Source organism: Bos mutus, chromosome X, assembly GCF_027580195.1.
Source record: "Bos mutus isolate GX-2022 chromosome X, NWIPB_WYAK_1.1, whole genome shotgun sequence".
Classification (NCBI taxonomy): domain Eukaryota; kingdom Metazoa; phylum Chordata; class Mammalia; order Artiodactyla; family Bovidae; genus Bos; species Bos mutus.
The window spans coordinates 72,893,987-74,047,419 of record NC_091646.1 but is presented as its reverse complement, the minus strand read 5'-3'; the positions used below and the strand labels follow the sequence as shown (position 1 = coordinate 74,047,419).

Sequence of the window (1,153,433 nt, the reverse complement as noted above, 5' to 3'; positions counted from 1 at the left end):
GACATAGGAGCCTGGCGGGCTATAGTCCATAGGGTTGCAAAGAGTCGGACATGACATGTGCAGGTATATTTGATATGTTAAATTACATGAGAAGCATTGTCAAATAATTGATGCTAAATTGATTATATTTGTGTAGACATATGTTATTAATACATATATTCCAGAAATTGTGTGTAATTCTTAGAAATCTAATATACTCTGGTATAATGTTTTCATTTATAATTCTAGTTTATTATCTTTAATTGTTGTATGATGTCCTCTGAGACCCCAATCAGAAATGGTCAATGAGTAAATAATCTTACTGTTTTTTCTTACCTTCTGACATTGCTGTCATCAAAATTGAAGCCCACACTAAAAGGATACACTAAAAGTATCAGGGAAATGCCCTTAGTGGCTTTTATGTAAAATCAGCAGCAACAAAATCTATAAATATTATAGCACATGTGGATGAAGTCCATTTTGCTTCTGGAAAAAAATAAACCCTCATTGCCAGGCTTTTGACATTCTGATGTCCTTGTAACATGGCAATAGTCTGCTTCTGAATCAAACAAATTAGGATGGGTAAACAATGGCTGTAAATTAAATTGAAAGTCAGGGCTATGAGAAACTCAAAATAATCACTTGGTTTTTCACAGCTGCCTGGCAAATCTCAATTTTTGGCTTTTACATTACTTCACCCATCATAGTGCATTTAAGAAACATTATTTTTGTCCTCAGAGGCCTGAATTCTAACAACTGCAACTGGACTTCATTCAACTGCTATTTAGTATGGGTTATCAATATGTTCTTGTTATCATGTATATATTTTCTGGATGGGTTGAAGAACTCCTCCTGTTGTAAGGCCAAAGTCCTTAAGTGACAGATAAATTGTTAGAAGATGTATTTTCCACTTGGAATATACCTTCCACAATTTCCAGTGATTGAAGCACTCCCTTCACTGGGTAAATCATATAAGTGTAAACAAAAGTCTTTCAAACTTATTGGATTTATCACTATCCCTATCACCCTTAATTATCAGGCAAGGTTGAGAGAACTAATGGAAAAACAAGAGTCAAATAGGACAAGTATTAATAACATGAGACTGAATGAAGTAATGAGGAAATTATAATTTTTATGAATTCATTTAAAATATAGCTGGTTCTTTAATTTTTTCCCCAGATTTAAATAAATATTTTCTCTTAAGTTAGCAACTTTGTAAGCTATAACATTATGAACAAAGATGAAACATTTAATTTTTCTCCCTTCCTGGTCCCTCCAGAATTAAGAAATTCTCAGTGAGTATTCTTTATTTTTGGCTGCACTAGGCAGCATGTGGGATCTTAGTTCCATGACCAGGGATCAAACCCACACCACCTCCATTGGAAGGGTAGAGTCTTAACCACTCGACTGCCAGGGAAATCCCTCAGTGAGTATTCTTAATCTTGGGTTTCCCAGGTGGCCCTTCTGGTAAAGAACCCACCTGCCAATGCAGGAGACATAAGAAACACAGGTTCAATCCCTAGGCTGGGAAGATCCCCTGGAGAAGGGCATGGTAGACTCACTCCATTATTCTTGCATGAAGAATCCTTTGGACAGAGGAGCCTGGTGGGCTACACTCTATGAGTTTGCAATGAGTCAGACACAACTGAAGTGACTTAGCACATAGCACACATATTCTTAACCTTATATAAATAATCAGGCTAAGTTCACTACAAAAAATGGCTTTACTATGATTATCTTTGGTAAAAAAAAAAAAAAAAAATGAGGGTAATTGCAGAGAGGAAAATTGTTTGAACTTTTGTAGATATCAAATTCTAGTCCTGTTAATTGTCTTTGAGGTTTTGTTACATGTCTATAAATTGGACTGGATCCTGAGTTCTTGTAGTTTCCTCAAGTATCTGGTTGCAACTTACCAAATTAACATTTCCAATTTTCTCCCACTTTTCTGATTTGTAATCACTAGGAATGAAGGTTGTCTTCAAGTCCCTTTATCAGGGACTTTACCAATTGCTCCTAAACACTGATACTATTACAAAACTAGAAAATATTGGGCCTTGGGAACACATCTCATAACTAAGGAGTATTCCGACTGACATCTGGCCCTATACAAACTCTAGACACTTCTAAACAAACCAGTATGTTTTACTCATACAATTGTTCTCCTAATCTATGTTAATAAGACTATATTTGCTTGGAAACTGGCCTTTCTTCAAGATTCATGTCAATCCTTTTATGACCCAGGATGACTCACCTTGTGCCAATGTTATCTCAAGATACATGTTGTGGGTGAGGGGCCTGGTGCCACTCTCTGAGTGTTGAGACATTTCCTTTCTCTAATTAGCAGGCTGCTAGTCGGTATATAACTTTCTGCTAAAGACTAGCAGGTGGGGGGCTCTTTTTCCCCCTTCTGATGTCTATGTCAGAATCTTTCTCTATCTCTTTTCTACTTTAATAAAATTTGATTACACACACACACACACACACACACACACACACACACACACACATCATATTTAGGAGGAAAAGAAGTAGCTGACATTGAGGTAGACTATTTTCACCCAAGAATGGATCAATACTTCACACTTTACCTAAACATAAAATCTTTTCTTTCGTTTCTTTACTCTGGTATTGGCCTGGAAAGATAACACCAACATTCATATCTCTCAGGACCTTGTTATGGGGGCAACTTCTGGAATTTAAAACAACTTTTTTTTTTTTCAGGTCAGGAGAAAATCTAACTAACCCCTGGCTTGAATAGGCAAAGGCAGTAATTCCTGTAAATAAATCGATTAGTAGTGCCAACTTAGTGGAAGTAGTTTTGAGGCAAGAGATAGATGGGCCCCAGGCTGAACAATATCCTCTGTGGACAGATACTCCAAGATGAACAGGAAAAAGATCTGAGCCCTTCCCAGATAAAAGACAGCAACAACATTTCTTTGCAATAATCACCCCCCCACCCCCCGCCTTTTGACCAGACTCTCAGCTTAACCAAGAGATATGATCAAGATTTAAGGAATTAGCATTACTCCAAGATACCACGCTGTAGCTTTGTTGATCTTTGTCATGTTACTTACTGTCATGATATTTTTGTTTAATCCTGACATTCACAGATCACAGTTCCAAGTTCATAATCCTTAAGTTGGAGTTACTCTCTTGTTTCCTTTTTGATGTTCAAGACTTAGAGTGATCATTTGTCTGGTGGTTAATGACATGCTTTAAATAAAACTTTTAAGAGTATGTGATATGCTGTGTTTCCCAAGACCCATCAAAGAAATACCCTATTGATAGAGTCGTCCTTTTAAGCCAAGGATGTAGCACTATTCCATTGCTTAGTGACTTTATGAACTTACTTTTGACTTCCCCAGAAGTGATGGGAAGCTACTCAATTAATGAATTGCTTATTAAAGCAAATTAGATCTTCAAATTTATTCAGTTGAATTTTTAAAACACAGCATAAAATGCAAAGGGGGCTTCTCAGGTGGCTCAGTGAAATCTCAGAAGAATCTTCCTGCCAAGGTAGAAGACACACGTTTGATCCCTGAGTCAGAATGATACCTTGCAGAAGTAAATGACAACCCACTCAAGTATTCTTGCATGGGAAATCCCATGTACAGAGGAGCCTGGCTGCCTACAGTCTATGGAGTTGCAAAAGAGTAGGACATGACTTAACAAATAAACAAAAACAAACATGTGAAGAGCAAAAAGCAAATCAGAGTATCCAAGAACAATGAGAATATCAGAAAGTGGACTTGAATTACTAGAGAAGAAAGTAAAAATGGAGCAGAGTAAATATTTGAGGTATTAATGGCTGATAACATTCCCAAATTAATAGCAAACACTGAAACACAGATTCAGGAAGCACAGAGATCTTATCCAATGAGGTAAATGCTCCTCAAATGCACAGCTAGATGAGTCATATTCAAAATGCATAAAACCAAAGACAAAGAGAACATCTTGAGAGATGTCAGGAAGTAGGGGTTAGTGTGATAGAAAGAATATCTATAGGTGAACAAAGATAACAATAACACCAGACTTCTCATCAGATACCATGCAAGCAAGAAGAGAGTGGAGTGAATAATTCAGTGTCTTAAAAAAAACCCACGAACCTAGAATTCTATCCAGCAAAATGATCCTTCGAAAGTAAATGAAAAATGAAAACTCTCAGACAAACGAGAACTGAGGGAATTAATTGCCAGCCAATTTGCTTTGCAAGAGATTTTAAAAGAAGCCATTTAAGAAGAAGTAAAATATAGGTCAGAAATTTGGATGCACATAAAGAAAGGAAGAGCAATGTAGAAGGAATAAATGAAGGTAAATTAGATTTTTTTTTTTTTACTCTGAATTGATCTAAAATTGTTTAAAGTGATGCTAGTAACCCTGTACTGTGTTATTATATAATAACACATAGGAAAGTGAAGTGAGAATTGAAGACATGAGGACTGAAGAAGATGGTGGAAGAGTAAGATGGGGTGATCACCGGCTTCCCCACAAATATATCACAAATTCATCAGAACAACACCTACAATCACCTGCCTCCCCACAAATATACTAAAATTAATCAGAATCTGGAGCAACACCTACAGAATAACTTTTCAACAACAATAGAAGACCCCAAACTTCCAAAACGGCAAGCCAATCTCCATAGAACAAGGTAGGACAAAAGATAAAGACATAAAAGGAGACAAAGGATTTCAGGACAGGGATGTGTGCCCCCAAGGAAGAGAGTCATGAAGGAGGTAAAGTTTCTGCACACTAGGAAACTCCCTCACAGGGAGGAACTACAGAACCTCAGAGTGTGGTACAACAGTTGGGGCTCAGAGTGCCAAACACAGAGAAAATTCACTACACAAATCACTGCCAAACATCACTTCTCAGCTCATAAGCCTCAGCCCAGAGCAGAGGGTAGAGGCAGGGAACTGAAAGAAGTGGCTAACAAGTTTTGGTCTGCAACAAAGGGCAAGGGTGGGGAACCAAACCTCCAGTGAAGATCCCAGGGAGAGGTCAGGGGTGGCAGCCTTGAGGAGACACTGAGAGGGCTACTTTGACAAGGCTGCAGAATTAGACTTGACTGTCACTGCCCAAGCTGGGGAAGATGCCTGAGGCAGCAGACAAAACAGTACTGATGCAGTCCTGACCCCAGGTGGCAGCTACCACCAGGCTGTGATCAGGCACAGGTCTGGGTGGGGAACAGACTGTGAACTTTAGGGGCAACTGTGAACTTTAGGAGCAAGAACAAGCTGGAATAAGGCCATATCTGAGGCTGAACTGACCCCACACTGCCCACAACAGGCCAAGAGCCCTTCCTAGAAATATTAGAGGACCTTAGAGTAAGTCTCATTGAGTGTTCTGGGCTGTTAAGTGTTGTCCTCACCATGAGTCTTGGGGACTTTTCTTCCTCACTGTGTGCCTTGGGAGGTCTTCATGCTATAGTAAGGGTCGAGCCTGAACCCCTGATGTGGAGGACCTGAGCCCAAGAATTTGATCCACCAAAGAACTGCTGACCCCAGGGAACATTAATAGGCAAGAACCCTCCCCAAAACCTCCATCTCAAAACCAAAATCAAGCTCACGCAAATGCCAGCAAATGACAGTGCCTAGATCTCCCATGCCAATCCTTCAGCAAAACAGGAACATTACACTGTACATTAGCAGACAGGCTGCCCAAAGCCGTACCAAACCCATAGACACTCCAAAACTCACTATTGGACATGGCACTGTCTTTCAGAGAGACAAGATGCAACTCCATCCACAAGAACATAGGCAAAAGCCCCCTAATTGGGAACCTTCAAAAGGCACTGGTCCATCCCCACCCACAGGGGCAGACTATGCAATTAAGAAGAACTAAAACCTTCTGGCCTGCAGAAAGGAGATCCTAAGCACAGTAAACTAAACAAAATGCAAAGACAGAAAAATATGCAGCTAGTGAAGGAACATGGTACAAACTCTCCAAACCAACAAGCGAGGAGGAAATAGGAAGTCTACCTGAAAGAGAATTCAGAATAATGATAGTAAAGATTTCAAAATCTTGAAAACAAAATAGAGGCATGGATTAATATACTGGAAACATGGATTGAGAAGATGCAAGAAATATTTAATGAGGACCTAGAAGAATTAAAGAATAAGCAATCAACAATGAACAATGCAATAACTGAGATTAAAAATACACTGGAGAGAACCAACAGTTGAGTAACTGAGGCATAAAAATGGATAAGTGAGCTGGAAGATAGAATGGTGGAAATAACTGAGGCAGAGAGGAATAAAGAAAAAAGAATAAAAAAAAGTGAAGGCAGCCTCAGAGACCTCCAGAACATTAAGCACCCCAACATTCAAATCATAGGTTTCGCAGAAGAAGAAGATAAAAGGAAAGGGCATGAGAAAATAATTGAGGAGATTATAGTCAAATACTTCCCTAAAATGGAGAAGGAAATAGCCAACCAAGTCCAGGAAGACCAGAGATTCCCATATAGGGTAAATCCAAGGAGAATCACATCAAGATACATATTAATCAAGCTAACAAAAATTAAACACAAAGAACAAATATTAAAAGCAGCAAGGGAAAAGCAACAAATAGCATAGAAGTGGACCTCCATAAGACTAATAGCCAATCTTTCAACAGAAACTCTGCAGGCCATAAGAGAAAGACAGTATATACTTTAAGTGATGAAAGGAAAAAAAAAAATCCCAAAACCAAGATTACTCTATCCAGTAAAGATCTCATTCAGATTTGAGCAAAAAATACCCATTTATGATTAAAACTCTCCAGAAATTAGGAATAGAAGGAATATACCTCAACAACATCAAGGTCCATCTAGTCAAAGCTATGGTTTTTCCAGTAGTCGTGTATGGATATGAGAGTTGGACTATAAAGAAATCTGAGTGCCAAAGAATTGATGCTTTCAAAATGTGGTGTTGGAGAAGACTCTTGAGAGTCCTTTGAACTGCAAAGAGATCAAACCAGTCAATCCTACAGGAAATCAGTCCTGCATGTTTATTGGAAGGACTGATGCTAAAGCTGAAGCTCCAATACTTTGGCCATCTGATTCAAAGAACTGACTCACTGGAAAAGACCCCATTGCTGGGAAAGATTGAAGCCAGGAGGAGAAGGGGATGACAGAGGATGAAATGGTTGGATGGCATCACCAACTCGATGTACATGAGTTTGAGCAATCTTTGGAAGTTGGTGATGGACAGAGAAGCCTGGCATGCTGCAGTCCATGGGGTCACAAAGAGTCAGACACAACTGAACAACTGAACTGACCTCAACATAGTAAAAGGCCATACATGACAAACTCACAGCAAACATTATCCTCAGTGGTGAAAAACTGAAAGCATTTCCTCTAAATTCAGTAACAACACAAGGGTGCCCACTCTCACCACTATTATTAAACATATTTTTGGAAGTTCTAGACACAGTAATCAGAGAAGGAAAAGAAATAAAGTAATCCAGATTGAAAAAGGAGAAGTAAAATTCTGTTTGCAGATAACATGATTCTCAATCTAGAAACCCTAAAGATGCCACCAAAAAATTACTAGAGCTAAATGATGAATACAGTAAAGTTGCAGGATATAAAATTAATACACAGAAATCCTTTGCATTCCTATACACTAACAAGGAAAAATTAGAAGAGAAATTAAGGAAACAATCCTATTCACTGTTGCAACAAAAAGAACAAAATATTTATTAATAAATTTACCTAAAGAGACAAAAGATCTGTATGCAGAAAACTATAAAATACTGATGAAAGAAATCAATGATGAAACAAGGAGATGGAGAAATATACCATGTTCTTGGATTGAAAGAATCAATATAGTGAAAATGACTATACTACCCAAAGCAGCCTAGATTCAATGTAATCCCTATCAAACTATAAATGGTATTTTTCACAGAACTAGCATACAAATTTCACAATTTGTATGAAAACACAGAGGACCCAAATAGCCAAATCAATCTTGAGAAAGAAGAATGGAACTGGAAGAACCAATCTTTCTGACTTCAGACTATACTACAAAGCTATTGCCATCAGGACAGTATGGTTCTGTCACAAAAACTGAAATATAGATGAGTGGAAAGGGGTAAAAATCCCAGAGATAAACCCAATGCACCTATGGACACCTTATCTTTGACAAAAGTGGCAAAAATATACAATGGACTAAAAACAGTCCCTTCAAAAAGTGGTTCTGGGAAAACTGGTCAAATACCTGTAAAGGGATGAAATTGGAGCCCTTTAACACCATACACAAAAATAGACTCAATATGAATTAAATACCTAAATGTAAGACCAGAAACTATGAAACTCTTAGAGGAAAACACAGGCAGAACACTTCTGACATAAACCACAAGAAGATCCTCTAATTCCAGTTTTTTAAGGAATCTCCACACTGTTCTCCATAGTGGCTGTACTAGTTTGTTTTCCCACCAACAGTGTAAGAGGGTTCCCTTTTCTTCACATCCTCTCAAGCATTTATTGCTTGTAGACTTTTGGATCGCAGCCATTCTGACTGGCGTGAAATGGCACCTCATTGTGGTTTTGATTTGCATTTCTCTGATAATGAGTGATGTTGAGCACCTTTTCATGTGTTTGTTAGCCATCTGTAGCTGTGGTACATATACACAATGGAGTATTACTCAGCCATTAAAAAGAATACATTTGAATCAGTTCTAATGAGGTGAATGAAACTGGAGCCTAGTATACAGAGTGACGTAAGCCAGAAAGAAAAACACCAATACAGTATACTAACGCATATATATGGAATTTGGAAAGATGGTAACGACAACCCTGTATGTGAGACAGCAAAAGAGACACAGATGTATAGAACAGTCTTTTGGACTCTGTGGGAGAGGGAAGGGGGGATGATTTGGGAGAATGGCATTAAAACATGTATAATAGCATATAAGAAACGAATCGCCAGTCCAGGTTCAATGCAGGATACAGGAAGCTTGGGGCTGGTGCACTGGAATGACCAGAGGGATGGTATGGGGAGGGAGGTGGGAGAGGGGTTCAGGATGGGGAACACGTGTACACCTGTGGTGGATGCATGTTGATGTATGGCAAAACCAATACAATATTGTAAAGTAAAAAATAATAATAATTTTTTTTAATAAAAAAATTAAAAAAAAGAAGATCCTCTAAGACTTACCTTCTAGGGTAATGGAAATAAAAACAAAAATAAACAAATATAGGCTAATTAAACTTAAAAGCTTTTGTACAACAAAGGAAACTATAAGTAATGTAAATACAACCCTCAGAATGGGATAAATTGATAGCAAATGAAACAACTAAAAAAGATTAATCTCCCAAATATACATGCTGCTCATGCAACTCAATACCAGGAAAACAAAAAGCCCAATCAAAAAGTGGGTAGAAGACCTGCAGGGAAACAGTGGAGAAACAGACATAGAGAATAGATTTATGGACATGGGGGGAGGGGAGGAGATGGTGAGATGTATGGAAAGAGAAACATGAAAACTGACATTACCATATGTAAAATAGATAGCTAATGGGAATTTGCTCTATGGCTCAGGAAACTCAAACAGCCACCTAGAGGAGTGGGATGAGGAAGGAGATGGGAGGGATGTTCAAAAGGGAGGGGATATATGTATACCTATGGTTGATTCATGTTGACGTTTGACAGAAAACAGCAAAATTCTGTAAAGCAATTATCCTTCAATAAAAATTTAAGTTAGTTAATTAATTTTAAAAAGTGGGCAGAAGACCTAAACAGACACTTCTCCAAAGAAGACATACAGATGGCTAACAAACACACTAAAAGACGCTCAGCATTGCTCATTATTAGAGAAATGCAAATCAAAACTACAACAAGGTATCACCTCACACCAGTCAGAATGGCCATCATCAAAATATCTACAAACAGTAATTCCTGGAAAGATTGTTAAGAAGAGGGAATCCTCATACACTGTTGGTGGGAATGCAAATTGATGACCATCTGGCCCTGGGCCTTTGTTTTTTTGGGAGATTTTTTATTACAGTTTCAATTTCTGTGATTGTGATTGGTTTGTTCATATTTTCTATTTCTTCCTTGTTAAATTTTGGAAGGTTTTGCAAATTGGAGAACAGTATGGAGATTCCTTACTAAACTAGAAATAAAACTGCCATATGAACCAACAACCCCACTACTGGGCATATACCATGGGGAACCCATAATTGAAAAAGACACATACACCCCAATAGCACCAGCACTATGTACAATAGCTAGGACATGGAAGCAACCTAGATGTCCATCGAAAGGTGGGTGGATAAGGAAGTTGTGGTACATATACACAATGGAATATTACTCAGCTATAAAAAGGAACATATTTGAGTTAGTTCTAATGAGGTGGATGAACCTAGAGTCTATTATACTGAGTGAAGTAAGAAACAGAAAAACAAATATTGTATACTACTGCATATATATGAAATCTAGAGAGATAGTACTGATAATCCTACATACAGGGCACCAAAGGAGGCATGGACATAAAGAACAGACTTTTGGACACAGTGGGGGAAGTAGAGGGTGGAATGATTTGAAAGAATAGCATTGAAACATATACTTTACCATATGTAAAATAGACAGCCTTTTGCAGTTTGATGCATGATGCAGGGAATGCAAAGCAGGTGCTCTGTGATAAACTAGAGGGACGGAAAGGGGAGGAAGTGGAAGGGATTTTCAAGTGGAGACATATGTATATCTAATGTCAGTTTATGTTGATGTATGGCAAAATCCATCACAATATTGTAGTTATCCTCTAATTAAAATAAATAAATAAAAATTTTAAAAAGTGAAATGAATGACAACAATGCTATAAATGAGGGTTTGGGAACACTCTAACGAGTCGCCAGTCCAGGTTCGATGCACGGTGCTGGATGCTTGGGGCTGGTGCACTGGGAAGACCCAGAGGGAGGGGAGGGGAGGGAGGAGGGAGGTGGGTTCAGGATGGGGAACGCGGGTATACCTGTGGCGGATTCATTTCGATATTTGGCAAAACTAATACAATATTGTAAAGTTTAAAAATAAAATTAAATTAAAAAAAAAAAAAGACTGCCTCCAAGCCGGTAGCAGTCTAAGACCCTAGGTCATGGCAGAGGCCTGTAAGTGAGGAGGTTGTCCTAGTCCTTCCTCAGTAGTGAGCATCAGAATCAGATTCTCAAGGCTCATCCCAGGTCCACTGAACGTGGAACATTCAGGTATATTTGATTTTAAACAATTCATAAATGATTATTATGTGCATCTCTGGTTCAAAGTTATTGGACTAAATAAATTAACACTTCTTGTAGCTCTAAAAAAAAAAAAAAAAAAAGAAAGTGGTATAGTGCTATTTGAAAATGGATTAGCTGCAAATTAGCTGTATTTGGTTCATGGGGTCACAAAGAGTCGGACACGACTGAGTGACTGAACTGAAATGAACTGAACTGAACTGAAACTAATTAGATTAGTTGTATTTAATTCCAGATAAATTATTTGAAAGTTGACTTAGATTAGTTGTTCAACATCAGAACCACTAATTTTTTAAAAAGTATGATTGATGTGTTAAGAGAAAAGAGAAAATTAAATTATATAAAATGCTCAAAGTAAAATGCTCCATTACAACCAAAAAAAAAAAAAAAAAAACAAAAAAGAGGGAAAAGGAAAAAGGGAAATAAAGAACAAGTGCAATAGAAAAGTTACAAATCTTATAGATAGTAATTCAACTGTACTGATAATAACTGTAATTGTGAATGATCTAATACACCAATTAAAAGACAGAGATGATTTGAATGGATGAAAATAAGAAACCAACCTTATAAATAAAGAGTCATTTTAAAAGTAAAGGGATGGAAAAAGATACATTGAATATAATGAGAAAAAGGCTTTTACATAGAGCTCAATGAATGGTAGCTATGACTATTTTGTTGGAGTTTTTGTTGTTGTTACCAAACTTGGAGATCCTAGAGGGCCTGGACCTAATCTACTTTATCTCTGCTTTCCAAGTACCTGGCATGGATCAAGTGGGGAAGGAGAAGTCAAATCAATTCTCATAAAATGGATTAGTTGACCACTTTGTGCCATACCTTATTTGGGAGAGAGAAAGATGATTTAGACTCAGATTCTGTCCTTGAGTAGCTGACAGTCAAATGGAAAAGGGGGACTTTCACTTTTTCAAAAAATATTTATATGTAAGTCTATAGTTGATGTATGGCAAAAACCATCACAATATTGTAAAGTAATCCTCCAATTAAAGTAAATTTAAAAAATTTTAAAAGAACAGTGTGATAAGTTTTTCACATTTTGAGGCCTTTGAAATTGTGAGACATCTTGAGACTATTGGTGACTTAAGTGTGTTATAATTTAATCTACAGTATGTGTTTTCCTCTGTATTATATAAAATGACAGTGTGGTTTCATTCAATGGCATCTTAGATGTGATAAAATATGATAATAGATTATGCACAAGGTCTTCAACAACCTTAAGCCATGGGTTTTATTTATGAGAAAACTGAAGTTTAGAGAGGTTAAGTAATTTGTTCAAGGTCACACAGCTGGCAAGTAGCAAGACATTGCGCATCTAAAACTCTTTTCTCTTTTACTAGAACTCTTCAAGAACTGAGTAGGCATTCAATATCACATTGAATGTTGTAATAAATGAATATATAATAGTAAATATCAGTTTTTAAATTAAGTGTTTGATGATATTTTGTTGCTGTTTCTTCATCTGTAAAATAGAGTTAAGATAGCTATGACATTGAGTTGCAACTATTCAATGAGATAACTCCAGATAACTCCAGCTCTAAGCATAGTGTCTGGTGCGTAATGTGAACTTATTGAACAATGAGATGGTAAAAAGGAAGTCTGAACTAATCAACTAGAGCAGATTGGTAGCCTTAATTGTTCCAGGTACTGTTTTATTAATGTAGCCTATCAGTGCCTTAGCTTTTGTGGATAGTCCTATCTCAATATTAAGCCAAGCAACTTATTGCCAATTTTCAGAACTGCTGCTATTGAGTCCTGACTTTGCAGCTTGTGATTGTACCTGTACCTTTATCCTCTAGCAAATCTATCTCTCTTTGCTAAGGTCTTTATTGTCTCAAGCTCAGATGGTTGTACAGTCTCCTAACAAGTTTCCCTGCCACCATTCTAGACCCCCTCCCTTCTACTGGCTTTGAGGTTTCCAGATTCTGAGAGAATAGCCAACTCTACTCCAGCTCCCTCAGGAATTTGAGATAAGTGGAGATAACAGTGGAAGGCATCAGAGGATGAGATGGCTGGATGGCGTCACTGATGCAGTGGACATGAAACTGGGCAAACTTCAGAAGATGGTGAGGGACAGGGAGGCCATGGTGTGTGCCCATGGGGTAACAAAAAGTCGGACACCATTGGATAACTGAACAACAATAACGATAGTAGAAGGACTGAGATGAAAGATGATCACTACTTCACCCCAGGGCATTTTATGGAGAATGGTGAATTTTCTTAACTGGTTTTCCTGTTTCCAGGTTAAATGAGAGGGAATAGAGCTGGGCACAACCAGTAAAAGAATGATATAGTCCTTTAGGATACAACATAAACTCGTTAGAACCAACTAGATCCAAGATGGTGGAAGATTCAACTTCCAGAGGACCTTGAGCCTTATTATATGCTCATTGTAAAGCATTAGCATCTAAATAACATGCCTACCAGTGCCATGAAAGTTCTGAGGCCAACCATAAAAGGGCAAAAAGTGAGTGTTGACTCAATTCCTGGAAATCCCCACCCCTTTCCCCAAATAGTTGGAATAATTCTTCCACTCATTAGCCTATGAAATCACCCAGCACATAAAAGTTAGCCACACTGCATTTCAGGGCCTATCACCTTCTGAGATGGCTCACACTCTGTGGATTGTGTTCTTTCCTAAATCCACTTCTTATCACTTTGTCTCACTGACTTCTTCCTGTGGCAAGGCATCAAAAATCTGAACTTCATTAAGTCTTGAGATCGGGTGTGTGATTTCAATTAAAGAACAGTGGGATCAATTCTAAATCTTGGATTTGGCTGGGTTTAAGTCCCAACACATGGGTTGAAGTCCCAACAGAAGTGCAGAGTTTCACAGGTGCTCCCCTTCAATTTACCCTCTACAAGCCACCAGAGTAATCTTTGTAACAGAGATTCACATATCAGTCCCTTTCTCAAAAGCCTTCAGAGATGTCCCTTATTCTCTAGAATAAAGTCCAACTCCTGAACACAGCACTCGAGTTCCTCTGAGAACTGGTCAAAACATCTAGGCATTTCCCATCTCATTAAAAGTAAAAGCTAAAATCATTATGGTAGACTGAAAGACCCTACATGCTCTAAACCCTTGCCCTGCCAAATAACCCTAACCTTTCTGACCTCGTGTTTAACTATCTACCCTACCTCATTCTTCTTCAAGCATACCAGTTGCCCTACTTTTTCCTTGAATATAACATGTGTGCTCACATTGGAATATTTATACTTGTCACTCCCTTTGCCTGGAACTCTCTACCCCTGGATATTCATGTGGCTCACTTTTTTCAGATCTTTATTCAAATATTACCTTCTCAGTGCTTGCATTTTATTTAAATTTATACATCCCATTCCCACACATCTCATGCTTTTTCTTTTCTTTATTGCAGCGGTGGGTGTGAGGGCACAGGAGGGGCAAGAGGAGCTACTCCACATTCAAGGTCAGGAGGGATGGCGCTGAGGAGATACTCTTTGTCCAAGGTAAGGAGCAGCAGCTGTGCTTTGCTGGAGAAGCCATGAAGAGATACCCCATGCCCAAGGTAAGAGAAACCCAAGTAAGATGGTAGGTGTGGCAAGAGGGCATCAGAGGGCAGACACACTGAAACCATAATCACAGAAAACTAGTCAATCTAATCACACGGACCACAGCCTTGTCTAACTCAATGAAATTAAGCCATGCCGTGTGGGGCCACCCAAGACGGGCAGGTCATGGTGGAGAGGTCTGACAGAATGTGGTCCACTGGAGAAGGGAATGGCAAACCACTTCAGTATTCTTGCCTTGACAACCCCATGAACAGTATGAAAAGGCAAAATGATAGGATACTGAAAGAGGAACTCCCCAGGTCAGTAGGTGCCCAATATGCTACTGGAGATCAGTGGAGAAATAACTCCACTGAATGAATGAATGAATGAATGAAGGGATGGAGCCAAGCAAAAACAATACCCAGTTGTGGATATGACTGGTGATAGAAGCAAGGTCTGATGCTGTAAAGAGCAATATTGCATAGGAACCTAGAATATTAGGTCCATGAATCAAGGCAACCTGGAAGTGGTCAAACAGGAGATGGCAAGAGTGAATGTCAACATACTAGGAGTCAGCCAACTAAAATGGACTGGAATTGGTGAATTTAACTCAGATGACCCTTATATCTATTACTGTGGGCAGGAATCCCTTAGAAGAAATGGAGTAGCCATCATGGTCAACAAAAAGTCTGAAATGCAGTACTTGGATGCAATTTCAAAAATGAGACTGATGTATAGATCAGTCTTATGGATTCTGTTGGAGAGGGAGTGGGTGGGAAGATTTGGGAGAATGGCATTGAAACATGTATAATATCATGTATGAAACGAGTTGCCAGTCCAGGTTCGATGCACAATACTGGAAGCTTGGGGCTGGTGCACTGGGACGACCCAGAGGGATGGTATTGGGAGGGAGGAGGGAGGAGGGAGGAGGGTTTAGGATGTGGAACACATGTATACCTGTGGCGGATTCATTTGGATATTTGGCAAAACTAATACAATTTTGTAAAGTTTAAAAATAAAATAAAATTTAAAAAAAAATGACAGAATGATCTCTGTTCATTTCCAAAGCAAACCATTCAATATCACAGTAATCCAAGTCTATGCCCCAACCAGTAATGCTGAAGAAGCTGAAGTTTAATGTTTCTATGAAGACGTACAAGACCTTTTAGAATTAACACAAACCAAACTAACACTAGCCAAAAAATATGTCCTTTTGATTATAGGGGACTGGAATGCAAAAGTAGGACGTCAACAAACAGCTGGAGTAACAGGCAAATTTGGCCTTGGAATATGGAATGAAGCAGGGTAAAGGATAATAGTTTTGCCAAGAGAACGCACTGGACATAGCAAACACCCTCTTCCAACAACACAAGAGAAGACTCTACACCTGGACATCACCAGATGGTCAACACTGAAATCAGATTAATTATATTATTTGCAACCAAAGATGGAGAAGCTCTATACAAAAAACAAAAACAAGACCGGGAGCTGACTGTAGCTCAGATCATGAACTCCTTATTGCCAAATTCCAACTTAAATTGAAGAAAGTAGGAAAAACCACTAGACCATACAGGTATGACCAAAATCAAATCCCTTATGATTATACAGTGGAAGTGAAAAATAGATTTAAGGGCCTAGATTTGATAGATAGAGTGCCTGATGAACTATGGACTGAGGTTCGTGACATTGTAAAAGAGACAGGGATCAAGACCATCCCCATGGAAAAGAAATGCAAAAAAGCAAAATGGCTGTCTGGGGAGGCCTTGCAAATAGCTGTGAAAAGAAGAGAAGCAAAAAGCAAAGGAGAAAAGGAAAGATATAAGCATCTGAATGCAGAGTTCCAAAGAATAGCAAGGAGAGATGAGAAAGCCTTCCTCAGTAATCAGTGCAAAGAAATAGAGGAAAACAACAGAATGGGAAAGAGTAGAGATCTCTTCAAGAAAATTAGAAACACCAAGGGAATATTTCATGCAAAGATGGGCTCGATAAAGGACAGAAATGGTATGGACCTAATAGAAGCAGAAGATATTAAGAAGAGGTGGCAAGAATACACAGAAGAACTGTACAAAAAAGATCTTCACGAGCCAGATAATCACCATGGTGTGATCACTGACCTAGAGCCAGACATCCTGGAATGTGAAGTCAAGTGGGCCTTAGAAAGCATACTACGAACAAAGCTAGTAGAGGTGATGGAATTCTAGTTGAGCTGTTTTAAATACTGAAAGATGATGCTGTGAAAGTGCTGCACTTAATATGCCAGCAAATTTGGAAAACTCAGCAGTGGCCACAGGACTGGAAAAGATCAGTTTTTATTCCAATCCCAAAGAAAGGCAATGCCAAAGAATGCTCAAACTACCACACAATTGCACTTATCTCACACATTAGTAAAGTAATGCTTAAAATTCTCCAAGCCAGGCTTCAACAATACGTGAACCGTGAACTTCCAGATGTTCCAGGCGGTTTTAGAAAAGGCAGAGGAACCAGAGATCAAATTGCCAACATCTGCTGGATCATCAAAAAAGCAGGAGAGTTGAAGAAAAACATCTATTTCTGCTTTCTTGACTATGCCAAAGCCTTTGACTGTATGGATCACAATAAACTGTGGAAAATTCTGAAAGAGATGGGAATACCAGACCACCTGACCTGCCTCTTGAGAAACCTATATACAGGTCAGGAAGCAACAGTTAGAACTGGACATGGAACAACAGACTGGTTCCAAATAGGAAAAGGAGGACGTCAAGGCTGTATATTGTCACCCTGCTTATTTAACTTATATGCAGAGTACAACATAAGAAACGCTGGGCTGGAAGAAGCACAAGCTGGAATCAAGATTGCGGGGAGAAATATCAATAACCTCAGATATGCAGATGACACCACCCTTATGGCAGAAAGTGAAGAGGAACTAAAAAGCCTCTTGATGAAAGTGAAAGAGGAGAGTGAAAAAGTTGGCTTAAACTCAACATTCAGAAAACAAAGATCATGGCATCTGGTCCCATCACTTCATGGGAAATAGATGGGGAAACAGTGGAAACAGTGTCAGACTTTATTTTTGGGGGCTCCAAAATCACTGCAGATGGTGATTGCAGCCATGAAATTAAAAGACGCTTACTCCTTGGAAGGAAAGTTATGACCAACCTAGATAGCATATTGAAAAGCAGAGACATTACTTTGCCAACAAAGGTCCGTCTAGTCAAGGCTATGGTTTTTCCAGTGGTCATGTATGGATGTGAGAGTTGGAATGTGAAGAAAGACGAGTGCTGAAGTATTGATGCTTTTGAACTGTGGTGTTGGAGAAGACTCTTGAGAGTCCCTTGGACTACAAGGAGATCCAACCAGTCCATTCTGAAGGAGCTTGGTCCTGGGTGTTCTTCAGAAGGAATGATGCTAAAGCTGAAACTCCATTACTTTGGCCACCTGATGTGAAGAGTTGACTCTTTAGAAAAGACTCTGATGCTGGGAGGGATTGGGGGCAGGAGGAGAAGGGGACAACAGAGGATGAGATGGCTGGATGGCACCACCGACTCGATGGATGTGAGTCTGAGTGAACTCCAGGAGTTGGTGATGGACAGAGAGGCCTGGCGTGCTGCAGTTCATGGGGTTGCAAAGAGTCAGACACAACTGAGTGACTGAACTGAACTGAACTGAATAACATTTAATATAAACCATTTTTAAATTTTATTATCTTTCTCCTTCTGTTGGAGTGTAAATTGCATGAAAGCAGTGATTTTTGTTTATTCTTTACTATCATATCTCTGACACTCCCTCAACTTTCCCATGTAGATATATTAATAGTTTTCCCCATCTCAGTGCAATGCCCTATATTTATCCTTGGGTTAGCACTTATCACACCAGACTATTATTTTCTCTCTCCTTATCTGCCTCCTGAAATATGTCTAGAGCTCCTTGCAAGGTTTGCACTGTGTCAGTGTCTATTGTCTTACTGAATTTTACAGGTGGGTTTTGTAGCTGATATGCAGGACTTTGCACTTAAGGAAGACTAATGCATCCTGTTAGCTGTGGCCCAGAACTCCAGTCTACACATACCCTACTTGGACTGATGACCACCTCCTGGGTTATTGTCCCCTAACTCCACTCTTTCATAGCTTCTTGGCATTTATGATTTTGATTGGCATGTTTTATAGTTCAGCAAGGCAACTGGCAAAATTATTATATACTAAGGTAGGATTGGGGGTAGGGGAATGCCTTGTGGCAAACTATCAAGTGTATCATCTGAAAAGACTGTTCTATTCCTAAATGCTGTATAAGTGCACTCATGAAGTCATTCTAGGCATACTTGCCACAACTAGTCATTAAATTGGTCTTTGCTATTCTCTTGGCTTGTCCATAGGTAGGCAGAGTCTTGACTCATCCCCCATATACACACATCCCTCTGGGCTTTAATACTATTGTCCCAATAACCCAGGATTTTCAGAGGTCTGAGGAACTGCAATATTAAGACATGCAATTCATCATATATTGTCAGAGGCTTACTGTGTCTTAAGACCTGTGAAGAGTAGCCTGAGAGCTTTTGAGGGGAGGCACCTTATCTTATTCACCTCTGTATCCCTAAAATCTGGAAATTGGAAAAAGCATAGTGCAAAATAGACATGCATCAGATGATTAATAGTAAATGGATGAGTGAATGAATAAACCAATAAATTAAGCTGCTCACAGTCTAGAATACAAGAGGAGGAAAGAGAACTATTTGTTAGAATCATTAATCAAAAAAAAAAAAAAAAAAAAGAAAAATCATATCTAGAAAACAAGGACTGAGAGTAGAAAACCATGTGAAGATTCTAGAGACCATGTGACTTCCCATTCTTTTTAAATTTTTTACCCACTTGCATCTTCCTGAAGAAATTATCAAGAAATTACTCAAGGCTCAAAAGTAAATCTAGTGTTGTTGAGAATATGGCAAAATGAGAACTCATATTCTGTCTGGATTTAGACAGAATATGAGTATAAATAATTTCAGGAAAGCAGTCGTAGCTCAGCAGTTCCATCTCCAGGGACTGAATGCAAGGAGACAAACAGGCTATTTATTAGACTACAGGCTTCAGGATGATAGGAAACAAGTTTGCTTTGTCCATCATATTTCTCTAGATCTTAACATGATAAGTACTTGTAAACATTTAAACTTTTGTTGTATTTCTCTTTATTGGGGATGGTTTTCATTACCGTCTCCTGTACAATGTCATGAACTTCCGTCCATAGTTCTTCAGGCACTCTGTCAATCAAATCTGATCCCTTGAACCTATTTGAATCCCCAAGAAAAAGAAATGCAGAAAGGCAAAATGACTGTCTGAGGATCCCTTACAAATAGTTAAAGAAAAAAGAGAAGTGAAAGGCAAAGGAGAAAAGAAAGATATACCCATCTGAATGCAGAGTTCCAAAAAAGAGCAAGGAGAGATAAAACCTTCCTAAGTCATCAATGCAAAGAAATAGAGGAAAACAATAGAATGGGAAAGAGTAGAAATCTCTTCAAGGAAATTAGAGATACCAAGGGAATATTTCATGCAAAAATGGGCACAATAAGGGACAGAAATGGCATGGACCCAACAGAAGCAGAAGGTATTAAGAAAAGGTGGCAAGAATACACAGAAGAACTATACCAAAAAATCCTAATGACCCAGATAACCACAATGGTGTGATCACTCACCTAGAGCCAGACATCTTGGAATGTGTAGTCAAGTGGGCCTTAGGAAGCATCACTACAAACAAAGCTAGTGGAGGTGATAGAATTCCAGCTAAGCTACTTCAAAGCCTAAAAGATGATGTTATGAAAGTGTTGCACTCAATATGCCAGCAACTATAGAAAACTAAGCAGTGACCACAGGACTGGAAAAGGTTAGTTTTCATTCCAGTCTTAAAGAAGAGCAGGGCCAAACAATATTCAAACTACTGCACAACTGAACTCATTTCACATGCTGTCAAAGTAATGCTCAAAATTCTCCAAGCCAGGCTTCAACAGTATGTGAACTGAGAACTTCTAGATGTTCAACCAGGATTTAGAAAAAGAATATTTGTTCCTGTTGAAACAAATCAATGATTTCCAGTAAAGTTGCAAGATATAAAATCAAAATACATAAATTAGTTACATTTCTATACATTGATAATGAAATTTGTGAAGAAGAAATGGAGATAATCACTGCATTCACAATAGCATCAAAAACAATAAAATATGTAGGAATAAATTTAACCAAAGAGATGAAAGATCTGTATGACAAAAACCACAAGACTTTATTGAAAGAAATTAAATAAGAAACAAACAAATAGAAAGACATCTCAAGTTCATGGGTTGAAAAGATTAATATTGTTAAAGTATCCTGGATACTCATGGGCATGTCTGGGCCAGTTTCTTGTGGGGGTCACTGCTCCTAACTCCTGGGTCCTGGTGCGCACAAGGTTTTGTTTATGTGCTCCAAGAGTCTTTCCAGTCCTGTATAAGTTCTGATGGTTTTATGGTGGGGTTAATGGCGACCACCTCCAAGAGGGCTTATGCCATACCCAGGTCTGCTGCACCCAGAGCCCCTGCAGCAGGCCACTGCTGACCCATACCTCCACAGGAGACACTCACAGTTCTGGCTCAGTCTCTGTGAATTGAGCATGCATTTTGTGCCCTTCCCAGGTCTAAGCTGCTCAGGCGACCAGGTGCTTGGTGAGCACACTGTCTCAGGTGGGCTGTGTGTCAATCACCTCACTGGTTCTGGCTGCTCGGTTTCCCAGGAATGCCACTAGAGCACCATCTCAGGTGGATCTCAGGCTGTGACCCTCCTGGATCTCAGGAAGACATGGTTAGCAGGTGGGACCCTGCTCACCCTTTGGTGGAAGATGCCATCTCTGGGGCTGAGATTGTAGCAGCCCCTTGCCTTCTGGCTCTGATTGTGGCAAGCCTGCCTCTCTGCCTCTGGATTGGGAGGGGCTGGTGCATAGCCTGCTAACTCTCCTTTGGTATTCTCTCAATCCTTTATTCTGTGAGGGGGAGCAGGCTCCAAGTTAGGTTTTTAGATTAGAGTCTTTCCTGGGAAAGTTCTCTTTTCCAAAGTTGCAGTTAGGTGTGTATTCTGTGTTGTTGTTGTTATTGTTGTTTTCCTTCTCCCATTTATGTTGCCTTCTGAGATTCCAAAACTCCCCACAGACCTGCCTGTTAGATGGTTTCCTGCTGTGTGGAAACTCCTTCTTCAGGACTCCCTCCCCAAGACAGGGCTCTGTCCCTAAATCTTTTATCTCTCTTTTTGTCTTTTATATTTTGTCCTACCTCCTTTTGTAGAGAATGGGCTGCCCTTCTGGGTTCCTTATCTCCTCCACCAGTGTTCAGAAGTTGTTTTGTGGAAGTTGCCCAGACATGCCCATGAGTGTCTAGGAGTCTCCTGTGGAGGCATGGGTTGGCGGTGGCCTGCTTCAGAGTGAGAGGCACTGAGTGCAACAGTGTGTGCATGGGACATTTAGAAGGAGGTAATCATTATCCTCATTATATCCACCATAGTTTCGAATCAGGTCCAGCAACAGGGAGTAAACACAGCCCCAGGCATCAACAGAAAATTGGATAAAAGATTTACTGAGCAAGACACCACCCATCAAAACAAGATCTAGTTTCCCCCTCAGTCAGTTTCTCCCATCAGGAAGCTTCCATAAGCCTCTTATCCTTATTCATCAAAAGGCAGACAGAATGAAAAACACAATCACAGAAAACTAACTAAACTAATGACATGGACCACAGCCTTGTCTAGCTCAATGAAACCATCAACCATGCTCTGTAGGGCCACCCAAGACAGATGGGTCATGATAGAGAGTTCTGACAAAACATGGTGCACTGGAGAAGGGAATGGCAAAACACTTCAGTATTCTTGCCTTGAGAATTCCATGAACAGTATGAAAAGGTAAAAAGGTATGACATTGAAAGATGAACTCCTCAGGTCATTAGGTGCCAAATATGCTACTGGAGAAGAGTGGAGAAATAACTTCAGAAACAATGAAGAGATGGAGCCAAAGCAAAAACAACATCCAGTTGTGGATGTGACTGGTGAGGAAGTAAAATCCGAGGCTGTAAAGAGCAATATTGCATAGGAACCTGGGATGCTAGGTCCATTAGTTCAGTTCAGTTAAGTCACTCAGTCATATCTGACTCTTCGTGACCCCACGAATCGCAGCATGCCAGGCCTCCCTGTCCATCACCAACTCCCAGAGTTCACCCAAACTCATGCCCATCGAGTCAGTGATGCCATCCAGCCATCTCATCCTCTGTCGTCCCCTTCTCCTCCTGCTCCTAATCCCTCCCAGCATCAGGGTCTTTTCCAGTGAGTCAACTCTTCGCATCAGGTGGCAAAAGTATTGGAGTTTCAGCCTCAGCATCAGTGCTTCCAATGAACACCCAGGACTTATCTGCTTTAGGATGGGCTGGTTGGATCTCCTTGCAGTCCAAGGGACTCTCAAGAGTCTTCTCCAACACCACAGTTCAAAAGCATTAATTCTTCGGCACTCAGGTTTCTTCACATTGCAACTCTCATATGCATACATGACCACTGGAAAAACTATAGCCTTGACTAGACGGACCTTTATTGGCAGAGTAATGTCTCTGTTTTTGAATATGCTATCTAGGTTGGTCATAACTTTCTTTCCAAGGAGTAAGCGTCTTTTAATCTCATAGCTGAAAACACCATTTGCATTTATTTTGGAGCCCCCCAAAATAAAGTCTGTCACTGTTTCCACTGTTTCCCCATCTATTTGCAATGAAGTGATGGGACCAGTTGTCATGATCTTCGTTTTCTGAATGTTGAGCTTTAAGCCAAATTTTTCACTCTCCTCTTTCACCTTCATCAAGAGGCTTTTTAGTTCCTCTTCACTTTCTGCCATAAGGGTGGTGTCATCTGCATATCTGAAGTTATTGATATTTCTCCTGGCAATCTTGATTCCAGTTTGTGCTTCTTCCAGCCCAGCGTTTCTCATGTTGTACTCTGCATAGAAGTTAAATAAGCAGGGTGACAATATACAGCCTTGACGTACTCCTTTTCCTATTTGCAACCAGTCTGTTGTTCCATGTCCAATTCTAACTGTTGCTTCCTGACATGCATACAGATTTATCAAGAGGCAGGTCAGGTGGTCTGATATTCCCATCTCTTTCAGAATCTTCCAGTTTATTGTGATCCACACAGTCAAAGGCATAGTCAATGAAGCAGAAGTAGATGTTTTTCTGGAACTCTCTTGCTTTTTTAATGATCCAGTGGATGTTGGCAATTTGATCTCTGGTTCCTCTGCCTTTTTAAAACCAGCTTGAACATCTGGAAAGTTCATGGTTCACATATTGCTGAAGCCTGTCTTGGAGAATTTTGAGCATTACTTTACTAGCGTGTGAGATGAGTGCAATTGTGCAATAGTTTGAGCATTCTTTGGCATTGCCTTTCTTTGGGATTAGAATGAAAACTGACCATTTCCAGTCCTGTGGACACTGCTGAGTTTTCCAAATTTGCTGGCATATTGAGTGCAGCACTTTCACAGCATCATCTTCCAGGATTTGAAATAGCTCCACTGGAATTCCATCACCTCCACTAGCTTTGTTCGTAATGATGCTTTCTAAGGCCCACTTGACTTCGCATTCCAGGATGTCTGGTTCTAATAATCACTATTGTGATTATCTTGGTCGTGAAGATATTTTTTGTACAGTTGTTCTTTGTGTTCTTACCACCTCTTCTTAATATCTTCTGCTTCTGTTAGGTCCATACCATTTCTGTCCTTTATCGAGCCCATCTTTGCATGAAAGGTTCCCTTGGTATCTCTAATTTTCTTGAAGAAATCTGTAGTCTTTCCCATTGTGTTGTTTCCCACTATTTGCTTTGATCGCTGAGGAAGGCTTTCTTATCTCTCCTTGCTATTCTTTGGAACTCTGCATTCAGATGCTTATATCTTTCCTTTTCTCCTTTGCTTTTTGCTTCTCTTCTTTTCACACCTATTTGTAAGGCCTCCTCAGACAGCCATTTTGCTTTTTTTTTTTTTTTTTTTGCATTTCTTTTCCATGGGGATGGTCTTGATCCCTGTCTCCTGTACAATGTCACGAACCTCCATCTGTAGTTCATCAGGTACTCTATCATATCTAGTCACTTAAATCTATTTCTCACTTCCACTGTATAATCATAAGGGATTTGATTTAGGTCATACCTGAATTGTCTAAGGGTTTTCCCTACTTTCTTCAGTTTAAGTCTGAATTTGACAATAAAGAGTTCATGATCTGAGCTACAGTCAGCTCTCAGTCTTGTTTTTGCTGACCATGTAGAGCATCTTCATCTTTGGCTGCAAAGAATATAATCAATCTGATTTCAGTGTTGACCATCTGGTGATGTCCAGGTGTAGAGTCTTCTCTTGTGTTGTTGGAAGAGGATGTTTGCTATGTCCAGTGTGTTCTCTTGGCAAAAATCTATTAGTCTTTGCCCTGCTTCATTCCATATTCCAAGGCCAAATTTGCCTGTCACTCCAGGTGTTTCTTGACTTCCACTTTTAAATTCCAGTCCCCTATAATGAAAAAGACATCTTTTTTTGGTGTTAGTTCTAAAAGGTCTTGTAGGTCTTCATAGAACCGTTCAGCTTCAGCTTCTTTAGCATTATTGGTTGGGGCATAGGCTTAGGTTACCGTGATATTGAATGGTTTGCTTTGGAGACGAAGAGATCATTCTGTCATTTTTGAGATTGCATCCAAGTACTGCATTTTGGATTCTTTTGTTGACCATGATGGCTACTCCATTTCTTCTAAGGGATTCCTGCCCACAGAAGTAGATGTAATGGTCATCTGAATTAAATTCACCCATTCCAGTCCATTTTAGTTCGCTGATTCCTTGAAAGTCAACGGTCACTCTTGCCATCTCCTGTTTGACTACTTCCAATTTGCCTTGATTCATCACCTAACATTCCAGGTTCCTCTGCAATATTGCTCTTTACAGCATCAGACTTTACTGCTCTCACGAGTCACATCCACAACTGGGTATTTTTTTTTTTTTTTTTTTTGCTTTGTCTCCATCCCTTCATTGTTTCTGGAGTTATTTCTCCACTGATCTCCAGTAGCATATCGGGCACCTACTGACCTCGGGAGTTCCTCTTTCAGTATCCTATCATTTTGCCTTTTCATACTGTTCATGGGGTTCTCAAGGCAAGAATACTGAAGTGGTTTGCCATTTCCCTTCTCCAGCGAACCACATTCTGTCAGACTTCACCACCACGACCCATTTGTCTTGCATGGCTTAGTTTCATTGAGTTAGACAAGGCTGTGGTCCATGTGATCAGATGGCTAGTTTTCTGTGATTATGGTGTCAGTGTGTCTGCCCTCTGATGCCCTCTTGCCACACCTACCATCTTACTTGGGTTTCTCTTAACTTGGACAAGGGTATCTCTTCACGGCTGCTCCAGCAAAGCGCAGCCACTGCTCCTTACCTTGGACAAGGTCGCCCCTCCTGACCTTCAATGTGGAGTATCTTCTCTCGGCCCTCCTCCTCCCGTGCAGCCGCCACTCCTTGGATGTGGGGTTGCTCCTCTTGGCCGCCACCCCTGACCCTGGAAGATGATATGGAGATTCCTTAAAAAACTAGGAATAAAACCAGCATGTGAGCCGACAATCCCACTCCTAGGCATACACTCTGAGGAAACCAAAATTGAAAAATACACAAGTATCCCATTGTTTATTGCAGCACTATTTACAATAACTAGAACATGGAAGCAACCTAGATGTCCATTGACAGATGAATGGATAAGGAAGTTGTGGCACATATACACAGTGGAATATTACTCAGCCATAAAAGGAACTCATTTGAGTCAGTTCTGTAGAGGTGGATGAACCTAGAACCTATTATACTGAGTCAAGTAAGTCATAAAGAGAAAGATATATATTGTATTCTAACACATATATACAGAATCTAGAAAAATGGTAGTGAAGAATTTATTTGCAGAGCGGCAATGTAAAAATACATAGAGAAGAGACTTATGGACGTGGGGAGAGGGGAGGAGAGGGTGAGATGTATGGAAAGAGTAACATGGAAACGTGCATACCATATGTAAAATAGATAGCCAACGGGAATTTGCTGCATGGCTCAGGAAACTCAAACAGAGACTCTGTATCAATCTAGAGGGGTGGGATGGGGCAGGAGATGGGAAGGAGATTCAAAAGGGAGGGGATATATGTAAACCTATCACTGATTCATGTTAAGGTTTGACAGGAAACAACAGCATTCTGTAAAGCAATTATCCTTCAATAAAAAAGTAAATTTAAAAAATGAAACATGCATCCCAATGTTCATTGCAGCACTATTTACAATAACCAAGACATGGAAGCAACCTAAATGTCTGCCAGTAGATGAATGGATAAAGAAGGTGTGGTAGAATACAGACAATGGAATGCTGTTGCTGTTGTTCAGTTGCTATATTGTCTCCAGCTCTTTGTGGCCCCATGAACTGCAGCATGCCAGGCTTCTCTTTCCTTCACTACTTCCCAGAGTTTGTTCAAACTCATGTTCATTGAGTCGGTGATGATATCCGACCATCTCCATCCTCTGTCATCCCCTTCTTCTCCTGCCCTCAATCTTTCCCAGCATCAGAGTCTTTTCCAATGAGTTGGCCCTTTACATCAGGTGGTCAAAGTATTGGAGCTTCAACTTCAGCATCAGTCTTTCCAATGAATACTTAGGGTTGGTTTCCTTTCAGATTGACTGGTTTGATCTCCTTGCATATTTAATTAGTACTCCAGCCATAAAAAGGAATGAAATCATATCATTTGCAGCAACATGAATGGACCTAAAGATTATATTAAGTGAAGTGGGCCAGACAGAGAAAGACAAATATGTGGTTATACATATATGTAAGATATATATATTTTTTAAAAGACACAAATGAACTTATTTACAAAGCAGAAATAGACTCATAGACATAGAAAATAAACCTTTTTGCCAAAGTGGAAAGTGGGTGGAGGGTGGCTCAGCAAGGATACTTTAGGAGGTTTGGTTTAAGATATACACATTACTATATATAAAATATATAGTATAGTAAAATATATAGGATTTCCCTGGTGGCTCAGATGGTAAAGCGTCTGCCTTCAACGCGGGAGACCTGGGTTCAATCCATGGGTCAGGAAGATCTTCTGGAGAAGGAAATGGCAACCCACTCCAGTGTTCTTGCCTGGAAAGTCCCTTGGATGGAGAAGCCTGGTAGGCTACAAGTCCATGGGGTCACAAAGAGTTGGACACGACTGAGCGAATTCACTCACTCATTGATATATAAAACAGGTAACCAACAAGACCTACTGTATAGCACAGGAACTATCCACAATATTTTGTAATAATCTATATGGATAAATAATCTTAAAAAGAATATATATATAAATATGAAAATATATATAAGATATATATGAGGAGGACATGGCAACCCACCCCAGTATTCTTGCCTAGAGAATCCCTATTGACAGAGGAGCTTGGTAGGCTACATTCCATGGGTAGCAAAGAGTTGGACACAACTGAGCACAGCATGGCATATATATATATATATATATATATATATATATATAATGTATATATAAAACACACACACACACACACACACATATATATATATATAAATGATCACTATGCTCTACACCTGAAACTAACATGACATTGTAAATCATTTTAATCAAAAACGTTTCATTTTTTTTTTTAATTTAAAGAGCTTCTGCTCAGAAAGGGACACCATTAACAAAATGAAAAATTAACCTACAGAATGGGAGAAAGTTTTGGCAAATCATCTATCAGATAGAGGAGGGCATGGCAACCCACTTCAGTATTTTTGCCTGGATAATCCCATGGACAAAGGCACCTGGAAGGCTACAGTCCATAGAGTCGCTCAGTCATGTCTGACTCTTTGTAACCCCATGGACTGCAGTACGCCAGGTTTCCCTCTCCATCACCAACTCCTGGAGTTTATTCAAACTCATGTCCATCGAGTGGGTGATGCCATCCAACCATCTCATCCTCTCTTGTCCCCTTCTCCTCTTGCCTTTAATCTTTCCCAGCATCAGGGTCTTTTCCAATGAGTCAGTTCTTCACAACAGGTGGCCAAAGTATTGGAGTTTCAGCTCTAGCATCAGTCCTTCCAACGAAAATTCAGGACTGATTTCCTTTAGGATTGACTGGTTTGATTTTCTTGCAGTCCAAGGGACTCTCAAGAGCTCTCCAATGTCACAGTTCAAAGGCATCAATTCTTCAGTGGTCAGCTTTCTTTATGGTCCAACTCTCACATCCATACATGACTACTGGAAAAACCATAGCTTTGACTAGATGGACCTTTGTAGGCAAAGTAATGTCTCTGCTTTTTAATATGCTAAGGTGTATAACGAATGATTTCAGTGAGCCCAGACTCTTGTGTCTTCTTTAGAAAAGCACTAAGTTCCTTAACTTGGGATATCTGATTTTCTTTAATTTTTGCAGTAATCTTTTGATGTTCAGACTGCCTGTCCTTTGTTGCAAAACTTCTATAATACCTGTCTCTCCCCCTTGCCTCATTGGAGCAGTTTTCTCAGTACTACTTGAGATGCTGTCTTCCCCCTCCACCAGCTTAAGTCTTAAAAATTTCCATTGAATGAAACATAACTCTAAACTTTTAAGTTTTGAAAATTTTTTAAATTCACAGCAACACAGTGTGATGCAAAAAAAATCTAATGGGAATTCAGGCTGCATTAATATAACTATAGTGTCAGATCAAGGTAAGTGACAATTCCTTTCCATTCTGCCCTGTTTAGCCTCTTACTGAAGGGCTGTATCCAGCTCTGTATATCATACATCTATAGGGTCATATTTGAGATGTGTTCAGAAAGAAGTGCACAGTCAGAGGAGGGAGCTAAAAGAGTTGTGACTTTCTATGCTGGAGAATAGAACACTTATGGGAAGTGGTCTTTGACTTCATACCTCTAAGGAGCTGGTAAAGGCAGAGAAAGAAGATGAGTTCAGGAAGCCCCAGAAGGCAGAGTTAAGACCCATGTGTAGAAGCCATAAGGAGACAGATTTCAGCTCACCAGGAGGAAGAACTTTCTGAATGGGCTACAGATGTAACAAGTTGTCATTATGTGGAGTGAGCGCCTTGTCATGGGAGATGTTCAGGAAAGGTCTAGACAATTGATTCTTTAGGATGCTGCAGAGGAGAACCACATTTCAGCTAAGGGGCATAGACATAGTCTAGGTGGCTTCTTAGCCATCCCTCAACTGTGTGCCTAGTTTTCTGGGCTCTATGAAGCTGAGAATTTCCCCTGTACAGGCTCAAACATAGCCTGTCTAGCAGTCTGTAGAGGCTGAGATACCAACTTCTGTCAGAAGATTCTGTGGGATGATCCACAGCCTTTCCTCTGGGAGTTCAGAAGCTTATGTGCTGAATTATCTACTGACAATTTACTTTGCCATTTGGAATTACAAAAAGCATCTTCTACAAACTGTTTCTCGGGATGAGAATTGAGAACTAGAGGAAGACTGAGAGAAAAACTGTCAAATATTATGATTAGGTCAGCCAGTAAGGGCAGACTGAGAGGAGACACATAAGATGGGCTGGGGGACAGGCAGATGACAATTAAAACAAGCGCAACTTGCAATGAAGGTGAGCCAGATGAGGAGAGGAGTGGGGAGAGAACAAAAGAAGCCAGCCTGCTTAAACTGAACATCCGTTGGACTGTCATTACAATGACAAAGCTCTCAGTCTCATGTACTTAGCAGTTAACCTTTGAATTTCTGAGAGTTTCATAAGTACCAGTTACTTCTGAATTCATTCTACCAAAGGATGCTCAATTGCAAATAAATCTGTCATGTATGCTTCTTTTGGATTATATCTTTATTTTACATGAGGAGAAAACACAGCACTTTCAACTTCCACCCATGGAAAGATCCCACCATCCAGGGGAAGCAGATACAGGTCTAGACTGACATAACTTCCTGACTTCCTACACTAGCTCCCAGCCTGGCCCTTGTACATGGTCACCAACTTTATGACCAGGAATGCCACAACCTCACCATGGCATAGGGTGGGGAGAATGAGCAGTAGCTGTGAAGGCATGCCAAGGAGATGGACAGGTATTCAGCTATACCACATACTTGCCACACAGCACAAGAAAAGCCCAAGAGAATTCTCAAAGTGAGAACTTCCTACAAATTGGGCACTCTCATTTTTTTCTCTTATTCAGATGTGTCTTTTTTTTTTTTTTTTTTTTACTTTTTCTTTTTTTTTTTAATTTTATTTTATTTTTAAACTTTACAATATTGTATTAGTTTTGCCAAATATCGAAATGAATCCCCGCCACAGGTATACCTGCGTTCCCCATCCTGAACCCTCCTCCCTCCTCCCTCCCTACCCTCCCTCTGGGTCATCCCAGTGCACCAGCCCCAAGCATCCAGTACCGTGCATTGAACCTGGACTGGCGACTCATTTCATACATGATTTAAGTCCTCTATTTTTCCTTTAATTTCCACTTTTTCTCTTATTTAATCCTCATTCATTCATTCAACAGCTTTCCATTGACAAGACACAAAAAATCAAACACTGTTATAGGTGCTGGGCATACAGAACTGGATGAAGTAGCCAAAGTCCCTATCCTCAGGCAGCTGACATTCCAATAGAAAATTGGGAAAATAATAAGCAAACAAATTATAAAGTATGCAAGAGAGTGAAAAATGCTATGAAAGAAATGTGAAGCTTGAAAAAGAGGAATAAAGAATGCCCAGTGTGGTACTGTCCTTATTTTACAGATAAAATAGCTGAAATTTGAGACATGACTTGCCTGTCACCATCCTGGAAACTGTTGCATCTGATATTGAAACGAAGTTTGTGGAACTCTCTTTTTTGCCATACTGCCTCCAAGGGCACATAGCTAAGGAGTTGAGAGCTAGAGCATTGACCTAGTGGCAGGGTTTGGGGGTGCCCTGTATTAGGCATGAGATTTAGGAAGAAGACTCTGGTGGGGCCTAATGAACCCACTAGTCTAACAGTTTTGCCTGCTGGCCAGGGCTTCAAAAAGAGATTTCAGCATCACCCTAGACAGGCCAAAAGACAGTCAGGTGAAGTATAGCATGATAGAGAAAGCTAGGATTCATATATACTTGGGGCACAGTTCTAGTTCCTTAAGTTTTTGTGGTGACAGGTCTATCCCTCTTCCTCTCTCGATCGTAGAACCCCTTTTGTATCATGAAGGAGTTAGACTTGATGAATTTTCTAAGATCTTTTCACCTTCTGATGTTTCATGGGCTACTAAGCTTACTAATAGAAGACAGCCAGTTACTAAAAAAATTCTGTAAGATTCTTTATTTGGCATGGTTCCTCCATGGCCCAGAAGTGAGTAGCACTAATACCCAAAGTTTCTTGACACTTAGTTTAAGGGAAGGCTTAAAAAGGAAAGAGATGAGGAGATTGTGTTCAAACACAGAGTTAAACTCCAAATGGGAATATGGGATAGAACTCAAGAATGCTAAGTCAGTCAAAATATTGTAAGTAAGCAGATCCTGGAGTCAAAGAAAAATAGGAAGAAGAGGCCTGAACCAGGCAAACATAAGGCATTCAGGCAACTTCCTCAGCAGACTTCTGGATTTCCTGATTATGGTTCCCTCACATTCTCCCCTCCAGCCCATCCTACCACCTATAAATGCAGTCTGGGCTACACTTGTTTCCCAGCTCTAGCTTAGTACTTGTCATCACCTTCTATCCTTCTCTGTGCCCAGGGAACTACAGTTTGAAGAGAAAGATTTAATAGATTATTACATAGTATAAAGAGTGTCTCCTTTTGTGTCAGAGGTATGAGTTCTAGTCCCAGTTCTCCTCCTAACTATCGGCTTTGGGCAAGTTCTCTACCCCCTTTCTCAGGGACTCATTTGTAACTTTAAGGGTTTGGAATGCTTCTTAACTTTTTGTGGGATCACAGATTTCTGAGAATCTGATGAAATCTGTGAATGTAGACGCCAAAATTTTGAATAAAATTTTAGGTGACTCATGGATCCCCAGGCTAAGAATCCTTGCCTGATAGCTAAGAGCTTTTTCAGCTCTAATCTGTGGTTCTGTGATCTGGGTATGAGGCCAATGTCTGCCTGCCCCTTCCGGAGGAAGAGGAGGAGGAATTCACCTTCCAAATATATCCCTTGGTCGGTGTTTCCAGCTGCTTTTGGCTTTAACTCATGACACTCTGGCATTATGGGGAGTTCCTACTTCTCCCACAAAGCCTGAAACTGAGTTAAGTTCAGTTACTCAGTCCTGTCTGACTGTTTGCGACACCATGGACTGCAGCACGACAGGCTTCTCTGTCCATTAACAACTCCTAGACCTTGCTCAAATTCATGTCCATTGAGTCAGTGATGCCATCCAGCCAACTCACCCTCTGTCGTCTCCTTCTCCTCCTGCCTCCAATCTTTTCCATCATCAGGGTCTTTTCTAAGGAGTCAGTTCTTCTCACCAGCTGGCCAAAGTATTGGAGGTTCAGCTTCAGCATCAGTCCTTCCAATGAATATTCAGGACTGATTTCCTTTAGGATTGACTGGTTTGATCTCCTGGCAAGTTTCAAGTTTGATCTCTTTGAAACAGTAATAAAGACAAAAACAGGGTGCTACAGTGCCCTTCAAAATTCAATGCCTCTGAGCTCCCTTCTTATGACTTCCTAGGTATCAGTCCAAAATTAAAGACAGTAGTAGGAGGGCTTCTGGTCTAGACAATAAATGACTCTCCAGGAGAACTTGTTTGTACTTCCTGTTGGCAAGGCTTTTCCAGACTGTGTTGTCCTCTGGTGGCTGTGAATTTCTATAGGTGCTTAGTTGAAGTCCCCAAGCTTTAATAGCTGTATAGGGACAGGAACAAATTGGTAGCAAACCTAAGGGAAGTCCCACAAGGAGTCGAGATTTTGTCCATAGCTACTGCTATAAGGCAAGATCAGAATTTGGGCTGTGGAGAATGAAGGCTGGGTAGAGTACCATAAGCACATACTGAAGTTAGCCTGAGTAACTACTGACTTTCAGCCTTGAAGACATTATCATTGATTCTAGGAGGCTGTTCTTTTTTAGCTCCTTGTTATTCTATCCCTGGGACCCTGAAGTAGAGCTCCCTTTTTATGACACTACAAATATATTAGGCATAAGTAAGGAGAGAGTGGTCACAATGGATAGCCAGGTCTCCAGAAACAATGAGGAGTAGGACTCCTTCCCCAAGATCAAAGAATCTTGTGTCTTCTTTTGGGCTCATACTTACATAGCCAATTGTTTGTTTGGCATCACAAACCTAGATGTGCCACATATTTTTTTTTTTCTAAACTCACCATATCCCAACTTAACTCATCACTTCCCTTTCCTAACCTATTTGTATCAATTAGGAAGTTTTAAGGTATTGCCAACAAAGGTCCATCTAGTCAAGGCTATGGTTTTTCCAGTGGTGATGTATGGATGTGAGAGTTGGACTGTGAAGAAAGCTGAGCACCAAAGAATTGATGCTTTTGAACTGTGGTGTTGGAGAAGACTCTCGAGAGTCCCTTGGACTGCAAGGAGATCCAACCAGTCCATTCTAAAGGAGATCAGTCCTGGGTGTTCTTTGGAAGGAATGATGCTAAAGCTGAAACTCCAATGCTTTGGCCACATCACACGAAGATTTGACTCATTGGAAAAGACTCTGATGCTGGGAGGGATTGGGGGCAAGAAGAGAAGGGGACGACCGAGGATGAGATGGCTGGATGGCATCACTGACTGGATAGACGTGAGTCTGAGTGAACTCCGGGAGTTGGTGATGGACAGGGAGGCCTGGCGTGCTGCAATTCATGGGGTTGCAAAAAGTCAGACATGACTGAGCGACTGAATTGAACTGAACTGAAGTATGATAAAATTGTATCCATAAGAACAGAGGCAAGCAATTCAAGTCTGAAATCATCAGAGACCCAGGATCCTTACAGCCTTCTATTTTGCCATCCTTAGGGATTTCCCATATCTACATGATCCTAGATAGCTGGTGAAGATCCAGTCATCACATCCATATTCAGGAAGGAAGATGGAAGAAATAAATGTAAAGGTATATTCTCTCCATTTAAAAGTCTTCCCAGAAGCCCCATACAATTAAATTTCGTTGGCCAGTGTCATCACTCCACCCATCTGCAAGAAAACCTGCCAGTAATGTACCAGGCTAAAAATTGGCACTCTGTTGCTAAGAAAGAAATGGAAAATGGATACTTGGGGTTGACCAGTGCTCTGAAGAACAAAATATTTTTAAATCAATTACTGGCAAAGAAATTAAATTTCCATTACTAGTTTATCCCAGTGGCCCTTAGCCAGGGGTGATTTTGCCCACTAGGAAATATTTGACAATGTCAAAAATTAGTACCTGGTGGGTATAAGCCCAGGATGCTGCTAAACATCCTGCAAAGCAAAGGACAGACCACTGCATCAAAGAATCATCTAGCCTAAAATATGAATGAGGCTGAAAATTGAGAAACTCCAGCTTAGACTTATCAAGATCTACCACATACCTACTTCTAGCTCTTGGGCTGAAGAATGACCCAGGCTTCTCTAGATTTCCCTAAGTCAATGAATGGTAAGTAACGTATCCAACTGCCCAGGCTAAAACTATGGATCTGTTTAAAACCCTATAGTGGCTTCTCATTGCTCTAAGGATAAAGACAAAACCCCTTAATATGACCTGTAGTAACCTGCATGGACTGGGCCCTATCAGTTTTATAACATGCCAAATTGATGAAGGTGAAAGAGGTGAGCAAAAAAGCTGGCTTAAAATTCAAAATTCAAAAAACTAAGATCATGGCATCCAGTCCCATCACTTCATGGCAAATAGATAAAGAATGGAAACAGTAACAGACTTTATTTTCTTGGTCTTCAAAATCACTATGGATGATTACTGCAGCCATGCAATTAAAAGACGCTTGCTCCTTGGAAAAAAAGCTATGACAAAGCTAGACAGCATATTATAAAGCAGAGACATCACTTTGCCAACAAAGGTCCACGTAGTCAAGTTTATGGTTTTTCCAGTAATCATGTATGAATGTGAGAACTGGACCATAAAGAAGGCTGAAGGCCAAAGAATTGATGTTTTCAAACTGTGGTGCTGGAAAAGACTCTTGAGAGTCCCTTGGACAGGAAGGAGATCAAATCAGTCAATTCTAAAGGAAGTCAACCCTGAATGTTCACTGGAAGGACTGATGCTAAAGCTGAAACTCAAATACTTTTGGCCACCTGATGCAAAGAACTGACTCATTGGAAAAGACCTGATGCTGGGACAGATTGAGAACAGGGGGAAAAGGGGGTGACAGAGGATGAGATGGTTAGATGGTGTCACTGAATAAATGGACATGAGTTTGAGCAAACTCCAGGAGATAGCAAAAGACAGGGAAACCTGGCATGCTGTAGTCCATGGGGTTGCAAAGACTCAGAGACAACTGAGGGACTGAACAACAACAACAACAACTCTCCTCATGCTCTCTGTGGGCCAACTGCCCTTTTGTTTCAGTTTCTCAAATGTCTTATAGTCTTTCCCATCTCTCCTCATTTGCATCATATAGATCCATCTTGCATAGATTAATAGCATTAGTGGTCTCAATTTTTCACTCTTCCGTATATCCATGCCCACTGGCATTTAATATTGTAATACCCTTCCACTCTCACTAAAGACCTGCATATCTTATCTGCTTTAGCCAATGGAAAGTTAGCATAAGTGAAAGTGCACCAATTCAAAAACTAGGCATTAAGAAATATTTTATGTCTTCTCATCCCTGTTATCAAATTAAGACTTAAACAGAAGAAAGTAGGGAAAACCACTAAACCATTCAGGTGGAAGTGACAAACAGATTCAAGGGGTTATATCTGATAGACAAAGTGCCTGAAGAACTATGGATGGAGGTTTGTGACATTGATAGGAGACAGTAATCAAGATCATCTCCCCCCCCCCAAAAAAAATAAATGCAGAAAGGCAAAATGGTTGTCTGAGGAGGCCTTACAAATAGCTGAGAAAAGAAGAGAAATTAAAGCAAATGGAGAAAAGGAAAGCTATATCCATCAGAATGCAGAGTTCCAAAAAATATCAAGGAGATATAAGAAAGCCTTCCTCAAGGATCAATGCAAAGAAATAGAGCAAAAGAATAGAATGGGAAAGACTACAGATTTCCTTCAAGAAAATTAGAGATACCAAGGGAACATTTCATGCAAAGATGGCACAATAAAGGATTTAAACGTTATGGACTTAGCAGAAGAGATTAAGAAGAGGTGTCAAGAATACACAGAAGAATGATACAAAAAAGATCTTCATGACCCAGATAACCATGATGGTGTGATCACTCACCTAGAGCCAGACATCCTGGAATGCGAAGTCAAGTGGGCCTTAGGAAGCATCACTATGAGCAAAGTAAGTGGAGGTGATGGAATTCCAGACGAGCTATTTCAAATCCTAAAAGATGATGCTGTGAAAGTGCTGCAGTCAATATGTCAACAAATTTTGAAAACTCAGCAGTAGCCACAGGACTGGAATAGGTCAGTTTTCACTCCAGTCCCAAAGGAAGGCAATGCCAAAGAATGTTAAAACTACCTCACAATTGCACTCATCTCACATGCTAGGAAAGTAATGATCAAAATTCTCCAAGTTAGGCTTCAAGAGTATGTGAACCGAGAACTTCCAGATGTTCAAGCTGTATCTAGAAAAGGCAGAGGAACCAGAGATCAAATTGTCAACATCTGCTGGATCATAGAAAAAGCAAAAGAGTTCCATAAAAGCATCTGCTGCTGCTGCTGCTAAGTCGCTTTAGTTGTGTCCAACTCTGTGCGACCCCATGGATGGCAGCCCACCAGGCTCCTCTGTCCCTGGGATTCTCCAGGCAAGAACACTGGAGTGGGTTGCCATTTCCTTCTCCAATGCATGAAAGTGAAAAGTGAAAGTGAAGTCTCTCAGTCGTGTCCGACTCTTAGCGACCCCATGGACTGCAGCCTACCAGGCTCCTCCATCCATGGGACTTTCCAGGCAAGAGTACTGGAGTGGGGTACCATTGCCTTCTCCGAGAAAAGCATCTACATCTGCTTTATTAATTATGCCAAAGCCTTTGACTGTGTGGGTCACAATAAACTGTGGAAAATTCTGAAAGAGATGGGAATACCAGACCACCTCACCTGCCTCCTGAGAAATATGTATGCAGGTCAAGAAGCAACAGTTAGAACTGGACATGAAACAGTGAACTGGTTCAAAATTGGGAAAGGAGTACGTCAAGGCTGTATATTGTCATCCTGCTTGTTTAACTTATATGCAGAGTACATCATGTGAAATGTCTGGCTGGATGAAGCACAAGCTGGAATCAAGATTTCCAGGAGAAATATCAATAACCTCAGATATACAGATAACACCACCCTTATGGCAGAAAGCTAAGAGGAACTAAAAAGCCTCTTGATGAAAGTGAAAGAGGAGAGTGAAAAATCTGGCTTAAAACTCATTCAAAAAATGAAGATCAAGGCGTCTGGTCCCATCACTTCATGGCAAATTGATGGGAAACAATGGAAACAGTGACAGACTTTGTTTTCTTGGTCTCCAAATTCACTCTGGATAGTGACTGCAGCCATGAAATTAGAAGACACTTGCTCCTTGGAAGAAAAATTATGACTAACATAGACAGCATTTTTAAAGGCAGAGACATTACTTTGCCTACAAAGGTCTGTCTAGTCAAAGCTATATTTTTTTCCAGTGATTTTGTATGGATGTGAGATTTGGACCACAATAAAGGCTGAGCACTGACGAATCAATGCTTTTGAATTGTAGTGTTGGAGAAGACTCTTGAGAGTCCCTTGAACTGCAAGGAGATCAAACCAGTCAATCCTAAAGGAAATCAATCCTGATATTCATTGGAATGATCCCGAATTTGTAGCTCCCATAATTTGGCCATCTAATTCCAAGAAGTAAGTCATTCGAAAAGACCTTGATGCTGGGAAAGATTGAAGAAAGGAGAAGAAGGGTACAACAGAGGATGAGATGGTTGGATGACATCACCGACTTGATGGACAGAGTTTTAGCAAGCACCGGGAGTTAGTGATGGACAGGGAAGCCTGCTATGCTGCAGTCCATGGGTTCACAAAGAGTCAGACATGAATGAGCAACTAAATTGAACTTAACTGATCCCTGTTACCAATCCAAAACAATCCCAAACATAATCGGTAGAACCTCAGATGACCTACTGATATCTGAAGGCAAAGTAAATGCTTATTGTTATATGACATTGAGATTCTGTGATTTTTATGCAGCATTAATGTGGCAGGACCTGACTGATAAACTCCTCAATCCAATATTACATAGATTCTGTTTATTCTAGTGCCTATCATCCCACTGATTCATTTCTGACCTTTAAAATATTCTAACTAGTCTCCCTATTTCTAGGCCTTCCCTCCTCCAGCTAAACCTCCACACTGCTTCCATAATTGTCATTCAAAAAAAAAAATAATCATGTTACTATCCTGCTTAAAATTCTTTGATATGTCTCCATTGCCTTCAGGAAAAGATCCAAACCCATAATCCTCACATTTCAGGCTTCCTTTCTATGCTGCTTTTACCTTTAAAACCTCATCTGCTCTGTCCTTCCTGGCATCCTCCAATTACAATGCTCAAACCTTTTCTGTACTTTAAAGCCTATATACCATTACTCTTCCCTCTGTTCCCTTTACTTCCTTCATTTGGATAATATCCACTGTCAGCTTTCTAGGTGAACTCAAATATCAGCTTTTCTGTGCAGCCTTCCCTGATTCCCTTCACTTCTCAAATAGAAGATATCATGCCTCTCCTTTGTGCTTCCATGAGGAGCTGTTTAGCTCACATTTCCTTTCACCTTGGGTTATAATTAGTTCCTTAAGCAGTCACCTTCCACACTCCCTGGGAACTTCCTCATGTTATTTTTCCCTAGTCCCCTTCCTCACTCCCACAACCTCCCCATATCTAACACAGAACCATGAACAGAATAAGTAATGTGTGTTGCAAAGAAAGAATACTCTAATTTTAAGCCCTTAATGATAGACCTTTAAGGTATTACATTAGGGGCAGTTCAGTCAGTTCAGTTCAGTCGCTCCATCATGTCTGACTCTGCGACCCCATGGACTGCAGCACACCAGGCCTCCCTGTCCATCACCAACTCCTGAATTTTACTCAAACTCATGTCCATTGAGTCAGTGATACCATCCAACCATCTCATCCTCTGTGGTCCCCTTCTCCTCCCGCCTTCAATCTTTCCTGGCATCAGGGTCTTTTCCTATGAGTCAGCTCTTCACATCAGGTGGCCAAAGGATTGGAGTTTCAGCTTCAACATCAGTCCTTCCAATGAATATTCAGGACTGATTTCCTTTAGGATGGACTGGTTTGATCTCCTTGCAGTCCAAAGGACTCTCAAGAGTCTTCTCCAACACCACAGTACAAAAGCATCAATTCTTCGATGCTCAGCTTCCTTTATAGTACAACTCTCAAACTATCTTCCCTTCCCTGCCTTCACATTTCCAACCATAATCCACTAATAAGAAAGTAATTGGGGGTAATGAGCTCTCCTTTTGAAAGTTATATAACACCTGGGAGCAGGGAAGAGTCTTCACTAGTGTACAGCCTAGGTCTTTCCTCTCATGTATTTACCTGAGATAAGTTAACAAGCACTTTGTTGTATAAAGGAATTGAGCAAGGATGTTGTATAGATTTTTATGGGATGCACATTCCAGCTGTAAGTGATGCCATTTAGATAGATCCATGGTAGGGTAGGATGGGGTTGGGGCTAAGTATGGTGACTCTGAAACACAGGTAACAGAAGGGAGAGTAACCAGAGAGTACTGAGGAGGCCAAGAGAGGAGAAGAGAAGTGAAGAGAGATGAGACAAGGAGATGAGTAATAAAAAAAAACAAAGGCTGGAGTCTATAGCAATTTTTCCATGTGCCTCTGGCCTACAAGCCTTTATTCTGCAGCAATCTTAGTACATGAAGACCATGATCCCACACAGAATTGCCTTTAGAGTAAACACACAATTTGTGGGTGGTCTGCCTACTAAGCCCCTGGTACCAGATATCCTCAGCCTTTGCTTCCATCTCCAACTTTATGCTTCAAGAAGTTTCCAAATACTTCTTAGTCTGTGTCTCTATTTCCCAGCTTACCACTGACTCTCTGTGTGACATTGGGTGGGTACTTTCTCCTCGTTAGGCTTCTGAGTCTCCATTTATAGTGCAAGTGAGGGTTGGAAAATGATTTAAAAGGATTTGGCTCAAGGATACTGTGTATCTATGATTCCATAATGGTAAGGTCTGTTTATTAATGTGAGTGTGTATGTATGTATATGAATTTGGACATATCTCTGCCCCTTGAATGTTATTTAAGTTAAAAAATGGGTATATTTGATCCCAATGCATGTATATGAATTTGGACATATCTCTGCCCCTTGAATGTTATTTAAGTTAAAAAATGGGTATATTTGATCCCAATGATCTCTTAAGGCCCTTCTAGGTTTTAAGTATCATAATCCCACAATTCTGCAAGCCAAGCCATTTCCCTTAATTCAGATCCTAGGGCTTCTCCTATTTTTTAAAAAGTATATTTATTATCTTCCTATCCATTTTCCCTGTAGCTCAAGGATGCTTCCCCTCTTGCAATTCCCAGTAACATGAAGATTTCCAGGCCCTGCCCTAGATCTGGGGAGCTGCATTCCCCTCTGGCCACACCACTCTCAGCTCCAAAGAACTATAAAAATGCCAGCTGGTTGGAACAGTCTCCCATTGCTAATAGGTTTTTTCCAGTTGTCTTGAGAAACTAAATTATTCTCCAAATAAAGTCCACTTAGGTTTATAATAAATGTGATTTAAGTGAAAAAAATTATCACTCTTAGGCTCAGAAAACCATTCCAATCTCTTCAGGGAAGAAATGCCTTCATTAACCAGGGCCTCTCCCAGACTCTTCAAGGCAAGGACTTTACCCTGGGGGTTGCACTCAGAGAAATACAAAGGCTGTTGGACTGGAGTCAGCTCACAACTAGCCCCAGCCCTTCTGGGGGACACAGACATTCAGGGCCCATTGAGCCCTCAATGGGATCATCCTAGACAGCTCCCTGCCTTCACAATGAGCAGCCTTTCTTCCAAGCCAGACAGTTGAGAGAGATCTCTCCTATTTGTAAGGATATTTAGTCAGGGCTATGGTTTTTCCAGTGGTCATGTATGGATGTGAGAGTTGGACTATAAAGAGGATTGAGTGCAGAAGAAAGGATGCTTTTGAACTGTGGTGTTGGAGAAGACTCTTGAGAGTCCCTTGGACTGCAAGGAGATCCAACCAGTCCATCCTAAGGGAAATCAGTCCTGGGTGTTCATTGGAAGGACTTATGTTAAAGCTGAAACTCCAGTATTGTGGCCACCTGATGCAAAGAGCTGGCTCATTTGAAAAGACCCTGACATTGGGAAAGATTGAGGGCAGGAGGAGAAGAGGATGATAGAGGATGAGATGGTTGGATGGCATCACCAGCTCAATGGACATGAGTTTGGGTAAACTCTGGGAGTTGGTGATGGACAGGGAGGCCTGGCGTGCTGCGGTTCATGGGGTCTCAAAGAGTCAGACACGACTGAGCAACTGAACTGAACTGAACTTGGATATCTCATTGCACTATTTATGCCACAATTTAAATATCTGTAAGGATTCTTAAAGATCATCAGATCTAACTGCCTTATTGAAGAGATGGGGAGACTGAAGCCTAGGAGGAGAAAGGACTTGCTTAAGGTCACACGGTCAATCAGTGGCAAAGCTAGAATCTTCTCAACCTGTGGAAGAGCAAGAATCACATAGTAGTTTGATTTTTGCAAAATTTCCCTACCACATTCTTTGCACGTTATCAACCAGTGCTCTAGTCTAAGTCATCCTTGTCAGTTTTTGGTTTTGTATGAGTCCCCAATTTTTGGTTGCAAGGGAAACTATCAGATAGTGGGACCTACACCTTTCTATAGTCTGGCACAAAGCATTTACCTGCCACACCTGATTATGCTTGGGACCTTGGTTATCTAACAGCATAAGCATATTATGAGCCCCTGGTATTTTTTAATGACTGCTCTAGCTGAATTCCCAGCCCCTTTATCCATAATCAAGGATAGCTGCCCCATCCTTCCTACAGACAGGAGCTGCTATCACCCGTGAAATTTCTGCTTCTCCCTAAGAAACACCTCTGAGAGCATGCCGCATAGAAGAAAATGGAATGGAATTTTTCAACTCTGGAAAACTTGGTGACTTAGCACTTTTCCATCCCAACTTCTGTTCTCCTCAGAACCCACCCTTACAACCAGGCCCCTATGCTGATAGTTAACCTAGTGCATTCTAGAACCATTTTGTTGTTCAGTCGCTCAGTTGTGTCTGACTCTTTGTGACCCCATGAACCACAGCACCCCAGGCTTCCCTGTCCTACACTATTTTCCAGAGTTTGTTCAAACTCATGTCCAGAGTCAGTGATGCCATCCAACCATCTCATCTTCTGCCGTCCCCTTCTCCTCCTGCCTTCCCAGCATCTTTCCCAGCATCAGGGTCCTTTTCAATGAGTTGGCTAAGTGCATCAGGTGGCCAAAGTATTGGATATTCAGTTTCAGCATCAATCCTTTCAATGAATATTCAGGTTTGATTCCCTTTGGATTGACTGGTTTGATCTCCTTGCTGTCCAAGGGACTAGCACTATATATTGTCATAAACAAAACAGGAGGCCTGGCGATACATTTTAGGACAGTGTGAAACAGGGACTTGTAAACTCTGTCACTGGAAAGTCTAGGGCACACAGAGAATATGATTCCCATTGCTGCATTCTTTATTCATTCATTTATCAATAGTTCATTCATTCTTTAACAGTCACCAAGTTTCTACTGTGGGTCAGGATATGTGTGAGATGCTGGGAACAAAGAAATAAAGAACAAACCATTATCTTCAAGGAGTTCGCAGATTAGTAGGAGTAGGTATGACAATGTTATAATACACAGTGATTTGTGTCAGATCAGGGTTAGGTACAAAGTGTTGAGTATATATGAATGTCTTATTTTGCTTAGGGAATTCAAGCAACATTTCATGAAGGATATAATTTTTCATTAATTTTGTAAGGACAAAAGGGAGTTTGCTGATAGAAGAGGAAAAGAGCACCCCAGAGGGACTACCATGGCTGAATTTTAATAACTACCACTTATTGAAAACCTACAATGTGTCAGGTACTTTATGCATTAACTCATTTAATCCTGACAGTAACCCTATGAAGTAGGTAATATTGTAACCTTATTTATAGATGGGTATCTGAGGGACAGAAATGTTAAATGACTTGCCCAAGGTTATTTTAACTAGGAAATAGGGGAGGCATTATTTGTATCCAAACAGTTGGACTTCAAAATTGGAGCTGTTAAACACTACATGATATTGTTTCTTTCAGACAGTACTGGGAAGCAACTTGACTGGCATGTAAGATTGGAGGAGTGAAAATGTCAAGAAGCAAGTTGCAAAAATTCTACTCAAAAGGTCATGTAGAAAAACAAAAAGGAGACATTAGAATGTGGGAGGCATTAGCATTAGTTATGACTCTCAGGCACAAATTCAGGTCTATGTGGAATACCCCATTTATTCACCTCTATGTAAAAAACTATTATCCCCTCCCAAGGAGACTTATGCAGGTGTCCAGAAAAATGGAAGAAGGACCTCTAATATCCAGTTTCTCATGGCCACCTCTGACACCCGCCAATACTTTGGCCACCTGATGCAAAAAACTGACTCATTGGAAAAGACCCTGATGCTGAGAAAGATTGAAGGTGGTCTCCTCCTTTTTTTTTTTTTGGCAAATCATCAAAGCTTCTTAATCTTCTTGAAAGGAGATGACATATTCCTATGAATTTGTAGACAGACACATATATTTCTGTATCTCCATTTTGGCCTATTTCAATCACCTTACTCAGAGTACCTCACAGTATATGTTTCACACATATAGAAGAGGATGACAGAGGATGAGATGGTTGGATGGCATCACCGACTTGATGGAGATGAGTTTGAGTAAGTTCCGGGTATTGGTGATGGACAGGGAATCCTGGCATGCTGCAATCCATGGAGTTGCAAAGAGTCGGACACGACTGAGCGACTGAACTGAATGTCTATGAATGGGGCAAGTTGGAAATCGCTTGTGGTGATAGGGCCCCAGGCAACTGCTGTCTTTGGACTTGTTCTGGAAAGAGTTTTGTTAGGCTCAAGAGAGGTAGTATTTGAGATGTGGAAGGAAGCTAGGAGGTAAAAGAAGTCATTTCCTGAGATGTGGTGCCAATGAGGTACCACTGAGTTAACTCAGAGATGGTTTGTCTTCTGGCCACAAAAATTTGCTTTTGAAATTTGACTTCATTAATAAGATTTCTTTTTCCATCATTCTTTCTGTTCTTTATCTTTTTTAGCAGTTAATTTTGTGTGTGTGTGAAATAGCAGTCACTTTCAGTTATGATGTAAAGAAGCAGAAAAGTTGTGTGCCAGACACTGCTTGTCCTTACCCAATATCCATTCTCTTCTCCTTCCTAGCTAACAGAACTCTGGTCCCAGAAGCGATGGGGAAAACCTACATCTCTTAACCTCCCTTGGTTTGCAGAGGGTAGCCAGAAGACTTAGTTCTGACTGATGATATGCAAGCAGAAGTCACTGTGTAGCAATTTCATAAAAGAGTTTTTAAAAGAAGGTAGACTCAACGGCAGAGAAGGCAATGGCACCCCACTCCAGTACTCTTGCCTGGAAAATCCCCTGGACAGAGGAGCCTGGTAGGCTGCAGTCCATGGGGTCGTGCAGAGTCAGACACGACTGAGTGACTTCACTTTCACTTTTCACTTTCATGCACTGGAGAAGGAAATGGCAACCCACTCCAGTGTTCTTGCCTGGAGAATCCCAGGGACGGAGGAGCCTGGTGGGCTGCCACCTGTGGTGCCGCACAGAGTCGGACACGACTGAAGCAACTTAGCAACAGCAGCAGCAGACTCAATGGACACATAACATTTTGCTTTTCCTGTCCTTTCTTCTTATCATGCAGACATGATGCCTGGTGCTACAGGGGCTATTTGTCTTATATATAGACTTCTATATATATCCTGAGGATGATACTGCAGGAAAGAATAATAGAGTATAAAGACACAGGGGCCTGTTGGCAACCAGTAACCAAATTTCTGTCCCTATGAATTTGTTTTTTCTGGATATTTCATATAAATATAATCATGTAATATGTGGTCTTTTGTGTCTGGCTTCCTTCATTTAGCATAAAATTTTTAAGGTTCATCCATATTGTAGTTCATTCATACTTCATTCTTTCTAATGGTTGAATAATACTCAACTGTATAGATACATCACATTTTGTTTGCCCATCCATCAAATGATAGCATTTGGTTTATTTCAGGTTTTTAGCTACTATGAATAACACTCCTATGAACCTAGGAGAAGAATTGCAGGTCATATAGTGACTCTATATTTAGCATTGTAAGAAAGTACTGGATTTTGTAATGAGGGGCATTTTTAAGTATGGGAAGTTTTAGGTTTATTTGGTGAATATAGCTACCAAGAATCTACTCTGTGCATAAGAAGATGAAAATATTGGGTTGGCCAAAAAGTTCGTTCAGAACCCAAATGAACTTTTTGGCCAACACAACATATCAAATAAATACAGTTCAGGCAAGGTGAAAGGGAAGAGGTACTTCATTTTTGCTGATGGAATCAGAGAGGGCTTCAGGGAGAAATTGTCATTTGGTTAATCCTTGAAAGATGAATAAGATTTCCTTAAGTAGATGAAAGGGAGTGGAATAGGATGGACAGGGTTTTCCAAGTAGTCGGAGGAGTATAGCAAAAACAGCAGTTTTGGAAAGGATATGACAATGTCAGCTGAAGCACAGGCTTCAGAAAATGATGAGTTGATTAGTAAAAGAAGGCAGGGCTAGATCATAGAAAGCCTCAAATGCCATACAAAAGATTTGAGAGTTTATTTCACCTATGGCTGATTCATGTTGATGTTTGACAGGAAACAGAAAAATTCTGTGAAGCAATTATCCTTCAATAAAAAATAAATTTAAAAAAAGCAACGAAAAGCCACTGTAGATTTTTGCTGATACAAGTGACATTTTGAGTTGAGTGTTTTAGGAAACCCAATACTGGTGCACTGTTTTTCTTTCCATAGGATTACTGTGACATTGACTAGAAAATGAAGCTAGAGAATGTTAGTGCTGTGAAACATATACTATGAAGTACTCTGAGTAAGGTGATTAAAATAGGCCAAAGTGGAGGTACAGAAATATATGTGTCTACGAGTTCATAGGAATATGTCATCTCCTTTCAAGAAGATTAAGAAGTTTCTATGATTTGCAAAAAATAAAAATAAAAAAGACACAGGGGCCTGAATATCCAGTGGATTCTGGACTCTAACACTTAATATCTTGTTAAATATATATGCATGTATATGAAACCTACTTGTTTAAACCTCTGGGTTTGTTTGTATGTTTGTTTGCTTTTATTTTTAATAGTTGTTGCCAAATGCAATCCAGATTGGTATAGTTTGCATACCTTCTTAAGTTGGAGTTTAAAGAATAGTGGGATGACAGAATCTCTAAGAAAGAGATGAAAGAGGTGATCCTGAGGGGAAAGTTGGAGGAAGGCCCCCCTTCCTTCTTGTAGGCCTTTGTTCCCAAGCTCCTCTTTATCCAAACCAGGGAATTTCTTCTGTTCTGATTAAACCAGAGAGGCTGTTCCCTTACAGGGGTGGCAGTGAGAAAGAGCCTTCAAGAGAGAGCGAAACCCAGGAGGTAAAATATGGGCATCTGATACAAGCTGTACCTTCCCTCCTACATCTCTGTCTTTTGGAACTCTTCTCTGGCAAAACCTAGGATGTTCCCTGTTCTATTTCTTTTTAAATATGCAAATGTAATGATTTAATGACTACAAACAAGACAAAGTGATAAAATTGTGCTTCTTTTAGAGACTGGTGACAATGAGATGTTTAGCTATAATTTTCCCATACCAACTTGAAACAATATTCATATTGAATAAACACCTTCACAAATGAATCATGAGTGATGAATATACACAGAATTTGAACAAAGCAAGTCATAAATTGAAAATTATTGGAATTATTCATATTTCGATTCAAAATGTTTTTTGTATTTAAAATTTGATACCTGTAGATCACAGTAAAATGATTGTATTTTCAGACATTACAGATAAAGTATACCATCATTTATAATGATTAAAGTACCACTTAAATTAGAAAATATTGCTATACCTCATAACAAAAAAGAAAAAAAATCCTGGTTTGTTTAAAATATAAACATTTTGGAGCCTTTCAAGATGGTGGATAAATAAGACAAGGAGATCACCTCCCTGCCCCCCAAATACATCAAAAATTTATCTGCCTGCGGAACATACAGAACACCTCATGAATGCTGGCAAAGGATCTGAGACATCCAAAAAGGCAAGCCAATCTCTTCAAAATGAGGTAGGGCAAAAGATAAAGATTTAAAAAGAGACAAAAGATTTTGGGACAGGGACCTGCACCCTGGGGAGGGAGTCCTGAAGGAGGAAAAGTTTCCACACACTAGGAAACCCTCTCATGGGCAGTGTCGGAGGGAGTTTTGGAGCCTCAGGGGGAAGTGCAGTGACAGGTGCTCTGAAGGCAAAACTAAGAATTCACCACAGAGATCATTGCCAAGCAGCACGTCCCAGCAGAGAGGTGGCTCACATGCCCATGCTTGCAGTGAGTAGGGGCTGGGTGCTCAGGCTCAGGCTTCAGGGGTTGGACTTCAGGGAGAGTGCCAGGGTTGAATTCTATGAAGATACTCTCAGGGAGCTAGTATGACACAGCTGAGGGAGTCCAGAGAAAAGCCTGGGCCTGTCAGCGAGGTAAAATGTCATTGCCTCGGGAATGCTCTCTCTGCATGCGCAGAACACAGAATCTTACATTTGCGAATGCCAAAGGGCGATGAGCTGGCTGTGACTCCAGAGGTAGAAGAGATGGTGCAAGCGCCAGAGGTGGAAGACAGGTTGCTGCTATGGTCTCAGCCCCAGGGTCACAGGTGCCACCAAGCTGTGAGTGGGCACGGGTTGCTGCCCATAACTTCCTGGGAGCCTGAGCAGCTTGGCTTTGCCAAAGGACCAACAACCCAGGCCCAACTCCCCCTGGAGGAGGTGTACAACTTTCTTCAGACTGTGGCTACTTCCTGCAGGTCTCAGGCATGACTGGCACTCTGCACACACCCCAGCTATGTCTACCATATTCCTCTCTCTCCCTAACCCAACTGAGCAAGTGAGCACTAAAAAGCTTCTACTTTCACCACTCCCCCATGTCTGGGTAGAGAACAGACACTGGAGGGTGACTTGCAAGCAGAGGCGGGCCCAAAACCAAAGTGGAACACCAGGGGCTGTGCGAGTAAAGAGAGAAAGGGAAAGTGCTTCTACAGCCACAGGTACAGTAGATTAAATCTCAGTAATAAGCCTGAGACTATGGAATTGAAGGGCAACTGTACACTTTTACAACTACACTCAAAAAAAGATGTCCTTTTCATTATAGGGGACTGGAATGCAAAAGTAGGAAGTCAAGAAACACCTGGAGTAACACGCAAATTGGGCCTTGGAATACGGAATGAAGCAGAGCAAAGACTAATATAGTTTTGCCAAGAAAATGCACTGGTCATAGCAAACACCCTCCTCCAACAACACAAGAGAAGACTCTACGCATGGACGTCACCAGATGGTCAACACCGAAATCAGATTGATTATATTCTTTGCAGCCAAAGATGGAGAAGCTCTATACAGTCAGCAAAAACAAGACTGGGAGCTGACTGTGGCTCAGATCAAGAACTCCTTATTGCCAAATTCAGACTTAAATTGAAGAAAGTAGGGAAAACCACTAGACCATTCAGGCATGACCGAAATCAAATCCCTTATGATTATACAGTGGAAGTGAGAAATAGATTTAAGGGCTTAGATCTGATAGATAGAGTGCCGGATGAACTATGGATGGAGGTTCGTGACATTGTACAGGAGACAAGGATCAAGACCATCCCCATGGAAAAGAAATGCAAAAAACAAAATGACTGCCTGAGGAGGCCTTAACAAATAGCTGTGAAAAGAAGAGAAGTGAAAAGCAAAGGAGAAAAGGAAAGATATAAGCATCTGAATGCAGAGTTCCAAAGAATAGCAAAGAGAGATAAGAAAGCCTTACTCAGCAATCAATGCAAAGAAAAAGAGGAAAACAACAGAATGGGAAAGACTAGAGATCTCTTCAAGAAAATAAGAGATACCAAGGGAACATTTCATGCAAAGATGGGCTTGATAAAGGACAGAAATGGTATGGACCAGAAGCAGACAATATTAAGTAGAGGTGGCAAGAATACACAGAAGAACTGTACAAAAAAATATCTTCATGACCAAGATAATCACGATGGTGTGATCACTGACCTAGAGCCAGACATCCTGGAATGTGAAGTCAAGTGGGCCTTAGAAAGCATCACTATGAACAAAGCTTGTGGAGATGATGGAATTCCAGTTGAGCTATTTGAAATCCTGAAAGATGATGCTGTGAAAATGCTGCACTCAATATGCCAGCAAATTTGGAAAACTCAGCAGTGGCCACAGGACTGGAAAAGGTCAGTTTTCATTCTAATCCCAAAGAAAGGCAATGCCAAAGAATGCTCAAACTACCACACAATTGCACTCATCTCACATGCTAGTAAAGTAATGCTCAAAATTCTCCAAGCTAGGCTTCAGCAATATGTGAATGGTGAACTTCCAGATGTTCAAGCTGGTTTTAGAAAAGGCAGAAGAACCAGAGATCAAATTGCCAACATCCGCTGGATCATGGAAAAAGCAAGAGAGTTCCAGAAAAACATCTATTTTTGCTTTATTGACTATGCCAAAGCCTTTGACTGTATGGATCACAATAAACTGTGGAAAATTCTTCAAGAGATGGGAATACCAGACCACCTGACCTGCCTCTTGAGAAATTTGTATGCAGGTAAGGAAGCAACAGTTAGAACTGGACATGGAACAACAGACTGGTTCCAAATAGGAAAAGAAGTACGCCAAGACTATATATTGTCACCCTGCTTATTGAACTTATATGCAGAGTACATCATGATAAACTGGGCTGGAAGAAGCACAAGCTGGAATCAAGATTGCTGGGAGAAATAACAATAACCTCAGATATGCAGATGATGGCAGAAAGTAAAGAGGAACTCAAAAGCCTCTTGATGAAAGTGAAAGAGGAGAGTGAAAACGTTGGTTTAAAGCTCAACATTCAGAAAACTAAGATCATGGCATCTGGTCCCATCACTTCATGGGAAATAGACGGGGAAACAGTGGAAACAGTGTCAGACTTTATTTTCTGGGGCTCCAAAATCAATGCAGATGGTGACTACAGCCATGAAATTAAAAGAGGCTTACTCCTTGGAAGAAATTTATGACCAACCTAGATATCATATTGAAAAGCAGAGACATTACTTTGCCGACAAAGGTCCGTTTAGTCAAGGCTATTTTTCCAGGAGTCATGTTTGGATGTGAGTGTTGGACTGTAAGAACGCTGAGTGCTGAAGAATTGATGCTTTTGAATTGTGGTGTTGGAGAAGAGTCTTGAGAGTCCCTTGGCCTGCAAGGAGATCCAACCAGTCCATTCTGAAGGAGATCAGCCCTGGGATTTCTTTGGAAGGAATGATGCTAAAGTTGAAACTCCAGTACTTTGGCACCTCATGCGAAGAGTTGACTCATTGGAAAAGACTCTGATGCTGGGAGGGATTGGGAGCAGGAGGAGAAGGGGATGACGGAGGATGAAATGGCTGGATGGCATCACTGACTCGATGGACCTGCGTCTGAGTGAACTCTGGGAGTTGGTGATGGACATGGAGGCCTGGCATGCTGCAATTCATGGGGTCACAAAGAGTCGGACAAGACTGAGTGACTGAACTGAACTGAACTGAACTGTACACTTTGAGAGCAGTTACAAGCTGGAGTAAAGCAAGATCTGAGTAAGAGCTGATCCCCCACTGCCTAAAGGAGGTCCAGAGGCCTTCATAGAGTTATTAGAGCACTTTCTAAGTCGGAAGAATGGCTGGAAGAAATTGTATGGAGAGAAAATGAGGAATCACAAGGTTATTCTTCTTACTACCACTTTCTCTATATTTTCCCCAGTATTTCCTATTTTTTATCATTTTCATATCTAATGTTTTTAATTTTTTAATTTTTATTTATTTATAACATAACATTTCCTTTTTAAAAACACTTTACTTTAATAGAAATCCATTTTATCTTTTTCCCTAGTTTTACAGTACTGTTTAGTTATACTGCATTTTTATCCTGTTTTTGATTTTGTATTTTTGCTAGTCTAATTTTTAGTACTCATTTTCACTTATGGTTTGTTTATTGGCTAGATTACTCTATTCTTGTTGACTCCTGTTTTTCCCTCTTTTCCCCCTTTCTTTTCTCTCCTCCTTTTATTTGTGAGTCTCTTTGGGTGTTCTTTGCTGTTGACTGTCATTTTATCATTAATATTAGCATTTTGTCCTCTGTGCTATGTGGCCTGTAAAGTTTTGGTGCTACAGTAAGGAGTTGGGCCTGAAACCCATTGTGGGAGAGCTAAGTCCAAGCCATTGGACCACCAGAGAATTGATGACCCAATTGAACATTTATCAGTGAGAGCCCTTCCAAAGCCTCCATCTCAACACTAAGACCAAGATCCATGCAAAGGCCACCAAGCTCCAGTGTCTGATGCGTCATTCAAAACCTTTAGCCAAACAGGAACAGAACCCTTCCCATTAACAGAAAGGCACCCCAAAGCTATACAAAACCCACAGACATCCAAGACATATTACTGGACATGGTGCTGCTCTTCAGATAAACAAGATCCAGCTCCATCCATCAGAAAAAAGGCACAAGTTCCCCAACTAGGACACTCTCAATGCATTGATTGAACCTTACCCATGGGGAACAGACACCACAATTAAGGGGAACTACCATATTCAAGCCTGCAGAGAAGAGACTCAAAACACAGTAAGTTAAACAAAATGAAAAGACAGAGAAACATACAGCAGATGAAGGAATAGTAAAAACCCACATGACCAAACAAATGAAGAGGAAATAAGCAGTCTATCTGAAAAAGAATTCAGAGTAATGATAGTAAAGATGACCCAAAATCTTGGAAATAAAATGGAGGCACAGATAAGTAAACTGGAGGCACTTACCAAGAAGATGCAAGAACTGTTTAACAAGGATCTAGAAGAATTAAAGAATTGACAATCAACAATGAACAACACTGAGATGAAACAATAACTGAGATGAAAAATACACTAGAAGAAATGAATAGCAGAATAACTGAGGCAGAAGACTGGATAAATGAACTGGAAGATAGAATAGTGGAAATAACTGAAGAGAGCAGAGCAAAGAAAAATGAATAAAAAGAAATAAGGAGAGTCTCAGAGACCTCTGGAACAACATCAATTGCACCAAAAATTGAATTATAGGTGTCTCAGAAGAAGAAGACCAAAAGAAAGTATATGAGAAAACATTTGAGGAAATTATAGTCAAAAACTGCCCTAACATGGGAAAAGAAGCAGCCACCCAAGTCCAGGAAGCTCAGAGTCCCATACAGGATGAATGCAAAGAGAAACATGCCAAAACACATTAATCAAACTAGCAAAAATTTAACACAAAGAAAAAAATATTAAAAGCATCAAGGAAAATAACAAATAATATGCGAGGTGATCCCCATAAGTCTAACAGCTGACATTTCAACAGAAACTCTCAGGCCAGAAGGGTGTGGCAGCATACACTTAAAATGATGAAAGGGGAAAAAAAATTACAAAAATTACTCTCTCCAGCAAGAATCTGTTTCAGATTCGAAGGAGAAATCAACAGTTTAACAGACAAGCAATAGTTAAAGAGAATATAGCACCACAACCACCCAAAGAAGAACAAAAGAACCTCTTAAAAAAGGTGAAAGAGGAAAACTTAAAATTGAACATTCAAAAAACAAAGATCATGGCATCTGGTCCCATCATTTCATGGGAAATAGATGAGCAATAGAAACAGTGACAGACTTTATTTTTTGGGTCTCCAAAATCACTGCAGATGGTGACTGCAGCCATGAAATTAAAAGATGTTTGCTCCTTGGAAGAAAAGCTATGACCAACCTAGACAGCATATTAAAAAGCAGAGACATTACTTTGCCAACAAAGGTCCATCTAGTCAAAGTTATGATTTTTTCCAGTAGTCATGTATGGATTTGTGAGAGTTGAGCCATAAAGAAGGCTAAGCACTGAAGAATTGATGCTTTTGAACTGTGGTGTTGGAGAAGACTCTTGAGAGTCCCTTGGACTGCAAGGAGATCCAACCAGTCCATACTAAAGGAAATCAGTCCTCAATATTCATTGGAAAAATGATATGCTGAAGTTGAAACTCCAATACTTTGGCCACCTGATGCGAAGAGCTGACTCATTAGAAAATACCCTGATGCTGAGAAAGACTGAAGGCAGGAGAAGGAGAGGACAAAGCATGAGATGGTTGGATAACATCATCGACTCAATAGACATGAGTTTGAGCAAACCCCGGGAGATAGTGAAGGACAGGGAACCCTGGAGTGCTGCAGTCCATGGGGTCTCAAAAAAGTGAGACACGAATGAGCAACTGAACAACATCTTTTCTCTTAGTGCTTTCAAATCTTTTCCTGTTTCTTTGACTTTTGATATTTTAATTATAAAGTTTATTCAGTTTATCCCAATCAGATTCAACCTATTTGGGGTCCTTTGGCCTCATGGATGTAGATGTCCATTTCTTTCCCCAGATTTGCAACTTTTTGGTCATTACTGCTTTAAATATACTTTCTGTCCCTTTTACTTTTTCTTCTCTTTCTTGGATTCCCCCAATGAAGACATTGTTAAATAATGTCCCAAGAGTTCTATAGGTTTTCCTTTTATTCTTTCTGCTCCTCTGACAGTAATTTCAAATACTCTGTCTTCTAGATCACTGATTTTCCTGCATCATCAAATCTACTGCTGATTCTATTTAATTCTTCAGGTTAATCATTTTATTCTTCAGCTGTAGCATTTATGAACTGGTTTTTTATGGTTTATATTTTTGTTGTTGATCCTATCTTTTTTGTTCATACATTATTTTCTTAATTTTGTTTAGTTGTCTGTATTTACATTCTTATAGCTCACTAAACTTCAATAGGATTATTCTGAATTCTTTATCTCACGGTTCATAGATCTTCATTTACTTAGGATCGGTTATTGGATCTTAATTAGAGTCCCTTTGTGGTTCTGTTTACCTGAGATTTCATGATTCTTGATTCCTTACATTTGTATCTGTATATTAGAGTAAGTGGTCTCCTCTTCCTGACTTTACAAGTTTGCTTTGGCAGAGAACCCTTCACAACTCTTCACCTGAACAGTCAACTCAAGTTTTGGTCCTTGTAGTGTGACCTGATATCATCTGGCAGGTGGGGCTTGCTATCTGTGTCTTTCTCTGGGAGAGCTTACTGCTCAAGCTCGAGGTCAGATGGAGTGCCTCTTGCTTAAAACATTTGAATAAGACCTCAGACTTGCTTCCCTGTCCAAGTGAAGCTACAGGATGGGCTCCATGATTTCCCATTTTCTCTGATAGGTTTTCTGGATGGTCAGGAGTGGGTACTATATTCAATAGTTGATGGAACTATGAATCAGTTCTTCTGTCCATGCAGAGCAGCAGAATGGGTACCAAGGCCAGCAAGTCTTGTTGTTTAGGGACTCAAGCCAAATAGAACTGTGTACTGAATTCTGTGGCTATATGGACCCACTTGCTTTGCTCTGTTGTTGGGGAGAGTCATTGGCTTGGATATCTGCTCAAGTGTCACCCTAAGCAGGGGTTAAGGGATGGATCGATTACTCAGCTTAGTATATACTGTTATTAGGTTTCTTGTTTGAGCAGGCTGAAGGGTGTATGTAGCAGTTGCTGAGGCTACAAATTAATTTCCCTTCCCAGGTGTAGCCATCATACAGGCCTAATGTTAGTAAAGCTCTTGTTTGGGGACCAAACTAGGCAGAACCGTCACAAAATTCCCCAGACTGGTGGGCCATTGCTTGACTCTGCAAATGGGCAGGCTGCCTGCTGGGCTCTCCACTCAAGTGCCAGTGTAATGAGGGTTGTAGAATGGACTACACAGATTCCTGGGAGTTCTGATTAGGTTTCCTGGTAAGGTAGGGTTCATGGCTATACACGGCCATGAGGGCTATGGACTACCTTACCTGTCTATGTAGGCCTATAAAAAAGGCCCCGAGGCTGCCATGTTTCTTGTTTGGGAACCACATCACACTATTCACTTGGATGCTATTAGACTTGGCAGACTTCTAGATGCTCTGACCAAGCTTTCTGGTCAGGTGGGACTGGGAGCTTCATTAAGCAGCAGGCAGGACTGTTAATCTCTCTGCACTGTGGGGCAGCAGAACAGCTCCAAGTCTGAAAAGGCATGTTGCCTGAGAATCCTGAATCAGGCAGACTTGTGCCCTGTCAAGTTCTCTGGTAAGACTGGGCCACTATCTTGGCTCTGAAGATGAGTAATTCTGCAGGTTGAGATATCCATTTGGGTGCTGCTGTCAGTAGGAACTCAGTCTGTCAAGACTCAAGTGCTTGTTGATGAAAGCCCTGTCTCCATCACTATTTGACCCCAGTAGTCAAGTCCCACAGATTGTCTGGTTATCTTATGAGGCAAGATCTGAGTGGATCTTCTGAGAAGTAACCCACAACATTGGAGCAGCTGAATGTCCACCTTGGGCTCTCTTTTTCCCAATGAAGATGCTGTAAGCTCATGGGGGCTCTCTCAGTGCAGTGCAGTGACAGCTAAAACTGAGTCAATTCAAAGAAACTTAACCTATCAGGGTTATAAGTTTCGTTAGAGTAGACTATATAGTCTAATGTCCTATGAATATGGAAAGGGATACTGAGACCTAGAACTCAAGCATAAAATTTAGTAGTAATACCAAGCTTCATAGTCTTAGACTAGTTTTCTTTCTAATATGCCTGGCCCAGAGAACATGCATGGGGATCGTTCACTAAAGGAATAAATAAATGGGTTTAATATCATACCTAAACTGAAACAAGTGGTTCTGATAATGCTGTGGGAATGGAGATAAATAGAGCAGGCTTATTAGTATCAAACCAGAAGCTTTTAGAAGACAAGAGCAAGGTTTCCTGATCTCTTCCTACATACTTATTTTATTTTAATGTGGCCCAATAAGAACTATCAGAAACCTAGAAAAAATGCCTAATGAGAACAATGAGTGATTCTGCTCTCAAAAAACTCTCTGTCTCTGCCTCTTTGCCTTTCTCTGTCTTTCTCTCACACACACACACAATTCCTCTTTTTCCAAGAAGCAGGATATCCTGTAAGGAAGCTGGCATATTGTGGCATTAAAAAGAGCACTGGAGCTGGACTCAGAGAATTCTATGTTTGGATTAAAGCTCTGCAACTTACAACCTGTATGACAAATTATGTAACTTCTCTGAGCTTGTTTCCTCATTTGTCCAATGAGAATTAAAAAACCTCCTCACAGTGTTGCTGGGAAGAGTAGATGAGATGATTTAATAAAAAGTTGATTAAATAATGGTTAATAATGTATTGAGTCCCTATATGACAAACCTAGATAGCATATTCAAAAGCAGAGACATTACTTTGCCAACAAAGGTCCATCTAGTCAAGGCTATGGTTTTTCCAGTAGTCATGTGTGGATGTGAGAGTTGGACTGTGAAGAAAGCTGAGTGCCGAAGAACTGATGCTTTTGAACTGTGGTTTTGGAGAAGACTCTTGAGAGTCCCTTGGACTGCAAGGAGATCCAACCAGTCCATCCTAAAGGAGATCAGTCCTGGGTGTTCTTTGGAAGAAATGATGCTAAAGCTGAAACTCCAGTACTTTGGCCACCTCATGCGAAGAGTTGACTCATTGGAAAAGACTCTGATGCTGGGATGGATTCGGGGCAGGAAGAGAAGGGGATGACAGAGGATGAGATGGGTGGATGGCATCACTGACTTGATGGATGTGAGTCTGAGTGAACTCCTGGAGTTGGTGATGGACAGAGAGGCCTGGTGTGCTGTGATTCAAGGGGTTGCAAAGAGTCGGACACAACTGAGCGACTGAACTGAACTGAACTGAGTCCCTATAATGGAAATTAAACTAAAATTACTGAAATAAATAGGGACTTTGTGCCACTAACAAAAATATGGAAGTAGATCACAGAGGTGTGGGACAACAGTTTCACAAAGTCATTAAAGACCAGATTCTTGTGTTTTTTGGCTCCACCATCCCAAGCATATATCTTTTTTCTTTGTGCTCTCATGTTGACATCACCTTCTAAGCATGAAAAGGAGAAGGACAAAAAGACATGCCAGCTGAGTCTATCACTTTTCATCAGGAAATTTGTTTCTGGAAGCCCCAACCAGGAATCTTTTACTTGTATTTCATTGGCCACAACTGAGTCATATGGCCAATACTAGCTGCAGTGAGTGTGGCAAAGAGAGAATTTTAAGTGAGTTCATTGTTGACCCTTGGAGAAGGCAATGGCACCCCACTCCAGTACTCTTGCCTGGAAAATCCCATGGATGGAGGAGCCTGGTAGGCTGCAGTTCATGGGGTTGTGAAGAGTCAGACACGACTGAGCGACTTCCCTTTCACTTTTCACTTTCATGCATTGGAGAAGGAAATGGCAACCCACTCCAGTGTTCTTGTCCGGAGAATCCCAGGGACGGGGGAGCCTGGTGGGCTGCTGTCTATGGGGTCACACAGAGTCGGACATGACTGAAGTGACTTAGCAGCATTGTTGACCCTAGTTAAATCATGATTCTATAAGGAAGAAGGGAAGAATGGATAAATGGTAGGCAACTTGCAGAGTTTATTACAATGGTGTATCTGAAAGATTTTATACGTAAGGACAGTCTGGGACATAAGAGATGTTCAATAAATGTGAGTCATTGATCTCTGAATCTGGGAAAAGTTCAGCTGATGGATGAAGACAAAGTCATTCCGGCCTATTGGATCGGAGTATTCAAGAGTCATGTTTTCAGACCGGAGCTCCCTACCAAGGTGTCTACTTATATTTTGTTTCTTAAAGAATTTAAAAGATATTGGGGAAATCCCTGAAAAAAAAGAAATAAGAAAAGGTTAGAAAACCTCACACCTCAAGATCTTGCCTACTGACCTCAAGCAACTCCTGAAATTATCATTCAGCTTATTCTTTTGAACTAAGGCATTGCATCTGGTTTAAAATACCAACTTGTCACCTTAGAGTGGATAATATGTTGGTCCTTTAAGCCCTTTGCAAATCATCACAACTAAAAATGTAAGACATAAGATATGCCCTGAAAAAATGATGATGTGGGTACTTATGGAAATGTGAAGATGAGGTGTAAAATGCCCAAACCAGGGGAAAACTCAGGGTAACTCTGTGAAGACAGACAATCAGATTTATACTTAGATGGTGGGCACAGGAACCCACAGAGAAGTATAAACCCCTAAAGATCAATTTATTCTTTTCCTCTGGAATCAACCTGCTTAGTCATCATGATAAAGTTTTTAAGCCATTTGTGGGACACAAAGGCCACCAACAAGTTTTTCAAGTTCTCATGTTCTACCCTGTTCTCCAATTCACTGACAAAGCTTGGTCTAACTTTCTTTCCTATTACCATGGTTGAAATCCCTTTATGGATAAAGAAGGAAGGTTAGAACAAGAGACAGGAGATTCAATTTCCAACTTTGATGCTCATTTTTTGATAACATGGGGAAGTTGTTTAGAATAAATATTGCAAAGTTTTACTTTTCCCATCTATCAAGTGAGGATGAGAATCCCCATCTGGCTCAGGGGATGATTGTGTACCATCCTTCAGATAAGTGAAAGAAAGGGCTTTGAAAAGAATAAATCCTGATGTTTAGTACAAATGTAATACTTTATTTTCTGGGTTTGTTGTTCAGTCACTAAGTCATATCCGATTTTTTGCAACCCCATGGACTGCAGCACTCCAGGCTTCCCTGTACTTAACTATCTCCCAGAGTTTGCTCAAAGTCACGTCCATTGTGTCAGGGATGACATCCACCCGTCTCATCCTCTGTCATCCCCTTCTCCTCCTGCCTTCAATCTCTTGCAGCATCAGAGTTTTTTCCAATGAGTAAGCTCTTTGCATCAGGTGGCCAAAGTACTGGAGTTTCAGCTTCAACATCAGTCCCTCCAATGAACACCCAGGACTGACCTCCTTTTAGGATGGACTGGTTGGATCTCCTTGCAGTCCAAGGGACTCTCAAGAGTCTTCTCCAACACCACAGTTCAAAAGCATCAATTATTTGGCACTCGGCCTTCTTTATGGTCCAACTCTCACGTCTATACTTGATTGCTGGGAAAACCATATCTTTTACTAGACAGACCTTTGGTGCCCAACTAATGTCTCTGCTTTTTAATATGCTGTCAAGGTTTGTCATAGATTTTCTCTCAAGGAGCAAATGTCTTTTAATTTCATGGCTGCAGTCACTGTCCACAGTGATTTTTCAGCCCAAGAAAATAAAGTCTGCCACTGTTTCCATTGTTTCCCCTTCTATTTGCCATGAAGTGATGGGGCTGAATGCCATGATCTTCATTTTTTGAATGGTGAGCAAAAAGAGAGGGCACTTGACAAAGGTTTTAACAGTTTTCTCCTGACAGCTGAAAGGGGGAAAATGGCTCTAGACAAAATCAACCTATTATTAATGGGGCATGATATTAATTTTAGCTCTAAAGTGCTTGAGACATAAGGCTTATTACTCAGCTTGATCATTAGCAGAAAAAAATAGCAGATGACACTTGGATAATAAAGGAGCAGTAAAGCATCTAAAATGGTTATAAAGGAGTTACTTGTTGAGCCTGCAGGAAGAGTACTGAAATGGCACATTTCCCAGAGTCCATAGATTCAGCTCCAGGTACTTAGGCATAAGGAAGCCCAGAAAGAAAAGCGACTCAAGGATTCTACTTGTTTTCCAGTAGACAGAAGAGGTGGAGGGATTATTGTCTTTTTGTTCTCTGAGTAACATAACCCTGAAGTCTCCTTTTCCCCAATGTCCTTCAGTTTTATGTTAAGAACTATCAATTGGTACTATACTTACTGGGCTTCCCTGGTAGCTCATTGGTAAAGAATCCATCTGTCAAGGCAGGAGATGCTGGATTGATCTCTGCATCAGGAAGATCTCCTGGACAAGGAAATGGAAACCCACTCCAGTATTCTTTCCTGGGAAATTCCATGGACAGAGGAGCCTGGAGGGCTACAGACCATGGAGTCACAAAAGATTAGAACATGACTTAGTGACTGAATAACAACAACAACAATTATAATTACTACTGTGGTCGACACATTATTCTTTGTGCACTAGATGTCAATCTTGACACCAGCCACACCCACAGTTTCTTATAGATAGCTGGCTACACCTTCAGATCTTGGTATAGGAAGACATGACTATGCTTACATTCATAGCCATAGCTATAGCTATTAAAATATGAATGTAAAATTAATGAAATGCAAGACTATCCATAGACTTGCCTGGGACTTATGATACTGCCTACTACAAAAATTTGGGGAAATTCTCTATTCTTGAGAAGTTAGTTGAACTAAAAAATATATAGAGAAGGAAGCAGTTAGTAGGAGGACTAGAATTTAAAAGATGGTGGTAAAGAGAGACAAGGGCAACCTTCATGGGCCAATTTTAAGCCTAAATTCTATGAAAACAGAGCCACATGTTTAGAGTCAAAGAAAAGGGTGACAAACTGCCTATAATTGATATGTGAAATCACAGACTAATCATAAGGTAGTTGCATTACAATCATAGAAAACTACTAGAATGAAGAACCAGTTGCTGAAATCTGTGGAACTTTTTTGACCCATTCTATAGTTCCCTTTTACTGAACGCCAGGTGATTTGCTTATCCTGTGCTCCTGGGCACATGTCCCTAAAATAAATCTATCATACTTAAAGAAACAGTGAGTTTATTATAATCAAAAGAACTAAGTCTATATATAGAAACCCCTAACCTCTTGCTCTCTTCCCAGTCTCTGTTCCCTTATAACTTAATGCTTTTTAATCAAAATGTTCCTTCTTCCACAACATTTCCATGTCCATAAGGACTCTTCTACAAAATATGTGAGGTCCCATATTCTTAGATATATAATGCTGCTACTCAAGTCCCAAGTCTTGTATTTCTGGAAATTGTTAATATTTGCATGGAATGTTCACATTCCTTTAAAAATTTTTATCCCATAGCCCTGAGAGGTGGACAAGGTAGTTGTTCTTACCTATTTTTTCTTTTTTTTTTTAATTAGAGGATAATTGTTTTGCATATTGTGATAGTTTTTGCCATACCCCAGCATGAATCGACATTAGGTATAGATATGTTCCCTCCATCTTGAACCTGCCTCCCATCTCCCGCCCCATCACACCCCCCCTAGGTTGTCATACAGCACAGGCTTGGGGTTCCCTGCATCATACATTGAACTCCCACTGGTGATCTTTTGTACATATGGTAAAGTATGTATTTCAATGTTATTCTTTCAAAGCATTCCACCATCTCCTTCCTCTACTGTCCAAAATTCTGTTCTTTATGTCTGTGTCTCCATTGGTGCCCTGCATGTAGGATTCTCAGCACTGTCTTTCTAGAATCCATATGTATGTGTTGGTATATGATATTGATCTTTCCCTTTCTGATTTACTTCACTCTGTATAATAGGCTTTAGGTTCACCCACCTCTTTAGAACTACACAAATGTGTTCCTTTTTATAGCTGAGTATATTTCACTGTGTATATATAACACAAATTCCATATCCATGCACCTGTCAATGGACATCAAGGTTGCTTCCATGTCCTAGCTATTGTAAATAGTGCTGCAATGAATAGTGATGTATATGTGTCTTTTTTATTCTGGTTTCTTCACAGGGTATATGTCCATTAGTGAAATTGCTGGGTCATATGGTCACTTTACTCTGAGCTTTTTAAGCAATCTCCATTCTGTGTTTCATAGTGGCTGTATCAAGTTGCATTCACACCAACAGTGTAAAAAGCATCCCTTTTCTCCACACCCTCTCCAGCAGTTACTGTTCACAGATTTTAATGATGGCCATTATGACTGATGTAAGGTGATATTTCATTGTAGTTTTGATGTGCATTTCTCTAATGATGAGTGATGTTGAGCATCCTTTCATGTGTTTATTAGCCATCTTGTATGTCTTCTTTGGATAAATGTCTGTTTAGGCCTTCTGTCCATGTTTTGACTGGGTTGTTTATTTTTCTGGTATTGAGCTACATGAATTGCTTGAATATACTGGGGATTTTTTTTTTTTTGTCAGTTGTTTCATTTGCTATTAAATTCTCCCATGCTGAGAGTTGTCTTTTCACCTTGTTTATAGTTTCCTTTGCTATGCAAAACATTTTAAGTTTAATTATGCCTGATTTGTTTATTTTTGTTTTTATTACCATTATTCTAGGAGATGGGTCATAGAGGATCTTTGCTATGGTTTGTGTCAGAGAGTGTTTTGCCTATGTTTTTCTCTAAGAGGTTTATAGTTTCTGGTCTTACATTTAGATCTTCAATCCATTTTGAGTTTATTTTCTTGTATAGTGTTTGGAGGAGTTCTAATATCATTCTTTTACATGTAGCTGACCAGTTTTCTGAGGACCATTTACTGAAGAGACTGTATTTTCTTCACTGCAAAATTTTGCCTCCTTTGTCAAAGATAAGATACCCATAGGTGGGTGAATTTATCTCCAGGCTATCTCATTCCATTGGTGTATATTTCTATTTTTATGCCTGTACTATACTGTCTTGATGACTATAGCTTTGTAGAATTGTCTGACATCAAGAAGCTTGATTCCTCCAATTCCATTCTTCTTTCTCAAGATTGCTTTGGCTATTCAGTGTCTTTTGTGCTTCTATACAAATTGTGACAAAGCACTGGTTCACAATTGGAAAAAGAGTAGGTCACGGCTGTATATTGTCACCCTGCTTATGTAACTCATAGGCAGAGTTCATCATGCAAAATGCTAGGCTGAATGAAGCTCAAGCTGAAATCAAGGTTGGTGGGAGAAATATCAATAACCTCAAATGTGCAATAACACCGCCCTAATGGCAGAAAAACAAGAGGAACTAAAGAGCCTCGAGATGAAGGTGAAAGAGGAGAGTGAAAAAGCTAGCTTAAAACTCAAGATTCAAAAAATTAAGATTATAGCATCCAGTCCCATCACTTCATGAAAAATAGAGGGAAAAAATGGAAATTGTGGATTTTATTTTCTTGGGCTCCAAAATCACTGCAGACTATGACTGCAGCCAATGAATTAAAAGACGCTTACTCTTTGGAACGGAGAAGGCAATGGCACCCCACTCCAGTACTTTTGTCTAGAAAATCCCATGGACGGAGGAGCCTGGTAGGCTGCAGTCCATGGGGTCACTAAGAGTCGGACATGACTGAGCGACTTCACTTTCACTTTTCACTTTCATGCACTGGAGAAGGAAATGGCAACCCACTCCAGTGTTCTTGCCCGGAGAATCCCAGGGATGGGAAGCCTGGTGGGCTGCCGTCTATGGGCCGCACAGAGTCGGACACGACTGAAGCGACTTAGCAGCAGCAGCAACTCTTTGGAAGAAAAGCTATGACAAACCTAGAAGGAATATTAAAAAGCAGAGACATCACTTTGCTGATAGAGATCCACATAGTCAAAGCTATGTTTTTTTCTAGTAGTCATGTATGGTTGTGTAGGTTGAAACATAAATAAGGCTGAGTGCTGAAGAATTGATGCTTTCAAACTGTGGTGCTGGAGAAGACTCTTGAGAATCCCTTGGCCAGCAAGGAAATCAAATCAGTCAATCCTAAAGGAAATCAACTGAGGATTATATTTGCTGTGTGTTTGTCATATATAGATTTTATTATGTTGTGGTATGTTCCTTCTATGCTTACTTTCTGGAGACTTTTTTTTTTTTTATCATAAATGGACATAGAATTTTGTCAAAGGCTTTTCTGCATCTATTGAGACAATCATATGGTTTTATCTTTCTATTTGTTAATATGGTGTATCACATTGATAAAGCCCATTTGATCATGATATATGATCTTTTTAATATGTTGTTGGATTCTGTTTGCTAGAATTTTATTGAGGATTTTTGCATCTATGTTCATCAGAGATATTAGCCTGTAATTTTCCTTTTTTGTGGCATCTTTGTCTGGTTTTCGTATCAAGGTGATGATGGCCTCATAAAATGAGTTTGAGAGTTTTCCTTCCTCTGTAATTTTAAGTTTTTGCCTAGGATAGGTGTTAGCTCTTCTCCAAATTTTTTGTAGAATTCACCTGTGAAGCCATCTGGTCCTGGGTTTTTGTTTGTTGAAAGTTTTTCTTTCTTTATTTTTTTAATGGAAGGATAATTGCTTTACCAAATTTTGTTGGTTTCTGCCAAACATCAACATGAATCAGTCATAGGTATGCATGTGTCCCCTCCCTCTTGAGCCTCCCTCCCATCTCCCTACAATCCCACACTTCTAGATTGTTGCAGAGCCCCTGTTTGGGTTCCCTGAAGTTTGTCCGTGCTTGTCATTGGTCTGATCATATTTTATATTTATTCCTGATTCAGTTTTGGAAAGTTATGATTTTCTAAGAATTTTTCCATTTCTTCCAAGTCATCCATTTTATTGGCATTTAGTTGCTCATAACAGACTCGTATGATCCTTAATGTGTCTGTGTAGTCTGTGGTATCCTCTTTTTCATTTCAAGTTTATTGATTTGAATCTTCCCTTTTCTCTTCATGAGTGTGGCTATCAGTTTGTCAATAATGTTTATCTTCTTAATGTACAAGCTTTTAGTTTTATTGATCTTTGCTATAGTCACCTTCATTTATTTTTCATTTATTTCTGTTCAGATCTTTACAATTTCTTTCCTTCTACTAGCATTGTGAGGTTTTTCATTATTTTTATAGCTGCTTTGGGTGTAAAGGTTGATCCTTTATTTGATGTCTCTCTTGTTTCTTGAGGTAGGCTTGCATTGCTATAAACACCCATCTTAGCACTACTTTTTCTGCATCCCATAGGTTTTGAGTTGTCATGTTCTCATTTGCATTCACTTTTAAGCATATCTTGATTGCCTTTTTGATTTCTATGGTGATTGGTTGCTTATTCAGAAGTGTATTTTTTAGCCTCCAAGGGATTGATTCTTATACTTTTCTTTCCTGTAGTTTATATCTTATCTTACATCATTGTGATCAGAAAAGATGCATGTAATGATTTCAGTTTTATTTTTATATTTACCAAGCCTTGACTTGTTGCACAGGATGTGGTCTCTACTGGAGAATAGTCCACTTGCATTTGAGGAAAAAAAGTGCAGTCTATTATTTTTGGGTGAAATGCCCTGTAGATATCAATTAAGGCCAACTGATCCAATGTATCATTTAAGGCTTGTGTATCCGTATTAATTTTCTGACTGGATGATCTAACCATCAGTGTGAGTGGGGTATTAATGTCCCCCACTATTATTGTATTACTGTTGATATCTCCTTGACTAGTTCAGTTCAGTTCAGTTCAGTTGCTCAGTTGTGGCAGACTCTTTGCAACCCCATGAACTGAAGCACACCAAGCTTCCCTGTCCATCACCAACTCCCAGAGCTTGCTCAAACTCGTGTCCATCAAGTCGATGATGCCATCCAACCATCTCATCCCCTGTTGTCCCATTTTCCTACTGCCTTCAATCCTTCCCAGCATCAGGGTCTTTTCCAATAAGTCAGTTCTTTGCACAGGGTGGCCAAAGTATTGGAGTTTCAGCTTCAACATCAGTCCTTCCAATGAATATTCAGGACTGATTTCCTGGTTTGATCTCCTTGCAGTCCAAAGGACTCTCAAGAGTCTTCTCCAACACCACAGTTCAAAAGCATCAATTCTTCAGCACTCAGCGTTCTTTATAGTTCAACTCTAACTTCCATACATGACTACCAGAAAAACAATAGCTTTAACTAGACAGATCTTTGTTGGCAGACTGATTTTTAACACCACAGTTCAAAAGCATCAATTCTTCTGCACTCACCCTTCTGTATGGTACAATTCTCACATCCAAATATGACTACTGGTAAAACCATAGCTATGACTATATGGATATTTGTCAGCAAAGTATTGTCTTTACTTTTTTTTTTTCCAACTACAATTTTATTTTATTTTTAAACTTTACAAACTTGTATTAGTTTTGCCAAATATCAAAATGAATCCGCCACAGGTATACATGTGTTCCCCATTCTGAACCCTCCTCCCTCTTCCCTCCCCATACCATCCCTCTAGGTCGTCCCAGAGCACTAGCCCCAAGCATCCAGTATCGTGCATTGAACCTGGACTGGCAACTCGTTTCATGTGCTGCCTAGATTGGTCATAGCTTTTCTTCCAGTGAGCAAGCACCTTTTAATTTCATGGCTGTAGTCACCATCTGCAGTAATTTTGGAGCCCAAGAAAATAAAGTCTGTCACTGTTTCCATTGTTTCCCATCTATTTGCCATGAAGTGATGGGACCAGATGCCATGATCTTAGTTTTTCAAACGTTGAGTTTTAATCCAGCTTTTTCACTCTTCTCTTTCACTTTCATCAAGAGGCTCCTCAGTTCATCTTTGCTTTCTGTCATAAGGGTGGTGTCATCACGTATCTCAGGTTGTGGATATTTCTCTTGGCAATCTTGATTCCAGCTTGTGCTTCATCCAGCACAGAATTTTGCATGATGTTCTATGCCTATAAGTTAAATAGGCAGGGTGACAATATACAGCCTTGACCTATTCCCTTCCCAATCTGGAACCAGTCTGCTATTCCATGTCCAGTTCTAACTGTGGCTTCTTGGCCTGCATAGTTTTCTCAGGAAGTAGGTAAGATGATTTGGTACTCTCATCTCTCTAAGAATTTTCCATAGTTTGTTGTTAAACACACAGTGAAAGGCTTTGTCATAGTCAATAATGTAGAAGTAGATGATTTTTTCTGGAATTCTCTTGCTTTCTCTATGATACAACAGATTCTGGCAATTTGAACTCTGGCTCTTCTGCATTTTCTAATCCAACTTGAACATCTGGAAGTTCTTGGTTCACATACTTTTGAAGCCTGGCTTGGAGAATTTTGAGCATTACTTTGCTAGCATGTGAGATGAGTGCAATTGTGCAATAGTCTGAACATTCTTTGGCATTGCCTTTCTTTGGGATTGGAATAAAAGTTGACATTTTCCATTCCTGTGGCCATTGCTGAGTTTTCCATATTTGCTGGTATATTGAGTGCAGCACTTTCACAGCATCATCTTTTAGGATTTGAAATAGCTCAACTGGAATTCCATCACCTCCACTAGCTTTGTTCGTAGTGATGGTTCCCAAGGACCACTTGACTTCAGACTCCAGGATATTTGTCTCTAGGTGAATGATCACACCATCGTGGTTATCTGGGTCATGAAAATCTTTTTTTTTTTTTTTTGTATAACTCTTCTGTATATTTCTGTCACCTTAACTTAATATCTTCTGTTTCTCTTAAGACCATATCGTTTCTGTCTTTTATTGTGCCCATCTTTGCATGACATATTCCCTTGGTATCTCTAATTTTCTTGAAGAAATCTTTAGTCTTTCCTATTCTATTATTTTCCTCTATTTCTTTGCATTCATTACTTAGGAAGGCTTTCTTATCTGTCCTTGTTATACTTTGTAACTCTGCATTCAGATGGCTATATCTTTCCTTTTCTCTTTTGCCTTTAGCTTCTGTTATTTTCTCAGCCATTTGTAAGGCGTCCTGAGACAACCATTTTGCCTTTTTGCATTTCTCTTTCTTGGGGATGGTCTTGATCCCTGCGTGATGTACAATGTCACAAACCTCCACCCATAGATCTCCAGGAACTTTGTCTATCAGATCTAATCCCTTGAATCTATTTATCATTTCCACTGTGTAATCATAAGGGATTTGATTAAGGTCATACCTGAATGGTCTATTGGTTTTCCCTACTATCTTCAATTTAAGTCTGAATTTGGCAATAAGGAGTTCATGATCTGAGCCACAGTCTGCTCCTGGTATTATTTTTTTGCTGACTTAATAGAGCTTCTCCATCTTTGACTGCAATGAATATTATCAATCTGATTTCCCTGTTGACCATCTAGTGAAGTCCATGTGTAGAGTTGTCTCTTGTGTTGTTGGACTCATGAATGTTTATTAGCAACTCCCCATAGAGTTTATCAATTAAGTTTTTACCCCTTATGTCTTTGCGTTCAGTCTGTATCCAGCTGATGCAATCCTTGCCCCCTCCCTCCTCTCCACCACCAGCTGCCAGTGCTCAGTATCCACACAAGCAAACAGCACAAGACTCTGTGGTGCACACATATAAGATGCCTGTGGTTTTCCACTCCTACTATGCATGTGTTCATGGATAAGCCCTCCAGCTGTGCACTTGCAACCCACCTCCCACCATTGGCCTCCACTGCCATACACATGCTAGTGGCAAGACCCTACAGCCACAGGAGTACACATTGATAGCGAGGGTCCCCACAGCCACTAGTGCATCCATAGTTGATCCCAAGTCCTTATTCTGGTTCTGGCTTTTGTCACTATGTGTGTGTCAGAAAATGACACACCTGCCACTACAAAGGCAACTGTAGCTGGCCCCTGAAACCAAGTGTAGATGTGTTGCCAGTTCCAACCAAACCACCACCTGCCTTGGCCCCTAACCACTGGACCTAAAGTCACCACTGAGGACCACAATAGACTTTGAAGGCTAAACAGAACCTTTGCAGATCTCTCCAAGAACCACACAGTTGCCAATGTCTTGGAGCACAAACTGAGCTGATGAAGTATAATGTCTTCTGAATACAAAACTGCAGCATGCCCTGAACCACTAGACTTGGGTTCAGAACATGCTCCAGTGTACCCCCATCCACAGATAAACACATTTCCTTACTGAAGTCAATGTATAAAGCTTGGAAGAGTTGGAGGCTTCTTCTTTAAAAAAAAAAAATTATGTACTTATTTTAATTGGAGGCTAATTACTTTACAATATTGTAGTGGTTTTTGCCATACATTGGCATGAATCAGCCATGGGTGTACATGTGTCCCCCAGCCTGAAACCCCCTCCCGCATTCCTCCCCATCTCTCAGGGTCATCCCAGTGCACCAGCCCTGAGCACCCTGACTCATGCATTGAACCTGGACTGGAGATCTGCTTCACATATGGTAATATACATGTTTCAATGCTATTCTCTCAAATCATCCCACCCTTGTCTTCTCCCACAGAGTCCAAAAGTCTGTTTTTTATCTCTGAGTCTCTTTTACTGTCTCACATATAGGGTCATTGTTACCATCTTTCTAAATTCCATATATGTGCGTTAATATACTGTATTGGTCTTTCTCTTTCTGACTTACTTCACATTGTATAATCGGTTCCAGTTTCATCCACCTCATTAGAACTGATTCAAATGTGTTCTTTTTAATAGCTGACTAATATTCCATCGTGTATATGTACCACAGCTTTATTATCCATTCATCTGCCCATGGACATCTAGGTTGCTTCCATGTCCTAGCTATTGTAAACAGTGCTGTGATGAACACTGGGGTACACGAGTCTTTCAATTCTGGTTTTCTCGTGTGTATGCCCAGCAGTGGGATTGCTGGGTTGTATGGTAATTCGGTTTCCAATTTTTTAAGGAATCTCCTGACTGTTCTCCATAGTGGCTGTATTAGTTTGTATTCCCACCAACAGGGTAAGAGGGTTCCCTTTTCTCCAAACCCTCTCCAGCATTTATTGTTTGTAGACTTTTTGATAGCAGCCATTCTGACCAGAGTGAGATGGTACCTCATTGTGGTTTTGATTTGCATTTCTCTGATAATGAGTGATGTTGAGCATCTTTTCATGTGTTTTTTTAGCCATCTGTATGTCTTCTTTGGAGAAATGTCTGTTTAGTATTTTGGCCCATTTTTTGATTGGGTCATTTATTTTTCTGGAATTGAGCGGTAGGAGTTGCTTGTGTATTTTTGAGATTAGTTCTTTGTCATTTGCTTCATTGGCTATTATTTTCTCCCATTCTGAAGGCTGTCTTTTCACCTTGCTTATAGTCTCCTTCATTGCACAAAAGCTTTTAAGTTTAATTAGGTCCCATTTGTTTACTTTTGCTTTTATTTTCATTACCCTGGGAGGTGGGTCACAGAGGATCCTGCTGTGTTTATGTGAGAGAGTGTTTTGCCTATGTTTTCCTCAAGGAGTTTTATAGTTTCTGGGCTTACATTTAGATCTTTAATCCATTTTGAGTTTGTTTTTGTGTATGATGTTAGAAAGTGTTCTAGTTTCATTCTCTTACAAGTGGTTGACCAGTTTTCCCAGCACCACTTGTTAAAGAGATTGTCTTTTCTCCATTGTATATTCTTGCCTCCTTTGTCAAAGATAAGGTGTCCATAGGTGCATGGATTTATCTCTGGGCTTTCTATTTTGTTTCATTGATCTATATTTCTGTCATTGTGCAAGTACCATACTCTCTTGACGACTGTACCTTTGTAGAATAGCCTGAAGTCAGGCAGGTTGATTCCTCCCCTTTCCATTCTTCTGTCTCAAGATTGCTTTGGCTATTCGAGGTTTTTTGCATTTCCATAGAAATTGTGAAATTATTTGTTCTAGTTCTGTGAAAAATACCGTTGGTTGCTTGATAGGGATTGCATTGAATCTATAGATTGCTTTGGGATGTATACTCATTTTCACTCTACTGTTTCTTCCAATCCATGAACATGGTGTTTTTCTCCATCTATTTGTGTCATCTTTTATTTCTATCATCAGTGTTTTATAGTTTTCTATATATAGGTCTTTTGTTTCTTTAGTAGATTTATTCCTAAATATTTTATTCTTCTCATCACAATGGTGAATGGGATTGTTTCCTTAATTTCTCTTTCTGTTTTCTCATTGTTATTGTATAGGAATGCAAGGGATCTCTGCGTGTTGATTTTATATCTTGCAACTTTACTATATTCATTGATTAGCTCTAGTAATTTTCTGATGGTGGTGCCTTTAGGGTTTTCTATGTAGAGGATCATGTCATCAGTAAGCAGTGACTTTTACTTCTTTTCCTTCTGGATTCCTTTTATTTCTTTTACTTCTCTGATTGATGTGGCTAAAACTTCCAAAACTATGTTCAATAGTAGTGGTGAGAGTGGGCACCCTTGTATTGTTTCTGACTTTAGAGGATCAAAGGGATCAAAGGCATCAAAGGTATATGTTGAGCTGGTATTTGTTACTCAAAGTAGATTAATTTGAATATGGAAGGCATTGACTATTTTTTTTTAAGATAGCTGATTTTTTGTCAGTTGTTTTACAGAAATCCTTTGAAGCATTAGCATGATGTGCCAAACCAAGCCATGTTTTGAAGCCAAACAGATTAATAGGGTTAATTCTCTAAATGCTAGAATTGTTATTTTCAATAAATAGTACACTGATTTTGAAACATGCAAGATTTTTAATATTTAATCATTATGTGACAATTAAATTATTAATAAAGTTTTTATGGAATATAAGAATAGGTAACATTAAGTGAATCAATGGAAGTAATACTAGAAAATTAAAAAGTAGAAAAAATGAGACACTTAACATTTCATAAGTGGCAGTGACATGTAGATACAATAAGCTGTGAAGGAGTAGTGAGTTTGTGGGGAGAGGAGGACATGGAACTGATTCTTTGAAATGAGTCTGTAGGTTACCTCAACATAATAAAAGCTATATATGACAAACCTACAGCAAACATTATCCTCAATGGTGAAAAATTGAAAGCATTTCCCCTAAAGTCAGGAACAAGACAAGGGTGCCCACTTTCACCACTACTATTCAACACAGTTTTGGAAGTTTTGGCCACAGTAGTCAGAGCAGAAAAAGAAATAAAAGGAATACAAATTGGAAAAGCAGAAGTAAAACTCTCACTGTTTGCAGATGACATGATCCTCTACATAGAAAACCCTAAAGACTCCACCAGAAAATTACTAGAGCTAATCAATGAATATAGTAAAGTTGCAGGATATAAAATCAACACACAGAAATCTGTTGCATTCCTATAGACTAATAGTGAGAAAATAGAAAGAGAAATTAAGGATACAGTTCCATTCACCATTGCAACTAAAAGAATAAAATACTTAGGAATGTATCTACCTAAAGAAACAAAAGACATATGTATAGAAAACTATAAAATACTGGTGAAAGAAATCAAAGAGGACATTAATAGATGGAGAAATATACTTTGTTCATGGATCAGAAGAATCAATATAGTGAAAATGAGTATACTACCCAAAGCAATTTATAGATTCAATGCAATCCCTATCAAGCAACCAACTGTATTTTTCACAGAGCTAGAACAAATAATTTCACAATTTCTATGGAAATACAAAAAACCTCTAATAGCCAAAGCAATCTTGAGAAAGAAGAATGGAACTGGTGGAATCAACCTGCCTGACTTCAGGCTCTACTACAAAGCTGCAGTCATCAAGAGAGTATGGTACTTGCACAAAGACAGAAATATAAATCAATGAAACAAAATAGAAAGCCCAGAGACAAATCCATGCACCTATGGACACCTTATCTTTGACAAAGGAGGCTAGAATGTACAATGGAGAAAAGACAATCTCTTTAACAAGTGGTGCTGGGAAATCTGGTCAACCACTTGTAAAAGAATGAAACTGGACCACTTTCTAACACCATACACAAAAATAAACTAAAAATGGATTAAAGATCTAAACGTAAGACCAGAAACTATAAAACTCCTAGAGGAGAACATAGGCAAAACACTCTCTGACATACATCACAGCAGGATCCTCTATGACCCACCTCCCAGAATATTGGAAATAAAAGCAAAGATAAACAAATGGGACCTAATTAAAATTAAAAGCTTGTGCACAACAAAAGAAAGTATAAGCAAGGTGAAAAGACAGCCTTCAGAATGGGACAAAATAATAGCCAATGAAGCAAATGACAAAGAACTAATCTCAAAAATATACAAGCAACTTCTACCGCTCAATTCCAGAAAAATAAATGACCCAATTAAAAAAAAATGGGCCAAAGAACTAAATAGACATTTCTGCAAAGAATACATACAGATGGCTAACAAATACATGAAAAGATGCTCAACTTCACTCATTATCAGAGAAATGCAAATCAAAACCACTATGAGGTACCATTTCATGCCAGTCAGAATGGCTGCAATCCAAAAGTCTACAAGTAAAACATGCTGGAGAGGGTTTGTAGAAAAAGGAACCCTCAAAAAAAAAAAAAAAAAAAAGGAACCCTCTTACCCTGTTGGCGTGAATGCAAACTAGTACAACCACTATGGAGATCAGTGTGGAGATTCCTTAAAAAACTGGAAATAGAACTGCCATACGACCCAGCAATCCCACTGCTGTGCATACACACCAAGGAATCTAGAATTGAAAGAGACATGTGTACCCCAGTGTTCATTGCAGCACTGTTTACAATAACCAGGACATGGAAGCAACCTAGATGTCCATCGGCAGATGAATGGATAAGAAAGCTGTGGTACATATACACAATGGAGTATTACTCAGCCATTAAAATGAATACATTTGAATCAGTTCTAATGAGGTGGATGAAACTGGAGCCTATTATACAGAGTGAAGTAAGCCAGAAAGAAAAACACCAATACAGTATTCAGTTCAGTTCAGTTTCAGTTCAGTTGCTCAGTCGTGTCCGACTCTTTGCGACCCCGTGAATCGCAGCACACCAGGACTCCCTGTCCATCACCAACTCCCGGAGTTCACGCAGACTCACGCATATATATGGAATTTTAGAAAGATGGTAATGATAACCCTGTATGCAAGACAGCAAAAGAGACACAGATCTATAGACCAGTCTTTTGGACTCTGTGGGAGAGGGAGAGGGTGAGATGATTTGGGAGAATGGCATTGAAACATGTATAATATCAGCTGTGAAACGAATTGCCAGTCCAGGTTTGATGCATGATACAGGATGCTTGGCACTGGTGCACTGGAATGACCCAGAGGGATGGTATGGGGAGGGAGGTGGGAGCGGGGGTCAGGATGGGGAACACGTGTACACCCATGGTGGATTCATGTTGATGTATGGCAAAACCAATATAATATTGTAGAGTAATTAGCCTCCAGTTACAATAAATACATTTTAAAAAAAGTCTGTAGGAGATACTCAGAGTTGTATTCTTACTCACATTCTAATAAATGGAGACTTTGTTTCCAGATTTTTCAGGTTGGGATTCTACTAGTTTGAGCCTCAATAATGAGATGTATCAAACAGCCAGGCATTTGCAAGTTGATGATCAGTGTCCATTGATTTCACAATCAATGACCAAAAATAAGTCAGCATCCACAGAATTTGGACAGATAGCCTTAATAGATAAAGAAAAGATGAATATTGGAATTGCACACTCCATGACCTGTGCAAATCTCAGCTGCCAGAACACAGAGAAAGCAAACAAGGTAATGAAGCCCAGAGCACTCTGCCCTGGGCCACCTGGACACTGATGTTTCCAAAATCAGATTTTGTGGCAAAATCAACCTTGTGCTAACTCCTTTTATGCAACCTACAGCCAAACACTATTTCTTAGTAAGGTGTTTACATTCTTCCTCTGACCATAGTAAGGCAATAAATGACAAAGAGAGTTAGGCTAAAGTAAGTTCATTTAGGCTAGTATTTAGCATATACCTGAGATTGGGTGGCAGGATTATATTTAGAATTTTGGGTCGTGTTGGGAGACCTATGTAGACATCTAGAGATTGCCTTCTCAAAATGTGGCTTCCTAGCTATATTTTTATATAGCTCTGAATCCATAAGTACTAGCTATAAATTATATTCAGTATGACTGCAAAAGCACCTCTGAAACCAAATACTGAAATATTTCTTGTGTTTTCTATGACTATATATTTTACAATAGGCTTTCCCAGTGATGATGGGAGTTATGGGAAATTTGCTACATAGTACTTCCTCAGTTGTATCCACCTAGTATATCAACTTGTTTTATTATTTGTAATTAATTAATATTTCAGAAGGGATGTTGTTTTTAAGGAGTGCTGTATCATTTAAAAGCAGCATATAGAAAATTAATTCTTATTCTACTGGATGCCCAGTCTATTGAGTAACCACATTTAATATATGTTTTCCATAAATATGAATTAATTTAATGCCTTTAATCAGTCATATGATTAGGGCTATAAGAAATCATACAGTTTCTTTTTTCACTCCTATAGTTATTTATTTTGTTTTGTTTTGTTTTCTTTCTTAAACTGTAGAAGTTACCTTTGCATTTACAAAAGATTCTCAATTATCTCCTAGAATAGTGACTACAAGCTATAAACTCAAACTGTTGTTTTTTTTTTTTTTTAATCTCTACAAGTGATTTGTTTTTGCTCTTGTTTCCCAATGAGCTTGGTAGGTCCAAGAAGCACAAATTCAAATAAAACACCTACATGAGTCCCTTCAACACTGGAAGATGTGAAATAGGAAAAATACCAAATAAATAGAAGCAACTTCAGACAGTTCATGTAGATCATTTCTCTTCTCAGTCGACACCTTTTGAGAGTAACTAGCAGAGTCTACTCCTTCAGGGTCCCAGGATTTGTACATGTATTCATTTCATAAAGATTTATTCTATACTCGACCCAGAAAGTTTTATATACTAAATGGTTCTGGAAACACTCCCCCAGTTCAGGCCTGCACCACCTTTTTTATTTCATTATTAATACCTTCAGATTTGTCTCCCTCCATTTATTTGTATGCCCTTCAAATTCATCCCTCCCGTAGTGTTTAGAGTCACCTGTCTCAAAGCACATGTGACCATGAACCACTCGTCAAATCACATTAATATCTAGACATCTTAAAGTGACACATGATGCTTTCATAATCTGACCTCTTCCTGACTCTCCATCTCTCGCCTTTTCTGTCCTTTGCTCTGGAATCCTGAACTGCTGATGATGCCCTCCTCTCCTATCCCTGTACTTTCAACAAATATTTACCCAGTGGCTTCTTCTAATACACAAAAATCTACATGAGACTGCAAAAAAATCAAAGAATCAGGGACATGACACCAACAAAAGAAAACAGTAAACTTTCAGTAACAGATATCCAAGAAATGGAGATTAATGAACATACATGAACTGGTTGAAAAATCATTCAAAATAACAATTCTAAAGACGTTCTAAAGATCTGGTAGGCAGACTGAACAATTATAGGCAGAAGTTTGACCAAATCCATCCAGAAGAAGAAGAAATGCAAGAAGGCAAAGTGGTCATCTGAGGATGCCTTACAAATAGGTGAAAAAAGAAGAGAAACAAAAGGCAAAGCAGAAAGGGAAAGATATGCCCAAATGAATACAGAGTTCCAGAGAATGGGAAGGAGAGATAAGAAAGCATTCTTAAGTGAACAATGCAAAGAAATAGAGAAAAACAATAGAATGGTAAAGACTACAGATCTCTTCAATAAAATTGTAGATACCAAGGGAACATTTCATAAATAGACAAGCACAATAAAGGACAGAAATGGCAAGGACCTAACAGAAGCAGAAGAGATTAAATAGTGGTGGCAAGAATATACAGAAGAACTATACAGAAAGGTCTTATTGACCTGGATAACAATGGTGTGGTTACTTACCTAGAGATAGACATCCTGGAGTGTGAAATCAAGTGGATCTTAGGAAGCATTACTACAAAGAAAGCTAGTGGAGATGATGAATTCCACCTGAGCTATTTAAAATCATAAAAGATGATGCTGTTAGGAGGGCTACATCCAATATACCAGAAAATTTGGAAAACTCGGCAATGGTCACAGAACTAGAAAAGGTCAGTTTTCATTCCAGTCCCAAAGAAGGACAATGCCAAAAATGTTCAAATTACTGTACAATTATGCTCATTTCACATGCTAGCAAGGTAATGCTCAAAATCCTTCAAGTTGGACTTCAACAGTACTTGAACCACGAACTTCCAGATGTACAAACCTGGGTTTAGAAAAGGCAGAGGAACCAGAGATCAAATTGCCAGCATTCTTTGGATCATAGAAAACGCAAGGGAATTTTTAAAAAAATCAACTTCTGCTTCATGGACTACACTAAAGCCTTTGACTGTGTAGATCACAACAAACTGTGGAAAATTCTTAAAGAGATGGGAATACCAGACCGCCTTACTGTCTCCTGAGAAACCTGTATACTGGTTGAGAAGCAACAGTTAGAACCAGACATGAAACAATGGGCTGGTTCACAATTGGGAAAGGAGCATGTCAAGGCTATATATTGTCACTCTGCTTATTTAACTTATATGCATATTGCATCTTGCAAAATGCCAAGCTGGATGAATCACAAGCTGAAATCAAGATTGTTGGGAGAAATCCCAACAACCTCAGATATGCAGATAATACCACCTTAATGTCAGAAAACAAAGAGAAACTAAAGAGCCTCTTGATGATGGTGAAAGAGTGTGGATAAGCAACCTTAAAATTCAACATTCAAAAAACTGAGATCAAGGCATCCAGTCCCATCATTTCATGGCAAATAAATGGGGGAAAAGTGGAAACAGTGACAAATTCATTTTTTTGGGCTCCAAAATTACTGGGGATGGTGACTGCAGCCATGAAATTAAAAGGTACTTGTTCCTTGGAGAAAAAGTTATGACAAACCTAAACAGCTGAGACTTCAGTTTTCCAACAAACGTCTGTGTAGTCAAAGCTATAGTTTTTCCAGTAGTCATGTACTGATATTAGTATTGGCCCATAAAGAAAGCTGAACGCCAAAGAATTGATACTTTTAGGCTGTGGTATTAGAGGAGACTCTCAAGAGTCCCTTGGACAGCAAGGAGATCAAACCAGTCAATCATAAGGAAAACGACTCTGAATGCTGATTGGAAGGACTGATGCTGAAACTCCAATACTTTGGCCACCTGATGTTAAGAGCCAACTCATTGGAAAAGATTGTGATGCTGGGAGAGATTGAAGGCAGAAGGAGAAGGGAACGACAGGCAATGAGATGATAGGACGGCACTCACCAACACAACGAATATGACTTTAAGCAAACTCTAGAAGATGATTAGGGACATGGAAGCCTGTCCCTTCTGCGTGCTTCAGTCCATGGGGTCACAAAGATTAAGACATGACTTAGTGATTGAACAACAACAACAAAGATGCTCAGAGAGCAAGAGAACACAGAAAAAACCACTTCATGAATTTAGGAAAATAGTACCAGAACAAAATGAGAAGTTCACCAAAGAGAAAAGACAAAATAATTAAATAGAAATTTGGGGTTTGAATAAATTCATGACTATACTGAAGATTTCATTAGGAAGCATCAAAAATAAACTGGACCTTGAAGAAGAAAGACTCAATGAAATCTAACACAAATAATTTTAAATCATGCAGTCAAAAAAAAATGAATGAGAAAGTAAAGAAAGCCTATGGAATATCATTAAGGGAAGCAATCTACAGATTATTGGAGTTCCAGAAGGAGAAGGGAGCGAGATTGGGTAATAAAACTTTATTTAAAAAATAATGGCTGATAATTCCCTAAATCAGAGGAGAGATTTGTACATTCAAGTTCGTAAAGTTCAAAGATACTCAAACAAATTAAACTCACAATACGTTAGTGACAACTTTCATTTCTTTCATCAGTATCTTATAGTTTATTTATTTATTTATTTTGCATACAAGTCTTTTGCCTCCTTAGGTAGATTTAGTCCTAGGTATTTTATCCTTTCTGTTGCACTGGCCAACGAAATTTTTTCCTTAATTTCTCCTTTTTGATCTTTCACTATTAGTGTGTATGAACACAAGTGATTTCTGTGTATTAATTTTGTATTATGTGATGTTGTTAAATTCACTGATTACCTCTAGTAGTTTTCTGATGGCATCTTTAGGATTATCTAGATACAGTATCATGTCATTTGCAAACAGTGACAATTTTACTCTTGTTTTCCAATTTGGATTCATTTTATTTCTTTTTCTTTTCTGATAGCCACGGCCAGGACTTCCAAAACTATGTTGAATAATACTGGACATCCTTGTCTTGTTCCTGGTCTTAGAGTAACAAACACCAGAAAAGCTGCTCAACATAACTAATTATTAGAGAAATCCAAATCAAAACTACAATGAGATATCACCTCAAACCAGTCAGAATGGCCATTATTAAAAAATCTGCAAACAGGAGGCAGTCCTAAGATGGCGGAGGAATAGGACGGGGAGACCACTTTCTCCCCAACAAATTCATCAAAAGAACATTTAAACGCCAAGTAAATTCCACAAAACAACTTCTGAATGCCAGCAGAGGACATCAGGCACCCAGAAATATAAAAGACAAAAAGAGAGACAAAGAGATAGGGATGGAGATCCATCCAGGGAAGGGAGTCTTAAAAAGAGAGAAGTTTCCAAACAGAGAGAACATACTCTCACTGCCAAGTCTGTGGCAAGCCTTGGAACCTCAGAGGGCAAAATAACTGGGAGGAAAAATAAATAAATAATTAAAACCCACACATTATGTGCCCAATGGTAACTCCCCCAGAGGAGAAGCAGCACAGATGCCTGCACCCGCCACTAGCAAGCAGGGGCCGGGCAGGGAGGCGCGGGCTGCATTGCTTAGAGTAAGGACTGGGCCTGAATGCCCCGAGGGCAATCTGAGGGAACTAGCTTGGGCTAGCAAACCAGACTGTGGAATAGCTACCACATGAAAAGCCCTAACCTAAGGCACCCTCAGGTCTGCTCACAGAACAAAGGACTGAACAGAGATAGCCGGCTGCAGACCATCCCCCTCCAGTGACAGGCAGCCAGAGCTGTAAGGGGGCAATCGCAGCCCCAGAGAGGCATTATCTACCAAACTGAAAGCAGGCTTCTTTGCTAACTAAGACTTCTTAGGGTTCTGGGAGGTCAACATCTGCCTGAGAAGGCGCACCGGTTGTACACCCAGAAAACCGAGCAGCAGGGACGGGGGAGGCAATAAGTCACAGCGACTGCACTCTCCAAACACCTTATTACCTGAGCTGCTTGGACATGGGAAGGGCACAAAACACAGGCCCAACCGAGTCTGTGCCTCTGAGGACTACCCAAAGTGCCTGAACCTGAGTGGCTTAGATCTGGGAGGTGCATGCCACCCAGGGCTGGTCTCGGATGGTTCCCAGTGGAGCAACCTAGAGCCTGAGCAGTGTGGGCAGGGAGAGCACATGCGCCATGAACAGGGGCAGGCCCAGTGTGGCTGAGACACTGCGAACACATGCCAGTGTTGTTTGTTTGCAGCATCCCTCCCTCCCCATACTGCAACTGAACAAGTGAGCCTAAAAAAGTGTCCACCACCTCTCCCTTGTGTCAGAGCAGAAATCAGACACTGAAGAGACCAGCAAACAAAAGCTAAAACAGAGGGAACCATCTTGGAAGTGACAAGTGCAATAGATTAAAACCCTGTCATTAGTACCGACTACATAGGAAAGGGGCTATAGATCTTGAGAAATATAAGCTGGACCAAGGAACTAGCCGAAAATGAACTGACCTGACACTGCCCACAACAACACCAGAGAAAGTACTAGATATATTTTTACTATCATTTTTTTAATTTTTAAAAAAATTTAAGTCCTTTATTACTCCTTTAGTTTTCATTTTTATAACCTACTATTACTTTAAAAAAAAAAAAGAGATCCTAATTTTTAAAGCAAACTTCATATATATATACTTTTTATAATTTTCATGACTTTTTTTCTTTTTTTCTGTTCTTTAATATTGTATTTTTGAAAATCCAACCTCTTCTCTAGATTTTTAATCTTTGCTTTTTGGTATTTGTTATCAATTTTGTACCTTTAAGAACCCGATCTTCAGTACCCATTTTTACTTGGGAGGGAGATTACTGGCTTGACTGCTGTCTCCCACTTTGGGCTTTCCTTTTTCTCCACCAGGTCACCTCTATCTCCTCCCTCCCCCTTCTCTTCTCTACCCAACTCTGTGAATCTCTTTGTGTGTTCCAGAAAATGGGGAACACTTAGGGAATTTATTACTGGCTGGATCTGTCTCTCTCCTTTTGATTCCCCCCTTTTATCCTCCTGGTCAACTCTATCTCCCTCCTCCCTCTTCTCTTCTCTGTATAACTCCGTGAACATCTCTGAGCAGTCCAGACTGTGGAGCGCACATAAGGAAGTGATTACTGGCTAATTTGCTCTCTCCTCTTTTCATTTCACCTCTTCTCATTCAGATCACCTCTAACTCCCTCCTCCCTCTTCTCTTCTCCATGTAACTCTGTGAACCTCTCTGGGTGTCCCTCACTGTGGAAAAACTTTTCATTTTTAACCTAGATGTTTTATCAGTGGTGCTGTATAGATGGAGAAGCCTTGAGGCTACTGTAAAAATAAGACTGAAAACCAGAAGCAAGAGGCTTAAGTCCAAATCCTGAGAACACCATAGAATTCCTACTCCAGGGAACATTAATCGACAGGTGCTCATCAAATGCCTCCATACCTACACTGAAACCAAGCACCACCCAAGGACCAACAAGTTCCAGAACAAGACATACCACACAAATTCTCCAGCAACACAGGAACACAGCCCTGAGCTTCAATATACAGACTGCCAAAAGTCACTCCAAAGCCACTGACATCTCATAACTCATTACTGGACACTTCATTGCACTCTAGATAGAAGAAATTCAGCTCCACCCACCAGAACACTGACACAAGCTTCCCTAACCAGGAAACCTTGACAAGCCACCTGTACAACCCCACCCACAGCAAGGAAACTCCACAATAAAGAGAACCCCATTTTATGGGGAGGGAAGTGGGAGGTGGGTTCAGGATTGGGAACACTTGTACACCCGTGGTGGATTCATGTTGATGTATGGCAAAACCAATACAATATTGTAAAATAATTAGCCTCTAATTAAAATAAATAAATTACAATAAAAGAAAACGCCACAAGCTGCCAGAATACAGATAGGCCACCCCAAATACAGCAATATAAACAGGATGAAGGAATACCCAGCAGGTAAAGGAACAGGATAAATGCCCACCAAACCAAAGAGGAAGAGACAGGGAATCTACAGGATAAAGAATTCTGAATAATGATAATTAAAATGATCCAAAATCTTTAAATCAAAATGGAATCACAGATAAATAGCCTGGAGACAAAGATTGAGACCATGCAATAAAGGTTTAACAAGGACCTAGAAGAAATAAAAAAGAGTCAGTACATAATGAATAATGCAATAAATGAGATTAAAAAAAACACTCTGGAGGGAATAAATAGTAGAATAACGGAGGCAGAAGATAGGATTAGTGAAGTAGAAGATAGAATAGTAGAAACAAATGAATCAGAGAGGAAAAAAGAAAAACGAATTAAAAAATGAGGACAATCTCAGAGACCTCCAGGACAGTGTTAAACACCCTAACATTTGAATCAAAGGAGTCCCAGAAGAAGACAAAAGAAAGACCATGAGAAAATACTTGAGGAGATATTAGTTGAAAACTTCTCTAAAATGGGGAAGGAAATAATCACCTAGGTCCAAGAAACCTAGAGAGTTCCAAACAGGATAAACCCAAGGCAAAACACCCCAAGACACATATTAATCAAATTAACACAGATCAAACACAAAGAACAAATATTAAAAGCAGCAAGGGAAAAACAACAAATAACACACAAGGGGATTCCCATAAGGACAACAATTGATCTTTCAATAGAAACTCTTCAGGCCAGGAGGGAATGGCAGGACATACTTAAAGTGATGAAAGAAAATAACCTACAGCCCAGATTACTGTTCCCAGCAAGGATCTCATTCAATACGCAGCAAGGATCTCATTCAAATATGAAGGAGAAATCAAAAGCTTTACAGACAAGCAAAAGCTGAGAGAATTCAGGACCACCAAACCAGCTCTCCAACAAATGCTAAAGGATCTTCTCTAGACAGGAAACACAACAAAGGTGTATAAATTCGAACCCAAAACAATAAAGTAAATGGCAACGGGATCATACTTATCAATAATTACCTTAAACATAAATGGGTTGAATGCCCCAACCAAAAGACAGACTGGCTGAATGGATACAAAAACAAGACCCCTATATATGTTGTCTACAAGAGACCCACCTCAAAACAGGGGACATATACAGACTGAAAGTGAAGGGCTGGAAAAAGATATTCCACGCAAATAGAGACCAAAAGAAAGCAGGAGTAGCAATACTCATATCAGATAAAATAGACTTTAAACCAAAGGCTGTGAAAAGAGACAAAGATGGTCACTACATAATTATCAAAGGATCAATCCAAGAAGAAGATATAACAATTATAAATATATATGCACCCAACATAGGAGCACCACAATATGTAAGACAAATGCTAACAAATATGAAAGGGGAAATTAACAATAACACAATAATAGTGGGAGACTTTAATACCCCACTTACACCTATGGATAGATCAACTAAACAGAAAATTAACAAGGAAACACAAACTTTAAATGATACAATGGACCAGTTAGACCTAATTGATATTTATAGGACATTTCACCCCAAAACAATGAATTTCACCTTTTTCTCAAGTGCACACAGAACCTTCTCCAGGATAGATCACATCCTGGGCCATAAATCTAGCCGTGGTAAACTAAAAAAAAATGAAATCATTCCAAGTATCTTTTCTGACCACAATACAGTAAGATTAGAGGAGAAAAACTATTAAAAATTCCAACATATGGAGGCTGAACAACATGCTGCTGAATAACCAACAAATCACAGAAGAAATCAAAAAAGAAATCAAAATATGCATAGAAACAAATGAAAATGAAAACACAACAACCCAAAACCTGTGAGACACGGTAAAAGCAGTGCTAAGGGGAAGGTTCATAGCAATACAGGCATAACTCAAGAAACAAGAAAAAAGTCAAATAAATAACCTAACTCTACACCTAAAGCAATTAGAAAAGGAAGAAATGAAGAACCCCAGGGTAAGTAGAAGGAAAGAAATCTTAAAAATTAGGGCAGAAATAAATGCAAAAGAAACAAGAGACCATAGCAAAAATCAACAAAGCCAAAAGCTGGTTCTTTGAAAGGATAAATAAAATTGACAAACCATTAGCCAGACTCATCAAGAAATAAAGGGAGAGAAGTCAAATCAATAAAAAAAGAAATGAAAATGGAGAGATCACAACAGACAACACAGAAATACAAAGGATCATAAGAGACTACTATCAGCAATTATATGCCAATAAAGTGGACAACTTGGAAGAAATGGACAAATTCTTTAAAAAGTACAACTTTCCAAAACTGAACCAGGAAGAAATAGAAAATCTTAATAGACCCATCACAAGCACAGTAATTGAAACTGTAATCAGAAATCTTCCAGCAAACAAAAGCCCAGGTCCAGATGGCTTCACAGCTGAATTCTACCAAAAATTTAGACAAGAGCTAACACCTATCCTACTCAAACTCATCCAGAAAATTACAGAGGAAGGTAAACTTCCAAACTAATTCTATGAGGCCACCATCACACTAATACCAAAACCTGACCAAAATGTCACAAAAAAAGAAAACTACAGGCCAATATCACTGGTGATCATAGAAGCAAAAATCCTTAACAAAATTCTAACAATCAGAATCCAACAACACATTAAAAAGATCACACAGCATGATCAAGTGGGCTTTATCCCAGAGATGCAAGGATTCTTCAATATCCACAAATCAATCAATGTAATACACCACATTAACAAATTGAAAAATAAAAGCCATATGATTATCTCAATAGATACAGAGAAAGTCTTAGACAAAATTCAACATCCATTTATGATTAAAAACTCTCAAGAAAGCAGGAATAGAAGGAACATTCCTCAACGTAATAAAAGCTATATATGACAAACCCACAGCAAACATTATCCTCAATGGTGAAAAATTGAAAGCATTTCCCTAAAGTCAGGAACAAGACAAGGGTGCCCACTCTCACCACTACTATTCAACACAGTTTTGGAAGCTTTAGCCATAGCAATCAGAGAAGAAAAAGAAATAAAAGGAATCCAGATTGGAAAAGAAGAAGTAAAACTCTCACTGTTTGCAGATGACATGATCCTCTACATAGAAAACCCTGAAGACTCCACCAGAAAATTACTAGAGCTAATCAATGAATATAGTAAAGTTGCAGAATATAAAATCAACACACAGAAATCCCTTGCATTCCTCTACACTAATAATGAAAAAATAGAGAAATTAAGGAAACAATTCCATTCACCATTGCAAAGAAAAGAATAAAATACTTAGGAATATATCTACTTAAAGAAACTAAAGACCTATATATAGAAAACTATAAAACACTGGTGAAAGAAATCAAAGAAGACACTAATAGATGGAGAAATATAACATGTTCATGGATTGGAAAAATCAGTATAGTGAAAATGAGTATACTACCCAAAGCAATCTATAGATTCAATGCAATCCTTATCAAACTACCAACGATATTTTTCACAGAGCTAGAACAAATAATTTCACAATTTGTATAGAAATACAAAAAACCTTGAATAGCCAAAGCAATCTTGAGAAAGAAGTATGGAACTGGAGGAATCAACCTACTTGACTTCAGGCTCTACTACAAAGCCACAGTCATCAAGACAGTATGGTACTGGCACAAAGACAGAAATATAGGTCAATGGAGCAAAACAGAAAGCCCAGAGATAAATCCACACACCTATGGACACCTTATCTTTGACAAAGGAGGCAAGAATATACAATGGAAAAAAGACAATCTCTTTAACAAGTGGTGCTGGGAAAACTGGTCAACCACTTGTAAAAGAATGAAACTGGACCACTTTCTAACACCATACACAAAATAAACTCAAAATGGATTGAAGATCTAAATGTAAGACCAGAAACTATAAAACTCCTAGAGGAGAACATAGGCAAAACACTCTCCAATGTAAATCACAGCAGGATCCTCTATGACCCATCTCCCAGAATATTGGAAATAAAAGCAAAGATAAACAAATGGGACCTAATTAAAATTAAAAGCTTCTGCACAACAAAGGAAACTATAAGCAACGTGAAAAGACAGCCTTCAGAATGGGAGAAAATAATAGCAAATGAAGCAACTGACAAACAACTAATCTCAAAAATATACAAGTAACTCCTACACCTCAATTCCAGAAAAATAAACGACCCAATAAAAAAATGGGCACAAGAACTAAATAGACATTTCTCCAAAGAAGACATACAGATGGCTAACAAACACATGAAAAGATGCTCAACATCACTTATTATCAGAGAAATGCAAATCAAAACCACAATGAGGTACCATTTCACACCAGTCAGAATGGCTGTGATCCAAAAGTCTACAAGCCATAAACGCTGGAGAGGGTGTGGAGAAAAGGGAACCCTCTTACACTGTTGGTGGCAGTGCAAACTAGTACAGCCACTATTGAGAACAGTGTGGAGATTCCTTAAAAAACTGGAAATAGAACTGCCTTATGACCCAGAAATCCCACTGCTGGGCATACACATCAAGGAAACCAGAATTGAAGGAGACACATGTACCCCATAATTCATCACAACACTGTTTATAATAGCCAGGACATGGAAGCAAGCTAGATGTCCATCAGCAGATGAATGGATAAGAAAGCTGTGATACATATACACAATGGAGTATTACTCAGCCATTAAAAAGAATACATTGAATCAGTTCTAATAAGGTGGATGAAACTTATTATACAGATGAAACCTATTATACAGAGTGAAGTAAGCCAGAAAGAAAAACACCAATACAGTATACTAATGCATATATATGGAATTAAGAAAAATGGTAATGATAACCCTGTATGTGAGACAGCAAAAGAGAGACAGATGTATAGAACAGTTTTTTGGACTCTGTGGGAGAGGGAGAAGGAGAGGGTGGGATGATTTGGGAGAATGGCATTGAAACATGTATAATATCATATATGAAAGAATCGCCAGTCCAGGTTCTGTGCATGATACAGGATGCTTGGGGCTGGTGCACTGGGATGACCCAGAGGGATGGTACGGGGAGGGAGGTGGGAGGGGATTCAGGATGGGGAACACGTGCATACCCTTGGTGGATTCATGTTGATGTATGGCAAAACCAATACAATATTTTAAAGTAATTAACCTCCAATTAAAATAAATAAATTTATATTTTAAAAAATCTGCAAACAATAAATGCTGAAGGTGTTGTGGAGAGCAGGGTAATGCTGACCTCATAGAATGAGTTTGGGAGTGTTCCTTCCTCTCCAAATTTTTGGAGTAGATTTTGAAGAATAGGTATTAACTTTTCTTTATGTTTGGTAAAATTCTCCTGTGAAGAAATCAGTCCTGTACTTTTGTCTGTTGGTAGGTTTTTGATTATGGATTCTATTTCTTTTTAAATTTTTTAAAAAATATATTTACTTTTGGCTGCCCTGGGTCTTTATTGCTGCATGTGGCCTTTCTCTAGTTTTGGCAAGTTAAGTCTACTCTCCAGTGGAACTGAACAGAATTCTCATTGTGGTGGCTTCTTTTGTTGTATTGCACAGGCTCTAGGGATTCAGTAGTTGTGGTGCACAGGCTTAGCTGCCCCACAGCATGTAGGATCTTAGTTCCCAAACTAGGGATTGAAACTGGGTCCCCTACATTGGCAGGTGGATTCTTAACCACTGGACAACTACGGAAGTCCCACTGATTCTATTTTGATAATATAATAGTAATTGATTGTTCAAGTTATCTTTCTTCCTGATTACTCTCAGAAGTGCATATGATTCTGGGAGTTCATCCATTTCTTCTCAGTTGTCCAATTTGTAATCATAAAACTGCTTGTGGTAGTCTCTTATGATTGTATATTTTTACATTGCTTGTAATTCTCTTTCATTTCTTATTTTGCTTATTTGAGTCTTCTGTGTTTTTTTCTTGATGAAACAGGATAAGAATTTCTCAATTTTTTTTTCTTATCAAAAATCCAGCTCTTGCTTTCATTGGTGTTTTTAATTTGTTGAACTCTTCCTTATCATTTACTGCCACTGTTATGGTTATTATTTCCTTGTTTCCACTGTCTTTCCACTTTGCTTTTTCTAGTTCCTTTAGGTGGTATATTAGGTTGTTTATTTGAGATTTTTCTTGTTTCTTGAGGTGAGCATGTATCACTACAAATTCCCTTTTTGGAATTGATTTGGCTGAACCACATAGATTTTGGAAAATTTTTACTTTCAATCATCTAAAGGAATTTTGGATTATCTCTTTGATTTTTTTGTTGACTCATTGTTTTTTTAATAACATGCTGTTTAGCCTCCAAATGTTTGTGAGTTCTATTTTTTTTCCATTTTTCTCCCTGTAATTCATTTCTAGTTTCATACCATAGTTGTTGGAAAAGATGTTTGATAAAAATTCAACATGCATAGATTTATTAAGACATGTTTTGTATTCTAGCATGTGATCTATGCTGGATAGCATTTCATGTGCACCTGAAGAGAATGTGTAATTCCAGAGGACAAGTAAGTGGTTGCCATAGGGTAGAGGTGGGTAGAAAAAAAATAGATTAGGGAGTTTAAGAGGTACAAACTTTTCATTACAAAAAAAATAGTTATTAAATGTACAATGTGTGGAATATAGTTGATTATTATGCAATGTCTTTGGTGAAAAACGGTTACTAGAATTATCATAGTGGTCATTTTGAAATGTACCGAAATATGGGATCAGTATGTCAGGTAACAAGAACTATCATTGTATTGTAGGTCAGTTATACTTCAAAGACAAACAAGCAAGCAAATAAGCAACCTCATAGAAACTGACATCAGATTTGTGGTTACTAGAGGCAGGGGGCTTTGGCATAGTCAATAAAGCAGAAATAGATGTTTTTCTGGAACTCTCTTGCTTTTTCCATGATCCAGCAGATGTTGGCAATTTGGTCTCTGGTTCCTCTGCCTATTCTAAAACCAGCTTGAACATCAGGAAGTTCACAGTTCACATATTGCTGAAGCCTGGCTTGGAGAATTTTGTGCATTACTTTACTAGCGTGTGAGATGAGTGCAATTGTGTGGTAGTTTGAGCATTCTTTGGCATTGCCTTTCTTTGGGATTGGAATGAAAACTGACCTTTTCCAGTCCTGTGGCCACTGCTGAGTTTTCCAAATTTTTTGGCATATTGAGTGCAGCACTTTCACAGCATCATCTTTCAGGATTTGGAATAGCTCAACTGGAATTCCATCACCTCCACTAGCTTTGTTCATAGTATGCTTTCTAAGGCCCACTTGACTTCACATTCCAGCATGTCTGGCTCTAGGTCAGTGATCACACCATCGTGATTATCTGGGTCGTGAAGATCTTTTCTGTACAGTTCTGTGTATTCTTGCCACCTCTTCTGAATATCTTCTGCTTCTGTTAGGTCCATACCATTTCTGTCCTTTATCGAGCCCATCTTTGCATGGAATGTTCCCTTTGTATCTCTAATTTTCTTGAAGAGATCTCTAGTCTTTCCCATTCTGTTGTTTTCCTCTATTTCTTTGCATTGATCGCTGAGGAAGGCTTTCTTATCTCTTCTTGCTATTCTTTGGAACTCTGCATTCAGATGCTTATATCTTGCTTTTTCTCCTTTGCTTTTCACTTCTCTTCCTTGCACAGCTATTTGTAAGGCCTCCCCAGACAGCCATTTTGCTTTTTTGCATTTCTTTTCCATGGGGATGGTCTTGATCCCTGTCGCCTGTACAATGTCATGAACCTCAGTCCATAGTTCATCAGGCACTCTATTAGATCTAGTCCCTTAAATCTATTTCTCACTTCCACTGTATAATCATAAGGGATTTGATTTAGGTCATACCCGAATGGTCTAGTGGTTTTCCCTACTTTTTTCAATTTAAGTCTGAATTTGGCAATAAGGAGTTCATGGTCTGAGCCACAGTCAGCTCCTGGTCTTGTTTTTGCTGACTGTATAGAGCTTCTCCATCTTTGGCTGCAAAGAATATAATCAATCTGATTTCGCTGTTGACCATCTGGTGATATCCATGTATAGAGTCTTCTCTTGTGTTATTGGAAGAGGGTGTTTGCTATGACCAGTGCATTTTCTTGGCAAAACTCTATTAGTCTTTGCCCTGCTTCATTCTGTATTCCAAGGCCCAATTTGCCTGTTACTCCAGCTGTTTCTTAACTTCCTACTTTTGCATTCCAGTCCCCTTTAATGAAAAGGACATCTTTTTTGGATGTTAGTTCTTATTGACTATGCCAAAGCCTTTGACTGTGTGGATCACAATAAACTGTGGAAAATTCTGAAAGAGATGGGAATACCAGACCACCTGACCTGCCTCTTGAGAAATTTGTATGCAGGTCAGGAAGCAACAGTTAGAACTGGACATGGAACAATAGACTGGTTCCAAATAGGAAAAGGAGTACGTCACGGCTGTATATTATCACCCTACTTATTTAACTTATATGCAGAGTACATCATGGGAAACGCTGGACTGGAAGAAGCACAAGCTGAAATCAAGATTGCCAGGAGAAATATCAATAACCTCAGATACGCAGATGACACCACCCTTATGGCAGAAAGTGAAGAGGAAGTAAAAAGCCTCTTGATGAAAATGAAAGAGGAGCGTGAAAAAGTTGGCTTAAAACTCATCATTCAGAAAACGAAGATCATGGCATCTGGTCCCATCTCTTCATAGGAAATAGATGGGGAAACAGTGGAAACAGTGTCAGACATTATTTTTTTGAGCTCCAAAATCACTGCAGATGGTGACTGCAGCCATGGAATTAAAAGACACTTACTCCTTGGAAGAAAAGTTATGACCAACCTAGACAGCATATTGAAAAGCAGAGACATTACTTTGCCAACAAAGGTCTGTCTAGTCAAGGCTATGGTTTTTCCAGTGGTCATGTATGGATGTGAGAATTGGACTGTGAAGAAAGCTGAGCGCCGAAGAATTGATGCTTTTGAACTGTGGTGTTGGAGAAGACTCTTGAGAGTCCCTTGGACTGCAAGGAGATTCAACCAGTCCATTCTGAAAGAGATCAGCCCTGGGATTTCTTTGGAAAGAATGATGCTAAAGCTGAAACTCCAGTACTTTGGCCACCTCATGTGAAGACTTGACTCTTTGGAAAAGACTCTGATGCTGGGAGGGATTGGGGGCAGGAGTAGAAGGGGATAACAGAGGATGAGATGGCTGGATGGCATCACTGACTCTATGGACGTGAGTCTGAGTGAACTCCGGGAGTTGGTGATGGACAGGGAGGCCTGGCATGCTGGGATTCATGGGGTCGCAAAGAGTTGGACACGACTGAGCGTCTGAACTGACCTGAGAGGCAAGGGGCAGGAGGGAGGGAAATGGATGAAAGGATTTAAAAATATAGACTTCCAGTTAATAGATAAATAAGTACAAGGGATATAATGTAGGACACAATACAATTATCCCTGTTGTATGCTATATATGAAAATTGTTAAGAGAGTACTCCTAAGAGTTCTCATCATAAGGAAAACAATATTTCATTTTGTATTTATATGAGATGGTGGATATTCACTCAACTAATTGTAATAATAATTCCGTGATGTATGCAATACAAATAATCATGCTATACAACTTAATCTTACTTTAAATACAATATTGTATGCAATTTATATCTTAATAAAAATGAAAGAAAATGTGAAAATTATAATTTTTAAATGTTAAAGAGAAAAAAATGTGCATTCTGCTATTTTATGGATGGAATTTCCTGTAGATATCTGTAATACTAAGTTTATCTGGTCTAGTGTGTCATTTAAAGTCACTCTTTACCTAATGATTTTCTGTTTAGCTAATCTATCCACTGACGTAAGTGGGATGTTAAAGTTTCCTATTATTGTTGTATTAATGTCAGTTTCTCCCTTAATGGCTGTTTGTATTTGCTTTATATATTTTGATGCTCCTATACTAGATGCCTATATGTTTAGGAATGTTATATCTTCTTGCATTGATGCCTTTATTTTTATATAGTATTTTTATGCTTTTATTATAGATTTTTTAAAACTTGTATGCATCTAATATTAAAATTGTTAGTCTACCTTTCTTTTTATTTATGGAATATCCTTTATCAGCCTCTCACAATGAGTCTCTTCTAGGCAGTATTACTTTTTCAATTGGGCATCCTATGTTGTTTGACTGGAGCATTTAGTCCACAAATATTTAAAGTGATTACTCAGGTATGTACTTATTGCTATTTCATTTTTTTTTCTGATTGTCTTTGTAGTTCCTCTTTGCTATTTTCTTTTTGCTTTAGTATATTCCTTTGTGGTCTGATGATTTTATTTAGTGTTCCATATGGGTTCCATTTTCTTTATTTTTTGTGTATCTATTATAAGCTATGATTTGTGGTTACCATGACGTTTATAATGTTGACCTATAACTACGTCTGAAAGTGAAAGTGAAAGTTGCTCAGTCATGTCCAACTCTCTGCGACCCCATGGACTATACACTCCATGGAATTCTCTAGGCAAGAATACTGGAGGGAGTAGCCTTTCCCCTCTCCAGGGGATCTTCCCAACCCAGGGACTGAACCCAGGTCTCCCGCATTGCAGGCAGATTCTTTCCCAGAAGAGCCACAAGGGAATATAACTAAACAGCTATGTCTACTTGTTTCAAACTGACAGTTAAGTTCAAACACATTTTAAATGTCTACATTTTTTATTCTTCCCAAACCTTTTATGTATTTTGGTGTATTTTATACCTTCATGCCTATTCATAACTGTTTACTGCACTTATAAATATTTTTATAATTTTTTTTTCCTTTAACTTTCATACTATCTTAAGTGTTTGGTCTCCTACCTTCTTTATATATTTGTTTTTAACAGTGGATTTTTCCCTTCCTATGCTTTCTCATTTCTGGTTACAGCTTTCTCTTTTCAAAGAAGAATTAAAGAAGCCCCTATACCAAGGTCAGTTTAGTGGTAAAGAACTCCTTTAGTGTTTGCTTGTCTGAAAAATTCCTTCTCCATTTCAATTCTGATTGATAGAGTACCCTAGGTTGTAGGTGTTTTTCTTTTAAGCCTTTTAAATATATCACACCCTTCCCCTCTGGCCTGCAAAGTTTCTGCTGGAAAATCAGCCAATAGCCTTATGTGGGTTCCCTTGTGTGTAACTCTTTGTTTTTATTTTACTGTGTTTAGAGTTCTCTAACTTGGCCATTTTAATTATGATATGTCCTGGTGTTAGTCTCTTTGCATTCATCTTGATAGGTATTCTCTGTGCTTCCTATACTTGAATATCTGTTTCCTTCTTCAGGCTCAGGAAGTTTTCAGCCATCATTTTTTCAAATACATTTTTTTTACACTTTTTCTCTGTATTTTCCTTTTGGGACCCCTATAGTGTGAATGTTAGTACACTTGATATTGCCCCAGAGGTCCCTTTCAATATTCTTTTCTTTTAAAATTAATTTTTTCTTTTTGCTTTTTTGAATGGACCATTTCTATTTTATCTTCCAGATCACTTACACATTCTTCTGCTTCACTTAATCTGCTACTAATTCCTTCTAGTGTATCTTTATTGTATTCCTCAGCTCTGACTGGTTCTATTTTATATTTTTCTACTTCTTTGTTAAAATCCTCTTTGTGTTCATCTTTTCCTCAGTTCAGTTAATTTTCTTATTATTATCTCTATCAGGTAAACTGTTTATCTCTTTCACTATAGGTTTTTCGGGATTCTTTTCTTGTTGGAAACATATTCCTCTGTCTTTTCATTTTGATAACTTTTTCTGTCTCTATGAAATTATGTCTCCCCTCAAGGTGCACTGACAGCCATCAGGTAGGCTAGGCTGGAAACAGAAGCTCTGCACCCAGAACCAGGTGCAAATTGAGGATTCTGCTAGGCTTAATGATGATCACCATCCTATCTCTGGGGCCTTATGTGCTGGAGCATAGGTTCTGAGGGATTTGAATTTCTCCCTGTTGTGATGGAAGTCTTTGCTTTATTTGGAGGTGTTCTTAACCACTGAATTTGGGGCTGCATTTTTGTATTTGTTTCACTTTTTCCTCAGTTTGCATACTTTCGTTAGAGATGAGGTTGTAGCCATAGGGATTGGAGCTACACTACTAAACTCTTTCTGCTTCTTTCTTGGTACATGCATGTGCCAGCTATGGTAGTCTCTGCCTTGGCTTGAGGCAGGGCTTGTGCCTGAGCTGGTTCTGCTCCTTCTCCAGTGTGCACACACATATAGATACCAGCAATGGCTGCCTCTACCTGGGTAGAGATAGGACCAGAGCCTAAGCTGGCTCTTCTCTTTCACAACAGGGTGCATGCACATTGGCCATGATGACCTCCCTCTTTCTTCTGGCAGTGCCAGAACAAGAGGTGCTATAGTCAGAGCCCAGTGTAGACTGGGGGATATGCTAGGTATTTCTGGCAGGCTGGCCAGAGCACCAGGCAGTTTTTAACCTTCTATATCTATGCTGTGCGTGGAAGCAAGCAAATCTGTGCATGCACTATTCAAGAGTGGAATCTCAGTTTCTTACAGTCCTCTGGTAAACCTCACTGGTCTTCAAACCAGCTAAGAGGGCTCATCTTTCTGCTGTTGAACCCCAGGGCTTGAGTAACTAAAGTGTGTCATAAACCCTTCACACTACCCCTCACCCCAGGGATGATCATGAAGCCTAATGTATCCCCCTATCTTCTGGGTCACCTGCTAGAGTTGTGGGTCTAAATTAGACAGTTTCTCTTCCTCTCCTTCAGACTCTATATGGTTCTATTTTTACAGCCTTGGATGTAGAAGAGCCATTCTACTTATCTTCAAGTCAATCTCGGTGAGAGTTGTAGTTTTGAAGTGTAAATAAGAGGAGACAAGCTCAGGATCTTCCTACTCTGCCAAATTGATTCTGCTCCAACTGCTACCATTTTAACTTCAGTTAATAGGAAAGGTCCTAGTCAAAGCAGTAAACTAAGAAAAAGAAATAAAAATAGAAAGCATTAAAAATTTTAAACTGCTATTACTTACACAAGATTATTAATATAAAACAAAACAAAATGAAAGTGACTAAAAGTAAATTATTAGAATTAAGTAGTAAAGTTGGTTGATGAAAAATGAATATGCAGAAGCCAACTGCATTTTGATACCCCCAAAACAAGCAAGTACGTTTAAAATTTAATTGAAAAAGATACCATCAAAAATATGTGGAGGGCTGGATACTTACAGAAGTAAAACAGAGAAAGACAAATACTGTATTTTTCACTTATATATGGAATCTAAAAATTAAAACAAATGAGTACATACAACAAAACAGAAACAGACTCAGATCAGAGAAAAAAAATAGTGGTTAATCAATGGTGAGAGGGATGGGAGGTGGGAAAAGATAGGAAAAGGGAATTAATTGGTACAAACTACTAGATAAAAGGTCTTCCCCTGTGTCTCAGCTGGTAAAGAATCTGCCTGTAATTCAGGAAACCTGCATTTGACTCCTGGGTTGGAAAGATCGCCTGGAGAAGGGAAAGGCTACCCACTCCAGTATTCTGGCCTGGAGAATTCCATGGACTATATAGTCCAAGGGGTCACAAAGAGTCGGACACGACTGAGCATAAACAAAATTTTCACTTTCACTAAAAAAAATAAATAAATAAGATAAAAAGATGTAATGTACAACACAGAGAATACAGACAATATTTTATAAAAACTTTAAGTGAACTATAATCTGAAAATATCAAGTCACTATGTAGTACTTCTGAAACTAACATAGTATTGTAAATTAACTATATTTCAATTAAAGGAAAGAACAAAAAAGGGAGCTTGTTTCTTCTTTTTAAGGATATGACACAGAACTTGCATGTTACCTCTATTCCCATTGCATTAATCACAATTTAGTTTTATTACTGTTTTGCTACTATATAGTAAGATTAAAACGGATATTGGAGAACTTGTTACTTTTAACATTTAACCCTATTTACCATCCAAATATGTGGTCCTCTCCCAACACATCAGACATGTTCAACCCTGTCTTCAAAAGAAACACTTGCATCAAGTTCAATATCTCTGAGTAATAAGAAGTTAGATTCATCAGGTATAGATGTGGCTTCCTGTGGTGATGACAGTATACTAATGGACAACTTATTTGTACACACACAATATACAATGAAGGAAAAGGAACAATATGCCTGAAATAAAACAGCAATGTGTAAAAGAAAATAGGAGATTACACAGAAGTCACTGATCTTTTAAAATTATCAAATCCTGCTGGGTAAGAATTGTCAAAGCTCTCTTCCTTATTGGTGAAGCATTCTTAATGAGCTCATGTTTCTGCAGTATTGAAGGCATTCATTCCTTTGTCCATTGTCTTTATTGGTCCTTGCCCCCCACCTTTGGAAGGTTCTCCTTTATCAATTATCCTCTAGTGAACATTTCTTCTCCACTTCTAGAATCTTATCTCTCTTCATGGAATTGACAGTTAAATCTGACAGCATCCTTCTTATCCATAAATCTCAGAACTTACAGTCTCAAGTGTGTATTGAAAGACCAGTCAGCATGCCAGTTGGTTTTTGGGCTACTGCAGAGAAATAATTATAAAAGAGATGTGCCTAGAGTCTACAAACTTCTAGAATCCCTATAGACTGTAGTAATGTTTAGATTGTAAAAGCCTGGAATTAACTAAATTGTCTCCTGATAAGCAAATGACTAAATTATAGCTTATACATATTATGTATATGTAGTCATTAAATAGTATAATATTGGCTTATATGAACTAGAGTGGAAAATTATTCATATGCTATTTATGTGAAAAGTATAAGTTTTAGGGGCATATATATTACACTTTTCTATTTATAGTACTGATTTTAAAAAGCATGCATGCTTGTCAATTCATGTCTGAGTCTTTGGGACCCAATGGACTGTAGCCTACCAGGCTCTTCTGTCCATGGGATTCTGCAGGCAAGAATACTGGAGTAGGTTGCCATGCCCTCTTCCAGGGAATATTCCCCATCCAGGGATCAAACCCACATCTCCTGTATCTCCTGCATTGAAGGCGGATTTTTTACTACTGAGTCACCAGAAGTGTGTAGAAGTGTTAGTTGCTCAGTTGTATCCAACTCTTTGCAACTCCCTGGACTGTGGCTCACCAGCCCCTGTGTCCTAGGGGTTCTCCAGGAAAGACTAATGGAGTGGCTTGCCATTCCCTTCTCCAGGGGATCCCCCAACCCAGAAATCAAACACAGGTTTCCCACATTGTAAGCAGATTCTTTACCATCTGAGCCAATGGGGGATCCCTTAAAAAGAAGAGAAAAAGATAATATAGAAATATATTAAAATTATTAACTCTGGTGAAGAAGTATGAATAAGACTAAAGTGATGGTAGTAAAGGAACCTCTTCCTTCTTAAGTATTCATATTATGGCAATATTTTACTGCTACAAAACTCATTTTTAACTCCTTACAACTCCTGTTACACTAGAAAATTTCCCCCATTTCAGAGTGTTTATGAAATATTGTCTTATTGCCCCAAAAGGAGACCACAAAAGAAAAACAAGTGATAAAAGCTATTTTTTGGATTTTTATTTTCAAAATAGGCTTTTGAATACCAAGAATCAATGTCTATTAAATGGTCTATAGATTAGGAAGAATGAATAAAGACATAAGAGCCAGTTATTATACTCTAGTGGTGGGAGTTGACAATCTAGACATAGGGATTCAGAAAGGAAATAAGAGACACAGACCAGTATGTGTGGCAGGAGTCACTCAGAAGGCCCCAAAGCAACCTGGTCCCTCAAATTTATAGAGAAACACAAACTACCCAATGGGTTTATGCAGCTGAGAAACACGTATGTTTGTTCCACTTTCTGCTGCTTTTTGAAAGGTGTATAAGAGAGCAATGTTAGTGGCATGGAGTACCTAGGCAACTGGGCATAAACTCACTGAATCCTTGCTCACTGAATCCTGTTTTCAAGGGCCAAAGCTAAAAATTTTATCATGAGATATACTAAAACCGAGGGAAGTTTCATAAGCATTGTGATCAGGCTGAGAACCCTAGAGAATTTGCTCAGAACAATGAAAAGAGATTGGTTGGGGTCCAACAATTCTCAGTAGAAGTCAGTAGGCTATAGATGTCAACCATTAGAGACTAGGTAGCTTATCCAACCTGGAATGTACCACCTTGTTAATCTCCTAGAACATAAAATCAAGCCAGGGAAGGCAGGAGGAAAATAACCCTGAATTACCTTGGACTTGATTGGGAAAAAAAAGCAAATCTGATTTAAGGGGATTTCAATCTAGATATTAATTTAAGTTTTCAGTTACACAAAATAAAGTCATCTTCAACAAACAAGCTTGTGGTCTATAAGAACTTCTAACTTCTACATTATTATAAATTGTTTGATTAAAATATAGATTTATAAGCAACAAAATAAGATTTACTAATAATAGGTCTTGACAAAGAGAATATGAGAGTATTAAGAGAATATTTTTAACAAAGAGTATTAAGAGAACATTCTTAACAAAAATAATATAAAGCTATTTTAATTTTAAAGCAATTAACATAAGAGGATAAGGAAAGATGACATAATTTTTTAACCAAAAAAATAACAGATAGGTTATTAGAACTTATGAGCCGTTGCTGCTGTAGTTGATTCACTAAGTCGAGTGTGACTCTTTGTGACCCCATGGACTGCAAACCCCTGGACTGCCAGACCTCTCTGTCCTCCAATATCTCCCGAGTGTGCTCAAATTCATGTCCATTACATTGGTGATGCTATATAACCATGTCATCCTCTGTGGTCCCCTTCTCCCTCTGCCTTCAATCTTACCCAGCATCAGGGCCTTTTCCAGTGAGTCAACCCTTCACATCAGGTGGCCAAAGTATTAGAGCTTCAGCATCAATCCTTCCTATTCAGGGTTGATTTCCTTTAGGATTGACTGATTTGATCTCTTTGTGTCCAAGGGACTCTAAAGAGTCTTCTCCAGCACCACAGTTTTAAAGCATCAATTCCTTAGCACTCAGCCTTCTTTATGGTCCAATTCTCACATCCGTGCATGACTACTGGAAAAATCATAGCTTTGATTATACAGACTTTGTCTGCAAAGTGATATATCTGCTTTATAATACACTGTCTAAGTTTGTCATACCTTTTCTTCAAAGGAGCAAGGGTCTTTTAATTTCATGGCTGCAGTCTCCATCTGCAGTGATTTTGGAGCCCAAGAAAATAAAGTCCATCACTGTTTCCATTTTTTTCCCATCTATTTGTCATGAAGTAATGGGACTGGATGCCATGATCTTCATTTTTTAAATGTTGAGTTTTAAGCCAGCTTTTTCACTCTCTTTAACTTTCATCAAGAGACTCTTCAGTTCCTCTTCATCTTCTGCCATAAGGGTGGTGTTATCTGCATGTCTGAGGTTATTGATATTTCTCCCAGCAATCTTGATTCTAGCTTGTGCTTCATCCATCCCAGCATTTCGCATGATGTACTCTGCACATAATTTAAATAAAAGGGGTGACAGTATGCAGCATAGACATACTCCTTTCCCAATTTTGAACCAGTCCTTTGTTCCATGTCCAGTTCTAATTGTTGCTTCTTGACCCACACGCAAGTTTCTCAGGAGACAGGTAAGGGGATCTGGTATTCTCATCTCTTTAAGAATTTCCCACAGTTTTTTGTGATCCACACAGTCAAGTCTTTAGCATAATCAATGAAGCATAAGTAGATGTTTTTCTGGAATTCCTTTGCTTTCTCCATGATCCAATGAATGATAGCAATTTGATCTCCAGTTGCTCTGTCTTTTCTAAATCCAGCTTGTACATATGGAATTTTCAATTCATGTACTGCTGAAGGCTAGCTTAGAGGATTTTGAACATAATCTTGCTAGAATGTGAAATGAGTACAATTGTGCACTTGTTTGAACATTTTTTGGCATTGACCTTCTTTGGGATTGGAATGAAAACTGACCTTTTCCAATCCTGTGGCCACTGCTTAATTTTCCAAATTTGCTGGAGAAGGAAATGGCAACCCACTCCAGTATTCTTGCCTGGAGAATCCCAGGGATGGGGGAGCCGGGTGGGCTGAGGTCTATGGGGTCGCACAGAGTCTGACACGACTGATGTGACTTAGCATCAGCAGCAGCTGGCATACTAAGTGTAGCACTTTAACAGCGTCATCCTTTAGGATTTTTAGTAGCTCAGCTGGAATTCCATCCCCTCCAAGAACTATAGCTTTGTAATAATGCTTCCTAATGCCCATTTGACTTCAGACTTCAGGATGTCTGGTTCTAGATGAGTGAGCAGCCATTGTGGTCATCCAGTTCATTAAGACCTTTCTTGCATCATTTTTCTGTATATTCTTGCCACCTCTTCTTAATATCTTCTACTTCTGTTAGGTTCTTACCATTTCTGCTCATTATTTTTCCCATCCTTGTATGAAATAGTCCTTTGATATCTCCAGTTTTCTTGAAGAGATCTCTACTGTTTTCCATTCTGTTGTTTTCCTGTATTTCTTTGTATTGTTTAAGAAGGCTTTCTTATCTCCCCTTCATATTCTGTGGAACTCTGCATTCACTTGAGTCTATTTTTGCCTTTTTCCTTTGACTTCCACTTCTTTTTTCAGCTCTTTGTAAAGCCTCTTCAGACAACCACTTTTCCTCCTTGCATTTCTTTTTCTTTGAGATGGTTTTGGTCATTGCCTCCTGTACAATGTTATAATTTTCTTCCCATAGTTTTTCATGCACTCCGTCTACCAGATCTAATCCCTTGAATTTATTGGTTACCTCCTCTGTATAATCATAGGGGATTTTATTTTGGCCAAACTTGCTGGTTATTCCAGCTTTCTCTTCACTTCCTACTTATTCATTCTAGTCCCCTATGATGAAAAGGAAATCTTTTTTTTTTTTTTTTTGGTGTTAGTTCTAAAAAGTCTTGTAGGTCCTCATAGAACTGATCAGCTTCACCTTCTTTGGCATTAGTACTTGGAGCGTAGATTTAGTTTACTGTGATGTTGAATGGTTTGTCTTGGAAAAGGACCTAGATCATTCAGTTGTTTTTTGAGACTGCACCCACTTACTGTTTTTGGAGTCCTTTGTTGACTATGAGGGCTACTTTATTTCTTCTAAGATATTCTTGCCCATAGTAGTAGATAAACTGTAATGTTTAACAAATAAATATTTTAACAAGTGAATACCTTCTTTTATACACTACAAATAACCAATTAGAAAATGTATCGAGAAATAATCTATTCATAATATCAGTGAACACTAGAAAATATGATGGCATAAACTTTATATGATATGTGTAGGAACTACATGAACAAGGTACAAAATTGTGAATGACATAATGAAAAAATTAATAAATAAGAATGAATACCATATTTCTGGATGAAAGATGAATAAGAGTATTTCTTATCAGATATTAAAATATACTTAACATGACTGTATTATGATTGTATGGTACTAGTATAATCTCAAAGTAATAGAGTAAAAACCCAAGGTAAAGTTAAAATATATATCGTAGAGGAGTATGTCATCATCATGACAATATAAATCATTGCCAACTTCAGTTCTCCTAACATGAAGAGCAACCATTTATAGATAAGACCTCATTGTGAAAATCCCAGAACATGAGGGTGAGGATGAAAAAGGCTTCCACAGACTGAGGAAGACCACATTAAAAGAGTAAGACAAATAGCTACACTCTAACCACATTATCCCTTTTCTAGACCAGAACAGCAGCACACTGAGAGGACCAACACCCACCACCCCCCACCCACCTGCCCCAAAGGGCCACAATTTCTCTAGTAAGATGAAAGAACCTCAAGTTAACCTCTAGCTTTCAAAACATTGTGGCATTGTTTCCCAGGAGGCCCACCTGTTTTTCACTTTACAGGGACCATGGGACCATTGGAGCCTCTGTAGAACCTGAATAATGGAGATTCAACTGGGATAGAGAAACAATCAGCACTTGGAGTTTGGCAGATGACATTCCTCCTCAAAGGGGGAACAGAATAGAGAACCCAGCCACAAATCTTTCTATCTACAGAGACCCACTATTGAACCCATATAGCTAAGGAATTCTGTGTACAGTTCTGCCTAATTCATGTACAGAATTCTTCCTAGTTCTGCCTAATTCCATTTACAGTTCTGCCTAATTCATCCAATAATCCATACAGGCCTTAGAAGCCAGACATGGGAAGCTAATTTGTAGGCTTGTTTATTGCTAAATACCACCTTTCTGCTATGTCGCTTTAGTCGTGTCTGACTCTGCGCAACCCCAGAGATGGCAGCCCACCAGGCTTCCCGTCCCTGGGATTCTACAGGCAAGAACACTGGATTGGGTTGCCATTTCCTTCTCCAATGCATGAAAGTGAAAAGTGAAAAGTGAAAGTGAAGTCGCTCAGTCGTGTCTGACTCTAGCAACCCCATGGACTGCAGCCTACCAGGCTCCTCCGTCCATGGGATTTTCTAGGCAAGAATACTGGAGTGGGGTGCCATTGCCTTCTCCAATACCACCTTTAGCCCTATCCAAACAAGAAGCCTACTCAGACCATCTAGGAAACATCATAGCTTATCCTATAGCCTCACTTACAATGATGATCTAATAGGAATCCCAGTCAGTGGTTCTGCTCACTTGCAGAGTGAGCAGAATATAGCCAGTATATTACTATATTAGCCAGTGTACCTAACTGTCCAAAGAGCTTGGTGGCAGTTCTGCCTGATCCAGGTCACTGACCAATGAGTCACACTGGCTGAGGAGACTGTTCTGTGGTCTTCTCTCAACAAAGAAGTGGATTAAAAGCTCCATCTACAGCTGAATATAGCCTACAATCCAGCTTGGCCAGGTAGCCTTGCCAGAGGACCAGTGAGGCTGTGTGGCCCATTCTCCACCCCTACTTATGGCAATGCCAAAGCAGAGAGCCCGGCCAGCAGCTCTGTTCACCCTGCACAGCCAAATCAGTGACCTTTTACTGTTCACGGAATGCAGCCAGAAGTTCTGCATGATTCAAATCCCTAACAGACTAGTTATACCAGTTGGGTAACTTGTTCTATGACTGTGTCAAAGCTATGAAGCAAATTTGAAGTGGTACTTATGAATAAATATAACCTCTAGGCCCAACTAACAATGAAGTCAAACAAGAACATCTAGGAGGTTGTGTAGCCCATCTTACAGTTAAAAGGATCCTGAGCAGGGAGCCCAACTAGTAACACTGTCCATCTGCAAAACTAAATTGATTTATTTCTCTGGGCAGGGAGTATGGTGGACAGCTTTGCTTGATTCAGGAATCCTGTCATTGAGCCATAATAGCTATGCAACCATTTCTAACACATTGTCAGAAAAGGAAGCAATTTTATATCCCTGCCTGACTGTTAATTATAGCATCCAGTGCCTCCTGATTAGGAAGGTTGACCAGAGAGTTCAGGCAACTATGGAGCCCATCTTACAACCATGTTTGAGCAGGGAACCAAGTCAGTAGTCTTATCCAACTGTTCCCAGCCAGCAGATCTCAGGAAGCAGTCTTGCCAAAATAGAGACAATAGCAAGCCACACTTACCCAAAGATGTTACCAGCTGAATTATCCATAATCCTAAAATGAACTCACTGATGAGAAGAGTCACTGCCAAAGTGAACCTGTAATGTCTTGACTAAGAGATTGCTTACTCAAATGCACAGATTTCAATGTAAGAAATGAAGTATCATAAAAATAATAATGTCACCAAAGAAAACTGATAAAGTTCCAATAACTGACCCTAAATAGAGATCCATGAAATATATGACAAAGAATTCAGAACAAATCCTCTAAAAGGAGTTTAGTTAATGACAGGAACATAGAAAACTAAGCAAAATTAGAAAAGTAAATAATGAAAAAGAAATAGAAACCATCAGAAACAAACACAAATCCAACAGGTGTAGAATGTAATAAATGAACTGAAGAATTAAAAAACTTCAACAGCAGACTCAACCAAGTAAAAAAAAAGACTTAATGAATTAGAAGATATATCATTTGAAATTGTCCAGTGATAGGGAAAGATAAAATTTTTTAAATGAAAAAGAGTTAAAACAGCCTACAGCATTCATAAATCATGATAAAAGAAAAAATAAGCATTATAGAATCCTAGAGGCAGAAGAAAAACAGAGAGAAACAGAAAATTTATTTAAAGCAATAATGGCTAAAAATTTCCCACACATGTACAGACAAGTGAATATTCAAATTCATGAGACTAGAGAACCCCAAATAATTTTAGTCTAAAAAGTGGATATACTGAGAAAGATAATTAAAATTTCCAAAGTAAAAGAACAAAAGAGCAGCAAGAACAAAAGAAAGCAGCAAGAAAGAAATGACTCAATACATATTACCAATACATATTACCAACTTCCATAAAACCATAGGGAATCTCTCAACAGAAACTGCAGACAAAGAGAATGGGGAATGATATTTCAAAATATTAGAAGAAAAAAAGACTGTCAATTAATATTACTATTCATTAAATGATACTACTACCTGGCAAAACTGTCCTTCAGACATAAAGGAAAGATAAAGATTACCCCCCCAAACCCCCAAAGCTGGGGAAGTTCATCACCACTGGACCTAATTTAACAAGTAATGCTAAAGGGAATTCTTCAAAGGAAAATAAAAGGATTATAGTGAATAATGTAAAAATATATAAGTATATGTGTAAAACTCACTGATGATGGCAAATAATACAACTTCAGATTGTCTAATATTTCAATGGTACTGCATAATTCACTTACATTTAAAGTTAAAAAAATAAACATACTAAGAATAACTATATTGACAGTAATTTGATAATAGATACAAAATATCTAAATATGTTAATAGTGATTTTAATAACAAAAAAGTGAAAAGGGAGAAGTTATAGTACAAAGTTTATGTGTGCAAATGATGTTATCAAGTTAACATAGGATGCTATCAATACATTTGTAGGCCTGATAGTAACCAAGATAGAAACATTTGTAGAAGATATACAAAGTATTATGATAAAGGAATCAAAGCATACTGTTAGTAATTCTCATCAAATAACAAAAGAATATAGCAAGATGAGGAGTCAAGATGGTGGAATAGGAGGACACAGAGCTCACCTCTCCTAACAAGTATAAGTACATCTACAAATGGAACAATTCTCACAGAGCACCTGCTGAACACTAGTGGAGGACTTTAGACACTTAAAAGGACAAGAAAAAACCCACACAACTTGGTCAGGATGAAAGAAAGAAAAAAATTAATGGGAAAAGAACAGCTCCTCTGAAGGGAGGGGGCAGAGGTGAAGGAAAGGAAAGGTTCCCACACTCAGAGAAGCACCCTCACAGAAGGGGAATCAACTGAGAAAGAGAGGAACTTTGGAGGAGAATGCACCAACCAGTCTGTGGAAGGCAGAATAGAGTAGGACCTATGCAGTTGGTCTGTGGTGCCTTCCTGTGCACCCCAACCTGAGTTGTGAGTCTCCTGGTATAGAGAGGGTCTAGGTATTGAAAAGTGGACCTTGGAGACTGAACTCAGGGAGGGGACATAAGTTTCTGTGAGGAGACATTCTAAAAAGAAGGGAGTGGGGAACTCCACAACTGGAAAATTTTGCAGAAGAGAGACAGGCCACCATAGATGCAAGATGCCATTATTCAGTGACACACAAGGGACAGGACCACCATTGCAAACTCCTTCCCCACCCACCAGCTTCTGCCTCCATGGACACCCATCTGAGCATATTTTTACCACCTCAAGCCAAGGCATCATTTGGCCCTCATGGGCCCATATGCTACCCTTGCCAGGACCTCCTGGGGAGTCAGCCCTGGAATGGCCCAACCTGAGACAGGTGTCTGCAAATGTTAGCAGGGGCTAGGTGCTAAATGTGGGGACAGGAGAGAGGACCTAGGGAGAGGACTGCAGTTGACTGTAAGGAGATAGCTTGAAGAGATGAGAGTGAGGAGCTCCAGGATTGGGAATGCTCCTAGAGGAAGTGTGATCTGCCTCTGAAGTGAGGAACCATTGTTGAGTGGCATGCAAGGAGTGGGACTGCCATTATGGACTCTCCCTACAAGCCAGCCTCTGCCTCCACAGGCACTAGAAGGGACTCCCAGCAGAGCAATCCCATCTCAGTCTGTTGCAAACTCCTGCAGGCCTCTGCCACCTTGGGCATTAGAGGGGGTTCCCATCAGAATAAGCACGCACATTCCAGTTGTGGCTGCTTTGTCCCTTCTCTGCCTGAGTGATTATGTGATCTCCAGTCTGTTGCTGCTTCTTGTCCCTCCCATCTAAGTGAGAAACTGTGCCCTAGTCAGTTCTGACTTTGCCTCCTGTGCCTAGGGTTTTGGTTTTGAGGCCAAAACCAAAGCTGAATCTCAGGGACTGTGTGACTAAGGAAGAGGACCTGAATTCTCTCCATACAGCTGCACAAGCTGCAGACTAAACTCCCATGATTAACTTGGGAAATCTACTGTTTGAAGAATATCTGAATAAACAAGTAATCCCACAACTGAGACAATTCTAGCTTTATCAGATGTGGAGTTTAGGGGCAAGTATACTAGGCAGCTGGGCCAGGACAGAGTCTGAGATTACCCCCAAAATGCACAAAGGATATCCAGAGATATACCTAGAGGTATTAGAGGGCATTGTGGAAAGGTGGGAGTCAGCTGTGTTTCACCATTAGGGGAAGGAGACTGACAGTAGGAAGCCCCAACAACAACAACAAAATTCGTTAATTTATTTATTTTATTTTTTAAATTTATGTTCAGTTTAATTTTTATTTTTTTTAATTTTACTTTTATGTTTTTAGGTTTTTTTCACATTTTTGTTTAGTTATTTTAAACTTTTTTCTTCTTTTTAGTTTTTTTTTGTTTTTTCTTTTTCTTTTTTTGTTTTGCCTTTATCTTTTTTTTGATCATTCTTGAGTGTTTCCTTTCTGTTTTCTTTGCATTTAAGTTTACCTTTTGTTTTTCTTTTCTTTTCTTGTTAGCTTTGCTTTTATTGTTTGTCTTAGTTTTTGAGTTCTATTTGGTTGGTTGTTTTCTTATTTTATATTTTCGTCGACTTCTTAATTTTTTTTTGTTTTGTTTTTTGGGGGGTGTTTCTTGTTTAGTTTTGATTGATTTTACTTTTACTATTTGTCTTGAATATTGTTTGTTTTTTGTTATTTGTCTTGGGGGTTTTGATCATCTGTTTGTTTTGTTTTCTTTCTTTCTTTCTTTCTTTTTTTTTTGGACCATGATCCATGGCTTGCAGGGTCTTGGTTCCCTGAGAAGGGGTTGAGCCTTATCCCCAAGAGTGGTAGCACCAAGTCCCAGACCCAAGAATTATTAATAGACATGAGCTTTCCTGGAGGTACACAAGACTCAGTTCCATGCAACTGCCTGCAAGCTCCAGTGTTGGTTGCCTCAGGCCAAACAACCAGAAAGACAGGAATACAGCCCAACCCATCAGCAAACAGCTTACAAAAAGTTATACTAAACTCATGGACACCCCAAAACACACACCCTGAGAAGACATGGCCTATCAGGGGAACAAGACTCAGCTCCACCTACCAGAGGCCAGGAACCAGCCTAATACCAGGAAGCAAACATAAACCCCTGAACAAATTTAACTACAAGACAGCAGAAGCAAAAGGAACTACAACCCTACAGCCTGTGGAAAGGAAACCACAAACATAGTAACTTAGACAAAATGAGATGACAGAGAAATTTATTGAAGATGAAGGAACAAGGTAAAAACCCACAAGATCAAATAAATAAAGAGGAAATAGGCAATCTACCTGAAAAATTCAGAATACTGATAGTAAAGGTGATCCAATATCTCAAAAATAAAATGAAAGCATTGAGAAGGTATAAGAAATGTTTAACAAGGACCTAGAATAACAAACAAGCAAACAAACAAACAGTGATAAACAACACAATAAATGAATTGAAAAATCCACTAAAAGTAATCAATATCAAACTAAGTGAGGTAAAAGAAGTAAGCAGAAACATAAAATGGTGGACATAATTGCCACAGAGCAGAATAAAAAGAAAAGAATGAAAACGAGGACAGTCCAAGAGACTTCTGGGACAACATTAAATCCACCAACATTTGAATTACAGGAGTTCAATAAGAAAAAGGGAAAGAAAAGAAAAAGAGTCTGAGAAAATATTGGAAAATATTATAGTTAAAAACTTCCTTAACATGGGAAAGGAAACAGTCACCCAAGTCCAGGAAGTATAAGAGAGTCATATACAGGATAAATCCGAGGAGAAGCATGTCAAGGCACATATTAATAAAACAACAAAAATTAAATACAAAGAAAAAATATTAAAAACAGTGAGGGAAAAGCAACAAACATACAAGGAGATGATCATAAGGTTATTAACTGATTTTTCAGCAGAAACTGCATTCCAGAGGGTGTGGCAGGATATATTTAAAATGATGAAAGGGGCAAAACAACAGCAAAAATTACCCTAACCAGCAAGGCTTTCACTTAGATTTGATGGAGAAATCAAAAGCTTTACAGGCAAGCAAAAGTTAAGATAGTTCAGCAACACCAAACCAGCATTGCAATAAATGATAAAGTAACTTCTCTAGGAAGGAAAACAAGAAAAATACAAAGACCCATAAAAATAAACCCAAAACATTTGAGGAAATGGTAATATGAATAAACATCTCAATAATTACCTTAAATTTAAATGAATTAAATACTCTAACCTAAAACTCCACAAAAGCAAGACAGATATATATGCTATCTATGAGAGACCCTCTTCCAACATAGGAACACATACAGACCGCAAGTGAGGGGATGGAAAAAGATACTACATGCAAATGGAAATCAAAAGAAAACTGGAGGAACAATACTCACAGCAGACAAAATAGATTTTAACATAAAGACTGCTACAAAAGATAAGGAAAGGCATTACATAATAATCAAGGAATCAATCTAAAGAGAAGATATAACAATTGTAAATATTTTTGAACCCAACAAGGAGAACCTCAGTAAATACAGGAAACACTAACAACCATAAAAGGGGAAAGCAACAGTAACACAACAATAGTGGGGAACATTAACACCTCACTTACACCAATGGACAGATCACTCAGACTGAAATGTAATAAGGAAACAGAAGCCTTAAATGACACATTAGGCCAGATAAACTTAATTGATATTTATAAAACATTCAATCTGAAAGCAGTAGAATAAACTTTCTTCTCAAGTGCACATGGAACAGGATATCTAGGATATCCTGTTGGATATCCAGGATAGACAGACCACATCCTGGGTCACAAATCAAGCTTTGGTAAATTTAAGAAAATTGAAATCACATCAAGCATCTTTTCCAACTACCATGCTATGAAATTGAAATCAACTACATGAAGAAGAAAACTATAAAAGGCATAAACACATGGAGGCTAAAGAGTATGCTACAAAACAACCAATGGTCCAGGTTCGATGCACGATACTGGATGCTTGGGGCTAGTGCACTGGGACGACCCAGAGGGATGGTATGGGGAGGGAGGAGGGAAGAGGGTTCAGGATGGGGAACACATGTATACCTGTGGCAGATTCATTTTGATATTTGGCAAAACTAATACAATTTGAAAAGTTTAAAAATAAAATAAAATAAAAAAAAAAAAGAAAAGTAATTAAAAAAAAAAGAAATCAAAGAAGAAATTTAAAAAATATCTAGGTTATGATAAAAACTCTCCAGAAAGTGGGCATAGAGGGAAACTACTTCAATATAATTAAGACCATATATGACAGACCTACAGTAGCAATCATTCATGATGGTAAAAAACTGAAACTATTCTCTCCAATATCAGGAACAAGACAAAGATATCTGTTCTCACCACTGTTATTCAACATGTTGGGTTTTCCAAGAAGTTTGTTCAGGTTTTTCCATTACATCTTACAGAAAAATCTGAACATTTTTGGCCAACCCAATAGATTTGGATGTCCTAGCCATAACAATCATGGGGGGGGGAGGGGAAAAAGGAATCAAAATTGGAAAGGAAAAAGCAAAACTGTCACTGTTTGCAGGTGACATGACACTATGCACAGAAAATCCTAAGGAGGCAACTAGAAAAAGACTGGTGCTACTCTAAGAATCTGGCAAATTTGCAGAATACAAAATTCATGCACAAATGCCTCCTGCATTCCTATACACTAGCAATAAAAGAACAGAAAGAGAAATTAAGGAAACAATACCATTTACCACTGTAATAACAACAGCAAAATACTGAGGAATAATCCTAACTGAAGACACAGAAGACCAGTACTCAGAAAACTATGATACTGATGAGGGGGGAAAGGAAGATGATGGAGGAATAAGACAGGGAGATCACTTTCTTACCCACAAATACATCAGAAATTCATTTGCATATGAAACAACTCTTACAGTACACCTTTAGAACACTAGTAGAAAACCCTAGACTTTCAAAAATGCAAGTCAATCTCTTTAGAATGAGGTAGGTAAAGCAAAGATAAAACAAAGATGGGAAAAAAGAGAAAAAAACTCAGAAATTTGAGTGGACAGGGACCTGCACCTCAGGGCAGCACAACAGAAGTTCCCAGGCAAAAGAAGAGGAAAAGTTTGTTTTGAACAAACTCACCTGAAGTGGCTCCCCTTGTGCACATAGGAGTGCCCCAGGACAGGCTCAGGGTATCAGACCCCAGGAGAGAACCTGCCAGAAGAGCTGGGAGCTAGTACAACAGCTGAGGGAATCCAGGGAAAAGACTGGGTGTCACAGAGAGGCAGGATATCATTGTCATTGGGACACTTTTCACCATTCATGAGTTTGTTTCACCAAAACCAGCAAAACCAGTAAGAGTGCCAGCAGTAGAATAAGAAGTGACTTGCAATTTACAACCCCAGAGCAGCAAACGTAAACCACTAGCCACTGTCAAACCAGCGAAAGTGCCTTGTGCAGACAAAATACCCTCTGATCCTGAGCTGCTACCAAATTATGCACAGGGTTTTCCCAACACCTTCCTGGGAGCCCAGAGCTTGTTTTCCAAGGCTCAGGCTAGGTATCAGACCCCCTAACAACAACTTCAGACTTCATAATTGTATTCTTTTTTCAGGAGCCAAAACTGGAGGACAGCCTACAAATATCAAAATGAATCCACTTTACAGGTATACATGTTGGCCCCACACTGCTAACAACAGGTCCAGAGACTTTCCTAGAAATATTGGAAGATTTTGGTGTGAGTGTCTTTAGGTATTCTTGGCTGTTGAGTGTTGCTTTCACAAATAGTCTTGGGATATTGTCTTTTTTTTTTTTTTTAATTTATTTTTATTCTTCCAATTTTATTTTATTTTTAAACCATAATTCCAAATATCAAAATGAATCCGCCACAGGTATACATGTGTTCCCCATCCCGAACCCTCCTCCCTCCTCCCTCCCCATACCATCCGCCACAGGTATACATGTGTTCCCCATCCCAAACCCTCCTCCCTCCTCCCTCCCCATACCATCCTCTGGGCCGTCCCAGTGCACCAGCCCCAAGCATCCAGCATCATGCATCAACCTGGACTGGCAACTCGTTTCCTACATGATATTTTACATGTTTCATTGCCATTCTCCCAAATCTTCCCACCCTCTCCCTCTCCCACAGAGTCCATAAGACTGTTCTATACATCAGTGTCTCTTTTGCTGTCTCGTACACCGGGTTATTGTTACCATCTTTCTAAATTCCATATATGTGCGTTAGTATACTGTATTTATGTTTTTCCCTCTGGCTTACTTCACTCTGTATAATAGGCTCCAGTTTCATCCACCTCATTAGAACTGATTCAAATGTATTCTTTTTAATGGCTGAGTAATACTCCATTGTGTATATGTACCACAGCTTTCTTATCCATTCATCTGCTGATGGACATCTAGGTTGCTTCCATGTCTTGGCTATCATAAACAGTGCTGCGATGAACATTGGGGTACACGTGTCTCTTTCCCTTCTGGTTTCCTCAGTGTGTAAAAGAATGAAACTGGACCACTTTCTAACACCATACACAAAAATAAACTCAAAATGGATTAAAGATCTAAACATAAGACCAGAAACTATAAAACTCCTAGAGGAGAACATAGGCAAAACACTCTCTGACATACATCACAGCGGGATATTGTCTTCTGTGCTGTGTGGCCTATGATGTCTTGGTGCTACAGTAGGGGGTTGGGTCTGAACTCCTGACATGGGAGACCAGTCTACAGGACTCTGAATCACCAGGGAACTCCTAACCCATGAAATATTAATTTGTGAGTGTTTTCCCAAAGGCTTCCACTTCAACAATAAGACAAGGCCCCATCCAAAGGCAGCAAGCTGCAGTGCTGAATGTCCCATGCAATCCTTCAGCAAAAATAGGGCCACAAAACTTTACATTAGCAGACAAGCTGCCTAAAGCCATAACAAATCCATAGACACCTAGACACCCCAAAACTCACTACTGGACACAGCACTACCCTTCAGAGAGACAAGATCCAGCTTCACCCACAAGAATACAGGCACAAGTGCCACCAATCAGGAAACCTTCAGAAGGCACTGGTCCAGCACCACCCATGGAGGGCAGACTCCACACGTAAGAGGAACTATGACCTTCCATTCTGCAGAAAGGGGACCCAAAGCACAGCAAATTAAACAAAATGAAAAGACAGAAAAACATGCAGCAGATGAAAAAACATGGTAAAAACACACAACCAAACAAATGAAGAGGAAATAGGCAGTCTACCTGAAAAGAATTCAGAATAATGATAGTAAAGATGACCAAAATCTTGAAAATAAAATGGAGACACAGATAAATAGATTAGAGTCACAGATTAAGATGATACAAAAAATGTTTAATAAAGAAACTTAAAAAAATGAAAGAATACACAATCAGCAATGAAAAACAAACACTGAGTTTAAAAATACACTAGAAGGAACACAGAGCAGAGTCACTGAGGCATAAGAATGGGTAAGTGATCTGGAAGATATAATTCTAGAGATAACTCAAACAAAGCAGAATAAAGAAAAATGAATAAAAAGAAATGAGGAGTAACAACATTTGAATCATAGTAGTCCCAGAAGAAGAAGACAATACAAAAAGCATGAAAAAATATTTGAGGCGATTATAGTAGAAACTTATCTAAAACGGGAAAGGAATTAGTCACCCAAGTCCAAGGAGTCCAGAGAGTCCCATAAAGGATAAACTGAAGAAGAAACGCACCAAGACACATCTTAATCAAACCAACAAAAATCAAACACAAAGAACAAATATTAAAAGCAGAAATGGAAAAGCAACAAATAATATACAAGGGAATCCCTATAAGAGTAACATGTGATCATTTAACAGAACCTCTCCAGGCAAGTAGGAAGTAGCATGATACACTTAAAGTGACGAAAGGAAAAAACCTACAACCAAGATTACTCTACCAGCAAGGATTTCATTCATTCAAAGGAGAAATCAAAAGCTATACAAACAAGCAAAAATTAAGAGAATTCAGCACTGCCACCACCACTGTAAAGTTGTAATTAAGCTTTACTATAAATACTAAAGGCACTTCTCTACATAGGAAACACAAGAGAAAGAAACGCCCTGCAAAAACAAACCCAAAACAATAAATGGTAATGTAAATGGACTAATTGCTCTAATCAAAAGACAAAGATTGGCAGAATGGATATGAAAGTAAAGAACCTTACATATGCTCTCTGCAAGAGACCCAACTTAGATGTAGAGATACAGACAGACTGAAAGTAAGGGGCTGGAAGACACATATTTCATGCAAACATAAATCAAAAGTAAGTGGGAGTAGCTATACTCATATCAGATAAAATAGACCTTAAAGTAAAGACCATTACAAGAGACAAGGAAGAACATTACATAAAGATCAAGGGATCAATCCACAAAGATATAACAATTGTAAATATTTATGCATCAAACACAGGAGCACCTCAATACATAAGGCAAATGCTAACAACTATTAAAGGAGAAATCCACAGTAATACACTAACAGTGGGAGATTTAATACCCAATTCAAACCAATGGACAGATCATCAAGACAGAAAATTAAAAAGGAAACATAAACTGTAAATGATACATGGATCATTTGGAGCTGATTGATATTTACAGGGCATTTCATTCAAAAACAGTAGATTTCACATTTTTCTCGTGTACATAGAATTTTCTTCAGGATAGATTAGAACTTGGGTTAGAATTTTAAAAGCTGAAATCATTTCAAGCATTGTTTCTGACCATAACACTATAAGATTAGATATCAACTACAGGGCGGGGGGGACTATAAAAACTACAAAGACATGGAGGCTAAACAATACACTTCTGAATAACCAACAGATCACTGAAGAAATCAAAAACGGAATCAAGATATACCTAGAGACAATGACAATGAAAATATGACAAATCTAAACCTATGGGATGTGGGGAGGGGAGGGGGAACAGTGCTCAGAGGGAAATTTATAGCAATACAAATCTACTTCAAGAGAAAGGAAAAGCATCGAATAAATAATTTCACATTACACCTAAAGCAACTAAAAAAAGAACAAAACCCCCAAAAGTTAGTAGAAGGAAAGACATCAAAAAATTAGAGCAGAAATAAATGAAAAAGATATAAAGAAGACAACAGCCAAGATCCATAAAACCGAAACCTGATTCTTTGACAAGATAAAATTCACAAATCATTAACTAGACTCATCAAGGAAAAAAAGAGAGAAGACTCAAATCAATAAAATTAGAAATGAAAAGGAGAAGTTAAAACAGATAACACGGAAATACTAAGGATCATAACAGAATACTATGAGCAACTGTATTCCAATAAAAGGACAATCTGGAAGAAATGGAAAGATTTTTTTAGAAAAGTATAACCTTCCAAAGCTGAACCAGGAAGAAATACAAAATATGAACACACAAATCAGAAGCACAAAAATCGAAACTATGATCAAAATTTTTCCAACAAACAAAACCCCAGGGCCTGATAGCATCACAGGTGAATCTTATGAAATGTTTACAGAAGAGCTAACACTGAAATTCTCAAACTCTTCCAGAAAATTGCAGAGAAAGAAAAATTCCAGAACACACTCTACTAAGCCACCATCAACCTGATACCAAAAACAGATAAAAATGCCACACACAAAAAAGAAAACTACAGGCCAATATCATTGAAAAACATAGATGTAAAACTCTCAACAAATTTCCAGCAAACGGAATCTAACAACACATTAAAAGAATCATACATCATGATCAAGTGGGCTTTGTCCCATGGATGCAAGGATTCTTCAACAGATGCAAATCAATCAATATGTTACATCATATTAACCAATTGAAAGATTTAAAAAACATATGATTATCTCAATAGATGCAGAGAAAGCTTTTGACAAAATTCAACATTCATTTATGATAAAGAACTCTCTAGAAAATAGGCTTAATAAACACCATATATGAAAAACCTGCAGCAAACATTAATCTCAGTGGTGAATAGGTGAAAGCATTTGCACTAAGATCAGGAACAAGATGACAAGGCCCATTCTCACAACTATTGTACAACATAGTTTTGGAATTCTTTGTCACAGCAATCAAAGAACTAAAAGAAATAAAAGGAATCCAGATGGGAAAAGAAGAAACAAAACTCGCACTTTTTGAAGATGACATATATAGAAAGGCCCAAAGATGCCAGCAGAAAATTATTAGAGCTAATTATGAATAAAATAAAGTTGCATGATATAAAATTAACACACAAAAGTCCCTTCATTCCTATACACTAACAAGGAAACATGATAAATAGAAATTAAAGAAATAATCCCATTCACCATTGCAACAAAGAGAACGAAATGCATGGGAATAAACCTACCTAAAGAAAGAGAACTTTATGCAGAAAATCTTAAAACATTGATGAAAGAAATCAAAGATGACACAAACAGATGGATATATAAACCATGTTCTTAGATTGCAAGAATCAATATTGTGAAAATTACTATAAAACCCAAGGCAATCTACAGATTCAATGTAATTCCTATCAAACTACCAATGATACTTTTCATAAAACTAGAACAAAAAATTTCACAATTTGTATGGAAATGCAAAAGATCCTGAATATCAAAAGCAACCTTGACAAAGAAAAATAGAACTGGAGGAATTAACTTTCCTGACTTCAGACTATACTAAAAAGCTACAGTCATCAAGACAGTATGGTACTAGCTGAAAAGCAGAAATGTAGACCAATGGAGCAAGACAGAAAGCTCAGTGATAACCCACACATCTATGGGCACCTTATCTTTGACAAAGGATGCAAAAATATACAGTGGAAAAAAGACTGCCTCTTCAACAAGAGGTCCTCAGAAAACTGGTCAACTACATGTAAAAGAAAGAGATTAGAACACCTCCTACACCACACACACAAATAAACTCAAAATGGATTAGAGATATGACTGTAAGATCAGAAATTATAAAACTCTTAGAGGAAAACATAGGCAGAACACTCTATGTCATAAGTCACAGCAAGATCCTTTATGATCCACATCCTTGAGTAATGGAAATAAAAACAAAGTTAAACAAATGGGATTTAATTAAACTTAAAAGCTTTTACACAATGAAGGAAACTCTAAGCAAGGTGAAAAAACAATCCTTAGCATGGGAGAAACTAATAGCAAATTAAAAACTAATAGCAAAATAAAAACAAATTAAAAACTAATAGCAAAATAAAAACAAAGAGTTAATCTCCAAAATATAAAAGCAGCTCATGCAGCTCAATACCAGACAAACAAACCAAGCAAAAAGTGGGCAAAAGACCTAAACAGACATTTACTCAAAAAGACATAGCAAAGATGGATAAACCAGATAGCTAATAAACACATGAAAAGATGCCCAACATTGCTCATTGTTAGAGTAATGCAAATCAAAACTACAATGAGCTATCACCTTAAAATGGTCAGAGAGGCTGTCATCAAAAAAAAAAAAAAAAACAAAAAAACCTACAAACATTAAATGGTGCAGAGTGTGGTGAAAAAGTAACCCTCTTGCCCTGTCAGTGAGAATGTAAATTGATACACCCACTATGGAGAACAGTATAGAAATTCCTTAAAATCTAGGAATAAAACTACCATGCTGTGCTGTGCTTAGTTGCTCAGTCATGTCTGACTCTTTGCAACCCCATGGACTGAAGCCTGCCAGCCTCCTCTGTCCATGGGGATTCTTCAGGCAAGAATACTGGAGTGGGTTGCCATGCCCTCCTCCAGGGGATCTTCCCAGACCAGGGAACAAAACCAGTTCTCCCGCATTGCAGGCAGATTTTTTACTGTCTGAGCCACCAGTGAAGTCCAAGCACAGGTTCCTCCTGACCCAGGAATCGAACTGGGATCTCCTGAATTGCAGGTGAATTCTTTACCAGCTGAGCTACTTGGGAAGCCCAAAACTACCATATGACACTGCAATCCCACTTCTGGGCATGTACCCTGAGAAAACCACTATTGAAAGAGACACACATACCCCAGTCATTCTGAGAGAGTCATTTCCTAGGCAGGTTGATAGGGAGTCTAGGGGTCCCCAAGGAGAGAGGGGTCTGGAATTATCAAGGAGGAAGAAAGGACAAACTTTTTTCCTTCACTACATTCCTTAGGATTATATAACAATAATGTATCCTGCCTGACGACAGTCTTTGGATTAAACCTTCTGGCTAATTCTGTTATCTTAAAATGTAAATTATGGGAGTAGGTCTGATGAGGTCTTTACAACCTCCAGGCATTCTTTGGATTATATAACTTCATTGTTAACACTAGCAAGCGGGTACTCTTTCTGCCCCCTTCTGATGCCTATGTCAGAAGCTTTCTCTATCTCCTTTATACTTTAATAAAACTTTATTACACAAAAGCTCTAAGCGATCAAGCCTCGTCTCTGGCCCCAGATTGAATTCTTCTCCTCTGGGAGCCAAGAATCCCGATGTCTTCGCGTGATTCAACAACAACCTTTCAATTCCAGCACTACTTACAATAGCCAGGACATGGAAGCAACCTAGATGTCCATTGGCAGATGAATGGTTTTGATACATACATACAATGGAATATTACTCAGACATAAGAAGGAACATATTCAATTCACTTTAATGAGGTAGACAAACTTAGAGCCTATTATACTGAGTGAGAGAGATGAGATGCTTGTGCTCAGTTGAGTCTGACTCTGGGACGCTATGGACTAGCCCACCAGGCTCCTCTGTCCATGCAATTTTCCAGACAAGAATACTGGAGGGCATTCCATTTCCTTCTTCAAAGGATCTTCTGGACCCAGGGATCAAATCCAGGTCTCTTGCATCCCCTACATTGGCAGGCCAATTCTTTACCTGTAGCACCACCTGGGAAGCCCTATATAGGGTGAAGTAAGTAAGAAAGAGAAAAATAAATGTTATATATTAACATATATATATATGAAATCTAAAAATATGACACTGATAAGCTTATTTTCAGGGAAGCAATGGAGATGCAGACATAAAGAACAGACTGGTGGACACAGTGGGTGAAGGATAGGGAGGGACAAATTGAAAGAATAATGCTGAAACATGTAAATTACAATATGTAGAAGAGATAGCCAGTGGGAATTCAGAGAGCTCAAACCTGGTGGTCTCTGACAACGTAGAGGAGTGGCCTGGCGTGGAAGGTAGTATGAGGTTCAAGAGAGATGGGACATATGTATAACTATGACTGATTCATGTTGATGTATGGCAGAAACTAACAGAATATTGTAAAGCCATTATCCTCCAATTAAAAATAAATTTCAGAAAAACTCCTGATGAAAATGTCAAAAAAAAAAAAAAAAAAAACACACAAACATTGTTCTCCATAGTGGCTGTACTAGTTTGCATTCCCACCAACAGTGTAGGAGGGTTCCCTTTTCTCCACACCCTCTCCAGCATTTATTGCTTATAGACTTTTGGAATGCAGCCATTCTGACAATGTGGAGATTCCTTAAAAAACTGGAAATAGAACTGCCTTATGATCCAGTAATCCCACTGCTGGGCATACACACTGAGGAAACCAGAAGGGAAAGAGACACATGTACCCCAATGTTCATCGCAGCACTGTTTATAATAGCCAGGACATGGAAGCAACCTAGATGCCCATCAGCAGATGAATGGATAAGAAAGCTGTGGTACATATACATGATGGAGTATTACTCAGCTGTTAAAAAGAATACATTTGAATCAGTTCTAATGAGATGGATGAAACTGGAACCTATTATACAGAGTGAAGTAAGCAAGAAAGAAAAACACCAATATAGTATACTAATGCATATATATGGAATTTAGAAAGATGGTAACAATAACCCTGTGAACGAGACAGCAAAAGAGACACTGATGTATAGATCAGTCTTGTGGACTCTGGGAGAGGGAGAGGGTGGGGAGATTTGGGAGAATGGCATTGAAACATGTGTAATATCATGTATGAGACGAGTCGCCAGTCCAGGTTCGACGCACGATGCTGGATGCTTAGGGCTGGCGCACTGGGACAGCCCAGAGGGAGGGTATGGGGAGGGAGGAGGGTTCAGGATGAGGAGCACGGGTATACCTGTGGCAGATTCATTTCGATGTTGGGCAAAACTAATACAATATTGTAAAGTTTAAAAACAAAATAAAATTTAAAAAAAACCACACAAACAGATGGAGAGATATGCCATATTCTTAGTTTTGAAGAATCAATATTGTAAAAATGACTATACTGCCCAAAGCAATCTACAGATTCAATACAATCCCAATTAAATTACCAAAGGCATTTTTCACAGAATTACAACAGTTTTACACTTCATATGGAAACACAAAAGACACTGAGTAGCCAAACAATCTTGAGAAAGAAGATTCCTGGAGGAATCAGGCCACTTGACCTCAGACTATGCAAAGCTACAGTCATCAACAACAACAAAATAAGTGGGATACTTACAGAAAAACAGAGTTACAGATCAGTGGAACCAAAGTCCAGAAATAAAGCCACACACCTATGCCCACCTAATCTATGACAAAGAATACACAATGGGGAAAATACAGTGTCATCAATAAATAGTCCTGGGAAAGCTGGAAAACCACATGTCGAAGAATTAAATTAGAGCACTCCCTAACACCATGTGGTGTGTGTGCTTATTAGTGTCTGATTCTTTGTGATCCCATGGATTCTAGTCCACCAGGTTCCTCTCTGTGTGGAATTTTCCTGGCAAGAATACTGGAGTGCATTGCCGTTTCCTACTCCAGGGGATCTTCCCATACCTGGGATCAAACCTTCATCTCCTGTCTCCTGCATTGGCAGGTGGATTCTTTACCACTGAGCCACCTGGGAAGCCCATCCCTAACACCATACACACAAAAAACCCCTCAAAATGGATTAAAAACCTAAATGCAAAGGCAGATACTATAAAACTCTTACAGGGAAATACAGATAGAACATTCCAGCATAAATCTCAGCAAGGTATATTTTCTGTCCATCTCCTAGAATAATGAATACAAAAGCAAAAACACGCAAATTGCACCTAACTAAACTTAAAAGCTTCTGTACCACGATGAAACCATAAACAGGATGAAAAGACAACACTCCCAATGAGAGAAAATATTTGCAAATCAAACAACCAACAATAAATTTATCTCCCAAATAAACAAACAGCTCATGCAGCTCAATATCAAAAATATGAACAACCCAGTCAAAAAATGGGTGGAAGACCTAAATATACATTTTTCCGTAGAAGACATATAGATGGCCAAAAAACATATTAAAAGATGTTCAACATTATTAATTATTAGAGAAATGTAAATCAAAATTAAAATGAGTTTTCACCTCACAGAAAACTGAGTGGTTGCTATCAAAATTATATAAACAGTAAATGCTGCAGAGAATGTGGAGAAAAGGGAACACTCCTACATTGTTGGTGGGAATGTAAATTGTTGCAACCGCTATGGAGAACAGTATTGATGTTCCTTAAAAAAAATAAAAATAGAGATATCATATGATCCAATAATCCCATTGCTAGACATATAATCAGAAAAAAAAATCATCATTGAAAAGGATGCATGCACTCTTATGTCCATTGAAGCACTATTTCCAGTAGCCAGTGCAAGGAACTTCCCAAATGCCCATTGACAGAGGAATGGATAAAGATGTGGTATATATGTATATATATACACAATGGAATGCTAGTCACAGAAAAAAATAAAATAGTGTCGTTTCTAGAGATGTGGATGGACTTAGAGACTGTCATACTGAGTGAAGTAAGAAAGAGAAAAATAAGTATAATACTAAATATCATATAATACCACTTGAAAGTAGAGTCACAGATGTAGGGATCAAACTTCTGGTTACCAAGGGAAAAGGAGTGATGGGATGAATTGGGAGATTGCGACTGGCATATATTCACTCATGCATGCGTGCTAAATAGCTTCAGTCATGTCTGACTCTGCAACCCTATGGACTGCAGCCCACCATGCTCCTCTGTCCATGGGGTCCTCCAGGCAAGAGTAATGGAGTGGGTTAACATGCATTCCTCCCCGGGATCTTTTGGACCCAGGGATCTAACCCACATCTGTTCTGTCTCCTGCATTTGGCAGGTGGGTTATTTACACTACTGCTACCTAGAAAGTCCATATATTGATTACTACATATAAAATAGATAATTAAATGAAAACCTAATGTACAGCACAGGGAACTTTGCTCAGCATTCTGTGGTGGCCTAAATGGGAAGGAAATCTAAAAATGAGTGGATATATGTATGCATATGACTGATTCATTTTTCTGTACAGCAAGAAACTAGCACAATATTATAAAGCAAATGTACTCCAGTAAAATTTAATTTAAAAGAAGTTGGTGTAGATTAGTTATCAAATCTTTTAGGAAATGATTATTCAACTAGCTGGAAATCAATATAACTTGCTCTATTTGCTATACATCTCTCCGTTAATCAACTAGGATACTATAAATGATCTTTTGTCTAAGATACTGAGAGGTACATTTACTGCCTTAACCTTCCCACCCAATCATGCTTTAAAATAAAGAAATTATTAATAAATCCTATTTATACTTCACCATTCATATTTTCTTTAGCACCTTTCTTTCACTAATTCTTGACTTTTCCTCCTGGCCTGTGGCTTACCTAACATCAGACGTTGGTCCTATCTAGAAGCTTGCTTCCTTCTTTTTTTAACTCTATACAATGCTGTTTCTGTCTCCCTAAATACATTATCAGTTCAGTTCAGTCACTCAGTCGTGTCCAACTCTTTGTGACCCCATGCACTGCAGCACGCCAGGCATCCCTGCCCATCACCAACTCCTGGAGCTTACTCAAACTCATGTCCATCAAGTCTGTGATGCCATCCAGACATCTTATCCTTTGGCATCCCCTTCTCCTCCTGCTTTCAATCTTTCCCAGCATGGGGGTCTTTTCCAATGAGTCAATTCTTCGCATCAAGTGGCCAAAGTATTGGAGTTTCAGCTCCAGCATCAGTCCTTCCAATGATTATTCAGGACTGATTTCCTTTAGGATGGACTGGTTGGATCTCCTTGTAGTCCAAGGGACTCTCAACAGTCTTCTCCAACACCACAGTTCAAAAGCATCAATTCTTTGGTGCTCAGCTTTCTTTATAGTCCAACTCTCACATCTATACATGACTCCTGGAAAAACCATAATTTTGACTAGATGGACCTTTGTTGGCAAAGTAATGATTCTACTTTTTAATATGCTGTCTAGGTTGGTCATAGCTTTTCTTCCAAGAAGGAAGCATCTTTTAATTTCATGGCAACAGTCACCATCTGCAGTGGTTTTGGAGCACCACAAAATAGTCTCCCACTGTTTCCATTGTTTTCCCATCTCTTTGCCATGAAGTGGTTGGACCAGATTCCATGATCCTAGTTTTTTGAAAAAGTTGTGATCACTTGAGTCATATTTTAAGTACACAGTGAACTGTTTCTATTTCATCAATAAAGGTATTGATCATTAGAAAACAAGGTAGCAAGGTAGGAAAGAAGGAGCAAAGGATATACAAAGAGTCAGAAAGCAATAAAGAAAATGGAAATAGTAAGTCTATCTATTAATAATTAGTTTAAATTAAAGGGATTATTATAGTAAAAGACATGGATTGCTGAATTGATTTTTCTTTTTTTTAATTTAAATTTAAATGATTTTTCAAAAGCACAATAGCCAATGATATACTGCCTACAAAAGACATTTTGGTTTTAAAGACACATATAGACTGAAAGTATCAGACTTTATTTTTCTGGACTCCAAAATCACTGCAGATGGTGACTGCAGCCATGAAATTAAAAGACGCTTACTCCTTGGAAGGAAAGTTATGACCAACCTAGACAGCATATTCAAAAGCAGAGACATTACTTTGCCAACAAAAGTCCGTCTAGTCAAGGCTATGGTTTTCCCAGTGGTCATGTATGGATGTGAGAGTTGGACTGTGAAGTAAGCTGAGTGCCGAAGAATTGATGCTTTTGAACTGTGGTGTTGGAGAAGACTCTTGAGAATCCCTTGGACTGCAAGGAGATCTAACCAGTCCATTCTAAAGGAGATCAGCCCTGGGATTTCTTTGGAAGGAATGATGCTAAAGCTGAAAGTCCAGTACTTTGGCCACCTCATGTGAAGCGTTGACTCATTGGAAAAGACTGATGCTGGGAGGGATTGGGAGCAGGAGGAGAAGGGGACGACAGAGGATGAGATGGCTGGATGGCATCACCGACTCAATGGATGTGAGTCTGAGTGAACTCCAGGAGTTGGTAATGGACAGGGAGGCCTGGCGTGCTGTGATTCATGGGGTTGCAAAGAGTTGGACACAACTGAGCGACTGAACTGAACTGAACTGAACTGATAGACTGAAAGTGAAGGAATGGAAAAACATATGAAGCAAGGGTAGCTATATTTATATCTGATAAAATAGACTTTAAGAAGAAGATCACTATATAATGATGAAGAAGTCAATTATTGGTAAGAAAATATACTGAAAAATTCTATCCATCCAACATCACAGCACAGAAATGTGTAAAGCAAATACTAAAATAAGTAAAATGAGAAATACAAAGCAATGCAATACTTTAATACTCCACTCTCAATAATGAACAGACAATCCAGACAGTAAATTGATAACAATGGATTTCAACATTTTAGAGCAAATGGACCTAACATACATATACAGAATATACCACCCCAAAACTCCAGAATACACATTCTTTTAATGTGCATATAAAATATTTTATAGGCTGGATAATCTGTTAGGCCACAAATCAAAAGTGAGCACATTTAGCAAGATTGAAATCATATCAAGAATCATTTCTGAGGTTCAGTGCATGAGCCAGGGTGCTCGGGGCTGGTGCACTGGGATGACCTAGAAGGATGGGATGGGGAGGGAGGTGGGAGGGGGGTTCAGGATGGGGAACATATGTATACCCATGACGATTCATGTCAATGTATGGCAAAACCATTCCAATATTGTAAAGTGATTAGCGTCCAATTAAAATAAATAAATTTATGTTTAAAAAATAAATTAGGAACCAATTGACAGGAAAAAAGCAGAAAAAAATCACAAATAAGAAATTAAACACATTCAAAGTAACCAATGGGTCATTTAATCAAAAGGGAAATTTTAAAATATCTTGATAGATAGGAAAATGAAAATCAAACATACCATAAATAATGGCATAAAGCAAAAGAAGTTCTAAGATAAAGTGGATTTTTACTTACTTTTTTGTTATTGATATACAATCAACACATAACATAAGTCCCACATTTACAACATAATAATTCAATACTTGTATATATTGCAAATTGGTCACCAGAATAAGTATAGTTAACACCCATAACCAAGCATAGTTACAATTTTTTCTTTGGAAGAACACTTTTAGTTTCACAATTTCAGTAACTTTCACATATACAATTCAGTTTTATTAACTATAATCTCTCATGAAACATATTACATAATTGTGACTTATTCATTTCATAAGTGAAAATTTGTACCTTTTCACCACTTTCACTCATTTCTCCCACACCCATCTCCCCATCTTTGGCAGCCTCAACAATCAGTTCTCTGTATCTGTAAGATTGCTGTTATTGTTGTGTAAAATTTCATATGTAGGTGAGATCATACTGATATTTCTCTGTTTCTGACATTTCACTCAACATTATTAGTAAAACGCCTTCAAGGTCCATCCATATTTTCACAAATGGCGAGATGTCCTTCCTTTTAAAAGCTGAAATACATATACATATGCGTACACATATGTATCTCCCAGAGGAGAAAATGGCAACCCACTACGGTATTTTTTTTTTTTAATTTTTTTTAATTGAAGGATAATTGCTGTATAGTATTGTGATAGTTTCTACCAAACATCAACATAAATCAGCCATAGGTCTACCCATGGATAAGTTTACCCTTGTCTTAAAAATTCCATGGATAGAAGAGCCTGGAGGGCTACAGTCCATGAGGTCAAAAGAGTTGGACATGACTGAATGACTGAGCACACACACATGCACAATCATATGTGTGTGTGTGTGTGTGTGTGTGTGTGTGTGTAGGCTTCCCAGGTGTTGCTAGTGGTACAGAACCCATCCACCAATGCAGGAGGCATAATAGACACAGGTTTGATTCCTGAGTTGAGAAGATCCCCTGGAGGAGGGCATGGCAACCCACTCCATTATTCTTGCCTGAAGAGTTCCATGGACAGAGGAGCCTGGCAGGGGTTGCAAACTCTAAGACATGACTGAACAACTATGCACATATGCACATACTTAGTTTAATTTTGCTGAGTGTTTTCTGGCTAGTTTGTAGTTCTTCTCATTTCTTCTTCTCTTGTTCTCTTCCTTTGTAATTTGATGATTTTCTGTAGTGCCAATGTTTGGATTCCTTTATCTTTGTAGTAGATACTATAGGTTTTTGCTTTGTTGTTAGCATGAGGTTTACATGCAACAACTTATACTTATATAACTGGTTTTTAAAGTTGATAAAAATTATTGTGCTTATGTTTACTTTTATTATTTTCCTTTAATCTTCATACTATAAGTGATTAACCTATCTCTTTTACATTATTCTAAATTTTACTATGTGTTTACATTTACCAGTGAGATGTATACTTTCATATGTTTTCCTGCTACTAAAGCTGCCCTTTCTTTTCAGCTTAAAGAATTCCCTTTAAAATTTTAAGGGATTCCCCTTAAAAGAGGGGATCTAAATTTTAAATTCTTTTAATTTTAAAAGAATTTTAAAGAATTCCCTTTAAAATTTTAAGTCCAGCTCATAAGTAATAATAAACTCATTTACCATTTGCTTGTCTGGAAAACTTTTCACCTCTCCTTCAATTTTGAATGCTAACTTTACAAAATAGAAAATTCTTTTTGGCAGTTTTTTTTTTTTTTTTTTTAAGCACCTTGAATTCATTGTAATGCTTTCTTCTGAACAGTAAAGTTTCCATTGAAAATCTGCTAATAGTCTTATGGGAGTTCCCTAGTACATAATGAGTTGTTTTTCTCTTGCTGTTTTTTAAGATATCTCCTTGTCTTTAAAGATTTTTTCTATATTTTTAATTTTCACTTGGAGGATAATTGCTTTACAATATTGTATTGTTTCTGCTATACAACAATGTGAGATAGCCATAAGTATACATATGCCCTCTCCCTCTTGAACCTCCCTCCTACCCTCACCCCATCTTACCTTTCTAAGTTGTCTATAGCTTTTGACACTTTAACAATAATATGTTTTTGTATAGTTCTCTGGTTTCATCTTATTTGGAACTTTCTGGACTCCTTGGATCTGTATATCTCTTTCTTTCCTCATGTTAAAGAAGTTTTCAGTCATTATTCCTCCAAATAAGTTTTCTACCCCTTTCTCTCTCTTTTCTCATTCTAGGACCACTGCAATGGGAATGTTGGTACACTTGATGATTTGTACCACGAGCCTTGAAGCTCTAGTCATTCTTGCTTCATTTTGCTACTCTGAGTCCCACTACCCTGCCTTGGAGTTAATTGATTTTTTCTTCTGATCCATCTAATCTTTTGTTAAATCCCTCTATTATGTTTTTCAATTCATTTATTGTTTTCTTCACCTTTGTGACTTTTACTTGGTATTTTATCATATTTTCTATGTTGAAATTCTCACTTTGTTCATCTATTCTTCTTCTTGAGCTCATTAACAAATTTATGAGCATTATTTTAAGTTCCTAATCAGGTATATTACATATCTTTCATCAAGTTATTTTTCTGAGGCTTTATTTTTGGTTTTAAACACATTCCTCTGTTTCTTCTTTTCCCTTGACCTTCTGTTTTGGTTTCAATGCATTGGATAAAACAGTGACTGCTCTAAATCTTTTTTTAAGATTTATCTATTGACTGTGGTGGGTCTTTGTTGTTGCACATGGGCTTCCTCTAGTTGCAATGAGTGGAAGCTACTGTTCATTGCAGTGTGCAGGCTTCTAATTGTGATGGCTTCTCTTGTTGCAAAGCACAGGCTCTAATTACACAAGTTTCAATAGTTGGAGCACATGGGCTCAGTAGTTGTGGCTCATGAGTGCTAGAGAACTGGCTCATTATTTGTGATGCTCAGGTTTAGTTGCTCCACAGCATGTGGGATCTTCACAGACCAGGGATTGAACTGGTGTCTATTGCACAGCAAGGGAGATTTTTAACCACTGTACCACCAGGGAAAACCCTGATCCCAGTCTTGAAGGAGTAGTTTCATGTTGGAAATTAACCTCATTGTTCAACCCTGCCCAAACCCTAGGTTGTCTCTCAAACCTATATAATATACAAGTAAACCACTTCATTTTTAGTGGCTCCCAATAGTTTAGGGAGTGGTGGCTGCGCAGGTGCAGAGGGTCAAGAGGAGCTACTCCATGTTCAAGGTCAGGAGGCGCAGCTGGGAGGAAATACCATTCCTCCAAGGTAAGGAACAGTGGCTGTGCTTTGCTGGAGTAGCCATGAAGAGATATCCCAAGTCCAAGATAAGAGAAACCCAAGTAAGACAGTAGGTGTTGCAAGAGGCATCAGAAGGCAGACACACTGAAACCATAATCACAGAAAATTAGTCAATCTAATCACACTAGGACCACAGCCTTGTCTAACTCAGTGGAACTAAGCCATGCCGTGTGGGGCCACCCAAGATGGGCGGGTCATGGTGGTGAGGTCTGACAGAATGTGGTCCACTGGAGAAGGGAATGGCAAACCACTTCAGTATTCTTGCCTTGAGAACCCCATGAACGTATGAAAAGACAAAATGATAGGATACTGAAAGGGGAACTCCCTGGGTCCATAGGTGCCCAATATGCTACTGGAGATCAGTGGAGAAATAACTCCAGAAAGAATGAAGGGATGGAGCCAAAGCAAAAACAATAACCAGTTGTGGAAGTGACTGGTGATAGAAGCAAGGTCCGATGCTGTAAAGAGCAATATTGCATAGTAACCTGGAATGTCAGGTCCATGAATCAAGGCAAATTGGAAGGTCAAACAGGAGATGGCAAGAGTGAATGTCAACATTCTAGGAATCAGTGAATTAAAATGGACTGGAATGGGTGAATTTAATTAAGATGACCATTATATCTACTACTGTGAGCAGGAATCCCTTACAAGAAATGGAGCAGCCATCATGGTCAACAAAAGAGTCCGAAATGGAGTACTTCGATGCAATCTCAAAAATGACAGAATGATCTCTGTTCGTTTCCAAGACAAACCATTCAATATCACAGTAATCCAAGTCTATGGCCAACCAGTACTGCTGAAGAAACTGAAGTTGAATGGTTCTATGAAGACCTATAAGACCTTTTAGAACTAACACCCCAAAAAGATGTCCTTTTCATTACAGGGGACTGGAATGAAAAGGAGGAAGTCAAGAAACACCTGGGGTAATAGACAAATTTGGCCTTGGAATACAGAATGAAGCAAGGCAAAGACTAATAGAGTTTTGCCAAGAGAATACACTGGTCATAGCAAACACCCTCTTCCAACAACACAAGAGAAGACTCTACACATGGACAGCATCAGATGGTCAACACCGAAATCAGATTGATTATATTCTTTGCAGCCAAAAATGGAGAAACTCTATACAGTCAGCAAAAACAAGACCAGGAGCTGACTGTGGCTCAGATCATGAACTCCTTATTGCCAAATTCAGACTTAAATTGAAGAAAGTAGGGAAAACCACTAGACCATTCAGGTATGACCTAAATCAAATCCCTTATGATTATACAGTGGAAGTGAGAAATAGATTTAAGGGCCTAGATCTGATAGATAGAGTGCCTGATGAGCTATGGAATGAGGTTCGTGACATTGTACAGGCGACAGGGATCAAGACCATCCCCATGGAAAAGAAATGCAAAAAAGCAAAATGGCTGTCTGGGGAGGCCTTACAAATAGCTGTGAAAAGAAGAGAAAGTGAAAGTGAAGTCGCTCAGTCGTATCCGACTCTTTGCTACTCCATGAACTGTAGCCTATCAGGCTCCTCCGTCCATGGGATTTTCCAGGCAAGAGTGCTGGAGTGCATCACCATTTCCTTCTCCAGGGGATCTTTCCAACCCAGGAATCGAACCCAGGTTTCCCGCATTGTGGGCAGATGCTTTACTGAAGAGAAGTGAAAAGCAAAGGAGAAAAGGAAATATATAAGCATCTGAATGCAGAGTTCCAAAGAATAGCAAGGAGAGATAAGAAAGACTTCCTCGGCGATCAATGCAAATCATGGAAAACAACAGGATGGGAAAGACTAGAGATCTCTTCAATAAAATTAGAGATATCAAGGGAACATTTCATACAAAAATGGGCTCGATAAAGAACAGAAATGGTATGGACCTAACCTAAGCAGAAGATATTAAGAAGAGGTGGCAAGAATACACAGAAGAACTGTACAAAAAAGACCTTCACAACCCAGATAATCACAGTGGTGTGATCACTCACTTAGAGCCAGATATCCTGGAATGTGAAGTCAAGTGGGCCTTAGAAAGCATCACTACGAACAAAGCTAGTGGAGGTGATGGTATTTCAGTGGAGCTATTTTAAATCCTGAAAGATGATGCTGTGAAAGTGCTGCACTCAATATGCCAACAAATTTGGAAAACTCAGCAGTGGCCACAGGACTGGAAAAGGTCAGTTTTCATTCCAATCCCAAAGAAAGGCAATGTCAAAAAATGCTCAAACTACCGCACAATTGCACTCATCTCACACACTAGTAAAGTAATGCTCAAAATTCTGCAAGCCAGGCTTCAGCAATACGTGAACCATGAACCTCCAAATGTTCCAGCTGGATTTAGGAAAGGCAGAAGAACCAGAGACCAAATTGCCAACATCTGCTGCATCATCAAAAAAGCAAGCGAGTTCCAGAAAAACATCTATTTCTGCTTCATTGACTATGCCAAAGCCTTTGACTGTGTGGATCACAATAAACTGTGGAAAATTCTCAAAGAGATGGGAATACCAGAACACCTGACCTGCCTTTTGAGAAACCTATATACATGTCAGGAAGCAACAGTTAGAACTGGACATGGAACAACAGACTGGTTCCAAATAGGAAAAGCAGTACATCAGGCTGTATATTGTCACCCTGCTTATTTAACTTCTATGCAGAGTACATCATGAGGAACACTGGGCTGGAAGAAGCACAAGCTGGAATCAAGATTACCGGGAGAAATATCAATAACCTCAGATATGCAGATGACACCACCCTTATGGCAGAAAGTTCAGAGGAACTAAAAAGGCTCTTGATGACAGTGAAAGTGGAGGGTGAAAAAGTTGGCTTAAAGCTCAACATTCAGAAAACGAAGATCATGGCATCTGGTCCCATCACTTCATGGCAAATAGATGGGGAAACAGTGGAAACAGTGTCAGACTTTTGGGGGGGTGGCACTTCAAAATCACTGCAGAGGTGATTGCAGCCATGAAATTAAAAGACTCTTACTCCTGGGAAGGAAAATTATGACCAACCTAGATAGCATATTAGAAATCAGAGACATTACTTTGCCAACAAAGGTCCATCTAGTCAAATCAATGGTTTTTCCAGTAGTCATGTATGGATGTGAGAGTTGGACTGTGAAGAAAGCTGAGCACAGAAGAACTGATGCTTTTGAACTGTGGCATTGGGGAAGACTCTTGAGAGTCCCTTGGACTGCAAGGAGATCCAACTAGTCTATTCTAAAAGAGATCAGTCCTGGGTGTTCTTTGGAAGGACTGATGCTAAAGCTGAAATTCCAATACTTTGCCCACCTCATGCAAAGAGCTGACTCATTGGAAAGGACTCTGATGTTGGTAGGGGTTGGGGGAAGGAGGAGAAGGGGACGACAGAGGATGAGATGGTTGGATGGCATCACTGACTTGATGGACATGAGTTTGAGCAAACTCCGGGAGTTGGTGATGGACAGGGAGACCTGGCCTGCTGCAGTTCATGGGGTCGCAAAGAGTCAGACACGACTGAGAGACTGAACTGAACTGAATAGTTTAGGGTGTTGGATATGATTTAGCCACTGAACAACAGTAACAACAAATCTGTCAGTGTCCCAATCGGGAGGATCTGAGTCTGCACTTAGATTAAGGCATACTGGAATCCAGACACTTGGGAAGCTACTTTTAAAGTATGGAAATATGCACAGTGCTGTGAGACTCTGTGCATAATCCCTGCTGGTCACCAGATCCAGAAGATATAGAGTTGTCCAAGTAAAAGGGCTATAAAATTAAGGGTGCCAGATAAATTTAGAAATTCCTTTCTGAAATATACCAGTGACCAGGAGCAAGGCAGAGGGATAGTCAAAGATGGCATCCACTTGCCTCTGTCCCTAGGCAGCACTTCAGTATGTCCCTAGATGTATGCCAAACCAGTAGCCTTCCCTTCAGATCAAAATTCCGGGACCAGCAAATATGCCTCTTTCACAGAAAATCAAGTGTTATATTTCATTCTGTTCTCTGTGCTGTAGCCAGCTGAGAACTATTTCTCTGTTTGCATGAGTCTCATATTCCCATGGGACCCACAAAAAAGCCCTGCTGGCCAGCAAACAAGGGGCTTTCCTTGGGTGGCAGACACCAGAAGCAGAGCACCAGGTGTAAGAAGCAGGGCACAAGAGGTGTGTACAAGTTCACCTCTAGGAAATACTAGAAGAAGAAATTTTATAGAAATAATTGAATACATCAAGCAAAAAAGATTTTAAATAATAATCTATCTTTGCACTTCAAGAAATAGAAAAATATAGAACTCAGCCAGAGGTAATTTAAGTAAGAAAATAATGAAATTATAGCATAAATAAATAAAATAGAGACAGAAAAAATAATACTAAACATCACCCAAAGTAAAGACTTTTTCTGAAAAGTCTTTAATTCTTTGAAAATTTAAAACTATTAGCTAGACTAAGAAAAAAATGAGGAGTTTAAAAAATAAAAACAGAAATGAAGTAGGAGTGATTACAACCAAAAACAGAAATTCAATCATAAGGAAATACTTTGGGAAATTATATGTTAACAAAATGGAAAACCTAGGAGAAAGGGATAAATTCCTGAAAAAATGAAGTTGTCAAAACTGATAAGAAATAAGATATTTGAACAAAAGAGTAATGAGTAAGGAGATTAAAACTCTAAACAGATCAACAAAAAGTAAGAATATTGAATCCATAAAGAAAAAATTCCCAACACAGAAAAGCTTAGGAATAGATGGTTTCACTTGTGAATTTTAACAGACATGTAAACAAAATTAATGACAATTCTTCTTAAATTCTTCCAAAATATTGAAATGAGAAGACTCTCCAAAACTCATTTTACAAAGCCAGCATTACACTTATACTAAAGCAGATAACACAATATGAGAAAGAAAACTATATGCTAATATCTCTGAAAATAATAGACATAAGCAAGCACCAAGAAAATACTAACAAACTGAATTCTATAGCACATTACAAGGATCACATTGCTTGATCAAGTGGTATTCATATCTAGGATGCAAAAATGGTTGAACATAACCAAAACAATAAATGAAATATATCACATTAATAGAATAAAAGATAAAAATCAAATTATCTCAAGAGATTCAGAGACAGTATTTGACAAAATTCAATAGCCATTCAAAAAAAAAAAAATTACTCTCAGCAAATCTGGTATAAAAACAATTACCTTAGAGGGAGATCAAGATGGTAGAGTAGGATAACGTGGAATTCACCACCTCCCCAAAAGCACATCAAAAATACGTCTACATGTGGAACAATTCTCATAGAAAGCTAATTGGAAACTGGTAGAAGAGCTCCTATACAACCAACACTGCAAAAAAGATCTTCACATAACTAGGTAAGATGGAAAAAATACAACAGTCTGTACCTGTGCCCCTAGTAGGGATCTCTAAGGGAAAGAAGGCACACACAGGTGGACATTTGCTCTGGGCAGTGGGAAAGTCAACTCACAATCTGGACATCCTAGTCCTGATTTCCCGCATAGAGGAGACACACACTCTTTCCTACTAGGAAATCTACTGAGCCAGAGAGAAGGGTTGAAGAAGCCTAGACTCTACTCTTGAAATACATGCATGCTGGCATGCTAACAGTGGGGACAGAGAGAGCCTTGGACTGGTGCCTTCCACCCTGCTGTACTTTCCAAACTGAAGGGACTGACATTCTAGACCCATTCATTCCATACCACAGCCTGGCATGAGATCAAGGCAAAGGTTCCGTCTAGCTACTCAGAAACAGACTGGGCTACCTGGGGTGTGATCCAGGAGGAGAAGGCATAGAAACCATTGACAGTGTGTGCACTGGGTGGTACCACAATTAGTTCAGTTCAGTTCAGTTGCTCAGTCGTGTCTGATTCTTTCTGACCCCGTGGACTGCAGCATACCAGGCTTCCCTGTCCATCACCAACTCCTGGAGCTTACTCAAACTCTTGTCCATTGAGTTGGTGACACCATGCAACCATCTCATCCTCTGTCATCCCCCTCTCCTCCCACCTTTAATCTTTCCCAGCATCAGGGTCTTTTCAAATGAGTCAGTTCTTTGCATCAGGTGACCAAAGTATTGGAGTTTCAGCTTCAGCATCAGTCCTTCCAATGAATATTGAGGACTGATTGCCTTTAGGACTGACTGGTTTGATCTCCACGCAGTCCAAGAGACTCTCAAGAGTCTTCTCCAACACCACAGTTCAAAAGTATCAATTCTTTGGTGCTTAGCTTTCTTTAAAGCCCAACTCTCACATGCATGCATGACTACTGGAAAAACCACAGCTTTGACTAGATGGACCTTTGTTAGCAAAGTAATGTCGCTGCTTTTTAATATGCTGTCTAAGTTTGTCATAGCTTTTCTTCCAAGGAGCAAGCGTCTTTTAATTTCATGGCTGCAGTCACCATCTGCAGTGATTTTGGAGCCCCCCAAAATAAAGCCTGTCACTGTCTTGTGGTGGTGCCACAAGAATTTGCAAATGCTAAGTGGTGAATAACAGGCAAATAGACCATGTGAGAGAACTTGATCTAGCTATGTAGAGACAGTTCAGATGGCCTGGGGTGTGATCCAGGTGGAATTTCAGAGTTCATTGCCTGAACACATGTAGCGGCAGAGGATTTAGCCATAGGAGACATAGTCAGTGCTCACACCAGGCAGCATCACAAGAGCATGTAGCAACTCATTGCTAAAACTTGGGCAGACAGGTCATGGCCACAGCTTTGCACTAGATATGGGAAGAATACAACAAGGAACTTTGCTGCTACTGAGAAAAACCGAGGACTCCTCAGTTTTGTGGGCTTGCTGTGACCCCACAGGCCTCAATTGCTTCAGCAATCACATCCTTTGGGGCATGGCACATACTCAAAACTTCTACTCCAATTGGGAGCAGACCCACCCCTGGCAGGGTGGTGATAGCCATGAAGCAAAAAAGAAGCCACACCTCACATCCAGCAAGCCAACCACACTCCCTATCACTGGGAAAACTGCCAACACCCTCTGAAGAAAGATGGGGCTGGCATGCATATCAGAATAAGATCTCATGCAAAAAATACTGGATGAACACAGTATGCACAAGAATACCCCAACACAAAAACACCTTTTCAAGAACAGAGTAGATAATTGATACTCCCAAATTCATATAGACAGAGAAATTCAAGTAAAATGAAAATGCAGAGGAACTATTTGAAATTACAAGGACAAGGGAACTCCCCTGAAAGAAAAAAAAAAAAATTAGAAACAGACCTCACCATTGTCCTAGACTCTGAGTTCAAAAATGAGGTAATAAAAATGTTAACTTAATTAAGAAAGATTATCAATAGAAATGCAGATTACTGTAACAAGGAATTAGAACTTATAAAAATAAACCAATTAAAAATAGACAAATTGCTCGAGATAAAAACCTATCTAGAAGCACTGGGTAGCAGATTAATGGCACAGAATGAGTAAGTAATCTGAAAGATAGAATAATGGAAATCACCCAATCAGAACAGCAACAGAAAGAGAATAAAAAAATGAAAGCAACACATGAGATTTATGGGATATTAAGCCTGCCAACCTATGCATATTAGGGCTTATAAGAGAGTAAGAGAGAAAAGGTGATCAAACTGTATTTCAAGAAACTATGGCTGAAAAATTCAAAAACTTAAAGAAAGAAAGAGATATCCAGGTACAGGAAGAACAGAGGGTCCCAAAGAAGATGAACCAAAAGAGACTTACAACAAGATATATCATAATTAAAATGGCAAAATTTAAATGGAGGACACTAAAGGCAGCAAGAGAAAAACAAAAAGTCAGTTATAAGAGAATCCCCATAAGGTTATCAGCTGATTTCTCTGTGAAAAATTTGTAGGCCAGGAGGGAGTGGCATTCAAATACTAAAAGGGAAAAATCTGCATCCTAGGATACCCTATGTAACAAGATTATAATTTAGAGTAGAAGGAGAGAGAAATAATTTTTCAGATAAGCAAAAACTAAAAGGATTCAGCAATACTAAACCTACCCTACAAGAAATATTAAAAGGCCTTGTCTAAATAGAAAAGAAGCAGGAATCTATTAGAAAGGGAAAATCACAATACGAAAGGAAAATATATAAAAATATTAGTGATCACTTTAAAAGCCAGTACATGAACTTAAAAACAAGAAAAAATTGTAAAAGTGACTATAATTGCAATTAACATTAAAAAAGCATGAAAATTAAATATGATATCAAAATCACAAAACATGAGGGAGAAAAGTAAGAAAATATAGATCATTTAGAATGTGTTTTAACTTGTATAACTGTCAGGTTAAAGCAAGCAGATATATTTACAGGTTAATAAACTTGAGCTTGCTCAAAAAGACGCTTACTCCTTGGAAGGAAAGTTATGACCAACCTAGATAGCATATTCAAAAGCAGAGACATTACTTTGCCAACAAAGGTCCATCTAGTCAAGGCTATGGTTTTTCCTGTGGTCATGTATGGATGTGAGAGTTGGACTGTGAAGAAGGCTGAGCACCGAAGAATTGATGCTTTTGAACTGTGGTGTTGGAGAAGACTCTTGAGAGTCCTTTGGACTGCAAGGAGATCCAACCAGTCCATTCTGAAGGAGATCAGCCCTGGGATTTCTTTGGAAGGAATGATGCTAAAGCTGAAAGTCCAGTACTTTGGCCACCTCATGCGAAGAGTTGACTCATTGGAAAAGACTCTGATGCTGGGAGGGATTGGAGGTAAGAGGAGAAGGGGACGACAGAGGATGAGATGGCTGGATGGCATCACTGACTCGATGGATGTGAGTCTGGGTGAACTCCGGGAGTTGGTCATGGACAGGGAGGCCTGGTGTGCTGCAATTCATGGGGTCACAAAGAGTCGGACATGACTCAGCGACTGATCTGATCTGATCTGATCTGAAACTTGAACTACATGGTAACCATGAATCACATACAAAATAGATTCACAAAAATAAAAATAAAGCAACTCAAGCACACTACAAAAGAAAATCAACAAACCACAAAAGGAAAAACAAAACAACAAAAAAAGAAATGAACAAAAAAGAACTAGAAAAAGAACTAGAAAACAAGGATCAACATGGAAGTTAGTGTATACCCATCAGTAACTATTTGAAAGGTCAATGAACCAAAAACATACAGAGTGGAAGACTGGATTAAAAAATAAGAACCTACAATATGCTGCCTACCCAAGACTTCAAGATAAAAGAGACACAAACTAAAAGTAAGGAAATGGAAAAGGATATTTCATGCAAATAAAATGGACAGAAAGGTAGAGGTTTTAAAATAGATTTTAAAAAAAGAACCACAGATTTTAAATAGATTTTAAAAGAAATACCATAAAGAAAGAAAGATATAGGCATTATATAAGGTTAAATGGATCAATACAAAGAGAAGATATTATACTCATTAATATCCAAATAATATATCCAAAATATGAGCATGATGCTGTGAAAGTGCTGCACTCAATATGCCAGCAAATTTCGAAAACTTTGCAGTGGCCACAGAACTGGAAAAGGTCAGTTTTCATTCCAATCCCAAAGAAAGGCAATGCCAAAGAATGCTCAAACTACCACACAAATGCTCTCATCTCACATGGTAGTAAAGTAATGCTCAAAATTCTCCAAGCCAGGCTTCAGCAATGCGTAAACCATGAACTTCCTGATGTTCAAGCTGGTTTTAGAAAAGGCAGAGGAACCAGAGATCAAATTGCCAACATCCGCTGGATCATGGAAAAAGCAAGAGAGTTCCAGAAAAACATCTATTTCTGCTTTATTGACTATGCCAAAGCCTGTGACTGTGTGGATCACAATAAACTGTGGAAAATTCTCAAAGAGATGGGAATACTAGAACACCTGACCTGCCTTTTGAGAAACCTATATGCAGGTCAGGAAGCAACAGGTAGAACTGGACATGAAACAACAGACTGGTTCCAAATAAGAGAAGGAGTACTTCAAGGCTGTATATTGTCACCCTGCTTATTGAACTTATATGCAGAGTACATCATGAGAAATGCTGGACTGGAAGAAACACAAGCTGGAATCAAGATTGTCGGGAGAAATATCAATAACCTCAGATATGCAGATGACACCACCCTTATGGCAGAAAGTTCAGAGGAACTAAAAAGGCTCTTGATGACAGTGAAAGTGGAGGGTGAAAAAGTTGGCTTAAAGCTCAACATTCAGAAAACGAAGATCATGGCATCTGGTCCCATCACTTCATGGCAAATAGATGGGGAAACAGTGGAAACAGTGTCAGACTTTATTACCTGGGGCTCCAAAATCACTGCAGATGGTGAGTGAAGCAATGAAATTAAAAGACACTTACTCCTTGGAAGGAAAGTTATGACCAACCTAGATAGCATATTCAAAAGCAGAGACATTACTTTGCCAACAAAGGTCCATCTAGTCAAGGCTATGGTTTTTCCAGTAGTCATGTACGGATGGTGAGCGTTGGACGGTGAAGAAGGCTGAGCGCCAAAGAAATGATGCTTTTGAACTGTGGTGTTGGAGAAGACTCTTGAGAGTCCCTTGGACTGCAAGGAGATCCAACCAGTCCATTCTGAAGGAGATCAGCCCTGGGATTTCTTTGGAAGGAATGATGCTAAAGCTGAAATTCCAGTACTTTGGCCACCTCATGCGAAGAGGTGACTCATTGGAAAAGACTCTGATGCTGGGAGGGATTGGGGGCAGGAGGAGAAGGGGATGACAGAGGATGAGATGGCTGGATGGCATCACTGACTCGATGGACCTGAGTCTGAGTGAACTCCGGGAGTTGGTGATGGACAGGGAGGTCTGGCGTGCTGCAATTCATGTGGTCGCAAAGAGTCAGACACGACTGAGTGACTGAACTGAACTGAACTGAAATATATAAAACCATACTAACAGATATAAAGGAGAAATGGATGAGATAGTAGGAAAATTTAACAATCCACACACATCAATGGAAAGATCATGCAGACAGAAAATCAGTAAGGCAACAGAGGTCTAACTTATGCAATAGACGAGTTGGACTTAACTGATACCTACAGGGCACTATATCTGTAAACAATTAGAATGTACAATGTTTTCAAGAGCACATGGGGTGTTCTCTAAGACAGACCACAAACTAGGTCATAAAAAAACCTTAACAAATTTGAGAGGTTTGAAATTATCTCAAGCATCTTTTTTTAGAACAATGGTATGAAACTAGAAATCAGCCACAGAAAGAAAAATGGGAAAGGAGTGAATGTATGGAGACTAAACAACACGCTGTTAGAAAAAAGTGGCTAAATGATGAAATCAAAGAAGAAATCAGAAAATATCTCAACACAGTTGAAAATGAAAATACAGCCTTATAAAATCTATGGGATATAGCAAAAGTAGTTCTAAGATTAAAGTTTATAGTAATACAGACCTTCTTCAAGAGACAGGAAAAAAATGTCAAATAAACAACCTAACCTACTACCTAAAGGGATCAGGAAAAGAACATATAAAACCAAAGGTCAGCAGAAGGAAGGAAACAATAAAGATCAGAGAGGATATAAAATAGGGATAAAATAGAAAAGATCAATATAAAAAAGAGCTGAGTTCTTAAGATAAAATTCACAATCCTCTAGCTAGGCTCATCAAGAAGAAAAGTGAGGAGACTAAAATCAATAAAATTAGGAATGAAAGAGAGGAAATAACAACAAACTGATACCACAAATTACAAAAAATTATAAGCAAATATTATAAACAGTTATATCCCAACAAATTGGACAGCCTAGAAGAAATGGACACGTTTCTAAAAATGTAAAACTTGTCAAGGCTGAGTAAAAAGGGAACATAATTGCAACAGACCAATAGAGTCTGTAATTTTAAAACTCCCTCCAAACAAAAATCCACAATCAGATAGTTTCACCGGGGAAATTCATCCAAACATACAAAAAAGAACCTATACTTATCCTGTTCAAAGTATTCCAAGAAACTGAACAGATGAGAACACTTTCAAATTCCTTGTATGAAGCCATCATCAACCTGGCACCAAAACCAAAGATAACACACAAAAAAGAAAATTACAGCCCAATATCTTTGATGAATATAGATGTAAAAATCCTCAAAATATTGGCAAGCTGAATTCAACAATACATAACAAGGATGATCAAGTGGGATTCACTCCGGGATCATAGGTAGGTTCAACAGACGCAAATCAACTAATGTAATAAGGAACATTAACAAGAAGAAAGAAAAAAATCATATGATCATTTCATTAGATGCAGGAAATGTATTTGACACAATTCAACATCGATTTATTTTTAAAACTCTCACCAAAATGTGCATAGAGGAAACATATATGTACATAATAAAGGCCACATATGACAAATCCATAGCCAACATTGGTGAAAAGATGAAACCCTTTCATTTGCATTCTCAGTGGTGAAAAGAAATTTAGCCTTTCTGCTAAATTCAGGAATAAAATAAAGATGCCCAGTCTCACCACTTCTACTTAACATAATATTGGAAGTCCTAGCCACAGTAGTCAAAAAATAAAAAGAAATAAAATATATCTGAATTGGAAGGGAAGAATTAAAATGGTCACTATTTGCCAATGACATAAACACTAATATAGAGAACCCTAAGTCTCCATACAAAATTATTAGAACTAATAAAGGAATTCAACAAGGTAAGAGGATATAAAATTATTATACAGAAATCTGTTGCATTTCTTCACACTAAAATTAAATATTGAAAAGGAAAGAATAAAACCTTATTTAAACCTTGTCACCAAAAAAAAAAAAAACCTAAGAATAACTTAACCTAGGAGATAAAAGACCTATCCACTCAAACCTATAAATATGGATAAAGGAAACTGAAGATGGTTCAAAAAAATGAAAATATATTCCATGCTCTTGGGTTGGAATAATTAATATTGTTATAATGGCCATACTATCCAAATTGACCTACAGATTTAATGCAATCCCTATCAATTTCCCAAGACATTTTTTTTCACAAAGCTAGAAGAGATAACCCTAAAATTTACATGGAACCACAAAAGACACAGAAATGCCTAAGCAGTTCTGAGGGAAAAGAACAAAGCAAGAGGCATACCCCTCTTGGATGTCACAAAATACTATGAAGCTACAGTAATCAAAACAGCATGGTATTGGTGATAAAAAAAAAAACTTACATGTAGGTCAGTGGAACACAAAAGAAATTCCAGAAACAAACCCACATGCCCATGGCCAATTAATCTATGACAAAGGAGGCAAGAATATACAGTGGAGGAAATAAGTCTCTTTAACAAGTGATATTGTTAATCCTCGACAGCTACATGTAAATCACTGAAGTTAGAACACTCCTCACACCATATCTGAAAATAATCTCAAAATATTTTAAAAACCTAAATATAAGACATGACACCATAAAACTTCTAAAAGAGAACTTAAGCAAAATATTTTCTGACATAAATTGTAGAAACATTTTTTAGATCAGCCTCCCAAAAGGAAAGAAATAAAAGCAAAAATGAACAAATGGGACCTAATCAAACTTACAAGCTTTTATGTACAGCAAAGAAAATCAATAGAATGAAAAGACAACCTATGAAATGAAAGAAAATATTTGCAAATTATGCTACTGACAATAATAATATTCAAAATATATAAATGGCTTATACAATTCAATATTTAAAAAAAAGATTCAACCCAATCAAAAAATGGGCAGAAGATCTACATAGACATTTTTCTGAAGAAGACATACAGATGGCCAGCAGGCACATGAAACCATGCTCAGCACTGCTAATTATTAGAGAAATTGAAAACAAAACTACAATGATGTATCACCTCACATGTGTCAGAATGGTTATCATCAAAAAAAAAAATCTACAAATAATAAATGCTGAAGATGTGTAAAGGTAGTCCTTATATACTGTAGCTGGGAATGTGGATTGGTGCAACTATTTTTGAAAAAAGGTGTGGAACTTCCTTAAAACTAAAAATAGAGCTACTATATGGTTGAAAAAAATCTCATTTCTAAGTATATATTTGGAAAGAAAAGAAAATCTCTAAACAAAAAACACTTCATTGTTCATAGCACAATTTACAATAACCAAGACAAGGAAATAATCCAAGTGCATCAACAGATGATTAGTTGAAGAAGAAGTGTATATATATATATATATATATATATATATATATATATAATGGAATATTACTTAACTGTAAGAAAGAGTGAAATATTGCCATTTGCAGCATTATGGATTGATCTCAGTTCAGTTCAGTCACTCAGTCATGTCCGACTCTTTGCGACCCCATGAATCACAGCACGCCAGTTCTCCCTGTCCATCATCAACTCCCAGAGTTCACCCAAACTCACGTCCATAGAGTCGGTGATGCCATCCAGCCATCTCATCCTCTGTCATCCCCTTCTCCTCCTGCCCCCAGTCCATCCCAGCATCAGGGTCTTTTCCAATGAGTCAACTCTCGCACAAGGTGGCCAAAGTATTGGAGTTTCAGCTTCAGCATCAGTCCTTCCAATGAACACCCAGGACTGATCTCCTTTAGAATGGACTGGTTGGATCTCCTTGCAGTCCAAGGGACTCTCAAGAGTCTTCTCCAACACCACAGTTCAAAAGCATCAGTTCAAAAAAAAATTCAAAAAAAAAAAAAAAAGCATCAATTCTTCGGCACTCAGCCTTCTTCACAGTCCAACGCTCACATCCATACGTGGCTACTGGAAAAACCATAGCCTTGACTAGATGGACCTTTGTTGGCAAAGTAATGTCTCTGCTTTTGAATATGCTATCTAGGTTGGTCATAACTTTTCTTCCAAAGAGTAAGCGTCTTTTAACTTCATGGCTGAAATCACCATCTGCAGTGATTTTGGAGCCCAAAAAAATAGTCTGACACTGTTTCCACTGTTTTCCCATCTATTTCCCATGAAGTGATGGGACCAGATGGATTGACCTAGACAGAACTATACTTAATTAAGTAAATCAGAGAGAGAGAAATATACGATATCATGATATGTGGACTCTAAAAAATAATACAAATTAAAATATAAATCCTAGGCTTCCCTGGTAGCTTAGAGGGTAAGGAATCTGCCCACAATGAGAGAGACCTGGGTTCAATCCCTGGATTGGGAAGATCCCCTGGAGGAGGGCATGGCAACCTACTCCATTGTTCTTGCCTGGAGAATACCCATGGACATAACAGCCTGGCAGGCTACAGTTCATGAGGTCGCAAAGCATCAGACATGACTAAGCGACTAAGCACAGCACAGTACATGCTATAATATGATAAAGATAATTTTAAAAGGAGTAAATTTCAGAGGAATATCACTTATGAATATTGATGCAAAAAATTCCAAAATAAAATTTTAGTGAGCAGATTTCAACAGCAAGTTAAGAAAACATCATAACCAAGAACATTTTATGAATAAACAAGAAGTTGATTCAATAATAAAAAATCTATTAATATAAACTACTATATTAATACATTAATAGTTCTGAAAAAACCTTTGAAAGCATTCAACATTTGCTGCCAGAAACTAGGGTGAAAGGAAATGTGGAAAAAGTGCTCAGTGACTGCAGGGCTTTATTTTCTAGTGATGAAAATGTTTTGTTTCTAAATTATGTGAATGTTCTAAATGAATGTGTTCACTTTAAATTGTTATTTTTAAATTATGTGACCAGGTGGTGCAGTGGTAAAGAATCTGCTTGCCAATGCAGGAAACAAAGGAGACACAGGTTCATTCCCTGAGTCAGGCAGATCCCCAAGAGGAGGAAATGGCAACCCACCCTAGTATTCTTGCCTGGAGAATCACCATGGACAGAGGAGCTTGGTGAGCTATAGTAGGGGTTGCAAAGAGTCAGACACGACTGAGCGACTAAGCACTAATGCATATGCAAAACAAAAACACAATTACAGACATAGGAAAAAAACATATGGTTATCAAGAAGAAAGGGAAAGAGAGGGACAAATGGGGAGTACAGGACTAAGAGATACAAACTACTATGCATTAAATAGATAAGCAGGAAGGTTTTATTGTATAGCACAGGAAATTATATTATCTTGTAATAACCTATAATGGAAAATAACCTGAAAATATATATATATATATATGTATATATATATATATATAATTGAATCACTTTTCTGTACACCTGAAATAACAAAATATTGTAAATCAACTATATTTCAATTAAAAAGAATTATCTCAATATATAAAGGCAATATATCACAAACCCACAGTTAATATCATACTTAAGGTGAAAAACTGAAAACATTTATTTTTAAAATTTCAGGAATAAGGACAAGGGTGCCCTCTCTCACCATTCTATTCAACTTAGTCTTGGATGTCCTAGCCACAGGAACTAAACAAAGAAAATAAATAAAAGGCATCTGAATCAAAAAGGAAGAAATAAAATTGTCTTTGTTTTAAGATGATACTATATTATATAGAAAATTCTAAATACTCCACCAAAAAATTTTTAGATATAATCAATGAATTTCAGTAAAGTTGAAGGATATAAAATCAATGGAAAAAAAATCAGTCATGTTTCTTTACCTTAACATGAAATATCAGTAGGAAATTTAAAAAAAACAATCCCACTTATAATAGCATCAAAAACAATAAAAAATTCTTAGGTAACATTCATTGGATCATTGAAAAAGCAAAAGAGTTCCAGAAAAACATCTACTTTTGCTTTATTGACTACTCCAAAGCCTTTGACTGTGTGGATCACAACAAACTGTGGAAAATTCTTAAAGCGAGGGGAATACCAGACCCCCTGACCTGCCGCCTGAGAAATCTGCATGCAGGTCAAGAAGCAAAGTTAGAACTGGACATGGAACAACAGACTGCTTCCAAATCAGGAAAGGAGTATTTTAAAGCTGTATATTGTCACCCTGTTTATTTAACTTATATGCAGAGTTCATCATGAGAAATGCTGGGCTGGATGAAGCACAAGCTGGAATCAAGATTGCCAGGAGAAATATCAATAACCTCAGATATGCAGATGACACCACCCTCATGGCAGAAAGTGAAGAGGAACTAAAGAGCCACTTGATGAAAGTGAAAGAGGAGAGTGAAAAAGTTGGCTTAACACTCAACATTCAGAAAACGAAGATCATGGCATCTGGTCCCATCACTTCATGACAAATAGATCAGGAAACAGTGAGAGATTTTATTTGGGGGGGGGCTCCAAAATCACTGCAGATGGTGACTGCAGCCATGAAATTAAAAGCTCCTTGAAAGAAAAGCTATGATCAACCTAGACAGCATATTAAAAAACAGAGACATTATGTTGCCAACAAAGGTCTGTCTACTCAAAGCTATGGTTTTTCCAGTAGTCATGCATGGATGTGAGAGTTGGACTATAAAGAAAGCTGAGCACAGAAAAATTGATGCTTTTGAACTGTGGTGTTGGAGAAGACTCTTGAGAGTCCCTTGGACTGCAAGGAGATCTGACCAGTCCATCCTAAAGGAAACCAGTCCTGAATATTCATTGGAAGGACTGATGCTGAAGCTGAAACTCCAATAATTTGGCAACCTGATGTAAAGAACTGACTCAGTGGAAAAACCCTGATGCTGTGAAAGATTGAAGGTGGGAGGAGAAGACATAGAGGATGAGATGGTTGGATGGCATGATTGACTCAATGGACATGAGTTTGAGTAAGCTCCAGGAGTTGGTGATGGACAAGGAAGCCTGGCATGCTATAGTCTATGAGGTCGCAAAGAGTTGGACATGACTGAGCAACTAAACTGAACTGAGGAACAAATTTAACTATGGGAGTAAAATATCTCTGCAGTGAAAATTATCAGATATTGATGAAAGAAATTGAATCAGACACAACTGAAGAAAAATACATCTTATGTTCATGGCTTGGAGAATTAATATTGTTAAAATATTTATGTTACTCAAAGTCATCTACAGATTCAGTGGAATCCCTATCAAGATATCAGCGGCATTTTTATAAAAATAGAAAAATCCAACCATACAATTTGTATGAAACCACAAAAGATCCTGAACAACTAAATCAATCCTGAAAAAGAAGAGCAAAGCAGGAAGCATCACATTTCTTAATTTTAAACTATATTACAAAGCTAGAGCAGTTTTAAAAATATAGTATTGGCATAAACACAGAACAATGGAAGAGAACCAAGAGCTTAGAAATAAACCTATGCATATCTGTTCAACTAATATTTGACAAGGAATCCAAGAATATTTAACGGTAAAGATGGCTTCTTCCAACTGGTTTAGAGAAATTTGGATATTTAAATATGAATAAACGAAACTCTGCCACTATTTACACCATTCACAAAAATTATCCCAAAGTGGATTAAGGACTTATATGTACAACGTTAAGTTATAAAATTCCTAGAAAAAATAGGGGAAAATCTCTTTGACATTGGTCTTGGCAATGAATTTTTTTTTTTTTTTTTGCATATTACACCTAAAGCACAGGCAATAAAAGCAAAAATAATAATCATGGCTACATCAAAGTTAAAAGCTCTTGCACAGATAAATAATCAGCAGAATGAAGAGGCAATCTGTGGAATGGAGGAAGATATTTGCAGTTCAATTACATGATAAGGGGTTAATCTAAAAAAAATTACACATAACTCATATAATAGCAAAATCATCATCATTATCATCATCACCATCTATTCAATCATGGCCTCAGCCTGAATAGTCATTTTTCCTAAGAAGGTATTCAAATTGCTAAGAGATATATGGAAAGGTGCTCCACATCACTAATCATCAGGGAAATAAAAATGAAACTGCAATGAGATACAACCTCACACCCGTTAGAAAGGCTATAACCAAAAAGACAAGAGATAACAAGTGTTGCCAAGGATGTAGGAAAAAAGAGAACCTTAGGGTACTATTAGTGGGAACATAAATTGGTATATCCACAGTGGGAAAAAAATATAGAGGTTTCTATAAAACTAAAATATAGTTATCAAATGACACAGCAATTCTACTTCTGGGTATATATTTGAAGGAAATAAAATCACTACCTTGATGAGATATTTGCACCCCCATGTTTATTGCCACATTACTTCCAGTAGCCAAGACATGGAAACAACTTGTGTCCATTGTTAGAGGACTGGATAAAGAAAATGTGATGTACATATAAGGGATGACATATTCGACCACAAAAAGAAAGAAATCTTGCCATTTGTGATAACATGAAAAATCCTGAAGGCGTTATGCTAAAAGTGAACTGTCAGACAAAAAAGACAAATTTTGTGTGATCTCACTTATATAGGGAACTAAAACATCTAAACTCATAAAAACAGAGAATAAATTGATGGTAGCTGGAGTCGGCGTTAGGAGTGAGTAAAATTGTTGAAGGAAGCAAAAAGGTACAAAATATATTTATAATACAAATTACAGAGATATATTCAGCATGATAGCTACAGTCAATACTGTATTGTATATTTGGAATTTTCTAAGAGAGTAGATATTAAAAGTTCTCATCACAAAAAAGTCAACTATGTGAGGTAATAAATGTTAACCAAAGTTATTGTGGTTATCATTTTGCAATATATTCATTTATCAAATCATTATGCTGTATACCTTAAAAAATAAAACTAAGAAAAAAGAATATACTGTGATTTAGTGTAGAATTAAGGCAGCTTCCATATAAATAGGGAATGTATAGATTACTGAATAAATGATACTAAGACAATTTATTCATTATTTGTGTTTGTCACAGTGGGCTTGTGACAGAGTTCAGGTCATTGAGATGCAAGTAGAAGACTTTACATTGGGCTTCTAGAAATGCTCTTTAAGTCAGAATGATTCATATTGTATATTTCTTTCACTCTCTGTCCTTTCTTTTTTTCCTTATGTTTAAATGTATATGATACAGGAAATAGAGTAGCCATCTTACTGTCTTGAGAAGATATAGCTAGCCACAGGCAAATCATATGGTACCTTTGGTAGAAAGTGAAGGTATTACCTCCACACACAGGGTCAATTAATTTCAGCTTTCACTTACCCCTTCACTGGGCATCACTGGACAGTGAAGATTGTCACAACCAAATGTGACAGTCCAGGCTGAGTGGAAGACCAGAAACAGATTCAATTTCTCAGAACATGAAAGTGTCACCTACAAGGTACTTATCATTATGTGAGAAAAATAAGGCCCATAATAAACAGAAAACCACCATTTTTTATTATTCATGGGTAAATACACTGTTTAACTTATATATCTATGGACAGCGCTCTTCGGTGAGGACCATCACTGACAGGGCAAGAAGAAATCTATATTTTTTTTCTGGGCACTTGGGAAAATGGATTTTCCTTTGTTATGTGAAGTGCTTATTTGAAAATTGGGAAGAAAGTGTTGGGTTTGGTTGCAAAAAAACTAAAATAAATTATTTCTTAGAAGTTTACTTCCCTCTAAGATGCCAAGAAAGAAAAAAAGTGTTGCTGAAATTATGAGCTCTTATAATGGCCTAACAGATATTTGAGTGTGGGCATATAAACCAAGAGTTTGCATAAGCTGACATTTTTGTGTTCCTTTATCCTATCAGTCATGTTCTGACCTTGGACTGGGCACACACAAGCCAGAAAATACATAGTGGTAGAATTTTCCTACTGTCTGCATAGTGCACTTCCTCCCTGCTCTCCCAACATCTGTCTCCTAGACAGAAGACCACAGCGTAGTATTGACTTCATCATGGAATCCTGAGAGCATATCCAGTATTCAAAAATACTTTCTTACAGGCTGTCCCAAAGTTAGTGGGATGAGTAAGGGTTACACTAAGGCTTGGGACTGATATAAAAGTCAGTATCTCAAACAAGTAAAAATCAAAGCCAAATGTATTCTCAAAACATTTATCCAAAGTGGCTCATCCCAGTTAACAAATATACAAACCATATACTGCCACGAATAATCCACCATCAATCCACTCTCTTATAATTTTCTGTACTAATCAGAGTACTCCCTCCCACCAAGTCCAGATAGAGTCAGATAATACTTTCCAATATGGTGTTCCAAGCAGTCACAACTAATTGATTTTCCAGTACATTAAATACTATCTATATGTCACTCTGGGACTGGATATAAAGGGAGAATCTGAACACCATTAAGTAATGAGATGGTAAATGAAGATCAAGACAAAAGCAGAAAGATTAAAAACTTGAGTGCAGAAATGTAGCCTTGAGAAGTTTTGTGGAAGGTAACTGAGGATTAGGCAAGGAAAGGAGAAAACTGCTAGGGTTGCTGATTCAGTCTAGACAGGGGCATTTAAACAATGCTGTCTTATAGGAGCCTTCAGGAGACAAAGTCTGTGGGGAATGCAAGACTGAAGGTCAAGTCAGAGAATTTTGATGTTGGGACTATGGAGAAGAGAAAGGAAGCAAGAAAAGAGGACATTAGGTTTATAGCCTATGTCTGGTCAAGTTTTCTAGGAGTTCAAGCATCCTATCCCTGCCTCTGGCTTGCATTTGCTGGACTATGGCCTATGATGTAAATATTCTTATTTCCTCAAAACCTCTCTAAACTGGATCCTGTACTCTTGGCCACTTGCTATAAGGCTGTTTTATAAACTTTGTTCTTTCAGATTCTTTGAGGCCTATTTATGTTGATATCTTATTTTGTCAAGCTCTGAGCTGATTCTGAAAAACAGAATCTGCTCAACTGCTCCTCAGAAAGATGTTTCCCTGAATGGACTTCAGTTCACAAGGCTAAACTTGCAAAAGTCCCTCTTTATGAGGCCACAGTTATTTGGAAGCCCCCAAAAAGCATTCAAGGTTTTTCTTCAGAAACTTATCAAAAGAAATTCCTTAGAGACCGAACATCATCCTTTGTTATGTCCCAAACATCTTTCAAAACTGAGTAACCTATGGTTCTAAGATTAGGTACTTGTTTGTTTGATTTTTTTCTACTCCCTTAGGATGAGTATCCTGCTCTCCAGGAGCAATTGCTGCCTCCATGCCTCAATTGGCTCATTTGTTGTCCTCTCTTTTTGTCCTAGAGTCTAATGTTTATTATCAGTTACAAAATTGCACTCACTATATTTCCCAGGAGAGCTCAGACCTTTTTTTAACTGATTCCCCTGGTTTTAGTATCTACTAGCTCAAAATTCCAGAGTTGGGTATGTAGATTAAGCACTCTGCAATAATAATAATAACACATGTGTAAATAGAGCAGTAAAGCTTTTAAGGCACGCATGCTCATGATTTATTTTAATCCTTCCCTGTGAAATAAATGGATCAGAGGTTATTATCCCCATTTTCAAAATGAAAAAACTATGTTCCAGAGAAAGGTTATGACTTGTGCAAGGCCACATTGTACAACTATGTAATTCCCACTCTAATGTTCTTTCTGCTCTGCCATGGACCTCTGAATCAGGATAGTTTACACCCACAGTGGAATCAGCTTTCCACTGACAAGCCCCTATTTCCAGGGCCAAGGAGCTGGCAGCCGTAGAGCGCATCTGGTCTCCAGTGGATGAAGCTTTCAGTGATTGGTGACAGGCCCCACCCTCCAGTCCACTCCATTAGGAGCATTCTGTCTGAACTGCTGGAGGCACGCAAAGCTCTGCAGTATGTGAGTATGCAGCAGAAATCTGCTTTGCATTTGCAGTTTGAAAACTGCAAACCCCAAAGCACTGGATTGGGGCTAAAGAGGCATGAGAATGTTTGAGTGTGCCCACAGTCTAAGAAAAGGGAAACATTTCCAGTGCCAAATTCTTGGAAGAAGACAGGGAAGGCATATTTAAAACAGAAACTAAAAAAGATAGAAGTAAGTGCTAAAGTGGATCATTGAAATCCAACATGCACCATTTTTCAAGATGAGGGAACACTGAGACATAAAAGATGGAAGGACCTGGTTGAGGTTCTACTATCAATACCTGACAGTGGTGGGATTTGAATTTAATTTGTGTGTCCACAAACTGGTACTCTCTCCACTGTACTGCACTGCCATGCTAGGTTCCCTCACAGGAAATTTTCCTATTCCTGTTCGTTTACTTCCTTCCCTTAAGCCAAGGCCTAAGATGCTCAACCTTCAAGTCCCTAAGAGACACTGGTGAGGAGGAAGCATACAGCAGTGATAAAATGACTTTGGCTTGCTCTGCATGTATGATGAGAGAAGATGAAGGTTCCTGTTTCCAGTGTGTTCAGAAGAGTAGCAGTTCCTGCTGGCTTTCAGGCCGGCTTATTTAAGTTGTTTTTATATTATTTAATAATTCATAGCAAATGATTGATAATGTGCCTCACTCAGATACTCAAACAAAGAGATTTCTGATACCATGACTCTGTAAGTGAAATAAAAACAACCTAGTCTTGGCAAAATCATTACCTGAAGCATAAGCTAGAAAGCCTCACGATTGATCACAGCTAAATATCTGGAGAAGGAGGCAGTGGCTAGGTTCAAATCCTGAATGTGCCTCACATTTGCCTTGTGAATTTTGGGTAGTCGTTTAAGTCTTTGTTACTTCTGAGGAGGAAGAGATGCTGTTTATTTTTCCAGTACAGGACTATGAAGGATTGGGATTGGTTCAAATGTCTCTTTTCCTCTTTGAGCCTCAGTTTCTACATTAAACCATAAAGAGGTGGATTAACTATTACCTAAGGTTTTTCCAGTAGTCATGTATGGATGTGAGAGTTGGACTGTGAAGAAAGCTGAGTGCCGAAGAATTGATGCTTTTGAACTATGGTATTGGAGAAGACTCTCGAGAGTCCCTTGGACTGCAAGGAGATCCAACCAGTCCATTCTAAAGGAGATCAGTCCTGAGTGTTCTTTGGAAGAAATGGTGCTAAAGCTGAAAGTCCAGTACTTTGGCCACCTCATGCGAAGAGTTGACTCATTGGAAAAGACTCTGGTGCTGGGAGGGATTGGGGGCAGGAAGAAAAGGGGATGAAAGAGGATGAGATGGCTGGATGGCATCACTGACTCGATGGACATGAGTTTGAGTGAACTCCGGGAATTGGTGATGAACAGGGAGGCCTGGCGTGCTGCGATTCATGGGGTCGCAAAAAGTTGGACATGACTGAGTAATTGAACTGAATTGAACTGAAGGGCCTTTCTATTTCTGAAAGATTCCTTTGAGCCTTCACTGTACCCTCATACACACTTTGAAATGCTTTAGTTTTTAAAAATCATATAATACAATATTATAAATTTACTGTACAACAATAAAAGAATGTAAACAACAATAAAAGAATGTAAAAATAAAAGAGAAAATAAATTAGAATTTCATAACTTAGAGATAACCATTGTTAAAATTGAGAGCTATCTACCCTTCTAAACATTTTTCTGTGAAAATTTGCCTGTTTATTCTGTTTGAATTTTGTTAAAAATATAATCATGACACACAGACTATTTTGTAATCTGCTTTTTTCACTAAAGAATGCATTATGAATGTTGCATGGAACATGTATGCCAATCTTTTCATGCTGTGGATTTAAAATGAGGAGACCTCTGTTCTCTTTCCCCACAGAGTTTCATGCTAGTGAGGGACTTATTTCTTCAAAACCTCACTAATCCCGTTTGTTCATACACACACACACACACACACACACACACACACAAACACACACACACACATTTAAATATATATTACAGTACTTAAAAACAGTATCCTTCTTTTTATTTTCTGTGCCTAGACACTTCTGACCTTCTTCCACATCCTATCTGTAAGATAAAGCACTAGATAAGAGCCCAGAACCTGCCATTTAGCTATCTTTCATCCTAACTCTCTTCTGCCTGCAATTGAAGCATGTAGCAAACTCATCCTCATTCATAGAACTGGCTGAGTAAATGTACAAGCCCACTTTTGCAGACTCATGAGAGGGAAAATGCCACAATTAAGCTTCAAACTTTCACTACTTTCTCTAAATCAAAGCTCTACTTGACAGTTATCTTGAGTAAAATTAGCATTTATTTCACACTTGGCTAGTGACCTTTGTGTATGCATCCCATTTTCAGAAATCTGAAGAAACAAACAAAAAAAGATGAATGGCATCCTGATATTTAACAATTATATATATATATATATATATATATATATATATATATATATCAACTACATTTCCACATTGTCAGTTGAACTGGATACAGGTTACCTCATTGTAACTATGTCTCATATTTATTTTTTAAATTCCCTATTGTTGACTATTTAAACTGCTTCCTTTTTGGTCCAGGTTATAAGATCCATATGGAGAAAATTACAAAGTGCTGATAAAAGACATCGAAGAAAAACTAGACAGCAAAAGAGACACAGATGTAAAGAACAGACTTTTGGACTATGTGGGAAAAGGTGAGGGTGGAATGATTTCAGAGAATAGCATTGAAATATATATATATATATTACCATATGTAAAATAGATGACCAATGCAAGTTTGATGCATGAAGCAGGGCACACAAAGCCGGTGTTTTGAGACAACCCAGAGGGCTGGGTGGGGAGGGAGGTGGGAGGGGGTTCAGAATGGGAGGACACATGTACACCCATGGCTGATTCATGCCGATGTATGGAAAAAACCACCAAAATATTGTAAAGTAATTAGCCTCCAATTAAAATAAATAAGCTAGTTTAAAACAAAGAAAACCTAAAGAAATGGAAATACTGTGTTCATGGGTTGGAAGAATCAGCATGGTAAAGATGTCAATTCCTAAAAAAATCCCAGCAAGATTTTTGCATATGCATAAAATATTATGCTCCTGATAAAATGTAAATATAAAGGCAAAGAACCTAAACTCACTAAAACAATTTTGGAAAAATGCTATAAAATGAGAGTCATAATTTTATGAGATATGAAGTCTTCCTATATAGCTACAATAATCAAGACTGCAGTACTGTCTGTGAGAAAGACATAAATATCAATGGAACATAATAAGAGGTTCAGAAATAGACCCACACGAATATGCTCAACTGAGTGTTTTAGAAGGTGCAAAACAACTCAATGGAAGAAAGATAATTTTTGGATATTCATGGACAAAAAACCAGAAACTTTGATCTAAAATCATAGCTTATACAAAAATTCATCAAAACATCATCAACTTAGATAAAAAACACAAACATTAAAATTTTTATAAAAGTAGGAAAAAAATCTTTGGAATCTAAAGCTAAGCAATGAGTTCTTTGATTTGCCATCAAAGCATAATCCATCAGAAAATAATTGATAAGTTGGAGCTCATTAAAAAGATAAAAGCTTTGTTCTGTGAAAGACCATGTAAGAAGAAGGAGAAGACAAACTACAGACCAGGAGAAAATATTTGCAAAACACATATCCAATTGAAGATAATATATATATATGTATATATATATACACACACATATATATACTTCCCTGGTGGCTCAGTTGGTAAAGAATCTGTCTGCAATGCAGGAGACCCGGTTCATTTCCTGGGCCGGAAGATCCCTGAGAAGAGAATGGCAACCCACTCCAGTATTCTTGCCTGGAGAATCCCATGGGCAGAGGAGCCTGGTGGGCTACAGTCCACAGGGTCGCAAGAGTTGGACATGACTTAGCAACTAAACCACTATATATGTATATATATATATATATATATATATATATATATATATATATATTCAATACTAAAATTGTTTTTAGTATTAATATTAGTATTAATTAATTAGTTAATTAATTAATTAGTATTTAGTATTAGTATTTTTAGTATTTGGCACTGATCAAGTCCCCAGAGAAACTCATGACTATTACCTAAAAACAATAATTTAAAGACACAATAAGAAATGAATCGCCAGTCCAGGTTCGATGGAGGGTACAGGATGCTTGGGGCTGGTGTGCTCTGGGATGACACAGAGGGATGGTACGGGGAGGGAGGTGGGAGGGGGGCTCAGGATGAGGAACACATGTACATCTGTGGCAGATTCATGTTGATGTATGTCAAAACCAATACAATATTGTAAAGTAATTAAACTCCAATTAAAATAAATTTATATTAAAAATTAAATTTAAAAAAAAAGACACTGGAAATGGTCTCAAAGGCAAACAGCAAATGAGGCAATATCTATTCAAGAAGAGATATGAAAATTAGATACAAAAGTCAAGAGTCTGTTTGAATCATTATCACACTCTCCTATTCTGCTACCAGATTAATAAGATGAAGATGCCAATCTAAAGAACTGCAGCTAAGAACACAGGGTTCCCTCTTTCCCCAACTACCACTAAGACAGCATTCTTCCCTGGAGGAACAAGACTTCAGGAAACAGCATTTCTCATGTTGCCACCACATGCTTGTTGCTGAGGCTAAATACTAGTTGTGTTCAGTCTAGAGGTGGGGGCTCCCTTATGCATAACCTCTACATATGGAATGGAGTCTATACCTTGAGCATGGCATGTTGATAATACTGAGGTACCAATAGCTTTCACTCTAGCATGTGAGATGGGTTCAACACCGAGAGGAACAAGATGAGAGGATTTCAGGCTACTGACCAGCTTCCTCACCACCACTGACCACTCAGCTCCTATAATAGGATTGCCACTCAGAGATATGCTTGCCATTGTGGCAGCTCCAGAGCCTAGCTCAGAGATTTTGCCTGGGTAGAAAAGGAGGATTTAAAACTGACACCTTTTAATCCCTTCTTAAGGGAAGCAACAGTGGGTAAAAAAATCTGCCAGCAATGTAGACGATGCAGGGAGACGCTAGTTTGATTCACAAGTAGGGAAGATCTCCTGGAGGAGGGCACAGCAACCCACTCCAGTATTCTTGCCTGGAGAATCCCATGGACAGAGAATCTGGTGGGCTGCAGTCCTTGAGGTTGCACAGAGTTGGACACGACTTAGGCAACTTAGCATGCAATGGAAGCAACTTCATTCATGAGAATATGGAAAAGTATAAAACTAAGAGTACTGTCAAACCCATTGAGGTTGTGGTGAAGGGAATTGAGAGTAAATTCATATATCTAATGAACAAACAATATAAAATGTAGACTGGCTAATTTGGAGGAGAAAACTAGGGGAAAAGAGAGCCAGGAGGAGCTCTGTTGAGGTCAGAACAAATATCAAATACTAATCGCTGAAACAGTTCCATAAAAGGAGCACAATTTTATTATATTAGTTTGTAGGTGAATTTTACACTCCATCACATTATGTAAGCACTAGATCAATAAAGGACCAATTAGTGGGGCTTAGCAGCTGAATATTGTCAGAGAAAGAGAGGAAGAAAGTCCTACCATTACCACTATCATTCCCTGGTAACCGTAGACATACCCAAAGTTTCATCTCACTGAGGAATATCAGAGATTTAAAACTGAAAAGTTGGAATGTAGTAGACTTCAGTAAAATAATTAAGACATTCATTAAACAAGTTAATAATAATAGCAATTTCCAGGATAGGCGGTCCAGTACACATAATTGCTAAAATATAATATATAAAATTTCCAGTTTCCAACAAAAAATATTACAAAGACTACAAAGAAATAGGAAAACATGACCATAAAGAGGAAAGCAAGAGAAACTACATGTTGGAGTCACTAGATGTTAGATTTAAGAAGAAAATATTTTAAAGTAGCCATTATAAATGTGTTCACAGAAACAAAGAAAAGTTTGAATAAAGAATTAAAAGAAATGAAGAAAGAATTTATCAAAATGATTATAAATATACAAGAAAAAGAAGAACAAGCAAAACCTAAATTCAGCAGAAGGAAGGAAATAATAAAGATCATGGAGGAAACAAAATAGACATTAAAAAAACAGAAGAAATCAATAAAATAAAGAGCTGGTTCTTTGAAAGGGTAAACAAAAGTGACCAACCTCTGTCCAGGCCCACCAAGAAGGAAAGAAAAAGAACCCAAATAAACAAAATTTTAAAAATGAAAGAGAAAAACCTTCACTCATATCACAAAAATGCAAAAAACCCAACAGAAAACTATAAAAAACTATGCAACAAATTTTGAAACCTAGAAGAAATGGACAACTTTCTAGAAATATACAGCTCACCAAAATTCAATCAACAAGAAATAGATAATTTTAACAGATCAATTAGAAGAAGTGAAGTAGAATATGTGATTTTAAAAAACTCCCTACAGAAAAAAGTCAAGGACCAGAAAGCTTTACACATGAAATCTATCAAATATACAAAAACTTATACTGATTATCCTCAAAGTCTTCCAAAAATTGAAGGGAAGGAATACTCACAAGGACATCCTATGAAGTCACCATCACCATGATACCAATACCAGACAAAGATGCCACCAAAAAAAAGAAAATTATAGGCCAAAATCTTTGGTGAAAATACATACAAAATCTCAACAAAATATTGAAAAGTCAAATCCAACATAAAAAAGATCATACGCTATGACCAAGTGGGATTCACTCCAGTGTCACAAGGATGGTTCAACATATGCAAATCAATTGATATAATACACAATCTTAACAAATGTCAAAAATCACATGATCATCTCAATAGATGCAGAAAAAGCATTTGACACAATTCGACATTCATTCAAGATAAAACAAACTCTTTCCAAAGTGAGTACACCAGGAACATTTCTCAACATAATGAAAACTATATATGACAAACACAGCCAATATAATAATTGTGAAAAGCTGAAAAATGTCAAGTGAAAGTCATTCAGTCATGTCTGACTCTTTGCAACCCCATGGGCTGTATAGTCCATGGATTTCTCCAGGCCAGCATATTGGAAATGTTAGCCTTTCCCCTCTCCAGGGGATTTCCCCAACCCAGGGATCAAAGCCAGGTCTCCCACATTGCAGGCAGATTCTTTACCAGTTGAACCACCAGGGAAGCCCCAAAAGCTGAAAGACTTCTGCTAAAATCTGGAATAAAACATAGATGCCCACTCTCACCACTTTTTTTGACATTTCATTTTCTATGTTGTTTTATTTTATTTTTTGATTAAAGGGTAATTGCTTTACAGAATTTTGTGGTTTTCTGTCATACATCAACAAGAATCAGCCACAGGTAGACTCATGTCCCCTCCCTCCCAAACCTCCCTCCCATCTCCCTCCCCATCCCACCGTTCAGCCTTGTCACAGAGCCCCTGTTTGACTTCCCTGAGTCACACAGCAAATATATGGAATATAAAAAGATGGCACTGATGAATTTATTTTCAGGGCAGCAATGGAGAAACAGATATAGAGAACAGACCTATGGACATGGTGGGAGGGGAGGAGGGAGAAGGTGAAATGTATGGAGAGAGTAACATGGAAATTTACAATACCATATGGAAAATAGATAGCCAATGGGAATTTGCTGTGTGACTCACAATTTTTATTCAACATAGTATTGGAAGTCCTAGCCATAACAGTTAGACCAAAAAATAATAATAATAATAAATAATAAATACCCAAATTGGAAGGGAAGAGGTAAAATTGTCACTATATGTAGATGGTATAATACTCCATATAGGAAAGACTGCACACAAAAACTACTAGATCTAATAAATGAATTTGGCAAAGTAGCAGGACACAAGTTTAACATTTAGAAATTGATGATATTTCTTTACACTAACAATGAAGTATCAGAAAGGGAATGTAAAAAATATGCCTTTTAAAATTGTACCAAAAATACCTTAGGAATAAACCTGAACAAGGAGGTGAAAGACTTATATGCTGTGAACTATAAAACATTAATAAAGGAAATTAAAGATAATTCAAAGAAATGGAAAGCTATCCCATGCTCTTGGATTGCAAGAATTGGCATTATTATAATGTTAACTCCATCCAACTGAAAGGTCCATTTTCATTCCAATCCCAAAGAAGGGCAATGAGAAAGAATGTTCAAACTACTGCACAATTACACTCATCTTACACACTAGCAAACTAATGCTCAAAATTCTCGATGCCAGACTTCAACAGTATGTGAACTGAGAATATCCAGATGTTCAACCTGGATTTAGAAAAGGCAGAAGAACCAGAGATCAAATTGCCAACATTCGATGGATCATAGAAAAAGCAAGAGAATTCCAGGAAAAAAAAAAAAAAAACTACTTCTTCTTTATTGATTGTTCCAAAGCCTTTGTGTAGATCACAACAAACTGTGGAAAATTCTTCAACAAATGGCAGTACCAGACCACCATAACTGCCTCCTGATAAATCTGTATGGTGATCCAGAAGCAACAGAATGGGACATGGAACAACAGACTGGTTCCAAATTGGGAAAGGAGTATGTCATATTGTCACCCTGCTTATTTAACTTATATGCAGAGTACATCATGTGAAATGCTGGGCTGGATAAAGCACAAGCTTGGATAAAGATTGCTGGGAGAAATATCAATAACTTGAGATATGCAGATAATACCTCTTTTATGGCAGAAAGAGAAGAACTAAAGAGCCTCTTGATCAAAGTGAAAGAAGAGGGTGAAAAAGCTGGCTTAAAACTCAACATTCAAAAAACTAAGATCATGACACCTGGTTTCATCACTTCGTGGGAAATAGATGGGGAAACAATGGAAACAGTGACAGACTTTATTTTCTTGGGCTACAAAATCACAGCAGATGGTGACTGCAGCCACAAAATTAAAAGACGCTTGCTCCTTGGAAGAAAAGCTATGACCAAACTAGACAGCATATTAAAAAGCAGAGACATTAGTTTGCCATCAAAGGTCTGTCTAGTCAAAGTTATGGTTTTTCCAATAATCATGTATGGATGTCAGAGTTGGACTATAAGAAAACTGAGCACTGAAAAATTGATGCTTTTGAACTGTGGTGTTGGAGAAGAATCTTGAGAGTCCCTTGGACTGCAAGATCAAACCAGTCAATTCTAAAAAAAATCAGTCCTGAATATTCATTGGAAGGACTGATGCTGAAGCTGAAACTCCAATACTTTGACCACATGATGTGAAGAGCTGACTCATTTGCAAAGACCCTGATGATGGGCAAGGAAGACAGGAAGAGAAGGGGATGACAGAGGATGAGTTGGTTGGATGGCATCACCAACTTGATGGACATGAGTTTGAGTAAGCTCCTGGAGTTGGTGATGGACAGGGAAGCCTGGTATGCTGCAGTCCATAGGGTTGCAAAGAGTTGGACATGACTGAGTGACTGAACTGAACCCAAAAGCAATCTTCAAATTTAATGCAATCCTTATCAAATTATCCATATTATCTATGGTTTTCCATAGAACCAGAGCAAATAATCCAAATATTTGTATGGAACAATAAAAGACCCAGAATTGCCAAAGTAATTCCGAGGAACAAATGTAAAACAAGAAGTATAACTCATCCAGCTTCAGACAATACTGCAAAGTTACAGTACTCAAAACAGTGTAGTATTGATACAAAAATATCAGATCAATAGAACATGATAGTGAAACCAGAAATGAATCCACACATCTATGGTCAATCAATCTTCAACAAAGGAGATAAGAATATAAAATGGGAAAAATACATTCTTCTCAGCAAGTGGTGCTAGGAAAATTGGAAAGCTGCGTGTAAATCAATGAAGTTAGAACACATCCTCATACCATGCACAAAAATAAACTTAAAATGGATTAAGGACTTAAACATAAGACATAACACCAAAAAAACTCTTAGAGCAGAGACAAAACATTCTCTGACATAAATCATGTCAATGTTTCCTTAGGTCCACCTAGCAAGACAATAGAAATAAAAGCAAAAATAAACAAATAAGACCTAAACAAACTTACAAGATTTAGCACAGAAAATGAAACAATAAGCAAAACAAAAAGACAACTAGGGAATGGGATAAAATATATGCAAATAATGTGGCCAACAAAGGCTTTAATCTCCAAAATGTATAAACAGCTCATTCAACTCAACAAGAAAAATACCAAATAAATCCCCCCCCCAAAAAATAAATGAGCAGATCTTAATAGACATTTCTCCAAGTTGCTCAGTCGTGTCTGACTCTTTGCGACTCCATGGCCTGTAGCATGCCAGGCTTCCCCGTCCTTCACTATCTCCTGGAGTTTTCTCAAACTCATGGCAGTTGGATCAATAATGCCATCAAACCATCTCACCCTCTGTTGCCTCCTTCTCCTCCTGCCCTCAATCTTTCCCAGAATCAGGATCTTTTCCTGTGAATTGGCTCATCACATCCAAGGATGGCCAGTAGGCACATAGAAAGATGCTAAACATTGCTCATCATTAGAGAAATGCAAAACAAAACTACATTGAGAACAACCTCACATTGGTCAGAATGGCCATCATTAAAGGCTACAAATAAATGCTGGATATGGTGTACAGAAAAGTGAACCTTATTATAATGTTGGTGGGAATATAAGTTTGTGCACTCCTATGAAAAAGAGTATACAAGTTCCTCAGCAAACTAAACATAGAATTGCCATATGGTCCAACAAACCTATTTTTGGGTATATACTCAAACAAAACTGTAATTCAGAAAGATACACACACCCCTGTGTTCATAGCAGCACTATTCACAGTAGCCAAAACATGGAAACAACCTTAATGTCCATCAAGAGATGAATGGATAAAGACGTGGTACATATATACAATGGAGTACTACTCAGCCACGAAAAAGAACAAAATAATGCCATTTTCAGAAACATGGATGCTGCTGGAGATTTACATAATAAGTGAAGTAAGTCAAAAACAGAATGAAAAATGCCATACGATATCACTTATATGTGGAAACTTAAATATGATACAAATGAACTTATCTGCAAAACAGACTCAAAGACATAGATATCAGACTTGTGTTGGCCAAGGGGGGTTGGGGGAGGGAGACTGATGGACTGGGAATTTGGGTTTGGTCAGTGCAAAGTATTACATTTAGAATGGATAAACAACAAGGTCCTACTGTATAGCACAAGGTCCTACTGTATATCCAATCTCCTGTGATAAACCACAATGGAAAAGAACATTTTTTAAAGAATGTATATATGTTTAAAACTGAGTCCTCTTGCTATACATCAAAAATTGGCACAACATTGTAAATCTACTATACCTCAATAAAAAAGATAATGCATAAATAGATAGGAATTAAAAAAAAAAACTTAAAGAATCAATTTTTTTAAAAGAACCAAATGTAAATTCTGAACTTTAAAACTGCAATAACTGAAATAAAATTCTTACCACAGGGGTTAAACAACAGATTTGACAGGCAATAAAATAATTAGCAAATTGAACAGAAATGGATAGATTAACAGAGCTAAAGAACAGAGAAAAAGGAATGAAGAAACATTAACAGAGCTTTGGAGAAATGTAAGACAACACTGAGAAAATTAACATGTGTCTATTGGGGATGACAGAAGGAGATGGGAGAAATAAGGTGAAGAAAATTATTCAAAGAAATACTAGCTGAAAGCTTCTCAAATTTGTTTTTAAAATTATAATATACATATCTAGGAAGCTCAACGAAGACCAAGTGGGATAAACTCAAACAGACTAATAAACAGACACATGATGGTAAAAGGCTGAAAATCAGCAACAATAAGAAAATTTTAAACACTGAAAAAGAAAAAAATATTTCTATTATAAAATAACCCCAATATGGTTAAAAAGTGATGTCTCAGAAAAAACAATGGAAGCCAAAAGGCAGTAGGATAATGTATTCAAAGTGTTCAAGGAAAAACACTTTCAACCAAGGATTCTACATACAGCAAAATTAATATTAAAAATTAAGGTGAAAGAAAGGCCTTAATAAAGACCAAATAAACAAGAATTGAGGAAACTCATTGATAGAAGACTTGCTTTATGAGAAACACCTAAAAATGTTTTTCAGGCTGGAAAGAATTGACCTCAGATGATAATTTGGTAATTTAAATTTGCATGAAGCAGAAGAAGATATTTGTAGGTATTCTTATGTAATTGTAGTAGACACCATTAATACATAATTTACTCATTTTCTCTTAATTCATTTAAATAGCAATAGTTTAAAATTATATATATATATCATATATACTTGATGTTACATATGCAACTATCTAAAATTATATATTTATTGTTGTTCAGTCGCTAAGTCATATCTGACTCTTTGAGACCCCATGGACTGCAGCTTGCCAGGCTTCCTTGTCCTTCAACATCTCCTGGAGTTTGCCCAGCTCATGTCATCCAGCCATCTCATTCTCTGTCATTCCCTTTTCCTCCTGCCTTCAATCTTTCTCAGCATCATGGTCTTTTCTCATGAGTTGGCTCTTCATATCAGATTGGCAAAGTATTGGAGCTTCAGCTTCAGCATCAGTCCTTCCAAAGAACATGCGGGGTTGATTTCCTTTAGGATTGACTGGTATGATCTCCTTGAAGTCCAAGGGTCTCTCAAGAGTCTTCTCCACGACAGTGCAAAAGCATCAATTCTCAGGGGTTCAGCCTTCTTTGTGGTCAAGCTCTCACATCCATACATGACTACTGGAAAAACCATACCTATAACTATATGGACCTTTGTCCACAAAGTGATGTGTCTCCTTTTTAATACATTGTCAAGATTTGGCATAGCTTTTCTTCCAAGGAGCAAGCGTCTTTTAATTTCATGGCTGCAGTGATTTTGGAACCCAAGAAAATAAAATCTGTCACTGTTTCCATTTTTTCCATTTATTGCCATGAAGTGATGCGACCAGCACGCTAAGCACAGGCAGCTGCGACCGGCACACTAAGCACGGCTGAGAGGAGCCACCCCACCTCTGAGATCAGGGGGGGCAGCTGAGAGGAGTTACCCCATGTCCGAGGTCAAGGGCTGCGGCCAGGAGGGGCTACCCCACACCCCTAAGCCCAGGGCCAGGGGCAGTGGCCGGGAGGAGCTACCCCACGCCCCCATGCCCGAGGCCAGGGGCGGCGGCTGGGAGGAGCAACCCATGCCCAAGGCCAGGGGCGGTGGCCAGGAGGACCAACCCCACATTCAAGGAGCCGTGGCTGCGTGGGTGCAGGAGGGCCTAGAGGAGCTATCCCACGTTGAAAGTCAGGATGGGTGGTGGTGAGGAGATACCCCTCGTCCAAGGTAAGGAGCAATGGCTGTGCTTTGCTGGAGCAGCCGTGAAGAGATACCCCATGCCCAAGGTAAGAGAAACCCAAGTAAGACAGTAGGTGTTGCAAGAGGGCATCAGAGGGCAAACACACTGAAATCATACTCACAGAAAACTAGTCAATCTAATCACACTAGGACCACAGCCTTGTCTAACTCAGTGAAACTAAACCATGCCTGTGGGGCCACCCAAGATGGGCGGGTCATGGTGGAGAGATCTGACAGAATGTGGTCCACTGGAGAAGGGAATGGCAAACCAGTTCAGTATTCTTGCCTTGAGAACCCCATGAACAGTATGAAAAGGCAAAATGATAGGATACTGAAAGAGGAACTCCCCAGGTCAGTAGGTGCCCAATATGCTACTGGAGATCAGTGGAGAAATAACTCCAGAAAGAATGAAGGGATGGAGCCAAAGCAAAAACAATACCCAGCTGTGGATGTGACTGGTGATAGAAGCAAGGTCCAATGCTGTAAAGAGCAATATTGCATAGTAACCTGGAATGTCAGGTCCATGAATCAAGGCAAACAGGAAGTGGTCAAACAAGAAATGGCAAGAGTGAATGTCAACATTCTAAAAATCAGCGAACTAAAATGGACTGGAATGGGTGAATTTAACTCAGATGACCATTATATCTACTACTGCAGGCAGGAATCCCTCAGAAGAAATAGAGTAGTCATCATGGCAAACAAAAGAGTCCGAAATGCAGTACTTGGATACAATCTCAAAAATGACAGAATGATCTCTGTTTGTTTCCAAGGCAAACCATTCAATATCACAGTAATCCAAGTCTATGCCCCAACCAGTAATGCTGAAGAAGATGAAGTTTAACGGTTCTATGAAGACCTACAAGACCTTTTAGAACTAACACCCAAAAAAGATGTCCTTTTTTAGAAGGGGACTGGAACCCAAAAAAGTCATGCTGCTGCTTTTCATTCAGTAGTGGGACTGGAATACAGACAAAGCCCATCAGGGCCCCACCATCCCTGGGTCAAGCAAGAACACTGGGTGGGTTGCCATTTCCTCTTCCAGTGCATGAAAGTGAAAAGTGAAAGTGAAGTTACCCAGTCGTGTCTGACTCTTAGCGACCCCATGGACTTCAGCCTACCAGGCTCCTCCATCCATGGGATTTTCCAGGCAAGAATACTGGAGAAATACCTGGAGTAACAGGCAAATTTGACCTTGGAATACTGAAAAGCAGGGCAAAGACTAATGGAGTTTTGCCAGAAAAATGCACTGGTCAAGCAAACACCCTCTTTCAACAACACAAGAGAAGACTACATGGACACAGCCAGATGGTCAACACCAAAATCAGATTGATTATATTCTTTGCAGCCAAAGATGGAGGAGCTCTATACAGTCAGCAAAAACAAGACCAGGAGCTGACTGTGACTCAGACCATGAACTCCTTATTGCCAAATTCAGACTGAAATTGAAGAAAGTAGGGAAAGCCACTAGACCATTCAGGTATGACCTAAATCAAACCCCTTATGATTATACAGTGGAAGTGAGAAATAGATTTAGGGCCTAGATCTGATAGACAGAGTGCCTGATGAACTATGGAATGAGGTTCGTGACATTGTACAGAGACAGGGATCAAGACCATCCCCATGGAAAAGAAATGCAAAAAAGCAAAATGGCTGTCTGGGAGGCCTTACAAATAGCTGTGAAAAGAAGACAAGCAAAAAGCAAAGGAGAAAAGGAAAGATATAAACATCTGAATGCAGAGTTCCAAAGAATAGCAAGAAGAGATAAAAAGCCTTCCTCAGTGATCAATAAAAAAAGAAAAGAAAAAAAAAAAAACAAGAATGGGAAAGACTAGAGATCTCTTCAAGAAAATCAGAGATACCAAAGGAACATTTCATGCAAAGATGGGCTCGATAAAGGACAGAAATGGTATGGACCTAACAGAAGCAGAAGATATTAAGAAGAGATGGCAAGAATACACAGAAGAACTGTACAAAAAAGATCTTCATGACCCAGATAATCACGATGGTGTGATCACTGACCTAGAGCCAGACATCCTGGAATGTGAAGTCAAGTGGGCCTTAGAAAGCATCACTATGAACAAAGCTAGTGGAGGTGATGGAATTCCCAGTTGAGCTATTTCAAATCCTGAAAGATGATGCTGTGAAAGTGCTGCACTCAATATGCCAGCAAATTTGGAAAAACTCAGCAGTAGCCACAGGACTGGAAAAAGGTCAGTTTTCATTCAATCCCAAGAAGGCAATGCCAAGAATGCTCAATGGAAGGAATGGTGCTAAAGCTGAAAACTCCAGTACTTTGGCCACCTCATGCAAAAAGAGTTGACTCATTGGAAAAGACTGATGCTGGGAGGATTGGGGCTGGGAGGGAAGAGGAGAAGGGGACGACAGAGGATGAGATGGCTGGATGGCATCACTGACTCCTTGGACATGATTCTCAGTGAACTCTGGGAGTTGGTGATAGACAGGAGGCCTGGCGTGCTGCGATTCATGGGGTCGCAAAGAGTCGGACACGACTGAGCAACTGATTTGATCTGATCTGATGGGACCAGATGCCAGCTTTTGCATTCTCCTCTTTCACCTTCATCAAGAAGCTCTTTATTTCCTCTTCACTTTCTGCCATTTGCATGGTGTCATCTACATATAGTGTATATTATACATTGTATTATATATTATAAAATTGTTATATAAATTGTATGCAGTCTTATTGAAGTGTACTTGATTTACACTAGCCAGAACTTGGGGAAAGTGTTTTAATTTTCTTTAAATATGTACCTATGAGTAGAATTGCTGTGATATGGTAGTTTGATATTTACTTTTTTGATGAACCACCATACTGCTTCCACAGTGTCTCAATTAGTTTACATTCCAACTAACAGTGTACTAGGGGTTTCCATTTTTGCAGTCCTTACCAGCATTTGATATTTGTAATTTTTTGTTGATAGCCATTCTGACTGGCGTGAGGTTATATCTCATTGTGGTTTTGATTTGCATTTCCTGAGGATTAGCAATGTTGTGTGTTTTTTCATAAGCCTCTTGGTCATCAGTATGTCTTCTTAGGAAAGATGTCTATTCAGATCTTTTGTCCATTTATTGACTGAGTGGTTTGTTTTTTGATGTTGAGTCTTACGAACTGTATATATTCCAACCCCTACTGGTTATATAACATACAGATACATTCTCCCATTCGGTATATTATCTCTTTTTGTCAAAGGTTTCTTTTGCTGTGCAAAAACTTTTAAATTGGGTCCCATTTATTTTTGCTTTTGTTCCCTTTGCCATAGTAGACAGACTTATTATAAAAAATTATTGCTATAATTTATGTCAAAGAGTGTTCTATGTTTTCCTCTAGTAGTCTTAAGACTTGCAGTGTTAAAATTAGGGTTTTAGTTCATTTTTATTTTCTTTTGCATATGTTGTGAGAAAATATTCTAATTTCATTATTTTAACTGTAGCTGCCCAGTTTTCTCAAGACCACTTATTAAAGAGACTTTCTTTTCCCCACTGTATATTCCTGCCTCCTTTGTCATACACTAATTGACCATAAGTGGGTTGGTTTATTTCTGGATTCAGTATTCTGTTCCAAGGATCTATATGTCTGTTCTTATATGAATATCATACTGGTTTGATTAATATAGCTTTCCAGTGTAGTCTGAGGTCTTGGCACATGATACTCCAGCTTTGTTCTCTTTCTCAAGATTGCTTTGGAAATTCAGGGTCTTTTGTTGTTCCATATAAATTTTAGGGTTCTTTATTCTAGTTCAGTGAAATATGCTATGGGTATGTTGATGGGATTGCATTACATATGTAGATTGCTTTGTTTAGTGTGGAAATTAAAGTAATATTCATTCTTGCAATCCATGAATCTGGAACGTTATTTCTCTGTATCATTTTCAGTTTCATCAATATCTTATCATTTTCAAAATATGATGCTTTGTTCCTTTGTGTTTTATTCTTTTGGGTAGGATTTTAAATGGGTTTGTTTTTCATATTTTGTCTTGGATAGTTCATTATTAATGTATGGGAAAGCAACAAATTTCTGTATATTAATCTTGTCTTGAATTTTACTGAATTCACTGATTAGTCATAATAGGTTTTGGTAGAGACTTTGAGATTTTCTATAAATAGTGTCAGAGAAAGCAATGGCACCCCACTCCAGTACTCTTGCCTGGAAAAATCCCATGGACAGAGAAGCCTGGTAGGCTGCAGTCCATGGGATCTCAAAGAGTCAGAAACGACAGCGACTTCACTTTCACTTTTCACTTTCATGCGTTGGAGAAGGCAATGGCACCCCACTTCAGTGTTCTTGCCTGGAGAATCCCGGGGATGGGGGAGCCTGGTGGGCTGCCGTCTATGGGGTCGCACAGAGTCGGACATGACTGAAGTGACTTACCTTATAAATAGCATCATGTCATCTGCCAATAGTGACACGGTTTTACTTCTTCCTTTCCAAGTTGGATGCCTTACATTTCTTTCTTTAAAAAAAAAATCAATTTATTTATTTTAATTGGAGGCTAATTACTTTACAATGTTGTAGTGGTTTTTGACATACATTGACGTGAATCAGTCATGGGTGTACATGTGTCCCCCATCTTGAACCCCCCTCCCACCTCCCTCCTCATCCCATCTCTCAGGGTCATCCCAGTGCACCAGCCCTGAGCTCCCTGCCTTACATTTCTTTTTCTTGTCTTATTGTGTGATTTTTAAAAGCTTCAAGTACCATGTTAAACAGAAATGATGAGAGTGGACATCTTCCTCTTGTTCATGATTTGAGAGAAAAAGCTTTCAGCTTGTCCCCACTGAATATTGTGTTAGCTATGGGTTTGTCAAGTATGACCTGTATTATAATGAGGCATATTCCCTCTGTATCAACTTTACTGAGTGTTATTCCATGAATGGATTTCTAATTTTTTCAAATGCCCTTTTCTACCTCTGTTGAGATGATAATGTGATGTTTATTATTCTTTTGTTGATGTGATGTAGCACATGGGTTGATTTGTGGATATTGAACCATCCTTGATTCTTGGAATACATTCCACTTGACCATGATATTTTAAATATATTGGGAGGTAGTTTGCTAATATTTTGTTGAGGAATTTTCACCTATGTTCATTAGGAATACTGGTCTGTAAATTCTTTGGGGTAGTGTCTTTGTCTGGTTTTGGTATCAGGGTAATGGTGGCATCATAGCATAAATTTGGGAGTGTTCTCCCTGGAGAAGGGAAAGGCTACGCTTTCCAGTATTCTAGCCTAGAGAATCCCATGGACTGTATAGTCCATGGGATCACAAAGAGTCAGACATGACTAAGCGACTTTCATTTTCACTGCTTTAATTTTTTTTTGAATAGCTTGATAAGGATAAGTATTAGTCTTTATACCTTTGGAAGAATTCCTCTCCGAAAAGACACAGTTCTGGATGTCACTTTGCCTAGAGTTGTTATTGTTTTTTTTTCCCCCTAATTCAATTTCAGTAACACTGACAGGTCTGTTCATATTGCCTATTTTTTCCTGATTCAGTCTGTGAAGATTACATGTTTCTAGAAATGTATCTATTTCTTCTCAGTTGTCTAATTGTTGACATATAACTGGTTTTAGTATTTGCTCATGAATTTTTATATCTCTGTGATATTGGTTGTAATTGCTCTCAATTACATGTACTTCATTGACTACACTAAAGACTTTGTGTGGATCACAACAAACTGTGGAAAATTCCTAAAGAGATGTGAATACAAGACCACCTTACCTGCTTCCTAAGAAACCTGTATGCAGGTCAAGAAGCAACAGTTAGAACTGGATATGGAGCAATGGACTGGTTGGTTCAAAATTGACAAAGCAGTTCATCAACACTGTATATTATCAACCTGCTTATTTAACTTCTATGCAGAGTACATCATGTGAAAATGCTAGGCTGGATGAATCACAAGCTGGAATCAACATTGTGAGGAGAAATATGAATAACCTATGATATTCAGATGACACCACCCTAATGGCAGAAAGTAAAGAGGAAATAAAGAGCCTCTTGATGAGGGTGAAAGAGGAGAATGAAAAAGCTGGCTTAAAACTCAACATTCAAAAAACAAAGATCCCAGTGATGGGCATCCAGTCCCATCACTTCAAGGCACATATTTGGGGAAAAAATGGAAACAGTGACAAACTTTATTTTCTTGGGCTCCAAAATCACTGAAAACAGTGACTGCAGGCATGAAATTAAAAGATGTTTGCTCCTTGGAACAAGAGCTATGACAAACAGACAGTGTATTAAAAAGCAGAGACATCACTTTGTGAACAAAGGCTCACATAGTCAAAGCTATGGTTTTTCCAGTAGTCATGTACAGATGTGAGAGTTGGACCATAAATAACACTGAGCAATGAAGAATTGATGCATTCAAATTTTGGTGCTGGAGAAGACTCTTGAGAGTCCCTTGGACAGCAGGGATATCAAACCAGTCAATCCTAAAGGAAATAACCCCTGAATACCCATTAGAAGGGCTGATGCTGAAACTGAAGCTCCAAACTTTGGCCAGCTGATGTGAAGACTGACTCATTGGAAAAGACCCTGATGTAAGGGAAATGAGAGCAGGAGGAGTAGAGAGCAACAGAGAATGAGGTGGTTAGATGGCATCATCGACTTAATGGACATGAGATTGAGCAAACTTCAGGAGATGGTGAAGGACAGGAAGCCTGGTGTGATGGGGCCCATGGGTCAGGAAAGAGTCAAACATGACTGATTGACTGAACAACAAATTTTAGTCTTTATTTTTTCACATGAGCATGGCCAAAGGCTTATCACTTTGGTTTATCTTATAAGAAAACAGTTCTTTCTTTCACTAACAGTTTCTTTTATTTTGGCCTCTGTTTTATTTATTTCCTCACTGATCTTTATTGTTTCCTTCCTTCTGCTGACTTTGGGCCATATTTATTCTTATTTTTCTAATTTCTTCACAGATAAGTTTCATTAGTTGATATTTTTCTTATTTCTTGAGTAGACCTGGGTTAATGTCAACTTCCCTCTTTACACTGCTTTTGCTGCATGTGATACATTTTGGAAAGTTGTGTTTTGATTTCAATTTGTCTCAAGGGATTTGTTGATTTCCTCTTTCATTTGTTCATTAACTGATTGGTCTTTTAGTAACCAACTGATTTGGTCTTTTAGGTTTCAGTTCAATTCAGTTCAGTTCAGTTGTGTCCGACTCTTTGCAACCCCATGAATCGCAGCACGCCAGGCCTCCCTGTCCATCACAATCTCCCGGAGTTCACTCAAACTCACATTCATCAAGTCGGTTATGCCATCCAGCCATCTCATCCTCTGTCGTCCCCTCTTCCTCCTGCCCCCAATCTCTCCGAGGGTCAGAGTCTTTTCCAATGAGTCAACTCTTTGCAATGAGGTGGCCAAAGTACTGGAGTTTCAGTTTTAGCATCCTTCCTTGCAAAGAACACCCAGGGCTGATCTCCTTTGGAATGGACTGGTTGGATCTCCTTGCAGTCCAAGGGACTCTCAAGAGTCTTCTCCAACACCACAGTTCAAAAGCATCAATTCTTCGGCACTCAGCTTTCTCCACAGTCCAACTCTCACATCCATACATGACCACTGGAAAAACCATAGCCTTGACTAGACGGACCTTTGTTGGCAAAGAAATGTCTCTGCTTTTCAATGTGCTATCTAGTTTGGTCATAACTTTCCTTCCAAGGAGTAAGAGTCTTTTAATTTCATGGCTGCAGTCACCATCTGCAGTGATTTTGGAGCCCCCCAAAATAAAGTCTGAGACTGTTTCCACTGTTTCCCCATCTATTTCCCATGAAGTGATGGGACCAGATGCCATGATCTTCGTTTTCTGGATATTGAACTTTAAGACAACTTTTTCACTCTCTTCTTTCACTTTCATCAAGAAGCTTTTTATTTCTTCTTCACTTTCTGCCATAAGGGTGGTGTCATCTGCATATCTGAGGTTATTGATATTTCTCCCAGCAATCTTGATTCTAGCTTGTGCTTCTTCCAGCCCAGCGTTTCTCATGAGGTACTCTGCATATAAGTTAAATAAGCAGGGTGACAATATACAGCCTTGACTTACTCCTTTTCCTATTTGGAACCAATTTGTTGTTCCATGTCCAGTTCTAACTGTTGCTTCCTGACCTGCATATAGGTTTCTCAAGAGGCAGGTCAGGTAGTCTGGTATTCCCATCTTTCCAAGTATTTGTGTTTTTCCCATTTCTCATTCTGTAATTGAATTCTTGTTTCACACCATTCTGGTTTGAAAAGCTACTTGATAAAATTTCTAACCTCTGAAACATTTTAAGACTTGTTTTGTGGCCTAACATTCGATCTATAGTGGAGAAATCCCTTGTGCACTTGAAAAGAACCTACACTCTCCTGTTTTTGCATGGAATGTCATGTAGATATTTATTAAGCCCAATGATGTATTATTTCATGTGGAACCTTTGCTACCTTATTGATTTTTTCTCTGCATTTATCGGTCAACTGATGTCTGTGAGGTGTTTAAATTCCATACTATTGCTGTATTATTTTCAATTTCTCCTTTTATTTCTGTTATTATTGCTTTATACACTAAAGTGCTCCTATAATTAGGAGCATATATCAATGAGTATAATATTATCTTCTTGTATTGATCTTGTATTCATCATTTTATAATGCTTGCTTTATATTTTGTTATGGACTTTATTTTAAAAACTACTTAGTCTGAGTATTGCTATCCTTGATTACTTGTTATTTCCATTTGCATGAAATATCTTTTTTCCAACCCTTCACTGTCAGTCCTTATGTATCTTTCCATCTGAAGTGAATCTCTTGTCAGCAGCATATAGATGGTTCTGATTTTCATATGCAACTATCCGTCTTATTCATTTTGATAGGAGAGTTTATTCATTGATATTTAAAGATGATTTTTAGCCAATTCTACATTATTAAGATTTATACAATTTTCACACAATGGTAGGACACAAATTCTATTCACTTTCCCATAGGCTATACATTAGGAGACACTGGAAAATATCCAGGGACAAAGAATAAGGTGCAAAAAAATTCACAGTCTAGAGATGTTGAAATCATAGAGTCTGTTCTCTTATCACTGTGGAATTATGTTAGAAATCAATATCAAAAGATATTTTTTAAAAAACGCACTAATTTTTCAAGGGACTTCCCAGGTGACACTAGTGGTAAAGTACCCCAATGCCAAAGCAGGATACAGGAGATGTAGGTTCAGTCACTGGATTGAGAAAATCCTCTAGAGGAGGGCATGGCAACCCACTCCAGTATTCTTTCCAGGATAATTCCATACAGAAGAGCCTGAAGGGCTAGAATTCATAGGGTCACAAAAAGTCGAACAAGAATGAAGTGGCTTAGCATGCATGCACGCACATATTTTCAAGTGCAATGTGACATTTACTAAGAGAGATGTTTGACTTAGCTACTGAAAGTCTCAATAAAGTTAGAAGACTGAAAAAACACAGAGTAATTGAAGAGAATGCATTTAAATTAGAAATTGATATCAAAATTAGAAATTAATGTCAAAGTTAATTTTAAAACCCATGTATTTGGAAATTAGATGCCCATTTTAAACGATAGGTGTATCTAAGAAGTCATAAAAGGAAAATTAGAAAGTGTTTGCAATAGAATAGAAGTGTAAAGAGAATTTATCAAAATTTGTTCTATGCAATTCAAGTTGCACAATCCAATTAAATGCAACATGGAGCCTTGAATAAGGTATGAAAACAAATAATCAGATCAGATCAGTCTCTCAGTCGTGTCCGACTTTTTGCGACCCCATGAATCGCAGCACGCCAGGCCTCCCTGTCTGTCACCAACTCCCAGAGTTCACTCAGACTCATATCCATCGAGTCAGTGATGCCATCCAGCCATCTCATCCTCTGTCTTCCCCTTCTCTTCTTGCCTCCAATCCCTCCCAGCATCAGAGTCTTTTCCAATGAGTCAACTCTTCACATGAGGTGGCCAAAGTACTGGAGTTTCAGATTTAGCACCATTCCTTCCAAAGAAATCCCAGGGCTGATCTCCTTTAGAATGGACTGGTTGGATCTCCTTGCAGTCCAAGGGACTCTCAAGAGTCTTCTCCAACACCACAGTTCAAAAGATTCAATTCTTCGGTGCTCAGCCTTCTTCACAGTCCAACTCTCACATCCATACATGCCCACAGGAAAAACCATAGCCTTGACTAGATGAAACTTTGTTGGCAAAGTAATGTCTTTGCTTTTGAATATGCTATCTAGGTTGGTCATAACTTTCCTTCCAAGGAGTAAGCGTCTTTTAATTTCATGGCTGCAATCATCATCTGCAGTGATCTTGGAGCCCAGAAAAATAAAGTCTGACACTGTTACCCCACCTATTTCCCATAAAGTGATGGAACCGGATGCCATGATCTTTGTTTTCTGGATGTTGAGCTTTAAGCCAACTTTTTCACTCTCCACTTTCACCTTCATCAAGAGGCTTTTTAGTTCCTCTTCACTTTCTGCCATAAGGGTGGTGTCATCTCCATATCTGAGGTTATTGATATTTCTCCTGGCAATCTTCATTCCAGCTTGTGTTTCTTCCAGTCCAGTGTTTCTCATGATGTACTTTGCATATAAGTTAAATAAACAGGGTGACAATATACAGCCTTGATGTACTCCTTTTCCTATTTGGAACCAGTCTGTTGTTCCCTGTCCAGTTCTAACTTTTGCTCCCTGACCTGCATACAAAGTTCTCAAGAGGCAGATCAGGTGGTCTGGTACTCCCATCTCTTTCAGAATTTTCCACAGTTTATTGTGATCCACACAGTCAAAGGCTTTGGCATAGTCAATAAAGCAGAAATAGATGTTTTTCTGGAGCCCTCTTGCTTTTCCATAATCCAGCAGATGTTGGCAATTTGATCTCTGATTCCTCTGCCTTTTCTAAAACCAGCTTGAACATCAGGAAGTTCACGGTTCACATATTGCTGAAGCCTGGCTTGGAGAATTTTGAGCATTACTTTACTAGCATATGAGATGAGTGCAGTTGTGTGGTAGTTTGAGCATTCTTTGGCATTGTCTTTCTTTGGGATTGGAATGAAAACTGACCTTTTCCAGTCCTGTGGCCACTGCTGAGTTTTCCAAATTTGTTGGCATATTTAGTGCAGCACTTTCACAGCATCATCTTTCAGGATTTGGAATAGCTCAACTGGGATTCTATCACCTCCACTAGCTTTGTTCGTAGTGATGCTTTCTAAGGCCCACTTGACTTCACATTCCAGGATGTCTGGCTCTAGGTCAGTGATCACACCATCGTGATTATCTGGGTCGTGAAGATCTTTTTTGTACAGTTCTTCTGTGTATTCTTCCCATCTCTTCTTAATATCTTCTGCTTCTGTTAGGTCCATACTATTTCTGTCCTTTATCGAGCCCATCTTTGCATGAAATGTTCCTTTGGTATCTCTGATTTTCTTGAAGAGATGTCTAGCCTTTCCCACTCTGTTGTTTTCCTCTATTTCTTTGCATTGATCGCTGAAGAAGGCTTTCTTATCTCTTCTTGCTATTCTTTGGAACTCTGCATTCAGATGTTTATATCTTTCCTTTTCTCCTTTGCTTTTCGCTTGTCTTCTTTTCACAGCTATTTGTAAGGCCTCCCCAGGCAGCCATTTTACTTTTTTGCATTTCTTTTCCATGGGGATGGTCTTGATCCCTGTCTCCTGTACAAGGTCACGAACCTCATTCCATAGCTCATCAGGCACTCTGTCTATCAGATCTAGGCCCTTAAATCTATTTCTCACTTCCACTGTATAATCATAAGGGATTTGATTTTGGTCATGCCTGAATGGTCTAGTGGTTTTCCCTACTTTCTTCAATTTCAGTCTGAATTTGGCAATAAGGAGCTCATGGTCTGAGCCACAGTCAGCTCCTGGTCTTGTTTTTGCTGACTAATGGACATGCATAAAATTTTGTGACACTTGGACTAAATCTGTACTTTAGTTAAATTACTGTGTGACATGTTGATTTCTTTTTTAAAAAACATAGTATTTCTTTATATTCTCAGAATTGGAATAGAAGTTTCAAGTCTATTTCAAAATTTTTAAATAATTAGATAATAAACTTTCTAGACTGTCAGCAGAAATACTAGATGCCAAAATACCTGGAATTGTATCAAATTTTTGAGTGAATATAAATTTGAAATGTAGCATTCTGTTCATACTAAGTCAATAAAGTGGACTCAAAATATTTTTGGTTAGGTAAAAATTCATAAGTTTCATGAAATACATATATTATATTATGCATGCTATAAACATATGGGCTTCCTGGTAGCTCCGTTTCTGCCAGCATTGCAGGAGACCCCGGTTCCATCGGGGATAGGGAGTTCCCCTGGAGAATGGATAGGCTACCCACCCCAGTATTCTTGGGCTTCCCTGGTGACTCAGATAGTAAAGAATCCACCTGCAATGTGGGATACCTCGTTTTTGATCCCTAAGTTGGGAAGGTCCCCTAGTGGAGGGTATGGTCACCCACTCGAGTATTCTTGCCTGGAGAATCCCCATAGACAAAGGAGTCTGGCGGGCTGCAGTCCATGGGGTTGCAAAGAGTCAGACAGGACTGAGCAACTAAGAACAGCACACACACACACACACACACACACACACACACACACACACACAAGCTTTTCTACTTTGTTTGATAAAGTCTTGAGAAAGAACAACAAAAAAGGAGATGGAGAAATTGTAAAACATAAACTAAATCTTAAATGAAATGATAGCACTGAATATGAAATAGAAAAAGTGAAACAAATTAGATAAAAGTAAATGATCATCATATAGTCCAGTTGTTTTAAAACATGGCTGCTCTTAGATACACATCTGGAGCTTTGGAGAAAAAAGCAATACCTGGACGTTTATATTTTTCAAAAACTTCCAAGATAATTCTGATATGCATCTGAATCTTAAAATGTGATTACAGATTTTTCTAGTAATGGTATTTTTACTGATATTGGCCCTCCCTGGTGGCTCAGATGGTAAAGAATGTGCCTGCAATGCTGGCGACCTGAGTTTGTTCCCTGGGTTGGGAAGATCCCTTGGAGAAAGAAATGGCATTCCACTCCAGTATTCTTGCCTGGAGAATCCCATGGACAGAGGAGCCTGGCAGGCTACAGTTCATGGGGTCACAAAGAGTAGGACACAACCGAGTGACTAACACTTTCACTTTCACTTCGCTTTACTAATATAGAATTCTATTATTTTCTGTCAACCAATCATGATACAATGGTATCAAGCAAATAATAACTACATAACCACAGTATTAAAAGATGTTTATCAATTTTCCCAATTAATAGCCAGAACCAAAATAAAAGTTAAAATCACAAGCCATAATTGAAATGTGATTAATCTAACAATATAAAATAATTACACACAATGTGGGGAGTTGAGCAGAGACATGCGGTAAGTGGAAGTGCATACACGAACAGGTTTTCATGTACACAAGCAGTCTATGGTTTTGTTTGGTGCATTTAATCCATTTACACTTAAGGTAATTATCAATACGTATGATCTTCTTACCTTTTTCTTAATTATTTTGTGTTTATTTTGTGCACATCTTTTCCTTCTTTTGTGTTTTTTGCCTAGAGAAGTTTCTTTAGCATTTTTTGTAAAGTTTGTTGGTGCTGCTGAATTTTCTTAACTTTTTCTTGTCTGAAAACTTTTGATTTCTCCATCAAATCTGAAAGAGATTCTTGCTTTTTCAAGTTTTCTTGGTTGTAGGTTCTTCCCTTTCATCACTTTAAATGTATGATGACATTCTCTTCTGGCTTGTAGAGTGTCTGTTGAAAAATCAGCTGATAACCTAATGGGAGTTCCCTTTTATGTTATTTGTCATTTTTTTCCTTGTTGATTTCAATACTTTATCTTTGTTTTTAATTTTGTTGCTTTGATTACCATGTGTCTCTATGTGTTCTTCCTTGGGTTTACCTTGTCTGGGACTCCCTGCACTTCCTGTACTTGGTTGACTATTTCCTTTCCCATGTTAGGGAATGTTTCAGCTGTTATTTCTTCAAATATTTCCAGGTCCTTTCTCTCTCTCTTGTCTTTCTGGGACCCCTACAATGCAAATGTTGGTGCATTTAATGTTGTCCAGAGATCTCTTAGTTCAGTTCAGTTCAGTCGCTCAGTCGTGTCTGACTCTTTGCAACCCCATGAACCACAGCACGCCAGTCCTCCCTGTCCATCACCAACTCCCAGAGTTTACCCAAACTCATGTCCATTGAGTCGGTGATGCTATCCAACTCATCCTCTGTCGTCCCCTTCTCCGCCTGCCCTCAATCTTTCCCAGCATCAGGGTCTTTTCAAATGAGTCAGCTTTTCACATCATGTGGCCAAAGTATTGGAGTTTCAGCTTCAACATCAGTCCTTTTAGTGAACACCCAGGACTGATTTCCTTTAGGATGGACTGGTTGGATCTCCTTGCAGTCCAAGGGACTCTCAAGAGTCTTCTCCAACACCACAATTCAAAAGCATCACTTCTTCAGTGCTCAGCTTTCTTTACAGTCCAACTCTCACATCCATACATGACTACTGGAAAAACCATAGCCTTGACTAGACAGACCTTTGTTGGCAAAGTAATGTCTCTGCTTTTCAATATGCTGTCTAGGTTGGTCATAACTCTCCTTCCAAGGAGCAAGCATCTTTTTATTTTATGTCTGCAGTCATTATCTGCAGTGATTTTGGAGCCCCAAAAAATAAAGTCTGAGACTATTTCCAGTGTTTCCCCATCTATTTCCCATGAAGTGATGGGACCAGATACCATGATCTTCTTTTCTGAATGTTGAGCTTTAAGCCAACTTTTTCACTGTCCTCTTTCACTTTCATCAGGAGGCTCTTTAGTTCTTCACTTTCTGCCATAAGGGTGGTGTCATCTGCATATCTGAGGTTATTGATATTTCTCCTGGCAATCTTGATTCCAGCTTGTGCTTCCTCCAGCCCAGCATTTCTCATAATGTACTCTGCATATAAGTTAAATAAGCAGGGTGACAATATACAGCCTTGACTTACTCCTTTTCTTATTTGGAACCAGTCTGTTGTTCCATGTCCAGTTTTAACTTTTGCTCCCTGAACTGCATACAAATTTCTCAAGAGGCAGATCAGGTGATCTGGTATTCCCATCTCTTTCAGAATTTTCCACAGTTTACTGTGATCCACACAGTCAAAAGCTTTGGCATAGTCAATAAAGCAGAAATAGATGTTTTTCTGGAACTCTCTTGCTTTTTTGATGATCCAGAAAATGTTGGCAATTTGATCTCTGATTCCGCTGCCTTTTCTAAAACCAGCTTGAACATCTGGAAGTTCATGGTTCACGTATTGCTGAAGTCTGGCTTGGAGAATTTTGAGCATTACTTTACTAGCGTGTGAGATGAGTGCAATTGTGTGGTAGTTTGAGCATTCTTTGGCATTGCCTTTCTTTTGATTGGGATAAAAGCTGACCTTTTCCATTCCTGTGGCCACTGGCTGTCTTCATTTCTTTCTTTTTTTTTTTTTAATTCTGTTATGTTGCAGTGATTTCCACCATTCTGTCCTCAAGATCAGTTATCCATTCTTCTACCTCAGTTATTCTGCACTGATTCCTAGTTTATTCATCTTTGCTTGTTATTTAATTCTACTTGGTTTTGGTAAACATTTCATGTATCTATCTTCTCCATTCTGTTTCTGAGATCCTGGATCATCTTCACTGTCATTATTCTGAATTCTTTTTCTGGAAGGTTGCCTATCTCCATTTCATTTAGCAGCTTTCCTGGAGGTTTATCTTGTCCCATCATTTGGGATATAGTCCTCTGCTTTTTCATTCTGATTTACTTCCTGTAAAGTGGTTTCCATTGTAGGTGCTTCAGGATTGTGGTTCTTATTTCTTCTGTCTTCCCTCTGGTGGATGAGGCTAAATGACTTGTGTAAACCTCCTCTTGGGAGGTACTGGTGGTGGCAAAATCTGAATCCTGCTCTGCTTTACAGGGCTGTACTTAGTAAAACTTCAATGTTATTATCTACTGATGGATGAGTTTGTGCTCTCTCCCTGTTAGTTGTTTAGCCTGAGGCAACCCAGCTCTGGGGTCTAGGGGCTTTATGGTAGGGTTAATGTCCACCTCTAAGAGGACTTATGCCAAGGGCCTCCTTCCAGTACTTTTGCTCCCAGTGCCCCTATTCCTGCAGCAAACCACTTCTGACCCACACACTCCTCCAACATAGACCCTCAAAATTGGCAAGTAGGTTTGGTCAGTCTCCTGTGGAGTCACTGCTCCCTTCCCCCGGGTCTTGGTGTGCACAAGACTTAATTTTTGTCTTCCAAAAGTGGAGTCTTTGTTTCCCCCAGGGTCCCATGGAACTCCTGTAATCAAATCTTGCTGTCAGAGTCAGATTCCCTAGGGATTCCAAGTCCCTTTGCCAGATCCCGAGGCTGGGAAGCCTGATGTGTAGCTCAGAACCTTCACAACAGTAGGAGAACTTCTTAGGTATTATTATTCTCCAGTTTGTGAATCGCCCCCCCTAGTGGGTATAGGATTTGATTTTATCATGATTGTGCCCCTCTTACCATCTTATTGTAGTTTCTCCTTTGTTTTTGGATGTGGGGTACCTTTTCAGTTGACTCCTGCATCTTCCTGTTGATTATCATTCAACACTTATTTGTGATTTCAGTTTTCTCACAAGAGAAGGTGATCACACGTCCTAAAGGTGATTTTTGATAGGTTTGTATTTATTGACATTTTATTGCTAATTTTATGGATTCTTTTGCAGTTTTATTCTTCTTTTGGCTTTATCCATTGTTTTATACATTGTCTTATGAATAAAACTACTTGTTTTAAACTGACAGTTAAACTAAAAGACATTATAAGAGCTCTACATTTTTACTTGCCTCCATGTCTTTTGTTTTTGTTGATATAATATTTTACATCTTTTGTTTTTTGCTACCTCTTTATTGTAGATGGTCAGTTTTATAATTTTTGTCTTTTAATCTTCATACTACCTTTTATAAATTGATTGTTCCATAGTCTTTATTATATATTTGCCTTTACTAGTGGGATGTCTTATGAATTCTTACTTCTTATTGTAAATATTTCTTTTCCACTTAGAGAAGACACTTTTACACTTTTCATTGGGTCAGTTTAATAGTTACAAATTCTTAGCTTTTTCTTGTCTAAGAACTTCCTTATATCTCCTTTAATTCTGAATGTTAGACTTGCTCCACAGAGTATCTTAGTTTGTAGGTTTTTCCCTTTTAGCACTTTAAATATATCATGCCATTCCTTTATGGCCTGCAAAGTTTCTGCAGAAAAATCATCTGATAACCTTATGGGGATTCCCTTGGGTGTGACTCTTTTTTTTTTTTTTTTCCTCTTTCTGCATTTAAAAATCTCTCTTTCCCTTGAAAAATTGTCATTTTAGTTATAACATGTCTTGATGTGAGTCTCTTTGGGTCTATCTTTTTGTGATCTCTGTAATTCTTGTACCAGAATATCTATTTCCTTTGGGTTTTGGAAGTTTTCAGCCATCATTTCATCAAGTACATTTTCAGCCATTGTCTCTGGCACCCAATAATGCTTGTTATTGTCCCCAACGTCATATGAACTATCATTTCATTTATTTATTTACTGGTTGTTCTTATTGGGTGATTTCCATTATTCTGTTTTCCAGATTACTTATGTTTCTCTTGTTTCATATAGTCTGCATTTTATTTATTTTGTGTGCTTTTTATTTTGGTTATTGTATTCTTCAGATTGACAGTTTCTCATTTTAATATTTTTTAATTCCTTGTTAAAATTCTCCCCATGTTCATCTATTCTCCTCCCTATTTCAGTTAGCATACTTATTGCTAATTTTTTGAATCATTTATTTGGTAAATTACCTCTGTTTCATTAGTTTTTAAGGATTTTTCCTTTGTTTTTTGATTTGGGACAAATTTCTGTCCTCTCTTTTTGCTTAACTTTCTGTGTCTCTGTTAAGTTAGTTGAAATAGTTACCTATCTTGTTCTTAATATGGTGTCCTTGTGTGGAAGTATCCTTATGCAGTCTACCAGTGTTCCGTGGTTTTGCTGCTAGTGTTGGATCTGAAGTTAGAATGGGTCACTTCTTGCCCCAGTGTTGACTGACAGCTATCACCTTGGTGGATGATAGGGCTGGAGATAGAATGGATATATCCCGATCCAGGTGTAAACCAGAGTTTCTTTTCTAAACTATCATGGACAGAACTAGGTCTTAAAGTGCTGAAGCTGAAGTCCTGAGAATCAATCTGATCTGGTTTATTCCCTCAATATGTGTGCTCTCTCTCCACCCAGACATAGCACTTTCTCACCAGAGGGGAGCAGCACTGGTCCAAACAGGGGCCAGAGTGCATGCTCAGCATGGGATGTGGCCTGGTCTACGGCAGTCTCAGAACACCAGTGAACTCCAGATTGCTCCCTATCAGATGCCGCCAAGAATGCCAGCAATGGTCATTCTTGCTCAGTTTGGCTGTTGTGCCAAGTCCAAACTGCTTCATCTCTAACAATTGCATACTCTCTTCAGTAGTGGCAGGCTTCTCCCTTTTATGAAGCTGCACCAGAGCCAGTAGAGCCAGAGTGGGTCTTCAGCATTGGCCTACACACATGCTTGGGGGTCCTGGCCCATTAGGCAGAGTTCCAAACCTCTCCTAACCTGCTGCCAAGTGAATGCCAGTAATGGACACCCTTGCCTTATTTGGATGCTGTGCCAAGTTTCAGTTGGCTCTGTCCTCCCAAACTGCACTCTCTTTAGCAATGTTAGCCTTTGCCCTAGTGTGGAGCTGCTCTGGGCTAAATGTTCCAGAGCAGGCACTCAGTGCCAGAAGAGGAACTCATATGCTGAAGTGGTGATGGGAAAATGACTAGAGTTGCAAGCACTTTCAATCTTCTCCCTCCTCCTTGTACCTGGGAGTAAGTAAGCATATGTGTGCTCTTTACAAGTGAAATCTCAGTTTCTTTCATCCCTCTAGTAAGTCCTACTGGTCTTCAAACCAGCTAAGGTGACTCAGTCCTGGTGCCATACCCCAGGGTTGTGGTGCCCAATACATAGTTTAAACTGCTCACTTCCTGGGGTAGAATCTCTGAACCCAAGATATCCCTCTCCTCTTCTATGTCCTCATCTAGGAGCATAGGTCCCAAACTGTTTCTCTTCTATTCTTATCCAACTCCACCTTATAGCCATGGTTATGTAAAAGTCTTTCTGACAGTCTCTAGTTTATATTCCAGTGAGAACTGTTCCACGTGTAGATGTATTTTTGATGTGTTCATGGGGTAAGGTGAGCTCAGCATCCTCCTACTGTGCTATTGTGATCTCCTCCTATATATATTGTTTTAGAATACTGATTTTTAAATGAGTTAAGAGAAAAAAGTAGTAAAATATGGGACTAAATATAAATAATTCACTTTATATATAAACATATTATATATAATGTATTACTTGGTCTGTGACACACGGAAATTAATGTATGGGTAATTGCCAATAACAGCACAGAGTAATTGGATATAAACAAAGTTGCAGTGGGCTTGCTGCTGCTGCTGCTAAGTCACTTCAGTCATGTCTGACTCTGTGTGGCCCCATAGACAGCAGCCCACCAGGCTCCCCTGTCCCTGGGATTCTCTGGGCAAGAACATTGGAGTGGGTTGCCATTTCCTTCTCCAATGCATGAAAGTGAAAGTGAAGTCACTCAGTAGTGTCGGACTCTTTGGGACCCCATAGACTGCAGCCTACCAGGCTCCTCCATCCATGGGATTTTCTAGGCAAGGGTACTGGAGTGGCGTGCCCTTAGAAAATAACATAATAGACAGTTTAATGACATAAATAGGTAACAATAATTATAACCATATATTATTGCATTCATAGTGTCAATAGTGTACACCAAAATATAACAAAGAAGAAAAGTGAATATAGGTATACAAGCATAACATTTCAGTATATAATCTTGGAATTTACTAAAGATCTGAAACTGGTTCTAATAAGGGATATGGTGAACACAAAAGCAACCACTAAAAAATAATTCAAAAATATTAAGAAAAAATCATTAATGAAAGTAAATGCTACATTAGAAAATATTCACTCAACACAAATAAGTTGGTGAAGGAAGAGGAGATTAATAATAAAGATATGAAAGATATGGAAAACAAAAAGATGGCAGAGGTAAATCCAACTATACTTGTAATAATTTTAAATGTGAATGGTACAAATAATCTAACCAAAAGATAGATTAAAAACATGATCCAACTATACGTTGTGTATAGAAAACAAATTTTTGATTTAAAAAGCACAAATTGAAACTAAAATTGCTAAACTACATATTATGCAAACAACAGGAAAACTGGAGTGGTTATACTATTATCAGACAAAGCAACATTAAAACAAAGCTTTGCTAGAGATTTTCCTTAAAGGAAAAAAATCAGTCACAAAAGACCACATACTATATGATTTCATTCATAGGAATTTCACAATAGTAAAATCTATAGAAATAGAGGGCTTCCCAGGTGGGTCAGTGATAAAACATCTGTCTACCAGTGCAAGAGACATAGGTTCAATCTCTGGGTCAGGAAGATCCCCTGGAGAAGGAAATGGCAATCTACCCCAATAATCTTGCCTGGGAAATCTCATGGACAGAGGATCCTGATGGATTACAGTCCATGGCATCACAAAGAGTCAATAATGACTTAGCATCTGAGCGTATAAGCATGCATACAGACAGAAAGTAGACTACAGTTGGACTTCCCTGGCAGTCCAGTGGTTACGACTCTGCACTTCCAATGCAATGGGCCCAGGATAAATCCCTGGTTAGAAACTACAATTCTGCATGCCACCATGTCATGCAGCATGGCCAAAAAAATTTTTTAAAGCTAGATTGAAGTAAGAACCCTAGGTGTATCAGAAAGTAGTTTAGTGTCTGCTTGGATATAAGTTGGGTAAGGCAAATAGGAAGATGAATAGGAGGAAATAGTTTTAAAAATATTTGATTCTTTTCTTTATTGATGAAAATATTCTAAAGTTGAATGATAATGATTATACATGTCTATGAATATAAGAAAACTCATTGAACTGCATACTTTATGAGTGAATTGGATGATATATGAATTCTGTCAAAGAAACTCTTTTAAAAACAACTGAACAGCAAAGAAAAATATACAATTATAAAATAGGGAAAATATATGTAAAAACAAATTTTACTAATGAAACACAAATGGCAGATGAACAGATGAAAAGATGTTCAATATAATTTTCAATCAGGGAAATGCATACTAAACCACAATGACATATCATCATATATGTACCAGAATGACTAAAATAAAAAATATTTACAATACCAAATGATGACACACATGTGCCAGTCACTCACACAATTTGGATTGGACTGCAAGATATTACAGCCACTATGGAAAATAGTTTGACAGTTTCTTAAAAACTAAAGTGTGACCATCACTTGACCTAGCAATTGGACACCTAGGCATTTATTTTTAAAAAAAAGAAAAGAAAACTAATGTTCCCAAAGAATCCTATAAACTAATGACCATAGCATATTTATTTATAATATCTTAAAACTGGAATCAGCCTGGATGTGTCTCAATTGGTGAATGATAAAAGAATAAAGACTAAAGTAGTACTACTCAGCAATAAAATAGAACAAATTATTGAAACATGAAACCACTTGAATGAATATCCAATTAATTATGCTGAATGGAAAAAAATAAAAGGCCAATAATAAAATGTTACACAGTGTATTACTCCACTTAAATGATATTTTTGAAATAAAATTTTAGGTTAGGTTTGAAATAGAGGAAAAAGGCATGGGGGTAGTAGGTTTGGTTATAAAAGAGTAACGTGATAAATCCTTGGAATGGATCACTAACTTGTCTCTGGCATGAAACAGGGATGTTGAGACTATCCGTAATTTGACTGTGATGTGTCTATAGGAATCTATACCATTGAAACAATATTATAGAACTAAATATACACACCTAGGGGCTTCCTTGGTGGCTCAGTGGTAAAGAATCTGCTGGCATTGCAGGAGACCTGGGTTCCATCCCTGTGTTGGAAAGATCCACTGGAGGAGGGCATGGAAACCCAGTCCAGTACTCTCTCTTGGAGAAGTCCATGGACAGAGGACCTGGAGGACTACAGTCCAAAGGATCACACAGAGCCAGAGACGACTGAAGCAACAAAGTAGCAGCAGCAGTATGCATGCCTAGTTGTTGTCTTTCAGTCAATCAGTCATGTCCGACTCTTTGCAACTCCATGGACAGCAGCACGCCAGGCTTCTCTGTCTTTCACCATCTCTTAGAGCTTGCTCAAACTCATGTCCATCTAATTGGCGATGCCTTTCAACCATCTTGTCCTCTGTCTTCCCCTTCTCCTCCTGCCTTCAATCTTTCCCATCATCAGGATCTTTTCTAATGAGTCAGCTCTTTTCATCAGGTAGCCAAAGTATTGTAGCTTCGGCATCAGTCACAAATGAATATTCAGGACTGATTTCCTTTTGTATTGACTGGTTGGATCTCCTTGCACTCCAAGGGATTTGTAAAAGTCTTCTCCAACACCACAGTTCATATGCATCAATTCTTTGGCACTCAACTTTCTTTGTAGTCAACACTCACATCCATTCATGACTACTGCAAAAACCATAGCTTTGACTAGACAGACCTTTGTTGGCAAAGTAATGTCTCTGCTTTTTAATATGCTGTATAGCTTGGTCATAGCTTTCCTTCCAAGGAGTAAGTGTCTTTTAATTTCATGGCTGCAAGTCACCATCTGCAGTGATTTTGGAGCCCAAGAAAATATAGTCTGTCACTGTTTACATTATAAATATAGTCTGTCCACTGCTTTTCCTGTCTAGTTGCCATGAAATGATGGGACTGGATGCCATAATTTCCATTTTTTGAATGCTGAGTTATAAGCCAGCTTTTCACTCTCCCCTTTCACCTTCATCACCTAGACACACACACAAATGATTAAAAATCTGAAGAAATCTGAATAAGATCTACTGTTGCTGCTGTTCAGTCACTATGTCAAGTCTGATTATTTGCAACCCCATGGAATGCACATGCCAGGCTTCCCTGTCCTTCACTATATCCTGGAATTTGCTCAAACTCATGTTCATTGAGTCAGTAATGCCATCCAACCATCTCATCTTCTCTCACCACCTTCTCCTCCTGCCCTCAATCTTTCACAGCATCAGGGACTTTTCCCATGAGTCGGCTCTTCACATCAGGTAGCCAAAGTATTGTAGCTTCAGCTTCAGCATCAGTCCTTCCAATGAATATTCACAGTTGATTTTCTTTAGAATTAACTGATTTGATCTCCTTGCAGTCCACGGGACTCTTAAGAGTCTTCTCCAGCACACAGTTGAAAAGCATCAATTCTTAGATTGTATCAATGTCAGTATCTCCAATATTATGCTATAGTTTTGCAAAATGTCACCATAATGATAACCTAGACAAAGTGCACAAGGAATCTTTCTGTGTTACTTCTTACAATTGCATGTAAATCTACAATTATCTAAATTAAAATTTCAATTAAAAATAATCCTACAAAATTTTCTGGTGGGCCACTACAGTCTATCTCACCTATGATTTCAACTAAAATATCTGGACAAAAATGCAAAAAGCAACTACCTGAAAACTTTAAATAGTTAATAACAGTGAGTAGATTAATGAAGGAATTAAAACCAGAATGATCCCTATGGGAGTGAGTTTACTGGGTTTTATCCACATTTTCCTTTCTTGGCTTTGTCCTTAAGTCAGGCCTAGTGCAGAACTACACAGCAGGCAGGGACAGCAAAAACTCTGAAAGAAACATGTCTTGCTGGCAGTAAGATTGGAAAAGAAGGTCATCTTGAGCCAGAGAGTGTTGAAATAAGCCTTGTTTTTATTTTTTCCCCCTCTGGTTCTCTCCAGGCCTTGCATCAAGAGTAGCCTCAATCATAGAGTTGTACTGTAGCAGCTGTGGTACAGTGGTACCTAAAGCTACAAGAGAAAATTCATCTTTTTTGTTGAAGAAAAGGGAAAAGGAGATTCTGTGGTTCAGAGACTGTCTTTACAATTTTATCTTTTTCTCCCAATTTTTCCCTCTGAGAATGGCCTCAGATATATGTAACTGCATGGTACCATGAGTGAATAAAACCCTGAAAGAAAGACAATCTTTACAACTAGAGTATAACTAGATTGTAAATCCAAGGAATCTGTATATCAGCCTCATTCTCACTTAAGGTAATCCGGGTGAGGGAGATAAAAGAACCTAGATAGTGCAAAACTGAGCAGCTATCCATAGGCAGGAGAGAATTTGTGAAAGTTCAGCCTGCCTGAAGGGGGATTCCCACACACCCATCAGAATGGGTTAGAGACAACTTTGGATACAGAAGAGAGGGAAGAACACACCAAGGCAGCCCCCTTCACCAGGATGATACTTCAAGAGTCTGGGCATTTGACCACAGCAGCATCAACTTTTTTGGCAGAGAAGGTATAAAGTGGTGAATGTTTCCATGAAAGAGGTAAAAAGTGAAATTGGTAAGCGACTGTCCAGATACCCAGATGTGCAGGTTGTAACTGAAACAACCCCTTTCTCTCCAAAAGCATCTGAGTTGCTGAGGAGGGCCTTCATGTCTGGAGTAAGTGAAGCAGCAGATAAGATTATCAAAGAGCATTAAAAGAATGTGTTCCCTGATGTTTACTTCAGGACTTCAGAAGGAACTGTGCTCAGAAAACTCTAGAAAATACCTCTATTCAAGGATGCCTCCACCAGGCCTATGGGTACCATGAACACCTGATGAGCTAAATCCACAATTCACCCCACTCTGCTGCCAGGCCCTTGTGATGCTTCTGAGTGCATTTATGAATGTAAGCTCTGGTAGACACAGAATGAACTCAGAAACAATCAAAGTCCATGGGCAAGGGAGAAACCACAAACATGAGCTATAATGCCACCTTCTGGAAGACAAAAGAAGTATTGCTAATAGCCAGCCTGCTAAATTGCACAAAACAAAGAAGGTATCAAAAACTTAATTAAGGGGCTATCTGTTACTTCAAATGCTAAATCCAAAGCACATACCTACAAACACTAAAACCATAAAGGAAAAATTATATCAAAGGAAATCATAATTATCCAGCAACTGAACTTAAAGGCACAGAATATTGTGATCTAACTGATAAAGAATTCCAAAATAGCTATTATGAAGAAATTCAATGAAGTACAAGAAACCTCATAACACAATTCAATGAACTCAGGAATAAAATTGATAAACCTAAGGAATTCTTTATGAAAGAGGTTGCAATTATAAAAAAGAACCAAACAGAAATCTGGAACTGACTGAAGAATTTGATGAAGCGAAGAATGTAAGAAAGCAAATCAGTAGTAGGACAAACAAGATGGAAGAAAGAATAAGTGACTTGGAGGATAGAAATACAGCAATAACTCAGTGAGATGAAGAGAAAGAAGTAGGACATTTTAAAAGTGAAGAAAATATGAGAGTTATCAGAGTCTATAAGAGAGGCAAAAATTAGAATAATCAGTGTCCTAAAAGGAGAAGAGAAGGGGAAGGAGGTATAGAGTTTAAAGACATATATACACTATCATGTGTAAAATAGATGACTAGTGAGAAGCTGCTATACATTAGGTTGGTGTGAAGGTAATTTTAGTTTTTGCATTGTTGGAATTTACCACTTGATATTGGAATATATTCTTAAATGTGATTATGTTATATACCATTTTAAAGCACATGTCTTGCTTTATTCTTTTGCTAATGATTTATTACTTGCTGTGTATTTTATATTTGTTTTATTATTATTTAAATAATGTTAGACAAAAAACAAATTTGAGTGGTTTTCTTATTTGAATCAAAAATAGGTTGTAAAGCAGTGAAGAGAACTCACAACATGAACAATGCATTTGACCCCAGAACTGCTAACAAAAGTACAGTGCAGTGGTGTTTCAAGAAGTTTACAAAGTTTTGAAAATAAGAAGTGTAGTGGCTGACTATCAGAAGTTGACAACAACCAATGAGAGCCACCATCAAAGCCAATCTTCTTACAACAACACGAGAAGTTGCTGGAGAACTCAGCATCAGCTATTCTATGTTATTTGGCACTTGAAGCAAATTGAAAAGGTGAAAAAGGTCAATAAGTGGATGCCACATGAACTGGGTGGAAATAAAAAAAACCATGTTTTGAAGTTTTGTCTTTTTTTATTCTATACAACAACGAACCATTTCTTGATTGTATTGAGATGTGTGACAAAAAGTGGATTTTATATGACAACTGGTAATGAAGACCAGCTCAATGATTGGACCAAGAAGATGGTCCAAAGCACTTCCCAAAGCCAAATGTGCACCCAGAAAAAGGTCATGGTCACTGTTTGGTGGTCTGCTGCTGGTCTGATCCACTACAGCTTTCTAAATCATGGCAAATCTGAGAAGTACGCCCAGCAAATTGATGAGATGAACCAAAAACTGCAACACCTGTAGCCAGTATTGGTCAATAGAAAGAGCCCAATTCTTCTCAATGACAATGCCTGCCCAACTACACGTTGCACAACCAATGCTTCAAAAGTTGAACAAACTGGGCTATGAAGTTTTGCCTCATCCACTATATTCACCTGACATCACTTCTTCAAGCACCTCTACAACTTTTTGCAGGGGAAAAGCACTTCCACAACTAGCAGGATACATAAAATGCTTTCCAAGAGTCCGTTGAATCCTGAAGCATGGATTGTTTATGCTACATACAAACTTATTTCTCATTGGCAAAAATGTTTTGATTGTAATGGTTCCTATTTTGATTAATAAAGATGTGTTTGAGCCTAGTTATAATGATTTGAAATTCAACATCTGAAACCGCAATTACTTTTGCACTACCTAATGACAGAGGGATCCCATGCTCTGTGATGACCTAGAGGGATGGGTTTGGGGGGGCAAAGAGAGGATCAGGAGGGAGGGGAGATATATACAAACACACACACACATTATGACTGATTTGCATTTTTGTACTGTAGAAACAAACACGACACTGTAAGGCAAGTATCCTCTAAAAAATAAAAGAATAAAATAAAGAAAAAAAGAAAAGAAAAGAAATAATAACTGAGAACTTCACAGACCTGGGAAAGAACTTTTACATACAATCCATGAAGCTACTACAACACTCTATTATCTCAATGCCAGAAGACCTTCTCTAAGTCACATTATGCTTGTTTTTAATCTATTTTATTGAAGTATATTTGATTTATAGTTTTGTGTTAGTTTCTGACATACAGCAAAGTGATTCAGTTATACATATATATAATGATTTGCATTTGCTAATCTCAAACTTTCAATTCATCCAACTCATTTTCCCCTTCCCCTTGGCAACCACAAAGTCTGTACTTTATATCTGTGAGTCTGTTTCTGTTTAAGTTCATTTGTGCCATGTTTTAGACTCCACATACAAGTGATATCATATGATATGTCTTTCTCTTTCTGAATTTATTCACTTAGTATGAAACTCTCTAGGTCCATCCGTGTTGCTGCAAATGGCAGTATTTCATTATTTTTTAATACCAAGTAGTATTCCATTTCATATATATGTACCACATCTTCTGTAGCCATTTATCTGTTGATGGATATTTATGTTGCTTCCATGTCTTGGGTACTGTGAAGAGTGCTGCTATGAAGATAGAGTTGAATTTATCCTTTTGAATTATAGTTTTGTCCAGATATATACTCAAAAGTCAGATTACTGGATCATATGGCAATTCTATTTTTAGCTCTTTGAGGAACATCCGTAATCTTTTCCATAGTGGTTGTACCAATTTACATCACCACCAACAGTGAAGGTTTTCCTTTTCTCCACACCCTCTCCAGTATTTGTTAATTGTAGACATTTTTAAAAATAATGAACAGGTTGACCAGTTTCAGGTGGTACTTCAAGCTTGCAAAACTTTCAGTTTTGGTTTGCATTTCTTGCAAGGTGTTAAAAACAAGTCATTGATGAATGATAACCAGTTTTAGTACAGTTCATGCAATTATTTATCTGCATTGGAAAGCTACTATACAAATCACAAAATGTATGCTCTGCCACAAGATTACATATTAAAATCTCTTCTTAAATTACTTTGTATTTGGTGCTGACAGAGTTCTTGAGAAAGTTCTATGCAATCTGAAGGTTATAGAAATTTTAAAATTATAATCAGAAAAAAACATACAAGAATGTGTAAACAAAAAGAAGCTTTAGAGTTGCAGGACATTATAAAATCCGTAATGTGGTTTAAGACAAAAAAAAAAAAAAATCACCTCTTGTCTGTTTTTAAAAATTGCTAGTATAATCTTAAAAGTTCAGAATTGTGTTGTCAACAGCAAAAGGCCCTGGGTGTGGGGTGGCCACGCTGCTCTGGGCAGGGGTCCTGCAGCCACCAGCTCGAACTTGCCACCCACGTGCAGGGACGTGGAAAAGATCCCATGACCAGTCCCACCTGGAAGGGGCTCTAGCACTAATACATTTACAATCCTCTTTCATCTACCCTGTTGGAGAGGAAAGAGATTATTAACAGTATAAATTCTGGTAAAGCACTGAGAGTTAGGTATGAGATTTTTGGCACAAAGCACTTTTTAAATTCAACCTCATTTTGCAAAATATCTACCTGGAATTTTTCATTTGAAAATAAAAACTTAGAACATATACCTAAGTGTGTAAATGGTTTCATGAATGAACGAGTTAGATTCCATGTTTCCTTAAACACTGTACATACTTTCCTTTACTCCAGAACCAGGGATCTGCGTGAATGCTCAAACTACCACACAATTGCACTCATCTCACACCCTAGTAAAGTAATGCTCAAAATTCTCCAAGCCAGGATTCAGCAGTACGTGAACTGTGAACTTCCAGATGTTCAAGCTGGTTTAAGAAAAGGCAGACAAACCAGAGAATCAAACTGCCAACATCTGCTGGATCATTGAAAAAGCAAGAGAGTTCCAGAAAAACATCTATTTCTGCTTTATTGACTATGCCAAAGCCTTTGACTGTGTGGATCACAATAAACTGTGGAAAATTCTGAAAGAGATGGGAATACCAGACCACCTGACCTGTCTCTTGAGAAACCTATATGCAGGTCAGGAAACAACAGGTAGAACTGGACATGGAACAACAGACTGGTTCCAAATAGAAAAAGGAGTACGTCAAGGCTGTATATTGTCACCCTGTTTATTTAACTTATATGCAGAGTACATCATGAGAAACGCTGGGCTGGAAGAAACACAAGCTGGAATCAAGATTGCCGGGAGAAATATCAATAACCTCAGATATGCAGATGACACCACCCTTATGTCAGAAAGTGAAGAGGAACTAAAGAGCCTCTTGATGAAAGTGAAGAGGAGAGTGAAAAAGTTGGCTTAAAGCTCAACATTCAGAAAACGAAGATCATGGCATCTGGTCCCATCACTTCATGGCAAATAGATGGGGAAACAGTGGAAACAGTGTCCAACTTTATTTTGGGGGGCTCCAAAATCACTGCAGATGGTGACTGCAGCCATGAAATTAAAAGACACTTACTCCTTGGAAGGAAAGTTATGACCAACCTAGACAGCATATTCAAAAGCAGAGACATTACTTTGCCAACAAAGGTCCGTCTAGTTAAGGCTATGGTTTTTCCAGTAGTCATGTATGGATGTGAGAGTTGGACTATGAAGAAAGCTGAACGCTGAAGAATTGATGCTTTTGAAGGTGGTGTTGAAGAAGACTCTTGAGAGTCCCTTGGACTGCAAGGAGATCCAACCAGTCCATTCTGAAGGAGATCAGCCCTGGGATTTCTTTGGAAGGAATGATGCTAAAGCTGAAACTCCAGTCCTTTGGCCATCTCATGCGAAGAATTGACTCATTGGAAGAGACTCTGATGCTGGGAGGGATTGGGGGCAGAAGGAGAAGGGGATGACAGAGGATGAGATAGCTGGATGGCATCACTGACTCGATGGACATGAGTCTGAGTGAACTCCGGGAGTTGGTGATGGACAGGGAGGCCTAGCGTGCTGCAATTAATGGGGTCACAAAGAGTTGGACGTGACTGAGCGCCTGAACTGAACTGAACTGAATAATTAGCAACATTGAGCATTTATTTATGTGTCTGTTGGCCATTTGTTGTCTTCTTTAGTGATATATCTATTGAGGACTTCTGCCCATTTTTTATTGGGTTGTATTTGTTGTTCTATTATTGAGTTATATGAGCTCTTTGGATATTTTGGAAATAAAACCCTTATTGGTTGTATAATTTGCAAGTATTTTCTCCCAGTTCATATGTCTTCCAATGAACATTATAATGAAAATGTCAAAAATCTATAAAAAGAGATATTAAAAGCAGCCAGGGGTAAAAAAGAAAGTAACCTGCAAAAGAATCCTTATTAGGCTATCAGCAGATTTCTAAGGACAAATTTCAAGTCAGGAGAAAATTGTAGCTGTTCAGCTGCTCAGTTGTGTCCGACTCTTTCCGACCCCATGGACTGTAGCATGCCAGGCTTCCCTGTCCTTCACTATCTCCAGGAGCTTGCTCAAACTCATGTCCATTGAGTCAGTGATGCCACCCAACCATCTCATACTCTGTCCTTTCCTACTCCTCCTGCCCTCAATCTTTCCCTGCATCAGGGTATTTTCTAAGGAATTTATAAATGTAGGTATTTGGCTTTTCATATCACGTGGCCAAAGTATTGGAGCTTCAGCTGCAGTATCAGTCCTCCCAATGAATATTCAGTATTGATTGTCTTTAGGATTGACTGGTTTGATCTCCTTTCAGGCCTAGGGACTCTCAAGAGTCTTCTCTAACACGACAGTTCAAAAGCTTCAGAGCTCAGCCTTCTTTATGATCCAACTCTCACATCCATACATGACTAAAGGAAAAACCATAGCTTTGACTAGATGGACCTTTGTTAGCAAAGTAATGTCTCTGTTTTTTAATATGCTGTCTAGGTTGATTATCGGAGAAGGAGATGGCACCCCACTCCAATACTCTTGCCTGGAAAATCCCATGGATGGAGGAGCCTGGTAGGCTGCACTCCATGGGGTCGAGAAAAGTCAGACACGACTGAGTGACTTCACTTTCACTTTTCACTTTCATGCATTGGAGAAGGAAATGGCAACCCACTCCAATGTTCTAGCCTGGAGAATCCCAGGGACAGGGGAGCCTGATGGGCTGCCATCTATGGGGTTGCATAAAGTCGGACAGGACTTAAGCAACTTAGCAGCAGCTAGGTTGATCATAGCTTTTCTTCCAAAGAGCAAGCGTCTTTTAATTTTGTGGCTGCAGTCACCATCTGCAGTGAATTTGGAGCCCAAGGAAATAAAGTTGTGTTACTGTTTCTATTGTTTCCCCATCTATGTGCCATATGTGATGGGACAAGTTGCCATGAACTTCATTTTCTGAATGTTGAGTTTAAGCCAGCTTTTTCACTCTCCTCTTTCACCTTCATCAACTTAAGTTCCACTTTGCTTTCTGCCATAAGGGTGGTGTCATCTGCATATGTGAGGTTATTGATATTTCTCCCAGTATCTTGATCCCAGTTTGTACTTCATCCAGCTTAGCATTTCCCATGATGAACTCTGCATATAAGTTAAATAAGCAGGGTGACAATATATGGCCTTGGCATACTCCTTTCCCAATTTTGAGCTAGTCCATGGCTCCATGTCTGTTGTAACTGTTGTTTCTTCACCTGGATACAGGTTTCTCAGAAGGCAAGTAAGGTGGTATTCTGGTATTCTCACCTCTTTAAGAATTTTCCAAGGCCATTGTGATCCACACAGCCTTTAGTGTGGCTTTAATACAGTATATGAAGCAGAAGTTTTTCTGGAGTTCGCTTGCTTTTCTATGATCCAAAGGAGGCTGACAATTTGATCTCTGATTCCTCTGTATTTTCTAAATCCAGCTTGAGCATCAGAAGTTCTTGGTTCATGTACTGTTCAAGCCTAGCCTAGAGAATTTTGAGCATTAGTTTGCTAGCATGTGAAATGAGCACAATTGTGTGGTAGTTTGAACATATTTTGGCATTGCTTTTCTTTGGGAATAGAATGAAAACTGACCATTTTCAGCCCTGTGTCCACTGCTGAGTTTTGTAAATTTGCTGGCATATTGAGGGCAGCAATTTAACAGCATCATCTTTTGGGATTTCAAATAGCTCAGCAGAAATTCCATCACCTCCACTAGCTTTGTTCATAGTGATGCTTCCTAAGGCCCATTTAACTTCACATTCCAGGATATCTGGCTCTAGGTGAGTGATCTCGTCATTATGGTTATCTGGGTCATTAAGATCTCTTTTTTCATATGGTTCTTCTGTTTATTCTTGCCATCTTTTCTTAATACCTTCTTCTTCTGTTAGGTACATACCATTTTCGTCCTTTATTGGACCTACCTTTCATGAAATCTTTCCCTGGTATCTCTAATTTTCCTGAAGAGACTTCTAGTCTTTCCCATTCTATTGCTTTCCTCTATTTCTTTGCAGTTATCACTTAGGAAAGCTTTCTTATCTCTCTTTGTTATTCTTTGGAACTGTTCATTTAGATGAGTATATCTTTACTTTTCTCCTTTGTCTCTCACTTCTCTTATTTTCACAGCTATTTGTAAGGCCTCCTCAGGTAATTCTTTTGCCTTGTTGCATTTCTTATTCTTGGGGATGGTCTAGATCACTGCCTCCAGTACAATGTTATGAGCTTCCATCCATAGTTCTTCAGGCATTCTGTCTATCAGATCTAATCACTTGAATATATTTGACATGCTGTAAAATCATAAGGGCTTTGATTTACATCATACCTGGTTGGCCTAGTTGTTTTCCCTACTTTCTTAAATTTAAGTCTGTATTTTGCAATAAGGAGTTCATGATCTGAGCCACAGTCAGTTCCCAGTCTTGTTTTGCTGACTGTATAGAGATTCTCCATTTTTTAGCTGCAAATAATATAATCAATTTGATTTTGGTATTAACCTTCTGGTGATGTCCATCTGTAGAGCCATCTCTTGTGTTGTTGGAGGAGGGTGCTGCTATGGCCAGTGCATTCTCTTCTCAAAACTCTGTTAACCTTTTCCCTGTTTCATTTTGTACTCCAAATCCAAACTTCCCTGTTACTCCAGGTATCTCTTGACTTCCTACTTTTGCATTCCAGTCCCCTATGATGAAAAAGACATCTTTTATCAGTATTAGTTCTAGAAGGTCTTGTAGGTCTTCATAGAACCATTCAATTTCATCTTTTCCAGAATTACTGATTGAGGCATAGACTTGGATTACTGTGATATTGTATGATTTGCCTTGGAAACAAATTGAGATCTTTCTGTCGTTTGTCAGATTGCACCAGCGTACTGCATTTAAGGCACTTTTCTTGACCATAGGGCTACTCCATTTTTTCTTAGGGTCTTGCCCACAGTAGTAGATATAATAGTCATCTGAATTAAATTAGCCCATTTCTGTCCATTTTAGTTCACTGGTTCCTAAAACGTTGATTTTCACTCTTGCTGTCTCCTGTTTGACCACTTCCAATTTACCGTGATTCATGGACTTAACATTCCAGATTCCTACGCAATATTCTTCTCTACAGCATCGGACTTTACTTTCACTACAAGACAACATCTACAATGAGGTGTTGTTTCCACTTTGGCTCAGGATCTTCATTCCTTCTTGAGCTATTTCTCTGCTCTTCTGTAGCATATTAGGATCTGTGGGGTTAATCTTTCAGTGTCATATGGTTTTGCTTTTTCATACTGTTCATGGGGTTCTCAAGGCAAGAATACTGACGTGGCTTGCAATTCCCTTCTCCAGTGGATCACATTTTGTCAGAACTCTGCACCATGACCCATCCTTCTTGGGTGACCCTACACAGCCTGGCTCATAGTTTCATTGAGTTAGACAAGTTTGTGATCCATGTGATCAGTTTGTTTCATTTTCTGTGATTGTGGTCTTCATTCTGCCTGCCTTCTGATGGATGAGTATAAGAAGCTCACAGAGGCTTCCTGATGAGAGGGACTGGCTCTCAGGAAAACCCATTCTTGTTCTAGTGGGCAGGGCCATGCTCACTAAACCATCAATCCAATTTTATGCTGATGGGTGGGGCTTTGAGAGTGGAATGATATAACTTAAGTGTTGACAGGCCTAAAAATTACCAACCAAGACTATTTTATCCAAAAAAGTTATCCTTCATATATGAAAGAGAAACAAAAGTTTTCCCAGACAAACAAAAGCTGAAAGCTCACCACCAAAATACTTACCTTGCAAACAATATTGAAAGTTCTTCAAGCTGAAATGAAAACATGTTAATCAATTAAATAAAAATAATAAGTTTAAAAATAAACAATCAGAATTAGAAAACTGTCACTGTATTAAGATGATGTGGATTATGGATTATGATGATGTTAATCACTTAACTATTTTATGAAACTGGAAAGAAAAGAGTAGTGAGAATAATCATAGCTACTAAAATTTTTATTAAATATATAGGATAAAAAGTGGTAAATTATGATATCAAAAATATAAATGGGAAAAACATAAAAGGGGAGAAGTAAAGAAGGTAGATCATATATGGGCAATAAATGTATGTTGCTATCAACATGAAATGTGCTCTTTTATCTACGAGGATTTTTATTTAAGCCATATGAAAATCACAAAGTAAAAATCTAGAGTTGAGTCACAAAACATATAAAATGGGAAGGCAGAACGCACTGCAATGGAAAACCACCTATTTACACAAGTAAGCAGAAACAGGGAAAAAGAAATGATGGAGATCTAAAATCAAAAGAAGGCAAAAAATGAGATGGCAATAGTAAGACTTTAGATATCAATAATTATTCTAAATGTAAACGAATTTAATTCACCAGTCAAAAGTCATACAGCAGCAGAACAGATACCAAAAAAAGAGAAAAATAAGATCCAACCATATGCTGCCAAAAAGACTCTCATTTCAGCTCTAAAGATACTCATAGGCTTTACATAAAAGGAAAGAAGAAGATATTCTAAACAAGTGGAAACCAAAAGGAAGGGGGGGGGGGAGTTATCCATAGTTATATCAGACAGACTTTTAAGCAAATACAGCACTGAGACATAAAGGTCATTATATAATGATAACAGGGTCAATACATCAAGAAGATATAACAAACATAAATACATAAGCACCCAACAAGGGTTTCCCTCGTGGCTGAGATGGTAAAGAATCAGCCTGCAATGAAGGAGAACTGGGTTCAATCTCTGGGTTGGAAAGATCTCCTGAAGAAAGGAATGGGTAACCACTCCAGTATTTTTGCTTAGAAAATACCATGGACACAAAGGAGCCTGGTGAGCTATGGTCCATGGGATTGCAAAGATCCAGACATGACTTAGCAATGAAGCATGCACATAACATCAAAGCATATAAATAAATTAAGCAAATACTAACACAATTGCACTCATCTCACATGCTAGTAAAGTAATGCTCAAAATTCTCCAAGCCAGGCTTCAGCAATACGTGAACCATGAAGTTCCTGATGTTTAAGCTGGTTTTAGAAAAGGCAGAGGAACCAGAGATCAAATTGCCAACATCCGCTGGATCATGGAAAAAGCAAGAGAGTTCCAGAAAAACATCTATTTCTGCTTTATTGACTATGCCAAAGCCTTTGACTGTGTGGATCACGATAAACTGTAGAAAATTCTGAAAGAGATGGGAATACCAGACCACCTGACCTGCCTCTTGAGAAATCTGTATGCAGGTCAGGAAGCAACAGTTAGAACTGGATATGGAACAACAGACTGGTTCCAAATAGAAAAAGGAGTACGTCAAGGATGTATACTGTCACCCTGCTTTTTTAACTTATATGCAGAGTACATCATGAGAAATACTGGACTGGAAGAAACACAAACTGGAATCAAGATTGCTGGGAGAAATATCAATAACCTCAGATATGCAGATGACACCACCCTTATGGCAGAAAGTGAAGAGGAACCCAGAAGCCTCTTGATGAAAGTGAAAGTGGAGAGTGAAAGAGTTGGCTTAAAGCTCAACATTCAGAAAACAAAGATCATGGCATCTGGTCCCAACACTTCATGGGAAATAGATGGGGAAACAGTGGAAACAGTGTCAGACTTTATTTTTTGGGCTCCAAAATCACTGCAGATGGTGACTGCAGCCATGAAATTAAAAGATGCTTACTCCTTGGAAGGAAAGTTATGACCAACCTAGACAGCATATTCAAAAGCAGAGACATTACTTTGCCAACAAAGGTCTGTCTAGTCAAGGCTATGGTTTTTCCTGTGGTCATGTATGGATGTGAGAGCTGGACTGTGAAGAAGGCTGAGTGCCGAAGAATTGATGCTTTTGAACTGTGGTGTTGGAGAAGACTCTTGAGAGTCCCTTGGACTGCAAGGAGATCCAACCAGTCCATTCTGAAGGAGATCAGCCCTGGGATTTCTTTGGAGGGAATGATGCTAAAGCTGAAACTCCAGTACTTTGGCCACCTCATGCGAAGAGTTGATTCATTGGAAAAGACTCTGATCCTGGGAGGGATTGGGGGCAGGAGGAGAAGGGGATGACAGAGGATGAGATGGCTGAATGGCATCACTGACTCGATGGGCGTGGGTCTGGGTGAACTCCAGGAGTTGGTGATGGACAAGGAAGCCTGGCGTGCTGTGATTCATAGGGTTGCAAAAGTCAGACACGACTGAGCAACTGAACTGAACTGAACAGATATTAAGGGAGAAATATAAAGTAATACAATAAGAGGGGACCTAAATATCCTAGTTTCTTCTACAGATCATTCAGACAGGAAATCAATAGTGAAATGTTAGAACTGAACGATACTTTAGAACAACTGAACTTATCACAAATATATAGAACATTCCATTCAACAGTGGCAGAATACACATTCTTCTCAAGTGCACATAGAACATTTTCCAGGACAGGACAGATGATATAAAACAGAAAAACATCGTTTCAAGAAAAGTGGTATAATACCAACCTTCTTTTCTGAATATAATAGTACAAAACTGGAAATCAACAGAAGGAAAACTGGAAAATCTACAAATATATGCAAAGTAACCACACTTCAGAGAAGGCAATGGCACCCCACTCCAGTACTCTTGCCTGGAAAATCCCGTGGATGGAGGAGCCTGGTGGGCTGAAGTCCATGGGGTCACTAAGAGTCAGACACGACTGAGCAACTTCACTTTCACTTTTCACTTTCACGCAATGGAGAAGGAAACGGCAACCCACTCCAATGTTCTTGCCTGGAGAATCCCAGGGACGGGGAAGCCTGGTGGGCTGCTGTCTCTGGGGTCGCACAGAGTTGAACACAACTGAAGCAACTTAGCAGCAGCAGCAGCAGCAACCACACTTCTGAGCCACTGATGGGTCAAAGGGCGAAAAAAAAGAAAGAAAAACTTATGTAAAAACAAATGAAAGTAAGATCTGCCCTTCTAACAAGTTCCCAAGTAATGCAAATGCTATTGGTCTTGGGACTGCATTTTGAGAAACAGTGATTCAGTGCATGAAAATGTGAAAGCTCAGCAAGATGGCGTCACTAGCCTGAGTCTCACAGCCAGTGAGTGATGAGACAGAAAAGGTAGAGAAGGTTGTTACAGAGACCTCCAGAATTATTAATCAAGGATACACTCAATGTTGAGAGATCAAGCCCTGAGTCTTCGGAGTAGGAACACTGACTCTAAGACCCTAGACTACCAGAGAACTAACCCTAGGGAGTATAAAATAGTGAGACTCACACAAAGGAAACCACTTGAATACAAGACCCAGCATCACCCAATCGCCAGTAGCACCCTGTGCAGGATGCCTCATCCAAACAACAAACAAAAGAAAAATACAAACCCCATCATCAACAGACAGGATTACCACCTAACTCAGCCTTGCCCATCCGAGGAAAAACAAAACAAAAAGCTCAGCATAAATCTCATCCTATATGAAGCTTAAATAAATCACTGCACCAAACTTAGAGGGACAGAAACCAAAAGGAATAAAGAATTTAACCTTGAAGCCTGTGAAAAAGAGACCTCAAACACAGTAAGTTAAAAAAAAAAAAAAAAAAAAGGAAAAGGCAGAGAAATACTGCACAAATGAAGGAATAAATGAGAAACACAGAAGTCCAAATAAATAAAGAGAAAACAGGAAAACTTCCTGAAAAAGAATTCAGAATAATGATAGTAAAGATGATCAAAACCCTTGAAAACAGAATGGAGAAAATGCAAGAATCAAATAACAAAGACCTAGACGAACTGAAGAATAAACATACAGAGACAAACAGTACAATCACCGAAATTAAAAATACTCTAGAGGGAATCAATAGCAGAATATCTGAAGCAGAAGAATGAATTGGGGAGTTGAAAGATAAAATGGTGGAAATAACTTCTGAAGAGCAGAATAAAGAAAAAAGAATGAAAATAACTGAGAATAGTCTCAAAGACCTCTGTGACAATATCAAACACACCAATATTTGAATTATCAGGGTCCCAGAAGAAGATAAAAAGAAAGGGTGTGAGAAATTTTTGAAGAGATTATAGTTTAAAATTTCCCCAACATGGAAAAGGAAATAGTCAATCAAGTCTAAAAAGCACAAACAGTCCCATATGGGATAAATCTAAGGAGAAACACACCAAGACATATACTAATCAAACTAACAAAGATTAAACACAAGGAAATAATATTAAAAGCTGCACAGGAAAAGCAACAAGTAACATACAAGGGAAACCCCATACATTTAACAGTTGATCTTTTTTTTTTTTTTTTTAACTGCTGCCATCTTTCAGCAGAAACTCTGCAGGCCAGAAGGGAAAGGCAGGATATATTTAAAGTACTGAAAGGGGAAAATCTACAACCAAGATTACTCTACCTGGCAAAGATCTCTTTCAAATTTGATGGAGAAATCAAAAGATTTTCAGACAAGCAAAAGTTAAAAGAATTCAGTACCACCAAAAAAACTTTACAACAAATGGTAAAGGGACTTATATAGTAAAGAAACACAAGAGAAGAAAATGATCTACAAAATCAAACCCCAAACAATTAAGAAAATGGCAATTGGAACATATATATCAACAATTACTTTAAATGAAAATGGATTAAATGCTCCAACCAAAATACAGAGATTGGCTGAATGGATAAAAAAAACAAGACCCATATATATGCTGCCTATAGGAAACCCACTTCAAATCTCAAGACACATACAGACTGAAAGTGAGAGGATGGAAAAATATATTCCATGCAAATGGGACGCAAAATAAAGCTGGAGTCGTAATCTTCATATCAGACAAAATAGACCTTAAAATAAAGAAGATTACAAGAGATAAGGAAGGGCACTACATAATGATCAAGGGATCAATCCAAGAGGAAGACATAACAATTGTAAATATCTATGCACCCAACATAGGAGCACCTCAATACATAAGGCAAACAATAACAGACATGAAAGAAGAAATTGACAGTAATGCAATAATAGTAGGAGGCTTTAACACTCTATTCCCACCAATGGACAGAGATCATCAAAACAGAAAATTAAAAGGAAACACAAGTCTTAAATGATATATTAGATGAGATGGATCTCATTGATATTTTCAGGACATTCCATCCAAATGCTGAAGAATACACCTTCTTCTCAATTTCACATGGAACATTCTCCAGGATAGACCACATCTTGAGTCAAAAATCAAATCTCAGTAAATTTAAGACAATTTAAATTGTATCAAGCATCTTTTCTGACCACTATGCTATGAGACTAGATATTAATTACAAGAAAAAAACAGTAAGAAACACATGGAGATTAAACAATAGGTTTCTAAATAACCAACAGGTTACTGAAGAAATAAAAATGGAAGTCAAAAAAATTCTAGAAACAAATGACAATGAAAACATGACAACTCAAAACCTGTGGGATGCAGCAAAAGCAGTTCTAAGAGGGAAGTTTATAGGAATACAATCCTACCTCAAGAAACAGGAAAAACATTGAATAGACAACCTAATTTTACACCTAAAATACCTGGGGAAAAAAGAACCAAAAAATCCTAAAATTAGCAGAAAGAAAGAAATCATCATAGCAGAAATAAATAAAAAAGGTTTGAAAGGAACAATAGTAAAGATTAATAAAATTAGAAGCTAGTTGTTTGAGGACATAAACAAAAATTGACAAACCTTTAGCCAGACTCATCAAGAAAAAAGAGAGAAGAATCAAATCAACAAAATTAGAAATGAAAAAGGAGAGGTTACAACAGGCAGTGGAGAAATACAAAGGATTAGGAGACTATTATGAACAACTATATGGCAATAAAATGGATAACCTGGAAGAAATGGACAGATTCTTAGAAAAGTTCAATCTTCCAAGACTGAACCAGGAAGAAATACAAATTATGAACAACACAATTACTAGGACTGAAATTGAGTCTGTGATCAAAAATCCAAAAAAAAAAAAAAAAGCCCAGGATCAGATGGCTTTACAGGAGAATTCTATTAAACATTTAGTGAAGAGCTAATGCCTATCCTTCTAAAGCTCTTTTAAAAAATTGTGGAGAAAGGAGCACTTTCAAACTCATTCTATGAGGCCACCATCACCCTGATACCAAAACCAAAGACAACATACAAAAAGCAAGCTACAGGCCAATATCACTGATGAACATAGATGCAAAAATCCTCAACAAAATTTTAGCAAACAGAATTCAACAACACATTAAAAAGCTCATACACCATGATGAAGTTGGGTTTATTCCAGGAATGCAAGGATTCTTCAATATATGCAAATCAATCAATGAGATACACCATATTAACAAACTGAAAGATAAAAACCATATGATAATCTCAGTAGATGCAAAAAAAGCCTTTGACAAAATTCAGTACCCATTTATGATTAAAACTCTTCAAAAAATGGGCATAAAAGGAACCTACCACAACATAGTAAAGGCCATATATGATCAGCCTACAGCAAACATTATTCTCAATGGTGAGAACCCGAAAGCATTCCCCCTAAGATCAGGAACAAGACAAGGGTGTCCACTTTCACCACTATTATTCAATCTACTTTCTGAAAGTTCTAGCTACACAATCCAAGAAGAAAAAAAAAATAAAAGGACTCCAGATCAGAAAAAAAGTAGTAAAGCTCTCACTGTTTGCAAATGACATGATATTTTACATAGAAAACCTTAAAGATAGTATCAGAAAATTACTAGAGCTAATCAGTGAATTTATAAAAGTTACAGAATACAAAATCAATACACAGAAATCAATTGCATTTCTATATACTAACAATGAAATATAAGAAAGAAAAGTTAAGGAATCAATGCCATTCACCATTGCAACAAAAAGAATAAAATATCTAGGATTAAACTTACCTTAAAAACAAAAGAACTGTACACAGAAAATTATAAGACACTGATGAAAGAAATCAAAGACAACATAAACAGATGGAGAAATATTCCATGTTCCTGTGAAAATCATTGTGAAAATGATTATACTATCAAATGCAATCTACAGATTCAATGCCATCCCTATCAAATTATCAATGGTAATTTTCACAGAAATAGAACAAAAAAATTCACAATTTGTCAGGAAGCATTTAACAGGAGGCTTCCTGTGTGGTGTATATTCCTGAATATTCAGGAATTAAGTGGAGTAGCAAACTACTCCCTGGGGCTGAAGAATGCATGCATTTCCTTCGTTAGTTTTCCCATACAGTGATAAGTAACTATTTACGACCCTCTTCCTTTTTATGAACCATATGGTAAAAGTGATTATTTACAACCCTCTCTCTTTGATATGGATCGCCTTATGTTTTCTTTGATAATAAAGTCTGGACTTTTGATTTTTATCTTTGCTGAAAATAGCTACCTTGTAAGACAGTATAAATACCCACACAATGTTGAATAAAACACCTTTGCTCCATCAGAGCTTTGGTGCCTGTGTCTTTCTTTCTTTCCTTCTCTCTCTCTCTCTCTCTCTCTTTCAAGCTAACTCTCTGGAGCCCAGAAACCTGTCACGCTAACTCTCCTGCCCAGGTTCTAAGACCCTCTTGAGAAGGTGCACTGTGCCTTCGTGAGTGACGCAAGCCCTGTATCAAGGACTTTACTGGTTTTCTGTGTAAACCAAGGAATATCAGCCTCTTTCTCTCTCTCTTTTACTTTCTTATTGTCGACTCTGGACCACTAGGTTCCAGTCCATTAAAGGACCTCAACAACAATCCATATGGAAACACAAAAGACCCAAATAGGCAAAGCAGAGTTGAGGAAGAATAACAGAGCTGGAGGAAACCAATGTTTCTGACTTTCAATTACACTACAAAGTTATAGTTATCAAGACAGTACGGTAATGGCACAAAAACAGAAATATAGAGCAATGAAACAAGATAGAAAGCTGAGAAATAGACCCATGCTCCTATGGATACCTTATATTTGACAAAGGAGACAAGAATATACAATGGCGCAAAGACAGCCTCTTAAATAAACGGTCCTGGGAAAACTGGACAGCTACGTGTAAAAGAATGAAATTAGAACACTTCATAACATAATACACAAAGATCAACTCAAAATGGTTAAAATACCTAAATGTAAAACCAGAAACTATAAAACTCTTAGAGGAAAACATAGGGTAGAACACTCGATAACATAAATCAGAGCAAGAATCTATGATTCACCTCCTCAGTTCAGTTCAGTCACTCACTCGTGTCCAACTCTTTGCGATCCCATGAATTGCAGCATGCCAGGCCTCCCTGTCCATCACCAACTCCCGGAGTTCACTCAGACTCACGTCCATCGAGTCAGTGATGCCATCCTGCCATCTCATCCTCTGTTGTCCCCTTCTCCTCTTGCTCCCAATCCCTCCCAGCATCAGAGTCTTTTCTAATGAGTCAACTCTTCGCATGAGGTGGCCAAAGTACTGGAGTTTCAGCTTTAGCATCATTCCCTCCAAAGAAATCCCAGGGCTGATCTCCTTCAGAATGGACTGGTTGGATCTCCTTGCAGTCCAAGGGATTCTGAAGAGTCTTCTCCAACACCACAGTTCAATAGCATCAATTCTTCAGCACTCAGCCTTCTTCACAGTCCAACTCTCACATCCATACATGACTACAGGAAAAACCATAGCCTTGACTAGACGGACCTTTGTCGACAAAGTAATGTCTCTGTTTTTGAATATGCAATCTAGGTTGGTCATAACTTTCCTTCCAAGGAGTAAGCGTCTTTTAATTTCATGGCTGCAGTCACCATCTGCAGTGATTTTGGAGCCCCAAAAAGTAAAGTCTGACACTGTTTCCACTGTTTCTCCATCTATTTGCCATGAAGTGATGGGACCGGATACCATGATCTTTGTTTTCTGAACGTTGAGCTTTAAGCCAACTTTTTCACTCTCCTCTTTCATTTTCATCAAGAGGCTTTTGAGTTCCTCTTCACTTTCTGCCATAAGGGTGATGTCATCTGCATATCTGAGGTTATTGATATTTCTCCTGGCAATCTTGATTTCAGCTTGTATTTCTTCCAGCCCAGCGTTTCTCATGATATACTCTGCATATAAGTAAAATAAGCAGGGTGACAATATACAGGCTTGATGTACTCCTTTTCCTAATTGGAACCAGTCTGTTGTTTCGTGTCCAGTTCTAACTGTTGCTTCCTGACCTGCATGCAGATTTCTCAAGAGGCAGGTCAGGTGTTCTGGTATTCCCATCTCTTTCAGAATTTTCCACAGTTTATTGTGATCCACACAGTCAAAGGCTTTGGTATAGTCAATAAAGCAGAAGTAGATGATTTTCTGGAACTCTCTGGCTTTTCCATGATCCAGCGGATGTTAGCAATTTGATCTCTGGTTCCTCTTCCTTTTCTTTTTTTTTTTTTTTTTGTTTGTTTGTTTCCTTTTTTTTAATTAATTTTATTTTATTTTTAAACTTTACATAATTGTATTAGTTTTGCCAAATATCAAAATGAATCCACCAAGGTATACATGTGTTCCCCATCCTGAACCCTCCTCCCTCCTCCCTCCCCATACCATCCCTCTGGGTCGTCCCAGTGCACCAGCCCCATGCATCCAGTATCGTGCATTGAACCTGGACTGACATCTCGTTTCATACATGATATTTTACATGTTTCAATGCCATTCTCCCAAATCTTCCCACCCTCTCCCTCTCCCACAGAGTCCATAAGACTGTTCTATACATCAGTGTCTCTTTTGCTGTCTCGTATACAGGGTTATCATTACCATCTTTCTAAATTCCATATATATGCGTTAGTATACTGTATTGGTATTTTTCCTTCTGGCTTACTTCACTCTGTATAATAGGCTCCAGTTTCATCCACCTCATTAGAACTGATTCAAATGTATTCTTTTTAATGGCTGAGTAATACTCCATTGTGTATATGTACCATAGCTTAAGAAAATTCTAGCAATCAGAATCCTCTTCCTTTTCTTAAATCAGCTTGAACATCAGGAACTTCACAGTTCATAAACTGCTGAAGCCTGGCTTGGAGAATTTTGAGCATTACTTTACTAGCATGTGAGATGAGTGCAATTGTATGGTAGTTTGAGCATTCTTTGGCATTGCCTTTCTTTGGGATTGGAATGAAAACTGACCTTTTCCAGTCCTGTGGTCACTGCTGAGTTTTCCAAATTTGTTGGCATATTGAGTGCAGCACTTTCACAGCATCATCTTTCAGGATTTGGAATAGCTCAACTGGGATTCTGTCACCTCCACTAGCTTTGTTTGTAGTGATGCTTTCTAAGGCCCACTTGACTTCACATTCCAGGATGTCTGTCTCTAGGTCAGTGATCACACCATCGTGATTATCTGGGTCATAAAGATCTTTTTTGTACAGTTTTTCTGTGTATTCTTGCCACCTCTTCTTAATATTTTCTGGTTCTGCTAGGTCCATACCATACCTGTCCTTTACTGAGCCCATCTTTGCATGAAATATTCCCTTGGTATCTCTGATTTTCTTGAAGAGATCTCTAATCTTTCCCATTCTGTTGTTTTCCTCTATTTCTTTGCATTGATCGCTGAGGAAGGCTTTCTTATCTCTTCTTGCTATTCTTTGGAACTCTGCATTCACATACTTATATCTTTCCTTTTCTCCTTTGCTTTTCGCTTCTCTTCTTTTCACAGCTATTTGTAAGACCTCTCTAGACAGCCATTTTGCTTTTTTTGCATTTCTTTTCCATTGGGATGGTCTTGATCCCTGTCTCCTGTACAATGTCAAGAGCCTCCGTCCATAGTTCATCAGGCACTCTATCTATCAGATCTAGGCCCTTAAATCTATTTCTCACTTCCACTGTATAATCATAAGGGATTTGATTTAGGTCATACCAGAATGGTCTAGTGGTTTTCCCTACTTTCTTCAATTTAAGTCTGAATTTGACAATAAGGAGTTCATGGTCTGAGCCACAGTCAGCTCCTGGTCTTGTTTTTGCTGACTGTATAGAGATTCTCCATCTTTGGCTGCAAAGAATATAATCAATCTGATTTCGGTGTTGACCATCTGGTGGTGTCCATGCGTAGAGTCTTCTCTTGTGTTGTTGGAAGAGGGTGCTTGCTATGACCAGTGCATTCTCTTGGCAAAATGCTATTAGTCTTTGCCCTGCTTCATTCTGTATTCCAAGGCCAAATTTGCCTGTTACTCCAGGTGTTTCTTGACTTTCTACTTTTGCATTCCGGTCCCCTATAATGAAAAGGACATCATTTTTGGGTGTTAGTTCTAAAAGGTCTTGGAGGTCTTCATAGAACCATTCAACTTCAGCTTCTTCAGTGTTACTGGTTGGGGCATAGACTTGGATTACTGTGATTTTGAAGGGTTTGCCCTGGAAGCGAACAGAGATCATTCTGTCATTTTTGAGATTACATCCAAGTACTGCATTCCAGACTCTTTTTTTGACCATGATGGCTACTCCATTTCTTCTGAGGGATTCCTGCCTGCAGTAGTAGATATAATGATCATCTGAGTTAAATTCACCCATTCCAGTCCTTTTCAGTTCGCTGATTCCTAGAATGTCGACATTCATTCTTGCCATCTCTTGTTTGACGACTTCCAGTTTGCCTTGATTCATGGACCTTACATTTCAGGTTCCTATGCAATATTGCTCTTTACAGCATCGGACCTTGCTTCTATCACCAGTCACATCCACAGTTGGGTATTCTTTTTTCTTTGGCTCCATCCCTTCATTCTTTCTGGAGTTATTTCTCCACTGATCTCCAGTAGCATATTGGGCACCTACTGACCTGGGGTGTTCCTCTTTCAGTGTCCTATCATTTTGCATTTTCATACAGTTCATGGGGTTCTCAAGGCAAGAATACTGAAGTGGTTTACCATTCCCTTCTCCAGTGGGCCACATTCTGTCAGATCTCTCCACCATCACCCGCCCATCTTGGGTTGCCCCAAAGGCATGGCTTCGTTTCACTGAGTTAGACAAGGCTGTGGTCCTAGTGTGATTAGATTGACTAGTTTTCTGTGAGTATGGATTCACCTCCTAGAGTAACAAAAATAAAAACAAAAATAATAAGTGGGACCTGACTAAACTTAAAAACTTTTGCACAGCAAAAGAAACTATATGCAAGGTGAAAAGACAACCCTCAGAGTGGAAGAAAATAATGGCAACTGAAACAACTGAAAAAGGATTAATTTCTAAGATATACAAGCTGCTTATACAACTCAATAAAAGAAAAACAAAAAAAACACAATCACAAAATAGGAGAAAGACCTAAACAGACATTTCTCCAAAGAAAACATACATGGCTGATAAACACATGAAAAGATGCTCATTATTAAAGAAAACATCACTCATTATTAGAGAAATGCAAATCAAAACTACAATGAGATATCACCTCCGTTCAGTTCAGTTCACTCAGTCATGTCCGAGTCTTTGAGACCCCATGGACTGCAGCAATCCAGGCCTCCCTGTCCATCGCCAACTCCCGGAGTTTACTCAAACTCATGTCCATTGAGTCGGTGATGCCATCCAAGCATCTCATCCTCTGTCATCCCCTTCTCCTCCTGCCCTCAATCTTTCCCATCATCAAGGTCTTTTCAAATGAGTCAGCTCTTCACATCAGGTGGCCAAAATATTGGAGTTGCAGCATCAGTCCTTCCAATGAACAATCAGAACTGATTTCTTTAGGATGGACTGGTTGGATCTCCTTGCAGTCCAAGGGACTCTCAAGAGTCTTCTTCAACACCACAGTTCAAAAGCATCAATTCTTTGGCACTCAGCTTTCTTTATAGTCCAACTCTCACATCCATACATGACTACTGGAAAAATCATAGCCTTGACTAGATGAACCTTTGTTGTCAAAGTAATGTCTCTGCTTTTTAATAAGATGTCTAAGTTGGTCATAACTTTTCTTCCAAAGAGCAAGCATCTTTTTATTTCATGTCTGCAGTCACCATCTGCAGTGATTTTGGAGCCCCCCAAAATAAAGTCTGTCACAGTTTCCACTGTTTCCCCATCTATTTGCCATGAAATGATGGGACTTGATGCCATGATCTATGATTTCTGAATATTGAACTTTAAGCCAACTTTTCACTCTCCTCTTTCATTTTCATTAAGAGGCTCTTTAGTTCTTCTTCACTTTCTGCCATAAGGGTGGTGTCATCTGCATATCTGTGGTTATTGATATTTCTCCTGGATATCTTGATTTCAGCTTGTGCTTCATCCAGTCCAGCATTTCTCATGATGTATTCTGCATATAAGTTAAATAAGCGGGGTGACAATATACAGCCTTGGCGTACTCCTTTCCCTATTTGGAACCAGTCTGTTGTTCCGTGTTCAGTTCTAACTGTATACAGATTTCTCATACTGCATACAGATTTCTCAAGAGGCAGGTCAGGTGGTCTGGTATTCCCATCTCTTTCAGAATTTTCCACAGTTTATTGTGATCCACACAGTCAAAGTCTTTGGCATAGTCAATAAAGCAGAAATAGATGTTTTTATGGAACTCTCTGGCTTTTTTGATGATCCAGTGTATATCACCTCACACCAGTCAAAATGGCCATCATCAAAATCCACAAGCAATAAATGCTGGAGAGGATACGGAGAAAAGTGAATGCTCTTCTCCATTGGTGGGAATGTAAATTTATACAGCCATCATGGAAGATGGTAAGGAGATTCCTTAAAAATCTAGAAATAAAAGCACCATATGACCCAGCAGTTATAATCCTAGGCATATACACTGAGCAAACCAAAACTGTATGTATCCCATGTATCCCATTATTCATTGCAGCACTGTTTACAATATCTGGAACCTGGAACTTGGAAGCCAGAGAAGGCAATGGCACCCTATTCCAGTACTCTTGCCTGGAAAATCCCATGGATGGAGGAGCCTCGTAGGCTGCAGTCCATTGGGTCGCTAAGAGTAAGACACGACTGAGCGACTTCACTTTCACTTTTCACTTTCTTGCATTGGAGAAGGCAATGGCAACCCAATCCAGTGTTCTTGCCTGGAGAATCCCAGGGATGGAGGAGCCTGGTGGGCTGCCGTCTGTGGGGTTGCACAGAGTCAGACATGACTGAAGCGACTTAGCAGCAGCAGCAGCAGCAGAACATGGAAGCAACCTAGAAGTCCATCGACAGATGAATGGATAAATAAGTTGTGGTACGTATACACAATGGAATATTACTCACCCATAAAAAGGAATGCATTTGAGCCCTTTCTAATGAGATAGATAAACCTAGAGCCTATTATACAGAGTGAAATAAGTCAGAAAGAGAAAGAGAAATATCATATACTAATGCGTATATACCAAATCTACAAAAATGATACTGAAGACTTTATTTGCAGGGCAGCAATTGAGAAACATAGAGAACAGACTTATCAACATGGGGAGAGGAGAGGAGAGGGTGAGATGTATGGAAAGAGTAACATGGGAACTTACATCACCGTATGTAAAATAGATAGCCAGTGGGAATTTGATGTATGTCTCAGGAAACCCAAACAAGTGCTCTGTATCAATCTAGAGAGGTGGGATGAGGAGGGAGATGGGAGGGAGGTTCAAAAGGGAGGGGATATATATATATATATATATATATATGTATATACCCACACCTATGGTTGATTCATGTTGAGATTTGACAGAAAACAACAGAATTCTGTAAAGCAATTATCCTTCAATTAAAATATAAATAATTTACTATATTTATATTTACTATATATATTATTTACTATAAAGAATTTACTATAAAATTAATGAAAGTGGAAACACAGCATATTCAATTCTATGGTATGATGGAAAAGCAGTTTCTAAGAGGAAATGTTATAGAAATAAATGCATATATTATGAAACTTTAAAGATCCATAATAACTTTAAATGTAAATAGATTCAGGCACTATGGAAAACACCACAGAGGTTCAAAAAAAAACTAAAAATAGTGCTTCCATATGACCAATAATTCCCACTTATTGACATATATCCAAAAATAAAAATAAAAAGACTAATTAAAAAAAAACCTAAACACACCACAATATTCATAGCAACTCTATTTACAATAGTCAAGACATGAAAACAACCCAAGTGCCCATCAACAGATGCTTTATTTAAGATGTAGTGTCACAATGTAATACTATTCGGCCATAAAAAGCACTGGAATATTGCCATTTGTAGCAACCTGAATGGACCTAAAAAATATCATACTAAGTGAAAGTCAGAAAGAGAAATAAAAATATTATATGATATCACTTATATGTAGAACCTAAAAAAATTAAATGAATCTATTAACAAAACAAAAACTCACTCATAGATGTAGAAAAAAAATTATGGTTACCAAAAAGGGAAAGGAAGAAGAGAAATAAATAGGAGTATGAGATTAACAGATACAAGCTACTATACATAAAATAGATAAGCAAAAAGGATTCACTGTATAACACAGGAACTATATATAATATCTTATAATAATCTATATAAAAATAATCTGAAATATATATATATATATATATACACATATATATATACCCCAGTAAGTCTCCTACATATGAATGAGTTCCATTCTGAGAGCAGGTTCATAAGTCCAATTGTACATAAGTTCAACAAAGTTAGCCCAGGTACCCAACTAACACACTTGTATATATAGTACTGTACTATAATAGGTTTAAAATACTTTCTACAAGGATAATTGATAAAAAAAAAAAAAACACACATACACACACACGCACAAACATTTTTAATCTTATAGTACAATTTCTTGAAAAGTATATTAATACAGTACAAAAGCTGGCATACAGGTCCTGACATCAAATGAACAGGTAAGAAGAGTTACAAATGGGAGGACGAAAATGAGGTGGGACATGTTACAGTTGAAAGATTATCAGCAGTAAGAAACAGAGGGCAATCTGAAATTTCACCCATGCTTGATGTTGATGGAAAACACATTCACATCTTTGAAAGTCTGCAACTTTAAGGTTCATATGTAGGGGACTTGCTGTACATATATAGCTGAATCACTTTGTTGTACAACTGAAAAAAAAAACACAATAATATAAACCAATCATGCATCAGTAATAAATAAATAAGTAAATAAATAAATTCTATAACCTAACTTTAAAGGTCAAGGAAATAAAATAAAGGGCAAGGAAATTTTAAAAAGTAATTCCATATTTAGCTGAGGAAAGGAAACTAAAAGAAAAGAGCTGAAAGAAATTTAATTGAGAACAAAAGGAAAAAAAAACAGAATGGATCAACAAAACTAAGGGCTGGATTTTGAAAAAGTTAATCAAAACTTTAGGTATACAGAAGCAAAAGAGATTAAGAAGAGGTGGCAAGAATATACAGAACTATCCAAAAAATATCTGAGTGACCCAGGTAACCATGATGGTGTTGTTATTAACCTAGCGTCAGACATCCTGGAGTGTGAGGTCAAGTGGGCCCTAAGAAGTATTGCTACAAAGAAAGCTAGTGGAGGTGATGGAATTCCAGCTGAGCTATTTCAAATCCTAAAAGATGATGCTGTGAAAGTGCTGCACTCAATATGCCAGCAAATTTGGAAAACTCAGCAGTGGCCACAGAACTAGAAAAGATCAATTTTCATACCAATCCCAAAGAAGGGCAATGTCAAAGAATGTTCAAACTACCATACAGTTGTGCTTGTTTCCCATGCTGCCAAGGTAATGCTAAAAATCCTTCAAGCTAGACTTGAACAGTATGTGAACCAAGAACTTTCAGATGTACAAGCTGGATTTTGAAAAGGCAGAGAAACCAGATATCAAATTGCCAACACCTGTTGGATCATGGAAAAAGCAAGAGAATTTCAGAAAAAAAAAACATCTACTACTATTTCATTGACGATGCTAAAGCATTTGACTGTGTCGATCATAACTGAAAATTCTTAAAGAGATAAGAACACCAGACCACTTTATCTCAGGTTTCCTGAGAAACCTGTATACATGTCAAGAAGCAACTGTCAGAACCGGACATGGAACAATGGACTGGTTCAAAATTGGGAAAGGAGTATGTCAAAGTTGTTTATTGTCACCCTGCTTATTTAAATTATATGCAGAGCACATCAGGTGAAATGAAAGGCTGGATGAATCATTACCTGGAATCAAGACTGTTAGTAGAAATATCAACAACCTCAGATATACAGATGATACCACTCTAATGGCAGAAAGTGAAGAAGAGCTAAAAAGCCTCTTGATGAGGTTGAGAGAGGAGAGTGAAAAAGCTGGCTTGAAACTCAACATTCATAAAACTGTGATCATGACATTGGGACCCATCACTTCATGGCAAATGAAGAAAAAAAGGAAGCAGTTACAGATTTTATTTTTTAGGGCTAAAACATCACTGCAGACAGTAAATACAGTCATGAAATTAAAAGATGTTTGCTTCTTGGAAGGAAAGCTGTGACAAATCTAGACAGCAAATTAAAAAGCAGAGATATCACTTTGCCAACAAAGGTCTGTCTTTTCAAAGCTGTAGTCTTACCAGTACTCATTTACAGATGTGAGAGTTGGACAGTAACGAAGGCTGAACACCGAAGAATTGATGCTTTAGAACTGTGGTGCTAGAGAAGACTCTTGAGAGTGTCTTGGACAGCAAGCAGATCAACCCAGTCACTCCTAAAGGAAAGCAACCCTGAATGTTCATTAGAGGGACTGATACTGAAGTTGATGCTCCAATACTTTGGCCACCTAATGTGAAGAGCCACATTGGAAAGGACCCTGGTGCTAGGAAAGTTTGAAGGCAGGAGGAGAAAGGGACAACAGAGGATGAGATGGTTGAATGGCAGCATCAACTCAATGGACATGAGTTTGAGAAAACTCTGGGAGATAGTGAAGGACAGGGAAGCCTGGTGTGCTGTAGCCCATGGGTTTGCAAATAGCCAGTCACATCTTAGACACTGAACAGCAATAACTAAGAAAAAAAGAGAGAAGATTCAAATAAGTAATATTAGATGAAAGAGAACACATTAACATGATCCTACAGAAATACATAGGATCATAAGAATTTACTATGAACAACTATATGTCAACAAAACTAGTAACCTAGGAGAAATGGATGAAATCCTAGAAATACAAGACTAAATCTGAAATAGAAAATCTAAAGAGACAAATATAGTATGTGGAGATTGAATCAGCAATCAAAATCTTCCCAATGCAAAAAAAAAACAAACAACAACAACAAAAAAAACAGTACCAGATTGCTTCACTGATATGCTACTATCAAAAATTTAAAGGAAAAATAATAAACAACACTTATTAAACTTTTTCACAACTTTCAATAGGAGAGGTCACCCCAAACTCATTCCACAAGGTTAGCATTACCTGATACCAAAGCCAGGTAATGACACATGAGAAAACTACTGGCCAATACCTTGATGAATATAAATGAAAATATTATCAATAACATATAGCAAATTGAATTCAATAACTCGTTTGAAAGCTTCCACCATGACCAAGAGGGACTTATTCGTTAGATGCAGTGTTTAACGTATGAAAATCAATAAATGTAATTAATGTATCACATTAATAGAATAAAAGAAAAATTACACGATGATTGCAATAGATACAGGAAAAAAACATTTGACAAAATATAGCATCCTCTCATGATAAGAAATAGTAAAGGACATACAGAACAAAAATCACAGGTAACACCATACTCCATGGTGAAAGTTTAAAAGTTTTTCCTCTAAGAACAAGAAGAAAAAAAAAAAAAAAGATGCTAATTCTCACCCCTCATTCTATATAGTATTATAAGTCTTAGCTAGAGCAATTAGGCAATAAAAAATAAAAGCATCCAAATCAAGAAAGAGGTAGTAAAATTGTTACTATTTGAAGAAGATATGATTTTGGAAATTCATAAAGACTCAACTGAAAAAAGGTTGGAACTAATCAACAAATTCCAGTAAATCTGCAGTATATAAATCAAGGTACAAACTATGGTTGCATGAATTTCTATGCCCTAACAACAAAATATCTGAAAAGGTAATTTTAAAATTCTATCCTATATAACAATATTGCAATTTATAGCTTTAAAAATGATAAAATAGCTAAGAAAAAAGTTATCCATGAAGATAAAATATCTATAAAATGCAAACTACAGACTTTATTGAAAGCAATTGAAGACACAAACAAATAAAAAGACATCCATGTTCCTGGATTGAAAGAATTAATATTGGTAAAGTGGGCATACTACAGAACCCATCTATCAATTCAATTCCCATCAAAATGCCCATGGAATTATTCAAAGAAATAGGACAAAAAAAAATCCTAAAATTTGTATGGAACCCAAAATGACCATAGAATTAAAGCAATTCTAAGGAAAAAGAAGCAAATTAGATATGTCACAGTTCCTGGTTTTAAACTGTACTATGAAGTTATAATAATAAAGATTGTATGGAGTTTGCATAAATATAGACTAATGGAGGGCTTCCCAGGTGGCTCAGGGTTAAAAAAAAAAAAAAACCCTCACTACTTACTAAAGCAGGAGATGTAAAAGACCCCAGTTTGATCACTGGATAAGGAAGATCCCCTAGAGGAGGGCATGACAACCCACTCCAGGATTCTTGCCTGGAGAATCCAATGGACAGAGGAGCCTAGCAGGCTACAGTACATAGGGTCGAAAAGAGATGGACACTACTGAAGCAACTTAGCATGCACACATGCAGACTAATGGAACAAGTTAGAGACTCTAGAATTAAAGCCCTACATATATGTCAGCTAATATTCAAAATCAGGTTGGTTATATTCTTTGCACCTGAAGAAAGGTGGAGAAGCTCTATACAGTCAGTGAAAAAAAAAAAAAAAGATTGAGAGCAGACAGTGGTTCAGATCATCAGCTCCTTATTGAAAGATTCAGCCTTAAATTGAAACAGAGAAAACCATTAGGCCACTCAGGTATGACCTAAATCAAATTTCTTATGATTATACAGTGTGAAATGAAGTGAAAGTCACTCAGTCATGTCCAACTTTTTGCGACCCCATGGACTATACGGTCCATGGAATTCTCTAGGCCAGCATACTGAAGTGGGTAGCCTTTCTCTTCTCCAGGGGATCTTCCCAACCCAGGGAAAGAACCCAGGTCTCCTGCATTGCAGGGGGATTCTTTACCAGCTGAGCCACAAGGGAAGCCCAAGAATACTGGAGTGGGTAGCCTATCCCTTCTCCAGCAGATCTTCCCAACCCAAGAACTGAGCCGGGGTTTCCTGCATTGCAGGTGGATTCTTTACCAACTGAGCTATCAGGGAAGCCCTGATTGTACAGTGGAAGTCACAAATAGATTCAAGGGATTAGATCTGATAGCATGCCTGAAGAACTATGGTCAGAGGTTTATAACAGTGTACAGGAGGAAGTAACCAAAATCAACTCAAGAAAAATCAATGCAAAAAGGCAAGATGGTTCTCTGACGAGGCCTTACAAATAGCTGAGAAAAGAAAAGAAGCAAAAGGCAAAGGAGAAAGGCAAAGATATAACCAACTGAATGCAGAGTTCCAAATAAGAGCAAGGAGAGGTAAGAAAGCTTTCTGAAGTGGACAATGCAAAGAAATAGAGGAAAACAATAAAATTAGAAAGACTAGTGATCTCTTTAATAGGAGATACCTAGGGAACATTTCCTGAGAAGGTGATGGCACCCCACTCCAGTACTCTTGCCTGGAAAATCCCATGGATGGAGGAGCCTGGTAGGCTGCAGTCCATGGGGTCGCTAAGAGTCAGACACGACTGAGTGACTTCACTTTCACTTTTCACTTTCATGCATTGGAGAAGGAAATGGCAACCCACTCCAGTGTTCTTGCCTGGAGAATCCCAGGGACGGGGGAGCCTGGTGGGCTGCCATCTATGGAGTTGCACAGAGTTGGACATGACTGAAGCGACTTAGCAGCAGCAGCAGGGAACATTTAATACAAAGAAGGGCACAATAAAGGGGAAAAAATATAAAGATCTAACAGAACCAGAAGATATTAAGAAGAAGTGGTAAGAATACACAGAACTGTACAAAAAAGGTCTTAATGACCTGGATAACAACAATGGTGTAGTCACTCATCTAGAGCGAGACATCCTGGAGTGTGAAGTCAAGTGGGCCTTAGGCAGCATTAAAATGAATAAAACTAATGCAGATGATGAAATTCCAGCTAGCTATTTCAAATCCAAAAAGATGATGCTATTAAAGTGCTGCACTCAATATGCCAGCAAACTTGGAAAACTCATCAATGGTCACAGGTTTGGAAAAGATCAATTTTCATTCCAATCTCAAAGAAAGGCAATGTGAAAGAATGTTCAGGCTACCACACAACTGCACTCATTTCACATGCTACCTAGGAAATGCTCAAAATCTTTCAAGCTAGGGTTCAACAATATGTAAACCAAGAACTTCCAGTTGTACAAGCTGCATTTAGAAAAGGCAAAGTAAGAGGGGTCCCAAGATGGCAGAGAAATAGGACGGGGAGACCATTTCTCCCCCACAAATTTATTAAAATATCATTTGAATGTTGAGCAACTTCCACAACACAACATCTGAACGCTGGAGGACACCAGGCACCCAGAAAGACAATCCATTTTCTTCGAAAGGAGGTAGGACAAAATATAAAACACGAAAACAGAGATAAAGGATTTAGGGATGGATACTTCTTCTGGGGAGGGATTCATGAAGGAGGAGAAGTTTCCACACAATAGGAAACCCTCTCACAGGCGTTTTAGTAGGGAGCTTTGGAATCTTAGAGGGAAACATAGACAGAAGGGGAAAAAAAAAAAAAACCAGAATATGCACCTAACCATAACGACTTGCAGAAAAGTGGCTCAGACCCTTGTATCCATCAGCAACGAGGGGGCTGGGCAGAGAGGTATGGGCTGCATCATTAGTCCTTAGGATAAGGACCAGGTTTGAATGCCATGAGAACTATCTGAGGGGTCTAATTTGACATAAGAACCCAAACCATGGGATCACCAAAGAGACGATTAAAAAAAGAAAAAAAACAGACCTTTCCCACGAAAGGCTCTAACACTCCATGATGTCCCTTGGCATGCTCACAGAATAAAGGATTGTACCCTAGCAAATACCAAAGGAGAGAAAACCAGCTGCCATTTATCACTCTCTCTCACCACAGGCAGAGAGGCACGTGTGTGACAGCCAGAAATGGAAGGCAAGGAACTGCTCCAATCTCAGCCCCAGAGACAACATTTTCCACTAAACTGTGAGCAGGCTGCCAGTTGCTAACCATGTCTTCCTGGGATCCTGGACTGTTCACATCTGCCAGGAGTGTCACAGCCTGAGATAAGCTCCCCAGAGGGGCACACAGCACACCTGGTACTGTGCCCTCAGGGCACACCCAGGAAACTGAGCATCTGGGATCAGGGAGGTGCATAAGACAAATGACCCACCTGGGACAGTGTGCTCGCCAAACACCCGGTCACTTGAGCATCTTGGACCTGGGAAGATCACAAAACGCACAGCCCATCTGGGTCTGTGCCCTTGCAGAGCACTCGAGAACCTGAGTGACTTAGACCTGGGACGTGCACAAAACACAGGCCTCACTTGGGACAGTGCTCTTGCAGAGCACTCTGGAGACTGAACTGTGTGGACCTGAGAAGTACATGCCACCTTGGGCTGTGGCAAACCCAGTGTGGTCCATCCACTGTGAGCACTCCCCACATATGCCAGCAACATTTATTTTCAGTGTTCCTCCCCCTCCACAACAAAACTGAACAAGTGAGCCTAAATAAGTGGCCACCTTTGCTCTATTGTGTCAGGGCAAAAATTAGACACTGAAGAAACTTGCAAACAGAGGAAGCCAAGATAAGCAAAGAAGGGGAAACCATCCCAGAAGTGACAGGCGAAATAGATTAAAACCTTGCAGTTAACGCTGAAACTGTGCATTTGAGGGGCACCTATAGACGTTGAGAACAAGTACGAGTCAGAACAAGGGACTATTTGTCAATGAACTGACCATACACTGCCCACAACAGCTCCAGAGAAGTTCCTAAATATATTTTTACTATTATCACTTTTTAATTTTTTTTAAAAATTTTAGTTCTTTATTACTCCTTTAACTTTCATTTTTATTGCCTACTATTACCTTTCTTTTTAAAAAGCTATTTTAAAAACAAATTCTATAGATTTAAAAAAAATTGTGAGCAGTTTTGTTTTGTATTTTTTATATTGTATTTTAGAGAGTCAAACTTCTAGGTTTTTAATCTTTGCTTTTTGATATTTGTTATCAATTTTGTACCTTAAACAATCTAATCTTCAGTATCCATTTTCACTTAGGAATTTGATAACTGGCTTGATTTCTCTCTCCCCTTTTGACTCTACCTTTTCTCCTTCTGGTCACCTCTATCACACTCCTTCCTCTTCTCTTCTCTGTATAACTTATTAAATCTCTCTAGTTATTCCTGGCTGTGGAAAGTTGTTTCACCATTAACCTAGGGATTTTATCTTCTGTGCTGTATGGATGGATAAGTCTTGAGGCTACTCAAGTAAGAGAAGGACAGAAAGCCAGGAGGCTCATCTCCAGAACTTTAGAACATCAGAGAATTCCTGACTCCAGGGAACATTAATAGACAAGAGCCCATCCAAAAGTCTCCATAGCTACACTGAAACCAAGCTCCACCCAAGAGCCAACAAGTTCCAGTGCAAGACACACCATGCTAATTCTCTAGCAAAACAGAAATGCAACCCTGAACATTAAAAGGTGGGCTGCCCAAAGCCATACTAAACTCACTACTGGACACTTCATTGCATTCCAGAGAGAAAAGATCCAGCTCCACCCACCAGAACAGACATAAGTTCCTCCAGACAGGAAACCTTGACAAGCCACTGGTCCAACCCCACCCATAGGTAGCAGATTCCACAATTAGGAGGAACCATGCACAGTTAAGAGGAACCATGAACTTCAAGCCTGTGGAAAGGGCACCCCAAACACAGCAATATAAACAAGATGAAAAGACAGAGAAATATCCAGCAGGTGAATGAACATGATAAAAATCCACTAAATCAAATAAAAGAGGAGGAGATAGGGAGCCTACCTGAAAAAGCATCCAAAATAATGATAGTAAAGATGATCCAAAATCTTGAAATAAAATGGAGATACAGATAAATAGACTAGAGACAAGGATTGAGAAGATGCAAGAAATATTGACGAAAACCTAGAAGAAATAAAGTCAATCAATAAAGAGCAATGAAATAACTGAGATTAGTAACACTCTGGAGGGAACCAACAGTAGAATAACTGAGACAGAAGAGAGGATAAGTGAGGTGGAAGATAGAATGGTGGAAATAAATGAAGCATAGGGGAAAAAAGAATAAAAAGAAATGAGGACAAACTCAGAGACCTCTGAGACAATGTTAAATGCTGCAGCATTTGAACCACAGGTGCCCCAGAAGAATAAGACCAAAAGAAAGGGCATGAAAAAATACTTGAGGAGATAATAGTTGAAAACTTCCCTAATATGGGGAAAGAAATAGGCACCCAAGTCCAAGAAATCCAGAGAGTCCCAAACAGGATGAACCTAAGGCCAAACATGCCAAGACACATATTAATCAAACTAACAAAAATTAAACACAAAATACAAATATTAAGATCAGCAAGGGAAAAGAAACAAATAACACACAAGGGGATCCCCATAAGAATAACAGCTGATCTTTCAATAAAAACTCTTCAAGCCAGAAGGAAATGGCAGGACATGAAAGAGAAAAACCTATAACCCAGATTACTGTACCCAACAAGGATGTCATTCAAATATGAAGGAGAAATCAAAAGCTTTACAGACAAGCAAAAGTTGAGAGAATTCAGCACCATTAAACCAGCTCTTCAACAAATGGTAAAGGATCTTCTTTAGACAGGAAACCGAGAAAAGGTTTATAAAAAAGAACTCAAAACAACAAAGTAAATTGCAATGGGATCATACTTATCAGTAATTACTTTAACTATAAATGAGTTAATGTTCCAATCAAAAGACAAAGACTGGCCAAATGGATACAAAAACAAGAACCCTATATATGCCATATACAAGAGACTCACCTCAAATCTAGGGACATATACAGACTGAAAGTGACAGGCTGGAAAAAGTTATTTCATGCAAATGGAGACTAAAAGAAAGCAGGAGTTGCAATATTTTTATCAGAGAATATAGACTTTGAAATAAAGACCATGATAAGAGACAAAGCAGGACACTACATAATGATCAAGGGATGACTCCAAGAGGAAGATATAACAATTATTAATATATATTCACCCAACATAAAAGCACCCCAGTGCATAAGGCAAATGCTAACAAGTATGAAAGGGGAAATTAAAAGTAACACAATAATAGTGGGGGACTTTAATATCACAGTCACCTATGGATAGATCAACCAAACAGAAAATTAGCAAGGAAACACAAGCTCTAAATGATACAATGGACCAGTTAGACCTAACTGACATCTACAGGGCATTTCATCTAAAAACAATGGATTTCACTTTTTTCTCAACTGCACACACAACATTCTCCAGGATACATCACATGCTTTCCCATGTAGCCTTGGTAAATTTAGCCTTGCGGCTAAGTCGCTTCAGTCGTGTCCTACTCTGTGCAACCCCATAGACGGCAGCCCACCAGGGTCCCCCATCCTTGGGATTCTCCAGGCAAGAATACTGGAGTGGGTTGCCATTTCCTTCTCCAATGCATGAAAGTGAAAAGTGAAAGTGAAGTCACTCAGTCGTGTCTGACTCTTAGCGACCCCATGGACTGCAGTCCACCAGGCTCCTCCATCCATGGGATTTTCCAGGCAAGAGTACTGGAGTGGGGTGCCAAAAAATTGGTATCATTTCAAGCGTTTTTTATGCTCACAATGAAGTAAGATTAGATATCAACTAAAGGAAAAAAACTATAAAAATCACAAAAATATGTAGACTAAACAACACACTTCTAAATAGCCAACAGATCATGGTAGAAATCAAAAAGTAAATCAAATATGCAGAGAAACAAATGAAAATTAAAACACAAAACCCAAAAATTTATGGGATTCACTAAAAGCAGTGCTAAGAGGGAGATTCATAGCAACACAAGCCTATCTCAAGAAAAAAGAGAAACATAAAATAAACAACCTAACTTTGCACCTAAATTAACTAGCAAAAAAGAACAGAAGGACCCCAAAGTTAGTAGAAGGAAAGAAATTATGAAAATCTGAGCAGAAATAAATGAAAAAGAAATGAAGGAGTCTGTAACAAACATCAACAAAACTAAAGTTTTTAATCTTTTTTTAAATCTTTTTATCTCATAGACAAACCGTTAGCCAGACTCAAAAGAAAAAAAAGGGAGAAGAATCAAATTAATAAAATTATAAATGAAAATGGAGAAATCACAACAAAAAAACACAGAAATACAAAATATCATAAGAAACCTCTATGAACAATTGTGTGCCAATAAAATGGTCAACTTGGAAGAAATGGGCAAATTCTTATAGAAGTGTAACATGGAGTTTATTCCCAAGAAGTGAGGATTCTTCAGTATTTATAAATCAAGCAATTACATACACCATATTAACAAATTGAAAGATAAAAACCATGATTATCTCAATAGATGCAGAAAAAGCCTTTGACAAATTTCAACACCCATGTATGATAAAAACTCTCCAGAAAGCAGACATAGAAGGAATATACCTCAACATAATAAAAGTCATATATGACAAATCCACAGCAAACATTAACCTCAATGGTGAAAAAATTGAAAGCATTTCCTCTAAAATCAAGAACAACACAAATTTGCCCATTCTCACCAGTACTATTCAACATAGTTCTGGAAGTCCTGGACACAGCCATTAGAGAAGAAAAAGAAATACAAGGAATCCAGATTGGGAAAGAAGTAAAACTCTAACTGTTTGCAGATTACATGATTCACTACTTTGAAAACCCTAAAGATACCACCCCAAAATTTCTAGAGCTAATCAATGAATATAGTAAAGTTTCAGGATATAAAATTAATACATAGAAATCCCTTGCATTCCTGTACACTAATAATGAAAAAAAAGGGAGAAATTAAGGAAACAGTCTCATTCTCCATTGCAATGAAAAGAATGAAATACTTAGGAATAAATTAACCTATAGAAACAAAAGATCTATATATAGAAAGCTATAAAAGACTGATTAAATAAATCAAAGATAACACAAATAGATGAAGAAATATATCATGTTCTTGGATTGGAAGAATCAATATAGTGAAAATGAGTATACTACCCAAAACAATCTATACATTCAAAGAAATCCTTATCAAGCTACCAGTGATTTTTTTCACAAAACTGGAACAAACAATTTCACAATTTGTATGCAAGCACAAATAACCTCGAATAGTGAAAGCAATCTTGAGAAAGAAGATGGGAACAGGAGGAATCAACTTCAGACTATACTACAAAGCTACAGTCATCAAGACAGTATGGTACTGGCACAAAGAAATATAGATCAATGGAACAAAATAGAAAGCCCAGAGATAAAACCAAGCACCTATGGACACCTCACTTTGACAAAGGAGGCAAAAGTATACAATGGAGAAAAGACAATCTCTTTAACAAGTGGTGCTGGGAAAACTGGTCAACCACCTGTAAAAGAATGAAACTAGAACACTTTCCGACACTGTACACAAAAATAAACTCAAAATGGATTAAAGATCTAAACATAATACCAGAAACTATAAAACTCTTAGAGAAAAACATAGGCAGAACACTGTCTGACATAAATCACAGCAAGATCCTCTATGACCCACCTCCCAGAGTAATGGAAATAAAAACAAAAATAAACAAATGGGACCTAATTAAGTTTAAAATATTTTGCACAACAAAGGAAACTATAAGCAAGGTGAAAAGGCAGCCTTCAGAATGGGAGAAAATAATAGCAAATGAAGCAACTGACAAAGAATTAATCTCCAAAATATACAAGCAACTCATTGCAGCTCAATACCAGAAAACCAAACAACCAAATCAAAAAGTGGGCCAAAGAACTGAATAGACATTTCTCCAAAGAAGGCATACAAATGGCTAATAAACACATGAAAAGAATGCTCAACATCACTCATTATTAGAGAAATGGAAATCAAAACCACAATCTCATGCCAGTCGGAATAGCTGCCATCAAAATCTACTAACAGAAAATGCTGGAGAGGGTGTGGAGAAGAGCGAACCCTCTTACACTGTTGAGGGAATGCAAACTGGTACAGCCACTATGGAGAGCAGTGTGGAGATTCCTTAAAAACTGGAAATAGAACTGCTATACAATCCAACAATCCCACTGCTGGGCATACACACTAAGGAAACCAGAACTGAAAGGGGCACAAGTACCCCAGTGTTCATTGCAGCACTGTTTACAACAGCTAGCACATGGAAGCAACCTAGATGTCCATCAACAGATGAATGAATAAGGAAGTCATGGTACATATACACAATGGAATATTACACATCTATAAAAAATAATGCATTTGAGTCAGTTCTAATGAGGTGGATGAAACTGGAGCCTATTTTACAGAGTGAAGTAAGTCAGAAAGTGAAACACCAATAGAGTATATTAAGACATATAAATGGAATTTAGAAAGACAGTAACTATGATCTTATATGTAAGGCAAAAAGAGATACAGCTGTAAAGAACAGACTTTGGGACTCTGTGAGAGATGATAAGGGTGGGATGATTTTAGATAATAGCACTGAAGCATATATATTACCATACGTAAAATAGGTGACCAGTGCAAGTTCTATGCATGAAGCAGGGCACTCAAACATGAGGTTCTGGGATAATCCAGAGGGATAGGTTAGAGAGAGAGGTGTGAGGGCATTTCAGGATGGAGGGGCACATGTGCATTCATGGTGGATTCATGTCAATGTATGGCAAAATCCACCAAAACATTGCAAATAATTATCTTCCAATTAAAATAAGTAAATTAATTTTTAAAAAGAAAAGCAGAGGAAACATATCAAATTGTCTACATCCATTGGATTATAGAAAAAGCAAGAGAGCTCCAGAAAAACATCTGCTTCCACTTCATTGACTACACAAAAGTCTCTGACTATGTGGATCACAACAAACTGTGGAAAATCTGGAAAGAGATAGGAATACCAGACCACCTTACCTGCCTCCTAAGAAATCTGCATACATGTCAAGAAGCAGCAGTTAGAACTGGATATGGAACAGTGGACTGGTTAAAAACGGGGAAAGGAGTACATCAAGACTTTATGTTGTTACCCACTTATTTAACGTATATGCAAAGTACATCATGTAAAATGCTGGGCTGGATGAATCAAAAGCTGTAATCAAAACTGTCTGGATGAGTAACCTCGGATATGCAGATGACAACAACCTAATGGCAGAAAGTGAAGAGGAACTAAAGAACCTCTTGATAAAGGTGAAAGAGGAGAGTGAAAAGCTGGCTTAACATTCAACATTCAAAAAACTGAGATTATGGCATCTGGTCCCATCACTTCATGGCAAATAGATGGGGGAAAAATGTAAACTGCTACAGACTATTTTCTTGAACTCCAAAATCACTGCAGATGGTGACTGAAGCCATGAATTAAAAGATGCTTGCTTCTTGGAGTAAAGAGGCTGTATATTGGAAAAGGCAATGGCAAGCCACTCCAGTAATCTTGCCTGGAAAATCACATGAACACAGGAGCCTGGTAGGCTGCAGTCCATGGGGTTGCAAAGAGTCGGACATGATTGAGCGACTTCACTTTCACTTTTCACTTTCATGCATTGGAGAAGGAAATGGGAACCCACTCCAGTGTTCTTGCCTGGAGAATCTCAGGGACGGGGGAGCCTGGTGGGCTGCCATCCATGGGGTTGCAGAGTAGGACATGACTGAAGCAACTTAGCAGCAGTAGCAACATATTGTCATGCTGCTTATTTAGCATTACATGCAAACTATATTGTGCAAAATGCCAGGTTGGATGAAGCACAAGCTGCAATTAAGATTGCTGGGAGAAATATAAGTAACCTCAGATATTCCACCTTTATGTCAGAAAGCAAAGAGGAACTAAAGAGCCACTTGATGAAAGTGAAAGAGGAGAGTGAAAAAGCTAGGTTAAAACTCAATTTTCAAAAAATGAAGATCATGACATCCAGTACTATCACTTCATGGCAAATAGATGGGGAAACAGTGGAAACAGTGACAGAGTTATTTTCTTGGGCTCCAAAATCAATGCAGATGGTGACTGCAGTCATGAAGTTAAAAGACACTTGCTCCTTGGAATAAAAGCTATGACCAACCTAGACAGCATATTAAAAAGTAGAGACATTACTTTGCTAACAAAGGTCCATCTAGTCAAAGCTATGATTTTTCAGTAGTCATGTATGGATGTGAGAGTTGGACCATAAAGAAAGCTGAGCACCAAAGAATTGATGCTTTTGAACTGTGGTGTTGAAGAAGACTCTTGAGAGTCCCTTGGACTGCAAGGAGATCAAACCAATCAATCCTAAAGGAAATCAGTCCTGAATATTCATTGAAAGGACTGATGCTGAAGCTCTAATACTTTGGCCACCTAATGTGAGGAACTGACTCACTGAAAAGACCCTGATGCTGTGAAAGATTGAAGGCAGGAGGAGGAGGGAATGACAGAGGACGAGTTGATTGGATGGCATGACTGACTCAGTGGACATGAGTTTGAGCAAGCTCTGGGAGTTGGTGATGGACAGGGAAGCCTGGTGTGCTGCAGTCCATGGGGTCACAACGAGTCAGATACAACTGAGCAACTGAACTGAGGTGAACTGCTTCTTGGAAGGAAAGCTATGACAAACCTACACAGTGTATTAAAAAACAGAGACATCACTTTGTCGACAAAGGTTCACATAGTCAAAACTATGATTTTTCCAGTAGTCATGTACAGATGTGAGATTTGGACCATAAAGTAAGCTGAATGCTGAAGAACTGATGCTTTTCTTCTGTGGTGGTGAAGATGTTTGCAAGTCCCTTGCACAGTAAGAAGATCAAACCAGTCAATCTTAAAGGAAATCAACCTTGAATATTCATTGAGGGGACTGATGTTGAAGTTGACGCTCCAATAATTTGGCCACTTGATGTGAAGTGTCAAATCATTGGAAAAGACTTTGACTTTTTTTTTTAATTTAATTTTATTTTTAAACTTTAGAATATTGTATTAGTTTTGCCAAATATCGAAATGAATCCGCCACAGGTATACCTGTGTTCGCCATCCTGAACCCTCCTCCCTCCTCCCTCCCCATATCCTCCCTCTGGGTCGTCCCAGTGCATCCAGTATCGTGCACCAAACCTGGACTGGTGACTCGTTTCATACATGATATTATACATGTTTCAATGCCATTCTCCCAAATCTCCCCACCCTCTCCCTCTCCCACAGAGTCCATAAGACTGATCTATACATCAGTGTCTCTTTAGCTATCTCATACACAGGGTTATAGTTACCATCTTCTAAATTCCATATATATGCGTTAGTATACTGTATTGGTGTTTTCCTTTCTGGCTTACTTCACTCTGTATAATAGGTTCCAGTTTCATCCATCTCATTAGAACTGATTCAAATGTATTCTTTTTAATGGCTGAGTAATACTCCATTGTGTATATGTACCACAGCTTTCTTATCCATTCATCTGCTGGTGGACATCTAGGTTGCTTCCATGTCCTGGCTATTATAAACAGTGCTGCGATGAACATTGGGGTACAACATGTCTCTTTCAATTCTGGTTTCCTCAGTGTGTATGCCCAGCAGTGGGATTGCTGGATCATAAGGCAGTTCTATTTCCAGTTTTTTAAGGAATCTCCACACTGTTCTCCACAGTGGCTGTACTAGTTTGCATTCCCACCAACAGTGTAAGAGGGTTCCCTTTTCTCCACACCCTCTCCAGTATTTATTGCTTGTAGACTTTTGGATCGCAGCCATTCTGACTGGCGTGAAATGGTACCTCATAGTGGTTTTGATTTGCATTTCTCTGATAATGAGTGATGTTGACCATCTTTTCATGTGTTTGTTAGCCATCTGTATGTCTTCTTTGGAGAAATGTCTATTTAGTTCTTTGGCCCATTTTTTGATTGGGTCGTTTATTTTTCTGGAGTTGAGCTGTAGGAGTTGCTTGTATATTTTTGAGATTAGCTGTTTGTCAGTTGCTTCATTTGCTATTATTTTCTCCCATTCTGAAGGATGCCTTTTCACCTTGCTAATAGTTTCCTTTGTTGTGCAGAAGCTTTTAAGTTTAATTAGGTCCCATTTGTTTATTTTTGCTTTTATTTCCAATATTCTGGGAGGTGGATCATAGAGGATCCTGCTGTGATGTATGTCAGAGAGTGTTTTGCCTGTTCTCCTCTAGGAGTTTTATAGTTTCTGTCTTACGTTTAGATCTTTAATCCATTTTGAGTTTATTTTTGTGTATGATGTGAGAAAGTGTTCTAGTTTCATTCTTTTACAAGTGGTTGACCAGGTTTCCCAGCACCACTTGTTAAAGAGATTGTCTTTAATCCATTGTATATTCTTGCCTCCTTTGTCAAAGATAAGGTGTCCATAGGTGTGTGGATTTATCTCTGGGCTTTCTATTTTGTTCCATTGATCAATATTTCTGTCTTTGTGCCAGTACCATACTGTCTTGATAACTGTGGCTTTGTAGTAGAGCCTGAGGTGAGGTAGGTTGATTCCTCCAGTTCCATTCTTCTTTCTCAAGATAGCTAGGTTTTTTGTATTTCCATACAAATTGTGAAATTATTTGTTCTAGCTCTGTGAAGAATATCGTTGGTAGCTTGATAGGGATTGCATTGAATCTGTAGATTGCTTTGGGTAGTATACTCATTTTCACTATATTGATTCTTCCAATCCATGAACATGGTATATTTCTCCATCTATTAGTGTCCTCTTTGATTTCTTTCACCAGTGTTGTATAGTTTTCTATATATAGGTCTTTAGTTTCTTTAGGTAGATATATTTCTAAATATTTTATTCTTTCCGTTGCAATGGTGAATGGAATTGTTTCCTTAATTTCTGTTTCTGTTTTCTCATTATTAGTGTGTAGGAATGCAAGGGATTTCTGTGTGTTGATTTTATATCTTGCAACTTTACTATAATCATTGATTAGTTCTAGTAATTTTCTGGTGGAGTCTTTAGGGTTTTCTATGTAGAGGATCATGTCATCTGCAAACAGTGTGAGTTTTACTTCTTCTTTTCCAATTTGGATTCCTTTTATTTATTTTTCTGCTCTGATTGCTGTGGCCAAAACTTCCAAAACTATGTTGAATAGTAATGGTGAAAGTGGGCACCCTTGTCTTGTTCCTGACTTTAGGGGAAATGCTTTCAATTTTTCACCATTGAGGATAATGTTTGCTGTGGGTTCGTCATATATAGCTTTTATTATGTTGAGGTATGTTCCTTCTATTCCTGCTTTCTGGAGAGTTCTTATCATAAATGGATGTTGAATTTTGTCAAAGGCTTTCTCTGCATCTATTGAGATAATCATATGGTTTTTATTTTTCAATTTGTTAATGTGGTGCATTACATTGATTGATTTGCGGGTATTGAAGAGTCCTTGCATCCCTGGGATAAAGCCCACTTGGTCATGGTGTACGATCTTTTTAATGTGTTGTTGGATTCTGATTGCTAGTATTTTGTTAAGGATTTTTGCATCTATGTTCATCAGTGATATTGGCCTGTAGTTTTCTTTTTTTGTGGGATCTTTGTCAGGTTTTGGTATTAGGGTGATGATGGCGTCATAGAATGAGTTTGGAAGTTTACCTTCCTCTGAGGACAATCTCAGAGACCTCCAGGACAATATTAAATGCTACAACAGTCGAATCATAGGGGTCCCAGAAGAAGAAGACAAAAATAAAGACCATGAGAAAATAATTGAAGAGATAATAGTTGAAAACTTCCCTAAAATGGGGAAGGAAACAATCACCCAAGTCCAAGAAACCCAGGGAGTCCCAAACAGGATAAACCCAAGGTGAAACACCCCAAGACACATATTAATCAAATTAACAAAGATCAAACACAAAGAACAAATATTAAAAGCAGCAAGGGAAAAACAACAAATAACACACAAGGGGATTCCCATAAGGATAACAGCTGACCTTTCAATAGAAACTCTTCAAGCCAGGAGGGAATGGCAAAACATACTTAAAGTGATGAAAGAAAATAACCTACAGCCCAGATTATTGTACGCAGCAAGGATCTCATTCAAATATGAAGGAGAAATCAAAAGCTTCTCAGACAAGCAAAAGCTGAGAGAATTCAGCACCACCAAACCAGCTCTCCAACAAATACTAAAGGATATTCTCTAGACAGGAAACACAAAAACGGTGTATAAACTCGAACCCAAAACAATAAAGTAAATGGCAATGGGATCATACTTATCAGTAATTACCTTAAATGTAAATGGGTTGAATGCCCCAACCAAAAGACAAAGACTGGCTGAATGGATACAAAAACAAGACCCCTACATATGTTGTCTACAAGAGACCCACCTCAAAACAGGGGACACATACAGACTGAAAGTGAAGGACTGGAAAAAGATTTTCCATGCAAATAGGGACCAAAAGAAAGCAGGAGTAGCAATACTCATATCAGACAAAATAGACTTTAAAACAAAGGCTGTGAAAAGAGGCAAAGATGGTCACTACATAATTATCAAAGGATCAATCCAAGAAGAAGATATAACAATTATAAATATATATGCACCCAACACGGGAGCCCGCAATATGTAAGACAAATGCTAACAAGTATGAAAGGAGAAATTAACAATAACACAATAATAGTGGGAGACTTTAATACCCCACTTACACCTATGGATAGATCAACTAAACAGAACATTAACAAGGAAATGCAAACGTTAAATGATACAATAGACCAGTTAGACCTAATTGATATCTATAGGACATTTCATCCCAAAACAATGAATTTCACCTTTTTCTCAAGCACACATGGAACCTTCTCCAGGATAGATCCCATCCTGGGCCATAAATCTAGCCTTGGTAAATTCAAAAAAATAGAAATCATTCCAAGCATCTTTTCTGATCTCAATTACAGGAGAAAAACTATTAAAAATTCCAACATATGGAGGCTGAACAACACGCTGCTGAATAACCAACAAATCACAGAAGAAATCAAAAAAGAAATCAAAAATTTCATAGAAACTAATGAAAATGCAAACACAACAACCCAAAACCTGTGGGACACTTTAAAAGCAGTCCTAAGGGGAAAGTTCATAGCAATACAGGCATACCTCAAGAAACAAGAAAAAAGTCAAATAAATAACCTAACCCTACACCTAAAGCAACTAGAAAAGGAAGAAATGAAGAACCCCAGGGTTAGTAGAAGGAAAGAAATCTTAAAAATTAGGGCAGAAATAAATGCAAAAGAAACAAAAGAGACCATAGCAAAAATCAACAAAGCCAAAAGCTGGTTCTTTGAAAGGATAAATAAAATTGACAAACCATTAGTCAGACTCATCAAGAAACAAAGGGAGAAAAATCAAATCAATAAAAATAGAAATGAAAATGGAGAGATCACAACAGACAACACAGAAATACAAAGGATCATAAGAGACTACTATCAACAATTATATGCCAATAAAATGGACAACGTGGAAGAAATGGACAAATTCTTAGAAAAGTACAACTTTCCAAAACTGGACCAGGAAGAAATAGAAAATCTTAACAGACCCATCACAAGCACGGAAATTGAAACTGTAATCAAAAATCTTCCAGCAAACAAAAGCCCAGGTCCAGACAGCTTCACAGCTGAATTCTACCAAAAATTTAAAGAAGAGCTAACACGTATCCTGCTCAAACTCTTACAGAAAATTGCAGAGGAAGGTAGACTTTGATGTTTGAAAAGATTGAAGGCATGAGGAAAAGTGGGTGACAGAGAATGTGATATTTGGATGGCATCATCGACTCAGTGGACATGAGTTTGGTCAAATTTCGGGAGATAGTGTTGGAGAGGGAAGTCTGGCATGCTGCAGTCTATGGGGTCACAAAGAGTTGGACATGACTGAACAACAACAATATTATACAAGGTAGTCAAGAACACTCAATTGAGATAACACATACAGAACAATGAAATTAGACCCCTAACTTACACCAATCACAAACGTTAACTTTAATGGATTAAGACTTAATCTAATATATAATACCAAAAACTTCCATAGGAAATCACTGGGAAAAATCTTCTTAACATAAATGTTGGTAATGATTTTTTGGATGAACATCAAAACCACAGACAACAAAAGCAAAAATCAACAAATAGGGTATATAAAACTTAAAAGTTTCTGCACAGAAAAATAAATTATTAACCAAAGAAAGTGTAACTGGTAAAATGGGAGAACGTTTTGCAAACTATATATTGGATAAGGGGTTAATATCCAAAAAATATAAAGAACTATTACAACTCAATAACAAAAAACAATATAATTATAAAATGAGCATAGTGACTAAATAGACATTTTTCCAAAGACATCCAAAAGGCCAACAAATGCATGTAAAAGTATTCAGCATCACTATAATCTCCTGGAGAAGGGAATGGCTTCCCACTCCAGTATTCTTGCCTGGAGAATCCCATGGAGAGAGGAGCCTGGCAGGCTATAGTCCTTGTGGTTGCAAAGAGTTGGACACGACTGAACTAACACTTTCACTATCAATTACTAGAGAAATGCTAGTCAAAATCACATTGAGCTGTCACCTCACACCTGTTAGAATAGCTATTATCAGGAAGACAAGATCTAACAAGTGTTGGTAATTATGTGGATAAAAGGAATCTTTGTGAAAAGCTGGTGGGAATTTAAGTTGGTTCAGCTCCTATGGAAAATAATATGGAGGTTCCTCAAAAACTTAAAGATATATCTGTCATATGATCCTGCAATTCCACTTCTGGGTATATACATGAGGGGAATGAAAATAGGATATTAAAGAGATATATTCTTTCCCAGGTTTACTGTTCCATTTTTCACCATAGCCAATATCTGGAAATAACCTAGGTTCCCATTAGTGGGTGAACAGATAAAGATATAAGATTATACAGGTAGATAGGTAAAGATATAATATATAAGAATATTCTATATAAAATATATTTAGATGTGTATACATGCACACATATATATGTGTGTGTAGAGAGACACAGAGAGAATAGAATAGAATGATATTCAGCTATGAGAAAGAAGGACATTCTGCCATTTGCAACAATGTGGATGGACCTTGAGGGCGTTAAACTAAATCAGATAATTCAGACAGTGAAAGCCAACACTGTATCATATTATTTACATGTGGAATCTAAAAAAAAAAGTCAAACTCACAAAAAACAGAAGAAATGGGGGTATAGGACAGATGTTTTTTAAGGGTACAAGCTTGAAGGAAGCAGCTAACAAGTCTTGCTGCTGCTGCTGCTAAGTCGCTTCAGTCATGTCTGACTCTGTGCAATCCCATAGATGGCAGCCCACCAGGCTCCCCCGTCCCTGGGATTCTCCAGGCAAGAACACTGGAGTGGGTTGCCATTTCCTTCTCCAATTCAGGAAAGTGAAAAGTGAAAGTGAAGTCACTCAGTCGTGCCCAACTCTTAGCGACCCCATGGACTGCAGCCTACCAGGCTCCTCCATCCATGGGATTTTCCAGGCAAGAGTACTGGAGTGGGGTGCCATTACCTTCTCCATAACCAGTCTTAGAGTAATTCACAGTATACAGAATATAGACAACAGTACTGTATTAATATAATAATCATCAAAACTTTCTAAGAGACTAGAACTTAATTATTCTAATCATTAAAGAGAAATGATAATTATGTACTATGATAGAGATTCTAATTATCAGTATAATTACAATTATATAAATGTATTAAAATTTTAAAAGTGAATCATTGAATGTGATCAATATCATTATACAGATGATAGAGGATTGGGTCAATAAAAATTATCCAGTCTGCAGAAAAGAGAAAAAAATGTAAAGCAAACTGGGGTTCAGAAGCCTATGCAATAAAATCAGAAGGTATAACATTTAGGTTGCTGGAGTCCCAGAAGGGGAGAAAAAAGATATTGGTAAGAAAAAATTTGAAGAAGTTATCTCCAAAGTTTGACTAAATTTGGTAAAAGATAAAAATCTATAAATTCACAGGTGCACATGTATTAAATTGTATACTTTAAATATGCACAGTATTTTGTGTTTGAATTATACCTCAATGAAACTTTTCAAAAGACCTGTCAATGTTAAAGCTTACAGTCTTACACATGAATTACTTTACTGTTAAAAACAAGATATTGGTATTATTATTCATTACAGAAATGCAATTAAAATCATAGTGAGGCAGCAATATACAGCTACTAGAATAGTGAAAGTTTTTTTTTTTTTTTTTATAGCAGCAATACTATATGCTAAGGAGAAGTAGGACCAACTGGAATTAACATACATAGCTGATTGGAATGCAAATTGCTAAAGCCACTTGGAGAAACAGTTGTTTCTTATAAAATTAAATGTACTCTCACCATATGACTCAGTAATTCTATTCTTATGCATTTACCTAGGAGAAATGAAAACTTATATCCACAAAATAACTGTACAGTGGATTATTATGGTAATTTTATTTGTAATCACCAAAGCTTGAAAAATCCAAATGCAATTTAATTGGTGATGATGGATAAAAAAACTGGTACATTCATAAAATGTGACACTACACAGCAATAAAACATATGAAATGTAGATTAATCTCAAATATATTATGATAAACAAAAGCATATTGTATAGCATGACTACATATTTCATAATTTATATAACATTCTGGAAAATGTTTTAAAATTTCATTTATGTTATAAATTTCACTTATATAACTACAGAAATTGTTTCCATGGGTTGGAAGTGAACTGAAGGCTCGAATACAAGGTGGCAACACAAAATAATTTTTTAAAAGAATTTTTGCATCTTGATTGTGCAGGTGATTGAAAGATTTGTAGAACCACACACCAAAAAAAGTAAATTTTAATGTATCAATTTTTAAATAATAATTTAAAATATAAAATTAAGAAGGGCCACCACAGCCAAGTCTTATCACCATTCTTAATACTTACCCAAAAATATTCCTAGAAATATATTTACTTAAAAAATATGCACACATTTTAAGATCTTCAAAAATATACTGTATTCTCCCAATGAACCGACTAGATTATCTTTTACCAGAGACCTGTCATGGGGGTAAAAAGGTGACAAGTATTTCACCTTAGGTTCTTGAGCAGACCTTGTTTAAATTTAATGAGCTGATGTTTCGATTAATAGTGTTTTCAATACCTATAATGATCATGGATTGTAGACATCTACACCTTAACAGGTAAGAGGCCTAGATCTGAACTCAGAAACTGCATACATTCAAATCTGAGCTCAACTAATGCCTTAGCTATATGACTCTGAGTAAGTTATTTAACTTCTTCAAGCTTTAGTTTCCTTACACATACCATGAAAATCAGGTAATGCCTGTCTCAGAGGGTGTCACTGTTTTTGTTCCATGGTAAATAATAGTAATAAAAATGTTAGTTGTTGATGATGATGATGATGAAGATTTATAATTTGAGAATTCAACAGTATCTGTTTAGCAGATGTATACCATAGGAAGTTCTACATGCTTGCTTCTTACACTGACCCCTTCTCGAGAAGCAGCCTTAGGCAGTTATTTCTGTATAAGATTGTCATGCCATGTGATATGGGACCCTGATATTCTGGCCACAAGTAACTGAAACAAGGATCTATGCAAAATCCAAAAAGAATCCAAAACAAGGTTTCTTAACCTATTGGGGATAATGAAATGTTTTTCCTGCTAAAAAAAGCTACACATTAGTTCAGTTCAGTTGAGTTCAGTTCAGTCGCTCAGTCGTGTCCAACTCTTTGAGACCCCATGGACTGCAGCAATCCAGGCCTCCCTGTCCATCACCAACTCCCGGAGTTTACCCAAACTCATGTCCATCGAGTCAATGATGCCGTCCAATCATCTCATCCTCTGTCATTGCCTTCTCCTCCTGCCCCCAATCCCTCCAAGCATCAGGGTCTTTTCCAATGAGTCAACTCTTTGCATGAGGTGGCCAAAGTATTGGAGTTTCAGCATCAGCATCAGTCATTCCAATGAACACATTAATAATACTTTGCCAAATACTTTAGGGAGTCTGTGGCCCTCTTAAAGATCCATCTAATCCAAACGCTGTATGACACATACTGACACAAAAACAAAAATATAGATCAATGGAAATAGATAGAAAGTTCAGAGGCAAAACCATGCACCTATGGTCACCGAATCTATGACAAAGGAGGCAAGAATATACAAAGGAGAAAAGACAGTCTCTTCAATAAGTGGTACTGGAGAAACTGCACAACTACATGTTAAAGAATGAAATTAGAATACTCCCTAACACCGTACACAAAAATAAACTCAAAATGGATTAAAGACCTAAATGCAAGAATGGATACTATAAAACTTTTAGAGGAAAACATAGGCAGAAAACACTCTGACATAAATTGCAGCAAGATTTTGTTTTCATACACCTAAAATAATGAAAATAAAAAATGGGACCTAATTAAACTTAAAAGCTTTTGCACAGCAAAGGAAACCATATGCAAAATGAAAAGACAGTCCTCTAGGTTATTACTGAGCCCCGATTTGAGTTCCCTGAGTCATACAGCAAATTTCCATTGGATATCTATTTTATACATGAAAATGTATGTTTTCATGGAGGGGTGGAATGGAGAGGGAGGTGGGAATGATGTTCAAGTAAGAGAGGACATGGGTAAACCTATGGCTGATTCATGTTGATGCTTGGTAGAAACCAATGCAATACTGTAAAGCAATTATCCTTCAATTAAAATTTTTTAAAAAGATATGGAAAAGAAAAGACAAGCCTCAAAATGGGAGAAAATATTTGCAAACAGAACCACCAACAAGGGATTAATCTCCAAAATATACAAACAGCTCATGCAGCTCAATATTAAAACAAAATAAAAAATGAAGATCTAAACAGACATTTCTCCAAAGAAGACATATCGATGATTAAAATTCACATGAAAATATGCTGAACATCATTAACAATTAGAGAAATGCAAATCAAAACTACAGTGAAGTATCACTTTACACAGGTCAGAGTACCAGTCATCAAAAAGTCTACAAACAACAAATGCTGGAGAGGATGTGAAGAAAAGGGAAATCCCCTACACTGTTTTTGGAAATGTAAACTGCTACAGCCACTATAAATAACAACATGGGGGGTCCTTTAAAAAAAAAACTAAAAAGAGAGCTACCATATGATTCACTACCAGTCCCATTCCTGGGCATATATCTGAAGAAAACCATCATTTGAAAAAGCCTCATCAACACCTCATCTCTTGAATTATTGAACTGCCTTGTGGCCAGCAGAGTGAGCTTGGAGTCAGTAACATATTGTTGGTTATAAATTCTGTGTTGTTCATTAGATCTTCAGAACTTATTTATCTTCTAATTGTAAGTTTGTACCCTTTGACCAACATCTCCCAATTCACTCACTCTCCAACCCTTGGTAATTACTATTGTACTTTCTGTTTTTATAAGTTTTTTTCTTTTAGAATTTACATGTAAGTAGTATTATACAGTATTTGTGTTTTTCTGACTTATCTCACTTATCATACCCCCTTCCAGTTCCATGAATATCATCACTATAGTAGGAACCCCTTCTTTCTCATAGATGAATAATGTTTCATTGTGTTGGACGGCAAGGAGATAAAACCAGTCAATCTTAAGGGAAATCAACCCTGAATAATCGTTGGAAGAACTGATGCTAAAGCTGAAACTCCAGTATTTTGGTCATCTGATGCGAACAGCTTACTCATTGGAAAAGTCCTTGATGCTGGATGGCATCACCGATGTAATGGACCTGAACTTGAGCAAGCTTTGGGAGATGGTGAGGGACACGGAGGTCTGGCATGCTGCAGTCCATGGGGTCACAAAGAGTCAAACATGACTGTGCGACTGAAAAAAACAATATAAATAAGTACCACATCCTTTGTATCCATTCATCCATTAATGGAAATAGGTCGTTTCCATATCTTGGCTATTGTGAGTAACAATGCAATAAACATTTGAATGTGGTTGTCTTTTTGGTATCCTGTTTCTCTTCCTTTAGTTATATACTAAGAAGTAGGATTGCTGTGTGATATAGTAGCTGCATTTTTCTTTGAAGAACCTTCATATTGTTTTCTGTAGTGGTTGAACCAATTTATATTCCCAATGGTTCCCTTCTCTGTACATCTTTGTCAATACATGTTATCTCTTTTTTCTTAATTATAACCATTCTAACAGGTGTAAAGTGATATCTCATCTTTGGTTTTGATATGCATTTCCTTGACTATTAGTAATGTTAAGCATCTTTTGATGCATCTGTTGACCATTTGAAGATGTTCTTTGGAATATTGTCTGGTCAGTTTGTGTATTTTTAAGTTGATTTGGTTTTTTGTTGTTGTTATGGAGTTGTATGAGTATTCTGCATGCATTTTTATATTGACCCTCATCTAATATATGGTTTGCAAATATTTTCTCCCATTCTGCAGGCTGCCTTTTCATCTTGGTGATTATTTACTTTATTTGCAGAAGCTTTTTGATTTGATGTAGTCCCACTTGTTGATTTTTGTTTTTGTTAATAATGCTTTTGATGTTATATCCAAAATATCATTGCCAAGACAAATGTCAAGGAGCTTATTCCCAAAGTTTTCCTATGTAAGTTTTTGATAACACATCTTATAATTAAGCCCATGATCCATTTCAAGTTAATTTCTTGTGTGTTATAAGATAAGGGATCAATTTCACTTCATGTGATTATCTAGATTTTCCAGACACCATATACTGAGGAAACTATTCTTTCTCATTGAGTAAACTTGGCTCCATTCTCAAATATTAGTTGATCTCATATGTGTGTGCACGGATCATTTCTGGGCTCTATAGTTCTATCCACACGACAACGTGTCTATTTTTATGCCAAAACCATACTGTTTTATTACTATGGATTTGCAATGTAGTTTGAAATCAGGAATTAATATTAATATTAATTACTTTGATCCATGAACAAGCATATCTTTCAACATGATTGTATTTTTCCATTTCTTTCACCAAATTATTATAGGTTTTATTGTACAGATCTTTCAATTCCTTGACTAAGTTTATTCCTAAGTATATTGCTGTTTATGGTGCTATTGTGAATGGTATAGCACTCTTTGTTTCTTTCCAGATATTTCTTTGTTAGTGCATAGAAATGCCACTAATTTCTTTGTGTTAATTTTATATCCTGCAATTTTACTGAATATGTTAATTAGTTCCAACTGCTTTTTTTGTTGTTGATTCTTCAGGTTTTTCTGTTTATAAAATTTTGCTGCTGTTGCTGTTTAGTCACTAAGTTATGTCCAACTCTTCTGTGACCCCATAGATTGTAGCCTGTCAGGCTCCTCTGTCTATGGGATTTCCCAGGCAAGAATACTGGAGTGGGTTGTCATTTCCTTTTCCAGGGTACTCTCCCTACCCAAATATCAGACCTACATCTCCTGTATTGGCAGGCATATTCTTTACTGCTGAGCCACCAGGGAAGCCCCAAAAGATAATTTTCAAATAACAATAGTTTTAGACTTCTCCTGAAGTCTAGTTATTAAGACTCCATACTTCCAATGCAGGAGGCACAGATTCAATCCTCGGTCAGGGAACAAAGATCCCATATGCCACACAGCATGACCCAAAAATCCAATTTTATGTCTTCTTTATCACTTAGATGTATTTTGTTTCTTTATCTTGCCTAATTGCTCTAACTAGGACTTCCAGTACTATGTTGAATAACGATTGTAGTAGTGGGCTTCCTTGTCTTGTTCCTAATATTAGAGGAACAGGTTTCAATTTATCATCATGGATATGTCAGCTGCGTATTTGGCACCCCTGCCTTTATTATGTGAAGATGTGTTCCTAGAAGTAACAAATTGCTGAAGGTTTTTAATCACAAAAAATGGCTGAATTTTGTCAAATGATTTTTCTTTATCTATTTAAGTGATCATATAACTTTTTTTACTTATTCCATTAATAACTTTTATTACTTATTCTATTAATGTGACATATCACATTTATTTTATTTTGGACCACAATCAGAACCCAGGGTTAAATCCCACTTGATCATACTTGATTCTTTCAATGCGAATTTTGAAATTAAAATATAGTTAATTTACAAAATTATATTAGTTTCAGGTGTACAGCTTAATAATCCAGTACTTTTACAGATTATATTCCATTATAGGTTATTACAAAGTAATGACTAAAATTACCTTTTTCTTTTTAAGTTGTGCCAAAAAAAAAGTTTATTGTCATTTTGTTACAGAAACAACTTGTATTTTCTATTAATTCCTTGTTAAGTTAAACACAGCTTGACTGCTTATCTCCACAAACTATTTTCACTTCTTGACACAATGAGAAAAATAGAGGAGGTTGTCAGACAGTTGATGTTTTTCTTTGGGAAAGTAGACTGAAAAGATTGAACTATCCTTTCCTTTTTCTTTTTCATTCTTCGTTTTTGAGCTCACAATCCTTGTTATTTTACACTAAGAAAGTTTTCTTATGATGTCTTTCTGGTACAATGAGTATTATTCTAGCATCACATGTGTTAACTCATTAGAGATGGCAATACCTCGATTATGATAAGTGCCATTAACTCGTTGTAGTTTCATATTTAGATTTTTATGGTAGCCATTAACCACAGTGGCTACTAAATTTTTAATTAATTAAAGTGAATTACAGAACAACAAAATTAATTAAATTAAAATTCCACATGGCTATTAGCTACTATATTGGACAGTTCAGAATAGAACATATTCATTATCACAGAAAATTTTATTGTACAACATTTATGTTAGATTTAAATGAAAGTCTTTGTCAATTCATATTTTAATTGACATGTAATATTTCTTTACAGTAGAATGTAATGCTATATTTTTAAAGCACTTACTGTGTGCATACGTAATAAGCTAAATACTGGGGACACAGATGTCGGTCAGTGAGGGCCTTATTTATCTCTGTATTTCATGTCTCACACAGGACTTGATATAAGAGTAGACACTGGGTACATGTTTTTTGAATAAATGAATAGGTGAGAAGATAAAGAATTAATCCATATTATTGCTTCTGTGTTTTGAGATAAAGTGACAAAATTCAAGATTGACCAGTCCAGAGGAAAGCTGGAAAATCACTGTAATTTTTAAAAATATGACAATGTTGTCATACTAGGATACAGTTTCTTAAATTGTTCTATAAATGTAGTCCCTTCAGATTTATATCTGCAGTGGCAGAAGGAGGCTAGTAAGATTGTCTTCTGATTCACTGAGAAAAATGGTAAGCTCTTAGCCTAAAAGCCTATTCACATTCACCAAACTTGTTTATTCCTCTGTTCTCTTTACACTTGTCACAAAGAAAGGTATGACAGTCCTCTTTTCCAGACTAACCAGTCCATTTGTGTTCTTTCATCCTGCTCTCCGCATCAATTATCTGTAGTCTGTTTACTCTTACTTTTTCTTTAAGCTGTGAACACATTCATGCCTCCCTCTACTAATTTAGTTTGCCCTGTACCTGTGTCAAAATGTTTTCAGTTTTCTAAAAAATAGGTCTTTCCTATATAACTATGGTGTCCAGTACTCTTTGAAATGTGGCTAGTTCAGACTGAAATATGCTTAAGTATAAAATACACATAGGATTTTAAAAACAGTGTAAAAAAAAGCATGTAAAATATCTCAACTTTTTATATTGGTTACATGTTGAATAATATTTTAGATTTATTTGGTAAAGTAAAATACTGCAGTTCATATTGCCTGTTCCTTTTTACTTTTTAAAAAATGGTTACTGGAAATTTAAAAATTACATAAATGTAATGCCGTATAACATTAAAAGTGAGCTCATTTTTCCTTATAGCACATTATGTAAGTCTAGATAAAAGCAGTAGACTAGTCTGTAAATATCTTGGGATGGGCTATATTTTATCTTTAGAGCCCTTGCACTCAAGACAGCAGCTGGCCCATTGGAAGTACCCACCCACCAAATGTTGGTTGACTGAATATCAGGTTTCTTTCCACATCAGTTTGGAAGTACCTGTGTTCTTTGCCTTTCTCTCAAGGAATGAAAGAGGAGTAGGCCAAGGAAGCAAGGCCTATGGTGGTATTATTTTGGTGTGGCTAAGTAAATTTTAACCTCAAAAGTTAATGTTTTAGGGCTTCCCTGGTGATCCAGTGGTTAAGACTGCATCCTTCCACTGCAGGGGCTGCAGTTCAGTCCCTGGTCCGGGAAGTTCTGCATGCTGCAAAGTGCAGCCAAAAAAATATTAATGTTTAAGATCCTAAATCTTAGAATATTTGCTTGTTTTATCTCTGTGTTCAGACATATATCCTCAGATACTCAATTTTTCATTTGGTTAAAGAGGTCAAACAATAGTGAAGTAAAGTGAAAGTCGCTCAGTCGTGTCTGACTCTTTGCAACCCTATGGGTCCATGAAATATACAGTCCATGGAGTTCTCCAGGCCAGGATACTAGAGTGGATAGTCTTTCCCTTCTCCAGGGTATCTTCCCAACCCAGGCATCAAACCGGGGTCTCCCACATTGCAGTCCAATTCTTTACCAGCTGAGCTACCAGGGAAGCCTGGTCAAGTATTAGTGGAATCCCAATTATCCTAGCTGTACTGAAGTAGGGACCTTGCCCAAATGCTCCAAAGAACCTTGTGATTGCCACTATCATTATTAACTATCCTCTTTATCCCTACAGTCTGTTTTCAACATAGCAGCCAGAGTGATCTTATTATAACACAGGTTAGGTCATGTAATTCCTGTCCTTCTAAGAACTTGCCTTCTTGCTCAGAGTAACAGCCAAAGTTTCTGCTAGATCTGTATCCAAGTCCCTGCCCAGACCACTTCTCATCTCCCATCATTCTTCACCCACTTTGCTTTATCCACATAAACTTTGCTGTTCATCAGAAGTGCAGGACGGATTTCATTCAGTCTTAAGATTGTTGCCCTGACTGTCACTTCTGGCTAGAATGTACTTCACCCCAGTTAATTTGTTGGCACCTTCATTCCCTTCAAGTCTTTGTTTAGATGTTATCATTGAGGCCTTTTCAGTATTAAATTGTAAATTGCCACCTCCATACTTACCTGGCCCCCTTCCCTGCCCTTTTTTTTGTTTGTTTCTCTTAGCACTTATGATTATTTAACATATTTTGTACTTTACTTGTCTCATTTATATCATGAAGGGAAGGATTGCGCCCTATCGCGTCTGATCTCGGAAGCTAAGCAGGGTTGGGCCTGGTTAGTACTTGGATGGGAGACTAAAATTACCTTGTTGCTTCTCTATTTTATACATAATGGTTATACCTGTTAATCCTATACCCTTGATTTGCTTCTCTCTCCTTTCCTCTTCCCTTTGTAACCACAAATTTATTTTCTATATCTGTGAGTCTGTTTCTATGTTGTAATGTGTTATTGAGTTCAATTTAACATTATCTTGTTGAGAATTTTTGCATCTATATTTACCAGGGATAGTGTTCTCAAGTTTTCTTATTGTGTCTTTATGTGGCTTTGATATCAGGGTAATGCTGGCCTCATAAAATAAATTTGGAAGTATTCCTTCCTCTTCAATTTTTGGAAGTGTTTGAGAAGTATTGGAATTAATATATTTAAAGAGGAATTAATCCATTCCTCTTTAAATGTTTGCTAAAATTCACCAGTAAAACCATCTGCTCCTGGACTTTTTCTTTGTTGGAAGGTGTCTGATTACCATATCTTTTGTTGTTGTTGTTTTTTATTCATCTTACTCTTTATCAGTATACTTGGATTTTCTATTTCTGATTTCATTTTGGTAGGTTGTATGTTTCTGCTGCTGCTGCTGCTAAGTCACTTCAGTCGTGTCCAACTCTGTGTGACCCCAGAGACGGAATCCCTGTCCCTGGGATTCTCCAGGCAAGAACACTGGAGTGGGTTGCCATTTCCTTCTCCAATGCATGAAAGTGAAAGGGAAAAAGGGAAATGCATGAAAGTGAAAAGTGAAAGGGAAAGTCGTGTCCGACTCTTCGCGACCCCATGGACTGCAGCCTACCAGGCTCCTCCGTCCATGGGCTTTGCCAGGCAAGAGTAGTGGAGTGGGGTGCCATCGCCTTCTCCTTGTATGTTTCTAGCAATTGATTAATTTCTTCTAGGTTATCAAATTTGTTGGCATATAATTGCTAATATTAGTCTCTTATGATTACATTTTTGTGATATCACTTGCAATGTCTCCTCTGTCATTTCTGGTTTTATTTTTGTGCTTTTTGTTTGTTTGTTCTGTATAAGACTAGCTAAATTTTTTTTAAGCTTTTTATCTTTCCAAAAAAGGAAATTATATTTCTTGGTCTTTTCTACTGTTTTTTTTTTGTTTGTTTGTTTGTTTGTTTCCATTTCATTTTTTTCCATTCCAAACTTTGTTATTTACTTTCTTCTGCTAATTCTGGGCTTTTTTTCTTTTTCTTTTTTTTTTTTACTTTTTAGTTCCTTGAGATATAATGTTAGGTTGTTTATTTGAGATCTTTCTTTTAATGCACACCTTTATTGGTATAAATGGCACCTGAGAACGCCTTTTACAGCATTTCATAAGTTTTTGTGTGTTCCATTTTAACTTTTTTCAAGATATTTTTAATATTCATTTTTATTTCTTCAACCCATTGGTTATTCAATAATGCTTTTTGGTTTCCACATGTTTGTAAATTTTCCAGTTTTCCTCTTATTTTGTTTTAAATTATTTTATGCATTTATTTATTTTGGGTGTGCTAGATGTTTATTGCTGCATAGGCTTTTCTCTAGTTGTGGGGACCAGAGGTTACCCTCTGGTTGTGGTATTTGGGCTCCTTATTGTGGTAGCTTCTCTTGTTGTGGAGCATGGGCTCTAGGATGCATGGGTTTCAGTGGATGTGGTACATGAACTCAGTAGTTGTGGTTTTTGGGCTCTAGAGCCCAGGCTCAATAGTTGAGGTGCATGGGCATGGGATCCTCCTAGATCAGGGATTGAACCTGTCTCTCCTGCATTCTCAGGTGGGCTCTTTATCACTGAGCTACCAGGGAAGCTTTCTTCTTGTTTTTGATTTCTAATTTCATATCACTGTAGTCAGACAAGTTCCTTGGAATGATTTCAGTCTTCCCTAAATTTGCTAAGACTTGTTTTATGGCTTATCATATAATCTATCCTATTGTATTTTATGTGCACTTGAGAAACATGTAAATGAAATGCTGTATATGTTTGTTAGATCCATTTATTCCAATGTTTAGCCCAGATCCAATGTTTCATTGTGATATTTTGTCTGGATGATCTGTTCATTGCTGAAAGTATTGTGGTACTCTAGTATTATTGTGTTGTTATTTATTTCTTCCTTCAGATCTGTTAGTATTTACCTAATATATTTAGGTGTTCTGATGTTGAGTGCACATATATGATTGGTTTATCTTGTTCATGAAGTGACCACTTTATCATTATATAATGATCTTTCTTTTTTTCCTGTTTGAGGTTTAACATTTATTTTGTCTAATAAGAGTATTAATTCTCATACTTTTCTTTTGGTTTCACTTGCATGGAATATCCTTTTCCCTCCTTCCACTTTGTTGAACCTATGTGTGTCCACAAAGGTGAAGTAGATAGCCTATAATTGGATTTTGTACTTAATCCATCCAGCAACTCTGTGCCTTTTAATCCATCCATTTAAAGAAATTATTGATGTATAAGCTATTACTGTCATCTTATTAATTGTTTTCTGCCTGTTTTGTAGTTCCATTGTTTCTTTTTTTAATTTTTAAGCACTTAAGCATACATTTTTTAAAAGAAATTTATTTATTTTAATTGGAGGCTAATTACTTTACAATACTGTAGTGGTTTTTGCCAAACATTGACATGAATTAGCCATGGGGTACACATATTCCCCATCCTGAACTCCCCTCCCACCTCCCTCCCTATCCCATCCCTCAGGGTCATCCCAGTACACCAGCCCTGAGCACCCTGTCTCATGCATCGGACCTGAACTGGTGATCTCCTCTCTCTCTTCCTAAACTTGTGAATTGGTTAATGACCATGGTTGTATGCACTGATCTGATTCCTCTTTTTACCTTTTGCAAATTTACTGTAGGTTTTGTTTTGTGTTTACCATGAGGTTTACATAAAATATCTCACTTAGGAAGTTCACTTTTAGCAAATAGCAAGTTAACTTCAATTGGATGAAAAACTATACTTTTCCTCCTTTTATGCTTCTAGTGTTAAATGTATCTCTTTTTATGCTGTGTACTCATTAACAAATTATAGTAGCTACAGTTATATTTATTACACTTTTTTAAAATCTTTATATACAAGTGCTTAAAACAGCACAATATGTATGATTATAGTTTTATAAATATGACTGGATATTTACCTTTACCACTATGTTGTATATTGTACTATGTTTTCATGTTACAAAGCCATGTTTTTTATTCACCTTGAAGAACTCCTTAAAAGATAGCTGTAGTGGTGGTGAACTCTCTCAACTTTTCTTTTTCCTGAGAAAGTATTTCTCTTTCATTTCTGAATATAACTTTGTCAGATAAAGTATTCTTGGATGGCAATTTTTTCCCAAAATTTTGAATATATCATTCCACTCTCTCCTAGGTTGTCAGGTTTCTGCTGAGAAATATAGCCTAATGAGGGTCCTTATGTAAGTTACAATATTTTTTTATTGCTGCTTTTAGGATACTCTATTCATCTTTTCATTTTGATGGTTTCATTATAATGTGTCTTGGAGAGGTTATTTTGGGATTTGGGGGTTGTTTTTATGATAAATTATTGGAGTATAGTTGATTTACAAGGTTGTGTTAATTTCAGGTGTATAGCAAAGTGAATCAGTTATCTGTATACATATAACCACTCCTTTTTTTATTGTTTTCCCATATAGGCCATTACAGAGTATTGAGTAGAGTTCCCTGTACTATACAGTAGGTTCTTATTAGTTATCTATTTTATATACAATAGTGTGTATATGTCAATTCCAATATCCCAAATTATCCCTCCCCTCTTATTCCCTGGTAATTATAAGTTTGTTGTCTACCTCTGAGACTCTACTTGGATAATTTATTTTGAATTATGATAATGGGGTGATCTATTTGCTTCACAAACTGAGATGTCCAAGCCTCTCCCAAGGTTTGGGAGGTTCTCATTACTATTTTTTCAATAAAAATTTTGCCTCCTTTCCCTCTGTTTTCTTCCTGGTGCTATAATGATTGTGATATTTTTTCATTTGATGATGTCCATTAATAATATATAGTTTTTTTCTCTATTTTCATTCTTTTATTTTCTTTGTTCTCTCCTGACTGGGTTATTTTAAAGTTCCTATGCTCTAGATCATAAGTTCTATCTTCTGCCAGGTCTATCCATTGCAGGGTTTTTCCCATTCATTGAATTCTTCAGCTCTCAAATTTCTGTTTAACTTTTTTATGACTTCTATCTCTTGGTTAAATATCTCACTTAATTCGTGATATTTTTCTTGAGTTTATTGAATTGTCTTTATGTATTTTTTTATATCTTACCGAGTTTCCTCAAAACAGCTATTTTGACTTCTTTATTGGGTAAAGTATAGGATTCTGTGTCTTTGAGTTCAGTTACTGGAAATGATGGGTATTTTTATGTTTCCTTGATTCTACCTATTTCTTGGTGTTTTGCATTTCTGTTTTTGTAATTGACATTACGCCCACCACTTTCACTCTTTTCTAGTTGCCTTCAGGATGGAGACAATTTTCATTGGTCCTGCTTATTTCTGAGACTTTCTCTGACTCTGTGGATACATCTGTTTCACATTTCTTATTCCATCTTGTAGCAGAATTTTTTTAATTGCATGACTTTGATCTTACACTTCACCAGGCTGGCTGTTTGAAACCTTTCTTTTGTTTTCAGAAGGTAACCCTGCAGCTCAAGTTTGTGGTTTCACTCTAACCCACAGACCATGGCCTATTTTCTGCATGCACTCTTTGTCTACCAGAGGCTCCACTTGGACAAAAAGCTCATTTCAGAGTGGGAGGATGTGTTGATTTAACTCTCTGAGCATTAGGGTGACTCATGGCCAGGTGGGGAATCTTCAGTTGAGGTTGAACCAATGGCTAATCGGTAGGCTACCTCCTCAAGTCCTAAACTCAGTCAGTAGGAATAGACACTCATTAATGCCCTCATACTTTTATCTTCCTTTTTCTGGATCTCCCTCACCATATCAGTAATGGAGGTCTCACCTCAATACTCTGGGTGCTGTGGCAGAGAAATGGGTTTCTCTCACAATGTCCCACACAGCTGGGGTATCTGGGCACTTACACTCCATTCTTTTTTCCCCCAAAAAGTATTGTAGTTATTGACTTGTTCAGACTCACACTGTGCCACCTTGAGGCAAAGTTCCTCTTACCCTCCCCAATGCATCAAAATTCATATTTTTGTTCCATTGAAGTGTTTGACTTTCTCAGGATACCTGGACTTCTACAAAAGCTCTCCTGTAAGTAGGTATTATCCCAAGTCATCACTCTATAGGTTTCCCCACATTGTGGTGAGAAGGGTGGAACTGGTTCACAATTACCTGCTTATCCCACAACCCATACTGAAATCTGTCTGCATATTATCTGATTAAAATGTGGGAGTCATCCCATAACTTGTACAGAGTTTCAAGTGTTCATAGAGGATGGCATATTTTATTGTTAAAAGGGAAGGAGACCAAATGAAGAAGGCTTCTTTTAAATTAGAGGATAAATTACCTTAAAATATTGTGATGTTTTTGCCATGCATCAACATGAATCAGCCATAGGTATACATATGTCCCCTACCTCTTGAACTCCCCTCTCACCTCCCTTCCCATCCCACCCTTCTGGTGCCATAGAGCACCAGCTTTGGGTTCCCTGCATCATACATCAAATTAACACTGGATATCTATTTTACATGTGATAATATATATGTTTCAATATTTTTCTCTCAAATTATCCAACTGTCTCCTTCTCCCACTGTGTCCAAATGTCTGTTCTTTATGTTTGTGTCTCCTTTGCTTCCCTGCAGGTAAGATAATCAATACTACCTTTCTAGATTCCATAATATGCATTAACATACAGTATTTGTCATTCTGTTTCTGACTTACTTCACTCTGCATAATAGGCTCTAGGTTCATCCACCTCATTAGAACTGACTCAAATGCCTTCTTTTTTATTCAGCTCAGCTCAGTTCAGTCATTCAGTTGTGTCCAATTCTTTGCAACCCCATAGACTGCAGATGCCAGGCCTCCCAGTCCATCACCAACTCTTGGAGTTTACTCAAACTCATGTCCATTGAGTTGGTGATGCCATCCAACCATCTCATCCTCTGTCATCCCCCTCTCCTCCTGCCTTAAATCTTTCCCAGCACCAGGGTCTTTTCAAATGAGTCAGCTCTTTGCATCAGGTGGCCAAAGTATTGGAGTTTCAACTTCAACAACAGTCCTTCCAGTGAACACCCAGGACTGATCTTCTTTAGGATGGACTGGTTGGATCTCCTTTCAGTCCACAGGACTCCCAAGAGTCTTCTCCAACACCACAGTTCAAAAGCATAAATTCTTTGGCGCTCACCTTTCTTTACAGTCCAATTGTCATATCCATACATGAGTACTGGAAAAAAAAACATAGCCTTGACTAGACGGACCTTTGTTGACAAAGTAATGTCTCTGCTATTTAATATGCTGACTAGGTTGGTCATAACTTTCCTTCCAAGAAGTGTCTTAATCTCATGGCTGCAGTCACCATCTGCAGTGACTTTGGAACCAAAAAAAATAAAGTCTGCCACTATTTCCACTGTTTCTCCATCTATTTGCCATGAAGTGATGGGTCTGGATGCGGTGATCTTAGTTTTCTGAATGTTGAGCTATAAGCCAACTTTTTCATTCTCCTCTTTCACTTTCATTAAGAGGCTCTTTAGTTCTTCTTCACTTTCTGCCATAAGGGTGGAGTCATCTACATATCTGAGGTTATTGCTATTTCTCCAAGCAATCTTGATTCCATCTTGTGCTTCATCCAGCCCAGCATTTCTCATGACATACTCTGAATATAAGTTAAATAAGCATGGAGACAATATACAGCCTTGATGTACTCCTTTTCCTATTTGGAACCAAATAAAGAACCAATATTTTTGTTTTTTTTTATAATTGAGTAATATTCCATTTTGTTTATGTACCACAACTTCCTTATCCATTCATCTGTTGATGCATATCTAGGTTGCTTTCATGCCCTAAATATTGTAAATAGTGTTGCAATGAATGTTAGGATAAATGTGTCTTTTTCAGTTATGGTTTCCTCAAAGTATATGACCAGTAGTAGAATTTCTGGGTAGTATGGTAGTTTTATTCCTAGTTTTTTTGTTTGTTTGTTTTTTAAGGAATGTCTATACTGTTCTCCATAGTGGCTGTATGGTGGGAAAGAGAGATGTCTTATGCTGCCATGATAGACATGTCACATTTATTTTACTGATTTTTGTTATCATTTTATTAGTTCTTTTTTTCTGCTAGTTTTGTTTTTATTTTTGTCTCTTTTTTCAAGTTCCTTTAGGTAGAGACCTAAGCTATGGATTTGAAACTTTTCTTCTTTTCCAATGTAAACAGTTGGCATCACACATTTCCCTCTCAGCACGAATTAACTGACTGCCACATTTTTTGATATGTTGCATTTTCATTTTCACTCAGTTCTAAGTATTCATTTAAATTTCCTTTAAGAAGTCCATTTGACTCGTGGATTATTTATAAGTATGTGGTTAATTTACAAGTTTTTCATAAATTTTCTATCATCTTTCTATCATGATATCTAGTTGATTTCATTATGGTTAAAGAACTCTTTGTATTTTCAATTTGAACTTCTTTAATGAAGGAAATTCCTTAATGACTGAGGAAATTGAACAGTTTTAGTATGTTTACTGGCTACTGAGCTAATATTTTTTCTAAAGTTATTCAAACCTTTAGCCCATTTTTATTGGGTTGTTAATTTTTTCCTTATTGATCTATAAATTTTCATATATTCTAAATATATAATTATCAATATTTGTTGCTAACATTTTTCCCACTATGTATCTTTCTTTTTCTACCCTCTTCTTAAGATACAAATTGCATTAATAATTGCAATGTAGTGTAATATACCAATTCTTATGCTTAGCATTTGTGTCTTATAAAGAAATCATGATGATATTTTCTCATATTTTCATCTACAAACATTATTGCTTTACCTTTCATGTTTTTCCATGACCACCTCACTGTGCTCCTCAGTTTGAGCTTGGTAATGTATCTAGAGAGGCCAGAACCTGGGGAAAAATGCCATCTAGAGATGCAGAGGTGACCTAGGGGCCCTGAGGCTTAGCCCAGGTGAGACAGTTGTGGCCATTCTTGGTACTTATTCAAGCTATTCCCCAAAAGCAGTTCAGAATTTTGAACAGCAGCACTGCAGTTGAATTTCCTGTGATCACCTTGCTCTATGCCCCAGCCTAAATAGAGCAAACAATTCAATCCTATTCACTCTATGCCACAGCCTAACACTAGATCTGGAATACCCACAAAAGTGAGAAAAATGCAACCATGAATTTCCTCTGAGCAGAGCCACAAGTACTTATACAGAGAGAGCACTGGACCTTAGTAAGTGCATGAACCCCACTTGCTTCAACACTCCCCTCCTTTAAGGCAAAAAAGCCCCAGTGTGGGAAGGAGGAAACACTTGGATAAAAGCTGAACCCTGCCACTGACATGGTGTTCACAGACACTGAGCAGAGAGGAAGCCTGCCTCACACCTTGTGCAGGCTCCAGCTCTCCCATCATTAGACACCTTGGTGAAAGCAGCCAACACACCTTGAGGAAAGATGTGACTGGTGACTACATCAAATTTAGCTTTCTCACCAAAAGTAATGTGTGCATGCAGTCTTATATGTAGGGAAGTTTCCACATAAAAACACACATTCAAGACCACAATAGGTAATAGTGGTTAACAGTTTCAGTTAAATTCAGGGATGGAGAAGGTTAAGAAAAATCAAAAGTCTTTCAAATGAGAGAACATGAGAAAAACCCTAAAAAATAATGAAACAGAATCAGACAATTTACCATATAAAACAATTTTTAAAATGCTAACAAAAATGTTAACTGAGCTAGGGAAGAGAATTGATCTAAACACTGATCTTTTTAACAAAGAATTACCAAATATAAAGAAGACTTTATCAAAAACAAATTCAATATTTGAGATCAAAAGCACTCTAGAAGCAATGAATAAGAGACTATATGACAGAAGAACACATCACAATAGCAGACATAAAGACAAATTTTAAAAATAGAAACTATAAGCAAGGTCTTATAAGACAGTCTTCAGAATGGGAAAAAATAATGGCAAACGAAGCAACTGACAAAGAATTAATCTCAAAAATATACAAGCAACTCATGCAGCTCAACTCCAGAAAAATAAATGACCCAATCAAAAAATGGGACAAAGAACTAAACAGACATTTCTCCAAAGAAAACATACAGATGGTTAACAAACACATGAAAAGATGCTCAACATCACTCATTATCAGAGAAATGTGAATCAAAACCACAATGAGGTACCATTTCACACCAGTCAGAATGGCTGCTATCCAAAAGTCTACAAGCAATAAATGCTGGAGAGGGTGTGGAGAAAAGGGAACTCTCTTACACTGTTGGTGGGAATGCAAACTAGTACAGCCACTGTGGAGAACAGTGTGGAGATTCCTTAAAAAACTGGAAATAGAACTGCCATATGACCCAACAATCCCACTGCTGGGCATACACACTGAGGAAACCAGAAGGGAAAGAGACATGTTGTACCCCAATGTTCATTGCAGCACTGTTTATAATAGCCAGAACATGGAAGCAACCTAGATGTCCACCAGCAGATGAATGGATAAGAAAGCTGTGGTACATATACACAATGGAGTATTACTCAGCCATTAAAAAGAATACATTTGAATCAGTTCTAATGAGGTGGATGAAACTGGAACCTATTATACAGAGTGAAGTAAGCCAGAAAGAAAAACACCAATACAGTATACTAACACATATATATGGAATTTAGAAAGATGGTAATGATAACTCTGTATGCGAGACAGCAAAAGAGACACAGATGTACAGAAAAGTCTTTTGGACTCTGTGGGAGAAGGCAAGGGTGGGATGATTTGGGAGAATGGCATTAAAATATGCGTATTATCATATGTGAAACAAATCATCAGTCCAGGTTCGATGCATGATACAAGGTGCTTGGAACTGGTGCACTGGGATGACCCAAAGGGGTGGGATGGGGAGGGAGGTGGGATGGGGGTCAGGATGGGGAACACATGTACACCCATGGCAGATTCATGCCAATGTATGCCAAAACCAATACAATAATGTAAAGTAATTAGCCTCCAATTAAAATACATGTTTACATTAAATAAATAAATAAATAAAAAGTAAAAATGAGTGCAGCATAAGTGATCTCTCACATAACAACAAACTTGGAAACATTCACATTATAAGAGTTCCATGAGGAGAGAAAGAGAGAAAACAGTATTGTAAATGCATTGGAAGTAATTATGGCTGAAAACTTCCCAAGCTTAAACAAGGAAAAAGATGTCTAAGATATGTCATAATTTAACCTGCAAAAGTTTTAAAGAGATAATTCTAAAGACAGCAAGAGGAAAGCAGTCATATACAAGGGAATCCCCATGAAACTATGAGCTGATTTCTCTGCAGAAATTTTGCAGGTCATAAGAGAGTAGTGTGATATAGGCAACGTACTGAAAAGGAAAACCCTGCAGCCCTGGATACTCCACCCAGCAAGATTATCATTCAGAATAGAAGAGAAATAAAGAACTTCTCAGACTAGCAAAAACTAAAAGAATTAATCAATACTACATCTACCCTAAAATAAATATTAAAGTATCTTCTCTATATGGAAAAGAAGTAAGATATATAGGAAAGGGAAAATTCCAATAGGAAAAGCAAATATATAGTAAGGATTGAAGGTCACTCAAACCTGTACATAGGTTAAAAGACAAAAAATTATAAAAGCTACTGTAACTACAGTAAGCATGAAATAAGCATGAAAATATGATATCAAAACAACAAAATATAGGGGAGCATAGTAAACAATGTAGATCTTTTAAAAATGTGCCTGAGTTTAAATGACTACCAGTTTAAATCAAGTAGATGTAATTATGGTTCAACATATTTGAACCTCATGGTCAGATCAGATCAGTTGCTCAGTCGTGTCCGACTCTTTGCGAACCCATGAATCACAGCACACCAGGCCTCCCTGTCCATCACCAACTCCCGGAGTTCACTGAGACTCACGTCCATCGAGTCAGTGATGCCATCCAGCTATCTCATCCTCTGTCGTCCCCTTCTCCTCTTGCCTCCAATCCCTCCCAGCATCAGAGTCTTTTCTAATGAGTCAACTCTTCACATGAGGTGGCCAAAGTACTGGAGTTTCAGCTTTAGCATCATTTCTTCCAAAGAAATCCCAGGGCTGATCTCCTTCAGAATGGACCGGTTGGATCTCCTTGCAGTCCAAGGAACTCTCAAGAGTCTTCTCCAACACCACAGAACCCCATGGTAATGACAAATAAAAAAGCCTGAAATAGAAGTACAAAACCTAAAATAAAAGGAACACAATCATACTATTAGGGAAGCCAATCAAACCACAATGGGAAAAAAGAAATGAACAGAGAAGAACAACAAAAACAACTGCAGAACAAATAATAAAATGACAATAATACATACTTTAAATGTCAATGGAATAAATGATTTGATCAAAAGACATAGGGTGGGAATTCCCTGGTGGTCCAGTGGTTAATAACACAGGTTTGATCCCTGGTTCGGAAAGATTTCACATGCTGCACGGCAACTGAACAATGTGCCACAACTACTAAAGACTACATGCCCTAGAACCCATTCTCTGCAACAGGAGAAGCCACCACAAAGAGAAGCCCATGCATTGCAACTACAGAGTAGCCCTCGGTTGCCACACTAGAAAAAGTCTATTCACAGCAAAAAAGACCCAGTGCAGCCAGAAATAAATCAATGAGTAAATGATGAAATCGGAAGGAAATTTAAAAAAAAAAAAGCCTTGAGAAAAATGGAAACACAATTTTTCTAAAACGTATGAGACGCAGCATAAACTGTTCTAAGAATGAATTTTATAGTGACACAGCCCTCCTCAAGAAATAACAAAACTCTCAAACTAGTAAGCCTGCTATAAAAGAACAAAATCAATAGAAGGAAGAAAATAATAAAGATCAGAGAGGCTTTAAGAAATCAATAGTAAAGATCAATGAAACCAAGAGCTGATTTTTTGAAAAGAAAAACAGTATTGATAAACCTTTAGCCAGGCTTACCAAGAAGAAAAGTGAGTGGACCTAAATAAACAAAATAAGAAATTAGAGAAGATTAAATAACAATTGATACAACAGAAATGCAAAAAAAAAAAGCATAAGAGAATATTATTAGCAGTTGCATGCTAATGAATTAGACAACCTAGAGGAAAAAGATATAGTTCTAGAAACATGCAGACTACCAAGTCTGAATTAAGAAAGAATAGACACATTAAAAAAAAAATGTTGGAATAAGACAGGAAGATCACTTTTCTCCCCACAAACACATCAAAGATTCATCTGCATATAGAACAATGCCTGCAGAATAGCTTCTGAATGGTGGAAGAAGATCCTAGACTTCTAAAAAGGTGAGCCGATCTTCTTAGAACGATGTAGGGCAAAAGATAAAGATTTAAAAATAAAGGATTTCAGGACAGGGACCTGCACTGAGAAGGAGTTGTGGGAGAGGAAATTTCTCTGCACACTAGAATACGCCCTCACAGGTGGGGTCAGGAGGAGCTTCAGAACCTTGGAGGTTTTTGCCTTCTGACTACAACAACGTGCACTCAGAAGGCAAAAGAGACAGAATTCACCACAGACATCAGTGCCAAACAGCACTTCCAAGCCCCAAAGCAGCTCACATGCCTCCATCTGCAGCAGAGTGTGGGGGCAGAGTGCCAAGTAAAAGTGAAAGTGAAAGTCGCTCAGTGGTGTCCAACTTTTTGCAACCCTGTGGACTATACAGTCCATGTAATTCTCCAGGCCAAAATACCAGAGTGGGTACCCTTTCCCTTCTCCAGGGGAGCTTCCCAGATCTCCTGAATTGCAGATTGATTCTTTACCAGCTGAGCCACAAAGGAAGCCCAAAAATATTGGAGTGGGTAGCCTATCCCTTCTTCAGTGGATCTTGCTGACCCAGGAGTCAAACCAGGGTCCCTTACATTGCAGGCAGATTATTTACCAACTGAGCTATCAGAGAAGCCCAGGCTTGGATGTCTGACACCAGAGGACCAAGGTTGGCTATCATGAGGATATTCTGAAGGGGTTAGAAGGACGTGGCAGATGGAGTTCAGGAGAAAGACTGGGCATCCAAGAGTGGCAAGAGGTTGTTATCACCAGGATACTCTCAATCCATACTCCGAGACAGCAGCTGAGTGCCTCCTGGTGGCCACCAAAATAGGCAAAACCAGTCAGAGTGCCAGCAGTGGAATTAGATGTAAGTGCAATTTAAGATCCCAGAAGGAGAAATGTAAGCTACTATCCACCACCAAAGCCAGTGATAAGTGCCTGAGGAAGCAGACAAAATGCTGCTGCCCTGGTCCCAAACCCAAAGGTGATAGCTGCCACATGGCTGTGGGCAGGCACAGGTTACTGCCAATGCCTTTGTGGGAGCCTAAACAACTTTGCTCTTCTTAAGGAACCACAACCTGGAGCCAATAGGAGAGTGCACAACCCAGATAGTAAAACTATCTGGCAGGTTTCAACCACCGCAGGCAATTCCCAGTATATCCCAGTCTTGACTGCCTAACCCCTTACTCTCCCCAGCCCAAGTGAGCAAGTGAGCCCTAATAAGCCTCATCCTTCACCCTCTCGTGTCTGGGTGGGGAAGAGTCACTGGAGGGTGGTCTACAAGCAGACGTGGGCCCCAAACCAAACCAAACACCAGGGACTGTGTGATGGAAGAAAGTGAAGGTGAAAATATTAGTTGCTCAGATGTGTTTGGCTCTTTGCAACATCATGGACTGTGGCCTACCACACTCCTCTGTCCATGGGATTCTCCAGGCAAGAACACTGGAGTGGGTTGGCATTTCCTTTTCCAGGGGATTTTTCTGACCCAGGGGTCAAACGTTGTTCTCCTGAATTACAGGCAGATTGTTTATTGTCTGAGCCACCAGGAAAGGGAATTAGCTCCAGCACCAAAGGTGCAGTGGATTAACTCCCCACAATTACCCTGAGACTATGGACTCTAGGGAAAACTGTGGACTTCGGGAGCAAGTGCAAGCTGGAGTAAGCCAGATCTGAGACTTAGTGGACCCCACACTGCCACAACAGATCCAGAGACCTTCCTAGAAATATCGGAGGACTTTGGTGTGAGTTTCTCTGAGTGTTCTGGGCTGTTGAGTGTTACTTTCACCAATAGTCTTGAGGTTTTGTCTTCTGTGCTGTGTGGCTTGTGAGGTCTTGGTGCTATGTAAACAGTAGGGCCTAAATGCCTGAGATGGGAGACCCAAGTCCAGAACTTTGGACCACCAGAGAACTCCTGCCTCCGTGGAATATTAATCAATGAGAGCTCTCCCAAATGACTCCATCTCAACACTAAGATCAAGCCATACCTAAAGGCTAGCAAGCTCCAGTGCTGGATGTCTCACATCAATCCTTCAGCAAAACAGGAGCACAGACCTGCACATTAGCAGAGAGGCTGCCCAAAGCCCTACCAAACCCATAGACATACCAAAATACACTACTGGACATGTCACTGCACCTCAGAAAGACAAGATCCAGCTCCATCCACAATAAAACAGGCACAAATTCCCCCTAATCAGGAAATCTTTCCAAGATACTGATTCAACCACATCCACAGGGGCCACACTCCACAATTAAGAGAAACTATGACCTCTAGCCTGCAGAAATGAGACTCCAAATACAGTAAATTAAACAAAATGAAAAGACAGAGAAACATGCAGCAGATGAAGGAACATGGTAAAAACCCATGAGACAAAACAAATGAAGAGGAAACAATTGAGAGTAATGATACTAAAGATGGCATAAAATCTTAAAAATAAAATGGAAGCACAGATAAATAGATTGGAGGCTATTGAGAAGATTGAGAAAATACAAAAAATGCTTTAAAAGGATCTAGAAGAATTAAAGAACAAACAATCAGTGATGAACAATGCAAACACTGAGATTAAAAATACACTGGAGAGAACCAACAGTTGACCAACTGAGGCAGAAGAATGGATAAGTGAGTTGGAAGATAGAATGGTAGAAATAACTGAAGCAGAATGAAATAAAGAAAAATAATATAAAGAAATGAGGATGGTATCAGAGACCTCTGGGAAAACATTAAGTATAATAATATTCAAATCATAGGAGTCCCAGAAGAAGACTACAAAAGGAAAATATGTGAGAAAATATCTGAAGGGATTATAGTAAAAAATTTCCCTAAAATGGGAAAGGAAATAGCCATCCATGTCCAGGAAGCCCAGAGTCCCATACAAGATAAACCCAAGGAGAAATATACCAAGAAACATATTAATCAAGCTAACAAAAATTAAACACAAAGACAAAAGTAGCAAGGGAAAAGCAATAAATAATATATAAGGGGATTACCACAAGGCTAACAGGTGATCTTTCAACAGAAACTCTGCAGAACAGAAAGGAGGGGGCTGGATATACTTCAAGTGATGAAAGGAAGAAAAACTACAACCAAAATTACTCAATCCTGCAAGGATTTCATTCAGATTCAAAGGAGAAATCAAAAGCTTTACAGCCAAGCAAAGTTTATTCAGCACCACCAAACCAGATTTACAACAAATACTAAAGGAACATCTCTAGACAGAAAAAAACAAGAGAAAGAAAAGGCCTACAAAAATGAAAACAAACATAAAACAATAAATGGTAATAGGATCATACGATAATTAATGTAATCAATAATTACATTAAGTGTAAATGGGCTACATGTTTCACTGAAGACACAGAATGCCTGAACGGATACAAAAACAAGATGTCTATATAGGTTGTCTACAAGAGATTCACCTCAGACCAAGAGATACATACAGACTGAAAGTGAGCGCCTAGAAAAATATATTCCATGCAAATGGAAATCAAAAGAAAGCAGGAGTAGCAATACTCATATCAGAAAAAATAGACTTGAAAATGAAGACCATTACAAGAGACAAAGAGGGACACTAAACAATAATCAAGGAATCAATCCAAGAAGAAGATATGCATCCAACATAGGAGCACCTCAACACATAAACCACATGCCAACAACTATTAAAGAGGAAATTGATAGTAACACAATAATAGTGAGGGACTATAATACACCACACATACCATTGGACAGATCATTCAGACAGAAAATTAATGAGAAAACACAAGCTTAAAATGACATATTGCACCAGTTGGATCCAATTGATATCTACAGGGCATTTCTTTGATCGTCTTTCCAGCCAAAGATGAAAAAGATACAGTCACCAAAACTGACCAAGAGCTGACTGTGGCTCAAATCATGAACTCCTTATTGCAAAATTCAGACTTAAATTGAAGAAAGCAGGGAAAACCACTAGGCCATTCAAAAAAGTGAAAGTTGATCAGTCATGTCCAACTCTTTGTGACCCCCATGGACTATAGTTAACCAGGCTCCTCTGTCCATGGAATTCCCCAGGACAAATACTGGACTGGGTAGCCATTCCCTTCTCCAGAGGATCTTCCCAACCCAGGAGTGAACCCAGGTCTCTCACATTGCAGGCAGATTCTATACCACCTAAACCATCAAGGAAAGCTCAAATCTAATCCTTTATGATTATACAGTGGAGGTGACAAATACCTTCAAGGAATTAAATCTCATAGGCAGAGTGCATGAAGAACAAGGGACATAGATTTGTAAAACTGTCCAGGAGGTGACAACCAAAACCATCCCCAAGAAAAAGAAATGAAAGAATACAAAAAGGTTGTTGGAGGAGAAAGCCTTACAAATAGCTGAGAAAAGAAGAGAAGAAAAAGGCAAAGGAGAAAAGGAAAGATATACCTATCTGAATGCAGAGTTCCAAAGAATAGCCAGGAGAGATAAGAAAGCATTCTTAAGTGAACACTGCAGAGAAACAGGACAACAATAGAATTGAAAAGACTAGAGATCTCTTCAAAAAAATTAGAGATACCAAGGGAACATTTCATGAAAAGATATGCATAATAAAGGTCATACAGTAAGGACCTAACAGAAACAGAAGGTATTAAGAGGTGGCAAAAATACACAGAAGAACTGTACAAAAAAAGATCTTAATGACAAGGATAACCATGATGGTGTGACCATTCACCTAGAGCCAGACATCCTGGAGTGTGAAATCAAGTGGACCTCATGAAGAATTACTACGAACAAAGCTAGTGGAGCTGATGGAATTATAGCTGAGCTACTTCAAATCCTTAAAAATGATGCTGTGAAAGTGCTGCATTCAGTAGGCTAGAAAATTTGGAAAACTCAGCAGTATATACAGGACTGGAAAAGGTCAGTTTTCACTCCAACCCCAAAGAAGGGCAATGCCAAAGAATGTTCAAGCTACTGCTCAATTGCACTCCTTTCACATGCTAGCAAGGTAATGCATAAAATCCTTCAAGTTAGGCTTTCAACAATATGTCAGCTGAGAATGTCCAGATGTGCAAGCTGGATTTAGAAAAGGTAGAGGAACCAGAGATCAAGTTGACAATATCTACTGGATTATTTTAAAAAGCAAGAGAATTATAGAAAAACGTGTTTCATTGACTATGCTAAAGCCTTGACTCTGTGGATCACAACAAAATGGAACATTTTTAAGAGATGGGAATACCAGACCATGTTACCTGCCTCCTGAGAAACTTGTATGCAGGTCAAGAAGCAAAAATTAGATCTGGGCATGGACCAATGGACTGGTTAAACATTGGGAAAGGAGTACATCTAGGCAGTATATTGTTACCCTGCTTATTTAACTTCTATGCAGAGTACACCATGCCAAATGCCAGGCTGGGTGAAGCTCAAGCTGGAATCAAGATTGCTAGAAGAAATATCTATAATCTCAGATATGCAAATGACACCACCCTAATGACAGAAATTGAAGACAAACTAAAAAACCTCTGGATGAAGGTGAAAGAGGAGAATGAAAAAGCTGGCTTACAACTCAACATTCAAAAAACTAAGACATCACTTCATGGCAATGGAAGGGGGAAAATTGGAACCTGTGCCAGACTTTATTTTCTTGGGCTCCAAAATCACTGTATAGAAACTGCAGCCATGAATAAAAGACACTTGTTTCTTGGAAGAAAAGCTGTGACAAATTAGATGGCACGCTAAAAAGCAGAGACATCACTTTGCTGAAAAAGGCGCAAATAGTCAAAACTATAGTTTTTCCAGTAGTTTCATATGGATGTGAGAGTTGGACCATAAAGAAAGCTGAACATGAAAGAACTGATGCTTTTGAACTGTGGTCCCAGAGATGACTCTTGAGAGCCTCTTAGACAGCAAGGGTATCAAACCAGTTAATCTTAAAGGAAATCAACTCTGAATATTCATTGGAAGGACTGATGTTGAAGCTCTAATACTTTGGCCACCTGATGTGAAGAGCTAATGCATTGGAAATGACTAAGATCTTGGGAAGCATTGAGGGCAGAGCAAGTGAACAACAACAACAATAGGGCACTTCATCCAAGATATAGTAGATTTCACTTTTTTCTCGAGTGCACATGGCACATTCTCCAAGAATTGGACCCCACATCTTGGGTCACAAGTCAAGCCTTGGTAAATTTTTTAAAAAGATTAAAATCATGTCAACTCTCTTTTCTGAACATAATGCTATAAGATTAGATATCAGCTATAGGGCAAAAACTATAACAAAAATACAAATACATGGAGGCTAAACAATACACTTCTGAATAATCAACAGATTACTGGAGGTATCAAAAAGGGAATCAAAACACACCTAAAAAAAAATGACAATGAAAACACAGCAACTCAAAACCTATGGGATGCACTAAAAGGAGTGCTAAGAGGGTAGTTAATGGCAATACAGTCCTACCTCAAGAAATGAGAAACATCAAATAAACAACCTAAACTTATACCTAAAGCAACTAGAAAAGGAAGAACAGCAACAAAAACTCCAAAGTTATTAGAAGGAAAGAAACCATAAAGATCAGAACAAAGATAAAAGATAAAGAAATGAAGGAGAAAACAGCATAGATCAATAAAACTAAAATCTGATTCTCTGGGAAGAAAACAACATTGAAAAATCACTAGCCATACTAATAAAAAAAAAATGGAGAAGATTCAGTCAACAAACTTTGAAATAAAAAGTTACCACAGACAATGCAGAAATACAAAGGATCATAAGAGGCTACCATGAGCAACTGTACTTCAATAAAATGGACAACCTGGAAGAAATGGACAATTTCTTAGAAAAGTATAACCTTTCAAACCTGAACCAAGAAGAAATGGAAAATATGAACAGACCAATCACCAGTTGTAATTGAGACTGTAATAAAAATTCTTCCCACAAACAAAAGCCCATGTCCAGATGACTTTGCAAGTGAATTCTACCAAGAGAGTAGGGAAGAGATAATATCTATGCTGCTCAAAATGTCCAGAAAATTTCACAGGAAAGAAAACTATCAAGCTCATTCTACAAGGCTACCATCAGCCTGATACCAAAACCAGACAAAGATGTCACAAAAAATAAAACTTTAGGCCAATATCACTGATGAGCATGGATGCAAAAATCCTCAACAAAATCCCAGCAAACAGAAACCAAGAACACATAAAAAGGATCATGCATCATGATCAAGTAGACTTTATCCCAGGGATGCAAGGATTCTTCAATATATGCAAAGAAATCAATGAGGTAGGGAGTATTAACAAATTGAAATCTCAATAGATGAAAAGAAATCTTTTGACAAATGCAATACCCATTTATGATTTAAAAAAATAGTCTCCAAAAAAGTGACATAGAAGGAACATGATGCAACATAATAAATACATGACAAAACATATATAAAAAATCCACAGCAAGCATTATTCTCAATGGAGAAAAACTGATGACATTTCTACTAAGGTCAGGAATAAGACAATAATCACCACTATTATTCAACATAGTTTTGGAATATCTACCCACATCTCTCAGAGAAGAAAAAAGAAATGAATCCAAATTGGAAAAGAAGTAAAACTCTCACTGTTTGCAGTTGACATGATACTTTGCACAGAAAAACAAAGATGTCATCAAAAAATTCCTAGAACTAATCAAGAATATAGGGCAGTCTCAGGAAATAAAGTTAATAAGCAGAAATCCCTTTCATTCCTATACACTAAGAATAAGAAATCAGAACAAGCAATTAAGGACAGAATTCCATTCACCATTGCCAAAAAGAAATAAAATACCTATGAATCAACCTACCTAAATGGAAAAAAAGGTATATGCAGAAAACTGTAAGACACTGATGAAAGGAATCGAAGATGAAATAAACAGATGACACAAATATCATGTTCCTAAATGGAAGAATCAATATTGTGAAAATGACAATACTACGTAAAACAATCTACAGATTCAATGCAACCCTTACCAAACTACCTATGATATTTTTCACTGATGTATAAAAAAAAAAAAAAAAACCAACTTCATAAATTGTATGGAAACACAAAGGACACCAAATAGCCAAAGCGATTTTGACAAAGACAAACGGAGCAGAGACATTACTTGCCAACAAAGGTCTGTCTAGTCAAGGCTATGGTTTTTCCAGTGGTCATGTATGGATGTGAGAGTTGGACTGTGAAGAAGGCTGAGTGCTGAAGAATTGATGCTTTTGAACTGTGGTGTTGGAGAAGACTCTTGAGAGTCCCTTGACTGCAAGGAGATCCAACCAGTCCATTCTAAAGGAGATCAGTCCTGGGATTTCTTTGAAGGACTGATGCTAAAGCTGAAACTCCAGTACTTTGGCCACCTGATGAAGAGTTGATTCATTGAAAAGACTCATCGCCTCTGTCTCCTGAATTGGCAGGCAGAGTCTTTAACATTGCAACATCTGGGAAAACCTAACACAATACACAATAATAAACTCAAAATGGACTAATGACTTAAATGTAAGGCCAGAAACTATAAAGCCCCTGGAGGATAACATCCACTTCATGGATCACAGCCTTATTGTGGTGAAGTGGCTTGCATAATTCAATAATGTTATGACAATGCTGTGCAGGGCCACCCAAGGTGAACAAGGCATAGTGGAGAGTTCTAACAAAACCTGGTCCACTGGAGGAGGGAATAGCAAATCACTCCAGTATTCTTGCCTTGAGAACCCCATTAAGAGTATGAAAAGGCAAAAAGATTTGACACTTAAAGATGAGCTCTGCCCACCCCCCACCCCAGGTAAGTAGATGTTGAATGTGCTATTGGAGAAGAGTGGAGAAATAGTTACAGAAGGAAGAGGCTGAGCCAGAGCAGAAACCATGCCAAGTTGTGGATGTGTCCAGCGGTGAAAATAAAGCCTGATACTGTAAAGAACAATATGGCATAGGAATCTAGAATGTTAGGTGCATGAATCAAGGTAAATTGGAAGTGGTCAAACAAGAGATGGCAAGACTGAACATGAACAGTTTTGGAACCAATGAACAAAAAATGGGTGGGAATAGGCAAATTTAATTCAGATGAACAGTATGTCTACTCCTGTGGGCAAGAATGCCTTAGAAGAAATGGAGTAGCCCTCATAGTCAACAAAAGAGTCCAAAAATGCAGTGCATGTTAATTCACTTCAGTCGTGTCCAACTCTTTGCAACCCCATGGACTGTAGCCCATCATGCACAGTGGCATCATAGCCCATCAGGCACCAGTCCATGGGATTCTCCAGGAAAGAATACAAGAGTGGGTTGCCATTTCCTTCTCCCCAAAATGCAGTACTTCTGTACAATCTCAAAAATGACAGAATGACATCAGTTCATTTCCAAGGCAAACCATTCAACATCACAATAATCCAAGTCTATGCCCCAATCACTGATGGCAAAGAAGCTGTTGACCAGTTCTTTTTTTTTAATACATTTCTTTATTATTTTTATTATTATTATTATTTTACTTTACAGTATTGTATTGGTTTTGCCATACATCAACATGCATCCACCACGGGTATACACGTGTTCCCCATCATGAACCCCCCTCCTACCTCCCTCCCCATACCATCCCTCTGGGTCATCCCAGTGCACCAGCCCCAAGCTTCCTGTATCCTGCATCGAACCTGGACTGGTGATTCATTTCTTATATGATATTATACATGTTTCAATGCCATTCTCCCAAATCATCCCATCCTTGCCTTCTCCCACAGAGTCCAAAAGACTTTTCTGTACATCTGTGTCTCTTTTGCTGTCTCTCATACAGAGTTATCATTACCATCTTTCTAAATTCCATATATATGTGTTAGTATACTGTATTGGTGTTTTTCTTCCTGGCTTACTTCACTCTGTATAATAGGCTCCAGTTTCATCCACCTCATTAGAACTGATTCAAATGTATTCTTTTTTTTTTTTAATTAATTTTATTTTATTTTCAAACTCCACATAATTGTATTAGCTTTGCCAAACATCAAAATGAATCCACCACAGGTATACATGTGTTCCCCATCCTGAACCCTCCTCCCTCCTCCCTCCCCATACCATCCCTCTGGGTCGTCCCAGTGCACTAGCCCCAAGCATCCAGTATCGCATTGAACCTGGACTGGCATCTCGTTTTCATACATGGTATTTTACATGTTTCAATGCCATTCTCCCAAATCTTCCCACCCTCTCCCTCTCCCACAAAGTCCCTAAGACTGTTCTATACATCAGTGTCTCTTTGCTGTCTCGCATACAGGGTTATTGTTACCATCTTTCTAAATTCCATATATATGTTAGTATACTGTATTGGTGTTTTTCCTTCTGGCTTACTTCACTCTGTATAATAGGCTCCAGTTTCATCCACCTCATTAGAACTGATTCAAATGTATTCTTTTTAATGGCTGAGTAATACTCCATTGTGTATATGTACCACAGCTTTCTTATCCATTCATCTGCTGATGGACATCTAGGTTGCTTCCATGACCTGGCTATTATAAACAGTGCTGTGATGAACATTGGGGTACACGTGTCTCTTTCCCTTCTGGTTTCTCAGTGTGTATGCCCAGCAATGGGATTGCTGGATCATAAGGCAGTTCTATTTCCAGTTTTTTAAGGAATCTCCACACTGTTCTCCATAGTGGCTGTACTAGTTTGCATTCCCACCAACAGTGTAAGAGGGTTCCTTTTCTCCACACCTCTCCAGCATTTATTATTTGTAGACTTTTGGATTGCAGCCATTCTGACTGGTGTGAAATGGTACCTCATAGTGGTTTTGATTTGCATTTCTCTGATAATGAGTGATGTTGAGCATCTTTTCATGTGTTTGTTAGCCATCTGTATGTCTTCTTTGGAGAAATGTCTATTTAGATCTTTGGCCCATTTTTTGATTGGGTCATTTATTTTCTGGAGTTGAGCTGTAGGAGTTGTTTTGTATATTTTTGAGATTAGTTGTTTGTCAGTTGCTTCATTTGCTATTATTTTCTCCCATTCTGAAGGCTGTCTTTTCACCTTGCTAATAGTTTCCTTTGATGTGCAGAAGCTTTTAAGTTTAATTAGGTCCCATTTGTTTATTTTTGCTTTTATTTCCAATATTCTGGGAGGTGGGTCATAGAGGATCCTGCTGTGATGTATGTCAGAAAGAGTTTTGCCTATGTTCTCCTCTAGGAGTTTTATAGTTTCTGGTCTTACGTTGAGATCTTTAGTCCATTTTGAGTTTATTTTTGTATATGGTGTTAGAATGTATTCTTTTTAATGGCTGGGTAATACTCCATTGTGTATATGTACCACAGCTTTCTTATCCATTCATCTGCTGATGGACATCTAGGTTGCTTCCATGTCCTGGCTATTATAAACAGTGCTGCGATGAACATTGGGGTACACGTGTCTCTTTCAATTCTGGTTTCCTCTGTGTGTATGCCCAGCAGTGGGATTGCTGGATGTTGACCAGTTCTGTAAACATTTGCATAGAACTTCTAGAACTAGCATGAAGAAAAGATGTCCTTTTCATCATAGTGAACAGGAATGCAAAATAAAAAGTTAAGAGATACCTGGAGTTACAGGCCCAGTTTGGCTTTGGAGTGCAGAATGAAGCAGGGCAAAGGCTAACAGAGTTTTGTCAAGAGAACACACTAGTTATAGCAAACACCCTCTTCCAACAGCACAAGAGACAACCCTACAAATGGAGATTACCAAATGGTCAATACTGAAATAAGATTCATTATATCCTTTGCAGCCAAAGATGGAGAAGCTCTATACTGTCAGCAAAACAAGACCTGGAGGTGACTGTGGCTCAGATCATTGGCTCCCTATTGCAAAATTCAACCTTAAATTGAAGAAAGTAAGGGATATCAATAGGCATTGAAGTATGACTAAATAAAATCTTTTATGATTATACAGTGGAGTTGATGAATAGATTCAAAGAATTATTTCTGGTAGATAGACTGTCTGACGAATTATGAACAGAGACTTGTACCATTGTACAGAACACAGTGAGCAAAATCATCCCAAAGAAAAGGAAATGCAAGGAGGCAAAGTGGTTGTCCGAGGAGGCTTTACAAATAGCTAAGAAAAGAAGAGAAGCAAAAAGCAAGGGAAAAAGGGAAAGATATATGCAACTGACTGCAAAGCTACAAAGAATAGCAAGGAGAGATAAGAAGGCCTTCTTAAGTGAACAATGCAAAGAAGTAGAGGAAAACAATAGAATGCAGATGGCTAGAGATCTCTTCAAGAAAATCAGAGATACCAAGGGAATATGCCATGCAAAGTGAAAGTGAAGTCACTCAGTCGTGTCCGACTCTTTGAGACCCCATGGACTGTAGCCTACCAGGTTCCTCCATCTATGAAATTTTCCAGGAAGAGTATTGGAGTGGGTTGCTATTTCCTTCTCCAGGAGATCTTCCCAACCCAGGGATTGAACGTGGCTCTCCCACATTGTAGGCAGATGCTTTACCGTCTGAACCACCAGGGAAGTCTGAGCCACCAGGAATTTCATGCAAGGATGAGCGTAATAAAAGACAGAAACAGTAAAGACCTAACAGAAGCAGAAGAGATTAAGAAGAAGTGGCAAGAATACACAGAAGAACTATACAAAAAAGTCTTAATAACCCAGAAAACCACGATGGTGTGATCACTCACCTAGAGCCAGACATCCTGTAGTGTGAAGTCGAGTCAGCTAGTGGAGGTGTAATTCCAGCTAAAATATTCAAAATCCTAAAAGATGATGCTGTGAAAGTGTTGCACTCAATATGCCAGCAAATTTGGAAAACTCAACAGTGGCCACAGGACTTTAAAAGATCAGTTTTCATTCCAATCCAAAGGAAGGGCAATACCAAAGAATGTTCAACCTACTGGACAATTACACTAGCTAGCAAGCAAGGTAATGCTCAAAATCCTTCAAGCTAGACTTCAGCATTACTTGAACCATGAACTTCCAGATGTACAAGCTGAATTTAGAAAAGGCAAAGGAATTAGAATAAATTGCCAACATTTCTTGGGAAGAATATTCCAGAAAAACATCAACTTCTGCTTCATTGACTATGCTAAAGATTTTAACTATGTGAATCACAACAAACTGTGAAAAATTCTTCAAGAGATGGGGATACTAGACCACCTTATCTGCCTTCTGAGAAACCTGTATGCAGGTCAAAAAAACAACAGTTTGAGCCTTACACGAAACATCTGACTGGTTTAAAATCGGCAAAGGAGTATGACAAGAATGTACATTTTCACCTTGTTTATTTGACTTATATGCAGAGAACATCGTGCAAAATGCTAGGCTGGATGAATCACAAGCTGCAATAAAGATTGCCTGAGAAATCTCAAAAACCTCAGATATACAGATAATACTACCTAATGGCAGAAAGTGAAGAGGAACTAAAGAGCCTCTTGATGAGTGAAAAAGGAGAGTGGAAAATCTGGCTTAAAACTCAACATTCAAAAACCTGAGATCATGGCATCTAGTCCCATCAGTTCATGGGGGGGGGGGGAAAGGGGGTAAAAAGTCAAAGCAGGTACAGATTTTGTTTTCTTGGGCTCCAAATTCACTGTAGACATTGACTACACCCATGAAATTAAAACACTTGCTCCTTGGAAGGAAAGCTATGACAAAATTAGAGAACATATTAAAAATCAAAGACATCAGTTTTCAAACAAAGGTCCGTATGCTCAAAGTTATGATTTTTCCAGTAGTCAGGTATGGATGTGAGAGTTGGACCATAAACAAGGCTGAGCACTGAAGAATTGATACTTTCAAGCTGTGGTGTTGGAGAAGACTCTTGAGAGTCCCTTGAACTGCAAGGAGATCAAACCAGTCAATCCTAAAGGCAATTAGTTCTGAATATTCACTGGAAGGATTGATGCTGAAGCTGAAGCTCCAATACTTTGGCCACTTGATGCAAAGAACTGACTCATTGGAAAGTACCCTGATGCTGGGAAAGCTTGAGAGTAGGAGGAGAAGGAGACAACGGAGGATAAGATAGTTGGATGGCATCACCGACTTAATGAACATGAATTTGAGCAAGCTCTGGGATTTGGTGATGGACAGGGGATCCTGGCATGCTGCAGTCCATGGGGTCACAAAGAGTCAGACATAACTGAGAGACTGAACTGAACTAAACTAAGATTTGTACCTTAAGAATGGGTAAACAAACAAGGTCTTACTGTATAGCACAGGGAACTATATTCAATCTCCTAAGATAAATCATAATGGAAAATAATATAAAAATAGCAGGTATATACTGCTACATTTAAAATGGATAACCAACAAGGAACAGTTGTATAGTACAAGGAACGCTGCTTAATGTTTTGTGGCAGCCTAGACAGGAGGGGAGTTTGGAAGAGAATGGATGCATTTTTATATATGGCTGAGTTCCTTTGCTCTTCACTTGAAGCTATCACAACACAGTTAATTGGCCATACCCCAATACAAAGTTTAATTTTAAAAAATGATGTGAAAAATGCAGATGGAAACATTTTAATGAGCAAAATAAAAACTATGGTGCTGAAAAGTACAATAAATGTAAAAATCACTGGAAGGACTTAGCAGATTTTAATTGGCAGCAAAAGAATCAGTTAATTTAAAGGTATTTGACTTGATTGGAATTTATTCAGTCTAAGAAGCAAAAACAAAAGGGAATGTTGAAAAGTGAACAGAGCTTAAGGGACTTATTGAACATTATCAAATATACCAACATACATGTAAAGGGAATCCCAAAGGACAGAAGAGATAAAGGACACAGAAAGAGCATTTGAAAGAATACTGGCCAAAATTGCCCAAATTTGACTAAAAACATTAATCTACACACCTAGGAAACTCATTGAACTTTTATCAGTTCAGCTGAGTTGCTCAGTAGTGTCCGACTCTTTGTGACCCTATGGGCTGCAGCATGCTAAGGCTTCCCTGTCCATCACCAACTCCCAGAGCTTGTTCAAACTCATGTTCATCGACTTGATGATGCCATCCAATGATCTCATCCTCTGCCGTCCCCTTCTCCTTCTGCCTTCAATCTTTCCCAGCAACAGGGTACTTTCCAATGAGTCAGTTCTTCACATCAGGTGACCAAAGTATGAGAGTTCAGCTTCGGCATCAGTCCTTCCAATGAATATCCAGGACTGATTTCCTTCAGGATTGACTACTTTGATCTCCTTGCAGTCCAAGGGACTCTCAAATCTTCTCCACACCACAGTCCAAAAGCATCAATTTTTCAGTGCTCAGCCTTCTTTATAGTCCAACTCTTACCTCCATACATAACTACTGGAAAAACAATAGCTTTGACCAGATGGAGCTTCTTCAGCAAAATAATGTCTCTACTTTTTAATATGCTGTCTAGGTTGGTCATAGCTTTACTTTCAAGGAGCAAACATCTTTTAATTTTATGGCTACAGTCATCATCTGCAGTGATTTTGGAGCTCAAGAAAATGAAGTCTGTCACTGTTTCCATTGTTTCCGCATCTATTTGCCATGAAATGATGGGACCATGATGGCATAATCTTAGTTTTTTGAATGTTGAGTTTTAAGCCAACTTTTCCACTCTCCTCTTTCACTTTCATCAAGAGGCCCTTTAGCTGTTCTTCGCTTTCTATCATAAGGGTGGTGTTATCTGTGTATCACAGAAATATCTGTGATATTTCTCCCAGCAATCTTGATTCCAGCTTGTGCTTCATCCAGCCTGGCATTTCTCATAATGTACTCTGCATAAAAGTTAAATAAGCAGGGTGACAATATATAGACTTGACATACTCCTTTCCCAATTTGGAACCAATCTGTTGTTCCATGTCTGATTCTAACTGTTGTTTCTTGACCTGCATAAAAATTTCTCAGAAGGTAGATAAGTTGGTCTGGTATTCCTATCTCTAAGAATTTTCCACAGTTTGTTATGATACACACAGTCCAAGGCTTTGGCATAGTCAATAAAGCAAAAGTAGATGTTTTTCTGGAACTCTATTGCTTTTTCAGTGATCCAACAGATGTTGGAAATTTTATCTCTGAACTTTTATCAGGCAAACTAAAAGATTTCCAACCATAGATAAATAAAAAAATCTCTTAAAAGTCAGAGGCAAAAAATAAATTTTGATAACAGGAAAGAAGCAACTCATCACATAAAAGGAAACCTCAATAAGTCAACAATTCTTCCCCCCCCCCCCCCCATGGAAACTATGGAGGCCAGAAGGATGTGGAATGACTTGTTCAAAGAAAAAATGTTTCAATTCTATATCGGTTCTATATCCAGCATAGCTTTACTTCAAAAATCAAGGAGAAATAAGGACATTCCAAGATAAACAATGGTGAAAATTTATTGCTAGTAAACCTGACCTATAAGAAAAATTACAAGAAGTCTTTCAGGCCGAAATCAAAAGACATTAAGAGTTATTCAAATCCATATGAAGAAATAAGTAGGAATAAGAAAAACACATTGGCAAATATCAGTTTACTGTAAGTATTTTTAGTGGCTCTTTTTTTTTCACCGTGTCTCATTGAAAAAACAAGTGCATAAATTATTATAAATCTGTGTTTACGGGCATGTAATGTATAAAGGTATAACTCTGTGACCATACCAGCACTAAGAGGAGGGAGGTAATAGTTATATAAATTTTTGAATGAATTATATTGATAAAGGATTCACATCTTGGCTTGCAAAAATCCATTATCATTTAACATCTGAATCAACTATGGGCTCCATATCTGAGTCAAGGGGAATGAATACAAATGCTGAATTATTCTCCAATGACCACTTCAGAACTGGCATGGGTAATAATGAACATTGAAGAACCAGGGGCTGTAGAGAAGGCTAGACCAAAGTGTCATTCTCAAGAAATAGCCAGGAACCTCCAGGGTTAAGCTACAAACTTACTTACACTTCTTTGGCAGGGAAGTTTTACAGTTCCTGTCCATTGAGACTTGATAATTATTTTGTACCAGTGACTACTGTGTGTTTCTAATTATTCCCTTTTCTATTTGAAAGTATTGTTACATTTGTCTGTTCCTACTCCACCAATATATTTTGGATTTGGGGGATGAAGAGGTAGATAATATATCCCACAGTTTCTAGATCACTAGACTATATGAAGATACACTCAAATCTGATAGAACTGTATCATCCAGATATTCTGGCTTTAGGGCCAAATTTAGCAGCTGGAAGAAAATTTGACTTAACTTTCCTGGGAGTGGGTGATTGTGCCCCATGTCGAGAGAAGAACTTAGGTGTTCAAGTCAAAGGAAAGTATCAGTAAAGAATTTTAGTTTATTCCCAATTATCCATCTCACCTTCATGATCTCCCATTTCCCCTGGTTGGAATGTAGATATGATGATAGGGACTGGAGCAGTCATCTAGGACCATAATAAGATGGAAGTCATGTTTTATTTTAAATGACAAATAACAAGGCACCTCTCACTGTCAAATCCCTATACCTATGATGTCCTGGGATAAATATAAGCAGTCTATCATATGAAAGAGAAATAAATATCTATCTCACTTAAGCCATTGTATTTTGAATTTCTTTATATTAGTCAATCATGCATCCTAAATAGTACAAGATATGTGTGTTGAGAAGTGCAGTTTGAAATCAAGTGGTGAGAGAAATTATACAATGAGAACAAAACACAAAGTAATACCTCAGTCAGTCATTCTACCACAATTCTCCACAGAGGAAGAGGTGTGCTGAGTTCTAACAAGTCTCTAAGGAGGCTTCCTCTAATGGCTCTTTTCTTTTTCTGGAATGAAAATGGCTTACTTAACAGTTGTTTATCCAGAGTAGGAATAGAACTATGATTTTATTTTGTGCTGTGAGTTTGGGAAATTGGTCTTGGAAATTTTAAAGAGGAACCCCACTGTCATCTCCTTTCCTCTGCTCCTCATTTTGAGTGGGTCCTACAGGGCTCAAAGAGGTTAAGTTGTTAACTAAAATTACACATCTAGGAAGACACAGAGGCAGAACTGGAACTCATGTCTGCCTGATTCCAAATTATTTTCTCTTAGCCTCTATGCTTTCCTAACTTGTGACTGTAATCTGCTTCCTACTGACAGCCTTCCTGGTTAGTGGAGCAGTGAGGTTCCTCTTTAAAATTTCCAAGACCAATTGTCCAAATTTACAGCACAAAATAAAACCATAATTCTATTTCTACTCGGGATAAGAAACTTTAAGTAAGCGATGTTGATTCCAGAAAAAGAAAAGAGCCATAGGGGCAGCTCTTTAGAAGTAGCAGACACTGCCCTGATTGGCTGTCTGCCTGATTGAATCTCAACTGAACCATGACTATGTCTCATACCTATACCACTGTGCTTGGCTGCCTGACTGCACATCTGGAATTGGCCTCTATTTTTCTTACCAGATGGGAATCATGCTGAGTACCTATGCCCTCTTCTGCATTGTTGCAAGAAAACATCATGCCTTGTATTCTGATGCCAAGCAACCCTCACATTCTTCTATGCCTCATCTGTTTGGGCATAGAAGAACAAGCATTACTTATCTTATAGAAACATATGTAGACTGATAGAAAGGGTATGAGGAAGGTCTTCTGCTTTGAGATACCAACTACCCCTTGTGCCTCAGACTAAAGTATGGAAGTTCAGTTCAGTAGCTCAGTCGTGTCTGACTCTTTGTGACCCCATGGACTACAGCACGCCAGGCTTCCCTGTCCATCACTAACTCCCAGAGCTTGCTCAAACTCATGTCCATCGAGTTGGTGATGCCATCCAAACATCTCATCCTCTGTCATCCCCTTTTCTTCCTGCCTTCAATCTTTCCCAGCATCAGGGTCTTTTCCAATGAGTCAGTTCTTCGCATCATGTGGCCAAAGTATTGGAGTTTCAGCTTCAGCATCACTCCTTCCAATGAGTATTCAGGATTGATTTCCTTCAGGATTGACTGGTTTGATCTCCTGGCAGCCCAAGGAACTCTCAAGAGTCTCCTCCAACACCACAGTTCAAAAGCATCAATTCTTTGGCACTCAGCTTTCTTTATAGTCCTTATAGTATAGAGGTATTTCTTATAGTATAAAAGTATGGAAATCTTATATACTTTTATGGAAAGTATATAAGAATTTTGTATAGTATAGAAGTATGGAAATTTCAACTGAATCATGACTGTGTCTCATACCTCTACCACTGTGCTTGGCCTGCCTGACTGCACATCAGGAATTGGCCACTATTTTTCTTACCAGATGGGAATCATGCTGAGTACCTATGCCCTCTTCTGCATTGTTGCCAGAACTCATCATTTCTTTGATTTAAAAATATTATTTTCTTATGTTGGATTTTAAGTAAATAATTTTTAACTTTCTTTTTATTTTCAAATTACAAAAATATGATAACACATTTACAGGAGATTTGGAATATACAGAACAAAGCTATATATAGTTCCACTATATATTACAATTGTTTGTTTTAGGTAGATAAATTAAGATTTTTAGTAAGAGTTTAAGTATCAAATTCTCATAAATTAATAGAATTAATGTACAGAGAAGTAAAAGAATATAGTAGACCTGAAAAGCATTATGAACCAATTTGACATAATTAAGATTTTGCAGTTTTCACACAACAGTAGGATAAAACTTCTATTCAAGTTCACATAGACTATAAAATAGGAGACACTGGAAAATACCAGAGACATAAGTTCAGATGCAGAAATTTCAAGGTCTAAAGATATTGAAATCATGCAGTGTCTATTCTCTTATTACTGTGGAATTACGTTAGAGATCAATATCAAAAGAGATTTGAAAATAACCCACATGTTTTCGAGTGTGACATTCACAAAGAGAGATCTTTGACGTAGCCATTGAAATCCTCAATAAAGTTAGAAGACAGAAAAAAACACTGAGGGTGACAGCAGAGAGAAAAGCATTTAAATGAGAAATTAATATCAAAGATATTTTTTTAAATCCCATGTATTTGGAAATGAAATGTGTGCTTCTAACTGATAAATAAGATGCTTCTAAGAAGCCATAACAGCACTTTTAGAAAATACTTGTAATAGAATAAAACTGAAAAGAGAATTTACCAGAATTTGCTTCATGTAACAGAAGCTGCTCAATGCAATTAAAGATAATATGAAGCCTTGAATAAGATATGGAAACAAATAATGGACACTAGCATAAAATTTTGTGAGATTTGAACAAAATTTATACTTTAGTTAATAATACTATAACATGTTAATTTCCTGTTTTCTTACAACATAATATTTCTTTATATACTCAGAATTGGATTAGAAGCTTCATTCATTTCATTTCAGTCGCTCAGTCATGTCCGACTATTTGCGACCCCATGAATAGCAGCATGCCAGGACTCCCTGTCCATCACCAACTCCCAGAGTTCACTCAGACTAACATCCATCGAGTCAGTGATGCCATCCAGTCATCTCATCCTCTGTCGTCCCCTTCTCCTCCTGCCCCCAATCCCTCCCAGCATCAGAGTCTTTTCCAATGAGTCAACTCTTCACATGAGGTGGCCAAAGTACTGGAGTTACAGATTTAGCACCATTCCTTCCAAAGAACACCCAGGACTGGTCTCCTTTAGGATGGACTGGTTGGATCTCCTTGCAGTCCAAGGGACCCTCAAGAGTCTTCTCCAACACCACAGTTCAAAAGCATCAATTCTTCAGTGCTCAGCTTTCTTCACAGTCCAACTCTCACATCCATACATGACCACAAGAAAAACCATAGCCTTGACTAGACGGACCTTTGTTGGTAAAGTAATGTCTCTGCTTTTGGATATGCTATCTAGGTTGGTCATAACTTTTCTTCCAAGGAGTAAGCGTCTTTTAATTTCATGGCTGCAGTCACCATCTGCAGTGATTTTGGAGCCCAAAAAATAAAGTCTGACACTGTTTCCACTGTTTCCCCATCTATTTGCCATGAAGTGATGGGACCAGATGCCATGATCTTCGTTTTCTGAATGTTGAGCTTTAAGCCAACTTTTTCACTCTCCACTTTAACTTTCATCAAGAGGCTTTTGAGTTCCTCTTCACTTTCTGCCATAAGGGTGGTGTCATCTGCATATCTGGGGTTATTGATATTTCTCCCAGCAATCTTGATTCCAGCTTGTGCTTCTTCCAGCCCAGCATTTCTCATGATGTACTCTGCATATAAGTTCAATAAGCAGGGGGCCAATATACAGCCTTGACATACTCTTTTTCCTATTTGGAACCAGTCTGTTGTTCCATGTCCGGTTCTAACTGTCGCTTCCTGACCTGCATATAGGTTTCTCAAGAGACAGGTCAGGTGGTCTGGTATTCCCATCTCTTTCAGAATTTTCCACAGTTTATTGTGATCCACACAGTCAAAGGCTTTGGCATAGTCAATAAAGCAGAAATAGATGTTTTTCTGGAACTCTCTTGCTTTTTCCAGGATCCAGTGGATGTTGGCAATTTGGTCTCTGGTTCCTCTGCCTTTTCTAAAACCAGCTTAAAGATCTGGAAGTTCACGGTTCACATATTGCTGAAGCCTGGCTTGGAGAATTCTGAGCATTACTTTACTAGTGTGTGAGATGAGTGCAGTTGTGTGGTAGTTTGAGCATTCTTTGGCATTGCCTTTCTTTGGGATTGGAATGAAAACTTACCTTTTCCAGTCCTGTGGCCACTGCTGAGTTTTCCAAATTTGCTGGCATATTGAGTGCACCACTTTCACAGCATCATCTTTCAGGATTTGAAATAGCTCAACTGGGATTCTATCACCTCCATTAGCTTTGTTCATAGTGATGCTTTCTAATGCCCACTTGACTTCACATTCCAGGATGTCTGGCTCTAGGTGAGTGATCACACCATCGTGATTATCTTGGTAATGAAGATCTTTTTTGTATAGTTCTTCTGGGTATTCCTGCCACCTCTTCTTAATATTGTCTGCTTCTGTTAGGTCCCTACAATTTCTGTCCTTTATTGAGCCCATCTTCGCTTGAAATATTCCCTTGGTATCTCTAATTTTCTTGAAGAGCTCTCTAGTCTTTCCCATTCTGTTGTTTTCCTCTATTTCTTGCATTGATCCCTGAGGAAGGCTTTCTTATCTCTTCTTGCTCTTCTTTGGAACTCTGCATTCAGATGCTTATATCTTTCCTTTTCTCCTTTGCCTTTCACTTCTCTTCTTTTCACAGCTATTTGTAAGGCCACCCCAGATAGCCATTTTGCTTTTTTGCATTTCTTTTCCATTGGGATGGTCTTGATCCCTGTCTCCTGTACAATGTCATGAACTCCCAACCATAGTTCATCAGGCACTCTATCGGATCTAGTCCCTTAAATCTATTTCTCACTTCCACTGTATAATCATAAGGGATTTGTTTTAGGTCATACCTGAATGGTCTAGTGGTTTTCCCTACTTTCTTCAATTTAAATCTGAATTTGGCAATAAGGAGTTCATGATCTGAGCCACAGTCAGCTCCCAGTCTTGTTTTTGCTGACTGTATAGAGCTTCTCCATCTTTGGCTGCAAAGAATACAATCAATCTGATTTCGGTGTTGACCATCTGGTGATGTCCATATGTAGAATCTTCTCTTGTGTTGTTGGAAGAGGGTGTTTGCTATGACCAGTGCATTTTCTTGCCAAAACTCTTAGTCTTTGCCCTGCTTCATTCCATATCCAAAGGCCAAATTTTCCTGTTACTGCAGGTGTTTCTTGACTTCCTACTTTTGCATTCCAGTCCCCTATAGTGAAACGGATATCTTTTTTGGGTGTTAGTTCTAAAAGGTCTTGGAGGTCTTCATAGAACCGTTCAACTTCAGCTTCTTCAGCATTACTGGTTGGGGAATAGACTTGGATTACTGTGATATTGAATGGTTTGCCTTGGAAATGAATAGAGATCATTCTGTTGTTTTTGAGATTGCATCCAAGTACTGCATTTTGGACTCTTTTGTTGACCATGATGGCTACTCCATTTCTTCTGAGGGATTCCTGCCTGCAGTAGTAGATATAATGGTCATCTGAGTTAAATTCACCCATTCCAGTCCATTTTAGTTCGCTGATTCCTAGAAAGTTGACATTCACTCTTGCCATCTCCTGTTTGACCACCTCTAATTTGCCTTGATTCATGGACCTGACATTCCAGGTTCCTCTGCAATATTGCTCTTTACAGCATTGGACCTTGCTTCTATCACCAGTCATATCCACAACTGGGTATTATTTTTGCTTTAGCTCCATCCCTTCATTCTTTCTGGAGTTATTTCTCCACTGATCTCTAGTAGCATATTGGGCACCTATTGACCTGGGGAGTTCCTCTTTCAGTATCCTATCATTTTGCTTTTTCATACTGTTCATGGGGCTCGCAAGGCAAGAATACTGAAGTGGTTTACCATTCCCTTCTCCAGTGGACCACATTCTATCAGACCTCTCCACCATGACCCGCCCGTCTTGGGTGGCCCCACAGTCATGGCTTAGTTTCATTGAGTTAGACAAGGCTGTGGTCCTAGTGTGATTAGATTGACTAGTTTTCTGTGATTATGGTTTCAGTGTGTCTGCCCTCTGATGCCCTCTTCCAACACCTATCGTCTTACTTGGATTTCTCTTACCTTGGACGTGGGGTATCTCTTCACGGCTGCTCCAGCAAAGCACAGCCACTGCTCGTTATCTTGGACTAGGGGTATCTCCTCACCGCTGCCCCTCCTGACCTTGACATGGAAAAGCTCCTCTAGGCCCTCCTGTGTCCACACAGCCACTGCTCCTTGGACGTGGGGTTGTTCCTCCCGGCTGCCACCCCTGACCTCGGATGTGGGATAACTCCTCTCAGCTGTTCTTGTGCCGTCGCAGCCTGGCACTCTCGGCCACTGGTCCTGACCTCGGACGTGGGGTAACTCCTCTCGGCCGCTGCCCCTCGGGCATGAGGCCCTCCCGGCTTCTGCCCCTGACCTCGGACTTGGGGTAGCTCCTCTTCAAGCCTCATTCAAATTTTGTTTTTAATCACTAAGATAATAAACTTTCTAGACTTTTAGCAGTAATGGGCTGTGCTGTGCTTAGTCATTCAGTCATATCAAACTCTTTGCAACCCCATGGACTGTAGCCTGCCAGGCTCCTCTGTTGATGGGAATTTGCCAGGCAAGAATACTCGAGTGGGCAGCATATCCCTTCTCCAGGGGATCTGCCTGACCCAGGTATTGAAATGGGGTCTCCTGCATTGCAGGTGGAATCTTTACCAGCTGAGTTACCAGGGAAGCCCTTAGCAGTAATACCAGATGCCAAAATACATGGAACTATATCAAAATTTTAAGTGACTGTAAATTAGAATTCTAGCATTCTATTCATACAAAGTCAAACAAGTGGAATCAAGATGTCATAATATTTTTAGCTAGGCAAAAATTTGTAAGTTTTCTAAAATATATATATTATACATCCATTTTTTTAAGTCAAGAACTTCTTTTATTTTAAAATAAACATTGAAGATTCCCCCCTTCCCCACCACGCTACAAACTTTTGAATGTGGAATGTTCAACAGCCTATCCATTTTAGAAGGTTACAAAACCATCAAAAACTCCGATTGTCTAATGATGAATGTTTGAGAATAGTTTTATGGGTTTAAGTAGCTGAGCACCTACTGGAAAAGTCCTTAGCTAAAGGCTGAAAACTAAATTCAATTTCTGCACAGAAAATAACATTAACTTAGTAACCTTTGCTTAATATAGTGAAGTGAAGGTGAAGTCACTCAGTCGTGTCTGACTCTTTGCAACCCCCATGGACTGTAGCCTACCAGGCTCCTCCATCCATGGGATTTTCCAGGCAAGAGTACTGGAGTGAGTTGGCATTTCCTTCTCCAGAGGATCTTCCTGACCTAGGGATTGAACCCAGGTCTCCCGCATTGCGGGTAGACGCTTTACTGTATGAGCCACTGGGGAAGTTTCCCTTGCTTAATATTAAGTGGGGTTAATTCCGCATGAAGTCAAAGTCGGATACAACAAGCAGCATTAAGTTCATAGGCACACAGAACTAGTGTTCCAACTGCTGGCACAAATTTCAACACCGTACATAAATTACTAAACTGTCCATTGTCATCAGACTTGGGACTCTCCCTATACATCTATGGGAAGGAATCACCATTTTGAATATAAATACCTCCATGTGAAACAGATAATTCAGTTAGGGTTAGACAAAAGATAAGGGCAAGTACTGTAGAAATAGCTGCTGGAGATAACCATAAAATTGGTAACACTAAACTGCATGGGGTGAACCACATAAGCTTCTAACTGTTGAACCCAATGTTTCAAGATACAACTTTTATAAACATGTTTTATTTGTTTGCTTATACTATCAGAAGTGAAAACTATTGACTGTCATCTCCCTAAAATAGGGAATTCAGTCTAAAACACATACTGGTGCTTTCCAAAAGATAGCAATTTAAAAGAGTGGCAGCAGCAGGCATTTTATATCTTTTTTCTTTTAAAAACTTTCAGGCTGCAGGAAAAACATGTGACCAAGAGTGTTATGATTATCCATTAGATTTAGATCAGTACCTGTAGAAATTTAGGTGACAATACAGCAAAATACAAGGATTATATACTATCAATCCTTATAAAAGCCATTGTCAAAGAAACTGTTAAGTGTTTGAAAGGTATCTAAATATTTCACATTAAGTACAGAAGTGGCCATCCAGATTATATCCCTTAATTGTTGCATATTTTTCAAAAAGTGCCAATCAAAGCCTAATTTTGCATTCTGGCTTTGTCTTATACAGTATCACCTGTTAAAAAATATGTGTCTTACACGTGTACCCCAAATATTCATTACAGCACTGTTTATAATAGCCAGGACATGGAAGCAACCTGATGCCCATCAGCAGATGAATGGATAAGAAAGCTGTGGTACATATACACAATGGAGTATCACTCAGCCATTAAAAAAAATACATCTGCATCAGCTCTAAAGAGGTGGATAAAACTGGAGCCTATTATACAGAGTGAAGTAAGCCAGGAAAAAAAAAAAAAAACACCAATACAGTATACTAACGCATATATATGGAATTAAAAAGATGGTAACAATAACCCTGTATGCGAGACAGCAAAAGAGACACAGATGTGTAGAACAGTCTTTTGGACTCTGTGGGAGAGGGCGAGGATGGAATGATTTGGGAGAATTGCATTGAAATATGTATATTATCATATGTGAAATGGATAGTCAGTCCAGGTTTGATGCACGAGACAGGGTGCTTGGGGCTGGTGCACTGGGATGACTCAGGAGGTAGGAGGGGGGTTCAGGATGGGGAACACATGTACACCCGTGGCTGATTCATGTCAATGTATGGCAAAACCACTACAATATTGTAAAGTAATCAGCCTCCAATTAAAATGAATAAATTTATTTAAAAAATAAATAAAAGACAAAGCCAAAGCCTAAAAAAAAGTATGTGTCTTAAACCACATGTGTCTTAAACCACAGCCGTCTGGCTAGAGGATGAATAGTGCCATGTCAAAGCCTAAGGTTGAGGCCCAGACATGTATATACATACATTTTTAATATATATGTATACAAAAGCTTTTCTACTATGCTTGATAAAGGCCTGAGAAAGAACATTTTTTAAAAAGATGAGTAAATTGGAAAATGTAAACATGAATGAACTGAAGTAAGAGCACTGAATGTGAAATAGAAAAAGTGAAACCAACTAGATAAAAGTAAAATAGCATCATAATCCAGTTGTTTTTAAACATGGCCACTCATTAGAGACAAATCTGTAGCTTTGGAGGAAAAAAAAAAAAAAAAACAGGAACACCTGGGTGTTTGTATTTTTCAAAAAATTCCAAGATAATTCTGATATGCATCTGGATTTTGAAAAGGGATTACTGGTTTTTCTATCAAATGGTAATTATAGTGATATAGAATTCTATAATTTTCTATTTAATTCTGTAAAATTCTATAATTTTCTATTTCTATAATTTTCTATTGCCTTAAGCAATAATTGTATTATTGTATTGTATTAATACAATAACTGTATCATGATACAATTATTGTATTAAGCAAAAATCACAATAGTAAAAAATGTTTATCAGTTTTCACAATCAATAGACAGACAAAAAATAAAAGATCACAATTGCAAGCCATGATGGAAATATGATTAACCTAACAATATAAAATAATTACATACAATTTGAGAGATTAGGTAGAGTGATGTGGTAAGTAGAAGTGGATACATGCACAGATTCTCATCTGCCCAGGCAGTCTATGTCTTTTGGTTCATGCATTTGATCCATTTACATTTAAGGTAATTATTGATATGCATGATCCTATTACCATTTTCTTAATTGTTTTGGGTTTATTTTCTGTATGTCTTTTCTTTCTCTTATGTTTCCTGCCTAAAAAAGTTCCTTTAGCATTTGTTGTAAAGCTGACTTGGTGGTGCTAAATTTTCTTAACTTTTGCTTGTCTGGAAAGCTTTTGATTTCTCCATCAAATCTAAATGAGAGTCTTGCTGGTAGAGTATTCTTGGTTGCAGGTTTTTCTTTTTCGTCACTTTAAATATATCATGACATTCCCTTCTAGCTTGCAGAGTTTCCATTGAGAAATCAGCTGATAATCTTATGGGAGTTCCCTTGAATATTATTTGTTGTTTTTCCGTTGTTACTTTTAATATTTATCTTTGTCTTTAATTTTTGTCAGTTTGATTGCTATGTGTCTCAGTGTGTTCCTCCTTGGGTATATCTTGCCTGGGATTTTGTTGCCTGTTTCTTTTTCCATGTTAGGGAAGTTTTCAGCTATTATCTCTTCAAATATTTTCTCAGGTCCTCTCTCTCTCTCTTCTCCTTCTGGGACCCATATAATGTGAATGTTGGTGCATTTAATGTTGTGCCAGAGGTCTCTTAGGTTGTTCTCATTCTTTTTCTATATTCTGTCCTGCAGCAGTGATTTCCACTAATTTGTCCTCCAAGTCATTTATCTGGTCTTCTGCCTCAGTTATTCTGCTATTGATTCCTTCCAGTGTATTGTTCATGTCTTTTTTTTTAGCTCTTCTAGGTCTTTGGTAAACATTTTTTGCATATTCTCCCTTGTTTTCCTGAGATCCTGGATCATCTTCACTATCACTATTCTGAATTCTTTTTCTGGACGTTAGCTTATCTCCACTTCATTTAGCTCTTTTTCTGGGGTTTTATGTTGTCCCTTCTTCTGGGACATTACTTCCTGCTTTTTTATCCTGATTAAATTTCTTTAATGTGTTTTTTGTTCTAGCTGCTGTGGGATTGTGGTTCTTCTTAGTTCTACCTCCATCTGGTGGAGAAGGCTAAGAGGTTTGTGTAAGCTTCCTAATGGGGGTGACTGGTGATGGCAAAAACTGGATCTTGCTCTAGTGGTCAGGGCTGGGCTCAGTAAAGTTTTAATTCAATTGTCTGCTGATGGGTGGGGTTGGCTCCCTTGCTGTTAGTTGTTTAGCCTGAGCCCTGGGATCTATGGGTTCTATGGTAGGATTAGCGGTAACCTCCAAGAGGACTTATGCCAAGGGATCCCTTCCAGGACTACTCCTGCCAGTGCCCCCGCCCTCATGCTGAGCCACTGCTGACCAATGCCACCCTAGGAGACCTTCCAACACTAGCAAGTAGGCCTGGTTCAGTCTCCTGTGGATCACTGCTCCTTTTCCCTGGGTCTTGGTGCACACAAGAGTTTCTTTGTGTCCTCCAAGGTGGAGTCTGTTTTCCCCAGTCCTGTGGAAGTCCTGTAATCAAATCATGATGGCCTTCAAAGTCAGATTCCCTGGGAAATCCCAGTCCTTTTCAAGCCTGGATCCCCAGGCTTGAAACCCTGACATGGTCGTCAGAATCTTCACAAGAGTGGGAGGATTTCTTTAGTATATTGCTGTCCAGTTAGTAGGTCACCCACCCAACAGGTACAGTATTTGATTTTATCATGATTGAGTACCTACTACCTTCTCATTGTAGCTTCCAGTCTTTGGACGTGTGGTATCATTTTCTGGTGGGCTTTTCAAAAGCTAGTTGCAGTTTTGGTGTTCTTACAGGAGGAGATGAGCACACATCTTTCTACTCTGCCATCTTGAACCCAAAGTCTTAAGTAAATATTTTAAGAAATTAGCATTGAATATTTTTTATGCACCTAGATTTGTGCTTGGGACATAACGTGTGTTATCCAAATAGCTATCTATCCTCTTGTAGCTAGGACTGATGATTACTTCTATACTAGAAATATCCTTCTCTTATTTGCTGTTCTATCTCTAATGGGCTGAGTGTTAAGTACTGATTTGTCTAAGTTTAAAATGGTGTCTCATTGTCCTTGTCAGTGAGTGTTTTAAAGATGGGCTTGTAACCCAATTTTGAAACATGAACAGTCTTCTCAGAAGCATAAGAGAAAGTATAACTCCTTTTCTTTTGCTGAATCAGGTTTATCAACAGCTGGACTACCCAGTGATATATGAGACTAGATAATTCTTTGTTGTGTGGAGCTTTCCTTTGTGTTAGAGACTAGTTAGCAACATTCATTGTTTCTAACTTCAAGATGACTATAGCAACCTTTCTGATTTGTGACAATTCACTAGTGTCTCCAAACATTTTCAAATGTCCCTTGGGAGGTAAAGTTACCACTAGGTGAGAACCAATTGGCTACGTGTCATTAGCTCTAAATGTGATGCCTGAAAGTGTGGCATCAACTTGATTACTGAAGGGGGCTGACCTCGAGAAGAGCTGACATACTGAGAATATGATAGCAGAAAGGTGGAAAGAACCTGGGATCTTGTATTTGTATAACCACTGAATTACCAACCCTTGAGTTGCCTTACTTAGGACTTCTTCCTAAGAAAAATTGTAGAGTTAGTACTATTTGCACTTGAGTTGAGATTTTATGGTTCCTTGCAGATATTCCTTTCATCTTCCTCTTTAAGCTCCCTCTTTCCAACAGAAATTTATTGAACAAAGGAATTGTTAAATAATACATATTTTGACTAAAAAAATTAGAGGAGATGAAGGGATGAATCTATATCACACACTCCTCAGCAAAGGAATTCAAAAGTTACCAACAATGACCATATTTAATATCTCAAATTCATCCTTTGTCTACTTAGTCATACACTGTTTCCATATCTCCCTCATTTTTTCCTTTTTGAACATTGTGCTCAGTGTTCAAATGCTCCTTCCTTATGAAATATGCAAAGAAATTCTGCTCTACCTTAAACTTGGAAACTATCTTCATCTCATTATTGAGAAAAAATACTCTTGAGATTAAATAGATCCATCATCCTCAGATGGATAGATCATTTCTTTTCATATCAGCATACAATCAGGGGCCTCAGATAATGAGTAGAACAGTTTGTAAGGAGAGTGTTGAAAGGAAAAGCAAATTTTCATCGGTACGGGAGCTGATACCCTGATACAGGCTTCCATTTTGTCTCAAAACTCTCATCTTCTGTTTCTTTATCCACATGGTTTAGTGGAATATAGGAAAATAGATTGAGACTCAGGAAATGTTACAGTTCCAGGTCCATCACCAATTATGTGCTTGCCTTTAGAAAAGTTACATAACTGCTCTAGAGTCCCAGTTTAACAACTTGTAGGATTATCTGATGGAGAAGGCAATGGCACCCCACTCCAGTATTCTTGCCTGTAAAATCCCATGGATGGAGGAGCCTGGTAGGCTGCGGTCCATGGGATCACTAAGAGTCGGACACGACTGAGCGATTTCACTTTCACTTTTCACTTTCATGCATTGGAGAAGGAAATGGCAACCCACTCCAGTGTTCTTGCCTGGAGAATCCCAGTGACAGGGGAGCCTGGTGGGCTGCCGTCTATGGGGTCACACAGTCAGACACGACTGAAGCGACTTAGCAGCAATAGCAGCAGCAGCAGGATTATCTGAGTAATTGATAAGGACAATGGCACTGACATTCTTTAATCTTATAATGCAAGATATCTAGTTCCTAGTTGAGCTATGAGTTCAGTTCAGTCACTCAGTCATGTTCAACTCTTTGTGAACCCATGGACTGCAGCAGGCCAGGATTCTCTGTCCAAAACCAACTCCTGGAGCTTGCGCAAACTCATGGCAATTGAGTCGGTGATGTCATCCAACAATTTTGTCCTATAATCACCTTTTCCTCCTGCCTTCAGTCTTTCCCAGAATTGGAATATTTCCCAGTGATTCAGTTCTTCAAACCAGGTGGTCAAAGTATTGGAGCTTCAGCTTCAGCATCAGTCCTTCCAATGAATATTCAGGACTGATTTCCTTTTGGACTGGCAGGTTTGATCTCCTTGCAGTTCAAGGGACTCTCAAAAGTCTTCTCCAACACCACAGTCCAAAAGCAGCAATTCTTCAGTGCTCATCTTTCTTTATAGTCGACCTCTCACATCCATACATGACTACTGGAAAAACCAGAGCTATAACTCTACAGACCTTTGCTTTTTAATATGTTGTCTATGTTGGTCATAGCATTTCTTACAAGGAGCAAGTGTGTTTTAGTTTTGTGGCTGCTTTCACCATCTGCAGTGATTTTGGAGCCCAAGAAAATAAAGTCTGTCACTGTTTCCACTGTTTCTCCATCTATTTTCGATGAAGTGATGGGACCAGATGCCATGATCTTCATTTTCTGAATGTTGAGTTTTTTTTTTTTTTTAACTTTACAATATTGTATTAGTTTTGCCAAATATCAAAATGAATCTGCCACAGGTATACCCGCGTTCCCCATCCTGAACCCTCCTCCCTCCTCCCTCCCCTACCCTCCCTCTGGGTCGTCCCAGTGCACCAGCCCCAAGCATCCAGTACCGTGCATCAAACCTGGACTGGTAACTTGTTTCATACATGATATTATACATGTTTCAATGCTATTCTCCCAAATCTCCCCACCCTCTCCCTCTCCCACAGAGTCCATAAGACTGATCTATACATCGGTGTCTCTTTTGCTGTCTCGTACACAGGGTTATTGTTACCATCTTTCTAAATTCCATATATATGTGTTAGTATACTGTATTGGTGTTTTTCTTTCTGGCTTACTTCACTCTGTACAATAGGTTCCAGTTTCATCCATCTCATTAGAACTGATTCAAATGTATTCTTTTTAATGGCTGAGTAATACTCCATTGTGTATATGTACCACAGCTTTCTTATCCATTCATCTGCTGATGGGCATCTAGGTTGTTTCCATGTCCTGGCTATTATAAACAGTGCTGCGATGAACATTGGGGTACACGTGTCTCTTTCCCTTCTGGTTTCCTCAGTGTGTATGCCCTGCAGTGGGATTGCTGGATCATAAGGCAGTTCTATTTCCAGTTTTTTAAGGAATCTCCACACTGTTCTCCCAGGTCCAGACGGCTTCACAGCTGAATGTTGAGTTTTAAGCCAACTTTTTCCCTCTCCTCTTTCACTTTCATCAAAAGGCTCTTTAGTTCCTCTTTGCTTTCTGCCATAAGGGTGGAGTCATCTACATATCTGAGGTTATTGATATTTCTCCAGGCAATCTTGATTCCAACTTGTGCTTCATCCAACCTGGCATTTTGCATGATGTACTCCGCATAAAAGTAAATAAGCAGGGTGACAATATACTGCCTTGATGTACTCCTTTTCCAATTTGGAACCAGTCTGTTGTTCCATGCTCAATTCTAACTGTGGTTTCTTGACCTGCATACAGATTTCTCAGGAAGCAGGTAAGGTGGTCTGGTATTCCCTTTTCTTTAAGAATTTTCCAGTTTGTTATGATTCACACAATCAAAGACTTTGGCATAGTCAATGAAGCAGAAGTAGATGTTCTTCTGCAATTCTATTCCTTTTTTCTATGATCCAATGGTTGTTTTCAATTTAATCTGTGGTCCCTCTGCCTTTTCTAAATCCAGCTTGAACATATGGATGTTCTCAGTTCATGTACTGTTGAAGCCTGGCTTGGAGAATTTTGAACAGTACTTTGCTAGCTTGTGAAGTGAGTGCAATTGTGTGGTAGTTTGAAGATTCTTTGGGATTGCCTTTCTTTGGGATTGAAATGAAAACTGACCTTTTTCAGTTCTGTGGCTCCTGCTGAAACTTCCAAATTTGCTGGCATATTGAGTGCAGCACTTTCACAGCATCATCTTTTAGGATTTGAAATAGCTCAGCTGAAATTCCATCAACTCCATTAACTTTATTCATAGTGATGCTTCCTAAGGCCCATCTGACCTCACACTCCAGGATGTCTGCCTCTACATAAGTGATCACACCATCATGGTTATCTAGGTCATTAAGATCTTTTTTTAATATACTTCTTCTGTGTATTATTACCACCTCTTCTTTATAACTTCTGCTTCTGTTAGGTCCATACTGTTTCTGTCTTGTATTGTGCCCATCTTTGCATGAAATGTTCCCTTGATATCTCTAATTTTTTGAAGAGATCTCTAGTGTTTGCCATTCGGTTGTTTTCCTCTATTTCTTTGCATTGATCACTTAGGAAGGCTTTCTAATCTCTCCTTGCTATTCTTTAGAACTCTGCATTCAGATGGATATAGCTTTCCTTTTCTCCTTTGTCTTTTTCTTCTCTTCTTTTCTCAGCTATTTGTAAGGCCTCCTCAGACAACCATTTTGCCTTTTTGCATTTATTTCTCTTGGTGATGGTTTTGATCACTGCCTCCTGTACACTGTTTTGAACCTCTGTCCATAGTTCTTCAGGCACTCTGTCTATCGTATCTAATCTCTTGAATCTATTTGTCACTTTCACTTTATAATCACAAGGAATTTGATTTAGGTTACACCTGAATGGTCTAGTGGTTTTCCCTATTTTCTTTAATTTAAGGTTGAATTTTGCAATAGTGAGCTGATGATCTGAGCCACAGACAACTCCCAGTCTTGTTTTTACTGACTGTATAGAGCTTCTCCATCTTTGGCTGCAAAGAATATAATCAATCTGATTTCAGTATTGACCATCTGGTGATATCCATGTGTAGAGTTGTCTCTTGTGTTGTTGGAAGAGGGTGTTTACCCTGAGTGTGTTCTCTTGACAAAATGCTGTTAGCCTTTGCCCTGCTTCATTTCGTACTCCAAGGCCAAACTGGCCTGTTACTCAGGTATCTCTTGACTTTCTACTTTTGCATTCCAGTCCCCTATGTTGAAAAGGACATATTTTTTTGGTGTTTGCTCTACAAGATGTTGTAGGTGTTCATAGAACCATTCAACTTCAGCTTCTTTGGCATTAGTGGTTGGGGCATAAACTTTGATTACTGTGATATTGAATGATTTGCCTTGGAAATGACCACAACTGGGTATTGTTTTTACTTTGCCTCGGCCTGTACATTCTTTCCTGAGCTATTTCTCTGCTCTTCTCCAATAGCATATCAGGCACCTATAGACCTGGGGAGTTCATCTTTCCATGTCCTATATTGTTGCCTTTTCATAATGTTCATGGGGTTCTCAAGGCAAGAATACTGATGTAGTTTGCCATTCCCTTCTCCAGTGGACCTCATTTTTTTTTTTTTTTTTCAGAATGCTCCACCATGACCTGTCTGTCTTCGGTGGCCCTAAATGGCATGGCTTATAGTTTCACTGAGTTAGACAAGGCTGTAATCCATGTGATCAGTTTGGTTAGTTTTTTGTGATTATGGTTTTCATTCTGATGGGTAGGGGTAAGAGGCTTGTGGAAGCTGCCTGATGGGAAGGACTGGCTGTTGGGGAATCTGGGTCTTGCTGTGATGGGTGGGGCCATGCTCAGTAAATCTTTAATCCAATTTTCTTTTGATAGGTTGAGCTATAAGCCAAGATATTGTTCTATAATGTGAAAGATGATGGGAGAGAGCAAGAATTAGAAAGAAGGAGTGAGGAAGGAGATCCAACTTAGCAGTAGGCTGAGCAGTTGAGGAGTCATACCAAGCAGCAAATAACATCTTTTTGCAGAAAACTAAGTCAATATCGCCTTGGAATTCCAAAAAGGCCTACTACTAGAACTCCAACTCAAGGCTTTTGTCAAGACTAACAATACAGCTGAAATACTTATGAATTATTTGATCTCCACTCCCATCAATATGGATTTTTACATTGCTGAACCAATCTCTGCGATTGAGGCAACATAATGTATAACAGTCATTTTAATGGTAATGCTTGAATACAGAACTCTCTGGCTAGTATGCTGGGGAGAGTTCTAGTGCCAAAGTTGTTTGTATAATTACCATAGAACCCTTGGAAGACCTCAAGGGTGCCCCATGGCTCTATCCTTTTTCTCTGGCATATTCAATCCATTTGATTACTTCTCAGCATCAGCTAATCTTTAATAAGCTGCATTTTGTCACTTTGCCATTATGCAATTCAATGACTGTTGTGGAAATAAGAACACTTACATTCTAGCTCTGAAGATTCTTGGAAATGAACAGGGAATGATTTCTAGCTTAGGGATAGAGGCAGAGAAAGAAAGGTGTTAGAAAGAATTGGGACTTAGGCTTGACTCTGCCACTGAATCTCTGAAGAGCTTTGGCTGGTCAAGATCTTCCCCTCCTTGAGTTCCAATTACCTTAACAATAAAATGTGAGTAATGGCCTGGATTAGTAGACTTGATAATGTACTTTTAAAATCCTATAACTATGTGGAGTGCTTCAAGGAACACATGGAAAAAATAATGTCCATGTGTGTCTGTGTGTTTATGTTCTTTGTGAGACTTCCTTTTTACACACACACGCACACACATATAGATATACTTTTCTTTTTCTTATTTAAAAGTTACCAAAAAAAAAAAAAGTCAGCCAGATAGTCTTTAAGAATTTTGGCTGCTTTGACATTCTAGAATTATCATTTTCTAGCACTGAGCCTCATCTCTCTCTCCCAACTAGCCTCAGAAAACTATCATTAATGGAGGGAGTGGTAGTGGTGAAAGAAAGAGAGTTTATACAATACCTTGGATTATGTTGTAATTAGGGGCAAATCATTTTTAAATCCAAAATAGAAGAAAATCAAAAGAGAGAAAAAGAGGTGGAGACAAGCATATATTTCCTTAACTGTGCATAATACGTTGTGAGATTACCTATTAGGCTATCATAATGAACCAAGAAACCTCTTTCTTTGTACCACCAGTGTCCTCCATACTTCTTTATAATAGAGCTTGACTACTCAAGAAAAGTTCTTTTAGAGGTACTCTATAAGGCTATCCCATTGTTTACATTTTCTTTTTGTTTAAACTGGAAAGAAATGTTTTCTTTTATTATTAAAAAGTAATACAAAGAAGTGATGTCAGCAAAAATGACAAGGCCTGGGAAATTCAGAGCTTGTCCTTCCACAGGAACATGGGGAAAATTGTCATAATAAACTTTTTGGCTGAAACCTAGTAGGAATTCTTTGCTATATCTTACCTTACACTTTCCATATCTCCCCTGTCTGACTTATCGGCAGTCTTAAAGATGGCATCCTGCCTTTCTGGTGTTGCTTCCTGGTGCTAGAGAGAACAAATTCAAACTTATTCTCAAATAACCATTTTGATGTGTTTGGTAGCTCCCTGGAAGACTAATGTAAAGGGCTTACCTTTAGTTCACCTGACTTGAATGCTCTTGGTGTGACAAACACAAAAAGTGTTTGTCAAAAATATTTAGACAAATAAATCAGCCATTGCTGCTCAGGACTAAGGATATCAATTAGGGCAAAGAGTAGACACACCCAAAGCCAGAAAGGAAGTATGTGGAGAAGTAAAATGCTATGGGGAATAAGAGCTTTGGAAGCTTCAACATATCTTTGAGAATCTATAAGTCCACATGCATGCCCAGGGCAGGGCATACACTGAAAAAAGACCTAGGGAAGTCCTAAGGTTTTTTTTTTTTTTTTTTCCCCAGGCAAGAATGCTGGAGTGGGTTGTTATTTCCTTCTGCATGGGGATCTTCCCTAACCAGAGACTGAACCTACATCTCCTGCTGAGTAGGTGGATTCTTCTACCACTGAGCCATCTGGGAAGCCCTATACAAATAAAACTGTATTGCTATAAATTTAAGCTGTTATATCTAATCCCTGGGGTAACCAAAAATTAGTAAATATATAGAAAAATATTTCAGAAAAGAATTGAAATAATACACTATAAAAACCTACTACAAAAGAAAGCATTGAGAGAAATTGGAAAAGCAAAAATTATGAGACATACAGAAAATAAACAGCAATATGGCAGGAATCTGTCCCTTCTTCTTAGTAACTAAACTGTAAATAGATTAAACTCTTAAAAAGAAAACACTGGAGAAATGGGGTTCACTTGCTCTGGTGGTAATCCCTCCCAGTGCCTGCAGAACCAGGAGTTGGCATATGGGTGTTTTGGCAGCCTTGCCCCACCATGTGGAGTTGGGGCATGTCACAGTCTGAGCTAGCTTGACAAGGTCCACAGTAGATCCAGAAACATATTCAGAAGCACTGGATGGCCTCCTGGGGAGGTGGGGTTTTTGTGGTTCACTGTGGGTGTAATGACACATGGTGGAGAATGCCTAGAAACATATTCCTATTACTATAATTCTTTGTTTGTTTCATTTTGTTCTGATGTTGATGTTCTTGATTTTATTTTAATATATTCTTTTCTTATTTTTATATATTTTTACTTTTTATTTTTGTTGTTTTGTCTGGTTTTTGTTCTTTAGTTTTTTTAAAAAAGTATTTAAAAATATTTTTTATTATTTTCATTTCTGATCAGTTTTATATGTTTGTGTATACTTCCTTTTCCCCCAACTTTACTTTCTGTTGTTCTTTATTTTTCATTTTTTTCTTTTTGTTAATTTAATCCTTATTAACTGCTCTCATTGTTGAGTTCTTCTGTTTGTGCTCCTGATTTTTTGTTTTGTTTTTCTTTTTTTCTTCTTCTTTATCTGCTTTTTGTTTGTTTCAATGAGCTTGATTTTGTTTTCATCTGCCTTGAATTTGGTGTATCTGTTTTCTTTCTTCTTTGTGTGTGTGTGTGTTATGTTATTGTTGTTGCTGTTCTCATTTTGTTATTTGTCTTGAATATTTTTTTGGCTGTTTGCTTTCTTTTCTATTTTGTCTTTATTTTCCTTTTTTCTCTGGCCACAGTTTATGGCTTGTGGGCCCTTGTGTCCTGTGAGCGGTCAGCCCTGGGCCTCCAGGGTGAGAACACCAAGTCCAGGAAACTAAACAGCCAAAGCATTCACAGACACAGAATATTAATCAGCATGCACTCTGTTGAAGACATCCATCTCAAAACCAAAACCTGGCATCACCCAAATGCCTTCAGGCTCCAGTTCTGGACTTCTCACACAAAACAACCAGCAAGACAGGATCACAGACACACCATCTGATGTGGCTTTGTCCCTCAGGGGGAAGTGACTTAGCTATACCCACCAGAGCAAAGGCATCAGTCCCTTGCACCAATAAGTCCACACAAGCCCCTGGACAAACAGCATCCATCAAAAGTCAGACAAAAGAGCCAAAAGAAAATATGCCCTGCAGGAAGGAGAATATAATCAAAGCAAGCCAGAGGAAAAAATCACATGACAAAGAAATACATTGTGGAGGAGCAAGGATAAACCAAGGAGACCAAATGAATGAACAGGAAATAAGCAATATACCTAATAAAAGAATTCAGATTAATGATAGTAAAGATGATCCAAGATGATGGAAATAAAATGGAAGCATGGATTGAGAAAATATAAGAAAAGCTTAGCAAGCACCTAGAATAACTAAATGAAAAAACAAATATTAACAATACAATAACTGAAATGAAAAATACACTACAAGGAATCAGTAGCAGATTAACTGAGGCAGAAGGACAGAGAAGTGAGCTAGAAGTTAGGTGGGGAAATAACTGTCAAGGAACAAATTTTTTTAAAAAAGCATGAAAAGAAACAAGGACACTCAGAGAAATGTGGGACAACATTAAATGCCCCAACATTAGAATTAAAATGGAGTAGGGAGAAGAGAGAGGGACAGAGAAAAAACTTGAAGAGATAGTAGTTGAAAACTTTCCTGACATAGGAAAGGAAATAATCAATCAAGTCTATGAAGCACAAAGATTCCCATATAGGATAAACACAAGGAGAAACACTGAAACACATATTAACCAAACTAACAGAAACTGTAAAATAATGATAATAATAATAATAAACGCAGGAGGGAAAAGCAACAAATTTGGGTTGGTCAAAAAGTTCATTAGGGATTTTCTTTTTTTTTTTTCTAATTTTATTTTATTTTTAAACTTTACATAATTGTATTAGTTTTGCCAAATATCAAAATGAATCCGCCACAGGTATACATGTGTTCCCCATCCTGAACCCCTCCTCCTCCTCCCTCCCCATACCATCCCTCTGGGTCGTCCCAGTGCACTAGCCCCAAGCATCCAGTATCGTGCATCGAACCTGGACTGGCAACTCATTTCTTACATGATATTTTACATGTTTCAATGCCATTCTCCCAAATCTTCCCACCCTCTCCCTCTCCCACAGAGTCCATAAGACTGTTCTATACATCAGTGTCTCTTTTGCTGTCTCGTACACCGGGTTATTGTTACCATCTTTCTAAATTCCATATATATGCATTAGTATACTGTATTTATGTTTTTCCTTCTGGCTTACTTCACTCTGTATAACAAAGGAATCCAAAAAAAATAAATAAAAGGGATTTTCTTTAACATCCTATAGAATTATCTAAATGAACTTTTCAGCAAAACCAACTACATACAAGGGAAGCCCCGTAAGTCTATCAGCTAATTTTTCAGCAGAAACACTACTGGCTAGAAGAGAATGACAGGATATATTTTACTCTATCCAGCAAGGATCTGCTTCAGATTCAAAGGGGAAATCAAAAGCTTCACAGACAAGCAGAAGCTAAGAGAATTAAGCACAATCAAGTCAGCTTTACGACAAATAATTTAAAAAACTTTTCAAGGTGGAAAAAAACAACAGAATAAAAAGACTTACACATAGAAACACCAAACAGGGACTACTTTAGTAGTCCAATGGTTAGAATCTGCACTGACAATGGAAGGGGTACAGATCCAGGGTAATTCAGAAAATGCTAATAAGAATATCAGTTCAGTTCAGTTCAGTTGCTCAGTCATGTCTGACTCCTTGCGACCCCATGAACTGCAGCACACCAGGACTCCCTGTCCATCACCAACTCCCGGAGTTCAGTGAGACTCACATCCATCGAGTCAGTGATGCCATCCAGCCATCTCATCCTCTGTCGTCCCCTTCTCCTCCTGCCCCCAATCCCTCCCAGCATCAGAGTCTTTTCCAATGAGTCAACTCTTCCCATGAGGTGGCCAAAGTACTGGAGTTTCAGCTTTAGCATCATTCCTTCCAAAGAAATCCCAGGGTGGATCTCCTTCAGAATGGACTGGTTGGATCTCCTTGCAGTCCAAGGGACTCTCAAGAGTCTTCTCCAACACCACAGTTCAAAAGCATCAATTCTTCGGTGTTCAGCTTTCTTCACAGTCCAACTCTCACATCCATACATGACCACAGGAAAAACCAGAGACTTTACTAGATGGACCTTTGTTGGCAAAGTAATGTCTCTGCTTTTCAATATGCTATCTAGGTTGGTCATAACTTTCCTTCCAAGGAGTAAGCATCTTTTAATTTCATGGCTGCAGTCACCATCTGCAGTGATTTTGGAGCCCCAAAAAATAAAGTTTGACACTGTTTCCGCTGTTTCCCCATCTATTTGCCATGAAGTGATGGGACCAGATGCCATGATCTTCGTTTTCTGAATGTTGAGCTTTAAGCCAACTTTTTCACTCTCCACTTTCACTTTCATCAAAAGGCTTTTTAGTTCCTCTTCACTTTCTGCCAAAAGGGTGGTGTCATCTGCATATATGAGGTTACTGATATTTCTCCCGGCAATCTTGATTCCAGATTGTGCTTGATTCCAGCCCAGCGTTCCTCATGATGTACTCTGCATATAAGTTCAATAAGCAGGATGACAATATACTGCCTTGACATACTCATTTTCCTATTTGGAACCAGTCTGTTGTTCCATGTCCAGTTCTAACTGTTGCTTCCTGACCTGCATACAAATTTCTCAAAAGGCAGATCAGGTGGTCTGGTATTCTCATCTCTTTCAGAATTTTCCACAGTTTATTGTGATCCACACAGTCAAAGACTTTGGCATAGTCAATAAAGCAGAAATAGATGCTTTTCTGGAACTCTCTTGCTTTTTTGATGATCCAGCAGATGTTGGCAATTTGGTCTCTGGTTCCTCTGCCTTTTCTAAAACCAGCTTGAACATCTGGAAGTTCATGGTATACGTATTGCTGAAGCCTGGCTTGGAGAATTTTGAGCATTACTTTACTAGTGTGTGAGATGAGTGCAGTTGTGTGGTAGTTTGAGCATTCTTTGGCATTGTCTTTCTTTGGGACTGGAATGAAAACTGACTTTTTCCAGTCCTGTGGCCACTGCTGAGTTTTCCAAATTTGCTGGCATATTGAGTGCAGCACTTTCACAGCATCATCTTTCAGGATTTGAAATAGCTCAACTGGAATTCCATCACCTCCACTAGCTTTGTTTGTAGTGATGCTTTCTAAGGCCCACTTGACTTCACATTCCAGGATATCTGGCACTAAGTGAGTGATCACATCATCGTGATTATCTGGGTCGTGAGGATCTTTTTTGTACAGTTCTTCTGTGTATTCTTGCTCCCTTTTCTTAACATCTTCTGCTTCTATTAGGTCCATACCATTTCTGTCCTATATCGAGCCCATCTTTGCATGAAGTGTTCCTTTGGTATCTTTAATTTTCTTGAAGAGATCTCTAGTCTTTTCCGTTCTGTTGTTTTCCTCTATTTCTTGCATTGATTGCTGAGGAAGGCTTTCTTATCTCTTCTTGCTCTTCTTTGGAACTCTGCATTCAGAAGCTTATATCTTTCCTTTTCTCCTTTGCTTTTCGCTTCTCTTCTTTTCACAGCTATTTGTAAGGCCTCCTCAGACAGCCATTTTGCTTCTTTGCATTTCTTTTCCTTGGGGATGGTCTTGATCCCTGTCTCCTGTACAATGTCATGAACTTCCAACCATAGTTCATCAGGCACTCTATCTATCAGATCTAAGCCCTTAAATCTATTTCTCACTTCCACTGTATAACCATAAGGTATTTGTTTTAGGTCATACCTGAATGGTTTAGTGGTTTTCCCTGCTGCTACTGCTGCTGCTGCTAAGTTGCTTCAGTCATGTCCAACTCTGTGCCACCCCATAGACGGCAGCCCATCAGGCTCCACCGTCCCTGGTATTCTCCAGGCAAGAACACTGGAGTGGGTTGCCATTTTCTTCTCCAGTGCATGAAATTGAAAAGTGAAAGTGAAGTTGCTCGGTCGTGTCTGACTGTTAGCTACCCCATGGACTGCAGCCTACCAGGCTCCTCCGTCCATGGGATTTTCCAGGCAAGAGTACTGGAGTGGGTGCCATTGCCTTCTCTGGTGGTTTTCCCTACTTTCTTCAATTTAAATCTGAATTTGGCAATAAGGAGTTCATGATCTGAGCCACAGTCAGCTCCTAGTCTTGTTTCTGTTGACTGTATAAAGCTTCTCCATCTTTGGCTGCAAAGAATATAATCAATCTGATTTCGGTGTTGACCATCTGGTGATGTCCATGTATAGATTCTTCTCTTGTGTTGTTGCAAGAGGCTGTTTGCTATGACCAGTGTGTTTGTTTCTTTAGGTAGAGTTATTCCTAAGTATTTTATTCTTTTTGTTGCAGTGGTGATTGGTATTGTATCCTTAATTTCTCTATTTTCTCATTGTTAGTGTATAGGAATGAAAGGGATTTCTGTGTGTTAATTTTATATCCTACAACTTTACTATATTCATTGATTAGCTCTAGTAATAATCTGGTGGAGTCTGGCTAACAAACACATGAAAAGATGCTCAACATCACTCATTATCAGAGAAATGCAAATCAAAACCACAATGAGGTACCATTTCACGCCAGTCAGAATGGCTGCTATCCAAAAGTCTACAAGTAATAAATGCTAGAGAGGCTGGAGAAAAGGGAACCCTCTTACACTGTTGGTGGGAATGCAAACTAGTACAGCCATTATGGAGAACAGTGCGGAGATTCCTTAAAAAAATGGAAATGGAACTGCCATATGACCCAGCAATCCCACTGCTGGGCATACAAACTGAGGAAACCAGAATTGAAAGAGACAGGTGTACACCAGTGTTCAATGCAACACTATTTATAATAGCCAGGACATGCAAGCAACCTAGATGTTCATCAGAGACGAATGGATAAGAAAGCTGTGGTACATATACACAGTGGAGTATTGCTCAGCCATTTAAATGAGTACATTTGAATCAATTCTAATGAGGTGGATGAAACTGGAGCCTATTATACAGAGTGAAGTAAATCAGAAAGAAAAACACCAATACAGTATATTAACACATATATATGGAATTTAGAAAGATGGTAATGAAGACCCTATATGCGAGACAGCAAAAGAGACACAGATGTATAGAACAGTCTTTTGAACTCTGTGGGAGAAGGTGAGGGTGGGATGATTTGAGAGAATAGCATTGGAACATGTATATTATCATATGTGAAACAGATCGTCAGTCCAGGTTTGATGAATGAGACAGGGTGCTCAGGGCTGATGCACTGGGATGACCCTGAGAGATGGGGTAGGGAGGGAGGTGGGAGGGGTGTTCGGCATGGGGAACACAGGTACAGCCACGGCTGATTCATGTCAATGTATGGCAAAAAAAACACTACAATATTGTAAAGTAATTCACATCCAGTTAAAATAAATAAATAAAAAATAAACACGGTTCCACTTTTTACTAAAAAAAAATAATCAAATAAAAGTGATGAGATGGTTAGATAGCATCACTGACTCAATGGATATGAATTTGAGCAAACTCTGGGAGATAGTAAAGGACATGGAATCCTGGTGTGCTGCAGTCAATGGGGTTGTGAAGAGTGGGACATGGCTTATCAACTGAATAACAATTTAATTGTCAAATACATGAGATTTTGTTTAAAGTATCTTTAATATTATTTTTGATATTAATTCTCATTTTGATATTAATTTCTCATTTAAATGTTCTCTTCTCTGCAATTACCCACTATGTTATTTTCAGTCTTCTAACTTTATTGAAGGTTTCCATGGCTAAGTCAAAGATTTCTCTTGGTAAGTGTTATATATCACTTGAAAATATGTGGTTTATTTTCAATATCTTTTGATAATGGTTTCTAACATATTTCCACAGTGTTAAGCGAACAGAATCTGTGTGATTTCAATACCTTTAGACCATGAAATTTTTGCACCTTGTTTATGTCCCTGGATATTTTCCAGTGTCTCCTAGTTTATAGTCTATGGAAACTTGAATAGAACTTGTATCCTACTGTTGTATCTTAAATGTGTTAAATTGGCTCATGGTACTTTCCAGGTTGACTGTATCTTTCCAATTTTCTGTGTATATATTATATTAATTTTTAGGAGTTTGATATTGAAATTTCAACTTGCTTTTGTTTAGTCACTCAGTCATCTCCAACTCTGCAACACCATAGGCTACAGCTTTGCTTGGACCCAAGGACATCATATACTGCAGCCATGGACTCCAGGCTTCCTTGTCCTTGACTAACTTCTGGCGTTTGCTCAAACTCATGTCCCTTGAGTTGATGATGCCATCCAACCATCTCATTGCCTGTTGGCCCCTTCTCTTCTTGCCTTCAATCTTTGCCAGCATCAGGGTCTTATCCAGTGAGTCAGCTCTTCAGGTGGCCAAACTTTGGAGCTTCAGCTTCAGCATCAGTCCTTCCAATGAATATTCAGGGTTTATTTCCTTTAGAACTGACTGATTTGATCTCCTTTCTGTCCAAGGGACCCTCAAGAGTCTTCTTCAACACCACAATACAAAAGCATCAATTCTTCAGTGCTTAGCCTTCTTACTGGTCCAACTGTCACTCCGTACATGACTACTGGAAAAATCATTGCTTTGACTAGATGGACTTTTGCCATCCAGTTGATGACTCTGCTTTTTAATATGCTGTCTAGGTTTGTCATGGAGAATTAAATGCCAACCCATTCCAGTATTCTTGTCTAGGAAATCCATCCCATGGACAGAGTTGTTTGGTGGGCTACAGTCCATGGGGTCTCAAGAGTCAGACACAACTTAGTGAGTAAACAAAGAAACAAACAAAGGTCTCTCAAAGCTTTTCTTTCAAGAAGAGAGTGTCTTTTAATTTCATGGCTACAGTCACTGTCCAGTGATTTTGGAGACCAAGAAAATTAAGTCTGCCACTGTTTCCATTTTTTTCCCCATCTATTTGCCATGAAGTGAAGGGGCTGGATGGCATGATCTTAGTTTTTTTGAATGTTTAATTTTCAACCAGCTTTTCCACTCTCCTCTTTCACCTTCTCAAGGGTCTCTGTTTTTCCTCTTTTCTTTCTGCTGTTAGGGTGATGTCATCTTCATATCTGAAGTTATTGATATTTTTCCTGGCAACCTTGATTCCAGCTTGTGCTTCATCCAGCCTGGAATTTCACATGATGTACTCTATCTATAAGCTAAATAAGCAAGGTGACAATATACAACCTTGACATACTCCTTTTCCTATTTTGAATTAGTCCATTGTTCCATGTCTGGTTCTAACTGTTGCTTTTTGACCTGCATACAGGTTTCTCAAGAGGCATGTAATATGGTCTGGTATTCCCATCTCTTTAAGAATTTCCCACTGTTGTGATCCACATAGTCAAATGCTTTCATGTAGTCAATGAAGCAGAAGTAGATATTTTTCTGGAGTTCCCTTGTTTTTTCTATGATCAAACAGATGTTGGCAATTTGATCTCTGATTCCTCTGCCTTTTCTAAATCCAGCTTGTACATGTGGAAGTTATCAGTTCATGTACTGTTGAAGCCTCACTTGAAGGATTTTGAGCACCTTGCTGCTGCTGCTGTGCTGCTGCTGCTGCTGCTAAGTCGCTTCAGTCATGTCATAGATGGCAGCCCACGAGGCTCCCCCGTCCTTGGGATTCTCCAGGCAAGAACACTGGAGTGGGTTGCTATTTCCTTCTCCAATACATGAAAGTGAAAAGTGAAAGTGAAGTCGCTCGGTCATGTCTGACTCTTAGCAACCCCATGGACTGCAGCCCACCAGGCTCCTCCATCCATGGGATTTTCCAGGCAAGAGTACTGGAGTAGGGTGCCGTTGCCTTCTCCCTTTGAGCACCTTACTAGCATGTAAAATGAATGCAGTTGTGCAGTAGTTTCAACATTATTTGGCATTGCCCTTCTTTGGGATTGGAATGAAAACTGACCTTTTCCAGTCCTTTGACCACTGCTGAGTTTTTCAAATTAGCTGACATATTGAGTACAGTGCTTTAACACTATCATCTTTTAGGATTTGAAATAGCTCCACTGGAATTCCATTACATCTACTAGTTTTGTTTGCTGTAATGCTTCCTAAGGCCCACTTGACTTCACATTCCAGGATGTCTGACTCTTGGTGAGAGCCAGAAACTCCAAATAAAAACCTAAATTCATCTACTTAAGAAAATAATTTCAACATATAGTGGAAATGTATCCAACTTTGATCTTTATTTTTGAAGTCTCCTTTAAATGTGTTATCATACTTTCATAATCTAAAAAATAAAAAAGAAAGAGAATATATACATATATGTAAAAGAAAATAAATCAGTTGCATTTTTTACACTAACAATGAAATATCAGAAAGGGAATGTTAAAAAAAAATCCCTGATGAGTGGTGTTGAGCATCTTTTCATGTGTTTGTTAGCCATCTTGTATGTCTTCTTTGGAGAAATGTCTATTTAGTTCTTTGGCCCATTTTTTGATTGGGTCAGTTATTTTTCTGGAATTGAGCTGTAGGAGTTGCTTGTATATTTTTGAGATTAGTTGTTTGTCAGTTGCTTCATTTGCTATTATTTTTTCCCATTCTGAAGGCTGTCTTTTCACCTTGCTTATAGTTTCCTTTGTTGTGCAGAAGCTTTTAAGTTTAATTAGGTCCCATTTATTTTTGCTTTTATTTCCAATAGTCCAGGTTCGATACACGATACTGGATGCTTGGGCCTGGTGCACTGGGACAACCCAGAGGGATGGTACAGGGAGGGAGGTGGGAGGAGGGTTCAGGATGGGGAACATATGTATACCTGTGGCAGATTCATGTTGATATATGGCAAGACTAATACAATATTGTAAAGTTTAAAAATAAAATAAAAATAATTTTTAAAATTCCTTTTAAAGTTGAATCAAAAATACCTAGAAATATACCTGAATAAAGAAATGAAAGACTTATATACTTAAACTATGAAAATAAGAAAATTTAAAAAGATTTGGTCTTCCCAGGTGGCACTAGTGGTAAAGAACCCACCTGCCAGTGCAAGAGAGATGTAAGACATGTGAGTTTGATCCCTCAGTTAGGAAGATCCACTGGAGGAGGGCATGGCAGTCCACTCTAGTATCCTTGCCTGGAGAATCCCATGGACAGAGAAGCCTGGAGGCCACAGTCTATAGGGTTGCAAAGAGTCAGACATGACTGAAGTGACTTAGTATGCAAAAGGATTTGAAGAAATTGAAAGATATCCCATTTTTTGGTTTGGAAGAATTAATTTTGTTAAAATGGAAATACTACCAAAGTATTCTATTAAATTAAAATTTTCCATCATTTCAAAAATTCTCTCTTTGGTGAGACATCACTCTTCAGACATATTTTTCTTGGTTTAATATATTTAAAATAGATGATTGACAGTCTTCATCTAGTAAGTTCAATATCTGGGCCTTCACAGGGAAAGTTTGTACTGATTTCTCCATATATAGGTCATATTATCTTATTTGTCTTGTAATTTTTATTGTTGAAAGCTGACATTTTGAATATATATTGACAACTCTGGAAATCAGATTTTCCATCTCATAACAATTTGTTCTTGTTTATGTCTATTGTGATGGATTTTTCTGCTTATTGACTTTTTGAATTAATTCTGCATTCTTTGTTCTTATGGTCATTGACATCTCTGCTTGGCTAGATTAGTAGTCAGGTAATGATTGAACAGAAATTCTCTTAAATGTCTGGAATTAGCAAGCCTTCAAGTCTTTGGCAAGGGGGTCTGTGTATGTATTGGGATATGACTTAAACACTCAGCCATGTAGCTGACAGCTATGCCTTAGCCTTCACCTATTTGTGCAGAGCTTCAAGGTTAGCCAGAGGTGAGAAACTGGGGCCTTGCCATGTTTTTCCTAAGCATGTACACTGCTCCTTGTACATGCACACAGCCTTAGAGATGTATCTGGTTTTATAAATTCTTAGAACTATGTCACAGCTTTTCAAAGCCCTTATGGATATCTCATTGATCATCTTTTCCTTGAAGAATTTTGTTTAACCTATTGTTTGCCCCAGTTGTTATCCATCTCCTCCGGCAACAGTGAAGTTAGATTACCTCTAAATATTTTCAGCTGATGCCCCCAGTGAAAAACCTTTTCACACAGGGCATTCTTGAGTCAATTCAAAGAAAGATGTCCTTGCAGGTGGCAACTTCAACCCATATACAGGTTAATAATGACAGTTCTCTGGGAATGAGGCTTTGAAGGAGCACATACCCCATTCTGCTGCCTCCAGTGCTTGCCAGCCTTAATTGGTTTTCACTGTGATTGTAGACTCAAGTTTTCAAGGCTACCACAGAGCTGAAAATAGAGGAATGGGAATAGGTCAACTTGAACTGCTGCAAATATCACTGTTTACTGTTACTAAGATTCATCCATTTTTCTTAAATAAATACTCCCCAGACTGCTGTCTCTGTGTGTGTTCAGTGCTCATTCGTGTCAGACTCTTTGTGATTCATGAAATTGTATCCCACCAGGCTCTTCTGTCCATGGTATTTTTCAGGCAAGAATCCTGGAGTGGTTTGCCATGCCCTCCTCCAGGGCATCTTCCTGACCCAGGGATCGAACCCACGTCTCTTATGTCTGCTGCATTGGCAGGTGGGTTCTTTACCACTGAACCACCTTCAAAGTCCATCCCCAGACTATACAAACATTTAATTTCCGGAATTCTGGAAAACATGAAGTTGAAAATTTTGACAGTTTTCTTATTGATTTTTTTTTTTTTTTTTTTTTGAGCAGAGACTTTTTGGCGATACCCAATCTTTAACTTTTCTCAACATCCAAGAAATAGTTTTTACACTTTAAAACTTTAATTATTTATGTATTTGCATATGTATTGTTTATGCCCCCTCTCTCTTATCTTAATGGCAGTTACCTTGAAGCTATCTGAAACAACCTGATCTTTGGTGCTAGGCTGGCTATCACTGTCTGACTGAAATTTTTCAAGAGGGCTGGCTTGAGAAAGTTTGAGGGCCATTTGGTTATCTCCTGCTGAAGCTGCTTCTTCAAAGTTACCACTTAAATCAGCTTAAGTGTGTCTCCTGCACAAGACTGCTAAAAGTGGCAAGAAGCAGCTAACACATTATAACATGATATTTTGCAACCAGTACCACTAGGCAGTTAGAGACTGTTAAAATGTAATTTGTTTTACAAGAATCAGTTGTAATATAATTCATAAGTGTTTTGCCATGATATGACTAGGGTTATCAGCTTTATAATTTGAACTGTTTGTGTTTTCTATGCATGCTACTCATGCTTAATACTGACAGTATCTCAATTCTGGTAACAAATTCTGTTAGTGAGTATACATGGTTAGTGAGATTTAACAGAAAGTCACCCTAAAATATAATGCCTTAAAATAGAATCTTAATTCTTATAAATTCAGGCCAGGAGTTCAGGGTTAGTATGGATACTTAATAGTGTTGAACACTTGAATCATGGACATTTGAAGACTGGGGCCCTTTCTATATAATTATTATGCTATTCTTAAAAACGCCCAGATATTCAATAATTGTTCCAGCTTCCATCATCACTCCTGCATTTCAACCATCAGGAAGGGGAAAGAGAAAGAAGGAGGAGAATATTCTTTACCTTTAAAAGAGGAACTGGTGGTTGCTCGTATTGATTTGGATCACAGTCTGTTGGCCAAAGATCTACACACAGCTGAAAAGAAGCCTGGAAAATATATTATTTATATTGGGTGGCCGTTTGCCCAGCTGAAATTTGGGGATTCTATTAATAAAAGGAAAATGGAAGAATTGATATTGAAGATTAGCTACAGTCTAATACCCTCCAAGAAGTATCATGATCATGTGTTCGCTTGTGTCAAAGAAGTTTGTGTTCCTGAACAAAAAGAAATTGTCTGCAGAGAACTCACTTTTCTGGTTTTCATCACCCTAAATGTTTTGAGGTGGGGAAGGATTTGGGTAGAGGAAGTGAGGAGTGAGATAAGTGACTTCTGTGTGAGCGTAAAAGCACTAAGAAAGAGAAATTTTCATAGGTTAGGAAAGGGATTAAATCTGTTTTCCCATAGGTAGAGAGCATCCATACCTTGATCACTGGATGAGCCTTACAATTATTGCAGAATGTGAGGGGTGATATGGAGCACTCTGGAAATATGGACTTTATACATAAGGATACTCAGCCTCAGTAAGGTTTGACACACTCTACCTGGCATAGGAACTTTGTGAGCTTAGAGCAAGAAGATTTGCCAGCAATGATAGATTGAAGACTGAAATGTTTTCTCCCATTTTATAGATACCACCAAAACTTCCTGGATTTTTGTGAGACCTTCAGGAGGAGAAGGGATCTTTCTAGGATTGAGGGTGAATTTCCCATCACCCCAGAGGGGTTTCATTTCAAGTATATATAATAGTTCTCATACAGTCAAGTATGTGGTATAAGATTCATATACTTCTGAATGAGGAGAAACTTTGGAGTATATGGGCCCAGCAGACATTTCCAAGGTAAGGGATCATTTCTTTTTGGAAACTCAAAACACAACAGAACGGTTGATAGATCCAGTTAAAAGGCCCATATTAGGTCATAAAAAACAGAGTGGGAGTAGTGAAATTCTCAATTATTACCTCAACTAGAAGGGTCCTCCTGCATCCCACAGTACTTGAAGGAGCTGGAGGCTGGCTATACAGCTGAAGAGGACTAGTTGCTCTCCATTTCTAAAGGGCAAGACACAGAGAGAATAGACTGGAGCAATTGATGAAATGAAGGCCAGACACAGGGAAATATTGCTTTTTCATAAGCACCCAAATGGGTAAATGAGAAAGTCCAGGAGGACTGCAAAAATCTTTCCAGTGGATTTCCATTTTATTCAGAAGAAAAACCAAATGACTTACTATGGTTGTTAAGGTTCTACATAATCTTGTTCCTCTCCTATTCTCTCTCTCTGGCTCACTTTGCTTCAGTCACACTGATCTCCTTGCCATCTTTCAGACACATCAGGCATATTGTAGCTTTTAGATCTCAGCCTGGACTATTCCCTGTGTCTGGAAGTTTCTTCCTTTAGAAAACAGCATGTCTGCCTTCCATACTTCCTTCTCATTCCTCAAATTTCATTTACTTAGTGAGGTCTATATCAAACACCTTATTTAAACTACAATCCTCCTTCTCTCAGAACTCCTGATATCCCTTACCCTGTTCTATGTTTTTCATTGCATATAAGCATACGTGATTGTTTGACTGATTGATTCAGTTTATTGTTTTCATTTCTTTTCACACAATAGAATGCAAGCTCTATAAAGGCAGAGATTATTTTGTTTTATACACTGATGAATTTGAGCTCTTGGACTAGTGAGTAGCACATACCATACAATAAATATTTGTTGAATGAATTATTATTTTATTTTTATTTTTTAAATAATTGGAGGCTAATCACAATATTGTAGTGGATTTTGCCATACATTGACATTAATCAGCCATGGGTGTACGTGTGTTCCCCATCCTGAACCCCTTTCCCACCTCCCTCCCCATCCCATTCCTCAGGGTCATCCCAGTGCATCAGCCCTGAGCACCCTGTCTCATGCATCGAATCTGGACTGCCGATCTGTTTCACATATGATGATACACATGTTTCAATACCATTCTCTCAAATAATCCCACCCTCACCTCCCACAGGGTCCAAAAGTCTGTTCTATACATCTGTGTCTCTTTTGCTGTCTCACACATAGGGTCATTGTTACCATCTTTCTAAATTCCATATATATGTGTTAGTATACTGTATTGGTGTTTTTCTTTCTGGCTTACTTCACTCTGTGTAATAGGCTCCAGTTTCATCCACCTCATTAAACCAATTCAAATACATTCTTTTTAATACCTGAGTAATATTCCATTGTGTATATGTACCACAGCTTTCTTATCCATTCGTCTCTGATGAACATCTAGGATACTTCCATGTCCTGGCTATTGTAAGCAGTGCTGTAATGAACATTGGGGTACACGTGTCTCTTTCAATTTTGGTTTCCTCAGTGTGTATGCCCAGCAGTGGGATTGCTGGGTCATAAGGCAGTTCCATTTCTGGTTTTTTAGGGAATCTCCATGCTGTTCTCCATAGTGGCTGTACTAGTGTGCATTCCCACCAACAGTGTAAGAGGATTCCCTTTTCTGCACATCCTCTCCAGCATTTATTGCTTGTAGACTTTTGGATAGCAGCCATTCTGACTGGCATGAAATGGTACCTCAGTGTGGTTTTGATTTGCATTTCTGTGATAATGAGTGGTGTTGAGTATCTTTTCATGTGTTTGTGAGCCATCTGTATGTCTTCTTTGGAGAAATGTCTGTTTAGTTCTTTGGCCCTTTTTTTTTTTTTTTTTTTTTTTTTTTGGGTCATTTATTTTTCTGGAATTGAGCTTCAGGAGCTGCTTGTATATTTTTGAGACTAATTCTTTGTCAATTGCTTCATTTGCTATTATTTTCTCCCATTCTGAAGGCCATGTTTTCACCTTGCCTGTAGTTTCCTTCCTTGTGCAAAAGCTTTTAAGTTTAATTAAATCCCATTTGGTTATTTTTGCTTTTATTTCCATTAGTCTGGGAGGTGGGTGATAGAGGATTCTGCTATGATTTACGTCAGAGAGTGTTTTGCCTATGTTTTCCTCTAGGAGTTTTATAGTATCTGGTCTTACGTTTAGATCTTTAATCCGTTTTGAGTTTATTTTTCTGTATGGTGTTAGAAAGTGTTCTAGTTTCATTCTTTTACAAGTGGATGACCAGTTTTCCAAGAACCACTTGTTAAGTAGATTTTCTTTTCCCCATTATATAATTATTAACTCCTTTGTCAAAGATAAGGTGTCCATAGATGCATGGATTTATCTCTGGGCTTTCTATTTTGTTCCATTGATCTATATTTCTGTCTTTGTGCCAGTACCATACTGTCTTGATGAATGTAGCTTTGTAGTAGAGACTGAAGTCAGGCAGGTAGATTCCTCCAGTTCCATTCTTCTTTCTCAAGATTGCTTTGGCTATTCGAGGTTTTTTGAAAAACCCATACAAATTGTGAAATTGTTTGTTCTAGATTTCTGAAAAATACCGTTGGTAGCTTGATAGGGATTGCATTGAATCTATACATTGCTTTGGGTAGTATACACATAGATCTTTTGTTTCTTTAGGTAGATTTATTCCTAAGTATTTTATTCTTTTTGTTGCAATGGTGATGGAATTGTTTCCTTAATTTCTCTTTCTGTTTTCTCATTGTTAGTGTATAGGAATGCAAGGGATTTCTGTGTGTTAATGTTATATCCTGAAACTTTACTATATTCACTGATTAACTCTAGTAATTTTCTGGTAGTGTCTTTAGGATTTTATATGTAGATGATTATGTCATCTGCAAACAGTGAGAGTTTTACTTCTTCTTTTCTAATCTGGATTCCTTTTATTTCTTCTTCTCTGATTGCTGTGGATAAAATTTCCAAAACTATGTTGAATAGTAGTAGTGAGAGTGGGTACCCTTGTCTTGTTCCTGACTTTAGGGGAAATGCTTTCAATTTTTCACCATTGAAGATAATGTTTGCTGTGGGTTTATCACATATGGCTTTTATTATGTTGAAGTATTTTCCTTCTATGTCTGCTTTCTGCAGGGTTTTTGTCATAAATGAATGTTGAATTCTGTCAAAGGCTTTCTCTGCATCTATTGAGATAATCATATGGTTTTCATCTTTCAATTTGTTAATGTGGTGTATCCCATTGATTGATTTGTGAATATTGAAGAATCCTTGCATCCTCGGGATAAAGCCCAGTTGGTCATGATGTATGATCTTTTTAATATGTTGTTGGATTCTGTTTGCTAGAATTTTGTTAAGGATTTTTGCCTCTATGTTCATCAGTGATATTGGCCTGTAGTTTTCTTTTTTTGTGTCATCTTTATCTGGTTTTGGTATGAGGGTGATAGTGGCCTCATCGAATGAGTTTGGAAGTTTACCTTCCTCTGCAATTTTCTGGAAGAGTTTGAGTAGGATAGGTGTTCAGTTCAGTTCAGTTCAGTCACTCAGTCGTGTCCGACTCTTTGCGACCCCATGAATCGCAGCACGCCAGGCCTCCCTGTCCATCACCAACTCCCAGAGTCCACCCAAACCCATGTCCATCAAGTCAGTGATGCCATCCAACCATCTCATCCTCTGTCGACCCCTTGTCCTCTTGCCCTCAATCTTTCCCAGCATCAGGGTCTTTTTCAATGAGTCAGTTCTTTGCATCAGGTGGCCAAAGTATTCAGTATCAATCCTTCCAATGAATATTCAGAGACGGTTTCCTTTAGAACTGCCTGGTTTGACCTCCTTGCAGTCCAAGGGACTCTCAAGAGTCTTCTTCAACACCACAGTTGAAAAGCATCAGTTTTTCAGCACTTAGCCTTCTAAATGATTCAACTCTCATATCCATACATGGCTACTGGAAAAACCACAATTTTAACTCTAGGGACCTTTGTTGGCAAAGTAATGTCTACCCCTTTTAATATGCTTTCTAGGGTTTCTTATAGCTTTTCTTTCATGGAGCAAGCATCTCTTAATTTCATGACTGCAGTCACTGTCTGCAGCAATTTTGGAGTCCAAGAAAATAAAATCTGTCACTGTTTCCATTGTTTCCCCACCTATTTGCCATGAAGTGATGGGACCAGACCTTCATTTTTTGAATGTTGAGTTTTAAGCCAGCTGTTTCACCTTCATTAAGTGGCTTTTTAGTTCCTCTTCACTTTCTGCCAATAGAGTGATGTCATCTTCATATCTGAGGTTATTGATATTTCTCCTGGCAGTCTTGATTCCACTTGGGCTTCATCTAGCCCAGCATTTCACACTACATACTCTGCATAGAAGTTAAATAAGCAGGGTAACAATATACAGCCTTGACATGCTCCTTTCCCAGTTTTGAACAAATCCATTGTTCCATGCCTGGTTCTAATTATTGCTTCTTAACCTACAGGTTTCTCAAAAGGCAGGTGAGGTGGTCTCATATCCCCATCTCTTTTAGAATTGTCCACAGTTTGCTGTGATCCACACTCTGGTCACTCATTGTCAACACCTTTTCTGACTCTTTCCTCTCCTGGGTTCCTTGGCACTTAATTTCCTACTAGGGCATCTTCTATTTTATTTTCACATGTTCTTCCTCAGTTGCTCTCATTCATCCAATGGCCTTATAAATGCCATCTGTAGGTAAACAACGCCTGTGTTTAAATATTTAGCCCATACTTCTTTTCTGGCATTATCTATCCAATTGCCTATCTAACATCTCAAATTGAAAATTTTGCAAATGTTTTAATCTTAATATATTCCAAAAGGATTTCTTGATTTCCACTACTCCTTCAAAACTCCAGTATCTTATGAATCTCAGTAAATGATACAACTATCCATCATTTACTCAAAGTAGCAATTTGGGAATACTCGTTGACTTCTCCCTGTCTGTGCTTTAAATTTTCTTGAGTAATTTCTTTTTATTCTACTTACAAAACACATGCTATATCCATGCTTTGTCTTCATTTCCACCACTACTACCTTATTCCAAGCTACCATCATTTCTTGCTGAACTCATTGGTCCTATTGCCTTTATTGCTCTCTCCACTTAATTTCTACAAGATAGACAGAGTAAACTTTTACAAATGTAAATTGGATATCACTCCTCTGCTTTAACTTCACAATTATTTCCCACTGCACTGGGAATAAAATCCAAATTCTATATCTTGGCTTACAAGGTCTTTCATCATTTAACCCATGCTTACCTCTCCAACTTAATTTTATACTTCCCCCTAATTTTTTTCTGCTCCACTGGTCTTTAGCTCTTGGAATACTTCCTAGCTTTAGCAGTTTTGAACATGATGTTACCCTTTTATTGATGCTCTTTCTCAAAATGTCTACTACTTTTTGTCCTACAAGTCTCAGCTTAAAAGTTAAATCTTCTCTGAGGTTTCTCCAGAACAAACAATCTACAAACAAGGTTAATAAATTTCCTGTCTTCCACCACATGATTATTCTCTCAGTATTTGTTTATTTTTATAGCATTTCAAGTTGTGTGTATATGTTTTTATTTATTCACTTATTTACTTTTATATTCTCTGTCCTCCATACTGGGCTACTAAAATCCATAAAGGGAGAGATATTTTGTACTCACAAATATACACCAAATTCCTGCACATTCCTGTCACATTCTAAGGATACAACAGATGCTTCTGGAGGAACTGAACTAAAAGATCAGTTCAAATATCACTATGGTTCACCTACCCAGATAAGAGATAGAATTTTCTAATTTTTTAGTATAAATGTCTTTCCTACTCTGACATGTTATAACTCTGTAATTTCATTATTCCATTAAATTAAAATTTTCAGGATCCTTGGTGTGAATCTCTGTAGTTATATTCATTCCAAAAAGAACTTATTCAAAAGCTGTGGTTTCATAAATATGTCTACTAGATAACACAGCAAGAGACTCTCTGCTCTTAGGTCTTAGCATCCAAGATGGAATAACTTATGTTACTCTCCTTTATCACATAAAAAATGAGAAGAAAAGAAAAAAAATCATTATGTAGTATTTTTCAGCCATGTGCTCACTATTCTCACATCCAAAATCTTGTTCACTCTCCTCAAGTTTTTGATTGTCTGAAAAGGGAGGATTTATCTCTGCCTTCCTCAAATCAGCATATATATATATATATATACATACATACATATATATATATATATATACACACACACACACACACACATATACAACTTCTTTATACATTCATCCATCCATTCACACTTAATTAGTTTCCATGTCTCAGCTATTACAAATAATGCTTATATGATTCTATCAATATGCTTCAATTCATAAAATAGCTCTTCAATATTGTTTTTGTATCCATTAGATATATTCCCAGAAGTGGAATTGGTGAAACATATGGTAGTTCTATTTTTAATTTTTTGAAGAACCACTATACAGATTTCTACAGTTGACGTACCAATTTACAATCTTGCTAATAATTCAGAGGATTCCCTTTCCTTTACAACCTTGCCGACATTATCTTTGGTCTTTTTGATTATAGCCATTCCAACAGACATGAGGTGATATCTCATTGTGTATTTGATTTGCATTTCCTTAATGATACGAGGAGAGTGAAAAAGTTGGCTTAAAGCTCAACGTTCAGAAAACTAAGATCATGGCATCTGGTCCCATCACTTCATGGCAAATAGATGGGGAAACAGTGGAAACAGTTTCAGACGTTATTTTTTGGGTCTCCAAAATCACTGCAGATGGTGACTGCAGCCATGAAATTAAAAGACTCTTACTCCTTGGAAAGAAAGTTATGACCAACCTAGACAGCATATTAAAAAGCAGAGACATTACTCTGCCAACAAAGGTCCGTCTAGTCAAGGCTATGGTTTTTCCAGTGGTCATGTATGGATGTGAGAGTTGGACTGTGAAGAAAGCTGAGAGCTGAAGAATTGATGCTTTTGAACTGTGGTGTTGGAGAAGACTCTTGAGAGTCCCTTGGACTGCAAGGAGATCCAACCAGTCCATTCTGAATGAGATCAGCCCTGGGATTTCTTTGGAAGGACTGATGCTGAAGCTGAAACTCCAATACTTTGGCCACCTCATGCGAAGAGTTGACTCATTAGAAAAGACCCTGATGCTGGGAGGGATTGGGGGCAGGAGGAGAAGGGGACAACAGAGGATGAGATGGCTGGATGGCATCACCGACTAAATGTACATGAGTTTGGGTGAACTCCGAGAGTTGGTGATGGACAGGGAGGCCTGGCATGCTGCAATTCATGGGGTTGCAAAGAGTTGGACACGACTGAGCGACTGAACTGAATGATTAGTTGAATATCTTGACTGCTTGTATATCTTCTTCAGAAAATGACTGGGTCCTTTGCACATTTTTAACTGTAATTGTGTGGCTTTCTTTGCTATTGAGTTGTATGAGTTCTTTATATATTTTGGATGTTAACTCCAATTAGATAAATGGTTTGCAAATGATTCTTTTCCATGCCATAATGTTTCTCTTTTCATTTTTTTCTGCATTTCTTTTACTGTGCAGAAGCCTTTTAGTTTGTTGAAATCCGTCTTGTTTGTCTTCTATTTTGTTTGCTGTACTTTGAGTATCACTTCCAAAAAAGTAATTGCCAAGAACCATGTCAAGGAGATTTTTCCTGTCTTTTCTTTAGGAGTCCTGTGATTTAATATATTACATTTATGTCTTTAAATGATTTTGAGTTAATTTATGTGAGTGGCATAAGATGGGGTCTAGTTTCATTCCTTTTCATGTGACTATCCAATTTTCCCAGCACTATTTATTGAAGAGACTGTCTTTTCTCCATTGAGTATTATGGGCTCCCCCATCAATTATTGATTGACCAGATGTGAATAGGTTTATTTCTGAGCTCTCTGTTCTGTTCCATGAGTCTATATGTTTGCTTTTATGCCAGTACCATACTGTTTCAACTGCTATAGTTTTTTAACAAAGCTTGAAATCAGAAAGTATATGTAATCCCACTTTGCTCTTCTTTTTCAAGATTGTTTTGAATATATGGATTCTTTTCTGGTTCAATCTAAATTTTATTTTATTTTTTTAATTTTATTTTATTTTTAAACTTTACAATATTGTATTAGTTTTGCCAAATATCGAAATGAATCCGCCACAGGTATACCTGTGTTCCCCGTCCTGAACCCTCCGCCCTCCTCCCTCCCCATACCCTCCCTCTGGGTCGTCCCATTGCACCAGCCCCAAGCATCCAGTATCGTGCATCGAACCTGGACTGGCGACTCGTTTCATACATGATATTATACATGTTTCAATGCCATTCTCCCAAATCTCCCCACCCTCTCCCTCTCCCACAGAGTCCATAAGACTGATCTATACATCGGTGTCTCTTTTGCTGTCTCATACACAGGGTTATTGTTACCATCTTTCTAAATTCCATATATATGCGTTAGTATACTGTATTGGTGTTTTTCTTTCTGGCTTACTTCACTCTGTATAATAGGTTCCAGTTTCATCCATCTCATTAGAACTGATTCAAATGTATTCTTTTTAATGGCTGAGTAATACTCCATTGTGTATATGTACCACAGCTTTCTTATCCATTCATCGGCTGATGGGCATCTAGGTTGCTTCCATGTCCTGGTTATTATAAACAGTGCTGCGATGAACATTGGGGTACACGTGTCTCTTTCCCTTCTGGTTTCCTCAGTGTGTATGCCCAGCAGTGGGATTGCTGGATCATAAGGCAGTTCTATTTCCAGTTTTTTAAGGAATCTCCACACTGTTCTCCATACTGGCTGTACTAGTTTGCATTCCCACCAACAGTGTAAGAGAGTTCCCTTTTCTCCACACCCTCTCCAGCATTTATTGCTTGTAGACTTATGGATTGCAGCCATTCTGACTGGCATGAAATGGTACCTCATAGTGGATTTGATTTGCATTTCTCTCATAATGAGTGATGTTGAGCATCTTTTCATGTGTTTGTTAGCCATCTATATGTCTTCTTTGGAGAAATGTCTATTTAGTTCTTTGGCCCATTTTTTGATTGGGTCATTTATTTTTCTGGAGTTGAGCTGTAGGAGTTGCTTGTATATTTTTGAGATTAGTTGTTTGTCCGTTGCTTCATTTGCTATTATTGTCTCCCATTCTGAAGGATGCCTTTTCACCTTGCTAATAGTTTCCTTTGTTGTGCAGAAGCTTTTAAGTTTAATTAAGTCCCATTTGTTTATTTTTGCTTTTATTTCCAATATTCTGGGAGGTGGGTCATAGAGGATCCTGCTGTGATGTATGTCAGAGAGTGTTTTGCCTATGTTCTTCTCTAGGAGTTTTATAGTTTCTGGTCTTACGTTTAGCTCTTTAATCCGTTTTGAGTTTATTTTTGTGTATGGTGTTAGAAAGTGTTAGAATTTTTTCTATTTCTGTAAAAAATACTGTTGGTATCTTTATTGCATTGGATTGAATCTGTATGTTGCTTTTGTCAATACTGACTTTTTAAAAATATTAATTTTTCGACCCATGAACATAAGATACCTTTCATTTGTTTGTGTCTTCTTGGATTTATTTCATCAGTATCTTGTAGTTCTCTTTTGGTTAAATTTATCCTAAATATTTTATTGTTTTTGGTGATACTGCAAATGGATTGTTTCCTTTATCTTTCAAATAATTTATTATACACTACTGATTTTTGTGTGTTCATTTTGTTTGCTGTGAATTCACTAAATTTGCTGATCAGATCTAACAGGTTTTTTTTTTTTTTTTTTTTTTTTGGAGTCTTCAAGATTTTATATATGTAAAATTATATCATCCACAAATAGCCAATTTTACTTCCTCCTTTCTAATTGTGATGTCTTTTATTTCATTTTCTTGCCTGATTGCTGTGACTAGGTCTTCCAGAACTATGTTGAGTAGGAGAAATGGAAGTGGGCATTCTTGTCTTTTTCTTGATCTCAAAGGAAAAGCTTTCAACCTTTCACCATGGAATATGATATTAACTGTGGGCTTGTGATATATGGCCTTTATTACACTGAGTTATGTTCCCTCTCTAATTTTGTTTTATCATGAACTGATTGAATTTCACCACATTGTTTTTTTCGATCTTTTGAAATGATCATGTGATTTTTCTTTCATTCTATGCATACAATGTATCACATTTATTGATTTGCACATGCTGAACCATTCTTAGTGAAGTGAAAGTGAAGTCGCTCAGTCATGTCCAACTCTTAGCGACCCCATGGACTGCAGCCTACCAGGCCCCTCCGTCCATGGGATTTTCCAGGCAAGAGTACTCGAGTGGGGTGCCATTGCCTTCTCCAGAACCATTCTTACATCCCAGCAATAAATCCTACTTGATGGTAGTAAATTATCCTTTTAATGTTCAGCTAAATTCATTTGCTAGTATTTTATACATAATTTTTACATCTATATTAATCATGAATATTGTCCTGTAGTGGAGAAGGCAATGGCACCCCACTCCAGTACTCTTGCCTGGAAAATCCCATGGATGGAGGAGCCTGGTAGGCTGCAGTCCATGGGGTCACTAAGAGTCGGGCATGACTAAACGACTTCACTTTCACTTTTCACTTTCATGCTTTGGAGAAGGAAATGGCAACCAACTCCAGTGTTCTTGCCTGGAGAATCCCAGGGACGGGGGAGCCTGGTGGGCTGCCGTCTATGGGGTCGCACAGAGTCAGACACTACTGAAGCGACTTAGCAGCAGCAGTAGCATTGTCCTGTAGATCTCTGTTCTTGTGCCCTTTTCTGGCTTTGGCATCAGGATAATGTTAGCCTTGTAAATGAGTTGGGAAGTGTTACCCGTGTTCAACTTTTATGAAGAGCGTGAGAAGGATTGATATTGATTCTTTAAAAATTTGGTTAAAATTCACTGGTGAAGCCATCTGGTCCAGGGTTTTTCTTCACTGGGAAATTTTTGATTACTGATTTACTCTCCTTGCTATTCAGACTTTTCTATTTCTTTCTAATTCAGTCTTGGTAGATTTTATGTTTCTAAGAGTGATTCCATTTCTTCTAGGCTGTCTAGGTTGTTACTGTATATATATTGATAGTATCCTCATAGGCTCCCTTTTATTTCTGTGGTATCATGTATAATGTCTCCTTTTTCATTTATAATTTTTTTTTACTTGAGTCCTCTTTCTTTTTTCCTTGGTAAGTCTAGCTAAGGGTTTTCAAATTTGTTCATGTTTTTAATCTTAGTTTTGTTCATCTTTTCTATTGTTTATTGTTTTCTTGTTGAGTAATTCTTCTCTTATTGTTGTTCAGTCACTCAGTCGTGTCTGAGTGACTTCTATATTCTGCATAGAAGTTAAATAAACAGGGTGACAATATACAGCCTTGACGTACTCCTTTCCCACTTTGGAACCATGTTCCCAATTTGGAACCATGTTCCATGGACATTCTTCCATGTCTGGTTCTAACTGTTGCTTCTTGACCTGCATACAGATTTCTCAGGAGAAATCTTTCAAACATTCCAACTCACTTGTAGCTAAGATAAAGGGAAAAGAATTTGGTCACACTTCAACTGACCTAAAGAGATGTGTGAGATCAAATGTGGACAAAGTTTTCTAAGTTTAGCATCTTAAAAAATTTGGTGAACTTGGGCAGAGAAGGAGGTGAAAATCCAGAAGAGGTAAAGTTTGGCACAGCTATTAAAATATGTTCCATTCTATCCGGTGTTTGCTTTCCAATTAGTTGTTGGGAGTTAGCTGTATAGCTCTCTCCTTGAATCCTATGATCCTTGGACACCTTGTGTGTCCTTTTGTTATGTGTGTGTGTGTGTGTGTGTGTGTGTGTGTGTGTGTGTGTGTGTGTGTGTGGAGGGGGGCTGTTGAACTGACAGAACCACCTCAGTGTCAAGTCTTCGTCCCTCAAAGAATTGTGGGATCTCAACTATCAAACTTGGGAGGATCTATCTGTAGAAGTTAGCTAATTGAATGGCTCTCAATCATGGCTATTAACATCAGAATTTTCAATGAGAGAGATGAACCTTTACGAAAATATCAGTCCTTTCAGCTTTATCCCTAGAAATTCATATTTAATTAGTCATGACTGGGACTTCAGGCATCAGTATTTTTTAAAATTCATAAATAATTCTAATGTGCAGTCAAGGTTGAGAAGCACTGATACAGTCCAATCTTTTCATTGCATGTCAGCAAACTGAGGCTCACAAAAGTGAAAAGAAATGTCAAATATGTCATAACAAGTGAGTGAAATAAACTCGGGTATAAGTCTTCTTATTCCTAATCCTGTACTCTTTCTAGTGTTCCACACTGCTTCCCCATGTAGAAAGCCAGTACAGTTCTGAGTTCTCTCAAAGCATTACACTTATCTGGTTCTATATGACATGATGCCTACTGCTACCACTTCACTTAAACTTCTTAACATACACCTCACGTAACCTTACACTCAAAGAATGAAAGGTAAAGTGTGGAAGAATGGCTTCTTATGTGAAGTGAAATACCCTTGTGTCTGACCACTCCCAACCCCAAGGGACCCTTAACACTAGCAAATGGGAAAGTTTTTTTTTTTTTAATGAGATAATTCTGGACATTTTTATTTTTAAATATTATTTACTTTTTAATTGAAGATAATTGCCTTACAGAATTTTGTTGTTTTCTGTCAAACCTAAACATGAATCAACCATAGGTATACATATACCCCCTCCCTTTTGAACCTCTCTTCCACCTCCGTCCAAACCCCAGCCCTCTAAGTTGATACAGAGCCCATGTTTGGGTTTCCTGAGACATACAGCAAATTCCCATTGGCTATCTGTTTTACATACGGCAATGTAAGTTTCCATGTTATTCTCTCCATACATTTCACCCTCTCGTCTCCTCTCCCCATGTCCATAAGTCTATTCTCTACACCTGTTTCTCCATTGCTACCCTGCAGATAAATTCTTTAGTACCATTTTATTTGCCTTTTATGAAGATTTCCCTCAGTAATTAAATATGGTTGCAAAGTCTATTTGAAGATCTGATTTAATTAACTAATCCCACATTATTGTTACACTTAGGTGCTTTCTAATTGCTTTGCTTCAACAAAGATGGCTTCAATGAATTTCAAACTATAAAAGTATGAGTAATAATATTTTTAATCTTCAAGCTGATCTTATGAAAGATTCTCTCTCTCTCTTCATCACTTTGTTGTGTCCAACTTTCTGTGACCCTTTGGACCGTAGCATGCCAGGTTCCTGTGGCCATGGGATTTCCCAGGCCCACTGGAGTGGGAAGCCATTTCCTTCTCCAGGGGGTCTTCCTGGACCAGGGATTGAACCTGTGTCTCCTGCATTGCAGGTGGATTCTTCACCTGCTGAGCCATCAAGGATGTAAGCTGTCATGTCAGTAGGTAAAAATGGCAAATTCTTCACATCCTGCTCAATACTGAGCTATCGGTCTTTTTAACTCTTTACCAATCTGACAAAGGGGAAAGTGGCAACATTTTAATTGAACTTATTTTATTACTATTATTTTCCAGGTTTTTAATGGTAATTTCTATTTCTTGTGGTTTCCCTATTCATGTCTATTGCCCTTTATGATAGGAAAATTTCTAAAATTAAAACTTTCAAGATTCTCAGTACTTGGTGAGCATGTCCTTCACTAGAGTGTAGGTGGGACTTATGAATACAATGGGATAGTTGATATTAGGTTACATTATATTACAAATGTGATGAGATAGTCAATGTCACAATTATGTACAAGCCCTTGAAATTGCATACTGAGAAAGGATTCTTTGCAGAAGTAAACTGTCATGTTATCAGAGGGCCACATGGCTTAGGCCTGAGGGTGGAATCTAGGAGTACAGAAAAATCCTTCCCTCTCCAGTTGGCAGCAAGAATATGGATACTCAGTTCTACAACCACAAGGAATAAATTCTGCCAATATCCTCCATGAGCTTGGAAGAAGTTCTTGAGCTCCAGTTGAAGTGGTATTCTGAGACCTCAAAAGCTAAATTATAAGAAGCCTTTCAACTTCATCTGGTTCTTTTGCAATGTTCTCTAAGATCCAGGCTCTAAGCTGTGAGAAAGCCAAACCACATAATTAGACAAAATATAGGCATCCCCATAGACAACCTCATCTGTAGCATCAACTGCCAGTCATACAAGTGAGCCATCTTGGACATTCCAGCCCCGTTAAGCTCCCAGCTGATTGGCACCTTAGTAATCCCAGATAATTACAAGACGTAATAAGAATAATCATTGTCTTAAGCCACTATATTTGTTTATTTGTTACATAACAGAAGAACAGGAACAGAAATTGTCATTTGAAATAGATTTTAACCAATGCAGACAAATACTCATTGTATCTTTTATACAGTAAAAGATACCTAGAATGTATATGAATACATTTAATCATTTTAATAACCATAGAGAATAATACAATTATTATCCCTATTTTACAAATGGTGAAAGGAAATAAGTAATTTGTCTAAGATCACAGGGCTAATAAATGATTAAGCCATAATTCAAATTCAGATATTTTCACTACAGAGTCCATATTTCTAACCAATATGCAATAATGCTGCTGATTAACACAAGTAAAAAATTCTAAATAAAATATTGACAAATTAAGTCCAGTAGCATATTAGGAGAATAATAAAGCATAGCTAAGTGAAGTTTGTCTCAGAAATTCAAAGACAGAAAATCAGGAAGTCTATCTTTAACAGATTAAAGGACAAAATATCACATGGTCATCTCAACAGATGTGGAAAAAGTAGTTGGTAAAAATCTCACATCCATTAGAAAGATGGTAACAATAACCCGGTGTACGAGACAGCAAAAGAGACACTGAGGTATAGAACAGTCTTATGGACTCTGTTGCAGAGGGAGAGGGTGGGAAGATTTGGGAGAATGGCAATGAAACATGTAAAATATCATGTAGGAAACGAGTTGCCAGTCCAGGTTCGATGCATGATGCTGGATGCTTGGGGCTGGTGCACTGGGACGGCCCAGAGGGATGGTATGGGGAGGGAGGAGGGAGGAGGGTTCGGGATGGGGAACACATGTATACCTGTATGGATTCATTTTGATATTTGGCAAAAACTAATACAATTATGTAAAGTTTAAAAATAAAATAAAATTAGAGGAAAAAAATAATAATAAATAAAATCTTTGCTCCATTTAAAAAAAAAAAAAAATCTCACATCCATTATTTCACAGAAAAAAACCTTGGCAAGCTAACATATAACAGAACTCCTGTAAGTTGAAAATATGTCCTTCAAGAAACTTGCATGAAGTTTATGAAGCATAAAGTTGAAATAAAATCATTTTTATCAAAACCAGAAAAATATCCAGATAAACCTACAACAAAGAATAAAGATATTTTCAAAGAGGAACAATTATTATATTAAGAAAATTGTTGTTCAGTTGCTAAGTTATGTTTGGTTTATTGCAACCCCATTGACTGCAGCACACCAGGCTTCCCTGTCCTTCACTATCTCTCGGAGTTTGCTCACACTCATGTGCAGTCAGTGATGACATCCAACCATCTCATCCCTGTCACCCCCTCCTCCTACTGCCCTCAATTTTTCCCAGCATCGGAGTGTTTTCCAATGAGTCAGCACTTTGCATCAGTTGGCCAAAGTATTAGAGTTTCAGCTTCAGCATCATTCCTTCCAATGAATATTCAGAGTCATTTCCTTTAGGATTGACTAGTTTGATCTCCTTGCAGTCCAAGGGACTCTTATGAGTCTTCTCCAGCACCACAATTTGTAAGCATCAATTTTTCAGTACTCAGGCTTCTTTATGGTCCAACTCTCACATCCATACATGACTACTGGAAAAACCATACCTTTGACTATAGGGACATTTGTTGGCAAAGTGACATCTCTGCTCTTTAATACGCTGTCTAGTTTTGTCATAGCATTTCTTCAAAGGAGCGAGGATCTTTTAATTTTATATTACATATATTAAGAAACATTGTAGCCACAAAATATAAAAAATAATAGCTTTCCTACAAATCATTTATTGTCAATTAAAAATGTAAGAGTTATATAACTTATAATCACAACAACAACATAAAAATAAAGAACTTAGAAATAAGCATAAGAAGAAATACTCATGGCCATTGTAGAGAAAAATATGAAATTTCACTGATCATCTAAAGATGACCTAAATAAACAGAGAGCTAAACCATGTTCATGAATGGTAAACTACTATATGGGTAAAGACTCTTTAAAAAATACAATATGTACACGTATAAGTGATTCACTTTGCTGTAAAGAAGGAATATAGCACTGTAAACCAATTATACACAAACATTTTTTTAAGAAAATGAATGGTAAACTAGGTATTGTAAAGTTATTCTATATTTAAATTATATAATATTTGTTAGTTGTTTCAAACCATTTCATACATAGACTACTTGCTCTGAAAATTTTGAAACTTGATAAAATTTTGTAAATGTTTAATGAACACTGGAAAGTAAGATTTAATCTCTGTTTTATAGGGTAAAAAGTTCACTATAGTTATAAATAATTACATGTTTCAAAAGCCTTGTAGCCTTAATAATATTTGGCTACTTGACCCTTCAAAAACTGTATTATATTAAAATTTCACACTATAGGTGTATTTCTGTAAGTTTGTACCTCTACAGAAATTTCATTTTATGTATTCAAGTACCTTATTAGCACATAAATATGCCTTATAGTTATCTATTAATTGGAAAATTAATTTAAAATGCCTTCACACTATACAGCAAAATACAATGCAATAGCTAACAAAAGAACAAAGCCATTTTAATCTGCCTCCTAGAGTAATGAAAATAAAAATAAACAAATGAGACCTAATTAAATTTAAATAAAAAGCAAAAGAAACATTTACACAGCAAAGGAAACCATAGACAAAAAGCAAAGACAACCCACACAATGGGAGAAAATATTTGCAAACAAAGCTACTGACAAGGGATTAGCCTCCAATTTATACAAAGAGCTCATGCAGCTCAATATTAAAAATAAAATCCAATCAAAAAATGGGCCGATCTAGATATTTCTGCAATGAAGACGTATAGATGGTCAGTAGGCATATGAAAAGATGCTCAATATCTCTAATTGTCAAAGAAATGCAAATCAAAACTACAATGAGGTATCATCTCACACTGGTCAGAATGGCCACCATAAAAAAATCTACAAACCATACATACTGGAGAAGATGTGGAGAAAAGGGAACTGTCCTACACTGTTGGTAGGAGTGAAAACTTGTAGAGCCATTATGGAAAACAAACAGTATGAAGGTTCCTTAAAAACTAAAATGGAGCTAATATATGATCCAGCAATCCCACCCTTAGGCATATATCAGGATAAAAACCATAATTCAAAAAGATGCATGTATCCAAATGTTCATTGCAGCACTATTCACAATAGCCAGGACATGGAAGCAACCTAGCTGCCCATTGACAGAGAAATGGATAAAGAAGATGTGGCACATATATACTACTACCTATATATTTGGTACATATATACTACTCAGCCATAAGAAAGAAGGAAATAATACCATTTTCAGCAACATGGGTAAATCTAAGAGATTGTTATACTGAGTGGAATGTCAGAGAAAGACAAATATCAAATGATATTGCTTATATGTGGAATTTAAACAATGGTACAAATGAATCTATTTACAAAACAGAAGCACAGATGTAAAAAACAAACTTATGGTTACCAAAGGGGAGAAAGGGGGATGGGATAAATTGGGGGGATTGGGAAGGATATATACTACTATGTATACTACTATATATGAAATAGATAACTAATAGGAAACTATTGTATAGCATAGGGAACTCTATTCAATACTCCGTGATGATTTATTTTGGAACAGAATCTTAAAAAGGGTGAATATATGTATATGTATAACTGATTCACTTTGCTGTACAGCAGAAACTAACACAACATTGTAAATCAACTATAATAATAATATGCATCCTCATTTGTGTCTGACTCTCTATGACCCCATGAACTGTAACCTGCCAGGCTCCTCTGTCCGTGAGAATTTTCAGCAAGAATACTGGAGTGGGTTGTCATTTCCTTTTCCAGGGGATCTTCTCAACCCAAGGATTGAACCCGTGTCTCTTGTGTCCCCTGCATGGCAGACAGATTCTTTACCAAGTGCACCACCTGGGAAAACAACTACACTCCAATAAAAATTAATTTAAAAATATAAAATTAATCTAAAAACATAAAATTAAATTTATAAAAAAAAATAAGTCAGCACTACATGGAAAGGGTTTCAACACATTAAGTTAAAGTTACAAGGTGTAGAAAAGTGCAAAATTAATATTTGTGAAGAAAAAATATTGTGTGTATGAATACATAGATCTCTGAAAAGATAAACAAAATTGGAAAACAGTTGCATTAAGGAAGGGGAACTGGGTGACTGGGATCAGAGGAAGAAAGTCAGAATTACTAATTGTATATCATTTTATGTCATGTGATTTTCCTTTACTCTGTTCATCTACTTTTCAAAGAGTGAAGTAAATTAAAATTTTTAAATTATATCCAATAGTAAAACAAAATATTTTAAGTAGGAAAGAAGTCACCAAAGGAAATGAATCACCAATTTACAGAACAGAAATCTGTATGTCTAATGAACATATGAGAAAATACTCAACCTCATTAGTAGTCAGGAATATGCAAATTAAACAATTAAAACAATAAGTTTTACTTCTCACCCATTAGATTGACCAATATTATGAAAGGTATCATTTTATGTCTTGGCAAGAAGGTGAGTAAATAGAAACCTTCTTACACTGCTGGTGGAGATGAGAATTCCTCTAATCACTTAAGAAATCTATTTGACTGTAAATGGAAAAATTGAAAGCTCACATACCCTAGGATCCAGCAAATGTATTTCTTTAATCTCTAGTTAAATTCTTGTACATATAGGGACACATGTAGAAAGATGTTTATTGCAGTAACATTTGTATTAGAAAACAGTTGGGGAAAACCTAAACATTCAATCTATAGCTGTAGTATATGTACTATATATATATATATATATATATATATATATATACACACACACATATATATATCGTATATATATATATATATATATATATATATATATATATGATGTAAAGGTGCATGATATATATGTACTCTTGAGAAACCTGTATGCAGGTCAAAAAGCAACAGTTAGAACCAGACATGGAACAATGTGGACTGGTTTCAAATTGGGAAAAAAATATGTCAAGGCTGTATATTGTCACCCTGTTTGTTTAACTTCTATGCAGAGTATATCATGTGACATGCCAGGCTGGATGAAGCAAAAGCTGGAATCAAGATTACTGGGAGAGATATCAATAACCTCAGATATGCAGATGGCACCACCCTTATGGCAGAAAGCAAAGAACTAAAGAGCCTCTTGATGAAAGTGAAAGAGGAGAGTGAAAAAGCTGGCTTAAAACTCAACATTCAAAAAACGAAGCTCATGGCATCCAGTCCCATCACTTCATGGCAAATAGATGGGGAACCAATGGAAACAGTTAGAAACTCTATTTTGTTTTTCTCCATAATCACTGGAGATGGTGACTGAAGCCACAAAATTAAAAAACACTTGCTCCTTGGAAGAAAAGCTATGACCAACCTTGACAGCATATTAAAAAACAGAGACATTACTTTGCTGACAAAGGTCCATATAGTCAAAGCTATGGTTTTTCCAGTAGTCACGTATGGATGTGAGATTTGGACCACAAACAAGGCTGAGCTTTCTTTCATCAATTGAAGAACTGATGCTTTTGAAATGTGGTGTTGGAGAAGACTCTTGAGAGTCCATTGGACTGTAATTAGATCAAACCAGTCAAGCCTAAAGGAAATATATCCTGAATATTCATTGGAAGGACTGATACTAAAGCTGAAGCTCCATTACTTTGGCCATTTGATGCAAAGAGCCACCTTATTAGAAAAGACCCTGATGCTAGGAAAGATTGAAGGCAGAAGGAGAAGGGGATGACAGAGAACAAGATGGTTGGATAGCATCACCGACTCGAAGGACATGAGTTTGAGCAAGTTCTGGGAGATGGTGAAGGACAGGGAAGCCTGGAGTGCTGCAGTCCATGGGGTCACAAAGAGTCAGACACTACTGAATGACTGAACAGCAACATATGTACATGATAGACTATATAGAAAAAGTAATGCATTATATGTTTGTAAAAACATATAACCAGTCAACATAGAAACTTATAAATATCAATTGATCCCTATAATATAATATCAAATAATACTACTGATGTACATTTTTAAAGCACACACAAAACATTACTATATATTGTTCATGGATATAGGAATATGTAAAAAAGAGGAAAGCATGCATTAAATTAATGATCACAACTGCTTAGAGGGAAAAAAAGAGTGAAATGGGAATGAGGATAGGAAAAAAGAGAGATTTAGCTTTACCTATAATAATGTACTTAGATTAAAAATAGTTGAAACAAATATGATAAAATGGAAAATAGCAGCATTAATTATTTCAATATTAATCGCCAATTCTGCATGATTAATAGAGATGTTTGTTCTATTTTTCCTGAAATTTATGTTCTTAAAAAATTTCCCATATAATAAATATATCCAAAAGTCATAATATATGTATTTTTGAACTAACAGAACAAATAATTAAACTGAGGTCTATCTAAGTCTCAGTCTATACTTTTTTTTTCTTTCTCCCTCTCTGTTTCAAGTACTAACAGAATCTAATTCTTTAGAGTACACGATATCCAGAAAATACAGAGAACAGCAACAGGTGATGATCCAAATGATCAATAGATTCCAAAAGATCCCACAGTTACCAATGGAGGGGTTACTGGACATATGGAATACAGTGATGGAGAGGCCTGGAATAGAATTTACTGAGAGATCCAGGCAACATCTTGAATGTCTGTCCATGGGCAGTGGAGAAACACAGGTTAGAGCAAGTGTGAGGTTGGGAAACATATGAACTGGACTAGGATCTGAAGAACTGAGTTCTTAATATTTGTTATACTTTCCAAGCTATAGTGAACACATTTCACATTTCAGAGCTTCAAGTTAAACACTAAAATAAAATGAATGTCTGCTCACATCTGCCAACAATTAGAAGAGATACTGGCTCTGACTCTAGTTGTGTCTCTTATGGAAAGAGACATTGGCTAGGACCCTAAAACTCTGATTCTTTACCAGCTGCAGACCGTCATACTAAATCCTCAAAGAACATAACGCTTAGATGACAAGCTGATGCTCTAGGCCAACATAGAGACATAGAGTTTTTAATTCCATGTCAGGGGTCTAGATCCAAACCCCAAGGTTGTTTCCCATCACTAAAATCAGGGTTTATCAGGTTGGGCTGACAGGGACCAGATACAGGACTAAGCAGCTTGTCCTATGCCCTCCTTCCTCAAAAAGCCCTCAGAATTTTATAGAGATCATGGTTTTCTGGATTTAATTGCCATAATTGCCAGTGGCACCCCTGAACAGTGAGCCCAAAGAAAAAGCCTCTGTTTAATTCTTGATTTCATGAATACAGTGACCTCATTTTTATATTTTAAATGAGTCTGTTTTGCTGTTGTCTCTTTGGTTAAAAAAAAGAGAGAGACAGAGAGAGGAGAATAGGAGAAACTTTGGACTCCCCCAAGGGGTTAGAGAATGCCACTATTGCTGTTCACGTAATGTAGAGGTCTTATAAGACAGGAATGTTGGGAATCTGCTTCATTTGGATATTTGAGTGTCCTTTAGGATTATATTTTACTTTATTTTTTAGCATAAATAGAACAAACATTTCCAGAGCATCTATTTTGTGTCAAGAACTTTAGACATACAGCATGATGGAATGAGCTGAGAGTATTTCAGGTAAGGATGAGACAGAGAACATAATACCATAGCAGCAGTAGCCATATCTACTTCCCAGAAAAAGAACAGTATTGAACAATCCAAGACAGTAAACTTCCATTAAATACAATAGGCATTGGGATCTAAAAGGATCAAGTGAGGGCAAAAAGCTAAATGAATGAGGGTATAAAGAGGATATTATTGGCCATTGATCATTCTCAGAATAAACTAAAATTTAGTTTAATTTACACAAGAAAGAGAACTGGATTCAGCCAACTAAAGAGGGCTAAAAGGAGCTCAGTCAGGATTTTGGCCTGCCAGTTGACTAATAGAACATCACTCACCCAAGTATGTGAGGTGTATGTGAGGACTTAAAAATTAAGTAACATAGATCTGATCAGCCACTGTGTAGTAACAGAGCTCAGACACAAAATAAACATACATTGGTAGTTATTAATTAGGAAATGTTACAGACAAAAATATAATGATTATAATGCCAACCAGAACTACAAAATATCTAGGAATAAAGTGAGTGAGTGAGTGAAGTTGCTCAGTCATGTCCGACTCTTTGCGACCCCATGGACTGTAGCATACCAGGCTCCTCTGTCCATGGGATTTTCCACGCAAGGGTACTGGAGTGGGTTGCCATTTCCTTCTCCAATCTAGGAATAAAAATAACAAGAAATGTGTAAGACATATATGAAATAAAAACCAATAAAACATTACTTAACAATATAAAAACCAAATAAGTAGAGAGACATGTCCATTTCAAAGACAGAAAGAAAATATTAAAGAGATGATGATTCTCTCAAAATTGCTCTGTAAATTTAAAGAGATCTCAATAAAATTTAATGTGTCTTATTTAAGTGGAAATTAATAAACTCCTTTTTAAAATTTGTTCTGAAGAAGAAATGTACCTATATATATATATATATATACATATATATATATATATATATATAATATTTTGAAAATAAAAGTAACATAAAAATTTCCCCATCAGATATCAAAACATGAAGCTTTAATTATTGAAAAGTATAATCAGCACAAGAATAGACAAATCAATAGAACAAAATGGAGTCTAGGAACAGACTATAGGTTTATAGCCATAAACATAGATAAAGATGTGAATTGATATGTAACAAATATGGTATTTTACATTAGTGTTGAAAGAATGGTTGAATTTACTAAATAGATTGGGAACAATTGGTCATATTATTTTTTTTAAAAAGAAAGAAATCCCCATCTGATACTAGTTACAAAAGTAAATAATTTCACATTAATTAAACAGTTAAATGTGGAAAACAGTTATTAATTTTGGTAAGTATTTGTAAATTTGGAATATGAAATTCTTATATAAGATTAAAAATCCAAATTTTAAAGGAAGAGATTTATAAATTTGACATCAAAATGCAAAAACTTTCTAAAACAAAAAAGCAAACATAAAATAAAACTAATATATTTAGAAAATTATTTTCATGAAATTAATATCTGGGATATAAAAAGAACACTTACAGACCAAGACAGAAAAGAGAAACAATTCAATTGGAAATGGAGAAATAAGAAAAACAATTCACATAATAGGGAATCCAAAAGGCTAAAAAACAAATTAAATGATGCTCAAAGATCACTTATAATATTGGTGATTCTAATCTAATTAAAATGCGACCTGTTCACCCATCAAACTGACAAGAATTTTAAATGATGATAATATAAAATACTCATGAAGGTGAAGGGAAAAACATTCTCATACATTGTTGATGAAAATATAAATTCATACAGAACTTTGTGGAAGGCGGGTAGTGTTTTAAAATAAAAAAATTATGTTTACCATTCAATGAAGTAATGGCATTTGTGAAAGACTAAAAGATAAATATTTGTACATAAAAAAGCATGTGTAAGGAGCATTTTCAAAAATTTTTCATGTAAGGTTGCAGTTCAAGCAGAGTAGAAGAATGTGTGTTCATCTCCTCCTGCAAGAATACCAAAATTGCAACTAGCTATTGAATAACCATCAACAGGAGGACATTGGAACCCACCGAAAACAGATACCCCATGTCCAAAGACAAAGAAACTGCAGCAAGATGGTAGGAGGGATGCAATCATGATAAAATCAAATCCTATAACCCTCTGGTGGGTGAGTCACAAACTGGAGAATAATACTACTAAAGAGGCTCCCCCACTGTTGTGAAGGCTCTGAACCCCATGCCAGTCTTCCGAGTCTGGGGATCTGACAAAGGGACTGGGAATAGCCATGGAATCTGACCCAAAGGAATTTGATTACAGGACTTCCAAAGGACTGTAGGAAACAGAGACTCCAGTATTGGAGGGATTGGAGGGACAAACAAAACATTTCACACACTAAAACCCAGAGGAAAGGAGTAGTGACCCCAAAGGAGACTGAAACAAAACTACCTGCTAGTGTCAGAGTGTCTCCTGTGGAGGTGCAGGTCATCAGGGTCTCACTGAGGTAGAAATTACTAGGCAGTCAGTGTAGAATTCTGAAACCTGGGTCTTGTTTGCAGTAAATATCCTGCTCCATTGTCCTGAATTCCTGGAATGTGTCTTTAGTCTGATAAATTATCAGCACTCAGATCCAGGGAAGAGCAGTAATTAAATTATGTTCCATATGCTTGAGGGAAAAACAATTGGAGATCATTAATCTTAAACCCATACATCTGATCCAAGGTAAAATGGCCCGAGGGCATGAAAAAGGGTGGTACCTTAATCCAAGAATCAAGAGATCAGTTGCTCAGTCGTGTCCGACTCTTTGCGACCCCATGAATCACAGCACGCCAGGCCTCCCTGTCCATCACCAGCTCCCGGGGTTCACCCAGACTCATGTCCATCAAGTCATGAGGCCATCCAGCCATCTCATCCTCTGTTGTCCCCTTCTCCTCTTGCCCCCAATCCCTCCCAGGATCAGAGTCTTTTGCAATGAGTCAACTCTTCGCATGAGGTGGCCAAAGTACTGGAGTTTCAGCTTTAGCATCATTCCTTCCAAAGAAATCCCAGGGCTGATCTCCTTCAGAATGGACTGGTTGGATCACCTTGCAGTCCAACGGACTCTCAAGAGTCTTCTCCAACACCACAGTTCAAAAGCATCAATTTTTTGGCACTCATCCTTCTTCACAGTCCAACTCTCGCATCCATACATGACCACAGAAAAAACCATAGCCTTGACTAGACGAACCTTTTTTAGCAAAGTAATGTCTCTGCTTTTGAACATGCTATCTAGGTTGGTCATAACTTTCCTTCCAAGGAGTAAGCGTCTTTCAATTTCGTGGCTGCGGTCACCATCTGCAGTGATTTTGGAGCCCCCAAAAATAAAGTCTGACACTGTTTCCACTGTTTCCCCATCTATTTGCCATGAAGTGATGGGACCAGATGCCATGATCTTCGTTTTCTGAATGTTGAGCTTTAAGGCAACTTTTTCACTCTCCTCTGTCACCTTCATCAAGAGGCTTTTTAGTTCCTCTTCACTTTCTGCCATAAAGGTGGTGTCATCTACATATCTGAGGTTGTTGATATTTCTGCCGGCAACCTTGATTCCAGCTTGTGTTTCTTCCAGTCCAGCGTTTCTCATGATGTACGCTGCATAGAAGTTAAATAAACAGGGTGACAATATACAGCCTTGACATACCCCTTTTACTATTTGAAACCAGTCTGTTGTTCCATGTCCAGTTCTAACTGTTGCTTCCTGACCTGCATACAAATTTCTCAAGAAGCAGATCAGGTGGTTTGGTATTCCCGTCTCTTTCAGAATTTTCCACAGTTTATTGTGATCCACACAGTCAAAGGCTTTGGCATAGTCAATAAAGGAGAAATAGGTGTTTTTCTGGAACGCTCTTGCTTTTTCCATGATCCAGGGGATATTCACAATTTGATCTCTGGTTCCTCTGCCTTTTCTAAAACCAGCTTGAACATCAGGAAGTTCATGGTTCACATGAAGCCTGGCTTGGAGAATTTTGAGCATTACTTTACTAGCGTGTGAGATGAATGCAATTGTGCGGTAGTTTGAGCATTCTTTGGCATTGCCTTTCTTTGGGATTGGAATGAAAACGGACCTTTTCCAGTCCTGTGGCCACTGCTGAGTTTTCCAAATTTGCTGGCATATTGAGTGCAGCACTTTCACAGCATCATCTTTCAGGATTTGAAATAGCTCCACTGGAATTCCATCACCTCCACTAGCTTTGTTCATAGTGATGCTTTCTAAGGCCCACTTGACTTCACATTCCAGCATGTCTGGCTCTAGGTCAGTGATTACACCATCGTGATTATCTGGGTCATGAAGATCTTTTTTGTACAGTTTTTCTGTGTATTCTTGCCATCTCTTCTTAATATCTTCTGCTTCTGTTAGGTCCATACCATTTCTGTCCTTTATCGAGCCCATCTTTGCATGAAATGTTCCTTTGGTATCTCTGATTTTCTTGAAGAGATATCTAGTCTTTCCCATTCTGTTGTTTTCCTCTATTTCTTTGCATTGCTCACTGAAGAAGGCTTTCTTATCTCTTCTTGCTATTCTTTGGAACTCTGCATTCAGATGTTTATATCTTTGCTTTTCTCCTTTGCTTTTCACTTGTCTTCTTTTCACAGCTATTTGTAAGGCCTCCCCAGACAGCCATTTTGCTTTTTTGCATTTCTTTTCCATGTGGATGATCTTGATCCCTGTCTCCTATACAATGTCACGAACCTCATTCCATAGCTCATCAGGCACTCTATCTATCAGATCTAGGCCCTTAAATCTATTTCTCACTTCCACTGTATAATCATAAGGGATTTGATTTAGGTCATACCTGAATGGCCTAGTGGTTTTCCCTACTTTCCTCAATTTCAGTCTGAATTTGGCAATAAGGAGTTCATGGTCTGAGCCACAGTCAGCTCCTGGTCTTGTTTTTGCTGACTGTGTAGAACTTCTCCATCTTTGGCTGCAAAGAATATAATCAATCTGATTTCATTGTTGACCATCTGGTGATGTCCATGTATAGAGTCTTCTCTTGGGTTGTTGGAAGAGGGTGCTTGTTATGACCAGTGCATTTTCGTGGCAAAACTCTATTAGTCTTTGCCCTGCTTCATTCTGTATTCCAAGGCCAAATTTTCCTGTTACTCCAGGTGTTTCTTGACTTCCTACTTTTGCATTCCAGTCCCCTATAATGAAAAGGACATCTTTTTTGGGTGTTAGTTCTAAAAGGTCTTGGAGGTCTTCATAGAACCGTTCAACTTCAGCTTCTTCAGCGTTACTGGTTGGGGCATAGACTTGGATTACTGTGATATTGAATGGTTTGCCTTGGAAACGAACAGAGATCATTGTGTCATTTTTGAGATTGCATCCAAGTACTGCATTTCAAAATCTTTTGTTGACCATGATGGCTACTCCATTTCTTCTGAGGGATTCCTGCCCGCAGTAGTAGATATAATGGTCATCTGAGTTAAATTCACCCATTCCAGTCCATTTCAGTTCGCTGATTCCTAGAATGTCGACATTCACTCTTGCCATCTCTTGTTTGACCACATCCAATTTGCCTTGATTCATGGACCTGACATTCCAGGTTCCTCTGCAATATTGCTCTTTACAGCATTGGACCTTGCTTCTATCACCCATCACAGCCACAGCTGGGTATTCTTTTTGCTTTGGCTCCATCCCTTCATTCTTTCTAGAGTTATTTTTCCACTGATCTCCAGTAGCATATTGGGCACCTACTGACCTGGGGAGTTTCTCTTTTATAAAAACCACCTTGGGGATTCTTTACCCCCTCTCTATGCTGAGTGTCTATGCTGAGAGCTTTGCAATTTCCTTCTCTTTAATAAATCTTATTCAGTTACTACCATGAGTGTTTGCATGTTCATGGATTCCATTCTTTGGCTGCGTGGACAACAACTCGGATTCCTGTCTCATCTTTTGGGGGCTTGTCTGGAAATCCTGAATGCCTACTCAAGGTAAGCACAGACACTCACTCTCAAATCTGTCATTCACTTCTCATTACCTAATCCAGCTGCATGATCTCTTGAGCCACTCTATTTCACAAGCCTGCCTGAGTTCCAAAGGCAGACAGTGTTAGTAGACAGTGGCCTTGGGTCTCGGTATTAGCCAGCAGATTGACCTGGGGTGCTGAGCAAAATCTCTGCTAGGCTGCTGCCTTAGTGAGAACTGCAGGACATCTACCATTTCTCTTTCCTAACATTTAGAGGTTATGAGAGTTTTCATTTAAGGTAGGATCATTTCGGAGTGTGTGTAAATACTACTAACCTTGTTCACTACATAGCTTGCTTTAGGGGAACTCCAGTTCAGGCACACCCAATGTTCAAGAGCACAGCAAGTCCACCAACTTAGGCTCTCACTCTATATCTCTAGGTGGAATACACCACATTAACAAATTGAAAAATAAAAACCATATGATTATCTCAATAGATGTAGAGAAAGCCTTTGACAAAATTCAACATCCATTTATGATAAAAACTCTCCAGAAAGCAGGAATAGAAGGAACATACCTCAACATAATAAAAGCTATATATGACAAACCCACAGCAAACATTATCCTCAATGGTGAAAAATTGAAAGCATTTCCCCTAAAGTCAGAAACAAGACAAGGGTGCCCACTTTCACCACTACTATTCAACATAGTTTTGGAAGTTTTGGCCACAGCAATCAGAGCAGAAAAATAAATAAAAGGAATCCAAATTGGAAAAGAAGAAGTAAAACTCTCACTATTTGCAGATGACATGATCCTCTACATAGAAAACCCTAAAGACTCCACCAGAAAATTACTAGAACTAATCAATGATTATAGTAAAGTTGCAGGATATAAAATCAACACACAGAAATCCCTTGCATTCCTATACACTAATAATGAAAAAACAGAAAGAGAAATTAAGGAAACAATTCCATTCACCATTGCAATGAAAAGAATAAAATACTTAGGAATATATCTACCTAAAGAAACTAAAGACCTATATATAGAAAACTATAAAACACTGGTGAAAGAAATCAAAGAGGACACAAATAGATGGGGAAATATACCATGTTCATGGATTGGAAAATCAATATAGTGAAAATGAGTATACTACCCAAAGCAATCTATAGATTCAATGCAATCCCTATCAAGCTACCAACGATTTTCTTCACAGAGCTAGAACAAATAATTTCACAATTGGTATGGAAATACAAAAAATCTCGAATAGCCAAAGCTATCGTGAGAAAGAAGAATGGAACTGGAGGAATCGACCTGCCTGACTTCAGGCTCTACTACAAAGCCACAGTCATCAAGACAGTATGATACTGGCACAAAGACAGAAATATAGATCAATGGAACAAAATAGAAAGCCCAGAGATAAATCCATGCACATATGGACACCTTATCTTTGACAAAGGAGGCAAGAATATACAATGGATTAAAGACAATCTCTTTAACAAGTGGTGCTGGGAAAACTGGTCAACCACTTGTAAAAGAATGAAACTAGAACACTTTCTAACACCATACAGAAAAATAAACTCAAAACGGATTAAAGATCTAAACGTAAGACCAGAAACTATAAAACTCCTAGAGGAGAACATAGGCAAAACACTCTCCGACATACATCACAGCAGGATCCTCTATGACCCACCTCCCAGAATATTGGAAATAAAAGCAAAAATAAACAAATGGGACCTAATTAAAATTAAAAGCTTCTGCACAACAAAGGAAACTATAAGAACGGTGAAAAGACAGCCTTCAGAATGGGAGAAAATAATAGCAAATGAAGCAACTGACAAACAACTAATCTCTAAAATATACAAGCAACTCCTACAGCTCAATTCCAGAAAAATAAACGACCCAACCAAAAAATGGGCCAAAGAACTAAATAGACATTTCTCCAAAGAAGACATACAGATGGCTAACAAACACATGAAAAGATGCTCAACATCACTCATTATCAGAGAAATGCAAATCAAAACCACTATGAGGTACCATTTCACGCCAGTCAGAATGGCTGTGATCCAAAAGTCTACAAGTAATAAATGCTGGAGAGGGTGTGGAGAAAAGGGAACCCTCTTACACTGTTGGTAGGAATGCAAACTAGTACAGCCACTATGAAGAACAGTGTGGAGATTCCTTAAAAATCTGGAAATAGAACTGCCTTATGATCCAGCAATCCCACTGCTGGGCATACACACTGAGGAAACCAGAATTGAAAGAGACACATGTACCCCAATGTTCATCGCAGCACTGTTTATAATAGCCAGGACATGGAAGCAATCTAGATGTCCATCAGCCGATGAATGGATAAGAAAGCTGTGGTACATATACACAATGGAGTATTACTCAGCCACTAAAAAGAAGACATTTGATCAGTTCTAATGAGGTGGATGAAACTGGAGCCTATTATACAGAGTGAAGTAAGCCAGAAAGAAAAACACCAATACAGTATACCAATGCATATATATGGAATTTAGAAAGATGGTAACAATAACCCTGTATACGAGACAGCAAAAGAGACACTGATGTATAGAACAGTCTTTTAGACTCTGTGGGAGAGGGAGAGGGTGAGATGATTTGGGAGAATGGCATTGAAACATGTATAATATCATATATGAAATGAGTCACCAGTCCAGGTTCGATGCATGATACTGGATGCTTGGGGCTGGTGCACTGGGATGACCCAGAGGGATGGTATGGGGAGGGAGGAGGGAGGAGGGTTCAGGATGGGGAACACATGTATGCCTGTGGCGGATTCATTTCGATATATGGCATAACCAATACAATATTGTAAAGTTTAAAAATAAAATAAAATTTAAAAAAAATTATAGTACCATCCTCCAAATAGACCTCCTTTGTAGAGGAGAAGGAAACTGTTCAGAATTCCCATATATATAGGTTTTCTTTGTCTTGAGAGAAAACACCCTCTTATGCAGGAGTTGTGGGCTTGTTCCCTCTATGTTACCTGTAACTTAACCCCAAACCCTTGGGTTCAAACTCTCCCCCTTATCCATGGCTGCCCAGTCCTAGCCACGAGGAGCCACCACAATCTCTGGCAAGGCCTCTGGAACCAGCAGCAGCTCCTACCCCAGGGGCTTCTAACCAACACTGGTGATCTCTAGACTATATCCTTCCCTCCTTCCATTACAGGAAGTTCCTAATGAGGACTTGGGACCCATGCAAATCCATGTCCTTTTCCCTCTCCAAGATTTAAGACAAATTAAATTAGACCTGGGAAGCTTTACTGAAGATCCTGATAAGTATATGTGTTTTCCAGAGTCTAAGCTAATCTTTTGAAATGGCATGGAAAGATATTATGCTAATCCTGACTAGTACCCTTACTGACAATGAAAGAAGTAGAGTAATTAAAAATGCCCGGGAATGGGGAAACGAATGGTATTCTACTAACATGCAGGGGAGAGCTGACAGTGAATCATCCTGGTTACCTACAGGACTTCAAGCAGTGCTCATTGCTGATCCTAATTGGGCACACGACAAAGACAGTGATGACTAGAGGAGAGTTCACTTCATCACGTGCATTAAAGCTTTTGAAAATTGTGAGCTAAGTCCTTAAACTACTCCAAACTATCTGGATTGACTCAGGAAAAGGAGGAAAATTGCACAGCTTTTCTGGAAAGTCTCAGGGAGACATTAAGAAACTACACTTATTTGGACCCAGATTCCCCAGTTCAGTTCACTTCAGTTCAGTTGCTCAGTCATGTCTGACTCTTTGCGACCGCATGTACTGCAGCACACCAGGCTTCCCTGTCCATCAACAATTCCTGGAGCTTGCTCAAACTCATGTCCATCGAGTTGGTGATGCCATCCAACCATCTCATCCTCGGTCATCCCCTTCTCCTCCTACCCTCAATCTTTCCCAGCATCAGGGTGTTTTCCAGTGAGTCAGTTCTTCGCAACAGATAGCCAAGGCATTGGAGCTTCAGCATCAGTCCTTCCAATGAATACTCAGGACTGATTTCCTTTAGAATTGACTGGTTTGCTCTCCTTGCAGTCCAAGGGACTCCCAAGAGTCTTCTCCAACACCACACTTCAAAAGCATCAACATCAATACATTACTACTGGGAAAAACCATAGCTTTGACTGTATAGACTTTTGTGAGCAAAGTAATGTCTCTGCTTTTTAATATGCTGTCAAGGTTGGCCATAGCTTTTCTTCCAAGGAATAAGTGTCTTTTGATTTCATGGTTGCAGTCACCATCTGCAGTGATTCTGGAGTCCAATAAAATGAAGCCTGTCACTGTTCCAATTATTTCCCCATCTATTTACCATGAAGTGATGGGACTGGATGCCATGATCTTCATTTTTTGAATATTGAGTTTTAAGCCAACTTTTCACTCTCCTCTTTCATCAAGAGGCTCTTTAGTTCTTCTTCACTTTCTGCTGTAAGGGTGGTATCATCTGCCTATCTGGGGTTATTGATATTTCTCCTGGCAATCTTGATTCCAGCTTGTACTTCCTCCAGCCCAGTGTTTCACCTGATGTATTCTGCATACAATATACAGCATTGACGTATTCCTCTCCCAATTTGGAACCAGTCCATTGTTCCATCTCTGGTTCTAACTCTTGCTTCCTGACCTGCATACAGATTTCTCAGGAGGCAGATAAAGCAGTCTGGTATCCCCATCTTTTTAAGAATTTTCCACTGTTTGTTGTGATCCATACAGACAAGGCTTTGACATAGTCAATAAAGCAGAAGTAGATGTTTTTCTGGAACTCTCTTGCGTTTTCTATGATCCAATTGATGTTGGCAATTTGATCTCTGGTTCCTCTGCCTTTTCTAAATCCAACTTGAACATCTGGAAGTTCTTGGTTCACATACTGTTGAAACCTGGCTTGGAGAATTTTGAGCATTACTTTGCTAGTGTGTGAGATTCCCCAGGGGGCCAACTTATTCTTAAAGACTAATTTATTACTCAGTTGGCTCCAATTATTTGGAGGAAACTCCAAAAATTGGCCTTCGGCCCCAATATGGATTTAGAGTGCCTCCTAAGAGCTGCCACATCAGTACTCTTTAACAGAGATCAAGAGGAGCATAGGGAAAAAGAGAGGAGAGAAAACAGGAAGGCCGAAGCTCTCTTTGTGGCCCTACAGGGAGTTAACTTTAAGGCTCCAAAGGTGGGAGGACAAAAGCCAAACGCTAGAGTCTGTTTCCGTTGTGGCAAGGATGGACACTTTAAGGCACAATGCCCACAAGGCAAGCAGAGGCCACCACCGTGGCCTTGCCCCACTTGCAAAGGAGATCACTGGAAGAATAACTGTCCCCAGGGATGTAGGTTTCAGGGCTCAGAAACTCAGACCCAGGATCAAGACTGATGGAGCCCAGGGCTTCCCATTTTGGCTCCTGTCCTCATCACCTCACAGGCGCCTCGGGTGACTCTAACTGTAAGAGGCCATCCTGTTAACTTCCTACTCAATACAGGAGCCACTTTTTCAGCCCTCCTCTTTAATCTGGGTCTTCCTTCTATTAAGTCAGCTGCTATAGGTGGCATTTCTGGAAAGCCTGTTACAAAATTCTTTACACAGCAGTTGAGTTGTAACTAATTTCATTCTTTTTTCTTATGCCTTTCTGATAATACCAGATAGCCCAATCCCCATCCTAGGAAGAGGTATTCTATGTAAAATTCACGCTTTCATTCATATGGAAGTGGAATCTACAGAAAACTTATGTTTATCCCTGACAGAAGTAGAAATTAACCCTGAAGTCTGGGCAACCGGAGGAAAGATAGGAAGAGTCATCTCAGCTCAACCAATACAGATAACTCTTAAAAATCCTAATAACTTTCCTCGTCAGAAACAATACCCCCTAAAGCCAGAAGGAAAACAAGGACTCATTCTCTTGATTAAAAATCTCAAAGGGCAGGGGCTCTTAATCAAATGTAACAGCCCTTTAATACACTTATTCTGGGAGTCCAAAAGCCTAATGGGGAATGGTGTCTAATTCAGGACTTCTGCCCCAGTAATGAAGCAGTAATTCCATTACATCCTGTCATGCCTAACCCCTATACTCTACTCTCTCAAATCTCAGAAACAGCCACTTATTTTACTATTTTAGATTAGAAGGATGTCTTTTTTTTTTTTTTTTTTTGCATACCCTTAGCTCAAAGTTCACAATTTTTGCTTCCTTTTGAGGATCCAACTGATTCCTCTACTCAATTAACTTGGACAGTATTGTCTCAAGGATTTAGAGATAGCCCTCATTTATTCAGGCAAGCTTCAGCCAAAGACCTAGCTGCATTTTGGGCAACTGAATCTATCAAACTCATTCAATATGTAGATGATATTCTCCTTTGTGCTGACACAGAGAAAAAATGTAACCAAGCCACCTGTGACCTTCTTAACTATCTAGCTCGATATGGCTACAAGATATCAAAATCCAAATCTCAAATGTGCCAAGAAGTCAGATATTTAGTATTCAAACTCTCCCATGGAGCAAAAAAATAATGGAATCCATTTTACAACATACTCTCCCTAATACTCTTAGACAACTCCATGGTTTCCTTGACATAACTGGCTACTGTTGGATTTGGATTCCTGGATATGAAGAGCTGGCTCAACCTTTATATAAGTTACTAAAAGAGACTCAACAATCAGGGCAAAAGATATTACAATGGGAAACTGGAGAAATACATGCATTTAAGACTTTAAAATAGGCTTTTCTTCAGGCTCCTGCTCTAAGCCTGCCTGGAGGAGACCAATTTAATATTTTTGTAACAGAGAGATCAGGAATAGCACTTGGAGGTCTAACTCAGCCCAAAGGAAGCCCACTATAATGTATTTCTTATTTAAGAAAAAAGCTCGATTCTGTAGCCCAAGCATGGCCACGTTGTCTATGAATAGTGGCCTCAGTAGCTCTATTAATTTCTGAAGCTCCTAAGTTAATTATAGGCCAAGATCTGACAGTCTATACTTCACATGATATCTCTGGAATTTAAAATTCTAAGGGAGGGCTATGGTTATCTGACAATCGGCTTCTCAGATACCAATCTCTGCTCTTAGAAGGACCCATAATTCAGCTAAAAACTTGTTCAGCCTTAAACCCAGCAACATTCCTTCCTGAGTCATTCGATAAGAAGCCAGAACACGATTGCCATCAAGTCCTAGCTTTAAATTATTCAGCCAGGGAGGGCTTAAAAAATAAGCCTTTAGAAAATCCTGATGAAACTATGTTTACAGATGGCAGCTCCTTCGTGGAAAAAGGAGAACATAAGGCAGGATTTGCAGTGGTCACATTACCTAAAATTTGAGAAAGTAATCCCTGACCCCCTGGAACTAGTGCTCAATTAGCTGAATTGATTGCTTTAAGGAGAGCCTTACAGCTGGCAACTAACAAGAGAGTGAACACCTATACTGACTCTAAATATGCTTACTTAATCCATCATGCTCACGCTGCCATCTGGAAGTAAAGAAACTTTAAAACCTCAAATGTCATCCCCACTAAATACTACCAAGAAATTATGCACCTCTTAGATGCACTTAAGCTACCCAAAGAAGAGGCAGTAATACACTGCTGGGGCCATCAAAGGGATGATTCTGACATAACGGAGGGAAATAGGAGAGCCAACTGACAAGCTAAAAAGGCAGCCTCCCACCTTTTAATACTCAGGCTTCCCTCCTCTGTGATAAGATCCCCACTGACATAAAACCCAAGTATTCTCCCGAGGAACTTCAATACTCTTTTTCTCATAAAGATTCTCTACTCCCCTCTGAATGACTTCAAACAGAAGATGAAAAACTTGTGTTGCCCTCTAGCACCCAACAGAAAATTCTTAAACTCTACACCAAACTTTCCATTTGGGAATTGAAAATACTTACCAACTTCCTAAGAGTCTTTTCAAGGGAAAAGGATTAGTAAGTTTTTATTAATCTGGTTTTTATAAGCCAGATTGTTAAAGGCTGTCAAAAGAATAATCCCCATAACAACCACTCAGTTCTCCCAGGCTTACAGTGTACAGGAAGATATTCTGGAGACGACTGGCAGATAGACTTCACTCATATGCCAAAAGCCAAGGTACATCAAAAACTACTGGTTTGGGTTGACACCTTTACCAGGTGGATAGAGCCATGAAATTAAAAGATGCTTGCTCCTTGGAAGAAAAGCTATGACCAACCTAGACAGCATATAAATGCCCACAAAGGTCCATATAGCAAAAACTATGGTTTTTCCAGTAGTCATGTATGGGTGTGTGAGTCGGACCATAAAGAAAGCTGATGCTGAAGAATTGATGCTTTTGAACTGTGGTGCTGGAGAAGACTCTTGAGAGTCCCTTGGACTGCAAGGAGATCAAATGAGTCAACCCTAAAGGAAATCAGTCCTGAATATTCATTGGAAGGACTGATGCCGAAGCTGAATCTCCAATACTTTGGTTATCTGACACAAAGAGCCAACTCATTGGAGAAGACCCTGATGCTGGGATTGAAAGCAAAAGGAGAGGAGAGCAGCAGAAGATGAGACGGTTAGATAGGATCACTGACTCAATGAACATGAATCTGAGCAAACTTCAGGAGATAGTGAAGGACAGAGGAGCCCAGCATGCTGGAGTCCATGGGGGTCACAAAAAGTCAGACATGACTTAGCTACTGAACAATAACAAGAAAACTTACTTAAGGAGATAAAAGACCTGTACTCAGAAAACTGTAAGACACTGATGAAAGAAATCAAAGATGACACAAAGAGATGGAGAGATATACCATATTCTTGGATAGGAAGAATCAATATGGTAAAAATTACAATACTCCCTGAAGCAGTCTACAAATTCAATGCAATCACTGTCAAATTACCAATGGTATTTTTCACAGACTTAGGACAAAAATTTTTACAATTTGTTCATGTGTGCTAAATCACTTCATTTGTATCCGACTCTTTGTGACCCTATGGACTTTAACCTGCCAGGCTCTTCTGTCCATGGGATTCTCCAGGCAAGAATACTGGGGTGGATTGCCATGCCCTCCTCCAGGGAATCTTCCTGACCCAGGGATTGAATCTCTGTCTCTTATGTTTCCTGAAATAGCAGAAGTGTTTTTTGCTTGCTTGTTTGTTTTTACCACTATCGCCACCTGGGAAGCCACCAAGAAGCAATCTACAAATTCAATACAATTTCTATCAAATTACCGATAGAATAATTGTATCGGTACAATTACAATTTGTATGGAAAAATTACAATTACAGTTTGTATGGAAACACAAAAGACCTTGAATGACCAAAGAAATCTTAAGAGACATGGAAGTGATGGAATTAGACTCCCTACTTCAGAGTAAGCTACAAAGGTAATCATCAAGACAGTATTGTCCTGGCACATAAACAGAAACATAGATCAATGGAACAGGATAGAAAGCCCAGGGATAAACCCATAAACCTATGGTCACCTAATTTATGTCAAAGCCGGCACTAATATACAGTGGAGAAAAGACAGTCTCTTCAATAAGTGGTACTGGGAAAACTGGACATCTACATGTAAAAGAATGGAATTAGAATACTCTATAACACCATACCAGAGAAGGCAATGGCACCCCACTCCAGTACTCTTGTCTGGAAAATCCCATGGACAGAGGAGCCTGGTAGGCTGCAGTCTGTGGGGTCGCGAAGAGTTGGACACGACTGAGCGACTTCACTTTTCACTTTCATGCATTGGAGAAGGAAATGGCAACCCACTCCAGTGTTCTTGTCTGGAGAATCCCAGGGATGGGGGAGCCTGGTGGGCTTTCATCTATGGGTTCCCACAGAGTCGGACACAACTGCAGCAACTTAGCAGCACCAGCAGCATAACACCATACACAAAAATAAATTCAAAATGGATTAAAGACCTAAGTTTAAGGTCAGACATTATAAACTCAGAGGAAAACATAGGCAGAGTACTCTTTGACATAAATCATAAGAATTTTTTTTTTGATCCACCTCCCAGATTAATGAATAGATATTCATATGTAATGAATATAAAAGCAAATATAAATAAGCAGGACCTAATTAAATTTAAAATCTTTTGCACAGGAAAGAAAACCATAAACATAACAAATAGACAACCCTCAGAATAGGATAAAATATTTGCAAATAAGGCATCTGATGAGGGACTAATCTCCAAAATATACAACAGCTCATGTAGCTCGAATCAAAAAAATAAGCAACCCAATCAAAAATTGGGTGGAAGACCTAAATAGACATATCTCCTAAGAAGATATATAAATGGCCAACAAATACATGAAAAGATGCTCAGCATCACTCATTATTAAAGAAATTCAAATAAAAGCTACCGTGAGATATCACCTCACAACAATCAGAGTGGCCATCATCAAATAATCTACAAACAATAAATGCTGGAGAGAGTATGGAGAAAAGGGAACCCTCTTGTAATGTTGGTGGGAGTATAAATTGAAATAGCCAGTATGGAGAGAAGTATAGAGTAAAAAAAAAAAAAAAAAAAAAAAACTAAAAATAGAACTACCATATAACCCAGCAATCCCACTACTGAGAAAACCATAATTTTAAATGATACATACACCACAAGGTTCATAGCAACACTATTTATAATAGCCAGGACAAGGAAGCAACCCTAAATGTCCATCAACAGAGGAATAGATACAGATATGGTACATATATAATGGAATATTGCTCGGACATAAAAAGGGACAAAATTGGGTCATATGTAGAGACGTGGATGGACTTAAAGTCTGTCGTACATTGTGAAGTAAATCAAAAAGAGAAAAACAAATATCATATATTAACACATATATATGGAATCTAGAAAAATGGTACAGATGAACTTATATGCAGGGCAGGAATAGAGACACTGGCATAAATGGACATGTGGACATGGTGGAGGAAGAGGGTGGGATGAATTGGGAGATTGGGGCTGCCATATGTGTACTGCCATGTGTAAAAGAGACAGCTATTGCAAATGCTGTATAGTACAGAAAGCACATCTCAGTGCTATGTATTGACCTAGGTGGGTGGAACTGGTGTGGGGTGTGAGGGAAGTTCAAGAGGGAGAGGATATATGCATACATATAGCTGATTAATTGTTTTGTTGTACAGCAAAAAGTAACACAACTTGTAAAGCAATTATATCCCATATTTTAAAAAATTATTCTGTTATTTGCATTGTCACAGAAATTTTAGAATCTTCTTGACAATTATTTCAAAAATGTGATAAAATTTCTATTTAAATTATGTTGAATCTGTAAAACAGTTTAGCAAGACTTGACATTAATAATATTGAGGCCATCAATTCATAAACATAATGTATCTCCACATTTATTTAGTCCTTCATTTATTAATCTCAGCAACATTGTACAGTTTTAGTAAGTGTTTAATCCTAAGTGTACTGTGGTTTTAATGCTATTTTAATTTTTTTAATAATTCATTTCCAAATTGTTTAACACACTTATATAAAAATGTGAGATTTACTTCTTCCTTTCTAAAGTTTATGCCTTTTTGTCCACTTCACTATTATGATGAATAGGATCGCCAGTACAATCTTGAATAGAAGTGGTGAGGGTGGGAATTGTTTTATTTTTCTGATATTGAGGGAAGTCCTCAATATTTCATCATTATAAATAATTTAAGCTGTAGTTTTACTCACAGTTTCCTCATTTTGGCAAAGTTGTACCTATTCCTATTTTCCTGAGGCACTTTTATCATGAATTGTTTTTCATTTGCTAAGTCATGTCTGACTCTTTGTGACCCCATGGACTGCAGCACGCCAGGCTTCCTTGTCCTTCACTATCTTCTGGTGTTTGCTGAAACTCGTGTCCATTGAGTTGATGCCATCCAATCATCTCATCCTCTGTTGCCCCTTTCTCTTTCTGCCCTCAATTTTTCCCCACATCAGGGTCTTTACCAATGAGTCGGCTCCTTGCATCAGGTGGCCAAAGTATTAGAGCTTCAGCTTCAGATGGATTTTAATCATGAATGAGCCCTGAATGTCATCAAATAGTATTTCTGCACTTATTAAAATGATATTTGTTTGTTTCTCATTATTCTGCCAATATGGTGAATTACACTGAATTTTCAAATGCAAAATGAACCTTGCATTTCTGGGATAAGCCCCACTTGGTCACTGTGTATTGCCTTTATGTGTATTGTTTGACTTGACTTGCTAATATTTTGTTAAGGATGTTGGATCTATATTCATGAATTTGACTGATCTGTAATCTTATTTCCCCCACCCCTTTTTTTCTACCCCTCCTCCTTCTCCTCCTCTTTTTTCTTTTATATTTATTTTAAATTAAACAAAGATAAATATCTTTAATGACAAAATGTACAATTCACAAAGAATATACACATCATAAAACATTAGATGCTCAACAACAAAGAAAAAAGGTATATAAAGCAAAAATATGAAGATATATAAGGAAAAAAAAAATATATAATCATAGTGAGACATTAATATTTTTTCTGAATATTTTTTCAAGTGCAGAAAAAATAAGAGTATATTAAATGTCATATTAATAATTTTAAAATAATAGATTTATATTTAACTTTATTAATCATATAACCTACACAACTATATTTAAAATTTTGTATCTCATACATTGTTATTAGATGTCCATAGAACATTTAGAAAAACTGGCAAAAAGATAAACTTAATAAAATTTCAAAAAGTAGAATTATTTTTTCTGTGTGATTCAGTTATAAATAGACACATATATTATATTTGAAATTATTTTGCATTATAGTTTATTACAAGATATTGAGTATAATTTCTGTGCTATACAATAAACTTTTGTTGGTTGTTGCACATCTATCTTTTTAAATTAGAAATCTAGCATTCTATTTACATTAACTCAAACAAATAGAATCAAAATTTCATAAATTTCAGTTAGGCAAAAATTCATAAGTTTTGGAGAAAACAAGATGGCAGAGGAGAGTAGGTAGATGTGGAGTACATCTCTCTCCATGGATACATCAGGAATACAGCTTCAGACACAGAAGTGCATGCAGAACACCAGCTGAGAGCGAACAGGAGTACCTGACCAGTGGAAAAGAATATATAGAACCACGCAAAACTCCGTAGGACAAAGGAACTAAGGGAAAAAAACAGGAGGGTTAGTAGGACTGGACCTGCCCTTAGTCGGTGGGGGAACTGAAGCAGGGGTCCAATCCCCACACTGGGGCAATTGTCTGAGTCAGAGCAGAAACATTTAAAGCTAAGAGTGAAACAGCTGATTTGGGGCAGCCTAAATGGAATGAGAATCAGACAGTCCTTGAGCAGTCATACATACCCTGGATAGGGATGCAGGTCCCCTGGAAGGTACAGCAGCTGGGATCTGGAGTTTAGGAATTATGGAGCAATCCCAGGGTGAGGGCTGCTGTTGACTGTGGAGAGACGGATCGAGGGGATGTGAGGGAGGAGTTTATGGTGGGAAATGCCTGTGGAGGAAAGCCGGGTGATACTGCTAAGTCATGCACAGGGGTGGAGCCATCACCATAGCCTCTCTCTCCCCACAGGCCAGCATCAGCAGCTGAACAATAGAGAGGCTGGCCCATCAAACGCCTGATACACTGAACTACAGAGTAGGACCCCACCCAAGGTGCCCCTTTAAGTGTCTGATGAGTCAATCTACAGAGTAGGACCCCAGCCAGGGGGGCCCCTCTATGTGCCTGATGCACCAAATTACAGAGAAGGACCCCAGGCAAGGGAGCCCTCTAAGTACCTGAATGGAGGGAGCTACAGAGACAGACTGACCAAAGAGGCCTTCACCAGCTACAAGAGGCTTGAAAAAAGACCCTGATAAGGCCCTAACTCCTGCCACGGAGGCAATTCATGTCCTTGAACACTTGACACCACCAGAGTCCTGGCAAGCCAAGCAGCTGCACCACCTTCATGCTCAACTCTTACTGGGCCTGGGCTGCCACAGGCAAAAAAAAAAAAAAAAAAATGTCTTGTGTCTATGCGTGCAGGATTGCTTTAGTAGTGTGACTTTGTGTGACCCTGTAGACTGTGGCCTGCCAGCCTTCTCTGTCAGTGAGGGGGGTTCTCAAGGCAAGAATACTGGAGCATATTGGCCAATACTGGTTGCCCTACCCTTTTTCAGTTCAGTTCAGTTCAGTCACTCAGTCGTGTCCAACTCTTTGCAACCCCATGAATCGCAGCATGCCAGGCTTCCCTGTCCATCACCAACTCCTGGAGTTTACCCAAACTCATGTGCATCGAGTTGGTGATGCCAGCCAGCCATCTCATCCTCTGTCGTCCCCTTCTCCTCCTGCCCCCAATCCCTCCCATCATCAGAGTCTTTTCCAATGAGTCAACTCTTCGTATGAGCTGGCCAAAGTACTGGAGTTTCAGCTTTAGCATCAAATGAACACCCAGGACTGATCTCCCTTAGGATGGACTGGTTGGATCTCCTAGCAGTCTGTAGTCCAAGGGACTCTCAAGAGTCTTCTCCAATACCACAGTTCAAAAGCATCAATTCTTCGGCACTCAGCTTTCTTCACAGTCCAACTGTCACATCCATACATGACCACTGGAAAAGCCATAGCCAGAGCACTATATTTCCTGCTTCCCTGGCCACCAACCCCCCTGAGTACCTGATGTTACCAGAACCCCTGCACCCCAAGCAGCTGCACCACCTCCACACCTGGCCCTCACAGGTGCAAACCCAAGTCCTCCAGGGCAACCTCAGGAGCAAATCCCAGTGGATGAAGCACATGCAGAGGTCGAAATAAAACCATAATTGGAAACCCAGGGGCAGCGTGGCTAAGGAAGAAGACCCAAAATATTCTTGCCAGCTGTACAAGGTGAAGATTAAATCCACATGATCAACTAGGCAAACTCTGCATCTATGGAATATATAAAAGGTCATTGAGAGCTCCCACAAAAGAAAACACAGTTCTGATAGTTCTGATAGCTGTGGATATTGGAGGCAAGAACACACAAGAATAGGGCCAGATTAAATCTGAGCTCACACACAGCAGAGGTCAGCACAGTGTTGGAGGGCATTCTAGGGAGGTGAGGTTGACTGTGACTCCCAGCGAGGGAAAGGGCTCTCACAGCAGCGACTCAAGAAAAACATTTATTATTCTTATGTTTAACTTGTTTTGTAGATTCTTTTGAATATTTTTGTTTTTCTTTCCTTTTCCCTCACTCTGTTGTAGTTGTTGATTTTATTGGCACTATGAAATCCAATTAAGTTTTTTAGCTTTTTTTTTTTCTCAGTCACATTTTTTGCTGTTATAAACCTCTGCCTCTACATTGGGCTTTTGCAGTCCTGTGGAGTTTTCCTTTTGGTTTTTTTTTCTCTTTTTTAATTATTTTAAACCTATTATTATTTTTCTACATTTATTCATTTGTTTGATTTTCCTTCTGTTATTTCCCCCTTGCAGTTAATCTTTAATGTATATAAATCTTTATCTACCTCTATTTAACTTTGTATATCTATTACTTCTTTCTTTTATTTTTTCCTTTCCTCTTAACATATTTGTTAGTTATATTTTCATTGCTTTATTCCCCAATTGGCACCTTGCTTTCGTTCTATTTTCCAATTTGTGCTTTAGTGAGTTTTCTTCTGGTAGATATAATTTTTTGTTTCCTTTGATAGCCAGTTAAATCTATTGTACTTTATTTTTGTTGGACTGTTTTGATTTTGCTTATGGGTGTATATGTATATGTGTACATTCAGTCACACTTTTTTATTGTCATTATAAACTTCTGCCTCTATTTTGGGGTTTTGCAGTTCTGTGGAGTTTTCTTCCCCCCTCCCCACCTTTTTTTTCCTTCCTCCATTTTTTTCTTCTTTTTTCTTTTTTATAATTTTAATTTTAATTTTTAAACCTTTTATACTTTTTCTACATTTATTCCTTTGTATAGCTTTCCTACTGTTTTTTTCACCTTACAGTTAATCTTAATGTATATAAGTCTTCTTCATCTACCTCTATTTAACTTTTGCATATCTATTCTTTCTTTCTTTCCTTTCTTATCAACATATTTGTTAGTTATGTTTTCATTGCTTTATTCCCTACTTGGCACCTTACTTTAATTTTGTTTTCCAGTTTGTGCTTTAGTTAGTTTTGTTCTTAACTCATAAGTATAATTTTTTATTTCCTTCATTCTTCAGGTCAATCTTTATTTTTGTTGGACTGTTTTGACTTTACTCATGGGTGTATATGTACATGTGTATATTCCATTATTTTAATTATTATTTGCCTGATTTTGTAACCACTATTTGTCTTGGGTTAATCTTTGGTTTCTTGTTTTCTGGATATTTGTTTTAATCTCAATGCCATAACAAACCACTTGGGGAATCTTTATTCCTGACTAGAGATCAAGCTCTGAGCCTTTGAAATGGGAGCACTGACTCCAAGCCCCTAGACTACTGGAGAACTAACCCTAAGGAGTATCAAATAGTGAGAACTCACACAAAGGAAAACTTGAACTCAAGACCCAGCATCACCCAACCACCAGTAGCACCCTGTGCAGGATGCCTCATCTAAACAATAAGCAAAACAAAAATACAAACCAGATCATCAGCAGACAGGAGTATCACCTCACTCAGCCTTGCCCATCAGAGGAAAAATAAACAAAGAAACAAAAACTCAGCATAAATCTCACTTTATATGAAGCTCACACAAACCACTGGACCAACCTTAGGAGGGAAGAAACCAAAAGGAAGAGAGAATTCAACGTTCTTCAAGGAAAGAATTCAACTTTCCTTGAAGCCTGGGAAAAACAGACCTCAAACTCAATAAATTAAAAAAATAATGAAAAGGCAGAGAAATACTACACAAATGAAGGAAGAAACTAGAAACACAGAAGTCCAAATAAATGAAGAAGAAATAGGAAAAAGAATTCAGAATAATGATAGTAAAGATGATCAAAAACCTTGAAAACAAAATGGATAAGATGCAAGAATCAATTAACAGAGACCTAGAAGAATTAAAGAATAAACATACAGAGATAAACAGCACAATTACTGAAATTAAAAATACTCTAGAAGGAATCAATAGCAGAATATCTGAAGCAGAAGAACGAATCGGTGAGTTGAAAGATAAAATGGTGGAAATAACGTCTGAAGAGCAGAATAAAGTAAAAAGAATGAAAAGAACTGAGGATAGTCTCAGAGACTTCTGGAACAATATCAAATGCACCAATATTCGAATTATAGGGGTCTCAGAAGAAGAAGAGAAAAAGAAAGAGTATGAGAAAATTTTTGAAGAGATAGTAGTTGAAAATTTCCCAAACATGGAAAGGAAATCAGTCAATGAAGTCCAAAAGGCACAAAGAGTCCCATAGAGGATAAACCAAAGGAGAAAAATGCGAAGACACATACTAATCAAACTAACAAAGACTAAAGACAAGGAATATTAAAAGCAGCAAGGGAGAAGCAACAAGTAACATACAATGGAAACTCCATAGGCTTCACAGCCTATCTTTCAGCAGAAACTCTGCAGGCCAGAAGGGAATGGCATGATATATTTGAAGTACTGAAAGGGAAAAATCTACAATGAAGATTACTGTACCCACCAAGGATCTCATTAAAAATTGATGGAGAAATAAAAAGCTTTTCAGATAAGCAAAAGTTGAGAATTCAGTACCACCAAACCAGTTTTACATCAAATGTTAAAGGGGCTTATATAGTCATGAAATACAAAAGAAGAAAAAAGATCTACAAAATCAACTGCAAACAATTAAGAAAATGGCAATAGGAACATATATATCGATAATTACTTTAAATGTAAGTGGATTAAATGTCCAACCAAAAGAAAAAACAGGCTGAATGGATACAAAAACAAGAGCCACATATATGCTGTCTACAAAAATCCCATTTCAGACATAAAGACACATATAGACCGAAAGTGAGAGGATGGAAAAATATTTTCCATGCAAATGGGAAGCAAAAGAAAGCTGGAGTCACAATCCTTATATCAGACAAAATAGACCTTAAAATAAAGAAGATTGCAAGAGATAAGGAAGGACACTACATAATGATCAAGGGATCAACCCAAGAAGAAGACATAAAAATTGTCAATATCTATGCACCCAAAATAGGAGCACCTCACTACATAAGACAACACAGACTTAAAAGGAGGAAATGATAGTAACACAATAATAGTAGGAGATTTTAACACTTCACTTACACCAATGGACAGATCATTAAAAACAGAAAATTAATAGTGAAACACAAGTCTTAAATGATACATTAGATGAGAGGAATCTCATTGATATCTTCAGAATATTCCATCCAAATGCAGAAGTATACACCTTCTTTTCAAGTGCACATGGAACATTCTCCAGGATAGACCACATCTTGGGTCATAAAACAAACCTCAGTAAATTTAAGAAAATTGAAATTATATCAAGCATCTTCTCTGACCACAATGCTTTGAGACTAGATATCAATTACAAGGGAAAAAAAAAACTGTAAGAAACACAAATGCATGGAGATTAAACAATATGTTTCTAAATAGCCAACAGGTTACTCAAGAAGTCAAAAGAGAAATCAAAAAATTTCTAGGAACAAATGACTATGAAAACATGAAAACTCAAAACCTATGGGATGTGGCAAAAGCAGTTCCGAGAGGGAAGTTTATAGCAATATAATCCTACCTCAAGAAACAAAAAAAAACATCAAATAGACAACCTAACTTTACACCTAACACAACTGGAAAAAGAAAAACAAAAAAATACCAAAATTAGTAGAAGGAAAAAAATCATAAGGATCCAAGCAGAAATGAATGAAAAAGAAATGAAAGAAACAATAGTAAAGATTAATAGAACTAAAAGCTGGTTCTTTGAGAAGATAAAATTAACAAATATTTGGCCAGACTCATCAAGAAAAAAAGAGAGAAGAATCAAATTAAAAAATTAGAAATGTAAAAGGAAAGGTTACAATAGGCAATGCACAAATAAAAAGGATTATAAGAGACTATTATGAACAACTACATGGCAAAAAAACAAATAACCTGGAAGAAATGGACAGATTCTTAGAAAAGTTCAATCTTCCAAGACTGAACCAGGAAGAAATAGAAATTATAAACAACCCAATTACAAGCACTGAAATTGAAGCTGTGATCAAAAATCTCCACAAAATCAAAAGCCCAGGACCAGATGGCTTCACAGGAGAATTCTATCAAACATTTAGAGAAGAGCTAATGCCTGTCCTTCTAAAACTGTTTCAAAAAATTGCAGAGGAAGAAACACTTTCAAACTCATTCTACAAGGCTACCATCACCCTGATACCAAAACCAGACAAAGACAACACAAAAAAGAAAACTACAGGCCAATATCACTGATGAACATAGATGCAAAAATCCTCAACAAAATTTTAGCAAACAGAATTCAGCAACACATCTCAAAAAGCTCATGCACCATGATCAAGTTGGTTTTATTCCAGGAATGCAGGGATTCTTCAATACATACAAAGCAATCAGTGGGATACACCTTATTAACAAATTAAAAGATAAAAATCATATGATAATCTCAATAGATGCAGAAAAAAGTCTTTGAGAAATTTCAGCACCCATTTATGATTATAACTCTTCAAAAATAGGCATAGAAGGAACATACCTCAAAATAGTAAAGGCCATATATGACCAGCCTAGAGCAAACTTTATTCTCAATGGTGAAAAACTGAAAGCATTCCCCTTAAGATCAGGAACAAGACAATGGTGTTTACTTTCACCACTATTGTTCAACATAGTTCTGGAAGTCCTAGCTATAGCAATCAGAGAAGAAAAGGAAATAAAAGTTATTCAGATCAGAAAAAAAGAAGTAAACACTGTTTGAAGATGACATGGTACTGTACGTAGAAAACTCTAAAGATAGTATCAGAAAATTACTAGAGCTAATCAGTGAATTTAGCAAAGTTGTAGGATACAAAATCAATACACAGAAATCACTTGCATTTCTGTATACTAACAATGAAAAATCAGAAAGAGCAATTAAGGAATCAATCCCATTCACCATTGCAACAAAAAGAATTAAATATCTAAGAATAAGCTTACATAAGGGGACAAAAGAATTGTACAAGGAAAATTACAAGACACTAATGAAAGAAATCAAAGATGACATAAATAGATGGAGAGATACTCCATGTTCCTGGTTAGGAAGAATCAATATTGTGAAAATGACAATACAACTAAATACAATCTACAGATTCAATGTGATCCCTATCAAAATACCAAAGGCATTTTTCACAGAACTAGAACAAAAAAACTTCACAATTCATATGGAAACACAAAAGACCCAGAATAGCCAAAGCAGCCTTGAGAAAGAAGAATGGAGCTGGAGGAATCAACCTTGCTGATTTCAGATTACACTACAAAGCTACGGTCATCAAGACAGGATGGTACTGGCACAAAAACAGAAATATAGATCAGCTAAACAAGATAGAAACCCCAGAAATTAACCCATGCACCTATGGGTACCTTATTTTTGACAAAGGAAGCAAGAATATGCAATAGGGCAAAAACAGCCTCTTCAATAAATGGTTCTGTGAAAACTGAACAGCTACATATAAAAGAATGAAATTAGAATACTTTCTAACACCATACACAAAGATAAACTCAAAATGGATTAAAGACCTACATGTAAGTCTAGCAACTATAGAACTCTTAGAGGAAAACATAGGCAGAACACTTGATGATATAAATCAAAGCAAGATCCTCTATGACCCACCTCCTAGAGTAATGGAAATAAAAACAAAAGTAAACAAGTGGGACCTGACTAACTTACAAGATTTTGCACAGCAACGAAACTATAAGCAAGATGAAAAGACAACCCTCAGAATGGGAGAAAATAATAGCAAATGAAACAACTGAGAAAGGATTAATTTCCTAGATATACAAGCAGCTCATACAACTCAATACCAGAAAAACAAACAACCCAATCAAAAAGTAGGAAAAAGACCTAAACAGACATTTCCCCATAGAAGACATACAAATGGCACACAAACACATGAAAAGATGCTCAACACTGCTCATTATTAAAGAAATGCAAATCAAAACTACAATGAGATATCACCTCACACAGGTCAGAATGGCCATCATCAAAAAGTCTACAAATGATAAATGCTGGAGAGGATGTGGAGAAAAGGGAATGCTTTTGCACTGCTGGTGGGAATGTAAATTGATATAGCCACTAGGGAAGATGGTATGGAGATTCATTTAAAAACTACAAATAAAAGCACCATATGACCCAGCTATCCCACTGCTAGGCATATACCCTGAGGAAACCAAAATTTAAAAAGACACATGTATCCCATTGTCCATTGCAGCACCATTTACAATAGCTAGAACATGGAAGCAACCTAGACGTCCATCAACAGATGAATGGATAAAGAAGTTGTGATACATATACAAATGGAATATTACTTGGCCATAAAAAGGAACACATTTGAGTCAGTTCTGATGAGGTGCATGAAACTAGAACCTATGATAGAGAGTAAAGTGTGTCAGAAAGAGAAAGATAAATATCATATTCTAACACATATATTCGGAATCTAGAAGAATGGTACTGAAGAAGTTATTTAAAGGGCAGCAGTGGAGAAATACACATAGATAATAGACTTATGGACATGGGGAGAGGGGAGGAGAGGGTGAGATGGATGGAAAGAGTAACACAGAAACTTACATTACCATATGTAAAACGGATAGCCAGCTGGAATTTGTTGTATGGCTCAGGAAACTCAAACAGGGCTCTGTATCAACCTAGAGGGGTGGGATGGGGAGGGAGATAGGAGGGAGGTTCAAAAGGGAGGGATATGTGTATACCATGCAATGATGGGCTTGATAAAGGACAGAAATGGTATGGACCTAACAGAAGCAGAAGATATTAAGAAGAGATGGCAAGAATACACAGAAGAACAGTACAAAAAAGATCTTCACGACCCAGATAATCATGATGGTGTGATCACTGCCCTAGAGCCAGACATGCTGGAATGTGAAATCAAGTGGGTCTTAGAAAGCATCACTATGAACAAAGCTAGTGGAGGTGATGGAATTCCAGTTGAGCTATTTCAAATCCTGAAAGATGATGCTGTGAAAGTGCTGCACTCAATATGCCAGCAAATTTGGAAAACTCAGCAGTGGCCACAGGACTGGAAAAGGTCAGTTTTCATTCTAATCCCAAAGAAAGGCAATGCCAAAGAATGCTCAAACTATCACACAATTGCACTCATCTCACACACTAATAAAGTAATGCTCAAAATTCTCCAAGCCAGGCTTCAGCAATATGTGAACCGTGAACTTCCTGATGTTCAAGCTGGTTTTAGAAAAGGCAGAGGAACCAGAGACCAAATTGCCAATAACCGATGGATCATGGAAAAAGCAAGAGCATTCCAGAAAAACATCTATTTCTGCTTTATTGACTATGCCAAAGCCTTTGACTGTGTGGATCACAACAAACTGTGGAAAATTCTGAAAGAAATGGGAATACCAGACCACCTGACCTGCCTCTTGAGAAATTTGTATGCAGGTCAGGAAGCAACAGTTAGAACTGGACATGGAACAACAGACTGGTTCCAAATAGGAAAAGGAGTACATCAAGGCTGTATATTGTCACCCTGTTTATTTAACTTATATGCAGAGTACATCATGAGAAACACTGGACTGGAAGAAACACAAGCTGGAATCAAGATTGCCAGGAGAAATATCAATAACCTCAGATATGCAGATGACACCACCCTTATGGCAGAAAGTGAAGAGGAACTCAAAAGCCTCTTGATGAAAGTGAAAGTGGAGAGTGAAAAAGTTGGCTTAAAACTCAACATTCAGAAAACGAAGATCAAGGCATCCAGTCCCATCACTTCATGGCAAATAGATGGGGAAACAGTGGAAACAGTGTCAGATTTTATTTTTCTGGGCTCCAAAATCACTGCAGATGGTGACTGCAGCCATGAAATTAAAAGATGCTTACTCCTTGGAAAGAAAGTTATGACCAACCTAGATGGCATATTCAAAAGCAGAGACATTACTTTGCCAACAAATGTCCGTCTAGTCAAGGCTATGGTTTTTCCTGTGGTCATGTATGGATGTGAGAGTTGGACTGTGAAGAAGGCTGAGCACCGAAGAATTCATGCTTTTGAACTGTGGTGTTGGAGAAGACTCTTGAGAGTCCCTTGGACTGCAAGGAGATCCAACCAGTCCATTCTGAAGGAGATCAGCCCTGGGATTTCTTCAAAAGGAATAATGCTAAAGCTGAAACTCCAGTACTTTGGCCACCTCATGTGAAGAGTTGACTCATTAGAAAAGACTCTAATGCTGGGAGGGATTGGGGGCAGGAGGAAAAGGGGACGACAGAGGATGAGATGGCTGGATGGCATCACTGACTCAATGGACGTGATTCTCAGTGAACTCCGGGTGTTGGTGATGGACAGGGAGGCCTGGCATGCTGCGATTCATGGGGTCGCAAATAGTTGGACACAACTGAGCGACTGATCTGATCTGATCTGATCTGATGGCTGTTTCATGTTGAGGTTTGACAGAAAACTGCAAAATTCTGTAAAGCAATTGTCCTTCAATTAAAAAAAAAAATCAAAAAGAAAAAATAAATCCCGTTGGCCTCAAGGTCAGATTCCCTGGGGATTTCCTGTCCCTTTGTTGAGTCCTCAGGCTGAGAAGCCTGATGTGTGGTTCAGAACCTTCACAACAGTGGGAAATCTTCATGGTATTATTGTTCTCCAGTTTGTGGGTCACCCACCTGGCAGGTATGGGATTTTGTTTTATTGTGATTGTGCCCCTCCTACTGTCTCACTGTGGCTTGTCTTTTGACGTGAGGTATCTTTATTTTGTTTTTGTGGGTTCCAGTGTCCTTTTGCCAATAGTTATTCAACAGCTGGTGCTCTGGCAGGAGGAGATGAGTGCACATCCTTCTTCCTCACCATCTTGAACTGGATGTCTTTTTTGTTTGTTTTTCTTTTTTAATGCTTTTATCAGCTTTTGTATTATGGTTATACTGGTCTATTAAAATGAATTGGGAAATCTTCCTTCATCTTCTATTCTCTGAAAATTGTTTGTGTTATAAATTCATATTATTCATTCTTTTAATGTTTGATAGAATTCAACAGTAAAAATATATGAATGGCCTTGCAATTTTTCTTTATGAAAGAGCTATTAATGATAACTGCAATTTCTTTAATAGACATAAAACTATTCAGATTTTCTGTTTAATGTTGAGTCAATTTTGGTAAACTTTTTAAGAAATAAATTTCTTCATTTCATTTAAATTGCTGAAATTTTGGAATAGAGTTGTCTGTATTATTGTATACTAGTGTTTGTGAGAAATGTAGTGGTAATGCTGCTTTCATTGCTGATTTGTTTTCCTAGTTCAGTCTTGCTAGAGTATTATCAGTTTGTTGAATTTTTTTATTTGTTGAACTTTTAAAAAATATTTATTTATTTATTTGGCTGTGCTGGGTCTTAGTCATGGCCTGCAGGATCTTCAACCTTCATTGCTGTATGTGGGATCTTTACTTGCAGCATGTGGAATCTTTAGTTGTGCGATGTGAACACTGAGTTGTGAGATGTGGGAACTAGTTTTCTGACCAGGATTCAGACCTGGCCTCCCTGCATTGGAAGCTTGGAGTCTTAGCCACTGGAGCACCAAGAAAGTCCCTATTATTGAACTTTTTAAAGGAACTAAATTGTGGCCTTCTTAATTTGTTCTATCATTTGCCTTTTTTTAATATATTTCATTTATGTCTGCCTCTATGTTTATTTTTGTATCTCTTTTTCTTAGTTTAGTCATACTTTGTTTCTTTTTCCTAGATTCTCAAAATTAAGCTTTAGTTCATTAATTTAAAACATTTCTTATTTTCCAATTTAAACATATAAAGTTATAAATTGCCATACAAGCACTGCTTTTAGCTGGATCCCACACATTTTGATATGTTGTATTTTCATCGTTCCATTCAAACTATGTTATAATTTTTTTGTGATTTCTTCTTTATTTAGAAGTTTATTGATTAATTTCTAACTACTTATTGTTTTTCTAGCTATCTTGCAACATTTGTAGTTTAACACTATTATGGTCATAGAACATTCTCAATATGATTTCATTCTCTATATGATTTAAATTTCTCAATTTATTGCAACTTGTTTTATGAACCGGTCTCTTGGGCAACTTGTTTTATGGTCTCTTGGTGAATGTAAAATGAACACTTAAACAGAGTATGCAGTCAGAAGATTTTGCATAGTCTTTTCTATAAATTTAAATGTCAATGTGTTTGTATTGTTTAGATCCTCTATATCTTTACTGACATTTTGTTTTCTTTTTCTATAAATTTCTGAGAGAAAGATGTTAAAACCTCTTACTACAGTGGTTTAATTGCCTATTTGTCCCATTAGCTCTGCTAGTTTCTTCTGCTTTATTTACTTTGAGGCTTTTTTATTAATCATATTCATGTTTATGATTTTTATCCCTGATGAATATGTCATTTTGCATTTATGAAATAGCAATCTTTGAGGGCAATATTTCTTATTATGGAGTCTATTTTATCAGATATTAGTATAGCCATTTCAGACTTATTGAAATATCTTAATCAAATATGATTATTTGCCAGGCATAGCCATTTGAATCCATTTTCTTTCAACCTCTGAGTCTTTACATTTATAGTGGGCTTCTTGTAGATAACATATAGTTTGGTTTGCTTTTTTAATGCATTTTGATAATCCCTACCTTTCACTTAGAGCACTTAGTCTATTAACATTTAATGCAATTAATTGAAATGGTTGGATTTAAGAATATTATTTTATTCTTCTTTTTCCTATTTGTCTCTTCTAGCTTTTGTCCTACTATTTCTTTTTCCTGTCTTTTTTTGGATTTGCTAATTTTTTTCACTGTAAACATCTTTTAGATATTCATTTTATCTATTAATGGCAACCCACTCCAGTACTCTTGCCTGGAAAATCCCAAGGATGGAGGAGCCTGGTAGGCTGCAGTCTGTGGGGTCACGAAGAGTCGGACACGACAGAACACCTTCACTTTCACTTTTCACTTTCATGCATTGGAGAAGGAAATGGCAACCCACTGCAGTGTTCTTGCCTGGATAATCCCAGGGATGACGGAGCCTGGTGGGCTGCCATCTATGGGGTTGCACAGAGTCGGACACGACTGAAGCAACTTAGCAGCAGCAGCAGCATTTGCATTTTTTTAAGTTGTTATCCTACAGATTGTAGTATACATACCTAACTTTTCACCATGTGTTTGGAGTTAATAGTTTTCCACTTCATAGAAAATATAGAACTGGCAACATATACATTTATTATTACAGCAATCTTCAATCTTTTATACAATATTTAATACATATAACTATGTATACTAATCTACATACATGATAAACTTAAGTCAATCTTACTCACACACATATACAGTAAGTTGTGTTTTAAAGAAAGAGAAAAAATACTTTTTTATATTCACCCAGATATTTATATTTTTGATGCTTTTCATTTAACCCCAAAGATCTGGGTTTCCCTCTGGCATGATTTTTCTACAACCTGAATAATCCTATTCAGTTTTTGTATAGTCTAGATCTAGTGGCAATGAGTTATTTCAGAATTCCTTTATCTGAGAATATCTTAATTTTACCTCCATTCTTGAAGGTTATTTTTACTAGAGGTAGAACTTTAAACTGACAGTTTTTCTTTCAGCATTTTAATGATACTCCTCCACTCTCCTCTGGACTTCATGAATCCTGAATATTATGATTTGAATTGTTTCATATATTTAAACTGTTCCATATATAATTGTCCCATATGTAAGCTGTCATTTTGCACTGGCTATTTTCTAGATTTCTTTTTATCTTTCATTTCTAGATTGCCTCTTATGTATTCAAGTGTAGTTTCTTCATATTTATCTTCTTTGGGTTCTGATGTGATGAATGAATCTGTAAGTTGATTTCCTTTGCCAAATTGTGTGAGCTGTCAGCCATTTGTTCTTCACATAGGGGCTTCCCGAGTAGCTCAGCCGATAAAGAATCTGCCTGCAATGTGGGAGACCTGGGTTCAGTTCCTGGCTTGGAAAGATCGCCTGGAGGAGAGCATGGCAACCCACTCCAGTGTTCTGGCTTGGGGAATCCCCATGGACAGAGGAGCCTGGCAGACTACATTCCATGGGGTTGCAAAGAGTCAGACACGACTGAGCAACTAAGCACCCAAGGGGTTGGTAATGCGGAAAAGTTTGACAGTGGCTACTAGGCTTCAAATAACTTTTCTGTTCCATAATTCTCTTCCTTCTCTTTGTAGGCCTCCCATTATCCGTATGTTAAGAATTTTGTATTGTTCCCCTGGTCAAGCCATGGCTGAACTGACCCTAAGCTACTTTACATTTGAATAGCTCATTCCATTTTGAGAGATCCCATTTAAAACTTACAGATTAATAAGCACCATTACAACAGTTTTCCTGAGGATGAATTGGACCCCAAGAAACTGATTTATGCTCACTGAGCCACCAAAGACTAACTTATAAATCAGATTCTATTTATTAATTTTCAGTGAGTAATATCACTCCTGAGCAAGCTGAGTATTCATGTCAGCTTATTCTCTTCTCAGTGGGAAAACAATCAAGATCAAAGTCCCAGAGTAAATGCAGTCAGAGTATACAGCATGAATGCTTTGAGGGAGAACATCAAATCTTGGTAGCTGTGAGCTTCTGCCCTTCCCCAGCCACTTCTAGCTGAAGCCATGAATTCCTTCTGCCTACTCACCTAATTCTGGAACAGGGGTGGAAAATTCGATAAACAGTTTGGAGTGTGGGATTACTCTTCCTTCCTGCTTTGGTTTTGACAGTTTTTAATCCAGTTACTTGTTGAATCTGAGACTCTGCTCTGATCCACGTGAAAGTGATTTTCTCTCCAAATGTGATAGGTATTTCAACTGACTAGTTCTATCATCCAAGGCCTTGGTTTCATTGCTAATCTAGAGAAATTTCTATTTCCCCCACAGAATCAAAAATGTGAGAGACTTAAAGTACATGTCATCATTTTAAGGAGAAACTGCAGATCAGCTGTTGAGAAATATTGCTTGAAATGCCCATCAAGCTTGACTCTTTCAGCTTTGCAGCTTCCTGTTTCAAAAAACATGTAGCAGTTTACTTTGAGGATCAGTTGCTCTTCCTATCTTTTATAAACCCAGATGGGAACTAGCAAAGAGGCCTTAGATTTGCCTACTAGGGAAAAAAATAGAGCCCTCCTGGCTCTCTGAGGTCTATCCTATGTCAACAGGACTAGAGCTCCACAGTAAAATTTGGTCATCAAGTCTTCCTTTTTACACACTGCTCCCTCTGCAATTTACTTCTGGACCTCATAGACTGATTGAGGACAGGATTTTAGAGTCTTGTGTCTGGACTCTCTTATCCTTTTATCCTCTATGTTTTCCTCTCCTCTCTTGTCTCTCACTCACGTTCTCTCTCTCTCACAACAGAAACATGTTAAGGAAAAAAAAAAAAACACTCCTGTCTTGAATAGAAATTTCTGCCTTTCTAGGACCATCCCAAGAATTAGAACAAATGCTAAGATTCTCTCTCTCCCTTCCTATTTAGTGCCTTAGCCTGCATATCTAACCTTACCCCTAAAAGTCAGTCCTCTAGTGGCAGATATCTGCTTTCTGGAGCTCAGAGAGGAAGCTGGCTAAACTAAGGGCCAAGCTAAGCTTTATGTTAATGAGAAATAGTAAGCTAGTAGAGGAGTAAATGAATAGATTTGACTATATCACTTTCTAGATCTATGATCTTAGCTAATTAAGTCACTTAATTAGTCACTTAAGTCTCTGGAACTTACCTTCCTTAAATGATAAATAGAGAAGAGGGATTTATTAATAGCAACAAGGTCTGATTAAGTGGTTTTCTAATTGTGATCTATAGTTGTTTGGGCCCATCACACTTCACTTCAACCAGAGCAATTCTGCTGTTGTCTGTAGTATAAGGAGGCTCCAAACTAAAGCTTCATTGGAAAAAAAAGGGATTAACTAGTAAAAAACATTTTTAACAACTTACTTAAAGATTTTTGAGGGTCAATCTAATCCTAACATGTTTTTATTAGGTAGCAGAGGCTCTCTATAACCACCTCTCTATGAGCACACCTATGGTTGGCTTATCCAAAGGATAAATATACTAGGTAAGGATTTCAGTCTGCAAGTCCCAATCAAGCAATATCATGAAAGGTTGGTAAGGGACACATATGAGGGACAGCTCATAGTCATTAAATAATCGTCCCAAATGCATGACCTGCCCTTCGCCTTGTGTTATGTATCCCATAGACACTGAGCTCCTCATAAGTTGTCTGCATAAGCCTGCCTCACAATGGATAGACATTTATGAGTGCCTGCTATGTATGAGGCTCATAGGTGGGGGACAAAGAGGGCATTACAAAAGATTTTTCAACTATATGTTGCCTACAAGAGGCTCACTTTATTTTTTTTCAGTTCATTCAGTTCAGTCGCTCAGTCATGTCCGACTCTTTTCAACCCCATGAATCGCAGCACGCCAGAACTCCCTGTCCATCACCAACTCCCGGATGGTACATAAATTTAATTCTCATAACAACAGATTGATGTAGCATACCCTTACTTTACAGGTGGAAAACTAAGGCAAGAGAGGTAAAGTTTTCCTGAAATCATAATTATTCCTTCATCATTTATTCAACACATAGATTCACACAACTGGTAATTGGGGGATCTGGAACTCAAACCGTTTTCTGCCTTACTCAGCAACCCCTTATCATTTCGTGCTAAGTTGCTTCAGTTGTGTCTGACTCTTTGAGACCCTATGGGCTGTAGCCCACCAGGCTCTTCTGTCCATTGGATTCTCCAGGCAAGAATACTGGAGTGGATTGTCATACCCTCTTCCAGGGGATCTTCCTGACACAGATATCAAACCCACGTCTCTTACCTCTCTTGCATTGGCAGGCAGATTCTTTACCACTAATGCCACATGAGAAGCCCCCTATCATTAGTCTTCTGGTTTCCCCTTGGCTAGGAGATATCCAATGAATCCCTTTCTCTAATTCCATAGCCACTGTCTTTTTTTTTTAATTTTTAATTTATTTTTTTTTACTTTACAATATTGTATTGGTTCTGCCTCACATCAACATGAATCCGCCACAGACGTACATGTGTTCCCCATCCTGAACCCCCCTCCCACCTTCCTCCCTGCACCATCCCTCCAAGTCATCCCAGTGCATCAATTCAGATTCATAATTTATCTTTTGGACTACTGCAATTGCATATTGCATATGCCAGACAAGAGTTCTTGGCTTCTAGTCTCTTGCCTCTTCAATCCATTCTTCACTTAGTTGCAATAGCTGTTCTATAACACAAATCTAACTGTATTGTTTCCTTTCTTTAATATCAAAACTCCTACTGTCGTTAGAATGAAGTCCAAATTCAACATGAAACATGGGGTACTTCATTATACCACACAGTTGCTTAGGCCAAAGCCTTATAGTCATCCTTGCTTTCTCTCTTTCCTTTATTCTTTGTCCATTAGCAACTTCTGTCTACATGGACCTCTAAAACACATCTTGAATCTGTATACTTTACATTTTCACTACATTTATAGCTATCACACTTGGCTGATCCACCATAACCTCTGTCATTTAGAGAATCTCTGTTACAATAACCTTCTAACTACTTCACTCTTGCTCCCCTACAGCCTACTCTCCACATGACAGCCATGTGTGCATACATGCTCAGTCCCTTCAGTCATGTTCAACTCTTTCTGATCTTATTGACTGTAGCCCATCAAGCTCCTCTGTCCATGGGAGTCTCTAGGCAAGAGTACTGGAATAAGTTTCCATGCCCTCCTCCGGGGAATCTTCCTGACCCAAGGATTGAACCTATATCTCCTGCACTGCTAGGCAGAATCTTTACCCACTAAGCGACCTGGGAAACCCACATGACAGCAATAGTAGTCCTTTAAAAATCCAAATTAAACCATGGTGTTCATCTGCTCAGTATCTCCAATGAGATAATATCTCATTCAAAGAAAATGACATATAAGACTCTAAATAATATGCTCCTACCCCCTGCTAAACCTTCACCTCTGTTTTCTGTTCTTCAAATATATCAAGTTCATTCCCATCTTAGGGAATTCCTGAAGCAGTTTCCTCTGCCCAAAATGCTCTTCTTTCCTAATGTCTCATGCCTAGTTTCTTCTCATCATTTAGATCTCAGCTTAAATGCCATCTCCTTAGAGGGGTCTTCCTGGACCACTCAAGTTAAGATCCACCCAGTGAGTCTATCATACCACCTTATTTTATTTTTTGCACAGCACTTATAACTATCTGGTATTTTCTTGTTTGTTGATTGTTTGTCTTCTTATACTAGACAGTAAGCACCATAACATTAGGGACTTTGCCTAATGGACTATTTGCCTATGGACTTTGCCTATGGACTCACTAATGCCTAGTGAGTAGTCTTGCTCACTATTCCTAGTGCTCATAATAGTGTGTGGAACACAATAAATATTCTATAAATATTTGTAGGGTGGATAAATTATCCTTTTCTACGTCTCCAATTTATTCTCTTATCACTCCCTTCCCATCCTGCTCTAAATTTTGTTAAAATCCCAGAAATGTCCATGTTCTTTTTTGTCTTTGCCTCCTCTTTCTAGGATTCTTAGACAAAATTACCTTCCTGATAAGTTCCTTGTTATCATTCAAGACTCACTTCAAATATTACTTCCTCTGAGAAGTCTTTTTCTGATCCCTCCAGGAAGAATACAGACTTTGCCTCTGTGTTGCTAGGGTGCCTGGTCCATATAGTCATTATACTCTTCCCTGAAGCCATTTTTCAGTTTGTCTGTCCCCTGAAGCCATTCCCAGCACTTTTCATAATGATTTACATTTAATGAATATTTACTAAATGAATAGATGATATCAAAGCTAAAGCCCTCCAAACTACCAGACCACCTCCTTAGCCCTCTTGAGCTACTGGAGAGACAGCATGGATATAGCACTGTGAAACTGAAAGACTTGGCTGTTGGAGTTTGTAGTCTTTTCTATGTTTCTTGCTAATTTCATGGCATTGAATTAGTTATTCACCTTTATGAGACTCATGGTCTTCATTTGTAAAGTGAGCTAACAAAATGACAGTCTAGGTTTGCCTGAGGCTGAGAGGTTTCTTGGACATAGGAATTTTAGCACTAAAAGCAGATAAATCCTAGGCACATCAGAAGAGTTAGTTATCCTAGCGAACAACTACCTTGTTGTGTTGCAATAAAACTTAAAAATAACATATGTAACCCCCTTAGTAACTTTCAGACTATTTTCTTGTCTGATAATCTCTTCCCCTCCCCTTACTGATCTAACTGCAAATCTTGGCTGTCCACTGGATTTCTCAGCACTTGCCTTTTTTATCTGACACCCTCAGACCCATTAAAAGAAATATAGCATTGTATTAAAGACTGGTGTAGAATAACACAGACCTATGTTTGACAACTATCTATGCCTAATAACTGTTCTTAGAAACTTATATAATTTCTCTGAACACTGGTATGCTTAAGCATTAAGTAGTGACAAGAGTGCATATGTAGAGGAAAAGTTTCTTCCACCCTTGTCTTACCCCTCTGCTCCCTCTCTTCCTCTACGAGGAGGTGATACTAATATCAATGAAAGAAGCCTATGACATTGATTGTCATATTCACTAGTGGGAGTTGTTGCTATACATATAAAGGTCATATGCATCTCTATGTAGTCTCCTCAAAACTAGCCTCAAGTGTGCATGTATCTTTGTTGTCATCATTGTGATTATCTCTCTGTTATTGTGGTCCCTGTTCTACTCAAGTCCTCCTCTCGAAATACATGCAAAACACACACTTTCATCTCCCTTGCAACTGAATGAGCCAGAGCACTCAGGACAAGCCCTTGGCGGTTGCATTTACTTTCTCTTAACTTTCTGATTTCATGCAAATTGTCAGAGGAACAAAGTCCCAAAATTCTTATTTTGAGCCCCAAATGCTCTCAAATAGGCTCCTAATTGTCCCAGGATTCCAAAAGATATATGCAAAAGGTCCTGGGTTTAAGACCCCAGCCTCCTGGAGTGTCTGCTTTCCAGAATAATAAGCTCAGGATACTCCTCACTCATTTGAGAAACTCACTCATAGTTTGTGTTGGATGGGTTCCGAGGTAGTGCAGTGGTAAAGAATCCATCTGCCAGTGCAGGAGACAAAAGAGATGCGGGTTCAATCCCTGGGTTTAGAAGATCCCCTGGAGTAAGAAATGGCAACTTGTTCCAGTATTCTTGCCTGGAAAATTGCATGGACAGAGGAGCCTAGCAGGCTACAGTCCATGGGGCTCACAAAGAATTGGACATAACTGAGCAACTAAGCACACACACAGTCTGTATTGGGTTTACAAATATCCAACTTTTGAAGGTATAGAAAGGAGCACTGGGTTAACTTCACAACTGACTTTACTATCCCTGAATAAATGCAGACTTTTCCAGATTCCTAACATCTGGGCCCACTGATCTTTCCTACCCAGTTTCCCAAGCTCCCCCTTGAGACTGGGATCTTTTCGCACAATGGTGGGCACCAGGCTCCTACATAGTCCCCAAATACCAACCTCCAGCTAGACCTGGAGCTCCTGGGATATCTCCCAAAGCCAGTCATGGGTGCCTACATTAGGCTCTTCCTTTTTTATCTTTGGGCTCTGTCTGTGCTTCCCCGGTGGCTCAGCAGCAAAGAATCTGCCTGCAGTGCAGGAGCCACAGGAGCCGTGGGTTTGATCCCTGGGTAGGGAAGATCCTCTGGAGGAGGGCATGACAACCCACTCCAGTATTCTTACCTGGAGAACCCCATGGACAAAGGAGCCTGGTGGGCTACAGTCCATAGGCTCACAGAATCAGACATGACTGAAGAGACTTGGCATGCACATGGCCTCTGTCTTCTGCTTTTACACTTATGATGCATTTCTGCCTGTTCAACTTAACTTTTTCAATGTCCCCTAAATTAGTCCAACTTAGTGACTATTATAGTTTAGAAATTAATTAGGTCAAATAACCCAGTTGCTATGTCTCAGTCAATAAATAAAATACATTAATGGACATTGTTCCTGCATCCTTTGTGCATAATTACATCACACTAGCCCTGATTTCCCAGTTGCAAACTTTGTCTCTCATGTATACTTTCAGTTTGAGAACATTCCTGGCTTTCTGGACTTTGGTTTTCCCACACAAATTTTTATTCTGCCTTTGCCTTTGTTTTGACATTCCTGTTACCACAAAAGAAAACACAAATTAATTGGGAAATTCGGACAGCCCAGAATTTAATATATATTCTACTTTGGTCTTTGCAGGACACAGGGCACAGAAACAGAACCATCTTCTCCTTGGCTGTAGATTTTATTTTTCTACTAATGCAGCTTAGGTTGGCATTAGCCCTTTTGGCAAACTTTCCCACAGAACACTCAATGAGCTTATAAGTTAAAGAAACTATAACTATAGTCAAAGAAAGCTCGAAGTCTCTCACATCTGCTACTACTGAACCAGGTCTCTTACACATCCTGGTCCTTGAGCAATTGATTATTTGAATTTAAATGTTGTTATTTACATTCTTATAAAATGTAATTTAGTTGAATCTCATTGCTCTGCTTTATTAACAAAGTTGGGAGATTAAAATTTCTAGTCCACTCCTTCAAAGCCCTAACTATAGTTCAAATGTGACTATTGGAGTCTCATTCACTCACCACTGGCAACATCTGACATACTCAAAGGTTTATTACTCTGGCCCCTGAAACTCAAGCTTTTGAAAGCCTTGAGACAAACTTAAATATGAATTTACTACCTGCCTAAAGTCATGATGGACTTCCCAGGTGGTGCTAGTGGTAAAGAACCTGCCTGTGAATGCAGAAAACATAAGAGACACAGGTTTGATCCCTGGGTTGGGAAGATCCCCTGGAGAAGGAAATGGCAACTCATCCCAGTATTCTTGCATGGAGAATTCCATGGACAGAGGAGTCTGGCAGGCTACAGTCCATGGGGTCACAAAGAGTCAGACATGACTGAAGCAACTTAGCACACACGAAGGTCATGATACCATCCTGATGGTGGTGGACATCTTATCCTAATTATTCTTTTTAGCTCCTGCAGTAGACTCCCATTTGCTTGTGCCTAATTTTCCTACATATCCTAGTGTTTGAGATTTCTCTTCACTTACACTCATCCTCACCACTTCTTGTTCCACGTGTCCAGAGCTCACCATGTGGAAATTGACAGCTAGCCGCATATAAATGAATATCTGCTACACCTCCTACAGACATAATCTTGAACTCATCTGCTTTTCCACTGAAGAATTTACCTAGGGTAGTTGGCTATTCTCCTTTAATCAAAATTCCTTCTCAAGGCAACCATGGAGACTCACTATTTAGGGTTGTGATGCGAAGAGCTGACTTGTTGGAAAAGACCCTAATGCTGGGAAAGGTTGAAAGCAAAAGGACAAAGGAGGGCAGAGGATAAGATGGTTAGATAGCATCACTGACATCATCATGGACATGAATTTAAGCAAACTTCAGGAGACAGTGGAGAACGGAAGAGCTTGGTGTGCTACAGTCCATGAGGTCACAAATAGTCAAGCATGACTAGTGACTGAACAATAGCAACAAAGTTTTCAGAAGTCCTCAAACATGTAGTTCTCAGATCCAGATATCCAACAAATTTATCCCATCTTCCATCACTTTCTCCTTTGCCTAACTCAACAAGGGCTTGGTTTTTACTCCATATTGCCACACACAACCCCATAAACTTAATAGCAGACGCTGGACCATGTTGTGGAAGGACTTAACTTCTGTGAGCATCATGGTCTGCACCAAATCTCCAGTTTCATGTATATGAGTAGGAGAGTCAAGTTGCCAATTCCCAACTCAGTAACTCCCAGAAAAATGTTAAAACTTCCTACTAAGCAAAGTTAGTGATACCCCAAATATGATCTCCAGAAGAATGGAGTGAAAGTGAAGGGTAGGATGGGAATACATCTTTTCTTCTCTGAGCCCTTTAATCTGAGCCAACCTATCTACACATCATATATCCCTACAAGGCCATAAAGCAAGGAATCACCCCAATTTGTTCTAAGGAATCACTCAATTCCTAGTAGTGCCTCCTCTCCATTGCTTTTTACTTTGTTCCATATTTTGATGACCCCAGCACTTGCTCTGGCCCTTTTCACCATTGGCAATCAATTTCTGCAAGGTAAGAAACCATACTTCTTGTCAGACTAGTTTCCTTTTACTTTTCAGATGAATTGTGTTATAAGGGTTTAACTTTAGATAAGTATGCCTGGGGCCTGGCCCACTTATAAAGTGACCAGTGATCTGTAAAACTGACTAGACTTCTGAATCTCTCCTACTTCACATTCCCTGGTACAGTTTAGCAGTGTCTGTATACCCTTAGAGTCAGAAAGAGCTGAGTTTAAAATCTGGCTATGCCATTAACAAGTTGTATGCCTATGAGCAAGTGATTTAACTACTCTGAGCCTCAGTTTACTCATATATAAAATATAAATATAATGGAAAAGCAAAGTTGAACAAGTATCATTGATATGTATTTCAGTTTTCCTTCCTGTAACCACTTGACAGCACCTCTATGCCTAATAGCTACAACTGGGTCCAGTAACTCTTGTTCTATCCCCAGGAGGCTGGTTTTTAACAGATTCTAACTCAATGCACCACACCCACCTACTCTCCACCAATTAGGTTTGTGAATGCTGAGTTCTAAAGACAATAGCTCTGAAGGGGAAAAACTGAAAGCAGCGACAGATTTTATTTTCTTGAGCTCCAAATTCTCTGTGGATGGTGACTGCAGCCATGAAAAGACGCTTGCTCCCAAAAGGAAAGCTATGACAAACCTAGACAGTGTATTAAAAAGCAGAGATATCATTTTGCTGACAAAAGTCCATATTGTCAAAGCTATGATTTGGCAAAAGGGAAGGGAGAAAAAGAAAGATACACTCATCTGAACACAGAGTTCCAAAGAATAGCAAGGAGAGATAAGAAAGCCTTCCTAAGTGAACAATGCAATGAAATAGGGGAAAAAAACAGAATGGGAGATCTAGAGATCTCTTCAAGAAAATTAGATCTATTCAAGACTAGAGATCTCTTCAAGAAAATTAGAGATTCTCAGGGAACATTTCATGTAAAGATAGGCACAATAAAGGACAGATCCATATGGACCTAACAGAAGCAGAAGATATTAAGAAGAGGTGGCAAAAATACATAGAAGTTTAGAGGGATGGTATGGGGAGGGACAAGGGAAGAGGGTTCAGGATGGGGAACATATGTATACCTGTGGCGGATTCATTTTGATATATGGCAAAACCAATACAATATTGTAAAGTTTAAAAATAAAATTAAATTTAAAAAAGAACATATAAAAAAAAAGAATACATAGAAGTTTAAAAAAAAAAAGATCCTAATGACCCAGATAAACACGATGGTGTGATCATTCACCAGACATTTCAGAATGTGAAGTCAAGTGGACCTTAGGAAGCATCACTAATAATGAAGCTAACAGAGGTATGGAATTCCGGTTGAGCTATTTCAAATCTTAAATGATGATGCTGTTAAAGTGCAGCACTCAATATGCCAGGAAATTTGGAAAACTCAGCAGTGGCCACAGGACTGGAAAAGGTCAATTATCATTTCAATTCCAAAGAAAAGCAATCACAAAGAATGTTCAAACTGTCGCACAATTGCACTCATCTCACACCCTAGCAAAGAATGATCAAAATTCTCCAAGAAAGGCTCCAAAAGTATGTGAATTGAGATTGTACAGGTGTTCAAGCTGGATTTAGTAAAGGCAGCGGAACCAGAGATCAAATGCCAACATCTGTTGGATCATAGAAAAAATAAGAGAATTCCAGAAAAACATCTACTTCTGCTTCATTGACTATGCCAAAGCCTTTGACTGTGTGGATCACAACAAACTGGAAAATTCTAAAGAGATGGAAATGCCAGACACCTTACCTGCCTCCTGTGAAACTTGTACGCAGGTCAAGAAGCAACAGTTAGAACTGGACATGGAACAACAGACTGGTTCCAATTTGGAGTATGTCAAAGCTGTATATTGCCACCATGCTTATTTAAAGTATATGCAGAGTACATCATGCTAAATGCCAGGATGGATGAGACATAGGTTGGAATCAAGATTGCTTACAGAAATATCAATAAACTCAGATATGCAGATGATACCATCTTAATGGCAGAAAGCGAAGGGGAGCTAAAGAGCCACTTGATGAAGGTGAAAGAGGAGAGTGAAAAAGCTGGCTTAAAACTCAACATTCAGAAATTGAAGATCATGGCATCCAGTCTCATCACTTCACAGCAAATAGATGGGGAAACAATGGGAACAATGACAGACTTTATTTTCTTGGGCTCCAAAATCACTGCAGATTACAACTGCAGCCATGACATTAAAAGACTCTTGTTCCTTGGAAGAAAAGCTATGAGAAACCTAGAACACCTCATTAAAAAGCAGAGACATTACTTTGCCAACAAAGGTCCATAAAGTCAAAGCTATGGTTTTTCCAGTAGTCATGTATGGATATGAGAGTTGGACCATAAAAAAGGCTGAGCACCAAAGTATTGATGCTTTTGAACTGTGGTGTTGGAGAAGACTCCTTGGACTGCAAGGTGATCGAACCAGTCAATCCTAAAAGAAATCAGTCCTGAATATTCATTGGAAAGACTGATGCTGAAGCTGAAACTCCAATACTTTGGCCACCTGATGTAAAGAGCCATCTCATTAAAAATGACCCTGATACTGGGAAAGATTGAGGGCAGGAAGAGAGGAGGATGACAGAGAATGAGATGGTTGGATGGCATCATCATTTCAATGAACATGAGTTTGAGTAAGCTCTGGGAGATGGTGAAGGACAGGGGCTCCTGGCATGCTGCAGTCCATGGGGTCACAAAGAGTCAGACATGACTAAGCAACTGAACAGCAACATGATTTTTGCAGTAGTCATGTATGCATGTGAGAGTTGGACCATAAAGAGGCTGAGTGCCAAGGAATTGATGCTTTCAAATTGTGGTGATGGAGAAGACTCCTGAGAGTCCCTCAGACAGCAAGGAGATCAAACCAGTCAATCCTAAAGAAAATCAATCCTGAATATTCATTTGAAATACTGATGCTGAAGCTCCAGTACTTTGTCTACCTGACGCAAAGACCTGACTCATTCGAAACAATCCTAATGCTGGGAATGATTGAAAGCAAAAGTAGAAGTATCAGAGGATGAGATGATTAGATAGCATCCTTGATGCAATAGACATGAATTTGAGCAAACTCCAGGAGATAGTGGAGGATAGAGGAACCTGGCGTGTTGCAGCCCATGGGGTCACAAAGATTCAGGCACGACTTAGTGACTGAACAGCAGCCAAAACAATACATATAGGGACCAGAAGTTTGTCTCCTCACTCTCCAAATAAGACCAGTGATCTTACAAGGTGTGAGAAATTGTTGTATGGTGGCTATTTCTATCATCTAGTTGACAATCTTCCTTCTAGTCCGTACGTATTTGGAGGTCTAAATGCTGAGACTTGCGGCACTCTAGGAAGACAGTCAAGACTTTAGAGTAAGAAAGTCCTGAATCAAAATCCTGACTATATCACTTACTAGCTATAGGATATTCAGTTCAGTTCAGTTCAGTTCAGTCGCTCAGTCGTGTTCGACTCTTTGTGACCCCATGAATCACAGCACGCCAGGCCTCCCTGTCCATCACCAACTCTCGGAGTTCACTCAGACTCACGTCCATCGAGTCAGTGATGCCATCCAGCCATCTCATCCTCTGTCGTCCCCTTCTCCTCCTGCCCCCAATCCTTCCCAGCATCAGAGTCTTTTCCAATGAGTCAACTCTTCTCATGATGTGGCCAAAGTACTGGAGTTTCAGCTTTAGCATCATTCCTTCCAAAGAAATCCCAGGGCTGATCTCCTTCAGAATGGACTGGTTGGATCTCCTTGCAGTCCAAGGGACTCTCAAGAATCTTCTCCAACACCACAGTTCAAAAGCATCAATTCTTCGGTGCTCAGCTTTCTTCACAGTCCAACTCTCACATTCATACATGACCACAGGAAAAACCATAGCCTTGACTAGACGGACCTTTGTTGGCAAAGTAATGTCTCTGCTTTTCAATATGCTATCTAGGTTGGTTATAATTTTCCTTCCAAGGAGTAATTAGGAAAGTTTAATTCTTTGAGCTTTAATTTCCTCTAATAGAATCAAACGACTGTGCACATGACATAATCTCAATAAATACTGGTTCTCTTTCATCCATACTCTTTTTTGTCATGGAGAAGGAGATTGACATTAACCTACATTTTGGAAGATAGAAGTGATGGAGTGGTGAACTAGCCCTCAGAGATACTTTTTTAAAGGTGCTCGAATGCAAAGAGGCACCCATGCAAAGGAGTCAAGGAGAGTAAAGCAGAGCTCCCAGTTAAGGTAATTAGATTCTTGAAGCTGTGGCCCTCTTTACATTTCCCTTCTAGTTTCCTTGCAGTGTTCTTTCTTTCCTCACCTCATGGTGTTCTCCCATTTTGAGCCTCTATTTCCAAACCACACACACACACACACACACACTTGAGATGAACAGCTGTAAAATTCTACAACCACAAAGGGTTTCTCTAAGGGAGAGCAGCAAAGGAGAGGAAAGCTCACTTCAATCCCAACTCAGTGGAGAATGGAGTCTTGAGGAACAGAATAGTAGGGGCAGTTTAGAGGAGAGAAAAGCAAGCCAAGTCCTTAGGGCCTGTGGGAAGGAAGTGAAAGGGAACTTGTGGCTGAGAGCAGTCAATGTGATTCAGAATATTTTGTGCCCTCCCTACATACATCCTGTGGCCATAGAGAAACAGACCAAAAGATCCTCCTTTTGTTGGTCTAAAAATATAGCTTAAGCACATCTGTGTGTATTCATGATGCAAAAACCACTCCACAACACATTCCATACTTTTCGTTTTCAAAATAATTAGCACCTATCCTTTTCCAACCTGCCCTCTTGATAAACTCAACCAATTCCAATACATGCTTCAGTTCAATTTAGAAAGTTTTAATTCCCAGTGTCTCTCAGGTAAAATGACAGCTATAGAAGGTAGCACTGTTTAGTGAAAAGAGGAAGATTGGCTTTTTTTTTTTAATTTTTTACTTGATACTTTTACATAGTTTTTTATAAATTCTTATTAAATAATAACCAACTACATGAAAACAAATTATTGGTTGGTGTTTAGGAAGTAGAAACCTTGGATCATAGCATAACTAAATTATACACAGTATTTTTAAATAGAACAATCAACTATCACTTAGTAAATATTTCTGCATTATTTATTAAATTTTTCTCACAAAAGTGGATCAATTTTATTAGTTTAATTCAATGGAATAAGTACTTACTGAGAGTCAACTCTGAATATATTTCCATTATTTCTCTAATATGGAAGATAAATCTACTTATAAAGAAGACAGTGTGATATTAACCTGTAGAATTTTATTGACCTTTTAAGACTTTTTATAATGATATGACTACTATATCATTTTAGGAACAGAGTTTGCCCTTATTGTTAGCATACTTTGAGGTCATACCTATTATGGGTTAATACAAGGCAGATAGAAACAAAATTACAACTCAGTCATCAAACAGGTTTTCTAAAGCAACAGGATTAATTCAAGAAATTATCAAGAGATTACATTGTTTCCAGAGTTTAGGTGCATCTTTGGATATCAGTTTTGAGTCTAAATGAATAGTAATTCTCATTCTCAAATGTTTTACTTGACATCATAAATGGTACCTGCTTAGTATTATGCTGTGTTTGATTATATGAGTATTTATGACTCATTATTTAATTGATGTAATTCCTGGCTTTTGAATAATAGGACTTCAGCTCAAATCTAAATTCTGTCCCTTACTAGCTTGTGTGATCTTGGGCCAGACATTAAGCCTTCATCTCTAGGTTTATACAGTTAGAATTACAGTACATTCCTCAGAGTTGTTGTGGGAGCCAAATGAAATGGGGCTTATAAACATTTGGCAAATAATGACTGAAAAAATAAATACATATTATTTACCTCTCCATCATAGACAAGAGTTGGGGAACTTCTAGATACAAGATTTTCTAGTTTATGATTCAGCCAGTTGAGCCTTGTGCTTAAGGAAGAGCATCTGTAACCACCACATCTGAGTGTCAATTCTAATCCTGCTGTTTACTGTTTTTTTTTTCTCAACTCTAAAACTGGAATAATAATTACGATGATAACACTAGTAGCTATCCAATGATAGACTTAAATGAATTAATATGTGTACATACTTATGATAACAAATACATAGTAAGTGCTCAATAATTGTTACTGTTCTCATTCTCCATATGTACTTTTGAAGTTTATAATGGAATATAAACTCTATAAGTATAGAAAAATTTGGTCTGCTTTATTCACTGTTGTTTCCCAGCACGTGAACAGTTCTTGGAACACAGTAGGTGCTTAGTAGGTGTTTGTTGAATGAATAAAATAATCATGTTTATCTTCTTTCCTCGCCCACACAAGTCTGGTGACTGAGCATTAGTATTTGACATGACCAGTAATCTGACAGTCAGAGCAACAGAAGACAGCTTAGTCTCTAGCCTTTCTCCCACATCTAGCACAGCCTACACAGAGTTGTTAGCATCCCTGCAACTAGATCCTCTTGCTGACATGGCAGCTGCCCTGTAGTCTTGGTATCAGTATACTTCAAAAGGAAAACTATGGTGCTTCCTTTTCTCTGGATATTGGTATCTAGAATGAATTGGCAAGCTACGGCTCTGTCCTAGACATGTCAACTGTGATATCTGTCACATATGTACAGTGTTTTCTAAGGGAAGATGCCCTTCCAAAGCCCTATTAGGGCCATCCTTAGGTAGCCATGCTTTGGGTTACATGATGTGCCCCCTCCCCAACTTAGCCATCACTAACTGAACCAAGGTGACCACCTAACTAAGGGGAAAAAACCTATACATAGGCTATCCAATTACAGGTGTAATCTGACATCAAACGTTGACCTAAGCCAATTAAGCTCTCTCACAGAAATTTGAATTAGGATGTTCTAAGAAAAGAAATCAGTTAACAGCAGGCACTAAAGCTGAAAGATTATGATGAAGGAAGACTGGAAGAATAATGAAGGGTTATTACAGGCTAGCTGTGCTAGTCACTTAGTCATGTCCAACTCTTTGCAACCCCATGGGCTATGGCCCACCAGGCTCCTCTGTCCATGGAATTTTCTTGGCAAGAATACTGGAGTGGGTTGCCATTCCCTTCACCAAGGAATCATTCTGACCCAAGGATTGAATTTGGGTCTCCTGTATTGAAGTCAGCTTCTTTATTGTCTGAGCCACCAGGGAAGCCCATTATAAAGTAACTACAAGCCAAAGTTAGGAGAGAGTAGAGTATATTAGGGAGCAAAAGTTAGCAGTGAAGAAAAGATACAGGGAAAAGAATGGAGCAGATACTGGGTCATGTTCATAACTGCATACAACAGATGATGGAATCTAGTACTTCTATCTAGAATGACCAGAAAAGCTGGATAAAACAAAATATTATATTTGAATGTAATAGAGAACTATTGAGACAACAGGAACTAGAGAAGATAACAATACAGAGATAATATTACCTTAAAGAGGTGAGCAAAGTTTTGTAGCCACTTCTACCTCGGTAAAATTTGCCTGTTCTAGGTATGGGTAGGGACCTGATAATCCAGTATTGTCAGTAATGTGGGCTGCTGCTGCGGGTCATAGCACTAGCAGAGCTTTTGGTGGAGGTGGAGACACTTCAAATGTATGGCTTGTATCCCCTCATATAATTGGTAGATACTAGGAATACTTGAAGTAGGAGACAAATCCTATGAGATCCTGAAAATTAGAGCACTTAAGTTATGACACTAACATTAATCAAAAATTAAAGATCCACTAGAAGACTGGCTATACAAATTACACTAGGACTAAGTTGAAAGCCTTGAAAGTCCTACAGCTAAACAGATAAATATTGAGCCTTACCAGGAGAAGTGCAACCCAGAGATAACTTAGCACAGTTCTTGATTGGAATAAGGTCATCACCCACAATGCCATCTACCTAATGTCTACCTAACAGAGTGAAGACTGAAGCTTTTCTGAAGGAAGATAATCCTAATTTGACTTAGCAGAATTGTTACACCATATCTGACATTCACTGAAAAAGAATTGTATTGAGCTAAAACAAAGACCACTTGATGAAAAGTGGAGAGAATAGGCATTAAAGATATGCCCAAAGATGGTCTAAATATTAGGGTTGATTGACAAGAAGCCTAAAATGATTACAATCATTAACTTCAAAACAAGTGATAGGTAAATAAAATAGATAAAAGAGAGAGAATTTCTTCAGATATTTGAAATTCACAAAAGAGTCATAAGAAAATTTTAAAACTGAAAAATATAATACCTAAATTTAAGAATGAATTTGATGAGCTTAACTGAGGGTCCTTTGAACATGATGTCAAAGATAGATATCCATATGTAAAAGAAGACTTCATTATAAAGTACAGTTTTCTCTTGCTGCTCTTAAGATTATCTTCTTGGTTCTTACTTTCAGCATTTTTACTATGGTGTGTCTAGTTGTGGGTATCTTTATGTTTATCCTACTTGGAGTTGTTGAGCTTCCCAAATGTGTAGGGAATCTCAGTAAGGTTAGCAGCTGATTTCCCAGCAGAAACAACAGAAGCCAAATGCAGTGGCATAACACATTCAAAGTAGAAAAGGGAAAATAAAAACTGGTCAATCAAGAAATCTACCCAGGCAAAACTACCCTCTGAAACTGAAGGCAAAATAAAGGCACTCCCAGATAAACAAAAAGCTGATAATTTTTTGCTAATAATCTGCTTTTCAAAAATTACTGAATCAAATTCTTTAGGCTAAAAATGAGTGATCCCAGATAGTAATTGAAATTCACAAACAAAAAATGAAAAGCACTGGTAAAGGAACCTTTGTAATTATAAAAGATAATATAAATTAACATAATTTCCCTCTTTTCTTTACTGATTTAAGAAACAGCTCCCAGAGGTATATCCATGCACCTGTGGACACCTTATCTTAACAAAGGAGTCAAGAATATACAATGGAGAAAAGACAATCTCTTTAACAAGTTGAAATAAAAGCAAAATAAACAAATTGGACCTAAAAATTAAAAGCTTCTGCACAACAAAGGAAACTATAAGCAAGGTGAAAAGACAGCCTTCAGAATGAGAGAAAACAATAGCAACCAAAGCAACAGAAAAAGAATTAATCTCAAAAATATACAAGAAACTCCTGCAGCTCAATTCCAGAAAAATAAATGACCCAGTCAAAAAGTGGACCAAAGAACTAAACAGATATTTCTCCAAAGAAGACATATAGATGGCTAACAAACATATGAAAAGATGTTCAACATCACTCATTATCAGAGAAATGCAAATCAAAACCACAATGAGGTACCATTTCAAGCCAGTCAGAATGGCTGCTATTCAAAAGTCTACAAGCAATAAATGCTGGAGAGGGTGTGGAGAAAAGGGAACCCTCTTACACTGTTGGTGGGAATGCAAACTAGTACAGCCATTATGAAGGACAGCATGGAGATTCCTTAAAAAACTGGAAATAGAACTGCCATATGACCCAGGAATCCCAGTGCTGGGCATACACACCAAGGAGACCAGAATTGAAAGAGACATGTGTACCACAATGTTCATTGCAGTACTGTTTATAATAGCCAGGACATGGAAGCAACCTAGATGTCCATCAGCAGATGAATGGATAAGAAAGCTGTGGTACATATACACAATGGAGTATTACTCAGCCATTAAAAAGAATGCATTTGAATCAGTTCTAATGAGGTGGATGAAACTGGAGCCTGTTATACAGAGTGAAGTAAGCCAGAAAGAAAAACACCAATACAATATATTAACACATATATATGGAATTTAGAAAGATGGTAACGATAACCCTGTATGGGAGACAGCAAAAGAGACACAGATGTATAGAACAGTCTTTTGGACTCTGGGAGAGGGCGAGGACGGGATGATATGGGAGAATGGCATTGAAACATGTAAATTATCACATGTGAAATGAACTGCCAGTCCAGGTTCGAACCATGATACAGGGTGCTTGGGGCTGGTACACTGGGATGACCCAGAGGGATGGGATGGGGAGGGAGGTAGGAGGTTGGTTCAGGATGGGGAACACAGGTAAACCCATGGCTGATTCATGCCAATGTATGGCAAAACCAATGCATATTGTAAAGTAAAAAAATAAATAAATAAATAAATAAAACTGAGACCAAAAAAAAAGAAATAGCTGTGTAAAATAGTATGTATATATTGTATTTGGGGGGCCTATAATATAACAAAATGTAGCATATTTGCCAACTGCAGCACAAAGAAGTTTGGGTGTGAAGAAAAAGGTACATTCTGCTAATTAAATGAGCCTATATGACAACTCAAACACAAGAATAAGTGAAACAAAAATACTAGATAAGAGTATTAATTAAGACAGATAAAAATATATTCTTGTTCTCTGTTCTTTCAATTTCTTAAAAGACATAAAATTATATAAAGTAATAACTGTTGTACTGTATTATTGAATTTGAAACATTTATACATGTAATATGTATAATAATAATAATACCATAAAAGAAGGAGAATGGGGAATATGTGTGTGTGTGTATGTGTGTGTATGTATTTCTATATCACACTGGAATGGAGATATTAGTAACATAAATCTGAAGCTGATTCTGATCAGTATGTACATGATAAACTCTAATGCAACCACTAGGAAATAATTCAAAAATATAAATATCATTAAAGAAATTCAAATGATATATTAGGAAATATTCACTTAATTCAAAAGAAAGCAGTAAAGGAGGAAAAGAGGAAGAAAAAGATATATGACATAGAAACAACAAGTAAAATGACAGATGTAAATCCATGTATATTAATAATATCATTAAATGGGAATGGATTAAATAATCCATTCAAAACACTAAAATTATTAGAATTGATTAAGAAAAGATCCAATTTATGCTGTTTACCAAAAAAACACTAGAGGTTTAAAAATGAAATATAGTGAAAGTCAAAGACTAGAGAAAGAAATATCACACAAATGGCCATCACAAGAAAACTGATGTGACTACAGTAATATCAGACAAAATAGACTTTAAAACACAAAAAATTAAAAATATAAAGGGTGAAATTTTCTAATGATAAAATGTTAAACCACTAAGAATATATAACAATTATAAGTATGTATGTATCTAACAGTAGAACACAAAAATGCATGTAGTAAACACTAATAGAAATGAAGTGAAAATATACAATTCAACAGTAATAGTTGGAGATTTCAATACTTCACTTTCAATAACGGATGGAACAACTAGGCAGAAGATCAACAAGGAAATAGAAGACTTGAGTAATACTATAATCCAGCTACATCAGATACCGATAGAACACTCCATTCAACAACAGACTATATTCTTGGCAAGTTGACATGGATCATTCTCCATGATAGACCATATGCTAGGCCATAAAATATACCTTAATAAATTTAAAAGAATAGAAATAATACAAAGTACATTATCTAATCACAATGGTGTGAAACTAGAAATCAATAACAAAAAGAAATATAGGAAAGTCAGAAATATGTGAAAATTAAACATCTTCCTAAATATCCAATGAGTCAAAGAAGAAACCAAAAGGGAAATTAGAAAATATTTTCTGATAAATAAAAGTGAAGATACAACATACTCAAACTTATAGGATACAACTAAAGCAGAGCTTTGAGGGAAATTTATAGTTATAGATGCCTATTTTAAGAAATAAAGTTTATTTCAAATCAAGAACCTCATTTTCCACCATAAGACACTGGAAAAAATAATGGTAAAAATTAAGCCTAGGGCAAGGAGATGGACAAAATAATACAGATTAGAAATTAATGAAATAGAACATGCAAAAATATAGAGAAAATTAATGAAATAAAACTGTTTCTTTGAAAAAAATTTAAAAAATTGACAAACCTTTAGTTAAATTGATAAAGAAAATAGTGAGAAGACTCAATTTACTGGAACCAGAAATTAAAGAGATTTAATTTAAGGCCGTTAAAAATTAAAGGTAGGAATGCTATGAAAAAATGTGTGCCAATAAATGAAACAGATAAATTACTAAAAAGACACAAACTAGCAACATTCATTCAAGAAGAAATGAAAATTATGAATAGATCTATAACAAGTAAACAGACTGATTTGGTAATCAAAAATTACCTACAAAGGAAAGCCTGGGCCTAGAAAGCGTCACCATTCAGTTCTATCAAAAGTTTTAAAATAATATATATAAATTTCCAGAAAAGAGACATGGCAGGAAAACTTTCCAATTTCTATGAGCCTAGTATTACCTGATATCAAAGCAAAGACATCACAAGATAAGAAAACTAAGATCAATATGTCCTTCAAATATAAATGCAAAAATACTAATAATCCCAATCGAGAAACATTAAAAAAAAAACTATACAAAATGACCAAATGGGATTTATCTCAGGGATGCAAGGTTGTTTCAGCATCTCCCCAAAATCAATTAATGTAATATATATACCATATCAATAGAATAATAAACAAAAACTACATTATCACCTCCATACATGCAGATAAAACATTTGACGAAATCTGTCAGGTTATTATGGTAGAAACATTCAATACACTAGGAATATAAAGAAACATCCTCACCTGGAAAAAAAGTATCTATGAAAATTCTACAACCTCTCACTTTTTCTCTCCCATTCCCTCCATCTCTTTTTTTATCCCCAACCTTTCTCTCCATTTATTCCTTTCCCTCACCCTATAAAAAAAATCAAGTGCCTTCCATTCTTTTACACACAAAAGTCATGCCACTCCTCTGCTCAGAAACATGAATGGCTTCCAAACTCAATGAGAAAAGTCAAAGTCATTTAAATGTACATAAGAACTCTGACCTCATCTCTTACTACTTTCCCCCTCACTGTGCTCCAATCACATTGGCATGCTTTCTCTTCCTCACCAAGCATGTGTCCTTAGAACCTTTGCCTTGATCATTCCCTTTTCCTTCTGCCTGGAATCATCTTTAATATATATGTCTCATTCTTTCAATTACTTCACATCTCTGCTCAAATGTAGCCTTGTCAAATAGTCCATTCTTGACTACCTTGTTTAACATAGCACACCAACCTTATCATTCTCTCTTCCCTTTACCCAGCATTATTTTTCTCCCTATCCCCACAACTAGAATTAGGGCTCCAAGAAAATAGAACTTTGGGGTTTGTTTGTTTGTTTGTTTTTAACCTCTGTACACCAGCACATTGAATAATACTTGGCACTGATCAAGACAAAAACCGCCCCTGATGTCCACAACTGATCTTGTATTTATGATTCAAACTCGGTGTTATTACACGCTGGTCAGACATTCACAGCCAGGCTATTTTCTTCTCCTGTTGGACAGAAAATATCTCATAGAATACCACCCCAGGCAATATTACTCTGAAACCAAGTCAAAGTGAAGCAAAACAAGGTTTCTTCATAATTTGGTCTAAGCAGACACAAAAGACAGTTCATTGGAAAAGACTCTGATACTGGGAAAGATTGAGGTCAGGAGAAGTGGGTGATGGAGGATGAGATGGTTAGATAGCATTACCAACTAAATGGACATGAGTTTGAGCAAACTCCAGGAGATAGTGGAGGACAGGAAAGCCTGGTGTGCTGCAGTCCATGGGGTTGCAAAGAGTTGGAGATGACCTGTAGACTAAACAGCAACAACAGAGACAAAATCAAGGTGACTGTGTCCACCCCCATATTTTCAACAGCTCCTAAAGCAAACCTCCACTCTCTTAGACTCTCTCTAAAATCACACAAAAGCCCAAATCTTACAACAGTTTCTTTCTAACTTTTTTTTTTTTTTACTGCGATACCCCATGGTTCTACAAGATGTGTGTTCCCTCTTGCTGCAATGAGTAACAAACTCAACTTGTTTAATTACAAGATGTCCCTGGTGGTCTTTGGTTGACTTGTATTGACAGAATTTGAGGTAACAATAAAGATTTCCCAGAGAAACTCATTCCCTTGGACTGAGAACTTTAGTATATAACACTGTGCACATTTGAGATCCCTTGTGTCTCTATCTGAACAAAGTCTCACATGTTATTGACTGAGCAATAAATCCATGCTGAATTGGCTCCACCATTTTACAGAAGCCTTTTAGCATTGAGTTAAATTTTTGCTTTCCTAAGAATAAATCCCTCTTTAAGATTTTGGTTATTGATCAGATTTGCATTGTTGTTTGATGAAATATTTTCTAGCATCTAACACCCACTCTCTAATGCCTTTTGTGTCTATATTCTTGTATAACATCTTGATTGTTACTTGTTTATCAGAGGAAAAGTCTATAGAGAGAGGAGGAGCACTTGTCCAATAAGTCTGTCCTCATACTAACCTTAGGAGATGCGAAATTATTTTTTTTTTCCTTAGGACAAACTTTGTCCTAGGTCACCATAACAAAACCTAATAAGGACTTTTTCAGTCTTGTTTTTGTGTTCTTGAGAATTTCTGATATTTAGTTCAGTCTGCCCAGAATTGGGAAGTTTTGTCCACCTCTTGATCAATGACTACTGGTCATTGACCAAGCTCTGGATACATAGGTCATAGAAATACCTTTTTATGGACATGGTGTAGTTTTGTGGAGTCTTTTCCATCTAAAACTGCTTCCTTCAGGTCAAACACCTGCTTCTTTTGCTTTCTAACTAGAATGTTAATATGCATAACTTTCAAACTGTCACAATCTCACCACGGAAAATTTGAAATTACATAGTAACTTTGGGGGAACTCTGATATGGACAGATCATTTTTTAAAATGTCTTAAAACAAAAGGAGATAAACCTCATCAAATAATTTACTTTCTTTAATTGGTATGAAGATGCTTCTAAATACAATTCAGACTTAAAAATTGCTTTACCAAAAATAAAATGTTACTATAATATTTTGGTTTGTTCAGAACCAATGGTAAATTTCTCATGATTTAAACTTCCAAATAGCCTGAAACTACTTGTATGAGTTAAATAATATTTCACTGTTCCCATAAGTTTTCTAACTTAAAAATTATATTTAATTAAAAATAATTACAGTGAATGTCTTTTTAAGGGTTTAGTTTTTAAATGCTACAATACAGAAAGATTTAATGTGATAACTAAATTGTAATTTCTAAATGTAGATTAATTAACCTTACTAAGTTAATAAATTGTAAGGATTTGATTTAGGGCATACCTGAAAGATCTAGTGGATTTCCCCATGTTCTTCGATTTAAGTCTGAATTTTGCAATGAGTTCATGATCTGAGCCACAGTCGGCTCCTGGTCTTGTTTTTGCTGAATGTATAGAGCATCTCCATCTTTGGCTGAAAAGAATATAATCATTCTGATTATGGTATTAGTCACCTGGTAATGTCCATGTGTATACTCGTCTCTTGTGTTGTTGAAAGCAGGTGTTTACTATGACCAGTGCATTCTCGTGGCAAAACTCTGTTAGCCTTTTACCTGCTTCATTCAAATAGATTCAAAGGATTATATCTGATAGAGAGAGTGCCTGAAGAACTATGGATGGAGGTTTGTGGCATTGTTCAGGAGGCAGTGATCAAAACCATCCCCAAGAAAAAGAAATGCAAAAAGACAAAATGGTTCTCAGAGGAGTTCTTATAAATAGCTGAGAAAGGAAGAAAAGTGAAAGGCAACGGAGAAAAGGAAAAATATATCCATGTGAATGCAACATCAAAAGAATAGCAAGGAGAGATAAGAAAGACTTCCTACATGAACAATGCAAAGAAATAGAGGAAAATAATAGAATGGGAAAGACTAGCGCTCTCTTCAATAAAATTAGAGATTCCAAAGAAACATTTCATGCAAAAATGGGCACAATAAAGGACAGAAATGGTGTGGACCTAACAGAAGCAGAAGAAATTAAGAAGAGTTGGCAAGAATGCACAGAAGAACTGTACAAAAAGATCTTCATGACCCAGATAATCACGATAGAGCCAGACATTCTGGAATGCAAAGTCAAGTGGGCCTTTGGAAACACTACTATGAACAAAGCTAGTGGAGATGATGGAATTTCATCTGAGCTATTTCAAATCCTAAATGGTGATGCTGTTAAGGTGCTGCATTCAACATTCCAGCAAATTTGGAAAACTCAGCAGTAACCACAGGACCGGAAAAAGTCAGTTTTCGGCTCAATCCCAAAGAAAGGCAATGCCAAAGAATGTTCACACTACTGCACAATTGTGCTCATCTCACATGTTAACAAAGTAATGCTCAAAATTCTCCAAGCTAAGCTTCAAAAGTACATGAACCCAGAACTTGCAGATGTTCAAACTGGATTTAGAAAAGGCAGAGGAACCAGCGATCACATTGCCAACATCCATGGGATCAAAGAAAAAGCAAAACAATTTCATAAAAAAAATATACTTCTGCTTTATTGACTATGCCAAAGCCTTTGACTGTGTGGATCACAGCAAACTGTGGAAAATTATTAAAGATATGGAAATACCTGACCACCTTATCTGCCTCCTGAGAAACCAGTATGCAAGTCCAGAAGCAACAGTTAAAACCAGACATGGAACAACAGATTTCCAAATTGGGAAAGGAGTATGTCAAGTCTGTATATTGTCACCCTGCTTATTTAACTTATATGCATCATGCAAAATTCCAGGCTGGATGAAACACAAGCTAGAATCTGTTTTGCCAGGATGGGGACAGTACCAAGATGACAGAGGAATAGGACAGGGAGACCACTTTATCCCCCACAGTTTCACAGAAAGATCCTTTGAATGTTGAGCAACTTCAACAAAATAACTTCTGAACCCTGGTGGAGGACACCAGTCACCCAGAAAAGGCATCCCAATCTCTTCAAAAGGATGTAGGACAAAATATAAAAGACAAAAGCAGGGACAAAAGATTTAGGGATGGAGACCCATCCTGGGGATGGAGTTGTGAAGGAGGAGAAGTTTCTACACAGTAGGAAACCCTCTCACGGGCATATCTGTGGGGAGGTTTGGAATCTTAGAGGGCAACATAGCTGGGAGAAAAGAAAATAAACACAGAATAAGCCCCTAACCACAACTGCCAGTGAACAAGTGTCCCAGATGCTCCCATCTGCCACTAGTGAGTGCAGGCTTGGCAGGGAGACGTGGGCTGCATCATCAGTCCTTAAGGTAAGGACTGGACCTGAGTGCCCTGAGGACAATCTGAGGGAGCTAATGTGAGATAACTAATGTGAAATCGCCAGAGAGACAAAAAAAAAGAGAGAGAGAGAGACTTTTCCTGCTAAAGGCTTTAATGCCTCGCTGTGACCCCTGGCACGCTCACAGAACAATGGACTGAGCAAATAGCAAAGGAGAGCAAGCTTGCTGCCATATAGGGCCCTCTCTCACTGGAAGCAGAGATGCAGGCATATTACAGCCAGAGCCTGAAGGCAAGGGGCTGCTGCAGTCTCGAGCCCAGAGGCTGCATCTTCCACCAAACTGTGAGCATGTTCTCCATTGCTACCCCAATCTTCCTGGCATCCTGGATAGTTGACATCTTCCAGGTATGTCACAGCCTGAGATCAGCTCCCCAGAGGAGACACATGGCACACCTGGGACTGTATGCTCATGACACACCTGGGAAATCCAGCTGCTGGGACTGGGGAGGTAAATAAAACACATGGCCCACCTGGGAGAGTGTACTTGTCAGGTTCCTGATCACCTGAGTGGCTTGGACCTGGGAAAAGCACAAAATGCACAGTCCATATGAGTCTGTGTGCACAGCCCATATGAGTCTGTGCCTCTGCAGAGCACCTGAGAACCTGAGTGCCCTAGTCCTGGGAACTCCATGAAACACAGGGCCCACTTGGAACAGTGCCCCAGCAGAATACCCTGAAGCCTGAGCAGTGTAGACCTAGGAAGTACATGCCACTTTGTGTTGTTGCAAACCCAGTGTGGTCCATCCACTGTGAGCACTCCGCACACATGCCAGTGGTATTTGTTTGCAGTGTTCCTCCCTCCCAACAACACAACTGAACAAGTGAGCCTAAATCAGTGGCCACCTTCACCCCCTTGTGTCAGGGCAGAAAGTAGACATTGAAGAGATCTGCAAACAGAGGAAGACAGAATAAACAAAGAAGGGGGAAACAGCACCTGTTGACAAGTGAAACAGATTAAAGCCCTGCATTTAATACTGGAGACTGTGCATTTGAGGGGCACCTATAAACCTTGAGAGCAAGTACAAGCCAGAACAAGGGACTATCTGACACTGAACTGACCCCACATTGCCCACAACAGCTCCAGAGAAATTCCTAGATACATTTTTACTACTATGACTTTTTAATTATTTTTTTAAATATTTAGTTCTTTATTACTCCTTAAACTAATGGTTTATCTATTTTATTTATCTTCTCAAAGAATCAGCTTTTAGTTTTGTTTATTTTTGCTGTAGTCTCCCTTGTTTCTTTTTATTAACTTCTGCTCTTATTTTTATGATTTCTTTCCTTCTACTAACTTTGGGGTTCTTCTTTTCTTCTTTAGTTTCTTTAGGTGTAAAGTTAGGTTGTTTATTTTATGTTTCTCTACTTTCTTGAGGTAGGTTTGTATTGCTATGAACCCTCCCTCTTAGCACAGGTTTTACTGGTTTTGGGTTGCTGTGTTTTCATTTTCATTTGTTTATATGCATTTTTTATTTCTTCTGTGATCTGTTGATTATTCAGAAGTGTGTTATTTAGCCTCTGTATGTTTGTCTTTTAATATCTTTTCCCCTGTGGTTGACATCTAATCTTACCACATCATTATTGGGAAGGATGCTGGAAATGATTTAAATTTTTTTAAATTTACCAAGGCTAAAATTATGGCCCATGATGTGATCTATCCTGTAGAATGTTCCATATGCACTTGAGAAAAAGGTGAATTACTAGGGCTAATCAGTGAATATAGCAAAGTTGCAGGACATAAAATTAATACACAGAAATCCCTTGCATTCCTATACAATAACAATAAAAAACAGAAAGAGAAATTAAGGAAACAATTCCATTCACCATTGCATCAAAAAGAATAAAATACTTAGGAATATATTTACCTAAAGAAACAAAATACCTATATATAGAAAACTATAAAACACTGATGAAAGAAATCAAAGATGACACAAAGAGATGGACAAATATACCATGTTCATAATTGGAAGAATCAATACAGTGAAAATGAGTATACTACCCAAAGCAATCTATACATTCATAGAAATCCCTATCAAGCTACCAATGGTATTTTTCACAAAACTGGAACAAATACTTTCACAATTTGTATGGAAGCACAAAAAAACCTCGAATAGCCAAAGCAATATTGAGAAAGAAGCATGGAAGTGGAGGAATCAACCTGCCTGACTTCAGATTATACTCCACACAGTCATCAAGACAGTATGGTACTAGCACATGACAGAAATATAGATCAATGGAACAAAGTAGAAAGCCCAGAGATAAATCCATGCTCCTGTGGACAACTTATCTTTGACAAAGAAGACAAAAATACACAATGGAAAAAAGACAATCTCTTTAACAAGTGGTGCTGGGAAAACTTGTCAACCACCTGTAAAAGAGGCTGCAATCCAAAAGTCTACAAGCGATAAATGCTGGAGAGGGTGTGGAGAAAAGGGAACCCTCTTACACTGTTGGTGGGAATGCAAACTAGTACAGCCACTATGAAGAACAGTGTGGAGATTCCTTAAAAATCTGGAAATAGAACTGCCTTATGATCCAGCAATCCCACTGCTGGGCATACACACTGAGGAAACCAGAAGGGAAAGAGACACGTGTACCCCAATGTTCATCGCAGCACTGTTTATAATAGCCAGGACATGGAAGCAACCTAGATGTCCATCAGCAGATGAATGGATAAGAAAGCTGTGGTATGTATACACAATGGAGTATTACTCAGCCATTAAAAAGAATACATTTGAATCAGTTCTAATGAGGTGGATGAAACTGGAACCTATTATACAGAGTGAAGTAAGCCAGAAAGAAAAACACCAATACAGTATACTAATGCATATATATGGAATTTAGAAAGATGGTAACAATAACCCTGTGTACAAGACAGCAAAAGAGACACTGATGTATAGATCAGTCTCATGGACTCTGTGGGAGAGGGAGAGGGTGGGGAGATATGGGAGAATGGCATTGAAACATGTATAATATCATGTATGAAATGAGTAGCCAGTCCAGGTTTGATGCACGATACTGGATGCTTGGGGCTGGTGCACTGGGACGACCCAGAGGGAGAGTATGGGGAGGGAGGAGGGAGGAGGGTTTAGGATGGGGAACACAGGTATACCTGTGGCAGATTCATTTTGATATTTGGCAAAACTAATACAATATTGTAAAGTTTAAAAATAAAATAAAATTAAAAAAATAAACTGTAAAACTATACAGCTCTCATAACATAACATCTGGAAAAATCTCAAAGGCCTAGTTCTTGGTAAAGATTTCTTAGACATGGCATTAAAAGCACAATCTGTTAAAAAGAAGAGCTAATCCTTGACATTCTCTAGTTTCAGATTCTGGAGTTAGGATTTGGGCACATCTTTTTGGAAGCCACTATTTGACCCCTTGCAGATGGAAAAAAACAGATGAGTGGTTGTGGGGTTTAAGTATGGTGGTGCGAGGGCAGTGGGTCATGACAATGAGAAAGAAGCTCTAGCGGATCTTTGTGTTGATGGACAAGTTTTGTGCCCTGATTGTGGTTACATGAATCTCTACACATGACAAAATGACCCGTGTGATACCAATGTCAATTTTCCTGACTTTGATGTTTATTGGTTTTGATATTTTCTGGTTTTGAGGTTTTTTGATGTTAACATAAGATCTTATTATTGGGAGGAACCAGGTGATGAGTCCAAGGGGAATTTGTATTATGATTGCAACTTCCTGTGATTATATAATTGTTTCAAAATAAAATTTTAAAAACACTATACACATAAAAAAAAGAATGAAACTAGAACACTTTCTAACACCATACACAAAAATAAACTCAAAATGGATTAACAATCTAAAATGTAAGACCAGAAACTTTAGAACACTTAGAGGAAATCATAGGCAGAACACCCTCAGACATAGTTCACAGCAAGATCCTCTATGACCCACCTCCCAGAGTAATGGAAACAAAATTAAAAAAAAAAAAAAAAACCAAATGAGACCTAATTAAACTTAAAAGTTTTTGCACAACAAAGGAAACTATAAGCAAGGTGAAAGACAGCCTTCAGAAAGAGAGAAAATAATAGCAAATGAAACAACTGATAAAGAATCAATCTCCAAAATATACAAGTAGCTCATGCAGCCCAATACCAGAAAAATAAATGACCCAATCAAAAAAATGGGCCAAAGAATTTACAGACATTTCCAAAAAAAGACCTATAGATGGCTAACAAACAAATGAAAAAATGCTCAACATCACTCATTATCAGAGAAATGCAAATCAAAACCACAATGAGGTACCATCTCACACTAGTCAGAATGGCTGCCATCAAAATGTCTACAAACAGTAAATGCTGGAGAGGGTGTGGAGAAAAGGGAACCCTCGTACACTGTTGGTGGGAATGCAAACTAGTACAGCCACTATGGAGAACAGTGTGGAGATTCCTATAAAAACTGGAAATAGAATTGCCATATGATCCAGCAATCCCACTGCTGGGCATACACACCGAGGAAACCAGAATTGAAAGAGACACATGTACCCCAAAGTTCATTGCAGCACTGTTTACGATAGCTAGGTCATGGAAGCCACCTAGATGTTCATCGGCAGACAAATAGGTAATTAATTGTGGTACATATACACAATGGAATATTGCTCAGCTATAAAAAAGAATACATTTCAGTCAGTTCTAATGAGGTGGATGAGACTGGAGTCTATTTTACATAGTGAAGTGAGTCAGAAAGGAAACACCAATACAGTATATTAGCACATATATTTGGAATTTAGAAAGACAGTAACGATGATCCTATATGTAAGACAGAAAAAGAGATAAAGATGTAAACAATAGAGTTTTGGACTATGTGGGAGAAGATGAGGGTGGGACAATTTGAGAGAATATCATTGAGACATGTATATTAATATATGTAATATATATGACCAGTGCAAGTTTGATGGATGAATCAGGGCACTCAAAGCTGGTGCTCTTGGACAACCCAGAGGGATGAGGTGTGGAGGGAGGTGGGAGGGGTGTTCAAGATGGGGGGGACACATGTGCACCCATGGTTGATTAATGTCAACATATGGCAAATGCTACCACAATATTGTAAAGTAATTAGCCTCCAATTAAAAAAAAATAAAATAAATCAATTAATTAAAAAAAAAAGATTGCCAGGAGAAGTATCAATAACCTCAGATTTGCAGATGACACCACCCTTATGGCAGAAAGTGAAGAGGAACTAAAAAGCCTCTTGATGAAATTGAAAGAGGAGAGTTAAAAACATGGCTTAAAACTCAACATTCAAAAAGTGAAGATCATGGCATCAGGTCCCATCATTTCATGGCAAATCAATGGAGAAACAATAGAAACAGTAAGACTTTATTTTCCTGGGCTCCAAAATCACTGCAAATGGTGAGTGCAACCATGAAATTAAAAGACACTTGTTCCTTAGAAGAAAAGCTATGACCAACATAGACAGCATATTAAAAAGCAGAGACATTACTTTGCTAACAAAAGTTCCATCTAGTCAAAGCTATGGTTTTTCCAGTAGGCATGTATGGATGTGAGTGTTGGACCATAAAGAAGGCTGAGCACCGAAGAATTGATGCTTTTGAACTGTGGTGTTGGGGAAGACACTGGATAGTCACTTGGACTGTAAGGAGTTCAGACCAGTAATTCTAAAGAAAATCAGTCCTGAATATTCTTCGGAAGGACTGATGCTGAAACTGAAGCTCCAATACTTTGGCCACTTGATGCAAAGTACTGACCCATTGGAACAGACCCCGAGGCTTGGACAAATTGAAGGCAGGAGAAGAAAGGGTTGACAGAGAATGACATTGTTGGATGGCATCACCAACTTGATGTACATGAGTCTGAGCAAGCTCAAGGTGTTGGTGATGGACAGGGATGCCTGGCATGCTGCAGTCCATGCAGTTGCAAAGAGTCAGATATGACTGAGTGACTGAAATGAACTGATCTGAACTGAAGTTCATAAATAAATAGTCTCTGAGTGTTTGAACAATTTCTAAAAAGAAAATAATTACAAAATACTGGTTGCTGCTGCTGCTGCTGCTAAGTCGCTTCAGTCGTGTCCGACTCTGTATGACCCCACAGAGGGCAGCCCACCAGACTCCCCCATCCCTGGGATTCTCCAGGCAAGCACACTGGAGTGCGTTGCCATTTCCTTCTCCAATGCATGAAAGTGAAAAGTGAAAGTGAAGTCACTCATTTGTGTCCTACTCTTTGCGATCCCATGGACTGCAGCCTACGAGGCTCCTCCCTCCATGGGATTTTCCAGGCAAGAGTACTGGAGTGGGGTGCCATTGCCTTCTCTGAAAATACTGGTTACTAAGCTTAAATTTTATTTTTTCTCATTTTTTATTATGTCAGGAGATTAACAAAATATGCAAATAGTTTTGATTAATGTGTCTATGTCTGTTTTTGACCTTCAAATTGTTTAAATAATATAAATGAAGCTGAAAAAAAATAACTGAATGGCTATTAACTTTCTCTCCTTAGGAAGTTTTGTGTCTTGGGAAAAAAAGAGCAAATTGTTTACCTTAATTAAAGATATTAATGAATGTAGACAATTCTACTAGGTACAGTAATTGCAAAGTCAGACGTATGTGAACAGAACAATAAATTTGATTTTATGTTTGTTTATTTTAAAAGTTACTAAAGTTCATGCCAATATGGCAAACCCTATGGGGAGGGAGGAGGGAGGAGGGTTCAGGATGGGGAACACAGGTATACCTGTGGTGGATTCATTTTGATATTTGGCAAAACTAATACAATCATGTAAAGTTTAAAAATAAAATAAAATTAAAAAAATAAAATGTTTTTTAAAATAAAATAAATAAATAAATAAAAGTTACTAAATTTCATTGAGGAGCAACCAAGATAGTGTAGGAGTATGTGGACATGGAGTACATCTCTGTCCATGGATGCATAAATAGTTCATCTACAGATGCTTCAGCTCTTACAGAACACAACACACATAACTAGGTAAAGCAAAAGAAAGAGGGGGAAAGTGGGGAGGAAAACTAACAGAACTGGACCTGCCCCTAGATGGTGGGGAGAGCCAAAAAAGATGAGAGATCCCACAACTAGGGAAATCGGTTGGGACATGGGGGGAGAATTTGAGTCTGTCAGATGGTATGACAATCTGAAAAGAGTGAGAACCACACTGACAATCAATGCCACGGCCCTACATACCTCAGACAGGGACCCATCTCCACTGGTGTGGATGGAGCTAGGAGCTAGAATATGGAGATTAGAGAGCAAACCCTGGGTGATGACTATTGTTGACTGTCAGGAGATGGCCTGAGGGAATGGGAGGGAGAAAATGTGCAGCAGGGAATGTTTTTGAAGGAAAACTGGACTGGCAATGAAGCAGGACACTACTGATGATTCATACACAGTGGGTACCACTTTAGCTTCTCTCTTCCTATACACCTGCTGCTGACAGCTAAACAGTAGTAAGGACCTCAGCAAGGATGTCCCTTTGACTGCTTGGTGTGCCTAGCAATAGAGAAGCACCACGCAGGGCGGCCCTTTGATTGCCAGCTGCCAGAGGCTAGAAAAGGCTCCTAATAGAGCCGTATCTCCTGCATCCAAGGCCACTGGCTTCCTTGAATATCTGGTATTGCCAGGGTCCCTGAAATCCAAGTAGCCACGCCACCTCCATGCCCTTTCCTCACTGGAACAGACCCAAGTCCTAAAGGGCAGCCTTGAGGTCAGGCTCCTGTGGATGGTCCATATGCAGAGGTGGGGATAAAATCACAATTGAGCTCCAGGGGCAGAGCAAGTAAGGAAGAGGAATAAAAACCTTTCCATTAGCTGCAAATGTTGCAGATTAAATCTACAAAATCAAATAGGTAGAATCTGTATCTATGGAATGGGCTTCCCCAGTGGCTTAGTGGTAAAGTATCCACCTGCAATGCTGGAAATGCAGTAGACTCAGTTTCGATCCCTGGGTCGGGAAGATCCCTTGAAGAAGGGAATGGTAACCCACTCCAGTGGAGAATCCCATAGACAGAGGAGCCTGGTTGGCTACAGTCCATGGGGTCAAAAAGAGTCAGACATGAATGAAGTGACTTAGCACACAAGCATGTATCTATGGAATATATTAAAGGACAATGAGTGTTCCCACAAAAGAAAATGCTCTACCTCTGACAGCTGTGGACATTGGAAGCAAGCACACACAAGAATATGATCAAACTAGAGTCTGAGCTCTCTCCTGACAACAGGTTCAGAGACAAGCTCTCCCCTACATTGGAAAGCCTACTTGGGAGGCAGAGGTTGTGCTGTGTGGCTCAGCAGGGGCAAAGATGCTGACAGCTGAGATCCTAAAAAAAAAAAACGTATTATGATTTTATATTTTGATTGGTTTTGTTGTTGGTTCCGTTTTTGTTTGTTTGTTTGCTTGTTTTGGTTTTGTTTTTCTCTACTGTTGTGATTGCTGTTATTATTATTATTATTACTTCTATTTAAACTTTTGGGATTTTTAAAAATGGTGCATTTTAATTCTTTTAAATATTTATAATTCTACTTTGGCTTTCTGTTGTTGTATTTTTGTTTTTATAAATCTCCTTAGTTTTTGGTTGTTTTACTTTGTTTTTTTAATACATAGATAACTTTTATATACTTCTATTTATACTTGATATTCTATTTTTCTACCATTTTGTTTATTTTGTTTTTCTGTGCTTTATTTCTCAGTTGGGACTCTGCTTTGGTTTTGTTTTCTGTTTTAGTTGATTTTGTTTTTAATTAGTTGATTTCATTTTTGGTTTCTTTTGTGCACCAGGTCACTCTGTTGTACTTTGCTTTCTTTACTCTGTTTTGGTTTCTCGTGTGTGTGCATGTGTGTGTATTTGTGTGTTACTTTGTTTTTGTTTCTGTTTGGCTGATTTTGCTTTATCATTTGTCTGTTTTTCATTTTTTTGCTTTTTAGTGGTTTTGTTTTGTTTTGTTTTTTTAAATCCATTTTATTGCCATGATACATGGCTTGTGAAGTCTTGGTTCCCTGAAGAGGAGATGGATCTGAGCCTCTGGGGTGGGAGCATAGAGTCCAGGGCACTAGTCTGTGACAGAACCCCTGACCCAAGGGGGTATTAATCAGTAAATACACCCATGAAGGCCTCGACCTGAACCCAAGACCTGGCACCACCTAACAACATACAGGACCACAGCACTGGACACTTCAACCAAACAACAAACAAGACAGGAACACAAGCACAGCCATCAGCAGACAGACAGCCCACAGATACCCCAAAATACATTACCTCGCACAGCTCTGTCCATCAGAAGGAAAAAAAAACTCACCTTCTCCCACCAGAACACAGGCAAAAGTCCCTTCCACCATGAAGCCTACACAAGCCATTGAACCAACCTCACTCACTGAGGACAGAGACCAGACTAGGGTCAAGTAGAACTGTGATGCTATAGGCTGGGAAAAGGAGAACTCAAACACAGTTAGTTATATAAAATGAAAAGATAGAGAAACATCATGCAGATAAATGAATAATATTAAAACCCATAAGATCAAATAAACAAAGAGGAAATAGGAAATTACCTGAAAAAGAACTTGGAGTAATGATAGTAAAGATCATCCAAAATCTCAAAAATAGAATGGAGATAATGCAACAATCATTTAATACATTTAACTAGGACCTAGAATAAATGAATAAACAGTGACAAACTATACAATTACTGAAATTAAAAATACTCTAGAATTTGGGAGAATGGCATTGAAACTTGTATATTATCATATGTGAAATGAATCGCCAGTCCAGGTTTGATGCATGATACAGGATGTTCGGGACTGGTGCAACAGGGATGACCCAGAGGGGTGGTATGGGGAAGGAAGTGGGAGGGGGGTTCAGCATAAGGAACACATGTATACCCATGGTGGATTCATGTCAATGTATGGCAAAACCAATACAATATTGTAAATTAATTAGCCTCCAGTTAAAATAAATAAATTTATATTTAAAAAATCTTTAAACTATGGTTTACAACTTTCTCTGCTCTTTTATTTTTTAATTTATCTTCTAATTGGCAGAAAATTGCTTTACAATGTTGTGTTGGTTTCTACCGTGCAACAATGCAAGTTAACCATAATTATACATATATCACCTCCCTCTCCTCCCCCTGTCTCACTCCTCTAGGTCATCACAGAGCATCATTGCAAAAACCAAACTGGTAATCATTGGAATATACTGAAAAGATGTTGAGAAACCAAATAAAACCATTTCTAACAGAAAAAAAAGACATTTTATATGGAATAAAATTATTCCAACAAATGAATAAGTGAACATCAGTATGGTGATGGCAGCAATGTTTCATTAAGAAGGGGAGATATACTGCAGAAAACTTGAGAGAGCTCTGGTATTCATTCTTTTTATTCAACATAACAATTTAGCATCAACCATGGGGCAATAGTGTATATAATGGTGAGAAATAGAAACCCACTCATACTTTCCTAGAGCTTACAATCTAGTTAAAGAAACAGTGTAAATGATTAAGATGGTCATGAAAGGTCACTTTGGTAGTAACTAGAAATTATTCTGCTCCATTTCTTATAAGAAACAACTCTTAAACTACAAATAAAGCATGCACACAGACAAAAAATAATAATCAGTTAGTATACATCCAAAAATTCTCCACATTTTTGCTGCCAATGGAATAAAAATATTACTGCCTCCAATCCCACTTTTATATGTCCTTTAATACCTTAGTTTCTGGATGGCAAAACAGTTAGCTAAATGCATTCTGGTCCAGGTGTTCAAGATATTGGTCAAAAATATCACAAATCTATAGTCCATGCATAAAGTCCTTAACTACTCAATCCCTAGATATTTGTACTATTGAACTGAATATTTTTGAAAATATGAATGTATACCTGTGGTGGATTCATTTTGATATTTGGCAAAACTAATACAATTATGTAAAGTTTAAAAATAAAATAAAATTTAAAAAAAATAAAAATATGAAATATATCCCAAGGGGATATTGCAAAATGCTCAAGACACAGATGCTGCTATAGAAATTAAGCTAATCCCTATTGGAGAAAAAAGAGTTGAAGCTTCCATTCTTACAGACTATAAGACAACTCATGGACAGTAAGTTTATCTACATGAATCTAATCTGTGTGCTTTAATGTAAGTAATATATATGGGGGAGTGAGAATTAACACAATTTTAATAAGTATTAGACATTTTAATGCTAAAAAAAGAGTTAAGAGAATTTAGCACCACCAAAGTGGCTTTACAACAAATGCTACAAGGACTGCTCTAGGTGGAAAATACATGAGAATAAAAAGAACCACAAAAATAAACCCAAAACTATTGAGGGAATGCCAGCAGGAACACACACAAATACACACATGCACGCACATGTGCGTGTGCACACACACACACACACACACACACATATATATAATTACTTTAAGCATAAATGGATTAAATACTCCAAACTAAAAGACATAGACTGGCTGAATGGATACAAAAATAAGACTCCTATATATGCTATCTACAAGAGACCCACTGCAGACCTAGGGACATATACAGACTGAAACAATGAGAATGGAAATCCAAAGAAAGCCAGAGTAGCAATTCTCATGTCAGACAAAACAGACTTTCAAATAAAGAATATTACAAGACACAAGGAAGGACAACACACAATACATAATGATCAAGGAGAGATATGACAAATAAATATATATGCACCCAACATAGGAACACCTCAATATGTAAGGCAAATATTAACAACCATAAAGGGAGAAATCAACAGTAATACAATAACAGTGGAGGAATTTAATACTCCACTTTCATCAATGGACAGATCATCTGGACAGAAAATTAATAAGGAAACACAGGCCTTAAATGACATTTTAAACCTGTTGGACTTAATTGATACTTATAGAACATTCCACCCCAAAGCAGCAGATTACACATTCTTTTCAAGTGCACACAGAACCTTGTCCAGGATTGACCACATGCTGGTCCACAAGGCGAGCCTTGGTAAATTATATCAAACATGTTTTCTGATCACAACGCTATGCAATTAGAAATAAACTAGAAGGAAAAAACCTTTAAAAACCACAAATACATGGCAGTAAAACAAAATGCTACTCAACAACCACTGAATCACTGAAGAAATCAGAGGGGAAATTAAAAAATATCTAGAGACAAATGAAAGTGAAAGCACAATGGTCCAGAACATATGGGATGCAACAAAAGCATTTCTAAGAGAGAATACAATCATACTTCAAGAAACATGAAAAATGGCTTCCCTGGTGGCTCAGTCAGTAAAGAATCTGCCTGCAATAAAGGGAACCACCTTCAATGCAGGAGACACAGGTTTGATCCCTGGATTGGGAAGATCCACTGGGGGGAAAAAACAACCTAACCTTGCACCTAAAGCAACTAGAGAAAGAAAAACAAACAAAACCTAAAGTTAGTAGAAAGAAGGAAATCATAAAATAAAGACAAAGAAGACAATTGCAAAGATCAAGGAAACGAAAAGCTAATTCTTTAAAAGGTTAAAAAATGATAAACCTTTAGCCAGACTCATCAAGAAAGAAAACTCAAATCAAGAAAATTAAAAATGAAAAAGAAGCTACAACTGACTCCACAGAAATACCAAGGATCATAAGAAACTACTATGAACAACTGTATGCCAATAAAATGAACAACCTGGAAAATATGGACAAATTCTTAAAAAGGTAGTCTCCCTAGACAGAACCAAGAAGAAATAGAGTACTGAAATTGAATCTGTGATTAAAACCTCCAACAAACAAAAGTCCAGGACCTGACAGCTTCAAAGGTGAATTTTAGCAAACGTTTAGAGAATAGTTAACACCTATCCTTCTGAAACTGTTCCAAAAAATTGGAGAGGAAGGAAATCTTCCAAACTTGTTTTATAAGGTCACCATCACTCTGATAACAAAAAGATACCACACAAAAAAAGAAAATTACTGGCTAATATCACTGATGAACATAGATGCAAAAATTCTCAACAAAATGCTAGTAATCTCTATCAAACAGCACATTAAAAAGATCATATACCATGGTCAAGTGGGATTCATCCCAGGGATGCAAGTATTTTCAACATCCACAAATCAATTAATGCTATAAACCACATCAAACAAATTGAAGAATAAAAACCATATGATCTCAATAGATGCAGAAAAAGCTTTTGACAAAATTCAGCACCCATTTATGATTAAAAACCCTCTATAAAGTGGGAATAAAGGGTACATACCTCAACATAACAAGGGCCATATATAACAAACCTATAGCTAGCATCATACTCAATGGTGAAAAGCTGAAAGCATTCCCTCTATGAGCAGGAACAACACAAGTATGTCCACTCTCACCACTTTTACTCAGCATAGTTTCAGAAGTCCTAAATACAGCAATCAGAGAAGAAAAAGAAGTAAAGAGAATACAAATTGGAAAAAAAAAAAAAAAAAAAACTAAACTGTCACTGTTTGCAGATGACATGATACTATACATAGAGAATCCTAAAGATGCCACAAGAAAACTACTAGAGTGAATCAATGAATTTGGTAAAGTTGAACATTACAAAATTAATATACAGAAACCTGTTTCATTTCTATACAATAACAAAAGATCAGAAAAATAAATTCAAGAAATTCACTATGGAGAACAGTATGAAGGTGCCTTTAAAAATTAAAAATAGAGTTACTATAAAAATGAAAGCGGCTCAGTCATGTCTGACTATTTGCAACCCCATGGACCTATACAGTCCATGGAATTCTCCAGGCCAGAATACTAAAGTGGGTAGCTGTTCCCTTCTCCAGGGGATCTGCCTGATCTAGGAATTGAACTGGGTCTCCTGCATTGCAGGCAAATTCTTTACCAACTGAGTTATCAGGGAAGCCCAGATCTACCATATGGCCCTGCAATCCCACACCTGGGCATATATCCAGAGAAAAACATGATCCAAAAGTATTACATGCACCCCAATATTCATTTCAGCACTGTTCACAATAGGCAATACATGGAAGAAACCTAAATGTCCATCAACAGAGGAATGGATAAAGAAGATGTGTTACACATATACAATGGAATATTACTCAACCATTAAAAAGAATGAAATAATGCCAATCTGCAGCAACATGCATGTGTCCAACCCTTGTGATGCCATGGACTGTAGCCCTCCAGGCTCCTCTGTCCATGGGATTTTCCAGGCAATAATACTGGAGTGGATTGCAGTTTCCTTCTCCAGGGGATCTTCCCAACCCAGGAATTGAACCTGGATCTCCTGCATTGCAGGCAGATTCTTTACTGACTGAGTTATGAGGGAAAACCAAAAGGGTGTTATGCCTCCCCGTTGGGGAATCAAACCCTGGTTTACCATGTGACAGGCGGGGATACTCACCACTATACTAACAAGGACAGCATACTCTGAGAAAAGCACAATTCAAAAAGATACATGTACCCCAGTGTTTAATGCAGCAGTATTTACAATAGCCCAGACATGAAAGCAACCTAGATGTCCATCAACAGATGAATAGATAAAGAAACTATGGTACATATATACAGGGGCATATCACTCAGCCATACAAAAGAATAAATGTGAGTCAGTTGAACTGATGTGGATGAACCTGGAGCTTGTTTTACAGGATGAAGTATATCAGAATGAGAAAAACAAATACCGTGGGTAAACGCATATATATGTTATCTAGTAAAATGGTACTGATTAACTATTTACAGGGCAGAAATAGAGACACAGAATGATCTCTGTTCGTTTCCAAGGCAAACCTTTCAATACCACAGTAATACAAGTCTACTAATGCTGAAGAATCCAAAGTTGAACAATTCTATGAAGACCTACAAGACTGTCTAAAGCTACAACCAAAAGAAAGAGTCCTTTTCATGATAGGGGACTGGAATGCAAAAGTAGGAAGTCAAGAGATACCTGGAGTACTAGACACGTGGGACCTTGGAGTACAAAATGAAGCAGGGCAAAGGCTAACAGAGTCTTGCCAAGAGAATACATTGGCCATAGCAAACACCCTCTTTCAACAACACAAGAGATGACTCTACACATGGACCTCACCAGATGGTCAACACCAAAATCAGATTGATTATATTATTTGCATTCGAAGATAGTGAAGCTCTATATAGTCGGCCAAAAAAAAAAAAAGACTGGGAGCAGACTGTGGCTCAGATCACGAACTCCTTATTGCAAAATTCAGACTTAAATTGAAGAACGTAGAGAAAACCACTAGACAATTCAGGTATGACCTAGATCAAATCCCTTATGATTATACAATGGAAGTGACAACTAGATTCAAGGGATTAGATCTGATTGATAGAGTGCCTGAAGAACTACGGACAGAGGTTCGTGACATTGTTCAGGAGGCACTGATCAAAACCATCCCCAAGAAAAAGAAATGCAAAAAGGCAAAATGGTTGTCTGAGAAGGCCTTACAAATAGCTGAGAAAAGAAGAGAAGAAAAAAAACAAGGGGGAAAAGGAAAGATATATCCATCTGAATGCAGAGCTCAAAAGGATAGCAAGGAGACAAAGAGAAACAAGCCTTCCTAAGTGATCCATGCAAAGAAATAGAGGAAAACAATAGAATGCAAAAGACTAGAGATCTCTTCAAGAAAATTAGAGATACCAAGGGAACATTTCATGCAGAGATGGGCACAATAAAGGATAGAAATTATATGGACCTAACAGAAGCAGAAGATTTTAAGAAGAGGTATCAAGAATACACAGAGTACATCATATGAAATGCTGGGCTGGATGAAGAACAAGCTGGAATCAAGATTTCAGGGAGAAATATAAATAACCTCAGATATGCAGATGACACCACCTTTAAGGCAGAAAGCTAAGAGGAACTAAAGGGTCTCTTGATGAAAGTGAAAGAGGAAAGTGAAAAAACTGGCTGAAAACTCAACATTCAAAAAATGAAGATCATGGCATCTGGTCCCATCAGTTCATTGCAAATAGATGGGGAAACAATGGAAAGAGTGACAGACTTTATTTTGGGGGGCTTCAAAATCACTGCAGAGGGTGACTGCAGCCATGCAATTAAAAGATGATTTACTCCTTGGAAGAAAATCTAAGACAAATCTAGACAGCATATTGAAAAGGAGGGACATTACTTTACCGACAAAGGTCTGTATAGTCAAAGCTATGATTTTTCGAGTAGTCATGTATGGATGTCAAAATTGGACCATAAAGAAAACTGAGTGCTGAGGAATTGATGCTTTTGAACTGTGGTTTTGCAGAAGACACTGAACTCCAAGGAGATCAAACCAGTCAATCCTAAGGAAAATCAGTCCTGATTATCCATTGGAAGGATGGATGCTGAAGCTGAAGCTCCAAAACTTTGGCCATCTGATGCTAAAAACTGAGTCTTTGGAAAAGACCCTCATGCTTGGAAAGATTGAAGACAGGAGGAGAATGGGATGACAGAGGATGAGATATTTGGATGGCATCACCAACTCGATGGACCTGAGTTTGAGCAAGCTCCAGGAGTTGATGATGGACAGGGATACCTGGCTTGCTGCAGTCCATGGAGTCACAAAGAGTTGGATGCGGCTGATCAACTGAACTGAACTGAACTGAATAATTGTCACTCTCAGGATTGCCAACTGATAGCATCAAACAATTTAAAATGGAATTTAGTAAAAATGTTTCATGTCATTATTAACAATTGCAGACATAAACTGGCAACAATATTAAACCATCATTGGTGGGGTAATTTTAGAGGTATTGCCAAGGATGACCCAAAACATGTCCTACTTGCCAACAAATCAATCCTGGAAAAACTGGGAAGATAGGATGTGGGCAGAAACCAAAGCCTTAAAAGCCCTTCAAGCACCTCCAAATGGATGTCATACAAATGCTTTATGCTACAGGCTATGATATTTTCCAGTTGTTTTTTGTTTATTCTTAGAATGGGTTAAAGGTTTCCTTACTGGAGAGCTACGACACTGTAAACAGCCCCCCAACCCCAATGATTCCTTTATCCAACCCAGGGAATTCCTACTTATCTATCAACATAGATTCTCATTTTACCAGTATATTATCAGGGAAATATGTAAAATTTTAACTTTTACCCAAAATAGTCAAGGGCATTTTTTTCCACAGTCATTAGGGAGAAAATAAAACTAACAGAATTCTAAAACTAAAATTAAAGACATTCTCAGAAATTCTTGAACTTTCATATCCTAAAGTATTGCTATTACCTTTAATGTATAGAAGATCAACTCTCTCTAGGATCTGAAGGTTATCTCCTTATAAAATAGCAATAAGCCACCCCAAGAATTTTATATTGCAAGCAAATATGATTAATTGCCTCAAGAGACTCATGTGACTCATGTGACACTCAAGACAATCCATTTCTAAAACATGCACAAACATAAATCTTTATGTGATCTTCAAACCTGAGATTTAATCTTTTGGAAAAAACACTGCCCTTTAGGTTTAATGAAAAAGACCTTATCAGATACTGCTAACTGACACAGAAATAAAACTTGAAGTTATAGACCCTTACATGCATATTTCCCAGCTCAAAATAGCTACATTCCTCCTTCCTGACTACTGAATATCTATTCTAACTAAAATCTAAACAGGATTCTTACAAATCCCCTGGAACCTATCAAATCCAATAGGGACAGCTTCCCTCTGTTCCCTGGTTCAAGACAGTGGAACAGTTTAGTTTTCTGGTTCTTCAACACTGTTTCCTGTCCCTTTACTGTCCCTTTACTCTACTACTAATCTGCCTATTAATCCACTTTGAGGGATTGATTAACTAAACCCTAACTAAACCTTAGATCATTAACTAAGATGATCTCCTGATCTCCCTTATCATTATCCTATTATTTCTGATCCTTATGGTCTCCTATCATTGAAGAGGACTCAAAATTCTCTTATATATTTTCCCGAGATGATAGCTACTAAACACCTCTCACCTGAATTCTATAACAAACATTTAATAGCTGTTCCTTTAAATCTTTCAAAAGACAGCTTCCTTCTAAAAGTCCCTTTAGTACTTAACTTTCTCTAACAACACTAGTACAAACCTTCAGTCTTATAAAAATTAAACTTTGACTTCATGTCAGCAAAATGTGGAGGTCATTATAATCCTATTAGCAAGGCCTAGTCAATCAGAAATAGGCTTATATATTAGAGCAGTATCTTGGTTATGATAGTCATTTTGTTCTCTTCAGAGGCACTTCAGTTTGCTTTAAATAAATGATTTGATTCCACTCAAAGTATCTGTGCATTTTAAGGAACAAAAATTCATCACACTTATGATAATAAATTATATTTATGCTCTCAATACGAACTGTGCTCTACTAGGATACTATTTCTTATATGGATAGCAGGCTCATACCTGTCCACAGCACTCTAACATAACTCTTGTTAGAGATTTTCAGATATTTCAGAATGCCAGCCCTCCTATTCATACTGTTCCTACTGGGGTTATCGAGCCAAGAATACTGCAGTGGTTTGTCATTCCATTCTCCAGGGGACAATGTTTTGTCAGAACTCTCCACCATGACCTGTCTGTCTTGTGTGGCCCTGCATGACATAGCTTATAGCTTCATTGAATTACACAAGATTGTGATCCATGTGTTAATTTTCTTTAGCTTTCTGTGATAGTGTTTTTCATTCTGGAGGCTGTGGGAAAAAGCAAGGGAATTCCAGAAAAACATGTACTTCTACTTTATTGACTGTGCTAAAGCCTTTCACTGTGTGGATTGCAATAAGCCGTGGAAGATTCTTAAAGAGATGGGAACACAAGACCACCTTACCTGTCTACTGAGAAACCTGTATGTGGGTCAATAAGCAATGGTTAAAACTGGACATAGAACAATGGACTGGTTCAAAATTGGGAAAGAAGTATGTTAAGGCTATACGTCATCTAACCTATATGAAGAGTACATCATGTGAAATGCCAGGCTGGATGAATTGCAAACTGGAATCAAGATTGCCAGGAGAAATATCAACAAACCCTGATATGTAGATGATACCACTCTAATGGCAGAACGCAAAAAAAAAAAAAAAACTAAAAAGCCTCTTGATGAGGGTGAAAGAGGAGAATGAAGAAGCTGGCTTAAAACTCAACATTCGAAAAACTAAGATAATGGAGTCTGGTCCCATCACTTCATGACAAATAGATGGGGAAAAGTTGGAAATAGTGGCAGATTTTATTTTCTTGGGCTCCAAAATTACTGCAGACAGTGACTGCAGCCATGAAATTAAAAGATGCTTGCTCCTTAGAAGAAAAGCTATGACAAACCTAGACAGAAAATTTAAAAATAGAGACATCACTTTACTTTGACTAAAGTTCCATATAGTCAAAGCTATGGTTTTTCCAGTAGTCATATATGGATGTGAAAGTTGGACCATAAAAAAGGCTGAGTACCAAAGTGTTGATGCTTTTTAAATGTGGTGCTGGAGAAGACTCTTGAGAGTCCCTTGGAATGCAAGGAGATCAAACCAGTCAATCCTTAAGGAATCAACCCTGAATATTCATTGAAAGGATTGATGCTGAAGTTGAAGCTCGAATACTTTGGCCACCTCATGTGTAGAGCCAACTCATTGGAAAAGACTCTGATGCTGGGAAAGACTGAGGGCAAGAGGAAAAGGGGGTGACAGAGGATGAGATGGTTGGATGGCATCATCAACTCAATGTACATGAGTTTGAGCAAATTCTGGGATATAGTGAAGGACAGAGGAGCCTGGTGTGCTTCAGTCTAAGGGGCTCCAATGAGTCAGACATGACTTAGCAACTGAACAACAACAACGACTGATGTACCTGGGTGATGAGTGAGAGAAAGGAGCCACTAAAATTATGCCCAGTTATCTTTGACATGAGCAACTGTATTAACAGATGGAGCTTACTATTTATTAATAGAAGGAAGAACATATTTAGACTGAGATAGGAAACAAATCAAGTGCTTGGTTTTAAACATGTTTATTTTGAGATGCCAGAGTCTTTCAGATGGAGGTGTTAAATGGATAGTTGGATTAGTAAATCTGAAGCTCAGAATAAATGTATGGGCTGAAGAGAGAGATTTCAAATTTTTTGACAAAAAGATGCTGTTTAAAGCCATGAGCATGTATGAATCTCCAGGGAAGAACATGTATAGAGGAGACGGAAAGAGCTTAAGACTGATCTCTAAGGGAAGTCAAGTAATAACCAAAAGAGGAGATGAAGAACAAATAGCCAAGAGGCAGAAGGAGAACTAAAATATTGTCCTGGGAATAATTTCAATGAGTAAAGACTGGACACTGGCGTCAAATGTAACAGAAGGGAAAAATAGAATCAGCACTGAAAAGTGTTATTGGTTTTAATATCACTGAGGTACTTAGTGACCTTGGCAAGAGCAATTTTTGTTAAGTGATAGGAAGGGAAGCCAGATTATAGTGGATTGAGGTGTGAGAGAAGTTAAGAAATTTGAGACTTTGAGAATAATCAAGTCTCTCAAAAGCCTTCCCGTGTGGCTCAGACAGTAAAAGCGTCTGCCTACAATGCGAGAGACCTGGGTTCAATCTCTGGGTTGGGAAGATCTCCTGGAAAAGGAAATGGCAACCCACTCCAGTATTCTTGCCTGGAAAATCCTGTGAATGGAGGAGCCTGGTAGGCTACAGTCCATGGGGTCGCAAAGAGGCGGACAAGACTGAGCAACTTCACTTTCTTTCAAAAGCCTTGGTTGGCTATGTACAGAAGAACAATAGAGCAGCAACTAGAAGTGGCTAGAGAGAGAAGAAGATGAGAAGGAAATATTGGTTGAGGGAAAAATTTTTTTAAGATAGAAGATATTTGAAGGGAAGAGGGTTCAGAAAGGGGAACACGTGTATACCTGTGGCAGATTCATGTTGATATATAGCAAAACCAACATAATATTGTAAAGTTAAAAATAAAATAAATAATAATAATAAAAGAAGATATTTGAGTATGTTTATAGGACTTCAGATGAGGGAGCCTCGTGGGCTGCCGTCTATGGGGTCGCGCAGAGTTGGACACGACTGAAGCGACTTAGCAGCAGCAGCATAGGACTTCAGAGAAGTGGTCAGTTTAGAGATAGCTACTGAAAGTAGGAACACAGTCACACTGATTGCTGCTGCTGCTGCAATTTCTCACTTGTATTATCTGCAACCATCTCCTAACTGGTCTTCTTGTTTCCAATAATCCATTCTTTCAAAACACCTCCTTATACATAAGGAGTTCTCAGAGAAGAGAACTGTGGTCTCATGGAGGTCCCTGAGATAATTTTAGGGTGTCCATTCTTCTCTGGTGGCTCAGTTGATGAAGGATCTGCCTGAAATGTAGGAGACGCAGGTTCAGTCTCTAGGTTGAGAAGATTCCCTGGAGAAGGGAATGGCAACCCACTCCAGTATTCTTGCCTAGATAATTCCATGGACAGAGGAGCCTGGCAGGCTACTGTCCATGGGGTCAAAAAGAGTAGGACATGACTGAGCGACTAACACTTTCACTTTCACTTTGAGGTCAAAACTATTTTCATAATGATACTAAGTTTTTAGTATTTTGTATTAAAGTCATTTATCTTTTTCATTGTGTGTATATTTGCATGGCTGGCACCATAAAAATTTTGGCATGCATAAAAGTTATGGTATGCATAAAAATTTCATAAAACTAAATGGTCACTAGATTCTTCACTACCACTAACTTCCAGAAAAAATAAGACATTTTCACTTTTAAAATTTCCTGATTAAGCAGCAAAAATATTAATTTTATTAAATCTCAATCCTAAAGTATGTAACTTTCTAATGTTCTATGTGACAAAATGGAAATTAATCATAAAACATCTCTGCTGTACAACAAAGTATGATGGTTGTCTCAGGGAAAGCACTTGTGAGTAGTGGGCTGAACTACCTGCTTTTTTCTCAGAACATCATTTTTAATTGACAGAGCAACTGAGAGAGAAACTATGCTTATTCAGATTTGGGTATTTGGCAGATATTTTCTTTAAAATGAATGATGTGAACTTGTCACTTTATGGAAAATAAGTGACAATATTTGTTGTCAATGATGACATTTGAGTTTTCAAGTAAAAATTGGAATTTTTGAAAAATTTTATCTTCCACCATGACCTTGAGAGTTTCCCACAATATTTTGATAAGATCAATGGTATTATTAACACAGTCTTTTAAAATCAGTGTATAATGAAATGTACATGCAGGATTTGTGTTACTAAGTGTACTAAAAGTTTTCCAAATGATCAAGGCATGGTGTTACAAAATCATTCCTGGGTAAATGATGCATTCAAAGTGCAATATAGATCAATGGATTGTAATGTCATAGAATATACAAAGTTCATTAAGATAGTTTTTGGATCCACAATGTAACTAAAGTTTAAAAAACTATACTTGTGCAGTTTTGGTGTAGTATTTTGACAGTCTATAGTCCATAGGGTCGCAAAGAGTTGGACATGACTGAGCATGCATGCACAAAGATTATCCACATAACTGAGTGAGGCCAGATTTTCTTTATTTCCTTCAAATAAAATGACATCATAATAGATTGAATGCAGACATAGCCACTAGAATCTGGCTGTCTTCTACTAAACCATAGAGAAAGAGTTTTCGGGAAAATCTGAAATGATACCATTCTTCTCAGTATGTTTTATTTTTGGAAAATATATGAAGCTTTTGCACAGCAAAGGAAACCATAAACAAAACAAAAAGATAACCCTAAGAATGGGAGAAAATATTTGCAAATGAAGCAACTGACAAGGGATTAATCTCTAAAATATAAAAATAGCTCATGAAGCTCAATATGAAAAAAAAATAACTGAATCAAAAATGGGCAGAAGATTTAAATAGACATTTCTCCAAAGAAGACATACAGATGACCAAAAAGCACATGAAAAGATGCTCAACATCATTAATTATTAGAGAAATGCAAGTCAAAACTATAATGAGGTATCATCTCACTCCTGGAAGAGTGGCTATCATCAAAAAATCTACCAATTATAAATGTTTATGAAGGGGTGGAGAAAAGGAAATCTTCCTATTAATATATTGTTGGTAGGAATGCAGAGAATATTATGGAGGTTCCTTAAAAAGCTAACAATACAGCGACCATATGAGCCAGCAATCCCACTCCTGGGCATAAACCGGAGAAAACCATAATTCAAAAAGATACATACTCTAAAATTTATCAAAAATGTATACTTGTCTAATAGTCCTTTCTATGAATCTTCTTTTTTATCATTAAGGCTTACAACAATTTAGTAAATTATATTTTAAGTAGATTTTTTAAAAAAGATACATACACACCAGTGTTCATTGAATCACTATTTACAATAGCCAAGTCATGGAAGCAACCTAAATGTGCATTAAACAGAGGAATGGATAAAGAAGATGTGGTACATATATACAATGGAATAGTACTCAGCCATTTAAAATAATGAAATAATACCATTTACAGCAACATGGGTGGACTTAGAGATTGTCATACTGAGTGAAGTAAAACAAAAACAGACATCATAGGGTGTCACTTACATGCAGAATCTAAAAGAATGGTACAAATCAACTTATTTATAAAACAGAAGTAGAGTTACAGATGTAGAAAACAAACTTATAGTTACCAGGAGGTAAGAGAAGGAGGGATAAATTGGGATGTTGGGATTGACATATACACACTACTATGCATAAAATACTAATAAGAACCTGCTGTATTGCACACAGAACTCTCTACTCAAAACTCAGTAATGGCCTATATGGGAAAAGAATCTATAAAAGAGTGGATATATGTATCTGCATAACAGAGTCACTTTGCTGTACACCTGAAACTAATACAACATTGTCAATCAAATGTTTGTCAATCAAATCAATGTCAATCAAATATATTCCAATAAAATTTTTTAAATGAAACAAGAAAATATATTTTTAAATAAAAATATGTTAATATACATTGGTTTAATATTGTTTTTATTAGAGTATAATTGTATTATTATTTTTTCAATGAAGCAATAAAAATTTTTTAATTTCCCAGTTTTAATTTGCAATATGGCAAACATCAATAGATATCAACCATAACATCAAAGCCTCTTTGAAGTCCTCAGTAATTTTTAAGAGTATAAGTCTGATACTGAGATCAAAACATTTGAGAACAATTCCTATATTCTACCCATGTCATCTACCTGGTTCTTAAGTTTTAATGGCCTTCAAGAATTTAAGGCCCTTTATAGACAGGCTTAAAGCTCCCTTTTATGTCTCATTTCATGTCACTCCCCTCCACGCACTGCTTTCCTCACATCAGCTGCATCTGTATCAGGTAACTTGCTAGTCCTTCCATTTGCCATTCTCATTCTTACCTCCATGCCTAGGACATCTAGCCAATTTGAACATCATATTTCTCTGGGTCCCCCTTCCCTATTTGGCAGATTTATTGATCTCTTCTTACTTTCTCCAATGTACTTTATGAGTATAATGTACTTACTTATTCCAATGTACTTACTTTCTCCAATGTACCTAACTGTATTTTTCCTCATTTTTGCAAATAACAAAACTGAAATCCATAGAAAAGAAGGAGACATCTAAGTTCCACAGAAAGTGAGTGGCAGAGTTAGAGCCTAAATTCCCACCATTCTTTTCATACTTCTCTACATGGAAGCTGCTACAGAGAGCAGAAAGTATTGAAGGCTCTGGAGAGAAGGAGAATTAAGTAAAGTTGAGCTTTAAAAAAATTCTGGGTTGGAACATTCTTAAAGGAAGTAACCCTTGACTTTGGCCTGATCTAAGAGCAATAAATCTTTAATCATGTTGATACAGATGAAAAGCAACTCATGGGACATATTCTTATCCTTTTTATCTTCTTCAGTTCCATCCATACCATCTAGTCAGTATCCTTAAATGAAATGTCTGAGGGGCCTGCAGGCACTCAGGAGCCTTCTGAAAAGTATTGCTCCCATCTGAAGAAGACTAATTGAACTGATGTTCTGTTACCACTGCCTGTTACACACACTGCCCTTATTGGGCTCCCTAGGCCTGGATAAAAAACACTAGGAGAGGCCTGAGTGTGTGCATGCTCAGTAGCTTCAGTCATGTCCGACTCTTTGAGACCCTATGGACTGTAGCCTGCTAGACTCCTCTGTCTGTAGGATTCTCCAGGCAAGAATACTGGAGTGGGTTGCCATACCCTTTTCCAGGAGGTGAAGCCTAAAGCAATATTTGGAATTTGGTGAAAAATGTAATTGCCTGTTTCAGAGAACTTTGCTTTTCCCATAATTTTTCAAATGGCATATACTGGGAATATTCTCTTTGGATAAAATTTGTTTTAAAAGCTTTTGTTAACTGTCGAGAGAGAGTTTCTGTGCGTCCTCCAAATGAAGCTAACTCTAAAGAATGCTGCTTGTTCTATAGCACCTGGCTAGTTAGGAAATCCTACCCCAGGGACAGGGGTCTAAATGATGTTAATGAAAATTAATTTGGTGTTTGGATGTCTTGAAGACACTGTCCTATGGTAAAGCTTCTAGGGTGGAGTTGATTCGGTCAGTTTAACCCATTTAATTGGGGTACATTTGAGCCATACCTTGTGCAAAGAGCTTGAAATAGAGTTGAATAAAACTAAGCTCATACTCCTGAAAAGTTTATATTCTCTTCAGGAAATCAGGCAAAAATATATAGCATAAATAGTATAATACATAGTATTATCAGCACTAAAATCAGTATAATTGGAAGAGTAACTATGATGAAATGGAAAAGGCTTTTTTTCAATACTGAAATGAAAGTGAAAGTGGCTCAGTCATGTCCAACTCTTTGTGACCCCACAGACTATACAGTCCATGGAATTCTCCAGGCCAGAATACTGGAGTGGGTAATCTTTCCCTTCTCCAGGGGATCTTCCCAACCCAGGTATCAAACCCAGGTCTCCAGTATTGCAGGCAGATTCTTTACCAGCTGAGTGACAAGGGAAGCCCAAGAATACTGGAGTGGGTAGCCGATCCCTTCTCCAGGGGATCTTCCTGACCCAGGAATCAAACCGGGGTCTCCTGCATTGCAGGCAGTTTCTTTACCAACTGAGCTATCAGGGAAAGACTAATGAAATAAAGCCCATTATATTTTTATAATGAAATGGAGAAGGAGTGACTATAATGAAATGAAGAAGGTGAGCAGGACCTTAAGATGAACAGGTATTCATTGGTTCACAAAATATCTTTACAGTTTTAGGGAACCAAATATGAAAGGCATGGAGATAGGAAAGCTGAGCTTACTTAATAGTTATTCTTTGGCCATCATCTGCCACTTCCAGATCCATTCTCTGCCATTATCTTCACTCCTCTGTGTTCCAAGAGGCTAATCTTGTGATTGTATTAACTTGTCTGATGGCTTCTGTCTGGGTTTGGCTAAACGAGAGACACTGACAAGAGCGGGAGAAGAGGTCTTGCTATTTCTTCCTCACTACTTTACTGCTCTCGTTCTCATTTCTGACACTGTCTGGAATTTTCCCTGATTATATTTCCTACTAGGAATTTCTTCACAGCTCCAGCTCTCTCTAGGTGCTGGTAACATTTTCCTGTTTATTTACTCCTCCAGTTCAAAGGTGTAATGGCTTCCTGTCATTCCTAGACCTTGAGTGCTTCACCATGTCTTGTTGATACCACTAACCCTGCCCATAGTTTTGAAAGTTATCAATTTAATTCCTGCAGGACCATTGCAAATGTAACTGAGAACATTCACAGGTCCAGTTTTCACAGAATTTAAAGTGTGTGACTGGGGAGAACAGAAGATGAGGCAGAGTCTACATGGCATTGTATGACTCTTTTCATGAAAGACTTTGTGAGTAGGTCATGAAGAGCCTTTATGAACCAACTTTGTTCTCAATTGGGAACTCCTGAAGTTTGTTGATTTGTTACACAGATGAGTCCAGAATTAAGATCGACAATTTACTGAATATTTTTTGTGTGCCAGACATTTTATCTCCATTATCTCATCGAATCTTCACAACTCTTAAAGGTGAGCACTTATTGATCTCAATTTTACAAGTGAAAAAACTAAGTCTCAGAAAAAAGAAATAACCTGCCTGCTAGATTTCTAATCAGTAGAAAATGAGGATTTGAACCTGTTCCTGCTTAAGTCTAGCATTTGGGTGCTTCACTAGACCAAGTTGGATGATAAGTTAGTCTATATGACCTTTAAAGTGTCTTTCAGCCCTACAACTTCATACTCTATTGGGTAAGAAAGGTATCTCCACCTAAGTTCATTGGCCCATCCATGAACTAAAGGTGCTGGTGGTACCTTGTGGGGTACATGCAGGAGTGTGAATGAGACTTCTTGGTTGGGCACAATGCTTTCATTTCCTACAAATGTCCCTCTGCTGGCCATGTCTTCCCCACGTCTGTGCAGAAACAGAACCATATAGCTAAATAATTCTGATAGAATTCTGTCTTTAGAAATGCCAGTTATATCAGCTCTTCTGGTAGAAATAAAGCACTCCAGCACAAGTGAATGCCACCTATAGTGCCAACCAGTGTTTGCTTAGTTTAACTCTGGCACAGTCTAAGTTGATGTGGCTGTTGAGTTTGGATATTAAATCAGTTTGGTATCAAGTCTTAGGAAAATGAAAAGAAGAATAAATTTAGAATACCTACTCTGGACTGAACACTTTCCATTTATTCCTTACTACAACCCTGAGAGGCATGTGCCATCATCCTCATGTTACAGGTGAGGAAACTAAGGCTTAGTGGAAATGATTTACTAGGGTGTAAAGATTCTCCAAGCCAGGCTTCACCAATATGTGAACCGTGAACTTCCTAATGTTCAAGCTGGTTTTAGAAAAGGCAGAGGAACCAGAGTTCAAATTGCCACCATCCGCTGGATCATGGAAAAAGCAAGAGCGTTCCAGAAAAACATCTATTTCTGCTTTATTGACTATGCCAAAGCCTTTGACTGTGTGGATCACAATAAACTGTGGAAAATTCTGAAAGAGATGGGAATACCAGACCACCTGATCTGCCTCTTGAGAAATTTGTATGCAGGTCAGGAAGCAACAGTTAGAACTGGACATGGAACAACAGACTGGTTCCAAATAGGAAAAGGAGTACGTCAAGGCTCTATATTGTCACCCTGCTTATTTAACTTCTATGCAGAGTACATCATGAGAAACGCTGGGCTGGAAGAAACACAAGCTGGAATCAAGATTTCCAGGAGAAATATCAACCTCAGATATGCAGATGACACCACCCTTATGGCAGAAAGTGAAGAGGAACTAAAAAGCCTCTTGATGAAAGTGAAAGTGGAGAGTGAAAAAGTTGGCTTAAAGCTCAACATTCAGAAAATGAAGATCATGGCATCTGGTCCCATCACTTCATGGCAAATAGATGGGGAAACAGTGGAAACAGTGTCAGACTTTATTTTTGGGGGCTCCAAAATCACTGCAGATGGTGACTGCAGCCATGAAATTAAAAGACGCTTACTCCTTGGAAGGAAAGTTATGACCAACCTAGACATCATATTCAAAAGCAGAGACATTACTTTGCCAACAAAGGTTTGTCTAGTCAAGGCTATGGTTTTTCCTGTGGTCATGTATGGATGTGAGAGTTGGACTGTGAAGAAGGCTGAGCGCCGAAGAATTCATGCTTTTGAACTGTGGTGTTGGAGAAGACTCTTGAGAGTCCCTTGGACTGCAAGGAGATCCAACCAGTCCATTCTGAAGGAGATCAGCCCTGGGATTTCTTTGGAAGGAATGATGCTAAAGCTGAAACTCCAGTACTTTGGCCACCTCATGCGAAGAGTTGACTCATTGGAAAAGACTCTGATGCTGGGAGGGATTGGGGGCAGGAGGAGAAGGGGATGACAGAGGATGACATGGCTGGATGGCATCACTGACTTAATGGACGTGAGTCTGAGTGAACTCCGGGAGCTGGTGATGGACAGGGAGGCCTGGTGTGCTGTGATTCATGGGGTCGCAAAGAGTCGGACACGACTGAGCGACTGAACTGAAAGTAGCTAACAAGTGTCAGAATAAGCATTGGAATTCAGATGTTAGTTGACTTTTAAAGCCAATATTTTTCCTATGGTATCACATGAGCAGTACAATATACTGGTTAAATCCTCAGAATTAAAAACTTGGTTTTGAATCCTGGTTCCTCCAATTCTTAGCTATATGACCATGAGCAAGTCATGTATAACTTTTCTGTGTCTCAGTAATATCTACCTCATAGTATTGTTGTAGGGTTAAATGCATTAATATTTGTAAAGCACCAAGAAGAGTGTCTGACACAGAGTCAATGTCGTACATTTTTAAAATATAGAGCCATTTCTATTCCTTTAAAATCTGTTGATTCTTCCATTCTTGGGCCTGGAGAAGAAAAGAAAGGAATTAGATCAAGAGGCAGAGTCTCCTTGAAGAAAATCAGCTTTTCTCCTAAACCTGGAGCAAGACTAAGGCTAATGGCTGAACTAGAGAGACCCAATCTGAAAAGCTTGAGAGAAAGTATGTGGTTTCTCCATCTTGTGAATTTTTGTGCCCACCCTCCCTTGTTCCCTCACTGCAGCTTGATGTTGCTTAGCTAGCTCTCTCTGACCTCCATTTTACCTTCATATCTGGAAATGGCTGCTGAGATGATAGCAAGAATGGAGATAATCATCTGGAGGATTGGAACTTTGACTATAGATTATGAAAGCAGGGCTTGAGGATCATAACACTAACTGGCTCAAAAAACCCCCAGAAACTTACACATATTTCAGATTCCTTCACTCTAGAGTCAAATTAGCAAGGGAAAAAGAAATTTCCATGGCCATACCTTCTTGACCCAGAACTGATAAATATGTATATCATTCATAGATGTGTATAAGTCTATGGATACCTTAGGGTTTCCTGGAAATGTGGGGTGGGAAGGGAGAAAAGTATGATCTCCACTTACCACTGAAAACCCTTCTGTGAGTGGGGTAAAGCTGATGATCACTAGGGAGACTCTCACTGCCCTGTACAGGTATGATTTCAATCATTATGGTCTGGGTATTGGTTATTACCCTTTGCTCAGTCAAGGATCATGCACTCCTGAATATGATTTGTGGAGCTTCTTTATTCTCTAAGGCTGCCAGCAACCTAATGCTTCTGACTGACTGAATGCACACCTAAATGCCCAATAGTTACATTGCAAAGGGAGAAAAGTACTATTTCATGTGTTAGACACACCTGGGGGCAAATCCTAGGACCACCAATTAATATCTGTGTGATCTAAGGTAAGTTATTTAAACTTAGAGCTTCAGTTTTCTCATATCTAAAATTAAGATAATACTCTTTCCCATGACTGTTGTGAGTATATAAAAAAGTGTAAAAGTTTTAGCAGAGGACCTTTCCCTCCCCCATTGCCCAGTTCTTTCCCTCATCTTCCAATCAGCATCCTAAAACTTTCAGGGCTTTGAAAATGTAATTTAATTCTACAAATTCAAAGCCCATCCTTCCCACTAACTAAGCTCCATAATCCCTTCTCATTTAGAATTGCTTAGGCTATAATCTGTAGAATGACTGTCTAGGCCTTACATGGATCTGAGGAACACTCATTAATGCTTCAATTAGCCCCATGATTATTTCACTTCCTTGGGGCTATTGAATGCAGTTGATATGGCCACATCTAGCAGTGCCTCTCACATCTTAATAAGATATTTATGTATTTGTTACAATTTTATGGCAGATGGTTATAAAGTATCTTGAGCAAGGGGTGCTTTGTCTAATTCACACAAAGTCTCCATATAAGCTGTAAGTGGTCCTTCACCTTTCCTATCACAACTTGCTTCAGGTACTGGCCACAACCTTATTTACTCTTCCTTGCTCCACCTCCAGCATCACAGCAAAAGCCATGAAAAGTTCTTTCTCGAAAACTGGTTCAACCCTAGGTACTGGAGTCTTCTGTGTTAAGAGAATGTTTTAGTAATGAAAATATGCTTTGTATAGGCTTAGGAGTCCATTCCTATCTAGGCTTTTACCTTTTTCTCTCTATGAAACTTAGAGCAAGTAACATATTTCAAGTCTTTATAGGTAAAATGGAACTAAAATGAGGTGGTTAAAAGGCTCAAATGAGACAATGTATAGACAATGTATGCAATGTGCCTGTCCAATTGTAGTACATTTTTTAACCCAATTACCACCCTAACTCTTTTGCCAGATCTACTGGGAAGGCTCAAGGATTCAGGCCTCTCACAGCTATGCTTGACACACAATAAATGTTGAACAAGTTTATTTCCTTTCCTTGGTCCCAGGGGACACCCAGTTCCATTATGGGGCTTGTTTCAACTCCCCAGGCTCTGAATTCCAGAAGGACAAATTATGCAAAGGTTCTGGATCAGATTCTTATAAAATGTTTACTTGTGGTCAGGATTAAGTCTGTTTTTCTCTTTGTCACAGTGGAACCAGTTTGGCTACTTAGCTTCCTGTGTTTCTTTCCCAGAGCTCTTCAAATTCATTGAAAGAATCTTTACACCCATATCCAAAGGTATTTTGTGATGTCTTATTCACTTCAGGGAAAATAATGTGATTTCTTGCTGGATACGAATATACCCTGGACAGCCAAGAGGCAAGATTAATTCTAATTAAGTGTGAAACCAGCTGGCAGCAGGATAGTGCTTTTCTTCTATATCTCCTTCAAGACCTACCCACTTGCTCACTGAAGACATTTGAGGAAACACAATAAGCACTATTGTAATGACAATAAGAGTGAAAAATGTAGAGAAACAGAGAGTAAGCAGTGTGGGAAAAACAGCTGCTCCCCAGAAGAGGGGTCTTCATGAGGGTGAAGGTACCTAAGCCACATAGCCACGAGTTTAACGGCCATAGGAGGAAGGAGTCTCTATTCCTCAAGCATGGGAATGCTTCAGGAATGTTTCATAGACTTGACTGTTGGAAACTGCATAGGGCAGAATAGTGGGCCTGGATTATTGACATGAAACTCCTGCATAAGAGAATAAGTATTTTGGGGAAACTGAACCATGCATGAGGACAGGTTCCACAGGGTGATGGGGATCAGGGTGGCTAGATATAGGGCCAATGAACATGACTGTTTCCAGACAATCATTTCACTATAGTGAAGAATTCAAGAATCAAGTGATAGATAGTTAAAATTAGGGAAGATTTTGAATGGCAGAGCATGTCCCACTAGCCCTGAAGAGGTATAGAGAAGAATCCATTCTTATAGAGCAACTAAGGCAGCCACTGCTATTGTTGCTGCTACTGCTGCTACTACTACCACCACTGGCTAATATTAATTGAACATTATTTAAGGGCCAACCATGGTTATTTTGATAAAGTAACTTGCCAATGGTGATTGAGGCATGAATACGGATAATGGTGTTTGAGTTCCTTTCAGGGGGTTTAGAGGCCAGGGCTAGCAAAGGAGATATGGAGAATAGAAGATCTCAACTTCTGTTAAGAGAGGACTCATATTTGAGTCCCTCTGGATCTCAAGCTCAGAAAGGAGACAGAATTCTGAGTATTAATGGATGGTAGCAGGGGTGGAGAAGAGGTGAGTGACAGGACTGAGGTTGTCCATATCTTACCTACCTCTGATCATGATAGCTCTGGAAATTACAGTAGAGTGGTACCTGCCAGCATCATGGTACCTAGATGGAAATAACTGAGGAAGTACAAATAAGAGGAATAAATCAGGGCTGACAATATGAGTGGAAACTTAGTACCCACAGTCTTGTCAAATGCTGGGAAATGTAAGGTATAGTGAAAGTCATTGTGTAGCCCTGTTCTCCAGAATCAGGAAAACTCTTCATTGCAGCCTTAATTTCAGGCACTTTTGGGGGGCATGCTCAGGGCCTGGATCTTCAAGAAATGGGCTTCATAGAGTTTCAGAGGAAATGCTACAACTTGAATGTACACCACAACAGGGAGGCCCACCTGTCTCATGGGGAATCAGTGGAAATATTACTCTGCAGAGGGTATTCCTGGGGCCACTCCATCTTTTAAAAAAATTAATTTATTTTAATTGGAGAATAATTACTTTACAATATTGTGATGGTTTTTGCCATACATCAACATGAATCAGCCATGGGTGCACATGTGTACCCGTATCCTGAAGGCTGCTCCCACCTCCCTCCCCACCCCATCCCTCTAGATTGTCCCAGAGCACTGGTTTTGAGTGCCCTGCTTCAGGCATGGAACTTGCAACTGGTCATCTATTTTACCTATGGTAATATAAAAGTTTCAATGCTATTCTCTCAAATCCTACCATTGCTTTCTCCCACAGAGTCCCAAAAGTCTATTCTTTATATCTTTGTCTCTTTTGCTGCCTTGCATGTAGTAACAGTCCATCTGTTTTTTTAAAAAGATTAGTTTATTTTTGCTGTACTGGGTATTGATTGCTGGGAAGGTTTTTCCCTAGTTGCAGTGAACAGGGACAACTCTCTAGTTGCGGTACACAGGCCTCTCATTGTGGCGGCCTCTCTTGTCGTGAAGCCCAGGCTGTAGTGAGTGCAGCCTTTAGTAGCTGTGGTGCATGGGCTCAGTAGTTGTGGTGCACAGGCTTAGTTGATCTGTGGCATGTAGGATCTTCCAAGATCAGGGATTGAACCCATGTCTTCTTCATTTGCAGGTGGTTTCTTTGCCACTGAGCTACCAGGGAAGTCCCTGGACCAACCCATATAGACCCCACCTACCTGGACTGACACGCTCCTTTTCTTCCAGTCTCTGAGAAAATGTTGGGCACCTTCGCTTTGCACTCCATTGGCCCCATGTGTGCATGCATGCTCATTTGGTTCAGTTGTGTCCAACTCTTTGTGACCCTATGGACTATAGCCTGCCAGGCTCCTCTGTCCACGGGATTCTCCAGGCTAGAATACTGGAGTGGGTTGCCGTGCCCTCCTCCAGAGATTTTCCTGGCCAGGGATTGAACCTGCATCTACTGCATTGCAGGAAGATTCTTTACTGCTGAGCCAATGGGAAAGCCCCCCACTGACCCCATAAAACACAGCAAGTCTCTGACTCCTTCAGGATACTCAGCTGTGCTGACTTGGGTTATCAGAATGCCAGGGCTCTGAGGGCAAGCTTAGAGCATCAAAGGTGCAAGGGACATTAATTTGGCTTTTATGTCTCCTCTAGGAGAATTTTCTCAGTCTTGTAGAAGACACAAGGACTTAGTCAAGGGAATGGTCTCAGTTTGTGGGCTTCCCATGTGGCGCTAATGGTAAAGAAACCACCTGCCACTGCGGGAGACGTAAGTGATGTGGGTTTGATCCCTGGGTTGGGAAGATTCCCTGGAGGAGGGCATGGTAACCCGCTCCAATATTCTTGCCTGGAGAATCTCATGGACGGAGGAGCCTGACAGGCTACAGTCCATAAGGTTGCATAGAGTCAGACATGAGTGAAGCAACTCAGCATGCATGTACGAAGTCTGAATTTGAATCCTGAATTCACCCTTTTCTGGCTGAGGGAATGTGGGCAAATTATGTAGCTATTCTGTGCCTCAGTTTTCTCACCTGTAAATTGAGGCAAATGCCAGTACTTACCTCATAGGAATATTATTTGGACAAATTCAGTAAACTCATGCAAAGTACTAAGGCTCATATTTGGCATATAGCAGATGGTGGCTCACACAGTAATGAATCTGCCTGCAATGCAGGAGACCTGCATTTGCGTTAGGAAGATCCCTTGGAGAAGCGAATGACTCCCCACTCCAGTATTCTTGCTTGAAGAATTCCATGGACAAAGGAGCGTGATGGGCTACTAAGTTTGTCATCATTTGTTACAGCAGGAATAGAAAATTAATACAGTGGTTTTGTGCCTTACTTTGTACATGTCAAATGAGGGCTTAATACCTTGTCTTACCTACTTTATGGGTCTGAGAACAAAATGATGAACATAAGTGTGCTCTGCAGAGTTACAAGTTATAAACCTGTTAGTATATTCTCCAGTAGGGAAAAAATTGATCTGTTTTGAAACAACTGGATTAAAGCAATTAAAAGCGTAGAGCTCCTGACATTTCCCAGGAGAAGTGCTGAGGGTTTGGAGGGCTGCTTCTCTCCTAGAGAAGTAGTGAAGCATAGGTGAAATCAGAAAACCTAGGTACAAGTCTATTTCCTATCTGTGTGACCTTGGGCAAGTTATGTTATCTCTCTGAGCCTAATAAAGAAATGAGTGTGAACATGTGATGGAAGCAAAGTACTCAGATGGAAGGCATATTCATCCTTCCCAGTGTGTGCCTTACTGCTGGAAGCAGAGATCTTGATTCTGGTAAACTAGTCACCCAAAGGAAGTAGAGTTGAAAGGCCCTTGGGGTGGTACACTGAGCACCTGTTTTCTGCCACTGGTTTTGGCACGTGACCTTAGATCAGTTCCTTCTCCTCTCTGAGTCTGTTTCTCCATTTTAAGAGGTTAGATTATAACTAGTTGTTTTCAGCTAATGAGGATCAGAATCACCTGGAGAGATGCCAGCTGGAGGATGAGCAAGCGTCTTCTCTTTTTTACAGGTCTCTCCTACCCCAAATAAACTACCCCCCCAAATCCCAAATTAGAGGAGTTTTATAAATTTTGTTAAGTACCCCTATTCAGGATATAAGAGTTGATTTCCAAGTATGTGGTTTGAAGCAGCTGGTTCTCAAAGGAATATGGATATCTTGGTTATACATTTATTAAAATACTTGCCAATTTCAAATCGGTTAACTAGAGTCATGCTCCTCCCAGTTTCTTGCAATTTCCATTAATGTAGCTTTGTCATGACTGTGGTATTTCCTCTCAGAATACTCCTTCTCATGTGAACTAAGATACTAATCTCTGGGCAGACAAAACCTGGTAGAATTGCCCATGCTTTCATTATAAGGTTGACTGTAGTTAAAATCCACAGCTGAGAATAACTGAATCAAAACTGAAAATATCTTTTGAGACTACCTGGTTTAAAGGTAGACAATTTAGGGGAGACTTGCTCAGCATTACAAACAGGCAGTGAGGAGTGAGTCTGGACCCCCAACACTCCTGAATGAACTCTTTACAATGCTCCATGTTGCCTTTCTACTGCTTTTAATGCTCAGAGATTTGAAACTCAGGTAACTTTCAGTCTTAAGGTGGTTTCACTATTCTTTGAAGTAGAAAAATCTTCATTTATATTTCATCAAAGTATAAGACCATGTACAAAGCAATGTAAGAAGCAGGCAGCTATGGACACAATCTTTGTAAACATTTCCAACATACCAGATTGGTCTTATCTACCATTTTTGGTCTTTACCTCACCAAGATATCTCCTTCCTCAACCTACTTTGGCTTACAATCCGTGCTTCTCAAATTTTAATGTGCATAGTTATCTCCTGGATATCTTATTAAAATACAACTTCTGATTTCAGATGTCTGGGAGGGGGCCCAGGAGTCTGTATTTCTCATAAGCTCCCAGGTAATACTGATGCTGAGGCTGATTATGGACCATATTTTGAGTAGCAAAACTTGCAGATGTTAGTCTCATTTCTAAACATCATCTCCACTTATTGTCAGAATTCCTTTACCACTTGGAGTAGTGTGCTATATTAGAAACAGGATTGCTCCTGTAGCTTCTAGTGCTGGGTTTTTAATCAATCCCTAACTGTATGACATTGGGCAAATTATTTCTCATCTTCCTGAGTCTCAAGTTTTCTTATCTGTAGAATGGGGCTGTCACTTTCACACAGTGATGTTGTGAGGCCTTAAGGAATAACTGGACTTGGTGCAAAATAGACTGCAGATGGAGATCCCTATGTACAAACAGATTCTGAGCCCTATATTTCCTTAGAATTACAGAAGACAACAGGAACAATGATTGGATTATGCATAATATGCTCAAAGATTGTTTCCATGACAAACTGAAGATAGAGGCCAATAATACTAGACAGTCTGTATACTTTATTAAAAGTCATGTGAATGTACTCCAGGATCTAATTCTTTTTCTTCTGATGTTACATATGTATTTCATAAAGGCATCTTTCTAGGATCTATTAATGTCCTTGGTATCAAATGATTCTTTTCCTTATGAAAATGGAGGCTTTTCTTCATCAGAAACATCTCTTCAAGGTATCTTGCTTTTCTCTGCAATTTTTAAATGCTTCTGAAGCTTTTTCTGGGCTTGTAATGTGTCAAGGCCATTAGAGGCAGCTATATTAAACATAGTATCATTGATCTACATTCTTTCAAAAGCAATTTTTCTAGTCACAGAAGTACTTTTTCATTACTTTATTTATTTTAGTTATTACAGAATTAAAGAACTTCTTGAAAAGGGAAGGATTCTTTCACATAATAGCAACTTATTTTAGATATAGTCTACATGACACCACTTATTACTCAACTTGGATGCTGAGTTTTGCCCCTCAGTGGCTGTACAATATCCCTCATATTTTTTAAACAAAAAATTCAATAATATTTTTTATTCTAAATCATCTCTTAACTTTTGCTGTCACCACAGAAAACCCTTAATAGGGATTTGATCCCAAGGCATCAAGTATTGCAGAAGCACCAAGATCATTTCATTTTCTCAAACTACATGTGTGGATGTCACCAGTCTCAGGGTGACACTGCACATGCTAGAACTTTGGGGAAGTAACAGACATATAGAAGGGCCTTTTTTTCTTTGAAAAGCCCCTAAGCCAAGGATTTGACAACTACCAACAAAAATAAATCTTTCGTGTCACAAGGTAAAAGTAAATGATCTTTTTAAAAACCATAACAAATGGTCATACTGAATGGGAGGAGGAAACATAACAGAAATCGCTTTCAGCCCAGTTTTTTCTTCCCCAGTAAATTGGACCTGCATTCCCTCCTTCCCCTCAAATGCTTGCCTTTTAATATTTTGTTAATCAGGCAAGAGTCAGAGAGTCATGTCAGCTCCAGTAATATGGCCATTATATTACAAAAGGAAAACAATATGGAGTGCAGAATCAGAGAGACCTGGATTAGAAAAACAGTTGTTTACTTGTGTGACCTTGTGCCAGTTATTTTAGCCTGCTGGGCCATAAATCCTTTATCTGTAAGATGAGGATAGTACCCACTTGTATGATTGTTGTAGGGACTAAAGGATATAGTGTATATGAAGCACCTAGCACTTAGTAGGTGCTTAATAAATGCTATCACTGTCAGCTCAAGATTTACAGTTCATCCATTAGCCAGTTTCTCTCCCACTCCAGTACTTTTGCCTGGAAAATCCAATGCGGGAGACCTGGGTTTGATCCTTGGGTTGGGATGAAGAACTGGAGAAGGGAAAGGCTACCCATTCTAGTATTCTGGCCTGGAAAATTCCATGGACTGTACAGTCCATGGGGTCGCAAAGATTTGGACACAACTGAGTGACTTTCATTTTCTCTGGTTCTCAATAATCTCTCAATATTTGTGGTGGAATACAAATTGATTGTGGAATTTCCCCCCAAGGAAACCACAGTGAACCCATATCTCTAATATCTTCAAAAGTACTGACGCTCGAATGGACACTGCTTCTGTGGCTAAAATCTGCATACCTGCTTGGTTTAGTTAGTCATCTAATGGGACAGAACAGAGAGTCCACAGCTCTGAGATTAGGGCTCAATGAGTACTTCCTGACTGAGTCCACCAGGCCTCACAGAGATTCTGTTTGGGGGTGAGCAGCAGGTAGAATGGTAGCCACTTGGCTTACTTGCTCCTGGTTTCTTAGCAACTTGACCTTTGAGACTGGGTAGAGCTGAGAGTTCAATATGGCCACTTGGATACACCTTCATTAAGAATGTTGTCAAATTTCTACTAAATTATTTCCACAAAGTCTCTCAGTGTGTTTATGTCAGATAACATGTCACTAACTCATCAATAAGCCATACTTAGAGTTAAATCTCAGAGAAGGCAATGGCAACCCACTCCAGTACTCTTGCCTGGAAAATCCCATGGGTGGAGGAGCCTGGTAGGCTGCAGTCCATGGGGTCGCGAAGAGTCGGACATGACTGAGCGACTTCACTTTCACTTTTCACTTTCATGCATTGGAGAAGGAAATGGCAGCCCACTCTAGTGTTCTTGCCTGGAGAATCCCAGGGACGGGGGAGCCTGGTGGGCTGCTGTCTATGGGGTCGCACAGAGTCAGACACCACTGAAGTGACTTAGCAGCAGCAGCAGAGTTAAATCTTGAAAGTAGCTATTGCCTTTCAGTAACACTGTTCCAAAGGCATCTCAGAGTTGGTTAGTGCATGTATGCATTCTCTTCTCATCACCCCATCTCTCACCTCCTCTTTTCCCCATGTCTATGCTTCTTCTTGATACTATAGTAAGTGCACTAGTGGGGCCTTGCTAGAAGAGTCCAATAGGAAAGTCCTTTCTCTCACATTGGACCACATTATATTGGGCTGGTCAAAAAGTTCATTTGGGTTTTTCTGTATCATCATATGGAAAAACCTGAATGAATTTTTGGCCAACCCAAAATTACACAGATTCAACAGAGGATGAGATGGCTGGATGGCATCACCAACTCGATGGACATGAGTTTGAGTGAACTCTGGGAGTTGGTTATGGACAGGGAGGCCTGGCGTGCTGCGATTCATGGGGTCGCAAAGAGTTGAACACGACTGAGTGAATGAACTGAACTGAAAGACAGGCTATCTTAAAACCTATCCTTAAATCAAGGCACCTGTATGGGAACAAGTGGTGACACTTTTTCCAGCAGCTTCTCTTCAACAAATAGGAATCAGAAATGTCTACTTGTCAGATTTCTGACTCACTTCACTAATTAATTGTGTTTTAGTTCCTTTTCAATGATTGAAACATCAAATGAGGAAGACCAGGAGCTTAGTTCTGGAAGTCCCATTTGGTGGCAAGTATATGTGGCTCAAGAAAGAGGGTAAAAGCCAAACTCTCAAAATGGTGGCCCCTAAAGCTACCAATCATGAGGCCCTTTGCTTAATAAGCATGGTATAATTGAAAGAACCTTGAGTAGGGATATTGGATCCTGTTTAGGCACAGCTGCTAACTTGCTCTGCCTCAGTTTCCACAATAGTAAATTAAGCAGTTTGACTAAATAATACTGAAAGGCCTTTCTAATCAATTATTTAAGGAATTGTAAAAAGAGTCTTTTGTCTCAAGGGCTGTGGTTCTTAATCTTTATTATGTCACAGGTCCAATTTGAAATTCACTAGAATGTTATGGACCATTTCCTCAGAAAAGGCACATTGTTGTGGAAGTCTACATACCATTTCAGAGGCTTTATGAAGTTCCTGAGTCCATAGATACTGGGTTAAGAACTGTTTTTCTCAGGCGATAAAATAGCTTATCTTCAAACAGCAAACATGAAACAACAATGACAACTACCTGGCCTTTATCCATCTTAACAATTTTCCCCAGCATTTGATCCCAAAATGGAACTCCTACAGAACAAATGCAGTCTGCCTTAAAAAAAAAAAAAAGAACTGTTTTAAGCTTTTGTTTCTTTCTGATTGCTTGGAAAGGAAGCTGTTAGGACAAAGCAGGAAGAAGAATAATTCAAACAGACATAGGCTTTGACATGCAAAACATGCTTTGCAGATTTGTCCTAAGTATGTAAAAGCAGGAAGGCCACCTTCCTGAGTCCACATTGGAGGGAGTATAGAGGCATCACTCTTTCTGTCTGGGCCATAGGAGCAGATGCATTCTTGGCAATGTGGTACCATGCCAGAGCTCCAAACTGGCACTAGGTTCCATATCTTCAGTAAGAAAGACATGGTAAGAGCCTCTGAAATTCAGCAAACATTCCTACTCCCTTACTTCCAAGGTAATCAATGGCCCCAACTCAAGTAACTTTTAGTTCAGGGTAAGACTTCTGAGATCAATCTTTAGCCCCAAATCTTTCAGAGATAGATGGCCTTTTGAGGAGGCAGGAAGTTCAGAGAACAGTTGAAAACTGAGCTCCTCTCTTCGACTCAGGTCAGTGGACAGCTTGGTTTCTGCAGTCTGGCTTGAGGAAGTTCAACCATTCACAGTCTTATAGGAGCTCAAGATAGACCTTCTAGGGGAATGAAGACAGAATACAAAGGAGAAATAAACTTGTGTATAGGACATGTGCCCCTTATTTTATAGCCTCCCAGAGCCTGAAGGTGCAGGGACAGGAAGAATCTGCTCTTCAGCACACAAGGGTTTGAAGAAGACCCTTCTAGAATCTGGAAAGGGTCCCCTGAGGCCAAGGATTTTACAACCTGAAAGGGAAAGAAGAGAGTAAGGAATTAGCTATGATTGGTTAAGCACTTAATAGCCACTGGGCAGTAGGGCCTCTTGTGGTAGGTAGCAAATCTGCTGAGCAACAGCAGCTGGCTAGGAAAAAGCCCTTATAACTCATTCCATAGACCAGTCCCAATATGGTGCTATAATCAGGGCTGGAAACCCTGTGCTTTTAGCCTGAACTCTAATCCTCAAAAAGTCTATAGGGGATATAGAAGCCTGATATCTCTGAGATTACCCCCCCCCCCCCCTTGCGGAATGGTCACTGCCTTTATGGCCCTACAATAACTCCAGATTTCCTTTTACTGGGACTTTACCTTTATGAGAGCTGATAAGAAAAAGCTTATCTACCCACAGACCTCTGAGGACTGGCAGTGATAGGAAGAAAAGGAAGGCTGAGGAGTACGTGGAAAGCTCTGCTCCAGATACCTGGATCTTGTTTATGCATGTATTGGTTTATATCATGCCAACAATCTGACTGTCAATCAGAACTAGGCAGAGAAAGAAATTTCCATGATCTCCATGGCTCTGGTGATCTTAGTAAGTTACGTATCCCCTCTGAACCTCAGTTTCTTTATATGTTTAGTGAAAGTACATATTATCTTCCTTATTTTTGACATTTGATATGGACTAAATGAGTTAATGGATGTGAAAGCACTTTGCATTTGACATATATAAAGAACTAAGGATGAAGATTCAAGGAGTATGAAATAGTGATTTGGGCTGAAGGAATGAAATCCTTCTACAAATACTAAGGTAGACTCTTTGGACCTACCAAAATATCAAATGAGAGTTTACTGATATTCTTACAGACCCAAAGGATGTCAGAATTAAAAGGTTCCAAACATTTCATTTTACATATTAGGAAATTGAGGCCCAGGAAAGGAAATGTAATTGCCCCAAATGTCACAATCTAGGATTTCTAATGACCTTGATTCAAAGGCAATTCATATAATTATACTGTAGTTTGGCTGAGAGAGAAAGAAAGAGAAAGTAAACTTAACAACATAGAGAACCTCAGTATAAAAAGACAGTAAGTATAAGGATCATGTAATTACAAAGCAGTAAACTGAGTCACGGAGGTTAATTCCCACCCTCTGGACCTATATGGCATTCCAGGTCTCAAAAACTCAGATCTCATAAAGAAGGCATATGTGTAACAAGGTTTTGTAATCAGAAGAGGATACTACATACCTGAGGCCTCAACTCTCATCTCCAGGAAGTCTGCCTTGAGAACTGCGGGTAAAGGATGAAAGACATTTCACTAAGACTCTAGAAATCAGAACTGGAAAGGCAAAACAAGTGGGTGGGTAACCCTTCTAAGGCCGTGCCAATCCGGCCATTTGAAAAATTAGGAAGTGATTCCATCCAGATATTTCAAAACATCTCACTCCATGGTTATAGGTTAGGCTACCTCTCTAGCAGATTTAGAGAGCCCAGTGTCCCAGACACAAAAACACCTTTCAGGTGCTACCACAATCCTTTGAGTGTCATACAATGGGAGGCTAGGGGAGACCAGAGAAACTGGCCTAAGACCAAAGACTACATTCTATGATTATCTCCAATGAGAGAAGGGCAGAGAGGAAAGGCAAATGCCTTGTATGGAACATGAATCTTCCTTTGCCTCAGAGACCAGACAAGCTTTGCCTGGATCTTGATGTCTTTAGATCAGCCCTAGGGTCACCTTGTCTAGAGATGGTTGGAGGAAAGAGAAAACCCTGGATAATTAAAGTCCATATAATGTGGGCAGAAAATCCCAGACAACAGCTGGTCCCAGGGCTATGTTCTCAACATTGTTTTTCTCCTCTCTCTTAAGTCTATTTATACCTACTCCCTGAGTGATCTTATTCCCATTCATGATTTCAATCCCCATCAAGCACTGAGACCCCACCTTCACCCCCAAAGGCTACTATTCATATTGTAATATATGTGAATAAATTTGTACAGTGTCGGTACTCAATAATTCTACCCCTAAATGTATGTAGGTCCAGTACCAATTACTAGTCTAAGTTGTAGTTACCCATTGGTCATTACTATCTGGATGTCACACAGAATCTTAATACACACTGTGTCCAAAACTGATCAGAGAAAGTTTTCCACAAAACCTGTTCCACCATGATTTACTATTGCTACCATCTACCCAGCTGTCCAAGTTAGACTTTTTCTCTCTTCATCCTTCTCCAATGTTCCATATTTGAAAAGTCATTAAGGTCTTACTGCTGCTGCTGCTAAGCCGCTTCAGTCGTGTCTGACTCTGTGCAACCCCATAGACGGCAGCCCACCAGGCTTCCCTGTCCCTAGGATTCTCCAGGCAACACTGGAGTGGGTTGCCATTTCCTTCTCCAGTGCATGAAACTGAAAAGTGAAAGTGAAGTTGCTTAGTCTTGTCTGACTCTTAGCGACCCCATGAACTGCGGCCCACCAGGCTCCTCCGTCCATGGGATTTTCCAGGCAAGAGTGCTGGAGTGGGGTGCCATTGCCTTCTCCAAGGTCTTACTGAGTCTACCTCGAATCTATCCTTTCATTCTATTCCTGCTAACAATGCCATATATCAGGACCTCATCAACTCTTGCTAGGATGATTAGCCTCCTAATTGGTCTCACTGCCTTCAGGTTTTACTCTCCTATCTTCCTCTTTACCAACAGAAAGTGTGTGTATTTCAAAATAATTCATGCAGATTAGAATATGCATTGTCATTTTTTAAGCTTTTAAGCTCTTCATAATGACTAGAGAATAAAGACTGAACTCCTTGGTATGGTATATAAGGCCTTTACAATCTGGCCCCAATCCATCTTCCTGGTCTCACTTCCAGCTGAGCTTCCTTCCCCTCACCCCAACATTCCAGCCAAAGTGGAACACTAAGCACTTTGTGACCTTGCGTTGCATAAGTGGTTCTGTCTTACTGAAATATTTTCCCCTCCTTTCTCTTTTGAGTTTTTAATTTTTAAATTGTTGTATAAGAGAGATAAATGAAAAGTGAGGTCATTCAAATATCAGGTTACATATAGTCAGGTGTACAAATTGGAGGCAAAAAGGGGCACAGCAAAGGTTAAATAGATTATCATTTTCATTAGTGATGAGATGAGACTGACTGTGGCTAGTCTAAGAATTTTGACCAGCAGCCAGCATGTAGATGCACTGATGAAAATGGTGGTTACAAAACTGGGGTCAGAAAGAAAAACACCAATACAGTATATTAACACACACATATATATATATATATGGAATTTAGAAAGATGGTAATGATGGCCCTATATGCGAGACAGCAAGAGAGGCACAGATATAAAGAACAGACTTTTGGACTCTGTGGGAGAAGGCAAGGGTGAGATGATCTGAGAGAATAGTGTTGAAACATGTATATTACCATATGTGCAATAGATGACCAGTCCAAGTTCAATGCATGAAACAGGGCGCTCAAAGCTGGTGGTGCAGTGCACCAGGGTGGGATGGGGAGAGAGAAGGGAGGGAGTTCAGCATGGGGGGGACATATGTACACCCGTGACTGATTCATGTCAGTTTATGGCAAAACCCACCACAATATTATAAAGTAATTAGCCTACAATTAAAATAAATAAATTAATTTTAAAAAGTGGGTCTAGACGGAAGGGGTGCTTTTGTCATGTGGATGCTGAGTGGGAGGACTCTGTAGGTACCTAGGCAGGTGACTCATGACATATTGGAGGACTGGTGTACCCAGCTTGGTCTTACACACACTCCTGCCAAGATAGAATCTGGGGATAAGGAAGAGGATTAAATTTAGGTTCCAGAGGCCTGACTATAGGACTGGTAGGGTCATCCTCCATCTTGAAGTGCCTGCTTTGGCCATAGTACCCTATGTTGCAGTTGGTCCAAGATTTCTCTGAGCACTATGACAAAGCCTAGGCAATGGTTACCAATCTTTCCACATTTTCAACACCAGTTTGGCTATAGTTTCCCTATTAGAAATCAAACTGCCTTAAAGATTCTACTGGACTTTGTTCATGCCTAGTACATGTACAGCTCAATGCCTTGGTTCCCTGTTCAAGGCTACAGAGCAATCGTTCTCATTTTCAGTGTATTCTACCCACCTTTCAAGTTCCATCTCAGATACCACCACCTCTAAAAAGCTTTCCTTTAGATATGCGCACTTCATTCTGTTAACTCAAGATGTTTTATTCTATTTTCCTGGTATTTATTTATCGTATGGCTTATCCTAGGGAGGGAGGAAGGACTACCCAGAAGTAGTAAATAGTCCTGCTTATAGGCAGATGCTTTAAGAATATTAAGGTGTCTCTTTCTGTTTTTCTTTTTTTCCCCTCAAGGCTATCTGATTAAGCCTGCTTCAAAAAATATTCTAGGTAAAAACTTTATCTTCATTATATTAGTAAAAGAAATCTAAGGCTTTGACCTTGCTTTCATCTGTTATGGTAGAATAAATGGTAAATTATTGTCTAAGGAGAATATGGTCTAGACTAGAGTTCCATGTGGCTGACTGCCAAACAGAATTTGAGTGGCCTGCTATTCAGAATCATGTCCTGGTGAGTCAGGGCCCACAATTTTAACTAAATGATGTCTAACCTATCCCAGCTCCAGTGCTGGCAAAAGCATATTACTCTGCTTTTAATTGAACACCCAGAAGAGTTACACTCCTATTACCAACCAGGAAACACAATTTTGATCTCTCTGATAAGCAACACTAAGTGAACTCACAGAAGAGTCCCTGAAGGATAAGCAATCATTTCTCCAGGTGTTCCAATCTAACGGGTCCCAAATGATAGGCCTTGAAAAGTTTATACCAGCACTTGAAGAATTTTAAAAACAAATTAATTGGAAGGAAGAAAGGAAAGAAATGTAAAAACCTAGATTCCCAGGTCCTACTCCTGGAGATTCTGTTTAAATGAGTCTAGAGTGCAAGGTAGGAATCTGTGTTCATTTTCTTTTCCCTCAAAATTTTCCAGGTGATTTATATGTGCAGCCAGTTTGAAAACAACCACCTAAGTCTAATGCTTACCTCTGGAATCAGGACTATGCTCATTCTAAGGCTGTTTTTGTTAGAATGTTGCACTCTATATATTTCTATCTGTTGTCCTTTTAGAATAAAATAGGATCTAAATAAGCAAACTAACAAAAAAAAAAGACCTACAATGAGCATAATATTTTTGCAATACCACTTGGCATGTGAGTACTGTGTGTGTGTGTGTGTGTGTGTGTGAGAGAGAGAGAGAGAGAGAGAGAGAGAGAGATTGAAAAACAGAGTCAGAGAGGCAGAGACAACAAATATAGAGACAGACAAAGAAAGAGAGACATGGAGAGAGAGAGAAAAAAAGAGTCAAAGAGATAGGGAAACTGAGAGACAAAGAAACAGAGACATAAGTAGAAAAAACACAAAGAGAGATAAAGAGACTGAGAATTACAGAGACGGAGAAAGAAATAGTGTAAAAGAAACAAATAGGTAAGAGTGACAAAGGCAGAGAGACACACAGGTATAGGGAAAAGGCAGAAACACAAGTTAAGACTGGGGAGACAGAAAGACAGTGTTGGGGGAGAGAAAGGAACAAACACAGTCAGACAGAGACAGAGCTACAGGAAACAGAAAAGGGGAATGTTAAGAGAGTAAATGACACACTCATGATGCATTTGTTAAAAAGTGATTTGGTTTCAGTTATGTCACCTGCATCTCTTACCTTCCTGTTTTCCGGGAAGCTGTTTCAAAGAATCTGGTCCTGGAAGCCACTCTGCAAACAGAAGTCAACCAAGTCCCATCAACTGCTCTGAAATATGTGTGAGAACCAATGGCCAATGGAAAGGAGAATAAAATATGAACCAGACAGGCCACCAATGCCACGTTCTGCCTTAGCTTACAAAGGATCTGGGTCTGAGGGAAAATCTATATATCAGAATGTGAAATGGCTCAGACACCATAGGCACTCCCAAGGCTATGGCTGATACCCTCTGCTTCCCCTTGGTTCAGAATGTTCTAAGTATGATATGCATTCAGGCTAGTCTTGGGAGAAATAAGTGAAACAAGTTCTTGGTTTCAGAGTATAGTTTTTGGCATTATGTAAATACACTTAGCTAATCAGTCCAAGCGGTAGAGGCTTTTATTTTCTTACTTCCTCAATTTTACAATTATGAGACAATAAACACAAGAAAAAGGAAAACCAGGAAGCAGGATACTGAGAGTGGTCCCAGGCACTGGCTACAGAGAGGCCAGCCAGGCTAGTTTTGTGGCCAAGCAAGGCAGGTCCCTAAGGGGTGCTGTGGCCCCATCTTAGCTGCTCTATCCCTGGTATCTTGGCTTGCAAGCCAGCCTCAGGAAGGCCTGCTGGATATTCGTTCTGTTCTTACCCTGTAAGATGCTCTATGGAGAATGAGAGTCATTTAGGAAAATTTTTAAAATCATACTTTCTCTTTTTTTAAAAAAGCCTTAAAGTACAAGTAAAATGAACAAATCTGTTCATTAAATTACTTTAAAACAAGTAGTAATAATAAGATAAAAAATTTCCAGGCCAAGGAAGCATGAAAGCAGTAGGTAATCTTATTACCCTACAGAGATCAGGGCAACTAAGAAAAATGGGTCTCCTATCAGGCATTAAGTTTTAAACACTTCAGCTTAGGAAAGCTCTTAGGAAAACTCTCCCAGCCTTAAGCTTTGAGTAGAAAACTCTGAATAGGGCTGGTCTATGACAGTTCCCTTCACTATGAAGTGAATGATGCCCCAGGGTTGTGCATTGTACACCCTTTACAACCATAATGGTAATCTTAAAAGCATTCTTAGTGATCTAAGGTGGGCTTTAGGTCAAGGTTGAAAAACAGCCCTACTTACACAGATGATGGGATTTCCCCTGCATTGCCAGCCATAACATCTGGCTTTGGTTCTGGTTTCTGGGTAGTAGTTGCCCGGCAGGGAGGGTCTGGAGGCCTCACTGGGGGTCTGATGATGGTTGGCTTTTCTCCTGGAGGCCGCACTTTGCTGAAACTGTCAGAGTCTCCTGGAAGAGAGAACAACAAAAATTTGGACAGTTAGCCAAATGGAACACTACTCCTCAGGAGGTACCCGATATTGCAGTGATATTGGCCACCTTTCTTGGTCCCCATTTCTTTTTGGTTACTAACAATTCTGGATTAAAAAATTATTCTAGCAGCTATCCCTTCAGATAGTCTAGTCTATGTTTGAACTCCAGCTCTGAAACTTCATATTTGTGTCACCTAGGGCATCAATTTGCTCAGTCTCAGTTTCTTCAACTATATAAAGACCAATAAAACACATAGCATGTGCTTAGTCAATATCTGATCACTGAATGGATGGACATGAGTTTGAGTAAGCTCCAGGAGTCAGTGATAGACAGGGAAGCCTGGTATGCTGCAGTACATGGGGTCACAAAGAGTTGGACATGACTGAGCAACTGAACTGAACTGAACTGAGGATATCAATTTGCTCAGTCTCAGTTTCTTCAACTATATAATTAAGACCAATAATACATTATCTTACAGAGGCATTAGGAGAATTTACTTAGGTACTGGCTCAGATGGTAAAGTGTCTGCCTGCAATGCGGGAGACCCGGGTTCGATCCCTGGGTCAGGAAGATCCCCTGGAGAAGGAAATGGTAATCCACTCCAGCACTCTTGCCTGGAAAATCCCATGGACGGAGGAGCCTGATAGGCTACAGTCCATGGGGTCGCAAAGAGTCGGACATGACTGAACGACTTCACTTTCACTTTTCACTAACATGTTTAGTATTATGACTGACACATAGCAGGTGCTTGGTCAATATCTGATGATGAATTTGTTATAGTCATCATCACCAAAAAATCAGGTTCTTTTCACTTAAACCTTGACTATTGTAGCAGTCTCCTAACTGAACTTTCTACCTCTATGTCTCTAGTCTCCATGTGACTCAGCACAAAATAAATACACATAATTTTTTTAATAAAACAGTTCTGGCAGGAGTATATTGGAACAGATGCATGCACACATTGCTCGTAGCACTATACAGTGGGCTTACTCTATCTAGATAGCCTGACATCAAGAATTGTGGAACAATGTGGATGAAATGCAAAATAATATATATGAGACAGTTCATGCTCATTGATCCAGTTGATCCACTTTGAAGAACAGACCAAAGAAATTAACCCAAGAGGAAAAAATAAGCAATCAGCACAAAAACATGTTTCTTAGTAGCACAAAGTCAGACTCAAGCACAAAGGAAATAATTAAATTCTTACAGGCATTTAACCAATACATATTATGCATGAAATAACAAAGATTTAGGCTAGGTGAAAAAGGTATTCATATAAAATAATATTAACTGAAGAAAAGGCCACAGAAATATTCATGGCCTGATGAACCCCATCCGGAAATAGACACATGTGTAACTATGCAAGAGTGTTATCAGATTTTGATATTCACTCAGTTTTTGTCAGTAAACCTTGATAATCATTTTTTCTTCTACAAAACTTTTTAAGGTAAATGTAAAAAAATCAACTTTAATCCATAATCCTTAAGTATTTGAAAATTGCTTTTCTAGATTTTCTCAGTGGCTATAAAACGTACAGGATAAAGTTCAAACTCCCTAGCAAAAATTCAAGGCCCTCTATGAGTTGGTCCCAAATTATTATCCCAGGCACTAACACTGGACTTTAACTCCAGCTCTACTTTTGTTAAACCAGTCTCCTCACTGGCCCTATCAAAGCAATCCCTTGGTTCTTACTTTTAGATGAGACAGTATGGTACAGTGTAGAAAGTACAGAGTCTTGAGTTGGGCAGATCTGGCTTTTAGGCCTTGTTCTGCTACTTTTAAGCTGTGAGACCCTGGACAGTTATTTCAACTCTTTGACTATCAAGGTATTCAGCTGAGAAATGGGTATAATAACCCCTCCTCACGAGGTAGTTTTAAGAACTAAATTAGATGGCTGATAGAGAGTACCTAGGTGACAGCTGGGATAAGTAAGTGTTAGACTCTGCCCTGCTTCTTGTCTGATATATACCCCTGTTTTCATGTTTGATCTGTATTGAAAGAAAAAGAAAAGAAAGAAAGTGAAGTTGCTTAGTCATGTCTGACTCTTTGCGACCCCGTGGACTGTAGCCTACTAGGCTCCTCCGTCCATGGGATTCTCCAGGCAAGAATACTGGAGTGGGTTGCCATTTCCTTCTCCAGGGGATCTTCCTGATCCAGGTATCAAACCTGGGTGTCCCGCATTGCAGGCAGATGCTTTACCCCCTGAGCCACCTGGGAAGCCCAATCTGTACTGAAACCACCCCTAAACACTCAGCTCAAATCTCAATCCTCTGAACACTCCACCTGGCATAGGTAATTTCCATCCATGTAAATGCTCATAAAATACATATATTGCTCTGTAGGGTTTTTTCATTCCTCTAGCTAGTCATTCTTGTGAGGGAGACAGATATGAAAAAAAATGATAATGATAATACGGTATGATTTGTGCTCTAATGGTGATATGAGCCAAGTACTATTCAGTCACACACAGAGAAATTCTGTCTCCCCATCTAGGCTGTATCTTACATTTCTGGACACATCATTCCCCTTAGCACCAGGTCATGTACACAGAATTGTAGCTAAATAATGACCAAAATAATAATAATAATCTAAGTTTTCTAAAATGTTATACCATTCAAAGTACTCTTCCAGATAACTATTGATGTTCACAATAAGCTTGTGAGGAAAGAATAGCAGATGGGTCTTATCTTTTCCATTTTACAGAGAAGTAAACTAAGGTTTGGAAAGGTGAACTCACTCATCCACGATCACATAATTAAGTAAGTGGTAGAGAGAGGACTAAGACTTATAACTCCTATTTCTGCATCCACTGTTCTTCCCAGTGTTTGCTGTGTTGTTGTTAGTAGTAGTAAAAATGAAGTGAGTCAGAAAGAGAAAGATAAATATCATATTTTAATGCACATATATGGAATCTAGAAAAAATGGTACTGAAGAATTTATTTGCAGGGCAGCAGTGGAGAAACAGACATAGAGAATAGACTATGGACATGGGGAGAGGGGAGGAGAGGGTGAGATGTATGGAAAGAGTAACATGGAAACTTACATTACCATATGTAAAATAGATATCCAACGGGAATTTGCTGTATGGCTCAGGAGACTCAAACAGGGGCTCTGTATCAATCTACAGGGGTGGGATGGGGAGGGAGATAGGAGGAAGGTTCAAATGGGAGGGGTATATGTATACCTATGGCTGATTCATGCTGAGGTTTGATAGAAAACAACAAAATTCTGTAAAGCAATTATCCTTCAATAAAAAATAAATTAAAAAGGAAAAAGTTATAAATGATAACAATAATGATAATGATAATAAAATAAGTGATAAAAATTTAGCTACCATTTTAATTGAACACCTGCTCTGTTCTAGATACTATGATACTATAGTCAGTGCTTTATGCACATACTCTCATTTAACACTAGCCATAACCCTGAAAGATAAAAAGTATTATACCTGTACTACAGCTGAGGAAACAGAGAGATGAGAAGCAACCTCATAGTTAATTGGCAATAGATCCTGGTCTATCTACTTTCCAAAGCCCAAGTAGTCACAAGTACCAGTGATTTTCAACCCTGGCTAAACATAGAGAACATTGAAATTATATAGTACTGGGGACCGAATAGCCAGAGATCCCAGTTTAATTGATTAGGGTAGGACCTGGGTATGGATATTTTCTAAAAGTTCCCCAAGTGACGCTATGTATAGCCATAGTTGAGAACCTCTAGCCACATGATGGTGCTTGCTCACCTGCAGATCAGATTAAAACAATTGACAACACTGTTCCATTTCTACTGGTTGCTGGAGTGAGTACTGGATAGGAAGCATACACTTCAGTCAGAGCCAGAAAACATTTCTACCTGAAGCTGTGTCCACCCTAAGGCTATCATTTCCTTTGATGAGAGAACTGGATGACACTCCCTGAAACATGAAACCTATTCATTTACCAGTTTCAGGCACATCCAAATAGACATCAACCTAAGGCCTTGTAAAACAAATGTCATTAGAGTTGCATCTTCCTAGGCTCTTTATGAAAGTGAAAGTCACTAAGTCATGTCCGACTCTTTGTGACCCCATGTACTGTAGCCTGCCAGGATCCTCTGTCCATGGAATTCTCCAGGCCAGAATAAGGGAGTGAGTAGCCACTCCCTTCTCCAGGGGATCTTCCCAATTCTGGGATCAAAGCCAGGTGTCCCACATTGCAGGTGGATTCTTTACCATCTGAGCCACCAGGGAAGCCTGAGAATACTGGAGTGAGTAGCCTATCCCTTCTCCAGGGGATATCCCCCACCCAGGAATTGAACCATGGTGTCCTGCATTGCAGGCGGATTCACCAGTTCAGCTGTAAGGTTCTTTATTGGGAGCTACAAATGGATGTTTCATTATAAGTCGAACTTCAAAGTAGTAGCAAAGGGCTTTCTTGGTTGAAAGACCCCAATGTTGTTCTCTCTTACCTCTAATGTCACAGCAAAGCCACAAGTCAAACTGAGTTAGATAGGGAAGAGTAACAATACCCAGGAGTCAAGAGACCTAGATTTCAGTATTAATACTAAAACTAACTTGCTGTGTGACCTTGAATGGATCATTTCCCTACCTTTACAATGTGGACTTGGACTGCTTTCCAGATCAATGGGTCCATGATATAAGTCTATAGGCCTATATCTTTCCCTGCTGACCTTCATATGCTACTCTAAAAGACTGTTCTGATCATGTACCTAACTAGTTTGAAAAAAAATCTCCAGATAGCTAGATAGATAATAGTTAGATTTAGATTTCACAGCTCCCTGTTATCTGCAGTATAAGCACAAACATTTTTAAACCTGGAATTTATTACCTTCTTCGGTCTCAATTCAACTGATCATTCTGGTCTACCTTTCCACCATTCCTCTTCACATATCCTATAGTCTACACAAATCGTATTACTTCTTGTTCCACGTACACATCCTACAATTAATAATCTCTTTCTCAGATGCCCTCTATTCCTTATTATATACCGCAATTTGCATCATCCATCAAGATTCAACTTAAGTTTCATATCTTTTGGAAGCCTAATATGCTGCAAATTCCTTTCTCTCACTCTTACAGCACCAATCACCTTGTACTTTGATTCAGGGCTCTTTGTTTTGTTGGTTTTACCTCCCTGATTAAGATGGAGCAACCTGAGAGCTAGATCTAGGTGAGATCCCTCTCTGTAGTCAGCAAGGGCCCAAGTACATTGCTTTGCATTTAGATGTTATTTAATATTCATTGAGAAAAGAAAAATGTAGCTCACTCCATTAGAAGGACAACAGGAAAAGCTTTCCATTTTCAAGTCCCCATTTGTGCCATCTGTGATACACACAAACATGATATACCGAAATATGAGGGTTATTCTAAAATATAAACTGAAAGGTATTCAATTTATTGAGTGTTTCTTGAGGGTTTTTTTTTTTTTTTTGCCCAGCCTTATGCTGTCACAAGAGATGCAAACAAATGATTTGACATAGACTTTGCCATCCAGAGGCTTAAAACTGAGTTGAAGAATGAGTCATACTCATGGAAAATAAGCATGGATATTGTAACTCAGCATCCACACTAAAGGGTCAAACTTGGGTGCCAAAAGAAATGGGTTAAGGGAGAGTTCCCTGGGGTAGGATTGTCAAAAGGCTGGACTTTGAGGAAGATGGCTAAGAAGCCTTCCTTGCCCCTTCCCCTTATCAATGGTCCTCCTATTTCTGAGTGTTTGGCATGGTCAGAGAGAGGCTGAGGGTGGAAAAAATGGCTCTGAGCTCTTTTATAACCTCAACATTTAGAGCTTGAGGCTTCTCATCAGCTCTAGAATATAGAAGAATAAACATCTACCATCTTCCATGCCTGCCACTTCCTAAAAGGCTGTTACCCAATCAGTAGCACCCGGAGAAGGCAATAGCACCCCACTCCAGTAGTCTTGCCTGGAAAATCCCATGGATGGAGGAGCCTGGTAGGCTGCAGTCCATGGGGTCGCTAAGAGTCGGCCACGACTGAGTGACTTCACTTTAACTTTTCACTTTCATGAATTGAAGAAGGAAATGGCAACTCACTCCAGTGTTCTTGCCTGGAGAATCCCTGGGACGGGGGAGCCTGGTGGGCTGCCATCTCTGGGGTTGCACAGAGTTGGACACGACTGAAGCGACTTAGCAGCAGTAGCAGCAGCACTATCATTTTCAAACTTCTATTATATTACCAGAAGTTCTGTATACCTAATCTTACTCAAACACCAAAAAAAAAATCTTGCTTGCAATATAGGCATTGTCTTCACTTACAGTTGAGAAAACTGGCTCAGAGAAGTGAAGTTTACCTCATTAAGATCATGTAGTTAGTAACTGGATGCCTGTAAAATCAAAATAAATGCTACCTTAAACTGAATACTCCTTATGTGCTAACTATATAGGTATCTCATTTCATCATTATTGCAATCCTATACACATAAATATCTTCATTTTACAAGTTAGAAAACTGGGCTCAGAGAGGCTGTGACTTCTCCAAGGTCCCACAACTAGGATGAAGCAGGACCAAGATTCACATTCACGTCTCAGAGACTCTGGAGCCTAAGTCACACCTGAGGCTTCACTAAGCCTTTTCAGCTTAGTGGTATTTATACCAAATTGTATTTCCTTGTAATTTATGTTTAACCTTGGACTTTAACATGACTTTTACTATAAATTGGATCTGCCTCTCCAGCTCAACTTGTTCCCTCCCTCCCCATTCTCTATCAAATGACCATAACTAAAGAATCATAGCATTTATAGATTTCTTAGGACTTGAGTAGCCCTCATTGTCAACAAAAGAATCTGAAATGCAGTTCATGGGTGCAATGTCAAAAATGACAGAATGATCTTGGTTCATTGCCAAGGTAAACCATTCAACATCACAGTTGCTGTTGTTGTTCAGTTGCTCAGGTGTCTTTGAACTTTGTAACCCCATGGACTGCAGCACTCCAGGCTTCCCTGCCCTTCACCATCTCCCAGAGCTTGCTCAAACTCATGTCCATTGAGTCAGTGATGCCATCCAACCATCTCATCCTTTGTGGTCAACATCACAATAATCCAAATCGACGCCCCAACCACTAATGATGAAGAAGCTGAAGTTGAACAGTTCTATTAAGACCTTCAATACCTTCTGGAACTAATACCAGAAAGAGATGTCCTTTTCATCAGAGGGAACTGGAATGCAAAAGTAGGACGTCAAGAGATACCTAGAGTGACAAGCAAGTTTGGCTTTTGAGTACAAAATGAAGCAGGGCAAAGGCTAACAGAGTTTTGCCAAGAGAACGCACTAGTCACAGCAAACACCCTCTTCCAATAGCACAAGAGAAGACACTACACATGGACATCATCAGATGGTCAATATATAAATCAGATTGATTATATCTTTGCAGCTGAAGATGGAGAGGCTCTATACACTCAGCAAAAACAAGACCTGGAGCTGACTGTGGCTCAGATCATGAGCTCCTTATTGTAAAATTCAGGCTTAAATTGAAAGAGGTAACTGGTTGAATGGTATCACTGACTCAATGGACATGAGTTTGAGCAAACTCCAGGAAATAGTGAAGGACAGAGAAGGCTGGCGTGCTGCAGTCCATATTGTCACAAAAGGTTGGACATGACTTAGTGACTGAACAACAACAAAAAAGTGAGAAATTGATAGCAACACAGTAATTGTAGGGGACTTTAACTCCTCACTTACATCAATTAATAGATCATCCATACAGAAAGTTAACAAGGAAACAGAAGTCTTAAATGAAACAGTAGAGCAGATAGACTTAATAGGTTCATACACAACATTCCATCTAAATGTAGCAGAATATATGTTCCTCTCAAGTGCACATGGAACATTCTCAAGGAAAGACTATATGTTGGGACAAAAAATAAGTCTCAATAAATTTAAGAAAATTGAAATCATATCAGGCACCTTTTCTAATCATGGAATGAAACTAGTAATCAACTATAAGAATATTTAAGAATTATAAATATGTGGAGAATGAACAACATACTACTGAACAACTATTGAGATAACAAATAAATTAAAGTAGACATTGAAAATTACCTAAAGACAAGTAAAAGTGAAAACATGGCATACTTAAATATATTAGATGCAGCAAAAGTGGTACTAGAGAGAAGTTTATAGCAATAGAGGCTACCCCAATATATAAAATTTAGGGTTTCCCTTGTGGTTTAGTGGTAAAGAATCTGCCTCCACGCAGGGACACAGGTTTGATCTCTGGTCTAGGAAGATCCCACATGCCACAGAGCAACTAAGCCCATTCATCACAACTATTGCACCTGTTCTCTAAAGCCCAGGAACCGCAACTACTGAGCTCAAGTGCTGCAACTACTGAAGCTTGAATGCCCTAGAGCCCATGTCAGCAACAAGAGAAGCCACTGAAATGAGAAGCCTGTACACTGCAACTAGAGAGTAGCCCCCTCTTGCTTCAACTAAAGTCCACACAGCAATGAAGACTGAGCACAACCAAACATAAATAATAAACAAAGAACCTTTTAAAAACAAAAATAATAAACCTCAAAGAAACTATCTAACCTTACACATAAATGAACTAGAAAAAAAAGGGGGAAATGAAGCCCAAAGTCAGTACAAGAAAAGAAATAATAAAGATCAGAGTGAAAGTAAATTGAAACAGAGACCAAAAAGGTAATAGAAAAGGTCAAAGAAACTAAGAGCTGATTCTTTGAAATGATGAAAAGAAATATTAATAAACCTTTAGCTAGACACTAAGAAAAAAGGAGAAAAGTAAAAGTCTCTGATAAATAAAATTAGAAATGAAAGAACAGAAATAACAGATACCACAGAAATACAAATAATTGTAAGACAATGATATGAGCAGCCAAAAATATATGTCAACAAATTGCCCAACCTAGAAGAAATGGACAAATTCTTTGAATCTCAATCTTCCAAAACTAAGTCATGAAGAAATAGAAAAATCTGAATAGACTGATTACTAATACAGAGATTAAAGCAGTAAACAAAACCTCTAATAATCAAAAGTCCATGACCAGACAGCTTCCCAGGTGGTTTATACCAAACATTCAAAGGTGATGTAATATGTATTTTCCTCAAGTTTTTCTAAAAAATTAAAGAGGAGAGAACACTTCCTAACTTATTTCACAAGGCAAACATTATCCTGATACCAAAACCAAACAAGGACAACACACGCACACACACACACAGTTATAGGCCATTATTCCTGGTAAACATGGATGTAAAAAATCTCAAAATATTAGCAAATCAAATACAATACATTAAAAATATCAAACATCATGATCAAGTGAGATTTACTCCAGGGATGCAAGGATAGTTCATTATGTGCAAATCAATCAATGTTTACAGCACATTAACATGACTTGATGGACATGAGTTTGAGTAATTCATGGGGTCGCCAAGAGTCGGACATGGCTGAGCAACTGAACTGAACTGAACAAAATGAAAAATAAAAAAATATCTCAATAGAGGCAGAAAAAGTATTTGACAAGATTCAATACACACAAATTATAAAAATTTTCAACAAAATGGGTATAGAAGGAAGTACTTCAACATAGTGAAGGTTACAGACTGCATATTATATATGTGTAGCTAACATCATACTCAATGGTGAAAAACCAAAAGCTATCCCTTCAAGAAAAGGAGTAAGACAAGGATGCCCACTCTCATCACTCTTATTAAACATAAAACTGGAAGTCTTAGCCAGAGCAATTAGGCAAGAAAAATAAATAAGATGCATCTAAATTGGAAAGGGAAAAGTAAAACTACCACATTGTTTTGTTTTATCTAAAGAAAATTCTAAAGATTCCATCAAAGAACTATTTTCATTGATAAACAAAATGCAATAAAATGAAAATAAACAAAGATGAGCCTTGGAAAATTTAAAAAAAATTGAAATGATTTCAAGAATCTTTATAGATCACAACGTTAGATTAGAAATAAACTGCAAGGAAAAATCATAAAAACACAAACACATGGCAGTTAAACAATATGTTACTAAACAACAAATGGGTCACTGAAGGAATCAAAGAGGAAATTAAAAATACCTAGAGACAAATGAAAATGAAAGTGCAACAGTCCAAAACCTACGGGGTGCAGCAAAAGCAGTTCTAAGAAGGAAATTTATAAAATCTTACCTCAAGAAATAAGAAAAATCTCAAACAACCTAACTTTACACTTAAAACAACCAGAGAAAAAAGAACAAAAAAACCCTAAAGTTAATAGAAGGAAAGAAATCATAAAGATCAGAGCAGAAATAAATGAAGTAGAGACAAAGAAAACAACTGGAAAGATCAATGAAACTAAAATCTTGTTCCTTGAAAAGATAAACAAAATTGATAAACTTTTGGCCAGACTCAAGAAACAAGGGAGAGGACTCAAATCAACAAAATTTGAAATGAAAATGGAGAAGTTATAATTGATCCACAGAAATACCAAGGATCATAAGAGACTACTATGAGAAACTGTATGCCTATAAAATGGACAACCTTGAATAAATGGACAAATTTTTAGAAAGGTACAGTCTCCCAAGATTGAACCAAGAGGAAATAAAAAATATGGACAGATGAATCAAAAGTACTGAAATTGAAACTATGATTGAAAAACTCTCAAAAAACAAAAGTCCAGGACCTAAGGGCTTCACATCAGGTGAATTATATCAAACATGTAGAGAAGGGTTAAAACCTATCCTTCTCAAACTTTTTCCAAAAAAAAAAAAAAAAATGCAGAAGATAGGAAACTTCCAAATTCAGTCTATGAGGCCATCGTAACCCTGATATCAAAATCAGGAAAACATATACCAAAAAAAATAAAATTACAGGCCAATATCACTGATAGCACTAGTGGAAAAGAACCCACCTGCCAATGCAGTAGACCTAAGAGACGTGGGTTTGATCCCTGGGTCAGGAAGATCCCTGGAAGGAGGGCATGGCAATCTTCCAGCATTCTTGCCTGGGGAATCCCATGGACAGAGGAGACTGGTGGGCTATGTCCATAGGATCAAAAACAGTTGGACACAACTGAAGCAACTTAGCGTGCACACATGCATCACTGATAAACATAGATGCAAAAATCCTAAACTAGCAATACTAGCAATCTGAATTCAACAATACATTAAAAAGAACATACAAAATGATCAAGTGGGATTCATCCCAGGGATGCAGAGTTTTCAATATCTGCAAATCAATCAATGTGATAAACCACATCAACAAACTGAAGAATAAAAAACATATGATCATCTCAATAAATGCAGGAAAAGCTTTTGACAAATTACAGCACCCATTTATGATAAAAATCTTGGCAGAAAGTTGGCACAGAAAGAACATACCTCAACATAATAAAGGCTATATATGACAAACCTACAGCTAACATCAATCTTTATCAGATTCTTTTGCCATATATATTATTACAGAATATTGAGTAGAGTTCCCTGTACTATACAGGAGGTCCTTGTTGATTATTATTTTATATATAGTAGGGTGTATTGGAAAAGGCAATGGCACCCTACTCCAGTACTCTTGCCTGGAAAATTCCATGGACAGAGGAGCCTGGTAGGCTGCAGTCCATGGGGTCGCACAGAGTCGGACATGACTGAAGCGACTTAGCAGCAGTAGCATCTTACTTATTGGTGAAAAGCTGCAGGCATTTCCTCTAAATCAGGGCCAAGATAAGGAAGTCCACTCTCACCACTTTTATTCAACAGTTTTGGAAGTCAGAGAAATCAGATGAAGAAAGAAAGTAAAGGGAATTCAATTGGAAAAGAAGTTAAATCACCACTCTTTGCAGATGACATGATACTATAAATAGAATACCCTAAAGATGACACCAGAAAACTACTGGAGCTAATCAATGAATTTGATAAAGATGCAGGTTACAAAATTAACAACAGAAATCTTTTGCATTTCTATACACTAACAAGGAAAGATCAGAAAGAGAAATTCAAGAAACAATTCCATTTACCATCACACCAAAAAGATCAAAATAACTAGGAATAAATCTACCTAAGGAGTAAAAAGACCTGTACTCCCAAAACTATAAGATGCTGATGAAAGAAAATGAAGAAGACACACACAGACGGAAAGATATTCCATGCTCATGGATTGGACTCAACACAATTCTTATCAAATTAACAATGACATTTTTTCAGAGAGCTAGAATAGAAAATCTCAAGATATTTATGTAGACACAAAAGACCCTGAATAGCCAAAGCAATCTTGAGAAAGAGCTGGAGGAATAGGTCCCTGACTTAAGACTATACTATAAAGTTACTGTTATCAAAATAGTATGGTACTGGCACAAAATAGAAATATAGTCCAAGGAACAGGATAGAAAGCCCAGAAATAAACCCTTGCACCTATGGTTAATTAATTTATGACAAAGGAAGCACGACTACACAATGATTGAAAGAAACTCTCTTCAACAAATCGTGCTGGGAAAACTGGAAAGTTACATGCAAAAATGAAATTAGATCATTCTTTAACACCATAAACAAAGAAGGCTCAAAATGTATTAAAGATCTAAATGTGAAACCAAACACTATAAAACTCCCAAGGGAAAACATAGGCAGAACACTCTCTGATGTAAATTGCAGCAATATCTTTTTTTAATCCAACTCCCAGAATAATGGAAATTAAAACAAAAATAAATAAATGGGATCTACTTAAACTCAAAAGATTTTGCATAGTGATGGAAACAATAAAAAATGAAAAGACAATCCACAGGTTGGGAGAAAATATTTGTAAATTATGTGACTGACAAGGGATTAGACTCCAACATTTATAAACAGCTCATGACACTTATCAGCATCAAAACAAACAACCCAATCAACAAATGGGTAGAAGACCTAAGTAGACATTTCTCCACAGAAGACATACAAATAGTCAAGAGGCACACCAAAAGATGTTCAACATTGCTATTTATTAGAGTAACGCAAATCAAAACTATAGTGAATTATCACCTCACACCAGCCAGAATGGCTGTCATCAAAAAATCCACAAACAATAAATGCTAGAGAGGGTGTGGAGAGATGGGAACCCTCGGGCACTGTTGGCGTGAATGTAAGTTGGAAAAGCCACTATGGAGAATGGTATGGAGGTTCTTTAAAAACCTAAAAATTTGAGCTACCATATAACCCTGCAATCCAACTCCTGGGCATATATCCAGAGAAAAACATGATCCAAAAGGATACATGCACCCTAACATTGTAGCACTGTTTACAATAGCCAAAACATGAAAGCAACCTACATGTTCACCCATAGGGAAAGGGATAAAGATGTGGTACATATATTCAATGGAATATTACTCAGCCATTAAGAAGAATGAAATAGTGCCATTTGCAGCAACATGAATGGATCTAGAGATAGTCATACTGAGTGAAGTAAGTCAGATAGAGAAGGAGAAACATGATATGACATCCATTATATGTGGATTCTAAAAAGAAATGATACAGATGAATTTACTTACAACATAGAAAGAGACTCATAGACTGAGAGAATGAATTTATGGTTGCTTGTGAGGGGTGGGAAGAACTTTGTGATGGACATGTACACTCTGCTATATTTAAAGTGGATAACCAACAAGAACCAACTGTATAGCACATGGAACTCTTATCAATGCTGTGGCAGCCTGGATGGGAGAGGAATTTGGGGGAGAATGGATACATGTATATGTATGGCTGAGTCCCTTTGTTGTTCACTTGAAATGATCATAACGTTGCTAACCATCTATACTTCAATTCAAAATAAAAGTTTAAAAAAATAAATCAAAAAATACGAGTTCACCCGTGGCAGATTCATGTCGATGTATGGCAAAACCAATACAATATTGTAAAGTAATTAGCCTCCAATTAAAATATATAAGTTTATATTAAAAAATAGAAAAAAAATTTAAAAAAATAAAATAAGTGAATCAAAAAATAATAAAATGCTCATACTACCAAAAGCAATCTACTGGTTTAGGGCAATGCTTATCAAAATCCCAATGACAGCTTTAATAGAAATAGAACAAACAATTCTAAAATATATGGAACCATAAAAGAAGCCAAAAAGTCAAAGCAATTTTGAAAAAAAAGAACAAAGCCGTAGGTATTATAATCCCTGATTTTAATCTATATTATAAAATTCTTGTAATCAAACAGCATGGTGTTGATAGAAAAACAGACACATATATCAATAAAACACAATTCAGAACGGTGAAATAAACCCACAAATATACGGAAAATTAATTTATGACAAAGGATTAAAGATCTTAGAATGGACAAAGATATTTTCTTCAATAAATGGTACTAGGAAAACTGCACAGCCACAAAAAAAGAAAGAAACAAACTAGACCACTATCTCACAACATACAAAAAAATCATCTCAAAATAAAGACTTGAATGTAATGCCTGAAACCATTGCCCTCCTAGAAGAAAACATATGCACTACACACTTTGACATTGATCTTAGCAATATCTTTTTAAATATTTTCCTCAGGCAAGGGAAGCAAAATAAAAATAAGCAAACAGGATTATATCAAACTAAATAGGACTATATCAAACTTCTGCAGAGCAAAGGAAACCTTCCACAAAAAAGAAAAGACAATCTACTGAGTGAGAGAAAATACTTTTGAATCATATAGCTTATAAGGGGTTAATGTCCAAAACATTTAAAGAACTCATGTATCTCAACAACAAAAAACCCTGAACAACCTACTTTAAAAATGGAGAGAAGTCAGGCAGGTTGATTCCTCCAGTTCCATTCTTCTTTCTCAAGACTGCTTTGGCTATTCGAGGTTTTTTGTATTTCCATACAAATTGTGAAATTAATTGTTCTAGCTCTGTGAAAAATACCGTTGGTAGCTTGATAGGGATTGCATTGAATCTATTGATTGCTTTGGGTAGTATACTCATTTTCACTATATTGATTCTTCCAATCCACGAACATGGTATATTTCTCCATCTATTAGTGTCCTCTTTGATTTCTTTCACCAGTGTTTTATAGTTTTCTATACATAGGTCTTTAGTTTCTTTAGGTAGATATATTCCTAAGTATTTTATTCTTTCCGTTGCAATGGTGAATGGAATTGTTTCCTTAATTTCTCTTTCGGTTTTCTCATTATTAGTGTATAGGAATGCAAGGGATTTCTGTGTGTTGATTTTACATCCTGCAACTTTACTATATTCATTGATTAGCTATAGTAATTTTCTGGTGGAGTTTTTAGGGTTTTCTATGTAGAGGATCATGTCATCTGCAAACAGTGAGAGTTTTACTTCTTTTCCAATTTGGATTCCTTTTATTTCTTTTTCTGCTCTGATTGCTGTGGCCAAAACTTCCAAAACTATGTTGAATAGCAGTGGTGAAAGTGGGCACCCTTGTCTTGTTCCTGACTTTAGGGGAAATGCTTTCAATTTTTCACCATTGAGGACAATGTTTGCTGTAGGTTTTTCATATATAGCTTTTATTATGTTGAGGTATGTTCCTTCTATTCCTGCTTTCTGGAGAGTTTTTATCATAAATGGATGTTGAATTTTGTCAAAGGCTTTCTCTGCATCTATTGAGACAATCATATGGCTTTTATTTTTCAATTTGTTAATGTTACATTGATTGATTTGTGGATATTGAAGAATCCTTGCATTCCTGGGATAAAGCCCACTTGGCCACGGTGTATGATCTTTTTCATGTGTTGTTGGATTCTGATTGCTAGAATTTTGTTAAGGATTTTTGCATCTATGTTTATCAGTGATATTGGCCTGTAGTTTTCTTTTTTAGTGGCATCTGTGTCAGGTTTTGGTATTAGAGTGATGGTGGCCTCATGGAATGAGATTGGAAGTTTACCTTCCTCTGCAATTTTCTGGAAGAGTTTGAGTAGGATAGGTGTTAGCTCTTCTCTAAATTTTTGGTAGAATTCAGCTGTGAATCTATCTGGACGTGGGCTTTTGTTTGCTGGAAGTTTTCTGATTACAGTTTCAATTTCCGTGCTTGTGATGCGTCTGTTAAGATTTTCTATTTCTTTCTGGTTCAGTTTTGGAAAGTTGTACTTTTCTAAGAATTTGTCCATTTCTTCCACGTTGTCCATTTTATTGACATATAATTGCTGAAAGTACTACAAAGCCACAGTCATCAAGACAGTATGGTACTGGCACAAATAGAGATCAATGGAACAAAATAGAAAGCCCAGAGATAAATCCATGCACATATGGACACCTTATCTTTGACAAAGGAGGCAAGAATATATAATGGAGAAAAGACAATCTCTTTAACAAGTGGTGCTGGGAAAACTGGTCAACCACTTGTAAAAGAATGACTTGAGCACTTTCTAACACCATATACAAAAATAAACTCAAAATGGATTAAAGATCTAAACATAAGACCAGAAACTATAAAACTCCTAGAGGCGAACATACGCAAAGCACTCTCCGACATAAATCACAGCAGGATCCTTTATGAACCACCTCCCAGAATACTGGAAATAAAAGCAAAAATAAGCAAATGGGACCTAATTAAAATTAAAAGCTTTTGCACAACAAAGGAAACTACAAGCAAGGTGAAAAGACAGCCTTCAGAATGGGAAAAAATAATAGCAAATGAAGCAACTGACAAACAACTAATCTCAAAAATATAATGAGGTGGATGAAACTGGAGCCTATTATACAGAGTGAAGTAAGCCAGAAGGAAAAACATAAATACAGTATACTAATGCATATATATGGAATTTAGAAAGATGGTAACAATAACCCGGTGTACGAGACAGCAAAAGAGACACTGATGTATAGAACAGTCTTATGGACTCTGTGGGAGAGGGAGAGGGTGGGAAGATTTGGGAGAATGGCAATGAAACATGTAAAATATCATGTAGGGAAACGAGTTGCCAGTCCAGGTTCGATGCACGATGCTGGATGCTTGGGGCTGGTGCACTGGGACGGCCCAGAGGGATGGTATGGGGGAGGAGGAGGGAGGAGGGTTCGGGATGGGGAACACATGTATACCTGTGGCGGATTCATTTTGATATTTGGCAAAACTAATACAATTATGTAAAGGTTAAAAATAAAATAAAATTAGAAAAAAATAATAAAAGAAAAGAAAAAAGAAAGAAAAAAAAAAAAAAAAAACAAGCAACACCCACAGCTCAATTCCAGAAAAATAAATGACCCAATCAAAAAATGGGCCAAAGAACTAAATAGATATTTCTGCAAAGAAGACATATAGATGGCTAACAAACACATGAAAAGATGCTCAACATCACTCATTATCAGAGAAATGCAAATCAAAACCACAATGAGGTACCATTTCACACCAGTCAGAATGGCTGTGATCCAGAAGTCTACAAGCAATAAATGCTGGAGAGGCTGTGGAGAAAAGGGAACCCTCTTACACTGTTGGTGGGAATGCAAACTGGTACAGCCACTATGGAGAACAGTGTGGAGATTCCTTAAAAAACTGGAAATAGAACTGCCTTATGACCCAGCAATCCCACTGCTGGGCATACACACTGAGGAAACCAAATTTGAAATAGACACGTGTACCCCAATGTTCATCACAGCACTGTTTATAATAGCCAGGACATGGAAGCAACCTAGATGTCCATCAGCAGATGAATGGATAAGAAAGCTGTGGTACATATACACAATGGAATATTACTCAACCATTAAAAAGAATACATTTGAATCAGTTCTAGTGAGGTGGATGAAACTGGAGCCTATTATACAGAGTGAAGTAAGCCGGAAAGAAAAACACCAATACAGTATACTAACACACATATATGGAATTTAGAAAGATGGTAATGATAACCCTGTATGCGAGACAGCAAAAGAGACACAGATGTATAGAACAGTCTTTTGGACTCCATGGGAGAGAGAGAGGGTGGGATGATTTGGGAGAATGGCATTGAAACATGTATAATATCACATAAGAAACGAATCGCCAGTCCAGGTTCGATGCAGGATGCAGGATGCTTGGGTCTGGTGCACTGGGATGACCCAGAGGGATGATATGGGGAGGGAGGTGGGAGGGGGGTCAGGATAGGGAACACGTGTACACCCATGGTGTATTGATGTTGATGTATGGCAAAACCAATACAATATTGTAAAGTAATTAGCCTCCAATTAAAATAAATAAATTTAAATTAAAAAATAAATAAAAATGGAGAGAAGAGCTATATGGACATTTTCCCAAAAAAGACATAATGATAGCCAACAGGAATATTAAAATGTGTCCAAGATCATTAATTATTCAGTTCAGTTCAGTCACTCAGTCGTGTCCGACTCTTTGCGACCCCATGAATTGCAGCACGCCAGGCCTCCCTGTCCATCACCAACTCCCGAAGTTCACTCAAACTCACATCCATCGAGTCAGTGATGCCATCCAGCCATCTCATCCTCTGTCGTCCCCTTTTCCTCCTGCCCCCAAGCCCTCCCGGCATCAGTTTTTTCCCATGAGTCAACTCTTCGCATGAGGTGGCCAAAGTACTGGAGCTTCAGCTTTAGCATCATTCCCTCCAAAGAACAACCAGGGCTGATCTCCTGCAGAATGGACTGGTTGGATCTCCTTGCAGTCCAAGGGACTATCAAGAGTGCTCTCCAAGACCACAGTCCAAAAGCATCAATTCTTCAGTGCTCAGCTTTCTTCACAGTCCAACTCTCAAATCCATACATGACCACTGGAAAAACCATAGCCTTGACTAGACGGACCTTTGTTGGCAAAGTAATGTCTCTGCTTTTCAATATGCTATCTAGGTTGGTCATAACTTTTCTTCCAAGGAGTAAGTGTCTTTTAATTTCATGGCTGCAGCACCATCTGCAGTGATTTTGGAGCCCCCAAAAATAAAGTCTGACACTGTTTCTGCTGTTTCCCCATCTATTTCCCATGAAGTGATGGGAACAGATGCCATAATCTTCATTTTCTGAATGTTGAGCTTTAAGCCAACTTTTTCACTCCTCTTTCACTTTCATCAAGAGGCTTTTTAGTTTTTCTTCACTTAGGACAATGCAAATCAAAACCCCAGTGAGATATCACATCACGCCCATCAGAATGGCTATGTCCTAAAAGACAATAACAAATTTTGGAAAGGAATGTGGAGAAAAGTGAACCCTCTTATACTGTTGGTGGCAATGTAACTTGGTATAGCCACTATAGAACACAGTATGGAGATTCCTCAAAACTTAAGAATAGAACTACCATATGATACAGCTATTCCACTTCTGGATATTATACAAATAACATGAAAATACTACTTCAAAAAATATATGCAACTCTATGTTCATCACACCATTATTTATAATAGCTAAGATATGGGGGAAAACCTAAGTCCCCAACAATGGATGAATAAGTAAAGATATGATATATCCAAAGGAATACTACTGTGTCAAAAAAAGATGAAATACTGTCATTCACAACAACATGGGTGAACCTTAAGCATATTATGCTAAGTGAAAGAAGAGAAAAACAAATACTGTATGATTTTGTTTATGTGGAAAAAAGACAAAAATTAATCAATGAAAAAAAAAAACAAAATAAATGAACAAACCAAACTAAAACAAAACAAACATGCAAATAGAAAGAACAGAGCAATGGTTACCAGAGGGGAAGGAGGGGGTGAAATGAGTAAAGGGAATAAACTGTATGGTGATGGACAGAAACTAAATTCTTGGTGGCGAGCATGCCATAATGCATACGGAAGTAGAAATAAATAAATGACAGCAAAAATTATATTAATAAATAATATCAATTCAAAAAGATACATGCACACCACTGTTCACAGCAGCATTATTTATATTGCCAAGACATATGGAAGCAACCTAAATGTCCATCGAGAGATGAATGGATAAAGAATATGTGTGTGTGTGTGTGTGTGTTTCTGTGTGTGCATGCTCAGTTACTCAGTTGTGTCTCTTTGCGACCCCATGGACTATAGCTTGCAAGGCTCTTCTGTTTGTGGAATTTTTCAGATAAGAATATTGAAGTGGGTTGCTATTACCTGTTCCCGGGGATCTTCCCAACCCAGGGATCAAACTTGAGTCTCGTGTGTCTCCTGCATTGGCAGGCAGATTCTTTACTACTAGGGCCACCTGGGAATCCTCTCTCACTCTGTGTGTGTGTGTGTATATATATATGTATGCATACATTGTATGGAATACTAGTCAAACATAAAAATAGAATGAACTAAATGTCATTTGAAGAAACATGGATAGAACTAGAGATTATCATACTAAGTAAAGTAAGTCAGAAAGAGAAAGACAAATATGGTATCACTAGTATTCATGGAATCTAAAATATGACACAAATGAACTTATTTCATGAAACCTTAAAAGAGTCATAGACATAGACAACAGCCTTGTGGCTGCCAAGGGGGGAGTCATATGGAGGATGGATGGATGGGGAATCTGGGATTAGCAGATACAAACTATTATATATAGAATGGATGAACAAGGTCAAACTATATAGCACAAGGAACTATATTCAATATCCTGTAATAACCTATAATGGAAAAATAATATCATTATTATTAATTTATTCTACAAACAATGAGTACCTACTATGTGACAGTCAGGCATTGTGCTAAGTACTTGGGACATAGAAGTAAATAAAACAGCCAAAAATCCCTCCCTCATAAAGCATACATTCTAGTGATTATTGTGAATGGTTTCTATATTCTTGGGCTTCCCTGGTAGCTCAGCTGGTAACGAATCCACCTGCAGTGCAGGAGACCCTGGTTTGATTCCTGGGTCAGGAAGATCCCCTAGAGAAGGAATAGGCTACCTACTCCAGTATTCTTAGGCTTCCCAAATGATTTAGCTGGTAAAGAATCTGCCTGCAATGTGGGAGACCTGGATTCAATCGCTGAGTTGGGAAGATTCCCTGGAGGAGGGCATGGCAACCCACTCCAGTATTCTTGCTTGGAGAATCCCCATGGATAGAGAAGCCTGGCAGGCTATAGTCCATAGGGTCGCAAAGAGGATTTCAACATTAGTAGTAATAAACCCGAACAGATTTCTACTTAAATACCTACAACCTCATAGGTGTTTCAAGGTGCAAAGTAGTTGAGGTCATTTCTCTTCCTCATGGAATTCCCAAGCACTTACCCTCCTTGTGGTGAGCCAGGGGCCGAGGTGCTGATCTCTTTATGTGGAAAGAGGGGGCCTTAGTGGTCCCAGGGCCTGGCACAGGTCCATTGCTGGCCTTTGGTATGGCCTTGGTCCCTCCATCCTGCAGCCTAGACACCAACTTCCCCACGTCCACCTCGAGGCAGGTCTCCAACTTGACATCTGAAACAAGCCTGCTTGGGGACTTCCTCCCAGGATCTGCTTCCACACTTTTTTGCATAGGCATTTTGGGGTATTGTGGTGGCTTGGGGGGTTCTATGCTGCTGCTGATAGTACCATTGGGTGTTCTATGTTGAATTTCATCTAGGAAAAGTTGGTGTAGAGGAAAGATTAATGACAACCTTTATCACCTTTTCATTTTTAGACATGTAGACATAAGATTGCAAAATTATATACATATTCAAAGGAGCTTTTGTTATGGAACAAATCAATGATATCCCACAAAAATCAGTCTCTAGCTACCTCACTTCATGTGGAGACACAGGTCTCATAACACAAGGAATTCAATTCAAGATCTGATTATTTTCATGACCACAATTCAGCAAAACCACAATATGCCAAGATTATATTACTTTCAAATACAGACATCAGTTAATAATCAACTATTTCTATTTATCTCAAAAGTTATTTATAGGGAACACATGTATACCTGTGGCGGATTCATTTTGATATTTGGCAAAACTAATACAATTTGTAAAGTTTAAAAATAAAATAAAGGGAAAAAAAGTTATTTATAAATATCTCTAATACTTCAGTGTAATGTGCTAAACTGAATTTAACTTCTTTTTCCATCCTCAATAGCCACTTTATGGCCTTCCCCTAGCTATTGTGGTTTACAATTTCCTATGACAATAGCATATGCTTTTCAGTTGTCTTATGTCTTAATTAAAGCTTTGAGACTCTAATGAGAGCCAAGGATATTCTCCCTAAAAAATTAACCTACACAAATACATGTAAAATTTTGAAAACCAATTTTAAGAGATTCATAGAGCCCCCTGAATCTGTTAATGAACCCCTAATTGAGAACTCCTGCCATATGGAAATTGTCACCTTCCTTGTTAATAGAAAGCCTGGATCAGAGTGTACTGGTTAAGAACAGAGGTTCTGGTTAGCTAAATGAGACCTGAGAGTTATGTCAAGCAATTAAAACAAATGGGTCCTATTTGGATCCTGATTAATTTTTTTTAAATGTAAGAAGGAAAATTAGGACACTGACCAGATAGTTACTGCTTTTAAGGAATTACTATTTTGTTTAGTTTCTTTTCTTTTATGTATGATAATGGTATTTCTGCTGCTGCTGCTGCTGCTAAGTTGCTTCAGTTGTGTCCAACTCTGTGCGACCCCATGGATGGCAGCCCACCAGGCTCCCCCATTCCTGGGATTATCCAGGCAAGAACACTGGAGTGAGTTGCCATTTCCTTCTCCAGTGCATGAAAGTGAAAAGTGAAAGTGAAGTCGCTCAGTAGTGTCCAACTCTTAGCGACCCCACGGACTGCAGCCTACCAGGCTCCTCCGTCCATAGGATTTCCCAGGCAAGAGTCCTGGAGTGGGTTGCCATTTCAATGGTATTGAGATTTTGGTTAAAAAAGAGTCTTCATCTTTTACAGGTACATACTGAAGCATTTATGGATGAAATGACATGATGTCTGTTTTAGGGAAATAGGTAAGCGTATAGATGAAACAAGATTGGGCATGTAGTTGTAAATGTTGAAGCTGGGCAATATGGACATGTGGAATATGTTATGCTGTATGTTATACTGTATATTTTTATCAAATATACAATTTCCTTTTACATTTGAAACTCTCCACAATAAAATTTTAAAAGAACTGCAGGTTCTGGAGCCAGTTGTGCTACATACCAACTGTGAGATCTTGGGCAAGTTCATAATCTCTCTATATCTTAAATTTTTTCCTCAGTAAAAGAAATAATAATAGTACCTACCTCATGAGGTTGTGGTGATGATTACATGAGGTATTATACTTATTTCAGTGCCTGGTACATAATAAACACTCAATAATTGCTAGTTATTATTTATACTATTATGTTCTCAGTAGGCAGTGGGGCAAGAGTTTCCATGGGGAAAGAAAGAGTAAGTCTTGTTTCAAAGAATTTTTCCCCAGGAGTTTTCTTTTTCTTGGGAGCTTTTTATTGATGACTGCACTGCTGCTACCACCATAAGGGTTAGAGCCAAGGAGTTCCTCTATAGCTCCCCTACTTTGGTCCCAGGGTAGATACATAGCCCTGCTTTTATTAACTCTAGTACAACTGCTATCAGACTAGTCAAACAAAAAAATCAAAGACTCATTAATAATAATACTACTGACATAGCTCAAAAGTGCAATGTAATTAGATCACATGCTTCCAGAAGATGCCTTGTGGCAGAGGCCATCTAACCTCCAGCACTTAGGATTAACCTCAAACACACATACCTTCTAGAAAGTATGAAGTAAATTCTTGTGTCACACATGAAGTGATATAAACTCATTCTCCCACATGCTTTGAGTCTAACATCTCAGTTACATGTTTCTGTCTGAATGCTTTCTTTTGGTGAAGAAACTCTAGGAAATTCCCGTCCCTGTTCTCATTTAGGGAAAACAACAGCGATTGGTCATGCTCTATGGTATCATCACCATCTCAATACAGTAAAAGAAGGTCCAGTCTCATAAAGATGATCCACAAACACAGTCTCAGGCCACTACCTTCCACATTGGAAAGGATCTTTTCCTGGCTTGGAAATAAGACATATAATGATAGCAGCAATAGGGATTTGGAACTAGGCTATTCTGCCACGAAAACCATTTCAAGGCTCTGGGATATGCTGAATAATAATGATAAAATGGTAATAATTATAATAATGACAATGATAATAATAATGAAAACAGATACCTTTATTTAAACACTTTCTTTGTGTCAGGGCCTGTTCTAAGTGCTTTACATGGATTATCTCTCATAATCTTCAAAACTACTCTGTAAACTGTTATTAGTCCCATTTTATAGATAAGAAATCGAAGGCCCTAAAAGTCTCAGTGTCACAAAACTAATATGGTAGAGCCAGTTTTCATAGCTTGAAGTCTGTTTTCAGAGTACATACTCTTTCTGAAGACAGCGTTCATTGCTCCTGTTCAGCATCATCCCCTTTCTCTAACCAGCCATCTATTTCCATGGGAAAACACAAAAGCCAGCTTCAGAAACTGCAGAGAACTAGGAGTGAATAGGTATCAGAAAAGGAGGCCTCATAAATAGGCAAGTGGCCAACTAGAGGCCTCTCTTCTAAGTGTAGGCAAGTGATGGGGAATAGCTTTAAGAGGTTGCACACTATTCCAGCAGGAGAAATAGATCAATGATTATAATACAGGTAGAATCATGCAAATAAGCACTACGAGAATGACAGTGCTAATTCTTTCTGGTGGTGTTGAAGAAAATTTTGTGAAAGAGGTAATACTGTGAAAGAGGCAATATTGAAGGATTGCAATAGATGGAAAAAGAGGGAAAGGGAATTTCAAAGAGAGAGCAACTTGAAAGAATGAAAGTTCAAGGTTTGTTTAAGAAAATGTAAAAGAAAATATTTAGTGTGGTTTGAGCATAGGAACCAATTTTAGATAAAAAGTGTGAGTAGTTGGAGAAGAGTTATTAAGGTAGGGTGGGGCTATATCATGAATGCCATGTTCAGGAATATGAGTTTTATCATTGGGCTGCAGAGGACCATGACTTTTTTTCCCAGAAAAGTGGCACTATCACATGTGTTTTTTGAATATGCCCTTAGGTTCATGACGAAGAGTAGACTGAACCAGAGAGACTGGAGGAGACTGGAGGTAGGGAGACCAAATGGGGGCTGCTGGATCTAAACTGGAGCAGCAGCAGCAGCAAAGAGAGACAGATTCAAGGGCTATTAAGGGAGTGGAACGCACAGGGCTTAGATATGGAGGTGGGAGGGAGTCCATGATGATAGTGAAAGGACTCATTATAATACTATATATGAGGGGAATAACAAGTTTAGAGGTAAGATAATGAAATGCTACTGGGAAACAGTGGTGAGTAGAGGGATTTGTTCTTTCTCAGAACAATGTTCAAAGAGGTTATAGGGAGTACAATATTACAGTAGATAAATGAGCTCTGGAATAAGACGAATGCAAGTTGTTTTTCTGTAATTCATTAGCTGTGTGAATTAGGCAAACTACACACCCTCTCTAAGCCTCTAACGCTTGTTCTATGAGAAGTGATGAGGATTAAATGAATATGAATTCACACCCATTTAGGATGGCTAGAATTAAAAGATAACAAGATATGGAAACAACCTAAGTATCCATCAGTGGATGAACTTTGGTTGGTTGTTTCAGACTTAAAAAAGAAAGATCTAAAAAAAAAAAAAAGAAAAAGAAAAATCTCCTGCCATTCATTTGCTATAATACGAATGAATCTAGAAGATATTATGTCATCTGCAAATAGTGAGAGTTTTACTTCTTCTTTTCCAATTTGGATTCCTTTTATTTCTTTTTCTGCTCTGATTGCTGTGGCCAAAACTTCCAAAACTATGTTGAATAGTAATGGTGAAAGTGGGCACCCTTGTCTTGTTCCTGACTTTAGAGGAAATGCTTTCAATTTTTCACCATTGAGGATAATGTTTGCAGTGGGTTTGTCATGTATAGCTTTTATTATGTTGAGGTATGTTCCTTCTATTCCTGCTTTCTGGAGAGTTTTTATCATAAATGGATGTTGAATTTTGTCAAAGGCTTTCTCTGCATCTATTGAGATAATCATATGGTTTTTATTTTTCAATTTGTTAATGTGGTGTATTACATTGATTGATTTGCGGATATTGAAGAATCCTTGCATCCCTGTGATAAAGCCCACTTGATCATGGTGTATGATCTTTTAATGTGTTGTTGATTCTGATTGCTAGAATTTTGTTAAGGATTTTTGCATCTATGTTCATCAGTGATATTGGCCTGTAGTTTTCTTTTTTTGTGGGATCTTTGTCAGGTTTTGGTATTAGGGTGATGGTGGCCTCATAGAATGAGTTTGGAAGTTTACCTTCCTCTGCAATTTTCTGGAAGAGTTTGAGCAGGATAGGTGTTAGCTCTTCTCTAAATTTTTGGTAGAATTCAGCTGTGAAGCCGTCTGGACCGGGGCTTTTGTTTGCTGGAAGATTTTTGATTACAGTTTCAATTTCCATGCTTGTGATGGGTCTGTTAAAAACTCTCACTATTTGCAGATGACATGATCCTCTACATAGAAAACCCTAAAGAGTCCACCAGAAAATTACTAGAAATAATCAATGACTACAGTAAAGTTGCAGGATATAAAATCAACACACAGAAATCCCTGGCATTCCTATACACTAATAATGAGAAAACAGAAAGAGAAATTAAGGAAACAATTCCATTCACCATTGCAACGGAAAGAATAAAATACTTAGGAATATATCTACCTAAAGAAACTAAAGACCTATATATAGAAAACTATAAAACACTGGTGAAAGAAATCAAAGAGGACACTAATAGATGGAGAAATATACCATGTTCATGGATTGGAAGAATCAATATAGTGAAAATGAGTATACTACCCAAAGCAATTTATAGATTCAACGCAATCCCTATCAAGCTACCAACAGTATTCTTCACAGAGCTAGAACAAATAATTTCACAATTTGTATGGAAATACAAAAAACCTCGAATAGCCAAAGCGATCTTGAGAAAGAAGAATGGAACTGGAGGAATCAACCTACCTGACTTCAGGCTCTACTACAAAGCCACAGTTATCAAGACAGTATGGTACTGGCACAAAGACAGAATTATTGATCAATGGAATAAAATAGAAAGCCCAGAGATAAATCCACGCACATATGGACACCTTATCTTCGACAAAGGAGGCAAGAATATACAATGGATTAAAGACAATCTCTTTAACAAGTGGTGCTGGAAATCTGGTCAACCACTTGTAAAAAGAATGAAACTGGACCACTTTCTAACACCATACACAAAAATAAACTCAAAATGGATTAAAGATCTAAACATAAGACCAGAAACTATAAAACTCCTAGAGGAGAACATAGGCAAAACACTCTCCGACATACATCACAGCAGGATCCTCTATGACCCACCTCCCAGAATATTGGAAATAAAAGCAAAAATAAACAAATGGGACCTAATTAACCTTAAAAGCTTCTGCACATCAAAGGAAACTATTAGCAAGGTGAAAAGACAGCCTTCAGAATGGGAGAAAATAATAGCAAATGAAGCAACCGACAAACAACTAATCTCAAAAATATACAAGCAACTCCTACAGCTCAACTCCAGAAAAATAAACGACCCAATCAAAAAATGGGCCAAAGAACTAAATAGACATTTCTCCAAAAAAAAAAGACATACAGATGGCTAACAAACACATGAAAAGATGCTCAACATCACTCATTATCAGAGAAATGCAAATCAAAACCACTATGAGGTACCATTTCACACCAGTCAGAATGGCTGCGATCCAAAAGTCTACAAATAATAAATGCTGGAGAGGGTGTGGAGAAAAGGGAACTCTCTTACACTGTTGGTGGGAATGCAAACTAGTACAGCCACTATGGAGAACAGTGTGAGATTCCTTAAAAAACTGGAAATAGAACTGCCTTATGATCCAGCAACCCCACTGCTGGGCATACACACTGAGGAAACCAGAAGGGAAAGAGACACGTGTACCCCAATGTTCATCGCAGCACTGTTTATAATAGCCAAGACATGGAAGCAACCTAGATGTCCATCAGCAGATGAATGGATAAGAAAGCTGTGGTACATATACACAATGGAGTATTACTCAGCCATTAAAAAGAATACATTTGAATCAGTTCTAATGAGGTGGATGAAACTGGAGCCTATTATACAGAGTGAAGTAAGCCAGAAGGAAAAACATAAATACAGTATACTAACGCACATATATGGAATTTAGAAAGATGGTAACAATAACCGGTGACAGCAAAAGAGACACTGATGTATAGAACAGTCTTATGGACTCTGTGGGAGAGGGAGAGGGTGGGAAGATTTGGGAGAATGGCAATGAAACATGTAAAATATCATGTAGGAAACGAGTTGCCAGTCCAGGTTCGATGCTTGATGCTGGATGCTTGGGGCTGGTGCACTGGGACGGCCCAGAGGGATGGTATGGGGAGGGAGGAGGGAGGAGGGTTCGGGATGGGGAACACATGTATACCTGTATGGATTCATTTTGATATTTGGCAAAACTAATACAATTATGTAAAGTTTAAAAATAAAATAAAATTGGAAGAATAAAAAAATAAATAAAAAAATAAAATAAAAGAGCCCAAAAAAAAAAAAAAAAAAGATATTATGCTAAGTGAAATAAGCCAGACAAATAAAGAAAAAATTACATAACTTCATTTATATGTGAAATGCTTAAAAGTCAAATACTTAGAAGCAGAGAGCACAGTGGTTACCAGGAGCAAGAGGATAGAGAAAATAGGGAGATGTTGGCCAAAGGATACAGAGCTGTAGTTATATAGGATGAATAAGTATAGAAATTTAATGTATACCATAATGAGTATAGCTAACAATACTGCATTGAATAATGGAAATTTGCGAAGAGAGTGGATTTAAGGTACTGTCATTAAAATAAATAAATAAATAAATACATGTCTATTAGCTTGACTGTAATAATCAATTCACTAGGTATATGTGTATTAAATCATCACTTTGTGTAACTTGAACATATACAATTTTACTAAATCAAGACACAAAAGACAGTGCTGACGAAAATGCAGAGAAAATGGAATTGTCATACATTATTGGTGGGAAAGTAAAATGGTGCACCTGATTTTAAAAATAGCCTCAAAATGATTCCTCGAAGATAAAATATACAGTGATTGTATGACCCAGAAATCCCACTCCTATATATACACCAAGAATCACTGAAAACATACATCCACATAAAAAATCTGTGCATAAAGGTTCATAGCAGTATTATAGCAAAAAGTGGAAACAATCCAAGTATCCAGCAAATGATGAATGATAAACAAAATGTGTTATATCCATATAATACAATATTACTCATTCATAAAAGGGAATGAAGTATTGATACATACTTCATAATGGATGAACCTTGAAATCATTATCCTAAGAAGCCAGCCACAAAAAAGACCACAGATTGTATGATTCCATTTATATGAAATTTTCTCAGAATAGGCAACCCATAGAGACAGAAAGTAAATTAGTGATTATAAGGAATGAAGGAGGAGGGGAGTATTGGGAGGTACAAGGCGCTTTTTGGATGATGAAGATGTTCTGGAATTAGACTGTTGCACAAGCTTATGAATATACTAAATGCACTGACCTACCCTTGAAAAGGGTGAATTTTATGTCGTACGAATTATATCTCAGTTAAAAAAAAAAAAGGTATGGCTAGGGTAGGTGATCCCATTGGTGAACTTCTGGCATGAAGACCTCATCACACAGAGGGGCAAATTAAGACCCAGAATAAGGAAATGATTAGCCCAAGTTATTCAGCAAGCTAGGAGCCAAGATGACATTTATCTCAGGTCTACCAACACCTAGTTCATTCATTTATTACACATATTTATTGAGGACATATGATATGCTGGATACTATGGGATACAGAGTGAAAATTTTCTGCTGGCATAGAAATTATATTTTCTGATGTGTATTTGGGGAGATTGTGAATAGACAAATAAGTGAGTTTATCCAATTAAAATGAGATTATGGAACAACAGGGTAAGCATTGAATGTTCCCTTCCACTTTTCCCTAAATGCTATATCATCTCCTAAGGAGGTGATCCCTTAAGCTGGGTGATCTTTTTCTCTTCATTATTCCCTCTACACCCACTCATTTATTCTACAAGTATTTACTGAACACATGCAATATATAGGAATTGTTCTAGAGGCTGGTGAAGAAAGTGGATCTGATATTCTATTGAGAAAGACAGACAATAAACATGCTGTTAAATATTAATGGCAGCAAGTGATATGAATAAAATAAAGCAGTTTAAAGGACAGACAGTAATGGAGGAGGAAAAAGATCTATTTAAATAAAGTACTCAGAGAAGGTCTCTATGAAGAGATGTCATTTAGCAGAGATCTGAATGAAGGAGTGAAACTGCAAAGTTTGGAGGAAGAATGTTTAGGACCAAGAAAACAGCAAATGAAAAGGCCCTTGGGTAAGTTTGACATCTATAAGAAACAGCAAAACCAGTGAGATCAGAGCAGAGAACAAAGGGTGCATAGAGATAGTGATGTTCATAAATGAGATAAAAAACATATGTGCGGACCATATAATGCAAAATAAAATGTAAATTTTCTTCTAAAAATTAAGAGAAGTCACTGGAAATTTAGATCATAGGGAATGATATGATCTGATTTCCAGTTTTAAAAGATTGTATATCTTTCTGGCTGCTGCAGAGAACAAACTGTTGTCAGGCAAGAAGAAAAGTAAAGATAATAGTTTGGAAGCTCCTGTAGCCACTCAAGTAAAAGATGATGCTGGCTCAACTAGTAAGGTAGCAGTAGGAATTAGCAGGTTCAGCATATAATGTGCACATACAGCTAACAGGAATTGCTAATGAATTAGATATGAGGGAAAAAGCAAATAGTCAAGGATGATCTGAAAGTTTTTGACCTTACTAACTAGGTGACTGGTACTGTCAATTCATCTGGGCTGAATGAAACACAATCTGGAATCAAGGTTTCTGGGAGAAATATCAACAACCTCATATATGCAATGATATCACTCTAATGGCAGAAAGTGAAGAGGAAATAAAGAACCTCTCAATGAGGGTGAAAGAGGAGAGTGAAAAAGCTGGCTTAAAATTCAACATTCAAAAAACTAAGATCATGGCATCTTGTCCCATCACTTTATGGCAAATAGATAGAGAAAAATGGAAACAGTGGCAGATTTTATTTGGGGGGGCTCCAAAATCACTGCAGATGGTGGTGACTGCAGCCATGAAATTAAAAGACGCTTGCTCCTTGGAAGGAAAGCTATGACCAACCTAGACAGCATATTAAAAAGCAGAGACATCACTTTGCTGACGAAGTCCATATAGGCAAAGCTATGGCTTTTCCTGTAATCATGTATGGATGTGAGACTTGGACTGTAAAGAAGGTTGAGCACCAAAGACCTGATACTTTCAAGTTGTGGTGCTGGAGAAGTCTTGAGAGTACCTTGGACTGCAAAGAGATTGGATATCAACCCTGAATATCCATTGAAAGGACTATTGTTGAAGCTGAAGCTCCAATATTTTGGCCACCTGATGGGAAGAGCTGACTCACTGGAAAAGAACCTGATGCTGGGAAAGACTGAAGAAAAAAGGAGAAGGGGGTGGCAGAGGATGAGATATTTAAGATAGTGTCACCAATTCAATGGACATGAATTTGAGCATACTCCAGAGACAGTGGAGGACAGAGGAACCTGGCATGCAACAGTCCATGGGGTCATGAAGAGTTGGGCATGACTTAGTGACTGAACAACAACAAAAACATTGCCAATTACTTAGATGAGGGAGACCAGAGGAAAACCAGATTGAGGAGGAATAGGCAATCTAGGGTATTTGTACATTTTAAATTGTAGATTTCCTTGAGTCATCTAAGGAGAACTGTTGCGCAGTGAGTTTAAGATGGGAAAAAGGAAGATAATACTCCCAGATATACAAATTTGGATATCATCTTCATATTTAAAAGATATTTAAAGCTGTGAGACAATGCAATCATGCAGGAAACAAATATAGACAGAAAAAGCTGAATGAGAAAATCAAAACAAAACTCTGGGACCTTCCAACATGCAGAAATTGAGAAGAGAAGGAAAACCAAGAGGAGACTGAGATGGAATGCCTAGTGAGGTAGAAGGAGAGTTTGGTGTCCTAAAAGCAAAATGAATAAAATGTTTCAAGAAGGAAGAATTAGTAAACTGAAATGCTGCTCACAAGCTGAGTATGGTAAGAATAGTGGAATAGCACATGGAGATTGCTGGTTATCTTGACAAAAAATGGTTTCCACAGAGTACTGAGGAGAAAGGCCCATTTAGAACTGGTGCAGGTTCCATACTAACAATTATTCTACTCAATGGCATTTATTTGTTTATCTATCTATCATCTATTTCCATTTAGCCTATAAACTCCTTGAGGCCAGGGATGGTGTCTTAATTCCACCTAACACAGTACTTATTCAATCCATGTGAGCTGGTTTTCTCTCCAACTTTATTGGGATAAAATTGACAAACATTGTATATGTTTAAGGTATATGTATACATATGATATTTTGATATATGAATATATTGTTAAATGAGTACCACACTCAATCTAATTAACATATCAATCACCTCACATAGTTTCCATTTTTTATGTGTGATAAGAACAGTTAAGATCTACTCTTTTCATAAACTTCAAGTATACAATATAGTATTATTAACGACAATCACAGTGTTGTATCATATTTCCAGAATGTATTGATCCTGCACAACTGAACCTTTGTACTCTTTGATCAACACCTCCCCACTTCACTCTCTCCCAGGTTTCTGGCAACCACCATTCTATTCTCTGCTTCTATGAGTTTGACATTTTTAGATTTCACATATAAGTGAGAGCATGCAGCATTTGTCTTTTTGTCCTTGGTTCATTTCATTTAGCATAAAGTCCTTCAGGTTCATCCATGTCACAAATTACACACTTTCCTTCTTTTTATCTAAGCTAAATAATATTCCATTGTGTGTGTGTGTGTGTGTGTGTCTGTGTGTTTCTGGGTAAGTATCTGTGTACCTCTCACATTTTCTTTATCCATTCACCTGTTGATATTTCACTTTGATATTTCCATATCTTGGCTATTGTAAATAATGTTGCAATGAACATGACAGGGCAGATATCTTTTCGATATACTAATTTCATTTCCTTTGGATATATATTCAGAAATAGAATTACTGGTAGTGTTGTTTTTTAATTGACACACTTGGTAACTATTATTCTATGGGCAACCAAAAAGAAGTAGCATGATCACAAAATATGAAGAATTATTAGCAAGTGGCACGAGTGAAACAAACTGAGGGGAGAGGCAAACAACCAAGGAGAGCCACTCTGGGTGTGGTTAAGGAGGGTCTTTTGGGGAGATGGCATTTATCTGGACCAGATCTCAGGACCTGGAGCATGAGAATGACCCAGTCATGTGAAGGTGCAGGGGAATGTGTCCAGCAAAGGGAATAGCAAGTGCAGAGGCCTGGATTATGAGGCATGCTAGAGGTCTTGAAAGAACCTGATATACCTGGAGGATAGGGATGATTTATGTATCAGTAGTTCATTCCTGTGTGTTATTGCTGAGTAGTACTCCATTGTATGTATATGTCACAATTGGTTTGTCATTTGTCAGTTAACAAACATTTAGGTTGTTTACAGCTTTTGGCTGGTATGTACAAAGCTGCTATAAATATTCAAATATTAGTCTTTATGAAGCCATATTCGGACTTTTTTGTTTTTCTTTTTGGGTATGGGTCATGCTTTCTTGTTTTTTTTACATAGCTCATATTTTTTGTTGAAAACTGGACAGTTTAAGTAATATAGCATCTCTGGAAATCACATTCTCTCTCCTACCCAATTTGTTGTTGTTGCTATTTGTTTTAGTTATTGTTGTTAGTTTGTTTACTGACTTTTTCCACCCATTTCTGTTAAATCTTTATCATTTGTCGAGTGTGGACACCAAACACACTGCTTAGTTAGCTTTTTGGTTAGCTAACGATTAGGCAGAGATTACTTTAAAACACCAAGCACCAATATTACTCCAAGTCTTTGAAAAGGGGCTTTGTATGAATGTTTGAGCATACCTGGGACACTCAACCAGGCAGTTGACAAATTTATATGGTAGTTTATTTTTAATTTTTTGAGAAACCTACATACTGTTTTCCATAATAGCTGCACTAATTTGCATTACTACGAACAATATAAAGGGGTTCCCTTTTCTCCAAATTCTTCTCAACACTTACTATTTTTTGTCATTTTTTGGTAATAATCATCCTAATAGGTGTGAGGTGATATTTCATTGTTGTTTTGATTTGCATTTCCTTGGTGATAGTGATGTTGAGCAACTTTACATATATCTTTTAACCATTTATATGTCATGTTCTAAGAAATGTCTATTTAGGTACTTTGACCTTTAAAAATTGGGTTAATTCTTAAGTAGTATGAGTTCCTTATTTATTTTGGACATTAATTCCTTATTAGATATATGGTTTACAAATATCTTCATATAATTCTGTAGGTTGTCTCTTCACTTTCTTGATTGTTTCCTTTGCTGTGAAAAAGCTGTTTAGCATTCTGCAATCACATTTGTCTATTCTGCTTTCGTTGCTTGTACTTTTTGAGTTATATCCAAACAAATGACTGCCCAGATGAGACAATTCCAAGTAGCTTTCCCCCTACATTTTCTTCTGGTAGTTTTACAGCTATAGGTCTTACATTTATGTCTCTAATCCATTTTGAGTTGGTCTTTGTACACTGTGTGAGATAAGAACCCAGTTTCTCTGCATGTGGATATCGATTTCCCCCAATATCATGTATTGAAAAGACTATACTTTCCCATTGTGTAATCTTGACCCCATTGTCAAAGGTTAACTGACCACAAATGTGTGTACTTTTTCAAGGCTCATTATTCTATTTCATTGGTCTATATGTCTGCTTTTATGCCAGAACTATACTGTAGGTTACTATAGTTTCATATTATATTTATAATATATTTCACATTATATTATATTTCATATTATATTATTTAAGAAAGTGTGGTATCTTCCAATTTGCTCTTCTTTTTCAACATTACTTTGCATATTTGGGGTCTTTTTCTTGAAGTTTATATAAAACATAACAGTCTGTTTGAAGCTAGCAAAGTAACATTGACTATATACAATAACTACATTTTAATTTTCCTTACCCCTCCATTTTATGTTATTGATGTCATAATTTATAGATTTTTAGATTATGTATCCATTAATAAATTATTGTACATAAAGTAATTTTAAATACTTTTGTATTTTCACTTTCATACTACAGTTAAAAGTGATTTACACATCACTATTACAGTAGAATATTGTGAATTGGGTTATATTCTTATCTTTAAAATTTGGGTTTATACTTTCAGGTTTTCATATTGTTTACATCCATTAATTTCAACTTGAATACCTGTCATGGTCAACAAAAGAATCTGAGATGCAGTACTTGGATGCAATCTCAAAAACGACAGAATGATCTCTGTTTGTTTCTAAGGAAACCATTTAATATCACAGAATCCAAGTCTGCCCTGACCAGTAATGCTGAAGAAGCTGAAGTCGAATGGTTCTATGAAGACCTACAAGACCTTCTAGAACTAACACCCCAAAAAGAAGTCCTTTTCATTATAGTGGACTGGAATGCAAAAGTAGGAAGTCAAGAAATACCTGGAGTAGCAGGTAAATTTGGCTTTGGAGTAGAGAATGAAGCAGGGCAAAGGCTAATAGGTTTTGCCAAGAGAATGCACTGCTCATAGCAAACACCCTCTTCCAACAACAGAAAAGAAGACTCTACACGTGGACATAACCAGATGGCCAATACCAGAATCAGATTGATCATATTCTTTACAGGCAAAAATGGAGAAGTTCTATATAGTCAGCAAAACCAAGACTGGGAGCTGACTGTGGCTCAGATCATGAACTCCTTATTGTCAAATTCAGACTTAAATTGAAGAAAGTAGGGAAAACCACTAGATCATTCAGGTATGACCTAAATCAAATCGCTTAGAATTATACAATGGAAGTGAGAAATAGATTCAAAGGATTAGATCTGATAGACAGAGTGCCTGAAGAACTATGGACGGAGGTTTGTGACATTGTACAGGAGGCAGGGATCAAGACCATTTCCAAGTAAAAGAAATGCAAAAAGGCAAAATGGTTGTCTGAGGAGACCTTACAAATAGCTGTGAAAAGAAGAGAAATGAAAGGCAAAGGAGGAAAGGAAAGCTAAACCCATTTGAATGCAGAGTTCCAAAGAATACCAAGGTGACATAAGAAAGCCTTCCTCATCAATCAATGCAAAGAAATAGAGGAAAACAACAGAATGTGAAATACTAGTGATCTCTTCAAGAAAATTAGAGATACCAAGGGAACATTTCATGCAAACATGGGCACAATAAAGGATAGAAATGATATGGACATAACAGAAGCAGAAGATATTAAGAAGAGGTGGCAAGAATACACAGAACTATACAAAAAAGGTCTTCATGATGGTGTGATCACTCACCTAGAGCCAGATATTCTGGAATGCAAAGTCAAGTGGGCCTTAGGAAGCATCACTACGAACAAACTTAGTGGAGGTGATGGAATTCCAGTTGAGCTATTTCAAATCCTAAAAGATGACGCTGTGAAAGTGCTACACTCAATATGCCAGTAAATTTGGAAAACTCAGCAGTGGCCACAGGACTAGAAAAGGTCAGTTCTCATTCCAGTCTCAAAGAACGTGTGTGGTGTCTCAGTCGTGTCTGACTCTTTGTGACCCCATGGACTGTAGCCTACGAGGCTCCTCCATCCACGGAATTTTTCGGGCAAGAGTACTGGAGTGGGTTGCCCTTCCCATCTCCAGGGAATCTTCCTGACCCAGGGATCAAACCCAGGTCTCCTGCATTGCAGGCAGATGCTTTTACCCTCTAAGCCACCAGGGAAGCCCCAGTCCCAAAGAAAAGCAATGCCAAAGAATGCTCAAAGTAGTGCACAATTACACGCATCTCATACTCTAGCAAAGTAATGCTCAAACTTCTACAAGCCAGCCTTCACAAATATGTGAGCCATGAACTTCCAGATGTTCAACCTGGATTTAGAAAAGGCAGAGGAACCAGAGAACAAATTGCCAACATCCGTTGGGTCACTGAGAAAGTGAGAGAGTTCCAGAAAAACATCTATTTCTGCTTTGTTGGCTATGCCAAAGCCTTTGACTGTGTGGATCACAGCCAATTGTGGAACATTCTGAAAAACATGGGAATACCAGGCCACTTGACCTGCATCCTGAGAAATCTGTATGCAGGTCAGGAAGCAACAGTTAGAACTGGACTTGGAAAAACAGACTCGTTCCAAATCAGGAAAGGAGTACATGAAGGCTGTATATTGTCACCCTGCTTATTTAATTTATATGCAGAGTACATCATGAGAAACACTGGGCTGGAAGAAGCACAAGCTGGAATCAAGATTGCCTGAAGAAATATCAATAGCCTGAGATATGCAGATCAAACCACCCTTACGGCAAAAAGTGAAGAAGAACTAAAGAACCTCGTAATGAAAGTGAGGAGAGTGAAAAAGTTGGCTTAAAACTCAAAATTCAGAAGACTAAGATCATGGCATCTGGTCCCATCACTTCACAGCAAATAGATGGGGAAGCAATGGAAACAGTGACAGACTTTATTTGGGGGGGCTCCAAAATCACTGCAGATGGTGACTGCAGCCATGAAATTAAAAGACGCTTGCTCCTTGGAAGAAAACTTATGACCAACTTAGACAGCATGTTAAAAAGTAGAGGCATTACTTTCCCAACAAAGGTCTGTCTAGTCAAAGCTAAGGCTTTTCCAGTAGTCATGTATGGATATGAGAGTTGGAATATAAAGAAAGCTGAGCACCGAAGAATTGATGCTTTTGAACTGTGGTGTTGGAGAAGACTCTTGAGAGTCCCTGGGACTGCAAGGAGATCCAACCAGTCCATCCAAAAGGAAATCATTCCTGAATATTTACTGGAGGCAAGGGCACCCCACTCCAGTACTCTTGCCTGGAAAACCCCATGGGTGGAGGAGCCTGGAAGGCTGCAGTCCATGGGGTCGCTGAGGGTCAGACATGACTGAGCGACTTCACTTTCACTTTCACTTTCATGCACTGGAGAAGGAAATGGCAATCCACTCCAGGGTTCTTGCCTGGAGAATCCCAGGGACGGGGGAGTCTGGTGGGCTGCCATCTATGGGGTCACACAGAGTCGGACACGACTGAAGTGACTTAGCAGTAGCAGCTGATGCTGAAGCTGAAACTCCAATACTTTGGCCACCTGATGCAGAGAACTGACTCATCTGAAAAGACCCTCATGCTGGGAGAGATTCAAGGCAGAAGGAGAAGGGGACGACAGAGGATGAGATAGTAGATGGCATCATCCACTCAATGGACATGAGTTTGAGTAAGCTCCAGGAGTTGGTGATGGATAGGGAGGCCTTGCGTGCTGTAGTCCACGGGATTGCAAAGAGTCAGACACAACTGAATGACTTAACTGAACTGGACTGACCCTCTTTTAGCATGTCTTACTGATTTATTTACTTATTTTATTGAAGTACAGTTGATTTACAATGTCATGTTAGTTTCAGATGTCCAGCACTGTGATTCAGTTACATATATTCTTTTTTATTGGAATATAGTTCCTTTACACTTCTACATCAGTTTCTGCTGTACAGCAAAGTGAATCTGCCAAATGTTTACACATATCCCCTCTTTGTTAAAATTTCCTTCCTAGTTAGGTTACCACTAACCTAGTTAGGTTAGAGCAATGAGTGGAGTTCACTGTGCCATACAGCAGATTTTCATTAGTTACCTGTTTTACACATAGCAGTGTATGTATGTCAATCCCAGTCTCCCAATTCATCCTACTTCCCTTTTCCTCCTCCCATACATTTGTTCTATATGTCAGTGTCTTTATTTCTGTTCTGCAAAAAGATCAACTATACCATATTTCTAGATTCCGTGTATATGCATTAATATATGATATTTGTTTTTCCTTTTTGTCTTATTCTCTTCACCTTCAGCTTCCTGCCAGAGTTACTGGTCCCTTTTTTGATTCCTCTTTTCTTTTTTCACTTCTTTCAATCTATCCAGTTTCAAGGACAGTTTTCTTTTCTTTTAGTTGTCCACAGTCTTCCACTAGTGTTTAGCAGGTGCTCTGTGAGAATCATTATATTTGTATATGTATTCCTGATGTACTTGTGAAGAGACATGAATTCTGCATCCTTTTATTCCACCATCTTGACTCTTCTCTCCTCTCTCTCTCTCTCTGTATATATACATATATATACACTTTTTTAAGATTCTTTTCCCTTATAGCTTATATAAAAGATGGAGTGCACTTTCTTGTGTTATACAGTAGGTCCTTACTGGCTATCTATTTTTTATATATTTTAATTAAAGGATAATTACAACATTTTGATTTTTTGGCCATACATCAACATATTATCTATTTTATATACAGTAATGTGTATGTGTTAATCCCAACATCCTAATTTATCCCTCCTCCACTTTCCCCTTTGGTTATCATAGGTTTGTTTTCTATGTCTGTGGGTCTATTTCTGTTTTGTAATTATGTTCATTTGCATCTGTTTCTTTTTTGAGATTTTACATATAAGCAAATTTCATATGACATTTGTCTTTCCCTGTCTGGCTTACTTCACTTAGTATGCTTTCTTTTAATATTTCTTTTGAACCAAGTCTATTGGTGATCAATTCCTTCAGGTTTGTTTGTCTGGAAAAGTTTTATCTCTCCTCATTTCTGAAGGATTACTTTGTCTAATATGGTATTCCTGATTGGAAGTTATTTCCTTTCAGTACCATGAAGATATCATCCCAATTTCTCCTGGCCTTCAAGGTTTTAGATGAGGAATCTGCTCATAGTATTATCGGAGTTTCCTTTTATTTGATGATTTGCTTTTCTCATGGTATGTTCAAAATTCTCTTCGTCTTGGAATTTTGAGAATTTTATACAAATCTTTCTGGCTAAAATCTCTTTATGTTTACTTTATTTGCATTTCTTTGGGCTTCAAGGATCCAGGTTTTCATTTCCTCCTCCAGATTTAGGAATTTTTCCATCATTATTTCTTTAAATAAGCTTTGTGCCCCTTTTACTTTCTGTGCTCCTTCTGAGACTTCCTCCCATATGTGTATATTGGTTTGTATATGGTGTCCCATAAGTCTCTTTTATAATCTTTTTTCCTTTTTTTCCTCTGGGTAATTTCAAGTGACCTGTCTTTGAATGCAGTGATTCTTTCTTCTCCTCAGTTCCAGAATTTTTTTTTTGGTTCTTTTTTATGATTTCCATGACTTTCTTGAACTTCTCGTGCATCATTTTCCTGATTTTGTTTAGTTGTCTGAGTTCTCTTGTAGCTCACTAAGCTTCTTTAAGATGGTTATTTGGAATTCCTTTTTGGACAGTTCATAGATATCCATTTCATTAGGACCAGTTCATGGTGCCTTATTTTGTTCCTTTGGTGGTGTCATGTTTCCCTGATTAATCCTCACCCTAGTGGCCTTTTGGAGAAGGCAATGGCACCCCACTCCAGTACTCTTGCCTGGAAAATCCCATGGGTGGAGGAGCCTGGTGGGATCCAGTCCATGGGGTTGCAAAGAGTCAGACACGACTGAGCGACTTCACTTTGACTTTTCACTTTCATGCTTTGGAGAAGGAAATGGCAACCCACTCCAGTATTCTTGCCTGGAGAATCCCAGGGATGGGGGAGCCTGGTGGGCTGCCATCTATGGGGTCGCACAGAGTCAGACACGACTGAAGCGACTTAGCAGCAGCAGCAGCAGTGGCCTTTAGTTGGTGTTTCCCTATTTGAAGAACTAGGCACATCTTCCAGAGAAGGCAATGGCACCCCACTCCAGTACTCTTGCCTGGAAAATCCCATGGACGGAGGAGCCTGGAAGGCTGCAGTCCATGGGGTCGCTGAGGGTTGGACACGACTGAGCGACGTCACTTTCACTTTTCACTTTCATGCACTGGAGAAGGAAATGGCAACCCACTCCAGTATTCTTGCCTGGAGAATCCCAGGGACGGGGAAGCCTGGTGGGCTGCCATGTATGGGGTCGCACAGAATCGGACACGACTGAAGCGACTTAGCAGTAGCAGCAGCAGGCACATCTTCCAGTCTTTATAGATTGGCTTTGGTGAGGAAAGCCTTTTATCCATCAGCACAACCAGAACACCTGGCAGGCTCCACAGGTGAGCTTGCTGCTGGAGTTCTTGAGTAGGCTGATCTGGTGCCTGGGTCAGTGAATGGGCAAGCTTTCAGCCTGGATCTGCAGGAGATCAGCCTGGATCTTGAAGCCTAGGCCCAGGGGGCTAGCCTGGCACTGAGACAGACCTGGAGGCTTTGTCCACAGAAGACTGGACTAGAAGCTGAGCTGTGGTTACATCCTGGTGATTAGAGCTACAGGGCCAGCTTGGCATGTGTTGGCCCTGGATTCTGGGTCTTTAGGGGCAGGCTTAGAGCCTGAGACTGCATGGAATGGCCTAGTACTGGGGCAGGTCTAGGGCCTAGCTTGGTAGAGGCTGGCCTGGAGTCTGGAAAACTGGGGGATGAGTTGGTGCTTGGGTTTACTGGGATGGGCCTGGTGCTGCAGTCCAAGGTAATGTTGATTGCTCCCTTCACTCTCCTTTCTCCATGTGGAGGGGATCCTTCCCTGGACTACATAATGTGAGCTTTGGGGAAGGGTGACATGAGTAATATGAAAGTGTCATTTCTAGCATCTGCAATGCACTTTTTCTTATTTCTGTACTCCACCCAGGTATTCTTATCTGTCATATGGATTCTATAGCTCTCATTGAAGGAATTTTCTTGCATAGATAGTTGTTGGAATTCATTCATGTTACTGTGAAGGGACAAGCACTAGAAACTCCTATTAAGCCATCAGTCCCCTGGGTTAGCAGAATTTTATTTAAAATCTCAGAATATTCAGAAAACACATTGCTCACCTATTTCAATGTATTGAGGTACAGATTTAAGAACACCTTGTATCTTCCACTGCTCTGCTAAGGGAAAATGATGTTACAGATTCATCTGTAAATTGATTAGGACGGGTTCATCTCTGTTCTATCCACTACCAAACGACTAATTCACTCTTTGGGCACAAATTTTACAAACCTTGACTTGCCTGGCTCAGGATGCAGAAAAAGTCTACCTTTACATGGAAAAAAATGATTATGCCTCCACTTCTGCTTTTCAATATACTTTTTATCTCCAGTCACTATTAAGAAGATAAGGGTAAACTTTAATACTGACCTTCACTTTCATCCAGGGAAGAAGTATAGAAAACTGTCCTTTCCCGCAGCAAGCGCTTTGAAATTGTAATTGGTTTGTGTCTTCTTGCTGTTACTCGAGGTGGAGGCACTGGGGGTGCAGTACTTTCCTCAGGTGGACCTGAATAGATCTGTAGATGGGGAGTATTTCCAGAAAACAATTAGAAAGATCAACTTTTTGTATTCCTAATGCTAACTGCCAGTTGATGCCCATCAGCATTACACCTAGTGTCTGCCATAGAAATTCTAATATTACTAAAGGAATTGGGGATATTTTCTTAAACACTCTAACCACCAGCAAGTAGAGATTTCCCACCATGTTTGAGGTGCAGGACCTGGGATTTCTCAGTGTAGAGGAAAGAATGCAGACAAAAATGGCAACATCAGGAGTGTACTCTTCTATATATTAGATGGGATTGCTGCATGACACATATTCACTGAACAAAACCAATTAAATTATTATTTTAAAAACTGTGCAACATCAGTCCTGAATTTTCCACTTACTGCCTGGGAAACTGTAAAAAAGCTTTTCCCAACAAAAACTGTAAAAAAGGTTTCCAAGCAAAACTCATTAAAAATTCACCTCCCATCTCTGAGCCTTAGCTTCTTCATCTGTAAATCGCAGGGAGCGCCACCTATCACAGGATGTGTTGAGAACCAAGTGGATAGGTAGTCAAAGTACATTGTATGGGTAGAGGTAGGGTGTGAAGAATGATTAAAAACACCCACATGCATTCAATATTTCTGAAAAGATACCAAGAAACTGATTACATTGTTTGCACAAGACAGGAATAATGAGTGGCTCAGGGAAGGATGGAGGAAACTTATTTTTCACTCCTATATCATTTTGATCTTTAAAAATTTTCAAACCATGTATGCATTACTTATTCAAAAGAGAAAGGACAAAAACGAAGTTCCTTGAAGTTATGATAATTGCTGGATAAGTGAGGGAGGAGCTGTGATTAGAATTTGTATATAGTGTCTCATATGTACTTAAGGATCTTCCTATCCCTGAGGAGAATGACCTTTTGGCCAGAGTGAACACAATTTAGAAAGACACACATATGTGATGATGGAGGAAGGGAACTGGTTCCATTGCAATAATAAAATCAATCCCAATGATTTGTGCAAAATAATGTCATAGCCCAACATTCTATCAGGCAAAAATCAACATAATTTGCATAGACACAGAACTTACATGATTGGGAACACAAGGCAAGCCTGTGTGAAAGCTGCACAATGATAGAGAACAAAGTAATAAGAATCATAAGGCAGTACATGTTTCAGTAGCTCATGGAATAGGGAAAAAAGAATATGACACAGTAGCAAGCAGATGAGCTTTGAGGCCATATACTTTTAGGTCATATTTCTGGTGTCATCATTAGTAATAATATTCTAAATAGCTACCATTTTGTGAGCATCTTAAGCAGATGTAGTAGTTGTTACAAATATCCCTTGTTATTTATCAAGTGCACCAGGGACTTTGCACTGAATGTTTCATCCACCTGGAGTGCGCTTCTTCCAGGTAACCATATCCATAGCTTGTGATCTTGATTTCAGTAGTATTAGTGATCAAATACACTCCTCTCAGTGAGTCCTTGTAGATAAATGTATCAAAATTTTGACATGCTTCCCTCTGCTGTGCTTTCTATCCCCCATCTCTATTTAACTTATTTTCTTATCACTTTCTAACACTGCTGTTGTTGTTCAGTTGCTAAGTCATGTCCAACTCTTTGCAGCCCCATAGACTGCAGCACGCCAGGCTTCCCTGTCCTCCACTATCTCCTGAAGTTTGCTCGAGTTCATGTACATTGAGTCGGTGATGCTATCTAACCATCTCATCATCTGCCTCCCACTTCTCCTTTTGCCTTCAATCTTTTCCAGCATCAGGGTCTTTTAACACCATATATTGTACTTATTTAGCTTTTGGTTATCTGCCTCTCCACTTGATTGTATACTATACTAATATATATCATCATGTTCACTGTTGTATCTCCAGCAGTTAGAAGAGTGACTAGAATTGCTGGGCCAAAAAACACATTTAAAATTCTGATATAAAAGACCAAATTGTCCTCTGAAAATAACATGACAGCCACTTTCCCTTCCAGCCAAAATAGGGTAAAAGGGCCTAGATTTATATCATCAGCATGGAACAATTAAAAAGCTTGAAAAAATGTAATAATGATTCTGATCATTATTAGGGCATTTGAAATCTGGCAATGAAGGACAGTGATCCATGAGAGAGGAAAAATAAATGAAGTGAACTCCATGATTGTCCCAGCATAAAGCCTGGAAAGATTCTTAAGGCCATACTACAAGACAAGGAACCCAGAAGAGCCCAGCAGTCTCCATAAGCTGAAGACACTGAGTTGTAAGTATGAGAAGAGCAAGGAAGTGAGAGTTTTCAGGGCAGAGTACCTGTGCAGACAGAAGATCTGCACAGAGAACTCTGGAGATCTTCAGGCGTCCTCTTTAAGAATTTAGCTGCATACTGATTAATACATATGTGTAAGGCAAGAACCACAGGACAAAATTAAAGGGAAACACAGTGGCTGGAAGAGTTCCTGTTCTCACCAGCCACAGTGAACTATTAAATAATTCACAGAGCACTGATTAGAGTACACAGACAAGTTTTGCCTCATTCACGAAGAAAAATTAACATGACTAAATACTATTCTTTTTCTGCTTAAGGTTAAAGGAAATACTTGTAAATATCAAGCTGTATTTGGGTAACAACTGCACCCCTAGAAAGAGCTCAAGAATATTACCTATAGTGATTAAAAAATAGCCAGAATTCAAGAAGGTAAAATTAATGTCTTGTGTCTGACAAAAAATTATCAGAAATAAATTATTCATAGCTATTTCTTTTTAAACTTTTTATATTTGTATTTAAGTATAGCTGATTAACAATGCTGTGATAGTTTCAGCTGGGTATCAAAGGAACTCAACCAGACATATACATGTATCCATTCTCCCTCAAACTCCCCAATGCTGCTAAGTCACTTCAGTCGTGTCTGACTCTGTGCGACCACATAGACAGCCTCCTACCAGGCTCCCCTATCCCTGGGATTCTCCAGGCAAGAACACTGGAGTGGGTTGCCATTTCCTTCTCCAATGCATGAAAGTGAAAAGTGAAAGTGAAGTCACTCAGTCGTGTCGGACTCTTAGCGACCCCATGGACTGCAGCCTACCAGGCTCCTCCATCCATGGGAGTTTCCAGGCAAGAGTACTCGAGTGGGGTGACATTTGTATTTTATTTCTTTTTCTTGCTCAATTGCTCTGGCTAGGACTGAAATACTGTACTGAATAGGAGTGGTTACAATAAATATTCTTATCTTGTTCCTGATCTTAGCAACAGTTGTCTACCTTGCCAGTCAATCCTAAAGAAAGTCAGTCCTGAGTATTCATTGGAAGGACTGATGCTGAAACTCCAATACTTTGGCCACCTGATGCAAAGAGCTGACTCATTTGCAAAGACCCTGATGATGGGAAAGACTGAAGTCAGGAGGAGAAGGGGACGACAGAGGATGAGATGGTAGGATGGCATCACCGATTCAATGGACATGAGTGTGAGCAATCTCCAGGAGTTGATGATGAACAGGGAAGCCTGGCATGCTGCAGTTCATGGGGTCACAAAGAGTTGGACATGACTGAAAGACTGAACTGAACTGATGATGTTAGCTGTGGGCTTTTCCTATATGGTCTTAGTAATGTTGAGGTCTGTTCTTTCCGTACCAAATTTATTGAGCGTATTTATCACAAAAGGATATTGAATTTTGGCAAATGTATGTTATACATCTATTGAGAATTTTATTTTTCATTCTATTAATGTGGTATATCACATTTATTGATTTTCTTATGTTGAAGCATCCTTGCATCCCAGGGATGAATTCCACTTGATAATAGTCTATGATTCTTTTAAAGTGCTATTCAATTAAGTATGCTAGTGTTTTGCAGAGAATTTATGCTTTCTGTATTGTTGGCCTGTGGTATGTTGGTCTGTGGCCTATAGCTTTCTTTTCCTCCTTCTTTTCCCATCCTCCTCTTCCTTCTTTTTTTTAGAGAGTCCTAAACTGGCTTTGGCATCATGGCAATGTTGGCCTCAAAAATGAGTTTGGGAGTGTTCTCTCTCTTTCAACGTTTTTAATTGAGAATAATTGAGAATAATTGAGAATAATTGACATTAATTCTTCTTTTAATGTTTGGTAGAATTCATCAATGAAAAAATCTGGACCTGAGCTTTTCTTCTTTGGAACATTTCTGAATACTGATTCAAGCTCTTCACTCACTATTTGTTCAGATTTTCTATTTCTTCATGATTCAGTCTCACTAGGTTATGTATTTCTAGGAACTTATCAATCTTTCTAGGTTATCCAATTTGTTGGCATAGGTTTATTTATAGTAGTCTCTTACTATCCTTTTTATTTCTGTAGTGTAATCTTTGTTTATTTCTGATTTTACGTATTCAGGTCTTCTCTCTTTCTTAGTCTAGTTAAAGCTTTTCAGTTTTATTTATCTTTTTAAATACTCAATGTAATTTCATTTATCTTTTCTATTAGTTTCCTGTTCTCTATTTCATTGATTTCTCTCTTTTTTGCTCTGATCTTTGTTATTTCCTTCCTTGTGCAAACCTTGGGCTGAGTTTGTTCTTTTACCAATTGTTTGAGATGTTAAGTTAGGTTATTTGTGATCTTTCTTTTGTCTTAATGTAAATGTAGTATAATGTAATATAATGTAAATGTAGTGTAAATGTAGTGTTTTGTAAAAGTCCCCTCTTAGAATTGCCTTTTCTGCATTTCATAAGTTTTGATTGGTTGTTTTTCTATTGTCATGTATTTTTTGAATTTTTTGATTTCTTGCTTGACCCTTTGGTTGTTCAAAAGTGCGTTTTCTACAACATATTTGAAAATTTTTTGTTTTCTTCCAGTTATTGATTTCTAGTTTCATACCACTGTGACCAGAAAATACTTGATAAGATTTCAATCTTCATATATTTGCTTATTTTATGACCTAACATTATCTATCCTAGAGAAAGTTCCATGTCCACTTGAGAAGAATGAGTATTCTGTTGTTGGTGGGTAAAATGTTCTGTATATGTCATTCAAGTTCATTTGGTCTAAGAATTGATGCTTTTGAACTGTGGTGTTGGAGAAGACTCTTGAGAGTCCCTTGGACTGCAAGGAGATCCAACCAGTCCATCCTAAAGGAGATCAGTCCTGGGTGTTCTTTGGAAGGACTGATGCTGAAGCTGAAACTCCAATACTTTGGCCACCTCATGCAAAGAGTTGACTCATTGGAAAAGACTCTGATGCTGGGAGGGATTTGGGGCAAGAGGAGAAGGGGATGACAGAGGATGAGATGGCTGGATGGCATCACTGACTCGATGGACGTGAGTCTGGGTGAACTCCGGGAGTTGAGATGGACAGGGAGGCCTGGTGTGCTGTGATTCATGGGTCGCAAAGAGTTGGACAAGACTGAGCAACTGAACTGAACTGAACTTGATGAATAGACCATATTATCATTAAATTATGACCTTCTTCATCCCCTTAAATCAGTTTTTGATTTAAAGTTTATTTTGTCTGATATAAGTATCCCTGCTTTCATTTGGGTTCCATTTGCAGGAAATAACTTTTCCAACCCTTAGCTTTGAGCCAATGTGTGTCCTTAAATTTGAAGTGTTTCTTTTAGGCAGCATACTGTAGGGTCCTATTTTTAATCCATTCAGCCCCTCTGCCTTTTGATTAGATAATTTAATTCATTTACATTCAAATTAATTATTGATAGGCAAGGAGTTATTAATTCCATCTTAATTATTTTCTGGCTATTTTGAAATTCCCTTCTTTCTTTCCTCATCACTTGTCTTTATTTTTGTGAATTTATCATTTTCTGTAATGTCATGCTTTGATTTCCTTCTCTCTATGTTTTGTTTTGGAGAAGGAAATGGCAGCCCACTCTTCTTGCCTGGAAAATCCCATGGATGGAGGAGCCTGGTAGGCTGCAGTCCATGGGGTTGCTAAGAGTTGGATACGACTGAGCGACTTCACTTTCACTTTCATGCATTGGAGAAGGAAATGGCAACCCACTCCAGTGTTCTTGCCTGGAGAATCCAAGGGACGGGGGAGCCTGGTGGGCTGCCGTCTGTGGGGTCACACAGAGTTGGACACGACTGAAGTGACTTAGCAGTAGCAGTATCTTTTGTTTATCTACTTAGGTTTTTGCATTTATGGTTACTATGAGGCTTATATAAACAAAACTATAGATATAAAATTCTATTTAAAGCTAATAACAGCTTATCATTGTCATATACCAAGACCCTACCATTTTACATCTCCCTCTATATTTTATGTTTTTGACATCACAACTTACCCAATTTTATACTGTATATCCATTAACAAATTACTGTAGCTAAGTTATCATTAATATATTTGTCCTTTAACCTTCATATTAGAGTTATATAATTAACACACTGCCATATTGCAGTATGAGAGTATTCTGAATTTGACAACATATTTATCTTATCAGTAGGTTTTATTGCTAATTGCTAAGTCACTTCAGTCGTGTCCGACTCTGTGTGACCCCATAGATGGCAGCCCACCAGGCTTCCCCGTTCCTGAGATTCTCCAGGCAAGAACACTGGAGTGGGTTGCCATTTCCTTCTCCAATGCATGAAAGTGAAAAGTGAAAGTGAAGTCACTCAGTCATGTCTGACCCTCAGCGACCCCATGGACTGCAGCCTTCCAGTCTTCATCCATGGGATTTTCCAGGCAAGAGTACTGGAGTGGAGTGCCATTGCCTTCTCCACAGTAGGTTTTATACTTTCATATATTTTGCATTACTAACTAGTATCCTTTCATTTTAGCTTGAAGAATTCCTTTCAGTATTCTCAATAGGCAGGGCTAGTGTGGACAAACTCCCTCAGCTTTAATTTTTTGGTAAAGTCTTTATCTTTCCTTCATTTCTGAAAGATGACTTTGCTGGGTAAAATATTCATGGTTGGAAGTTTTTGGGTTTTTTTTTTTTTTCAGCATTTTGCATATACCATCCAACTCTCTTCTGGTCTGCAAGGGGTCTGCTGAGAAATCTTTTGATAGCTGTATATGTAAGGGTATTTTTTTTTTTCTCTCTTGCTGCTTTTAACATTCTGTCTTTGATTTTAAACTGTTTCATTATAATGTGTCTTGGAAAAGATTGTTTGGGGTTGACATTTTGAGATAACTGTTGGCTTCATAAATTTACCCCTAGGTTTAAATTCTCAGGCATTACTTCTTTAAAAAGTTTTCTCTCATTCTTCTCCTTCTGGGACTTCTGAGACTCCAACTATTCATAAATTGTTTCTTTTAATGGACCCCATAATTCACATTTGGAGAAGGCTATGGCACCCCACTCCAGTACTCTTGCCTGGAAAGTCCCATGGATGGAGGAGCATGGTAGGCTGCAGTCCATGGGGTTGCTAAGGGTCAGACACGACTGAGTGACTTCACTTTCACTTTTCACTTTCATGCATTGGAGAAGGAAATGGCAACCCACTGCAATATTCTTGCCTGGAGAATCCCAGGGACAGGGGAGCCTGGTGAGCTGCCGTCTGTGGGGTTGCACAGAGTTGGACACGACTGAAGTGACTTAGCAGCAGCAGCATAATTCACATAGACTATACTCATTCTTTTTCATTCTTTTTTCTTTTTGCTACCGTGAATATTGTTATTGTTGTTCAGTCCCTCAGTCATGTCCAACTCTTTGCAACCCCATGGACTGCAGCATGCCAGGCTTCCCTGTCCTTCACTATCTCCCTGAGTTTGCCCAAACTCATGTCCATTGAGTTGATGATGCCATCCAACTATCTCATCCTCTCTCGTCCCCTTCTCCTCCTGCCCACAATCTTTCCCAACATCAGGGTTTTTTCCAGTGAGTTGGCTCTTTGCATCATGTGGCCAAAATATTGGAGCTTCAACTTCAGCCTCAGTCCTTCCAGGGAATATTCAGGTTTTATTTCCTTTAGGATTTACTGGTTTTATCTTCTTGCTGTTCAAAGGATTCTCAAGAGTCTTCTTCAGCACAGCTCAAAAGCATCAATTCTTCAGCACTCAGCCCTCTTTATGGTCCAACTCTCACACCCGCACATAAATATTGGAAAAGCCATAGCTTTGACTATACAGACCTATGTTGGTAAAGTGATATATCTGCTTTTTAATATGCTATCCAGGTTTGTCATAGCTTTTCTTCCAAGGAGCAAGCATCTTTTAATTTAATTCCATGGCTGCAGTGATTTTTGGATCCAAAGAAAATAAAGTCTGTCACCATTTCCACTTTTTCCCCATCTAGGCTCCCATGAATAGATGATCTCAAATAACCTGTCTTCTAATTCACTAACTCTTTCTTCTTTTGGATAGAGTATAATACTGAAGCTCTCTATTGTATTCTTCAGTCCAGTCATTGTTCTTTGAACCCTAGGATTTCTGTTTTGTTTTTGTTTTTTAATAATTTCTGTTTGTTGAACTTGTTTTGTTCATGCCTTGTGTCCCTAATTTCATTTAGTTGTTTATCTTTGTTTTCTTATAGTTCACTCAATATCTTTTTTTAATTAAAGTATAGTTGATTTACAATATTATACTAGTTTCAAGTATACAACATAGTGATTCAATATTTTTATAGATTATACTCTAAAGTAATTATGATATTGACTATATTCTCTGTGCTATATAATATATCCTTGTAGCTTATTTATTTCATATAAAGTATACATACATATATCTTAATCTCCTGCCCCATACTGCTCTCCTCTCTTTCCCTCATCACAATGATAACCATTTTTGTTCTCTATATCTGAGTCTTTTTCTGTTCTATTTTATTCAATTGTTTTAGCTTTTATATTCCACATATAAGTGGTAACATATACTATTTGTTTTTGTCTGACATTTCACTTAGGATAATACTTTCTAAATTATTCATGTTGTTGCAAATGGCAAAATTTTCCTTCTTTTTTATGGCTGATAGTCCACACACAGCTGCTTTATTCATCAGCGATGGATACTTAGGTTGCTTTCATATCTTGGCTATTGTAAATAATGCTATGATGAATATTGGGATATATATATATCTTTTCAAATTAATGTTTTCATTTCTTTCAGATATATACCCAGGAGTGGATTTGCTGAATCATATGGTAATCTTATTTTTAGTTTTTAGGGAACATCCACACTGACTTCCATATTGGCTGCACCACCTTGCATTCCCACTAGCAATGTACTAGGGTTCTTCCCTTTTCTTCACATTCTTATCCTGAGATTCTAGGTGGGCCATCTGGTGGTGTCTGGGGGAGACTTGCTGCTTGAGTTCTTTGGAAGTCAAATTTGGTGCCTTGGTCATCAGGTAGGCAAGCTTGGTGTTTGGATCCACTAGGGCAAGCCTGGTGCCTGGGTCCAAGTGTATGGACTGGGGCTTGGATTCACTGGAATAGGCCTAACACTTGAGTTTTGCAGTGATAGGCTTATGATTTGGGTTCATGTGAATGAATCTGGATCTGGGTCCATGAGGGCTGACCAAGATAAGGAATCACTAGGGTGGGCCTACAATCTGGGTCCACAGGGACTATTCTGGTGCTGGATGGGCCAGGAGCTTGATTTCATAGGAAATGGGCTAGAACCTAGGGCAATGGGATTAGTCTGCCCTTGGGGCACACTGGGAGCCTAGGGCCATGGAAGACAGCCTGTCATCTGGGGCCTCAAGGGCCAGCCTAGAGATTAAGTCTAAGGGGTTCAGCTTGTTTCTGGTGCAGGCCAGGAGTCTGGTTCTCTGGAAGCCAGCCTATAAGCTGAGGCCATAAGTGCTTGTCTGGCACTGAGGTTGGCCAGAAGCTTGGGTCCACAGGAGCCTGTCTGGACCCTGAGCCATAGGAGCTATCCTGGCATTGTGGGTGCCTCAGTCTATGTGAGCTGGTCTAGAGGTTAGGTCTGTGGGAGCTGATCCATTCTGGAATGGTCCAGGAATCTGCATTCACAGGAATCCACTAGAAGCCTGGTGACAGAGCTGGCTGACAGTGGGGTCAGCCAGGAACCTGGGTTTGTGTGAGCTCACATATGTCTTGGGAGCTGTCTGGGGATATAGGTGCTGGGCAATGTTGAGTGTTTTGAGAGCTTGAATTTGCAGGAACCTTCTGGTAGCATGGTGCTGCAGGAGCTATCTTGGACTTTGGGAAATGCCTGGGGCCACAGAAGCTGGTGGATAACAGCATGGGGCAAGGGCCTGGGTTTGCCTAATACCACTGGGAGCCTGGGGCCATGAGAGACATCTGACTGCATGAGTTGGTCTGATGCTGAGGTGGGCTGGTACTGGGGTTTAACAGTGAAATCAAGTGCTCACTTCATTCTCCTCTCCCAAGAAGACTGTCATTCTCCACACTGGGCTGCATCATGGGAGAGGAATGAAAGACAGTAACTCTATCTTTCTTCCTCATTGTGTCTTCTTATTTCTTTGCTTTACCAGGTGTTATAATCCCTCACCTGGATTCTTATATATATATATATATATATATATATATATATATATAATTGCTCACTCAATACTGACATCTGGATATCCCAGAGGCATCTCAACTTCAACATTTCTACAATTAAACTATTTATTTTCTTTTATTGTTTATTTCTTAAAACAATGCTAATGTCCAAGCCAGAAATCTGGGTATTGTTATCCTACCATCTTCCCTCTCTCTCACATCCCATATCCATTTAGTCACCAAGTTCCATCAGTTATACTTCCTTAATATCTCTCTAATCTATTCTCTCTGTTCAATACCACTGCCTCAGTTCAGAGTTTCATCATGTCTCTCTAATATTACTACAGTGGTCTTCTAACTATTCTCTGTGCCTCATGTCACTCTTTTATTCAATCTGCCTATGAAAGTATGCATAGAGGGACCTTCCTAAACTCAAAACATAATTGTTTTACCCCTCTGATTATATTTTAGTGACTCCTCACTATCTTTGAGACAAAGTTCAAACTCTGTAGTTAGTACACCAGGTGCTCTATAATCTGGCCCCTGATTACAGTCTCCAATCTCATCTTCCTCTATTCTTCCCTTCACTTTATACTATGATATCCATCCACCCTTCTTCCTTTTACTAATATTAATAGAAGTCATTGAATTTTAGCTGAGTACCCATGCTTACATCTCCCAGCTTCCCTTAAAGCTAGGTAAGGCCATGCACTTAAGTTTTAAACAATAAAATACAAGTGGAAGTGATTTATACAAACTTCTGGATCACGTTTTTATAAAGAATTTGTCTGCATTCCATTCTCTTTTCCCTTTCTCTTTCACGAAGACTGATGGAACAGGTAAGTCGGACCCAAAGATTAAGGCCAAGCAGTAAGGACAGCAGAGCTGCTGCTGCTGCTGCTGCTAAGTCACTTCAGTAGTGTCCGACTCTGTGCGACCCCATAGACGGCAGCCCGCCAGGCTCCCCCGTCCCTGGGGTTCTCCAGGCAAGAACACTGGAGTGGGTCAAGCTACTCCACCAATTTTGGGCTGTTTACCTCTGGACTTTTCCATGAAAGCAAAATGAACTTGTCTCTTATTTAAGTCACCGAATTTGCTCTTCTTTGTATTACAGGAAGTTAGGCTGTACCTTAACTCATTCATCCCCTTTTAACTTTTGTGTCTTAACTCATGTACTAACATGAGTTAGTACTGAGGCTTCCCATAAGGCTTTGGGAAGCCTTAGCTGATTCCCAGGCCAGAGTTATGTTCTACTTCCACTTGTTCCCATAGCATCTGATGTACATCTTCATATTACTTATTACACTGTATCCTGAGTGCTGATTACCCCCCAATTCCCTCTCAATATCATAAGCTTCCTGACAGTAGAGACTTTTGTCTCATTCATCTTTACAAGCTAGAGCCTTATTAGGACATCAGACAAAAGAAAGCAGTTCAGTGACAGTTTTTTTTTTTTTTTTTTTAGAATTAATAACTTTATTATACATTGCCATCATGTGCCGAATATGTTCACTTTTCATTACAAAATAGTAACACTAAACCTACTAAAAATGTATTTTTAAAATCATTCCTATTTCCTTGCACTTTGTAACCATTTGGCGTATTTACTTCTAGTTTTATCTAAGCACTGAATTTTTTAATATAATAAATGGCTACATGTAATCCACACATTTTCTTGCCTTTTTAATAATATTACCATGATATTTAGTTTTCATATTATTATAAACTTACCATAAGCACAACTTGTCTGTGTCTTTTCAATTCATTAAATTTAATCTAATTTATTTGTAAAAAGATATGTCAGAGCCTCTTCTCTATAAATAGCATTGAAAACTTTTTTTTTTTTTCAGATAATATCTTTTTTTTTTTTTTTTTAATTTTATTTTTTAAAAATCACATGCTCCCCATCCTGAACCCTCCTCCCTCCCAACCTCCCCATACCATCCCCCTGGGCCTTCCCAGCGCACCAGCCCCAAGCATCCAGCATCGTGCACTGAACCTGGACTGGCATCTCGTTTCATCAGTGACAGTTTTTATAACGAATGGAGGGGTTTTGGCTGCCAGGCCCCTCGAGGCCTATTAAGTACTAGAGACTTTTCTCACTTGTTTCTTCTCCAACTGGAAATGGGGAAAGAGAGTATAAGACAGAGATTAAAGAACTAGCTTTGAGCAAGAATCAGAATGTAGACGCTTTGCCACTTGCTAACTATGCAACCTCAGGAAAGGTACTTAAACTATATGTGCCTCAAACGTGAAGCTCAGTTTGCCTTTTGCAAACCTCAATTTCCTAAATAGTGATAATAATCACTATAACTACCTACCTCATATGGCTGTTGTGATGACTGAATGAGAAAATATATGTAAAGAGCCTAGTCTGGAACATGTTAAGCACTCTATAGATGGTAACTGCTACTGCTAAGTCACTTCAGTCGTGTCCAACTCTGTGCAACCCCATACACAGTAGCCCACTAGGCTCCTCCGTCCCTGGGATTCTCCAGGCAAGAACACTGGAGTGGGTTGCCATTTCCTTCTCCAATGGAAGAAAGTGAAAAGTAAAAGTGAAGTCGCTCAGTCGTGTCCGACTCTTAGCGATCCCATGGACTGCAGCCTACCAGGCTCCTCTGCCCATGGGATTTTCCAGGCAAGAGTACTGGAGTGGGATGCCATTGCCTTCTTCGATAGATGGTAACTACCACAACCCTAAAAATGACTTAAACTCATGTTTCCTTGGAGAGAAGCAGGGAGAGAGGGATGGAGAGGTAAGATGGAGGGGAGAAGGAATAGGGGACAGAGGGAGGTTGAGACTAAAGCAATAAGGGGTGAAGTGGATGTGCTATGCAAATCAGAAGTTGTGGACTTGATGGCTCTTTGAGGTCTCTGCCAGATTAAGTTATTTTATTTATTTCCTCTAGTTATAGCAGTTATTTTTTTCTCATTGGCAAAACTCCTTCCTCACAGCCTGCTCATCTTCAAAGAGCTACCCAGACCCCAAGAAGGATATGGGATCATTATTTTTTATAGTTTGCAATGAAAGCCAGCAAATCCACCTGGACAGGCTGCTATCTATAGGCTCTGTCTCCTCCAGGTAGACTGAGACATTGGTTGGGAAAGTTTTGAGACAAATTCTGCCAATGTGCGCATGGGCCGGGTTCAGAGAAACTGCTCAGTAGGCTTAAAACCAGTCTTTCTAAATGAGAATAGTCTAGAAAAGCCGAGGGGATACTTCCTGTTGTGTGACCTATCTAAAATTAAAACATGGCCGGGATAAACCTAGAGTCAACATGGGTTGCAACATTCTCCCCAAAGCTGGTCTACAGATGTAAACCTTGAAGCTAAGCTTTAATGTGGAAATACTGGCAATTACTGTGGTAGGAAGAATCCATTTACCTCTCTCTCTGTTCTATGGGCCCTCAAAAAGCCTGACATCAGATCTATTTTTAAATGATGAGTTTTAACCTATGTGTTACTGCTATTCCCTTTGGTAAAAGAAATGGAGTAAATTTGCCCTCCTTGCTCATTCAACCTTAGCCAGTTTAGCCTCATTGCTGTTCAACATGCCAAGGACAATTCTGCCTCATGAACTTTGCATTCACTGTTTACTATTCTTGGAATTGCTCTTCCTCAGGTTATCCACCATGGCTAATACTCTTTATTCAGTTTTCTGCCTAAGAATCATATTAATGCCACCTTCTACAAGATAACCACAGATAACCATCCTTTACTTTGTTATTCACAGCACTTATCACCACCTGACAATGTACTGAATTGTTTATCATCTGTCCCTTCCCAGTAGAATGCAAGACCCATGAAATAAAGGCCTTTGTTTTGTTCACAAGTATATGTATCTTCAGTGCTGAAAACTTTGCCTGGTATGTGATAAGAATTTAGTATTTATGAAATTTAATTTGTATCATTAGTTCTTTGAAGGAGGACTACAAACTACAGATATAACTAATGTCTTGGGAATGAAAACCTGGCAAATATCCATAGTTTCTCTTAAGAGAGAAAGAAGAAGAGATGATGGGCCCAAGATCTCTGAACTTAATTTTGACAACTCATTTTTAATGTTAAGAAAGGCCCAAGAAAAGAAACTTTGTTTTACTCAATTCCCTATTGACTTCTTGAGCATCCATGAAAAGTATGTTCTAAGAGAGGAATCACAATGTACCCTCTGAAGATAGAAAAAATAAATTCTAAAAGAATGGGAAAATCATAATGTGTGGGGCTTTATTATAGGGGTGGATGGAGTGAAATACCAGGTGGCACAGGATGCAAAACTAGCTCCTCTGTATCTCATGCAATCTTTGAAAAAGGGAAGTGATACCAGTAGCAAGAGAAGACCTAAGTAGCAGGGCTATGACATGAACTTAGATTTGTCTGACATTAAGGTTAATATTATTTTCACTATATAACATAGAATAAAACATTTTAAGTTTAAAAATAATTCCTTGGGTGGGAACAGTATCAGGCCAAACTTATTTTCCCACCTTGCAAAAGTCCTGAAAGAGGGTGAACTGATTTGGCTTTCTGCAAACTGGTTAAGAACACCTAGAATATTGTGGTCTTTAATAGTGACTTTGGAAAAAGTCCCAGAAAATAACCAGTACAGAGTCTGGGAGCAAACCAATGATATTTGTTTTCTGGGCACATGGCTGGCCCTGAGTGTTAGCTGAGTTGAATTCTAAAGACTCAGTCTAAGAGAAATCAATACACAAGGGATATTATTTCACTCTGTTGGGCCTTGGCTATTGCCTGGGATCCTCATGAGTCCAACTCCTGGAAATCCTTTTTCTGAAGGCTCCTGAGGACTAAAGCTGGATGATAACATTTGTTGGGCTTTGAGGCACAGACAGGAGCGGTATCACCTTCACTGTGGAGGGAGTTAATGAAACTCTTGCCTGAATTTGATAACATATTAATCCCCTCCAAGTTTCTTCTCTGTCATGTCTTTAGGCATGAAAGATAGAAGAAATTTAACATAAGATAACCATTTTTCAATTGCCAAAAGCAATAATATCCACAGTCATCTGAACTCTTGGAAATTTTGACAGAACGCAGTAACTATCCAGATTCGCCCCAGATGCTGCTTCAGGGTTGCAAATATCAGATTGTACAAAAAGCATCTTGTCTTTCTATAAATCAAAGATATAAGACTTGGCCCTAATGAAGCTCAGCTTTCTACTGAGCCTCCATTTACACTCTGGCTGAGGCTGTGTTGCACTTTATGAGGTCCCCTTATATTAGCAAAAACTGCACTCTGAACTTCATTAGAAACAAAGGTAGTGATTGGCTAAAAAATAATGAGCTCTTAGCATTTGGCAGAGACCACTTTAAACATCAAGTGTGTCAACAAGTTCTCTCAGAGTTTGCACAGAACTTTGAAAATATCATGTCTGTTGCCTACTAAGAGCCAAAAATTTTTAAAGAGGGCTGTCACCAGGCTTGTCTTTGGTCTCTGCAACATATAGACTTTAAGGTTCTTCTCCATGACACATGACCCATACAACATACTTAAGGTAAAACTGATGTCCAAAGAGAGGAAGCAGTTTGCTCATGTCTCCAAAGCTAGTAGGTGGTAAAACTTTGATTAGAACCCCAAAAATCTAATCCTCAATCTAGTGCCCTATCCCCTTAAAACACAGTACCTCCTTTGTGAAACTGGTTTATACTTCTGTTGATTGTGTCTAACATGTCTATAACCCATGCTCTGTCAGTCCATTCCCCTCCCAGTTGCCTTGGGAAGAGGATACTTAGGAAAGAATGAAGTCAGAATCTGCTAATGACACCTCCATCCACTTGGCAAGGATTTATGTATTCTACTAAGAATGCAATGGCAGATTTCAAGTGGAGTTTTCTCTTAAGATTTACTTATAATACCTTCAGATTAGGGAAGTAAAGAGTTCTGCATCATTTAACAACTATGAATTAACAATGATCTCAGTTCAGTTCAGTCACCCAGTCGTGTCCAACTCTTTGGGACCCCATGGAATGCAGCACACCAGGCCACCCTGTCCATCACCAACTCCTGGAGTTTACTCAAACTCATGTCCATTGAGTTGGTGATGCCATCCAACCATCTCATCCTCTGTCATCCCCTTATCCTCCTGCCTTCAATCTTTCCCATCATCAGGGTCTTTTCAAATGAGTCAGTTCTTCGCATCAGGTGGCCAAAGTTTTGGAGTTTCAGCTTCAGCATCAGTCCTTCCAATGAATATTCAGGACTGATTTCCTTTAGGAAGGACTGGTTGGATCTCCTTGCAATCCAAGGGACTTTCAAGAGTCTTCTCCAACATGACAGTTCAAAAGCATCAATTCTTCAATGCCCAGCTTTCCTTATAGTCCAACTCTCACATCCATACATGACTACTGGAAAAACCATAGCTTTGAATAGATGGACCTTTGTTGGCAAAGTAATGTCGCTGCTTTTTAATATGCTGTCTAGGCTTCAACAGTACATGAACCGTGAACTTCCAGATGTTCAAGCTGGATTTAGAAAAGGCAGAGGAACCAGAGATCAAATTGCCAAAATTCGCTGGATCATGGAAAAAGCAAGAGAGTTCCAAAAAACATCTATTTCTGCTTTATTGACTATGCCAAAGCCTTTGACTGTGTGGATCACAACAAACTGTGGAACATTCTGAAAGAGATGGGAATACCAGGCCACCTGACCTGCCTCTTGAGAAATCTGTATGCAGGTCAGGAAGCAACAGTTAGAACTGGACACGGAACAACAGACTGGTTCCAAATAGGAAAAGGAGTACATCAAGGCTGTATATTGTCACCCTGCTTATTGAACTTATATGCAGAGTGCATCACGAGAAATGCTGGGCTGGATGAAGCACAAGCTGTAATCAAGATTGCTGGGAGAAATATCAATAACCTCAGATATGCAGATGACACCACCCTTATGGCAGAAAGTGAAGAACTAAAGAGCCTCTTGGTGAAAGTGAAAGAGGTAAGTGAAAAAGTTGGCTTAAAACTCAATATTAGGAAAACTAAGATAATGGCATTTGGTCCCATCATTTCATGGCAAGTAGATGGAGAAACAGTGGAAACAGTGACAGACTTTATTTTGGGGAGCTCCAAAATCACTGCAGATGGTGACTGCAGCCATGAAATTAAAAGATGCTTACTGCTTGGAAGAAAAGTTATGACCAACCTAGATAACCTAGACAATGATCTAAGGACTTCTAAAAAGTACCATTTTGACTACAAAGACTTAGTGTATACCATAGATTATGGAAGAGTGTCATCACTGAGATAAAGTTAATTTCCTATCAATATAGCAAGGGATGGGAAGGTATTATTGGGTTGGCTATAAAGTTCATTTGAGCTTTTCTGTTAGATATTAGGGAAAAACCCAAAGAAACTTTTTGGCTAACCCAGTAGCATTTGGTGGGCAATACAATGTACAAAGTACTTGATATATTTATCTCATTGAACCTTCCCAATAACTGAGTGAGGTAAGTTTAATTATTAGTCCCAATTTTAAAATGAAGGAAACAAGTTTCAGGGAGGTAGACTGGCTTGTTGAAGACTACCTGGTTAGCAAATAATGGAGCTGGGATTCAGCCTCAGGGTTATCTGCTTCCAAAGTTATTTTCCATTATTTCCATAATACTCTCATCTCTATGGTTATTTGGAAAACCTATAGATGTTTTTGAATTGAAAATAGGCATTTTCAATTTTCAGTCTTAATCCCAAAATAGCAGTGACAGCCATTAGTCCCAAAATCTCAGAGCAAGGAAAAAGTTCACCCAATCCCAATGCTCCTCCACTGATACCTGATTTCTGAAATTCCTACAGGTTAGTGTCACCAGACTGAGGAACCTCGGTCTGTTTCATGTCTAGCTGCCAAAGTATACCTATCTGACCCTCTAGCACAGTGGCCCCAGTCTTATTCAGACTCTGATATTCAAACCTGAGATTCAGACCACCCAAAGGAGAATAGAAAAGACAAAAGTATATGATATGGGAAAATCATTGGCCACTGAGGGAAATGGGCTATATGATTTTGGGAGATCTTATTAAATTCTCAAAAATCTCTGATTATATATTAATTCTCTCATTCTCTCTCTCTCTCTCTCTCTCTCTCTCTCACACACACACACACACACAAGCAAATCAGAAGCCACCAAAAATACAATAAAAACAGATAACTGACTTTGAAATCCATAACAAATTTAATCCCTCCAGGTCTCAATTACCTGTAAGTAAAATAAGGAAATACCTCGTAAAAGTTATGAGAATTCAATGAGACACTGAAGATGTTGAATACCAAAATTTCAGCACATCCAGTGGCACAAGTAGCAGTGGCACTAGTAGCAAAATCTAGATAAATGCCAACTATTATTTGTACTATTGTGACTTTTGTTTCAGTGCCAGCTGGAGACAGGAAAAGGAAGGGAAAGGGTATTCCCGCCTTTTACTGAATCTTGACAATAATTCTTAGGATGACAAGAATCAAAAGGATGACTCATGAGGAAGGTTTCAGCTCTCTGAACACTGAGGGGTAAACCCCAGCTTACAGCTGTATCCTACACTTATCACACTATCTCACCAGGCTTAGACATGCTTACTTACTTCAAACAGGTCCTGACCTCACTTAAAAGCTAAGAGAATTAGGCTTTTGGTAAGTGTGTGAAGATCTTTTTGATTTAGTAAGAATTGAAAACTTAAAGCTGTGTTTTCAAAGATTCACTATGACTGATAAACATATTTGAAATTTCTCAATCTAATCATTCTTTGCTCAAAGATATTTTTCTTCAGGTTATACTTTACTTTTAATATTCACTACTCAAAGTATTTTTTTTTCTGAAGATTCATTTGAAAATGTTTGCCAAATCCCTAGTTAAGTACACTTTATACTCTCATATACTGTCTCTTTTTATACTGTCCTCATATGTACAGACTAATACAAATGTTATTTTTAATAGCTTTTAGCTTAACTCTATCATTTCAGGATTTAAAGGCAATGATGTATAAACCTGGCTTAATTAGATTCTCTCTCTCCATGTGTGTGTTTTTATCTATATGTATATGGGTAGATAGATACATAAAAACATATTTTAAGATATATAAAATACAAATCCATAAAGTATAAATCTATATTTATATTTATACATATTTTAAAATAACTATCTCTTTACCAACCTACTTACCTATCAAAATAACTATCTCTCTACCAACCTACTTACCTATCATTCCAGAAAGCAGAGGTAGAGGGAAATATTCATCTATTCCTTTGCTGCCCTCTGGTGGCAGAACAAAATTGACAGAAACCATATTTCAGAGAGACAGGAGGCATAGGGTAGGACTAGAAGAAATCTTGTTTCCTCTAGGTTGCTAGACTGGGTGTCTGAAGAATAACATAAATCAGAGCTGGCCCTTAAAAGGGACTCTCGTTTGCCTCCCTAAATCCATTACATTGCTACAATGTTGGGTTTTTTTCTGGACAAGATCCCATTTGGCCATTTGGGAACATAGGCAGCAATTGAGTTCCCACAAACTCTGCATTGAGAACAGTGGTCAATTTATAGGAAAAATTTTTTCTTAACCATCTATATCTTCAGCAAAGACTGTACCATTCAGTTCCCTCAACCATGGTTTCTAACCATATATTTTTAGACATAAAAATAAAATCCATTTTCACATACATTGATAACAGATTTTCTAATTACTTTGAAAATAATTATTCACACAGAAAACTGTACATAAGGCAATAAAGAAGGAACTTGTTGGATTAAAAAGCAGCTTGAAAAGTGAAAGTAAAAGTGTTAGTCACTCAGTCTTGTGTGACTCTTTGCGACCCCATGGACTGTATAGCCTGCCAGGCTTCTCTGTCCATGGAATTCTCCAGGCAAGAATACTGGAATGGGTAGGCATTCCCTTCTCCAGGGGATCTTCCTGACCCAGGAATTGAACCCAGGTCTCCTGCATTGCAGGCAGATTCTTGACCATCTGAGCCACTAGAAAAGCCCACAAAAGCAGCTTACCACCCAGTAAAAGCGAAAAATTAGCAATTAGAAAGGAACTCAAGAGAAGAGTTAAGGTTAGAAGAGCTAAGTCAACGTCAGTGATTAAAAGAGAAGTACAAGTCGCTGTTGTCTTTAACATCTCATGTAAAACAAGTCCCCATTCCCTGAGGTTCAGCCTTAACCAAACAGACCTAGAGTTAAGTCTCAACTTGGCCACTTACAACACTCTGTGCCTCTGTTTTCTAATTTAAAAAAAGGAAATAATAATATCCATCATTCACAGAATTAGGATAATGACTGAATGAGATAAAAGTACATTGCCCCATATATGGCACCTAGCCTGATTTCATGTTCCCTGAATACAAGTCTAAATTTAAGAGGTTCCTAGCCCCAATACAATGATCCCAGCAATAATAAAGGAAGGAAATGTCCAGTGCCAGATTGTATAACTAAGAAGATGAGTTTGCAAAGCACAAGTGAGACAAGAAGAACTGTGGGGCTAGGTTAGTGGGTGTGAACTAAAGTTCCAAAGAGTAGATGAGTAGGAATGGAGTTAGAGAAAGAAAAATTTGCTACCACTACTGCAGCATGCACAAAAGGACTTTTGTAAAATGAAGAGCCTGTACCAGAAGGTTTTCAAGGTCCCTTAATAGTTCTAATATTCAAATGGTTCTATTCAACATTTTGTCCCCTTAAGTTTAAAATAAATACTTGTCCTCAAAAAAATTGCTAAGAACTGCCTTCAGGACTGACCTCTCTATTCCCCTGTATTTCACCACATTTCTCCAAAACAAAATTTTCAAAAATAGAAGTCAACATTCCTCTGTCCATCTAAATGGCTTCTATGTCTCAAAGTATCAGCATTAGGTTTGGGCACTTTGATAGATACTGTTCGGTGAGATTGGAAGTGAGAGAACTTAAGAATCATTGACACCATTGAGGGATCAATGTAGAGGTAGATTTTCTTGCCCTGTAACTTACTTGCCTACCAACTCAGAAAATAAGTAATTTAAAGATGATGATTCAAATTGTTTTCAAATACTTTTTTTAAAAGACTTAAGAATGGACTCCTTTAAGTATCAATACTTTTGATTCACTTAAATTTTATTTCCAGAACATAGATATTCTTAAAAGAGAGGCAGAAGGAAGAGAATGACAAAGAAACTTAAAACCAATGTGTTTAAGCCTTTTTCTATTAAAGAGCAAGTGTAAATGGAAAAAAAAAAAAAACACATTACTGAAATTATAGTATATGTCAACTGAAAAGTCATATCCCATTAACAGAACAATGTGGCAGGAACATATAATCCCTGATATTTGTAAAGAAGCATAACTCTTCTCTTTTAATCTCCACAACCATCCTATGAGGTTACACATACATAAGGTCCAGAATTTCTGAAACAATCTCACCCACATTTCATTTTGCTCTTTTTTGAAAAATGCAATTTGATAAATGTTTATTAAGTTGGTACTTTTTATATCTCCATATATCTTCATATGAATAAATTCATAAATCAGAAAAATCTTTGATTATCATGTCTTTGGAAAATATGATCAGAGTTCATCTCTAGTGTCATACGAAGGTCAGAACTTCAATCATTCAGTATATATTTATAGGTTACAAGGGTGTAACAACTTCACTTAAAAGCTGACCACTGGTTAACAGAAATAATCTCCTATTAGGTCAGAGCAATAACAGGTAACTAGCCCTTCAATTGCTCTGCAAATCACCCAACAGAATACAATTTTGATATCTTGGTCAAAATCATAGCAAAATCACACTTTCAGAAACTCAGTAGGGATCGAGCTCATTCATTGAAAAATGGATTTTCTGGAAAAAACTGAAGCTGGCAATTCACCTAAAAAATTGTAAAGAATAACAACAAAGGGGTTTTAGGGTGCATAAGCCAACCATCTCTTTGCATGGCTCTGCAATAAGCCTTTCTCTGCTCCAAACTCTGACATTTAGGTATTTTTTGGCTGGGGCTGTGGTCACAGAGGGTGGACTCACCCCCATGCCTGGAATGCCCCTCCAGGATGCCCCTTGAGGCAAGGCACTGCACCGTGCTCTTGGGAGCTTCTTCCCAGGTGCCCCCACGCCCCTTCCTGAATGACTAAGGGCCAGGTGGCCCCACCCCTGCTGCCAGGCTTGGAGCCCTGGTCCCTGCAGGGCTGAAAATCCTGGCTCAGTGTCTTTTCCCTCTGCTGTCACTAAGCTGCCCCAGAACCTCAGAGGAGAGCAGTGCAACCCCCAATGCTGCCCACAGCCACAAGGCCACCATTCTTGGGAGGGACCTCCCCAGCTAAAGCCCTATTTGCAGCCAGGAATGTTTGTCAGTTTGAAGACGGAGCAGTCAAGACGGTCAGTTTGAAGACGGAGCAGTCAAGATGGTGGAATAGGAAAACCTGGGGTTAAGTTCTTCCCACAAGTACATCAAAGATACATCTACAAGTGGAACAATTCACTCAGAGGAACTACTGAACACTAGCAGAGGACCACAGACACCTAAAAAGACAAAAGGATCCTCCTATAATTAGTTTTCATTGTTTTGGTTTTAGGGTACTTTTGTTTGTTTGTTTGTTTTTTGTTCTATGGATTTTTTTGTTTTTGTTTTTGTATATTTGTTTTTTTTATTGTTTGTCTTGCTTTTTACTTGCTTTCTTTTCCTTTTTTAGTTTTTATTTTGTCATTTTGTGTTTATTTTTATGTTATTTGCTTTGTTTGTTTTCTTTGCTTTTTTGTTCTAGTTTGGGTTTTTGTTTTTATTCTTTTGGTTTTGAAGTGTTTTGATTTTTTTCTGTTTTCTTTGTGTTTTTTTTGTTTGTTTGTTTATTTCTTTATGTCCTTGTTTGACTATATTTATGCTCTTTGTCTTGTTTTTTTTTTTTTTGCCTCTTTTCCTTATTTGGTTTTTGTTTTGCAGTAATTTTGTGAATTAATTTTTATTTTCTATGCTTTTTTGTTTTAGTTTTACTTTTCTTTTTTATTGTGTTAATTTTATTTATATTGTTTGTGTTGGTTTGGGGGTTAATTGTTTGGATGTTTTCTTTTTTTTGTTTGTTTTCTCTGTTGTTTTCCTCTTCATTTGTTTTGTTTAGTTATGTTTGTGTTGTTTGTCTTTATTTTTGCTCGTCTATCCCTATTCTTTTCCATTTTTGTTAGTTACACCATATGGCTTATGGAGTCTCAGTTCCCCAGCCAGGGGTCAAAACTGAGCCCCTGTGGTAACAGCACCAAGTCCTTGATGCTGAATGGCCAGAGAATTCTTGGCTGAGGGAATATTAACTTTCATGAGCTCTCCCCCAGGTCCCCATTTCAGCACCAAAATAGGGCTCCACCCAACTGTGTACAAACTCCATTGGTGGATGCCTCAGGCCAAACAATCATCAAGATGAGAATACAGCTACATGCATCAGCAGATAGGCCACATACTAAGTTCACAAAAAGATTTTATAATCCAAGGTGGCAGAGTAGAAAAACATACACTCTTTTTCTCTTGTGAGAACACCAAAATTTCAACTGGCTTTTCAACAACTATTGACAGGAAGATGCGGGACCCACCACAAAAGATACCCCACATATAAGGACAAAGGTGGCAGGAGGGGAGTAATCGTGATAAAATCAAATTTCATACCCACTGGGTGGGTGATACACAAATTGGAGAACAAATGATACCAAAGAAGTTCTTGCAGTGTTGTGAAGCTTCAAGGCCCTTTATCAGACTTCCCAACCTTGAGATTCAGCAAAAGGATTGGGAATCCCTAGGGCATCTGACTTTTAAGGACAGCAAAATTTGATTACAGAAATTTAACAGGAATGGGAGAAAGAGAGACTATTGGAGGGCACAAGCAAAACCTGGTCACACCAGGACCCAGGGGAAAGGAGCAGTGACCCCATAAGAGATGGAGCCAGGCTTGTCTGTGAGTGTTTCAAGGTCTCCTGCAGAGACGTGGGACACCAGAGGCCTGCCATGGGGACAGGTGACTAGAAGCAGCAGTCCTGGGAGTTTCATGTTGGCATAAGTCCTTTAAGACGTAGCCAATAGATCTAACATAAAGCCTGCAGACTCCAGAACTGGGTTGTCTCAGGTCAAATGATGAACAGGGAGGGAGCATAGCCTCAACCACCAACAGGCAATTGGATGAAAAATTTATTGTGTATGGTCCTGCCCACCAGAACAAGACACAGTTTTCTCCAAAGCCAGTCCCTCCCATCAGGAAGCTTGCACAAGCCGCATCCTCATCCATCAGAGGGCAGAAAAAATTAAAACCACAATCAATGAAAACTAACCAAAATTATCACATAGATCACAGCCTTGTGTAACTCAATGAAGTTATGAGCAATGCTGTGCAGGGCCACCCAAGACAGATGGGTAATGGTGGAGAGTTCTGACAAAATATGGTTCACTAGAGAAGGGAATGGCAAACCACTTTAGTATTCTTGCCTCAATTACAACATGATAAGTATGAAATGGTAAAAAGATATGACACTGGAAGGTGAGCCCCCCAGGTCAGTTGGTGTCCAATATGATACTGTGGAAGAGCAGAGAAATAGCTCCAGAAATAATGAAGAGGCTGTTCCAAAGTGGAAATGATGCTCAGTTGTGGATGTGTGTGGTGGTGAGAGTAAAGTTCAGTGCTGTAAAGAACAATATTGGATAGGAACATGAAATGTTAGGTCCATGAGTCAAGGTAAATTGGATGTGGTAAAGCAGGAGATGGCAAGAATGAACAATGATATTTTAGGAATCAGTTACCTTAAATTGACAGGAATGGGCAAATTTAATTCATATGACCATTATATCTATTATTTTGGAGCAGGAATTGCTTAGAAGAAATGGAGTAACCCTAATAGAAAACAAAAGAGTCCAAAATGCAGTATTGGGTGCAATCTAAAAAAATGACAGAATGATCTTGGTTCATTTTCAAGGCAAACCATGCAAAATCAAAGCAAGTCCATGCAAAATCAAAGCAAGTCTATGCAAGAATCACTAAGGCCAAAGGAGATGAAGTTGAATGGTTCTATGAAGACCTACAAGATCTTCTAAAATTAACACCAAAAAGATGTAATTTTGATCATAGGGGATTGGAATGCAAAAGTCTGAAGTCAAGAGATACCTGAGGGATGGGATGGGGAGGGATGTGGGAGGGGGGTTCAGGATGGGGAACACATGTACACCCATGGCTGATTCATGTCAGTGTATGGCAAAAATCACTACAATATTGTAAAGTAATTAGCCTCCAATTAAAATAAATAAATTAATTTAAAAAATGAAAAATAATGTCCCTTAAATAAAAAAGAGAGATAACTGGCATAACAGGCAAGTTTGGCCTTGGAGTACAAAATGAAGCAGAGCAAAGGCTAACAGAGTTCTGTCAAAAAGAACACATTGGTGATAGCAAACATCCTTTTCCAACAACACAAAAGATGACTCTACATATGGATATTACCAGACAGTCAACATTGATTGATATATATATACATACATATATGTATGTATGTATGTGTATATATATATATATATATATAAAATGAGATTGATTATATTCTTTGCAGACAAAGTTGGAGAAGCTCTACACAGTCAACAAAAATAAGACCTGGACCTGACTGTGGCTCAGATCATGAGCTCCCTATTTCAAAATTCAGGCTCAAATTGAAGAGAGTAGGAAAACCACTAGGTCATTTAGGTGTGACCTAAATAAAATCCCTTATTATATTACAATGGAGATGACAAGTAGATTCAAGGGATTAGATTTTATAGAGTACCTGAAGAACTATGGACAGAAGTTCATAACACTCTAAAGGAGGCAGAGATCAAAATAATCCCTAAGGAAAACAAATAAAAGAAGGCAAAGCAGTTGTCAGAGGAGGCCTTACAAATAGTTGAGAAAAGAAGTGAAAAGAAAAGAAAGGGAAATACATCTGCAACTGAATGAAGAGTTCCAGATAACAGCAAGGAGAAATAAGAAAGTCTTCCAAAGGGAACCATGTAAAGAAATAGAAGAAAACAATAGGATGGAAAAGGCTACAAATCTCTTCAAGGAAATTGGAGATATCAAGGGCACATTTCATGCAAAGATGGGCACAATATAGGAACAGCAATGGCAAGGACATAACAGAAGGAGAAAAGATTAAGAAGAGGTGGCAATAATACACAGAAGAACTATACAAAAACGATCTTAATGATCTGGATTACCATGATGCTGTGGTTATTCACCTAGAGCCAGACATCCTGTGAAGTCAAGTGGGTTTTAGGAAGCATTACTATGAACAAAACAAGTGGAGGTGATGGAATTCCAGTTGAGCTATTTCAAATCCTAAAACGTGATGCTGTTAAAGTGCTGCACTTGACGTACCAGCAAATTTGGAAGACTCAGCAGATATTAAGAGGCAAGAATATGCAGAGGAACTGTACAAAAAAGATCTTCACAACCCAGATAATCATGATGCTATGATCACTCACCTAGAGCCAGACATCCTGGAAAGTGAAGTCAAGTGGGGTCTAGGAAGCATCACTACAAACAAAGCTAGTGGAGGTGATGGAATTCCAGTTGAGCTATTTCAAATCCTAAAAGATGATGCTGTGAAAGTGCTGCACTCAATATGCCAGCACATTTGGAAAACTCAGCAGTGGCCATGGGACTGGAAAAGGTCAGTTTTCATTTCAGTCCCAAAGAAAGGCAATGTCAAAAAATGCTCAAACTACCACACAATTGCACTCATCTCACACACTAGTAAAGTAATGCTCAAAATTCTCTAAGAGAGGCTTCAAAAATACGTGAACCATGAACTTCCAGATGTTCAAGCTGGTTTTAGAAAAGGCAGAGGAACCAGAGATCAAATTGCCAACATTCGCTGGATCATCAAAAAAGCAAGAGGGTTCCAGAAAAACATCTATATCTGCTTTACTGGCTATGCCAAAGCCTTTGACTGTGTGGATTACAATAAACTGTGGAAAATTCTGAAACAGATGGGAATACCAGACCACCTGACCTGCCTCCTGAGAAATCTGTTTGCAGATCAGGAAGCAACATTTAGAACTGGACATGGAGTAACAGACTGGTTCCAAATAGGAAAAGGAGTACGTCAAGGCTGTATATTGTCACCCTGCTTATTTAACTTATATGCAGAGTACATCATGAGAAATGCTGGGCTGGATGAAGCACAAGCTGGAATCAAGATGCTGAGGGAAATATCAATAACCTCAGATATGCAGATGACACCACCCTTATGGCAGAAAGTGAAGAAGAACTAAAGTGCCTCTTGGTGAAAGTAAAAGAGTAGAGTGAAATTGTTGACTCAACATTCAGAAAACAAAGATCATGGCATCCAATCCCATAACTTCATGGCAAATAGATGGAGAAACAGTGGAAACTGTGACAGACTTTATTTTAGGGGGCTCCAAAGTCACTGAAGATGGTGACTGAAGCCATGAAATTAAAAGATGCTTGCTCCTTGGAAGAAAAGTTATGACCAACCTAGACAGCATATTAAAAACAGAGACATTACTTTGACAACAAATGTCCATCTCGTCGAGGCTATTGTTTTTCCAGTAGTCATGTATAGATGTGACGAGCTGGACTGTAATGAAAGTTGAGTGCTGAAGAACTGATGCTTTTGAACTGTGGTGTTGAAGAAGACTCTTGAGAGTCCGTTGGATGGCAAGGAGATCCAACCAGTCCATCCTAAAGGAAATCAGTCCTGAATATTCACTGGAAGGATGGATGGTGAAGCTGAAACTCCAATACTCTGGCCACCTGATGCGAAGAGCTGACTCATTTGAAAAGACCCTGATGCTGGGAAGATTGAAGGCAGGAGGAGAAGGGGCAACAGAGGATGAGATGGTTGGATGGCATCACCGACTCAATGGGCATGAGTTTGAGTAAACTCTGGGGGTTGGTGATGGACAGGAAGGCCTGGTGTGCTGCAGTCAATGGGACCACATAGAGTCGGACACAACTGAGTGACTGAAATGAACTGAAATGAACAGAACAGCAGTAGTCACAGGACTGGAAAAGGTCAGTTTTCATTCCAATCCCTAAGAAAGGCAATGCCAAAGAATGTTCAAACTACTGTACTATTGCACTCATTTCACATGCTAGCAAAGTAATGCTCAAAATCTTTCAGGCTAGGCTTCAACAGTATGTGAACTGAGAACTTCCAGATATACAGGCTGGATTTTAAAATGCAGAAGAATCAGAGATCAAATTGAAAAATTCCACTGGATAATGGAAAAAGAAAGGGAATTCCAGAAAAATATTTACTTCTGCTTCATTGACTATGTGAAAGTCTTTGACTGTGTGGATCACAACCAACTGTTTAAAATTATTAAAGAGATAGGAATACTAGGCCACTTTACTGGTCTCTTGAGTAACCTACATGCAGGTCAAGAAGCAACAATTAGAACCATACATGCAACAATGGACTTGTTCAAAATTGGGAAAGGAGTGTGTCAAGGCTATACGTTTTCACCCTACTTATTTAACTTATGCAGAGTACATCATGCAAAATGCTGGGCTGTATGTATCACAAGCTGGAATCAATTTTATTATGAGAAATATCAACAAACTGATATCACTCTAATGGCAGAAAGTGAAGAGGTACTAAAGAGCCTCTTGAGGAAGATGAAAGAGGAGAATGAAAAGAACTGGCTTAAAACTCAACATTCAAGAAACTAAGATCATGGCATCTGGGCCCATCACTTCTTGGCTAATAGATGGGGGAAAATATGGAAACAGTGACAGAGTTTATTTTCTTGGGCTCCAAAATCACTGTGGATAGTAACTGCTGCTACGAAATTAAAAGATGCTTGCTCCTTGGAAGAAAAACTGACAAACCTAGACAGTGTATTAATATGGAGAGACATCAATTGCTGACAAAGGTCTGTATAGTCAAAGCTATGGTATGATCATCTTAAAAGATGTCAAGAAATTGTGAAAAAATTCAACACCCATTTGTGATAGAAAGTTTTCCAGGAAGTGAACAGCAAGGGAACATACTCAACATAATAAAGGCCATATATGACAAACCTACAGCTAACATCATACTCAATGGTAAAAAGCTAGAAACATTTCCTCTAAGATCAGGAACAAGCCAAGGATGTCCACTCTCATCATTTATTCAACATGATTATGAAAGTCCTAATCATAGCAATCAGAGAAGGAGAAGAAATAAAAGGAACCCAAATTGGAAAAGAAGTAAAACTGTCACTGTTTGCAGATGACATGATAATATACAAGTGAAGTGAGGTGAAGTCGTTCAGTCGTGTCTGACTCTTTGCGACCCCATGGACTGTAGCCTATCAGGCTCCTCCGTCCATGGGATGTTCCAGGCAAGAGTGCTGGCGTGGATTGCCATTTCCTTCTCCAGGGATAACATACAAAGAGAATCCTAAATACCAGGAAACTGCTATAGCTCATCAATGAATTTAGTAACGTTGCAGGATAAACAAATGATATACAGAAATCTCTTACATTCCTATACACCAACAAGGAAAGTTCAGAAAGAGAAATTAAGAAAATAATCCCATTTACCATTGCAACAAAAGGAATAAAATATCTAGGAATAAATCTATGTACAGAAGCAAAAGACCTGTACACAGAAAAATATAAGATACTGATGAAAGAAATAAAAAATGACACAAACAGATGGAGAAATATCCCAGGTTCTTGGATTGGAAGAATCAATATTGTCAAAATGATGACACTACTGAAAGCATCCTAGATTCAATGCAATCCCTGTCAAACTACCAATGGCATTTTTCACTGAATTAGAACAACAACAAAAAATTTACAATTTGTATGGAAACACAAAAGTCCCTGAAAAGCCAAACAATCTTGAGAAAGAAAAACAGAAGTGGGGGATTTAGGCTCCCTGACTTTGGACTATAATACAAAGCTACAGTAATCAAGACAATATGATACTGGCACAAAAATATAAATACAGATGAATGGAAAAGGGTAGAAAGCCTAGAGATAAACCCATGTACCTGTGGTCACCTAATATATGAAAAAGGAGTCAAGAATATATAATGTAGAAAAGACATTCTCTTCCATAAATGGTTCTGGGAAAACTGGTCAGCTCCATATAAAAGAATGAAACTAGAACATTCTCTAATACCACACATAAAAATAAACTCAAAATGGATTAAAGACCTAAATGTAAGACCTGGTAGTATAAAACTTTTAGAGGAAAACATAGGAAGAACAGTCTCTGACATGAATTGTAGGAAGATCTCTTCTGACCTATCTCCTAGAGTAATGAAAATAAAAACAAAAATAAACACATGGGACCTAATTAAACTTAAAAGCTTCTACACACCAAAGCAAACCATAAAACAAACAAACAAAAAACAACACACAGAACGGGAGAAAACATTTACACACTGGTTTTGAGCAGTGTTTTAGGAGAGGTAAGAGGCCGATGGGATGATACCACTCTAGATTTATGGTGTGCATTTTCCTTTAATAAAAGCCCTTTAACATGTCCTTGGTTACCTCTCTTTCCATTGTCGTCACAACATTTTCTAAATCTTTTTACTCTCCTCAAGCATCCAGCCCTACATCCACTTTCTTTTACTCTTAGCAAGTATGAAAAACTTACATTTTACTTGAGAAAATGAAGTGCAGTAAACATTATGTTCCTCAATTTTTCAGACATTGCTTCCTCATGCCTATAGCTTACAAACTTATATCCATCCAATTTTATTTTCCTCTCTCTCCCTGAAAGATAATAAAATAATCTAAAGGTCATATGCTCAAAACTTATCAGGGGCCTCCCTCCATTAATTATTTTCTCTCTCACTTGGATCTTCAATCTCTTCCTCCATATGAGCTTCACTGTCCCTGGGAATATGTACATGTTTCCCAGCCTTAAAACAATTCTCTCTTGAATCAAGGCCTCTATAGCCATTGCCTCCAATTGTTCTTTCCCTTTACAAGCAAACTGCTTGATATTAATTTCCTCAGGTCGGTTCAGTTCAGTCGCTCAGTCACGTTCAACTCTTTGTGACCCCATGGACTGCAGAACCGCAGGCTTCCCTAACCATCACCAACTCGTGGAGCTTGCTCAAACTCATGTCTGTAGCGTCAGTGATGCCATCAACAACATCATCCCCTTCTCTTCCCGCCCTCAATCTCTACCAGCATGTGGGTCTTTTCCAATAAATCAGTTCTTTGCATCAGTTGGCCAAAATACTGGAGTTTCAGCTTCAGCATCAGTCCTTCCAATGAATATTCAGGACTGATTTCCTTTAGGATGGACTGGTTGGATCTCCTTGCAGTCCCAGGGACTCTCAAGAGTCTTCTCCAAGACAACAGTTCAAAAGCATCAATTCTTTGGCACTCAGTTTTCTTTATAGTCCAACTCTCACATCCATACATGACCACTGGAAAAACCATAGCTTTGACTAGACGGACCTTCGTCGACAAAATATGTTGTCTAGGTTGGTCATAACTTTTCTTCCAAGGAGCAAGTGTCTTTTAATTTCATGGCTGCATTCATCACCAGCAGTGATTTTGGCACCTCCCAAAATAAAGTCTGTCACTGTTTCTCCATCTATTTGCCATGAAGTGATGGGACTGGATGCCATGATCTTTGTTTTCTGAATGTTGAGTTTTAAGCCAACTTTTTCACTCTCCTTTTTCACTTTCATCAAGAAGCTCTTTAGTTCTTCTTCACTGTCTGCCATAAGGGTGGTGTCATCTGCATATCTGAGGTTATTGATATTTCTCCCAGCAATCTTGATTCCAGCTTGTGCTTCATCCAGCCCAGCATTTCCCATGATGTACTCTGCATGTAAGTTAAATAAGCAGGGTGACAATATAAAGCCATAAAGCCTTGACATACTCCTTTCTTGTTTTGGAACCAGTCTGCTGTTCCATGTCCAGTTCTAACGGTTGCTTCTTGACCTACATACAGATTTCTCAATTTCAGGTGGCCTGGTATTCCCATCTCTTGAAGAATTTTCCACAGTTTGTTGTGATCCATATAGTCAAAGGCTTTGGCATAGTCAATAAAGCAGAAGTAGATGTTTTTCTGGAATTCTCTTGCTTTTTGGATGATCCAGCATAATTTGATCTCTTGTTCCTTTGCCTTTTCTAACTCCAACTTGAACATATAGAAGTTCATGGTTCACATACTGCTGAAGCCTGGCTTGGAGAATTTTGAGCATTACTTTACTAGCATGTGAGATGAGTGCAATTGTGGGGTAGTTTGAGCATTCTTTGGCATTGCTTTTCTTTGGGACTGAAATGAAAACTGACCTTTTCCAGTCCTGTGGCCATTGCTGAGTTTTCCAAATTTGCTGGTATACTGAGTGTAGCACTTTCACAGCATCATCTTTTAGGATTTGGAATAGCTCAACTGGAATTCCATCACCTCCACTAACTTGTTTGTAGTGGTGTTTCCTAAGGCCCACTTGACTTCACATTCCAGGATGTCTGGCTATAGATGACTGACTACACCATCTTTGTTATCTGGGTCACGAAGATATTTTTTGTATAGTTTTTCTGTGTATTCATGCCACCTCTTCTGAATATCTTCTGTTTCTGTTAGATCCATACCATTTCTGTCCTTTATTGTGTGCATCTTTGCATGATATGTTCCCTTGGTATCTCTAATTTTCTTGAAGAGATCTCTAGTCTTTCACATTCTAGTGTTTTCCTGTATTTCTTTGCATTGATCAATGAGGAAGGCTTTCTTATCTCTTCTTGCTATTCTTTGGAACTCTGCATTCAATTTGGTATATCTTACCTTTTCTCCTTTGCTTTTAGTGTATTTTCTTTTCTCAGCTACTTGTAAGACTTTCTCAGACAACCATGTTGCCTTTTTGCATTTCTTTTTCTTGGGAATGGTCTTGATCCCTGCCTCCTGTACAATGTCACGAACCTCTGTCCATAGTTCTTCAGGCACTCTGTCTATGAGATCTAATCCCTTGAATCTATTTCTCACTTCCACTGTATAATCCTAAGTGATTTGATTTAGGTCATATCTAAATGGTCTAGTGGTTTCCCCTACTTTCTTCAATTTAAGTCTGAATTTGGCAATAAGGTGCTCCCGGTCTTGGTTTTGCTGACTATTAAGAGCTTCTCCAACTTTGGCTGCAAAGAATATAATAAATATGATTTCGGTATTGACCATCTGGTGATGTTCATGTGTAGAGTCTTCTCTTGTGTTGTTGGAAGAGTGTATCCTATGACCAGTGCATTCTCTTGGCAAAACTATTAGCCTTTGCCCTGCTTCATTCCGTATTCCAAGGCCAAATTTGCCTGTTACTCCAGGTATCTCTTGACTTCTTACTTTTGCATTCCAGTCCTCTATAATGAAAAGGACATCTTTTTTGGGTGTAGGTCTAGAAGGCCTTGTAGGTCTTCATAGAACTGTTCAACTTCAGCTTCTTCAGGATTGCTGGTTGGCATATAGACTTGTATTACTCTGATGTTGAATGGTTTGCCTTGGAAATGAACAGAGATCATTCTGTCATTTTTGAGACTGCATCCAAGTACTGCATTTCAGACTCTTTTGTTTACTATGGTGGCTACTCCACTTCTTCTAAAGGATCCTTGCCCACAGTAGTAGATATAATGGTCATCTGAGTTAAATTCACCCATTCCAGTCCATCATAAAATTTTAATGTTCACTCTTGCCATCTCCTGTTTGATCACTTCCAATTTGCCTTGATTCATGGACCTAACATTCCAGGTTCCTATGCAATATTGCTCTTTAAAGCATTGGACTTTACTTCCATCACCAGTGACATCCACAACTGGGTGTTGTTTTTGCTTTGGCTCTGTCTCTTCATTCTTTCTGGAGTTATTTCTCCACTAATCTCTAATAGCGTATTGGGCACCTACCAACCTGGGGAGTTCATCTTTCAGTGTCCTATCTTTTTGCCTTTTCCTACTGTCCATGGGGTTCTCAAGGCAAGAATACTGAAGTGGTTTTCCTTTCCCTTCATTTCCTCATCTCTCATTAAATATTTTAAATGATTATGAAATATTCTATATAGATAATATTAAAATATTCTGTAAAACTACCACTCACTTTAAGAGCAATAACATTTCCCAGTTATACTCCCTTTCCTCTCACATAGGTAACCACTATTGTTGAGTTTTCAGTGATTGAAGGTTAAATGAGTGCATGAGAAAGAAAGGCACACATTAAAATGTCAATCTAATAAAAACAATGTGCCACCCCATCTCTCAACTGAAATGGACAGTTGTTAAGGACTGAAATGTATCCCCTCAAAATTCATATCTTAAAGACTTTACCCTTAATGTGACTGTATTTGGAGATAGGGGCTCCAAATTACCTTGAGGTCATATAGGTTGAGCCCAAGCCAATATAACTGGCGTCCTTTTAAGATAAGCAGCGCCACTAGACAGACACATACACGTGGGTGAGTCTGCATGAGGACACAGTGAGAAAGCAACCAATGAGAGAAGCCCGAAGAGAAACCAACCATCCCAGTATCTTGACTTACAAATTATGCCATTTAAGCTATGTTATATGTGGCATTTTGTTACTACAGCCCTAGCAAATTAATAAAACAACCAATAAGTGTATGAAAAGATATTAAATTTCATCCATAATTTTAAAAACTTATTTAAAAAAAGAAATATAATTATTCACTTATGAGCTGAACGACATTAAAATATTTGGGAATATCCAAGTTTATCAACTATGTGAGGAAACAGGATGGTGCCAGGATACATCAATAAAACCTTTTTTAAATGTTTTAATTTGAAATGATTTTAGACTTACAGAAAAATTGTAGTTTATTACAGAGTTTCTCCATAAGCTTTATCCAAATTCCCTTAAAGTTAACATCTTACATAACCATTATGCAATTATCAAAACCAGGACATTAATATTAGTACAATAATATTATCTAATCCACAGAATTTATTTGAATTTTGTTAGTTTCCACATTAATATCATTCTTTTATGATTTAGGATATAATCCAGGCCCCCATGAAGCATCAAATTGTCATGTTACCTTTGTCTTCTCCAGTCGGTGGTAGTTCCTCAATCTCTCTGTCTTTAATGACTAAGACTTTCTAAGAGTACTGGTGTGGTACACAGAATAGTGATACTCAAGATGTCCATGTGTTAATCCCCAGAACCTGTTAGTATGTTACCTTACATAGAAAAAGAGACTTTGTAGATATGATTAAGATAAGGATTTTGAGGTGAGAATATTATCTTGGATTATCTGGATAGGCCCGGTGTAATAACAGGGTAGTTATAAGAGAAGTGCAAGAGATTCAGAGAGAAAACATCATCAGATATCATCAGATATGATGACAGAGGCAAACGTAAGTGAGGGAGACAGTAAGAGTAATAATGGGAATGAAAATGAGGGAGAGAGAAATTATATGCTTTGAAGATAGAAGAAAGGTCCACAAACCAAAGAATGCAGGAGGTTTCCAGAAGGTGAAAAGGATAGGAAACAGAGACGCAGCATCGTGAACAAATTTTATCCTTCTGACACCCAGAAATATTAAGATAATGCATTTGTTTTGTTTTAAGTTACAACAAATTATTTTGGGGGACTGCAAAATCACTGCAGATGGTGACTGCAGCCATGAAATTAAAAGACGCTTGGTCCTTGGAAGAAAAGTTATGACCAACCTAGACAGCATATTAAAAAGCATAGACATTACTTTGCCGACAAAGGCCGGTCTAGTCAAAGCTATAGTTTTTCCAGTAGTCATGAATGTAGGTGAGAGCTGGACTATAAAGAAAGCTGAGCGCCAAAGAACTGAAGTTTTGAACTGTGGTGTTGGAGAAGACTCTTGAGAGTCCCTTGGACTGCAAGGAGATCCAATCAGTCCATCCTAAAGGAAATCAGTCCTGAATATTCATTGGAAGGACTGATGCTGAAGCTGAAACTCCAATACTTAGGCCACCTGATGCAAAGAACTGACTCACTGGAAAAGACTCTGATGATGGGAAAGATTGAGGGCAGAAGGAGAAGGGGACAACAGAGGATGGCATCACTGACTCTAAGGAAATGAGTTTGAGCAAACTCCAGGAGTTGGTGATGGACAGGGAGGCCTGGTGTGCCGCAGTCCATGGGGTCACAAAGAGTCAGACACAACTGAGTGACTGAGCTGAACTGAAGTCACAAATTTTGTACTAATTTGTTACAACAACAATAGGAAATTAACATAAATTTTGATGCCTGGAAGTAGTATGCTTCTGTAAAAAGAATACTTAAAAACTATGGCAGTCAAAACTTTACAAAAGGAATCTCCATACTGGCTATATCAATTTACATTCCCACCAACAGTACAAGAGAATTCTATTTTCTCCACACTCTCTCCAACATGTATTGTTTGTAGACACTTTGATGATGACCATTCTGACCCATGTGAAGTGATACCTCATTGTAGTTTGGATTTGCATTTCCCTAATAATGAGTGATGTTGAGCATCTTTTGGGGCTTCGCTATTGGCTTTAGGAAAGCATAATTTAAAAAGACATATGTGCCCCAATATTCATCACAGGACTATTTACAATAGCTAGGGCATGGAAGCAACCTAGATGTCCATCAACAGATGAATCGATAAAGAAGTGGTGGTACATATACAATGGAATATTACTCAGCTATAAAAAGGAATGTGTTTGAGTCAGTTCTAATGAGGTGGATGAACCTAGAACTTATTATACAGAATGAGGTAAGAAAGAAAAAAAAATCATATATATATATGGAGAAGGCAATGGCACCCCACTCCAGTACTCTTGCCTGGAAAATCCCATGGATGGAGGATCCTGGAAGGCTGCAGTCCATGGGGTCACTGAGGGTCGGACAGGACAGAGCGACTTCACTTTCACTTTTCACTTTCATGCACTGGAGAAGGAAATGGCAACCCACTCCAGTGTTCTTGCCTGGAGAATCCCAGGGACGGGGGAGCCTGGTGGGCTGCCATCTATGGGGTCGCACAGAGTCGGACACAACTGAAGCAACTTAGCAGCATATATATATATATATATATGGACGCTAGAAAGACGATACTGATGAACCTATTTGCAGCAACAAATAGCTCAGCTTCAAACACACAGCTACTTATCACAAAATACAAAGGATGACTAAGAGGGTGGAGCTGCAAGTTGAAAGGATTGAGCCAAATTCACAGAGGGTTATTCCAGGCCTTGACATATAAAGAAATTTGCCCACTAGACTTCAAGATTACTTGATATTGGTGACTTATCTTTTTCTGTTCCATTTTCTCCCTTTTGGAAAGGGAATATCTTTAATCGTTACCCTATACCCATCCTACTACTGTATTTTGGGAGCAAATCCATTGTTTTTCAGATTCACAGGTGAATGGAGAGTAAGGAATTTTACCCTACAGTGAACCATCAGTTCAGTTCAGTTGCTCAGTCATGTCCGATTCTTTGCGACCCTATGAATCGCAGCATGCCAGGCCTCCCTGTTCATCACTAACTCCTGGAGTTCACTCAGATAACATCCATCGAGTCAGTGATGCCATCCAGCCATCTCACCCTCTGTCGTCCCCTAATCCTCCTGCCCCTAATCCATCCTAGCATCAGTGTCTTTTCCAATGAGTCAACTCTTCGTGTGAGGTGGCCAAAGTACTGGAGTTTCAGCTTTAGCATCATTCCTTCCAAAGAACACCCAGGGCTGATCTCCTTTAGGATGGACTGGTTGGATCTCCTTGCAGTCCAAGGGATTCTCAAGAGTCTTCTCCAACACCACAGTTCAAAAGCATCAATTCTTCAGTGCTCAGCTTTCTTCACAGTCCAACTCTCACATCCATACATGACTACTGGAAAAACCATAGCTTTGACTGTATGGACCTTTGTCAGCAAAGTAATGTCTCTGCTTTTGAATATGCTATCTAGGTTGGTCATAACTTTCCTTCCAAGGAGTAAGCATCTTTTAATTTCATGGCTGCAGTCACCATCTGCAGTGATTTTGGAGCCCCCCAAAATAAAGTCTGGCACTGTTTCCACTGTTTCCCCATCTATTTCCCATGAAGTGATGGGAACAGATGCCATGATCTTCATTTTCTGAATGTTGAGCTTTAAGCCAAGTTTTTCACTCTCCTCTTTCACTTTCATCAAGAGGCTCTTTAGTTCCTCTTCACTTTCTGCCATAAAGGTGGTGTCATCTGCATATCTAAGGTTATTGATATTTCTCCCGGCAATCTTGATTCTAGCTTGTGCTTCTTCCAGCCCAGCGTTTCTCATGATGTACTCTGCATATAAGTTCAATAAGCAGGGTGACAATATACAGCCTTGATGTACTCCTTTTCCTATTTGGAACCAGTCTGTTGTTCCATGTCCAGTTCTAACTGTTGCTTCCTGACCCACATATAGGTTTCTCAAGAGGCAGGTCAGGTGGTCTGGTATTCCCATCTCTTTCAGAATATTCCACAGTTTATTGTGATCCACACAGTCAAAGGCTTTGGCATAGACAATAAAGCAGAAATAGATGTTTTTCTGGAACTCTCTTGCTTTTTCGGTGATCCAGCAGATGTTGGCAATTTGATCTCTGGTTCCTCTGCCTTTTCTATAACCAGCTTGAACATCTGGAAGTTTACTGTTCATGTATTGCTGAAGCCTGGCTTGGAGAATTTTGAGTACAGTGAACCATAGCAAGAGACTTATCTTAGCCAGCTTGGATGATTCAGATGATGAGATTTGGGACTTTTGAGCAGATGGTAATTACATGAGATTTTGGACTTGAATTGATGCTATAGTCAGTTAAGACTTTGTGGGAGGTTGAAATAAGATTGATGTAAATCTTTTGAGGCCAGAGAGTGAACTGTGGCAGACAGAATAATGACCCTAAAGATGTCCACGTCTTAGTATCCCCAAACCAATAAACATGTTAAATTACATGGCAAGATACATACAACTTTTCAGTTCTTTTATAGGATTCACTCAACTTGGGTTTTTCTGATGTCTTCTCACAGATATATTTAAGTTAAACATTTTGGGGAAAAAGTGATGCTGAACCCCTCTCAGTGAATCGTACTAATATTATAAGATGTTGCTATATCTTATTACTGGTGATGCCAGTAAAGATATTATCTACTGTAAAGACATTATTTTTCCCCTTATCATTAATAGATATCTTGAAGTGAGATATTTGAGGCTATGCATACATCCTGATTCTTGCCACATTTTCACCCGCTATTTTTAGTCTTTGTTGATGATTCACACCCACAAATGACTGTTGCATATATTGTAGTAATTTTCCATTTTGCTCATATCTTGTTTTAAATGATAGTTTATTGTAAGAGCAAGCTATTCTTTCTCCATTGTGTGTGTGCATTTGTTAGTTTATATCAGTATAGGAACATAGATACTTATTTTATTCTATGGGCTATAATCCAGGAATATACTTATTTGTCTTGTTGCTCAAATATTCCCGCTTTGACCACTGGGATCAGTTCCGTGTTGGCTCCCATGTTCTTTTATCATATTTATGTAATTTTTCTTAGCACTTCCTTACTTTTTGGCACCATAAGATATTCCAGTCTCATATATTTCCATTTACCATCCCTGGAATCAGCTATTTTTCCAAGAAGCCCAGGATATTTTATAGGAGAATATTATTTAAAAACCAAGGCCTGTGTTCTAAGTGAGTTCATTGTTACGAGAGTGGCATTGCTTCTAGGTATTCTATGAATACACAAATACTTACCTATATTTACTTTTGTATCTATCTGTATATTTGTAAAACATGAGTTTTAAAAACATTGACTGCTTCCACTCCAATTCAATACAACAGTGATAAATTTAGCATTTCTTCTTTTCTCATTTGAAATGTTCTTCTTCAATAGCAAGAAATCTAGTTTTCATTATTCATAATATATTTACTTACTTATTTAAACCCACAATGTAAGTATATTAGTTTCAGAGTTGCTAACCCATACTCCTGTGAGCAATATATTTACCAACCAGGGCAGTGTTTGTATAAAGTTCTTTTTCATCCTTAGTCCTAAAATATACAGTAGAAATACTGCTTTCCAAAATTAATTTGGCTAGTTCATCCCATCCTTTTCTGTATAGCTATGTTCCTCATTTGTAATATAATTAGGTTGATTTGTTACACTTTGTGCTTCCTTTTGGGTTCTTCCAACTATCAGGTTGATTTTTTTATTTAGTTTGAGTACATGAAAAAATACTGAGTCTATAAGTTAGACACATGCAAAAAAAAAAAAATTGCCAACATCCATTGGATCATCAAAAAAGCAACAGAGTTCCAGAAAACCATCTACTTCTGCTTATTAACTATACCAAAGCCTTTGACTGGGTGGATCACAACAAACTGTGGAACATTCTTAAAGAGATGGGAATACCAGACTACCTGACCTGCCTCTTGAGAAACCTGTGTGCAGGTCAGGAAGTACCAGTTAGAACTGGACATGGAACAACAGACTGGTTCCAAATAGCAAAAGGAGTACGTCAAGGTTGTATATTGTCACTATGCTTATTTAACTTATATGCAGAGTACATCATGAGAAACACTGGGCTGGAGGAAGCACAAACTGGAATCAAGACTGCTGGGAGAAATATCAATAACTTCAGCTTTGCAGATGATACCACCCTTATGGCAGAAAGTGAAGAAGAACTAAAGAGCCTCTTGATGAAAGTGAAACAGGAGAGTGAAAAAGTTGGATTAAAACTCAACATTCACAATACTAAGATCATCGCATCTAGTCCCATAATGTCATTGCAAATAGATGGGGGAACAATGGAAACAGTGATAGAGTTTATTTCCGGGGGCTCCAAAATCACTGCAGATGGTGACTGCAGCCATCAAATTAAAAGACACTTGCTCCTTAGAAGAAAAGTTATGACCAACCTAGACAGCATATTAAAAAGCAGAGACATCACTTTGCCTACAAAGGTCTATCTAGTCAAAGCTATGGTTTTTCCAGTAGTCATGTATGGATGTGAGAGTTGGACTATAAAGAAAGCTGAGCGCCGAAGAACTGGTGTTTTTGAAATGTGGTGTTGGAAAAGACTTGAGAGTCCCTGGGACTGCAAGGAGGTCCAACTGGTCCATCCTAAAGGAAATCAGTCCTGAATATTCACTGGAAGGTCTGATGCTGAAGCTGAAACTCCAATACTTTGGCCACCTGATGTGAAGAACTGACTCATTGGAAAAGACCCTGATGCTGGGAAAGATTGAAGGTGGGAGGAGAAGGGGACAACAGAGGATGTGATTGTTGGATGGTATCACTGACTCTATGGACATGAGTTTGAGTAAGCTCCAGGAGTTGGTGATGTATGGGGAAGCCTGGCGTGCTGCAGTCCATGGGGTTGCAGAGTCGGACACAACTGAGTGACTGAACTGACTGATGAGGAAAAAGTACATTCAAAGAGTTGCTCTTCTCTCATTCATGCTGTACTACTATCATTATCTCATCGTTACCACCCCATACCTGCTGAACCCCTGTGTGTGTGTGTGTGTGTGTGTGAGTTGCTTAGTTGTGTCCGACTCTTTGCAACCCCGTAGACTGCAGCCCACCAGGCCCTGCTGTCCATGGGATTCTCCAGGCAAGAACACTGGAGTGGGTTGCCATTTCCATCTCCGGCTGAACACCTATAGGTAACCAATTCATTAGGTTCTGGTTTACCTGTCCTGTAAATAAATCTCTTTCACAATAAACTAATCCATTTATATTTTCTTATATCCCTATCTTCATTACATAAGGGTATCATAATATAGATACATTTCTGCACTCTGCTGTTTTGAGTATATAATAGAAAGCATTCCATATGAGGTTTTCATTTAAATTTTTTATAATATACTTTATTAAACTCAATAAATATAAATTTGAGTTGGTTTACATTTTCTAAATTTTTATTTTGAAATAAAATAGATTTACAGTAAGTTGCAAAGATAGTACAGAGAGGTTGCACATTCCACTCACCCAGTTTCCCCCAAAAGGGGACATCCTATATAACTATAGTACAATGTCTAAACTAGGAAAATAACATTAGCACAATGTGTATAAATAGTGCTCTACCATTTTATCACACGTGTAGGTTCATGTAACCACCACCACAGTCAACACACCATTCCATTATCTCAAATATCTCTTTCATACTACCACTTTATAGTCATACTCGCCACCCTCCAACTCTACCTTCACCTAAACACTGGCAACCACCAACCTGTTTTTCATCTCTAGAAGTTTTTCATTTTGAGAATGCTGAGTGGAATTATGCAGTATGTGTCTCTTTGAGATAGGCTTTTTCACTCAGTATAATTCCGTTGAGTTGCATCAAAGTTGTTGTGTGCATCAAAAAGGCAAAACCAATACAATATTGTAAAGTAATTAGCCTCTAATTAAAATAAATAAATTTAAATTAAAAAAATAAAACTCAACAACAAGAAAAAAAATTCACTATTTTTTTTTTTACTACTGAATAGTATTCTAGAATATGAATTACTGTAATTTGTTAATCATATATCCATTGAAGGACAATCTGGGTTATATTCAGTTTTTGGTTATTACAAGTAAAAATGCTATGTACACATCTGTAGAAGTTTTGTGTGAACATGTTCTCATTTCATTGAATTAAATGCCCTGGAGTATAAAATGATGGGTTGTAGAGTAAGTACATATTTTCTTTTCAAAGAAACTTATGAACTTTTCCAGAATCAATTTGTTCTCACCAGAAGTATAGGAGAGCTCCAGTTTCTGTATATCCTGGTTAGCATTTGGTATTATCACTATTTTTTAACTGTTTAAGGGACATACCTTAATTTGCATTTCCCTAATGGCTAGTGATCTTGAACATCTTTTCATGTGTTTATTTGTCATACATTTATCTTTTTCACATCTTTTGCTCATTTTATAATTGGATTGTCTAATTTTTTTCTACCATTGAATTTTGAGAGTTTTTTGTATATTCTAGTTGTGCTTAGTCGCTCATTCATGTCTGACTCTTTGTGACCCCATGGACTGTAGCCCACCAGGCTCCTCTGTCCATGGATAGTCTCCAGGCAAGAATACTCAAGTGGGTTGCCATGCTCTCCTCCAGGAGATTTTCCTGACCCAGGAATACAACCAGGGTCTCCTGTATTGCAGACAGATTCTTTATCAGCTGAGCTAATATTCTAGTTATGAGTCCTTTATAAGACACATGGTTTGTAAATATTTTCTCCAAGTTGGTAGATTGGTTTTTTTTTTAATCTTTATAATAGGGTAATTTACAGAGCAAATGTTTTTATTTTGATGAAGTTCAATTTATTAATGTATTTCTTTAATACTTTGTGCTTTTGTGTAAACACAAAAATCTGCTCAATAAAACTCTTCAATAGGTCCACATATTTCCTCTTATATTATCTTAAAAAGTTGAATAGTTTTGCATTTATATGTATGCTGATTTTAAGTTAATTTTTCCATAAGATGTGAGTTTTAGGTCAATGTTCACTTTTGTTGCCCCACCATCCTTTATTGAAGATTATACTGCCTCCTTCTAAATGCTTTTGTACCTTTTTCAAAAACAATTTGGCCATACTTTATTAGGCTATTTGTTTTTTTTGCATTTCTTTTTCTTGAGGATGGTCTTGATCCTTGTCTCCTGTACAATGTCACGAACCTCCTTCCATAGTTCATCAGGCAAACTGTCTATCAGATTTAGTCTAGTAGACCATTACATCTACTACTGTGGGAAGGAATCCCTTAGAAGAAATGGAGTAGCCATCATAGTCAACAAGAGAGTCTGAAATGCAGTACTTGGATGCAATCTCAAAAATGACAGAATGATCTCTGTTCGTTTCCAAGGCAAACCATTCAATATCACAGTAATCCAAGTCTATGCCCTGACCAGTAACACTGAAGAAGCTGAAGTTGAACGGTTCTATGAAGACCTACAAGACCTTTTAGAACTAACATCCAAAAACGATGTCCTTTTCATTATAGGGGACTGGAATGCAAAAGTAGGAAGTCAAGAGATACCTGGAGTAACAGGCAAATTTGGCCTTGGAGTACAGAAGGAAGCAGGGCAAAGGCTAATAGAGTTCTGACAGGAGGATGCACTGGTCATAGCAAACACCCTCTTCCAACAACACAAGAGAAGACTCTACACATGGACATCACCAGATGGTCAACACAAAAATCAAACTGATTATATTCTTTGCAGCCAAAGATGGAGAAGCTCTATATAGTCAGCAAAAACAAGACCAGGAGCTGACTGCAGCTCAGATCATGAACTGCTTATTGCCAAATTCAGACTTGAAGAAAATGGGGAAAACTACTAGACCATTCAGGTATGACCTAAATCAAATCCCTTATGATGATACAGTGGAAGTGAGAAATAGATTTAAGGGATTAGATCAGATAGACAGAGTGCCTGATGAACTATGGACAGAGGTTCATGACATTTTACAGAAGACAGAGATCAAGACCATCCCCAAGAAAAAGAAATGCAAAGGACCAAAATGGCTGTCTGAGGGGGCTTCACAAATAGCTGTGAAAAGAAGAGAAGTGAAAAGCAAAGGAGAAAAGGAAAGATATACCCATTTGAACACAGAGTTCCAAAGAATAGGAAGGAGAGATAAGAAAGCCTTCCTCAATGATCAATGCAAAGAAATAGAGGAAAACAATAGAATAGGAAAGACGAGATCTCTTCAAGAAAATTAGAGATACCAAGGGAACATTTCATGCGAAGATGGGCTTGATAAAGGACAGAAATGCTATGGACCTAACAGAAGCAGAAGATATTAAGAAGAGGTGGCAAGAATACACAGAAGAACTATACAACAAAGATCTTCATGACCCAGATAATCACGTTGGTGTAACTACTCACCTAGAGCCAGACATCCTGGAATGTGAACTCAAGTGGGCCTTAGGAAGCATCACTACATACAAAGCTAGTGAAGGTGATGGCATTCCAGTTGAGCTGTTTCAAATCCTGAAAGATGATGCTGTGAAAGTGCTGCACTCAATATGCCAGCAAATTTGGAAAACTCAGCAGTGGCCACAGGACTGGAAAAGTCAGTTTTTATTCCAATCCCAAAGAAAGCAATGCCAATGAATGCTCAAACTACTGCACAATTGCACTCATCTCACACGCTAGTAAAGTAATGCTCAAAATTCTCCAAGCCTAGCTTCAGCAATAGGTGAACCGTGAACTTCCAGATGTTCAAGCTGGTTTTAGAAAAGGCAGAGGAACCAGAGATCAAATTGCCAACATCTGCTGGATCATCGAAAAAGCAAGAGAGTTCCAGAAAAACATCTATTTCTGCTTTATTGGCTATGCTAAAGCCTTTGACTGTGTGGATCACAATAAACTGTGGAAAAGTCAAGAGATGGGAATACCGGAGCACCTGACCTGCCTCTTGAGAAACCTGTATGCAAGTCAGGAAGCAACACTTAGAACTGGATATGGAACAAGAGACTGGTTCCAAATAGGAAAAGGAGTATGTCAAGCCTGTATATTGTCACCCTGCTTATTTAACTCATACACAGAGTATATCATGAGAAACACTGGGTTGGAGGAAGCACAAGCTGGAATCAAGATTGCCAGGAGAAATATCAGTAACCTCAGATATGCAGATGACACCACTCTTATGGCAGAAAGTGAAGAAGAAGTAAAGAGCCTCTTGATGAAAGTGAAAGAGGAGAGTCAAAAAGCTGGCTTAAAGCTCAACATTCAGAAAACTAAGATCATGGCATCTGGTCCCATCATTTCATGGCAAATAGTTGGGGAAACAGTGGAAACAGTGGCTGACTTTAAATCACTGCAGATGGTAATTGCAGCAATGAAATTAAAAGTCGCTTACTCCTTGGAAGGAAAGTTATGACCAATCTAGATAGCATATTAAAAAGCAGAGACATTACTTTGTCAACAAAGGTCCATCTGGTCAAAGCTATTGTTTTTCCAGTAGTCATGTATTGATGTGAGAGTTGGACTATAAAAAAAAGCTGAGCACAGAAGAATTGATGCTTTTGAACTGTCGTGATGGAGAAGACTCTTGAGAGTCCCTTGGACTGCAAGGAGATCCAACCAGTCCATTCTAAAGGAAATCAGTCCTGGGTCTTCATTGGAAGGACTGATGTTGAAACTGAAACTCCAATATTTTGGCCACCTGATTCAAAGAGCTGACTCATTTGAAAAGACCATGATGCTGGGAAAGATTGAAGGCAGGAGAAGTGGGTACAACAGAGGATGAGATGATTAGATGGCATCACCGACTCATTGGACATGAGTTTGGGTAAACTCCGGGAGTTGGTGATGGACAGGGAGGCCTGGCATGCTGTGGTTCATGGGGTCATAAAGAGTCGGACACGACTGAGTGACTGAACTGAACTATGAGGCTATTTATAGACTGTTCTCTTACATTGATGTATGTGTCTATCCATCTGCCAATTTCAGACTGTTTGACTTCTGAAGCAATATAATAAACATTAATAATATCTCCCCATTTTTTTATTTTAAAAATTGTGTTAGCTCTTCTAGTTCCTCTGTGTACATGGATGTATGTGTGTGTATACATATATATGCATACTCTATATTGTGTGTGTGTATATACATATATATATGCATGTATGTATATATACACATGTCAGTATAACCTTATCTCTATCTGCAAAAAATCTTGCTGGGGTTTTCATATTAATACCTTAAATATATTTGGAAAGAAATGACAGTCTTCACTACATTGAGTTTTCTACTCCTTACGTCTTTTAGTTTACGTTTTCTTAAACTTCTTTTATTAACATTCTATAATTTTCAGCATATAAATCCTATAAATGTTTTATTAGACATATACTTAAGCATTTCAATTGTTTTGAGAGATTATGAATGGCACTGCTTTTTAATTTCATTTTTCACATGTTCATTGCTAGTATAAAAATTCAATTGAGTTTTGCATGTTGGCCTTGTATCCTGTAACCTTGATAAACTACCTTATTATTTCTGGAAGTTTTTTTTTTTTAATATCCTCCTTAGAATTTTCTATGCAGACAATCATGTCATTGGCAGGTAGAGAGTTATATTTCCTCCTATCCAAACTATGTTTTATTTCCTTTTCTTTTTTTCTTTTTTACTTTCTAAAGTTACTTCATTTTTTAAATCGAATTATAGTTGATTTACATTGTGCTAATTTCAGGTATACCACAAAGTGATTCAATTTCATATATATGTGTGTGTGTGTGTGTATGTGTATATATATATACATATATATATATATACTCAAAATATTGAGTATAGTTCTCTGTCCTATAATGTGCATATGTTAATCTCAAATTCCTAATTTATCCCTCTCCCACCCTTTCCCTTAAATTCCTTTAATATAATGAATAGCAGTGACAAGAGCAAGCATTCTCATGTTATTCTCAATCTTAAATAAAAAGTATTCAACAGATCACCATTAAGTATGATGTTAGCTACAGGGTTTTCTTTAAGATGTTCTTTACCAAGCTGAGGTGATTATTCCCTATTCCTAGGTTGTTGAGGTTTTTTTTTTGTGTGTGTGTGTGTTTACAAATGTGTGGTAATTTTTTCAAGTACATATTTTGCATAAATTTATGTAACTAACATGTTTTTGTGATTTTGCTTCTTTAGCCTGTTAATATGTAAAATGATTTATTTTAAAATCAACTGAACCACCTTGCATTCCTGGAATAAACTCCATTTTATCATGGTGTACAGTTATGGTTTTTTAGTTTTTATGAATTCTATCTTCAAACTGTTTGTTAACGTAATTTGCACTTATATTGATGAGGGATATTATTAGTCTATAATTTTCTATAACTTTCTTTTCTCTGTATCATTTTTATTTCTGGTTTTGGTGTCAGACAAATACTGCCTTTATACAATGAGTTGGGAAGTGTTTTCTCCTATTCTGTTTTCCAGGAGATATTTTGTATAAAGGCAATGGCACCCCACTCCAGTACTCTCACCTGGAAAATCCCATGGGTGGAGGAGCCTGGTGGGCTGCAGTCCATGGGGTCGCTAAGAGTCTGACACGACTGAGCAACTTCACTTCCACTTTTCACTTTCATGCATTGGAGAAGGAAATGGCAACCCACTCCAGTATTCCTGCCTGGAGAATCCTAGGGATGGGGGAGCCTGGTGGGCTGCCGTCTGTGGGGTCGCACAGAGTCGGGCACGACTGAAGAGACTTAGTAGTAGTAGTATGCTAATTTTTCTTTAAATTCTTGGTATAATTCTCCAGTAAAACAATCCAGGCCTAATGATTTCTTTTTCAGAGATTATTTAAATATGAGCTCAATATGCTTAGTAGTTTTAGGGCTATTCAAATGATTTATTTCATATTGAGTGAGTTGTAGTACTTCTTACTTTTTAAGGAACTCATCCATATCATCTAAGTTACCAAAGTTATGTGTATAGAACTGTTCATATTATTCCTTTATTATCCTTTCCAGATTCACACAATCGGTATGATACCTTCCACTTTGTTCCTGACATTGGTGGTTTGTGTTCACTCACTTCCTTTGCTTCTTCCATTCTGCTTCTTTAGCCTTCTAAAAAATTATTAATTTTATTGATTTTTAGATATTGTTTCTCTTATAACCAACTCACTCATTGATTTTTCTGTATTGTTTCTCTGTTTTCAATTCCAGGGATTTTTAAAACTTGTATCTTCTTTAGTTATATTTATTTCCTTCTTTCTACTATGTTGCTCTTATTTTTCTAAGTTTCTGAAGTGACATTTTGGTTTATTGATTTAGACTTTTCCTCTTTTCTAAGGTAAGCATTCAATCCTATGAGTATGCCTCTCAACAAATGATTTAGTTGTTTTCCATACATTGAGATATATTTATACTGTCATTCAGTTCAGTGTTATTCTTATTTCTCTTGAAACTTCCTTATTTACTCATGCATTATTGAAGAGTGTGTTTAATATTTAAGTGTTTGGAGAATCTTCACATTTTGCTTCTTTTTTTCTAGCTTTATGAATTATAATTGACATATAACATTGTGGAAGCTTAAGGTGTACAGTCTGCTGATCTGATACACTGTATGCTACAAATGATTACCCCCATAGCATTACCATTTCTTTTTGTGGTTAGAACATATAAGATCTACTGTCTTGGCAACTTTCCAGTATATAATAAAGTATTACTGACCACAATCACCATGCTATACATTAGATGCCCAGAACTTATTACTCTTGTAACTGGAAGCCTGTACTCCTTGACAGTATTTCCCCATTTCCCTTACCTTCCAGTTCCTGGTAATCACCACTCTATTTCTCTGAGTTTGGTTTTTTTAGATTCCACAAATAATTGATATCAAATGGCATTTGTTGTTCTCTGTCTTATTAATTTCACTTAGCATAATGTCCTGAAGGGTCACCCAGTTATTGCAAAGCAGCAGAATTTCTTTCTTTTTCATGTCTGTATATGTTATATTTAATCTCACAACACCTTTTTTCACTCATACTATTTATAATCTCATAATCTCACAACTTCTTCATTCATCTGTGATGGACACTTTGATTGTTTTTGTATCTTGCTATTGTGAATTATGCTGTGAACATGTGGGTGTGGATATCCCTTAAAAATCAGTTTCTATTTCCTTTGGATATAAACCCAGGAGTGAGATTGGTGGATCATATGGTAGTTTTATTTTTAATTTTTGAGGAATCACCATACTATTTTCCATAGTGGCTGTACCAATTTTACACTCCCACTAACAGTGCACAAGTGTTCCCCTTTTCTCTACATCCTTGGTAACACTTGTTCAGTCAGTCAGTTCAGTTGCTCAGTTGTGTCCAACTCTGCAACCCCATGGTCTGCAGCACCCCAGGCTTCCCTGTCCATCACCAGCTCCTGGAGCTTGCTCAAACTCATGTCCATTGAGTCAGTGATGCCATCCAACCATGTCATCTTCTCTCATCCCTTCTCTTCCTGCCTTCAGTCTTTCCCAGCATCAGGGCTAACACCTGTTATCTCTTGCCTTTTTGATAACAGTCATTCTAACTGGTGTGAAGTGATATCACACTGTGGTTTTGATTTGCATTTCACCGATTACTGATGCTGAATATCTTTTCATATACCTGTTGTTCACTTGTATGTATTCTTTGGAAAACTGTCTATTCAGTTCCTTTGCGCACTTTTCAATAGGGCTTTTTGTTTTAAATAATGAGTTATATGAGTTCTTTATAGATTTTAGTTATTAACCCCTTACCCAATATATGGTTTGCAAACAATCTTTCCCATTCTTTATGTTGCCTTTTCATTTCATTGTCTGTTTCTTTTTATTTTTTCTTTTGCTGTGCAGAAGTTTTTAGTTTGATGTAGTTCCATTTATTTGTTTCTTCTTTTGTTACTTATGCTTTACAGGAAATAAATACAATATCAATGTCAAAGAATATTTTCCTTATGTTTTCTTCTCATATATCTACAGTTTCAGATCTTATGTTTAAGTATTTAATCCATTTTGAGTAAAGTTTAAGATGGGGTTCAAATTTCACTCTTATGCATGTGGTAATCTAGCTTTCCCAACACTATTTATGGAAAAAACTATCCTATCCCCAATGAGTATTCTTTCAGATACTAGTTAACTGTATGTACAGAAGGGTATCTCTGGGCTTTTGATTCAGTTCCATTTGTCTATGTGTCTAGTTCTACGCCAATGCCATAGTGTATTGTTTACTATAGTTTGTTTAAATAGTATAGTTTGAAATCAATTAGCATGGTGCCTCCAGCTTTGCTCTTCTTTCTCAGGATTGATAATGGATCCAGCAATTCCACTCCTGGATATATATCCAACAAAAACAAAGAACACTAATTTGAAAAGATGTACATACCCCAACATTCATAGCAGTATTATTGACAATAGCCAAGATATAGAAACAACATAAGTGTCCATCAAGAGATGAATGGATAAATGTGATATATATATATATGTGTGTATACATATACATATATACATATATATATACACATACACAATGGAATATTAATCAGCAATAAAAAGAATAAAATTTTGCCATTTGCAGCAACACAAATGGACTTGGAGGGTATTATGTTTGGAGCGAAATAAGTCAGACAAAGAAAGACAAATATTGTATGATGTCACTTTATGTGAAATCTAAAAAATAAACAAACTAGTGAATATAACAAAAAGAGAAGCAAACTCACAGATACAGAGAACAAATTAGTGATAACCAGTGGGAGAAAGAAGCAAGGAGGATAAGGGGATTAAGAGGTACAAACTATTATGTATAAAATAAATTACAAGCATATATTGTTCTATACAGGGAATTAGCCAATATTTTATCATAACAATAAATGGAGCATAACTATTAAAAATTGTGAACCATTATATAATACATCTGTAAGTTATATAGTATTATACATCAACTATACTTCAATGAAAATTAAACATAAAAAATAAGTTAAAAAAAAAAAAAAGGAAGTTGAAACAGCCTTACTGCTGATATGGAGAAAGTTTTAGTGGCTTAGATAGAAGATCAAACCAGCCACAACATTCCCTTCAGCCAAAGCCTAATCCAAAGCAAGATACTAACTCTTCAATTCTGTGAATGTAAGAGAGGTGAGAAAATTATAGAAGTCTGAAGCTACCAGAGGTTGGTTTGTGAGGTTTCAGGGAAGAAACTGTCTCCATAACATAAAAGGGTACAGTGAAAAAGAAAGTGCTGATGTAGAAGCTGCAGCAACTTATTCAAAAGATCTACCTGAGATAATGAAGGTGGTTACGCTAAACAACAGATTTTCAATATAACCAAGACAGTTTTTTATTGGAAGAAAATGCCACCTAGAATTTTCACAGCTAGAGAGGAAAAGTCAGTGCCTGGCTTTGAAGCTTCAAAATACAAGCTGATTCTCTTGTTATGGGTGAATGCAGATGGTGACTTTAAGTTGAAGTCAGTGTTCATTTACCATTCTCAAAATCCAGGCTCTTAAGAATTATGCTAAATCTACTCTGCTTGGGCTCTTCAAATGGAACATATCCTGGATGACAGCACATCTGTTTACAACATAGTTTACTGAATATTTTAAGCCTACTGTTAAAACCTACTGCTCAGACAAAAAGGTTTCTCTCAAAATGTTACTGCTCATCAACAGTGTGCCTAGTCACCCTAGAGCTCTGATGGAGAATGTACAATGACATTAATGTTTTCATGCCTGCTAACACAACATTCATTGTGCTGCCCATGGATTAAAGAGTAATTTCAACTTTTAAGTCTCATGATTTAAGAAAAACACTTTATGAGGTTATAACTGACATAGACAGTGATTGCTCTGATGGATCCATGCAAAGTAAATGAAAACATTCTGAAAAGAATTCACCACTCTAGATGCCAATAAGAACATTTGTGATTCATGAGAAGAGGTCAAAATATCAATATTAACAGGAGTTTGAAAGAAGTTGATTCCAACCCTCATGGATAACTCTGAGGGGTTCAACACTTCAGTGGAGGAGGAACTGCAGATGTGATAGAAATAGCAAGGTAACTAAAATTAGAAGTGGAGCCAGAAGATGTGACTGGATTGCTACAATATCATGATAAAACTGTAATGAATGGTGAATTACTTCTTATGGATGAGCAAAGAAAGTAATTTCTGAAGAGGGAATCTACTCTTGGTGAAGATTCTATGAAGATTGTTGAAATGACAAAAAGGATTTAGAACATTACAAATAAGCTTAGTTGATGAAGCAGTGGCTGGTCTTGAGAAGATTGATTCCAGCTTTGAAAGACATTCTACTGTGGGTAAAGTGCTATCAAACAGCATTTCATGCTGCAGAGAAATCATTCATTAAAGGAACAGTCAATTGATGTGACAAACTCCATTGTTGTCTTATGTTAAGAAATTGCCACAGCCACTCCAACCTTCAGCGACCCACCGATGGAAGATTTGCCATCACCGCTGAGGCAAGATCCTCCACCAGCAAAAAGATTACAACTTCCTGAAGGCTCAGATGATGGTTAGCATTTTTAAGCAATAAATAATTTGTAAATTAAAGTGTGCATGTTGTTTTTTAGACATAATGTTATCATACACATAATGGACTGCACTATACTATAAACATAACATATGCATTGGGAAAGAAAAAGTTTGTGTGACTCACTCTATTACAATATTCAGTTCATTACAGTGGTTTGGAACTGAACCCACAATACATGCAAGCTATGCATATGTATGTCTGTTAGTTCCATTTGGCCTAAAGTATGGTTCAAGTTCAACATTTCCTTGTTTATTTTCTGCATGGATGATATATCCATTGTTGAAAGGGAGGTATTAAGGTCCTTTACTGTTGTATTTTTGTCTATGCCTCACTTCAGATTTCTTAGTGTTTGCTTAAAATATTTAGGTGCTCAAATTTTTAAAAAAGATATTTAGGCACTCCAATCTAGGGTACAAATTTATTCATAATTGTTATATATTCTTGATGAATTGATCTTATTATTATATAACGACCATCTTTGTCTTTTGTTACCATTTTTGGTTAAAGTCTGTTTTGTCTGATATTAATATAAGTCATCCATGCTTTCTTTTGGTTCCTATTGGCATGGAATGTCTTTTATCCTCTTTTCACTTTGAGCCTATGTGTGTCCTTAAAGCTGAAGTAAATCTTTTCGAGTCAGCATATGGTTGGTTGTTTTTTTTTTTTTTTTTTAATCCATTCAGCCACTCTATGTCTTTTGATTGAAGAATTCTATCTACTACTCATTCAGAGTAATTATTAATAGGTAAGCACTTAACTTTGTGTGTGCTCAGTTGCTTCAGTCATGTGCTACTCTTTGCAACCCCATGGACTGCAGCCCACCAGGTTCCTCTGTCCATGGGATTCTCCAGGCAAGAATACTGGAGTGGGTTGCCAAGCCTTCCTCCAGGGAATCTTTCTGACCCAGGGATCAAACCCATGCTTTCTGTGTCTCCAGCACTGAAGGCAGATTCTTTATTGCTGAGCCACCTGGGAAGCCCTAAGGACTTAACTAATGCCATCTTATAGTTTTCTGGCTGTTTTCTACTTCTATTTTTCTTTCTTCCTTTCTTTGCTGCCTTCCTTTGTAAACTGATGATTTTCCATTGTGGTGTGTGTTGATTCCCTTCTCTTTATCTTTTGTGAATCTACTGAAAGTCTTTGTTTTGTGGTTACTATGAATTTTACATAAAACATCTTATATACAAAAGTCTATTTTACGCTAGCAATTTAAGTTCACTCCCATGCAAAATGGGTTTCCCTGGTGGCTTAGATGGTAAGGAATCTGACTGCAATGTGGGAGAACCAGGTGAACCAATAAAACCAATGAGAACCAGGAGAACCAATGGTGAACCACTGATGTAACAAGGAAATATTGTAGTCCTCCTTTTGTAAACACTTCAGATAGAAAATGCTCCTGGATATTATGAAAGAAAAATCAAAATTAAGTTAGCATTACTCAGAGAGCTCTATAAAATGGAGCTGGGAGGCCATAAAGTAAGTGTGGCTTATGTATTAATACATCTCAGCCTGGATAGAATCTGACTTTTTGACCACTTGTTTTCTTAATGAAGTCATTCAGAACATCTGCCAGAAACTCAAGATACTTCTTAGACCTTTACTCTAAAATAACTTAAGACAGCCTATCTACTTCTCAGACGCCTACCCTAAAATAACCTGTGATGCCTTAACAGCAAATATTTCCTGATTTGTATTAGAGTCAGTCACACTTCTCACTAGAAAACAATGAACATCTTTGTAGCTAATTTTGTCTTTATAAGTTCCTAACTTTCTCTTCCCCAGAATACTCTTTAATTTTTACCCAAAGCTGTGTCTCCTAAGACCCCAAATAAACTATTTTTTCCAGTCAAAAAAATCTTTATCTTCAGTTTTAGACAGTTTTATTATTATGTATCTTGGAGGATATTGCTGTGGATTGAAATTTTGAGGTGATCTATTAGCTTCATGATCGTGGATATAGAAATCTTGCCCCAGGTGTAGGAAGTTCTTAGCCATTATTAATTTTAATAAACTTTAAATCCATTTCTCTTTCCGAGACTCCAATCATTAGTACATTATTTTTGTTGATATTCATTCATAAGTCCTGTAGGCTTTCTTCATTATTTTTCACATTTTTTTTCTTTTTGTTCTCTGATTATATAATTTCAATTAGTCTGTCTTCTAGTTCGTTAATTCTCTCTTCTACATATTCAAGTCTGCTGTTGATTGAATTCTGATTGAATTCTATCAGGTCCTGATTGAATTTGTTAGTCATTATATTCTTTAGCCTCAAAATCTGTTTCTTTTTTGTTTTACATCTCTTTATTGAACTTCTCATTTTGTTTTCCTGATTTGATAAAACATTTGTCTGTTTTCTCTTATAACTCTCTGGTCACTGTAGAACAATTATTTGGAATTCTTTGTCAGGCAATTCCTGGTCTCCATTTCTTTGGGGCCAACTGTTAGAGGTTTACCATATTCTTTTGGTGGAGACATGTTTCTCAAATTCTTCATAATCCCATGTAGCCTTTCTTAGGTGTCTGCTCATCTGAAGAAGCAGTCATATCTTCCAGACTTTATGGATTGACTTTGGTAAAGGAAGCCTTTCACCTGTGAGTGGAGGCATGCAGGGTTGTGTTATGACCCCCAGTCTTGTAGTATAGTGTGCTAAGTTTAGGAGCGCATCAGGCACTGTGGGGGCATGATGTCTCTTTGACTCAAGCTATTGGGGTCCACAGTATCATCAACTCCATGGTGCTTGGTGGGTACTGTGGGGGGTCAACAGTAGCTGCAAGGATTATTGGCATCCTAAGTGGAACCTCCAGGCCCAATAGCTAGGGACCAGAGCAGTCAGCAGTGATGGGTGGAGTTGCTGGTGTACACACACTCAGCTAAAGGGACCAGTTGCAGGTGCTTGTTTATAAGCAAGGGCTAATTGCAGACAGACATGTATAGCGGTGAGAACAAGGGCAAATTGCAAAGGTCAGGGCCAACTATGAGCTCACTGATAGCTGAAGAGGCCCTAGACGTCAGAATGATCTCCTATGGCTGCACACTCTCCCCCCAAGTATGCACACTTCAGTGGAGGCTTGTGACAGAGTTCAGGTTAGAGATATGCAGGCTCACAGATGGAAGGGTGGGTGCTATTGTGTTGGCCAGTGACAGAAGGCGTACATAGCCTGATCTGAGCCCATAAGTAGTGGTAGAGTTCCTGGATATTGGTGTACATTCCTGCAGCTGTATACACCCCGCTTCCCCCACCCCCTTGCCCCAGGCATGCATGCTGCAGTAGCAGCTGGTGATTTGAGCTGGGCTTCTGGTATGCAGGTACATAGCCAGAAAGGCAAGTTACAGCTGGGCACAGTGATGCTGGCCAGTGACAGAAGGCAGAGTTTGATTCAGGACCACAAGCAGTTGTCATCCATGGCTGCATGCCTTTCCCCCAGGATGTGTGCATTATGGTGGAGGCCAAAGATGAGGATCAGGCCAGTGGAATGCAGGGGCACAAATGGGTAGGCTAGCTCCAAATGTGGGCACAGTGGCAGTGGGGACCCTAGGGTCTGTAGGCTGGTGTACTAAACCAGCCCTATTCAGATAGCTGCAGGCCCATACTGGCTGTAGGCATGGCTCCTGGGCTCCAGTGGGGTGAGGAGGGTCTCAGGTAGCTTGTGTTTCACACTTGTGCAGCTGCAAACACTTTGGATGGCTGCCAGTGTGGTTCCTGGACTCATCAGGGGTGAGTGGGTGGAGAGAGTGGAGACTCAGTTGGCTGGCATTAGGGAACATGAATACCTGTGAGGAGAAAGCTGGTGAGATCTGTAAGGGGTCCACAGCAGCTGTGCTGACCACTGGCTTCATCGATGATGAAATCTTCTGAGTTTTGTCTGAAGAGCAGGTCTCTGTGGAGTTTGATCAGTCCCACTGCATGTCTGCTAATAACAGCCTCTGCTTTTCTTCTTTGTTCCCAGTCAGCTGTATACATTTCTGCTTTGCTGGTCTGAATAGTATGAAACCAAAGTAGGACCTTTACATAGTGCCATGAAAAGCTGGAGAAGCTGGTCACTCACCTCCCTCTTTCCTTCCTGGCAAAAGGAACTCCTAGCTGGGAAGTTCTTTCTTGGCACAAACAATGCTGACTTGAAGGATGGGGATGATGCAATCAAAATGCAATTTCTTCCTTCTCTTTTTTGTGAAATTATTCTCTTTTTGTTGTTTTTGTTGTTCTAACATGTTTCTAAAACTTCTTAAGTAGACTATAGAAGCCTCCTAGAGATCTTTGTTCATGGATAGCTATCCAATCATTGATCAATATGAGGGGACAAGGAAGTTAGATTTTCTACCATCACCATTTTTTCTGCCAAGCTTCATGTTGCCTTTCTGTTATTGATTTCTAGTTTGATTCCACTGCAGCCAGAGAAATCATCCATGATTTCAATTTTAAAAAATTGAAGCTTGTTTTATAGACTAGGATATTGTCTATCTTGTTATATGTTCCATGGTCACTTGAAAATAATGTATATTCTGCTATTGTTGGGTATAGTGTCCATAAATATTGATCAGATCCTGTTGTTTGATGGTGCTCTTGACTTCTAAATCATTTCTGATTTTCTGTATAATTGCATTTTCAGTTGTTAGGAGAGGAGGTTGTTAAAGTTTAATTATGGATTTTTTTCTTTCTTCTTTCAGTTCTAAAAGTTTTTGCTTCATGTAATTTGAAGCTTCTTTGATTATTTTGTGCATAACTATTTAGGATTGCTATGTTTTCTTGAACATTTCTTAGAATTCCAATTTCATTTATCTATAGGGTTTCTGAGTGCATCTTTTTATATAGGCTGTTAGTGGTTACTTTAGGTATTATACTTACATAGATAACTTACAGGCTACTAAGTGTCAACATTTCATGTGTTTGGTGAAATGTACAAATCTCTTTTCATTTGATGTTCTTTATGTTCCATCTATTATAATACAACTGTCAAGTATTTTCTTCACATACACTGAGACTCATATCAGACCACATTATAATTTTTGCTTTATCTCAATGAAGTTGGAAAAATTTATTTTATGCTTTAAGCATCAAACATAATTGAGAAAACTCAAGGGGAGAAGAAAAATCTATTAAATGTATCCACAATTTTGCTCTTTCTGTTTTTTTTTTCTGTTGTTTTTTATTCTGTCCTGCTATCCCAAAATCCCTTCTTTTATTGTGCCCTTTCTGTTTAGAGAACTTTCTTTAGTCATTCTTTCAGGATGCATGTGTGTGTCCTCAGTAACTTGAGTCATGTCTGATTCTTTGTGACCCTATGGACTGTAGCCCACCAGGCTCCTCTGTCCATGGAATTCTCTAGGTAAGAATACTGTACTGGGTTGCCATGTCCTCCTCTGACCCAGGGATCACACCCATGTCTCATGTTTCCTGCACTGGCAGGTGGGTGATTTTTTTTTTTTTTTCCTTACTACTGAACCACCTTGGAAGTCCATCCCCAGACTGCTACAAACCTTTATTTTCCAGAGTCCTAGAAAACATGAAGTTGACAATTTTGACAGTTTTCTCATTGATTTTTTTTTTTTGGGGGGGGGGGAGCAGAGAGTTTTTGGATATACCTAATCTTTAACTTTTCTCAATATCAGAGAAATAGTTTTTACACTTTAAAACTTTAATTATTCACTTATTTGCATCTGTATTGTTTATGCCCCCTCTCTCTTATCTTAATGGCAGTTACCCTGAAGCTATCTGAAACAACCTGATCTTTGGTGCTGGTCTGGCTACCACTGTCTAACTGAAAATTTTCAAAAGGGCTGGCTTGAGAAAGTTTGAGGGCCACTTGGTTATCTCCTGTTGAAGCTGCTTCCACAAAGTTACCACTTAAATCAGCTTAAGTGTGTCTCTTTCACAAGACTTTGCTAAAAGTGGCAAGGAGCAGCTAACACATATCAACATGATATTTTTCAACCAGTACCACTACAGCTAGCGGCTCTGTTAGAAAGTGATCTGATTTATAAGGAATCACTTGTAATATAATTAACAAGTGTTTTGCCATGATATGACTAGGGTTATCAGCTTCTTTGCCACTAGTACCACCTGGGAACCTCGCTTTTAGAACACGTCTGCTGTAACAAATTTTCATAATTGTCTGTTGTTTGGATAGCATAATTTCTGTTATTCAAAAAGTTCCCTGTTTCTGTTTCCTGTCTTTTCTATTGTATTGTTTAGTCCATTCACTGAATCTGAAAATTTCATTCAATGCATTTTCCCATTCTATATTTTCAATTGATTCTGATTTATATCTTCTGTTCCTTTGCTGAGTCTTTGTATTTCTCTTCAAAATTTTCCACTGTTATTCAGTCACTAAGTTGTGTCCAACTCTTTGTGACCCATGGAATGCAGCATGCCAGAGTTCCTTGTCCTTCACTATCTCCCTAAGTTTGCTCCAAATCATGTCCATTGAATTGGTGGTTTCCCAGCATCAGGGTATTTTCCAATGAGTCTGCTTTTTGCTTCAGATGGTCAAAGTATTGGAGCTTCAGCATCAGTCCTTCCAGTGAATGAATATTCAGAGTTGATTTCTTTAGGACTGATGGGTTTGGTCTCCTTGCAGTCCAAGCAATCCTCAAGAGTCTTCTCCAGCACCACAATTAGAAAGTATCAATTCTTTGGTGTCCAGTCTTCTTAAGGTCCAACTCTAACATCTGTACACGACTACTGGAAAAACCACAGCTTTGATTATACAGAGCTTTGTCAGCAAAGTGATGTCTCTGCATTTTAATATGCTGTCTAGGTCATACTGAGAGAGCTAATTCTTAGGTGGGTTGATCAAAGAGTCCTCAAGGAGGGAGGGGTCCAGGGATCTCAAGGAGGAGAAAGGACACTTAGTCCATAAGAATTTTTTCTTAAATTCTGAGCTGTTATGACAACAGTCTTTTAAGACTAACTTTCTTTAAGCCTAGAGCCAATGATTACACAACAGAACAACTGATCTTGCTGTTTTTCCTCAAGCTCTGTGCTAATGATTATATAACAATGTATCTTGCTCGAGGACATGTTTCTCCTAACAAGAACATTCTGACTAATCTTGTTATTTTATATCTCCAGAAAGAATGAAGGGATGGAGCCAAAGCAAAAGGAATACCCAGCTGTGGATGTGACTGGTGATAGAAGCAAGGACCGATGCTGTAAAGAGCAATATTGCATAGGAACCTGGAATGTCAGGTCCATGAATCAAGGCAAATTGGAAGTGGTCAAACATGAGATGGCAAGAGTGAATGTCGACATTTTAGGAATCAGCAAACTCAAATGGACTGGAATGGGTGAATTTAACTCAGATGACCATTATATCTACTACTGCAGGCAGGAATACCTCAGAAGAAATGGAGTAGCCATCATGGTCAACAAAAGAGTCCGAAATGCAGTACTTGGATGCAATCTCAAAAACAACAGAATGATCTCTGTTTCTTTCCAAGGCAAACCATTCAATATCACAGTAATCCAAGTCTATACCCCAACCAGTAACGCTGAAGAAGCTGAAGTTGAACGGTTCTATGAAGACCTACAAGACCTTTTAGAACTAACACCCAAAAAAGATGTCCTTTTCATGATAGGGGACTGGAATGCAAAAGTAGGAAGTCAAGAGATACCTGGAGTAACAGGCAAATTTGGCCTTGGAATACGGAATGAAGCAGGGCAAAGACTAATAGAGTTTTGCCAAGAAAATGCACTGGTCATAGCTAACACCCTCTTCCAGCAACACAAGAGAAGACTCTATACATGGACATCATCAGATGCTCAACACCGAAATCAGATTGATTATATTCTTTGCAGCCAAAGATGGAGAAACTCTATACAGTCAGCAAAAACAAGACCAGGAGCTGACTGTGGCTCAGACCATGAACTCCTTATTGCCAAATTCAGACTTAAATTGAAGAAAGTAGGGAAAGCCACTAGACCATTCAGGTATGACCTAAATCAAATCCCTTATGATTATACAGTGGAAGTGAGAAATATATTTAAGGGACGAGATCTGATAGAAAGAGTGCCTGATGAACTATGGAATGAGGTTCGTGACATTGTACAGAAGACAGGGATCAAGACCATCCCCATGGAAAAGAAATGCAAAAAAGCAAAATGGCTGTCTGGGGAGGCCTTACAAATAGCTGTGAAAAGAAGAGAAGTGAAAAGCAAAGGAGAAAAGGAAAGATATAAACATCTGAATGCAGAGTTGCAAAGAATAGCAAGAAGAGATAAGAAAGCCTTCCTCAGGGATCAATGCAAAGAAATAGAGGAAAACAACAGTGCTGGGAGAAGGAGCTCCACCCGTGGCAAAGGTCATGAGGAAGGAGGCTCGGCATATGCAAAGGCAGGATTGAACCTCAGGAGTCCCACTGGAAATCCTTGAGCATCTACCCCCAAAACCAGAGTCTGCCTACTTTCTGCTTTGTGCTCTCACCTACACCTCTGACTTTATGGGGGGCTGTCCCCCACTACCTCTCTCTAAAAAAAAAAAAAGAGTTAACTTTCAGCTCCAGTTAATAAAGATCCTGGGTGTGATAGTGTTTCAACCTACAAACTCCTTTGGAAGTCCTCTAGCCTGCATGAATAGGTTTTTCCGGCCACACGTGATTGCTTAGAGCCTCCCAACTGTGAGAGGCATGAGATGCTCTAAACTGTCTAAATACAGATTCCTTTGAGCAGTTGAAAGATTGATTAGAAATTGTATTGGTGAAGGGTTTTTCACTTGTTGGGCCAATGTTTGCTGCTAAGTTTCCATATCCCTTACCTGCTGTGTCCCTGGCAGTGTATTGATTAATATAATTGGTGTAAGTAGTAGCTTTAATGTTTGTAACCTTGGACCCTTGAGTTAATTCTTTTTCTTGTTATAGCCCACCACACCTTTGCCCTGTAGGAATGCAAATTTATCTAATGCTTTTGGAGGGTGGTACCTGACTAATCACCTTTAGAGAAAAATAAGTTTTCTGAAGAAAGGGTCTTAAAATGTTAACAGGCCTCCAGGCCAGAAGATGATGCAAATCACCTAAATATTTCATATGATAAGTTTGCAGGAAGAAAGCCTGGCTTACTGCATGACTCTAACCCTTCCCCCATTATCCTCTATGCATAACTTAAGGTATAAAAACTACTTTGGAAAATAAAGTGCGGGCCTTGTTCACCGAAACTTGGTCTCCTCATGTCGTTCTTTCTCTCACCTTCTGGCTGAATTATTCAGCCTCTTTTCTCCACTGAATTTCCTCACTGAGCTATCCTTATTTCAGCCTCTTTTCTCCACTAAATTTTCTCACTGAGCTATCCTTATTTAACCACTCTTTATATCCTTAATTAACGTTTAATTAAGCAATTGTTTCCTGATCTTCGCCGACGCCGTCCCCGCTTCAAATTCCCTGGATCCACCAGGGCTGGACCCCAGAACAACAGAATGGGAAAGATTAGAGATCTCTTCAAGAAAATCAGAGAATCCAAAGGAACATTTCATGCAAAGATGGGCTCGATAGAGGACAGAAATGGTAGGGACCTAATAGAAGCAGAAGATATTAAGAAGAGATGGCAAGAATACACAGAAGAACTGTACAAAAAAGATCTTCAAGACCCAGATAATCACGATGGTGTGATCACTGACCTAGAGATAGACATCCTGGAATGTGAAGTCAAGCGGGCCTTAGAAAGCATCACTACGAACAAAGCTAGTGGAGGTGATAGAATCCCAGTTGAGCTATTCCAAATCCTGAAAGATGATGCTGTGAAAGTGCTGCACTCAATATGCCAGCAAATTTGGAAAACTCAGCAGTGGCCACAGGACTGAAAAAGGTCAGTCTTCATTCCAATCCCAAAGAAAGGCAAGGCAAAGAATGCTCAAACTACCACACAACTGCACTCATCTCACACGCTAGTAAAGTAATGCTCAAAATTCTCCAAGCCAGGCTTCAGCAATATGTGAACCATGAACTTCCTGATGTTCAAGCTGGTTTTAGAAAAGGCAGAGGAACCAGAGATCAAATTGCCAACATCCGCTGGATTATGGAAAAAGCAAGAGAGTTCCAGAAAAACATCTATTTCTGCTTTATTGACTATGCCAAAGCCTTTGACTGTGTGGATCACAATAAACTGTGGAAAATTCTGAAAGAGATGGGAATACCAGACCACCTGATCTGCCTCTTGAGAAATCTGTATGCAGGTCAGGAAGCAACAGTTAGAACTGGACATGGAACAACAGACTGGTTCCAAATAGGAAAAGGAGTACATCAAGGCTATATATTGTTACCCTGCTTATTTAACTTATATGCAGAGTACATCATGAGAAACGCTGGGCTGGAAGAAGCACAAGCTGGAATCAAGATTGCCAGGAGAAATATCAATAATCTCAGATATGGAGATGACACCACCCTTATGGCAGAAAGTGAAGAGGAACTAAAAAGCCTCTTGATGAAAGTGAAAGTGGAGAGTGAAAAAGTTGGCTTAAAGCTCAGCATTCAGAAAACGAAGTTCATGGCATCCGGTCCCATCACTTCATGGGAAATAGATGGGGAAACAGTGGAAACAGTGTCAGACTTTATTTTTCTGGGCTCCAAAATCACTGTAGATGGTGACTGCAGCCATGAAATTAAAAGAGGCTTACTCCTTGGAAGGAAAGTTATGACCAACCTAGATAGCATATTAAAAAGCAGAGACATTACTTTGCCAACAAAGGTTCATCTAGTCAAGGCTATGGTTTTTCCTGTGGTCATGTATGGATGTGAGAGTTGGACTGTGAAGAAGGCTGAGCGCCAAAGAATTGATGCTTTTGAACTGTGGTGTTGGAGAAGACTCTTGAGAGTCCCTTGGACTGCAAGGAGATCCAACCAGTCCATTCTGAAGGAGATTAGCCCTGGGATTTCTTCAAAAGGAATGATGCTAAAACTGAAACTCCAGTACTTTGGCCCCCTGATGCGAAGAGTTGACTCATTGGAAGAAACTCTGATGCTGGGAGGGATTGGGGGCAAGAGGAGAAGGGGATGATAGAGGATGAGATGGCTGGATGGCATCCCTGACTCAATGGATGTGAGTCTGAGTGAACTCCGGGAGTTGGTGATGGACAGGGAGGCCTGGCATGCTGCATTTCATGAGGTCGCAAAGAGTCGGACAGGACTGAGTGACTGATCTGATCTGATGTTGTGGGAGTGAGTCTGGTAAAACTATATAAGACCTTGATAAGACTAGCAAGTGGGGCACTCTCTGTCCCCTTTCTAATGTCTATGTCAGAAGCTTTCTCTGTCCTTTTTCACTGTAATAAAACTTCTGCCACACAAAAGCTCTAAATGATTAAGCCTGGTCCCTGGTCCCGAAGCTAAATCTTTAGAGATCAGGCACCTAACACCGTTCACCTATCAACACCTTTCCTTCCAAGGAACAAGCCTTCCATTTGTTTCAAATGTATTCCTAATTGCTTATTAAAGCATTTTTATGCTGGGTGCTTTAAAACTCTTATCAGATAATTAACAACTATATCATCTGTCATCTGTGTTGCTATTGGAGGTCTTTTCTCATTCATATTGAGATCTTCCTGGTTCTTGGTACGGAAAATAATTTTCAACTGAAGTCTGTACATTTTGAGAATTATGAGAATCTTGTTTTTACTTATACTTTCTGTTAGAGCAGGCCTCCTCTGACAGCGTCTCTGACAGGAGAAGCACTATCTTATTATTACCAGGATGACTGGAAATCCAGATTTTCAACTTTCCCTCTACATCCCCATGGGAAGGAAAGAATTCTTGTTACTGATAGGCAAAAGTAGGAGTTGAGGCTCCTCATTACACCCTGTTCTAGAATGTGAAAACAAGTGGGCCTTAGGAAGAATTTCTAAGAACAGAGCTAGTGGAGGTGATAGAATTCCACTTGAGTTATTTCAAATTCTAAAAGATGATGCTGTTAAAGTGCTTTACTCAATATGCCAGAAAATTTGGAAAACTCAACAATGGCCACAGGACTGAAAAAGGTCAGTGTTCACTTCAATCCCAAAGAAAGGCAATGCCAAAGAATGTTCAAACAATCATACAATTACGCTCATTTCATATGCTAGCAAGGTAATGCTCAAAATCCTTCAAGCTAGGCCTCAACAGTATGTGAACCAAGAAATTCCAGATGTACAAGATGGATTTAGAAAAGGCAGAGGAATCAGAGACCAATTTGCCAACATCTGTTGGATAACAGAAAAAGCAAGAGCATTCCAGAAAAACATCTCTACTTGTGCTTCATTGACTATTACATGAAAGCCTTTGACTGTGGATCACAACTGTGGAAAATTCTTAAAGAAATGGGAATGCCAGACCACCTTACCTGCCTCTTGAGAAACCAGTATGCAGGTAAGGAAGCAAGTTAGAACTGGACATGGAACAATGGACTGGTTCAAATTGGGAAAGGACTATGTCAAGGATGTATATTGTCCCCTGGCTTATTTAAATTATATGCACAGTACATCATGCAAAATGCTGGGCTGGATGAATCATAATCTGGAATTAAGATTGCCAAGAGAAACATCAACAACCTCTGATATGCAGATGATACCACCCTAATGGCAGAAAGTGAAGAGGAACTAAAGAGCCTCTTGAGGAAGGTGAAAGAGGAGAGTGAAAAGGCTGGCTATTATACAGAGTGAAGTAAGTCAGAAAGAAAAACACCAATACAGTATATTAACACACATATATATGGAATTTAGAAAGATGGCAACTATGATCCTATATGCGAGAGAGCAAAAGAGACACAGATGTAAAGAACAGACTTTTGGACTCTGTGAGAGGAGAGGGTGGGATGATTTGAGAGAAGAGCATTGAAACATGTATATTATCATATATGAACTAGATCGCGAGTCCAGGTTTGATGCATGAGACAGGGTGCTCAGGGCTGGTGCACTGGGATGACCCTGAAGGATGGGATGGGGAGGGAGGTGGGAGGGGGTTTCAGGATGGGGAACACATGTACACCCATGGCTGATAAATGTGAATGTATGGCAAAAACCACTACAATATTGTAAAGTAATCAGCCTCCAATTAAATTAAATAAATTAAAAAAAACCCAAAAAACTCCACATTCAAAAAACTAAGATCACGGCATCTGGTCCCATCAATTCATGGCAAATAGATGGGGAAAAAAATATAAACAGTGGTGGATTTTATTTTCTTGGGCTCCAAAATCATTGTGGATGGTGAATGCAGCCATGAAATTAAAGGATGCTTGCTCCTTGAAAGAAAAGCTATGACTAACTTAGCATATTAAAAAGCAAAGACATCCCTTTGCCAACAAAGGTCAGTACAGTCAAAGCTATGGTTTTTCCAGCAGTCATGCATGGATGTGAGAGTTGGACCATAAAGAAGGCTGAGTGCCAAATAATTGATGTTTTTGAACTGTGGTGCTAGAGAAGACTCTTGAGAGTCTCTTGGACAGCAAGGAGATCAAACCAGGCAATCCTAAAGGAAATCAGTCCTGAATATTCATTGGAAGAACTGATGCTAAAGCTCTAATACTTTGGTCACCTGATTCTAAGAGCCATATCATTGGAAAAGACCCTGATGCTGGGAGAGATTAAGGGCAGAAAGAGAAAGGAATGACAGAGAATGAAATGGTTGGATTGTGTCACTGACTCAACAGACCTGAGTTTTGAGTGTACTCTCTTAGATGGTGAAGGACAGGGAAGTCTGGCATGCTGCAGTACATGGAGTTGCACTGAGTCAGACACGACTTAAGTGACTGAACAACAACAACAACTAGGCCCTGTTGATACCACTGTGGCTGGAAAAGAAGGGTGTCCATTACTTTTCCCCACATGGTCTTCTCTCCTTTGACACCAGTGTGGTAGACTTATTACCACTGAGTGATAATGTCCTGTATTTCTAGCAGGCCTCCTCTGACACTATAGACAGTGGGGGAGGGTAAGGATGAAGTCTGCTTCCCAACTGGGCCTCCTTGAGATAATCACATGGAGCAGGAAGAGGCTGGTTGAGGTGCCTTGTTACAGACTGGCTTTCTACTCAGCCTTTGCTGAGACTGGGGGTGAGGCCTCAAGTTTTTGGTGGCATTTTGATGTGAAGGGGTTATTATAAAAAATTTTTTTCTTTGTTGTTAGGCTGTTTTTCTCCAGTTCCTTGGATAGTGGGAACAGGCTTTTGCTGTGACCGTTTCAACTGTACCCATTGATGTTCTTAGGTTGTCAGCTTCTATACTACTCCATCTGGGAAACATGAGGCAAAAACAAATCTCTGATGACTTGTGGCCCCATCGTTCCTCAGGTCCCAAGATCCATAGCTGGTCTGGTGTGCCTTATTCCCTTCAAATTTCAGATTTTTCATTTTTAAATTTTTTTTAAATTTTATATTGGAGCATACTTGATTAACAATGTGTTAGTTTCAGGTGCTTCAGTTATACATATTCATGTATCTATTATTTTTAAAATACTTTTCCCATTTAGATTACAGAATATTGAGCAATGTTCCCTGTGCTATACAGTAGGTCCTTGTTGTTATCTGTTTTAAATATAGCAGTGTGTACTTGTCAGTCTTAAACTCCCAGTTTATCCCTGCCCTTTACTCTACTCCCCTATTAACAACAAATTTGTTCTCTAAGTCTATGAGTCTGTTTCTGTTTTGTGATGGTTTCATATATGGTGTCTAGTGTTTTTAACCTTTTCAAGTAGAGGCGTAAAATATGCATATTAATGCATTTGTGTGTATGTACTGTTTTTCTTTGACAGAATGACAAAGAAGAAATTATTGAAATGACAATTGGAACTAGGAGTTGAGAATAGGTAAAGGGTGGAATTGTCTTTTATTCTACACTTTCTTCATGGTTGGAAATTTTTACCATGTATTGCTCATATTTAAAATTTTAAAAAACACTTAAAACAGTAGATACTTTTCAGTACCTGTGTTATATGACATGTCTTGGGAACTGGAAACTACTGTCCACTCTTCCTTCCAAAAACGATCTCCTTTCCAGGAGTCTATGACTCCCTAGCTCCTCATTCTCCTGTAACTGAACATTCTTTTTTTTTTTTTTTTTAATTTATTTTGTGGTCTCTTCTAATGGCCCTTAAAACACTGGCATTCCCTAGGTTTCAATCTTTGGTCTAACATTTATTCTCCTGCTTCAAGTATTCCCTAGGCAAGACTATTTGCTTGCATGGTTTTAACCACTGCCTCTATGCTATAAAAGGAGAACTGTATGTCCCTAATCCTGTTCTCCTATCTTACCTCAGAGGTCTCTCAGGCCTATCTATCATAACTTGTCCCAAACTGAACTCGTGCTCTTTTTTTTTTCCAATTCTTCTCTTTCCTCAGCCTATCCATCATAGTAAAATGGCAACTTCATCCCTCCAGTTGCTAAGATATAAAACCTTGAAGTTATCAATGACTCCTCTCTGTCTCCCACATTCGACCTATGATTTGTCAGCAAGTCCTGACAGCTCTGCCTTCAAAATTATTTAGAATCTAACCACTTCTCACCATCTCCACTGTTTGTACCACCATCATCTGAGGTACAAACCACTTCTTGATTCCATTGTTGAAACAGGTTCCTAATCAGTCTCCTTGCTTCTACCCTTGTTCCCCTACAGCTATTATCCACAAAGCCTCCAAAATATTCCTATTAAGTCAAATCATGTCATTTCTCTAGTCAAAAACCTCATTTTATCCTACTCAGATAGCAAAGTCAAATTCCTTCCAAAGGCTTCTAAGGCCCTATAGGATCTATTCAGCTCTCCCTCCCTACTTCCTCTCTGAACCTATATTCTTCTGTTTCTTCTTTTGATTCATCTATTCTAGCCAATCTGGCCTCGTTTTTGTACCATGAACATGATAAGCACATTTCTGCCTCAGAGATTTCCTACTTAACATTTCTTCAACCTAGATTGTTTTCTCCACTAATACCTGAATGAACTATTCCTTTATTTCTTGTGGGTCTCTTCTCAGAAGTCATTTTCTCAATGAGGTCTTCCTGGGCACTGTATTTAAAATTTGAAAATCACTTCTCTCAACCATTCCTATGCCCCTTCTCTGCTTTACTGTTCATCTTAATGTTCATCACCATTTAATATACTATATATTTTACTTACATGGACACTGCTTTTCTAATTTACATAAAGGTTATATCTCCAGCACCTAAAACAATACCTGGCAAATGTGGGTTCAATTCAGTTCTGTTCAGTCGCTCAGTCATGTCTGACTCTTTGCGACCCCATGAACCGCAGCACGCCAGGCCTCCCTGTCCATCACCAACTCCCGGAGTTCACCCAAACCCATGTCCATTGTGTCAGTGATGCCATCCAACCATCTCATCCTCTGTCGTCCCCTTCTCCTCCTGCCCTCAATCTTTCCCAGCATCAGGGTCTTTTCAAATGAGTCAGCTCTCCACATCGCAAATGTGGGTACTCAATACATATTTTCTGAATGAATGAACCAAACCAGTTAATAAATAAATGATATTTGCTCTTTAGACCATGAGTCAGAACATTACCGCTCACAGGTCTGCTGCCATTTTTGCCAATGGAATTTTATTTGTTTGACAGAAAACAACAAAATTCTATAAAGTAATTATCCTACAATAAAAATATAAATTAATTTTAAAAAAGTTTGTCAATTCCTGCTTTGGATTCATAGTCAACTACTTCTAAGATATTGATCTGTGGATATATTTCAGAAATCTCAAATACAATATGGCCCAAATTGAGCTTTTTCTCCATCCCTCCAAAATTTTCTCATTCTGTATTTCTTACATGTATGAAGTACAGCCCCATCCACACAGTATCCCAGATGTAAGTCTATTCATCATATTACTTAAGTTTGAAGCAAGGCTTTTCCAAGCTTGTAAGAGAGTCAATTTCTAGGCCAGTTGATAAGAAGTCTGGGGTCCCCAAGGAGCAGAAAGGGGTCTGGGGCTCTCAAGGAGGAGATAGGGGTGTGGAATTCTCAAAGAGGAGGAAAGGACAAACATTTTTTTCTACAATACTTAGTCACATAAAATGATTTTTTCTTTAAGCCCAGAGCTGATAATTACATAACAAAACAACTCAGCTTAAACTCTATATATAACAATAAGGATTATATAACAATAATGTATCCTGCTTACTTAGTCACATAAAATGTTTACTTAATCCAGTTTACTTAATCCTACATTACTTAGTCACATAAAATGATTTTTTCTTTAAGCCCAGAGCTGATAATTACATAACAAAACAACTCAGCTTAAACTCTACATATAACAATAAAGGATTATATAACAATAATGTATCCTGCTTAAGTTTCCCCTTCTTGGAAACCTTCTGACTAAACCTGTTATCTTAAAATGTATATTATGGGAGTGGGTCTGGTTAGATCTTTCTATTGTTAGTTCTAATCCTGTCATCTTAAAATGTAAGTTGTGGGAGTGGGTCTAGTAAGATCTTTACAACCTTGAGACATTCTTCTGATTTATTGTAATAACCAATTAAAAAGTAGCTCCCTTGCTAAGACTAACAAGGGGGGCACTCTTTGTCCTCCTTCTGATGTCTATGTCAGAAGTTTTCTCTGTCCCTTTTTCACTTTATTAAAAATCTGCTACACAAAAGCTTTTGAGTGATCAAGCCTGGTCCCTGGTCCCAAAGCTAAGTTTTCTTTGGAGATCAGACTCCAACATCTTTCATCATAAGCTATCACTTGCAAGAACTATTTCAAACATTCCAAACTCCTTAATGAGTCAAAGTCTTGTCCTTTTAGGATATGGCCACTGTTTGCCTCCAATCACATCTCCTGCCACTCCTATTTCCATTTCATGATACAATAACATAAAATGGTTAGGGATTTTAGGCCCTTGGGGCCTTAGTTCATGCTGGACCACCTCCTGAAAGTTTCATTTCCCTATTTTCCTTTCTTTCCCACTTTAAATACTGATATAGGTTGTACTTCTCTGCAAGTACCCATCTTTGATAAACCCAAAGTGCCCTGTAAATACCCACTAATACAACTGTACCAAAATGATTGCTGAGACAGCACAGCATAGTGATTAAATACTTCAACTCTGAGCCAGGCACTTGGATTTAAATTCCAGGTTTGTCACTAGCTAAGTTTGGGGCATGTAACTATCACATGTGGGCGTGTGCTCAGTTGCTTCAGTCATGTCTGATTCTTGCTACCCCATGAACAGTAGCCCGCCAGTCTCCTCGTTCATGATATTTCCCAGGCAAGGATACTGGAGTGGGTTGCCATTTCCTCCTCCAGGGGATCTTCCTGACTAAGGGATTGAACCAGAGCCTCCTGCAGCTTCACATTGGCACGAAGATTCTTTACTGTTGAGCCACCTGGGAAGCACAACTATCACACAGCATGTGTTTATTATCACCTTCACATTTCAGCTGAAAAAAAAAATGACTACCAGAGAAGTTACATTGTTTAATGTAACAAAGATAATATGGCAGAGAATACCAATTGTTCTCCAAAATCCATTCTCTATTTCTTTTAGTAAAAAAAAACTAAAGTCTTAGCTGGACACATGGCTGCCCCAAATAAAAACTAAATTTCCCTGCTTCTCTTATAGCTAGTGGAGAAGACAATGGCAACCCACTCCAGTACTTTTGCCTGGAAAATCCCATGGACAGAGGAGCCTGGTAAGCTGCAGTCCATGGGGTCATGAAGAGTTGGACAGGACTGAGCGACTTCACCATCACTTTTCACTTTCATGCACTGGAGAAGGAAATGGCAACCCACTCCAGTGTTCTTGCCTGGAGAATCCCAGGGACAGTGGAGTCTGGTGGGCTGCTGTCCATGGGGTTGCACAGAGTAGGACACGACTGAAGTGACTTAGCAGCAGCAGCTTATAGCTAGATGTGACCATGAGATTGAGTTCTGATAAATGGTATGTAAACAAAAGTGATATGAGAGACTTCCACGTCATTGCCTTAAAGGAAACAGCTATATCCTCCACTTTCTTTCATCCCTCCCAGTTGATATAATGTAGAAGATATTTGGTCATGTAGGTGAAGCAGCACCTTAGGGATTACAGAACAACAAAGAAGTAACCTGGGTTATAGTCCTTGTCAAATCACCATATCAGGCCTGGACCAACTTGTTGAACCGTTACAGAACCAAGAAATAAATGTCTTGAAGCTGTTGTGGTGTCTTAGCAGCTTAATCTATGTATTTTACCTAATGTATCCTATCCTAAGAGCTTGGATTTGAACTGTACATACCACCTGGACTGTATCACCAGTCCCCTCCCCATGAAGAAACTTTTTTATTGAATTGTGCTCTGCTAAGAGGGTACTGGCTGCTAGAAAGCTAAGAGTCAAATGTAGGGTCATTCATAGCAAGTGTATAGGACTTGTCAATAAGTATTTCTTGTCTAGCTTCATCCTTGGGTTTATTTTCTGTCTATCATTATTTTTCATTTTTGATTTGACCTAATTATAATGTATACTACCTCATATTTAACATACCATAAAAATATAACACCTTACATTATTTCAGAATGTGATGGGATTTAAATAAACATAAATATTGCTTTCTTTATGGTTTAATTGTACATGTACCATTTTTACACCTATCATTTTCCTTTGTTTACATAATTATTTCCATATTATACTATTAATTCCTTAAAGGTATGAACAATGATATTTTTCTTCTTCTATACATTCTTGCATGGAGCTTGACAACAAAATAGTTGAATACTCTAGCAATGTTTGTTAAATAAATGAATTTCACAAGGTCAGCAATGCTATTAAATGTCACTGTATCATATGGAATTTCCTTCCATTGTAACCTGAGCCAGAGAGAAGATACAGCTTTAAAAATTGGTTAGGGGAAAGTGTCACATGTTTGGAGGAATGATGGTGAGGACAGGAAATACATACCTTGACAAAGTGCTCAATTAGGATTTCCACCACAATATTCTGGAATTTGATGTTCATCATGGCAGCCACAGTGTCCTCCTGAGCTCTCATGAGAGTGGGCCCAAAGATCACCCCCATGTTAGAGGGGGTCATAAGATTCTCTTTGCTGTGCTCACACACACTGCCAGAAGAGAAAGAAAACAATTAACAAGATTTTTTCCAAGACCCTCTTGTAACTAAAACTGTGTTAGATGCTTTAGGGGGTAAGAGAAACTACAAAGCAGAAGAAAAGGAGAGTTCCAAAATATAAATGGTAAGAAAAGATTACAAAGGAAGCAACTAGCAAAGAATACAAGATAGTGTTTAATTAGGGGCCAAAGTGAAACATAGCTAACTTAGTTCATAGCACTGTACAAGTCACAAGAAGGGAAGTAGATGGCTTTAGTGTTTGGAAAGACAGGTGAGAAGCAAGATGGCATTCCAGGGCAAGAGTTACAGTATGTATAAAGCATATATAAAGAAAAAGCACATAGAGAAAGTGCCTACCACTCTTACCAGTCAGGAATCTAGTCTCTTCCTCAGCTCTAGCTAGAGAGGCAAAGAGCTCAAAGAATCAAAAGAGATCCTTAAGAACAGCACTTTTGAATTATCCTTACTTTATAGATGAGAAAATAGAGGTCCAACGAATGAGATTTGGCTGAAGCCATAATCAGTTAGCTTGATTACTGAAGGGCCTGTAATCCAAAATTTTCTGATCCTTAATTATGTTCTTTACTTAAATTACCTTTAGTGGCTTCCTATTACTTATAGGACACTGCCAATTGTCCTTAAAGTAGCAATTAAACTCTTCAGTAACTTGACACCTACTTCCAATCTCAATGCACAGCCTGGGCTCTGAAGCTGACCTGGGTTTGAATCCCAACACTGTCACCCATTAGATGTGTAACAGTGCATGTTGGTGACCTAACCTCTCTGGGCTTAAGCTTTCCCACTTGTGAAAATAGTATCCATCTCAGAGGGTTGTGAAATAAATAGAGCTAAGTTGCGTTAGAAAGGTATCCTGGAAATATTTAATTAGAAGGATCTACTATTATAATGACCTCTCCAGGAGGCTCCATCTAAAAATTGCAGACATATAACACCCATATGTTGTTGTTGTTCAGTCTCTAAGTGGTATCTGACTCTTTGTGACCCCATGGACTGTGGTAACTGGGCTTCCCTGGTGTCTTTGAGGGTAACGCATCTGCCTGCAATGTGGGAGACCTGGGTTCGATCCCTGGGTTGGGAAGATCCCCTGGGAAAGGAAATGGCCACCCACTCCAGTACTCTTGCCTGGAAAATCCCATGGATGGAGAAGCCTGTAGGCTACAGTCTATGGTAGGCTACAGTGGACTGCAGTAAGTCTGGCTTCCCTGTCCTTCACTATCTCCTGGAATTTGCTTAGATTCATGTTCATTGAATCAGTGATGCCAACCAATCATCTCATCCTCTGTCACCTGCTTTTCCTCCTGCCCTCAATTTTTCCCAGCATCAAGGTCTTTATCAATGAGTAAGCTCTTCTCTTCAAGTGGCCAAAGTATTGGAGCTTCATCTTCAGCATCAGTCCTTTCAATGAATATTCAGGGTTGATTTCCTTTAGGATTGACTGGCTTGATATCCATGCCATCCAAAAGACTCTCAAGAGTCTTCCCCAGCACCACAGTTTGAAAGCATCAGTTCTTTAGTACTCAGCCTTCTTTATGGTCCAATTGTCACATCTGTACATGACTAATGGAAAAACCATAGTGTGAACTATATGGACATTTGTTGGCAAAGTGATTTCTCTGCTTTTTAAGATGCTGTCTAGGTTTGTCACAGCTTTTGTTCCAGGGAGCAAGTGTCTTAATTTCAAGGCTGCAGTCACCATCCACAGTGATCTTGGAGACCAAGAAAATAAAACCCACTGCTGTTTCCATTTTTCCTCGTTTATTTGCCATGAAGTGATGGAAGCAAGTGTCATGATATTAGTTTTTGAATGTTGAGTTTTAAGCCAGCCTTTTCACTCTCCTCTTTCAACCTCATCTAGAGGCTCTTTAGTTCCTCTTCACTTTCTGCCATAAGGGTGGTATCATCTGCATATGTGAGGTTGTTGATATTAATCCTAGCAATCTTGATTCCAGTTTGTGATTCATTCAGCACTGCATTTCATATGATATATTCTGCATATAAGTTAAGTAAGCAGGATGACAGTATACATCCTGATGTACTCCTTTTCCAGTTATGACCCAATCCATTGTTCCATGTCCAGTTTTAACTGTTGCTTCTTGACCTGGATACAAATTTCTCAAGAGGCAGGTAAGGTGGGTATACCAGAGTATACCCATCTCTTTAACAATTTTAAACAATTTGATGTGATCCATACAGTCAAATGCTTTCAAGTAGTTAATGAAGCAGAAGATGTTTTTCTGGAATTCCCTTGCTTTTGCTATGATCCAACAGTTTTTGGCAATATGATCTCTGTTACTCTGCATTTTCTAAATCTAGCTTTTACATCTGGAAGTTCTTGGTTCGTGTACTGCTGAAGCCTAGCTTGAAGGATTTTGAGCATTACCTTCGTAGCATGTGAAATGAGTGTAACTGTGAGGTTGTTTGAACATTATTTGGCATTGCCTTTCTTTGGGATTGGAAAGAAAACTTACTTTTTCCAGGCCTGTGGCCACTGCTGAGTTTTCCAAATTTGCTGGCATATTGAGTGCAGCACTTTAACAGCATCACTTTCAGGATTTGAAATAGCTCAGCTAGAATTCCATCACCTCCACTAGCTTTGTTCATAGTAATGCCTCCTAAGGTCCACTTGACTTCACACTCTAGGATGTCTGGCTCTAGGTGAGTGACCACACCATTGTGGTAATCCAAATCATTAAGACCTCTTTTTGTATAGCTATTCTGTGTATTCTTGTTATGTCTTCTTAATCACTTCTGCTTCTGTTAGTTCCTTGCAGTTTCTGTCCTTTATTGTGCTCATCTCTGCATGAAATGTTCCCTTGATATCTCTAATTTTCTTGAAGACATCACTGCTGCTGCTGCTGCTGCTAAGTCAAGTCACTTCAGCTGTGTCCGACTCTGTGCAACCCCATAGACTGCAGCCCATCAGGCTCCCCCGTCCCTGGGATTCTCCAGGCAAGAACACTGGAGTGGGTTGCCATTTCCTTCTCCAATGCATGAAAGTGAAAAGTGAAAGTGAAGTCGCTCAGTCGTGTCTGACTCTTTGCGACCCCATGGACTGCAGCCTACCTGGCTCCTCCACCCATAGGATTTTCCAGGCAAGAGTACTGGAGTGGGTTGCCATTGCCTTCTCCGAGATAGACTAGTTTTATATATATATATATTTTTTTTTTTTCAAATTACAAGCACTATATAAATATGAAAAAAGGTTAACAATTATGGAAATAATTTCTAGCCTACATATAAAATCACAATAATTTAGAGTTGGAAGGAGCCATAAGGGACACAGTGTCTGACCTTCCTAGTGAATTACCTGCACTGAGACACAGAATGATGAAGCAGCTTGCCCCAGGTCACTGAGTTAAAACACAACAATGCTGAACAAGAAAGCAGAGCAAAAAAATCCAGTTCATGGCACTTTCTACTGTGCATTCAGTTCAAATAACATATGAGTGTCTACTATTTGCAAAGTACTGAAGAAAAAATGAATATACCCTTGTCTCTGCTATCAAGAAGATCACAGTTTACATGGGGAGACAGACTAATAGAAGTCACAAAATAAAGCATAAGTAGAATAATAAAAAATATAGCTAACTATCTTTTGAGTCAAATATAATTTGCTTTTGCCTCCTATTGGGCCTTTTCCACCAATTTAATCAAAATCTACCTATCCTGTCTAATAACAAAAAAAAGTACCTATTAAGAATCATACAAATAAAATGTGAGGAGTAGGGTAACAGTGGTTTTGTGCTTGCTACACCTCTGTTATGCTTTATTTCTTATTACTACTGCACATTATTTTTGTAACCTTTCAAAATGCTTAAGGTCAACACGTTCCTTCATAAAATTCTGAGTTATAAATTTTATATTACTTTATAAAATTATATTATAAAGACTGTAGCAAAAAAGAAATATGCCACACATCACTGAAAAGGAATGAAATGATGCTGTATGCAACGGCAACCGACTCTAGTACTCTTGCCTGGAAAATCCCATGGAAAGAGGAGCCTGGTAGGCTGCAGTCCATGGGGTCGCTAAGAGTCCGGCACGACTGAGCGACTTCACTTTCACTTTTCACTTTCATGCATTGGAGAAGGAAATGACAACCCACTCCAGTATTCTTGCCTGGAGAATCCCAGGGACAGAGGAGCCCTGTGGGCTACCGTCTATGGGGTCACACAGAGTCGGACACGACTGAAGCGACTTAGCAGCAGCAGTAGCGTTAGCTTTGCTAGTTGCTTTGCTAGTTGAAGAGATCGCTAGTCTTTCCTATTTTATTGCTTTCCTCTAGTTCCTTCCATTGATCATTTAAGAAGGCTTTCTTTTCTCTCCTTGCTATTTTCTGCACCTCTGCATTTGGATGGGGGTATCTTTCCCTTTATTCTTTGCCTTTCACTTCTATTCTTTCCTCAGCTATTTGTAAGGCCTCCTCAGACAACCATTTTGCCTTGTTGCATTTATTTTTCTTTGAGATGGTTTTGGTCACCACCTTTTGTTCATTGTTACAAACTTCCATCCATATTTCTTCAGGCACTCTGTCTACCAGATCTAATCCCTTGAATCTATTTGTCACTTCCACTGTATAATCATAAGGGATTTTGTTTAGGTCATACCTAAATGGCCTAGTGGTCTTCCCTACTTTCTTCAATTTTAGTCTGAATTTTTCAATAAGAAGTTCAAGATCTGAGCCACAGTCAGCCCCAGGTCTTGTTTTTGTTGACTGTATAGAGCTTCTCCAACTTTGGCTGCAAGGAACATAATCAATCTGATTTTAGTATTGATTATCTGGTGATGTCCATGTGTAAAGTTGTCTCTTGTGTTGTTGGAAGAGGGTATTTGCTATGATCAGTGCGTTCTCTTGGCAAAACTCTGTTAGCCTCTGCCCTACTTCATTTTGTACTCCAAGCCAAACTTGTCTGTTGCTTCAGGTATCTCTTGACTCCAAACTTTTGCATTCCAGTCCCCTATGCTGAAAAGAAAATCCTTTTTTGGTGTTAGTTCTGGAAGGTCTTGTAGGTCTTCATAGAAGCATTCAACCTCTATTTCTTCGGCATTAGTGGTTGGGGCATACACTTGGATTACTCTGATGTTGAATGGTTTGCCTTGGAAATGTACCAAGATCATTCTGTCATTTTAGAGAATGCACTCAAGTACTGCATTTCGGACTCTTTTGTTGACTATGAGGGCTACTCCATTTCTTCTAAGGGATTCTTGCCCCCAAATAGTAGACATAATGGTCATCTGAATTAAATTTACCCCTCCCTGTCCATTTTAATTTACTGAATCCTAAAATGTTGACACATATACTACACTGCCTAGATAAGGTTTTCTGGCTATATTATGCTGTTTCAGATCTCCATATCTTTGCTTCATGCTATTTCCTCTGTTTCTAATGTCTCCATCCTCCTGTATCCAAAGAATCTCTATTTATCCTTTGAGATTCACTTTAGGTGACATTTTCTTCAGGGCTCTCTTAGTCCACTGTCCTCATCTTGATTGACACCATTGGTAAGTCAAGCATGTTGCAATTTTCTGTTTCCTATCTGCCTTTCCTACTAGTTGGTAAACAACTTCCAAGTGTGTGTGTGCCTCACACAGAGCAGATACTAATAACTATTTTAATAGAACTGAGAGACTCTAGTGCTCTTTAATGTATTTAGGCAGCCAAGTAAAAGCTGTTTGGCCCTTGGTTACTTTGGTTTTGAGTTGAGGGGATGAGGAAGTGGAACAGCTCACTGAAAACCAAATTGAAAATCCTGTCCAGATGAAGGCCCTTGAAAGACTCACTGGCATTAAGAGGCAGGCTCTAGTCACTAAGTAGGTAATTGACAAGGACTGAATCCTTAAACAAATCCTAATGAAATCTGTTAATCACATGACAAAGGCCAGGTACCATTCAGATGATAATGAACAGTAACTATTCACTGGCCTTTGATATTGCTGGACTGGTGATGGATCCCTTTTAACCTTAAACACGTACACAATTAATTAACCCTTATTCTTTAGTGACAGAACAGTTTAGATGTTAAAACAGAAAAGCAACTCCATGCTGCCACCAAAGGATCCAGAATGGCTAAACCACTAGTAACAAATCAAGGACACTAGTGAGACAACAGCCTTCAACATGTATGAATGCTTATCTCCTTAGAGTTTTGAAAGAAAGTTACTTTGGTTGAATATGCAGTTCACCTAATCCCATAACTCCAAAAGGCATAGTATTTTATCTCTGAAGCCTAGTTTCACAGAGGGAAAAGCACTTAGTCGAGGTCAATTTGTGAGTATATGGAAATACAGGGATTCAAACCCATATCTGTTGGGCTCCAAGCCTTACAGTCATCTCATTGCATCCCACTGCCTCCTTATCTCGTATCTAGTTCCTGTCAAGAAATCAGCCCTGATGGGATCCTCTTTAAGTTAAGAAAGGTGAGACAGTGCACTAAGTCGTGTCTGACTCTTGCAACCCCATGGACTGTAGCCTGCCAGGCTCCACTGTCTATGGGATTCTCGAGGCAAGAATACTGGAGTGGGTTGCAGCTACCTTATATTTCTCTGATGTATGTTCTTGGTATTTCATTTAGGACATTCTTTTCCTTCTTGGTCTTCTTATGGGATTTGAAAGTTATTCTATTCTCTTGGGAGATTTCTTTCCATTTGATATCTCTCCTTTTATTATACATTTTGAAAACCATTAAGAGGCATAATTTTTGATTAATAAGATGAATGAAACCAAAAATAAGGGCATCATGAGTAGTGAATTAGGTAGGAGTTGGTAGCGTGAATTGAGAGCAAAGAAATCTTAAATTCTCTAGTTCACTTAAACTAGAGAAAATGGGTACAACTTTTTGAACATCAAATTTAAAACAAAGAAACAGGTATTATAGGGAGGTTATAAGAAGGGCTATCCTGGTGGCTCAGACAGTAAAGAATCTGCCTGTAATGCAAGAGACCTGGGTTTGATTCCAGTTTGGGAAGATCCCCTGGAGGAAGGCATGGCAACCCATTTCAGTATTCCTGCCTGGAGAATCCCCATGGACAGAAATGCCTGGTGGGCTACAGTCCATGGGGTTGCAAAGACTTGGACATGACTGAGTGACTAATCACAGCACTTAAAAAGCCTCCAGTTTAGGAAAAAATAATTTTGATTGGATGGTTTAGATAGGAGGTTATAAGTTTTGTTTTTATAGACATTTTAATTTATAACCTCTGATCTAAACCATCTAATCAAAATTACTACATTATTATCCAGTAATCCCAGTTCTAGGTACATATCCAAAGGAAATGAAATCAAAATCTCAAAGAGAATATCTGTATTCCTATGTTCATTGCATTAGTCACAATAGCCTGTGTCTTTAGATGGACAAACAGATAAGGATATACATAAAATGGATTATTAATGCACCTTTAAAAAGAAGGAAATCCTGCCATTTGCAACAACATGGATCAACATGGAGGAAATTATGTTAAGTGAAATAAGCTGGACACAGAGAGTGGAATGGTAGTTGCCAGGGACTGAGAAGTGTGGTGGAAAAATGGGGCGATATTGGTCAAGAGGTACAAAGTTTCAGGTACATAAGATGAGTAAGTTTGGAGATCTAATATATATCAATATGAATGTAGTTAACAATATTGTATTTTGCTCTTGAAATTTACTAACAGGGTATATCATAAGTGTTCTTATTAAAAAGAAAGAAGAAGGGAGGAAGGGAGAATGGAAGGAAGGGAGGAAGAAAGAAAATGGTAACTATATGAGGTGATGTTGTTCTTTAGTCACTGAGTTGTGTTCAACTCTTTTGCGACCCCATGGATTATAGCCTGCCAGGCTGTTCTGTCCATGGAATTTCCCAGGCAAGAATCCTGGAGAGGGTGGCCATTTTTTTCTCCAGGGGATCCTCACCAGCCAGGGATCAAACCGGCATCTAATTAGCTTTATTATGGTAATTATTTCACAGAATATACATATACCAAATGTCACTATGGTATATAAGTTATACAACATAAATTGTACAACTTTTTTTTGTCAATTATACCTCAACAAATATGAAAAAATAAAAGCAAAACCTAAATAAGTTCATTAAACTGGTTCCATCAATAATGTGTTATATGACTTTGGGCATATCTTTTTGCATCCCTAGGTATCTGTTCCTTCACCTCTAAAATAAGAAGATTATTGTGTAATCTAAAAAGCCTTTTGGCTCTGCCATTCAGTGACTCTATGAGCATCCTCTTTGGAAGATAATTAGAAAAAAAGACAGTCACACATTATGTGTCTACTGTTGGAAGAACACACAAATCATTTATTAAGTATATTTGCCCTCCCTACTCGAAACACCCTCTCAAAGAAAATCCAAAATAACAACAACAAAAAACAAACAAAAACTCAAATTGCTCAAAAAACAAATAAAAAGAACTTGAATCAGAGCAAGCCTTTTGATTCAACTATCAGATCAGATCAGATCAGATCAGTCGCTCAGTCGTGTCCAACTCTTTGCGACCCCATGAATCACAGCACACCAGGCCTCCCTGTCCATCACCAACTCCTGGAGTTCATTCAGACTCAGGTCCATCGAGTCGGTGATGCCATCCAGCCATCTCATCCTCTGTCGTCCCCTTCTCCTCTTGCCCCCAATCCCTCCCAGCATCAGTCTTTTCCAATGAGTCAACTCTTCGCATGAGGTGGCCAAAGTACTGGAGTTTCAGCTTTAAAAGTTTACCATAGATTCAACTATGGTAAACTTTAAAGAACAAATTACATGCTTTCTTTAACAAATAAATTATAAGAAAAAAGAAAAAGATGAAGAAGAAACTAATAGTACTTCCAATGGGCTCAATAAAGGACAGAAATGATAGGGAGCTAACAGAAGCAGAAGATATTAAGAAGAGGTGGCAAGAATACACAGAACGACTGTACATAAAAGATCTTCAGGACCCAGAAATCACGATGATGTGGTCACTCACCTAGAGCCAAACATCTTGGAATGTGAAGTCAAGTGGGCCTTAGGAAGCATCACTATGAACAAAGCTAGTGGAAGTGATGGAATTCTAGTTGAGCTATTTCAAATCCTGAAAGATGATGCTGTGAAAGTGCTGTACTCAATATGCCAGCAAATTTGGAAAACTCAGCAGTGGCTACAGGACTGGAAAAGGTCAGTTTTCATTCCAATCCCAAAGAAAGGCAATGCCAAAGAATGCTCAAACTACTGCACAATTACACTCATCTCACACGCTAGTAAAGTGATGCTTAAAACTCTCCAAGCCAGGCTTCAACAATACGAGAACCATGAACTTCCAGCTGTTCAAGCTAGTTTTAGAAAAGCCAGTGGAACCAGGGATCAAATTGCCAACATCCGCTGGATCATCAAAAAAGCAAGAGAGTTCCAGAAAAACATCTATTTCTGCTTTATTGGCTATGCCAAAGCCTTTGACTGTGTGGATCACAATAAACTGTGGAAAATTCTGAAAGAGATGGGAATACCAGACCACCTGACCTGTCTCCTGAGAAATATGTTTGCAGGTCAGGAAGCAACATTTAGAACTGGACATGGAGTAACACACTGGTTCCAAATAGGAAAAGGAGTACGTCAAGGCTGTATATTGTCACCCTGCTTATTAAACTTATATGCAGAGTACATCATGAGAAACGTTGGGCTGGAGGAAGCACAAGCTGGAATCAAGATTGCCGGGAAAAATATCAATAACCTCAGATGTGCAGATGATACCACTCTTATGGAAGAAAGTGAAGAACTAAAGAGCCTCTTGGTGAAAGTGAAAGAGGAGAGTGAAAAAGCTGGCTTACAGCTCAACATTCAGAAAACTAAGATCATGGTATCTGGTCCCATCACTTCATGGCAAACAGATGGGGAAACAGTGGAAACAGTGGCTGACTTTATTTTTCTGGGCTCCAAAATCACGGCAGATGGCGATTGCAGCCATGAAATTAAAAGACACTTACTCCTTAGAAGGAAAGTTACGACCAACCTGGACAGCATATTAAAAAGTAGAGGCATTACTTTGTCAACAAAGGTCCGTCTAGTCAAGGCTATGGTTTTTCCAGTGGTCATGTATGGATGTGAGAGTTGGATTATAAAGAAAGCTGAGCGCCGAAGAATTGATGCTTTTGAACTGTAGTGTTGGAGAAGACTCTTGAGAGTCCCTTGGACTGCAAGGAGATCCTACCAGTCCATTCTAAAAGATATCAGTCCTGGGTGTTCTTTGGAAGGACTGATGCTAAAGCTGAAATTCCAGTACTTTGGCTACCTCATGCGAAGAGTTGACTCATTGGAAAAGACTCTGAGGCTGGGAGGGATTGGGGGCAGGAAGAGAAGGGGATGACAGAGGATGAGATGGTTGGATGGCATCACTGATCCGGTGGACATAAGTTTGTGTGAACTCCGGGAGTTGGTGATGGACAGGGAGGCTGGCGTGCTGCAATTCATGGGGTCGCAAAAAGTCAGACAGGACTGAGCCACTGAACTGAACTGAACTGAACTGATGTTGGGAAAGATTGAGGCCAGGAGGAGAAGGGGACGACAGAGGATAAGATGGCTGGATGGCATTACCAACTCAATAGACATGGGTTTGGGTGGACTCTGGGAGTTGGTGATAGACAGGGAGGCATGCCATGCTGAAGTTCATAGGGTCACAAAAAGTCGGACACAACTGAGTGACTGTACTGAACTGAACTGAGGGTTTCCTTGGTGGCTTGCTGCTGCTGCTAAGTCACGTCAGTCGTGTCCAACTCTGTGCGACCCCATAGATGGCAGCCCACCAGGCTCCTCCGTCCCTGGGATTTTCCAGGCAAGAACACTGGAGTGGGTTGCCATTGCCTTCTCCAATGCATGAAAGTGAAAAGTGAAAGTGAAGTCGCTCAGTTGTGTCCAACTCTTAGCGACCCAATGGACTGCAGCCCACCAGGCTCCTCCGTCCATGGGATTTTCCAGGCAAGAGTACTGGAGTGGCTTGCCATTGCCTTCTTGTAAACAATTCTCCTGGCAATGGAGGAAACTCCGGTTTGATCCCTGAGTGAGGAAGATCCCCTGGAGAAAGAAATGGGAACCCACCCCAGTATTTTTGCCTGGAGAATTCCATGGACAGAGAAACCTGGATAGCTATAATCCATGGGTTCACAAAAAAGTCGGACACCACTTAGTGACTCAACAACAAAAGTGGTCCAGTGGAGACAGGAATGGGGCTGGAAGGAATGACATGGCCCAAAGACACTGCGGACTGGCTGGAACCAAGTATGTCCAAGATGGTTGGAAGTCAACCTGCACTAAAACTTGAGCCTTAGTATCATTTCAGTTCAATTCAGTTGCTCAGTCGTGTCAGACTCTTTGTGACCCCAAGAATTGCAACATGCCAGGCCTCCCTGTCTATCACCAACTCCCGGAGCTTACCCAAACTCATGAGCTTTAGTATATGCTCATTGTAATACATGTGTGCTCAGTCACTGAGTCATGTCTGACTCTCTGTGAGCCTGTGGACTGTAGTCCACCAGGCTTCTCTGTCCATGGGATTTTTCAGGCAAGAAAACTGATATGGGTTACCATTTCCTCCTCCAGGGATCGAACCTGACCCTGGGATTGAACCCACATCTACTTCATTGGCAGGCATATTTGTTACCACTGAACAACCTGGGAAGGCCCATTGTAATACACTAGCAAGCTAAATGACACACCATAGGCGCCATGACAGTCCTGAGGCTGACCATGAAAGTTCAAAAAATGGGCAGAGCCCAACTCCCAGATATCCCCACCTCTTCCCCAAAATAGCTGGAATAATCCTCCCACTCATTAGCCTATAAATTACCCAGTCCTATAAGAACTGTCAACCCTGTGCTTTCTCTCTCTTGCCTCTTGCCTTCTAAGATGACCCACACTCTGTCTATGGATCTATGGAGTGTGTATCTCCCTGAACAAACTTTCTTTTTCTTTATTATGGCTCGCTCTTGAATTCTTTCCTGTGCAACGCCAAGAATCCGCACTTGGTGGCCATCTCAGGGACTTGCCTGAGGCGTGGGACATGACCATCCACTCACAACTCACTCTCTTGAAACACAGCAGTAAAGAATCTGCCAACGCAGAGGACATATGTGCAGGGTTCATTTCTTAGTCCAGGAAGATTTCACATGCTGCACAACTACAGAAATCCATTCACTCTGGAGCTTGTGTTCTGTGATGAGAAGCCACCACAATGAGAAGTTCATGTACTGTGACTAGAGAGAAGTCCCCCATTTGCCACAACTAGCGAAAGACTGTGTGTAGCAAAAAAGACCCAGCACAGCCAAAAATAAATAAATAATTTCATTCAAAAGAAGGAACTTATAGATTAGGAACATGACAAAAAATCATGGAGACTCTATCCTATTAAACCTTGGCCTCTGTGTTCTTTATTAGCCCTCCATGTGATTCTGATGGGTTTCCTTGGTGGCTCAGATGGTAAAGAATCTGGCTGCAGTTCAAGAGACCAGGGTTTAAGCCCTGGCTTGGGAAGATACTCTGGAGAAGGCAATGGCTGGATGGAGAAGGCAATGGCTGGACAGAGAAGCCTGGTAGGCTAGAGTCCATGGGGTTGGAAACAGTCAGACTAAGTGACTAATACACACACAAGTGATTCTGATACACAAAAAAGTGTGAGAACTACTGCTATAGATAAGGAATCACCAAACTGTGGCCCCTCAGCCAAATACAATCTGTTTTTGTAGATAAAGTTTTACTGGAGAATTGTTATGCATATTCATCCACATATTTTAATGGCTGTTTTGTATTACAATGGTAGAACTAAGTAGCTTGGATGAAGTCCATATACCTCACAAAACCTTCAATATGCATTATATAATCCTTTCCAGAAAACATTTTGCTGATTTCTGCTAGAGATTAAGAGAATTAAAAAAATATTAGAAAAGATTTCTATGTGTGGATGCTATTTGGATTCTGATTCAAAGAAAAAACATATGACAAATTTGAGACTACTGGAAAATTGATCACAGAATATTTACTAATATTAAGTAATTGTTAACAATTTATTTTCAGATATGATAAATTATATTGCATTTATAAGTACAAAGAATTTTAATTTTAAATATACATACTGAAATATTTATGGATAAAATAATATAATGTCTTAGACTTCTTCAAAATAAAATAGAGGAGGGGAAAATAAAAAAATAATAGGGATATAAATGAAACAAGATTTGTTACATATTGATAATTGTTGAATCTGGGTAGTAGGCATATGAGAGAGTTCCTTTTACTATTCCTCCTGTTTCTTATGTTTAAATATTAAATACTCAACAATATCATATCAGTATTAAATATTGCATATACCTGAAGCCTTGAATAATATAGTTTTTAAATGAGTGAGATTGAGTCCGTGTATGTTACTAAGTGAGAAGTCCCTGAAACCAAGCCGGACCCTGTGGGGCTTCCAGACATGGAGGCCTTTTTTGTCACCCATTCAGTTCAGTTCAGTGACCCAGTCATGTCTGACTCTTTGCGACCCCATGAATCGCAGCATGCCAGGCCTCCCTGTCCATCAACAACGCCCAGAGTTCACTCATACTTAACTCACGTTCATCGAGTCAGTGATGCCATCTGGCCATCTCATCCTCTGTCGTCCCCTTCTCCTCCTTCCCCCAACCCCTCCCAGCATCAGAGTCTTTTCCAATAAGTCAACTCTTTTCATGAGGTGGCCAAAGTACTGGAGTTTCAGCGTTAGCATCATTCCTTCCAAAGAAATTCCAGGGCTGATATCCTGGACAATGGACTGGTTGGATCTCCTTGCAGGCCAAGGGACTCTCAAGAGTCTTCTCCAACACCACAGTTCAAAAGCATCAATTCTTCAGCACTCAGCTTTCTTCACAGTCCAACTCTCACATCCATACATGACCACTGGAAAAACCAGAGCCTTGACTAGACAGACCTTTGTTGGCAAAGTAATGTCTCTGCTTTTGAATATGCTATCTAGGTTGGTCATAACTTCTCTTCCAAGGAGTAAGCGTCTTTTAATTTCATGGCTGCAGTCACCATCTGCAGTGATTTTGGAGCCCAGAAAAATAAAGTCTGACACGGTTTCCACTGTTTCCCCATCTACTTCCCATGAAATGATGGGACCAGATGCCACGATCTTCGTTTTCTGAATGTTGAGTTTTAAGCCAAATTTTTCACTCTCCTCTTTCACTTTCATCAAGAGGCTTTTTGTTCCTCTTCATTTTCTGCCATAAGGGTGGTGTCATCTGCATATCTGAGGTTATTGATATTTCTCCCAGCAATCTTGATTCCAGCTTGTGCTTCTTCCAGCCCAGCATTTCTCATGATGTACTCTGCATATAAGTTTAATAAGCAGGGTGACAATATACAGGCTTGACGTACTCCTTTTCCTATTTGGAACCAGTATGTTGTTACATGTCCAGTTCTGTTACTTCCTGACCTCCATACAAATTTCTCAAGAAGCAGGTCAGGTGGTCTGGTATTCCCATCTCTTTCAGAATTTTCCACAGTTTATTGTGATCCACACAGTCAAAGGCTTTGGCAAAGTCAATAAAGTAGAAATAGATGTTTTTCTGGAACTCTCTTGCTTTTTCCATGATCCAGTGGATATTGGCAATTTGGTCTCTGGTTCCTCTTCCTTTTCTAAAACCAGCTTGAACAACTGGAATTTCACGGTTCATGTATTGCTGAAGCCTGGCTTGGAGAATTTTGAGCATCACTTTACTAGCGTGTGAGATCAGTGCAATTGTGCAGTAGTTTGAGCATTCTTTGGGATTGCCTTTCTCTGGGATTGGAATAAAAACTGACCTTTTCCAGTCCTGTGGCCACTGCTGTGTTTTCCAAATTTGCTGGCATATTGAGTGCACCACTTTCACAGCATCATCTTTCAGGATTTCAAATAGCTCAACCGGAATTCCATCACCTCCACTAGTTTTGTTCGTAGTGATGCTTTCTAAGGCCCACTTGACTTCACATTCCAGGATGTCTGGCTCTAGGTCAGTGATCACACCATCATGATTATCTTGGTCGTGAAGATCTTTTTTGTACAGTTCTTTTGTGTATTCTTGCCACCTCTTCTTAATATCTTCTGCTTCTGTTAGGTCCATAAAATTTCTGTCCTTTATCGAGCCCATTTTTGCATGAAATGTTCCCTTGGTATTTCTAATTTTCTTGAAGAGATCTCTAGTCTTTCCCAGTCTGTTGTTTTCCTTTATTTCTTTGTATTGATCGCTGAGGAAGGCTTTCTTATCTCTTCTTGCTATTCTTTGGAACTCTGCATTCAGATGGTTATATCTTTCCTTTTCTCCTTTGCTTTTTACTTCTCTTCTTTTCACAGCTATTTGTTAGGCCTCCTCAGACAGCCATTTTGCTTGTTTGCATTTCTTTTCCATGGGAATGGTCTTGATCCCTGTCTCCTGTACAATGTCATGAACCTCAGTCCATAGATCATCAGACACTCTATCTATCAGATCTAGTCCCTTAAATCTGTTTCTCACTTCCACTGTATAATCATAAGGGATTTGATTTAGGTCATACCTGAATGGTCTAGTCGTTTTCCCGACTTTCTTCAATTTAAGTCTTAATTTGACAATAAGGAGTTCATGATCTGAGCCACAGTCAGCTCCTGGTCTTCTTTTTATTGACTGTATAGAGCTTCTCCATCTTTGGCTGCAAAGAATATAATCAATCTGATTTCGGTGTTGACCATCTGGTGATGTCCATGTGTAGAGTCTTCTCTTGTGTTGTTGGAAGAGGGTGTTTGTTATGACCAGTGCATTTTCTTGGCAAAACTCTTTTAGTCTTTACCCTGCTTCATTTCTTATTCCAAGGCCAAATTTGCCTGTTACTCCAGGTGTTTCTTAACTTCCTACTTTTGCATTCCAGTCCCATATAATGAAAAGTACATCTTTTTGGTGTGTTAGTTCTAAAAGGTCTTGTAGGTCTTCATAGAACCGTTCAACTTCAGCTCTTCAGCCTTACTGGTTGGGGCATAGACTTGGATTACTGTGATATTGAATGGTTTGCCTTGGAAACGAACAGAGATCATTCTGTCATTTTTGAGATTGCATCCAAGTACTGCATTTCGGACTCTTTTGTTGACCATGATGGCTACTGCATTTCTTCTGAGGGATTCCTGCCTGCAGTAGTAGATATAATGGTCATCTGAGTTAAATTCACCCTTTCCTGTCCATTTTAGTTCGCTGATTCCTAGAATGTCGACGTTCACTCTTGCCATCTCTTGTTTGACCACTTCCAATTTGCCTTGATTCATGGACCTGACATTCCAGGTTCCTATGCAATATTGCTCTTTACAGCATTGGACCTTGCTTCTATCACCTGTCACTTCCACAGCTGGGTATTCTTTTTTGCTTTGGCTCCATCCCTTCATTGTTTCTGGAGTTATTTCTCCACTGATCTCCAGTAGCATGTTGGGCACCTACTGACCTGGGGAGTTCCTCTTTCAGTATCCTATCATTTTGCCTTTTCATACTGTTCATGGGGTTCTCAAAGAAAGAATACTGAAGTGGTTTGCCATTCCCTTCTCCAGTGGACCACAGTCACCCATTACTTATAGACAAACTCCAGCCTTCATGACTTTCCTTGCATCCAAAGGGAAGATTTGAACAATTGCTAATCAAGTGAGGATCAGCCAAGTAACTACCTGAGGCAAGATTAAAGAGACCAGAGAAGCTCATCAAGATTAGGCCTTTATAGTCCTAGTTTATAATCTATGGGAACTTGCTGTTGCTGCTAAGTCCCTTCAGTTGTGTCTGATTCTGTGTAACCCCATATACTGCAGACCACCAGGCTCCACCATCCCTGGGATTCTCCAGGCAAGAACACTGGAGTCAGTTGCCATTTTGGAATAGAATTTTATTCTACCATTGTGTGAAAACTGTATAAATCTTAATTATGTTGAATTGGTTCATGGTGCTTTTCAGGTCTTCTATATCCTTCTACTCCTCTGTATATTTATTCTATTAATGTTAAGAGTTTGATATTGAAACTCCAACTAAAAATCTTAATTTATCTACTGAAAAAATAATTGTAATATATAGTGGAACTATATGTAACTTCGTTCTGTATTTTCTAAGTTTTCTGTAAAGGTGTTATCATAATTTCATAATTCAAAAAAGAAAGAGATAACAAAACAAAAAGATTAGAAGACCAACCACCTGAGATGAGATTAAAGGAGCACAAGCTCTGGTCCCATCCTAATCTTGTCAGAGACCTTATCCTTGAACCATTGTTATAAAGTGAAAGTGAAGTCACTCAGTCACTCAGTCAACTCTTTGCTACCCCATGGACTGTAGCCTACCTGGCTCCTCCCTCCATGGGATTCTCCAGGCAAGAGTACTGGAGTGGGTTGCCATTTCCTTCTCTAGGGGATCTTCCCGACCCAGGGATTGAACCTGGGTCTCCTGCATTTCAGGCAGATGCTTTAACCTCTGAGCCACCAGGGAAGCCCATGTTATAACACCCTTGTTATAAAACCCTTTATCAAATCCTTTGGGGTTGTGACAGGCAGTTTTTTTGAGGTAGGAACCTGCTGTGTTCCCCTTTGCCTGGCAAAATAATAAAGCCATTCTTTTCTACTTCACCCAAAAACTCTGTCTCCAATATTAGATTCAAAACAGTATACAGAGAAGCTGAGCTTTTGCTAACATTACCATTCCTGTGTAGACAGCTTTGGTTTCTCCCACTGGTGTTATACTGGTGTTATGTTATCCATAATTTACTTTAAATACTTACACATAGCCAGTGAAATGTCCTGAATTTCACCAATGTCATCAATTGCAATGACATCATTATTGTATTGTGTACTACTAAGAAAGAAAAAAGTTTCATTGTCAACTCATTATGTTTTTGAAGACATTTTAAATAGAAAATAAATTCAACAATGAATACAATTTAACTAAAATGACTACAACATGAGCAGCAATGACCATGTTCATGCATATAGAAGTTATGACAATTACATAAAAATTGCTACCTGACAACAGTGATTTTAAGAAGCCATTGTTTCTAAGTGGCACCCAGAATTCATGTTACAATCTGAAAAAGATAAGGGCTCCTAAGAATGGAAGGAATTTGATATATGTATTTGTTAGTTTTTCTGCACACTCTAGGACAGGTGCATAACAGAAGCAGAAGAGATGAAGAGGTGGCAAACATACACAGAACTATACAAAAAAGGTCTTAATGACCCAGATAACCACGACGGTGTGATCGCTCACCTAGAGCCAGACATCCTTGGGTATGAAGTCAAGTGGGCCTTAGGAAGCATTGCTATGAACAAAGCTAGTGGAGGTGATGGAATTCCAGTAGAGCTATTTCAAATCCTAAAAGATGAAGCTGTTGAAGTGCTGCTCTCAATATGCCAGCAAATTTGGAAAACTCAGCAGTAGCCACAGGACTGGAAAAGGTAAGTTTGCATTGCAATCCAAAGAAGGGAAATGCCACAAGATGTTCAAACTACCATACAGTTGTGCTCATTTCACATGCTAGCAAGGTAATTCATTTCAATAGTATGTGAATCGAGAAATTTTAGACATGTGAGCTGGATTTAGAAAAGGCAGAGGAACCAGAGATCATATTGCCAACATCCACTAGATCATAGAAAAAGCAAAAGAATTCCAGAAAAATGTCTACTTCTACTTCATTGACTATTCTAAATCCTTTGATTGTGTGGATCTCAACAAACTGTGGAAAACTCTTAAAGAGATGGGAATACAAGACTACCTTACCTGCCCCCTGAGAAATCTATATGTGGGTCAAGAAGCAACTGTTAGAACCAGACAGGGAACAAAGGACTGGTTCAAATTTGGGAAAGGAGTATGTCAAGGCTGTATATTGTCACCTTGCTTATTTAACTTCTATGCAGAATACATCATGCAAAATACTGGGCTGGATGAAACACAAGCTGGAATTAAGATTGCCAGGAGAAATATCAACGTCAGATATGCAGATGATACCACTCTGTGGCAGAAAATGAAGAGGAACTAAATAGCTTCTTGATTAGGATGAAAGAGGAGACTGAAAAAGCTGGCTTAAAACTCAGCATTCAAAAACTAAGATCATGGCATCTGGTCCCATCACTTCATGGCAAATAGAAGGGGAAAAAATGGAAACAGTGACAGACTTTATTGTTGTGGGCTCCAAAATCAACTGTGGATGGTGACTATAGCCAAGAAATTAAAAGACACTTGCTCCTTGTAAGTAAAGCTATGACAAACCTAGATAGCATTTTAAAAAGTAGAGATATCACTTTGCCCACAAAGGTCCATATAGTCAAACTATGGTTTTTCCAGGAGTCACGTATGGAGGTGACAGCTGGATCATAAAGAAGGCTGAGTGCTGAAGAACTGATGTTTTCAAACTGTGGTCCTGGAGAGAAGACTCTTGTGAGTCCCTTGGACTGCAAGGTGATCAAACCAGTCAACCGCAAAGGAAATCAACCCTGAATAGTTCATTGGAAGAACTGATGCTGAAGCTAAACATCCACTACTTTGGCCATTTGATGCAAAGAACCAACTCATTTTAAAAGATCCTGATGCTAAGAAAGATTGAGGGCAGGAGGAGAAAGGGGCAACAGAGGATGAGATGATTGAATGGCATCATTGACTCAATGGATACGAGTTTGAGCAAACTCCGGGAGACAGAGGACAGGGAAGCCTGCTGAAGTCCAATGGGTCACAAAGAGTCAAACACAACTTAGCCACTGGACAACTAAGACAAGCAAGTTATGACTGCAGTATTCTAATTTTAAATGCATACTTACGTACTCTAGGACTGAATAATCAGCATTTAAAAGACTCTGATTAGAAGCCAGAGGGGCTGGCTACTATAAGCTTCAGCTAACTTCATCTCCAATCAATACCAGTGGCTTTGTTAATTAGCATGATTGGTGGCAAACTAACCTTTCATTGCTTAGATGTGTCAAGATATATGGATTATTGATTGGCTAGAAGTATTGTATAGACATTCCCAAGCTTGTATTGATAGGTTAGAAGAATAGAGATCAATCTAAACATCAGTAAGGTGGATCAACTAATACGTATCTTCAGATGTGATGCAGCATAAGGTACACAAAAATCACCTATGATGTGTTCTGTCCTCAAATAACTAACTTGAATCTATCTAGCCTTAAAATACAACCTCTACTTTATGAGAAATAAAGAAAATAGGGGAATAAGCTGAAAAATATAACGAAGAAAGTAAACAAAACTAGTAAGTAAGACTATACTGAACAAATAAGCTTTGGGTCAGCTAAGGAAATGCTAATATGGTCTGGAAAGGTAGAAACTGTTGAACTGAAAAAAGGTGGAATTGCTGAAAAGTTTGGTGCTATTGAACAGCATAAACTCAATTTAGTAAAAAACTCAAATGTATTTCTGTGAAGTGTGTGCATATACATAAACACACACACTCACAGAAAGATCCAGAAGAAAATGCACTAACAGATTAATAATAGTGATTTTTGAATGCTGTTAACAGAAGGTTTTTATTTTTATTGATTTTTTTGTTCTTTATATTTTCTAATCTCTACAATGCAATGGTATTGCTTCAGAAATAACAGAAGTGTTATTACAAAAAATAAGAAGATTTTAATAAGCCTGACAACTCACACCCTTTAGAATGGTAGCCCAAGCCTAGGACTGCAAAGGGGTCTTCCATTTGGGCATTAGATTATGGGATTTAATTGCCTGACCCCAATTGCAGTGTTGTAATATTATCTTATCTGCTTCAAGTTAAAGTTTAATGCATGATGCTGTCACAGTATCTGAAAAGAAAGATAGCTGAGACTTCACTGAGTTTACAGAACAGATTTTATAACTGTTTTGCATTTGCTTCCAGATAAATATCTGCATGAGTGGCAGAATTAGGCCTGAGGCTTGCTTCCATTGTATTATAATATGCCACTGGTAGTGAGATTGTGGGGGAGGTAACCTGTAGAGTTCTACATCTGATTAATGGAAGTGATAGATAACAACCAGAAAGAATGGAATAATTAGAAATCTCAAATTGGTTGAGGTCAGTTTGTGTTTGCCTGTTATTAGCCTGGAAAACAGGACTGCGGTGGGAATAAACAACAAAGGCATGTTATAATTATCATATAGATTATGAAAGCCATGGCAGAATAATACTGTAAATTTTGAAAGCACATGGATTTTCTTCTTCTGTGTAAATGTTGCTGTTGGAACTAAGCCTATTTTTATTTGAATTTTCCCTGTAAATTTTGGTTATAAAGACAAAACCTTGAAAGAATGCTATTATGAACACTCATACTGTCTATACCTAAATTCAGGAATTGATTTTTTTCATACATTTGCATTCTTTGTTCTGTATATTTTTCCCTGAGTCCTTTAAAAGTAAATGGCTTCAGCCTTGACTATCTTACCACTCATCTCCAAATAATAAGCATGTGGTCCTACAAATACCTTTAATATGTTTACATCAAGGAAAATTTATAATTTCATATCACCCAATATCTGATACCTATTCAAGTTTTCTCAAATGTCATGAAACAATTATTTTTAGTTGAAAGTTTCAAATCTAGATCAAAAGTTCATATGCTGCATTTGTTTATGCTTCTTTAGCCTCTTAATATAGAACAGTTCTAGGCTCAGTCGCTTAAGTCATTTTCGACTCTTTGCAACCCAATGGACTGCAGCCCACCAGGCTCCTCAGTCCATGGAATTCTCCAGGAAAGAATACTAGAGTGGGTTGTCAATCCCTCCTCCAGGGGATCTTCCTGACCTAAAGATCGAACCCAAGTCTCCCGCACTGGAGGCAGATTCTTTACTGCTGAGCTACCAGGGAAGCCCATATAGAATACTACCACTACCTTTTCCCCTCAGAACATTGACTAAAAAATAAATTCCAAGACAGTTGTCTTAAAGAGTGTCAAACATTCTGCATTTTTCTATACCCTGTATTTCCTGTAGTTTAGAGGCTAAATTTGAGTGGGGTTAAACATTCTTGGCAAAAATATTTGTTTATGTTGTATACTTCTTACCATATCCCATCAGAAGGTCAGTTTGTATTATTATCAGTGATGCTAAATTTGATCAATTAATTAAGGCAGTGTTTACCAGATAACTTCATTGTAAAGATACAGTTTTCCATTTGTAATTAGTAAGTAATCTATGGATAATACTTTGAAACTTTATGCATATATTGTTCCTGAAAAATCTTTTACCTTGATCCATGCCTGAAATAGGGCACTGAGGTTGCAAACTAGTAGTTTTTCTTTTAAAGTGAAGTGAAGTGAAGTCTCTCGGTCGTGTCCAACTCTTTGCGACCCCGTGGACTGTAGCCCACCAGGCTGCTCCGTCCATGGGATTCTCCAGGCAAGAATACTGGAGTGGGTTGCCATTTCCTTCTCCAGGGGATCTTCCCAACCCAAGGATAGAACCCAGGTCTCCCACATTGCAGGCAAATAAAGTATAGTTGATTTACAATATTAGTTTCAGGAGTACAAGACAGTGATTCAATATCTTTATAGATTATACTCCATTCAAAGTTATAAAATATTGGCTATATTTCCTGTGCTATAGAATATATCCTTGTAGCTTATTTATTTTATACACACTACTTTGTATAGCGTTTCCCGGGTGGTGCTACTGGTAAAGAACCTGCCTGCCAATGCAGGAGACATGAGAGGCAGGTTCGATCCCTGGGTCAGGAAGATCCCCTGGAGGAGGGCATGGCAACCCATTCCAGTATTCTTGTCTGGAAAATTCCCATGGACAGAGGACTCTGGGGGACTATAGTCCATAGGGTCACACAGAGTTGCACAGGACTGAAGTGACTTAGCAAGCACACACTTTGTACTTTAGTCCCCTACCACTATCTTACCCTTCCCCCTTTCCATCTACCCACTGGTAACCACTAGTTTGTTTCCTATATCTGTGGCTCTGTTGTGGCTTTGTTATGTACATCCATTTAATTTTTTTAGATTCCACATATAAATGATAACAAGCAGTATTTGTCATTCTCTATCTGACTTATTTCACTTAGCATAATACCCTCCAAGTCTATACATGTTGTTGCAGATGACAAAATTTAATTCCTCTTGTGGCTTAGTTGTATTCCATTGTACATATATATACCTTGGCTGCTTTATCATTTCATCTATTGATGGATACTTAGGTTGCTTCCACATCTTGGCATTTGTAATTGACATGGTTATGAACACTGGAGAAGACTTTTAAGAGTTTCTTGGACAGCAAGGTGATCAAAGCAGTGAATCCTAATGAAATCAACCCTGAATATTCATTGGAAGGACTGATGCTGAAGCTGAAGCTCCAATACTGTGGCGATCAGATGGGAAGAGGTGGTGCATTGGAAAAGACCCTATGTTCAGAAAGATTGAGGGCAAGAGGAGAAGGGGGTGACAGAGGATGAGATGGTTGGATGGCAACACTGATTCAATGGACATGAGTTTGAGCAAACTCCAGGAGATGGTGAAGGGCAGGGAAGCCTGGCATGCTGCAGTTTATGAGGTCACAAAGACTCAGACATGACTTAGCAACAGAACAACAACAAGCCCATGTTCACTGCAGCACTATTTACAATAACTAGGACATGGAAGCAACCTAGATGTTCATCGATTGATGAATGGATAAAGAAGGTGTGGTACATATATACAACGTCATGTTACTCAGCTATAAAAAGGAATGGATGTGAGTCGGTGCTAATGAGGTGGATGAACCTAAAACCTATAATACAGAGTGAAGTAAGTCAGAAAGAGAAAAACAAATATTGTATATTAACACATATATATGGAATATAGAAAGATTGTAATGATGAACCTATTTGCAGCACAGCAATGGAGATGCAGACATAGAGAACAGACTTATGGACACGGTGGGGTGGTAGAAAGGAGAGGGTGGGATGAATGGAGAAAGTACATGGAAACATACACTGCCATATGTAAAAGAGATAGCCACTGGGAATTTGCTGTATGACTCAGGGAACTCAAACCAGGGCTCTGTAACCACATAGAGAGATGGGATGGGGCAGGAGGAAGTCTCAAGAGGGAGGGGACATATGTATACCTATAGTTAATCCATGTTGATGTATGGCAGAAAGCAACACAATATTGTAGTTATCCTTCAATCCAAAAAATAAAGAAAGAAAGAAAAAAAAGCATCCCTTAGATCCAGGATGTTACCACTTATCCTTATGATACACTGTGGAACTTAGGGGAGAAAGTTACAAATCATGTAGGAACTGGAGCATCCATATGGAATTCCTTTTTATTAATTCTCCTCAAAAATAATTAGTGACATCAAGCAACATTCATATCCAAAGTCTCATTTATTTTTTCGATAAAAGCTGTATTTTTATTTTTAAATTCTGCCAAATGCTACCTTCTCTGTATGAAAAGTGTAGTAGGTTAAAATGTGTCACATTTTACTTATTCAAAACATATTATAAAATTAATACTTTTCTGAGCTATCAATTAAAATTTATTTTTCTCTTACTCACCCTTACACCCTTGCTTTTCCAGTGAGTATCTGTTACTTAAATACTGCATGACACTTTGTGCTTACCTTTCTCAACATAAAAAAAAGTTGCTGTTGCCTATGTTTTTTTCCACCAAACTTTAAACTTTTTGTTTTGTATTGGGTATATTTCCATATAAATTGTGAAATTATTTGTTCTAGTTCTCGGAAAAATACAATTAGTGCTTGATAGGGATTGCATTGAATCTATACATTGCTTAGCGTAGTATACCCATTTTCACTATATTGATTCTTCAAATCCATGAACATGGTATATTTCTCCATCCATTTGTGTCCTCTTTGAATTCTTTCATCAGTGTTTTATAGTTTTCTATATATAGGTCTTTTGTTTCTTTAGGTCGATTTATTCCTAAGTATTTTATTCTTTTCGTTGCAATGGTGAATGGAATTGTTTCCTTAATTTCTCTTTCTGTTTTCTCATTATTAGTGTATAGGAATACAAGGGATTTCTGTGTGTTAATTTTATATCCTGCAACTTTACTATATTCATTGATTAGCTCTAGTAATTTTCTGGTGTAGTCTTTAGGGTTTTCTATGTAGAGGATTATGTCATCTGCAAACAGTGAGAGTTTTACTTCTTCTTTTCCAATCTGGATTCCTTTTATTTCTTTTTCTGCTCTGATTGCTGTGGCCAAAACTTCAAAAACTATGTTGAATTGTAGTGGTGAGAGTGGGCACCCTTGTCTTGTTCCTGACTTTAGAGGAAATGCTTTCAATTTTTCACCATTGAGGATAATGTTTCCTGTGGCTTTATCATATATGGCTTTTATTATGTTGAAGTATGTTCCTTTCATGCTTGCTTTCTGGAGGGTTTTTGTCATTAATGGATGTTGAATTTTATCAAAGGCTTTTTCTGCATCTATTGAGATAATCATATAGTTTTTATCTTTCAATTTGTTAATGTGGTGTATCACATTGATTGATTTGAAGATATTAAATAATCCTTGCATCCCTGGAATAAAGCTCAGTTGGTCATGATGTATGATCTTTTTCATATGTTGTTGGCTCCTGTTAGCTAGAATTTTGTTAAGGAGTTTTGCATCTATGTTCACCAGTGATATTGGCCTGTAGTTTTCTTTTTTTGTGGCATCTTTGTCTGGTTTTGGTATTAGGGTGATGGTGGCCTCATAGAATGAGTTTGGAAGTTTACCTTCCTCTGCAATTTTCTGGAAGAGTTTGAGTAGGAGAGGTATTAGCTCTTCACTAAATTTTTGGTAGAATTCAGCTGTGAAGCCATCTGGTCCTGGGCTTTTGTTTGCTGGAAGATTTCTGATTACAGTTTCGATTTCTGTGCTTATGATGGGTCTGTTAAGATCTTCTACTTTCTCCTGGTTCAGTTTTGGAAAATTATACTTTTCTAAGAATTTGTCCATTTCTTCAAAATTGTCCATTTTATTGGCATGTGGTTCCTGATAGTAGGCTCTTATGATTTTGTATTTCTGTGTTGTCTGTTGTGATTTCTCCATTTTCATTTCTAATTTTGTTGATTTTATTTTTCTCCCTTTGTTTCTTAATGAGTCTGGCTAATGGTTTATCAATTTTATTTAACTTCTCAAAGAACCAGCTTTTGGCTTTGTTGATTTTTGCTATGGTCTCTTTTTTTCTTTTGCATTTATTTCTGCCCTAATTTTTAATATTTCTTTCCTTCTACTAACCCTTTATAGCTGATTAACAATGTTGTGGCAGTTTCAGGTGAACAGCAAATGGACTCAGCCATACATATACTTGTATTCATTCTCTCCCACACCCCACTCCCCTGCCATCCAGGCTGGCACATAACATTGAGCAGAGTTCCATGTGCTATCAATAGGTCTTTGTTGGTTATCCAGTTTAAATATAGCAATGTGTATATGATGTTCCCAAAGTCCCTAATTCTCCCTTCCCCCCAGGCAACCATAAATTCATTTTCTAAGTCTGTAAGTCTCTTTCTGTTTTATAAGTTAAGTTCATTTGTATCATTTCTTTTTAGATTCCACATATAATAGATGCCATATGATATTTCTCCTTCTCTGTTTAACTTACTCTGCGTGACACTCTCTAGGTTCATCCATGTTACTGCAAATGGCATTCCTTCATTCTTTTGATGGCTGAGTAATATTCCATTGTATATATGTACCACTTCTTTATCCATTCGTTTGTTGATGGACATTTACCTTGCTTCCATGTCTTGGCTATTGTAAGCAGTGCTAAGATGAACATTGGGTTGAATGTATCCTTTCAGATCATGTTTTATTTTTCCCAGATATATGCCCAGGAGTGGGACTGCAGGGTCATATGATAGCTCTATTTTTTAGTTCTTTAAGGAACCTCCATACTATTCTCCATAGAGACTGTACCAATTTACATTCCTACTAAGAGTGTAGGAGGGTTCCCTTCTCTCAACACTCTCTTCAACGTTTGTTTTTTGTGGACTTTTTGATGATAGTTATTTTGATTGCAGTAAGGTGATATCTCTTTATAATATTGATTTGTATTTCTCTGATATTGAATATCTTTTCATATGCCTATTGGTCATCTGTACACCCTCTTTGGAGAAATGTCTATTCAGGTCTTCTGCTCATTTTTTGAGTGGGTTGTTTGTTCTGATGCAATTAAGCCTCATAAGCTGTTTGCAAGTTTTGGAGACTAATTTCTTATCGGTCACATCATTTGCAAGTATTTTCTCCCAATACGTGGGTTGTCTTTTCGTTTTCTTTACTGTTTCCTTTGCTGTGCAAAAGCTTTTAAGTAGGCCTCATATATTTTTGATTTTATTTCCATTATTCTAGGAGAGGGAATAAAAAAGATGTTGCTGTGATTTATGTCAGACAGTGTTTTGCCAATGCTTTCCATTAGGAGTTTTATAGTGTCTAGTCACACATTTAGGTCTTTAAATCCATTTTAAGTTTATTTATGTGTATGAAGTAAAGGAATGATCTAAAATATTCTTTCACACGTGGCTATCCAGTTTTCCGAGCACCACTTGTTGAAAAGCTTCTTTCCAACGTTGGGTAGTCTTGTCTCCTTTGTAACAGATTAATTTACCATCGGTGCATGGGCGAGTCTGTTTTTTTTTAATTAATTAATTTTTTTTGGAGTATAGTTGCTTTACAATGTTGTGTTAGTTTCTATGATGCAAAGTGTACCAGACGTACATATAAATATCTCTACTTTTTTTGGAGATATTCTTCACATTTAGATCACCATGGATCATTGGGTAGACTACCCTTTGCAATATAGTAGGTTGCAATATATATATATATATATATATATATATATATATATATATATATATATATCAGTCAGTCAATTCAGTCGCTCAGTAGGGTCCGACTCTTTGAGACGCAGAGAGTCTGACTCTTTGAATTGCAGCACGCCAAGCCTCCATGTCCATCATCATCTCCTGGAGTTCACTCAAACTCACGTCCATGGAGTCAGTGATGCCATCCAGGCATCTCATCCTCTGTCATCCCCTTTTTCTCCGGCCCTCAAGCCCTCCCAGTATTAGAGTCTTTTCCATTGACTCAAATCTTCGCATTAAGTGGCCAGACTAGTGGAGTTTCAGCTTTAGCACCATTCCTTCCAAAGAATACCCAGGGCTGATCTCCTGCAGAATGGACTGGTTGGATCTCCTTGCAGGCCAAGGGACTCTCAAGAGTCTTCTCCAACACCACAGTTCAAAAGCATCAATTCTTCAGCACTCAGCTTTCTTCACAGTCCAATTCTCACATCCATACATGACCACTGGAAAAACCAGAGCTTTGACTAGACGGACATTTGTTGGCAAAGTAATGTCTCTGCTTTTGAATATGCCATCTAGGTTGGTCATAACTTTCCTTCCAAGGAGTAAGCGTCTTTTAATTTCAAGGCTGCAGTCACCATCTGCAGTGATTTTGGAGCCCCAAAAAATAAAGTCTGACACTGTTTCCACTGTTTCCCCATCTATTTCCCATGAAATGATGGGGCCAGATGCCATGATCTTAGTTTTCTGAATGTTGAGCTTGAACCCAACTTTTTCACTCTCCTCTTTCACTCTCATCAAGAGGCTTTTTAGTTCCTCTTCACTTTCTGCCATAAGGATGGTGTCATCTGCATATCTGATGTTATTGATATTTCTCCCAGCAATCTTGATTCCAGCTTGTGCTTTTTCCAGCCCAGAGTTTCTCATGATGTACTCTGCATATAAGTTAAATAAGCAGGGTGACAATACACAGCCTTGACATACTCCTTTTCTTATTTGGAACCAGTCTGTTGTTCCATGTCCAGTTCTAACTGTTGCTTCCTGACCTGCATACAGATTTCTCAAGAGGCAGGTCAGCTGGTCTGGTATTCCCATCTCTTTCAGAATTTTCCATGGTTTATTGTGATCCACAAAATCAAAGGCTTTGGCATAGACAATAAAGCAGAAATAGATGTTTTTCTGGAACTCTCTTGCTCTTTCGATGATCCAGCAGATGTTGGCAATTTGATCTCTGGTTCCTCTGCCTTTTCTAAAACCAGCTTGAACATCTGGAAGTTCATGGTTCACATATTGCTGAAGCCTGGCTTGGAGAATTTTGAGCATTACTAGTGTGTGAGATGAGTGCAATTGTGTGGTAGTTTGAGCATTTTTTGGCAATGCCTTTCTTTGCGATTGGAATGAAGACTGACCTTTTTCAGTCCTGTGGCCACTGCTGAGTTTTCCAAATTTGCTGGCATATTGAGTGCAGCACTTTCACAGCATCATCTTTCAGGATTTGAAATAGCTCAACTGGAATTCCATCACCTCCACTAGCTTTGTTCATAGTGATGCTTTCTAAGACCCACTTGACTTCACATTCCAGGATGTCTGGCTCTAGGTCAGTGATCACACCATCGTGGCTATCTGGGTTGTAAAGATCTTTTTTGTACAGTTCTTCTGTGTATTCTTGCCACCTCTTCTTAATATCTTCTGCTTCTGTTAGGTCCATACCATTTCCATCGTTTATCGAGCCCATCTTTGCATGAAATGTTCCCTTGGTATCTCTAATTTTCTTGAAGAGATCTCTAGTCTCTCTGTTGTTTTCCTCTATTTCTTTGTATTGATTGCTGAGGAAGGCTTTCTTATCTCTTCTTGCTATTCTTTGGAACTCTGCATTCAGATGGTGATAGCTTTTCTTTTTGCCTTTGCTTTTCTCTTCTCTTCTTTTTACAGCTATTTGTAAGGCCTCCCCAGACAGCCATTTTGCTTTTTTGCATTTCTTTTCCATGGGGATAGTCTTGATCCCTGTTTCCTGTATAATGTCACAAACCACCATCCACAGTTCATCAGGCACTCTGTCTATCAGATCTAGGCCCTTAAATCTATTTCTCACTTCCTCTGTATAATCATAAGGGATTTGATTTAGGTCATACCTGAATGGTCTAGTGGTTTTCCCTACTTACTTCAATTTAAGTCTGAATTTGGCAATAAGGAGCTCATGATCTGAGCCACAGTCAGCTCCTGGTCTTGTTTTTGTTGACTGTATAGAGCTTCTCCATCTTTGGCTGCAAAGAATATAATCAATCTGATTTCGGTGTTGACCATCTGGTGATGTCCATGTATAGAATCTTCTCTTGTGTTGTTGGAAGATGGTGTTTGCTATGACCAGTGCGTTTCTTGGCAAAATTCTATTAGCCTTTGCCCTGTTGCATTCCGTATTCCAAGGCCAAATTTGCCTGTTACTCCAGGTGTTTCTTGACGTCCTACTTTTGCATTCCAGTCCTCTATAATGAAAAGGACATCTTTTTTCGCATTAGTTCTGGACTCTTGTAGGTCTTCATATAAATCCCAACCTCCCAATCCCCACTAATGATAGTCATTCTGACATGTTTATGAGGTGATATCTGAATGCGATTTTATTTGCTTTCTTTGATTATTATTAGTGTTGAGCATCTTTTCATGAGCCTGGTGATCATCGTATATCATCTTTTGAAAAATGTTATTCCTTTTTCTGTTTTTTAATCAGGTTGTTCACTTTTTTGATATTTAGTTGCATGAGTTGATTATATATTTTAGACATTAACCTCTTATTAGTCTTATCATTTACTAATATTTTCTACAATTCAATAGAATTTCTTTTCATTTCATTGATGGTTTCCTTTGCTGTTCGAAAGCTTTTACATTTAATTAGGTCCCAGTTTTCTTTTGCTTTTGTTTACTTTGCCTTAGGAAACAGATCTAAAAAAAATTGCTAAAATTTATGTCAAAGAATGGCTTATCTATGTTTCCCTCTAAGACTTATAGTATCAGGCCTTATATTTAGATCTTTAATCCATTTTGAACTTATTTTTGTGTAGAGTGTTGTTGCTGCTCAGTCCCTCAGTCATGACCAACTTTGTGTGAACTCCTGGACTGTGGCATGCCAGGCCTCCTTGTCCATCATCAACTCCCAGAGTTTGTTCAAACTCATGTCCATTGAGTTGGTGATGCCATCCAACCATCTCATCCTCTATCACCCCCTTCTCTTCCTGCTTTCAACCTTTCCCAGCATCAGTGCATTTTCCAATGAGTCAGCTCTTCCCATCAGGTAGTCAAACTTTTGGAGCTTCAGTTTCAGCATCAGTCCTTCCAATGAATATTCAGGGTTGATTTCTTTAGGACTGACTGCTTTGATCACCTTGCAGTCCAAGGGACTCTCAAGAGTCTTCTCCAACACAGTACAAAAGCTTCACAGTACAAAAGCATCAATTATTTGGTGTTTGGCCGTCTTTGTGGTCCAATTCACACATCTGTACATGGCTACTGGAAAAACCATAGCTTTGACTAGATGGACCTTTGTCGGCAAAGTAATGTCTCTGCTTTTCAATATACTCTCTAGGTTTGTCATAGCTTTTCTTCCAAGGAGAAAGTGTCTTTTCATTTCCTGGCTGCAATCACCATCTGCAGTGACTTTGGAGCCCAAGAAAATGAAGTCTGTCACTGTTTCCATTTTTTCCCCATTTATTTGTCTTGAAGTGATGGGACTGGATGCCATGATCTTGGTTTTTTGAGTGTTGAGTTTTAAGCCAGCTTTTGACTCTCCTCTTTCACCTTCATCCAGATGCTCTTTAGTTCCTCTTCACTTTCTGCAATTAAAGTGGTATCATCTGCATATCTGAGGTTATTGATATTTCTCCTGGCAATCTTGATTCCAGCTTGTGATTCATCCAGCCCTGCATTTCACATGATGCAATTTGGAAAATGAAGGAGACCCAGGTTTGATGCCTGGGTGGGGAAGATCCCCTGGATGAGGGCCCAACAACTTACTCCAGTATTCTTGCCTAGAGAATCTCATGGAGAGAGGAGCCTGACAGGCAATAGTCCATAGGGTCACAAAGATTTGGACAAGACTAAAGCTACTGACCACACACTCACGCACTCTGCATATAAGTTGAAATAAGCAGGGTGACAATATACAGCATTGTCATTCTCTTTTCCCAATTTCGAACCAGTTCATTGTTCCATGTCTGGTTCTAACTGTTGCTTCTTGATAAAATACAAGTTTATCAAGAGGCAGGTAAGGTGGTATAGTATTCCCAACTCTTTAAGAATTTTCCACAGTTTGTTGTGATCCACACAGTCAAATGCTTTCATGTAATCAATGAAGCAGAAGTAGATGTTTTTCTGGAATTCCCTTGCTTTCTTTATGATCTGACAGATGTTGGCAATTTGATCTCTGGTTCTTCTGCCCTTTCTAAATCCAGCATGTACCCAGGGAAGTTCTTGGTTCGTGTACTGTTGAGGCCTAGCTTGAAGGATTTTGAGCATTACCTTCCTAGCATGTGAAATTAGTACAACTGTGCAGTAGCTTGAACATTCTTTGGGATTGCCCTTCTTTGGGATTGGAATGAAAACTTACCTTTTCCAGTCTTTTGGCCACTGCTAAGTATTCCAAATTTGCTGGCATATTGAGAACTGCACTTTAACAGCATCAACTTTTAGGACTTGAAGTAGCTCAGATTGAATTTCATCACCTCCACTAGCTTTGCTTGTAGTAATGCTTCCTAAGGCCCACTTGAATGTACACTCCAGGACATCTCGCTCTAGGTGAGTGATCACACCCATCATGATTATCTGGGTCATTAAGGCCTCTTTTGTATAGTTCTGTGTATTCTTGCCACCTCTTCTTAATGTCTTCTGCTTCTGTTAAGTCCATAATGCTTCTGTCGTTTACTGTGCCCATCTCTGCAAGAAATGTTCCCTTGGCATCTAATTTTCTTGAAGAGATCTCTAGTCATTCCCATTCTACTGATTTCCTCCATTTCTTTGCATTTTTCACTTAAGGCTTTCTTATCTTTCCTTGCTGTTTTTTGGAACTCTGCATTCAGATAGGTATATCTTTTCTTTTCTCCTTTGCCTTTAGTTTCTCTTCTTTTCTCAGCTATTTGTGAGGCCTCCTCAGACAACCGTTTTGCTTTGTTGCATTTCTTTTTCTTGGGGATCATTTTTGTCACCATCTCCTGTACAATGTTACAAACCAGCATCCATAGTTCTTCAGGCACTCTATCAGATCTAATCCCTTGAGTCTATTTTTCACTTCCACTGTATAATCATAAGGGACTTTATTTAGCTCATACCTGAATGGCTTAGTGGTTTTCCCTACTTTCTTCAATATTAGTCTGAATTTTTCAATAAGGAGTTAATGATGTGAGCCACAGTTAGCTCCAGGTCTTGTTTTTGCTGACTGTATAGAGCTTCTCCATTTTCAGCTGCAAAGATTATAATCAACCTGATTTCAGTAATGACCATCTGATGATGTCCATGTGTAGTTGTCTCTTATGTTGTTGGAAGAGAGTATTTGCTATAACCAGTGCATTCTCTTGGCAAAACTTGTACTAATAATAGTACTAATAATCCTACTGGGTGATGCTTATAACTTTTTCACAACTTTTCTTGTTTTCAGAATATATTTTATTAGCATGAATTAGCAGCTGTGTTGACAAGTTTGATGAAATAACTGTTTTCTCTGTACTAGTATGCTATGAATTTGATATTTAGAATCATTTTCTTTTTTGCATTTCATTTTAGAGTTTGTGTTATTTTCCTTTTGATTTAACTTTACTATTTGGATACATAAAATATTAATATGGCACAAAAGTCAAAAGGAGGCAGACTCAGAGGAGTCTAGCATCCATGCCTATCCCTCCCACCCTATTCACCACCTATCCCCTAGGTGTTTGAGATATTCTCCAACAATAAGTGACTACTTGTGTAAATAATGGTGTATTCAAACAATATAGCATTATACAGGAATGAAAAAGAATGAGGAAATATGAATGTTGTTTTTGAAGTGATTTCCAGATGCATTTTTATCAGTGTACTGATAGCTTAATTTTGTTGCATAGACTTAGAATACATCACATTTTTTCTAAGCTTGTTGTCTCATTTATTTACTTTTTAACACAGTAGGAGTGGCCTTAAGAGTGACCTGTCAATGGTCATCAAGAAAGCAAGTAGCAGAACTGATGCTGGAACCCAGGTTTGCTCACTCCTGGCTATAGTACTTTTTTCTGTTCCACATTGTTTCCTTAGAGCAGCCTTTTATGAGTCAAGTAAATTTATCTGTATTCACAACACTGAACCCTCTGGTCAGAAAGCACCACAGTGGGGCACACATGCCCCTTATACCCACCCATCTTAGAGCCTATCACCAGATCTATTCTGAAATGCTGCTATCTCTTCCTACCTGCCATATGCAAGCAAAGAAGGCGACTATAATCATGACTCCCATGTCTTGAGAACTTCCTATGTCCCAGGCACTTTACCTGTATTCATTCAAATCCACATAACAGTCTTAAGGGGCAGGCAATACTACTCTTATTTTAAAGATGACCAAACAGAGGTTAAGAGAGCTTTTCCTAAGATTATAAAGCTAAAGGGTAGAGCTGGTATTTGAAACCAGATTTATCTGACAGCAAAGCTTGTGTTTAATCCATTCTATCTGGTATTAATCCCTAAACTGAGAAAACCCCTTAGATAAGATGCACAATGAGCTGGATAAGATACATACAAGGATAAAGGCAAAATCATGTTTCTCACCGAGCACTCAGATCGCCTAGGATGAAGCAATTGGGGGTTGGGACTTAATGAGCTTAAAGAAAGTTTATCTGTAGCGCTATCATGTGTGTCATTCTTCTAACAGGAACTCTTCCTGAAAACCTAGAAGTTACTTACTTGACCAAGTGTCTTATAAGAAGTTCCAACATCTCTCGGTTCTTTTCTGGTAGCTTATATACCAGGGAGTGAATAGCTCCCAATCGATAATCCAGGTTGTCAGACTCTGAGAGAGAACAGAGAGATAGTTTTGCCTTCTGGGCAATTGGATTAAGCAAATTTTCATGCACAGACACACATACACACACCCATGCATGTGCACATGCAGAGATAATCAGAGACACATAGTCTGAGAGATGAAAAGAGAGAGATATATAGACACAGGGACAAAATGACAGAAAGAGACCAAGAAACAAAGACACTGAAGGGGGAAGACAGAGACTGACTATAAGATAAAAACATAGATTAAAAACAAATAAATTAGTCTAGAAAGGAGAATAATATAGAAGAGAGAAGAGAAGATAAAACAGAAGAGAGAAGAGAAGACTGTATCAGAACAAGTCAGAATTCTAGAAACAGCAGGTTGCTCTTAAAGCTCTGCATGTAAACTTCCAGCTGGAAACGCTTGCCCAGCAAATTTCCTTGTGGAACTGGGAGGTGTGCTGCTGCCTCTGGATTCCTAGGAAAATTACTGAGAGAGCTCAGAGTAAAAATCAAGGCTCTCTTGCCTCAACAAAGATTCATTATGAGGACAAATCCCCTGCATCTTTTTCCTCAATACTATACAAGGCACAATGTAGAAGAGTCACATGGAGGTAGGGAGGGATACTCATACAGTGGCCTCAGCCAAAACTTTTAATGCTTCTTCAGCTGCCAACTTTTTGAGTGATTCTATATACCTTATTTCCTATGTACTCCTCCAGTCTCACCACTGGTCTCATAATCTAAACATTGTGATGCTAGCACTAAAAAAATAAAGAGTAATAATTCACAAGACAATTGAAAACCATTTGAAAGGGCAAAGTGTTGAAAAAAACCTGAAACAATAACTGTAATGGAACCATTTTGTTGTTTCCTGGCAATGTGAGCCAATATGCTTGTTCTGATATAAGGCACAATCAATCAGTCAAGTCCTCAGAACTTTTGCATCCCTCAAGTTAGACAGTTTTCTCCAATTTACTCAACTAACACTAATTTATGAAAACTAATACAGCACGTGAGTTAGCAAGTAAGAATATCCTCATTTGACAGTGGACAAAACCTGTAAGTATGTTTGCTTTTTCCCTTACTTTCACTCAAGCAGTCTTCTAGGCTTATTGTTGTAAATATTAGTTAGAAGCCAGGAAAACACAATTAACTAAGTAACATAAATACTTACTGGCAGCAGAGACCAGCTCTTTGTGAAGTCTATAGGTCATGACAGGTTCAGAAAGATTCCTGAAATTAATGAAGACTGTAAGTTCCTTTGGGGAGGGAGTAGTGAGGCCTTAGAATCTCAGTTCTGTGAGAAGCAAAGCTGAAGTTTCTGAGCTCACAGATTGATATGACTATATGCATTTTTTGTTCATCTGAAAATTTGTCAGAGGAATTCTCATTGCTCGTAATTCAACAGAAGAAAGTATGAGCTGAGACCTCGAGCAGGGTCTCCAACTAGTTCCCCAAAGTGAAAAGAGGCAAAAACCAGCCCTGCAAAAAGGGGACCCACTACGATTGATACTATGAAGTCCTTACAGTTCATTAGTTCCTCAGTTTCCAAGTTCTTTTACATCTGTCCTGCCATTTGATCCCTCCAAAAATCCTGTGAAGAAGTAATTCAAATCCCTGTTTAATGGAAAAGGAAATTGAGGCTCAGACAGGTTTCTTTATTTAGTCAAAAAATACTGGTTGAGTGACTTCCCTAGTGATCCAGTGGTTAAAACTCTGTAATTCCACTTCAAGGGGCACGAGTTTGACCCCTGGTCAAGGAACTAAGATCCAACATGCTGCGTGGTGTGGTCTATATATATATAGGCTGAACACCTACTTGTGACTGGCATTGTGCCAGGTATTGGGGATCCAGATGAATTAGACATAGTCTAAACCTTCAAGGAGCTAACAGTCTAGTTGGGGAAAGTATCATATACAAAATTTGCAATGTAAGGTAACAAGTACAATGATAAAAGTGGGTAGTACATGGCCCAGAAGAAGGAAGCAATCCACTAATAATAGTAATAATAGCAAACTCGTCACTGTTCTAAGTGTTTAACATATATTTACTCATTTAATTCTCATGACAACCCTGTAAGGTAGATACTAATATTATCTTCATTTTTTAGATAAGGAAACTGAGCTTCAGAAAAGTTATATAGTTCATCCTAAGCCACATAGTAAGTGGCGGAAGTAAGCAGTCTGTCTCAAGGCCATGTTCTTTATCATTATGTTATACTGCTTGCCACTGCTCTTATTGTAGTAATATAGGCAAGAGATAATAAAAGCCTAAATGAAAATAGTGCCATTAGGGGTAGAAAGAAAGGGTGAGGAGAGTTATTTGAAAGACATTAAAGACAGCTCCTTCAACAGTTATAAGGGAAAGATTAATGTTGATGAGGGACAGAGTAATCTGGTTTGGGTACACAAAACCAGAGTAATCTGGTTTGGGACTGAACATATTAGAAATTGATTCAGAGGGAAGTAGAGATGCTATGTCTGAGGGGTTTCTGGGATAGCCAAAGACAGATGTTTATTAGGAAGATGGATGAAGTGCTTTTCCAGATCTGAGAAGCAGGGCTTATTAGAACCATAAGAACGAATACCATGGCTCAAGGAGAGATGGTGAACTGGCAGCTAACAGTTACATGAGGTCTTTCAACATTTCTTTCCAGTCCAGAAGAGTGTGTAAAAAAGAAATGGAATTGAATCAGTCATCATAATATGAAAAAAATTGAGTATTTCACATACAAGATCAATATTGTCTGTCTCTATTGAAAAATGGAAAGATCTGTCTATATTGGGCTCCTATGGCTGTTTGCGGGAGTAAAGAATATTGCTGTTTATATATAAACAAAGGGATTGCCATGCAAGTAAGGGTTTTATAGGCAACAAGTTTAATATGAAAGTAGTTTAATATGAAAGTAGTCCTTCAGTCATTTTCATATCCTTGTTCCTATAAATATTTGTATTTTCCATTCCTCCAGTGTAGCAAAATGAGAAGAAAGCCCTGGGAAATACCAGGTAGAAAGTCCATAAAAGAGACTTCTTAAAGTGATCAAAGAGGTGAGAGAAAATCCAAAAGTAATGGATTAACAGAATCCAAAAGAAGAAAGAGTTTCAAGGAGGGCTTGTTAACAGCTTCAAATGCTACAAAGAGATCAAATAAGGTAAAGATTGACAATCATCCATTGTGTTTAGCATTGAGAATCACTGGTGACCTTGGCAAGAGCAGCTTCATAGAGGAGAGGGCGCAAGTCAGATTTGCAGTAGGTTAAAAAGTAAACTCGGAGATTAAAAGTAAAGGTGGGAGTGTGTATTACTTCATACACTGAGGCTAGATTGAGAAGGGCTGAAATATCTCACTAGGCAATTTCATCTAAGCTCCTGCCTCCTGTTGTCATCTGCACTGTTGATGATCCCCAATTTTTTAACTCAAGCCCAGAATTCTCTGAGTTACATTCCTATACATTTCCTATATATCAGATTGCCTATTTAAAATTCTTGCCCTAGTTTCTATAAAGACACCTAGATTTGACATACCTAAAACCTAATTTGTCATCTCCCTCAAATGAGGTTTTTTTTTTTTTTTTTAATGTTTCCCAAATCAGTAAATGTATGACCATCATTTGGTTGCATGGGCTGGAAATGTGGAAGTCATTCTTTTATCTCCCTCTCCTCCATCTTCATATCCAAGTTTATTCCCTAAATCTCTTGACTATGCTTATTTCTGTCTATTCCCAATGCTACTCCCTAGTCCCACAGAAGCATAATCTCTTTCCAGGACCACAGCAACAGCTTGCTAACTGGTTTCCACCTCTACTTATTTTGTCTCTCTCTAATCTCATCTCTATATTTTTTCAAAATGCAAATCTCATCATATAACCTCCTGCTTAAAATCTTTCAGTATATTCCCATTCCTTTAAATATATATTCATACTCCAATTCTAAAAAAATATCCTAAAAGGCCTTGAATGATCTGGCCCTACATATCTCTCCCTCCCTCTACACTCAATACTCCACATATACTGGTACATGTAGTTCCTTAAAAGGGTCCTCCTTGTGCTTCAACGTCTTTGCATATGAAGGTATTTCTGTCTGGAACTGCCTCCCCCTGCCAGTTGACTCCAAGTTATAATTCAAACCTCAGTTCAAAACGAAAACCAGAATAAATCAGGCTTTCTTATTATATGATTGCATCCCACTTTGCAGTTTTCCTTCAGAGCACTTATTACAGTTCATTATATTGGTATAATTGTTTTTTGTCTGTCCATTTCACTGGACTATAACTTTTAAAAAAATGTTTTATTTGTTTTTGGCTGTGCTGAGTCTTCATTGTTGTGTATGGGCTTTGCTGTAGTTGCAGTGTAGGGGCTACTCTTTACTGTCATATCCCTCAAATGTAGTTGCAGCACACAGGGTTAGTTGTGCTGTGGCATATGGTATCTCCCCTGACTAGGGATTCAGTCGGTGACCCTTGCATTGGCAGGCAGACCCTTAACCACTGGACCACCAGGGAAGTCCCAACTATGAGCTTTTTAAGGTCATATCTACTCACAACTGTGTACCAACTGCCAGATATTATGCTAGGCACTGAGTAGGTACTCAAGAAATGTTTACTGAATGGTTTAGTGAATGGTGGAAAAAATGAATGAATGAAACAAAACACAAGGTTCGAGAGATGTGCAATGTTGGATCATATTTGTTCATGGGGTTCTCAAGGCAAGAGTGCTGAAGTGGTTTGCCATTCCCCTCTCCAGTGGACCACATTTTACCAGAACTCTCTACTATGACCCATTTGTCTTGGCTGGCCTTAAATGACATGGCTTATAATTTCACTGAGTTACACAAAGCTGTGATCCATGTGATCATTTTGGTTAGTTTTCTGTGGTTGGGGTCTTCCTATTTGTATGCTCAGAGGAAAGAACCCATTAAATGAGAAAGGTTAAAGATACAGAAAAGAAAAGGGATGGTTTTTAGAGTAATTTTCTAGAATATTAGAGACAAGGGGTGAATTAGGTATCTAAAACACAGATGAAGCAAGTTCATTTTGAAGATACCAATACAATTTTAAAAAAAAAGAAATTGAAAAGGTATTAACTGGCTAGTACATATTAAAGGCTCATAAGACTCTTAACAATAAATATCTCTTATTGGAGGTGCTGGCCATTCAAAAGTCTCACGTTCATATTTCAAATGGGCTTCACTGCTTATTATGCAATGATCTGGGAAAGGTAAAATGTGGGAGGGACTTACCCTACGTAAATCTCTTAAAAAAGTAACTCCTTATAAAGAGGCTAGAGACATAGAATCATTTACTTGCACTATTATCATCATCATGAGTCTCCTGAAAGTGTGCATAGCAGATTGCTATGTCTTTACTAAATTACCCAAGCAATTCTAAGAAGGCCACAGCCTATGGGATGTGGAGAATAGGGAAATAAGATGCTCTAATACCAATGGCTTTACAAGTTAGAGATACTTGGGTTCAAATAATATGAATTGTGATCATGAATATTACTTAATGAGGGAGAAAGTATGTTGTAATTCTTCATCTGTAAAATAAGTATGGTAACACCTACCTCATAAGATTACTGTGAGAAAAACAATGATATTGTCAACATAAGCAACTAGAATATTGCCCAGCACAGAATAAACCCTCTTAGAACAGTGATTTTCTTCTCTGGCAAATGCAAGAGAAATACTCCTGAATAGAGCATTCATATTTACTTAAAGTTCTAAGATGATGCAATAGCAGAAGGTCATTTAATAACAATATCTGGGACCCAATCTATTTGGAGTAATGACATTTCTCATATCATAAATAGCTATCTTATTGACTAAAGAGTACAATAACTGAAAAGACATTTTAGCACATAAAGTATGGTGTATACTATGGGACATAGAAAATGGTAAGAAATGAATGAGTTTAAAAAGTATATATGTCACAAATAATTTTATGCAGTATAAAGTTATACCAATAAACTGTCATTGTGCATCCCCAAATTTTGCTCATGAGTTAATTTTTTCCTACTGCCATCACTTCATTTAGTTCTAACATTTTTTTTTTCTTTTTAAGTTCTAACTTTTTTATATTTGTATTTTTTTGGGTTTTATTCACATTATTAAAAAAGACATACAAATACACAAATTATGTATGTGTAAATGCAATTTAATGTTTCAAAATTATTATTATCCAACAATACAGTTTAAAAATCTTGAATTTTCCCAACTCCTGAGTTTGCTGGTGAGCCCACTGTGATATCACCCTATCTGTGCATAAAGGCAAACCTTCAAATAGTTTTTAAAGCAAATTTTCTTCAGAAACCCACATTTCAATAATAATTCTATTATTTTGATGTTTCCCTTGCTTAAATTCCCAATTTAAAAAAAGGCTCCTAATGTACATTTTTCTTTAACAAAAATTCTTTTCATTCTTTTTTCTTTAGCAATTCTATCTAAACTCCCAAAATTGGGATACATTAACTCCATCTCCATCCATCCAAATTCGATCATTTCTGAAAAGCAATGTTCCAAATCATATTAGACATACCTGAGGTAGAATTTCAAGGAGCTGGTGATTGTCTTAATGTCCCAGTCACTATTATGAAAATCAATATCTCCTGGGCATTTAGGATCTATTCAAGAAGAAAAAAAATGAAAAAAGTTAATTTTTCACAAGATACTAGATTTTACCCCTTTAAAAGAAAAATAAAGTACATTAATTAAAAGATAGTTACTCTAACGAGTTTTCACAAAATGAAAACTTTACAACGAACATGTCTTTGAGGTATCAAAAATTTTCCTTGCACTCCAGTTAAGCATGCAAGGAGCTTGGAAGTCAACTCTTGCATTCACACAAGAAGAAAAAAAAATGGAACAACCTGAAAATCAACTCCTCTTAGCTCCATCAGAGAACTGAGGTCATAGGGCAAGCTGAAGAAACAGACAAGCAGACACAGAAAATCAAAACATATAGGGCATAAGCCCAAGAGCAGAAAAGTCCTTGGGAACCAGTTCAGGACTATGAAAACCTAATCAATAACTGGCAAATTGCTAGAGGCTCACTGTGAACCTCTTAAGTGGTAAAGTCCATAAGTGTTCAGCTTTCATAGGCTTAATTCAAATGCCAACTCATTCCCAAAGTGTCTCTAATTACCCTCACCTCAATGTTAACATCAGGAACTTATTTTTTTTTTTTTTTTGTACAAATACTTATTAAGCAGCTACCATGCACCAGATACTAGGTGTATTTGTTCATTCCTCCGTGTTTCCATTGTGTGATGTTCATCTCTGTTGTGTTTCACTCTGATTATTTTCTATAAATATCTGTGTTATGAACTGACAGACTCTTTATCTGGCTAGCTTTTAGCACAATCTAGGCATAGAAAAATTTCACTTTTCACTTTCTTGCATTGAAAAAGGAAATGGCAACCCACTCCAGTGTTCTTGCCTGGAGAATCCCAGGGATGGGAGAGCCTGGTGGGCTGCCGTCTACGGGGTCGCACAGAGTTAGACACGACTGAAGTGACTTAGTAGCAGCAGCAGTGTGAACAGGCTTGAGAGTTAAAAATTTTAAGCAGGCCCAGTCCTAGGGGACTCCCAAGCTTTTGGGAGTTTTACCTACAGGAGCCTTATCAGATTCTCACAGTGAAGATCTGAGAAAAATTCCATCATGTTACTGTAATTCTGAAAAGCGGATAAGAAAATTAGCCATTTAAAAATATGCATTGACCATTTCGTTTTTCTTATTAAGGCCTACGCTCAAAGAAACTATTTTACCAGAACTTGACTGACCTGGGAAAGGGGAAATTCACAACTCCAGAACTGGAATGCCTCCCTGTCTCTTCTAAGGGGGAAAACTGAAACAAAACTGAACAATATTTGTGAAGATCATAAGCCAGAAGCAAAGGTTCACTAAAATACTAAGCATTCACCCCCAAGGAAACCAGAATTGAAAGAGACACATACACCTTGATGTTCACTGAAGCACCGTTTACAATATCTAGGACATGGAAGCAACCTAGATGTCCATCCGCAGGTGAATGGATAAGTAAGTTGTGGTACAAATACACAAAGGACTATTACTAGACTATAAAAAGGAATGCATTTGAGTAAATTCTAATGAGGTGTATGAACCTGGAGCCTATCATACAGAGTGAAGTCAGAAAGACAAACACTGATACAGTATATTAATGTGTATATATGGAATTTAGAAAGATGGTAATGACAACCTTATATGCAAGACAACAAAAGACACACAGATGTAAAGAAGAGACTTCTGGACTCTGAGGGAAAAGGTGAGGGTGGGGTGATTTGAGAGAATAGCATTGAAACATGTTTATTACCATATGTAAAATACATGACCAGTACTAGTTTGATGCATGAAGCAGGCACCCAAAGACAGTGCTCTGAGACAGCAGAGAGATAGGGTAGGAATGGAGGTGGGAGGGGAGTTCAGGATGGGGAGACACATGTATACCTGAGGCTGATTCATATTGATGTACGGCAAAAACCATCACAACACTGTAAAGTAATTATCCTCCAATTAAAATAAATACGGAATGAAGCACGGCAAAGACTAATAGAGTTTTGCCAATAAAATGCACTAGTCATAGCAAACACCCTCTTCCAACAACACAAGAGAAGACTCTACACATGGACATCACCAGATGGTCAACACCGAAATCAGATTGATTATATTCTTTGCAGCTAAAGATGGAGAAGCTCTATACAGTCAGCAAAAACAAGACCAGGAGCTGACTGTGGCTCAGATCATGAACTCCTTATTGCCAAATTCAGACTTAAATTGAAGAAAGTAGGGAAAACCACTAGACCACTCAGGTATGACCTAAATCAAATCCCTCATGATTATACAGCAGAAGTGAGAAATAGATTTAAGGGACTAGATCGGATAGATAGAGTGCCTGATGAACTATGGACAGAGGTTGGTGACATTGTACAGGAGACAGGGATCAAGATCATCCCCATGGAAAAGAAATGCAAAAAAGCAAAATAGCTGTCTGAGGAGGCCTTACAAATAGCTGTGAAGAGAAGAGAAGGGAAAAGCAAAGGCAAAAAGGAAAGATATAAGCATCTGAATGCAGAGTTCCAAAGAATAGCAAGAAGAGATAAGAAAGCCTTCCTCAGTAATCAATGCAAAGAAATAGAGGAAAACAACAGAATGGGAAAGACTAGAGATCTCTTCAAGAAAATTAGAGATACCAAAGGAACATTTCATGCAAAGATGGGCTCGATAAAGGACAGAAATGGTATGGAACTAACAGAAGCAGAAGATATTAAGAAGAGGTGGCAGGAATACACAGAAGAACTGTACAAAAAAGATCTTCATGACCAAAATAATCACGATGGTGTGATCACTCACCTAGAGCCAGACATCCTGGAATGTGAAGTCAAGTGGGCCTTAGGAAGTATCACTACGAACAAAGCTAGTGGAGGTGATGGAATTCCAGTTGAGCTATTTCAAATCCTGAAAGATGATGCTGTGAAAGTGGTGCACTCAATATGCCAGTAAATTTGGAAAACTCAGCAGTGGCCACAGGACTGGAAAAGGTCAGTTTTCATTCTAATCCCAAAGAAAGGCAACGCCAAAGAATGCTCAAACTACCACACAATTGCATTCATCTCACATGCTAGTAAAGTAATGCTTAAAATTCTCCAAGCCAAGCTTCAGCAATTTGTGAACCATGAACTTCCAGATGTTCAAGCTGGTTTTAGAAAAGACAGAGGAACCAGAGATCAAATTGTCAACATCCGCTGGATCATCGAAAAAGCAAGAGAGTTCCGGAAAAACATCTTTTTCTGCTTTACTGACTATGCAAAAGCCTTTGATTGTGTGGATCACAATAAACTGTGGAAAATTCTGAAGGAGATGGGAATACCAGAGCACCATACCTGCCTCTTGAGAAACCTATATGCAGGTCAGGAAGCGACAGTTAGGACTGGACCTGGAACAATAGACTGGTTCCAAATAAGAAAAGGAGTACGTCAAGGCTGTATATTGTCACCCTGCTTATTGAACTTATATGCAGAGTACATTATGAGAAATGCTGAGCTGGAAGAAGCACAAGCTGGAATCAAGATTGCTGGGAGAAATATCAATAACCTCAGATATGCAGATGATACCACCCTTATGGCAGAAAGTGAAGAAAACTAAAAAGCCTCTTGATGAGAGTGAAAAAGTAGAGTTGAAAAGTTTGCGTAAAGCTCAACATTCAGAAAACGAAGATCATGGCATCTGGCCCCATCACTTCATGGGAAATAAGTGGGGAAACAGTGTCAGACTTTATTTTTGGGGGCTCCAAAATCACTGCAGATGGTGACTGCAGCCATGAAATTAAAAGATACTGACTCCTTAGAAGGAAAGTTATGACCAACCTAGATAGCATATTCAAAAGCAGAGACATTACTTTGCCAACAAAGTTCTGTCTAGTCAAGGCTATGGTTTTTACAGTAGTCATGTATGGATGTGAAAGTTGGACTGTAAAAAAACCTGAGCACCAAAGAACTGATGCTTTTGAACTGTGGTGTTGGAGAAGACGCTTGAGAGTCCCTTGGACTGCAAGGAGATCCAACCAGTCCATCCTAAAGGACATCAGTCCTGGGTGTTCATAGGAAGAACTGATGTTGAAGCTGAAACTCCAATAGGTTGCCCACCTAATGCGAAGCACTGACTCATTTGAAAAGACCCTGATGCTGGGAAAGATTGAGGGCGGGAGGAGAAGGGGATGACAGAGGATGAGATGGTTGGATGGCATCACCGTCTTGATGGACATGGGTTTGGGTGGACTCCAGGGGTTGGTGATTGACAGGGAGGCCTGGCATGCTGCAGTTCATGGGGTCACAAAGAGTCAGACATGACTAAGCAAATGAACTGACTTCTGGTCACCTCTGTCTCCTTCCTCCCTCTTCTCTATGTAACTATGTGAACCTCGCTGGGTGTTCCAGGCTGTGGAGAGCACATAGGGGTTTGATTACTGTCTAGACTGCTTTCTTGCCTTTTATTCCCCCTCTTCTCCTCCTGATCACCTATATCTCCCTCCTCCCTCTTCTCTTCTCCATGTAACTCAGCGAACCTTTCTGGGTGTCCCTCATTGTGGAGAATCTTTTCTCCATTAACCTATATGTTTTTTCATCAGTGCTGCATGGATGGAGAAGTCTTGAGGCTATGGTAAGAATAAGACTGAAAACCAGAGGCAGGAGGCTTAAGTCCAAAACCTGAGAACATCAGAGAACTCCTGACTCCAGGGAACATTAATTAATAAGAGCACATCCAAAAGCCTTCATACCTACACTGAAACCAAGCTCCACCCAAGATCCAACAAGTTCCAGAGCAAGACATACCATGCAAATTCTCCAGCATCTCAGGAACATAGCCCTGAGCTTATATATACAGGCTGCCCAAAGTCACAACAAACCCATAGACATCTCAAAACTCACTACTGGACACTTCATTGCACTCCAGAGAGAAGAAATCCAGCTCCACCCACTAGAACACGGACGCAAGCTTCCCTAACCAGGAAAGCTTGACAAGCTACTCGTCCAACCACACCCATAGAAAGGAACCTTCACAATAAAGAGGAACCACAAACTGCCAGAATACAGAAAGGCCACCCCAGAAACAGCAATCTAAACAAAATGAAAAGGCAAAGAAATACTCAGCAGGTAAAGGAACAGGATAAATGCCTACCAAACCAAACAAAAGAGGAGGAGACAGAGAGTCTACCTGAAAAGAATTCAGAATACTAATAGTAAAAATGATCCAAAATTTTTAAAACAAAATGGAGTTACAGATAAATGGCCTGGAGGCAAGGACTGAGAAGATGCAAGAAATGTTTAACAAGGACCTAGAAGAAATAAAAGAAGCAATCAATAATGAATAATAAAATAAATGAGATAAAAAATACTCTAGAGGGAACCAACAGGAGAATAACTGAGGCAGAAGATAGGATAAGTGAGGTAGAAGATAGAATAGTGGAAATAAATGAAGCAGAGAGGAAAAAAGAAAAAACAATTAAAAGAAATGAAGACAACCTCAGAGACCTCTGGGACAATGTCAAATGCCCCAACATTCCAATCATAGGAGTCCCAGAAGAAGAAGACAAAGAGAAAGGCCATGAGAAAATACTTGAAGTGATAATAGTTGAAAACTTCCCTAAAATGAGGAAGGAAATAGTCACCCAAGTCCAAGAAACCCAGAGAGTCCCAAACAGGATAAACCAAAGGCAAAACACCCCAAGACACATATTAATCAAATTAACAAAGGTCAAACACAAAGAACAAATATTAAAAGCAGCAAGGGAAAAACAACAAATAACACACAAGGGGATTCCCATAAGGATAACAGCTGATATTTCAATAGAAACTCTCAGGGCAGAAGGGAATGGCAGGACGTATTTAAAGTGATGAAAGAGAAAAACCTAAAACCCAGATTACTGTACCCAGAAAGGATCTTATTCAAATATGAAGGAGAAATCAAATGCTTTACAGTGAAGCAAAAACTGAGAGAATTCAGCACCACCAAACCAGCTCTTCAACAAATGCTAAACCATCTCTAGAAAGGAAACAGAAAAGGTGTATAAACTTGACCCCAAAACATGAAAGTAAATAGTGACAGGATCATACTTATCAATAATTACCTTATTTGTAAATGGGTTGACTGCCCCAACCAAAAGACAAAGACTGGATGAATCGATGAAAAAAAAAAAAAAAGAGCCCTATATATGCTGTCTACAAGAGACCCACCTGAAAACAATGGACACATACAGACTGAAAGTGAAAGGCTGGAAAAAGATATTGCACGCAAATGGAGACCAAAAGAAAGCAGGAGTAGCAATACTCATATCAGATAAAATAGACTTTGAAATAAAAGCTGTGAAAAGAGACAAAGAAAGACACTACATAATGGTCAAAGGATCACTCCAAGAAGAAGATATAAGAATTATAAATATATATGCACCAAACACAGGAGCACTGCAATATGTAAGGCAAATGCTAACAAGTATGAAAGGGGAAATTAAGAATAACACAGTAATAGTGGTAGACTTTATACCCGTATGGATAGATATCCACACCTATGGATAGATCAATAAAACAGAAAATTAGCAAGGAAACATAAACTTTAAATGATACAATGGACCAGTTAAACCTAATTGATATATATAGGACATTTCACCTAAAACAATGAATTTCACCTTTTTCTCAAGTGCACACGGAACCTTCTCCAGGATAGATCACATCCTGGGCCATAAATCTAGCCGTGATAAATTCAAAACAATTGAAATCATCCCAAGCACCTTTTTGCTGATCACAATGCAGTAAGATTAGATGTCAATTACAGGAGAAAAACTATTAAAAATTCCAACATATGGAGGCTGAACAGCACGCTTCTGAATAACCAACAAATCACAGAAGAAATAAAAAAAGAAATCAAAATATGCATAGAAATGAAAGAAAATGAAAACACAACAACCCAAAACCTATGGGACACTGTAAAAGCAGTGCTAAGGGGAAGGTTCATAGCAATACAGGCTTACCTAAACAAACAAGAAAAAAGTAAAATAAATAACCTAACTCTACACTTAAAGCAACTAGAAAAGGAAGAAATGAAGAACCCCAGGGTTAGTAGAAGGAAATAAATCTTTAAAATTAGGGCAGAAATAAATGCAAAAGAAACAAAAGAGACCATAGCAATAATCAACAAAGCCAAAAGCTGGTTCTTTGAGAAGATAAATAAAATTGACAAAACATGAAGCAGACTCATCAAGAAACAAAGGGAGAAGAATCAAATCAGGAAAATTAGAAATGAAAATGGAGACATTACAACAGACAACACAGAAATACAAAGCATCATAAGAGACTACTATCAGCAACTATAGGCCAATAAAATGGACAACTTGGAAGAAATGTACAAGTTATTAGAAAAGTATAACTTTCCAAAACTGAGCCAGGAAGAAATAGAAAATCTTAACAGACCCATCACAAGCACAGAAATTGAAACTGTAATGAGAAATCTTCCAGCAAGCAAAAGCCCAGGACCAGATGGCTTCACGGCTGAATTCTACCAAAAATTTAGAGAAGAGCTAACACATATCCTACACAAACTCTTTCAGAAAATTGCAGAGGAAGATAAACTTCCAAACTCATTCTATGAGGCCACCATCACCCTAATACCAAAACTAGACAAACATGCCACACACACACACACACAAACTACAGGCCAATAACACTGGTGAACATAGATGCAAAAATCCTTAACAAAATTGTAGCAAACAGGATCCAACAACATATTAAAAAGATCATACATCACGACCAAGTGGGCTTTATCCCAGGGATGCAAGGATTCTTCAATATCCGCAAATAAATCAATGTAATACACCACATTAACAAATTGAAAGATAAAAGCGATATGATTATCTCAATAGATGCAGAGAAAGCCTTTGACAAAATTCAACATCCATTTATGATAAAAACCCTCCAGAAAGCAGGAATAGAAGGAACATACCTCAACATAATAAAGGCTATATACGACAAACCCACATCAAACATCCTCAATGGTGAAAAATTAAAAGCATTTCCCCTAAAGTCAGGAACAAGACAAGGGTGCCAACTCTCACCACTTCTATTCAACATAGTTTTGGAAGTTTTAGCCACAGCAATCAGAGAAGAAAAAGAAACAAAAGTAATCCAGATTGGAAAAGAAGAAGTAAAACTCTCACTGTTTGCAGACGACATGATCCTCTACATAGAAAACCCTTAAGTCTCCACCAGAAAATTACTAGAGCTAATCAATGAATATAGTAAAGTTGCAGGATATAAAATTGACACACAGAAATCTCTTGCATTCCTATACACTAACAATGAGAAAACAGAAAGAGAAATTAAGGAAACAATTCCATTCACCATTGCAATGAAAAGAATAAAATATTTAGGAATAAATTGACCTAAAGAAACAAAAGACCTATATGTAGAAAACTATAAAACACTGATTAAAGAAATCAAAGAGGACACAAATAGATGGAGAAATATACCATGTTCATGGACTGGAAGAATTGATATAGTGAAAATGAATATACTACCTAAAGAAATCTATAGATTCAATGCAATCCCTATCAAGCTACCAACGGTATTTTTCACAGAGCTAGAACAAATAATTTCACAATTTGTATGGAAATAAAAAAAAACCTCGAATAGCCAAAGCAATCTTGAGAAAGAAGAATGGACCTGGAGGAATCAACCTGCCTGACTTTAGGCTATACTACAAAGCTTCAGTTATCAAGACAATATGGTACTGTCACAAAGACAGAAATGTAGATCAATGGAACAAAATAGAAAGCCCAGAGATAAATACACGCACCTATGGAGAAGGCAATGGCACCCCACTCCAGTACTCTTGCCTGGAAAATCCCATGGATGGAGGAGCCTGGTAGGCTGCAGTCCATGGGGTTGCTAAGAGTTGGACACAACTGAGCGACTTCACTTTCACTTTTCACTTTCATGCATTGGAGAAGGAAATGGCAACCCACTCTGTGTGTTCTTGCTTGGAGAATCCCAGGGACGGGGAACCTGGTGGACTGCCGTCTATGGGGTCGCACAGAGTCGGACACGACTGAAGTGACTTAGCAGCAGCAGCAGCATGGACACCTTATATTTGACAAAGGAAGCAAGAATATACAATGGAAAAAAGACAATCTCTTTAACAAGTGGTGCTGGGAAAACTGGTCAACCACTTGTAAAAGAATGAAACTAGAACACTTTCTAACACCACACACAAAAATAAACTCAAAATGGATTAAAGATCTAAACATAAGCCCAGAAACTATCAAACTCCTAGAGGAAAAGTTAGGCAAACACTCTCTGACATAACTCACAGCAGGATCCTCTATGACTCACCTCCCAGAATAATGGAAATAAAAGCAAAAATAATCAAATGGGACCTAATTAAACTTAAAAGTTTTTGCACAGTGGAGGAAACTATAAGCAAGGTGATAAGACAGCCTTCAGAATGGGAGAAAATAATAGCAAACGAAGCAATTGACAAGGAATTAGTCTCAAAAATATACAAGCAGCTCCTGCAGCTCAATTCCAGAAAAATAAATGACCCAATCAAAAAAAAAAAAAAATGGGCCAAAGAACTAAACAGACATTTCTTCAAAGAAGACATAAAGATAGCTAGCAAACACACTGACAAGATGCTCAACATCACTCATTACCAGAGAAATGCAAATCAAAACCACAATGAGGTACCATCTCACGCCAGTCAGAATGGCTGCTATCCAAAAGTCTATAAACAATAAATGCTGGAGAGGGTGCGGTGAAAAAGGTGAAACCCTCTTACACTGTTGGTGGGAATGCAAACTAGTACAGCCACTATGGAGAACGGTGTGGAGATACCTTAAAAAGCTGGAAATAGAACTGCCATATGACCCAGCAATCCTACTGCTGGGCCTACACAGAATTGAAAGAGACAGGTGTACCCCAATGTTCATCACAGCACTGTTTAAAATAGCCAGAACATGGAAGTAACCTAGATGTCCATCGGCAGACGAATGGATAAGAAAGTTGTGGTACATATACACCATGGAATATTACTCAGCTATTAAAGAGAATGCATTTGAATCAGTTCTAATGAGGTGGATGAAACTGGAGCCTGTTATACAGGGTGAGGTAATTCAGATCAAAAAACACCAGTACAGTATATTAACACATATATATGGAATTTAGAAAGATGATAACCATGACCCTATATGCGAGAAAGCAAAAGAGGCACAGATGTAAAGAACAGACTGTTGGCCTCTGTGGGAGAAGGCGAGGGTGGGATGATTTGAGGGAAAAGTATTGAAACATGTATATTATAATATGTGAAATAGATCAGCAGTCCAGGTTTGATGCATGAGTCAGGGTGCTCAGCGCTGGTGCACTGGGATGACCATGAGAGATGGGATGTGGAGGGAGGTGGGAGGGAGGTTCAGCCTGGGGAAAACATGTATACCCATGGCTGATTCATGTGAATGTATGGCAAAACCACAATAGTGTAAAGTAATTAGCCTCCAATATAAATAAAAATTTTTAAAAATGAATACTGAGGGTTGATTGCCTTTAAACTTGACTTGTTTCATCTCCTTCCTGTCCAAGGGACTCTTAATAGTCTTGTCCAGCATCACAGTTCAAAAGCATCAATTCTTCAGCACTCAGCCTTCTTTATGGTCCAACTCTCATATGGGTACCTGACTACTGCAAAAACCATAGCTTTGACTATACGGACCTTTGTTGACAAAGTGATATCTGTGCGTTTAAATACACTGTCTAGGTTTGTCTTAGCTTTCCTTCCAAGGAGCACTTGTCTTTTAATCTCATGGCTGCAGTCATTGTCCATAGTGATTTTGGAGCCCAATAAAAGAAAACCTTTCACTGCTTCCAGGATCAGGATGGGGAACACATGTACACCCATGGCTGATTCATGTCAATGTATGGCAAAAGCCACTACAATATTTTAAAGTAATTTGCCTCCAATTAAAACAATAAATTAAAAAAAAATAAAAGCCAAAAATAAAAGGCCACTAAAAGACACACACACACACACAAAAAAAAAAAAAAAAAAAAAACCTTAAGAAACACAGAAAACATCAGAATCAGATATGGTAGACACTTTAGAATTATCAAACTGGGAATTTAAATAACTATGATTAGTACACTAAGGATCATAATGAATAAGGTGGATAACATAAAACAATGAATTGGATTAATGTAAGTGGAGAGATAGAAACTTTAAGAAAGAATCAAAAGGAAATTTTAGAAATCAAAAACACCATAACAGAAATGAAGAATTTCACTGATGGACACGGTTGAGAAAATAATCAGTGAACCTGAAGAAATGTCAGTAGGAACTTCTGAAACGAAAAGGGATAGAGAAAGATATACCATACAAACATTAATGAATAAAAAACTGAGGTAGCTCCATTCATTTCAAATAAAGCAGATTAAGGAAAATTATCAGGGATAAAGAGAGTCATTAAACAGAAGGATTAATTCTCGAAGAATACATGTGTGTGTATACATAAAGTCACCCAGTTGTGTCGAATTCTTTGTAACCCCATGGACAGTAGCCTGCCAACCTCCTCTATCCATGGGATTTTCCAGGCAAGAATACTGGATTGGGGAGCCATTTCCTTTTCCAGGGGATCTTTTTGACCCAGGAATTGAACCTGCATCTCTTACATCTCCTGTATAGGCAGATGGGTTCTTTACCACTGCACCTCCTGGGAAGGAGACCCAGGTTTGATCCCTGGATCAGGAAGATCCACTGGAGAAGGAAATGGCAATACACTTCAGTATTCTTGCCTGGGAAACCACTTGGATAGAGAAGCCTGGCAGACTATAGTCCATGAGGGTACAAAAGAGTCAGACATGACTTAGTGACTAAACAAAAACAAAACTATATATATATATATATATATACACACACAACTATAAATATATATGTATTTTTTATATATGTATATGTATTTATATATATATGTATAATATGTATATGTATATATATTATCCTTGTTGATATATCCTTGTTGTGTATGTGAATATATATATATATTTATGTATATTCACATACACAACAAGGATATATCCAACAAGGATAATATATATTATATAATATTTTTATATTCAAAATATAAAATAAATCATACATTTGACTTTAAAAAGAGCAACAACTCAATTTAAAAAATGACAGAGGACATGAATAAAGATTTTTCCAAAGATGATATACAGATAGCCACAGGCACGTGAAAAGATGTTCAACATCACTGATCATTATGGAAATGCAACTCAAACGAGCTACAATGAGCTAACACCACACATCTGTCAGAATGGCTATTACCAAAAAGACAAGAAATAACAAGTGTTGGTGAAGATAGGAGTAAACAACCCTCATTCACTGTTGATAGAAATGTATACTAGTGTAAGCCCTAGAAAACAGTATGGAGATCCCCTAAAAAATTGAAAAACTACCATACAATCCAGAAATTCCACTCTGAATATTTATGTGGAGAAAATGAAAATACTAATTCAAAAAGATATATGGATCATATGTGCAGCTTTATTTACAATACCCAAGATATGGAGGTTCAACCTAAGTGTCTATAGATAGTTGAATGGATAAAGAATAAGTGGTATATATACACAGTTAAATACTACTCAGCCATGAAAAGAATGAAATCTTGCTATTTGTCACAACTTGGATGGACCTAGAGTGTATTATGTTAAGTGATATAAGTCAGACAAAGAAAGACAAATACTATACGATTTCACTTATATGTGGAATAAAAATAAAAACAAATGGAACAATATAACCAAACAAAGAGGTTATTTATCAGTGGAGTAGTAGTTGAGGGGAGGAGAGAAATAGTTGAGGGAGATTAAACTGCCAGATACATTATGAAATGTATAGTATGGGGAATATAGTCAATAATTATATAATATCTTTGTAAGCTGACAGATGAAAACTATAATTATCTGGTTATCACTTTGAAATGTAAACAAATATCGAATTACTATTTTGTGTACCAGGAACTAATACAGTGTTGTAGGTCAACTGTACTTCAAAAACACACACATTCAGAGAAAAGGAGATCAGCCTTGTGGTCACCAGAGACAGGGGATGGGGGAAACGGGGAACTAGATGAAGGTGGTCAAAGCTATAAACATCTAGTTAGAAGATCAATAAGTACTCAATATGTAATTTACAACATGACAAAGGTAATTAACTCTGCTGTATACTATATATGAAAGTTGTGAAGAGAGTAAATTTTATTTTCTACTTCTTTTACACCTTATTTATATGAGACTATGCATTTTTACTAAGCTTATTGTGGTAATCATTTCATGATATGCTGCTGCTGCTGCTAAGCTGCTTCAGTCCTGTCTGACTCTGTGCAACCCCATAGATGGCAGCCCATCAGGCTCCGCTGTCCCTGGGATTCTCCAGGCAAGAACACTGGAGTGGGTTGCCATTTCCTTCTCCAATGCATGAAAGTGAAATCGCTCAGTCGTGTCCGACTCTTTGCGATCCCATGGACTGCAGCCCACCAGGCTCCTCTGTACATGGGATTTTCCAGGCAAGAGTACTGGAGTGGGGTGCCATTGCCTTCTCCGATTTCATGATATAAGTAAGTCAAATCAGACTTCCCAGGTGGTGCAAGTGGTAAAGAACCTGTCTGCCAATGCAGGAGACATAAGAGATGCAAGTTCGTTCCCTGGGTCAAGAAGATCCCCTGGAGGAAGCCATGGCAACCCATGCCAGTATGCTTGCAAGGAGAATCCCATGGATACAGGAGCTTGGCAGGCTACACTCCATGGGGTCGCAAAAGAGGGGGACATAACTGAAGTGACTGAGCATGTAAGTTAAATCATTATTCGGTATACCTTAAACTTCATTTCAGTCATTCAGTCATGTCAGACTCTTTGTACCCCATGGACTGCAGCAAGCCAGGCTTTACTGTCCATCATCAACTCCCAGAGCTTGCTCAAACTCATGTCCATCGAGTCAGTGATGCCATTCAACCATCTCATCCTCTGTCGTCCTCTTCTCCTGCCTTCAGTCTTTCCCAACATCAGGATCTTTTCCAATGAGTCAGTTCTTCACATTAGGTGGCCAAAGTATAGGAGTTACAGCTTCAGCATCAGTCCTCCCAATGAATATTCAGGACTGATTTCTTTTAGGATTGACTGATTTGATCTCCTTGCTTTCCAAGTGATTCTCAAGAACCTTCTCCAATACCACAGTTCAAAAACATCAATTCATCGGCGCTCAGGTTTCTTTATGGTCCAACTCTCACATACATACATGACTACTGGAAAAACCATAGCTTTGACTAGACGGACCTTTGTCAGTAATGTCTCTGCCTTTTAATATGCTATCTAGGTTTGTCATAGCTTTTCTTCCAAGGAGCAGCATCTCTTAATTTCATGGCTACAGTCACCATCTGCAGTGATTTTGGAGCCCAAGAAAATAAAGTCTCTCACTGTTTCCGTTGCTCCCCCATCTATTTACTATGAAGTGATGGATGCCATGATCTCTGTTCTTTGAATGCTGAGTTTTAAGCCAAGTTTTTCACTCTCTTCTTTCACTTTCACCAACAGGTTCTTTAGTGCCTCTTCACTTTCTGTCATAAGGGTGGTGTCATCTGCATATCTGAGCTTATTGATATTTCTCCCGGCAATCTTTATTCAAGCTTGTGCTTCATACAGTCTGGCATATCGCACGATATACTCTGCATATAAGTTAAATAAGCAAGATGACAACATACAGCCTTGATGTACTTCTTTCCCAATTTTGAACTAGTCTGTTGTTCCATGTCCAGTTCTAACTGTTGCTTCTTGACATGCATACAGATTTATCAGGAAGTAGGTAAGGTGGTCTGGTATTCCCATCTGTTTAGAATTTTCCACAGTTTGTTATGATACACAAAGTCAAAGGATTTAGCGTTGTCAATAAAGCAGAAGTATATGTTTTTCTGGAATTCTCTTGCTTTTTCTATGATCCAACAGATGTTGGCAATTTGATCTCTTCTTCTTCTGCCTTTTCTAAATCCAGCCTGAACTGATTAAGTTATCAGTAATGTATTGTTGAAGCCTAACCTGGAGATTTTTGAGCATTACTTTACTAGCGTGTGAGATGAGTGCAATTCTGCAGTAGCTTGAACATTTTTTGGCATTGCCTTTCTTTAGAATTGGAATGAAAATTGACCTTTTCCAATCCTATGGTTGCTGCTGCATTTTCTAAATTGGCTGGCATATTGAATGCAACACTTTCACAGCATCATCTTTTAGGATTTGAAATAGCTCAGCTGGAATTTCATCACCTCCACTAGCTTTGTTCATAGTAATGCTTCCTAATGTAAATTGACTTCACACTCCAGTATATCAGACTCTGGGTGAGTGATGACACCTTCATGGTTATCTGGGTCATTAAGATCTTTTTTGTATAGTTCGTGTATTCTTGCCACCTTTTCTAAATATCTTCTGCTTCTGTTAGGTCCATACCATTTATGTCTTTTATTGTGCCCATCTTTGCAAGAAATATTCCCTTTATATCTCTAATTTTCTTAAAGAAATCTCTTGCCTTTCCCATTCTATTATTTTCCTCTATTTCTTTGCATTGATCCCTGAGGAAGGCTTTCTTATCTCTCCTTACTCTTTCTTGGAACTCTGTATTCAGTTAGGTGTATCTTTCCTTTTCTCCTCTGTCTTTTGCTTCTCTTCTTTTCTCAGATAATTGTAAGGCCTCCTCAGACAACCATCTGCCTTGTTGCATTTCTTCTTCTTGGGGATGGTTTTGATCACCACCTCCTGTACAATGATACGAACCTCTGTCCATAGTTCTTCAGGCACTCTGTCTATCAGATCTAGTCCCTTGAATCTATTTCTCACTTCCACTGTATAATCATAAGAGATTTGATTTAGGTCACACCTGAATGGCCTAGTGGTTTTCCCTACTTTCTTCAATTTACGCCTGAATTTTCAAAAAGGAGTTCATGATCTGAGCCACAGGCAGCTCCTGGTCTTGATTTTGCTGACTCTACAGAGCTTTTCCATCTTCAGCTGCAAAGAATATGATCAGTCTGATTTCTGTATTGATCATGTGGTTTTGTCCACATGTAGAGTTGTCTCTGTGTTGTTGGAAGAGGGTGTTTGCTACGACCAGTGCATTCTCTTGGCAAGACTCTGTTAGCCTTTGCCCTGCTTCATTTTTTACTCCAAGGCCAAAGTTGCCTGTTACTCCAGGTATCTCTTGACTTCCTACTTTTTCATTCCAGTCCCCTATGATGAAAAAGACACCTTTTTTGGTGTTAGTTCTAGAAGTTCTTGTAGATCTTCATAGAACCATTCAACTTCAGTTTCTTCAGCATTAGTGGTTGGTGGATAGACTTGGATTATGTGATATTGAATGTCTTGTCTTGGAAACGAACAGAGATCATTCTGTCATTTTTGAGATTGCATCCAAGTACTGCATTTTAGACTCTTTTGTTGACTATGAGGGCTACTCCACTTCTTCTAAGGGATTCTTGCCAACAGTAGTAGATATAATGGTTATCTGAATTAAATTAACCCATTCTGGTTCATTTTAGTTCATGGATTCCTAAAATGTGGATATTCACTCTTGTCATCTCCATTTGACCACTTCCAATTTACCTTGATTCATGGACCTAACATTCCAGGTTCCTATACAATACTGTTCTTTTCAGCATTGGACTTTACTTCCAGCACCAGTCACATCCACAAACTGGACATTGTTTTCACTTTGTCTCAGCCTCTTCATTCTTTCTGGAGCTATTTCTCCTCTGTTCTCCAGTAGCATATTGGGCACCTATGAACCTGGGGAGTTCATCTTTCAGTGTCCTATCTTTTTGCCTTTTTATACTGTTCATGGGGTTCTCAAAGCAAGAACACAGAAGTAGTTTGTCATTCCTTTCTCCAGTGGACCATGTTTTGTCTGAACTCTCCACCATGACCCCTCCATCTTGGGTGACCCTACATGGCATGGCTCATAGTTTAAGTGAGTTAGACAAGGCTGTGATCCAAGTGATCAGTTGGGTTAGTTTTCTGTAATTGTGGTTTCCATTTTGTTTGCCCTCTGATGGATAATAAGAGGCTTGTAGAAGCTTCCTTATGGGAAAGGCTGGCTGTGGGGGAATCTTGGTCTTGCTTTGATCCAATTTTCTATTGATGTGTGGGGCTGTGTTCCCTCCCTATAGTTTGGCCTCAGGCCAAGTTACTGTAGGGGTAGTGGTGTTACTCTTGACCTCCTTCAAAAGGACTTATGCCAGGGTGTTGTATTCAGTGTCTCTGACTCCATGGCAGGCCATGTTGATCCATGTCTCCACTGGAGATTCCTGGACACTCACAGGCAAGTCTGGCTCAGTCTCTTGTGGAGTCACTGCTACTTTCTCCTGGGTCCTGGTGCATACAAGGTTTTGTTTGAGACCTCCAAGAGTCTGTTCTTCCAGTCCTGTGAAAGTTCTGTAATCAAACTGCACTGGCCTTTAAAGTCAAATTCCCTGGGAGTTCTCAGCCCCTTTGCTGGATCCCCAGGTTGGGAAATCTATTGTGGGCCCTAGAACTTTTGCAACAGTGCATGAACTTCTTTGGCATAATTGTTCCCCAGTTTGTGGGTTATCTGCTTGGTGGCGCTATGGTGGGGCTTACAGACTGTGCCTCCCAGGTCTGCTGCAGCCAGAGCCCCTATTCCTGCAGAAGGCCCCTGCTCACCCATATCTCTTCAGGAGACACCCAAACAATCAAAGTCAATTATATCTCAATAAAAATGGAAGGAAAAAGTTATTTTGAATTGAGATATCATTTACATATCAAATAGACACCATATTTTGAACAATTAGTACAAACTATAATGTAAAATACCTCATTAATAATTTATTATATTACACATTAAATTGATAATATTCTTAATATATCAGGTTAAATAAAAATTTATGATTTTAAAAATGTCTAAGTTGAATGTCTCAGCTACATATCATCTAAATCAGATATGGGTAAGATAATTCATCCTGAGGCAATGTGCTCCCCAGCTGGCAACCTGTGAAAACAAGTTAGATGCTTCCAAAATAGATATGGGACAGGCATAGAACAAACACTCTCACTCTAAAAGATAGAAATAGAAAAATTGAACGGGGTACTAGTATTGATCAAGTCCCAGATTTTAAGGCCAGTTTGAGTGGGGATTCTGCCTTCTAGACATATTTGGTAGTGGTCAGGTCTCCAAGGCTTTGGACAGCCCTGCTCCCATGGTTTGTGTGGCATAGCCTATTCAGCAGCTCTCTTGGGTTAGAGTTCAGGGCAGGTGACTCTCCAAGGCTGGAACTGCATACATGTGGCATTATAAGACTGGGGTAATGGAGGCAGCCCCATCCCCACAGCACCATGGGGCATTGCACCAGTGGGGGCAATCTGTGGTGGCCATACATTCACAATAGTCCTTTGACTCCATCCACCAACATGCATGTGGAAGTAGTCATATCTCCATAGCTCTTGCACTCTGCATGCTGGCACTTGCATTGGTGCCCACAAAGTTTAGTGCCTGTGCCCTCCAGAGGGGCAACCACTTCAAGCCTGTGCCTATGCTTCTCCTGATATAACCCTTTTCTCTCAGAAGCGTGTCTGGCATATAGTAGGTAAGCTTCATCCTTTTTCACTAAATAAAGGCAAAAGATTCCTGGCTATAGAATAAACACTTCAGTTGTTTGAATGAAAATATCTTCCTATATAAATTGGTAACCAGTATATTCTGAAGCTTACTGCAGCTTTATTCATGTAAAATCTTGGCCCTGTCCAAGACCTGTCCATTCTCAGTGTAAGTAAAGTGACCACCAATTTAGCCATGTGCCTATTCAGGCTCCTTAATTTTCATAAGAATCTATCAATCCCAATTTCATCTCACTAGATTGTAAAGCATGTGCATCTGCATGAAACTGACATGGTTATGATTTCTGCATTCCAATTACTTCTAAGAGAATGACACTTTCATTCTATCAGCTAATTTTTATACATAACTTTGTGACAAGGTAGTATTTACAGAGAATTACTAGAGAAACATGCAGTCAAGATACTCAAGTGACTGAAATTTTCCTTTCTACCCAAACTACCCTCTGAATCTGTGGATAACCACAGCAGTCATTGTTGGAGTAATTCTTCTGTTTTCTACTCATTTGGACCTGAAAGTTTTGAGCAAGAATTTAAACCAATATCTTACAAACCCAAATTTGACTCCTCCATGTCTATAATGCAATCAAAGCAACAAACTTAAAAGTTATTAGATCTAGGAAAAGCCAACGTAGTTCAAAAGAAGGGAGGCACTCTGAAGAAACAGAATACAGGGATTCCTCTGAAAAAAAAAGTTTATTGTAAGATATAGAAAGTTTTAAAATTTTGGTGATAAGTTGTCAATATGATGAAAGGTGACTTCAATAAAACTCAAATAGTAATGAAGATAAAAATTATTCTTAGCCTAGGAATAGAAGATAAATAAAGATTTACAATAATGTGCTGGTAAATGTTTAATGACCAAGTTGGCTGGGGAAGGAGGCGAGCCTTGATTTGCAATGTATACCAGCTTCTGTGGTTTGGGGCCAATTCCAAGTTACCACATGATTTCAATAAACTTGGGAAATAATGTGCACAATCAGGTCTCATGAGCCAGTATGTCCTCATCCAGTACACCACTGAATCTGTCTCAAATGATCAGTTGATATCGCAGTTAAAGCTTAAGGTCAGAAGCCAGGAAGGAATCCTTCTTTGTTGTTGTTCAGTCACTAAATCACAGCTAACTCTCTGCAACCCCATGGATTGTAGCATGTCAGGTCTCCCTCTCCCTTTCCCAGAGTTCACCCAAGTTCATGTCCATTGAATCGGTGATGCCATCCAACCATCTCAACCTTCTTTTATCATTACTACTTATCATTGGATCAGAGTGTTTTGAACAATGATTCTCAAAACTAGCTTCTAGAAATTTCTTGAGAAGCTTTTTAAGAAAGAATGTCCAGGTTCCATTCTATGTAAATTATTCAGAATCTCGGGAGGAGAGTCTTGGTTGTTTCCTAAAGTCTCCAGATGATTTTAATGAATGGCAAAGACAGTGAATACCTAGGATGTGTAATGTAATTAAACAAGAAAGGGAACTTAAAGCTGTTGGAAAGGAGACAGAGTAACACTTATTTATCTAAGATATAAGTTTCTTCCTGAAAAACCCAAGATAAACAATTAAAAAAAGTCGTTAAAATTAACAGGAAACCTTGTTAAAATCCCTGGTTATAAAGTAAAGATATGAGAATTATAAGCATCTTAAATACTAGCAATAATCAATTAAAAAGTTTATTAGGAAAAATGCCACACTGCACATGTATGTGTATTATTTATATAATCAAGCCTAGGAATAAATATGCATGAACATTTAGGACTTATCTAGATAAAAGTCCAAAATATAAAAAGAAAACCACATAAATGAAAACAAATACTGTTATTTTGGACATACAGGCTAAATACTGAAAACTTATCAACTTGACTCCAACTAAGTTTTAGATTTAACATGATTCAAATAAAAATGTCAAAAAGCTTGTTTTCTGGAACATGATAAAAAGTTTATGGGGACAATCAGTGGGCAAAAATGGCTGAAACATTTCTTCAAAGAAGAATATGTAAGGAGAATTTGTGCTACTTGATAAGAAAATAATTAATGATGCTACAACAGTAACAAGGTCATACTACTACAAGAACAAGTGGAAAAAGTGAAAAGCTCATGAAAAGATCATCATGTAAATATAAGAACTTAATACACAATAAATTCAGTCATTCAGTCGTGTCCGACTTTGCAACCCCATGGACTTCGGCATGTCAGGCTTCCCTGTCCATCACCAACTCCCAGAGCCTACTCAAACCCATGTCCATCGCGTCAGTAACACCATCCAACCATCTCATCCTCTATCGTCCCCTTCTCCCACCTTCAATAATATACAATAAACATTAAAAATTAGTGAAAAAAGAAGACGTTCAATAAATGGAGCATAGAAAATAATTAACAATTTGGAAAAGATAAAGTTAGATTCCTATTTTACAATCAAACAATATAGGCAATTTCCAATTAACAGAAGACTTAAAATGTAAAAATAATAATAATAATAATAACCATTCAATTCACACACACACAAAAAAAACACAAATGAATTTTTACAGGCTCTTGATTTTGGAATGATATTCTGAGTATGTTAGAAAATTAAGTTTTGTATGCACCCTGGAGCATGTCATGAACATACTGCTAAGTTGGCAAGGTCTAGAAATTGACACAGAAATGACCACTTGAGAGATATAATGGGGTCATGATTTGATGAAGAACTTTAACTGAAACTATGCATCCCCAAAATGAGCCTATAGTCAGATGATGAACTGCATCAGAGTCATTTGTGAAGCTTTGTGAAATACAGATTCCTGTATCTCAATACAAGAGATTGTTTCATCAGGTCAAGGATTAAGCCTGGGAGGTTTTGTTTTTATTTTCTTTTAATATAAATTTATTTATTTTAATTGGAGGTTACTTAACAACTTCTCACATGTGATTCTAGGATGAGCCTGTTTTTCTGTTGTGTAATACGATAGACAGGGGTTCCCTGGTGGCTCAGTGGTAAATAATCTTCCTCTCAATATAGGAGACGTGGGTTCAATCCCTTGATTGGGAAGACCCCCTGGAGAAGGAAACAGCCACCCACTCCAGTATTCTTGCCTGGGAAATCCTATGGACAGAGGAGCCTGGTGGGTCACAGTCCATGGGGTTGAAGAGTCAGATACAACAATGACTAAACAACAGCAAAAGCAACAACTGTATGAAAGATGATAAGATTGGGAGTAAAAATAATCATATCTTGGTCAAAGTTCTAAAAACCACTCAAAATGAGGGCATAATGATTTTTTCCCTCACATTTAGAGGTAAAAAAAACCCAAACAAAAACACAAGAACAAAAACACCCCGCCCCCCATCAAATAGCAAGAAGGTTAGAGTGGTTCCTCTAAAACACCAGAGTCATGTCAGAGTATAACACTGAATGAAGAAAACATTAGTAACATGATATTACTATGAAAATTCTAATTGCATTAATAGTTAAGATAAGTTTCGATTACTTGCAGTTGATGAAACTGACAGAGTGAGAGGAAGAAAAGAGAAGTGACTAACAGAAAGTGGACAGAAAAAGAACCTATGGGGCTCTGACACAAGTGGTAAATGCAGTAATGACTAAGGTGAAGACTGATCAATTTCACCAAGTTCGAATCATGCCAGCTCAGGCTCTTGCTTATTCCTATTCTTTAGTTATAAAACCCAGGGATGACAGACTAAAGGATAGCTGAAATAAAGGTCACTTTTTCTTTTGTTGTTGCTATATGTGTATGTCTCAAGTACACTGATAAAAGACAATACATCCATAGGAAAACAAATGCTATAAACAATGGCTGCAGTAGACCTTCAAATATTTAATAACTACTAATGGCACATGGTTCCATCAATAAGCAGAGGTGCTGGCTGTAAACATCAGAAATAGTCAGACTGATACATCTCAGCTATTTCAACTAGTTCCTGCCATATATATAGAAGAGAGGGATGTTATCTGAAGAAAAGGTAGAAGCTAACTTAGCAGATTAAAATAACTCCATAAGTGACCTATTGGTTCTCCCTATATTCAAATTATATAAAGATTGTTAATAATATTTATAACCTTGAGGCACTAATTCTACTTGTCAAATCTATGCACTTCAGTTCAGTTCAGTCGCTCAGTCGTGTCCGACTCTTTGCGACCCCATGAATCACAGCACGCCAGGCCTCCCTGTCCATCACCAACTCCCAGAGTTCACGCAAACTCAAATCCGTCGAGTCAGTGATGCCATCCAGCCATCTGATCCTCTGGCGTCCCCTTCTCCTCCTGCCGCCAATCCCTCCCAGCATCAGTGTCTTTTCCAATGAGTCAGCTCTTCGCATGAGGTGGCCAAAGTACTGGAGTTTCAACTTCAGCATCATTCCTTCCAAAGAAATCCCAGGACTGATCTCCTTCAGAATGGACTGGTTGGATTTCCTTGCAGTCCAAGGGACTCTCAAGAGTCTTCTCCAACACCACAGTTCAAAAGCCTCAATTCTTCAGCGCTCAGCCTTCTTCACAGTCCAATTCTCACATCCATACATGACCACAGGAAAAACCATAGCCTTGACTAGACGAATCTTTGTTGGCAAAGTAATGTCTCTGCTTTTGAATATGCTATCTAGGTTGGTCATAACTTTCCTTCCAAGGACTAAGCGTCTCTTAAGATCATGGCTGCAATCACCATCTGCAGTGATTTGGAGCCCCAAAAAATAAAGTCTGACACTGTTTCCACTGTTTCCTGATTTATTTCCCATGAAGTGATGGGACTGGATGCTATGATCTTCATTTTCGGAATGTTGAGCTTTAAGCCAACTTTTTCACTCTCCACTTTCACTTTCCTCAAGAGGCTCTTTAGTTCCTCTTCACTTTCTGCCAAAAGGGTGGTGTCATCTGCATATCTGAGGTTATTGATATTTCTCCCGGCAATCTTGACTCGAGCTTGTGTTTCTTCCAGTCCAGCGTGTCTCATGATGTACTCTGCATAGAAGTTAAGTAAGCAGGGTGACAATATACAGCCTTGACGTACTCCTTTTCCTATTTGGAACCAGTCTGTTGTTCCATGTCCAGTTCTAACTCTTGCTTTTTGAACTGCACACAGATTTCTCAAGAGGCAGGTCAGGTGGTCTGGTATTCCCATCTCTTCCAGAATTTTCCACAGTTTATTGTGATCCACATAGTCAAAGGCTTTGGCATAGTCAATAAAGCAGAAATAGATGTTTTTCTGGAACTCTCTTGCTTTTTCCATTATCCAGCAGATGTTGGCAATTTGATCTTTGGTTCCTCTGCCTTTTCTAAAATCAGCTTGAACATCTGAAAGTTCATGGTTCATGTATGGCTGAAGCCTGGCTTGGAGAATTTTGAGCATTACTTTACTAGCATGTGAGATTAGTGCAATTGTGCAGTAGTTTGAGCATTCCTTGGCATTGCCTTTCTTTGGGATTGGAATGAAAACTGACCTTTTCCAGTCCTGTGGCCACTGCTGTGTTTTCCAAATTTGCTGGCATATTGAGTGCAGCACTTTCACAGCATCATCTTTCAGGATTTGGAATAGCTCAACTGGAATTCTATCACCTTCACTAGCTTTGTTCATAGTGATGCTTTCTAAGGCCCACTTGACTTCACATTCCAGGATGTCTGGCTCTAGGTGAGTGATCACACCATTGTGATTATCTAGGTCGTGAAGACCTTTTTTGTACAGTTCTTCTGTGTATTCTTGCCACCTCTTCTTAATATCTTCTGCTTCTGTTAGGTCCATAAAATTTCTGTCCTTTATCGAGCCCATCTTTGCATAAAATGTTCCTTTGGTATCTCTCATTTTCTTGAAAAGATCTCTAGTCTTTCCCATTCTGTTGTTTTCCTCTATTTCTTTGCATTGGTCACTGAAGAAGGCTTTCTTATCTCTTCTTGCTATTCTTTGGAACTCTGCATTCAGATGCTTATATTTTTCCTTTTCTCCTTTGCTTTTCCCTTCTCTTCTTTTCACAGCTATTTGTAAGGCCTCCCCAGACAGCCATTTTGCTTGTTTGCATTTCTTTTCCATGGGGATGGTCTTGACCCCTGTCTGCTGTATAATGTCATGAACCTCATTCCATAGCTCATCAGGGACTCTATCTATCAGACCTAGAACCTTAAATCTATTTCTCACTTCCACTGTATAATCATAAGGGATTTTATTTAGGTCATACCTGAATGGTCTAGTGATTTTCCCTACTGTCTTCAATTTAAGTCTGAATTTGGCAATAAGGAGTTCATGATCTGAGCCACAGTCAGCTCCTGGTCTTGTTTTTGTTGACTGTATACAGCTTCTCATACTTTGGCTGCAAAGAATATAATCAATCTGATTTCGGTGATGACCATCTGGTGATGTCCATGTGTAGAGTCTTCTCTTGTGTTGTGAAAGAGGGTGTTTGCTATGACCAGTGCATTGTCTTGGCCAAACTCTATTAGTCTTTGTCCTGCTTCATTCCGTATTCCAAGGCCAAATTTGCCTGTTACTCCAGGTGTTTCTTGACTTCCTACTTTTGCATTCCAGTCCCCTATAATGAAAAGGACATCTTTTTTGGGTGTTAGTTCTAAAAGGTCTTAGAGGTCTTCATAAAACTGTTCAACTTCAGCTTCTTCAGCATTACTGGTTGGGGCATAGTCTTGGATTACTGTGATATTGAATGGTTTGCCTTGGTAACGAACAGAGATCATTCTGTCATTTTTGAGATTGCATCCAAGTACTGCATTTCGGAATCTTTTGTTGACCATGATGGCTACTCCATTTCTTCTGAGGGATTCCAGCCCGCAGTAGTAGATATAATGGTCATCTGAGTTAAATTCACCCATTCCAGGCCATTTCAGTTCGCTGATTCCAAGAATGTCGACATTCAGTCTTGCCATCTCTTGTTTAACCACTTCCAATTTGCCTTGATTTATGGACCTGACATTCCTGGTTCCTATGCAATATTGCTCTTTACAGCATCGGGCCTTGCTTCTATCACCAGTCACATCCACAGCTGGGTATTCTTTTTGCTTTGGCTCCATCCCTTCATTCTTTCTGGAGTTATTTCTCCACTGATCTCCAGTAGCATACTGGGCACCTACTGACCTGGGGAATTCCTCTTTCAGTATCCTATCATTTTGCCTTTTCATACTGTTCATGGGGTTCTCAAGGAACGAATACTGAAGTGGTTTGCCATTCCCTTCTCCAGTGGACCACATTCTGTCAGATCTAATCTATGCAGAGTATACATTAAAACTAACTCATCGACAAATTATGTAATCACTAAAAAGGAGACAAATGAAATGCTCAATAAGAAGGACATTATCTGATAAATTTTGGTTCTTTTAACTATCATATTATGCTGCCATTAAAATACGTATAAAGAATTTTTAATCATATTGGAAATGCTTATGTCAAGGTAATGATGGTCATGAAAAATCTGAATCCCCCTACTACACATCTTCCATAAAACAACATAGAAGCACTGCTGCTTCTGCTGCTAAGTTGCTTCAGTTGTGTCCGACTCTGTGTGACCCCATAGATGGCAGTCCACGAGGCTCCCCCGTCCCTGGGATTCTCCAGGCAAGAACACTGGAGTGGGTTGCCATTTCCTTCTCCAATGTATGAAAGTGAAAAGTGAAAGTGAAGTCACTCATTCGTGCCTGACTCTTAGTGACACCATGGACTGCAGCCTCCCAGGCTCCTCCTTCCATGGGATTTTCCAGGCAAGAGTACTGGAGTGGGTTGCCATTGCCTTCTCTGCATAGAAGCACTAGAAATACCTAAAAGTACACAAAGCCATGCCCTCCACATAAAAACACAGAGAACATCCAAATTCCAAGTTAACTGTAACTAGGAAAATGAACATTAAATCCTAGTGAGGTATCATTCAGTTTCTGCCCATATATCTTTGCAGGAAGCAACAGCAATCCTGGTAGAATTTCATTCATGAGAAAGATAGAGGACTAGAGGCCTAAGATTAATTTAAAGCCAGAACCTGCACTCAATATGCCAGCAAATTTGGAAAACTCAGCAGTGGCCACACGACTGGAAAGATCAGTTTTCATTCCAATCCCAAAGAAAGGCAATGCCAAAGAATGCTCAAACTAACACACAATTGCACTCATCTCACATGCTAGTAAAGTAATGCTTAAAATTCTCCAAGCCAGGCTTCAGCCATACATGAACCGTGAACTTCCAGATGTTCAAGCTGGTTTTTAGTAAAGGCAGAGGAACCACAGATCAAATTACCAACATCTGCTGGATCTTCGAGAAAGCAAAAGAGTTCCAGAAAAACATCTAATTCTGCTTTGTTGACTATGCCAAAGCCTCTGACTGTGTGGATCACAATAAACTGTGGAAAATTCTGAAAGAGATGGGCATACCAGACCACCTGACCTGCCTCTTGAGAAACCTGTATGCAGGTCAGGAAGCAAGAGTTAGAACTGGACATGGAACAACAGACTGGTTCCAAATAGGAAAAGGAGTATGTAAAGGCTGTATATTGTCACATGTCATCATGAGAAATGCTGGGCTGGAGGAAGCACAAGCTGGAATCAAGATTGTCAGGAGAAATATCATAACCTCAGACATGCAGATGACACCACCATTATGGTAGAAAGTGAAGAAGAACTAAAGAGCCTCTTGATGACAGTAAAAGAGGAGAGTGAAAAAGTTGGATTAAAGCTCAACATTCAGAAAACTAAGATCACGGCATCCGGTCCCAGCACTTCATGGCAAATAGATGGGGAAACAGTGGAAACAGTGGCTGACTTTGTTTTTCTGGGCTTCAGAATCACTGCAGATGGTGACTGCAGCAATGAAATTAAAAGACTCTTACTCCTTGGAAAGTTATGACCAACCTAGACAGCATATTAAAAAGCAGAGACATTACTTTGCTGACAAAGTTCTGTCTAGTCAAGGCTATGGTTTTTCCAGTGGTCATGTAGGGATGTGAGAGTTGGACTGTGAAGAAGGCTGAGCGCTGAAGAATTGAGGCTTTTGAACTGTGGTGTTGGAGAAGACTCTTGAGAGTCCCTTGGCCTGCAAGGAGATCCAAACAGTCCATTCTAAAGGAAATCAGTCCTGTGTGTTCACTGGAAGGACTGATGTTGAAGCTGAAACTCCAATACTTTTGTTACCTGATGCGAAGAGCTGACTCATTGGAAAAGACCCTGATGCTGGGAAAGATTGAGGGCAGGAGGAAAAGGGGATGACAGAGGATGAGATGGTTCAAAGGCATCACCGACTCGATGGAAATGGGTTTGGGTGGACTGTGGGATTTGGTGATGGACAGCGAGGCCTGGTGTGCTGCAGTTCATGGGGTCACAGAGTCGGATATGACTGAGTGACTGAACTGAACTGAACTGAACCAGAAAGACGGTCTGTACAAAGTATGAAAATACTGAAAAACAGTCAGGGTAGATCAGAGCACTTAGGGAAAGGTGTTCTTAGAAGTATTCAAAAGGCAGTCTTTGAAAGGTATTGTTTCTAAGAAAGAGGGTGGCAAAAAGTAGCGAAAAACACCCTTAGAAGGTTGAGTGGACAAAAGAAAGTGAAACAAAGGAGGAAATTTTATAATGTGCAAAGATCTACCAGACAAACAGAATCAATATCAGACAAAGTAAATTTCAAGCCAAAAAGCATTAAATCGGACAAAAGATATTTTTAAGTGCTAACAGCCATACTCAAAATGGAAAAAGAAAAAAAAGAATAGCTATAAATATTGGTGCATCAAAGAATACAGCAACCAACTTTATAAAGCAAAAATACAACAGATACAAGGAGATGTCATTAGAAACACTAAAAGAGTTTAAACATACCAGTTCTATCACACAATAGATCAAGTGGACAAACAACAAGTTAAAATACAGAGGCTAAATAATATAATCAATATGGTTGTTATTATAGATGTATATTAAATTATATACCCTGATAATAGAGAATACACCTCTTCTCAAGTGCACATAAAACAGAAAAACGAACCACATACTAGGCCACAAAGATAACATCAATAAGTTCCACAAAACTGAAATGTGAACATTTTCTAATCACAATCCAGTAAAACTAGAAATGATAAGTCCAATCTACCTGGAAACTTTTACTTTCTATTAAATAGTTCTTGAGTAAAGGAAGAAATGCAAGCTAAAATCACAAAAATTCTGGAAAAAAAAAACAATTATAATAAAAACACTACATGTGAAAACCTATGAGATATATTTAATGAAATGATAAGGAGGAAGGGTCACTAACTTAAATGCATTTGTCAATAAAGTGAAAGAGTAAAAATAAATTGTCAGCTCAAAATGATAAAGAAAGAATGGGAAAGCAAATCAAAAGTAAGGAAAGAAACAACAAAAAAGTCAAAATTAATGAGGTGGGGAATAAAAAAACAGTTGACCTAATTAATAAATTTAAATCCTTTTTTTGAAAAACCATTACAAAATAGACAAGCCATAGCATAACTTTATGAAAAAATAAGAATATCCAAAAAGGAAAAAAAAATCACTGAAATGGAAGAAATTTTAAAAGTAATAAGAGACTCAGAACTCATTGCTAATAAATATTAAAGCTAGATGAAATTTTACCAAGGTTGATCCCATTAGAAGTAGATAGCTTTAAAAGATAATTTTTCTCAGTGGCAATAGAGAAAGTTATCACTGACCTAATGTGGGGACACACACATACACATTTACAGAGGAAATTCTACTAAACATAGAACAGAGAGTTCCAATGGTTCATAAATCATTCTGGGACATTGAAAACAAAGAAAAAGTCTGCACACTTTTGTATAAATAAGTATAATATTCATAATAAAATCTAATAAAGATAGTACCAGAAACTTACAAAACAATATCACCTATAAATAATTATGCTAAATCTAAAATAAATTATTAGTGAACATTATCCAATACCATATTAAGGAAATAATATACCATAGCTAAACTGGATTTATTGCAAAAATGCAGAATTGCATCTAGAAATATACGGTGGTTCAATATTGGGAAATTGACTCATATGCCATTTTAATAGGTTTAAAGAAAAATCATGATTATCCCCAAAGATATTGAAAACACCTTCAACAAAATTCAAAACAAAATATCCTGACTTTAAAAAAGATTACAATTAGAAATTGATAGATTAGAATTCTTAACATGATAAAATACACACACACACACACACACACACACACTAAGAGAGAGAAGTGCCTAAGAACTGGAAAACACAAGGCACATTATTTTTATTTGCAGATAATATGTGAGTATACTTAAAAAACCTATAGAACAAATCAGAAAGTTAAAACAATTGAAGCATTCAGTAAGGAATGTCTTCGGAAAAACGTGTTATCATTGAATTCCTTTGTCTTTTTTTGGTATATCCATTAGAGATTTTTGGTTTGTGGTTACCATGAGGGGTGTGTGTGTATAAATTCGAATACATTTGAACATCACTGAATTTTTACTGCACCCCTCCACATTTACTGTTTTTTTTTTAAGGTTTTATTTATTTATTTATTTTTACTTTACAATATTGCATTGGTTTTGCCATACATCAACATGCATCTGCCATCGGTGTACACATTTACTGTTTTTGACAACATATTTTACATCATTTTTTCTTTGTGCCTCCCTTAATTACTTTTCTCTTTTAACCTTCCTAATAGCTTTATACGTGGTTGATTTACTACTTTTACTATGCATTTTACTTTACCAATGAGGTGTTTCCTTTCATAATTTTCCTATTTCTAGTTGTGGCTTCATTTTCATTGAGAAAAGTCCTTTAAACATTTCTTTTAAAGCTGGTTTGGTGGTGCAAAACTCTTTTAGCTTTTTCATATTTGTAAAACTTCTGATTTCTCCATCAAACTTGAATGGAATCCTTACCTGACAGAGCATTTTTTATTGTAGATTTTTCTCTTTTATCACTTTAAATATCTGATGTTACTTTTCTATGGCATGCAGAGCTTCTGCTAAGAAGTCAGCTGATAGTCTTATAGGAGTTCCCCTGTGTGTAACCCGTTGCTTTTCCCTTGCTTACTTTTAATATTATCTCTTTGACTTTTTTGCCATTTTACTTACAGCATGCCTGGATGTGGTCCTCTTTGGTTTGATCCTATCTGGGACTCTCTCTACTTCCCAGGTTAAGGAGGTGTTCAGCCATTATGTCTTAAATTATGCTCTCTGCCCCTTTTATGGTGGTCTCAGACACTATAATGAAAATTTTAGTATGCTTGATATTGTTGAAGAGGTCTCAAACTGTCCTCATTTCCTTTTAATCTTTTCTCTGTTTTCTGTTCAGCATTAGTATTTCCAGCACTTTGTCTTCCAGCTTGTTGATCTGTTCCTCTGTATCATCTAACCTATAGTCAATTCAGTCTAGTGTATTTTTCATTTCAGTTATTGCATTCTTCAACTCTCTTCTTTACAATTTCTCCTTGCTAGAAAGTTCTCTAACTTCTAAGTCTGTTCATCCAATCTTCTGAATTCTCTGAACATCTTTATGATCATTACCTTGAACGCCTTGTCTGGTAGATTGCCTATCTTCACTTCACATATTTTTTTCTGGGCTTTTATTCTGATCTTTGGTTTGGAACGTCTTCCTTTGTAGTCTCACTTTGCCTAAATTGCTGTTTTCACTGTTATGTATTTGGTAGGTTGGCTTACAATTCCCAATTTTAGTGAAATGGCCTTTTGTGGATGTCTTATGGATTCCACCAGTACATATCCATTTGGTCAACAGAGCCATGTGCTCTTGCATACCCTCTACATGGGTGGCATTTGTCCTCCTGTAGCTGGCTGACTACTATGGGCAGGCTCATAGGTGTGGCTGTTCCCCACTCCAGTTGACACAAGGCCATCTTGTGTGGAGCCTGCTGGCCACTGGAGGGTGGGGCTGCGTAACAAGCAAGCTGGCTTCAGGGCCCTGTGGGGTCATGGGGGGTAGTGCTGGCCCACTGTGTGCAGAGCTAGGATATTGGGTGGGTGGTTGTGGGGCTGGGGGTACTGGGTCTAATGTCAGTCTGCTAGTGGATAGGGCTGGTTTTTGACATGGTTGGCTGCCAGGTCCACGGTGTCTCAAAACTGGTGTTGGATGTCTGATGAATGGGGCTGAATCATAGGGGAACTTGTTGAGGGGTCCAAGGTATTTCAGAGCAGGTGCTGGTTTGCTGGTGGGCGGGTGGGGCTGGGGGCTCCTAGAGCTGGTATCAGCCTTCTGGTGATGGGGCAAGGGCCCTGCGTGTAGGTGGCAGGGCTCCTTCCTACCCACTGGTGGGCAGAGCTGGATCATGGGGTCACTGGCTGTCAGGCCCTGGGAATCCAGGGACTAGTGCCAGTGCACTGGTATGAAAGGCTTGTTCATACCTGGACAAGTCCAGGTCCCAGGGTGGATGTGGACTCAGGGTATCTTAAGACAGCCAGCCTGTTGGTGGATGGGCCTGAGTCTCCAGCTGGCTAGATGCTTGTCCTGACACATCCCAGTACTGGTAAGACAGGATGGTGGGTGAGGTTTGGTTCCAGAAATAATAAGCTAGAGGGAGGATTCCAAAATGGAACTTGCTAGCACAATGTTTTTATGATAGAACAGGCTCCCACAAAGGTCTGCTGTGCATGACTATGTCCCCAAGGTGAGCTCCACTAGCCTTCTGCTTCTCCAGGAGGCTAAGATCATCAGGTCGGTCTGACCCAGGCTTTTCAAATTACTGCTTCTGCCATGGGTCATGTAGTATATATGAGATTTTGTGTGTGCCCTTTGAGAACTGAGTCTCAAATTCCCACAGTCCACTGGCTCTCCCAAAAGTAACCCCCGTCTCCAGGCTTTCAAAACCAAACATTCTAAGTGCTCATCTTCCTGGCACAGGATACCTGACCGAGGAGCTCAATGGGTGGCTCAGACTCCTTTGTCCTTGGGAAGAACCTCTGCAATTTTACTTATCCTCCCATTTGTGAGTTGCCCACTTGGGGGTATGAACACTGAATATACTGCATCTTTACTCCTGCTAAAATCTCACTATGGTTCCCTCTTTATATAAATATCTTTTGCTGTAGAAGAACATTTATGCTAGTTCTTCTCTTCTTTCTCATTGATGACTGTTCTGTAAATAGTTGCACTTTGGTGTTTCTACGATAGGAGGTGAGCTCAGAGTCCTCCCATTTTGGCCACTCCTCCAATAAACTCTTAAATGCATTTGAGATGTAAATGTAAAACATGAAACCACAGAAGTGCTAGGAGAAAACTCAGATCTTGCATGTAGGGAAAGTCTTTCTAACTATGACTATAAATGTAGGTGCAATAACATAAAATACTGATACAATTCACTACTCAAAAAGCTTTTAAATATGGGCCATAATTATTATAAATTAAAATGGCAACCTACTCCAGTGTTCTTGCCTAGAGAATCCCAGGGACAGCAGAGCCTGGTGGGCTGCCATCTATGGAGTCGCACAGAGTCGGACACGACTGACGCGACTTAGCAGCAGCACAGCAGCATACTAACAGAAAACTGACACTGGGAGGAAATATTTAACACATATATGGCAAATACATTAAATAAGCAGGGTGACAATATAGAGCCTTGACATATTCCTTCCCCACATTTCAACCAGTAAATTGATCCATGTCCGGTTCTAACTGTTGCTTCTTGACCTGCATACAGATGTCTCAGGAGACATGTAAGGTGGTCTGGTATTCCCATCTCTTTAAGAATTTTGCACAGTTTGCTGTGATCCACAATGTCTGACAAAATGTGGTGCACTGCAGAAAGGAATTAAGTATTCTTCCCTTGAGAACTCCATTAACAGTATGAAAAGGCAAAAAGAAATGCCACTGAAAGATGAACTGCCCAGGTTGGTAGGCACCCAATATACTATGGAAAAGAGTAGAGAAATAACTAGAGAAAGAATGAAGAGATAGAGCCAAAGCAAAAACAACACCCAGTTGTGGATGTGACTGGTGATGGAAGTAAAGTCCAATGCTGAAAAGAACAATATTGCATAGGAACCTGGAATATTAGGTGCATGAATCAAGGTAAATTGGAAGTGGTCAAACAGGAGATGCCAAGACTGAACATAGACATTTTAGGAAACAGTGAACTAAAATGGACTGGAATGGGTGAATTTAATTCAGATGACTATTATATCTACTCCTGAGAGCAAAAATCCCTTAGAACAAATGGAGCAGCCCTCATAGTCAACAGAAGAGTCAGAAATGCAGTATTTGGGTGCAATCTCAAAAATGACAGAATGATCTCTGTTCGTTTCCAAGGCAAACCATTCAATATTACAGTAATTCAAGTCTATACACCAACCACTAATGCCGAAGAAACTGAAGTTGAATGGTTCTATGGTGACCTACAAGAATTTCTAGAACTAACACCAAAAATAGATGTCCTTTGCATCATAGCAGAAGTAAAAGTAGGAAGTATGAAGTCAAGAGACACCTGGAATAACAGGCAAGTTTGGCCTTGGGGTAAAAAATGAAGCAGGGCAAAGGCTAACAGAGTTGCCAAGAGAACACACTGATCATACCAAACACCCTCTTCAAACAATACAAGAGACAATTCTGCACGTGGACATCACCCGATGGTCAATACCAAAATCAGATTGATTATATTTCTTACAGCCAAAGAGGAAGAAGCTCTACACAATCAGCAAAGACAATACTGGGAGCTGACTGTGGCTCAGATCAAGTAGTTATTGCAAAATTCAGATATAAATTGAAGAAAGTATGGAAAGCAACCAGACTGTTCAGATATGACCTAAATAAAATCTCTTATGATTACACAATGGAAGTGAGAAATAGATTCAAGGGATTAGATCTGATAGACAGAGTGCCTGAAGAACTATGGATGGAGGGTCGTGACATTGTAGAAGGGGCAGTGATCCCCAAGAAAAAGAAATGCAAACAGGCAAAATGGTTCTCTGAGGAGGCCTTACAAATAGCTGAGAAAATAAGAGAAGCTAAGGGCAAAAGAGAAAGGGAAAGATATACCCATCTGAATGCAGAGTTCCAAATAATAGCAAGGAGAGGATAAGAAAGCCTTCCTCAGTGATCAGTGCAAAGAAATAGAGGAAAAATATAGAATGGGAAAGACTAAAGATTTCTTCAAGAAAATTAGAGATACCAAGGGAATATTTCACGCAAAGATGAGCACAATAAAGGGCAGAAATGGTATGGACCTAACAGAAGCAGAAGATATTAAGCAAAGGTGGCAAGAATACACAGAAGAATTATACAAGAAAGACCTTCATGACCCAGATAACCACAATGGTGTGATCACTCACCTAGAGCCAGGCATCCTGGAATGTGAAATCAAGTGGGCCTTAGGAAGCATCACTACGAACAAAGGTAGTGGAGGTAATGGAATTCCAGCTGAGCTATTTCAAGTCTTAAAAGATGATGCTGTGAAAGTGCTACACTCAATATGCCAGCAAATGGAAAACTCAGCAAGGGCCACAAACTGGAAAAGGTCAGTTTTCATTCTAATCCCAAAGAAAGCAATGCCAAAGAATGTTCAAACTACTGCACAACTGCACTGATCTCACATGCTACCAGAGTAATGCTCAAAATTCTCCAAACAAGACTTCAAAAGTATGTTAACTGAAAACATCCATATTTTCAAGCTGGATTTAGAAAAAGCAGAGGAACTAGAGATCCAATTGTCAACATTTGTTGGATCATATAAAAAGCAAGAGGGTTCCAGAAAAACATCTACTTCTCCCTTATTGACTCTGCCAAAGCCATTGACTGTGTGGATCACAAAAAACTGTGGGAAATTCTTCAAGAGATGGGAATACCAGACCACCTTACCTGCCTCTGGACAAATCTGTATGCATATCACAATGCAACAGTAAGAACCAAACATGGAACAACAGACGGGTTCCAAATTGGGAAAGGAGTACATCAAGGCTATATATTTTCACCTTGTTTATTTAACTTATATACAGAGTACATCATGCAAAATGCCAGACTGTATGAAGCACAAGCTGGAATCAAGACTGTTGGGAGAAATATCAATATTCTCAGATATGCAGAAGACACCACCCTTATTGCAGAAAACAAAGAGGAACTGAAGAGTCTTTGTTGAATGTGAAAGAGGAGAGTGAAAAACCTGGCTTAAAAGGAAACATTCAGAAAACTAAGATCATGGCATCCAATCCCATCACTTCATGGCAAATAGATGGGGAAACAATGGAAACAGTGACAGATTTTATTTTGGGGGTCTCCAAAATCACTGCAGATGGTGAGTGCAGCCATGAAATTAAAAGACACTTGCTCCTTGGAAGGAAAGCTATGACCAACCTAGACAGCATACTATAAAGCAGGGGCATTACTTGGCCAATAAAAGTCCATCTAGTCAAGGCTATGGTTTTTCCAGTAGTCATGTATAGACGTGAGAGTTGAACCATAAAGAAAGCTGAGTGTTGAAGAATTGATGCTTTTGAACTGTGGTGTTGGAGAAGACTCTGGAGAGTCCCTTGGACTGAAAGGAGATCCAACCAGTCAATCCTAAAGGCAATCAGTCCTGAATATGCATTGGAAGGACTGATGGTGAAGCTGAAGCTCCAATTCTTTGGCCAACTGATGCAAAGAACTTACTCACTGGAAAAGATCCTGATGTTGGGAAAGACTGAAGCAAGAGAAGGGGACAACAGAGGATGAGATAGTTGGATGGAATCACCTACTGGATGGACATGTGTTTCAACAAGCTCTGGCAGTCTGGAAGCCTAGCGTGCTGCAGTCCATGGAGTCGTGAAGAGTTGGACACGACTAATTGAATTGAACTGAACACAGTCAAAGTCTTTTGCATAGTCAATGAAGCAGAAGTATATTTTTTTTTTTCTGGAATTCCCTTCCTTTCTCTATGATCCAATGAATGTTGGCAATTTCATCTTTGGTTCCTGTGCATCTCTGAAACCCAGCCTGTGCCTCTGGAATTTTCAGTTCACATATTGGTGAGGCCTAGCTTGAAGGATTTAGAGCATAAACTTGCTAGCATTTGAAATGAAAGCAACCGTGTCATACTTTGTATACTCCTTGACATTGCCCTCGTTGGGTACAAGAATGAAAAATGACCTTTTCCAGTTTTGTCACCACTGCTGAGTTTGCCAAATTTGCTGACATATTGAGTGTAGCACTCTAACAGCATCATCATTTAGTGTTTTAAATAGCATAGCTGGAATTCCATCATGTCTACTAGTTTTATTCATAGAAATGCTTCATAAAGCCCACTTGACTTCATACACCAGGATGTCTGGCTCTAGGTGAGTGACCACACCATCATGGTTATCCAGGTCATTCAGGTCAGTTCAGTCACTCAGTCTTGAATATAGTTATCCTGTGTGTTCTTGCCACAGTTTCTTAATATCTTCTGCTTCTGTTATGTCGCCACCATTTCCGTCCTTTATCATACTCACCCCTGCATGATATATTCCCTTGATATCTCCAATTTTCTTGAAGAGATTGCTAGTCTTTTCCATTCTACTGTTTTCCTCTATTTCTTTATACTGTTCATTTAAGAAAGTCTTCTTATCTCTCCTTGCTATTCACTGAAATTCTGCACTCAGTTGTATGTATCTTTCCATTTTTCTCTCGCCTTTCACCTGTCTTCTTTCCTCAGTTATTTGTAAAGCCTCCTCAGACAACCACTTTGCCTGTCTGTATTACTTTTTCTTTGGGATCGTTTTGGTCACTGACTCCAGTATAATGTTACAAACCTTCCTCCATAGTTCTTCAGGCAATCTGTCTATTCAGTCTAATCCCTTGAATCTATTTGTCATCTTCACGGTATAATCATAAGGGATTTAAGTCATACCTGAATGGCCTACTGGTTTTCCCTACTTTCCTCAATTTAAGCCTGAATTTTCCAATAAGGAGCTCATGATCTGAGCCACAATCAGGTTCTGGTCTTGTTTTTGCTGACTGTATGGAGCTTCTCCATCTTTGGCTGCAAAGAATATAAACAGTGTGAAATACTGAGCTGGATGAATCACAAGCTGGAATCAAGATTGCTGGCAGAAATATCAACAACCTAGTTATGCAAATAATACCACTCTAATGCCAGAAAGTGAAGAGGAACTAAAGAGCCTGATGATGAGAGTGAAAGAGGAGAGTGGAAAAGCTGGCTTAAAACTGAACATTCAAAAAACGAAGATCATGGCAGCTGGTCCCATCACTTCATGGCAAAGAGAAGGGGAAAAATTGGAAATGTTGACAGATTTTATTTTCCTGGGCTCCAAAATTATTGTCAATGGTGACTGCAGCCATGAAATTAAAAGACACTTGCTGCTTAGCAGGAAAGCTATGACCAACATAGACAGCATATTAAAAAGCAGAGACATCACTTTGCTGACAAAAGTCCATATAGTCAAAGCTATGTTTTTTCCAGTGAAAGTGAAGTCACTCAGTCATGTCCAACTCTTTGCGACCCCATGGATTGTAGCCTACCAGGCTCCTCTGTCCATGGGATTTCCCAGACAAGAACACTGGAGTGGGTTGCCACTTCCTTCTCCAGGAGATCCTCCTGACCCAGAGATCAAACCTGGGTCTCCCGCATTACAGGCAGATGCTTTACCGTCTGAGGCACCCGGGAAGTAGTTATGTATAGATGTGAAAGATCCACCATAAAGAAGGATGAGTGCTGAAGAATTGATGCTTTCAAATTTGTGGTGCTAGACAGAAGACTATTGAGAGTCCCTTGGACTGCAAGGAAGTCAAACCAGTCAATCCTAAAAGAAATCAACCATGAGTACTCATTGGAAGCACTGATGCTGAAGTTACGATACTTTGGCCACCTGTTGCAAAGAGCAGACTTATTGGCAAAGTGATTCTGGGAAAGATTGAAGGCAAAAGGAAAAGTAGGCAACAGAGGATGGGATGGTTAGATAGCATCAGGAACCCAATGAACATGACTTTGAGCAAACTGGGAGACAGTGGACAGAGGAGCCTGGCATGCTAGTCATGGAAACATAAAGATTTTGACACGACTTAGTGACTGAACAACAAACCTATTGTTTAGCCTCCCTGTTTTTTGTGTTTTTACAGTATTTCCCTGCAAGTGATTTCTGGACTCAGTGTTGTCATCAGAAAAGATACTTGATATGATTTCAATTTTCTTAAATTTACCAAGGCTTAATTTGTGGTCCAAGATGTGATCTACTCTGAAGAATGTTCCATTTGCAGTTGAGAATAAAGTTATTCTACTGCTTTCTCATGAAATCTATTCAGTTCAGTTCAGTAGCTCAGTCGTGTCCGACTCTTTGCGACCCCATGAAATGCAGCATGCCAGGCCTCCCTGTCCATCACCAACTCCCGGAGTTCACTCAGACTCACATCCATTGAGTCAGGGATGCCATCCAGCCATCTCATCCTCTATCGTCCCCTTCTCCTCTTGCCCCCAATCCCGCCCAGCATCAGAGTCTTTTCCAGTGATTCAGCTCTTCGCATGAGGTGGCCAAAGTACTGGAGTTTCAGCTTTAGCATCATTCCCTCCAGAGAAATCCCAGGGCTGATCTCCTTCAGAATGGACTGGTTGGATCTCCTTGCAGTCCAAGGGACTCTCAAGAGTCTTCTCCAACACCACAGTTCGAAGGCATCAATTCTTCAGCGCTCAGCCTTCTTCACAGTCCAACTCTCACATCCATACATGACCACAGGAAAAACCATAGCCTTGACTAGATGAACCTTTGTTGGCAAAGTAATGTCTCTGCTTTTGAATATGCTATCTAGGTTGGTCATAACTTTCCTTCCAAGGAGTAAGCGTCTTTTAATTTCATGGCTGCAGTCACCATCTGCAGTGATTTTGGAGCCCCCAAAAATAAAGTCTGACACTGTTTCCACTGTTTCCCCATCTATTTCCCATGAAGTGATGGGAACAGATGCCATGATCTTAGTTTTCTGAATGTTGAGCTTTAAGCCAACTTTTCACTCTCCACTTTCACTTTCATCAAGAGGCTTTTTAGTTCCTCTTCACTTTCTGCCATAAGGGTGGTGTCATCTGCATATCTGAGGTTATTGATATTTCTCCTGGCAATCTTGATTCCAGCTTGTGTTTCTTCCAGTCCAGCGTGTCTCATGATGTACTCTGCATATAATTTAAATAAGCAGGGTGACAATATACAGCCTTGACGTACTCCTTTTCCTATAAATCTCCTATAAATATTAAATAAGTCTATCTGCTCAAATGTGTCATTTAAGGCTTTTGTTTCCTTATTGATTTTCTGTCTCTATGTTCTGTCCATTGGAGTAAGTGGGGTGTTAAATACCAACCCCACCATTATGTGTTACTGTCTATTTCATTTTTTATGGTTGTTAGCATTTGGCTTATATACTTATATATGCTTGTATGTTGGACACATATATATTTAAAATTGTTATATCTTCTTCTTGAGTTGACCCTTTGATCATTATATTGTGTCCTTCTTTGTCTCTTGTAACAGTCTTTAATTTGAAGTCTATTTTCTCTGATATGAGTATTGCTGATAAGTCAATTCAGTCGTGTCCGACTCTGTGTGACACCATAGACGGCAGCCCACCAGGCTCCCCCGTCCCTGGGATTCTCCAGGCAAGAACACTGGAGTGGGTTGCCATTTCCTTCTCCAATGCATGAAAGTGAAAAGTGAAAGTGAAGTCACTCATTCGTGTCCAACTCTTAGCGACCCCATGGACTGCAGCCTACCAGGATCCTCCATCCATGGGATTTTCCAGGCAAGAGTCCTGGAGTGGGGTGCCATTGCTTTTTCCAATGAGTATTGCTAGTCCATCATTTTTGGTTTTTGGTCTCCATTTACATGGAAGCTTTTTATTCCATCTCCTCACTTTCACTTTCTGTATCATTAGATACAAAGTGAATCTCTTGTAGACAGCATTTACATGGGTCTTGTTTTTGTATCCATTCAGTGAGTCTATGTCTTTTGTTTGGGGCATTTAATCCATTTACATTTATGGTAGTTATTGATATGTATGTTTCTATTGCCATTTTCTTGTTTGTTTGGTGTTTGTTTTTGTAGTTCTTTTTCTTCCCTTCCTCTTTTGCTTGGTGTCATGTTTTGGTTGCATTTTCTTTTTTGTATGTGTATCTGTTTCAGTTTCTTTCATTTGCTTTTCCCATGAAATTTTGATAAAGAAGTTTGTGTCTGTACAAGGTTATTTTGAGTTGCTGGTCTCTTTCTCACCTAGAGAAATTCCTTTAACATTTGATTTAAAGCTAGTTTGGTGGTGCTGAATTCTCTTAGCTTTTCCTTGTTCATAAAGTTTTTGATTTCTCCATCGTTTCTGAATCAGAGCCTTGCTGAATAGAGTATTCTGGGTAGTATGTTATTTTTATTTCCTCACTTGAAATATATTATGCCACTCCCTTCTGGCCTGCAAATTTTCTGCTTAAAAATCAGCTGATAACCTTATGGGGATTTCCTTGTATGTTATTTGTTGCCTTTCACTTGTTTTTTTTTTTTTTTTTTTAACTGAACTGACTGATTTATTAATTTGGATTAAACAGTCACTGGCCTTCTCATCCCATGATGAATCACTCCTCATCTCAGGCAATTTTGTACCTGAAATAAGAATAAATGAAACTGATACCACCTCTTAGATATTCTAAAAATTTTGGAACTTTACAATAATATTAAAATTTTTTGTCCTATTCTTCTGAAAAAATAATAAAATTTGCATCATCTTAGGCTAATATGAAATTAAATTAGATTTGAAAATAGCACACAGAAAATTCAATATATGTGTTGCTTTTACGGTCAATCATACTAATATTTTTACAGCTAAATTCTTTTTTTTTTCTTTTTTTTAAATTTAATTTTATTTTTAAACTTTACATAATTGTATTAGTTTTGCCAAATATCAAAATGAATCCGCCACAGGTATACATGTGTTCCCCATCCTGAACCCTCCTCCCTCCTCCCTCTCCATACCATCCCTCTGGGTCGTATTTAAAAAAATTTTTTTTCCTTGTCTTTTAATTTTTGTTGGTTTGATTAATATATGCCTCATTATGTTCCTCCTTGGATTTATCCTGTATGGGGTTCTCTGTGCTTCCTGGATTGGAGTATTTCATTTCTCAGGGAAATTTTTGGCTATAATATCTTCAAGCATTTTCTCAGGCCTTTTGTCTTTCTCTGATGGGACCCCTATAATGTGAATGTTGGTGCATTTAATGTTGTTCCAGAGGTCTTTCAGAGTGTCCTTATTTCTTCTCACTCTCTTTTCTTTTTTCCATGGCAGTGATTTCCAGCACTCTGTCTCCTAGCTTACTTATCCAGTCCTCTGCCTCAGTTATTCTATTATTGATTCCTTCTAGGGCAATTTTTCATTTCAGTTACTGTTTGTTTCATTTTTTTTTTTTTTTTTTATTTAATCTTTTAGCTCTTGGTTAATAAATTTCTTATACCTTCTTGGTCCATGCATCTATTCTTTTCTGCAGATTTTGGATCAGTTTTACTATCACTACTCTGAATTCTTTTTCAGGCAGATTGCCTATCTCCTCTTCATTTAGTTGTTCTTGTGGGTTTTTGTATTGTTCCTTCATTTGCAACATATTTCTCTGTCATCTCATTTTGTCTAATTTCCTGTGTTTGTGGTCTCCTTTCTGGAGGATGCAGGATCGTAGCTCCTATAGCTTCTTTTGTTTGTCCCCTGTTGGATGAGGTTGGTCAAGGGGCCCATGATGTCTTCCTGATGGGATGAATTGGTTCCTGCCCTCTGCCGAGTGGATCTGGGTCATGTTCCTCTGATGGAAAGGCTGTGTCAAGTCCTGTGTTTGAGGTAACCATGAGCCCAGTATGACTTTAGGTAGCCTGTCTGCTGTTGGATGGGGCTGTGTTCCTGTCTTGCTGGTTGTTTGGCATGAGGTGTTCGAGCTCTGGAGCCTGTAGGTTATTGGGTGTGACTGGGTCTTGGTACAAAAATAGGGAACTTTGTGAGAGTTCACACCAATTAATGTTATCTGGGACCTCCACCACCAATGTCCTTGCACCCAGACAGAACTCCAGTCTATCCCTACCTCCCCAGGAGGCCCTCCAAGACCCATAGTCAGGTGTATCCCTGGTTTGTATGAAGGTAATGTTTTATGCTAGCTCCTAATGCATGTATGGTCTTATGTGCACTTTCCAAGAGTGGAGTCTTTTTTTCTCCCAGCCCTATGGCTCTCTTGCACTCAGGCCCCAGTAGCCTTCAAAGCAAATGCTCTGGGAGTTCTTCTTCCCAATGCCTGACCCTCAGACTGTCCCAGAGGGATATTTTTATGTGGGAACGTCCCTGTGTATTCCCTATGTGTTCCATATTTTTGGGTATGAGTGCTGCTTTTAGTATGGATGTCTGCCACCTCTTTCCTCAGTTTATGCTGGCCATTATCCCCTTGATTGAAAGTGAGGGAACTGATGATGTGGTGACCTAAGCCTCCCCTGCATATTAAGTAGGCCCTCCCCTTTTCTCTGTGGTTATTACTCTCCTGCCAGGGGCAGGGTCTACTCCTTAGCTGTTGGGACAGAGGCTCCTATATCTGTTTCAGAACTGTGTTTCTGATCTTCCATGTGAGGTAGGTGGGATTTGAGCACTCCCACTTGGAGAGAAGCCTCTGAGTATTCCTCCTCTGGAGCTGTGAGTGTGCTCTCGTGTCACTTTTCACCCATCATGCTGGCTCATAAATATCATCGTTGAAACTAATCTCAGCTCCACCTTAACCATGGATATGCTGGCAATAAGACTTGATCCTCATGTCTTTCAGGTGCCGTTTTCACCAGGCCACCAGTGCACATCTACCAAAGTCAAGTCTCAGAATTGCATTAACTGTTTACCTGAAACTACTGTGTGAGCTTTTGAGGCAGCTCAATTCTGATCCGACTCAATCCTCACCCACATGTGCCCACAGAGTCCACCACTGGTAAAGCTAGACCTATCTGAGCTGCAGGAGCACTCATCCACTCAGATATTCTGCAGGCATTGGGTTTACAAAGCCAGCAGCTGGGGTATGAATCCGTGGTTCCCTCAGCCATGAGGAGAGATTTCAGTTCTTCTTCCTTAGTTGCATTGTCCAAGGGGCTTAGCTGTGGTTTGAGCCCCACCTCTGTGTGTGTTCCTCTCACCAGTGTCTGCTCTCAAGATTGCCCCAGAGCACAGGCACCCAACCAGGAAGAAGGAGGTAAAGGCAGAGGAGGCTTTGGCAGGGAGTAGTGCACAGGCAGCTCTGCAAGCCTGGGTAGAGAAGGCTTTGGTTTGAGGGGAAAGGAAGCCTGCTCAAGACAGGTGCCCCTCCTAGTGCCCATGGAGGTAGGGGCTGGCATATGGGGAAAAGGGCTGCAATGGGGGCCCCTCCCCTTTTGCACCACTGAACAGTGGTGCCTGCTCCTCTGGTGGCTTCTTCCACAATCTTTCCCACTTGTGGAGCTCCTTAGTCCTATCCCTTCAGTCTGTCTCTTCACAAACCGCTGTCCCCTCCCTTGTCCATTCCCCAGACCACAAATTCCAGCACCTAGAACTCTTGTGCACTAGGAGACACCTATCTCAGGCTGGGGCACACAGGGCTGTGGCACAGATCATCTGTGTAGGTCTTACTATGTCCTGCCTGGCACAGATCCCTGCTGTGCTCTCCTCTGATCCCCTGAAGTTCCTTCTCTGTCCTAGCTGAGCTTGCCATTGGTGGAAGGGCTTCCCTGAGTATGGGAACCTGTCTTCTCCTTTAGCTCACCAACCCAGGGGTGCAGGCTTTGTCTCATTTACTCTTTTCTTTTTTTTATCCTATCCTGTTACATGAGAGGTTTTCTTGTCCTCTGAGGTGTCTGAGATCCTCTGCTAGTGATCAGCAGGTGCTCTGTGAGAATTGTTCCACTTGTAGATGTATTTTTGATGTACTTGGAGATATGGAGGAAACTCCATATCTTCCTATTTCACCATCTTTACCTTACAATCTACCTTGCCTTAGCATATTTTTTCATATTGTTTGATTCTATTTAGATAATTAGACCTAGGGTGCCTCTTTCACTAATTTCTCGGCAAAATTATTGTCCCTTGGCACTCGTCATTCTGGTATCTGCATGCAGGACACACATGAATTTAATAAGTCCTTAGGCACTTATATTGAGAAGAATTTAGTTCCATTTGTTAGTGTTAACTGCAGATGACTTATATCACAAGATATCAGAAATCTATAAGAGGAATCTCAAGAAAGATGTCAGCATGTCTCCATCACCATTTATTTTCCTACTGCTTATGATGCCAGATGGGGTTGAATTGGGAGAGAATTGAAAAAGTTATTGTAATAAAGACAGATGTATAGCTCTATAATCCTTTCTGAAAGACATGGAAGAAGTCAGTAAATTTTTCTAAGATACTAAAAAGCAGACTGGTCTTGTCTACATTGCCAGCACCCCAGGGAGGTCACTGGACTAAGTAGTGGAATTAGAATCTTCACATTGTAAAATTTGTACTATATCCTGGATTATTACAATGAATCAGGGGTAAAAGAAGTTAAAAATATCTAAGAGACATCTCTATGACCTAAAACAGAAAGAAAAGGTAGATGAATTTCTAAGAAAAAGAAAGAAGTATTCTGGTTTGGGGAAAGGAAAGATTATAAACAAGCCAGACAAGATCAGGAGGGAATTACAATGTTCATTATAATCCAAATCATAATGCTAACAACCATTTATTTTTAATAATTAACAGATACGGAGTGTTTAGCTATATGATAAAAAATTTGCTGAGTATTTTACATAGATTATCTTATTAAATCCTTGAAACTGTATGAAACAGGTAATCTTAAATCTCTCATTTTATACATAAAGAAACAGGCATTGAGAAATTCTGTTACCTGCTAAGGACACAATTAGTAAGCAGAGGAGCTATGATTTGAATATCCCTTCACTCTCAAGCATAATGGTACACTGCTGATTCAAGGGGTGGCTCAGATGGTAAAGACTCTGCTTGTGATGTGGGAGACCCGAGTTCAATCCCTGGGTCGGAACAATACCCTGGAGAAAGGAACGGCAACCCACTCTAGTGTTCTTTCTTGGAGAATTCCATGGACAAAGGAACCTCGTGGGCTACACTCCAGGGGATTGTAAAGAGTCAGAGACGACTGAGTGACTACACTTTCACTTTCTTTTAAGAAAAACACATATATCCATGTAACCAACAGCTCACAAGTCAAGTTTACTGATTCCTTACAAATAAGTTAATTTTTAAATATCAGCAAGAGTAATTTAGATAAAATGACTTAATATTATTTGAAACCTATCAAAAATATGTTTAAGTATATGGGTTAAGAATACATAAGGGCCACCCCCAATATAATAATTGATTCAGGCAGGCCAGAATCATGAATAGATTGTAGGGCCATTGCAAATAAGGTTGTTGGGAAGCAGACTATTCAAATGATGCCAGAGTATCACTTGATAAATTAATTACTAAATACAAAAGAGAAATACACTTTTATTTTGGGGGTATCTGGCAATCACCAGCTCATGCGGGAGATCAAAGTATATCACTAACAATGGTAAAAGAAGGTTTCTCTTGATATGATACAATGAAAAGTATGCAATCTCATCTGTTAAGCATTCTTGCAAAAATGTTTATGCTGATATAGTCAGTCTTTCAGACCCAACCTTCAATTTGTAGGAAACATGGGTGATAGAAGAACAAATTAAATGAAATGATGAACTGATCAAAACATGAGACAAATCTAGAACATGGAATTTTCTCCGAGAATACTGGATAGGACTCTGCCAAAAGTCAACATCATAGAAAAAAAGGTTGAAGGACTATTCTAGATTAAAAGAGATTAAAGATGTAACAAAAATTATTTTAAAACAGGATAAATCTGATTATGAATAAATATCAGATCATCTTATGGAAATAACTGTTTAGGCTAATAACACTATGGTAACATATGAGAATTATTCTTAGGAGTTCCATGTTGACGAATTTGGGAGTGATGTGTGTGCGTTTGTGTATATTCTCTCTCCCTGTCTCTAATATAAAATAAGATAAAGATATATAAATAATACAGATAGAGACAGATATCATGACAGAGACAGAGAACACTTGCAAATGTGGCAAAATGTCAATCAATATAATCAAAAATTATGGGAAAAATGAGGGTACCCACTAACAGAGCAGAGACATCACTTTGCTGACAAAGGTCTGTCTAGTTAAAGCTATGGTTTTTCCAGTAGTCATGCACGGATGTGAGAGTTGGACCATAAAGAATGCTGAGCACTGAAGAATGATGCTTTTGAACTGTGATGCTGGAGTAGACTCTTGAGAGTCCCTTGGACAGCAAGGAGATCAAACCAGTCAATCATAAAGGAAATAAACCCTGAAGATTTACTGGGAAGATTGATGGTGAAGGTGAAACTCCAATACTTTGGTCACCTGATGTGAAGAGCTGATTCACTGGAAAAGACACCAATGCTCAGCAACACTGAGGGCAGGAGAAGAAGAGAGCAACATAGGATGAGATGGTTGGATGGCATCATCAACTCAATGGACATGAGTTTGAGCAAACTGCATGAGACAGTGAAGAACAGGGAAGCCTGGCATGCTGCAGTCCATGGGGTCACAAAGAGTCAGACACAACTGAGCAACTGAACGACAACAAACAGAATAGAATATTATATAAATTTTTCAAATTTTTAGTGGAAAAAATGGAACACAGAAGATTTAGTGAAACCAACAAAAGGTGAGACAGAAGAAAAAATAATATAAGAAGGCAATTTATTGAAAAAAAAGGTAGAAATTACTTAAGCAATTAAGGTATTAAATAAAGGATTCCTTTAAAACACATAAAAGAATCATGTATCAATTTTCAGGAAAAATATAGTTTTGGAAATCTAGACTCTTTCAAGACTTTAAAATGTAAACATAATTGTAAAGTTAAAAGTGACTATTAAACTGAAATAAAGTTAAGAGAGCAATTTCATTTACAATAGCATCAAAAATAAAATATTTAGGAATAAATTTAATATAAAAAGTACTAAACTTATTTCCAAAAACTGCAAAACATTGTCAGAAGACTCAAACAAATGGACAGACAGGCCATGTTCATCAATTGGAAAACAATATTGTTAACATGACACCATTTCACAAATTGATCTACAGATTCAATGTGATCTTTTTCATAATCATGGTTGGCTTCATAGCAGCACTATTCATAACAGGTAAAATGTGGAAACAAACCAAATGTTCCTCAACTGATCTGCAGATAAGCAAAATGTGGGTATATGGTTGAATATTATTCAGCCATACAAAATGGAGATAGTTAGAAATGGTAAGGTTATATAGAAACATTTTGAAGAAAGAGCTGTAGAATTTGCCCATGCATAGTGGTGAGAAGAAGAAAAAGTGAAGTTAAAGATAACTCTACAGTTTTTAGCTATACAGTTTTTAACTCAACATTCAGAAAACTAAGATCATGGCAACCAGTCCCATCACTTCATGGCAAATAGATGGGGAAACAATGGAAACAGTGACAGACTTTATTTTGGGGGGCTCCAAAATCACTGCAAAATGACTGCAGCCATGAGATTAAAAGACACGTGTTCCTTGGAAGAAAAGCTATGACCAAACTAGACAGCATATTAAAAAGCAAAGACCTTACTTGGCCAACAAAGGTCCATCTAGTCAAAGATATGGTTTCTCCAGTAGTCATGTATGGATGTGAGAGTTGGACTGTAAAGAAAACTGAGCACCAAAGAACTGATGCTTTTGAACTGTGGTGTTGGAGAAGACTCTGGAGAGTCCCTGGGACTGCAAGGAGATAGAACCAGTCCATCCTAAAGGAAATCAGTCCTGAATATTCATTGGAAGGACTGATGCTGAAGCTGAAACTCCAATACTTTGGCCGTCTGATGCAAAAAACTGACTCATTGGAAAAGACCCTGATGATGGGAAAGATTGAAGGCAGGAGAAGGGGACGACAGAAGATGAGATGGTTGGACAGCATTACCAACTCGATGGACATGAGTTAGAGTAAGCTCCAGGAGTTGGTGATGGACAGGGAGGCCTGGTATGCTGCAGTCCATGGGGTTGCAAAGAGCTGGACATGACTGAGTGACTGAACTGAACTGAACTGAACTTTTACCTTGAGCGAGTTAAAAAAAAAGACAAACTGAAATTGACAAATCTGTGGAAACAATAGATTTGGAGGGGTAAATTAGTAGTTCATTTTATACATAATAAGTTTGGAGGTGCTCCAAATAAGAAGTTTAGGGGAGAGATCTGAGCTGGAGAAATAAATCTGAGGGTCATTCCTTCATCCAACAAATGCTTACTTCATGTCACCCCTATGCCAGGTATTGTGCTAAAACCTGTGATATTCATTACAGTCACCACTAGCCACATATGGCATGTTAAATGTTCAGTTCCTTATTCTCACTAGTCATATTTCAAATGCTTAATAACATCTTATGCCTGCTGGCTTCCATATTAGACAGCACAGATAAAAACCACTTCCATCAGCAGGAAAGTTCTTTTGGACCATGCTGTACTAGATCCTATCAGCCAAGTTGTAACAGAAAGAAATAAAGGCAAGCCTAACAAGTCACAATTTTAGAAGCAAAAGTGGCAGTGTATTACATAAGGTAGTTTTAAAATCATGGACACTAGACACAAAAAGGCTGGGTTCAAATCCTGGTTCTAACTTTTGGAATCTACTTAAATTTTGTGCCTTAAGTTACTTCATCTGCAAAATGAGATAATAATAAAAAATCGGATTTGTTGACATGATGTGAGGTTTAAATGAATTTATATTTACAAAATGCTTAGCACATATCATTGCATATAGTAATTGCCAAATCAATGATATTTCTTTGTGTTTTAAAATCACAGTGACAAATTGATTATATTTGGAATATATCACTAGATGCCAACAATTGAACTTGAGTCAGGGCAAAGAGTATGAATATGTTTTACATATTAAATGTTTTACAAAAAAGGTTTTGAGAAACATGTGTTTGGAAGATTTCAAGCCAGTGTCTTTTTTTTTTTTTCTGGCCATACTATGCGGCATGTAGGATCTTAGTTCCCTGACCAGGGTCTGAACCAGTGCCCCCTGCATTGGGAGCTCAGGGTCTTAACTACTGGACCACCAGGAAAGTCCTTCAGGCCAATGTCTTGAAAAAGGCTCAGAATTTTTCAATATATTGTCTATGTGTGTACCAGTGTCACTGCTATGATGAATAAGTAAATATGTGTAAAATTTGCACTGTATAAAAATTATTGAATAATAATATATCTATGAATATGAGCAGGTGTGTTATTGAGGGGGGGTGATATAATATGAGGCAGGATGAATCAATACATTACAGTGATTTCTATATTTGCCAGGGCTAACTCTGTCAATTTCCATTGTATTGTCAAAGCACGACAGCATATCTTTGGTACATTGAATGGTTATAGGTAATACTAACTAAGCCTATATCACTAAAAAATGAATTAAATCATGAGAAAGGAAGACAAGAGAGACTGATTTATAAAGAACAGTTTAGAATTTGAATTTGCATTTGTTTACATGGATAAGCTTGGGTAAAGACTTGACTGGCTCATGACCCATAAGCAGACCTTAGTCAACAGAGTGGTGACCTTAGATAATACAGATTATCAAATTGACCCCTACTTCAATATCAAGCATATTCTGGTTCAATCTGAAACTAATTGATGGTTACTGGTAATTATCCAGAATATAATAATTAAATCACCAGAGAGTTTTCTTGGGCTCTTCCTAAATGCTCTGTGTAATAGGACCTTGCTGGGCACATTCCATCTAAACCACCCAATAAGCTAAATTTGCTATTGCTTCGACTAAGCCCACGGCTGACTTTTAATGAACAGATTATTGTAACTATATATTATTTAGGTAGTTGGGCATGTATGTATGTGTGTGTGTGTACATGAGTGAATTAGCTGTGAGTTAGAAAACTTCAAAAATGAGGATTCTGTATTCCTTAATTCTTTGGTGCCACATCTGTGGAAATTATATTGTCTTTTTATTAAATTAGAAAGGATACAAGTAACATTTTATTAGTGACTGATTCCTTCTCCCCTCTCACTTGCCCTCTTGAGTGCAATCTAGAAAGATGTACTTTTCCATTAATGGTTCCCATGCTAGAACTAAGGAAAAGCAGAGAAGTAAATTGCTCCCAGAGGAACTATTAAGCTTGGCAACAATTAAGAAGTCCAGGTTTCTATAGGCAACTCCAGAGGGTCTTCATTCTGAAGGCATCTATCTTGCATTGCTTGGCCATATTTTAGGGACAGATACAGAAAAAAATTGTGAGATTGCTGAACATGCCCACATGGGTAACTAGGAATAGAGAGGTCTAATTTGCTAGTATGTGACTGAAAACCTCAACTCTCCATGGATGTATACTATGGAATGCTAAGTGGAATGCACCAAAGACACTTGATCTTAACATCACAAGGTTACGAGAGAGGTTGTATGAGCAGTATTATTTAGCTCTGATTTTAAAGGGACATGTACATATGGGTGCACATACATGCACATTTCAAGGAAGAAGAGGATAGAAATAAAGAAGCAGTTGATATACATGTTTGCTAACAAGAAATCCACATGGAGACTAAATCCTGTTTACAAAACACTGCTGAAAAACATAAAAGCTGAACAATGTTAGGCTACTTCTGAGTTGCCACATATGGCCACACAGACTGTACATGTATACTCTACCAGATGAACATCATTCACAATGCCCAGACATAAATGGTGATCCCTGGAGTTTGGTAATATGGAAATTCTGGCTATATCATATCAGATGATACAGAAATAAAAATATAACAGCCTAATAGTAAGCATTAACACCTATCATGTGCCAAGGCACTATTCTAAATGCAGTACATGTATTTAACTTTGTGATTCCTCACAAAAACATTATGAATTAGGTGCTATTACTATCCCCAATCTATAGATGAGAAAAAGTGCAATGAGAGGTGGAATTACTTGTCCAAGATTACACAGGAACTAAGCCATGACACTTGGATACAAACTCAGGCAATTTGATTACAGAGTCCATGCAGTTAATCAAAATGCTGTAAAAACAAAACAAAACAAAATAAAACAAAAACAGGCAATTTGCCTGATTTATCTATAATATTAAAACTGAATATAGACACATAACACTGCCTATAAAGTATGTGTCATAAATAGAACCTACCACACTGATCAAATCTCTAAATCAAAATAGCAGCTTATAGAACACAGGTTGTATTTGGTGACAGACACACTGTATCTGGTGATGAAATTAGAGAAATGTGGAATATGCTACAGGATAAGCAATCCAGTTTATTTACACAAATAAACTGAAAGAAAGAAAAAACAGCCAGGTGTGACAGCCTACTCTAGTGTTCTTGCCTGGGGAATACTGTGGATGACAGGGCAGAGGTAGGGGTGGGGCTGGGGGCTGCAGTCCACGGGGTCATGGGGTGTTGGGCACGTCTGAGGTGACTTAGCACTCATGAACAGGGAACTATATCCAGTATCTTGTAATAACATGTAATGGAAACTAATCTGAAAAATATATATATATATATATATATATATATATATATGAAAATGAAAGTCAAGTCACTCAGTCATGTCTGACTCTTTGCAACCCCGTGGACTGCAGCCTGCCAAGCTCTTCTGTTCATGGGACTTTTCAGGCAAGAATACTGGAGTGAGTTGCCATTTCCTTCTCCAGGGGATCTTCCTGACCCAGGGATCTAATCTGGGTCTCCCGTATTGCAGGCAGACTCTTTACCCTTTGAGCTACCAGGGAATCCCAGCTCAGCTGGTAAAGAATTCACCTGCAATTCAGGTGACCTGGGTTTGATCCCTGGGGTGGGAAGATCCCCTGGAGCATGGCATAGCAACCTACTTGAGTATTTTTGCCTGGAGAATCTCCATGGATAGAGGAGACTGCCGGGCTACAGTCCACGGGCTCACAAAGAGTCAGACACAATTGAGCGACTAAGTACAGCAACTGAATCACTTTGCTGTACATCTAAAACTAAAATAACATTGTAAATCAACTATACTTCAATAATTTTTTAAAGGAAAAATAAATAATTCAGCAGGTGGAGGAGAAAGTGGGTGATGGTATAACTGAAACAAGGCTAAGTACTTGTTGACACATGCTGAATCAAGGTGCTGGGTAGAGAGGTTCAATATATGTTCAAAATATGTCATTATATCTCAACAAAAGAATTTAAAAAGAAAAAAACCTCATCAGGGGCAGGCACGTATCAAGAGAGTGCATATTGGATACTTGCTGTATCAAGGGAAAGTGGTTATACATAAAGCATAGAAGACTAAGAAAACAGGTAGGGCACCAAGGTATATCTATACAGACACCAACCTCTTGAGAATAACGTAAATAACAGCTCCCCTGTAGGGCAGAGCAAGTGCTAGCTGACACATTCTCTGGGCAATGCTCCTTGGAACTATTTAAAATTATTATTATGAGTAATGAGAAAAATCAAACCCTGAGGAAATTCTATTTGGACTTGTTATAGTTCCTTTGAAACAGACTGGATCTGCACATTAGGAAGAAAACCTTAGGGAGATAACTGATGATTCCATGAAAGAGATAAATCAACTTGAAGTGGTCAAGTCAAACTGTTGCCATATCTTTACAGGTTCATTGGACACAAGTCCAAAATGATCACCCAGAATAGTTTCTTCCTTGTGAAAGATGGAAAGATTGAGCAATATATGTACTGCTGGAACTGGTAAATGATCTGGCCTGTTATCAGACCAATTTATAATTCTAATCAATAACTCTATCTTAAAAGAGTCTATAATCAAAACAGCAAAAACTATTTCTGATTTTGCTCATCTTCCTGTCCTTACCACCATGCTTGGCTCATGGCAAATATTCAGCAAACATTAAACTGACAGACTCAAGATAGACGTATATAACAGGGAAGACTCAGACCAGAGTGAAGGCTGTTTGTCATTCTGATTTAACAGGCCAGTATGAAGCAATGTGGTGTGGTCAAGCAAGAAAAGAGAAATTACATGCAAGCAAAATTTGTGTGTGCAGGTTACCAGTGTAACTTTGTGTATTTTTTTAAAAATCACTGCTACTTCAAATCTAACATGGCTTTAATTGTAATTTCCACCTTCATTTTTATCCTAATAAGAAAGAAAAAAACTCTGCCAATTATACTGTGACATATGAAAAATTATAAGACTGAATTCAAATTTAACAGAAGTTAAAATGTCATTCTGAAGTTACCCAAGGGCATTCATATGTGTGTACACATGCACACACACAAGCAATCAAAGTTGTTTTTTAAATTATTATAATACATTTAAATGAAAACTGACAAGAGGCATAGATGATACCAAATAGTGCTAAGCAATCATAATACATTGCATTTATAAAGTGTGATACTATTCAGTGCCTTTTCATATAATTTGAGCTCACCTTGTACAAGCCTTTTGTATGGACGTGAGAGTTGGACTGTGAAGAAAGCTGAACAGTGAAGAATTGATGCTTTTGAACTATGGTGTTGGAGAAGACTCTTTAGAGTCCCTTGGACTGCAAGGAGATCCGACCAGTCCATTCTGAAGGAGATCAGCCCTGGGATTTCTTTGGAGGGAATGATGCTAAAGCTGAAGCTCCAGTACTTTGGCCACCTCATGTGAAGAGTTGACTCATTGTAAAAGACTGTAATGCTTGGAGGGATGAGGGGCAGCAGAAGGGGACGACAGAGGATGAGATGGCTGGATGGCATCACTGACTCAGTGGACATGGGTCTGAGTGAACTCTGGGAGTTGGTGATGGACAGGGAGGCCTGGCGTGCTGCAATTCATGGGGTCGCAAAGAGTCGGACACAACTGAGTAACTGAACTGAACTGAACTGAAAATGTGAAAACAGTGTAATTCCTAGAATCAATGAAATATGAGGTTTATAGTTGTTTGGACTAGTTCATTCCCATCGGGAATATAGTATTTCACAAAAAGGGTCAGAAGTCTGAGATTTCAGGACAAGAAAGTCCCTAGAAGAAACCAGAAGAACATTCTGGCCAGGAAAAGAAAAGCCAAAAACGGGAAAGAAAATGAAGTTGGTGACAATTTAATAGCAGAAAATGTGATGCCGCTCAGAAAAAAGGAATTAGAGAGGCAAGCACAGAAGAGTTAAAAATGAGACAGTTGCCTGGACAGTTGCCAGACAGAGTCTGGACAGTCCTGGGGATGATGCCCATGATTAAGCCCCTGGCAAACAGGCCCTGGGGTTCCGATATTGTCCCCTTCCCCTAATTCTCCTCCGTGGTCTTTCAAATGTTGGTTAAGCATCTATTTAGCTGACTGAAGTCTAAGAGTGCCCAGTCCATGTTTTGATGGTGCTGACACAGGACTTATGATACAAACAGCAATCTTCCAGGCCATGAATACTCTTGGAAATTCCTGCAAAATCATGCTGAGTTTAATAAAGATGTTTAGGTGTTGTACAAATGAAAATGAGAAAGGATTATTCAAAGTCTTAAAGAACATATAGTGTAGTGTAAGAGTCATACATGAAAATAAAGCATTATAATAAAATGAGATAGGGACAAGTATGCAATTAATAGTTAAAAGGAATGAAACATTTTCCCGATTGGCTTTAATTTGGGGGAGGATGAATATTTATTGGTAAATGGCATCATTATTTTAGAGATTTATGGAATAAAATCTTGAGATAAATTATCCATACTCTACTTGCTAATCTGTGTTGAAGAATATAAAAAAGGAGAACAATTAGGAAGTAGTGAAATTAGGTAAAAGTCTGAGTTTAAGTCACTCAGTTGTGTCTGACTCTTTGTGATCCCATGGACTCTAGCCTGCCAGGCTCCTCTATCCATAGAATTCTCCAGGACAGAATACTGGAGTCAGTAGCCTTTCCCTTCTTCAGGGTATCTTTCAATCCAGGGACAGAACCCAGGTCTCCTGCCTTGCAAGCGGATTCTTTACTGTCTGAGCCGCCAAGAAATAGGACTCATCAAAGTTTTACTTTATACATTGCTCTGGTCTCTTTTACGTTTGACTTTACCTCTGGAAAGTTAAGAAAAGTGACTAGGAATTATTCATAACAATATTGGGAATATTCGAGATGTAATATATGTCTGAAAGTTTTATTAGGATGGAGTATGGCCAGCACTTGAATTGTGGCTATGCTTCCTTTTCTTTAATGAAAATCTACTATCAGATTCACTCTATAAAAATTAAAATGTCAAGTGGAAATCATACATTCAAATTCAAAAACTTAGATGAAAAGTTAGCCACTGTTCTTTGTACATATTGTCCTGCAAGGATCATTCCGTCTTGTCTGATTTCAATTGCTTAGTTTCCCCATATTAGTCAACTGATATGGTTTGTGGCCTGTTATCTTCTATACTAAGTGTCATATAGAACAAGCCTTCTCCATAAGTTTCTTTATCTTGGATTCAAACGTGAAAATCTCCTCTTTTCCTAAGGAATACTGGGCTATCAGTGAAGATTCTAGAAGCCTCCAAAGTACCTACAAAAATCAAGATATGCTAATACTTTTTGGAATCACACCCTATGTGTGGCACATAATAAGACTGCTCAGTGCTGGGTTTCAGTGGAAACTTTCTAATAAACATGCTATATGTATAACAGTGTACTAAATATAAAATAAACAAGCTGCATTCTGAGATAAAATGTAGGAAAATGAATCTTCACATTAGTTAAAGAGAGAAGCTCATTAGAGGAAGTTTGAAGTTATGCTTAGTGGTAAAGGCACAGATTTGAAACTATCAAGGGGGAGAAAAAGGAAAAGACCTTAAGTGACAACAAAATGAAATTTGATTTCATCTTTGGGAAACGGGAGCTTGGTAATGACCAGGGCCTATCTGCAGTTGAGATAGTGAGGCTAAGTGAGGAGATAGTGAATACTCAAAAGGTCAGCAGACATACAATTTCTGGGATCATACTGACAGCATCCAAATGGGATAATCGGTGTAGTCCAAATGAAGGTATACCTATATCTTCTGTTACTAGAGGCTGACAGATAATCACCACTTCTGAAATTTTAAAACATGGGGGAAAGGACCTGGATAGATTCATAATCTAATAAACCAATCAATGATATTTAATATTCACTTACCTTACAAACATTTTTATGTGTTATGAGCTTCTATCTTCTCCCTTTCACTGATAGGCAGTATGCCAAAATAGGTTTGGCATATGCACAAAATAGGTTTCCTATATAAGCTAATCACTTAGGGAAATTCATATAGAATTATATTCATATTGTGTCCAGAAAGAAGTTAACATAACAGGCCTGAGACTGCTATCCTTAGAAAGGCCTCCTCCCAAGGTATGTCCTTGGCTGGTGTCTGGGAACTTCGAATTTTGGAAGTGTTTCCATCATTTCCAGAACTGTTAAAAGTGGCTCATTGTACCTAAACCGGCTGTACAAACACCATGGTTTATGCTGAACACCTGCTTTCCATTGGCAGTCTAGAATTCTGGTACATGCTGGGATGAAGCTGTCTTCATGACCAGCTACCAATAAAAACCTAATGAGCTCCTGTGGTAGACAATACTTCACATGTATTGTCATAATTCAATGCTGGAGGAATCAAGTGCACACTCTGTTGCTCCACTGGAAGAGAACTCTTGGAAACTTGTGCCAAGTTTCCTATAGATATTACCCCATGTGCCTTTACCCTTTGCTAATTTTCCTTTATATCATTTGACTATAAAAAAATCATAGCTATGAGTATGACTATATGCTAAATTCTGACTCCTTTTAGCAAATAACCAAACGGCGGGTAGTTTTTGAGATCCCCAATACATATAGGTAGTACATTTTCAGGACTAGTTTAAGAAGAGATAAAAATTTCCTTTTCAGTCTTTAACAACTCAACTGACATTGACTAGTTGCACTGTACCATAAAGGGTGCCAAGTATAGAGAGTAATATACTAAAATGCCATGGGAATGATAACATCACAGATATAAGTATTAAGTATAAAGAAAATTGGCATAGTTACAAAAACAAATTTCAGTTAAGAAACCACAAGTTGGCATTTGCATGTTTAGGTTTATAAAACATATTCAACACATGAAATTGAATGAATCAACACATAGCATATTATAATCTGATATATACACACATATGTATAAGAAGATAGCAGGAAATAAAGCAAAATCTCTGCCCTAACAGAGCTCAATATATGGATCACTTCATGACTCTTAACTGGTTCAAGGCCAACAAAATTGAGCTGCTGGAGTTACCCAGCCTTGATATTGGACCAAGAAAAACAAAGGTTATGGAACATCATATTGTTAAAAAGGCACAATGCTCTCTGAATTTTTTAGGATAGTTCTGGGATGTCTAGAGGCAAGTCTGAGAAAAGGCTTCCATGATGAGGAGAGGTGGTTAATTGGATTTTGAAATAATTAGTTCTAACTGGAACAAAATGAGTCTAAGAATCCACAAAATGACAGAGGAAATGGAAAGCTAGAGAATAAAATCATAAAAAGGTAACTATGATATATATATATGTTGTCAAGAACTTATGTAACAGTTTTGCAAAGAAAGAGAAAGGTTATATTGATGAAAATTAGCTTACATCCTGGTTAATATCCAGAGGACCTGTCAGTGACTGTTAACACATTAAAACCTCCAGATACATATGGAATAGATTCCAACCTGTTAACATAAAGACTCATTATTTTCCATGATGTTGGTATTCTTTAGAATGCTTGGATGCATAAACAGCAGAGGTGGCAAAGTGATGGCATCTGAGTCAAATTCAGCCTGAAAATATGTTTTGATTGGCTTTGCCAGTGTAGTTTTTATTGTAAAATATTTCAAACATGAAGATACAAAGAAAAAATAAAGCAAACACTCATATACTAATCATATTTTAAGATGATGCCATATTTCCATCAGACAGCTTTTATAAAGAAATTAAATTTACTCACTCTACTAATAATAGCTATCATGAATACAGTGTTCATCATTCCCATGCATATGTGCTCACACACAAGTGTAGGTGTGCACAAACTCACATACACATATACATACACATATACTTTGCAGGTATTTAAACTTTTCCAAATGGCAATACAATGTATGAATCTTTCTAGTAAATTATATGTCTGATATTTATACATGCTGATATATTCTGCTTTAGTTTTAGGGTCAGCAAATTATTATCATTGGGCCAAAAACAGTCTACCACCCATTTTTGTAAATGAAGCTTTATTGGAACATAGCCACTCTCATTAGCTGGCATATTGTTTACAGCTGCTTTCTAACTACAGCAGCATAGTAAAGTAGTTGAGACAAAGACCATACAGCCATAAATAAACTATTTACTGTTTGGCTCTTTATAGAGTTTGCCAACTCTTGTAACAGTTTGTTCACTGTAATCACTGTGTAGTATTTCATTGTGTGAATTTATAACATGCTGATTTTTATTTCTTTCATTTTTTCACAATTTTAAAAAACTTCACTTGTGTGAATTTTTCTGTTCAGCCTGTGTTGTCGTGTCTTCCCAGTGCTGCCACTGGACATCAAACAGACACTCAACTTGATCCTTTGAAATATATTTAAATAAAAATAATATGCTAAACCAAAGGCTTGATCTGAGAAGACCTTCCCAACATCTGAGAGCTCAAATGGTAATATTGCAAAAAATGGCAGGATATTAAATAGAAAATGAAAATGAAATGGAAAAAACTGAGACTCTAAAATAGTTTTTAATCCATAATGAAACTGATGAAAAAATATTTCATCATAGTTTCACTATAGTTTTAAGGGGGCTTCCCTGGTAGCTCAAATGGTAAAGCATCTGTCTGCAATGCAGGAGACCTGGATTTGATCCCTGAGTCAGGAAGATCCCCTGGAGAAGGGAATGGTAACCCACTCCAGTATTCTCGACTTGAGAATTCCATAGACAGAGGACCTTGGCAGGCTAAGTCCATAGGGTCACAAAGAGTCAGACATGACTGAGTGACTAACACACACACACACATTCAGTTGTAAAGAAAATTATTAATATTACAAGGAAGTAATCACAGTAATGGTTAAGGATTCATAAGCCAATGACAATAAAAATCACAAAGGCCAATAATATATCATGAGGAATGTGTCCATATATCCAAGGTTGACATCCACTACACACAGTAATAAGTTTTATGTCTAGGGCCCATGATATTTTTAGAGGCCCATGAAATGTTTTAATTTCCTTTAAAATGAAAATAAAATATCAATATAATCCAGTCTGCAAAATATTTGTCTTGATATTAAAACAGTCATAGAATAGAACTTTAATGGAAGAAGAGGCTTATTAAAGAGAAAGAGTGTATAACCTTTGGAAAACATAATTTGGTCCTGCAGATACTTTGTGAAAAGTCCCAAATTTAGGAATATTATTATGAAGACTAACAAAGCCACATTTGACGTTTTGATGAATCAGACCCTGCCAGTCTTAATCACTCCACTAAGTAATTCCTTGGTCTTGCAGCTGCAGCCTTGAAATCCATACAATTGAAATAACTGATTAAGCCACAAGAAAAAATCACCACATACACATACCTTTCCAAATCCCTTGCAAACTGTCAAAATATTATTACATCATTGAGTGGCAGGATATAGAAGAAACCAATTTATGAGAATGAATGAATGAATGAATATAGAGGAAACCAATTTATGAGAAGCTATACCAAGTTGTAGCCAACACACATTAAATTAACCTCCAGGCATATTGTTCATGGCAGGTATAAAGCCATTGAACTGAAGGCTCAGAATTTTCCACCAGCATAATTTTTCTGAGATTCTCTCTACGTGAATGCAGCTTGTTCCTTTCAGTTGTGATGGAGGTCAGATTTATCTTTATGATTCAAGGATAGTTCAAAATATGCAAATTAATATATAAGATACACCATGTTAAAAAAAACCCAAAAGATAAATATATGATCATTTCAACACCTGCATAAAAAAACACTGAACAAAATTCAAGACAATTCCATGATTAAAGCTCTCAACAAACTAGGTATAGAAAGAAATTAAGTCAACATAATAAAGGCCATATAGGAAAGTCCCACAGGAAACATCCTCAATGCAGAAAACCTGAAAGCATTTTATCTAAGATCTGGAAAAAGATAAAGATTCCAACTCTTACCATTTCTATTCAAAATAGTACCAAAAGTCTTAAGTGAGCAATTAGGCAAGAAAAAAATCCATAGCATCCAAAACAGAAAGGACGTAGGAGAATTGTCTCTGCAGATGACAATATCTTATGTGCTGATAATCAAGTTCTAGAACTAAAAACTAATTCAGTGAAGTTGCAGGATAGAAAATCAACATATCAACTGAATTTCTGTAGACTAACAAGGAACTACCTGTAAAGGAATTTAAGAAAACAATCTCCTTTAACTGTCACAGTTAACAAGTGACAGGATACTGTACAGAGAAAATCCTAAAGATGCTACCAGAAAACTACTAGGACACATCAATGCATTCAGTAATGTTATAGGATATAAAATTAATATATAGAAATCTGTTGCATTCCTATACATTAACAATGAAAGATCAGAAAAAGAAACTAAGGAAACCATCTTATTTACCATCACATCAAAGAGAATAAAATACTTAGAAATAAACATACCTAAGGAGGTAAGAGACCTATATTTGGAAAACTATATGACACTGATGAAAGAAATTGAATGCAACACAAACAGAAAGATATACCATGTTCTTGGATTGGAAGAATCAATATTGTTAAAATGACTATACTGCACAAGAAAATCTACAGATTCAATGCAATTCCTATCAGAACAAATGGCACTTTTACATAGATAGAAAAAATAATTTAAATTTGTATGGAAACACAAAAGACCTTGAATAGCCAAACAATTCTTAAGAAAGAACAGAGCTGGAGGAATCATGATTCCTGACTTCAGACTACACTGCTGCTGCTGCTGCTGCTGCTGCTGCTAAGTCGCTTCAGTCATGTCCGACTCTGTGCGACCCAAAGATGGCAGCCCACCAGGCTCCCCTGTCCCTGGGATTCTCCAGGCAAGAACACTGGAGTGGGTTGCCATTTCCTTCTCCAATGCATGACTATACTACAAAGCTATAATAATCAAAACAGTATGGTACTGAAGATGAAGGAGGCAAGAACGTAAAATGGAGAAAAGACAGACTCTTCAATAAGTGGCACTGGGAAAATTGGACAGTTACATGTAAAAGAATGAAATTAGAACATTCCCTAACACTATACACAAAAAATAAACTCAAAATGTATTAAAGACCTAAATGTAAGGCTGGACATTATAAAACTCTTAGAAGGAAACATAAGCAGAACACTCCTTGACATAAATTACAGCAAGATCTTTATTGACCCACCTCCTAGAGTAATGAAAATAAAAACAAAAATAAACAATTAGGACCTAATTAAACTGAAAAGCTTTTGCACATGAAAGGAAATCATAAACAAAATACAAGCCTCAGAATGGGAGAAAATATTTGAAAATGATATTACTGATGAAGGATTAATATTCAACCTATATAAACATCTCATAGAATTCAACATCAGAAAAATCCCACACAATTGAAATTAAAAATAGACAGAAGAATTAAACAGATATTTTTCCAAATGGGAAATGCAGATGACCAACATACACTTCAAAAGATGTTGAACATCACTGATTGTCAGGGAAATGCAAATCAAAACAACAATGAGATATCATCTCACACCTGTCAGAATGGCTATCATCAGAAAGAGCACAAATAACAAATATTGGTAAGCATGTGGTGAACAGGGAATCACTCCTTATACATTGTTGGCAGAAACGTAAATTGGTATGCAGCCTCTGTGGAAAACAGCATGGGGGTTTCTCAAAAACATAAAAATAGAACTACCATATGACCCAGCAATTCAACTTCTGGGTATAAATTTTAAAAAATAAAAAATAGCAATTTGAAATGATACATGAACCCTAATGTTCATAGCAGCATTATCTGCAATTTCCAGAATGTGGAAGCAACCTAAGTGTCCACAAATAGATGCCTGGATAAAGAAGATGTGGCATGTAGATATTGATGGTGATATAAAATGGAATGCTATTCAACCATAAAGAACAAAATTTTGCCATTTGCAGTAACATGGATGGAATTGGAGGATGTTGTGCTAAGTGAGGGCTTCCCAGGTGATACAGTGGTAAAGAATCCTCCTGTCAATGAAGGAGAGACGCAGGAGACACCAGGTTTGATCCCTTTATGGGGAAGATTCCCTGGAGGAGGATATAGCAACCCAGGCCAGTATTTTTGCTGGGAGAATTCAATGGACAGATTAGCCCAGCAGCCTATAGTCCATGGGGTCACAAAGAGTCAGACATGACAGAGCAACTGAGCATGCATGCTAAGTGAAGTAAGTTAGACAAAGAAGACAAATACTGTATGATACTATGTATATGTGGAATCAATAAAAAAAAAAAAAAACTACTGAATATAACAACAACAACAACAAAAAGCAGACACAGATACAGAGAACAAACTAGTGGTTATCAATGGGGAGAGGGAAGTGGGAAGGACAATAAAATGGTTGGGGAGTAAAAGGTACAAACTAATATGTATAAAATAAGCTACAAGGATATATCACACAACATGGGGAATATAGCCAATATGCTATAACTATAAATGTAGTATAACCTTTAAAAATTGTGAGTCACTATATTGTGCACCTGTAACTTGTATAATATTGTATAGCTGCTACTGCTGCTGCTGCTAAGTTGCTTCAGTCATGTCTGACTCTGTGCGACCCCATAGACGGCAGCCCACCAGGCTCCCCAATCCCTGGAATTCTCCAAGCAAGAACACTGGAGTGGATTGCCATTTCCTTCTCCAATGCATGAAAGTGAAAAGTGAAGGTGAAGTTGCTCAATCATGTCCGACTCTTCACGACCCCATGGATTGCAGCCTACCAGGCTCCTCCATCCATGGGACTTTCCAGTCAAGAGTACTGGAGTGGGTTGCCATTGCCTTCTCTGATTGTATAGCTACTATACTTCAAAAACTAAAGAAAACAATCTTCTTTACTATATCATAAAAAAATAAAATATTTAAAGTACCTAGGAATAAACTTAACAAAAGAAGTAAAAGACTTATATACATAAAATTACAAAATATTAATGAAAAATTAAAGCGACAAATACGTGGAAAGGCATTTTGTTTTCATTTATTTGAAGACTTAATATTTTTAAAACATTCATATTACCCACTGTGATCTACAGATTCAGTGTCATCCTCATCAAACTCTCAGTGGCAGTATCTAAACAAATATTTTAAAAAACCATAAAATTCATATGAGACTATAAAATACACCAAATAGCCAAAATAATCTTGAGAAAAACAAAGCTGGAGGCATCAAACTTCCTGATTTCAAAATACATTACAAATCTACAGTAATTAAAACAGTATGGTATTGCCATAAAGTTATACATATAGATTAACAGAAAAGGACAGAGAGCTCAGAAATAAACCCACATATATAGGGTCAACTGATCTGCAACAAAAGAGTCAAGAATACCCAATAGGCAAAGAGTAGTCTCTTAAACTGGAGAAGGAAATGGCAATCCACTATTGTGTTCTTGCCTGGAGAATCCCAAAGACAGGGGTGCCTGGTGGGCTGCCATCTCTGGGGTTGCACAGAGTTGGACACGACTGAAGCGACTTAGCAGCAGTAGCAGCAGCAGTCTCTTAAACAAATGGGGCTGGCAATACTGGATAAATAAGTACTAGGGATATAATGTACAACATGATAAAGGTAATTAACACTGCTGTATATTACAGATAAAAGTTTTCAAGAGTGAATCTTTAAAATTCTCATCACAAGTAAAATATTTTTTCTATTTCTTAAATTTTGTATCTGTATGAGATGACAGAGGTTCAACAAACACTGTGATAATCACTTCATGATGTATCTAAGTCAAATGATTACACTATCCACCTTAAACTTATAAGATGCTGTATGTTGATTAATCTCAAAAGAACCGGAAGAAAAAAAAAATAATACAGTACAGGATTTTCTTTAAGGCAACCAGGTGCCTGATGTCCACACTGCCATTTACTACCTATTAGTCTTTGTCAAATTTTGTAATCATTCTGAAACTCAGTGTCCTTGTCTATAAAATTGATAGGATTAGTGAATTTCTGATGATTAAATGATACACTATATGTAGATCCCTTCACTCACAGAATCACTTCATTAATGATGATGATTATTTTAAAGCAATATTAATCTGATGCATTTACAGAGTTCAAAATATGTATTTAAAATTCCTACTTTAAAAATATCAGCTAACATGTACTGATTACTTATTATATTCTGGGAATTGTGCTACATGCTTTGCATGGGTGTATTCCTCAATATAAATATATGACGTGAGTATTATTATTTTTCTCCTTTTACCTGTGGAGGAATAGATGCTCAGAATTATTAGTTAACTCAACTAACAGCATGACTAGCAATAGGTAGGGTCAGAATTTAAGGCTACAGGGTCTGATTCCAGAGCCTGTACTATTTTGTTTCACCTATTAAAAAAATAACCAAAGATGAGTAAAAATTTAGCAGCAATAATACTGTACACACACACACAAAATAGACTTTTTGTCCACAGAGCAAGATTAATTACATAGTGACAAAGTTAATTAGTCCAGAAATCAGAGCAGGGAAATGGGCAGGACTAAAAGCATAACTAGACATAAAAATGGCAAAAGTACAGTTTTTATTAAAACAGCAAGATGAAGTAAAAACAAATAAACAAATAAAACTCAGGAGCTTCAAGCATGGAAGCAAAAGTCTACCCTTCCTAGAAAAAGCAAATTTAATAAATAATACAAGAAAAATTGGAAGAAATTTAAAACTCTTCTCAAGTCGTATATTAGAAAACTCAAAGACAAAGATCATTACATAAGTCAGTGGTTCTTAAACTTTAGTATGTATAATATTTATGCAGATTTCTAGGCTCCACCTTTGGAGACTTTGAATCTTTGTTTCTGGGAAGTTTAACAAACATTCTAGATGATTCAGAAACAGGTAGCCTACCACCACATGTAGATATACACTGGCCTATGTAGGCTATCTTGCAAATATCTCAGTAGATACCCCAACCCACCATCTGAGATGCATATAACGAAATAGGAAGATTGGGCTTCCCTGGTAGCTCAGCTGGTAAAGAATCCACCTACAATGAAGGAGACCACAGTTTAAGACTGTATACCTGGAGGTGAGAAAGGCTACCCACGTCAGTGTTCTTCCCTAGAGAATTCCATGGCCTGGCGGGCTACAGTCTATGGGCTTGCGAAGAGTCAGACATGACTGAGCAACTAAGCACACAGGATAATGTAGAGAAAGTGCTTTTACGATTACATAGAAACCTATTGCAGAGGATATACTATAAAAAATATCAATTTTAGATTTGAAAAGAAAATCAAAGAAAAATTTCAACTGAGAAGATAAAGCCATTTAAGTACCCCAAAACAACTGTCATGGTCTGCCTAAAGTAGCAGTGACCTGTCATTTAGAGAAAATGTGTCAACATCACCCAGATCTGAATTAGTTCAAAATATAGCAAAGGAGGTCAAGGTATTAGTATATATCAAGGATAAAGCTATGCACCACCTTACTTCATCCCAAATTTCTTTTAAAAAAAAAAAGTAAAATAAGAAATGAACATTCTTGCCTAAGACAGTATTTCCCAAATAAGTTTTGGTCATCTGGGTTAAAACTGAATTGTTTAAAATGCAGACTCCCATCTTAGGTCTACTGAATCAGAATTATCTATGGAAGAAGGCCAAAGAAAAAGTATATAGAAGTACATTAATGCACACACATAAATAAATATTTAGCTATGCAATTCAGTGACCTTTAGATAAAATTCACAAAGTTGTAAAAACCTCACCACAATAATTTATTAAAGAGTTATACCATTTGTAGAAGAAAGCCCATAATTTTAGTAGTCAGGTATGACCTAAATCAAATCCCTTATCATTATACAGTGGAAGTGAGACATAGATTTAAGGACCTAGACCTGATAGATAGAGTAACTGATGAACTATGGACAGAGGTTCATGACATTGTACAGGAGACGGGGATCAAGACCATCCCCATGGAAAAGAAGTGCAAAAAAGCAAAATGGCTGTCTGAGGAGGCCTTATAAATAGCTGTGAAAAGAAGAGAAGTGAAAAGCAAAGGAGAAAAGGAAAGATATAAGCATCTGAATGCAGAGTTCCAAAGAATAGCAAGAGATAAAAAAGCCTTCCTCAGCAATCAATGCAAAGAAATAGAGGAAAACAACAGAAGGGGAAAGACTAGCGATCTCTTCAAGAAAATTAGAGATACCAAGGGAACATTTCATGCAAAGATGGATTCAATAAAGGCAGAAATGGTATGGACCTAACAGAAGCAGAAAATATTTCGAGGTGGCAAGAATACACAGAACTGTACAAAAGAGATCTTCACGACCAAGATAATCACAATAGTGTGATCACTCACCTAGAGCCAGAATTCCTGGAATGTGAAGTCAAGTGGGCCTTAGGAAGCATCACTATGAACAAAGCTAGTGGAGGTGATGGAATTCCAGTTGAGCTATTGCTAATCCTAAAAGATGATGCGGTGAAAGTGCTGCACTCAATATGCCAGCAAATTTGGAAAACTCAGCAGTGGCCACAGGACTGGAAAAGGTGAGTCTTCATTCCAATCCCAAAGAAAGGCAATGCCAAAGAATGCTAAAACTACCGCACAATTGCACTCATCTCACAAGCTAATAAAGTAATGCTCAAAATTCTCCAAGCCTGGCTTCAGCAGTAGATGAACCGTGAACTTCCAGATGTTCAAGCTGGTTTTAGAAAAGGCAGAGGAACCAGAGATCAAATTGCCAACATCCGCTGGATCACTGAAAAAGCAAGAGAGTTCCAGAAAAACATCTATTTCTGCTTTATTGACTATGCCAAAGCCTTTGACTGTGTGGATCACAATATACTGTGGAAAATTCTTCAACAGATGGGAATACCAGACCACCTGTCCTGCCTCTTGACAAACCTATACGCAGGTCAGGAGGCAACAATTAGAACTGTACATGGAAAAACAGACTAGTTCCAAATAGGAAAAGGAGTACGTCAAGGCTTTATATTGTCACTCTGCTTATTTAACTTATATGCAGAGTACATCATGAGAAATGCTGGGCTGGAAGAAGCACAGGCTGGAATCAAGATTGCTGGGAGAAATATCAATAACCTCAGATATGCAGATTACACCACCCTTATGTCAGAAAGTGAAGAGGAACTAAAGAGCCTCTTGATGAAAGTGAAAGAGGAGAGTGAAAAAGTTGGCTTAAAACTCAACATTCAGAAAACGAAGATCATGGCATCCAGTCCCATCACTTCATGGGAAATAGATGGGGTAACAGTGGAAACCGTGTCAGACTTTATTTTTTTGGTCTCCAAAATCACTGCAGATGGTGATTGCAGCCATGAAATTAAGACACTTACTCCTTGGAAGAAAAGTTATGACCAACCTAGATAGCGTATTGAAAAGTAGAGACATTACTTTGCCAACAGAGGTCCGTCTAGTCAAGGCTATGGTTTTTCCAGTGGTCATGTATGGATGTGAGAGTTGGACTGTGAAGAAAGCTGAGTGCCAAAGAACTGATGCCTTTGAACTGTAGTGTTGGAGAAGACTCTTGAGAGTCCCTTCGACTTCAAGGAAATCCAACCAGTCCATTCTACAGGAGATCACCTCTGGCTGTTCTTTGGAAGGAATGACACTAAAGCTGAAACTCCAGTACTTTAGTCACCTTATGCGAAGAACTGACTCATTGCAAAAGACTCTAATGCTGGGAAGGATTGTGGGCAGGAGGAAAAGGGGACGACAGAGAATGAGATGGCTGGATGTCATCACCGACTTGATGAACATGAGTCTGAGTGAACTCCGGGAGGTGATGATGCACAGGGAGGCCTGGCGTGCTGCAATTCATGGGGTCGCAAGGAGTCGGACACGACTGAGCAACTGAACTGAACTGAATTGATCCATTTTTCTTCTTTTCTCTTCCCCCCACCACCCTATGCAAAAACCAATCTACTTTCATTCTGTATAAATTAGTCTATTACAGAAATTTTATATAAAAGTAATCTTTATCATTGCCTTTTTTCAATCAGTATGTTTTCAAGGTCTATCCATGCTGTAACATTTATCAGTAATTTATCCTATTTGCAGAAAATATTGCATTAAATGTACACACAAAAATGTGTATCTTAAATACTAATTATTTCATATTAAATGAATGATGGGGATAAAATTAGATATTGCTTTTCAAACTCAAGCAAAACTGAGGATTTGATTTCAATTTGTAGACAATATTTCAGAATTCCCAAATTTGTTTATTAATAGCTATTATAACCAAAGGGAGTTTCTGTAAAGACCTAAGAAGCTTACACCATACACAGTATACAGGATAAATGATAGCAGTGTCAGGATTGGTAGAATTAACACTATGAATGAAAACTAAGAAATCAAAAATAAGCCATGAAAATATTCCATGGCAAGGAATATGACTTTCTGAACCTGGGTTGTCAAGCAACCGTACCCACTTTTGGTTATTTTAATCTAAATTAAGTTGATTAAAATTTAAAATATACTTCTACAGTTGCACTAGCCACACTTCAAGTCTTCAATGGCCAAATGTAGCTAGCAGCTATTGTACTGGACAATGCAGACAGAGAACATGTCCATCATAGCAGAAATTTCTACTAGACAATGCTGCTCTAAAGATACATAAAAATGTCATAGTATGATTCAGTCATTCCTTCAAATAATAATAATGAAAAGTCGACTATGTAAAAGACACTGCTCTAGGTACAGTTGTTGTGTTTAGTCGCTAAGCTGTGTCTGTTTTGTGCCCCATGTACTGTAGCCCACAAGGCTTCTATGTCTATGGGATTTCCCAGACAAGAATACTGGAGTGGGTTGCCATTTCCTTCTCCAAGGGATTTCCCAGACCCAGGGATCAAACCTGCACCCCCTGTATTGACAGGCGAATTTTTTTAACCACTGATCCACCAGGGAAGACCACTCTAGGTACTAGAGATACTTTAATGCACAAAACAGGCAAAATTTCTACCACTGTGGAGTTTAAGTGCTAATGATGGGAAAGAGAAGATAAACAAATAAAATATATTACATTAAGTGGTCATAAAATGGAAAAAGTGTGAGGGAAGAAGAAAGAGGAGATGAGATGCTATTTTAGATAGAATGGTCTGGGGAAATCTCAATGAGGTTTGTGTAGAGAACTGAAGAAAATGCAGAGTAAGCCTTATAAATATATGAAATAAAAGCACTGCAGAAAGGCAAAATAGCTAGAGCAAAGGCCTGAAGCAACTATAGGTTGCGCATGCTTCTAAATATAGCATGGCAGCTATTTTGGCTAGCGGACAGTGACGTATAAAAGATTGAGAAAAAATAGTGTAGGAAATACAGATTTGGGCGCAGAAACCTTTAATGGTGCTCAGAAAGCTTGTTATGTTGTTATCAATAAAGTACATTTTTCATATGTCAAATGATTCTCCAAGTTAGGAGATGTGAAATGTCAGCAAGAGGTGCTCCATGGATCCTCTTCCCAGTGAAACAACCATTTTTGTGCTTAGAGAAAATCATTTAAACAAAAACATATCCATTTATAATCTCTAGTGAAGTTAAAGTCGCTCAGTCGTGTCCGACTCTTTGCAACCCCATGGACTATATAGTCCATGGAATTCTCTAGGCCAGAATACTGGAGTGGGTAGCCTTTCCCTTCTCCAGAGGATCTTTCCAACCCAGGGATCGGACCCAGGTCTCCCACATTGCAGGCAGATTCTTTACCAGCTGAGTCACAAGGGAAGCCCATAATCTCTAGAAACTTCCCCAATGTCATATATGGATAAATACATTTAGCAATATCTAATCTAAATATCTGTGAGAACAGTGAGAGTCTATGGCATTTGAGCCCCAAAATGTGCCACTTTCAATCTTCTCCTGCCAGTTCAGCAAGACAAAAGCCCTGCTCCTGCCAGATGCATCCAAAACACAGGTCTCTCTCTCCCTGAGAAAGTCTTTAACATTTCTATTATTACTCTTAGCACGAGGTTGCAGAAGTTCTATCCAGGAAAGCATGTTGAAGAGATCTGGAGCTCTCTCCGTCAACATAATCTCCACTCATATGGCATAATTTTGATTCTAGAAATAGCAGGACTAGAATAATGGGTATAAATTACCTCTGTGCCTGCTCACTCACAGGGAAATGGTTCCATGCAGGGAAAGAGAAACTGAGAAGACCAAGAGATTCCACTTCTGAAGCAGAATCATAGAGCATGAGTGCAGTTCTGAGAGAAGCATATCACTGTCCCCATTCCCACCTTCCAATTTATTTGTGCAAAGGTTCTACCCAGGGGGAGGAGCAGGCAATAAAAACAGTTTCAAATCTGTCCCCAAAGAGACTGACTTTATTTAAAAGAGCATATTAGGAAGTTCAAGCCTAAGGGTACTCTCAAATATAACGGAACTTTTTTTTTTTAATTTTATTTTATTTTTAAACTTTGCAAATTGTATTAGTTTTGCCAAATATCAAAATGAATCCGCCACAGGTATACATGTGTTCCCCATCCTGAACCCTCCTCCCTCCTCCCTCCCCATACCATCCCTCTGGGTCGTCCCAGTGCACTAGCCCCAAGCATCCAGTATCGTGCATCGAACCTGGACTGGCAACTCGTTTCATACATGATATTATACATGTTTCAATGCCATTCTCCCAAATCTTCCCACCCTCTCCCTCTGCAACAGAGTCCATAAGACTGTTCTGTACATCAGTGTCTCTTTTGCTGTCTCGTACACAGGGTTATTGATAGCATATTTCTAAATTCCATATATATGCGTTAGTATACTGTATTGGTGTTTTTCTTTCTGGATTACTTCACTCTGTATAATAGGCTCCAGTTTCATCCACCTCATTAGAACTGATTCAAATGTATTCTTTTTAATGGCTGAGTAATACTCCATTGTGTATATGTACCACAGCTTTCTTATCCATTCATCTGCTGATGGACATCTAGGTTGCTTCCATGTCCTGGCTATTATAAACAGTGTTGCGATGAACATTGGGGTACACGTGTCTCTTTCCCTTCTGGTTTCCTCAGTGTGTATGCCCAGCAGTGGGATTGCTGGATCATAAGGCAGTTCTATTTCCAGTTTTTTAAGGAATCTCCACACTGTTCTCCGTAGTGGCTATACTAGTTTGCATTCCCACCAACAGTGTAAGAGGGTTCCCTTTTCTCCACACCCTCTCCAGAATGTATTGCTTGTAGACTTTTGGATCGCAGCCATTCTGACTGGTGTGAAATGGTACCTCATACTGGTTTTGATTTGCATTTCTCTGATAATGAGTGATGTTGAGCATCTTTTCATGTGTTTGTTAGCCATCTGTATGTCTTCTTTGCAGAAATGTCTATTTAGTTCTTTGGCCCATTTTTTGATTGGGTCATTTATTTTTCTGGAGTTGAGCTGTAGGAGTTGCTTGTATATTTTTGAGATTAGTTGTTTGTCAGTTGCTTCATTTGCTATTATTTTCTCCCATTCTGAAGGCTGCCTTTTCACCTTGCTAATAGTTTCCTTTGATGTGCAGAAGCTTTTAAGTTTAATTAGGTTCCATTTGTTTATTTTTGCTTTTATTTCCAATATTCTGGGAGGTGGGTCATAGGGAATCCTGCTGTGATGTATGTCAGAGAGTGTTTTGCCTATGTTCTCCTCTAGTTTTATAGTTTCTGGTCTTCCATTTAGATCTTTAATCCATTTTGAGTTTATTTTTGTGTATGGTGTTAGAAAGTGTTCTAGTTTCATTCTTTTACAAGTGGTTGACCAGATTTCCCAGCACCACTTGTTAAAGAGATTGTCTTTAATCCATTGTATATTCTTGCCTCCTTTGTCAAAGATAAGGTGTCCATATGTGCATGGATTTATCTCTGGGCTTTCTATTTTGTTCCATTGATCTATATTTCTGTCTTTGTGCCAGTACCATACTGTCTTGATGACTGTGGCTTTGTAGTAGAGCCTGAAGTCAGGTAGGTTGATTCCCCCAGTTCCATTCTTCTTTCTCAAGATAGCTTTGGCTATTCGAGGTTTTTTGTATTTCCATACAAATTGTGAAATTATTTGTTCTAGCTCTGTGAAGAATACCATTGGTAGCTTGATAGGGATTGCATTGAATCTATAAATTGCTTTGGGTAGTATACTCATTTTCACCATATTGATTCTTCCAATCCATGAACATGGTATATTTCTCCATCTATTAGTGTCTTCTTTGATTTCTTTCACCAGTGTTTTAGAGTTTTCTATGTATAGGTCTTTAGTTTCTTTAGGTAGATATATTCCTAAGTATTTTATTCTTTCCGTTGCAATGGTGAGTGGAATTGTTTCCTTAATTTCTCTTTCTGTTTTCTCATTATTAGTATATAGGAATGCAAGGGATTTCTCTGTGATGATTTTATATCCTGCAACTTTACCATAGTCATTGATTAGTTCTAGTAATTTTCTGGTGGAGGCTTTAGGGTTTTCTATGTAGAGGATTATGTCATCTGCAAATAGTGAGAGTTTTACTTCTTCTTTTCCAATTTGGATTCCTTTTATTTCTTTTTCTGCTCTGATTGCTGTGGCCAAAACTTCCAAAACTATGTTGAATAGTAATGGTGAAAGTGGGCACCCTTGTCTTGTTCCTGACTTTAGAGGAAATGCTTTCAATTTTTCACCATTAAAGATAATGTTTGCTGTGGGTTTGTCATGTATAGCTTTTATTATGTTGAGGTATGTTCCTTCTATTCCTGCTTTCTGGAGAGTTTTTATCATAAATGGATGTTGAATTTTGTCAAAGGCTTTCTCTGCATCTATTGAGATAATCATATGGTTTTTATTTTACAATTTGTTAATGTGGTGTATTACATTGATTGATTTGCGGATATTGAAGAATCCTTGCATCCCTGGGATAAAGCCCACTTGGTCATGGTGTATGATCTTTTTAATGTGTTGTTGGATTCTGATTGCTAGAATTTTGCTAAGGATTTTTGCATCTATGTTCATCAGTGATATTGGCCTGTAGTTTTCTTTTTTTGTGGGATATTTGTCAGGTTTTAGTATTAGGGTGATGGTGGCCTCATAGAATGAGTTTGGAAGTTTACCTTCCTCTGCAGTTTTCTGGAAGAGTTTGAGCAGGATAGGTGTTAGCTCTTCTCTAAATTTTTGGTAGAATTCAGCTGTGAAGCCGTCTGGACCTGGGCTTTTGTTTGCTGGAAGATTTTTGATTACAGTTTCAATTTCCGTGCTTGTGATGGGTCTGTTAAGATTTTCTATTTCTTCCTGGTCGAGTTTTGGAAAGTTGTACTTTTCTAAGAATTTTTCCATTTCTTCCACGTTGTCCATTTTATTGACATATAATTGTTGATAGTAGTCTCTTATGATCCTTTGTATTTCTGTGTTGTCTGTTGTGATCTCTCCATTTTCATTTCTAATTTTATTGATTTGATTTTTCTCCCTTTGTTTCTTGATCAGTCTGGCTACTGGTTTGTCAATTGTATTTATCCTTTCAAAGAACCAGCTTTTGGCTTTGTTGATTTTTGCTATGGTCTGTTTTGTTTCTTTTGCATTTATTTCTGCCCTAATTTTTAAGATTTCTTTCCTTCTACTAACCCTGGGGTTCTTCATTTCTTCCTTTTCTAGTTGCTTTAGGTGTAGAGTTAGGTTATTTATTTGACTTTTTTCTTGTTTCTTGAGGTATGCCTGTATTGCTATGAACTTCCCCCTTAGGACTGCTTTTAAAGTGTCCCACAGGTTTTGGGTTGTTGTGTTTTCATTTTCATTCGTTTCTATGCAAATTTTGATTTCTTTTTTGATTTCTTCTGTGATTTGTTGGTTATTCAGCAGCGTGTTGTTCAGCCTCCATATGTTGAAATTTTTAATAGTTTTTCTCCTGTAATTGAGATCTAATCTTACCGCATTGTGGTCAGAAAAGATGCTTGGAATGATTTCTATTATAACAGAACTTTTGACGGTAACCAATTAAGAGGAAGGTGGTATCTTCATGGGACTTCCCAGGAGGCCCTAGTGATAAAGAACCTGCCTGCCAATGCAGGAGAATTAAGAGACACAGTTTTGAACCCTAGGTCAGGAAGATCCCTAGGAGGAGGGCATGGCAACTCACTCTAGTATTCTTGCCTGGAGAATCCCATGGACAGAAGAGCCTGGCAGGCTACAGTCAATAGGGTCACTAAGAGTCGGACACAACTGAAGTGACTTAACACGCATGCATGGTACCTTCATGAGCTCTCTAAACCACAAGACAGCCAGTTTAACACAAAGAAACAAGGAAATAGATAGCTAAGAATAGCCCAAGAAAAGATAGACCAAGCCTGAAACAGTGGCCTCAAAGACTCCCTCTGGAAATGAAGTGAACGTTGCTCAGTCGTGTCTGACTCTTTGCAACCCCATGAAATATACAGTCCATGGAATTCTCCAGGCCAGAATACTAGCATGGATAGTCTTTCCCTTCTCCAGGGCATCTTCCCAACCCAGGAATTGAACTGGGGTCTCCTGCATTGCAGGTGGATTTCTTACCAACTGAGCTATCTGGGAAGGGACCCAAATTTAATTGAATCACTGTGGAACAACTTATGTCCCTGGGTATTTTTAAAGTCAATGTAGCAATTAGCTGATAATTATTCAGGGCTAACAGCTCAGTTTGATATCAAAAAAAGGCAAATGATTTAATGCAGAGATCAAAGAGATTGTTAAAGACAGCCTTGGTAAAACTATTGCCATGTCACAGTGAATAAGCACATGCCCAAGGCAGTGCTATTTGAGGAGCAACATCAGAGGCTGTACACTACAGGGAAAATGATCTTTGCTTAAAGAGTCCAGACAAGTCACTAAACAAACCAGTAAACAGCAAAATAAAGTGACTAAGCTCTCAGTTTACAGAGGGGATGGTACATCAGAAATCAGAGTTGCTATAATATATGTGTGTGTGGGGTCACACAGAGTTGGACACGATTGAAGTGACTTAGCATAGCATAGCATAGCATATATCTATCTATCTATCTATCTATCTATATATATATGAATATAATCTAAAATGTCCAGTTACAGATCAAAAAACTGTAAGATATGCAAAGAAAAAGAAAAGTATGGCTGAATCACATGGAAAATAGCCTTTGACAAGGCCTGGGTATTGAACTTGCAGAAAATTATTTTTAATATTTTCAAAGAACTAAAGAAAAACCTGCTTTAAAAAAGTAAAGGAAGGTATGAGAACAATGCCTCTGCAAATAGTGAATGTCAATAAAGCAAAACAAGTTATTTTAAAGATAATTAATTTCAAATTTTGTAGGTGAATGGTACCAAAAATGAAATAAAAAACTCTCTTGTTGATCTTGTTTAGTCGCTAGTTCATGTCTGACTCTTACAATCCCATGGACTGTAGCCCACCAGGCTCCTCTGTCCATGAGATTTCCCAGGTGAGAATACTGGAGTGGGTTGCCATTTCCTTCTTCAAGGGATCTTCCCAACCCAGGGATCAAATCTGCATCTCCTGCATTGGCAGGTGGATTCTTTACCACTGAGCCATCAAGGAAAAGGGGCTCAATAGTAGCCTTCAATTGGCAGAAGGAAAAATTAGGAAACTGAAGATAGACAGGTAGAAATTATGCAATCTGAAGAAGAGCGAAAATATAATGAAGATAAAATATAAAGACAAATAAACAGATTCAAAGAAATGTAAGACACCGTTGCTGCTGCTGCTGCTACTAAGTCGCATCAGTCGTGTCCAACTCTGTGTGATCCCATAGACGGCAACCCACCAGGCTCCGCCATCCCTGGGATTCTCCAGGCAAGAACGCTGGAGTGGGTTGCCATTTCCTTCTTCAATGCATGAAAGTGAAAAGTGAAAGTGAAGCCACTCAGTCATGTCTGACTTTTCGCGACCCCATGGACTGTAGCCCAGCAGGCTCATCCGTCCATGGGATTTTCCAGGCAAGAGTACTGGAGTGGGGTGCCATTGCCTTCTACGTAAGACACTATTAAGCACACCAATATATATGAAATGGCATTACCAGAAAAACAAGAGAGTAGTATATAAAATATATTTTAAAATAATTGTTGAAAATATCCAATATTTGATTAAAATTATTAATCTACATATCCAAGAAGCCTAGTGAGATTGAAGTAGGATAATTTGAAAAACATGTACACCTAGACCCAGGCTTCCCTGGTGGCTCAGATGGTAAAGAATTAGCCTGTAGTGCAGGAGACCAGAGTTCGATCACTGGGTCAGGAAGATCCCCTGGAGAAGGGAATGGTTATCCACTCCAGTATTCTTGCCTGGAGAATGTCATGGACAAAGGAGCCTTTCAGGTCAAATCCATTGGGTTGCAAAGAGACATAGACAACTGAGTAACTAACACTTGTACCTAGACATATTATAGCAAAAGTGCCACAAGAAAAAGGAAAAAATATTGTGAAAACAGCAAAGGAAAAGTGGCTTGTCATGTAACAAGGGATCCTAAAAAGATCAACACAGCCCATATCACCTTAGGAACAATGGAGGACAGAAAGCAATGAGATGGTGTAGCCTAAGTTAAAAAGGAAATTTAAGAAAATCAATCACAAATTTTATCTTGCGTAAAACTGTTTTCTGAGAGAAAATATGGAATAATGACATTTCAGGATCTTTAAAAAAATGAAAGAATTCTTTTACCAGCAGATTCAATTTTCAAGAAATGGTAAAGAAAGGTCTTGAGACTAACAAAAGTGCAAAACAATAATTTGAGTACTCACACAGACACAGACACACACAAAAGTACCAGTAAAGGTAATTAGGCCATTATAAAGGGATTAACAAGTGGCTCAGCTGGTAAAGAATCCACCTGCAGTGTAGGAGACCTGGCTTCGATCTGAGGGTGGGAAGATCCCCTGGAGAGGGAATGGCTACCCTCTCCAGTATTCTGGTTTGGAGAATTCCATGGACTGTATACTTCATGGGGCAGCAAAGAGTTGGACACGACTGAGCAACTATCACTTTCAGGCAATTATAAAAAGCGGTGTGAGACGGTGGAGGAATAGGATGGGGAGACCACTTTCTCCCCTATAAATTCATCAAAAGATCATTTGAACTCTGAGTAAATACCACAAAACAACTTCTGAACGCTGGCAGAAGACACCAGGCACCCAGAAAGGCAGCCCATTGTCTTCAAAAGGAGGTAGGACAAAATATAAAAGATATAAAGAGAGACAAAAGAGTTAGGGATGGAGACCGGTCCCGGGGAGGGAGTGGTAAAAGAGGAGAAGTTTCCAAACACTAGGAAACACTCTCACCATCAGGTCTGTGGGGAGTTTTAGAATCTCAGAGGGCAACAAGACCGGGAGGAAAAAAATAAATGAAACCCACAGATTGCGTGCATAACTGCAAATTCCAGTGGAGAAGTACCCCTGAAGCTTATGTCCGCCACCAGCAAGCAGGGGCTGAACTGGGAGGCGCAGGCTGCATTGCTTAGGGTAAGGACTGGGCCTGAATGCCTTGAGGACAGTCTGAGGGAACTAACATGAGATAGCAACCCAAACCATGGGATAGCCAGAGAGAGGATAAAAAAAAGGAAAGAGACAGAGAGAACTTTCCTGTGAAAAGCTCTAACCTAAGGCACTGCCAGGCCCGCTCACAGAACAAGGGACTGAGCGAATATCAGAGGAGAGCTAGCCAGCAGTGGACCAGCCCATCCCCCTCCAGAGGCAGGGAGGCAGGCAGGTGACAGCCAGAGCCGGAAGGCAAGGGGCAAACTCGGCCCCAGAGACAGCATCCTCTATCAAACTCCAAGCAGGCTTCCAGTTGCTAACCAAGTCTTCCTGGGATCCTGAATGGTTGACATCCACCAGGAGGGTCACAGCCAGAGATCAGCTCCCCAGAAGAGACAGAGGTCACACCTGAGATGCCGCTTCTGCTGTGCACCCAGGAAACTGAATGGCTGGGACAGAGGAGGTGATAAGATGCACCATCCCACCTGCAGAGTGTGCACTCACCAAACACCTGGTCACCTGAGAAGGTGGACCTGGGAAGGGCAGAAAACACAGGCCCGCCTGAGTCTGTGCCTTTGTGGAGTACCTGAGAACCTGAACCTGAGTGGCTTAGACCTGGGAAGTGTACGCAAACCATGGCCCACCTTAGAGAGTTCCCCTGCAGAGAAACCTGGAGCCTGAGCAGTGTTGACCACAAAAGCACACGGGCCGTGCGGGGGCAAACCCAGTGTGTCCCAGAGACTGCGAGCACTTCCCACACACGCCAGTGATATTTTTTTGCAGGGTTCCTCGCTCCCGGCAGGACAATTGAACAAGTGAGCTTAAATAAATGACCACCTTTGCCCCCTTGTGTCAGGGTGGAAGTTAGATACTGAAGAGACTTGCTAACAGAGGAAGCCAAAACAAACAAAGAGGAGGGAACTGCTTTGGAAGTGACAGGTGCAACAGATTAAAACCCTGTAGTTAGCACTGGCTACATTGGAAGGGACTCATAGACGTTGAGAAGTATAAGCTGAAAAAAGGAACTATCTGAAACTGAAGTGATCCCACACTGCCCTCAACAGTTCCAGAAAAATTCCTAGATATATTTTACTATTATAATTTTTTTTAATTTTTTAATTTTAAGTTATTTATTACTCCTTTATTTTTCATTTTTAAAACCTATTATTACCTTGGAAAAAATAACACCCTATTTTTAAAGCAAATTTCATATATTTTTTTATAACTTTTGTGATTTTGTTTTGTTTTTTTTAATATTGTATTTTTGAGAGTCTAAATTCTACTCTAGATTTTTAATCTTTGCATTTTGGTATTTGTTATCAACTCTGTACCTTTAAGAATCCAATCTTAGGTACCCATTTTTACTTAACAGTGTGATTACTGGCTTGATTGCTTTCTCCCCTTTTGAATTTCCTCCCCACCCCCCAGGTCACATCTATCTCCTCCTTCCCCCTTTTCCTCTCTACTTAACTCTGTGAATCTCTCTGGGTGTTCCAGGCTGTGGAGAACACTTAGGGAACTAATCTCAGGAGAAATTGGTCTCTCTCCTTTTGATTCCCCCTCCTCTCCTCCAGGTCACCCCTATCTCCTTCCTCCTTCTTCTCTTCTCTATGGAAATCCATGAACCTCTCTGAGTGTTCCAGACTGTGGAGAGCAAATAGGGAATTGATTACTGGCTAGATTGCTCTCTCCCCTTTTGATTTCCCTCTTATCTTCCTGGTCACCTCTATATCCCTATTCTCTCTTCTCTTCTCTGTGTAACTCCGTGAACCTTTCTGGGTGTCCCTCACTGTGGAGAATCTCTTCACCATTAACCCAGATGTTTTATCATCAGTGCTGTATGGATGGAAAGTCTTCAGGCTACTGTAAGAATAAGACTGAGAGCAAGAGGCAGGAGGATTAAATCCAAAACTTGAAAACACCAGAAAACTCCTGACTCCAAGGAACATTAATTGACAAGAGCTCATCCAACAGCCTTCATACCCAGACTGAAACCAAGCTCCACCCAAGAGCCAAAAAGGTTCAGAGCAAGACATACCAAGCTAATTCTCCAACAATGCAGGAACATAACACTAAGAACAAAAGTACAGGCAGCCAAAAGTCACACCAAACCCATAGACACCTCAAAACTCACTACAAGACACTTCATTGCACTCCAGAGAGAAGAAATCCAGCTCCACCCACTAGAACACTGACACAAGCTTCCCTAACCAGGAAACCTTGACAAGCCACTTGTCCAACCCCACCCACAGGGAGGAACCTCCACAATAAAGAGGAACCACAAACTACCAGAATACAGAAAGGCCACCCCAAACACAGCAATCTAAACAAGATTAAAAGGCAGAGAAGTATTCAGCAGGTAAAGAAACATGATAAAAGCCCACCCACCCAAACAAAAGACAAAGGGATAAGGAGTCTACCTGAAAAGTAATTCAGAATAATGATAGTAAAAATGATCCAAAATCTCAAAAACAAAATGAAGTTACATACAAATAGTCTGGAGACAAGGATTCAGAAGATGCAAGAAAAGTTTAACAAGGACCTAGAAGAAATAAAAAAGAATCAATCCAGAATTAATAATGCAACAAACGATGTCAAAAGCACTCTGGAGGGAATGAAAAGGAGAAAAACTGAGGCAAAATATAAGATAAGTGAGGTGGAAGATAGAATGGTGGAAATAAATGAAGCAGAGAGGAAAAAAGAAAAAAGAATTAACAGCAATTAGGACAACTGCGGAGACCTCTGGGACAATGTTAAATGATCCAATATTCAAATCATTGGAGTTCCAGAAGGAGAAGACAAAAAGAAAGGCCATGAGAAAATACTTGAGGAGATAATAGTTGAAAACTTCCCTAAATTGGGGAAGGAAATAGCCACCCAAGGCCAAGAAACCTGGAGAGTTCCAAACAGTATAAACCCAAGGTGAAACAGCCCAAGACACATATTAATCAAATTAACAAAGATCAAAGAACAAATATTAAAAGCAGTAAAGGAAAAACAAGAAATAACTCACAAGGGGATCCCCATAAGGATAACAGCTGATCTTTCAGTTGAAACTCTTCAAGCCAGAAGGGAATGGCAGAACATACTTAAAGTGATGAAAAAGAAAATTCTACAACCCAGATTACTGAACCCAACAAGGATCTCATTTAAATATGAAGGAGAAATCAAAAGCTTTACAGACAAGCAAAAAGCTGAGAGAACTCGGCATCACCAAACAAGCTCTTCAACAAATACTAAAGGATCTTCTCTAGAAAGGAAACACAGAACAGATATATAAACTCCAAACCAGAACCAAAAGTAAATGGTAATGGGATCATACTTATCAATAATTACCTTAAATGTGAATGGGTTGAATGCCCCAACCAAAAGACAAAGACTGGCTGAATGGATACAAAAACAAGACCCCTATATATGCTGTCTACAAGAGACCCACCTCAACATTAGGAACAAATAGAGACTGAAAGTGAAGGGCTGAAAAAGATATTTCACAAAAATGGAGACCAAAAGAAAGCAGGAGTAGCAATACTCATATCAAATAAAATAGACTTTCAAATAAAGGTCATGAAAACAGACAAAGAAGGACACTACATAATGATCAAAGGATCAATCCAAGAAGAAGATATAACAATAATAAATATATATGCATCCAACGTATAAGCAACGCAATATGTAAGGCAAATGATAACAAGTAAGAAAGGGGAAATAAACAGGAACACAATAATAGTGGGAGACTTTAATACACCACTCACACCTATGGACAGATGAACTAAACAGAAAATTTAGCAAGGAAACACAAACTTTAAATGATACAATGGACCAGTTAGACCTAACTGATAACTATAGTACATTTCACCCTAAAAAATGAATTTCACCTTTTTCTCAAGTGCTCAAGGAACCTTCTCCAGGATAGATCACATCCAGGACCATAAATCTAGCCTTGGCAAATTCAAGAATATTGAAATCATCTCAACCATCTTTTTGGATCACAATGCAGTAAGATTAGATGTCAACTACAAGGAAAACAATATTAAAAATATAAACATATGGAGGCTAAACAACACATTTTTAAATAACAAACAAATCACAGAAGAAATCAAAAAAAGAAATCAAAATATGCACAGAAACAAATGAAAATAAAACAACCCAAAACCTATGGGATTCAGTAAAAGCAGTATAAAGGGGATGGTTCATAAAAATACAAGCCTACCTCAAGAAACAGGAGAGAAATCAAATAAATAACCTAACTCTACACCTAAAGCAACAAGAAAAGGAAGAAATGAAGCACCCCAGGTTTAGTAGAAGGAAAGGAATCATAAAAAATTAGGGCAGAAATGAATACAAAAGAAATAAAGGAGACCATAGCCAAAATCAACAAATCTAAAAGCTGATTCTTTGAGAAGATAAATAAATTAGACAAACCATTAACCAGACACATCAAGATAAAAAGAGAGAAGAATCGAATCAACAAAATTAGAAAAAAATGAAGAAATCACAGCAGACAACACAGAAATACAAAGGATCATAAGAGACTACTATCAGCAACTATATACGAATAAAATGGACAACTTGGAAGAAATGGACAAATTCTTAGAAAAGTATAACTTTCCAAAACTGAAACAGGAAGAAATAGAAAGTCTTAATGGACCCATCACACGCACAGAAACCGAAACGGTAATCTGAAATCTTCCAACAAACAAAAGCCCAGGACCAGATGGCTTCACAGCTGAATTCTACTAAAAATATAGACAAGAGCTAACACCTATCTTACTCAAACTCTTCCAGAAAATTGCAGAGGAAAGTAAACTGCCAAACACCTTCTATGAGGCCACAATCACCCTAATACCAAAACCAAACCAAGACACCACAAAAAAAGAAAACTACAGGCCAATATCACTAATGAACATAGACGGAAAAATTCTTAACAAAATTCTAGCAAACAGAATCCAACAAGATATTAAAAAGATCATATATCATGACCAAATGGGCTTTATCCCAGGGACGTAAGAATGCTTCAATATTCATAAATCAATCAATGTGATATACGACATTAACAAATTGAAAGATAAAAACCATAGGATTATCTCATTAGATGCAGAGAAAGCATTTGACAAAATTCAGCATGCATTTATGATAAAAACCCTCCAGAAAGCAGGAATGGAAGGAACATACCTCAACATAATAAAAGCCATATATGATAAAACCACAACAAACATTAAAGTAAAACTCTCACTGTTTGCAGATGACATGATCCTCTACATAGAAACACCAAAGACTCCACTAGAAAACTAATAGAGCAGTTGGAGAAGACTCTTGAAGAGTCCCTTGGACTGCCAGGAGATCCAACCAGTCCATTCTGAAGGAGATCAGCCCTGGGATTTCTTTGGAAGGAATGATGCTGGAGCTGAAACTCCAGTACTTTGGCCACCTCATGCGAAGAGTTGACTCATTGGAAAAGACTCTGATGCTGGGAGGGATTGGGGGCAGGAGGAGAAGGGGACGACAGAGGATGAGATGGCTGGATGGCATCACTGACTCGATGGACGTGAGTCTGAGTGAACTCGAGGAGTTGGTGATGGACAGGGAGGCCTGGTGTGCTGTGATTCATGGGTTCACAAAGAGTTGGACATGACTGAGTGACTGAACTGAACTGAACTGATGGTTCACTGTAGGGTAAAATCCCTTACTCTCTATTCACCTGTACAACACTGTAAGTCAACTATATTTCAATAAAAATATTTTCAAAGTAAGAAAATAGTAAGTATAAAATTTCAGATGCTAGATATCTACTGCTGCTGCTGCTAAGTCGCTTCAGTCGTGTCCAACTCTGTGTGACCCCAGAGATGGCAGCTCACCAGGCTCCCCTGTCCCTGGGATTCTCCAGGCAAGAGCACTTGAGTGGGTTGCCATTTTCTTCTCCAATGCATGAAAGTGAAAAGTGAAAGTGAAGTCACTCAGTCGTGTCCGACTCTTTGCGACCCCATGGACTGCAGCCCACCAGGCTCCTCCATCCATAGGATTTTCCAGGCAAGACTACTGGAGTGGGGTGCCATTGCCTTCTCCAGATATCTACTAATACATAAGAAAATAAAGTGATCTGTGAAGGATATGTGGGGAGCTTTCACTCTATAGTAATGTTCTCTTTTTTTATTCTGAGTTCTTGCATGCTCACAATATTATTTATTATACTTTGTATGATTCTAAAGTTCTTTATATAATCCAAATTTCATAAAACTTATTAATGATAAAATAACAAAATAAAATTTTCTTCAAGAATATGATTGTGCATTCAATATGTGTGAACTTCCAGATGTTCAAGCTGGTTTTAGAAAAGGCAGACGAACCAGAGATCAAATTGCCAACATCCGCTAGATCATCGAAAAAGCAAGAGAGTTCCAGAAAAACATCTATTTCTATTAATTGACTATGCCAAAGCCTTTGACTGTGTGGATCCCAATAAACTGTGGAAAATTCTGAAAGAAATAGGAATACCAGACCACCTCACCTGCCTCTTGAGAAATTTATATGAAGATCAAGAAGCAACAGTTAGAACTGGACATGGAACAAAAGACTGGTTCCAAATAGGAAAAGGAGTACGTCAAGGCTGTATATTGTCACCCTGCTTATTGAACTTATATGCAGAGTACATCATGAGAAACGCTGGGCTGGAAGAAGCACAAACTGGAATCAAGATTGCCAGGAGAAATATCAATAACCTCAGATATGCAGATGACACCACCCTTAGGGCAGAAAGTGAAGAGGAACTAAAAAGCCTCTTGATGAAAGGGAAAGAGGAGAGTGAAAAAGTTGGCTTAAAGCTCAACATTTAGAAAACTAAGATCACGGCATCTGGTCCCATCACTTCATAGGAAATAGATGGGGAAGCAGTGGAAACAGTGTCAGACTTTATCTTTTGGGGGGCTCCAAAATCACTGCAGATGGTGATTGCAGCAATGAAATTAAAATATGCTTACTCTTTGGAAGGAAAGTTATGGCCAACCTAGATAGCATATTCAAAAGCAAAGACATTACTTTGCCAACAAAGGTCTGTCTAGTCAAGGCTATGGTTTTTCCAGTGGTCATGTATGGATGTGAGAGTTGGACTTTGAAGAAAGGTGAGCACTGAAGAATTGATGCTTTTGAACTGTGGTGTTGGAGAAGACTCTTGAGAGTCCCTTGGACTGCCAGGAGATCCAAGCAGTCCATTCTATGGAGATCAGCCCTGGGTGTTCTTTGGAAGGACTGATGCTAAGCTGAAACTCCAGTGCTTTGACCACCTCATGCAAAGAGTTGACTCATTGGAAAAGACTCTGATGCTGGGAGGGACTGGGGGCAGGAGGAGAAGGGGACGACAGAGGATGAGATGGCTGGATGGCATCACTGACTTGATGGATGTGAGTCTGAGTGAACTCTGGGTGTTGGTGATGGACAGGGAGGCCTGGCGTGCTGCAATTAACGGGGTCGCAAAGAGTCAGACACAACTGAGTGACTGAACTGAACTGAACTGAACTGAAAGACCAGTCAAAGCCTCTGGATGGTATTGAGAAATGGAGTATTTCTTGCCATATCAGTAAAGAAGGATGTCACAGTCTTCAGTGATTGCAGCCCTCCAATGTGACCTGGTGAGCCCTAAGGGTACTCAGAAATAGAAAAATACATGTGAATTAGCAGCTATCAGACTGCAGTCATTCCCTAAGGTGAGCCCCAAGGGAGCTCAAGATGTGAAAAACACAGGATACTGGCCTGGATAGCTGAAAGGAATGGTTTCAGTGAGCCCAGACTCTTGCATCTTCCCATACATATAAAAGTATAGAGCATAATTCTCAACTTTTAGGTTGTGAATTTTTTTAAGTTGACAGTATAAAAAGTATTATCAGGACTGCTAAAATAGAAAAAGAAATGATTTTAGAATATAAGCTGAGGAGAATGGAAGAATTATTTCCCAAAATTATTCCTCTTTAATTGCCAAGAATCTTTAAAATATAGCTAAATAATTTAAAATTATGCCTTCCAAAGTGTAAATTCAACTGTCCTTATATGGGAAATAGTAACTTTTCATTTTTTCACAGGAAAAATGATTTTAGAAATGTGTTTTATACTGTGAACCTGATAATTATGTTCCTTAATCAAATGGGAACTGTATCATAAACTATTACTAGAATACAAAGGAGTTAATCACATAATTGATTGTATTTACCAGTCATTTCCCTTGAAAAAAAGAACTCATGTGGTCATTAAATAATAAAATTTACTTTTTAGGCTAGAGGATATTGTATTTTATTTTTACTACATAACATATAACTAGACTCCCCTTCCAGGTAGGCTCATGTGCCCTGGTCAAGTACCACCGCTACCCCAGTCCCACCAGAGTAGGCTCCTGCATTCTAGGGCAGCCTTAGGACCAGATGTTGGTGGGTGGCTCACATGCAAAGGTAGGGCTGAAACAATAGCAGAGTCCCAGGGGCTGTGAAACTAAGGAAGAAGAGCTAAAATTTCTCCTCTGCTGCTGCTGCTGCTGCTAAGTAGCTTCAGTCATGTCTAACTCTGTGTGACCCCATAGACGGCAACCCACCAGGCTCCGTCCCTGGGATTCTCCAGGCAAGAATACTGGAGTAGGTTGCCATTTCCTTCTCCAAAATCTCTCCCCACACCCATGAAAAACACAGACATACACACCTGCTCTTGGCTTTGGAAAATCAGTGTCTGTGGAACATCTGAACAAACCATGAGTGCCTCTGCATCTGAGACAGGTCTAGCTTTAACAGCTGTAGGCTTTGTGGGTACATACATATAGGGGTGGAACAGGCCAGAGTCTGAGCTGTCCCCACAGTGCCCACAGCATGTACTGGTCCATGATTACTGCAGTACAGGGACGTGACATCAGTGGATCTATGCTGGTGGCCTAGTGAAAACACCACCTGAGAGGCACCAGTACAAATTGACAGCATACTGACAGTTAAGATGGGGCTGAGAACAGTTACAAAAACAGTGCAATTTGCACAACTTGTGAAAGATGACAGAACAGAGTACACTCACAGGTGAGCAGAACCAGAGGAAGAATACTCAGTGGCTACTCTCCCAGTGGGAATGTTCCAATCCTGTGTACCTTGCACTACAGATCAGAAACACAACACAGAAACAGATCCCAGGGCCTATGCTCCAACAATTAGGGAGTAGACTCCATCCCTAACAGTGCAATGACAACCAGAGAGCAAAGGGCATGCCCAGCTCAATATCCAGGGCAGGCTCGGGTCACTACGATATCAGCTATACCTATCAAGGGGATAATGGCCAGCATACACTGAGGAAGGAAGTGGTGACATCCATACTAAAAATAGCACTCTCACTAAAAAATATTAAAGCACACAGGCTACACAAGGATGTTCCCACATAAAAATAGCCCTCTAAGGCAGTCTGAGGGTCCGGCATTAGGAGGAACTCCCATGGCATCTGGTCTTGAAGATGAGAAATGGAATATTTCCTCCCATATCAGTAAGCAAGGATGTCACACTCATCAGTGACTCAGGCCCTCCAAATGTGAATTTCTGAGCCCTGAGGGCACAGAGAAAGAAGACCAATACCTGTGATCTGGCAGCCATCAGGCTACAGCCACACCCTATGGTGAGCACCAAGGAACTCAGGATGTGAAAAACTGAGGATACTGGCCCCAGATAGCTGAGATACATATGAAAGAAATTATTTCAGTGAGCCCAGATTCTTGCATTTTCCCATGCATAGAAAAGTGCTAAATTCCTTAGCTTGGGATGTCTGGTTTTCTTTAATTAACAAAAATACTTTTGATATTCAGACTACTTGCCCTTTATTGTAAACTTGTATATAACCTGACTCCTTCCCCTGCCTCCTTGGAGTAATTCTCTCAGAGTCACTTGAGATGCTGTCTCCCAGGCTTAAAGTCCTAAAAATTTCCACTGAATGAAAAACTCTTAACTTTTATGTTTTTATGTTGACAAAGGCAAGCAGAGTTTGAGTGCAGGAACTCCACAGGGCTGGGGAATATAGAGACTCAACTCTTGGTGGGTGCACACAAGATCTCAAGAGCACTGGGGCCCAGCACAAAGAAGTACCTCTATAGGAACCTAGGCTAAATCTACATAGGATGTTTGGAGGGTCTCTGGAGAAAACAGAGATCAGCTACAGCTCACTTTGGGAACAAGGACATTGGTAGCAGGGGAACCAGGAAATATTTATTGACATGAGGTGTTCAGGAAGTCCCCATTTTGGAAACAAGACCCAGCTCCATACAATGGCTTACATGCTATAGTGCTGGAATGCCTTAGGACAAACAATCAGCAAGATAGGAAAACAACCCACAACCCCACCCATAAAGAGACAGGTTGCCTAAAGTTATACTGGGCAGCACATCCATTTCAAAACACACTCCTTGACACAGCCCTGCCCATGAGAAGGATAAAATCCAGCTACACTCACCAAAGGGAAGGCATGAGTCTCTCTAGCCAGGAATCCAGCACACGCTCCTGGACATATCTCATCCACCAGGAGACAAACACCAGAAGCAAGAAAAAATATCCTGCAGCTTGTAGAAAGGAAACCACAAATGCAGAAAGTTAGACAAAATAAGACAACAAAGAAACAAGTAGCAGATGAAGGAACAAGATAAAAATCCACAAGAACAACCAAACAAAGAGAAGCTAGGCAATATACCTTAAAAAAAATTCAGAGATGATAGTAAAGATGATTCAAAATTTTGGAAAAAGAACGGATGCACAGACACAGATACAAGAAATGTTTGACAAAGAGATAGAAGAATTAAAGAACAAACAAACAGATAAACAACACAATAACTGAAATGAAAAATACAGAAGAAGGAATCAATAGCACAATAACTGAGGTTGTAGAACAAAGAAGTGAGCAGAAAAACAGTGATTGATAAAAATCACTGCCACAGAACAAAATAAAGAAAAATGAATGAAAAGAAATGAGTACAGTGTCAGAAACTTCTGGGACAACATTAAGCACATTGGTATTCACATTATAGAGGTCCCAGAAGAAGAAGAGAAAGACAAAGAGCCTAGAAAATATTTGAAGAGATTATAGCCAAAAACTTCACTGACATGAGAAAAGAAACAGTCACCCAAGTCCAAAAAGGACAGAGAGTCCCATACAGGATAAAGACAAGGAGGAACATGCCAAGACACATATTAATCAAACTGACATAAATTAAAAGCAAGGAACAAATATTAAAAGCAACAAAGGAAAAGCAAGAACCTGAGACTAACACAACACTGTAAATCAATGATATCTCCCCCAAAATTAAAAAGCAAAATGAACAAACAGTCCTCAGAATGGGAAAATTTATTTACTACCAGAACAACCAACATGGAATTAATGTTCAAAATATACAAACACCTCATGCAGTTCAACATAAAAAACCGAACAAACAACCCAACCAAAAAATAGGCAGATATACATACATCCACTTGTTTTTAGATTCTTCTTCCATATAGGTCACTACAAAGTAATGAGCAGAGTTCCCCGAGGTATACAGTTGATCCTTCCCAGTTATCTTACTTTACATATAGTAGTATGTATATGTCAGTCTCAATCTTCTAAATTATACACCCCAACTTATCCTCTGAGAACCATAAGCTTGTTTTCTACATCTGTAATTCTATTTCTGTTTTGTAGATAAGTTCATTTGTATCCTTCTTTTAGATTCCACATACAAATGATTTCATGATATTTGTATTACTATATGACTTACTTCACTCTGTACAATTGAAATTAACATAACATTGTAAATCAACTACACTCCAATAAAATTTATTTTAATTTAAACAAAAGATAGATTAAAAATGTGAAAAAAATGGGCAGAAGATCTAAAAGAAGACATACAGGTGCCCAAAATGCACATGAAAAGATGTCTCTGCTTTTGAATATGCAAAGTGAAGAGGAACTAAAAAGCCTCTTGATGAAAGTGAAAGTGGAGAGTGAAAAAGTTGGCTTAAAGCTCAACATTCAGAAAACGAAGATCATGGCATCCAGTCCCATCACTTCATGGGAAATAGATGGGGAAACAGTGGAAACAGTGCCAGACTTTATTTTTGGGGGCTCCAAAATCACTGCAGATGGTGACTGCAGCCATGAAATTAAAAGACGCTTACTCCTTGGAAGGAAAGTTATGACCAACCTAGATAGCATATTCAAAAGCAGAGACATTACTTTGCCAACAAAGGTTCGTCTAGTCAAGGCTATGGTTTTTCCTGTGGTCATGTATGAAAGTGAAAGTTGGACTGTGAAGAAGGCTGAGCACTGAAGAATTGATGCTTTTGAACTGTGGTGTTGGAAAAGACTCTTGAGAGTCCCTTGGACTGCAAGGAGATCTAACCAGTCCATTCTGAAGGAGATCAGCCCTGGGATTTCTTTGGAAGGAATGATGCTGGAGCTGAAACTCCAGTACTTTGGCCACCTCATGTGAAGAGTTGACTCATTGGAAAAGACTCTGATGCTGGGAGGGATTGGGGGCAGGAGGAGAAGGGGACGACAGAGGATGAGATGGCTGGATGGCATCACTGACTCGATGGACGTGAGTCTGAGTGAACTCCAGGTGTTGGATGATGGACAGGGAGGCCTGGCGTGCTACGATTCATGGGGTCACAAAGAGTTGGACATGACTGAGCGACTGAACTGAACTGAACTGATCATGCAACAATCTAGGGTAGGGGAGAAATGTGACTAGTAAACCAACAAACTGATTGAAAAATAATTATTAATTGTGGATATATCCCTTTTGATTGTTATATTTTATTTGCCAAAAAGACATATTTTTTAGGTACAGGAAGTATGAAAGGCTCTAGTAAACAACAGAAGAAAGCCTACAGTTAAGTATTATAGGAGATGTCATAGAAGGTAGTCTACAGTATACAGATTTAGGGGTTAAAAATAGCTGGAAAAGAGCATGAGACTTAAGGAAAGAATTAAGGACAAGATATACTGGTAAAAGAAAATGAATGCTTTTCTTCCTGGATAAATTATGGTGAGCCTACATGAAGCCAAGGCAGCCAATTCATAGTGGTGTGGGAAAAGATCAGGGTAGGTCAAAAGAAGCAGCGAAATTGAGTATCCTGGTGAAAATCTCCAGAAGACATAATACGAGAGAAGCTTTGAAGGGAGGTCTCCTTACATAAGTATAGATTATATGCTAGCTGAGTCTTCTCCATAGAATATAAGTCGCACAAAGACAGGAAATACAAGCAATATGTTCAGTGTTTAATCTATAGCCCTGAGTGTAATGCTTGGCCCTTTGTAGGTACTCAAATATTTGCTAAAATTAATAAATAAATGAATTAGGATCATCACCAGATCTAGAATTACTTAGATAATGGGCCAGGGATCAAGGTTTACCAGTTGTATGCATACATAAGTAAATTAACACTATTTCACATTATATTTATAAATATTTATATTCAGAACTTCTTTGTCTATTTTTTAGATATTCCTATTTGAAGGTTGATGTGCACAGATGCACTATACCAACTGAATTGTACCGTCATGTGTGATTTGAATGAACCATTTCAGTCCTATTGAACCCTATAACAGAATCAGTAGGATGAGTAGTATGACATTTTGTTTTAGCTTATTATATATCAGGTAGAAGAATGTAGTGATACTGGAAATATAATTCTAAATAATTTATGAGACTAAATAATTTTTCAGAGACTAAGTATCTTCAGCCATGCTGTCAATTGTTTTATATATGAAATGTCCTTTAGCTTATAAAATACAATGTCAATTGGCCAGGAAAACAGAACTTACATTTTTAAAAGTCAACAGTGTAAAGTGATAAACAAAGACATATATTGAGGCATCAATGATGTAATTTGCAATGCAAAATCTACATTACTGTTATTACTGGATGCTATAGCACCCTCAAGTACTAACAGGTTGAGATGTCAAGTCTGTAAGGTTGTGGAAGTTAAGTTATGCACCACAGAAAAGACCAAAAATATATGCTTTATACAAACTTCAACTTTCCACACTCAACTTGTTCTATGAAACTTTATGAGAACTGAGATTACCAAACAGCTCATCACCATTCAAAATCAGGAAGAAGAGCAGGTTTTCATGAAGACATAAAAAATGAGTTTAATTTTGGGCATGTAAATCAGATGTACTTGTGGAATATCTATGTACAGAGATCTTGTGCAAAAATTCCAGTACTGATTTCCTCAGCCTTTGGGGATTACTGCCTCAGCCATGATCAGTTTTATCCATTTACCAGAGTGTGTTGCACAGATATGATCATTCTAGTATGTTGCTGTTGTTGTTTAGTTACTAAGTCATGTCTGACTCTTTTGCAACCCTGTGGACTGTAGCCTGCCAGGTTCCTCTAGCCACAGGATTTCCTACACAAGAATATTGAAGTGGGTTGTTATTTCCTTCTCTAGGAGATCTTTCTGATCCAGGGATCGAACCCTCATCTCCTGCTTTGGCAGGTAGATTCTTTACCACTGAGCCACCAGGGAAGCCCAATGTGCACCATGACCTAAATATGTTTGAAAAGCACAGGTCCAGTGGGAAACTGGATCCATTAGTTTAGAACTCATGATATGATGTCTGGATTAGTGATTTTGGTGTGTTGACAGCGCAGAGGTGCTAGTAAAAAGCAAAGAGAGTTGAAGTAACCAGAACCAGACTTTCTCTCCTGTGATAACAATTAGAATTTGGGACAAAATATAAGAAATAGCTGTTTGTAGTACTTGAACAATACAGAGTATAGAACCCTAAAACAGGGGGAAAAGCAAGATAAGCCTTATCATTACCAGTTTGCTACCTGAAAACATTTTCTGGATGGTAGCATTGGGAGTGAGAGCTCAAGCTGAGCATGGACGTTTTGCTCAGTTGAAGAGACAAAGATCAGAGGTCAGAAAGGCTGAGTTAACTAGAAGTTCAGAGTAAACTTTGCAGGTCAGAATACCAGAGAAGAGGGATCTATGTAGAAAAAGAACTGAAAAACCCTTAGCTGTGAGTCCACTTGAGTCTGTCACTGAATACAAAACCATGAGTGCCTAAGATGAAAATCCATGAGGCCAGACAAAGAAATACCAAGAAGCTTTATTCTGAAGAATACCCAGAACTCACACAGAGCTGGCAACTGTTTAAGTTCCAAACACTAAAAATGAAGAGACAAAAGAAATTAGACCTTAAATGTAAGGCTAAACTAGCCAGGAAAGAATACTTTATATCTGTCCTAATAAGATTAAAAATAATCCTCAAATGAAGCAATCTGATACACAAATAACTCACTGCAAAATAAAATTCAACACACTAAAAAATAAATCACCAAAACTGCAACACTCAAGTCACGATGTACAGCATGTAACAAAACTTACCAGACTTATGTAAAAAAAAGAAAAATATGATCCATAGCTAAGATAAAAATCTAATCATTAGGAAAACATGTTGAAGTAGTGAATGGGGGGCAAAGATAGAAGGCTGGAAAATACCCAGACAAGATTTAAAAAATAAGAAGAAAAAGGACCTGACAAAAGTCACTTGAAAGGAATAATACATGATGTTAGAAGAATTAAGAGACTGTTGAATCATAAATGTCATGTAGAGAGAAAGATTCAAAAGGAGGGAGTGGTCAATAAGGATACCAAGTAAGGTAGAAACTGAAAAGAGTTCATGAATTTCACAAGAATATACCTTCTATGCCTGGCCAGAGTAGTTCCAATGGAGAGGTTGGGGTAGAATCCAGATTTGAGAAGGAGAGAAGCTAATCATTGTTTCAAGGAAAGGTGTCTCTGACTCAGCATAGGCAAGTAAGTGTACATTTTATATTTAAAAATATATTCTACAACCTTTATCAATGTCTCCTTTCTCTTATAGCCATATTTCTTTCTAATATACAAACAACTCTCCAAAACAATTATGAAATTAAAATTGTTACCAAAAAAGGCATTCAGCAGCTTCTGAACCTGAATATTGCTGCCCACGGTACGGTACAATCCCTCTGTCTTGATTCCTAGAGAAAGAAAACCAGGTCAGCTTTATTAATATAGCTAGAACTTTCATCTCCCTCAAGGTAGAAAAAGTGGGTATTTACACAATGGATTTAGTTCAAACAAGAAAGGATCTCCCTACTGTCTCCAATCTCTCCAGCCCTCCTCTACAATAAGGAAACAGTCCTGAAACATCTCTGCAAATTATTCTTTCCATACTTTCATTTGGATTGTACCAAACCCTCAATAACATGACTAGAAAAGAACACATTCTATAGTAAATAGAAAAAAAAAATGCTTATGTGATTAGCAGCGGATAACAGAGAACAGCATCATCATTTTGGAAAGAAGCTTGGGTTTAGTTGAAAAAGGAGGAGATATCAACCTTGAAGTTGTCCTTGGGCAGGGATATAAAGTAAGAGAGAGCTAGAGTATGGCAGGTGTGAAGCAAATGAATATTTTGTGTACTGAGAAAGATTGAAGCAACATTTAGGGGAAAAAAAGAGCCCTGGCTTATATGCTACCCTTGCCTACATTCAAAACATTCTCAGAAATAAGAAAGTATTATCAACCTAGAAAAATATTAATGCCACATTTGCTGGATTTTAACTTTGTCCCCAACAATTTTTAAATCAATATGTATTGTGGCAGAAACTGAACTCTTATTTATTTAGAGTGGAACTATCATAACACTGCTTGAAAAGTGCCAGATAGTATTTAAAAATATTTTATATGCCATTTGAAGTTCTTTATCACTAAAAGCAGGAAACCACAAATTATTCATATTTGGTTCTAAGTGTTGCTTCTTGACCATAATACAGTTTTCTCAGGAGAAAGGTAAGGTGGTCTGGTATTCCCATCTTTTTAAGAATTTTCCACAGATTGTTGGGATCCACACAGTCAAAGGCTTTAGCATAGTCAATGAAACAGAAGTATATGTCTTTTTGGAACTCCTTTGCTTTTTCCATAATCCTAAGAATGTTGGCAATTTGAGTTCTGGTTCCTCTGCCTCTTTGAAACCCATCTTGTACATCTGGAAGCTCAGTTCACATATTGCTAAAGCCTAGCTTGAAGGATTCTGAATATAACCTTACTTGCATGTGAAATGAACACGATTGTACAGTAGTTTGAACGTTCTTTGGCATTGCCCTTCTTTGAGATTGGAATAAAAACTGACCTTTTTCAGTCCTGTGGCCACAGCTGAATTTTCCAAATTTGCTGACTTATTGAGTGCAGCACTTTAACAGCATCATCTTTTAGTATTTTAAATATCTCAGCTGGCATTCTGTCCCCTCCACTAGCTTTGTTTGTAATAATGCTTCCTAAGTCGCACTTGACTTCAAACTTCAGGATGTTTAGTTCTAGATGAGTGACCACACACCATCGTGGTTATCTGGGTCATTAAGACCTTTCTTGTATAGTTCTTCTGTGTATTCCTGCCACCTCTTCTTAATACCTTCTACTTCTGTTACATCCTTAATGTTTCTATCCTTTATTGTGCCCATCCTTGAATGAAATGTTCCCATAAGATCTTCAATTTTCTTGAAGAGATCTCCAGCCTTTCCCATTGTACTGTTCTCCTCTATGTCTTTGCATTGTTAGTTTAAGTAGGACTTCTTTTCTCTCCTTGCAATTCTCTGGAACTCCACATTCTGTTTGGTATGTCTTTCCCTTTCTCCCCTGTCTTTGCTTTACTTCATTCCTCAGCTATTTGCAATGCTTCCTCAGACAACCACGTGGCCTCCTTGTATTTCTTTTTCTTTGGAATGGCTTTGGTCACTGCCTGCTATACAATGTTACAAATCTCCATACATAGTTCCTTAGACATTCTGTCTCCAAAATCTAATCCCTTGAATCCACTCATCACAGCTGTATAAAGGGAATTGATTTAGGTCATACTTAATGGCCGAGTAATGCTCAAAATTCTCCAAGCCAGGCTTCAGCAATACATGAACCGTGAACTTCCAGATGTTCAAGCTGGTTTTAGAAAAGGCAGAGGAACCAGAGATCAAATTGCCAACATCCGCTGGATCATGGAAAAAGCAAGAGAGTTTCAGAAAAATATCTATTTCTGCTTTATTGACTATGCCAAAGCCTTTGACTGTGTGGATCACAACAAACTGTGGAAAATTCAGAAAGAGATGGGAATACCAGACCACCTAACCTGCCTCTTGAGAAACCTATATGCAGTTCAGGAAGCAACAGTTAGAACTGCATATGGAACAACAGACTGGTTCCAAATAGGAAAAGGAATACATCAAGGCTGTATATTGTCACCCTGCTTATTTAACTTATATGCAGAGTACATCATGAGAAACACTGGGCTGGAAGAAGCACAAGCTGGAGTCAAGATTGCTGGGAGAAATATGAATAACCTCAGATATGCAGATGATACCACCCTTACGACACAAAGTGAAGAGGAACTAAAAAGCCTCTTGATGAAAGTGAAAGTGGAGAGTGAAAAAGTTGGCTTAAAGCTCAACATTCAGAAAACGAAGATCATGGCATCTGGTCCCATCACTTCATGGCAAATAGATGGGGAAACAGTGGAAACAGTGTCAGACTTTATTTTTGGGGGCTCCAAAATCACTGCAGATGGTGACTGCAGCCATGAAATTAAAAGATGCTTACTCCTTGGAAGAAAAGTTATGACCAACCTAGATAGTATATTCAAAAGCAAAGACATCACTTTGCCAACAAAGGTCCGTCTAGTCAAGGCTCTGGTTTTTCCAGTAGTCATGTATGGATGTGAGAGTTGGACTGTGAAGAAAGCTGAGCGCCGAAGAATTGATGCTTTTGAACTGTGGTGTTGGAGAAGACTCTTGAGAGTCCCTTGGACTGCCAGGAGATCCAACCAGTTCATTCTAAAGCAGATCAGTCCTGGGTGTTCTTTGGAAGGAATGATGCTAAAGCTGAAACTCCAGTACTTTGGCCACCTCATGCGAAGAGTTGACTCATTGGAAAAGACTCTGATGCTGGGAGGGATTGGGGGCGGGAGAAGAAGGGGACGATAGAGGATGAGATGGTTGGATGGCATCACTGACTCAATGGACGTGAGTTTGAATGAACTCTGGGAGTTGGTGATGGACAGGGAGGCCTGGCGTGCTGCGATTCATGGGGTCGCAAAGAGTCAGACACGACTGGGCGACTGAACTGAACTTAACTGAATGGCCTCGTGGTTTTCCCTACTTTCTTCAAGTTAAGCCTGAATTTTGTAATAAGGAGCTCATGATCTGAGCCACAGTCAGCTCCAGGTTTTGTTTTTGCTGACTTTGCAGAGCTTCTCCATCTTTGGCTGCAAAGAACACAATCGATCTGAGTTTGGTATTGACCATCTGGTGATGTCCATGTGTAGAATTGTCTCTTGGGTTGTTGAAAAGGGTGTTTGCCATGATCAGCAAGTTCTCTTGTCAAAACTCTTTTAGCCTTTGCCCTGCTTCGTTTTTTACTCCAAGGCCAAACTTGCCAGTTAGTCCATGTATCTCTTGATTTCCTACTTTTGCATTCCAATCCCCTATGATGGAAAGGACATTTTTTTTGGTGTTAGTTTTAGAAGGTCTTGTAGGTTTTCATAGAACTGTTCAACTTCAGCTTCTCTAGCACTAGTATTTGGGGTATAGACAGATTACTGTGGAGATGAATGGTTTGCCTTGAAAATGAACTGTCTGTGCGCTTTTTGCGGTTGCACCCAAATATTGTATTTTGGACTCCTTTGTTGACTATGAGTTCTACTGCATTTCTTCTAAGGGATTCTTGCCCACAGTAGTAGAGTAGATAATATACACACACACACACACACACACACACACATAAAATGGTTATCTGAATTAAATTCACCCATTCTTGTCCATTTTAGTTCAATGATTCCTAAGATTTTGATGTTCACGCGCTCCATCTCCTGCTTGACCATGTCCAATTTGCCTTGATTCATGGACCTAACATTCCAGGTTCCTATACACTATTGTTCTTTACAACATTGGACTTTACTTTCACCTCCATCTATAACTGAGCATCATTTCCACTTTGGCTCATCTGCTTCATTCTTTCTGTAGATATTAGTAATGGCCCTCATAATTGCCCTCAGATCTTCTGCAGTAGCATATTGGACACCTTTTAACCTGGGGGATTCATCTTCCAGTTCCATATCTTTTTGTCTTTTCATACTGTCCATGGGGTTCTCCAGGCAAGAATAGTGATGTGGTTTGCCATTTCCTCCTCCACTGGATCACTGGAGGTTTTTGTTTTGTCAGAACTCTTCACTGTGACCCATCTGTCTTGGATGGCCCTGCATGGTATGACTCATGGCTTTATTGAGTTATGCTAGCCTCTTTGCCATGACAAGGATGTGATCCTAATATTGCACATCAACTATATGTCAATAAAAATTAAATACATTTTTAAAATCATTTAAAAAAGAATAAACAGATTCAATTGATGCCAAGGCTATGGCTCATATCTTACCTTTGGTCTCAATTATATTGATGCACTTCCTAACAAACTTGAATCCCACTTCATTCAGTTCCACTGTTTCAAGCAAAAGAAAGCAGAGTTAGATCCTGCTGCAATAAGCCTCACCTAAAAAACCTTCAGGGATCTGGTTAACAGACTACAGTGAGAGAATTAGGGCTTTAGTCTCTCTCCTTCAATCACCATTAAACGGAAAGATTCTTCATTTGGGTGAGAGAAGTGGTTAGAGTTGTGTTACTCTTATAACACAAAATGTTTTTACTTGACCCTTTTTGTATATCTGCTTGAGGCATGAGCTACATCAAGTGTGAAAAATTAGGCTGGAAATGCACACAATTTCTATTGTGTGTCTAGAAAAATAAGAATATAATTAGTGTTTCTCTATATTACTACAACTACCCCACCAAATATCTAAGATAGATAAAGTGACTTCCTTAGTTCAATCGAAAGACATCTTCTAAAAAAGCAGGTCTGAATTTCATTTCACACAAAGGTATCCATAAATATATTTGCATCAATATTACAAATTATTCATGATAGGATTTACTGTGATTAGGATAGCTAACAGTTTATAATGCCAGTAGATCAGAAATCTAACTTACTTTCTTCCTGTTTTGTTATAGGGCTGTGGTAGATCTACAAAAAAAAAAAGAGACAGAAAGAGCCATGGATATTGCAAATAACTATAGGTAAGTATAGAAAAATTAAATATCTTTCCTCAAATAAGCCATCAAAAGCATTAGTGACTTTAAGAGTTTAACAAGTAATAAACAGGCTAAACAGAATCATTTTTGCCTAGGTCACTAGAAACAGTAGGATTAACAATCCCTGAAGATTACATTGGATTTCACACAGCTCACTGCAGTGGTAGCCTACCCATCTTAGACATTTACTTATGTAAAACTGTTTCTGATGGAGCAAGAGAGTATGACAGAAAAGAAGTGGTTTTCTCCAGGTTATTGGCAGAAGAAAGCAGAGTTAGATCTTGCTGTAATAAGCCTCACCAAACAAACCTTCAATGATCTGGATAGGAGACTGCAGTGTTGAATAGCTGATGGTAAAATTTAAATATTACTAATACCAATCTCCTTACCCAAAGGTGTTAGTGGGTATTTTCTACCCAGATGGGTAGAAAAGCAAGTGCCCATCTGAAAGAGATCCATGTATTCAACGAACTTTCTCTGAGTCATCTTAAAGTATGAATTGTGATAGCTATGTGAGAAACAAGAGGAGATCCTTGATTCTTGAAGCCTAGTCTTGGCTTTATGGCTACATCATTATGAAACTTAGGCATGTCCCATTCATTCTCTAGACTTCAAAATTCATATCTCTAAAATTATCAGCGTTGCAGTAGATGTTCCTTCAAGAACTGATCTTCTTACTATGTGTAATATTAGTGAATTGGGGAGGGGGGTTGTTAGTAGAGCAGAAGCAACATTAGTAATGCAGGAAATAAGTCCTCTATGTGCCATCTGTATAATCTGTTTTAACAATCTCTCATTTTAAAATAAAATTTTCTGCCTATATGTGTATGCCCATGGATAGGTCAGTGAGACAGGTCAAGTTGATAAGGATCCACATTCAGAGGGCCCATGTTCTAACATCATTCTTCACAAAAAGCCATCTGTATCCTTTGATTTTTAAAACTTTAAAGGGGGAGCAAGTTTAGGAGAGGGAATTAAGAGTAAAATGACTTACAACATTGTAAATTAAGTATATTTTGATTAAAAAATAAGAAATAAATATGAACAACAACAAAAAAGAATAAAATGTCTTGCTGGGCTTGCTAGTATCCTGCTAGAAAAATATCATAGGCATGTAACGGTTAAGTTCCAAGTTTCTGTGAGAGAAGGGAGCAGAGAAAGGCCCTGGCCTATTTTCTGGATGACGGTCCTTACAACACCAGTTCTCTCCTGGTATCTTCTTAGTTGCTATACATGCAATCTTATAGCTGGGCCTTCCTCACTAGTCTTCAAGGCACTAGAAACCACAGAAAGAAGTCCCTGTAATGTATTCTCCATTTTAGCAAGCTTTTGCCTTGCATAAGGCAAGAAGATTAGATTGTACCCAAATACTACTGAATTTCAGTAGCTTTGCACCAAGACTTCAGACCAGTGAGAAGAACTTCAAACTGATACAGCATATTATGGTTGACAAACTGGCTTTCAATTGATTTCTTTCAAAGAAACTATGTGAGATAGCTAGAACAGAAATTATTAAAGCCATTTCATCAAAGAGAAGAATCTCAGAGAAATTAAATAAGTAGTTCAAGGTCACACAATCATTGAATGGCAGAACCAGACCCAAATATAACCTTTTGGGATTCCAAAATTAAGAAGCTGACATTACATCATATGCCACAAGAAGAAACCTACACAGAAGATACTGAAGAAAAAAAATGCTTTTTGGTGACCTGACTGTTCATATTGGTCTTTCTATGATAATTGTTAGCCCTGTAAAAGTATTCCTTGTAATCCTATGTAACAGTGTTCTAAATGGAATGGTGCATTGTGGGATATAGGATGGCAATGCCATCTCCTGCCCTTAAAGAGAATAAGCTGACTTAGGAATGTAAGGGAGAGGCAGTAAAACCATTCTGAATAAAATCTTAATAAATGCTTGTTCACAGTCATGAAAATTATTTTCCATCCTTATATATGAACACATATTAATGCTATAAACTACAAACAGGCTTAATTTCTTTCTTAAGAAAACCTTGTGGGCATAGCTGTATAAGAAGAAAGAAGCTGAGAGACCTAGTTTCTGGTCCCTTGTGATGCCTTTCTGAGGCTAATTCTAGAGAAGTCCTTTACCATCTCTGGAACTCAAGTTGCCTAACTTGTTAAACAAGAAATGTTATTCAGCATTTCCTTCTAACTCTAAACTTTTGAGTATGAATTATCTACCACCATTTAATTGTCCTGGACTCACTGCTACCACTAGAGCACAATCATATACTGGCCTATGTTACTGAGGTTTCCCCAGGGTAACTTACAGGTTCTTTCCCATCCATAGCCTCCATCCATAGTCTTCTGTTAGCTTCTGAAAGAGCTTGCAGAGTGATGGTTCCTGGTCTAAGGAATAAATGACAAGTTGAGAGCAGAAAAGTTAACTGAGAGAATTGAGTCTTATAATCTAGGGTTCTGCTCAGCCCTGAGAGTTACGACACTGAGCAGACACAGGGATATAGATTGCCAATTTTTCAAAATCTTTGTTTACTCAGAAAAACAATGGAACTTAGAGAACAGTAATTTTGGAAACATTGGTGGAGGTAGTATCTTGGTGGCTTCATGCCAGGGTCAGGCAAGGAAATATGAAGGCAGATGCTGACACCTCACCATAATACAGACTTAAATTGATACCACTGTGTGCTTAAAACAAACTGAAGCTCTCCCTGCCTCTTGCTCTTAGAAGCCAGTCATTTGGTCTGAGTTCAAATGGTTCTGAGCATGTTCACTGTAAGTACATGTATCAGGAAAATGGCTTTGATACTTCTACCACCTAGGATGTCCAAGGAGCACTTTGGTTGGAAAGAAGTCAACAACATGCACAGGGAGGCCTTCTGGCTGATTTAAGCAATCTTATTTTTTTTTTTAAGCAATCTTATAAATAATAACAACTACTAGTTATTGAATGCTCAGCAAGTGCCATAGTACTATAAGTACTTTATAGGTATAAATTCACTTAATCTACACAAGAAGCCTATAAAGCAGGGACTATAGAAATCCCTATTTTACAGAAGGGAAAACTGAGGCACAGAGAAGTTACCTGAGTCCGTGGTAAGTGTAGAGCCAGGGTTTTGATTTAGGAATTTTATTCCAGCAGCCATGTTCTTTCTTAGCTAATACATTATAAGGCCTCTTCTGCATGACATACAACTTAAAATCCAATTTTGTTTTATTTATTTCCAGTAACTGCAACTATATACCCAGATATACCCCAATTTGGTATATACTGTTCTTCTCGGACCTTCAAAACCAAACTGGAATTTGGGGATTAATCATATTACTTGCAGGCATAAGGTCACTTCCATTCTCTGCCTAGTTGTGCCACCAGGAGATATTTGTTCCTCTCTCTCCTTCCATGTTAAGATGAGACCTCTCTGAGTCATGAAACAGTAACAGAGTAATGACAAGAGAGTTCAGTGGAAAAGTCACTGTGCTTCAATTTCTTTAGCCATAAAAGATTTGGATCTGATGAACTGGTAGGTCCTTTTTAGTCTGATACCATGGGATTCCTATCCTACCTGTCCTTCTGTCTCTTACTACATTAAAGTACTCCTTAATAAGTAAAGCCCCCAAATGATCTTTAAGCCAGAATCAATTGAAAACTAGGACTTCGCTTTCAGTACTGGACTCTTTTCAAGTTTACCTTTCTCTAAGAAATATCCAACCTTTTAGACATATCTTATGGGGCTAGAAAGTCTACAAATCTCTGTAAAAATAATTACCCAGATGGATCCTGAAGCTAGAAAGAAGGAAAGCAAGAAAATGGGCAAAAAACATAAAGCAGATGCTGCAGACTAGATACGAAGTTAAACCTATTACAGACACATTTTTCCTATTTAGGAAATCAGAAAGCTGGTATGTATCCTTCCTTGATCATACAGAGAAGCTGAAAGAATAAATAAGTGACTATTCAGGAAGCATTTGGAGATTCTCTGGTGCTACTAAAAGTCAAATTCAAAGAACAATGTTGTTAAGAACAAAATGACAAAGTAGAAAGAGTACTGACTTCTAGGCCAGGCTTTTCCATCATGATTTTAGACAAATCCTGTGCCCACCCTGAGGTCTCAGTCACTCCTCTAAAACAAAAAGGCATATATAACATATTTGCAGTAGAGTTCAGTGGTTAAGAATGTGGGCTTGGCAATTAGTATACCTGGATTTGGATCCTAGCTCTAACATTTACTAGTTGTATAATCTAAGTGCTTAACTTCTCTCTGTCTCCTGGTCTTTGTGAGATTGGGATAGAAACACTGCCCACTTCATGTGACTGTGATGAAGACTAAAGGAAATTATGCATTTAAAACGAGGTGGATGAAAATGGATCCTATTATACAGAGTGAAGTAAGTCAGAAAGAGAAACACCAATGCAGTATATTAATGCATATATATGGAATTTAGAAAGATGGTAATGACAACCCTATATGGAAGATAGCAAAAGAGACACAAATGTAAAGAACAGACTTTTGGACTCTGTGAGAGAAGGCGAGGGTGGGATGATTTGAGAGAATAACATTGAAACATGTATATTACCATATGTAAAATAGATGACCAGTACAGGTTTGATGCATGAAGCAGGGCACTCAAAGCCAGTGCTCTGGGACAACCCAGAGGGATGGGTTGGGGAGGGAGGTTGGAGGGAGCTTCAGGATGGGGGGAACACATGTACACCCTGGCTGATTCATGTCAATGTATGGCAAAAACCACCACAATATTGTAAAGCAATTAGACTCCAATTAAAATAAATAATTAAAAAAGCAAAGAAAAACAATAAAATAAAGGTTGAGAATGGTGCCTAGCACATAGAGGTACTCAAGTGAATGTTAGCAGTTGTTGCTGTCATTGTCATCATCAATGTTATTATTATTACTATAATGTCCTTCAAGTTCTGATGAGCTATGAGACTGTGGCTTCAAATATTGGTAGGAACAATAAAAAAAAGTTATCCTCTATCCCAGAAATAGAAAAGGGGATTCAAAGAGCCATCTGTTCAATTCAGCAGGGAACATGAGTACAGGTGCCTGATGTCTACTGCGAGGCCTGCCTCTGCCCCTTATATCAGATTGACCAGCCAGGAAAGCAGATGCGGACATCATATTACTCAGAAAACTCCACACACACAGAGGCACCTCAGCATCTGTGCATTATTATATTTGACCCTCTATCTCACAACATATTTATTCTGCTTATAATAGACAATGGAATAAAATTGAAAAGAACATGGGGTTTAGAGACCTACAGACCAGAGTTTGAGCTCAATCTTGCCACTATGTGACTTTGATTAGGCAAGGCAATTAAACATATACAAGTCCCCGTCTCCTCACCTGTAAAATAAGGGCGGAGTTCAGTGGAGGAATATTTTTTAAATGCCCAATATGTGGTAAGTAAAATCATAGCTATATCAAAACTTTAATCCTGAGTTCTAGCTTCAGAATTCCCCAGTATTCTTGGGTAGGGGAAAATTTTAAAAATGAATACCAGATTCAGTATCTACTATGAGCCATACATAGCACTAGATGCAATATATCTATAGATAGATAGATAGATCCTTATAAATATATATTGATCCTTGCCCTCAACCTCAGGGCCAAACTGTTTGCAAATGCTTTGAGTCTATGAGAATAATACTTGTAGGTGGCTTGCAAATTTAAGCTGAAAACTGAATCAGAATGGAATTAGACACAGAAAAACTTTAACTTTATTTAAGTGCATTAATTCAGCAGACCCAAAGACACTAAAGGTTCATAAAAAGAAAGCCACAGCCAACAGTTGCTTTCCCCTTCCTACTGAGCTCAAAGTTGTGGGGTGGAAATGAGTGACAGCCTCATGATTTTCACTAACACTGTTTACTATTACAGCCATCTTTGACTGGGACCATCCATTCTTAACAAACAGAGCATATAGATTCACATACATAAATTTAAAATGGGAAAGGGAACTAATAGCTACTTATACCAAGACCAAAAAAAATGCCTTATTTTCTTAATCTGATCTATATGATTCTAGTCACTGATAGTTTTGCTCATATGATATTGTAATTCAACCAAGTTCCTTTCTAGCAATCTGATCTTTTGTTAAATTCTATTATAATACTTAATGCCAAATACATAGGAATAATAGATGGAAATAAAATATAGAAACACATATACTCACTAAATCGTGGATCAACTTCCCAACTACATAAAATGTCTCTTTCCAAAGTTACTCCAAATGCTCTCATTTTAAAATTCAAAAGTAAAAGTTAAAGTTCCCTACCAATAAATTGTCCAGGTTGAAAAGACAAAAAGAGAGAATTGGATAGGAACAAATGCAACCAAGTCCAAAGATTGCAAGCTTTGCTGAAATCAGAAAGTTGATAATTAAACTATTTACACTTTACATAAATATCTGCAAGGTAGGAAAAGTCCACATCATTTGTACCAAATGGGGGAAAAAAAGCATCCCCAGTAGAACTACCACCCTCCATCCAATCTACGTTCCCTTAAATATGTGTTTCAATTAATTTGTTCTTGTATATTGGGATAAAAAAGAATGAGTTTTGTTATCCTGTTCTTTTGCAGCATCACCAAATACTGACCTTTTGCATATATCATAGCAAATTAAATCCTAGGAGTAACTTCTGCCTACAGCAAGTAAGGCAAAGCTGACTGAACCTTGAATAGAGAGAACCAGCTCTGGTCCAGCTCTAACAGGGATCTCTGGGAGGGGCAGCCAAAAGAGCCAATAAAATGGTGTCATGAATAGTTTTGCTCATTTTTATCAAAAAGAGATGACAGATGAAAATAAAATACCTACCCAGGCTCAGAAACTGGCACATGGGATGCTGCCAGTTCACATCCTTACCTTTCATTTGTTTCTATATCGAAACAGAATCTCTTATCGATAGACTCCGTCTTCCTTCTCACACAGTACTTCAGAGTTAAGTCCAAGGGCCCCTGAAATAACAGAAGGATGAATAGCCAGTTTGTAAAAAATACACAGAAGCTTCTTTTGCTTACTGCAGTGTCCTTAATGTCACTTGGAAGGCATCTGTTACGGCAGCAGGAACAATGTTTAGCCTCATTGAGGACCTTGTCCCCTCAAAGCGTAGTTGTAGCAAGGTGGCAGATGGTTTTTCTCTGTTCCAAAAATCAATGACTGAGTTCAGAAGAAACTGCTCAGAATAAACCAGTATTCTTTTCCAAGTATGGTATATTAAATAGGAAACTCATAAGGGGGATGTAGGAGAAACGGGGTGCACAAATGGTATTAAGTATACAAAATAAAATTTCATGAGACTTCTAGGTAGGGAGATTACACTGGGTAAGTGGTTTCTGAAATGTCCCTTCCATTACAGTGGCAGATAGAAGATAGGAGGAAAAACATTTTTGGTTTCCCATTTCCAGAACCTTTAAGATGATGGGAATTACAAAAGCAGTCTCTCCAAAGATAGGGCAGGAGTAGGGAAAATAAGGATATTTTTGTCATAGTCAAGGTGGAATTTGGTATTTCATGTGTGCAGGACAACGTATCCCACATTAGTCTTGTGGGCACTTAACAAAACCATAGAAATTCATTGGGTTCACAGGTTGAGTGTGTGTTAAGTTGCTTCAGTCATGTTCAGCTCTTTGCCACCCCATGGACTATAGCCTGCCATGCTCCTCTGTCCATGGGATTCTCCAGGCAAGAATACTGGAGTGGGTTGCCATGTCCTCCAGGGGACCTTCCTGACCCAGGGATCGAACCTGTGTTCCCTGTGGCTTCTACACTGCTGGAAGATTATTTACCACTGAGTCACAAGGGAAGCCCATGTTCACAGATTAAAATTCCTCAAATCCCACCTAGTTCAGTTTACAACAGAGGCAATGTGGTATAGAAAAGAGAAGTAACATTTATTGATTACTAATACATGCCACATATTATGCTAGGTATCTTTAAACCACTTTTCTTCATAACAGCCCTAAGAGGGAAGTGAAGCTCAGAGGGGCAAAATGGCTCACCCAAAGTCACCCAAGTCAGAATAGTAGAAATATCAATAAACTAAGAAGTTTAAAAGCTGGGGTCTTGTCTCAGTTATGACTTTTACTAGGTATGTGGCCCAAGGTAAATAATTTTTCCTCTCTGAATATAAACTTCATAATCTATTAAATGGGAATAATACTACCAACCTTGCTGTCTCAAATTCAGAAACACTGAATTTGTGTTTCTGCCCAAAGTGCCAAGTTTGTACCTAAGCACTATACTGTCCTAACTGGCCCATACAGTTGATCATCAAATAAATTCCCTCTCATTGTCACACTCAAGCCCTTTGCAGGTCTATCGTTTTTCTTGCTCCTGCACTAGAGAAACACAATTCTATATTCATCTTTCAATCTGCCTTCTAAAACTCCAACACTTAGGATATCAAGCATTGTCAGCCTTGCAAGATAAGAGTAATTAACTACATCATGTGCTCACATTCCCTTTTTAAACTCTCAACTCCATTAGATTTGGTGAGATGACATCACAGCTCAAGGGACAACATCCTTCCCACCACTCCAGGTTCACCTTCAGCCACCCTCATCTAATTTATGATGTCCCATCAGTGTGAAAGAACTCCTATTTCACACATGTATCATGCTCTTTCATGACTCCAACTTTGCATATATTGTTTCCTCCACCCAAAATGACTTTATCTATATTCTCTGACAAACTCACTTGTGCTACAACCTGCAGTTCAGCTTTCATTTCCTCAAAAATCTTTCCCCAATATATATACTGTCTACTTTGTGTTTTCTGCATTGTATTAAAGCCTCTCTTTTTCACGTCTGATTCCCCTACTTGACTAAGAACTCAAGGATGTGGGCAGCATCTTATTTATCTTTATATCTCTAGCACCTAGTAAAAAGTTAGTGTTCAATAAATATTTATAAACTAGACTATCATCCTTGACATTTTTTCTGATGAGAAAAATGATAGTGAGCAACCATAACTGATTTACTCAAGATCACAATTTATTAGGCCTTGGAACTAGGATTTAAGACTAGTTCTTGAAACAAGAGTGCCCAAGATGGTGGAGTAGGAGAAACCTGAGCTTACCTCCTCCCATAGGCCCACCAAAATTACTGAGACAGACAGACCTCAGACCCTTTGTTGCCGTGTTGCAATGCTTGCACATGGCCACACCACTGTTCCAGCAACAAAATGCAAGCAAATTGTATGGGACCAAAAATAACTGCATGCATGCCCAGTTGGGACAAATTGTGGACAAAAGATACAAAGAGACAAAAAAAAACTGCCACTTTTGAAGAGCCTGGAGCAAAAGCAGGGGGATGGGAGCAAAAGCAGAGTATTGTGCATGCCCCCTACACACACCACCACCTATGGTGTGGACAAAAAGCCTAAGCTACCCCTCTGTTCCAACCCGTGGACACACTTCTACCCTCACCCCTATAAGGACCAACCTTGCCCTGCTTTGGGAGGCAATCAAGTAAGGGAACTTGTTGTCTGTTCTTGCTGCCCCTGATGCATCAGGGGCCACAATAAAGCCTTGCCTGAACTTCTTGTCTGGTCTGTAGTCAATTTCTATTGACTGGGGAAGGCCAAGAACCCTGTTCAGTAACATTACAACTATTTACAGAGCAACAGTCAATGGTGAGAATGACCTGAAGACTAGCAGGAAAGATCTTCTACAATTACAGATATAAGGAAAGAATCACAACTAGATAGGTGGGAGGGGCGCATGCATGGTAGAGTCAAGGCCCACACCTGTAAACAGGTGATCCACAAATAAGAGGATAATCACAATCGTAGAATTTATCCTCAAGGAGCAAGGGGTTTGATCTTCATATTAGATTCCTAGTCAAGGGGTCCTGAACCGAGAAGACAAGGCCTCAGAATATATGACTTTGAAAGCCAGCAGGGCTTGCTTTAAGGAGAGCCAGAGGTGTACAGGAAATAGGTATTCTATTCTTAAAGGTTGCACACAAAATCTCACATGCTCTGAGAAGCAAGGAGGAAGGTTCCTGGGTCATATTCACCTGCTGATAGTAGAGAGCCATACAGAGAGACATGAGCCAAGTGGAACTCACCCTGGGGACATAGAAGCTGGAGGCTACCATTTTGAGGTGCTAATTCTACCATGAGGAAAAAAATGCTAGAAAGCACCATTTTGGAATCCTCCCTGTAGCTTATTAATGTTGGACATGGCCCTATCCACCAGCCAGTTAGCACAAGCCCTAGGAGCCATACAGGGATACAGCTGCATCCACCAGCAGGCTAGAGGCAGCAATAGGTCCCCCAGGACTACCCAGACACTCCAGGATCCAGGCCCACCCACCAATAAGCTGGCATGAGCCCCAAGGAACTCGTTTACTCTGCAGCAGACAGGTAACAGCCCTAGAACATATTGGGCCCCAACACTGCAAAGCAATGTGCTGAAATCAGCTTTGAGATACATCATGTCCCACAACCAGCTTACCCAAGATCCAGACCCACCAAGCAACAGGCTGATACCAAGCCCCAGGTCCCAGCTTGATCCAGCAGCAGCTTGACAACCGTTCTGGGACACTTTAGGCCTCACAAGAAGCCAACCAGTGCCCAGCCAAGCCCACCAGTGGGCCAGGACCAGGACACAGCCTAAACTACCAAGGGGCATTAACCAGTAACAGGGCTCCTTGGACCCCACCACCAACTGCAATAGAACTCAGACTGGCCCATCAGCAGGCAGAAGCTTCAGCAGTAGGTAAACAATCAGGTGGTGGGGATCAGCCCATGCTCACCAGTGTGCCCACAACAGTAGGCCCCACCAAAAGAGGGGCATATTTTTATATATAAAACATTCTATTCAAAAGCTTGCTGTAGAATATACATTCTTTTCAAATATACATGAGCCATTTTCAAAGACAGATCACAAGCTAAGGCACAAAACAAGTGTCAGTAAATTGAAGGAGATAGAAATCACACTAAGTATCTTTTATAATCACAACATTATGACTAAAAATCAACTATAAGAAAAAAAACTGCAAAAAACATAAACATATAGAGGATAAACAGTTGAACAACCAAAAGGATCACTGAAGAAATCAAAGAGGAAATAAAAAATACCTAGAGACAAAATGAAAATGAAAACACAACAATCCAAGTTTTATGGAATGCAGCAAAAGCAATTCAAAAATGGAATGTTACAGCAATATAAGTCTAACTCATAAAATGAGGAAAATCTCAAACAACCTAACTTTACACATAAAGTAACAAGAGAAAGAATAAACAAAAGCCAGTCACTACAAGAAAAGAAATCATAAGCTAGAGCAGAAATAAATGAAATATACACAACAATTAACAAAAAACAGAAAAGATTAATGAAACTAAGAGCTAGTTGAAAACATAAACAAAATTGATAAATATTTTCTCAGAGTCATCAAGGAAAAAGTAGAGCCCAAATCAATAAAATCAGAAATAAAAAAGGAGAAATTACAACAAACAACACAGAAGTCTATCAGGTCATAAGAGATTATTATGACCACTCACATACCAAAAAAAAATGGACAACCTAGGAGAAATGCCTATGAATAAATGTACAATCTTCCAAAATGGAATCAAAAAGAAATAGATATGCAAACAGGCCAATTACCAGTAATGAAACTGAATCCGTAATTAAAAAAAAAAAAAACAACAACAAAAAATCCAAACATACAAAAGTTCATAACCAGATGGCTTCACAGGTGAATTTCATCAATCATTTAAAGACTAACATCTATTCTTTTCAAACCATTTTCAAAAATTCAGTGGTAATACATTTCCAAACTCATTCTAAAAGGCCAAAACCAGACAAAGATACTACAAAAACAGAAAATTACACACTAATATCACTGATGCACATAAATGAAAATATCCTCGACAAAACTTTGGCAAATCCAATTTAACATTAAAAAGTTTGTACACCATGATCAACTGGGATTTATCCCAGGAATGCAAATATGGGTGAATATCTGCAAATCAATCAATGTGATACAGCACAGTAATAAACTGAAGACTAAAAATCATGCGATCACCTCAATAGATGCAAAAAGAACTTTTGTCAAAATGTGACATCCATTATGATAAAATAAATTCTTAATAAAGTTGATATGCAGGGAACATACCTCAACATATTTATTTTTAACATACCTATACATATTTACTATTAAAACCCAAATATGATGAGGCCAAAACTAACATCAAACAGTCAATGGTGAAAAGCTAAAAGCATCTCCTTTAAGAGCAGGAAAAAGACAAGGATACCAACTCTTGCTACTATTAGTGAACATATTGGAATTCTAGTCGACAGCAATCAGAGAAGAAAAATAAATAAATAAAACAAATCCCAAGTGAAAAAGAATAAATAAAGTGCGAGTATTTGTGGATGACATGATATCACAAATACAAAATCCTAAAGAAATCACCAAAAACCTATTAGAACTCATCGATGAATTTAGTAAAGTTGCATGATACAAAATTAAAATACTGGAAAGGGTGTGAAGAAAAGGGAAACTTCTTGCACTGTTGGTGGGAATGTAAATTGATACAGCCACTATGGTAAACAGAATGGAGTTTCCTTAAAAAGGGTGGAATAAACCTACCATATAATCTAACAATTCCACTACTGGACTTACACCCAGAGAAATTTATGAAGGAAAAAGACACAGGTACCCAGTGTTCATTGCAACACTATTTATAATACCTAGGACATGGAAAATCCCATGGACGGAGGAGCCTGGTAGGCTGCAATCCATGGGGTCGCTGAGGGTTGGACACAACTGAGCAACTTCACTTGCACTTTTCACTTTCATGCATTGGAGAAGGAAATGGCAACCCACTCCAGTGTTCTTGCCTGGAGAATCCCAGGGATGGGGGAGCCTGGTGGGCTGCCGTCTAGGGGGTCACATAGAGTCAGACACGACTGAAGTGACTTAGCAGCAGCAGCAGCAGGACATGGAAGGAACTTAGATGCACATCGACAAGAGAGTGGATAAAGAAGCAGTGGTATGTATACACAATGGAATATTACTCAGGCATTGAAAGGAACACATTTGACTCAGTTCTAATGAGGTGGATGAATCTAGAGCCTATTAGAGTGAAGTAAGTCAGAAAGAGAAAAAAAAAAAACTACTGTATATTAATGAATATTTGTGGAATCTAGAAAGATAGTACTGATGAAACTATTTGCAGAGTACCAGTGGAGACACAGACAAAGGAACAGACTTGAGGACACAGGAGAGGAAGGAGAGAATCGGACAAATGGAGAGAGAAGCATGGAAACAGATACACTACCATATGTTAAATAGACCAGTTCAGTTCAGTCGCTCAGTCCTATCTGACTCTGCAACCCCATGGACTCCAGCACACTAGGCTTCCCTGTCCATCACCAACTCTTGGAGTTTATTCAAACTCATCTCCATAGAGTCACTAATGCCATCCAACCATACCATTCTCTGTTGTCCTCTTCTCCTCCTGCCTTCAATCTTTCCCAGCATCAGGGTCTTTTCCAATGAGACAGTTCCTCGCATTAGGTGCCCAAAGGATTGTAGATTCAGCTTCAGCATCATTTCTTCCAATGACTATTCAAGACTGATTTCTATTAGGATGGACTGGTTGGATCTCCTTGCTGACCAAGGGACTCTCAAGAGTCCTCTCCAATACCACAATTCCAAAGCATCTATTCTTCAGCACTGAGTTTTCTTTATACTCCAACTCTCACATACATACATGACTACTGGAAAAACCATAGATTTGGCTAGATGTACCATTGTTGGCAAAGTAACATCTCTGTATTTTAATAAGATGTCTAAGTTAGTCATAGCTTTTCTTTCAAGGAGCAAGCTGTATTCTAATTTCATGGCTGCAGTCACCATCTGCAGTGATTTTGGAGCCTGAAAGAATAAAGTCTGTCACTGTTTCCACTGTTTTCCCATCTATTTTCTATGAAGTGATGGGACTGGATTCCGTGATCTTAGTTTTCTGAATGTTGAGCTTTAAGTCAACATTTTCACTCTCCTATTTCACTTTCATCAAGAGACTCTTTACTTCTTCACTTTCTGCCATAAGGGTGGTGTCATCTGCATATCTGAGGTTATTGATATTTCTCCTGGCAATCTTGATTCCAGCTTGTGCTTCATCCAGCACAGCACTTTGCATGATGTACTCTGCATAAAAGTTAAATAAGCAAGGTGACAATATACAGCCTTGACGTACTCCTTTCCTGATTTGGAACCAGTCTCTGGTGCCATGTCCAGTTCTAACTGTTGCTTCCTGACCTGCATACAGATTTCTCAGGAGGAAGGTCATGTGGTGTGGTATTTCCATCTGTTTAACAATTTTCCATACTTTATTGTGATCCACAGAGTCAAAGGCTTTGGCATAGTCAATAAAGCAGAAGTAGATGTTTTTTTGGAACTCTCGTGCTTTTTCAATTATCCAACAGATGTTGGGAATTTGATTTCTGGTTCCTCTGAGTTTTTAAAATCCACCTTGAATATCTGGAAGTTCATGGTTCATGTATTGTTGAAGCCTGGCTTGGAAAATTTTCACTATTTCTTTGCTAGCATGTGAGAAGAGTGAGATTGTGTGGTAGTTTGAGCATTCTTTGGCATTGCCTTTCTTTGGGATTGGAATGAAAACTGACCTTTTCCAGTCCTGTGGCCACTGCTGAGTTTTCCAAATTTGCTGGCATATTAAATGCAGCACTTTCACACCATCATCTTTTAAGATTTGTAATAGCTCAACTGGAATTCCATCACCTCCACTAGCTTTGTTCACAGTGATGCTTCCTAAGGCCCACTTCACTTCACATTCCAGGATGTCTGGCTCTAGGTGACTGATCACACCACTGTGGTTATCTGGGTCATGATGATATTTTTTGTATAGTTCTTCTGTGTATTCTTGCCACCTCTTCTTAATATCTCTGCTTCTGTTAGCTCCATACAATTTCTGTCCTATATTGTGCACATCTTTGCATGAAATACTTCCTAGGTATCTCTAATTTTCTTGAAGAGATTTCTAGTCTTTCCCATTCTGTTGCTTTTCTCTATTTCTTTTCATGATCACTGAGGAAGTCTTTCTTTGGGACTCTGCATTCAAATGGGTATATCTTTCCTTTTCTCCTTTGCCTTTCACTTCTCTTCTTTTCTCAGCTATGTGTAAGGCCTCCTCAGATAACAATTTTGATTTTTTGCATTTCTTTTTCTTGGGGATGGTCTTGATAACTGCCGCCTGTACAATGTCACAAACCTCTGTCCATATTTCTTCAGGCACTTTGTCTATCAGATCTAATCCCTAGAATCTATTTGTCACTTCCACTGTATAATCATAAGGGATTTGATTTAGGTCATTCCTGAATGGTCTAGTGGTTTTCTCTACTTTCTTCAATTTAAGTCTGAATTTAGCAATAAGGAATCCATGGTCTGAGCCACAGTCAGCTCCCAGTCTTGTTTTTGCTGACTGTATAGAGCTTCTCCATTTTTGGCTACTAAGAATATAACCAATCTGTCTTTGGTATTGACCATATGGTGATGTCCAGGTGTAGAGTCTTCTCTTGTGTTGTTGGAAGAGGGTGATTTTTTATGACCAGTGTGTTCTTTTTGCAAAACTCTGTTAGCCTTTTCCCTGCTTCATTTTGTATTCCAAGACCAAATATTTCTGTTATTCCAGGTATCTCTTGACTTCCTACTTTTGCACTGCAGTCCCCTATAATGAAAAGGACATCTTTTTTGGGTGTTAGTTCTATAAGGTCTTATAAAATAGATTGCCAGTGGGAATTTGCTGTATGATTCAGTGACCTGAAATGGGTGCTCTGTGATAAGCTAGAGGGTTGGGATGGGGTGGGAGCTGGGAGGGAGGTTCAAAAGGCAAGGGATGTAGGTATACCTATGGGTGATTCATGTTGATGTATGGCAGAAACCAACATAAAATTGTAAAGCAATTATCCTTCAATTAAAAATAAATAATTTAAAATGAAATCTGTGGCAATTATGCACACTGGAAACAAACTGTCAGAAAGAGAAACTAATAAAACAATTTACAATCACATAAAAAAGAATAAAAAACCTAGAGATAATCTAAGGAGGTAAAATACCTGTACTCAAGAGAAGTATAAGGAACTAAGGAAAGGAACTGAAGATGATACAAACAAATGGAAAGATACTCCATACTCGTGGATTAGAAGAATTAATATTATTAAAATGACCATACGATCCAAGGTAATTTACAGATTGTATGTAATTAATATCAAAATAGCAATGCCATTTTTCACATAACTACAACAAGTAATTCTAAAATTTGTATGTACATGCAAAGACCTTGAATAACTAAAACAATTTTGAGAAGGAAGAACAAAGCTGAAGTTAACATACTCCCTGATTTCAAACTATACTATAAAGATAAATGGCAACCCACTGCAGTATTCCTGTCTGGAAAATCCCACAGTAGAGAAGCCTGGTGGGCTACAGTACATGGGGATGCAAAGGGCTGAACACAAATGACCAACTACAAATGCATGCAGAATAATCAAAACGATATTTTTCTGGCATAAAAACAGACACAAAAATCAGTGCAACAGAACACAGAGAACAGAAAGTATCCACACTTATACAGTCCAATTATTCTGTGACAAAGAATGCAAGAATATACAATGGGAGATAAATATTCTCTTTAGTAAATGGTGTTGGGAACCTGGACAGCTACATGTGAAATAATTAAACTGGACTATTTTTCACACTGTAAACAAAATTAAATGCAAAATGAATGAAAGACTCAGGTGGAGAATTTGAAAGCATAAAAATCCTAGAAGAAAACATAGGCAGGTCTCTCTGACATTGGGCTTTAGCAATATTTTTTGTTTTGTTAATTTATTTATTTTAATTGCAGGCTAATTATTTACAATATTGTAGTGGTTTTTGCCATACATTTACATGAATCAGCCATGAGTGTACATGTGTTCCCCATCCTGACACTCCCTCCCACCTGCCTTCCCAACCCATCCCTTAGGGTCATCCCAGTTTGTTTGTTTGTTTGTTTTTTAATCTTCTCAGGAAAAATTAACAACAGCAAAAATAAACAAATGGGACTTCCTCAACCTAAAAAGCTTTTGCAAGGCAAAGGAAACTATCAACAAAATGAAAAAGCCACCTTCTGAATGGGAGGAAATATGTGTAAATGATATACCTGATAAAGGGTAAATAGGCAAAATATACAGGAAACTCATAAAATTCAAAATCAAAGAAAATATTAAAGAGTGCACAAGGGAACTAATTTTTTTGAAAACAAACAAACAAACAAACAAATGGCCAACAGGAACATTAAAAGATGTTCAGTATCACTAATCATCGGGTGAATGAGCTTTCACCAGAGTGAGTTTCACCTCACATCTGTCTGAATGACTATCATCAAAAGGAATGCAAATAATTCAATTAAAAGGGCAGAGGGAAAAAACAAGTAAAAGAAGGGCTTGCTCTAATCTGCTAAGAAGCTATGTTGTTGTTGTTCAGTCACTCACGTATCCAATTCTTTGCAACCCCATGGACTGCAGCACACTAGGCTTCCCTGTCCTTCATTATCTCCTGGATTTAACTCAAACTCACGTCCACTGAGTCGATGATGCCATCGAAATATCTCACCCACTGTCACCCCATTCTCCTTCTACCCTCAATATTTCCCAGCATCAGGGTCTTTTCAATTGAGTTGACTCTTCCCATCAGGTGGCCAAAGTACTGGAGCTTCAGCTTCAGCATCAGTCCTTCAAATGAGTATTCAGAGTTGATTCTTTAAGGGTTGACTGTTTTGATCTCTGAATTGCAAGAGACTCTCAGGAGTCTTCACCGGCAACACAGTTTGAAATCATAAAATTCAGTTTTCAGCCTTCTTTATGGTTCAACTCTCACATCTATACATGACCATTGGAAAAACCATAGCTTTGACTATAGGGACCTTTATCAGCAAATAAATGTCTCAGCTTTTTAATATGCTGTCTCAGTTCAATTGAGTTCAGTAGCTCAGTCGTGTCTGACTCTTTTCAACCCCATGGACTGCAGCATGCAGGCTTCCCTGTCCACCACCAATTCCCGGAGCTTACTCAAATTCATGTCCATTGGACTCGGTGGTGCTATCCAACTATCTCATCCCCTGTCTATCTCTTCTCTTTCCTCCTTCAATATTTCCCAAAATTAGGGTTTTTTACAATGAGTCAGTTCTTCACATCAGAAGGCCAAAATATTGGAGTTTCAGCTTCAGCATTAGTCCTTTCAATGAATAAACAGGACTGATTTCCTTTAGGATGGACTTGTTGGATCTCCTTGCAATCCAAGAGACTCTCAAGAGTCTTCTCCAGCACCACAATTCAAAAGCATCGATTCTTCAGCACTCAGCTTTCTTTATAGTCCAACTCTTACATCTATACATGACTACTGCTGCTAAGTCACTTCAGTTGTGTCCGACTCTGTGTGACCCCATAGAAGGCAGCCCACTAGGCTCTCCCGTCCCTGGGATTCTCCAGGCAAGAACACTGGAGTGGGTTGCCATTTCCTTCTCCAATGCATGAAAGTGAAAAGTGAAAGTGAAGTCGCTCAGTCATATCCGACTCTTAGCGACCCCATGGACTGCAGGCCACCAGGCTCCTCCATCCATGGGATTTTCCAGGCAAGAGTACTGGAGTGGGGTGCCATCGCCTTTTCCATACATGACTACTGGGAAAACCATAACTTTGACTAGATGGACTTTTGTTGGCAAAGTAATGTCTCTGTTTTTTAGTATGCTGTCTAGGTTGATCATAGCTTTTCTATCAAGAAGCAAGGGTCTTTTAATTTCATGGCTGCAGTCATCATCTGCAGTGATTTTGGAGCCCCATGGGGTCACACAGGGTCAGACATGACTGAAGCGACTTAGCAGCAGCAGCAGCAAAAATAAAGTTTGCCACTGTTTCCGGTGTTTCCCCATCTATTTGCCATGAAGTGATGGGACCAGATGCCGTGATCTTAGTTTTCGTAACGTTGAGTTTCAAGCAAACTTTTCCACTCTCCTCTTTGATTTTCATCAAGACACTCTTTAGTTCTCTGCTTTCAGCCATAAGGGTGGTATCATCTGAATATCTGAAGTTCTTCATATTTCTCCTGGCAAACTTGATTCCACCTTGTGCTTCATCCAGCCCAGCAATTCGCATGGTGTAGTCTGCACATAAATTAAATAAGCCAGGTGATATTATACGGCCTTGACATACTCCTTTCCCGATTTGGAACCAGTCTGTTCTTCCATGTCCCATTCTAACTGTTACTTCTTGACCTACATACAGATTTCTAAGAAGGCAGGTCAGTTGGTCTGGTATTCCCATCTCTTGAAGAATTCTCCACTGTTTGTTGTGATCCACACAGTCTAAGAGTTAGGCAGAGTCAATAAAGCAGAAGTAGATGGTTTTCTGAAACTCTCTTGCTTTTTTGATGGTCCAATGGATATTGGCAATTTAATCTCTGGTTCCTCTACATTTTCTAATTCAGGTTGAACATAAGGAAGTTCACGGATCATGTATTGTTGAAGCCTGGCTTGGAAAATTTTAAGCATTACTTTGCTAGCATGTGAGATGAGTGCAGTCATGTAGTAGACTGAACATTCTTTGGAATTGCCTTTCTTTGGGATTGGAATGAAAACTGACCTTTTCCAGTCCTGTGGCCATTGCTGAGTTTTCCACATTTGCTGGCATATTGAGTGCAGCACTTTCACAGCACCATCTTTTAGTATTTGAAATAAATATAGAACACTAAGAGATGAACTCCCTAGGTCAGTACATGTCCAATATGCTACTGCAGATCTGTAGAGAAATAACTTCAGAAAGAATGAAGAGACAGAGCCAAAGCAAAAACAACACCCAGATGTGGATGTTACTGATGATGGAAGTAAAGTCCGAGGCTGTAAAGAGCAATACTGAATAGGAATCTGGAATGCTAGATCCATGAATTAAAGCAAATTGGAAGAGGTCAAACAGGAGATGGCAAGAGTGAACACTGACATTTTAGGAATCAGTGAACTAAAATGGACTGGAATGGGTAAATTTAACTCAGATGATCATTATATCTACTACTATGGGCAAGAATCCCTTAGAAGAAATGGAGTAGCCATCATAGTCAACAAAGGAGTCCAAAATGCAGTACTTGGATGCAATCTCAAAAATGACAGAATGATCTCTGTTCATTTCCAAGGCAAACCATTCAATATCACAGTAATCCAAGTCTATACCCCGACGAGTAATGCTGAAGAAGCTGAACAGTTCCATGAAGACCTACAAGACCTTCTAGAACTTACAACCAAAAAAGATGTTCTTTTCATTATAGAGGACTGGAATGCAAAAGTAGAAAGTCAAAAGATACTTGGAGAACAGGCAAATTTGGCCTTGGAGTACAAAATGAAGCAGGGAAAAGGCTAATAGAGTTTTGCCAAGAGAACACACTGGTCATAGCAAATACCCTCTTCCAACAACAGGAGAGAAGACTCTACACATGGACCTCACCAGATGGTCAATTCCAAAATCAGATCGATTATGTTCTTTATAGCCAGAGATGGAGAAGCTCTATACAATCAGCAAAAACAAGACCGGGAGCTAACTGTGGCTCAGATCATGGATTCCTTATTGCCAAATTCAGACTTAAATTGAAGAAAGTTTGGAAAACTACTAGACCATTCAGGAATGACCTAAATCAAATCCCTTACAATTATACAGTGGAAGTGACAAATGGATTCAAGGGATTAGATCTGATAGACAGAGTACCTGAAGAACTAAGGACAGAGGTTTGTGCCATTGTACAGGAGGCAGTGATCAAGACCATCCCCAAGAAAAAGAAATGCAAAAAGGCAAAATGGTTGTCTGAGGAGGCCTTACAAATAGCTGAGAAAAGTAGTGAAAGGCAAAAGAGAAAAGGAAAGATATACCCATTTGAATGCAGAGTTCCAAAGAATAGCATGAAGGATAAGAAAGCCTTCCTCAGTGATCAATGCAAAGAAATAGAGGAAAACAATAGAATGGGAAAGACTAGAGATCTCTCTAGAAGAAAATTAGAACATTTCATGCAAAGATGTGCACAATAAAGGACAGAAATTGTATGGACCTAACAGAAGCAGAAGATATTAAGAAGAGGTGGCAAGAATACACAGAAGAACTATACAAAAAGCTATCTGGGACTTCATGACCCAGATAACCACAGTGGTGTGATCACTCACATACAGCCATACATCCTGGAATGCAAAGTCAAGTGGGCCTTAGGAAGCATCACTATGAACAAAGCTAGTAGAGGTGATGAAATTCCAGTTGAACTATTTCAAATCCTAAAACATGATGCTGTGAAAGTGCTGCCCTCAATATGTCAGCAAATATGTTGTCTAGCTTTTCTTCCAAGGAGCAAGTGTGTGTTAATTTCTTGGCTGCAGTCACCATCCACGGTGATTTTTGAGCCCAAGGTAATAAAGTCTGTCACTGTTTCTATTGTTTGCCCATCTATTTGCCATGAAATGACAGGACCAGATTCCATGATCTTTGCTCTTTGAATGTTAAATTTTAACCTAGCTTTTTCACTCTACTCTTTCTCCTTCATCAAGAGGCTCTTTAGTTCCTCTTCACTTTCTGCCATTAGGGTGGTGCCATCTTCCTATCTGAGGTCATTGATATTTCTCCAGTATATGTTGATTCCAGCTTGTGCTTCATCCAGCCCAGCATTTCACATGATGTACTTCTGCACAGAAGTTAAATAAACATGGTGGCAATATAACCTTGACATATTCCTTTCCCAATTTTAAACCAGTCTGTTGTTCCGTGTCCAGTTCTAACTGTTGCTGCTTTACCTGCATACAGTTTTCTCAGGAGGCAGGTAAGGTGGTCTGGTATTCCCATCTCTGTAAGAATTTTCCAGTTTGCTGTGATTCACACAAAGGCTTTAGTGTATTCAATGAAGCAGAAGTAGTTGTTTTTCTGGAATCTCTTTGCTTTTTTTATGCTTTTCTGGAATCCCTTTGCTTTTCCTATGATCCAATGGTTGCTGGCAATTTAATCTTTCATTCCTCTTTCATTCCTCTGCCCTTTCTACACCCAGCTTGTACAACTGGAAGTTCTCAATTCATGTACTGTTGGAGCCTGGCTTGAAGGATTTTGAGCATTACCTTGCTAGCATGTGAAATGAGTACAGCTGTGAGGTAATTTAAACATTCTTTGGTATTGCCCTTTTTTGGGACTGGAATGAAAACTGACCTTTCCAGTCCTGTGGCCACTGTTGAGTTTTCCAAATTTGCTGGCATATTGAGTGCAGCACTCTAACAGCATCATCTTTTATGACTTGAAATAGCTCAGGTGGATTTCCCTCACCTCCACTAGCTTTGTTGGTAGTAATGCTTCTGAAGGTGTACTTGACTTCACACTCCAGGTAGGCTGGCTCTAGGTGAATGACCACACAATTGCGGTTGTCTGGGTCATTAAGACCTTTTTTTGTATAGTTCTGTGCAGTATTGCCACCTCTTGTTAATATCTTTTGCTTCTGTTAGGTCCATACCATTTCTCTCCTTTATTATGCCCATCTTTCATGAAATGTTCCCTTGGCATCTCTAATTATGGACAGAGTTTCATAGCATTGCATAGGAGGGAGTCAACAAAATCATCCTCGAGAAAAAGAAATGCAGAAAGGCAAAATGCTTGTCTTCAGAGACCTTATAAATAGCTGAGAATAGAAGAGAAGTGGAAGGCAAAGGAGAAAAGGAAAAATATACCCATCTCAATGGAGAGTTCCAAGGAATAGCACAAAGAGATAAGAAAGCCTTCTTAAGTGAACAGTGCAAAGAAATAGAGGAAACAATAGAATGGGAAAGACTAAAGATCTCTTCAAGAAAATTAGATATACCAAGGGAATATTTCATGCAAAAATGGGCACAATAAAGTACAGAAAATGTATGCACCTAACAGAAGCAGAAGATATTAAGAAACTATGAAAGTAGTATTAATATCTGCTGCCTGTGGCTTGATCTTTGTTGTAGGACCTAAGAAAGCAATTTTGAAGTCCAAGGTTTGGAAAGTAATGTGTGTAGAAAAAGAGAAGGAAGAGATTACAGGTTGCTTAAAAGCATTTGTTAGTCAGATATTAATACTTAAGCTAACTTCTCACAGAAATGGAACAAATTCTGTGTGACAACACACTTTAATGGAACCACATTTAAAAGTTCTTCAGCAATTGGCAGACCAGAAACTAAAGAGTACTGAAGTCATGAATGAGCAACTTGACCTACATATAAACATGGGTGAAGACTGTGAAAACCCCATTTGGTATGCTCTGTGAGAGGTGCATCCCATGTCTAACCCATATTCAAAGCAGAATCCCAAAATTTCTTGTTAATGACAAAAAAAAAAAGCAGCTTTTCCTCAAAGAGTTTTATAGTTTCTCACCTTACATTTAGGTCTTAAAATCCATTTTGAGTTTATTTTTGTGTTTGGTGTTAGAAATTTTTCTAGTTTCATTCTTTTGCATATAATTGGCCAGTTTTCTCAGTACCACTTGCTGAAGAGACTGTTTCTTGTACATTGTGTATTTTTGTCTCCTTTGTCATAGATAAAGTGTCTCTAGGTGCATGGATTTATCTCTGGACTTTCTATTTTGTTTCATTGATCCATAATTCTGTCTTTGTGCCAGTACCATACTGTCTTGTTCACTGTAGCTTTGTAGTATGGTCCTATGAACAAGCTACACAAGAGCAATCTTCCCTGGAAATCACCAGCAATGGCCCCAAAAGTCTCCAAATTTCTGCCTATGGAAATTGGGTCTTCATGCATCACAACTTTCAATGCTAACAAGTAAACCTTGTTCCATTTTGTAAACAATTTTTAAATAACAGAAACTTTTATTAATTATGCCCTAAGGCCCTGTCTGAAAGACAGTTAAAGTGATATTACTTTTAGAATATGAATAGTCAGTCTATTAGCTTTTATCTTAGGAAACCTTCAGGGTCCTATGTATGTATGTTCCCAAAGCCCATACAAAGATGGGAAAAAGTGAGATGACAGACTAATTTTTTAGCTGGGTTGTCATACATAAAATAGTATAGAATTTATAATATAATAGTATCAAGTTCCTCCTCATGATAGTAAGTGAACTATCATGTCAGTGTGTCAAACTCATGTTGCCATTTTGGGGAGTAGAGGAAAGTCTGGAGGCCTTTCCAGAAGAATTAAGTGCTTAAAGACATTTGAGCATTGCATAAAATGTAGTATATAGGTTATTTCAAATTTAGATGACAGAATATTCCTTTAAAGAAAATGCTTCTTTTTAAACACTATTTTAAAGAATCCATAGTAGAGCCTTCTTAAAAGCAAGTAATACTCTCCTCCTTCAATTTGTCCATATTTTGTTTGTAAATTTTCTTTGTACAATGTGATAGACACTTGTAACAATGATCTAAAAGAGTAAAGGCACTTTACGAAGGCCTGAAATCATTAACAGAGATTCTTCACTCAACTGGGTAGTATCTGGGCCAATGCAAACTTAGGCCAAGGAAAACATATGAAGACATCGGTTCATGTGACAGTGGTAGACTCAATTCTTTGACATGAAGTCAACATATATTCTTTTCTGAGATGCAGTCACAGATGTATTTCAAAAAATGTGGCCCATAAAAGAACTGACCTGCTGCTTAGCACCTGGCTTCTGATCCATAGGCGTCATAGTGAACGTTTTGGTCTCTTTCTCATATTGGCAGTAGTATTTCACCCAGGATATTCCCAAAGCCCCTACAAAGACAGGCAACAGTGAGCTGATAGAATAAGTATTTTGGCTGCATGGTCAGTTTACCTGTAAGACAGAACCTGTGCACAGGTTACTTTTCATGGTCATGATCCATATCTAGTCCTACCTTTCCCCTGAGCTCCAGCTATGCAGTACCACCAGCCCACTACACATATGGTTGTTGTAATCCTCATCAACTACTTTCCACATCTGCTCTGGCTTGCTCCAAACCACTCTCCTTACTGTGTTCGCTGTGAGTACTCCCATTATACATTTTATTGTATGAGCTATGGACATCTGTAATCTTCTGCTTTTCCTTCCCTATAACCTGCCCTATTTGATTGGTGGTAGGGTTCTGCTCATTCTATCCCCTACATGTCTCATTTTTCACTCCTTTTATAGTTGAATTCATTCAAGACTCTATTTCTGATGTTTGGCAAAAAACTGTTTTATAAGATATTCCAAGAAAAACAAAAATTTACTATTTCTCCAATTAATGATTTCAGTGGCCTTCTCTGATCGCTCCTTTCTAGCCTATTCTCTACTCTTTTGTTAGAGAATATTTTTTAATTATATCTCTATTTATATCATTCCTCTTATTATAAACCATCTATGGATTTCCCATTCTTTCCAAATTCCTTAGGTTGGCTCACAAAGCCTTTTATAATGTGATTGTATTTAGCTTTTCAACTTGGCTTTTTTCCCCCCTCACTTCTATGCCCCTGACTCATTGAATTACATTCAGTTATCAAATAAATAGTTGGCGATATAACTGATAGACCAAGTTCAGGACATATTTAATAGTGAACAGGGCACTATTAATAATTGTATATGGACAACAAATATAAACCAGGACTCTTCCTGGATAACGAAGACCCTACAAATAAAATACACTCTCACACACCTCTGTGCCTTGACTCATGCAATGGTATACACCTGGAATTTTCTTTGCCTTTTTTTTACCTGTCAAACTCCCACTCTTAATTCACATTTCAGTTCGTATATCACTTCCTCAGTGAAGCCCATAGATATATTCTCCAAATGTAATGCTCAACACACTTCATTATAATTCTAAATATACATGTATCTTCATTAGACTGTAAACTTCTTGAGGTCAAAAACTAAGTTTGATCCATTTTTTGTACTCCCATTGCATTACACATTGTCTGGGAAAAAGGATTTTTAGTAAACATACATTCAACTGAGTAGGAATGTCATATCCATTTGAAAAATTAAAAAACTGGGGAATAGAAGGATCACATAGTTAGTTGATATTAAAGTCAAGACAACATACTCATTACTCTGCCCCTCGTATAACACAGCAGTGGTTCTCAACTAGGAGCAGTTGTGCCTCCCAGAGGACATTTGGCAATGCCAAGAGACATCTTAGGTTATCATAGTTGGGAAGTACTATCAGAATAAAGTGGGGAGAGGCTATAGATACTTCAAAACAGCATATAATGCATAGGATGACCTCTCAAAACAGAAAATTACCCAACCTGAAATGTCAATAGCACTGAGATTGAGAGATCTTGTAACGGACAGGTGAAGAACTGAACCTGACAAATAGAACACACCTTTGAAAATCATCAAAGTGGACTGCTCTAAGGGAGGAAAAGTATGATAATACCAATGCTGAAATACCATGGTTTGTGGATTTCAGTGGGTTTTGCCACTGGTAACCTCTGAATAGTCTCTTCTACCTACTCACTAGGTCAGAGACTCAAGTTACAGGCTTTGGAGATATTGTATCACAATTCAAAAGAAAATCAAATAGCACATACAGGTTTGCATAACATTAGGAGGCAGAGAAGCTTAAACCTCTGAAATATTCATTAACTGAATAAGATAACCCATTTCCCTTAGTTAGTAATGAACAACTGTGTTGTTCACTGAAATCACAATGGTTGGGTAGTGCTTTAAAGGCAACCTTGTGATCCTAAGACAATGGAAGGTATAGGGTACAGTTGTAGGAGCATAGGTTTTGGCATTTCACAAACCTGACTTTACATTTAGCCTTTTTACTTGATAGTTAGGTGACTTCCAGTTAGTGATCTCTCTAAGCCTCCATGGCTTCATGTGAATATTGGTATGGTAAAGTGCTTTCAAAGGTTACATGAAGTAGTATATTTAAAGCACTTAACACCATGCCTGGCACATAATAGGTATAATAAATATTATTTTATATCTCCTCTATCCTACCTTCCTTTTAGTCTAAGTCAGAGTCATTGAAAGCATTAAGCAATTAACAATCCTCATTTTGAATTTCAGAGAAAAACTTAAGTCTTATCATCCCACAGCCTTTGTAATACAAATCCTTAACCTCCCCCTTTAATTTTGCCTTCCTTTTTATTTTCTCTGTTCTTATGCTGGTTTCCAAAGAGGTATAGCTGGAAGGGGTCTATGAACTATATGGGTGCCTGGGGTTTGGAGAGGCCAAGTAGCAGTGGGTATCAGCCTACTTAAACCCAGTGGCTATCCCTGTATTCCCACACACATTTCTCTTGCGTATAGAGATAGCCTTCAATGGTTGGCTGTCCTGGAAGTTTGCATGTCTGCGGAGCTTCTTTCATCCTTTTCTTAAGTTCTTCCATCTCTTCTCGGGTACTGGAGAAATGATTTCTTGTCTGTCAAGATATTATCATCATAATTATTATCATCAGCACCATCATCATGAATAAGCATTCAATGATCAGAGACTTAGTACAGAGTTTCCTCAGCTTTTATAATGTGCTACAGCATAGCAAAAAACAAGTGTCGAGTGGCATAGTAACTAGAAAACAATTTAGCGTAGTTTAACAGTACTAAAGGCTAAAAGGGAGAGAGAAATGTAAATAACAATGTACCTGGGAGACATTTTCTAATGGAAATCACTAAAGGGTCCAAGAAATAAAAGCTCTAAGAATTCTGAGCATCACACTAACTCTGCCTTACAAAAAGGAAGGCTATAAAGAAGGGTCCCTAGGACAATATTATCATAGCAACTTCTACATTCTGCCTCAAGTAAAGTTACTGGTTACTTTGACACTGAAACAAACCCTGGCCATTAGAATAAAGGCTATGAGAGTGTGTTCTCTTTGAACATAGGTCAACAGAAAACCTATGTTTTCATGCTCATGAATAAGAAACGCTAATATTAAGAAGTAGTATGTTTAAAGTACATTACTAAAAAACAATGGCAAAACACAGTTTGAAATGCGTGTATCAGAATCACTAGAGATAAATCTTTAGTGTTTAGTCTCAAGATTGTCACATGATGTTATCGAAAAAGCTGAACTGGGCTGTCCTACCTAGTTGAATTCACTCTGCAGATTATCTTCTGAGTTTGATATATATATATATATATATGTAAAAGTGAAAGTGAAGTCACTCAGTCGTGTCCGACTCTTTGCGACCCGTGGACTGTGGCCTACCAGGCTCCTCCATCCATGGGATTCTCCAGGCAAGAATACTGGAGTGGGTTGTCATTTCCTTCTCCAGGGGATCTTCCCAACCCAGGGATCAAACCCGGGTCTCCCGCATTGGAAGCAGAGGCTTTAACCTCTGAGTCACCAGGGAAGCCATATATATATGCAAATATTTGTTGCTGAACTCAGACTTTTCAAGTTATATTTGCAGGAAGATTAAGTAATTGAGCTAGTTATAGAAATATATTGTAAATCAGCAGAAGACAGGAACTCTCACATTCTGGTGAAAGAGAGTACCCAGAAAGAAACAAGTGTAAGTCAGAATCTCCTAAACAATTAATTGTTTTCATCCAAAAATTCATCTATAAATTTTATGCAATGTAACAGGTCCAAAATCACTACCTCAGTGGTGCTTTCTTTTCCTGTATCAAACAATTATTCTATACTCTGTGCTTTTTTAACTTTTTTCGTCTTAACTCTATTTTAGCACTTTTCATAAGTAATCATGCTGTATCTCTGTTTATCTCTCTCAGCTCTAAGGCACTGAATAATCCCTGAAGACAAAAACTAACGTGCCTCATTATGGTATGTTCAGTGCATTTTACAATGCCTGGCACAAGGTATATGTTCATTATATACCTAAGTAATTGTTAAACGTGGGTTAAATAACTAAATGAGAAAAATGATATGAGACAAGTAAGGGAAGGCTGTGCCTATGCCCATTGATAAGAAACAGCATGGGAAAGATTGAGACAATCTTTCAAGATAATTCATTTAACTATACTAATGTAATGAGAAAAGGAAGGGATGAATGGGCATTCATATTAATAAAACCTACAAAGAGAGTATCTTGACTAACTACCATAAGACCTGACCTGTACTTAAATAAGCCCATCGATGGGTTCTAATCTGGGAGAGATATAGCAAATTAGCAACATTTAATAAATACTGGATAGATGTGTTAGTGGGTGGAAGGGTGGGTTTGAACAACAGTCAGCCTCAAAGACAGGGAATAGTTGAAACTGGAAGAGTAAAAACAATCTATTACACTGAAATATTTGTGATCCACACCAGTTGGTTCACAAATTAGCTGGGATATAATAACCTAAAATTCTAAAGTCAAGATATTGAGAATGAAATCCAAATGCAATGCAAAGACTGGTGAAGAAACCCACAGGAAAACTCACATTCTGTAAACTGAGCTGAAGCTGTTGTTTATACGGGAGGAAATCCTGTGTTAGTTCCACAGTCAAGCTGTTGGAAATGAAGAGGCTATGAAGAAAGGCCAAGACCTAGAGAAAATGTATAAAAACAACTTTATCACCACCGTCTTCACATTAATCAAATACAGGGAAACAAGACACACAAAAAAGAAACCTCACACAGTGTTTAACGAATATAGTCTTCAAAGCAGTAATGCAAACACAAATAGGTCTACACATACCTATTTTTCATTACATTAAACATTCACACTGGACTCAAATCCAGAGAATAAGAACTACTAACAAATTTATTCAACAATACCCTTTTCAGATAGTATATGAAACCAATCAAAATGTGGATAGGATGAACATAATGTGGGAATCAGTTCAGTTCAGTTCAGTGGCTCATTCGTGTCCGACTCTTTGCGACCCCATGAATCGCAGCACTCCAGGCCTCCCTGTCCATCACCAACTCCCGGATCACTCAACCTCACGTCCACCGAGTCAGTGATGCCATCCAGCCATCTGATCCTCTGTCATCCCCTTTTCCTCCTGCCCCCAATTCCTCCCAGCATCAGAGTCTTTTCCAATGAGTCAACTCTTCGCATGAGGTAGCCAAAGTACTGGAGTTTCAGCTTTAGCATCAGTCCTTCCAAAGAACACCCAGGAGTGATTTCCTTTAGAACGGAGTGGCTGGATCTCCTTGAACTCGAAGGGACTCTCAAGAGTCTTCTCCAACACCACACTTCAAAAGCATCAATTCTTCAGCAGTCAGCTTTCCTCACAGTCCAAATTTCACATCCATACATGACCACTGGAAAAACCATAGCCTTGACTAGATGGACATTTGTTGGCAAAGTAATCTCTGCTTTTGAATATGCAGTCTAGGTTGGTCATAACTTTTCTTCCAAGGAGTAAGCGTCTTTTAATTTCATGGCTGCAATCACCATCTGCAGTGATTTTGGAGGCCCCCAAAATAAAGTATGACACTATTTCCACTGTTTCCCCATCTATTTCCCATGAAGCGAAGGGACCAGATGCCATGATCTTCGTTTTCTGAATGTTGAGCTTTAAGCCAACATTTTTACTCTCCTCTTTCACTTTCATCAAGAGGCTTTTTAGTTCCTCTTCACTTTATGCCATAAGGGTGGTGTCATCTGCATATCTAAGGTTATTGATATTTCTCCCAGCAATCTTGATTCCAGCTTGTGCTTCTTCCAGCCCAGAGTTTCTCATGATGTATTCTGCATATAAGTTCAATAAGCAGGGTGACAATATACAGCCTTGACATACTCCTTTTCCTATTTGGAACCAGTCTGTTGTTCCATGTCCAGTTCTAACTGTTGCTTCCTGACCTGCATATAGGTTTCTCAAGAGGCAGGTCAGGTGGTCTGATATTCCCATCTCTTTCAGAATTTTCCACCGTTTATTGTGATCCACACAGTTAAAGGCTTTGGCATAGTCAATAAAGCTGAAGTAGATGTTTCTCTGGAACTCTCTTGTTTTTTCGATGATCCAGCAGATGTTCACAATTTGATCTCTGGTTCCTCTGCCTTTTCTAAAACCAGCTTGAACATCTGGAAGTTCAAGGTTCATGTATTGCTGAAGCCTGGCTTGGAGAATTTTGAGCATTACTTTACTAGTGTGTGAGATGAGTGCAATTGTGCAGTAGTTTGAGCATTCTTTGGCATTGCCTTTCTTTGGGATTGGAATGAAAACTGACCTTTTCCAGTCCTGTGGCCACTGCTCAGTTTTCCAAATTTGCTGGCATATTGAGTGCAGCACTTTCTCGGCATCATCTTTCAGGATTTGAAATAGCTCAACTGGATTTCCATCACCTCCACTAGCTTTGTTCGTAGTGATGCTCCGTAAGTCCCACTTGACTTCACATTGAGGATGTCTGGCTCTAGGTAAGTGATCATACCATCGTGATTATCTTGGTCGTGAAGATCGTTTTTGTACAGTTCTTCTGTGTATTCTTGCCACCTCTTCTTAATATCTTCTGCTTCTGTTAGGTCCATACCATTTCTGTCCTTTATCGAGCTCATCTTTGCATGAAATGTTCCTTTGGTATCTCTGATTTTCTTGAAGAGATGCCTAGTCTGTCCCATTCTTTTGTTTTCCTCTATTTCTTCGCATTAATCACTCGAGGAAGGCTTTCTTATCTCTTCTTGCTATTCTTTGAAACTCTGCATTCAGATGCTTATATCTCGCCTTTTCTCCTTTGCTTTTCACTTCTCTTCTTTTCACAGCTATTTGTAAGGCCTCCCCAGACAGCCATTTTGCATTTTTTTCCATGGGGATGGTTTTGATCCCTGTCTCCTGTACAATGTGAGAATAGCTGTCTTTATATCTTCAGGACTGGCACAGAGTACGTACTCATAAATACATGCATGTTCAGTCACTTCAGAAGTGTTGGATTCTTTGTGATCCTGTGGACTGTATTCTGTCAGGCTCCTCTGTCCATGGGATTGTCCAGGCAAGAATACTGGAGTGGGTTGCCATTCCCTCCTCCAGGGGATCTTCTAGACCCGAGGATTGAACCACTGTCTCCTGCATCTCCAGCATTGCCGGCAGATTCTTTAATGCTGAGACACTGAGGAAGGAGACTCAAATATTTGTTGATAAAAACAATAAATAAAAATGGATAAATGATCATAATGAACAATATCATAATGCTAAAATATCCAAGGATCTTATTTTGAAAAACAATCTTTAAATTAGAAATGTATTGGGGAGGGGGTGGGACATTGCAGAAGACATAGAAATGATCAATAAAATATATTTTTAATGTTTCAAATGTTCACTCCAATAAAAATCAAATATACACAATGACAAAATAAAAATTTTGTCTGTGAAATACAAACATATTAAAAATCAATGCTCAATACTAGCAATAGTAAAGTGTAATGTGTGTGTGTGTGTGTGTGTGTGTTGATTGTTCAGTTGTGTCAGACTCTTTGCGACCACATAGACTGGAGACTGCTAGACTCCTCTGTCCATGGGATTTCCCAGGCAAGAATATGGGAGTGAGTTGCCCTTCCATTCTCCAGGGTATCTTCCTGATCCAGGGATAAAACTCAGGTCTCCTGCATTGCAGGAGGACTCTTTACCATCTGAGCCACCAGGGAGTAAAGTGTAACAGGAAGTAGTAAAAACTGCTCTATTCTTTTTGAAGAAAGCTGAGCACCAAAGAATTGATGCTTGTGAACTGTGGTGTTGGAGAAGACTCTTGAGAGTCCCTTGGACTGCAAAGAGATCCAACCACTCCATCCTAAAGGAGATCAGTCCTGGGTGCTCATTGGAAGGACTGATGTTGAAGCTGAAACTCCAATACTTTGGCCACCTAATGCAAAGAGTTGACTCAGTAGAAAAGACCCTGCTGCTGGGAGGGATTGGGGGCAGGAGGAGAAGGGTATGACAGAGGATGAGATGGCTGGATGGCATCACTGACTCGATGGACATGAGTTTGGGTGAATTCTGGGAGTTGTTGATGGACAGGGAGGTCTGGCATGCTGCAATTCATGGGTTCACAAAGAGTCAGACACAACTGAGCGACTGAACTGAACTGAACTGAATTCATTTTAGAAAGTAAACAACAAAGCACATATAAATATGCACTTACATACTATATGCATACAAACACATCTATATGTGTGTATTAATACATATGTTCAGTTCAGTGCCTCAGTCATGTCCGACTCTTTGCGACCCCATGGACTGCAGCACAACAGGCCTCCCTGTCCATCACCAACTCCCAGAGCTTACTCAAACTCATATCTATAGAGTTGGTGATGCCATCCAGCCATCTCATCCTCTGTTGTCCCCTTCTCTTCCTGCCCCCAATCCCTCCCAGCATCAGAGTCTCTTCCAATGAGTCAACTCTTCACATCAGGTGGCCAAAGTATTGGAGTTTCAGCTTCAACATCAGTCCTTCCAATGAGCACCCAGGACTGATCTCCTTTAGGATGGACTGGTTTTCTGGTTTCTTTCACTCACATCTTAGTCTAACCAATCATTAAGCCCTGCCAGTTTTACTTCCAAAATATATCTCTAATCCAATCATTCTTTTCTATTTCTACTACCACCACCCTAACCCAAAGCAAGATTTTCACTTGCCTAGACCACTGGGATAGGCTAACTCATTTCCTCATTTCCAACATTGTCTTCTTCCAACCTTCTCCACACAACAAAATCAGCCCATGTCATATCCTATTTAATATACATCAGTGATTTGTTTACTACAGTTCAGGCGAAAATCTAACCCCTTCACCATGCCTACAGGTCCTATGCCTTCTTATCAGATATTATTTCCTGCCACCCTCCTTTTCTTTCATCAGTGATACTTGCCTTTCTTTACTAAATTAAGGACTTACTAACACCATTAAGGACTTACTAACACCATTCTCACCATTCTTTACTAACTTAAGGACTATGTACATGTGTTTTTTTCTGTGCCTGCAAAGTTCTCTTCCCATTATTCGCGTTGCCTTATCTTTTCCTTCTTTAGATCTCATCTTATATGACACTTTCAGAGATCCCCCTTGACCATTTGACCTAAAGTAGCTGTCTGCTCCTGTTCTTTGTTTTAGCCATTACCATAACACAAACTGGAGAAGGAAATGGCAACCAACTCCAGTGTTCTTGCCTGGAGAATCCCAGGGATGGGGGGCCCTGGTGGGCTGCCGTCTAAGGGGTCACACAGAGTCGGACACGACTGAAGTGACTTAGCAGCAACAACAGCAGCATAACACACATTATTTTATTTATGTGTATCCTTCTTTCCACCCCATGAAAGTGTAGTCTTCACAAAGACAGAAACTGAGGCTTTTTCACTGTACGATACCCAGTGTTTAGCACAGTGCCTGCATATAACAGAGGTCAATAAATGCTTATTGGATAAATGAATAAATATTTGTTTGCAAATGTACCTATACATTTTTACATATAAATTTGTACATATACAGATACATACAGCTGTGATCACAGATAACATGTACACAGATATACATGCTTATGTGTAATATGTGTACACACACATGCACATGTGTACACACACCCACAACAACAAGTACATAGACACAATAGATAGACAAAATAATATAACAGACACACAGAATTTAGGGGGTAAACACCACAATATTAACAGTGATCATCTCTAAATGGGGGATATGTTGTATTTCTTTTATATATATTAAATTTTTTTCTAGCTTTTTCTGCAATTTTTTTACATTGTTTTAATAATAAAAAAGAAAGTTGCTAAAAATCAAAATACTTATCAAACCACAGTACATCATCTTCTATAATATATTAAGGATAATTAATTAGAAAAATATTCAAAGGATATAAGTAAAAATAGAATGGGAAGTCATTGAATGCAAGAAACATGCATTCTCAGAAGAGTGTCTGGGATATGATAGGTATTTTCAGAAACCTTATGAAAGTGTAAGAGGAAGGAATGTAGGAGAACAAGGTAAAATGAAGGGTGACAGAAAAAGCAAGGAACAGGAGAAAGGAGAGGAGGAAAAGAAATATAAATAAAAATCATAGCTATAGAGAGAAATTGCAGGAGGAAGTAAGGTGGGGAAGAGTGAAAGAACATTGGTTAGAGAGCAAGAATAACACAACCCAGTGTGTCTATTTCTTTGACATTCATTATTAAGAACTGACTATATTCATATTCTTCGAGACTCCAATTTTATAATCAAAGTTCTCTACATTTACATGACATTTGGTAAATATTTTTAGACCATTCATCATTAGAACTTACTGGCTCCACAATATTGAACTTCTTAGACTCTTGAACTTCCTGTATTTGATAAACATAATCGAGGGACGACTCAAAGAAATTGTGCCTTTCCTTGTCCACCTGGAGGTCTGCCTAAAGAAGAAGGGTAATAAATGTCACATATTGGCATAGTCATTCGTGCAAGTCAGTGTTTATGGATTCAACAGAATGCTAGGGCTGGAAGAGAATTATACTACCAAGCAGTGATCTTATCCCTTTATTTTACAAATAGGGAACATGAAGCCAAGATAGAAAAAGTGACTGATGCACGATATCCGGTTTCTGGCCTAACAAATAAGAAGCTTGGAAGTTATTGTGCTCATCCTCATACAAGGAAAAGCTAAACTGTGAATCAACTAATCTTCTTAGAACCAACAGACCACTGAAGTCAAAGGAAAAACAACTGTCTCAAAAATTGGATAGATAGTTGAATATAGACAATCCGAGATTATCAGAGCAGAAGCCCAGAAACAGAAGCCTGTTGCTGCAACAAGTGTCAGACTTTAAGATCTCTTAAAAAACCAATACAATATTGTAAAGTAAAATAAATAAATAAATTAATTTTTAAAAAATCCAAAGACAATAGGGAAGACAAAACACGAAGATACCAGAGGAGATTTTCACTTCTAGCAAGAGTAGTTATAGAAAATTAAGCACAGTCTAAATCCTAGTCAGATAAGTATCAGATCAGATCTGATCAGATCAGTCGCTCAGTCCTGTCCGACTCTTTGCGATCCCATGAATCTCAGCACGCCAGGCCTCCCTGTCCAACACCAACTCCCAGAGTTCACTGAGACTCACGTCTATTGAGTCAGTGATGCCATCCAGCCATCTCATCCTCTGTCATCCCCTTCTCCTCCTGCCCCCAATCCCTCCCAGCATCAGAGTCTTTTCCAATGAGTCAACTCTGCGCATGAGGTTGCTAAAGTACTTTAGTTTCAGCTTTAGCATCATTCCTTCCAAAGAAATCCCAGGGCTGATCTCCTTCAGAATGGACTGGCTGGATCTCCTTGCAGTCCAAGGGACTCTCAAGAGTCTTCTCCAACACCACAGTTCAAAAGCATCAATTCCTTGGTGCTCAGCCTTCTTCACAATCCAACTCTTACATCCATACATGACCACAGGAAAAACCATAGCCTTGAATAGACGGACCTTTGTTGGCAAAGTAATGTCTCTGCTTTTGAATATGCTATCTAGGTTGGTCATAACTTTCCTTCCAAGGAGTAAGCGTTTTAATTTCATGGCTGCAGTCACCATCTGCAGTGATTTTGGAGCCCAGAAAAATAAAGTCTGACACTGTTTCCACTGTTTCCCCATCTATTTCCCATGAAGTGATGGGACCGGATGCCATGATCTTCATTTTCTGAATGTTGAGCTTTAAGCCAACTTTTTCACTCTCCACTTTCACTCTCATCAAGAGGCTTTTTAGTTCCTCTTCACTTTCTGCTATAAAGCATAAAACCACATAATAACATCCTTTTATCTCTGTTCCTTTTACCCAGGGCATCATGTTCATCATTCAACAAAATGTTACAAAGTGTACAAAAAAGTGAAATACACCAACAAACACAGTCTAAAGAACCAGCATCAGTTCAGTTCAGCTCAGTTGCTCAGTCATGTCCAACTTTTTGCGACCACATGGACTGCAGCACACCAGGCCTCCTTGTCCATCACCAACTCCCAGAATTTACCCCAACTCATATCCATTGAGTCGGTGATGCCATCCAACCACCTCATCCTCTGTAGTCCCCTTCTCCTCTCACCTTCAATCTTTCCCAGTATCAGGGTCTTTTCAAATTAGTCAGCCCTTCACATCAGGTGGCCAAAGTATTAGAGTTTCAGCTTCAACATCAGTCCTACCAATGAACACTCAGGACTGATCTCCTTTAGGATGGACTGGTTGCATCTCTTGGCAATCCAAGGGACTCTCAAGAGTATTCTCCAACACCACAGTTCAAAACCATCAATTCTTCAACACTCAGCTTTCTCCACAGTTCAACTCTCACATCCATACATGACTACTGGAAATACCATAGCCTTGACTAGGCAGACCTTTGCTGGCAAAGTAATGTGAGACTCTGATAGTTCTGTGGAGCTCACACAATCTGACTTTACTCACATGGAACACTTCTAAGAAAAAAGAACACTTCTAAGACGTTGGCAAAGTAATGCTATTCTTTGGAACTCTGTATTCAGATGGGTATATCTTTCCTTTTCTCCTTTGCTTTTTGAATCTCTTCTTTTCTCAACTATTTGTAAGGCCTCCTCAGACAACCATTTTGCTCTTTTGCATTTCTTTTTCTTGGGGATGGTTTTGATCACCACCTCCTATACAATGTTATGAACCTCCATTCATAGTTCTTAGGGTACTCTCTCTATCAGATCTAATCCCTTTAATCTATTTGTAACTTCCACTGTATAATCGTAAGGGATTTGATCTAGGTCATACCTGAAATGGTCTAGTGGTTTTCCCTACTTTCTTCAATTTAAGTCTGAATTGTACAATACGGAGTTCATGATCTAAGTCACAGTCAGCTCCAGGTCTTGTTTTTTCTGACTGACTAGAATTTCTCCATCTTCAGCTGCAAAGAATATAATGAATCTGATTTTGGTATTGACCATCTGGTGATGTCCATGTTTAGAGTCATCTGTTGTTTCGTTGGAAGAGGGTGTTTGCTATGAGCAATGTGTTCTCTTGGCAAAACTCTGTTAGCTTTGCCCTGCTTCATTTTGTACTCCAAGGTCAAAGTTTCCTGTTCCTGCAGGTATCTCTTGTCTTCCTACATTTGCATTCCAGTCCCCTATGATGAGAAGGACATCTTTTTTGTTGTTGTTAGTTCTAGAATGTGTGGCAGTTCTTCATAGAACTGCTCTACTTCAGTTTCTTTGGCATTAGTGGTTAGGGCATACATTTGATTACTGTGATGTATGGTTTGCCTTGAAAGCAAACTGAGATCTTTCTATCGTTTTTGAGATTGCACCCAAGTACTGCATTTTGGACTCTTTTGTTGACTGTGAGGGCCACTCCATTTCTTCTAAGGGATTTTTGCCCACAATATAATAAAATGGTCATCTAAATTAAATGGACCATTCCCATCCATTTTAGTTCACTGATTCCTAAAATATCAATGTTCACTCTTGCCTTCTCCTGTTTGAACACTTCCAATTTACCTTGATTCACTGACCTAGCATCCAAGGCTCTTATGCAATGTTGTTCTTTACAACATAGGACTTTACTTTCACCACCAGACACATGCACAACTGGGCACTGTTTCCGCTTCGGTTCAGCCTCTTCATTCCTTCTGGAGCTATTTCTCTGCTCTTCTCCAGTAGCATATTGGGCACCTACCAACTTGGGGAGTTCATCCTTCATTGTCACATCTTTTTGCCTTTTCATACTATTCATGGGGTCCTCACAGCAAGAATGCTGTAGTGATTTGCCATTCCCTTCTCCAGTCCAACATGTTTTATCAGAACTCTCCACCATATCCCATCTGTCTTGGGTTGCCCTACACAGCACTGCTCATAGTTTCATTGAGTTAGACAAGGTTGTGATCCATATGATCAATTTGGTTAGTTTTCTGTGATTGTACACCTAGTGCAGAACCTAAAATAAAAAACTTACTGTTGGAAAACCTCGTAGAAAAAAGCATATCTATTCCTGACCTATCAAATGCAATGCTAGTTATCTTTTTAAATTTTTCAAATTGAGGAATAATTACTTTACAATATTGATTTGCTTTCTGCCAAACATCAACATGAATCAGTCATACGTATACATATGTCCCTGTACTCTTGAACTTCCTTCCCACCTCCCACCCTTTCCACCCCTCTAGGTTGTTACAGACCCCTAGTTTGAGTTCCCTGAGTTATACAGGAAATTTCCAATGGCTATCCATTTCACAAGTCATAGCATAGATGCTTTCATGCTACTGTCTCCATTTGTCTTACCCTCTCTTTCCTCCCCTCCACCATGTCCATACATCCAGCAGTATATCTGTCTTCATTTCTGCCCTGCAAATAGGTTCATCAGTACCATCTCTCTAGATTCCATATATATATATACACACATATATATATGTGTGTGTGTGTGTGATATATATTTGTTTTTGTCTTTCTGACTTAATCCACTCTGTATAATAGGCTCTAGGTTCATCCACCTCATTAGAACTGGCTCAAATGCATTCTTGTTTATGGCTGAGTAATATTCCATTTTATATATGCACCACAGCTTCTTTATCCACTCATCTGTCAATGGACATTTAGGTTGCTTCCATGTCTCAGCTAGTGTAAATAGTGCTGCAGTGAACACTGGGGTACATGTGTCTTTTTCAATTTTGGTTTCCTCATGGTATATGTCTAGAAGTGGTATCGCTGGGTCATATGGTAGTTTTATTAATAGTTTTATAAGGAATCTCCATACTGTCCTCCATAGTGTCTGTATCAATTTACATTCCCACCAACAGTGCAAGACCATTCCCTTTTCTCCACATCCTCCCCAGCACTGGTTTGTGGATTTTTTTGATGGTAGGCATTCTGTGTATTGATCTTGTATCCAGTGATACTGAATTTGCTGATTAGCTCTAATAATTTTGTTATATAATCTTTAGGATTTTCTACATACAATATCATGTCATCTGCAAATAGAGTTTCACTTCTTCCTTTCCAATCTCAGTCACCTTTCCAATCTGGATTCCCTTTATTTCTCATTCTTCTCTGATTGCCATAGTTGAGAATTCCAAAACTATGTTAAATAATAGTGGCAAGAGTAGGCAGGCTTGTCTTGCTCCTGATCTTAGAGGGAATGCTTTCAGTTTTTCACCATTGAGAATACTGTTTGCTGTGGGTTGGCTGTATTTGACCTTTATTATGTTAAGTTCCTTTTATGTCCAATTTTTGAAGTTTTATCATAAATGGGTATTGAATTCTGTCAAAGTTTTTTCTGCATCTATTGAGATTTTTATATGGATTTTATCTTTCTATTTATTAACATGATGTCTCCCATTGACTGACTTGTGTGTATTGAAGAATCCTTGCATAACTGGGATAAACCTGACTTCATCATGGTGTATGATATTTTAATCTTTTTTTGAATTCTGTTTGCTAGAATTTTGTTGAGGGTGTTTGCATCTATGTTCATCAGTGATATTGGCCTGTAATTTTCTTTTTTTGTGTGATGTCTTTGTCTGGTTTTGGTATTAGGGTGATGGTGACCTCACAGAATGTATTCGCAAATATTCCTTTCTCTGCAATTTTTGGAAGAGTTTCAAAAGAATAGGCATTAGCTCTTCTCTAAATGTTTGACAGAATTCTGTGAAGCCATTTGGACCTGGGTTTCTGTTTTTTGGGGAGACATTTTATCACAGTTTCAATTTCAGTGTTTGTGATTGGCTTATTCATAATTTCTATTTCTTCCTGGTTCAATCTTGGAAGGCTGAACTTTTCAAAGAATCTATCCATTTCCTCCAGCTTGTCCATATTTGGCATATAGTTGCTCTTAATTATCTCTTATGATCCTTTGTATTTCTGCATTTTCCTGTTCTAACCTCTCCATTTTCATTCCTAATTTTGTTCATTTGATTTTTCTCCCTTTTTTTCTTGATGAGTTTGGACAATGGTTTTTTTCAATATTGTTTCTGTTCTCAGAGAACCAGTTTTTAGTTTTATTAATCTTTACTATTGTTTCCTTCATTTCTTTTCATCTATTTCTGCTCTGATATTATGATTTCTTTCCTTCTACTAACTTTGGTATTTTGTGTTATTCTTTTTCCAGCTGTTATTTGACATGTAAAGTTAATTTGTCTATTCAATGTTTTTCTTATTTTTTAAGGTAAGATTGATTGTATTGCTTTAAACTTCCTTCTTAGAACTGCTTTTGCTGCATCTCACAGGCTTTGGGTTGTCATATTTTTGCTGTCATTTTTTACCTAGGAATATTTTAACTTTCCTTCTTCCTTCAGTAACCTATTCATTACTTAGAAATGTATTATTTAATCGCTATGTGTGTGCTTTCACAGTCTTTTTTCTTCTGTAACTGATATCTAGTCTCACAGTGTTATGGTCAGGAAAGATGCTTGATATGATTCCAATTTTCTTCAGTTCACTTAGGCTTGATTTGTGATCCAAGATGTGGTCTATCCTGGAGAATGTTCCATGTTCACTTGAGAAGAAAGTGTATTCTTCTGCATTTGGATGGAATGTCCTGAATATATCAATTAGGTCCATTTTGTCTAAAATTTCAATTAAGGTTTGTGTTTCCTTATCAATTTTCTTATTTGATGATATGTCCTATGGTGTAAGTGGGATGTTACAGTCGCCTACTATTATTGTGTTACTGGCAATTTCCTCTTGTATGTCTGTTAGAGTTTGCCTTACGTGTTGAGGTGTTCCAATGTTGGGTGCATAATTATTTAAAATTTTTATGTCTTCTTGGATTAATCCCTGATCATTATATATTGTCCTTTTTTATCTCTTGTAATATTTTTTATTTTAAAGTCTGTTTTGTCTGATATGAGGATGGACACTCTGGCTTTCTTTTGATTTCCATTTGCATAGAATATCTTTTTTCCATCCTCTTACTTTCAGTCTTTATCTGTCACTAGATCTTAAAGTGGGTTTCTTGTAGACATCATATATATGGGTCTTGTTTTTGTATCCATTCAGCCAGTCAGAGTTTATTAGTTGTGGTGTTTAATTCATTTACATTTAAAGTAATTATTTTTATATATGTTCCTACTGGCATTTTCATAATTGTTTTGGTTTGTTTTTGTAGGTCTCTTCTTTCTCTTGTGTTTCTTGCCTATCAGTTCAGTTCAGTCGCTCAGTCGTGTCTGACTCTTTGCGACCCCATAAATCACACATAAATCACAGCACGCCAGGCCTCATCACCTGGAGTTCACTCAGACTCACGTCCATCAAGTCAGTGATACCATCCAGACATCTCATCCTCTGTCATCCCCTTCTCCTCCTGCCCCCAATCCCTCCCAGCATCAGAGTCTTTTCCAATGAGTTAACTCTTCGCATGAGGTGGCCAAAGTACTGGAGTTTCAGCTTTAGCATCATTCCTTCCAAAGAACACCCAGGGCTGATCTTCAGAATGGACTGGTTGGATCTCCTTGCAGTCCAAGGGACTCTCAAGAGTCTTCTCCAACACCACAGTTCAAAGGCATCAATTCTTCGGCGCTTAGCCTTCTTCACAGTCCAACTCTCACATCCATACATGACCACTGGAAAAACCATAGCCTATAGCAATGCCTTTAACATTTGTTGTAAAGCTGGTTTGGTGGTGCTAAACTCACTTAAATTTTGCTTGTCTGTAACACTTTTGTTTTCTCTATCAGTTTTGAATAAGATCCTTGCCAGGTAGTGCAATCTTGGTTATGGATTTTTTTTTCTTTCAGTACTTCAAATATATCCTGCCATTTCCTTCTGGACTGCAGAGTTTCTGCTGAAAGATCAGCTGTTAATCATATGGGTTTCCCTTTGTACATTACTTGTTCCTTTTCCCTTGCTGCTTTTAATTTTTTTTCTTTGTATTTACTATTTGTTAGTTTGATTAGTATGTGTCTTGACATGTTTCTCCTTGCGTTTATCCTATATAGAACTCTCTGTGCTTCTTGGACTTGATTGACTATTTTCTTTCCCATATTGGGTAAGTTTTTTTTTTAACCATAACCTTTTCAAAAATTTTCTCAGACCCCTTGTTTTTCTCTTCTTCATCTGAGACCATTATAATTAGAATGTTGGTACATTTAACATTGTCCCAGATGTCTCTGAGGTTATCCTTAATTATTTTGATTCCATTCCTTTATTCTGCTCTTTAGCAGTTATTTCCACCATTCTATCTTCCAGCTCACTTATCTGTTCTGCCTCAGTTATTCTACTATTGATTACTTCCAGAGTACTTTTAATTTCAGTAATTGTGCTATTCATCTGTTTATTTCCTCTAGGTCCTTGTTAAGTGTGTTAATTTATTCTTGCATTTTCTCCATTCTATTTTTGAGGCCTTAGTACATCTTTAGTATCATTACTTTGAATTCTTTTTCAGGTAGTTTGCCTATTTCCTCTTCATTTGTTTGGTCTTGTGAAATTCTACCTTGTTCCTTCATTTGTGCTGTATTTCTCTGTCTTTTCATTTTTTTCTAACTTAATGTGTTTGAGGTCTTCTTTTCCAAGGCTTTATGGTTGTATTTCTTCTTCCTTTTGGGTTCTACCCTCAATAGTTAATGTTGGTCTAGTGGTTTGTGTTGCCTTCGTGTTGGGGGTGACTTGTGCCTGCATTTTCTCCCCTCTGATAGGCAGGGTTGTGTGAAGTGGTATATTTTGGAGTGTCTGAGGGAATCCTATCTGGTGATGACTGTTTTTGTGTTTTTGTCTTGTTTGTTGCTTGGGTGAGGCATCCTGCACTGGGTGCCATCAGCAGCTGTGTGATACTAGGTTTTGTATACAGGTGTAGGCCTTCATGGAATTTCTCACTAATTAATACTCCCTGGGATTAGGAGTTCTCTGGCACTCTGAGGTCCTGGATTCAGTACTCCCACTCCAAAGACTCAGGCCCAATCCCTGGTCAGGGGACTGAGATTCCTCAAGTTGTTTGTTATGGCATTAAATGGGATTAAAACAAACACACAGAGATGAATAACAAAACATTGAAAGAAACAAAAGACAAACCCAGACAAACGGTAAATACAAATCAAACAGAAAATTACAAAAACAGTGGAACATATACACATACACATACTTAACACATACACAAACATAACAAAAATATTCCAAAGAAATGAAAGTACAAGAGACGGACTTGGCAAGCAAAGGAAACCAAAAATGATATCAACCAATTGAAAACAGAGCCAATTAAAACTTAAACTGGAAAACAGAACCAAAGCAGAGTGCCAATTGGGGAATAAAGCAAAGAAGACAAAACAAATTAACAAACATGGTGAAAAAAGAGTAAAATAAGGGGAAAAAAAAGAAAAAGAAAAGGAAGAAAAAAGAAAAGTGAGGTTAAATAGAAGTATGTAAAAATTATTTAAATATATTAAACAACTGCAGCAGGAAAATAATTTTTTAAAAACAGTCAAACAGAAGAAAAACAAAAAATTCAAAAAGGAAAAAAAAATTCACAGCACCACAGAAGGCCAGTGCAGAGGTAGAAGTATATAATGGAAATGAAGATTGTGATTTTTAAAAAAAGAAAAAAGTCTCAAGGTCATTATTCTTAGTTGTGGAGTCAGTGGCCCATGAATGAGGTTGGACCAGCGCCATGTAGAGGTTTCCTGGTTGGGGGGACTTGTGCCTGTGTTCTGGTTGATGGAACTGGGTCTCATCTCTCTAATGGGTAGCACTATGACCAGTAGGTTTTGGTGTGTCTATGGGTTCAGTGTTGCTTTGGGCAGCCTGTCAGCTAGTGTGTAATGTTTTGTTTCTGTTTTCTTGAAGGATTAGCATGGGGTGGGTATTGGTGTTTGCTGTCCTTTGGGTGGGCTTGGCTTTGGTGTTGAGATGGAGTCCTTTCAGGGTCTCTTATCTATTAATGTTCCCTAGGGTCGGTATACTCTAGTGGTTCAAAGCCTTGGGCTTGCGTCTCTACCTCAGGGGTTCAGGCTCGTTGCCTATTGAAGCTCCAAGACCTCACAAGCCACACAACACAAAAGACAAGTTCCCTATATTAGTGGTAAAGGCAACACTCAGCAGCCCAGAATACTCAATGAAACCTACACCAAAGTCTTCTAATACTTCTAGGAAGGTCTCTGAAACTTGTGGGCAGCATGGAGTCAGTCTCACATCTGGCCTCAATTCAGTTCCTAGTAGCTCCTAAAGTTCACAGTTTCTCCTAGAGTCCACAGTCTGTTCCCCACCTGGACATAAGAGAGTGAAGGCTGAGGCTCATTCATGCTCACTTGCTCTTTTGGGCTGGGGAGAGAGGAGGATATGGCAGCCACATATGAGTTGTACAAGGGAATGCCTATGAAAGTAGTAAGCTGTTGGATGCTGTTACAGTCTAAGGCAGCTTGTGAATTTTCCCAGAGAAAACTGGGGTCTAGGGACCCCAGTTCATGGGTCTCTAGAAAGAGCCAAGCTGTTAAAGTTCCCTGCAAGGTGTGGGCAGTAACCTGTGCCTGCTCATGGCCTGGTGCTAGCTGCAACCTCTGGGATTGGCAATGTATCAGCAGTGTTTTTTCTGTTGCTTCCAGCACCTTTCCTGGCTTTGGCAGTGGCAGGCATGTCTAATTCCACAGCCTTGTCAAAGTAGCACTCTCAGCACACATTGTCAAGGCCACCAGCCCCCTACCTCTCCCTGGGATCTTCATCGGAGCCTGGCTCCCTGCATGGCCACTCCCCCATTCCAGGTTGGGGCTTGTAAGCTGCTTATGGGCTGAGAAGTGCTGTTAGGCAGCTTTCTCAGTATTTTGCCTTCTGAGTCGCTGCTGTTGCACAGCACTCTGAGGTTTCACAGCTCCCCACTTGGTCCCGCCTGTGAGGGGCTTTATAAGTGCTCAGAAACTTTTCCTCCTTCATGACTCCCTACCTCTCTTGGGGCACAAACTCCCGCCCTGAAGTCCTTTGTCTTTGTGTGTGTGTGTTTATCCTTTGTCCTACCTCATTCTAAGGAGATTTGCTTGCTTTTTTGGAGGTTTGGAGTGTTCTGCTGTCATTTAGAAGCTGTTCTGTAGGACTTGTTCCATATTCTGATGAATTTTTTATGTATTTGTGGGAGGCAGGTGATCTCCCCATCTTACTCCTTCATCATCTTCTTCTGTCCTACAATGCTAGTTTAACTCTATAACCTCATCTGGAATCAAAAACTTAGAACTGGAAGGGATCTGTGAGTGGTACCACACTTCCTTTGACAGAGAAACTGAGGCCAGGAAAGAAATATCTTATCCAAAGTCACACTGTGAGTTTGTGGAGGAGCTGACTTAAGAACTCAGGAGTCCTGAGACCCTGGCCATAGTTTAATCTGCAAGCACAACCATTATACATGGTTCTCTGCTGAGGCAGAGTAAGAGAAAACCCTTGCAATAGGAAGCTGCCATGTACCAAGGCATACCTGGTAACAGAAGGCAGGGACAGGCTTTTTGAACATACCTCTTGTAACTGAGATTCTTTCTTTTTGGAAGACAGATGTAAGTGCCGATCCAGTAAGGAATAAAACCTCTCTCCATCCTTTTCAAATTTCTTTTTCCGCTCCTAGAGGTGAGAGAGAAGGTAAAGAGTAAGATGTCTGTGATTTTAATTTAATCTGCTCAGAAATGAGAATGAACAACACAGTGTCAGAAAAGCAAGTCAGGATTTTGTCTCAGCAGTTTCAGCTTCTTCAAATATAACCTTGAACAACTTCACCTATGCAAAGGGTAGTTCCTATTGGTATAGCTAAAGGCTCTGGGAGCTAATGCTCAGACAATGGCACTTAAAATTCACCTGTATACCAGTTAATTTTTTTTTTCTCCTCAATATTTTCACATGTATAAACTACATTAATTTTTGAAAAGAAGAAGGAACACAATAGTCAACAGTGAATATGCCTTTCAAATGTTAATTTATAATGCATATAGACAGTCCAATAATAAGTAAAACATTCCCCAAAAAATTGGAATCTAAGACTGAATCTGTAAATTATAAGTTCTTTGATACTGTTTAAGCATTTCAGTACAACATGTTAAAAGATGATGTTAAAGATATGAAAAAATCCTGCAAGGCTTAACTGAAAATCAGGAGTTGAAAAGCCTTATGAGGGATGGAAGACTCACTCGTTATTTGTGTTAAGCTCTCTGCCTCTCAGCACAACAATTAATAGAAATCACACAGTCTCCAAAGGAGCACTAAGAATGCTAGCTTGTCACAGACTAATGCTGACATCCTGGAATCCTCTCAGCACCACATTGGGAAATTCATGTAAAAAGCTTGCGTTGTCACATAGGAAATCTAAACTCACTGAGTACCTATAGCATGCCAAGTATTAGATGAGGCAAAGCAAGTTACACACAGGAAAAGAATATACCTCACCCGTGGTTTATTTCTAGAGGCAATCGATTGCTGGGCAGAAAGCCAGGACAAAACTGAATGACCTCTTATCTGTCAAGAATGTGCTTTTTACATAAACTCAAAATGAATTAAAAACCTAAATGTACGACCAGAAACTATAAAACTCTTAGAGGAAAATATAGGCAGAACACTCGATAACATAAATCAAAGTAAGATCCTCTATGATCTGCCTCCTAGAGTAATGGAAATAAAAACAAAAGTAAACAACTGGGACCTGATTAAACTTAAAAGCTTTTGCCCGGCAAAGGAAACTAAAAGCAAGGTAAATAGACAACCCTTAGAATGGGAGAAAATCAATAAAACAACTGACAAAGGATTAATTTTCAAAATATACAAGCAACTCATACAACTCAATACAAGAAAAACAAACAACCCAATCAAAAAGTGGGAAAAAGACCTAAACGGACTTTTCTCCAAAGAAGACAGACAGAAGGCTAGAAAACACATGAAAAGATGTTTAACATCACTCATTATTAGAGAAATGCAAATCAAAACTATAATTAGATATCATCTCACACCAGCCAGAATGGCCATCATCAAAAAGTCTACAAACAATAAATGCTGGAGAGGGTGTGGAGAAAAAGGAATGCTCTTGCACTGTTGGTGGGAATGTAAATTGATACAGCCACTATGGAAGATGGTACGGAGATTCCTTAAAAAACTAGGAATAAAACCACTATATGAAACTGGAGCCTATTCTACAGAGTGAAGTAAGCCAGAAGGAAAAACACCAATACAGTATACTAACGCATATATATGGAATTTAGAAAGATGGTAACAATAACCCTGTGTACGAGACAGCAAAAGAGACACTGATGTATAGAACAGTCTTATGGACTCTGTGGGAGAGGGAGAGGGTGGGAAGATTTGGGAGAATGGCATTGAAACATGTAAAATATCATGTATGAAACGAGATGCCAGTCCAGGATCAATGCACGATACTGGATGCTTGGGGCTAGAGCACTGGGACGACCCAGAGGGATGGTATGGGAGGGAGGAGGGAGGAGGGTTCAGGATGGGGAACACATGTATACCTGTGGTGGATTCATTTTGATATTTGGCAAAACTAATACAATTATGTAAAGTTTAAAAATAAAATAAAAACAAAACAAAACAAAAAACCACCATATGACCCAGCAAACCCACTCCTAGGCATATTCCCTGAGGAACTCAAAACTGAAAGAGACACACGTATTCCATTGTTCATTGCAGTACTATTTACAATAGCTAGAACATGGAAACAACCTAGGTGTCCATTGACAGACAAATGGATAAAGAAGTCGTGGTATATATATATACAATGGAATATTACTCATCCATAAAAAGGAACACATTTGAGCCAGTTTTGATGAGGTAGATGTACCTAGAACCTAGAACACAGTGAAGTGAGTCAGAAAGAAAAAGATAAACACTGTGTTCTTACACATATATACAGAATCTAGAAAAAATGGTACTGAAGAACTTACTTACAGGGCAGCAATGGAGAAACAGACATAGAGAATAGAATTATGAACATTGGGAGAGGGGAGAGAGGGTGAGATGTATGGAAAGAGTAACATGGAAACTTACATTACCATATGTAAAATAGATAGCCAATGGGAATTTGCTGTATGGCTCAGGAAACTCAAACAGGGGCTCTGTATCAACCTAGAGGGGTGGGATGGGGAGGGAGATGGGAAGGAGGTTCAAAAGGAAGGGGATATATGTATACCTATGGCTCATTCATGTTGAGGTTTGACAGAAAACAGCAAAATTCCGTAAAGAAATTATTCTTCAATAAAAAATGAATTAATTAAAAAAAATACTAGGAATGAAACCACCATATGACCCAGCAATTCCACTCCTAGGCATATACCCTGAGAAAACCCAAATTAAAAAGACATATGTATCCCATTGTTTACTGCAGCACTATTTACAATAGCTAGAACATGGAAGCAACCTAGATTTCCATTGACAGATAAATGGATAAAGAAGTTGTGGTTCATATACACAATGGAATATGACTTAGCCATAAAAAGGAACATATTTCAGTCAGTTCTAGTGAGGTGGATAAACTTAGAGCCTATTGTACAGAGAGAAGTAAGTCAGAAAGAGAAAGATAAATATCATATTCCAACGCATATATACAGAATCTAGAAAAATGGTAGTGAAGAATTTTTTTACAGGACAGCAATGGAGAAACAGACATAGAGAATAGACTTACAGACATGGGGAGAGGGGAGGAGAGGGTGAAATATAAGGAAAGAGAAGCAAAGACACTTACATTCAGTTCAGTTCAGTCGCTGAGTCATGTCGGACTCTTTGCGACCCCACGAATTGCAGCATGCCAGGCCTCCCTGTCCATTACCAACTCCCGGAGTTCACTCAAACTCACGTCCATCAAGTTGGTGATGTGATCCAGCCATCTCATCTGCTGTCGTCCCCTTCTCCTCCTGCCCCCAATCCCACCCAGCATCAGAGTCTTTTCCAATAAGTCAACTCTTCACATGAGGTGGCCAAAGTACTGGAGTTTCAGTTTTAGCATCAGTCCTTCCAAAGAACACTCAGGACCAATCTCCTTCAGAATGGACTGGTTGGATCTCCTTGCAGTCCAAGGGACTCTCAAGAGTCTTCTCCAACATCACACTTCAAAAGCATCAATTCTTCAGTGCTTACCTTTCTTCACAGTCCAACTCTCACATCCATACATGACCACTGGAAAAACCATAGCCTTGACTAGACAGACCTTTGTTGACAAAGTAATATCTCTGCTTTTGAATATGCTATCTAGGTTGGTCATAATTTCCTTCCAAGGAGTAAGCGTCTTTTAATTTCATGGCTGCAATCACCACCTGCAAACTTACATTACCATATGTAAAATAGATGACCAATGGGAATTTGTTGTACGGCTGAGGAAACACAAAGAGGGATTCTGTACCAACCAAGAGGGGTGGGATAGGGAAGGAGATTGAAGGGAGGTTCAAAGGGGAGGAGATATATGTATACTTATGGCTGATTCATGTTGAGGATTGAAAGGAAAAAACAAAATTCTGTAAAGCAATTATCATTCAATTAAAAATCAATTAATTAATTAAAAAAAGAAAAAATAGACATAATTCATTTGATAAAAAAAAAAAGAGAGAGAGAGAAGAAGAAGAATGCGTATTTTAACCAGAGGGAAAAAAGTAGGAGAGGAAGCTAACATTAACTGAGGCCTAAATCAGGCCAGGCAGTTTGCTAGGTATTTAAAAGCCATATCTCATTAAGTCTTCACAATCCTGAAAAGTACACATTGTAAAGGAAATTAAGGTTCAAAAAAGGTGAAGTCACTTGTTGAAGGTTGCATAATATCCTGGTCTACTTTATTTGACCTAAATCAAATCACTTATGATTATACAGTGGAAGTGACAAATAGATTTAAGGGACTAGATCTGATACATAGAGTGCCTGATGAACTATGGATGGACGTTCATGACACTGTACAGGAGATAGGGATCAAGACCATTCCCATGGAAAAGAAAAGCAGAAAAGTAAAATGGCTATTGGGGGAGGCCTTACAAATAGCTGTAAAAAGAAGAGAAGAGAAAAGCAAAGGAGAAAACAAAAGATATTAGCATCTGAATTCAGAGCTCCAAAGAAGAGCACAGAGAGATAAGACCGATCAATGCAAAGAAATAGAGGAAAACAAAAAATGGGAAAGACTAGAGATCTCTTCAAGAAAATTAGAGATACCAAGGGAACATTTCATGCAAAGACGGGCTCGATAAAGGACAGAAATGGTGTAGACCTAAAAGAAGCAGAAGATATTAAGAAGAGGTGGCAAGAAAACACAGAAGAACTGTACAAAAAAGATCTTCACGACCAAGATAATCACGATGGTGTGATCACTGACCTAGAGCCAGACATCCTGGAATGTGAAGTCAAGTGGGCCTTAGAAAGCATCACTATGAACAAAGCCAGTGGAAGTGATGGAATTCCAGTTGAGCTATTTCAAATCCTGAAAGATGATGCTGTGAAAGTGCTGCACTCAATATGCCAGCAAATTTGGAAAACTCAGCAGTGGCCACAAGACTGGAGAAGATCAGTTTTCATTCCAATCCCAAAGAAAGGCAATGCCAAAGAATGCTCAAACTACCACACAATTGCACTCATCTCACACACTAGTAAAGTGATGCTCAAAATTCTCCAAGCCAGGCTTCAGCAATACGTGAACTGTGAACTTCTAGATGTTGAAGCTGGTTTTAGAAAAGGCAGAGGAACCAGAGATCAAATTGCCAACGTCTGCTGGATCATTGAAAAAACAAGAGAGTTCCAGAGAAACATCTATTTCTGCTTTACTGACTATGCCAAAGCCTTTGACTGTGTGGATCACAATAAATGGTGGAAAATTCTGGGAGAGATGGGAATACCAGACCACCTGACCAGCCTATTGAGAAATCTATATGCAGATCAGGAAGCACCAGTTAGAACTGGACATGGAACAACAGACTGGTTCCAAATAGGAAAAGGAGTACGTCAAGCCTGTATATTGTCACCCTGCTTATTTAAATTATATGCAGAATACATCAAGAGACACGCTGGGCTGCATGAAGCACAAGCTGGAATCAAGATTGCTGGGATAAATATGAATAACCTCAGATATGCAGATGATACCACCCTTACGGCAGAAAGTGAAGAGGAACTCAAAAGCCTCTTGATGAAAGAAAGAGGAGAGTGAAAAAGTTGGCTTATAACTCAACATTCAGAAAACTAAGATCATGGCATCTGGTCCCATCAGTTCATGGGAAATAGATGGGGAAACAGTGGAAACAGTGTCAGACTGTATTTTCTGGGGCTCCAAAATCACTGCAGATGGTGATTGCAGCCATGAAATTAAAAGACACTTACTCCTTGGAAGGAAAGTTATGACCAACCTAGATAGCATATTCAAAAGCAGAGACTTTGCCAACAAAAGGTCCATCTAGTCAAGGCTATGGTTTTTTCAGTGGTCATGTATGGATGTGAGAGTTGCACTGTGAAGAAAGCTGAGCGCCAAAGAATTGATGCTTTTGAACTGTGGTGTTGGAGAAGACTCTTGAGAGTCCCTTGGACTGCCAGGAGATCCAACCAGTCTATTCTGAAGGAGATCAGCCCTGGGATTTCTTTGGAAGGAATGATGCTAAAGCTGAAACTCCAATACTTTGGCCACCTCATGCGAAGAGTTGACTCTTTGGAAAAGACTCTGATGCTGGGTGGGATTGGGGGCAGGAGGAGAAGGGGATGACAGAGGATGAGATGGCTGGATGGCATCACTGACTCGATGGACATGAGTTTGGGTGAATTCCAGGAGTTGGTGATGGACAGGGAAACCTTGTGTGCTGCAATTCATGGGGTCGCAAAGAGTCAGACACGACTGAGCGACTGAACTGAACTGAACTTTATTTTACATTGTCAAATAAAATTAAGATAATCATTAAAATAGTTTTTTAGGAGACTTATTAATAATCGGGGAGCCTCGACTATAGGCTTTGCCCCAACTCAGATACCAAACACAGGAGATAGAGATTTTCATACAAAAGATAGGTAGGAAAAACTGTTCCTCCAGGTGTTGAATCTATTTCAAGTAGCAATTGTTTGAAGAAAGCATGGAAGTCCGAAAATGTCAGTGACTTCTCTAAAAATAGATCAAGTTCTGTCGGTCACTTTTTCCTCCACTTCTATTTTTAAAATTAAAAACTATGAGATAGAATTCATGTATCATAAAATTCACCCCTTTTAAGTAAATAATTCAGTTTTTAGTATACCAACAAAGTTGTGCAACATCACTGTTATCTAATTCCAGTATACTTCCATCACCTCAAAAATAAATCCCATACCTATTAATAATCATTCCCTGTTTTCCTCTATTTCTCCTCTAAAACCACAACTTACTTTGTGTCTCTATGAATTTGTCTATTCTAGACATTCATATATCTGGAATCATACAATATGTTGCCTTTTGTTACTGTTTTATTACACTTAAAATAATGGTTTTAATGTTCATCCCTATTGTAGCACGTATCAGTACTTCATTCCTTTCTATGGCAAAATAATATTTGACTATATGACTAAATGGATATACTATATGTTCTTTATGAATTCTTCAGTTGATGGACATTTGAGTTATTTCCATTTGGGAGTGGTCATAAATAATGCTGCCATGAATATTCACATACGAGACTTTATGTGGTCATGTTTTCAATTATTTTGAGCATACACATATGCTCAGTAGAATTAGAGTCATATGGGTGACTTTATTTTTAAGTTTTTTTTTTTTTTAAATTTTATTTTATTTTTAAACTTTACATAATTGTATTAGTTTTGCCAAATATCAAAATGAATCTGCCACAGGTATACATGTGTTCCCCATCCTGAACCCTCCTCCCTCCTCCCTCCCCATACCATCCCTCTGGGTCGTCCCAGTGCTCTAGCCCCAAGCATCCAGTATCGTGCATCGAACCTGGACTGGCATCTCATTTCATACATGATATTTTACATGTTTCAATGCCATTCTCCCAAATCTTCCCACCCTCTCCCTCTCCCACAGAGTCCATAAGACTGTTCTATACATCAGTGTCTCTTTTGCTGTCTCGTACACAAGGTTATTGTTACCATCTTTCTAAATTCCATATATATGCGTTAGTATACTGTATTGGTGTTTTTCCTTCCCATCAAACTGTTTTCCAAAGTTGGTGTGTCATTTTACATTCCCCACAACAATGAATGAGAGTTCAATTTCTCCACGTACTCATCAATACTTACTTTTTGACTATACTGAAACCAGTGGGTGAGTTGTGAAGATGCATTCACTGTGGCTGCATTCACATTGCCTTTCCCTAATGACTAACAGCCTGAAATGTCTTTTCCTAAGATTACTGACCCTTTGTATATGAAGTTAGCCCATGAACAACATGGGGGTTAGGCATGCCAAACCTCCCTGTAATCAAAAATCTGTGTATAACTTATAGTCCACCCTCCAAACACATGGATCCTCCACATTTACAGTTCCACATCTACCGATTCAACCAACAGATTTTGTAGCACTGTAATATTAAATATCAAAAATATCGACATATAAGCAGACCTATGAAGTTCAAACCAATGTTATTGAAGGGTCAACTATATATTCTTTGGAGAAATGTTTATTGAATTATTTTTCCCATTTTTAAATTTGGTTCTACCTTTATATTTCTCCAAAGACATACAGATTGCCAAAAAGTACATGAAAAGATGTTCAACATCACTAATAATAAGAATGTAAATCAAAGCTACAATGAGGTATTACTTCACATGGGCCAGAACAGCCATCATCAAAAAAGTCTACAAACAATACATGCTGGAGAGGTTGTGGAGAAAAAGGAACTCTCCTATACTGTTGCAAATTGGTACAACCACTATGGAGAATACTATGAAGGTTCCTTTCATGCGCGTGTGCTCAGTCACTTCAGTCATGTTTGACTCTTTAGGAATCTATGGACCCTAGCCCACCAGGCTCCTCTGTCCATGGGATTCTCCAAGCAAGAATACTGGAGTGGGTTGCCATGCCTTCCTCCAAGGGATCTTCCTGATCAAGAAATTGAAGCCACGTCTCCTGCGTCTCCTGCATTGGAGGCGGATTCTGTACCCACTGAGCCATCTGGGAAGCCCATGAAGGGTCCTTAAAAAGCTAAAGATAGAGCTACCATGTGCTTGTGTGTGCCCAGTTGTGTCCGACTCTTTGTGACTCGGTGGACTGTAGCCTGCAATGCTCCTTTGTCCATGGGATTTTTCAGGCAAGAATACTGAAGTGGGTTGCCATTTCATCTTCCAAAGGATCTTCCCAAGCTAGGAACTGAACCCACATCAACCTGTGTATCCTGCATTTCAGGCGGATTCTTTACCCACTGAGCCATCAGAAAGAGCAACCATATGATCCAGTAATCCCACTACTGGGCATATATCCAGAAAAAAAAACACAATTTGAAAAGATATATGCACCCTGATAATCATTGTAGCACTAATTACAACAGCCAGGACATGGAAGAAACCTAAATGTCCATCAACAGAGGAATGGATAAAGATGATGTGGTACATATATACAATGGAATATTCCTGAGCCATACAACAATGAAATATTGCCTGTTGCCACAACATATTAATAGATGTACCTAGGGATTATAATACTAAGTGAAATAAGACAGACAGAAAAAAAATAAATATTATATGATATCACTGAAGTGGAATCTAATTTTTTTTTAAATGATAAAAATGAACTTATTTACAAATAAGTCCGCAGACTTAGCAGATATCAAAAACAAACTTATGGTTATCAAAGGGAAAATATAATGGGGGCCAGGATAAATCAGAAGCTTGGAGTGAACACACACACTACTATATATAGGATAGATAAGAAACAAGGATCTACTATATAGTACAGAGAACTCTATTCAATATTCCATGATAACCTATATGAGGAAACAATCTAAAAAAATAATGAATATATATATGTATATATTAGGGAAGGAAATGGCAACCCACTCCAGTATTCTTGCCTGGAGAATCCCAGGGACAGAGGAGCCAGGTCGGCTGCCATCTATCGGGCTGCAAAGAGTCAGACATGACTGAAGTGACACATATCTGAATCACTTTGCTGTACACCTGAAACTAACACAACATTGTAAATCAACTATACTCCAATAAAATTAAAATATATAAAGAGACAATGTATTATATACTCTGAATACTAGATGTGCAAGAATTTTATCACATTCTTTGGGCTGTCTTGGCACTTTATTGGTAGCGTCCTTTGAAGCATAAACATTTTTAAATTTGTGAAGTCTAACTGGCCTATTTTTGCCTTTGGTTGCCTGTGTTTTGGTGTAATATGTCAGAAACTTGTCTGATATAAGGTCATGAAGATTTGCACCTATGTTCTTTTCACCTAGGTGAGAGTTTTATAATTTTCAGTTCTAATTTTTTAACATAGTATGATGTAGGGCTCCAACTTCATACTTTTGCAGGTGAAAATCTAGTAGTCTTACCATCATATGTTCAAAAGATCATTCATTCCCACTGAATTGTTTTGGCATTCTCTAAAATATCAATTAACCATAAGTGTGTATATTTATTTCTGGACTCAGTTCTATTCTATTGATCTATAAGTCTATCTTTATGTCAGCACAACATTATGTTGATTACAACTGGTGTGTGGTAAGTTTTAAGATTAACAATTGTGAATCTTTTTCAAGATTTCTTTTTCCATTTGGTTCTATGTAGATTTTAGAGTCACCATATCTATTTGTGCAAAATGGCCAGTTGCTATTTTGCTAGAGATTTACAGTAAATCTATGGATATTTTTTATTACCATCTTAACAATATTGCCTTTCAATTCATGAACATGGAATGTCTTTCTATTTATTGAGGTGCCCCTTAATTTCTTTCAATGTTGTTTTGCACTTTTTAGTATACAAGTCTTGCACTTATTCTGTTAAATTTTTGTGTCAGTACTTGAATCTTTTTGATACTACTGTAAACATGATTGTTTTCTTAATTTAATTTTTAGGTTGTTCATTGATAGTGCATAGGAAAACAATGTATTTTTGTATATTGATCTTGTACCCTGTAACCTTGTTAAACTCCTTTATTAGTTCTAATTGTGTGTGTATTCCTTAGGATTTTCTATATATAAGATAAAGTCATTCACCAATATCGAGTGTTACTTCTTTAAATACAGAATAATAAATACTGTATGATACAACTTATATGTGGAATGCAAAAATTAAAACAAAGTAGTGAATACAGGCTCAAAGATACATATAACTGACTAGTGATTACCAGTGGGAAGAAAGAGGAGGGAATTGAGAAATACATCATATGTTTTTATGATGTATAAAATATGTGTGTGTTATTATGTATAAAATAAGCTATTTTATATTATGTATAAAATGAGCTACTAATGTATATATACAACACTGGAAATACAGTCAATTTTCATAATAAATATAAATGAGGTATAACCTTTAAAAATTGTGAATCACTATATTGTACACCTGTAACATATAATATTGTGGGGGCTTCCCAGGTGACTCAGTGGTAAAGAATTCGCCTGCCAATTCAGGAGCCAAAGGAGATGTGGGTTAATCCCAGGGTTGGGAAAATCCCCTAAAGGAGGAAATGGCAACCAACTCCAGTATTCTTGCCGGGATAATCTGATGGACAGAGGAGTCTGAGGGGTCTCAAACAATCAGACAAAACTGAAGTAACTGAGTATGCATGCAACATATAATATTGTACATCAAATATGCATGCTTGCTAAGTTACATCAGTCATGTCCGACTCTGTGCAACCCTATGAATTGTAGCTTGCAAGACTCCTGTGTCCATGGGATTCTTCAGACAAGAATACTGGAATGGGTTGCCATACCCTCCTCCAGGGGATCTTCCTATCCCAGGGATCAAAACCCTGTCTCTTAGTTCTCCTCCATTGTAAGCCGAGTTCTGTACCACTACGGCCACCTGGGAAGCCAGTACATCAAACATACTTCAGTTAAAAACAGAACTTTCATTTCAGGGTCAGTTTGAATGTAAGTGCCAAATGTAACAGAGGATCTAATCAAGAGTCACTTTTTATACTCAGGTCAAAGCGCTACATTAAGACACTACTGGACTGATGGATAAAGGAAAGAAATCCTATGTTGAGAAGACACATTTGCCAAGCACAATGTGAGACATTTTAATAATGTTATTTGATTAAAATATTCATATCAACTCTGAATGTTACGTTTATTTTCAAATTTTATTATTGAATAGAAATTTTTACAGAATCACAGACTGAAGAGAGGAAATAGAGCCTAGGAACATGACTGCATCATCACACTCATACTGCTCACATGACCACTTCAGTATTCACGGTTAGGACTATTTATTAAAGTTTTTCATTATTCAAATAATCATCTAGTTCCATGTAGGAGATTAAGACAAGAAGCAATTCTTAGCCCTCTTTCTTATGTTACCTCAGTTCATTTCAGTCGCTCAGTCATGTCTCACTACTTGTGACCCCATGGACTGCAGCATGCCAGGCTTCCCTGTCCATTATGAACTCCTAGAGTTTACTCAAATGCATGTCCATTGACTGGTGATGCCTACCAACAGTCTCACCCTCTGTCTTCCCCTTCTCCCACATTCAGTCTTTCCTAGCACCAGGGTCTTTCTGAATTAGTCAGTTCTTCACATCAGGTGGCCAAAGTATTGGAGATTCAGCTTCAGCATCAGTCCTTCCAATGAATATTCAGGACTGATTTCCTTTAGGATGGACTGGTTGGATCTCCTTGCAGTCCAAGGGACTCTCAAGAGTCTTCCTCAACACCAAAGTTCAAAAGCATCAATTATTGGATGCTCAGCTTTCTTTGTAGTACAACTCTCACATCCATACATGACTACTGGAAAAGCCATACTTTTGACTAGATGGAACCTTTGTTGGGAAAGTAATGTTTTTGCATTTTAATATGATGTCTAGGTTGGTCATACCTTTTCTTCAGGAGCAAGTACCTTTTAATTTCATGGCTGCAGTCACCATCTGCAGTGATTCTGGAGCCTAAAAGAATAAAGTCTGTCACTGTTTCCACACCTGATTGCCATCAAGTGATGGGACTAGATGCCATGATCTTAGTTTTCTGAATGTTGACTTTTAAGCCAACTTTTTCACTGTCCTCTTTCACTTTCATCAAAAGACTCTTTAGCTCTTCTTCGCTTTCTACAATAAGGATGGTTCATCCGCATATCTGAGGTTATCGATATTTCTCCTGGAAATCTTGATTACAGCTTGTGCTTCATCCAGCCCAGCATTTCACATGATATAATCTGTGTATAAGTTAAGTAAGCAGGGTGACAATACACAGCCTTCATATATTCCTTTTCCAGTTTGGAACCAGTCTGTTGTTCCATGTCCAGTTCTAACTGTTGATTCCTAACCTCCATACAGATGTCTCCAGAGGCAGGTCAGGTGTTCTGGGATTCCCATCTCTTTCAGAATTTTCCACAGTTTATTGTGACCCACACAGTCAAATGCTTTGGCATAGTCAATAAAGCAGAAATAGATGTTTTTTCTGGAACTCTCTTGCTTTTCAATGATCCAGCAAATGTTGGCAATTTGATCTGTGGTTCCTCTGCCTTTTCTAAAACCAGCTTGAACATCCGGAAGTTCACGGTTCACGTATTGCTGAAGCCTGGCTTGGAGAATTTTGAAAATTACTTTACTAGTGTGTGTGAGATGAGTGCAATTGTGCGGTTTGAACATTCTTTAACATTGCCTTTCTTTGGGATTGGAATGAAAACTGATCTTTTCCAGTCCTGTGGCCACTGCTGAGTTTTCCAAATTTGCAGGCAACAGATGTGAGAGTTGGACCTAAAGAAGACTGAGCACTGAAGAATTGATGCTTTTGAACTGTGGTGCTGGAGAAGACTCTTGAGAGTCCTTTGGACTGCAAAGAGATAAAACCTATCAATCCTAAAGGAAATCATTTCTGAATATTCATTGGAAGGACTGATGCTGAAGTGGAAGCTACAATACTTTGACTACCTGATACAAAGAGCTGACTCACTGGAAAAGACCGTGATACTGGGACAGATTGAAAGTAAAAGGAGAAGGGGGCAGCAGAGGATAAGATGGTCGGATGGCATCATCGATTCAATGGACATGAGTTTGAGCAAACTCTGGGAGACAGTGAAGAACGTTGAAGTCTGGCATGCTACAGTCCATGGGGTTGCAAAGAGTTGGACTTGACTTAGCGAATGAACAACACCTGCATGTATGATAATTGTTTATTTGGGGCTTCATTTCACTGATTCATTTTCCAGAAAAACTGACATAAATCTTTTTTTTTTTTTTCCTTAGTCCTATGGCTACTACCATTTCCAGAGGTTTCTGTTGCTGTCAGTTCTTGAATCTTGAGGATTCTGTAATCTTGGGCTTCCTAGGTGGCTCAGTGGTAAAGAATCATCTTAACAATGGCACCCCACTCCAGTACTCTTGCCTGGAAAATCCCATGGATGGAGGAGCCTGGTGGGCTGCAGTCCATAGGGTCGCTAAGAGTCAGACACGACTGAGCAACTTCACTTTCACTTTTTACTTTCCTACACTGGAGAAGGACATGGCAATCCACTCCAGTGTTCTTGCCTGGAGAATTCCAGGGACGAGGGAGCCTGGTGGGCTGCTGTCTATGGGGTCGCACAGAGTCGGACACAACTGAAGCAACTTAGCAGCAGCAGCAGCAACAATGCAGAAGATGCAGGAGAGATGGGTTCAATCGCTAGGTCAGGAAGATCCCCTGGAGGAGGAAATGGCAGCCCACTACAGTATTCTTGCCTAGAAAATCCCATGGAAAGAGGAGGCTGGCAGAATGCAGTCCATGGGTCACAAAGAGTCAGACATGACTGAGTGAATGAGCACGCGGATTTTCCACTACCCGTATCCCTTGTTTTACTTTGCTTTCTTGTGTTTAACAGATATATTTTTTTAACAATTTGAAGTTTTATGACAACGCTGTGTTAAGAAAATGCATCAGAACCAACTATCCAACAGCATTTGCCCACTTCTTGTTTGTGTGTCACATTTTGGTAATTTTTACAATATTTCAAAATTTTAAATAATTATTGTATTCATTATGGTGATTTGTGTTCAGTGATCCTTCATGTTGCTACTACAGCTCACATAAGGATCAGATGAGGATTAGCATTTTTTAAGTACTAAACTAGTTTTTAGTTAGGATATTTACATTTTTTAGACATAATGCTATTGTTCACTTAAGAGTACAGTGTTAAATTTACTTTTTATATGGACCAAGAAATCAAAAATTTTATAACTCATTTTATTGTGATATTCACTTTATTGTATTGGTCTGGAACTGAATGTGCAACATTTCTATCTAAAGTGTGCCTATATTTAGGATATTTTCAGTTAGGATTCCTGATAGAGTATAAATTGATCCCCATGCTTGATATATAATTTTAATTGCAAATTGATTATGATCTTTTCTTAACTTACTTTTTAATCTTAAAAATTATGAAAGCAATACATTTTTGAAATAAAATAAGTTCAAACAATTCAGAAGTGTACAAAGTGTAAAAAGACAGCTGGATAAAGGTAACTATTATGGTTAAACATGTTAAACATTTTGGAGGGTTTATTTTTTGAATGTAAGATAAGATTTTGTTATCTTCACTTTGTAAATGAGACAACTAAGGCTCAGGCAAGTTAAAAATTTTCCTGTAAATAACATAATATGTGACCCTTTACTTTCAAATGATTTTAGAGGAAGATTTGGGGCAAGGTAATCAGGCGTTAGAAAGGGAAACTCAGGGTTAAAATCAAAATTTAAACTCACGATGAGATTATTTTTAATTATTTTTAACTATTCTTGAGTGTCATGATATCTCAAGTCAGTCTTTAAATTTTAAAAAATATAATTTGTGGTTTTCTCACAACTTCTTCAACAAAGGACAATTAATGGATATCTTATATGCGAGCATGAAAGGTACTTTATCTCAGTTAGGGGAAGCAGTGTTCATTTTTCTAACTTGGTTTCTTTACCGTGAGCATATTCTTTATTATTCTCCAAACAGTCTTGTTTTTCGCAGCCCTATGTTGTGCTATTGAGGCCACAGCGTTGGACACGACTCAGCAACTGGACTGACTTTATTTGGCAATAAGTATTTTATGTGACCCAGAGAAAAATGAGAATTCTGATACATAAAATATTTATTTTTCCTCAAAAATATGCCTGTAAGGGGTCGCCATCTAAAATTTACTTTTCACTGCAAAAATACATGTCCTGGAAATATAGTTATTAGTCTTATGACTCAATGAAACTAAGCCATGCCGTGTGGGGCCACCCAAGATGGACGGGTCATGCTGGGGAGGTCTGACAGAATGTGGTCCACTGGAGAAGGGAATGGCAAACCACTTCAGTATTCTTGCCTTGAGAACACCATGAACAGTATGAAAAGGCAAAAAGTTAGGACACTGAAAGATGAATGCCCCAGGTCAGTAGGTGCCCAGAATGCTACTGGAGATCATTGGAGAAATAAGTCCAAAAAGAATGAAGGGATGGAGCAAAAGCAAAAACAATACCCAGTTGAGGATGTGACTGGTCATAGAAGCAAGGTCTGATGCTGTAAAGAGCAATATTGCATAGGAACCTGGAATATTAGGTCCATGAATCAAGGCAAATTGGAGTGGTCAAACAGGAGATGACAAGACTGAACATCGACATTCCAGGAATCAGCAAACTAAGATGGACTGGAGTGGGTGAATTTAACTCAGATGACCATTATATCTACTACTGTGGGCACGAATCCCTTAGAAGAAATGGAGTAGCTATCATAGTTAACAAAAGAGTCCAAAATACAGTACTTGAATGCAATCTCAAAAACAACAGAATGATCTCTGTTTGTTTCCAAGGCAAACCATTCAATATCACGGTAATCCAAGTCTATGTCTTGACCAGTAATGCTGAAGAAACTGAAGTTGAACAGTTCTAACAAAACCTACAAGACCTTCTAGAACTAACATGCCAAAAAAATGTCATTTACAATATAGGGGACTGGAAGGTAAAAGTAGAAAGTCAAGAAACACCAGGAGTAACAGGCAAATTTGACCGTGGAGTGCAGAATGAAGCAGGGCAAAGGCTAACAGAGTTCTGACAAGAGAACACACTGTTCATAGCAAACACCCTCTTCCAACAATACAAGAGAAGACTCTACACATGGACATCAATCATGAGATGGGTGACACTCAAATCAGATTGATTATATTCTTTGTAGCCAAAGATTGAGAAGCTCTATACAGTCAGCAAAAACAAGACTGGGAGCTGACTGTGGCTCAGATCATGAACTCCTTATTGACAAATGCAGAATGAAAGTGGAGAAAACCACTAGACCATTCAAGAATGACCTAAATCAAATCCCTTATGACTATACAGTGGAAGTGAGAAATACATTTAAGGGACTAGATCTGATAGAGTGCCTGATGAACTATGGATGGAGGTCCATGACACTGTACAGGAGACAGGAATCAAGACCATCCTTAAGAAAAAGAAATGCAAAAAAGCAAAATGGCTGCCTGAGGAGGCCTTACAAATACCTATGAAAAGAAGGGAAGTGAAAAGCAAGGGGAAAAGGAAAGATAAACCCATATCAATGCAGAGTTCCAAAGAATAGCAAGGAGAGATAAGAAAGCCTTCCTCAGTGATCAATACAAAGAAATAGAGGAAAACATAGAATGGGCAAGACTAGAGATCTCTTCAAGAAAATTAGAGATACCAAGGAGACATTTCATGCAAAGACAGGCCCGATAAAGGACAGAAATGGTATGGACCTAACAGAAGCAGAAGATATTAAGAAGAGGTGGCAAGAATACACAGAAGAACTGTACAAAAAAGATCTTCACAACCCAGATAATCATGATGGTGTAATCACTCACCTAGAGCTAGACATCCTGGAATGTCAAGTGAGACTTATGAAGCATCACTACGAACAAAGCTAGTGGAGGTGATGGAATTCCAGTTGAGCTATTTAAAATCCTAAAAGATGATGCTGTGAAACTGCTGCACTCAATATGCCAGCAAACTTGTAAAACTCAGCAGTGGACACAGGACTGGAAAAGATCAGTTTTCATTCCAATCCCAAAGAAAGGCAATGCCAAAGAATGCTAAAACTACCACACAATTGCACTCATCTCACATGCTAGTAAAGTAAAGCTCAAAATTCTCCAAGCCAGGGTTCACCAATACGTGAACTGTGAATTCCAGATGTTCAAGCTGGTTTTAGAAAAGGCAGAGGAACCAGAGATCAAACTGCCAACATCTGCTGGATCATCAAAAAAGCAAGAGAGTTCCAGGAAAACATCTATTTCTGCTTTATTGACTATGCCAAAGCCTTTGACTGTATGGATCACAATAAACTGTGGAAAATTCTGAAAGAGATGGTAATAGCAGACCACCTGACCTGCCTCCTGAGAAATATGTATGCAGGTCAGGAAGCAACACTAAGAACGGGACATAGAACAACAGATTGGTTCCAAATAGGAAAAGGAGCAGGTCAAAGCTGTATATTGGCACCCTACTTATTTATCTTATATGCAGAGTACATCATGAGAAACGCTGGGCTGGAAGAAGCACACGCTGGAATCAAGATTTCCGGGAGAAATATCAGTAACCTCAGATATGCAGATGACACCATCCTTATGGCAGAAAGTGAAGAGAAACTAAAGAGCCTCTTGATGAAAGTGAAAGAGGAGAGTGAAAATTCTGGCTTATAACTCAACATTCAGAAAACAAAGATCATGGCATCCAGTCCCATCACTTCATGGCAAATAGATGGGGAAACAGTGGAAACAGGTGCTGACTTTATTTTTCTGAGTTCCAAAATCACTGCAGATGGTGATTGCAGCCATGAAATTAAAAGACGCTTACTCCTTGGAAGGAAAATTATGACCAACCTAGACAGCATATTAAAAAGCAGAGTCATTACCTTGTCAACAAAGGTCCGTCTAGTCAAGGCTATGGTTTTTCCAGTGGTCATGTACGTATATGAGAGTTGGACTATAAAGAAAGCTGAGTGCCGAAGAATTGATGCTTTTGAACTGTGGTGTTGGAGAAGACTCTTGAGAGTCCCTTGGACTGCAAGGAGATCCAACCAGTCCATCCTAAAGGAGATCAGTCCTGGGTATTTTTTGGAAGGACTGATGTTGAAGCTGAAACTCTAATACTTTGGCCACTGATGCGAAGAGCTGACTCACTGGAAAAGACCCTGATGCTGGGAAAGATTGAGGGCAGGAGGAGAAGAGGACGACACAGGATGAGATGGTTGGATGGCATCACTGACTCAATGGACATGGGTTTGGGTGGACTCCGGGAGTTGATGATGGTCAGGGAGGTCTGGCGTGCTGTGGTTCATGGGGTCTCAAAGAGTCGGATGCGACTGAGTGACTGAACTGAACTGAATCTTATGACAGATCAGAGATCCATTTGGTAGACTAGACAAATGCTATCCTTTGGCCAAAAGCTTCAGTATGAAATGAGTAGATTCTTTTGTGTCTGCCAAATGCAAATTACTATTCAAAATTTCTATGGCAATAGCACCCAATCTGATACTCTATTTAAAGTTTTTCTAAGACATTTGTAATTTAAATATTATGCAAATCCACCCAATATGTCTTCTAGATGATGAACACTACATATCTCCCACAACAAAATGGTAACAATGAACGAGTGACTCCTATCAGCAATTCTTAAATTCCACAAGGTAGAAATGCTCCAAAAAACAGCCTTATATACTCAGCATTCTTTTCTCCAATAAGAAACCACTTTCCCACTAGATTGAAAACTTAAAAATAAGGAAACAAAATAAAAAGGACAACTACTGAATGGAATAAAGTATTCAGAATAAGGTAAGGTACCATAGATAGGGGTTCATATCCAAAATATATAAAGAGGTCATAAAATTCAACATCAAAAATGAAACAACCCAATTAAAAAATGGGCAGAAGATTTGAGTAGATATTTTTCCAAAGGAGATACACAGATGGCCAACAGGCACATGAAAAGATACGCACAATCAACTAATTATGAGGAAATGTAAATCAAACCCACGATGAAATATCACTTCACATATAGCAGAATGGCTATTGTTGAAAACACAACAAATAAGGAGCAACAGCAAGGATGTAGATAAAAGCAAACCCTCATACACTGTTGGTGGGAATGCAAGTTGGTACAGCCACTACGAAAACCAGCATGAATACTCCTTATAAAACTAAAAATATAGCTACCATATGACCCAGCAATTTCGTTCCTAGGTATAATCTGAAGAAAATGAAAACACTAATTCAAAAAGATACATGCACCCCAATGCTCACAGCAGCATTTACAATATTCACAACATTATATACAAGACTCAAAATATGGAAGCAAATTGAGTGGCCAATAACAGATGAACTGAAAACGAAGATATGCTATGTATATATGTGTGTATATATGTATACGTGATGTACATATTTATATATATATATTCATATCTATATATAAAATGGAATGTTACACAGCCATAGCAACAAATGAAATCCAGCCACCTGTAACAACATGGATGGATGTGGAGGGTATAATGCTTAGTGATAAAAATCATACAAAGAAAGACAAATATTGAATGTTTTCACTTCTATGTGGAATAAAAAAAATGGATATAACAAAGCAGACTCACAAATACAGAAAAGATTAGTGGATACTAGTGGGGAGATGTGGGGCAAGATAGGACATGAGGAATAAGAGGTACAAACTGCTAGGTATAAAATAAATAAGATAAAATGATGCAATGTAAAGCACAGGGAATATTCAGTATTTAAAAACTTTAAATGGAATACAGTCTTAAAAATATAGAATCACTAGATTTTGAGCATTACTTTGCTAATGTGTGAGGCGAGTGCAATTGTAAGGTAGTTTGAACATTCTTTGGCCTTTCTTTGGGATTGGAATGAAAACTGACTTTTTCCAGTCCTGTGGCCACTGCTGAGTTTCCAAATTTGTTAGCATATTGAATGCAGCACTTTCACAGCATCATCTTTCAGGATTTGAAATAGCTCAACTGGAATTCCATCACCTCCACTAGCTTTGTTCGTAGTGATGCTTCCTAAGGCCCACTTGACTTCACATTCTAGGATGTCTGGCTCTAGGTGAGTGATCACACCATCGTGGTTATCTGGGTCATGAAGATCTTTATTGTACAGTGCTTCTGAGTATTCTTGCCACCTCTTCTTAATATCTTCTGCTTCTGTTAGGTCCATACCATTTCTGTCCTATATTGTGCCCATCTTTGCATGAAATGTTCCCTTGGTATCTCTAATTTTCTTGAAAAGATCTCTAGTCTTTCCCATTCTATTGTTTTCCTCTATTTCTTTGTATTGATCACTGAGGAAGGCTTTCTTATCTCTCCGTGCTATTCTTTGGAACTCTGCATTCAAATGGATATATCTTTCCTTTTCTCCTTTGCCTTTTACTTCTCTTGTCTCAGCTATTTGAAAGGCCTCCTCAGACAACCATTTTGCCTTTTTGCATTTCTTTTCCTTGTGGATGGTCTTGATCACTGCCTCGTGTACAATGTCACGAACCTCCATCCATAGTTCTTCAGACACTTTATCTATCAGGTCTAATCCCTTGAATCTATTTGTCATTTCCACTGTATAAAGGTAAGGGATTTGATTTAGGTCATACCTGAATGGTCTGGTGGTTTTTCCTAATTCCTTCCATTTAAGTCTGAATTTGGTCATGAGCAGTTCATAATCTGAGGCACAATCAGCTCCAAGTCTTGTTTTTCCTGACTGTATAGAGCTTCTTCATCTTTGGCTACAAAGAATATAATCAATCTGTTTTGGGTATTGACCATCTGGTGATGTCCACGTGTAGAGTCTTCTATTCTGTTGTTGTAAGAGGGTGTTTGCTATGACCAGTGTGATCTCTTGGCAAAATTCTGTTACCTGTACTCCAAGGCCAAACTTGCCTGTTTCTCAAGGTAACTCTTGATTTCCTACTTTTGCATTCCAGTCCCCTATAATGAAAAGGGCATCTTTTTTGTGTGTTAGTTCTAAAAGGTCTTGTACGTCTTCATAGAACTGTTCAACTTCAGCTTCTTCAGCATTACTGTTTGGTGCATAGACTTGGATTACTGTGATATTGAATGTTTTGCCTTGGAAAAGAGCAGAGATCATTCTCATTTTTGAGATTGCATCCAAGTACTGCATTTCAGACTCTTTTGTTGACTATGATGGCTACTCCATTTCTCCTAAGGAATTCTTACCCACAGTAGTAGATAAAATGATCATCTGAGTTAAATTCACCCATTCCAGTCCAATTTAGTTCACTGATTCCTAAAATGTTGATGTTTACTCTTGCCATCTCCTGATGGTACTTGACCAATTCCAATTTACCTTGATTCATAGACCTAACATTGCAGGTTCCTATGCAATATTGCCCTCCACAGCATCGGACCTTGCTTCCATCAGCAGTCACATGCACAACAGGGTGCTTTTCCATTGGGTCCATCTCTTAATTCTTTCTGGAGTTATTCCTCCACCCATTTCCAGTAGCATATTGGGCACCGAAAGATCTGGGGAGTTCATCTTTCTGTGTCCTATCTTTTCGCCTTTTCATACTGTTCATGGGGTTCTCAAGGCAAGAATACTGACGTGGTTTGCCATTCTCTTGTCTAAGGAACCACGTTTTGTCAGAACTCTCCAACATGACCCATCCATCTTGGGTGGCCCTACATGGCAAGGCTCATAGTTTAATTGAGTTAGACAAGGCTGTGGTCCATGTGATCAGTTTGGTTAGTTTTCTGTGATTGTGGTTTTCATTCTATCTACGCTCTGATGGATAAGGATAAGCTTATGGAAGCTTTCTGATGGGACAGACTGACTGAGGGGGAAACTGGGTCTTGTTCTGATGGGCGGGGCCATTCTCAGTAAATCTCTAATCCAATTTTCTGTTTGATGGAAGGGACTGTGTTCATTCCCTGTTGTTTGACCTGAGGCCAAACTATGGTGGAGGTCATGAAGATAATGGTGACCTCCTTCAAAAGGTCCCATGCATGCACTGCCCAACTCAGTGCCTCTGACCCTGCAGCAGGCCACTGCTGACCCATGCCTCTGCTGGAGACTCCTGGACACTCACAGTCAAGTTTGGGTCAGTCTCTTGTGGGGTCACTGCTCCTTTCTCCTGGTATGCACAAGGTTTTGTTTGTGTCCTCCAACAGCCTGTTTCCCCAGTGCTGTGTAGGTTCTGGCAGCTCTATGGTGGGGTTAATGGCGACCTCCTCCAAGAGGAGGCCTATTATTTGTCTCAGCCTATTATTTGTCACTAAATATAGAACTCTCTATTCTGTTCCACCATTCTCCCGTTTGGGAGTCAACACCACATGGTTTTACTCCACTGACTTTGTAGTATGTTTTAGTATTTGGCAAAGCAAATCTCATTCCTTTGTCTATGTTTTTTAAGGTTGATTTAGCTATTTGTGAATTTTAATACTCCAAATGAATTAGGATAAAAACTAAATAATATTAAATTTTAGTTTACAGTTCAACTTGAAGAGAATTAATATTCTATAATATTAAAGAATGCAAAGTCAAGTGGGACTTAGGAAGCATCACTGCAAACAAAGCTAGTGGAGGTGATGGAATTCCAGCTGAGCTATTTCAAATCCTAAAATATGATGCTGTGAAAGTGCTGCACTCAATATGTCAGCGACTTTGGAAAACTCAGCAGTGGCCACAGGACTGGAAAAGGTCAGTTTTCATTCCAATCCCAAAGAAAGGCAATACCAAAGAAGGCTCAAACTACCACACAATTGTACTCATTTCACATGCTGGTAAAGTAATGCTCAAAATTCTCCAAGCCAGGCTTCAGCAGTACGTGAACTGTGAACTTCTCAACTGTTCAAGCTGGAAAATTCTTCAAGAGATGGGCATACCAGGCAAACTGACCTGTCTCCTGAGAAATCTGTATGCAGGTCAAGAAGCATTAGTTAGGACGGAACATGGACCCACACACTGGTTCCAAATCAGGAAACAAGTATAGCAAGGCAGTATATTGTCACCCTATGTAGAGTACATCATGAGAAATGCTGGACTGGATGAAGCAAAAGCTGAAGAACTAAAGAGCCTCTTAATGAAAGTGAAAAAGGAGAGTGAAAAAGCTGGCTTAAAACTCAACATTCAGAAAACTAAGATCATGGCATCTGGTCCCATCACTTCATGGCAAACAGATGGGGAAACAGTGGAAACAGTGACAGACTTTATTATTTTGGGCTCCAAAATCACTGCAGATGGTGATTGCAGCCATGATATTAAAAGACGCTTACTCCTTGGAGGAAAAGTTATGACCAACCTAGACACCATACTTAAATTAAAGACATTACTTTGCCAACAAAGGTTCTGTCTAGTCAAAACTATGGCTTTTCCAGTAGTCATATATGGATGTGAGAGTTGGACTACAAAGAAATCTGAACATCAAAGAATTAATGCTTTTGAACTGTGGTGTTGGAGAAGACTCTTGAGAGTCCCTTGGACTGCAAGGAGATCCAACCAGTCCATCCTAAAGGAGCTCAGTCTTGGGTGTTCATTGGAAGGACCGACGCTGAAGCTGAAGCTCCAACACTTTGGCCACTTGACGCGAAGAACGGACTTACTGGAAAAGACCCTGATGCTGGGAAAGAGTGAAGGCAGGAGGAGAAGGGGCCAACAGAGGATGAGATAGTTAGATGGCAACAATCACTCAATGAAGATGAATTTGAGTAAACTCCAGGAGTTGGTGATGGACAGGGAGTGCTGGCGTACTGCAGTCTATGGGCTAACAAAGAGTTCGACATGACTGAGTGATTGAACTGGAGTGAACTGAAGTGAATATTAAAGAAACACAGTCAGTGAGTAAGTGAAAGTCACTCAGTCATGTCTGACTCTTTGCGACCCCATGGACCACATCAAATTTTTCAGGCCAGAATATTGGAGTGGGTAGCCTTTCCCTTCCCCAGGGGATATTCCCAACCCTGGGATTGAACCCAGGTCTCCTGCACTGCAGACAGATTCTTTACCAGCTAAGCCACCAGGGAAGCCCAAGAATACTGGAGTGGGTGCCCTATCACTTTTACAGAGGATCTTCCCAACCCAGGAATTGAACTGGGGTCTCCTGTGTTTCAGGCGGATACTTTACCAAGTGAACTATCAGGGAAGACCCAAAGAAACACAGTAGAGAGAATGAAACGTCTCAAATTTATTTAGATTCTGTTTTCTTCCATGGCCTTCACTAGCATTTAATTTCTTTCTTAATATAATGTTTTCTGTACTCCTGTTTAAAATAACTTGTTCTTATTTCATAGTTTTCATTGCTAATATTAATGTTATTTTAACTTACATTTACTGGATGGTTATTGCATGTTGAATATAATATTGATTTTTGTATATTACTCTGGTAATTACCAGCTTCCCTGGGGGCTCAGTGGTAAAGAATCCACCTGCCAATGCAGGAGAATCAAGTAAGATCCCTGGCTCAGGAAGACCCCCTGGAGAAAGAAAAGGAAACCCAATCCAATATTTTTGCCTGGGAAATCCCACGGACAGTGGACCTTGGGAGATCAGAGTCCATGGAGTCACAAAGGGTCAGACACAAACTTAGAAACTAAACAATAACTACTGGTAATTACCATTTTGGTTGAATTTCTTATTAGGCCTAATAAGTTTTTTATTGATTTTTGTACTTAAGATCATTGTATCATCTTCAAATAAAGTCAATTTTACATTTTTCCTTCATGTCTTTATACATTTACTTAATTTTCATTCTTGTAAAACTGGTCAAGCCCTCCTGTATTAGGCTAAAAGCAGTATGTGATTAACATCCTTGCCTTGTTCTTCATCTTGAGAGGAATATAAAGTTTCTCTGTTAAGTATAAAGTTTGCTATAAGTTTTCATTAGACATATCTTCCTCAACATACAATGTGGTTATGTCCCAATGAACTCATCATAAGTTGAAAATATCAAAAGTCATAAACACATTTAATACATCTAAACTACCAACATCCTAGCTTAGGTTAGCCTACCTTAAATGTGCCCAGGACAATTACATTAGCTTACAGTTAGGCAAAATCATCTAACACAAAACCTGTTTTCTAATAAAGTGTTGAATATCTCATGCAATTTATCAAGTACTATACTAAAAGGGAAAAACAGAATGGTTGTGTGGGTACAGAATGGATGTAAGTGTATCAGTTGTCTACTGTCATGAATGTATATATAGCTGACTGGGAGCTGAAGCTTGCCAGTAGTAAAAGAGAGTACTGTTTGACATATGGCTAGCCAGGGAAAACATCAAAACTCAAAATTTTGGAGGAGGAGCTAAGATGGCGGAGGAGTAGGATGGGGAGAACACTTTCTCCACCACAAATTCATCAAAAGAACATTTAAACGCCGAGTAAATTCCACAAAACAACTTCTGAATGCCAGAAGAGGACATCAGGCACCCAGAAAAGCAACCCAAGTCTTCGAAAGGAGGTAGGCAAAAACATAAAAGACAAAAAAAGAGAAAAAGACAGAGGGACGGAGTTCTGTCCCGCGAAGGGAGTCTTAAAAAGAGAAGTTTCCAAACACCAGGAAAACTCACTGCCAAATCTGTGCCAAGCCTTGGAAGCACGGAGGGCAACATAACAGGGAGGAAAAATAAATAAACAATAAAAACCTGCACATTGCAAGTCCTACAGTAACTCCCCGAGTGGAGAAGCAGTGCAGACGCCTGCACATGCCACTAGCAAGTGGGGGCTGGGCAGGGAGGCGGGGCACGGGCTGCATCACTTAGAGTAAGGATCTGGCCTGAATACCCTGAGAGCTATCTGAGCGAAATAATTTGGGCTAGCAAACCAGACTGTGGGATATCTACCACGGCAAAAGCCAACCCTAACCTAAGACACCGCCAGGCCCACGCACGGAACAAAGGACTGAACAGAAATAGCCGGCAGCAGACCATCCCCCTCCGTGGACAGGCAGCCAGAGCCGGAAGGGGGCAATTGCAGCCCCAGAGAGACATTATCTATAAAACTGTAAGCAGGCTTTTTTGCTAACTAAAACTTCTGAGGGGTCTGGATGGTCAATATCCACCTGAGAAGGTGCGCCGGTTGTACACCTAGATAACTGAGCAGCAGGGAGGCGATAAGCCGCAGCAATCGCGCTCGCCAAACACCTCATCACCTGAGCTGCTCAGACCTGGGAAGGGCCCAAAACACAGGTCCAACCGAGTCTGCGCCTCTGAGGACTACCCAAGTGCCTGAACCTGAGCGGCGTGCACCCGGGAGGTGCAAGCAGCCCAGGGCCGGCCACAGATGGTTTCCGGCAGAGCAACCTAGAGCCTGAGCAATGTGGGAAGAGAGGCTACACGCGCCGTGAGTGGGGGAAGACCCAGTGTGGCTGAGGCACTGCGAGCACACGCCAGTGTTATTTGTTTGCAGCGTCCCTCCCTCCCCACAGTGCGACTGAACAAGTGAGCCTAAAAAAAAAAAAAAAAAAGTGTCCACCACCGTGCCCTTTCTGTTAGGGCGGCAACCAGACACTGAAGAGACCAGCAAACAGAAGAAGCTATAACAGAGGGAACCACCTTGGAAGCTACAGGCAATAGATTAAACCCTGTGGTTAATACCAACTACATAGGAAGGGGCCTATAGATCTTGAGAAATGTAAGTTGGACAAAGGAACTAGCCGAAAATGAACTGACCTCACAATACTTACAACAAAACCAGAGAAAGTCTGAGATATATTTTTACTATTTTTACGATGACTTTTTTTTTAATTTAAAAAAAATTTTAAGTTCTCTATTATTGCTTTAATTTTCACTTTTATAACCTACTATTACTTTGCAAAAAAAAAGACCCTATTTTCTTAAAGCAAATTTCATATATATATATTTTTATAATTTTTTGTGACCTTGTTTTTTTTCTTCTTCTTCTTTTCTTGAACATTGTATTTTTGAAATTCCAATCTCTACTCTAGATTTTTAATTTTAGCTACTTGGTATTTGTTATCAATTTTGTACCTATGTTTTTTTTTTAATAATTTTTGTGACTTTTTTTTTTTCTCTCTCTTTCTTTCTCTTCTTCTTTCATATAATATTGTACATCTGAAATTCCAAACTCTACTCTAGAACTTTAATTTCTGCTTTATGGTATTTGTTATCAATTTTGTACCTATATTTTCTTTATAATTTTTGTGACTTTGTTTGGTTTTGTTTGTTTGTTTTCTCTCTTTCTTTTTCTTTCTCTTTTTTAACATTGTATTTTTGAAATTCCAAACTCTACTCTAGATGTTTAACTTTTGCTTTTTGGTATTTGTTATCAATTTTGTACCTATATTTTCTTTATAAGTTTTGCAACTTTGTTTGTTTTTGTTTGTTTGTTTTTCTCTCTTTATTTTCCTTCTTCTTTTCTTTAACATTGTATTTTTGAAATTCCAAATTTTTAATTTTTGCTTTTATGTATTTGTTACCAATTTTGTACCTTTAAGAAGCCAATCTTCAGTACCCATTTTTCACTAGGGGCGAGATTACTGGCTTTGACTGCTCTCTCTCCCTTTGACACTCCTTTTTCTCCATCAGGTCGCATGTGTCTCCTCCTAAACCCTCTCTACTCTACCCAACTCTGTGAATTTCTGTGTGTTCCAGACAGTGGAAAACACTTAGGGAACTGATTACTGGCTGGATCTGTCTCCCACCTTTTCATTTCCCCCTTTTATCCTCCTGGCCACCTCTGTCTCCTTCCTCCTTCTTCTCTTCTCTGTATAACTTCATGAACATTTCTGAGCGGTCCAGTTGTGGAGTGCACATAAGGAAGTGATTACTGGCTAGCCCACTCTCTCCTCTACTGATTCCACCTCATCTCATTCGGGTCACCTCAAACTCCCTCCTCCCTCTTCTCTTCTCCATGTAACGCTGTGAACCTCTCTGGGCGACCCTCATGGTGGAGAAACTTTTCATCTTTAACGCAGATGTTTTATCAATGGTGCTGTATAGAAGGAGAAGCTTTGAAACTATTTAAAAATAAGACCGATAACTGGAAGCAGGAGACTTAAGTCCAAACCCTGACTCCAGGAACTCTTGACTCAGGGATCATTAATTGACAGGAGCTCATCAAACGCCTGCATACATACACTAAAACCAAGCACGACACAAGAGCCAACAAGTTCGAGAGCAAGACATACCAAAAAATTCTCCAGCAACACAGGAACACAGGCCTGAGCTCCAAGATACAGGCTGCACAAAGTCACCCCAAAACCATAGACATCTCATAACTCATTACTGGACACTTCATTGCACTCCAGAGAGAAGAAATACAGCTCCACCCACCAGAACACCGACACAAGCTTCCTAAAAAAGAAACCTTGACAAGCCACCTGTACAAAACCCACACACAGCAAGGAAATGCCACAATAAAGAGAACTCCACAAACTGACAGAATACAGAAAGGATACCCCAAACTCAGCAATTTAAACAAGATGAAGAGACAGAGGAATAGCAGCAGATAAAGGAACAGGATAAATGCCCACCAAAACAAACAAAAAGAGGAAGAGATAGGGAATCTACCTGATAAAGAATTCCGAATAATGATAGTGAAATTGATCCAAAATCTTGAAATCAAAATGGAATCACAGATAAGTAGCCTGGAGACAAAGACTGAGAAGATGCAAGAAAGGTTTAACAAGGACCTAGAAGAAATAAAAAGAGTCAATATATGATGAATAATGCAATAAATGAAATCAAAAACACTCTGGAAGCAACAAATAGTAGAATAACAGAGGCAGAAGACAGGATTAGTGAATTAGAAGAAAGAATGGTAGAAATAAATGAATCAGAGAGGAAAAAGAAAAACGAATTAAAAGAAATGAGGAAAATCTCAGAGACCTCCAGGATAATATTAAACGCTACAACATTCGAATCATAGGGGTCCCAGAAGAAGAAGACAAAAGAAAGACCATGAGAAAATACTTGAGGAGATAATAGTTGAAAACGTCCTAAAATGGGAAAGGAAATAATCACTCAAGTCCAAGAAACCCAGAGAGTCCCAAACAGGATAAACCCAAGGAGAAACACCCCAAGACACATATTAATCAAATTAACAAAGATCAAACACAAAGAACAAATATTAAAAGCAGCAAGGGAAAAACAACAACAACAAAAAAACACAAGGGAATTCCCATAAGGATAACAGCTGATCTTTCAATAGAAACTCTTCAAGCCAGGAGGGAATGGCAAGACATACTTAAAGTGATGAAAGAAAATAACCTACAGCCCAGATTATTGTACCCAGCAAGGATCTCATTCAAATATGAAGGAGAACTCAAAAGCTTTACGGACAAGCAAACGCTGAGAGAACTCAGCACCACCAAACCAGCTCTGCAGCAAATACTAAAGGATATTCCCTAGACAGGAAACACAAAAACGGTGTATAAATTCAACCCAAAGCAATAAAGTAAATGGCAACGGGATCATATTTATCAGTAATTACCTTAAACGTAAATGGGTTGAATGCCCCAAACCAAAAGACAAAGACTGGATGAATGGATACAAAAACAAGACCCTATATATGTTGTCTACAAGAGACCCACCTCAAAACAGGGGACACATACAGACTGAAAGTGAAGGGCTGGAAAAAGATTTTACATGCAAATAGGGACCAAAAGAAAGCAGGAGTAGCAATACTCATATCAGATAAAATAGACTTTAAAACAAAGGCTGTGAAAAGAGACAAAGACGGTCACTACATAATGATCAAAGGATCAATCTAAGAAGAAGATATAACAATTATAAATACATATGCACCCAACACGGGAGCACCACAATATGAAAGACAAATGCTAACAAGTATGAAAGGAGAAATTAACAATAACACAATAATAGTGGGACACTTTAATACCCCACTCACACCTATGGATAGATCAACTAAACAGAAAATTAACAAGGAAACACACATTTTAAACGATACAATAGACCAGTTAGACCTAATTGATATCTATAGGACATTTCATCCCAAAACAATGAATTTCACCTTTTTCTCAAGCACATGGAAACTTCTCCAGGACAGACCACATCCTGGGCCATAAATCCAGCCTTGGCAAATTCATAAAAACTGAAATCATTCCAAGCATCTTTTCTGACCACAAGGCAGTAAGATTAGATCTCAATTACAGGAGAAAAACTATTTAAAAATCCACAATATGGAGGCTGAACAACACGCTGCTGAATAACCAACAAATCACAGAAGAAATCAAAAAGGAATCAAAATTTGCATAGAAATGAATGAAAATGAAAACACAACAACCCAAAACCTGTGGGACACTAAAAAAGCAGTCTAATGGGAAAGTTCATAGCAATAGAGGCATACCTCAAGAAACAAGAAAAAGTCAAATAAATAACCTAACTCTACACCTAAAGCAACTAGAAAAGGAAGAAATGAAGAACCCCAGGGTTAGTAGAAGGAAAGAAATCTTAAAAATTAGGGCAGAAATAAATGCAAAAGAAACAAAAGAAACCATAGCAAAAAATCAACAAAGGCAAAAGCTGGTTCTTTGAAAGGATAAATACAACTGACAAACCAGTAGCCAGATTCATCAAGAAACAAAGGGAGAAATATCAAATCAATAAAATTAAAAATGAAAATGGAGAGATCACAACAGACAACACAGAAACACAAAGGATCATAAGAGACTACTATCAACAATTATATGCCAATAAAATGGACAATGTGGAAGAAATGGACAAATTCTTAGAAAAGTACAACTTTCCAAAACTGAACCAGGAAGAAATAGAAAATCTTAACAGACCTATCACAAGCACGGAAATTGAAACTGTAATCAAAAAACTTCCAGCAACAAAAGCCCAGGTCCAGACAGCTTCACAGCTGAATTCTACCAAAAATTTAGAGAAGAGCTAACACCTATCCTACTCAAACTCTTCCAGAAAATTGCAGAGGAACTAAACTTCCAAACTCATTCTATGAGGCCACCATCATCCTAATACCAAAACCTGACAAATATCCCACAATAAAAGAAAACTACAGGCCAATATCACTGATGAATATAGATGCAAAAATTCTTAACAAAATTTTAGTAATCAGAATGCAACAACACATTAAACAGATCATACACCATGACCAAGTGGGCTTTATCCCAGGGATGCAAGGATTCTTCAATTTCCGCAAATCAATCAATGTAATATACCACATTAACAAATTGAAAATAAAAACCATATGATTATCTCAATAGATGCAGAGAAAGCCTTTGACAAAATTCAACATCCATTTATGATAATAACTCTCCAGAAAGCATGAATAGAAGGAACATAACTTAACATCATAAAAGCTATATATGAGAAACCCACAGCAAACATTATCCTCAATGGTGAAAAATTGAAAGCATTTCCTCTAAAGTCAGGAACAAGACAAGGGTGCCCACTTTCACCATTACTATTCAACAGAGATTTGGAAGTTTTAGCCACAGCAATCAGAGCAGAAAAAGAAATAAAAGGAATCCAAATTGGAAAACAAGAAGTAAAACTCTCACTATTTGCAGATGACATGATCCTATACATAGAAAACCCTAAAGACTCCACCAGAAAATTACTAGAACTAATCAATGATTATAGTAAAGTTGCAGGATATAAAATCAACACACAGAAATCCCTTGCATTCCTATACACTAATAATGAGAAAACAGAAAGAGAAATTAAGGAAACAATTCCATTCACCATTGCAATGGAAAGAATAAAATACTTAGGAATGTATCAACCTAAAGAAAGAAAAGACCTATATATAGAAAACTATAAAAAACTGCTGAAAGAAATCAAACAGGACACTAATAGATGGAGAAATATACCATGTTCATGGATTGGAAGAATCAATATAGTGAAAATGAGTATATGACACAAAGCAATTTATAGATTCAATGCAATCCCTATCAAGCTACCAATTGTATTCTTCACAGAGCTAGAACAAATAATTTCACAATTTGTATGGAAATACAAAAAACCTCGAATAGCCAAAGCTATCTTGAGAAAGAAGAATGGAACTGGAGGAATCAACCTATCTGACTTCAGGCTCTACTACAAAGCCACAGTCATCAAGAGAGTATGGTACTGGCACAAAGACAGAAATATGGATCAATGGAACAAAATAGAAAGCCCAGAGATAAATCCACACACATATGGACACCTTATCTTTGACAAAGGAGGCAAGAATATACAATGGATTAAAGACAATCTCTTTAACAAGTGGTGCTGGGAAATCTGGTCAACCACTTGTAAAAGAATGAAACTAGAACACTTTCTAACACCATACACAAAAATAAACACAAAATGGATTAAAGATCTAAACATAAGACCAGAAACTATAAAACTCCTAGAGAAGAACATAGGCAAAACACTCTCTGACATACATCACAGCAGGATCCTCTATGACCCACCTCCCAGAATATCGGAAATAAAAGCAAAAATAAACAAACGGGACCTAATTAACCTTAAAAGCTTCTGCACATCAAAGGAAACTATCAGCAAGGTGAAAAGACAGCTTTCAGAATGGGAGAAAATCATAGCAAATGAAGCAACTGACAAAGAACTAATCGCAAAAATATACAAGCAACTCCTACAGCTCAATTCCAGAAACATAAATGACCCAATCAAAAAGTGGGCCAAAGAACTAAATAGACATTTCTCCAAAGAAGACATACAGATAGCTAACAAACACATGAAAAGATGCTCAACATCACTCATTATCAGAGAAATGCAAATCAAGACCACTATGAGGTACCATTTCACACCAGTCAGAATGGCTGCGATCCAAAAGTCTACAAGCAATAAATGCTGGAGAGGGTGTGGAGAAAAGGGAACCCTCTTACACTGTTGGTGGGAATGAAAACTAGTACAGCCACTATGGAGAACAGTATGGAGATTCCTTAAAAAACTGGAAATAGAACTGCCTTATGATCCAGCAATCCCACTGCTGGGCATACACACTGAGGAAACCAGAAGGGAAAGAGACACATGTACCCCAATGTTCATCGCAGCACTGTTTATAATAGCCAGGACATGGAAGCAACCTAGATGTCCATCAGCAGATGAATGGATAAGAAAGCTGTGGTACATATACACAATGGAGTATTACTCAGCCATTAAAAAGAAAACATTTGAATCAGTTCTAATGAGGTGGATGAAACTGGAGCCTATTCTACAGAGTGAAGTAAGCCAGAAGGAAAAACACCAATACAGTATACTAACGCATATATATGGAATTTAGAAAGATGCTAACAATAACCCTGTGTTCGAGACAGCAAAAGAGACACTGATGTATGGAACAGTCTTATGGACTCTGTGGGAGAGGGAGAGGGTGGGAAGATTTGGGACAATGGTACTGAAACATGTAAAATATCATGTATGAAACGAGATGCCAGTCCAGGTTCAATGCACGATACTGGATGCTTGGGGCTACTGCACTGGGACGACCCAGAGGGATGGTATGGGGAGGGAGAAGGGTGGAGGGTTCAGGATGAGGAGCACATGTATACCTGTGATGGATTCATTTTGATATTTGACAAAACTAATACAATTATGTAAAGTTTAAAAATAAAATAAAATTTAAAAAAAATGAAGACAATATCTTTAACAAGTGGTGCTGGAAAACTGGTCAACCACTTGTAAAAGAATGAAACTAGAGCACTTTCTAACACCATACACAAAAATAAACTCAAAATGGATTAAAGATCTAAATGTAAGACCAGAAACTATAAAACTCCTAGAGGAGAACATAGGCAAAACACTCTCTGACATACATCACAGCAGGATCCTCTACAACCCACCTCTGAGAATATTGGAAATAAAAGCAAAAATAAACAAATGGGACCTAATTAAACTTAAAAGCTTCTGTGCAACAAAAGAAACTATAAGAAAGGTGAAAAGACAGCCTTCAGAATGGGAGAAAATAACAGCAAATGAAGCAACTGACAAATAACTAATCTCAAAAATATACAAGCAACTCCTACAGCTCAATTCCAGAAAAATAAATGACCCAATCAAAAAGTGGGCCAAAGAACTAAATAGACATTTCTCCAAAGAAGACATACAGAATGCTAACAAACACATGAAAAGATGCTCAACATCACTCATTATCAGAGAAATGCAAATCAAAACCACAGTGAGGTACCATTTCACACCAGTCAGAATGGCTGCGATCCAAAAGTCTACAAGCAATAAATGCTGGAGAGGGTGGAGAAAAGGGAACCCTCTTACACTGTTGGTGGGAATGCAAACTAGTACAGCCACTATGGAGAACAGTGTGGAGATTCCTTAAAAAACTGGAAATAGAACTGCCTTATGATCCAGCAATCCCACTGCTGGGCATACACACTGAGGAAACCAGAAGGGAAAGAGACATGTACCCCAATGTTCATAAGCACTGTTTATAATAGCCAGGACATGGAAGCAACCTAGATGTCCATCAGCAGATGAATGGATAAGAAAGCTGTGGTACATATACACAATGGAGTATTACTCAGCCATTAAAAAGAATACATTTGAATCAGTTCTAATGAGGTGGATGAAACTGAGCCTATTATACAGAGTGAAGTAAGCCAGAAGGAAAACACCAATACAGTATACTAACGCATATATATGGAATTTAGAAAGATGCTAACAAGGAAAACTGGTCAACCACTTGTAAAAGAATGAAACTAGAGCACTTTCTAACACCATACACAAAAATAAACTCAAAATGGATTAAAGATCTAAATGTAAGACCAGAAACTATAAAACTCCTAGAGGAGAACATAGGTAAAACACTCTCCGACATACATCACAGCAGGATCCTCACAACCCATATCGAGAATATTGGAAATAAAAGCAAAATAAACAAATGGGATTTTAATTAAACTTAAAAGCTTCTGTGCAACAAAAGAAACTATAAGAAAGGTGAAAAGACAGCCTTCAGAATGGGAGAAAATAACAGCAAATGAAGCAACTGACAAATAACTAATCTCAAAATATTATCAAATCCTACAGCTCAATTCCAGAAACATAAATGACCCAATCAAAAAGTGGGCCAAAGAACTAAATAGACATTTCTCCAAAGAAGACATACAGATGGCTAACAAACACATGAAAAGATGCTCAACATCACTCATTATCAGAGAAAATGCAAATCAAAACCACAGTGAGGTACCATTTCACACCAGTCAGAATTGCTGATCCAAAAGTCTACAAGCAATACATTCTGGAGAGGGTGTGGAGAAAAGGGAACCCTCTTACACTGTTGGTGGGAATGCAAAACAATACAGCCACTATGGAGAACAGTGTGGAGATTCCTTAAAAACTGGAAATAGAACTGCCTTATGATCCAGCAATCCCACTGCTGGGCATACACACTGAGGAAACCAGAAGGGAAAGAGACACATGTACCCCAATGTTCATCGCAGCACTGTTTATAATAGCCAGGACATGGAAGCAACCTAGATGTCCATCAGCAGATGAATGGATAAGAAAGCTGTGGTACATATACACAATGGAGTATTACTCAGCCATTAAAAAGAATACATTTGAATCAGTTCTAGTGAGGTGGATGAAACTGAAGCCTATTTTACAGAGTGAAGTAAGCCAGAAAGAAAAACACTAATACAGTATACTAACGCATATATATGGAATTTAGAAAGATGCTAACAATAACCATGTATACAAGACAGCAAAAGAGACACTGATGTATAAGACAGTCTTTTGGACTCTGTGGGAGAGGGAGAGGGTGGGATGATTTGGGAGAATCGCATTGAAATACGTATAATATCATATATGGAACAAGTCGCCAGTCCAGGTTCGATGCACTATACTGGATTCTTGGGGCTTGTGCACTGGGATGACCCAGAGGGATGGTACGGGGAGGGAGGAGGGCGGAGGGTTCAGAATGGGGAACACATGTATACCTGTGGTGGATTCATTTCGATATTTGGCAAAACCAATACAATATTGTAAAGTTTTAAAAATAAAATAAAATTTAAAAAAAAACTCAAAATTTGAAGTATGGCTTCTACTGGATGAGTATTGAACCACTGTAAAGCTGAAAGTCGTTACTAAATTGGGGAATGGCTGTATAACCATTATCAAGTTAAGAATTTTCCCTTCAATTCTAGATGAAGATAAGCATAAAATTTTTCTCCTTTACACTAAAAATTAAGTGAATTACAATGACTGATTTCTAAAGATGATTTCCTTGAATTCCTGATACATATATATATATATATATACAATGTGTATATGTATACACACACACATATATATATGCATAACTTGTTTTATTGCATTATGCTTTATTTCACTTCACAGATTGTGTTTTTTGCAGATTAAAGGTTTGTGACAACCCCATGTTAAGTAAGTTTACTACAATCATTTCTCTAACAGCATTATTTTTAAATTAAGCTATATACATTATTTTTATACTCATAAACCTATTGAATACTTAGTAGACTACAGTATACTGTAGGTGTAACTTATATGCAGTTGGAAACAAAAAAACAATCATGTGACTCATTTTATTGCAATAATCACTTTAAGGATCTGGAACCACAGTATCTTCAATGTGTGAGTATGTGGCTCTATGTGTGTGTGTGTTTTTGTTGTTGGATTCAGTTAGCTAATACTTCAGCATTCTATTTTCATTAAGTAAAAGAAGTCTTTGTTTTTTTTCAAAGACTTTATTTATTCAAAGCAGTTTTAGGTTCACAGCAAAACTAAGAAGAAACTACAGAAGTTCCCACCTACTCCCTGCCAATATACAAGTATAGCCTTCCCCAATAACAACATCTCCCACAAAAGTGGTACATTTGTTACCACTGATGAACCTACATTGACACATAATCACCCAAATTCCATAGCTAACATTTGTGTTCACACTTGGTGTGGTATATTCCATGGGTTTGGACATGTGCATAATGACATATATCCATCATTATAGTGGTAAAATAAAGAATATTTTCACTGCCCTAAAAATTCTCTGTACTGCACTTATTCATGACTTCCCCCATCATCTCCTGGTCTTTTTAGTATCTTCATAGTTTTGCAATGACACAGAATTGAAACCATAGAGTACGAAGCCTTTGAAGATTGGTTTCTTTCACCTAGCAATATGCATTTAGTTTCCTTCATTTCTTTTCATGGCTTGATAGCTTATTTCTTTTCAGTGGTATATACTATTGCATTGCCTCTATGTACCACAGTTTATGTACTCATTCACCTACTGAAGAGCATCCTATTTGTTTCCAGATTTGGGCTATTATGAATGAAGCTGCTATAAACATCTATGTGGAGGTTTTTAAGTGAATATAAGTTTTGAACACCTTCAAGGAGTGCAAGGAGTGCTGGTTCATAAAAGTACATTTAGTTTGCTAAGAAACTGCCAAACTGTCTTCAAAAGTAGCTGTCCCTGCTAAGTTGCTGACTCAACCATTATGTCTGACTCAACCATTATGGACTGTAGCCCACCAGGCTCCTCTGTCCATGGGATTCTCCAGGCAAGAATACTGGAGTGGGTTGCCGTGCCCTTCTCCAGGGGATCTTCCTGACCCAGGGATCAAACCTGAGTCTCTCATGTCTCCTACATTGGCAGGTGGGTTCTTTACCACTAGCCTCACTTGGGAAGCCAAAGTAGCTGTAGCATTTTACATTCCCATCACTGGTAAATAAAAGTTCCTGTTGCTTCACACCCTCATCAGTGTTCTGGATTTTGGCCATTTTACCAGGTGTAAAAGAGTATCTCATTCTTCTTTTAATAATACCTTTCATGATGCAGAAAATATTTTCATATGGTAATTTTCAATAGGTACATCTTCTTTGGCAAGGCGTCTATTAAGTTCTTTAGCACATATTTAATCCAGTTGTTTGCTTTCTTCCTGTTCATCTTTAAGAGTTGTCCATATATATCTTTATCAGATGTCTGTTGCAAATACTTTCTCACAGTCTTTGGCTTGTCTTCTCACTCACTTGACATTGTTTTCAATGGTGTAGAAGTTTTTAATTTTAATGAAGTCTATGTTAACAATTATTTCTTTCATGATTTATACCTTTGATATTGTGTCTGAAAAGTCATCATCATCTCCCAAATCATCTAGTTTTTTTGCCTATTTTATTTTCTAGGAGGTTCATAATTCTACACTTTATACTTAGGCCTATGACCTATTTTGAGTCATTTGTTGTGAAGTAGTAAGGTTTCTTTTGCATGTGGATTCTTTTATGTGTGTGTGTGTGTGTGTGTGAATGTCATGCAGCTCCAGCATCATTTGTGAAAAAGATTACCTTTGCTTCATTGTATTTTCTTTGCTCCATTCTCAAAGGTCAGTTCAGTTCACTTCAGTCGCTCAGTCGTGTCTGACTCTGCAATCCCATGGACTGAAGCATGCCAGGCTTCCCTGTCCATCACCAACTCCCAGAGCCTACACAAACTCATGTCCACTGTGTCAGTGATGCCATCCAACCATCTCATCCTCTGTTGTCCCCTTCTTCTCTGCCTTCAATCTTTCCCAGCATCTGGGTCTTTTCCAATGAGTTGGTTCTTTGTATCAGGTGGCCAAAGTATTGGAGTTTCAGCTTCAGCATCACTCCTTCCAATGAATATTCAGGACTGAGCTCATTTAGGATGGACTGGTTGGATCTCCTTGCTGTTCAAGGGACTCTCAAGAGTCTTCTCCAACACCACAGTTCAAAAGCATCAATTCTTTGGCACTCAGCTTTCTTTATAGTCCAACTCTCACATCTATACATGACTACTGGGAAAACCGTAGTTTAACTAGACAGATCTTTGTTGGTAAAGTAATGTCTTTGCTTTTTAATATGCTGTCTAGGTTGGTCATAGCTTTTCTTCCAAGGAGAATGTACCTTTTAATTTCATGACTGCAGTCACCATCTATATTTGGGGCCCAAAAAAATAAAGTCTCTCACTGTTTCCATTGTTTTCCCATCTATTTGCCATGAAATTATGGGACCAGATGCCATGATGTCACAGATCAGTTGACCATATTTACATGTTTTATTTCTGGGCTTTCTAGATTGTTCCATTGAACTGTCTGTTCTTCCACCAATAGTGCTAGTCTTCCAATTTTGTTCCTCTAAACCACAAATAAAGTTCCAATACCCTGGACACCTGATATGAAGAGCTGACTTATTGGAAAAGACTCTGATGCTGGGAAAGATTGAAGGCAGGAGGAGAAGTGGATGTCAGAAAACAAAATGGTTGGATGGCATCACCAACTCAATGAACATGAGTTTGAGCAAGCGCCAGGAGATGATGAAGGACAGGGAAGTCTGGCGTGCTGCAGTCCATGGGGTCGCAAAGAGTTGGACATGACTGAGCAACTGAACAACAAAACCACAAATGTTGTGTTGGCTACTAGGTATATTTGCCTTTCCATATAAACTTTAGATTAATTTTGCTATTAACCACAAAATAACTTGCTAGGAATTTGAGGTGGATTGTACTGAATCTCTATATCAAAGTAGGAAAGAACTTACATCTTGACATTGTTTTCCTATCCATGAACATGAAATATGTCTCTGTTTTGCTTTTTTTAGTTCATTCTTCAGAGTTCACCTATGTTCATAAGCAAAAGGGGACAATTTTTATTCTCTATTTTTTATCTCATTTTTGAAATCAAAATTATGATACTATTATAAATTATTCTGAGAGCTTTTACTCTTATGTTATTCCTTGGAATAATTTATATACCAATAACAATTAACTGTTATCTTAATTGTTACAACTCACCAACAAAGCCAATTAGGACCACTTTTGTTGCTGATTAAAGAGAAGAGGACATTTTTGTCTTCTATTTCAATTTCTTTAAAATGTATTAGTCTAGGTGGTCCCAAGATGGCAGAGGAATAGGATGAAGAGACCACTTTCTCCCCCACAAATTCATCAAAAGAACATTTGAACACTGCACAAATTCCACAAAACAACTTCTGAATGCTGGCAGAGGACATCAGGAACCCAGAAAGGCAGCACACTGTCTTTGAAAGGAGGTAAGACAAAACATAAAAGATAAAAAGAGAAACTAAAGATGTAGGGATGGAGATCCTTCCCGGGGAAGGGAGTCGTAAAAAAGAGAGAAGTTTCCAAACACCAGGAAACACTCTCACCGGTGGGTGTGTGGCAAGTCTTGGAATCTCATAGAGCAACATAACCAGGAGGAAAAATAAATAAATAAATAATTAAAACCCACAGATTACCTGCCTAACAGCAACTCCCAGCGCAGAAGCAGGCCAGACGCTCGCATCCACCACAAGCAAGTGGGGGCTGGACGGGGAGGCTCGGGCTGCATTGCTTAGGCTAAGGGCCAGGCCTGAATGCCCCGAGGGCAATCTGAGGGAACTAACATGAGATAGCAACCCAGACTGTGGGATAGCCAGAGAGAGAGAGAGAGGAAAAAAAAAGAAGAGCGAGAGAGAGAGAGAACTGTACCATGAAAAGCAATGACCTAAGACACTGCCAGGCACGCTAACAGAACAAAGGACTAAGCAGAGCTAGCAGGCTGCAGATTGGCCCATTCCCTGCATGAGACAGGCAGGTGGAGGCAGCCAGAACCAGAAGGGCACAATCTTGGCCCCAGAGAGGCATCCTCTACCAAACTGCAAGCAGGCTTCTTTGCTAACCAAGACTTCTTGGGATTCTGGACAGCTGACATCCACCGGGAGAGTCGCAGCCAGAGATCAGATGCCCAGAATAGACACACAGCACACCTGAGAAGCCACGCCCATTGTACACCCAGAAAATCGAGCAGCTGGGACAGGGGAGGCGATAAGACGAACCTCCCACCTCGGGGTGACTGTGTGCACCAAGCACCTGCTCACCTGAGCTACTTGGACCTGGGAAGTGCACAAAACACAGGCCCAACCAAGTCTACGCCTTTGTGGAGTACCCGAGAACCTGAACCTGAGTGGCTCAGACCTGGGAAGTGCAAACAAACCAGGGCCTGTCTCAGACAGTTCCCAGCAGAGCAACCTAGAGCCTGAGAAGTGTAGACCATGAAAGCACACACGTGGTGAGTGGGGTCAACTCCAGTGCCGCTGAAACCCTGTGAGCATTCCCAATGCATGCCAGTGATATTTCATCCCAGTGTTCCTCCCTCCCCACAGCACAAGTCAACAAGTTAGCCTAAAAAAGTGATCATCATCGCCCCCTTCTGTCAGGGTGGAAATTAGACACTGAATAGACCAGCAAACAGAAGAAGCTAAAATAAACAGAGGGAACTACTTTGGAAGTGACAGATACAACAGACTAAAATGCTGTAGTTAGCACCAACCACATACGAAGGGGCCTATAGATTTTGAGAAGTATAAGCTGGATCAAGGAACGACCTGAAAATGGACTGACCTCACACTATCCACAACAGCTCCAGAGAAATTCCTAGATATATTTTTACTATTATCATTTTTCTAAACTTAATTTTCTTTTTATTTTTAAGCCCTCTATTACTCCTTTAATTTTCATTTTTCTAACTTACTATTACCTTGCAAAAAAAAACGATGTTTTTAAAGCAAACTTCATATATATATTTTTTGTGAATTTTGTTTTTTTAATATTGTATTTTTGAGAAACTAATCTCTACTCTAGATTTTTAATCTTTGATTTTTGTTATTTCTTATCAATTTTGTACCTTTAAGAACCCAATCTTCAGTACCCATTTTTACGTGGTAGTGAGATTACTGGCTTGATTGCTCTGTCCCCCTTTTGACTTTCCTTTTTCTACACCAGGTTGCCTCTATCTCCTTCCTTCCCCTTCTCTTCTCTACCCAACTCTGTCAATCTCTTTGTGTATTCTGGGCTGTGGAGAACACTTAGGGAACTGACTACTGGCTGGATCTGTCTCTTTCCTTTTGATTCCCTCTTTTCTCCTCCTGGCGACCTCTGTCTCCTTCCTCCCTCTTCTCTCCTCTGTGTAACTCCGTGAACATCTCTGAGGGGTCCAGACTATGGAGAGCACATAGGGAAGTGATTACTGGCTAGCTTGCTCTCTCCCCTTTTGATACCCTTCTTGTCCTCCTGGTCACCTCTATCTCCTTCCTCCCACTTCTCTTCTCCATGTAACTCTGTGTACCTCTCCAGGTGTCCCTCACTGTGGAGAAACATCAAGAAACAAAGGGAGAAGAATCAAATCAACGAAATTAGAAACAAAAATGGAGAAATCAGAACAGATAACACAAATATAAAGGATCACAAGAGACTACTATCAGCAACTATATGCCAATAAATGGAAAACTTGGAAAAAATGGACAAATTCTCAGAGAAGTAGAACTTTCCAAAAATGAACCAGGAAGAAATAGAAAATCTTAACAGACCCATCACAAGCACAGAAATTGAAACTGTAATCAGAAATCTTCCAGCAAACAAAAGCCTAGGACCAGACAGCTTCACAGCTGAACTCTACCAAAAATTTAGAGAAGAGCCAACACCTATCCTACTCAAACTCTTATAGAAAATTGCAGAGGACGGTAAACTTCCAAACTCATTCTATGAGGCCACCATCACCCTAATACCAAAACCTGACAAAGATCCCACAAAAAAAAAAAATTAAAAAAAACTACAGGCCAATATCACTGATGAACATAGATGTAAAAATCCTTAACAAAATTCTAGCAAACAGAATCCAACATATTAAAAAGATCATACATCATGACCAAGTGGGCTTTATCCCAGGGATGCAAGGATTCTTCAATATCCACAAAACAATCAATGTAATACAACACATTAACAAATTGAAAGATAAAAACCATATGATTAACTCAATAGATGCAGAGAAAGCCTTTGACAAAATTCAACATTCATTTATGATAAAAACCCTCCAGAAAGCAGGAATAGAAGGAACATACCTCAACATAATAAAAGCTATATATGACAAACCCACAGCAAACATTATCCTCAATGGTGAAAAAAGCATTTCCCCTAAAGTCAGGAACAAGACAAGGGTGCCTACACTCACACTACTATTCAACATAGTTTTGGAAGTTTTGGCCAGAGCAATCAGAGCAAAAAAAGAAATAAAAGGAATCCAAATTGGAAAACAAGAAGTAAAACTCTCACTGTTTGCAGATGACATGATCCTCTACATAGAAAACCCTAAAGACTCCACCAGAAGATTACTAGAGCTAATCAATGAATATAGTAAAGTCGCAGGATATAAAATTAACACACAGAAATCCCTTGCATTCCTATATGCTAACAATGAGAAAACAGAAAGAGAAATTAAGGAAACAATTCCATTTACCATTGCAACGAAAATAATTAAATGCTTAGGAATATATCAACCTAAAAAAAGCAAAAGACCTATATAGAGAAAACTATAAAACACTGATGAAAGAAATCAAAGAGGACACTAATAGATGGAGAAATATACCATGTTCATGGATTGGAAGAATCAATACAGTGAAAATGAGTATACCACCCAAAGCAATCTATAGATTCAATACAATCCCTATCAAGCTACCAATGGTATTTTTCACAGAACTAGAACAAATAATTTCACAATTTGTATGGAAATACAAAAAACCTCGAATAGCAAAAACAATCTGGAGAAAGAAGAATGGAACTGGAGGAATCAACCTGCCTAACTTCAGGCTATACTACAAAGCTACAGTCATCAAGACAGTATGGTATTGGCACAAAGACAGAAATACAGATCAATGGAACAAAATAGAAAGCCCAGAGATAAATCCACATTCCTATGGACACCTTATCTTCAACAAAGGAAGCAAGAATACACAATGGAGAAAACACATTCTCTTTAACAAGTGGTGCTGGGAAAACTGGTCAACCACTTGTGAAAGAATGAAACTAGAACACTTTCTAACACCATACACAAAAATAAACTCAAAATAGATTAAAACCAGAAACTATAAAATTCCTAGAGGAAAATATAGGCAAAACACTCTCTGACATAAATCATAAAATTCCTAGAGGAAAATATAGGCAAAACACTCTCTGACATAAATCACAGCAGGATCCTCTATGGCCCACCTCCAAAAGCATTGGATATAAAAGAAAAAATAAACAAATGGGACCTAATTAAACTTAAAAGCTTTTGCACAACAAAGGCAATTATAAGCAAGGTGAAAAGACAGCCTTCAGAATGGGAGAAAATAAGAGCAAACAAAGCAACTGACAAAGAATTAATCTCAAAAATATACAAGCAACACCTGCAGCTCAATTCTAGAAAAATAATCGACCCAATCAAAAAATGGGCCAAAGAACTAAACAGACATTTCTCCAAAGAAGACATACAGATGGCTAACAAACACATGAAAAGATGCTCAACATCACTCATTATCAGAGAAATGTAAATCAAAACCAAAATGAGGTACTATCTCATGCCAGTCAAAATGGCAGCTATACAAAAGTCTACAAGCAATAAATCCTGGAGAGGGTGTGGAGAAAAGGGAACCCTCTTACACTGTTGGTGGGAATGCAAACTAGTACAGCCACTATGGAGAACAGTGTGGAGATCTGTAAAAAACTGGAAATAGAACTGCCATATGATCCAGCAATCCCACAGCTGGGTATATACACTGAGGAAACCAGAATTGAAAGAGACATGTGTACCCCAATGTTCATCACAGCACTGTTTATAATAGCCAGGACATGGAAGCAACCTAGATGTCCATCAGCAGACAAATGAACAAGAAAGCTGTGGTACATATACACAATGGAATATTATTCAGCCATTAAAAAGAATACATTTGAATCCATTCTAATGAGGTGGATGAAACTGGAGCCTATTATACAGAGTGAAGTAAGCCAGAAAGTTAAACACCAATACAGTATACTAATGCATATATATGGAATTCAGAAAGATGGTAATGATAACCCTATATGTGAGATAGCAAAAGAGACACAGATGTATAGAACAGTCTTTTGGACTCTGGGGGAGAGGGCAAGGGTGGGATGATTTGGGAGAATGGCACTGAAACATGTATATTATCATATGTGAAACGGATCGCCAGTCCAGGTTCGATCCATGAGACAGGGTGCTCAGGGCTGGTGCACTGGGATGACCCAGAGGGATGGCATGGGGAGGGAGGTGGGAGGGGTGTTCAGGATGGGGAACACATGTACACCCATAACGGATTCATGTCAATGTATGGCAAAACCACTACACTATTGTAAAGTAATTAGCCCCCAATTAAAATAAGTAAATTTATATTAAAAAATAAAATAAGCAAGTAGTTAAAAAAATAAAATGTGTTAGTCTACTGACTTTATTTTTTTCTCATGCCATTTTTGTATTTTTATATTTTCTAGGAATTTAATCCTTCAAACGTGTTATCATATAGCTATTGATATTTCTTTTGTCTTTTAAAAAATCCGTTGTATCTATAACATTCCATTTATTTTATTCTATATTTGTGTATTTTTTCTTTACATCTTCTTTTCCTTCGTCAGTCCTACAGGTGGTTTATCTTGCTAAACTTTTCAGGCTTTCAATTTTGACTTGTTAATAATCTTTGCTATTTTTTATTGTTATTCTAATAATCTTTTAACTTATTTAATTTCTACCCTTAACTCTTATATGTTAAGAGTCTGTCTTGTTACATTGGGTATTCTCTGCTATTTCCAATGTATTGAGTTAAATGCTCATCAAATTTGTTTTTAACCTTTGCTTGATGACCATTATATTTCAAGTATTAAATAGTGTTCCACAAATGCTGATGTATAGTAACTTCACTATTCCATTCTAAAATGTATTTCCTTTTTTAACTCTAAGAATATTAAACATTATGATAGTTTCCAAATTGGAATATTTTAATATTTATAATTAATTTTCAGTTTTATTATCATGGTTGGAGAACACAGTCTATAAGATATTGATTCCTTGGAATATGAGAGGCTTCCTAATACATACTTTATTTTTGTATTATTCCCTGTATTTTCAAAAAGAATATATATCTTCTGTTTATCCTCTGTGTATTTTGAATATCTCAAGATTAGGGATGGGGGAGCCTGGCGGGCTGCCGTCTCTGGAGTTGCATAGAGTTGGGACACGACTGAAGCGACTTAGCAGCAGCACCAGCAGCAAGACTAGTATTACTGCTTATTTTGCTCTATTGCAATTGATTTCTGAGAGGCACATAAAATCTTCCAACACAATTACTGTTTTAACTACTTCATTAATTTCATTTATCATGAGGATGTCTTACTAAATTACTAGTAAGAGAAAAATAAAACAAAACCTAAAAACAGCACGTTTCCTAAATTATAACTTACTTATATAAGAGAATATCATGAGTCATTGTCATTTATATTTATTGACATAGAGTGATGGCCATGAGATTGGTAAGTAGAATACAAAAGTTACAAAGCACCATGGCATATGATTCCAATAATGTAAAATTATCCAAAAATGTAAAATAATTATGCATATATACATACACACATACAGATGGGTGCACTGAAATAAGATTGATTACATTATTTGCAGATGAAGATGGAAAAGCTCTATACAGTCAGCAAAAACAAGGCCTGGAGCTGACTGTGCTCCAGATCATCAGCTCCTTATACCAAAATTCAGGCTTAAAACTAAAGAAAGTGGGGAAAACCACTAGGCCATTCAGGTATGACCTAAATCAAATCCTTTATGATTATACAGGGGAGGTGACAAATAGATTTAAGGGATTAGATTTGGTAGAGTGCATGAAGAACTATAGACAGAGGTTCCTAACACTGTACAAAAGGCAATGAATAAAACCACCCCAAAGGGAAGTAAATGCAAGAAAGCAAAGTGCTTGTCTGAGCAGGCTTTACAAATAGCTGAGAAAAGAAGTGAAAAGCAAGTAAGAAAGGGAAAGATATACCCAACTGAACTCAGAGTTCCAGAGAATAGCAAGTTTAGATAAGAAGGCCTTCTTCAATGAACAATGAAAAGAAATACAGGAAAAAAATAGAATGGGAGACTAGAGATCTCTTCAAGAAAACTGAAGATATCAAAGGAATATTTGATGCAAGGATACACATGATAAAGGACAGAAACAATAAGACTTAACAGAGGCAGATGAGATTAAAAAGAAGTAGAAAGAACACACAGAAGAACTGTACAAAAGAGGTCTTTACGACCCAGATACCCATGATAGTGTGGTTACTCACCTCAAGCCAAACATCCTAGAGTGTGAAGTTAAGTGAGTCTTAAGAATCATTACTACCAATGAAGCTAGTGAAGTGATGGAATTTCAGCTCATATATTTTAGTATTTAAAATAAAAGATGATGCTGTTTAAGTGCTGCACTCAATATGTCAGCAAATTTGGAAAACCCAGTAGTGGCCACAGGATTGGAAAAGGTCAGTTTTTACCCAATTCCAAAGAAGGGCAATGAAAAAGAATGTGCAAACTACCAGATAATTGCTAGTAAGGTTATGCTCAAAATCCTTAAAGCTAGGCTTCAGGTACTTGAATCAAGAACTTCCAGATGCACAAAATGGGTTTAGAAAAGGCAGAGGAATGAGAGATCAAATTGCCAGCATTCATTGGATTATAGAAAAAACAAGAGAATTCCAGAAAAAAAAAATCTACTTCTGTTTCACTGACTATGTGAAAGTCTTTTGACAGTGTGGATCACAACAAAATGTGGAAAATTCTTATAGAGATAGGAAAATCAGACCATCTAACCTATCTCCTGAGAAACCTGTATGTGGGTCAAGAAGCAAGTTAGATCCATACATAGAACAACTGACTGGTTAAAAATTGGGAAAAGAGTATGACAAGGCTGTATATTGTCACCCTGTTTATTTAAGTTATATGCAGGGTATATCATGTGAAATGCAGGTTGGATGAGTTACAATCTGGAATGAAGATTGCTGGGAGAAATATCAATAATCTCAGATATGCAGATAACCTCTAATGGAAGAAGGTGAAGAGGAACTATAGAACCTATTGATGAAGGTGAAGGAAGAGAGTGAAAAAGCTGACTTATAACTCAACATTCAAAAAACTAAGATAATGGTATCCAGTCCCATCCCTTCATGGCAAATAGGAAAGGGAAAGTGGAAGAAGCAGATTTTCTCTTCCTGGGCTCCAAAATCACTGTGGATGGTGACTGCAGCCATGAAATTAGAAGACACTTGCTTCTTAGGAGGGCTATGACAAACCTAGACAGGATACTAAAAAGCAAAGACATCATTTTGCCAACAAAGGTCCATATAGTCAAAACTATGGTCTTTACAGTAGTCATGTACAGATGTGAGAGTTGGAAGAAGGCCGAGTGCTGAAGAATTGATGCTTTTGAATTGTGGTGGTGGAGAAGACTCTTGAGAGTCCTTTGGACAGCAAGGAGATCAAAACAGTTAATCCTAAAGGAAATCAACCTTGAACAATCATTGGAAGGACTGATGCTGAAGCTGAAGCTCCAATACTTTGGCCACCTGATGTGAACAGCCAACACATTGGAAAAGATACAGATGATGGGAAATATTGAAGGCAAGAGGAAAAGAGGGTGGCAGAGGATGAGATCCATGGATAGTATCACTGATTCAATGGACATGAAGTTGGGTGAACTCTGGGAGATGGTGAGGGACAGGGAAGCCCAGTGTGCTGCAGTCCATGGGTTCACAAAGAGCTGGACACGACTTAGTGACTGAACAACAACAACAATGCACATATATCAGCATTTGTGTGTGTATGTATACATATATATTTGATGTTAACATTAGGTATCAGGTAGAAAGTAGAAACAAGCAAAAGCAGTGGGCACTGAAAAAAAGGGGGTGAGGGGGCAGGCTTAAACAGAGGTTCATCAAAATGTTAACCTGTTTATCTCTAAGTAATTTCCAGCAAAAGGTTTTTCCATGATTTATATTTTCTAGTATACTATATGCCTCGTTCTTTAAACAATGAATACATATAATTCATTTAAAAAGACAGAAATTTCTTTAAAAGGAAATACGAAATAAGTTTTAAACTATTTTGTGTCCATACCTCTCAACACGACAATTTGATTATATGATATAAAACCTCCAGCAATAGGTATTAATAATAGGGATAATTGCTTCAAAGTAAGAGGTTTGATTGAAAGCAGGAAGAAGTGAGCAGGTAGATTTCTAAGTCACCAAGTTATTGTAGGCAGTATAGACTCACTTCTCATCTACAGTGATAGAGAATGATGATTATCACCATCTCTACTACTGTCACTTAAGTCAAGACCACACTCATCTTTCACCTGGATGACTGCAGTAGCTTCCCAACTGGCATAGTTGATAGCACTTTAGCCCTACTACTGTGCATTGTTCACACAGCAGTTAGTTAGATTGATGGTTATCTTGAAGATGTTAGACCACATTCCCCCTCATGTACTGGTGTCCCTGGTTAGGGAAGCGACAGAACAGGTATTATTTACAAAGTATTATGTATGTCTATTCTAAACTGTCTTGGTACTATCTGAAGGACTAACGAAAGCACTTTTCTCTGTTTCACCTAATGTGGAACTCAAGGTACAAACCCCAAATTTGATGAAAGACATGAGTCTATGCCTCCAAGAATCTCAACAAATTCCAATAGGATAAATTCAAAGACATATACACTGATAACACACTTAACTTTTTTTTTTTTAAACCTAAAACCAAAGGGACATTCTTGAATGCAGCAAAAAGGAAGCAATTTGTCATGTAAAAAAATCCTCAGTTACAGTCAATTTCTCCTCAGAAACCATGGAGGCCAAAAAGCAGATGGATGACATATTAAAGGGCTAAAAACAAAACAAAAATCCCTGACAACCAAGAATTCAATATATGGCAAAAATGCCCTTCAAAAACTATGGACAATTAAAACATTGCCTATCAAACAAAAGCTGAGAAACTTCATTATCAGTAGATCTGCCCTACAAGAAATAATAAAGGGAGTCATTCAAGTGTTAATGGGCCAACACTAGACAATAATTCTACACCATATGAAAATATTAAATTTGCCAGTAAAAATAACTATATATACATAGAACAGATTAGTGTTTTTGTTTTGTAATTCCACTTATTCATTTACTATATCATTTAAAAGACAAATGCATAAAATAACAATAAATCTATGTTACTGGACACACAATGTAAAAAAATGTAATCCTTAAACATGACAGTACAAGGAGAAGGTGCAAAGTATTCGTACATTACTGAAGTTAAGTGAGTAAGAATTCAAATTTAGTTGTTATAAATTTAGTATATTAAAGGTAATCCCCATGGCAACCACAAATAAAATATCCAAAATACAAATATACCTCATTTTATGCACTTTGATTTACTGTTCTTCACAGATACTGCATTTTTTCACAAATTAAAGGCTTGTGGCAACCCTGCATTGAAGAAGTCTATCAGTACTATTTTTCTACCAGCATTTGCTCACTTAAGGGCTTCCATGTCACATTTTGGCAATTCTCTCAGTATTTCAAACTTTTTCACTATTTATGTTTGTTATAGTGATGTGTGTTCACTGATCATTGATGCAACTATTGCAAAAATATCATGACTCATTGAAGCTTCTAGGTGATTAGCATTTTTAGCAATAAAGTATTTTAAATTTAAGGTGTATACATCATGTTTTAGACATAATACAATTGCACACAGAGTAAGTATACTGTAAACATAACTTTTGTATGAACTAGAAAACAAAAAAACTGTGTAAATCATTTTATTGTGATATTCACTTTATTGTGGTGGTCTGGAACCAAAACTGCAGTATCTCTGAAATATGCTTGCATAAACACAAAAGGTAATGACAGGAGAATCAAAATGGTTCACTGCAAAATTCAAACAAACACAAAGTAATATAGTAATAAGGAAATAAACAAAAAGACATGAGATATAGGAAAAAATAGCTAAATGACAGAAGTAAGTCCTTTCATGTCATTAATTACTTTAAATGTTAGTTGACTAAAATGTCCAATCAAAGGGTATGGATTGGCTCAATAAATTTAAAAACATGATCCACTATATGCTATCTACCAGAGACTCATTTCAGATTCAAAAACACAAATAGTTTGGAAGTGAACATGTGGAAAAAGATATTCCATGCAAATAAAAACCAAAAACAAACAGAGGTGGCTTTATCAGGTAGAATGTCTGATAAAAACAAACAAATTAAAAAACTGGGATAACAGACAAATAAGAATATTATACATTAATAAAAGAGTTATTCATAAAAAGATATAAAAATTACTAAGAATTAGGTACCAAACAAAAGAGCCCTCAAATATATAAAGCAAACATTGGCAGAAATGAGAGAAGAAATACACAATTCTACAATAATAGTTGAAGACTTGAATACCCACTTTCAATAATGCATAAATCATCTAGACAGAAGATCAATAACAAAGTGGAATACTTGAACAACACTATAAACAATCTACATATAACAGACATATATAAAATACCCTACCAACAATGGCAGAAAACATGTTCTTCTCAAGTATACACAGAATATTTTCCAGGATAGACGAAATGCTAAAAAAAAAAATAAGTCTACATAAATTTTTAAACTTTCAAATTACTCAAAATATCTTTTCCAACCACAATGGAGTGAAGCTCAAAATCAGTAACAGATGGGAAGCAGGAAAATTCACAAATATGTGGAAATCAGACAACACTCTCTCAAACAATCAATGGGACAGAAAAGAAATCACAAGGGGAATAAGAAAATATTTAGAGGTAAGTAAGGGGCTATCCTGATAGCTCAGATAGTAAAGAATCTACTTGGAATGCAGGAGAACTAAGTTTGATCCCTGGGTCGGGAAGATCCCCTGGAGAAGGAATTGGCAACCACTCCAAATTCTGCCTAGAGAATTCCATGCACAGACCATGGTGTCACAAAGACTTGAACATAACTGAGCAACTCACATTTTCTACTTTCTTTTCTTTCTAGAGATAAGCAAAAACGAAAATGCAAAATACAAAATGTATGGGATGCAACAAAGGCAATGCTCAGAGGGAATTTTAAATTGCAAATGCATACATTAAAAAAGAAGAAAGATGCAAAACCAATATCTGTCATAGAAGTGGTCAAGAATGTGAACTCACCTCCCATTCACACAGCAAAATTACAACTATTCACAGAGCAATTATTGATGAGAAAGACCAGAAGACTAGCTGATAAGATTTTCTACAACTAAAGATCTAAAGAAGCAACCACAATGAGACAAGTAGTAGGGTTGAAGGACAGAGATGCAGTATAGTCAAGACCCATACTCCTGGTGACTCACAAACAGTAAGATAATTAAACTGCAAAGGTTATCCCCAAGGAGTGAGGGGTCTCAACCCTACATACGAGGCTCCCCAGCCTGGGGGTCCTGTATTGGAAGGACAAGTCCCCAGAATGTTTGGCTTTGAAGGCCAGAGGGGTTTACTTCCGGGAGAACCAGAGAGCTAGGGAAATAGAGATTTCACTCTCAAAGGGCAAACAAAACCTCACATGCTCTGAGAACCAGGGCAGAAGCAGCAATTTGAAAGGAGTCTGGATCAGACCCAACTTCTAATCTTAAAGTGCCTGTCAGAAAGGCAGGACCTTATCCTGAGGACATATGCGCTGGAGGCAATGATTTTAGGGAGTTTCCTCAATCAAAAGGACATTAATGTTTGCAAGTGCCATTTTGGAATCCTCTATCTAGCTTATAAGCACCAGAACACAAACCTGCCCATCAGCCTTTAGGCAACAGTACTGGGATAGCTCAGGCCAAGCAGATAGCAGGGTAGGAAAATAGCCAAAATCCACCAACAGGTTGGCTGCCAAAGAACCCCTGAGCTCACAGTCACCCTAGGACCCAGCCCTGTCTACCAGATGGCATAGGATACTGCCCTGCATACCAGTATGCTGGAACCAGCACCTGGGCCAGTCTCACCCACCAGTGGGCAGGCACCATTGACAAAATCCCCTGACCCCTGCCCCCAACCACCAGTGAGAAGAAATACCAACTCCAGCATACCCAGGCCATATAGACAAGTTCCCAATACTGAACTCCCACCTACCAGTGGGTGGGCACCAGTCCTGAAATTTCCTGGGCCCTAGCCCAACCACCAGCAGGCAGACAACAGCCACAGGACCAGCTTAGCCACACAGCCAGTGTTATCAGGAACCAGATAACACACCAGTAGGCAGCTGTAGCCCCAGGTCTCCTTGGGCCCCAGACCTACACAGCATCAGGCCAATACCAGCTCTCAGATACTTTGGGTCCTTTAGCCAGTTGTGTTGGGAACTGGCCCTACCTACCAGGAGGACATTACTATATTAAGAACAAGAATGCTCCTGCTCACTATCATTAGTCAACATAGTATTGGAAGTCCTTGCCACCACAATAAGACCAGAAAAAGAAATAAAAGGAATCCAAAGTGGAAATAAAGGAAGTAGTAAAACTGTTATTATTTGCAGGTGACCAATACTATACACAGAAAAGTCATAAAAATGCCACCAAAAAAACTACTAGAACTTATCAATGAACTTGGTGAAGTTGTAGGATGCAAAATTAAGTAGAAACCTGTTGCATTTCTATACACTAAGAACCAACTATCAGAAAAAGAAATTAACAAAGTCTTTTTAAAATTACATCAAAAAGAAAAATATATACCTAGGAATAAATCTAACTAAGGAGTTAAAAGATGGAAAAATACACCATGGATTAGAAGAATTAATATTGTTTAAATGGCCATACTACCCAAGCCAATCTACAGAGTCAATGCAATCCCTATTAAAATATCAATGACATTTTTTCATAGAATTAGAACAAATTATCTACAAATTTGTATGGAAACACAAAATACCCCAAAAAGCCAAACCAATCTTAAGAAAGAAAAATAAAGCTGATGGTAATATACTTGCTGATATCAAGCTATCCTACCAAGTTACAGCAGTGGAAAGAGTATGACAAGGGCAAAAAAAAAAAAAAAAATCCAGATACATAAGATCAATGGAATGGAACAGAGAGCCCAGAAATGATATCACAATTATATGGGCAATTAATCTACAACAAATGAGGTAAGAAGATACAACAAGGATAAGACATCCTTTTTAGTAAATGGTGATCAGAAAACTGGACAGCTATAACCAACAGAATTAAACTGGAATACTCTATCAATATGCACAAAAATCAAATGAAAATAGCTTAAAGACTTAAATGTCAGACTTGCAACAATACAACTTCCAGAAGACATAGGAGTAAATTCTTTGACATTGGTCTTAGTAATATATTTTGTATGTTTCCTCAGATAAGGAAGACAAAAGCAAAAAACAGACAAGTGGAACTACATCAAACTAAAAAGGGTCTGCAAAGAAAAGGAAATTATCAACAAAATGAAAAGCTACCTACTTTTCATTCAATAAATCCAATAAATGGTTAATATCCAAAATATAAAAAGAGTCATACAATGAACATCAAAAAAAAATTCCGACTGAAAAATATGTTGAGGATATGAAAAGATATTTTTCCCAAGAAGACATACAGATGACTACATGCACATGAAACGATGCTCAACATCACAAATCATCTGGAAAATGCAAATCAAAACCACAATAAAATATCACTTCACATCTGTCAGAATGGCTATTACCAAGAAGATAAGAAATGGTAAATGAAGGTTTGAAGAAAAGTGAACCCCAATGCATTTTTGGTGGGAATGCTCATTGGAGCAGCAACTACAGAAAACAGTATGGAGATTCCTAAACACTTTAAAAATAGAGATTCCATATGAATCAGTAAGTCCACTCCTGGGTGTTTGTCAGAAAAAAATGAAAACACTAGTTAGAAAATACATGCACCACAGGTCAGGAAGGAATGGTTAGAACTGCACATGGAACAACAGACTGGTTCCAAATAGGAAAAGGAGTACATCAAGGCACTATATTGTTACCCTACTTACTTAACTTCTATGCAGAGCACATCATGAGAAACGCTAGGCTGGATGAAGCACAAGCTGGAATCAAGATTGCCAGCAGAAATATCAATGATCTCATATACGTAGATGACACCACCTTGTGGCAGAAAGTGAAGAAGAATTAAAGAGCCTCTTAATGTAAGTGAAAGAGGAGAGTGACAAAGTTAGCTTAAAACTCAACATTCAGAAAACTCAGATCATGGCATTTGGTCTCATTACTTTATGGCAAATAGATGGAGAAACAGTGGAAAACAGTGTCAGACTTTATTTTGGGGGGGCTCCAAAATCACTGCAGATGGTGACTGCAGCCATGAAATTAAAAGACGCTTACTCCTTGGAAGAAAAGTTATGACCAACCTAGACAGCATGTTGAAAAACAGAGACATTGCTTTGCCAACAAAGGTCCGTCTAGTCAAGGCTGTGGTGTTTCCAGTAGTCATGTATGGATGTGAGTTGGACTATAAAGAAAGCTGAGTGCCAAAGAATTGATGTTTTAGAACTGTGGTGTTGGAGAAGACTTGAGAGTCCCTTGGACTGCAAGGAGATCCAACCAGTCCATCCTAATGGAAATCAGTCCTAAATATTCATTGGAAGGACTGATTTTGAAGCTGAAACTCCAATATTTTGGCCACTTGATGTGAAGAGTTGACTCATTTGAAAAGACCCTGATGCCGGGAAAGATTGAAGGCAGGATAAGAAGGGGACAATAGAGGATGAGATGGGCATCACTGACTCAATGGACGTGAGTTTGGGTAAACTCCAGGAGTTGGTAATGGACAGGGAGGCCTGACGTGCTGCAGTCCAGGGGGTCGCAAAGAGTCAGACACGACTGAGCGACTAAACTGAAGTGATGTTCGCAGCAGCATTATTTACAATGGCCAATATACAGAAGCAACCTAAGTGCCTAGCAACAGATGAATGGATAAAGTGTATATATATATATATATATATATATATATACATATACATACACTTTATACATATATATATGTATATATATATACACACACACACAGTAAACTATTCCTACACACAGTAAACTATTCCTTAACTTTAAAAAAATTTTTGCTATTTGCAAAAACATGGATATACCTAGATAGTATTATGCTAAGTAAAATAAGACAAAGTGAAATACTGCAGGATTTTGCTTATATGTGGAATCAGTATAACAAAATAAATGAACAATTAACATAAGCAGAGTTATTAATTCAGAGAACAAACAGTTGTTGCCAGATAGTAAGGGAGTGAGGTGTGGAAAGAAACAGTTTATGTGATTAAGAGGCACAAACTTTCTTGCAAAATAAATGATTCACAGGTACAAAAAAACAATGTGGAGAACACAGTCAATGACTATGTACTGTCTTTGTATGATGACATATTGTAACTAGACTTATGGTGATGATCATTTTGAACTCTACAGAAATATTGAATCACTATGTTGTTCACTGTTCCTGCTAAGTTACTTCAGTTGTGTCTGACTCTGTGCGACCCCATAGACAGAAGCCCACCAGGCTCCCCCGTCCCTGGGATTCTCCAGGCAAGAACACTGGAGTGGGTTGCCATTTTCTTCTCCAATGCATGAAAGTGAAAAGTGAGGGTGAAGTCGCTCAGTCGTGTCCAACTCTTAGCGACCCCAAGGACTGCAGCCCACCAGGCTCCACTGTCCATGGGATTCTCCAGGCAAGAGTACTGGAGTGGGTTGCCATTGCCTTCTCCGATGTTGTTCACTAGAAAGTTATTATACTTCAAAAACAAAGAAAGTCATAAAAAAGGATATCTGATTTGTAGCTACCAGATGCATGGAATGAGGAGAGGGGCGATTGAATGGAGGTCGTCAAAAGATATGAAGCTGCAGTTATGAGATAAATAAGTACTGGGAACACAATGAAGGGACATGTTAAATATAATTAACACTACTGTATGTTTTATATGAAAGTTGATAAGAGAGAAAATCCTAAGAATTTTCATTAAAAGAAAATTTTTTCTATTTAATTTTTTATCTACATGAGATTATACACTTTCACTAAACTTACTGTGATAATCATCTCATGATGTATATAAGTCAAATGACTATGTTCTACACTTCAACTTAAAGTCTGTATGTCAATTATATCTCAATAAAACTATAGGGAAAAAAACTCTAACTGCATCAATCTAAAAATTGCTGTATATTTAAATAGCTTAAAATTCTAATATGTACATTTAACACATCTCCCCACTCACTGAAAAATAACCTTCATATATACCTTGAGGAATTAGAACAAGAAGAGCAAAGTAAGCTCCAAAGCTAGCAGAATGTAGGAATAAAACTTAGAGCAAACAGAATGAAGTAACAGGAAGAATAATAGAATAAAAAAAGACAAAAGTTCATTCCTTGGAAAAAAATTGATGAATCTTTAAGCAAATGGACAAAAAAATTAAAAAGAGACAAACTAAAATAAAAAGTAAAATTGGTGACCTTACTACCAACTTTACAGAAATAAAAAGGATTATAAAAGAATATTGTGAAAAATTAAATGCCAACAAATTAGACAACCTAGATGAAATGGACAAATTGCAAGAAACACCCAAATTACATAAGCCACCTCAGGAAGCAATAGAAAATATTAACACACCTATAAGAAGAGCAAAGATTGAATCAGTAAACACACCTATAAGAAGAGCAAAGATTGAATCAGTAATCACAAACCTCCCAACAAAGAAAAACCAAGGCCTTCCCTGGTAAATTCTACTTCATTGTCTGAGGTCAACATTGCTGTTTATTCAAGAAGTCCTGTCCATAGGATTTGTGACCCCATGACCGGTAGTCTGCCAGGGTCCTCTGTCCATAGGATTTCCCAGTAAAGAATGTTGGAGTGGGTTCCCATTTCCTTCTCCAAGGGAACCTGTTTCTCCTTTATTGGCAGGTGGATTCTTAATGATTAAGCCACCAGGGAAGCCCCAAGGCCAACATTACCCTGATACCAAAGTCAGATAAAGACACCACAAGAAAATAGTTATAGACCGACATCAGCTATCAATATAGATTTTAAAAATTCCTCAATAATATACTAACAAACTAAATTTAAGAGAATATTAAAAGGATTATACACCATGACCAAGTGGGTTTTTCCCCAGAAATGTGAGGGTGGTTCTACATAAGAAAATCAATGTAGTATACTACACTAACAGAATGACGGGGAAAAAGCCATATGATCATTTCAATTAATGCAGAAAAGTCATTGAACAAAATTCAAAATAGTTGATTGTAAAAACACTCTGAAAACTAGAAACAGAGAGGAACTTCTTTAACATAATAAAGGGCAATTATAAAAAATGTAGAGCTAGCATTGTACTACATGGCAAAAAGCTGAAAATTTCCCCCTAAGGTCAGGAACAAGGCAAGGATGCCTGGCTTCACCACTGTTATTCAATATTGTACTGGAAGTTCGAACCAGAGCAATTAGGCAGGAAAAAGAAATAAAAATGCATCCATACTGCAAAGGAAAAAGTAAAATTATCTCTGTTCACAGATGGTGGTGGTTGGTGATTTAGTCACTAAGTCATGTCTGACTCTTGTGACCTCTATGGACTGGAGCCCATCAGGATCCTCTACCCATGGGATTTCCCAGGGAAGAATACTGGAGTGGGTTGGCATTTCCTACTCCAGGGGATGTTTCCAAGCCAGGGATTGAACTTGGGTGTCCTGCATTGCAGGCAGATTCTTTACTGACTGAGTCACCAGAGAAGCCAATTCATAGATGACATGATTCTATATATACAAAATCCCAAGATTCACTGGAAAGTCATAATAACCAATAACTGTATTCAGCAGAGTTGAAGGTATGCAAAATAATCTTCTTTCCTAGCTGGAGGAAGTTAACATAAATTGCCAAAGGTTTAAGACATTGTATCTCATTCAGCAAATCTCCCCTCTAAATGTTGAGGAAGCTCCTCTGGCCAAATAAGTCTGGGATCACTTGGGCTGGCAAGAAAAGCTGTGGAACTGGCAGCTGTTGACCGTCTCCTCCTCCCACTTGGAAAGGGATGTTAGGTTATATAACCTCCTCCACGTACTTGTACCAATCCCTGAGGATGCCAGCATGCAGCACACATAGGACTGAGAGCTTTATGTGTAGAGTGTATTAATCCTTGTAAAGAAAGATGATTATTCTGTTCACAGAACATGGGATTCTGGCATTTAGCAACATACTCAGGCCCCTCTATACAAGGGCAGCAGCAAAGATTTAACAATTTCTTTCTGGGGTTCAGAAAAGAAATAATAAACATAACAAATTGAACAACTCAAAACTATAATGTAAGATTCATCTTCAACACTACATATAAAATTCAGATTCAGTATCATCTTTTTTAAAAATTGTAGGATAACTGCTTTAAAAAGTTGTGGTAGTCTTTGCCATACATCAAACTAAATTAGTCATAATTGTGTGTGTGTGTGTGCGTGTGTGTGTGTGAGTGTGTGTGTGTGTGTGTGTGTGTGTGTGTGTGTATGGGGCTTCCCTGGTAGCTCAGCTGGTAAAGAATCTGCCTGCAATGCAGCAGGAAACCCTGTTTGATTCCTGGGTTGAGAAGATCCCCTGGAGAAGGGATAGGCTACACACTCCAGTATTCTTGGGCTTCCCTGGTGGCTCAGACTGTAAAGAATGCACCAGTAATGTGGGAGAACTGGCTTCAATCCCTGGATTGGGAAGATCCCCGGGAGGAGGGGATGGCAACCCACTCAACTATTCTTGCATCAAGAATCCCCATGGACAGAGGAACCTGGCAGGCTACAGTCCATGGTATCACAGTCAAACACAACTGAGTGACTAAGCACAGCACAATGCGTATATTAGCTTCCCTATTGAGCCTCCATCCGCCAACCCCATTCCATCTTTCTTATTCATCAGAGCGCCAGATTTGGCTCCTTGTGTTATATATAGCAGCTTCCTGCTACTTATCTGTTTTATACATGAGAGTATATATATGTCAGTGCTACTTTCTTATTTCTCCTAGACTCCCCTTCCTGCACTGTGCCCACAAGTCCATTATCTATGTCTGCGTCTCCATTTCTCCTCTGTAAATAGATTTATCAGTACTATTTTTCTATATTCCATATATATGTGCTAATATACAATATTTGTTTTTCTCTTTCTGAGTTACTTCACTCTATAATAGGCTCTAGGTTTATCCACCTCATTGCAACTGACTCAAATTCATTCCTTTCTATAGCTGAGTAAAGCAGAGACATTACTTTGCCAACAAAGGTCCGTCTAGTCAAGGCTATGGTTTTTCCAGTGGTCATGTATGGATGTGAGAGTTGGACTGTGAGGAAAGCTGAGCGCTGAAGAATTGATGCTTTTGAACTGTGGTGTTGGAGAAGACTCTTGAGAGTCCCTTGGACTGCAAGGAGATCCAACCAGTCCATTCTGAAGGAGATCAGCCCTGGGATTTCTTTGGAAGGAATGATGCTAAAGCTGAAACTCCAGTACTTTGGCCACCTCATGCGAAGAGTTGACTCATTGGAAAAGACTCTGATGCTGGGAGGGACTGGGGGCAGGAGAAGAAGGGGACAACAGAGGATGAGATAGCTGGATGGCATCACTGACTCAAAGGACGTGAGTCTAAGTGAACTCCGGGAGTTGGTAATGGAAAGGGAGGCCTGGCATGCTGTGCTTCATGGGGTCGCAAAGAGTCAGACACGACTGAGCGAATGAACTAAACTGAACGGAATATTCCATTATATATATGTACCACAACTTCTTTATCCATTCATCTGCTGCTTGACATGTATGTTGCTTCCAGGTCCTGATTGTTGTAAATAATGCTGCAATGAACACTAGGATACATGTGTCTTTTTGAATTGTGGTTTTCTCAGGGTATATGCCCAGTAGTGGGACTGCTGGGTCATATGGTAATATTATTCCTAGTTTCCTGAGGAATCATTATACTGTTCTCCATATTGGCTGTACCAATCCACATTCCAATCAACATGAAGGAGGGTTCCATTTTCTCCACATCCATTACAACATTAATTGTTTGCCGTTTTTTGATGATGGCCATTCTGATTGGTGTGAGGTGATACCTCACTGTAATTCTGATTTACATTTCTCTAGTAATGAACAATGTTGAGGATCTTTTCATGTGTTATTGGCCATCTGTATGTCTTCTTTGGTGAAATGCATGTTTAGGTCTTCGGCTTATTTTTTGTTTGGGCTTTTTCTTTTTCTGATATTGAACTGTATGAGCTGCTTACATATTTTGGAGATTAATCTTTTGTCAGTTGCTTAGTTTGCAATTATTTTCTCTCATTCTGAGGGCTGTCTTTTAATATCATTAATGTTGTTTATTGTTGCCTTTGCTGTGCAAAAGCTTTTAATTAGGTCCCAATTGTTTATTTTTGTTCTTATTTCCATTACTTTAGGAGGTGGGTCAAAGAGAATATTACTGTGATTATGTCAAAGAGTGTACAGTCTATGTTTTCATCTAAGAGTTTTATAATTTCAGGCCTTACATTTAAGTCTTTAATCCATTTTTAAAGTATCACCTTTAAATTCAGGAAAAATTAGGGAAAGGGAGATGGCACAATTCAGCAACTGCCCAGACAACCAAGATATATGGGGTCACTGGCTTTCAATCTCTGTTCTGAGGGAAATTCTGTTGGGGGCCAGAGTGAGGCACTCTGCCCGTGGCAAAGGTCATGAGGAAGGAGGCTCGACATACACAAAGGCGGGATCGAGCCTCAGGAGTCCCCCTGGAAATTCTCGAGCATCTACCCCCATAACCAGAGCCTGCCTACTTTTACTACTTTGTGCTCTCACCTACACCTCTGACTTTACGGGGAGCTGTCCCCCACCACCTCTTTTGGAGAAGGAGTTAACTTAGAGCTCCAGTTAATAATAATTCCTGAGTGTGATAAGAGTGTTTCAACCTACAAACTCCTCTGAAGGTTCTCTAGCCTGCCTGACAGGCTTGTCCGGCCACATGTGATTGCTCACAGCCTCCCAACCGTGAGAGGCACGAGATGCTTTAAACCTTCTAAAAACAAGTTCCTTAGAAAAGTTAGAAAACCATTAGTATAAGTATAGTGGGCTGATTAGAAATTGTATTGATGAAGGGTTTTTCATTTGTTGAGCTAATGTTTGTTGCTAAGTCTCCATATCCCCTGCCCTTACACACATTAATGAATATATAGAAGAAATAAGTATTAACCTTTGATATTAATCACGTTAGACCTTAGGCTAAGTAAATTCTTTCCTTAACTAAAACCCACTACACCCTCACCCTATAGGAATGTAACTTTATTTGGGTGGCGTCTGTTTTAAGAATAATCACCCCTGGAGAAATAAGTGTCCTGGTTGACTGACCGCTGTCACAAGGAGAGGGTCATAAATTGTCAGCAGGCCCCCTGGCCAGAAGATGATGTAATACCCCTAAGACCTCTGTATACATTTGTAAAAGTCAGGACTGCTGACCCCGTGTGACTTTTGCATAACATCTCAGTGTATAAAAGTAGACCATGGAAAATAAAGAATTGGGATTAGTTCCTCGAAAGACTGGTCTCCCCATGTCACTCTCTCTCTCACTCTGGCTGAGTCTCCATCTGGAGCGCGGAACCCACCAAGCTTACTAATTATGCCTGGGCTTCTAAGATCCAACCGGGAAGGCCTCAGTGTCTCCTCTCCTTCGGGAGAACGGAAGGACACCTGCGGCCTACGTAAGTGGTGCAAACTTCTTGTCTTGAAATTTTATTGGTCTCCCGCGTAAACCAAGCTACTCAGCCTCTTTTCTCCACTGAATTTTCCCACTGAGCTACCCTCATTCTATTACTCTTTACATCTCTAATTAATATCTAATTGAAGCTATTGTATCCTGATCCTCGCCGACGCCGTCCCTGCTTCGAATTCCCTGGATCAGCCAGGGCTGGACCCCGGCAAAATTCTATAAGGTAGGTATTATTACTTACCCCATATAGTTAAGGAAACTAAGGCCCAGAGAAGATAAGTGACTTTCCTAAGCTCAAGAGCTAGTAAATTGAAGAGGCGAGATACAAACCCAGGTAGTTTTATTGTATTATACAGCTGAATCACTATACTATATAAAATAATATTATGTATTGCTTCAGGAAATTCACATATGTCAAAAAAGGTAAGGAAAGTCATAATAGATTAGGAAGGTTCATATGTAAAGATAATTAGGAGGATAAACCCAGAGCTTCTCTCAACCACTGCCTCCTTATATGTACATACGCACCAGACTATCAGTGGAAAACATGCTATAAGGAAATACTAATATCTTAAATTTTTTGAATTTAAAAAAATTATAACATATACTCTGAAAAATACTCTGCATAAATCTCAATAAATGTTCACCAACTGAACGCACTTGTGTAATCAGCAGTCAGATAAAAAAAAAGTACCAACACTGGTAAAGGCCCCCTTGTGCTATTTTTTGTTACTATTACCCCACTCTGAGGTAACACTTATCCTGACTTCTAATACCATCACTTATTTTTCTGTTTTTGAACTTTACAGAAATGGGCTCATGCAGCAAGTAATACTTTGTGACTGAATTTCCCCCTCTGTTAACCCTGTATTTGTTGGATTCAATCATTGTGGTATACAATATCTCTAGTTCATTCAGTCTCATGACTAAAGCAATATGAATTTTACCACCTATTCTGTTACTCCTTGGAAGGAAAGTTATGACCAACCTAGATAGCATATTAAAAAGCAGAGACATTACTTTGCCAACAAAGGTCTGTCTAGTCAAGGCTATGGTTTTACCAGTAGTCATGTATGGATGTGAGAGTTGGACTATAAAGAAAGCTGAGTACAGAAGAAATGATGCTTTTGAACTGTGGTGTTGGAGAAGACTCTTGAGAGTCCCTTGGACTGCAAGGAGATCCAACCAGTTCATCCTAAAGGAGATCAGTCCTGGGTGTTCATTGGAAGGACTGATGCTGAAGCTGAAACTCCAATACTTTGGCCACCTGATGCGAAGAGCTGACTCATTGGAAAAGACCCAGATGCTGGGAAAGATTGAGGGCAAGAGGAGAAGGGGACAACAGAGGATGAGACAGTTGCATGGCATCACTGACTCAATGGACATGGGTATGGGTAGACTCTGGCAGTTGGTGACAGACAGGGGTTCATGGGGTTGCAAAGAGTCAGACACAACTGAGAGATTAAGCTGAACTGAACTGATTCAGTTATTCAAAGGCATTATTGATTTTTAAAAAATATCCATCCATCACAGCCCCACAAAGTTAGGTTCAGAGTGCAGTACAGTGGAAAGAATATAGTTTCTGTAACAACACAAATTTGGTTGAAGCTTGCTTATTAATAACTGTGTCCTTGGACAAGCTATTTGACTATTATGTCTTTACATTCTCATCTATAGGATGTGGACAATAATGCTTAACATATGAGGACTTCCCTTGTGACTCAGTGGTAAAGAATCTGCATGCAATTCAGGAGATACAGGTTTAATTCTTGGATCAGGAAGATCCCCTAGAAAAGGAAATGGCAACCCATTCCAGTATTATTGCCTGGGAAATTCCATGGACAGAGGAGCCTGGTGGGCTACAGTCCATGGAGTTGCAAGAGTCAGACACGAATTAGCAACTAAACCAGCACCAAGAAAACATATACCAAGTACCAAGTAGGTGATAATTATAAGCCTTGTAAAATATTCAATATTAACTCATAAATCATTTATGGATTACTATCACAAAGCTTAGCTTTTGGGTACCTTAACTACTTGATTCTTCTTGCTAATATGATCTTGTGGCCGCTGAGACCCGAACTGGAGCAGGGGCCAACTAAAAGGCAAGTCATTTGTAGCACATGATGGTGATTTGCTGCTGCTTTCTTCCTCCTTCTCCTAGGACACTGGCTTTTGGAATGCAGGGTGGACTAACACGCTTGTTTGCATCTACCCAGAATAACATATTTGTGCCTTGTTCTATCTTCTGCATTTTTTTCAACCACATCTTCCTCAACAATAAGGCCTTTGCCTAAAGTTCTTTCTTTGATCTCTGTTCATTGAGAAGAAATCTCTTCGGTGAGAACACACCATATCATAAATATAACACCAGCTCCAACTTCCCAAAAAGTGCATTAAATGCAGACTCACATGTCTTAGACAGTTTGGCTCTAGTCCTACCAGAGTCTACTCAGAGGCTCCATTCAGTGGTTGCTCATCTCTGGCAAAGGCATCCTTGAAGGAAAACTAAAAACATCATACTGTAGGCAACTCTAATGTGCCCCAAAACATATGAGTCAAAGGATACAAATACTCTCCCTGTCATGGGTCTATGGAAGATGACTGAGTCTTTATTCTGTCAACATTAATGGATAGCCCAGCATCTACACTGCAGAAGAAAGATTCATTATGAACAGAGCTGGACTGAGCTTTGTTTGTCCTCCCATGACCAAGAGGTGGAGGGGTGGAGGGGGGAGCTGTATGTTGGTGAGAAGGGGAATAGTGGTGGGAAGGATTCTGCCAATCAAGTAACAGCTGTAAACATAGACATGGAGGAAGACGCACAAACTGCATGTGTTAGGACTTTTGAGAGGTGACAGGAATAGAAAGAGTTAACAAAATAGGAGTCTAGTGAAGGTGGATAAAGAACTGTAAGCCTAGTAGACAAGAACTTAGAAGAAAAAAAGTAAAAAAAGAATCATCATTAATCTATCTTAGCCATGATAAATTAATACTAACATTAACATGATATAAGAAATGCCAAACATTGTGGACTCAAATGTAAGGAACTTGACAAATCTTGGATTTGCCAATGCCTTTGACCACTATAAAATAATCCTAATAGTAACCACAAACTAGTTTAAACTAAAGTTCAGACTAGAATAATGTTATCAACCCTAAGTGAAAAGGGAATTTGAGGGTTAAAAAGTATTAAAAGAGGAGACAAGTGCTGATATCTTGCTGCAAGACAAAAGTTAAAGGAACATCCTTGGCAACACTTGTTATTTGCAGTTTTCTGATGATAGACATTCTGACAGGTGTGAGGTGGTATCTCATTGTGGTTTTATTTGAGTTTCCCTGATGGTTACAGATTCTTTAGTTTAATGTAGTCCCACTTGTTTATTTTTGCTTTTGCTTCCCTTTCCTAAGGAGATGTATCAAAAAAAAAAAAAAATTACTAAGACAGATGTCATCATGAGTACATTATGCAAAATGCTGGGCTGCATGAAGCAAAACCCAGAATCAAGATTGCCAGGAGAAATATCAATAACCTCAGATATGCAGATGTCATCACCCTTATGGCAGAAAGCAAAGAACTAAAGAGCCTCTTGATGAAAATGAAAGAGGAGAGTGGAAAAGTTGGCTTAAAACCCAACATTCAAAAAACTAAGATCGTGGTATCCAGTCCCATCACTTCATGGCAAATAGAAGGGGAAAGAGTGGAAACAGTGAAACACTATTTTCTCCAAAATCACTGCAGATGGTGATTGCAGCCATGAATTCAAAAGACGCTTCCTCCTTGGAAGAAAAGCTATTACCAACCTAGACAGCATATTAAAAAGCAGAGACACTTCTTTGCCAACAAAGGTCCATCTAGTCAAAACTATGATCTTTCCAGGAGTCATGTATGCATGTGAGAATTGGACTTTATAGTTCAATTTTTTTTATTAAAAAGCTGAGTGCCAAAGAATTCATGCTTTTGTATTGTGGTATAGCAGAAGGTTCTTGAGAGTCCCTGCGACTGCAAGGAGATCCAACCAGTACATCCTAAAGGAAATCACTCCTGAATATTCATTGGAAGGACTGATGCTGAAGCTGAAATTCCAATACTTTGGCCACCTGATGCAAAGAACTGACTCATTGGGAAAGACCATGATGCTGGGAAAGATTGAAGGCAGAAGGAGAAGGGGACAACAGAGGAAAACAGATGGTTGGATGGCATCACTGGCTCAATGGACAAGACTGTGAGTAAGCTCCAGGAGTTAGTGATGGACAGGGAAGCGTGGTGTGGTGCAGTCCATGGGGTCGCAAAGAGTCAGACACAACTGAGTGACTGAACTGAACTGAAGACTGATATCAAAAGAGCAAAAAAAAAAAAGAGCTTACGTCTCTTTTCTTCTAAAAGTTTTATAGTCACAAGTCTGACACTTACGTCTTTAATCCATTTTGAATTTATTTATTTTTCCACATGGTGTGAGAGAGTACTTCAGTTTCATTCTTTTGCATCCAGTTGCCCAGCTTGTCCAACATCATTTATTGAAAAGGCTCTCTAATTCCCCATTTTATCTTCTTGCCTCCTTTGTTATAAATTAGTTGACCATATGTGAAAGCTCATTTCTGGCCTGTGTATTCTGTTCCATTGGCATATGGGACTGTTTTAGTGCTTTTAACATACTGTTTGGATTTCTACAGCTTTGTATTATAGTGTGAAAATATGAAGTCTGATGCCTCCAATATTCATCTTTCTCAGTATTACTTTCACTATATGAAGTCTTATGTGGTTCCAAACAAATTTTATAATTATTTGCTTTAGTTCTGTGAAAAACAGAATTGGCATTTTGATAGAGTTTGCACTTAATCTGTAGCTTGGCCTGGGTAATATGGACATTTTAACAATATTAATCCTTTCCATCCAAGAACACAGCATATTTTTCCCTCTGTTTCATCTTCAGTTTTTTCCACTGGTATCTTAATTCTTTCCCAGTTTTAAGTCTTTTAATTTCTCACTTAGATTTATTCCTAGGTATTTAATTCTTTCTGCTTAATTCTAAATAAGATTGTTCTCTTTATTTTTCTTTCTGATAGTTCATTGTTGATGTATAGAAATGCAACAGATTTTTGTATATTAATTTTGTATGCTACAACCTTACCAAATTTATTGATGAGTTCTAGGAACAAATAACAAACTTTGGAGACAATGTGGAGAAAAGGAAACCCTCATGCACTGTTGGTAGGAATGTAAATTGGTTCAACAACTATGAGGAACAGTATGAACATTCTTCAAAAATTTAAATATAGAGCTTCCAATACGATCCAGCTACTCCATTCCTGGGTATATATCTGAAAATATAAAAACACTAATTTCCTTGCAGTATTATTTGCAATAGCCTAGATATGGAAGCAACCTAAGTACCCATCAATAGATGAACAGATGAAGATGTAGCATATACACACGATGAAATATTATTCAGCCATAAATAAATGAATTCTTGCTATTTATGTCAACATGGAAGGACCCAGAGAGTATCATGTTAAGTGAAATAAGTCAGACCAAGAAAGACAAATTTGGTACAATTTTACTTATATGTGGAATCTAAAAATTGAAACAAGTGAACAAATGTAACAAAACGAAAATGAGTTCTAGATCTGGAGAGCAAGCAGATGGTTGCTGGAGGGGAGAAAAGTTGAAGAAGGAAAAAATTAAGTGAGGGAGATTAAGAGGTACAAACTTTCAGATGCAAAATAAATGAGTAATGGGCATGACATATACATTATGGAGAATATAGTCAGTAACAATATAATCTTTGTATGGTGACAGATGACAACTGGACTTATCATGGAGATTATTTTGAACATACAGAAAAATCAAATCACTATGTACCACAAACTAAGACAATGGCATAGGTCAGTTACACTTTAAAAACAAACTACCCAATAAACAAACTCATAGAAAAAGAGAGTTTTGTGGCTACGAGAGGCTAGAGATGAAAGATGGGGAGAATTAGATGTACTCAGTCAAAAGGTACAAACGTCTGTTTATAAAATAAATAAGTACAAGGGATGTAATGTACAACATAATAAATATAATTAACATACTGTATGTTATATATGAAAGCTGTTAAGAGAGTAAATCCTAAGAGTTCTCACCACAAGGAATAAAAATTCTTTAATTTAGTATCTATGTGAAGTTGAATGATATTCCCTAAACTTATTGTAATAAACATTTCATGATGTAAGTCAAATCATTATGGTATAAACCTTAAACTTATGTACTGCTGTCAATTATACCTCAAGAAAACTGGAAGAAAAAAGGTATGAAAAGGAATATTGATACATACACAAAAAGATAACTTGATGAGTAGGAAATAGTTGTTTAATTATATTATTTAAAGCAACATAGTTAAGCAACAGAGGAAGTAAAACGGTTTTATAATTATTCAAAAATTATTGTATGGCAAAACCAATACAATATTGTGAAATAAAAAAATAAATAAATACATAATAAAAAATTAAATAAAATAAAAAAATAAAGACAAAAGAAACCATGCAATGTAAAAAAAAATTATAAAGGGAGGAAAATACAGGTGTCAACAATGCGTTCTAGTATTTAGAGCATGACAAAATAATTGCTAAATTTGATAAATCAAGAAACAGCAATACAAGTATATTTTAAATAGGAAAATGACCACCAATAGAGTACAAATGAAACTGGTTAAAAATAGATGCCTCTGAGAAATGTAAATCAGAACTACACTTTGGTACCAATTCACACTGGTCAGAATGGCCATCATTAAAAATTCTGCAAATAAAAAATGCTGAAGAGGGGGGAGACAAAAGGGAAGACGTCCACACTCTTGTGTTATAAACTGGTGCAGCCCCTATACAGAACATTATAAACGGTTCTCAAAAAACTAAAAAGAGAGTTGTCCACCAATCCCACTCCTAGGCATATATCTGAACAAAACTATACCTAAAAAAGATATATGCATCCTTATGTTCATAGCAGCACTTTTTATGACAGACAAGACACAGAAGCAATCTAAATGTTCATTGACAAATGAATAAATAAAGAAGATGCAGTATGTGTATAAAACGAAGTATTCAGTTCAGTTCAGTTCAGTCGCTCAGTCGTGTCCAACTCTTTGTGACCCCATGAACTGCAGCACACCAGGTCTCTCTGTCCATCACCAACTCCTGGAGTCCACCAAAACCCATGTCCACTGAGTCAGTGATGCCATCCAACCATCTCATCCTCTGTCGTTCCCTTCTCCTCCTGCTCTCAATCCTTCCCAGCATCAGGGTCTTTTCCAATGAGTCAGCTCTTCGCATCAGGTGGCCAAAGTACTGCAGTTTCAGCTTCAACATCAGTACTTCCAATAAACACCCAGGACTGATCTCCTTTAGGATGGACTGGTTGGATCTCCTTGCAGTCCAAGGGACTCTCAAGAGTCCTCTCCAACACCACACTTCAAAAGCATCACTTCTTCTGTGCTCAGCTTTCTTTATACTCCAACTCTCACATTCATATATGACCACTGGAAAAACCATCGCCTTGACTAGATGGACCTTTGTTGGCAAAGTAATGTCTCTGCTTTTTAATATGCTGTCTAGGTTGGTCATAACTTTCCTTCCAAGGAGTAAGCATCTTTTAATTTCATGGCTGCAATCAACATCTGCAGTGATTTTGGAGACCAGAAAAATAAAGTCTGACACTGTTTCCACTGTTTCCTCATCTATTTCCCATGAAGGGATGGGACCGGATGCTATGATCTTAGTTTTCTGAATGCTGAGCTTTAAGCTAACTTTTTAACTCTCCTCTTTCACTTTCATCAAGAGGCTCTTTAGTTCTTCTTCATTTCTGCCAAAAGAGTGGTGTCATCTGCATATCTGAGGTTATTGATATTTCTCCCAGCAATCATGATTCCAGCCTGTACTTACTCCAGCCCAGCGTTTCTCATGATGTACTCTGCATATGAGTTAAATAAGGAGGGTGACAATATACAGCCTTGATGTACTCCTTTTCCTATTTGGAACCAGTCTGTTGTTCCATGTCCAGTTCTAACTGTTGCTTCCTGACCTGCATACAAGATTCCCAAGAGGCAGGTTAGGTGGTCTGGTATTCTCATCTCTTTAAGTATTACCTGGCCATAAAAAAAGAATGAAATGTTTCCATTTACAGTAACATGGATGCACATAAAGATTATTATACTAATTGAAGCAAATCACAGAACGACAAGTGATATCACTTATAGGTGGAATTGAAAAAAATCTTACAAATGAATTCATATTCGAAACAGAAATAAACTCACAGACATAGAGAATAGACTTGTAGTTGCCAAGGGGGATGGGGAAGACGAGAGAACTGGATTGGGAGTTTGTGACTACCAGATGCAAACTATTATATATAGAATGGATAAACAGCAAAGTCCTATTGATAGCACAGGGAACTATATTTAATACACTGTAACAAACCATAATGGAAAAGAAAGGAAAAAAAAAAAGAAGAAGCCCCTGAGAAGGAAGGAAAGAGTGGAGACTTCTGAGTTTCTTTCAGATCTTATAATACTGTGGACTAAGAAGGTCTCTTGCCATTTCAGCAAACATGGCACCCTACTCCAGTACTCTTGCCTGGAAAATCCCGAATGTGGAGGAGCTTGGTAGGCTGCAGTCCATGGGGGTCACTAAGAGTCAGACACGACTGAGCGACTTCACTTTCACTTTTCACTTTCATGCATTGGAGAAGGAAATGGCAACCCACTCCACTGTTCTTGCCTGGAGAATCCCAGGGACGGGGGACCCTGGTGGGCTGGCGTCTATGGGGTCGCACAGAGTCAGACACAACTGAAGTGACTTAGCAGCAGCAGCAAGAAGGTCTCCTGCCATTTCAGCAAACAAAAGCTGTTGCAGCCATCAAGTCATCAGCCATGGCATCCACCTCCAACTGTGCACTCCGAGGGAATTCAGGACTGAGAAAAACAGGATACTGGCCCTAATAGTTATGATACATATGAAAGGAATAATTTTAATAAGCCCATGCTATTGCTTCGTTAGATACAGTACAAAAATCATATGCTAGTTTCATTAACCTGAGATGTCCACTTTTCTTTAATTAACAGTAATCTTTTTATGTTCTAACTGGCTGAATTTTGCTGCAAAACCCCCAATATATCCCAGCTCCTGTCTTACCTGTTCAGAGCAGTGTCTTTTCAAATTTCAAGTGGTGCATTTTTTCAGTCAACATTACTATATCATTTGAAAGTATATATGTTGGGGGGGACTATATGTAATTTGAATCTTCAGAATGCAAAAACTGCAAACTATTTTTTCAGAAGTGAAGCATTATAAAACGGGATTAGTCTAATATAACTAGAGAAGTCTCTACACATGGACATCACCAGATGGTCAACACCAAAATCAGATTGATTGTATTCTTTGCAGCCAACAATGGAGAAGCTGTATACAGTCAGAAAAAAAAAAAAAAAACTGGGAGTTAACTGTGGCTCACATCATGAACTGCTTATTGCCAAATTCACACTTAAATTGAAGAAAGTAGGGAAAATCACTAGACCATTCAAGTATGACCTAAATCACATCCCTTATGATTATACAGTGGAAGTGAGAAATAGATTTAAGAGCCTAGAACCAGAAGATATTAAGAAGAGGTGGCAAGAATACACAGAAGAACTGTACAAAAAAGATCTTCACGACCCAAATAATCACGATGGTGTGATCACTCACCTAGAGCCAGACATCCTAGAATGTGAACTCACGTGGGCCTTAGGAAGCACCACTACGAACAAAACCAGTGGAGGTGATGGAATTCCAGTTGAGCTATTTAAAATCCTAAAAGATGACATTGTGAAAGTGCTGCACTCAATATGCCAGCAAATTTGGAAAACTCAGCAGTGGTCACAGGACTGGAAAAGCTCAGTTGCCATTCCAATCCCAAAGAAAGGCAATGCCAAAGAATGCTCAAACTAACACACAATTGCCCTCATCTCACACACTAATAAAGTAATGCTCAAAATTCTACAAGCCAGATTCAGCAATACGTGAACCGTGAACTTCCAGATGTTCAAGCAGGTTTTAGAAAAGGCAGACGAACCAGAGATTAAATTGCCAACATCTGCTGGATCATCGAAAAAGCAAGAGAGTTCCAGAAAAGCATCTATTTCTGCTTTATTGACTATGCCAAAGCCTTTGACTGTGTAGATCACAATAAACTGTGGGACATTCTGAAAGAGATGGGAATACCAGACCACCTGACCTGCCTATTGAAAATCCTGTATGCAGGTCAGGAAGCAACAGTTAGAACTGGACATGGAACAACAGACTGCTTTCAAATAGGAAAAGGGGTACGTCAAGGCTGTATATTGTCACCCTGCTTATTGAACTTATATGCAGAGTACATCATGAGAAACGCTGGGCTGGAGGAAGCACAAGCTAGAATCATAATTGCTGGGAGAATTATCAATAACCTCAGATATGCAGATGACACCACCCTTATGGCAGAAAGTGAAGAAAAACTCAAAAGCCTCTTGATGAAAGTGAAAGTGGAGAGTGAAAAAGTTGGCTTAAAGCTCAGCATTCAGAAAACTAAGATCATGGCATCCAATCCCATCACTTCATGGCAAATATTTGGGGAAACAGTGTCAGACTTTATTTTTCTGGTCTCCAAAATCACTGCAGATGGTTACTGCAGGCTTGAAATTAAAAGATGCTTACTCCTTGGGAGGAAAGTTACGGCCAACCTAGATATTATAAAGCAGAAACATTACTTTGTCAACAAAGGTCCATCTAATCAAGGCTATGGTTTTCCATTAGTCATGTATGGATGTGAGATTTGGACCATAAAGAAAGCTGAGTGCAGAAGAATTGATACTTTTGAAGTGTGGTGTTGGAGAAGACTCTTGAGAGTCCGTTGGACTGCAAGGAGTTCCAACCAGTTCATCCTAAAGGAGATCAGTCCTGGGTATTCTTGGAAGGACTGATGTTGAAGCTGAAACTCCAATACTTTGGCCACCTGATGTGAAAAACTTACTCATTTGAAAGAACCCTGATGCTGGGAAAGACTGAGGCAGAAGGAGAATGGGAAAACAGAGTATGAGATGGATGACATCACCGACTAAGTGGACCTGAGTTTGGCTAAACTTCAGAAGTTGGTGATGGACATGGAGGTCTGGCGTGCTACGGTTCATGGAGTCACAAAGAGTCGGACACTACTGAGCAACTGAACTGAAGTCTTATAAAGTTGTAAATGACACATTAAATTAGAAGAAAACAAACGTCTTTCTAATTGCATAAATACACAAACTGCCATATGGAGGTTGAAAGACATACGCTATTTAATTGGAAAAGTGAAATGTATCAGATTTTAGCAAAAAGAAGTGGTTTATTAACTTTTTAGAGATCACAACAGACAACACAGAAATACAAAGGATCATAAGAAACTACTATCAACAATTATATGCCAGTAAAATGGACAACATGGAAGAAATGGACAAATTCTTAGAAAAGTACAACTTTCCAAAACTGGAACAGGAGGAAATAGAAAATCTTAACAGACCCATCACAAGCACGGAAATTGAAACTGTAATCAAAAATCTTCCAGCAAACAAAAGCCCAGGTCCAGACGGCTTTACAGCTGAATTCTACCAAAAATTTAGAGAACAGCTAACACCTATCCTGCTCAAACTCTTCCGGAAAATTGCACAGGAAGGTAAACTTCCAAACTCATTCTATGAGGCCACCATCACCCTAATACCAAAACCTGACAAAGATCCCACAAAAAAAGAAAACTACAGGCCAATATCACTGATGAACATAGATGCAAAAATCCTTAACAAAATTCTAGCAATCATAATCCAACAACACATTAAAAAGATCATACACCATGACCAAGTGGGCTTTATCCCAGGGATGCAAGGATTCTTCAATATCCATAAAATCAATCAATGTAATACACCACATTAACAAATTGAAAAATAAAACCATATGATTATCTCAATAGATGCAGAGAAAGCCTTTGACAAAATTCAACACCCATTTATGATAAAAACTCTCCAGAAAGCAGGAATAGAAGGAACATACCTCAACATAATAAAAGCTATACATGACAAACCCACAGCAAACATTATCCTCAATGGTGAAAAATTGAAAGCATTTCCTCTAAAGTCAGGAACAAGACAAGGGTGCCGCTTTCACCATTACTATTCAACATAGTTTTGGAAGTTTTGGCCACAGCAATCAGAGCAGAAAAAGAAATAAAAGGAATCCAAATTGAAAAAAGAAGAAGTAAAACTCTCACTATTTGCAGATGACATGATCCTCTACATAGAAAACCCTAAAGACTCGACCAGAAAATTACTAGAACTAATCATTGACTATAGTAAATTTGCAGGATATAAAATCAACACACAGAAATCCCTTGCATTCCTATACACTAATAATGAGAAAACAGAAAGAGAAATTAAGGAAACAATTCCATTCACCATTGCAACAGAAAGAATAAAATACTTAGGAATATATCTACCTAAAGAAACTAAAGACCTATATATAGAAAACTATAAAACACTGGTGAAGGAAATCAAAGAGGACACTAATAGATGGAGAAATATACCATGTTCATGGATTGGAAGAATCAATATAGTGAAAATGAGTATACTACCCAAAGCAATTTATAGATTCAATGCAATCCCTATCTAGCTACCAACAGTATTCTTCACAGAGCTAGAACAAATAATTTCACAATTTGTATGGAAATACAAAAAACCTCGAATAGCCAAAGCTATCTTGAGAAAGAAGAATGGAACTGGAGGAATCGACCTACCTGACTTCAGGCTCTACTACAAAGCCACAGTTATCAAGACAGTAGGCTACTGGCACAAAGACAGAAATATGGATCAATGGAACAAAATAGAAAGCCCAGAGATAAATCCACGCACATATGGACACCTTATCTTTGACAAAGGAGGCAAGAATATACAATGGATTAAAGACAATCTCTTTAACAAGTGGTGCTGGGAAATCTGGTCAACCACTTGTAAAAGAATGAAACTAGAACACTTTCTAACACCATACACAAAAATAAACTCAAAATGGATTAAAGATCTAAACATAAGACCAGAAACTATAAAACTCCTAGAGGAGAACATAGGCAAAACACTCTCTGACATACATCACAGCAGGATCCTCTATGACCCACCTCCCAGAATATCGGAAATAAAAGCAAAAATAAACAAATGGGACCTAATTAACCTTAAAAGCTTCTGCACATCAAAGGAAACTATTAGCAAGGTGAAAAGACAGCTTTCAGAATGGGAGAAAATAATAGCAAATGAAGCAACTGACAAACAACTAATCTCAAAAATATACAAGCAACTCCTACAGCTCAACTCCAGAAAAATAAATGACCCAATCAAAAAATGGGCCAAAGAACTAAACAAACATTTCTCCAAAGAAGACATACACATGGCTAGCAAACACATGAAAAGATGCTCAACATCACTCATTATCAGAGAAATGCAAATCAAGACCACTATGAGGTACCATTTCACACCAGTCAGAATGGCTGCAATCCAAAAGTCTACAAATAATAAATGTTGGAGAGGGTGTGGAGAAAAGGGAACCCTCTTACACTGTTGGTGGGAATGCAAACTAGTACAGCCACTATGGAGAACAGTGTGGAGATTCCTTAAAAAACTGAAAATAGAACTTCCTTATGATCCAGCAATTCCACTGCTGGGCATACACACTGAGGAAACAAGAAGGGAAAGAGACACGTGTACCCCAATGTTCATCGCAGCACTGTTTATAATAGCCAGGACATGGAAGAAATGTCCTAGATGTCCATCAGCAGATGAATGGATAAGAAAGCTGTGGTACATATACACAATGGAGTATTACTCAGCCATTAAAAAGAATACATTTGAATCAGTTCTAATGAGGTGGATGAAACTGGAGCCTATTCTACAGAGTGAAGTAAGCCAGAAGGAAAAACACCAATACAGTATACTAATGCATATATATGGAATTTAGAAAGATGATAACAATAACCCTGTGTACGAGACAGCAAAAGAGACACTGATGTATGGAACAGTCTTATGGACTCTGTGGGAGAGGGAGAGGGTGGGAATATTTGGGAGAATGGCATTGAAACATGTAAAATATCATGTATGAAACGAGTTGCCAGTCCAGGTTCGATGCACGATACTGGATGCTTGGGGCTAGTGCACTGGGACTACCCAGAGGGATGGTATGGGGAGGGAGGAGGGTTCAGGATGGGGAGCACATGTATACCTGTGATGGATTCATTTTGATATTTGGCAAAACTAATACAATTATGTAAAGTTTAAAAATAAAATAAAATTAAAAAAAAAAAAAATAAAATAAAATAAAATAAATAAAAACAAATATTGCCCCAAAAATCCAGTTTGTAAAACAGACTCAAAGGAAACCCCCCTGCTTGAAGGAGAAAATTAGGAGTTCCAATCAAAAGGTTACATCTACGCAAAAAAACTTCAATAAAGAGGACATGTATGAGATCACCTGACCCAGAATTTTGATGCCAAAACCTGACCCAAAATTTTGATGCCAGAATTTTTTGATGCTCTTTGTGCATCGATTCTGAATAGATATATGGATACAAAGGTATAGAGAAGACAGAAAGTGTGGCTGTATTCCTTTGCTAGGCAAAGGGGGATCACAAGCCAGCACCTCCCTGGTGGTGCTGTACCGCACACTCCCTGGGGAATAGGGAAAGTTTATATAGTTATGACTCCTGGTCTCAGGTAATGTGATAAGGATCAAGTCAGTAACAGTCTTGCATTCTTCTTTCTTCTGCAGAGTTTCAAAAGGGTGTGACTGCTGACAAAATTACAATCTCTACAGCAACTCTGATGGCCTAATCTCTCCTAATCTTGATGAACTTCTCTGGTTCCTTAAATCTTGCCTCAGGTGGTTTCTCGGCTGCTCCTCACCTGATTAGCAAGGGTTTGAATTTGCCCTTTGGAATTCAGAGAAGGTCATGGAGCCTAGAGTCTTGCCTACAAGAAACAGGGAACAAAAAGTCTTCCATGTCCAGGTACCCAACAGTGCCCTGCATGGCATCTATATGATACGTGGGAAAGGAACCATCTGACGACCATTTAGAAGCTACTGAAATTCAGTACTTGGATGCAATCTCAAAAACGACAGAATGATCTCTGTTCGTTTCCAAGGCAAACCATTCAATATCACAGTAATCCAAGTCTATGGCCCAAACAGTAATGCTAAAAAGGATGAAATTGACTGGTTCTATGAAGACCTACAAGACATTTTAGAACTAACACCCAAAAAAGATGTCCTTTTCTTTATAAAGGACTGCAATGCAAAAGTAGGAAGTCAAGAAACACCTGGAGTAAAAGGCAAATTTGGCCTTGGAATACGGAATGAAGCAGGGCAATAGAGTTTTGCCAAGAGAATGCACTGGTCATAGCAAACACACTCTTCCAACAACACAAGAGAAGACTCTACACATGGACATCAACAGATGGTCAACACCGAAATCAGACTGATTATATTCTTTGCAGTAAAAGAAGGAGAAGCTCTATACAGTCAACAAAAACAAGACCAGGAGCTGACTGTGGCTCAGATCAAGAACTCCTTATTACCAAATTCAGAGTTGAATTGAAGAAGCGAGGGGAAACCACTACACCATTCAGCTATGACCTAAATCAAATCCCTTATGATTATACAGTGGAAGTGAGAAATCAATTTAAGGGCCTAGATCTGTTAGAGTGCCTGATGAACTATGGAATGAGGTTTGTGACCTTGCACAGGAGACAGGGATCAAGACCATCCCCATGGAAAAGAAATGCAAAAAAGCAAAATGGCTGCCTGGGGAGGCCTTACAAATAGCTGTGAAAAGAAGAGAAGTAAAAAGCAAAGGAGAAAAGGAAAGATATAAGCATCTGAATGCAGAGTTCCAAAGAATAGCAAGAAGAGATAAGAAAGCCTTCCTCAGCGATCAATGCAAAAAAATAGAGGAAAACAACAGAATGGGAAAGACTAGAGATCTCTTCAAGAAAATTAGAAATACCAAGGGAACATTTCATGCAAAGATGCGCTCGATAAAGGACAGAAATGGTATGGACCTAACAGAAGCAGAAGATATTAAGAAGAGGTGGCAAGAATACACAGAAGAACTGTACAAAAAAGATCTTCATAACCCAGATAATCACAATGGTGTGATCACTCATTTAGAGCCAGATATCCTGGAATGTGAAGTCAAATGGGCCTTAGAAAGCATCACTATGAACAAAGCTAGAGGAGGTAATGGAATTCTAGTTGAGCTATTTAAAATCCTGAAAAATGATGCTGTGAAAGTGCTGCACTCAATATGCCAGCAAATTTGGAAAACTCAGCAGTGGCCACAGGACTGGGAAAGCTCAGGTGCCATTCCAATCCCAAAGAAAGGCAATGCCAAAGAATGCTCACACTACCACACAACTGCACTTGTCTCACACGCTATAAAGTAATGCTCAAAATTCTCCAAGCCAGGCTTCAGCAATACGTGAACGGTGAAATTCCAGATGTTCAAGCAGGTTTTAGAAAAGGCAGACGAACCAGAGATCAAATTGCCAACATCCACTGGATCATCGAAAAAGCAAGAGAGTTCCAGAATAACATCTATTTTTGCTTTATTGTCTATGCCAAAGCCTTTGACTGTGTGGATAACAATAAACTGTGGAACATTCTGAAAGAGATGGGAATACCAGACCAGCTGACCTGCCTCTTGAGAATCCTGTATGCAAGTCAGGAAGCAACAGTTAGAACTGGACATGGAACAACAGACTGGTTCCAAATAGGAAAAGAAGTACATCAAGGCTGTATATTGTCACCCTGCTTATTGAATTTACATGCAGAGTACATCATGAGAAACACTGGACTGGAAGAAACACAAGCTGGGATCAAGATTGCCAGCAGAAATATCAATAACCTCAGATATGCAGATGACACCACCCTTATGGCAGAAAGAGAAGAGGAACTCAAAAGGATCTTGATGAAAGTGAAAGTGGAGAGGGAAAAAGTTGGCTTAAAGCTCAACATTCAGAAAACGAAGATTATGGCATCTGGTCCCATCACTTCATGGGAAATAGATGGGGAAACAGTGGAAACAGTGTCAAACTTTATTTTTGGGGGCTCCAAAATCACTGCAGATAGTGACTGCAGCCATGAAATTAAAAGATGCTTACTCCTTGGAAGGAAAGTTATGACCAACCTAGATAGCATATTCAAAAGCAGAGACATTACTTTGCCAACAAATGTCCATCTAGTCAAGGCTATGGGTTTTTCTGTGGTCATGTATGGATGTGAGAGTTGGACTGTGAAGAAGGCTGAGCGCCGAAGAATTGATGCTTTTGAACTGTGGTGTTGGAGAAGAGTCTTGAGAGTCCCTTGGACTGCAAGGAGATCCAACCAGTCCATTCTGAAGGAGATCAGTCCTGGGATTTCTTTGAAAGGAATGATGCTAAAGCTGAAACGCCAGTACTTTGGCCACCTCATGCTAAGAGTTGACTCATTGGAAAAGACTCTGATGCTGGGAGGGATTGGGGGCAGGAGGAGAAGGCAACGACAGAGGGTGAGATGGCTGGATGACATCACTGACTCAATGGACGTGAGTCTCAGTGAACTCCAGGAGTTGGTGATGGGCAGGGAGGCCTGGCGTGCTGCAATTCATGGGGTCCCAAAGAGTCGGACACGACTGAGCGACTGAACTGAACTGTGTAAAAGGAGGTATCACATTGGCTAATCTGATGGGAACCACTGTCTCTGTGAAATGACTCAGCTACAAAACAGCTTTCTGACATTTAGAGCACTGAAAGAGCCTATCCACTGGGGCCTAAACAAACAAGTTAAACTGACAATAGATTCAAGTGGAATATAAATTAATTCTGCAAGTGGGTTGATTTGCACTATCCAGCAAAAGCGTCCCTGAGCAACAGCTCAAAATCTGTCCATACTGAAGCCACAGGAGATTATTGAGTATCATGAGTCACCCTTCATGATGCTTGCCCCAGCACCATTTCACAAATTTCACGTAAGATATTGGGTTATTTCAAGAGGTGATAGCATCAGTGTTGTTTGAAGAGGATCACCCCATTCCCAAGTCTGGTACTTTAAAAAAACGATATTGCATAGGAACCTGGAATGTTAAGTCCCTGAATTAAGGTAAATTGAAAGTGGTGAAACAGGAGATGGCAAGAGTGAACATCCATATTTTAGGAATCAGTGCACTAAAATGGACTGGAATGGGCAAATTTAATTCAGATGACAATTATATCTACTACTGCAGGCAAGAATACCTTAGAAGACAGGGAATAGCTCTTAAAGTCAACAAAAGATGCCAAAATGCAGTTCTTCAGTGCAATCTCAAAAACAACAAAATGATCGCTCTTCTTTTCCAAGGCAAACCATTCAATATCACAGCAATCCAAATCTATGTCACATCCACTAATGCCAAAGTAGCTGGAGTTGAATTATTCTATGAAGACATGTAAGACTTTCTAGAATTGACACCAAAAATAGATGTCCTTTTCATCATAGAGGACTGGAATACAAAAGTATTAAGTCAAGAGATATCTGGTATAACAGGCAAGCTTAGTCCTTGACTACAAAATGAAGGGAAAAAGCTAACAGAATTTTGCTAAAAGAACCCACTGCTCATAGCAAACACCCTCTTCCAACAACATAAGAGAAGACTCTACACATGGACATCGCCAGATGGTGAATACCAAAATCAGATTCATTATATTCTTTGCAACCGAAGATGGAGAAGCTTTATATAGTCAGCACAAACAAGATTGGGAGATAACTTTGGCTCAGAATGTGAACCCCGTATTGTCAAATTCAGACATAAATTGAAGAAAGTAGGGAAAACCACTAGATCACTCAGTCATGACTTAAATCAAATCTCATATGATTATACAGTGGAAGTGACAAACAGATTCAAGAGATTAGATCTGATAGATTAAGTGCCTGAAGAACAATGGACTGAGGTTCGTGACACTGTACAGGAGGCAGTGATCCATTCCCAAGAAGAAGAAATGCAAAAAGGCAAATGGTTGTCTGAGGAGGCGGCTCCTGCTGCTGCTGCTACTAAGTCATGTCAATCGTGTCCAACTCTGTGCAACCCCATAGAAGGCAGGCCACCAGGCTCCCCCATCCTCAGGATTCTCCAGGCAAGAACACTGGAGTGGGTTGCCATTGCCTTCTCCAATGCATGAAAGTGAAAAGTACAAGTGAAGTCGCTCAGTTGTGCCCGACTCTTTGTGCCCCCATGGACTGCAGCCTACCAGGCTCCTCTGTCCGTGGGATTTTCCAGGCAAGAGTACTGGATAGTCTAATACATACAAGGTCACTGACACTGAAAAGAGTCACTGCATGTCTCATCCTATGACCTCAGTCCTGAGAACTGTGTGCAGCTTTACTCGTTCTCGGAATAGGAACTGATAAGGAACAGAGAATCTTTGAGGAATAGAAAACAACATGTAGGAATCCTCCTGTTAAATGTTCCCTGACAAATCCAATTTACCATTGCAACAAAAACAATAAAATACTTAGAAATAAATTTACCTAAAGAAACAAAAGACCTATATACAGAAAACTAAAAAACACTGAGCAAGAAAGCAAAGATGACACAGATAGGTGGAGAAATATACCATGTTTTTGAATTGGAAGAATCGATACAGAGAAAATGAGTATACTACCCAAAGCAATCTATAGAGTCAACCAATCACTATCAAGCTACCAACAGTATTTTGCACAAAACTACAACAAATAATTTTACAGTTTGTATGTAAACACAAAAAACCTTGAATAGCCAAAGCAATCTTCAGAAAAAATGGACCTGGAGGAATCAACCTTCCTGACTTCAGAATATATTACAAAGCTACAGTCATCAAGACAGTATGGTACTGGCACAAAGACAGAAATATGGATCAATGAAACAAAATAGAAATATCAGAGATAAATCCACGCACCTATGGACACCTTATCTTTGACAAAGGAGGCAAAAATATACAATGGAGAAAAGACAATCACTTTGACAAGTGGTGCGGAGAAAACTGGTCAACTAATTGTAAATGAATGAGACTAGAACCCTTTCTAACACCATACACAAAAACTAACTCAAAATGTATTAAAGATCTAAATGTAAGACCAGAAACTATAACACTCTTAGAGTAAAACAAAGGCAAAACACTCTGACATAAATCACAGCAAGATCATCTATTATACACCTTCCAGAGTAATGGAAATAAAACCAAAATTCAACAAATGGGAACTAATTAAACTTAAAAGGTTTTGCACAAGGAAGGAAACTATAAGCAAGGTGATAATGCAGCTTTCAGAATGGCAGGACATAATAGCAAACAAAGCAACTGAAAAGTAATTAATCTCCAAAATATACAAGCAGCTCATGGAGCTCAATACCAGAAAAATGAACAACCCAATCAAAAAGTGGGCCAAAGAACTAAACAGACATCTCTCCAAAGAAGATATACAGATGGCTAATAAGCACACGAAAAGATGCTCAAAATCACTCATTATTTGAGAAATGCCAATCAAAACCACCGTGAGGTATATCATCTTATACTGGTCAGAATGACTGCCATCAAAATGGCTACAAAAAATAAATGCTGGAGAGGGTGCAGATAAAAGGGAACCCTCTTACACATGGTAGGAATGCAAACCAGGACAGCCAACTATGGAGAACAGTGTGAAGATTCCTTTAAAAAATGGAAATAAAACTGCCATATGATCCAGCAATAGCACTGCTGGACATACACACCAAGGAAACCAGAATTGAAAGAGACACATGTACCCAAGTGTTCATTGCAGCACTCTTTACAATAGCCAAGACATGGAAGCAACCTAGATGTCCATTGGCAGACGAATGGATAAGGAAGTCATGGTACATACACACAATGGAATATCACTCAAATATAAAAAAAGAACATATTTGAGTCAGTTCTAATGTGGTGGATGAAACTGGAGCCTATTATACAGAGTAAAGAGAATCAGAAAGAGAAACACCAATACAGTATATGAATGCATATATATGGAAAATAGAAAGATGGTAATGACGATCCTATATGCAAGGCAGGAAATTAGACACAGATGTAAAGAACAGACTTTTGGAGGAGCTAAGATGGCGGAGGAGTAGGACAGGGAGAACACTTTCTCCCCTAAAAATTCATCAAAAGAACATTTAAACGCTGAGTAAATTCCACAAAACAACTTCTGAATGCCAGAAGAGGACATCAGGCACCCAGAAAAGCAACCCAAGTCTTCGAAAGGAGGTAGGAAAAAATATAAAAGACAAAAAAAAAAGAGACAAAAGAGGGAGGGACGGAGTTCTGTCCCGGGAAGGGAATCTTAAAAAGAGAGGAGTTTCCAAAAACCAGGAAACCTTCTCACTGCCAAATCTGTGCTGAGCCTTGGAAGCACAGAGGGCAACATAACAGGGAGGAAAAATAAATAAACAATTAAAACCTGCACATTGTGAGCCCTACGGTAACTCCCCCAGTGGAGAAGCAGCGCAGATGCCTGCACACGCCACTACCAAGCGGGGGCTGGGCTGGGCTGGGCAGGGAGGCACGGCGCGGACTGCACTGCTGAGAGTAAAGATCTGGCCTGAATACCCTGAGCGCTATCTGAGAGAAATAATTTGGGCTAGCAAACCAGACTGTGGGATATCTACCACACGAAAAGCCAGCCCTAACCTAAGACAGAAATAGCCGGCGGCAGACCATCCCCCTCCAGTGACAGGCAGCCAGAGCCGGAAGGGGGCAATCACAGCCCCAGAGAGACATTATCTATAAAACTGTAAGCAGGCTTTTTTGCTAACTAAAACTTCTTGGGGGTCTGGACGGTCAACATCTGCCTGAGAAGGTGCACCAGTTGCACACCTAGATAACCGAACGGCAGGGAGGCGATAAGTTGCAGCAATCACGCGCGCCAAACACCTCATCACCTGAGTTGCTGGGATCTGGGAAGGGCACAAAACACAGGCCCAACCAAGTCTGCACCTCTGAGGACTACCCAAGTGCCTGAACCTGAGCGGCTTGGATCTGGGAGGTGCAGGCAGCCCAGGGCCGGCCACGGATGGTTCGCGGTGGAGCAACCTAGAGCCTGAGCAGTGTGGGCAGAGAGGCTACACGCACCGTGAGCGGGGGAAGACCCAGTGTGGCTGAGGCACTGAGAGCACACGCCAGTGTTATTTGTTTGGAGCATCCCTCCCTACCTCCCCACAGCACAACTGAACAAGTGACCAAAAAAAAATAAAAGTGTCCACCACCATCCCCTTTGTGTCAGGGCAGAAACCAGACACTGAAGAGACCAGCAAACAGAAGAAGCTATAACAGAGGGAACTGCCTTGGAAGCTACAGGCAATAGATTAAAACCCTGTGGTTAGTACCAACTACATAGTAAGGGGCCTATAGATCTTGAGAAGTATAAGTTGGACCAAGGAACTAGCCAAAAATGAACTGAACCCACAATACTCACAACAAAACCAGAGAAAGTCCTAGATATATTTTTACTACTTTTACGAACATTCTTTCTTTCTTTTTTTTTTAATTTTTTAAAAAAATTTTAAGTCCTCTATTATTCTTTTTAATTTTCACTTTTATAATTGATTACTTGCAAAAAAAAAAAAAAAAAACCCTATTTTTTAAAGCAAATTTCATATATATATTCTTTATAATTTTTTTGCCCTTGTTTTTTTTTTTTCATTCTTTTCTTTAACATTGTATTTTTGAAATGCCAAACTCTGCTCTACATTTTTAATTTTAGGTTTTGGTATTTTTTATAAATTTTGTACCTATAGTTTTTTTTTAAATTTCTGTGACCCTTTTTTTTTTCTCTTTCTCTGTTTCTTTCTCTTCTTCTTTTAATAACATTGTATATCTGAAATGCCAAACTCTACTCTAGATATTTAATTTATGCTTTTTAGTATTTGTTATTAATTTTGTACCTGTATTTTCTTTATAATTTATGCGACTTTGTTTGTTTTTGTTTGTTTTTTTCTCTCTCTCTTTCTTTTTCTTCTTCTTTTTTAAGATTGTGTTTTTGAAATTCCAAACTCTACTCTAGATTTTTACTTTTTGCTTTTTGGTATTAGTTATCAATTTTGTACCTATATTTTCATTATAATTTTCACAGCCTTGTTTGCTTTTGTTTGTTCGTTTTTTCTCTCTCTCTTTTCCTTCTTCTTTTCTTTAACATCATATGTTTGAAATTGCAAACTCTACTCTAGATTTTTAATTTTTGCTTTTCTGTATTTGTTACCATTTTTATACCTTTAAGAACCCAATCTTCAGTACCCATTTTTCACTATGGAGCGAGATTACTGGCTTGACTGCTCTCTCTCTTTGGACTCTCCTTTTTCTACACCAGATCACCTGTGTCTCGTCACTAACTCTACTCTACCCAACTCTGTGAATTTCTGTGTGTTCCAGACAGTGGAGAACACTTAGGGAACTGATTACTGGCTGGATCTGTCTCCCTCCTTTTCATTCCCCCCTTTTATCCTGTGGACATCTCTGTAACCTTCCTCCTTCTTCTTTTCTCTGTATAACTCCGTGAACAACTCTGAGCGGTCCAGTTGTGGATTGCACATAAGGAAGAGATTACTGGCTAGCCCAGTCTCTCCTCTGTTGATTCCACCTCATCTCATTCGGGTCACCCCTAACTCCCTCCTCCCTCTTCTCTTCTCCATGTAACGCTGTGAACCTCTCTGGGTGACCCTCACAGTAGAGAAACTTTTCATCTTTAACGTAGATGTTGTATCAATGGTGCTGTATAGAAGGAGAAGCTTTGAAACTACTGTAAAAATAAGACAGATAACTGGAAGCAGGAGGCATAAGTCCAAACCCGGACTCCAGGGAACTCCTGACTCCAAGGAACATTAATTGACAGGAGCTCATCAAATGCCTCCATACCTACACTGAAACCAAGCACCACACAAGGGCCAACAAGTTCCAGGGCAAGACATACCAAATAAATTCTCCAGCAACAAAGGAACACAGCCCTCAGCTCCAAGATACATGCTGCCCAAAGTCACCCCAAAACCATAGACATCTCATAACGCATTATTGGACACTTCATTGCACTCCAGAGAGAAGAAATACAGCTCCACCCACCAGAACACCAACACAAGCTTCCCTAAAAAAGAAACCTTGACAAGCCACCTGTACAAACCCACACACAGCAAGGAAACGCCACAATAAAGAGAACTCCACAAACTGCCAGAATACACAAAGGACACCCCAAACTCAGCAATTTAAACAGGATGAAGAGACAGAGGAATACCAGCAGATAAAGGAACAGGATAAATGCCCACCAAACAAACAAAAGAGGAAGAGATAGGGAATCTACCTGATAAAGAATTCCGAATAATGATAGTGAAATTGATCCAAAATCTTGAAATCAAAATGGAATCACAGATAAGTAGCCTGGAGACAAAGACTGAGAAGATGCAAGAAAGGTTTAACAAGGACCTAGAAGAAATAAAAGAGAGTCAATATATAATGAGTAATGCAATAAATGAAATTAAAAACACTCTGGAGGCAACAAATAGTAGAATAACAGAGGCAGAAGATAGGATTAGTGAATTAGAAGATAGAATGGTAGAAATAAATGAATCAGAGAGGAAAAAAGAAAAACGAATTAAAAGAAATGAGGACAATCTATGAGACCTTCAGGAAAATATTAAATGCTACAACATTCGAATCATAGGGGTCCCAGAAGAAGAAGACAAAAAGAAAGACCATGAGAAAATACTTGAGGAGATAATAGTTGAAAATTGCCCTAAAATGGGGAAGGAAATAATCACCCAAGTCCAAGAAACCCAGGGGAGTCCCAAACAGAATAAACCCAAGGCGAAACACCCAAGACACATATTAATCAAATTAACAAAGATCAAACACAAAGAACAAATATTAAAAGCAGCAAGGGAAAAACAACAAATAACACACAAGGGTGTTCCCATAAGGATAACAGCTGATCTTTCAATAGAAACTCTTCAAGCCAGGAGGGAATGGCAAGACATACTTAAAATGATGAAAGAAAATAACCTACAGCCCAGATTATTGTACCCAGCAAGGATCTCATTCAAATATGAAGGAGAAATCAAAAGCTTTTCAGACAAGCAAAAGCTAAGAGAATTCAGCACCACCAAACCAGCTCTCCAACAAATACTAAAGGATATTCCCTAGACAGGAAACACAAAAACGGTGTATAAAATCGAACCCAAAACAATAAAGTAAATGGCAACGGGATCATACTTATCAGTAATTACCTTAAACGTAAATGGGTTGAATGCCCCAACCAAAAGACAAAGACTGGATGAATGGATACAAAAACAAGACCCCTACGTATGTTGTCTACAAGAGACCCACCTCAAAACAGGGGACACATACAGACTGAAAGTGTAGGGCTGGAAAAAGATTTTACATGCAAATAGGGACCAAAAGAAAGCAGGAGTAGCAATACTCATATCAGATGAAATAGACTTTAAAACAAAGGCTGTGAAAAGAGACAAAGATGGTCACTACATAATGATTAAAGGATCAATCCAAGAAGAAGATATAACAATTATAAATATATATGCACCCAACACGGGAGCACCGCAATAAGTTAGACAAATGCTAACAAGTATGAAAGGAGAAATTAACAATAAAACAATAATAGTGGGAGACTTTAATACTTCACTCATACCTATGGATAGATCAACTAAACAGAAAATTAACAAGGAAACACAGTTTAAATGATACAATAGACCAGTTAGACCTAATTGATATCTATAGGACATTTCATCCCAAAAAATTAATTTCACCTTTTTCTCAAGCACACACGGAACCTTCTCCAGGATAGATCACATCCTGGGCCATAAATCTAGACTTGGTACATTCAATAAAATTGAAATCATTCCAAGCATCTTTTCTGACCACAAGGCAGTAAGATTAGATCTCAATTACAGGAGAAAAACTGTTTAAAAATTCCAACATATGGAGGCTGAACAACACGCTGCTAAATAACCAACAAATCACAGAAGAAATCAAAAAAGAAATCAAAATTTGCATAGAAATGAATGAAAATGAAAACACAACAACCCAAAACCTGTGGGACACTTTAAAAGCAGTCCTAAGGGGCAAGTTCATAGCAATACAGGCATGCCTCAAGAAAAAAGAAAAAAGTCAAATAAATAACCTAACTCTACACTTAAAGCAACTAGAAAAGGAAGAAATGAAGAACCCCAGGGTTAGTAGAAGGAAAGAAATCTTAAAAATTAGGGCACAAATAAATGCAAAAGAAACAAAAGAGACCATAGCAAAAATCAACAAAGCTAAAGCTGGTTCTTTAAAAGGATAAATACAATTGACAAACCAGTAGCCAGACTCATCAAGAAACAAAGGGAGAAAAATCAAATCAATAAAATTAGAAATGAAAATGGAGAGATCACAACAGACAACACAGAAATACAAAGGATCATAAGAGACTACTATCAACAATTATACATCAATGAAATGGACAACGTGGAAGAAATGGACAAATTCTTAGAAAAGTACAACTTTCCAAAACTGGACCAGGAAGAAATAGAAAATCTTAACAGACCTATCACAAGCATGGAAATTGAAACTGTAATCAAAAATCTTCCAGCAAACAAAAGCCCAGGTCCAGATGGCTTCACAGCTGAATTCTACCAAAAATTTAGAGAAGAGCTAACACCAATCCTGCACAAACTCTTCCAGAAAATTGCAGAGGAAGGTAAACTTCCAAACTCATTCTATGAGGCCACCATCATCCTAATACCAAAACCTGACAAAGATCCCACAAAAAAAGAAAACTACAGGCCAATATTATTGATGAACGTAGATGCAAATATCCTTAACAAAATTCTAGCAATCAGAATCCAACAACACATTAAAAAGATCATACACCATGACCAAGTGGGCTTTATCCCAGGGATGCAAGGATTCTTCAATATCTGCAAATCAATCAATGTAATATATCACATTAACAAATTGAAAAATAAAAACCATGTGACTATCTCAATAGATGCAGAGAAAGCCTTTGACAAAATTCAACATCCATTTATGATAAAAACTCTCCAGAAAGCAGGAATAGAAGGAACATACCTCAACATAATAAAAGCTATACATGACAAACCCACAGCAAACATTATCCTCAATGGTGAAAAATTGAAAGCATTTCCTCTAAAGTCAGGAACAAGACAAGGTGCCGCTTTCACCATTACTATTCAACATAGTTTTGGAAGTTTTGGCCACAGCAATCAGAGCAGAAAAAAAGAAGTAAAAGGAATCCAAATTGGAAAAAAAGAAGTAAAACTATCACTGTTTGCAGATGACATGATCCTCTACATAGAAAACCCTAAAGACTCCACCAGAAAATTACTAGAACTAATCATTGACTATAGTAAAGTTGCAGGATATAAAATCAACACACAGAAATCCCTTGCATTCCTATACACTAATAATGAGAAAACAGAAAGAGAAATTAAGGAAACAATTCCATTCACCATTGCAACGGAAAGAATAAAATACTTGGGAATATATCTACCTAAAGAAACTAAAGACCTATATATAGAAAACTATAAAACATTGGTGAAAGAAATCAAAGAGGACACTAATAGATGGAGAAATACACCTTGTTCATGGCTTGGAAGAATCAATATAGTGAAAATGAGTATACTACCCAAAGCAATTTATAGATTCAATGCAATCCCTATCAAGCTACCAATGGTATTCTTCACAGAGCTAGAACAAATACTTTCACAATTTGTATGGAAATACAAAAAACCTCGAATAGCCAAAGCTATCTTGAGAAAGAAGAATGGAACTGGAGGAATCAACCTACCTGACTTCAGACTTTACTACAAAGCCACAGTTATCAAGACAGTATGGTACTGGCACAAAGACAGAAATATTGATCAATGGAACAAAATAGAAAGCCCAGAGATAAATCCACGCACATATGGACACCTTATCTTTCACAAAGGAGGCAAGAATATACAATGGATTAAAGACAATCTCTTTAACAAGTGGTGCTGGGAAACCTGGTCAACCACTTGTAAAAGAATGAAACTAGAACACTTTCTAACACCATACACAAAAATAAACTCAAAATGGATTAAAGATCTAAACGGAAGACCAGAAACTATAAAACTCCTAGAGGAGAATTTAGGCAAAACACTCTTCAACATACATCACAGCAGGATCCTCTATGACCCACCTCCCAGAATATTGGAGATAAAAGCAAAAATAAACAAATGGGACCTAATTAAACTTAAAAGCTTCTGCACAACAAAGGAAACTATAAGCAAGGGGAAAAGGCAGCCTTCAGAATGGGAGAAAATAATAGCAAATGAAGCAACTGACAAACAACTAATCTCAAAAATATACAAGCAACTCCCACAGCTCACCTCCAGAAAAATAAATGACCCAATCAAAAAATGGGCCAAAGAACTAAATAGACATTTCTCCAAAGAAGACATACAGATGGCTAACAAACACATGAAAAGATGCTCAACATCACTCATTATCAGAGAAATGCAAATCAAAACCACAATGAGGTACCATTTCACACCAGTCAGAATGGCTGCAATCCAAAAGTCTACAAGCAATAAATGCTGGAAAGGGTGTGGAGAAAAGGGAACCCTCTTACACTGTTGGTGGGAATGCAAACTAGTACAGCCACTATGGAGAACAGTGTGGAGATTCCTTAAAAAACTGGAAATAGAACTGCCTTATGATCCAGCAATCCCACTGCTGGGCATACACACTGAGGAAACCAGAATTGAAAGAGACACATGTACCCCAATGTTCATCACAGCACTGTTTATAACAGCCAGGACATGGAAGCAGCCTAGATGTCCATCAGCAGATAAATGGATAAGAAAGCTGTGGTACATATACACAATGGAGTATTACTCAGCCATTAAAAAGAATACATTTGAATCAGTTCTAATGAGGTGGATGAAACTGGAGCCTATTATACAGAGTGAAGTAAGCCAGAAAGAAAAACACCAATACAGTATACTAATGCATATATATGGAATTTAGAAAGATGATAACAATAACCCTGTGTACGAGACAGCAAAAGAGACACTGATGTATAGAACAGTCTTATGGACTCTGTGGGAGAGGGAGAGGGTGGGGAGATTTCTAGAATGGCATTGAAACATGTATAATAGCATTTATGAAACGAGTTGCCAGTCCAGGTTCGATGCACGATACTGGATGCTTGGGGCTGGTGCACTGGGACGACCCAGAGGGATGGTATAGGGAGGGAGGAGGGAGGAGGGTTCAGGATGGGGAACACAGGTACACCTGTGGCAGATTCATTTCAATATTTGGCAAAACTAATACAATATTGTAAAGTTTAAAAATAAAATAAAATTTAAAAAAAAAAAAGAACAGACTTTTGGACTGTGTGGGAGAAGGCGAGGGTGGGATGATTTGAGAGAATAGCAGTGAAACATGTATATTATCATATGTAAAATAGATGACCAGTTCAAATTTGATACATAAAGCAGGGCACTCAAAGTTGGTGCTCTGGGACAACCCAGAGATGGTAGGAGATGGTATGACAGGGCTGTTATTGTCACCCTGTTTATTTAATTTATATGCAGAATACATTATGTAAAATGATGGGCTGCATGAATCACAAGCTGAATCAAGATTGTGAGGGAAAATATCAACAACCTCAAATATGCAGATGATACAAATATAATGGCAGAGAGTGAAGACAAACTAAAGATCTCCTGATGAAGATGAAAGAGGAGTATGAAAAAGCTGGCTTAAAACCCAACATTCAAAAAACTAAGATCATGGCATCCAGTCCCATCACTTCATGGCAAACAGATGGGGGAAAAGTAGAAACAATGGCATATTTTGTTTCTTGGGTGCCAAAATCACTTGAGATGGTGACTGCAGCCATGAAATTAAAAGACGCTTACTCCTTGGAAGGAAAGTTATGACCAACCTAGACAGCATATTTAAAAGCAACGACAAAGACATTACTTTGCCAACAAAGGTCTGTCTAGTCAAGGCTGTGGTATTTCCAATAGTCATGTATGGATGTGAGAGTTAGACTATAAAGAAAGCTGAGCACTGAAGAACTGATGCTTTTGAACTGTGGTGTTGGAGAAGACTCTTGAGAGTTCCTTGAACTGCAAGGAGATCAACCAGTCAATCTTAAAGGAGATAAATCCTGAATATTCATTGGAAGGGCTGATACTGAAGCTGAAGCTCCAATACTTTGGCCACCTGATGTAAAGAGCCAACTCATTGAAAAAGACCCTGATGCTGGGAAAGATTGAAGGCAAAAGGAGAGGGGGTGGCAGAGGATTAGATCATTAGATAGCATCACCAAATGAGTGGAAATGGATTAGAGCAAACTCTGGGAGAATGTGTAGGACAAGAAGCCTGCCAGGCTGTAGTCCATGTGATTGCAAAGAGTTAAACACAATTTAGCAACTGAACAACAACAACAACAGGACATGGAAGCATCTTAGAAAACTCATTGGCAATAATTTATCCATTGATGGACCTTTGGGCTGTTTCCAGTTTGGGGGCTATTATGAATAAAGTTTCTCCAAATATTCTCATGAAAAAAAAGAAATTTGACAATTATTCATGCCCCTTCATGAGACACTGGGGAATCAGAGAGATCCATGGGAATTTGACATTATCTGGTACAATGCTGCCCAGTAGAAATTTCTACAATAATGGAAATGTTCTATATTTGCACTATCCAATACAACAGCCACTAGCCACATGTGACTCACTAAGCATTTGAAATGTGACTATCATATCTGAGAAACTAATTTTATTTTCTTTATATAGTTTTTGGCTACCATATTGGATAACACAGATATAGACAGTATAGTTTAATTGAAAGCATGTGGGATTTGAAGCTAAATAGATCCTCAGTTTTAAATCTTAGTGACTGTCAGTTACTAACTACATCACGATAATTTTGGTCATGGTCTTTATCTTGTTCAAACTTCAGTTTCCTTATTTGTAAAATGGGGATAATACCAGAACCTCACAGGTTTGTTGTGATTAAGAGAATGAATGTAAAACACCTAGCCCAGGGCTCAGAACATAGTAAGTCATCTTTAAATAATATCTATTATTATCAAGTTCCCATTTTCCATATGGAGAATCTGAAGCTCCAAAAGGAGAAGTATCTTGTCCACAGTTACAGGTAGCTGGAAGCACAGTCAGGAGCTAAATTCAGATGTTCTCACTTTCTGATAAGAAGTTTTCTTATAGAGATGAATCCTCCTCAAGCTTGAAGGGTGAAGGGTGGTAGCCCAAACAACTATCCACATGCTATTAAAAAAAATATCTACACACGTAGAGAAAATGTACCTTTGTGAAGCCTATTTGTTCCTTCCGGAAATTCTCCAGGGGTTTGATCAGCAAATCACTAGCATTGTGTACCTAGAGAAAAAGAAAAAACACACAAAATAACTTTCAAATTAGCAAGGTTCAGAGTCAAGATTCATTGTTACTAGGATATTTCCTTATAATACATCATCAACGTATATTAGTGCAAAATGTTAACTGGTTTGCTGGTTTGTTGGGTTTTGTTACTGTTTTCCCACATTGCTCTTTTAAAATCAAATGCTTTCAGAGAAAATGAGAAAAGAAACATTAGGGGCCTTTCTTTGCAACTTTACTGGTAGTATTATCTGACTTTTTAATTGATAAATATCCAGAGACATGACCAGAAATAGACACAGGAAGCCTGAAGTATTTGTGGAAAAGAGAAGAAAAGGGGAATGCAAAAACACATGAAAAGGGCAATTGCACCAAGTACAAATCATTTCATGGGAATTAACAGTAATAGCACTAGGAAAGCAAATGAATTAACAGTAATAGCACCAGGAAAGATCCCAGTATAAACTGTTTCTAGCCCTGCCCTAGTTTGTCATAAAGCCAGAACATTTCCCTCAGAACTAGGAATCTATTACAGCATCACAGAGAATACTAGACCAGGCCTTCAAAAGATGTAACTGTATGCTCAGAACCTGACAGGAACAGCCTTTCCATGTACTAAAAATATTGGCAATATTGGTTTTGGAAATGAAAAACATCATAGCCAAACTGGAGCCCTTGTACACTGGGATGGCAGAGATATACAAAGCTTTGTTTTTCATATAAACCTCTTGGAAATTTGCACCTATCCAATGCAACAAGCAGGGTTTGTTTTTCCAGAGGTGCAAGTTAGCTATGTTTTAATTTTGATCTATTACAAGACAAGAAAAAAAAAAAAGAGGGACTGGTTTCCTTATCTGATGAGACTGAAGTGTCAGTAACACAAGAAATATCTTTATAACAAAAACAGAAGACAGAGTAGAAAGCCAGTTTTGACCAGTCCTACGTTTTCCAAAAGTGAATGTCCCTCAGTCGTGTCTGACTCTTTGCGACCCCATGGATTATACAGTCCAGGGAATTCTCCAGGCCAGAATTCTAGAGTGGGTAGCCTTTCCCTTCTCCAGTGGATCTTCCCAACCCAGAGATCAAACACAGGTCTCCTGCATTGCAGGTAGATTCTTTACCAACTGAGCTATCAGGGAACCCCTTAATTTCCAAACTAAGAAGCAATTTTGAAACTATCAACAAAGAGCAAGGCAAGTTAAGGCATTAATACATATTGCATTCAGGTCCTACAAGCAGGACCTCTTATTTTGCATCCAGGTATGATTTAAGGTTCAAATAAATGGGCAAACTCTCATCCAATCAAAGCTCGATGACTATCTTCAATTGAAAACAATAATATTCTTACTAAAAGTACCAGCCTGTCTCTCTTGCCTAATACATGCTACTTTTCAATGGACTGTGAATTATGTGCTATCAACTTTGTGTACCCACCTGGAAATAAACTAAATCATTGGTGTCATAGATACAGGGAGCAATTTTTTTTCTTTACTACAGTGGAAGTTTTAAAGCATGGTCACCAATTCTATGATACTCCTCACACTGAGAAGAAAGGCCTCTATTCCCTTTACCTTGAATACAAGTGAGTTTATTCCTGTTCTGAACCAACAAAATACAGCAGAAGTGATACTACATGACATCTCAGGCTAGGTCATAAAAAGCCAGTAATTTCCACCTGGTTGCTTTGGAACAGTCCTCAAAAGACCTGAGCCACAGTATAAGAAGTTGAAATATCCTGCCACTACCAAGCTAGAGGGGTCAAATGTAGACATTCTTGTCAGCAGTCCAGCTGAGTTCAGGCTTCCAGTCACTAAGGAGTCAGATATGTAAGTGAAGCTACTTTTTATCTTCCATACCACCCCATATCCCAAGTGAATACCACCACATAGAGCAGAAGAGTCTCCCAGGTAACCCCTTCCTAAATTCATGACCCCCCCAAAAAAACATGAAATAAAATTAAATAGTTTTAGTTTAACTTGATAAGTTTTAGAATAGGGTGTTATGTAGCAATAGATCATTAGTAAATGAGTCATTGATAGTTAACATATTACAAAAAGAAGGCATTGAAAGTACACTAAGTTCATTTTTTGCAATTCTTAAAAACAGACCTTACCATTGCAAATAGAGTTCCCTTCAGAGTCAGAACGGCACCTAGGCAAGCCTCCTATCTTTAATTATAGAGAAAGTCTGTTAGCGAGATTTTTAAAGGATACTTTCAGAGGTACTACTACCTCCTCCACTGTACTTGTTAAGAAATAAAGGCTGCAAAGCTTCTCTTTGTTTGTTTTCTCCATACTTTCTTCCACACTTTAAAACATATTTATGAGAATGACTAGATATTTGCAGTTGTCACATGCTAGGACTGTGATCTTCCTCCCTCTTCTACTAAAGCTTTTTTTGGCCTCTTCTTAGAGAAATGATAAAAAGCTCTTTAACAGCTACCATACTGAGGTACACAAGTACTTTTACTACACTTCCAGGAGATGAAAGAGATGCAGTCAAGCAATAAATTCCTGGCATGTTGTAAAAGGCCTTCATTTAGCCCTACCTTCACAGCAGCATTCCTGGAATTAAATGGGAAATGGGAAGCCAACACTCAATATATGATTGAAGAATTGAATGAGCACACTATAATTAAAGACAGAAGAAAATTAGCTAGTCCTGTAGAAAACAGCCAGAAGAATGGTGAGGAAAACATCTCAAAAGGTGCATATTTTAGAGCTTTGGGGTAAATAAAAGAGGTCAAGAAACAAATAGGGCTTAAGAGCTGCACAGATGACATTTCTAGTGGCATCTGAATGAAATGGGCATGAATGTCTTTGAGATCAAATTTGTAGCAGTCCAAAAACTCTTGTGATAGAAGAAAACATTAAACTAGTGGGGCATCTAATAGGTTCCGGGAAGACTACACATATTGAACTCTTAAGTATCTTTTTAAAAGCAAATTTCTTAAATGAAAAAAATTCCCAAAGTCAAATTTCCACAAGCCTAATCTTTTAGGCAACAAAAGATAACTAGAAACATTTATATGATCAGTGTTTTTTCTATTTATGCAACACTTTCATATTCATTTTATCATTCGGTGTATATACAACAAACTTGGGAGGTGGGAAGTATTTTCTCATTCTACATACTAAAAAAGGAGACTAGAAGAAATAAAGTGATTAGTGTGAAGTCAACAACCAAGTTATTGGCACAGCAATCATCTCCCCTGCTTAAAGGCCCTGATTTCAATCCTAACTCTCCAGGAGCCGAGATAAAATGGTAGCAGTATTCTGAGAAATCACACTGTTGAAAAGGAAGAGTGATTACTTCCTGTTGAAGCAGGAAGATTAAAGAGCTCTTGCTATCAGAATTAATGGGTTTAACAAAACTGAGCTGCCAATAGAAAGTCATCTAATCACAGAAAGGGAAGATAGACCATTTTGTGGTCTGTTACATTGCTTCCAATTCAACCACATGCTCCTAATAAAAATAAATATTGAACAACATAGGTACTTCCATATTTAACTCTCAAATAACTTTGGAGTGTGGCTATAGACATGCATTTCTACCAATTTTTCCAGGTGACACTGCTGGTATGGGTCTAGAGTTTTGTTTTGTTTTTTCCAACTGTTAAAATAGTTCACAAAAAATATATCTAAAAAAATAAATCTAATAGGAGGAAACTATAAAACTCTGATGAAAGAAATCAAAGAAGGTATAAATAATGAAGAGATAATTGATGCTCATGAATAGTAAGACAATATTTTTAAGATGTTAGTTTTTCCCAACTTAATCTATAAATTCAACATAATACCAAAATCCCAGCAATTTATTTTGTGGATATTGATAAATAGGTTTTAAAGTTCCTACCCTACTCCACAATTTATTTACAAAGTTACATTAAATCAAGAGAGTATGGTGTTGGTCCATAATATTTTTCACAGAGCTAGAACATATAATAGACAAAAGTTTCAGAATTTCCAAAACAATCCTGAGAAAAAGAACAAAGCTAGAGACATAACTCATCCAGACTTAAGACAACATTACAAACCTACAGTTATCCAGACAGCATGGTATTGGCACAAATGAAGATCAATACAAAGGAATATCAATTCATTGGAAGGACTGATGCTGAAGCTGAAGCTTCAAAACTTTGGACACCTGATGCAAACAGCCAACTCATTGTAAAAGACCTTAATGCTGGGAAAGACTGAAGGCAGGAGGAGAAGGGGGTGACAGAGGATGAGATGTTGGATGGCATCACTGATTCAATGGACATGAGATTCAGCAAACTCCAGGACGTACTGAAGGACAGGGAAGTCTGGCATGCTGCAGTTCACGGGGGTCACAAAGTCAGATACAACTTAGCTACTGAACAACAACAACAAGAAAAGAATAGAGAGCCCAGAAATAAATCTACAGACACACAGTCAATTAAACTATAACAAAGGATGCAAGAAGAATATACAGTGGATAAAATATAGTATCTTCAATAAGTGCTGTTGGAAAAGCTGGGAAGTTACAAGTAAATCAATGAAATTAGAATGCCCCTCACACTCTATGTAAAAATGAACTCAAAATGGTAAAAAGATCTAAATATAAGACACGACACCATAAAAATTCTAGAAAAGAACATAGGCAAAGCATTCTCTGACATAAATCAGCAATGTTTCCTTAGCTCAGTCTCTGAAAGCAAAATAAATAAAAGCAAAAGTAAACATGAGAGTTAATGAAACTTAAAAGCTCTTGTACAGCAAAGAAATCATCAAACTGAAAAAACAACCTACAGAATAGAAGAAATTATTTGCAAACAATATGAATAACAAGGAGTTAATAGCCGAAATATACAAACAGCTCACACAATTTAATATTAAAAAAATTAAAAACTAGACAAAAGATGTAAATAGACATTTTTCCAAAGAACTATAGATGGTCAACAGTCACATGAAAAGATACTAAATATCACTAAATAATTAGAGAAATGCAAATCAAAACCATGAGGTATCACCTCACACATTTGCTGGATCATAGAGAAAGCTAGGGAATGCCAGAAAAACATCTACCTCTGTTTCATTGACTACACAAAAGCCTTTGACTGTATGGATCATAATAAACTGTGGAAAGCTCTTAAAGAGATGGGAATACCAGACCATCTTACCTGTCTCCTGAGAAACCTATATGCAAGTCAAGAAGCAACAGTTAGAACTCTGTATGGAACAACTGGTTGGTTCAAGATTGAGAAAGAAGTACAACAGGGGTACACATGTCTCTTTCAATTCTGGTTTCCTCAGTGTGTATGCCCAGCAGTGGGATTGAAAGAGACACGTGTACCCCAATGTTCATCGCAGCACTGTTTATAATAGCCAGGACATGGAAGCAACCTAGATATCCATCAGCAGATGAATGGATAAGAAAGCTGTGGTACATATACACAATGGAGTATTACTCAGCCATTAAAAAGAATATATTTGAATCAGTTCTAATGAGGTGGATGAAACTGGAGCCTATTATACAGAGTGAAGTAAGCCAGAAAGAAAAACACCAATTCAGTATACTAACGCATATATATGGAATTTAGAAAGGTGGTAACAATAACCCTGTATACGAGACAGCAAAAGAGACACTGATGTATAGAACAGTCTTTTGGACTCTGTGGGAGAGGGAGAGGGTGGGATGATTTGGGGAATGGCATTGAAATACGTATAATATCATATATGAAACGAGTCGCCAGTCCAGGTTCGATGCACGATACTGGATGCTTGGGGCTAGTGCACTGGGACGACCCAGAGGGATGGTATGGGGAGGGAGGAGGGAGGAGGGTTCAGGATGGGAAACACATGTATACCTGTGGCGGATTCATTTTGATATTTGGCAAAACCAATACAATATTGTAAAGTTTAAAAATAAAATTAAATTAAAAAAAATAAGCAGGGTGACAATTAAAAAAAAAAAAAAGAAGTACAACAGGGGTGTCTGCTATCACCCTGCTTGTTTAATCCATATGCTGAGCACATCATGAGAAATGCCAAGCTGGATAAGTTGTAAGCTGGAATCAAGATAGGCGGGAGAAAATCAATAACCACAGATATCTGGATGATACCATTCTAATGGCAGAAAGCAAAGAGGAACTAAAGGGTCTCTTGACAAGGGTGAAGGAGGAGAGTGAAAGAGCTGGCTTAAAACTAAATATTAAAAAAACTAAGATCATAGCATCCAACTCCATTACTTCATGGTAAATAGAAGGCAAAAAGTGGAAGTAATGACAGATTATTTTCTTTTGGGGCTCTAAAATCACTGCAGATGGTGACTGTAGCTATGAAATCAGAAGACGTTTGCTTCTTGGCAGGAAAACAATGGCAAACCTAGACAGTGTGTTGAAAAGCAGAGACATTATTTTGCTGACAAAGGTCCATATAGTCAAGGCTATGGTCTTCCCAATGTTCATGTATGGTTATGAGAGGTGGACCATAAAGACAGCAGAGCACTGAAGAATTGATGCCTTCCAACTGTGGTGCTGGAGAAGACTCCTGAGAGTTCCTTGGACACCAAGGAGGTCAAACTAGTTAATCTTAAGGGAAATCAACCCTGAATACTCATTTAGAAGGACTGATGTTGAAGCTGAATCTCCAATAATTTGGTCATCTGATGTGAACAGTGGACTCATTGGAAAAGTCCCTGATGCTGGAAAAGACTGAGGGCAGAAGGAGAAAAGGACATCAGAGGATGAGATTGCTGGATGGCATCACCAATGTAATGGACATGAACTTGGGCAGACTTTAGGAGATGGTGAGGGACCAGGGGGCTTGGTGTGCTGCAGTCCATGGGGTCGCAAAGAGTCAGACACAAGGGGGCAAGTGAACAACATCACCTCAAACTGGTCAGAATGGTCATCATTAAAAATTCTACAAATAATAAATACTAGAGAGGAAACAGAGAAAAGGGAGCCCTTACACAGTTTGTGGGAATGTAAAGTGGTGCATCCACTATGGAAAACGGTATGGAGGTTCCTTAAAAAACTAAAAATAGAGCTACCGTATGATCTAGCAATCACACTCCTGTGGATATATCCCCTCAAAAAAAATGAGAATTTAATTCCAAAAGATATATGTACCCCAATGTACATAGCAGCACTATTACAACAGCCAAGACATAGAAACAACCAAGTGCCCATCAATACATGTTTGGCTTAAGAAAATGTGATATATATATATATCACATCTTACACATATCATATATATATATATATATTCATTCTGTGCTTAGTCACTAAATCATGTCTGACTCTTTGCAACCCCATGGATTGTAGCCCATTAGGCTCCTCTGTCCATAGGGATTTTCCAGGCAAGAATAGTGGAGTGGGTTGCTATACCCTCCTCCAAGGGTTCTTCCCAACTCAGGATCGCACTCAGGCCTCCCACATTGCAGTCGGATTCTTTACTGTCTGAGCCACCAGGGAAGCCCATACACATGTGGTATATATATACTATATGTATGTGTATATATATATATATATATATCATATATGTATATATAAACATATACACACATATGTATATGTAAGCATAGATTCATACAATGGAATATTGCCATTTGCAGCAACAGGGATGGACCTAGAGATAACCATACTAAGTGAAGTAAGTCAGACAAGTATCATATAATATCATTTACATGTGGAAGCTAAAAAATAATACAAGTGAATGTATATACAAAACAGAAACACACTCACAGACATAAAAAGTAAATTTACAATTACCAAAGGGGAACAGGAGGGGAGGAGGATTAAGAATATAGAATTAACACACACAAACTACTATACCTAAAATAGATAAGCAATGAGGATTTACTGTATAGCAAATGGAACTATATTCAACATCTTGTAATATCTGATAATAGAAAATAATTTTAATATCTATGTATCTGAATCATGGACTTGCCCATTGGCTTGGGAGTAGAGAATCCACCTGCAGTACAGAAGACATGGGTTCAGTCCCTGATTCAGGAAGATCCCCTGGAGAAAGAAAGAACAATACACTCCAGGATTCTTGCCTGGGAAATCCCATGGACAAAGGAGCTTGACAGGCTACAGTCCATGGGGTCACAAAAGATTCAGACATGACTAAGTGACTAGACAAGAGCAACATATATCTGACACAATATTTAAGTTAACTATATTTCAATATTTTTTAATTTTGCAAAAACAATGTATAATATTGCTGAAGAAATAGACAAATACATCAATGGAAGAGAACAGAGCCCAGATATAGATTCACACAAAAATAATCCATTGACCTTTGCCAAAGAAGCTAAAGTAATTCAATGGAGAAAGGACACTCTTTTCAGAAATAGTGATGAAACAACCAGATATCCACATTTAAAAAAAAAAATCTGGATACAATCCTTAAGGTTTCTCAAGAATTAGCTCAAAAGGGGGAAAAGGTCGGAAAAAGATGGCAGAGGAGTAAGATAGGGAGATGGTCAGCCTCCCCACAAATACATCAAAAACTCAATAAGATATGAATCTCCTACAAAGCAACCTCTAGGCGACAGCAGAAGACCCCAGGCCTCCAGGGGGCAGACTAAGCTCCCTGGAATGAGGTAGGAGAGAAGATGGAGACATAAAAAGGGAAAAGGCACAGAACATCTGGACGGGAGCTTGTTGCACTGAGAGAGGGAGGGAGGAATTCTGAAACAGGGGCAGTTGCCATGAGCTGGGAGGAAACCTCATTGTGGGGAGGGGTATCTGCACAATCTCAGAAGGCTGGGCAAAGCAGAGACTTGGAGATTGGAGAACAAAGAAGGCTGCACTTCTCAGCCCATAGACAGCTCACAGACTGTGGCCCCAACCAGACAACAGGCTCAGGGAACTGAAACAAGCCCACAGAAGCCCTGTGGTGCAGAGGGCAGGCCCAGGGTGCCAAGAGAGGCATGGCATACAAACCTCTATAGCACACACAAACCTCACAGCATAGAGAGCAGGCCCAGGGAACCAAAAGAACACACAAGTCCTGCGACATAGAGGTCAGGTGTCGGGAGCCACGTTAGGCATTACTGACAAAATGGAGGCATGGCCCCGACCCCCTCTCCTCATCCCGCAGGCATGGTCCCGGGATGAAGGAGTTAGTTCTTGTAATTCTGACTTGTTCTTTCCTTTCTTTGGTTGACTTGGCTGGAAAGAATGTTAAGGTGCTTATTGTTCTTGGGAGGAGCATGAGAAGGCACAAAGCCTTCTGCAGTTATGCCCAGAGAATAATCTATAAAGTAACCATTGACATTTGTTCAAGGATCTTTACAAAGAATGTTCCAGGATGAGCATGTAGGCCACAACTTGAGGCCATGGGAAGGACTGTTATCTGAGACCTGTTTGTGAGGGAAATATTTATGGCAAAAGAAGTTTGCTGAGTTTAGGGTTTAGGAGTAATTAAGAATAGTTAGAAGCTAAAAGTTTAAGGAATGTTGTAGTGTTAGCATATTTTACTATAGTTTATAGAGATTAGGAATTTTAGAGATATTAATAGCTAGAAGACTTTTTAGGAGATAGTGATCTTAGGATGCTAGGAGCAAACAGGATTTAGAAAGATAAGAAATAAACTGAGGAATGTAGCATGAGTTACAATGTAATCACAAGTTAAGTATAGGACACATAAGAGGAAGTAGATAATAGATAGTAAAGCCGATTCTGAGAGAATCACTGAAGCAGGAACTCTATTTGTAGGGCAACGATGATTTCTGGAGACAATAAATCTGGGTGGGGGAAACTAAAAATGTCAAACCTCTGACCTAATGCTTTTGTCAAAGTATAAAAGAAAACCTAAAGCTTGAAATAAACATGTAGCCCCGCACCTTGAGTCAGAGGCTACATCATTGTCCGCCGACACCACTCACCCCTTCAGGCTGATTCCCTGGCTGCTGGAGCTGGAGTCTGGCAGGCAGGCCAAGTGAGACGGGACAAGTGCACACAGGTCCACCCTCACCTGCTCCACGCAGAGAATGGGCCCAAGACAAGTGCACACAATACTCACGACATAGAGGGTGGGTCCAGTGAACCAAGCAAATGCACACAAGCCATGTGACATATAGGACAACCTCAGGGGACTGAGGGAAGCCCATACACATCTCCGTGATGCAAAGGGAAGGGTCAGGGAGCAGAGAAAAGATCCATACATGCCCCGACCTAGCAAGCTTTGGTCTGCTATTCAAGGCAAGACCAGGAAACGGAAGCACCAGTGAAGATTCCAGGAACAAGTAGGGGGCTGGTGATGGTAAAAATATCCTGAGAGGGCCACTTCGAAACAGCTGTGGAAATAGATGTGTCTAACACTGACAAAGCCAGAAGGATTGTTCAAAGGTATACTGAACTGACAGATATTCCCCAAACCAACCAATGTACATTGCACTGCCCTTCAGAGAGACGAGGTCCAGCTCCATCAACCAGAAAAACACAGGCACAAGCTCCCCCAACCAGGAAAACATCACAGGACACTAATCCAACCCCATCCATGGGGGCAGACTCCACAACCAAGAAGAACTACCATCTTGAGAACTTTTTTTTTTCTTATGAATCACACTGTTTATTCCCTCTACATACTTCCATGTTCACATTACCCTTTTGCAATGCTGTGGAGTTTTCCTCTTTGTTTTTCTTGTTAAAAAAACTTCTTTTTAAGATTTTTCTCACCAATTTTTGTGATTTTTGTGATTTCGTTTTTGATATGTTTGACTGCTTTTCTTAAACTTCTTTACCAGCTGTAGCTATTCCTGAATATATATAAACCTTTGTCACATGTGTCTATTTATCTTTGCTTTGCTATTTTTTCTCTTTTATTTACCCTGTCTTCCATGCCCTTCCTTTTCTCTTTTCTCTCCCTTCTTCTATTTCTTTTCTCTTTCTCTTCTCCCTTTTTTCCTTCCTTCACTCTTTCTTTTTGCATCATGCAATTTAAATTGTTGTGCTATCTTTGCTATATTCGCCAGTTGGCACTCTGCCCAGGCTCAGCTTTAAAATACTGAACCTTAGTGAGCTCTGCTTTTATTTGGGCATTATCAACTTTGGTTTCCCTTGTTCACTAAGTCAGTCACCTGTACTCTTTTCTTTAGAATATTTTGGTTATAACTGTGTGTGTGGAACTATGTATGTGTCCCATTATTTCTGTAATTACCTGCTTGATCTGCTTGATCTCCTCCAATTAGAACACAGGCACAAGTCACCCCTAACAAAAAGTCAATGCAAACCACTCAACCAACCTTTCACTCCAAGGGCAAAAACCAAAAGGAAGAAGGAATACAATTCTAAAACCTGTGAAAAGAAGACTTCAAATGGAACAAGTTAGAAAAAGCACGGAAAGACAGAGGAATAGAGAACAAATGAAAGAATACGGTAGAAACTCACAAGAAAAAAATAAATGAAGAGGAAATAGGCAATCTACTTGGAAGGGAATACAGAACAATGACAGTAAAGATGTTCCAAAGACTTGAAAATAGAATGGAGAAAATGCAAGGAACAACACAGTTAATACAATCACCAAGGACGTAGAAAAAAAATAAAGAATAAACAAACAGATAATGAATAACACAATTACTGAAGTTAAAATATTCTAGAAGGAACCAATAGCAGAATAACTGAGGCAGAAGAATGGATAAGTGAGCTGGAGGACAGAATGGTGGAAATAACTGCTGAAGAGCAGAATAAAGGAAAAAGAATGAAAAGAATTGAGGGTATTCTCAGAGACATTTGGGACAGCAATAAATGCACCAATATTCGAAATATAGGTGTCCCAGAGTGAAAAGGAAAGAAAGAAAGGCACTGAGAAATATTTTTGAAGAAATTATAGTTGAAAACTTCCCAACATGGGAAAGGAAATAGTCAATTAAGTCCAAGAATCACAGAGAGTCCCTTAGAGGATAAACCCAAGGAGAAACACATCGAGACATATATCAATCAAGCTAACAGAGATTAAACACAAAGAAAGAATATTAAAAGCAGCAAGGGAAAAGCAACATACAAGGGAAAACCCATGTGATAAACAGTGGATCATTTACCAGAAACTCTGTAGGCCAGAAGAGTATGGCAGGATATATTTAAAGTACTGAAAGAAAAAAAATCTACAACCAAGATTACTATACCTGGCAAAGATCTCATTCAAAATTGATGGAGAAACCAAAAGCTTCACAGATAAGCCAAAGTTAAGAGAGTTTAGCACCACCAAACCATCCTTACAACAAATACTAAAGGGACTTACATAACCAGCAAACACACAAAAAAGGAAAGACCTACAAAAACAAACCCAAAACAATTAAGAAAATGCCAATGGGAACATATAATGCACAAATCAAAACATACAAAATGACTGAATGGATATAGAAACAAGACTCATATATATGTTGTCTACAAGAGACCCACTTTAGACCTAAAGTAAAAGGATGAAAATAAAAGCATGAAAAAAGATATTCCATGAGAATGGAAACCAAAAGAAAGCTGGAGTGGAAATCCTTAATTCAGACAAAACAGACTTATTACAAGAGGTAAAGAAAGACATAACGATCAAGGATATAATGATAAAGCGATCAATCCAAGAAGACATAACAATTGTAAAGATGTATGCGCCCAACACAGGAGCATCTCAATACAGAAGGCAACCACTAATAGGCATAAGAGGGGAAACTGACAGCAACACAGTGATAGCAGAGGACTTAAACACCTCACTTATACCCATGGACAGATCATCAAAACAGAATCAATAAGGAAACACAAACCTTAAATGAAACATTAGACCAAATGGACCCAATTGACATCTTTAGGATTTTACATCCAAATGTAGGATACACTTTCTTCTCAAGTGCATATGGCACATTCTTCAGGATACACCATATCTTGGGCCACAAATCAAGCCTCAGTAAATTTATGAAAATTGAAATTGTATCAAGTATTTTCTCTGACCACAACACTGAGACTAGATATCAACTACAGAAAAAAAAAAAAAGCTGAAAAAACACAAACTCATGGAGATTAAACAATACATTACTAAATAACAAAGATGTTACTGAAGAAATAAGAATGGAAATCAAAAGATTTCTAGAACAAATGGAAACGAAAACATGACGAGCCAAAAACTACGAAGTTCAGCAAAATCAGTTCTAAGAGGGAAGTTTATAGTAATACAATCCTACCTTAAGAAACAAGAAAAGCATTGAATAGACAACCTAATTCTACATCGAAAGCTGCTGGAAAAAGAACAAGAAACCACAAATTAATCAAAAGGAAAGAAATAATAAAGATTAGAGCAGAAATAAATGACAAAGAAATAAAGGAAGCAAGCAAAAGTTAATAAAACTAAAAGCCGGTTCATTGAGAAGATAAAATTGACAATTTACTAGCCAGACTCATCAAGAAAAACAGGGAGAAAAATCAAATTAAAAAAAAGAAATGAAAAGGAGAGGTTATAACAGACAACACAGAAATACAAAGGATCATGAGAATATTATGAGCAATTATATGCTAATAAAATGGACAACCTACAGGAAATGGACAGATAATCAGAACAGTTCAACCTCCCGAGACTGAATCAGAAATAAATACAAATTATGGACAAGGCAAATACAAATACTGAAATCAAAACTGTGATCAAAATTCTCCCAGGAAGCAAAAACCCAGGGGCAGATGGCTTCACAGGAGAATTCTTTCATACATTTAAAGAAGCACTAATGCCTATTTTTCTGAAACTATTCCAAAAAATTGCAGAGGAAGGAACACATCCAAACTCATTCTACAAGGCCAAAATCACCCTGATAACAAAATCAGGCAAAGGCAATACACACAAAAAAAGAACACTTCAGGCCAATATCACTGATGAACATAGATTCACTCCTCAACAAAATTCTAGCAAACAGAATTCAACAACACATTAAAAAGCTCATACACCATGACAAAGTTGGGTTTATTCCAGAGATGCAAGGATTCTTCAATATACACAAATCAATCAATGTGAACCACTATATAAAAAAATTGAAAGATAAAATCATATGAAAATCTCAATAGATGCATAAAAAGTCTTTGACACAATTCACCACCAATTTATGATTAAAATGCATCAAAAAATGGGCAAAGAAAGAACCTACCTCAACATAGTAAAGATCACATATGATAAGCCCACAGAAAACATTCTCAGTGATGAAAAACTGAAAGTATTCCCTCTAAGATCAGGAATAAGACAAGGGTGTCCACTCTCACCACTATTATTCAACATAATTTTGCCTAGCTATGGCAATTAGAGAAGAAATAGAAATAAAAGGAATCCGGATCGGAAAAGAAGAGGCAAAGCTCTCACTGTTTGCAGATGATATGATACTATACATAGAAAAGCCAAAAGAAATTATCAGAAAATTACTAGAGCTAATCAGTGAATGTAGCAAAGTCGTGGGATACAGGGTCAATACACAGAAATCATCTGCATTCTTATATAGTAACAATGAAAAATCAGAGAGAGGAATTAAGGAATCAATCCCATTCACCACTGCAACAAAAAGAATAAAATATCTAAGAATAAAACCTACCTAAGGAGACAAAAGAACTATATATCAAAAATTATAAGATACTAATGAATGAAATCAAAGACGACATAAACAGATGGAAAAACATTCCATGTTCCTGGGTAAGAAGATCTACATTGTGAAAATAACTATACTACCAAATTCAATCTACAAATGTAATGTGTTTCCTATCAAATTACCAACGGCATTTTTAAAGAACTAGAACAAAAAAGTTCACAATTCATACAGAAACACAAAAAAGCCCAAATACCCAAAGCAGTTTTGAGAACAAAGAATGGAGCTGGAGCAATCAACCTTTCTGACTTCAGACTATACTACAAAGCTACAATCATCAAGACAGTATGGCACTGGCACAAAAGCAGAAATATGTAACAATGGAGCAAGATAAATAGCCCATGCACCAATGGGTATCTTATTTTTGACAAAGGAGGCAAGAATATACAATGGGGCAAAGATAGCCTCTTCAATAAGTGCTGCTGGGAAAACTGTTCAGCTACATGTAAAACAATGAAATTAGAACACTTTTGAATGCCATACAGAAAGATAAACTCAAAATGACTTAAAGACCTAAAAGTAAGACCAGAAACTATAAAACTCTTAAGGAAAACACAGGCAGAATACTTGACAACATGATCAAAGCAAGATCCTCTATGACTCACCTCCTAGAGTAAGAGAAATACAAATAAAGGTAAACAAGTGGGACCTAATTAAACTTAAAAGCTTTGGTAGAGCAAAGGAAGCTAAAAATAAGGTGAAAAGACAACCCCCCAAAATGGGAGAAAATAATAGCAAAGGAAATAACTGACAAAGAATTAATTTCAAAAATATACTATCAACTCATATATAACTCAATACCAGAAAAACAAACAGCCCAATCAAAAAGTGGGAAAATGTCTCAAAAGAGACATATCTCTTTAGAGAGACATTTCTCCAAAGAAGACATACAGATAGCTAATAAAGACATGAAAAGATGCTCAACATCACTCGTTATTAGAGAAATGCAAATCAAATGCATTTCTCATTATTAGAGAAATGCTAATGAGAGAAATCAGAGAAATTTAGAGAAACTAGAAAAATCACTCGTTATTACAGAAATGCAAATAAAAACAACAATGAGATACCACCACACACCAGTCAAAATAGTCATCATCAAAAAGTCTATAAAAAATAAATGCTGGAGGGGGTGTGGAGAAATGCAGATTGATACAGCCACTATGGAAGACAGTATGGGGATTCCTTAAAAAATCAAAAATAAAACCACCATGTGACCCAGCAATCCCATTACTAGGCATATACCCTGAGGAAACCAAAATTGTAGAAGACACATGTATCCCAATGTTTACTGCACCACAATTTACAATAGCTAGAACATAGAAGCAACCTAAATATCCATTTATATTTAGAAGCTGCAGTATATACATACAATGGAATATTCAGTTCAGTTTAGTTCAGTCTCTCAGTCATGTCTGACTCTTTGTGACCCCATGAATTGCAGCAAGCCAGGCCTCCCTGTCCATTACCAACTCCCGGAGTTCACTCAGACTCACATCTATCGAGTCAGTGATGCCATCCAGCCATCTCATTCTCTGTCATCCCCTTCTCCTCCTGCCCCCAATCCCTCCCAGCATCAGAGTCTTTTCCAATGATTCAACTCTTCCCATGAGGTGGCCAAAGTACTGGAGTTTCAGCTTTAGCATCATTCCTTCCAAAGAAATCCCAGGGCCGATCTCCTTCAGAATGGACTGGTTGGATCTCCTTGCAGTCCAAGGGACTCTCAAGAGTCTTCTCCAACACCACAGTTCAAAAGCATCAATTCTTCGGCGCTCAGCTTTCTTCACAGTCCAACTCTCACATCCATACATGACCACAAGAAAAACCATAGCCTTGACTAGATGGACCTTTTGGCAAAGTAATATCTCTGCTTTTCAATATGCTATCTAGGTTGGTCATAACTTTCCTTCCAAGGAGTAAGCGTCTTTTAATTTCATGGCTGCAGTCACCATCTGCAGTGATTTTGGAGCCCAGAAAAATAAAGTCTGACACTGTTTCCACTGTTTCCCCATCTATTTCCCATGAAGTGATAGGACCGGATGACATGATCTTCGTTTTCTGAATGTTGAGCTTTAAGCCAACTTTTTCACTCTCCACTTTCACTTTCATCAAGAGGCTTTTGAGTTCCTCTTCACTTTCTGCCATAAGGGCGGTGTCATCTGCATATCTGAGGTTATTGATATTTCTCCCAGCAATCTTGATTTCAGCTTGTGCTTCTTCCAGTCTAGCGTTTCTCATGATGTACTCTGCATATAAGTTAAATAAACAGGGTGATAATATACAGCCTTGACGTATTCCTTTTCCTATTTGGAACCAGTCTGTTGTTCCATGTCCAGTTCTAACTGTTGCTTCGTGACCTGCATACAAATTTCTCAAGAGGCAGGTCAGGTAGTCTGGTATTCCCATCTCTTTCAGAATTTTCCACAATTTATTGTGATCCTCACAGTCAAAGGCTTTGGCATAGTCAATAAAGCAGAAATAGATGTTTTTCTGGAACTCTCTTGCTTTTTCCATGATCCAGTGGATGTTGGCAATTTGGCCTCTGGTTCCTCTGCCTTTTCTAAAACCAGTTTGAACATCTGGAAGTTCACGGTTCACATATTGCTGAAGCCTGGCTTGGAGAATTTTCAGCATTATTTTACTAGCGTGTGAGATGAGTGCAATTGTGCAGTAGTTTGAGCATTCTTTGGCATTGCCTTTCTTTGGGATTGGAATGAAAACTGACCTTTTCCAGTCCTGTGGCCACTGCTCAGTTTTCCAAATTTGCTGGCATATTGAGTGCAGCACTTTCACAGCATCATCTTTCAGGATTTGAAATAGCTCAACTGGAATTTCATCACCTCCTCTAGCTTTGTTAGCAGTGATGCTTTCTAAGGCCCACTTGACTTCACATTCCAGCCTATCTGGCTCTAGGTGAGTGATCACATCGATCATGATTATCTGGGTCATGAAGATCTTTTTTGTACAGTTCTTCTGTGTATTCTTGCCACCTCTTCTTAATTTTCTGCTTCTGTTAGGTCCATACCATTTCTGTCCTTTATCAAGCCCATCTTTGCATGAAATGTTCCCTTCGTATCTTTAATTTTCTTGAAGAGATCTCTAGTCTTTCCCATTCTGTTGTTTTCCTCTATTTCTTTGCATTGATCGCTGAGGAAGGCTTTCTTATCTCTTCTTGTTATTCTTTGGAACTCTGCATTCAGATGCAATATTACTTAGTCGTAAAAAGGTATGCATTTGAGTCAGTTCTAATAATGTGGACATACCTAGAGCCTATTAAGCAGAGTGAAGTAAGTCAGAAAGAGAAATATAAATATCCTATACTAAGGCATATATATGGAATCTAGAAACATGGTACTGATGAATTTATTTGCAGGGCAGCAATGGAGAAACAGACATAGAGAACAGACTTATGCACATGAGGGAAGGGGAGGAGGAGAGGGTGAGATTTATAAAAAGAGTAACATGAAAACCTACAATATCATATGTAAAATAGGCCAATGGGAATTTGTTGTATGGCTCAGCGAACTCAAACAGGGGCTCTGTACAATCTGGAAGGGTGGGATTGGGAGGGAAATGGGAGGGACATCCATGAGGGAGGGGATGTGGGTATACTTATGGCTGATTCTTGTTGATGTTTAACAGAAAATAAAATTATATAAAGCAATGACCCTTCAATTTTTTTAAAAAAGAAAGCAAACAAAAAAAGAATTAGTTCAAAAGAGATCATAGACCTAAATGTATACATAATTATAAAACTCCTACAAGATCTTGTGCCAGTGCACAAGTGTGTCCAATTCTCTGTGACCCTTTGGATTGTAGCCCATGAGGCTCCTCAACACGTGGAATTTTTCAGGCAAGAATATTGGCATGGGTTACCATTTCCTCCTCCAGTGCAATTTCCCAACCCAGGGATTGAACATGCATCTCCTGCATTTCCTGTATTACAGGCAGATACTCTACCCACTGAGCCTTAGGGAAGCCTTACAAAATAACAAATGAAACCATATAGATGAGTTTTTGTTTGGTAATGCCTTTTTAGATACAACCCCAAAAGCATGATTGATGAAGGACCTGATAAAATGGGCTTCATTCAAATTCAAAATTTCAGCTCTGCAAAAGACTTTCTAAAAAAATGAAAAGATAAGCCACAGATTGGAATATTTTGTGCAAAGAACATTTCTGATAAAGGACTGACATCCGAAATATACAAAGAAATCTTAAAACTTAACAATAGCAAAGAAAACAATTAAGGCAAAGAGTTGAACACTACTGAGAGACTTTCACTTTCAAGAAGTAGGCAAAAGATGTGAACACGTCCCTCATGAAAGATGATGTATAGACAGCAAATAAGCATATGCAAATATGTTCCAAATCAAATGTCATCAGGAAAAAGCAAATTACAACAGCAAATATATACTATTATACACAAAGGAACATTTCATATGAGGATGGGCATGATAAACGACAGAAACGATAAGTACCTAACAGAAGCAGAAGACACTAAGAAAAGGTAACAGGAATACACAGAAAAACTAAAAAAAAGTCTTAATGACCCAGATAACCACAATGGTGTGGTCACTCACTCAGAGCCACAAATCTTGGAGTGTGAAATCAAGTGGCCTCAGGAAGCATTACTATGAACAATCCTAGTGGAAGCAATGGAATTACAGCTGAGCTATCTTAAATCCTGAACAATGATGCTGTTAAAGTGCTGCATTCAATATGTCAGCAAATTTGGAAAACCTACCGGTGGCCACAAGACTACTGGAAAAGGTCAATTTTCATTCCAACTGCAAAGAAGGGCAATGCTAAAGAACGTTCAAACTACTGTACAATTACACTCATTTCACATGTTAGCTAGGTAATGATCAAAATCCTTCAAGCTAAGTTTCAGCAGTATGTGAACCGAGAACTTCCAGATGTACAAACTGGATTTACAAAAGGCAGAGGAACCACAGATTGAATTGTCAACATTTGCTGGATCATAAAGAAAGCAAGGGAAGTCCACAATAATACCTACTTCTGCTTCATTGACTACACGAAAGTCTTTGACTGTGTGGACAACAACAAACCATGGAAAATTCTTAAAGAGATGGGAATACTAGACCAGCTAACCTGTCTCATGAGAAACTGGTATGCAGGTCAATAAGCAACAATTAGAACCAGACATAGAAAAATGGACTGGTTCAACATTGGGAAAAGAGTATCTCAAGGCTGTATATTGTCACCCTGCTTATTTAACATGTATGCAGAGTACCTCATGCGAAATGCTAGACTGGATAAAACACAAATTAGAATCAAGATTGTTGGGAGAAATATCAATGACCTCAAATATGCAGATGATACCACCAATGGCAAAAACTGAAGAGGAATTAAAGAGATTCTTGATGAGGGTAAAAGAGGAGAGTGAAAAGCTGGCTTAAAACTCAACATTCAAAACACTAAGATCATGGCATCTGGTCCCATCACTTGCTGGCAAATAGAAGAGAGAAAAGTAGAAGCAGTGACAGATTTTATTTTCTTTGGCTCCAAAATAACTGTGGGTGGTGATTACAGCCATGAAATTAAAAGACACATGGTCTTTGGAAAGAAAGCTATGATAAACCTAGACAGTGTACTAAAAATCAGCAACTTCACTTTGCCAACAGAAATCTGTATAGCCAAAGCTATAGCTTTTCCAGTAGTAATGTACAGATGTGACAGTTGGACCATAAAGAAGAAAGAGTGCTGAAGAATTAATACCTTCAAATTCTAGTCCTGGAGAAGACTCTTCAGAGTCCTTTGGGCTGCACAGAGATCAAACCTTGCAGTTAATCATAAAGGAAATCAACCCTGAATATTCACTGGAAAGACTGAAGCCGAAGTTCAAGCTCCAATACTTTGGCCACCCGAAGCAAAGAGCCAACTCGTTGGAAAAGAACTTAATGCTGGGAAATTTTGAAAGCAGAAGAAGGGGGCAACAGAAGATGAAATAGTTAGATAGCATCATCGACTCAATGGACATGAGTTTGGGCAAGCTCCAGGAGATAGTAAAGGACAGGGAAGTCTGGCACGCTGCAGTCCATGGAGTCACAAAGAGCTGAACATGACTTAGCAACTAAACAACAACAAAAATACATATTAGAGTGGGTGAAATCCAAATCACAGCCAACATCAAAAGCTTGCAATAATGTGCAGCAACAAGAACTGTCATTCATGGCTGGTGAGATTGCAAAATGGTACAGCCAATTTGGAAAACAGTTTGGCAGTTTTTTTACAAATCTAGACCTACTCATCACACAATCTAGAAATTGTATCCCTTAGAATCTACTGAAAAGAGCTGAAAATTTATATCCACATAAAAATCTGTACACAGATGTGTATGGAAGTTTTTTCATAATTGCCAAAACTTGGGAGTAACCAATATATTCTTCATAAGGTGAAACGATGAAGAAACCATGGCACATCCATATAATGGAATATTTACTATAATATACACATACATAATATTCACTGACCAAAAAAAACGAGTTATGAAGCCATGAAAAGACATAGAGGAACTTTAAATGCATGTTGCTAAGTCAAAGAAACCAATCTGAAAAAGCTATATTATACAACTCCAATTATATGACATTCTAGAAAAGGCAAAACACAGTAAAAAGATAAGTGTCTGTCAGGGGTTTGGGTGTCAGAAAAGGTAGGGGGAATCACAGGAGATTTTTAGGGTAGTGAAAATATTCTGTATGATGAAACTTTGATGTTGTATATACGTCATTAAGCATTTTTCAAAAGTGATAAAATATTCAACACAAAAATTGAACCCTAAAGTAACTACGGACTTGAGCTAATAATATTGTGTTGCAAGTTGTTAATAATAAGGGAAACCACACATGCAAGATGTTAATAAGGGAAACTATATGGGGAGTGGTGGCAAGGAGAAATGAAGTACAGTTTACCTTTGAACAGTGCAAGTGTTAAGGGCATAAGCCCCAACCCTGAGCAGTCAAAACTCTGCATATAGCTTTACAGTCAGTCCTCCAGTATCTGAGGTTCTGTACCCATAGATTCAACCAAAGTCACATCATGTAGTACTGTAGTATTCATTGAAAAGTACCTACATATAAGTGGACTCATAGAGCTCAAACACATGTTAAAAGGGCAACTGTATAAGAAATCTCTGTATTTTCACTCAATTTTTCTACAAAACTAAACATGCTCTAAATACCAAGTCTATTAATATTAATGAATGAGATTTTAAATGTAAGGAAAAAAGTTATCACATAGATATAAAAAAAAACTATCACATGTCTAAATGTAAACATATAAATATAAACTCATTATTTCTAAAAGCAGATAAACACAAATAGATAATTTAAGAACACTAAAGACCACATTTTTTGTCAATATGTTCAACAGCCAAATTTAATGTCCTCTCAAGTCTTATCTCACTGAAATGAATAGAGTGATATCCCTTTAAACTCTCAGAATGGGAACTTGAGATAGAATAATCAAATCAAATTCCAGTCTTTATAGTACCCAGGTAGTAATGAGACAGAAACTCAAACAAAAAAGTAACACTCCAACCAATGAGGACAGAAAAAAAATGTCCAAAGTCAGCCATGATCGTGGCTCCAGGCCAAGTGTTAATGACCTACCATCATCATCCTCTCGTTTTCTACTTCGTTGAGCAATTCAGCAAATTCTTTGAAGGATTCAGCTGAAAGGACAGAATAAAAGATAAACCAAATTAATTATGGTACTTGATAGGCAAGTGGGCAGAGGTTAAGGGAAAAGAGGTAGAAACCAGTGCCACAACCCAATGGCATCACTACATGAAGGTGTCAAATCTAAGGACAAAAGAAGAAAAGTTCAGTACCTATTCAATTCAATACTGATTTCCTTTTTCCTTCTCTTTTCTTGGGGGAATGCTCCTACCTCAGCTTTTACCTGCAGTTTTATTGATATATAGTTGACATATAACATTCTGTACATTTAAAGTGACTTTGACAAGTGCTAAAAAAATAAATAAAAGTTAAACATATAGTTATCATATGATTCAGCAATTCCATGCCTGGGTATATTCGCAAAAGAAGTGAAAAAATATTCAAACAAACATTTCTATACAAATATTCTTGACTGTTTTATTCACTGATGTTTGTTGCTCAGTCGTTCAGTATGTCTGACTCTTTGCAACCCCATGGACTGCAGCACATCAAGCTTCCCCGGCCTTTACTCACTCCTGGAGTTTGCTCTAACTCATGTCCATTGAGTCGATGATGCTGTACACCCACCTCATCCTGGCCCTCTTTTCCATTTCTCTTCAATTTTGAACAGCATCAGGGTCTTTTCAATGAGATGGCTCTTCTCATCAGGTGGCCAAAGGACTTAAGCTTCAGCTTCATTCCTACCAATGAATATTCAGGGTTGATTTCCTTTAGGATTGACTGGTTTGATGTCCTTGCTGTCCAAGGAACTCTCAAGAGTCTTCATCAGTATCACAGATTGAAAGCATCAATTCTTAAGCACTCAGCCTTCTTTGTGGTCCAAATCTAACATCCTTACATGATTACTGGAAAAAACAATGCTTTGACTATACAGACCTTTCTCAACAAAGTGATGTCACTGCTTTTTAATGTGCCGTTTAGGTTTGTCATACTTTTTCTTCTGAGGAGCAACTGTCTTTTAATTTCATGGCTTTAGTCACCATCCACAGGGATTTTGGAGGCCAAGAAAATAAAATCTACCACAGTTTTGATTTTTTCACAATCTATTTGCCATGAAGTGAAGAGACCAGAGGCCATGATCTTAGATTTTAAATGCTGAGTTTAATCCAGCTTTTACACTCTCCTCTTTCACCATCATCAAGAGGCTTTTAAGTTCCTCTTCATTTTCTATCATTAGGGTGGTATCATCAGCATATTTGAAGTTATTGATATGATTCTCTGCAATCTTGATACCAGCTTGTGATTCATGTAGCCTAACATTTCTTCTACACATGGACATCATCAGATGGTCAATACTGAAATCATATTGATTATATTCTTTGCAGCCAAACAGAGAAGCTCTATACAGTCAGCAAAAAAAAAGATCAGGAGCTGACTATGGCTCCGATCACGAACTCCTTATTGCAAAATTCAGACTTAAATTGAAGAAAGGAAGGAAAACTACTAGACAATTCAGTATGAGCTAAACCAAATCCCTTACGATTATACACTGGAAGAGACAAATAGATTCAAGGGACTCTATTAGATTCAATACATTCAAGATCTGATAGACAGAGTGCCTGAAGAACTATGGACAGAGGTTTATGACATTGTACAGGAGGCAGTGATCAAGACCATCCCCAAGTAAAACAAATGCAAAAAGGCAAAATGGTTGTCTGAGGAGACCTTAAAATAGCTGAGAAAATAAGAGAAGCTAAAGGCAAAGCAGAAAAGGAAAGATATACCCATTTGAAGGCAGTTTCAAAGAATAACAAAGAAAGATAAGAAAGCCTTCTGTGATCAGTGCAAAGACAGTAGAGGAAAACAATGGAATGGGAAAGACTAGAGATCTCTTCAAGAAAATTAGAGATACCAAGGGAACATTCATGCAAAGATGGGCATGGTAAAGGACGGAAATGGTATGGACCTAACAGAAGCAGGAAATATTAAGAAAATGTGGCAAGAATACACAGAAGAACTATACAAAAAAGATCTTCAGGACCCAGATAACCACGATGGTGTGATCACTCACCTAGAGCCAGACATCCTAGAATGCAAAGTCAAGTGGGCCTTGGGAAGAATCACTATGAACAAAGCTACTGGAGGTGATGGACTGCCAGTTGAGCTAATTCAAACCCTAAAAGATGATGCTGTTAAAATGCTGCACTCAATATGCTAGCAAATTTGGAAAACAACACTGGCAACAGAACTGAAAATGGTCAGTTTTCACTCCAATCCCTAAGAATGGCAATGCCAAAGAATGTTCAAACTACCACACAATTGCACTCATCTCACACGCTAGCAAAGTAATGCTCAAAATTCTCCAAGCGAGGCTTCAACAGAATGTGAACCATGAACTTCCAGATGTTCAATGGATTTAGAAAAGGTAGAGGAACAAGAGCTCAAATTGCCACCATCTGTTGGATCATAGAAAAAGCAAGAGAATTACAGAGAAACATCTACTTCTGCTTTAATGATTATACCAAATCCTTTGACTATGTAGATCACAATAAACTGTGGAAAATTCTTCAAGAGATGGGAATACCAGGCCACCTTACCAACCTCCTGAGAAATCTGTATGCAGGTCAAGAAGCAACAGTTGGAAGTGGCCATGGAACAACAGATTAGTTCCAAATTGGGAAAGGAGCACATTAAGGCTGTATATTGTCAGCCTGCTTATTTATCATCCATGCAGAGTGTATCATGTGAAATGCCGGGCTTACTGAAGCACAAGCTGGAATCAAGATTACCGGAGGAAATGTCAGTAACCTCAGATACACAGATGATGCCACCCTTACTACAGAAATTGAAGAGGAACTGAAGATCCTCTTGATGAAAGTGAAAGAGGAGAGTGAAATAGTTAGCTTAAAACTCAACATTCTAAAACTAAGACCATGGTATCTGGTCCCATCACTTCACGGCAAATAGATGGGGAAACAATGGAAACAGTGACAGACTATTTTCTTGGGCACAAAAATCACTGCAGATGGTGACTGTAGCCATGAAATTAAAAGGCACTTGCTCCTTGGAAGAAAATTCATGACCCACTTAGACAGCATATTAAAAAGCAGAGACAATACTTTGCTGACAAACATCCATCTAATCAAAGCTAAGGTTTTTCCAGTAGTCACGTATGGATGTGAGAATTGGACAATAAAGAAAGCTGAGCCCTGAAGAATTGATGGTTTCGAACTGTGGTGTTGCAGAAGACCAATAGTTTGATGCAATAATTTCAATGGGATTATTTCCTTCATTTCTCTTTCTGATAATTGGTTGGTAGTATACGGAAACATAACAGAGTTCTGTATATTAGTATTGTATCCTTCAAGTTTACCAAATTCTTTCATGAGCTCTAGTAGTTTACTGGTGGAATCTTTCAATGTATAGCATCATGTCATCTGAAAAAATTTCCTTAACTTAGTCTCAATTTCTTAAGAATTGCTCTGATAATCAGATAATATATGCAAAAGTTTTTACACATAGTAGGTACTCAGGAAATGAAGCCTTTAATATTCATTTTCTCTATTTCCATATTTCTATTATAATACACAAGTTCCAATATATTCAATCTTCATTTTTTAAATGAAAACTAAGAAGAGATCTGACAGAATGTGGTCAACTGGAGAAGAGAATGTCAATCCACTTCAGTATTCTTGCCTTGAGAACCCCATGAACAGTATGAAAAGGTAAAATGACAGGATACTGAAAGAGGAATTTCCCAGGTCAGTAGGTGCCCAATATGCTACTAGAGATCAGTGGAGAAATAACTCCAGAAAGAATGAAGGGATAGAGCCAAAGCAAAAAGAATACCCAGCTGTGGATGTGACTGGTGATAGAAGCAAGGTCCGATGCTGTAAAGAGCAATATTGCAGAGGAACCTGGAATGTCAGGTCCAAGAATCAAGGCAAATTGGAAGTGGTAAAACGAGAGATGGCAAGAGTGAATGTCGACATTCTAGGAATCAGCAAACTGAAATGGACTGGAATGGGTGAATTTAACTAGGATGACAATTATATCTACTACTGTGGGCAGGAATCCCTAGGAAGAAATGCAGTAGCCATCATGGTCAACAAGAGAGTCCAAAATGCATTACTTGGATGCAATCTCAAAAACGACAGAATGATCTCTGTTCGTTTCCAAGGCAAACCATTCAATATCACAGTAATCCAAGTCTAGGCCCCAACCAGTAATGCTGAAGAAGCTGAAGTTGAACGGTACTATGAAGACCTACAAGACCTTTTAGAACTAACACCTAAAAAAGATGTCCTTTTCACTATAAGGGACTGGAATGCAAAAGTAGGAAGTCAAGAAACACCTGGAGTAAAAGGCAAATTTGGCCATGTAATACTGAATGAAGCATGGCAAAGGCAAATAGAGTTTTGCCAAGAAAATGCACTGGTCATAGCAAACACCCTCTTTCAACAACACAAGAGAAGACTCTAAACATGGACATCACCAGATGGTCAACACCGAAATCAGATTGATTATGTTCTTTGCAGCCAAAGACTGAGAAGCTCTATACAGTCAACACAAACAAGACCGGGAGCTGACTGTGGCTCAGATCATGAACTCCTTATTCCAAATTCAGACTTAAATTGAAGAAAGTAGGGGAAATCACTAGACCATTCAGGTATGACGTAAATCAAATCCCTTATGATTATACAGTGGCAGTGACAAATAGATTTAAGGGCCTAGATCTGATAGATAGAGTGCCAGATGAACTATGGAATGAGGTTCGTGACACTGTACAAGAGACATGGATCAAGACCATCCCTATGGAAAAGAAATGCAGAAAAGCAAAATGGCTCTGTGGAGAGGCCTTACAAATAGCTGTGAAAAGAAGAGAAGCGAAAAGCAAAGGAGAAAATGAAAGATATAAGCATCTGAATGCAGACTTCCAACGAATAGCAAGAAAAGATAAGAAAGCCTTCCTCAGTGATCAATGCAAAGAAATAGAGGAAAACAACAGAATGGGAAGGACTAGAGATCTATTCAAGAAAATTAGAGATACCAAGGGAACATTTCATGCAAAGATGGGCTCGATAAAGGACAGAAATGATATGGACCTAACAGAAGCAGAAGATATTAAGAAGAGGTGGCAAGAATACACAAAAGAACTGTACAAAAAAGATCTTCAAGACCCAGATAATCACGATGGTGTGATCACTGACCTAGAGTCAGACATCCTGGAATGTGAAGTCCAGTGGGCCTTAGAAAGCATCACTACGAACAAAGCTAGTGGAGGTGATGGAATTCCAGTTGAGCTATTTCAAATCCTGAAAGATGATGCTGTGAAAGTGCTGCACTCAATATGCCAGCAAATTTGGAAAACTGAGCAGTGGCCACAGGACTGGAAAAGGTCAGTTTTCATTCCAATCCCAAAGAAAGGCAATGCCAAAGAATGCTCAAACTACCGCACAACTGCACTCATCTCACATGCTAGTAAAGTAATGCTTAAAATTCTCCAAGCCAGGCGTCAGCATACATGACCATGAACTTCCTGATGTCCAAGCTGGTTTTAGAAAAGGCAGAGGAACCAGAGATCAAATTGCCAACATCGTTTGGATCATGGAAAAAGCAAGAGAGTTCCAGAAAAACATCTATTTCTGCTTTGTTGACTATGCCAAAGCCTTTGACTGTGTGGATCACAATAAACTGTGGAAAATTCTGAAAGAGATGGGAATACCAGACCACCTGACCTGCCTCTTGAGAAACCTGTATGCAGGTCAGGGAGCAACAGTTAGAACTGGACATGGAACAACAGACTGGTTCCAAATAGGAAAAGGAATACATCAAGGCTGTATATTGTCATCCGACTTATTTAACTTATATGCAGAGTACATCATGAGAAACGCTGGACTGGAAGAAACACAAGCTGGAATCAAGATTGCTGGGAGAAATATCAATAACCTCAGATATGCAGATGACACCGCCCTTATGGCAGAAAGTGAAGAGGAACTCAAAAGCCTCTTGATGAAAGTGAAAGTGGAGAGTGAAAAAGTTGGCTTAAAGCTCAACATTCAGAAAACGAAGGTCATGGCATCCAGTCCCATCACTTCATGGGAAATAGATGGGGAAACAGTGGAAACAGTGTCAGTCTTTATTTTTCTGGGCTCCAAAATCACTACAGATGGTGACTGCAGCCATGAAACTAAAAGACGCTTACTCCTTGGAAGGAAAGTTATGACCAACCTAGATAGCATATTCAAAAGCAGAGACATTACTTTGCCAACAAAGGTCCGTCTAGTCAAGGCTATGGTTTTTCCTGTGGTCATGTATGGATGTGAGAGTTGGACTGTGAAGAAGGCTGAGCGCCGAAGAATTGATGCTTTTGAACTGTGGTGTTGGAGAAGACTCTTGAGAGTCCCTTGGACTGCAAGGAGATCCAACCAGTCCATTCTGAAGGAGATCAGCCCTGGGATTTCTTTGGAAGGAATGATGCTAAAGCTGAAACTCCAATACTTTGGCCACTTCATGAGAAGAGTTGACTCACTGGAAAAGACTCTGATGCTGGGACGGATTGGGGGCAAGAGGAGAAGGGGATGACAGAGGATGAGATTGCTGGATGGCATCACTGACTCGATGGACATGAGTCTAAATGAACTCCGGGAGTTGGTGATGGACAGGGAGGCCTGGCGTGCTGCGATTCATGGGGTCGCAAAGAGTCGGACCGGACTGAGCGACTGATCTGATCTGATCATTATTTACATAGGTTAAATTAGGGTCTGTCCTCTTTATTATTAGAAAATGATTTGAAACATTAGTTTAAGAAACCAAGGCCTTACCTGCAATGACATATCTGATATGATGCTCATTGAAGTGGATATGACCAGATGCTTTTAATGAGTAAGGTTGACTACGGGGCCAACAAAGATTCAAAGCCCTCTTGGGAAAACCAGGTTAATACCTGCCTTGCAGAGTTCCTGGCCTTATAGTTGAGTAAGGAAAGTCTCTTCCTTGCAGAACTGAAAACTTCAGGATATTTTGCCTATCTAAAGAAGAACTCACTCAAATTTTTAGGTTCTGCAGGTGAAATGGTATGGGGAGGGTGGTGCGAGGGGGGTTCAGGATGGAGAACACATGTACACCCATGGCAGATTCATGTTGATGTATGGCAAAACCAATACAATATTGTAAAGTAATTAGCCTCCAATTAAAATAAATAAATTTATATTTTAAAAAATCCAATCTACAATTCTTGAAAACTTTCAGTAATGCAAACTTAAACAGATCCATATAGCAAATGATTATCCTTGTTGCACCTACAAATAGTTAGACCAAATCTAATGAGACCAGCCTTATTTTTTAATCAAGAATATTTTTTCTTTGAGATTAACTTTCATCAAAAGGGAGAATTTCTGTGTTTCAATGGAAAATGATGCATTGTCTAGATCACATCCTTTTGGATTATCAGAAGACTGCCCTATTCTTTGTCTTTGAGCTACCTGAACATTTGCACCTCTTGTTAGTGGAGGGTAACCTATAAGGATGCACACTCACACTTGTCTGGTTGAGATTTAAATGACTTGCTCCCCTTCTGAAAAAAAAAAAAAAACAGTTTTGGTATCCATATGTAAATTGAACTGGATCCTGTTACTTTACCCAACTTATATTTAGCAAATCTTCAATCCCTTCTATTTCTTCCAATATCTAGTTATAATCCTCCAAACTAGCAATCCTAAATTTCCCCTTCTCATCTGACCTGGAAAAAGAGAGACCTGAGACTTGATGATCCAGATCCCTATAAGGATTCCAGGTCACCATGCAATTGATCCTTTCCCCATGATCTGAAGAAGATCTATGAACTAAAATCTGATGACTTGATATAAATCTGTAAGTGCTTGCCACCATAGCAGACCATGCATTGGGCTAAAATTTTCCCTGGAAAAACCACTATCTGAGTTAAGGAAGTCTGGTAAAATGTTCAATTCATATATGCCCTTATAGGAAAGACTGCCAGGACTGTGGACAATGTCGTCTAGAGGACTAGCATCCTACCTTGAGAGCTTCAAGAAACTCCAATGAGTGACACTATGTAATCAAAAATAAATGTCTACTACTGACCACTTAGAAATCACTGGACCCTCAGGGTTCAATTCACATCTCTTTTCTGTAATGGAAACTTTTGCATTAAACGACAAGGTCCTACTGTATACAACAGGGAACTGTCAATATACTCAATTTCTTATAATAAACCATAATGGAAAAGAATATGAAAAAGATTATATATATATATATATATATACACACACACACACACACATATAACACAATCCTTTGCTGTATACCAGAAATTAACACAACACTGTAAATCAACTATACTTCAATAAAAATAAAATTTAAATAATTTTTAACTTTTATATTAATTTTTTTTTCATTTAGGGCATCCCTCTTCTTTTAGGATAGCTGAATTTCAGGACCCTAAAACAACTGACCTTCACAATCTAAAAAGACGGTCTAACTGATTTTATAGAAAAACACTAACAAACATCCTCAAGAGACTATTTCTTAAGCCCTGCTTTATCCCAATCAGGTTTATGATTACCTGTGAGTTGTTAGCAATTAATAATATTCACGTTGAATATAAGTGTGGGGGCTAGGGGGAATAGACAATGTAGAACTTCCTGAGTCCTGTGCTCCTATACAGCAGTAACGAGTGGCTGATGGAACTTCTACTTGAAAGTTTGATTTTAAATCAATCTGCTTGGTCTGCAAAGGACTTTTGACAAATATATTACAATGATTAGAAATTTGATTTGCAGTCTGAGACTTGAAAACACTGCTTTTTCTTTCTCCACGCATAAATAAACAAACTGATTCATTTCATCTAAGATGGGTCCTGAGACTCTGGATCAACATGCTTTTCAGGTAATTCTGATACAAAGCTATATTAAGATTAACTGAACTAGATGCTCCCTAAGGTCCCTTTAAACATTGACTTTTTTTACCTTTTCATTTTGTAGTAAACTCAGGCAATAATTTCAAACTAACATCTTTCTCCAAAAATTAGGTTCTCCACCTTCCTAGTAGGATCACCAGACACTGAGAAAAAGGATTTATATAAACCATCTGATACATTTATTTATATGATTTACTCCTTGAAATTCTTGGAAGTAGATTATACTCTCTACATATGAGGAAAACAGAGACTCAAGTAATTTTTTCAAGACCTCATAGCCAATAACTAAACCTCAAACCTGAAGCAGACACACACTACCTAAATACTTAGAATTTCCTCTAGTTACTGGGCCATAGAGGTAGAGAAAAGGTCAGGCAATGCCAGTTGAAAGTATACATGTCATACTCTAAAGCAGCGACAAATGTCAGAGGGCAGTCAGATACTTCCTCTCACTTGTCTCTGTTATATATAGACTGTGAGACCTAAAGGCTGATCAACAAAGGAAGAAACTGTTCAGAGAAGCTTCAGACTTTCCCTAGAAATCATTACCATCTCCGTTTCTCACCTGGTAACTACAATGGGGTTAATGCTACTGATCACTGTGGTGTTGTAGAAGATTCTTGAGCGCCCCTTGGACTGCAAGGAGATCCAACCAGTCCATCCTAAAGGAGATCAGTCCTGGGTGTTCACTGGAAGGACTGATGTTGAAGCTAAAGCTCCAATATTTTGGCCACCTGATGCGAAGAGCTGACTCATTTGAAAAGACCCTGATGCTGGGAAAGATTGAAGGCAGGACGAGAAGGGGACGACAGAGGATGAGATGGTTAGATGGCATCACCGACTCAATGGACACGAGTTTGGGTAAACTCTGGGAGTTGGTGATGGACAGGGAGGCCCGGCGTGCTGCGGTTCATGGGGTCGCAGAGTTGGACATGACTGAGTGACTGAACTGACTGACTGACTGACTGAATTCTTGCAGCAATCATGAAAAATCACTTATGGAAAGAACTGCAAAACCCTTTTCACATGTAATGTGAAATCTAAAAACTCAACTCCAAATTCCATTCCATTCCATACAGTAAAAGTAACTGTACTTTGACCAGTTTTCCAGTAAAAAAGAAGATGTACTGACTCAGAAACAGTAGTGCTGGCACATTAGAGGGCATGGAAAAATCTCCTCTTTCCACTTTCCAAACAATTGTTCTTTCACAATAATAGCTTCCCAGTAGGATCTTGAAGATTGCTTCTCAGTCTCCAAAGAGCATTGGCAGGTGTTTACCTGCCATTCTTTACCACTAGCACCATTCAGATCAGATCAGATCAGTCGCTCAGTCGTGTCCTACTCTTTGCAACCCCATGAATCGCAGCACGCCAGGCCTCCCTGTCCATCACCAACTCCCGGAGTTCACTCAGACTCACGTCTATCGAGTCAGTGATGCCATCCAGCCATCTCACCCTCTGTCATCCCCTTCTCCTCTTGCCCCCAATCCCTCCCAGCATCAGAGTTTTTTCCAATGAGTCAACTCTTCCCATGAGGGGGCCAAAGTACTGGAGTTTCAGCTTTAGCATCATTCCTTCCAAAGAAATCCCAGGGCTGATCTTCAGAATGGACTGGTTGGATCTCCTTGCAGTCCAAGGGACTTTCAAGAGTCTTCTCCAACACCACAGCTCAAAAGCATCAATTCTTCGGCACTCAGCCTTCTTCACAGTCCAACTCTCACATCCATACATGACCACAGGAAAAACCATAGCCTTGACTAGACGGACCTTTGTTGGCAAAGTAATGTCTCTGCTTTTCAATATGCTATCTAGGTTGGTCATAACTTTCCTTCCAAGGAGTAAGCATCTTTTAATTTCATGGCTGCAGTCACCATCTGTAGTGATTTTGGAGCCCAGAAAAATAAAGTCTGACACTGTTTCCACTGTTTCCCCATCTATTTCCCATGAAGTGATGGGACCGGATGCCATGACCTTCGTTTTCTGAATGTTGAGCTTTAAGCCAACTTTTTCACTCTCCACTTTCACTTTCATCAAGAGGCTTTTGAGTTCCTCTTCACTTTCTGCCATAAGGGTGGTGTCATCTGCATATCTGAGGTTATTGATTAGGAAGCCCAATTGACAGGCAAGCAGTAGTTATTTTTAAGAAAATAATATACTTATTTTGGGATGCTATAACAAAATAACATAGATAGGATGGTGTATAAAAATAGAAATTTCTCATAGTTCTGGAAGTTAGAAGACCAGTATTAGACTGCCAGCATGTTTGGGTTCTGGAGCATGCCATCTTCTGACTTATAAACTACTAACTTTTCATTGTATCCTAATAAGATGGAAAGTGGGCTAGAAATTTCTCTGGGATCCCTTTGATGAGGGCACTAATCCCATTCATGAGGGCTCCACCCTCATGATCTAATCACTTCCCAAAGGTTCTACTTCCTGGTACCATCATATTGAGGATAAGCTTTCAAAATGAATCTGGGGGAGTTACATTCAGCCTGTTACATCCCATACCATGCTTGACAAAATCCACATCCTTCTTTTATATTCAATTTCCACAGCCCTACAAGTCTTAACTCATTCCAGCGTTAACTCTTAGGTCAAAAGTTCAAATTTTATCTAAATATCTAAATCAAATATGGTTGAGACTCACGGTACAAATTATATGGAGGCAAAATTGTTCTCTAGCTGTCAACCTGTAAAAACAAACAAGTTATGTGCTTCCAAAATACAATGATGGGACATGCATAAGATAGACATTCCCGCTCCAAAAGGGAAAAAGCCAAGAAGGACAGAGTGATAGGTCCCAAGCAAGCCCAAAATCTAGCAAGGCAAGTTCCATGCGATCTTAAGTTTTGCGAATAAATCTCTTTGGCTGTATTTTCCACATTCTCTTTCTTTTCTTTTTTTATTTTTTTATTTTAATTGGAGGCTAATTACTTTATAATATTGTAGTGGTTTTTGCCATACATTCACATGAATCAGCCATGTGTGTACATGTGTTCCCCATCCTGAACCTCCCTCCCACCTTCCTCCCCATCCCATTCCTCAGGGTCATCCCAGTGCACCAGCCCTGAGCACCCTCTCTCATGCATTGAACCTCGACTGCCGATCTATTTCACATATGATAATATACATGTTTCAATACTATTCTCTCAGTCATCCCACCCTCGCCTTCTCCCACAGAGTGCAAAAGTCTGTTCTTTACATCTGTGTCTCTTTTGCTGTCTCGCATATAGGATCATTATCATCTTTCTAAATTCCATATATATGCATGTTAATCTACTGTATTGGTGTTATTTTTCTGACTTACTTCACTCTGTATAATAGGCTGTGGTTTCATCCACCTCATTAGAACTGATTCAAATGCATTCTTTTTAATAGCTGAATAATATTCCATTGTGTCTATGTACCACAGCTTTCTTATCCATTTATCTGCCAATGGACATCTAGATTGCTTCCATGTCCTAGCTATTATAAACAGGGCTGCGATGAACATTGAGGTACATGTGTATCTTCCAATTCTTGTTTCCTCGGTGTGTATATGCAGCAGTGGAATTGCTGGGTTGCATGGCAGTTCTACTTCCAGTTTTTGAAGGAATCTCCACACTGTTCTCCATAGTGGCTGTACTAGTTTGCATTCCCTCCAACAGTGTAAGAGGGTTCCTTTTTTCTGTACCCTCTCTAGCATTTACTATTTGTAGACTTTTGGATAGCAGCCATTCTGACTGGCATAAAATGGTACCTCACTGTGGTTTTGATTTGCATTTCTCTGATAATGAGTGATGTTGAGCATCTTTTCATGTGTTTGTTAGCCATCTGTATGTCTTCTTTGGAGAAATGTCATTTAGTTCTTTGGCTCATTTTTTGATTTGGTTACTTATTTTTCTGAAACTGAGCTGAAGGAGTTGTTTGTATATTTTTGAGATTAATTCTTTGTCAGTTACTTCATTTGCTGCTATTTTCTCCCATTCTGAAGGCTCTTTTCACCTTTCTTATAGTTTCTTTCATTGTGCAAAAGCTTTTAGGTTTAATTAGGTCCCATTTGTTTATTTTTGCTTTTATTTCCTTTATTCTGGGAGGTGGGTCATAGAGGATCCTGCTGTGATTTATATCAGAGTGTTTTGCCTATGTTTTCCTCTAGAAGTTTTATAGTTTCTGGTCTTACATTTAGATCTTTAGTCCATTTTCAGTTTATTTTTTGTGTATGGTGTTAGAAAGTATTCTAGTTTCATTCTTTTACAAGTGGTTGACCAGTTTTCCCAGCACTTCTTAAAGAGATTATCTTTTCTCCATTGTATATGCTTGCCTCCTTTGTCAAAGATAAGGTGTCCATAGTTGCATGGATTTATCTCTGGGCTTTCTATTTTGTTCCATTGATCTATGTTTCTGTCTTTGTGCCAGTACCATACTGTCTTGATGACTGCAGCTTTGTAGTATAACCTGAAGTAGGGCAAGTTGATCCCTCCAGTGCCATTCTTCTTTCTCAAGATTACTTTGGCTATTCAAGGTTTTTTGTATTTCCATACAAATTATGAAATTATTTGTTCTAGTTCTGTGAGAAATACCATTGGTAGCTTGATAGGGATTGCATTGAATTTACAGATTGCTTTGGGTAGTATACTCATTTTCACTATGTTGATTCCTGCACTCCAAGAACACGGTATATTTCTCCAACTAGTTGTTTCCTCTTTGATTTCTTTCATCAGTGTTTTATAGTTTTCTATATATAGGTCTTTTATTTCTTTAGGTAGATATATCCCTAAGTATTTAATTATGTTCATTGCAATGGTGAATGGAATTGTTTCCTTAATGTCTCTTTCTATTTTCTCATTGTTAGTGTATAGGAATGCAAGGGATTTCTGTGTGTTAATTTTATATCCTGAAAATTTACTACATTCATTGATTAGCTCTAGTAATCTTCTGGTGGAGTCTTTAGGGTTTTTTATATAAAGGATCATGTCATCTGCAAATAGTAAGAGTTTTACTTCTTCTTTTCCAATCTGGATTCATTTCTTTTTCTTCTCTGATTGCTATGGCTAAAACTTCCAAAACTATGTTGAATAGAAGTGGTGAGAGTGGGCACCCTTTTCTTGTTCCTGACTTTAGGGGAACTGCTTTCAATTTTTCACCATTGAGGATAATGTTTGCTGTGGGTTGGTCATATATAGCTTTTATTATGTTGAGGTATGTTCCTTCTATTCCTGCTTTCGGGAGGGTTTTTTTTTTGTTTTTAATCATAAATGGATGTTGAATTTTGTCAAAGGCTTTCTCTGCATCTACTGAGAAAATCATATGGTTTTTAATCTTTTAATTTGTTAATGTGGTATATTACATTGATTGATTTGCAAATATTGAAGAATCCTTGCATCCCTGGGATAAAGCCCACTTGGTCATGATGCATGATCTTTTTAATATGTTGTTGGATTCTGTTTGCTAGAACTTTGTTAAAGATTTTTGCATCTATGTTCATCAGTGATATTGGCCTGTAGTTTTCTTTTTTTGTGGTATCTTTGTCTGGTTTTGCTATTAGGGTGATGGTGGCCTCATAGAATGAGTTTGGAAGTTCACATTCCTCTGCAATTTTCTGGAAGAGTTTGAGTAGGATAGGTGTTAGCTCTTCTCTAAATTTTTGGTAGAATTCAGCTGTGAAGCCGTCTGGTCCTGGGCTTTTGTTTGTTGGAAGATTTCTGATTACAGTTTAAATTTCTATGCTTGTGATAGGTCTGTTAAGATTTTCTATTTCTTCCTGGTTCAGTTTTGGAAAGTTGTACTTTTCTAAGAATTTGTCCATTTCTTCCAAGCTGTCTGTTTTATTGGCATATAGTTACTGATAGTAGTCTCTTATGATCCTTTGTATTTCTGTATTGTCTGTTGTGATTTCTCCATTTTCATTTCTAATTTTGTTGATTTGATTCTTCCTTTATAATTTGATGACTCTGGCTAATGGTTTGTCCATTTTATTTATCTTCTCAAAGAATCAGCATTTAGCTTTCTTAATTTTGGCTATGCCCTCCTTTGTTTCTTTTGCATTTATTTCTGCCCTAATTTTTATGATTTCTTTCCTTATACTAACCCTGGGGTAGTTCATTTCTTATTTTTCTAGTTGCTTTAGGTGTACAGTTAGGTCTTTTATTTGATGTTTCTCCTGTTTCTTGAGGTAAGCTTGTATTGCTATGAACCTTCCCCTTAGCACTGTTTTTACTGAATCCCATAGATTTTGCATAATTTTGTTTTCATTTTCATTCATTTTTATGCATATTTTTATTTCTTTTTTTATTTCTTCTGTGATTTGTTGGTTATTCAGAAGCGTGTTTTTTAGCTTCTATATGTTTGTATTTTTAACAGTTTTTTTCCTGTAGTTGACATCTAATCTTACTGCATTGTGATCAGAAAAGATGTTTGAGATGGTTTCAATTTTCTTGAATTTACCAAGGCTAGATTTATGGCCCAGGATGTGATCTATCCTGGAGAAGGTTCCATGTGTGCTTTAGAAAAAGGTGAAATTCATTGTTTTAGGGTGAAATATGATATCGATATCAATTAGGTCTAACTGGTCCATTGTATCATTTAAAGTTTGTGTTTCCTTGCTAATTTTCTGTTTAGTTGATCTATTCATAGGTGTGAGTGGGGTATTAAAGTCTCCCAGTATTATTGTGTTCCTGTTAATTTCCCCTTTCATACTTGTTAGCATTTGTCTTACATATTGCAGTGCTCCTATGTTAGGTGCATATATATTTATAATTGTTATATCTTCTTCTTGGACTGATCCTTTAATCATGATGTAGTGTCCTTCTTTGTCTCTTTTCGTGGCCTTTATTTCAAACTCTATTTTATCTGATATGAGTATTGTTACTCCTGCTTTTTTTTGGTCTCCATTTGCATGAAATATCTTTTTCCAGCCCTTCACTTTCAGTCTGCATGTGTCCCTAAGTTTGAGGGATGATTACTGCAGCCATGAAATTAAAAGATGCTTGCTCCTTGGAAGAAAAGCTATGACCAATCTAGACTTCATATTCAAAAGCTGAGACATTACTTTGCCAACAAGTGTCCATCTAGTCAAAGCTATGGTTTTTCCAGTAGTCATGTATGGATGTGAGAGTTGGACTATAAAGAAAGCTGAGTGCCAAAGAATGATGTTTTTGAACTGTGGTGTTGGAGAAGACTCTTGAGAGTCACTAGGACTGTAAGGAGATCCAACCAGTTCATCCTAAAGGAAATCAGTCCTCTATATTCATTGGAAGGACTGATGCTGAATCTGAAACTCCAATACTTTGGCCACCTGATGTGAAGAACTTACTCATTGGAAAAGACCCTGATGCTGGGAAAGATTGAAGGCAGGAGAAGGGGAAGACAGAAGAGGAGATGGTTGGATGGCATCACCAACTCGATGGACATGAGTTGGAATAAGCTCCGGGAGTTTGTGTTGGACAGGGATGCCTGGCATGCTGCAATCCATTGGATCGCAAAGAGTCAGACACAATTGAGTGACTGAATTGAACTGAACTGAACTGAACTGAACTGAACTGAAGCATGTGTATGTGTGCTCAGTTAGTTGCTCAGTGGTGTCTAACTATTTGTGACCCCATGAACTGTAGCCCTCCAGGCTCCTCTGTCCATTTAATTTTCCAAGCAAGAACACTGGAGTGAGATGCCATTTTTCTACCCCATGAGATCTTCCTGAGTCAGGGATTAAACCCGTGACCCTTGCATTGACAGGCAGATTCTTTACCACTGCACCACCTGGGAAGTGCAATAGTGTTTTCTTCCAAATAAATTTCCTCATTTTTCGTAATATGGACAAATCTTTAAGTTATGGTTCCTTTCTCCTTAAAAATTTTACCTTATGTTCATTTCTTTCCTCTTACATTTTAGTATAAGTAGCCAGGGGAAACCAAACCTCTCTCTTAATACTTGCTTAGAAATGGCATAAGCCAAATTTTCAAGTTGCTTACAAGTTTTGCCTTTCACAGAACACTAGAATACAAAAAAATGTAGCCTAGTATTTGTTTTTTTATAACAAGGATCACCTTTTCTCCATTGTCTAATAACATGTTCCTCATTTTTGTCTGCGACTTCATCAAAATGGACCCTACCATCTATATTCTACCAATATTTCATGCATGATTACTTAAGTATTCTCTAAGAATACTGAAGCTTTCTCTACCCTCTCTCTTCTTTCATAGCTCTCTCCAGAATCATCCTTAAAATTCTACTCACAGCAATCTAGGCTTTCTATAGCATGCACCTTAAAACTTTTCCAGCCTCTGTCCATTATCCAGTTCCAAAGCCACTTCCACATTTTCAGGTATTCATTATAGCAACACCCTCCAAATCTCAGTACAAATTCCTGATTTTTTTTTTTTTTTGAGTTCAGGATGCTATTGGGAAATACCATAGACTGGGTGGGCTTATTTATTTCACACAGTTCTGCAGGTTAAAAGTCTGATATCAAAGTCAGTTTCTCATGAGCATTCTCTTCCAGGCTACAGACTACCAACTTCTCACTGTATCCTCACATGATAGAAAGTGTGTGAGAGAGTGCTCTAGAATCTGTTTTCTTTTCCCTCTATCTTTTTTTAAAAAAATTTAATTGAAGGATAATTGCTTTACAGAATTTTGTGGTTTTCTGTCATACATCATCAAGAATCAGCCCCCTGTACACCCATGTCCCCTCCCTCGAGAACCTCCCTCCCATTTCCCTCCCCACACCAGCCTTCTAGACTGTCACAGAGATAAGGATACTAATACCACTCATGAGGGCTTCACCTTCATGACCTAATTAACTCCCAAAGAACCCACCTCCTACTACTGTCACATTGGAGGTTAGAATTTCAACATATCACTTTGTGGAGATACAAAAACATTCAGTCTATTAAAAAGTATAAAGTAGTCAAACCTTATATTAACAATGATTAAATAGCTAACATTTCTTTAGACAATGTGAACACTTGGCAATGATTACCTCACTCCCATTTTACAGATGAGAAATGTTACACTCATAGAGGTGAAGTTACTTGCCAAGATTACATAACTAATACGTCGAGAAACTAGAGTTCAAACTTGGGCTATCAAACCCTCACAATATTAATCTTTAAATAAACCATGCCCTCAGACCAAGATAGATATGCAGAAGTAGAATGAAGTGGCATGAGTAAAGAAATAATCCAAATACAAATGTCTGTCTCACTAGCTATACTGCCACATTCATGCAAAGTATTAGTCATCAACATCATAAAAATATCCATTGCAGTGTTATTTATAATCATGAAAAATTAGAGATAAGCCAAATTTCTAACAATAGTTAAACAGCATGTAAAGTATAGCTCCTATAATAATGAATCTCAAATGCATCCATTACTCATTCATTCAACAAACATGTATTGAGTATCTACTATATGCTAGGTACTCCTCTACATGCTAGGGAAATGGAAATGACTGAAACAATGTCCTTGTCCTACGCTACCATGAAGCATTCAAAGATTTTTAAATGATATGAGAAAATGCTTGATGAAATATTAGATTAAAATTATATAAAATTATGTATTTATGTATTTATATAATATTACATAATTATGTAATTATGTATTTAAAATTATGTATGAACTAAATTACATACACACAAAACAGTTTTATGTTGAAATACCTTATTAGTATAGGTAATTTCATATTTTATACACATATATTATTCATATTTACTGCACAAGCATTCAATATAATAATAATACATTTCTATATTTTATTTCTTGGGTTCATACACATAATTATTTCAGTGGCATTAGATCATTCATAATAGTTCTGTGCTCTCATCTAGCAAATGTTTTGCACTGACTCTTTAAATCAGTGGTTACAAAACTTTTTTTAAATGGCCAGACAGCAAATATTTGAGGCTCTGAAAACCATGTAGTCTCTGCAACTACTACTCAATGCTGTTATAATACAAAACCACCCATAAACAATATTTAACTGTATTTCAGTTAAGTCTGTGGGCCATATTTTGCCACATGGACTGTAGCCCACCAGCCTCTTCTGTCCATGGGATTTTCCAGTATTCCAGTAAGAATACTAGAGTAGGTTGCCATTTCCTTCTCCAGGGGACCTTCCTGACCCAGGGATTGAACCTGCATCTCCTACGATGACAGTCTCCTGCACTGCAGGCAGATTCTTTACCAGGGAAGACTTACACTTTGCTGATACTACTTTAACTTCATAACTGACAGAAACACAAAGCTCTTTTTATTTCCACTGTTCAATTTCCTAATTATAACATCTTTGAGAGATACATATTAACCACATTTTACAGAGGAAAACACTAAGGCAAGTCCTTAAATTAAGTTCCCAAGGGAGATGTCAAATCTCCTGTTGCCTGAAAAGTATACATATATAAATGCTAATATTAAACTTTCTAGGGGATTTGTTCTTTAGAAGAACCTTATTCTGAATTATTTGGGGAAATAAACCAAGAAACTAATTTTAATTCTTCACCAAAAAATATATGTTTTCATGTGTTTTGCTCAGTCGTATCCAATTTTGTGATCCCATGAACTGTAGCCCACCAGGCTCCTCTGTTCATGGAATTTTTCAGGCAAGAATAGTGGAATGGTTTACCATTTCCTTCTTCAGGGGATATTCTTGACTTAGGGATCAAACCTGCATCTCCTGCATTGGCAAGTGGATTCTTTACCACTGTGCCTCCTGGGAAACCCATTTTCATGTTTTAGATTTTTTTAAAGAAAATTCCCCTGCAGACTGAGTCAAAGACCTAAATGGAAGCTTAAGGGATATTTTTTAAATATATTTTATTTATTTATTTTTGGTTGTGCTAGGTCTTTCTTTCTGTGTATAGGCTTTCTCTCATTGTGGTGAGCAGGGGCTATTCTTCATTGTGGTACATGGGCTTCTCATTGTGGGGACTTCTCTTGTTGTGGAGCACACGCTCTAGGAGCACAGGCTTCAGTAGGTACAGCACATGGGCTCAGTAGTTGTGGCTCACAGGCTCTAGAACGTGGGCTCAGTAGTTGCAGCACATGGCCCTGTTGCTCCAAGGCTTGTGGAATCTTCTGGGACCAGGGATCGAACCCATATTCCCTGCCTTGGCAGGCAGATTCTTATCCACTATACCACCAGGGAAGTCCAAAGGGATATCTTTTGATTGCTTTTGTATAAGGAAGAAATGGGACTAGGAGGGAATGTTTCTTTATGTTTCTTGAGCAGTCTCCCAGGAACTTAGGACAACAGGTGACAAAGGGGGATCAAAGATTCCCAAGTTCTATATATTCACCAAGGAGGCTGTTTTTTCTCAGACCTGCCTTGAGAGTTACATGGCCACAAATAGCTGAAGACTTACCAATGTTAATCTCGTCATCAGTCAGCGTATCTCCAATGAAATCAAACTGAAAGGACTGCAATGTCTGAGAAAATTTCTGAACAGCAGAGGAATAATCTGCAAAGGAAGGAAAATGGGAGAAATGGTCAATGCTTCAGCCTTTTGCCTGATTTCCTCATCTCTGTTAGGACAGACAGGAGAAAAAGGAAAGTGCTCCCAGCAGGCAGCAAATTGCATTGGAAGACGTTAAATAAAAGATCAGACCTTCCACAGAAGATTTGAGCAACTAAAATCACATATTAAAGATGAAGTAGGGCAGTTTAGTGAAGTCCTCTGTTTAAGTTATTGGACATTCTTTTCCTCAGTCCCTGTCCTATGTGACCGACCTGTGAGACCTAAAGCTGCTTAGTTCTACTCTTAAGAGTCTCCTTAAGCTTTTTTGAGTACCTATTATGGACAATGGACTAGATACTTTCTCAAGTCTACTAAATAAATATTCACAGTCATTTTACAAAAGAAAAAAAAAGAGCTCCAGGTTCCACAGCTAGCTGGGAGAGCTGGAACTAGAAGCCTAGTGGTCTGTCTGCCTTTCTGGGAACTTTCCTACAACCATATAAACAACACTTTAACATTTTACACATTAACCAGGTGGCTGGCAGCTTTGGTGAAGGTACTATCTGGCAGAAACACAAATTTAACTTCCTCACTGAGTATTTACTAAGGGATTTAAAATAAGGAAATTGTTTATGAAAAAATTGAGGGTGGTATGCCAGACATATGAATGTGATTTTTGGTCAATGTTTTTAAATTTTATTATACAAAAGTTTATTGATGTAAAATTAAACACTATTAGCTACCATTATGACAAATTGTCCTTATTGAAAATTTTAAAATATGACCTTCACCAAGATCTCCAGTCAAACCTCCAACTTTGTTACTCTAAGAGTATCATCATCATTTGGGAGCTTAATGGAAATACACATTCCCAGGTCACACCCCAGACCTGCTGAATCAGAAACTGCATTTTTATATAATCCCTAGGGAATTCACATGCTCTTTAGAGTTTGAAGAGCACTGCTCTCACCAACTAAAGTAACACATTAAGACCATATTCTAGGAAATATCAAGCTACTTGTAATTTTTGTTCCCCCTTTCCTATTTCTTCTTTCACTCCTTATATCACCATCCCCAATTTCATATCTATCAGATATACAACCTACAGAAAGTTTTTGATCTCACCCTAAAAGAAAGAGAGACAATACAAACAACAGTACCTATCCCTTTCAGTGAAAATCTATCATGGTTAGACTATCATGGTTAAACACAATAAAACATGCTCAAGCATTTGTTTGGAACAGATAAACCTGTAAAGAGTTTTATTATCTTTTTGTCTATGTCCTGTTTTCAGAAGTTCTTATTTTCATTATTTAGAACCTTGATCCTTTGAACACATCAATGGCAATAATAATAATAAAAATACTTCACAGAGATTGGAGACTGAAGACCAGGTTACCATGCCTTTTCAAAACTTCCACATTTTAGAATCACATTTCCACTTCAAATCTAGGCCACATAAATATGAGAGAAGTATGCATACACTGCCTTTCACATTTCATCAGCAAAGAAAAAACAAAACTGGTTCCATATCTGAAAACCTTTTCTTTGGCCTCTTTGGCCTCTTTGGCCAGCAGCAAAAAAATAAATAAATAAATAAACCCCAGAAGTTCCCATGCACTCTGCTCGACTCTGGGAAATTAAATATAATATTCATTATATTGCTCTTTCACAAATACCAGGATTTCATAAATTGAGCTAAGCTAAGTAGAGTTATAAATGACTTCTCATTTAGAATTATATGAATATTTAAAAAACCACAAATATTACAATTTTCAACATTTACAGTATTTTGTAAGTAAAGGCATGGAGTGAGAAAGGAGTTACATTCATTCCCATTTTCATTATTTGCACCAACACTCTTCTCCAGATTTCTGGGACTTCAAAACACTACCCTTATATCTGCACAGAGCTTGAAAAGGTTTATGAAAGGCTCTGCACAAATACCTTTCATTTACCCTCCCCAAGTATCTAAATATTGGTATTACCATCCTCACCTTAAAAACAAACCCAGAAAATGAGACAATGCAGCAAGTCACATGCACAAAAATACAAACATAAATTAACAGCTCTTCATGAAAACAGTGTCTCATTTATTTGGCCTCTGTACTGAGGGAAGTGCCAGGAAAGACTCATATTTTAGATAAAACTGTTGGGAAATTTCTTGACTACAAAAAATCAACAGATAACCTAGAAAGACTTGTCATGGAAAGGACATTTATTTTCTTATCATTCTAAAGTTCACTGTATCACTGCAAACCATGTAATGGGTATATCCTCCCTGATATTTATTTATTTATTTATTATATCCTCCCTGATATTTCCCCATCCCCACCCAAAAAGCCACTCTCTCATAATTTTTCAAACTGTCTTTGTCGGTTCTCTCTCCATCAACTACTTATTTATTCATGTGTCTTCTATAATGTTTTACCCTCATCTTTTTCTAATTCATTTAAGAATGTAGTTGAATAGGGCCTATGAGGCAATTGAAGTTTAATGGGAAAGAGGTAGAACATAAATGGGATTGATTAGTTAATAATTAATTTATGCTACACAGATTACAATTTGTTTTGAGAAATCTGTATGCAGGTCAGGACACAACAGTTACAACTGGACATGGAACAACAGACTGGTTCCAAATAGGAAAAGGAGTACATCAAGGCTGTATATTGTCATCCAACTCATTTAACTTATATGCAGAGTACATCATGAGAAACACTGGACTGGAAGAAACACAAGCTGGAATCAAGATTGCCGGGAGAAACATCAATAACCTCAGATATGCAGATGACACTACCCTTATGGCAGAAAGTGAAGAGGAACTCAAAAGCCTCTTGATGAAAGTGAAAGTGGAGAGTGAAAAAGTTGGCTTAAAGCTCAACATTCAGAAAAGGAAGATCATGGCATCCGGTCCCATCACTTCATGGGAAATAGATGGGGAAACAGTGGAAACAGTGTCAGACTTTATTTTTCTGGGCTCCAAAATCACTGCAGATGGTGACTGCAGCCATGAAATTAAAAGACGCTTACTCCTTGGAAGGAAAGTTATGACCAATCTAGATAGCATATTCAAAAGCAGAGACATTACTTTGCCAACAAAAGTCCATCTAGTCAAGGCTATGGTTTTTCCTGTGGTCATGTATGGATGTGAGAATTGACTGTGAAGAAGGCTGAGCGCCGAAGAATTGATGCTTTTGAACTGTGGTGTTGGAGAAGACTCTTGAGAGTCCCTTGGACTGCAAGGAGATCCAACCAGTCCATTCTGAAGATCAGCTCTGGGATTTCTTTGGAGGGAATGATGCTGAAGCTGAAATTCCAGTCCTTTGGCCACCTCATGGGAAGAGTTGACTCATTGGAAAAGACTCTGATGCTGGGAGGGATTGGGGGCAGGAGGAGAAGGGGACAACAGAGGATGAGATGGCTGGATGGCATCACTGACTCAATGGACGTGAGTCTGAGTGAACTCCGGGAGTTGGTGATGGACAGGGAGGCCTGGCGTGCTGCGATTCATGGGGTCGCAAAGAGTCGGACATGACTGAGCGACTGAACTGAACTGATACTTTTCTACAGAATTATACAGAATATCTTCTTTTATTTCTAACTTGTTTAAGTCTGCACAATGTCTTGGTAATTTATTAACCTGTAATTCATTCTTTTTGTTGATAAGTGGTATCACATTGCATAAATATACCATAATTCATTTATTCACCTATTCAGGAACATTTGCAATGTTTCTTGCTTTTTATTATTGTGAATAAAAACTGTTATAAATGCTCATGTAAAAGTCTTTCTGGTTCATATGCTTTCACTTCTCCCAAGGAGTCCACTCTAGGAGTGCAATGAATGGTTAATTGGTAAGTGCCTATTAATTAAACTATACAAGAAAAGGTCAAACTGTCTTCCAAAACAATTGTACCATTTTGTATTCCTATTAACAACATATGAGAATTTCAGTTGATCCACACTTTCCAGCATCTGGTTACTTCTGCATATTAATTTTAGTTATTCTAATGGGCATATAGTGGTATTTAACATGCTTTACTTTGCATTTTCCTGATGACTAATGGTGATGAGTATCTTATCATATACTTATTGGGCATTTGTCATATTTTTTTCATGAAGGGTCTGTTCAAACTTCTGACTGTTTTATAATTATGTTGCTTGTTTTATTATTGAGCTATAAAATTTCTTTATATATTTTGGATATAAGTTTTTTGTACATATATATATATATGTATCTCAGATACTATTTAAATTAACTAAAGTTTTAACAATCTGAGGGCTGCCTATTGAAGAAAAATGAGTGAATTTTGATTTAAAAACCAGCGAACTTTTTCATATATAAAGTTACCCTAATCAAATCACCTTCTTTCCAGCTCTGTAATAACCACCGAAAACCAACAGCCTCATAACTATAGTAGCTAGGAAATCAACAGTTTAGCAGCCACTGGAGAAGGCAGAAGGGTGTTAGAGGTTCACAAAGCCCCACTCTCAGAAAATTATCACTATTTGTCCAGTTTGACAGGTATAGAAAGCTCCATTCTTAGAGTTTATCTTTGCTTGCCTTAACCCAAAGTTTAGTCTCTGTAAACAATGCTGCCATTGGAGCATTTATCAAAAACAATTATCTGAAATCATTTAAGACTATGATGACCTAGGGCAATGTACAAATTGGAGTTATAAAGAGATGGACCAAAACACTTAGTTAAATAAGGGGGTGGGGGTGACAGATTAGAGAATGACATGTCCAAAGGGGTCTTAACAAAGATTCAAACTCTTCCTAGAAATCTAGAAAGACACGTTCATGCAAAGAAAAATATGCACACTCTGGGTTGTGTGTTTGCCCATGAAAGAATTCTCTTTCTCTTCTGCCTGAATTTGAGGCCTATATAAGCTGGAAGAGAGTAGTAAGGAAGAGTTGTAAATTTACTGGCTGAATATATAAGAAATGCCTCAACACATACGAAAGCCCTTTGGCAAAGCTTGGAGACTTACAGGTTCAAATTATTTCATAAATTCACTGCCCAAACATTAGCTGAACACTAAGCTAACCTATCAAAGGCTTCAGTGTCTTCGCACAACAAAAACTACAGACTTTAAAACAGAAATAGTCCAGGAGTTCAAAATACAAACAAACAACAACAGTCACTTACAACAAACCCTGGGGATTGGCCTATGATCTAACTTTCAGAGTTGTCACACTATATTATTTTAAATGTATCCTTTCCAACAAGAAATTTAGACACACAGAGAACACTGGCCTGTACTTAAGGGAAATAATGTTATCAAGAGAAACTATCCATGAGGAAGCCCAGACATTGGACTTACTAAAAACAAAGAATTTTAATTAGCTATTTTAAATATATTCAAAGAATTAAAGGAAACCATGCATAAATAATTAAAGGAAAGAATGAGAATAATGTGTCAACAAATAGACAATATCAATAGAGAGTTGGAGATAATTTTATAAGAACTAATTACAATTTCTGTACCTAAAAAGCACAATGACTGAAACAAAAATTTTACTACAAAGGCTCAAGGTTAAATTTGAGCAGAAATTTAAAAGAGAAAGAGTCAGTGAACTTGAAGACAGGTCAAGTGAGATAACCCAGTTTATGGAAACTGGGGGAAGGAAAAGAAAATGAAGAAAAATCAGCAAAGCCTCAGAGACCTGTGTAACACCAACCAGCATGACACTGTATAGTATGAATCCCAGAAGAGGAGAGAGAGAGAAAGGGAGAGAAAGAACATTTGCCACATTTGATGAAAAAAACTAATCTGTACTTCCATCAAGCTCAACACTTTGGAAGGAAGACAAACTCAAAGATATACACATCTAGAAACTTCACAGCCAAACTACTGAAAGAGGAAGAAAGGAAAGTTCTAAAAGAATCAAGAAAAATTGACTTATCATGCACAAGAAAGTCTCCATAAGATTAACAGCTGGCTTTTCATAAAAAATCATGAAGGCTCCCAAAGAGTGAAGTGACATAATCAAAGTTCTAGGGGGAAAAAAACTATCAAAAAATATTCTATGTCTACCAGAATTAACCTTCAAAAATTAAGAGAAAATTAAGATATTCCCATATTAACAAAAACTGAAAGAATCTGTTGCGAGCAAAAGAGCCTTACAATAAATGTTAATGGGAGTCTTCCAGGTGAAAATCAAAGAACACTAAATAGTAATTTGACCCATATGAAGAAGTAAATGGCAGCAGGAAAGGAAATATATGAAAATATAGAAGACACAGTAAATGTATTTTGTTTGTAACTGTTGTCTTTTTGTGTATAAATCAAAATAAAACTGTGTATAGAAATAATTCTAAAACAATGTTGAAGTAATTATAATATATAAATTGCAATTTATATGAAAATACTAGTGCAAAAGAAAAGGCAGGTAACACAGCTATTTTGGAGAAAAGTTTTTATAGATTAAAGAATTAGTATTTATCAATCCTACATTGTTAAGATAGCAATTGTATATCCCAGGACAACCCATAAGTAAACAGCTGAAAATATATAGTAAAATAAACAACAAACTAACTAAAATAGTGTACTAGGAATTTTTTCCACAAAAGAAGACAATAGTGAAAGAATAGAAGAATAAGAAACGTATAGCAAAAATAAGTAGCAAATGGTAGAGGTAAATCCCACCTTGTCAATATTAAATTAAACATGAATGTAGTAAAAATTCCAATTCATGAAGTGATAAAATGGATTTATAAATTAAAAATACAATGATCCAGAATCTATGGAATGCAGCAAAAGCACAAGGGAAGTTTATAACAATACAAACTTACATCAGGAAACAAGAAAAATCTCAAATAAACAATCTAAAGTTACATCTAAAGGAACAAGAAAAAAAAGAACAAACAAATCTCAGAGCTAGGAGAATGGACAAAATCATGAAAAAATTAGAGCAGAAATAAATGAAATAAAGACTGCATTTACTTTTCAATTGAGATAAAACTCAAGAAGCTAAGTTTCATTATGACTCAAAACCTGATAGACGCAGTCCTACTTCTTAAAGAGAAGAGGAACTAAAGAGCCTCTTGATGAAGGTGAATGAGGAGACTGAAAAAGCTGACATAAAACTCAACATTTAAAAAACTAAGATCACGGCATCTGGTCGCATCACGTCATGGCAAATAGATGGGAAAACAATGGAAACAGTGACAGATTTTATTTTCTTAGGCTCCAAAATCACTGCAGATGGTGACTGCAGCCATGAAATTAAAAGATGCTTGCTCCTTAGAAGAAAGGCTATGACAAACCTAGACAGAATATTAAAAGCAAAGACATCACAAAGGTCTGTATATTTAAAGCTCTGGTTTTTCCAGTAGTCATGTATGGATGTGAGATTTGGACCATAAAGAAGGCTGAGCACTGAACACTTGATGCTTTTGAATTGTGGTGCTAGAGAAGACTCTTGAGAGTCCCTTGAACAGCAAGGAGATCAAACCAGTCAATCCTAAAGGAAATCAACCCTGAATATTCATTGGAAGGATTGATGCTGAAGCTGAAGCTCCAATACTTTGGCCACTGGATATGAAGAGCCAACTCACTGGAAAAGTCCCTGATGCTGGGAAAGATTGAGGGCAGGAGGAGAAGAGGGCAACAGAGAATGAGATGGTTTGATGGCATCATCAATTCAGTGGACATGAGTTTGAGCAAACTCCAGGAGATAGTCAAGGACAGGGAAGCCTGGTGTGCTGCAGTCCCCAGGGTCACAAGGAGTCAAGACAGTACTGAGCAACTGAACTTCATCAAAAACAAGCATATTAAACAACGGAATGCCCAAGGGATTGCCAGGCTTGGTGGTTTGGGCTGCTTTCAAAAAAAAACAGTTGTTCTCTTAATATACGCCTCCCTTTATACTTACAAATTTAATAGCTTAAATGAATCCTCATATTAACATCTGTTAGTGTTGTGTAGTTTTCCAAAGCACAATGAGGTAGTGGAAAGATCACTAAGACTGGAATTTTAAATCTTGGCTCTGGAATTAATCAGCTTTGTGGGTTTGGGCAAGTAACTTCATATCTCTGGGCCTTGATTTTAAAAAATCCTCACTATTTAATAGGTACTGTGATTTGCTTTCAGTTTATACATAACCCTGTAATATCATCTATCTCAGAGAGTTATTGTGGAGATTAAGATTTCATAGCATAAAAACTAGAAATCACTTTATAAATGCAATTCTTTTTATTTTAAAATTGGGCTACTGCTGCTGCAGCTAAGTCACTTCAGTCGTGTCCAACTCTGTGCAACCCCATATACAGCAGCCCACCAGGCCCCACCATCCCTGGGATTCTCCAGGCAAGAACACTGGAGTGGGTTGCCATTTCCTCCTCCAATGCATGAAAATGAAAAGTGAAAGTGAAGTCGCCCAGTCGTGTCGGACTCTTAGCGACCCCATGGACTGCAGCCTACCAGGCTGCTCCATCTATGGGATTTTCCAGGCAAGAGTACTGGAGTGGGTTGCCATTGTAAGACAGCTATGAACATTTAATTAAAACATTTACTCTTGTCTTGTAAAAATTAAAATCGACATTTTAACTAACAGACTAATAGAACTAAATAGACATTTCTCCAAAGAAGACATACAGATGACTAACAAACACATGAAAAGATGCTCAACAACACTCATTATCAGAGAAATGCAAATCAAAACCACAATGAGGTACCATTTCACGCCAGTCAGAATGGCTGCAATCCAAAAGTCTACAAGCAATAAATGCTGGAGATAATGTGGAGAAAAGGGAACCCTCTTATGCTTTTGGTGGGAATGCAAACTAGTACAGCCACTATGGAGAACAGTGTGGAGACTCCTTAAAAAACTGGAAATAGAACTGCCATATGACCCAGCAGTCCCACTGCTGGACATACACACTGAGGAAACCAGAATTGAAAGAGACACGTGTACCCCAATGTTCATCGCAGCACTGTTTTATAATAGCCAGGACATGGAAGCAACCTAGATGCCCATCAGCAGATAAATGGATAAGAAAGCTGTGGTACATATACACAATGGAGTATCACTCAGCCATTAAAAAGAATACATTTGAATCAGTTCTAATGAGATGGATGAAACTAGAGCCTATTATACAGAGTGAAGTAAGCCAGAAAGAAAAATACCAATACAGTATACTAACGCATATATATGGAATTTAGAAAGATGGTAATGACAACCCTGTATGTGAGACGGCAAAAGAGACACAGATATATAGAACAGTCTTTTGGACTCTGTGGGAGAGGGAGGGTGACGATTTGGGAGAATGGCGTTAAAACATGTAAAATATCATATAAGAAACGAATCCCCAGTCCAAGTTCAATGCAGAATACAGGAAGCTTGGGGCTGGTGCACTGGGATGACCCAGAGGGATGGTATGGGGAGGGAGGTGGGAGGAGGCTTCAGGATGGGGAACACGTGTACACCCATGGCGGATGCATGTTGATGTATGGCAAAACCAATACAATATTGTAAAGTAAAAATAATAATAATAATAATTTTTTTTAAAAAATAGTAAATAAAATCCAATTGACGATCAGTGGCTCTTACATAAAAAATAAATAAATAAAGGATTATGGACTTGTCAAGAGAATGATAAAATATACAGAATTTCATTTCAAGTTCACAGAAATTCTGATGTCTACTTTAAGAACTCTGCAAGATAATCTTTATGGTCTCCTTTTAGCTCTCACAGCCTTGAGTGTATGATTTTGCCTCTTTTAAATAAAGAACCCACTCAGTAAGACTGATTTGACCAATAAATCCTGTTCCTAATCCAAACGCATAAAAATGCTGAGTTAAACACAACAAGTGAGTGCCTCTGTGTGTCTTTTAAAATAACCAATAGACCTGAAAAGCAAGAAAAAGAAACTCTCAAATTGTAGAAATAAAGAGGAAATCAGAACCAGAGCATAGAACAGTAGCTGAGGCCAAGTAGCCAGTGGAAGGGTATGAGAACTAGATACAGTTGATTCTCATCTTTTGCAGATTCTCTGAATGCATATTTGCCTACTTACTGACATACAATTCCTAGCAGAGATCATGAAAGTCAACATTGCTTTCTTGTTTCAACTCTCATATCATAAACAAGTATCCTTTTTGTGGTCTGTTTATTGGCATGCTTTTCGTGTTTATTCTGCTTTTTGTTGGTGATTGAGCTATTTAATATTGCCCCTAAGTATAGTGCTTAAATGTAGTCTCATGTTCATAAAAATAAGAAGGTTGTGATGTGCCTTACAGAGGAATTTCATACATTAGATAAGCTTCAGTCAGGCATGAGTTATAGTGTTATTGGTCATGAGTTCAACGTTTTTAAAAGGAAACACAAAAAAAGCAAGGTATGTATTGATCATTTGATAAATATGTTGTAACAAGAAGACTAAAGAAACCTCTGTATTTCCTCAAGGAGCAATGGTTCCGTATTCACAAAGTCAGTGTTTCTAATGACTTTAAAAAGATAATTACCATGAATAAAAAGAAGTGACTGTATGTGGGAATTGGGATTTTATCAACAAGCAGGGGTAATATTCTGTAGGAGGTAAAAGCTAGAGTGAAGTTTCTGCATGAAACCCACTGGCCTAAAATGTTGCAGGGAATACAGCAGACCGTCAAACACAGGTAAAATTAACAGTAATCAAGAACCACAAGTTTTTGTTGGTTGAGGTTCAAATTTGTACTTTGCAAATAGATTAAAAGAAATTAACTTTAAAACTGATCATGAACCCACACCAGCAAGCTCCAAGAAGTAAAGGATAACTGTCCCATTAAAGATGCCTCCAGAATCCAGGGTACATGAGGAAATTTCAAAGAACTCCCACCCAGGAGAATTCAATAGTCAAAAATTACAATTAACACTAGGAAAGTAACATGAGAGCCAAAATAAATCAGAATACTATTTTCTGAGAGAACTAGAATCACAGTACAATCTAAAAGGTATTTTAATAGGTATATTTATAATATTCAGAGATAAAGTAAAAAAATAGAATCCACGTGCAGATTATCTCAGAAGGGACAATAATCAAACATACCATTTAATAATAACCAATATAAATAATAAAATGAAGTGTTAATTTTAACATGATAAGAGAAAATAACAATCAACCTACTGGTACTGAACTGGAAAACAGATTTGAGAATATCACCCCCAGAACAGCATAGAAAAATAAACATACAGAAAATATAAAAGGAAATGAAAGAGGCAGAAAGACAAGAGGCCCTAATAAAAACAACAAAAGAAGAGAGTAAAAGGGATGGGGCAAAATGACAGGCTGGGAAACTCCAGGCTCTTAGTCCACCAGAGGAACTTCAAAACAAACAAATGAAAACAACCAGAAGCTGTCTAAACCAACTGTGTAGGAGCTCTGAGAAACGGTCAAAGGTTTATTACAACCAAGCAAAGGCTGAACCAGGAAAAATTCATATTAATTAGAAGTCCTACCTATAGCAGTCAAAGTAGAGAAAGAAATGAAAGTTATCCAAATTGGAAGGGAAGAAGAACAATTCTCACTATTTGAGGAGAACATGATATATTACATGAAGAACCCTAAATATCCACCAAAAAACAATTAGAACTAATAAATTCAGGAAGGTTACAGGATACAAGATTAACATACAGAAATCTGTTGTTTCTATACACTAATAATGCAACATCAGAAAGGGAAAGTTAAGAATATATCACTTAAAATTTCATCAAAGAGTAAAATATCTAGAAATAACCTTAACCAATGAACAGAAAGACCAATTCTCTGAAAACTATAAAACACTGATGAAGGAAATTAAAGATGATACAAAGAAATGAAAAGATAACCTGTACCCTTGAATTGGAAGAATACTGTTAAAACAGCCATAATACCCAAAGCCATCTACAGACAATGCAATCATTTTCAAAATGCCCATGACATTTTTCACAGAACTAGAGCAAACAATCCTGAAATTCTTAGGGAAACACCAAAAACCCCAATTGACAAGGAAATTTTCAGGAAAAAAAGAAAAAAATCTAGACATGTGAAAAATCCCAAACTTCAGACTATATGACAAAGCTACAGTGATCAAAACAGCACAGTACTGGCACAAAGACAGACACATAGATCAACGGAATAGAATAGAGAACCCAGAAATAAAGTCATGCACCTATTAGTCAACTAGTCTACTACAACAAAGAAAAAAGAATATACAATTAATAAAAGACAGTCTCTTCAGTAAGTGGTGCTGGGAAAACTGGACAGCTCCATGTAAAAGAATAAGGTTAGAACATTCTTCACACTATATACACAAATGCACTCAAAGTGGATTAAATATGTAAATGTAATACCTGAAACCATAAAACTCCTTGAAGAGAATATAAGCAGAACAGTCTGACATAAATGGTAGCAATATTTTTTAATCTGTCTCCTAAGACAAAAGGAATAAAGAAAAATGCACAGATGGGACCTAATTAAAATTCACAGGTTTTGCACAGCAAAGGAAACCACTGACAAAATAAAAAGACAAATTACTGAATGCAAGAAATATTTACAAATGGTGTACCTGGCAAGGGGACAGTATCTAAAATATATAAAGAGTTTACACAATTCAATATCCAAAAAATCCTAAACAGCCAAATTAAATGGGCAGAAGACATGAACAGAAACTTTTTCAAAGAAGGCACACAGATGGCTAACAGGCACATGTAAAGATGATTAACATTGCTAGTTAGTAGAGAAATACAAATCCAAACAATAATATTACCTCATTCCTGTCAGAATGGCTACAAATATATACAAATAACAAATATTAGAGAGGATGTGGAGAAAAAGGAACCCTTGTACACTGTTGGTAGGAATGTAAATTGGCAGAGCCACTATGAAAAACAGTATGGAGGTTCCTCAAAAAACTAAAAATAGAATTACCACGTGACCCAGTAATTCCACTTCTGGGTATGTATCTGGAAGAAACTAAAATACCAACTCAAAAAGATACATGCACAACATAGCAGCAACAATGAAGATATGGAAGCATCTAAGTGCCCATCAACAACCTAACCTATACAGAAGATATGGTAGGTATAAAAATACATATATACAATGAAATATTAGTCATAAAAAAGAAATTCTGCCATTTGCAGCAATGAGGATGAACCTAGGTGATATGCTTAATGAAATAAATCAGACAGAGAAGGCAAATACTGTATGATACCACTTATACATGGAATGTAAAAAAATAATAAAATGAATATATAGTAAAGCAGAATCAGATTCACAGTTATAGAAAACATACTAGTGGTTACCAGTGGGAAGAGGGAAAGCTGGAGGGGCCCATTAGAGGGATGATATGAAGAGATAAAAGCTAATATGTATAAAATAGGTAAATGACAGGATACTATATTATATAGTACAAGGAATTACAACCACAACAATCTTATGATAACTTTTAGTGGTGTACCAACTAAAAATTAAAAAAAAATTGAATCACTATGCAGTATACCTGAAACTAATATAATATTGTAAATCAACTGTACTTCAATAGAAAATTTAAAAATAAACATGAAAGTTCAATAGAATTCCTATATGTCAAAAATAAACTATTAGAAAACATAATTTAAAGGGATTGATTATAACTAAAAGAATAAGCTATCTTGAAATACATCTAAGGAAAGATGTGCATGAATTTCATGAAAAAAATTTTTAACAATATTGAAAGACATAAATGCCCCCTGATTGGGAAAATAATTATCCATTTCCAAACATGGGAAAACATGATATAATAAGGGGTCAGTCTATAAGCTTAATGCAATTATAGTGAGTAGATTTTTTATAGAACTTGATAAATGCATTCATTCAATAGAGAAGTCCCAAACCAAGAACAGTCAGGAGAATATTTAAGAAAAAGTTAGTCAGACTCTCCCTATCAATAGGTTAGACTTGTTACAAGCTATAATAATTAAGACAGTATAAGTACAAGGAGAGGCAAGTAACTAGATAGAGTAGAAATAGAAATCCCAGAAAAAGATCCACATATATATGGAAAAACAGTATATGACACAAAGAACATGACAAACTAGTGCAAAAAAAGATATGTTATTACATAAAATATATTAGGACAATTGTCTATCCATACAAAAATTTAGATACCTATTCACATTATACACAAAAGTAAAACTAGATGGATTCTAACCTAAATGTAGAGAGCAAAACTTTAACACATGTAAAAAAAAAAAGAGAGGAGGACCTTCAAGATGGCAGAGGAGTAGGATGTGGAGATCAACTTCCCCCAACAAATATATCAAAAATACATCTGCATGTGGAACAACTCCTATAGAACACCTACTGAATGCTGGCAGAATACCCCAGACTTCCAAAAAAGTAAGCTAATCTCCACACAATGGAGTAGGGAAAAAGAAATAAGAAAAAAATACAAAGGAATCAGGATGGGACCTGCACCCCTGGGAGGGAACTGTGAAGGAGGAAAATTTTCTGACACTTGGAAACCCCCTCATGGAGGAGCTTCAAAACCTCAGAGGAGAGTGCAGTAACGTGTGCAGAAGGTAAAGCAGAGAGAATTCTGCACAGAGATCAGTGCCAGACTATTATTCCCCACTCTGAAATGACTGTCTGCATGCACACCAGGGCTGGTGGGGGCTGGGTCCTGAGGCTCAGGCTTCAGAGGTCAGACCTCAGGGAGAAGACTGAGGTTGACTGCCATGAAGACTGTCTGAGGGGTATTATGAAACAGCTCAGAGAGTGCTGAAGAAAGTCTGGGGGTGCCAGAGATGCAAGAGATCTCAACGCCAGGTAGACAAGAAGGGCGGGTCAGCCAGGGATGTTCTAACTCTGTACACTCACAGATGGCAGGGCACTGCTTTCCTGAGTGCCAGATGTGGGGTGACACATGGCTGTGGTCTCTGACCTAGAGGTGGGAGCAACGACCTAGAGGTGGGAGCAACAGCCCTACCACTGCCACTGCCACTGAGTGGTGAGCAAGTGCAGGTCACTGCCCATACCCTCCTAGAAGCCTGTGCAGCCTGACATTGCTGACAGACCCATGACCTGGGGCCAGTCCCCTGGGAGAGCACACAACCCATTCTAGTCTGTACCAATTCCTGCAGGCCTCTACCAAAACAGGCATTCCTCCCAACACATCCCACATGTGTCCACCATATTCTTCCCTCTCCCTGGTCCAAGTGAGCAAGTAAGCTTTAATCAGCCACTGCATTAGCCCCCTTTTGTCTGGGTAGGGGAGGAAACAGACACCAGAGGGCAACATACAAAAAGAGACTATGCCAAAACTGAAGCTAAGAACCAGTAGCTGTGTGACCAAAGAACAGAAAGGGATTTTATTTTACTACTGCAGCCACAGGAGTAGCAGATTAAATCTCTGCAATTGGCTTCCTAACCCTGCATCTGTGAACTGTCAGAATAAATAATGAGGGTTCCCAAATTGAGGCTGTGGACATTGGGGGCAATTATGGACTTAGCAACTACAATCAGGACTAAGGTCAGATCTGAGTCTGAGCTGGTCCCAAGGTGCTCACAGCAGGTCCAGAGACTTTCCTAGAAATACTGGAGGACTTCCTAAGAAGGCAGATTAGCTGGAGATCACTGTGGTGGTGAGGACACTGACAAGAGAGGCAACAGGAAAATATTCTTACCACCACTTTGGTGGTGGTTTAGTCGCTAAGTCGTGTCTGACACTTGTGACCCCATGGACTGTAGCCCGCCGGACTCCTCTGTCCATGGGATTTTACAGGCAAGAATACTGGAGTGGATTGCCATTTCCTTCTCCAGGGGATCTTCCAACCCAGGAATCAAACCCAGGTCTCCCACACTGCAGGCAGACTCTTTACCAACTGAGCTATGAGGGAAGCCCACTACATATATACTTTTTTGTTCATTTTGTTTCATTGTTCTTTTGTTGTATTATTCTTTAATTGTTATTATTTACCTTTTCAGTTTTTATGCTTTTATTTTTTTTAATTTAATTTTATTTTATTTTTAAACTTTACAAAATTGTATTGGTTTTGCCATATTATCAACATTCATCCGCCACAGGTATACACGTGTTCCCCATCCTGAACCCTCCTCCCGCCTCCCTCCCCATACCATCCCTCTGGGTCATCCCAGTGCACCAGCCCCAAGCATCCAGTATCATGCATCGAACCTGGACTGGCAACTCGTTTCATATATGATATTATACATCCAAAAGACTTGATATTATCCAAAAGACTGTTCTATACATCAGTGTCTCTTTTGCTGTCTCACACACAGGGTTATCGTTACCATCTTTCTAAATTCCATATATATGCGTTAGTATACTGTATTGGTGTTTTTCTTCCTGGCTTACTTCACTCTGTATAATAGGCTCCAGTTTCATCCACCTCATTAGAACTGATTCAAATGTGTTCTTTTTAATGGCTGAGTAATACTCCATTGTGTATATGTACCACAGCTTTCTTATCCATTTATCTGCTGATGGACATCTAGGTTGCTTCCATGTCCTGGCTATTATAAACAGTGCTGAGATGAACATTGGGGTACACGTGTCTCTTTCAATTCTGGTTTCCTCAGTGTGTATGCCCAGCAGTGGGATTGCTGGGTCATAAGGCAGTTCTATTTCCAGTTTTTTAAGGAATCTCCACACTGTTCTCCATAGTGGCTGTACGAGTTTGCATTCCCTATGCTTTTATTTTTAAATAAATTTACTTTATTTCCTAACTCCACAGTATATTTATTACATTGCATTTTTTCCAGGTTTCTGGTTTTTTCCTTATTTTTATCGATTTTAACTATAATTTATACTTTGCTTTTGTTTTCATCTCTCTTTTATTTCTATATTTTTCCTTATTATTGTATTGATGGCTTTGTTTTATGCTTTCCTTGCAATTTTTTAATTGGCTTTCTGCTTTTCTTTAAACTTCAGTTTTGATTTTTTGCTACTTTAGTTTTTAGTGTTTGTTTCATTTATGGGTTTCCTTATTGGCTTGATTGCTCTCTTCTCTTTTGTTTCCCCTTTTGCGCTTTTCATCTTCTCTCTTTTTTTTCAGTTCTTGTCTTTTACTGAGTGTGAGTGTGTGAACTTCTTTCTGTGCTTTTGTCTGTTTAGTTTTACTTTTACCATTTCTCCTGGAGTTTTGTCTGTTTGTTCTTTTTTGTTTCTTTCTTTTTCATTCTCTTCTGTGTCATGTGGCTGGTGGGATTTACCCCAGAGATGTACTAATTCTTCAATACACAAAAATTAATACATGCGATACACCACATTAACAATGTGAAATATAAAAACCATATGATCATATATGAGAAGAGTTGACTCATTGGAAAAGACTCTGATGCTGGGAGGGATTGGGGGCAGGAGGAAAAGGGGATGACAGAGGATGAGATGGTTGGATGGCATCACCGACTCGATGGACATGAGTTTGAGTGAACTCTGGGAGTTGGTGATGGACAGGGAGGCCTGGCGTGCTACGATTCTTGGGGTCACAAAGAGTCAGACACGACTGAGTGACTGAACTGAACTGAACTGAATCATAAAATGGTTTTCTTTCTTTTCTACATCTATGAAAATACTTCCTGGATTGGCAGAAAATTTTATTTTTTAATTTTCCCAATAGCATTCATAACAGTTGTATTTTCATTATATAAAAGAAAAGGGATTTATATGTGTGTGTGTATATATATATATATATATATATGTATCTCAATGTTAAAATATCTAAATATCTAAAAGGAATAATGCTAAGTAAAAAATTAGGTTCAATGGTACTTGTTGTATGATGCCACTTGAGAAAAAAATATATATATAAAGTAATCCTAGACATATGTGTGTATATCCTAGAAATATATATGCATGTATATATATATATATATATATATCCCTAGAATATGACCAAGAAGTATAAACACACAATTCAGGGTTGTGGTTCCTTTTATTGAATACTGGTGATAGGGTTAAAAGCATATTTCACTATCTCTGTAATGTTTTGTGGAGAGAAAGAGAGCAATGAAGCAAACATGACAAAGTGTTCATCTTCAGGGGTAGATCCAAAAATCTTTTTCTATATGACTCTTTGTGCTTTTAAATTTGCATCAATAGTATAAATAGTGATGATAATAAAACAAGTAACTGGGTTTTCCCTGAGCTCCTGTGCTCTTTCCAAAGCAAGAGTTTTTTCCCTCAAGTTTCCTATATAATGTTTGTGGCAGCAGTTGGCAGTTCAGCACTCACTAACAGCCAAGGTTAGGAACATAGAGAAAACCAAAGAAAATATGAAAACTTGGCACCCAAAAAGTTGCCTGGTGTTGTCAGTACTTTTTCACTCACTGTGATTTTTGGGAGTTGTACTGAATTCCAAGTTTGGAGTGATGCCATCTGGGGGATTTCTACCTTTGTAATCCTTTATTGCAGTTATCACCAACAATACTAAGAACCTGGCTATAGGCCAGGGAAAGGTTAGACTGCTTATGTATTTAATCTGCCCCCTAAAACACAAAGAGTCCTGGGTCCTGCTTAGACTCATTAACATTTGAAAAGCTTTTCTTTCTTCAAATTTGCTGAGTACTACGCCTTTCCTGATTCCCAAGGGAAAACTCCAGTTCTGCTTGGCAAAGCCTCTGCAAAAGATTCAGTTTTTGAGAAAACAAAGGAGGAGAATTCTGGGCCAAAGAGGATAGAGGGGAAATCTTTATAACCACTCCAATATTTTTCCTACTCTAATTTTTCATTTGTAGAATTTATTTTAAGCAGAAAGATTAAAGTCTTCAAACCATAAGAACATAGGCTGTTGCTATACCTATATACATATCTACAAGAAGTAAAGTGAACAGATTCTGCTGCCTGAATGCAGGGACAATAGCAAATGTCCCTTGGGGTCCAATATGTTTCTTTACCACAGGAAGACAGTTTCTTCAGAGACTGACTACTCTGTCAATCAGCTAGTTTCTAGTCTACTCAAACTTACAGAGAAATGAACCAAAATGCTGCAGCTTCAAGTTCACACTCTAGCTCCCATTAAAGTAATATTACTATATATATATATATATATAGTGACCAAGAAATGCATATAAATATTACATATAATGTAATACTATACAGCCAACAATACTGGTACTTCAAAGCATGTATATACATGTACACACATACACACTCACAACCTAAATATTAAAGGGCTGTGATAAAATATAGAAAATTAGCACCATCACACTGACAGTAACTCGTCACACAAAAAGTAACTCTTTATCCACTGGGTCATAGAAAAAGCAAGAGAGTTCCAAAAAAATATCTACTTCTATTTTATTGACTATGACAAAGCCTTTAACTGGATCACCACACACTGTGGAAAATTCTTCGAGATGGGAATACCAGGCCACCTCACCTGCCTCATAAAAATCTGTATACAGGTCAAGAAGCAACAGTTAGAACTGGACATGAAATAATGAACTGGTTCAAAATTGGGAAAGGAGTATGTCAAGGCAATATATTGTCACCCTGTTTATTTAACTTTTATGCAGAGTACATAATGTGAAACAACAGGCTGGATGAGGCACAAGCTGGAATCAAGATTGCTGGGAGAAATACAATAACCTCGGATATGCAGATGATACCACCCTTATGGCAGAAGGTGAAGAGGAACTAAAGAACTTCTTGATGAAAGTGAAAGAGGAGAGTGAAAAAGCTGGCTTAAAACTCAACATTCAAATAACAAAGATCATGGCCTCTGGTCCCATCAATTCATGGCAAATGGATGGGTAGAAAATGGAAACCATGACAGACTTTATTTTCTTGGGCTCCAGAATTACTGCAGATGGTGACTGCAGCCATGAAATTAAAAGATGTTTGCTCCTTGGAAGAAAAGCTATGGTGAACCTAGACAACATATCAAAAAGCAGAGCATCACTTTGCTGACAAAGATCTGTCTAGTCAAAGCTATGGTTTTTCCAGTAGTCATGTATGGATGTAAGAGTTGGACTATGAAGAAAGCTGAGCACCAAAGAATTGATACTTTTGAACTGTGGTATTGGAGAAGCCTCTTGAGAGTCCTTTGGACTGCAAGGAGATCCAACCAGTCCATCCTAAAGGAAATCAGTCCTGAATATTCATTGGAAGGACTGATGCTGAAGCTCCAGTACTTTGGCCACCTGTTGAGAAGAACTGACTTATTGAAAAAGACCCTGAGGCTGGGAAAGATTGAAGGCAGGAAGAGAAGGGGACAAGAGAGGATGTTGTCATCCGACTCAATGGACATGAATTTGAGCAAGCTCCAGGAGCTGGTGATGGACAGGGAAGCCTGGCGTGCTGGGGTCGCAAAGAGTGAGAAAGGATTGAGCAACTGAACTGACTGAACCTACTGAACTCTATATCAGAAAACAAGTATCATTAATTTCAGGCTTATCTCTCACTTGTAAGAGCCTCTAATCATACTCTAAGACCCAATTTTGACAGGGAAATTTTCCCTAATTCAGCTGTCATTTTCTACTTTAGTCCAATACAATCCAATAAATCTTAATCTGATATTGACGCTGATAGTTAATCCATACCAGAAAGATACTTGCTTCTCTACTTCTTAAAGTTCACTATGGAAAAAGTTCTTGTAGCTTTTAATAATCACTAAATTTCACACCTTAGCACATCTTAAACAAACAGAAGAAATTAAAAAGGATATTTTATCCTTTATTTTATCCTTAAAAAGGATATTTTAAAGATTTTTTGGTAAAACAGCTTATTTTAAAATGAAAAGGATATTTTATTTTACCCTTAAAAAGGATATTTTAAAATTTTTTTGGTAAAAGAGCTTATTTTAAAATGAAAAGACTGAAGTACATGAAGGAAGCATGATTTCCCCTAAATTAAAACCATAATTAGTGTAGTATCATAGCTAAATTTTAACAGACTCTAGCTAATGATAAGACAAGTCACAATTGTGTGCTTTTCTTGGTGAAGAGGTAGAAGAGTGCAATAAAATGATCTTATTAACACCCTTACTAAACACCATTCCTCATCTAACTCTCCTATTGGATTTGATATACTTTAATTTTTATTTAGTTATGGATTTCAGTGTAGTTGGATTTTATATAATTGGTTTTTAATGCTGGACTTCAATGTTTGTATTCCAATAGAGTTGGAAAATAGATTGCTAACTTATTCTATCACTACTTGTAAAACAGTTAGGGACTAAGTGAGATAACATATACAGTTTCTCAGAATATATGCTCAAAAAATTGTAGTTTCCTTTGTTCACAGTGATGTCTTACATATGTATACAGGCTTAATATCAATAGTCTACAAAGGGACATTGATACCAGGCAGAACCCTGTGGGGCTCCTGGGCACAAAAGCAGCATTCCTTTGTCCCTCATTTCTTTGATTACAGAAAATGGGCTTCGTATAGCCTCCATGACCTATCCTGAATTCCAAGGGGCAGGTTCAAACAGGAGGAGTAGGGAAGGAGTTCAAACAGCAGGGAAGGTAGGAGATGGGAGACAAAGGAAGAAAGTCAAGAGAAACAATAGTGCACACAAAAATTAGACTTGCAGAGAAACTATCTATGAGAAAGACCTGAAGACTAGCAAAAAAATATCTTCTGCAACTAAAGATGCAAAGAAAGAACCACAAGGAGATGGACAAGAGGGGCAGAGACAGGTATACTCAAGACACACAACCCTGGGTAGGTTACCAACAATTGGGAGGATAACTAAATTACAGAGGTTCTCCCCAAGAAGCAAGGGATCCAAGTCCCATGTCAGACTCCCTAACCCAGGTGTTCTGCATGGGAAAGATAAACACCCAGGATATTTTGCTTTGAAGGCCAGCAAGGCATACTTTTGGGAGATGCCAAGGACAGTGGGAAAGAGAGATTCCCCTATTAAAATGTGCCAGAAACTCACACACTCTGGCACCCCCTGGTAAAAGCAGCAATGTGAAAGGAACAAACTGCTGATTTGGAGAGGCTCCTGGGTAAGCAGGTAGAAACTGAAGCTAACCCTGGGAACAGAGACACTGATGGCAGCCATTTGGGATAGCACATTCTACCATGAGAACACTGGTGCTGGCAATCACTATTTTGAAAACTTCTCTCTAGCTTATTAGAAAAAGAAAAATGCCTATGTACTAGTGTCTCAACATGAGTCTTGGGCTGCCTGAGGTCAAGCAGCTATCCAGAGAGGGACATAGCCCAACTCTCCAGCAGTCCACCAACCTGAACACCCTTTCAGTGCACAGTCATACCACGAGCCAGCCCTGTTGATCAGAAGGCCCTGGACGAAGGTCCACATAACAGTGCACCATCAGTATTCCTGCAACCACCTAGGATCTGCAGGCAGATACTAGGACATAGACTCACCCAAAAGTAGACCGGCAACAACTCCAGGAAACCAAGGGTCCTGCAACCAGAGACCCCAGGACTCTTGCTGAGTCTACCCAAATGTTGGCTGACATGAGCCCCAGGACCAGCTTCACATACCACTGGATGGGCATCAGCACCAGGATCCACTGAACTGTGGATCAGCATCCACCAGGCATCAGCCCAGGGACTCACCAAGACTAGGAACTACTCATCAGCAGAGAAACACTCAGTCGCTGGTCCCAGAAATCAGCACTATGCATTAGCAGGCCACCACCAACTGTGAAACACCCTGGAACCCTCAGTCAGCTGCCCCTGGATCCAACAGCACTCATGAGTTTTGGGAAACACTGAACACCACAATCAGTGGTATTAAGAATTGGCCTGCTTACCAGCAGGGTGACAGTAGTCCTGGAACCCCCAAACCCACAACCACCCACCCAAGAATCCAGCTCCACCCCAAACTGGACCAGCACTACTCCACCAAGGAATTCACAATAAGAAACTTTGTGACCCATCCCACCAACCAGTAGCCTTCAGCCTCCATACAAGGCAGGGCCTGGCATCAACTATATCAGGAGCCAATCACATCTACTAGACAGCCCACAGTAGGCAGTGCCCCACAACCAAAGGATCCACACAGATGACAAAAAAGTCACCACTAGAGCATCTAGTTCAGGTGATGAGTGGAAAATGCACTGCTGGGATACACAGGACATCTCCTATAAAAGGCCATTTCTCCAAAGTGGGAAATGCAACCAAACAACCAGATAGATAAAAATAAAAACAACAAGTTTGTCAAAATGAGTTGACAAAAGAATATGTTAAAAGCAATGAATAAAATAAAACCCTTTAAGAACTAAGTGAAGTGGAGATAGGTAATCAATCTTATAAACAGTACAAACTCATAAAAAGAAAGATATCCAAAGAATTCAGAAGAAGAAGGGATGAAAAGAGGAAAAGTTAGAAGTCTTAACAAAGAGCTAAAAATATAAAGAGGAACCAAACAGAGATGAAGAATATACTCATGGAAATTAAAAAAAAAAAAAAACTAGAAAGAAAAAACAGTAGATTAAATTATACACAGGAAGTAAACATCAACCTAGAAAACAAAGTAGTGGAAATTACTGAAGCTGAAGAAGAAAAAGAAAAAAAAGAATGAAAAGAAATAAGGACAATAAAAGAGACTTCAGTGACAACATCAAGTGTGCTAACATTTGCATTATAAGAGTCCCAGAAAAAGAAGGGGGCAAAGAACATAGTTGAAAACACAGTAGCTGAAAAAGTACCCAACATGAGAAAGGAAACAAGTATCCAGTTGCAAGAAAAATAGAGTCCAAAACAGGATCAGCCTAATGGTGACCAAATCAAAAGACGTCTTAATTAAAATTGAAAAAAGAATAAAGAGAAAGGGAAAATATTAAAATTAGCAAAAGAAAAGCAGCACATTAAATACAAGGGAACTCTTGTTAAGCTATCAGCTAACTTTTAAACTGTGGCACAGATCATGAGCTCCATACTGAAAAATTCTGGCTTAAACTGAAGAAAGTAGAGAACACTACTAGACATTTCAGATATGACAAATTCAATCCCTTATGATTATATAATAGAGGTGATGAATAGATTCAAAGGATTAGATCTGGTAGACAGACTGCCTGAAGAACAATGGACAGATGTAGAGAAGATGGTGGAGGAGTAGGACAGGGAGACCACTTTTCCCCCTACAAATTCATCAAAAGATGATTTGAATGCTGAGCAACTTCCACAAAATAACTTCTGAATGCTGGTGGAGGACACCTGGCACCCAGAAAGGCGGCCCATTCTCTTTTAAAGAAGGTAAGACAAAATATAAAAGACAAAAAGAGAGACAAAAAGAGTTAGGGATAGAGACCCATGCTGGGGATGGAGTCGTGAAGGAGGAGAAGTTTCCAAACAGTAGGAAACCCTCTCACAGGTGGGACTTTGGGGAGTTTTGGAATCTCAGAGGGCAACATAACCAGGAGAAAAAAACAACACCACAAAATATATGCCTAACCACAAATGCCAACCAAGAAGTGGCCCAAACGCTCACGTCCGCCACCAGCAAGTGGGGGCTGGACAGGGAGGCATGGGCTGCATCATCAGTCCTTAGGGTAAGGACCAGGCCTGAATGCCCTGAGGACAACCAAAGGGAGCTAACATGAGATAGCAACCCAAACTGTGGGATCGCCAAAGAGAAAAAGAGAGAGAGAACTTACCCACTAGAGGTTCTAACACACAGCCTGGCCTGCCCACAGAACAAAGGACTCAGCAAATACCAAAGGAGAGCTAGCCGACTGCATATAGCACACCTCCACGCCCCCTCAACTGGAGGCACAGAGGCAGGCATGCCACAGCCAAAGCCGGAAGAAAAGGGGCTGCTCCAATCTCGGCACCAGAGACCAGCATCCTCCACCAAACTCTGAGCAGGCTCCCAGTTGCTAACCATGTATTCCTGGGAACCTGAACAGTTGACATCCACCAGTAGGGTCGCAGCCTTAGATCAGCTCCCCAGAGGAGACACACGGCACACATGAGACAGTGTTCTCATGATGCACCCCGGAAACTGAGTGGCTGGGACCAGGGAGGTGATTAAGATGCACGGTCCACCTGGGACAGTGCACTCACCAAATACCTAGTCACCTGAGATGCTCAGACCTGGGAAGGGCACAAAATGCATGCCCAATGGAGTCTGTGCCCTTGTGAAGTACCCAAGAACATGAGTGGCTTAGACCTGTGTAGTGCACAAAATGCAGGGCCCGTTTTGGACAGTGCCCCTGCAGAGCACCTTGGAGCCTGAGCAATGTAGACCCAGGAAACACAAGCTGCCTTGACCTGGGGCAAACCCAGTGTGATCCATACACTGTGAGCACACCCCACACATGACAACAATATTTATTGGAAGTGTGCCTCCCTCCACACAGCTGAAAAAGTGAGGCTAAGTAAGTGACCACTTCACTCCCTTGTGTCAGGGTGGAAATTAGACCTTGCAAACAGACGAAGCCAAAGTAAACAAAGAAGAGGGAACCGCTCTGGAAGTGACAGGTGAAACAGACTAAAACCCTGTAAGTTAACATTGACTAAGCATTGGAGGGGGCCTATAGACCTTGAGAACAAGTACAAGAAGGAACAAGGAACTATCTAAAGCTAAACTGACCCCACACTGCCCACAATAGCTCCACAGAAATTCCTAGATATATTTTTACTATTATCATTTTTTTAATTTTTTAAGTTCTTTATTACTCCTTTAATTTTCATTTTTATAACCTACTACAGTCCATGGGGTCACAAAGAGTCGGATACGACTGAGCAATTTCATTCATTCATTGCCTTGCGAAAAAGACCCTATTTTTAAAGCAAATTTCATACATATATATTTTTTTAATGATTTTTATGGTCGATTTTGTTTTGAAATTTAATATTGATTTTTGAGTGCCAAACCTCTACTCTAGATATTTAATCTTTGCTTTTTGGTATTTGTTATCAATTTTGTCCCTTCAAGAATCTAATCCTCAGTATCCAATTTCACGTAGGGGTGTGATTACTGAATTGATTGCTCTCTCCACTTTTGACTCTCCCATTTCTCCCCCAGGCAACCTCTATCTCCTCCCTCCCCCTTATTTTCTTTACTTAATTCTGTGAATCTTTCTGGGTGTTCTCAGTGATGAAGAACACTTAGGGAACTGATTACTGGCTAGATTGGTCTCTCCCATTTTGAATCCCCTTCTTCTCCTGGACATGTCTATCTCCCTTCTCCCTCCTCTCATCTCCATTCAACTCTGTGAACCTCTAAGGATATCCCTCACTGGGTGTCCCTGTCAAAAACCCCAAGACACATATTAATCAAACTAATGAAGATCAAGTCCAAAGAGCAAATATTAAAAGCAGCAAGGGAAAAGCAATAAATAACACAGAAGGGGAGCCCCATAAAAATAACAGCGGATCTTTCAATAGAAACTCTTCAGGCCAGAAGGGAATGGCAGGATATACTTAAAGTGATAAAAGAGAAAACCTACAACCCAGATTACTAAACCCAAAAAGGATCTCATTCAAATATGAAGGAGAAATTAAAACTTTACAGACAAGCAAAAGCTCAGAGAATTCAACACCACCAAACCAGCTCTTCAACAAATGCTAAAGGATCTTCTCTAGACAAGAAACACAGAAAAGGTGTATAAACTGGAACCCAAAACAACAAACAAATGGCAACAGGATCATACTTATCAATCAGATCAGTCAGATCAGATCAATTGCTCAGTCGTGTCCGACTCTTTGCGACCCCATGAATCGCAGCACGCCAGGCCTCCCTGTCCATCACCAACTCCAGGAGTTCACCCAGACTCACGTCCATCGAGTCAGTGATGCCATCCAGCCATCTCATCCTCTGTCGTCCCCTTCTGCTCCTGCCCCCAATCCCTCCCAGCATCAGAGTCTTTTCCAATGAGTCAACTCTTTGCATGAGGTGGCCAAAGTATTGGAGTTTCAGCTTTAGCATCATTCCTTCCAAAGAAATCCCAGGGCTGATCTCCTTCAGAATGGACTGGTTGGATCTCCTTGCAGTCCAAGGGACTCTCAAGAGTCTTCTCCAACACCACAGTTCAAAAGCATCAATTCTTCGGCGCTCAGCCTTCTTCGCAGTCCAACTCTCACATCCATACATGACCATTGGAAAAACCATAGCCTTGACTAGACGAACCCTTGTTGGCAAAGTAATGTCTCTGCTTTTGAATATGCTATCTAGGTTGGTCATAACTTTCCTTGCAAGGAGTAACCGTCTTTTAATTTCATGGCTGCAGTCACGATCTGTAGTGATTTTGGAGCCCAGAAAAATAAAGTCTGACACAGTTTCCACTGTTTCCCCATCTATTTCCCATGAAGTGGTGGGACCAGATGCCATGATCTTCGTTTTCTGAATGTTGAGCTTTAAGCCAACTTTTTCACTCTCCACTTTCACTTTCATCAAGAGGCTTTTGAGTTCCTCTTCACTTTCTGCCATAAGGGTGGTGTCATCTGCATATCTGAGGTTATTGATATTTCTCCCGGCAATCTTGATTCCAGCTTGTGTTTCTTCCAGTCCATCATTTCTCATGATGTACTGTGCATATAAGTTAAATAAACAGGGTGACAATATACAGACTTGATGTACTCCTTTTCTTATCTGGAACCAGTCTGCTGTTCCATGTCCAGTTCTAACTGTTGCTTCCTGACCTGCATACAAATTTCTCAAGAGGCAGATCAGCTGGTCTGGTATTCCCATCTCTTTCAGATTTTCCACAGTGTATTGTGATCCACACAGTCGAAGGCTTTGGCATAGTCAATAACTCAGAAATAGATGATTTTCTAGAACTCTCTTGCTTTTTCAATGATCCAGAGGATGTTGGCAATTTGACCTCTGGTTCCTCTGCCTTTTCTAAAACCAGCTTGAACATCAGGAAGTTCACGGTTCACATACTGCTGAAGCCTGGCTTGGAGAATTTTGAGCATTACTTTACTAGCATGTGAGATGAGTGCAATTGTGTGATAGTTTGAGCATTCTTTGGCATTGCCTTTCTTTGGGATTGGAATGAAAACTGACCTTTTCCAGTCCTGTGGCCACTGCTCAGTTTTCCAAATTTGCTGGCATATTGAGTGCAGCACTTTCACAGCATCATCTTTCAGGATTTGAAATAGCTCAACTGGAATTCCATCACCTCCACTAGCTTTGTTCGTAGTGATGCTTTCTAAGGCCCACTTGACTTCACATTCCAGGATGTCTGGCTCTAAGGTCAGTGATCACACCATCGTGATTATCTGGGTCATGAAGATCTTTTTTGTACAGTTCTTCTGTGTATTCTTGCCACCTCTTCTTAATATCTTCTGCTTCTTTTAGGTCCATACCATTTCTGTCCTTTATCGAGCCCATCTTCGCATGAAATGTTCCTTTGGTATCTCTGATTTTCTTGAAGAGATCCCTAGTCTTTCCCATTCTGTTGTTTTCCTCTATTTCTTTGCATTGATCACTGAAGAAGGCTTTCTTATCTCTTCTTGCTATTCTTTGGAACTCTGCATTCAGACGTTTATATCTTTCCTTTTCACCTTTGCTTTTCGCTTCTCTTCTTTTCACAGCTAATTTGTAAGGCCTCCCCAGACAGCAATTTTTCTTTTTGCATTTCTTTTCTATGGGAATGGCCTTGATCCCTGTCTCTTGTACAGTGTCACGACCCTCATTCCATAGTTCATCAGGCACTCTATCTATCAGATCTAGTCCCTTAAATCTGTTTCTCACTTCCACTGTATAATCATAAGGGATTTGATTTAGGTCATACCTGAACGGTCTAGTGGTTTTCCCTACTTTCTTCGATTTAAGTCTGAATTTGGCAATAAGGAGTTCATGGTCTGAGCCACAGTCAGCTCCTGGTCTTGTTTTTTGCTGACTGTATAGAGCTTCTGCATCTTTGGCTGCAAAGAATATAATCAATCTGATTTTCGTGTTGACCATCTGGTGATGTCCATGTATAGAGTCTTCTCTTGTGTTGTTGGAAGAAGGTGTTTGTTATAAACAGTGCATTTTCTTGGCAAAACTCTATTAGTCTTTGCCCCACTTCATTCCATATTCCAAGGCCAAATTTGCCTGTTACTCCAGGTGTTTCTTGACTTCCTACTTTAATAATTACCTTAAATATAAATGGACTGAATGCCCCAACCAAAAGACAAAGACTGGCTGAATGAATAGAATGAATAAAAAAACAAGACCTCTATATATGCTGTCTACAAGACACCAATCTCAAACCTTGGGACACACACAGACGTAAAGTGAAGAACTGGAAAAATATATTTCATGGAAATGGAGACCAAAAGGAAGCAGGAGTAGCAATATTCATATCAGATAAAATAGACTGTGAAATAAAGGCCATGAAAAGAAACAAAAAAGGACACTACATCATGATCAAAGGATCAATTGAAGAAGATATAACAATTATAAATATATATGCACCCAACATAGGAGCACCACAATATGTAAGGCAAATGCTAAAAAGTATGAAAGGGGAAATTAACAGGAACACAATACTGGGAGACTTTAATACCCCACTCACACTATGCATAGATCAACCAAACAGAAAATTAGCAAGGAAACACAAACTTTAAATGATACAATGGACCAGTTAGACCTAATTGATATCTATATGACATTTCACCCCAAAACAATGAATTTATCCTTTTTCTCAAGTGCACATGGAACATTCCAGGATAGACCACAACCTGGGCAATATATCTAGCCTTGGAAAATTTTTTAAAATGAAATCGTTTCAAGCATCTTTTCTGATCACAATGCAGTAAGATTAGATGTCAACAACATAAAAAAAAAAAAAAAAACTATTAAAAAATACAACGATATGGAGGCCAAAGAAAACATTTCTGAATAAACAACAAATCACAGAAGAAATCAAAAAAGAAATCAAAATATGCATAGAAACAAACAAAAATGAAAACACAACAACCCAAAACCTATGGGAATCAGTAAAAGCAGTGATAAGGGGATGGTTCATAGCAATACAAGATTACCTCAGAAACAAAAGAAAAATCAAATAAATAACCTAACTTTACACCTGAAGCAACTAGAAAAAAGAGGAATGAAGAACCTCAGGGCTAGTAGAAGGTAAGAAATCATAAAAATTAGGGCAGAAATAAATGAAAAAGAAACAAAGGAAACTAGAGCAAAAATCAACAAAAATTAAAAGCTGGTTCTTTGAGAAGATAAATAAAATAGACAAATCAGTAGTCAGACTCATCAAAAAAATAAAAAAGGAAGAAGAATCAAATCAACAAAATTAGAAATGAAAATGGAGAAATCACAACAGAAAAAATAGAAATAGAAAGGATTATAAGATACTACTATCAACAACTATATGACAATACAGTGAACAGTTTGGAAGAAATGGATGAATTCCTAGAAAAGTATAACCTTCCAAAACTGAACCAGGAAGAAATAGAAAATCTTAACAAACACATTACAAGCACAGAAATCGAACTATAATCAAAAATCTTCCAACAAAAAGAAAAGCCCAGTACCAGATGGCTTCACAGGTGAATTCCACCACAAATTTAAAGGAGAGCTAACACCTATCTTACACAAACTCTTCCAGAAAATTGCAGAGGAAGGTAAACTTCCAAACTCATTCTACAAGGCCCCCATCACCCTAATACCAAAACCAGACAAAGATGTCACAAAAAAAGAAAACTAGAGGCCAATATCACTGATAAACATACATGTAAAAATCCTCAACAAATTTCTAGCAAAGAGAATCCAATAAACACAATAAAAATATCATACATCATTACCAAGTGGGCTTCTGAGGGATGCAAGGATTCTTCAATATTTCCAAATATTGTTGTATCAATGTGATACAACACAGTAACAAATTGAAAAATAAAAAAACATGATTATCTCAATAGATGCAGAAAAAGCCTTTTACAAAATTCAACAACCATTTATGATCAAAACTCTCCAGAAAGCAGGCACAGAAGGAACATACCTCAACATAATAAACCTGCAGCAAACATTATTCTCAGTGGTGAAAAACTGAAAGCATTTCCCCTAAAGTCAGGAACAAGACAAAAGTGCCCACTCTCACCACTACTATTCAACATAGTTATGGAAGTTTTAGGCACAGCAATAAGAGAAGGAAAAGAAATAAAAGGAATCCAAACTGGAAAAGAAGCAAAACTCTCAGTGTTTGCAAATGACATGATCCTCTACATAGAAAACCTTAAAGACATGAACAGAAAATTACTAGAGCTAATCAATGAATATAGTAAAGTTGCAGGATATAAAATCAACACACAGAAATCCCTTGCATTTCTATACACTAAAAATGATCAAAAAGAAAGAGAAATTAAGGAAACATTTTCATTCACCATTGCAACAAAAAGAGTAAAATACTTAGGAATGAATCTACCTAAAGAAACAGAAGACCAATATATAGGAAACTATAAAAACACTGCTGAAAGAAATCAAAGATGACAAAAATAGATGGAGAAATATACCATGTTAATGGATTGGAAGTATCAATATAGTGAAAATGAGTATACTACCCAAAGCAATCTACAGATTCAATGCAATCCCTATCAAGCTACCAACAGTATTTTTCACAGAACTAGAGCAAATAATTTCACAATTTGTATGGAAATACAAAAAAAAATGTCAAATAGCCAAAGCAATCTTGAGAAAGAAGAATGAAACTGGAGGAATCAACCTGCCTGACTTCAGATCATACTACAAAGCTACAGTCATTAAGACAGTGTGGTACTGGCACAAAGACAGAAATACAGATCAACAGAACAAAACAGAAAGCCCAGAGTTAAATTGACACACCTATGGACACCTTGTCTTACAGAAATATACACAGGAGAAAAGACAATCTCTTTAACAAGTGGTGCTGGGAACACTGGTCAATCACTTGTAAAAGAATGAAACTAGAACACTTTCTAACACCATACACAAAAATAAACTTAAAATGGATTAAAGATCTAAATGTAAGACCAGAAACTATAAAACTCCTAGAAGAAAACATAGGCAAGACACTATCTGACATAAATCACCACTGGATCCTCTATGACCCACCTCCCAGAGTTATGGAAATGAAAGCAAAAATAAACAATTGGGAGCCTTTTAAACTGAAAAGCTTTTGCACAACGAAGGAAACTATAAGCCAACTGAAAAGACAGCCTTCAGAATAGGAGAACATAATAGCAAACGGAGCAATTGACAAAGAATTTCTCTCAAAAATATGCAAACAGCTCATGCAGCTCACTATCAGAAAAATAAATTACCCAATCAAAAAATGGGCCAAAGAACTAAACAAACATTTCTCCAAAGAAGACATACATATGGCTAACAAACACATGAAATGATGCTCAACGTCACTCATTATCACAGAAATGCAAATCAATACCACTATGAGGTACCATCTTGCACCGGTCAGAATGGCTGCAATCAAAAAGTCTACAAACAATAAATGCTGGAGAGAGTGTTGGTGGGAATTCAAACTAGTACAACCACTATGGAGAACAGTATGGAGATTCCTTAAAAAACTGGAAATAGAACTGCCATATGACCCAGCAATCCCACTGCTGGGCACACACACCAAGGAAACCAGAATTGAAAGAGACACATGTACTACAATGTTCATCACAGCACTGTTTAAAATAGCTAGGACATGGAAGCAACCTAGATGTCCATTGGCAGATGAATGGATAAGAAAGTTGTAGTACAAATACACAATGGAACATTACTCAGCTATTAAAAAGAACACATTTAAATCAACTCTAATGAGATGGATGAAACTGGAGCCTATTAATACAGAGTGAAGTAAGTTAGAAAAACACCAATACAGTATACTAATGCATATATTTGGAATTTATAAAGATGGTAACACATGTAAACCCATGGCTGATTCATGTCAATGTATGGCAAAAACCACTACAATATTGTAAAGTAATTAGCCTGCAATTAAAATTTTTAAAAAATGAAAAAAAAAAAAAGAAAGATGGTAATGATGACCCTATATGTGAGACAACAAAAGAGACACAGATATAAAAACAGACATCTGGACTCTGTAGGAGTAGGCGAGGGTGGGATGATTTGAGTGATTAGCATTGAAACATGTATATTACCATATGTGAAATAACCAACCAGTCCAAGTTTAATGCATAAAACAGGGCACTCAAAGCCTGTGTACTGGGACAACCCAGAGAGATGGGATGGGGAGGGGTGTGGGAGAGGTTTTCAGGATGGGAGACACATGTACACCGTGGCTGATTCATGTCAATATATGTCAAACCACCACATTACTGTAAAGTAATTAGCCTCCAATTAAAATAAATAATGCAATTTAAAAACAGAACAATTTTCACAGGTTCATAACATTGTACAGGAGGTGGTAACCAAAATCATTCCCCAGAAAAAAAAAATGCAAGAAGAGCAACTGGTTGTCTAAGGAAGCCTAACAAATAGCTGAGAAAAGAAGAGTAACAAAAGGCAAAGGAGAAAGTTAAAGATATACTCAATACAGAGTTATAGAGAATATCAAGGAGAGATAAGATAGCCCTCTTAAGTGAACAATACAAAGAAATATAGAAAAAACTTAGAATGTGAAAGAGTACAGATCTCTTCAAGAAAACTCGAGACATCAATGGAAAATTTCATGGAAACACGGGTGCAATAAAGGACAGAAATGGAAAGGATGTAACACAAGCAATAGAGATTAAGAAATGGCAAGAATACAGAAAACTATCCAAAAAAGCTCTTAATGACCCAGATAACCATGATGGTGTGGTCACTCACCTAGACCCAGACATCCTGGAGTGTGAAGTCAAGTGGGCCTTAGGAAGCATTATAACGAACAAAGCTAGCAGAGGTGATGGAATTCAAGCTGAGCTATTTAGAATTTTCAAGATGATACTTTTACAGTGCTGCACTCAATATTTCAGCAAATTTGGAAAACTCAATAGTGTCCACAGGAATGGAAAATATCAGTTTCCATTCCAATCCCAAAGAAAGACAATGCTAAAGAATGTTCAAACAAGCATACAATAGCAGTTATTTTCATATGGTACCAAGGTAATGCTCAAAATCCTTCAAGCTAGACTTTAAGAATATGTGAACCAAGAAATTCCAGATGTACAAGATAGATGTACAAAAGGCAGAGGAACCAGAAATCAAATTGCCAACATTTGTTGAATCACAGAAAAAGCAAGGGAGTTCCAGAAGAAAAAAAAAAAAGCATCTATTTCTGATTCATTGAATACATGAAGACATTTGAATGTGTGGATAAAAACAAATTGTGGGAAATTTTTAAAAAGAGATGGAATACCAGCCCACCTTACCTATCCTGTGAGGAACCTGCATGCAGGTCAACAATCAACAGGTAGAATCAGACAAGGAATAATGGACTGGTTCAGTTGAGAAAGGGATATGTTAAGGCTGTATATTGTCACCCTGATTATTTAACTTCTATGCAGAGTTGAGTTCAGTTCAGTTCAGTCGCTCAGTCGTGTCCGACTCTTTGCGACCCCCTGAGCCGCAGCATGCCAGGCCTCCCTGTCCACCACGAACTCTTGGAGTCTACCCAAACCCATGTCCATTGATTTGGTGATACCATGCAACCATCTCATCCTCTGTCATCCCCTTCTCCTCCTGCCCTCAATTGTTCCCAGAATCAGGGTCTTTCCCAATGAGTCAGCTCTTCACATCAGGTGGCAAAAGTATTGGGAGTTTCAGCTTCAATATCAGTCCTTCCAATGAGCACGCAGAACTGATCTCCTTTAGGATGGACCGGTTGGATCTCCTTGCAGTCCAAGGGACTCTCAAGAGTCTTCTCCAACACCACAGTTTAAAAGCATCAATTCTTCGGCGCTCAGCTTTCTTTATAAGTCCAACTCTCACATCCATACATGACTACTGGAAAAACCATAGCCTTGACTAGACAGAACTTTGTTGGCAAAGTAATGTCTCTCCTTTTGAATATGCTATCTAGGTTGGTCATAACTTTCCTTCCAAAGAATCAGCATCTTTTAATTTCATGGCTGCAATCACCATGTGCAGTGATTTTGGAGCCCAAAAAAATAAAGTCTGACATTGTTTCCACTGTTTCGCCATCTATTTCCCATGAAGTGATGGGACCAGATGCCATGATCTTAGTTTTCTGAATGCTGAGCTTTAAGCCAACTTTTTCACCCTCCTTTTTCACTTTTGTAAAGAGGCTCTTTAGTTCTTCTTCGCTTTCTGCCATAAGGGTGGTGTCATCTGCACATCTGAGGTTATTGATATTTCTCCTGGTAATCTTGATTCCAGCTTGTGCCTCCTCCAGCCCAGCATTTCTAATGATGTACGCTGCATATAAGTTAAATAAGCAGGATGACAATATACAGCCTTGACGTACTCCTTTTCCTATTTGGAACCAGTCTGTTATTCCACCTCCAGTTCTAACTGTTGCTTCCTGACCTGCATACAGGTTTCTCAGGAGGCAGGTCAGGTAGTCTGATATTCCCATCTCTTTCAGAATTTTCCACAGTTTATTGTGATCCACACAGTCAAAGGCTTTGGCATAGTCAATAAAGCAGAAATAGATGCTTTTCTGAAACTCTCTTGCTTTTTTGATGATTCAACAGATGTTGGCAATTTGATCTCTGGTTCCTCTGCCTTTTCTAAAACCAGCTTGAACACATGGAAGTTCACGGTTCACATATTGCTAAAGCCTGGCTTGGAATTCCATGTTCATGGGCTGGAAGGGTCAATATTGTGAAAATGACTAAACTACCAAATTCAGTCTACAGATTCAGTGTGTTTCCTATCAAATTACCAATGGCATTTTTCACAGAACTAGAACAAAAAATTTCACAGTTCATATGGATACATAAAAGACTCAGAAAAACCAAAGCAAAGTTGAGAAAGAAGACTGGTCCTGCAGGAATTAACCTTCATGACTTCAGACTATATTACAAATCTACAGCCATCAAGACAGTATGGTACTGGCACAAAAACAGAAATATACACCAAAGAAACAAGATAGAAACCCCAGAGGTAAACCCACACACTTATGAGTACCTTATTTTTTAAAATAGAGACAAGAATATACAATGGGGAAAAGATAGCTTCTTCAATAAGTGGTGCTAGGAAAACTAGACAGCTACATGTAAAATAAAGAAATTAGAACACTTTGTAACATCATACTCAAAGATGAACTCAAAATAGATTAAGACCTAGATGTAAGACCAGAAACTACAGAATTCTCAGAGGAAAACATACCCAGAACACACGATGACATAAATCAAAGCAAGATCCTCTATTGTTTACCTCCTAGAGTGATGGAAATAAAAACAAAAATAAACAGGTGGGACGTAATTAAACTTAAAAGCTTTGGCACAGTAAAAGAAACTATAAACAAGGTGAAAAGACAGTCCTCAGAATGGGAGAAAATAATAGCAAATGAAACAACTGACAACAGATTAATTTCCAAAATATATAAGCAGCCCATACAAGTCAATACCAGAAAAGCAAACAACCCAATCAAAAAGTAGGGAAAAGACCTAAACAGACATTTCTCCAAAGAAGACATAGATAGCTAACAACACATGAAAAGATGTTCAACATTGCTCATTTTTAGAGAAATGCACAACAAAACTACAATGAAATATCACCTCACACCAGTCAGAAGAGCCATCATTAAAAGTCTACAAACAATAAATGCTGGAGAGGGTGTGTAGAAAAGTGAACCTCTTGCACTGCTGGTGCATATGTAAATTGATACAGCCAGTATGGACACATTACAGAGATTCCTTAAAGGCTAGGAATAAAACCACTGTAACACCCAGCAATCCCACTAGGCTGAGGCAACCAAACCTGAAAAAGATATATGTACACCAGTGTTCAATGAAGCACTATTTACAATAGGTAGAACATGGAAGCAACCTAGATGTCCATAGACAGATGAACGGACAAAGAAGCTATGCTACATATACAATGGAATATTATTGTTGTTCAGTCACTCAATCGTGTCCAACTCTGCACCCCCATGGACTATATCATGCCAGGTTTCCCTGTCCTTCAACATTTCCCAGAGTTTGCTCAAACACATGTCCATTGACTCGGTGATGGCATCCAACCATCTTGTCCTCTGTCATCCCTTTCTCCTCCTGCCTTCAATCTTTCCCAGTATCAGGTCTTTTCTAAAGAGTTGGGTCTTCACATCAGGTGGCCAAAGTATTGGAGCTTCAGTATCAGTCCTTCCGATGAATATTTAGGATTGATTTCCTTTAGAATTCTCTGGTTAGATCTCCTCTGCAGACCAAGGGACTCTCAAAAGTCTTCCCCAAAACTGCACTTCAAAACCATCAATTTTTTGGTGCAACGCTTTCCTATGGTCCAACTCTCACATCCATACATGACTATTGGAAAAACCATAGCTTGGACTAGATGGACCTTTGTTTGCAAATTAATGTCTCTGCTTTTTAATATGCTGTCTAGATTGGTCATAGTTGTTCTTCCAAGGAGCAGGGATCTTTTAATTTCATGGCTGCAGTCACCATCTGCAGTGATTTTGGAGCCCAAGAAAATAAAGTCGGTCATTGTTTCCATTGTTTTCACATCTCTTTGCCATGAAGTGATGGGATCAGATGCCATAATGTTAGTTTTTTGAGTGTTGAATTTTAAGCCAGTTTTTTCACTCTCTTCTTTCACCTTCATCAAGAGACTCTTTACTTCCTCTTTGCTATCTGTCATAAGGCTGGTGTCATCTGCATATTCAAGCTTATTGATATTTCTCCCTGCAATCTTGATTCCAGCTTGTGTTTCATCCAGCATGGCATTTTGCATGATGCATTCTGCATATAAGCTAAATAAGCAGGGTGACAATATACAGCCCTAATGTACTCCTTTCCCAATTTTGAACCAGTCCATTTTTCCATGTCTGGTTCTAACTGCTGTTTCTTGACCTGCATACAGGTTTTGCAGGAGCAGATAAGGTGGTCCAGTAGTCCTCATGTCTTTAAAAATTCTCCAGTTTGTTGTGATCCACACAGTCAAAGGCTTTAGTGTAGTCATGAAGCAGAAGTAGATGTTCTTCTGGAATTCTCTTGATTTTACTATGATCCAACGGATGTTGGCAATTTGATCTCTGGTTCTTCTTCCTTTTCTAAACAGCTTGAACATCTGGAAGTTCTGAGTTCATGTACTGTTGAAGCTTAGCTTGGAGAATTTTGAGCATTACTTTCCTGGCATGTGAAATGAGTGCAATTGTGTGGCAGTTTGAACATTCTTTGGCATTGCCCTTCTTTGATATTAGAATGAAAAGTGACGTTTTCCAGTCCTGTGGCCACTGATGAGTTTTCCATACTGGCTGGCATATTTAGCGAGCACTTTTAGGATTTTAGGATCTGATCCCATCACTTCATGGGAAATAGATGGGGAAACAGTGGAAAGAGTGTCAGACTTTATTTTTTGGGCTCCAAAATTACTGCAGATGGTGACTGCAGCCATGAAATTAAAAGACGGTTACTCCTTGGAAGGAAAGTTATGTCCAACCTAGATAGAATATTCAAAAGCAGAGACATTACTTTGCCAACAAAGGTCCGCCTAGTCAAGGTTATGGTTTTTCCAGTGGTCATGTATGGATATGAGAGTTGGACTGTGAAGAAGCCTGAGTGCTGAAGAATTGATGATATTGAACTGTGGTGTTGGAGAAGACTCTTGAGAGTCCCTTGGACTGCAAGGAGATCCAACCAGTCCATTCTGAAGGAGATCGGCCCTGGATTTCTTTGGAAGGAATGATGCTAAAGCTGAAACTCCAGTACTTTGGCCACCTCATGCGAAAAGTTGACTTATTGGAAAAGACTCTGATGCTGGGAGGGATTGGGGGCAGAAGGAGAAGGGGACGACAGAGGATGAGATGGCTGGATGGGATCACTGACTCGATGGACATGAGTCTGAGTGAACTCTGGGAGTTGGTAATGGAAAGGGAGGCCTGGCGTGCTGCGATTCATGGGGTCACAAAGAGTTGGACACGACTGAGTGACTAAACTGAACTGATCTTTAGGATTTAAAATAGCATAAATGGAATTCCATCACCTCCACTAGCTTTGTTCATAGTGATGCTTCCTAAGGCCCACTTGACTTCTCACAATGGAATATTACCCAGTGATAAAAAAGCATGCATTTGAGTTACTTCTAATGATGTGGATTAACCTAGAGCCTATTATACAGAGTGAAGTAAGTCAGAAAGAGAAAGATAAATAGCATATATGAATGCACATATATGGAAAAGAGCTTCTTAATGAGGCTGAAAACAGGAGAGTGAAAAAGCTGGCTTATATAACTCAACACAACAAACTAAGATCATGGCTCTGGTCCCATCACTTCATGGCAAATAGATGGGGCAAATGTGGAAACAGTGACAGAATTTTTTTTCTTGGGCTCTAAAATCACTGAGCATAGTGACTGCAACCATGAAATTAAAAGACACTTGCTCTTTGGGAGGAATGTTATGACAAACCTAGACAGTATATTAAAAAGCAGAGACATCACTTTTGTGACAAAGGTCCATATATTCAAAGCTATGGTTTTTCCAGTAGTCATGTATGGATGTGAGAATTGGACCATAAAGAAGGCTGCTGCTGCTACTGCTAAGTCACTTCAGTCATGTCTGACTGTGCGACCCCATAGATGGCAGCCCACCAGGCTCCCCCGTCCCTGGGATTCTCCAGGCAAGAACACTGAAGTAGATTGCCATTTCCTTCCCCAATGCCTGAAAGTGAAAAGTGAAAGTGAAGTCACTGAGTCATGTCCAACTCTTAGCGACCCCATGGACTGCAGCCTACCAGGCTCTTCCATCCATGGGATTTTCCAGGCAAGAGTACTGGAGTGGGTTGCCATTGACAAATTGATGCTTTCCAACTGTGGTGCTACTGAAGACTCTTGAGGGTTCCTCAGACACCAAGGAGATCAAACCAGTCAATTCTAAAGGAAATCAACCCTGAATATTCATTGGAAGGACTGATGCATGAAGCTCAAGCTCCAATACTTTGGCCACCTGATGCAAAGAACAGACTCACTGGAAAAGACTGTGATGCTGGGAAAGATGGAGGGCAAGAGAGTAAGGGGGCAACAGAGGGTGAGATGGCTAGATAGTATCACTGACTCAGTGGACATGATTTTGAGCAAACTCCAAGAGGTGGTGAAGGGCAGGGAACCCTGGCATGTTGGATTCATGGGGATGCAAAAAGTTGGACACATCTTATTGACAGAACAACAACTTTTAAACAGAAACTCTGCAGTTCAGAAGGGAGTAACACAATATATGTAAAGGAATGGAAGCGGGAAATCTACAACTAAGAATACTCTACCCAGCAAGGCTTTCATTCACATTTGATGGAGATATTAAAAAATTTTACAGACAAGTGAAAGTTAAAAGACTTCAGCACTACCATACCAGCCTTATAAGAAATGTTAAAGGGATTTCTACAAGCAATAGAAAAGCCACAACTTGAAATATGAAAATTATGAAATAAAAAATCTCATTGATAAAGGCAGATACATAGTAAAGTTTATAAATCATGGATGTATAAAATGAGTAAGACAGTTACAAGCAAAAGCAGTAAAATAACCTATATGCAGAATAAGTGTATAAAGGAAACCTGTAAGAAAAAGATGCAAAATATGATGTCAAAAACAGTAAACAGGGTTGTTGTTATTTAGTCGCTAAGTCATGTCTGACTCTTGTGCAACCCTATAGACTTTAGCATGCCAGGCTCTTCTGTCAATGGGATTTCCCAGGCAAGAGTATTGGAGTGGGTTCCCATTTTCTTCTCCAGGGGACCTTCCTGACGAAGGCATTGAACTCACATCTCCTACACTAGCATGCAGATTCTTTACCGCTGAGTCACTGGGTAAGGCCAGTAAACAAGCTGGGGGAGCAAAAAGATATAGTTATTAATATGTAGTTGACTTTAAAAGATGAGAAATTTAAAATAATCACATATATAGTTACAGATATACATATAGATTGTTGTACATAAACCTCATGATACCCATAAACCAAAAATCCATATCAGATACACACACAAATATGGTAGAAAGGAATTCTACCATAACACTGAAGACAGTCATCAAATCATAAGGGAATATAGTGAAAGAAGAAGAAAGAAACAAAAAAGAAGCTCAAAAGCAACTAAAAACAACAAAATGACAATAAGAAAAACAACCTCAAATGTAAATTGACTAAATGCTCAAATCAAAAGATAAAGAGTACTTGAATGGATATAAAAACAAGGCCCATCTATATGGATACAAAAACAAGATCTATATATATGCTGCCTACAAAAATCTCATTTCAGATCTAACAACACACACAGACGAAAAGTGAGAAAAAGAAAAAGAAATTCCATGCACCTGGAAATAAAAATAAAGCCAGAGTAACAATAATTCTATCATTTAAAAAAAGACTTCTAAACAAAGGAGGTAACAAGAACAAAAGAAGGGCATTACATAATAATCAATTCATCAAAGAAAAAAATTATAAATACATATGCACCCATCATAGAAGTACCTAAATACATAACACACATATTAATAGATACTAAGGGAGATATTTATAGTAACAAAATAATAATAGGAGATTTTAACATCCCCCTTATAGCAAATGAACAGGTAATCCAGACAGAAGATGCACAATGAAACATTAACAACAAAAAACTCATTAACAACACATTACACCACTGGACTCAATAGATAGATGTAGGAGATTCCACACAAAAGTAGAAATTACATTTGTTTCAAGTGCACATGGGTCATTGTCCAAAATAGATCACATGGTATGCCAAAAAACAAGTCTCCATAAATTTAAGAAAACTGAAAGCACATGAAGTATCTTCTTTGACCATAACCTTATGAGACTAGAACACAACAATAAGAAAAAACCTGCAGAAGAAAAAACCTGCAGAAAACAAACATGTGGAGGTTAAACAATATGCTATTAATCATCTGATTGATCACTGAAGAAATTAAAAAGTTAAAATATCTAAAGACAAGTGAAAGGGAACACACAGTGGTCCAAAATCTATGGGATACAGAAAAAGTATTTCTAAGAGGAAAGTTTACAGGAAACCATGGCTACCACAAGAAACAAGAAAAAGCTGAAATAAACAACCTAACCTTATAACTAAAGAAACTAGGGGAAAAAAAGAACTGACAAAACCACAAGTTAGTAGATGGAAAAAATATTAAAGGCCAGAATAAAAATAAATAAAATAGAGGCTAAAAAAATAATAGAAAAGAACAATGAAATTAAAGGCTGGCTTTTTTAATGTAAAAAAAAAATTGATAAACTTTTTGCTAAAAACATGAGAAAGCCCAAATAAGTAAAATCAGAAATTAAAAAGGAGACGTTACAACCAACACCATATAAATACATAAGGTCATAATCAATAATTACCAATACTTACAGGCCTACAAAATGAACAGCATAGAAGACACGGACAAATTTCTAGAAATGTCCAATAGCCCAAGACTGAACCAGGAAAAATAGAAAATATGAACACACCTATTTCCAGTAATGAAACTGAAACAGTAATAAGAAACAACTCCCAGCAAGCAAAAGTGCAGGACTTTTCACTTTTCTCTGTTGGGAGTTGTTTTTATTACTGACTCAATTTCAATACAGATAATTTCTACCAACATTTAGAGGAAAGTTAACACCTATTCTTCTGAAATTATTACCAAAGAATGCATAGGAAGGAATTTTCATGAAATCATTCCATGAAGCCAGCCTCATCCTGATATCAAAATCATACAAAGATATTACATAAAAAGAAAATTAGGGCTCAAAATCACTGATGAACATATACACAAAATCCTTAACAAAATATTAGCAAACTGAATTCAACAATACATTAAAAGGATCATGCTGCTGCTGCTGCTGCTAAGTCGCTTCATTCGTGTCTGACTCTGTGCGACCCCATAGATGGCAGCCCACCAGGCTCCCCCGTCCCTGGGATTCTCCAGGCAAGAACACTGGAGTGGGTTGCCATTTCCTTCTCCAATGCCTGAAAGTGAAAAGTGAAAGTGAAGTCGCTCAGTCGTGTCCAACTCTTAGCGACCCCATGGACTGCAGCCTACCAGGCTCCTCCGTCCATGGGACTTTCCAGGCAAGAGTACTGGAGTGGGGTGCCATTGCCTTCTCTGTAAGAGGATCATACAACATGATAAATTGGGATTTATCCCATGGATGCAAGGATGGTTCAATGTCCACAAATTAATCAGTGTGATACATCACATTAACAAATTGAAGAATAAAAATCATATGATCATCTCAATGGACAAGAAAAGAGTTTTTGACAAAATTCAGTACTCATTTATGGTAAAAAAAAAAAAAAAACTCTCAACAAAGTGGATATAGAAGGAACATACAGCAATACAACAAAGACCATATATGATATGCACACAAATAACAACATAAAGAATGATTAAAGCTGAAAGCATTTCCTCTAAGATCAAGACAAAGATGCCCATTCTCACCAGTTTGAGGGCTAACATCTTAAATACACAGAGAACTCATACAACTCAAAAAAAAAAAATACCACCCAATTTAAAAAACAGAAGAGTAGACATTTTAACAAAGCCATATAGGTAGGCAATAGGCATGAGAAAAGATGCCCAACATAACTAATCATCAAGGAAATTCAATTCAAACCCAAACTGAGATATCACCTTACACCTCACACCTGTCAGAATGACTATTTTCAAAAAGACAACAAATGTCAGCAATAATGTGGGAAAAAATGGAAGCCTCATGCACTTGGTAGGAACGTAAATTGGTGCAGTCATTATGGAAAAAGTATGGGCATTCCTCAAAAAATGAAAGAAGCGTTATGATCTAACTCTAATCATGGGAATTTATTTGAAGAAAACAAAAATACTAATTCAAAAATATATATGCAACCCTATGTTCATTGAAGCATTATTTACAATAGCCCAGATAAAGAAGCAACCTAAGTGCCCATCAAAAAGTAACCAATAAATAAGATGTGGGATATACATCCAATGGAATATTACTCAGCCACAAAATAATGAAATCTTGCAATTTGCAGTAACATGCATACACCTAGAAGGTATTATACTAAATAAGTTTGACAGAGACCCAAATATTACATGATTTCATCTGTATGTGGAATCTATAAAACAAATGAAATTACAAAACAGAAACAGTCATACATTCAGAGAACAAAAAAGTGGTTGCCACTTCTACACTCTTGTGGAAATGTAAATTGATACAGCCACTATGGAGAAGAGTATGGATATTCCTAAGAAACTAAAAATAGAGTTACCATATGATTCAGCAATCCCAGTCCTGGGCATATACCCAGAGTAAACCACAATTTGAAAAAATACATGTGTTGGAATGTTCATTGTGGCAGTATTTGTAATAGCCAGGACATGGAAGCAAATTAAATGTACATTGACAGAGGAATAAAGATGTGGTATATAAATATATATATGTTACCACATGATATTTGTCCTTCTCTGACATGTCACTCAGTATGACAATTTAAATCCATAGATGTTACTGCAAATGGCATTATTTTATTATTTTTCTATGGTGGAGTAATATCAATAACCTCAGACATGCAGATGACACCACCCTTATGGCAGAAAGTGAAGAGGAACTCAAAAGCCTCTTGATGAAGGTGAAAGTGGAGAGTGAAAAAGTTGGTTTAAAGCTCAACATTCAGAAAACAAAGATCATGGCAACTGGTCCCACCACTTCATGGGAAATAGATGGGGAAACAGTGGAAACAGTGTCAGACTTTATTTTTCTGGGCTCCAAAATCACTACAGACGGTGACTGCAGCCATGAAATTAAAAGACGCTTACTCCTTGGAAGGAAAGTTATGACCAACCTAGATAGCATATTCAAAAGCAGAGACATTACTTTGCCAACAAAGGTCCGTCTAGTCAAGTCTATGGTTTTTCCAGTGGTCATGTATGGATGTGAGAGTTGGACTGTGAAGAAGGCTGAGCACCGAAGAATTGATGCTTTTGAACTGTGGTGTTGGGAGAAGACTCTTGAGAGTCCCTTGGACTGCAAGGAGATCCAACCAGTCCATTCTGAAGGAGATCAGCCCTGGGATTTCTTTGGAAGGAATGATGCTAAAGCTGAAACTCCAGTACTTTGGCCACCTCATGCGAAGAGTTGACTCATTGGAAAAGACTCTGATGCTGGGAGGGATTGGGGGCAGGAGGAGAAGGGGATGGCAGAGGATGAGATGGCTGGATGGCATCGCTGACTCGATGGACGTGAGTCTCAGTGAACTCCGGGAGTTGGTGATGGACAGGGAGGCCTGGCGTGCTGCGATTCATGGGGTCGCAAAGAGTAGGACACGACTGAGCGACTGATCTGATCTGAACTGATGGTGGAGTAATATTTTATGGCTGAATAACATATATGTGTATCAGAGAAGGCAATGGCACCCCACTCCAGTGTTCTTGCCTGGAGAATCCCAGGGACGGGGAAGCCTGGTTGGCTGCCGTCTACCGGGTCGCAAAGAGTCGGACATGACTGAAGTGACTTAGCAGCAGCAACATATATATATATATATAAAACAAATATATTATTATAAGTGTATATGCTGTTATTGTTTAGTCGCTAAGTCATCTCTGACTCTTTTGAGACCCCAACTCTTCTGTCCATGAGATTTCCCAGGCAAGAATACTGGAATGGGTTGCCATTTCCATCTCCAAGGTATCTTCCCAACCTAGGGATCAAACCCATATCTCCTGCATTGTCAGGCACATTCTTTACTACTGAACCACCAGGGAACCCCAATATAATTCAGCCATAAATATTACTCAGAGTCTTTACTATTGAGCCACCAGGGAAGCCCAGTATCACTCAGCCACTAAAAAAAAAAGAATGAAATAATGCCATTTGCAGTAACATGGATGGACCTAGAGATTGTCATACTCAGTGAAGTGAGACAGTGAAGGACAAATATTGCATGATATCACTTATATGTTAAATCTTAAAAAGTGGTACAAATGAACATATTTATAAAACAGAAATAAAGCTATAGAAAACAATCTTATGGTTACCGAGGGGAAGGTGGGGGGAGAGATAAATGGAAGATTGAGATCAAAACATATACACACTAATATATATAAAATAGGGCCACCCAGGTGGTACAGTGGTAAAGAATCTGCCTGCAAATATAAGAGATGCCAGAGACATGGGTTTGATCCCTGGGTCAAGATGACCCACTGGAGTAGGAGATGGCAACCCACTCCAGTACTCTTGCCTGGAAAATCCCATGGGCGGAGGAGCCTGGTGGGCTGCAGTCCATGCGGTTGCTACAAGTCGGACATGACTGAGTGACTTCATTTTCACTTTTCACTTTCATGCATTGGAGAAGGAAATGGCAACCCACTCCAGTGTTCTTGCCTGGAGAATCCCAGGGATGGGGGAGCCTAGTGGGCTGCTGTCTATGGGGTCGCACAGAGTCGGACAGGACTGAAGTGACTTAGCAGTAGCAGTAAGCGTACACACACACACACACACACACAAATAAAATAGATAAACTAATAACAACCTACTGTATAGCACATGGAATTGTACTCAATACATTGTAATGATCATATGGGGAAAGAATCCATAAAAAGAGTGTATGTATAACTGATTAACTTTGTTGAACAGCAAAAAGTAATACAAAATTGTAAATCAACTATACTCCAATAAAATTTTAAAAAATAAATGAATGTGGGCTTATTTTTTTATGTCCATGGGAAGTGATTCATGGTCAATTTCCACAATATGTCAAGAAGATGTTTTATATCTGAGTACTAATACCTTATGTTTAGTCTATAATTTAATACTATTTACTGCATGCTCTGTCACTGTAATATTAATAAAACAATGATGGTTCTACAAATAAAGTTTTAATTACTATCACACACACACACAAAAAAATAAATACTAGAGATATAAAGTATGGGATGATAAATATAATTAACACTGCTGTATGTTATATATGAAAGTAGTTAAAAGAACAAATCCTGAGAATTTTCATTACAAGGAAAACGATTTTTACTATTTAATTTTGCCTCTATATGATATGATAAATATTCACTAAACATGCTGTGACCATCACATCATGATGTATGCAAGTGCTATACATGTTTTATGCTATATACATTAAATTTATAGAATGCTATATGTCCATTATATCTCAATAAAACCAGAAGAAAAAATACATATATACACATATCTTCAGTTGAATTTTAGAAAATAAAATTTTAAAAAGCAATAGACAATTGAGAGTAATCCAAATTCTCATGAAAAACTGAGATTGACTGCAATAGTAATTTTACAATTATAAATGATTATAAATAAATAATATCTATGATGCATATCTTCTTTCTTCTCTTATCTGACACAAAAGGCATTTGCATAAAACTTTATGCATATGATTGCATTTTGGGGACTGTAACATACAAAAACATATTTTTTAGAATACAATCACAAAGAAGGAACATGAAAGCAAAGTTTTAATAGAGTGCGACACAAAATGGTAACTTTCAAAAAAAAAAAAAAAATGAAGAGAACAAGAAATTATACCCAAGAAAGTCAGTATAGCAAACTCCATAAATGTATGCTTATTCTCCTTTCTTCTCTCAACTTCTTTAAAAGGTAATTATAACATGAATTATTAGTTTTCTAAATATACAGATGTAACACATATATCAAAAATGGCATTTAAAACAGAAAAAAACCAGTAAGTGAGAAATATATGAACAAAAAAGATATGAAATATATTTTAAAAGTAAAATGGCAGATAGAAATCCAACTATTTCAATAACAGCATTTAGTGTAAATTAAGTAAATAACTGAATCAAAAGATGGTGAGTGATATATAAAAAGAGAACATCTTATGTGTGTATATCTGAGTCACTTTGCTGTACTGCAGAGATAGGCACAACATTGTAAATCAACTATACGTCAATAAATAAAATAAAAGATAGTGAGTGACAAAATGGATTTTAAAAATATCATCTGTATGCTCTTTACAGGACACACATATCACATTCAAAGATACAAATATGTCAAAAGTAAAAAGATGTAATAGATACACAAAAGCTTTAGTGGCTATATAAATATCAGATGAAACATATCTCAAAGCACAACAATGATACTAGAAATAAAGAAAAGCACTGCACAGTGATAAAAGGCCTAATCCATCATGAAGTTATAAAAACTATAAACCTATGTGTACCTAACAATAGAGTCATCAAAATACATGGAGCAAACAGTGACAAAATTGAAGGGAGAAATAAACAATTCAAGAATAAAAGTTGGAGAGGAACAAGATGGCAGAGGAGTAGGTGGATGTGGAGTACATCTCTCTCCATGGATACATCAGGAATACACCTTCTGACACAGAAGTGCTTGCAGAACACCAGCTGAGAATGGTCAGGAGTACCTGGCCACCAGAGAAGAATATATAGAACCATGCAAAACTCGGTGGGCTTCCCTAATAGCTCAGTTAGTAAAGAACCCACCTGGAATGCTGGAGACTCCGGTTCGATTCCTGAGTCGGGAAGATCCACGGGAGAAGGGATAGGCTACCCACTCCAGTATTCCTGGGCTTCCCTTGTGGTTCAGCTGGTAAAGAACCACATTGTGGTTCTGCCTGCAATGCAGGAGACCTGGGTTGGATCCCTGGGTTGGGAAGATCCCCTGGAGAAGGGAAAGGCTAGCCACTCCAGTATTCTGGCCTGGAGAATTCCATGGACTGTATAGTCCATGGGGTTGCAAAGAGTTGGACACAACTGAGTGACTTTCACTTTTAAAACTGGGTAAGAGGAAGGAATTAGGAGGAAAAACAAAATAGTTAGCAGGACTAGACGTGCCCTTGGTGGGTTGGGGAACTGAAGCAGGGGTCTGATCCCCACATCGGGGCAACTGTTTTGGTCAGAGCAGAAACATTTGAGGCTGAGAATGAAGCAGCTGATCTGTGGCAACCTAAATGGAATGAGAACGACACAGACTATCCTTGCCACAGTTATACATACCCTGGACAGGGAACAGGTCCCATACAAGGCACATCAATTGGGAGCTGGAGCATAGAGACTATAGAGAAATCCAAGGCCAAGGTCTGCTGTTGACTGAAGGAAGACAGCCCGAGGGGACATGAGGAAGGTGATTGTGGTGGGAAATGCTTGCAGAGGAAAGCCAGGCAGCCATGGAAGGAATGTGATATTGCTGAGTCATGTGTATGGGGTGGAGTTACCACCATAGCCTCCCTTTCCTCACACATCAGCATCCACAGCTGAACAACAGAGGCTGGCTCTTCAAGCACCTGACGTGCCCTGAGCAACAGAGTAGGACACCAGCCAGGGTGACCCTTTAAGTGCCTGACGCACCAAACCAAAGAGAAGGACCCCAGTCGGGAGAGAACTTTTAGTGCCTGACTTGTCAAACACCAGCAGAGTAGGATCCCAGCCAGGGGCCCCTTTATGTACCTGACGAGCTGAGCAACAGAGAAGGACCACAGGCAGGGGAGCCCTCTAAATGCCTGAATGTCTGGAACAATGGAGGACTAGCCAAATAGACCCTCTGATCTCCAGCTGCCAGAGGCTAGAAAAAGACTTCTGATAGGGCCATCACTCCTGTGGCTGAGGCAGTCCGTGTCTCCACACACTTGGCACCGCCAAGGTCCCCACGACCCAAGCAGCTGCACTGCCTTCACACTCAGTCCTCACTGGGGCAGAGGTGATCCAGGCAAGAAAAAGGTATGTGCATTCTGAGTTGCTTTGGTCGTATCCAACTCTTTGCAACCCTGTGGACTATGGTCTGCCAGGCTTCTCTGTCTGGCAGATTCTCCAGGCAGCAATACTGGCATGGGTAGCCATATCCTTCTAGAGCACCAAATTTACTGCTGCCCTAGCCACCAACTCCCCTGAGTACCTGGTGCTGCCAGGGCCCCTGCTACCCAAGCAGCTATACCATCTCCACACCTGGCACTCTCTGGGGCAGAACCAAGTCCTCCAGGGCAGCTTCAGGGGCAAACCCCTGTGGATGACCCGCATGCAGAGGTGGAGATAAAACTACAACTGAAACCCAGGGGCAGTATGGCTAAAGAAGAGGAACCAAAACCTTCCCACCAGCTGTACAAGCTGCAGATTAAATCCACATTATCAACTAGTCAGACTCTGTGTCTATGGAATATATAAAAGAACAATTAGAGTTCTCACAAAAGAAAACACCCTAGTTGCGACAACTGTGGACATTGGAGGCAAGAACACACAGGAGTAGGACCAGATTAGACTCTGAGCTTCCCCCACAGCAGATCCAGAGACCAGAGACCAGAGAAGTTTGGAGAGCATTCTAGGGAGGTGAGGTGGACTGTAACTCCCAGCAAGGAAAAGGACACTGACAGCAGAGACTCAAGAAAAACATTTATTATTCTTATATTTTGACTTGTTCTGTAATTTATTCTGGATTTTGCTTTGTTTTGTTTTTCCCTACTTTCCCCCCCTCTGTTGTTTTAGTTGTTGAATTTATTAGTATTATCAAATCTGATTGAGCTTTTGAGAATTTTTTTCCAATCACATTTTTATATCTAGTTGGCCTTTTGAAGTTCTGTGGAATTTTCCTTTTTTTTTTTTTCTTTTTCTCTCTTTTTTAATTTTAATTTTGAATTTTTAAAGTTATTAATTTTTCTACATTTATTACTTTTTTTTCTTTTACTATTGTTCTTTTCCCTTGCAGATAATCTTTAATATATATAAATCTTCCTTATCTACCTCTATTTAACTTTGCATTTCTCTTCTTTCTTTTCTTTCTTTCTCTTTCTCACCTTTCTTTCCTTTCTCTTTCTCATCATATTTGTTAGTTTTGTTTTTGTTGCTTTATTCCCCATTCAGCACATTGCTTTAGTTTTCTGGTCTGTGCTTTTGATAGTTTTGTTCTTAACTGTTGGATATCATTTTTGGTTTCCTTTATTTGCCAGGTCAATCTATTGTACTTTTTTTTTTTTTGGACTGTTTTGATTTTGCTTATAGGTGTATATGTATCTGTGTATATTCCATTATTTTACTTATTATTTGCCTGATTTTGTAATTGCCATTTGTCTGGGGTGAGTCTTTTGTTTATCATTTTTGGGTCTTTGTTTTAATCTCATTTAATGCCATAACACCACCTTTGGAATCTCCATTCACAACCAGAGATCAAGCCCTGAGCCTTTGGAGTGGGAGCACTGACTCCAAGTCCCTAGACTGCCAGAGAACTCTTAACCCTAGCAAGTATCCAATAGTGAGAACTCCCACAAAGGCAACCACTTGCCTACAATACTCAGCATCACTCAACTGCCAGTAGCACCCTGTGCAGGATGCCTCATACAAACAACAAACAAGACAAAAATACAAACTCAGTCATCAGTAGACAATATTACCACCTCACTCAGCCCTGCCCATCAGAGGGAAAAAAAAAAAACTCACTCACTCCCTACAGAGGGAGTCACACCCTACATGAAACTTACATAAATCACTGGACCAACCTACAAGAGCAGAAACCAAAAGGAAGAAAGAATTAAACCTCAAACCCTGGGATAGGAGACCTCAAACACAATAAGTTTTTTAAAAATCATGAAAAGGCAAAGAAACACTGCACAAATGAAGGAACAACATAGAAATACACAAGTCTAAATGAATGAAGATGAAATAAGCAAACTACTTGAAAAATAATTCAGAATAATGATAGTAAAGATGATCTAGGTTGCTTTAAACCTGCCCACAGGATCAGAGTTTAATCTGTTTGTTACTGAAAGAAAAGGTATGGACTTGGGAGTTATGACACAACCCCAAGGCTCTCACCAACAACCTGTAGCTTCTATTGCCATGCTAGTGCCTGAAGCTCTTAAGTTTACTAGTGGGCAAAATCTTACTGTACTGATTTCTCATGATGTGAGCAGAATCTTAAACTCTAAAGTTCAGAGTGACAATGGCTCCACCTTTAAAGCTCCTGTAACTCAAGGGGTGTTAAAACTCTAGGAATAGATTATCACTTACACTATTCCTGGACACTCCAATCTTCAGGAAAGGTTGAAAAGGTTAATGACATTATTAAGAGGCATCTGTATAAGCTAACTCAGGAAACCCAAGACAGTTGGTTTAAAGTTTTACCCATAGTTTTAATGAGGGCTTGAACTGCCCCTAAGAAGAAGGGACTGTCTCTATGACAGACTGTTTTTACACACAGATATTGTTATAGATCCTGAAGCCTCAGAAATAACTATGTGACTCAGCTTTTAGCTTTGCAACAGACATTAGAGGAACTCCGGGAGGTGACTCCTGACCCAGCTGCTGAGTCAAGCAAGCTACTGTTTGAGCCAGGAACAGAGATGGGTCTGATAATATATATAAGCTTGCTTCTACTGACTCCAAAAGTCCTGAATCTGCTGTTTGACCCTCAAGACAACACCTTCCTGTCCTGGGCTCATTCTTACTCTGCAGTCCACAATTGGTCTAATTGCTGAGTCTGTGGAGCACACCCCTCTTCATCAGTTGAAAGCTTCCCATTGTGGGTTTCTCAACTTCAAGGAAAAGACTTTCCTCAACTTTGCGATGACATCGAAGAATCCTAAGATGGACTGGTATAACATATTTTACCTTAACTATGGACTTAATGTGACTTTTAACTTTGATTATACATTATCTTGGTCTAATTACTATTTTTCTACATATAAGAAGGTAAACAGGTCTAGTTCTGGTGGTTTTCTACCTGATGTTTATCAAATAAGAGATGAGGTCATATGTCTAATTCCTGAAAAGGGACGCCTACTATCTAACACTCCCATATGCTAGGAATAAATAGAGCCATTCCCAGAAGTTAGCCAACAACTTAATTATAATGACAGGAAGCAATTGAGATTTTTGCCTCAGGAAATAAGCAATGTAATCATTCCTGTTTTCCAATCCCAGTTCAGTTCCTCCTTTTGGCTGGCCAGGCACTGATTGGGACTGGATCCCTCAGTCTGACTTGCTCCAAACAGAACCTACTGGATATGTGGCTTTTACCTATGGGCATGGCTTCCCCCTGGCTGGATCGGGAGATCCACCCTAGGTCTAGCTTTCACTCATGGCCTCATATTTTCAAAGCTTCAAGAGAAGGCTGCTTATCTGTCACACCTTAAAACTCACTGGGCAAGTTCTGTATTTCAAAATATTCGCTCCCTGTCTAGGAAATACAGACATTATGCTACGAGTTAATGCTCTGACTAACTTTACTCAACAGGCTTTACAAGATTCTCAAAAAGCTAGTTCAGCCCTTAATGCTGAACAAATACAAATTAGAAAGATGATTTTACAAAACAGATTGACCTTAGATATTCTAATGGCTGCACAAGGAGGAACTTGTGTCATTATTCATATGCAATGTTGTATATATATATACCAGATATGAGCACAAATGTTACTCACTTTACTAAACACATAAACAAGATGATTCAGGCTATGGATACTCCTGTGAAGCCTCAGTCACCTCACTTTGGGAAACATTAACTAACTCCCCATGATGGAAAACTATCTTAATCATAATAATTATAATTGTTCTGTTTTAAATGTTTGCTCCCTGAATCTGTAACAGTGTAACTGGATTTGTTTCTAACCGTCCAAAAGCCTTAAGTTACAAATGGTTGACCAGGCTTCTAGCAATGCCACACCCTCCTCCAACTATTACTTGGGGCCCCTGGATCAGAAATGCTCAATATGAGGCTTAGGAAAATATCTTGCCTCAACAATTTAGGGACAGCGCCACATCCCAGCAGGAAGTAGTTATAGAATTAAAATGCTGACACTTGGCAACATACTTCTAAAATAAACGGGAGGAATATGAGACTTAATGCTTAGGTAGGTTGATAAGAAGTCAGGGATCCCCAAGGAGAAGAAAGGGGTGTGGGGTTCTTGAGGAGGAGAAAAGGACAAACATTTTTTCTACACTCCCTCCTCTTAGTCACTTAAAAGGTTTTTTTCTTTAAGCCAAGAGCTAATGATTACACAACAAAACAACTCATCTTGCTCAAGGATATGGTTTTCCTTAAACTCTGTACCAATGATAATATAATAGCAATGTATCCTGTTCTAGGATATGTTTCTTCTTCTTAAGAACTTTCTGACTAATCCTGTCATCTTAATATGTTTATTGTGGGAGCAGGTCTAGTAAGATCTTTCTATTGTTATATCTACTCCCATTATCTCAAAATGTAAGTTGTAGGAGTGGGTCTGAAAGACCTTTACAACCTTGAGACATTCTCTTGATTTATTGTTAATAAACAATTGAAAAAGTATATAACTCCCTTGCTAACACTAGAGAGAGGGGCAGTCTCCATCCCCCTTCTGATATCTATGTCAGAAGCTTTCTCTGTCCTTTTTTAAACTTTAATAAAACTCTGTTACACAAAAACTCCTGAGTGATCAAGCGTGGTCCCTGATCCTGAAACTAAATCTTCAGAGATCACAAATCCAACATCGTTTACTGTCAGAGAATATTTAACAGGAGGATTCCTATGTGCTGTTTCTCACAAGTCCTTTGTTTCTTTTTAAGCAGAATGGAACAGCATGCTGCTCCCAGGAACTGGGGTCATTGTGTGAGACAGGCTTGAATCTCCTTTAGTAAACAGTCTCTTTACGACAAAACTGCTTAGTCTCGATCCCCTTTCTTGAGATATGGATTGTCTCCTGACCTTGTGACCATCATCATCCTTTGTTCCCTTGGTAACGGTTACTGTACATTTGGTTTTCTGATCTTTATCATTGACAAAAGAAACTTCTTATACTATAGCATATATATACTCACAGAAAAATCATTAAAGCACCTTTGCTCGATCAGAGCTTGGGTCCCCATGTCTTTCTTTCTTTCTCTCTCTCTCTCTCTCTCTCTCTCTCTCTCCAGCTGATTCCTTGGAGCACAGAGACCTGTCTTGCTCACTCCCCTGCCCGGGCTTCTAAGACTCTCTCGAGAAGGCACCCTGTGCCTTCACCCCGCCTCGAGAGGGTGCCTGGTGCCTTTGTGAGAGACATAAGTCCTGTGTCAAGGACTTTATTGGTTTTCTGTGTAAACCAGGGAGTACCAGCCTCTTTCTCTCTTTCACTTTCTTATCGTCGCCTCCAGACGGCCAGGTCCCCGTCCATTAAAGGACCCTAACAAGTGGCGCCCGAACAGGGACACTGGTGTATGTGGAATTTCGGTCGGAGGGACTCAGGACCTATTGAGGTTGGTAAATATTAAGACATGGGTCAAATGGCTGAGGGACTCAGGACCTATTGAGGTCAGGATCTATTGAGGTCAGTAAGTACTAAAACATGGGTTATACGGCTGGAAAGCCCTATCGTTTCTCTACTTTACTTCACCATTTGTTTAAAGCTCAGGGACTTTTGGTTTCGTGCCAATGAATAGAGGCTTACTTTCAAACACTGGTTAAATGTAATCCTTGGTTCCCTGATAAAGGAAGTTTTGATTTAGAAATTTGGCACCAGATCAAAGAAAATGTTGAACAAGCCACCAAGCAAGGAAAAAATATTCCAATTGATTTCTGGCCGTTTCAAGGTAAATTCTAACCTTCCTAATATTCAGCAACAGACAGAACACTTATTGCATGAATATGAATTATATGATAAAACTTTACAGAAGGCCCAATTAGAACAACATAAAATATTTCAAAATTTTCTTACTAGCCCTGCCCCGGCTGCTCCAAATGCTCCTCCCCTGCCAACAGGCACAACTCCAAAAGTCTCTCCTTTGTTGAACCTAATGAAAGTTATACTAATTTTTTAGTTAGATTAGAAACTGCTATTTCCTGTACTGTAATTGGAGAAGAAACCAAGAAACAGCTAGAGAAATTACTTGCTTATGAGAATGCAAATCAGGAATGTCAGAGAGCTATCGCTGCAATTCGTAAGACTGGGACTATTATTGATTATTTGAAGGCTTGTCACAATCTAGGATCAGAAACTCAAAAGATGCAAATGCTAGCTGAAACAATGGCTACTACCTTTAAAAAGGGAAATGAAGGATGCTTTACATGTGGAGATAAAAACAATTTAAAAAGGAACTGCCCTAAGAAGGCTAATAAAAAACCTCCAAGAACTCACCCTCGCTGCCATAGAGGAATGCATTGAGCCAAAGACTGTAAATCTAAATTTGATGTTGAAGGAAAGCCTATTCCAAGAAACTCCAAACAGGGGACCCACCAGGTCCCCTACAACAAAAACCAGGAATAAATTCTATCTTTTCCCTCAAACCCTCGACATCTGGCAGTGCTGCCGTCAATATACCAGCCCTAAATTATTTTTTCCTTTACCCTCAAGCGGTCCCTTCTAGAATACCTACTGGACTTTTTGGACCCCTGCATCCACAAAACTTCAGTCTTTTATTTGGCCGATCTAGTTTGGCTTCCAAAGGAATTACTGTCCACCCTGGAATAACTGATTTAAATTATAAAGGAGAGATTCAAATTATGATGTCATCTCAGATTCTATGGCAATTCATAAGGGGGGACAAAATTGCTCAATTACTTCTTTTGCCTTACATTTCTATTAACTCCTCTAATAACGTACAGACAAATGGGTTCAGCAGTACAGATCAAAAACAATCCTTATGGACATCATTGGTATCTGAATATGCCCACCAAATGTAAATATCAAAATTAATGATAAAAGATTTTCTGGTCTCCTTGACACTGGATCTGATATTACTATTATTTCCAAACACTTATGGCCCAAATCCTGGCCTATACAAAAAATCTCTTACCAAATTCCAGAAATTTCTCAAACCAAAGTACCAGAAATTTATCAAAATATTCAAATCTACCCATATGAAGGACCAAAAGGCCAGCCTACAACATTAAGACCTTATATGATAAATGCACCCCTTAATTTAATAGAAAGATACTTACTTATGCAATGGCAAACTCAGATATACACTCCACATTTTTCCTAGGGGCCACTTATCATTTAACAAACCGAGCAATTATTAAAATAACTTGGAAGAATGATGAGCCTATTTGGACAGAGCAATGGCCCCTTACAAAAGATAAATTACAGGCTACTAAAGAACTTATAGACACACAATTAGAATTGAAACATATTGATGAATCTTGCTCTTCTTGGAACTCTCCTATTTTTGTTATAAAAAAGAAATCTAACAAATGGTGTCTCTTAACAGACCTTAGAAAAGTTAATGCATCTATGAAACCTATGGATACATTACAACCAGGGATCCCATTACCTACTACTATTCCTCAAAATTGGCACATTATTGTTACTGATTTACAAGATTACTTTTTTAATATACCTCTACACCCTTTAGACGGGGAAAGATTCACTTCCTCTCTCCCTTATCCTAATCATATCGGGACTCATAGAAGATTTCAATAGACTATGTTACCTCAAGATATGCTTAACAATCCTAATATTTGTCAAAATTTTATAGCCAAAGCTTTACTTCCTATGTGACAGCAATTCCCTCATGCATATATCATTAAGAATATACTGTAACTACAAAAAGGAGAAATGATATTTTTGACACTGAATGGCCATGATATTCTTTAGACTCCAGAGAAAACTGATTAAAATAAAATCTTTTTTGAAATTGCAAAACCGGTTCTTTTTACATGTGCAGTTAGGAAAAGGTTAACTTCTTAAAATACTTTTTTGGAGCTCCAATTCTGCCTGGAAGACAAAAACAGGCCTAAGAAAAAACACAAAGTTAACTCTTATCATGTCCTTGGGATACACAGCCCACTCTATCTAGGACTCCAGCCATAAACGAATTGGTGGAACTCAAAAAAAATATATATATATATATATAAATTAAAATTAAAAAATAAAACAAAAATATATTTTAAATTTCAAGAAGAAAACCATGCCTATCTATCTAATATTGTCTATGTCTCAAAATATGTCTTTGTTTTTGAATAATATGAAGTTAATGAGCTCTATTGAAATTCACTTGTTTGCTAATCTAATTAAGACATGTCTTAAGTCATCAACATTATATAATACTATTATGCCTAGGTTTAAGATAAACTAAATTTGTCAACAAAAGGGTAACTTTATATATATATATATGATGAAAACTTTTAAATAAACTTTATTAAAAATAATTATATTTTCAATAGAACAATCTATTATTATAATCTAAAATAATCTCTTAGGATTGGGGTAACTTAAGTTTCTGGAGTTATACTAAATAATAAAAGTTTATTAAATAGCTAGGTCATTTCAAATGAAGTAAGATTTTAAAACATTAATCACTGAACGTTAAGTTCCTCTTACAAAAAATTTTTCTGACAGAAAAACTAAAGAGATTTTAAACTATTAATAAATATATGTATTTATATAAAAATATATATTATATTATATAATATGATATAATAAATATATTCACCAAATCTATAAAATACTAACATACAAGACACTTCATAGTTGCTAAAGAAAAGTAAGATATATGCTTTTGATAAAAGGATATAAGAAATGGCAAATAAAATGATGAATATAAAAATATATAAGAGTTTATGACAAATGAAAGAAAATTTTATGACAAATGGATAGAACTTATTGCCCCGAACTCTCTTTTTTTTATTATTATTATATTTTTTTTTACTTTACAATATTGTATTGGTTTTGCCATACCATCAACATGCCTCTTCCTTCTTACATGTCTCAATCGATACAAATTCTTCTTCTTTTATATGGACCACACCTCTCCAAGGTGAAACTACACAATATGTTATAACCCACCCATTAGCTTACTTTACAATAATGAGACTACCTAATTCTATAAAAACAGACAATGGCCCTACCTGTATTTCTAAGCCAATTCAAACAATTTTTACATTTATTCTCTAGTAAACAGAATACAGATATTCCTTATAATCCACAAACACAAGACATAATTAAACAAACACATTATACACTGTAACTACAAATAGAAAGTTAAATAAAGAAAAATACACAGGAACACTTTAATCTTCCTTATCCAGAACAGACTTTACTAGATTCTAATACAATATAGTCTTTAAGCCTATTACTATTATTAATATAGCTTTATTTCTATTTCCAATCTGTAAGATTCTTAAAACAAAATAACATCAACTTCAATGCCTGTTTCACAATGCAAAACAAAAACAACATAAAAAAACCATTTGCCAACATAAAAACCATTTGCCAAAAAGATTGTTTGTTCCTAGGAATATCAAAAGTGCAAAATATTCACCTTCTTTTCAGGTCTGTCTTGAAAGTATAATCATCTTCCTTGACACACTGAACAGAGAGATTCAACAACTGCCAGGCTTCATTTCTTTTCCAAGGACAAGGTCAAATACATTTGGGTATGAGCAACATTTCATTTATCAAGTTGTTCTGCATCAGCTTTTCAATAATTTCACTTAAGAAAAAATATTTGAATGTTTGCTCCTAATCCTTTGCCCCAAATAACACATATCACTTAAAACACAGTCATATTCTATTTCTTTTTATATCAGAAAAAACATATATGCTAAATGAGAAAGAAATCAACCCATTATTTCAAAACCACAGCCAAATTTTCATGGTTAGTTAGTGATGAAAACAAGACTATAGTACCTCATGGAAATTAAGGCAAACTTACTGACATGTTGCTTGGTTGGAACTGATAAACTCTGCATTAGACAGACTATGCCACCAATACCTGGGCCTAATGAAAAAGTATTTTTAAATGGGTACATATATCTACAAAGGCTTGCTTTAAGCCACTGACTGTCCCATCTGTTAAACATGAGGCATAAACTATATCAAGCAGAAAAAACCTATCTCTAACAACATCAATGTTGTCAATCCCAAAATACCCAAAGACCAAGAAATTAACTTAAAACCAAAATTAGGTCTATTTGATTTACATATATGAAAAAGAACAATAGCATTGGCTGAACAAGATGATGACTCATACCTTTGACACAGAAATAAATTCATGGAAACAACATTCAAGAAGAAAGGTTTAAGTAGTCAAGAGTCAAGGTCAATTTAAAATAAAAGCTTCTCAATGTCCTCTTGGAGGACATTATCTACCAATCCCAAAACAGATCTCTAGATGATTATTTTTGGACTGATATATTTCCTAGGAATGTTTTCATCATTATCATTTTCCTTTCTTTCTATAACTATTGTTAATATAGTTTTATTTGTTTTAAATTTTTCAAACTTACCACAAGAAGATATTTTGACAAAAGCAGAAAAGCAATTTGAAACATTAAAGGACACCTCCCTTCCTTTGCCCATTTGATATCAAGACAGGTTAACTAATCTATGGAAATCTAAGAAACTCATCTTACAGGGAAAGGGATATGCTTCTGTTTCTCCAGATGGATCCAACGAACTCATGACTTTCTCTTCAGAAGATTCAACCTAAGGGGGCCCCCAACATTCAGACTAGAGATGATGCAAAGAAAAAAACCTCAGGAAGAAGGAACTCCAATACAAGCCATGGCAACTTCAAAAATTTCCAAAAAACGCTGCACTCGACGTCACCGACCTTATGATCTCCCTACTTGGGGACAGATAAATACCCTTACTAATCAGGCTGAAAATCTGATTTCTCAACAGGGAATGCCTCGGAATCCTGAAAATATTTTTCTTAGCTATGCTTGCTTTGCTTGCTTTTGCTTCCCCTGCTCAGGCTGACTTGATTGATCACACTTAATAGGCTTATATACCTAACCCCCCTTTTTATTGTAGGTTATAAAATGGACAGATAAAAGACTAATCATAGCCACTAATGACTCAACACATATGATAATGACTCAACACATAATGACTCCTCGGAACTTGGAGGGGCCCTCTCATCCTGAAGAAGAAAAAAAAACTAATTAATATCTCTCTAGGTTATGAAGTCCTTTCTTTGTATATGGGCCCAGCAGAATTATGCATAAATGTTAGCCGACAAACTTGGGCTTTCGCCCTGCCTCTAAAAGAGGACTTTCAGACACTGCTTGGATTATTTACTACCCTTTCTTTGTCCATGAACCATGTTTATACTACTAAAACTTTAAGGAAAGAGTTAAGGAAAAAACAAAGAACACTATGAAAAAGGTTTACTAATAAGAACTTTAAATATATTCCTGTTCATTGGGACAAATGTAGGCCAAATCAAGAAAATTAATGTTTGTGGCTAATCATACAATTGTTGATTGGGGACGCAATGGTATGTGGTTATCTAACTGCTCAGATGATATTAATAACACTATATATGATTATATAACTTAAATAACATAGAAGGTTACTAATACTACAATGGAGCATAACCATGACAGAGGACTTTTGGATGGCTTGACAGTGGAGTGGCCCCCCCTCATCCTCGAATCATTTCTGATAAACAGATTGGGCCTGAACAATGGGACATGTGGAAACTTGCTGAAAGCATCTAGGAACTGGACTGGACATTTCACAAGGACTAATTGTAGCCATAGCAATTATTTCTTTCATTATAATTAAGCATATTTTATACAAGCCTGTGTTCCACTTCCTTTTGTTGTAACTATAAGAAACTTACAATTCAATAAGACTTTACGTTCTGTAATTTGCATAAATTGTAAATTATATACTTGTCTTAACTCCTCTATTTCCTTGAGAAATGACTCCCTTTTGATTCTTAAATTTCAACATAATCTATGGTTACCAAAATCTCCAACAGCCCTAGGAAGAAGGTCCCATGGCTGGACTTGCTTCCCAGTTACTTACTAAATTGCTCCAACGATCTAAACGATTCATTGGATAACTAATTTTTGGCATTTTGAGATCAATAGCTATTTGCACCACTGCTGCTGTCACTGGTGTTGCTTTAAAAACCTCAATTCAAACATGTAATTTTATTCAAAATTGGACTAAAGATGCCCATACTATGTGGGCCACTAAGTCTCAGATAGATGATATTCAAGAGGAAATACAGGAACTAAAAACAGCCATCATGCGGGTTGGAGATCAATTAACAGATGTACAAAAACCGGTAATGTTAAAATGTGATTGGAATTCTACTCAATTTTATGTTACTCCTGTTTTCATTTCAATAATAATGCCTATAACTGGGAACAAATCAAATTTCATTTACAAAACATACATGATAATGTCTCTCTGAATGTACAATTATTACAAAAAGAAATATTTGAAACCTTTTCTAATAATCTGCCTTCTTTCACTAATTTGAAAACTTTAGCTGAACAACTAGCTAATCAATTATCAATTATCTGGACTAGAATCACATGGATGGTTTCAAAGCATAACTCACAACATTGGGTCTGGAACTGTAATTTTAATGATTGTCTTGATAATTATATATGTCATCTACCATTGCCTTCATGCAAAGATTGTTAAAACTAAACAAACTCTAATGATCAGAACTCTTTTTACAAATATTATAAATAAATAAGGGGGAACTTTATTAAAACTCTGCTACACAAAAGCTCCTGAGTGATCAAGCCTGCTCCCTGGTCCTGAAACTAAATCTTCAGAGATCACAAATTCAACATCGTTCACCGTAAGCTATCAGGAGCACATCAATACATAAGACAAACACTAACAGACATAAAAGGAGAAATTGATAGTAACACAATAATAGTAGGAGACTTTAACACCCCACTTACAACAATGGACAGATAATCAAAACAGAAAATTAATAAGGAAACACAAGTCTTAAATGATATATTAGACAAGATGGATCTCATTGACATCTTCAGGACATTCCACCCAAATGCAGACCACACCTCTTCTCAAGTGCATTCTCCAGGATAGACCACATCTTGGGGCACAACTCAAACCTCAGTAAATTTAAGAAAATTGAAATCATATCAAGCATCTTTTCTGACCACAATGTTAAGAGACTAGATTTTCATTACAAGGAAAAAATTGTAAAAAACACAAACACAGGGAGATTAAACAATACATTTCTAAATAATGAACAGCTTACTGAAGAAATCAAAAGGGAAATAAAAAATCCTAGAAACCTCAGACATATATATATATATGTGTGTGTGTGTGTATATATATATATATATATATATATATATATATATATATATATATATAAAATAGATGCAGAGAAAGACTTTGACAAAATTCAACACCTATTTATGATTTAAAAAAAAAAAAACTCTCCAGAAAGCAGGCATAGAAGGAACATACCAGAACATAAGAAAAGCAATATACGACAGACCCACAGCAAACTTCATCCTCAATGGCAAAAAAGGGAAAGCATTTCCTCTAAAATCAGAAAAGAACAAGGGTGTCCACTCTCACCACTACTATTCAACATAGTTTTGGAAGTCTTACCTATAGCAGAGAAGAAAAACAAATAAAAGAAATTCAGATTTGAAAGAAAAAGTAAAACTGTCACTGTTTGCAGATAATATGGTCCTCTACGTAGAAAACCCAAGAGACACCAGAAAATTACTAGAGCTAATCAATGAATATGGTAAATGTGCAGGATATAAAATACACAGGAATCCCTTGCATTCCTATACACTAACAATGAAAAACAGAAAGAGAAAGGAAACAATCTCATTCACCATTGCAACAAAAAGAATAAAATACTTAGGAATAAATTTACCTACAGAAAAAAAAGACCTATATATAGAAAACTATAAAACACTGATGCAAGAAAGCAAAGATGACACAAATAAATGGAGAAATATACCATGTTCTTGGATTGGAAGAATAAATATAGAGAAAATGAGTATACTACCCAAAGCAACCTATAGAGTCAACACAATTGCTATCAAGCTACCAATAATATTTTTTCACAAAACTACAACAAATAATTTTACAGTTTATATGGAAACACAAAAAAACCTTGAATAGCCAAAGCAATCTTGAGAAAGAAAATGGAACTTGAGGAACCAAGCTTCCTGACTCTGGAATATACTACAAAGATACATTCATCAAGACAGTATGGTACCAGCACAAAGACAGAAATATAGACCAATGGAACAAAATAGAAATCCCAAAGATAAATTCATGCATGATGGACACCTAATCTTTGACAAAGGAGGCAAAAATATACAATGGAGAAAAGACAATCACTTTAACAAGTGGTGCTGGGAAAACTGGTCAATCATGTGTAAAGGAATGAAATTAGAACACTTTCTAACACATACACAAAAATAAACTCAAAATGGATTACAGATCTACATGTAATACTAGAAACTATAAAACTGTTAGAAGAAAACATATGCAGAATACCCTCTGACATAAATCATAGCAAGATCCTCTATGAGCCACCTCCCAGAGTAATGGAAATAAACACAAAAATAAACAAATGGGACATAATTAAACTTAAAAGCTTCTGCACAAGGAAGGAAACTATAAGCAAGGTGAAAAGGTAGCCTTGAGAATGGGAGAGAATAATAGCAAATGAAACAAATGACAAAGAACTAATTTCAAAAATATACAAGCAGCTCATACAGCTCAATACCAGAAAAATTAACAACCCAATCAAAAAGTGGGCCAAAGAACTAAACACACATTTCTCCAAAGAAGACATACAGATGGCTAACAAACACACGAAAAGATGCTCAACATCACTCATGATCAGAGAAATGCAAATCAAAACCACAATGGGGTCCCATTTCATGCCAGTCAAAATGGCTGCTATCCAAAAGTCTACAAGCAATAAATGCTGGAGAGGGTTTTGGTGAGAATGCACACTAATACAACCACTATGGAGAACAGTAAGGAGATTCCTTAAAAAACTGGAAATAGAACTGCCATATGAAAAATCAAAACCACAATGAGGTACCATCTCACACCAGTCACAATGGCCAGCATCAAAAAGTCTACAAGCAATAAATGCTGGAGAGGGTGTGAAGAAAAGGGAACCTTTTTACACTGTTGGTGGGAATGAAAACTAGTACAGCCACATGGAGAACAGTGTGGAGATTCCTTAAAAAACTGGAAATAGAACTTTCTTATCCATTCATTTGCCAATGGACATCTAGGTTGCTTCCATGTCCTAGGTATTGTAAACAGTGCTGCAAAGAACATTGGGGTACATGTGTCTCTTCCAATTCTGGTTTCCTCGATGTTTATGCCCAGCAGTGGGATTGCTGAGTCATATGGCAGTTGTAGTACATACACACAATGGAATATTACTCAGCTCTTAAAAAGAATGCATTTGAATCAGTTCTAATGAGGTGGATGAAACTGGAGCCTATTATACAGAGTGAAATAAGTCAGAAAGAGAAACACCAACAAAGTTTATTAACACATATATATGGAATTTAGAAAGATGGTAACAATGGTCCTATATGCAAGGCAGCAAAAGAGACACAGAAGTAAAGAACAGACTTTTGAACTCGGTGGGAGAAGGTGAGCGTGGGATGATTTGAGAGAATAGCATTGTAACATATATATTACCATATGTAAAATAGAAGTCCAGTTCAAGTTTGATGCATGAAGCAGGGCACCCAATGCCAGTGCTCTGGGACAACCTAGAGGGTTGGCGTGGGGAGGGAGGTGGGAGTGGGTTTCAGGATGGGAGGGACAGATGTGCACCCATGGCTGATTCATGTCCATGTATGACAAAAACCACTACAATATTGTAAAATAATGATTCTCCAATTAAAATAATTAATTAAAAAATAAAACAAAGGAAGGGGAAAAATCAGAAATAAATAAAACAATATGCTATTAATTAACAAGAAAATTAGAGTGGTGGCATTCTGAGGTGATTTCTTTTCCTCTTCTTTATTTCAAGGATTTTTATGCCGCAGCATGGACTTATTTGGGGGAGGGGGGAATTCAAAAACAAATATATAAACACATATGAGTAAAATAAGTGCATAAAAATTTTTAAAGCTTACCTTATGCATAAAATTAGTTTTTACTGTTATTACAAGAGTATTTTAATAGTAAATAAATACCTCTTTTAGTGTACACCCGTGGCGGATGCATGTTGATGTATGGCAAAACCAATGCAATATTGTAAAGTAAAAAAATAATAATAAATAAATAAATAATAAAGAAGCTATAGAGACCATTATTAGCAGAAGTGCCAACTGCATGACCTTGAAACACACACACACTGTTATAGGTGGAGCCAAACCAGCTGAAACAATAAAGGAGTGGAGTACCCTGAGCACTAAATGAAAGGTGTAATTCTCAGAACTGAAGAGCTGAACAAAGGTGACCAAGAAGACAAACCACTATTAATAGGAGTACAACAGAGTCCGAAGAGAAATGAGCAAGAAAAGAAACAACAGTGATTCAAGAGAAGACAAAGAGATCTGTAGAAATGACAAGCACAACATATCCATTAGTCTATAACATGAAACAATCTAATTAGGCAATAAGGAGATAATGGGGACCCTTCCTGGAATACAGCAGGTGGCTGAATAAGTGGCTGCTTCAGCAGAATGCTAAAAATGCCCCTAGAACCTAGAATATCAGTACAGGAAGACCCATAGAGGAACCAATGTAATCTATGATTTTACACAGTTGGAAACCTAGGCCAAGAAAAGGAGAAGAACATTATGAAAAGTCCACAATGAGTTCTGGCTTAATGTATTCTAACAATTAATACCAGGCCAGGTCTCTTTCCACAAACACCAACTGTTTTCTCCAAAGCTCTGTATGCTTAGAATGTTGCTATTTTTTACAAGGGAAATCAGAAGCCTCCAAAACATTATATTCCAAATTGTGTTCATTGTAAAAAATCAGGCAATGTAATCTCAATTGCATTCCAGATAATTCTTCTGGGAAAACAATCCAGTTTATTTAACTACCTTCAATAATCTCTCATATGTATATACAAGACAGGACCAGAGTATAAGAAGCAAGTGCAGAAGAACTGTAGACCACTTGACATTTGCTACTTGACTTATAGCAAGTACTTGACTACTTGCTATAATATGTCAGAGGAAGGACACATACCCAAAGCCCATCTTTTTCACCTACCCCCTGGCTCCTACCTAGGCATATCCTCTAGTGTCTTTTAGAACAAATGACAGGAGGCCTGATCTCCTAATACTGTCTCGGCTATTCACAGCTAAGTAATATTGCACCCAATTTCCTTTATCAGTAAATGAGGGGGCTACAGTGAGATGACTTCAAAGGTTTCTCCCACCTTTAACGTACTATGATTTTGTGAAAACTAAATTAACACTGTCATAATCAAATTCCTAACACCTATAGAGAGTTTGAATATATTGAATATATTCAAATGTGTATTTCCTTATAAGAAAATTAGGAACTCTCCTCTGGGAAACCAGTTGGTCCATTGGCCTAAATTCAAAACTAAGAGTCCAAAATTATTGATTTTATCACTAACTCTGCTAAAAAGTTCTTCGGATGTGCCTGAGTACGTTCCAAAGGAAGGAGCCATTCTAACCTGGGTCAGTGGATCAGTCAAGCTATGATATAAGGAACACAAATTTTGCAAGAATTTTGGTGAGGAAGAAGATATGACTTTTGGAGATAAAAGAGATCTTAAACAACACTTTAACACAGTAACCTGTCAAGAAATACACATTGGCCTGGGAATCAGTAGACCTGGAACCTAGTTCTGAGGCTGCCAATTACCAGTTGTGTGACTTTAACAGGAACAAGAGGCTAGGATTAGGGAGGGCAGTAACACTGACTGAGCATCTACTATGTGCCAGGCATATGAGTTATACAAAATGACAAGGGAGAACTACTTTCCCCAAGATTTTTTCCAACTTAAACTTTCAAATGTATTGTCTATTAAAACAAAGTATAGAAGCAGATGCACTCAGTCATGCAAAACTCATATTCTGAGTGTTGGTTTTATATGGAGTTTTATAACTGAAGGGCATAGCTGGCAGAGAGAAGAGCATCTAATCAAGTTTTGAAAAGGGAACTAGCAAGTGTGAAAGTGGATGATGGAGAGGAAACATAATAGCTGTATGGACAGGACCAGAGCAAGAAACCTATTACAGGAATAATGAGACATGAGACTGAAAAGAAAGAATAGAAAAGGAGCAGTTTATTAAACATTTACAAAAACAATCAATCACCAACAGTCTACAAAATATATGATATGCATAGAGAAAAAGACTGGAGGAAAATGTCAAAAAAGTGGTTTTCACTGAGATGGTCCATGAGCGTTACTTTCTTATTTATACTCCTCTGTATTTTTCAAATTTTCTTAGTGAATATATACTATTATTATTATAATGGGAGAAGAAATAACCTCCTGCAAGTGTTTATTTACTCAGCATCTATTTTGTGTCAGGAACTGTGACAGGTATAGAGCTAAAAACACAAACAAGAGAGCGACTATTTTGGCATAGGAGAGGTTTCATAAAATAATGATTTATATTTGGCTGTAGTTTCAAAGATAAAGAGAATCTCTTGTGCCTGTTGGGTACATCACAGGTGCTGTGATCTCCAACCCTCAAGAGATCGTCAAGAAGCTGTTGAGAAGTGATTGGATGGGATTGTTGATTTCAGACAATGGAGAATCTGAGCTGCCTTTGTAAAGCAATGGAGTTTTTCATTCATCTGTGCCTGGTTGGTCCAGGTACTAATGGCTTGTCCTGTTGTGTGGCATGCATGTAGTCATGTGACCCAGCCAACACTGTGCATCCCATCATGTGAAGCCACCTCATCCCCTCCCAACCCTCACTAGCCAAGTAAACATTATATTGTATTAGCTCCAACTACAGATTAAAAAGAACATTGCTATTTATAATGCAGTACTTCATAGACCTGTGTATTCCTAATTTAATAGTACAAATATTAATATACATACTATACAGTTCAGATTTTAAAGTTGATATTTTTATATCCCTGAAATGTAAGATGTTTGTTACACTGTAGTACTAGATTTGTTAGGGAACCAAAAACAGCATTTATGGATGAAAGTGAAAATGAGTTGCTCAGTCATGTCCGGTTCTTTGCAATCCCACAGACTATACAGTCCATGGAATTCTCCAGGCCAGAATACTAGAGTGGGTAGCCTTTCCCTTCTCCAGGGGATCTTCCCAACGCAGGGATCGAACCCAGGTGTCCTGTGTTGCAGGCGGATTCTTTATAGGCTGAGCCACCAGGGAATGGATGAAATGGTCGCTTATATTTTAGTCAGGGTTTATAAGTTTAGATGGTCAAATTTATATTTCCTAGTGACGGAAAATTCATTTTTCTTTATTTTTCAATATTAAAAAGGCTCAGTATGCACAGTGCATGTGTGCGTGCTAAGTGGCTTCAGTCGTGTCCAACTCTTTGCGACCCCACGGACGGTAGCCCACCAGGTTCCTCTGCCCATGGGATCCTCCAGGCAAGCATACTGGAGTGGGTTGCCATTCCCTCCTCCAAGGATCTTCCTGATCCAGCAACCGAAATCTGCATCTCCTACAACTCCTGCATTGCAGGTGGATTCTTTACCACTGAGGCACCTGAGAAGCCCATATGCACAGTGGGGCTATGTAAATACTCTTTAAAACTATGGCCCTATTAATCTTATAAGTGTTACTTATGGGTCAAGCAACATAAACTGCATAAATGTAAAAACAAACAAAAAAGCTCCCCACACATACCCCTGGAATGTATGGTAAGGAAAAAAAAAAAAAAAGATAAAGAGATATTCACCCAAGTGAGAAAGGAAGTGAAATTACAGGCATAAAAAATATCAAATAAAGAGACAATGAATCTAGGGGGGGGGAAATAGAAGGATTCTGAGAACACAGTTGACAAGTAGGGGGTATGAAGAGAAGCAACAGGAAATAAAACTGAAGAAGTATTATAAATAGAAGAAAAACTGACAAGCCTTGAATTCCACACAAAGAAATTTAAATTTCAAACTACAAAAACTTTTATGAACCAAACAATAACCAAATCATATTTTCATGGTACGAAGAGCCTTTAACATGCTAAGTGTTACTGAGGTATAAGATTGAAGATTGCCTCTGCCATATTTTCAAATCTCTTAGCCCACATATTATCTTTGAATGACTTCTTTATTTATCAGATATTCTTTTGGTGTTTCCCTTAAGCAGATTTCAACTACATGACTGTCACAGGAAGGGGAAGACATAGGCTAGGAAGTCAGTAGCATTATTTTCTCTCTTCTCTCCAATGACTGTACATTCAAGAGTGCTCTCAAAAGAGAATTACAAAATTCCAATTTATCTGTATATAGTTCCAGAAAGTAAGGGAAAGCACCAATTTAAAATGTTCTATCCCTACATAAATGCAAAACATGTAAGAAATAATATGAACAGTTATATGCCAAAAATTGGACAACCTAGAAGAAACGGACAAGTTTCTAGAAATATATGGTCTGTCAAAATTCAGTCAAGAAAAACATATAATTTGAACAGACTGATCACCAGCAGTGAAATAAACTCTATAATAATAATAATAAAAAGCTCTATGCAAACAAAAGTCTAGGACCAGACAGTTTCACTGGGGAATTCTACCAAACATACAAAGAACCTACACGAATCTTTCTCAGGCTATTCCAAAAGATATAAGAGGAGGAAACACTCCCAAGTTCACTCTATGAATCATCATCCTGATACCAAAACCAGACAAAGACACTACAAAAAAGAAAATTTCAGGCCAACATCTTTGATGAACACAGATGCAAAAATCCTCAACAACATATTAGCAAACCAGATCCTGCAGTACAAAAAAAAAGATCATACATCATGATCAAGTTGGATTCATTTCAGTGTTGCAAGAACAATTCAACATACACAAATCAATCAGTGTGATGCATCACATTAACAAAGGAAAGGACAAAAACCATATTATCATCTCAATAGACTCAGAAAAAGCATTTGATAAAATTCAACAGCTATTCATCATAAAAACCTGTCACTAAAGTGGGCATAGAGGGAATATACCTAAACATAATAAAAGCCATTTATGACAAACCCACAGCCAACATAATACTTAATGAAAAGCTGAAAGCCTTCCCATTTAATTCAGGAACAATACAAGGAAGGATGCCCACTCTCACCATTTTCCTTTAATGTACTATTGGAAGTCCTAGCCACAGCAATCAGGCAAGAAGATATAAAAAGCATTCACATGGAATGGAAGAGGTAAAATTGTCCTTATTTGCAGATGGCATGATACAGGGAATCCTACAGACTTCACACAAAAACTATTAGAACTAATTAATGAATTCAGCAAGGTAGCAGATGTAAGATTAATATACAGAGATCTCTTGCATTTATTTACAATAACAATGATGTATCTGAAAGTAAAAAAAAAAAAAGTCTGTTTAAAATTGTGTCAAAAAGAAATCCCTCAGAATAAATTTAACCAAGGAGGTGAAAATCCTGTACACTGAAAACTATAAAACAGTGATTAAGGAAACTGAATGAATGTGATCAACGAAATGGAAAAAAAAAAAAAAAAAAAAGCCATCTCCAAGTCACATCCCTATTTAATAGAAACTAGATAATCAGCAGAGCCCACTAATTTGCTCTGCATGCATTTCTCACAGGCTTTAACCTCTATGCAAAGAAATAATATCACCAGGTCTACAATTTATACTGTGGGTGCTTTGCTGTGCTGGGTCGCTCAGTCATGTCCATCTCTTTGTGACTGCATGGACTGTAACCTGCCAGGCTCCTCTGTCCATGGGATTCTCTCGGCAAGAATACTGGAGTGGATTGCCATGACCTCCTCCAGGAGATCTTCATGACGCAGATCAAACCCTCTTCTCCTGCAGCTCCTGCACTGCAGGAAGATTCTTTACCACTGAGCCACTGAGGAAGCCCAATCAATGTGATACATGACATTACCAAATTGAAGATTAAAAACTGTATGATCATTTCAATAAATGCAGAAAAAGTTTTTGACAAAATTCAACACCTACTTATGATTAAAAAAAAAAAAAAGTCTTCAAAAGTAAGCTTAAAGGAAAGTAACCTTAACATAAAAATGCAGGATGTATATGACAAATCTACAGCTAACATCATACTCAACGGTGAAGAGCTGAAAGAATCCTCTAAAAGGAATCCAAATTGGAAGAGAAGTAAAACTGTCAGTGTTTGCAGATGAAATAACTCTTACACAGAAAATCCTAAAGATACCACCAGAAAACTACTAGAGCTCATCAATAAATTTTATAAAGTTGCTGGATACAAAATTAATATATAAAAATCTATTGCATTCCTGTACACTAACAATGAAAGATCAGAAAGAGAAATTTAAAAACAATTCCATTTACAATCACATCAGAAAGAATATAACACCTAAGAATAAATCTACCTAAAAAGATAAAAGACCTGTGCTCAGTAAACTATTAATATAGGATACTGATCAAAGGAATCAAAGATGACACAAACAGATGGAGAGATATACCATGTTCTTGGATTGGAAGAATCAATATTGTGAAAATGATTATACTACACCAAAACAATCTACAGATTCAATGCAATTTCTATCAAATTATCAATGGCATTTCTCACACAATTAGAACAAAAACTTTTATGATTCATATGGAAACACAAAAGACCCCCAAAATCCAAAGCAATCTTGAGAAAGAAAAACAGAGCTGGAGGAATCAGGCTATCTGACTTCACAATATAAAGCTTTGGTAATCAAAACAGTATGGCACTGGCATAAAAACAGAAATATAGATCAGTGCAACAGGATAGAAAGTTCAGAGATAAACCAATGCACCTTGGCTTCCTAATCTATGACAAAGGAGGCAAAAATATACAATGGAAGAAAGGACAATCTCTTCAATAAGTGATGCTGGGAAAACTGGACAACTACATGTAAAAGAATAAAATTAGAACACTCCCTAACACTATATACAAAAATAAACTCAAAATGGATTAAAAACATAAATGTAAGGCCAGATACTATAAGACTCTTAGGGGAAAAAATAGGCAGAACAGTCTTTGACATAAATCACAGTGAAATCTTTTCTGACCCACTGCCTAGAGTACTGAAAATAAAAACAAAAATAAATGGGACTTAAAAGCTTTTGCACAGCAAAGGGAAACCATAAGCAAAACAAAAAGATAACCCTCAGAATGGGAAAAAATATTTGCAAATGAAACAGCTTACAAGGGATTAAACAGCTCATGCAGCTCAATATAAAAAACAAACAACCCAATAAAAAAAAAGAGCAGTAGACCTAAATAGACATTTCTCCAAAGAAGATACAGATGCAAAAAAAAAAAAAATGCATGAAAGATGATCAACATTACTATTAGTGTAATGCAAATCAAAACTACAATGAGGTATCACTTCACACAAATCAGAATGGTCATCAATGAAAAATCTACAAATGATAAATGCAGGAGAGGGTATGGAGAAAAGCAATCCTACCAACAGTATTCTTCACAGGCTAGAACAAATAATTTCACAATTTGTATGGAAATACAAAAAACCTCGAATAGCCAAAGCGATCTTGAGAAAGAAGAATGGAACTGGAGAATCAACCTACCTGACTTCAGGCTCTACTACAAAGCCACAGTTATCAAGACAGTATGGTACTGGCACAAAGACAGAAATATTGATCAATGGAACAAAATAGAAAGCCCAGAGATAAATCCACGCACATATGGACACCTTATCTTTGACAAAGGAGGCAAGAATATACAATGGATTAAGACAATCTCTTTAACAAGTGGTGCTGGGAAATCTGGTCAACCACTTGTAAAAAGAATGAAACTAGAACACTTTCTAACACCATACACAAAAATAAACAAAAAAAATAAACTCAAAATGGATTAAAGATCTCAGCGTAAGACCAGAAACCAAAAGTCTACAAGTAATAAATGCTGGAGGGGTGTGGAGAAAAGGGAACCCTCTTACACTGTTGGTGGGAATGCAAACTAGTACAGCCACTATGGAGAACAGTGTGGAGATTCCTTAAAAAACTGGAAATAGAACTGCCTTATGATCCAGCAATCCCACTGCTGGGCATACACACTGAGGAAACCAGAAGGGAAAGAGACACGTGTACCCCAATGTTCATTGCAGCACTGTTTATAATAGCCAGGACATGGAAGCAACCTAGATGTCCATCAGCAGATGAATGGATAAGAAAGCTGTGGTACATATACACAATGGAGTATTACTCAGCCATTAAAAAGAATACATTTGAAGCAGTCCTAACGAGGTGGATGAAACTGGAGCCTATTATACAGAGTGAAGTAAGCCAGAAGGAAAAACACCAATACAGTATACTAATGCATATATATGGAATTTAGAAAGATGGTAACAATAACCCTGTGTACGAGACAGCAAAAGAGACACTGATGTATAGAACAGTCTTATGGACTCTGTGGGAGAGGGAGAGGGAGGGAAGATTTGGGAGAATGGCATTGAAACATGTAAAATATCATGTATGAAACGAGACGCCAGTCCAGGTTCGATGCACGATACTGGATGCTCGGGCCTAGTGCACTGGGACGACCCAGAGGGATGGTATGGGGAGGGAGGAGGGAGGAGGGTTCAGGATGGGGAACACATGTATACCTGTGGTGGATTCATTATGATATTTGGCAAAACTAATACAATTATGTAAAGTTTAAAAAAAAAAGGAAAATACTATGGAGGTTCCTTAAGAAACTAAAATAGAGCCACCATATGGTCCAAGAATCCCACTCCTGGGCATATACCCAAAGAAAACCATCATTTGAAAGAATGCATGGACCCTGATGTACACTACAGTTCTATTTACAATAGCCAGGACATGGAAGCAACCTAAATATCCATTAGCAGAGGAATGGATAAAGAAGATGTGGTACACATATACAATGGAATATTACTCAGCCATAACAAGGGATGGAATAATGCCATTTGCAGCAACATGACTGGACCTAGACATCATCAAAGTGAGGTTAAGTTAGAAAGAGAAAGACAAACATCATTTAATATTGCTTATATATGGGATGTAGAAAAGTAGTATAGATGAAGTTATTTGCAAAGCAGAAATAGAGTCACAGATGGAGAAAAACTTATAGTTAACAAGACGATAAAGAGGGTGGGATGGACTGGGAGATTGGGACTGACATATATACACTCAGTTCAGTTCAGTTCAGTTCAGTCGCTCAGTCGTGTCCAACTCCTTGCGACCCCATGAACTGCAGCATGTCAGGCATCCCCGTCCATCATCAACTATATACAAAATAGATAACTAATAAGAACCTACTGTTAAGCACAGGGAACTCTCCTCAATGCTCTGTGGTGACCTAAATAGGAAGGAAATCTAAAAAAGAGTGGATATAGGTACACTAAGTCCCCTACAGAATGGGAAAAAATATTTGGAAATCATGTTTCTGGTAAGAGTTAATATCCAGAATACATAGAGAACTCCTACAACTCAATAACAAATAGGTAAATAACTCAATTTTGCAATAAAATGGGCAAAGGACTTGAATAGACATTTCTCCAAAAAAGATATACAAATGGCCAATAAACATGAAAAACACTCATTTTTAATCATTAAGGAAATTGAAATTAAAACTATAAAAATATAACCCCTTCATAACTGATGCAATAATTATAAAATAAATAAATAATAAGTGTTGGTGAGAATATTGAGAAGTTGGAAACCATATACATTGCTGGGGGATGTAAAATGTTACAGCTGCTTAGAAAACAGTTCAAAACTTCCTCAGAAAAGCAAAACATAGAATTATCATATGACCCAGCAAATATACTCCTAGGTATATACCCAAAGGGACTTAAAACATATTCAAATAAAAACTTGTACATGGATGTTTATAACAACACTATTCATTCACAATAGCCAGTATGTGAAATGCCTATCAATAGATGAATAAATAAACAATGTGGTGTGTGAGTATGTGTGTATAAAATATCCATTATTTGGCAATAAGAAGGTATGTGCTACAAAATGGATGAACCCTAAAAACATTATGCTAAGTGAAATAAACCAGATTAAAAATATAAATAGCATATGATTCCACTTATAGGAAATATCTGGAACAGGAAAATTCATACAGACAGTAAGTAGATCAGAGGTTATTACTGGCTGAGGGAAGAAAGCAATAGGAAGTTATTTAATGCTTACAGACTTTCTGTTTGAGGTGATGAAAAAATTGGAAACAGGTGATAGTTATACAACAAGTCAAGTGCAATTAATGCCACTGAATTGTACACTTATGTTCAAAATTGAAAATAAAGTTTTGAGTAAACAATCTGCCTCAGAGCCTGGGCTCCTGACCACCATGGATGATATCCCAGGCCCTGCCAGTTGGAACACATTGACAGCACTGTATCTGTAAAATATAAATAATAATCCCTGTAATCTCTCTCTCATACTTTTGTAAGAATCAAATTAAATAAAGAATAGCACAGGGCTTTCTAAACTACAAAGAGTTGAAGTCAAGTGCCATTATTATCTTGAAGATTTATACCTAAATTACAACATTAAGTTGCTTTTCAGCACTGTGCAATAAAACATACATGTTTTGTCATATCCTGCAGCTCAGGCAATTTCAACAGGATTCTAAGTTTCCAATGACAACACTCCAAACGGTAAAACTTTACACTTGACCAGCCTGATAAGGATCTCTGATCAGACTGGTTGTAACTACAACTTTTCCATTTAAGAGCACAAGATACCTTTTAAGGTATCTTGCACATGCTTGTCACAAAAGATTAATTCACCTAAGGAGCTCATAACATTGACCATAAAGGAAGTAAAATACACACACACACACATTGAAGATGCTAGCTCTTTCTCAGGGAGGCTAAGGAGACTTCCAGGGGAGCTGAAACAGCATGAAATGCCAGAGAGCATAGTAAGGAACAACAAAATGGCAGTGGTATCCAGCTTGTGAAATGGCTCCCAGATGAAGACCTACCACAGGCATAATCAGCTTCCTGAGAGGGTTCTTCACCCTTTTCAACTCTCCTGAGCAGTATGTTTTAGAAAGACTAGCCAAAGGGAACCTGGCACATCCCCAAGCTATTGGCACCAAAACAACAGTGCTCACAGCAAAACAGTCTTGGACTAGATCTGTTTGGAGAACAGAGAGCAAAACACTTCATACACAGTTAGTGAAATCCATCCTAAAGTGAAACACCAAGGCCAACACATTAAACAAAGCTATGAGGCAAGTACTCCATATACCTCAATATCCTGCTTTGGTCATACTTGAGGTCCAAAACTCTTTTGCCTTCACCTATTTAATGAGGAAGAATTTCTTGAATTCTTCTTGACTTCCACAGCATCTGAATTCACTTTTCATTTCCTGTTTTTGGCTACACACTCTTGCCTTGCTGAACTGGCCTTGGACTCAGCTCCCTTCCCAATTAGAAACTGCTATCACTTCCTGATTATAAATGATTTCAGTCATCATCTCAATAGAATCCATCAGAACCCCACCTCAGCACTTATCTATACACCCTAACACCCTTGGAAGGGATTAAAAGGAATAATGTATCATACGTTCTCAAATTTTATAAATCATAAAGTAAAATCTCAAATTTTAAAATTCTATAAAATAAACATAATGGCTACAACTATCTACTGTGCACTAGATATAGTCTAAAATCCTCACTTCAACCTTAGGAGGTAGGACCTATTAGTATCCCCAGTTTTGAGAAAATTGAATCCATGAAAGGTTAAGTCATTTCCCAAGATATTACAGTTAAGAAGTGGCAGAGATTTTCAAAAAATAGTGTGGAACAATTGGACATCCATAGGTCAAAAAAGCCCAAATAAATTTTTTAAAAAGCTCAACTTAAACCTTGTACCTTGTACATCAGATATGCAGAGAACATCACTCTTTTGGCAGAAAGTAAAAAGGAAAGACCCTCTTGATGAAGGTGAAAGAGGAGAGTGGAAAATCTGACTTAAAACTCAACATTCAAAAAACTAAGATCATGGCATCCAGTCCCATCACTTCATGGCAAATAAATGGGGAAAAAACGGAAACAGTGACAGACTTTATTTTCTTGGACTCCAAAATCACTGCAGATGGTGACTGAAGTCATGAAATTAAAAGATGCTTGTTCCTTGGAAGAAAAACAATGACAAACCTAGACAGCATATTAAAAAGCAGAGACATTAGTTTGCCTACAAAGATCCATGTGGTCAAAGCTATGGTTTTCCAGTAGTCATGTACAGATGTGAGAGCTGGACAATAAAAAAAGCTGAGCCAAAGAAGTGATGCCTTCAAACTGTGGTGCTGGAGAAGACTCTTTGAAAGTCCCTTGGACAGCAAGGAGATCAAACCAGTCAATCCTAAAGGAAATCAACCATGAACATTCACTGGAAGGACTGATGCTGAAGCTGAAACTCCAATACTTTGGCCACCTGAAGTGAACAACTAACTCATTGGAAAAGACCCTAATGTTGGGAAAGACTTAAGGCAGGAGGAGAAGGAGAAAATAGAGAATGAGATAGTTGGATGGTATCATTGACTCAACGCACATGAATTTGAGCAAACTCCAGGAGATAGTGAAGGACAGGGAGGCCTGGTGTGTTGCAGTCCATGGGGTCGCCAAGAGTCAGACACAACTGAGAAACTGAACAACAACAACCTTATATAAAAATAAACTCAAAATATATCATATATCTAAATATAAAACCTAAAATTTTAAAACTTCTACAAAAAAGAAAACATCTTAATGACATAGGGTTATGTGACATCTTACACATGACTCCATAAGCATGATTTATAAAGAAAATTAAATAAATGGTACTCCATAAAAGTAAAAAATTTTGTTCTATGAAAGACCCTTATAAGAGGATTTTTAAAAAGATAAGCTACAGATTGGAAAAGTCCACTCAGAAAAAGTTTTGCCATGATTAAAAAGTAACTAAACAGAAGTGTTGGGGTAAAGTCCTCCAAAGGGAAGCTCAACATGGAAAGCAAGGAAAAAACAAATGGAAAAACAATAGGCTGTCCAGAAGGGGACAAGGCCCAAGGATCCTCAGACAGCTCCAACTTATACTTTCAATTCCTTCTCTTGTTTGCCTTAGTTTTACTGGTGACAAAGCCAAGACCCAGAAGTCACAGTCTTTTCCAGGCACCTGATCAGTTTACACTCTGATCTGGATAAAACAACTACAAAACGAGGAGAAATCTGTACATATTCTACAACTTATGGAGGAGGAGTGACTGAAGAAAAAAAATGCTGATGATGATTCCTACTGAATACTGGGAAGGAACTATATAGAGGAAAGGAGTAAATGGATTGTAAGCATTTCATTGCATATCAACTTAAAACAGATCACTCTCTAGATGCTTAAGGAAATTTCCTTCATATAACCATCCGTTTAAATTTATATTATGTCAAGAGCAGAGGCTTATGAGAGGTCCATTTTTCCAACTGTCACACAACAGACATACACAAAATTTCTTGGTTGAATAAAATTAGAATATACTATTCTTTGATCTCTGGTCCCTCTGATTTTTCTAAAGCTAGCTTGTATATCTGGAAGTTCTCAGTTCACATACTGTTGAAGTGTAGCTTGAAGGATTTCCAGCATTACCTTGCTACCTGTGAAATGCACACAATTGTACAGTAGTTTGAATATTCTTTGGCATTGCCCTTCTTTTGGACTGGAATGAAAGTTGACATTTTCCACTCCTGTGGCCACTACTGAGTTTTCCAAATTTGCTGACATTTTGAATGCAGCTCTTTAACAGCTTCATCTTTTAGGATTTTAAATAGTTCAGCTGGAATTCCATCACCTCCACTAGCTTTGTGCATAGAAATGCTTCCTAAGGCCCACTTGACTTCACACTCCAGGATGTCTACCTTTGGGTGAATGACCACATCATCATAGTTATCCAGGTCATTAAGATCTTTTTTTGGATAGTTCTGTGTATTCTTGCCACCTCTTCTTAATCTCTTCTGCTTCTGTTAGGTCCTAATCATTTCGGTCCTTTATCATGTCCATCCTTGCATGGACTGTGGTGCAGCACCACACAGAAGAGTCCCTTGGAGTGCAGGGAGATCAAACCAATCAATCTTAAAGGAAATCAATGCTTAATATTCATTGGAAGGACTGATGCTGAAGCTGAAGCTCCAATACTTTGGCCACCTGATGGGAACACCAACTCATTGGTAAAGACCCTAATGCTGGGAAAGACTGAAGACAGAAGGAGAAGGGGACGACAGAGGATGAGATTGCTGGATGGCATCACTGATTCAATGGACATGAATTTGAGCAAACTCTGGGAGACAGTGCAAGACAGGGAGGCCTGGTGTGCTGCAGTACATGGGGTCACAGAGACACAACTTAGAGACTGAATAACAACATACTATTCTTTAATTAAATTCCACTCTACTGTGTCCTTTCACCATATGAATGCCTAAGAACACCTTACAAGCAGTTAAAAAAAAAATCCCTAAAACCACTAAAGGTACCAGTATGAAGTATTTAAATGAGCCCTTCAAAATAAAGTGCAAGAAAGGACACTAGGCAAGGATTCAAGGGAGCTGGGTTTCATTCCAGTTTTGTCAATAGTTCTATGCAGGTCTCTCTGGTCCTCGGTTTCCTCCTCTGAAAGATGAGGGGTTTAAAGTAAAGCAGTAGTTCTCAATCTCAAGGTAGTATTACTCCATGGGGCATCTGGAAAGGTGTGCAGGTGATTTAGTTTGGCACGACTCAGAGAACACTACCGGCATTTTTTGTAGGGGAGGGAGGGACAGTTAGCAATGTCCAGAACACAGACAAACAGTGAAGAACTGGCTGCTCAAAATGTCAAGTACATTACTTGTCCCTTCCAGAAATAACTGGATAAAATAATTAAGATCTCATCAGTCCTTAAAATCTTTCATCCCATCGGCCAAGGAAAACTGCTAGACTGTAATTGTCCTATTAATTCTGAAGAGTGGAGAAACATCAGTCATCTTTTGCTTGGTCAAAAATAGAAAAGTTTATCCTACATTTAATCATGCTCTAAAATGTGTAATTAACAAAATCTTTTCTAGACCCCAGTGCAAACAGTTCAATTCAGTCGCTCAGTCGTGTCCAACTCTTTGTGACCCCGTGAATCGCAGCACGCCAGGCCTCCCTGTCCATCACCAACTCCCGGAGTTCACTCAAACTCATGTCCATCGAGTCGGTGATGCCATCCAGCCGTCTCATCCTCTGTCGCCCCCTACTCCTCCTGCCCCCAGTCCCTCCCAGCATTAGGGTCTTTTCCAATGAGTCAACTCTTCGCATGAGGTGGCCAAAGTACTGGAGTTTCAGCTTCAGCATCAGTCCTTCCAATGAACACCCAGGACTGATCTCCTTTAGGATGGACTGGTTGGATCTCCTTGCAGTCCAAGGGACTCTCAAGAGTCTTCTCCAACACCACACTTCAAAAGCATCAATTCTTTGGCGCTCAGCTTTCTTCACAGTCCAACTCTCACATCCATACATGGCCATTAGAAAAACCGTAGCCTTACTACAAGGACCTTTGTTGGCAAGGTAACATCTCTGCTTTTCAATATGCTATCTAGGTTGGTCATAACTTTCCTTCCAAGGAGGAAGTGTCTTTTAATTTCATGGCTGCAATCACCATCTGCAGTGATTTTGGAGCCCAAAAAAAATAAAGTCTGACACTGTTTCCACTGTTTCCCCATCTATTTCCCATGAAGTGATAGGACCAGATGCCATGATCTTTGTTTTCTGGATGTTGAACTTTAAGCCAACTTTTTCACTCCCCTCTTTCACTTTCATCAAGAGGCTTTTTGTTCTTCTTCACTTTCTGCCATAACAGTGGTGTCATCTGAATATCTGAGGTTGTTGATATTTCTCCTGGCAATCTTCATTCCAGCTTGTGCTTCTTCCAGCCCAGCGTTTCTCATGATGTACTCTACATATAAGTTAAATAAGCAGGGTGACAATATACAGCCTTGACATACTCCTTTTCCTATTTGGAACCAGTCTGTTGTTCCATGTCCCTTTCTAACTGTTTCTTCTTGACCTGCATATAGGTTTCTCAAGAGGCAGGTCAGGTGGTCTGGTATTCCAATCTCTTTCAGAATTTTCCACAGTTTATTGTGATCCATACAGTCAAAGGCTTTGGCAATAGTCAATAAAGCAGAAATAGATGTTTTTCTGGAACTCTCTTGCTTTTTCAATGATTCAAAGGATGTTGGCAATTTGATCTCTGGCTCCTCTGACTTTTCTAAAACCAGCTTGAACATCTGGAAGTTCATGGTTCACATACTGCTGAAGCCTGGCTTGAAGAATTTTGAGCATTACTTTACCAGCATGTGAGATGAGTGCAATTGTGCGGTAGTTTGAGCATTCTTTGGGACTGGAATGAAAACTGACCTTTTGGAGTCCTTTGGCCACTGCTGAGTTTTCCAAATTTGCTGGCATATTGAGTGCAGCACTTTCACAGCATCATCTTTCAAGATTTGAAATAGCTCAACTGGAATTCCATCACCTCCACTAGCTTTGTTTATAGTGATGCATCCTAAGGCCCACTTGACTTCACATTCCAGGATGTCTGGCTCTAGGTGAGTGATCACACCATCGTGATATTCTGGGTCATGAAGCTCTTTTTTGTACAGTTTTTCTGTGTATTCTTGCCACCTTTTCTTAATATCTTCTGCTTCTGTTAGGTCCATACCATTTCTGTCCTTTATTGAGCCCATCTTTGCATGAAACGTTCCCTTGGTATCTCTAATTTTCTTGAAGAGATTTCTAGTCTTTCCCAGTCTGTTGTTTTCCTCTATTTCTTTGCACTGATCGTTGAGGAAGGCTTTCTTATCTCTCCTTCCTATTCTTTGGAACTCTGCATTCAGATGCTTATATCTTTCCTTTTATCCTTTGGTTTTCACTTCTCTTCTTTTCACAGCTATTTTAAGGCCTCCTCAGACAGCCATTTTGCTTTTTTCCATTTCTTTTCCACGGGGATGGTCTTGATCCCTGTCTCCTGTACAATGTCATGAACCTCCATCCATAGTTCATCAGGCACTCTGTCTATCTGATCTAGTCTCTTAAATCTATTTCTCACTTCCCCTGTATAATCATAAGGGATTTGCTTTAGGTCTAACCTGAATGGTCTAGTAGTTTTCCCCACTTTGCAATAAGAAGACCTAAATCTGGCAATGAAATGAACCTTTACAACTGGAGACATATGGCACACAGTCACACACATACACAAGGAACTTTATTAACTGTAACCAGATGTTCTTTAACAACCATTTGTTTAAAAAAAAAAAAAAAACAGTGAATTCCACTAGGCTGTTGTTCACATTTGAAATCCAAGTACGTCTGAGTTAGGGGCAAGTAAGAGAAGTTTGGAAAAAGAATTCCTAAAACAGCAAAATGTTCACCTTGCTGGATTCATGTGTTTCAGTCCAATAAAATAAAATAAAAAAAAGCATGAATGCTTCTTTATCAGCTGCATCCCAAGAGTTAAGAGGATGGAGTTGAAGAGGCTTTGCTTATTAATTTACTATTTTTAATGTCTGCTCTGAAATTCTTCCCACAAATCTGCATGATATACTCTGCCTTATGGGTTATAAACAATGAACTCTTTGTGTCTGCTACTTGTCAATCAGAAAGTAAATCAGTTGGAATAAAAATTCTAAGCCCATGGTTTTAACCACAGACTTATAAACGGGCAGTTAACTCATTGATACAATACCAGCAGCCAGAGAGAGAAAATCAAAGCCTCTCACACCCCAATGAAGGGTCAACTGTTAAACAGAATCTTTTTAGAAGATGGCTTTGAGGAAAAAAAATCACTCTTTTGATTTCTCGGACACAAATGGTGATAATTCCATCCAAACCCACTGCTTATCTAAGCCAAATTTAACCCTTTTCTGAAACTAGACAAGAGGCTATAGTGAAAAGGCCCTTTCCTTTTAAGGGTGTATTTCAAACAGCAATAATTTTCTGTGGGAAAAAAAGCAGACCTCTGTGGCCAGCCCCATCTTGGCAGCAGTCTCCTACAATGTAGCCTCAAATTCCAGAAATATAAAAATCTTAAGCTGTGCTAGTAGTTTTCGCCAGTGGCCTCACTAGGCTGCTGTTCAAACTCTAGGGTCTAATGTTTCAAATAAGGCCTAACCCAATACTGAACAACAATCCTTACTGTTTAGCAGTATCTTACATCTAAGAATATTTTGCTACCAGTAAATTCTAGTCTATTCTGGGGGAACTAATACCCATATTTGATTCTGACAACTCAGCTATTTTCCCTGCCATCGACAAGTTAACCTATCCTGGCCAATTCTACCCATATCCTTCATAGACCTAAATAGCCCTTGTTAAAGGCTAGTTGTGTTGGTCAGGTTATTTTGTAAACTGAATAAGGAAGGGGAGGGGAAAACAACATCTTGTTTCCATCTAACATTTGCAAAGTGTACAATATTAAAGAAACCTGAGTAAACTCTAGCAACTTTCATGCCTTAGCAAACTGATTTTCAGAAATTTTAGATTGAAAAAAGGTAATCCTGCTTTATAGCCATCTCAAATTTTATTGGGCTGGCCCAAAAGTTCATCCATTTTTTTTTTTTTTTTCTGTAAGATGGCTATAAATAGTGCTTAGTTGTCTTTAAATTTCATTTGAAACAATTTTGTTAGATTATATTGTGACAGCTGTCATATCAGTATGCATTAAAAACTTATCAAAATTGGTGAATTTTTGTGTAGCCATTTTAGTGCTGAAGATGGAAGAAAAAACATTTTCAGCATATTATGCTTTATTATCTCAGGAAAGGTAAAAACTCAACTGCAAAGGCTAAAAAAAATGTTGTGTGGCATATAGAAAAGGTGCCGTGACTGATCAAACGTGCCAAAAGTGGTTTGGGAAGTTCTGTGCCAGAGATTTTTCACTGGACAATGCTCCACAGTCAGATAGACCAGTCGAAATTAATAGGGATCAAATCGAGACATTAATTGAGAACAATCAACTTTTATATTACATGGGAGATGGCCGACATACTGAAAATGTCCAAGTCAAGCACTGAAAATCATTTGCACAAACTTAGTTATGTCCATCACTCTGATGTTTGGGTTCCATGTAAATTAAGCAAAAAAAAAAAAAAAACTTCTTGACCATATTTCCACATGTGAATCTCTACTGAAATAATGAAAAATGCTCCAATTTTAAAACAAATTGTGATGGGAGATGTTTTCTGTACAAAAACATGAAACAGAAGAGATTGTGAAGCAAGTGAAATAAATCACCACCAACCACAACAAAGGCCTTCATCCAAAGAAGGTGATGTGTACATGGTGGGATTGGAAGGTTGTCCTCGATTATGAGCTCCTTCCAGATAACCAAAGGATTACTTTCAGCAAGTACTGCTCCCAATTAGACCAGCTGAAAGCAGCACTTGATGAAAAGTATCTGGAATTAGTCAAATAGAATAAATCAACAGAAAACACATAATCTTCCATCAGGATAACTTAAGATCTAAAGTTTCTTTGATGACCAGACAAAAACTGTTACAGCTTGGCTGTGAAGTTCTGATTCATCCACCATATTCACCAGACACTGCACCTTCGACCGTGTCACCGTGTTTGGGTAAGATGCATAAAGCTTCAATGGGTGAGAATAAAGTTGAACTGGAACTTGAAGACTGAGTGCATTTTCCAGACTGAGAAAATGTGTGAAGGGCATGGCAGGCAAAGAGAACAGCACAGGCAAAGAATGGCATCTTAAGCAAGGATATGGGCACAAGATTTCCAGTTATGTTCAAAAAATAGTAATTAGTTTGGTATGTGGAATAGAGAATATACAAATAGAGAGAGAAGAAAATGATAGAAAAAGAAGCTTGAAGATATAGGCTGCAGTCAGATTATAAAGGATATTAAACATGTCTTATTAAGAAGTTTGGTGTCAGACAGGGCAGGGATCAACTGCAAGCAAAGAGTAAAAGGGATTCATCCATCCAAGAAATATCTATTGATCAGATCTGTTTTTTAGGAAGATAACCCAGGCAACAGGGACACGAGTGCACTAAAGTAGGGAACAAACTGGAGAGAGGCAAAGCAATTGAAAGTCACTCAGTCGTGTCTGATTCTTTGTGACTCCACAGACCATACAGTCCATGGAATTCTGCAGGAGCCTTTCACGTCTTGAGGAGATCTTCCCAACCCAGTGATTGAACCCAGGTCTCCCACAATGCAGGCAGATTCTTTACCAGCTGAGCCACAAGGGAAGCCCAGCTGCTACCAATTCAGCTGGGATTTTTTTTTTTTTTTAAAGATCATGGATTCCTAGCCCCACCGCAGAACTGCTGCTGCTGCTAAGTCACTCAGATCAGATCAGATCAGATAAGTCAATCAGTCGTGTCCAATTCTTTTTGACCCCATGAATAGCAGCACGCCAGGCCTCCCTGTCCATCAACATCTCCCGGAGTTCACTCAAACTCACGTCCATCGGGTCGGTGATGCCATCCAGCCATCTCATCCTCTGTCGTCCCTTCTCCTCCTGCCCACAATCCCTCCTAGCATCAGAGTCTTTTCCAATGAGTCAACTCTTCACATGAGGTGAAGAGTTTCAGCTTTAACATCAATCCTTCCAAAGAACACCCAGGACTGATCTCCTTTAGGATGGACTGGTTGGATCTCCTGGCAGTCCAAGGGACTCTCAAGAGTCTTCTCCAACACCACAGTTCAAAAGCATCAATTCTTCGGCGCTCAGCTTTCTTCACAGTCCAACTCTCACATCCATACATGACCATTGGAAAAACCATAGCCTTGACTAGACGGACCTTAGTGGGCAAAGTAATGTCTCTGCTTTTGAATATGCTATCTAGGTTGGCCATAACTTTTCTTCCAAGGAGTAAGCGTCTTTTAATTTCATTGCTGTAGTCACCATCTGCCGTGATTTTGGAGCCCCCAAAAATAAAGTCTGACACTGTTTCCACTGTTTCCCCATCTATTTCCCATGAAGTGGTGGGGCCAGATGCCATGATCTTTGTTTTCTGAATGTTGAGTTTAAGCCAACTTTTTCACTCTCCTCTTTCACTCTCATAAAGAGGCTTTTTAGTTTCTCTTCACTTTCTGCCATAAGGGTGGTGTCATCTGCATATCTGAGGTTATTGATATTTCTCCTGGCAATCTTCATTCCAGCCTGTGCTTCTTCCAGCCCAGCGTTTTTCACGATGTACTCTGCATATAAGTTAAATAAGCAGGGTGACAATATACAGCCTTGGCATACTCCTTTTCCTATTTGGAACCAGTCTGTTGTTCCATGTCCAGTTCTAACTGTTGCTTCCTGACCTGCATATAGGTTTCTCAGGAGACAGGTCAGGTGGTCTGGTATTCCCATCTCTTTCAGAATTTTCCACAGTTTATTGTGATCCACACAGTCAAAGGCTTTGGCACAGTCAACAAAGCAGAAATAGATGTTTTTCTGGAACTCTCTTCCTTTTTCAACGATCCAGCAGATGTTGGCAATTTGATCTCTGGTTCCTCTTGAATATCTGGAAGTTCATGGTTCACATATTACTGAAGCCTGGCTTGGAGAATTTTGAGCATTACTTTCCTAGCGTGTGAGATAAGTGCAACTGTGTGGTAGTTTGAGCATTCTTTGGCATTGCCTTTCTTTGGGATTGGAATGAAAACTGACCTAAGTCGCTTCAGTCGTGTCCAACTCTGTGCGACCCCATAGATGGCAGCCCACCAGGCTCCCCCGTCCCTGGGATTCTCCAGGCAAGAACACTGGAGTGGGTTGCCATTTCCTTCTCCAATGCATGAAAGTGAAAAGTGAAAATGAAGTCGCTCAGTCGTGTCCGACTCTTAGCGACCCCATGGACTGCAGCCCACCAGGCTCCTCCGTCCATGGGATTTTCCAGGCAAGAGTACTGGAGTGGGGTGACATTGCCTTCTCCACACCCCAGAACTAGTAAATCTAAATCTCAGAATGTAAATCACCTTTTAGGGTTTCTTTTTTTTTTTTTTAATCTTTGAAAACAATATATGTTCGTGGGAGGAAAAAACTCAACCTGTACAGAACGGTATGAGTTAGAAACAGTCTATCGTCCTACCTCCTGCATCAAGGACTAAAACCATTCCCCCATGACCCCCTACCACCCTGCTGTTCAACTAGGTCCCTTTGCCCCAGAATGCCCAAGGTTGAGAATCACTGCACTGCTTAGCTCCATCACCTAGGCAGTTTTTCAAAACTTTCACAGAAAATAAGAACTTTAAAAAAATTTTTTTTTCACAAGAGACCTTAGCAGGCTCCTCCCCTCCATACTTTGAGTCAGTGGATCTTATCTGAGCCTGGGAAACAATTACCCCAGATAAGCCTTACCAAGTAATCTCAATCACTTGTCACAATTCTAATATAAACCAACATGTCCCAAAATTTAATGTCATATAAGTCAACTAGGGATCTTGTTTAAAATGCTGATTCTGTGTCAGTAGGTGTGGGGAGGAACCCAATATTCTATATTTCTAATAAGCTCCCATGTGATGTCATTGCAGCTGGCACAGGAACCACACTCTGCTGAACAATAACTATCAACACTGGCTGCCAATTAGAATCACCTGGGGAGCTTTAAAAATTCTCATTGACCAATCAGTTTTAAGCTCATCAAAAACAGAAAAGAAGATAACACTTTCCAGCTGATTTTATGATGCCAACATTACCCTGATACAAACCCAAATAACAATATTACAAGAAGCCGCCTACCACCTCCCTCTCTACCCCATCCCTCTGGGTTGTCCGAGAGCACCAGTTTTGAGTGCCCTGCTTCACAGTAAAAATCACCACAATACTGTAATTAGCCTCCAATTAAAATAAATTAACTAATTTTTTAAAAAACACTACAAGAAAACCACAGGGAAATATCCATTATGAATACTGATGCAAAACTCTTCAACAAAATACAAGCAAACAAAATTCAACAGCATACTAAAAGGATTATAGACCATGACCAAATAAGTTTTATTCCTGGAATGCAAGGATATTTAAACACACACATACACACACATGTAAATCAATCAATCAATGCAATGAAAGAAGAAATAAACACATGATTATTTTAATCAATGCAAAAAATATTTGACAAAATTCAACACTCTTTCATGATAAAAATACTCAAATAGGAGTAGACAAAAACTTTCTCATCATTATAAAGGTCATATATGAAAAGTGCATACCTAACATCATCAGTTCAGTCACTCAGTCATGTCTGACTCTTTGCAACTCTTTATGACCAAATTACAACTAGCTATAGCATTACTTTGCCAACAAAGGTCTGCCTAGTCAAGGCTATGGTTTTTCCAGCAGTCATATATGGATATGAGAGTTGGACTGTGAAGAAAGCTGAGCGCTGAAGAATTGATGCTTTTGAACTGTGGTGTTGGAGAAGACTCTTGAGAGTCCCTTGGACTGCAAGGAGATCCAACCAGTCCATTCTGAAGGAGATCAGTCCTGGGTGTTCTTTAGAAGGAATGATGCTGAAGCTGAAACTCCAGTACTTTGGCCACCTCATGTGAGGAGTTGACTTATTGGAAAAGACTCTGATGCTGGGAGGGACTGGGGGCAGGAGAAGGGGACGACAGAGGATGAGATGGCTGGATGGCATCACCAACCCGATGGTCGTGAGTTTGAGTGAACTCTGGGAGTTGGTGATGGACAGGGAGGCCTGGCGTGCTGCAATTCATGGGGTCGCAAAGAGTCGGACATGACTGAGGGACTGAACTGAACTGAACTGATAGCAGTTATTGAAAATTTGTTATCTTGTTGTTGTTTTCAAATTGTTTATGCTTTGTGTCTCTCTCTGCTGTACTATAATCTTATTAATGTTACTAGCTATATTACTTATATCTATTTTTTATGATTGTTGCCTCTTGCATCACCTAATGTATAACTAGACCTCCAACAAAATTAATGATGGCTAATGTATTGATCACATGGATCACAGCCTTGTCTAACTCAATGAAACAATTAACCATGCCATGTAGGGCCACCCAAGACAAAAGGGTCATGATAGAGAGTTCTGACAAAACGTGGTCTATTGGAGAAGGGAATGGCAAACCACTTCAGTATTCTTTCCTCATGAACAATATCTAACATCATACTAAATGGTGAAACACAAAAGCTTTTCCTCTAAGACCAGGAACAAGACCAGGATGTCTGCTTTCACTACCTTCATTCAACATAATATTGGAAGTTCTAGCCAGAGCATTAAAGGAATAATAAGAAATTAAAAGCAACCAAATTGGAAAAGTAAAATTATCTTTGTTAATGGATGACATGATCTTATGTCTAGAAAATCCTAAAGATTTCACACAAGAAAATGTTAAACCTAATAAACAAATTCACCGAACTGGCAGGATACAAAATCTACATGCAAAACTCAGTTGTATTTCTAAATACTAGTAATACACAAAACAAACAGGAAGTTAAGAAAACAATTCCACTTACAATAACATCAATAATAATAATAAAACTTAGGAATAAATCTAACCAAGGAGGTGAAAGATTTCCACACTGAAAACTAAAATTTGTTGAAAGAGATTAAAGACCAATAAGAATGCTCATGGTTTGAAAAGCTTAATATTGCTAAGATGACAATACTATTCAAAGTAATCAACAGATTAAATGTAAGCCCTATAAAATTCCCAATAGCAGTTTTTGCAGAAACAGAAAAACCCCATAAGGAATCTGAATGGCCTCAATTTGTACCCCAAAATGGCCAAAGCAATTTTGAAAGAGAAGAATAAAGTTGGAATGATCATAATTTCAGATTCCAAACCTTACTACAAAGGTATAGTAATCAAAACCATGTGGTATTGGCATAAGGACAGGCATATAGGACAATGGAATAGAATAGAGATCCCAGAAATAAACCTTTGCATATACGATCAATTGATTGTCAATATAAATGCCAAGATCATTCAATGGGGAACTAACAGGGTTTTCAACATGTGATGCTAGGTAAACTAGACATCCACATACAAAAGAATAAAGATAGGGATTGCTATTGCTGCCACCAATCCCTCCAAGGGTCCTGTGAGCAAGCACAAGATAATGCTTAACACCTTCCTGGGAGCGTTTGCAGTCTGCCACTGCCAAGGGTCCCATACTCCAGGGACAACATCCCTGGGAGAGCACATGGCATGCCCTGGACTGTTGCAACTTCCTGCCATCTTCTAAAGGCTGCAGGCACTCCCCACACATCCCAACTGTGGCTGCCACATCCATCCCTCACCTCAGCCTGCCTAAGTGTGCCCAAATCAGCCTGCTGAGCCCCAGGGATGGTACAACCAAAGAAAAGGAGGAATTCTCTCAGTGAGAAGAGAGTACAGGAACAGCAAGTGCAGTAGATTAAATCCCCACAATTGGCTTAATAAACCCTGCAGCTGTGGAATATCTGAACAAATGAAGGCTCCCACAATTTGAGGCTGGTCTAGTGTTAATAACTGTGGACTTTGGGGGCAAGTACATGGGGGAATTGGGCTAGGTCAGATTCTGAACTGGTACCACAATGTCCACAGCATGTTGAGAGACCTACCTAGAAGTATCAGAGGACTTCCTGAGGAAGTGAAGACTGGCTGTGGCTCAATGTGGGGATGATGAAACTGACAGCTGAGGGCAATAATATTAATAATAGTACAATTTTTTGTTTCATTCTGTTCTATTGTTTTCCTTTATTATTCTTTTATTTTTATTTTTTCTTTTTATGCTTCTATTTGTAATATATATTATTTTGTTTTATTTTCTACTTCTTTCTACATGACAGTTTTTCCTTATTTTCATTTTTTCTTTTGTTTTTATCACCTTTTTAAACTATATTCTATAATTTTTTTCATTTTACATATTTTTTTGTTTTGTGTTTTGCTGCTGTTTTCTTCTTTCATTAGTTCTGATTTTATCTTTTCTTTCTTTTTATTAATTTGCTTGCTGCTTTGTTTTTCTTTAGTTTTTATTGTTCATTTTTGGTTTGAGGTTCGTTTATTTGCTTGTTTACTCCCTTTGTTTTCTTTTTTTCTTTCTTTTTTTTTTTTGGTCAGTTTGTGTGTCTGTGGGTGTTTCTTTGTGTGTTTTTGTTTCTTTGCTTTTACTTTTACCACTTGTCTTGGGGGACTTGTCTGTTGGCTTTCTTTTCCTTTTTCTTTTTCTTTAATGATTATTTTATTCCTCTTCCATGCTCTGATGCTTGTGGGGTCTTGGTTCTCTGACCGGAGGTCAGGCCTGAGCCTCTGAGCTGTGCAAGCCAAGTGCAAGACCCTGGACTGCCAGCAAACTCCCAGCACCAGGGACTATTAATCAGCAAGAGATTTCCCAGAGGATTCCATATCAATACCAAGACACAGCCTCACACAACTGGCAGCAAGCTCCACTGCTGGATGCTTCACACCAATCAACTAGTGAGACAGAAACAAAATCCCACACATTAACATACAGGCTGCCTAAAATCATACAAAGCTCAGAGATACCCAAGACACACCACCTGACATGGCCCTGCCCATCATAGGGACAAGATCAATCTCTAGCCACCAGAATGCAGGCACCAGTGACCCCCAACAGGAAGCCTACCCAAGCCACTGGACCAATGTTACCAAGTGGGGGAAGACACAACAGAGGGAAGAGGAACTAAGATCCTGCAGCCTGTGGAAAGGAGATCCCAAACACAGTAAATTAAAAAAATGAAAAGACACAGAAATGTGTTGCCGCTGAGGAGCAAGGTAAAAACAAAGAAAAAAAAATGCTTAAAGCCAAATAAATGAGAAGGGAATAGGCAATCTGCCTGAGAAAGAATTCAAAGTAATGATAGTAAAGATGATATAAAATATTGAAAATAGAATGGAGAAAATACAAGAAACATTTAATAAGGAACAACAAGGACTAAAGAAGAAACAAAGAATGATATATAACATATTAAAATTAAAAATACACTAGAAGGAATCAAAAGCAGAATAACTGATGCAGAAGATAAGCTAAGTGAGCTGGAAGATAGAATGGTGGAAATAACTACCATAGACCAGAAAAAAAGAAAAAAATTGAAAAGAAGTGAAGATAGTCTCAGAGACCTCTGGGACATCATTAAACACACAAACATTCAAATTCTTGTGGTCCCAGAAGAAGAAGAGCAAGAGAAAGTTTCTGAAAAATCTTTGAAAAGATTATATTTGAAAACTTACCTAATATGGGAAAAGAAATAGTCGCCCAGTCCAGGAAGCTAAGAGAGTCCGATACAGGATAAACCCAATGAAAAACATGCAGAGACACATGTAAATCAATGTAACCAAAAAGTGAACAAAAAGAAAAAGTATTAAAAGCAGTAAGGGGAAAGCAACAAATAACATACAAGGGAATTCCTGGTCTCTCAGCAGAAAATCTTCAGGCAAGAAGGGAGTGGCAAGATATACTTAAAGTGATAAAAGGGAAAAACTTACAAGCAAGATGATTCTACACAGGAAGGATCTCATTCAGATTTGGCTGAGAAATCAAAAGCTTCAAAGAAAAGCAAAAACTAAGAAAATTCAGCACCACAAAACCAGCATTACAACAAATGCTAAAGGAATTTCTCCAGACACAGAACACAGGGGAAGAAAAAGACCTTCAAAAATAAACCCAAAAGATCTACAAAAACAGTCCCAAGATGGCAGAGGAATAGGACGGGAAGACCAATTTCTCCCCCACAAATTTATCAAAAGATCATTTGAATGCTGAGAAACTACCACAAAACAACTTCTGAATGCTGGCACAGGACACCAGGCACCTAGAAAAGCAGCCCATTCTGTTTGAGAGGAGATAGGACAAAATATAAAAGACAAAAAGAGAGACAAAAGAGTTAGGGGTAGAGATCAGTCCTGGGGAGGGAGTCGTGAAGGAGGAGAAGTTTCCAAACCAGTGGGTCTGTGGGGAATTTTGGAATCTCAGAGGGCAACATAACCAGGAGAAAAAAAAAAACAGAGACTACATCTTTAATCGCAACTCGCAGCAGAGAAGTAGCCCAGATGCTCACATCTACCACCAGCGAGGGGGGCTGAACAGAGAGGCGAGGGCTGCATCATCAGTGCTTAGGGTAAGGACCAGGCCTGACTGCCCTGAGGACAATCTGAGGGAGTTAATGGGAGATAGCAACCCAAACTGTGGGATAGCCATAGGGAGAGGAAAACAAAAAAAAAAACAGAACTTTTCCACGAAAGGTTCTAACGTTAACACGCAGCCTGGCCCGCTCACAGCACGAAGGATTGAGCAAACACCAAAAAAGAGCTAGCCAGCTATGTACAGGCCACTCCCCCCTGCCAGAGGCACAGAGGCAGGCATGCCACAGCCAGAGCCAGAAGGCAAGAGGCATTCTCGGCCCCAGAGATCAGCATCCTTCACCAAACTGTGAGCAGACTCCCAGTTGCTAACCAAGTATTCCTGGAATCCTGAACGGTTTACATCTGCCAGGAGGGTCGCAGCCTGAGATCAGCTCCCCAGAGACACATGGCACACCTGAGACGGTGCTCTTACGGTGCACCTGGGAAACTGAGCGGCCAGGACCAGGGATGTGATTAAGATGCACACCCCATCTGGGACAGTTCGCTCACCAAACACCTGGTCACCCGAGCTGCTCGGACCTGGGAAGGGCAAAAAACGCACGCCGAACCAAGTCTGTGCCCTTGTGGAGTACCCAAGAATCTGAACCTGAGCAGCTAAGACCCTGGAAGTGCATGAAACGCAGTGCCCGCTTTGGACAGTGCCCCTGCAGAGCATCCTGGGGCCTGAGCAGTATAGACCCAGAAAGCACACACCACCATGAGCTGGGATAAACCCAGTGTGGTCCATACACTGCAAGCACTCTTCACACATGCCAGTGATATTTGTTGCAGTGTTCCTCCCTCCCCACAGCACAACTGAACAAGTGAGCCTAAATAAGTGACCACCTTCTCCCTCTTGTGTCAGGGTGGAAATTAAACACTGAAGAGACTTGCAAACAAAGGAAACCAAAATAAATAAAGAGAGAACCACTCTGGAAGTGACAGGTGCAAGAGATTAAAACCCTGTAGTTAACATTGACTAAGCATTGGAAGGGGACTATGCTGCTGCTGCTGCTGCTGCTAAGTCACTTCAGTCGTGTCCAACTCTGTGCGACCCCATAGACGGCAGCCCACCAGGCTCCCCTGTCCCTGGGATTCTCCAGGCAAGAACACTGGAGTGGGTTGCCATTTCCTTCTCCAATGCATGAAAGTGAAAAGTGAAAGTGAAGTCGCTCAGTTGTGTCCGACTCTTAGTGACTCCATGGACTGCAGCCCACCAGGCTCCTCCGTCCATGGGATTTTCCAGGCAAGAGTACTGGAGTGGGGTGCCATTGCCTTCTCTGGGAAAGGGCCTATAGACCTGGAGAAATACAAGCTGGAACAAGGAACTATCTGACCCCACACTGCCCACAACAGCTCCAGAGAAATTCCTAGATATATTTTTACTATTATCATTTTTAATTTATTTTTTTATTTTTAAGTTCTTTATTATGCCTTTCATTTTTATGTTACCTTTTTATTATCTTACCAAAAAGACCCTATTTTTAAAGCAATTCCTAGATATATTTTACTATTATCATTTTTAATTTATTTTTATTTTTAAGTTCTTTATTATGCCTTTAATTTTTATAAGCTAACTTTTTATTACCTTACCAAAAAGACCCTATTTTTAAAGCAAATTTCATATATATATTTTTTATAATTTTTGTGCTTGATTTTGTTTTGTATTTTCAATATTCTATTTCTGAGAGTCTAACCTCTAGTCTAGATTTTTTAATTTTGCTTTTTGGTATTTGTTATCAATTTTGTACCCGTAAGAATCTAATCTTCAGTATACATTTTCACTTAGGGGTGTGATTACTGGCTTGATTGCTCTCTCCCCTTTTGACTCTCCCATTTCTCCCCCAGGTCACCTCTATCTCCTCCCTCCCTCCTCTCTTCTCTACTTAACTCTGTGAATCTCTCTGGGTGTTCTGGGCTGTGGAGAACACTTAGGGAATTGATTAACGGCTAGACTGGTCTCTCTCCTTTTGACTCCCCCTCTTCTTCTCCTGTTCACCTCTATCTCCCTCCTCCCTCTTCTCTTCTCCATGTAATTCTGTGAACCTCTGGGTGTCCTTCAATGTGGAGAATCTTTTTACCATTAACCTAGATGCTTTATCATCGGTGCAGTATGGATGGAGAAGTCTTGAGGCTACTGTAAGAATAAGACTGAAAGCCAGAGGCAGGAAGCTTAAACCCAAAACTTGAGAACACCAGAAAACTCCTGATTCCATGGAACATTAACCAACAAGAACTCTAATCCAAAAGCCTCCATACCTACACTGAAACCAAGCTCCACCCAAAACCTAACAAGTTCCAGAGCAAGACATACCATGCTAATTCTCTAGCAATGCAGGAACACAGCCCTGAGCATTAAAATACAGGCAGCCAAAAGTCATGCCAAACCCATAGACACCACAAAACTCACTATTGGTCACTTCATTGCACTCCAGAGAAAAGAGATCCAGCTCCACCCACCAGAACACGGACACAAGCTTCCCTAACCAGGAAATCTTGAAAAGCCACTAGTCCAAGCCCACCCAGAGGGAACAACTTTCACAATAAAGAGAAACCACAAACTTCCAGCCTACAGAAAGGCCACCCCAAAGACAGCAATCTAAACAAAATGAAAAGGGAGAGAAATATTCAACATGTAAAGGAATGCCCGCCAAACCATGATAAATGGCCCACCAAACCAAAAAAAGAGATAGGCAGTCTACCTGAAAAAGAATTCAGAATAATGATAGTAAAGATGATCCAAAATCTTGAAAACAAAACAGAGTTACAGATAAACAGACTGGAGATAAGCATTGAGAATATGCAGGAAATGTTTAACAAGGACCTAGAAGAAATAAAAAATAATCAATCAATAATGAATAATTCAATAACTGAGAAAAAAATACTCTGGTAGGAACCAACAGTAGAATAACTGAGGCAAAGAGAGGATAAGTGAGGTGGAAGATAGAATGGTGGAAATGAAGCAGAGAGGATAAAAGAATTAAAAGAAATGAGGACAATCTCAGACATCTCTGGGACAATGTTAAACGCCACAACATTTGAATCATAGGAGTCCCAGAAGAAGAAGACAAAAAGAAAGGCCATGAGAAAATACTTGAGATAATAGTTGAAAACTTCCCTAAAATGGGGAAGGAAATAGCCACCCAAGTCCAAGAAACCTAGAGAGTCCCAAACAGGATAAATGGAAGGAGAAACAACCCAAGACATATATTAATCAAACTAACGAAGATCAAACACAAAGAGCAAATATTAAAAGCAGCAAGGGGAAAATAACACCTGTTTATGATAAAAACTCTCCAGAAAGTGGGCATACAGGGAGCCTACCTCAACATAATAAGGCCCTACATGAAAAATCCATAGGAAACATCATTCTAAATAGTGAAAAACTGAAAGCATTTCCTCTAAAATCAGGAACAAGACAAGGGTGCCCACTCTCGCCATTATTATTCACCATAGTTCTAAAGTCCTAGCCACAGCAACCAGAGAAGAAAAAGAAATAAAAGGAATCTAAACTGGAAAAGAAGTAAGACTGTCACTGTTTGTAGATATCATGATACTATATACAGAAAATCCTAAAGATGCCACCTAGTTTGAATTTAGTAAAGTCACAGGATACATTAATTAATTAATAGATAATTAATTAATACATAGAAATTAATTAATACATAGAAATCTCTTGCATTCCTCTACACTAACAACATAAGATCAGAAAGAGAAATTAAGGAAATGATCCCATTTACCATTGCAATGAAAAGAATAAAATCCTAAGAATAAACCTACCTAAGGAGGCAAAACTGTACTCAGAAAAATATAAGATACTAATGAAAGAAATCAAAGATGACACAAACAGATATACCACATTCTTAGACTTGAAGAATCAATATTGTGCAAATGACTATACTACCCAAAGCAATTAACAGATTCAGTGCATCCTAATCAAATTACCAATGAGATTTTTTACACAATTAGAACAAAAAGTTTTATGGTATCTATGGAAACACAAAAGACCTCAAAAATCCAAAGCCATCCTGAAAAAGAAAAACAGAGCTGGAAGAATCAGGCTCCCTGACTTCAGATGATACAACAAAGCTATAGCCATCAAGACAGTATAGTATTGACACAAAAACAGAAATATAGATCAATCAATGGGACAGGATAGAACGCCCAGAGATAAACTCACACACCTATGGGCACATTATCTCTGACAAAAGAGGCAAGAATATACAAGGGAGAAAAGATACCCTCTTCAGTTAGTGGTGGTGGGAAAACTGGACAGCTTCTGAAAAAGAATGAAATCAGAACTCATCCGAACACCATACACAAAAATAAACTCAAAATGGATTAAAATTTAAATAAAATCTCTGAATATAAAAAGAGCAGCTCAATATCAGAAAACAACCCAATAAAACAGTCTTATGGACTCTGTGGGAAAGGGAGAGGGTGGGAAGATTTGGGAGAATGACATTGAAACATGTAAAATATCATGTATGAAACGAGATGCCAGTCCAGGTTCAATGCACGATACTGGATGCTTGGGGCTAGTGCACTGGGACGACCCAGAGGGATGGTATGGGGAGGGAGGAGGGAGGAGGGTTCAGGATGGGGAACACATATATACCTGTGGCGGATTCATTTTGATATTTGGCAAAACTAATACAATTATGTAAAGTTTAAAAATAAAATAAAATTTAAAAAAAAATGGATAGAAGAGCTAAACATGCATTTTTCCAAAGAAGGGGTGTGTGTGTATGTGTGTGTGTGCGTGCGTGCATGCGTGTGTGTTAGTTGCTTACCTGTGTTCAACTATTTGTGACCCCATGGACTATAGCCTGCCAGGCTTCACTGTCCATGGGATTTCCCAAGCAAGAACATTGGAAAGGGGTGCCATTTCCTTCTCCCAAAGAAGACATACATATGTCCAAAAAGCATATGAAAAGATGTTCAACATCACTAATTATTAGAGAAGTTCAAATCAAAACTACAATGAAGTATACCTCACACCAGGCAGACTAGCCATCATCAAACAATGTGGAACCAATCAATTCAGAAGAGGGTATGGAGAAATGGAACCCTCCTACACTGTTGGTGGGAATGTAAATTGCTAATAGAGACTATGGAGAACTGTATGGAGGCTCCTTAAAAAACTAAAAATAGAACTACCATATGATCCAGCAATCCCACCTCCAAGCATTCACCTGGAGAAAACCATAATTCAAAAAGATACATGCACCCCAGTGTTCACTACAGCACTGTTTACGACAGCCAGGACATGGAAACAACAAAAATGTCTAATGACAGATGAATGGATATAGAAGTTTTGGTACATATATTCAATGAAATATTACCCAGCCATTAAAAAGAATGAAATAATGCTATCTGCAGCAACATGGATGGACCTAGAGATTGTCATACCGAGTGAAGTAAGTCAGACACAGAAAGCCATAGCATGTGATATCACTCCTATGTGGAATCTAAAAAATGGGTACAAATGAACTGATTTACAATACTGAATTTGAATCAACCAAATGTAGATATAGAAAACCATCTTATGGTTACCAGGAGATAAGGAGGGAAAGAATAAATTGTGAGAGTGAGATTGACATGTACACAGTACAATATATAAAATGCATAATTAATAAGAACCTACTGGACCTCTCTGCTCAATACTATGTAATGGCCAATATGGGAAAATAACCTAAAAAAAGAAAAATGGATATATGTATATATATAACTGGTTCACTTTTCTGTATATCTTAAACTAACACAACATTGTAAATCAACTATACTACAATAAAAATTTTTCAAAAAACAACAATCCAATTAATAAATGGGCATAGGACTTGATAGATATTTCTCCCATATAGAAATCGCCAATAACTAAATGAAAAGACTCTGAACATCACTAGCCATTTAGGACAATATAAATCAAAACGAGAAGACACCACTTCACACAAATTAAGATGGTTACTATAAAGTCAAGAAACACCTGGAGTAACAGGCAAATTTGGCCTTGGAATACGGAATGAAGCAGGGCAAAGGCTAACAGAGTTTTGCCAGGACAATGCACTGGTCATAGCAAACACCCTCTTCCAACAACACAAGAGAAGACTCTACACATGGACATCACCAGATGGTCAACACCAAAATAAGACTGATTATATTCTTTGCAGCCAATGATGGAGAAGCTGTATACAGTCAGCAAAAACAAGACTGGGAGCTGACTGTGGCTCAGATCATGAACTCCTTATTGCCAAATTCAGACTTAAATTGAAGAAAGTAGGGAAAACCACTAGACCATTCAGGTATGACCTAAATCAAATCCCTTATGATTATACAGTAGAAGTGAGAAATAGATTTAAGGGACTAGATCTGATAGATAGAGTGCCTGATGAACTATGGAATGAGGTTCATGACATTGTACAGGAGACAGCGATCAAGACCATCCTTAAGAAAAAGAAATGCAAAAAAGCAAAATGGCTGCCTGAGGAGGCCTTACGAATATCTATGAAAAGAAGGAAAGTGAAAAGCGAAGGGGAAAAGGAAAGATACATCCATATCAATGCAGAGTTCCCAAGAATAGCAAGGAGAGATAAGAAAGCCTTCCTCGGTGATCAATGCAAAGAAATAGAGGAAAACAACAGAATGGGAAAGACTAGAGATCACTTCAAGAAAATTAGAGATACCAAGGGAACATTTCATGCAAAGATGGGCTCGATAAAGGACAGAAATGGTATGGACCTAACAAAAGCAGAAGATATTAAGAAGAGGTGGCAAGAATACACAGAAGAACTGTACAAAAAAGATCTTCATGACCAAGATAATCACGATGGTGTGATCACTCACCTAGAGCCAGACATCCTGGAATGTGAAGTCAAGTGGGCCTTAGAAAGCATCACTACAAACAAAGCTAGTAGAGGTGATGGAATTCCAGTTGAGCCAGTTTAAATCCTGAAAGATGATGCTGTGAAAGTGCTGCATTCAATATGCCAGCAAATTTGCAAAACTGAGCAGTGGCCACAGGACTGGAAAAGGTCAGTTTTCATTCCAATCCCAAAGAAAGGCAATGCCAAAGAATGCTCAAACTACTGCAGAATTGCACTCATCTCACACGCTAGTAAAGTAATGCTCAAAATTCTCCAAGCCAGGCTTCAGCAATAAGTGAACCAACCGCGAACTTCCAGATGTTCAAGTTGGTTTTAGAAAAGGCAGAGGAACCAGAGATCAAGTTGTCAACATCTGCTGGATCATCAAAAAAGGAAGAGAGTTCCAGAAAAACATCTATTTCTGCTTTGTTGACTACGCCAAAGCCTTTGACTGTGTGGATCACAATAAACTGTGGAAAATTCTGAAAGAGATGGGAATACCAGACCACCTGACCTGCCTCTTGGGAAACCTATATGCAGGTCAGGAAGCAACAGTTAGAACTGGACATGGAACAAGAGACTGGTTCCAAATAGGAAAAGGAGTATGTCAAGGCTGTATATTGTCACCCTGCTTATTTAACTTATATGCAGAGTACATCGTGAAAAATGCTGGGCTGGAAGAAGCACAAGCTGGAATCAAGATTGCTGGGAGAAATATCAATAACCTCAGATATGCAGATGACACCACTCTTATGGCAGAAAGTGAAGAGGAACTAAAAAGCCTCTTGATGAAAGTGAAAGTGAAGAGTGAAAAAGTTGGCTTAAAGCTCAACATCCAGAAAACGAAGATCATGGCATCTGGTCCCACCACTTCATGGGAAATAGATGGGGAAACAGTGGAAACAGTGTCAGAATTTATTTTGGGGGGCTTCAAAATCACTGCAGATGGTGATTGCAGCCATGAAATTAAAAGACATTTACTCCTTGGAAGGAAAGTTATGACCAACCTAGATGGCACATTCAAAAGCAAAGACATTACTTCGCCAACAAAGGTTCATCTAGTCAAGGCTATGGTTTTTCCAGTAGTCATGTATGGATGTGAGAGTTGGACTGTGAAGAAAGCTGAGCGCTGAAGAATTGATGCTTTTGAACTGTGGCGTTGGAGAAGACTCTTGAGAGTCCCTTGGACTGCAAGGAGATCCAACCAGTCCATTCTGAAGGAGATCAGCCCTGGGATTTCTTTGGGAGGAATGACGCTAAAGCTGAAACTCCCGTACTTTGGCCACCTCATGGAAAGAGTTGACTCATTGGAAAAGACTCTGATGCAGGGAGAGATTGGGGACAAGAGGAGAAGGGGACGACAGAGGATGAGATGGCTGGATGGCATCACCAACTCGATGGACCTGAGTTTGAGTGAACTCCAGGAGTTGGTGACGGACAGGGAGGCCTGGTGTGCTGCAATTTATGGGGTCGCAAAGAGTCGGAAATGACTGAGCGACTGAACTGAACTGCACTGATAAAAAAAGAAAAGAACAAGCATTGTCAAGGATGTGGAGAAATTAGAACTTTTGTGTATTGCTGGTGGTAAATTTAAATGGTACAGCTACTGTAGAAAACAGGATGAGAGTCCTCTAAAAACTAAATATTGAAATACCATATGATGGAGCAATAATTCCACTCTGGATTTATACTCAAAAAAACCGAAAGCAGGAATTCAAGCAGATATTCAATATTCAACCACCAATATTCACAGCAGGATTATTCACAATAACCAAAAGGCAGAAAAAATGTAAATGTCTATCAACAGATTGACAGATATAGAAAATGTGGTGATACATAAATGGAATATTACTCCACCTCAAAAAAGAATGAAATTCTGATGCATGCTACAATGTGGATGAAGCTTGAAAATTTTATGCTAAGTGAAAGAAGCCTAACACAAATGGACAAATACAATATGATCCCACTTTATATTAGATATCTAAAATAGGAAAATCCATACAAACAAAAAGAATAATGGTGATTGCAAGGGGCTGAGGGGACAGGGAAACTGGGAATTATTACTTCATGGGTACAGAGTTTCTATTTGAGATAATGAAAGTTCTGGAAATGTGGGGTGGTGATGGTTGTATGATATTGTAAATATATTAAATGCCACTGAATTGTATACTTAAATATGGTTAAAAAGATACACTTTATGTTATGTATATTCTACCAAAATAACAAAAAAAAAATTATCAGGCCCCCATCCTAGACCAATTCCATCAGAACCTCTGGGAGTGAGATCACTACCTTTAAAGTACCTCAGGTGTTTCCAATGTTCAGCCAAGATCAAGAACCATAGATCTGAGCTTTTTCCCCTCTTGGAATACACAAAATTTTCATTTGCAGATCATGGATGATAGACATCCAACTGTGCTTTTTCCAACCAAAATGAGATATTAGCTCTACCAGGTTGTCTCTGAATACTCATTTCTAGGGTAACTTGAATTAATAAGCTACTAGAATACTATCACTATAACTGTAGAGTATAAAAACTGTGTTCAATGATAAAGTATTTACAGATGAAATGACAGTCTGCAAATTTTGATTCAAAGTAATTCAGGCCAAGGGGAAAAGTACTGCATGAGGGTTATAGATAAAACAGATAGGCCATACATTAACAATTATTGAAGCTGAATGACAGGTACATAACCGCACTTTATATTATCCTCTCTACTTTTGTGCATATTTAGATTTTTCCATGTTAAAACTGGAAACAGATTTAATTACATGTGCAATGGAAATAATCTAAAATATTTAGTAATAAGATCTTGGACCTATAAATTAAGAATAGATACATACAATGGAACATTAAGCAATATTTTTATATGATAGAAAAATTTTGTAATCATACGAGGAGATATTTATGATGTTTAATTTAGGTAAAAAGCAAGTTATCAAAATTAGCATATTCAATATGATCCAGTTTGTGGGTTGACAGTAGAATGGAGCAGTTTAGTGCTAGATCTGACAGAACTAGGTTTCTGCCACTTACTGTGACCCAGGAAAAGGGAGAGTATAATAGCATCCAATCCCATGAGGTTTTCATAAAGATTAAGTTGAAATAAAGTAATTACAGCACTTAAGAGCTTAGTAGTAGTAGCAGTAGAAATAGCAATAGCAGTATCAGCTATATTTGGCTAGAGCTACTTAAAAAAAAAAGCAAAGCATTGGAAAAATATCTAATATCTTAATATCTAAAATGAAATAATAGTAAGATATTCTAAATTCATTGACATTAAATGAGTAGCCAGTAAGGGCCCACTGTGAAAAAGATAGCGGGATTCTAATGCTGCACCACTATATAAAAAAGCGGAATTCTAATGCTGCACCACTATATAAAAAACAGCTACATCTATATATAATAACAATGAACTAATCAGAAAGATAAATAAAGAAAACAATCCCATTTACAATAGCATCAAAAGGAATGAAATACCTAGAAATAAATTTAACCAAAAAGATGAAAGATCTATACACTGAAAATTATAAACATTGATGAAGAAACTGACAAACACAAATAGAAAGATATCTCCTGTTCATAGATTACAAGAATTAGTATTATTAAAATGTCCATTATTACCTAAGGCCATAAACAGAATCAATGCAATCTCTACCAAAATTCCAATGACATATTAGAAAAAATAGAAAAAACAATCCTAAAATTCATGGGGAACAACAAAAGACCCACATAGCCAAAGCAACCTGAGCTAAAAGAAAAAAGCTGGAAAAATCATAATACCTGATTTCAAACTTTATTACAAAGCTATAGTGATCAGATCAGAATGCTACTGGCATAAAAACAGACATATAGAACAATGGAAAAGAATTAAGAGCCCAGAAATAGACCCATGTATATACATGGTCAACTAATATTTGACAAAGGAGTCAATACTCAATGGGAAAGGATAGCCTTTTCAATAAATGGTGTTGGGAAAACTAAATACACACATGCAATGGAATGAAACTGGGCCCCTATCTTATAACCACTCACAAAAATTAGAAAGCAGCAAAATTCTGTAAAGTAATTATAATTCAATAAATAAATTAATTTTTTTTAAAAAAAAGGATTTATCATGTTAAAATTTGAAAAAAAAATAATTAACTCAAAATGGCTTAAAGATTTGAATGCAAGACTTCAAAGTATAAAACTATTAGAAGAAAACAGATGAGAAAAGCTCCTTGACATTGGTCTTTAAAACATTTTTTGATATGACAATAAAAGTGAAAGAAAAATAGACAAATGTGACCAAATCAAACTAATAAAGTTTTGCAAAGCACGAGAAACAATCAAAAGAGTGATGAGACAACATACAGAATGGTAGAAAATATCTGCAAACTAGACATCTGATAAGACATTATCCAAAATGTATAGTGAATTCAAACAATTCAATAGCCAAAAAAGTAACCTGATTTAAAAATTAGAAAAGTACCAGAACAGATATTTTTCCAAAGAAGACATACAAATGCCCAACATGTTCATGAGAGAAAAAAAAAAGCATAATATCTCTAATCATGAAATGAAATCAAAACCACAATAAAATATCACCTCATGCCTATTAGAATGGATAAAAAATTTAATACAATAAATGTTAGAGAGGATGTACAGAAAGGAACACCTGAGCACCATTTATAGGAATGTAAATTGGTGCAGCTACTAAGGAAAACAGTATTTAAATTTGTCAAAACATTAAAAATAGAACTACCATACAATCAAGCAATTTGACTCCCATATATTTTTCCAAGGGAAATGAGATCTCTCTCTGAAAGAGATACCTATATCCCCATGTTCATTGCATTCACAATACCCAAGACACAGAAACAATATAATGTTGCCTGGATAAATATAACGTAATATTAATCAGCCATTTAAAAAGAATGAAATCCTGCATTTTGCAGCAATATGGATGGGCCATGAAGGGATTATGCTAAGTGAAATAAGTCAGAAAGAAAAACAAAGTCTATATATTCTCCTTTATACATAGAATCTAAAAAAAAAGTGAATTTAGAGAGTAGGGGAGAAAGATAAATATAGCTGATCAGGAGGAGGCTGAGCTCACCTCCCCTCACAAACACATCCAAAATACAACTGCATGTGAAAATAACCTGGCATAACAGCTCTTCCACAACCAAGACTGTAAAGGAAGATCCACACAGAGTCTGACAGGAAGGCAATTAGGCACCCCAGTCCTAGGATTCAACATTGGGAAGGTGAGCCCCCTTATCTCTTTCGAAAATAAGTCAGGTTTACGAGAAAGCTGGAAGAAAATAAGACTCTACTCTTGAAGAATGCACATACAGAGGCAGCATATTCAAAGCTGCCTGGGTCTCTAGCCAGCTTGGTAGGACTGCTCGACTATACACACTCAACCGATACCAGGATCCTGCTCCAGCTCCTCTTTCTCCAGTGCTGCTGCCCACAAAGGCAGAGGCTGCTTTTGCCAATGAGTGTAGGACTGCTCGACTATACACACTCAACCGATACCAGGATCCTGCTCCAGCTCCTCTTTCTCCAGTGCTGCTGCCCACAAAGGCAGAGGCTGCTTTTGCCAATGAGTGTGCTCACACTTAGAGGAAATGGAGCCAGCTTGGACTACAGCCTTGCCTCTAAACAGGGCAGAGGAAGTCACTGCCAGTGTACATGTCCATACCAAGATTCAGTTCAGTTCAGTCGCTCAGTCGTGTCCAACTCTTTGTGACCCCATGAATCGCAGCATGCCAGGCCTTCCTGTCCATCACCAACTCCCGGAGTTCACCCAGACTCACGTCCATCGAGTCAGTGATGCCATCCAGCCATCTCATCCTCTGTCGTCCCCTTCTCCTCCTGCCCCCAATCCCTCCCAGCATCAGAGTCTTTTCCAATAAGTCAACTCTGCATGAGGTGGCCATACATAGGAACAAACCTAGCTCCAGAGTAGAGAACACCATCTGCAGCAGGAAAGAATGCAGCTCATTAATGTGGCACCAACCCCTCTAGCCCCAAACCAGTCTCTAACCAAGGCATACACACAACAGAATGAAACCAGCACAAAACTGCAGTCCCAAGCCCTAACCAGGATCCCAACCAAGGCAAAGAATACCATTACACCCAGGAGAACCCAACTCCCTCAGGACTCCTGTTCCAGCCTTTCACGTCCTGTCACTTCCCCCATTGTGGCAATAATGGCCACTGAGAATAGGAGAAGCTCTGGCTCACACATGGCTCTATCTCTGGCTCTTGCTGCTTAACTCCAGCCCTACCTCCCACCAAGGTGGTAGCTACCAGTGCACCCCAGGCAAAGATGCAGCCATTGCCCACTTAAGATCCAGCTCTCCCATGAAAGCCACTGGACACATGTAGACTGCATAAGGGAGCTACCACACAAGAACACCTTTCAAGACTAGGATAGGTCACTGTTTCACCTAACATCATAGAGACAGAAAAAGTTAAACAAAATGAAAAGACAGAGGAATGTGTTTCAAACAAAAGAACAAGGCCACATATAAAAAAAACCTTAATGATACAGATAATCTACCTGATAAAGAGTTCAAAGCAATAGTAATAAGAACACTAAATGAACTGAGAAAAGAATAGATGAACACAGTGAGAATTTTAACAAAAAACTAGAAAATATGCAAAGAACTAGTCAGAGCTGAAGAATACACCTGAATTTAAAAATTTGCTAGAAGGAATTAACAGATTAGGTGATAGTAAATAATACATAAAAGAACTGAAAGATAGAATATTTGAAATAACCCAATCAAAACAGTAAAAGGGAAAAAATTTGTAAGAGGATAGTTTAAGGGACCTCTGGGACAACATCAAGCATAATAACATTCATATTATATAAGGCCCAGAAGGAGATGAGAGAAAGGGATAGAAAATGTATTTAATGAAATTATGGCTGGATACTTCCAAACAGGAAGAAGGAAACAGATAATCAGGTACAGACAGTCCAAAACAAGATGAACTCAAAGAAACCTACACCAAGATGCATCAAAATGTTAATGGCAAAAGATGAAGAAAGAATTTTAGAGGCAGCAAGAGAAAAACAAAAAACCACATACAAGAGAATCTTCAGCTGAACTTTCAGTAGAAATTTTACAGGCCAGAGAGAATGCATGATATATTTTAAATGCTGAATGGAAAAAATCTACAACTTAGGGCAGTCTTCCCAGCAAGGTTATCATTTAGAATTGAAAAAGATAAAGAGCTTCTCAGATAAGCAAATACTAAAAGAGTTCATCAACACTAAACCATCTCACAAGAAGTGTTAAAGGATCTTCATTAAGTGAAAAAGGCTGCTGCTGCTGCTGCTGCTAAGTCGCTTCAGTCGTGTCCGATTCTGTGAGATCCCATAGACGGCAGCCCACCAGGCTTCCCTGTCCCTGGGATTTTCCAGGCAAGAACATTGGAGTGGGTTGACATTTCTTTCTCCAATGCTTGAAACTGAAAAGTGAAAGTGAAGTTGCTCAGTACTGTCCGGCTCTTAGCGACCCCATGGACTGCAGCCTACCAGGCTCCTCCGTCCATGTGATTTTCCAGGCAAGAGTACTGGAGTGGGGTGCCATTACCTTCTCTCGGTGAGAAAGGCTACAAGAAATAAATTGTAAGAAAAGGAATAACCCATAAGTAAGGGCAAATATATAGTAAAGAACTGTGGCTCAATCACTTAACTAAGCTAGTACAAAGATTAAAAGACAAAAATTGTGAAGTCAACTATAACTACAATAAACAGTTAAGGGGTAGACATGAGGATGTAAAATACAACATCCAAAACACAAAATGTCAGGCAAAACTGAACAATGTAGATTTTTAGAATATGTTTGAACTTAAAGGATTATCAATTTAAAAGACAAATGAAAAATGTACAATCAGTTCAGTTCAGTCACTCAGTCATGTCCAACTCTTTGCGACCCCATGAATCACAGCACGCCAGGCCTCCCTGTCCATCACCAACTCCCTGAGTTCACTCAAATTCATGTCCATCGAGTCGGTGATGCCATCCAGCCGTCTCATCCTCTGTCATCCCTTTCTCCTCCTGCCTCCAATCCCTCACAGCATAAGGGTCTTTTCCAGTGAGTCAACTCTTTTCATGAGGTGGCCAAAATACTGGAGTTTCAGCTTCAGCATCAGTCCTTCCAATGAACACCCAGGACTGATCTCCTTTAGGATGGACTGGTTGGATCTCCTTGCAGTCCAAGGGACTCTCAAGAGTCTTCTCCAACACCACAGTTCATAAGCATCAATTCTTCAGCGCTCAGCCTTCTTCACAGTCCAACTCTCACATCCATACATGACCACTGGAAAAACCATAGCCCTGACTAACCGGACCTTTGTTGGCAAAGTAATTTCTCTACTTTTTAATATGCTATCTAGGTTGGTCATAACCTTCCTTCCAAGGAGTAAAGTGAAGTCACTCAGTCCATTCCAACTCTTTGTGACTTCGTGGACTGTAGCCCACCAGGCTCCTCCATCCACGGGATTCTCCAGGCAAGAATACTGGAGTGGGTTGCCATTTCCTTCTCCAGGAGATCTTCCCAACCCAGGGATTGAACCCAGGTCTCCATAAGCGTCTTTTAATTTCATGGCTGCAATCACCATCTGCAGTGATTTTGGAGCCCAAAAAACTAAAGTCTGACACTGTTTCCACTATTTCTCCATCTATTTCCCATGAAGTGATAGGACCAGATGCGATGATCTTCGTTTTCTGAATGCTGAGCTTTAAGCCAACTTTTTCACTCTCTTCTTTCACTTGCATCAAGAGGCTTTTTAGTTCCTCTTCACTTTCTGCCATAAGGGTGGTGTCATCTGCATATCTGAGGTTATTGATATTTCTCCCAGCAATCTTGATTCCAGCTTGTGCTTCATCCAGCCCTGCATTTCAAATGAATTATTCTGCATACAAGTTAAATAAGCAGGGTAACAATATGCAGCCTTGACATACTCCTTTTCCTATTTGGAACCAGTCTGTTGTTCCATGTCCAATTCTAACTGTTGCTTCCTGACATGAATACAGGTTTTACAAGAGGCAGGTCAGGTGGTCTGGTATTCCCATCTCTTTCAGAATTTTCCATAGTTTATTGTGATCCACACAAAGGCATTGGCATAGTCAATAAAGCAGAAATAGATGTTTTTCTGGAACTCTCTTGCTTTTTTGATGATCCAGCAGATGTTGGCAATTTGATCTCTGGTTCCTCTGCCTTTTCTAAAACCAGCTTGAAATGTACAATAGATACACAAAAATTAGAAAGGAACACAAATAAAACACAAAAGAAAACATCAAACCACAAGGGACCAACACCTAAAGAATAAGAAAAACACAGAAAATGAGAAAAATGGGAAAACAAGTAACAAAATAGCAGTAAGTACATGCCTATCTCAAATAAACACCCTAAACTACCATCCAAAGGAATTAGCAACAACGAACAAAGCTCAAAGTCAGAAGAAGAAATGAAATGATAAACATCACAGTGGAAATAAGTGAAATAGAGAACAACGAAAAAAAAGATCAATGAAACCAAAAACTGGTTTTTTGAAAACAAAATTGATAAGCCTTTAACCAGGCTCAGTAAGAAAAAAGCAAGGAACCAAATAAACAAAATAATAAATGGAACAGGAGAATTCACCACAAATATCACAGAGATACAAATAATCATAAGAGAATACTATTAACAGTTACATGCCAACAAATTGGACAACCTAGAAGATATGCATAAATTACTAGAAACATACAATCTTCCAAAACTGAATCAAAAAGAAAGATATAACCTGAACAGACCAATTACTAGGATTGCAATTGAATCAGTAATCAAAGAACTCCCCCTCCAAAAAAGTACAGGACCATAAGTCTTCATGGGATAATTCTATTGAATACCAAGCATACAAAGAAAACATAATACTTCTCCTTCCCAAACTACTGCCCCCCAAAAAAAAAATTAAAGAAGAAACATTACCAAATTCATTTTTTGAGGCCACTATTACCGTTACACCAAAACAAAAGATATTACCAAAAAAGAAAATTAGAGGCCAATATCTCTGATGAATAGAGCTTTCCAGATTGTACAGTGGTAAAGAATTCACCTGCCAGTGCAGGAGATACAAGATATGCAGGTTTGCTCCCTGGGTCAGAAGATCCCCTGTAATATTTCCAGTAACCTTGCCTGGAAAATTCCATCAATAGAGCAGCCTGGCAGGCTACAGTCCATGGAGTCACAAAGAGGACACATTGAGGGATTCAGCACACACACATCTCTGATGACTATAGAAGCAAAAATCTTCACAAAATCTTTTAGCAAACCAATTTCAACAATATATAAAAGGGATCATATACCATGATCATGTGATTTATTCCAGGGACTCAAGGATGGTTCAGTATGCACAAATCAATATGATGCACCATATTAACAAAAGGAAAGATAAGATAAAATAAAATTACATGACAATCTCAACAAATGCAGAAAATCCATAACCTGAATATACTAAAGACCATTTAGGATAAACCCACAGCTAACAACATACTCAATGGTAACAAGATGAAAACTTTTACACTAATATCAGGAACAAGATAAGAATGTCCATCTTCATCACTTCTATTCAATACAGTATTGGAAGTCCTCACTTCAGTTCAGTTCACTTCAGTCACTCAGTCGTGTCCAACTCTTTGTGACCCCATGAATCACAGCACACAAGGTCCCCCTGTCCATCATCAACTCCTGGAGTTCATCAAACTCATGTCCATCAGGTCGGTGATGCCATCCAGCCATCTCATCCTCTGTCGTCCCCTTCTCCTCCTGCCCCTAATCCCTCACGGCATCATGGTCTCTTCCAATGAGTCAACTCTTTGCATGAGGTAGCCGAAGTATTGGTGTTTCAGCTTCAGTGTCAGTCCTTCCAATGAACACCCAGGACTGATCTCCTTTAGAATGGACTGGTTGGATCTCCTTGCAGTCCAAGGGACTCTCAAGAGTCTTCTCCAACATCACAGTTCAAAAGCATCAATTCTTCGGCACTCAGCTTTCTTCACAACTCAGCTCTCACATCCATACATGACTACTGGAAAAACCATAGCCTTGACTAGACGGATCTTTGTTGGCAAAGTAATATCTTTGCTTTTTAACATGCTATCTAGGTTGGTCATAATTTTCCTTCCAAGGAGTAAGCGTCTTTTAATTTCATGGCTGCAATCAACATCTGCAATGATTTTGGAGCCCCTAAAAATAAAGTATGACACTGTTTCCACTGTTTCCCCATCTATTTCCCATTAAGTGATGGGACCAGATGCCATGATCTTCGTTTTCTGAATGTTGAGTTTAAGCCAAAATTTTCACTCTCCTCTTTCACCTTCATCAAGAGACTTTTTAGTTCCTCTTCACTTTCTGCCATAAGGGTGGTGTCATCTGCATATCTGAGGTTATTGATATTTCTCCTGGCAATCTTCATTCCAGCTTGTGCTTCTTCCAGCCCAGCGTTTCTCATGATGTATTCTGCATATAAGTTAAATAAGCAGGGTGACAATATACAGCCTTGACGTACTCCTTTTCCTATTTGGAACCAGTCTGTTGTTACATGTCCAGTTCTAACTGTTGCTTCCTGACCTGCATATAGATTTCTCAAGAGGCAGGTCAGGTGGTCTGGTATTCTCATCTCTTTCAGAATTTTCCACAGTTTATTGTGATCCACACAGTCAAAGGCTTTGGCATAGTCAATAAAGCAGAAATAGATGTTTTTCTTCAACTCTCTTGCTTTTTCCATGGTCCAAAGGATGTTGGCAATTTGATCTCTGGTTCCTCTGCCTTTTCTAAAACCAGCTTGAACATGTGGAAGTTCATGGTTCACTTATTGCTGAAGCCTGGCTTGGAGAATTTTGAGCATTACTTTACTAGCATGTGAGATGAGTGCAATTGTGCAGCAGTTTGAGCATTCTTTGGCATTGCCTTTCTTTGGGATTAGAATGAAAACTGACCTTTTCCAGTCCTGTGGCCACTGCTCAGTTTTCCAAATTTGCTGGCATATTGAATGCAGCACTTTCACAGCATCATCTTTCAGGATTTGAACTGGCTCAACTGGAATCCCATCATCTCCACTAGCTTTATTCATAGTGATGTTTTCTAAGGCCCACTTGACTTCACATTCCAGGATGTCTGGCTCTAGGTGAGTGATCATACCATCGTGATTATCTGGGTCGTTAAGATCTTTTTTGTACAGTTCTTCTGTGTATTCTTGCCACCTCTTCTTAATATCTTCTGTTAGGTCCATACCATTTCTGTCCTTTATTGAGCCCATCTTTGCATGAAATGTTCCCTTGGTATCTCTAATTTTCTTGAAGAGATCTCTAGTCTTTCCCATTCTGTTGTTTTCCTCTATTTCTTTGCATTGATCAATGAGGAAGGCTTTCTTATCTCTCCTTCCTATTCTTTGGAACTCTACATTCAGATGCTTATATCTTTTCTTTTCTCATTTGCTTTTCACTTCTCTTCTTTTCACAGCTATTTGTAAGGCCTCCTCAGACAGCCATTTTGCTTTTTTACATTTCTTTTCCATGGGGATGGTCTTGACCCCTGTCTCGTGAACAATGTCACAAACCTCCGTCCATAGTTCATCAGGCACTCTGTCTATCCGATCTAGTCCCTTAGATCTATTTGTCACTTCCACTGTATAATCATGAGGGATTTGATTTAGGTCATACCTGAATGGTCTAGTGGTTTTCCCTACTTTCTTCAATTTAAGTCTGAATTTGGCAATAAGCAGTTCATGAAGTCCTAGCCACAGCAATCATAAAAGAAAAATAAAAGGCACCATGTCATCTGCAAGTAATGACACGTTTACTTCTTCCTTTCAATTATATAACCCTAAAGTATCCACCAAAGAAAAACTCTATTAGAACTAATAAAGTCAGTAAGGTTGCAGGATATAAGATTAATATATAGAAATCTGTTGTTTTTCTATATACTAATCAGAAAGAGAAAGCAAGAAAACAATCCCATTTAGAATCACATCAAAAGAATAAAATACCTAGGAAAGACAAATGGAATAGAATAGAGAGTCCAGAAATATATCCATACATACATGATCAATTAATCTATAGCAAGGCAGGCAAAAATATACAATGGAGAAAAGACATTTTCTTCAATAAGTGGTCTTTGGAAAACTGAACAGCTACATGTAAAAAAATGAAATTACAACATTTTCTCACACCATATATAAAAGAAATTGAAAATGAATTAAAGATCTAAATATAAGACCATAAACCATAAAATTAATAGAAGAAAATGTAGGCAGCACACTCATTTGACCTTAAGTTTTATCAATATATTTTTCAGATCTGTCTCCTCAGTTGATACAAACAAAAATAAATAGAACCTAAGAAATATAAATTCTTTTGCATAGTAAAGGAAACCATCGACAAATGAAAAGACAACCTGGTGAATGAGAGAAAATATTTCCAATGATATGTCTAACAAGTTGGCTTCCCTGGTGGCTCAGATGGTAAAGAATCTGCCTGCAATGCTGGAGACCCGAGTTTGATCCCTGGTTCGGGAAGATCCCCTGAAGAAGGAAATGGCTACCCACTCCAATATTCTTGCCTGGAGAACTCCATGGACAGAGGAGCCTGATGGGCCACAGTCTATGGGGTTATAAAAAGTCAGACACGACTATAACAACTAACACTTTCACTTTCATCCAAAATAAAGAGCTCATACAACTCAAAATGAAAAAAAAAAAAAAAAACCACAAACAACACAATTTAAAAATGGGCAGAGGACCTGAATAGACATTTCTCTGAAGAATAAACACAGATCACTAACAGGCACATGAAAAGATGCTCAAGATCACAAATCATCAGGAAAAAACAAACCAATACCCACAATGAGATATCACCTCACATTTGTCAGAATGGTTATTGTCAAAAAGACAACAAATAATAAATGTTGGTGAGGATGTGAAGCAAAGGGAACTCTAGTACATTGTTGGTGGGAATGCAAATTGGTACAGCCACTGTGGAAAACAATATGAAGAGTCCTCAAAAATCTCAAAATATCATATGATCCAGCAATTCTACTCCTGGGTACATATCCAAAGAAAATAAAAACACAAATTTAAAAAAATATATGCTCTCCAATGCTTTATAATAGTATTATTTGCAGGAGCCAATATATGGAAGCAAACTAAGTTTCCAACAACAGATGAATGCATGAGGAAGATGTGATACACACACAATGTAATATTATCACCCATAAAAAAAGAATAAAATTTTGCCATTTGCAAAAACATTGATGGACCTGGACAATATTGTGCTTAGTAAAGTAAGTCAGATAGAGAAAGACAAGTACTGTGCTTTCACTTATATGTGGAATATAAAAAATAAAATGAATAAATACAACAAACTGAAACAGACTCACAAATATAGAGAACAAACTAACAGTTATCAGTGGGTTTAGGAGTGAGGGGAGGAACAAAGTAGGGGAAGGAGATTAAGAGGTACAAAGTATAAAAAAGCTATTAGAATATGAATTCATTTGTTACTGACTTACTATAATAAACACTGCTACTTGTATCACTGTTAAAAAAAAAAAAAAGGAATAGAGAGGGACTTCTCTGGTGATATGGAGAAGGCAATGGCGCCCCACTCCAGTACTCTTGCCTGGAAAATCCCATGGACGGAGGAGCCTGGTGGGCTGCAGTCCATGGGGTTGCTATGAGTCGGACACGACTGAGCGACTTCACTTTCACTTTTCACTTTCATGCACTGGAGAAAGAAATGGCGACCCACTCCAGTGTTCTTGCCTGGAGAATCCCAGGGACGGGGGAGCCTGGTGGGCTGCCTTCTGTGGGGTCGCACAGAGTCGGACACGACTGAAGTGACTTAGCTTAGCTTAGCTCCCTGGTGATAGAGTGGTTAAGACTCTGTGCTGACAAGGCAGGCGGCATTAGTTTGATCCCTGGTCAGAGAACTAGATCTCACATGTGGCCAAAAGATAATATAACAACAATAAAAAAAAAAAAAAAAAGAGGAATAGAGAGTAGATTGATGGTCTCACTAGAGGTTAAGAGTTCGGGGAAACAAGCACATAATAGTCAAAGATTACCAACTTCCAGATATAAGATGAAAGAGTTCTGGGGCTCAAGTGGACAGCGTGGTGATTATAATTAACAGCTCAGTTCAGTTTGGTCACTCAGTCGTGTCCAACTCTTTGCGACCCCATGGACTGCAGCACGCCAGGCCTCCCTGTCCATCACCAGTACAATATTAACTGTATATAATTACAGTACAGTATTATATATTGATAGTTGAAAGTTTTGAGAATAGGTCTTAAATGTCATCATCACATACCCAATAAAAGTTTGTGATAAGACAAAGGTGTTAACTAACCTTATTGCAGTAATAATTTCACAATATATACACATATCTGGAGAAGGAAATGGCAACCCACTCCAGTATTCTTGCCTGGAGAATCCTGTGGACAGAGGAGCCTGGTAGGCTGCTGTCCATGGGGTCACACAGAGTCAGACACGACTGAAGCGACTTAGCATGCATGCATATACACATATCAAATCATCATGTTGTGCACCCTAAACAGACATATATGTTAATAATACCTTAATAAAGTTGGGGGGAAAGACATAAACGGTCCCTGACCTTGTATAATTTAGTGTCTAGAAGAGAAAGCAAATACATAAATATTAATATTAAGTAAGGTATCATTATAGTATGCACAAAAAATGTTAAAGAACATGGGGAAATGTTTATCATTTAAAGACATTGCATTAGTTTCCTAAATGTAACAAATTACCAAACTGTCAATATTTTTAAATGACATGTTTATTCTCTTACAATTCTGGAGGACAGAAGTCCAAGAATTCAGTCATTCCTTTTTTCATCTTCTAACAGCTGTACTTAGCCTTGGCTCCTTATTGCATAACTGTACCACAGGTTTCCTTTACACATCACCTTCTCACCTTCTCTCACCTTCTTGCAACCCCATCTTATAAGGATCCTTGTGACTACACTGATTCCACCCAGATAATCCAGGATTATCTCCCTATCTCACAATCCTCACTTACATTACAAAAGTCCTTTTAACCGTGTGTGGCAGCATGTTCACAGATTCTGGAGATTAGGGTTTGGATATCTTTGGAAAGCCATTTATTTTGTTTACCACAAACATAATTATGAATAGAAAAAAATGATAGAAGGAAATATACCAAGAACATTAACAGTTGTTCAGCTTGTATGGTTGATTATGATTAATATTTTATGCATTTCTCTTTTTTGCAATTTCTAAAATTTCTACAATGAGCATACATCACATTTTTAAAAATAGAGACTACAGATACATAAACAAAAAGCACAAGAAGTTTGCAGTAGTGTCTTTGTCCTTTGTTCCTTTGTCCTTTGTCCCTCAGCCTCCAGGTTTCTCTGTCCAAAAATCATTTATCATTAGCAATTTCTTATTCTTCTAGAAATAGGGTATACAAGAACATGTCTATCGTAGGCTGCACAAGTTCTCTCAAAGATGTTCACGTCTTAATCCCCAGAACCTATTATTATCTTACCTTACATTCCTAAATGGATTTCGCAGATGTGATTAATTCAATGATGTGGGGATAGGGCATTTATCACCAATTGTCTGGATAAGTCCAGATATAACCACAAAGGTCTTTATAAGAGGGAGGCAGGAGTGTTAATGGGAGAGAAGGGAGCAATGTGACAACAGAAGTAGAGACTGGAATGATGCTCTTTAAAGATAGAGGTGGGGGCCACAAGCCAAGGAATACAGGCAGCTTTAGAAGTTGAAAAAGGCAAAGAAGCAGAGTCTCCCCTCAGAGTCTCCAGAAGAATCCAGCCCTGCTTATGCCTTGATTGTAGCCCAGCGAAAGTGATTTTGGACTTATGACCTCCAAAATTATAAGAGAATAAATTTGTGTTGTTTCAGTCCACTAAATTTGTGGTAATTTATTACACTGGCAATGAAGATTATCATTGCACATATATCTTTGTGCACATGTATGGAGATATTGGGTATAGTTATAGAATAAAATCAAAAAAGTAGAATTCCTAGGTTAAGGTATGTGCATTTTAAAATTTTGACTTAAACTGCTGAACTCCCTACACAGAGGTTCTGCCAATTTCTACTACAGCAATGTATGAAGAACACTCATTTCAATTTTGACTTTATATGATGCTCTTTTTCCATACAGAAGTTTGAGTTTCATGGTCTCAGAGATATCAACTTTTCGTTTTATTACTTCCTAATTTTATATACTATTTTTAAAATCCTTCCATACTCTAATTTTAAACACTCTCGCTTTTTGTAGAAATTTTATGGCCCTATATTTTACATTTAATTATTTGATTTACACTTACATTTAATTATTTGATTTATCTGTAATTTACTTTGGTGTTAAGTATGAAGTATATGGAAATAACTCTTCTTCCTGAAGAAGGTGTCCCAACAACTTTGTTAAATAATTGATTTTTCCCTACTAATCTGCAATACCATCTTTATCAGATGTACCTGTGCCACAGTTTTAACTAATGCAGCTTAGTGGCATTTTACTTTTAATCTCCGCTGAAACGAATTTCCCCTAACTACTCCCTGTTTCCTAATTTCTCTGGGTTAACAGGCCTGCTTGTTTTTATTATTATTGTTTTAGTTGTGGCATGCAAGATCTTCTAGTTGAGGCATGTGGGGTCTTTTAGTTGCAGCACACAAACTCTTAGTTGCAGAATGTGGGATCTAGTTCACCAACAAGAGATCAAACTTGGGGACCCCTGTGTTGGAGTGTGGAATCTTAACCACTGGACCACCAGGGAAGTCCCATGCTTCCCTGTTTTTACATATGAATTTTACAACCAGATTAACAAAAAAATGTATCTTTATTTGAACTAAGTTTAATTTATCCTACTCTACTTAGGTGAATTGATATTTTTATATTATCTTTCCATTTAGGAATATGAGGTGTCTTTCTATTAGTCTAAGTCTTCTTTGGTGTTCCTCACTAATACTTACTCTCCTTCATGTACAACTTGTATATTAGTTGTTTATTCTTAAGTATTTCTCTTTTCTGTTGCTAATTAAATGGGGTCTTTTCTTCCATTATATGTTCTGTTACTATTTTATATGAAGGCAATTTCAGGATGATTTTAGGATGCTTGAGCAGTCTAGGGTCCTTCTTCGAAGGCATTTTACGTATTCAGACCAAGAGATTACTGAGGGTGGAGGTTGGCTGGTAGGACTCTCAGCCATTCCTCCCTGAGACAGAACAAGGCAGGACTTCCCTGTACAGATAATAAGCATCAAGACTGGGGAACCTAAGTAAAGCCACATGCCTTCTCCCTATATCTAGGGCTTGAAATCTAGGTTGATGTTGCTAGGGAGTTCCTGACTCAATACTAATGAATACTCTTGTTTGCAGGTTGAGTCCCAGTCAGTAGTAACTGGTTAGAAAGTCATGCATCACTCCCCACCTTCTCAGAGATTGCCCCTAGAGGTATGTGGCTGTTTCTAGACAGAAGGACTCAGAGAGACTGCAAATAACTCGATCCTGTGGTTAATCTTCCCTGTGCGGCTAATAAAAACTATCTCCCCATGGTAAGTAGCTCTCACCTTGGGAGCAGTACCACGACTGCTAAGAAGGAGCTGTGTGGAAATAGCCTCCAGCACAGTTCAACACAATTTTTTTTTTTAATTTCCTCTCACCCTGCAATGTATTTCTATTTATGGAACAACAGACTGGTTCCAAATAGGAAAAGGAGTACGTCAAGGCTGTATATTGTCACCCTACTTATTTAACTTATATGCAGAGTACATCATGAGAAATACTGGGCTGGAGGAAGCACAAGCTGAAACCAAGATTGCCAGGAGAGATATCAATAACCTCAGATATGCAGATGACACCACCCTTATGGCAGAAAGTGAAGAAGAACTAAAGAGCCTCTTGATGAAAGTGAAAGAGGAGAGTGAAAAAGTTGGCTTAAAGCTCAACATTCAGAAAACGAAGATCATGGCATCTGGTCCCATCACTTCATGGCAAATAGATGGGGAAACAGTGAAAACAGCGGCTGACTTTATTTTTCTGGGCTCCAAAATTACTGCAGATGGTGACTGCAGCCATGAAATTAAAAGACGCTTATTCCTTGGAAGGAAAGTTATGACCAACCTAGACAGCATATTAAAAAGCAGAGATGTTACTTTGCCAACAAAGGTCCGTCTAGTCAAGGCTATGGTTTTTCCAGTGGTCATGTATGGATGTGAGAGTTGGACTATAAGAAAGCTGAGCACAGAAGAAATTAATGCTTTTGAACTGTGGTATTGGAGAAGACTCTTGAAAGTCTCCTGGAATGCGAGGAGATCCAACCAGTCCATCCTAATGGACATCAGTCCTTGGTGTTCATTGGAAGGACTGATGTTGAAGCTGAAACTCCAATACTTTGGTCACCTGATGCGAAGAGCTGACTCATTTGAAAAGATCCTGATTCTGGGAAAGATTGAGGGCAGGAGGAGAAGGGGGTGACAGAGGAGGAGATGGTTGGATGGCATCACCAACTCAGTGGACATGGGTTTGGGTGGACCCTGGGAGTTGGTGATGGACAGGGAGGCCTGGTGTGCTGCAGTTCATGGGGTCACAAAGAGTTGGACACAACTGAGCGACTGAACTGAACTGAACTGATAGCAAGGATAACAACCTTTTCTTTGTTTTTTTGCTTGTTTGTTTTATTTGCTCCTGACTTCTAATTGGCTATAAACTAGGGACCACAGGTTTTTCCTAAAGGATTCCCAACAAGCTTACAAAATAGGCTTCCCCCAGTATCCCGGCCTCTTATGAGTGAAGCCAATTACATTTCACTGCAAACCTGCAGATTTTCAAGTAGCTGGAACAGTTTCCACATTGTGACCTCAACACAGCCCTAGGGCCTGTTTCTTTTGGCTTTTATTTTTCTGTTAGGTTAACTAGTTAACACTTTCTTAATTCCTGGGACTTTTTTCATTATCACCACCAGCTTTTTTTTAGCACTGGCATATCTAACATTGTTCCTCCTTTCTACTTTTTTTATTTCTTCTCAGATCTGTCTCCTTCCTATTCCATCCTGTAACATTAACAAAAATAGAATTCCATTATTTTGTTTGGGGATTCAGGGGGGAGTGGGATTCAAAGAAAGACTGAGAAGCAAGCTGTTATCCAGACCAGAGCATGTGGAGGATAATTACCAGACTGCGACACAAGGTACTGCAAAGAAACCAGAGCTGATTTTGATCTTATGTTGCCTCCTGTCTTTTCTCTCCATCTCCATTTACTAGCTTTCATTTGCTATTATTCTTAGGAGACACTTTAATAGTTTTTCATGACTGCATGTGTATACATTCTTATACAGTGGGAGAAAGGTCCTCTTCAACAGTGCCCCAGCATTTGAATAATCTTTGGATGTTTTGGATTTTCATTTGCTGTTCCATTAATTGATGTCAGCTGTAGCTATAACAACCCTACGGAATGGTTTCCAAAGATTTCAAGCCAAAACATTTTTCACTTGAAATTTTCAAACCCACAAAAATGTCTCCAACACTTTTGACCATGCATTTAATGGCAGAAAAGAAACTACATAGGAACACAGGGCTGCCGGGCTTGTAAAGAAATCACTTGCTGAATTTTGTCAAAGGCTTTTTCTGCATCTATTGAGATGATCATATGGTTTTTATCTTTCAATTTGTTAATATGGTGTATCACATTGATTGATTTGCATATATTGAAGAATCCCTGCATCCCTGGAATAAACCCAACTTGATCATGGTGTATGAGCTTTTCAATGTGTTGCTGAATTCTGTTTGCTAAAGTTTTGTTGAGGATTTTTGCATCTATGTTCATCAGTAATATTGGCCTGTAGTCTTCTTTTGTGTTGTCTGGTTTTGGTATCAGGGTGATGGTGGCCTCATAGAATGAGTTTAGCAGTGTTCCTTCTTCTGCAAATTTTTTTTTTTTTTACCTTTATTTATTTTTTTTAATTTTATTTTATTTTTAAACTTTACATAATTGTATGTTTTGCCAAATATCAAAATGAATCCATACAGGTATACATGTGTTCCCCATCCTGAACCCTCCTCCCTCCTCCCTCCCCATACCATCCCTCTGGGTCGTCCCAGTGCACTAGCCCCAAGCATCCAGTATCGTGCATCGAACCTGGACTGGCAACTCATTTCTTACATGATATTTTACATGTTTCAATGTCATTCTCCCAAATCTTCCCACCCTCTCCCTCTCCCACAGAGTCCATAAGACTGTTCTATACATCAGTGTCTCTTTTGCAAATTTTTGAAAGAGTTTTAGAAGGATAGGTATTCACGCTTCTTTAAATGTTTGACAGAATTCTCCTGTGAAGCCATCTGGTCCTGGACTTTTGCTTTTTGGGAGACTTTTGATCAAAGTTTCAATTTCAGTGCATGTAATTGGGTTGTTCCTAATTTCTATTTCTTGCTAGTTCAGTCTTGGAAGATTGAACTTCTCTAAGAATCTGTCAATTTCTTCCAGGTTATCCATTTTATTACCATATAGTTGTTCATAATAGTCTATTATAATCCTTTGTATTCCTGCATTGTCTGTTGTAACCTCTCCTTTTTCATTTCTAATTTTGTTGATTTGATTATTCTCTTTTTTTCTTAATGAGTCTAGCTAAGTGTCAATTTTGTTTATCTTCTCAAAGAACCAGCTTTTAGTTTTATTAATCTTTACTATTGCTTCTTTCATTTCTTTTTAATTTATTTCTGCTTGGATCTTTATTATTTCTTTCCTTCTCCTAATTTTGCAGGGTTTTTTGTTCTTTTTTCCAGTTGTTTTAGGTGTAAAGTTAGGTTGCTTATTTGACATTTTTCTTGTTTCTTGGGATAGGATTGTAATGCTATAAACTTCCCTCTTAGAACTGCTTTTGCTGCATCCCATAGGTTTTGAGTTGTCATGTTTTCATTGTGATTTGTTTCTAGAAATTTTTTGATTTCCCTTTTGATTTCTTCAGTGACCTGTTGGTGATTTAGAAATGTATTGTTTAATCTCCAGGTGTTTGTATTTCTTACACTTTTTTTCTTGTAATTGATATCTGGTATCATAGCATTGTGGTCAGAAAAGATGCTTGATACAATTTCAATTTTCTTAAAGTTCCTGAGGTTTGATTTATGACCCAAGATGTGGTCTATCCTGGAGAATGTTCCACATTCACTTGAGAAAAAGGTGTATTCTTCTGCATTTGGATGGAATGTCCTGAAGATATCAGTGAGATCCATCTCATCTAATGTATCATTTAAGACTTGTGCCTCCTTATTAATTTTCTGTTTTGATGAGGTATCCATTGGCATGAGTGGGGTGTTAAAGTCTCCTACTACCATATGACCCAGCCATCCCACTCTTAGGCATATACCCTAGGAAACCAAAATTGAAAAAGACACATGTATCCCATTGTTCATTGCAGTACTATTTACAATAGCTAGAACATGGAAGCAACCTAGATGTCCATCAACAGATGAATGGATAAAGAAGTTGTGGTACATATGCACAATTAAACATTACTCAGCCATAAAAAAGAATGCATTTGAGTCAGTTCTAATGAGGTGGATGAACCTAGAGCCTATTATACAGAGTGAAGTAAGTCAAAAAGCAAAAGATAAATATCATGTACTAATGCATATATATGGAATCTAGAAAAATGGCACCAAAGGATTTATTTGCAGAACAGCAATGGAGAAACAGACATAGAGAATAAACTTGTGGACATGGAGAGAGGGGAGGAGAGGGTGAGATGTATGTTGAAACTAACATGGAAACTTACATTACAATATGTAAAATAGATAGGCAATGGGAATTTGCTGTATGTCTCAGGAAACTCAAACAGGGGCTCTTTATCAACCTAGAGGGGTGGGATAGGGAGAGAGATGGGAGGCAGTTTCAAAAGGGAAGGGATATATGTATACCTATGGCTGATTCATGTTGAGGTTTGACTGAAAACAAAAAAAAAATTCTGTAAAGCAATTATCCTTTAAAAGCAATTATCCAATTAAAAAATAAAAAAAAATTTTTTTAAAAAGAAGAAACCACTTGCTCTGGTACTCCTGCCTTAAATGAGGGTAACATTTACACAGAATCAGTAAGCTAAAGCACTGACCATGAGGCAGTGTGCTTACTCAAACTGTGAGTTTTGAAGACTCTTCAATATATATAAATCAAACATCCAATCTTCCCTCACACAACTGGTCCTCTCCAGGAATCCCTCATCTCATAGAATAGCCCTGCCATCTATCTAGAAACCAGGTAATCATCCATGATCTCTCTCTCTCCATCACCTTCCATATCTAATCCATTACCAAATCCCATTGATTTAAACTCATAAATATGTCTTTAACACACTTTTTTTTTTCCATTTCTAGTCTAAGCCATCATCATCTCTCTACTGCAGCTACCACCTAATGCCCATCCTAAAGTAATTCTCCACAGTGCAGCCAGAGTAAGCTCAGAATATCAATCACATCACTTGAACATTCCTGCTTTAAATGTTCTGATGGGTTCATACTGTATGTCCCTATCTGGCCTATAGGCCCTGAATGACCAGGCAACTACTCAATATCTTCCAACCATACTGCTCTTCTTTTAGTATCTTGAAGGGGGGAAAAAGCAAGCTTAGAGTCTCTGCATCACTGTTCCCTATGCTGGGATTGTTCTTCCTAATATCCTACCCATATCTTTATGTTTGGTGCCTTCTTATCATTCAGTTCTCAAATTAAATATCACCTCTTTTAAGAAGACTTTTGTGACCACACTACCAAAAGAATGTCTCCCTCTGTTATTCTCTCAGGCTTTGTTTATTCCCCTCACAATTTTATCATAACTTCTAATCATTTTATTTGTCTGCTTACCTGTTGTTTGCCTGCCTCTGGAATATAAATTCCCTGAAGGCAGAGACCATGTTAGTCTTGTTCACCACACTATCCAGTGCCTAGTATATAAAAGGTGATTGCTAACTACTTCTTAAGGACTTGAGTTCTGATTGAGTTGAACACTTCGCCTACCCTTCCTAAACATCCTGAATTTGATTGTTGAGATATTCCTTTCATGAAGTTACTACCATGTGTGGTAGATATTAGTGGGCTGTGCTGTGCTATACTCAGTCATTTCAGTAATGTCTGACTCTGTGACCCTATGGACTGTAGCCTGCCAGGTTCCTCTGTCCATGGGATTCTCCAGGCAAGAATACTGGAGTGGGTTGCCATGCCCTCCTCCAGCAAATCTTCCCAGCCCAAGGATCAAACCTGCATCTCCTGTACCTCCTGCATTACATGCAGATTCTTTACCCACTGAGTCAGCTGGGAAGCCCTGGTAAATATTAGTGCTGCTCACCAAATATTGCTGATTCCTCCATCAAAGCATCTACTAGGGTTGCACTTCCCCACCTCCTATAAAGGCAGCTATGGCCAGGTGACTTACTTTAGCAAATGTAATATGACCAGAAGTGATATGTGTCATTTCTAATAAAAGCTTTAAAAGCCACAAAGAAATCCCTCATGTTCTTTTTCGCCTTCCCCAGTGATCATGAAAGCATGTATAAAAATGAAGCACCATGAACCTCAGTCTGAGAATCTATAAGAAGAGTGCACAGCCAAACCTCCAAGGACATGCATGATAATAAAAATATAAATAAATAAACCTTTGAGGAGATTTATCAAGATGGTGGAGTAAGAGAATATGAAACTCACCTCCCTCCACAAACACATCAAAACTACATCTGCATGTGGAACAATTCTCACTGAAAACTAACTGGAAACTGGCAGAAGGACTCCTGTACAACCAAGGCTGTAAGAAAAATCCACACATAATCAGGTAGGAAGAGGAAAAAAAAAGTGATCAAGTTGGCAACTCTGCTCTGTCTGGGGGGATCTCGGAGGAAAAGGGAGAAAAAGGCAGAGACACACCCTAGGGTGTGACTGGGCATCCCAGTCCTGTGGTCCTACACAGGGAAGATGGAGAGTCACTGGGACTACCAGAAGGGCTGTGAATGACTGGACTCCACTTGTGAGGAGCATGCACATGCTAGCTTTCCCCCTGAAGCAGAACATAGAGGGCAGATTGAAGACTGCTCTACTGGCTGCCAGGGTACCTGTAACTGCCTCACTGCACACCCCAGCAAACACCACATTCCCACTTACTTAACAAGACAGCATAACACTGGATCTAAGACTGCAATGACTAAGCAAAAATCTCAGCTGTTGAAAGCAGGGGCGAGTCAGTACTGGGGCAGCATCTGGGTGGGGAGGCAGCCGCCATTGTTGGCACATACTCAAACAGTGCTAACAATAGCCCAGAACACTGGCTGTTGCCTGTCACCTCAGTTAATAACTCATTATATACCCAGAGTCCACGCAGGGCCTGCCTGCCTTATGGTTTGGCTCCAAAACAGGGCAGGGATGACAGGAGCTGGGTACAGTGATTGGCCATGAGGGACAAAGGGAACTTTGACTCAAGGCTGCATCTGAACACAGTGAGGGGAACAACTGCCAGTGCCTGCACAGGCAACACATCAGAGATATCTCAAAACTCTGTCTACAGACAACACAAGTGGAGAACCCACTTCGGTCCCCTTTGCTTGAGCACTACTCACTTTAGGGCAAAAGTTCCAGGGATGAGACAGAAATCACACACTTAAAGGAAACTGAGCCCACTCAGGACTGGCCCTCAGGACTACTGCTCCAGCAACCTGAGATTATAGTGCACTCCCACTAGGGTGGTGATGGCCACTGAGAAGAGGGGAAGTCAGACTTCACACCAAGATCCAGCTATAGTCCCTCCATCTTCAGCCCCATACCCTACAAAGGTGATAGCTGTCAGCACACCCTGAAGAAAGACGTGACTTGTGTCCTCATCAAATACAGCTCTCCCACCATAGGCACTAGCACATGCAGTCTGCATAGGGATGCTCCCACCTAAGGGCAAACCATCAAGACCACAATAAATAACTCTTTCACCTGAATTCATTGGTTACAAGAATACCTACATTGGAAAAAAGTGAAAACAGCATAATAACTTTAAGATAATTGTATTGAAAGAGTTACTCAATTCAACTAAGGGTAACTGAATGTTTTCTGTGAGCCAGGTATTGTACTAAGTGGCATGAGATATACAAAGATTAGTCAGAACCAATGCCTCTCCCATGAAGACAGGGAATATATTCACAAATATGACTAATAAAATAGATGGCTATATAAACAACATATAAGTCACAATCAAGTGGGGAGTGGTAATTCTAACTCAGAAGGTGGTATTTGGGACTGGTCTACAAAGACTCAAAATAAACTTGGAGCAATAAAAAAAAAAAAAAAAAACTAAAGAAAACAACTATGGTTGTGCAAATAAACTGAAAACTGGATAGTCCCAAGCTTTCAGGCCTCATATTGTTCAATAACATGAAGATTATTAAGAAACATCTTTTGTCTTCCAAAGACAGCATGCAATGTAGCAGTGAAGATGAGTGTATAAATATCTAACATCAAAGCTTACACAAGCATCATGTGACACAAATAACAATTCAAATAAGGGAGAAATCACATTCAATTGAGAGTACCTGGGAGGAATACAAGAAGGTGAGATTTGAGATGGGCCTTGCAAGATGGAAGGGTTACAACAGAGATGGATGGAGGTAACAGCATTCCAGGAAAAATAAATGGCTTGAGTAAAAAGGACTGAAGTGGAACAAAGCTGAGCACAGTTTTGGAGAACACTGAGGAATCCAATTTAGCTTGGAAGCAAAGGATAGAAATGGAAGTGGCAGAAAACAAGACGGAGAAAGACAGCTGAGCGCATAATCTGGAAATTCCTGAAGGTCAGGCTGAATATTCCTTTAAAAAAAAAAAAGATGTTCACAGAATGATAAGCCACTTAGCCTACCTACATAGGAAGGGGTATGATGGATGCTTTGGTTTGGAATACTTCATCTGGAATTAGTAAAGAATGAACTAAATGAAAAAGAGAGGAACAGCTGGGGAACAGTTTTTGCTCAGGCAAAAAGAAAAAGGGTTGGTTGAAATGCGGTGTGAGGGGGAAGGAGAAAGAAAGATTGAGTGATATGCAAAAGACATTGCTGGAGGTAAATTTCCCAGGCTTTGCCATTTATTGGATGTGAGGTTCTTGGCACAAAGAAAGAGAAGCTGTCTTTGAGGTTTCAAGTCTGGCCAAGTCACAAAACTGGGGACGCCATGAATCAAATAAGGAAGTCAGCAGGATGTGGGGAAAATGCATAGCTGGTTTGACTCAAAACAAAGACAAAGTAAATGCTGACTAAATGTCAGCATAAATCAAAACATTAAAACCCAGGTATAAATAATCCTGTTGCATATCTTATTTTGACAGGTATCATGATCTGTTCTCTTCAAACTGCCCAATAAGAGTTATACATACTGCTATACCAAGAACTAGAGACCAAAGAAATAAGCTCTGATAAGATATTCAGATGAGTTCTTATAAAATCTAGTTTTCAAATAATTCCACACATTTTCATAGTGAAAAGAACCAAGGGAGGGTTTTGGTTTTTTTTTTTTTTTTTTTAGTTTGTTTGTTTTTTGGTATTATGGTTTTTTCATCCAGTTTTAAAGAAATGTAATTGATATGCAGCACTGTATAAGCTTAGTGGTACAGCATAATGATTTGACTTATACATCATGAAATGATAACCATAATAAGTTTAATGACTATTGATCATTTCATATAGATAGAAAATTAAAATGGAAAAAAGTATTTCTCCTTGTGATAATTATTTGGATTTACTAAATGATTTACTCTTTGTTCAATTCTTCTGTCCATTTTTAATTGGGTTGTTTGTTTTCTAATGTTGAATTATATGAGATTTTTGTGTATGTTGGATGCTAACCTATTGTCAAATATACCATCTGAAAGTATGATTTGAGCCCTCTCTTTTTTCCTTGATAAGTCTGATTAAATACTTTCAATTTTACCTTTCAAAGAGCAAGCTGTTAGTTTCATTGACCTTATCTTTTTTTTTTTAAGTCTCTATTTCATTTTTTTCTGCTGTGATCTTATTATTTATTTCCTTCCACTAATTTTGGGTTTCCTTTGTTCTTCTTCTTCTAGCTCCTTTAGATGTAACTTTAGGTTTTTTATTTGAGCTTTTTCTTCTTTTCTGAGTTAGGCTTCTATCATCATAAACTTTCCTTTCAGAGCTGATTTTGCTGCATCCCATAGATGTTGGATCATTGTGTTTTTTGTCTACATGTATTTTTTATTTCTTCTTTGATTTCTTCAGTGACCCACTGGATGTTTAATAGCATATATTTTCGCCTCGAAGTTTGTATTTTTGCAAGTTTTTTCTTATAATTGATTTCTAGTCTCACAGCATTGGGTTCAGAAAAGATGTTTGATATAATTTCATTCTCTTAAATGGACTGAGCCCTGTTTTGTGGCCTAGCATGTGATCTATCCTTGAGAAAGTTCAATGTGCACTTGAAAAGAATGTGCATTCTCCTGCTTTGGGGTGGAATATTATGTGTGTCTATGTGTATGTGCATTCCATCTCATCTAGTGTATCATTTAAGGCCAGTACTTCTCTACTAAATTTCTATCTGGATGATCTGTCCATTGATGTAAGTGGAATATTAAAGTCCACTACTATTATTGTTACTCTTATTTTCTCCCTTTATATCTACTAATATCTGCTCTATGCATTTAAGTGTTCCTATACTGGGTGCACATATATTTACAATTGTTATATCTTCTTAGATTGATCCTTTTAGAGTTATATAATGACCCTCTTTGTCTCTTGTTACAGTCTTTGTTTAAAAGTCCATTTTGTCTTATATAAGTAATGGTAACCCAACATTCTTTTAGTTTTCATTTACATGGAATGTCTTTTCCATCCCTTTACTTTAATCTGTATGTATCTTGGCCCTGAAGTGAGTCTCTTGTAGGCAGCATATAGATGGGTCTTGCTTTTTTATCCATTCAGCCACTCTATTTAAAAAAAGAGTTTTGTTTTATGTTGCTGTATAGACAAATAACAATGTTGTGATCATCTCAGGTGGCGAGCAAAGGTACTCAGCCACACATATACATGTATCCTTTCTTCCTCAAACTCCCTTCCCAACCAGGCTGCCACATAACACTTAGCAGAGTTTCCTGTGCTGTACAGTAGGTTATTGCTGGTTATCCATTTAAAATATAGCAGTGAATACATGTCTTTTGATTATAGCATTTAGTCTATTTACATTTAAAGTAAATATTGTTAGGTATGTATTTATTGTCATTTTATTATATTTGAGGATTATTTTGATACTTTTTTGTTCCTTTTTTCTTCTTTTGCTCTCTTCCCTTGTGATTTCATGACTATCTTTAGTGTTATACTTAAAAACCTTATTCTTTTTGTGTATATGTATCTACTATAAATTTTTGGTTTGTGATTACCATAAGGTTTACATATACCAATCTATATATATGTGATTATTTTAAGTTGCTAATCTGTTAAGTTTGAATGCATTTTAATAACCCTACATTTTTACAACCCTCAACCACATTTAACATTTTTGACATCATATTTTACATCTTTCTGTTTTATAAATCCCTTAACTTCTTATTGTGGATATAGATGACTTTACCAATTTTGTCTTTTAACCTTCCTTCTACCTTACAAGTGATTGATGTCCTACCTTTACTGTATACTTGCCTTTACCAATGAGATTTTTCCTCTCATAATTTTCATATTTCTAGTTGTGGCCTTTTCATTTCTACTTAGAAGAATTTCTTTCACATTTCTTATAAAGCTGCTTTTATGGTACTGGCCTTTTAAAATGTTAGCTTGCCTGTAAAACTCTTGATTTATTTTTCAAGAGCGAATGAAAACCTTGCCAGGTATATATTCTTGGTTGTATGTTTTTTCTCTCATCACTTACATATATTATACCACTCACTTCTGAGTATGGCCAGCAATTTTTAAACTTTGGGAATTGAACACTATAGACTTGTCCCCTGAGAAAAACATACATTAGCACTTACTCACACATTAAAATATAAAACTGAAAGGAATTTCCACAAAACTCTACAAAGAGTTATAAAGAAGTATTTGAAATAAAAATTCAACCTTTTGATAGCCTGCCTAGAAAAAATGATAACTTCCTAGAAGACAGAACTTAAACAGGTCAGCATGAAGTGGGTGAACTGGAAAGATGGTAAAGGAAACAAAGCCTAGGACAGAGAATTAAGACACAATTCCTGCTGCCAACTGTTCCTGTGTGCTGAATAGAAAAAGGAGAACAATGCCAAATATTTTAAGTTTGCAGACTCCAATAGGACACTTTATTCAGGAATCTGTAAGTCAGAGGTCTTATGTTAGAAGCTTTCACACCACTACATCAGAGCCCAGTTTAAAAAAAAAAAAAAAAAAAAACACAGTAAATGCCTTTAACACAATAGATTACTGAGATGAACCTTATGGAAAGAGAAAAAGGCACCAAATAAAATGGAAATGAAATTTTAAAAATTCAAATCAGGGAGAAACAACTCCTGATAGGGAATATCCTAGAGAAAATGATAGTGTTTATTATTACAATTGGAATATAAAAATAATTTGCTTTTTTTAAAAACTGTCACTCATCTCTACAGATCAGCAATCATTTTGCATGAGTGCAGGAGTGTGTTATATTTGGAGAAATTTATATTGAAATAATGTCTGCTTTAAATCTGTAAAAATCTAAAGAGAGATTCGGTGCTCAGCAGCTAAATAAAAAACCAATTGTTTCTGGTCTTACTTTTAGACCTTTAATCCATTTTGAGTTTATTTTTCTGTATGGTGTTAGAAAGTGTTCTAGTTTCATTCATTTACAAGTGGTTGACCAGTTTTCCCAGCAGCACTTGTTAAAGAGATTGTCCAATGAGGTACCATTTCACGCCAGTCAGAATGGCTGCTATCCAAAAGACTACAAGCAATAAATGCTGGAGAAGCTGTGGAGAAAAGGGAACCCTCTTACACTGTTGGTGGGAATGCAAACTAGTACAGCCACTATGAAGAACAGTGTGGAGATTCCTTAAAAAAAACTGGAAATAGAACTGCCTTATGACCCAGCAATCCCACTGCTGGGCATACACACTGAGGAAACCAGAAGGGAAAGAGACACGTGTACCCCAATGTTCATCGCAGCACTGTTTATAACAGCCAGGACATGGAAGCAACCTAGATGCCTATCAGCAGATGAATGGATAAGAAAGCTGTGGTACATATACACAATGGAGTATTACTCAGCCATTAAAAAGAATACATTTGAATCAGTTCTAATGAGGTGGATGAAACTGGAGCCTATTATACAGAGTGAAGTAAGCCAGAAAGAAAAACACCAATACAGTATACTAACACATATATATGGAATTTAGAAAGATGGTAACGATAACCCTGTATGTGAGACAGCAAAAGAGACAGATGTATAGAACAGTCTTTTGGACTCTGTGGGAGAGGGAGAGGGTGGGATGATTTGGGAGAATGGCATTGAAACATGTATAATATCATATAAGGAACTACTCGCCAGTCAAAGTTCAATGCAGGATACAGGATGCTTGGGGCTGGTGCACTGGGATGACCCAGAGGGATGGTAATGGGAGGGAGGTGGGAGGGGTTCAGGATGGGGAACACGTGTACACCCGTGGCAGATGCATGTTGATGTATGGCAAAACCAATACAATATTGTAAAGTAATTAGCCTCCAATTAAAATAAATAAATTTTAAAAATAATAATAAAATTTTTTTTTTTAAATTGTGCCTTTTAACTCTAAAAATGGAAAACTCACTATCCCTGAAAGAGCTGTGCCAATTGGCAGCTTCCTCATATATGCCCTCTATGCAATCCCAGGCTCAAAAGCACAATGCAAAGGAGAAGTGATAAGTCTCAACTGAAGCAGCATTCTGACCACTATGACATCAGAAACTGTACCAGAAAAAATGCCTAATTAGTAGAGCATTTCTTGAGCAAAGGATATAGCTGTACCACATAGGATTAAGGAAAATTCTAAAAGAGAAGTGCCATAATCACATTTTAAGAACACTGGAGGGATGGCACAAACATCTTCATCGGGTCTAGGTGGTAGGTGAGGTTCCAGAGAGGATTCAAGCAACCCGAGGTGAGTACGAAGTAAAGTGTGCCCACATTCCCATTATTGTCTTTTAATTCATTTTATGTACATCTTTCATCCAAGAAATGTTTCATAAAGTTTTAGGAGAAAATGGGCTAAGGGAAGCAACAAGGTATTATATAAAGAGTAATAATCCACTGAGAAATAAAATCAATTCATAATCCTAGACTAGGACCTGGACAAACAGCCATAAAGGTCAATATTAGAACATTAGTGAAATTTGAGTATGGACTTTATATTAGATAGCAGTATTATATCAGTGTTAAATATCCTGATTTTAATAGATATACTGTGGGTTTTTAATAAATGTCCTTAATTTGATAAATAAGTGTCTCAGTGTGTTTCTCTTTGGGTTTATCCTAATAGGACTCTCTGCTCATCCTGGACTTTGACTATTTCCTTTCCCATGTTAGGAAAGTTTTTACTATAATCTCTTCAAATATTCTCTCAAACCCTTTCTCTATCTCGTCTTCTGGGATCCTTATAATTCAACTGTTGGTGTGTTGAATATTGTCCTAGAGGTCTCTAAGACTGTCCTCAGTTCTTTTCATTATTTTTTCTTTATTCCACTCTTCAGCAGTTATTTCCACCATTCTATCTTCCAGTTTACTTATCTGTTCTTCGGCCTCAGTTATTCTGCTATTGATTCCTTCTAGAATATTTTTAATTTCAGTAATTGTGTGTTTTTTATCACTGTTTTTTCATTATTTCTTCTAGGTCCCTGATAAATGTGTTAAATATTTCTTGCATTTTCTCCATTCTATTTTCAAGATTTTAGATGATCTTTACTGTCATTACTCTGAATTCTTATTCAGGTAATTTGCATATTTCCTCTTCATTTATTTGGTCTTGTTAGTTTTTACTCTGTTCTTTCATCTGCATCATATTTCTCTGACTTTTCATTTTTACTAACTTACTATGTGTGAGGTATCTTTTTCCCAGGCTGTAGGGTTATAGTTCTTGTTTCTGGCCTCTGCCCCTAGTGGGTGAGTGTGTTTCAGTGGCTTGGGTAGGTTCATGTTGAGAGGGACGTTTTTCTGCATTCTGGTGGGTGAAAGTGAGTTTTTTCTGTCTGATGGGCAGAGCCCTATAACATGCTGTGTTTTGGGGTATCTGGACAGTCTGCTGCCTGCTGATGGTTGGGTTTGTGTTGCTATCTTGTTTGCTGTTTGAGTGAGGCGTCCAGTGCTGGGTGCTCCTGGCAGGTGGGTAGTGCTGGGTCTTAGATTTGGATGGAGGCCTTCATGGGAGTTCTCACTGATCATTACCCACTGGGGTCAGGAGTTCTCTGACAGTCTAGAGTTCTGGACTTGGTACTCTCACATCAGAGGCTCAGGCCCAACTTCTGGTCAGGGACCAAGACCCCACCAGCCATTTGTCATTTCAGTAAAGAAGATTAAAAAAATACCAAAAAACACAAAAAAACAAAGCCCAGACAAATGGTAAAAACAAAACCAGACAAACAGAAACAAAAATGAAGGAACATACACACACAAAAGAAACCAAAACAGGCCAAAGAAAACAAATTACTAGAGAGAAACCTGGAGAACAAAAGAAACCAAAAATGAAATCAACTGATTAAACACAAATCTTACTAAAGCACAAATTAGAAATCAAACCTTAACCAGAGTGCCAGCTGAGGAATAAAGCAAACAAGACAAACAGACAAAAATGGTAAAAAAAAAAAAAAAAAAAAAAAAAAAAAAAAATAGAAGTATATTTTTTAAAGATAGATATATTTTTTTAAAGACACAGAATAGCAGAAAGCCAAAATTGTAAAAATATATAAAGGAAATCAAAAGTATGATTTTTTAAAAAAATTCCAAAAGCCTAAATAATAATAATAAATACAACAACCACAATGACAGAGGAAAAAGAGAAAAAAAAAAAAAAAAAAAAACAGAGCCAACAAGACACTGAATCAAAAAACCTAATATGTATTTTCCTAGGGTCCCAGCTTTCAATGCCCTTGCTCCTGCTGTGAGCCATAGCCCACCTCTGTCTCCCTAGGAGTCCTTCCAGTCCTGGGGAGAGCTGGTCTCCAAGCATGGGGACAGATCAGACTCTAGTCTGGCCCTACTTCCACATGTGTTTGCCTCCAATATCCACAGTTTCCAGAGCTACAGTGTTTTCTTTTGAGGAACATTCATTGTCCTTTCATATATTCCATAGATACAGTCTACCTAGTTAATCATGTGGATTTAATCTGCAGCTTGTGCAGCTGATGGAAAAGTTTTCAATCCTCTTCCTTAGTTGCTCCACCCCTGGAGCTCACTGTGGTTTTTTTTATCTCCACCTCTGTGTGTGGGCCACCCACAGGAGTCTGCTCCAAGAGGCTGCCCTGGAGAACTTGGGTCTGTTCCAGTGAAGGTACAGCAATGAGGTGGCATGCCTGCTTGAACTGCAGAGAACTCAGCAGGGCCAGGTGCACGGGAAGCCAGTGGCCATAGGCACAAGACACACGACTCTATTAGGAGCCTTTTCTAGCCTCCAGCAGCAGGCACTCAAAGGGCTTCCCTTGCTGGGATCCTTCTCTATTTCGCAGCTACTGGTGTCTGCATGTAGACAGAAAGAGGTTACAGTGGTTGATCTGCCCCTTGCATATGACTCAGAAGTAGCTCCCTACTTCCATGGCTACCCAGTTTCTCTCCAAAGGCATTCCCTGTTGCGGATTTCCTCCCTCCAGTTCCCTCAAGCCATCTCCCCATGGTCAACAGCAGTCTTTGCCCCAGGATTTCTCTCCAAACCCCACGCTCCAGCTCCCAGCCCCTGCATACATCAGTAGACCCGCAACCTTGTCCAAGGTGTGTAGGACCATGGCACAGATTATCTGTGTGATTCTCACTCTATTCAGACTGTCACAGATCAGCTGCTTCACCTTCCTCTGATAGCCTTAAATGCTTTGCTTCTGTCCCAACCAATTGCCCTGGTTATGGTAGTCTCTCCCCTACTTCAGCTCCCCCACCTCAAAGTGCAAGTCCAGTCCTACTTGCTCTCCTCCTCCTTCTCCCTTCTTTCTTTTGTCCTACCCAGCCATGCATGGATTCATATAATCCTTTCCAGTGGTCAGGGACTCCCACTAGTATTCAGCCAGTGTTCTGGAGAACTGTTGTATCTGTAGATATATTTGTAATGCACCCATGGAGAGAGATGCATTCTACACCCAACAACTCCTCCACCATCTTGATTCCATTCTAAACATCCTTGTTATTAGGAAATACATGCTGAAGGATTCAAGGGAAAGGCTAATGATATATGCAACTTATTCTCAAATGGCTGAGAAAAAAATAATAATATGGAAATATTCAGAGACAGAATTAGCAACATGGTAACAATCAAGTGAATCTGAATGAATGATGTACTGAAGTTCTTTGTATTATTTTTCAACTTCACTGTAAGTTTGGAAGTATTGATAATTCAAAATAATTTTTTTAAATAGCTAATGTCCCAGAAATCAGTAGACCTGGATTCTAGCCATGATGTGACCCTTGGCAATTCACATGGATTGATCTTCCCATTCAATCTCCTCAGACAATAAAATAAGAGTAATGATGCCTATAAATCCTAACTTCCTTTCCAGAAGTGTTCTAAAACACAAAGCAAAAGATGATACCCATGTGGAAGACTTGGTAAAAACAAAAGCTATAGAGTCAAAGACAAGATTTAAACCCAGTACTTTACTACTTATATGATCAGACTGTATTGATCCTAGAAGCCTCAGCATTCTGATTTGTAAAACAGGGGTAACAACATGTACCTCAATGGATCATGATGGAGATAAAATGAGACTATGCCTATAGGAAAGTTCTATGCAATTTATAATTTATAGAGCTTGGTAATATACCAGAAGAAAGAACCATGTATTCCTCTCCTCTCCAAATGATGCTATAAGCTTGGCATAATAATACCCTGTCAATGCCCTCTACCTATACATTAGGAATAACAATACAAAATTATCCAACTGCAAGAAATAAAAATACTCATATAATATAATGACTAATAAAATATTAATACAGTGATATCCTATTTATTGAGCATTATGAGATAATAAACTTAAAGAAAACTAATTATCAACATCAATAAAGTTTATCCTTTTAAGCACTGAGAATTTTTTTATTTTAACCATTTTTAATGGAAAGCTAACATTTAATACTTTCCTATCTTCTTAAATGAATTTTATATAACTCAATTTCATCATAATGACATCAACAATTAATTTGAATTTGTCATAGACTTGTTGAGTGTTCAAGTATGTAGAACTACCGACTCCTACACAAAATGTGCCCAAAGCACAATGATTTAGAGACTTTATATCTGTTTTTCAGGTATTTCCAGCCTCTTTCTGAATTTCACTTCAATTGCCAATAACTTTTTATTTCAAAGTTCTGTTTCTAGACTTCTTCCCACTTCACATTCACATCCCTAGTTTCTACTTCTAAATTTCTCAGGAGTGGGAAAACACATCCTCTACCATGAATTAGAGTGCCCACTGAAAATCACTTTATCTATTTGAGGCCTTTGGGGGTGAACTGCTATAGAGTACCAGTTGTATTCTAGATGTTAAGGTTAGAATAACGACGTCCAAATGCATAGTGCTATTACTGTAATGAAGCAATGAGATCAGTGTTATGAATGATAAGCTGGTTATTCTTAGCAACTGGTCCGTGGGCCAGAATAAATTAAGCCAGGGAAGCAAAATTATCTGATACACCTTCCAGTATTTTAGGGAACTCCCCAGGCTGCACTAGTGGTAAAGAACCACTTGCCAATGCAGGAGACTAAGAGATGCAGGTTCAATCCCTGGGTTGGGAAGATCCCCTGGAGAACAAAATGGCAACCCACTCCAGTATTCTTGCCAGGAGAATCCCATGGATGGAGGAGCCTGGCAGGCTTCAGCCCAGGGGGTCACAAAGAGTGAGACACAACTGAAGTGACTTAGTACACACGGATGCCAGTATTTAAGGGGCTTCCCTTGTGGCTCAGCAGTAAAGAATCCGCCTGCTAATGCAAGAGACACAGGTTCGATCCCTGGGTCGGGAAGATACCCTGGAGGAGGAAATGGCAACCCACTCCAATATTCTTGCCTGGAAATTCCCATGGGCAGAGGAGCCAGGCAGGCTACTGTCCATGGGGCCACAGAAGAGTCAGATACAACTTAGCAACTAAACAACACAGTATTTAAGTCTCAATTATTCAACATTTCTTACAAGCACTTAATAAGAAAATAACTTCTATGATCTCACTAGATTCTCAGAATAATCTTGTGGGGTAAACAGTGCAAGTGTTTTTAATCCTGTTTCAAACATAAGGAAACTGCGATTCTAAAAGATTACCTGTACCTAAGATCTGGTTACCAAAGATTTGGGACTTGAATTCTGGTTCTAGGAATCCCAGGCCAGTGCTCATGCTGCTGACTCATGGACACTCTGGAGCATCTCTATAGGTGCAATATCTCTGAAGAACATTTATCAGCTACAGTCCTAGAGAGGAGGAGGTATGGACTCCTTCCCCCAAAATACAAGCAAAACTAAATGGTGATCATCACCAGGCAGAGGATTATAAACTTTGAAGGCTAAAATCTCTTTCCAAGGCTTGGCAATGAGCTGGAATGCTAAGGATAATGTTCAGAACGTCATATGAGAGCTGGAGATGATCCAGAGATAGGACCAAAATAAACTGGCCAAGAAACTAATATATTTTAAAATGAGGTGCAAATAGAAAAATTACAATTCTTTTGTCTGAAAAGTTAGGCTGAAAATAGAAAACTTTAGAGTCAAACAAGGTAAGGGAATGTTAATATATTTTTTATTAAGTCTAAAAACACACAAAAAATATCAATAACCTCAGATATGCAGATGACACCACCCTTATGGCAGAAAGTGAAGAGGAACTAAAAAGCCTCTTGATGAAAGTGAAAGAGGAGAGTGAAAACGTTGGCTTAAAGCTCAACATTCAGAAAACGAAGATCATGGCATCTGGTCCCATCACTTCATGGCAAATAGATGGGGAAACAGTTGAAACCATGTCAGACTTTGTTTTTTTGGGCTCCAAAATCACTGCAGATGGTGGCTGCAGCCATGAAATTAAAAGACGCTTACTCCTTGGAAGGAAAACTTTGACCAACCTAGATAGCATATTAAAAAGCAGAGACATTACTTTGCCAACAAAGGTCCGTCTAGTCAAGGCTATGGTTTTTCCAGTGGTCATGTATGGATGTGAGAGTTGGACTGTGAAGAAAGCTGAGTGCCAAAGAATTGATGCTTTTGAACTGTGGTGTTGGAGAAGACTCTTGAGAGTCCCTTGGACTGCAAGGAGATCCAACCAGTCCATCCTAAAGGAGATCAGTCCTGGGTGTTCATTGGAAGGACTGATGCTGAAGCTGAAACTCCAATACTTTGGCCACCTCATGCGAAGAGTTGACTCATTGGAAAAGACCCTGATGCTCTGAGGGATTAGGGTCAGGAGGAGAAGCGGACGACAGAGGATGAGATGGCTGGATGGCATCACTGACTCGATGGACATGAGTTTGAGTGAACTCCGCGAGTTGGTGATGGACAGGGAGGCCTGGCATGCTGTGATTCATGGGGTCACAAGGAGTCGGACACAACTGAGTGACTGAATTGAATTGAACTGAACTAAACTGAAAAACACAAAAGTTAAAGAGGTATCCTCTTGAAGTTTCAAATAATCAATTTAAGGACAAATTAAAGTATGTAATATTTTCCTGTGGTAGACTCATGGAATTCTTTACTCCAAGGTATGTGGAATGCAATTATAAGAAAAATTAATATGGAATCAAGACAGAAAAATTAGATTTTTTTAGTATCTAATAACTCTGTGAGGTGATGTCACTCTGCCCATAAACCATTTATAATGGGTTTAAATCAAAACAAATATCTAATGTCCAAAAACCTTGGGCTGAACAGATCATGGGTCTGAATCAAAGTGGTGTAACTAATGCTTTTATGACTAGTTCATGCAAATATTACAGATCCTGAAGAAAAGTTTTAAATTATTTATCAAGTTCTTCAAAAAATAAAAAATATAACTATCATATAATTCTGAAATTCCACTTTGGGGTATATGTCCAAAAGAACTGAAAGTGTGGTCACCAAGAGATATTTGTACATCCATGTTCACAGCAGTGTTATTCACAATAGTGAAATGGTAGAAGCAAGCTAAAGGATTTCATCACCACTAAACTGGCCTTATAAAATATGTTAAAGGGACTCCTTTAAGATGAAAAAAGGGTGTTAATTACTACATAGAAAATATATGAAAGTATAAATCTCTCTGGTAAAGATAAACATAATCACAGTAGTCGATTAATCATTTATAAACCAAATATGAACCTTTATGTGCTTACTGGGTGGCTCACACTATAAAGAATCTTCCTGTAATGAGGGAGACCTGGGTTCAGTCCCTGGTTTGGGAAGATCCCCTGGAAGAGGGCATGGCAACCCACTCCAGTATTCTTGCCTGGAGAATCCCCATTGACACAGGTGCCTGGTAGGCTACAGTTCATGAGGTGACAAAGAGTCGGACACAACTGAGTGACTAAGCACAACACATGAAGCTTTAAAGGACATAAGTAGTAAAGATAACTATAGGTACAATAAAGGATACACAAGATAAAAAGATGTAAAATGTGACATCATAAACATAATATGTTGGCGGGAGTAAAAATGTAGTTTCAGAATGTGTTCAAACTTAATGTTACCAACTTAAAACAGGCTGCTATAAAAATAGATTGTTATATGTAAGCTTTATGAAAACCACAAAGCAAATTCTATAGTATATACAAAAAACATGAGAAAAGAATCTAAGCATACCACTAAAGAAAATCATCAAACCACAAAGGAAGGGAACAAGAGAAGAAGAAAATAAAAGAAAGAAACCATAAAACAGCCAGGAAGCAATACACACATGTATATCAATAAACTACTTCAAGTGTAAATGAACTAAATCCTTCAATCGAGAGAGACATAGTGACTGAATGGATAAAAAAACAAGACCCATCTATATGCTACTTAGAAGAGACTCACCTCAGATGTAAGGACAAACAAAGAATGAAGTAAAGGGATGGAGAAAAGATATGGCATGCAATGGAAACTAAAAGAAAGTTGGGATCACTATACTTATATGAGACAAAACAAATTTCAAAACAAAGACTGTAACAAGACAAGAAGGAACATTACATGATGATAAAAGTAGCAATCCAAGAAGAAAATGTAACAATTATATGCACCCAACATAGGAGAACCTAAATATATGACAAGTATTAACAGACCTAATGGGGGTTCCCTGGTGGCGCTGCCTGCCAAGCAGGAGACCCGGGTTCAATGTGCCACAGCTACAGAGCTGGCGCTCTCAGGCCCAGGAACCACAACTACTGAGCCCACTTGCCACAACTACTGAAGCCCACACACCCTAGAGCCTTTGTTCCACAACAAGAGAGGCCACTGCAATAAGAAGCCGGTGCACTGAAACCAGAAAGTAACCTCCTCTCACTGCAACTAGAGAAAAGCCTGTGCAGCAACAAAGACCCAGCACAACCAAAAATAAATTTAAAAATAATTTTTTTAAAAAAAAGAAGAGAAATGGAAGAAATACAAACATGTAGAGCGAAACAAAATACTGCTAAACAACTGATGGGTCAACAAGGAAATCAAAAAATATCTCCAGAATAATGAAAATGGAAATATACAAAATTTTATGGGATACAACACAAGCAGTTCTAAGAAGAAAGTTCACAGTGATACAGGCCTATATCAAGAACTAAGAAAAAGTTCAAATAAACAGCTTATGTTACACCTCCAGGATAGAAAAAGAACAAACAAAACCCAAAGTCAGTAGAAGGAAGGAAATAACAAAGAACAGAGTGGGAATGAATGAAACAGAGACTAAAGAGACAACAGAAAATATCAATGAAGCCAAGACCTGAACGATAAGCAAAAATTGACAAACCTTTGGGTAGACTCACCAAGAAATCAAGATATAGCTCATATAAATAAAGTCAGAAATGAAAGAGAAGACATTAAAAACTAACACACCACAGAAATATACAAATTATAAGAGAATACTATGAACAATTATATGTCAAAAAATTAGACAACCCAAAAGAAGTGTCTTAAGTTCCTAGACACATAGGACCTTCCAAGGCTGAATCTTAAAGAAACAGCAAATCTAAATAGATTGATTCTTAGTAAGGAGATTGAATCAGTAATCAAAAATCTCTCAGCAAACAAAAGTGCAGAATCATATGGCTGCACTGGTGAATTCTACCAAGCATTTATAGAAGAAATAATACCAGTCATCCTCAAACTCTTTCAAAAAATTAAAGAGAAGGGAATACTTCCAAACTCATTTTATGACACCAGCATTACCCTGACCCAAACCAAAACCAGACAAGGACATAACAGGCCAATTACTACAAGAAAATTACAGGCCAGTATCCCTGATGAACACAGATGCAAGAGTCCTCAACAAATGATAAGCAAAACAAATTGAACAACACATTAAAAGGATCATACACAATGACCAAGTAAGATTTATTCCAGGGATGGCTCAACACCTGCAAATCAATGAACCTGATATAGCACATTAATAGAATAAGGGATAAAAAACACATGATCCTATTGATAGATGCATAATAAAACGTTTGACAGAATTTAGTACCCTTTCATGACAAATGTCCTTTAAAAATTTGGTATAGAAGAAACATATCTCAACATAATAAAGGCCATATATGAAAAAACTACAGCCAACCTCATACTCAATAGTGAAAGCTGAAGAAAGTATGTCCTCTAAAATAAAGAATAAGACAAGGATGACCACTCTCACCTGTTTTATTCAACACAGTATTGGAAGTATTGGAATCGAACACAGCACTCAGACAAGAAAAAAAATAAATCCAAATTGGAAAGGGAGAAGTAAAACTGTCTCTGTTTGAAAATGATGCTATACATAGAAAATCCTAAAAATGCCACAAAAAGACTACTAGAGCTCATCAATGAACTTGGTAAAACTGTAGGATATAAAATTAATATATAAAAATCTATTGCATTTCTATATACTAACAGCAAACTATCAAAAATGGAAATTAAGAAAGCAATTCATTTACAATTACATCAAAAAGGATAATATACCTAGGAATAAATTTAACTGAAGAGGTGGCTCAGACAGTAATGCAGAAGACCCAAGTTAGATCCCTGGGTCAGGAAGATCCCCTGGAGAAGACAATGGCTACCCACTCCACTATTCTTCCCTGGAGAATTCCATGGACAGAGGAGCCTGGCAAGCTACAGTCCATGGGGTCACAAAGAGTCAGACATGACTGAGTGACTAACATTTTTTTTAAGGACCTATACTCTGAAACCTGTAAGATACTGATGAAAGAAATTAAAGAAGATACAAAGAAATGAAAAAATATCCCATGCACATGAACTAGAAGGATTAATATTTTTATTATGTCCATATTGCCCAAAGCAATCTGCAGATTCAATGTGATCCCTATCAAAATATTAACAGCATTTTTCACAGAACTGGAACAAATAATCCTAAATTTGTACAGAACCACAAAAAAACTTGAATAGTCAAAGCAATTTTGAGAAAGAGCAAAACTGAAGGAATCACTTCACACTGTACTGCAAAGTTATAAAAACTTTGATACTATGATACTGGCAGAAAAACATAGTATACTAAAACATAGTATACTAAAAACTATGATACTGGCAGAAAAACACACATTTTGTTCCACACCTACCAGTGGAACAAAACAGCCCAAAATTAAACACACTCACACATATGGAATATCTGTAACAAAGGAGACAAGAATATAAAATGGGAAAAGGCAGTGTCTTCAATAAAATGATGTTGGGGAAAATGGATACCTATATGTAAAAAAACTAATCTGAACTAATCTAATCTTAAAAATTAATTGTAAAAACTAACATTACACTATACATAAAATACAACTTTACAAAACTGAACTCAGAATGGATTAAAAACTTAAGCCTTGAGACTATAAAACTAAAAGAAAGCATGAGTACTTTGTTATATCATTCTTAGCAATGCTTTTTTAGATCTGTCACCTCAAGCAAGGACAACGAAAACAAAAATAAACACATAAGACTACATCAAACTTAAGAGTTTTTGCACATTGAAGGAAATAACAAAATGAAAAGGTGACCTAGTGAATGGAGGAAGAAATTTGAAGACAAAAACTCTGATAGGGGCATAATATCCAAAATAAATAAAAAACTCACAACTCAACAACAAACCTGAAAATAACAAGATTAAAAATTGGGCAGAGGACCTGAATAGACATTTGTCCAAGGAAGATATACAGATTGCAAACAGACACATGTAACAATGCTCAACATCACTAATTATCAGGGAAATGCAATTCAACACCACAATGACATACCAAACCTCACACCTGTCAGAAGGGCTATCAACAAAAAACAAAAAAACAAGTGCTGGCAAGGATGTGGTGGAAAAGGAACCCTCATATACTTTAATGGAAATTTAAACTGGTGCAGTCACTATGGAAAATAATAGAGTCCGCAAAAACTTAAATAGAAATTCCTGAATATTAAAAAAAAAAAAACCACTAATTTCAAAAGTGGGAGACTTTAATACCCCACTCAGACCTATGGATAGATCAACTAAACAGAAAACTAACAAGGAAACACAAACTTTAAATGATACAATAGACCAGTTAGACCTAATTGATATCTATAGGACATTTCACCCCAAAACAATAAATTTCACCTTTTTCTCAAGTACACATGGAACCTTCTTCAGGATAGATCACATTCTAGGCCATAAATCTAGCCTTGGTAAATTCAAAAAAATTGAAATCATTCCAAGCATATTTTCTGATCACAATGCACTAAGATTAGATCTCATTTACAGGAGAAAAACTATTAAAACTTCCAACATATAGAGGCTGAACAACAGGCTCTGAATTACCAACAAATCACAGTAGAAATCAAAAAAGAAATCAAAATATGCATAGAAATGAATGAAAATGAAAACACAACAACCGAAAACCTATGGGACACTGTAAAAGCAGTGCTAAGGGGAAGGTTCATAGCAACAGACTTACCTCAAGAAAGAAGAAAAAAGTCAAATAAATAACCTAACTATACACCTAAAGCAACTAGAAAAGAAAGAAAATGAAGAACCCCAGGGTTAGTAGAAGGAAATAAATTTTTAAAATTAGGGCAGAAATAAATGCAAAAGAAACAAAAGAGACCATAGCAAAAATTAACAAAGCTAAAAGCTCGGTTCTTTGAGAAGAAAAATAAAATCGATCATCAAGAAACAAAGGGAGAAGAATCAAATCAACAAAATTAGAAATGAAAATGGAGAAATCAAAACTGACAACACAGAAATACAAAGATCATAAGAGACTACTATCAGCAACTATATGCCAATAAAATGGACAACTTTGAAGAATTGGACAATTTCTTTAAAAAGTACAACTTTCCAAAACTGAACCAGAGAGAAATGGAAAATCTTAACAGACCCATCACAAGCATGGAAATTGAAACTGTAATCAAAAATATTCTAGCAAACAAAAACCCAGGACCAGACAGCTTCACAGCTGAATTCTATCAAAAATTTAGAGAAGAGCTAAAACCTATCCTACACAAACTCTTCCAGAAAATTGCAGAGGAAGGTAAACTTCCAAACTCATTCTATGAGGCCACCATCACCTAATACCAAAACCTGACAAAGATGCCACAAAAAAAGAAAACTACAGGCCAATATCACTGATGAACATAGATGCAAAAATCCTTAACAAAACTCTAGCAAACAGAATCCAAAAACATATTAAAAAGGTCATATATTATGACCAAGTGGGCTTTATCCCAGGGATGCAAGGATTGTTCAATATCTGCAAATCTATTAACATAATACATCATATTAACAAATTGAAAGATAAACACCATACGATTATCTCAGTAGATATAGAGAAAGGCTTCGAAAAATATTCAACATCCATTTATGATAAAAACTCTTCAGAAAGCAGGAATAGAAGGAACCAGTAACGCTTAAGAAGCTGAAGTTGACGGTTCTATGAAGACCTACAAGACCTTTTAGAACTAACACCCAAAAAAAATGTCCTCTTCATTATAGGGGACGAAAGGCAAAAGTAGGAAGTCAAGAAACACCTGAAGTAACAGGCAAATTTGGCCTTGGAATACGGAATGAAGCAGGGCAAAGACTAATAGAGTTTTGCCAAGAAAATGCACTGGTCATAGCAAACACCCTCCTCCAACACAAAAGAAGACTCTACACATGGACGTCACCAGATAGTCAACACTGAAATCAGACTGATTATACTCTTTGAGGCCAAAGATGGAGAAGCTCTATACAGTCAGCAAAAACAAGACCAGGAGCTGACTGTGGCTCAGATCATGAGCTCCTTATTGCCAAATTCAGACTTAAATTGAAGAAAGTAGGGAAAACCACTAGATCATTCAGGTATGACCTAAATCAAATCCCTTATGATTATACAGTGGAAGTGAGAATAGATTTAAGGGCCTAGATCTGATAGATAGAGTGCGTGATGAACTATGGACTGAGATTCATGACACTGTACAGGAGACAGGGATCAAGACCATCCCCATGGAAAAGAAATGCAAAAAAGCAAAATGACTGGGGAGGCCTTACAAATACCTGTGAAAAGAAGAGAAGTGAAAAGCAAATGAGAAAAGGAAAGATATAAGCATCTGAATGTAGAGTTCCAAAGAATAGCAAGAAGAGATAAGAAAGCCTTCCTCAGCGATCAATGCAAAGAAATAGAGGAAAATAACAGAATGGGAAAGACTAGAGATCTCTTCAAGAAAATTAGAGATACCAAGGTAACATTTCATGCAAAGATGCGCTCGATAAAGGACAGAAATGGTATGGACCTAACAGAAGCAGAATATATTAAGGAGAGGTGGCAAGAATACACAGAAGAACTGTACAAAAAAGATCTTCAAGACCCAGATAATCACGATGGTGTGATCACTGACCTTAGAGCCTGACCTCCTGGAATGTGAAGTCAAGTGGGCCTTAGAAAGCATCACAACGAACAAAGCTAGTGGAGGTGATGGAATTCCAGTTGAGCTATTTCAAATCCTGAAAGACGATGCTGTGAAAGTGCTGCACTCAATATGCCAGCAAATCTGGAAACCTCAGCAGTGGCCACAGGAATGGAAAAGGTCAGTTATCCATCCAATCCCAAAGAAAGGCAATGCCAAAGAATGCTCAAACTACCGCACAATTGCACTCATCTCACACGCTGGTAAAGTAATGCTCAAAATTCTCCAAGCCAGGCTTCAGCAATACGTGAACCTTGAACTTCCAGATGTTCACGCTGGTTTCAGAAAAGGCAGAGGAACCAGGGATCAAATTGCCAACATCTGCTGGATCATGGAAAAAGCAAGAGAGTTCCAGAAAAACATCTATTTCTGCTTTACTGACTATGCCAAAGTCTTTGACTGTGTGGATCACAATAAACTGTGGAAATTTTTGAAAGAGATGGGAATACCAGACCACCTGACCTGCCTCTTGAGAAATCTGTATGTAGGTCAGGAAGCAACATTTAGAACTGGACATGGAACAACAGACTGGTTCCAAATAGGAAAAGGAGTACGTCAAGGCTGTATATTGTCACCCTGCTTATTTAACTTATATGCAGAGTACATCATGAGAAATGCTGGGCTGGAAGAAACACAAGCTGGAATCAAGATTGCTGGGAGAAATATCAATAACCTCAGATATGCAGATGACACCACCCTTATGGCAGAAAGTGAAAAGGAACTAAAAAGCCTCTTGATGAAAGTGAAAGTGGAGAGTGAAAAAGTTGGCTTAAAGCTCAACATTCAGAAAACTAAGATCATGGCATCTGGTCCCATCACTTCATGGGAAATAGATGGGGAAACAGTGGAAACAGTGTCAGACTTTTTTTGGGGGGGGGCTCCAAAATCACTGCAGATGGTGACTGCAGCCATGAAATTAAAAGACGCTTACTCCTTGGAAGAAAAGTTATGACCAACCTAGATAGCATATTCAAAAGCAGAGACATTACTTTGCCAACAAAGGTCCGTCTAGTCAAGGCTATGGTTTTTCCAGTCGTCATGTATGGATGTGAGAGTTGGACTGTGAAAGAAGGCTGAGTGCCAAAGAGGTGATGCTTTTGAACTGTGGTGTTGGAAGACTCTTGAGAGTCCCTTGGACTGCAAGGAGATCCAACCAGTCCATTCTGAAGGAGATCAGCCCTGGGATTTCTTTGGAAGGAATGATGCTAAAGCTGAAACTCCAGTACTTTGGCCACCTCATGCGAAGAGTTGACTCATTGGAAAAGACTCTGATGCTGGGGGGGATTGGGGGCAGGAGGAGAAGGGGACGACAGAGGATGAGATGGCTGGATGGCATCACTGGCTCGATGTGAACTGAACCTCAAAATAATAAAAGCTATATATGACAAACACACAGCAAACATTATCCTTATTGGTGAAAAATTGAAAGCATTTTCCCTAAACTCAGGAACAAGACAAGGGTGCCCAGTCTCACCACTACTATTCAACATAGTTTTGGAAGTTTTGGGCACAGCAATCAGAGCAGAAAAAGAAAACAAAAAGGAATCCAGATTGGAAAAGAAGAAGTAAAACCCTCACTGTTTGCAGATGACATGATCCTCTACATAGAAAACCCTAAAGACTCCACCAGAAAATTACTAGAGCTAATCAATAAATATAGTAAAATTGCAGGACATAAAATTAACACACAGAAATTCCTATACACTAATAATGTAAATTGCATTGCTATATACTAACAATGAGAAAACAGAAATTAAGGAAACAATTCCATCCACCATTGCAACAAAAAGAATAAAATACTTACGAATATATCTACCTAAAGAAACAAAAGACCTATATATAGAAAACTATAAAACACTGATGAAAGAAATCAAAGAGGACACAAATAGATGGAGAAATATACCATGATCATGTATTGGAAGAATCAATATAGTGAAAATCAGTACACTACCCAAAGCAATCTATAGATTCAATGCAATCCCTATCAAGCTACCAACGGTATTTTTTAGAGAGCTAGAACAAATAATTTCACAATTTGTATGGAAATACAAAAAACCTCGAATAGCCAAAGCAATCTTGAGAAAGAAGAATGGAACTGGAGGAATCAACCTGCCTGACTTCAGGCTCTACTACAAAGCCACAGTCATCAAGACAGTATGGTACTGGCACAAAGACAGAAATATAGATCAATGGAACAAAATAAGCCCAGAGATAAATCCATGCACCTATGGACACCTTATCTTTGACAAAGGAGGCAGAATATACAATGGAGAAAAAGACAATCTCTTTAACAAGTGGTGCTGGGAAAATGGTCAACCACTTGTAAAAGAATGAAACTAGAACACTTTCTAACACCATACACAAAAATAAACTCAAAATGGTTTAAAGATCTAAACGTAAGACCAGAAACTATAAAACTCCTAGAGGAAAACATAGGCAAAACACTCTCCAACATAAATCACAGCAGGATCCTCTATGACCCACCTCCCAGAGTAATGGAAATAAAAGCAAAAATAAACAAATGGGACCTAATTAATCTTAAAAGCTTTTGCACAATGAAGGAGACACTAAGCAAGGTGAAAAGACAGCCTTCAGAATGGGAGAAAATAACAGCAAACGAAGCACCTGACAAAGATTTAATCTGAAAAATATACAAGCAACTCCTGCAGCTCAATTCCAGAAAAATAAATGACCCAGTCAAAAAAATGGGCCAAAGAACCAAACAGACATTTCTGCAAAGAAGACATACAGATGGCTAACAAACACATGAAAAGATGCTCAACATCACTCATTATCAGAGAAATGCAAATCAAAACCACAGTGAGGTACCACTTCATGCCAGTCAGAATGGCTGCAATCCAAAAGTCTACAAACAATAAATGCTGGAGAAGGCATGGAGAAAAGGGAACCCTCTTACACTGTTGGTGGGAATGCAAACTAGTACAGCCACCATGGAGAACAGAGTGGAGACTCCTTAAGAAACTGGAAATAGAACTGCCATATGACCCAGCAATCCCACTGCTGGGCATACACACCGAGGAGCCAGAATTGAAAGAGACACATGTACCCCAGTGTTCATCACAGCACTGTTTATAATAGACAGGACATGGAAGCAACCTAGATGTCCATCAGTAGACAAATGGATAAGAAAGCTGTGGTACATATACACAATGGAATATTACTCAGCCTCTAAAAAGAATAAATTTGAATTAGTTCTAATGAGGTGGATGAAACTGGAGCCTATTATACAGAGTGAAGTAAGCAAGAAAGAAAAACACCAATACAATATACTAACACATATATATGGAATTTAGAAAGATAGTAACGATAACCCTATATGTGAGACAGCAAAAGAGACAGATGTGTAGAACAGTCTTTTGGACTGTGTGGGAGAGGGCGAGGGTTTGATGATTTGAGAGAATGGCATTGAAACATGTATATTATCATATGTGAAATGGATCGCCAGCCCCGGTTCAACACTTGGGACAGGGTGCTCGGGGCTGGTGCACTGGGATGACCCAGAGGGATGGGATGGGGAGGGAGGTGGGAGAGGGATCCAGGAGGGGGAACACATGTACACCCGTGGCTGATTCATGTCAATGTATGGCAAAACCACTACAATATTGTACAGTAATTAGCCTCCAATTAAAATGAGTAAATTTATTTTTTTTAAAAGCTATATGCAGGCCTATATTTATTACAGCATTATTTACAATAGCCAAGACATGGAAGCAACCCAAGTGCCAATCAACAGAGAAATGGATAAAGAAGATACCTTTATCCATCCATACATACATACATGCTACAGTTCATTGGGTTACAAAGAGCCAGACATGACTGAAACAACATACATACATAAATACATACAGTGGAGCATTACTCAGTCATAAATATGAATGAAATTTTGCCATTTGCAACAACATGGATGGTCCTAGAGGATATTATACTAAGTGGAATAAGTCAAGCAGAGAAAGACAAACACCACAAGATTTCACTTACACTTGGAATCTCAAAAACAAAACTAATGAACAAACATAATAAAACAACACAAAATATTAATAGATACATGCAGCACACTGGCAGTTGACAGAAGAGAGTGGGGTGGGGAGGATGAGTGAAATAGGTGACGAAAATTAAGAAGCAGAAAGTTTCACTTATAAAATAAATCACAGAGAAGTAATTATTGTTTGGCATAGTGGATATGGTCAATAGCATTGTGATAATTTGTATGGTGACAGACGGCAACTAGACTTATTATAGTGATCATTTTGTAATGTGTAAAAAATATTGAATAATTGTGCTGTATATCTGAAAGTAATATAATATTTTAAGTCAATTATTCTTCAATTTTAAAAAAGAAAGGGAATTCTGATACATGTTACAACACGAATAAACCTTAAGGACATTGTCCTAAGTGAAATAAGCCAGTTACAAAAAGACAAATAGTGTGAGTCCATAATATGGAGTACCTAGAAGAGTCAAATTCACAGAGACAGAAAGCAGAATGATGGTTACCAGGAGCTGAGGCAAAGCGGAATGGAAATTATTATTTAATAGCATAGACTTTCAGGTTTGAAAGATGAAATTAGTTTGGAGATGGATGGTGGTCATGGTTGCACAATATGAATTTATTTAAAACCACTGAATTGAACCCTTAAAATGTTTACACTGATAAATTTTATGTTATATATATTTTACCATAATTAGAAATAATATTAAATTATTCATCAGACTCTATTAAACATACCTCTTTCCTGACCTCATAAGGAATACTGATAATCAGAAGGAACTTCTCTGAACAGAGAAGAATTTGTCTAAAATAGTATATGAAAGAAAGATAATAAGCCCATCTCAGCTGTGTACTTGGGACCTGAAAGGGAAGAAAACAACTAAGCAACTAAGGTTGGCTTTTCATATAGAAGTGTTTAATTTTTTGTCTAGTATTAATCCTAAAAGCATTTCTTCATTTATACAAGTTCCAGGAGCATTCTGAAGGTAGTCCAGATGTCAGATCAGAAATCAAAATGCCTGGGTTCCATTCCTTCCTTGGCCAAGGCTCCCTACAATCATAAAGAGCTGTTGCAATGACTCAACATCAGACAGGAAGCAAAGGGAGAGGAAAGACAAACAGGCCAAACAGTCTGTCATTAAATGTGAAACTATTCCTCTCCAACTTAAGCCTGGTGTGTAATAGACCTTGTTAACATATTTCTTCTGGGGCTTCTAAATTACTTCTGCAACAACTGGAGCATAGTGATAAGTTCAAAGAGAGGCCAGCTTTCTAGAGACCGAGGATGTCTGCATACTGAAAAAGAGGATTTCTACACACAGCTCCATTAATGTACATTAGCCTTTCTCCTATGACTTTCTCTATCAGAATAAGCAACTTTAAGTAAATCAATGCGAAGTCCCTGGGGAATGTAATCAGATTCAAAGATTCAGGCTGTAGGAGGAGATATACTCTCTATAACTCTACACACACACCACTGTTAGTTTGTTTTTCTTCCAAGCCAACACCATCTGTCTATAAAAATCTATGCCATGACCACCCATCCTTTTCCACAGCCCCGCCCAAGACCCTTTGTTCAACCTCAGCTGATGAAACAGGCAAAAAGAATTGTCCCTATTTGTTGTGATTTCAACTGCAAAATCCTATATAAAACATTTGAATTGCCATATGCACTCTGACTGCATTTTTAACCCACTCCCCTAATTTAGGTAAAAGCAAATCACCAGCTGGAAAGGGGAAGGAAGTCTTTATACTGCAAAATATGCTTTGAGCAAGAGGAAAGACAGGCTAGAAACGGGAAGGATTTGTGTTAAGAAACCAGGGCAGGAAACCAGGTCCCATATGGACAAGGCCACAGTCTCTGCATGTTAATTCCTGGATAAGCCATTTAACTGTTCTGTGTCTCAATTCATCTGCTGTAAAATAAGGTCTCACTATTCAGTTCAAATAAAACATTTAGAGAATACTAAGGATTAGGCACTTTGACCAGACCTACCAAGTGTTCTCTTTCTCAGTGCCAGTAGAATCAAAGCAAAGGTATTATATAACATCACACTCAACAGTACTACAAATAACAATGTTAATCTTACTCAAATGGTTATTATAGAAAAAGAGACCAAGACCAGGCATACCCATACTTTCTTTGTGAATGAAGTTGCTTTTATAAGCCAGCCTAGAAGGTTTTCTGATCAGTCTTACACTAGAGTAACTGCAGAGTAACAGCTTTCTGTATGACAGAAAGCAATATGACTCACATTCTTTGCTCTTCTCTTTGTAAAACATGTTCTTGAATTCTGGGGAAATGGCCCATATCCAAACTCGAACCAAGTTGCTAATTAAACTAAAGTTTATTCATGCCACAAGTAAAGCCATAAATGTCTTTTAACTGTATAACTCAGAGAACTATACTCAATATTTTGCAATAACATATAAGGAAAAAGAATCTGAAAAGGAATGTGTGTGTGTGTGTGTGTGTGTGTGTACAAAACTGAGTTGCTGTGTTTTTCACCTGAAACTAACATGATATCATAAATCAACTACACTTCAATAAAAAATATGTTTTTAAGAAAATTCTTAGCTAACAGAGACTAACATTTATTAAAGGCATGCTATTTTTAAATGTTATTTTATTAATACACTCAATGATCCAATGTTGGTATTACTGTCTCCATTTACAGTTGAAGAAACTGATACTTTAAGAGGTTGGTAGCTTGCCAAATGTCACCCAACTAGTCCATGACAGATATGGAATACAAACATAGGTCTGTGTTCTTTCAATGACAACACTTACTCCCACAAGAGCAACCACTGTGCTAAGCCTCAGCATGCTGCCTTACTGATGAGCCAGTTCTCTTTCCTAGATAGAGAATATGCTGAAATCCCTAAACTCAGTACCATAACTTCAACCAAAACTGTATCTTTGACCACTTAGTCCCAAATGTCATTTAGGTGAGATTTTTTTTAAAAAAAGAAGAGTTAATTATAAAGCCCTGGGGTCCAAAAGTTATATTTTCCTTAACAAACTAGTTTCTAGTGCTCCCAAAGGACAGAAATTAACGATGAAAAACATCACCAAGGCAACAATCTAATTCCTTCTCTAGCTCTTACCTATGTTGGTTGGTTTTGATGCCTGGAAAACAAAGCACTCCCACTCCAGTGGACTCCATGAACTCCCAGACCCCCACCCCAACACTGTACAGCTCTTATTCTCTTTGCCCTATTTATATAAGAGAATAAAATATAGGTTAGTCTATACAACCAGGTTTTAGACGCTTAATTGGCCCACTTTAGTAAAGTACCACCAATAATATGAAATTGCATCCAGCAACTGTCACATTTTTAAAATTCCTTTTAAATCATATCACAATAATCACAGCAAAATACCATAATCATACCAATCAATCACAAGGAATGAATAAGTACCATGGAAGCTGAGAGGTACTCCTGTTCATAACATTTCATTTCTTTAGACCTCAGTGAAATATTATCTGACCAGTGGAGAAAGTCTGACTAGGCAACATGCCATGTTGTGACTTTTGTGGTTCCTGTCCTGTCACCTTCACTACTTGGTATATTACATCATTGTTAATTATAAAGGGAAATGCTGGTCTAGCCCCTTTAATGAACCAGCAGTTTCCAAATTTGTCAGAGAGAGAAGGAGATTCCTGTCATCTAATTTATCTCTTATGATAAATAAGACATCAGAAATCGTGGGTTTCCCTTCCAGCAGAGCCATACATTATTTATATATTATTTAGTTGTACCATATACTGGGCTTCCCTTGTGGCTCAGCTGGTAAAGAATCTGCCTGCAATGCAAGAGACCTGGGTTCAATCCTTGGGTGGGGAAGATCCCCTGGAGAAGGGAAAGGCTACTCACTCCAGTATTCTGGCCTGGAGAATTCCATGGAGTATAGTCCATGGGGTCACCAAGAGTCAGACACGACTGAGTGCTTTCACTTCCACTTTCATATACCATGGGCTTCCCTGGTGGCTCAGATGGTAAAGAATCTGCCTGCAATGCGGCAGACCTGGGTTCAATCCCCAGGTCTGGAAGTTCTCCTGAAGAAGAGAATGGCTACTCACTCCAGTATTCTTGCCTGGAGAATTCCATGGACACAGGAACCTGGCAGGCTACAGTTTATGGAGTCACAAACAGTCAAACACAACTGAGCTACTAACACACACATACACCATATACCTTAGGGCTTAATATCTCCAGTTTAAAATTCAAAATCAATAAATGTACACAAACTATTCAGGGCCTTTGTAAAAAATTCAATGACTGTCTATAATGGGAAAGAAATAGGGCTTCATGACGAAATAACAACAGACAATCAAAAAGAGCAAACTGTTTCTACACTGGAGAAGTAGTATGTTTCTGATTGGCCACTGGGAAAAACAGAACCCCTGGATGATAGCTTATTGATACCAGAGCTGAAATTGTGTCAGGCCCTGGGGTAGGTACTAGGAATGCATCACTGATAATGGAGATTTTGCCCATTCAAACAAGAAAACACCTAGTAGCATCATATGGATTCTAAAAATCTTTATTATTTACGAGGAAGTAGGCTATTTCCAAAACCACTTCCCTGCATATCTCTCTTCACAGACTCAGCTCAAGATGGAGAACAATAAGAAGGTCCAGGAAACACTCAACAAACTCAATGTCCTGTCCTACCCAACAATAGCCAATAAATTCACAGCTTAATTTAGTCTTTGAGAACTATAATGGCCCTCAACTCTGCCATTCTAGAGGAAAAGCAGCTGTAGACAATATGTAAACAAGTGAGTGTAGCTACATGCTGACAAAATGTTATTACAAAAACATATTATTTACAGAAACAGGTGGTGAGCAGAATTAGGTTCATGGGCCCTAGTATGCTGACCCTTCTTTAGTGCAAATTAAGCAAGGAGACCTTTTTGAGAAATCAAGTTACTCTTTGTTTTTCCCTTGTCCTTCTGCCCAGAACTCCTGAAAAGGAACAAAGAGCAAAGGTGCAAAGCTAGAAAGTTCCTCAATCAGTTATTCTCAAAATTAGAGGCTATAAAATACTTCAAAGTAAACAAGGCCTGTGAGTATCCATTCTACTTAATTGTACTTATCACCATTAGAAAATAAAAACCTTCACTGGTCCAATGGACAGATCAGAGATACCTTCTCTGGTGTGCCAATGGAAGGACACGTGGATTTTATTAAATATCATGTTAGTAATTCCGGCCTGATGCAGAAACTCAGATAACATCCCATAAGAAACATCAAAGCTACAACTGGCCAGCAGCCTTCAGAACACCCAGAAATTCCTGGAGGGCCACACTTTAAGAAAGTCAGTCCTGAAGGGAGCTACTAACTCCTTGAGGGTGAGACCACTACCAGAAGAAAAGAATTCTCTCTGGAGAGACTTGCCAAGCAAGTGCCTCCTTGCAATGCTTCGATCAGCAAGACCTGCTGGACTTGTTAGACTTGATAAAACAATAGCAGTTACCTTGGTAATACTTCCAGATATGGGCTTCTCTGGTGGCTCAGCTTGTAAAGAATCCGCCTGCAATGTGGGAGACCTGGATTCAATCCCTGGGTTGGGAAGATCTCCTGGAGAAGGGACTGGCTACTCACTCCAGTATTCTGGCCTGGAGAACTCCATGGACCGTATAGTCCATGTGTTTGCAAAGAGTCGGACACGACTGAGTGACTTTCACTCAATGCCAGATATGGACTAGCGCAAAATTGCCTGCTGTCAGAGAAATCTATATAATGGGCTCTGACTAAGAAATATGCCAATTATCCCCATACTGCCAGGGAAGCAGAACCTGATTAAAGGCACAAGGTTAAGAGAAAGGCAAAAGAATTGGTCCTAAATAGCACCAAAGCACACCAATATTTTTGAGCTCCTTTGAAAGGGGGCTAACATGTGGCATGAGAGGGTCCAACAGAATTTAAATCACAATTTGGAGGTTGGCAGGTGACATATTAGAGTAAGGACAGGTAACCAGACATAAAAACAAGGAACATTAAGGCAAGGTCACTGAAAAGGAGGGAGAAGGAAATGGCAGCTGGCAACAGGTAACACTGAGGGTTTTACAGAGAATGAGTTGCATTGGAGATGGTGTTAGGAGGAAAGGCTCAAGGAACAGCAGAAGGCTGGATGCAAAGCCAGGTCAGAGCTGAGACAGACATCGGGAAGAATCAGATTGTTAGGGGAAACATACTGACTAAAACCGCCCACCCTGGCACCATAGTAACCATTTGTGTGAGTTATTTTATGACAAGAGGTCCTGGTAAGGTACACAGAACTAACAAGCCACCACCAAACGGAAGAATTTGGGAACGGTTGAAAAGAGATGCCATGTGTCCTACTACCTCCCAGAATCCTCCTCGCTGGGATCCATCTTGGCTGAACAATGTGTGCAGCACCAAGAAGGATCCATAAATCAAAATGATTGGCCAGAAACTAATCCCATCATCATAAAACCCAAGACTGTGAGCCATGTGGCAAAGCAGTTCTCCTGGGAATCCTTACCCTACTGCTCTCGACCTGGGTGCCCCTTTCCAATAAAGTCTCTTGCTTTGTCAGCCCAGGTGTCACCTTGGACAATTCATTTCTGAATGTTAGACATGAGCCCATTCTTATTTTCCTTGTACATAAGAGGCTAATATAGAGAGGTGGTCCAGAGAATTTTGGATACTCTTTTAGGGCCTAATCCAGTAACAGCACATTGAGTGGCCTATCAGCAAATTCTTTGCCAGACCTGAGAATGAGCATTTCCAGCATCATGGGATGAAATGGTCATGAAATGCACCACCCAAACCATGATCAAATTTATGACCATGAATAAGCCCTACCAATTGGAAACTGGCACTTGCCATCTACCTCTATAAAGATTAGACCATGGCCACTGCAACTTCTGACCTGCAACACTCCCTGAAAGAAGTTCAGGGTGGAGATCAGGAATGAGGCCCTCTGTGCTCTGGGAAACACTGGCAGAACAGGCCTTCAGATAGATATTTTCAGGAGATTTTATGAGTCCCAATTCTTGCATCTTCTCATACCTAGAGAAACACTAACATAGTTAATGGTGACATCTGCCTTGGCTAATAAGGACAATTGAAGTCAAAATGGAGTAGTTATGGTTCAGACATCCAAGGAAATATTTAGGTGACATTATGGGTATAATTCAGACAAGTTCTTTACAGGAACTTGAGTTTTCTGAGCTGTGTCAGACTTGTGGATCCCACCAGATGTCCCTGGATATTCTCAAAACAATGTCTGCTGGCAGCCAGTAACTGCAACCTTACTTTTTAAAGGTTCCTTCTTGTATTACATTTCTAGACAAGGAAATTGCTTTAGATCATACATTAACAAAAAGAAGAGACATTTAATGATGACCAATAGCACCTGTTATCTGTATGTCAATACTAATTTAAATGTTAAAACCTACTTAGATAAAACTAACAGAGAAGGCAATGGCACCCCACTCCAGTACTCTTGCCTGGAAAATCCCATGAACGGAGGAGCCTGGTGGGCTGCAGTCCATGGGGTCGCTAAGAGTCGGACAGGACTGAGCGACTTCACTTTCACTTTTCACTTTCATGCATTGGAGGACATGGCAACCCACTCCAGTGTTCTTGCCTGGAGAATCCCAGGGATGGGGGAGCCTGGTGGGATGCCGTCTATGGGGTGGCACAGAGTTGGACACAACTGAAGTGACTTAGCAGCAGCAGCAGCAGCAGATAAAACTAAACAACTGGCTACCTGGCCATAAGTCCCCCCAAAATGCCAGGTCCAGACTGGGTTTCAGGCTTATTCTTCTGAAAAGAAATGAGATTTATTTTGTCTATTAAAATTCTAATTGTCGCTCCTCTGACTACTTCTAATTGGGTCTGTTACAACAAAATGGTACACCAAGGGATTGAGGTTTTAATCATACAAGACTCACATTCAGGACTTGGAACTGGAATACTTCCAATTCAGTGTCTATTCTCCAAACTGAAGGCAGCACTATGCCCCATTTTGACAGGAAGTTGTCAGAGCCATAGCTGCCCAGTTCCCTGAATTAAAACTGAGCAGGACTCTGGGACTCTTCAATACACAAATCCTTTCTGTGTCCCCTGTTCCTTGTTCGTAGGATATAGGCTTTGTTCAGCATCCTTGACCTTCCCTGAGTTCCAAAGGGCAGACTCAAACCACTGCTGGTCAGGGAAGGGAGGGGATACAGAAACAGGGGAGGAGCAGTAAAGTGGTGGTACAGCCTTGGGGCAAGGTCCTGGTTCCTATTCAAGGAATATCCATAGCAATACCTTTGATTTCATTGCAGAACTGGAGTCCCCAACCAAGTGGAGTATGGTAACCAGGCTGAGAGCAAGATTCCTGGAGTACTACCCTGCTACCTCACCACCAACAAATCAGAAGAAAGTCACATATTCTGCATCCCTCACTCCAAATGTTGCCTTCCTTTTCTAGGCCCGGTGATGACTGTCCTGTTAGGCCTCCTGTTTGGCCCCTATCTGTTTCATCTCTGACAGGGTCCAACAGTTTCTGGCTGAATTGCTGTTACTACGAGGGTGAAAACTGGTTTCAGGCACAGAATACCTTGATTTAGATCAGGTAGAGGGAGACTTCTGCTCTACTAGGCAGGACTACAACAACTCTCAGCTGTAAGTAGTTACAGATGAAAGAAACCTCCACCCCAGTTCCCAAGAAGTATCCTGAGTATGAAGTCTCTCAAGCGGAAGTTGTTACAGGAACACACTGACTAAAACCACCCACCCTGGGCAGGTACCACAGTAACCATTTGTGTGAGTTATTTCATGGCAAGAGGTCCTGGTAAGGAACACAGAACTAACAAGCCACCACCACCTGGAAGAATTCAGAAAAGGTCAAAAGGAGATGCCATGTGTCCTACCACCTCCAAGAATCCTTCTTGCTGCCATCTATATTGGCTGAGCGATGCATGTGCCACCAGAAAGGACCCCGAGTCAGAATGATTGGCCAGAGACAACCCAGAAACTAATGTCAACACCATAAAACCTGAGACTGTGAGCCACATGACAGAGTAGTCTCCTGGGTTTCCTTAACCTACTGCTCTCTGCCAGGGCGCCCCTTCCCAATAAAGTCTCTTGCTTTGTCAGCACATTTGCATCCTCAGACAATTCACTTCCAAGTGTTAGACAAGAGTCCATTCTCAGGCCCTGGAAGGGCTCTCCCTTCCTGCAACAAGGTAACTATTACAGGAATGTACCATACAGGAAAAGCCAGAGACACAAATTTCCCATACACATCCTGTAAGGTACAAGTACTGACCCCTTTCTCCAGAGCATACATCAGAACATAGTAGAAAATTTGCATCCCTTAGGAACCAGAATATCTGGGTTTTGATCTTCTTTGCCACACACTGCTGAGTAGCTCTAAGCAAATCACTTAGCTACTCTGAATTTCAATTTCCTCATCTATAAACCTGTGAAACCATTATCTTTCCTTTGTTAATTTATCTATATAAAAAGAACATTAACAGTACCCTGCTTGATTGGTTCACAGGGTTGTTGTAGAGATCAAACTGTTTGGTGAACTGAAAAATACGAAGAAAGATGTTATACTTTTATTATTCTTATGAAATGTTATTATTTATGGTAACAGTTTAAACAAATAACTTCACATAAGAATTAAGCTGGTTTTAAACAAGATGTGTATTAGCCCCAAAATTCAATATTCACAGATAACTTGGGCTAAAAAAATGTCTGTACCACCTACAAAACTTGCAGAATCAAAAACCAAACAGCCTATTAAAATATGTCCCTATTTTTCTTCCTTGTTAACTAATTTACAATTTTAGGTTTATATTCCATCCTAAAGATATAATCAAAAAAGCCTAGGATCACCCTCTCCCTCATCCAGTATGAAGCTTCCCTAATTCCTTTTAACCACCTCCACTGACTTCAGAGAATTCTCCTTTTAAGGCCTCTACTTTGGTTTAGACGGTCTTCTCGGCAGGCACCTTCACAGAATAGCCCAAGTTTGATGACGCCAGAAACTCTACCACAAGCTCTGGTCGATTGGTCCTGTTTGCTACCATTCATCTACTGCTGTTCTCCAGCTTACAAGCCTATCCTAATGGCTACTTCCTGTAGAGGTGTGTACTGGAAATGGCTGCTCCCATTTCTCTACAGAAGGCCCTATGTCTCGTCTTCATAACTCTACTTTCTGAATCACATGTTCCTCTGAACAGCACTTATATTCTCTTTCATTATTAAAGGAAATAAAATAAAAATGGAACAGTGCAAATATTCAGAAAATCTAAGTCTTAGTTCTACTACTGACTAGCAGCATGAAAGTTCTTAAACTCTGTAAGCCTTAGTTTCCTCATCTATAAAACAGAGGTAACACTTTTCTTCCCAGATTAAGTTAAATATGTATGTGAAAGTGCCTTGTACATTATAAAGTGCTCTGCAAATATTAGCTTATGCCCATATCTATATCTATTGCCCACATCCAGGTAATTGGTTAACCTGAGTGAGATCATGTTCACGGATCCCAGCCTTGTTGTTGCCCAGTACAAACATGACCAATCCTAAATCTCAACTCAATTTGTATTAGAGTTGCTTCTTCCTCATTCGTAATTGGATTCTCTAAATTCCACATATCTAGGGGTAAATGTTCTATCATAGAAGGTCTGTTTTCTCATCTTCCATTTCATCAAATTCCTACTAAGCAAAGGCCAACAGGAAAAAGCACATCAGTGACTTCAGATTTCCTGACCTTCCCCTACTCCATTCTTGCAGGTCTGTGAAATGCTTGGCTGCCTTCAGATCAACAACTGGAGGTGCATTCTTGGCAAAAAACAGTGAAGAGGAAATAATTATTTTCTTTCACAAGCTGAAACTGATTCTGAAAAAAATCACAGGCTCAGCAAAAAGGAGGTTGGTGAAGGGTAGAGACTGTTTTCGAAAGGCACAGTGACACTGCACAGAGCCCAAGAGTGGGACTGATTATTGGGTTCCCATACTGACTTTGTGATTAACTATCTCAGTGACCTTAGACAATGAACATACCCTCTTAGGTTTGTTTCCTCATCTGAAATATGGAAGAATTACATGAAATGTGCTCTTAATTCCCTTAGAATTTTATGAGTCCATTTCCAGCAAGATACTGCCCAATTATCAGAAAAAAAAGGGAACAGTTACACAGCATCTGCTTTTCACAAAGGAAATGCAAACAAAATGCCAAGAAACCCCAGATTTCCCTCCCCTTTCATTCTGCTGATTCAGCCATATACTCCCTGACTGAGTTGTTACCCAACTGCTTTCCCATTTAGTACCACAACAGAACAATCACTTCCACAAACCCTGGAACGCTGGGCTTAGAATCTAGAAGACAAATCACTCCAGATAAACCAAATATGGAAAGATATCAATATTTCCAATGTTAAGAGCAAGAGAAATTCAGCATAGTGATAATGGTGGCAGAGACATTCTCTTAAGAATTCTCTTTTCAGTTTTTTTTTTTTTCCCTGCTCTAAGCAAAAGTTGTAAGGGGCAGCTATAAAATACCTCAATGGCTTGTTATCCACCCTCCTCCCCCGACCTAATGAATTCAGGATGGATGAGTTCAGGATTAGTCTCCAGCTGTTAACTGCCACATGCATAATACATATTTTTTCAATCACAGGGAAAGGCTCTTTCCACAACAGCCTGACTCTGGAAAGAGAGTTGGAAGCTGAAATGTGGCTCTCCTGCTTCTGGGAAGTCCTTAATGAAAACCTTTTGCAAAGAACTGCCTTGAAATTCCTAATATGGCACTGTGGGGCTGGGCCTACTGCTTGCCTCTCGTGAGAAATTCCATGCAGCCTAGGGATAAAAATAACATGGGGGGGAGGACTTTGTCACCCTTTAGTAATGCCACACATTTTCCAATATACACTATATTCTACATGAAAAGCAGCTGCATTTGCTGTAAAAAGCCAACAGATGAGCAGAAAGACGAGAGGCTTCTGGAACTGCCCAACCAGCTGGTGTAGGCTCTTGGAGCAGGAAACAAAGGGGACAGGTGGCACACCACCAAGATGTAATATACTGCCATTCTTCTGGGACAAAAAGAAAACAAAACCAGGCCCTAATTAAACTTGGGCTAGACTGCTCAACAGGGACACCACCCGATCACAGCCATGATAATGGAGGGAAGAAAATGAAAGGAAACTTTCCACTAGCACAGTTCTTCACTGCCAAGTGGGTCACTTCAAACAAAAGCACCCCCAGCCCCAGTAAAGAACATCCACAGTCTTAATGCAATGTACCTACTTAAGAGTACAGTACAGAAAGAGCCTTGGAATGGGAAACCAGAAAACCTGATTCTGGTCCCAATTCATACTCTAGCTCTAGACCCCTGACAGTTCTCTCTTTGCTTCCTTTCTCTAGATATAAACTCAACAGAATGGATGTGAAGCTTTCTAAACAACTTCCCAGGTCTTTTGTTCTACAAGGAAGAGCCAAAGGAAGATGTAGGTATATAAGCCAAGGACCTCTGTTTCTCCAAGCAGTCTTTAAAAAATAATGGCCTTGAGATATGACTCACATACCATAAAATTCATGTATTACAGTGTACAATTAAGTGGTTTTTAGTATGCTCACAGAGTTGTGCAACTATCATCACAATCTAATTTTAGAAAAATTTCACAATCGCCAAAAGAAATCCTTTACCCATTAGTAGTCAAAATAATGCTAACCCTCTCTCTCAGCCCGAGACAACCAGTCACTTAACATACATAGTTCATTTAATGTTTTTAGCATAATAAGGTTCGGAGAAGGCAATGGCACCCCACTCCAGGGGAAAATCCCACGGATGGAGGAGCCTGGTAGGCTGCAGTCCATGGTGTCTCGAAGAGTCGGACCCGACTCAGCGACTTCACTTTCACGCATTGGAGAAGGAAATGGCAACCCACTCCGGTGTTCTTGCCTGGAGAATCCCGGGGATGGGGGAGCCTGGTGGGCTGCCGTCTGTGGGGTCACACAGAGCTGGACACGACTGAAGTGACTTTGCAGCAGCAGCAGCAGCATAATAAGGTAGTGGACTTTTAAAAATATCTGCATCTGTTGATATAATAATGTTTTCCCCTTATTCCAATTATTTTGTATGATATAAATATTACACTATTATACTGACAGATTTTCAGATATTAAACTAACTTTGCAGTCCTGGAATAAATTTAACTTGCTTATGACGTATAATTCTTTTTATATGTTGCTGGATTTGGTTTGGCTAGTATTTTGTTGAGGGTTTTTGCATCTATATTCTTTTTAATATATTTTATTTACTTATTTATGTTTGACTGTGCTGGGTCTTCACTGCTGCATGTGAGTTTTCTCTAATTGTGGTGAGCAGGTGCTACTCTTCGTTGTGGTGGGTGGGCTTCTCATTGCTACGGCTCCTCCTGTTGTGGAGCATTGGCTCCAGGGCACAAGAGCTTTAGTAGCTGTGGCACACGGTCTCAGTAATCGCAGCTGGTAGGCCCTAGAGTGCAGGCTCAGTAGTTGTGCCTGGGCCCAGTTGCCCCAAGGCATGTGGAATCCTCCTGGACCAGGGACTCAACTCATGTTCCCTGCACCAGCAGCTGGACTCTCAAGCACTGGACCACGAGGGGAGTCTGGTTCTATATTCTTAAGGGAATTAGGTCAATAGTTTATTTGTGATGTCTTTGGGTTTTGGTATGTTAATTAAAGTGAAAGTGAAAGTGAAGTCGCTCAGTCGTGTCCGACTCTTTGTGACCCCATGGACTGTAGCCCACCAGGCTCCTCCCTCCATGGGATTCTCCAGGCAAGAGTACTGGAGTGGGTTGCCATTTCCTTCTCCAGGGGATCTTCCCGACCCAGGGATCGAACCCAGGTCTCCCACATTCCAGGCAGACGCTTTAACCTCTGAGCCACCAGGGAAGCCCCGTATGTTAATTAGAGTGGCCTCAAAGAATGTGTTAAGAAACTGCTAACTTTTGGAAGTTTGAGAAGGATAGGGTACTAATTTTCCTTTAAATGGTTGGAAAAATTCATCAGTGAAGCCATCTAAGCCTGGGCTTTTCTTTGTGGGAAGTATTTTGATTACTGATTCAAAATACTACCCACTAATTTTTAGTTGTTATGGGTCTATAGAGACTTTCCATATATTGTGGAGTCAATTTTGGTAGTTTGGGTCCTCCTAGAAATTTGTCCATTCTATCTAAATTATATAATTTATTAGCATACAGCTATTTATAATATTCCCATTTGTTCTTTTTTATTTTTTTTTAGTTTGGTAATAGTGTCTCCTCCTTCATTTATGCTTTTAATAATTTGAGTCTTTTCTCTCTTGTCAGTCTAGTTAATGGTTTCTCAGTGTTGTCATTTTTAAATACAAACTATTGATTTTTTAAATTTTCTGTTTTAAATAGAGAAAAGAGATCTTCCTATTCTTTATTTCATTTAGTTCTGCTGTAATTTTATCATTTCTTTCCTTCTACTTGCTTTCAGATTTGTTTGTTTTTTTCCTAGTTTCTTAATGGTCAGGTTATTGAATTATGATCTTTTTTCATTCCTAATATAGTTGTTTAAAGCTATAAAAATTTCCCCTAAGCACTGCTTTAGCTGCATCCCATCAGTTTTGTCACATTGAGTTTTCATTTTTTATTCATTCCAAAATATTTTCTAATTTCCCTTGTGATAGCTTCCTTGACCAACTGGTTATTCAGGAGTGTGATGTTTAATTTGCACATATTTATGAACTGTGTAAATATTCTTCTCTTATTGATTTGTAATTTTATCCTGCTGTGGCTACAGAACATAATTTGTATAAAGAAATATATTCAGGCAAGTTTTATGGCCTATCAGACAGTCTGTGTTGGAAAACGTCCCATGTGCTCTTAAGAAAAAATGTGTATTCTGCTGCTGTACGAGTATTCTGCAGATGTCTATAGAAGATCTACTTGGTTTACAGTGTTGTTCAATTCCTCTATTTACTCATTGAGCTCTAGTAGTTCTTCTATCCATTACTGAAAGTACAGTATTGAAGTCTCCAACTATTACTGTTAGACTATCTATTTCTCCCTTTACTTCTGTCCACTTTTGCTACATGAATTTTGGGGCACTGTTGTTAGGTGCATATGTTTATAATGGATACCCTCCCGATATATTTATGGTTTTACCATTATAAAATGTCTTGTTTGTATGTCATGAAAATTTTGTCTTAAAATATATTTTGTCTGATGTTTACATAGTCATCCTAATTCTCTTTGGTTACTGTTTGCCTGGTACATTTTTCCATCCTTTTTCTTTCCACCTACTTGTATCTTTGAACACAAAATATGTATCTTAAAAGACAGCATGTATTTCAATCAATTAATCCATTTTTGAGCAGTTTATCCACTTTGCCAATCTGTATCTTTCTATTAAAAGTGTGTATTTCATTTACATTTTATCTTACTGATAAGATTTATGTCTGCCATTTAGTTTGTTTTCTATATGTCATCTTTTTTCCTCTACTTCCCCATTACTAACTTTGTGTTAAATATTGTCTACTGTACTATTTTGATTCTCATTACTACTTTCACTATATTTTTTTTTCTTAGTGACTTACCTCAGAATTAAAATTACAATATTGTTTAGATTAATTTTAACTTAACTTAGAAAACATACAGAAATGTTAAGTAAGTAAATGTTAGTCGCTCAGTTGTTGTCTGACTCTGCAACCCCATGGACTGTAGCTCCCCAGGCTCCTCTCCCCATGGAATTCTCCAGGCAAGGATACTGGAGTGGGTTGCCATTCCCTTTTCCAGGTGATCTTCCCCACCCAGGGATCGAACTGGGATCTCCCCCATTGCAAGTAGATTCTTTACCATCTGAGCTACAGGGAGGAACCCAAATAAAGTCTGTCACTGTTTCCATTGTTTCCCCATCTATTTGCCATGAAGTGATGGGACCAGATGCCATGATCTTAGTTTTTTGATTGCTGAGTTTTAAGCCAGCTTTTTCACTCTCCTCTTTCAGTTTCATCAAGAGGCTCTTTCGTTCCTCTTTGCTTTCTGCCATAAGGGTGGTGTCATCTGCATATCTGAGGCTATTGATATTTCTCCCAGCAGTCTTAATTCCAGCTTGTCCTTCATCCAGCCCAGCATTTCTTCTGATGTACTCTGCATAGAAGTTAAATTATAAGGGTGACAATAGACAGCCTTGACATACTCCTTTCCAATTTGGAACCAGTCCATAGTTCCATGTCTGGTTCTAACTGTTGCTTCTTGACCTGCATACAGATTTCTCAGGAGGCAGGTAAGGTGGTCTGGTATTCCCATCTCTTTAAGAATTTTCCATCATTTTTCTTTCAGCATTTTGAATATGCCAAGCCACTGCCTTCCCATCTCCATGGTTGCTGATGGGAAATCAGCTCTCAATCCTATTGAGGGTGCTTTTCAACTGATGAGTTAGTTTTCTCTTGCTTCTTTTAAGATTCTCTCTTTGCCTTTGTTTTTCATCAATTTGACTATAATGTATCTTAGGAATGGATTTTCTTGAGTTTATCCTACTTGGGTTTTTTGAGCTTCTTGGATCTGGATATTAGTGTTGTTCATCAAATTTGGAGAGTTTTGGCCATTATTTCTTCAAATATTCTTTCTGTTTTTTTCTATCTTCTTCTGGGATTCTCATTACACAAATGTTGATACACTTGATGGTGTCACATAATTTCTGGGGTTCTGTTCATTTTCTTTTCATCTTTTCTTTCTTTTGCTTAGATTGGATAATCTCAGACTAGATTATTTCAAGTTCTATGACTCTCTTCTGCTAGTTCAAATCCGCTGTTGAACCTCTCTAATGGATTTTTCATTTTAGCTATTTTATTTTTCAACTCTAGAATTTTTATCTGACTCTTCCTTATTATTTTCATCTCTTTATATCGTCTCGGTGAAACACTGTTCTCAGGCTTTCCTTGTCTCTTTGGCAAAACACTGTTCTCAGGCTTTTCTTTAAATCTTTAGACATGGTTTCCTTTAGTTCTTTCCCTGGTGATTCAGATGATAAAGAATCTGCCTGCAATGCAGGCAACCTGGGTTTGATCGCTGGGTCAGAAAGATCCCCTGGAGAAGGGAACGGGCTACCCACTCCAGTATTCTTGCCTGAAGAATTCCATGGACATAGGAGCCTGGCAGGTTACTAGAGTCTGTGGGGTCACAAAGAGTCAGACATGATTAAGAGACTAACACAAATATTAGCTGATTTCATTTTTTTTGTCTAAATTCCAACGTTTAGACTGCAGCAGGGACAGTTTCTATTGACAGCTTTTTTCCTGTGTATGGACCATACTTATCTGTATCTTTGCATATCTGATCATTTTTTGTAGAAAATGGGACGTTTTAGACACAATATAATATGGTTCTTCTGGAAATCAGATTTCCCCCAGGTTTTGTTGTTACTGTTTTTGTCACTATCACTGTCGCTGTTTGTTTAGACATATTTCTTAGACAGATTCTATAATGTTTGTATTCCTTGGAGTGTATCCCCTGAAATCTCTGCCTGGTTAGATAAGTGTCCAGCTAATAATTGTTCACAGATCTCCTTAAATGTCTTGAACCATTAAGTCTTCTAGTTTTTTCTGAGGTGCTCTGTGTTGCATGTTGGATCATTTCTTCAACATTTAGCCAAACAGTTTATAACTACCTCAAGTTCAGCCATAGGAGAGAAATTATTAAAAGGCCTTCTCGGGTCCTTTCTAGGCACACGCACAGCCCAGGGCATGCACGTGGCCATCTAGATCCCAGGAATGTGTCAGATCTTTTCAGAGCCCCCAGTATATGTTTCATTCCCCTTTTACGTTTTTGGCCAGGCTTTTGCTTGCCCTACTTAGTTTCAGTTAGTCTAAATCACCTGAGATGTTAAACATCTTGGCGATAGAACTTTTCCCACTGAGGTAGCTCTAAGTCAGGTAAAGTAATGAGAAGCTGTGTGAATGAGGCTTCTCTAGCTAGCTTTAAGACATATTAGATAATGACAAGACTATAGGTCTGTGAGTTTTTGAGGAACTACAAACCCAGTCTCCCCACTAAGGTGTTAAAAGGTTACTGGTTTCCATAGCTACTGTGGTCAAAGGACTGTTAGTTTTCAAGGCTACCACAAAGCTCTGGAGAAGGGAATGAGAGGCAGGGTTAAGTTAAAATGCCACAAAATCTGCCGCCACTAAGGCTCAACGTGTTTCCATCCATAAACACTCTTCAGATTGTCATGAGCATTTTGGTTCATTTACAGAGTTCTGAAAATGTTGATTTTAACAATTTTTGCCAGTGTCCTTTTTGTTTTTATGGAGTTGATTTTATGAGATCTTTAATTTACCATTCCCTCCAAGTACAATCCTAAAGAAATCTTGCTCCAGTATGACTAACAATTTGCCTACAATGAACACATTCCTGAGTAGGTGGAAGCTGAAAAAAGCACTAGGAAAAGTCTTTCTAAAAGGTAAGCAAAATATTGCCAGTTATTACCTCTAGTGTGAAGATCTGGGGAACTGGGACACAGGAGGCAAAAAAGGTTTACCCTTTTGTACATTTTGAAATTTTTACCATGTTCATGTGTTACTCACTCAAAAAACATTTTTAATATAACTATAAAAGGAGGAGTGGAGTTCCCTGGTGGCTTAGTGGTTAGGATTCCATGCTTTCACTGCTCTGGCCCAGGTTCAATCCCTGATCAGGGAACTGAGATCCCACAAGCCATGCAGTGTGACCAAAGACACCATGAGATATACTACACCCTATTGAGAGTTTAAGCGTCACTCTTCATTCACTTAGAGAGTCTTGCTCGTTATTAGGACCGTTAACTACCACAGCAATAGAGCAGATATCTTTGACTTAAGAATTCTTTTCCTCAGTGTATTCTTTTTTGCTATGGACAGTTGTATCCCCATGGTGTAGCTCATTTTCCCCCTACAATGATCCACTTTTATAATATGTGATAGAATATATATCATATCCTGAACTTCTTCATAGCTCTTCTCACAACTGTAATTACATTATGTGAGTAATCAGACACTTAATGTATGCTCCAAGTGGGCAAAGCCCGTATCAGCCTTATTCACCATTTTATCTCCAGTTGTCCAGTTGCCGGACACATAGTGGGTGCTTCGTAAATCCTTTTTGAATTAAAATTAATTACCTTTACATTGTGTAAGGCTTTAGCACTTGATACAAGCCCAGTAAAGCATCATGAGGGCCCTCCACCCGATGGAGGTAGGAGGTGAAAAATTCAGCTCTAGATTTCCAGAAAACTCCTCTGGAAAAGCATGTATCTTTCCAGATCATTATGAACTTTTAGGAAATTTCTATAGTAACTGATTAGAGAAACAGATATCGGATTAAACAGAAGGTTTGGGTTATGCTTTACAAAACAAGACTGTAAAAATGAAGCTGAAAAGTAATTTTCCTTCATCACTTTAAACTCTGAAAAACTTTTCTTAATAAGCAAATCAAGGCATAATCTTCCCTGTACCATTCACCATCCATTTTTTAAAAACCGCTTCTTGTAAATGGTCACACACTGAAAGGCTGGCTTGGTTCACTTTTGCACCCTAGTCCCCACAGCACTCCAGTCTGGCTACTTTGGAATCTGGTCTTCCGAGGGCCTTCTATGAATATACTAATACTGCCTCCAGCAAATTCCATTTGACTTTGCTTCGTACCTACTAAGAGCAATACCATATAACATACTCATTACATTGATCTGAGCTACTCTTCAGAATATCTAAAATACAGTCCTTCCCTCAGTATCTGTGGGGAATTGGTTCCAGAACCCCTGTGGATACCAAAATCCACAAAATATTCAACTCTCTATATACAGTGGTGTAGTATTTACATATAATCTACCCACATCCTCCTATTACCTATAATATCTCATGTAAATGCTATGTAAATAGTTGCTAGCATGTGGCAAATCAAGTTTTGCTTTGGGGAACTTTCTGGAATTTTTTTCCAAATATTTTCTATCCCCAGTTGGTTGAATCCAGAGAGGCAAAACTTGCAGATACAGAGCCGACTATAACAACATGTCCTCCAAGGCACTGATTAACTATCACCAGGATAATGACAGGATATCTGCTGACTGAAAATGTATATATTACATCACCAACTCCTCCCTGCACACCATAGCACTACACCCACTCCAGAGGGATTAAAAGCTTTGGTCTCCCTCAGTATAGAGCTATTCAAGACAGAATTGAAAAGCACCAGGTTGGGACCTCTCAAGAAGCATTCATCAAGAGGATAATTAAATAGGCTAGCATGATTCATGTCATTTATTCACATGGAACATATCAGTTCCTTTTGTCCATTCTCTCAGAGGAAAGGCGAATTTGCTCCAAAGTTTCCAATGGAATCAATTTAGGTTGCTTGACTGTGCAATACAGTGGCATCCCAGAAAACAGAATGAGGAAACCAGGAGGAACCCTAAAGCTCACTGACAAAACCTCTAATTTTAGAAATGGGAAAACTCAGGTTCATGAAACTAAAGACTTACTCAGAGTCATATAGCTAGGAGGTGGCACAGTTGGAACCAGCACCCAGGTTCTCTGTGTGTAAAGCTAGAGACGGCTCCATAAAGTATATTCAATATGAAATTTGCCTCAAAAATGGAACTGACCCATCCTTTCAGGAAAACAAAAATTTACCAAATAGGTGTCCCAGTTGCCAAAGCAAGAGCTGAACAGGTACCCCAAATGGTCATCTTAATGTAAACATCTAAAACTCTTTATCTTTAAAAGTGCAGAATGTAAGAAAGTGACATTTTTACATTCTTTTAAAACATAAGTTTCCATTAGTCCAAGACAGCCTATGTGTTTGTGGTTTGTGCATGTATATGAGTGAGCTTAATGATATAATTCTTTTTTCTGACATCTGTTTTATACATATAAAGTATGTTATCCTTGGTTTTTGAATGATTACTTTAAATTTTTGTTAAATTTTTTGTATTTAATTAAATACTGCCAGTACACTAATATAATGTGAAACTTTATGTAGGTATAAAATAAGATCTTATAATTAAGTTACTCATTCCCTTCCCAAATGATTAAATTATAATATGCAATGAAAAAGTCATGGAATGTTAGATCTGAAAGTGGGCTTACATATCCCCTATCCATCCTCACTTATGTAAAGCTGCAGACCAAGGACCCCAGCAAAAGACTTACCAAGGTCACAGATCCTATTAGTAGCAGAACCATCACCATACCCATCACATCTAGGGTTTTTTCCCCACTATACCATCATTCTGCCTCTCTCAATTTGCAGTGTCTAGTGGTGCTTCCCCAGAGAAACCTCTTTCTGGAGACTATCACCTTTCATTTTCCTAGCCCATTTCCAAGACTCCTAGACTATTAGAAGTAGATCATCTAGCTCAGGAATTGCAACCTGATTGAATCCAGGCTGTGAACACATTTCATTTAGCTCTCACAGTTTTAAAGAAAGTGAAGGCTTTTGTAATGAGATGAAGCTACTGTATTTTACCCCAATCACTCCAGTCCTATTAACCCACTTCCAATAGCTTCATACTTTTCTATTTTCTCCTTGGCCATGGAGACAGCACTGGAACCTGTGAACCTTGAATCCAGTGCAGGCATAATTAACAGCACGCCAAAGTAAAATAAAATAAACTAAATAAACTAATGGAAAATATTAAACGTGGCATTATGTTTTACCAATAACTATATTCACTACCTTACCAATAAAAAAGTCCATTTAGGTTAACTAGTCATATTAAAGTTCTGCAAACTACAACCACTGAATCAAACCCAGCCCACAAGTATTTCTGTATGCCCCTGCTCTAGCTAAGCTGCAAATGGTTTTTATATTTTTAAACAGCTGAAAAATTCAAAGGAAGATAATATTTTATGACATGAAAATTATGGAAAATTTACTTTTCAATGTCAATAAGTAAAGTTTTATTAGAACACAGCCACTCTCATTTCATGTGTGTATTATCTATAGCTGCTTTCTCACAACAATGGCAATTAAGTAATTGCCACAGAGACTGCTGCTGCTGCTGCTGCTAAGTCGCTTCAGTCGTGTCCGACTCTGTGCGACCCTAGAGACGGCAGCCCACCAGGCTCCCCCGTCCCTGGGATTCTCCAGGCAAGAACACGGGAGTGGGTTGCCATTTCCTTCTCCAATGCATGAAAGTGAAAAGTGAAAGTGAAGTCGTTCAGTCGTGTCTGACTCCTAGCGACCCCATGGACTGCAGTCTACCAGGCTCCTCTGTCCATGGGATTTGCCAGGCAAGAGCCACAGAGACTACATGCCCTCAAAGCCTAAAATATTGCCCTTTACAGAAGAGGTCTGCTGACCCCTGAGCTATATCAAAGAAAATTTAAAGTTCCTAATAATCTGCAGAAAAGTCACAAATATTTGTTTAGAATTAGAACATCTTATATCACTCTCAGATGAATCTTCCTAAAGCACAGTTCGGACGACACCTCTGTGCTACCAAAAATGTTTTTAATACTCCCTGCCTGTAAAGAAAAGCCTAAAGTACTTAACAGGTCATGCACAGTCAAGGCCCTCAACCTTTCATTCCAAGGTCATCTCCCAAACTTCTCTTCTTGCACCATATAACCCAGATGACCTGAATTATTTGCTATCCCTTTACATTCTCTATGTCATTCCTACTACATGAAATTCTCTGTCCTGAATATAGTGCAATGCAGGGCCCTCAGAGTCAGATCTGGGTTCTAATTCAGACTCCTGCCCTTATCAGCTGAGAAAGTTACTAAATTCCTCTGAACTTCAGTTTTCTCACAGAAAGAGTGGAAATAATAGTCCTTGCCTCATAAGTCTGTTATAAGATTTTAATTCTTGGCATTCAGGAACATTAAAAAGCAGAGACATTATTTTGTTGACAAAGGTCCATATAGTCATCACTATGGTTTTTCCAGTAGTCATGTATGGATGTGAGAGTTGGACCATAAAGAAGGCTGAGCACCAAAAAATTGATGCTTTTGAACTGTGGTGTTGGAGAAGACTCTTGAGAGTCCCTTGGGCTGCAAGGAGATCAAACCAGTCAATCCTAAAGGAAATATTCATCGGAAGGATGGACGCTGAAGCTGAAGCTCCAATACTTTGGCCATCTGATGCAAAGAGCCAACTCACTGGAAAAGACCCTGATACTGGGAAAGATTGAAGGCAGAAGAAGGGGATGACAGAGGACGAGATGGTTGGATGGCATCACTGATTCAATGAACACAAGTTTGAGCAAGCTCCAGGAGATGGTGAAGGACGGGGAAACCTGGCCTGCTGCAGTCTGTGAGGTCACAAAGAGTAGGACACGACTGAGCAACTGAACAACAACAACATATAGGAACAGCTAAATAAGTGGTAAGTCAATTCTGCCCAATTACAATGCTACTTTCTCCTTTGCTTTCCCTTATCCTTCCACAGGGAAATGACCTCTCCGTCATGTTGTATACCATGGTATCCACCTGTCCCACTCTATGGCTCTGATCCATATCTACTACCTTATACTTTAGTGATCTCTACACATATCTTATCTCCCCTACCCGTCTAGGACCTCCTTGAGGGCAGGATCCCATCTGTGACTTTCTCTGTAACATTTGTAACAACCCTGAGAACAATGGCTTGAATTTAGTATATGAATGAGTATTTACTGAATGAATGATACATGTTCACTGAATTATATAACATTTATTAGGTGTATCATGTTCACTTGTTGTAAATACCTAGCCTAAGTGCATAGAAAATATTCATACAACATCAAGGACCAAAGCTGCCAATATAAAAACAAAGAACAGGGATTTCCCTAGTGGTCCAGTGGTTAAGAATCCACCTTGCAATGCAGGGGACATGGGTTCAATCCCTGGTGGGGGAACTAGGATTCCACATGCCATGGGGCAGCCTGCAAGCCACAACAAAAGATTGCACATGCCCAATGCAACCAAATAAATAAATATTTTTTTAAAAAACAAAAAGAAAAGTGGGCAATATATTCACCTTTCAGAGTGCCAATGTTTTTGTCATTGATTTAAATTATAATCACCATTTTTTACTCCAACAATTATGAATAGATCACATTTAAGGGGAGAGAGCAAATCAGTCACTTTCTCAAAGAAGACATACTGAATATCATTCATAACATCAATTACCTCTGAGCACAGATCTAAGAAAATCTAGATATTCAAATAGAATCCATATTTAATAAACTAATTATCACACACAGCTGTGACTAAAACCTTATCTAGAGCTCTGGACAAAATCAAACACAAGCTGGAAATCAAGTTCCAACTAGCTTAACAACTTAAACAAAAACTGCAGCTGATTTTTGCAGCATGAAGCACCAGGTTTCATTGGTTACCAGAAACACTAACCAGTTGATTTGATGGTCAATTTAATAAATTAAATGAAAAAGTGCCAATAATTCTTCTTTACTTTTAATGCCAGATTCCAAACGACAAAATGAATCCACACACATATACAAAATTAATCACTGAGCCATGCCAATATAGGGAATGAATTTTCCACAAGATGACAGCAAAAAAAATGTTTCCAACTACTTTTGTTTATGGATTTCCCTTTAGAAACCTACCAAAAAGTATATTCAGCCACTATATTATTAACCTGAAGATGTATTATCAACGACTTAAAATATTTAGCCGTTTCCATTTACAAAATACTTTCACAATCCATTAACTCCTTTGAGCCTCAAAGCAACCCTGTGAGGTGCATACAATTACCCCCATTTTATATCTGAAATATATTATATGTGCCTTCCTATCCCAAAATGGTGAAGCCAAGATTGTAACCCAGGTCTTCTAATCTAATTCCAGTGTTCTCTCTTCCTTTTTCCTCCATACAAAGCAAAAGTATACCTTTGTTTTGCGTCTACCTCACTTACTCTGAAAAAGCTGCCCAGCTAGCCCATTTTGAGGAAGCAGAGTGGGAGTATAAACATTACTGTGGTCAAGACAGCGGGAAACGTCCTGTCTTTGCCTCTAGCAAATCATGTTTTTAGAATCATGTAACTTAAAGAAAAGAAATGGAGTCTGGGTTAGCTGCTGGGTTTTATTTCCTAACTGTCCTATTTTTGGCTTTCTATGTATACTCAAGAAAGGAAAACCGCCATAAATACCAAGAACCCCCTGAGCCAAAATAACTCTTAGATCTTCTGCCCATATTCAAAGGTTTAAACCTGCATAATTGTTGACTCTCACCACTTTTAATCCCCCAAAAGGAAAGAATAAAAACTGCAACTTACCACTTGCCTAGAAAACTTTTGCCCTTCCTCCACCATTTTATTGAACTGTATTTTCACAAATACTTTCAGCTTATCCTGCACTTCACAAAGCCAGTCCCTTCTGAGGGCTTAGATGAGCTTCATTTAACTATGAATACTGCACTAAGTAGTTTACTGTAACAAGTAAACAAGCAAAAAAAAAAAAAAAAAATCCAAACATTTCCCGCTTTTCCTTTCAGGAACCCTCACCTTTCTAACTACTTTTGTAGCACAACCAGCATATCTTTAACCTCTCAATGAAGTCTATTAAGCGGCAACACACCCCAAACCCTGGGCTAAAGTCTACGGATCAGCATTTCAAATATCCCATCTTTAAGATGCAACCAAGAGTTTACTCTTGTTCAGACTAAAATAAGACACACCATCACATGATCCAATTCAATGAAACAACAAGTAGGAACTTGCAACACTTATGACCAAAGTAGGCAGACAACATATACAGGGAAAGCCCAGACTCCAAGGGGCAAATCAGGAGAGCTGCACAACAAAAACCACTGCACTGCGGCTCCCAAGTCTTTCTCCTTGCTCTTGGTTGGCTGTATTTGCCTTAAGAAGGTCCCCACGCTGGACCAGACACACTATTTGTGGGATAAATCCACTCAGAAAAAAAATATTACAGGTATACAGAATATATTTGCCAGTGACTTTGACTTTATTTTTCATAATCATCCTTCAACCAAGAGAAAAAATGGATTATCACCACCCATTCCCTATCTTCCATTCTTACGGGTATATACTTTGGCACAATGGATTGATCTGCCTGCACTCTTGTTGGGGATGTTTATTATTCTTTCTCTTACTCCAAACCTTCTGCCAACTAGCAGAAATAAAAAATCTATACACAGCGGGGAAGTGGGGGAGGGCCCCAGAGTTCTTAGTTCTGAGGACCTGGAAAGCCAAGCTAGGTGAGGTTCCTTCAACCTGGTGACTCCCAACCTGAGCTCTCTACTATGCTCCCAGGGAGCTGGGCTCTTCCTGCTAGGGACTAGGCAGGTCTTTGTTTCACCTGTGAGGAGAATTCAGTGGCACATGAGGTCATTTAATAATTCCGAACTTAGACCAACCTTGAACACAATCATAACTCAGTAACTTAAAGAGCAAAGGTGCTTTCCTTAGAAAATAACTTGCCATTGGCAATTTTTTACTACCCCCATATTTATCTGCAGCAACTAGAGGCCAAACAGGAACAAAACCCTGACTCAAGCTGCTGGCCTGAATTCCCAATTCTTTAGGAGGTTGTGGGGCAGTCCCTTGGTCAGCTTAGATGTCCCTTTCATACATGGGTATAAACATGTCTGACAATACAAGTGGCCTGTCCCTTTAGAACAGGAGTCTGACAAGAAAGGATAGCTGCTGAACAAGACAGTCCCTCAGCTACAGATCCTGTCTTATAAAACCAAAACCACTAAAGGGGAAAACCCCAATTCTAGTTGTAGCCACCAACTTCCACTTCTACTGACCCCACTTCCAAAATATCCGGAAAACCATGAGCCTCAGACACTTGGGCTGGGGTGTGGAAGATCTCCAAAGGCCAGAAGCACCGGCTCAGGGAAACTGCTCATCAAAGTCTTCCACTTACTTCTCATTGCGCTGATAAGCGCGTTGCCGTCTTTGATCACATCTTTGATGAATTTATTGGTTCTCTCCAGTTCCTGCTCATAACACTTGAGCCTCTCGCGGAAATCAGGACTGTCCAGGTAGCAGTCGCTGAACTCCAGCGGGGGATGCCCCATGGTTCTGATGACAGGGATTGGAAGGAGAAAGGAAAGACACAAAGATCAAGAGCATCAGTGGCACAGTACGAGGAAAAGATGGGTTGCGCAGAGTGCAGGACCCGTTTAGGAAGCTGCAGCCTCCCTCCCTTTAGAGGACAGATACCTGTTCAGATGAGATTCCTGGGGAGAGCTGGCTGGTCTGTACCGGAAACGGGCGGCCCGGCGATTGCTTCAGGTGACGGCAAAAGCTAACTAACGCAGTTGGATCCCGGCGGGGTGCTGCTTAACAAGCAACATGCCCCCTATTCATCGCTCCCCTGACAGGCAGCAGAAACCAACTCGTCTCTTCTCGGGAGAGCGGCTGGATCCTTCCCGAGCAACTGCAAACGTGACACTTTGGCCCGCCCAGGGTGTAGGCGGGGGTGAGCGCTGAGGGTGGGAGGTGCCTCTCCTTGCTCCCAACTGCCGAGCCAGCAGAAGATTTCCTTTGCCGAGCTCCGCGGGTAACCCGGAGTGCACTGTCCCCTCCCCCTTCTTAAAGCCAGCGCCTCCGCCCTTCCCCAGCGAAGCCCATGTACCGAGGCAGGGTACTCGGGTTCCTTAAACTGTATCTTACTTGCACCCTAGGGTCTCTTTACCAGAATCTGCCGTCTCCTAAAGTTCTTCCTGGTCCGAGGGAGCGGCCTTTTGTCCTGCTAAGCGCCAGAGGTGTTAAGCCGGGCGACAATGAAACGTAGCCTTCCTCCAAAGACGCCCGAACGGGAAGAGGAGGGCAACAGCGCGACGCACAATAGCTGCGGTAGCCCGGCGCTTCCCTACGGAAACTGGGGAGCAGTCAGCGCCCTAGACTCCAGTTGGAAAGCGTGGCGGCTTGGGAGATGTAGTCTTTCCGTTTCGCGCCCTGTGACTCCTTCCTGCGATCTCCGCATTACCCCGCCAGGGCGCCGGCTCTCGCAAAGAGTATTCCCAGCACACCCCAGCTAATAGCTGTCCCAGCGCAGCCTCCAAAGGCAGGTGCGCCCGCACTAGTTGTTTTTCAGTCGCCAAGCCGTGTGGGAATCTCTTGCGACTCAATGGACTGTAGCCCACCAGGCTCCTCTGTCCATGGGCTTTCCCAGGCAAGAATACTGGAGTGGGTTGCCATTTCCTTCTCCGGGGCATCTTCCCCACCATCTCCTGTATTAGCAGGCAGATTCTTTACCACTAAGCCACCTGGGAAGCCCCTAGAGTATACCTGGAAAGTTTCCAAAATGGGAGGGAGTGAGAACCCAGGAGAGATCAACTGTGGGATGATGTCTCTCACTTCTCTTTATTTGGCTGGATTGTTTGTTGTTTTTTTCCTTCTTTTTTCCAGCTTCCCTCTGACTGACTCACTTCTGTTTCTCCTCCCTTTCCCATTTCTATGAGCTCTAATTCCCATGTGCCTTCTACCTGAAGGGTTGACTCCTGCTCTTGGATCTCTGTGTTAAGCTCAGAATCCCCTGCCAGAGAAAAGGAGGCCATAATTAGGAATTCATTTTTCCCTGAATAGGACCACAAAGTGTGGTTTTTGTGATCCAACTCATTGCACTGGCTGTTGATTAAAGCATGTGATTTTCCATGTGTAAGTAGAAAAGCTATAAAGAGGATGTTATAAACTGTCTTGCAGCTTCCCTGAGAGGCCTCTTGTCCATTGTCTATTGTAGGAGAACTAGGGCTACTCTTTACAGGTGGCTGCCTTTAGACTCACAGTAGCTAGGGGCTGGAAAATAGTGTGTACATGAGCAAAAAGATTGAATTTAATTTTGGGAAAGTGTTTAGATTACATTGCCTTGTGAAGAAAGCCAAGAAAGCCAGAAAGCCAGATTGTAAATAGAGTAGTAACAGCTTCTCTACCTATATTAGTATCTTATTGCTGCTGTAACAAATTATCACAACCTTGATGACTTGAAATAGCACAAATTTATTATCTTACACTTTTGGAAGTCAGAAATTAAAAATACAACTCTGTAGGCCATATCAAGATATCAAATAGGCTGTGTTCCTTTCTGGAGACTCTAAGAGAGAATCCATTTCCTTGCCTTTTCCAGCCTCTAGAAGCTGTCCACATCCCCTGGCTCATAGCCCCCTTCCTCCATCTTTAAAGCCAGTAGTGGCCAGTCAAGTCTCTCTCCCACTGCATCACTTTGACACTGACCCTTCTGCCTCCCTCTTTCTCTTATAAGGACCCACCAATAACCCAAGATAATCTCCCCATCTCAAGATACTTAAGCCTGCAAAGTCCGTTTGTCATGTAAGACAATACAGTCACACATTCTAGGGATTGTGACATGGATGTCTATGGGAGAAATATTCTTTACCTTCCACGCAGTCTATAATCCCATAACCCAATGTGTGCATGTATGGGGGCATGCATGCTCAGTGGCTCAGTCGTTTCCAACTCTTTGGGACCCCATGGACTGTAACCCACTAGACTCCTCTGTCCGTGGAATTTTCCAGGTAAGAATACTGGAGTTGGCTGCCATTTCCTACTCCAGGGGATCTTCCACACCCAGGGACCAAACGTGCATCTCCTGCATCAGCAGGCAGATTCTTTACCACTAGAGCCACCTGGGAAGCCCATAACTGACTTCATGATTCCTCAAAACAATCTTATGAAGTTAGTATTATTATTATTATACCCATTTAAAGATGAGACAGCTGAGTTGAAGAGAGGTTAAGTGACTTAACCTTAACTAGTTTAAACTTGAACCTACCCTGCTTTTTGGAAAAAATCTATTTTTTTTAATTTTTTCAATTGGAGTATAATTGCTTTAGAGTGCCATGTGTACAGTTCTGCTGTACGACAACATGAATCAGTTATATGTATACATATATATACTCCTTCTTGAGCTCCGTCCCTCTTGAACCTCCCTCCTACCACCCATCTCACCCCTCTGGACCATCACAGAGCACCAAGCTGAACTTCTTGTGCTATATGGCAGCTTCCCACTAGCCATCTGACCTACTTTGAAAGGTGTGCTTTTCTTTTTAGACTCTGGGGAAAAGAGGTGGGGAAAAGAAGTGGGAAAGGCAAATCATTTTTAGCAAATATTTAGCAAACATCATTTAGCAAATAGTACTAAATGAATTTATTGACTTGAAAATTGCTTCCCTTTCAACTTTATTCATAATTTGTAAATGGATAAATAAACTATAATACATCCATGGAATAGAATATCATTCAGAGCTAAAAAGAAATGTGCTGTCATGATATCACTTATACGTGGAATATAAAAAAAATGATAAAAATGAACTTATTTAAAAAACAGAAACAGAGTCACAGATGTAGAAAACAAACATGGTTACAGGGGTGGGGTGGAAGGTAGGAGAGGGAATAAACTGGAAGATTGGGATCGACATATACATACCACTATATATAAAATAAGGACAGGGAACTTGTCCTGGGATATGTAATATAGCACAGGGAACTCTAATCAGTACTCTGTAATAGCCTATATGGGAAAATAATCTATAAAAAAGAGTGGATGTATATGTATGCTACTGCTACTGCTGCTAAATCGCTTCAGTCGTGTCCGACTCTGTGCGATTCCGTAGATGGCAGCCCACCAGGCTCTGCCGTCCCTGGGATTCTCCAGGCAAGGGATGTATGTGTATAACTGATCCATTTTGCTGTACAGCATAAACTAACACAACAATGTAAATCAACTATACTCCACTAAAAATAAAAAAAAGAAAAGAAATGAGCTATTAATACATGAAAAAACATGGAGGAAACACATGCACATATTACTAAGTGAAAGAAATCAATCTGAAAAGACTACATACTAAATGATGCCAACTGTGATATTCTGAAAAAGGCAAAACTATGGAGACAGTAAAAAGATCAGTTGTTGCCAGGATTTTGAGGAGGGAAGAAAGGAATAGGTAGAATACCAGGGGATTTTTATAGCAGTAAAAATGCTCTGTATGATATAATAATGGTGTATACATTTCATTGTACGTTTGTCCAAACCCATAGAATGTACAACACCAAGAGTGAACCCTAGTGTAAAATTTGGACTTTGAGTGATTATGATGTGGTTTCAATGTAAGTTCATCAAGTGTGACACTCTGGTGGAGGATGTTGATAATGAGGGAAAGTTATGCATATGTTGGAGGCAACAAAATAGAGGAAATCTCTATACCTCCCTCTCAATTTTTGTGACCCTAAAACTGCCCTAAAAATAAAGTCTTTAAACTTTTGTGGGAGGACAGAAATCCTATTTCCCATGCATTTTGTATGTCAAAGTAATAACACTTCCACAGTCTTAATTCACGACAAATACCTCATCCCTAAAGAATCATCCTATTTCAGATGTGATGCTGTGGAAAGAATACTGAGTTTGAAAAAATACAGGTAACAGAGGCCTGAAGTTGAATCTGACTCCACTCTTTAGAAATGCTGTGGCCTTGAGCAACTCATATAAACTGTCTTTGGAATAGTACCTTCTTCTAAGGATTAACCATAGATAATGTATATGGAAGTCCTTAGCACATAATAACTGCTTGATAAATATTGGTTGAATCCAATGCTTTTTCATTGTTCTTGTTCTGATGGATAGCATCAGAGGCAGGGAGGAGTCATTATTCACAATGATATTCCTAGAAAACATTTCTCTCTCTCTCTCTCTCTCTCTATACATACATATATATATATATATATATATATATATATATATATATATATAAAATAACAGAACTTTATCCCTGTTCATCATCATAGGAAACTAAAAAGGCACATTCAGAGTAATTAACATTTCAACTCACATAGAAACTCTAATCTCGTTTGTGGTGTAATTAATATGTTATCTCAACTTTCAGGACACTCACAGGGTCTGCAGCTTTGTAACATGGCAAAGATTCTCAGAGTTTAAGAACTAGAACATGAAATTAAGTTAATCATTTTAGTGGATTACTCCAAGGTGGAGTTGCAGGACAGCTCTAAGGGTCAACAATGTTCAGTTCAGGTCATCCAGGATAAGAGCTTATTAGTTTGCTGTCCATCCTTCATGCTGGAACCAGAACCAAAGGGAATCAGGAGAGGGAAAGTAAAGAAATTAGATGTTATAGAATTTTAGGAAAGGCAATGTACTTGCCCAAGAAAGCAAAATAAATATCCAGTATTAACTTAATATACCAGTTTCTGTTTCATCTCTCCCATGTGGGACCATAGCTAGATTCATTAAAATATTTCTTACAGTGCTTATTAATCATTTACTTTTCTCCACATATGAAAAAGTGAAATGAGTTCTTTTGAAAATGGTCTCAGTTCAGTTTAGTCACTCAGTCATGCCCAGTTCTTTGCAACCCCATGGACTGCAGCATGCCAGGCTTCCCTGTCCATCGCCAACTCTCGGAGCTTATTCAAACTCATGTCCCTCTAGTCAGTGATGCCATCCAACCATCTCATTCTCTGTCGCCCCCTTCTCCTCCTGCTTTCACTCTTTCCCAGCATTAGAGGCTTTTCAAATGAGTGAGTTCTTCGCATCAGGTGGCTAAAGTGTTGAAGTTTCAGCATCAGTCCATTTAATGAATATTCAGGATTGATGTCTTTTAGGATTGACTGGTTTGATCTCCTTGAACTCCAAGGGCCTCTCAATAGTCTTCTCCAACACCACAATTGAAAAGCACCAATACTTTGGTGCTCAGCTTTGTTTATATTCCAACTCTTACATCCATACATGACTACTGGAAAAAACATAGCTTTGACTAGCTTGACCTTTGTTGGCAAAGTAATGGCTCTGCTTTGTAATATACTGCCTAGGTTGGTCAAAGCTTTTCTTTCAAGGAGCAAGTGACTTTTAATTTCATGGCTGCAGTCACCATCTGCAGTGATTTTGAAGCCCAATAAAATAAAGTCGCTCACTGTTTCCATTATTTCCCCATCTATTTGCCATGAAGTCATGGGACCAGATGCCATGATCTTAGTTTTCTGAATGTTGAATAAGCCAACTTATTCACTCTCCTATTTCATGTTCATCAAGAGGCTCTTTAGTTCTTCTTCACTTTCTGCCATAAGGGTGGTGTCATCTTCATATCTGAGGTGATTGATATTTCTCCCAGCAGTCTTGATTCCATCTTGTGCTTCATCCAGCCCAGCATTTTGCATGATGTACTCTGCATATAAGTTAAATAAGCAGGGTGACAATATACAGCCTTGATGTACCCCTTTCCCGATTTGGAACCAGTCTGTTGTTCCATGTACAGTTCTAGCTGTTGATTATACAGATTTTGCAGGAGGCAGGTTAGGTGGTCTGGTATTCCCATCTCTTTCAGAATTTTCCACAGTTTTTTGTGATCCACTAGTCAAAGGTTTTGGTAGTCAATAAAACAGAAGTAGATGTTTTTCTGGAACTCTCTTGCTTTCTCGATGATCCAACAGATGTTGGCAATTTGATCTCTGGTTCCACTGCCTTTTCTAAATCCAGCTTGAACATCTGGAAGTTCACTGTTCACATACTGTTGAAGCCTCACTTGGAGAATTTTGAGCATTACTTTGCTAGTGTGTAAGATGAGTGCAATTGTGCAGTAGTTGGAATATTCTTCAGCATTGCCTTTCTTTGGGATTTGAATGAAAACTGACCATTTCCAATCCTGTGGCCATTGCTGAGTTTTCCAAATTTTCTAGCATATTTAGTACAGCACTGTCACAGGATCATCTTTTAGGATTTGAAGTAGTTGAACTGGAATTCCATCACCTCCACTAGCTTTGTTTGTAGTAATGCTTCCTAAGGCCCATTTGACTTTGCATTCCAGGATGTCTATCTCTAAGTGAGTGATCACACCATCGTGGTTATCTGGGTCATGAAGGTCTTTCTGGTATAGTTCTTCTGTGTGTTGTTGCCACTTCTTCTTGATATCTTCTGCTTCTGTTAGGTCCATGCCATTTCTGTCCTTTATTGTGCCCATCTTTACATGAAATGTTCCCTTGGTATCTCTAATTTTCTTGAAGAGAACTATAGTCTTTCCCATTTTATTGTTTTCCGCTATTTCTCTGCACTGATCATTGAGGAAGGCTTTCTTATCTCTCCATGCTATTCTTTGGAACTCTGCATTCAAATGGGTATATCTTTCTTTTTCTCCATTGCCTTTCGCTTCTCTTCTTTTCTCAGCTATTTGTAAGGACTCCTCAGACAACCATTTTGCCTTTTTGCATTTCTTTTTCTTGGGGATCGTCTTGATCACTGCCTCCTGTACGATGTCACAATCCTCCATCCATAGTTCTTCAGGCACTCTGTCTATCAGATCTAATCCCTTGATTCTGTTTGTCACTTCCACTGTATAATCATAAGTAAGTAAGTAAGTAAGTGAAGTCACTCAGTAGTGTCCAACTCTTTGCGACCCCACAGACGGTAGCCTACCAGGCTCCTCTGTCCATGGGATTTTCCAGGCAATAGTACGGGAGTGGATTGCCATTTCCTTCTCCAGGGGATCTTCCCAACCCAGGAATCGAACCCAGGTCTCCTGCATTGTAGACATATGCTTTACCATCTGCTTCCCTTGTAGCTCAGTCAGTAAAGAATCTGCCTGCAGTGCAGGAGACCCGGGTTCGATCCCTGGGTTGGGAAGATCCCCTGGAGAAGGAAATGGCAACCCACTCCAGTATCTTTGCCTGGAAAATCTTATGGACAGAGGAGCCTGGTGGACTGCAGTCCATGGGGTGGCAAAGAGTCGGGCACGACTGAGCATCTAACTAACTAACTAATTTGAATTTGTGTCCAGATACACTGGAGTTCCTCCTGGTCCTCAAATACACCCTTTGTTTTCTCTTCTGCTTTCTCTGACTGGTAAGTAGTTAAATACTTACTGGCATACTCTCCTTGTGATTTGATTTAGGTCTTAACTAAATGGTCTAGTGGTTTTCCTTACTTTCTTCAATTTAAGTCTGAATTTGGCAATAAGGAGTTCATGATCTGAGACACAGTCAGCTCCCAGTCATGTTTTTGCTGACTGTATAGAGCTTCTCCATCTTTGGCTGCAAAGAATATAATCAATCCAATTTCAGTATCGACCACCTGATGATGTCCATTTGTAGAATCTTCTCTTGTGTTGTTGAAAGAAGTTGTTTGCTATGACCTGTGCGTTCTCTTGGCAAAATTTCTGTTAGCCTTTGTCCTGCTTCATTTTGTACTCCAATGCCAAATTTGCCTCTTACTCCAGGTGTCTCTTGACTTCCTGCTTTTGCATTCCAATCCCCTATAATGAGAAAGACATCTTTTTGGGGTGTTAGCTCTAAAAGATCTTGTAGGTCTTCATGAACCTGTTCAACTTCACCCTTTTCAGCATTACTGCTCGGGCATGGACTTGGATTACTGTGATAGTGAATGGTTTGCCTTGGCAACGAACAGAGATCTTTCTGTTGTTTTTGAGATTGCATCCAAGTACTGCATTTCGGACTCTTTTGTTGACTATGAGGGCTACTCCATTTCTTCGAAGGGACTCTTGCCCACAGTAGTAGATATAATGGTCATTTCAGTTAAATTCACCCATTCTGGTCCATTTTAGTTCACTGATTCCTGAAATGTCAATGTTCACTCTTACTATCTCCTGTTTGATCACTTCCAATTTGTCTTGATTCATGGACCTAACATTCCAGGTTACTATGCAGTGCAATTCTTTACAGCATAGGACTTTACTTCCATCACCAGTCACATCCACAACTGGGTGTTGTTTTTGCTTTGGCTCCATCTCTTCATTCTTTCTGGAGTTATTTCTCCACTTATCTCCAATAGCATATTGAGCACCTACTGACTTGGGGAGTTCATCTTTCGGTGTCCTATCTTTTGCCTTTTCATACTGTTCTTGGGGTTCTCAAGGCAAGCATACTGAAGCAGCTTGCCATTCCCTTCTCCAGTGGACCACGTTTTGTCAGAACTCTCCACCATGACCCATCCATCTTGGGTGGCCCTACATGGCATGCCTCATAGTTTCATTGAGTTAGACAAGGCTGTGGTCCATGTGATCAGTTTGGTTAGTTTTTTGTGATTGTGGCTTTCATTCTGTCTGCCCTCTGATGGATAAGGATAAGAGGCTTATGGAGGCTTCCTGATGGGAAAGACTGACTGTGGGGGAAACTGGGTCTTGTTCTGATGGGCAGGGCCATGTTCAGTAAATCTTTAATCCAATTTTCTGTTGATGGGAGGAGCTGTGTTTCTTCCCTGTTGTTTGACCTGAGGCCAAACTATCCTGGAGGTAATGAAGATAATGGTGACCTCCTTCAAATGGTGCCATGCATGCACTGCTGCACTCAGTGCCCCTGACCCTGCAGCAAGCCACTGCCGACCCATGTCTTTGTTAGAGACTCCTGGACACTCACAGTCAAGCCTGGGTCAGTCTTTTGTGGAGTCACTACTCCTTTCTTCTGGGTCCTGGTATGCACAAGGTTTTGTTTGTGCCCTCCAAGAGTCGGTTTCCCTAGTCCTGTGTAAGTTCTGGGGGCTCTATGGTGGGGTTATGCCATACCCAGGTCTACTGCACCCAGAGCCCCTGCCCCTGAGGCAGGCCACTGCTGACCTGTATCTCTGCAGGAAGCACTTAAACACGGTTCTGGTTCAGTCTCTATGGGAACTCTGGGTCCTGGTGTGCACAAGTTTTGTTTGAGCCCTCTGAGCATTTCTGGTGGGTATGGGGTTTGATTCTAAACATGATTTCTCCCCTCCAACTGTCTTGCTGGGGCTTCTCCTTTGCTCTTGGACGTGTGGTATCTTTTTGATGGGATCCAACATTGTCCTGTTGATGGCTGTTCAGCAGCAAGTTGTAATTTTGGAGTTCTCACAGGAGAAGATGACCACACGTCCTTCTACTCCGCCATCTTTGGGTCTCCTGGAAATGGTCTGGGAGCTTGCAAAGAAAGGTAATTTTCCAAATGCCACTTTTAGACTTTAGTAATTTGTAAGATTTGTTTTAAATGAGTTTTATTCTAAAAAGATAAGGTAATTATAACCCCTGTGCTTCTTATAACAAATCCTGAAGATCTTTGTCTTAAAATGTTCCAATCCTTTCACAAAAAGGTGAAGAAGATGCAGAAGCTAATTGACCTATGTCAATAATAAGAAAAGAAACTGAAGGGAAATAGGGATGATAAGTAGACGGATAGGAGCAGCATGGATTGATTGAGTTCTCTTAAACCAAGCATGTCACATATGTGATCTTGTTTACTTTGCATAACAACTCGGTGAAGAAGGTTCCATTGTCACCTTAATTTTACAGATAATGCAACCAAAACTCAGAGAAGTTAGGCAGCTTGGCGAAAGTCACCCAGAAAATAAATGATGTACCAGAGATTTAAATCCAGGTCTAAATCTGAAGCCATTTTTACCATGCCTTCCAGTCAATATCTAATCTCCATTACTTCCTGCTTATGTGACTGAATGCACTTAGTACTACAATATGGAAAAAATAGTTCAGGGTCATTTATACATAAGAGCAACAAATTATTTTAAATTATCCCAGGTTTAATGTTAATAAGGGTGTTATGTTGAACTTTTTTGAAGAGCTAGCTGACAGCTCTGGCTCTCATGCCACATATGCCAAACCTTCTAGAATTTCTAGATTTATGATGCAAAGAACATAACATAACATGCATATCAGCTCCCCACAACCCCACCATATGGCTAACCTTGCCCATAGTTCCAGCCTAGCCTAAATCTTGTACTTTGACGCCATTTCCAGCCCTACTCTTAACTCTGGTCCATCCTGTGCTTTGACTGGACTTCACCTAGTTTCTTTACTTAGCTTAAGCCAAGATGTTAGGAGCTATAAGTGACAAATGGTTGAAGGAAGGGAAAAGTCCTTTTCCGTGGCTTGTTTTTGGACATCCAACTCTCCACTTATCCTCGCCCTTTATGTCTTCTTTTATGATGGCTTTTGGTGGAAAAAGTCATCAATTTCAGTTGTAAAATATAATATATTTAATCTATATGATTACCCACCAAAATTTTTTATTCATAGCATTCACTATTTAATCACACTTTCATATTAGCAAATCTACATCAAAGCTCCCTGTTGGTAAGAACCTGAGGATTTTCTATTTGTGGCAATTTTTGGTGTCAATTTTTATTCTAAAATACCCACATTATAAGGATGGTGAAACTGTGTCTCTTTACTTTTACTCTCGCAGAAACTTCTATACTTTTATACTGTCATCCCAATACAGCCTGCTGTACACCCCATTTTCCAACATCTTAAAAGGTAGTGTGATCTTCTGAGGGGGTCAGAAATGCCCAAACAGTTCCTGGAAGCTCCTACTGAATCAGTTCAGTTCAGTCGCTCAGTCGTGTCTGACTCTTTGCTACCCTATGAACCTCAGCACGCCAGGCCTCCCTGTCCATCACCAACTCCCAGAGTCCACCCAAACCCATGTCCATTGTGTAGGAGATGCCATCCAACCATCTCATCTTCTGTCGTCCCCTTCTCCTCCTGCCCTCAATCTTTCCCAGCATCAGGGTCTTTTCCAATGAGTCAGCTCTTCACATCAGGTGGCCAAAGTATTGGAGTTTCAGCTTCAACATCAGTCCTTTCAATGAACACCCAGGACTGATCTCCTTTAGGATGGACTGGTTGGATCTCCTTGCAATCCAAGGGACGCTCAAGAGTCTTCTCCAACACCACAGTTCAAAAGCATCAATTCTTCAGTGCTCAGCTTTCTTTATAGTCCAAATCTCACATCCATACATGACCACTGGAAAGAACATAGCCTTGACTAGAAGGACCTTTGTTGACAAAGTGATGTCTCTGCTTTCTAATATGCTGTCTAGTTTGGTCATAACTTTCCTTCCAAGGAGTAAGCGTCTTATAATTTCATGGCTGCAGTCACCATCTGCAGTGATTTTGGAGCCCAGAAAAATAAAGTCAGCCACAGTTTCCACTGTTTCCCCATCTATTTGCCATGAAGTCATGGGACCAGATGCCATGATGTTAGTTTTCTGAATGTTGAACTTTAAGCCAACTTTTTCACTCTCTTCTTTCACTTTCACCAAGAGACCCTTTAGTTCTTCTTCACTGTCTTTCATAAGGGTGGTGTCATCTGCATATCTGATGTTATTGATATTTCTCCCGGCAATCTTGATTCCAGCTTGTGCTTCTTCCAGTCCAGCGTTTCTCATGATGTACTCTACATATAAGTTAAATAAGCAGGGTGACAATATAGAGCCTTGACATACTCCTTTTCCTATTTGGAACCAGTCTGTTGTTCCATATCCAGTTCTAACTGTTGCTTCCTCACCTGCATACAGGTTTCTCAAGAGGCAGGTCAGATAGTCTGGTATTCCCATGTCTTTCAGAATTTTCCACAGTTTATTGTGATCCACACAGTCAAAGGCTTTGGCATAGTCAATAAAGCAGAAATAGATGTTTTTCTGGAACTCTCCTGCTTTTTCAATGATCCAGTGGATGTTGGCAATTTGATCTCTGGTTCCTCTGCCTTTTCTAAAACTAGCTTAAACATCTGGAAGTTCACAGTTCACATATTGCCGAAGCCTGGCTTGGAGAATTTTGAGCATTACTTTACTAGCATGTGAGATGGGTGCAATTGTGCAATAGTTTGAGCATTCTTTGGTGTTGCCTTTCTTTGGTATTGGAATGAAAACTGACTTTTTCCAGTCCTGTGGCCACTGCTGAGTTTTCCAAATTTGCTGATATATTGAGTGCAACACTTTCACAGCATCATCTTTCAGGATTTGAAATAGCTCAACTGGAATCCCATCACCTCCACTAGCTTTGTTCGTAGTGATACTTCCTAAGGCCAACTTGACTTCACATTGCAGGATGTCTGGTGAGTGATCACACCATCGTGATTATCTGGGTCGTGAAGATCTTTGTTTTGTAGATCTTTGTTGTGTAGTTCTTCTGTGTATTCTTGCCACCTCTCTTAATATCTTTTGCTTCTGTTAGGTCCATACCATTTCTGTCCTTATTGAGCCCATCTTTGCACGAAATGTTCCCTTGGTATTTCTAATTTTCTTGAAGAGATCTCTAGTCTTTCCCATTCTGTTGTTTTCTTCTATTTCTTTACATTGATCGCTGAGGAAGGCTTTCTTATCTCTCCTTGCTATTCTTTGGAACTCTGCATTCAGATGCTTATATCTTTCCTTTTCTCCTTTGCTTTTCACTTCTTTCTTTTCACAGCTAATTGTAAGGCCTCCTCAGACAGCCATTTTGCTTTTTTGCATTTCTTTTTCTTGGGAATGGTCTTGATCCCGGTCTCCTATGCAATGTCACAAACCTCTGTCCATAGTTCATCAGGCACTCTGTCTATCAGATCTAGTCCCTTAAATCTATTTCTCACTTCCACTGTATAGTCATAAGGGATTTGATTTAGGTCATACCTGAATGGTCTAGTGGTTTTCCCTACTTTCTTCCATTTAAGTCTGAATTTGGCAATAAGGAGTTCATGATCTGAGCCACAGTCAGCTCCTGGTCTTGTTTTTGCTGACTGTATAGAGCTTTTCCATCTTTGGCTGCAAAGAACATAATCAATCTGATTTCAGTGTTGACCATCTGGTGATGCCCATGTGTTCATTCTTCTCTTGTGTTGTTGGAAGAGGATGTTTGCTATGACCAGTGCATAGTGTAACCTAAATCATAATGTTATACTAATGATCCTTGAATTTTGGCTTGCATAAGTATCACCTATATAGTACTTGTTGAAAAGGTAGATTTTCCTATACCTCTCTCACAGTGAATCTGATGACATGATATAGATTCAGGTATGGGCTGAGGCCAGATACTACAGACTGAGGCCTAGGAACAATAAAGAAGAAGAAAACCGGTGGTGGGGGACAGGGGGCAGCAGGGAGGAATGTAAGTGAATCTTTGAGAAATCTTAATTTTAAACATTCTGCTGAAGGGGGTTCACAATCCAGTCATCCAATCTTATGCATTGATATGGGGTTTTATCTGTTAAACACTGGTTGAGAAATGAAAGCCCTCATACAATAACGATTTGGATTAATAATATGAGTAGAAGTTTCTACTTCTCATTTTGGCAATAGTTAGGTTTTCCGGATTCCATACTAATTCCACTTACATCTGATTCTAAGCTAATGCTTAAGTTAATGTCATTAAATAACCATGGCATTTGTTTAAGATCTTTGTATTTGTGTAACATTTTATATGTGGTCTGTTTTGCTCATAGCATATAGCATATTACATACCTTTTAACAGAATTGCTAGAATGATAAATTAGGAAAAATAAAACAAAATATTTTTCAGCAGGCTTCTGATCTCAAGTGTTATATGCCATGAAGAAACTTTCAGACAATCACGCCTAGCAAAGTTCTTTTAGTTTCTCTTTAAGTAAGCAATGTGAGATAAAACATGCAATACTTTTGAATCTTTGAATCTCTTCAAAAAGAAGTAGTACACAAATGTTCAGAATAATCTGTCAGTGCCTGCAAATGAATATGCATTCAAACTTAAAGTAAAATACTTTAATAAAGTATTCCAGAACAATATAAATTTGTCCTTTTCCCAAAATTAGCAATAATGTAATATTAGTGATTTTATAAATGGACACTGCACACAGTGGACACCAAGATGGTCATCTAAAGAAGGCAACAGTAAGTTGGCAATGCTTGACAAGGACCCAGTACATGCCAATCATTTTTTCTCTCTTTGTTAAGCCAACATTATCACAGGAAGGAAAGTGGTTTCAAAAACTTACTAAAAATGAATTGTGGGTGAATTCACATTTCAATTTCCAAAAGTCTTGATTAGGCCACTATGTTACTCTACTTTTAGTCTTAAGAAGAACAACTTTGAATTTAACTTAATGTGAATTACTGAAAGGTAAAGGAAAACATTAACATTTATTATATTCAAGATACCAACCTAACCATTAGAACAGCAATCATCCTTTGAAGTAGGAGTGTCATTCCACATTCTCCAGATGAGGAAACTGAAGCTTAGAAAAATGAACTAATTCATCTGAAGTCACACAGCTTGGAAATGGTTGACCTGAGAATTAAATCTAGTTGCTGGGACCCCAGGACCTCACTCTTAACTATTATGCTAACTTGCATCTGTACTGAGATATAATTTTCATTACACTGGGCAAACTTTAAGGTCTTGCTGAACACTGATACTGACAAGGAGAGACAAGAGGTCTCACAGACAGATTGTGGAAATTTAAACTGGTATGAATGTTTTGGAAAGCAATTTGGTAATATTCACCACAATTCTAAACGCATATCCCCCTTGACCAAGTAGTTCTACTTTTAGGAATTTGTGCTATAGATTTCATCAAAGTATGAAAAGATATGGACAAACACATTCACTATAGCATTATTTTGTAGTAGCCAATTGGGAAATCCCTGAAATGACAATTACGGAATTGAATATACAAAAGATGTACACCCATGCAATGGGAGATTATGCAAACTTAAAAATATTATTTAGTATGGTTCAAGGCATACAACTGAATAAAACTGAAAACTAGTTTCATATTAGTATCTAGAGAATGATCATTTCGTGTGTTTTATATTATATATTATAATTGGTAATATATATAAATTGAATCAATAAAAATGGGACTGGGTACGTTTGTATATGTATTTATTCACAAACAATTTTAATGGTCTTGATCTGTGGAAGTGGAAATGGGATCAAGAGAGAGAGGACCTTTCATTTTACAACCTTCTGAACAGTTTGAATTGTTACTATGAGCGTATCTCGTTAAGAATGAAATTAAGACAAAAAACAAATAAAAACCTCAAGGAGCATCATTTATTTCAGTACAATTAGAACTTTTTTATTATGAACACAGTAAGAAATACAGTACATCAGAGATCAGAATATGCATATAAATAATGAAAATAAGTTTCACAAAATACAGCATAGACTGTGTCCTACTATTTTCTGTTCTACTTTATTTCATTGTTTTAAAAACTGTTGTCACTACTCGCTAAAATGATTTCATGAAAAGTTAAAGTGTTATTTGCATCTGACTCTTGGCAACTTCACAGACTGTAGCCTGCCAGGCTCCTCTGTCCATGGGATTCTCTGGGCAAGAATACTGGAGTAGGGAGCCATTCCCTTTTCCAGGGGACTTTCCCGACCCAGGGATCAAACACAGGTCTCTCGCATTGCAGGCAGATTCTTTACCATCTGAGCCACTAGGGAAGCTCTGGGGTTTTTTTGTTTATTTGTTTGTTTTGTTTTGTTTTTAGTTTTGGTTTCAGCTTCCTGGTTGGCTCAGATGGTAAAGAATCTGCCTGCAATGTGGGAGACCTGTGTTTGATGCCAGGGTCAGGAAGATCCCCTGGAGAAGGGAAAGGCTACCCACTCCAGTATTCTGGCTCAGAGAATTCTGTATAGTCCATGGGATTGCAAAGAGTCGGACACGACTGAATGACTTTCACTTTCACAGCTCTCATACCATACATTTATAATGTACAATTCAATGTATTTCAGTATATTCACAAAATTGAGGAACTATCATCACAGTAAATTCTAGAATATTTTCACCATCTCAAAAAAAAAAATGCCCTGTACTCATTCTCCATTTCCCTCCAAACCCACCATTTCACAGCTTCCATCATCCATAAATCTACCATGCTTCTGTAGGTTTGCCTATCCCAGACATTGCCTATAAGTAAAATCATAAACTATGTGAAATTTTGTGTCCCGCCTCTTCCACATAGCATAGTGTTTTCAAGCCACATCCATTTTATAGTATGAATCAGCATTTTATTCCTTTTTATTGCCAGATAAAAATCCATTGTATAAATACACCACATTTTGTTTTTCCATTCATCAGTTGATGGTCATTTGGATTTCTTCCTCTTTGGGATTATGATGAGGAAGGCTGCTCTGAAAATTCATTCAGTAAGATGAGAAATTAGTAAAAAAAAAAAAAAAAAAAAAAAGCCAACAAACAGCTTCACATGTATTTGGGAATGAAATTACTTATTAATAAATAATTCCTTTGTTTATGGGAAATGTGAGGGGAAGGATAGATTGGGAATTTGTATTTGACATGTACACACTACCATATTTAAAATAGATAATATACAAGAATCTACTGTATAGCATAGGGAATTCTGCTCAACATTCTGTAATGACCCATATGGGAAAAGAACTTTTTAAAAAGTGGATATATATATAACTGATTCACTTTGCCATACAGCAGAAACACAACATTGTAAATCAACTATACTCCAACAAAAATTAATTTAAAAAATAATCCCATTGTTTAAAAAGGAAATGTAAAAAAATTAAAAGTGCTAGAATAGAATGATAATAAAGCTACACATGCCAGAATTTGGGGACCACACTCAGAAATGTTATACAGGCATATAGGTCAAATTTTATGGTATTAGTTGATCTGAAAACAAGAAATGGTAAAACAAAAAAAAGTTTAACATTCAACTCATAAACTTGAAAATAAAAGTGCATAAAGAAAGTGTAAAGAATAAGAATGAGAGAAAATGAAATAGAGAAGAGAAAGAACAATAGATACAATTTACAAAATGAAAACTGGTTCCCAAAAAAGAAGATAGAAATTGGCAAAACTAATTAATTTTTTAAAGAATTAAGATAAGGTAAATAAGATGAAGATTAAATAAGATTCAATAGAGAATAAAAACAATAAAATGTATTATATGCTAATAGATTTGAAAACTTAAATGAAATAGATAACCTCATATATATCTATAAAATGCCAAAATTGGCATAAAAAGAAAGATAACTTATACAGACAAAGAAGTGGTAGTAAAAATTTTTCCCCTCTCATAAATTTCTAGGTTCATATTCTTTTACAAGCTGGTTCTACCATCAAATTGTCAATAGCATTTTTCACAGAACTAGAACAAAATATTTCACAATTTGGATGGAAGCACAAAAGACCCTGAATAGACAAAGCAATCTTGAGAAAGAAAAACGGAGCTGGAGGAATCAACCGTTCTGACTTCAGACTATACTACAAAACTACAGTCATCAAGATAGTATGGTACTGAAACAAAAACAGAAATATAGAGCTTTGGAACAAGATAAAAAGCCTAGAGATAAACCCATGCACCTATGGGTACCTCATCTTTAACAAAGCAGGCAAGAATATACAGTGGAGAAAAGACAGCATCTTCAGTCAGTCGTGCTAGGAAAACTGGACAGCTACATGTAAAAGAATGAGATTAGAACACTTCAAGTCTAACACCATACACAAAAGTAAACTCAAAATGGATTGAAGGCCTAAATCTAAGGCCAAACGCTATAAAACTCTTAGATGAAAACATAGGCAGAACACTCTTTGACATAAATAAATCACAGCAAATTCCTCTTTGACCCACAGCCTAGAGTAATGGAAATAAAAGCAAAATTAAACAAATAGGACTCTGAGGTTTTAACTAAACTTAAAAGCTTTTGTTCATAGTGATGCTTTTTAAGGCTCACTTGACTTCACATTCCAGGATGTCTGGCTCTAGGTGAGTGATCACACCATCGTGATTATCTGGGTCGTGAAGATCTTTTTTGTACAGTTCTTCTGTGTATTCTTGCCACCTCTTCTTAATATCTTCTGGTTCTGTTAGATCCATACCATTTCTGTACTTTATAGAGCCCATCTTTGCATGAAATGTTCCCTTGGTATCTCTCATTTTCTTGAAGAGATCTCTAGTCTTTCCCATTCTGTTTTTTTCTTCTATTTCTTTGCGTTGATAGCTGAGGAAGGCTTTCTTATCTCCCCTTGCTCTTCTTTGGAACTCTGCATTCAGATGCTTATATCTTTCCTTTTCTCCTTTGCTTTTCGCTTCTCTTCTTTTCACAGCTAATTGTAAGGCCTCCCCAGACAGCCATTTTGCTTTCTTGCATTTCTGTTCCAAGGGGATGATCTTGATCCCTGTCTCCTGTACAATGTCATGAACCTCCATCCATAGTTCATCAGGCACTCTATCTATCAGATCTAGGCCCTTAAATCTATTTCTCACTTCCACTGTATAATGATAAGGGATTTGATTTAGGTCATACCTGAATGGTCTAGTGGTTTTCCCTACTTTCTTCAATTTAAGTCTGAATTTGGCAATAAGGAGTTCATGGTCTGAGCCACAGTCAGCTCCTGGTCTTGTTTTTGCTGACTGTATAGAGCTTCTCCATCTTTGGCTGCAAAAAATATAATCAATCCGATTTCAGTGTTGACCATCTGGTGATGTCCATGTGTAGAGTTTTCTCTTGTGTTGTTGGAAGAGGGTGTTAGCTATGACCAGTGCGTTCTCTTGGCAAAACTGTATTAGCCTTTGCCCTGCTTCATTCCGTACTCCAAGACCAAATTTGCCTGTTACTCCAGGTGTTTCTTAACTTCCTACTTTTGCATTCCAGTTCCCTATAAAGAAAAGAACATCTTTTTTGGGTGTTAGTTCTAAAAGGGTAGCTCTTCATAGAACCGTTCAACTTCAGCTTCTTCAGCGTTACTGGTTGTTGGAAGGAAAGTTATGACCAACCTAGACAGCATATTAAAAAGCAGAGATATTACTTTGCCGACAAAGGTCTGTCTAGTCAAGGCTATGGTTTTTCCAGTGGTCATGTATGGATGTGAGAGTTGGACTGTGAAGAAAGCTGAGTGCCAAAGAATTGATGCTTTTGAACTGTGGTGTTGGAGAAGACTCTTGAGAGTCTGAAAAAAGATCCAACTAGTCCATCGTAAAGGAGACCAGTCCTTGGTGTTCATTGGAAGGCCTGATGCTGAAGCTGAAACTCCAATACTTTGCCCACCTCATGTGAAGAGTTGACTCGTTGGAGAAGACCCTGATGCTGGGAGGGATTGGGGGCAGGAGAAGGGGAGGACAGAGGATGAGATGGCTGGATGGCATCACTGACTCGATGCGCATGAGTTTGAGTGAGCTCTGGGATTTGGTGATGGACAGGGAGGCCTGGCATGCTGTGATTCATGGAGTCGCAAAGAGTTGGATATGACTGAGTGACTGAACTGAACTGAACTGAAAAACTTTTCAACAGAAAAGAAAACTGTAAACAAGATGAAGAGACAACCTTCAGAATGGGGGAAAATAACTGCAAATGAAGTAACTGACAAAGGTATGTAGTTCAAAATCAGAAAAACAAACAATTCACTTGAAAACAATGTGCAGAATTCCTAGAGATATTTCTCCAAAGAAGACATACAAAAGGCTAACAAACATATGAAAAGTTACTCAACGTCTCTCATTATTAGAAATGTAGATCTCTGGATTTCTAATATATGCACATAATTCAACTAAAAAAAAGACCAACGATCTGCCCAGTTTGTAGTTTCCTTTGTTGTGCAAAACCTTTTAAGTTTAATTAAGTCCCACGTGTTTATTTTCATTTTAATTTCCATTACTCTAGCAGGTGGGTCATAGAAGATGTTGCTTTGATTTGTGTCATTGAGTGTTCTTCTTATGTTCTCCTCTAAGAGTTTAATAGTTTCTGGTCTTACATTTAGGTCTTTAATCCATTTTGAGTTTATCTTTGTGTATGGCGTTAGGTAGTGATCTAATCTCATTCTTATGCATGTCAGTCCCTTAGGCAGTTCAGTCGCTCAGTCGTATTCAACTCTGCGGCCCCATGAACCGCAGCACACCAGGCCTCCCTGTGAATCACCAACTCCAGGAAGTCACTCAAACTCATGTCCATCGAGTCTGTGATGCCATCCAGCCATCTCATCCTCTGTCGTCCCCTTCTCCTCCTGCTCACAATCCCTACCAGCATCAGAGTCTTTTCCAATGAGTCAACACTTCGCATAAGGTGACCAAAGTACTGGAGTTTCAGCTTTAGCATCAGTCCTTCCAATGAACACCCAGGACTGATCTCCTTTAGAATGGACTGGTTGGATCTCCTTGCAGTCCAAGGGACTCTCAAGAGTCTTCTCCAACATCACAGTTCAAAAGCATCAATTCACCTGCGCTCAGCTTTCTTCACAGTCCAACTCTCACATCCATACATGACCACTGGAAAAGCCATAGCCTTGACAGGACGGACCTTTGTTGGCAAAGTAATGTCTCTGCTTTTGAATATGCTATCTAGGTGGTCATAACTTTCCTTCCAAGGAGTAAGCGTCTTTTATTTTCATGGCTGCAGTCACCATCTGCAGTGATTTGGGAGCCCCCAAAAATAAACTCTGACACGGTTTCCATTGTTTCCCCATCTGTTTGCCACGAAGTGATGGGAACAGATGCCATTATCTTAGTTTTCTGAATGTTGAGCTTTAAGCCAACTTTTTCACTCTCCTCTTCACTTTCATCAAGAGGCTCTTTAGTTCCTCTTCACTTTCTGCCATAAGGGTGGTGTCATCTTCATATCTGAAGTTATTGATATTTCTCCTGGCAATCTTGATTCCAGCTTGTGCTTCCTCCAGCCCAGCGTTTCTCATGATGTACTCTGCATATAAGTTAAATAAGTAGGGTGACAATATACAGCCTTGACATACTCCTTTTCCTATTTGGAACCAGTCTGTTGTTCCATGTCCAGTTCTAACTGTTGCTTCCTGACCTGCATATAGGTTTCTCAAGAGGCAAGTCGGGTGGTCTGGTATTCCCATCTCTTTTAGAATTCTCCACAGTTTATTGTGATCCACACAGTTAAAGGCTTTGGCATAGTCAATGAAGCAGAAATAGATGTTTTTCTGGAACTCTCTTGCTTTTTCCATGATCCAGCAGATGTTGGCAATTTGATCTCTGGTTCCTCTGCCTTTTCTAAAACTGGCTTGAACATTTGGAAGTTCATAGTTCACGTATTACTGAGCCTGGCTTTGAGAATTTTGAGCATTACTTTACTAGCATGTCAGATGGGTGCAATTGTGCAATAGTTTGAGCATTCTTTGGCATTGCCTTTCATTAGGATTGGAATGAAAACACATTTTCCAGTTCTGTGGCCACTGCTGAGTTTTCCAAGTTTGCTGGCATATTGAGTGCAGCACTTTCACAGCATCATCTTTCAGGATTTGAAATAGCTCAACTGGAATTCCATCATCTCCACTAGCTTTGTTTGTAGTGATGCTTTCTAAGGCCCACGTGACTTCACATTCCAGGATGTCTGGCTCTAGGTCAGTGATCACACCATCATGATTATCTTGGTCATGAAGATCTTTTTTGTACAGTTCTTCTGTGTATTCTTGCCATCTCTTCTTAATATCTTCTGGTTCTGTTAGATCCATACCATTTCTGTACTTTATAGAGCCCATCTTTGCATGAAATATTCCCTTGGTATCTCTAATTTTCTTGAAGAGATCTCTAGTCTTTCACATTCTGTTTTTTCCCTCTATTTCTTTGCATTGATGACTGAGGGAGGCTTTCTTATCTCCCCTTGCTCGTCTTTGGAACTCTGCATTCAGATGCTTATATCTTTCCTTTTCTCCTTTGCTTTTCACTTCTCTTCTTTTTACAGCTATTTGTAAGGCCTCCCCAGACAGCCATTTTGCTTTTTTGCATTTCTTTTCCATGGGGATGGTCTTGACCCCTGTCTCCTCTACAATGTCATGAACCTCTGTCCATAGTTCATCAGGCACTATATTTATCAGATCTAGTCCCTTAAATCTGTTTTTCACTTCCACTGTATAATCATAAGGGATTTGATTTAGGTCATTTCATCATGAATGTGAAGTCAGGTGGGCCTTAGAAAACATCACCACGAACAAAGCTAGTGGAGGTGATGGAATTCCAGTTGAGCTATTCCAAATCCTGAAAGATGATGCTGTGAAAGTGTTGCACTCAATATGCCAGCAAATTTGGAAAACTCAGCAGTGGCCACAGGACTGGAAAAAGTCAGTTTTCATTCCAATCCCAAAGAAAAGCAGTGCCAAAGAATGCTCAAACTACCGCACAATTGCACTCATCTCACACGCTAGTAAAGTAGTGCTCAAAATTCTCCAAGCCAGGCTTCAGCAATATGTGAACCATGAACTTCCTGATGTTCAAGCTGGTTTTAGAAAAGGCAGAGGAACCACAGATCAAATTGCCAACATCCACTGAATCATGGAAAAAGCAAGAGAGTTCCAGAAAAACATCTATTTCTGCTTCATTGACTATGCCAAAGCCTCTGACTGTGTGGATCACAATAAACTGTGGAAAATTCTGAAAGAGATGGGTATACCAGACCACCTGATCTGCCTCTTGAGAAACCTGTATGCAGGTCAGGAAGCAACAGTTAGAACTGGACATGGAACAACAGGTTGGTTCCAAATAGGAAAAAGAGTTCGTCAAGGCTGTATATTGTCACCCTACTTATTTAACTTATATGCAGAGTACATCATGAGAAACGCTGGACTGTAAGAAACACAAGCTGGAATCAAGATTGCTGGGAGAAATATCAATAACCTCCAATATGCAGATGACACCACCCTCATGGCAGAAATTGAAGAGGAACTAAAAAGCCTCTTGATGAAAGTGAAAGTGGAGAGTGAAAAAGTTGGCTTAAAGCTCAACATTCAGAAAACGAAGATCATGGCATCTGGTCCCACCACTTCATGGGAAATAGATGGGGAGACAGTGGAAACAGTGTCAGACTTTATTTTGGGGGGCTCCAAAATCACTACAGATGGTGACTGCAGCCACAAAATTAAAAGACGCTTATTCCTTGGAAGGAAAGTTATGACCAACCTAGATAGCATATTCAAAAGCAGAGACATTACTTTGCCAACAAAGGTTCATCTAGTCAAGGCTATGGTTTTTCCAGTGGTCATGTATGGGATGTGAGAGTTGGACTGTGAAGAAGGCTGAGTGCTGAAGAACTGATGCTTTTGAACTGTGGTGTTGGAGAAGACTCTTGAGAGTCCCTTGGACTGCAAGGGGATCCAACCAGTCCATTCTGAAGGAGATCAGCCCTGGGATTTCTTTGGAAGGAATGATGCTAAAGCTGAAACATCAGTACTTTGGCCACCTGATGCGAAGAGTTGACTCATTGGAAAAGTCTCTGATGCTGCGAGGGATTGGGGGCAAGAGGAGAAGGGGACGACAGAGGATGAGATGGCTGGATGGCATCACTGACTCGATGGACGTGAGTCTGAGTGATCTCTGGGAGTCGATGATAGACAGAGAGGCCTGGTGTGCTGTGATTCATGGGGTCGCAAAGAGTCAGACACGACTGAGTGACTGATCTCATCTGATGCTGAAGTAGGTTCCTTCTATGCCTATTTTTTGAAGCATTTTTATCATAAATAGATGTTGGATTTTCTTGGAGGTTTTTTGTGCATCTATTGAGATGATCATATGGTTTTTATCTTTCAATTTGTTCATGTAGTTTATCATGTTGATTGATTTTCATATATATATTACAGAATCCTTGCATCCCATTAATATACCCGACTTGATCATGGTGTAGGACTTCCCTGGTGGCTCAGACGGTAAAGCGTCTGCTTACAATGCAGGAGACCCGGGTCAATCCCTGGGTCGGGAAGATCCTCTGGAGAAGGAAATGGCAACCCACTCCAGTACTCTTGCCTGGAAAATCCCATGGACAGAGGAGCGTGGTAGGCTACAGTTCATGGGGTCGGAAAGTTGGATATGACTATGAGTGTTTTAACGTGTTGTTTGATTCTGTTTGCTAGAATTTTGCTGAGGGGTTTTGCACCTATGTTCATCAGTGATATTGCCTGTAATTTTCTTTTTTCGTGATTTTTCCTGGTTTTGATATCAGGGTGATTGTGGCCTCGAAAAATGAGTTAGCAAGTGTTTCTCCCTCTGCAATATTTTGGAAGAGTTTCAGAAAAACAGACATTAGCTCTTCTCTGAATGTTTGATAGAATTCCCCTGTGAAGCCATCTGGCCCTGAGCTTTTGTTTTGGGGGAGATTTTTGATCACTGTTTCAATTTCAGTGTTTGTAATTGGGTTGTTCATAATTTCTATTTCTTCTTGGTTCAGTCTTGGGAGGCTGATCTTTTCTAAGTATCTGTTCATTTCCTCTAGGTTGTCCATTTTATTAGCATATAGTTGCTCATAATATTCTCTTATGATGCTTTGTATTTCTGCGTTGTCTGTCGTAACCTCTCCTTTTGCATTTCCAATTTTACTTATTTGATTTTTCTCCCTCTTTTTCTTGATGAATCTGGCTAGTGGTTTGTCAATTTTGTTAATTTCAAATAACCAGATTTTAGTTTTATTAGTCTTTGCTATTGTTTCCTTCATTGCTTTTTTCATTTATTTCTGCTCTGATTTTTATGATCTCCTTCCTTCTGCTGACTTTGGGGGGGTTTTTGTTCTTCTTTTTCCAGCTACTTTAGATGTAGAGTTAGCTTGTCTATTCAATGCTTTTCTTGCTTCTTGAGGTATGATTGTATCACTATAAACTCCCTCTTAGAACTGCTTTTGCTGAGACCCATAGGTTTTGGATCGTCATATATTCATTGTCATTTGTTTCTAGGAATCTTTTGATTTCTTTTTTTATTTCTTCAGTAACCTCTTTGTTATTTAGTAATGTATTGCTTAATCTCCATGAGTGTGTGGTTTTTTTTTTTTTTTTCCCCTGTAGTTGATATCTAGTCTCATAGCATCATGGTCAGAGAAGATATGTGATACAATTTCAATTTTCTTAAATTTACTGAGGCTTGATTTGTGGCCCAAGATGTGGTCTATCCTGGAGGATGTTCCTGAGCACTTAAGAAGAAAGTGTATTCTTCTGTATTTGGATGGAAAGCCCTGAAGATATCAATTAGGTCCATTTGGTCTAATGTTTCATTTAAGGTTTATGTTTCCTTATTGATTCTCCATTTTGATGGTCTGTCCATTGATGAAAGTAGGGTGTTAAAGTCTTCTACTATTATTGTGTTGCTGTCAGTTTCTCGTCTTATGCCTATTAGTGTTTGCTTTATGTATTATTTGGGTGCATAGATGTTTGCAATTGTTATGTCTTCTTCTTGGATTGATCCCTTGATCATTACATAGTCTTTCTTTGTCTGTTAGGATATTCTTTATTTTAAAGTCTATTTTGTCTGAAAATAAGGATTGCCACTCCAGCTTTATTTTGGTTTCCATTTGCATGGAATGTCTTTTTCCATCCTTTTACTTTCAGTCTGTATGTATCTCTAGATCTGAAGTGGGTCTCCTGTAGGCAGCATATATATGGGTCTTGTTTTTGTATACATTCAGTCAGTCTGTATCTTTTGGTTGGTTCATTTAATCCATCTACATTTAAGGTAATTATTGATACATATGTTCCTACTGGCATTTTCTTGATTGTTTTGGGTTTGTTTTTGTAGGTCTTTCCTTTCTCTTGTGTTTACTGGCTATGTAAGTCCTTTTAGTATTTGTTGCAAGGCTGGTTTTTTGGTGCTGAATTCTCTTAATTTCTGCTTGTCTGTAAAGCTTTTGATTTCTTTGTCAATTTTGAATGAGATCGTTGCTGGGTATAGTAATTGTGGATGTCCGTTTTTCTCTTTTAGTAAGTACCTTAAATATATCCTGCCATTCTCTGGCCTGCAGAGTTTCTGCTGAAAGATCCACTGTTAATTGTATAGGTTTTCCCTTGTATGTTACTTGTTGCTTTTCCCTTGCTGCTTTTAATATTCTTTCTTTATGTTTAATCTCTGTTAGTTTGATTAATATGTGTATTGTTGTGTTTCTCCTTGGATTTAACCTGTAGGGGACTCTCTGTGCTTCTTGGACTTGATTGACTGTTTCCTTTCCCAGGTTGGGGAAATTTTCAACTATAATTTCTTCAAAAATTTTCTCACTACCTTTCTTTTTTTCTTCTTCCTGTGGGACCCCTATGACTCAAATATTGGTGTATTTAAGATCATCCCAAAGGTCTCTGGGGCTTTCCTAATTTCTTTTCATCCCTTTCCCTTTATTCTGCTCTTCAGCAGTATTTCTACCATTCTATCTTCCAGCTCACTTATCTGTTCCTTTGCTTCAGTTATTCTGCTATTGGTTCCTTCTAGGGTATTTTTAATTTCAGTAATTGTGTTATTCATCTCTGTTTGCTTATTCTTTATTTCTTCTATGTCCTTTGTGATTGTATTAACTGTGTTAAATGCTTCTTGCATTTTCTCCATTCTATTTTCAAGTCTTCAGAGCATCTTTACTATCATTATTCCGAATTCTCTTTCAGGGAGATTACTTATTTCCTCTTCATTTATTTGGTCTTGTGAGTTTCTACCTTACTCTTTCATTTGTGATGTATTTCTCTGTCTTTTCATCATCTTTTTTTTTCTAACTTGCCTCACTTGAGGTCTCCTTTTCCCGGGTTTTAGGATTATATTACTTCTTCCTTTTGATTTTTGCCCTTGGAGGGAAATGTTGGTTGGATGGTTTGTGTTGATTTCATGTTGGGGGTGACTTGTTCCTGTGTTCTAGTGGGAGGAGATCAGGTAGATAATTACAGAAATACTGGGACACATACACACACACTTCCATACATACAGTTATAACCAAAGCATTCTAAAGAACAGAGTACAGGAGATTGACTTGATGAGCAAGGGAAACCAGAGGTGATATCAACCATTTGAAAGCAGAGTTAGCTAATGCTCAGTCTGGAAATCTGAGCATGAGCAGAATGCCAACTGGGTAATATAACATAAAGAGCTCAACAATTTAACTTACTTGGTGAAAGAAGAAAGGGAAAAGGGGAGAATAAAAAGAGAGAGAAAGGAAAAAAGAGAAGGGAGGGAAAAGAGAAAAGGAAGGGGTGGAGAAGAGGATTAAAAAAATTAGAAAAGAGAGAGAAAAAATAGAAAAGCAAAGATGAATAGATGTGTGTGGAAAGGGTTTGTATATATTCAGAAATAGCTACAGCTGGTAAGAACAGTAGGAAATGTAGTTGAATATATCCAAAACAAAATCCAAAAAAACTCAAGGAAAAAGAAAAAGAAAGTGAGGAGAAAAAAAAAGAAGAAGAAAAACCTAAAATGAATTTTTTTCTTGCCTTTTTTTTTTGGGGGGGGGGCAATAAACACAAAGAGGAAAACTCCACAGCACTGAGAAGGCTAATATGGAGGTAGAAACATGTAGGGATAAACCATGTGATTTATCAGAAAAAAAGAAAAAATCTTAAAATGATTTTTTTTTTTTTTTAACAAGGAAAACAAAGAGGAAAACTCCACAGCACCACAAAAATCTAATGTGATGGTGGAACTATGTTGGGGAATAAGCAGTGTCATTTATAAGAAGAAAGAATCTTTTTTTTTTTTAATTTTTTTTTTAAGCCACTCGGCATGTGGGATCTCAGTTCCCTACCAGGAATCGAACCATGCCCCTGTAGTGGAAGCACAGAGTTTTAAGCACTGGACCACCAGGGAAGTCCCAAGAAGAAAGAATCTTAAAGTGAATTTTTTTTAATATATATAAGAGAAACAAAGAGGAAAACTCCACAGCACTGCTAAATGCTAGTGTGAAGGTGGAGATATGTTGGGGGAATAAACAGGATGATTTATAAGAGAAAAAGAGAAAAAGAAAAAAGGGAAAAAAGTTTTAAAGGGTTTTCAAGGTCATAGTTCTTGGTTGTGGAGTCTGCCTCTGTGGATGGGGTTGGGTTAGTGTCCTGTGTTGTTTCCCTGGTTGGCCGAGCTTGTGCCTGTGTTCTGGTTGATGGAGCTGGATCTCATCTCTCTGAAGGGCAGTGCAGTGTTCAGTAGTAGGTTTTGGAGTGTCTGTGGGTTCAGTATGCCTTTGGGCAGTCATTCTGGCTTTCACGGTATTAGGCAAGTCTATTTCTGCAGCTGCTTCAAAGTGGCTCTCTCAGGATAACTGCTCTGCCACCAGTTCCCTACTTGTCCCTGGGATTATTGCCAGGGGTTCTGTTTCCCTGTCCCGCCCTGTGCTGCTGGCCGAAACTTGCTAGGTAGGTGCTTGTGTGGATCCTTCTGTGTCATGGCGACTTGTGTGGGCTTCCCTCGGCCCCCTAAGCTCACCCTCTGCATTGCAGGGCTGTGTGCATTTGACTCTCAGTCCCCGAGGTCCACCCTCTGCATCACGGGGCTAGTGTGGACGTGTTTCGGCTTCCCATGCTGGCCCTCTGCATCGCGGGGTTTATGTGCATTTGTTTCATCTCACTGCCTGCACTGTTTGTCGTGGGGGTTATTTGTTCTTTCTGCTGTGCAGGGAGGGTTGTGTGTGCTGCCCAGGTTTGTACACCTCCCCTCTATTGGCACCCCAGTCCCACCCTTTGCGCTGCCTGTGTTTGTCTGCCGGCTACCTGGGCCCGCCCTCTGTGCTGCAAGGGTTGTGCGCGCTGGCTGGGGTTGTCTGCCCCATCACACTAGGCTACCTGGGCCCGCCCTCTGTGCTGCAAGGATTGTGTGCGCTGACTGGGTTTGTACGCCACACCACTCTTGGTTCCCGGAGCCCGAGCCCGAGTCCTCTGTCTGTTTGGGGCCACAGTTCATGAGCTGTTAACGGGCTGAGAAGTACAGCTTTCTCTGTTTACTGCCCTCCAAGTCCCTGCTTTGCCTGGTTTTGGAAGACTTCCCAGCTCCCCTTTGGGCCTGCCTGTTAGGGAGTTTCCCTGTGCATGTAAACTCCTGTTTCAGGGCTCCTTCCCTCTCTTGGAGCACAAGCTACTGCCCCAAAGTTCTCCATCGTTTCCCTTTTTATGTCTCCCTCATCTCTCCTACCTCATTTCAGGGAGCTTAGCCTGTCCCCCTGGAGGCCTGCGGTCTTCTTCTGTCGCCTAGAGGTTGCTTTGTAGGGGTTGTTCCATATCTTGATGAGTTTTTGATGTATTTAGGGGAGGCTGGCAATCTCCCTGTCTTACTCCTCTGCCATCTTCTCTGTGCTCCCAAACCAGATAGTTTTATAGAAGAGTTCTTCCAAATACTTAAGGAAAATATTCAAATTTTGTGCAAGATCTTCCAGTTTCTCATTTTATGAGACTAGAATAGTTTTGATATCACCACCACAAAGGAACAGTACAAGAAAGGAAAAGGAAAAGCCCATTTAGCTTATAGAAACATCAAGTCTAAACAAAATTTTGGAAAACTAAATCTTACAGTGTCCTAAAGTCCAATATGCCATTGTCAGGCAGGATTTATTTCATCAATGCAGGCAATTTCATAGTAGGAAATCGCTCAATGACATTTACTACTTGTTAGAATAAATGAAAAAAGACGTAAGATTATCACTATAAATACCAGAGTATTTGACAAAAAGTCCACTTTTTTTAAATTGAAAACTTTTAGCAAACTGGGAATAGAAGGGAACTTCCTTGATCTGAAAAAAGGGAAACAACAAAAATCATACAACAGTGTCTTAAAAGAGGAAATGTTGGAAGTATTGTCTCTAAAATTCGAAAAATGCCAGTGAGACCCACAATCACCACTTCCTATTAATAGTTTAAATCAGCAAAAAAAAAAAAAAAAAACAAGAAAAAATAATGATTTGCTAAGGGCTTCCCTGGTGGCTCAGACAGTAAAGAATCCACCTGCAATGAGGAAGACCTAGGTTCGATCCCTGGGTTGGGAAGATTCCTCAGGAAGAGGGCATGGCAACCTGCTCTAGTATTCTTGCCTGGAGAATCCCCATGGACAGAGGAGCCTGGCAGGCTACAGTCCATGGGGTCGCAAAGAGTCAGATACAACTGAGCAACTAAGCACAATCACAGCACAGAAGAATACATAAAACTGTCATTATTTTCATATGATTTGTCTCTATAACACAAATCTTGAAGAATGTACAACTAGTTATTAGAGATACTAGGAGAGTTTTGTAAGTTTTTTGTAGTTTTTTATATTTATTTTTATCTGTTTATTTATTTGGCTACACTGGGTCTTCATAGATGCATGCAGGATCTTTAACTGCAGCAAGTGGAATCTAGTTCCCTGACCAGACATTGAACCTAGGCCCCTGCATTGGGAGTGTGGAGTCTTAGCCACTGAATCACCAGGGAAGTCCTGGTATCATTTTTAAATTAAAGTATAGTTAATTTACTATGTTATCTTAGTTTCAAGTGTACAACAAAGTAATTCAGTCATATGTTTATACTTATATATATATTATTTTTCAGATTCTTTTCCATTATAAATTGTTACAAGGTATTGAGTAGGTCCTTGCTGATTACCTACTTTATATGTAGTAGTTTGTATATGTTAACAAAAAAACTGCTAATTTATCTCTCCCCCACCACTACTAACCCCTTTGTTAACCATGAGTTTGTTTTCTATGTCTGTGAGTCTATTTCTGTTTCATGAGTAAGTTCATTTGGTATCAGTTTTTATATTCCACCTATAAGTGGTAACATATGATATTTGTCTTTCTCTGTCTGGCTTACTTCATTCAGTATGACAATCTCTAGGTCCATCCATGTTTCTGCAAATGGCATTATTTCATTTTTTATGGCTGAGTACTATTCTGTTGTATACATGTACCACAACTTCTTTATCCATTCTTCTTGTAAATGGACATTTAGGTGGCTTCTGTGTCTTGGCTACTGTAAATAATGCTGCAATGAACATTGGGATGCATGTATCTTTTTGAATTAGAGTTTTAATCTTTTCAGGATACATGCCCAAGAGTAGGATTGTTGGCTCATATGATAACTATTTTTGGTTAAATAAAATTGAATAATACCTGATAGGATTCAATAAGAATACAGCATCATCTCTGTGATATTACTGTCAAAGGTGCATAATATATACCTAATCATGAAGAAAATAGAAAAATCCAAATCAGGGAACATTCTACACCATAACCATTCATTAATCTTCAAATACAGCAAGCTTATGAAAGTCAAGGAGAGACTGGGAAACTATTTCAGACAGAAAAAAAAATCTAAGAAAACCAATAATTCGGCACATGATACTGCACTGGATCATTTTGCTCTAAATAACAATATTAGGAACCTGGAGAAATTTGAATTGGATCTGAGGATTAATGTATTAAAGATGATTCCCTAATTTTAATGGTATTTGTGTAAAAGAATGTCCTTTGTTTTTATGAAAACACACTAAAATATTGAGAGCTGGTAAACTATCTTGTTGGCAAATTGATCTCAAATAGGTTAGAAAAAACATCTTTGTACTGTAATTTCAAGTTTCATGTGAGATTGAGATTGTTTCAAAATAAAAAGGAAAGGGAAAAAATAACTCCATGAACAGATTTAACAACTGATTAAGGAGTTAAGAAAAAATTAGTAATCCAGAAGAGAAGTTAGAAGAAATGATACAGAAAATTGTTAGTCACTCAGTCCTGTCTGACTCTTTGCAACACCATGGACTGACTGTACCATGTCAGGCTCTTCTGTCCATGGGATTCTCCAGGCAAGAATACTGGAGTGGGTTGTCATTCCCTTCTCCAGGGGATCTTCTAGACCCAAGAATCCAACCTGGGTCTCCTGCATTGCAGACAGGTTCTTTACCATCCGAGCCAAAGTGTCAGGCAGAAGGAAAAGTAAGAGGATGGAGAACTCAATGAGAATGTCTAGCTTATGCTTAATTGGATGACAAGTGAAAAAGACACAGATTGCGACTATAAAGACATAATAATAGAGATCTACTAGAACTGATGAGCATGTCAATGAACAGATTCAGAAGGCCCCACAAATTGAAAATAGGACAAATAAGTAAATAATTAACAAGAGTCTTTATAGTGAAAATAAAGAGGTATCATCAAAAGATATTAGAAAATTAAAAAGACAAACCACAGACTAGGGAAGATATATACAAAATATAAAACTTACAAAGGAATGATATCTGGACAATGTAAGGAAGTAGTAACCTCAATAATAAAGTAAAAGCAACCTAAATAAAAATATGCAAAATATTTTAACAGATAAATTATAAATGCAAATATAGAAATGAGAGACAAGCACATTAAAAAGCAAAAAACATCCCTACCTTGGCACATTTGGTGGTCAGCCTCAATAGGGGCCCATACTTCTCCAAAGCAGCTCCCACCTCACTACACTTGCTGAGCAGTCTCAGTCAGGTCCAGCACCTCCTCCCTCAAATTGGCTACCATCATAGCAGACCTGGTGGGCAGCCACATTTGGGTCTGAAGAGGCTCTCATGCTACCATACCCAGCGAGTAGACTCAAGAGTTCTGGCACACTCCCAAAGCAACTCCCACCATGCCACACTTACTGGGTGAACTCAACCAAGACTAGTGACCCCTCAAAGTGGCTTTCACTCTGTAACACTGGGAGGGCAGCATCAGCTTGAATTGTGTACATCCAAAGTGGTTCCCACCCAGGGAGCCAGCCCAGCCAACCAGCACACCTCCACTGCTGTTGGCCAGGCCAGAAAGCCCTCCGAACAGGAGTCAGTACCACCCACAAGTCCACCCACAACAGTCATGACTTAGTCTCACATCCAGCTGGCCTGGTTGTCAGCCCCACTCACAAATGCACCTGTGGCAACTGTGAGACTACCACAAAAGGAAGGTTCATGCAGTCCACACAGGTGATATTCTGGGAGAGCCTGGCTCTGGTGACCAGAAGAGACTGCTTTTCTGGACCCCACAGGAAACCTTCTACATAAGACCACTCGTTCAAGGCTAAGAAAAATAGATACACAGAAACCTAATACATAGAAACAGAGTTAGGCAAAATGAGGAGACAAAACAGTATGTTCCAAATGAGAGCATAAGACAAATCCTAAGAAAAGGAACTAAACAAAATGGCCACAAGTAATCTACTGAATAAACTGTTTAAAGTAATGGTCATAAATATGCTTAATGAACTCAAGAATTGATGAACACAAGGAAAACTTTAATTAAAAAGGTAGAAAATATAAAATACTCAAAGAGCATTGAACACCCAAAAAACAGAAATGAAAAATACACGAAATGGAATCAACAACAACAGATTAGATCATTCAGAAGAATGGATCAATAACCTGGAAGACAGGATACCTGGAATCACCCAAATGGAAGAGCAAAAAGAAAAAAGAATTTTTTAAAAAATGAGACTAGTTTAAGAGATTCTTAGATAGTACCAAACATACCAACAGTCACATTATGGGAATTTCAGATGACAGAAAAATAAAAGGACAGAAAATTTATCTGATAAAATAAAATAATTTATCTGAAATCTTCTATAAAGGAAACAGACATCTAAAACAGGAAGCACAGAGTCCCAAACAAAGTGAACCAGAGACCCACACCAAAACACAACATAATTAAAATGTCAAAGTCAAAGATAAAGAATCTTAATAGCAGCAAGAGAAAACAATTAGTTGTGTACAAGAGAACTCCCATAAGACTATCAGCTGACTTTTCAGCAGAAACTTTGTAGGTCAGAAGGGAGTGACACAATATATTCAAAGTGATGAAAGGAAAAAGCTTATAACCAAGACTATTCTAACCAACAAGGTTATAATTCAGAACTGAGGGAGAGATAGAGTTTCTGAGACAAGCCAAAACTAAAGGCGTTAATCACAACTAAACTGACCATATAAGAAATGTTAAAGGAACTTCTTTAAGTGGAAAACAAGAGGCCATGACTAGAGGTAAGAAATTACATGAAAGGAAAAACCACACTGTTAAAAGTAACATATAGTAAAGGAAATAGATCAGCCTCTTACAAAGCTAGTGTGGAAGATCAAAGACAAAAGCAACAAAATCAACTTTAACTACAATAATTACTTAAGAAAGCTCCAATACTTTAGCCACTTGATTCAAAGAGCTGACTCATTGGAAAAGACCCCAATACTGGGAAAGATTGAAGGTGGGAAGAGAAGGGGACGACAGAGGATGAGATGGTTGGATGGCATCACTGACTCAATGGATATGAGTTTGAGCAGACTCCTGAAGATGGTGAAGGACAGGGAAACCTGGTATGCTGCAGTCCACAGAGTTGCAGAGTTGGACATGACTTAGCGACTGAATGACAAACAATAAGATGTAAAATATGGCAACAAAAATATAAAATATGAGGGTGTGGTTTAGTGTTTTAGTGTTTCAGAATGCATTCAATCTTAAGTGACCATCAGTTTAAAATAGATGATTATATAGATAGGTATACTTAAACCTTATGATAACAATGAACCAAAAACCTGTAGTAGATACAAACAATAAAATAAAATGAAGAGAAAAGAATCTGACCATAACACAAAAGAAAATAACCAAATCACAAAGGAAGACAGTAAGAGAAGTGAGCCAAGAACTACAAAACAATCAGAGAACAAATGATAAAAGAGCAATAAATACCTTTCAGTGTGTGTGTGTGTGCTTAGTCACTCAGACGTGTCTGACTCTTTGCGACCCTATGGATTGTAGCCCACCAGGCTCCTCTGTCTGTGGGGATTCTCCAGGCAAGACTATCAGAGTAGGTGGCCATACTCTCCTCCAAGGGATCTTTCCGACCCAAGGATTGAAACCAGGTCTCCCAAATTGCAGGCAGATTCTTTACCAACTGAGCCACCAAAGAAGTTAAGAATACTGGAGTGGATAGCCTATCCCTTCTCCAGAGAATCTTCTTGACCCAGGAATTGAACTGGGGTTTCCTGCATTGCAGGCAGCTGAGCTACCAGGGAAGCCCCATCAGTGCAGTTCAGCTCAATCGTTCAGTGGTGTCCGACTCTTTGCAACCCCATGGACTGCAGCATGTCCTTGTCCATCACCAACTCCCGGAGTTCACTCAAACTCATGTCCCTTGAGTCAGTGATGCCATCCAGCCATCTCATCCTCTGTCATCCCCTTCTCCTCCCACCTTCAATCTTTCCCAGCATCAGGGTCTTTTCAAATGAGTCAGCTCTTCACATCAGGTGGCCAAAGTATTGGAGTTCCAGCTTCAACATCAGTCCTTCCAATGAACACCCAGGACTGATCTCCTTTAGGATGAACTGGTTGGACCTCCTTGCAATCCAAGGGGCTCTGAAGCATTCTGTGTTTTGTATATATGAGCCCCTAGATAGTTAAGATGCAATGCATATCCAAGGAAGAATTTCACTGACTCCAGATTCTTGCATCTTCCCATACATAAAAAAGCACTAAAATAGTTGAGATACCTGAACCTCACGACTAGCAGTAACATTTTACCGATATGTATGCTTTGTAGTTCAGTCACTAAGTTATGGCCAACTCTTTGCAACCCCATGAACTGCAACATGCCAGGCTTTCCCGTCTTTCATTTTCCCCCAGAGCTTGCTCAAACTCATGTCCATTGAGTCAGTGATGCTATCTAACCATCTCATCCAATGCACCCCCTTCTCCTCTTGACCTCAAATTTCCCAGCATCAGGGACTTTTCCAGTGAGTCAGCGCTTCGCATCAGGTGCCTAAAATACCGGCGCTTCAGCATCAGCATCAGTCCTTCCAATGAACATTCAGGGTTGATTTCCTTTAAGATTGACTGGCTTCATCTCCTTGCTGCCCAAGGGACTCCCAACAGTCTTCTCCAGCACCACAATTCAAAAGCATCAATTCTTCAGTGCTCAACCTTCTTTATGGTCCAACTCTCACATCCATACATGACTACTAAAAAAACCATAGCTTCAACTATATGGACCTTTGTTGGCAAAGTAATTGTCTCTGCTTTTTAATACACTCTATCAGTTTGTCATAGCTTTTCTGCCAAGGAACAAGTGTCTTTTTAATTTCGTGGCTACAGTCACCATCTACAGTGATGTTAGAGCCCAAGAAGATAAAATGTGTCACTGTTTCCATTGTTTCCCCATCTATTTGCCATGAAGTGATGGGACCAGATGCCATGATCTTCATTTTTTGAATGTTGGGCTTCAAGCCAGCTTCTTCACTCTCCTCTTTCACCTCATCAAGAGACTTTTTAGTTCTTTGTTTTCTGTCAGAGTGGTATCATCTGCTTTTTTGAAGTTGTTGATTATTTCTCCCAGCAATCTTGATTCCAGTTTGTGATTCAACTAGCCCAGCATTTCACATGATGTAATCTGCATAAAAGAGCAGGGTGACAATATACAGCCTTAATGTACTCCTTTCCCAATTTGGAACCAGTCCATTGTTCCACATCCAGTTCTAACTGTTGCTTCTTGTCCTAAACATACAGGTTTCTCGGGAGACAGGTAAGGTGGTCTGGTATTCCCATCTCTTGAAGAATTTTCCACAGTTTGTTGTAATCCACACAGTCAAAGGCTTTAGCATAGTCAATGAAGCAGAATTAGATTTTCCTTGGAATTCCCTTGCTTTTGCTATGATCCAGCAAATGTTAGCAATTTGATCTCTGGTTCCTCTGCCTTTTCTTAGCCCAATTTGTATATCTGGAAGTTCTTGGTTCATGTAATGTTGAAGACTAGCTTGAAGGTTTTTGAGTGGAACCTTGCTAGCATGTAAAATGGAGAAGGCAATGGCACCCCACTCCAGTACTCTTGCCTGGAAAATCCCATGGATGGAGGAGCCTGGTAGGCTACAGTCCATGGGGTCGCAAAGAGTCGGGCATGACTGAGCGACTTCACTTTCACTTTTCACTTTTCACTTTCATTCATTGGAGAAGGAAATGGCAACCCACTCCAGTATTCTTGCCTGGAGAATCCCAGGGGCGGAGGAGCCTGGTGGGCTGCCATCTATGGGGTCGCACAGAGTCGTACACGACTGAAGCGACTTAACAGCAGTAGCAGCATGTAAAATGAGCAACACTGTATGGTAGTTTGAACATTCTTTGGCATTGCCCTTCTTTGTGATGGGAATGAAAACTTACCTTTTCTAGTACTGTGGGCACTGCTGAGTTTTCCAAATTTGATGACAATATGTGTAGCACTTTAACAGCATCATCCTTTAGGACTTTCAATAGCTCAGCTAAAATTCCACCACCTCTACTAGCTTTGCTCATAGCAATGCTTCCTAAGGCCCACTTGACTTCATACTCTATAATGTCCAGTTCTAGATAAGTTGACCACATCATCATGGTTATCTGGTTCATTAAGATCTTTCATATATAGTTCTTCTGTGTATTCTTGCCACCTCTTCTTAATCTCTTCTGCCCCTGTTAGGCTCTTACTGTTTCTTTCCTTTATCATGCCCAGTCTTGCATGAAATGTTCCCTTGATATCTCCAATTTTCTTGAAGAGATCTTTCATATTTTCCATTCTATTGCTTTCTTCTATTTCTTTGCATTGTTCACCTAAAAAAACTTTCTTATTTCTCCTTGCTATTCTCTGGACCTCTGCATTCAGTTGGGTATATCCCTTTCTCCATTGTTTTTCATTTCTCTTCTTTTCTCACCTATTTGTAAGTCCTCCTCAGACAACCACAGCTATGTGTATTTCTCAGCCTTCCCCCTAAATCATATATATACTGGCTCCTCCCTTAATTCTTTGGAGCAGTTCCTCACAGCTATCTGGGAGGCTGTCTCTCCCAGGCAATAGTACTCAGTTAAGTTCCAAAATATAACTGAAATTTACAGTTCTCATATTGTTAGGGGATTTTTGGTTGTTGACAATTTTGGCACCCATGAAGGGACCCAAGGCATACTTCCCACCTGAACTATATTATACAAGGAACCCTGGTCCTATGTTCATCCTCCTCCTCAGCATGTCCAGACCAGTGAGGATTTTCCCAGTTTAGAGACACTGGGAAAAAGTGCATGGTTGAGAAACACTGGGAAGATTTGCTCAGTTGAAAGACACTGAGTGGTTTGGACTTGGTGATTAGGTAGGAGACAGGCCTAACATATTTTCTAAATTTGACTACCTTAATAGAATTTGTCAGAATTAAAGTGAAGATACCATATGAGAGTTCTCTGCTTTAAAAAAAAAAGGGGGGGGGGGGCGGACACAGCTCTTTCTGGACAATTATGGCTTTTTCCAAAATTGAGAAATTTATGGGAGTGGTGAAGGCAAGTCCTCATACCATGCAGTAGTCCAATGGGGAAAATCACTTATTAATTAAAAACTTGCTCACCCAGTGACACACAATGTAAAAGTTGACCAAGCAGTACCCTAAGCACCCATGATGGCTTTAGACTGAATGAGGGAGAAGCTGAGACACATAAAAGAGCTGAAATGACTCTAGGGTGACATCTAGAGGAGTTCAACTCACAAACAGCACACGGGTCCACCATATAATTTCATTAACAATTTCATTCCAACAAACCAACTTTCAAGTGGGTAAGAGTTTCCCAAAGAGTGAAATGAGGGGAGTCAGAAAACCTCTGACTTAATACCCCAAGCAGGTTTATGTATGTCCAGATGAAACTGAATAAGTGTCTCTTATTTCCAGATCTACCAATTATTGGTTGACAATCCTGAGTTTTATTTGGCTGTGAATAAAAAGGTACCTGATTCCTCAGTTAACAGATACTGAAGAGGATTTTCCCAGTTTAGAGAATTTATATTCACAAGTCCTTTTACACTGTGAATTAAAGGAACTTGCCCTGAAATGGCCAAGATGAGACTCATTTGACATTCCAAATTTAGTTTCTATGCATGCAGTTAGATAAAGCTGGCAGAAGGTAAGAATTCTTACCATATCTGTCAGTTTCTTTGACCTCTGCCTGCAGGGTTTGCTGGAAATTAGAGTGGTAAGAGTTCTTCTCTTTTCTAAAATTAGGTTAGTGGGAATAAATTTTTGTAGAGTTAACTCCTTAGACTCAGTGACTTTTGGTTTGAAATGTGGAAGAGTACTCTAGGTTTGTTAATCCTTTTCCTCCCAGACATGGTCAGGTTTTCTTGTTGTTGTTTCTGTCTTCTGTGTCTTTGGTCATATGGAGGAAAATTATTGGTCTGATTAGGTTTTTCTTTAATCTTATTATATATCCTGAAAACTTGTCTCTAACATACAGAAGGTGCATGTACATTTGGCAGTCACTTAGTATACTGGAATTCCAAACTGAGAAATTCTTTGTCTGACAGAGTCAGTTCTCAGGGGAGTTTGTCATAATGGATCTCAGTCCGTAAGCAACCTTTGTCATCTCAAATTGTGTTGTTTCCATTTGTACAATGAAGGTCTTTACTTTCTTAGAACATCCATGGAAGTGAAATTTCTGCATCTTGTGAGGGCTGCATCCTTTGTGATCTCTTGCAGGAAGCCTCTTACATACTTGGTTTAGCCACAAAAAGGCTTATTGAGTTGAGTCACTATTAAGATTCTACTCATCAATAGACATCACTTTGCCAATAAAGGTCTGTACAGTCACAGCTAATGATTTTTCCACTAGTCAGGTATGGATGTGAAAGTTTGACCATAAAGAAGTCTGAGAGCTGAAGAATTGATGCTTTTGATTTGTGGTGCTGGAGAAGACTCTTGAGAGTCCCTTAGACTGCAAGGAGATCAAACCAGTCAATCCTGAAGGAAATCATTCCTGAGTATTCATTGGAAGGACTGATGCTGAAGCTGAAGCTCCAGTACTTTGGCCACCTGATGCGAGAGCCAACTCAATGGAAAACTCATTTCCCTGATGCTGGGAAAGATTGAAGGCAAAAGGACAAGAGGTTGGCAGAGGATTAGATGGTTAGATAGCATCACCAACTCAGTGGACATGAAATTGAACAAATTCCACAAGACAGTGAAGGACAGAGAAGCCTGGTATGCATGACTTACTGACTGAACAACATCAATAGACAAATTATGGATCCTCAGAATTTGAAAGACTTTGAAATTGTTAAAAATTTAGAAAGTGCTCATCTTAAACACTTATACCTATTTTAATTGGTATGCAAAGTCCCCAAAGACTTCTAATTTCTAAAACAGCTTCTTTGAAGGATTTGTGGTATAAGTCTAATGAATGATTAAAGATATAAAAAGTATCTAAAACAAAAGACTGTAAGATTGACATAGCTCCCACTCCCCTCTATCCTCCTTTATTTGAGTACTCATTCTTATAATCCTCTGTATGAATTGCTTTTCCACTCTGAAGAGACTGTTAAGCAGTTACCTTTAGAAATGGGACCACTTGAGGTTGTAGGCAATCCTCTTTGGGTCAAGGGGTGAACTGGGGGCCATAGTTAAAGAATTCCTTAAATGCAGAGAGGATCCTCAAAAGTTTTTGTAAATGGATTACCTTGATGGGAGGCCATTGGTCTGACTAAACTAGTGAACACAGCTGATATTCACAGTGATAAGGAGCTTTTTGGCCTTCTCCCCAAAGCTAAATATACCCAGAGGGAAAGAAAAGCATCCCAACATAGGTGGATGGGTTTGTCCATCCTTTGATGTTTATGAAAGTGAGTGAAAATTGCTCAGATGTGTCTGACTCTTTGCAATCCCATGAATTATACGGTCCATGGGATTCTCCAAGCCAGAATACTGGAGTGGGTAGCCGTGCCCTTCTCCAGGGGATCTTCCCAACCATGAGATCAAATCCAATCTCCCTCATTTGCAGGCAGATTCTTTACCAGCTGAGCCACCAAGGATGTGGTTACTCAATTCCTTGATGGGCTTTCCAGGTGGCTCAGTGGGTAAAGAATTTGCCTGCAATGCAGTAGATGCAGGCAGATTCGGGTTGGGAAGTTCCGCTGCCAGAGGGCATGGCATCCCACTCCAGTATTCTTGCCTAGAGAATCCCATGGACAGAGGAGCCTGGTGGGCTTTACAGTTCATAGGGTTGCAAAGAGTCAGACACAACTGAAGTGGCTGGGCAAAGGACGCATGCACTTAATTCCTTGAGGAAATAAAAAACAGCAGTACTCAGTTTTACAAATCTACTCTTTCCAGGACCAGAGGTATGGCTTGAGAAACAATTCAAAGCCCATCAATCCTTTTTTTCTTTTCTCTCCCTCAAATATCCCCTAGTCTTCCCCAGTGGCTCAGATGGTTAAAAAAAAAAATCGGTCTGCAATGCAGGATACGTGGGTTTGATCCCTGGGTTGGGAAGATCCCCTGGAGAAGGGAATGGCAACCCATTTCAGTATTCTTGCTTGGAGAATACCATGGGTAGAGGAGGCTGATGGTCTATAGTCCATGGGATCACAAAGGGTTGGACATGACTGTGCAACAAACTACACTAATTAACCCAAATTTCCCCTATCTATCTTAAGAGATTTGTAAGTATTAAAAGAAAAAAAATTCTGGCCTTACGGGAACAAAGCCCTCCTAGAAGGATCTTGCATTTCTCTCCCTGAGCCTGGTCTTCTCCAGAAAGTTTTATCTAGGCCATCTTTTAAGTGCAAATTTCAGAAATGTAATCTTTATGGAAAGAAAATGAATAGGGAGATAGGTCACTTGGAACTTGACTTGTCAAGGACAAATATAAGTCTTCAGTGTCTTCTCAATAAATATTAGTAAAAAAAAAAAAAGGGGGTTTAGCCACCTAAATAAGTGACCATCTGCCAGAAACCCAATTCAAATCCGACCTTTTCTATAACGAATGGGTATTGTTTTATTGTACCCGACAAGGCCGAAAATTTCGAATGGGAACTAAGGGATCTCTATTTGTGTGTGTCTACATATATGTGTGAAAGTTACACAGTTCATCCATAATGGAACACCAATTTATACCTTGTTCACAAGGCACTAAAACCTCACTCCCACACTACAGTGGGAGGGGACAGGACGACGAGGATGGGATACAAACCCACGCATGCATAGCACAATGGATTAGTGCTGTAGATGTATGGTATAGTCAAAATTAATTTGTAAAAGAGTCCTATTTGGTTTAAAGAAAATTAAGCACTTAGATAAATTCTCAGAAATATAAAAGAAACTAAAATGAATTTCAGTTTCACAAGATTTGGGAAATATTCAGTACTGAATTAATGTTTGGTATTAAAGATAGTTTAGTTCTTTATTAATATAGACATGTCTTTAGAGTTATCAGCATTAAATATAATACTTTTGTTGTACCTAGATTTATAAGTTAAATAAGATCTTATTACATCTGTTGATTTGTCAGCCAGAAAAATGACTTGATATAATAAAATTTTTCATTTTTCATTCCAATCCCAAAGAAAGGCCATGCCAAAGAATGCTCAAACTACCGCACAATTGCACTCATCTCACATGCTAGTAAAATAATGCTCAAAATTCTCCAAGCCAGGCTTCAGCAATACGTGAACCATGAACTTCCTGGTGTTCAAGCTGGTTTTAGAAAAGGCAGAGGAACCAGAGATCAAATTGCCAACATCTGCTGAATCATCGAAAAAGCAAGAGAGTTCCGGAAAAACATCTATTTCTGCTTTATTGACTATGCCAAAGCCTTTGACTGTGTGGATCACAATAAACTGAGGAGAATTCTGAAAGAGATGGGAATACCAGACCACTTGACCTGCCTCTTGAGAAATCTGTACGCCGGTAAGGAAGCAACAGTTAGAACTGGATATGGAACAACAGATTGGTTCCAAAGAGGAAAAGGAGTATGTCAAGGCTGTATACTGTCACCCTGCTCATTTAACTTATATACAGAGTACATCATGAGAAACGCTGGACTGGAAGAAACACAAGCTGGAATCAAGATTGCCGGGAGAAATATCAGTAACCTCAGATATGCAGATGATACCACCCTCATGGAAGAAAGTGAAGAGGAACTAAAAAGCCTCTTGATGAAAGTGAAAGTGGAGAGTGAAAAAGTTGGCTTAAAACTCAACTCATCTTCAGAAAATGAAGATTATGGCATCTGGTCCCATCACTTCATGGGAAATAGATGAGGAAACAGTGTCAGATTTTACTTTTTGGGGCTCCAAAATCACTGCAGATGGTGACTGCAGCCATGAAATTAAAAGACGCTTACTCCTTGGAAGGAAAGTTATGACCAACCTAGATAGCATATTCAAAAGCAGACACGTTACTTTGCCAACAAAGGTCCATCTAGTCAAGGCTATGGTTTTTCCTGTGGTCATGTATGGATGTGAGAGTTGGACTGTGAAGAAGGCTGAGCACCCAAGAATTGATGCTTTTCAACTGTGGTTTTGGAGAAGACTCTTGAGAGTCCCCTGGACTGCAAGGAGATCCAACCAGTCCATTCTGAAGGAGATCGGCCCTGGGATTTCTTTGGAAGGAATGATGCTAAAACTCCAGTACTTTGGCCGCCTCATGTGAAGAGTTGACTCATTGGAAAAGACTCTGATGCTGGGAGGGATTGGGGGCAGGAGGAGAAGGGGACAACAGAGGATGAGATGGCTGGATGGCATCACTGACTCGATGGACGTGAGTCTGAGTGAACTCCGGTAGTTGGTGATGGACAGGGAGGCCTGGCGTGCTGCAATTCATGGAGTCGCAAAGAGTCAGACACGACTGAGCGACTGAACTGAACTCGACCAATAATAAAATTTTTAATAGTAAATTAAGTGTGTGTTCAAAGTTTTTAAGTGAACTTTTTAAGAATAATCATGTTTTATGGTGTGTCTCCTTATGAGTTTCTCTAAATCGTTTTGGCAACTTCAAACTTTAGAGTTTTGCTAATTTAAGGTAAATGACAGAAGTTTATTGAATATCTAGATCATCCCCTAATAAAAATACTGAAACATTAATTACTAAATATAAGCTTCCTTTTACAGTGAACTAAAGATATTAAGGACTATTTAGTAAATATGTTTGGTGCCACATGGAGATATCTTCTATAAAAAAGCACATAGTTCTAAAAAATCATAAGTAGTATTTAGAAGTTTGCCAATCTACAGAATGCTAATATTCATAATGGCTTACTTCTTAGTTTTTGTTAGAAATGTAGGTTTTTAAGAGTTGAGAATTCTAATTAAAATATGTAATTAAAACCACTAAAATTAGTAAAGAATTTTTTTTACTTTACATCTTTGCTTTCAAGAAAAAAGAAGATATGAGGAATGGAAACACATTTATTTCCAGGAAGATAAAGTAATTTGTCCTAAAGGTAGTTTTAGAGAAAGACAGAGTGCAGGCTTTGGCAGCACATATACTAAAATTGGAATCACACAGAGAAGATTAGCATGACCCCTGTGCAAGGATGGCACACACATTTCAGAAGCATTCTATATTTTTATTAACAGATGCAAACTATTATAGATAGAATGGTAAAGAACAGGGTTCTACTGTCTAGTATAGAAAACTATATTCAATATCCTGTGATAAACCATAATGAAAAAGAACATGTAAAAGAATGTGTGTGTGTATATATATATATATATATAGAGAGAGAGAGAGAGAGACGACTGAGTGACTGAACTAATAACAGATATTGATATGCTCTTGATAATAAAGTTTTCTTTTTTTTTACCTTTTGAGTAAACTGTTGTAATTTCTGTATTTGCATTCGAAATCTTTCATCACTTTTGGGTGGATAACTAAGTATTGTTACATAGTGACCTATGATCCTATTTGATTAAGTGTTTTAAAACCTTTTTAATATAGTTGACAAACTTCCCCTAAATCAAATTCTAAATGAAGTTCTTTTGACCTCTAGCTAACTTTGAGGTTTTCTAGAACACCCCTGGAGCACCTCAAGATGTTTTCTCTTATCAAAGAAAGACATTAAACTAATTAATACTTATTTGGTAAGTTAAATTACATGGGCTTTGTTAAATGAGTAGTGATAAACCTTCTTAGGTTGCATTGTATAGATAAATGTCATTAATATAAAAGATCTAAAAATCAAATGAAATTTCTAAAATTTAAATATGTCCTGGTGTGATGTCATCAATCATAATTCTAGCTAATATTTTAATATTATATTCCACTACAATAGCAAATTTCTTTGACAATTGCATTGTAAACAGGTTTTTAACCTTGCTTTTTAAGTCTTTTGTCTTCAATAGACAGTTATTTCTGTACTCTGATGCTTTTGCAAAAATGCTTCATCTTCAAAAATATTCATAGAAAGAACCTTTTGACACACCAGGTTTCTGATAACTTTCAGCTCATACCAGTGAACTAGTTAAGAAATTAAAGTGGAATTTGAAATTAAATTCTAGTGGAAACCCTGATGACTTCATAAAACTGTTAACAGAAGATCATGATCAACAAGAATTAATTACATAGGCTGAATGTTAGTTTGTACGACTTTTTGTCTGAAATATTACTAGCTTTTAATCTTTGTTGTCCAAATATAAGGAAACTGTTCCCCTTAAGTTAACTATGACTTACAGCAATTGGTACATTTTAACTTTGTAAGCAGAATTGTAACATTCATCTTTTCTCTCTAAATTCCTACAGAATTTAGAAACTCTTAGTGAGTATTCTTATTTTTATGGCAATATAATTATTTACATAAGTTTGATAAGAATCTGTTCTTAAAACAGGACACACTGGAAACATTGGGGTTATATTACCATGGTTTTGACTGGAATATCATATTTGAGAAAATCCATAGAATCAGATATGACCAGATTGCTTTAAAGAACTAAGGTGAACTTTATGGAGCGATAAAGCCCATTAGGATTGTAGTTCTTCTGTCTGTCCTCTGATGAAAGAAGGTAAGAGGATTGTGCAAGCTTGCTGATGGGAGGGACTGGCTGTGGGTAAGACTGGGTCTTGCTCTGGTGGGCAGGGCCATGCTCAGTAAATCTTTAATTCAGTTTTCTGCTAATGGGTGGGGCTGTGCTCCCTCCTAGTTGGTTGTTTGGCTGAGGTTGCCCAGTACTGGAGTTGACAGGCTCTATGGTAGGGCTAAAGGCGACCTCCAAAAGGATTTATGCTAATATGCACCTTCCTGGACTGTGGCGGCCAGAGTTCCTGTCCTTGCAGCAGGCCAAGTCCAACCTACACCTTTGCAGGAGACCCTCAAACACTCACAGGCAGGTCTGGCTCAGTTTCCTGTGGAATCACTGTTCCTTTCCCCTGGGTCCTGGTGAACACAAGGTTTTGTTTGTGCCTTCCAAGAGTCTCTGTTTCCCCCAATCCTGTGGAAGTTCTGTAATCAAATCCCGCTATCCTTCAAAGTCAGATTCCCTGGGGATTCCCAGTCCCTTTGCCAAATCCCCAGGTTGGGAAGTCTCATATGTAGGGCTTAGAACCTTCCCAACAGTGCAAGAACTTCCTTGGTATTATTGTTCTCCAGTTTATGGGTTGACACCCAGCGGGTATGAGATTTGATTTTAACGTGATTGCGCCCCTCCTATAATCTCATTGTGGCTTCTCCTTTGTCCTTGGACATGGGGTATCTTTCTTTCCTGGGTTCAAACATCCTCTTGTTGATGGTTGTTCAGCAGCTAGTTTCAATTTTGGTGTTCTCATAGAAGGTGAGTGCACATCCTTCTACTCTGCCATCTTGAGGATTATGAATCAGATAAATTGCTACACTGAGAGCAGAGGAAGTCCAGCACTGCTACACCTATGAATCTCCCTTAGCTGTTGTGAACACACAATGAACATGGGAGTACAGATATCTTTTTATATCTGTTTTCATCTTCTTTAGATATATATCCAGGAATGGCTTGCTGGATCTTAAGGTAGTTCTATTTTTCCTCTTTTGAGGAAACTCCAAACTGTGTTCATAATGGCCGCACCAATTTATATTCCTACCAACAATGCACAAGTATTCCTATTATTGTTTGTTAATTAACATTATACTTAAAAATTTTTTATAAAGTTTCAATCCACACATTTAAAAAATTGTTTCCACTTCTTTTCACTCTCTTCTGATTTCTTTGACATCTTCAGCTATATTCCCTGGACAGCATATTCAAAAGCAGAGACATCACCCTGCTGACAAAGGTCCACAAAGTCAAAGCTGTGGTTCCTCCAGTCATCATGTACAGATGTGACAGCCAGACCACAAAGAAGGCTGAGCACTGAAGAACTGATGCCCCTGAATTATGGTGTTGGAGAAGACTCTTGAGATTCCCTTGGACTGCAAGGAGAGCAAAGCAGTCAATCCTGAAAGAAATGAATCCTAAATATTGATTGGAAGGACTGTTGCTAAAGCTGAAGCTCCAACACTCCAGCCATCTGATGCAAAGAGCCAACTCACTGGAAAAGACCAATGAGTATGACCATATGGTCAAAACTGCGCTTTTTCCAGTGGTCATGTATGGATGTGAGAGTCGGACTATGGCAAATGCTGAATGTCAAAGAATCAATGCTTTTGAACTGTGGTACTGGGGAAGACTCTTGCAAGTCCCTTGGACTGCAGGGAGATTGAACCAGTCAATCCTAAGGGAAATCAACCCTGAATATTCATTGGAAGGACTGATGCTGAAGCTGAAGCTCCAATGCTTAGGCCACCTGATGTGAAAAGCTGACTCACTGGAAATGACCCTGATGCTTGGAAAGATTGAGGGCAGGAGAAGATGGCAACAGAGGATGAGATAGTTGGATGGCATCACTGACCTAATGGACATGAGTTTGAACAAACTCTGGGAGGTGGTGAAGGACAGGGAAGCCTGGTGTGCTGCAGTCTATGGGGTTGCAAAGAGTTGGACACAACTGAGTGACTGAACAACAACCATAACAAAGCCCCTTGGAAAAACAACCTGTTACCTTACTTACATGGAGCCTAGCAGCCTTACCAGATAAATAAGAAAGGTTACTTCCTTGAAGGCCAAGAACCTCAAAATATTTTGAGGACCCCGAGCAGAGGGGTATTCACCTGATCTATATATATCTATATAGATATAAATATAAATAGTACAGGCAGATCTGATGACAAGTCTTTGCTATGACTTTTCTGACCTTGAGAGGCCTTTTATTAAAATTCAATCTGATATTTCTTATGGAAGGTTCCAGCACAGCCAACTTAAAAAAGCCTGCATGATTATCAGATCAGATCAGTCACTCAGTCGTGTCTGACTCTTTGCGACCCCATGTATCACAGCACGCCAGGCCTCCCTGTCCATCACCAACACCTGGAGTTCACTCAGACTCACGTCCATCGAGTCAGTGATGCCATCCAGCCATCTCATCCTCTGTCGTCCCCTTCTCCTCTTGCCCCCAATCCCTCCCAGCATCAGAGTCTTTTCCAATGAGTCAACTCTTCGCATCAGGTGGCCAAAGTACTGGAGTTTCAGCTTTAGCATCATTCCTTTCAAAGAAATCCCAGGGCTGATCTCCTTCAGAATGGACTGGTTGGATCTCCTTGCAGTCCAAGGGACTCTCAAGAGTCTTCTCCAACATCACAGTTCAAAGGATCAATTCTTCGGTGCACAGCCTTCTTCACAGTCCAACTCTCACATCCATACATAACCACAGGAAAAACCATAGCCTTGACTAGACGAACCCTTGTTGGCAAAGTAATGTCTCTGCTTTTGAATATGCTATCTAGGTTGGTCATAACCTTCCTTCCAAGGAATAAGCGTCTTTTAATTTCATGGCTGCAGTCACCATCTGTAGTGATTTTGGAGCCCCCCAATATAAAGTCTGACACTGTTTCCACTGTTTCCCCATCTATTTCCCATGAAGTGGTGGGACCGGATGCCATGATCTTCGTTTTCTGAATGTTGAGCTTTAAGCCAACTTTTTCACTCTCCACTTTCACCTTCATCAAGAGGCTTTATGTTTTCTGAACTCTCTTGCTTTTTCCATGATCCAGCAGATGTTGACAATTTGATCTCTGGTTCCTCTGTCTTTTCTAAACCAGCTTGAACATCAGGAAGTTCACAGTTCACATATTGCTGAAGCCTGGCTTGAGAATTTTGAGCATTACTTTACTAGCGTGTGAGATGAGTGCAATTGTGTGGTAGTTTGAGCATTCTTTGGCATTGCCTTTCTTTGGGATTGAATGAAAACTGACCTTTTCCAGTCCTGTGGCCACTGCTGAGTTTTCCAAATTTGCTGGCATATTGAGTGCAGCACTTTCACAGCATCATCTTCAGGATTTGAATAGCTCAACTGGAATTCCATCACCTCCACTAGCTTTGTTCGTAGTGATGTTTCCTAAGGCTCACTTGACTTCACATTCCAGGATGTCTGGCTCTAGGTCAGTGATCGCACCATTGTGATTATCTGGGTCGTGAAGATCTTTTTTGTACACTTCTTCTGTGTATTCTTGCCACCTCTTCTTAATATCTTCTGGTTCTGTTAGGTCCATACCATTTCTGTCCTTTATCGAGCTCATCTTTGTATGAAATGTTCCTTTGGTATCTCTGATTTTCTTGAAGAGATCCCTAGTCTTTCCCATTCTGTTGTTTTCCTCTATTTCTTTGCATTGATCCCTGAGGAAGGCTTTCTTATCTCTTCTTGCTATTCTTTGGAACTCTGCATTCAGATGCTTAGATCTTTCCTTTTCTCCTTTGCTTTTTTGCTTTCTTCTTTTCACAGCTATTTGTAAGGCCTCCCCAGACAGCCATTTTGCTTTTTTGCATTTCTTTTCTATGGGAATGGTCTTGATCCCTGTCTCCTGTACAATGTCATGAACCTCATTCCATAGTTTATCAGGCACTCTATATTTCAGATCTAGGCCCTTAAATCTATTTCTCACTTCCTCTGTATAATCATAAAGGATTTGATTTAGGTCATACCTGAATGGTCTAGTGGTTTTCCCTACTTTCTTCAATTTAAGTCTGAATTTGGCAATAAGGAGTTCATGGTCTGAGCCACAGTCAGCTCCCAGTCTTGTTTTTGCTGACTGTATAGAGCTTCTCCATCTTTGGCTGCAAAGAATATAATCAATCTGATTTCAGTGTTGACCATCTGGTGATGTCCATGTGTAGAGTCTTCTCTTGTGTTGTTGGAAGAGGGTGTTTGTTATGACCAGTGCATTTTCTTGGCAAAACTCTATTAGTCTTTGCCCTGCTTCATTCTGTATTCCAAGGCCAAATTTACCTGTTACTCCAGGTGTTTCTTGACCTCCTACTTTTGCATTCCAGTCCCCTATAATGATTAGTTATACTTATGCAAATAATCACGCAAAATTTACTGAAACCAGACTTGTTTTGCAAATGAGTTAGTCTTTATTTGGGTATATATTGTAGAAACGAGTGTAATTTTAGAGAGAAAATGATTGTTTCTGTGAATGCTGATAATTGTCTCTGAGATTTTGTACTTACTGCCCAAGACTCCCTTCATGGATGTCTTTGTTACTATCTTGCATTGTGACAAAATTTTAGTTCAATTATTAGAAGGATATGCTAAGATTGTTTCTGAAGCTTATCACATAGATCTATTTTTATATGAAGAGTGGGTGACCTATGGCCTACAACCAGGAGATGATGTATAATATAAAAGATATTATTGAAACGACTCTCTCTAACCTAAAGGACCCTTGTTAGATTCTCTTAATTAACTCTTGCACAGAATTACTTACTTATTTACTTAAGTAGTGGCTCAGCCCTGTCTGACTCTATGTGACGCCATGGACTGTAGCCTACCAGGCTCCTCTGTTCATGGGATTTTCCAGGCAAGAGTACTGGAGTGGGTTGCCATTTCCTTCTTCAGGGGATCTTCCTGACCCAGGGATCAAACCCGGGTTTCCCACATTGCAGGCAGATGCTTTATCATCTGAGCCACCAGCGAAGCCCCAGTTATGCACAGCATAACTAAAGCGAATTGATTCTTAGATTCCTGTTTCCCACTTAGAAAGGGCCCCTGCACTGGACTTGTCAATACAGAGGACTGCTGACCTCAAACTCACCTTAAAATAATACTCAAACAGAGGTGAAACTACTTCCACCCCAGGATAAGAAGAAGACATTAGAAGGAGATAGCTATGCCCAGATGCTGGATCTGACCCACATGATTATTTATAGTTTTTTTTTTTTTTTTTTTCATTTATTTGACTTTTGAACATAACTCAAATGTTTTTCTATCAGGGGCCCAAGTACCATGTAGAGTTTAAAAATTAATCCAATTGTTAGATTTATGGTCAATTACCTACATCAAGAACTTCTTGGTAACAAGCATGGAAATTGAAACTCTAATCAGAAATCTTCCAACAAACAAAAGCCCAGGACCAGATGGCTTCACAGCTGAATTCTACCAAAAATTTAGCAAAGAACTAACACCTATCCTACTCAAACTCTTCCAGAAAATTGCAGAGGAAGGTAAACTTCCAAACTCATTCTATGAGGCCACTATCACCCTAATACCAAAACCTGACAAAGATGCCACAAAAAAAAAGAAAACTACAGGCCAATATCACTGATGAACATAGATGCAAAAATCCTTAAAAAAATTCTAGCAAACAGAATCCAACAACATATTTAAAAGATCATACATCATGACCACGTGGGCTTTATCCCAGGGATGCAAGGATTCTTCAATATCTGCAAATCAATCAATGTAATGCACCACATTAACAAATTGAAAAATAAAAACCATATGATTATCTCAATAAATACAAAGAAAGCCTTTGATAAAATTCAACATCCATTTATGATAAAAAACCCTCCAGAAAGCAGGAATAGAAGGAACATACCTCAACATAATAAAAGCTATATATGACAAACCCACAGCAAACATTATCCTCAATGGTGAAAAATTGAAAGCATTTCCCTTAAAGTCAGGAACAAGACAAGGGTGCCCACTGTCACCACTACTATTCAACATAGTTTTTGAAGTTCTGGCCATAACAATCAGAGCAGAAAAAGAAATAAAAGGAATCCATATTGGAAAAGAAGAAGTAAAACTCTCACTGTTTGCAGATGACATGATCCTCTACATAAAAAACCCTAAAGACTCCACCAGAAAACTACTAGAGCTAATCAATGAATATAGTAAAATTTCAGGATATAAAATTAACACACAGAAATCCCTTGCATTCCTATATACTAACAATGAGAAAACAGAGAAATTAAGGAAACAACTCCATTCACCATTGCAATGAAAAGAATAAAATACTTAGGAATATATCTACCTAAAGAAACAAAAGACCTATATATAGAAAACAAAAAGGACACAAATAGATGGAGAAATATACCATGTTGATGGATTGGGAGAATCAATATAGTGAAAATTAGTATACTACCCAAAGCAATCTGTAGATTCAATGCAATCCCTATCAAGCTACCAATGGTATTTTTCAGAGAATTAGAACAAATAATTTCACAATTTGTATGGAAATACAAAAACCTCGAATAGCCAAAGCAATCTTGAGAAAGAAGAATGGAACTGGAGGAATCAACCTGCCTGACTTCAGGCTCTACTACAAAGCCACAGTCATCAATACAGTATGGTACTGGCACAAAGACAGAAATATAGATCAATGGAACAAAATAGAGAGCCCAGAGATAAATCCATGCACCTATGGACACCTTATCTTTGACAAAGGAGGCAAGAATACACAATGGAGAAAAGACAATTTCTTTAACAAGTGGTGCTGGGAAAACTGGTCAACCACTTGTAAAAGAATGAAACTAGAACACTTTCTGACACCATACACAAAAATAAACTCAAAATGGATTAAAGATCTAAACGTAAGACCAGAAACTATTAAACTCCTAGAGGAAAACATAGGCAAAACACTCTCCAACATAAACCACAGCAAGATCCTCTATGACCCACCTCCCAGAATATTGGAAATAGAAGCAAAAATAAATGGGACCTAATTAAAATTAAAATCTTCTGCACAACAAAGGAAACTATAAGCAAGGTGAAAAGACAGCCTTCAGAATGGGAGAAAATAATAGGAAATGAAGCAACAGACAAAGAATTAATCTCAAAAATATACAAGCAACTCCTGCAGCTCAATTCCAGAAAAATAAGTGACCCAATCAAAAAGTGGGCTAAAGAACTAAACAGACATTTCTCCAAAGAAGACATACAGATGGTTAACAAACACATGAAAAGATGCTCAACATCACTCATTATCAGAGAAATGCAAATCAAAACCACAATGAGGTACCATTTCAAGCCAGTCAGAATGGCTGCTATCCAAAAGTCTACAAGCAATAAATGCTGGAGAGGGTGTGGAGAAAAGGGAACCCTCTTACACTATTGGTGGGAATGCAAACTAGTACAGCCACTATGGAGAACAGTGTGGAGATTCCTTAAAAAATTGGAAATAGAACTGCCATATGAACCAGCAATCCCACTGCTGGGCATACACACTGAGGAAACCAGAATTGAAAGAGACACGTGTACCCCAATGTTCACTGCAGCACTGTTTATAATAGCCAGGACATGGAAGCAACCTAGATGTCTGTCAGCAGATGAATGGATAAGAAAGCTGTGGTACATATACACAATGGAATATTACTTAGCCATTAAAAAGAATGCATTTGAAGCAGTTCTAATGAGGTGAATGAAACTGGAGCCTATTATACAGAGTGAAGTAAGCCAGAAAGAAAAACATCAATACAGTATACTAATGCAGACATATGGAATTTAGAAAGAAGGTAACGGTAACCCTGTATGCGAGACAGCAAAAGAGACACAGATGTATTGAACAGTCTTTTGGACTCTGTGGGAGACGGCGAGGGCAGGAGGATATGGAAGAATGGCATTGAAACATGTAAAATATCATATGTGAAACAGATTGCCAGTCCAGGTTCGATGCATGAGGGAGGGTGCTCAGGGCTGGTGCACTTGGATGACTCTGAGTGATAGGATGGGGAGGGAGGTGGGAGGGGGGTTCAGGATGGGGAACACATGTACACTCATGGTAGATTCAAGTCAATGTATGGCAAAACCAATACAATATTGTAAAGTAAAATAAATAAATTAATTAATTTTTAAAAAAGTACTTCTTGGTGGATTTCTCCAAGGCTCTAATTGGACAACCCTAAATTAGGACTTCCCTTGTGGCTCAGACAGTAAAGCCTCTGCCTACAATGCAGGAGACCCAGGTTCGATCCCTGGGTCAGGAAGGTCCTCTGGAGAAGGAAATGGCAATCCCCTCCAGTACTCTTGCCTGGAAAATCCCTTGGATGGAGAAGCGTGGTAGGCTACAGTCCATGGAGTCACAAAGAGTTGGACATGCCTGAGCAACTTCACTTGGTCACTTGGTCTTAGAAAAATTACGCTAGAAGAAAGAAGTTATATTTCTGTTTGAGCCACTTCTGACATTGCTAGATTGGAGGCCTTCAGTTGGCCAACCAATCATACTTGTTCTGACCATGGTCATAAATATGAATTACTTAAATCTTCCTTAATCACCCTTGTTTACTGTTGCTTTTCCTGGTAACCTCCCATAATTGACTCTCCCCACCCTCAAAAGCCTATTTTGTCTTTAGCTGAGGATGGTATTTAAGGTGAGGGTTTGGGCCATTTTGGTGAGTTACCAGTTTTTCTGGGTCTCTTCCCAGAAATGTTATTAAACCTTGTTTGATTTTCTCCTGTTAATCTTTCTCCTGTCAATTTAATTCTTAGATAAGCCAGAAGAATGTAGATGAATAAAGGAAAATTTCTTCTTCCCTAACAGTAGCCTTCAAATCCATTCAGTACCTTGGGGGTGGGAGGGGAGGATAGTTCTTTGTCAACTCTTTTTTTTTTTTTTTAAAGTAACACGTAACACATGTATATAGTAAAAATTTCAAACTGGATGAAAGGTCATACAATGAATAGCCCTCCCTTGAAAGTCAATAAACAGTCCCTCCCACTTTATTGCCAGTCCACCAGTTTCTCCCTCAGAGGCAACCACTGTTACCAGTTTCTTTGTAGCCACTGGGACATAGTCTGAATATTCAAATACATGGATATACATTCCCTTCTACTTTTTTACAGAGATGATAGCATACCATGTAAACTGTTCTGCACCTTGCTTTTTATATATTAAAATTTATTTTCTTCCAAAATTTTGTCCTAATGAAATATGCTGCTTCCTTTTTGAGTTAATTTTGACCATTTCTTCAGAAAACTACCTGTTTCCTCAATATTTTCCAGTAGTATTCAGAGTTAGAACAACCAACAAAGTTCTTCATACCCATTGGTCTGTTAATCCCACTTTCACCACTTACAAAGTTTCTAAGCTATTTGGGGCAAGCCTGTGACTCCTGATGTAGGGTAAATGTTCACAGAGGGTAATGAGTGTAGCGTATTAAAGAGTAATGAATCAGTTTGGAAATTTTGTGAGATATGGTTGCAATTAAGAACATAAAATAATTACTATTTTAGGAGTGTAGCCCTATGCCACCCCCTTTCTCTTCAACTTTCTTTCCTGAGTTTCTCTCTTCATAGCATATTATCTCACATTCAACTTGTACCCTATTAGTTAAATGAGGAACACTGGCATTTTTAGACTGAAATAACCCCTAGGTAAGCCAAACACTGACTTTCTCAACAATTGTTGTATGGCCTGTCCTCCTCTTAAGCCAGCACCAAGGCCGTCTTGAAATTAGTGGCAAAGAGGCCAAGAGATAAGGTTAGGTGTTACAGTTGTGGTTTTCAGTTGGGGAGAGATAACTAACTTTGGAGGTTGGCAAGGAAACAGAAAAGTTTATTAAAGGCCTCAGGGAAGCCAGAAGGGACTTGGTAACCTGATAAGAGTGCTGAGGTCAGGACAGGGTAGGGGTGGCATTGGGGGTGAGAATGGTACTGGCAGGGGTGGTGGAGGATGTATGGGAGGCTGAAGCTGAGCCTGAGGAATTGTACATAATATTCTCTTGTAACATTTTTTTTTTAAGTTTCATATCTACTGGTGTCATTTTTAATATTTTTCCCATCAGTATTGCACAAGTACTGAAAATGTGCTTGGTCTGACAAGGTGAATTATAAGAATATTTAAACAAAACAGAACAACACACACACACCTCATTAGTTTGGGAATTTCATCACACTACAGCCACATTCTTTTACGTTTACTACTTGTGTGCTTTCCTAGATTGCCCAACCAAAAAAAATAAAGCTCCCTATTTCACATCATCCCCTACCCTGTTTGTTAAAAGTGGAAAATTAGTATTTATTTGCCCCAACTGGCACTCTAGCATATATTGCTCACTTGCCTGATCTCATGTTAGCCTGGGGCGAGGTGAACTGGAGTCTGAAACACTGAGAAAGTCCCGAGATGAGACAGAAAAAGAGATAGGGACATGCAGGAGTATTCTTTTAAAAGTTACTTTAATATTCACCCTCTTTCAGCCTTGAACATCTTCAGTACTTGCCCCAGATCGCTTAGGCGCAACAGTAGAAGGAGCAGTTGGTAGGGAAGGGTTCATCTTTTTATTCAGCAGCTGGGAAACCGTCGCTCTGCCGCTGGGGGAGGAGCAGGGTTTTTCCCTAAGGTGCAGTTGTGGGGTGAGGTTGGGGGCGGCACACTGAGCCTCCGCCTGAGAGCCGGAAGCAGGCACTGGAGGGGGAGTGGCGCTGAGCCGGGGGAGGAGTGAGAGAAGGAAGCGGCAGTCCCTTGGCATACGGAGCCAGCTGAAAATCAGGGTTGAATGTTAAAAAGGGAGCGTATTTAGCGACACTCCTGGCCCCGAAGAAAGGAACTGAGGCGACACGAATCCCCCTGTCCAACACCCAGAAGACGAGACACAAGTGCCAGGGCCGCCAGCAGCTGTTAGGCGCTTTTTGGTGACGCGGCCTCCGCGCGCAGACGCGCTGACGGGCCGCGGCCTCCACGTCGCAGGTTCCGCAAAGGCTTGTGGGAGCGACCGGGAGGAGGGCCAAGATGGCAGAAGCGGTGGAGTCTCCAGGAGACCCGGGGACAACAACGCCCAGGCCCCTGGTGAGCTTGGTATCTGCGACAAAGGGGACCGAGGGTGAGGCAAAGTGCCCCTTAAGGAAGTAGGGTGATGGGCTTGTACTTGAGAGTACTGGAATTCCTTTCTCCCTACAGGCCCTTCCTGTATCGGATGCCAGATCCAGTCCCAACCCTCTACCTGTTCTTTGGGCTAACTGCCCACCCCCCCCCCCCCGCCTCCCCCGCCATTCTCCTCGCCGCCGCCCCCCTCCTTTCCTCGCCTTCTTGTGAAACTCTCATTCACTCTCTCATTCACTTTCCTTTCACTCTCGCCACTTGTCCTTCTCCCCTTCATTTTGTTAAATGCTGAGCTTTAGGCGATTTAAGTATCTTTGCATCTGCTGTCCCCTATTTTATCGAGACTTGTCACTAGTCCTCGATGGAGTAGCAGCATTCTGGGATTAATGAGAGATTGATTCTCATGGGACATTATAACTTGATTATTTATTTGCTCAGTGAACCCCAGTCGTCCTGTTTTAATCCCTGCCCTCCCTTGTCACAGCTCCTTGCAGTCCTCTTCATGATGATCTCTTGCTCCTGTCTCTGCAGAGGACAGAATGTCTATTGCAAGTACTACAAGTCCAAAGCCTGGACATGTATTTAAGAACACAGGGTTTGGAGTTAATGTTACTTGGTCCAGAATCACCCATTCTGGCACTTGTGTGAATTTGGGCAAGTCATTTAATGAAGAGTATTTCTTCATGTGTAAAATGGACATAAAAATACCTGCCTCAAAAAGTTTTTAGGAAGTTGAAATGACATAATTTATGTGAAATGTCTAATAAAACTAGTACCATAACTGAGTAGTGTCAACTCAACATTCTGCCCCCCATCCCACCTCCCAAACAACATTTAGTTATGTCCCAAATAGTGTTTATGAGTAGATGCTCAATAAATAGTACATTCCTTTTCTCTGTTTTAAATTGTCAACATAGTAGAGGACTGACCTGGGAGTCAGGTGAAACTGATTCTAGTTATGGTTCTGCTTACTAGCTTTATTTGTTCATCTCTTCATTCTTTTGACAAATATTTATTGAGCATCCACTATGATCCAGGCACTCTTTTAGGCATGGTGGATACAACAGGGAAAGAGAGTGAGTAGGTCCAAGTTCTCACGGAGTACTTGTGACCTTGAGGAAATCACTCTGAACCCCAGTTTTGCCTTTTGGAAAATGATAGTAAGTCACCACAGAGTCAGAGTACTAAATGAACTAATATAAGCATAGGGCATGGTATGCCATAGTTACAGGAGTTTAGATGTTTTTAGTTCCTGTTTTTCATCTAAACTGCCCCACTTCTCTTTTATGAAGCTTTCCCCCAATTAATTTTAGTGGTTCTGATAACCCATTACTCAGTATCCAATAAACTTCTATTCAGCAGTGTTTGTTGAACTCCCACAAAGTGTAATACACTATGCTAGTTGGTTTAAGAAATACAAGTGGCCTGTCCTTATGGTGCTTACAGACTGGTTTTAGGCATAAGACAAACATACAATGCTAACATAAGACAGTATGTAAGAAAGTTACACATAACATTTTAACATAATTTAAAAGGTGCTATCATGTCTTGTTGAGGTGATGAAGCAGGCAACATGGTAGAAGTTATATTTGAGGGAGACTCAAAGGATGGGTGGGATGTGAACATAAGAGCTATGAATGATTGATTACCTGATATGTGCCAGGATTGTGCTATATATCCTTTGCATATTTTCTAAACTTTATAGCAACTATTTCAGTTAGGTGGTTTTTAGACTGTGTTTTACTTGAAGGTGAGGAGATGAGACTCAGAGAGATTTGATGATTTCCCTAGGGTGACCAGGCTGAAATTTGAACCTGGGTCTGCTTCTGAAACCAAGACTATTACCATTAATGCTACACAGACTCTCATCGGTGAAGATACAGAGGTTAGGAGATACTAATGTATTTGTAGAACAACAGAGAGATTACTGTGGTTGAAGCACAGGGAAGTATTAGAAAAGAAGCCTTAAAAGATAAAGCTACTGTAGTAGAGAGGCAGTATAGAACAGTGGCTTTGTGTGCTCTGGGGTTCAAATTGTCTAGGTTTGGTTCTATGCTCTGTCGTTTAACTAGCTGTGGGATATTGGGGAAATTACCAAAATCTCTCCATGTCTCAGTTTCCCTATCTGTAAAATGGAGATAAAGTAATACAGGGTTGTTCAGTGGATTGAATAAATTAATACACATAAAAGACTTAGTAGAGTGCCTGGCACATAATAATCATGCAATAAGTGTTATTTCCTTTTATTGACTACTATGCTGGGAGGTTTAACAGGCAACAACGTGTCAGTGGAAATTTTTGAGGAGGGAAGGGTTTTAAATCATGAATTTGACAACATAACAAAGGAAAAGTTACCATGGAAAATGCGTGGAATCTAGAATACCATGCAATTGTTGCAGTAGTTCTGGAATGAAGTGACGGCTACCTGGATTATAGCAGCAGTAGATGTGAAGATTTGAGAAAGGCAGAATCCTCGAGCATTTGCAGTGCTAGGAAGAATGTGTCTTAGTGTTTTTCAAACTTTAACATGCTAGCAATCATCTGGGGAATCTTATTAAATTGCAGATTCTCTTTTAGTAGGTCTGAGATGAGGCCTAAGATTCTGCGTTTCTAATAAGCTCCCAGATGGTGCTGCTGCTGCTGCTGCTCCCAGTATCACATTTTGAAAAACAAGTCTATAGATAAATGGGAGGAAAGTGATACCCTGAACAGAAATACAGAAGAGGATGAGGGCCCTAAATGTTGATTCATTCACTTTTGGAAATGTTTAGTTCCAGATATTGATTGACAGACCATCCAGTAGATATCCAGCAGGTAGTTGGACACTAAAATCTGGACTTCAGGGCTCACAAGAGGTCAGGACTAGAGAGATTGATTTGGAATCATCTGTATAGACTTGAGAATATAGAATCTTGGGTAATGCTTGTCTATTGCCTATCTAAGGAGCAGAAAAAAGAGCCGTAATAATCGCTGTAGCCTAGGGTCTGGAAGGATATTGGTCCCAGGTGGACCATGCCACTAAGCCCCTATCTGCCTGCTTGGACCAAGTTGTTTTCCTGCTTGATTTCACCCACCCCAGCCCGCTTGTTGACCTTGTTGACTTCTTTTTCCCCTCAGAATTTTGGTCAGTAGTATGACCTATCTGTTCCCAACTGCTTTCTTAAGGCTGCAGTCCCCACATTTACTGTGTGTTTTTGGCCTGGCCTTTACTTGCTCCCCTCATTGGCCCAAGCCAGGCAGCAAAGTGTGCACATGTGTTTATATGCACACATATGTTTGTATGTGCACAAGCCTGCCAGCACAGAGGAAGGGGAGGAATATGAGGTCCAAGTCACCTTTCATCCTTACCAAGGGGCTAGTCAGAGAGCAAGGTCCACTAGCTGAGGGCCTGGTAGCACTGTCTCATATATGGGGCTGGAGAGCTTCAGATCCTGGCTCAGTTCACTGAGCAATGTTTCTGATTCTCTGGAGAAGAGATATTGAGGAAGGGTTGGGATGAGGGGTGAGTGGGAATCACATGGCACTTTAGTGACTACTGCTGCTGCTGCTAAGTCGCTTCAGTCGTGTCTGACTCTGTATGACCCCATAGATGGCAGCCCATCAGGCTCTGCCATCCTTGGGATTCTCCAGGCAAGAACAATGGAGTGGGTTGCCATTTTCTTCTCCATTAGTGACTATAGTCACTTCCAAAACCAAATAACTGGAGTTAGGCCAAACTTCCCTGGTTAAGGGCCCAGTCTTCCAAAAGATTGGCCACTTCATATACCAGCCACAGGTTTGGAGGTTACCAGGACCACCCTCACTTCTGAACTACTACAAATTCAAGGGTTCCTATGATCAGGCTCTGTAATTCACTAGAATGACTCACAGAACTCAGGACAATGGTATACTTAAAATTACACTTTTATTATAGCAAAAGGGTACAGTCCCAACCAGCAAGAGGGGGAGATGTGTAGGTTGAGGTCTGAGGTAGTTCGTAATACAAAGCTTCCTTGTCTTCTCTCTGTGGAGTAAAGGCAGGACCTTGTTACCCTCCTGATATGTTGATGTATGACAGACAGTATGTAGAATATTGCCAGGGAAACTCACCCACATATCTAGTTTTTACTGAGGTTTCATTACATAGGTGTGATTGACTGGATCGTTTTTTCTTCCACTCCCAAGAGACCAGGTTTGTATCACAGTACTCAAGTGAAGTCGCTCAGTCGTGTCCTACTCTTTGCAACCCCATGGACTGAAGCCTACCAGGCTCCTCCATCCACGGAATTTTCCAGGCAAGAGTACTGGAGTGGGTTGCCATTTCCTTCTCCAGGAAATCTTCTCAACCCAGGGATTGAACCCAGGTCTCCCGCATTGTAGGCAGACGCTTTACCGTCTGAGCCATCAGGGAAGTCCTCACAGTACTCAAACTTGACCTCAATCCTCAAACTTGACCTCAATCCTCTAATCTTACGTTTGGTCTTTTAGGAGTGGCTAGCCCCCTATGCTCGGAGAAGGCGATGGCACCCTACTCCAGTACTCTTGCCTGGAAAATCCCATGGACGGAGAAGCCTGGTAGGCTGCAGTCCATGGGGTGGCTAAGAGTTGGACAGGACTGAGCGACTTCACTTTCACTTTTCACTTTCGTGCATTGGAGAAGGAAATGGCAACCCACTCCAGTGTTTTTGGCTGGAGAATCCCAGGGACGGGGGAGCCTGGTGGGCTGCCATCTATGGGGTCGCACACAGTCGGACACGACTGAAGTGACTTAGCAGCAGCAGCAGTAGCAGGATGATTTCCCATCCTTCCCCCACGAGTAGTGAGGTTTGTCTTTTCCCTTTCCCCAGCCACAGTGGGCCTTCACCTGTGCTCTGAAAACAACAGGTTTTGCTGATCTTCCCCCTTTGGCTTTAAGGCTCTTTTTCTGTAGGGGGGAAGGGTCTGAGCTGGGCTCTCTGCTTTTCTCAGAAGAGGCAGCTGCTTCCCGCCACCACACCTAGATAGTGGAAGTCTGTGGAGAAGAGCCTGCAACTGGATGTGAACTCCCCCTGTGTCTAATGCTTAAAAGGGTGCTATCCTGTCATAACAGTCCACACGTGGTCTTTAGCAGTTCATTTTAAGTTTTAGCTGTATTCTTTACCATCTGTTATGCCCAGTGTTGTTCTCATGGTTTGCTGCAGATGAGCCAGTGCTCATGTTCCATCTCTTCTTGGAAGTGCCTGTTTTTCCTTAGATTTCTTTCATGATACTTGGTTGCCCTAAAACCTCAGCTCTGATGGATTCAAGGAAAATTATGATTTTGTAATTAATCTGGCTTTTTCTCATTGTTCTAGTGGATGGAATGCTCATTCCAGCTTTCTGTATCCTGATTAGAAATCAAACTACAGTGTTGTAAACTCACTTGAGATAGTTGCTCTTTGTGTGGTTATGTATTTAATTTATTTTATTTTTTTATAGTAAGAATTTTAAAGGAAAATAACACATATCAACATATTCTTTATAATTATAAACTTAAACTATGTATTTCTTTTTTTTTAATAGAAAATTATTTATTTAGTATAGTTAGCAGGTTAATTTGTTCCATTTTTCTTTCAGTTTTAGGGACTACTTTTAAAATTTTAATTTTGTTTAATAATTCTGTGAAGTATTTATATGACTTCAAGTCATAAATACAGAACAGTGTGTATTCTAAGAAGCCTAACTTCTCTCCTTGTTTCCTCCACCTTTTTCCCTCCTTTCCTAAATAGGAAGCTTTAAAAAAAACTCTATAAATACTACTTGCATTACATGTGACTTAAGTCACTTTGTGTGTGCATACTCAGTCTCTCAGTCATTCTCTTTGTGATCCCATGGACTGTAGCCTGCCAAGCTCCTCTGTCCATGGGTTTCTCCAGGCTAGAATACTGGAGTGGATTGCCATTTGTTCTTTCAAGGGATCTTCCCAACCCAGATCTCTTGCATTGTAGGCGGATTCTTTACCATCTGACCACGAGGGAAGACTATATTTTCAGGGATCATTTCTAAGTCATATTGCATTATTTATTTCTTATTTTTAAAAGGTAACATTCAGATATGTGTGTGTGTGTGTGTCTGTGTGTATAATATATGTTTGTATCTCTTCCTGTCTTAGATGTATTATACAAACTTTTCTTTACATTCACATTAACACGCCATAATATTGAGGTGAAAAAGTTTGGTTTTATCTGTAAGATAGCCACAAGAAGTGCTTAGTTGTCCTTTTTTAATTTTTAGTTAATGATGTAAGTATGATGACACATTTATAGGAGACTTGGAAAATACAGAACAAGGTTGCATATCAGTTTAGTTCAGTCTCTCAGTCGTGTCCAACTCTTTGCAACCCCATGAATTGCAGCACACCAGGACTCCCTGTCCATCACCAACTCCCAGAGTTCATGCAAACCCATGTCCATTGAGTCGGTGATGCCATCCAACCATCTCATCCTCTGTGGTTCCCTTCTCCTCCTGCCCTCAATCTTTCCCCTCAGTCTTTTCCAGTGAGTCAGCACTTCGTAAAGTATTGGAGTGGCCAAAGTATTGGAGTTTCAGCTTTAACATCAGTCCTTTAAATGAACACTCAGGACTGATCTCCTTTAGGATGGACTAGTTGGATCTCCTTGCAGTCCAAGGGACTCTCAAGAGTCTTCTCCAACACCACAGTTCAAAAGCATCAATTCTTCAGTGCTCAGCTTTCTTCACAGTCCAACTATCACATCCATACATGGAAAAACCATAGCCTTGACTAGACGGACCTTTGTTGGCAAAGTAATGTCTCTGCTTTTGAATATGCTGTCTAGGTTGGCCATAACTTTCCTTCCAAGGAGCAAACGTCTTAATTTCATGGCTGCAGTCACTATCTGCAGTGATTTTGGAGCCCAGAAAAATAAAGTCAGCCACTGTTTCCACTGTTTCCCCATCTATTTGCCATTAAGTGATAGGACTGGATGCCATGATCTTAGTTTTCTGAATGTTGAGCTTTAAGCCAACTTTTTCACTCTCTTTTTTCACTTTTATCAAGAGGCTCTTTAGTTCTTCTTCACTTTCTGCCATAAGGGTGGTGTCATCTGCATATCTGAGGTTATTGGTATTTCTCCCAGCAATCTTGATTCCAGCTTGTGCTTCCTCCAGCCCAGTGTTTCTCATGATGTCATCTGCATATAAGTTAAATAAGCAGGGTGACAATATACAGCCTTGATGTACTCCTTTTCCTATTTGGAACCAGTCTGTTGTTCCATGTCCAGTTATAACTGTTGCTTCCTGACCTGCATATAGATTTCTCAAGCGGCAGGTCAGGTAGTCTGGTATTCCCATCTCTTTCAGAATTTTCCACAGTTTATTGTGATCCACACAGTCAGAGGCTTTGGCATAGTCAATAAAGCAGAAATAGATGTTTTTCTGGAACTCTCTTGCTTTTTCAATGATCCAGCAGATGTTGGCAACTTGATCTCTGGTTCCTCTGCCTTTTCTAAAACCAGCTTGAACATCTGGAAGTTCACGTTTCACATATTGCTGAAGCCTGGCGTGGAGAATTTTGAGCATTACTTTACTAGCGTGTGAAATGAATGCAATTGTGTGGTAGTTTGAGCATTCTTTGGCATTGCCTTTCTTTGGGATTGGAATGAAGACTGACCTTTTCCAGTCCTGTGGCCACTGCTCAGTTTTCCAAATTTGCTGGCATATTGAGTGCAGCACTTTCCCAGCGTCATCTTTCAGGATTTGAAATAGCTCAACTGGAATTCCGTCACCTCCACTAGCTTTGTTTGTAGTGATGTTTTCTAAGGCCCACTTGACTTCCCATTCCAGGATGTCTGGCTCTAGGTGAGTGATCACACCATCGTGATTATCTGGGTCATGAAGATCTCTTTTGTACAGTTCTTCTGTGTATTCTTGCCACCTCTTCTTAATCTCTTCTGCTTCTGTTAGGTCCCTATCATTGCTGTCCTTTCTTGTGCCCATCTTTGCATGAAATGTTTCTTTGATATCTCTAATTTTCTTGAAGAGATCTCTAGTCTTTCCCATTCTGTTGTTTTCCCCTATTTCTTTGCACTGATCACTGAGGAAGGCTTTCTTGTCTCTCCTTGCTATTCTTTGGAACTCTGCATTCAAATGGGTATATCTTTCCTTTTCTCCTTTGCTTTTCGCTTGTCTTCTTTTCACAGCTATTTGTAAGGCCTCTTCAGACAGCCATTTTGCTTTTTTGCATTTCTTTTTCTTGGGGATGGTCTTGATTCCTGTCTCCTGTACAATGTCACGAACCTCCATCCATAGTTCATCAGACACTCTATCAGATCTAGGCCCTTAAATCTGTTTCTCACTTCCACTGTATAGTCATAAGGGATTTGATTTAGGTCATACCTGAATGGTCTAGTGGTTTTCTCTACTTTCTTCAATTTAAGTCTGAATTTGGCAATAAGGAGTTCATGATCTGAGCCACAGTCAGCTCCCAGTCTTGTTTTTGCTGACTGTATAGAGCTTTTCCATATTTGCTTGCAAAGAATATAATCAATCTGATCTCGGTGTTGACCATCTGGTGATGTCGATGTATAGAGTCTTCTCTTATGTTGTTGGAGGAGGGTGTTTGCTATGACCAGTGCGTTCTCTTGTCAGAACTCTATTAGCGTTTGCCCTGCTTCATTCTGTACTCCAAGACCAAATTTGCCTGTTACTCCAGGTGTTTCTTGATTCCCTACTTTTTCATTCTAGTCCCGTATAATGAAAAGGACATCTTTTTTGGGTGTTTATTAGTTCTAGAAGGTCTTGTAATTCTTCATGCTGCTGCTGCTGCTGCTAAGTCACTTCAGTCGTGTCTGACTGTGTGTGACCCCATAGACGGCAGCCCACCAGGCTCCCTGTCCCTGGGGTTCTCCAGGCAAGAACACTGGAGTGGGTTGCCATTTCCTTCTCCAGTGCATGAAAGTGAAAAGTAAACGTGAAGTCGCTCAATCGTATCTGACTCTTCGCGACCCCATGGACTGCAGCCTACCAGGCTCCTCTGTCCATGGGATTTTCCAGGCAAGAGTACTGGAGTAGGGTGCCATTGCCTTCTCCGTAGGTCTTCATAGAACTATTCAACTTCAGCTTCTTTAGCATTGCTGGTTGGGGCATAGACTTGGATTACCGTGATATTGAATGGTTTACCTTGGAAACGAACGGAGATCATTCTGTCGTTTTTGAGATTGCATCCAGGTACTGCATTTTGGACTCTTTTGTTGACTATGATGGCTACTCCATTTCTTCTAAGGGATTATTGCCCACAGTACTAGATATAATTGTCATCTGAGTTAAATTCACCCACTCCAGTCCATCGTAGTTCACTGATTCCTAGAATGTTGATGTTCACTCTTGCCATCTCCTGTTTGACCACTTCCAATTTGCCTTGATTCATGGACCTGGCATTCCAGGTTCCTATGCAATATTGCTGTTTACAGCATCGAACCCTGCTTCCATCACCAGTCCCTTTCACAACTGGGTATTGTTTTTGCTTTGGCTCCATCCCTTTATTCTTTCTGGAATTATTTCTCCACTGATCTCCAGTAGCGTATTTGGCAACTACTGACCTGGGGAGTTCCTCTTTCAGTGTCATATCCTTTTGCCTTTCATACTGTTCATGCAGTTCTCAAGGCAAGAATACTGAAGTGGTTTGCCATTCTCTTCTCCAGTGGACCACATTCTGTCAGACCTCTCCACCATGACCCAGCTATTGGCATGGCTTAGTTTCATTGAGTTAGACAAGGCTGTGATCCATGTGATCAGATTGGCTAGTTGTCTGTCATTGTACTTTCAGTCTGTCTGCCCTCTGATCCCCTCTCTCAGTGCCTACCATCTTACTTGGGTTTCTCATACCTTGGACATGGGGTCTCTCTTCACGGCTGCTCCAGCAAAGCGCAGCATATATAGCAAAGGTTGCATATAGTTCCACTGTATATTACAATTATTTTTAAGTAGATAAACTAAGATTTTTATTTGGAGTTTCAGTATCAAACTCTCAAAAATTAATGAATATACAGAGAAGTGGAAGGATATAGTAGATCTGAAAAGCACTGTGAACCAGTTCACACAACGGTAGGATACAAATTCTATTCACATTCCCATGGACTATAGACTCAGAGACACTGGAACATATCCAGGGCCATAAAGTGCAAAATTTTCATGATCTAAAGGTATTGAAATTATACAGAATCTATTCTCGTGTGCTCACTTAGTTGTGGCTAACTCTTTGCAACCCTATGGACTCTCCAGGCTCTTCTGTCCATGGACTTTTCCAAGCAAGAGTACTGGAGTGGGTTGCCATTTTCACTCACTGTGGAATTATGTTAGAAATCAATATCAAAAGATATTTGAAAATAACCACATTTTTCAAGTGCATTGTGACATTTACAGAGAGAGATTACTTAGACTTAGCTATCGAAAGCTTCAATAAGGTTAGACTGAAAAAAACAGGGTGATTACTGAGAAGAAATGCTTAGTTGTCTTTAACTTCATTTGAACCAATTGTGTTAGCTTGTGACAGCTGTCATATCACATTGATTTTTTTAAAACTTACCAAAATTGGTGAATTTTTGTATAGCCATTTTAATATTGAAGATGGGAGGAAAAACAACATTTTTGGCATATCATGCTTTATTATTTCAAGAAGGGTAAAAACGAAACTGAAACACAAAAAGATTTGTACAGTATATGGAGAAAGTGCTGTGACTGATAGAACATGTCAGAAGTGCTTTGGGAAGTTTCGTGTGCTGGTTGATGCTCCATGGTTGGGTAGAACAGTTGAAGCTGATAACGTTCAAATCAAGACATTAATTGAGAACAATCAAAGTTATATATTATCAGGCAGGAAATCACCGACCTACTCAAAATATCCATATCAAACATTGAAAATCATTTGCACCAGCTTGATTATGTTAATTGATTTTTGGGTTCCACGTAAGTTAAGCAGGAAGAAACCCCAAACTTCTTGACCATATTTCCACATATGATTGTCTACTGAAACATAATGAAAACATTCCATTTTTAAAAACAAATTGTGTTGGGCAATAAAAAGTTCCACACTGCTGGACAGTATCCACAGAAGAGATCATGGGGCAAGTGAGATGAACCACCACCAACCACACTAAAGGCTGGTCTTCATCCAAAGAAGACAGTGTGTACATGGTGGGATTGGAAGGGAGTCCTCTATTATGAGCGCCTTCTGGAAAACCAACAGATTACTTCCAACAAGTACTGCTCCCAGTGAGACCAGCTGAAAGCAGCACTTGGCGAAGTGTCTGGAATTAGTCAACAGAAAATACATAATCTTCCTCAGGGTAACACAAGACCTAAGTTTCTTTGATGACCTGGCAAAAACATAATAAATAGTTTGGCTGGGAAGTTCTGATTCATCCACTGTATTCACCAGACATTGCACCTTCAGATTTCCATTTATTTTGGTCTTTATAAAATTCTCTTAATGGAAAAAAATTTCAATTCCCTAGAAGATTGTAAAAGGCACCTAGAATAGTTCTTTGCTCAGAAAATACAAAGTTTTGGGAAGATGGAATTATGTAGTTGCCTGAAAAATGGCAAAGTAGTAGAACAAATGGTGAGTACATTGTTCAGTAAAGTTCTTGGTGAAGATGAAAAATGTGTCTTTTATTTTTACTTTAAAACTGAAGGAACTTTTTTGCCAACCAGATGGTTCTTTAGAGATATCCTCATTCCTCTTACAGCTGCATAACATTCCATTATGACATACCATGCTTTATTCAACTAGTTCTCTGTTGATGGACATTTGGGCTATTCTCAGGTTTTTTTTTTTATTTTTGCTTTTACAGGTAGTATTGTAATGAGGAGCCTTGTGTATATGTCTTTTTGTATATTTACTGCTTTAGACTCCTGAAAGTGGTGAGCAATCCATATGTAAATTTGCCAGATATTGCCAGATTCATCTTCAGTAGGGCCTAGTACCATTTTGCCTTCCCACCAACAGTGAGTGCTCTTTCAACTCAGCTTTACTTGCAGAGTGTGTTGTCAAACTTGGGTTTTGCCAGTCTAATGGGTGAAGAATTTCCAAGTACTTTTAATAAAACTGTGATCAAAAAGTTGTTTTTTGTAAGTTTTTTGAACAACCTTATTCTTTCTAAAATTTTACTGTACTGTCTTGTTTTTCATTTACCTGCAACCTTTTCACACTAAACATTAGACCCATTGGACCAAGAACCATATGAGGAGGGATTGCTTCTCTTTTCTTAGGAACTTGAAGATTCTAGAGTTTCAGTCGCAGTAATTAAATTTGACATATGAATATAAGAGTTTAAAAGTTTTCAATCTTGCAGTTCACTTTGGAAATGTTATTTGTTCTGTGGTTGCCAACAATCTGGTAAAAAAAAAAAAAAAGGGATAAATATCGTGCTTTACTGTTTCTCTGTTCTTCCCAATTTTCTTTTAGATTTTACATAATGTTCCTTCTTAGCCAGCAGAGGCCACTAGAGCCCACTAAAGAGCAGAAGTGTAAAAGAATCATGACAGTGCTAAGATGTGATCACTGAAAGGTCACTTTTTTCAGTAGTTCTGTAATCTTACTAGCTATGTCCTGTTAAGATTTCATGCTTGAAAGAAACTATTTGAGGCCAAGAAAATATCTATTGTTGTTGTTTTAGTTGCTAAGTCGTCTCTGATTCTTTTGTTTCCCCATGGACTGACCCCCTACCAGGGTCCTTTGTCCATGGGATTTCCCAGGCAAGAATACTGGAATGGGTTGCCATTTCCTTCTCCAGGGGATCTTCCTGACTGAGGAATCAAACCTGCGAATCCTGCATTGGCAGACAGATTCTTTACCACTGTGCCACTAGGAAAGCCCATAAAATATCTATGCCATTTACTTTATAATATTTTTCATCATATTCCATCTCCTTCTTTAAAAGAAACAAGTATTTGAGAATTTTAATTAACTGTACTGTTCAATGTTTGGTGAACTAACACCTTACTTTAAAAACTGTATAAAACCCTATAAAAAGATATAGTCCTGCTCACTGGGAAATGATGTCTTTGGGGGAATCCTGCAGTTTATTACAGGCTTTAAATTTTTTTTTCCCTAACTCTTCTCAGTTTGCAGGCCTTTCTGATATATCTATCTCACAAGACATCCCTGTGGAAGGAGAAATCACCATTCCTGTGAGATCGCGCGTTCGGGAATTTGACAGCTCCACATTAAATGAGTCTGTTCAGAATACCATTGTAAGTTAGATGAGTTGAGAGAATTTCTGTTCAGTGTCATGGGCTAAATAATAGCACTTTGTAATATTTTTGTTTGGTTCACTAATTTTCAGTGTATTTTATTTATTAAAGTTTAAGATTCTCCCCTAGAGAATAATTTGGTACAGCCTTTTTGGAAATCATTTTGACTGTGATGGATATTAAGGAACTTAAAATGTTCATATTTTTTTGAGGTGATAATTCTGTTTCTCTAGGTATCGTATAAGGAGAAAAAATTCAATACAAAGATAATTTTAAAAGAAAAATATTTACACAAAGATGTTTGTTACAGCAGTCTTTATAGTGGGGAAAAGTTGAACAGAAGAGTAATTGGCTAAGTAGATTATGTTACATCTCTGTGGTAGAATGGTTAACAACCATTAAAAATCATGTTTTCAAAGAACTATTAATGACATGAAGAAAATTTTAGGTGAAAAAATTAGGACAGAATTACTTCAACTATATTTTGAGAAGTTAAATGACTGTACCCTTCTTCAAATGTCTTGATTTTTTAAAATCTGACTTCTAGGATTCTTTTGCCAGAATGAATGGAAATTTTGAAAATTAATTGATTTTACATATTGTGAAGAGTGAGGTAGCTTAGGAGCAAGCCCTTTGGCTCTTGTGACCTTATCGTGTTGAACTGAAAGTTAGATGCTGTGTTTTGCAAAACAGATTTTACTAGTGCTATTATTTTCATTTCTTTAAGTAGCATATTAAGAGGGCTATATTTCTCTTTTGCAGTGTTTAAAAAATCAAAATCAACAGAACTGATGAGTGTAGTAAAGAGTGAGATGTTGACTTTAGGAGTTAAAGGAAAAGTTAATAGAAAAAGGAGTTAACACAAAAACCCCACCTCTCTGGTTTGTTTGTATGGTGAAGGAGTTAGACTGGAGTTATGGCTCTAAAATTCAATGAAGGGCTCCTAGGGGGATTGAAATAAAAAAATCGAGCAAATTCAAGGAGCTGCTTGGTAGCCTTGGTCATTACAGTACAGCATATTTTTATCTTTCAGATGCGTGATCTAAAAGCTGTTGGGAAAAAATTCATGCATGTTTTGTACCCAAGGAAAAGTAATACTCTTTTGAGAGATTGTAAGTATGTATGATTTTTGAGGCTTTGCTGTTTTTCATCATACCTTATCATAAGCATTTATAAGGCTTTGTGGTAATAAAACTGATATCATTTTGCAGGATGAAAAATGAATATAGATGAAGGTTTTGAAAAAAGTTAAAAATTGAGGATGAAATTTCAGAGATTGGAAGATTTTGCTTAATATATTGTCCTCATCAATAAATATAGACTGTATATTTTCACCTGCTGTAATAGACACTGCAAATAATATTTCTGTAAATGGCAAACACATAGTGACTTTGTTCAGCCAAGAAACTTAATGATCTCCAAGGGAAAGACAGAATGTTTAAATGTTACCTTAGAGTAATAGCGAATACCCATTAAGGATGAACAAATTAATAGTACTTTATTGACATTTCTACTTTCAGAATGATCCTTGTTGACTGCTTTAAGAATTCCAAAACAGTGTTTGCAGAAAATTATGCTAGTATTTAGAATTTATTCTCAAAATTGTTAGACTTTTAGTTTTTCTTTTCAAACATTCTTGGTTTTTCTTAGTACCCTTTATCCAAAAAAAGGACTCAGTTGTTTGAGAATAGTAACAATGATGTTGGATATGAGTGTACCTTCTATTTTGGCAGCATTTCTGCTGTAACATAGGGATGTCAGATATGTGGCAAATGTGCCATCACTGTGTGGTGATTGGATGCAGTGTCAGAATACTTTTTCAGCAAAGTACATTGTGGGTTGAAGCTGACAGATGATTTGCTACAGCTGGTATATAGTGGAAAGAACATGGACAAATCTGGGTTTTGAATATTGATTCCATCACTAGCTGTGTGATTTTGGATAGTGGTTCCATCACAAGCTGTGTGATCCTGGATAAGACAGTTAACTTTTCTGAGGTTGAAGTTTCTTCCTCACAAAAGCTGTCTTATCCAATGAGATGCCACTTCAGATCCATTAGGATGGCTCTGATCAAAGAAATGGAGAATAACAAATATTGGTAAGGATGTAGAGAAATTGGAACCCTTGTGCATTGCTGGTGGGGATGTAAAATGGTACAGCCACTGTGAAAAAGAGCATGGTGGTTCCTTGGAGAATTACGTAGAGAATTATCACATGATTCAGCACTTCCACTTCTGGGTATATACCCAAAAGACTAGAAAGCAGGAACTCAAAGTGATATTTGTATACCCATGTTCACAGCAGCAGATGAAAACAACTCAAATGTCTATCGGTGGATGGATGAGTAAATGAAGTATGTTATATACACCATGGTATATACCATATATGAATGGAATATTACTTATCTTTTAAAAAGAGTGAAATTCTGATTCATGCTACAACATTGATGAACCTTGGAAGACTTTATGCTAAGTAAAATAAGCCAGACACAAAAGAATATATATTATTCTACTTAGGTTAGGTACCTAAAATAGTGAGATTTATAGAGATAGAAAGTAAAATGGTTGTCAGGGACTGAGGGGATTTTGGGGAGTTATTATTTAATGGGTTGGAGTTTCAGTTTGGGAGATGAAAATTTTATTGTTTACCTAGTAAACATAGTCTATTAGAGTGTTAGGATTGTGATTTTTCTTTTTTTTTACATCTTTTACAAACTTTCCACAGTGGTGTCAAAATTACCCTTTCAGGTAAAGTTATGTACAAGTGAAGTTAAAGTTAGAAGTAGTATGTACCTTTTTTCATATTGTTCGAGGAAGATAATTGTGCTTTAAGCCTTATGTTACTGAACTATTGGTGTATTAATCACTCAACAGCTATTGGTTGAGAACCACCATGCTTAGACCTGATATTGGCAGAGCCTTTATAGTTTTCAAAAAGTTTTCATGTTATTTGTTAATATTTAACCCTATGAAATTACCAATGTTGGGCTGTTTTCTCATTTTATAAGAACAGCAGTTCTGTACTAGTTCAGTGTAGTAATTATGAAAGGGAACCTGTGTTGTAGAGTAGAAAGGACTTTGTAGTAGGAATCAGAAGATTCTGATTTTGTTTCTAGGTTCTGGTCCTACCCCCACACTTAACTGTTTATATTAACTTGGGCACATCGCTTCTTCTCAACTTCATTTTTCATATTTTTGAGATGAGTCTGATTATACTTGCCTTGTCTAACCTAGTCTCCGATTGGTGAAGTGACTTGGGTTTAGTCTTCTTTTGCACTGTGCAGGGTGGGGCAGTTAAGTCTTCTGACTCCTTGCCTATTGGTCTTTAACAATAGCTTGCTGGAATGTGGCTTAGTAGGTGGTGTGTGTGTTAGTCACTCAGTCATGTCTGACTCTCTGCAACCCCATGGACTGTAGCCCACCAGACTTCTCTGTCCATGGGATTCTCCAGGCAAGAATACTGGAGTGGATTGCCATTCCCTTCTCCAGAGGATCTTCCTGACCCAGGAATTGAACTCTGGTCTCCTGCATTGCAGGCAGATTCTTTACTGTAGTAGCTGAGGAGAGGGGTGATTTGTGTTGTATGAAATGAGCAAAATTTAAAAAATATATGAAGCATTCAGAATTGGGGAGCAGAGAAGGCCAATAGAGGGATAGGAGAGGTGGAAGGTTGGGCAGACAGAGAAAGCCTTGATGTCTGAATGCCAAGAATGGCAGAATAAAAGACAGAAAATACTATATGCCTGTGTCTTAACAATTTTCTGTCTTTTCCTTTCTTGTAGGGGATTTATGGGGCCCTTTGATCCTTTGTGTGACGCTTGCGTTGTAAGTACTTGTATTTCCTTTCTTTGTCATTTGAGATAGACTAAACTTTTTTCATGGAGTTTCAAAATTGAAGGGGATTTTGACTGAATTTTTCATTTTGGACTTCTTTGGCAAATTATACTCCTTATGCATTTAAATCTAAAAAAATCAAGTAGCTTTCTATATCAGTTCAAAGAGTGATGGAATTAAAGATATGAAAATTATGCCCACCCTCATTTATCAGTGAGTTCTTACCCTGTTTTAGTAATTTCTATAGTTACTATTATGTTTTAGTCATTTCAACATTTATTCACACTCATTTACCTCCCCATCATTAAGCTAAGTGAATTAAGTATCTTAAAGGTTTAAGTACTAAACAATTAAAGTAGTATTTATTTGCAAACATAATTCTTTTAAAATTTTACTAAAAGTATAAGATTAAATTAGAAGTGGTTGAGTTCAAAGCAATATCGTGTTTCACAAAGTGTTATATTTTCCATACTCATTGTATGTAAAGGGGAAGAGGACAGAAGAAGGAAAGCCAAAGTTCTGCTGGAGAGGGTAATATAACCACTGGTAGAGTGGAAAAAATACTACACTAGGATCCATTTCTGGGTTCTGATCCTAACTTTGCTATCAGCAGAGTGACTTTGGGTCTCTAAAAAAAACTTCTAAATACCTTCTCTTATCCCCATAACAAGAAGTGAATATTTTTCTCCTCTTTTGACAGACAAGCTCAGGTTCAAAGAGATTGAGGACTGAACTAAACGTCACGTAATCAATCAGTGGTAGACCTGGAATTCCACTTCACATTTCCTTGACTGCCCATTCTCTACCTCTGTGATTATTACACATCTCTTCCTACCTAACCTCTCTGGGTTTCCTTTTCCATATCTATAAAAGTAGATGGTTGAGGGTCCTTTCCAGGCCTAACCTATTGTGATTGTAGATTCAAATTTCTTACTGGCTTCTGTAACCCTTTTTAAATGTAAAGTCAAGTGCATGGTAATTTAGATAAAAACGTGGAGTGCTCTATCTTATGCTTTTAATAACCATATCAAGGGACATAATCCAGTGCCTTGATGTAAGTGTTTATATTAAAAGCTCTGAGCATATGCTTTTTTAGTTTTGAAAGATTAGAGATTATGGAATTTAATCCTGCTTATTTGCAAAGAAGAAAATCAGAGTCCCAAGACATCAAGTGATTTGCTCCAGTTTACATATCTGGTGACAGAATTAGGATCAATATCTGAGTCTCCTGCCTTCCAGACCAGTTAATCCTCTTTCTATCATACCATGCTGAAATAATAGGAGTTCCAGAGAACAAGTGATCGGGGCTAGCATTCTTCTCATCACATTGTCAGGACTTGAAGTATGCAGAACCATAAAATACAAAAGCCTATGCTGGCAAATAGCATAGCAGCGCAAGACTTAGGGTGTGATTTGTCTATACCTTGTAATAAGAAGAGGTTGTTAAAAAAGAAATTTTGAGGTGATGTTATTCTGTTACTGAAAAAAATGACACAGAGTAGAAGTTCAAAATTCAAAACAGTTTATGTGTTAAATTCTTAATAATTAAGTGACTGCTCAATTACTCAAAGAAAGCCTTTTAGTGATAATCTGTATGCTTTGATTTTTATAAGATCAACAACTAAATAGATAGGCTGTTTGCATTTTTAAATGCCAGAACTATAACCTTAACCCAAGAATTACAAATTCAAATGTGTATATGCATGCATTGCAAATTGGTGACCAAAAACCCTGGTGAAAGAATCTGCTGCTGTGTCAACTGCACCTGATAATTGCCATGTAGAAATGCAGGCCCGGTGATAGAAACTCTTCTAATTTTTTAAGAAAATCCAGAAATGCATATTTTTATGTGAAATCTCCCAATTTTAAAATAACATCAACTTGAATTTAAGACCTTTTAAAAGTATTATATGGACCAGCAACCTCATGTCCGTGAGTCACACTTAGCCCTTCAGTTTATATCCTCTGCTTAACCAAAAAAGGTCTTCAGTAATCCATTTAAACATTCCCACAGGATCAAAGGGAGCATCCCTTGTAGTCCTGAGGGATTTGGAATTTGAAATAAGGGAGCCTTGCCATATACTTGAGGCATTTTCCTTTTGTACAACCTATAAGAGATCTTCAGGTAAGATATAGAGCAGCACTGTGATTCAAAGTTTGAGAACCCGTACCTTAACTGTGTTGCTCTAAATAAGGTTAGGCAACTCTCATGCCATTTCCTTGTCACAGAATGCTTCAAAGAGGCTCTGTAGATAGCGAAAAAGATGGAGGGCCCCAGTTTGCAGAAGTGTTTGTCATTGTCTGGTTTGGTGCAGTTACCATCACCCTCAACTCAAAACTTCTTGGAGGAAACATGTGAGTATTATTTAAATGCATCCTTTTTCCATTTCCAGGTTGCATATCTTAGATTTTTTAAGGAAGTCTGGCTTGTTATGTATTTTTCAAAAATAAAAATCAAAATAAATGAGAACAAAAAGAAAGTTCTCTTAAAGACACTGAACAGAAATAACCTAGTTGAATTAAATTATGTTAAATTATCTGGGGTCCTTTGATAGGCTTCAGATGTTCTCTCTCCAGCCGCTAAAATTATGTGCAGCACATTTTGTGTTAGAAGATTACATTTGTCTTTGGGAACAGATGCCCCATGGCTTTCAACAAATGCTCAAATAGGTCTATAAACCAGAAAAGATTAAGAAACAAAATCTTAGCAGTTTAGTGGGAGAAAGAGGTCTCTAGGAATTAGAGTAGATCATCTAGGTCCTAAATGGCTGACTGTTAAGGCATTTAAGTAGAGAGGAGGAGGGTATGGTGAGAGAAAAACTAAGGCATATGTTTAATACAGAGGTCTATCCTCATAAAATCAACATTAGGGTATAGGTAATATCTATCTGGAGGAAAGTAATGATCCACGATACATAGAAATCTGTATAATAAATTGTATCATGATATAGATCAACTATATTTATGATCTTTATGGATATATGTTGTTTTTTAGATCTTTTTTTCAGAGCCTTTGTGTGCTGGGATACTGTATACTTCCCCTGACAATGGCAATGCTGGTTTGCCGGCTGGTACTTTTGGCTGAGCCAGGACCAGTAAACTTCATGGTCCGGCTTTTTGTGGTGATCATCATGTTTGCCTGGTCTATAGTAGGTAAGAATGTACTTATCTCTGTGGTAGCAGAGCAGACTGAAAATATGGGTTAGAGACGATGACCAGATGAGGAGCAGTGTAACTTATAAGTCACGTTAGTGATATGATTCTTGCTAATGTTATCCATAGAACCATCTGCTCTCAGTAGGGATAATGTCCATCTTATCTGAGTTGGCTGTCTGGACTTGTGAGATGTGAAGTCACATCTTTCTTATTTCTTCAATCTTTAAATAATGGATAGGGTTGGGAAAGGAGATTACACTAGACCTAGCTTAGTCCTGGCATATAGGAAGCATAGGTGACTTGAGAAATGAGCCTTTTCCAGACAAATTAATCATGATAATATTTAACATTTACTGATTACTTATTGTAAGCCAGGCACGGTCGGAAGTACTTGACATATGTCATCTCATTTAACCCTCACAACAACCATAATAAATAAAAACTGTGTTATTATTGGTCCCATGTTTATAGATGAGAAACAGACACAGAGAGGTTAAGCAACTTGCCCTAGGACATATAACTAGAGAATAGGGGAGTCAAGTGTCAAACCCAAGTAGATCACATACCTTTTTAGAACTTTACTATAGCACCACCCAGTATAGGTTGTTAAATATCATTACATAGTACTTTTCTGCTTCAGTAGAAAATTCTGCTAAAGATTAAGGAGAGCCTATAGCAGTGGCAATGAATGCTATTTATTCATTATTTGTACATCCCTAAAATTTTCTTGAAACCCCACCTTAAACTGAAAGTGTTCACTAGCTTCTTTTTAATGGGATAGATAGGCTGCCTAATATTTTTGTGTGCAGTAACATCTCTTTGTTTTAGAAAATGGTTAAAAGCCAAGAAGTGATCCAAACTAAGGTTTGGGAATGCCAGAATTGCTTTCCCAAAGACTATTAAAAAATTTCCTGTGGAAGAACCCCTCATTCCCTCACTTAAAGTCTGATAATTTACTGTACATGTAGTTCTAAATAGCTTAGTTATCCAGTGTCCAGGCCCACAGGGGTTCAGCAAGTAGAATCTTAGAAGAGAGAGAGGTACCTGTAATTCAGCTAAAGTGTATTAAGCAAAAACTATGTGTCAGGCATTGTGCTAGGATGGTGTCTATCCTCTTGAGTTCACAATCTAGGCATGTAAACATTTAAGGGCCATGAAGTGTTCCAGGTGGGCAATAGAAGTCTGTGCCAGGTATAGTGGGGACACAGAAGAGATAAGTGGGCAGTTCTACCTGTGGTGGTAGGATGCCAGGTGGTTGTTCAGCAAAGATTTCCTTGAAGGATCATTATTGAATAAAAAGGTGAGTAGGTGTTTCCTGAATGGTCAAGAGGATTGGCATCTAAAAGAGCTGATAGGAACTTCCCTGGTGGTCCAGTGGTCAAGACTTCATGCTCCATATGCTTGGGGTTTGATCCCTGGTCAAATAACAAAATTCCCCATGCCACAACTTAGAGCCTGCATGGTGTAACTAAAGAGCCCACATGCTACAGTGAAGAGCCCACACGTGGCAGTGAAGATCCAGTGTGCCACAATTAAGACCTGGCACAGCCAGAGAAATAGGTAAATAATAAAAGAGTTGATAATAAGAACAATTACTCAAAAAATACAACAGTGTGAGACCATTTGCCATAGGAGCTTTGTAAGCCTTTTTAGCACAGTTCAGTAGGTACTCATAAAAGTGTAAGAAACCCCTTTTAGAAGGATTTCTATCTAAAATGGTTGGAAAGCTTTCCATACTTGAACCAAGCGCCTCTCACCTGCTGCCAAATGCGGTTTTAAGGTCACAAATATAACTGAACTTGTAGTATATAATTCTGTGTCCCAGACTATGCCAAGCACATTCAAGTTTAGTAAATGTTAATAGTTGTGACACTCGTATTAAATATTCCTTTTGTTTTGTTTTGTTTAGCTTCAACTGCTTTTCTTGCTGATAGCCAGCCTCCAAACCGCAAAGCCCTTGCCGTTTATCCTGTTTTCTTGTTTTATTTTGTCATCAGTTGGATGATTCTCACCTTCACTCCTCAGTAAATGGAAATTAAAAACCAGGGAATTCAGAATTCATCTCAAAGATGCAATTCACCATGAAGCTTTGCCTCTGGCCCTCTTTTGTCTATTTTGGAGTTACTTGGTAACTGGGTGTGTGAGGTGATTAAAAAGGAGCCATAAAGCACCGTCACCATTTATGTAAGGAGCTAATGTTTGAAAAGCTGTCCTTTCCCTCTTAATGTTATTTCTTTAAAATATGTGTGCATAGTACACACAATATAATGCCTCCTAAGGCATGATGGGATCACTGTGGTTCATTTGGGTGACAGCCAATGACTTGGAAAGCAACATGGATTCATTCTGCAAGTTGAATAGAGTTGGTAACTATATTTTCAGTTTTGAGAATACCAGTTCAGGTGCAGCTCTTAAACATATTGCCTTATGACTATTAGAATATTCCTCTCTTTCATAAATAAGAAGGGATAGTCTGTCTATTTTATTTCTCTTAAGCTTAAAAAGACAATGACAGAGGTTGGGAAGGGGGTTCATAGATGTGGGAGGAGAAAACATGCACTAACCAAAATTCAGATTTTGATTAGAGACAATTCTGCACTTGTTGCTTAAAAAAAAAATCAAAGGACATCTAAAGCATAAGTTTTTTTAGTCTTTCTGTATAGTCACCTCTCTGCCATGTTAAATAGCAGCTCAGTGACACTTTAATTTTCAGTCTTACTCCCAAGTTCTGCATTTGCAAGCTAAGATATTAGCAGTGAACATGTGATTTTTCTTCGACTGAAGCTCTTGGTGGACCAATGCTTGAACTTACCCAAGTAGAAGACCTCAGAAATTTAGATTGGTAGGTCCCTGATGCATATTATCATGTGGGCACCTTCTATTCAGGGTAGAATGAGGCAGTTTGGATACAACATAGCTGTAAGGAATTTCTTACTGTTCTGTGTAGTCTGGCCTCTAACTAGAAAGTAAAGCTAAATCAGAAGGCTGCATTCAGCCATATGAACATGGAGAGATTTAGTGTTCTGATGGCTGATTGACAGAACAGCTAGGTGCTTAAAGCATTACATAGGATGAGTTGAGTTTACACCTGCCACCTTTTCTACTAATGGGCTTAGCAGTTTTTTGATTAGGTGTGTTTTTCAGGTTGGGAAATAGCAGTTTATTTTCTTGGTTTTAGACTTTATTTGTAAAGCCAGTTAGATTTCTTTTAGACAGTTACTTTTTTGCACATGTGCACCTACTTGTATTCTCAGCTGTTTATACACACAAGTCTGAAGGGAGCAGAGTGTCTGAGATCGGCTGATTCAGCTAACTGGGGCTCCTTTAAGGTAATATGAGCTGCTGCCTTCTGTAAATTGCACAGTGAAGAACTCTTAATAGACAAAGATTAGAGTCAGGCAGAAAACATTCATTGTAAATATACAGTTACTTATAAAGATAGCAATTTCTTATTCCACATTTTTTTTATCATGGAATTTAAATATTTATTCATTTGTATTTGAAGATGACCTACACATAGATATGTAATGGTAAAAGCATATTTTCCCTATCCCATAGATTAACCAAGACCAAGTGAACAGTACTAGGACAAATAAGTCCTTGGAATGATATTCAATTACAGAGCATTGCAAAGTTGGGTCTGTATGTCCCAGTCTTGTCCAGATATTTTGGTTATGTATTTGTTTCAATTTCCCTTTACAGTTTCAAAATAAATCCTGTTAGGACAAAGCCAATATTTCATTCTTGAACCGGTAAATATTTATATTTTGAAATATTTTGAAACTGGTTCTAAGTTTGAAATTGGTCCTAACTTGTCATCCATTTCCACTGTCTGAAATTTTCTAACTTCTCACGAAACACACTCTCTTCCAAAGTTGTTTTATAATCTGTCCCAATGATTATAATGTAAAATTGAAGAAATAATTGTGCTTCTTAAAAGGGAATTAAATACTTAACTGAATTTTACTCAGGCTAAATATTTGATCAGAAATTCCTAAGGGCACAAGTTTGGTGGGGGTCTGTGTGTGATTGGGGGTAGAGGGAGGGTATTACACATATTGGGTGTTAAGGTAACTTGTTCTGTTTTAATCTGTTGGTTTTGGGTGACTTAGGGAATAGTTTTATTTGAAATTATCTTTCTGAAAATGAGTGGTCAGTTTGAGGGTATAAATAAATATTAATATATGCAAAAAAAGTGCATTGCTTTCTGTCACAGAAGACCTGAATATCTGAAAGTCGTAACCCTCAAAACAACTTTCCCTGATTTGCTGCAGAGGTACATGGATAATTATAGAAAGCAAGACCAGAAGGGAAAAGGATTCAAACAAAGGAAACTCTGTTCCAAGAATTGGAAGGTTTCGTGTTTTAGATGAAATTCAAGTGTGTGAGCATCATTGCCTAATGTGATGCATTACTGCCATTGTGGTTTATCACTTGCTGCTCCTACTTCTGAGATTGACTGTTTCATATTCTTTTAGCAATAGGAAAGGCAAAGACTGGATTTAATTGCTGTTCAGATTATAAAAAACTCAATTGATGCAAATATCTTTATGTAGTAGTGTTAAAATTCAGTCACTAATTGTCAGATCTTTTGCCTTTTGCCTCTTAAGTGACTTACTGCGTGAGTTGAGTTGTATCTTTTTGTTGTGTTGGGGATTTTCTTTTGGGAAAGGTGAGGGGAATCACAGGGCATGGTAAACATTTTACTGTTTGTTTGTTATTTTATAAAATGTTCCCCAAAAAGTGATTAGAAGGCTAGTAAGCATATATTTGAAAGTTTAACTGTGTACACTACATAATCTAAGCACTTACTGTGTTTTGACTTCTTGTTTATTCTTGGAGATGAAAATGAAAATCTCCCATCGTTTCAGATTCTTGGGTAGCATCAAGTCATTGAAATTTACCTAAAACCTATCACAATATGATCAGACATCCATTGCATGCAGTTATTTTATTCTAGAGTAGAATACTGAAATTGTGATTCTTAGTTAAACTGTTCATTTCTCAAACAATTTGGATAGAAATAAACGTGTGAATGTTAATCCATATATCATATATGTAAAATAGAAATACTTTTCTGGATTCTGTGGACTTTTATTAAAAATAATTTCTAGGGATTTACTTAGGCCATAGGATGGCTAAATAATAATGTGACAATAATATTACTACTAATAATAGCTAACATTTATTGGGCACTTACTGTGTACCAGACACTTCTATTTTTTTAAGAATTTTTATAACATCTTTATTGGGATACACTTTACCACAAAATTCACCCTTTTAAAGTAATGTACAGTTCAGTGATTTTTCAATATATTCACATAATAGTGCACCTATCACCATTATCTCATTTTAGAACATTCTATCATTCCACAAAGAAACCCCATATACATTAGCAGTCACTCCCTTTTTCCCTTTTCCCTACCCCCTGGCAGCCATCAATCTTCTTTCTGTGTCTGTTGATTTGGCCAGTGCATCTCCTCCAATCTTCAACATAAAGTGGTACAATCCTTATTTTGTTGTTGTTGTTCAGTCACCAAATAGTATTCGACTCTTCACGACCCCATGGACTGCAGCATGCCAGGCTTCCCTATCCCTCACCATCTCCCGGAGTTTGCTCAAGTTCATGTCCATTGAATTGGTGATGCCATCCAACCATCTCATCCTCAGTCGCCCTCTTCTGCCTTCAGTCTTTCCCAGCAATATCAGGGTCTTTTCCAAAATCCTCATTTTACTGGTAGAAAATTGAGGGACAGAAAGATTAAGTAAATTGTCCAAGGTCACACAGTAAATTGATTTAAAATAGGAAAACACATTATCTGAGATCATAGTAGGACAATAGTTTTGAATTGCATTGTTATGCATATGAAATAAATACACCCCTTCCCCAGGGTATGTTCCCCATTATTAGCCATTACAACCTACAGCTGTAGGTGGTCAATAACTTGTTCTTTTTCCTGAGTACTGGAGCAGTACATTAGCAGCATCTGAGAAAAACACAAGAGCAATTGTACATTGGAAAGAGTTAGGTTTGCTGCCCTCACTCCTTGAGCCCCACCCTCCTTGCACCACCAGCCACACATATCCCTCCCCTTTAAGGGATCTTAAGAATCTTAAGAATCAAGTCTTAAGAATCAAGCAGCTTCTGCCTCTTTGTTTTATTTCTTCTAGAGGGATAGTTAACACATCATAATTTAACTTGTCTATTCATGTGTTTATAGTTGAGATGCCGCTGGTCACATACAGTACCAGCTATATTCCTAAGACGTCAGAGAGCAGTAGTAGTATGAGAATAGAATTCTTTTCTACTTGGGTAAACTAGGTGGGAGGGAGAAATAACACAGTAAATAAAGGTTTTGCCTTAATGAAGTTAGTGTTCCAGCCTCTTAGGAAGTGGCCACATTCTGCTCTTGTTCACTCTGTTCTCTTTCAGAGCCTTTGTACTTTGCATCATCACTGCTGGTATTTCTTGGTCCTCTTCAATATGCTGTTTTAATCCTCATTTTTCCTATAAAGAACCTGTGAAAAGAATAAATCTGTAAAGTGATTTGTGAATATTAAATGTACAAATAAAAAACACTGGAAAAGAATTTGCATGTGCCTTTCTTGTGCTGAAAGGCAGGGGGATATTTGCTGCATAGTGTTTTCAGATATACTGTCATCAGAAAATATCGAATGCTGTATAGGATTGCACAGCCAGCAAGTTAGAAAGGAAGTCACATTTACTGAGCAAAGAATATTTACCCAGTGCTGGTTTTTTTTTTGTTTTTTTTTGCTTTTAAATTTTTTGGCCACTCCGCGGGTATGTGGGACATCCCTGACTAGGGATGGAACCAATGTTCCCTGCATTAGAAGCATATAGTCTTAACCACTGGACCACCAGGGAAGTTCCGTAATAGCTGTTTTATAATCACTATTGTTTCCAGTGAAGTTAAGGTTCTTGCCTCATTGCAAAAGAATTAGGAGACAAGCAGGGAAGTTAAGAAAGTAAAGTGACTTTGAGCAAGGATACTCTCTCAGGAGAAGAGTGGGCAGACAGAGCTGTTGCTCTGGGTTTCTTTGGCAAGCCAGTTATGAGAGGTATACAAATGAAGGGGTGGAATAATCACTGGGTAAAGAGGGGTTTAGGGTAGTATTCCCTGATTTTCATCCCAGCTTCATCTTCCAGAGGGTGGGAGGGATTTTTGTCCTTATTTAGCTTGTAATTGTCATGGTGTTGGTTCTTGATGGGTCCTTATGTATAAGGCCAGTTTTATGTAATGAGAGCCTAATGAGCAACAGGTCACATTTGAACATAGGAGATTCCCCACCTTTTTTTGTTTGCTTCCCCAATACTTATCACCCAAAAGGTGTGGTTTCACGTCAGTCTGCTTTGTCCATGGACCCTTGCTGTTTATTAGCTGCATGATCTTTTGCACCCTGGTTCCTGCCCCCGTTTCTCTGCTCATATCTAGCTGCCTGCCTGCTACAACAGTATCTTTAATCACAGCAGTCTTTTGAGGTTGATGGTATTATTGTTAATCTCACAGTTGAGGAAACCGGGACTCAAGGAGATGCATGATACAGGATGCTCGGGGCTGGTGCACCAGGATGACCCAGAGGGATGGTATAGGGAGGGAGGTGGGTTCAGGATGGGGAACACGTGTACACCTGTGGTGGATTCATGTTGATGTATGGCAAAACCAATACAATATTGTAAAATAATTAGCCTCCAATTAAATACATTTATATTTTTTTAAAAAGTTGCCCAGAGGGACATAGTGGTGCAACCAGGATTCAGACTCAGGTTTTATGACTCCGTAGTCCCCTATATCAGTTTCTTGCCGAACTAAAATCATGCTTACCCACTTAAATGAAACTAAACCAGATCAGTCATGCAGCTTAAAAGAGTGTGGTGAGAAACAGCTTTCAGCTTTGTGCTGTAGACTGTCCCCCCTCTCAGTTTACAGTCTGTTGGAGAAACTATATTCTCTACTCCACTGACACATATAATAGTTGAAATACATGGTGATTCTTATTTTTGGTACCACATAAGATGTCATAGTCATCAGTAAGAATAGGAGAAAGTCTTTGAAATAATGAGAATGTTTCATCCAAGAGGAGAGGAGGAAGAGCATTCCAGATGGCAGAGAATACTCATGAGCAAAGGTGAGAGGGAGAAGGCAAGCCTGTAAAGCCATCTGTGTGCACGTGTGAGTGTGGCACATTGTCCTGTACATGATCACAGTGCTTTTTGACACTTTTCTAGCTGTCTTTATACGTCTTCCTTCAGTTTGTGAGGTAGGTATAAGCTTATTTTGTAGTTAAGGAAATAGGCTTGGGAAATGAAGTAATACGCCTTGGGTTACAAAGCCAGCGAGTCTCTCAAGAACACAATTGGAAAGCTGTTAATACAGTGATTTTTCTAATAATTCACATAATGAAGTGAATTCAACTGAATTGGGGAAATGAAGTTAGTGGAATAAGGTGAGGCCAAATTATTGAAACTATTGAAAAGTAGGAAATCATAAGCAAGGTCTCATGGTAAGAAATCAGGCATCTCCAAATGTTCTGAAACGGTAATATCTTGATGAGAGTGACTTTGAAGGAATAAGTGAGAACATGAGAAATTGGATTGGGAGAAAGATAGAAGAAAGTGCCAAGAGCAAGAAAGATGTTCTTCTGTATGTCTGGGAAAATGCCATGTTTCTGAGAACAGTTGTAGAAGTGCCAACTTTGGCTATCAAAATAGTTATATCCTGGAGACAACTGGAAATAGGAGTCTGGACAGTTGTAGAAATCATAGATATGTAGGTTTGAGCTGACAGATGGGATGCATGTTGAGAGAATGCGTTGTCTCAGTCTTGGTGACAAGCATAGTTGATAGAGGGCAGGGCTGCCGAAAGATGAGAAGGAAGGAAGAGTCTTTTCAGGCACAGAGCATTAGACATGAAAGGAATTTAAGAGGTAACTGATTCAATTTGCTCATTTTACCAATGAAAAGCTAAGTCCCAGAGAGGGAAAGTTACTTATCCAAAGTTACTGAAAGGAATCAGAATATAACCTAGTTTTCTTCGCTTTTGGTCCTCTGTTCTTTCTATAACATCAGAGAGTAGAATACCTAAATAGGACTGTAACCTGATACCAAAAAAGAAAAAAGGAAACCAATACTTTCTTTGGTCAGTGGATAGGTGCATATTTAACAATGAAATAGGAAGGAGCACATGAGAGTTATAGGCTCCAAGGAAAAGGGTTTATTGAGGGAGCAACACCCCAAAGATGAAAAGGACTTTGATTCACAGTATCAGTTCAGTTCAGTCACTCAGCCGTGTCTGACTCTTTGCGACCCCATGAATCGCAGCACGCCAGGCCTCCCTGTCTATCACCAACTCCCGGAGTTCACTCAGACTCAGGTCCATCGAGTCAGTGATGCCATCCAGCCATCTCATCCTCTGTCATCCCCTTCTCCTCCTGCCCCCAATCCCTCCCAACATCAGAGTCTTTTCCAATGAGTCAACTCTTCGCATGAGGTGGCCAAAGTACTGGAGTCTCAGCTTTAGCATCATTCCTTCCAAAGAAATCCCAGGGCTGATCTTCAGAATGGACTGGTTGGATCTCCTTGCAGTCCAAGGGACTCTCAAGAGTCTTCTCCAACACCACACTTCAAAAGCATCAATTCTTCAGCGCTCAGCCTTCTTCACAGTCCAACTCTCACATCCATACATAACCACAGGAAAAACCATAGCCTTGACTAGACAGACCTTTGTTGGCAAAGTAATGTCTCTGCTTTTGAATATGCTATCTAGGTTGGTCATAACTTTCCTTCCAAGGAGTAAGCGTCTTTTAATTTCATGGCTGTAGTCACCATCCACAGTGATTTTGGAGCCCCCCAAAACAAAGTCTGACACGGTTTCCACTGTTTCCCCATCTATTTCCCATGAAGTGATGGGACCAGATGCCATCATCTTCATTTTCTGAATGTTGAGCTTTAAGCCAACTTTTTCACTCTCCACTTTCACTTTCATCAAGAGGCTTTTTAGTTCCTCTTCACTTTCTGCAATAAGGGTGGTTTCATCTGCATATCTGAGGTTATTGATATATCTCCCGGGTTAAGCTTTAGAGCTTGTCATCCAAACTTCTCAAAAAAACTTGTCTACACTCACATGTAACTAACACCTCAACTAACTGCAGTCTGGCTTTTATGCTCACTTTTAGTGTTCTCATTCCTAATTGCCAAGTCCTTACATTACTCTTCTGCATTGACACTATCCATCACTCCTAATTTCTCCTGGAAATAATTTCCTCTTGTCCATGATATCAAACTGTGTGTTCTCATAATCATCTATTTTCTTATTAATGGGCTCCTCTTCCTCTCTGCCTCCTGCTCTTCTCAATCTACAAACTCCCTACATAGTGAAATCTACTCTCATAATTTCAACTGCCACAGTACGCTTTGGCCTGTTCAATGTGCGTTTCCATCCTCTTTCTGGTTCTTTTGAAGAATTCCTCCCTTGCTGGTATTGTGAGGTGTCATCCGTGGTGCTCATATCCTCCCTGCCACAGAAGTAGATGTGAGGCCTGCATGCGCATGCTGAGTCATCTTTGTAACCCTGCAGAGGATAGCCCTCCAGGTTCCTCTGTCCATGGGATTCTCCAGGCAAGAATACTGGAGTGTGTTACCATACCCTCCAGGGGATCTCCCTGACCCATGATCAAACCTACATCTCTTATGTCTCCTGCATTGGCAAGCGGATTCTTTACCACTAGCACCACCTAGGAAGCCCCAGCTGAGCCAGTCATGTTATTTCCTTTTCTTCAACACAGTAAGTAATGAAAGGATAAGTATCTGTCCAAGTTGGCCTAATCAGAGGCCTCCTTAGTCTTTTCTACTAGAAATAGTAGGAAAGACTGTCTTCCTTTTGGATAGTGAGTTGTAAAGATACAGGCCTAGGGTGGTCAGTGGCCAACTTTTTCTCTACCTGGAGGAAGACAGCAAAAGAGTATGAGTTATAGAAAGAGAATCTGACAACTGAGGAACACTTTAAGAGGCTGGAGCCCTGAATCCAGCTGTGTCCAAACACAGCAAGCTCTACTCCTGGATGGATGAGCCAATAATTAGTTTGAGGAATTCTCATAACTCTGAAATCTTATCCAGAACTTTGATGTATGATATCTAACATGACATAGAAATACTTGCCTGCTGGATGGGCACTTGGAAGTCCCATATGGTCTCTAAGCTTGTCATGTCTTAACTGGATTTGACTGGTCCCCCAAAAGCCTGTTTCTCCTGCTATGTTCCTTATTGTAGAGAACATCATTACCATTATATCCAGTTACCCAAGTTAAAAATCTAAAAAGTTGCCCTAAACTTCTTCCTACTTCCCTATATTTATTCTCAACAATATTGCTAGTTTTACTCACTGAACCCAGCTCAACTCCATCTCTTCCTCTCTATCCTCACTTACAGTTTGGTTTCAGTCCTCATTTTCTCTTGTTTGGACTATAGCAAGAAACCTTTATGTAGTTGACCTGCTCAAATCTATTTGTCATACTGTTATCAGAATTACCTCCTTTATAGATTTGACCACATCTCTCCTACAAATAGATGGGGAAACAATGGAAACAGTGACAGACTTTATTTTCTTGGGCTCCAAAATCATTGTGGATGGTGACTGCAGCCATGAAATTAAAAGATGCTTGCTCCTTGGAGGAAAAGCAATGACAAACCTAGACAGTGTATTAAAAAGCAGAGATATTACTTTGCCTATAAAGATCCATGTAGTCTAAGCTATGGTTTTCCCAGTAGTCATGTACAGATGTGAGAGCTGTGCAATAAAAAAGGCTTTTTTCTCCAGAGCTCCAGATATGTTTCTAATGAACAGTCATGTTTAAAAACAACTGGACTATATGATGATCTTTTATTTTTATCTAGTTTGTTTCACATTTTTTATTTCATATTCAGTGCTCCCATTTCATTTAGTTTATATTCTCCAATTTCTCCATCTCTTTTTTTTTTTTTGATGTTCTTTCTCAAGCCTTTATCAAGTGTAGTAAAACAGCTTTTGTATACATAGATATAAATATGTATAATATATATTTTATAAAACGTATGAATTTTTACCTAAAAAATTATGACATTTTGATTCCACTTGTTTGACTTAGCATGAATAGAATGCTAGATTTCTAATTAAAAAATATATCTGCAATAAGCAACAAAAGTTTGCTGTATAGCATAGGGAACTATAGTCAATATCTTGCAATAACCTGTGATGGAAAATAATTTCAAAAATAGTATATGTATATTTATATAATTGAATCACCTTGCTGTGCACCTGAAACATTGTAAGTCAACTATACTTCAATAAAATATATATATTAAAAGGCTGAGTGCCAAAGAATTGATACCTTTGAACTGTGGTGCTAGAGAAGACTCTTGAGAGTCCCTTGGACAACAAGGAGATCAAATCAATTAATCCTAAAGGAAATCAACCCTTAATATCCATTGGAAGGACTGGTGCTGAAGCTGAAGCTCCAATACTTTGGCCACCTGATGCGAAGAGCTGAGTCATTGGAAAAGACCCTGATGGTGGGAAGGATTGAAGGCAGGAGGAGAAGGGGAGGACAGGATGAGATGGTTGGATGGCATCACCAAGTCAATGGACATGGGTTTGAGCAAACTCTGGGAGATGATGAAGAACAGGGAAGCCTGGCGTGCTGCAGTCCATGGGGTTGCAGAGTCATATACGACTGAGCGACTGAGCAACTGAACAACTCCTCAGTTTAAATCTCTCCACTGCCTCCTCATCTTCTCTAGGATAAAGCTGAAAGTCTTTATAACATGGATTATAAGGCCTTCTGTTATCTGACCCAGCTGTCCTCTCTAGCTTCAGTTCCTGGCCTTAAATTCTATGCTCTTGCAACAATGAACTACTTGTTCCCAAATACCCACTGTGCTGTTTCACACCTCTGTGCTATTGCTCATGCTGTCTCCTCTCCATACCCGCCTTTTCCTTTAAAAATCAGCCAGGCCTTACTTCTTCCAGGAAGTTAACTGCCCTCTTCCTGGGCAGTTTCTAATTCCTGCCCTATTCCACCTGGTTTAGGTATTGTCTTCTGTGCTACCACAATACCCCTCATTCCATCAATAAATATTTATTGAGTGCTGATTAAATTGAACAAGATAGCCTCTCCCTTCATGGAGGTAACATTTTCTTGCCTTGTGGTAAAGTTCATATCAGTCACTGCACTTTACACTGAATTAAGTTGAATTATCCTCACCTGTTTGACTTTTCTGCTGGATCGTGAGATATAAAAGGATAAAAATCATGGCCAATTTAACTTTTTAGAACATGGCCAGGAAACTGGCACATGATAGACACTCAATATTTGTTGACTGATTTAGACTCAGGAGGGTCATTCCAGAAGACGGGTAGGAGGGAAAGAGGAGTAGGGTTAGGTCTGATCTCAGTGGGGACAGGGAAAGAGAGACTGGAGAGAGAGATAAAGGGATAAATGTGACTACAGTGTGGAAAGCATGTTAGTAGAGGCTATGGGAGCCCAGAGATGTGTTTTTATGCAGTGTATTGAAGCAGTTGGTGACCCATGAGGCTGTTCACTCTGTATGGTTAGCAATCTTTTATGGAAAGGGGAAAGCCTGCTGCTCTACTAAAAGGGAGAGATTATATGCTGACGTTCAGTGTATGCTTTCATTGAGTCCTCCTTCATACTAGCCCTGCAAACTGTGTTAGTACTATTTTACTAATGAGAAAGCAGAGACTCAGAGGTGAAATTATTTATCCAAGGCCACACAGTAAGTGGCAGAGCTGGGACTTGAACCCAGGTCTGATTCTAAACAGCATGCTGCTGCTGCTGCTGCTAAGTCGCTTCAGTCGTGTCCGACTCTGTGCGACCCCATAGACAGCAGCCCACCAGGCTCCCCCGTCCCTGGGATTCTCCAGGCAAGAACACTGGAGTGGGTTGCCATTTCCTTCTCCAATGCATGAAAGTGAAAAGTGAAAGTGAAATCGCTCAGTCGTGTCCAACTCCTAGCGACCCCATGGACTACAGCCCACCAGGCCCCTCCGTCCATGGGATTTTCCAGGCAAGAGTACTGGAGTGGATTGCCATTGCCTTCTCCCTAAACAACATAATCAGTTATTATTAGGTTCTACTGCATATAATAGAAAAAAATGCCAGATAAGAATGTATTAAATAAAATAGAGATTTATTTCCCTCTCATAAAAAAGTCTAGAGGTGGGAGGTCTGGAGTTGGTATGGTGATTCCTTGGCATCACCTAGGACCTAAGCTCCAATTTCTTGGTGCCACCATCTCCAGTATTAGTTTCCTTCCTGGAGGTTACCTCATGGTCTAAGACAGCTGCTGAGCCTAGTCTGCTATATATGCATACCAGGCAGCAGTTAGAAGTAAGGGAAAACAAAAGAGTACTTTTTTTCCCCAGGCAAGTCAACTCCCTTTAAGCTATCTTCTGAGAAGTTAAACACAGCACTTCTGCTTATATCTCCTTGCCAGGAAGCTTATATCAGGTGTATATAGCTGGGGTGGGGAGGGGGGGTTAGAGAAATGCACTCTTTCAGCTAAGTGAATTTGCTGCCTCAAATAAAGGTGGACTATCACTATTAAAGAAAAAGAGGGACTAGGTATTGAGTGCACCAGGCAATCTCTGTAAAAATATTGTTTCAGTACATTTTAGGAATAATTTACATGTAATAAAGGGCTCATTTTAAATGTGCAAGCTGATGAGTTTTGACAAATGTAAGCAGTTGTATAATCAGCACCACAATCAACATATTAAATATTATTTTATTATTTCTAAAAGGCCTTTTGTGTCCCCTTGTAAACAATGTCCTCCAATCCCTGGTCCCAGACAATCAACGATTTGCTGTCACTTTAGTTTTTCCCATTCTGTTGGGTTGGCTAAAAAGTTCCTTTGGGAAAGACCTGAGTGAACTTTTTGGGCAACCCAATAGAATTTCATGTAGTCTTTTGTGTCTGATTTCTTTCACTCTGCATGTTTTATAAGTTGATTCTTTTTGTTGTATGTATCCATAGTCTGTTCCTTTTTATGGCTGAGTGGTATTATATAGTGGAGAAGGCAATGGCACCCCACTCCAGTACTCTTGCCTGGAAAATCCCATGGACGGAGGAGCCTGGTGGGCTGCAGTCCATGGGGTCGCGAAGAGTCGGACGTGACTGAGCGACTTCACTTTCACTTTTCACTTTCATGCATTGGAGAAGGAAATGGCAACCTACTCCAGTGTTCTTGCCTGGAGAATCCCAGGGATCGGGGAGCCTGGTGGGCTGCCATCTATGGGGTCACACAGAGTCGGACACAACTGAAGCAACTTAGCAGCAGCAGCAGCAGTATTGTATGGTATAAATATCCCACGGTTTTAAAAACCCATTCTCAGTCAAGATGGCAGAATAGGAGGATGCAGTATTCAGCTCTCCTTACAAATACATCAAGAATACATCTACAAATGGAAAAACTCTCACAGAGCACCTGCTGAACATTAACAGAAGACTTCAGACACCTCAAAGAATAAGAAAAAATCCTTCACAACCAGATAGGATGAAAGAAAGAAAAAAACGAGGAATTGGGAAGGGACCAGCATGCCTGGCAGGAAGCTGAAGATGAGGAGAGGTCCCTGCACTGCACACAGTGGGGAAATCTGCTGGGACCTTTTGGGGATTGAAGGGGAATGCAGTGAATGCTATGTGGAAGGCAGGGCAAAGTAAGGACTGTGTGCATGGTCTGGGTCACAGCCCAGCACACCCCAGCCTGAGTCATGTGTCTCCTCTTATGGAGGGGGACTGGGTGCTGAAAAGTGGGATTTGGAGTGCAGATCCAGGGAGGGGACAGCTGTTATGTGTGAAAAGACAGCCTGCAGGGACAGGAGTGAGGAGCTCCACAACAGGAGAAGTTTGTGGAAGATGCCTGGAACACCATAGAGCCAAGGCATCATTGTTGAGTGGCATGTAAGGGTTGGAGCCACCACTGCAACCCCCTTTCCCACCTGCTGGCTTCTGCCTTTGCAGGCACTGGGAAGGGCACTCATCTGAGCAGGCTCACCCACACCTCAAGCCAAGGCCTCTATCCATGTAGATTCTGAGGTCCTGAGTACCACCCATGCCAAAGACTTCTCAGAAATCACCCCTGGGAAACTCAGCCAATGCTGGAGGGGACTGAGTGCTAAAGTGTGGGGTTAGGAGATCAGATCTGGAGAATAGACTGCTGTTGGATGCATGGATACAACAGAGGGAACAGGAATGAGGGGCTCCGTGGCCAGGAATGCTCCTAGAGGAAGTGTGGTCTTCCTAGGAAACAAGGAGCCATTGTTGAGTGGTGCACAAAGGGTGGGGCCACCACCACCACCACATGCCAGCTCCTGCCTCTGTGGGATCTGGGAGAGACTTCACCAGAGAGAGCATGCCCCACTCTGTTGCAACTGCATGCTGCTGTCTGCTGCCACAGGCACTATGTACATACCCCAATTGTGGGTGCCATGCCCCTCCTGAGTAAGTAAGTGTGCCCTAGTCAGCCCCTGGTTTCACTCCCTCTCAGCTGGGTGGGGAACAGACACTTGAGGGAGTGCACATGCAGAGGTGGAGCCAAAACCAAAGATAAGCCCAGGGCTCAGAGTCTAAGCTATCCCACAATACCCACAGCAGGTCCAGAGAACTAGATAGAGGTATTGGAGGGCCTCCTGGGGGGATGAGGGTTGGCTGTGACTCACTATGGGAGCAAGGACACTGATAGTGGAAGCCACAGGAAAATATTACTATTCTTTTTCGATTGTTTGGTCTTGTTCAGTTGTTTTATTCTTACTTATTCTTCTAAAGATATTTAATATGTCTTATTAAAATGTGTCTTTTATGTTTCTTTTTACTTTTTTTGTTATTTTATGTTTTTTATATTTTGTTAGCTTAACACAGTCCCAACCATTAGCAGACAGGCTGCCTAAAGTTGTAGTAAGCTCACAGACACCCCAGAACACATACCTGATGCAGCCCTGTCCCCCAGGGTACAGGCACCAGTCCCTCCCACCAGGAAACCTACCCAAGCCTCTGGACCAACCTTACCCACCAGGAGGCAGACAACAGAAGCAAGAGGAACTACGACCCTATAACTTGGAGAAAGGATACCATAAACAGTAGGTTAGACAAGATGACAGAAATATGTTTCAGATGAAGGAACAAGGTAAAAACCCACAAGAAAAAAAAATAAAGGTGAAATAGATAATATAACTGAAAAAGAATTCAGAGTAATGAGAGTAAAGATGACTCAATGCCTTGGAAACAAAATGGATGTATGGATCAAGATGATCCAAGAAACCTAGAGGGACACGGACCTAGAAGAACTAGAGAACAAACAATAACTGAAATGAAAAATACACTAGAAGGAATTAATAGGAGAATAAATGAGGAGAAAGAACAAATAGGTGAGTTTTAAGATCAGATCAGATCAGATCAGATCAGTCGCTCAGTCGTGTCCGACTCTTTGTGACCCCATGAATCACAGCACGCCAGGCCTCCCTGTCCATCACCAACTCCCGGAGTTCACTCAGACTCACGTCCATCGAGTCAGTGATGCCATCCAGCCATCTCATCCTCTGTCATCCCCTTCTCCACTTGCCCCCCATCCCTCCCAGCATCAGTCTTCCAATGGGTCAACTCTTCGCATGAGGTGGCCAAAGTACTGGAATTTAAGCTTTAGCATCATTCCTTCCAAAGAAATTCCAGGGCTGATCTTCAGAATGGACTGGTTGGATCTCCTTGCAGTCCAAGGGACTCTCAAGAGTCTTCTCCAACACCACAGTTCAAAAGCATCAATTCTTTGGTGCTCAGCCTTCTTCACAGTCCAACTCTCACATCCATACATGACCACAGGAAACCATAGCCTTGACTAGACAAACCTTTGTTGGCAAAGTAATGTCTCTGCTTTTGAATATGCTGTCTAGGTTGGTCATAACTTTCCTTCCAAGGAGTAAGCTTTAAGAAAGAATGGTGGAAATAACTGCAGATGAGCAGAATAAACAAGAGGGAAAAGAAATGACAGTCTCAGAGGCCTCTAGAACAATATTAAATATACCAACATTTGAAGTATGGTCTGAGAATATATTTGAATAGATGAAAACTAACATGGGAAAGGAAATAGTCACCCAAGTTCAAGAAGCACAGAAAGTCCTATACAGGATAAAGCCAAGGGGAAACACACTGAGACACATAAAATCAAACTATCAAAAGTGAAATACAAAGAATAAACAAAAAGCAGCAAGGGAAAAGTGACAAATAACATACAAAGGCATCCCAATAAGGTTATCAGCTGATTTTTTATCAGAAATTCTATAGGCCAGAAGGGAGTGCCCTGATGTATTTAAAGTGATGAAAGGTAAAAACCAACAACCAGTAATTCTCTACCCAGCAAGGATCTCATTCATATTTGACAGAGAAATCAAAAGCTTTATAGACAAGCAAAGGCTAAGAGAATTCAGTACCACCAAACCAGCTTTACAACAAATGTTAAAGGAACTTCTTTAGGCAGGTAACAAAAAAGGATATGACCTACAAAAACAAACTAAAAACAGTTAAGAGAATGGTAATAGCAACATACATATTGATAAATGTAAGTGGATTACATGCCCCAACCAAAAGAAACAGATCGGCTGAATGGATACAAAAACAACATCAGTATATATGCTGTCTACAAGAAACCCACTTCAGACCTAGGGACACATACAGATTCAAAGTGGAGGAATAGAAAAAGATATTCCAGGCAAAAGAAAGCAGGAGTAACAATACTCGTATCAGGCAAAATAGACTTTAAAGACTATTGCAAGAGACAACGAAGAACACTGCATAGCCATCAAGGGCTCAATCCAAGAAAAAGATAATAGTAAATATTCATGCACCCAATGTAGGAGTGCCTCAATACATAAAGCAAATGGTAACAGCCATAAAAGGGGAAATTGACAGTAACTCAATAGTGGGGATTTTAACATCCCATTTTCCAATGGATAGAACATTTCAGACAGAAAATGCCTTGCAAGCAGATTCTTTACCACTGAGTCACCAGGCAAGCCCCAGTAAGGAAACACAAGCCATAAATGACACATTACACCATAGACTTAATTGCTATTTATAGGACATTTTATCCAAAATTAGCAAAATATAGTTTCTTCTCAAGTGAACATGGAACATTCTCCAGGATAAATCACATCTTGGGTCACAAATCAAGCCTTGGTAAACTTAAGAAAATTGAAATCATATCAAGCATCTTTTCTGACCACAGCATAATGAGATTAGAAGTATATTACAGGGAAAAAATAGAAAACAGGAATGCATGGAGGCTAAACAGTGTGCTACTAAATAATCAATGGATCATTGATAAAATCAAAGAGGAAATAAAAAAAAAAATACCTAGCAACAAATGACAACCAATACATTATGACCTAAAAACCTATGGGATGCAGCAAAAGCATTTCTTAGTTTATAGCAATATAATCATACCTCAAGAAATAAGAAAAATAAACAACCCAACCTTATACCTAAATCAACTAGAGAGAAGAACAAAAGACCCAAAGTTAGTAGAAGGAAAGAAATCTTAAAAATCAGAACAGAAATAAATAAAGTAAAAACAAAACAATAGCAAAGATCAGTGAAACTAAAAGCTGGTTCTTTGAGAAGATTAACAAGATTGATAAACCTTTAGCCAGACTCATCAAGAAAAAAAGGGAGAAGACTCAAATCAATAAACCTAAAAATGAAAAAGAAGAAATTACAACTGTCATCACAGAAATACAAGTGATCATAAGAGACTACTACAAACAATTATATGCCAGTAAAATGGACAACATGGAAGAAATGGGCAAATTCTTAGAAAAGTACAACCTTCTAAGACTGAACCAGGAAGAAATAAAAAAATATGAACAGACCAATCACAAGTAATGAAATTGAAACCATCATTAAAAATCTTCCAACAAACAAAAGTCTAGGACCAGATGACTTCACAGGCTAATTCTATCAAAAATTTAGAAAAGAGTTAACACCTCCCTATCCTTCTCAAACTCTTCCCAAAAAATTACAGCAAGGAACACTCCCACACTTATTGTATGAGGACACCATCACCCTGATACCAAACTAGACAAATACATTACACAAATTACAGGGGCCAATATCACTGATGAACATAGATGCAAAAATCCTCAACAAAATACTAGCAAACAGAATCCAGCAAGCCATTAAAAAGATCATACACCATGATCAAATGAGATTTATCCCAGGAATGCAAGGATTCTTCAATATACACAAATTGATCAATGTGATACACTACGTTAACAAATTGAAGAATAAAAACCATATGATCACCTTAATAGGTAAAGCTTTTGACAAAATTCAATACCCGTTTATGATAAAAAAAAAAAAAAAGTCTTTCCAGAAAGTGGACATCAGATCAGATCAGTCGCTCAGTCGTGTCCGACTCTTTTCGACCCCATGAATTGCAGCATGTATGGATGTGAGAGTTGGACTGTGAAGAAGGCTGAGCGCCGAAGAATTGATGCTTTTGAACTGTGGTGTTGGAGAAGACCCTTGAGAGTCCCTTGGACTGCAAGGAGATCCAACCAGAAGGAA

General features: G+C 38.4%; 2 protein-coding genes and 2 non-coding genes across 8 annotated transcripts; 2 read left to right on the top strand and 2 right to left on the bottom strand.

Annotated features, from left to right (window-relative positions):
* Positions 1-426,787: 426,787 nt before the first annotated feature.
* Positions 426,788-1,056,194, bottom strand: OPHN1 (oligophrenin 1). 4 transcript variants are annotated; one of them, XM_005899246.2, is made up of 25 exons: positions 1,055,539-1,056,194; positions 1,055,240-1,055,397; positions 877,324-877,419; positions 857,033-857,094; positions 834,747-834,818; positions 740,214-740,315; positions 729,108-729,218; positions 723,323-723,427; positions 721,226-721,355; positions 718,630-718,733; positions 700,844-700,935; positions 696,271-696,349; positions 693,878-693,911; positions 693,270-693,332; positions 688,757-688,831; positions 594,590-594,674; positions 589,229-589,287; positions 587,971-588,076; positions 553,136-553,295; positions 479,874-480,021; positions 458,826-459,149; positions 437,571-437,736; positions 436,429-436,479; positions 431,960-432,001; positions 426,788-430,743 (listed from the first exon to the last, which is right to left on the bottom strand). In XM_005899246.2, exons 2-24 carry the CDS (start codon positions 1,055,391-1,055,393, stop codon positions 431,968-431,970), a joined length of 2,412 nt encoding a protein of 803 aa, XP_005899308.1. In that variant the 5' UTR covers positions 1,055,394-1,055,397; positions 1,055,539-1,056,194; the 3' UTR covers positions 426,788-430,743; positions 431,960-431,967. The 4 variants fall into 4 exon arrangements, with proteins under 4 accessions (XP_005899308.1, XP_070221470.1, XP_070221473.1 ...); XM_070365369.1 differs by having other exon boundaries at positions 1,056,014-1,056,194; XM_070365372.1 differs by lacking the exon at positions 458,826-459,149.
* Positions 570,696-570,767, bottom strand: TRNAF-GAA (transfer RNA phenylalanine (anticodon GAA)). Its single transcript has one exon. It is a non-coding gene; the product is annotated as a tRNA-Phe (tRNA).
* A 43,779-nt stretch (positions 1,056,195-1,099,973) lies between the features above and the next one.
* On the top strand, positions 1,099,974-1,100,080 carry LOC138986602 (U6 spliceosomal RNA). The gene has a single exon (XR_011463406.1). It is a non-coding gene; the product is annotated as a U6 spliceosomal RNA (small nuclear RNA).
* Positions 1,100,081-1,112,242: 12,162 nt separating this feature from the next.
* Positions 1,112,243-1,139,394, top strand: YIPF6 (Yip1 domain family member 6). 2 transcript variants are annotated; one of them, XM_005899247.3, is made up of 7 exons: positions 1,112,253-1,112,573; positions 1,125,687-1,125,815; positions 1,126,849-1,126,927; positions 1,129,597-1,129,639; positions 1,131,878-1,132,003; positions 1,132,644-1,132,801; positions 1,134,714-1,139,394. In XM_005899247.3, exons 1-7 carry the CDS (start codon positions 1,112,517-1,112,519, stop codon positions 1,134,830-1,134,832), a joined length of 711 nt encoding a protein of 236 aa, XP_005899309.1. In that variant the 5' UTR covers positions 1,112,253-1,112,516; the 3' UTR covers positions 1,134,833-1,139,394. The 2 variants fall into 2 exon arrangements, with proteins under 2 accessions (XP_070222762.1, XP_005899309.1); XM_070366661.1 differs by lacking the exon at positions 1,131,878-1,132,003 and having other exon boundaries at positions 1,112,243-1,112,573.
* The last annotated feature ends 14,039 nt before the right edge of the window (positions 1,139,395-1,153,433 follow it).

Bases quoted from the DNA above. Each gene is read 5' to 3' on its own strand.
- OPHN1 (XM_005899246.2), bottom strand. From the start codon at position 1,055,393: ATGGGGCATCCCCCGCTGGAGTTCAGCGACTGCTACCTGGACAGTCCT. The intron at 721,356-723,322 runs GTGAGTTTTCCT...ATATCTTGACAG, and splicing joins TTCAGCTCAGTTTACAGAAT to ACAAGAAATCATTTCTCCAG. The intron at 588,077-589,228 runs GTAAGTATTTAT...GTTCTCTCTCAG, and splicing joins AGAGCTGGTCTCTGCTGCCA to AGTCTGACAACCTGGATTAT.
- YIPF6 (XM_005899247.3), top strand. From the start codon at position 1,112,517: ATGGCAGAAGCGGTGGAGTCTCCAGGAGACCCGGGGACAACAACGCCC. The intron at 1,129,640-1,131,877 runs GTAAGTACTTGT...TCCTTGTCACAG, and splicing joins CTTTGTGTGACGCTTGCGTT to AATGCTTCAAAGAGGCTCTG. The intron at 1,132,004-1,132,643 runs GTGAGTATTATT...GTTGTTTTTTAG, and splicing joins AAACTTCTTGGAGGAAACAT to ATCTTTTTTTCAGAGCCTTT.